Source organism: Diorhabda carinulata, chromosome X, assembly GCF_026250575.1.
Source record: "Diorhabda carinulata isolate Delta chromosome X, icDioCari1.1, whole genome shotgun sequence".
Taxonomy (NCBI): Eukaryota; Metazoa; Arthropoda; class Insecta; order Coleoptera; family Chrysomelidae; genus Diorhabda; species Diorhabda carinulata.
In genome coordinates this window covers 8,414,630-9,529,713 of record NC_079472.1, presented here as the reverse complement: position 1 = coordinate 9,529,713, position 1,115,084 = coordinate 8,414,630, and the positions used below count along the sequence as shown (strand labels likewise).

The window sequence follows — 1,115,084 nt, the reverse complement described above, 5'->3', positions numbered from 1 at the left end:
CTATCTCTTCAAATAAGAGGTGGGGAAAAGCGGGAACTTTATTATGAAAAAACTCCTGTAAGTCCAGTTCTACTCAACCTATTTATACAAACTTAGTCTTTTTGAAGAGAGCTCCTTTCTACCAATGTGAGAGTTATAATTTCGAAACAACCTAATGAGGCACTTGATATATAATATTACTTCTTTTGTTTTTTGGTATTTTAGATTTTAACTTAGTGAAATATTTGGATAATGTATTATGTCCTCTATGACTTATACTAATATCATATTTATCGAAATAATTCAATAATTGTTGGGAAAGTCCTTGTACATATGGTAGGAAAATATGTTTTATGTTTTGATGTTTCGTTTCTGTTTTGTTTTAAAATTGATTGTAGAATCTGTTTATCCTTTTCCAAAAACTGATAAATAACATATTCAATCCAAGGATAAACAGATACTACAATTCAATTAAAAACAAAACAGAAACTAAACATCAAAACATAAAATATTCATCATCATCACATTTATATGTATAACTTAACGTTTCGCTCCTTCCTTGGGAGCATTTTCAATAGAATAATTATAGTTATTTCAGAAATGTATAGAGTAATAAAATCTCATTAGGTATGCATAGGGACCACAGACCTCATCTTTCATTCCGTTGTCCTCCTTTTTGATTTTTTGAATCTCTTTATTGTTCTTACCATTTAGTTCTCCGATTACTTTCATTCCTCCTTCATTTAATATTCCTTGCCATAAATTTTATTATTTTCGCAGTGTTGTCAAAGGTTCACCCATGACCTGCTCTCTACCTAGGATTTTTGCATACATTTTACCAACTTTCCTATAAATTAAGTATTCAAAATACTTCCTAATTCGCCTCTGTATTTTATTTTAGAATTGTTTGGATTTGATGTTGATATGTGGCTATTGTACATGTACCACATTATTTGTCTCTATATTTCTGGTTCTAATATTTCCAAATCACACTACAATAGAGATATCTAGCATTACATCTTATTTTTATACTTGCGTGTATAAATCAAGTCACGTTAACACTATTGAAAAATATGTTCATTCAAATATTCAATAGTTTCGTTAATAGATAAAATAATAAATCGGATACTTTTAAATCCTAACACATAACCGTAGTTAGTAAGTTATAAATTATACATTTTTTAAGCTTGAACAGAAACTTCGGGAGCTTTAACCCTTTCAAAATTATTTGGCATATTGTCCCAAATAATTTTTAATAATTACTGAAATAATTTAAATGCATAAAAATGCATTCGGATCTGGGATACTTATCTGTTTTGTTTCTGTTTGCTGTCTCCTTATTTTCTATAAAATGATGTCAGTCTAGATGTTGCTAGCAAACAGTAGACACGTGTCACGCTTATTACTAATTAGTTTTATATATGCTATGCTCGGAATTGCCAAGAGAGATATTTATAATTTTATTTTACTTATTAAGTGTTCAGTAATAGTTTTCATGAGCTTTTTATTTCCAAAAACAAAAATGGGTCTTATATGTCGCAATAGTGTTAATTATTGGGTTTGTAGCATGCCATTCGGCTTGTTGCGTTTTTCTTCAAAAAATTTGGATATTTATTTGTTAACGTATCGTGGCACGGTAGTCACTCCGGATTTATTTCTTCTAACATTCAAATTCTTTGACATCTTTACCAGAAACATTAATCCAACTGTTGAAGTACAAAACAATCTGTAAATCCTCAACATAAAGATCCATACTAATATGTCTACGGGAAAGCGCACAGTTAACTTAATTACGTTAAACAATATATGTATGTGCATATACAATAAATTATTATTCATAATTATCTTATAGACATACGAACTTCAGCTTTAGTTAAAAACTAATGCCCAATGCACGAGTATATAACCATTTATAATACACTACATTTTATACGATATGCACATAACATGGAATACTCATTTGAACTGATTTTCACTGCCTCTCATGTTTTAATGTGCCTATAATAATATTTATGCGCTTACCCTTCAAAGTATGGTAAAATATTGATATTCAATGTATCCAAAAGTCGGATAGTAATAAGTAATGTGTCTTATTTCATTTTTTCATTCCGTATAACCATAAATCGTACATTACACAAGACCCAAAAAAGCCACAAAAATATGCCACATTGAAAAATAAAGCCATTATGTCCGATGCAGCGATAAATAACTTGTAGTACTATTTAGTATATGTTTACCCACCACACACTTTGTACTTTCGAATGGATAAACAACATAGTCGACCAGTTATACATATTTAAAGGAGAGCAATCATGACCAGTTCATCTGTATCTGTATATTTTACTTATAAACTTGACGTATTCGCAAAAATTTTTCTACTGACACTTCGAATGCTATCGAAAATAACTGAACATTATCGGAGGCGATGAAAACATGTTCATAATGTGAGTTTTTCATTTATGATTTTGGAACGAAGTGCGAATGTATGCTATGTCATAGCCAATGTTTACCAATAACCAAAATACATCGATTGAGCAAATCAACGTTCAGACAATGATCATAATCTGCTTCTATTTAATTTGAGGAGATTGAACTTTCAATCACCTAAACCTAAATGGTCTTGTGGAAAAATAAGGAAAATACCATCCGAACAGCAGAAAGAGGACATTCTTAAAACATTACTAAGGTTCAACCTGCATAATAGAAAACTACGTTTGAGTCCGTTAAAGCTAGAAGAGTGAATGTTTTTCAAATTGTAGAAAAATAAGAAATTGAAAACGAATTGGTTCTAGTAAGTAATTGAACATAATGAAATAGTTATATAAAAAATGAGTCGGTCAAAGAAAAGGAAAAAAAATACATGCTTACTCAGCATTCAAGAGAGTTCCTTTGTCCTTTATTATCCTTTATTCAATATAGACGACAGGCTGAATAACAGATGTTAATATTCATCTTTTGATTGAGTGTGCTGAGTTCGAAGTAATGATCATATTTGGTAGTACCAGAAACCAGATTTTAAGTAAGCATTAAATATATAATTTGAAAGAAAAGGTATAATGACGCGTAAAAAATTTTGTATTTATTTGTGGAAAAATTTGAGTAACTTTTGGTGCAGTTGATATAGATTGGTAAACAGTACAAATATGAAAGTTCTTGTATTAATATATAATAATATTTATGTTGAACATTTCGAAAGCTTCTTGACCTTAGCGAATGTAATCTTAATCTTCTGTACCTGCTTCGCTATGTGACCATTGGACTTCTTATCACATTGTAATCTTGTTATTTTAGGTGGTTAGTGATTGTAATATTCTCTCTAAAGGTTCTAGAAATTCCAACTTTCATCTATATCAAACCAAATCTAAAATTGTCTATATAGCATGAAAAATAATCGGTTTTGGAAAAGTTTACAATTGATGTTGCGTACTGTCATAATTTGGTAACCTCTAATCTTTTGTATTAATATCATTAATAAAATTATAATTAGCTATAAATATCAGTTGTGTCTCCCAATACTGATACTGAATGTTTTTTCAAACTCCACTGGTCTCCGTAATATTTCTCATTGTGTGAAAATAATAATAATTTATTAACATAATAATATGACCCTAATATGAATAGTGATACTAGACATTATTATTTTAATACTTGCGTGTATAAATGAAGTCACGTTGAAATAATTGGAAAATATGTTCATTTAAACAATCAATTGTTTCATAAATAAAATGAATAATGAAACGCGAAACTAGTTAGTAAGTTATTAGTATAACTGTGGAAACAGACTGAATATGATTATTAAAAAAAATAAGAGAACTAAGTTACAGGATACATTTCTAATGAGAAGTATTCACAAAGTTGGTAGCATTGTGGGCTTGTACCCTTCCAAAACTGGCAATATATTCTTACAATCGATAATAATGATATGTGCGAATTTCTTTACTGTGATTTCAATCTATGAAATCATATCGGAAAATATAACTTCCTCAGAATACTATCATATTTTTGGATGGATTTATGCATGTTTACACTCTTTAATGTATATCAGTTTATTCTCATCATTATTACGAAACAGAAAAAAATGGAGGAAGTTCTTTCAGCATTTTTCCAGCTTAAAGAGAAACTTGGGGATGTTTTATACTTCTAGACATACTATTATATTGAAAAGTCTTTTTTGGATATTGTTCATATTCACAGGACTCACAACTTATATACCTTATTTTGGAATAACTTCCACATGTGCACTGCTCATTTGGATGATTATGTATATCATGATGGTGATTAATACTGCTTTTGTATTGGAAACTTCAACAATTGTGAAAAAGAGATTGATGAAATGCAATAGAAATTTACATACTGCATGTAGAATAAAAAATGATTTTGTGAAAAATTTGAAAGAAATTGAATTTACTTACACAAATATTTATTTTATCGTCGAATTACTGAATCATATTTTTGGAGTTCAAATTCTAATGATTTTAATATTAGATTTTATCGAGACGCTTGCTGATATAAATTTTAATTTGACATTTCCTAATAGTGCAAGAATAGTAATGAATTACCTCTACCTATTTTTGATATTTGTAAGTATTTATAAACCATTCAATTCAATATTAATTGTGTATAGTAAGTTCTTTGTTTCGCTTCATAGATTGTTTGTAAAATAATTTTCAATATCGCAGCATTATTTTTGAGATACGTATACTCCTCAAGCTCTAAACACGTACTTAAAATGGATGTATTTTTTGTTAGTCCTAACATCAAATAAGGAATATTATGTCACAGAAAATACCCAATAGAAAGGTCGACCTGCATCTGAATTTCAGCACCACAAATTTAGTTCTTATCAATCGTGGCGCTAGTGGCATTTTACAAAATTCAAAGCTCAATATCAAATTATCACTTGTGTGGAAATCATTTTCTGAAAAGTGATTTTACTAGCTCAATTAGAAAAATTTTGACTTTCAAAGCTATCCCACCTATTCCTACTTATCTGCCTTCATTGTCTACTTCCATTTCTGACGATCACAGCCACGCCAATGTTAATGACCGTATAGTAAACCAAGAACATTCATATTCAGTGAAGTTCAGTAGATACTGATATTATCGTCGAAGAGCATGAAGTTGATAGTCCATGTATTTATGCAGCAAGTTTCCAGTTATGAATTGAAAAAAGCCTCTAAAACGCGAACGATAAAAATGTTTAATACGATCCACTACCAGTCGAGATAACGAACGTCAAAGTTTGCTAAGTACTGACTGAATACTATAAGGAATTTTGAGTTCGTGATTGATTCTTTAGGTTATTGAAACTGTCGCCACCAAAATGCCGTACCGCTGTCACGCTATAGTTTCGTTCCACGATGGGAATAACTGTCATTTTTTTACATCTTCTTATAGTATTCTATTAGTATCTAATGGACTGACTTTCGTTATCTCGGCTTCTAATGATCGTATTAAAATTTTTTTTCAAATTATTTGGCTTTTGAAGGTTTTGCTTATTAATTCACTAAAATAATTTAAATATATTTCCTAATTTAAGCGTTAATAAAATATATAATAAAGTTTTTCTATATTTTGCTTATCAAACGACAACTAGGTTTCTGTCCATTTGCAGCCAACCGCATATCAAATTTAATATTTTAAATTAAATTCAAATTATTTTAAATTGGTTTAGAAATCCAACAATACATTAAAACAATTATTATTGGGCAATCCTAAGGATAAAATACCAAATTTGGAAAAGAGTGGTATATATGAAATTAGCTATAGTGACTTTAAAAAATGTTTCCAATAATTGATTGTTGAATCATTTGAAAGCATTGAAATTGCTAAATGTAAGAATAACTTAAATAGAGACAAAGGGCCAATTCCTTACCGCTCACTCTATAGTTTAGTAGTCAAGGAATAAATGTGAAAATACTCGCCAAGGAAGCTTTTCCGCTGGAATTAATTTTTACGGGAGAAAGTTTATTGGTAGGAAAATTCAGTATAAAACATAAACAATCAAAACTTTTCGTAAATTTTACTAAAAAATTAAATTTTCCAATCATTGACGTGAGTAATATTTGAAACATTAATTTGTATATGACTTACTAGCTATAAAAAGAAATAAAGATTCAGTTTATCGTTTATTCAGTGAGTAAAGGTGATTATCAGTATTAATTAGTAAAAACTTATGAAAATTTGTGCAAAAAAAGATGAAAGTTTAAAAAAAATATATAATGTGTGCTTTTCTGAATAATTTAATATCAAACAACCAACATTGGGATATCTTGACTAGAAGCGTCGGAAGGTGTCAATACCGAAGCAGCCTTATAATTTTGATATGGAATGCTGAATTATTTTGTATGTATTTTAGCTACCTAATCTTATACACTAAGTCACAAGTTTATTCACTAACATTTATATACACAAATAATTAACGTTATCTAATTTATTTGAATAAACTTCCTAGTTCACTTGTCACTGTCCCGACGATAACATTTTAAGTTGACCGACTCACGCTAGCTAGAGCTTTGCTTCATATACCCAAAAGCATAATTTTTGGAAGTCGTAAACAAACAAAAAGGTCTTTCTAGAAATTGCCTCTCTAGAAACAGTCAAAGAACATAATGTAAATTGATCACAAAAAAGTGGGCGACAAATCCGAAAAACTTTCAGTTTGATAACATATTAGAAAAAAACCGGCTTCAGAATCCATATTCAGTGATCGAGTACATATGATCAGAATTATATATTACGTGATGTGAAGTGCCCATAATGTTATGAATGAATATAAATGACTATACTACATAGAATAGATTACTTCAGACATTTTTCAGCAACAGTATTTAATAAAATGAAAAAATGAATGTAGTTAGCGATCAATCAAAAATTCTCTATAAACATGTTCTTATTCATACTTATTTTACGGAAGTTAATCAGTGCTCTTTCACATCATACTTTTTTTAGGGTATGTGCGTCATGTTAGCCATTGCAGGAGACAATATAGAGAGAGCAGGATTGTACATTATCAAGAATTGCTACATTCTGCAAACCGAATTTGAAGAAATATCTAGAAAAGAATCATTACAAGATCTTTCCGTTTTTTTAGAAGACCTGCGACCCGCGCTAACTGTTGGAGGCTTCATTAATCTTAATAGAAATGTTATTCCTTTATTATTTTCCAGTATTTTATCTTATACTATCATAATGATACAATTGAAATATCAATAAACTTGTAAATAATAGCTTATAAACTGATTTTTCACTGAAATTACTTTCTCTATTCATAGTATTTCAAATAATATACTGTTTATTAAATGATATTATGTTTTGTTGGTTTTTCTAATTTATTGAGGTGGGCAAGTTATAAGTCTGAGGTAGGGAGATGTCCATGGTGGGATAGCATCTATTGATGATATATCATAGATATTTGGTAATTACGGTTTCATACTGGATACATAAGTGTTGACTCTGTGATAGAAACTTTTCTTGGGAGGTTCCACTTGGCCTGCTATCTTTCTCCCCCCAATTCCAGTCATTTGGGAACATCGGTTGACAGTTTCTTGTACAGTAAATTTCGGGTAATCGTATTTTATGCAATCGTGTACATTTGAAATAATGAGTTTTTCATTCACCAAATTTTACCAAATTCGCTTTTATAGAATGTTTATGGCATGAGTGATAATTCAGGTATTTACCTGAGCTACATAGTATCCTGTACCAATCTATCACGGTAGAATTATCCGATCTACGAATAAATCTCGTGTCCACAAATGGTACAGAATGGTTTGTGTCTTCTACTTCTATTATGAATTGGATGTGTGTGTCAAATTGATCTCATCTTTTATTCCGTTGTTCTCCTTTTTGATTTTTTGTATCTCTTCATTGTTCTCGCCATTTAGTTCTCCGATTACTTTCATTCCCCCGTCATTTAATATTCCTTGCCATAAATTTTATTACTTTCGCGGTATTGTCAAAGTTTCACCCATGACCTGCTCTCTACCTAGGATTTTTGCATACATTTTACCAACTTTCCTATAAATTAAGTATTCAAAATACTTCCTAATTCGCCTCTGTATTTTATTTTAGAATTGTTTGGATTTGATGTTGGTTGATATGTGGCTATTGTACATGTACCACATTATTTGTCTCTATATTTCTGGTTCTGAAATATTTCCAAATCACACTACAATAGAGATATCTAGCATTACATCTTATTTTTATACTTGCGTGTATAAATCAAGTCACGTTAACACAATTGACAAATATGTTCACTCGAATATTCAATAGTTTCGTTAATAGATAAAATAATAAATCGGATACTTTTAAATACTTTTAAACACATAACCGTAGTTAGTAAGTTATAAATTATACATTTTTTAAGCTTGAACAGAAACTTCGGGAGCTTTAACCCTTTCAAAATTATTTGGCATATTGTCCCAAATAATTTTTAATAATTACTGAAATAATTTAAATGCATAAAAATGCATTCGGATCTGGGATACTTATCTGTTTTGTTTCTGTTTGATGTCTCCTTCTTTTCTATAAAATGTTGTCAGTCTAGATGTTGCTAGCAAACAGTAGACACGTGTCACGCTTATTACTAATTATGTAGTTTTATATATGCTATGCTCGGAATTGCCAAGAGAGATATTTATAATTTTATTTTACTTATTAAGTATTCATTTATAGTTTTCATGAGCTTTCTATTTCCAAAAATAAAAATGGGTCTTATATGTCGCAATAGTGTTTATTATTGGGATTGTAGCATGCCATTCGGCTTGTTGCGTTTTTCTTCAAAAAATTTGGATATTTCTTTGTTAACGTATCGTGGCACAGTAGTCACTCCGAATTTATTTCTTCTAACATTCAAGTTCTTTGACATCTTTACCAGAAACATTAATACAACTGTTGAAGTACTGAGGAGGCTTGTCAATCGTAGTTAGGATGGATACGGCTGTCATCACCTCGTCCTTTATATAACAAAACGAAACAATCTGTAAATGCTCAACATATATATCCACACTAATATGTCTACGGGAAAGCGCGCAGTTAACTTAATTACGTTAAACATTATATGGATGTGCATATACAATACATTATTATTCATAATTATCTTACAGACATACGATCTTCAGCTTTAGTTAAAAACTAATGCCAAATGTACGAGTATATGGCCATTTATAATATACTACATTTTATACGATTTACACATAACATGGAACACTCATTTGAACTGTTTTTCACTGCCTTACATGTTTTAATGTGCCAAATAATAATAATTTTTCCGCTTACCCTTCAGAGTATGGTAAAATATTGATCCTTCAATGTATCCAAAAGTCAGTAGTAATAAGTAATGTGTCTTATTTTATTTTTTCATTCCGTATAACCATAAATCGTACATTACACAAGACCCAAAAAAGCCACAAAAATATGCCACATATGAAAAATGAAGCCATTATGTCCGATGCAGCGATGAATAACTTGTAGTACGTATGCCATCTTGGGTACATAATTCTTGCCTACACGACAATTTCACAATTCAGTATATGTTTACACACCACATACTTTGTACTTTCGAATGGATAAACAACATAGTCGACCAGTTATAAATCTGTGACATGTTTAAAGGTGAGCAATCACGACTTGTTCATCTGTATCTGTATATTTTACTTATAAACTTGACGTATTCGCAAAAATTTTTCTACTGACACTTCGAATACCATCGAAAATGACTGAACATTATCGGAGGCGATGAAAACATGTTCATAATGTGAGTTTTTCATTTATGATTTTGGAACGATGTACGAATGTATGCTATGTCACAACCAATCTTTACCAATAACCAAAATACATTGATTGAGCAAATCAACGTTCAGACAGTGATCATAATCTGCTGCTATTTAATTTGAGAAGATTGAAATTGAAAACGAATTGGTTCTAGTCCAGTAAAAGTATTGACAGACAGAACAATCTGGTACTGATGAGCATATTGTTAATCATACCCATGAATTAAATCGTAAGTAATTGAACATAATGAAATAGTTATATAAGAAATGAGTCGGTCAAAGAAAAGGAAAAAAAATACATGCCTACTCAGCATTCAAGAGAGTACATTTGTCCTTAATATCCTTTATTATTAATTAAAGTTGAAAAATAGGTAACTGACAAAATTCAAATATAAACGACAAGCTGAATAACAGATGTTAATATTTATCTTTTGATTGAGTGTGCTAAGTTCGCAGTAATGATCATATTTGGTAGTACCGGAAACCCGATTTTACGTAAGCATTAAATATATAATTTGAAAGAAAAGGTATAATGACGCGTAAAAAATTTTATATTTATTTGTGGAAAAATTTGAGTAACTTATGGTACAGTCGGTATAGATTGGTAATCGATACGCTAGTTAGACAATACAAATATGAAAGTTCTTGTATTAATATATAATAATATTTATGATGAACATTTCGAAAGCTTCTTGACCTTAGCCCATGTAATCTTAATCAACTGTACCTGCTTCGCTATGTGACCATTAGATTTTATATAACCTTGTACTCTTGGTATTTTAGGTGGTTAGTGATTGTAATATTCTTCCTAAAGGTTCTAGAAATTCCAACTTTCAGCTATATCAAACCAAATCTACAATTGTCTAGAATGAAAAATAATCGGTTTTGGAGAAGTTTACAATTGATGTTGCGATGTTGCGTCATAGTTTGGTAACCTCTTATCTTCTGTATTAATATTATTAATAAAATTATTATTAGCTATAAATATCAGTTGTGTCTCCCAATACTGATACTGAATGTTTTTTCAAACTCCACTGGTCTCCGTAATATTTCTCATTGTATGAAAATAATAATTTATTAACATAATAATATGATCCTAATATGAATAGTGATACTAGACATTATTATTTTAATACTTGCGTGTATAAATGAAGTCACGTTGAAATAATTGGAAAATATGTTCATTTAAACAATCAATTGTTTCATAAATAAAATGAATAATGAAACGCGAAACTAGTTAGTAAGTTATTAGTATAACTGTGGAAACAGACTGAATATGATTATTAAAAAAATTAAGAGAACTAAGTTACAGGATACATTTCTAATGAGAAGTATTCACAAAGTTGGTAGCATTGTGGGCTTGTACCCTTCCAAAACTGGCAATATATTCTTACAATCGATAATAATGATATGTACGAATTTCTTTACTGTGATTTCAATCTATGAAATCATATTGGAAAATATAACTTCCTCAGAATACTATCATATTTTTGGATGGATTTATGCATGTTTACACTCTTTAATGTATATCAGTTTATTCTCATCATTATTACGAAACAGAAAAAAATGGAGGAAGTTCTTTCAGCATTTTTCCAGCTTAAAGAGAAACTTGGGGATGTTTTATACTTCTAGACATACTATTATATTGAAAAGTCTTTTTTGGATATTGTTCATATTCACAGGACTTACAACTTATATACCTTATTTTGGAATAACTTCCACATGTGCACTGCTTATGTGGATGATTATGTATATCATGATGGTGATTAATACTGCTTTTGTATTGGAAACTTCAACAATTGTGAAAAAGAGATTGATGAAATGCAATAGAAATTTACATACTGCATGTAGAATAAAAAATGATTTTGTGAAAAATTTGAAAGAAATTGAATTTACTTACACAAATATTTATTTTATCGTCGAATTACTGAATCATATTTTTGGAGTTCAAATTCTAATGATTTTAATATTAGATTTTATCGAGACGCTTGCTGATATAAATTTTAATTTGACATTTCCTAATAGTGCAAGAATAGTAATGAATTACCTCTACCTATTTTTGATATTTGTAAGTATTTATAAACCATTCAATTCAATATTAATTGTGTACAGTAAGTTCTTTGTTTCGCTTCATAGATTGTTTGTAAAATAATTTTCAATATCGCAGCATTATTTTTGAGATACGTATACTCCTCAAGCTCTAAACACGTACTTAAAATGGATGTAGTTTGTTAGTCCTAACATCAAATAAGGAATATTATGTCACAGAAAATACCCAATAGAAAGGTCGACCTGCATCTGAATTTCAGCACTACAAATTCAGTTCTTATCAATCGTGGCGCTAGTGGAATTTTACAAAATTCAAAGCTCAATATCAAATTATCACTTGTGTGGAAATCATTTTCTGAAAAGTGATTTTACTAGCTCAATTAGAAAAATTTTGACTTTCAAAGCTATCCCACCTATTCCTACCTATCTGCCTTCATTGTCTACTTCCATTTCTGACGATCACAGCCACGCCAATGTTAATGACCGTATAGTAAACCAAGAACATCCATATTCTGTGAAGTACAGTAGATACTGATATGATCGTCGAAGAGCATGAAGTTGATAGTCCATGTATTTATGCAGCAAGTTTCCAGTTATGAATTGAAAAAAGGACTGGACTGACTTTCGTTATCTCGACTTCTAATAAAATGATCGTATCAAAATTTTTTTTTCAAATTATTTGGGTTTTGAAAGTTTTGTTTATAAATTCACTAAAAAAATTTAACCATATTCCCTAATTTAAGCGTTAGTAAAATATATAATCGAGTTTTTCTATATTTTGTTTATTAAACGACAACTTGAGTTCTGTCCATTTGCAGCCAATCGCATATCAAATTTAATATTTTAAATTAAATTTAAATTATTTTAAATTGGTTTAGAAATCCAACAATACATTAAAACAATTATTGGGCAATCCTAAGGATAAAATACCAAATTTGGAAAAGAGTGGTATATATGAAATTAGCTGTGGTGACGTTAAAAAATGTTTCCAATAATTGATTGTTGAATCATTTGAAAGCACTGAAATTGCTAAATGTAAGAGTAGCTTAAATAGAGACCAAGGGCCAATTCCTTACAGCCCACTCTATAGTTTAGTAGTCAAGGAATAAATGTGAAAATTCTCGCCAAGCAAGCTTTTCCGCTGGAATTAATTTTCGCGGGAGAAGGTTTATTGGTGGGAAAAATTCAGTATAAAACATGAAACAATCAAAGTTTATTCACTAATATTTATGTACACACGTAACTAACGTTATCTAATTTATTTGAATAAACTAGTTCACTTGTCACTGTCCCGACGATAACATTTTAAGTTGACCGACTCACGGCTGCTAGATCTCTGCTTCATATACCCAAAAACATGATTTTTGGAAGTCGTAAACAAACAAAAAGGCCTTTCTAAACATTGCCTCTCTAGAAACAGTCATAAAACATAATGTAAATTGGTCACAAAAAAGTGGGCGACAAATCCGAAAAACATTTAGTTTGATAACATATTAGAGAAAAATCGGCTTCATGATCCATATTCAGTGATCGAGTACGTATGATCAGAATTATATATTACGTGATGTGAAGTACCCATAATGTTATGAATGACTATACTACTCACAAAATAAATTGAATTTTCAGTATAGAATCCATGAAAAAACACAGTTGAAAATAGAATAGATTACTCCAGATATTTTTCAGCAACAGTATTTAATAAAATGAAAAAATGAATGTAGTTAGCGATCAATCAAAAATTCTCTATAAACATTTTCTTATTCATACTTATTTTACGGAAGTTAGTCAGTGCTCTTTCACATCATACTTTTTTTAGGGTATGTGCGTCATGTTAGCCATTGCAGGAGACAATATAGAGAGAGCAGGATTGTACATTATCAAGAATTGCTACATTCTGCAAACCGAATTAGAAGAAATATCTAGAAAAGAATCATTACAAGATCTTTCCGTTTTTTTACAAGACCTGCGACCCGCACTGACCGTTGGAGGCTTCATTAATCTTAATAGAAATGTTATTCCTTTATTATTTTCCAGTATTTTATCTTATACTATCATAATGATACAATTGAAGTATCAATAAACTTATAAATAATAGCTTATAAACTGATTTTTCACTGGAATTATTTTCTCTATTCATAGTGTTTCAAACAATATACTGTTTATTAAATGATATTATGTTTTGTCGCTAGAATATTTTTGGTATTCACTTGTGAAGATGTTTGTTACTTTGTTGCAGTCTTTATAAACAGTGTTATTGAGCTCCAGAAAATTTATTGTTTAGGAATGTTTTGGTTTATATATTCTTTTGAATGTTTCCAATATAGTGGACATTGGGGTTGAGCTATTTATTGTTGAAAAATATTCTTTCCACAATTACTGTTTGGCCTCTTTGATAGTGTATCTAACAGTGGCTCTGAAGCCTTTGAATTCAATTGAGTTCTGCTCTGTTTTGTTTCTTATGTATGTATGGATTTGCGGTCTCGTATATACTGCGACTCGAAGGATCTACTGTGTCCCCTTTCTTGCAGCAATACTGATACAGTGTTTACAGCTGATCAATTAATCCCACTTCTTTCAAAAAGTCTAGAATGTGGGATGGCTTCAATTGCCAGATATTTTCGTCTTCTATTCCATACGCTCCCAGGTATCGTGCTCCGGAGTTCCTTAGTATTTTACACTTCGAGAGAATGTTTGTCTTGTCTGCCCCCGCTTTAGCGAGTTTATCAGATATTTCATTTCCGTTCGCTTCGGTGTTTCCCGGAAGCCATTGCAGGGTTATTAGTTTTTCCATTTTTCCATTCTTTTAATGTGTTCGTACCATTATATTCTTTTTACTTTATTTGTATTTAGAGGAGATGGTCCGAATATGGGCCAGGCACTCAATATGGTTCATCTCGAAACTCCGTGTCGCTATCTGCCAGATCAGGCTTGAGTTTACATTTACATATTGTCAATACCTATTTTACCGTTTCCCGGAACCATCTTACATGCTTATATTAAGCTATTGTGATTGATGTGTTTTGATCGTTCCAATAACTCCTTAATCTAAGTTTAAATCCCTTATTTTCTATATTTCTCAATACTTTTTCAGCATTTAATTTTATTCTAATGTCAACATGTTTTTCCTAACCCTTAATTGTATAGCGAATTGTAGTTCATGTAATATGGGACCCCTAAGTGTGTTAAATATGAGCCAGGGCCCATATTCGGACCAAAGTATTATATGAACTTTTTTTTCAGGTAGTAATCATGTCCTCGCCAGGAAGAAATTGAAAATTTGTGAAGAAAAACTTGAGAAAAAAATGAAACACTCAACATATGGAACAGGCTATTGATTCTGTCAATAATTCACAAATGGGCTTAAAAACTTTATCAAAAACGTTTAATGTGCCAAGAAGCACATTGCAAAGGCTGGCAAAGAGAGCCAAAGCTAGTAACCTTCCTAGGCCGAAGCACAGTTCTTGGAAATGATGCAGAAAACGAGTTAGTCGACTATATTCTCAAAATGGGAGCACAGTTTTATGGTTTGACAAAAAAATGTCACAATGTCAATTAGAAATTATATAAAGCATCCCTTTTTTAAGCCGACATAAGGAGCAATTGTCTATGCGTAGACCAACTGGCACTTCATTCGCACGTGCGCTTGGATTTAACAAGGAAAATGTCACCGATTTTTTAACCAGCTTGAGGCGCTGTATGAAAAACACAACTTTGCACCTCACAGAGTCGTTAACGGGCCTTTCTGTCGTTCCAAGTAGATTGCCCAAAGTTATTGCAAGGAAAGGAAAACGCCAGGTGTTCTCGATAACATCGGCTGCGCGGGGTTCTTTAATAACTGTAGTTGCAGCGATGAGTGCAGGAGGACAATTTGTTCCACCAATGTGGGGATATTTCACCTGTTCCACTGGTTAAGAAGCGATTAACTACAAGAGGACGGAAGCCTCTCAAATCACAAGTTATAACTTCATCCCCTTATAAAACAAAATTAGAAGTATCAATTGAAAAATTAAACAAGGCGAAAAATGGAAAGAAAAGAGGAAATTAGTTGAAGTAGAATCCAGCAAAAGTCGAAAGAAGGCCATAAGAAGAACAACAGAAGAATCAAGCTCAGAAGGGGATGGAGAACTGCACTAGCAGATGATGATCTTGACATAGACCAAATTGGACAGTGTATCCCAGAAAACAACGACGCAACATGTGACGAACGCTTTTCTCAAAACATTAGGGGAGAACTTTGAGTGCAATGTCTTATTTGTCGTTTATGGGCACATGAGTAGTGCTCCGCAGCTGAGAAAGATGCCTACGTGTGTGATTTTTGTCAGTAGTTTTGTGTAGTTTATTTTTTTGCAGATAGGATTGCTTTTAATTTTTTTTTTTGACTATGTATTTATTTTTAGTTATGTTATTGTTTTGTGTTATTAATAATCATAAATATATTATACGTTTCTGAGCAAAGTTGACGTTGGAATTTATATAATAGGTCTTGACAACGTTCATAAACCTTTTTACATACAATCACAATGAAGAAATAAAAAAGTTATTTCAAAAAAATAAAATGAGGGCCCATATTCGGACCATATGCTCTACTATATCCTCATTTTCTAATATATATTCAATTTCATAGTTCATATGTCAGCTTTATCCATTATTGCCAGCTTTTATTGGTCTATTAATTCCCTAATTATTCTCCTCTCATATATTCATATTTGTCCATATTTGTAAGTCTCCGAGTTTCAGCGGCCTATGTAGCTACTGGTTAGGTCTTGTGAACTCTAATTTGGTTGTTAGGCTTGTTCTCTTGCTCCTCATTATAATTTTGTAGTTAATATATGCTGAATATCCCGCATTAATTCCTCGTTTTGTCACATTCCTTGTATCATTTTTGTTGCTCATCATTGTTCCTAAGTACTTAAAGGTGTCGATGAACTTCGAAAATGAGGCGATTTATCTTTACAGTGTCTTTTTTGTGAACTTATTTTATTCAATTTTCGTTTATTTTGTCTTTTTTTATTTATTTTTAATCTAGTTCACCTTCAGTCTCTGAAGACAAATATTTAGTTATCAAAACGCGCGTCAGACAGTGTAATCGTGAGTGTTGGAGTAAACAGTGTATTCACTATGAATATAGCCAAGGGTTCCAGAAATTCCAACGTAGTGGTGGAGTAGCGACCTATATCAAAAATACAATCCAGCTTACAACAAGAATTGAAGCAGTTGACCTTTTCTTTGGGTAACATATACATTCCCCCAAATCATGAGCCTACAAAAGAGGAGATTACTGATCTACAAAATTAAATTCCAGCTCGTCAGTTAGTAGTAGTAGATGTTAATGACCACAGTCACGTCTGGGACTCTTCTAAACAAACAAATTTTGAGAAAAAATTCGGAAAACAGTTGGAAACCTATAATGTCAAAAAAACTGGATATGGCATAAGAATAGGTGATGACTCTGCTATCAATATGACAATATGTCATCCACCTCTCTAACAAAAACTAAATTGGGATGTATCAAAGTATTTATACGATAGTGATAACTATCAGCAGATTGGAGCAAATTTCGAGAATTCTCTCAAGAAAACCTCCATGAAATAGATGAAAACGCAGACATCGATTAAGGAGTATACTTTTTTTACCAAACTAACAAATAGAAAAAGTTTAGCTTTCAGAAAAACTTTACCTCAATAATAAACTGTAAAAGCAAGTGGGACCAAAGCACCATGCAAGACATAAACAAAAATGCTATTAAATGGTATACGGATAAATCAAAAACAGTAGATGGAACTGCAATAAACAGGAGATTATCATTCTATCCGATAGTCAAGCAGCTATTAGAGCTCTAAGCTCCAACATCATAAAATCCAAACTCGTTTGGGATTGCCTAGAAAAATTAAACGAGGTAGGCAAGAAAAATTAAATTACCCTACAATTAATGAAATAGCTGATGAGCTCGACAAGCCCTTCATGGGACCTCAACCCTTCTGTGCAGTCAGTAACAGAGCAATAGGAAAAGCACTGGAAAAGAAGGTTTATAGAGACAGACAAGGGCACTTTTGGGAAACTATAACCAGAGTAGATCTGCAGAATGTATCAACTTAAGTAAGAACAATCTACGAATACTAACAGGAGTTCTATCGGGGCACTGTCGCCTCAACAAACATCTGAAAACTCGCCTCAGAAACACATGGCCTAGTAGATAAAGCGGCGTGCCGGTTTTGTTGCACAGAGGAGGAAATCTTTATCCACATTCGAAGTGTTAAACACTAAGGAACTCCAGAGCATTATACCTGGGAGCGTATGAAATAGAAGACGATGATCTCTGGCAATTGAAGCCATCCCACATTATAAACTTTGTGAAAGGAGTGGGATTAATTGATCAGCTGTAAACGCTAGATCCTACAGTATCGCTGCAAGGAAGGGGGATACAATAGATCCTTTGGGTCGCAGTGTATAAGAGACCCCAAATCCGTACATACATACATAAGAAGCAAAACAGAGCAGAACTCAATCGAATTCAAACGCTTCAGAGCCACTGTTAGATACACTATCAAAGAGGCCAAACAGTAATTGTGGAAAGAATATTTTTCAACAATAAATAGCTCAACCCCAATGTCCACTATATTGGAAACATTCCAAAGAATATATAAACCAAAACATTCCTAAACAATAAATTTTCTGGAGCTCAATAACACTGTTTATAAAGACCGCATCAGAGTAACATCAACAATATGCAGAATACGAAAAATTTAAACATCGCAATAACCCTTGACGAACTCGAAAATTCATTAAAATACTCTAAAGCACCTGCGCATGCCCTGGCAATAATCCTCTTATTTCTAGACTTCTATGGCATCAGGAATCATAAAAATTGATAATACCCGAACAGTGTGGCGTAAAAATGGATACTCGTTAAATAATCTTACAAATCTAGAATCAGACATTCATGAGGCTTTTGCAACAAAACAACACTGCGTCGTAATATTTTTTTATAATCTTACAAAGTACGATATAGTCTGGAAATACTCAATAATAAAAACACTCTACGACTGATCAATACGATTCTACATATTGAAATATATTTCTAAATTCCTAAAATAAATTATCAAGTGCGATTTGATGGAACATACTCCCAGTTGAAGACACAAGAAAATAGTATACCACAAGTGTCGAATCTCAGTACAACATTTTTTCTCATAGCGATAAATCCGATTAATGCAAATTGCAAATCACCAGTAAATTGCAGATTGTATGTCGGTGACTTAGCAGAGGAAAAAATATTATAACAACACATAGAAACATCGAAAAACCAATAGCCACAATATATCGACAACAAAACCGATATGTGTCTCATGAAGAACTCAACTTCAGCCCAAAACTTTGTATCTATATGGAGAAAACTTAGAATATGTGAAAGAAGTAAATTTCCTGGGAATGATATTCGATTAAAAATAAGCATATTCTGATATTGAAGACAAATTGCGAACCTGCAATTAACCGACTCAGATCACTAGCATTCAAAAAATGGAATGCAGATTACTCAAGTTTACTACACATATACAAACAGTGATTAAATCCATATTTGAATACGGAGCGATCGTCCACAATTCCTCTAGAAAAACGATTCTACAGTCACTGGATACAGTCACTTATTCAGAGCACAGCACTCCACATCTGTTTGGGTTTCCATCGTACAAGTCCCATACAAAGCTTTTAGGGAGAGACTGGAGAGCTACTACTACTTACTGAAGACAAAATCTGAGCTTCTCGTACGCGGTTTCTGTATTATCGAATACAAGAAATACTGTAATCTGTAACGTCATATATGGTCGTTTAAAAATAATTTCAACTTGCCCACCTCAATAAATTAGAAACATAATAAAACAAGAATTCCTAACAACCTTAAGTGAATACGGCAACTTTTATGAAGTATACACGGACGCTTCAAAAAACCAAGATGAAACTGGAATCGCCTAGGTATACGAAAACTTGTCAAAATCCTTTGTACTATCTCCTTCTGCATCTATCCACTCTGCTGCTGTTTGCCATCCTAGAAGCACTTAGAGAATTTAAAAATTATCCCAACTATAACTCCTACAATATAAGTAGAAGTGAACAAATGATCCTTTCTCGTATCACACACCACCTACTAGTGGGAAATCACAAACCAATGGGCCGGATATGCAATAGTGAGTTAACTGTGAAACACCCCTCAACTGTTTAAAATATGACAAGGAACGAAAAATGAATCATCAATTATCACATTCACTGGAGAAGCTATTTCAAGAAGACCCAAAGCAACTTATGAACTTCCTGAAAGACTGTAAACTAACTATGGAAATTTAGATTCTAATTCCGAATGTATATCGAAATTATATTATTTAATAGACACTATATATTTTGAAACACTATGAATAGAGAGAACAATTGCAATGAAAAATCAGTTTCTAAGCTATTATTTATAAGTTTATTGATACTTAAATTGTATCATTATGATAGTATAAGATAAAATACTGGAAAATAATAAAGGAATAACATTTCTATTAAGATTAATGAAGCCTCCAACGGTCAGCGCGGGTCGCAGGTCTTCTAAAAAAACGGAAAGATCTTGTAATGATTCCTTTTTGGATATTTCTTGAAATTGGGTTTGCAGAATGTAACAATTCTTGATAATGTTCAATCCTGCCCTTTCTATATTGTCTCCTGCAACGGCTAACATGACGCACATACCCTAAAAAATGTATAATATGTATAAAGTATGTTAGAGAGTATTTTTAGAGAGGCAATTTCTAGAAAGGCCTTTTTGTTTGTTCACGGCAAACTAGAAACTTCCAGAAATCAAAGGATCTAGAATGTGCTTTTGGGTATATGAAGGAGAGCTCCTTGATCCTTGATCCTTGAGAGATCCTTGATTCGATCAATTTAAGATGTTGTTGTCGGAACAGTCGCAAGTGAACTAGGAAGTTTATTCAAATAAATTAGATAACGTTAGTTACTTGTGTACATAAATATTAGTGAATAAATTTGTGACTTAGTGCTTAAGATTAGGTAAGTAAAATATACCGTATGTATCAATTATATAATGAATTAATTTCCTATCCAAACCTAAATATCGAGAAAAATTTATGCGATCACATACAAAATAATTCAGCATTCCATATCAAAATTATAAGGCTGCTTCGGTATTGACACCTTCCGACGCATCTAGTCAAGATACCCCAATGTTGGTTGTTTGGTATTAAATTATGCAGAAAAGCACACATTATATATTTTTTAAACTTGAATATCACCTTTTTTTGTACAAATTCTCATAAATTTTTACATATCAACACTGATAATCACCTTTACTCGCTTAATAAACCATAAACTGAATCTTCATTTCTTTGTAGAGCTGTAAGTGATTATAACCATATACAAATTAATGTTTCAACTATTCCTCACGTCGGTTGAATGAAAAATTTATATTTTTATTAAAATTTACGAATTGTTTTGATTGTTGTTCACTAGAAATTATATTAAAAAAAAAACTCAAGAATATTCGAATTTCCAGTATTATTAACCGTCAGACATACAAGTTTATTGTTTGCTGTTATTGTAAAAAATATTTTTTTCATAGTCCGAAGAAAATTTATTGAATTAAATTAAAATAGTAATATGTATTTATGAAAAAAATAGGAAATAAAATTTCGTGCTCTATAATATTTGGGTGTATTTAATTTCACGCAAATTTTTCAATAATTTGAGAATTTGTCTAGTTACAAGGCAAGCTAAATCAATCTAACACAATAAAATTTATAACATGCGGATGTATAAAGAAAATGCTCCAAAACAAATTGCTGTTTACACCACCACTCGCAATTACAACGTATGACGCCTGTTTCGATGACCACTTACGTATTTTATACTAAATTTTTGCACCAATAAAACTTCCCCCGCGAAAATTAATGCCAGCGGGAAAGTCTCCTTGGCGAGAATTTTCACATTTATTTCTTGACTACTAAACTATAGAATTGAGTGTAAAGAATTGGCCCTTTGTCTCTATTTAATCTACTCTTACATTTAGCAATTTCAATGCTTTCAAATGATCCAACAATCAATTATTGGAAATAATTTTTAACGTCGTCATAGCTAATTTCATATATACCACTCTTTTCCAAATTTGGTATTTTATCCTTAGGATTGCCCAATAATTGTTTTAATGTATTGTGGGATTTATAAACCAATTTAAAACCCACTCTATTAAATATTCCTTCTATTCGCGTCGATTTAATATTTTCTTTCTCAGTCGCTATTTATTCCATGAACATTAACAAATTTGATATGCGATTGGCTGCAAATGGACAGAATCCAAGTTGTCGTTTAATAAACAAAATGTTGAAATACTTGATTATATATTTTATCAACGCTTGATTTAGAAAGTTTATTTCAATTTTTTCGGTGAATTATCAAACAAAACCTTTAAAATCCGAATAATTTAAAAATAGTCGGGATAACGAAAGTCAGTCCATTCCAGATACTAACAGAATACTATAAGAAATTGTGAGTTGGATTATTGAATTCACTCCGTAAATTAATGCATTTGTTGTTTGTCATTGCATTACCGAAGATGTATAAAAATGACAGTTATTCTCATCGCGGTACGAAACTATAGCGTGACAGCGGTACGGTATTTTGGTGGCGGAAGCGACAGTTTCAATAACCTAGAGAATCAATCACGAACTCAAAATTCCTTATAGTATTCTGTCAGAACTTTGAAGTTCGTTGGACGTTCGTTATCTCGACTTGTAATGGATCGTATTAAACATTTTTATCGTTCGCTTTTTTAAATTCATATTTGAAAACTTGCTGCATAAATAAACAAATTTTCAAATAACTAGGAGGAAATGTAATTCAATATTCTTCGCGTTATTAGCCAGGAAAGTAGTTGTTTTCTCCTTTGAGGACCGGCAAACCAACATTTCAAATCATGAAATATAAAATAATATGTGTAAATAGATATTATGTTTTGTATATATATATATATAGAAGGTTGTAGAGACTTCTTTTGTACATAGAAAGAGCAAAAGTATTAAGCTTCTAGACATTCAGATGTTCTAATTTCACATATTTTCTTCAATATATTTAACTGCTCTTTGTTATTCCTCAAACTGTTTTTCAATTTTGATGTTTTGACTGTTATATTCCGATGAACTTGATGCATTACCATTTCCCTAGATGTTAAATTGTTCTTATTAGTTCCAGCTACAGTCAGAACACCCGATTTTTGGTTTTCAAAGCTACTAATTTGATCTGTAGCTTGGAAATTCCAATGGCTCTTCTATAGGTAAATTGCTAGAGGCATGAAGACACGGACTATCAATTTGATGCTCTTCGACGATCATATCAGTATCTACTGTACTTCACAGAATATGGATGTTCTTAGTTTACTATACGGTCATTAACTTTGGCGTAACTGTGATCTTCAGAAATGGAAGTAGACAATGAAGGCAGATGCTTTACACGTCAAATGTTTTCTCATGGAACTTGTAAAATCAATTTTCAGAAAATGATTTCCACACAAGTGATAATTTAATGTTGAGCTTTAAATTTTATTAAATTCTTCCTATTTAGAATACACATCATGAAACCGCTTAGAAATTTAAAACAAATGATTATTTATTTGACAATTGATATTGACAGTAAGGACACATTTTTATTACACTAGCGCCACGATTGGTAAGAACTAAATTTGTGTTGCTGAAATTTAGATGCAAGTCGACCTTTTTATTGGGTATTTTCTGTGACATAATATTCTTCATTTAATGTTACGACTAACAAAAAATACATCCATTTTAAGTACGTGTTTGGAGTTTGAGGTGTACAATGCCGTAATTATGTCGCGATTTTGAAAATTATTTTATAAACAATCAATGAAGCAAAACGAAGAGCATACTGTATACAATTAATATTGAATTGAATGGTTCATAAATACTTACAAATATCAAACATAGATAGATGTAATTGAATATTATACTTGCGCTATCAGGAAAAGTCAAATTAATATTTATATCAACAAGCGTCTCGATAAAATCCAATATTAGAATCATTAGAATCTGAACTCCAAAAATATGATTCAAAAATTCGACGATAAAATAAATATTTGTGTAAGTACATTCTATTTCTTTCAAATTTTTCAAGAAATCATTTTTTATTCTACATGCAGTATGTAAATTTCTATTGCATTTCATCAATCTCTTTACCACAATTGTTGAAGTTTCCAATACAAAAGCAGTATTAATCACCATCATGATATACATAATCATCCACATAAGCAGTGCTGATGTGGAAGCTTTTCCAAAATGAGGTATATAAGTTGTCAGTCCTGTGAATATGAACAATATCCAAAAAAGACTTTTCAATATAATAGTATATCTCGAAGTATAGAAGATCCCCAAGTTTCTCTTTAAGCTGGAAAAATGTTGAAAGAACTTCCTCCATTTTTTTCTGTTTCGTAATAATGATAAGAATAAACTGATATACATTAAAGAGTGCAAACCTGCATAAATCGATCCAATAATATGAAAGGATTCTGGAGCAGGTATATTTTCCAATATGACTTGATAGATTGAAATCACAGTAAAAAAATTCGCACATATCATTATTATTGATTGTAAGAATATACTGCCAGTTTTGGAAGGGTACAAGCCAACAATGCTACCAACTTTGTAAATACTTGTCAATAGAAATGTGTCCTCTAACTTGGTTCTCTTAATTTTTTCAATAATCATATTCAGTCCGTTCCCACAGTTACGAGATACTAATAATACATAATAACTTACTAACTAGTTTCGCGTTGGAATTTGGAATTATTATATTCATTATTCATGAAACTATTGATTGTTTGAATGAACATATTCTCCAATTATCTCAACGTGACTTCATTTATACACGCGAGTATTAATATAATAAAGTCTAGTATCACCAATATTGGGGCACATAACTCATATTTACAGCTAATAATAATTTTAGAATATGAATGCAAAAGATAATAGACTACCAAACTATAAAATTATGCAAACATCAATTATAAACTTCTCCAAAACCGATTATTTTTCATGCTATATAGACAATTTTAGATTTGGTTTGATATAGCTGAAAGTTGGAATTTCTAGAACCTTTAGACAGAATATTACAATCACTAACCACCTAAAATACCAAGAGTACAAGGTTATATAAAATCTAATGGTCACATAGCGAAGCAGGTACAGTTGATTAAGATTACATTCGCTAAGGTCAAGAAGCTTTCGAAATGTTCCACATAAATATTATTATATATTAATACAAGAACTTTCATATTTGTACTGTCTAACTCGCGAATCGATTACCAATCTATACCAACTGCACCAAAAGTTACTTAAATTTATCCACAAATAAATACAAAATTTTTTACGCGTCATTATACCTTTTCTTTCAAATTATATATTTAATGCTTACTTAAAATCTGGTTTCCGGTAATACCAAATATGATCATTACTGCGAACTCAGCACACTTAATCAATAGATGAATATTAACATCTGTTATTCAGCCTGTCGTTTATATTTGAATTCTGTCGGTTACCAATTTTTTAACTTTAATTAATAATAAAGGATGCTAAGGACAAAGGAACTCTCTTGAATGCTGAGTAAGCATGTATTTTTTTTCCTTTTCTTTGACCGACTCATTTTTTATATAACTATTTCATTATGTTCAATTACTTACTAGAACCAATTCGTTTTCAATTTCTTATTTTTCTACAATTTGAAAAACATTCACTCTTCTAGCTTTAACGGACTCAAACGTAGTGTTCTATTATGCAGGTTGAACCTTAGTAATGTTTTAAAAATGTCCTCTTTCTGCTGTTCGGATGGTATTTTCCTGATTTTTCCACAAGACCATTTAGGTTTAGGTGATTGAAAGTTCAATCTCCTCAAATTAAATAGAAGCAGTGATCACTGTCTGAACTTTGATTTGCTCAATCGATGTATTTTGGTTATTGGTAAACATTGGTTATGACATAGCATACATTCGCACTTCGTTCCAAAATCATAAATGAAAAACTCACATTATGAACATGTTTTCATCGCCTCCGATAATGTTCAGTCATTTTCGATGGTATTCGAAGTGTCAGTAGAAAAATTTTTGCGAATACGTCAAGTTTATAAGTAAAATATACAGATACAGATGAACTGGTCATGATTGCTCTCCTTTAAACATGTATAACTGGTCGACTATGTTGTTTATCCATTCGAAAATACAACGTGTATGGTGGGTAAACATATACTAAATTGTGAAATTGTCGTTAAGGCAAGAATTATTTAGCCAAGAAGGCATACGTACTACTAGTTATTCATCGCTGTATCGGACATAATGGCTTTATTTTTCAACGTGGCATATTTTTGTGGCTTTTTTGGGTCTTGTGTAATGTACGATTTATGGTTATGCGGAATGAAAAAAAAAAAAATAAGACACATTGCTTATTACTATTCGACTTTTGGATACATTGAAAAATCAATATTTTACCATACTATACTCTGAGGGTAAGCGTATAAACTAAACCAAAATCTTTCTTAATGTAGCAATGCAAAATATTGTGCAGATCTCAAAATCAATTTTTTTGTTAAATCAAGATAATGATAGAAAATATAATTGTATTTTAACGTGTCGATAATTCGCAAAACTCGCGTTTGCATGCGTAGCAGACATCTTATTTAATTCGAAATATTATTGTAAGACACTAAAACATGTGAGGCAGTGAAAAACAGTTCAAATGAGTGTTTCATGTTATGTATATATCGTATAAAATGTAGTGTATTATAAATGGTCATATACTCGTACATTTGGATTACTTTTTAACTAAAGCTGAAGTTTGTATGTCTGTAGAATAATTATGAATAATAATGTATTGTATATGCACATACATACATTTAATGTTTAACCTAATTAAGTTAACTGTGCGCTTTCCCGTAGACATGTTAGTGTGGATCTTTATATTGAGAATTTACAGAAAGATGGGATTGTTTTGTTATATAAACGACAAGGTGATGACAACTGTCTTTGGTTTTTGGCAATGATGTCAAAAAACTTGAATGTTGGAATAATTAAATCCGGAGTGTGAACAAAGGAATATTCAAAATTTTTGAAGAAAAACATAACAAACCGAATGTTTACGTTTACCTGTTTACCGAACAGTACTAAAATCCCAGATCCCAATATATTTGTATGCATTCAAATTATTTCAGTAATTATTAAAAATTCTCTACGACAATATGTCCCTAGAGTATCGAAAGGGTTAAAGCTCCCAAAGTTTCTGTTTAAGCTTGAAAAATGTATTTTCTCCATTTTCTTTATTGAGAATTAATGATAACAATAAACTGATATTCATGGAAGATTATAAACCTGACTGAAACCATGCAAAAATATGATAGTATTCTGAAGTGGTTATATCCTGCATTATTTAATTATAAACTGCAATTCCAGCGAATGAATTATCATAGTATTATTGATTGTATAAATATATTGCCAGTTTAAGAAGGATATTAGTCAACAATATAACCAAATTCGTTAATATTTTCCAATAAAAATGTATCTTGTCACATAGATTTTTCAAATCGATTGAAAATCATATTCAATATGTTACCGCAGTTGAATTTATAACTTACCAACTACGGTTATGTGTATGGTATGTATTAGGTTTAGTATTCGATTTATTCTTTTATCTAATAATAAAACTATTGAATATTTGAATGAACATATTTTTCAATAGTGTTAACGTGACTTGTTTCATACACGCAAGTATTAAAATAAGATGAAATGCTAGTATCTCTATTGTAGTGTGAAGCCAGATATATTTGGAAATAATTCAGAACCAGAAATATAAGAAAAATAATATGGTACACGTACAACAGCCACATATAAACATCAAATCCAAACAATTCTAAAATAAAATACAGAGAAGAGTTATGAAGTATTTTGAATACTTAATTTATAGGAAAGTTGGTAAAATGTATGCCTAAATCCTAGGTAGAGAAGTGAAAAGTCATGGGTGAACCTTTGACAATGGTGCGAAAGTAATAAAAATGAGAAATTTATGACAAGGACTATAAAAATGATGGAGGAATAGAAGTAATCGAAGAATTAAATAGTGCGAACAATGAAGAGATACAAAAAATCAAAAAGGAGAACAACGGAATGAAAGATGAGATTAATACACTGATCAGATAGGTAGGAATGATGGAGAAACAGAATAGAAAGAGAAATCTGATGACAACAGGAAGTAGACACGACAAATAACAAAAAAAAATAGAAGAAAATGTGGGAAATACAAAAGCATTGAGTTTAAGAATGTAGATAAGAAATTTCCAAAAACTAGGAAGCAAAGTATATCTGATAGAAATTGATGGCTTTTCAGATAAGATAGGAGCATTGAAAAACTAAAATGAATTGATACCATTATCAGATAGATTCCATTTAAATGAAGAACGATCTTGGATTTTGAAAACAAATCGGAGAAGGAGCTAACGAAGGAAATAGAAAGGAAAATCTAGAAATTATGATTTATGGTATAGTTACTAGTAGTGATATAGTAGTAATAGACATGTAGTAGTAGTAGATTTATTGAAAAAAATATTGTAGCCTTTGATGAAAATAAAAAAAAAGTTCTAAAATTTTTCTCTCAGAAGTCACAGGAACACAAAGTAGAAAAGAAAATGAGCATAGGTACATAGAATATTACATCATTAAATGAAAGAGAGGACAAAAATATGGTATGGGACGGAATGGGAAAAAACTTCTAGTGACAAAAATTACGGACAACAAAAGTGAAAAAATCTACAATGTCAAGATTGTAATGGGGGTAGAACAAGAATACAGTTTTAATACTCTTATGTTCATATACTTATTGGTAAGATTATCCATACCGCCAGAGATAGAGAAGCCATCAAAAATGTGGTCGCGAACATCCATTAATGGATAAACATTAAAAGAAGAAGAAGATATAAATAATACAAAATAACTATAAACTACAGATATATTAATAATAGCTGATACATTTGAGTGGATGAAAGAAGAATAAAAAACAAGAAAAAAGACAGTAGAAGACCTGAGAGTATATAAGTTATCAAAAAAGGGAGCAAGATTAATATTTAATAAGGAAGGGACAAAGAACAGTTAAAATGACTAACGATATATGAACTAGTTCCACAAAGGATAGAAAAACATCAATAGAGATAGCGAATAAAGTAAAAGGAGCCGATCAAATATACTTTTCTGCAAATAAAACGATATTCTGTGAAAAAAGGAATCGATAAAGACATAAAAATGAAGTGTGTATTGAACGCAGTACCTATACCTTATTATATGGAAGTGAAATCTGAGAACAAGAAGACACAGAGAAAGATAATAGCAGCAGGAATGAAACAATTAAGAAAAATAACAGAGAACGCTAGGATCAAAAGGATAAGTGAAGATAAGTTTAAACTCAAACAAACAGAAAACAAAATATTTGGAAGATATTTAAACTTAAACGAGCATTTGGAGAAGAGAAGATCAGAAAGACTGATAAAAAGTGACAGAAGAAGAAGAGAAGGAAAACTCAGGAAAACCTGGCTAGAATAAGTAGCACAGAAACAAGGAAGGCAGGAATAAGTACGTCCAATAAATGAAGTAGTGGAAAATGTATATAAGGGCATGAAGAGTTCTAAAGAAGAAGAAGAGAGTATCAGTTCAAATATAACAGCCAATAAAATAATGGAAAAACATATCAATGACAAATTTCTCACGAACCGAATATTTTTTATTTCTATGAATGAGCTCATTGTAGTATTTTCAAAAAATTACTCCTGTTATTTCGGGCACAACTAGACAGAACAGTTTAATGGTGACATTGTTTTGCACGTTTACAACAGTTTTAGTTTTAACAGCAGACTAGGCCTGGTTTAAGTCACAAACGATATTTGATAATTCGAGGTTTAGTTTATTTACTGAAAGTGATGAAGCTAATTGACTTCTTGCATCCAGGAGTTCTTGGTCTGTGAGATTTGTTGTTGTTGCCAAATACGCAAACAGAAACGGTTGACAATAATACTTGATTATTGAAAGAAGAGCTTCGTGAAGAACAAACATTACTTTCAGAGCTTGATGCATTTTCACTTTCTCATACAGGTTCGATAGGAGAAGAAATATGTAATAGACTATTGTGATGGCTTTTGCAAGTTTTACAAGAACTTGAACGACATACGGGACGTAAACAGTTTATTTATACGGAGTGAGTTTTATTTATGGAACGCCTCAATTATCTCGGAAACGGCTTGTACGATTTAATCGTTGCCATTCTTTCATCATTAGTGGAATAGATGCCACTTATAGAGACTTTCCATATAGAAGTATTACATATATGTTATACCTATGGAGGGTAGAGGTAAGGAGTACCATATCATTGGGAACTTAGCTTAAAAACTGTCCGCTTGTAGACGGTAAATTATAATTCAAAATTTGACCAGAATGGCGCTCCTGTCGGAGGAGATATCATATGATCGTTCAGTTCAGTCTACCGTCCGTATTATTTGAATATGCTGTTTTGAAAAATTTTAAATGACTAGAGTCGTCACTTGATTTGAAATGTACACTCATGCGATAGTAGCGCCTCCCTAACGTAAAGAATTTGATGGACACTTTCTGGAACACAGATATGGTTCTCCTTACCTCTACCTTCCTTAGTTATAACAACCTCTGTGAAATATCATTTGTCTTTCTTCCCGATTCATCTGTTTTCAATAAAATTTTGGCGATTCATTCGGAATTATCGGTTACAATCAGAAGCAAATAGTCCATGAAATATTTCTAATAAATATATTCTCAAAGAATACATTCTAAGAAATTTCAATGATCTTTGGCATATAAGGAAGCTAGTTATTTCGCATTGAAATACAACCGAATTTAGAATCATGTATTCACTTGCATAAAGTTGTATTGGCTATGTTTGCCCATGTTGGCAACAATTCAACGACAGTTGATTGAAATGTCAAATAATTGTCTCAATCTTTTTTTTGTTTACAATTTCAAATATAAATAATGTATAGTGAAGAGGAAAACGATAGTGTTTTCAACTTGATAACTAATCTTTGTGAAAAATTTCATAATGATCCAAGAGATATAAAATTAGCAAGAACAAGATGTTACGAAATATTATTAGAGAAAAGAGTTTCCGAATGCAAAAAAGGTTAGCTACGGAAATATCGAAGTTTTTCTTAAATTATATTATTTTATAGATTTTCAGGACCTAAAAGGAATGGCAGATCCTTATTGCAATTTTCTATCATGGGAATTTCAGCTTATTCATGAATATAATATGAAAAATCATGCACATGAGTTGAAAACAACTGTAGAAAATGTTCGGCAATGTTATAAAGACGTTCCAGATGATTTTAACAGAATACTTCAATTTTTAATGGCTCTAAGAAATGTGCCGACAAAAAATGAAAATATATTGGTAAGCAAAAACTTTATTTTCATCTATTTTCTGTTGATTTATAATATTAAAATGTATTTCAAAAAAGTGTTTTCAAGATATATTTCTCAGTTTAAGTAATTTGCTAGAATAAAGAAATGGTATATTGCTTACCAGTGTTGAAATATTCTTTTGCCTTTGAGGCAATGAAGTAGATACATCTTCTAAAATAATAAGATCCTCATTACTCTTACTTCTACCACACAATCATTGCTAGAAATAAGTCTCGTCATAACTTAAGTTCTATTTAGGGTTGTAATTTAAACAAATATAATTTTGTTTTGTTACTTTGTATGGATGCAGCTTGTTTCTACTTAATCAATAATAAAAAATTAATAGTATTGAGGAACATTTATTTATTAGTTTTGGTACATCAAATAAATTTTCATTCTGTAATATCTTAAGAATGCTTCTTTTATGTGGCTTTACTAGTGCCCAAACTATTAAATGTAGCATAATAACTAGACAAAAAATTGTTTATTGCTCTAGTGTAGTGTAAGAGTAGATTATTGCTTGCAGAAGATATTTATTTAATGTATTATTGACTATTTATCTATATTATAGTTACATATAATGTGGAACTTTCAAGATTTGCAGAGCTTTATTCAGACTTGGCTCAGTTTTGATCGTCTTACTCCTTCAGCTTATTTACTAGCCTTCTCTTAGTCTTACATAAGTGACAAAGATAAATCAATTTTAAAAATGTTCAGGAAATTAACTTGAAGTTTTGATATAAACTACAAACCAGGCTTATACTCCAGTGCATTTAGGGCTGCTTGTGGAACCAAGTTCCCTAAAGTTTATTATTATATTATAAATATTATAAATCTATCAGAAGATTTACAGCCACTGACATGTAATGCTTGTGATATAGTTATAGTTCATTTTACTAAGTGTAATGCTTACCCATGTGACGTTATCAACAGATTTCTGCCATGAATATATTCTATAAAATTAACTGAACATTTGGGACCATAAGTCAATAGAGGAAACATATAATGACATTATAATAGGCTACATAATTTCGGTAATCATTTGGGATACAATTCATATCTATTAAAATATTTTTAACAACAATTTCAGCATAATGTACAATGGCACTTCACAATTACAGGCATCTGGGGTAATTAAAATATATTACTTCTAAATTTAATATATCTGGTATTTGTTGAGCATGTGCTATTATCCTTTCAAAGTAATATTTTGCCTTTCTACTGCAATTGACCAAAGGGTCAAAAAAATTTACTATATTCTCTTTTACATTTATATATTATACATTTCTATAAGTGAACTTCAAGAAATTTTTTTGACATTATAAAAAATACTAGCATCTCAATTTTTGTTTATAGGCTCCTTAATGAGTGTCCTTAGCAATAGTTAAAAATAATTACTACCACTACTAATTAAAATACATTATTTATTCGAGCACAGATGGTATATGAAAAATTTTGCCTATACTGTGGTGAACAAAACAAACAAATAAAATGTGTTTCTTGTAACAGGTATAATCACTACATACTTAAGTGCAAATATAAAAGACATGACATTGTGTACACATATATGTGAATTATGTAATAATTAAACTTAAATAAAAATAATTACATCACAATTTTTTCTTAATAGATTACTCATTAAGTATCCTTCGCCTTAGTTGAAGGAAGCTTCGATTTCAATTTTTGGTTGTTTTCTAATTAGATGAACTTTCTAATTGAAATTTTTTCAGGGTCTTCGGTTCAGAATCGTGAATATATACAAAAACACATGTTTAAAAATTTTTAATCCACTCAATCTTCAATTTTTGGTAGTGAAATTATGTAGTCTACTATTATGTCATCATATATCTCCTCTATCAACATTTTTTCTCAAAAGTTCAGTTTATTTTGTAAAAAAATATTTGTAATAAAAATCCGTAGATAGTTTTACAACGGTGTAATGCTTCTCTTATATCAACTATAATTCTGTGATCAAAAAGGGAAAAAGAAGAAGTCGGTCGAGTTTATAATGTGACAATGTGTGTTAGCAATTATGTAGCGGCTGTCTACGGAAACTAAGGTTTTCCGTTTTGAGTGGCTGGCGGCTCTGCTTGTACATATTACTAAAAAGTGGAAAATTTTTTGTATATAGTTTAAAAAAATAAATGACACGCTTTGAAAGCATATCAAACTAAACAAATAAAATGATTTTTAATATAAGCTTAAAAAAATAATGAATAAAAAATACTAGTATTATTGTGAAAAAAGCGTTGGACGCTTCATTTCTTCCTATCAACTTTGTGATTCTATTGATTAGCTGCTCGCCACATTCTTCATTAGCAATAAAAATATAAAATTCAATCGTGGTGCTTTAAAAGAAGTCTGTAAGATCGTGCATGAAGCACTTCGAAGTAAATGTTCGCCTGTTTTTTGAAATAACTGGACATGTCTCCACTGTTCCATTGAGAGTAACGAATAACGGTTAATTCTGAATGATACACCATCATTTTTTTGCCAGAAGTGTTCAAAAAGATCAGGGAAATCAATTGCAGAAAACAAATTACTCTTCACCTCCACAATGCAAGTTCTCAAACAGCAGTTCAAACAAAAACGTTTTTGAACAGTCAAAACATTGAATTGGTGGGCCGTACAGTCCTTGTTTGGTACACAATGATTTCTTCTTATTCCCGCAGATCAAAAATAAAATTGCGAGGTCAACGTTTCTCTACGCCTGAAGAAGCGGTTGATGCGTTCAGATCCTTTGTTTTGGAGGTACATCAATCAGAATGGAGAAAATGCTTTTAAACTTATTTCTGCTTACTGGTTGACACAATCTACATTTTTTTCAGTTTCTCAGACTCTGTAATGTATTATTCACCATAGTTTCTTTTCACTTTTCTTTGTACTCTTTTCCATCTGGTTTTTGCATTATCAAACTTTCTTTAGGAATTCCATGGACCTTTTCTGTTACCGGGAGAGTTACAGGAACAACTTCTTGCAACGGTGTAGTTGCCTTTCCTTTTATCTGTAGCGCCGTTCGCTTCAGCAGAGATAACGGGACATCGCTGTCGCTAAAATCTACATCAGAAAGTAGGTATTCCTCGTCGAATGTACTCACCATTCTCTTGTTCCTGTTTTTCACGACACATCGCCAACATCTACTTCCCTCTACAATCCAAAGGGACCCCTAAAAAATTTAAGACCGAAACAATCAAAAATATTTAGATGACATACTCAATGACATACCCCTTCGGAAAATTTGAGGAATTCTCGCCATTATTCGTCTCCAAATTTTAAAATTATTCACAATCTTACAGGGTTGTATCATATCATAGTTATATTTTTTTAAATGAGACGCCCTATATTTTATTGAATATGTAGAATCACCTTGACTTCCCCATTACAATATTGTAGGGTTGTGATGCATTCTACGGGGTATTTGAGAAGTTATAGCCAATTTTGAAACTCGTAACTGCTGCTGCTAAAACATTAGAATAATAGTAACAATTCTGGAAAATTTTATATTTCGGTAATATTCATTGAATCTTAGAGGATTAATCAAAATACCAATACATTATTTTCTCGAGTTTTTTTAATAAACCTACCTCTACAGTTTCAAATTATATAGGAGAGTCAAGCTAATTCCAAATATACAATAAAATATTGAGAAATGTAAGTTGATATGTCACAGCCCTGTGAGATTGTAAATAATTTTCAAATGTTCGAATTGATATCTTGAAAGACAAAGGAGGCACTGAACTTTATCACACTAATCAATCAGACTGTATAAAATATAAGAAAATTATTTATTATAGGATTTATCGTCTTTGCCACCTATAAAAGATTTTGAAAATTTCAATAAAATGTTCCAACTGCCATATTCGCTCAAGAAAGCTTTTAATACAAAGGAATCTTCTCAAACATGTGATACTATTCAGTATACAGATGCTTCAAATGATAATATAGTTATAAAAAACTCCACATTTAATGAGTTATTCAAAGATGAAGGGTATGAATCTCCGAGCAAAACTCCGGAAGATATTTGGGAACTGGCCTCAAAATTAAAGTACAGTACTAGAAGGACATGGGAAAGTTTCGGGTATCCGGAACCGGATAAAGAACCTCCATTTATGTCAGAGCTCGGAGCTCTATCTTCTCTTTGGGTTGAGAATTTGGAATCATTGTATATGTTCAGGCTATTTAAAGACGGTGCAGTATTTAATACTAGAACGATACCTCGGAAGGAGTTTATAAAAGATTTAAAATGCTTATTAGGTAAATTATGATCTACAATTCCATGCCAGTACTTAAATAAAGGTTTTCAGTTGGTTTGGCTTCAGAATCATTCGGTTTTGATGAACTCGGTCAGTTTTATTTAGTTCCCGGTATTAGTGTCGAAGCAATAACCCCAGAAGCATTAACACATTATTGCAAAGACTTAATCTTTACCGGTACTTGTTGTAAAGCATTAAATAAGTTGAGCACTCTAAATATCGAAACAGGAAAGTACAAATACCAAGGATACGTATATACAGTGAGTACTGTATAAAAAAAAATTATAAAAATCTAATTTGAATGTATTTTTTCAGGAATTTTGTGAAAGCGTTAATCGTTACTTGAAATTTTATCAAACGGCCGTTTGTAGCATACCGGATTCAGTTAAATTTTTGCAATTTCACGAAAAAACTTATCAACTCCGATTACAAGTAAATACTTTGGCGTCCGTATGTAAAATAGGACCATACACAGTTTCCGAAGAGACTGAAAATGGTGTCGCCTTATTAAATTACTTATATCACAAAGTGTTGAGCTTAAACAATGAGAAAGTAATTTACGTTCTTTATTCGATTTTGTATCCTTGTTGTCAAGTTTATTTTAGGTAAGTTAATTTTTTTATTATTAATTTTCCGGTCAAACTTCGATATAACGAAACACATGGGACCGTACAAAAAATTCATTATTTCGAATTATAGTTGGTGGAATTTCGCTATATAGAGGTTCAAAGGCAACGTTTGTCATTTTTGATCGATGTTTAACCTGCTGATTCTGCGTTATAAAATATATAGAATAAAATAAAACCCCCATACTATTTGTCAATACATATGTAGTACATTTTTCATTTTCAATCCTAAATTAAAGTTCAAAATTTCAAATTCATTGCATTTAAAATGTAGTATATAATTACTAACGACTTGTTAGAAGTCAAGAAAATGCTGACACAACATTGAAACAATGACCCATAAAAAGCAATGAATGATTGTAGAAATTTCCAATCACATCTTTGAATTTTTCAGTCAGCATTTTAAGATTCGTTGGCATCGGTAGTGTATTGGCTGCTTTCAATTGGTTCACAAAAAAAAATCAGTGATAGCAGTCGGTTTTGAAGTTGGGTTAATTCACGGTCCTCTTCGTCATCAATGGTATCCAGAGTTCTGGGTGCAATTCCAAATCTTTTGCGATACCCAATTTCATTTTCTTATGATTGTTGTCAATGCATTCAATAATTTTTCGTTTGACATTCAGCTTTATGCGCACCGTTCACTCTTATTTTTATCATCCATATTTTTTGAACTTCACGCTGTGCATAGTTCACGGCCACTGATACACGTAATGAACTAAAAACTAAACTTGACTTCTATGACCAAGCGTTGATGTCTGGATATGTGTTGACATGATTTTACGTCTTTTGCTTACATTATATGGAAGAAAAGACGCAGACACTTCAATAAACTAGCAGTTAAATTCGGTATATTGAGGTTCTCATGAAAATTTCGTTAACTTTTTAGGGGGTCAGGTTTACACCCTTTGTTGATATGGAATGAATGACCCATAGGGCAAACGTCTCAGTATTCAGCAAATAGATTAAAAGGTCATCAATATGATAAAAAATAATAAAATTTTATTAACAAATTATGAAATATTAGAAAAACGTTACGTCAGAAATTCTTGAAACTGATTCGAATTCAAGATAAAGAGAATTTTTAGACCTAAGAATGACAAAGCTGTCAGTGATAAAAAACTGAACAATTAAACTAGAAATTTATAAATCTATTTTATAAATTTAACACAACTACGAATAATTTAATTTATTGCTGCTACATATTTTTTAAATGTAACAACAAATGAAAAACTAATTTTTCTTTTTAAAACAGATTCTTATTTTATCTTTATTTTCATATTTATGTTGTAAGTGATCTATTGATTTATTGTTTTAAGCTTAATTTAAAAAGTACTTACAACTTTTTAGTTTCATTTGTGGTTTTTAATTTTTTTAAACTATATTTATCTTTCGCAAGTTGTCAACCTTTGGAGCTTTATTGAAAAATTACGTGATAATTTAATTGTTTATTATTGTTATACTTGAGCTCACTTTTCGGGGTCACCCAGTCGTCGGCTATCGAAGTTCTGAATGCTGATTGCGATGTTGCCGCACGACTTAATAATATTCCTTAAAATTAATGTCAACAATTAACTTTTGCAGATGAATTTTTTTTCAATTTTTAATCTAAAAGACAATTAAACACAATGTAGAATTTATTGTATAGTTAATGACATTATAATTTTCAGTCGTTTTCTGAAACAATGGATTTTAGAAGGAACGCTAAATGATCCTTATGGAGAATATTTCATAATAGCCAATCCAAAATATATTGTATCGAGAGGAAGAACATACTGGACGAGAAGCTATGGTTTCAAGGAAGATATAATACCCGATTTTCTTGTTGATTTGAGATCGGATATTCTTTTATGTGGAAAATCAATGAATTTATTAAAGAATTGTGCTCATTCGGTGAGTATTTTATTTACTTGTAATGAGCTAAGGAAAGTCTGTTTTTCTTTATTAAGAGTCTCCATTACGCTGTAATTTAAAAGCAACGAATTTGTAAAATAAATTTATAAAAATTCAAAGTTTATCGCCCTTTGAAACATTTATTATCATTTCAAGAACGCATCAGTCATTTCGGGAACGAGCGATTATAACAGGGGTTAAATATCTTCAATTTTTCATTAATATTTTGTTAAGACGCTTTCCGGAAATGACTTTTTCGGCATTTTTATTGATTTAATTTGAAATTCACCTCTTTATTAAATTGTAGTAAAGAGAAAACAGGTTAGTTCTAGTATTTTATTCATTTTTTTTTCTCAGTAAAGTCAAGATTTAAGACATTAAATTGCTAGCAAACCCAATTCTGTATCTTGGTGATTTTGGGCAATATATATTTGCTTATCTAGGCAATAATAATTGTGCACACTACTGTAATACTGTGAATTTGCTATATATTTATAATAGCTGTAGATTTAACGTTGTATAACAATCAAATCGATTCCTTCCTGAGTAAGACAGCCGCTGTCACCGGTGACGAAACGGCATGAGGGTAATGGAGTTATCTGCTACTCTTTTAATAAAAAGTGGTTTATTAGCCCGAGCGGGGGGGAATCGTTAGGTGATTAATTTACTCCTAATGAAAATCCTGTGGGTCGGCAAGGCTAACAATATCCTGAACGAGGTGCCCTCTTTGCTCAAGTATCGAAACAATAGATCTAACGATAATAATTATATTTCAAGGATAAAAGAATATTTAAATAACAAATAAGCCGTACCAATTGAGGAAAAAAACAGAGACAAGCAAAAATATATATAAATCGAAAATCTACAAAATTATGTTTATCTTGTGCATTTACAAACATGCCACACATTGTCTCAAATGTTAAGCCTAGTAAATGACAAGAACCGTCGAAAAAAACTAAACTGGCCTAACTCAAAAAAATAATATTTCGACTTACATGTATACTAAGCACTACGTTCGCATTGACCCGAAAAATATTTCCACTATTTTCAAGTTGTTCGCTGCGAAACTATCTGAACCGTGGAGCGATTCCACTAGAGGTCGCTAAACGAATTCCCTTGCTGATCGGAAACTCTCTGTTTTATAGGATATCGTAAGTTGTTTGAGAACAATCGTTACTTTTGTTGATGGAAATCTCTACTATTCGTGTCATTACTCGTATTTAACAAATACCAAACTTTTTTTGCAGTTTTGCGGATTCAATATTTATAATTGTTTCTACCCTTGAAATAATTTTATATTTAAAGAGCGTTCTAATATTAAATTATTGTTCACCTTTTTTCAATTAATCTTTTTATAGGTCCGGTTGGTGGTTGCACTTACCCTAAAAAATGTAATAAAAATAAGAACGAATTAAAACATTGATTCAAGATACATATCAACATTGTTATAAATTCGGAATATTCCAGAATGTGATGTGGAATTTTTACTTGCAGTGTGTTTCTGAAATTATAGTAAGATGTCTATATCATTATTTATGAGAAAATATTTGATCTCCAACTCCGCCTGGTGTGTTTCGGTGTGGTGGATTGAGTAGCCCACTGGACACAACTGCCGGTCCCAAGCCCGGGTAAAGGAGGAGGGTCAAGTCGATAGGCCAGCCCCCTATCACTTGGAAAAAACTTCTTTTGGCTAAAAATCCGAAAACTAGGCCTCGGAATATGATCAAAATGGAAAACGACAATGGCAACGAAAACGGACTATGATTTGTGGAACATGGAATATACAGGGAATTAGAACGAAGGTAGATGACATTTTACAAGAAATTAAAAAACATAAACTGGACTTTATTGCTCTCTCTGAAACAAAAAAAAAAGGACAAGGTACACAAACACTCGGGGAATATATCCACATATACAGCGGCGTTAACAAAGAAGAACATGCAAAAAGGGGTATATCGCTCCTTATACATGAGAAGTATAAGAAGAACGTCTCCAGCTGGGAAGCAATAAGCGATAGAACAATAAAAGTTAATGTCAATTTAAAAGGCTGCAAAATAACAATAATTGCTACTTATGGACCTAATGAAGACGCACGGGTAGATGAAAAAGAAAAGTATTATGAAACGCTAAATGAGCTAATATCTCAGACAGGTAACGATCGAGAAATCATAATACTGGGAGACCTAAATGCTAGAACTGGCAAAGAAACGAAGCATGAGATAATAGGGCCCTACGGTGAAAATACCAGGAATGATAATGGCTCCAGGTTGATAGATGTCTGTCAACATAACTTACTAAGAATAATGAATGGGTATTTTAAACATAAGGAAATACACACATATACATGGACGCAAATAACTAGAAATCTAAGATCAATAATCGACTATCTTATAATGAAACAAAAAACGAAGATAAAAGTGCACAATGTCAGAGTATATCGATCCGCAGAATGTGGAAGTGACCATCATCTGATAAAAGCTAAGTTAATAATGCCAATAATCAAAAACAACAAACAAAAGAATCAACTGCAAAACAGTAAAGATTTAACAGATATAGATATACCAAACTATAATATAGAAAGCCTTATGAACGAGAGCACAAAATTATTATACCAACAAAGACTGGACCAAAACCTCCCACAGGAGTACGAACAAGAACCAACAGACAATCTTACCAAAGTAGTAATTGACAGCATACACAAAGCAGCCAAAGAAGCCTTAGGATATAAAGAAATGAGAAAGAGAACACGAAATTATTGGTGGACTGAACAACTGCAAAATTTAAAAGAACAAAAACAACGATTGTATCATACCTGGCTAAGCACTAAAAAAGCAGAACATAGGGAACAATATAGTGAAGCTGTATCAAAATTTAAAACCGCTGCGATAGAGGCCAAAAACCTCAGCTGGGAAAATAAATGCAAGGAATTGGATACCTATTTAGGAGGACGCCAATCCAGGGAATCGTGGAGATTTATAGATAATGTTAGATCTGGCAGAAAAGAAAATATCCCAATAGGCACCATATCACCAAATAAATGGCAAGACTATTACCGCTCATTACTCAGAGAACAGAGATCTGAATATAGTAACATGCCGGCTGAAGACATACGGATTACAGGTGAACCAATAAAAATCAACGTAGAAAAAACAAAGAAAGCTATAACACTACTTAAAAATGGGCGCGCTCCTGGTCCAGAGGGAATACCTGCAGAATTAATAAAAGCAGGAACAAATAGGCTGTTTAATATCCTAACAGAAATTATCAATAGACATCTAAATGGAGAACCAATACCGCAAACGTGGAAAGAAGGATGGATCACGTCCATATACAAGAAAGGAAATAAGGAAGACTGCAATAATTATAGGGGCATTACAGTGACTAGTACGCTCAGTAGGTTATACGGAAAAATAATAAAGGAGATCATTTGTGAAGAATATCACCCATACGAATCCGAGGAACAAAACGGCTTCAGAGCAGGTCGATCGACGATAGATAGTATTTTCTGTCTATCACAAATAATCGAAAAGAGAACCGTAAGATCACAAGAAGTGCACCTACTATTGGTAGACTTGAAGAAAGCGTATGACACAGTACCTGTCTCAAAATTATGGGAGGTTCTGGAAAGAACGAGCATAAATACCACTCTAATAAAGGCTATAAAAGAACTATACAGAGACACAACAGCAAAAATAAAAATAGGTAACAAGGTGACAGACGGCTTCAAAACAACCAAAGGCTTGCGACAAGGGTGTCGCAAGGGTGTCCCAACTCTGTTCAACATATACATAGATGAAGCCCTAAGAGTTTGGAAGAAAAAATGTAAAGGAATGGGACTAACTATTGGGGAGAGCACCTTGTATACACTGCACTATGCCGATGACCAGGTAGTGGTAGCACAGGAAAAAGAAGATCTGGAGTACATGTCTAGAAAACTTATAGAAGAATACCAAAAATGGGGTCTACAGGTTAGCACGGAGAAGACACAATACATATGTATAGGATCAGAAGATTCACCTGGGGATTTAGATCTAGAGGGAAAAATAATTAAAAACTGTAAGGAATGCATATACCTAGGTGTAAAACTAACAACAACAGGACGAAACGAGGAAACAATTAGGAACAGAATAACCAAAGGAAGAAAAGTAATAAGAGCCCTGAACTCAGTGCTGTGGCAAAAGAATATTAGACCAGAAACAAAAAAGAGAATATACAACGCCATTTTACAACCAATAATTACATATAGCTCCGAGGTTTGGCAACTTACAGAAAAGCAAAAAAATAACTTAAATGCAGTGGAAATGGATTTCTGGAGGAGAGCAGCAAGAATATCTAGAACGGAACATATAAGAAACGAGGAAATAAGAAGACAATTGAAAGTAGAAAGAACTTTAGTAGAAGATATAGAAAAGAAACAGTTGATTTGGTACGGACACGTTAAGAGAATGGGAAGAGAACGACTACCAAGAATAATATTAGAATGGACCCCCACAGAAAAAAGAAAGAGGGGAAGACCACCTAGAACATGGCTACAAGGAATCACTAGAGCAATGTCCGAAAGGAACCTAGCAGTCGACGACTGGCAAGATAGACAGGCCTGGAGATTAGGAACCCAAAGGCGTATAACGCTATAAAAGGGGATATATATATATATATATATATATATATATATATATATATATATATTTGATCTCCTCTATGTGATTTGTTAAACCATTGACATTCTACCAACATATTTTGAAGAGTTCTAACATTATTTAATCTTATTTACATATGTGGTAAATAGGTCCATCATCGTTCCCATTTGTGTTATTAATTGTTTAATGATTTCTTCTAATTCAGAAATGTTATTCGTCCTATTTAACAAGACCTCTGTGTTTTGATTTAATTGTGACTTAGGCATATTTTCGGTGCATAGATTATGCCAGATATTACCGGATTTGGCTGATAATGTGGATTAACTTTGTGGTGCCCTTTAAGTCAATTATTTTATTCTTTTATATTTCTATCTATGTATACACCCTGGACACTAACTGTTAATTAATTATAACCAGGTCACCTATGTTTTGGTGATATTGCAATTTACTGCCTACGTAGGTAAACTATATCGTAATTATGAACCAATATTATGTGTCATTCATTGTAAAAAGTAATTCCAAACTATTAAGACAATAGAAATATGGCGAAGTTCAATCGCTGTTTAATTTCTACCCCTCGTTATGGCCCAACATTACAACTTCATTACTCACATAATTATTATTATTACTCCTTAGTTGTGAATAAAATTACTATTTGAGTTGCTTATGCACTACGCATACTCTATAATTTTCAGGGTGATTTCTGTTACAGTTCACACATTTCGCTTGGTCGTCTCTTGTTTTCCTTGAACAAGTTGTTGAATGAGGTTCAGAACATTTGACATAATTTGTAGTTTTTTGGCAGAAGGTTTTAGTATGTCGAAATTTTTGACATTTGATGCTTTAAGGTATGTATTTTCCTTTTAATATAAGGAGCTTCAAATACTACTGTAGTATTCATGAGGATTTTAGTTTTATATATTTCTTCATTATCTTTTTGTTTTAAATAAACAAAGAGAACACGGGTTTCTACTTTTGTTCAGTATCATGTTTCATATAATCTGTACTTCATCTCCTAATAATTCGATGCCTTGTTTGATTTCTTCAATGTTGGTGGAGGAATATAGATTTTTGAGAACCACACGGAAGCTTCTCTCTTGCTTTGGTTTGTAGCCATGAAACGGCGTTTTTTTCTCTGCGAATGCTTTAATTTTTTTGGGTTGTGTTTTTTGCTGAATCTTTATTTCATTATTATTTAGTGCCTTTAATATGTAATTATTTTCTGCTACTTCGTTTAACTGTGATATTAACGGATATATATTTTCTACCCCTGATATAAAAATAGGCGGTGGTTTAGGGCCTGTGAATTTCACAGTATGCATATTTGTGACCATGTTTCCATCATTTTGTCACTTGTTGATTCCTTTGGATTTTGAAAAATTGATGATTTTTACTTTTATTTACCGTAATTTTGAAAGGCGGTTATATTTGCATTTGTTGTTGTACAAGATTTTGTGATATTGATTTATTAAAATTCATTTGTCATTGTCATTATTTAGATTGATATCATATATGAGTTAATACATATTGAACTTAACCAGTATAATAACACATCGTTATGAAATGGAATACAATGTTAGAGAAATGAAAGAATGAAGATCTATCGCCGCCACAGCATTCGAATAGAACACTAGTAAAAATTGTGGAATTATTATTTCGTTAATATTTATTGAATACGATATTATTTAAGTTATCTAAGTAGAGAATCGGTATCATACATCATATAGAGCACATTCGAATTTGAAAGTAACTACTATCAACTTTTTTCAAACGAGATATTTTTTCTAGAGTAAACTTCGTTTATATTTGATGGGTAAAAAACCACCTATAATATCATGTTGCGTAACATTGGATCAGCTGTCAGCTCTACGTCAAAATACAATCAATTATTATTTGGATTTTTATGAGGAATATGGATCGAGATTCAACATAGATGAAGTTTTGCTCAAAAATAATCAGGAACATCCTATTTTATTGGGTTTAATCGCCAAAAAGAGAGCAGTTACGCTGAAAAGATTAGAATGTGAGTATTACTCATCTAATGTGCTTACGTCTGTACTTCAACCCTTTTATCAATACCTTTTACATGTTTTTATTTACAGATCTTTTGTATTTAAGGACTAATTATTAAATATTTCGTCCCAACTTGCCCCATTCAATTATATTTAATACATTAAATCTTCAATAATACAATAAGTTTACCATTAGAAATGAGCTCCAAGGAGTCCTCTTGGGTCCAATGTATACTAAAAAAGTTACTCAATGTCGAAGGTCAAAATTTTACGTTCTTTGAATTTTGAAACAATAATTTAAAATATAAATAGATCAGACAAAATTTATGAGATTTCTCTAAAAGTTGTAAAAGTTTTGTTAGGAGTAAAGTTGAATATAAGTTTGTCTACCGTGGTGTGAACAAATCTGATACCATATTTAAAGCACTACGTGAGCAACGCGATAAAAATCATATAATGAAAAGTGCTAGTAATTAGTCATTAATAAAAAGCAAAATTGTGAATATTATTGGTTTCGACAACAATGGTTAATGCAAAGAAAATCGAATCCGAAAAATGTTTATAACTCTCATGTACAATTTTTAGCTGTTTATTAAAATTTCACACTTTGATTACTCGAAAAACGTGATATGCCATATTACATTGATAAATACAAGTATTTGATGTGTATAATTTTAATATATATCTTAAAATTGTACATATTAATTGATAATAGAATCTCGGATTCGAGTTTTTTCATTTGATTTTGCACACTAAGGGCTGTAGTAGTGAAAGTAGTTATTCTTTAATTTGGGATACTTTATGAACACACTGCATTTCAAATATTTTTCTTCGTTTTCTTGTTTAAATTTATCACTTTTAGTTGAAAGGGAAAAAGTAATATTAGTAGAAAATGAGAAGAAGATGGAAGAAATGGCTTATTTACGTGAGCAGTATGACAGTGCTATGGAACAGAAACAAATAAGAATAGCTAGAGAAATTCAAGAAGAAATTGTTCAAATGGAAGATAATCTTAGAACAGAACTCAAAAGACAGAATCTTGTTAAAGAAGAAGCGTAAGTTATCGAAAATATGAGAAATAACAGATTTTTTTTAAAACGTGTTATAATATTTACTTAAATATAATTAAAAATGTTCACTTTTAGAAAAAAGCTCATCGATTTCTATACCAAACTGTGTGAATCGGCCGAGGAGAAAAAATACAAAATTGAAACACAAATAAAATCGATTAAAAATATCACCATTGATAAATTTGAAGATCCCATAGTAAAAGACGTTTCCTCAACACCAATCACCATCGATAAATTTGAAGATCCCGTAGTAAAAGACGCTTCCTTAACACAGGAAAATCTGACTAATAGTTCAACGGACAGTTTTTATTCGATTCCAGAAGAAGAAGGTACCAAAACAGGTCTGGAAACTATTAAAGAAAATACCAGAGATAACGAAGAAGAAAAAATTAAAGGTGCTCAAACTATCGAAATTGAAGATTGTTTGGACATCGTTAACGCTAATACGAAAACTGGAGATGACAATGCAAACATCGATACCATTTCACCTTCCATACAACAAGCCATAGAAAATTTTGAAATGGCCAGAAAAAATAAACTGAAAGTTATGACACAAGAGTTGGGTATGTCTTAGTATCATCTACAGTATGATTTTTATTGATAAGAAAATTAGTATACTTTCATACAGGTACTTCCTCCTCTGTTTACTCGTACCCTCCAATAACTTTGTCTCAAAGTACCTCAGAGTACCCTCTACTTCTTAATTATTTTGTTATTTCTCAAAATATTCGACTTTCCAAATTGGTATCACTATAGTTGGTCTACCAGTGCGTTGTCTAGAAAATGTGAAAATGCTTTTTCTGTCTGTTACTTCAATTATCCATATTTCAGCTCCATATCAAAAACATTGTTAATAGAAGTGGTATCATTGTGGTATTATTCATATTTTTATACCTTGGACATTCTGCACTTTCAGGCAGTCTAGCGTCTTCAGATATAGTTCCAAGTTTTTTTCAAGAATTGATTCATTCGATATATATACTGTCAACAAAGTCCCTAAATTCCTTTTTTCTCCACTTCTTCAACTATCCACATTTCAACTTCATTATGAATCAATGATTACATTAGACGAAGAGAAAGAAAAAAACTTATTAATAAAATTCCCAATACAGCTTATTTTTACGCATGTAGATGGAAATACTACATCAGTATTAGTTCTGAAACAACATTCGCAAGTGAAGTTTGTAAGGTCCCTTCACATTTTTACCCAGTCTTATTCTCTTAAGGTGTTATTGGATGTGTATGTTGTCAACTGAGTCTATGGGCGTGGCAAGAATTTAGTATCGGTGGAGGAGGGGTTTAAGAAAATAAAAGGACTAGAAGTGCATGAAATAAATTGTAATATACAGTGTGAGTCATGAGGAACATATTTCTGCTAAATGTAAAGTCCTAATTGGCTATAGCATTTTTAAACTACAATGAATACAAAAGTTCTGTATCTCGTAAGAACATTTGTCGTAGTAGTATTACTATCTTCTGGATTGAGTCCAGCATCCTCAGGGGTATGCTTATTAGCTGAGCTCCTAATGTGCGAGCACTATTCCAAAGATAGACGAATCTGGGCTTTGGAGTAGAATTAGAAGCTGTTGCAGTGTATATAACTTTCTAGTCCTAGAGGGCTCCAAGTTTTTGTGAACCTGCCTTGTCTATTTCGGACACGTGACTATACCAGGACATATTGCTTCCCATCTGAACACCTAACAAACGAATGTAGGGTGATGTTGAATATTTTATTTCGAGATAGCACCAAATCCTGAGCTGCAGTGCCAGTTTTCTTTGAAAATACAGCAGTTTGGGTCTTTGCTGCATTAAATGTTTCTAAGATGGTGGTGATCTGTTGTTACCTACGGATTTGGCTGTTAGCAGAGTTTATTGAGGCGGTTTATTTGAACGCTAGTGTGCTATCGTCGGTGAAGCTGTAGATCGGCTTTACAGTTTTTTTTAGTAGATCGGTGATGTAAAGGAGAAAGAGTTTTGGTGACAAGATGCATCCCTGGCCAATACCAGCGTTGACCTCAAACCTTTCTGATGTGTTTCCATCGATAGCAATCTGGATGGATCAGTTTTTGAGAAAGCTATTTATCCAGTCGATGAGTGAGGACGACAAACCTTACTATCTATTTATTTATAAGTTTGGAATGCAGAATTCTGTCAAAATCCATCGATATGTCTCCATATTTCTCTATAGCTTCAGTCCATACGTTGGTAACATAGGCCAGGAGATCCCCAGTAGATTCATGTTTTTGGAAGCCGTATTGATGGTCGCTGATGAAGTCAAGATTTGCTGGTTAACGACTTTCTCCATGACTTTGGCAATGGCTGGGACTAAGGCAATCGGACGGTAGTTGTTGAGAAACGTCATTTTTTTATGAGATAGAGAAAGAAGTTTGTAAAGTGGATTTATCAGTCCAGCTGCGCAATTCTTCAATACGATTGGTGCACCGCTTTAACTATCCACATTTTAGCTCTATAATAAAAGGTGTAGAACAATAAATATTTAAGTAGCCTCATTTTAGTATTATTTATAATATTTTCAGATCTTTGAGAGTCTGCTTTTCTGATCTTTCTTATTCTCTTCATATGTAGAATTCACTCTAACTTCTCTAAAGGTTGTCTCATTTGATGTGTGATCAAAATTTTTTTCTTATTTCTATTGCTTTCATTATCCACTAATCTATTATTTGTAATTTACCTGTATTAGATTTACAGCATTGTAGTAAAACATATACTATTAACGATTATTTTGTTTTTAGGACTTGAGTGTACAGAGGAAATTAAACTTCAACTTCCCACTACTATTGATGATACTCATCTAACTCAGGCACAAAAAAATAAACTGAGAGTATTAACTTCGGAATTTGGCATGGAAGTGGAACCGAACATTTTTAGAACTCGTATGTCAACTGCAGCTGCAATCAATAAAAATAAAGTCTTATCTTCAGAAATCGGTACAGAAGTAACACCTGAAATAATTAAAACTCCAATAGTAACCGCAGCTACCTTAAACCGAAATAAAGTGATGGGTCTTAGTGACTGTTTCGACTATCATTTGGATAATGAGAATTTTTTAAATAAAAATGTCAGCAACGAAGAGAATGATAGAGTTTCCAGGAGCAACAGTAAAATCAACACTGTTAAGAAATCGAAGTCGCTATCTTTGAATTTAAATCAGGTAGTTATACAACTTTTCTTCACTTTGTGTGTAGTTGAAAGCAGTATTTTTAACGTACCTAACGTTTTAAATGGAATTTCTGGAATCGTAGTTGATATTTATATTGAACACACTATTTCAGCTAACCTGAATACTCGATACGATAAAGATAAAGTTTGTGTGTCAATTATATAATGGTGTCATTTATAACAATAAAATACTTTTGTATTGGATTCCGAATTTGCTATTATTCAAAATATGGTCGCTAGTCCGATGATTGCGGATAGGAAGCACAATAATAAAAGTTCGATAAGTATTCGAACTCACTATATATATATATATATATATATAAGCCTATGTATCCATTGAAATGTGGATCAACGAAGAAATTCTGAGGAGAATAGGAAGCGAACCTGGATTGCTGGCCACAAGAAGCGTAGGTAAACAGCATACCAGGGATATGTGATACGGCGCGAAAGGTACAATTTGCTTCAATACTTAATAGAAGGAAAGATAGAGAGAAGGAAGAGATTGGGCAGAAAGAAGGGTGTTTAACTTGATTTGTGAAAATTAAGGGAAAATATACTCTATGAAATATATCAGAATTTTTACTACAAAGTTTGGTAATATGAAACTTCAAGTGAGAAGTTCGTATTAATTCTGTTAGGTCATTAGCGTTGTTAGTATTGTTAAAAGAGGGTGTTACTGATACATGAAAAATTTCATACTCATACAATTGGAGTGATTTTAATGGGTTCGTCTATGTATATTTCTGCAATATTATCTGTATTGTTGATAATGTCTACAGGGGCATAACCATTTTCTGCCTGAGAAATTCCGTCTATAATTATGCAATTGAATAATTTGGTTGGCGGTATGCTAACAATACCATTATGAATATCTAAAGGAATTTTTGCAGATTCGATAGAATTCGGTTCAATTCTAACGAAAAATAATAATTTTCTTTTACTTTCATAATATGAAAGGGGAAGCTGAGCTTTAGTTGCTTTGAGGACTAAGTTATTGAGATCTAGTTCGATACCTAGTTGTTTTAGTGTGTCATAACCGATAAGGCCATCGAAAAAATTATGAAATTTGAAAATACAATAATTTATCGTTGATTTTGTGTTGAATTCTGGAAATGCCGGAGTTTTGGCACAATAATCTTTGGTTTTTGTTTGAAATAAGGAGCAGATAGTGAAAGGCTCTTTAACAATATATTTTGAAAAAAAAACTGCTATTTCGGGATTAAGAGTTTCAAAGGTGGATTCAAAATTTTAATATAGATTGAATGTAGTTCTAGATGATTGTTCGATTTGAGGCTATATCGTGGAAATTTTCTTGTTGGTAATGGAATTTTGGTAACCAGTGGTAACACGGTGGCTCAAGATTATACTTAGTCATCAAAAGTTGAGGCGAGTTGATCTGCAAACTGTAGTTGATTTAATCCACGTCGAAAGTCATAGAAAATCATCGCACGGAAATAATAGCGATTAAATTGTCGGCAATAATCCTGGGGGTTTGTGTTTGGATTTTAAACAGAAACTGAACAACTTTCAACTGGATATTTTATATTTCCATAATGACATTTAATGAGTTTCGGCTTTTGTAAGTGACACACTATCGTTAGCAGTCTCTCAAATATCTCTTCACGTCAATGTTTTATTAGGGGAACATCCCAGTATAGATTATTGATCAAAATCGGTTTGGAGAACATGCTCCAATTATAAAAATCATATTCTTCCGAACTTTTTAATTAAAGGTGTAATAGCCTTTTTGGCTTTTAGGTGTATATTCACCGCAAATATAACAAAATAAGTCGAGAGAGTTGATATATTAGCGTGACATTTTACACGATTCAGCTGTCAACTAAATTGCAAAGGTGACTTGGTGAAAATAATTGATGATACTACTTATTATATTGAATCGATTACTTTTTGAGGCGCTACCAATAAACTGCACAACAAATTTGGTTCTAATAACTTTGAGTGTTGTCTAGTGCTATCAATAATAGTTTCTAATTTCACAATAAAATAAAGTAATTTACAATTGAAAATAATATAACTCTGTATATTCGAATTATTCTGTAGGAGAGTAGTTTGATTTTTTTAAAGGACTATAATCGTCATATATAAATATTCATTTTATACTGGTTATTATGTTGATTTCAATTTATAGAACGAAATATTTGCTAAAAAATATAAAGTATTTTATAGTAGACGTCGTCTATGAATTCAGATGAAAATTCAATGTCATTCTAGTCGTTAAGAACAGTTCATTTCTAGATTTTGAAACTACTGAACACGAATGTAATATTTATTTTTTCTTAAAACTCGGGTAACAAAATCTTCATTTAATTCGAAATTGTAGTAATTTCTATAATGATATACATTTTTTTCCATATTTCAGTTTTCTAAAAAATCGATCAATTATGATACAGATCGACAGATCCCGATGTCTGTGGATTCTACACCATTAAGTGACGTACCCTATAGTCCATTAATAACACCAAGCACTGGAGTATTTCGTAGTTGTGATACTCCTCAAACCGACCTACATACATCTGAAACTCAACAAACCGAAGAGGGTTTTAATTTTATCCAAAAACATCATGAAGCGCAATCAGTGGTGCCTATTTATTTAAATAAAAGTACAGATCGCATGCAAAAAAATGTGTTTTCAAAAAGGGTTGACAGAAAACAGGTATCCGGAGTTTTCACAAATTCGTTGCGGTTATTTTTACACGAATGTGTTCAAATACCACTTGTGACTCAAACTAAGTTAATAAATGGCGAATTATTAAGGTAAAATTTTCTACATTTATTCTTATTTACACATAAATTCGTAATTTAACATTCACTATACGTAATTAAATATTATCAAATATTTAGTAAATAATTTAGACTTTTAGTTTGTCTGGTTTATATGGAAGATTCCAATGAAATTTCCAGCAACCTTCTGAGTTGAAATCTCGTTATTATTGACAATTTATGATTTAATAATAAATTTGGAAAAATAATCAATAACATCACATGAATTAAATAGTTTGTTATACATGAACCAGAAATTTTACAATTTCACAAATAGATGGCGCTACAAGAAACGAAGAAGATTTCAACTGAAAGATGACGCTACTGATTTTAAATTGATTTAAAAAAAATGAAAGAATTATATTAATAGCATTGGCTTTGAATTTTTATTGATCGTTGCAATGTATCAATCAAATTAATGATGATTTCATATATGAATTTTGTAGCTCAACGATTATAACAAAAAAGCGTTAACGGTCACGTTCTCGCCTTGACTGCGAGTTCAATTGCAAATTTGCAATTTTCTCATTCTACGAAAGTTGCTATGCAAGTTTTGAGATAAATTAGAAAAAACAAATATTTATAATTGGATATGGCATTAACCGTGTAGAAAAACGTTGACCTCATAATTTATTTTTGATCTGCGGAAATAATAAGAAATCATTGGATACAAAACAAGATCTGTATGGCGGATGACCCATCAATTCGATGTTTTCACTGTTCAAAAACGTTTTGTTTGAGCTGATTTGTGAGAATTCGAATTGTCGTGGAGAAGAATAATTTATTTTCTGCAAATGATTTCCCCGATTTTTTCAAACGCTTTTGGCAAATAATTGACCGTTATACGTTGCTTTAATGGAACGGTGCCGACATGCCCAGTTATTCCGAAAAATCAGGCGACCATTTGCTGCGAAGTGCTACGTGCGCGAACAACTTTGTTTGATTTGGGTCAACTTGAAAGTCGATTGTTGTTTAGTTTTGGGTCGATCTTAAAAACGTCTTTTGAAGCTCCGCGATTGAAATTTTTCAGCATTTCTTTGTACCAATCGACACAATCTTTTTTTCAGGGATTGTCAAACAAATCTTTGTAACAACCAAACGTTCATGCAATATTGAAAGTATGCGAGTTTAGCTAATGCCCAAGTATGCCTCAATCTCACGGTATGCAATATCAGTTTACGCACCCATTGATGTTTTCTGGCACAACAGCCGATTTTGGACGACCTTCGTGAAATACATTCTGTAGCGAAGTGCGACCATGATTAAATTCGGAAAACCAGCGAAAAACGGTAACTCGAGATGGTGTTTCATCACCAAAAGTCGAAATGAGTTGATCAGTACACTGCTGTTGGTTTTATTCACGTCTAAAGTCATAGAAAATCATCGCACGAAAATGATCGCGATTTAATTCCATTTTTTTACCAAGATGAATGTTTTAAGTATCTGTGAACAACTCAAACTTCATGATGACAATGTCATATTTGACATATTTACGTCAGTCTTGGCATATATCAAAGCTTGAGTAGTAACCCTTATAGATTATTGAGGGGATGGGAACAAATTTCATATTTGACATATTTACGTCAGTCTTGGCATATATCAAAGCTTGAGTAGTAACCCTTATAGATTATTGAGGGGATGGGAACAAATTTCTATTGTTCAGAAGCTAATTTTTTTTAGATACTTCATTGAAGATCTTGAATATTTGAAACATCTCTCAAGTTTAAGAGACTATTTTTTTCTTCACGATGGAGAATTCGGTAGGCATATCAACGATAATTTGTTTAAGAGACTTTACGAAGCGGATTCACCAGCACAGCTTATTAATTGTCGTGTGCTACAAGATTTAATTTTCGGTGCTTTGGACATGTCTAATAAAAATCAAAAATTTTCTTCTAATTTATCTTTTAAGATCAACAGTATGCCAAACTGCTTTGATTTGGGAAATCCAGATATTTTAGATTGTATATCATTAACTTACAAGGTATGTATAAATTTCTCTAATCAGTTTCGTCTCGGTAATGTACCATTTATTTATATATGAATAATAATCACAATTTAATACTATATATTGGTTGTCAAATTGAATAAGTACCACTATGAAATTCACAAACGTGCAATACCTTGTAACTTATTTTTAAGCTGGACTGTATATTTTTCTAAAGTGGAGAAAAACAGTGTATCACTTTTATCCAATTTATTAATCATAATTTTTATATTTCTAATTATATGAATTGGAACTAAGTGTTTGCCAGCTAGATTATGAGCGTTTTCGAAGTGGGATTGTGGAAAAATTAAATAATAAACTGTACATATTTTCGGGATTTCGATTACTTATGTATTCATTGTCTGGGACTGAAATGGTCAATTACAATATCAAAGTATAACAATAATGAAAATGACTTACAATAATTAGTTTTGACTTCTTCCATATTTATCTTTTTTCTCCTTTTGATAAGCATTATTAATTTATTAAATGTTATTTTTCAAATTCAATGTCGATTTAAGCATTGAGTATTTCGGCAAAAGTTTTTAAATAGAGACTTAATTAGCATTTTCTGACAGTTCCGGCGGAGTTAATGCAAAATTTTCACCCTCCTCCATTTCTTGGATAAATTCCACACTAATCACAACCAAATTTCATAATTATTCATAAGTGAATGATTTTTGTACCATATATTCGAAGGAGTTATGGCCACTAGATGCGAATATACACAGGTATCTCCACAAGGCAGGCATCACTCGAACTACTTGAGTGTAATAGGGTTTACACTCTTGTGCTTTTTACATTGAAAAGAAAGAATAAAATATACTTTATCTTAGAAGTCTAACAAGTTTTCACCCGCTAAAAGTTTGGAAATCATTATCCAAGATTTATTATTACCACTAAGGTCGGGAAATAAATTCAAAAGTTACCAAAATCAACTCGAAAGATTTGGTATGGTTGGGGATATCTTCTCGTGGTCTTTTTTTAGGATACATTGAAATCCTGTTATTATCATGACTTTAGCAGGTGTGTCTGCCATTTTACTTCCATCCTCTCCAGTGTGTCCCGAAACTCATTTGAGGGTAATTTTATTCGTTTTATCTAGTTCATTTAACTAGTCCATGAATGCCATGACCACCTGGGTCTTATGAAATTGGAGCTCTGAAACTCTAATGACTAAAACTCCAGATCTATCTGTCGTTATGGAACCACCTGAGTACTTTGATGATATCTCTGTTCTTTTCTAAACTAGATTTTTAATCTCGTTTACTCCCACAATTTAGTTTTAAGGCAAATCCCAGACAATTAAAAATTTATTATGATTTAAAAAAATGTTGACTCGATTATTTTTGTGTCCAAAAATTGCATCAAATTTAAATATAATTTTTTTAGGTTAGTTGGCCTTTAAATATTTTACTACCTACAGATACTATAGCAAAATACGACGAAGTATTTAAATTTCTAATGAAACTAAATAGGGTATCTTGGGTTCTAAAGCAAATCTTTATGGTAAGTACAATTTCATATCGAATTTATTTTATCAAAATAATGTTGATAAGAACTTATAGTGTATGATTCTTCTTTACGAAGGTAAAGTGTATCTATTCTTAGTTGAAGAATTAGAAAAAGTTTCAAAGATTTTCGACAGCAAAAGTTTACGATGAGAAATCGAAAGGCCAGTAGTGTTAATAATTGATACAAAAATTTTTGTTTCAATGTCAACATCTCTACCCCAATATGACTATACTAGGTTTTCTATCTCACCGCAGTTGTACTAATGTGAGTAGGGGGAAAGGTACCTCCAAAAGGGGGATTTTTATGGTTTTACGGTAATATCTCTTAAAGGACTAGCAATATCGAAAACATAGTTATTATAAAAGTTTCAGAACATTAAATTCTGCATTGATTGAGACCGATTGCACATTTTTCTGACCACTCGTTCCAATACTACTGCACATCAAAGTTGGATCAGTTTTCCATATTTTTCGGCGAAGTCGTTAAAGAGGAAGAAATCCTGCTTAGAATGGAACGAAAAGTGAACTTTTTGGACCAACCGTCATTTCTTATCATAATTATTATCAATGATGACAGTTCGTTTAATGCTATTACACATATTTTAAACATAATACTAGGGCAAAACTAGTGTTATTAAAATGGAATGGAATATGTAAAAATATAATATTGGAAAATGGTTTTATATAGATTGTGATTCATTCAATTGATATAAAGATGAAGACGGCATAAGAAAAATACAATTCTTGTTATTTCATTATAAGAAAAATGGGGGAAAGTAAATGAAAGGTTATTAGACCACTAGACTCCACAAAGTCTTTAATGTCCTCTTCGGAGTCTTTCACCTCATATGTGTAGTCTAGGTCTTCTAGCTCGTCGAATCTCTTCAGGTTGGAGAGAGTTAGTGCAGGAGTTCCCCTTGCAGTTGGCTCAAATCACCGAGCACTTAATCCCAGCCTTCCGACACACACAACCACCTGTACCCCCCTTTTTACATTTGAGAGTTGAACAGCGCTGTTGGTTTAATCCGCGTCATAGTCAAGTCATAGAAAATCGTCGCACGAAAATGTTCGCGATTTAATTCCGGTTTATGACCAAGATGAATGTTCTAAGAATCTGTAAACAACTCAAATAGCACTCGTATGACAGCACATTCTGAGTAAGTTCGAATTAAAAATGTCAAACTTTATGATGGTAATGCCAGATTTGACATATTCACCATGATTATCAATGTTGCCATATCTCAAAACTTAAGTAGCAACCATCGTATGCTATGAAGAATATTGTATTACATTCTTTGTTGTGTATTGTTATTGAATGCTATAGTTGAAATAAAATACCGTTCACCCGTTATTTTGACTGTTAACCGATAAACGTATTTTATCTAATTCCGCTATCAAATGTGACACTTTAAGTCACATTAGGAAACGTCACACTTTTCATAACCTTCATATATCAATTGTGAAAAGTAGTTATGTAAAACTTTACGTAACTGTTTAAGTTTCAAAGAATAATTTATTAACTACTGTAAAAACTGACAATTATATCATTATTTAAATTGGAAATTAACTCATTATTTTAACTCAATTGTATTTTAAGATTTATAAACATTGAAGCAACATTATAAAAGACACAGTTATTTAAAGTAACTCCATTTTCTGGGTGAACATTCTCTTAAACTTCTTGTCTAATCTAAATAATTCATTTGAAGCTGTGATATCTACATGTGTGCCAGCGACTTGGCCCAGAATATTTTCTGAAATTCTTCTCTTCCGCTACACTGTTGGATATCCATCCTCCGTGTTGCTTTATGTTCAAAATGTCCGCTCCTTAGTTTGCCAGGAGAGAAGTTGATGAGCGTCTGAAACAATGTCATGTGTATCCTTCAACATTAGGTAGACCCAGGTACTGAGCAATCTTTTCTGGCAATTTTCCAATGGTATTTATGCCCACGGGTTGTATGCCACATTTTCCACTATAATATCACACAAAAAATCTGTCTGGATTTACAGCAGGAAATCTGACATTTCTATACTTTTTGAGAAGGTCAACAGGATTGACACCAGCAATATTTCCAGCAGTACTTCTTGATATCGACATTTTTACGCACGTTGAGTTCAGATCTCAACATTGAATATGTAGTCCACAAAGTCGAGACCTTTAATATTTTCAAAATAAGCAAGTACCTTTTCGTTAATGTTCTTTATATTTTCCAAATCGCACCCTTTTTGGAATGCCAGGGCGTACCTACTTCTTGATTTTTCAGGTATTAAAACTACCCACTGCAGCATTTGTTGACTCTCTTACTTCAAATGGAATGTCTTATTCGCTATCTGAAGACTTTTCAAGTAATTACTTCTAATTTGTTTTGAAAAATCATTGTTTGTTTCCACAGCAACAAGACTTCTAACACCATTTGATTTCACGATAATGTTTTAATTGTAATTAAAGATTCTATTAAATATTATAAAAGCGCGGAATTAGATAAACATTCTACGTAAACACGTTATGAAAAGAGCGATATTGTTCAATTTGCGTAATATGCAAAACTCGCTGGCGCTCTTTTCATAACTATTATGTATTCTTGCATGTATTCAATTAATAGAAGGAATTTTATTATTTCCAATATTGTAGGAATTGAAGGTTCTTGCAAGAGAAACTGGTAAGAAAGAGATATATCTAATGGCCTCGCCGCAGTACAGAAAACTACATCAATGTCGACACATTATGACGCAATTCGTACAAACTTTACAAAATTACGTTGTAGGCGAGGTATTACAATCAAGTTGGTCGGTTTTCGAGAAAAATTTATCGAGCGTTACCAGTTTAGATGAACTGTATCAAACGCACACTACGTATATAAAAAATATTTTATTTATGTAAGTTACGATTCAATTTCAAATTATTTTGGTATACTTTTGTATGTATTTTTCTCCGGGTGGAATGCAATAGCCCAGCGAGGGAGAATTTAGCTATACGACTCTTGTTCCCTTCAGAGCGAATTCAACACCTCAGCGTTGAATGTGATCGTTGCTGCCCATGCAGTCTCTGTCGATAGCAAAGTCTCCAACATATTTCCAACAGTTACTTCTATACCTATTACAGCTTCTCAGGTGTGACGATGCATGCTGAAACGCAGGTATATGGAGAATATATGCTCCGCACTTTCGTGGCTTCCTTTACATGTTGGGCAATCCCGAAAATACTCACGCTTATACCTGTGAAAGAATTCTCTGAAGAATCCGTGTATAGAGAGTCTATAGGTCAAGTATTCACCTTACCGTGGGAGTGGCTGAGCCGGTTGTCCACCCGCGAAATAAGTCAGTGGGTCCATTCTCCCTTAGTCGATGCATGCCATAAAATTTGTTAACAACCTATGCTCTTTCTCCGTCCATATCTCCTAAACTCTCCTCCGCTTAGTGCAGTATATCATCTCTATCGCTCTATGTCTAAGTTAAATACTATGTATGGAGACTTCACACCATCATTTACAACCGTAAAATTTTGAGCAGCTGAAATAAAAAACCGACCGTATCAATTTGACTGACGAGCAGCTTTCAAGACGACGAAGCTCACTTCGAACCAAAAGCGCATTTGATTGATTTTTTGCTTGGCTATTTAGTTATTTCACTTCCGATGTGAACCAGGGCGTTTTATTGATGTGGTGTGTAAAATCAATTTTTATGTTGGTAATAACGCGTAAATATTCTTCTGTTATATCATCCTAGTGGTATTCCCGCTGGAAATTTTTTTATGGGTAGGGATTCATAAGACAAAAAAGGAAAAAAGGCTGAGCACTGTCAATTATAATATTTGATGATCAAAAAGTATAAATTTGGTTCAGTATAGTTCAGTTCTAAAAATGTGCCCCTTAATTTTTTCTCCTTACTTTTTACGCAAATTGAAAATTTTTATTTTAGTCAAATTCTAATTACTAAAATTCTTAGAAACCATTTTTCTGGAGGTGACTATAAATCTCATAATTTTAGGACCTATATTTTTTATGTTTTTTCATTTGTTTTTTACAGTGTTAACCCACTGTTTTAATAAAATGCCTTTTTCGAATACAGGCCAACAACTGAAAAATCTCAAAAAATAGAATAGTTCCACTAATGTAGCAATATATAAATTGGAATTTAATCCAGAAAAAAATTTTGAAAACGTGAAAAAGTTATTCTTTTTTGATAATATATTATTAAGTTGCTATATTTAATTACAAATTCCATATTATTATCATTAATATAGAAATTTTCATGCAGGTGTCTACTAACACAAAAAATGACAGCTCTCAAGAATATAATCCACAAGACGTTCATGGTAATTCTGAAATTTTTCGATTATCTACGATCAAGAAATTGGATTTGTCAAGATGGTGATTATGTTCATCCAAATTTCAATAAATTAAAGAGCATTTTCAACAATTTTCAGGAATTTGTGTTGTATATGTTTAAAGTTATAAGAAAAGTTGCTAAATCGGGTTATCAACCTCACTTACTTCAGTTATTAGAAATGTTGGACATCAATTATTATTTTACCGAATCTCTTAAAGTTAATACTGGTTAAATTTAATAAAATTGTTTATTAATTTTTAGAAGTTATATTCCTTTTCCCGTTCCTCATTTTAACCAAGTATATTTGTGAATAATTTTATTATTTGATATTCGAATAGACTCTTTATTACCACTAGAGTAATATTCATACCGTTGCACGCACGTTTCAATAATGAACTTATCGCCTTCAGATACCTTCAGTAACAAGCCTAACACAACTTTCGTCTGCTTGAGTATGACAATGTAACATTTCAAATTAACTGAAATTATTTCTCGAACGAATCAAGTTTGAAATTTCTGTTTTAGAATATTTCATAGTAATTACTTGAAGTTATGAAATTTTCAACTCGTTTGCTTTTAACACATACATTTTCTTACTTATTATATTCTTTGAGGACCCATTTTTGAATTTCTGAAAAGTGTAGGAAGAATGAATTTCTGTTTATAATTTAAGCCAATACTCTATAGGTCGATGGTTTTGATTTAGGTCAAAGCATGTTGAAATGTTCACTTTCATAATGAAAAGTGCTATCTGATTAAGGTTTTCTGTTGGTGTAGCCTTTTCAATATACAAGATGCAGTAGCTTAACTTTTTTTTGCATATTTTTATAAACACTAAGAATTATTTGTGGCCAACCAGGATTTGTGGACTTAAATTGTATTTCTATTGGTAAGTTGAATACTATTTTGTCACCATTATTATTGACATTAACCGTTTGGGAAAGTCCTGCTTCTAAACCATTCAAAATTTTCTAATCCGTAAAATAAATCACCGAAGGTGCAAAATCACTTTTTCAAAATTTATTCACTACTTTACAATTTCGACAATAAAATTTACGTTGAGGGTTAAAACGCACGGTCGTAGAAAAAAATGTTCGTCTGCACTCCGCCCTAGTGTACAGAAAAGTTTCCTAACTGAATACAAGTCTACAACGAATGGTAATGGTTACCAAGGAAACTGTTCAATACAAACAATACATAATATTGTTGAAAAGATGTCTGATGGTACATTTTTACTTCATATTTCAGGACAATTAGAATGGATTGATCTTTTGGCACCAAATAACACATCTTGGTATTGTAAATATGAATTTGTAGCAGGTACGGATTGGAAAATTTTGAATGGCTTAGAAGCAGGACTTTCCCAAACGGTTAATGTTAATAATAATGGTGATAAAATAGTATTCAACTTACCAATAGAAATACAATTTAAGTCCACAAATCCTTATGGTTGGCCACAAATAATTCTTAGTGTTTATAAAAATATGCAATTAGCAGGATACGGAAGATGTCATGTACCGCTCAAAGCGGGTGTTCATAAATTGGATGTACTCTTTGCTAAACCACAAGCGTCTTCGTTGTTGGGGTATGTTGCATCGTTTTTTGGTTATCAACCTGAATTACTGCAACCCAAAATGTTGGCTACTACTGCAGGAATTAATTTGTTACTCATGGAGTCAGCAGGACATGGGCAAATTTCTATAAATATTGTGACGCAGGGATTTCAAAACTTGGGTTATGATAGTGGAGTAGTCAAAGATTAATTCCTCGTTTTCATATTGGCATGATATTTTGTAATAAATTATTGTATATGTTTTTATAAAAAAATTTGATATGGATTACACCGCAGTTTTTCTATTTGAAGTGAATAATTTTTACCTTACATCGAAATAAAAATTTTTGCTGTAAAAAAATGCAGGATATTTTGTAGAGGAATAACTAAACTGAATGGAGGCGTAAACAGGGCCATTTAGAGCATTCAAGTTTTTCAAGAAATTCAAATCAAACCTTCAATTTATGAAAAAAATTGACTTTTCTTTTTTTATCGGGTTTACTTTGTTAAACTCAAGTTTAGATTAAATAAAATAACGAAACTATTGGAATTTCATTTGGTTTGGGTTATAATATTAAACACTTTAGTACTTGTCGAACATTTCATTTATTAAAATCAACTAAAATACGAAAAAATATTTCTCAGGCCACAATTCAGCACCTTTGCCCAAATTAACCATCTCAAACAAATGGCAATTTAAAGAATGCAATCATAAAATAGTACCTTATGAGAAGAAGACCAATTTCGGACAATAATCTCAAAAGGAATATTTTGAAAAGTGTTGTGATTTATCATATCATTATTTACACCGCAAAAGTTTTTGAAAGCTATCACAAACCGTATCTGAAGTAATAGTGCAGTCATTATATACATTTGGAAATGCAAATGAATCGAGATTGATGGATTTTTGATGTAATATGTGGGGAGGACATAAAAAGTTTCAAATAACTGACCAATATTTTATTTCCTGCTATTTTCAAAAAACATTTTTTTAGTAATTGGATTTCTTTTGAGATAGTTTTTCATTCTTCTTTTACGTTCAACAATTTAGGTCTCATATATTTTTCCACATTGTTCGTGGTTATTGAGATAAGGGTGTGGGGACAAAAAATCCGCACATTTTTAGATAGCTTAGCAAGTGAAGTAGGCTGAGAATTTATTAATTATTACTCGTAATTTGGTAGTTGTCAAATGTCCCAAGTATAAATATTACATTCCTGTTAGAAATTTATTATAACAATAAGTTTTCTGAACAAAATTAAGATCTTCGTAAGAATGGGAATAGCCAGACAAACAATTTACGATATCTCTCGATGTGTTCAGACAGGTATTTCAATTGATTTCAAGTGAAAGAAAGATATAATTAGGCAGAAAAGCAAAAAAAACAAAAAAGGTTAGAGAAGCTCGCGGAAAACTGGGAATCAGTTTGCAAAAATTGGGCGGACAATTCAAAATATGTAAGCAACGTTCTAAAGGAACCAAATAAAGTTCAAAAATCAAGAAAATTGGCACCCAAATATTCTGAGATGCAACAAATGGAACAAAAATCAAAACTTAGAAGTCTTAATGACGAGATTTCACCCGCTAAAGGCCGTTTGACATAATGCAATACAACGTGCAATGCAATGAAAGATGTAATATTTCTTGATCAAAAACATGCACGCATAAGGCTCCAAAAGCGAGGCAGTGGCAAATATAATTAGTTCCAGTAAATCACTGACCAATTTTTTCTTGTTCATTTTGACTTAGATTTGTTATTTTCAATTTTAAATTGGTCACAAAATATTAAATAAAATTTGACGTTAGAAATTTGTTTAATTTACTAATAAAATTTTTGTTACTGGCAGCCATGATGCAGTGGCAAGATACTTGCATGATGTCGAGCGAGTACAATATTGATCTATGAAATATTTTGACTTTGGAAGAAATTGCATGCAAATTCATGTAAGTTCAAAATATTGTATAGATGAATATTGCACGTTGCTCGACATTATAAAGTCTCTTGCCATTGCATTATGACTGCCACTAACAAAAATTCCATTAGTAAAAGTAAACAAATTCCTCGCCTTAATTTTTGTTTAATATTATTGTGACCAGTTTATATACTTCTAATGGACATACTAATACTTCTATATGGACAGTTCCTAAGTGAAACAAATAGTGTATCGTTCTCTCTATCCTCCGAGCGTTTCAGTTAGTTGCGCATCTTAAATGTATTTTGCTAAATTTAATAAATGAAAAATTTATTATTTAAGATGATTTGTTATTATAATTTATAGTAAATCTTTTACTTTTAGAATATTTAACAAAATGAAGAAAATAGCTTTTTAGAAATCAAATTTTGAAATTATTGATAGGTTAAATCAAACGAACGTCATAAATAAATTTTATTGATTTTCATTATTAATAATTGATACTGACACTTTACTTTAATTTGTTAACTATGGGTAAAAATTTAAAAGACATTTTATCAGTTTTAATCAATTTTTTAACAATTAAAAGTTAAACAAAAATTATTTTAAATATATGCTTTAATGTAAGAATTTGAGCATAAAAAACTTAAAATGAATTTTTATAAAAATATATTTTCCTTTAGGTACAAACAACTAAAATATATTTTCTTGAAATACTATTGGTTATAACATAATACAATACTTTTGTCATATATAATTTTCCCTGACAGAAAGTTTTTTCGTTTCATAAAAGAATCTAGTATTTAAATATATTTCAATAATCCATTTACATAACTGAATGCGGTGATTAGCAAACATAATTCCTATTTTTTGATATATTTGATTGATAACTTTACTCTTCTTATTTTTATTCGAGAGTTCATGAGGATATTCTCTTACTTTTTCTGAACCCCTACAAATATTTATAACATCCTGTTGGTGGAATTTTGAAAGTTAAAAGAGGCATGGCTTGACGAGATTCATTTGGTAATTTTCATTGATTTTTACAAATTTAACAAAATATAGTTTTGGAAACTTTATATGAAACAGTCTGTAATATACAAAACAATACTGTCAACAAAAGGAGCTAAATCCCAAAAAAATAGACATGTAAAATTGTTTTTATTTTCGATGATAAATATTCTATCATCTATAATAGAATATCAATTTTAATATTCTTATTTACAAAATTATTAGTTAAATTTTTTCTTTATAATAATATACTATACCATCAGAGCATCACCCCTCTCATCTGTTAACATGGTTTTCTTTCAGATGAATTATATAATCTTGCAAAGATTCAACTTTTTGTTGAAGATTTCTAATTTTTCTCTGTAAGTGTTTTATTTTTTCTGTTTTTCTTTTATCAGTTTGTTTAATTAAATCAAGGGTTCTTTTAGCCTTTTTGGGCGTCGAAAAATCTGTTGGTGATATTTCACTAACATAACGGGGGTCGAAAAATTTACGTTTTTGACATTGACTTGGAGACGTATTCTTGTCTGGAACTTAAAATAAATATATAATAGTATGAAATTTGTCTGTGAAATATTCATAGGATATGTCCTTTATTCTTACCATTATTTTCATCTTCAATTTTTATGAAATTACTTTCAATAAAATCTTTTTCATAGACACCAGAATTAATGCTCCTTTCTGACGTTTCAACTTTGAAATTTTCTAATGTTCTGTTCAGCTGTGGTTTATTACTTGCATTAATATTGGTTGGATTTGGAATATAAATTGCAGGAACTGCATTACGTTTTATCGAAGATTTAACAATTCCAAAAATATTAGATTGACAAATATCTTCAGCTTTAAAATGTCTAGAACATATAGTAGTTCTTCTCACATCATCATTAATAGTTAGACCACAAGCATTGAGCCATTTTATACGTATGTCCAAATTTTTTGGAAACCTAAATTTGTAAAATTTTAAATATTGTTCTGAACGTAAAAAAGTTGTTAATTTACAAAAATGGATATAATTTGAACTCACCTGTGCAATGAAATATTATCAGCTTGAGATGCTTTTCTATCACATAAATAACATGATTTCGCCATTTGGTTATTGGTTATTGAAAATAAAGTACTGATATGTTAAAACACCAAAAATTAAAGAACTTAGCACAATTTTTCCAAAATATTATTAATAATGAATACGTAAACATAATTATAACCACAAAATTATTCTTCCAATTATTTTCGGTCTACTCATATTTTAGAGAATTTTCAAGCACGCGCAGTATAGATAAAGTCTCTCGAACGAGAGAGAAAATGAATATTGTCGACACCGTAGCGTAGGACGTTTTTTCCTCATACCAACTGTTCATATATAGGAGTTTTACTATATATGTAATACATCTATATGGACAGTATCTATAAGTGGAAGCTGTCAGTATATTGTCAGCACTTTAATAGAGAGACATTCCTTCCCATTTATACTGTTTATTTAAAAGTATTACATACATGCATTTTTCCCAAACCAACTGTCCATATAATAGTATTACATATATGTTTCTATATCATCATTTTGATACCATTAGAGGTACGTTCCACTAAGCGTTCACGGCTCAAAACACCTTGTAATCCATTCCACTTAGGTTTACAATCATAACGTTCTGGACTAAGTGGAACGTGAAAGATCATGATCGTGATTGTAGTGAGTGCTTAGTGGAATGCACCCTAAGATAATTTCTGAAAGCATGTAGCAGAAAAACTCATAAAGGCTAAAAAATCCATCACAATTTACAAGTCTAGAGAAAAAATCTTGTAGCCCAAACCGCCATTTTATTTAAAGCTAACTCACTTCGTGTTAATTTACTTGAACTATTTTTCTTCAATTTTTTTCGAAATTTTATATCTTAATCCTATATTAAAAACAAACAGGTCAAGTCTTCAATCACTTTCTTTCATTGTCAAGTTTTTTGTGCCATAGCTTAAAATTTAATAAGCGATGGATTAAATATGTTAATAAGCAAGGTGAGAGAGACTCGAAAAAATGTATAAGCTGACAACAGTTCGGAGAAAAACTAGTTGTTATTTTAGAAGTACCGATTTCACGTATAAAAATAAATTATAGTTAATTAGGTTCACTTCAGCTATTATCAGAAATAGGCCAAAAACTGAAAACCGGAATAATTAATTAATTTATGTTCATTCTGCACATGTTCATTTTGTAGTCCTAATTTAATTTCCGATTGGTCCGGGATTACTTGTTGGAACGAACCTAATGTCGACTGTCATGTTGAACAGTTTATCAGCTTGGAAATTGTAATTGGAAAGAAAAAGTTAAAAATTGTTTATATTTTAATTTTTTTTCTTTTCATTGCGAATTTTGAAGTTATGCTAAGTGTGACGCTTCTTTAATGAGTTTATCATAATAATTTAAGTATAGTCCAGTTCTAATTTGATTGTGTAGGTACTATAAAGGATTAAATATGAGTGAGGCAGTGTATGAAAGTGATTCTGTTTCTTATACAAATTTCCAATATGCAGAATACAATTTTGAAAATTCTACTTTAGAGTTAGCCAGAGCACAATGGCCTAATTACGATGATCAACATTACCTTAAAGGATGCAAATGGTCGCCAGATGGGACTTGTCTACTTACAGTAGTTAGGGGAGCTGGAATGCATGTCATGGAACTACCCAGTGATTTATATACAGGTGACAGTATTCCTAGCAGCCGACCCATTGTACCTTTAATTCCAGCAGTTAGTGTCCCTGAAGCAGGACTTATTTATGATTATTGTTGGTATCCTGGTATGAATAGTGGTAATCCAGCTACATGCTGGTAAGTAACATTATGTAACAAGAGTTCTTAAGCGAGAAATGTTTGACTCATTTTTAATTATAAAACAAATTTATATTTTCTAAACAGGGTAACAAATTTATTATTAAGAATATGTACTTAATTCTGAGTAATTTACATTAGTTTTTATGGCTTTGGATTTAAGTTTACATGGTTTCAAACTTAAATAGATAGCATTGCTATATTAGAAAGTGTAGTAGGTATAATTAGATTTTTAAGTGATTTAAGACCCTCAACTTCCTTTATTGCCACTGTAAGATATATTTTGATGTATTGTATATGGGTAATTCTACGATAAGAGTCTACAGAGAGAATACAGCTATGGAGAAAAGTTGCAGTTTTCCTATTGAACACTTATATTATGATTTTTGTCATATTTCTGTATCTTTTCATGTAAGGGCAAGTCACTTTATGTATATTTTATTACTTTTTACAAGGCCAGGATAAATACATTGGACAGTGTAAAAACACCAATACTAGGTAGATTTTTATTTGGCCAAGGGAGAGAATTTGTGGCAATAAAAGTAACAAAATTAATAATATTTATATACTTTAATTAAACATTGTACTAAACATAGAATCACACTATAGATTTACCAATCACAGTAAACATCAACAGAATACTTATATTAATATTAATAATTTTAAAACAAAAGTGTCTTTAGTGCCATTACACAATACTATGAAATTTTCATGGCATTGTACCTACATCAAATAATGATATATTCTTTTATTAATACTAATTATATATATTAGCATCTTTTAAGTAATACAAATAATCAGACTTGCAATAAGTAGGATAATTTTCATATTACCGATACCTATGCCACATTTCACTACTACTACTACTATTTTACATATTTGGAATGGATCTCGGGTGGTATAAAATATATCTGAACTTGAAATAAACACTATTATTCTTGTAAAATTAAGTTCTTTTTATTTTCGTTAAAAAAGATATACTTTTTTAGTCTACTAATCTGGTCTAAGAAAATACACTTTAAAATAAAATCTTTTTATGTGTAGAGAACTGAATTGAAAATATTTAGTGGTATTTTACATGATAAAATATTGAAAACTGATTTTTTGTTCCAAAACTATAATATTATAGCTAAATTAATTCATTCAATAATCACTGCCTTGATTAATGGGTATTATTAAGGTCGAGCAAACAGACTTATAATGGGTACATTATACAACAGTCGTGAAAACAAATTTAACAAAATAGCACTCAAATCTAAGGATTTATAGTGACGTTATTTGCTACTTTTTTTAAGATTCCTTCACCACTATGGTTCATCAGCACCTTGCAGTATGTATTATATTAGCTGCATACTATATACTAAGTTTTTATTACCTTACATTGATTGGATATTATTATACAGGGTGATTGATTAGTGTGGTTAAGTCAAGTGTCTCTATTGTCCTCCAATTTGAGCTGCAATTTTTACGAGTACATAAATTAGTGATTTTTTAAATAATGCTCTCGATGAAGTTCATTAATGGTCAAGGTTGTTGCCAAATTTGTGAAATTAGTCGTGTATATTAGAAGATATTGATAATTCGGGAATGTTACTAATTGAATGATGTAAACAGGAGATTTGTAGTCACTGAAAAATATTGTTATGTATGTATGTTAAATTTTATCGAATGTACATAAGTCTTTGTCTCGCAGCAGCATAGGATCGCAACCTGCTTTATATCACAATGGAAAATTTATCAATCAGGTTGTGGGTAAAACCAGTTTGATAAGTTTCCCTAAACAGTCGCTAATTTTCTTCAACTTGAAGATTCTAACTCATATACAGGTCATTTATTTCGAAAATCCTCTGAGCTACACTTTTAGTTGAATCTGAGGGAGTCTGGATTACACTAAAAAAACGTGGCGGTTGGAAGTCAACAACGGTCGCTCAAGTGTACGTTGATGAAACGGTAGCATACAGGACATAAATAGCTAATAAAATGTTTAGAACGTGTGGTAGTAGTGCTGAAATAACACCAGATTGGCGAACAAGTATATCAACGGGTGTTGTAATGTCAGGAAGAAATAAAATATAAGAAAATTCGACTGTTGTACTGAATAGTTTAAGGAACGCATTTATGCAATGCACATTCAGTAATTGTTCTCTTGATGTAAAGGAAATGTAACTTTATTGTATAATAAAATATTCTAAAATTGAATATCTATCTTTGCTCATGCGTTTATACAATACCCGAGGATAAAGACATTTTGTTACTTGTCAACAGATATAAAATGTCAATATTTTTGCCCATCACAGAAAATAGTTATTGTTTTCGAAACCAATATTCTGGAAGAACAATCGTGAAACAACTCAAAACAACGATTTTAATCGCAATAGCTAATAAATTATTTTTCGAATATTTGTGAAAAATGATTTTTTTTCATTTAACGGTATGTTTTGGAACAATACAGAACAATTGTCAGAATTTCAATACCTTGAAAACGCGATGCCACATCAATTTTCTTTTTAAATTTTCTCTAAAAGTTTTATTCTCAGCCCTATGCTGTGTTGGAACAAAGAAGAATAAACCTAGAATAACCTGGACCAATATAAAAAATTTCTGTAACTTCATAACATCAATAGATAAGAAAGCACAAACCTACCTTAATCCATTATTTATTAATGTTGGATTTTTTTCAATAAATCACTAAGCTCAATATAGGCTGTAGCAATATCATACTGAGCAAAATGTAAAATTTCAGCACTCTCAGTTTCGTTAAGCTTTTGGTTATATATTGATGTTGACTTAACAACAATTGCTTTTAAATTATTTAATAATAATATTATATTCATTTCACAACACCTTTATTTGATTTGTAAAATAGTTATCAAAATATATTTCAAAAACATATATTTGCTACATATCCCAATGAAGTATGTGATATAAAAAAGTGATGGATTGGCTTTACCTGAACTGGTAAGTGTTGACTGCTAGGTTAAGTTCGTTTGTATAGACACACCTGGCATGGAACACACATGGACACAGTCATCTAAGACGCCATATCCAAGCTATAGATTTCATAGAAAATCCAAAATGCCGTGGGTGCAATGCAGAGGAAAAAACTGCAGACCAAGTCATTGGTGGGTGCCCAAGAATCATACGTGCGAGGGCACTCTTGGTACTTGATCAAGCATCTCCTTTTTAGTTATTTTTGTGACTCAACTACATTGTTGCTGGTTATTGTTATTAGTTACTATTTTTTGTTGTTTATTGGTGTTTATTGTTATTCTATCCAACTAAGTTGGAATTTCTGGAACCTTTGACGATATTCATACTGAATAAATACACTGTTTACAATTACCCACCCACAATTACACTGTCTGACGCGCGTTTCGATAACCAAGTTATCGTCTTCAGAGACTGAAAGTAAACAGTTTACCTTCGCATCAGACAGTATAATTGTTAGTATTGGTGTAGTGGTGGTGTAAAAAGTGTATTCATTTTTTTGATACAGTTTATCATTTTCGTTTATATATTTGAAATTTATATCCCTTGCTTAAACGTTGAATGCTTGTTAGTAGTGGACTGCATCATGAAAAAATTTGAAAAATCAAATAAGCCAATTAAAATTTATCATCAATTTTACAAATCACCTTTTAAATTAAGGAAGAAGATTAGTTAACACTGTTTAGTAGCCTCATGATATCCTCCTCGAGGGGCTTTACATATGGTAGAAGTATGTAAGGTTCCTCGTGATCCATCCGGTATAACGCATAATAAAAATGAGCCAACTGAAATTGAAATAAAAAAAGAACAATAAGAGCATGAAGTGAGAATAAATCCACAACTTTGAAATGCGTAAATATTCCATAAGTATTGAGTTTGAGCATTAACAGTTTTGTTGATGCTCATATCTTCCTAATATACTAATGTTATTTTATAACAGATGTTATACAATTTTTAATGCTAATAACTATTGAGTTAACAACTGTTTTTAAAGTTTTTCCCAAAATATATTTCGAAAACACTATACTTACTACATATCTCAATGAAATTTGTGGTATGAAACTCTTCTATGGAAAATATAATTTAATTTCTGAATAATTTTCAGACTTGGTTTTTTCGTGGAGAATTTTCTTAATAGTGGTGTAGTAGGTACAAACAATTCCTATTTTTTTCAAAAATTATTTATATAACTCTCTTTTAGTTGGTTATCTAGTGGCCATGGCGGTCCCATACATCTGTGGGATGCATTTACCGGCGATTTAAGATGCACTTACAGAGGCTATAACAACCAAGATGAATTAGAACCTGCTATGAGTGTTTCATTTTCTGCAGACGGCCAGAACATATTTTGTGGATATAAGAAAAACGTTAAAATATTCGCTACAGGCAGACCTGGTAGAGAATATGTTGAATACCCCGTACCTCACCAAGTGTCTTGTCTCGTAGCTAGTCAAGCGCAACCTGGAGTAGTAGCTATAGGTAAGGAGTTTTTATAAGACTAATACAGACTGACATAGTTTTTTTTTTAATTTAAATTTATCTTCATTTTCGATATTCTTTTCAGGAACATGGAAGAATACAATTGATCTTGTATCTCAAAGTGATGGCTCATTTCGACATCTTTGCAAGTTAAATGGCCACAAAGGGGGTATCACAACGATGACTTTCTCTCTTGATGGTTTCCGTTTATACAGTGGTGCTAGAAAAGACAAAGAAATTATCTGCTGGGATTTACGTGTAAGAAACTAAATAAATTATCATCATATATAAAATAACATCGTAGAAGTAGTATTGAAACATTATTTATTTTTAGGTTCCAGGGAGACCAATGTTTTGTTTATATCGTGAAGTCAACACCAACCAGAAGATAAATATAGACCTAAGTGTAGATGGTAAATGGTTGGTATCTGGAGGGACAGATGGTAAGGTACAAGTGTGGAATGTCACTGAGCAAACTTATCCTTCAGTGCATATGCAAGTAAGTCTAAAAACGATTGTAATTTCTTTAATTAATTGAATCAACATCCTTAAATTGTAACAAATGTCAAACTCATTAGAGAAGTTATTTCTGAAAATTCATTTTAATTAAGGGAAATGCCACTTTTAATTGAATATTTTTGGTATAAAAGAATATATTTAATATTAAAGTTTTGATTAACTGGGCACAGGGTGAATGAATCAATAAAAATTTATTGCACCATAGCAGTACAATTCGGTAGCAGAAAATTGGATAATTAGGAGGAAACGTGGGACAAGAATAAGTGCATTCCAAATGAAAAATCTAAGAAAAGTTACTAGATAAGAGCAACAAGAAAAAAATGAATAACAAACAGGTGAATTTATAAGGACACTTTATAAGAACAACAATCTAAGATACACTAATAGAGCAGAAAACACCATTTAAGTTTAAGAACTGGAGGAGAAAAGAGTGAAAAAACAAAAGACAATCCATATGAAGTGTCATCATACCGTCTTGATTAGTCTGCTATCCTCGATATCCAAAATGTTCAAAAGACTGCTACTTAACAGAATATACTTTGATCTAATAGCCTATCCGGGGATCCCCCACCTCAAATTTGGATTTCGACAACGACCACTCCACTATACAACAAAAAACAGAATAACTTGAGTCATCAATAGGGCAATTGACAAAAATTTTATTGCACCTCTGTATTCTTGAAAGTGAGCAAGGCGTTTGATAATATTTGTTATCCTAGATTGCTTTATAAAATTGAAGAAATTCTACCGTTGATATACTTCAGTATCTTGAAAGTTATATACTTCTAAAATAGACGTCTCAAAACTAAAGTAGGTAACAAAACCTCAGATAATTCCCATAATGTCAGGAATCCTCAATGGCAAAAACAAACATTGACCATTCCATAATAACACAGTAATAGTGATACTAAAAACATTATTCACCCTACCATTAAATCAATACTCACAATTACGCACGTTTAAATGGCTAAGTTATCTTCTACATAGACTGAAGGTAAACTAAAACCTACACTACCAGTCAAAAGATTTTGCGTGATACATAACATATGAATACAAAATGATCGATTTTGATATTTTAAAGAACATATACAGATCTTCTAAACCCACCCTTCTCAAAAAGGCCAGCTTCTCTCAATCTCCTTTTCAAAACAAAAGTACACAAAGGTATATCTTTGGATTCATTGATCTGAGTTGCTATCTTTGGGAAAGTATTTTGTTAATCACGTTTACTGATCACTACATTTTTATCACGTTTGTCTTCAGTCGTTGTGTATTTCGAAGCTCCTGGTGGATGAATATTTTTTGACTTAAGTAGGTCAAAGTATTAGGTTTTAGTTTACTTCAGTCTCTTAAGATGATAACTTGGTTATCGAAATGCGCATCAGACGTGTAATTGTAGATGTTGGTGTAGTTTTAGTGTAAAAAGTATTTAGTAATATCACCTACGGTTCAAGAAATTCCAATTTAACAGTAATACAAATGACGCTTGAAAATCCCAAAACGGCATGAAACACACTTTCAAACAAACTCCACCAAACCCAGCAATGGTGAGTAAAAAGTAGAATCAAGATAAATATTAGCTCAAAATATAGATTATATAAGAAAGGAACTGTCTACTAACAAAACTAAACAATATGGAACTAGAAGACTTACGTAGAAGAAATAAATTGATCTATATATCAAAGAGATAAACTGTGCAATCGCAAGAAGATCTAACTTATCTTTTAAAAACAAGATCCTACTGTACAAAACTATAATCGAATCAATATGGCTATACAGAATGGAAATTAAGTAGCCAGTAAAAAATTCTACATATGTGTCCATGTCTTATTACAATCACTACTAGAACCAAACAACATTAGAAGACTACAAAAGAAATAACAGATTAACTTGATAGAAGGGTAGGTGACTATCACCCACAATAACTAATTCGAAATAAGCGGAAGTTCATAAGAACCCAATATTAATCCGAGGTAATTAGGGAAACTAAATCAATTCTTTCGCATCATGTCATAATTCTTCTAAGATTCTCTAATTTCCGTAGAAGTTTACAACGTAGTTCAGCTGAGAGGTTTTGACGCTGATATCTTTTTCATTTGTGCTCGTACAAAAAAATTAAGGAAATTATAGTAAATGTTAAGCTTTATAACATGATATACTAGATTTAAAAAAAAATTAACCCTCCATTTTTCGAATATTAAACTAAGATTTGTTTATCCAATTATTATTGATTATTTTTCCCACAGTCATTTGTTGTTCGAAAAGAGGGTTACTTGGAAAGTTTTTCGGGAAATTTTAAAAATTGGTAAATTTATAGATTTCGACATCTTCTTTCCCTATTTTCACTTTGTCATCTCGTCTCGCCGACATATTGAGAAAATGGAGCCCGAAACCAGTTTTTTGATAACTCATTTTAGAATGAAAATAGTTATATAATAAGTTAAACTAGAGAAAATTTCATATAATTTATGTATTTCTCTTTATGTATTAACGAAAAATATTTCCTACGTGTTGGAATTCGCCTTGGCGTCGCCCACCCCTTCCTTTATACGGACATCTGCCGACAGAGCTCAAATAATCAGTACCAGTTTATCGTTCTACAGTATCATTCGCATTTTTAAAATCAATCGAATAAAATTAACTGTTTCATTTGTGAAAATTCATTACATGGAAGTGAGGTGATTAAAATAAAGGAAAAAGGATAAAAGACGTTTCGTAAGTCAAGTATTCAAAGAAAGAATGACAAGAACAAACTCTTGGAGGGACTGAAATCGATATTGGCTCACGATGCGTGTCGAAAACGATACAACAATTAGAAATTAATCTCTGGATGGAAAACACCATTTCAAAACTTGCTAGAGCTCGTAATGATTTTTGGGGTCGAGCGATTACTGAGCGTCTCGAGCATACTTATGATTTGGTTGATTTGGTCGATCCACAATATCACAATTCGTCATTGAAAAAAATGTAGCACGCACCTCCAACTGCAGCAATTAAAAAAAGAGGTCCGTGTGTAAACGAGATAGACACTGTCAAGATACAGAGCCTATTCTCGGGGAACAAAAGGACTGCAACAGCTGATGATTCCATCGTTAGTGACGTGGAAGAAATTTCTATTTATGTGATTTTGCTGAGTATCGAAGATGATGAACTTGCAAAACCTGGCCCATCAGAAATAGCGAAGCCTAGGATTATGGACTAAATTTTGTAATTGCATTAAAAGTGGATTAGGCCTATTGGGTATATCACAAAAAACGCGTCACTCACTCTACCTCATGGTGGTGTGAAAATGAATTATTTGTCTAAAACCAGTAGAATTTGCGACGCTCGTACGCTAAAGCTATTGATTTTACAAAAAAAAGGTTCTACATTGATTGTAGGAATTTTTCCATTGTTTAATTTATTACATAACTTTCATCGTAAATTGAGTTGGCAAGGAGTTATTGCGCCATTTTCCCAATATGAGCAGCAAAGAAAACAGGTGACAAAATTCGAAAAGAGCACGTTGAAATTTATGAAACCACTAATTTCCAAAACTCCCGGAAAACTTTTCAGGTAGAACTACCAAATGACTGGACTATAATAGTCCACGGAAATATAGAGGAAATGCCCTTAAATTTAGTGTTTTATAACTATAAGTAAACTGAATTTACAAATATTTTTTTATATATTAACTATTAATGTTTTCCTAAAGTTTAAAATAAAATAGAAAGATATGTAAACTCTTTCCGATAAAATCCATATTTCCCAGTATAATGATAAAATATTGGTATCCGAGAAGCGTATTGTAACTTGAGTATCAGAACTCAAGTGGCAAATATAAAAAATAATGTTTGCCTCTGCTTCTTCGTAACCTGCACATCGTGCAGGTTACCTGCACGTCAACAATGGCTCTTCATATTTATAATATTGCAGATAATTGACGACAATTGTTTTTGTTCCGAGCCATGGCGCCATTAAATTCAATTAGCAACTGTTTGAAATGTTTTATAATGCATTCTAAAAATTTGATGAACGTTTTTATCAGGTCCATTTATTTGAAAACGTTGCTCACTAACTCTAATTCTTGACGAATGCTCATCATCCTTTATAGATCCAACACAGTCTTGGTACTATTTACGGAAGATTTTTGTTAAATTTTACTGAATGGGCGCGCCTCTGATGGAATGCTTAATGTAAAAGCTATCGTAAATAATTACGCAACACTTGTTTGGTGATTAATCTCTTTTGCATATGACTGATCTTACAACACACATTTTTTGTTTCGGTATAACAGAAATTCAGGATCCTATTTCTTTTGATGAGTTTCTCAAATCTTTCTTCATCTGTAAAATATTTCGTTGTTCCTAGCACTTTAATTGATATTGTTGATTTTGATTCGACTTTGATAGCACTCTTTGCCAAATTATTATCTTGCCGTATTTTCAAAGCATTCTACTTTTCTGCATTATATCAGCAGTGAAAATGTTTAGTTTCTTGCTCTTTTTAAAGCAAAATAGACAAAATAGTTTTACTGACGCCATAGTATCCTTAAAATATTGCCGGAGTTCATTGTGTAAGAATGTCACGTTTCAGCTGATGTTGAGGAACTAACAATTAAAACCAAAAAGCTCATATCTCGTCCGCATTGGAGGGAGACGGGCAATAATAGAATTTTGAACCGTTGTTACGGAAACTGTTTACGTTTAGACTATACGTATACAGGGTGTTACTAAAATCATGCGACAAAATTTAGGAGGTGATTGCTCGAATGAAATTAAAATGGGTCTTTCCTATAACAAAATTTCCTCAGCACACCCATTTCTGAGATATCACCTTTAAAAAGTGGTGACTAAAATTGATTTTTCTGAATTCTTCCAAGAGTTTAGTACCTTGTATGATTTTATTTTGTATTTGTGTCAGTATTATTGTTCATGAAGCTAATAGTGACATTAGCTTGAACTAGAGGTTGATTGGGATGAATGTTTTATATATATTTTTCGGTAGCTTTTCACAATACACATGTTGCAGGTTTTCTGCATTTTGCATTCTGCTTGCTGTGTTGTATCATCCTCCACATTTTACACATGTAAAATTTATTCCAGTGGCCCTAGAGTTGGTATTTTGAGCATTGTAATATGGTGTTTTATTAGTTTCTGGCTCTATTTCGACTATGTTGTTTTTGTATTGCTCTTATCTTGTAGACATCCTTGTAGTTTTCTACTAGCTTCACATCTACAAAAAGTATACTTATGGGGTTCTCTGGATTTCCTTTTTTACAGTACGGTGATGTTTTATAACTACGTACCTATAGACGTTCTTCGGCTGTTTGGTGATATTCCAATTTTTATTTATTTATTCTTTTTCTATTAACATCTGGTGTGTTACTATTTCTCTTGATTGTATTATTTGCCATTGATCTGAAATTTTATTCGTCTGTTACGTCTGATAGCTGTTTTTTTTTATTTTCCGACCTATTATAACGTCTTCATGAAGATGATGATTAGTTGGGCATTAAATTTTTGTAAAATAATCTCGATCTTCGTACAACTTTTAAATTAATTGGTTGCAGAAAACTGTTAAAATATATATTAGTAAAATTTGATGCAGTTTGTAGTAGTTGTAATTTTTTTAAATAACAGCAAATGACGATTATAACAATGATAAGGGGTTAATATTTTATAATAAATAACCTGATGCAGTCAGTCAACGCTTCGATCATGTAAATTTTAAATAAATTGTCACTGTTCTATATATAGGAGATAAATAAATTAAATAGATGAAAATGATAGAAATGATATTTGATATTATTTAAGATTTATTCATTTATTTTTAGCAACCAGATTAAATTTATTTGTATTTAATGAACGTCAATATATTCACAACCTACGAAGTGTGCCTATTTTATCCAAGTTATGAGGGTTACTACCTAAGTTTTGAGATGGACAAATAAAAACACACATTTATAATTAGATATGGTTTTATTGTTTTCCAACCATTAATATAAATACACTTTTGCATACGTTTAAACCAATTGTCGAAGCATTTTTTCCATTCCGATAAAGGAATCACAAAACATGTGATTTGAACACATCAACCGCTTTTTCAGATGTAGAAAAATGTTGACCTCGCAATTTTATTTTTGATCTGCGGGAATAAGAAGAAATTATTGGGTGCCAAACAAAGACAGTGCGGCGTTTTTGTTTGGACTAATGTGTGACAGCTCGCATTGTCGTGATTGATATTGATTCGTCTTCTGCGATTGGTTTCTCTGATTTTTTCGGACCCTTCTGGCCATTCCGAAAAATCAGCTGACCATTTCCTTCGAAGTGCTTCATGCGCGAACAACTTTTGTTGCTTAGTTTCGGATTCATAAGCATAGATACATGATTCGTCGCCTGGTACAATCTTTTAAACATCACATGAAGCACCGCGATTTAATTTTTCATGCATTTCTTTGCACCAATCGAGACGAGCTTTGATGAAAATTAAAATAAATTGATATTTGAGTGAATTTCATATATTTTAAATTTTTTACCACCAAGGAAATATAGCAATTGGAATAAATGAAAATCTGAAAATGTGATATCGGTTGAGAATCATGGATGCGGCAGTACTGACCATAATTTATTAATTTTTGCCAATGTTATATTGTCGTGCTGTAAAGTAACGTGTTTTTTATCGACAGTAGCCAGATAATTTACGATTAATCATTGGTCATTTAATCCAATTTCACAATAAAGATCTGCATTAACAATTTGTCCAGGTATTTTCATTTAAAAATGAACAATTCCCCGTATTCTCCACACATAGAAGAGATGTAAATCCTGCTTCACAATACTTGATGCTCATTCATTTGAAAAGAGCCATTGCTTTTTGGAATATTATACAGGATCCATTTTTCGTCGCCAGTTAAAGTAATACGTTGTGTGTGATGAATCGGTTTGCTTTGCTTTCTTCGGACAGATTACAAAGGATCCAAACACTTGCTTTCAAATATGCTGTAAATGTTCTAAAAAGATCGACAGGGGTTGGTTAAGGGTATGTGAGAGTTCCTCGGTTGTGACATGGATTTGCTTCCATTTCTACTCTTATCATAGCGTTGCTTAATGTTGATCTTCTATTTATCTTTAGGAGTCAGAGAGATCAGAAATACCAAGTATAAATCTATAGAACCATCATTGGCACCTACCAACGTCTAATACCTAATGTATTTGGTCGTAACTGTTGCGTTAACAAACGAAACCCCAAAAGCATACAATGCTTTTCTGGTATTTGGCTGACCATTTCACTCCAAATAGCAAAAAAACTGTAATTCTCAATTATTTATGATTGAACAAGCCACAATAACATCAAAGTTTCTTTGACACGACTTAGATTAACAATTAGCTGACAAGTACATTCAAATATTGACGCACGCAGAAACATTACTTTCCGGTCCCTCTAATTTACTGATCTTTTATGGAGCTGTTTCTTTACCTCTTTTATCTCTTCGCTCATCAGTTTTTTAGGTATGTTCATTTCTTTGTCAAATACTTTCAATCTGTTGTTCCTTTTTTATTTTTATTCTTTATTCCTGTCCAAAATTTTCTGTTATTTTTTTTTGGTTTGAGTTAATTTTTTTGTATCATTTCTGCTCAAAATTCTTTATAATCTTTTGCTTTGCCTCTTCTTTGCTCTGCCAGAAATTTCTCCTACCGTTTCACTTACAATTATCCCATTCTAATGTAACTTTCCTTCAAATCAAGAATTCCAAATTATTTTTTCTCATTTCTATTTCTTAATTTAAACCTTTTTATCTCATATTATTTTTATTTTTGTTTATTACTTCAAATTTACATTCAGCTGTTACCAATATGCGATTCGATCTTGTTGTCGCTTCATTTTCGTACGATGATTTCCTATGACGGTGAAAGTCGACCAAAAGCGGCTGTTGTACCAGAAAACATCGATGCTGTGCGTAAACTGATATTGCAAGATCGTCATACGACATACCAAGAAATTGAGGCATACTTGGGCATTAGTTCCACTCGCGATTTGTTCGCGTTGGATATTACATAATTCGACAATTGCTCAAAGGAAGCTGATGTCTATAAGATCTTAACAGGTGACGAATCATGTATCTATACATACGATCCCGAAACGAAACCACAATCAACTGTATGGGTCTTTCAAGACGGCCAAATCCAACAAAAGTTGTTGGATTTGTGTAGCAAATGGCCAGCTGATTTTTCGGAATAACTGGACATGTCGCCACCGTTTCCTTAGATCAACGTAAACTGGCCAGAAGTGTCCGAAAAAATCAGAGTAACCAATCGCAGAAGACAAAGTATTCTCCACCGTGACAATGCGAGCTGTCACACATCAGTTCAAATAAAAACGTTTTCGCCGTACTGCCTTTGGCACCTAATGATTTCTCATTCCCACTGATCAAAAATAAATTGCGAGATCACCTGATCACGAGATTTTACACCTGATGAAGGTTGATGCGTTAAAATCACGTGTTTTGGAGGCATGTAAAACTGTGTTGATCCTGATGAAGAATACTTTGAAAAATAATAGAGACAAATCCAATTATAAATATTTGTTTTTATTTGTCTATCGCAAAACTTAAGTAGCAACCCTCTTACTGTGTAGTCTATTCCTTATTGTACTGCCTATTATTCCGATCATGTCATTTGTATCGTTCTTCATTTCTTTCCATTCATTCATCTAGTCCATTTTGGAGATTTGATTAAATTCCTATCACTTCTTTTTCTGGTCATGATTTTATATTCAACTATTCTTCTCAATTAATTTCATTACTATAGCTACAATTCTCAAATTGACTGTTTTTATTGTACGAAATAATAATAGATGTCCGTTGTTAGAAAAAAAAAAACAGAATGGCTATGTCTAGTTTTATTTGATCGAAGAGTTGATGTAAATATTTTTTGTAATATGTAAGCAATATTTACAGGCTGTATTATTGTCACCGTTTCCTCTAACCAAGGATTTACATCCAGGATAATTCGTTTTTGTTTGTTGCTTCTTAAACAAAAATCACTTTTATCTGTAAACATAAGTATGCCAGAGGAGTACCTACTGATATTTTTTCTCGATATCAAGCATTGGTAAAGTTTATAATCTTGTTCACAATAATTGTATTGATATTTGAATATATTTAACAGATGGCGTTACATACTGATTGCTGCAACGGAGTAAGCCTACATCCTTACCGACCCATTTTGGCGACTGCTTCAGGTCAACATCATACTTTGGATCCGTTACATCACACTAGAAATTCTTTGCAATACGAAAATGCTTTGTCTATGTGGTGGATAGGAGCACAACAAGAAGATCCCGATTTATTAACTGCAATTATTAAAGCTGCTACGACCCGTTCCTAAGATCATAAGATATAATTTTCTAAAAATATTCTTCATTATGAATTCCGAATAAACTAATTGCTTTGTATTTGCGTTTTATTTTAAGCTATTATTTGACTTACAGAAGACGCGAAGGCTCTGAATGCTAGTCAAAATATAAATGGATTACTAAAAAGCAAAAGGTTACAAGCGACATCTTATAATTTCGAAGTAAGACAAGTTGTTTTCTCTTGTTTTTATTTATATACCTTGAAGTTAAACAACACCATATCACATTTCCTCAACTGTTAATTGAATTTTTCCAACAAAATTTTAGAAGAACATTTCATTTACATTGTATTTACTAGAACTTATTGACAATAACTTTATTTAGGTTTACTTAGCAACTTTTCATGGACAATTCATTTGTCTGCTACATTACACGTTCTAGTGTTGTAATATATTAAAGATTTAACAGTGAATGAGACATTACTAAGCCAATATATTTTATTCTCAAAATAGATGTTACAATTAGATACAATTTCTAGCTAGGAAAATTTTGAAGGTTTATATCATCTTCCATAGCTTTTTATGGATAATCACTTGTGGCTTCGTTATTTGTTTGACCCAAAGCTCTATGAAAATCATGGCAAACTGAAGGAACGTAAGGTAATGGTGCCATTGAATATCATCAAAGTATTTTTGCTGGGAAATTGGTATTGTGTTTGTTGACAATTGTGCCGAAGTCATCGTCTTGGTTTTCGCCATCAAAATTGGTTTTCCAAAAAAGTATCCCAATATTTTCCTGTTGGACTTGTAGTTGTACAGAATTTGATACCAGAACTAGTTGTTTGTTAATATCATTCTTCCTATTTACAAAATGAGGACTTATCAGATAAGTTAGGCAGATGTCAATATTCTACAACTTTGGATCTAGCCTCAGGATTCCATTAGTTCGAGATGACCGAAGAAGACATAGAGAAAACAGCTTTTAGTAACGAATCCGAACACTTAGGTCTAACCTACAAATATTTATAAATATGAACAAAACACAGTGCACATGCAATTGAATATTACCCCTATGGTTTCGAACCCTTTCAAAATTATTCAACTATATTTTTTTATAATGTAACTGACAAAATTTTCAAATGTTATTGACCTCTCCAAATACGCCCAAGCGTATCACATAAAATCTGCTTTTAAAACAGAAGTGGTAGACAATCTCATCAAACTCTTTTCTCACCATGTTATTCTAAAGCAAAATTAAATTAAATTCCACTTAATTAATCTAAAACAAAAAAGTGATAGTCAACTTAATATGAACTGGAACAAACCAAAACTATTTAGATCTTCTCTGAAGGCGTATATAAGGAGATACATCGACAAAATCACGCTAATAAATACACATTACTAGTAAAATTGAAGCAGTTTTTTGCCTAAATACCCTCGTTCAAAACTGCATTGACCAACGAAAAGACGTTTACATCACATTCATCGACTACGAGAAGGCGTTTGATACCGTCAAGCATGACGCTATGATAAAAACGCTGCAGGGCGCCAACATCGACAGCAGAGATATAAGAATTATTCAAAACCTCTACTGGAACCAGAAAGCACGGGTTAGGCTGAATCAGACAATCAAGACTTCAAAGTTTTAAAAGGGGTACGCCAGGGGTGTATTTTGTCTCCTATGCTGTTTAACCTCTATGTGGAGAATGTCTTTTCTAACGCTCTTGAGAGCTCTGATTATAGCGTTGAAGTTAATGGATACCCGCCGAATAATATTCGCTTTGTGGGCGATACGGCAATACTCACAGACAACATGAATAAAGCTTAATGAATACAATAATCCTTAAGTTAAGTAGCTAAATCAATGATTCTTCACAGCCACATATATAAGACAAAAAATCATGCATTGATGGAGGGTAAAATAAGGGACGCTTTGTATCACCCAGCCAGATCCTAATGGTTCCCATCAGGAGGTAAGTCAATTTACACACAAGAGGTTGCATCTGAGTCTGGGATACATTCGTGATTCGTGCAATGTTTTTAAAAATAAATATTTATAAATAGAAAATTATTATATTAAAATAACCTCAAAGAGCTAGAGCGTCGAAGGCGACAATAGTATTCATATCGTGAAAAAGTTATTTAAATGAATTCATTTTTCGGTAAATTGTTAGACTACAATTTTCGTATAACAGCGAAAATTAAGAAATATTTAATGTTTATTACGGATGAGGTGATGGAGATTTAGATGTATAGAAATGCTCTATATGATCTTTGATATCTAAATATACATCATTTGTTTTCAAATCGAGAATGTCAAGGCTAAAGGTCAAAGGTCAAGTTGAGATTTGTGATTTTATATCTGGGAATGTTAGTGCCAATGACCAGTTAAGGTTAGTCGTGTTTTAAGTCTTGGAATGTGAATGCCAATAATCGGTCAACCAACATATTATACGGAGTATATCCAATAAATATTAATGCCAAAAAAGCCGTTATTTCCGTTGAGATTCATAATTTCATGTCCGGAAACGTGAAAGTGAATCATCGATCATGCAACATATTATTCAGTATGTATCGAAAAACTATCAATGTCATAAAAAGGAATTAGTCACTTATGTGTCTTCATCTTTGATCCCGGTAATCAGAATCTTGGGTGGTTTTCTTTTCATGTGAAGGTTCCGGATGTTTTAGAATTTTCTAATGACCTCTATTTACTGGATAACTATCTCAAATTTTCGTTTTCGTATGGTGCTTTCCTGTGAGACTGGTCTAGAGGTACCATATACTTAATCATGATTAGCGATCTTGATGCGATTTAATAGCTAATTTTTTATTGAGAATGACCTTATCTTTATTTTGGAGAGTTTCTTCTAAGCTATAAATGAATATATGTATGGGCGTTAGAGTCACATCGACATAAAAGAAATTACATTATTTGATACGTTAGTAGAACTTCAAGTGTGTAAGGAACACTTGGAGTCAATTAACTATGATGTGGGTCCCCATTAGGATCGTATACAATAAATCTTAATGAATACAATAATCCTTAAGTTAGGTAGCTAAGTTTATGATTCTTCACAGTCACATTAATCAATACATTAATTGAGGGTAAAATAAGGAACGCTTTGTATCACCCAACCAGATAATTCACAGATCCTAATGGTTCCCATTAAGAAGTAAGTCAATTTACACACAAGACGTTGTATCTCTGGGTTACATGGTACCGGACAGGTACCGGGAAATTAATATTTACCTTGTTTGAATTCAAATAAAGCAGAGAATTTATCATTTGATACATTTTTGTAAATTTCATTTCCAAGTAGGATGAGAGTGCCATAAACAGTTCAAGCATAGTTTTAATTTTTTGCTGCCAGTATTCTATCATTAAGGTTTAATTTCAAAATTTCTTCACATCTATAGATTGGATGGTTCTTTTGGCAGAAATAAAGCAAGACACACAGGAATGTTTAATGACGTGCTTAGAAATCCCTTTTGCTTTTTAAGCTCTTTATCATTTAACTGAACACTGAACAGCGGAAAATTTTGATATAGGTCGCCCTTTGAATACATTTTTAACTATTACGTATGGGGTGATGTGGATTTTAAACATATTATCTTGGAACAGTTAGATGTATCGAAATGCTTCATACGATCTTTGATATTGTAATATACATCATTTGTTTTTATATTAAGGCCAAAGTCGAAGGTCACGGTCAAGTTGAAAGACAAGTGCCACTTTGATTCTTTTTTTTTTGAGTCGAATGACAGGAGTTTCAGCTTAATACTACATATTTCTTGTGGCTCAAGTCAACCGAAAAATACTGAATTACAAGCAAATTTTTCCTACTATGCAACATAAAAATGGTAATTTATTGTACAAGGGAAAAAGTATTAGATTTTGACTGGTGGTTGTATTATTGTGAAGTAATCAAATAACTGTCAATTTAATTTTGTGATTTGATTTAAAAATATGTGAACTTAGTGGTTGCTTAGAAGTTATTTTCAATACTATAAATTAAAAAATGTCTGATTCCGAGTTTTCTTTGACTCCACCCATCAAATACACTAACATTTAAGCCACACAAATAAAGTGATCATGTATAAATAACTTTGGATTCGAAGCTTTGGATATGGTTGCTTAAGTCTACATCAGCTATAAATAATATTTTATAATCGATTTATATTATTTTGAATGCTATCAATTTAACATTAATGAAAGCGGTCAAACAGGAATAAAAAGTTTATAACCACGACCAAATTGCTAAGCAGTACCTGTAAACTTGAATGAGGATATTAAATTAACAATAACAAACATTGAGATACGCCGATAGGACCGTTATCATTCTAGAATGGTAATATATTATTATTATTATTAGTGTAGTTCGATTAGTTCAAATATAGGAGCTGAAATTACATGTAAGTGTGTTTTTTTTTTCATTTCTTTTATAAAAAATGTGAGATGGTAAATCTTAAATGAGTTTAATTGCTCATTTATTTTATTATATTAAAAAATCTTTTTATTCGCAATACATAAGTTCAACTCGATGCCCTTTTGTCAAATTCAATCTTTTTATTTTTATACTTCACTGTGTGCTGTTGATGAGGCTTGTTCCATGAAGTTTATAAAGTGTCAACAAATTGCTGCCTTAGAATTACATAGACTTATGTTATTATTATGCAATTTCAAGAAACGTAATATAAATAAAATTGACCTTAAGATTTATTTAAATTCAAATAGCTTTTAATTTCTTACTGTGTTTTTTATATCTTTATAAGTTAATGATACGTGGTATATAAAGAAAATCTAAAGGTTCTTTTTTTATTGGTTTTTATTAAAGTAAACAAAAATACATAGGAATCCGTTACTTTCAAATCAGTTTAAAAATTTTGGAAACTTGGAATTAAATGAAAATTACCCTCAATTTAATTCTTAAAGTTAAGTTAACAAACTGAAATTAAAAAATGTATCAAACTCCTCAAATACTTATGAAAAATTTTTATTTGTACATCATTTTTTGGCACCCACTTGAACACTGACTTTATTTCATTTACTTTGTGCAAGTACCACCCGCTGCATTATCATTTTTCCTCAGTATCTTGATCTTGATCTTTCATTTGAAGTATGCTGTTAGGTTTTTTAGAATTAACTCTTATAAGGATCCGAAGCAAAGTAACTAGAGGTGAGTATTCAGATTTACGCAAAGTGTACTCAATCGACTTCCTAGGTGCATGAGTGTCCATGTATAGAAACTTTCATTGTTACCTTCTTTAAACTCGACGTGACTTGTGAAATATGGACAATAGAATAACTCATTAAGCTGTTATGATTTTGTGGAACTCAGCTGTTGCTGCATAAAATTAACTTCTCCAGGAGGATAATCTTTTGTACGGCTGCTGACCAAGCAGCACAACAAACTTTTAAGCTGAGATGTGTGAAAAAATATTTATCTCTCTCTCTTTGTCTTTTTTCTCTTTTTCTATAATTTTTTTTAGATATTTTCTTTTTTCTTTAAATCTATCTCGACACAAAGATAGCATAGATCTTTAACTGGCTTATTTGAATATTAATTAATATTTGTACAGAAAATTTCTGTACAAATTGTTCTTAACCTTCGAGGTATTACCTTTTAATTTCTGGCTGACAATTATGACTCTTCTACGGGAAACATTCTAATAAGTATTTAACATCATGGTACCTTGTTATTCTTAAATATCAAAAAAAAGTGGACTAAAAGTGAGAATGGGTATATGTAACTTGATGTTCGAATTTTGAAAGTATACACCTTTGGTTTTCTTATGGTTCTACATTAAGATTTGCTTAATTTTAGTTTTAAAAGCTTCTATTTATGCCTTATTATAATAGACCTATGTTACCTAGAATCTTAAATTTTCTAGATTTGTTACATACATCCTAGGGCAGCGAACTGGGCTGCAATATATTTATTATTAAAGTGAACTAGAAAAAATTATGAACACATTTGAATATGTATAAAAAAATTGAGGGGAAAAGATTCTCGAATCCCACTTTATTTGGAATACACGAAAAAATAAAAGCTCTGGCTTAGTACAATTGATTTTTTAAGAATAATTCAAATAATAACACCGATGATGAAGTTGGAAAAGTTTGTTGTAAACCTTTAGGCACAGATATTTAAAGGAAGTCTGTTCATATAAGTTCATATATTTCACGATAACTTCTGATGGTCGGAAAATGCCATATTTTCTAACAACACACTAAATAATACTTATTTCATTAGTCATACAGATGCATCAATAGTATTCAAAGTTATTTACAACTTAGGCTTGATAAGTCGCTCCACCAATACAGTCTATATAACCTATTTAGCTATTTCATCAACTATTTTGTTTCTTTTGAATGTGAATAAGTTTAAAAATGACGCCAGAAATTGACAATTGATTTACTATACTAGATTAGAGATTTAGAATTAACGAATTTTCTCCATTACAATTGAGGTGCCTCGAAAACATGTGATTTGAATTCATCAACTGCTTCTTCGGGTGTAGAAAAACGTCGACTTCGTCATTTATTTTTGATCTGAGAGAATAAAGGAAATTATGTGATGCCAACCGAGGACTGTACGGCGCAAAACATAAAATAAAACATAAATATAAATATATTGTATTATTTTTATTTGTTATGTATCATACAAACTATGGAGTGAGCCAAAAATTTTGACCGGTAGTGTACATACATATACTACATTTACCTACCATACTGTAATAAACCATAAAGTGGAGTTTGAGAAATGGGTCTGTCAACCCTATTTGGACTATTAATACATTTAACAATCTCAACACTACCAAATGCATCTAACAATTTATTGTTGAATACATTTTCAAACAATTTCACATTCCTAGTCAGGTAGCCAATGAGTATCTGGGTAATTAACGATATCTATGTGTAAATTTCATATTTATTGTTTTTACTCTATTGATAATTTTTAAAAGTAATTAACTGAATGTGCCCATAAAAATTGATATGTGAGTTAAAATTCCATACCATATCACTAGCAGAAATCAGAAACTCTCCAGTGCCGTAGCAGCACATCAGTTACTGTTATTTTTCCTACAATTTAATTTGCAGGGTCCGCAGAACTCCTGATTCTTTCTACACTTTTAACATTGTAGTCTTGGCATCCAGAAGTACCCACAAAATGACTACTATGAACAACCAAAACCCAATATCCTTATCACAACAAAACACATCCCATAACACAAAATCTAATGTTGATGCAACTCTAACAAAGCCCCCTGCCCCTACATTCCCTAAACGTGAGCAAGCAATTGTCATGCATTCCATCCCAAATACCGTTCTATTTGATTACATCAAAGCCATAGGATATATCGTTTCCCTGAAAAATATCACATTTGCATCAAGAATTTCCAACAACCGTATCTGTTTATACTTATCTTCAACCGCAACACATATATATCAATTCCACAATAATTCCCATCCGAAGACTCATTTCGACAGCTAAACGTATTCTAATTTCGAATGTATCCCCATTCTGTGATAGAAAAAGCGCTCAAAGACATCAAACTCCAAATAGCTTCTCCTATTTCATTTGTGAAATGTGGTGCTCATGGGGATGGATATGCCCATGTTATGACTTTCCGCAGAATTACTTACATTATTCCTGATATCGGCTATTTCAGTATAGAAACCTCACTCCTAATTACCCATGAAAATACACCATCACTTTATATTTATTTCTACCGACAGACTGGTGTGTTTCCTGTGTCAACAGAGTGGACACACTGCCGAATCCTGTACAATCCCCAAATCCTCTCAATTACAAAATGATATACTTCCCCACTCCACTTCACTACCGCAATCCCTTGCTACTCTTTGCGGAACTTCGCTAGCCCCTCTTTCATGCTCAGAACCCCTAACGAATAACTTATCAACAGATGCACAAGCTCACGCTGAGCAGCAACCAAACTTCATGCTGTTCCCTCCTTCCCATGGCCAAAAAAGAGGAATATCCTCTGACAACAATGTGGATACTCCCTGTCAATCATCTCCTACAGAATCTTCTCTATCATCAGACAATCAAATGCCCCCTCCTCCATTATCAACTTCCTATAATATACCTAAGCATCAAAAGAAAGAAACAATTCAACCAAATTCACACTCACTGAAACCCAATATATAGCTTAGATCCTCTTAACGAAGCACTTGAGTTTACGCCTAACATCCAGGGAGCCTTAAATGATTTCCATTTCTCTACTCCGAAAGTAAAGAACCGAAAATGAAATTAATTTACATCTCTCACAATCTCATCACCAACTGAATCTTTAATTCTCCATTCAAAATTTTTCAATGTAATTGTTATGGATTTTTTTCACGCTTGGAAAGAATCCAGCAAATAATTACAGAAGAAAGTCCTGAAATTGTCTGTTTACAAGAAACAAATTATAAAATAAACTTCTGACTCTAAAAAACTATGAGAAATACATGTCCGTTCGAACTGTGCGAGAGCCAGCGGAGGTACATCAATTGTTCTCCTCCACACTTCTTACCATCACTGATTTTGAAGCTATAGCTGGTGCCCATGTAAACTCACTATCTGCAGCTTATATATCCCTCCCAACTACCCCTTAAAAGAAACTTCTCGACCTAATTTACCAACTTCCCCAACTTTACATTATAGTTGTTGATTTCAACGCTCACAACACAATGTGGGGATCAAATTTTACAATGAGCAGAGGAAAAACTGTCGAAAACGTTATCAATTGTATAGGTTCCTGCTTGCTGAATACTGGCTTTAACACACACTTCAATTTCTCCTCCGGTACTTTTTCTTCCATTGACATCAGTTTTAGTGATTCCAAATTTGCTTCCCACAGCCTTATAAAAAATGCAGATGCTATACTATCAGCTATAACCTGCACAACGGTAAAAATCTTATTACTCAAAATAGAAGAACTGCATAATGGTGAAACTCCAACTGCACATACGGCGTAAATCAACAGAAAATTGTATTATAAAACAAAGTAAAGTATCTTCCTGGAGAAATTATGTGTCATCCATGCGGAAATAAGCAATATATTGACAAAAACGTTTGAAAATAAATTCAAAAGTAAACCATGTCTATACCCTCTTGCCTGTGATGATGCTCCCCGTCCTCAACTTTTGACAAAATCCCAAGATATTACATCTCTTAATTCTCCTTTCTCTTATTTAGAACTATCCTCAGCCCTATCAACCCTATCAACCTACAAAAATACTGCCTCCGGATCAGATGATATCCTTTATATATTCCTGAAAAAACTTTTGATTAGAATACTACATGGTCCACCAACCAATTTCCCAACCAATGGCTGACATTTACGATAATTCCTATTAAGAAGCCCGACCTAGCTGCTACCTCTCCCAACTCTTTTCGCCCCATATCACTCACTTGTACCATCCATTATTGGAAAAAATGGTTAATAAACGCCTCCTCTGGTTTCTTGAAATATTCAATGTTTTCTCTAAAGAGTAATCCGGATTTCAGTGAACTAGGTCGTCTCAAGACAATCTAGTTGTTCTACAATCCTATATATCTGCGGCACTTACAAAAAACCAGAAGTCATTGCAGCGGTATTCGATATTGTTGGTGCTTTTGATACAATAAGTAGACAATCAATTTTAAATAAAGTAACCTCACTCAATATCCACAGTCACATATTTCGTTTTATTCAGAATTTACTAGCTATTAGATTTTTTAAAGTCTCTGCTAATGGCACTCTATCGTCGACTTATATCCAAAAGTGTCCCCTCGACATGTGTCCGTTCGAAGCACCACTTTATTTATTCTAGCTATTAACGATCTCTGCTCTGGTCTCCTTCCTTCCATTACATATGCTTTAAATGAAGACGACCTTATAAATTTTAGCCATGGTTCATCCATCACAACTACTACTAGTCTAATTCAGTCAGCAGTAAATACTCTAAACAAAAATACAAGACTCTTAGGACTAACTCTATCCTCAACAAAATCCAAAATTATTAAATTTAGCAGACGACCATCAACAATATCTCCATGTGTCTTTTGACATTGACAACATCTTCCTTACGTTGTGGATCTTTGTAAAATTTCAGGCCTAATATTCGACTCTCGACTTACTTGGAAACAGCATATCATGGAAATCAAAGGCAAATACTACAAACTATTGAACATTATCAAAATCCTCTCACATTACCATCGGAAAGCTGACGAAAATTCTCCCCTAAAAATATATAGAGCCTTAATTCGCTCAAAATTGGATTATGGACAGCACCTACTTCTTTCCTATGCTGCATCTGTATCAACTAAGCCCTGTCTACCCACTATTCATAACCACCACTAAAAATGTATACCAACCATCAATCATTCCACCAATAAAGCCTGTCCCATTTATTTTATCACAGCTCCCAGACGGCACAGACCTCTCACAAACAAGCCCTTTTCCTACTCCCACTACCCCACCATAGGTCAATACATCCCTTACGAGATATGACAAACACTCAACCCCCAAACAAAAAATCGAATTTGCTTTTAAGGAAATAACAATTAGTGGCAACTATGATCTAATTTTATATATGGATGCATCCAATAATGATACAGGAATAGGCTGCGCAGTTAGAACGTCACAATTTCCAATAACATCATCTCTAATTCCACCAACTTGCAGCCGTTCATACAGGTGAATTATTTAGCATTCTACAAGCCATCAATTTCATCTCACTTCCTTATAAGCAGATTGCAATATGTAGACACTCACTCGCTTTCATCTATTAAAAATATATTTATCGATCACCCCATTGTCCAATCTATACATGACTATTACCAAACTCTCGCATCACTAAAAATAAGAATTACTAGCATCTGGTTGCCTTCCCACAATGGAATCGTAGGTAACGAATTAGCAGACGAATAAACAAAAAGTGCTTTAACTCATACCATCACCGACAATATAACTATCCATAAGGACTTAAAATCTCACTTTAAATGAAAAACAATCAAGTAACTTCACAGTTTTCTCCAGACGAGACTTAACTATTGTAAGACGGATAAGAATCGGACACTCAAGACTTTCCCTTACTTATCTGATGTCTTCTACGGCCAGACCCATTTGCACCAGCTGTAGTTCCAATTTGACTATAAAACACATATAAACTGAATGTCACAAATATGCCCCCCAGAGATTGCAGGTCCAATTCAAGACCAATAACAAAGACATCCTGAATGACTTGGAGGAAATCTCTTTCGTGCTTCAATTTCTATGGGATGTTAATCTTTACCATAAAATATAGAACACTAATTAAGTATATATTGATAATGTGTTAATGTATGTTGTATGTATATATTAATATAATTGTAATCGCACCTGTGTAAGTTGCCATAGTAGCCGAGCACGTTAAATATGAATAAAAAAAATAATTTCACATTATTCTTATTTTTTTAACCTACGAGTATAACGTTTAATAAACTCATATATAATTTTATAATCATGCTGTTAGATACAGTCGTTTCCTCAATAAGTCTTTTCCTTATGTTCAGTGAAAAATTCAAACGATGTGCTAGGTAATGGAGACTACCCATTTTATGATGAATTTAATGGAAAGAATCAACCGCATGTACCTAGCGATGTTAGTCCTACATACATTATCTTTTAACCTATTCTTATTCTTTATTCTGAAAATATTAACTAACTATCCATTTTTTCCGCATTTCCTAACGTGCCGATCCCGCAGACCCTGCGTATCTTGAGAACTTACTGAGCTCTAATAATTTTGGGGATGATATAACAGCCGAATATCTACAATTAACAAAAATATGTAAGGATCAGATCTTACTTGGCTTCTTCATCTATAATTTTCAGTACTTCCGCTGGTAAAGGGTCGAATTTTTTTTCTGTTTTTGGTAGCTTCTTTGAATTAATGTTCTGGTCATCTCGATTCTAAATTTCCATAATGTCTTTTATTTATTATAAATCGACTGGAGAATTGATGAAAAAATATACGAACATTTTTTATAGTTAGAAACCGTTGCAAAACTATGGATAATACGATCAAAAAGTTGGTAGTTTTACTTGTTCCTATGATTGTGGATTGCTTGGACAACGGACTTGCTAGAACTCCACCAATGGGATGGATGCAATGGGAAAGATTTAGATGCTTAACTGATTGCGAAGCTTATCCAGATGAATGTATTAGGTGAGTATACAATATTATGCGATATACCGTTACTGAAACGAGCCTACTCGATTAATCTTTCGAGTTTTTCCTCAATGGTTTTATGCCTTAAGGAATTTTTATAGTTACTTCACCATCAGATGAAATTTTAAAATCAGTTATTTCATCTTAAACTAATTGCCGTTATCTAGAAAGGTTGGACGATGTTTGAGCTGTTTTCTAAGTACTAATAACTAAAAAATCTGAAAAATAACTGAAAAACAATTAATTAATGATTCCTTGTTGAAATTATTGTCATTCCTAGTATGTAATTTCGAATGGTGTTGCAGGTTGAGGACTCAACATAAAACTGTCTAAGACTTTAAAATGCCAATGTTTCGATTTTTTAGTTGATCTTTATCAAGGCTAAAAATATATGGTACGTTATTACTCAAACCTTGATGGAAAGATAAACAAATAAACAAAAAATTGTGACATTATTAGACGTCTAATAATAATTTAAAAAGTTTAGTTTATATAGTTTGTCTTAGATGCAATGTCATATATAGATATTTATATTGTTACACTATCTGATTATTGTTTTACAACTTTTTGTTTACTTTTTATGTTTGAGTTAAAATGTACCATATATTATTAGGCTTGATAAAGATCGAATAAAAGAACGAAACACTGGCATTTTGAAAAACTTTTGGACAGTTTTATTTTTAATCCTCAACCCGCAACACTATTCAAAATTAATAATTAATTTCTCAGTTTTAATTTTGAGAGGCATTTCATTTTCTTTTCTGTTCTTCAACTATATTTTTAAAATTAGTGATTAAATTACAAGTATATCTGATCGTATTTTATTACTTGTTTTGTTGATGACCGGTGCTGCATTTAATCTTGAATAAAATTCTGGTCTCAGGTAAGCACTTAACTGAATTTTTGTGCAAAATTCGGACCTAATCCCCCCATTTAGTTTTGCAGTATCTATTCAATTTACAAACCGTTTTGGTTTTGTTTAAAGTTTATCTCTATCAAAAAGATTTTGTTTCGGTATTACGTTCTTAATTTTCTTAATATTTTCTCCTCAAATTGCTGCGAAATGTTAGGAATTAGTTTACCTATTTTGAGATTAATCTCTCGATTCTTTTTCTTATTTTCTTATCAAAATAGTGAATTCAGTGATAGAAAATTGAATAATTTGAAAAATAAACCAGGATAAATGTTTATTTTGATATTCATGCTGTAAGCGAGTATTTGCAAAATGTATAACATAATTTCAAATAAAAAAAATTGAGCTAACTTTTTTGCACCTAAGTAGGAAAAATCTTCTATGAAAAGGTCAATGATCAAAAGAAATCTGATGTCATTCAATCTGTTACAGTGATAAGCTGTTTCGTACTATGGCTGATTATATGGTTTCTGATGGTTATCTTGAAGCCGGATATGAGTATATAATGATAGATGATTGCTGGACATCCAAAGAGAGAGATAATAATGGAAGGTTGCTGCCAGATCCAGATAGATTCCCTTACGGAATCAAGAATCTTTCCGACTACGTGAGTTGAGTTTTGTTTCATGTCATGATATACATTTGCTTCTGCCAAATCAATGAAGATCAAAAAATATCAAAGTTCGTAAAAAATTAGGGTAAATCAATATATTCGCCAAAAATTCTGCTGAAGCTTTCCCTTCCAGCCTTCCTCATAAGTTAAAAATGATAACATTCACAAAAACTCTAATTTTTATTTGTTATTGAATAGGTTATATTATTTACTATTTGTATACATTAGATTTGAAACTTATGGAGCATTTCTGTAGAAACATTTCGAAACTCATTCCGTCTTCTTTCCATCATGTCATCCCTTCTTAATGTGACCCGCTAAAAATGAGCCCATTGAAATCTGCTACCCTTGCACTGTTTTGGACAATTCCTCCTGATTTATCTCCCAGGAAATAGTTTATTCAGTTCACCATTAATCAATTGATTAGCGTTAATAGGGTACCAATTTTGCAAAAACCACATCCTTCGACGTGTACGAAGAGAGACTTTTTCCAATGAAACAGGTAATCTAATCTAAATACATTTCAGCATTGAAAGGTTCCTCAAAAAAATATGGTCCTACTACATATTCTCCAACAATATCTCCTCTCATTCATTCAACGACCATTTAGTTTGCCTACGTCACTATGTGATATGGATTAGTTGATGAATAATAGTGAAAGTTTTGCCTGTTAACACAACCATTATCAATAAATGTGGCTTCATCTCCAAATAGAACATAGTTGAAAAACTCTCTCTGTTGATTAACATTTCGTAAAGTACACCTACAAAATGCTAATCAACTCCAGTTAATTGCTGTTGCAAGTAAATGTGGTAAGGGTTCATTTTGTTTTTGTCAAGATTTAATTGAACACTTAAGTAGCTCAGTTCTTGTTCGCTGGAAATACTTCTTACACTTGTGTGTGGGTTTTAGTAACTGTCATTTTATTTTCTTCTCTCAGAGAATTATTTTATCGATCATGCTTTCCTGAACTTAGCCCGTGTATTAAACCGGTTCAACAACCTCTCTAAACTTGCTTTTGTGTGTTTCCGCTTTTCAGGAGAACGTTCAAGGTATAATCTTACGTATTTATCGCATTCTTTTAATATCCAAATGATAGGAATCATTTCATCACTAGTGAAATTCATTTTTGCCCTAGTTCAAATTCTTCAAAACACTAAAATGTACCAAACCACTGAATTAAAAAACAAATAAATGACAGTCAACTCATATTTCATTGTTAAATGATCAGATACAGGTACATAATCACAGTTTACCAAATAAAAATAAAAATATTTCGAGAACTGAAAAGTTTAGGTATAGAAAATGCATGATAAAAAAGAAGTATGTTGGTAGTACTCTTCTATACTCACACAAAATACAGGGTAATTCATTTGAAAACCGAGAAAATAATGTTTTAATATTTTGATTCACCTTGTATAATATTCAATGAACAATGACGAAATATTTTTCCAGAATTTTTAATACTATTCGAATGCCATAACCGCAACAGATCTTCATTTTTGAATTTCTATCACATTGAACAGGGTATTGAACTTGTTATGTTTTTAATGGAAAATTGCTTATAACTTTCCAACACTTCACAATTGTATTGTGAAAGTCAAGCTGATTTCAAATATATAATAAAATATAGAGTGTTAAATTTTTTTGAATCTAACTTTGATATGGCGTAGCATTCTGTAATACCCTGTCAGATTGTAAATAATTTTATAATGTGAAGATTAACGTTGGCTATAATTCCTCAAATTTTCAAATGGATATCTTATGGGATAAAGGAGGAACTAAACTTTATCATACTAATCAATCACCCTGTGTAATGGGATATAACAACTCGTGCGGCAGTTGCTGTCACTGTTAAAGTATGATCGTGGAAACTCTGAATTATGATGTGTTGGTTATTATACTAGGATTGTCATGTGAGATATGTAGTACTGTGATTATTAGGCCTACACTTTTCCATCTGATCGATTCATTGGTCATATTTAGGTTTCAGCCAGCATCTTAAAAGCAAGTAACACATCAAGTGGCGTTTTATATTGTTGCGTTGATTATTAATATATGAAAATCTTACTGATAGACGCTTCTAATCAACTTTAAAATATGGTTATTACTAAAAGAGAGTACCGTCCTCTGTCGGCCGGAAGAGAGCGACCCTACAACAACTCTCGACAGCTTCTATTGTTTATCCATGCATTTACGGGGTGTGTCTTGGTAACGGCGTTTGTATGGTTTAGAAAAATACTATTCATTAAACAACCTCACCGATTTGTGACATTGACAAACAAAATTTCGCTATAGTCAAGATTTGACCTAGTACTACTATTATCAACGTGTCAAGCTTGCAACCAACACTTATTTATCTGTCGCCGTTGGGAAACAAACTGCCGCAGAGTGGGGGGTAAAAAGCTCGAAACATTCAACACAATAGAGGTTTGAAAAAAACTCCGAAACCAGTTACAAGCATCAAACCATTTGCTCCCGACGAAATGTTGAATAAATTATCATATGCTTGCAAAAAAAGTGTGGTAGCTACTGTGAGTGCAAAAAAACAAATTTGCCCCGATTTCCAATGTGTGAGCACTGCATGGGATTATCAGGCTTGAACTTGAACTAATTCATCCCGAAGAAGATGATGTGAATCCATTTCTGTAGACTAAAACTGTACATGTAAATATCTTGTAAATATTATGTAATGTCGTTCATATATTGTGAATATAAAAAATTTTGCTTGAATGGCAAATAAATTCGGGTGGGTGGGATAATGCTCTAAAGCACTTAGTACTAAGTGAAACAACTGCTGGTTTTGCCAGTCCGAAACATGGCCGGTCCATAGGTGGTGGATAATGGAAATGCCTATAAAGGAACAAGGGAGCTCTTTTGGAACCAAAACTAGTAAAATTATAATCTATAAGAAAAAATCTAAATTTGTGTTATACAAAAATTTAATTTTGACGCATATTTTTTCAAATTAATCAATAGTTTTGATCCGAAAGTATAAAACTATTGAATAATATTATAATTCATTCAATAACAAATGAAAAAAATCACGATCTTATCGAACTACTTTTAAAGGAGTTATTAGAGTTTCCGTGAATGTTAGGATTTTGTACTTTTGAAAGGGGATGGGAAGGGAAAAGATTTTAGAAGATTTTTTGAAAATATTTCTCTAGTAATATTCTATCAACATATGGATTTTGGTTACTCTATCATAGTGATGGATTTATACAGTGTTACTAGTTTTGCCAGAAAATGTTATCTTGTTCGTACTGCGTTATAAGACAAAAAAGACAAATGTGTTTCCGACTTTGCTCTCAACATTCGTGTTCAGTCAGGCAGTAAGTATATTATGCACCACGTGGTATAGAAGACCATTATGTATTTAATAAATACGTGTCGCTATTGCAATACTGGATCACAAATATTTCCAATATTTCGAGATGCGGTAGCATTTGTGGTTGCTGCACCTGTATCTTCTTCTGTACACGGCTGTCTATCATACTTAAACTCACGATACTACTTCTTCACTATGTGATATGATACTGTGAATTTTCCTAATGTATCTACTAAATCTTTGTGAATTTGCATTAAAGTCAACTTCTTTAAATGCTTTTATTTAATCACAGATACTATCAATTTTTGTTCTCTCTCGAATTCAGGCACGTTTCAACAGGTTCTGACTTGTCTGTTTCTAGATTGAATATATACATAATAGGTTACACTGTGACGTGATTGCAAATATTTTTTTTTGTTTATAAATGGATTGGCAGCGTAGTGAAGTGAAGGGATCAGCAATCGTAAATGTAGATAATCTTTAATTCATAGTTGCTACAAGCAAATCTGGTTTATCTTTATCAATAATAATTGAAGTATTAAATAAAAACTACCCAATTCGTATTTATAGGGTAGCCTTTTCTATGAAAATTCGATTTAGCAGAATATGTCGCACATTCACTAAATTTTAAGTTTTCCAGTGTATTACTAAACAGGGGTGACTTTGAATACCACACTATCACAATAGATTTGTGATTTCGTAATCTTACTTTTTTTTATGTAAAATAATCAAAAAGTACTATTCATTATAACTAGAGATAGTTATTATCTATTTCTGATGGGTTTAGGAGAGATGAACTTATCCATTAGATTACGATCACAATTAACTTTTTTTATTTTTTAGATTCACAGCAAAGGATTGAAATTTGGAATATATGCAGATTACGGTACAGAAACATGTGCAGGTTATCCGGGCAGTATCGACCATTTAAAAACTGATGCTGATACATTTGCTGAATGGGAAGTAGATTACTTGAAATTTGATGGCTGCAACTCTGACTGGATTTTCATTGATAAAGGTATTATGTTGTTATAATTCTTGATTTAGGAAAGCGTATATGTTAGACTAGCATAAGTTAATGGAATACGATGTTTAATTTTCTATATTTTTTTCTCCACGTTTCTTAGTTGTTTATTAGTGAATGAATACGCAATCTCGCGACATAATTTTGTATGTATGTGCGAATACGTAGTAGAAGCCCTAGATCGTACACGTCAAAGGATGTGGTACTCCTGCTCGCGTTAATCAATCAATTAATGGTGAACAGAAAGAACTTCCTGGAAGATAGATTGAAAGGAATGGTACAGTACAGTACTTTCTTTTTTTCCTTTTTTGTCTTATTAGACCCAAAAGCAATTCATTAGAGCAAAAAAGATCCCAGGAAAGTTACTGGTATACGCACTGGACACTGCAGGGAGAATTACTACAGAAGGAACATCTGAAAAACTTTTGACAGCTCTTGTTATTTCTACAAGGAAACAAAGGAAATAGTCGAGCATGGCAAGGAATCGACATCCTACATTGACAAATGATACGGTGCTAACATTCAATATTCTTAAGATCAGCACCAGCTGGGAAGCAGCCAATGAGAATTCGCTCCCAAAACGACGCGCCGATTTGGGAGCGAATTTTCATTGGCTCTTGAGGTTAGGTTACTAGAATAATAGAAGGTTTGTGACAATAACAAGTGACGTTACCGGTTCTTCACAGCTGTGAGAACGGCAACAAGTCTTAATAAATTCGTTAGTTAGAAATATATTCGTTTATATAGCCACGAGATAACACACATCCTCATAACTCCAACATAATGTTAGTGAGGTTCTGTTTGGCATAAAAATATATACAAAACAAAAATGTGAACATAATGACGTAGCTGGTATTCTAGCAGCTGATCGTTTCTACCTAATAAAACTGGCCCTAATCTTTTCTTTGTCATCTCGACAAGTGCTATTTTGAATATTTTAACTATGATATTTTCACTTCGTCATAATATGAACTGAAACTTACTTGTTTGTAGGTTATATCGAAATGGGTAAATATTTAAATGCAACAAACCGTCCAATAGTTTATTCCTGTAGTTGGCCTGCATATCAAGAACCAAATAATATGGAAGTAAGTAAAAAACATATGTTCTGACGCGGAACACTATTTTAGGTTTGAAATAAGATCCTACTACCTATCCTAACAATTTTAAACACTTTTCGCGCTCTCGTTCGCTTGAATTCCTCCGACTGAGAATATTTTAGTAGCGCGTGATTTTTGTTTCGATTCAATTTTTTCCTTAGTTTCTAGTTATACATAGTAGGTATTTAATATATCTATTCAGTAATTGTTACCATTGTCAATTCAATTTAGTGGACTTTTAAAGACAATAATTTGTGAAAATATTTTGTGTGGACAGTGGATTCATTTATTTGTCAGTAAGGTATGTATGAATTAGTTTTCAATAAAATAAAGTGTGATTATAGTCAAGTGTTACAGAAAATCGAATTTTTAACCAATATTTCAGTTGTTTTTCGTTCATTAATTCTTGAAATATTTTATTTAAGACATAATCTGGAAACAAAATGTAAATTACATGTGAACAACAACCCCATTCACTAATGTATGCAATGTATACACTTAGGAGGCGATATCATAAGGGCCAAAAACTCACAACAAAGGTACAAACCCAAGTAAATATGTCCACCGATAGTATACAAAACTATCGTAAGACTATACTTATATATGCAGGGAAAACTCGAGCGGGCACAACAAAAACGAAGAATATGATGAGGGTAGCAGAGATGAAAATATTGAGAACTATTAAAGGAGTGAACCTAAAAGATCAAATAAGGAGCAAAGTTGTAAGAAAAGAATTCAGGATATAGTACGATTCACGAGATTGAGACGAAGATATTGGATGGACCAAGTTCAAGGGTACCTCCCGGCCAACCTACCGACAGATAGCACGAAAGCTTGACATCTACTTATCAAGAAACTGAATAGTAGAAGAAACAAGAGTAAGTGTTAAGAAAAGAGAAAAAAAAAAGAATTCAGATTGAAAAAAACCGAACATATCAGTTTTCCAAAGGTTCTTTTTGTAATCCTGTTATTGACGCATTCGGGTTCGGCTCAAGGGTAAATATTTAAGATGGTGAAAAAATTGATTATTAGCTTTGATTCTGATTACCAATTCTAATTATGAACTGGAATTTGAATCCCAATCCGCTATGAAAACGGCAAAGAAAAGTTACAAGCAGAATTCCAAGGTTCATGAGTTGAGTCATTTTTTGACATAGAAGCTCGTAAGGACTCCCAAGTAATTTTACTCAGTCATGTCAAGCATGTCAAAGGGTCAAAATATAGGATCAAAAACAAAAATTGTGAACATGAAACCAAATGAACCTAATCTTCCACCAGCACCCATAACCGAGCTGTGCAACCTGGGTTGGAAAATTTGTTGTAAAGTCTGAAAATTGTTTATTAAGTTGGGAAACAGAAGAGCTTTCACTGTCTGCCGCTCATTAACTCAAAACAATAATTGGAATACAAACTATTCGTTGGCAGAATGTATATTTTTGTAGTGTAATAAATATGTATATTTTGTTTTTTCAAAATATAGGAGATATACATAGATTACACTAAGGTTATTTAAATCAGTTTTTTTATTGATGCATTGATCATTTTCCGCAATGTATGTTGTTTCTAAAAATAGACGTTTTTTGTAGTTTTTCTGAGTTGGCCAAAACTTTGGCATATTCATTACTCAAAATTACAATATAATTTAGACGATTTAATACACAAATTAAATAATTATTTATTCACTGGTTATTCGAAATCAAAGTGTTTATTTCGCAGCGATTAAATACGTACTTCAAACAGAGTCCGAAAAATTGAGAACACTCCAGAATACTACAAGACTGCACAATCATAAAGGAAAAGGGCAAATTACAGAGACAATAGAAAAAACTTAATCAATTAAAGAACATATCGAATTTATTCACACCATATTATAAAATTTGAAGAAATGTTCATTTCAGTATTCATAGTTTTGTTAATTCATGTTATTAACAATCATTATTTATTCCTTCTTCATAGTCGAATTATTCAGCACTTGCTGAAACATGTAACTTATGGAGGAACTGGGACGATATTGACGACAGTTGGAAAAGTGTTACAGGAATTTTAGATTGGTTTAGTGGAAATCAAGATCGTATTGCACCATTTTCAGGACCTGGACATTGGAATGATCCAGATATGGTATGTATATAAACTTGATAAAGTGATGATTCACTAAAATATGAAAGATCTACTGTACATCCTCCTCCACTAAGATTCAGAGGATTGTCATGTAACTAGTAGTTATTTTGTTTCCGACCCTATGATAGATTATTAGAACTCCAGTTTAGGTCCTGTATGTACTATCCAATTTGCTCCCAGGTTCCGAGAACTGATTCTATAGTACGTTACATTCAGATGTAACGCAGATGTAGTGCAGATATCTTCTATCGTAGTTTTTCAGCAATGTCGCTGATTACACAGAGGGGCGCTGATAGTCAGAAAGATGTTTGAGCCTCTTTTTGTTGCTTATCATTTTTTCTGCTTGAGAATATCCCTACAAAGCTATGTAGTAGTGTGAAGATCTTATTTACTTCCATAGTCGCTAGTCTCCTTATGGCATGTTTCCATTTCTTCCATTCTACGTATGCCGGTGTGCCTTCTAATTCTGAGGAGGCTGTCGACAAGCTCCATTTGCTACTCCAAGCACTATCTCTGTAAATTATTATAGATTTAAGATTGCGTGATACACCCTTGAGTTACCCTCCCAATTTCTCTATTTCTGCAAACCATTAGAAGCATTTTTGCTTTATGTGTTTTCGTGTTTATATTTTTCTTTTCCAAGAGAAGATGATGTGACGGTTGTTGAGCCAGAAGGTCGTTAAGAAATAGTAAGATTTATTGTAGGTCACGATAAAGAAAAACGAGTTAGTCTAGTTGATTAACAGACACGTTCCGTTAGAAACACGATACTAATATTTAACAAACCTTGTTGACAGTTGTTATCAATGTACTCATGGTCACCGTCAGTACTTATGTTCGACAAAATTAGTTGTTATCAAATATGTAAAAATATATCAGTGATTTTGTCAAGTTTCCACGGATTGGAGGCCCCTCAATTTCAATTATTACACTGATCTCATACAATCTACCCTCATAGCATTTCGCAAAGATTTTTCATTCCGATTTTCTTTTTTTTGTAACTAATGCTACTACAATTTCGCTATAAATTCTTACTATCCAAATTAAATGCCTCCACAATTGATCTATATACAACTTCCACTCCAATACTATTTCCTCAATTAGGGATGTATGTCAAGTTTACCCGTAAACTCGTGCTATATTTTTCCAAGATAGTTATCTTCTCATACTTCTGCCTAGTTCTAGTCTGAAAATGATAATGTGATGATGAAAAAGCAGAGTTTCTCCTAAAACTGTACAATCTTCAGCAATATGTTTCAGATCTGATATTCTATGCGTAGTATCTAAAACATTCTACCTTACTCTTGTTAAAAACCCTATATTGTGTTGTATACTTTAGCATCTTCTTCGTACAATGCTTCTAATGCTCTACTACTTTCCGGTGTTTGCCCATTTCACGCAATACTTTAATAATGAGTTCCACTATAAGGTATAGGAACAGACTGAGTTACTAATAGGATTACGGTAATTATATTTCTTTCCTGCTTTTAGCTCATAATAGGAAATTATGGCTTGAGTTATGAACAGAGTAAAGCTCAAATGGCAATTTGGTGTATTATGGCTGCACCCCTTATAATGTCAGTTGATTTACGAACGATTGAACCAAAATTTAAAAATATTCTTCTCAATAAAGATGCAATAGCCATTAATCAGGATCCTTTAGGAATTATGGGTCGGCTTATCTTAAAGGTGAGTAACATATTACGAGGGTTGTTTCTTATACTATTATATACTACGAGGATGTATTGATATCTAGTTAGCCTAGACCAGTTCCATACATAAACAAAATATTGCGTTACCGTAATGTTTGACGTCAAAAAAGTAAACCAGAGTTACTTAATACCCTTGGTAATCAATATCCTTCGTATGCGACCGTGAAAAATTGGACTGCAACCTTCAAAAGAGGTGAATTTTAAATTGAAGTTAATGACCGATCGGGAAGGCCAGTTTCTGAGTCAGTCTCCGAAAATATCGATGCAGTTCATGACATGTTTTCATCAAACCGTCGAATTGGGCTAAAATGGATATCTGAAGCACTAAATATTTCATACGAACGCGTTCATCATATAGTTCACGTCAAATTGCTACAAAATGGATCCCCGAATGTTTGAATGTTTACCAAAAGCGTGTAAGGGTAAAAGCATCGCGTTCGATCTACGCTCGATTTGAAAACTATGTAGACTTCTTAAACCAAATTATTACTATTGATGAAACTTGGGTACATTTCTACGATCCAGAAACAAAGCAACAATCGATGGAATGGCGACACTCTGGTTCTCCAAGACCTAAGAAGTTTCGTATCCAAAAATCTGCTGGAAAAGTTCTTGCTTCAGTTTTTTGGGATTGCCGTGGAGTAATCATGATTGATTTTTTGGATAAGGGTAGAACAATAACTGGAGATTACTATTCGACATTACTGAGCACTTTACGGGAAAAAATTAAAGAGATAAGACGCGGAAAGCTATCCAAAGTTGTTTTGTTTTTGCAGGTTAACGCCCCTGCCCACAAATCTCAGTTTAGCGATCAAAACTCTTTAATACTATTTATTGTACTTCTAGTTAAAATGAATACAAACATAACATTGATGCCAACGATTTCAGAAAAACATATCGAAAGATTCTCGATATTCACGTCTACTCAGCGCATTATACCCTGTACATCATAAATTTGTATGAGTAGATTCTTACTGTTTCACATTTTTCATAAAAATAAGTCATTTTTTAGAAGGATAAAATGGATATTTGGACTAAACCATTAAAACCTAAAGAAGATGGAAGGAAACTTTTCGCAATTGCCATTATGAGTCACAGAGTAGATGGTTATCCATATAGATTCAATTTTACGTTAGGAGAACTAAATATTACGGATTCCAATCAGTTCCACATCAAAGTAAGTTTTTATTTAAAATTAATAATATATCATATAATCTTATGAACATTAAGTCGTTTTAAAATCGAAACATCACAACAGTCCAACGTTATGAAAAATAAAAACCAAACTAACATATAAAATATAATATTCTAATCACCACATAGAAGGTTAAGTTAGTTTGCAAGCCATTTTTCCATAAAATCAAGTTGGCAGCTAATAGATTTTCAACGTACCCCAATAGCACATGACCTAAAACTATATTATTCGCATGTTTGTTACCAATATCAAAACAATACCTAATAAAACAAAAATTAAATGCTCAGGAAATTCAAGACTAAGAAGTAGAAGGATCTGACATAAACTAATGAATATGAATCAAATCAAACTAATCGAAAAAAGAACCGGGAGTCGGTCTAGGGCTCTATGAGTAAACAAAAGTCTATGGTCTAGTCTAGTCGAAAGAATCAAATGTCCGTAAAAGAACTAGTAAAATTAAGAATCGACTCACTCGAAGAGTCGGTCGGTTTTCGGGATAGACGAGAAAAATGAACTAGTGAGGGAAGGCAAGAAGAGTCGCAGTTCTTTTGGAATCGTTCGAAAGAGCGGTTTTTAGATGAACGATTCAAAAGAATCGATTTTCGATTCATTTGCCCACCTCTGGCTCCTTCACGGGACTCAGTCGCACCTCGGCATTCAAGGTCCTTCTCCCGAGTAATAAGTATTATTCGTATTGTTGTTATCTGATTCTGTGTCGTGTTGTGTCAGCTTATACCACCTGGATTTTTCGTTTGACGATTTGAATTGATCATGGTAAGTAGTTTTACTAATTACCATAAAATATCATTATTTTGAATTACAGCATATTTTTCCACAGATCTTAGAAATTCACTGCCACTTAACACAAACACTAACTCAATTCATTAACTTAATTTTTTACATTTTGTTCAAATATACAACCTATCTGTTGGTATTATACAATATCGCTAATCACAACAAATTTCATCAAAATATAAATGATTCAAAGTCGATGAGGAATTGAGGTTTGAAGTAAAAATTGCGTAAAATTCGTGATTATACTGTCAAAAACAACGTAATTATCTTATATTTTGTGGGTAAAAGGCTTAAAATTCCATGTCTTTGGGGGAGTACTCGTCCTAATACTAATGACCCCCCCCCTTTGTGAAGACAATGGATCCGCCCTTGTTTGTTACTCCTTCAAGCAAAACTACCACCCAGCCTATCTGCAGTTGGTACATCGATGCCAGAAATAGAATTTCGACACCGAGATGTGGCGAAACTTCTCAAAGACTTGGATATCAATAAGCTACTGAACCCGATGGAACACGCCATCTCATTTTAAAAAAATGCGCAACTTAACTAACAATTTTGTACAGGTGTACAAATTGTTTGGTCTCATTGCCCTCCCGGCTTTCTCAATTTAGGAAGGCGATAGAACATTGACATTATTAGGTTACTAATAGTTAGGTATACCTTATACAACTGATGACAATTCTCAGATCAGCTCATTAGTTACACTAAAAAAAGGTGATTTCCCAATAAAAGAAGTGAACACAATCCTGCAAGAATAAATTTTAAAAATTCTTCTCAATCCAATAGGGTCACAATGCACAGGTGGGACGGTTCCATTATATCTAACCTAAAATCACCTATCTCCATAGTTTCCTACTCAACTAAAAGAAACGACAAGGAATAGACTTTTATTGATGATGTAGCTGTCTTTAACGGTTATGATAGCAAAATTGTAGAATAGTTGATAATTGTCATAGATTACAACAATGCCAAGAAACTATGAAAATGTGGTATGGGAGCGACTACAATAATCGCAATTAGTATCACCAGTTTTTTACTTAAACAGATGGAGAGGATGATAGATCGATATTTGAACAAAATATGTTGGTTGGAAGATCATATGCTTAACAATTGAGTGAAAAATTCACAGATATTGCTCTATACTATCTCAGGAGGAGAGTGGGAAGTGCATTATATGGCTTGGTAGTATTCTTTGATGTTAAAGAGCATTTTTCGGACACTCAAGAGACGTAACACTGCTCTCTCAGTACCAAGTGCCCCGAAAAAAATAATCGTTAATATGAACTAAGCTGGCTATTATACACGACGGCCCTATCAGAAGACCCATGTGTGCAATGGTTTCTGACCATCCACTTACTTCACTAAACCGTCGTACATTTAAGAATTCCCTTCGTGAAACTACCTTTCCCAAAATTTAAACGAAGAACAGGAAAAGTTTGTTCTGGGACCTTTCAATTCTGTTTGTACAAAAAAAACTAGAAAATATATTAAGGTTTGATTTCAGTTTATAAATCCAACAATACGTTAAACCAATTATCAGATAATTCTAAGGATAAGAAACTTGATTTGGAAAAGAGTATTATTGTTAAATTTATTGGGCAAACTAAGAGTACTGTGAATGGCCGGTTTAAATGCACCTAGTTTAATTAAAATATTAACCAAATTGTACCTGAAGAGTATAACTTGGTTATCTAAACGCTCGTTAGATGTCAGTCATTGTAAGTGTTAATGTAGAGGTGATAATGAATAGTGTGTTCAAAGTTTTTTGATAAAAAAATGCCACAAAAAAGGGAACTAAAACGACCAAATTTTCAAAAAAGCATGAAATATAAATCTGATATCTAAAGTAGTTACGTAAAAACGTTATTTCAACAATTTTAATTACAACATTAAGTGAATTACTGAAAACTGAAATGGCTTCTTTTGAAAGCCTCCTCGATCTCGCTGAATTCTCATGGAATATTGGCGAAATATGCTATGAATTATTGAATAAACGTGAGCACCTTCAAATGGCAAATTTTATAGGGTCATTTTGTTAATACAAAATATTTTGGAATAATAAGACTTGAAGCCAGTAATAAGGATTTCCTCTGTCACTATTAATGTTAAAATAAGAATAAATTGTGTAGTTTTCTTGGGTATATTTGTATCTCTTTTTCAAAAAATGTATTTACCTTTTCTCTGTACGCTTAGTTATCAGCAACGAAGATTTGAGACAAGTATACAATTTTGTTGAAATGAAAAAACATTATTTGGTATCACGGGAAAAGACGTATTAATATAATTATTTTTTGCTACATACATAGAAAATTTCAGATATTTCCTTAAACTTCTCTTTCACACGATCCTACATGGCTTTTATGGTTGTCAACCTGTTAAACACAATCCACTGTAATTCAATAAGCAGACATTTTATGTTATGAATAATGTTAGCATTTGTGTTGAAAGTCTTTATTTACATGTATTTTTGCTGAGAATTTTCTATGTTTCAGAATATTTTCGAATCAACGTCATCAGTCATAGTCAATGACAAAGAATTAATATTTACACGGATAAAACCAACAGGTAAGTTCAACTATTTTTATGAAAACGAAGGAAAATTAGTTTTCCACGGATTCTATAAAATATTTCACTTTTCTCATCGCCTCAGAAGACATCATTGTATCAACCCTTACAAGCTGACTTCTGATGGTAAGGTACGACTTAAACCATGCGACTGGTGTTCCCCTGAAATCGTAGTACTGCAATCTGTTGATTAAAATATTATGATTTACGCCTTAGAAAAATCACAAAAAGTTGTTGCAGAGAGTGATGGTTGTTTAGGCTAGAGTTTACATTAATAAGGAGGGAGAATATAGCATCATTTGTGCATTTGTTAAAAACCCAAATTGATGGGAAGTTGTGATGTAGAATTTCGAAAGTTATAACCAATTTTCCATAAATACATTATTTTCTCGGATTTTTCAAATGAATTATGCGAGTAGCAAAAAATACTATCGATCTTCTTTTCTTATCAATCATTTTCTATACTTCAGATTATTAATTCTCAAGATATTTTGATTTTTCTGAAAAAAACAATGATTATGTACCTATATATTATCATTTAACAATTATTTGTGAGTTGGCAATGATTTATTTGGCAAAACCTGATATTTGATAATATGTACATTATTGTTCTTCGATTTATTGGATTGGTACATAAGTTGGTGTTGTCAAGAATTTGGACTTGGGTAAAAATGAATTTCGCTAGTGATAAAATTATGTGTATGATCTGGATATTGGGAGAATGCAATATAAACGCCTTACTATCAACAAGAGTACACAATGAACGTTATTTTGAAAGGTGGCAACCTACAAAAGCATGCTTGGAGAGTTAGTTAAATCACACAGGTTCTTTTAATTATGAAAGACATGATCCAATGAAAACTTCTGTGACAGAAGGAAATGAAAGTGACTGAAAACCCACACGAAAATTTAAGGAGTATTTCCAGCGAATAAGAACTGAGCTACTACGGTGTGCAAAGAATCGTTGACAAAAACAGAATGCACCCTTACCACATTTATTTGCAACAGGAATTAACTGAAGTTGATTTTGAAAAAAGACTAGTATTTGTGCTGAGATATATTTACATATTTAGATATATTTAGATTTTTTACTAATCCAATTATCTTTATTATAAGTTCAGCTTCGAACACGATAAAAGTATGTGATTTTTGCATGATGGTGCTCCTGCACACGCTAATCAATTAATTAATGGTAAACCGAATGAACAGTTTCCTGGAAGATGGATCGGAAAAAATGGTGGTCACCAAGGTCACTAGATTTCTATAAAAATGGGCCAATTTTTCTGATTTCACATTGAGTATGTAATGTACAAAATATTTCCAACAACAAGGGATGATATGATGGAGAGAGTACAGAATGAATTTGCAGAGGCATTGAACTTTATCACACTAAGAATCATCCTGTATATAAATAATTTCTCACTCTTATATTGAACCAAATCAACTAAGAATTATTAGATTAGGAATTGATACGGCACGTTTTTCATGTTGACGACAATATCGACCATGAAAATATTTGCCGGCCTTTCCATAACAAACAACTATCAACATTATGGTCCCATTACTCAATAATAACGAGTACCATCATTAATATGTATATAATGTTATATTTTCATTGTCAGCTTGATTTTGGAATTAAATCAACAAATCTCTCAGATTCTCGTAATTTTCGTTCGATGGCAAGAGGGTGTCGTGGTACCTTTAAACCGAGGGCGCAGGAGGACACATGAATTGGAATTAATTTTTGCAAAATTGGATTTCCATTTTTAAGATAGCGAATGAAAATCTGTTTGCGTGAGTCCTAATAAATGTTTTGCCAGTTTCATTTTGCTGGAGACAATAGGAAGAGTAACAACGAAATGGTCTCAGGCTTAAACATCAAATATGTGAAATGTGATTCTAATTTGTGATTTATCTTTTTCAGGTGGTGCTTTGTTTGTAGTCACTCAACAGAAATAATTTCGATGCAGTTTTATATATACTTCTATAATAAAAGTTTTCATAATTTTTGGTTTCAAAACCTATCGATGTAATTGTTGTAACCTTAAGAATCCCGAATATTTCCCAGGAAGTGCAATTCAGCCTTAGTTAGATTATATATGAGTAGTACTCAGATGATATGAATAATTATTGTTGAATAATTAAACGCTACCAGATTTTTAATGAATCAAAATTAAAATAAAAAAAGAGTTTAATAAGCTGGAAACAATTTCGAAATAATCAAAGTTACTGAAATGAAGATATTCCTTGAAACAATTTTCTAAAAGAATACAATCAAATATTCAATTCTTATCATAAAAAATTTGAATCCACAATCGAAATCATCGAACAAAATAATAAAATTTTATAAAATTAAAAATAAGATGAGGATAGGATGGAATACAAAACTAACTTGGTCCTCAAGATCTTTAAACTTCTATTCATGACATTATATCACAAAAAAGATCAGTAATTATTAGTTTGGCTGTTAGCTAACTAACAAAAACTGCATTAAGAGAAAATAATTATCCTAACAAAATGATAATTAATATATTCAAAAAAAGGATAAAAAGATACTATAATTAAATAAGGAACAAAACAGAAACTAAATATCCACACATGAAACATTTTTTCTTGCCTATGTTCATGGATTTTCCCAACAACTATCGAATTATTTCCATAAATATGATATATAGAGGATTTAATACAGTATAGAAATATTTCACTAAACAAAACTACAAAACAACCAAAAACGAAGAAGTAAGTACCTTGTAATGAATGTTTACATAGAGCAGACATCTCACTATTTGAAAAATAGATTGAAAAGTCATGAATACTTAAAAATACTCAACTGCATTAACAAACCATAAAATATATTCAATTAGAAGCCCAAGGTTTCTTTCGTTTTGGTACATCTACAGTTATACAGGAATTAAATGCAGACAACTCGAGCTCCTTACATGATTCCTGTGGAGACATCGCTGCTACAAACAGACGGACAAAATGTCAGTAATCGCGCATTTCTTTTTATAAAAATGCTTTAAAAACAGATCTTCATTTTTTTCATTGCTAAGATTTTGTGTCTACCGTAAAATTTGATGTTACCAAGTTACGAGGTTCGCTACTCAAGCCGATGATATGTCCCAAATTGGCGCGTCGTTTTGGGAGCGAATTCTCATTGGCTGCTACTCAGCTGGTGCGCCATAGCACGCCTTGTAGTCTTTACATCATGTGTAGAGATCAAGAATCATATAAGGATTTATTTTTAATGCAATTCGCAGCACACATGCTGTTTGACATACGAAAAACAATGTAGGCACATTAGGCAGATAGACAAAATATATTCTTAAAATTTTATGTTCTATGCTATGGTTACACAGTTGACATGTGACATTTTAAGTATAAAATTGTCAACCAAATTTGTTATGATTTGAATTTTACTCCGTGTAATAATTAATTCATATAAAATGTTCATAAATTACTTAGATTAAATGTTACATCTCATTTTAATAAATATGTAAGCTTATTGTTCAGTTATGGAGTCTGATAGAATTTTAGTAGCTGCTGGTTTAACAGCAGCTGCAGTCGTTGGAGCATTCATATTTTGGGGGCCTTCCCCGAGTTCTGGAAGTGGTAGAGGTAGATTAGCGGGCTTAGTGAACCTCGGTAAAACTTGTTTTTTGAATGCTGTACTTCACGCTTTAGCAGCTTGTCCAAGTTTCATTACTTGGCTAGAAAAAGACAAATTTGTGAAAGAAACAAGCCTTCGTAGTACTTTGGCCACCGTGTTATCAGGTAAATAAAATATATAAATATAATGAATAAAATATAGTACAGTGGTGTGAAATTATATTGATTCTTTAGTTGTTAATGGTACCAATAAATCTGTCCAGGAAACTTATGCTCCTGCTGCAGTTATAAATGCTTTAAAACGACTAGGTTGGGTGATACCTGCTGGTGAGCAAGATGCACACGAATTGTTGAATGTAATTTTGACTACTCTAGATGAAGAAACTCAGAAAATTGAAAGGAAGGTATGATTATTTTGATTATGTTATATTTCATTGCTACAAGGAATAATGGACAAATTTTAGGCTGGCTGTTTGTCTGATGCATTGGGCATGAATGAATTACAAAATGAAGATTGTCCTGCAGAGCTAGAAACTTTTGATTCTTTAGGTAGTGTTATGTCATTGAATGAATTATGTAGACCTATGAGTGCTGGTTGGCGCGGAGGAGCTATTCGAAGAAACAGGTGGATTTCCAGGTCTTGTAGAGCTCTTCAGATGACCGGACCTCCACAACAACCAGTTAGTCATCCATTCACTGGGACCCTGACAAGCCAGTTGAGATGCACTGACTGTGGTTATAAGGTAAAATATTTATTTTAATATGAGTTGGGTGCTTTTGTTAGAATATTGAATACAATATAAACGTTTGGTTATGTCAAGTTTATTTATGATGTCCCTACTTTTCCCAAACATTTCCACAGTTTCTTCCAATTATCAATTTGTATTTCTAGATTTTGAAAATAACAAAAATACCTGGCATTGAGATTAACAAACAAGCTCGTTCCAGAAATTGATTGGCAGTTAAAACATCAAATTACTTCTAAAGGATGACAGTGTATTGTGAGCATATTTAATACTCTAGGATGAACTTTTCTTGTAATTAGTGCCTCAAAAATACTGGGAATATGAATTCATATTGTTTTTCTTTTCCAAATTTTCTTTAACTATTTCAAAGGACACTACTTAAGGAACATATTTACAAAAAATTTTGATGATAATATTTTTTATAATGTGAAGAACATGTAGCTTACATTCCTGTGTTGATGCACATCATTCTTTTTGAGATTGAAGCCGAAATTCTTCCAAATTTTCTAACTATTGTAAAGGACACTAATATTGAATACAACTTTTTATCATATGGTATAAGTTATCTGCTACAAAAAGTTTCAGATATCTAGAGAAAAATAAATATTAGCTAATAAAATACACACAAAATAGTTCAAAACACTGAATTCATTTGATAAAATTCTATGCCGTCTAGTACAAGTGGTAAACAACTAAACAATTAATGGGTCTAAATCTTGATTGTTCAAATTTGAGTTAAAGGGTAGGGGTTGGAGGTGAATAAGGGTTACATAATCCTTAACGGATAAAAACCTTATTAGGGAAAGAGTAAGTAAGGCTGTACTTTACAGCAAATTATACCATTAAAGAGAGGGTAAAATCACATTTTTTGCTGAATATAAAAGTAAGTGAGCAGTGTTTGTATATGGCATCTAGATAGAATTTTTTTGCAATGATTAGGTTCGTTTTTGTTTAAATTTCAAAGAGGAATTAAAATATAATTATGAAAATGTAAGAAATAACTAGCAATGGTGAAGTAAGGGGAGAAACATTAAGAAAATTTACAATCCTTATGGATAATAACATCTTTAGAATATAACTTTGGGGAGAAAGTTTCACTAAAATGGCTTGGTTGTTAAAGTGTTAAAACTTGAAAAATTATCATATCTCTAGTTTTAAGGACACAAATCAATGTTCTTGAATTACTTTTGATTTTATGTCCCCATTTAACAAGGAAAAATGGTAACCTATCAATTATGAACACTTAAGAGAAAACAATTGGATGCTAGAATATTTTGAAACTCTTTAAACATATCTAAATTAAACAAAAGAATGAAAATAAATATTTTATATAAACTAATTATTGACACATTTTTTTTTTCAAAAACCATTTTTTGACACTCCATCACCACCTCAAATCTGCCTGCAAGTTTGAAAAAGGCCAATGAGATCAATAAGTACCTTCTGAGTGTACTCAATAATTCCCATGTATGTCAGGAGAAGATTGCTTCCTAGAATAGCCATAAAACGGATCCTTTTAAAAAGTTTCGCTATCACTGATGATATATTATATTCATTGGATAAAAGCAAAGTGAGTGTGCTTGTATCCATAGATTATTCCAGAGCATTTGATATTTTAGATCACAAAATATTAATAGCAATTCTTCATTTTATCGGATTTAGTGATTCAGCTGTTGCCCTTAAGTGTTACTTTTAAGGTAGATCTCAACAAGTTATGTTAAACCATTGGTTCCTAAACTTTTTTGTTTCATAGACCAGTTTCAAAATTTTGTTGTATTACTACCAGTTTCCAAACCTCCAAAAAAGTGAAGATTAGATCTATCTATGGAAACTTGCGTTGTAGCTGAGTTTCAACGACGAATTAACAGTTTTCGAAAAATAAAAAAGTGTCACATCCGTTCAATCCCAATTGTGATATCGGCGTCCACGGCCAGTTTCTCTAGGTGTTTGTTGAGAACTTTATAAATGTTTGGTATAGCTACATAGACGAGAAGGACAGAATTGACTATTCTACCAATCACCACGATGTCAGGTCTGTTAGTCGTCACCTGTCTATCGGTGATAATGGACCTATCGTAGTAGAGTCTAAAATTGTCATTTTCGAACACCTTCTGCGGATGTGACCATTGTTCCAGCTTTTCGTTTCATTACTTGTCGAGTGTGTATGTTAACAAGGTCGATCAAGCTTTTCCCAGCCTCTTTTCGAAGTAACGTTGTTCTCATAGTGGATGACTTCGGTTGGTGGTGTTGTTCTTCGTCATTATTGATCGTGTCAACCCCTGAATACCCTGTAGCTCTGTTTTCGTCCACTTCAGGACCAAAAGAGTACGTTAAAACAACTTTGCACTTAGACAGTCCAAACTCCATATGTATATAAGAGGAGAATCGATATGTTATATTGAGAAGGCGATTAATTTGGGTATTTTGTCAGGACTTGGTAGTTTGGATCTTTTTGCAGATATAGGTTTGTTCGCCATCCTTTCATCGTTGTTGAAAGGAAGTTTACAATGGTCGATTGTACTTTGTATATCTGCAAGACCTCCGCAAGCTAAGAATGTGATACAGTATCAAACGCTTTTTGTAATATATGAAAGCAGTGTGTATATTCCGGTGATGTCCACAAAAAGCTCTTCTTTGCACCCTTGGTGATCTATTCTACAACCTTTCTGTTCCCTCGATAAGATGTTATTTTCCTTGACGTGCCTATAAATTCTGTTAGTGATACAAACTCTAAGTATCTTATTTAGAGTGAGAAGGAACGTGATAGGTCTGTACTGAATGGGGTCATCCGTCTGGAAGCTCTTTGGGAGCAAATGAGTGGAACCCAGTGCTAGAAACGTTAGGGTATCTTCTGGGTTCTGTGGGAGGTAAGAAAATTTCGTCGCTAATCCCCTGTCTACACTCAGGAATTTTTTATATCAGAAGTTTTGGATGCTATCAACTCCCGGTGCTTTCCAGTTGTTGGTATTTTGGATTACGTCAGTCATTTACTTTAGTGTGAAGTTATGAAAATGCATTAGGACAATATTTAATCGCATCTCTTCGGCTGCTATCCACTCGGCGTTTCCCTTGTGTCTTTTGGTAATAAGAAGTTATTCTTTTGAAATTTTCAGTTTATCAAAAACTATTTTCTATATGCAGAAAAATGTAAATTGTAATTGAAATTTCAACTTTAACCAACTTTTTCTAATTTTAGTCTGCAGTTCGTTACGATAAATTTGAAAGTTTATCTTTGGCTTTGCCATCATGTGCCGGGGATCTTGGATGGGGTAGGCACAAATTACATCAGCTGCTTACCAATTTTGTTACTCCCGAGGTTGTCAATGACGTACACTGTGAGGGTTGCAATCGTGATAGAGATCCAGCGCGTCCACCGATCCTATCGAAACAAGTAAAAATTCTCAATTTTGGAAAGGTAAATTTCATTCTATTTAAAATTCGTTTCAAGTATTAGTGTAAAACGATTAATTTCAGTTACCTGTTTGCCTTTGTATCCATATTTCAAGAAATACATGGCAGAGTAGTGGTGTATCGAAACGACAGGATTATGTACAGTTTCCTATGAGGCTGTCAATGTCTGCGTATACCTTCATTCAAGCCCATTATCAAAGGAAAGTAACAAATTCTGTAAGTATCTCTACTTAACTTAATTTTCTACTGTATATTTTGATTATCTTGTCAACATATTCAAATATTGTACAGTCCCTGCTTAACGCGTAGAATACGTTCCATCAGTGGAACGTAATGAAAAGCAGCGCTACGTTTGACTTTAAGGAAAATATCATGTACATACCTGTACCATACCCTAGAAAAATACTGAAACTCTTGACTGATTTGCTTTTCAAAATAACTCATGAATAATTCAGTCATAAAGGGTGATAGGCACGATTGAATGCAGAAAACCAGCGAAACACGGTGACTCGAGATGTTGCTTATCACCAAAAGTCGATGCGAGTTGATGTTGATTTATTCTCCACGAAAGTCATAGAAAATCATCGCACGAAATTGATCGCCATTTAATTCCATTTTTTTGACCAAGAGGAATGTTTTTAGTATCTGTAAACAACTCAAATAGCTCTCATATGGTATGGTGTGTATGATGGCAATAGCATATTCACATCAGTGTTGCCATATCTCAAAACAATTAGCTTATTACAAGGAAACATCAAGCGTGTCTTGGATAGATTTATTTTCTTTGTCAGTGACTTCTCTGGCATTTAGTATGAAAATGTAGCTGAAATGTGTTACAAATACTTCTTTTCTACACTTCTGGCTCATTTACTAATGATTATTCTTCTTCAGTTTTTTTAGTCATTTTCCATACACACAAATTTTTTCTCCTAAAAGAGAGATGTTTTCTAAAAAGTTGTTACTTTGTTATTTTTTGAGCTCTTTTAGTGCTTCTTTAAGCTGTAGGGTAGTTCTATTTAGGTTGTCTCGGGTGGCCCCAAAAATTTGAATTTGGTTTAATTTAGGTATAAAAATAATGGGTTATAAAGTATTCATATAACCGCTTATTGAAATTTTCTATTATTTACCGAGTTAATTTCCTTTATGACACTATCTGTTTTCCTTCAATTTAAGGGAGTGGAATGACAATTTGTCACTTCAGCTTCTTTACAAGCTAAAATTTTTAAAACACAGCTGTTAACCGAATGAAAGTAAGTGCTGACTAATTTTAATATTACCCTATAATCCTTTAATTTGACAATAAACCAATAGAAAATGTTCGGCGCCAACTATTCCATGTACTTTATGAATAGAATATAACTGTCTTCGAAATTTTAGAACTTTCCTATTTTTCTAGATTGAACATTGACGTTTTTTAGGCTTATACAAGTACTAGCGAAGGCGGAAGTCCCCTTTCAAGTAGTACGCCGTTGTGTTGGACGGGAAGTTCTCTAAGCGATATGGCAAACGAATTTAGAAACGTGTATCAATTAGCCGCCGTTGTTGTACATACAGGTAATGCTCATTCGGGACATTTTATAACATACAGAAGAGGATGTCAAAATAGCAGGTGAGAATATATACAATTTTTAAGTCAACAAAATCAGTTAAATAAATGGAACCGCAAATTTATTTCATCAAAAATAATTTGAAATTAAGATAAATTTATTTTTCCAATATCTCGTTTTGTGAAAACTGGTTTCATATGTAGAGAAAAGTTTCCCAACTAATTTATTATCATGAAAACCAACAAGCGATCAGAAATTTGGCTGGATATTCTTCTACATCCATGCGGTATACTCTATAGATTATTGAAAGGGTAAAGAATTGGGTGTCCGTTATTTCCCAAAACAAGCTTTGGTGTTCAAATGCCCCACAAAAAAGTATCAGACCCAAACTAGCCCTTAATATTCACATTAACCCGTGCCTAAATCATAATCCATTTCTCATTCAAATAACATGAGATTTTTTCACTTTTTGTAGTTAATTTTTTTCTATTGAAATAAATGTAGGTAAAAATACTTGAAAAGCTATTTCTTGTAGGAAATTTAATGCTCAAAAAAAGATCTGAACGCTATTTCGATAAAATTTACAGTTTAAACATTATTGAATAATAGAGTTGTATATATAGTTAAATCCATCTTTTTTTTTTTCTAATTTCCACCAAAATTTTCATTTTATAAACGCCTACAGATAGGTAATGAAATAAATTAATACAAAATTTGGATCCAAAAGTATATTTTTGCTTATAAATAATAATATCAAAATATTTATAGTATTGTTTCCATTTCTACAATTTTTTTGTCAAACTTTTTTCAGTTGCATTAGGATATTTGGCCTTGTATTACTCTTACAACTAATGATATAATCTTTTGTTAATTGAATAGTTATTTCGGCTACATCGTTTAAAACTTGCAAATTATTAACAATTTCCAGACCATTTAAAAAATCATCATTTCAACTACGTATCAGCATTAGTTTCTAAAAAATCTTTCCTCATATCAAATCTATCAAAAAGTTTTAACGAATCCAAATTAATAAAAAAATCAATACCGTTCTTTTCTTTCTTTTCTAAATTTTTTATATCAACAATAATATACCATTTGAACAAATCCTTACAATGCCAAAGAGCAGCTATTTCAGAATTTAAATACCATAATTAAGTGGTTTTTAAATTTGTGTAGAACAGCTTTCAAAATTTTTTTTATCAATCGTTCTGTATTGACAAACAACTTTTAAAAAACATTATAAATAAACAAATCTTTAGGTTCTTTTTCAGTTGTGTATCTAATTCATAAATATCCCGAAATATGTGAATTTTTAGAGTGTAATTCTCCTTAGGCATCCAGCGAGCATGTTGAAAGGCTCCTGCTTTGTAAAATTTGACTTTTTCAACATCCATTGTATATAGGAAAATCTGACATAATTCTAAGAACTCTTTGTAGTCATCAAGAAGTAAGAAAAAGCACAAAAACTCTTTAACTTTGGTATTTGTTTCTCCAACCTTCTTAAACAATGGAACGTTTGGACCGTCAGTACCTGGTATTTTCATAATAAAAACAAAAATAGTTCGTAAATGTGATGTCTGCAAGATAAGAAGAAAATTCAGTTTGAACTATTTGTTCCAAAATGATCGCCTTTCCACTTCGACAACTCAAAGTTGAGTTAGTTGTACCCTAACAAACCGTGTAAGATTGTAAGAAACACAGTTAAGAGGAAATAATCTATTTAAGCAAAAGTAATGTAAAAATAAACATTAACATGAAGGTTTTAAATAAAATAAACTTGTGTTGTACTCAGTACAACGCGCGCCTGTTGGTGTCATAAAAGTGGGACCGCCCGCCGGAAAATTAGGTTAGGTTAGAGTGTGAAATTTCAATAAATAACCTAAAATAATAAAAAAAATAATGGATACACTACTCCTAGCCGTGATTTATATTTGAAATACTATTCCATGATAGGTGAATGTCACAATTTCTAAGTTTAGCGCGTTTAAAGGGGTTTCAAAAATAGTTAGTTTTCTAAAATAGTTTTAATTTAACAACAGCTCGCTTCTTTTCTTGAAGGGCACCGATGGTTCTGTTCCGTCGACTTATGAATAGGCCTCTTGGACACTTAAATATTGATCTTTTTTTTCCTTGTACAGATAATAAAATATTATTTTCATGTATTTATGTCAGTGCTGTTGGAGTATTATAGATATAATATGTAAATTTTCAAAAATCAAGAAACCGTGAGAATAAGAACAAATATCATGAGATCATATGATTGAACATGAAATCGTGTGATCTCACGATACAAGATAAGTTGTAAAATGTATCCTCCGTTTACCGGACGCAGTAACTGTCGAAAACCATATAGCGATCGTCCTCCTCCCTATCTAGCCTCCGTGATTTTACGTTTACGCTGGCTTTAGACGATTCAACATTATGTGACATATTACAATATTGATTTTGTTATAGGTGGTATTATACTTCAGACGTTGAAATTAGAGAAGTATCAGTCGATGAGGTACTACAAAGTACAGCTTATATGCTTTTTTATGAAAAGAGCTCTACGATGGCTGGGATATTTTGAAACGAAACCAAAAAAAAATTCCTTGTGATGTGTTTATTTGGGATGTAACAAAATATTTTTTTATTTATAGTGCGTATCATTCCTTAAATAGAATATTATTTTTTTATCGAATTTCACCTTTTCAAAGACTATTAGCACACAATTTCATTGAACTGTTAAATAAGTTACAACTAAAATAAAATTCCAAAAAGGCTATAAACTTATATATTACTCAATGTGTTGATTATATCAAAAATTTAATACTCAATTATAAAATGTTACAGCAATAAAAGTTTTTTCTTTCTATTGGAATAACATTTGTTTTTAGATTAAGTAAAAATATGTATTGGAATAAACATGGAGCCTTACAAATTTTAATTTGAAATGTGTGATTGTGGAAGATGAAAAATTTCACTTTAGAAATGAAAAATTCATTTTAGAAGTGGAAATATTATTTGTAGAAGTAGGAGTTTGAGTTTAGAAGGAGGGTAAATGTGGAGAGGGGGGAAATGAGGACATCGAAAATAACCTCCATGTAGAAATTTCAATTATACACTTCTGTTCATTGAAATAGCATACAAGTCTTGGAACATATTTTTGGAATTTTTTAGCTGTGTGAATTTACTTATTAAGTTATCAGATAAGTATTTACAAAAAAAATTCATTTCACCATAATTATTAACCTTTTCCATCCAGCGGACTCTTGTAATTCCTTACATTCAAACTCATTTTTTCGTTACAAGGTATGTTTGAAAATTACAGCGGAGTAGAAGACTACTAAAGCACAATAAGTCCATCACTCACTAATACTAAAAAATATCTATTTGTTGTTGTATCTATAACAACAAATACATTTTTTATTCCATCCTTCTGAATCGATCTAGGAGAACTCTAGCTGATATGGACACCTGATCAAAAACTTGAACATTAGAAAAAATACTCATAGTGATCTGCAATGGAACAATGAAGATAAAACGATGAAGTCTTCTAATGTTATTACCAAACAGAGCTACAGAATGAAAACAAATCGTATTGGTTCGTACTAGAAAAACGAATTAGGTTACTATCCGGTCTGATTTCAGTAAATATCTTGGTAATGATTTGACGGATAGATCGGTCCGTCTACTGGAAGAATTAAGCTTGAAACTTGATATATACAGAATAAAAGTAATACTTATAGCGATGATAAAACACTAGGATAACAGAACAAATGTTTAAAATATTTGACAATAAATAATTGAATAGGAAACATATTTTTCAGTAATTAATTAGAGCTCCGTTTTTTTAACCACTTCTTGACATGGACTGTATTAAATTTAGACAAATGATTTCATTCAAATTAAGCAGTTTCTATAAGTTTCCAAGATCTTATAGATTTCTAGGAGCACATTACTTTTGTCAATTTTTTTTAACAACCACCCTGATAAATTTTCAATGGGATTTATATCAGGACTATTTGCTGGTTATTGTAGAATTATGCGGGTGGTGATGGCAGGACAATTATCAGATAAATAAAATCGTTTTCATCATAAGTTCTATTTACCGATGGCAACATAATGTAAACATCAGAGTTGAACCTTTCAACAATTCTCCAATAAACGCCATACTAATCCAACCCCAACCTTCACAGAAAATTTGCTGCACTTATTACTTTATTCAACATATTTCTCTTCAAATTTTGGATTTGATGGTCTGTGAACGTGAATACGCCCGGTATTGCACGACTTCAATTTTTTTCCATCCAATTCGTTCCTAAAAGTTCAGATTACAAGACACATATTTAAGTGCAAACACAACTGGATTCCTTGCGCTCATCTGAAAGCAGTGCTTATGATGGAGGCAGGCAATAATTCAAACACAATTATTAAAAAGAGAGGTTAGGTTAGAACATAATATAATAATAGTACATTATCTCACTAGAAGTCTATCATTATTGGTGAGCCCAGATTATTGTACTGCCGAGGATTTGCAAACTGGGAGAAACATATAATGGGTCTTCTGCTCCAAGTGACACATACTATTTTTTCTTCAAGCGTAAAAATAATATATTGGAATTCTTCTTCTTGAAACATTTTTACAATACACTTTTCAAAACTGACAAACATAAAATTAAATAAAAATTAAATGACAGTTCCTGCATACTTGTTTACAACGCCCATAATAGGACGTTGCTATACTTTTCACAATCATCATCCAATAGTTTCTGCATTCGCTGTATACGGCAAGGATGCATTTTGTTCTTTGATAGAATTTTTTAGACGACAGTTTGTTTTGATACTTCCCGTGTCGAGATATGGGGATCATCCGTAACTTTTAACATTACGGTCGTCTCGTTGTCCTGTGACATTGCATTCTTCAACCTTTCGCTTTTTTCGTAAGCTACACTGCGAGTTCTGATGAATCGTTGAAGCAAATTTTCCAATGTCTGTTTTCTTGGCTGTCTTCTGTCTGGAAATTTCTGTTGATAAATCCTTTATGCGAGTAAATAGTTCTTATCACTGGCACCCAATATAAAAATCATATCTGTCAATTCTTGTATCATAAAGATCATGATCTTAATTGCTTACTCGTTCTTTGTAATACGTCTAGATAATATCTAATCACTCTGACTTAAACTGTGAAAACGTCAAATTTTGTGGTTACTTGATAAAACTATGTATATTTTCATTTCATTTGTTGGTAAGGTGATGTTTGCTTGATTTAGTTTCGTATATATCCTATTTATTTTATTACAGTTTTTAAAGGTATAAAATTACTGGTTTGATTTTGTCACAAAAACTAGAAGTATTTTAAACCTCACATTCAGTGTTTACTTGTTAAAAAGGTGAATATTTTCAAATCATAATTTTGAAATTATAAATATTAGAGAAAGCAAACACAAAACTACAATTGATTATGAAGATACTTCTTCCTATATATTCACAAAAAAAAGTGTCTTTATGACTTCAAAAGTAAATAACAACTCGTTTTTTTACATATCGCAAGAATAAATATATCAAACAACCTACTAGTTTTAACCAGGCTGGGGAGATTACATCCATTATAGCACAATATTTAAAATTGCCTAACCTCAAGGACTATATAGGTCACTATTTTAGGCGGTCGTCTGCTTCTCTACTCGCCGATTCAGGTGTAGATATATTAGCAGTTAAACGACATGGTGGAAATCTTCTATCGTCACAGAAGGATACATCGATAATTCTCTCAACAATAAAAAAGAGACAGTAAAAAAATGTGGAGTGAAAACAATTTGAAGACATTATAGAAACTATAATAGTTTTTATGTTAGACTATTGATCATGTAACTTAAGTTGTAAAATTTTGTAGTCGCAGATAAAATATTATATGACACTCGTGCGTGAAGTACTTCTGCGCACCCATTGCAAAGAAAGGCGCTCGTACTTTTCATTTTTGAAACTCGTAAAGTATCAGTTCACGCACTTGAATCATGAATAACTATTTCAGAAGCAATTGCGAGTGAAAAGTATCTAACTAATTCGGGTATCTTATATTTTTTTATCATCAAAGAGTATTGAATACAATAATCCATTTTTCAAATGTAGTGAAACATTCCTGGAAAGTGGACATACATTTGTAAGTGAATCAATGTCCTCTTTAGAATGCACTTCATTGCAATGCCTAGTTAAATGACAATGACACTCAGGACAACTAAATAATCCAGTCTTCAATTCCTCTTCATTCTTACTTCCCATAATAAATGATTCAGATTTCAGTTCTTCTTTATCATTACTCTCCATAATCTACTTTGAGGTTATAAAAAAAGTAATATGATACGTATATCTAAATATTACACATTTTACTTACTTCAATGGTTTACCTATCAACACAAAATATATTTATACGTAAGTATTAATGCAAATTGTTTGATCGTCGAGAGAGAAATCAAAGTTTCTACCAGGGGCGTTTGACATTTGACGAGCGCTGACCGCGCAGACGACGTTACGTTCCAGAGGATGCGCAAAGCGAGCAAGGAGGAAAGGACCCGTTTGACATTTATCCACTCGTCTATCAACAAATTGATTGCCGTAGAATATAAAGGAGGATTTTTTGATAAAAATCAGTTTATATAGTTAATATTTCTTTATGCTTTTCAAGTATATTGATTGAAACACCAAAGTGGACTAACTTTAATATATTTTCCGAACTTTCGAATACCTATGTATTCATCGTCTGGGAAATAATTAATAAAAATTTCCGGTGATTTTTGAATATTGAATTCCTTGAGTTTGAAAATTTATACATTAATACTATCAAAAATCACCGGAAATCTTTATTAATTATTTCCCAGACGATGAATATATAAGTATTCGAAAGCTCGGAAGTTATATTAAAGTTAGTCCACTTTGGTGTTTCCTTGCCACGTGCCCAATAAAAAACCGCTCCTTATAATATATGTATTTATATATATATATATATATATATATATATATATATATATATATATATATACATATATAAATAATATAAATTATAATTCAAAATATATGAATATGCTAATAATAAAATTTACTAATATTTTTGCTTTTTTAAAAAACTTTTTATTTTACATTTAACCGAATTTAAATAATTTTGGTTTCATCCATCGTTGCCCCAAAAGTATCTCAAATATATCGCATTTCAAATTTAATGTTGATTTTTTTGATATTTCAATTCAAACTGATCTGGTGTTAAACTGGGGTCGAGTCCTAATTGTTTCATCTTAACTACAACATCAAAAAGATAATCGTAACATTCCGTCATTGTTTTTGCCTGTTGCCAAGTATCTCCCCAAACGTATACCTGGAAATTGAAGTTCACAATAAACACTTAAATATTTCAATATACTTGAATCACATTTTCTCACCCCGTGTCTACGGACTAGTACAGCGCACGTAAATGGGTAATTCTTTATTGTCTCGGCTAACATATCTCGCAAGTCTTCTTCAAATGGTGTATTTTCAATTATTGGAACTATAAGCTCTTCATCGTACCTATACAAATATTCGCTAAATATTTATGAGGCGATGACCAGTTTTGAAAAGTTTTCAATAATTTCGATTGAAAAGCGTGATTGGTTTATTAGTAATTTTTATAGTTTGGAAATGTATGATAGCACCATTTTTACTGTAGAGGTCTATTTACAGAAAAAACTGCTAATTATATCATTAAATGTGAATATACAAGGCATCAACCAATATTTGGATATGGATATGTCCCTTATATTAGTTACTTTCCTATTCAAGTTCTTCGTTATTGCTATTGTTACTCCTTCCTTTGCTGTTTGGCCTTCCTTTCTGCCTGAGTAGTGTATATGGTATTTGTTCTGTACCTTCATTGTTCCTTTTCTGTTTTGCTGATTTTCAATACATTTATTTCTTTTCCTTCCCCTGGCAATACTAGCGCTTTTAAAAGAAGACATATCGCTGGCCCGTTCTTGATTTACTATTGAAAACATTGAGACATACACCCAAAGAAGATCCAAGAGGCTCCTACCAAGCCAAATTGAATTTTACATATTCGTGGCAAAAAATTGCTACTCATTGTGTGCCACAAACACTTGCCAATTTCCGAAAGACAGAGCTACTAAGAATGGCGCGGGTAACGTTAGAAATGTTAAACAATTGTGGACATCTTACATCTACCCTACACGCCAGGAGAGCCGTTTGTGAATTCACGAAGATTCATTTAAATCAACATGTGCGCAATGGTTCGTGACGACTACTCTATTTCTGCGTCTAATAATCACAAACAAATAAATCTAAATTGGAAAAAGTTTTTAGTTAAATGATGTTAAACATTTATTTTAGAAATTCTCGGCGACTTATCAATTATTATATTTGGGGTGTACCTCCTGGTGCATAAAATTAATTATCAAAAAAACCATATCTATGGAATATTAGTGACATATATTAATACCTATCCACAGTTCAACATGATACACTCTGTTTATTGCTTATATAGTTATAAGTATATTACCTAAAGTTAACTCCCGTTTTTTGGTTACGGATTCCTTTAATCATTTCCAGATGTGTGCATCTGAATTCTTTTCCAGGAAACAGAAGTGTGGCTAATACAGCAGCTTTCGAATGGGTATGAATAACTGCACCTGCTCCTCTCATCGTATATGCACACATGAATAGAGGTGTACATTGGCTTTTCTTCAATTTCTTTTCAGGCGGCGGTAATTCTAAATCTTTATTATCTATAGTTTGTACAAACATATCTTCCGGCTTTATTCTTTCTTTTTGCACAGCCGACGGAGCGATGTATATTTTTTCTTCGTACTTTATGCTTATCCCGCCACCTATAATATTTTGATATGTTATTTACTCTAGAAATAGAGGAATAATAAAAATTATAGATTAAAAAGCTCTACGTTATATATGGAGAAAAATAAATTTATAGAAAAAAGTAGAATAACCTAGAAAAGTCTAGGATTCATGTTTTGTTGGACGATAATTCTCAATTAAATATTCAATGTTCAACCATTTTGTAAAAGTTGATACATGTTTATTTTAACGCACTTAAAATCTTTGATTAATGATGTCTATTAATGGATACATTTCTATTAATTGCTGGTAGTTAAATTTGGAGAATATACTGCAATGGTGGACCTGTGAATGGGTGTATTATTTCAATGTAATAGAACACCTTCGCGCATCATTCCCCGGCATTTTACACACCAGGTATGACAATTAAGAGATGAGATTGGCGCCTGTGGTAATACTGAACAACGAACCTGCCCTATTCATACATATTTTTTACAGTTATGTTCGAGATAATTTCAAAAAAGTATGAAAAGAGAGGTCTAAAAGGATAGTTATGTTGAAAACAAAAAGCTTAGTTTCTAAACTAATGATATACTAATTTTTAAATATATATTTTTGAAGAAAAATTTTCAATTCACATTTCTTCAATATCAAATGAAAATTTAGTATATAAGTTGTTACTTTGTCTACAATAGAAATGAACGATCATTACTTATATAGCTACATACATTTTAGATTTTGTAACTATTTCCTTTGCATCTTTGCTTCCCATAGAAATTAATGAAATTACTGAACCCCTTTTTTTTGACCGTGTATGTACTCACCAGGATAAGACCCATTATACTTGTCTTTCTTATTTTAATGAGAAAAGCCATCATTTTTATAGTCACTTACCAGTTCCTGTAACCCATCCTAGATCATAAAACTGACGGCATAATTCCGGAATCAAATTTTTTGGATGTTCTTCAGAATATTTGGGATTCTTGTAGGCCATATTTCGGTAATTTAATATAATATAAAGGATCTTGAACTATTAGAATATTTTAATTGTACATTAACTACAAATCTGTTTATGTTGACCTAAACCTATAACCTAACCTTTTATCTTACTTTTATCAGGTTATGTTTGACGAGTTAAATATAAACAAAAACCATAGGCGTGGTTAATAGTTATTTAATCGAGTTTGAATTTGATACCACAGTAATATAAAATTTAAAGCATACATTTGTATTATGTATTTTGGCCACAAAATTTTTAATTCAAATATTCACGGGCACCCTTTAACGTAGTAGCTTTTTTTACGTGAAGTCTGATAACGAGAAGTAGCTTTTTTAAAAAGATTTTTTATTAGATTTATTTAAATTTCAAACGATTACAATAATTTATTGCTTGTACAATAATGAGTTGAGAACTGAATTTAGCCACAAGGAACATTGGTGATCTCACTAAGTTTCTAGAAATGCTTGGTGGGATATGTGCCGTCAGCCTCTTTTTTTATGGAGACCTATTTCGTGTTACCATCACAAATCATCATTTTACACAAATAACTCGAGGTCAAGTTGATTCTGTATTTTCACTTAGGTCTGTCAGAATAAATAGACAAAAATTGTGCGTATTGTGCATTACGGTATTTTTATTTTATTTATACCTTTTCGATAATTCTACTAATTATTGATTATAACCTTAATTATATATAACGTTCCACTATAGTTTTTCAATGTTAAGTAGCTCTGGGAGTTGCAATACAAAGACCAAACATTGTCGGATGGTTTATACAAAGATGAGAAATCGAAGATGTAGATAATTAATTCATATTTGTCTACACGAACTTTGGTTGGTTTAAGTATCCAATGAGATATTCACGATTTAAGTTCACTCATCGTTCCTTATCAACAGCTGGTTGTTTTTTTATTTATTAGTATTCACATTTTAAAATTATTTACAATCTTACAAGGTTTTCCAGAATATTGTGCCATATCAAAGTTACATTTTCTTAAATGGAACACCCTATATTATATTCCATATTTGGAATTAACTTGACTTTCCCATTACAATAATGTAGGTTTCTGATGTACTCTACGGGGTATTTAAAAAGTTATAACCAATTTTCCTTCAACATCAACAAGTTCAATACCCTGTACAATGTAAGAGAAATTTTAGAAAAAAAATCTGTTACTGCCAAAACATTCGAATAGTAGTAAAAATTCTGGAAAATTATTTATTTCGTATTTATTCATTGAATCTGATACAGGGTGAATGAAAATACTAATACATTATTTTTTCGGTTTTTTCAAATGAATCATCCTATATTTTAGATGAGTATCGAAAAGTACTTCTAACATTTTTCTTTTTTTATGAAGCATAGTTAAAATTATTAGTTTTTGAGATACTATGATTTTTGTCTGCAAATAATGATTATGTACCTATATCTAATCATTTAATAATTAATTGTGAGTTGGCTATGACTTATTGGTCAAAAACTTAATGTTCTTGATTTTAAGCATCTTCTGTTTTAAAATTAGTTTTTTTCAACAATTTTTGAAAGGAAGATAAAAATGGACGTTTCGACTTATTTCAGTCTCTATCAAAATATGATATTGACACTGACAATTTGCGTATTTATATTAATCAATAGATCACCTTCATCATGAATATCAAAATAATTCGATAATTGTTGGGAAAGTCCTTGTACATATGGTAAGGAAAAATGTTTTATGTTTTGATGTTTCGTTTCTGCTTTGTTTTTTAATTGATTAGTTATCTATCTTTTAAAGATGATTAAAAAAACTATAAACATAGTTTTGAAATAAGAGACTCGCCGTTGTGGCTCACAATCTCTTATACACTGTGACCGGGACACAGCCGCACGCTCGCCGTAGTGTTTCAATTAGTATGATAATTCTGATATAAATTCTAAGTGAATTAAATTTTTACGAAAAATTATTTACCCAAGAAAGATTACAAAACAAAACCAAATAATAAAGAACAAAACTAGTGGCAATCAAAGTATACAAAATTGCACTTTACTTATTTTATGGTAATAACCAAAACAATGGACCAAAGATACTACTGCCCTCATATTTTCATGGAATTTCAGGAAACTTTTAATCATGCCTGGTAGACTGGACTTTTTGTAAGCTTGTGTGCACTCGTCTCAAAATGTACTTCTGACATATTCAGTCATTCATTATTATCTGAACCTGTTATCCATCCTAAATGGTGTTCCACAAGACACTATATTAACTTCCCCACTCAATTTATTTATTTTTAAGCATCATATTCCAGTACCACGAAGTCCCTCATAAACCATCCAATTATATACCATCCCCGAAATTCACCCATTCAACAAGTTAACGTTTACTGTATTTAACCCACTTACCTATTGAAAAAGTTAAATGGCTTAAAAATCCTCGAACCAAGTAACAAAAACGCCCTTCTAATTCCAAAGAAAAAAATTGCCTTATTCTCCCCTTCGGCTACTAGTATTGAACTACTAAACCTTCCCAGCAACTGATGATGATGTTATGTAATCGCCATACTGATTTTGTGTCGTTTTCTTGTAATCTGCCCAACTTGTTGAACAGTTCAACCAACGACAAAAAATAATGTAGATGAAGCTGCATCCTACTCTCTCTCTCACGTTCAATAACAATACAAACACCCATCCAAACAATGTACAGAAAGCAAATCCTAAATTATAATCCCAAAAACGAATCCAAAACAAAAAAAACCATTACCAAGAATCACTTGATTCTAGATATTCTCCATTAATATAAATACACTTTTGCAAATGTTTGAAGCAATTGTACTAGCATTTTTTCCATTTCGATTGAGGTACCTCCAAATCATGTGGTTTGAACACATCAACCGCTTCTTCAGGTGTAGAAAAACGTCGACTTTTATTTTTGATCTGCGGGAATCATTGGGTGCCAAACTAGAATTGTACGGCAGATGACCCATCAATTCGATGTTTTGACTTTCCACGTAGGTCTAAGGAACGGTGGCGACATATCTAGTGATTCGGAAAAAAATAGGCGACAATTTGCTTCGAGGTGTTTCGTGCGCTTACAACATCGAATGTCCTAGAAAATCATCGCACGAAAATGATCCCGATTTAATTCCATTTTTTGACTAAGCTGAATGTTCCAAGTATCTAAACAACTCAAATATCACTTGTATGACAACACGTTCACCATTAAAAATATTAAACTTTATGATGCAAAGTCAGAGTTGATATTCACATCAGTACTGCCATTTTTCAAAACTTCAGTGGCAACCTTCGTAAAACAAGTTTAATTTTCAAAACATATATTACACAACATTAATAGACATATAATTTTTCAAAATAGAATATTCATTTCTAGGCATTTATTAATACTGTATGAGTGCGAACATTCGTTCCATTTCTTTTTTTATGATTATTGGTTAAAAATTCTGATAAACTACTGCTTTGCGTAGTAATGGTAGAATCTCTAGGTTTGCGTTTCCTTTTCCTGCATATCCATTTACACGGCGGTAATATCCTAAAAATGAAGAATAAAAATTAATATTTCTATGAATAGATTTAGAATGAAGTTAAATGTGGAAATATACATAGAGTATGATTATTTGGATGAGAAACATTGAAATTTCGTTATTAGGGAATGTTTCATCAACACATCAAAGTATTAAATTTACTTTGCCTCAAATCTCTGAATACGTCGTCCTTTAGTTTTTTAAAACGACAATATCCCTATCACTATAGGTTATAGCTTCTGAGATAATACCTTCAAAGTCTCAAAAATTTGAAAATAAGTACTAACACCCTAGTTGTTCTAAAAGTAAGTAAACAATTTCGAACGATTTCAAATTTTTAATAACAGAAACATAGGTACGTAGTTATCTAGAACAGGTTTCTCAAATTCTGACCAATTTATTGTCGTTTCATGACTACACTTTTCCATGTTTTACGGATAAAAATACTATCCCTATGAACCTGTTGAAGACATCTTCATATTCAGTTATTTTGATAAGTATCCTAGGACATCAAATTGGACCTGTTTTTTATAAAGCTAATTCAACTGCTCAGGTTCATCTGCAGATGTAGCATAATGTAATAGAATCATTAATCCTTGATATCTAGATGCTGCTCTTTTAGACTATTATAGTCTTGGAGGAGGACTATTGTGGTAGATGGATGGGAGGACGGGATTTATTGGTATGGCCAACTCGATCATTGGACCTCATATCTTCATTTTTGTTTATGAGGAGGTAACTTAAATCAAAGGCTTACGCCAGTGAACCCGACGATACTGATAACACCAGCCTACTTGGTAAATGTATTCACAGAAGAAGATATATTTCAACATTCGTCGCAGTATTAGTCAGGAACACATTTTTTTTTTTCATTTGTGGAACGGCAGACCACGTTCTCAAATTATTACATTCTAAATAACGTCGGAGGTAAAAATAGTCATGCCATTTTGATTTAGACGGATCTCGTATATCAGAAAAAAATATTTCATGTTATCGGCGACTACAGCTCGAATTTATCTGAGTGGTGATTTGCAACTGGAAGATAGAATGACGCCAGAGAGCACTAGAGTGTCTTTAACTATATGAATCTAATAAGATCGTTGGCTGGTGCTAGAGATTCGGAACGAAGAGATGCCAGAACCTGAACTCCTCTTGACTAGTTTGGGATCTATTGATATTCAATTGTAATATGGTGACAAAGAAGTTGAATGTTGTGGTATTTAAATGAGAATATGAACAGTTTGAACATCGAGAAAGTGGAACAACGAAGTGTCCCTTATCTATATCGGTTGAAGATTAGTTGGAGCTCTTGAATCTAGTTTAGTGTTTATGTCTAGTAAATGATAGATTTTAAGAAGTCATACGGTGCTAACAGGGATTAAGTGGCCTCAAATAGGCATGCACCACTATTTTTGTATTTAAAACTGATGTGGTAAGAATGAATAAGAGCTGAAATATATGATGAAGATACCTACAGGAGTTTTGTCTAATTTAGAAAGAGTTCTATAGATTTTCAAGATTGTGGATGATTAGATCATTGATTTAATTAAGGCTTTGGTTTTGTTCATTGATGAATAACGCAATCGTGTAGTATGATTCGATTTTCCCTTTTTTAAGACTATTCTATGTTACTCACTTCTAATAGCCGAGAACTATTTGTAAAGCTTCGTATATTGAAAAATTACGACATTAAACACAATCATAAAGACATCATTCAACGTTATTGCGGTTCCGAGGTCCTCACGCACGTTACACGACACCAAATTAGTTGATGAAATGTGGATTGGGTAGTGTAATTGTTACTTATATCAAATACTAAATCCATATTTTCCAAGGACATATTGCCTCAGCTCAATTTCCATTTGAATTTTATTAGAGTATTAGGTCATTATCTAAATGAGATAACATCGCGTCCTTTATCTCAACGCGCATAAAAAAGTCGTTTCTACACAGTTTCATATCTATTATGTTAACAAAGCGTATTTTCACTATGGTCTATAATAAGTTTTGGGAAGAATGACATCAAATTAGACATTACTCTACGAAAGTAAATAATGCCGAGAGAGAAAGTATTTTTCTATTGTCCAGACAAAATATATGCGTCCATAAATTGAGGCAAACATTCATTTTATTTACTATTTTATAAAATAAAAATCTATAACAAAAGGTAATAATCTACCTACAACATAATTTTTATTGATGAAGTTATTCTTGACAATATTGCTGTAACAGAATTTTTATATTGTTCCTTGATTGTTCAAGTGATTCAAAAATACAAATTTGGAAAAAATATAGGATATCTGTTTTTTCTATATTAACATGCTTTGTTGGAGTCTGAGTTGTGTCTGAATCATAACTAAGATTAACTCCTAATTGACCTAATACGCTTTTTGTTGAATAATATCATTGGCGGTATGTGGAATTGAAGTTCATTTTTTAATTCGTTTTATAAAAGTATGTTCTCACTGATATCCATGTTTTTGTCTTGAGAACTCAAACATATTTAAAATCATCCTTTATCAATGGACATGTGAGTCCAAGTCCAAACCTCCGACTGACTTATGATAACAATGTTTTTAATATTTCACATTGTGAGATGTACCAAATAGCAACGCTCTTTGACATTGTCTTCTGTTCGGGTCTCAAGCCCGAACGAGGGCTGTTAAACTGCTCTTATGAGACTTAATGACGTTGAAACTAGTCAGTAGTTACAACGTCTCCTCACAATTGTGAATCATAGGGGATGTTACTATCGACTAAAGGGTCGATTGACATTACGAAGAAAGAGGAGTTGTGATTCAATATTCGTCGAGGTATTAGCCAGGAGAGTAGTTGTTATCCCATTTGAAGAACGGCGGAATACATTTTCAAAATATTGATTTTTGAAATTATTTCAGAAGTGAATATTAGAAATTCTTTACTGTGATACATTTTGCACACATCATTCACCTTTGAAATCTATATTATTGGCGTCTACGCTAGATTTCTACCTGACCAATAGTTCGCAGTTGAAAGTGAGGACGGCACCACTTACCGTTCGCTGGAAAATGTCTAACTACATGTATCAAATAGCGACGCTCTTTGACGTTGTCTTCTGTTCGGGTCTCAAGCCGGAAACTGCTCTGATGAGACGTAATGAAGTTGAAACTAGTCAGTAGTTTCAGCATCTCCTCGCAATTGTGAGCCATAGGGGTTAATATCGAATAAAGGGTCCATTGACATCACGATCTTCAGAGGAGTAGTGATTCAATATTCGTCGAGGCATTAGTCAGGAAAATCATTGTTTTCTCTTTCGAAGAACGGCGGAATTCATTTTCAAAATATTGAATTTCGAAAAGATTTCAATAGTAGAAATCCTGTATTTTCATACATTACCAAATATTAAATAGAATTCAATTAGAAAGTTATATCGGAACAGACTAATATAGTAAGTCAAATAATGTGTGGGACAAGATTTGTTCATCTATCGTACTAATGAGTTTTTTTATAATTATATGTATTTTTTCGTTTTTAAAAAGTTCTTTTTCCGGTAAGATAACAAAATTCAAGTCGACAAGCGTGTGCTAGATTATACAAGAAGAAAATCTCGGTAAGTCAATCAACGTTAAAAGTTCGTAAAAGATAATAAGTTCAAGATTGCAAGTTTTGAAATGCTCTGTATTTGACACATATACTCGATTTAATATAGATGAAATCATAATGATTTTCAAACTTTTGCTCGTGTTTTTGATATTTTACTATACATTGTGCTGTTAAATCAACGTAACTCATATCTCAGGACAGAAACTTTGATATTGTGAAAAATTACAAACAAATAAAACACTAGCGTGCAGTGTAAAAATATATTGAGTTTTGAAAAAACCAAAAAACTACAAAAGTAAGACTATTTCATCAAAGACAATGTTGTAATAATATAGAAGTATAACTACCGATAAAAGGTCAAGGTCCAATGGGTTGATAGGTCACAGACTTTTTGCGCGGTAGAAATCATAAGACATTAGTATAAAATGAACTACCGAATTATTTGAAGTAGGAAATAAGAAATGACACATGGAACAAAAACGCAGTCAAGTCACGAACAGTTGAAATTAGGCAGTAGAACTAGAAAATTATTGAAAATTAAGACCCAGACAGGGTCTAGTACTAGTAGATACAGTACCGTTCAGAAGTTTTTCCTGCAACCTTCGTATAGGTTGCATGATTTTGATATTTATATATATATTATATAGTAATAATGAAACTACAGTCTGTAATTGTTATATATTTAAATTTTTGATTCATCTGTGTAACCCTCTTTTGCTTTTATTATTTCGGTGCACAATTTTAGCATTCGTTGTAATAATTTTGACAAATATCAAGCAGAGAATTGTGATTACTGACACCATCTCATCTTACTTTCCACTAGATTTTGATATGATCATCCTGAAACATCTCGAATAGAATTAAAGTAAATGAGCAAACCCTAATGGATTAACCAATAATTATATACCTCGGTGACGAGGAACACGAAATTACTTTAATATGTAAACTGTAAATAAGTTAAGTAAGTACGCACATTTATTTTCATAAAAATCGATCATTGATGTGAGACACAAAAAAGTTAATATAAACTTCAACATCAAGACTATCTCAAAGCTACAACAATAAAAGGCAAATGGTGGTGCATGAACATCACGATCATAGGATCAATAATAAGTTTTGAAACAATAGTCTGACAGAGAAACCTCAAGAAACTTCTCAGAAAGATGCAAATACTGGCTTTTATCTTCATAGGGGCCATGAGAACTTGTCAGCTATGGAATCATTCGAAACTTACTTCCTCTGCACATTGTCGTAGGAAAAGATGCTATCGCGTTTATAATCAGGATGGGTAATGACAGTATTGTTGAGTGATAAAAATACTTGACGATAGATTCACTCAATCGAAAATCATCCCTTAAATTGGTATATAGATGCTTCTTATATCCTAATAGGAATAGTGTTAAATGTATATGGACCAAGAACCCCTTCTTCGGATTAATAGAAATGAAGAAATTTCTGCCATTGAGAGGTGCTGCCATTCAATTTGAACCAAAACTAACAGCAATGAAATATAGCAATCTTTCCCAACCTTCAAGTAACTATAAAAGCGACTAACTCATAGATATTCTAAGTTGATCATGAAACACTAAATGTGAAGGTTAAGAAACCAATGTTCTCATAATATGGGTGCCAGCACACAGAGGTATATATGGAATAGAAATTGAGCAAATAATCTTGGGAAAAAGAGAGCCCATATACACTTCACCGGAACGGAATTGTTCTGTTTCCCGGATAGAAGCTACTAAAAAGCCAGAATTGAAAACAATAGAAATTTTTTGTAAAGTACGACCGTGAAAGATGAAATTCAACCTAGAATATCCTGTGGATTCTCATAAGCTGTTTGACGGGACACTGTCACATAAACGAATAACTTAAAGGAATAGAAAACATCGACGATTACAGGTTTTGTGGAGGAGCAGGTGAAACACCCAAACACATAATTTCTATATACAGCGAGACAGCTGACATCTGTGCTCCGGTATTCGGTTTGATCAAGATCGGAAGTGAAGAATTTACCTCCCTGAAGCCGTTTGTGATAATAGTATTTATAATTGGTCCGGTACTATTTCAAGGGCCGTAGAAAAGAAGAAACAACAGATCTTTCAGGTTGCGTATATACTCTTAAAACCTCAATTTAAGAATTTATTTCCACTGACAAATTCCAACATTTGAGTGTGGATTAGTATCATGGGTTAAGTTTACCGCAATAAGGTGGTAATCGTAAAACTTTTTTCTTTTGCTATTTCATTTATATTATGTTTTCTACACAAATGTAATACTGTTTTTGCATAATAACTCTTCTGCTACTATTTCCTTATGCCTATATGAGAATTTCATTTAACTGTCGTTTGCTGGTTATCGGTTCCTTAGCGATAGCCCGTTCTTACAGGCTCTATAGGGTTCATACTAGGGGAGTGAAAAGTTGTTTTTGAAATCGAAAAAACAGCGTTACTTTTTACTTTGTGGTACGGTTTCTAATCGTATTCTGTATAATAAGTGAATCACTCTTTGAGTTGTGGCAGTAGCTAAGTTTCTATTAATCGTTTATACTGGTCCTGCTTCATGGTTTCTTCCATAATGTGTGGGCACCCAATACTCTTAACTAAGATGACAGTGTCCACCATAATTGTAATGGAAAGGAAGGCGAGATAAAATTACTCACCAGGGCGCCGATGAACCAAAATTGTAAACATTGATTCGTTGAGGAAACATATCTGTGAGTGATTATAGTAATGGTGATTTACATACTTTTCATGAGTTGTCCTATTTATACGATTGACGTTTTCAACAGTTATATGCAGGTGTTGCTTGGCCCGTTGATGTCGCTATTTCTAAATGGTTTGCCTTGGTACACGGCTGATCAGTTTTAGATAATATTTATAAGTTTGTTATCTATACGTGAGGAAGTTATCCGTTTCCCGTCATATTTTTCTACTTTGTCCGCTTCTAAAAGATTGTTTGTCTCTATTTTTATTTTTATTCTTGTACCGTCAGACTTCTATTTCACTCCGTAATGTTTTTTTTATTCATGGGAATTTTATCTTAAGTCTCACACATGCTAAAAATAATATTTATTTTTCCCCCAACATCCTTCACAGAAATGGCAATCTGTCTTAAAAATAGGAAAAGTAATCCAGTGACAAACATTTTTGAGATACTGAGTAATCTTTCCTCATCCAGTGTGAACTTTGCTCACACTAATACCAACAAATATCCTTATTCGCCGTTCCATGTGTGGAGAAAAATTGTCTCACCAGAGTACTGTTGAAAAAACAAAATGCTATTGTTCGATCAAGATGGAAGAGACCTCCTCCTCTTAACTCCTTATATTAACTCGTGAATCAGCAATTTCAGGACACAATTTTGATTTAAATACTTAGGTACTCAACCACTTCAAATCCTTTTTACACTTAAAACTCTTATTTAAAATGGATGTTTTTGTGTTCTGATACTCTATTTTAATTGAAAAGCCCACTTCACCTTAAATGATAAACGATATCTCAAAATAAACAGCTATATAATACAATGAAGCTTTTCAGGCAAGTTATTAACCCCTTCAAGTTAGTATCAGAAACTCTTCATGTTAGGATAAGCAAATTATATTGAATGCTGTCTTTATTGATTCAGCAAATTCGAAGAAGTATTCCACTAAACATAAATTACAGTATGTAATTTTCGAGTCAGCAATATTTTTATATGAATCAACCAAACTAAAATTACACAACTCACTCTAACTTTAGTCTTAGTTTTATCAAATTGTTAATTGTGTATACTTTTGAAGTTCTTGTAAAAGTTATAGTTAATAAGAGTGTTTTCAAAAAAGTGAGTTTTTCGAGTGACAATTCTATTTTGCCTAACCCTCAAAAATACTATCAATTCAGATATTCTCGGTTTGTTGAAAATACATTCAGTTTCCAGTAAAGAACATTTAGAATGTTTTTTCCCGCAGAGCGAATAGACGGTTCGACATGGGTTGAATAACGAAGCAAATTGAAACAGTGATTCTGTTTGTACTCTGTAGTGAAAGCTATTATGTTCAATAATACATAATAATCAATATTAATGTCCCGAGTGCATGTCAAATTGTCGATAATTTAATTTTGAGACAATTTGACATGCACGAGAGGGCATTTTGGCAGACTATTTCCTGAGAAAAATTTAATTTAAAATAAACAATAATTGTTCCTTTTCTTAAAATATAAAATTAAAACCAAATAATGTTTATTAATCCTAGACGAAAATTTGGCACTAGTGCAAATTATCGATAATTTGCACTAGTGCAGTATTATCGCTGAAATTTGATCGTTGCTAGGTAAACATAAAATATTACAGCTTTTTGGTTGGCTTAAATTTTTCGAAGGAAATAGTCAATACCATTACTGAAAAAGGCCAATCTCATTTACTAATGTATTGAAATAAAAGTATGTTGGGAACATTCATTTTTCTTTGGTGTTATTTCTATATTATAAATCTAAATTATATATTTCTTTCAGCCGTTTGTGATGGATTTCTAAGGAAATAACTGTGTTTAACGATATTAATAACTTCTGTTGTTACTTACCATATACTTCGGCAAAAGTGCGTTGAAAATATATAGTAAATAATGGGATTTGCTGCAGAATTCAGCGGCGCTAAACTTTGTACGAATGTTGCTATCGCAATATTGGTTTGAGTCTGAGGTATCTGTTCGTATACTTGGAGAAGATCAAAAATCATGTAGGGACTCCAGCATAGAATAAAAACTAAAAAAAAACATTTATATATATATATATATATATATATATATATATATATATATATATGAAGGGCATACTGTACTCTCTTAATATTGTTCAAAGATTTCATGTGCAATACATAAGTATTCGAAAGCTTGCAATATTCACTGTCATAAAAACTAATCTTCAAAACACCTTGTGCCCGATTCGAGCTTCGTCGGTGTTAATGAGGGATCGCCGATCGGCTAAAAAAACAAATCTCTCATAGCATTACCTCATCCTGGAAATTGCTTCCATTTGTTCATATTATTTTTCTTCAATCTCTATAATTTTCCGGATAACCTTTTTTGTCCTATTTCTTGTTTTTTTAGATGTTACTAAGGCTAGTTTCAATTTTTTTAAATGAAAGCTGTTTCAGGTGATATTTTTGTACTATTGCCTCAACTTTTCCCATCGCCCAGCTTCTTTCTGTAAAGATAGTCTCTAAAATAATAGTGCCTCGACAAGGCTTGGGTCATAGTCGCTATCGCCGTAAGGTCTATTTATACATTGGTTAATCTCAAGTATTAAATTGTAGGCCCAGCGTCCTTTTTGGGAGTGTTTTCATCTGTTTTGCCACATATGCATCAGGGTTTCTTTGCGCGTTTCCTTTTTTTTGGTCCTCGTATCTCTTTCGCCTCTTTCTTTGATCATGAGATTTATCGGAGCAATTCCAGCGATTATTTCTGCCGCATTTAGTAATATGGATCGTATGTCCTTTTATTCTAATGGCATTTGTATTTTTTGCAGTTTTTCTACCACTGATTTATTTTCTGTAATCGCGTGCCAAATCGGAACAGTGTATAACATTTGAGAGTACTCTACACTGGCTGGGATTTTCCTTTTTAAAGCTCTTAGTTCTTCAGCATTCAGTATTAAACACGAGAGAACTGAAACTGTTCTCTCTACTTAAGCTACAGTCCGCCGAATATGCTCCCCAAAAGTTAACTTCTTGTAAATACAAACGCCGATGTATTTAATAACGGTATTTGGGTTGATTACAGGTCCTAGAATATTGACCTAAATGGGATCAATCTTCCTTCTTTTTGTTAAGAGACAGAAGCCTCTTCAGGTGACAGACTCAAGTTGTATACGAAACCAACTTGATTGTAAAGATATTTAAACTTCGTGGCATCCTATGTCAAAAAAAAGATCAATTATAATTAGTTTGGATAGATCTATATCTATCTAACTATCAGTTCCTGAATTTAGATGCTTAGCTATTCAAAAAGCAAAAACTTAATTGAAAGAAAATAATTATTCCGAAAAAATGATAAATAACATATTCAAGAAAATGATAAACAGATACTCCAATCAATTAAAAAAGAAAACATCAGAATATAAATCATTTTTCTTTACCATATGTTCAAGGACTTTCCCAACAACAAGTCATGAAGGACATAATACATTATCCAAATATTTCACCAAATTAAAATCTAAATCACCATAAAACTTATGAAGTAATTTATTTATCAAGTGCCTTGTACGAATTATGACGCTGTCACATAGGGCAAACATCTCAGTATTTAGAAAATAGACTAGCGTGTCATTAATACGTTGAAAAAATAGAACTGCATTAACGAACCATGAAATAACAAAAAAACATAAATTCAATTATGAGAATTTAAAAATTAGGAACGAAAACTAATACACTAAAAAGAGAATTTTTAGAAATGGGTCACATTCATAAGAACGAAAAAGCTGTAAATAATAAAAAACACCTAAATAATTTAGGTAAAATTTATAGCTCTATTTTGTAAATTCTAATAAAACTACTGAAAATTTAATTGACCACTGCTATATATTTGAGATGAGAAGAAAAAATTAATTTTCAATCTTATTTTGATATTCATGATGAAGGTGGTCTATTGATCAATATAAATACGCAAATTGTCAGTGTCAATATCATTTTTGATAAAGACTTAAAGTCGAGATGTCAATTTTAATCTTCTTTCTAAAAAATTATAAAAAAAACTAATTTTGAAACAGAAGAGATTTAAAATAAAGAATATTTAGAAACATAAATATATATATATATATATATATATATATATATATATATATATATATATATAGAAGTAGTTTTTTATTGGGAACGTGGCAAGGAAACACCAAAGTGGACTAACTTCAATATATTTTCCGAGCTTTCGAATACTTCTGTATTCATCGTCTGGTAAATAATTAATTAAGATTTCCGGTAATTTTGATATTATTAAAGCTTGTAAAAATTTTTGATCTCATGGAATTCAAAATTCAATATTCAAATTGATTTTGATAGAAATATTTCTATCAAAGTCAATTTGGAAGAAAATAGATTTTGAAATAGGTTTAGCGGACTGTATTTCTAGACTTGTTTCTCGTTCTAAGTACAAACTCGAACTATCTTCTCCCAACGTCTCACCGTTCTAGGCGACGTTGCCACAATATTAATTTTTACAAGTATTTGCTGATAAAACAAGAGATAATTTATATACAATAAATACAATTTATACAGCATCTATAATGTAAAGATACATTTTCTTGGTAAGATGGAATTTTAAATTTATAACACTTTTCCTTTACAAATTTTTCACTAATTTCACATGAAACTCACTTATTTTGTTATAAAGATTAATTCCAAATTTTAAATTAAGCGTTGAGCCCGTATATTCTCTACTTTATTTTGTCCTATCAGCTTAAAATGAGCATCGTCATTCTTTTCCTCTAAAATGTATCCCGAATCGACTTATTCCTATAATAGCCTCGTAGTCTCTACAACGTAGTTATTGAAAAAATACGACACCTCTTTCTATTTTCGTTTGCTGCTTTTACTGTTCAAGCCGATTTAAAATCTCTTATTGATTGAAAGTGAACTTGAATCCTTTTTCTGCTACATGTATCTGTCAACGAAGAAGAATAAGACTTTCAATTACAATGCCAAGTTTATACGAAAAGTGTCAGGAAAGGAAGAGCTCCTGAAGATAAATGTAGTAGAAAAAGAAGTATTTAAAATATTGAAACTTTATATAAATCGCCTAAGGTATGTGAATATAAATAATACAGTTCACCTTGTCTAATTTTATGTACAGTATACAGAACAACGTGGTGATGTATTGATTACTTTGGCAAAAAAGATGCGTTTCACAATCAGATGGTATTAGAGCATCATCAGAAATCATTATCAAGCAAGTGAAAAATATTAAAAAGAGTGCATTGATCCATACCCAACACGATAAATGTGAAACGTTAAAAGAAGTACAAGTACGTGATAAAGATTTTCGATGACGCGAAATAAAGACAAAACTTAAGCTGTTGCAGGAGCAGTATAACATTAGACAATATTAGGCAATATTTTTACGAGGATCAACCCAGTAACGAAGGGCTACGAAAGCAAGTGTCGAAGGGGCAGCCATTAGCTATAGTTCACACAGGATAGGAAAATAGATCCATGCCAAACACCTTGATTATGATTTGAGTCAAAACGTGAAGCGAGTGATTTTCATAACGACATGAACTTTATCAACGACAAAAATGACTTGACACTACACTCAGCAAATTTGCCAATGCATAGTTTTCTGCTTATTGATAATGCGAAGACTGAGAAATCTCTTACATCCTCATCTCGCAGAGTAAAAGTTAGATAGTGATTACGTTTTATAAATATTTCAGTCTCACTTAATATGCTAAAAATGAATGCTTATGATATTATTTGAGTGTCTTTCAAGCGATACGTTGAAATAAAAACACGTTTTTGAACCGTAAAAACATCATCTGCCGTATAGTCATTGTTTAGCACCTAATGATTCCTTACTCCCGCAGATCAAAAATAAATTGCGAGGTCAACATTTGTCTGCAACCCAGGAGGTGGTTGATGAGTTCAAATCACACATTTCATAATCACAAATGCTCCCACAATTGATTCAAACCTATGAAAAAGTGTATTGATCTTAATGGAGAAGATTTTGAAAAACAATAAAGACATATCCTTATATTATAATTCCTTATACCCACTAGTCAGTTTTTCTAATAAGTTGTTAACTTTGGTTCTGATATGGAGTGATTAATTGTAGAGATGGTTGACCGAGAATAACAGAAAAAGGAACAAAGAAGACTCGTGGAAAGAAAACTGAATCATTGATGTCATTGATTAGGCAGCGAAACAATATATAATATTATTTATTAGGGTTGTTTACGAGTTTTCGAACTCAACCTGAAGATTTCAGCACTTATCATATCATGAGATATTCTCGTTTAAATTTCATCCATTTTGAACGCTTCATTTCTAGTTGACAGTCGTATAAGTGAGTCGTTGTGAGAATTTTTTTGGAAAATGAAAGAATTTTTTTGTAAATTAAAAGAATTGAATATTATTTTCTGCAAGGCAATATTCTGAGCAAATGAAACCGGAGTTGGATACTGTGTACGACGTCTTCACACTTTCATTTACAACCAAAAAATTTTGGACAGTTGCATTCAATTTTAACGGTATCAGCTTAACTGTCGATAATCAGCGAAAAAGTTCACCAAAAGGTACTGGACCACCGGCTGGTTAAGGTTAAAGAGGTATATCGACTTATCAAAATAACTCATATACTGACTGAAACATTCGTAAGCTATCCGCGCGTTGGTTGTCGCGTTTGATCAATTTGGATCAAAATGAACATTTCCCTGGTCTTATTGACGGTTTGGGTAAATTGGTTTTTCACATCTCTTCTCGAACGAAAAAATTGCCAAGGCAGTGGATAGCAAAGGGTGAACCTGCACTGCTTATAGGGAAAGACAGTTTTATCGGCTGGAAACAGGTGACATTTTTGTGAGATGACATTTTCTACATCGAATTTCTTCAAAAAGAATATCCGGAGAGTATAACGTATTATTGCTTGATGAGGTAAAAGGTGACTGCACCTTCTCACACTTCGGTGATCGCCATAGATAGAACTCTCGAATTTCACTTCGAATTGGTGGACCAGCCACCGTTTCTACCAGATCTGGCTCAAAGCGACTTTTCCCTGTTTCCCATCACACTATAATGTTATCGCATATGTAAATATTTTGAGGAAAAATACAGAAACTATTGCTTGGAAGGATTAAAAAGATCAGCATCGTTGTCTAAAGTGTGAAAAACAGAAATAATTATGAAAAAAAGTCTTGTTAGGTCAGAAAGTTTCTAGACATTCCTTTTGGTCATGTTAGAAAACAAATTAGTTCTTAATTATTCATTCAATTATTTTCCGTTGGAGTCAAGTGTGCTGGTTATTCTACCAGGCAGGATATTCCTTCAATTATTGTTTGTCTTTTATATTCTCAGTATTGATATTGAAAATTTTTTTGGCTCACATTTACAATAGCGATGAATTCAAAGTTCTATCCTAGATTGAAAAAGTAGTAGCTCTCTATTAACAACAATGTTTTGGTTTTCTTTTCCGTTGTTTTTCTTTTTTCCTTTTCTTCTATTCTCTCTCTTAGTTTCTTCAATAGGTAAGCATTACATTTGAGACGCAAAGTTGATAAAATATAAGAAAAATAACCCGGCGAGTATAGATAGTAATATCACCACTAATTTACTAAACATTTCTTAGAAGTTGCTGCCTCTGTTAGACGTTGTAGGTAAAGATTACGTGTTGAACTCGAGAATATTTTATTATACTTTTTCAATTTACCGTGAGTTTGAGAAAAAATTTAGGTCTTATTGAAAATAGCTCTAAAATTGAGAAACAATTAATTATTCAGTATGAATTTGCGAGAACAAAAATAATTCATACTTCAGAAAAAGATGTCTTGGTCCACAGCACGCTCTTGCGTCTCAAAGGGACTGAACTAAAATCATTACCATGGAAGAAATACTTCATAGTTAAAAAATAATACGTTGGGAACATATGGTAAAAAATAATGAATGTTGAACCAAAGAGTTTGATTACTTTTTATTCCTCATGGCTCTATTTCATAGTGGAGAGTAAATTTATTAGAGAAATCTTGACCAAAGAGCTCCGCTTTTTGTTACTTTGACTCTACGGCAGGCAAAAATATTTAACCCGTGGTGTAAATACTAAACTGATATGTTTTATCAGTAACTTGCGGTTAGTTATCATTTCGCCCTATCGAAAATGTGTGCCCGACTAATCACTTTGGGCCTCTTATTTCATAAATTTAAATACATTATTTCATCTCACACTACATTTACAATCTTATGTTCGACAAAAGAGTCATATAAAAAATTCTTTCGCATAATGTACTATAGTTTTGATAAACTAGATTCACTTTACGGTGTTCTGTTTACAATTGCAAATAACTGGTTGCTTGATTACAAAGAGTATGAATTTGGTAGTTAAAACGAATGCGAATACTACTTCCTATTGGGTTGCAAAGTCGCATGACTTTTAATTCATTTTCGTTCGATAGGTGCATTCGTATTTTGGTAAAATAAACTTTGGAAATAGATCTATAATTCACAAAAATTTAGATAAATGTATTGATTTACCTGATACTATTACAAAAGTAATTTTAATAGTCTTGATTTTTGCCTTCGGTATAATTCCTCTTGAACTGGCTCTCCGCAAGTTGTCCGAACCTTAAAGGTAAATTTATACTATATTTCTATCAATAATCGGAATAACATATGGAATAGTGGTGATTATAAAAATAAAGAAAATAATTATTTAAAGTAGTGAATTCAAAGAATGTAGATCTCCTTGTCTCTTCAATTTTAATTAATAAATAAACATGAAAGCAAATTTTTTAAAATACTCACAAATAATAAAAATGAATTTCCATCCTAATGGTTTCATATTAACTATAAATAGTCAAATGATAAGTTTTTGTTGATAGATCGAATTTTGATTTTGATTGAAAGTTTTTGAAGAAGGCAAAAAGTGAAAATATTGACGTTTCGACCTATTTTGGTCTTTATAATTTCGGTCTTAACATTAACGACTTGCAATAAAGTAATAAACAGGTCACCTAAAAAATGAATATTAAAATCTGATTCAACTGCTGTGAATAATTTTTCTCTGGTTGTCATAATTTGAAAAGAAGTAGCCATAAATGGAATTATTCAAATTATTCAGAGTTGCACTGAAATTCATAAGAAGGAATTATGAATTTCACTCAAATTGTTTATGTCTTTTTATCATTTTTGGCTTTCTTATTTCTATAGCGGAATTACACATCGAGATTGAAATAAGCAGTGAGAGAGAGAGAGAGAGGTGGAAATAATAAAACACTGAAAAACAAAGGTGCAAGAGACAGAATACACGAGCCCTCTTATAAAACTTTTGAGCAGTGCCTACGGTGAGGAAATTATATGTAGAGATGGCAAATGAGAAATCAGAAGTCTGACAAAGACAGAAAGGAGTACCACACTCATTCTGTATAATATATATTCAGCGGGATCTACCCCACAAATGTTAGTTTTGTATTAGTGCTTGTGTAAGTTACTCAATAAACGTGAAATGAGGTATCACTGGATATATTTTCTCTATGACCTTTATCACAAGTCATGCCAAATTCTTATTGTCCTGAAAAAGACCAATGTAGTGAAAAATAGCTTAATTGTAAGAGCTCATACATTGAAATATGTATAAGCTCACGCTAGAAATTGACATGTTTGTACATGTGAGTAGTTTCGAGTGACTATTTCTTGTTTCCAAACCTGAAGAAATAGTTCAATAAAAAGAGATTTGACTACATGTTAATGAATTATCTCTTGAACAAATACTTATTTCGATTATCTCAAAAAAATTTTTTAATAGGAATGAAGTTAGAATTTCTGGAATCATTTATCATATTCATGCTGAACACACTATTTACCACTACAACACTAACAATTACACTAGGAAACTGTGTTCATATCCGGATTTCCTTCTGTGCTCTTACCCTTTTTAACGAAAATAAAATATGTTACCTGATTTTTCTCCACTTGTCTTATTCTTATAGTTATGGAAAGTAGTAGTACTCTTAGTCCAAATTGTGACTATGATAATCGCATAACAAGTTGAGATGATGATAGCTGGTATACAAAATAGACTTATAGAAACCAAAGTCATATAAAGTTTCCACATCCATTGTTCCGAGAACTCTAGCCAACATTGAGTTTGTCCTAAAAAATTCACACAAATTTTATGTTTTACACCAAAAAATCATAACAATAGTCAAAAGGAATATCATGGACAGAAGGAAATTGCAAATAACAAGAAACAGTCAGAATATCGAAATTCATTATAAAGATAACGTAGACTAGAGTCCTAAATTGGATATTAGATACAGCCAAATATCATTATGCGTATTTCTGGTCAACTCAGTAAAAGGTTTTTATATATGCCTATTAGGTTACGGCGTAGGGGGAGTAGACTAATCAGGGAGGCACCTTTTCTATCGTTCCTAAGATCGCGTTCATCGAATGGATGCTTCACATTCTCACTTATTAGAATATTTTTGCGATACCATAAACTGAAATTTGTGTCGATCTCTTTCAAATGTACAAGTAATCAGATTAGTTGCTTATATTTGGTAAAGTTGAAGTAGGTCCGTCAGACACCCTTACTGCGAGGTTGTGACTGACGCGGAGCTACGTAACTGCGGCTACTCGTAGGTAGATGGAGCTAAATTTTCGTACACACCATAGCCCAGCTCTATGCGCAAGATAATACTTTATATTTGTATGGACAGTGACACTGCAAAGCACCCCTCCAAATCAAAGCTGATTTTGAAAGACCATGAGGAGCTCAATAAAATTACAAGCGATGGTGGAGCTGATTTGGAGACATTCATCCGTTGATAGGGCTTGGAACTGCATCAGGAATCGCGAATTAAGGAATACCTTAAGTTGCGGATGGGCATGGCGCCAGCCTGATGGATGCAAACAAGCCAAAACCTTCATGGCACGAAAAAACACCGATTTAACTATATTGAGGTAAAGAAATAAAACAAGAAAGCAGCTGTCAGCTATTTCTGAAGATGGCACAAAGAATTGTTTTAAACAGTTAAAGCACCAAGAAGACAAATGTTCAAATGGAGAGTATTTCGTAGGAGATAACGTTGTTTGTGAAGAAATTGGAATTGAATATTTTCTCAACAATAATAGGATACTTGTATGGTTTGTACCGTTACAAGGATTTCTATTTTCTCACGAATGTGGCTAGGACAATCAAGTACTCACCGCAATGGTTCCAGTGATAACAAATGAAAAGCTTCATAAGAAGAAGATGTCAAGATCTGAAACTATCTATGGACAAACAGTAAATTGCATTGGAGTCCTCATGGAACAGAGTAGCACCACCTAAACGACCTTCAAATATCACAAAATTTAATTTACTAGCATCTCTCCAGACCTGTGATGGCTCCAAAGGATTAGAATAGCAGCGTACAACACGTGAACCAAACACTGTAAAAGTTTGGTCAATATATTATCAGATCCAGAAAGAAGCGAAAATATCAGACGATTATGTGACTCAGGTAAAATCAACAAATGCGTATAATAGCGTAAGAAACAATGGAACCAATATATAAGTCGATCAACAGATGATAGACTGGTGAAAATAGGAATGAATAAATTGCAACACGAAGTAGAGGTCAACTACAAAAGAGGTGGAGTTACAATCTAGAGCCAGGATGAGGAAATATATCGAAGAAGAAGCAGGCATTAGACCTATTATGGAAGAAAGAAGAAGAAGAAGACAAAGTTTTTATGTACTGTTTATAACAGTCAAACTATGAGCAGTTGTGAAAGAAATCCTAAAGTTTCGAACGAGTATAAAAGAATGTACCCCAACAAAGCTCAAACGGAATCGGGTGATAGGGTCGATATTACATTTTTTGTTACAATATTACCACGATTTTGCACTATTGGAGCTAATATTTGACCAGAAACAGTAAGGTAGACCTAGAATCAAGAAGATAGACCTAGAATCAAACGGTAGACCCTATTCATAACGCTAACTATCAAGAAGTATAATTCACTAAGTTAGAAAATAAACGCGTTGGCGAATTTCTTGCAGCATCTAAAAAAACGTATAGCTGATAACGATAAAAATTGTTCTCACAATCCGGTGACGTAGTGGTACTAAGGAACGAAAATACAGCAAAGTCTGATCAAGGTATCCATTCAAAGTGTTGCCTATGTAAACTGTATTCTTCAAAACGAAAGTGAAAAACCAGTTAAAATGCATGAAAATAGACTAATCCCATGGCATTATTATTGAAAGCGCTCTGTATAGTAGTAAGGATTATAAAGAGAATTTCTCTCAATACCTATGATTACTTATATTGTTTTTGGTCTTAATATAAGAATATATTTCACTACTGGCCATATAGTCAAGAGAACACTAAAAACGGATGTAAATAGAGAAAAAATCAGTCACTATACACAGAGACACAATAATCTACAGAGGTTGAGACAGGACTCCTGGGAAACTATGACTAATGAAGATATATTGAACGCATCGGCCTAAGTAAGAACAATTTACGAATATTAACAGGAGTCTTGTCGAGGCATTATTGCTAGTTTTACCAGAAAATTCAAATGTACAGATTATGCCACGTAGAGAAAAAAACCTCTATCCACATTCTCTTTAACTGTATTAGTGTTCTATAGCATCATACCTGAGATCATATGAAATCAAAAATGAAGATTTGTAGCAGCTAGAGCCATGCCACATCCTAAACACTAAACCCCCCAGTGGCATAGCAATAGAATGGGACACAACTTATTTTTTCAAACACACAAAAATTAAGAATATAAAAAGAAATAGAAGTAACAGACAGACTTTGGATAATGGTAGTAATAAAGGAGGGGCCGGATAGACCCGAAATGTGACGAGAAACACCTGAAGACCAATTCATTAGTAATACGGCGCAACCACACAGAAATTGTTGGATCTGCTATAAAAACTCACAACTGGAAAAAATGAAATGAAGTTTCCTTTACTAAATTAAAACAATTGGTTATTTAGAAAGAATTCGGAAAGGCAAACGCAGTTATACGACGAGACACGTCAAATATCACTACTATATCACAGTTCACATGTAATAAGTTTTCTGAATTACGATTCCCATTTAATGTTTGGAAGTTTGTGTAATAGTTTAAGTATGACATATATCTATTGTCAAAGCATAACATATAGTATCTGATTGAATGTCTGACAGCTTGTGTCATAGTTTAATTATGACATATACTATATCTGTTATCAAAGCTGAATCATTGTCTGACAGTTTGTGTTATCAGGCAAACTAAGAAAACAGCTGATATATCAAAATGACGGGCGTGAGGTAAGCAATCGATTTTCTCTCATGTACCCGTGTTAATTTGTCTTGATTTTTGTTGAGTTGTTTTGTATTGTTATTTTATATCATTATATTGAGAGGACTTCATAGATAGTTTTTAAATATGTTTCATTGAAACTAATGAAGCTCAAACTAAGTATTTTTGCAGTTTTTTGTTAGTCACTCTACAGTCAGTCAATCGATTCATAAAATTTAAAACAACTAGTTTAATCAGAATGTTTCCACAAGTTTGCAATATACTTGCTTTTCAGAATATATTTAATGCTTACTTTCACCAAAAACAATACTGCAAAAAATCCAGCAAAGTCACGTTGCTGGGTGGAAATTTCGCACTTCTCTTAGTAGTAATTTTCAAGAAGTGCAATTGCAATAAAACTGTGAATAATCAGGTCTAAGCTTCGCCTAATAACTTTACAAACAACATAGACAAAAGCACTTATTTACGTTGGGCATTTTTGAATGAGCATCAAATGATTTTGACAAAGCTTTTAATATGACAATTCATATGTTAGAGTGACATGTGACGGCTGATTAAATGTCTGATATTGAAATTTGACAACTAACAAGCTTCATTACTTTCACCAATAAGAGGATTTGACTTTGTTAAACTTTGATAAACATTTTTATTCGTTGAACTCAATTTTGTCTGTAAATTGTGGAATATATTAATGAAATTAAATAAATAATTACCTTGAATCGATTTCTCTTCATATAATATTAATATTGGTATCGCGAATAAAACACTAACTAACCAAGCAGCTATTATCAAACATTTCGCTCTTCTCCCTAAAAAAATATTTTACGTTAAAACAGATGAATTCTGTATATCTATAGTTTTTCGTGAATAATAGTAGTGAACTTGTTCATGATGACATTTGAAAAAATTAAGAAAAGTAATCATCGAATTTGTTATGTTATATATTGGTCTAAATGACACACTAGTTATACTTTACTTAGTTAACAAAAAAATACGAAACATGAATAGAATAAAACAGACAGAACCGACCAAATGTGTCGGTTATGAGTGTTATGACAAACTATAATTGTAATAGGCTATACAGCTATATACTTTATTTGTCCCTCTTCTTAAAATGTAATTGTTCCTCAAAATCTACTTGTTTTTATGATAATATAAATACGAATGTTTTCAGAGTTGCCAGCATGTTCAACTTCATCTTTTACTCTTGGATCTCACCAGATAAGTATTGGAGCTTCGAACTTCAGTTATTTTAGTACATTGTTTTTGTACAAAACATTATAACGCGCGTAAAATCCCTTTCACGGTTATGAGTTAACTATGTACTGCATTAATAGTTTTGTAGCTTATTTAAAATAATTTTGTCAGACACTATTTTTTTCGTGTCTGACAAGGCTTTTGATGTTTCGACTTAATTCATTCTTTTTCAAAATATAAAATATTTTGAAAAAGTCTGACATAAGACGAAACATCAATTTTTATTTTTCTTCCAAAAATTTTTTGAATTTGAAAACAGAAGAGACCTAAAATCAATTTACCTAGGTTAATCTGGTGCTAACAAGTTTTTTAAATCACTGTGTGCTTTTGGCCCTAATAAAGTTATCAACATTGACATTTTTCAATTAATCTCTATGACATTACAAATGTGAAGCGGTTGAAGTATCTAATTCTTCATGGCTGAAGTTTTCAATCGACCGTATCAGCAGCAGCAACAAAAAAAACGAATTTTGTACAGTCACATTTAAACAACCACAATTTGAAATTTTCGACACGACTTTTTGCACTTTTTTCAATTTTCACGTTTTTCGTGTTTCACTTGAGTTAACGAGAAAATAGACAAAAAAAGAAAATAAAATACACTAAACCAACCAAGTGTGTCTTTTATGGCAAACTGTTCTCTTTTGGTTAGGTCATAACTAAAATGTAATAATCAATCAATCAATCAAACATCAATGCACCGACCGCCAAGCTAAAAACAAATTTTGAACGTCCTCCAGAGAATTACATATTACATTACATAGTTTTTCTAGAAGGTTCTAGACGTCATATCTGAAGTAGTTGTTAGATATCTAGAATATTGAAATCAAGTAGGGAACGTCACATTTTTTGGTGCCTGCCGTATAGATATGCCTGTGAATATAAATATCGCAAAATTTTAAAACAGATAAATCAATTCATTTCAGAATTACAGTCATACGAGGGTAGCGGTTTTGAGATATGGCAATACTGATGTAAATATATTAAATCTGACATCGTGAAGTTTTATATTTCTAATTGTGAATGTATTTGGAACATGTTGTCATACGAGTGCTATTTGAGTTGTTTACAGACACTTGAAACATTCATTTTGTTCAAAAAATAGAATAAAATCGCGAACATTTTTGTGCGATGATTTTCTATGACTTACATGATAACATTATGATGACACCAACATCAGTGAGCCGATCGACTTGCTTTGACTATTGATAATGAAGCACCATCTCGAGCTACCGTGTTTCGCTGGTGTTCCGAATACAATAGTGGTCGTACTTCGCTATAGGATGAATTTCCTGAGGGTTGTGTCAGAAAACATCGATGCTGTTCGTAAACTGATATTGCAAGATCGTCATATGACATACTGTGAGATTGGGGCATACTTGGGCATTATCTTCACTCGTGTACATTTAATATTGCATGAACTTTTTGCTTTCAAATAGTTACTAATGGCGCGATAGACAAAATATATAATTATTGTCAGGTGTTAAAATTTCGCAATGAAACACCCGGCATGTGTTGCGCATCAGGAAAAGTTGTATTGTCAACACTTCCTACTCCAACTGAAACTTTGAAATCCCTTCTTTCTGACATTTCAAATAAATCAAACTTATTTTTGCGTAAGACACGAAAATTTAATTCTTGCTTCCAAATGACGTCATTTGGAGCATCCAAAGTTTGTGAATTGTCATCTGATGGTCGTAATTTTGAGACAACATTCAAAATTCAAGGCCAGGTATATCATAAAATTAGATCTTTGATGTCAATGCCAAATGAAGATCCAAAATTTCTTCAGATCTATTTTATAGGCAATTGTGAGGACGTGTAACAACTCGATGCCAGTATAATTTCATTGAACAAGCAGAAGAGAGAGAAATTGTATTGTCATTAGAATTATTTCAAATTAAATCACTCAGCCACAGCAACGCGTGGCTGGGTCTGCTAGTTAAGTTATAAATTGAGAGTGTGTGAGTTACATTTCGCTAAATAAAATATGTAATATATAAAAGTGTTAGAAAACTAGATCGAGTGGGCTTTAATATTATGGTTGTGGTCCCAGATTAAGGATGTAACTTTAGAAAATTGGTAAACAAACAATTTTCACCTTACGAATTTCGTTTTTCAAATGGGTTGTTAAAAAAATGTTGTATAAATATTTTTCTGAGTACGTTAAGAAAAAGGATATTGCAACTCTTCGTCGCTCTCTTGCAGCAACCCTATATACTTAATACATAACATAAATTACAAGATTTAACCTCCACAAGCAACGCTTGCTGCAAAATTGATACAAACAAACAATGATTTATTTGATTTGTTGAGTTGTTGCCAACTTAACAACTTTAACGCATTCATGGGCACAGAGAAACAATCACAATTTTTTGAAGAAATAAGATGTTTGTCGAATGGCTTAAAGATAATTATATTAATGGAGGTAAAACAGAACGATGGAACAGTGATATATGTGGAAAATGTATAGATGGATTTCACGAATGGTTGGAAATTAACGATAAGTTCTCTTTTTTATAAGGAACCCTGAAATGCAAAAAAATTAATTTCTTTTAACAAGGAGTCTAAATCAGAATTGCCTAGAGAATTTTCTTAGGTTGACAAGAAATTGTTGCAGAAATTCGAGGTATCCAACCCCGTTTCAATTTTGTAGAGGTTTCATAAAATTTGATGAAGGTGAAATGAATTTGAAAAATTTTGATGAGGTGGGAGGTGCAAATTGCATAAAAAATATTAATATAGTTCTTCTCAATATAACTCCTTATATTCTAGAAAATAAGATATCGATTTACAAATGGTAACCAGTAATAATTCTTTAGAAGTTTTTACATGCGACTATAGAAATCTTACAATATAGACGGTAATGCTTTGGTTTATATTACTGGCTATCTAATGGAAAAATGTACACTGCAACACTCTTGTATTACCTGTATAATGTTTAATGACGAAAATACATTGAAAAAGGAGCTGATATTTTTTAGAGAATAGAGCATATTCCAATTACAAAAGCTCTGGAGGTATGAATTCACCTCCAAGTAATATCGTAGAAAATGTCAAACAACTAGAAATATTCTTTGCTGAAAATTTAGTTGTTATGGAAATGTCGGAGCAGAACTTGAGTCATATAAAAATGTGCCTTTTTTGTCTTAAGTCTTCATGTATCTTGTGGAAAGAATCCACATAATGCTGCGTATATATTTCACACTTAAATTTTCAAACCGAAATATAGAACATAGTCTTCAAAAACATTAATCAACATCAAACTGAATATTTTAAATATTTAAAAATCTGTTAATTTCACATAGGAAATTTTTTGAAACATCAATGAATTCATTTGCTCACGCAACTCATATTTATCAGTTTTTATTCAACTTTTCGTTGAAATTTACCAAATAAACAAATTAAAAATTTCTTCTTTGGTCTTTTTGCACACTAATCTTCGAATCGCCCCCGTAAGTGAACATGTATTCATTCCAATCGTCACAGCTCTGCAACAATATCATATAAACAATGATAACTGCGAATACCTGGTCGTGTAGGCACGCTTTTGTAAGCTTTACTTTAATAATTCCAACGAGAGTGAGTCTTCTTGTCTTGTTGTGTGAAGGAATCGGTCCTCGTGAATGACTGCTGATTTCTGAATTTTGAGAAATTGATCTCATTGGTTCTGAAACCAAACCATGTATAACAATAGCAAACACTACATTTTCTTAGTTATTGAAACATGAACTTTCATCCATATAATGCACTCTCTTTATAAATAATTTTAGTTATTTTCAATGTATTTCGAAGAGAGTTTCCAACTGTAGTCAACTGTAATTTGAAATATCTATATTTCTATGCAGTTTCTTTCTTATTCAAAACAAAATGCAATATAATATTGAAAACTTTGAATAACCATATTCTAGAAGTACGACGTACTTTTCTGATATCACTTTCCACTTTTATTCTATTCATTTAAAGCAGGAATCTTGCAACACAATTTTGTTATGAATTTTGAGGTATTGAAACATTTCAAATCCCTTTCAATCTTGAAAAACTTGAAAGTTTTTCTTTTATATGTGTTATTTTTCATAACATTGATTAAACGACAGAAAACCCAAATGTGTGTTTTGGTTGACAAATTTTCTTATCACGAAAATATATTTTGTTAATCGTAACGAAGAGAAAGTTATTTAATTTCATAAAGGGAAAGAAAGAAATACGTCAAATAAATATATTCATAAATTGTTTAAAAATAATCATTTGAAAACAAACTCTCATTCTGTATCGAACCGTCGTAGTGTACAGTCGTGTTTTCCCATACGATAAATGAAATAAGTAGTTAAAACTAATTAGTATAAATTCCAAAGTGAATCAAAACAAACAGTGAGAATTCCAGTTTAATAGTTTAACTAAACTGCAATAAATAGACAATTAAGAATTCAACTTAAATCAAATCCTGATTTAAATGAAAAATTTAAATGATACCCAAAAATGAATAACAGTATACCTCAAAATGAGTATACGTCCATTAAAAATGGAAAAAAGTGGAGAGCGCACACCGAAAGTTGGAAAAACCTAAATTGAACCAACTAAACCACAGAGCTAAAAGAGCTGCAGTGGAACTCTCACCGCCACCTTCAACATCTGAACATCCACTTACTTTTACAAAACCAAAAAACAACGAGAAAAAAATTGAAAAGTCCGGAAATACTAAGAAAACATTAGAAGAAATATTAAGTTCTGCTAAAGTACTTTTCGAAAAAACAGACAATAATTATCCTTTAACCTGCACAGACCCTGTTAGTGTTGTGAAAATCTATACTGAAGAAATAATAGAAGTCGCAGACCTACTTACCACTATATATCCTTATTCAAAAGATAGAAAGATCAAAACCAGATGCACTCGAATTAGGAACAAAATTCTCAAACAGATAAATCCCGACAATCCGAAAATGCCTACATATTTCAAATAAAATAATAGATGTTTTCTTTGTGTAAATTATACATTCCCCCAAATAACGAGCCTACGACAGAGGAGCTACTAGAGCAAATCAGCTCATCAGTTAATAGGAGATTTCAATGCCACAATCATATCTGAGGCTCACCTAAGCAAACACCTTTTGGAAAAAAAACTTGAAAAACGTACAATCTCTCCTGAATGAGGGACAAAAAACTAGACATAACATAAAAACTGGGGATGACTGCTATAAATCTAACGATATGTCATCCATCTCTGCACAAAAACTGAATTGAGATGTATCAATGTATTTATATAATAGTGACCACTATCCCATAATAATCACTAATGAAGAGAAAATTGTACCACATCGAATAACAAAATGGAAAATTAACTCAGCAAATTGGAGCAAAGTTCAAGAATTCATTCAAGAAAATCTCCATGAAATAAATGAGAACGTAGACATCGATAAAGAAGTACCTTTAATAATACGCAGCGAACGAACACGGTTGCCCGAATGAACTATAACTGCAAACAAGCCGTAAATAGATCAAACGATGCATTTAACAGATATAAAAAAGAGCCGAACTCAATCGAATCCAAACGCTTGAGAGGAGCTATTGCTACATACACTATTAAAAAGGCAAAATAGGAATTCTGGAAAGAACATGTTTCAACAATATATAGCTCACCTCCAATGTCCAATATATAGAAAATAGTCAAAAGAATATCTAAGCCAAAACAATCCCACACAATAAAAAATATTCTAGTAAATCAAACTATAAAAAAGATTCTTTGAATTATGGAAATAAGAGAGAGAGAGAGAGAGCAGCAGCAGTAAATAAAAATTAACAAATCAGCAAATGAACAATTTAAACATTGCAATAATCATTGGCGAACTCGAAAATTCATTACAATACTCTAAAAATACCTGTGCAAGCCCTGACAATATTCCTCACATTTTTCTGAAAAATTCCTAATTCCCATTCCTAATCCAGCCGAAATCAGATCTAGAACCTAGACCTATACTAATATCACTTACATGTACTAAGGGGGTTTTTGAGAAGATAATTAACAACAGACCTATTCAAATAATTTTATTTCATTATACAATTTAAAATATTAATAAAAATATTTACTCAATAATTACATACTTACAACTGCCAGAAAACTTCATCGGATGCCTTATCGCATCGTATCTGTCTATACTCAAAGCCACCAAAACATATGTTGATGCATATGTGACTACGACCTGAAAATAATATCAAAATTATGATTTATACGAAGGCTGCTACTTAAGTTTTGAGATATATAAATGAAAAAAAAAAAAAAAAAAAATGAAAATGATATGGCTTCATTGCTCACGTAATATTTAATGTATGCGAGTGGAACTAATTCCCAGGTATGCCTCAATCTCACGGTACGTCACATGACGATATTGCAATGCAAGTTAAATCATTTATAAGTTGAATCTTTGAATTGAATTGAATTGAATTAATTGAATTTTCCTCTGTATGTTTTCAAACGTATTTGTTTGGTATCGGTAATCCCTATACTTACATTCAATCACGTTAAAGATATTTCATTATAGTAATTTAAGCATAACATGATTTTTATTATCTAAGGTGATATTTCATCAGAAATGAGAAGCATGAAAGAACTAGTCATGTTAGAATTGTAGAAAAATATTTACACTCCAGCTATCCTGGAACTTTCTTCAATAATATAACAATTTTCATTAGACCAAAAATGGAAATTGTGTCGAATAAATCATGAGTTTTTGCTAAACTTTGCTTTATCACACCATATAACTATTTAATTAAGTTGGTATCCTCTTGGTTCTCCATATACAGAATTCTATCCTTTGAGTTAGATAACCTGATTGTAATTAGATGATATAAAATAACAAAATAATAATAATAATAATCATATTACTTATAATAACTCACTTCATACTAAACTGAATTATGCCAGTCTTTTGAGTCTTTGGTAAAACGTAGAGTTCTACCACAGAATAATAAGGTCTTTCAAGCAGAAATGCCTTTGTCAATGTTCGGAACTTATTGGAATGTTTCAACCACTTTTAATTATGAAAGTTGCTGATTAAATAATTTTTGGTAATGAGGATGATGGAATTTTTTAACAGAACAGAAGTGGGTATTGTCGAATAAATATCGAAATTTTTTTTAGTACTGTAACTGGGTCTGTACTGGGTCTCTCAGTTAAATTGTGAATGTGTTTGCGAAACAAACAAACAAACGGATTCTAAAATGAAAAGAGCGGGGAGAGTTCCAAAATAGAATTAACAGTGCGTTCTACTACTTAAAACGTAAATATAATAGCTCTTTTTTGAAACTTGAAGAAAGATTCGAAGAGGCGCAAACAACACGGCGTCCAGAAACGTAAACCATAGCGAAGATGCGATTCGAACAACGAGTAATAAGTTGTTAAAGCAGTATTAGAATGAGCTGCTTAGACAGAGACAGAGGATAATTGTTTCGCCAAGGTATAAACTATTAAGTCATTGTTTTGCTTTGCTTTGCCCATGGTAGAATGTAAAGTAAATTTACCATTAATTCGTAAGTCTGTGACATTATTAACGAATATCAAAAAAAGAACTGGACCCAAAACTGAACCCTGAGGAACACCACTGCCAACTGGCATTATACTTGAAACTTGAGTAGCTCGTACCAATTGTTTTCTACACTTAAGGTAAAATACAAAAAGTTCTAATGGAACACCTTGGATGCCATAATACTCTAGTTTGTTAATCAGAATTTCATAATCAACACAATCGAAGGCATTAGCGAAATCACATAAAACCGAGGCCGTATAAAATTTATTATTAAGTGAGGTATATATTTCATCAAGAACAGAAAAGCAAGCGTCATTAGTACATTCATTAGGTAGGAATCCAAATTATTGAGCTTTCAAGATTTAATTTTTAAAAAGGAAGAGTAATAGTTGGTTTTTCATACGTCGTTCAATTATCTTCGATTTAATCGATAATAATGCATTGAGACGATAGTTATTGGGTATATTTTTCACTGCACAAGGGTGGCGAGACTTTCTTCAAACTTTCTAATATACAGGAGGCTTCAGACAAAATAAAGACCTGTCTGAAGTTACTCTTTAAAAACATTAAAAATCATGCCACGTATTGAGGCTATTGCATTGATACAATCGCGACTTGTGAATATGGTAAGCATTTGGGTTTGACAATCGACACTAAATTACTATTTAATAAACATAACTGAAAAAAACCTTATACTTTACTAAAATTAAGAGAGAGAGAAGACCGAACTTGTTGGCCAGTTTCTGGTGGATGATGTTGCACACTTGGTTATGTCGGTGTAGATAGTCGGTATTAGCTTATATGCAGCAAGCAGATGTTATATGTTGGATGGACTCTGATGTCCACTTAATCCTTAATAATATTTCTTTTGTAGTTATTCGTGTTAATAACTTGATCCTGGATAGCCATAATGAAGCCTTCGGTCTATTTTATTACTGCTAGTAAGCCATCTGTTTGGAGCTTCTTTGTCAACATGCGGTTGGTTGAGGTCATGATGATGTCTACCATGTAGTGCCTTTTGTGACCACTTATACAGCTTTTCGGTGTCCAATACTATATTTAAGTGAGATTCTGACAATGCGAAATTGAGGGGTGACTAATCCTAATCTGTAAGTGTGGATACATCCACTTCAATACTTTTCATATTTGATATTTTTCAGCAGTTAACTGAGAATGTAGATAGATGTAATTGTTTGTACAATGTTTGTAATCACTCTCTTATTTAATCTTTCTTTTATATATATATATATATATATATATATATATATATATATATATATATATATATATATAGTTTTATTGGAAGATTTATTCTAATATGTTTTATGCTTTGCAATAAATATTGCAAAAATGTCACTTTAGATTAGGCCTGCCCATATTCCAGTTACATAAATAAAGACAAAAAAAATTGAATGATCAATGTAATAATAAAATCTAATGGTATGTGGAAATACGTAACTAGTTTGCTGAAAATTATTTCTCCAAGTATAAAATAATAATTGTTCTTTGATGTACGTTTTATTGCTTTGAACAAAGTGAAATTAGCCAGTTATAAAATGACATATTTATCTGATATATGTAATAAAAATGGTTTCTTAATTTTATGCTTATTTAATCTAGGAATTTTAGAAAGAAATTTTTCTCCTAGTTCCATAAATCAGACTTTATATTTTGTATGATATACTATAAAAATTTAAGTTTGAAGTAATAAAGAGTGTGTTTACATAGTATCGCTGCCTGCTGAAATTTTGATTTATATTAGTTATATCCAAAATTCCAGTAGTCTGAAATAACCTAAATAACAGGAGTCCACACTACTAATCGAATTCAAGTAATAGTCGGGTTCCACCCTGTATAATGGCCCATCCACACTCTCGCGAGAATATCGTGAAGATTCTCAGCGAGAACCTTCATTTTATGTTAGTATTGAAAAGTACTACCAACATACTAATTTTTTATCCAGCGTTGTCTATTCCTAGAATTATCATTTTCTGAAGTATTTTGATTTTTATTTGCAGAACAATGATTATCTATCTATATTTAATCATTCAAAAATTAATTGTGATTTGGATGTGATTAATTTGTTTGCACTTAGCAGTTTTGTAGATTTTTTGGTGTTTCGAAGAATTTGAAAAAATGATTTCACTACTGATGAAATAATTAATAGGATCTGGATATTGGGAAAATGCAATGAAAACGTGTTAATATCAACAAGAAAATACCATCGACGTTTCCATGAAGGCGCAAACCTACAAAAGCGATCTTGGAAAAAATGATGGAACAGTTCAATCGTACGAGTTAATTGTGAAAAGCGTGAACCATTAAAAACTTCTGTGACAAAAAAAAATAGAATTAATGTTTTGCTCGCTGTTGCTGAATACACACACAAGTATAAGGGGTATTTTTAGCGAACAAGAACTGAGCTTCTACGGCGTGTAAAGGATCCTTGACAAAAACAAAATACACCCTTACCACATTTACTTGCAACAGGAATTACCTAATGCTTCATTTTGAAAAATTAGCAGCACGAAAAGTTAATCAACGGAGCCTGGAATGTATTCTACTTGGAGATGAAGCCACGTTCAATAGAAATGATTGTGTTAACAGGCAAATCTTTCACTTTAAAAATATGAAAATGCTGAGATTGAATCAAATTTTTTTTGTAAACCAATTAATTCTGTTACTGGAAAAAGTCCCACTTGGTACACGTCAAAGGATGTGGTTTTGCATGATGGTGAGCGTGCTCACGCTATTCAAATGATTATAGGTGAACTGGGTGAACAATTTGCTGGAAGACGGATGAGAAAAAATGGTGACAGTGACCACCAAGGCCACCAGATTTCAATAAAATGGACTCATTTCTCTGGGGTCACATTAAGAATGAAGTGTAAAAAATACATTCAACAACAAGGGATGACATGATGGAGAGAGTGAGGAATGAATTTCAGAATGTTTCTATAGAAATGCTCCGTAATGTAAACATATCTTGATTCTTCAATTCCTCTTACATTATACAGGGTATTGAACTTATTACGATTTTTATTGAAAATTGGTTATAACTTTTTAAATAACCCGTAGGATATATCACAACCATATATTATTGTAATGTGTTTTATTTGAAATAATGTAACTTGGATGAGGCACTGCATTCTGGAACACGCTGTAAGATTGTGAATAATTTCAAAATATGAATTTTAATGATGGCTGTAGTTCCTCAAATTTTCGAATTGTTATGCCAAAGACCAAGAGGTACTAAACTCTATTATATTAACCATTCACCCTATATATAGGTTTAATCAATTTTAATTTTCCTCCGATCTTTAAGGACGATGACATGTTTATTTAATATCTCTTGTAGCCAGTTTAATTGTACAATAGTGAGTAGTAATAAAAAGATAAATTAATTACCTAAACATTATTAAAGTGATTTCATCTTATTATGGATTAATTATAAATAAGTCAATTTGTAATACTCACCTGAAGAAATTTTATTATTTTGCATGCAATATTTCCGGCATACCAACTAACTGTTATCCTCCAAATTAAATCTGTCAAAACAGTTATGAGTCCAACTGCAAGATCTAGAAATTGAAATATATATTAATTATTTTAATCACAATAACATGTGAATATGTGTTGCTGTATATTGAGATATCAGAAAACTATTAAGTTTATTTGGGAAAACAATTTTATTTCTGTTGCGAGACTTGTTTTTTTTTGATGGTATAAATATTTCTCAACTATAAAAATGTAATGTGAGCCACTCCGCAGAAATCGAAAAAAATATTTTTTAGTTGGGTTGTGTATCTAAAAACATTGTCAAGTATCTTAGATTGAAGGGAAACTATTTTGGAAAATAAATTGCTGTTTTTCAATAATTTTTTTGTAGGCTGAGTACCTTCATATACCAAAAAATTTGCAAAATAATCTGACAAATTTCTAATTGCACAAGTGCAACAACTTGAATGACTTTTTCTCTAATTCCAAGAGTTCTTTCTCACATTTTAACAAAAAAACCGACACCACTGCAACGATTGCAATTTGTAAAAACAAACAGGTTGAATGCAATCATCATCTGATTATTTTGATGCACGAATATTTACCGAATGAAAAAAATTGAGAGCTCGAATTTAGTGAATTTGAATGGGAAAGAAAATACTAACAGAATAAAATGGTTGGAAATTACGAGAATTACACTATAAACCGCAAATAATTTGCTTAATATTTCTTCTTTAAGTAGTGAACACTTGTTCTTGTTTTTATTATTTATTATTCTTGGTTTATTCAATTACAGTTTTCTCATAATAACTTCTACTACTTTGATACATTTTTCGTAATTTGGGAAAACTGAGCTTTATTTTTGTTCCTGTTCCTTATTCGATTGTTTTTTCTTAGCATAGGATCATTTAAACGTAATAAATGGATTGAGGATAGTATTGCAATCCCTGTAAAAATAAAAATTATACTTCTGAAACTATAATATTTCTTTTTCTCGCCATTTTGTTTCCTCACATTAAACGCCCAGCCTTTCAGGATATTTATCAGTTTGGAAACAGTATTTTCATCAACAACATGTCCCATTTTCTGTGAAAAGACATGAGTCGCCATCAACCATAGTCGTGATTTGATGTAGTGAGACCAGTATGAACGTGTTGTGTGTACTCGTCTTAATCCATCAAAATCGTTGATAAACGATTCGAATGATAGCAGACGATCTAAATATCAATCGCGATATGCAAAAGAAGATTTTAATTCAACATTACGTGATGATGAAAACTTTCCAGAATAACAAACCATATAGAATAATAATCACAGAAGACTGTTTGGAACAGGCTAGAAGTGATCCTATGCTGCTACTTGCTGTGATTATTAAGTACAGTTGTTTTTTTTAGTACGATTTCGGATCGAGGTGTCAAAGTCTAACACCAAATGATCTAAGAACAAAAAAGCTTCCAAGAGCAATTCGAAAATGGAAACGAAGCTCATCTGCTTATTTGACAGCAAGTTTGATCTATAAGGAGTTCGTTCCACCTAAATAGACCGTAAATTCAGTCTTTCATGCAGATTGCGGATAGATATCACGAAAATTGGGTACCCTGCTACTGCGTTTTGAATGTTTGAGGTTTCAGCTCCTAAAAAGACTTCAGTGTTATCACAGCCACACTATTCGCCGGATCTTTGAGTCTTTTTCTGTTCCTCAAAGTGATAGGAGAGCAGTTTGCATTAATCGAGTAAAACCGTGATGAGGGGGTTGCCAGGGATTCCAGTTAAGGACTTCCTGACTTGCTTCAACGTCTGAAAAAAGCCCAGGACTCGCAATATTGGTGATGAAGTAATATAACTTTGTATAGAATCATGTTGCCACCGAATAATTTTCCAATACAGCATCAGTTTCATGCCTCAATTGTAACGAAGTCTTTGCTAGCTGTGCCATGAATTGCACTTTATAGGATTGAGGTACGAAGGCTGGATTTTGAACACCCGACTCCATCTCAAACTGATTGTAATCTTAAAAGCTTCCAGATAACACGGAAAATATCATGGAAAATAACATGGAAAATTTTCCAAAGCTATTTTAGTATTTATTTGATTTCACGATTTCACGAGTGATAGAACCCAAGATGTTGATGTCCTCAATGATTTGATTATCTTTTGTATCTGATAATACTGTTGCTTCAGTCTTTCATCTGCTCTGAATTCGGAAACACGAATTAAGTTGATAAATAAAATAAGAAGTATGTACTTCACTGTTTTTATCATCGAAAATAAGAGTGTAAACATGTATTAGCTACAGATATACATAAGATTTATATAATATAATATAAGAATTCTCAATAAGAAGACGCATACAGATCTTTATATTGAAAATTCCACAATTTTTTTTTTTGAGATAATATAGGGAAAAATCTTGTCTGTACACACACCAATTTAAATATACAATTTCTCTTAAAAGATTTTCTCCACTTCAAACATGTTTTGAAAAATTTGTAGCTTAAATATTATGAAAATATCGCACTACCGATTGTGATATATAGTTATAAATCATTAAAATACAGGTAAAATACACAATGATTTTGATCGTGATTCGCTCTTTAATTTTGAATGAAAAGTTGCTATTACATGTGTGATGAGTCTTGTCATTAATGAGTTACATGACATTGTTTGTAATCTGCCATTAAAATTTTAATGCATGATTAAGAAATTATGAACGAACAAAAATTTTTCTTTGGAAAAATTTAGATTCCTACAATTCCTGAATAAGGGTTATCAAGACGAACGTTTGTATGGACTACACAGGTTGCTACTTAAGTTTTCAGATACGCAAATAAATACTTATTGTTTTTCAAAATAACCTCTATTAAGATCACTTTCGATTGAGGTGCCTCCAAAACTTGTGATTTGAACGCATCAACCGCTTCTTCAGGTGTAGAACCGTTACCCTCGCAATCTATTTTTTATCTGTAGGAATAAGCGCAATCAATGGGTGCGAAACATGAACTGTACAGCGGATGACCCATCATTTCGATGTTTTGACTGATGTATGAGAGCCCACATTGTCGTAATGGAGAATGAATCGTCTTCTGCGATGGATTTCCATGATTTCCCTTCTAACGAACCAATGCTAGTGTACCATTTACAATTGACCGTTTTACGTTGCTCTAGTGGGACGGTGGCGACGTGTCCAGTTATTTCGAAAAAACAGTGCCTCGTACGCGAATAACTTTGTTTGGATTTGTCTGGTATTGAAAGACCCACGATTGAATACGGAAAACCGTGGCTCGAGATGGTGCTTCATCACCAAAAGTCGAACCGAGTTGATTTGTTTGGTACACTGCTGTTGGTTTAATTTATGTCAAAATTCATAGAAAATTATCGCAAGAAAATGTTCGTCATTTAGTTCCATTCTTTACCCAAGATGAATTATATGTAAAAAAACTCAAACTTTATAATGGCAGTGTCAGATTTGACATATTCATATTAGTGTTGCCACATCTGAAAACTTAAGTAGCAGCCTCCGTATATATGTCATTGAGATATACCTACCTGCAAATGCTAAATGAGCAATAAAATAGTTCATTCTACTTTTTCTTGCTCCACCTATGGTCAATGTATAGATAACTCCTAAATTCCCAGCTACTATCACAATAAGTAACAACCACAGGACTGTATATTGTTCTACCTAGAAAAAAGTTTTTGTTAGTATTTTGTTTGTTTGTTCAATGATGAAAAGATGTTGAATTGAGTTACAAGAAAATTTTTATTGCAAGCTGTATTTATTTCCGAAAAAAGACACTTCTAAATTGGGAGTTTTATCTCAAAGTTATCTCAAATCTGAGTTTTTATCTCAAAGTTCATGAATGTAGTGTTCCAAATAAACGGAATACATAAATTTTTGATCCACAATTGAGGTGTGAGTGGACGAAATCGAAGTAGGCTAGAGTAGACATTATTTAGGAGCCGCTTTTTGACCAATCTTTCTATGATTTTAGATAACGTGGGAAGGACGGTAATTGGGCGATAATTCGATGCTTGATTTTCATCTCCTCCTTTATGCAGAGGTATATTTATAGCCGTTTTAAGACAATTGGGAGAAATACCATTTTGAAATGAAAGGTTAATTGAAGTGGTAACGTCCTATTATAATAAATATCTTTTATTATCTTACGATCAATTTTTTGGGAAAAAATTGGATGCCAGACTAGTTAGTTGTTTTTCTGAATCGAGAAAATTTGAAGTCTACATCACCAGAGAGCAGTCAGTTGTTTGACAACGGTGCTAAAAGTTTTGAAAAATGTTTTCCGAAAAGATACGGCATAATTTGCGAGAAGCATTTTTAGTATTGGATTTTACTGCTTCATGATCGGATGCATTGAAGACAGTACGGTGGATTCTGAATCATACGATGACATGACATAGTCTATAGTACTAGAACTGGTCTTAGTTAGCCTGGTTGGTACCATTATTTGCACGACCATACCAAAAGAATTGAAAATCAACTGAAGTCATTCTTGATCTGCACACACGCTGAAATAATCAATATTGAATTAGTTTACTTTTTAGAGGTAAGGACTCCAGTAAGGTCAGTAGTTTGTGACAAAAATTATGCACGTCAGAGTCAGGTGTTTTGTAAATACAAATAATATCGATGTCATAAGTCTTGTAGTGGACGATAAAAAATTTGAATACTTTCTCAGATATTATATCATTGAACTTTGTTATTTCGGAAAAATATTATTCCCATATTCTGCACGCCTAAACGTATTTATGCCAAATTACAGTTTTCTTCAAATATAGATTGAATAGTTTTCATAATTTCCTCCTTTTCATAATCGGTGTTATTGGCTCCCTTGTTATCGAGAGCTTCATCTTCTGTCTTAAAATTAATTATATATTGTCACTGTGCAAAAAACTGCTTTCAAATGATTTGTGCGCTTTGATCGTTTATTTCTAGGCTTAAAGTTATTTCGAAGCGTTCCATAATGAATTATATGATCAGTTATAATATCACAAGAGTTTCCAAAATGATTATTTTATGAGCAGCGGGACGCAATCGGTGGAAAAACTTCTTGCGGACTACCCTGATGGTAGCAAAGAAATAGATAGTTCTTCTGCTATCAATCGAGTCATCAACCGCCGGACCTCCCCATGAAACCTTTCTGGAAATTTTCTTCTATCGTTTCATTAAGGATCCATTTATGATGGTTATGTCAAATTTGCAATACTCCCATCAGTGTCGCCATATCTCAAAAGATAAGTAGTAACCCTCGTAGATATGAAAAATGGTTTTTCTAGAGTTTCATAAGCTAATTTTTAAATATGATTTCGGCTGCCACATGTTGCGCATATAAGGCGTAACTTTTCGCAAAACATGCTGCCGTGTTTATCAATACCTCTTCAAATGTTTACGAATTGATTTCGATCTTTATTGATCCCCTTAACGGGGGCTACAGTTTCTTTAGTATGCACTCTATGTTTCACGAGATCAGTGAAGATCAATAAGAATAAAATTGGTTTGAAAACAATCGATGGTTATTTTAATTAACATTTCTGAAGGACAATTATATACGCAATAAAGCATATCGTTGTCTAAAATTTTTATTAATTATTTTTTTTTCAAATTTTTATAATTGAGAGTTGCCCACAGTAACCATTATAAATATTCACCTTGTTTAAGTGAAACTAATAAGAAGTTATTATAAAATCTGCGTAAATAAAATATTTACAGCTATGAACAAGTCTAAAATATCTGTTGTCTTTTCGGATATTTTCCGCAGAATTAATTAACAAAATAGATATATCTCAATTGTAAACAAATTGTGGAAATATTTATTTTTACAACTAAACTTGATAACATTTGGAAAAATCAAATTTATTGGTTGTAAAAATTTATTGCACATAAAACATGAAATTATTATTTGACCCTCTAGCATATTTTACGATGTATTTAATTTTGTAAATGTTTGAAGATAATTATAACATTATGTAAAACGATGCACAGGAAATAATTTAGAACGAAAGATAATATAAGACAAGTAAAAAACTGTATTATTAGGATAATTTGTATAAAAAAAATAGATTAATTTCCAAAAAAAAATAAATTTCATACTTCATAAATTCTCTAGTGCATATGAGTACGATATTTTATTTTTCACTTCAATGTAAAATCAAATGAACCTTCAAAACTATATCTATAAAAGGAAATAATATAGAATTTAAAGGTTGACTTCAAAATGAGTCTGTTTCGTTGCTATTATTATTGCCCCCAATCATTTTTACTAGAGGATTGTAGAGGATTTATCAACTCAAAATCCGTAAATGCTAAAATTAAGAGTTATTGCTTCATTTGCACAAATCTTCACTTCAAATGAATAATCATCACATTTTTAATTCTCTCTGAATCTTGTTATTGTAGTTAATGTCTGTTCTAATGGAACATATAGAAGCTGAAATTATAATATGATCACATTTTATGCAGATTTATGTAGATGGGTGCTTGCGTCGTAGTTTATGCAATACGTTAATTTATGTGCTGACGTATTTTTAGAAAAGATGATGTTTTAGATGATTTTCATAAGGATCGCGGATACTTTATCTAACATAAAAAATTAATTTGACATCCTTTTTTTTATTTTACAATCTACTTACTAAATAATTTGAGGGAGGATCAGATCGATCATAAATATGCGTTATAATGAGAAAGATTTAGGAGAATTGTGAGAACACCAGATATTTAAAGAAGCTCAGTTTCAGATTTACTGCCGTAAGAGTCGAAGTCGATTCTGAAAATATCAACTGTTTCTTATGGCTCTAATGCTATCAATTGTAAATATTGTAGAGTATAGAATTTCCTACAACAGCCAGACAGGTATGTCTTGTTCATGGGCCGAAAATCATGAATAAGCAGATGGTGCACGCAGTTTTCCTTTCAAACTGTTCATGATGAAGAGTGCATTTGGTGACTGTCCCTCATCAATAATGATTTTGTTCAGTTTGTGCAGAGACGTGTGATTTACAACCATCGCTTCACGACTGAAGAGAGAACAACATTGTCAATCACACGATGGTTTCATTCACAGGCGGCAGAGCTCAACGACAGAGAGATATATTGATAATATTAATCTCATGATACAATTCCAATGGTGACTATGTTTGAAAATATTTATAATATTGCTGTATTTAGATAATGCCGAGTTATACCTCTTCCAAAAGAGTTCTGCTTTATCTTCACAATAGTCATTACTTTATTGTTAAATTGGTGTAGATTCAATTGTTTTAAAAAAAATGGAAAAACGCAACAAATTATAAGCAACTAACTTTACTTAACCTATAAAATTCAACTCAACTCATAATCCAACCAATGAAATTTTACATCAATTTGAAAAAAAAAACCAGATTGAATAAATTCAATATTTATGTTAGGTATCAATTTAAATAGGTATTAAAGGTATTAAATCCGAAATCAAGACACCACAATCCTCAGTTGATTGATGTGTGTGAGTTGTAAGGAAGTCTTTGCGGTTTTTTTTATTGGGAACGTGGCAACGAAATACCAAAGTGGACTAACTTTGATATATTTTCCGAGCTTTCGAAAAAAAGGTAACGCCATTAACAACCAACTAACCTCACCTAACCCATAAATTTCAACTTCACATATAACGATCTAACCTATAAAATTTATAGTCATTTATATTCTAGCCAATGAATATTCAACTACATTCATAACGACCTAACCTATTGAAGTTTAATGTTATTCATAAATTTACCAATCAATATTAACATCATTCACTGAAACTCAAGAAAAATCAACAATTAAAAAAAATTCGTATAGTAACCAGAATCAATATTTCAATTAATCAATATTTCTATCAACGTCAATTTGAATATTGAATTTTCAATTTTATGAGTTTAAAATTTTTTACAATATCAATAACAATATCAAAATGTATTAAACTATAATTTCAGTCCCAGATGATGAATATATAAGTATTCGAAAGCTCGGAAAATATATTAAAGTTAATCCAATTTGGTGTTTCCTTACCACGTTTCCAATAAAAAAAAAGCTAACAAAGACAATTTATATATATATATATATATATATATATATTTAAAGAAAAATATAATTTTCTTTTGCGTGTTATTTTGCCGTACATCACATAAAGTCCGTTTGTGACAGATGATCTGTCACTGTCATCGATGGGAAGAAGGGCATAACCTCGAATGTCGTGTTGTGTGATTGTGTGCTGGAAAACAATTTCATTTTTAAGCTTATTTTAATTTGTGATTTTGGAACAGACATTGTTAATAATAACATTAAATGTCGTTTCTTTTCTTACAGGTATGAAATATTTGTTTAGTACTAAATAGGTGCATACTTTTGTTTCATGTAATTTTTAGTTTACATGTTAATAACAATAAATTATCTTTTCTTACAGAGAAACACAATTGTGTTTGATTGACTGTGTCACCAAAACCACAGATATATTGGAAATTGTCTTATAAAACGACATTTATTGTCAACAAAATGGAAAAGTTGAAGTTTACTTTTCAAGTGAAACCAACAACCGACGGAAAGTCAAACTATATCGCCATAACCGCAATTGTGACTGAAGATGAAAAATATTTCCTTATTCCTGAAGAATTCCAAGCTATTTCACAGCACACATATATTCAAATTTCGAAAACTTTTGTCACAGTGAAAAATACATTAAAAAAAAAAGACATTAAACTAGAAGTGTTTGGATAAAAACAACAGAGGATATATTAAAAACATATGTTGATGAGGATGGCAATATGATTTTTCAGAACCAATTTCTAGAGGAAACTACCAAAGAACAATTGACTGTCGTAAGCAAAACGTGTTCAGAAGATCCTATAGCCAAAATTTTAGAGAAATTAATAGAAAACCAGGAGAAAAAAGAAAAAAAAAGCATAAAGAAGCTAGCTGACAAGTTTGTAATTGAAAAATTTGATGGAAAGAGTTCAAATGCAAATCAGTGGATGGAAGTATTTGAAAAAGAATGTGAAAGGTTCAATGTATTAAAAGACGAAGAAAGAATTGAAATCTTTAGATTATTTCTTGAAAAATCGTGCACTGATTGGTATTCTTCCATGATAATCAAACTTACCTTACATTCCGAGTGGTTACAATGGAAATCGAGCTTTATACAGACTTATGCAAATAAAGGTTGGACTACTAGCAAGTATGCTTTATCGTTCAAATATCAATATGGATCTTTATTAGAATATGCAGTTAAAAAAGAAAAACTTTTACTAGAAGTAAGAAAAACAATAGATGAAGGGACACTTATTGATATAATTGCCGCCGGCTTACCAGATTTTATAACTGATCGAATCAACAAGGAAGAAATTTTATATACTAAAGACTTGTTTAGTGAACTTGGAAAATTAGAACATTTGGTTGCAAAAAAAAAATATTAAAAAAAAAGACGATACCAAGCAAGTAAAAGAAAAATGTAGTATTTGTGAAAAATTAAAAAAGGGTGTACGCTATCATTCAGAAGATTCCTGTTGGTTTAGAACAAAATCAGATACAGAAAAGGATAAAAAGCAAATAAAGCTCGTTAACAATTCAGAATTGGAATGTGAATTGCAGTGTGAAGATCAAAAAAACTAATAGTGCCGCCATTGATCAAAGTCAAATTAGTACTCAATGAGAATGTTGAAGTTTTTGGGATCTATGACTCAGGCTCTAATGTCTCATTGATAAATTCAAGATTGTTAGAAATAAATAATAAGGAAACCAGTCACTACAACAATACTAATTTGAAAACGATTAATGGCGTTAAAAAGGCAAATGGCATAATTACAATAGATATAGCCATTTTTGATGTGGAAAAGAAAATGAATGTTTTTGTAATAGACAAGGAAAATTTCGATTATGACTTCTTAGTGGGACTAGATTGTATAAAAGAGTTTTACCTAGTTCAAAATGCAAACTTAGAAATTAGTCAGAAAATACCCATACAAAGAAGTGGAACAGTTTCTAAGGAAACAGATTCAGATATAATTTCTATAAAAATAAAATCTGATAATTTAATAAACTTCAATGAAGGCATATGTGGAAAAGACTTTCAAATTTGTATTAATCATCTAGACTTTGAAAAACAGGCATTGATTGATGAATTAATATCAAAAAATAAGTCAGTATTTGCAAAGGACAAATTTGACATAGGAAAGGTAACGGATTATGAAGCACACATAGACCTGTTAACAGAAAAATATTACGTTATTAGTAAACGTCCATATCGTTGCACAATTGAAGACAAGAAAGAAATTGAGAATCAAATTGCAAAATTATTGGAAAAAAATATAATAGAAGAATCATATAGCCCATTCGCAGCACCGGTCGCATTAGCATATAAAAGAGAAGAAGATAAAAAATCAAGATTGTGCATTGATTTTCGAGACTTAAATAAAATAGTTGTGCCTCAGTCACAGCTATTCCCTCTTATTGAAGACCTAATATTAAAGACAAGGGACTGCAAGTTTTTCTCAACACTAGACCTAAATTCAGCGTTTTGGTCTATACCTTTGCGTGTTATATATGTGTTGTATATGTGTATATATATATATATATATATATATATATATATATATATATATATATATATATATATATATATACATATACAGAGTGGCCCATTAGTGTGTGGAAGTGCAATAACTTACTTAAGATCAAATGTACACAACACATTTCTAGAATATTTTGAGGTATACAGGGTGTTCAGCCTAAGCGTGACAACATGAGAAAAGTTTTTTAAATAGGACACCCTGTATATTTGTTCACCATCAGATTCAGCGTAAAATTCTGCATATATCCCTTCCTTTTCTTTTTCTATAAATTGTGACGTCGCGACGTTGGAGCGAAATATATGAAGATTTGACGAAAATTGGTGCACCAGAAATGCTGCCTAGGAAATGTTATTAGTGGGAAGTAACTAAACTTGTTTTGTAAGTACGAAGGTGAAGGATGGCTGAAATGTCTGAACAGAATAGAAGTTTCGTTTGGGGTTTGGGGTATTTTTTATATAAGCACTAATTCAGGAGATTTCACTACCATCTTATAAAACTATTTCATCCCTTCAAGATATGTCTTATAATGTACACTCTAAAATTGACTGGTTCTAAGAAAACTGCATTTTTAGTTTATCATTTTAAAATATTCACCTTTTTCGCGACACTTTTTAATAACACTGAATGTGACGTTTAAAATACTTCTAGTTTTTGTGATAAAATCAAACCAATAATTTTATACCTTTAAAAACTGTAATAAAATAGATAGGGTCTATACAAAACTAAATTAAGCAAAGATTAGATATTATCTAGACGTATTACAAAGAACGAAGAAGCAATTAAGATCATGAACTTTATGATACAAGAATAGACAGATATGATTTTTATATTGGGTGCCAGTGATAAGAACTGTTTACTCGCACAAAGGAATAATCAACAGAAATTTCCACATAGAAGACAGCTAAGAAAAGAGACATTGGAAAATTTGCTCCAACGATTTACCAGAACTCGCAGTGTAGCTTGCGAAAAAACCGAAAGGTTGAAGAATGCAATGTCACAGGACAACGAGATGACCGTAATGTTGAAAGTCAAGGAAGATCCCCATATCTCGACACGGGAAATATCAAAACAAACTGTCGTCCAAAAAATTCTATCAAAGATCAAAATGCATCCTTACCGTATACAGCGAATGCAGAAACTATTGGATGATTATGAAAAGCTGTTGACCTTCTGTAAGTGGGCTCAAGAACAAATTCAGCGAAACTGAGCTTTTTTCAATTTTGTATTATTTGCCGATGAAGCAACATATCATAAAAATGGTTTTGTTAATAGACACAATTTCCATTATTATATAACAGATCAACTGCATTGTATACGGACTATCAGTCAAACAAGGTGGTCATTAAATGTATGGGGTGGAATAATTAGGAATCAGGTTATAGGCCCATATTTCTGTTGATGTTAAATGAATGTTAAGTTTAGTTAAATTTTTTACAAAACGAATTACCCCAACTACTTAGCAATTACCTGCTTATGATAGGCGGCGAATGTGGTACCTACATGACGGTGCACTAGTTCACTATACCCAACTGATCAATACACATTTAAATAATTAATTTCCCTGACGATGGATAGGTAGAGGAGGACTCCATAAATGGCCACCTCGTTCACCGGACCTTACAAAAATGGATTTTTTTTTGTTGGGGTTATGTCAAGGAACAAGTGTACAAAACACCCGCGACTACTAAGGAAGACATAAAGAATAGAATTAAGGAGGTTGTCCGAACTGCTGATGTCAATATGTTAGATCGTGCTAGTAGACCTTTTGATTATTGAGCATATCTTATTGTAGTGGTGGTCATTTTAACATTCAATAAAATAGTTTTTAGTTCTTTCTTATTTATTGTTAGTTATTTTTGTTTAATTTGTTTATTTTGAGTTTTGTAGGTACCCTATTTATTTTATTACAGTTTTTAAAAGTATAAAATTACTAAACTAAAAGTATTCTAAACGTCACATTCAGTGTTTACTTGTTAAAAAGGTGAATATTTTTAAATCATAAACTAAAAATGCAAAGGTATTGTAACAATTATAATGGAAAAGTAGTAAGTAGCAAATTAATTTTTATCCTTTTCTTAAAAAATTTGTCAAATTGTAACAAAATTAGAAAAAAAAATTCAGAAATTAAAGAACAGTATTTCTCGTAGAATTTACTGTTTCCAAAAAAATTAATATACCTATTGTGATAATCAAGACGTGTAAGTAGATAGTTTTTTATTGTTTCTATTATTTCGTTCCTTTTATTTATTTGTGATATTCGTGTTTTTTACTATATTCACAATTTAATACCAAATAGAAATAAATAAATGTAATTTTCGACAAATAAATCATAACCAGCTCCCAATTAATTGTTAAATGATTAGATATAGGTACATAATCATTGTTTTGCAAAGAAAAATGGAAATATCCTAAGAACTAATAATCAAAAGGAGTATGTTGGTAGTACTTTTCTATACCAACATGAAATGCATGGTGGAATTCATTCGAAAAAACCAAGAACATAATGTTCTTTTGATTAATCCTCTATCAGATTCTATAAATATTGAGGGATAAAATAATTTTCCATAATTCTTGAATTTCTCTTATATTGTACAGGGTATTTAACTTATCACGATTTCATTTTTAATAACCCGTGAACTACATTACAACTCTATATCATCGTTATAGGAATGTCAAGCTGATTCCAAATATACGTTAATATCAATGATGGCTATAATCCCTCAAATTTCCAAATTGAAATCTTAAATGACAAAGGAGGTACTGAACTTTATCACACTAATCAATCGCCCTTTATACAATTTACTATTGATAGGGGAAATGTGAATCAATTGTTATATTGTCTTGACTCTAAATACAGACATTGTAATTCAAATTGCCTTGTATAGGAATAAGTTCTGAAAAATATGTCAATGATCATTTATTCAACTTCCAAATACTAAAATTGATTCAATAAACAGATAAAAATAACGTTTATAAGACTAATTAACAAACTTTCGCATATAAACTCAAATTTTTGTTGCAAGAAATTCTATATAGTACTCCTGACATTGACTTCAACATAAGACAGAGCTAGTGGTCGAACGATACTATATCTACTAATAATAACTTCCCTAGCTCATACATTTCCACCATAACTTTTTCTAGCTCTAAAAAGCACACTTAAGAATAATTTCCAGGTTTTTGTCGAGGGCGTAATTGTTACCCTCATCTGTACTATGAGCATTCTTGGCTTTTTTCAAAAATAACAATTCCCTCATTAATTTATAATAATTGTCATAATTTGATAATCTGAGGGTTCGTTACCACCTATACGATTCTTATTATTATCAAACAAACCTACTTTTCCATTTATAAATATCTAAAATGAAAAATTTTTTGCGAATGTCTTCGAAAGAATTTTCCCAGATAGTATTCTGCATTTTTATTCAGTCACCCGATAAAGAGAAACATTTGTCGACAAAATCTTCTACTAACAGAAAGTGTTTTCATTTCTCATCACCAATTTGTATGTAAAACCTTGTCTCACAAAACTTCTTAACAATCGACGCTCCTAATAATGGATAATCTGAATTGGACAGTTTGCAAAATTATTTTCCTGAATCAGGGCGAATTTTTCGAGAACCAAGATTTGAAAGATAGCCAAATCGATATAAATTTTACAGCTGCTTAATGGTGCATGTCGGTGAGCAATAACCCTATAATATATTTTATTGATTCACAAATCAGGATACTAGAAATATTTATCGAAATTTGAATTTAGATTTTCATATATAACACAATGTCATGTCCAAAGAAAAATTCATGTTTGATGAAAACCGGCTCCTTCTATTCACTAGTTTTATTTATTAGAAAAGCATATGAAAAATCGGAATACCGGGTTGACCAAATAAAGCACCAACTACCAATAACTTTTTTCTTTATGTAGGTTATAGAAAATTTATTAGGGAACCGTACAGTAGCAAGCAGCTTTAGACCTCTCCTTAAGACCAAAAAGCTATACCCCACAATACGTTATAACCCTCTACAAGGCCCAGATTCATCAATCTTTGGAATATTCCTCACTAATTTAGAACATAGACCTAGACCATAGAAGAGAGGTCGCTGACCTGATTCTGCTTTACCGATACAAGCACGACAGATGCCTGCTGACGCCCAGAACGTCAATTTGTAAGTAGTCCTTTCTTTGACACGTATTTCCCTAACCCTACAACCAAGAGGAATTCGATATCAATATTCACAGGAATCTCTACACAGCCCACGCCACTCGAACTACTCGAGTGTAATAGTGTTCACCCTCTTGTGCTTGCTTTTTATATAAAAAATTGCATTCTAGGTCATGGAACTTTTGGTGGGAATTCTTTCACCAACTGTTTATAATTCTTGTCTTTTTGTTGCATAGAAATTCTCGTACCACAATTTCAAAGTCTTTCCAGGCTGCCTTTTTCTTTCCCTTCCAGAATTTGACCAAAAGCGGGGTCCTTCATTATTTTGCGCATTTGAGAGCCCACAAAAATTTCCTATTTAATCTTTTCATCCCTTAATCTTGGGACTTTCGATTTAAGATATTGGAAAGCATCTTCATCCTTGTTTATGGATTCATTGAAAATCAATCCTGAGGTAGGTGTTTTCATCTACCTGCTTAAATGAAAATTATAAAGATTATACACAGGCAGTATACAGAAGGGAAGATGTCTACTATGAGTAAGGAGGCGTTCTGATTTTATTTTTTATCTGCAGCTATTGGTTCTAGGAGAACCAGGATTTTAATTTGTAATTTTATTTCATAAAACTTCATAAAACATCTTGGTTTTTGATATGAAATAAAGTGAGTGTTGCTAATTTCACCTCCGTAAAATAGAACAGAAATTTTGTTAGTCCTTTGCGAACCGAAATTTTAGAAAAAAAAATATTAACTCTACTCACCACCTTTTAAAAGGTGGAATCTTGAGAAGGGGTGAGCTGAGGAGATGTTGTTTTATGAAAGACCCAACTAACTTTTACACTAGCAATCACCTCCTGTCACACGAATTTGGAAATTTGGCTGTATCCTGGTATGTACTTAGAAACCTTATGAATGTGTAGGTGTTCATTGGAGAAATATTTACTTTTTAATTCGTCCTTTAATGAATATTTTTTTGGTTATTGGTTCCAATTATATATGTCGTCTCTCACTAATATAGACCTTGTGTATTATGAAATATAAACTACAATAATTGGAACAAGCATCCATTAACTGGGTCGTAATAAAACTAATAAAACAGAAATTTTCCGCAAAATAGCATAATTGTTTCAAATTCAATTTAAACAGATTCAATTCAATTTTGAGCTATAATATTAGCAATTATAATGATGAATTCAACAGTTTCCGTATCTTTGTGTCTTCAAACTAATTTGTTCTAGATTGGCAACCCTTTTGTTTGCTCAAGCTTCATCGTCATTAAAAGAGCAGAAAAAACAATAAAACGCATTTCATTTGTTTCCACCACATAATCAATTATTTTTAGCATAAGTATCTCGAGAAATTGTGTAGTTTCTCCCTCACTTACAGTGGTATATATGTGTGTGTACCTTTCGTTTTTGGTTCTATATTTTTTTGAATAAATATTACAAAATCGCATATTATTATAGTATATTGTTGGCTTAAATTGTCCTAAATAACTGGACAGCTCGGAAAACCGCAAGAAACATGTTAGTTACTACCAGGGTATTACGCGTTACGTTGGACTGGGTGCGACGAGTTTCTCTACTTAAATCACGAACTTAAATCCAACCTAACAATCCAAAGGAATAATTATACTGCAACAGTCTGAAACAGAAGGTAAATGGATTATTTATGTTAACTGATCGACTTAACTGAATGTCGTTTGCTGAAAGTTGAAGTTTATTATCAAGCTATTACAAGGCAACGCGAAGTATTAAAAATTTTTATAGGTAATAGAAATTTTATTTGTTCGAATTATTGTGAATGAAAATGATAAAGTCTCCAGTACAATACAAATTATTTCTCATGTACATACAGAATCTCCAAAGCAGAATTCCCGAAACCAAGAAAATCAAAACTCGACTTCACAAGGTTCCAGTTCACTTATATTCAAATGTTGTAAGTTTTTGGGAAAAATATAAACGTGGAAAACGAGAACATGAAAGAAGGTCAGAAACAACTTTCTTTCTCAAATCAAATTCTGATGATTTAGTTTTCAACAAGTATTTTTAATCAATAATATGAAAATTTTCAGGGCAGAACCGATAGAAATCAATTGGTTCTGGAGTGAAGTATCTCAAGATGGCATTTTTTGCTACCAAGATAATATTATATAGATCAAGATAAATAAATATCCGAGGGTACGATATCGGGTGTGGCAGTACATCCCTCTCCATTCCATTATAAGGTGTATTATGGGATCAAAAAGTAGCAGCTATTTTTGTACACTCACATTTGAGATATTATGTCGATCAATAAATTATTCCTGGCCGCTTAATAGCACCTAATAAAACTGTCAATAATAAACTTCCAAAAATAGAAACATATAATAAAATGTATTGTTTTTCAAAATATACTCCATTAAGAGCAAAACACTTGCATGCTTTTGAGCCAATTGTCTAAGCATTTTTTCATTTCTAATATATTAATTTTTTGATAAAGACTTAAAATTAATCGAAACGTCAAATTTTATCTATCTTATCTATTTTATCTAAAAATTAATGAAAAAACTAATTTTAAAACAGAAGAGGCCTAAAATAAAGAACATTAAGAGACATAAACACAAAAATCTATGTATCAGTTTTTTGATTAGACAACTTCAGCACTTCGTGGTGTTAAAGAAAAGTCACATTCATTTTCTATATCCATTTTTATTGGTTTTTCAACATAATTTGATATGAAATATAAATCACTGAGAAATCTAAACATGCAATAATGTTGACAGGTTTGAGTCAAATTTATATTACTTATTTCAAAAGGTAGTTCAATTTATGAATAGTTTTAAATACAATAGTACGTTATGAAGCACATATACGACAAATACTTTGAATGTCTTTGATAGCTCAGTATTAATGCTCCGTCTAATCAAACTGTAAGTCATGGACTCGAGTCTGGTCTAGGAAAATTCAAATTTAAATTTTTTTTGTGTACTTAGCTAAATTGTGAACATTTAGTAGTTTTTCAATTATAAAAACCGATTTTTTGTAGCAAAAGTATCTGAGAGTAGTGTTTAATTATTTATTCAAGAAAGCAGACGTGTAATGGGTACATTATACAATTATCAAAGCTCAGAGAAAAATCAAATCAGACAAGTTGTATTTCAACTTAACCTACTTAAATTTCTGATTTCTCGCATTTTATCATAAGTCTTCAAATCATCATCATCTTTCCCTATATTTTTTGTTTCCACATTTGATTGATAAATTTAAATGATAAAGATTAAACCGACCGAAAAGGTCCCTAGTAAATGAGGTATTCATTTCTCTCCCTTCTATAAGAAGTTTGCGCCAAATATCCAACCAGCGAAAAAAATGCAAGAGAGGAGAAAAAATCTATTAAACTAAACACGGGAATGATTTTACCAAGAGATTTACCTTTCTCAGTCATCCATATATTTATAGGGCCTAGTGACGAAGTCTATTACGAATTCAGGAAGAGTATTTGATAGTAACGCAAGAAAAAAGTTATTGGCGATAAAATGAGCTAGTTGTACATCACGAAATGCGATCAAAAAGGACAGTGAATAAATTTTTATATATTCAATTCACTACGAGGATTGTTGCTTAAGTTTTGACATATGGCAACACTAATAAAACTATGTCAAAACTGATATTGCCATCATAAAATTTGACGAACTCAGAACATGTTATCATACGAGTGCTATTTGAGTTCTTTACAGATACTTGAAACATTCATAGCCATCAAAAAATGGAATTATATCGCGAACATTTTCGTACGATGATTTTCTATGACATTCTACGTGGATAAATCCAACAGTAGTGTGCCGATTAATTTGATTCGACTTTTGGTGATGGAGCACCATCTCAAGCCAACGTGGAAGCTAGTTTTTCGAATTCAATCGAGGTAGCACACGCTACAGGATGAATTTCGTAAAGGTCGTCTAAAAATCACTGTTGTGCCAGAAAACATTGATGCTGTGCGTAATTAGTTTTACTAACATGCGTTAGATACCGCATAATTTGACATTCGCTCAGAAAAAAGCTCGTGTCGATTTGTGTAAAGAAATTCTGAAAAAATTTAATAACGGTGCTTAAAAAATGTCTATAAGATCGTGACAGGAGATGAATCCGAGCTAAATAACAATCAACTGTATGGTTCTTTCAAGATAATTATTTACCAATGCAAGCTCTTACACGTCAGGTCAAACAAAAACGTTTTTGAAGTGGCGAAGAACATGGAATTGATTTGTCATCTGCCGTACAGTCCTTGTTCAGCACCCAATGATCTCTTCTTATTTCCGCAGATCAAAAATAAATTGCGAGGTCAACGTTTTTCTACACCTGAAGAAGCGGTTGATGCTTTTAAATCAGATGTTTTGGAGGTACCTCAATCGGAATGGAGAAAATGTTTCGACAATTGGTTCAATCGCATGTAAAAGTGTACTGATCGTAATGGAGAATATTTTGATAAATATTACAAATATTTGTTTTAATGTGTCTATCTCAAAATTTAAGTGGCAAACTCACTTATTGCCGTTATGTTCAGACAAGCAGTGACAATTTTGTATTAGTTCCATCTTATAGTATGCTACTTTAGCTATTTAGTGCATGACGTGAAATGCGGATGTTGAGCAGCGCATGTACATTAAGCTTTACTAAAAGTTAAAACTAAACGTACTCACGAAATGTTAGAATAGTTGTTCGAACTGAAAATCACTCAGTTAAGGATAAGAAATGGTAATCCAAAGTAAATAAAGATATGTGAAAATGTTCAAAAGAGGAGTAGAACATAAAAATAAATAATCAGAAATTAGTATGCCCACACAAAGTGGAAAAAGATAACGAGGATAACCTGCAACAAAAAATGAAAACAAAGACGAAGAAATTTTATCATCTCATCTTGGAGGAGGAGGAAAATTATCCCTGATAGTTTTTCGATATTAACACTACATTATCTTGTTTATTATTCACTAAAATGTTTTTGTTTATTTTTAAGTCTGTTAATGTCACATGGTTAATATTCTCTACACAACACTAGAATTATCACATAAATACATTAGGTATTTATGAACGATTTGTCTATTATTTTGAGATAAGATCTCACAGTTTACTGGTGAAGAGCCTTTTTCACTTTTATTTTTCCTAATTGATTTATGTCTTAATAAAAATTCTTTTGCTCGATCGTATTCGTATAATAATGTATATTTCAATTCATTATGATGCATTCCGACATTTTAGGACAGTTCAATTTCTTATAGTCAAAAATTCAGAAATTTTAGGTTTTCTATTATACAGGGCTTCGAAAAACGTGTAACCATGATACGTATTGGGTATCGTATTATAACAATATATAAACATTCTCACAAGTCAAACCAATTATCTCTGGACTCATTTATAAAAGTTCTCACATACTTGTTAAACGTCCGGTGGAGGTTTTCATAACTCCTTTTCGATTCGTTGATAAGCAGTAGAAAAGTTTTGGTCCATTTTTAATAATTCTACTAGCTTGCTCATGATTTCATTATTATATTCTGTTCCTTGATCTGTCTTATTCCTTTTATACCGTATGTTGGTGTGAAATTGTCGAATATTGTTTTTGCAATTGTCTGTGCTTCTTTGTTTTCAATTGGATAATTTTTTAGATACAGTATTGTGATACAGTAACGGTTTCTGTTTCGACAAATGGATCTATCGTATCTATACACACTATTTCGAATGATGTAACTGCCGTACCTAAAATAATAAATTTTTCCTCATGACCTGGTATAGCCTTTTATTTTCTTTGATAATCTATTATCTCCAACATGCTCTCAAAATATTGAGTCGTTGTGGTATTTTTTTATGATCTTAAGAATTTTTTCTTTCTGCTCCACCATCTTTGGTATTTCGCAGATACATATTTGTACATTATCTACTCTTTTATTAACATCTTCTATTTTTTCATTGTGCACTTGTTGAGTATTTAATTACTTACGTATATTTTAATTTTTTTCACTTCAAATTTTACCGATATCTTGTACTATAACTTAACTATTCCAGTTTTAGTTTGGTACTAATTTTATGAAATTATTGTAAGGAGTTACTGAATTATCAATTATTTCACTATGTATACTCGGATTTTTAGGATTCTCTTTAAAATCCTTCTGTCTTGCTTATTAAAATCGACAACCATAAATTTTAATTTATTGTTCCTTCTGTACTCCTAATACTTCTTGTAAAATCTCTAATCTTTTTACTACGGTGGGTTTTCCAAACTAATCATAAGAGCTTTATTATCATGACAAATGTTACGATATGTAATAACGGACAACAGTCCGCGTTGAAGAAATTTTCTCCTTTATCATAAAGATGTTTTCAACCACTCCGTTGTCCTGACCCTCTTATTTCGAATCTATCTCCCATATGTGCTAACTAATTTCCACATTGTACCTGAGGAACGATGCAGCCGTTGTAATTACACTAAAAGTTTGCACGATCGCCATGTGGTGATTGAAGGGTCGCCATGTGTAACCACATCTACAAATCACTGGTATATTTTCAACTTACACATTAAATCACACATGTTTACTGACCTCTGACAACACGTTGGTCAGTCACTGCATTGATAGCAATGTCACTGTCGACAACTACATATGTGTCTGTGTCTATTCATCTGTTTTGCTGAGTGTCATATATATTCACACAAATATTATCATTATTATTTATAAGATGAACGTTTTATAGATACAAAGTTTATTATATTATTATATGCTAATGGTACATGTGTTTAGATTGAGTCGGAATAACGTTTATTGATTTATTGCGGTCTAAAGTTAACCTTACTGTTTTTAACAACCGTCTCCTTCATCAACCATCACAACTGTTAGAACTGTCGCTTATCTGAAGCTGAATCAGGAATATATGCTCATATTTGTCAATAGTATCGCTAATATTATCGGGTCCATCACATTAACATGTTTCATGAGTGTATTGCTTTATGATTATTACTTTCACTAAATTCTCAAGAATCTAAATAAACACTGATTGACGAAAAATAAATTCAAACAGTATGCTAGTTTAAATCAATCAAAATTTGACAAAGAGATAGTAATGACATAATGGAAATTTATTTCGAAGAAAAAGTCCCTTTCATTCTGATCGAAGATACTAATTCATATGCTGTGGATAAATCGTAAAACCCACGGAAATTTAACAGGGAATAAAAGAGATATTAGTTCTGCAATGATAAAATTTCTGAACATTAGTGGAGCACAAACAAGTATATTATGATTTTTGGGCAATATGAATCGAAATGCTTCCAGTTGTACTCCATTATTTTCATTTCTTTGAAAACGCAATAAAATTATGCGTGAAAACTATATGCCAAATAAAAAAACTCTGTAGACGGAATCTTTGCAGACTAACAGTAAAGGAAACTTAGAAATGGTCTTGTCTGTATGCAAACAGAAAGCTAAACAGAATGTCCTTACTGTTTTAAACATCCATTTTGTTAAATTGGAAAATGGCGGACTCTCTATGGAACCGAATGCATGATTACAACAACGAATTGTTTAACACTGCCCCATTGTATCAAATGATATACTGCCCACAAAAATTTTTCGAAAAGAAACTAATAAAGTTAAGGAAAAAATAAGTCTTCGCATTGGTTGCAGAAGGAATTCAACCTGCTTGGAGAATAGAGTAGATTGTAAAAGGTTCATTATTTAGAGAGTCTACCACCTCCAGAAAAAAAATCAGTAACTCATGAACCATGTTATATATATATATATATATATATATATATATATATACATTTCAGTTCCTGGAAATAACATACAAGTCTTGAGTCAGACTTTTGAAATTTTTTAGTTGTGTGAATTTACTTGACACTTTTTGCCATGTTTAACAATATTTAATTATCAGCTAGGTATTCACAAAAATTCCATTATTCCATAATTTTCAACCTTTTCAGTCCAGCCATCTTTCAATTTGGCAATAATGACAACTTAGTGAATTTCAGTTAATTGAGAAGGCATTAAGTACAATTTTACTCTAACTGAACTAAAATCAATCATTGAATTATCTGTCACATTGGGTAGGAACTTTGATTTATGTGAGAAAAATGTAATGTTTGCTTTTTCAGTGAACAAAAGTGTACCTAAAAATAACGCCGAGAAAAGTTATTTTGTCCGATCTGTGGAGAGAAACCTTATGTGTGGAAAATTGTTTTGAAATATTCTTCAGAGTATAAAATTGTACTTTTATTTTTTTATTCTAAATAAATTTTCAATAATTATATTTTCTATTCATTCCTCAATGAATGTTCTGTTTTTGTGAGCCACCATTAATTATTTATTCACGCCCCAGAAGCCATCTATCCGTATTAGCAGTAATATTCTACAACTTAAGGACTTAAGGACTTACAAGTTATGTATTCTTAACGCTTTAGTTTAGTTGCAACGTAAACGCCGCAAAATCGGTACTTTTACATATTGAATTGTTTTCAATAACTTACAAACATGTATGTAAAAGTAATGATAACACAGCGGAATTGTTTAGTAGTACGTTTAGTGTTAGAGAATATATGATTTATAGACTTGTTATAGAAGAGAAATGTGGTGAGTTTCAAATAGTACGTAAAAATCCTGGAAAATGAAAATTTCAAGTGGAAAATCAATTGAAAGAAAGACTTCGAAGAAAAGTACATGCGTTCTTTTTTAGAAAAGAATTTCCGACAGTAAACAAAGTTCTTGTAACGGTTCCAGATGACCAGGATCACCCTGAACTAAGTCGAAGCACACTTTTAAACGAAATTGGTTCTCGCTGGAAAAAGCATTCCATAACGTCAATTTCAATAGAAAGAAACGGTATTGTAGTATGGAGAATAAATTATTTAGAACATAGGTGTCAAACTCAGTTTTGTAGAGGGCCATATATTAAATTTTGAATTTGTGGGTGGGCCAAATTGAAAATAAAAAAATGAACTGACTGACTTCTATTTTTTTTTGACAAGCTCATTGATGTCAGGTATCATATTCGTTGTAGTTATTTTAAAAATTGATTGGAGATGTTCATTCGTAAGTCTTGTGCGATGTTTGTTCTTATTTATTTTCATGACGGAAAACATCTGTTCACATAAATAGGTGCTACCAAACATGTAGAGAATGCGTACTGCATGCCTTTTTTGATTCCGGGTAATCTTGAAATATTGTGTATAAAATGTCAAGAACATTAATCTATTTGAATTTTTCTTCGAAACGATTGTTGAATTCCGTAATCAAATTTTGCAGAAGTTGAGAATATTCATCCAATTTTTTTTTGGATCACTGTGCCAAATGATTTTAAATGAGGGAAATGGTCCAAAGTTTGATTTTTTACCTGATTTTCCCATAGCCTCAACTTTATTTCAATGACTTGAATATATGGATACATTTGAGTGACAATCAGATTTTTACCCTGTAACTTTATATTCAGATCAGTCAAGTATTTATTCATATCTACCTAAAAGGCACATCAATCCACCAGTCATTGCCATAATCAATTGGTTTGCCTTTACCTAGCACGAAAGCTTGAATATTCTAAAACTACTCCTCGACTGAGCCAACGAAATTCGGTGAAATAAGGGACATCAGAAAACTTTTCGTCCAAATCTCCGTGATTTCGTTCTCTGTTCCTTATAAAATTTACAATTTTAATTATTGGTTACATGAGATGGTCCATCTTTAAATGTTTGGATGCCAATGATTCCTGATGAATTCTACAGTGTAATCCCACAAAATTTCCTGACGTTTTCTGTTTTAATTTAGTTACAACGCCCGAATGGTAGCAGCGCCCGTAGTTGTACTGCGTATATTCCAATCGAGCTCATATTCTGCTATCAAATGCTCAATTGCAGAATAAATATCACTTGCTATTATAGTACCTGTCAATAGAACGCACTTCAATAGTTCTTCAGTTATTTCAAAGCTACTGTTAATGCCTCGTATAAAAACAGCTGTATCAACAGTATCAGTACTCTCGTCAACAGCTAGTGAAAAGTTTGTAAATTCATTAATTTTCTCCTTCAGTTGAAGAGCCAAATGTTGAGATAAATCATTTATTCTAGAAGGAACAGTGTTTCTTGAGAGCGAAATATTTTAAATTATTGACTTTTGAGATGGAAATGAAACATCGGCCACATTCAACATACAGTCTTTGATAAAATCACTATCAGTGAGAAGTTTTGATCTTTTCGTGATTTCTACTGCAAAAATAAAACTTGATTTCAGGGCATCTTCGCTGTCTGTATTAGCTTTAGTAAACATCGATTGTTGACCTTTAAATTTAGATTATGAAGATAACAATGTGTCGATTGTTATTTTTTCAGTGTAACAATCGAATTTTGACTTAAGATTCGTATCTTAGTGTCTCTTCAAATTTAACTCCTCATAAACAGCAACTGTTTGATTACAAATCAAAGACAGTGGCTTACCTTTCCATTCTATATATACAATTTCCCATTTAGACTGAAAACTCTGCACTCACTTTCAACTTTACGTTTATGGCAAAATCGTAACAATTATGGATATCGCACGCGCACGACACAAACAAATGCCTTCAGAATCACTACTTCGCAGTACAATTAAAATCCTTCTCCAACCGTTTCGTTTCGATTACTCGACTCAACTGACTCACGTCGTGGCGATGCACTCGTTTTATATGGTTAAGGAAGGTTATAGTCTAGACTCGAAGCGTATGGAAGATTCTATCGTTTTCGACCAAAATAATAGGATATATCCGCTTGCTACTAAGAGTTGGCGATACTTTCTCTCGCTTGTCTAGCCTTGTCTCCTCCCTTGAAATTACTTATAAACATCCGTAGACTTGAGAGTACGAGTATTTAAAACATCCGTAGAGGAATCGAATGAAGTCTAAAAGCTCTAAAAAACATGATACTTCTTGTTGTGACACATTGCGATCACGGACCTTATTGATACGGCCCAGGGGCTGGACGACTGATGTAAAGACTATGAAAGAAATGAGTTGCCAAAGAAGAAATATATTATACCTAGATAAAACATGGATCAATGAGGGACGTACATCAAATAAATTTTGGCAAGATGAAACTGTTACAAGTAAAAAACAGGTTTTCACAAATCATTTATCTACTGATTAAATCCCCCAACAGGAAAGAGGCGTAGTCTGATAATACTACACATCGGTTGTACAATCGGTTTTATTAAAAGTGCTTTGTTGAGTTTTAAATGGGAAAGAAATTGTCTAATTAGCATCAATCTTAAAAGTATTTGATCCACGAAATTAAGCACAAACTACAAGCAAATATTAACCACGTCCTTTTATTAGTGCCTACACATGTGTAGTATTATATTCAACTGCTGGATCACCAAATATATTAATCCCATACGACATATTTGAGAAAATTCTACGTATTTTTACAAAATCCTTCATAACGTCAAAGATCGGCAATCCTTTTAGCAAAAGCCGAAGTAAGTAGAAATACGCTGAAGCTATCACAGTTTCTTAATGATATCAGGTCTTCAGGAAATGAGGTTTCAAAAGTATTTGCAGGCGTATCATCTGAATTTTTCATTTCTAGAGACCCAGACGTTGAATCACCTTAGTGCCCACACGACCCGCACGGGTCTAAAGTAATCAATTATATAGATGGTATCTAAGGCATAAAAACACATGTAAGTCTATGGCATAAAGACATTTTATATATTGTAGCAAAAAAATGATTTCACATACAATTTTCCGAAAATATAATTATGATTAACATTTAGCATGCTTTCAATGAACTTATTTAACAAAGGTTGAAAGAGTCAATGTTTGAAATAATTATGAAAATGATCTATAGTATCTATAGTATCCTTTATTAGAGAAAAAATGTAAAGGGATATTCAAATTGATACGTTTACATTACCATTTGGGTCTTATTGAATCGAAAAAGACATTGAGTGAGCATGGACTGAATACCGTTAGTTGGTACATAAAGTCAAAACAATAACATACGCGACTTTTACCGTGATAAGAAGCATTTCATTCATATCTCGGCATTATTTTCTAAATATTATTTGGAATTGGTTCATTCACTTTCAATTCAGTCATTAACTTTCTCATGAGAGGAGTCAATTTAGTGATAATAAAATTGTATAATTTGGGAAATGAATCTGGATAATGATTGATTTTTATATTCAAGTCGAAATTGCGAGTTTTATATGAATTTGTTTCTCTGTAACCTGAGTATTAGCTTATCTTACATCTATTTCACATGTAAATAACTATATTTCTATAAATTCCATGGAAGCAACTAATTAACTCGGGTTATGAAATATCCTGTGATGAAATGCAGTTTATAAACATAATTATAGTGTCTGCCATTAAATATTGAAATAATCCTATAATCATAGTGATCGGTCAGTGATGATGTCAGCAGTGTATAAAGCATTTGATAACTCATAACGCCACTCAAAGCAAATTTTATGATATTCTGATTTTATTATTATCGTACAACGCATCCATATTAGGATCAAACCATTTCTCATTGGTCTCCTAACAGAACAATGTTTCTTGCTACAACTGGATTCGAACAAATTACGACCTTCGAATATTCAAATATCATATTGGATTCTAAATAAATAATTCGTCTCTCGTCAAATTCGACTTTTCATTAGTTTTTTTTGAAATAACTGCTTGACTTAGAGCTATATCTTGATTGTTCGAATCAGGTCTCAAGCTTCACATTTTCCATTGCCGTCCTATTGGAGGAACAGCACGTTAATATTATTGAAGCATATTATAAAGTACATAAAAATCAGAACCCATTTGTTAAATTTCTTGGCATAATCGACCAAATGTGTCCAGAATTGGAAGCATTGTATAGAAAATGTGTATCCATGAGAGGTGAAAATACCTGTGAATTCTCTTCCAGTTCGTTTTGCATTGCTATTGTTCGTGATAGTGTGGTAAAAAAGCCACTCGCTATCGTCCTCTACAAATGAAACCTCATGGAGATCAATGAGGCGAATTTTGATTAAAGACTTGAATTTTTACAATTTCAATCCAAGAGCTGAAACTTATTGATAATTTCAAGTATTTCAATAATCTGAATAGTTGGTTGCACAGGGAGAAAAGAATGGTGACTTCACGACTCCAGAGATGAGGCTCACTTTCATTGCAGTGGATTCGTTGAAAAGCATATTTGAACAATTGAGAACTACCGAGTGATTTAATGTTGAAAAACCATAGCATTTCGTTTAAAATAAGAAGTTTGGGTGCACTTCCAGTATAACCGGAAGTTTCAGAGAATTTAAATTATTTTAGCTGAAACGATCATTTTGAAAAACCCATGCAAGCAAATTTTCAGAACACTAGTCGCAGTAATTTCCTATATACATATTGATTCAGCTCGTCGTGAAGGACCCTGTACGTTAGTATCTATGACAATTAATGTCAACTTTATTCAATAGGGAATTTTTCAGCTAATTATTACAAAGTAATTGTTACTATTATTGTCTTTACTAGTATAATTTCGGATGGTGTAACAGTTTGACGACTCAAAATAAATCTGTCTAAAAGTTTTTTAAACTGTCAACGTTTCGATCTTCCATTTGATCTGTATCAAGGCTAAAAATAAATGATACATTATAACTCAAACGTAGATGAAGATAAACAAGTAAACAAAAAAATGTTGAATTAGAAGTATAATAATAATCAGAGAGTGTAACAATATAAATATCTATATATGTATATATAAAAGAATAGGACATACTGTATATAAGTTATAATGTACCATATATTTTTAACCTTGATAAATATCAAATAAAAGATCAAAACGTTGGCATTCTAAGAAACTGTTGGAGAGTTTCATTTTGAGTCCTCAACCCGCAACACCATCCGAAATTATACTACAAAGTAATAGTAGTCCCTATATGAACTACCAATCTCCTTTTACTCAAGCTTTTCGTGGTCAGGATTATGAACAAAAGAATTGATACAATTGTCAGTGATAGTTTTAGTGTACATGGTGCTCTCAATGGTAAGTACATCTTATATATTTATTTCAATCGCTTTTATATTATTTTTTTGCGGCTTGAATCATATATGAAATCCTAGTTATTCAAAACTATTTTCGTTTTATTATCATCGCTTTTAATTTTGTGATAAGTATTTTGAATTTATTTTCAATGAAAAGTATCTATTATCTTTATCACTATTATCACTATTAGAGTTTTATTCACAAATCAAGTTAATTAATTCACACGATATTATTGATTCTTCCACAATTCTTTTAATAATCATGTATTCTCATCAAAAGAAAATCAGTATGCAAAACTTCCAGTCACTACGCTGAACAAAAGTCAGTTGATACTTAATCAGAAATTGCAGCTGAACAAACCAACAAAGAGAGGAAGTTTTATAAAATATAGTGAATACGTAATACGTAAAACCCTTTTAATATTATAATTATATTACACTGATCAGAAATTAGTAAGTAATAGTGTTTATGTTTATATTTTTGTAAGAAATTTCAAATTAAACATTTTTCATCGAACTAATTCAAAATTTAGTAAATTTGGTACTTCATTGAAAACAGTTAGATGTAGTCCGTTGTACATCACATGATATATGAATGGTATTTGAAATTCAAATAACTTGATTGTATATTAATTAGTAATTTACATATTATTATACAGTACTAATTTAACGTGGAGCAACAAATGTAGAAACTTGATATTATTCAACCTCTAAAACAAACAAAGTCTAGTTAGCTGTATCGATGAAACTATAAATTTAAAAAACATATTGAGAATTTAGTTAGTTCTACCTATGGTACAACAACCTGTAAATGAAATTATATATTTGAGATACAAGAAAACGACAAGTTATTTCAATGATTCTATTAATGCTGAAAGTAATCACCATTTACACCAATGCACTTTTGAAACCAATGTTCCCATATCTTAAAAGCTTAAGCCACTCATGTTTTAAAGTTCTCTGAAAAAATTAATAAACTTCTTCATCTATCTCCGTGTTTTCCAGCATGGCGCCCACGCTCCCATAGGTTAGCAATTTGATTGGGCCATTTAAATGTAATTCTAGATTACGTTGGAAAACTGAAATATCAAAATATCAATTGGATTTTTGGCATCTTCAAGGTAACCTTTCTAGACGGCAGGCTCTGCGTGGACCCTCAGACACTTTACAATCTCGTTAAATAACGCAGTTGTACTCATCTGAATCAAAGAACTTCAATTTAAGAAGATGAACTTAGAGGACTAGTGTTCCGATGATGTCTAGCAAAAAAAGATACTCGGAGGGTGAAGATCAGTCTCAAACGTCGCGGGTTAGCTAACTGACGCCAACATAGTCTGAGAAGCAATTCTTTTCTTTACAGACAAGTGTGTATTTAGTCGTAGAATTCGTTTCAATTCAAGCTTTTCATAATTAATTTGAATTTTAGTTTTCCATTATATGTTTTGAAAATTTACTTACGGTGTTTCGTTAATAATTTCCTAGTATATGTTACATAGAGGGGCATAAGAAGTTGAGAAAGACTTGGGTCGGGCATCGCCGAAACAATTTGGGAAACACTAATCTATCTCATCCTCCGTCGTAAAATGTCGACCACGTGAATGTTTCTCTAGATTGAAAAAAGTTTTTATTTATTTAGAATAACAAAAATATAATCACTTCCGCCGTATACATTGTTTCAAAATATCAACTTCCTCAATCCGTCTGAAAAATATACATTCCTCAAGTTTGACCAAATCCTTATTCGAATCAAACTGCTGACCGGCAAACGAATGGATAGAGCAACAGTTCGTAGCCTGATGTAACTAATTTGACTGTGGTTAATGCGTTATGATGATGGAAGACCATATTTTTTGCCAAATGGAGCTTTTTTTCTCTAATTCAGACGACCCGCAGAACCCCCTAAGGATTGCGTATGTTCTTTTGGAGATACTCAGTTCCAAAATGTAGCAGTCTGCTAATGTGATATCGTGGTTTCTGCCATGGCAGTCGTGGCACATAGACGAGTTTCAAAGAAAATGGACGTATGACTACGTTGAAAGTCGTTAAGCCAACTTTTGCTGGTAGCCATTAAAGGAGAGGAGTTACAGTTACCATACGCAGTTTATCTAAATCTCACAGTTACGTCCGTTTCTACGAGATTGTACTATATGTCCCTCTCTTGCGACACTGGCGTCTTCGGTGTTGAAATTAAGTCCTTTTGCCGATATCTAGCAGCTAAGAATCGAGATAAATTCTCATGTGATTTTTACGGAATACGGAAGAAAAAAAAGGATCTCACACATAGAAAATAGTGAACAGGAGCAGCTTTTCCATATATAAATTACGGATTGCGTTGTTCGAATAAGGGCTTTTGTTATATACTAGTCACATATCATTTGAGTGAATAGTCGGATACAATTTACAAAATTGTGTCTGAATGATGATTGTAGCAACGAGTAGAAAACTTTACTTTGCAAAGTAATCTTATTCACTTCGACAAATTGAATTATTTAATACCTCCATTCAAAAGCGTCAACACGCCGCGATATTGTATTATCTCCGAATGCGACAAGAAAGACTAAATTACCTGTTAGCGTGAGGTATGTATGTAAGACGTAGTGTCACCGAATTGATTAAAACATTTATTACGTGTTGAAACACTCTATTAGATATGGAGTGTGGGCAAATTAAACGGCTAACAATTCTTCACAGCAGCAATAAAATGTTCTATATCTTTTTGAGTTGAAAAATGTCAAAAAATCTAACGTAATCTTGGAAGTAGCTTGACGGCTTAGTTCGTTTCAATGAGAAATTGTAAAGAACAAAAAGTACTGCAAAAAGATGTGAAGAGAAAAAAACATGTGACACGGAAAGACAACCCGATGTGCTACAAGTCGCTTTCTACTCTAGAACTTTGAGGCGCTCGACGTTTCCTTATCTGCCTACCAGATTCAGCAACATGCAGCTTTTCAAAAATTGAAATTCTTCTGTTGAGAATAAAAAAATATTGTTATAACATAATTCATTAGTTTATCGACGTCTGTTGTATAATGTACTTATTATACGTCTGCTTGCTCGACCCTAATAATACCTATTAATCACGGCAGTGATGATTCATTAATCACTAATCACAATGTGAACCATTTCTAAGAACTCCCTTTTTCGTGTATTCGATTCCATTTCAAGAATTTTCAAATCTTTATAATTGAATTGGATTTTTTAATATTTTATGGTTAGTTAATGCAGTTTTATTTTTTTAACGTATTGATGACCTTTTACTCTATTTTCTAAATACTGAGATGTCTGTTCTATGTAGACAACTTCACAATAACAACAATAACAAGGTATTCCATATAACTTTTTTTGTTTCAGACTTCAGTTTAGTAAAATATTTGGATAATGTTTCATGTCCTCTATGACTTAAAATAACATCATAGTTATTTAAATAATTCGATAGTTGTTAAATATTTCTTTTATGGTTGTGTCCCACATGGATTCGATGTTTATTTTTTCTGTGTGTGCTCTTGGTTCTCTATTCCTATTTAACATAGTGATGGATGAAATCATAAAACATGTTCGCAAACTAAGAGGATACAAAATGGGAAATAAAGAGGTCAAAATCTTGTGCTATGCAGACGATGCGGTACTGTTGGCGGAGAAGAGGACGATCTGCAAAGGCTATTGTACCAATTTAACAAAACAGCAAAAAAGTTCAATATGATAATATCAGCGGCAAAGACAAAATCAATGGTTACTTCCAAGACACCGATCAGATGTAAGCTTGTTGGGATAACAAAATAATACACCAGGAAATGAAATTTAAATATCTGGGAATCGAAATATCTGGACACGGGGACGTGGAGACGGAAGTAAGAAACCAAGCTACAAGAGCCTCAAGTGTAGTAGCCTTATACCTAAATGACACAATCTGGCGAAATAAATACATTCGAACTGAAGCAAAAGCCCGCATATACAATACCGCAATCAGACCTATATTATCCTATGCAGCAAAGACCTAAGACCTCTAAAACGAAACGGATATTGGAGATTACAGAAATGAAAATAGTTCAAAGAATAGCGGGAAGAACACTAATGGATAGAGAAAGAAGTGAAAACTTAAGACGAACATGCGGGATAGATAACATCAATGATTGGGTATGACGGAATGACGGAAGAACGAATTGTGAAAATATCAAGGGACAAATCACCAGCAGGACAAAGAAGCCTTGGAAGATCTAGGAAAAGATGGAGTGACAACCTCCCAGGTAACTGAGCAGAGGCAATGATGTGAAGAAAAACAGGCAATGATGCCTATACACAGCAGGAAGAAGAAGAAGATAATTGTTAGGAAAATCCTTGTACATATGGAAGGAGAAAATGTTTTGTATTTTCTCATCAATCCACTGATCCTTTTGAGTAATGTTGTTTCTAAAAATCGGCAGTTTTGGTAGTTGTTCTTAATTGTCAAAACTTTGTTAGATTCATGATTCATAGAATGTCCGAGGTTATCCGAGTGGTGAGTGAGCTCTTTTTTTGTGAACATTATTTTCAAATGATCGCTCTGCTTAACAGTGATTACAATAATTATATTCAACTACACTACACTTGATATTTCTGCATTTCATCAGTAAGTATAACAGAGAAGACTTGTGTGTCAGTAGTTTATATATAGTTGATGAAATATCTCAAGCTCTCTTTCTTTAAATGGAACTGAGACTACTGGAATGTTTCATCATCAAATGCTCTATAACTAGGATTTCTCGGTACTTTCATAGGTATTGTCTGTTTTCACAGTGACAGCAACTTTTGTGGATCAAAATGATCAAGGGTAGTTTAGAGTATCATTTACTTCTTTTGACATTGGAGTTTTGAATCTTGAATAACCTAAAAGGAAAGAAGGAAGATATGTTATCTTAAAGTATTTGTGTAATCTCGTATAAGCACTCAACGTTTCGAAAAACTAGGTATCTATTCACCGCAATAAATACCTACAATTAGTGTCATGACATTAGAATTTAAAATGAAATTTATATTTAAATATTCATCAGAATTGAACTAGTTCACTGAATCAGCGAGTTGATTGATTGTTTAATTACTATTTTCAGCTGTTCTCCGACTGCTACTGAAATAAACTACTCGTTTATACATTTCCATTTGAACTGTTTCAATTTATTGGCCTTATATCTTACGAATCGCTGTGTAGGGTAACAACAAAACAATGTTCAGCTCTTGAAGTACGTTTTCCTATTCAATTAATACAATTTTATAGATTTCTAGGCGCCCTGACCTCGACCCAATTCAAATCAATAGAAAATTATTAAAAAAATTAAAGTTATTCAATACATTCAATTAATAGGTAATGTTAACAATAATTGTTTTGCTTTTCGTTGTACCGGTTGTCTCAATGAATAGCTCTGCCAATATATGCTCAGAAATCAACAGCAGATCTTGTAAATGTTGACTTGATGTAGAAAGGTTATGTAATATCTGGTAAAGGTGGAGTCGTTCCTGCACTTTCCAAAACTTCTTGTGTTAGCTGTGTAGAACAGGTGGATGCTGTGATAAGTTTGTCAAATGCTGTGCGCGTGATGGAATTGAATCTTCTTGTAAAGGTTCCTGTATTGCTGTAGTTGGCAACATTTCTTCTAAATTTTGGGCAGGAATCATGTCAGTTACAGAAGCTGCCGCGAAATCTTTCTCCGAAAAAATGTCTCTGTATATTGGCCAGATTCCAGAAACTTTGAAACCTGAAACCGCATTGCTAAGCGTTGCTACTTTTTGGAAGGCCTCATTCACCAATTGAGCTATTACTGTTTGCCCAATCACGCGGCCTGGATGGTAGTTTAGCCATTTATCACATTCGTGAGCGAATTTTGTTTCCAGAGGCCCAAAAGCTTTTCTTTTACTAGCACCCTTTGAAATTAATAATTTTGCGGCTTCCAGTTGTTCATCTGTGACGATTCAACTATCCGAAGCTTTCCTCAGATAATTTACAGGCATTTTAAATTCATATTTGTACTCTGAAACAAAACATAGCAACACATGTACAAAGATATGTAAGCGGGGTAAGGGTGCGTATGAGCACGCTTTCACGACAGGCTTCTGCACATACTTAACCCAAACCATCGAAACAGAATTGTAAGAATGTCAATGATTATTGCGTCATTATAACAACTTAAACACTGACAAATAGACTAGACTAGATATTATGTCGCACTCGATAGCAAATAGCATATTTTCAAAAAGTTTTCATGACTACAAAAGATTACGCGTCAAATGTGACAAAGTATCGTAAATATTTTAGCAAAAAACTTCGTTTACCTGTCAGAACAAAACGGCGCGAGAGCAGCCACTACGATACGAACACTTTGCAGAACGTCCTGAGAGGTACAGGAGAGGGGGGTTGCCGTTCCTAAGCTCTTTACAGTTTTCAAGATATTTTGAATGCGCACACTTGACCCACATGACTCTATATTGCCCAAAATGATAAATGCATTAATAAGAATTTAAGTCAACTTAGTGTAATCTATGCATATCTTTTAGATTTCGTACAAAAAAATTTCTATCACATCAAACAATTAATCTTACCTAGCCTATGAAATCAACTTCACTCATAACGACCTAGCCTTTAAAATAAAATGTCACTCATAATCGAAACAATAAATATGAAGCTGCATCCATAAGTTTATACATCAATGTGATTTTAGGTCTCTTAGCGTGATTCATTTTCGAAAAAAAAAAAGGATATAATACGCTAGCGCTTTTGTAAAAGGTTATCTGATTGATGAGTGTCCTCTTCGACGGACCAATGTCCGCTTCGAATTTGAACAGATATTTCATATACTATTCTAGGCATTTTATTGGTTGGTGTTTAACCTTTCATTTTAGTAAAAATAGAGTGAATGTTATGGGTGTGACTGAACTCTATCTTAATATCGTGTTTGAAGATTCCAGGAAATTTAGGAGTAACTGATTTCATATATATAAAAATGTATAAGAAGGTGAGATAGAAATGCGGAGATTAACATGTAAAGTTGATATCGGTACGATATCCATGACAGCGTCTGATGTGTTATGCAGAATTCGTTTCAAAAGATATGAAGTTTATAAAGTATTTGAAGGTCCTTTTAAGAATTATTGGATCAGAAACTTTGAGGACTCTTTTTGTTTGATGGAATTTATCTTAGTGTTGTGTGGATGATATAAATGATAATTTATATGTCTTCTAGAATTCATTGGTTCTTTTTACCCATCAATCAAAATTCTATTATTGTCGTTTCTAATAAATTTAGTGTCAAGAAAAGGTTACAACTTTCCAGTATTCTCCTTTTCTACATTGGAAGATTGATAAAAAATTAAAAATTATTAAAAAAACTAATTTTAAAACAGAAGAGACCTAAAATCAAGAACATTAATATGTCATCAAGTCTAAGAAATAAGGACACGGACAAGATTTCAGTTGCCAACGAAAAAATAAAAATATTACCGTAGGAATCATCTCGTTCCATTTCACTCAACACTCTTGCGAATTATTTTCATTCATTTTTTCAGGTTCTATTATCATAATTTTTTTTTATTTTGAATCTATTCATTTGTATTATAAATGCAATGCCTGAAAAGCGTAGCGGAGTCAATACTAATGCCAACCTCATCCTCCAACCACAGAAAGAGCTCCAGTCACTCCAGCCAATAAGGCGACAAATGTTGAACCCTAGAGACCTCCAAAGAATGGAACAATTAGCAAAAGAATTGTTTTTAATTTTTGTTTCGAAGTTACAAACTATAGAAGAAAAAATGTATTCAATATTAGTAAACAACAACTTGTAACCAGAGATCAAAAATTAGTCCAAACACGTCCTGTAGAATCCCTAATCCTAAATACCTCATTAACTGGTTTAGATCCAAAAATTGGCTGATGCTTGTAACCCAATTGTCCTTTAAGTTATTTTACGAATAAAAAAAGAACTTCAAATAACTTACTACGAAAGCCACAAACTTTAAGGTAATCGTGATTCAAATAATTTACCTATTCGTAGGTCTAGACAAAATCCACCCAAAGAATGAAATTTTTGTGAAAGAATAGGGTATGCTATAAATTAATATCTAACACGTCAAAGAAAATCTCAAAATTTAGCTCCGGGTTTCTTCAGACCGTACCAAAGCCCGAATTCACAAAATAAATAGTCCAAAATTAGGCCGGACTCACAATTTCAAAATAAGTAGCAAAATGGAAATCATCCTGCATAATTAGACCAAACAAAATTATAGACCTCAGGCCCAACACGAATTGAAATCAACAAAGAACTTCTTATTTTAACAGAAATCAATTTTTTCAAAACTATCATCACAGTTATGACTATTATACTTATAATAGCCAAACTAATTATTATTATCTATTCCAAACAAGACAATTTCAGTCACAGTATTGATAATTTTGTCTCCGATAAACTCCTGAATCCAAATATGATTATTATCTGGATTTTCGACAAGTTTCTTTGGAAACGAAACCCCCAGATTCGCCGACCAATTAAAATCAAATTTGTCGATCCCAGATCTCACTACACAGAATCAAACCATGAATTTAAACTATATAGAATCAGATTGTCTTGAACAAATTGTACAGATGAATTAACCTCTACCGGTTAATTAAAAAAAAACTATTTTACATCAAAGATAAAACAAATAGCTTCAAAATCCTGATCGATACAGGTGCTGGATTGTCAATTTTTAAACCTAAAACGAAAATTATAGAAATCGATACCCTGAAAATTCAATTTTTGATAGTATAATAAATCAAAATATTAGAGTTAATGAATCTACACTTACTCCATTTAAAGTCAATAATTCGCATGGTTGATTTAAAAATAAACAACTAATAGCTGATTTCAAAATTGTTCAAAGTTACAGATAACGAAACTCAAAATATTTCAGTTGAAAATAAATTTCCCCAAATACAATTTCCATTGAACCTAGAACCGAACAAATTTTTAAACTCACATGCGACTTGGTCAATACTGATGCTAGACCGCTTCTGTTAAAATAAATGGAAAAGAAGAATTTTCCATTTCAGTGCTAAATGTTAACTTGTATTTTAAAAATTATAACATTTCCAGGACTTATTTTTAAAACACATGAAATAAATACTGTAAATAATATTCAATTATCCACTGAAGAAATGTGTGTCAAAAGAATATTGGAAATAATAAAGTAACAAAGACTCGACCAGGTTAACGATGAAGAACGAGACTTAATCTCCCAACTTTGTTTTGATTTTTCTGACATATTTTGTTTAAAGGAAAACGCTACCATCAAATCCATGAACAATAAATGAAAGATCCGTTAGTTCATAATAAAAAGCCATAGTGAACAAACCCAAACAGGAAGTAATCGAAGAATTCAAATAAATTTAGTTAAGTGATAGTGAGAAATATATTATATTATAAGTAAGTGTAGTGTGAAGTATTTAAATAAATCAACAACCTAAGAGACAGTGTTTATTAATTCAACCCACGAATAGAAATCGTATAAATAGAGTAGAAAAAAATCCATCACATTTGGCATTATTGTAACAAATGGCGAAATCTATCGGTGAAAAATTTAATGAAATATCTTTTGACATAAAAAGCATAAGAGAGGTTTAATCAATGCTATTGGTAGCATACTGAAATCAATAACCGCTAATCTTGACGTGTCTGAAGGTTAATACCACACATTGCATCAATATATCAAAAATCGATCAAAATGAAAATTAATAGAAACACCAAATATTGGTCACAGGATTAGTTAATGACAAACTTCAATAGCACTTTATAACAGTTAACTGCGATCAAAACATCAACTTTAAATGAAAATTCTATTTTACAGTTATACTCAGGGTGTTCTGCTTTTGTTGGCATTACCAAAATACAGACTACTACCATAAAAACAAATTGGATTTTAATGATATCAACGTGAAACAACAAAACACCACAAACTGTATCAGTACAAACAATGGACTGAAAAGGGAGAAATGGCTCCAAAGAAGGAACCGACCGTTCCATTTATAGCAATGTCATGGCGCCGGTTTTTTGGGATATGCCTGGGATAATTTTCATAGACTTGAAAAACTACCAACGGCGAATATGTGCGAACTTTTTGCATACGTTTAGGCGAAAAAATCAAGCAAATATGGCCGCATTTGGCTCAGTGTTGTTTCATGAAGACAATGCACCAGCTCACACATCCGTTATTGCAATGGACAAAATTAATGAATTAAAGTTTGAATTGCTACCTCATGCACCTTATTTGCCAGATTTAACCCCTCGAATCACTTTCTGCTCCCTAACTGATCAAAGATTTTACAACAATAAAGAGGTGATGTCGGCAGTTAATGGCTATGAGGAGCTTGACGAATCTTATGATAAAAAGGGTATCGAATTTATTGAACATCGCTGGGAAAAGTGTATGTAGCTAAATGGAGATTATGTTGAAAAGTAAATATTTTTTTTTCCAAAATTTTCGCGTTTTTTTTGTTGGAGCATGTACTTAAGAGACCATCTTCGTAAATGAATTGAAACCAAATGTAGTAACAATTGTTGTCTATTGATTAGCTTATTTATTATAACAGCCAATATATCCGGTATTACACCATCAATTTCAAAGGTATAATTATGTACAAATACGCTTATTTAAGTTTGAAGCACACAGAAAACTTTAATAAAAAGATTACCTGAAGAGAACCGTCTACCTTAAAAATCCTGCTTAATCTGAATTTTAAAGTACAACTTTTATATACTTTATCTTTCCAGTATTGTTACGAACTCATCCTCATGGGATCCGTCCTGTCTGGTTATAATGAAATTCTGGAATTTGGCGGATCGTTTGATATACTTTTTATAAACCGCGGAATTCGTTAGAGGTTTGTTTTTATATATTCTCTTATTATAGAAAGCAGTTTGTTTACATAATTTTTTTAGCTAATCTTGTTAGTTATTTGTTTTTGTTTGTTTATTTTTCTTGTCTTTACTTGTCGTTTCTGCTATATCAAGAATGTTTAGCGGAGTTTAGTTAGTTTATAATTAATAGTCATAGTGAACGGAACAAAATAAAAAAGTAACCGAAGAATTTGAATAAAGTTATATAAGTGAGTTAAGTATTAGTGATAAGTTAATTATTATATGAGTTTGTTGAGTCTAGTGTAAGTGTTTGAATGAAAATAAGTAAGAGACAAACGAACAAAAATAGTGTGAATAAATAAGAAAAACATTACATTGGTGTCAGGTGTGGGATATTGTAAATAAATAGTGGCATAAATATGATTGAGAGACGGAACCGAGAAAGCCGAAATGGAAAATCGCGAGCTGGAAACGTCCGATAAGAAGAGCGGATTTGTAGAAAGATTCAAAGTGGCACTGGTAAGTGACGGATTTGATCCAGAAACTTATATGTTCAAAGAAGAGTCCTCCAACTTAATCTCGCCAATTTCTGAAATGAAGGATGGTATGTCGAATTTGAGGAATGATATTTCTACGGATATTTTGTCATTGAAAACTGACAATAGAATTTTATCCCTAAAATCGGATATCGAGAATAAGATGACGACGCTGAATGAGCAGATACAATCGGATATTGACAAAACGATGAATGTGAAGATACAATTTGGTATGGATAACGAAATGACAACGATTAAAAATCAGATGGACGAGAAAATCAAGAAATTAGAGAGAAAGATTGCAAATTCGAGAGCAGAAGATATTCTAGTAGAAGAAAAGTAGATCGAACAAATGAAATCCTGCAATCCACAATCACTATTCAAGACCAAAGACAAATCAAGGACTCAACGTTCGATGGTAAGACATCTTGAACCAATTACGTTAAGCAATTTGAGGCATGAGGCACTAATTCTCAAGTAGCCAGTCACAGAATGAAAAAACGATATGACCCAGAAACCACAGAAGTCGGTTTTGAAGAGTGAGATAATGCATGGCTGCACAGCCCGGCGAGGAGAAAGGGATTTTCTCCAAAATTACAAAACTCATGGGAAGGTCCATACTTAATAAAGGATCAATTATATCATCTATAGCATAAGCAAGATTCTCAATGGAAAACCGAAAGTAATCTACCAAAATCGACTAGCGGGACACCACGGCCTACAGGTCGGAGTGGAGAATTTGCGAGAGCAGCCTGAGCCTACCTTCGAAAAATTTATGGGTGCCGGAGATACCGGAAAGCTAGATAAGGTATCATTACAAAACAACAACGCGATTTGTTAGCTCTGCTGGAAAACTATTCGCTAGCCTGCTCGTATCAAGAACGCACGAGGATCAGCAAGTTTGGAGAAGTTTGGTCAATTAGAGAAACTTGAAAAGCAGATTCCAGCTCCCGGCAAGTACGAAATAGAAAGGCAGAATTTAAATAAGTTAGTTAAGTATTAGTGATAAGTTACTTATTATGTGACTCAGTTAAGTGTAGTTCAATATGTTATATTGATAATTGTTATATTTTAAGTTTTAGTCCATGTTATAGAGAATAACTTTTATTTGAAAAGTAATAATAAAAAAAGGTTCCATTATTTCAACTTTTACACACAAATTGTACATGAATTTTCACTGATTCCAATTACGGATTAGTTTTTTTTAGGATAAATGTTGGAAAAAACATCTAATTGAAAAAAGAAATATGAACGTTTTCGTAATAACTATAGAAATTGGAAATTCAAAGAATATTGAATAATCACAAAAACGGAACCGAATAACAACCAAGTAATCATGTTTCAATCAGATTTTGAATTAAAATCCGTACAGAAGTTGAAATTGTACCTAAAATAAATAAGAAAATTTAAAAGTCAAAATAAACATTCAAGTAAGAGACACATTGACTAATAATTTTATACATTAAAAAAATTGCAAATGGGAACACGGCTTGAAAGGCTATCTCGAATATTTCAATTTTCATGAATTTCATAAAAGCAGAAGCTTTATGTTCAGATAGAAGATGTACGGTAAGTTAGGCCAGTCATTCACGAAAAGTTCAACAATTCTCAAATGTTCTAACCTTTCCTGAAGTGCAGAATATTGTAATAATAAATATATTGTTTTTATCACATATCAAACTCATAATCAGTATAAGAACAAATTAATAATTTTTTAAATTTGTGATTTTATTTTCGATTAAGGTGGTGTCGAAAAAGTTGAAAAGACTCTTCAATTTTTCTGGCAATTTTAGAAAATATCTTTTCTGATGAAACTCCGGATTTATCCATTGTGGCAATTAGTCCAACGAGTGAAGAAAATATAGCTAAACTATTGTATTATCAAAATATTCCATATCCGCGATATACAAGAATTACTATCGTCCCCACAAACTATTAACAACCATTATTACATGATCGTTGCATAATATGTTAATAATATCATTGCAAATTTGTGGAACGTATGGAATTTTTTCCCAAGCATATAGATACAACTTGATTGCAATTGGCTCCAAAATAAGATTTTTCATTGATTTATTGTATAATTTTGACTGAAATTATAATTTTTGTAGTAACTGGCTCAAACTCACTTAAACAGAGTTGCCGTCGAGGACAAATTGAAGTTAAAATGATACCTCAAATATTTTAGTTAATCCAGAATTTCTAATAATGTTATGTGACTAGTTTTCAAACAAAATTATATGAGTACACCTTTTTGGACGAATTTAGATCTGGTTTAGGACATTTTTGGAACATAATACCTTCAACTCATACTAATACACTTGGCGAAACGTAGCTATGGCGTTCAGAAAAAGGTCTGTTATACAAAAACAAAGAGATATAACAAAAATTGTTTCCATTGGGTGTTGGGTTTGGAACTTTCGATGTATTTTTTGTTCATACCTCCTGAGTGTATGAAAGCTAAACCTTTAATATATTGTGGTTATGACAAATTTAAAGCTATGATAATACTATACAGATCCATTAACATTTACACATACCACATTAATATACTCTATTTTTTTTTAAATTAAACACGTTATAATCAATCAAGTTATAACCAGTGTTTATGACGATAGTAAATTATCTTTATCAGATTAAATAACAGATGACAAAACTGTGCTATCGATCAAAAGCGAATTCATGTGAAAGATTATTTCCATTGACAAATTCGCACAGGTCAGAGTTCACTTAATTATTGGTCTACGGCAATTCATTACAAAATTGAAATTTGACCTGAGTTTCGTGAAAAGTCCATTTAACCTTGCCGAGTCATTTACAGCAGGATTATTTGTATATTACTCGAAGAAACAAGTAAAGTAATAGAAATTGGAATCAGATTTTGTTTATAATAATTTTTTTTGATAAAACACACAGAAATTGTCTATTTGTTCGAATACGAAACATGAAACTACGATGCTACATTTGGCAAGTATTTTCATAAAATTCGTCTCTAATGAGGTTCTTTATTCATTATTATGAAAAATATGCATGAACCAGATGACAGATCTTTACTTCAAGCAAAAAAGAAATACTAAAAACTGGAATCAGAATCATCTTTCAAAAATTCATCTATAATTTTTCCTCATCCTCCTTAATATAACTGCTATAATAATATATAGTTATTGAATATAAGTTTCAGTAAAAAGTAAAATCAATTACTTTTAGAGTACAGTTGGTATATTGTTCATTTTGTAGAATATAGATTGCTTAAAATTACATTAAAATTACAGTTTTTTAAATAGGTAAAAAATATTTTCAATGTTCTTTGACCTTTTGATATATTTATGCTTCTGAATGGAATGTTATTGATTTTAGGTCTCTTTTGATTTTAAAATAGTTTCTAGAGAAACTTATTTAAATAAAATAAATCAAAAGACTTTGTGATGGCAATGTCAGATTTGACATATTCACATCAACTTAAGTATCAACCCTCGTGAACAATTATAAGGAGTTTTCTTTTACCTTGCGAAGAGCGAAGTTCTCCCGAGAACTAGGATAGTATTATTTTGGTTATATTATAGTAGTATTAATGAATTTACCTCGACGTGATGAGAAGAATCAATTGATTTCTATGACACGAAGCATTTCCAGTTACAAATGTCAACTCATGTCTTAGCCTCCCATATTTTATGAAATTGAAAATTTGCTTGGAACACTATATCATTACAGACAGGACATTTTTTCGATTTAAACACTCATTCTTATTTGAACTGTAAAAATATTATTCAGACTGGACCAAAAAAACATAACAGAACATAAAAAAACTATTTCGTCCTGGTAGTGAAAATTTCCCTACTGGCATACTTAAAATCTGGCACTCAAATTTTTGAAATTTCTCATCATCGCGCCGGGTATGTCATCTATTTTTTGACAAATGTTTTATTTCAATTTGAGAATGGTCCGGTTTATTCACATAAGCTCGAATTCTAAGGAAATAATGAAAAGAACTCAGCTAGCCTGGGCTGCAGGGAGACCATGGAATATCTCCTCTGGGCGAGATAAATTTGTTTGGGAACTTTTTTTTAATTACGGGTAATCCTCGTCGGATTTAACAGATGTTGCACCATATTAATGCACCTATGGTCTATTACTGTTGTTCTCATAATGATGCAACTGAGATTAAGAAATATCTCCCAGTATTTTCACACATTTTGAAGCAGTTACTGAATAGCCGTGTTTTTTTGAAAAAGTACGTAATCAAGGTAAGTAATCAAAATTAAACCAAAAGGAACTTATAATTTTTCAACGTAGTACATTTGAAAAATGTGAACATATTGGGTTTTGTCCGAGAAAAAATTCTGCTAAAACGCCCAAATATCGTATCGACGAAGATTTTTATGAAGTCCAGTATCAATATCTGACGCAAAGTTGCTGGGGTCCTTTCAGGCTTTCAACCTCTTGGATGATTATCAATATTGTAGCAATCAGTCCAACGAGTGATAAAATAAAAAATATTTTTTTTGAAGAATAGTTACACACAAAACACGCTGGTTTTCTGTGATTAAATCCAGTTAGGAAGCGTGAGAGAGTAACCATGTCCCTTTTCTGCGAGGGGTTCGTACGCTAGTCCAGTTATTATAGGGCAAAGATTTATAGCCCTGTATTCTATTACCACATTTACTAATAGTGTGGTCTCCGTTCTAGACAAATTTTATATACAGTATCGTTCTAAGAAAAAAAAAACAAAACGTGCTATGCAATAAAGGAGAGGGAAAAATCATGAAATTAATTTCATACTCGAAACATCTCCATCACAGACAATATATTGCTGGAGCCGCTAATGCGTGGACATTACAACAGCTTCAATTCCTGCTCTTGACAGGTTACAAATAACCGCTTATCATGTATTTTCTTAGCGTCTCTCTTTGTTGGCGGACCTTAAACAAAAAGTAGGTGAGGGAATCGAAGTAGTCAGGACTATAAACTTCCTTGCTCAGTCCACTTATAATAATATCTCTAATATAAATGTTTTTGTTGATTTTTTGAGATCAATGGTGAGAAACCGTCTAGTTGCAGAGATATTGTTTTTTCGGAATAACTCGACATGTCGCCACCACTCTATTAGTAAAACGCTCAGGAAAATCAATCGCGAAAGACGAATCATTCTCCTCCACCACAATGCGATCTCTTAGACATCAGTCCAAACAAAAACGTTTTTTAACAGTCAAAACAGCCGTATAGTTCTTGTTTGGCACCCAATGATTTCTTCTTATTTTCGTAGATTACAAATAAATTTCAAGATCAACGTTTTTCTACACCTGAAGAAGCGTTTGATGCGTTCCAATTACATGCTTTGGAGGTAACTCATTCAGAATGCAAAAAATGCTTCGACAATTGGTTCAAACGTATGAAAAAGTGTATTGATCTTAATGAAGAATATTTGGAAACCATAGAGCCATATCCAATTGTAAATATATAGCAACCTTCGTATTCCCCATTAGTTGCAAAATTTGGATAAAATCAAAGGGAACCATCATTTGCAATATTTGCAAAAAGAAGTCCTATCAATATGTTTCCAAACGCCAACAACATCTTCAAGAGCTGCAAGACCGAATTATAGACGAAATTAATGAAATTACTTTGGAAATTGTTAGGTGAAATGCGAGAATAATGTATTCGTCGATCCACTCATTTCCAAGACACCGGTAAAAGGTCCTTTGAGCATATAATTTAGTTGAAAATTATTACGTATTAATTAATCTGATATTGAGTTAGTTCATTGTGTGATTATTTTCTGAAAGACTACCTTCTCATTTTCCTTGTATAAACATTAGTTAGGTGAGTGTGACAATGCTAAATCCATTATTGAAAACCCTTCCAGTTGAGGTCAGACTAGACAATTTCTTGAATAAAAAACAACGATTACGTTATCGTTTGAACAATGCTAGCGTAATCAACTACAAAAATTTGTCGTTTCAAATTAAAAAACACCTATTTTAGAATTCTTATTTAGCAAAAATTAATTGTGTGGAAAAAGAAGAATTTGTCGCCAAACATACTACACTACACTCTCTAGTATTTTATGTCATACCAGTATATTATTGTGTTAATATGCACTCGGACTCGATTTTATATGGTGTCAATAACAATAAATTGCATGTTAATTATTTAAATGTATATATAGTTCTTATTATATTATGAAGTTTGTCCGATATACTTTTCATCTTAATCATTACAATTGATTTCATATTTACCATTCTATTCCAAATTTAGTATTTTATCCTTAGGATTACCCAACAATTATTTTAATGTATAGTTGGATTTATAAATTAATTTAAAACCTACTCTGTTGAAAATTCCTTCCAATCCCTTTGTATAAACAGGATTGAAAGGTGCGGGGCAAAAAAGAAAAAAAATTGCTCTAATATATAATTTCCAGTTGAAAGAACACCTAGTTTATTTAAAAAATTAACGGACTGTAAAACGGAGTATTACCGATCACGCTCCCAGTTATAATCATGAAATAAATATAAATATATTCATGGATGTATTTGAAACCATTGGAATTGTTTAATGTGGTAGCAGTTTAAATAGGGACAAAGGGCCATTTCTTACACATCCCACTCTATAGTTAAGTAGTTGAGAAATGAATGTGAAGATTCCCGCCAGATAGTTTTTCCGCTGGAATTATTTGTTCGCGGGAGAAAGTTTATTGGTGGTGAAATTTAGAATGAAACAGGTAATTCAAGTCTTAGTTTACCTTCATTCTCTAAAGACTGAGAACTTGGTTATCGAACGCGCAACAGACAGAGTAACTGGGAGTGTTGGTGTAGTAGTAGTGTGTTCAGTATTTCATTCAGAGTTGACTTAATTTTCAAATTGAAATTGAAATATGCTATTAAACTGTAACTGATGTATCTATGTCTACAAGGAAAAAATCTAGAAACCGTTACCATTTGCTCTCTTGAATACAGATTACTTATCCAGGAAAATTCAATACAGATTATATAAAAAATAAATTGAATAAAAAAATATTGAAAAATATTCTATTAATTTTTTCATCGAATCAAATAGTGTCAACAAAATAAGAAAGTATGCGAACTTCAAATCAAATAGGCTAATTGAAAGTTATGAAAATTTTATTAGAAATACAATCTAAATAGACACAAAAATCAACAGACTACCTTATCTAAATTCAGTAGTGCAAAAAGGGTTAAAAATAGGATATATGAATGTGAGTGAATGGAATTGAATTTGAGCAATTATTATTCCAGGACATTCTTTAACCTATAATATAATATCTAGAAATATTCGAAAATTATTTAACTTAAATAACTTTTCCGAATTCATTTTTGAGGACCTATGGATAGCACACGATGGGCCGCATCAATGGCCTCCTCGTTCACCGGATATCACCCCATTATATTTTTTTATTTGGAGTCGTATAAAACATATCGTGTATGCTTCGCCGCTAACTATAAAAGAAGATTGTCAGGAAAGAGTTCGGAATGCATTTCGAACACTTTCACCGCAAGAAATTCGAAACGCCACTCCAGTTTTCCAGTACATTCTTTGATATATAATTGATATTAAAAATCCATGTTCCACGAATTAAGAATAAGCGAAAACAATATTAGTATCATTGATAGTTTTCTTCAAAACCTCTGAAAAGAGTTATCATTCGCTCTAATATTCAAATACCCATTTGTTTATTATGTATAATAGTTCCTGCTAGAAAAGAAAATAATTATGAATAAATATAATAAATACAGTAATAATCGTCCCAACTAAGTTACATCAGTATTTATATAAAATGATTAAAGAACCTTAAATCAAGGAATGTCTTCTTTTGTTTTGAATTTCTTAAAGTCTTCGGATTTCATTCCAGACATAAATATCATTTAGATTTTTTTTTAATACGCATCGATTTTAAAACCAGTATAAAGTGATTTAGTAGCTTCGAAATATGATATTATTATGAAACTTTCTGTTGAAATTGAATTTATAAATAGGAAAATATTCAAAGCGTTCTGTTTGCAATAACGATGTTGACAGCTAGAAAATGGGGAATATTTTAGAATAGGTCGATATATAAAAAGCTTCCAAAGTAATTCCACCTACATTCTCACAAACATATTAAATCCATTTTCATATATACTTCTAACAAAATATCGTCGTGGGAATATCTACAATATATTATGTGGTCGAAAACGTGCTTGGTAATATTGGAGTGCCATTCTACAAAAAAGCTTTTTGTTATGAAAATTATCAATGGAATTGGACAACTGGATTCTTCGACCGTCTAAGTTGATGAGAGTAAAAACAAAATTGTATAGCTTACCTGAAATGAATGTGAAGACATAAAAAGCAAGGTTGTCAGATAAATTATTTTCTAATACAAAGAGACTATGAGGGTTTATAATTAAATTTTGAGATAGACATATGAAAAATGGGCTCATTGTTTTCTAAAATTCAGATCAATACAATCTTGCATGCGTTTAAACGTCGTGGTGGAGAATCATTCGTCTTCTGCGATTGATTAGCCTGATTTTTTCGAACACAATGCTGCAAAAAAATGCACCTGTACCATTCAGAATTGACCGTTCTTTAATGGAACATTGGCGACATCGACGTGTCCAGTTATTCCGAAAAAACAGACGATCATTTTCCTCGAAGTGCTTTGTGCACGAACAACTTTTGTTGGATTTAGAGGATCATATTGAAAGACCTATAGAGTCTATTGTTGATAAGTTTCGGGTTCATAAGCATTGATCCATGATTCGTCCGAATGGGTATAAAATATTTTGCATGAAAGGTTACAAATGGATAAGCTATCTGTAAGGTAGGTGCCGCGATCAAAAATTCGCTCACATTGGAACGAACGTTTCTAACGTTTCTAACGTAGTTTAAGTGAAATCTTACGTTAATATTTCACAGTAGTTGAAATTTGAGTATAGCATTATACACCAGAAATAAAAATACAGTCGAAACAATGGACTTCGTCCGAGGAAGGTGCTCCCAGGAAACCGAAAGCCTTTTTTATCCAATAAGATCATGGTCACGGTGTTTACTTACACGTTTTGATATAGTATTTAGAAAATAACTACATTTGTAGAAGAAGAGTTTGGTTCTATCATGACAATGCGACTACTGTTTCATTCCCTTCTCTTACTGAAAAACTACGAACCGATTTATTGACTCAATCATCCAATGGCAAAGACAAACGCGTATTTTGCGTAATGTTATTATAGGAAAACGTTGAACAATTGAAGATTTGAAACCGAAGTATATAATCGAATGATGGTATCGGAATGATGAGTATACATCAGTTTTAAATTTTAGACCTCATTAGCTTGAGGTAGAACTGAATTGCTCATTGGTCACAGATGACCAGATTGTGATAAACTTTATCACTGAAAAGTCACTTTTTTGTCAAATCGCCCTCGTAATCAATGAGGACAAACTTCTTACATGACTCAAGAAATTTTTTTATAATAGCCAGCAAAATTAATTGATATTGCTTTTGTGAAATAAAGTAACAGATAATCTATGATTAGAATTTTTTCTTTTGGCGCCACGGTCAAATAAGTCGGCATGGTATGGACGCATTTTTAAAGAATAATTTAATGCCATCACTTTGTTCTAGATAAGCACTGTGTTTAAAAAATGAAAATTGCGAAATTTTTAATCATTCAATTATCGTTACAATAATTTATGAATTAACGTAAATAGGATTAAAATAGTACATTATGTTACTAGGAGTAGAAGGCCATCATTATCGTTGAGCTCAGCAATGCCGAGGCGTTAGTTGAGGCTGTGCAAACTGAGCGAAATATATAATGGGTCTTTTGCTTTTTTATTCAAGAGTAAAAATAATACATTCGAATTCTTCTTCATGAGACATTTTTACAATACATACAAACATCAAATTAAATAAAAATTAAATGATAGTTCCTGCCTACTTGGTTACAACACCCACCGCAATACATTGCTATCGGCTCTCATTATTTTTTTAATAGTACAATGATGAGAGTTCATTATTTTACTAGTAGAAGAATAGGTTATTTCTTTGATCTGTATTGCCGAAAATAATATAGATATTATTATACGCTGAAGAAAAAAGATATTTGAATTGATTAAATTAAATTTAACCTGGAAAATATAGTACCAGAATTTTTCAGCACATAAGCCAGTCATAGTGTGAATGTTCATTGCGGTTCTAAACTGCTACAATCCATTGATGCTACAGTCACAGGAATTATATCACAACTCCTTATGGGAATCGCGGCCCCTGCAACCTCATTTCTATACACAACGACTATAGACGTTGTGAAATAAAAATAAAGAATTCTAACCGCTAAAGTCGGTCGGCCAACAAGATGCTTTTTGTTATGCTCGTACTTCTTTCCTTGACTCCTTAACTTGTTAAGCGCTTTTACAGAACCTTCTCCTAGTTTTCGTCTTGTTTTGATTATGGTTTCCATTTTATACGTAAAAACAACAAATAAGACAAAGCACCTACCTGCGTTTGAAAAAACGTGTGTTGTATTGAGATTTCCGCGGTTTTCTTATTATAAGTGTTGGACTTACCGCACATGTCAGTTTGCGAAGTACACTATACAGACATTTTGCGATTTCACTAAATAACTAATTTCAAGGTTTGTTGGGCACATAGCACGTTTTCATAACAAGTCTTCAATTATTCAATCATCGAGCGATTAGAAGAAAACGATCGTATTGCCATTTTTCTTTCTAATGAAACAAATACTTCAAATCACTAAAACCAAGAAGCAGTAATAGAAGTTGCCGGTATCTACCTAATCAATATTCGACTAAATTATTATTTTAAATCGAGTCAAATTTCAATTCCAGAATTAAATTTGAGACACCATATACACCTACGAGTGCTACCAGTATTCCAAAAATACAAATTACAAGCAATCAACATAGATGACCTACCTAAGAAATGAAATCAAAACTCGCCGGCAACGACCCTGAATTAAATTTTTAAGAAATCTACTCAAGGTCCACTGTATGGGCAATAATTTTTTATAACCTTTTTATTCTGATTGGAAGAACCATGGTTGGCAAGACAGAAAACCACCCTATCGACCTGGCTATAGTTCAACTTCGCTACAGACGAACAGACAAATTCCCCCGATCTTACACCATCACCAGATGCCTAACTATTTTGAAGGAGAAAGTCTTTAGCGGTACAGACCTACTCAGTACTGTTGATGATTTGGGTTTTTAGGTATATAAATGGAAATCAGCGTGATCGTTATGAAAAATGTCTATAGCTCTTTGGAACACATTATGTATTCTCACAAATATTATGAACGAAAATGTATTGAAAAGACGCATACTACTATTTTTCTGTGAGTTACTACACACACACTGTATATATAAATATGAACAATAATGCATTAATAATACGCATACTACTATTTTCTTTAAGACATTCCACATACACGATTTTCCATTTTATATAGAAATAATAAACAGCTTACACAGCCAGTTGGAATAACTTGAGACGACTGAAAAACTTTTGGAAAGAAATTCCACTAAAACTTGTCAAAGTTCTTCTTCTAACACCATTGCCACTTCTTCTAGCACAGAAGTTCAACGAGAAAAATATAAATTTGTCAAAATTCTATAAAGCATTTAATCATTTCCTTCTTTTATTCCCAGTGATTCAAAAATTCTGGATTAATTAAACATTAGAAGTGAGATATCTTTATTGGCGATTAACAATCTCGAACATAAAATTATGTCTATTGTTAAGCGCAATTACTAAAACATTCATTAAATACGTGTAATTGATTCCATATGCTAAAAATAATTACCAAGTATGATGAAAAAATATCTATATCCATTACCCATCATAATCGCGCAAATTAGGAGAACCTATTTCCAACCAGTTTTTAACCATTCCACAAACTTGACATCACACAATCATGAATAGATAGTTGAATAGATAGTAATAGATAATAATAGATAGATAGTTGAATAGATATGAAAAATATGTCTCAAAAATAATTACACTATTTGACAATTATTGATAAAAAACATTTGTTATTATCTATTATTTATCCGGTTAAGTTGGAGTTTTTGGTGATATTCATACTGACCACAATGTTTACACTATCACTACACCAATACTCACAATTACACTGTCTGACACAAGTTTCGATAACCAAGTTATTGAAATTGAAGAATTAAAAACCACAGCCCAAGTCAATTTCTTCAACATTGTTGAAATCTTTTCTTCCCCGAAAAGCATAAGGGTTTGAGTTTTGCCGTTTCTGGTTATAACGATCTTGGTGAATTGATTGGATATATTGAAAGTTCTATTCAGTATCCTCCTGATGACACTAGGAATTTTGTCAGGGAAGCGTGCAGAAGTCAGATCTCGAAAAACATGTCTATTTAGGATGAAAATAAATCAGTCAGCAAAAATAATTTTGGATATTGTCAGGAGTTTGTAAGAAATATGGAGGAAGAAATATGGTTTTCACTTGACAGCTGATAAAGGGAACAAGGTTATTATAATGGACAAAAAGGACTATTTCGAGAGACTTGATAGCTTAATCGAAGCAGGATCATACATCAGAACATTTTAAAATACACCAGAATTCATCGAATGAAACGATCACAAGTGAAAAAAAAACACTTAAAAATAGTCACTTGCCACCGGTACACTCAAGTTATCCGATTATAACTCAACATTGTCAAAGCTCTATTGCCTTCCTAAAATTCACAAACGTACAAAGGCAATGAGACCTACTGCTTCAACAATTTGTACATATAGCTTTAATATTTTCAGATGGTCATCGAGGGAGTTTGAAATCGTATGCATCAAACCGGAGAGTTGGTCATTGAAGAATTCGTTAGAATTTATCAAAAAAGTGACAAGTACAGAGAGGTACCTTGAGGAAGGACTGATGTCTAATATTTTGGGAGCGGACATAATAAAAGTATATTTACAATTAACGAACATATGTATGGAGCGAAACTATTTTCAGTACAACAACGAATTCTACAAACTTAGAAAAACTCCGTTACGTGAATATATAACCCGGCTGATTCTTCCCATTGTATACAATATAAGATGGCAGTCTCCATTTTTCACTCAACATCGAGACATACAATAAGGAAAGAACATTTATTGAAAAGAGAATTGAAAATACTTTAATTAATTGTCATATGCTTAAGAAATCTCTATGTGAAACCACCTTAGATGAGATCAAACTAATTATCCAATAATTTCTTTTAAAAAAATGACTCAAGTACAACCTATTTTTCTTTCAAAATGGTATTTTAAAAAAGTTTCCATGTTTAAAGATATATTTCAATTTTCTAAGTAAGCTTGTAAAAACTAAAAAACACAAATAAAAATAAAGATGCAAATAAAATAAAATTCCAATATAGAGAAGAAAACCACAATGATCAAGAAAATTATAGGTAATAGTAATAGGTAATATAAAAGACTTGTGGACTAAGACCATAGCAAAAATTAAACCAGTATGCAGCATTCCCGGAATTAAATATTATTATTAGAATAGAAGTTGTTTACAAAGTAAAATGCACTTACCAGTAAATTTGCCCTCAAATTATTGCGGAATGGGGAAAAAGATGTTTTGATTTCTAAGAGCAAGTGATTGTGCATTTTTTGCATTGTAAAATATTTAGCCCTTAACTAATTCGCTGCGCGTTTCTAATTGGATAGCTGTGCAACGATCTTTCTGAAATTGGATAAGCTTGCTTACGAATTAGGCAAACGGATTCAAAGATGAATAAGAAGGAGACTCAGAATTTTTAATCATTTAAAGAAGTTCCTGCAGTGAGCCCGCTACTTAGTGCGAGTAAAGCACTGTCTTTTGTAGTTTGAAGATTCACTTCAATTGATTCGTATCACACGTATCTCAGAAGTGAAGGGAATATCGGAGATACGACACAATAAGGGCATAATAGAGTGTTGAGGAGGTGGAGTTCTTTGGAAACTGATCTCAGCTCAAAATAGGAGATATTTTTTAGATACTGCAAACCTCTGCTAAAACTACGGGCATAGAGAAGAAACTGTGCTAGTTAGCATTAGCATCAGGAAGATATGAAAACGAATCATGAGAAGGAGTTATAGAATTTAATAAATTTTTGGCTACATTCACAAAGTAATTATTGAGGTTATCAGGTGAATGGGACATTATGCTCGATAAAGAAGCCTCGTTTCTTAGATCATTCACAATGGACAATGTTTCTTTGGAAATATTACGAGAATCGGCTATATATATATATATATATAAATATAAACATTATTACGTCCGTACAAAAGTCATACACTGTTGCGTCCTCAAGAAAACCAAGAGTTAACCATGATCTTATTGTGTATACTGGTTTACCAATGAAGTAGATGGATAGGACTATATGTAGATAATTGATATTCACAATTTTCAAATATACAAATTTTCATTCATTCTACAACAATGCTGCTTCCTTATAACAAGTAACTTTGTCAGCTCCATATAATGACTACACCATACATTGCTGCATCCGTGCGGTGTTGTCAAACCGCCAGGACGCAATAATATACTATCATTAAATATCACATGAAATGTATATAATCTTAAAAGAGTTTCCTTGTAGAAATATATCTCTGATTTTAAGAATATGGAAAAGACAATGTAAAATACGCAATAACTCTAATAATTAGCTACTGGTATACACTTTTTCCGACTCAAAAAAATGGAAAGCATGTGGGGATTGATCAGGTATGCCTCTAAAATATACCTCCAGAGGAAAGTGATAACTATACTTGTGAAACATCGCAATCCAACAATAACCATAAATCGTGCAAAGTCAATTGTTACTAACTTTTTAATCGTATTTTAAAGAGAATAGCCAGGAGGAAATGGATTGACCAAATCGAAAATATGGATATTGATAAAGAGAAAACAGAAATTGAGACAATAGCTAGGGACAGAAAGGGAACAGTACAAATAAATCATGAAGCTAAATTTATACCAGTTTTATTGATTTTTTAAAATATAATAGAAATCCTTTATATGCACTATCAACTCTATTTTCTACTTTTAGTATAATAATTTTGAACAAATACTTTGATTTTTAGCCAATCTTTGTTTAGAATTTTTTCATATTTTGTTTTCAGATCTTCACATTCGAATCTTTTAGGGGGCTTCTTAGTTTTAATATGATCTTTAAAATAGTTTAGTGTGACTTTTTTTTGGTCATCTGTCCAAGGAACCAGTTTACGAGTTTTTTTCTTTTTAGTCCCTGCAACAGGTTTCCCATCAACGTTGTTTGTTGGAACAAAATCTTGAGCAGATGGCTTTGACGTATCTAACAGTTCCCTTATTATTGGATTTTCATCCTCGTCACTATCATTATCAGAGTCTCGGTCACTTAGAAGATTTTTTTCCATATCAATGTTTATTTCATCAATAGATTTTCCTTTATATTGATCTGCTCCGCCTTTTTCCATTACCATCAACAGTTTAGATATCTTCGCCGTTTGATAAACATCATCGGGTAGTCGATAGGAATTTCTGTGAACACCACTTGTGTGTCCCATAAATGTCGCCAACTGTTCTATTTCCCCATCTGATAAGTTGAATAATTGCGATAAAGTTGCAAGATGTTTGCGCAGTCGGGTTGACGTAATTGATGATGGGTTTTGTGCTCCACATAATTTAGCATGTTTGGCTAACACTTTATAACCTATCAAATGTGAATTTGAATTCGCCATTGCGAAAAGATATGGGTTATTTATGGTCACAAAATGGTGTCTAACTTCTAACATTTTTTTGATATTGTCTTGTATGTCAGATTATTAAATGCTTGAATTGTATCAGACTTTTTTTGATATTGCTGATGGTCGATATCATCTTCTATGATATATTTCATATCCTCAGCTCCTTTAATTAGGACTCTTAAAGATTCTCCAGATAAGTCGATGAGATGATTCCTTAATAAACGCAAATCACTGGCAAGAGGTACAATGGTTACTTTGTTCCATTTGTTAAGATTAAGGTTGTAACTGGCATGTGAAGAAATCTCACAACTCCAATTAGTTTCAAAAAGACGAATCAACGTTTTCAAGTCCGCCTCTATTTCCGCAGTAGATAAAGTGGTACCTTTATTTTTAGTGTAAATATCGCAACACTGTTTCAAAGACGTAACAATATTCATGGCGAAAGTTGGAGACAGATAAACATCTCGTTCCGAATCATATTTAGCAATTCGTTTTGTGGCTTCCACGAAAATGTCGAAATACTTTGGCTTCAAAGCTGAAATGAATGTGGTTATGGATGGATCCAACTTTCTTATTTCCAAAAGGATTTTAGAAAGTTCTCTCATTTTGCGTGATGTTACGTAAATAAAATGTTTTTCACGGTGCGTTTTTAAGTACTTAGCTCCGAACTCGCAAATAAGTGGATCTTTTTGAGCTTCCAAAGACAACTTGTCCGCTCTCATATGCGGGAATTCCTCTTTCAGTCGTTGATCTACTTTGGCATTATGGAATAGTTTTAACTGTTTGCTATTTTGAGAGCTACCAGAATCTCTCTTTACACATTTTTTCTTATGTCTGTATAAAAGTTTCGAGGAAAAATACCCTAAACAGTTGTTACAAGGTACTTTATCTCTCTCTGGTACATAACCCTCCCTAACAGGCTTAAAACAAGTGCCACCGTCGGCCAAATAATTTCCCTTTCTTCTAAGGTCATTGAATAGCTCTTTTCTTTCTTTACTTTTAACGGGCTTTGCTAAAATTCTTGCTACATCTCTTTCGTTTGAATTGTTTCCGTATCACATGGCGGCCGAAATTTAGAACCTTAGTTTCGCAATAATAACAATGATCCGGTTTTCTCTTATATGGTGTTTTAATTGGTTTTGTACAACTTAAAGTACTCGGTTACCTTGAATTGTTACATAAATCTTGGTCTTTATCCATCGTTTTAATAGTAATCAACTGTCTACTGCTTGAAGTATTCGGTACATTTAAATCGTATTCGTTATCTTTAGCTGTATCATACACTCCAATAGAGGGCGAATTAACATAATCAGTAGTAATCTTCATCTGGGTTGAGCTTTTGTTTATATTAGGTTTCTTAGTCTTCTTCGGTGCTGGATTCTCATCAACATCTGAGCAGCTATCCTGCGAAAAAAATGTAACGTGAATTATCTCGTGAACCAATTAGGTGATAAATGTATAAGAATTTCTAAAACTAGAAAGAATTTAGTGAATAGCTATTTAAGTTCTTAGTGACTATTTCTGCAATTTTTTATAATCACTAAGAACAAAAGTAATACTAGTTTTTCTAAAACCCCTTAACAAAGTAGAATTCGACGCTTTCAAATCCCAACACAAAGTAAACGTTTTCCGGGAAATCAGTATGGGCCTGGATATTTATCTACTCACAGGCAAGGTCCAAAACCTATATTCACAATTTAATGAAAATGGAAAAAAAATTTTACTTACTTCGTCACTACTAGGACAATATAGAGAATCTTCACTTGACGAAGCATTAAAAGGATCTTCCGGTGTACATGGAGATGACTCTGTATTCATTTGAATTTTATCATATTCAAATATTTTGTTTGAGGTAATATTCAGTTCTGACTAAAATATAAAAAGCAAAAAAACGTTTGGATAATGGAGAAATTATTAGTTTTGTTTGGGAATACAAAATACAAAATGAAGGAGAAGGCGTTTTACCTATTTTGAATTTGAAAAATATTTGTAGAAAAATTAACACATGACAACATGTTTTTCAGTAGCTACAAAATTAAATTAAATTGCAAAATTTCAAAACTATCACTTTTACTCACTAAAAGACAATGAGTGACAATACCAATAATTATTAGTAATTGGAGGTAACTGAAAATTTTTATAAAGACAAAAGTCATAAGAAAATCACGAATGTAATAATTTCATATATATTATAAAAATACTTACCTTCTTCAGTATCAAAACTCAAGTTACTGAATATTTTATCAATGCGCCTTGTCATATTAGCACACTGGAAGCAACAATGTCTTAGAATAACACGATCTCACAAGCACAAGAAACGTTAAAACACAATATTTTGGGTCTAAAAATAGAGAGCAGTGTTGCCATATCTCGGACGCAACAACATATTACGTTTCTAAAATATATACTTAAGTGTGTATACAATATTTGGTACTCTGCCGGAAAATCAATGAACTAACAATATACATTTTCATCCATATTAGTAATATTATTGCGTCCAATTCCAAATAGAAAATCCAATAAAATCATAGAGAGATCACTAGATGACGTTGAGTTTTATAAAGAAATAGAAATGTAGGAACCTTTGTTGACTGTTCTTGTTAATATTTTTCACAAACGTTGGCAAAAATCCACAAAAACATGGATTGACATTGTTGCGTCCGATATTCGGACGCAATAATTCGAAGGAAGCAATAGTGTATGTGTTTGGGATGTTTATGGACGCAACAATGATAGAAGTTTATATATATTATATATATATATATATATATATATATATATATATATATATATATATATATATATAGGTAAAGTTTTAAGGACACCCTGTATATTTGTTTACCATCGAATTTAGCGTAAAATTCTGCATCTATTCCTTCCTTTTCTTTTTCCATAAATTGTGACTTTGCCAAGCTGGAGCGAAATATATGAAGATTTGACGAAAATTGGTGCATTATAAATGCTGCCTAGTAAACGTTATTAGTGAGAAGTAACTAAACTTGTTTGGTAAGTTCGAAGGTAATGGATGGCTGAAATGTCTGAACAGAGTAGAAGTTTCGTTTGGGGTTCGGGGTGTTTTTTAGTTAAGCATTAATTCACCCCATACATTTAATGACCACTTTGTTTGACTGATAGTCCGTATACAAAGATCTATTGCATGATAATGGAAATTGTGTCTATCAACAAACTCATTCTTATGAAATGTTGCTTCATCGGCAAATAATACAAAATTTTATATATATATATATATATATATATATATATATATATATATATATATATATATATATATATATATATATATATATTACCTATTACTATTACCTATAATTTTCTTGATCATTGTGGTTTTCTTCTCTATATTGGAATTTTATTTTATTTGCATCTTTATTTTTATTTGTGTTTTTTAGTTTTTACAAGCTTACTTAGAAAATTGAAATATATCTTTAAACATGGAAACTTTTTTAAAATACCATTTTGAAAGAAAAATAGGTTGTACTTGAGTCATTTTTTTAAAAGAAATTATTGGATAATTAGTTTGATCTCATCTAAGGTGGTTTCACATAGAGATTTCTTAAGCATATGACAATTAATTAAAGTATTTTCAATTCTCTTTTCAATAAATGTTCTTTCCTTATTGTATGTCTCGATGTTGAGTGAAAAATGGAGACTGCCATCTTATATTGTATACAATGGGAAGAATCAGCCGGGTTATATATTCACGTAACGGAGTTTTTCTAAGTTTGTAGAATTCGTTGTTGTACTGAAACTAGTTTCGCTCCATACATATGTTCGTTAATTGTAAATATACTTTTATTATGTCCGCTCCCAAAATATTAGACATCAGTCCTTCCTCAAGGTACCTCTCTGTACTTGTCACTTTTTTGATAAATTCTAACGAATTCTTCAATGACCAACTCTCCGGTTTGATGCATACGATTTCAAACTCCCTCGATGACCATCTGAAAATATTAAAGCTATATGTACAAATTGTTGAAGCAGTAGGTCTCATTGCCTTTGTACGTTTGTGAATTTTAGGAAGGCAATAGAGCTTTGACAATGTTGAGTTATAATCGGATAACTTGAGTGTACCGGTGGCAAGTGACTATTTTTAAGTGTTTTTTTTTCACTTGTGATCGTTTCATTCGATGAATTCTGGTGTATTTTAAAATGTTCTGATGTATGATCCTGCTTCGATTAAGCTATCAAGTCTCTCGAAATAGTCCTTTTTGTCCATTATAATAACCTTGTTCCCTTTATCAGCTGTCAAGTGAAAACCATATTTCTTCCTCCATATTTCTTACAAACTCCTGACAATATCCAAAATTATTTTTGCTGACTGATTTATTTTCATCCTAAATAGACATGTTTTTCGAGATCTGACTTCTGCACGCTTCCCTGACAAAATTCCTAGTGTCATCAGGAGGATACTGAATAGAACTTTCAATATATCCAATCAATTCACCAAGATCGTTATAACCAGAAACGGCAAAACTCAAACCCTTATGCTTTTCGGGGAAGAAAAGATTTCAACAATGTTGAAGAAATTGACTTGGGCTGTGGTTTTTAATTCTTCAATTTCAATAACTTGGTTATCGAAACTTGTGTCAGACAGTGTAATTGTGAGTATTGGTGTAGTGATAGTGTAAACATTGTGGTCAGTATGAATATCACCAAAAACTCCAACTTAACCGGATAAATAATAGATAATAACAAATGTTTTTTATCAATAATTGTCAAATAGTGTAATTATTTTTGAGACATATTTTTCATATCTATTCAACTATCTATCTATTATTATCTATTACTATCTATTCAACTATCTATCTATTATTATCTATTACTATCTATTCAACTATCTATTCATGATTGTGTGATGTCAAGTTTGTGGAATGGTTAAAAACTGGTTGGAAATAGGTTCTCCTAATTTGCGCGATTATGATGGGTAATAGATTAGGCAACCTCAATATATATATGAAATGTCATTCTTCATCTTCAATTTCTTATTTCTTAGACCTTTTGATATATTAATGCATCTAAATGTTCTTCATTTTAGGTCTCTTCTGTTTTAAAATTAGTTTTTTTTTATAGTTTTTAAAAGAAAGATAAATTTTGACGTTTCGACTTTTCTTTAAGTCTATACATCAATATAAATAAGCATATTGTCAGTGTCAATATTATATTTTGATAAAGACTTAAAGAACAGTCGAAACTTAGTTTAAAGTTTATTATATTTCTCATTTGATTTGGAGAATTTGTTTTATAAAATTAATGCGAACGAATTGGACACATTGAGCTTTTCGTAGAAATTGATGTTTCTTTCAATTCCTTCTCAAGTATCAAGCCGAAAAAAAAATTTTTAGATTCATTCCCATCAATCAAGTGTTACTAGCGCCCCCTATTAGCAATGCTAAACTAGAGTTCAAATTGGCACACCTCACGCCAAAAATTGTGAAATTGCTAGTTAACAAACAAATATACTGAAAATTCTCAAAGTTATATCAAACTCTAAATCCTAATATTGTCGAACTTACAATGTACAGATATTGGACAATCAATTCATGCTATAAAGTTTTTGTCCATAAAAGTATTTCCATTGAATTCTGTTTATAGTGTTCAATACTAATAAAACAAGTGTTATTTTTTGTCGTCGTGTAAATTTGAAAAACAGTAGGAGGTATCGATGCAAAGAACATTTTCCAAATAATTGAATATTTCAAACGAATATTTACCTCATAAAAATAAAACTGATCAATTCTCGTTTCATTAGAAACCATAGTATCATTTTTTAGTTCATTTTTCACAGATTTCATTTTTCGAATAGCGCCAAAAAATTTTAACGGTACGTTTATTTTTAAACAAGTGATACCCTATATTACCGTTCCGCGTTCGGTGGTTTATGGACACGAAGTAAGGAGAGCGACTGTCGGCAAGTTGCTAATTTTTAAAGTTATATATCAGCGGAAAGAGCTTTGACACATGCGCTTTTTCCGCATTTTTTAATTTATAACAAAAATTTGAGACTATTACGAATTCCCCTTAGACAAACGTGTGAAACCTTACAAGAATAATAATGAAAATAATTATGTGGCTATTTTGTGTTACTGATTTCAGTTTTATATACGATTGCGATCGATGAAGAGGAAGTTCAAACTGTTAGTCAGCCGAAATATAATGTTTAGAAAAACCCATTCATACCAAGATTTTCAACAATAGCAGTATTAGCACTTAATTGCCAAACCCTTGACATACGTTGATGGTCAATAATTTTATTTTCATAGGATCCAACAAAGCATTATGCAAACGAGAACAGGGAAGTTATATCGCTTTCTTAAGTTGAAATCAAACGTATAAATTGATTTTTGCCAAGGTTCATATTATAATCTTGCAATGTCTTATTGCAAAATAATGCCTTCTCTGACGGTTATAATGAAATTCTAAGATTTGGCGAAGTCGTTGCATGTTTGATATACTTTTTATGATCCGCGGAATTTGTTTGGGGTTTGTTTTTATACATATTTTTATCTTAGTAAGCGGAGATAGCTTAGTTTATAAAAAATAGTCATAGTGAACGAGAAGAAATAGAAAAGTAATCGAAGAATTTAAATGAATTATATTATGAAGTTAGTTAAGTGTAGTGTGAAGTGTTCAAATAGATCAAGTGAGTGTTTATAATTTTACACGAGAGTAATAGTACAATATAATTTTACGTGTTCCGTTTTTTTACACTTTTACTATATATTATAATCTTCCTATATGAGGTTGCTACTTGAGTTATGACATAGACATATGGAAACAAATATTTATAATCGGATACGACTTTATTTTTTTTTCTCAAAATATTCTACATTAAGATTAATACACTTTTATTTGCATTTGAATAATTATCGAAGATTTCTTTCCATTCTTATTGAAGTACCTTCAAAACATATAATTTGAACGCATCAATCGCATCTTCATGTGTAGAAAAACGTTCACCACTCAATTTATTTCTGATCTGCCTGAATAACAAGAAATCATTGGGTGTTAAACAAAGACTGTAAGGCAGATGACCTAACAATTTGATATTTTGACTGTTCAAAGTGTTTTTGTTTGGAATCATTTTGGAGAGCTTGCATTGTCGTGGTGTAGAATGATTCGTCTTTTTGCGATTTGTCCCTGGATTTTTTCTAACACTTCATGCAAACAAATGCTAGTGTTCCATTCAGAATTGATAGTTATACGTGGCTATAATGAAATATAAGTGCTTCTTGCGCGAATAACTAACAAAACCAATTCTAGTACTACAGATTATGTCTCGTCATCGTAGATGCGGAATCCACTGTACTGTATTTAATTAAGATCTCTCCGATCATGAAAAAGTACTAACAATGTTTTCGATGAAATCCAATACTAAAAATGCTCCTCGCAAATTATGCCGTATCTTTTTGGAAAAAGCTTTAAGCACCGTAGTCTGGCATTGACTGGGACAATCTCTCTGGTGATGTTGACTTCGAATTTTCTAGATTTATAAGAGCACTAACTTTTCATCCACTTATTTTTCCTCTCGGTCGTATTAAAAATGAGAAAGATAAGCCCACTGTATATCTACAAAAACAAGCGATCTTTATATCATCTAAGGAAATTCTCGGGCAGCTCTTTTTTCCAAAATTATACAGAAAAATTTATCATAAAAGAAAAAAACCCGCCAAGGGTATTTATTGTAATAGGAGACTTGCCAATTCTTGTAATGTTGAGAAAGAAACATGGTCTGTTATGAATGATCTAAGAAATAAGGCTTCTCCGTCCGGCACAATCTCTACTTAACCGGATAAACTTAATCATTATTTTCTGAATTTCTCTGATGCTAATGTAAATTTACACAGTTTTTTCTTTATGTTTGTAGTTTTAGCAGAGCTTCGTAGTACAATGAATCAAAAATAAATCCTCATCTGGTACCGATGGGCTCACATTAATATGTTTTCGAGTTTTTGGAAGATTGGTCAAATAGAGGCTTTTATCATTTCTATTTAAATATACAATACTTATCATATTCTCCCTTTTAAATAATGTTTACTCAAACTTAAACAATTATCGCTCCACTACCATAACTTTCTGTGATTTTTCTAAGAATCTTGATATTGTAAATCATAATAATTTAAACAACAAATTGCAGTACCACAGCTTCAGGGAACACCTCTCGTATAGTGTGAATCATACATTACCAACAGAAGTCAACTTGTGGGGTTGATACAACGATGTCTTCTTGCAAGCCAATAGAATGTCGAGTGTTTCAGTAGTTCAGTACTAGGCACTATTGAGAGAAGCATTAGTGGTAAAATATGTCTTTGTGCAGACGACACTAGTTTCTCTTGGAGCAGCCCTGATATCACAACACTTCATAGGACAATATCTAGTGATCAAATGACTATCAAATCATGGTACGATTCTAATATTATGTGTCTAACGTTTCTAAAAGTGAAGTTTTATTGTACAAAAATGTATTGCAGCTTTTGTATTGAATAACACCATCATTGACGTGTAAAATTCTTACAACTTGTTGTAGACAAATATTTGAGTTACATATCGCCGCTTTATCTAAAAAATTCAGCTCTGTCTGTTTTGTGCTAAGATCAGTTTCCCTTGTGGGATACGTGTGGTGCGACTCAATTTGAGCGAATCTTCAAACTACAGAAGAAAGCTATTAGATATTTACTCAGACTTAACATCAGGGCATATTGTCGGGAGTCAAAAGATTCGAAATATTGACTCTTTCTTCCTTATTCATATTTGAATCTGTTTGCCTAATCCGTAAGTATTCTTCTCCAATTTTAGAAAGATCATGGCACAGTTATAAACGTAGGAACGCGTAGCTCAATCTTTACCTACCTACTCCATGTTCAGAATTAGTTAAGTACTCAATATTGAACAATGAAAAATAAGCACAATCATTTGCCAACTGAAATCGAATTTATAAAATTTTTTTCCCACATTTCGCATATTTACACTATAAACGACTCATATTATTATAATAACAATAAATAGGGAACATACTACACTGGTTTAATGTTAGCATCGATTTTCAAAACAAATGATTTTGAGTTTGTTTCATTATCCGGCTTAATTCAAACAATATATACAAGTAATGAATATTACACATGAATTTTATAAAAATTTTACACGAAGATTTTGAAAGCTTATATCGTTATCCATTGTAGTTTTTTGCGTATAATTTATATTTAGATCTCTCTCTTTTTTATACTGAACAACACACACCGGCATGAATAATAGAAACAATATTGAGAATTACTTAGAATTATGTGCCTTTCTTAGAGAAACATATAACTAGAAAAGCAAAAATTCTTGCACTAGAACAACTTGATAATTTCATAAACGAACATGAGAAATGGTAGTAGATCATAAATGAAGCATTTTACATCATCTAGCCAATTAAGGAATATATTTTATGTCGCTTTAATAATAAGCATTCTGAGTGATTATCAAGCCGCTCTCTGAAAAATTGTTACTGATACGAAAAATGTTTATATCAAAGTTACGAAATTTTGAAACATTTGTCCTACCATGAAAACTTGGCATGAATAAATTTGGAGCATTGGGGTTACATCTCTAGAATTACCAGACTGTAATTTATAAACAAAGCATTTTTCTCATCCTTCATCGGTAAATTTATTAGTAGACACTGGAGGGGATATAATTGCAGTGAAAAGTTATATAAGACAGATACTGCGTACATATATTTCTATATCACCTCAGTACAAAAGAGTAGGGTCAGTTGGAGTAATCTTAAATAGAGGCAATTTTAAATAACTTGCATATCTCTTGAATTTGGCGGTAGATATTGGTTCGACTGGTTATAGTGACGCTCCGGACCTTGATGCATCCACTGTGCATTCCAAAACATCTTATTGGCAAGGTGCTTAAAAACTTGTGGAACATTTTTGCTGTTCTCGAAATTTTATATATCTTTTATTTATATAAGCGTTGTGTTCGAAATGGTATTTGCCCAGTATATGTTGAAATGTAAGGTTAGGTTTTACGAGAACAGAAGTACGAGACTGTTTACAAATGCCCCAGTGAAATAGGAGACGGGGCAATTATGAACTTGATTGGCGGATAGTAGTTGATGTATTTAAATTTGCACCAAAGATGTAATTGTGGGGACATATCGAGATTTTTGAAACTTTCATAACATTTTTATTCCAGAAACACAACGGTGAGAAGTTATATAAAAAATCGACCAACTCTTCAGCAATATACTGAAGATCTTATCAATTCTATCAATGATGTATTGAATATAAACAAAACTTATAGACAAGTATATCAAGCTTACAATGTACCTATCGCTTTTATACTACTGAATTAAAGGCAGAAAAAATTCGATTACAATGTGAGTGTACCACGCCGTTCCGTTCTATATATAAAAAAATAAGTCTTGTATAGAGTCGGCCAGAAAGGCGTACGATTTCACAAATTCTCTTGCGTTTGAACGTTATGAGAGGGAGCTGCGCGGGTGGTAGGGATGAGTAGCTCGGTTCTCGGAAATTTAGTCGCGATAGATCACTTCACCGGAGCGCAACGTGCATTTTGCATTAAACACTATTACAAAAATGGCGATTTGTGCGCTTATGTTCGGCGTTTGATTAGACGTGAGTTTGGATTACATGAGATAAATCAGTGTCCGAAGGAATGTCTGATTCGATCGTGGGTCAAAAAGTTCGAAGGTACTGGTTCGACTCTCAATTAGAAGCGTACGGGACGCCCAAGATCAACTAGAACAGAAGACACAATTCAACGAGTTAGAGATTCAGTTCAACGTAATCCTGGTCTATCGACTTGCAAGCAATCAGCCGAACTTGTGGTATCCAGAACATTTTTGCGTCGCATTTTGTCGGAATATCTGAAATTACATCCATATAAAATTCAACTTGTGCAGAAATTATAGCCAAATGATTTAATTTTAAGCCGAGCTTTTGCTGGAATAATGTTGGAACGCTTTCAGAGTTTCAACAATATTCTGTTCTCCGACAAAGCTCATTTTCACTTAAATGGGCATGTCAATAGACAGAATTGCCATTACTGGGCTACAGAAAGCCCACGTGTCAAACACCAAAAGCCTCTGCATTCGCCGGAAGTAACCGTTTGGGCGGCCATATCAGCGCACAGAATTATCGGATCTATTTTATCAAAATCAGGGGCAATCTGTCACTGTAAATTCTGAATCATACAAAGCCATGTTAAGGGATTTTTTCTGTCGAAAACAATTTGAAGCCTATTATCGTACGATATGGTTTCAACAAGATGGCGCGATATGACATACTTTTAATGCCTCTTTGGCGGTCGTAAGCCAGATGTTTGCTGGAAAACTGATATCTCGCCGAGGTGACATTGCATGGCCGCCTAGAAGTCCGGACCTAACACCATAGGATGTTTTTATGTGGGAATACTTGAAAAGTAGAGTCTACTCCAATAATCCAGCCACGCTTAATCAGTTGAAGACCAACATCCAAAAAGAAATAGCAGCTATTCCCCGCGGAATGTGCCAGCGAGTTTTTACCAACTGGAGATCTAGATTTGAGGAATGTTTGCAGCGCGATGGTGCACACCTGGATAATGTTCTTTTTAAGAAATGACTTTCCCAGATGCATATTTCAAATAAAATAAAAAATTGTATGTGGATTATATTAAGTTTTTTTATTATTATTTTTTTGAATTCCCAAAACTTTCTGGCACACCCTCACACCCTGTAGCTTGAGCTAGAATGGGTTTGCCCTGCGATTAAAAGAAGCTTTGCAGCTTGATGAGCAAATAAATCACATTGAAATGTATTTTGATATAAAGTATAATATTCAACTTGCATTGATGTATGAGTTATGACCTCTATTACCGCTTACTGAATGATATATAATCACTAATATCAAATAGAATTATATGTAAGGAAGGGTCAATATTATAAACTAAATGGTTATGACATATATTACAACAACAGTACAATAAGCAAGTCGAATAGTGTTGTAATATACGTTGAAAAATCGACAAAAATTATATACGAAGGAAAATTAAAAATTCTAAACACAAAAATAAACCTAAATAACAATAATATATTAGAAGTATCGTCTTTGTACAGATCTCACGATCTCAGCTGTCCAGAATTTAGATTAAATCTAAAAATTATTTAAAAATTGGAAGGAATGTTGAAAATCATTTCATAATTGGTGATTCTGACATCAATATATCGAATGTGAAAATATAAGCGAAGAATGTTTGAATAATTTCATAGAATATGGATTCCGGGTTTCACAAGCACAACTAGACATTTTGATGTGAATAGCGAAAGCCAGACATACCAATGCCAGACCAATTTCCACTTTTTTTTGTTATTGAGAGAGCGCTAAAAAACATAGACAAAGAAAAAAATGAGAAGAAAATATATAATTATAAGAACCTAGTAAACATAGCCAGTACAATCAATTGGTCGCAGTATGAGAAATATCCAAATGAAGCGATAAGTACACTACTATCTTAAAAAATCTAAAAGTTGTAGAGACCAATCAATGTACGATTACGAAAGCAATTAATTATAAAATCATGTGGGAAGAAGGAAGCATTATACAAGTTTAGATCCATTCAATGAAAGTTTAAAAAACAAATATAAAAATTACGTCAAAATATTGAATAAGTAATAATAGACGCCAAAAATGAATTATGAAAAAAATTTAACGAAATATTAAAAATTCTGAAATTATGGGCAATAAATTACTCTAATATGGGTAAGAATAGATCTAATGACAACATTAATATAAGTGAAATAAAAACTTCTAGCAATGAAATAATCGGGGATAAAAAAATACAGAGGAAATGAATTCTCACTACTGCATGGTGGAAAAAGAAATGAGTGAAAATATAGAAATTCCTAAAAACAAAACAATAATTTTATCTCAAATGATTGCAAACTCAAACTTTATAAAATCAACAAACAAACCGGAAGTATTGAAGATAATTGATAATTTGAAAAATGAAAATGGTTGTATAGATAAGATAAGTGCCAAATCTATTAAGATAATATCTAGTCTAATAAGTGATACGTTAGCAAGTATATTTAATAATAACATAGATAAATCAATTTGGCCAGATGTACTAAAACTTGCTGAAGTGATTCCTATTTTTAAATCTGGTAGTAAGCAAATTAATCGAAAACGATAGAAAGATATCATTAATATAAAAGATTGCCAAAATTTTCGAAGCAATTATTTATAGTAGAAGAACAGATTTTATAACAAAAAATAGAATACTGAATTCAAAACAATTTAGCTTTATCAAAAATAAAGGGACGAAGACTCGCTAAATTATATCACAAATAAAATATATGGGAATTTAGACAAAAATACTCCGATAGCAATAGCAAAAGCTTTTGACACTGTCAATCATAGAATACTATTGGATAAGTTATACGTGTACGGTATAAGAGTAAAAGCCAATAATTTAATGAAAAGCTATCGTAATGGTAGAAAACAAAAGGTCAGAATAGGTCAAGATAATAGCGATTTTCAAAATATAGAACCAGGAGTACCACAAGGTACAATCCTGGGTCCGTTACTGTTCATAATATATGTAAATGATTTATTGATAAGTAAAGATTGGGAATATGTAGAATCAATGAATCAATATCTTAAAGAAGTAGCAATATGGCTTGCATTGAATAAATTAACATTAAATATAAAAAAAAACGTATGCTGCTTTTGTAAACTAATGTAGAGTAGTTCATGTAAATATTCAGGTAGAATTTTTGATTTTAATATCAGATGGATAATATGCATATTATGCATACTATCAATAGAACAAGATATCCACTTTTTGTTTTCCATAAATTATGACAAAAGATATACTATTAATGATCTACTACGCATTTTTTAATAGTCAAATAAGTTATGGCAATTTTACAACTACTACAAAATCTCCAAAACAGAATACTGAAAATAATGAGTAAAAATTCTTTTCCTCATAAGAAGCCAATGAATCTTTCACAAATTTTTCCTCTAGGAAGTCTGAAGTATAATTATAACGTTATAAAAAATATATAAATAAACTCGAACAGTACTACAAGACGTCAATTAATACAGCTTCCAAAAACGTACAAAACTGTAATTAATGAAAATAATAAAATTAAACCAAAAAAAAAAAATATCAAATGTGCTGCCAAATGAACATAGAGAAGTAGTTATAAGTATGAAAACTTCTCATAAAAAAATCAAAAGATTGGATTATTGAGAATATATATTTATTTTATTTAATTAGTTAATTAAATTAGTTTTTTTCAATAATTTTGAAAGGGTAGATAAAATTTGACGTTTCCACTTTTCATTGAGTCTTTATAAAAATATGATATTGACACTAACAGTTTACGTATTTATATTGATCAATAGATCACCTTTATCATAAATATCAAAATAAGAATAAAATCAAACTTTCTTCTAATAAAAAAAATTAATTTTTCCTCAGTCCTTACATCTCAAATATCAAATAATTTGTAGTTATATTGGAATTTATAAAATAGAACTAAGAATTTTATTTGAATTATTTAGGTTTTTTTATGATTTATAGCTTTTTCGTTCTTATGAATGTGAACAATTTTTAAAAATTTTCTTTTTCATGTATTGAATTCCGTTTCAAAAATTTTGTAAATTCTAATAAAACTACAAATAATTTAATATTTGAAATGCAAAGATTAAGGAAAAATAAATTTTTCTAATTAGAAGGAAATTCTTGTATGATTTTATTCTTATTTTGATGTTCATGATAAAGGTGATTGATGAATTTTAAAACAGAAGAGACCTAAAATCAAGAACATTTAGATGCATTAATATATTAAAAGGTCTAAGAAATTACAGAAATATATATATATATATATATATATATATATATATATATATATAAATATTTTGATAAAAACTTAAAGATTTGAAGACTTAAAGAAAAGTCTTTACACCTTTTAAATGTATCAAATTTAGTGATACATATATCGTTTGATTACTATATCTTAATCAAGTCATCTTATACACTGCTCTATACAAGTTTTGATTTTCAATTTATCTTCACTTGTATCACCAATCTATTTATTGACTACTAACAGTTTTGGATTTTGAACAAGAAAAGCCTATGAGCTGTTATAATGGATAAATAGGAATATTTTTCACTAGGATGTTTGACAATTGGATGACGTTATCCATAAAAAGGTCAAGCGCATGGTTTTTAAATAAAATACTTTGGATGGAAATCTGCACTATGTATCTAATAGAGTAGTCGTAATATTTTTTTTATATTACTTAACACAAGTAAATATTGAACAAAAAAACTATACAAAACATAACCTAGTTACAAGACATTTCTGTTTAAATGTACCCCTATTGCAGTTCGTGTGTGTGAGAGAATTTTAAGTAAGAAATGTGAAGAATGACACTCATAGAAAATAGGAATGAATGAAATTCAAACCTTTTCTATTCCAATGGATGTTTATAAGCAATAGTCACGATAGTCAAATTCGTCTGAACGATAATCATCATTTTTTGTATTATAATGGACAACATAATAATCTAAATAAAATATTTCCCAAACTCTTGGTGGTCTCCTTAATGAGATTTCTCACAAATTCCCCATCTTTATAATTCAGTTTTCAAATCTAATTTTACGTTTGCCCAATTTTTATAATTGAAGGTATCGAAATATCTGTTGATTATGTATATACTGTATCCTTTCTAACTTGTTCTAATATTATATTAATTGGAATAATTTGACAGTTGTTGTGAAAGTCCTATGTAAGGAAATGAGTTCTACATTTTGATGTTTAGGTTCTGATTTGTTTCTTAATTGCTTATGGTATTTGTGACCATTCTTTTGAATTTGTTATTTATCAGGATATTTAATCTCTTAATGCAGATTTTGCTTTTTGAATATCTATGTATTCAAATTCAGGATATGACTTCTGGATGGCTCTTAGCTCTATCAGCTAAACTCATGACTACTAATCTTTTTTGTGACATAGGATGACATGCATTTAAGTTAAGACCAAGTTGGTTCTAAGCTGGAATTTCTGGAACCCACAATCACTATTAAAAATAACCAAAGAGTAAAGTTAAACTAAAACCTATTAACTTGACATACCTATTTTATACTAAATTTTCCCACCAATAAACCTTCTCATGCGAAAATTAATTCCAGCGGGAAAACCTCTTGGTGGAAATCTTTACTTTTATTCCTTGAGTACTAAACTATAGAGTAGGCTGTAAGTAATTGGTCCTTTGTCCCTATTCAAGCTGTTTTCAAATTTAGCAATTCCTATGCTTCCAAATGCATATAGAAACTATTTGGAAATTTAATATCACTCAAAGCTGGAAACAATATGGCAACGAATATTGGATTCATCTCCTCCGAAAAACATGATGACCATTAACCTTTTTATTAATATCGACATCAGTAATGGCTTTCAATTGCAAGGAAAGGGTCGTAACCGCTGAACAAAGAGAGAAGTCATTAATTGAAGTTAGACACGTGTGTACTCGTTTGCATTATGTGTGTATTAAAGGCAATGAAGTTCTTCATGGAGAGTACGGCGAATAGTACGATTAGACAGCGTAAAGGTGAATGCATGTTTCCGGATAGAATTTAATTAGGATACTACAAGATCGATCAATGATTGTTTGGAATTCCAACAGTCCCCAAAGCCCCATGTCTCTTTGGACTACTCTATCACATACGTGGAAGCCATCCACAAATAAATAAAATTGCGGTAAGGAACAACATTGAAAGAGAGAATCGCGATAACAGGATGGAATATATCTCAACTGTCAAAGTGCGTTACTCATGGTTACAGCTTATGGAAGTGCTAATACAAAATTTTCATGCACATAGCGTAATTCGAGGTTGCCTTTACTCCTTTAGCACGTCCCCACTAATCCGTATCAAAACTACGAATATTTTCTTGTCCCACCCTAAACTTAAATTAGTGCTTTCCACTGAATACATAAATCCATGTAGATTGTGAATTCCAATGTAGCATAAATTAAAAAAATATCTTATAGATAAAATCAAAGAAAAAGAAAAATTTTGAAATACGTAGCCAAAGATGAACCAGGTGCAATTACAAAAATACTGATATCAAAATATCTGTGGGAATACAAATTACTTGTAACGTGTATATTAATACAATTCACAGTAAGGTAAATATAGAAATAAGAATAACGTGAAAAACTAATGGAATAGCACTAGAGATTATATATACTGAGTTACGAAAACTGCTAATTTGCTTGATTTGTGACTGAGTAGACGAAATCTATAATTCAATCAATGAACGATATAAAATAGAATCATATCTACAGAAATTGAAAAAAAAATTATCATGCTAAGATGAATGAGCCTTTAGATATTATAACACATTAACTTTCTCAAACTTTTCTGTTTTCTTTTAGAAATTTTCAAACAAACAAAATAAATCAAGGTTATCTGGTAAACATTTTTCGACATAAATTCAATCTATTAAACACAGATATTGACAATTAAACATAGTATTTTCAAAGTAACTGATTGGATATAACCTACAGGCAGAAGTTCGTTGGGTATTAAGAAGTTCCTGCTCAGAAGATTGTCAGCTATTTTTGTGCTAAGTGTTTCCACGTAACAATTTTTGTAATCAAAGGATTTGTAAAAAAATGGAAACTACTATGCTAAATTTTTCCTTAAGTTTCAAATTTAAGTTTAAGAAAAAGATGAACAGTTCTATTTGAATCTTAATAAAATATACACACTTCTCATTGAATATGCAAATACTAATATATAATGGACAGCAGATCAGTTGTTACATATGTGTCCTTATCTCCATTTGTCTTGTAAGCGGAATGTGGGGCGAAGACTCCAATTTACATCACCAGAATTGCGAAACGTGGCCTCTACCTCCATAATTACTTCACTTCTTTAGAGAGTACCACATAATAATTTCAATATATTAAACCATCTATTCATTTTAAGATTAGGGGTTTCCAAAAAATTTCTTCACTGCATGACCTAATAATGCAGTGTCAACTGTTAGTCAGGGGCACCAGTTGTCAACAGAACATGACCAAAAAACATTTAAAAATGGAGTCACGAATATGCGTGCGAGAATAACGTTATTCTATTACCAAAACAGAGAAAACATTTTCCAAAATGTTAAAAACCATCATTAAATGAGTCTAGCTAATATATATATCATGCGAGAAACATCTTTTTAAAAATAAAATTTATTTAATGTAAAATACAAGTTTATAACTAGATACAAACAGAATGACTTGAGAATGGATGATAATAATATAAAGCTCTTTTATCGTTAAAAGCTGACACAGATCCTTTTATTTAATGTGTGCAAAATAACTCCACATAATTGGGCGCACAAGACACCACGTAGATATAGAGAAATTGTGGGGAATACTTACACCACATCTTGATAAATACACGCCAATACCATACGATATTTGTACTCACTACGAAATTCAGAGTTATCAGAAGTTCTGGTTGTACAGCAACAATAATATTCCAAATCTTGCATTATGGAACATTGCTAGCAAATACTTTATCATTTTTACATTACCATATCTAGTCTATTACCATCAAACTGATGTTTTTATTTGTCAACTTTACTTTGCCATTCTATATATTCAAAAAAAAACAATTACTTACTTTATTTTCTATACATAATTTGTATTAATGGCCATTAATTATACTTGATATTTGATATTTACTCAATTTTTAATGAACAAATGATACTGAGTTTATCAACTACACGACGCCCAAGATTTCTAATTGGATTTGAATATTATTTTGGATATTTTTTTAGAAAATGTTATATTTTAAACACCCACACTTTTACCATATTTCTTTATTCATTAACACAGAACAACCATTTTTCAAATATTTCAACTTCATTGCATTGTACATAGTATCAATGAAAATGAATTTTATCTTTACTCAATAGCGGATTTTTCAGGGATAATGCCTATAAGACTTTACTTTATGTTTCTATATCTATTTATGTTTACAATACAGTTTTTCAACTTTCTCATCATAAGCATCAATCATCCAAAATTAAAAACCAATTGTCCGAGGGTGACGTAAAAAATTTCAGTTTTCAGTACATCTTAAACAAAGTTTTTTCTTGCTGGAAAAAAATGTTTCTATTTATTTTTCTACTAAATTGACCTTTTTATACAAACATCTTATGAAGGATAACGGAGGTCATTTAATTCCTTAAATTGCTGTACTTTCTAGTTTTTTTGTTATTACCGATATTCAACAAATAAATCAGCTGAATCCAACATATTTTATGAATTGATATTGTTTTATAGAGAAATTAATCAACTTTCAAATGAAGCTCTTGTTATTTGAAAAAAATCCAGTTCGATGATGGAAAATATTCGGTTCCCTTCTAATGAAATTTGATAAAGTTTTGGATTTCTTACGGAGAGTCACAATTTCAATGGAACATCGTCTACAAGCAAAATATATGTGAACGAGCGGAGTGAATGTGAGAAAAATTATCTCAATCAAATGGAAAAACGTTTTTATTGCATTTAAATTTTCCTATTTCTTTTATAATATTAACGACTTTCTTATGTAGAATGTATTCGACGTTTTCAATAAATATTCTTTGATATAATTTTAGTAAATATTTTCGTTTACCTAGGTTAATGATGTGTATATTCAACTTATTTTTTCAACAGAGAATTTTAGGTCAATGGCTTCCAGCCGAAAATTTTTGTCGTTTTCATGGTTATGACGTAAGAGACATAATTCAGGAACATGCAAACGCCGACTGCTTGAATAGCTAGGTAGTAACACACATCGAGGAAGTGATTATTGTATCACCATAGCGCAGTCGGCCTACTTTTTGTATATTGAATTCATTTATTTGAAATACGTTTCACACAATATGTCGGAAAATATTTTCACAACAGTTTTAAAGCAATCTCTTTTTTCCATCATCATCATCCATTATAATTGGATTTAGTTGAAATTTCTGGATATCTTGATGATATTTATACTGACCACTACATCAACAACATTAGCAATTACACTGTCTGGCTACACTAGCTACTTGAACCAAATCTGTTGTGCTTTTAATTGGTAGCGCCTCAAATGTTAACAGAAAAATATTAGTTTGCGTCATTCACGTCTAAAATCGTTGCAATATTTTTTTTTACCAAATTGCCACTTTTACGTGAGTGGCTCAGAGTTATCATCAAGTCACCTATGGAAGTTAGTTGGCAGCTGGTTCGTGAAAAATATCACGCTTCATTTTGTTATATTTGCGGTAAATAATTGTTATATGGAAGTAGTTGACAGTTAAATCGTGTAAATTGTCACGCAAATGTGTTAATTCTCCCGATTTATTTTGTTATCTTTGCTTTCGTGCAAATTTGAACCTGGATATTCACAATCATGATAAATATTGAGTGCAACACATTAGCTCTATCTCATGTCAAAAAAATTTGACCGGTGGGTTTAATGGAAAATATTCAGCAATATCTTTTGGTGAACCAGTGATATGGCGTCCATATAAATACCAGTCACATAAACTACTGTTATTTTTGCTTGATAATATCAGAGGCTTTCCGAGGAAATCGAAGCATTTTATTAACAAATTGAAGCTTAATAACAGATTTGGATTTGCCCAAATAAAAAGCTGAAGTGTTATGTTCAAAACTGAAATCTGCTTAAGACAGTAGTTAAACTTACCGTGTACCGTAAAGTCACAGTTCATATGTTGATTTGTTTTCTAAAGAGAAAGACTTAGTGTACTGTAATGACATCGAGGGCTTGACATTGAAACTAGATTATGAACATACGTCAGAGGAATTGAATCTCCAGAAGAATTGAAACTCTTCATTGATTCTTTAAATTCAAGTCTAAAGGCTCTATAAAGGAAATTAATTTTCACCACCTTTAGCTTACCGAGCTCATTTGAAAGAAACACACGCTATTATAAAACTAGTGCTGGAAAATATACAGCCAACACCATTAGTTAATCTGTGTAGATTTGAGAATTTTTGCTTTGGCTTTAGGACTACAAACTGGCTACATGATCCACTGTAGCTTTTCATGCGAGTGGAACAGCCAAGAGAGAAATGAACATAATGTAAGAGCAGTATGACCGCCAAGAATTATTTACATTCTCGTGCAAAAAAATGTGGAGAATTAACCTCAAGTTAACCCCCAAAAGATGATATTACCACCTTTGTATATTAATTTAGGGCCAATCCAAAATTCTGTAAAAGCCGTGGATAAAAATGGAACTGATTCTCAAGACAAAAATTTCCGTCTGTTATTGAGGCTAAAATAAAAGAAGGTCTACTTGTTCGACCCGACGTCAAAAAATTAATCAAAGATCCGGCATCCATTACCACCCTGAATGAAAGAGAATATCGTTTTTCAAAATTACTACAAACTTTTTGGTAACTCTTCTCAATATTCTGACATGAAAAAATGCTCGAAGTATATAAATTGAGATGTAAATATTGAAAATAAACTTTTACGTTCATACCTAATTTTTTCCGGAAAATGGTAGCACTTTGTGGCGCATGACTAGCATGGAAAGCGCTTCCATCAAGATATCGCCATAATTGAAAAGCGCTACCAAGGGAATAATGGGAACAAGCAATTCTTGCAGACTACTGTTAAAGCGCTTGTGGACGTCAGTTTTTTTCACCGAGCAACGGACCGTCAATAAACGGTTATCCTTGTATACATATATTTTTTTACCGGATGGATGTTACCTGGGACTGCCGTCTTACATGCGATAGTTAATAGTTTTGAACTGGTAGTCAGAGATTACGCACGTGTGAAATGAATAATAAGAAAAACAACTTGTAACTCGTATTGGTCTACTGGTCTACTATGTGTACTAGAAGGAACAAAAAGAAATAGAAAAACGTGAAAGGTCATTGGGTTTTGACCCACACTACAGTCCTATTTTCAAATAAACTAATTGACAATTCCATGTCAATAGCAGCCATTTTTAAAAGAACGCAGGTAGACGGCACTCCATTTCCAGAAAACAGGCAATGCGTCCGGCAGCGTCAACACGCACCGATACACTGGTGTGGATAACCGCACTTTCTTACACCGGAACGGTGTCCTTCGCGCCGAGGGGAAGCGGTGGTGCATCCGGCGTATATTGTTCGCCGGACCGATGTCTGGTGCATGTACACATATCCATTATAAATCATACACCACCGCGAATCCGGCAAAAAATCCGGTCTGTTGTCCAATGAAAAAAAGTTATTTAACAAGTGGGAAAAAAAGCAAAAATGTTAACGAGAAGCTGCTTTTTTTTAATCAAAGCTCCAACTTTAAACTTATCGATATAAAATAATATTATAAATATTAATCTATTGACAGTAAAATACAGTAATTCGTATAACAATATGTATAACATTAATAACGAAATCGTGAAGTGCGGTGTGTTAAACCACATAGATATACATCTTAAAAAAAGAAATTTATCAATAAGAGAGAAGAATAAGGAATATTCTGTAACATAATAGTATCTTATGTGTCGGTGAGGACGAAAACGCCATGAAGCAAAAAGATAGTTTTTTAGTATACACATAATAAAAGGGGCTGAGACTATTTCAAGAATAGCTGAATCTAAGATTTGCCTATAGAAAGGAATTTCAGAAAATATTTGAGCATGAGATTTGTTTCAAACTAAACCGGTTTCTAAAGGTGCCTTAAGCAAAAAAATTCCAGAACTTTTGAAACACTTACGGAGGTTTATTCCCTACGGAACAGAGTTTTTCGGCATTTCAAAAACCCAAAAACACTGCGATACGATAACACAAACATAATACACTTACTATATTATGCACAACATAAAAGAAAAAATACAAAATAATGTACTCACGACACCAAATCAATAAATAATTTATTTACGAAAAGATATATGTGCACTCTTGCACAACGCTAAATATTAAGCGGCAAAAGGTAGAAGAGTAGATTCTACTAGATAAAACAAAAAATATTGATCAAATTAACAAAATACTAATGATATATTTTCATCTTAAATTGAAAGGGATAAATAATTATTCAAATTTCTGAATGAAAAACGAAAAATCTCTGAATTAATCAGTGATCTGATTGGCAAAATCAGAATGTTGATCTGAAGGATCATTATCAGGAAGATAATCATCTACTTCGATAAAATTATTTTTTAAATCTAAAACATGCCAGTTACCTAGGTCATACCAGAAAGATCTTTTAAATTATAAATTAACTTAGACAAAACTTCGTTGACAATACATGGGATGTATTTTGGAGCAAATTTAGCTGCAAAATTATGATACCTGGATGAAAGAGCATAATTCTTTCTCCATAACCTGTCATCAACATGAAATTGCAAATCTCTCTTTCGTAACTTGTAATGTTTTGCATTTTTTTTAGATGTAATTTTCAACTTTTTTCAAACTTCTGAAAAAAGTTTAGGAAAGGTTTGAGCATCATTGATCAATTGCAATTTATCACCAGTGTTAATTCTGTTATTCGCATTTTCGGAAATTGCACCGTAAAAATCTCCACTTAACGGAATGTTTCGAGCAAAATTTAGAAAAACTTATGTTAGACCTTTTCTCGTATCATAGAAGTATACCGCATCTGGTTTAAAATGACATGAATTTCTGGTTCAGGGAAGGAGAGACATTCAAGGCCCCGGTTGGCAGAATCGCATGATCTAAAGTAGTACTTCTTGCTGGGGATTAGAGGGATGGCAAAGAATAACTACCCATGGTTGATATTAACAGAATTGACAATATTTGCAGACAAAAATAAATCCATCACAGGAGTGGGTAAAATAAGTAAATCAGATAGAACGGGTACATCTAGATCAATAATACTAATGTTTTTAGAGAACTCAGATTTTGGCTTAGAATTGACAAGAGAAACGGAACGAGATACGGTATATAAAAAATCAGTGAGAAAATTCAAATAAGCTTGCCATTCAACAGGCGAAAAATTTGAAGTTAATTTGACTTGATGACAGTTTGTTTGATTTTCGTGTTGGATTTTCCAACTTTACTGCGGAAGTAGTTTGCAAATGACTGGGAGCTCTTGTCAGATTTACAGGACCAGTCCAGTCCGAATCTCGTTTTTTGAAATACAAGAACAATTTTGTTTCGCGGTGTTTTTAGTACAACAACCTTAATGTTGTAAAGGTATGCCCGCTCTGCCACATCGCTTCAGTACTGTCTGTTCTCCAACCCGGTATAATACGCCCGGTATTTAGATCTTCAGTATTAAAAGAACCTAGTGGTGTATATTTTTCACCCGAAAACATTTTTAACATTTTAAACACTCTGAATCTAGAAACCAGAATTTCAAATGCATTTTCAACAATGCGACAAGCTCTTGATAAGTTAAAAATTTTCTAGATAAATGAGTACTTCTTTCAAAGGTTTTTAAAATGTAGAGTCTTAAGGGGAAAGCATCATCAACTACGAATACTCCTACTTTGGTAAAATTTAACGTATTTTTTATCTTGGAATGTTTTATTTAACGATGATTTTGCAAAAACTGCAGCATCGTTTGCTCATCCATTGGTGCCTTCGTCGAAATAGCAAAAGCAATAATTAGCGTCTACGCACGCAAATAAAATTATACTGTATGTACTCTTGTAATTGAAATCCTCGGATCTACTAAAGGCGCATTTCGTATTATAATATGTTTTCTATCCAATGCGCCACAACAGGAAAATTCCATCGAAAGTAAAATTCCCGTTAAATTGTCTTCCATTGTTTTTCATTTTTGGCACCTATAACAAACATAATTCCCACATTTTGCTGCACATTTAACTCATTATATTAATATGAAATATTTTAATAGAGTTCTATTTCTCTTTTAGTATTCACAACATGATGAATCCTACAAAAAAAGGGGGGGAGTAGGTCAGAAGAAATCATTAGGTGTCAAACAAGGACTGTACGATGGATGTCCCATACATTTGGTGCTTTTATTGTTCAAAAACGTATTTGTTTGAACTGATGTGTGCGAGCTCGTAAAGTCGTGATGGAAAATAAATCGTCTCCTGTGAATGGTTTCTCTAATTTTTCGGTATACGAATACAGGCGACCATTTGCATGAACAACTTTTGTTGGATTGGTTCATCTTGAAAAATCCATACAGTTGATTATTATTTAATTTCGGAATCTATGCATAAAACCATGATTCATCGCCTTACACGATCTTACAGACGTCTTTTGAAGCACCGCGATAGAATATTTTCAGAATATCTTTGCTCCAATCGACACAAGCTTTCATTTGAATCTTCTTGAAAAGCAAGTATTCATCCAATATTGAATGTATCTGAGTGAAACTAAAGCTCAAGTATGTATCGATCTCACGGTATGTCACATGAAGATCTTGTAATATCAGTTCAGCACAGTATCGATGTTTTCTGGCACAACAGCCGATTTTGGACGACCATTTCGAAACTCATCCTGTAGCAAAGTGCCACCATGATTGAATTAGGAAAACCAGCGAAGTTGGTGTTTCATAACCAAAAGTCGAAGAGAATTGATAGGCACACTGCTATTGGTTCAATCCACGTCAAAAGTCATAGAAAATCATCGTACGAAAATGTTTTTAATTCCATTTTTCGATCAAGCCGAATGTCTCCAGTATATGTTAATAACACAAATAGCACTCGTTCAACCACATATTCTGAGTACATCCTCCATTAGAAACGTCAAAATTTATGAAGGGAATATGAGATATGACAAATTCATATCAGTGTTGCCATATCTCAAAACTTAAGTAGCGACCCTAATAGAGGTAATTCTAGAAATTTGTGCTAATATTTCACACGTCTATACTCTATGGTGGTATCGTTTACTCCTCAAATGCTCTATCGTTATTACCTGTATTAGTTACTTGGTTGAAGACTTATTATATAACGAAACTCTGTTAGGTGAAATAAAAATTTTTTTCTCGATGTACAGTATGCTTATTCACCTTAAATGTAACGAAACTTTCTATCAAATTCTTCAAGAAATGTAAACAATCCGAATACAGTACCAGTATAAGATTTGTAAAACATATATTCAGTTTGTACAAAATTATATAGTTTCAAAATATGAATCTTAAAGACATCTACATTTTTTTTACTTCTCAAAATAATTCACATATCGGTATTTGTTTATATGCCCTGTATATTTGCAATAATTTGAGGAACGAAGCAAACTTGAATGTTTCTTGTTGTTTTGAAATTAAAGAGGTAATCGAACTGAGAGTAATCCCTTTGTCGGGTTTTTAGTGGTAGGTTGATATATTTGAATTTGCTATCAATTAAAAGGCGCCTTTGAACTTTGTTACTTTTCTCGTTTAGTCGAAATTAGACAGTTTCCGCAAATTCAAATTGTATAACGTTTTAAAGAACAATTTGTTTTTGAAGCCACTTTGGGAGCTATTGAAAATAAGTTAAGGGCAATTGAATCTGGTTAAACCAAAATAAAAAGATAACCTTTAGATCTTTTTCATTATTAATGGAACAAGCTCAGAATTTTATCGGAAAGCAATTCAAGCATACGGCCGAATAGGTCTATATAACATTTTACGTGTTTTCCAGAAGTAGCATTTCAATTAAGGATTTACAGATAGCACTAATCACGTACTAAAACACACAAAAATTTCAATCATGAAGCATTGACTTGAATGATGAGTGACACTCCAATAAAACTATCCAAACATTGAGAGAGAATAAACAAACAGAAATTAGCAGTATACACGCCAGAATAATTTTTCTTTAGATTTTGGTGACATATTCATGACCACCTAGCGTCTCGACTGTATGCAACGCACGATCGGATTTTTTCATATCTGCAAATTATTGGATATTCGAAACCGTCCATTGAAAAAAGTTACATGTATGTGCAAACAAGGATGTACTAAGCAATAATAATTCTACCAATAAAAAACGCAAATCATATGTGTGTAAATGTGTCTCTACTGAATAAATGTGTAATCGTCATTTTTCATGAATCGAGCGAATTAATTTCGCTTTAGAAGATTTGTAATTTGTGAAATTTGTTTGACTATTCAGTTATTTTTTTATTTCGTTTGGTCTTAGTCATGCATATAGCATCATCAAAATTGATTTTAGAGCTTATTTAGTTTACAATGCGATTATTAAACAGGATGGAATGTTTACTTCCATTGAAGAGAAACTAAAATTTATTTAGAATGTTGAAATTATTCTAGGGTAATCTATTTTTCACACGCTTTCATTAGTTTGGGAATAGAATCTACTAGACCGGTGGAGTAAACATATTAGTGATTTAAGAAATATTCACTACCGTGAAAATGCTGTTGTTTATGTGGGTTCTCGACAAAATTCTATAGTAGTGATAAGCCGCTTCGTCCTTAACGGTTAAAGAATACAAGAACTTTGCCAAAAATTAGTTTACACGCAATCACACTAAAATCTAGGAAAAATAGGGTACTTGCATTTTAAAAGTATTTATTTTATTGTTTATTTCAGTTCTTGATATGAAATAATGTCAGAAAGTAAAATATTTATTTATAAGTGGAAGAATAATATCTAAATATTCAAATGAAAAATATCAAATTTTTAACTACACACGTGTCTCATTGGTTTTCAGTTGTGACGTCATAGGTTTAATAAAAACATTGAACAGTTGTCTGGTTGATGAGCGTGAGCTATTATAAAACAGTTTTTATTTATTTATTTACATTACATATATTACATTAAAAATAAGAAGCATGATAAACAAATAATTGCATCTCGCAGGACCGTCAAAACGATCAACACTTTCAAACCATTTTCATTTCAATTTTTCTCAGATGTTTTAGTCGTACTTTTACATCCTGGCACAAAACACGATTTATACACCATTTTTCAGGTTTATCAAAGTTTAATAATAAAGCTTATTTAAGAATAACACAATAACTGTCGTATTTACTTTGTGTCATATGTTCAGTGTTTTTTTATAAACTATCCAAAAATATTTAGTTTGAAACCATGCAAGTACCCTATTCTTGGGGTAAGTATAGAATGACTGAAAAATATTGCTCTGGAATTCAGAATGTTTTCCATTTGTCTTGTCAAATTGAAAGCGGGATGTTTGAAGGAACACTGTGTAATTTTTAACTAAGTTGGAATTTCTAGAACCGTTAGCGATATTCATACTGAATACACTGTTTACACCACCATTACACCAACACTCACAATTACACTGTCTGACGCTCGTTTCGATAACCAAGTTACTAACTAACTAGTTTACCTTCAGTCTCTGAAGACGATAGCTTGGTTATTGAAATGTGCGTCAAACAGTGTAATTGTGAGTGTTGGTGTTCAGTACTGTGTAATTTTAAATAACTTGTTTCATTAGTTCCTGTGGTTCATTGCTGTGTACTGGTAGATTTTGAAGTCATAAATAAAATAACTCTCAACCTATTTCAATCAAAACCTACATAATTTTTTTTATCTGCTGACACATAAACACTGGAGAACTCCGATAATTAGTTATATATTTCATGAAGCTTTGTCAAACTGAAACAATATAAATTCTTCATCAAACATAATTTTTCACCAAAAGTCAGCTACCCTCATTGTTTTTCTAAGCAGAGTTATTAGAAACTAATTTGATTGGAAAAACTCAAATACTCACTGCGCTGACACATAACATTGATGTCCAATTATGAGTTTTAGTGAATCTGAGTTATAAATAAATAAAACTCACATTATCTTGTGAAGGATGCTCTAGAGTATCAACTACAACTACAACTTTTTTCAGATCGACCGAACTTTGAAAATAGCCCTTAAAAGTCATTGAGCTCGAATTAAAAAAACTGCTTATCTCTTAAAATAAATCTCTGTCTCATTTCAAGTTTTTATTTTAAAATTCTGATTTTTGATACACTTGTACTTTAAGTGAGAGCGCAATTGAAAATTTTTCGAACATCTTTTATTTTTGCCGAAAACAATGGAATATGGAATTATCAAATTATTGAATCCAAAACCTCACCCTTTGGTGAGCTATATGAAATATTAAAAAGTTTTATACATTTCACTGTGGGTAGACTAACATTTAATTACATCAAAGCATATTGTTGTAATATTGGTTCTGTTTGTCAAATCTATAATGTAGCTCGTTCATTTTATTGTCTTTCAGGGCGCCTAATTCAAATAACAATTGATCGTTTTCATTCTACGTTTATACATGTCGTGTGACTCCAAATAGTGCGCACTGAAGAAGCTGTAGCCGTTATATAGAGAAGCATTGAAAAAGGTTCAAATCAATCAGTTCTCCGTTGTTCTCAGGAACTGAGTCTGCGTTTTCCATTTAAAGATTCAAAGCCGGTTGAGTTGCCATGTGATTGACCGACAGATGATTTGTATAATACTAATGAAGATAAGTGCAATTGGCTTAATGCATCGCTATTTAGGAAATTCACTTGTACCCAGCTAGAAGAACAAGAGGAAAAGGAAGCAGAATTATGTGATAGAATAATTTCCAACAGTTTTTGAAGATTTATATCACGTCAATCATTCTCAATACAATTATTTTTTATTATTCAATAGTTTCAAATTAAACAGAATCCGTGCCGTATGCATAATAGAAATTTTAAAATCATTATATTCCTCTTCAAATTGTCCTATTGATCATAAGAATCTTTTCGAAAAAAAAACAATTTCAAAACTTAATCACCGTTGTCTAACATCTGACTAGAACGTTGAATGTTAATTTCGAATTTTCTAGAAACTCGATAAAATTTTTGTTACCTTTGCCTTTAAAATTTTTTTGCAACTTCGAGTTACATTCATTCATTTATAACGGTGTTCCAAACATACAGTTTTTAGTTTTATGCGAATATTTGTACCCTCGCATCTCTAACCAGATTAGTTATTACAGTAGTTTCTGTTGCCTGGGTGTTAATTCCATAATGAAATCAGACCCGTTCCAGTCTTGCGCAGATTGTTCAAATACTTTGTAGATATGTTGTTAAGTAATTCTGATAGATGATATATTTGTTTATATTTTTATTAAAAAAAATCTCCGTCTACACAAACGAAATTTAAAAACCAAGGTTTCGAACGAAGTTAAATAACCGTTAATAAAATATTTTTCTGATTAACTCCTATTATTAGTTAATGCCAGGCTTGTTCACTCTACTTAGTACTTAAAATGATCTGTTTTCAAAACGTCGCGTTGTATCTGTTCACTACATTTTTTATCTCTAATACAGTGACGTCGATTAGTATAAATGAAGGTAAGTGCAAAAGTAGATAAAAACTTAGTTGTTTATATTTGGATAGACTTACACGTGTTGAATATCACCGTTATTTAGTTCTTGTTAGATAACTCTTGCTATACGTGACTAATCATACAACCGATAATTATTTTAGTTATATTAAAATTCTCATTGCGTATTTATGAATGAGGTTCTTTTTATGGCTACCATACTAAACATTTACCTTGACCCTTCATGTGAAATTAGATTAGACATAGACGTAGATGAACGAGGTTGGGTTGAAATACGAAATATTTGAACATCGAAATAAATACAGTTCAACATACTCAATAAAATGATATACTTTAAATAAATTTTTTAAAATTAAGAACTGAAAGTTAAATTGTATTAACTTATCCATTTTGTTAAAGTGTATTGATATATTTTGTCTTTAATTAAGGAACTGATTCACATATATTTACAATTTTATAAAATGTAGAAGATCGGAAGAATAGTTGATATTCGTAGGTAAGAAGGGTTTAAAATATGAAAAGCAATTAAGCCTTCTAACCACGTCAAATTACAAAGTTTTTGGGGAAAGAAAAAAGGTCTTCTTTTTACTGTTTAACATAATTTATGTATTGGGGCTGAATCCTAAAAAAACTTTTCGACAATACTGAACTGCAGCATGTTGTGAATTTTCATAATTACTTTCATTGAGTTTACTATTTTTACCTTCAATTTCTACCAAATCGTTATCATCGGAAATATTCTCACCAATATTAATCATACATTGATCAATCGCATAGTTTTCAGCTAATGGTGATAAATGGTCGAAAAATCCTTTGCACAAGTTTTCAACTTCCAAGTTAATGGGATTATGATCGGGGTGATATAATATCAATTTTGTCAACTCCATGAGTCTTAAACCTCGGCTTATATATCTTTATAATACTATTTAAATTTACTTATAGCATATGTTTTGAAATAAAATATTATTGGAACGTAACCGCAGTTTCTTTTGGGTATTTGGAGATGCGGATAAAAAAGGGGGAACAGAAAGTAATGTATTCCTTAATTAGATTCAAACGAATAAATGTTTAGTGTGCAAATTTTCAAAGCCGTACGGATAAAAATCAATTGATATTAAAGTAGAAAATCTTGAGAACGCTTTTGGACATCATGGAAATAATTTTTTCGCATCAAAAAATGTTGTACCGATAAAAAAAAATAGGAATACGAGGATGCAATACCGAGCGATTATAGTACGTAAAACCGTACCTTAATTAATAATTCATAACAATTCATTATTTACTCGATTTTTCAGCCCATCCATATTTTAAATGAGCTATGTGCTATTTAAACCCGATATCAACGGATATCTTAGTCTGCCCAATATACTTCCTGTTATTACTAAGTTGGAATTTTTGAAACCGTTAGTGATATTTATACTGAATGCACTGTTTACACAACCACTACACCAACACTCTCTGAAGGCGATAACTTGGTTATCAAAACCCACGTCAGACAGTATAATTGTGACAGTGTATTCAGTACTTCCCGTCATAATCAGTACAGGTAATTTCATATAGAACACTCTTTTCCAAATTTGGTATTTTGTCCTTAGAATCACTCAACAATTGTTTGTTGAATTTATAAACTAATTCAAAACCCACTTTGTTAAAAATTCCTTCCAATATCATTGTCTAAACACGATTAGAAGGCATTTTTCTTGTATTTGATTTTAGAAAAATTGGTTTCACATAGAGATTTCTTAAACCTATGACGGTTTATTAATCTATTTTCAATCCTCTTATCAATAAATGTACTTTCCTTATTGTAAGTCGCGATGTTAGGTGGAAAGTGGATTGAGCGATGTGCTAAAAAATGGAGACTGGCCAACTTATGTTGGATACAATGGAAAGAATCGGTCGGGATATACCTGCACATAGTAGTGTTGTTTCTAAATGCATCAATAGCCTATTACAATTCATAATTACTCTTGACTGATTTGCTTTTCAAAATGACATGAATAATTTAGTCATAAACGGTTATAGGCAATTTCCTATATATGGTCATTCGTCTTTTTTGTGTAACTCATTGTTTTACAGGAAATAGTGTTGCTCCATATATATTTTCTGTTAATTGTTAATATTATTCTATTAAATCAGCTCCCAAATTTTTAAATCTTAGTAAGTCCTTAAGGTACTCCAAGGAAATAAGGAAATAATGATTTTTCACAGTCATATTAATATAAGATAGAAATTAGGTAATCCGAGACGACACGATAAAAGACATATTGTGTAACTTAATATATTGTTAACAGATATGAAATGGTTCCCATCAGCGAGATAATTCCTGCATGTACTTTATTCATACACTGTCTATCTCTAATGTAGACATGGCCATGACACATACACAATAAAATGATTTTTTATGCATAAACCTGAATTAAGATCAAAAAGTATTGGATTTATAATTCTATTTTTCTATTTTTGTGAATGTTTATTATTTTACATAGTTTTTACATATATTCCAGATCAATCTTATTGGAGAACAAATGGACACGATTCATTAATGGAAGCATTAAACACAAAAACAGTGGTAGGTGTTGCAAAAAATGTTATTTTATTTATTGCCGACGGAATGGGTATGACAACCATGACCAGCTCGAGGATATATGGAAAAACTGAAAAAGGATTCTTAGCATGGGAAAAACTTGATAATATTGGCGTACTGAAGGTAGATATAATACTTTTCAAGAAAATTCACTATTTGCCAATTACAAATCAAAAAGGTGGAATCATAATTTATATAACGAGGTAAAGTGTTCATTAATAATAGGATTTACGAAACAAGTTGAGTCTGAAATTATTTGCAAAATCCAAAAATGTGAAAATGTTTCGCGTTACTTTTTATAGCAAATTAAAATAAGAGGAAACACTTTATTACATCAGTTTCACAAATACGCTATCAGCTAATCTTTATTGTCTGCTACAATATAATTAAATAACTCAATTCACCAACTAGCTTTTTAAAAACAATTTATTTGGCAAACTGAGGATTTAATAATTTAAAGTTGCAAATAGTTACACTAATCTGACGAGCGTACTAGACGAATATAAAATTAAATGAACTAAGAATTTAAAGTCAAAAATGGTTACACTAATCTGACTGGCATGGCGTACTACACAAAAATCAAATTGAATGAACTAAGTATTAGTTTTACAGACTTCTTTATATATTAGCTCTTATCTTATACCATAATAATTATAAAATTAGATAAATATATTTATGGTTCATTATTGTCACATTAATAATAAATAATTGGAGACGATACTTTAAACGAGTTGAAGTGGAATCTATAAAACTGACACAGACAGACTAAACACAGACTAATTTATAGCAACTACAACTTAACAAGGTTAGAGTTCATAATAATGAATAAGTAATTGATGATGATGTGCCGCTGTGAAGAGGGTTGTTTTGGATTACTTAACTTTAGTACAAATAATCAAACTCAATCGTTTTTTTCAATCGTTGTGCCACATTATTAACTAAACTATGTTTATAAGTCTCTTTGAAACGAGATATCTTCTTGTTTTGAAAATATGGCATACAATGACAATGATACTTTTCGAAAAGTATCTAGATGATGTAATTTCATCTCTTCCATTTGATGAAATTGATAATTTACTTATATACTTCAATACTTTTGATTCCCATATACAATTCACTATAGAAAGATAGAATGCTGAACAATTATTACCGTTTCCTGACACCAAATTTATTAGAATTATATATCAATTCTCATTCATATCACCCACGTAACAATAAGATCAATTTAATCAAACAGATAAAATATAAAGTCCATAAAATTTCAAATCAGATATTTCATGAAAAGAATCTGAGAATACTCTATAAACTTTTTTATCTCTATTTTATCCCTCTTATCTTTTTAAACGCATTCTACGTAATACATTTGACAGCCACTTTGACATCACACCAGTCAATATTTTATAAATACGTACAGCACTGAAAATAAATAGAAATATGTGCGTTCTGTAGACTATGGGCAAATAAAGACAATGAAATTGCACAGTGAAGTGAGAATAAAGACATGTATGAATTTAATAATAAAGATTTAGATATACAAACACAGCAAGTTACTTTAAATATATTCGAATGTTTAATAAAGGAGAGTCGCCAGAAATCTGATAATGCAATCATCGAGTAGAATCAGTTGACAAAGCTACTCAAGATTTTATTTACACTTAGGACAATTTTAAACTTTATATAAGGAGAACAGGATTGCGACAATACAGCCAGAGGTAGGAGATTATCCAGAATACAATTATACCAGTTTAGAAAAATTGCGTCAGCATATTGTGGTTTTAAACACAAAACACTAAATAAACGGATGGCACATAATTTATCTAGATGAAACGTGGTTTGACAGTCACGATGTAGATTGTTGTTTGAATGGGAAACACAATAATTATTAATATCTGCTCAAAATATTAATAACTATGCAGCAGAATTATTTGAAAAGTGGTTTTTAATAATGTTTGAAAGATAGATAAAAATTGACGTTTACACTTTTCGATCTATCAAAAATTATTGAATACCACTTTTCAAATAATTCTGCTGTCATATCTTCATAATAATCAAGCTGCATAGTTATTAATTTTTTGAGCAGATATTAATAAGAAAACAGTAGAGCCTAAAATTAAGAACACGAAGATTTTTAATATATCAAAAGGTCTAAGAAATGAAAAAGTTCTTTATTTTAAATCTCTTCTGTTTTAAAATTAGTTTTTTTAATAATTTTTGGAAGAAAGATAGAATTTGACGTTTCAACTTTTCTGTAAGTCTTTATCAAAATATGATATTGACACTGATAATTTGCGTATTTATTTTGATCAATAGATCATCTTTATCATGAATATCAAAATAAGAATAAAATGAAAGTAGAACTTTGTTTTAATAAGAAAAATTAATTTTTTCCTAGTCCTTATATCTCAAATCTATAGCAGTAGTCAATCAAATTATTTATAGTTTTATTAGAATTTACAAAATAATTTGTAAAGTCCAGCATATAGTAATAAAAACTGAAATTCAGTCGCCTTAAATTTATGAATATGTGTTAGCGTTCTGGTGGTTCGTTAACCAATTCAATAATAATTTTTTTTACCACTCCATGGTAAACTAAATGCATAGAATCTAGTACAATTGCGTGTATAACATCAATCGGTGGATTTATGTTACAAATAGGAGTTCGTCCGGTGTGATGCTGTGGAATGCTTTGTTGTCTAAATGATTCATCAGTTCTAGAGATACACTTTCTTGCAGCTGTTGAATGAATCATTCGATTTTATTCACGTTTACCTTTTATACATCTTTCAGAAGCCCAATACCCTCCTTGGCTTTTTATAGACTGGACTATCACAAATGAAAGCTTTGTAATAAATTTGAAATTTCCGATTATTGACAAGTATTCCATCCTTTTGGAGTTGGTTTATTTCTGTCATGAATTTTTTCATATAATGTTCATTCACACTTTTTGGTTTATGGGACTCACAATAAACAGCAACGGGGAACGGCTTGTATGCATTAGATTGGTGATAAATTTTGCTTAAAATTGGCAAAAACTCCTTAGAGATTTATTTAAATAAGAGTATATCATTAATATTCACTAGCAACTCATTTCCATGTATATCACAATTAATAGTTTTTTGCGAATGAGAGGTAACAATGAAATAAACAAACTCACTATCGTCTGTATCATCAAATTTATCAATGTTATAATTAGTATATGTGGTAGCTAAAAAAGTTTTTGCACATTTAGGCAGCTCTGGAAGTTTTCGTCTTTTGAGAATTTTCAATGATTCAAGACGTGCATGAGAAAGAGGCAAGTAGCAATGCCCATTTACAAAGATCTTCGACTTCATTTATTTCTTGAGGTTCATTTCTTTTAACTAAATTAACTTTGGCAGAGTCATAATTTACATTATTAATAACTTCGTCCACTGCTTCATTTCTAGAATGACTTTGGACTTGCTCTTCAGGAAGAACGTCATCTGTTTCATCGTCGGTAAAAATATTAGCAGTTTTTTCTATATTACATGATAAATCGTTGGTTATAGATTCATCAATAGAAGGTTGATCATCGTAATTGAAGTTTTCGTTTTCCAAAACTTGATTTTCATCAACCATCGTATAATATCTTGATTTTTTACTAGTTGATTGCAAACATTCTTCACCGACATTACCTTGATTTAAGATTCTACGATGTTTCGTAACTCCTTCAGTTAGGTTACAGTTTTTTTGCTATCTGTAATCTTTGAAAGATAGAGAAAATTGACAATTCGACTTTTCTTTAAGTATTTATCAAAATATGATATATTTGAAGAAAACTTAAAGAAAAGTCGAAACGTCCATTGGATCCTTGATCATTTTCCTTTGAATATTCGCAGGTCTATTCTGCAAATAAACTAGTACCAGATTCCTGTAGTACTGCAACAGCGCTTTTTTGTGGAGTGAAAGCGAATCACAAAACTTCCGGTGTAGATGCGTCTGTAGATGTTGATGATTGTGAAGCATCATTAAAACCAGAATCCAATTTGAAGAGTATAATCGACTGGGGACAAGAAGCTGGAAAATCTACAGGTATAAACAATTATTTATTAATACAAAATATAAATATATTTCTTGAAGATCCATTCATCTTTGGTTTCAGAAGTACTCACTTCTTAGAGCCAACATTTTTTTTTATTTTTACTAAAAACTAATAGTATGTACCAAACGATTAGAATGTAATGTTACAAAATATAAGGACCCACTTTAGATAATGATATATATTCAGGACGACGCGAGAGAAACACACTATACTATACTGGCAGCGTAAATAAAGCAGAACTTAATAGATATTCATCATCCTCTCTCGAGTAATTACTGATTCAATACTGTTTCCCAATTTGTGAAAGTCAGCTAGTTTGGTATATCCATACAATCCCATACAAACCTCCCAGAGTGGAAATCTGTGGACTGTGAAGGCCATGGAAAAACAGTCCTGTGATTGAGCAATTGAGCCAATGCAGCAGTTGGATATAGTGATTTTCAACCAATCAATCACTTCGTTCACCTTCACAAGAATCGTAACGTGTAGGACATCAATAAGAAGAATTAGTCCAAAAGTTCATAAGCTGAGATATGGCACAAAGACATGAATGTAAGAGGAGTTTCGTGGCACTTATTCCATCGCGTAAAGATTTTATTATATACACTGAATTTTGGCACATCGAAACTATCGAAATACCCCTTACAAGAATTCAATTAATAGCTATCTACTTTGAAGTATATGTGACCCACTTTCAACTTTTGGTCATCCCATGAACTTTCCTTTACTAACGCAGAATCACAACTGCAAATATTACGAAGCACTCGTTAACTACAAAGAGGTATTTGTATTCTGTTAGAGACAAAAAGATAACTAGCGTTTTTATCGAGTTTGCTCATTCATTTTGATTCATATTATGTATTATATCAAGTCAAGATATTGAATTTGTTAAGCAAGTGAAACTTTTATTAATATTACGAGGGTTGCTCCTTAAGTTTTGAGATATACAAAAAAAACAAATATTTATAATATTATAATTGGATATGGCTTTATTGTTTTCCAAAATATTCTCCGTTGATATCAACAGCCAAATGTCTGCAATATTAAATGTATGCGAGTAGAACTAATGCCCAAGTATGCTTCAATCTCACAGTATGTTACATGATGATATTGCAATATCAGTTTATGATGGCAATGTCAGATTTGACATATTCATATCAGTGTTGCCATATCTCAAAATTAGGTAACAACTCGGTAACAAACATAAACCGTCTTTAATGGTACTTCTTAACAAGAACAGTTGGATTTAACATTTGGAAATAACTTATAATAAACTGTTTACCGTCGGTTTCAAAGACGTTGGTGTTGGTTTTTCTGAAGTATTATTATTTAATATATTGATATGCTATCCAACAAATTCAAAGCTTATTATTTTAAGATTCGACGATTGAAACAATTGCATTTGACAATGAGTACCCAATAAATATGTTGCTACTCATTTCAACTATTATAGTCCATGCAAAGATTACCTTGAAACTACTGATTTATTTTTTTTTATTACTCATACAGGTTTTGTAACCACTACGAGAGTAACACATGCAACGCCAAGTGCATTATACGCACATACTCCCAATAGGAACTGGGAATGTGAAAGTAGAATACCTGCTTCTAGTGCAAAATGTAAAGATATTGCCAGACAACTTGTAGAAGATTCTCCTGGAAAGAATATACAGGTAAGAAAGTTTTTTATTTGTTTAAGGTACATGTTTGTTTAGTATACAAATCATAGTATAACAAATAACAGAAAATTAACAAAACATTTCTCTCATTGTTTGCTACTTAAGTTTTGAAATATGGCAACACTGAAATGAATATGTCAAATCCGAAATTGCCGAAGTGTGATATTTTTGATGTTGAAAGTACTCAGAACGTGTTTTTATACTATTTGAGTTTACACATAATTGAAACAACAATCTTGATCAAAAAATCAAGAACCAAAAACCCGCTTCGACTTTTGGTGATGAAGCACAATCTTGAGTCTCCGTGGGCCGCTGCTATTTCGAATTCAATCGAAGTCGCACTTCAATACAAAATATCAATGCTATGCGTAAATTGATATTGCAAGATCTTCATGTGACATACCGTGAGATTAAGACATACTTGGTCATTAGTTCCACTCTCATACATTCAATATTACATGAAAATTTGGTTGTGGAAAAGATATTATGAAAAAACGCCTGTAAGTCCAGTTCTTATCTATGAAAACTTAGTCTTTTTGAAGAGAGCTCCTTTCTACTAATGTAAGAGTTATAATTTCGAAACAACCTAATGAGTAACGTATACGCTAGAGGGTGCTATTTATTTATTTTTTTAAATCTAGCTATCATTGAAAAATTTTAAATCGAAACATGCAGTTTTAATTAAGGAATATAAAAGTACATAAATTTAAACATAAATTACTCCGGGTTAACTGAACGGATTTTAACATTTTTTGACTCCTCATAATTGTCACAAAATATACCCGCATAATATTATTTGTGGGCACGGTTTCAGAATGTAATAAAGCGAGATTCTAGCAACTGTAAGTCAGTCAACAATTTGATGACATGGTGAATACATTGGGACAGTGACAAGTGAATATAAAAGTGGACTAAATGGTGTATTCAAATAAATTAAAGTTAAGTGTGTACATAATATGAATATTAGTGAATAGTTAAAAGTGTAAGTATTAGTGAATAGCTAGTTTATAAATAAATTTGGTAACTGAGATGTACCGTGTATAAACTCATTCCGATCACAGAGGAGTACTGTCGAGAAAACTGTTCTCACTGAATATATCTCTTACGAATAAATTTAGTAGTGAACAGGCACAATTCTCATTTCTGGTGTCAAAAAACATACAATTAATATGCACAGCATCCTCATGAAGTAAATATATGAACAGGTACAATCTACAACAGTATATTCGGCCCCAAGGATTTTGTAGAAATATTTTGGAGTTCCTATGTAAAAATACAAATTTGAAAAAAGTTAAATGCATATTATATTGGATTAGAAAGGGCTAGGGTAGATTCCCGCTACTTGAATAAAATTTTCAAATTTGTAAAAAGAGTCTTTGATAATAAGAGCTATGCTCTTAAAGACAGCAACTATTTTATTCGAAAAATTTGTATAGTATCATACGAGTAGATATATTTAAGTGACTGCCATATCTATAATTTTAAAAATGTTCTCAAACTCATTCTATTTTATAATATAAATACGTATTTTAGGTAATAATGGGAGGTGGTAGACAGTGTCTTCAATCGTCTGTACAAGATACAATAGCAGATCCCATTGATACGTGGTCTTGTTATAGCAAAGATGGCAGAGATTTAATAGGAAAGTGGATAGATCATAAACAGTCACAAAACTATTCCTATCAAGTTTTGAATAATAATGAAGAACTAAATAATTTGGATCTGAGCAAAGAATACACTTTAGGTATTAGATTTATTTTTTTTATTATACTTATCTGAACAGCCTGTTTTCATAAAAAAGTAAAAATGGCAATTACATATCAGCACACGGAAATTTTTTCCCGATCTCCGATTTTTTCCCATTTGCTAAATAAAGAAATATAATCGAAATTAATTATAAGAAAAAGCAATTATTTATTTATAATACTTATTTCAAAGCAACAACAACATAATTAGTATATTTAGGAATCGTTGATATTAATAGTTAGATTTATTGTACAATTTGTATTATTGCAGAAGTTTAGTCCCTTTGGTATTTCATTATTTAGAACTAAAGATTTCAAACAGACGTTTCCCAGATATTTGATTTTTCTAATGCAATGTCAATTTTGTGATTCTTCTATTTTTCTTTGTATGGATTCATCTATGTATCCTTTTGTTACGCCATTGTATTTGACTCTTAGTGTCTTGCCAGAGGATTTGCTCCTCAAGTTTTTCCAATTGACCAAACTTTTTATGGAAGACGGTTGCCAATACTCGTGCGCTCTTGATACGGGCAAAGATGTTGAAGGCGAGCGAATAGTTTACAGGCAGAACCAACAAATCTCGTTGTTGTTATGTAGTAACTCCATATCTAGCCTATCACCTACCGTACGCACCCATAAATTCTTCAAAGTCAGGATTAGGCTCTTCTCGCAACTGGTTCACACCTTCCTATATATCTTGTTCTTCAAACGGCGCTACTCGATTTTGGAGGAATACTTGATTAAGTGTAGGCCTTCCCTTTTTTATTGTAATTTTTAAGAAAATCTCCTCTCCTCGACAGGTTATGCATACTTTATCCGCCATCTATGTCTTCAGTGGCATATCGTTTTTTCATTCGGTCGCTGGCAATCTATATTTGTGCGAACCAATTCGTGTATGCTGCCAATTCTCCTTCTCAATTGGATCACATAATCTTCTCCTGCTAGGACTTCGCCAGGTCAACAGTCAAATTCTAGATCATAACGACCAAACCGAATTTTCACAGGTGTTTCACCTATTTTATTAATAGCAGATCGATAAGCCATTGCAAATAGGGAGAGATACTGATCCTAATTTCTCTGGTGGCTGGAAACTACTTTGGACAGATATTTGCCAATTACTCTGTTCACTCTCTCGACTATTCCATCTGATTGTGGATCTAACACGGTCGTCCTGATCTTCTTCTTTTCCAGCTGGTCACAGATTTCCTGGAGTAGATGGCTCTCGAATTTTCTTCCTTGATCGTATTGGACCTCAAATGTCTTTCCCAATATCGCGATGTCATCCAAAGAAACCAGGTATGTTTCCCAAGATTACCCCTCTCGAAACGTTATATATAAATCTTTCAAATGTTACGGGTGCCATCTCTACTTGTCAATATCCAGACTTCAGGTCCAAGAAATAAAACAGCTTGCTGCCAGCTGAAGTGTCCAGTGTATCATCACCTCTTAGCCATGTTTATGTCACTAGTTATTTACAATACCCCATACCTGACACCAATGTAATGTTTCTATCGATAGAATTCATATACACTGTCTTTTACGTACTTAATTTATTCACACTTACACTAGACTCAACTAACTTATAAAAAATATTTAAAATCACTATGACAAGTGGTAGTATGTTAAAATGTTTCTAAATATTATAGCATTTTTAGTAACTTTGACTATGAATAATAGAAGGATGAAGTGTATTTATTTGTGAGATAATTGCTTAAAATGTTAAATATTCGTGAGATTCGATTATTGATTTTCACACGCTGATTTGAAGTTTTTGTTGAGTTTTTATTAAGATGTGAATTACATCTTTACATTATATTAAATTACATTGTAATTTCTTTATTAGATTCTTAGAAAGTGAACTTGTAATTTATTTCCGTAATCATATTTTCTTTGTTTTTTGTTTGTTTTTAGAATTTTTATTGCGTTATCATATCTATAACCGTCGTTGGCGTCAAGTGTACGAAACAACCATTTTTGTAGTTTACCGACCCCATCATAGAAACTTTTATTGCGTATATGAGGTTGCAAATGATCAAGTTTGGTATATGTGATTGTAATGAGTAATTTTATTCTATAACATGTCTTGAAATAAGGAATAATCTGAGATTTCATTGCATTCCTTAAGTTATTTTTTAAAATGAAAAAATGTTTGTTAATGTCAAGCAATTACTGTATGATAGGTTCTACATTTCAATAATGTATCAAAATAAGTTCACTACAAGTGAAATCCTCCTTAAATCTCACCTCAGACCATTCGCTTATCATAGCTTCGCTGTTCTCTACAGTTATTGAAGACGTAAAATAACCTAGTTTATACAACTGTGGAACAAACTGGAAAAACTTTAGAGTCGATTTAGATACAAACATCAGACTGAAAACCTCACTAAAACCCCTCCATAAGATGGAGCTAGCTGTAAGTCAATTTACAATAGCCATATAGAGAGCAGCCTGGGCAACAACTCCACATAAAGATTGTACAAAAAATGCAAATAATACTCCTATCGTAATTAAAGAAATAATAATTGAAACTACGCAAAAGATGGCAGAACTCGAGAGTTGCAAGGGATACAGCTAAGTTTAATAAATCTACAAAGGATCTGTCAATGCTGTTATGAGATATTAAAAACAAAGGTATCCAAGAATATCTAGGTTCACTTACTTCCACCAAAGACACCGATTACTCCCTTTGAAAGACAACAAAGTTAAAACAACCGCAACAGTACTGTTCTCCCGTGAAAGATCTACAAGGAAAATGGGCCAGGAACAACCGAGAAAAAACTACTGGTTTTGCCGACCACTTGGTTAAAGTATTTGAACCCAACGACGAGGAGGGTCCCCTCAAGTACACAAACAAATATATACAAACTATCATTATATACATAACTATTTACACTTTCAGAAGTGAAAAATACAATCATAGAGCACATAAATCCAAAAAAGCCGTTGGGTATGATCTCATAACAGGCAAAGTATTACAAGAATTTTTAGTTACAGGTTTCAAACTACTGCAACTATTATATAACGCAGTTATGTGAGTAGTAGAGTGAGTTTCCTTGCCAGTGGAAAGTTTGGCATATTATCTTAATACTGAAACCCGGGAAAAACCAGAAGAATTGAAATCGTTACACCCAATTAGCTTGCTACCAGTTCCTTCAAAAGTATTCGAAAAATTCGAAAGTAAATCCTACCTCTCAGCAGCTTTCCTGGACGTTAGCCAAGCCTTGGAACAGACATCAACATGTTGGTGTGCGAGTGAATTTTATTACAGGTAGATTTCGATCGTATTTGTGTTGTTTTTGGCAGCTTTAACAGTCAATCGCGTACTCTTGGCCAATAACATCGTTTAGTAAGAAGAGATATTCTCATTTCGTTTATACTGCGTTGGCAAATTTTCATTTTATGATAAAATTTAAGTTTGTCTACTTATGCTGACACGGTATTACTTTGAAATATGATCGCATAGTAGTCAAAATTCTAAGTAAATCGGGGTGTTCAAAATAAATAGGGTACTTTTTGTTTGTAGAAATATATGTACAATCTTAAAAACCTTATTATTTGTATGGAAGAAATGTTTGAACATAGTGTAACATAAATCTATTATATTGTAGAAAATTTTTCTAGTTTTACATTAGATTGATTCAATGTTTCCAATTGTTATGAATATTTGGCTTTTGTACGTGTTTAATAATCTTTCAGTAAGTGGTATGGAATAAATAAGATTTTCGCGGATTTATGCTCAGTTACAGTATCTGAGTTCGAGTTGAAAGGTCAATAGTTGAAAAGTAATTTGATCAAGTTTAACAAGAATCGAATTTTGGTATCGAATATCGATTCCAATTAGTTTTTTCGTTAATCAAACGTTATTTTTGTTTTCCTGATTTGTCCACTTTCTTTTTGACTATCAAAATAGGGAATGACCACGGTGAGTTTGAGGGTTGAATTATACCTTTATATCATTTCATTTATTCGATTATTTATTTCTTGTTTGCGAATATAAGGATATCTGTGAGACTTACATTTTACAGGAATTTCGTCAGTTTAGAAAAGATGTATGGAAATTTCCGAACAAATTCCTGTTTCCCATTTTTCTTAAAATAAATTGTTGTATTATTTTAAGTTCTTAAGTTACAATTTTTATTTTTGGTACACTTATACTTAAAGTGAGAGGGCATGTAATAGTAGATCAGAAATTTTGAGAAAAACCTTCAGGTTTTGCCGAAAAAAATTAGGAATGTGGAATTATTAAAATCGAGCATCGAAAACTTCACCCTGTGGCTAGCTATGTGAAAAATTGCAAATGTTTAGACGTACAAGTGTTTTAAAAAAATAAAATCGTCAACTTTCACGGTAAAAGGAATATGATTTTTCAAAAAAGCATTTTAAAATGCGCGTCAGAAGGGATCCCCCTCAGAGCGGCTATACAAGTACATAACAAGTATACCGCTCCCATACAAAGCAACTAAAGGGTGATTCCGTTCTAACTGTGATTTTTTGTATTCAAAATTTCAAGATTTTAAAATTTAACTTTTCTAACTTTTTTATGCATATTATTCATCTATTTTACTGTAAAAATAAAACTCTAAGAGGAATTTACTACAACTTCAAAGTATCACGAGCAAGACACAAATGTCGGATTTTGAGTTCCACGGTACTGACTCATTTATCCACGGTACTGACATGGTAACTTAAGATATTAAACAACAAGTGCATCAATTTTCCTCAGTTTGATCATAAACATTAGAATTTATAAGGTAATTAGTTTAAATCATTTGTTACGACAAAAAAAATTAATAATTTATCGGTAAATTCTAGGAATGGACATGACACGGTACTGACATGGTAACTTAAGATATTAAACAACAAGTGCATCAATTTTCCTCAGTTTGATCATAAACATTAGAATTTATAAGGTAATTAGTTTAAATCATTTGTTACGACAAAAAAAATTAATAATTTATCGGTAAATTCTAGGAATGGACATGACACGGTACTGACATTCAAGTGATGTAGTATAAGTTTTCTTTAAGTGGCAAGTTATATTGTATAAAAATAATGTTTAAATATCTTAAGAATTATTCAATTAACACAAAATTTTTATTAATTGATTATTAATTAATGACTAGTACAAAAAAAACAATACAGGACATTGAATATCACAGTTAGAACGGAATCACCCTAAAGCCGAAATCTTTAGTATTGAACTAAATCAATTTAAAATAGTTTTTTATTAAAACATTATTTCTTAATTTTAGTTCATTATATTACTTATAATAAATATGAGAAACATAAACTCTATAAATAGGTGACGAAACAATGCATGAAGACAAGCGGTTTTACATCTGAAAGACGAATAAAAAACATTAAGCTAGAAAAAATAAATGGAATCGCATTAGAATAATACTAATGAGTAGATCTGTATTTACAGATTTCTCTATAATTTTGCTTTGGTGTTGTACCTAATACTCATATAAAACATAAAGTTTCAGCCGCGCATTAGTCTCATGAAAATTTGATTTTAAATCTCTCAATTCATTCATATCATTCTTGTTAACGGAAAAACTTAACTTGAAATTTTCAAAATCCTTAGCGATGATTAGAGTTTCTTCTATTCGTACTTCATCAGCTGAATTCTCGAAAAGATAACTATTTACAAATTTTAATAGAGATCGTTGATTTTCTGATAAAAAAATACAAAACATTCCTCTTTCTCCAAAACTTCATACACATAAGCATCTGCGACATCGTTTCACCGTCACCGTTTAATCATATATATGAAAAACCACCGTTATCCTTAATGCTCCGTACTTTCGACCTAGTGAAAGAATCTACTCTTGAAAAATACGTGCAAGTTCATTAAAAGTGGAGAACGCTTTTTGTTTGAATGAGTACTATGCCATCTATAATTAATGAATTTGTAACTTGAGGAGAAGCAACGGTTCCATGTGATTCAAATTTTCATACTAAATCAGATTTTGTTGTTTTCCGCAACCGAAATTAATTCATAAGACAACCGATTACTACAATTTAGAGAGTGAAATCTAGCTGCAGCTACTATCCTTCTAAACATCCCCTCGATGCCGACATATTTTTTAGGAAATGCAAAGTCTCTTGTTTTGATGTTTGCAAACGTAACAACTTTTCCTTATGTAGCCATTATAGCCAATAAAAACTGCAAAAGGCACAAATTACACTTAATTAAACACCACTTTTGACAAACATTTTGTATGCTTGTTTGCATGTGAAATTTATAAATAATTATATTTTAGGAATTTTTGCGAATGGTCATTTGAAATATGATTACGAAAGAGACAAAGGACCTAGAGGAATGCCATCTTTATCCAATATGACAGAGAAAGCAATCCAGCTCCTACGTAAAAATCAGAATGGATTCATTCTAATGGTGAGTTTATTACAAATATGTACAAAGTAATTTCATAATTATGTAATCTTAGATTACATAAGATTATTCAGTTTTTAAAGGATCGATGACTATTGTTCCGGTATGAAGTTTGAGCAGACCTTTCTATAACCACTCAAACGATTTATTTGGTCTGGCTTTTTCAATCTCACATAGATAGAACAAAGAAGGAAAACTACTTGATATCGAATTATTATGGAAGTGAATAATAAATTATTTGAATTATTTGGAATTTGAGTTTTATCAATCAACTGCTCGGCTCAAACTGGCGTCAAATACGACTGGTGATTTGTGTTCTAACCAACCACCGTCATTTACAAAGCCATCTCCCTGCTACCGGCAACACGAACGATCCAGAACAACTTTGTTACATGGAAGAGAATGAAAATGCAGATCACTTGAAAGATCAGCACACCTACATAAGGAGTTTAAGCCTTACAGTTTGTCCAGTGGCGTTTAAAGATTCAGCAAGTTGTCTGATTAACTTTTCCATGGATATCTTTGGTAGGATCATGATGGGTCTATCATCATGCTCAAGAGAAACTAGTATCGCCTGCAAAAAGACTCAAAATATGGCCTTAAGGCACTCCTTTTTCTATTAGCTTGCAAGAAGACATGTTGTATCAAACTTCACAAGCCGACATTTGTTGGTAAGGTATAACTTGAACCATGCGAGAGGTGTTTCCCTTAAACCGTAGTACTGCAATTTGTTGATTAAAATATTGTGCTTAACACAATCGAAAGCTTTAGAAAAATCATAAAAAAAGTTGTTGCAATGAAGTGGTGGTTGCTTAGAATAAAGTAAACATTATTTAGGAGGCAGAATGTAGCATCTTTTGTACATTGTGGGTTAGTAAGTATTTTATATTTAAATATAAATGGTAAAAGCCTTTTTTAACCAATCTTCCAATGATCTTGGATAACGTGGTATTAAGTACAATTGGGTGATAGTTCGATGCTTGATCTTTATCTCCTTTTTTATTGACGAAAAACACTTATTAGTTCGGATTTTTTTTACAGGAGTGAAATTCTTATTGCTATTGACCCTGAGTGTTTTTATCTGCATTTCTGACAAGCGATAACTTAAAAATTATTCATGACATGAGATAGTTGTTGTAGTATATCTAGAATATGGAAGTCTTCACCTGACTCGGGAAAGTAAGTGCAAATGGGATATGTGGTACAAAATTTATAAGAACAAATATAATGAACAATGAATTTAGTGGTAATTCTCGTTATCGAGCTTTGGTGGAAGTTTATAAAAAAGTAAATCCAGTTTTGAAGAGACAATTATTCCTCGATGTATTATTAAACAAACGGTAATGTAGCGATTCCGATAAAGATTATTTAAAAACCTATTTATTTAAAATAAAAATGTATTTCATCTTAAATGATGACTGCTTATAATATTTCAATCCTGTATACAATATCAACTTTATGACATATGCAATTATCTACGTTTCGCCATTTGCAAACCGCCAAAAATTCGTAATCCGCGACCTCCTACAAAACGCCCCTATACCAAATTTCATTAGATAATAATGATTTTTTTCAACATTTCTGGCCGATGTTTGAAGTCACTATATTGTTTCTTGCAAAACTGTTGACGGATTCGTAATCAGCGACCTTTAAAACAGCAGCCCGTATACTGAATTTCAATAAATTATCTCAATTTTCTCTACTTTTGGCCACGTTGTCGGCATTTAAGATCACTGTGCGTTTGCAAATTGCGTTTGATTTTGCGTATTTTAGTCTGTATTATATCGTAAACTTGTTTATAATCTATGAACACTATAGAAAGTGCTAGATTTCTAGATGTCTTGATTATTACTCTGTATTGTTTTTAAAGTGAAAATCTGGTCCACTTTGTTCCGCCCCACCCTAAAGCCTCCTTGATATTCACCAACCTCTTGATTATGAATTGATCTCAGTTTGTTTCCTATTCAACGTTCAGTACAGTCACCAGTCGAATAATCCATTTATTTTCCGATTTACACTGTTGTAGTATTATTAGTCATCTGGGACTTGCTCTGCAAACGTTTTCTATAACCTAAATCATAATTACGGCAGTATAATCCAGTGGCGTTATTTAATTGGAGGAATTCGCTGAATTCAATCCAGCACAACGCTTTTTTTACGCGATAACCTGAACTATCTAGTTCTTTGAAACCATTTGAACTGAATATATAAAATTAAAAACGAAACGTAGGCCATTTTCAATATTATCATAGAAAAACGTGGTATAAGTTGGCAGAAAAGCTGAAAATTTACCAAAAAAATACATTGTGTTTTCTCTGTTTACTTTCTGATGGTAATAAAGCTTAGAAGACTAATTATACAGATGTATAATGTAAATGTGTCGAAAAGTAAGTATATATTGTCAAAAATTATTAACTCTATTCAATTTTGTGGGGCATTTGAAATTAACTTTCCGTCGCATGATGGATGCGATAATCCTTGGATTATCACATTAATTCTTGGTCTATTCATTTTTCATCTAAATGAGCATCTGAAAAATTCTTTAATTGTCGAAGGAGCCTCCAAAGAAATACAGAACGATTTGTTACATTGCCTGAATTTATCGATAGTGCCTTGAAGTTAATTTAATATCACCAGTTTGAGATCTTTGACTAATACAACAATCAGAAAGATGAAAACTAGTAGATAATTTTTTTCGGAAATAATATTCTTTTCTTTAATTTTTTTAAGTAGAATGCAACCTCTATAATATAGATAATTATTGTTTTATATTATAACCCTTCATATTCTTTAACTTACAGGTAGAAGGGGGCATGATTGACCAAGCTCATCATCGCGGCCATGCACGGAAAGCTTTAGGAGAAGTTATTGGCTTAAGTGATGCGGTCGAAAAAGCTTTGGAATTGACTGACCCTATGGAAACTTTAATTATTTTAACAAGCGATCATTCTCATTCGATGTTGCTTACTGGTTATCCTAACAGGACTCAAGGTGTTCTTTGTAGGTAAAATAAATTATTAAACCACATTTTTTCCAATTTTTTCCTTTTGTTTCTAGCGTTTACAAAATCTGAGATGGATGATTTACCGTTTACTTCTTTGGTTTATGGAACGGGAGGTCCTAATAATTATCAGTTTATGGTAGACAACGGAACCATAACTAGGGAAAATCCTTCCAAAAATAACACAGCAGATTGGGAATATTCCCAACAAGCTTTGGTATATACAGATGAGGTAACGCATAGTGGAGCTGATGTATTGGTTTTTGCTAGAGGTACCTATCGCTAAAAAGTTTGTTAACAAATTGATTATTTTATTTAGGAAGAGCACAGTCAGTTACTTAGAATCATATCATTGATTCAAATATTCATCATTTGAGAAGGGCTTATAATTTTGTAACATATTTGCACACTAACTGAAGAAATGTTAACATCCTTTAATTTTCACTAGTTAATTAAAAATAATAGGCACTATAAAAATGGATGCACGCCATAGAGTGATTTGAGAGTAATAGAGATATTGGTCAATTACGGTAAGGATTTGGACCTGTCTGGACAGAAAATATCACCATCACCGCAAATTCACTTTTTGGTTGTCGAGGTTGGGAGTAATATGTCCTGGCAGAGTCACGTGGCCGAATTAGTTGAGGCAGCTCCACAAACACTTGAAACCCTTGTTAAGACCAAAAAGCTATATATTTTGCAACAACATCTAAACCTCCACAAGGCCCAGATTCGTCCATCTTTGGCTTATTACTCGCATATTTAAAGTTCGACTCCCAGGCATGAAAATGCTCAACTCAATATAGAAAGGAGAAATTTGACTTATAGACCATAAACTTGGACAGCTTAGAGTATAGAAGAATTGTCGCCGACACTACCACGGCAAATGCTCATCCGAGTAGCCCAACAATTCTACCTAGAGCAATGTTTGCAAGAGCTACTAGACAGGCAGACGTTGCTCATAAGCACTATGTTCGCCTGCAGATGCCCAGAACGTTAATTTATCGGGATTATTTCTTTTGTAGGAGTATAAGCCTGTCTTTGTGTTCTAAAACCTGAAGTTCAAGATCAACATCTACGCATATCTCCACACGGCAGGCACCACTCGAATTACTCGAGTGTAATAGAGTTTAACCTCTTGTACTTACTTTTTACATAAAAAAAGTGTATTATGTACTGTCCATAGAAAATTATTTTTTTTTAAACATTCTTAAAGCTGACCGTATACTTGGATTAGCACTTTTGTTGACGAGTAATTTGTTGTTGCAGGTCCTATGGCGCATCTAATCAATTCTGTGCATGAACAAACTTACATAGCATATGTTATAGCATACGCTAGTAAAATTGGACCATATGCTCAAAATGCAGCAGCAGAAATTAATCTTTATTCAAATATGTATATGTTAACAGCTCTTTTATATATGTTACTTAACTAATAATTTACTTAAAAGAACGAATAGAGAACTTTGCGAAAAAATAGTTTGGTTTTATTTTCTAAGCAAAACCGTTGAAAATCAGCATGGGAATCAATATTGTGTTACTGATGGAAAACACAGTTTTAAGTTGTTTCAAATGTGTAAGGTTTGATCATAAAACTATGCATTTACGATATTTTGACTGCACTGGCATAACTTTTAAAGGTTGTGCTGTTTTAAAACTATTAACAAAAAAATCACTATAACTTGATCATACAACACGGCAATAATATGCTATTGTAAAGAAAAGCCCGTACCGATTTTATTGGTTTCAGATTTTTTTAGTCGATTTACCTTGATGCACTATTTAGTGAAATCTCTAAGGTATAGGGCTAGTTTTTTGTTTCCTATAAATAGTTTTATGAAACTGGTTTTTGAACGGCTAAATCAGTCAAATACCTCAATGTTTTGCTTTCATATTTTTCAATTGCTAGTTACTCCAGCATTCAATACTTTGATGATATGTAATATCACTGGTCTGCAGTAAAATAATTCATTCATTCCATATATCATTCTTTATTATTTCTATGTAAAATAACCCCCCGAATCCAAATATGATTTCAATTTTTTCCCCATCACCCTCCGTTTGTGGGCAACATCTACGTAATTTTTACATATTTGTCACTTATTTTTTACATATTGTAACTTCTAGCTATTAATCATCCGAAAACAGGTAATAAAATTTATAGCAAAGTTTATGGCAACATATAAGAGGAAACAATAAAATATAAATTATATAATATATTACATAAATTATATAAGATCATTGATAAAAATTTAAAGAAAGTTAGTCACTGCACGACACTTGTTTTGATCAGTACATCTAAAGTTGTTGTAGAGATAATTTGACGTGAATATCGGGTATTGATCTACTGTTTAATTATGCCACGCGAATATAAAAATCATCCCGATAGCTTCTGCTATATCTGCAGAGAATTCATTTTTCAAGCGCAACGAAAACATTTTTCTGCTTCTTATACCTGCTTTTAACTTTGCTTGCCAAGTTGGCGACCAGGACAAGACTTGAGCTCCATCAGTTTACTATACGACTTGTTAACTAGTTTGACCAAATGGCTCAAAGGTACCCGTAAATCAATGAAATTTGCTGTCCCCATGATTGGGCGTGAACCTCGGTGTCATCTTACAGACTGTTACTTTTGTATAACTTCCACCGTCGGGCAATAGTAAGCATATAAATCACTATCCCAATTTCCTTCAGCTCTAAGACCTGTTCCTCAACACGAATCTTTGCAAATCCCAGTGCCTCCATAAACTTATACTCTAGACAGAAACTCTAAATTACAACCTGGGGAATCGAATGATACGTTCACCGAGCAATTTCCGAAGAACTCGGGGAACGGGTACATCGAAACATCGCTAATATGGAGAAGATGTTTTTAGGAAAGTGGAATGCAAGCATATCAGCAGAGTACTACAGTTGTTGGGGCGACACAGCTGTACATTAAGGTATAAAAGGAAAGCAAGCATTAAATAATACAAACCTTTATAATTCATAATTATTTCCAACTAAAATAGTTCTTTTCACTCCTTCAAATTAAATCAATGTCCATAAGTTTATTATTATTATTGAAAAGTGGTAGAAATAGAAGTGAAGGGGCTCCCCTAAAATGGTGGGTGATGGAGAAAAATGTTAATTTTGGATTCAGGACGTCATTTTGCATAAGAATCGAGAAAAATGAAGTATCTTTAATAATTTTTTTACAGACTAGTATACTTAGACTATATAATGTCTTTGTGACTTCGAATTGTATCAATAGATCTAGTAAGATATCAAGGGTCCTAGTAGGAGTTGTACTCAAGAAACATTGTTCTCATCACAAGCGTCCAACTGAGAGGGACTAAAGGTAGATGTACAATTTCACGTTTTGTTTTGTCATGTGTTCATTGAACCAACATCTAATTTTGGAATTAAAAAAACACAGTACAATAAATAATCATTATATTGAGAAAAATGTACATATTAGAACATATATCACATTAAATTTCATAACCTAGTAATTCAATTAACATTTAGATGTCTCGACACTCTAAACTTTATCAATATAAATAAAATGTAGTAAATCTACAAGCCCAGCGAGAGGAAAGTACAGATCTAGATACAGATCATTACCAAGATAATATGACTTGTATCGAACAATGAAATCCTAAACTGATAAAATTAATATACTATGATACTTTGCTATAAAAAATAAAACAAAAAAAATTATATCATATAAATAAAGATTTGAAAATAATTAGGTCATATATATGGCCACCGACTGTTCATGATGAAATCGTCCAATTTTGGATCACTATTTCGAGCATTGCTTATGTTATGTCACACACACCATAAACCAGTAACTTCAGGTAGCCCAACAGAAATTAATTGGAAAAGGCCAAATCACACGACCTGATAGATCAATAGACAAGGCAATTTCTTTCTCTAAATAAACATACTGTTGCAGTCGCCTTATTTCCGGATCATCCTATAGAAATCACATCACACCCAGATCAATAATATCCATACAAAGGTTGCTATTTAAGTTTTGAGATATGGCAGCATATGAGTATGTCAAATTTGACATTGTCATCATAAAATTTGACATTTTCATTTGAGGTTCATGATTTTCTATGACTTTAGACGTGGATTAAACCAACAGCAGTGTGACGATCAGTTCGCTTTAACTTTTGATGATGGAGCACCATCACGAGCTACCGTGTTTCGCTGGTTTTCCTAATTCAACCATGGTAACATTTCGCTACAGATTGAGGCATACTTGGTATTAGTTCCACTCGCATACATTCAATATTGCATGAGAGATCCATTGGATACTGCATAATTTGTCAATCGCTCCAAAAAGCTCATGTCGATTGGTGTAAAGACATGCTGAAAAAATGCAATAGTGGTGTTTCAAAAGACGTCTATAAAATCGTGACAGGCGACGAATCATGAATCTATACATATGAACGAAGCAACAATTGTCTGTATGGGTCTTTTAATACGAGCCAAATCCAACGCACAAGAAGCACTTTGGAGCAAATGATCGCCTGTTTTTTCGGAATAACTGGCCATCTTATCAACGTTCTATTCGAGCAACGTAGGACGATCAATTATGAATGGTACACCAACCAGAAATTGTTGCGACTGAAGACGAATCGATAGATTTGGACACTCATATTTATTGCGGCGACGTTTTCTTCAGTACACATACTTAGAAAGTACGTAGATATGATGATTACTGGTTACTGATAAAGCATCATCTATTTATGAGTATGAAAATTTGTTTGACAATTCACCCTTTTGTAAGTTGTTTTGAGCTTAAAAGAAGTCCACTACTTAATAATAATATGAACCATATTATATGATGAACAAAGAATATGGAAAATTATAAGAGATAGCGCAAAAGAAGAAATAAGATAAATATTGTAAGAATAAGAATGTAAGTGAATTAGTCATGTGGTTGGAAGCGGAAGGAAGAAACTAAGTCCTACCCTTAATTTTATATATTATCTTCTGATGAAACACATCAAATGATTGAATATAATTTACTTTCCAAGAAGAGTGGGTAGTCCACTAAATTTATTCGAAATTTTTTTCTGTAGTCTATTTTCCAAATTGGTTTTTGTTCTTTCCGGTAAGGCTTCCAATTCTTCATCGTCATAAGTAAACATAAACTTGCAGAGACTAATATCTAATGTTTTCTTGTCTATCATATCCCTCGCATGATCCAAACAATAAGTGATACCTTCCACAGTATTGAAAATCTGAAAATGTTATAAAACGAAATTGTGAGTTCAAAGTGTGTGAGAATGTGACAAGATCATCAGAACACTCTATACATACCATTGACAAAAATAAGCTGCTCCCACAAATTTCACATTCATAATCCCCTTCTTCTCCCTGAAATTTCTTTTTTTTTCCTCGATTAATTTCAGGTATGGGTAGTCTTTCTCTTGTAGCTTCTCCAAAACTATACAAATGTTTCCTTCTATCGATTTCTTTGTTGCATAATTCTTGTAGTAGAGGTATGACTTGTCTAATAATTTCAATGCTGCATTTTGAATCATTAGCAACATTTATAACAAGTCTTTCAAATGAAAACATTGCCGGTTCGTTACTCTGTTTTAAAGCGTTAAACAGATTGTTTGCCGTTTTTAACCAGTAAATTGGGGCGAAATAAACGCTTTCGGAGACTACATAACCGGTACTTATACTTGATGTAAAAGCTTTGGGAAATACCACAATAAATTGTCCTGGTTCTTGAACAGTATGACATAGAGATACCTGTAAAATAATAGTTCATTTGAAAAAAACAAGCTTATAATTTATAAAAATTGTTCATTATATGAAATAAATATACCACAGGAATCTCTCTGGGAAACCACCTTTTTCCAAAATCAATCATTTTTCAGCGAATAAAAATTGGGAGTTAATGCAGTCTCTATATTTTTAATCTTAAAAAGTGGTTGGCCGACTGAAACGAGAAAGGCAACAGTAGATCGAGAAGGTCGCAGTGGAATAGGCCACGAGCCACCCCACCAAGAAACCCATCTTTCTATGTAACTTAACTATAAATATTTGTGAAACATACCTGATTTTCAACTAACAGATTTGGTGGCACCATGACTGTATCTGACGGTAACCACAATTCTTTGTCCTTCACGTAGCTGGGAGTTAATTTGCTTAATGCATTATGGAATTGTTCACCCATAGAATTCGGTATACCATACCATATTTTACTACCGCCTGTATGAAGATATTCTATCCATGGCAAACCATGTGGATCTCGATACCAACAACATGCGCTAAATATCATGCCCACGTGAAGGGTAGGTACTGTCACTCCTGTCAAAGTAACATAATAATAATTAGATGAAATTTCATATAAATAATACAACAAAAATATATCCATCCAATACCTCTAATATATTTAAGGATTTTTTTAATCTCAGTGGTGGGCAGTGATCTTGAGATAAACATACTTAAATGTAAAAAAAATTTTATCTACGATTGTTTTATAATGCACCTATTTTAGGTCTATTTGTTCAACCTTATTAATACCCATTAATCACGCTAGCGATTAATGAATCCATTAATCACTGTAAAAGTCTAAACAAAGTTTATAATACAGCCAATGCTTTTTTTTGAACTGTCAAAACGAAAAGAAAACCACTTCATTCGAATCGACTTTGTTAGTATACTTTACTGAATTATCAGCAAAATATAAATCTTCAACACTATGGACCTCTGATTCAATGCTTAAAGTACCTTACATCAAGGTATAAATTAAGAAAATTATAAAACACTACGAAAATCAGAAGGTTCTCAGTCTAAAAAAGGGAAAACTTTTTCTAACGAAGATATCAATAACAAAGGTAAGATATTAAATAAACCCTTCACATAGATATTTTACTACATTCTTCATTGAAAGGTTGCTTTAATAATGGGTGTAATGGGTACATGGAGAAATAATGAGTTGTGGTTGAGTTGTTTTGGTTAGTGAACTGTATTTTTATGTTTGTTGCTTTATTAATATTATAATAGATTTAGTTATGAGAAAAACTGAACGAATGTGTATTTCTATACTTAATCATAAATTTTATATATTTGTTATAACAATTTTATGAATTTATGGTGCGAGCAATGGAAAACATTATTAAATCAAGTCATATTGCCACTAATTCACACGGCGGCCACTTGGTCAACTTAATTTTTTCTTTTTAAATGAAAAAATTTGTTGTCAAATGAACATGATTTAAAAGCGAAGTTTCAGTCAAAGAACATTGAATGCTAACTTTTGCACCTCCTGTTATAACAAAAACATGTTCAACCTTTTCTTTTCATATTTAGACCTCCATTTTGAGCAGATGGTTACAACACTTACCCATAACAGGTCCCAAACATCTAAGAACGGAACCACTATTATTAGTGAGAACTTTGAGATTCCATGGATGTTTAGCAAATGGACTATTTTTTGATACAGCAAATCCATAACCCCAGTTTCCGCAGTCTATCGAACCTGAATGAACACAAATGTGATTCTGTCTCATTGTCACGTATTTCCAATATTCTTGTTCAACCTAAAATATCAAAATCATGTGAAATTGTGAACTATTGTAAATAGATAAAATATTTTAATTGTAAAAATTCATCCTACAATTTTAATTGGCAATTGATTTTATGATTAATATCCTAAATATTACCTCTTGTGGTGATGGTTCACTAGTTTTGAAATACATACTCATCGTATTTCTGGCTATTCTGAAAAATGCGTTTAAAGCCATGTTTCGACCTTTTGTAATACACTCTTCAGAATCGTTCTCTTCCATATCGAATTCTGTTGTAGATGTATTTTCGTCATTTAATTTCTGATTCTGTGCTTTTGATAATAATCTCGATTCTTTTTTAGCCCATTCGGTTTCTACTTCATTGAAAAGTTTCTCTCTTTCGGCTAAAAATATCACAAAAAATTAAATAATAGAGAACACTAATGCTAAGAATTGATTGCCTAGTCAGTCCCAATAATTATCTGGTTGGCTTATTTGCAGTCGCCTTAGGCGTACTGGGTCAAAATCTGGGATTTTCCTCTATTTGTTAATAAAAGATTGCAGTTGCAGGGGATGTGTATCATTCAATGGCTTTATCTGTATTGTATCTATGATAGCCGACTTTCACGTACCCTATGATTGGGTCAACCAGAATTGTGACTAGGACAGTTAGACAATAGTTATTTACGTAACTACTTGTGAAAAGAGTGATATCGCTCTTTTAATAACGTGTTTACTTACAACGTATTATATAATTCCGAGCATTTATAATATTTAATAGAATATGAAAATATTATCGTGGAACCAAATGGTGTTAGGAGTATTTTTATTATGGAAGCAGGTCTTGAAGTATTGTTACTATAGAACCAAACAACGATTTTTCTAAATAAGTTAAAAGTTGTCACGCCTTCTGGCAGGTAGGTGTACAGAGAGCAACATTACACTGTAACCTCAAAATCTATTGTGACCCTGTATTAAAGCTACTGAAGTTCATTTACAGCTTGTTCTCCAAAGTCCTTATGAACTGTACCATCTAGGCAGGCTTCAAGGTCACATTCTTGCTCTTATAAATTTCCGGTAGAAAGCATTTTTTGCATTGGCTTGTAAAAGCAAGTTATTCTGTAAGGTGCTTTCTGGAGTAAGAAATTCATATTTTTATTAAGATCCATATACTTCTCATAGGAATCCACCCAGACAAAAAACTTAACTACATTGGTTGATAGGGAGAAAATCCAAAGTCTCATTTGAAAGCAATGTCCTTATCTACAAATCTTTCATCAAGCCTATATGGACATATGGAATAGAGCTGTGGGGTTAAGCTTTAAAATCTAATACAAATATTATTCAGAAATCCCAATCTAAAATACTCCGTAAATTTGTAGATGCTCCATGGTATGTAACAAATCACACCATTCACGTGGACCTGGGAGTGCCCACTGCACAAGAAGTTATCCAAGAGAGGATCATCAAATACCACCAAACTATAGAAGGCATGAAGAAACAAAGTATGGTTACATAATCCTTCTGCAGAAATTTTATGGAGGTTCATACCCAATAAAGAAAAGGCTAAAAATCGTTAATTCATGCTTAGGCAGGCAAGATCCATAAGAGAAAGCCGAACAGTCTATTCACTTATACATCGCACAAGGGTTGAGACCTATCCTTTGAAGAGAGTCTAGACAATTTATAAACTTTGAAAATTTTAAATCGATTCACCTACGAAACCTTTGAGACCATATGTTGGTATCAATATGAAGGAACTAGCTATCTCAGCTAGTTGAAAGGAAAAATTATCGAAAATATGGTGGAAGTGAACTTAGATATCAGTGTCCACACGATGTTATTTTGCCCGAAGGTTTCAAAATCACATATTTGCGTAGTCCTAGCAAACGCCCCTGATTGAACTTTTGAAATCTTCAGATTTTGATGAATAATGAGTAATAGATTTTTGACGAAATTTTTTTACAAGGGAGCACTGGAGAATTTGTCAGTTTAATTTGATAGTTTAAGTAGTGCAACAAACAAGATCTGGAATAGTGAGTATTGAATATAAATGAGTGGTTGTGAAGTGGCACTTCACATATACATTAGTTGTATAGTAGTGAAATGTGTGATTGAATTAAAAGTAAGAAAATATACCGTGTGTCTAAATTAATCCCATCCGTCAGGCTAAATTGTAGATAAACGAGAAAGAAGCGATAAGTATCATGATTAAAACAATGTTTGCAAAAATTCATTTTCCAGGAGCAAGTTGATTTCTTACCTGGCGATAGTATGTCATAAGGTAGCAAATATTTGCAATATATATCATCTAATTTGGTTACACGATCTTGTGCTGATTTCGGTATTTTCATTAGATCCGAAACCTTAGGCCATTTTTTCTTTTCGATTACTTCTCTCAAACCACCTAGGCTTTGTACAGTTTGATAAAGTCTCGGCAAGTCAATTTCCATGCCACCAATCTGAAAATTCAATCAAAAATTCATTGAAGTAGCAATAGCTGAGGTGGACAAATTTTTTTTGTCTGTCACTACTCTGGGCTTGATAACATTTAAAAAGTTTTTGTTAATTCTAATAAAAGAATGTAATGCATATAGAAAGATGTGAAAACTCCCCACATGTTGACAGTTTACGTATTTAACAAATGTTCACGCTTAACTTATTATACGAGAGTTGCTACACAAATTTTGAGATATGGCAACACTGATGTGGATATGTCAAATTTGACATTGCTATCATAAATTTTGACATTTTTAATGGCGAACGTACTCAGAACGTGTTGTCATACGAGTTCTATTTGAGTTGTTTACAGATTCTCGAAACATTTATTTTGATCAAAAAATGGAATCACGAAAATTTCAGTGCGATGATTTTCTATGACGTGAATTAAACCAACAGCAGTGTGCCGATCGTGATCGCATTTTGCTACAGGATGCAATTGCGAAGTCGACGTTTCTCTACACCTGAAGAAGCGGTTGATGCGTTCAAATCACATGTTTTGGAGGTATGGAATGGAAAAAAGGTTTCGACAATTGGTTCAAATGCATGCAAAAGTGTACTGATCTTAATGGACAGTCGTTTAAATATCGAGAGACTAAGACGGACTTCCTTATCCCTTGACAATAATTAATGATTAACGAATTCTTATTTTGCGGTGTTGAAGAATATTATCGCCAAAATAAAATAAAAAGAAAAACACATTACTAAAAAATAATAGCAACGATACAAATAGTGTACAGTACGAAACAAAAATATGGCAAACAATATAACAACAGCCAATTTGGGTAAACTTCCTTACTAAACAGTGATACCACCGCAAATAATTCTACAAGACAATGATGCCAAGCTAGCAAAAATACGGTTCTTCTCAAGTTCAAGGAAAAAACCAATTAGTTTTTCCAATATATCCTTCCCAATCCCAAATTATCCAACACACCCTCCAACAAAGACATGTACAGGATCAATATGAACAATGGAATCAAGTTGAAAATTCTAAAAAGCGAAATAGATCTAGTCCTGACGGATAATCAGTTAAGCAAAAAAAATAAAATTCCTCGAAAGTAGGTTCAGTAGTCTAGAAGAGATGGCAGACGACTTGAACAAACCGATTGACACAGAAGAATCTAGTGAAGATCAAACAGAAAAAACTCTAGACCACCACTAATATTTGTGATAGGTGTTAAAAATATCTCTCCACTCATAATTCTTCTAAACAGAATACCTGAAATATCAGGTACTCCGTAACTATAATAAAGAATACCTGCAGGTTACCAAGTATAACTGAAAGACTGCAATGGAACACTTGCGGTAGCAGCGATTTACTGCCCACCCAGAGACTCCATAAAACGAGAACAGTTTACTGAATTCTACAAAACTTTATGAAACAATTAAAAATAACAACATGAAGCACATATAAACAGGCGAATCAACATACTGGACTAGCGATATACGTAAGATACCAGATCTACTTGATATTTGTGCCATGAAAGGTACTCAGTAGTTGAAGCTAATTCTTGCTTTGATTTTTGTTCTGACCACTCTCCTGTATTAATTGGTATAAGCACAGAAATAATAGTTAAGAAACCCATTCCAGTTTTACATAACAAATTCACAAACTGGGACAATTTTAAAGCAGAAGTTAACAAAACTCTGACCATCAATATCCCTCTGAAAACAGTGTCGAGATCACTGAAGCAGTCGAAAAGCTCACAAATACACTCCAGAAAGTTTTCCTAAAAAATACCCCAACATCTAACGGAGACTTACCTAGCTTAATAAAAAATAAAATTATTAATAAAAGAAAAACGCAAAATATGACAAAATACAAGATCACTCGCAGATGAAACTAAATTGAATAGGGCAACTCAGGAACTTAAAAGGATTTTAAATAACCATAAATTGATTTTATCCAAACTCAGGATCTGAAAAGAATATTAAATAACCATAAAATGATTTTATTCAACAATACCTAAGAAATTTAAGTGCAACAGAATATTCATTATGGAATGTTACAAGAAATTAGATCGTCCCCAAGTTCCAAACTTGGTTAAAAAGCAATAGCGAGAAATCAGAAGCCGCAAAGCACTTACAAAATGTTTCTTAACCTAACTCCGTAGAAACAGATTAACATGTAATCAATATTAATCGATATTTGACCTCTCCTTACTAACTAGAACCTCCTCTCGAACAAATAATAAAACAAGTCCAAGACGCCAAATCTACTAAAAATCAGAAAGCCCCCGGGTTATGACCTGATTATAACCAAACTTATACAACAACTACCTAAATACGATTTACTTATTGTTCCACTTAGAAACATATTGTAAATAAATTTGATGAATAATTAGATAAAACCACCACTACACCAACTCTCACGATTACACTGTCAGACGCGCGTTTTGATAACCAAGTTATCGTCTTCAGAGACCCAAGGTAAACAGTTGGTTATCAGACAGTATAATCGTGAGTGTTGGTGTAAACAATGTATTCAGTATGAATATCACCAACAGTTCTAGAACTCCCAACTTATTTATTTGTCTATCTCAATTATCCAAATTTAAGTAACAACCCTGCTATGTTACCGTAATGAAATACTTGGTTAGTGAAGTTGAACAAAATCCAGAACCGTATTTCCGTATTTTAAAAAATTCAGTTAACGATGTGGGAATATGCAACGTCAGGTGGGTATTGAATATACAATAAGTAAATTTGAATTATACTTACCCAAGGGGGATGATTCAAAGCTATATTTTGAGTTTCAAGATACTTTTTAATAGCCATTAATTCTTTATAATTCGGACCCCATCGATACAGCATTTTATTAATATACTGATTATATGCTGTAAATCTCATATCATCAGTTACTTTACATTCCGGTTTAAAACTGCTCGGAGGGACGATTTTGCATATACCGAATTGTTCGGCTTTGTGTCGTATTCTTTCAATGTACTCCAAAGGATCCTGCAAATTTTTATTTAAATTAGTGAGAAAATATGGGGCGTAGATTTTAGTTCACACTGTTTAATAAATATGTAAAATGAGTATTACATACTCCTTACTACCCCAATTGCTAGAAAATATTACTGTCGGTCATTGTCTATTCACCTTTGAAGATAAAACATGTATGATGAATCTTGTTAAAGAAACAGGACGTTGATTTGTTTAATAAACGAGCTTCAATTTTATTTCAATCACATTGTGATAAACAAACAAAAAAAATATTAAAGACAACCTTCAAAAATGTACGCTTCAAGCTAAATTACAAGCATTCGCTGATAGATTCCTGAATATGTTCGAAAGAAACTGGATTGTTGTAAATGATAAGGTAGCCACTTATGATGCGATTTTGAAAGTTTTCTACTTTGAATATAGTTGGATAAATTAGTAATTTTAAATATTGAACAGTCATAGGTATCACTCATGGGGTATACATTTTCCTTCGTATGATTACATTCTGTTAAAATCCAATTGTTGAACACTTTGGACGGCAAAAGTTATGTAATTATACCATAACTAGACCCATCAAGGGGTGGTCCATTGTTGACCCACTAATATAAACAGTGAGTCAATTCTATTTTTTTTAAAAAGCTCATTTAGTCCGCTCTCCATTATTAGTACAAAATGCATTGATATTATTCTTACAGCTGACTAATGATTTGGTACAAAAACTAAATTTAAGATCAATCGGATTGATAAGTTGTAAGTTATGAGAAATAAAAAAAAAGTGACATTTACTCAACTTTTTTCTGGATATCATATAACACATAAGCAAAGGTAGATATTTGATTTTATAATATTCTATTATACAATAAAGCACAATTATTAAATGTGCATTGCATGAATGACACTATTCGGTACAACAGTCGAATTTTCTTGTGTTGAAATTAGATAACATGGTGACCCTGTTAAAAGTAAATCTAGCTGATCTAGAACGGGAGGTCAATGAACATCCCCCGAATCCAAGTTTGAAGACATCGTGGCGACGGATGAATGGAAGCAGGGTGATTGCTGTCTCGATCGATTCCGGGTCGCATTCCACTGTATCCAGAATTTACTCCGGCATGCAGGGCTCTGCTGGAATGGACCAACATTTCCCTATCTACTCGTGGTAACAACCATGGCAGAAAAAATATAAGAAAAAGAAAAAAACAGCGGGAACAAAACATACAAATAGAGAAACCCTCCACTTCTCAAGTGAGAATACCTCATTAGAAAAGGATCTCCCTCTTCTACCAAAAGAGAAGAACTTGCCAGAACCAGGACAACCAGGAGGCAGAGATAACCCTCTGAGGCGTGGACTTCGTGGAGCGGGTCGCCGATGGTATCTGCGTTACCTCAACAATGGGCTTGCATCAGAGGAGCCAGAGCCAAAGTATTGGAGCACTGATCCAAAGGTAGTAGAATAATAACACTACCACTAGCTTCAAAGAGGAAAAGGATTGAGACTGCCCCAACGCAAAATCCTGGAAAAAATAAAAGAGAAGCCGGCAATGACACCGCCTCAAACTCTAAGAGGGCATTTACGCAGCTTATTCCAAAAAAATTTCAATGCGAATAACCCCTGAACTTTGATAAATGCTTCAAAATTTGATAACAACTTTCTCAGACCTCCACCTACGGCAGTCTGTTTCTAAACAACAAACTTTCGAAATCTGTTTTTTCGAACAATTATCAATGGCTTTGGGTTATTACTACTGAAAATAAAATGTTTTAATACAATTATTATCCTTTTTTGAGTTATTTTCAGATAAGTATAATGAAAAGCATCATATCGTTCATTAGACGCCCAGATATGGGTTTTTTGTGCTTGCATGAGTCACACAAGAATTTGTCACGCGCGCACAGAATAATCCTTACTTCCATACTGCCAATAAAATATACTATTACATAGTTAGAACCAAAAATAATTGTTTTTATTTACTAATCACAACCAAGCGCACTCTATTGGCAATAGTAAATTAAAGTCCAGCTAAGGTAAGTAGTAAAAATTATTGAAACGTGTATTTTGTAGTTTCGATTGATATTTTCGATCCTAGAATATAAAGTTCAGAGATTGGACATTCTTAATCAATCATCCTGTAGAAGTGTGGCCATTAAATAACGAAATGTAAAATGTATGTAAATGTTTTATGTCATACTACACATGATTGCCTTAATTTCTTCTAATTATTTATTTCAATTTGTACAAATACATTTTAGTATCTTTTGTTTTTCACAATTTTTTAATCAATATCTGAAATATTTTGTATAATGAATTCATTTGGACATAAATTGTTTTGATTTTTTAATAAATTTTTTTATCCTCAAATAGTTTATAGTTTTGTAACCAATGAAATTAAATTGATTTGAACACGAAACAGTAATGAATATTCTACCATTTAATGAATATGAATGCAAAAAAAATAAAATAATTATCACTTGCACAAGTAAAATAAACATACTCGCTCATTCCCAGTATTGCATTTTTGCAACAGGGCTTATCTGGACACAGCAACTAAATCTGAAGAAATTTATATTTTTTAATTCAATTTTCATGATAACTGAATGATTTCAGTTCTTTCTAAAAAAAGTTCTGTAGGTCTTTTTTGTTTTAAAATTAGTTTTTTTTAAAGAAAGATAAATTTTGATGTTTCGACTTTAAGAAAAGTTCTGCATTCATAAATAAGGTATCAGTCTCGTTATTTAATAGCCATCAGAAAAAGCAAATTTCTTACGTTCTGTATATTATAAAAGAGTTTATGATGTGCTATCATTTTTTTATGAAACTTTTTTGTGGTTTCCGTGAAGGCAACGGATTTATTGAATTATTAATACCAAAGCAAATGAGTATATGAAAGCTCTGGATTTTGTAGATTTACCTGAAACTCTTGATCAGTTGGATGAAATGTGGGGGCTTCTACCAATTTAGCCGGTTCGATTTGCTTGGGGAAATCGGAAACATAAATTGGTGAAATAAAATCGTTAGATCTACATTTAATTTTCTGCGGTTGACGTTTATACAAATTAGCACTGGAAGATGAACTAGCGCTCGGAGAACTTGGTATTTTATATTTGATTTCATCTGTATCGAGCAATTTTTCCGAACTTTTCGATTTAAACAAAGGTTTGCTCTGATTTTTTAAGAGTGTCGTTTTAGTAGTTGGTTTCTGAGGTACATAAAATTGTTTATCTTCAGTTTCTACACTAGAGTCTTGTTCATCTTTCGCCACTCCAGCTACCTTTGGTGTTTCTTGTTTTGCAGTAGGTTTTCGAAACTGATCTGAAATCAAATCAATATTACGTGAAGAGTTTAGTATTAAAATGCATGACGGTTTCTGAGCTTTTACCATAATATCTCAGTGTTCATATGCAAAACATCAATTTTTTATTCCCTCCAATTACAAGAACAACTAATAAAATAATCATTTGAATTGAATCAATTGGAACAATATCCTAAAAGCAATCAAAATTCGCTTTAAACGCCTCTAAATTCTAACTTTAGGCTCAATTAATCTACTAATTTCTTATTCATGCTTTTAGAACCTCAACATTTACTGGTTTTGGTCTTGAAAGTTTGCTTTGCACGTTGCCCCATAAAAAGAAGTCTAAAGGATTATGAATTGACAATTTCTGTGGCCATTCAAAAGGTCCCTAATTATCCATTATCCTGATTATACAGTATCAATATAATCATGAACAGGTTTTGCGAAATCGGGATGTGCACCTTCTTGTTGAAACCAGTAGTCTCTTTCCTTAAAATTAGCAGTACATTGTTTGAAAAAAAATAGTCAATTTTCACAAACGGCAATTTGTCTATGACTAGGTACTCCATGCCAATTTTCCCTAAAAGCATTCCTGTTTCAGAGATTGAGAAAAATAGTATTGGGACTACTAATTTATTACACATTTTTGCAACAACTATAACCCACATGAGCAATAAAAGTAACGAAATATTGAAATTTAAAGCATGAAAAATCCAGCTTCAAATGGATTTGAAACCTCTTTTAAAACCTTGGAGCAGATCCGAATCAAAGCTTCATGTAATAGAGCCATTAATCAAACCTACATTTATAACAAATCTAAAAGGAAAAAATGAATTTAGCACAAGAAGGCTTTCTATAGGACATACACATAAATATTTTGTGATTTTTTCAGATCCCCCACTATATCAGCACTGTTGTATTTTTAACTGACTTTTCGTCCAAAACCATCTGCATTAATCAGGATTGGCCTGTTGGAATATTTTAACTTCATACAGATAAACCATTGGAGTGCCTGGATTTACCCTTTAACAAGTTAATAATTAAACGATTTCTTCTTATACACACATAGAATGACTAACAATCCAAATTTTTATTGAGAATCTCTGAACGCATGCGCAAATATATTTTCTAACATATATATGTGTTGACATCTTGAGATAGGGGTTGGAAACTTTTCAGACAATCCTCGAATGTCAAAATATTAACCGTAGGTTAGTGGACCATAAGCAAATATTTGTACTCAATATTCTTAGCCTCGAGTTTTACGATAAACATTTATCCCACACAAATGTATTTTGCCAGATTCATAGTTAACTAAATTGTCTCGTCTTTGCGAACCTAAAATCAAAGAAGCTTTTGTGGGTCTCCAAATTAGACAACTTTTCCAAGATTCGATGTTTGCTGACAACTTTTATGTCGTTCACGTCTAGGAATTGCTGTTAGCATAGCCATGGGATGTAACAAGTATGTACACTTTCTTCATTCGCATCCAAAATTCTTCATTGAAAATTTGGAAGTGGAATGCAAGCATGTTGGCGGAGTATTGCTGATTTTTCAGATGAGACAGCTGTACCTCGGGGGATAAATGGAAAGCAAACACCAAATAAGGGTACATATCTTCATTACATATAATTATTTCCAGGTAAAATAGTTCTTTTTACCCCTTCAAATTGAATTAATGTCCATAACTTTATTCAGGACGTCATTTAATATAATCATCACCAAGAATCGTGCCAGGGCTTGATTAATTTTTTTTGTAGACCAGTGTAATTTGATTCATTAATATGTACGGAAATATAATAGTTGACCTAGTAGTAGAAAACACTTCTATACACGCCTAGGCATCGACAAAAGTATAAAGTCTATGACTGCTTGTGGTAATTCATTCTAAAAAAATTTAACATCGAGTATTAATTGGGACAGAGTCTGTAAATTGTACATCTGGTGCACATCATATGGGATTTGTGACTGGTAACCGGGATGGCTAGGGCAAAACATGAACGCCGGCTTCTTGGAGAAATTCCATAGTTCGTCTTATCGAGAAATGATTTGGACGTTCACTTAGATAAGGTAGAAATAAAGCCATTGCTGCCATTCTCTGCAACAGCTCAAATATTGTTAATATGGTCCCCAATCGAAGGTAGCTTTAATCATGGACAATGAGAAAAGACGCTGAAGGATAAATGACTTTAGAAGTCAATGTTTAGGCATGCATTTTAAATAACAATTCAATAGGGTCAATATTTATTTCAAATAACTTAAACTGGATTTAAGAGGTTTGCTAATTAAGTTCTGAGATATGGCAACAATGAGGTGAATATGTCAAATCTGACGTTTTTGGACAGTCAAAACATCGAATTGATGGGTCATCCGATCATCCGCCGTGCAGTCCTTGTTTGGAACCCAACGATTTCTTTTTATTCCCGTAAATGAAAAATATATTGCGACAATTGGTTGAAGCGCAAGCAAACGTTTATTGATTTTGTATTGATCTCGTATTAGTACAGACCCATTTAAATGTAAATAAAAGTAATAAAAGGCTAAGACGATTCACTCACTTTGTTTTGCAATTTCGTCATGTTTACCAGATTCATCCTCAGATTTTGAAGTAGCGGTACTTGAAGGTCTTCTAGATGGTCTTCTAAATGGCGTGCTGATAACATCTTCATTTTCTTCGCCGAATGCATATACACTGCTCTCATTTTCAGGAGAAAATGCGTTTACGTTGGGAATGTTGTTTATTTTACTTTTACGAAATATGAGTTTTCTGTCTAGCTGTGCTTTGATACATTCCGGCATCTTAGAAATATCGGGTTTGATAATTGTACTGATTTTAGAATTTATCTTCGGATCTTTTGCATCTTCATCTGGATTATCTAAAGTACATAACGAAGTCCGTAATTTAGAATAATTGAATAGTATCACAAGTCAACAAATAACATAAAAAAGTATAAATTTTTGGAAAATGCTGCTCAAAACAAAATCTAGAGGAGCATGCCACCGTTGGATTGGAAAAACAAACAAATGATAACACATACATACATATTTTAACATTCATAATAAAACTGTTTTCATTATTTCGGAAATGAGGAAACAAAACTCGTTTGTTAATTAAACATTATTTACGTGGAAAAGTGATTTGGAAACCGAAAAAAGGTAAGTAAATATTATCCTGAAAGTACTGATTTGTAATTTGTAAAATGGCTATACAAACACCAATAAATATTTCAACTGAAGGAGTATGCAATGCTTTGCATGAAATGTTCAATATAGAAAGCTATGTGCAAAGCGGGTATAGGCCTTTTAATGGATAGACAACTGGTTTAGTTTGGAACACGTGCAGATAATGACGGATATGAGACTGCTGAAGTGTGTCACCAAGTGAAAGCCAGATGGGAAAAGTTGTATGATCGGAAAAAGCTTGAAGATGCCGACAGACATGATAGGGAGGATTAGAAGCATTAGAAGATATGGAAAGGTGTAAAACAGATTTCGAGATATATAAAATAAAAATATTTTAATGTGATATACGTACCTAATTCTGATGACTGCTCAAGTTTTTCCGTATCGGTAGTATCTGCAACTTCCAAATTTGTTTCTGTTGGTATTCTTTCGCCAAATTTCAACATTTCGTCGTTCTCCTTTTTGATGCTGTTACCTGCTAACGCTGCATCCTTTAACCATTTTTCTATTTGTTCATTTGACATATTCACTTTTTCTTTGCCAAAACGTCTCCCTAAATCTTTGTTCAAAAAATCTAATAAAGGAGGTGCATGAGTGCAAGCGGTTTCGCAGGTTTTTGTATTTTTAGTAGTTTTTTCATCAAACCCATGAAATATTTCCTCTTCGTCAGAAGAGGAAAACATAGGGAGATAATTTTGTGGCAATTTAGCGCATTCTCTCTTTGGCTTCGGTTCGATTCTTACACAATCTGAATCTGGTTTGTTTTGTAAATTTTTAAATTTCAAATTATCTCCTTTATTAGAGGATTTAGGTGATTTTTGATTATTGCTTCTCTTCGATTTCGGAGCATCTTTGACGATTTCTTCTGCAATTTTTCGTTGGTGACACTTATCGCTCAGTTCATTATCAGTTTCGCTCAAATTATCAACTTTCATTGATTTCGTTTTTGAATATTTTTTACTTTTAAATTTGTTCATAGATGGTTGAATATTGACATCAGAAGTGGTGGATTGGTCAGATTCACTTGAGGAGAGTTTCAGCTGCCTTGTACCTGTTAAAATAAAATATTTACTGGAGAAATTATACAAGGAAATCCCAGTTCAGTGGCATGTTGAAACTAATGCATTGAAAGCGATAACGTCTGTTACATAATTATGATATACCATGTCAGAAAGTAACAATTATGAATATATTTTGTCCTAATATACCTTTAAGCGACTTTTTCTTTTTTCAAAGAAAATAATTGCTCATTTTGTACTTATGATACTTCTATTGATAGATTTTTCACTGCTTGTTTATAATAGTATCAAGGAAACAATCTCTCTAACCTTGATTAAATATACTAGGTTTTCATGGACAAGTAGATACACGAATTATCCTACATTTCAAAAAATCTTCACATCTCCAAACTATCCAATTATTAATGTAAAATTAATAGTACTAACATACAAAGTGTCAATTTGAAAATGTACCACCCTACATATTTCGACTTTTATAGAAAATTCTTCTTTTTGAGATAGTTTGTAGGCTGGTTTTCAACTGAATTATATAAACCCCCTAGTGAGGGGAGGAGGATTCACAGACTTGATAATTGGAAGATTTAAAGAGAAGAATAAATGTTTCGAGATGTTAAAGAGGAGTTTGAGAGAGGTTATCACTATTTACTTGATCCGCCTCGGTAGAAGAAATTTAGAGCTGGGGTATATACCAGAGTAACCTTTGTACCAAAAACAGGAAAGAATGACACCACATATCCCAAATCCTTCAGATCAATCAGCCTCAACTTGTTTCTACTTAAAAATTCTCCATCCATGTCAATTCGCATAGCAAGCAGGCAAATCTTCTGTAGTCTGGTATGATTCACAACTGGAATTCAGAATGCTCTGACGAAAAAAGAAAATGTAGTATGTGCCCTCTTGGACATGAAAGGCGCATTTGACAACACTCCACATGAGGCAATCAAAAGAGGATTAGACCCGAGGAGTAGATAGGAAAACCTCTAGTAGATAGCACAACTACTATCTACTAGAACAGCAGAAATGAAAGTAGGACAAGACATCTATTCAATTACTACTAACAGGGGATGTCCACAAGGGGGAGTCGCATCCCCACTTATGTGAAGCTTAGTAGTAGACGAACTCTTATATGGGTCGACTGAACTCGGCATATCTTCATAATGATATGCCAACGACATACTCATCTACCCAAGAAAACGTATTGGGAATACACTCTGTGACAGTCCAAAGAGGACTCAATTATACAAAAAGGTGGTGTCGATCTGTAGGGTTAAATGTCAATCCGAACAACACCTACCTAATTTCCTCCACTAGGAAAAAAACTCAACCTCAAGCCCATCAAAAGTTGAAAACAGAGTGGAAATATCTGGGACTCAATCTAGACAATAAACTTCTCTGGAATATACATGAAAAAGAGATAACCACTTAAACCACAAAAGTCCTGATGATATGCAGAAAATTCGCAGGGAGGAATTGGGGTTGTAACCCAAAGATCCTACTTTGGATATATACCGCAATTGTGAGACCAATCATCACATATGGAGCAGTGGTTTAGGATACTAGAACTAGTTTGAATGATCATGTGCCAACTACTGGGACAACCTACAGAGGCTGAGACAGACAAAGACTCTCCTGGGAAACTATAATCAAAAAAGGTCTGCTGTATCAACCTAAGTAAAAACAACCTATGAATACTAACAGGAGTCCTATCAGGTCACTAACGCCTATGGACACCTGAAGACGCTAAACTTAGCAGATAATACTGTCTACAGATTTGGTTACACATTGGACGAACTTTCTAAGAGTGGGATTAATCAGCTGTAAACAGTCGGTTCCCCAGTATCTCAGGAGGAAAAGGGGACATAATACATCCTTTCGGCCGTAGTGTACAGAACACCTCAATATTTACATACATATATCGTTATTTAGAGAACAAACTAAAGTTAGTGTAGAGGAATTGAGATAGTTGAAGACAGTGTAAAAAATGGATAGAATGAACAACTGAGAATATAATATGATAAGAGTATTCCTCAAACATTGAATAATTAGGAGACAATATGAGGCACAAAGCCCAATAGACATTAAATCACTTAGAATAATAGCAATAAAAACTAATTGGAAAAGGATAAAAATCAGAGACAATGTAAAATTTTAGGTAAGAAATAAGAACAATAAGAAACAAAAACTTTATAGTGATGGATATAGATTAACGAGAAAACTAACAGGTAGATTGAGAAATAAAAATGGATATATAAAATGAAAGGAAATGTGACAAGAGTGAAGGTAGATTGAAAGACATCAGGAGACAGAGGAGAAATTTGTACAAGAAAAAGATTAAAAATCATACCTTTTGTTGTTCGCGATGAAGCTCTGCTTCTGGTATTCTTCTTTTTTCTAGGTACTTTAACATTGATATGGAATGATTCATCAGAATCGTAATCATCATCTACATGTGGTAGTAGTGAATGTCTTGTTAATCTTCTGGGTTTAACATAATCGTTACTATCTGGTATTTTTTGGTCTGATTTACGTAATCTTACTCCAACAGACTTTTCAACATCCTCAGATATTTGTAAAGGATCTGATTTTTGTAGAATTTCTGTTGTTTGAGAAATATCAGATTTTATTGATGAAATTTCTTCCGTCTCAATTGAGTTTTCGATTCCCTGTTTCTTTTTAAAAGCTTTAGATGAATTCCTTTTCGGTTTAATGTTTTCTTCCATGGAAATACCATCAATATTTTCATTTTCTCTCTTCATAATGTACATTTTTGTGTCTTTTGCGTGCGCATCTGATTGAACATGCTTTAGTTCTACTAACTTTGATTGTTTGATTTTATCTTTGGAAATTTTAACTTTCGCTTTTAGTTCTATTTCTCGTTGTTCGGTCCTTTTAACATTGGGAAGCTCGGGAAAACTATCGATTGAAATTGTATCATCGTCGTCTACTTTATCATCGTTAACTAATTTGTGACTCAATATCTCCATATAAATGGCAGCAGCTTCTTTTGTTTTTCTAGAGGGCCGTTGAGACTTTGGAGCGACGCTTTCTTCATGATCGATTATTTTTCTATTGTGGATATTGTCTTTGATATGTTTTTTGGTATCCCTTTTTGATTTTTTTGAAATCTCATTATCTTCTTGAACAAAAATTGTTTCTTTTATTATTTGTTCTTCATCTTGCGTTGATAGGATTGTTGTTACCACAACGTTTTGTTGCTCATTGATTGTTTGTTCGGGGACATCTGCTACAATTAATTTTGGATCTACTTTTAATTCAACATTTTCTTTTTGAATAGAAAGTGGATGTAACGGATCGCCTTCTTTACAATCAGCCTCTATTTTCGTTTCAATCAAGACTTTCTTTTCGACTCCTGCATCTTTTACTTCCATATCCTCTAAATCTTGAATAATTTTTGTTAATTTAACTGTGGTACCGGAAACTTCTGAGTCATTTTCTAGTAAATCTTTTTTAAGAACTTCTGTGTTTGAAGATTCCAAAATGTATTTGTTATTTTCTCGTTCAATATTTTTCCTATTTACTGCATCTTTTGGTGCTGAGATAACATCTAGCTTAATATTAATATTTTCTGTCGATTCCTTTAATTTTTCATTTTCTTCGCATTTTTTTATATTTTTTTCTGATATTATTTTACTTTCATCAAGTGTAAATGTATTTTTCACTTTTTTATCTTTACTTTTTTCACGTTCGCACAGCTCAGTTGATGTTTTTTCAATTTCTGTATCATCAACATTATTAAAATTGTCACCTTTTCTGATTGATCTTCTATTTTTCTCAGCTTTATTGCTCTTGACAGTCACAATGTCCTTATTGCGATTTTTAGTGGAATTAATTTTTTTTCTGATTATGTTTGAAACTCTGGTGCTTCTTTTGATTTCTGTTAGATGAGGTTTTCTTTTGATATCGGTTGACTTATTAACTTCCTTTTTGATATCGACGGATCTAGTAATCCGTTTTCTATCTCCATCCAATGTCTTAGTTACTTCTTTCTTCAGATCAGTAACTCTCTTATAATCTTTTTTTATGTCTGTACTTCTATTCAATTCTTTTGCATCTAGATTCTTATTAACTGTTTGCTTGACATCTTTCTTATCCACCTGATCAAAACAAAAAAGTATTATTTTTATTTATATAAACATCAACAGTTTCTCATTTCAATCTAAGGTCTGAGTAAAGTTATTTTTTTTTGAAAAAATGGTTTTATGTACTCTTTGAGCTACTCTAATCTAATCTAAACCTTAAAAATCCCAAATACAGAAAAGAATGAGGTTTTTCACGATAGTATTTAAGTTAATCAAAGGACCCTTAATCACAATCAATTAATAATAATTGTTTTGAAAGGTAGAAGGGAGAAATTGCAGAATTACATCAATCACTGGAATTATTAAAAGTTGATTTCTTTCCAAAAATAATATCGACGTACAAACATTAACAAATTCATTTCAAAATAAAAAAAAACTTGCAAATATATAGGTAGGGACTATATACATTAAAATTGTTTTCTAAGAGATTCCCTTGTTGAAGTCGCGACCCAAGAAATTGAAATTTAGTCTCAGGAATCTCAAAATCCCCGACGAGATCATCTAATTCCGAATGTATCATTTGATGCCCCAGGTGGTAACTCAGAGTCTTTCAAATAAATTTCTGTCTCTAGAGTATAAGTTTTTGGGGACACTGGTATTGGCAAAGACTCGTTATGAGGAACAGATCTTAGAGCTGAAGGAACATTGGGATACTAAATTGTATGCTTGTTTTGCCGCAGGACATCGTCCAACTAGCCATTAGCTATAGTGTTAAAGGTATCACCTGTTGTCCCTATCTCTTTGGATGGGTTAAGCTAAATGTTTCACACCCAGGGGTCGTTCAGGGTGACTAACTCAAAGGCAAGGTAGACTACGGCGCAGGTAGGAAACGGTCTCTTTGGTTGAGTAATAAAGGAGACGAAACTAACTATTATAGTTTTAACTTGCAATCCCTAATGAATTTTAATAGAATTTTGAAGACAGTCACCTTATTTAACGCCAGCTGATTGAATGGAGGTAAAACGATTTTTATTAGGTTCTCATACATTTCTTCTCTATGCTGCTTATACCTATTACATTAAAGAAAAATGTTTTCTAAGTCGTATATACAGTTACAACTATCGCACAAGTTGGAATCTATTATATTTATTTTATAAAGGTGTACTAGATAGCATGCATGTCCGAACTTGAGTCTATTATAGTGACTATGATACTTCGAGGTAACTCATACTTCCTATGCCAGTATTGACTGGGAATTTCTGGATGTAATTGTGTATATCTTATTGGTTTCTTGATGTGTGCTTCCAAACTTCATTCAATTTAATTTTTGTTTGATTAATACCATCTTCCACAATTATTTTGTTATTTATCGGCAGTCCGTTTTTGATGGCTTCTTTTGCTAGATTGTATACATCTTCGTCATGACTGAGTGCGATATGTACTTTTATCCACAAAAATTTTATATCATTTTCTTTTATGTGTAGCTTATCAGCTTTCATTTAAATATTTAGAATAGTTTGATTTTCAAAAGTGTCATTTATATCAAAAGATTGACTAATGTTTGTAAGAACTGATAAGGAGTCCGTTATTATGATAGATTTTTTTATAACCATGTAGTTCAATGAATTTCACAGCTTTGATAATTCCGATCTCTCACTTTTGCTCGAAAACCCGACAGTAGAAGTTATACAAAAGTAACATGAATATGACAGCAAGGTCATGGGCTGAGCACAGAAAATGGCATTGATTTACGGGTACCTTTGAGCCTTTTGGTCAAACTACTGTAACGAGTCGTACAGCAAACTGATGGAGCCAAAGTATTGTCCTGGTCGCCAACTTTAAAAATCGGAGAAAGAGTTGTTCGTTGCGCTTTTAAAGTAAATCCCCCGTACGCATAACAGAAGCTATCGGGATTATTTTTACATTCGAGAGGCTTAATTACAACAGTAAATCACTACAGGATATTAACTTCAATCACACTTATGCACTTGTAACTTCGTCCGCGAACCTGTAGGCTTGCCATGAATATGCCCAACTATTTCTGTATTATCATTATTGTTCTTATATAATTTGTATTTTATTGTAATATCTATATACTTTTATATAGTTACAATGTTGATATATACTTTGCTAGAAATTTTATGACCTGTTTCGAATGTTTAACGGCTAGAAGTAAAAATAAGTAGGGGAGGTCACCCACAAACGAAGGGTGATGGGGGAAAACTGAGGTCATATTTGGATATAAAAGGTTATTTTACTTGGATATCGTCAAGAATGGTGTCAGGACCCATTTTCATGCAGACCAGTGTAATTATTCTTCCAATTATCCATATAAAATATTGTAAGGAGTATTATGAAAAAAAAGGGAAAATACGAGGTAATGCATTTAAAAAAAAACTTATTCGAGTATGCTACAATTTTTGTTAAAAACTGAATGATTTCCATAATAACATAATTAACTATCGTTGTCACATTTTTCCTCAAAACTTTCGATTTTGTGACTTAGCCCTTTACCCAATTAGGTCTTCAACAATTGGAATGAAAGAATGGTCGGTAATTGGGAGAATCCAAGCCAGCAATTATTTTCATATAATAATTACTTGAATATATTGCTTACCATTTTACTGTCTCTTTTAGATTTTTCGCTTTTGTTTGTTTCGACGTTTTGTTGTCGATGTTCAGCTCTCATTTTTTGTCTGAGTTTCAAAGAATTGTTCTTTCTACGAGACAATACACTTTTCTTCATGGTAGTTAATCTAAGAGACCTCGGTTTAGTTTTAATGATAGTATTGGTGCTTGGAATTAAAATTCTTTTTATCTGCTTCCTTCTTAGTTCTGATTTAGTATTACTTAAGCTTGATCTTGTGAATCTTGAGCTAAAAGTTGAAATATTCATAGTTTTATGTTTAATATTACAATGATATTTGAAGGTTAAATGTTTGATAGTGATATTAAAATTGCGAGTGAGAGACATCATACAATTAAAAAGTCGTCTGACAGTAACAATCAAATTGTGGGTGGGAGTGGTAGACAAAGGTTGAGAATTGACAAATAAAAAACTAACTTACAGTTATAAATAATATTTAAAACTCATGTAACGTTCTGAAATACAGAAGGAAAAGAATTCATTGATTACATAGCAATGTATTTATTTATTGGTAAATGTGAAGAAATGATCTAAAAATTCCAGATTGTTGAATGACAATGAATGGATTATATCAAGAAAAACCTATCTCGGTCTTTTTTATTTATTTTTATATTATATTATTTATATTATATATATTTATATAATATTTTTTATCGTTTAATCAAGCATTGATAGCATGTCGCACAGAATTAAAGCTTTAATAGCACCTAAAAGTGGCTGAAGTAAATATTGACTTTTACTTACATTACTTTTCTCAGTAAACACATGATTTTCTAAACTTATGCTGTTTTATTTAGGTTAAATCAATTGGAAATTGATTGGATAATAGGAAAATAAAAAACAAATTAATTTAAATCAATTAAAGGTGCAATATCCTGTGATTAATATTTTACTTGCAGTGCGGTTTCTTAACGGGAACGTATCAAGGAAACACAACACAAAGTGGACTAACTTAACTAACTAACAATATATTTTTCTAGTTTCCAAATACTTATGTATTCATCATCTGGGAAATAATTAAGATTTCTGGTGATTTTTGATATGTATATTTTTAATATGTATAAATTTTGAAATTCTATGATTTTAAAAATTTGGTAGATATATATATATGAGCCAGCTATATTATAAGCTGTTTCTTATTGATGATGAATACATATATATATATATATATATATATATATATATATATATATATATATATATATATATATATATATATATACATCTAAATGTTCTTGATTTTAGGTCTCTTTTGTTTTAAAATTAGTTTTTTTTTGATAATTTTGATAATAGGAAAAATAGATTTTGACGTTTCGACTTTTCTTTAAGTCTTTTGATAAAGACTAAAAGGTAACATTGATCAAAATATTAATCATAAAATGCCAATTGCTGAAATAATTATCTTTCTGCAAACTGCAGCAATACATCCACTCTATTTTGTAATTGAGAACCAACACTTTTCATTTAAATATAAATTTTAAAACTTCATACATAATTGTATTTTTTGTATATTAAAACTTCCAAGTTGCATTAAAAATTGTGTAATTGTGTCTCTCTCACTGATGTTTAGTTTATAATTTTTTTTCAACAGGTAAGTATTATGGTTACATGAGTTATATAAAAAGTTACAAATATAAGTAAATACTTTTACTCACTTAACTGCTGCGGGGTTTGAAGTAACAATTTTTCTCTTCAATGGTTTTACTTGTTTAGATGAACTTGCTTTGTCTTGTTTCAATGTATTCTTAGACTCGACATTTTTCTTTTTAGATTCTGATTTTCTCTCTAATGGTGTTCTACTAATTTGTTTATCAAGCATTCTCCTTTTAAACGGCAATTCTTGTTGAATAAACCTGCCTCGAAAACTACGGAGACACATGCTTTGCTTTAATTTTGGTTTTAGTGTTGTTTTCAATGTTCTTGTAGTTACTTTTATGTGTTTGGTAGCCACTACTTTTGTTTTTTGAACAGTATTAGTCTTCTTTGTGATAGTTTCTGTTTTTGATACGGTATTTGTTCGAACTAACATTTTATTTGTAACTTTTTCTGATAATTTACTAATAGTTAACGCCCGAATTTTAGCCATTTTTTGTTCTTGGTACTTTCGTCGCAGCGCCTGTAATGCGAGAGCGTGTCTCCTTTTTCTATCCATTTGACGGCTGATTACAACAGGATCTGCCCTTTTACGCACACCAAATGCAACAAATGGTTTCTCTGATGAAGAACCACATTTTGCAATATCGATGGGTCCATTTTTAGGTGATGTTTCACTTTTAATTTCATGAACCTGTCCATTTGTATCAACTATTGAAGCAGTATTGAAAAAATTTAAAGTAGGAGGAAGAATAGGAGTACCTCGAAAACATAAAAATGTGAGAAAATCTTCAGTATTTGGTCTTTTTATTGGAAGCAGCTCCACTGGTTCTGGTAAATTATCTGATTTCTGGTTGTCTGCTTCCAGTTCTTGTATTGGGGTGATTACTGGACTATTGACATTTGAACCCTGTGCAAACTTTCTCTGGGCATGAACTTTAGTTCTGAAAAATAAAATACCGGTAGATTAATTATCATTTCAATCACTTAACCAAAATAAAAATAAATTGGTGCTCTTTTTTACTCAATCAGCCATATTACATGTTTTGTCTGTCAATATCAGCTTGATACAATGAATTTGAAGATTAGATTGAAATGAAATATAATAACCAGCTAAAATATTTCTTTATATACAATATTGATAACTTTTGTTTGATTATATGTGTGTAAGTGTAAAAAAATATATCAATTTGTATGACAATCTTAAGGTAAACAATCACTCTATCCATCTAAATAGATTTTCAATGTACAAGAATTTTTTTAAAAAATAGAAAGGGTTATAGTACATTATCCTCAAAAGACAGATTTATGCCTTTGTGGACTATTTTGCACAGAAAAATCACACCATCCATTGTTTTGTTATATATTAGAGGGAATAGGCAGCGTTTACAATGAAAACTTTTAGGAAGCTTAATTGTTCTCAACACTCCTCTAAATTATCATTTCATTTAAAGCACTTCAGAAAAAACCAACTTATACAGATATCTTTTAAATAATTTTAAACTATAATGAAAATTCTTCATTAAGTTCATTCCTATTTTCTTTCAATAATAACAAGAACAATAAGATGTTGTTGTTGTGGCTTTTTAGTTTTGGAGACTTTTTTCATGATCTATCGGATTGTTAAAATTTAACATAATGTTTCAACAAAGGAGCAGACCGAGTTCCAAATGTGAACTATATATACATTCATACATACTACTGAATAAATTATCATTATAAAAGCTCATCAGCTATTGAATTCATAGCATGAAATATTGGAAAATCTGTTTTTTTGCCTTTTTTGATATTGATTAACATCCATATATTTGACCGACAAAGAATAAACAATGCTATGAGAATATTTATTTAAGTAAAAAGGAAAATTATTATTGCATCTACTAAAGTATAGTTTGTAATTTACCTCTCATTTGAGAACAAATATTTCAATATTGTAATAAATAGTATTCCTTACCTTTTAGGGCTATCATCAAGTATAGGTGACGAGCACACATTTCTCCTCTTACGTTTCATCTTCATTGAATATAACAATAAAGAAAAATATAAGAGGTAATATTCTACTATCTTACTGAAAAGTGTACAAGATATCTATTTCAAAAGGATGAAAAATCAATAAGATACTATTTTATACACAATATGCAGTATTATTAGAAGAACAGTTTATTTCTTATTTTAATTTTCCCGAAAGATCCGTTCACAATGCACAAAACTATTCGTTATTAAAACAATTATAACCTAATGCATATCTTAGAAAACACAAATGTTTGTTTTATTATTCTAATGCTAACCTAAAAGTTTTGAAGAAATAGAAGATACAAAATAATACAAGTTAAAATGAAATATAATAGATTCAAATCATCCGTCAACTTCAAAATTGTCAAGGGAATTCATCTGATCAACGGTTGTTCCATAAAACACAAATTATTTTGACGTTTCATGATTTACCAGAAGAATTATTACTGTGTCATTTTTTTTAATTAAACTGTGCTATATATTATGCTCTATTGTGCTATAGGTAGCGGAAGAGGTGATATTTGTTAAATCGACTTAGCTCTGTCATCAAACGTCAAGTTGTGACTTTTCTTAGAAGAAAAATTATTGAATTGGAACCACATGAGTAATTCCCGCGAATATTCAACATGTTCTCGATTGTTACCGATAGGTGACAATAGCTCTATACAACCATTTTTTATGGAAACTACTTGTTTGAAAAAATATGAAATTTGAAATCGGCAATCTTATTTATAAGTTTGTACCAAATTTTTCATATGGAATTATGGAATGATAAATATTAACTCTATGGGTGACATTTGCTCACAACATAGAGATGGACTTTTCGGAAACTGTAACCCGGGTTTAGGTTGTTCACTTATCAGCTGATTGCGGATCCTGATCTTAACTTGTGGTCGATCTATGATTCTACATCAGAACGAGATTTAGATCACAGTTTCCGAACGTCATATTCAATTTACGCAGGAAATTTCAAATTTAAACATGATCCACTAGAACTTTTGATTTTTAATACTTTTTTGTGCGTTGATTCTTCCATGATATTTATTTAGTTGTATAATAGATTTTAGATGATTAATTATTGTTATTGAGCAATTATCAACTATTAACACCCTCACATAGAGATTGCAATAGAGTTCAAGCTGATATCACGGTATTACATACCATTTTAAAATGTCTGCCGTAAGCTTTTGTGCGCAGATTTATTTGCTTGGTGAAGTTATTTGTTAGTTTTCATACCTCATTATTCCTAGTTTTACTGCGAAGGGTATTATTAAAGAGTTGTTACTTAAGGAAATACATTGTTGGTTTTATTTCGACTATGCAGTGTTGTGCAAGTGAAGATATGTAGGAAAAAGTGTCTGCAAAGTGGATTTTAATACATGATTTTGAATTTTTTGGATGATCAGTCGCAAAGCGTTCACAGCTGATTCCAGTACTCATTGAAATTAAGGCCCGGCATAACTATATTTCGTCGCTAGATTATGAGCGTTTTCGTATTGGGGATGTGGCAAAATTAAACACCAAAGTGGACTAACTTTTATATATTTCCCGAGCATTCGGATATTTCTTCGTCTGGGACTGAAGTTATGCTTAAATACAATATATGAAATATGTATAAATGTATAACAATAATAAAATTTACTTACAATAATTTATTAAGATTTGCAGTGGTTTTAAATTTCAAAATTCAATAATTAAATTGACCTTTGATAGAATTAATTGATTGGAATATTGATTCTGGTTACTATAGAAATCGTTATTAATTTCCATTGGTAAGATTATGGATGACGTTAAATTTTATAGGTTAGATAAGGTTAGGTTGTTGTGAATGATGTTGAAAATTGATTGGTTAATTTATAAATAACATTATATTTCAAATATTAGGTCATTATGAGTGAAGTTGAATTTAATAAGTTAGGCTAGGTTAGTTGGTTGTCAATAGCGTTGAATTTTTTATAGAAATTCTTTTTTTGAAAATCTAAAAGATATGCTTAGATTACCCTAAGGTTATTTAAATCAGTTTTCTTATTGATGCATTGATCATTTTGGGCAGTACGTAATGTTTCTAAAAATAGACGTTTTTTGTAGTTTTTTTCAGCTGTCAAAACTTTGGCAGATTCATAATTCATATTGTGTCCTTCGTGATAGACATGAGTCGCTAATGAACATCTATCAGGATATAATCGGCTATCACTTTTGTCGAAAGTTTTCGGACTGATCAGTGACCTTTTCGACTGACCATTGTACTTTTTGTCACAATTTAAACAAGGTATTTCATATACTATGTTAGGCAATTTATTGATTGGTGTGTTATCTTTCACATTAGTAAAATTAGATTGAATATTAAGCGTTTGACTGTACGCTATTTTAATATTGTGTTGTTTAAAGATTCCAGAAAGTTTAGGAGTAACTGATTTTATATATGGTAAAGGTGTATAAATAAATGGAATAGAAATGTTAGAAATGACGTTTGAAAATGATGATTCAATGTTCGTGTCAATGTCAAATGAATTATACAAAATTACACATTCAGTTTTCATTATCTCGAGAAATCTATTTCCTAATGATTTTTTTTAGAGTTAGTTTAATTTCTGACATTCACAAAAAAGTTTATCAATAATAATTATTATTATCTTATTGTTCGCAACAGTTATTTTCAATGTTAACAATGTTTAAATTTAAATAAAATATTACTTTTACACTTCGTATATTTTGTTTTGTAAGATAAATAAGTAAAATAAGTTTTGTAAAATGTAATCCAAAAGCTTAACAATTCGTTCAAAATTCAAATATCTAACAAAGCTACAATACAAAATTACTGTCTCATTACTAAACGGTCAGAATAATAAAATTTTTCAATTTCTCAACAATTGCGTTTTTGGACATGAGTTGAATAACTAACGAGACGATACGTTAATGGAGCATGAAAAAAGGACACATTGTTATAACTTAATATATGGTTATTATAATTTAAATGTTACACTCTGAACTAGATTATCAATGTGTGTAATTTTTGCAATCATATTTAAACATAATGTGTCATCATCAATCCGGTTTACTTCTCAGTTATCTTCGTAGAACATGTTCCAATATGTTTATTGTACAGGATGGTGCATTGAAAAAGACAAGACCGAGGCTATCAGGAGAAGTTATCGAAGTGAAAACTTGTCATAAAAAACTTTATAGCTGAAGTTACCAAGAGAAAATGTTGGAAGTTATTTTAAGCTTTCTGAAATGGACACCAGTGGACGTAATCGCAATTTTTAATTTAGTTAAACTATTTAAAAGCGGAGTTGAGTTTTTTCCGCTAAACACTCCATGGTAGGATTTTATCGAAGATATTCTACGCTTTTATTTTGAGTTTGCATATCCATAACATTTTCATACAAATTGAAAATGAAACAAAATTTGTTTTTATAAATTGATTAAAACATCCTTGAACTTATATTGTTTATTATCGAAAAAATAATGAATAATTAATGAGTCTTGCACTAGATTAATTCAACCTTGATAACCTGTATAACGTCAAAGATTCTGTTTAATTATTATATTTAAAAATCATTACCACAATCAGCATCAGTGAAATAGTACTACTGTATAATATATTTTGTAAAATATATTTCTCCCGATGAGTGACCTGACGGTTTAATTTATGCACTTATTTCTACAAAAAAAAAACTAAAAAAAGAGATGTGACGCCTATGGGTTGTTGTTGTACGATATTAATTTCTTATAAAACTTGTGAAATCCGTCTGGTAAATCTCTGTGACAAGTGATAATTCTAAATTGGTTTTTGTAAACAAACAATACAATGAAGAAACAATTATTAACCTTTCTAGTTTTATTGTGTTCGTGTTTGAAAGTGATTGCCCAAGGTAATTCCTCTATAAATACATCGTAATTTTTATTAAATTTATTTTGCAGTTCAATTCCACACAAATGAAGTGAAATAAAGTAAATCAAATACAGTTTAGTTTATACCTACCGTATTAATATGTTTAAATATGGAAAACTAAAAAACTAGGATACGACTTAATTGCATTTGAATAGACCTTCGAATATTTGATCAATCGCCTTTTGAATTATCAATTATATATTTTTTTATATTTACACGTTTATTATCGTTTATGGAAATTGTAGATAAAAATGACCTCATTTTTTTCGTGGTTAAGAAAATTCATTATGTGAAATTATCTTTGAACTTAGGTACCTAATATTTTCAAAGGAGTTATCAAAATTGTTGTATGTAGTTTGAATCTACATTTGTCTCAATAGCAAAATTGTTCAATAATTAACTGTTTGGACTTTTTTCTTAAGAAAATCATTATTAACGTAGTTGTACTTATGTATCTGCAAACTTTGAATGCTTCTTCGAAGATCGGATATACAGAGTGCTTCTAAATCCATGCGACAAAATTTAGGAAGTGATTTCTATATGAAATTAAGATGAGCCTTTCTTATAATACAATTTTCTCAGCTCACTCCTTTCCGAGATATCACCCTTAAAAGGTGGTGACAAAAATTGAATTTTTAATTTCTTTAATTTTCCTGCACTCGCAAAGGATTAGCCACGGTATTATTTCAATACTCCTGTTACATTATACGGGGTGAAATTACCAACCTATTCTTCAGTTCATGTCAAAACTTTCTTTCAAGATGATGTTTCATGAAATAAAATTATAACTTAAAATCCTTGTTTTATTAAAAAATATTTTTTATTCTTAGATTCTTTTCCCAAAACCAATAGCTGCACAGAGAATAAAAATAAACACCATATTTCATATTTGTTTAAATAATATGAGTGGACAGTAAAGATGTGAAATATAAATGCTGGGTATAACCATCTCTAGTCAAAATACGTGAACATAGCCTACGTTCCAAGATTTGAGGTATATTTTTTATGGTGTTACCCGCTGTATGAATACGATTCTTCAAATTGTTGATATTAACTATGGGTGTCGTGTAGACTAATGATTCAAGGTAACCTCATAAACAAATGCTGGCGCCCTTCTCAACCAATCCAACTGTTGGGATATGTTGCATCTAAATGTGTAGTGAAGCACCATCGTGCATGAACCACATACTTTGCCTGATATTGAGTGCGATGTCTTCAAGTAATTCAGGGGATCATTTTCGAGAAAACTGATGTAAGAAATTCCATTTAATGTCCGAGACAGAAAATTTGGACCAATTAAACTAACCCCTACAATACCGATCCCAACGTTTACTGAAAAAACATTTTGAAAATGGTACTCTATAATCTCATGGTGATTCTCGTCTGCCCATATATGATTATTGTGGAAATTTACGATATTCTTAGAAAATGTACCTCGTCCGTAAACATTACATTATTTGAGATTGAGTTTTTGTCGCATTTCGTGTGTTAACCATTAACAAAATCTAACTCTTTGAGGAAAATCTCTAGGTAAAAGAGTGTGCAATTTTTCTAGTGATTGTTTCCGGGTGTACATCAATTTCATAAAAAATCGCTTGTTCTACTTTACATTTATAACTATACGGAAGCGACCACTGTCGTTTGAATTTCTTTTTAACAATCCAGATCGGAAAAGTGGTTATGAATAAGTGCCAATACGAAATGATGAGACGTCATTCTTTGCGAATATTTTTCAGCATACAAACGTCTAGCTTGTCGAGAACTACCATTTGCCATATCATAAACATAATGCATGTCGGCCTTTTCAGCGTTTGTATACATGTTACAATACACAGATATGGCAAAGATAACATCCTACAAACTTACATGTAAACTTCGATCAAGTATCAACAACAGTGTTTAACATCAGCCTCCTACAATTTGAATAAACATTAATAAACCCGATAAATGAATTGTCAAAGTGACAACAGCTTACTATTATATAATTAAAAACAAGGTAGAGGTGATCATTTCCAGCATTTATTATGAATTGTATGACATTTTAACTTCTTTACTGTTTTACACTCAATTTATTAAGAAAATTATAATTTGTGATGTTTATTTTTGTCTCTGTGCAGCTTTTATTTAAGAATAATTTGACCCTTAATACACTACTCACAACTAGTTACAGACTGTGAACCGGAAACCCTATTAAAAGTACCTACTGATAAAAAATATTTCGAATTATGTATAATACATAATACTCTATTTATGTTCATTATTTTCTCAGTATTATTCGATTTAGTAACCGGCTTTATCTAGGAATTCCATGAGACATTTTTTGTGAAATGTTATTTTTTATCTATACTTTTATTTAAATGATTCACTGATTCTGAAAATTGAATATTGTAATGCGGACCTGGACAAATTGTTTAATTATCAGTTCGTAGTGGAACGTCTCTTTTAGTAAAGATAAGATTTTCGCTATTTGATAACCAGCATTATATTGACCACCCAACTTTCTATTGATCTTTCAACTTTTAATCTACTAAAATTGAATTTTGTAATCTGGCAACACTGTCGTAATATTTGTTGTCAATGTTTTAATAATTGAAAATAAAATATAAATTAAAAATAAGTTCTGTAGTGTTAGTATAAATATATAGAATTCAGAAATAACTGGCCTACAATGAACTCATGAAATAATTTTTAGGTGGCGATAAATGTACATTAAAAGGTTCACGCAAATCGGCTATTTGTAAAATAATTACAGATTGTCCAACTGCAGTGGAAGAAGCAAAATTAGGAATTGAACAAACGTTGTGCGGATATGCAGACGACTTAATTACGGCCATTGTATGTTGCGAAGGTATTATGGTATCTATTTTTTAATTGATTAAATCTTAAATTAAAGGAATCTCTAATTAATTGTGCGAGGGAATTTTACGCTAACAAACCTTTGAACCTCTCAAACATGAGGTATAAGCACGTGGCAATTTTCTAAACGCCAGAAATACCAGGGTTGCTACTTAAATTTTGATATATGGCAACAGTGATGTGAATATGTCAAATCTTACATTGTCGTCATAAAGTTTGATATTTTTAATTGTGAACGTACTCAGAACGTGTTGTCATATGAGTGATATTTGAGTGGTTTACAGATAACTATCACATTCATCATGGTCAAAAGTGGAATTAAATCTCGAAAATTTTCGTGCTATGATTTTCTATGTGGACTAAACTAACAGCAATGTGCCGATAAACTCACTTCGACTCTTCGTGATGAAGCATCACCCCGCTGATTTTCCGAACTCAATCGTTGTTGCACTCCGCTACAGAATGAATTATGTGAAGGTCGTCTAAAATCGGCTGTTCGTAAACTGATATTTCAGAATCGTCCTGTGACATACCGTGAAATTGAGGCATACTTGAGAATTAATTTCACTCGCATATATTCAAGATTTGCTCGAGTTGGATACCGCATTATTTGGCAATCGCTAGAAAAAAGCTTGTGTCGATAGGTGCAAAGAAATGCTGAAAAAATTCAATAGCGGTGCTTCAAAAGACGTCTATAAGATCGTGACAGGCAACGAAACATAGATCTATGCATATGAACCCGAAACTAAACAACAATGGACTGTATCGGTTTGACAAGAGGAGCCAAATCCAACAATAGTTGTTCACGCACGAAACACTTCGAAGCAAATAATCAGCTGATTTTTCGGAATAACTGGACATGTCGCCATCGTCCCATTGGAGCAACGTAGAACGGTCAAGTCTAAATGGTACACCACCATTTGTTTGCCAGAAAAAATCAGGGAAACCAATCGCAGAAGACGAATCATTCTCCACCATGACAATGCGATTTATCACACAACAGCTCAAACAAGTGAGTAGCCCTAACATTGAACTGATGGGTCATCCGCCGTAGAGTCTTTGATTAGCACAAAATTATTTCTTCTCATTGCCGCAGTTAAAAAAAAAATTGCAAGATCAACGTTTTTCTACACCTGAAGCCATATGTTTTGGAGGTACCTCATAACTGATTCCGAGGGAAATTTGATTTGACTGAATTGTGGAAAAATGTAACGATCTTCGAATGAATAAAATGTAAAAGTTATAATTGAGGTATTTATTAGGTAATTTTAATTTTAGAAAAGAGAATCGTAAACGATAATTTGCATAAACAACACCAAAAGAGAATAAGCCAAGAAAGTAAGTAAGAGTATCGTCTTTTTATTTTACGTACATTTTACAAATGAAAGTGTTTTAGAATGTGAAGAATATAATAGACCGGTTACAGCCGTCGTCGGTGTTTTACCGCTAATTTCGGATGCGGTTCCTATTACAATAAAAAATCCCAAATGCGATTATAACGTTAAACCTTTAATAGTAGGTGGTGAACCAGCGGAACCAGGAGAATTCCCTTTCATGGTATAATTTCAATGAAATGGTTAATGGATTCTAAGAATTATAAATATAGGTAGATTTTTTTCATTTTAGGCTCTTATAGGATTTAACACAACATCTGAACCTTGGAGATGTGGGGGAACTCTAATAAGTAATAGATTCATCGTAACTGCCGCTCACTGTACTTACACTACTGACGCGTGAGTAGTTGATTTTTGATACTATCACTACGATCAACGAGCGATTTTTTTAGCGGCAGGCCAACAGTAGTTCGTCTCGGCGAACTAGATTTATCATCGGAAAATGACGGTTCTCAATATAAAGATTATCCTTTAAGAAGAATAATAATCCATCCTAATTATTCGCCTCCTTCCAAATATAACGATATCGCTCTACTCGAAACTCGAGACGAAATAAAATTTACGCAATTTATTCGACCGGCGTGTTTAAATTTAAACAGCGATATACAAAACGGTAAGGCTATAGCCACCGGTTGGGGAAGAACCGATTTCGCCGCCGATAACAGCGAGAAACTTATGAAAGTCACGTTAAACTTTTATACAAACGAAAGATGTAAGACGACTTTTCCGAGCGATGTATCTCTACCGAGGGGAATAGCGTCTTCGATGGTATGCGCTGGAGATCTTAAAGGCGGAAAAGATACATGTTATGTAAGTTAAATTTTTATATTGAAATTTTTTTCCAAAGAAAATTATGGAAAAATTTTAGTGCCTTAAATTTTTTTGTGATTATATCTCGATTTCCCTCATAAAAGTTTGAGAAAATATTTGATGTTTGAATTTTTTGACATAATTTTTAGATTCTTACTTTTACCATCAAATGTTTGATGATTCGAGCAAATTGGATAGTAGTTAGAAATATTAATTTCACTTATTAGTTTCATTTTTTTTTAATTTGCGCATTTTGAAAGTAAAAGTAACAAAAATTTTTCGCAAATATTTTACTCATTCGTTGCATGGAGTTGGTTCATAGATTGCAGAAATAGAATTTCGACACTGAGCTGTGGTAAAACTTCACAAATGCTTGCACATCAATAAAACCACTGGCTCCGATGGAATACCTCCAATCGTTTTGAAGAAATGCGTGCTGAACTAACAAGTCCGCTATGCAAAATTTTTTCTCTTTCATATAAAAAAATGTCTCTTCGCAACAGATTGGAAACTTGCTCGGGTTCAACCCATAACAAAAAAAAGACGGTTCCCAACAACACGCGCCCGATTTTTTTAGTCCCAACCATTTCCAAAGTCATGGAGAAAGTGGTTAACCAGCAAATCTAGAGATATCTTAATCTACTAGCATAATCAGCGACTAGCTTATGTCACCAATGCATGGTCTGAAACTAGAGAAAAATATGGAGACTCTCGAGCAATCGCACTAGACATATCGAAGGTTTTTGACAGGATTTGGCATGCCAATCATCTACGCACAATTTGTCGCCTTCACTCATCCACTAGATTAGTAGCTTCCTCAAAGACTGATCCATCCAGTTCGCTATCGATGGACACACCTTAGAAAGGTTTGAGGTCAACGTTGGTGTTCCCCAGAGATGCATCTTGTCACCTACTCTCTTTCTCCTGTACATCTACAATCTACTCGACAACACTGCAAACCCGATCTATAACTTCGCCAACGATAGCACACTGAAGTCGTCGTTCAGATCAGCCGCCTCAATAAACTCGATTAACACCCAAATCCGTAGACATCAATTCTACCATCAATACCGACCTTGAAAACAGTCTGGAGTGAGGTGGAAGCAATTTGATTGATTTTAATACAGAGAAAAACCCAGGCTGCTGCTTTTATAAAGATGCATATATTATGCTTTTTTATGGCACTGCGGCTAAAGATTTGGTCCTGTCATAGAATATCATCATCAAATTGCTCAAATGCAAATTCGCTTGTTGGGAGCAGTATGTCCTAGTTACGAGTATATACCCCACAATAGCTTCTAACCTTCTCCAAGGCCCAAATTCGTCCATATTTAGAGTATTTCTTGCACATTCGGAGCTTAGCTTCCAAGTATACTCCGAGGATGCTCCACACAATACAGAAGAGAGCAATTCGACTTATAGGTCATCTAGAGTTGACCAAAAACTTGAACAGCTTAGAGCATAGAAGGAAGGTCGCTGACCTGAGCAGATGCCTATAACGTCAATTTATCAGGACTCCTTTCTTTGGAGATGTGCAAGCCTGTGGAATCAGCTACAAAGGCACGTCTTTCCCGAACACTACAACCTACAGAATCTAAAGATCAATATCCACAGGTATCTCCAAACGGCAGACACCACTGGAATTACTCGAGTGGAATGTGTGCTTGTTTTTTTACCCAAAGCGGTATCTTCTATCGAGAAAATAGGTTTTATTGATTCAGAGCTTTGGAAACAAAAAAACTTTAATAAATTTTTTTTGATGAACTTAGCGATTTGATAAATTATTTTTTGTAAAAAAATAGTATTTCTACTACGGATGCTATCAAATTGTTATGTATTTTTAGGGAGATTCCGGCGGTCCACTCGTAGTTACCAAAACTGGAAATATGTGCTATTTTTATTTGATAGGAATAACATCGTTTGGAAAATTGTGCGGATTTAGTAATACACCTGCCATTTATACTAGAGTATCAGAATATATACCGTGGATTGAAAATATCGTTTGGTAGATATTTTTATACCAATATTTTTCTTGATAAAATACTAGTTTTAACATTTTTACTGCTTATTTAAAAAAGACATTTTTTGTAGCTTTGACTTTTATAAATAAAGTTTAAATTATTCACATTTTATGATTCCTAAAATAATACACTCAACTATGAAATTTTTTTACAACCTTCGTTTATTAACCCAAATTGGGTTTCGGCCAATTTTTCTGAAACTCAGTTATAGGTTGAACCAAGCTAATTAAAAGGTACGAAACCCCAAAACCCCCCAACGCGTTCGACATTATCCCTGAAGTGTTCGAAAGTAGCCTGGGAGGAAAGGAATTTGTTTTGGTTAATTGTTCTAGAAGATGGCATAATGATAGATCAAGATGCAATTCCAACTTTTCCTACCCTCACATTAGAAATGCGAGAACCTTACAGTTGGTATGTATCAAATACGATTAGCTCTAACATAAGTTGAAGATAAGATTGAAAGAGATAACAAGACAATTTGACCAAAAACTACTTGAATCAGGATTGCTACGAATCAGACTCTATTCAAGATTTACAAGGACTAAACATAAGTTTATGTATATATTAAATTATTACTGTATATGTAAAGCTTATATTAGCTTACTGAATAGGAATGCTTTATTGGTGGAGCATAGATCCTATTTTGTTCATTTGATTATTGGACATTGGTTATTTTTAAATATTTCATTTCATTATTAAATGGCTGTGATGACTTTACCAAGATATCATCAATATTTCAATCAGGGTTGTTGCTGATTTAGGTTCTTATTGTATTAACTGATGACAATTTTAATAAATTACTTAATCTAGTAAGAACTTATTATTTGTTATGACCTTTATTCGAGAAATTCAATGAAACCTCGGAATGTACTCGAATTATTCCTCTACCTATGTACACTTTAAATCAAAGTAAATTTTAGTCAATTTGTGGTGATTTTATTCTTTATATTCGCTGGTAAGTTTTTCCTTGCTTTTGTTATCCTTGTGCTCAAAAAATTTCAGTGATCCTTATGAATTTCCTTTTGTTTTAAGCAAATTTTGTATGATAGTTTCCATATGATTTCGTATTTTCTTTTTATTTAGGGAACAGAACGAATAGAATAGAACAGAATAGAGCATAAGCCTCTTTCATTTGAAACATTTGTATTAAATAATCTCGTACTTGATGATAAAATTCAAGAGTAAATGAAAGTTGGTCTAGCAATACATTTATTTTTTAATCATACAAGCGTCAATAGAATAATACAGTTAATTAATTATAATACAGATCTAAACTAATTCAATGCGTGATTATATTACATTTATTTTATTAGAATATAATACGAGAAATGATTGTTATAATATACCTACATATATTTGTGTATTTAAGAAGTGCCTATTCCTATAGCAACTCCAGCTATGAAGGAGACTAGGAATATGTGCATCTCTTTCACTTGATAATTACTACCTGAATACCATTTGTTTGCTTTATTTTTACCTTTCCTAATAACATCTTCTGCTTGATCTAGTTTCCTATCAAGAAATCTTTCAGCCTGTAAAAATTCACCATCTTCAGGAAGAACATCTCTATTTTCATATAGGAATGAAAAAAAATATCTATGCCTTTTTTGGGAATATAATTTAATTACAAGAAAAGAAATTTTGCAATTTAGGCTGGATCAATATAAAGTTTTTGTTCAAGATGTTGGTCAGTTTAAGATTTTATTTGAAATAATTTTTTTTGACCACTTATACAAATATTATGTTTTATTTTTATTAAACAAATAATATAGCAATAATTCTTTGTAAGATGTTGCAAGTAATTATTTTTTCTAATGTGATGCTAAACCGATTAGAAAGCCACCAATGAATCCAGAAGAGAAAGGAGTGTTATTTCTGGCAAAATTAACTACCTAAAATATGGTTTAAATGGAAATAAAACCAATAAAAAAAAATAGTAAAAAATAATTGACATTCTCGGGGTTCATGAAGGCACGGTAGGACAAATATTTCATCTTTAGTTGTTTGCATGAGACTAATGTTACAATTTATGACTTTACGTAACTAAGGAAAGTGAAAATTGAACTTCGAATAGCTAATTTTTAACATTTAAATCAGAAAAGTCAAATTGAAATTAGAGAAGGCTTTGTTGACCAAATTAGACTAAAACTAGACCAATTAAACTCAGAAAAGTCAACTTTTGGCTTCATTTAAAATATTTGCGTTTTTCAAGAAAAATAATACAATCAAAAGTACCTACTACTTAATCTTCAGATTTTTTTTCAGTTCAATTTTTGAATTTTGGAAATCTACATGAAAAACTATATTATCAATAATTTCTTATAAAAATCATAAAAAATAGTTCTTCATATTTCTGAAGTTAGGTGTCAGTCAACTAACGTAAATTATCTACAACTTTAGTTAACTATAATTTTGATAAATTCTCCATCAATCATAATTAAGCATATAAAATTGAAATTTTTATCCCCTTCCTCCACTATTTCCAATCAAACAATGTTAGTAGTAGTTTTCAAGTACAGTACAGTTGAAACTGGGTAAACAAGAAAATAATTAAAAATTGGTTGAAGAAATATTTGTAGGATCAAGAACAGAGGAAATCATAAGAGTAAAATTAGAACAAGGTAAAATACAAAAGATATACCTTATCTGTCCAAGATGAACTTTCACCAGTAATTTGTTCCTCCACTTTATCAACTACTTTGTCTAGGTTCTTATTAATTTTATTCCAATTTATCCTAATGTATCCCTTCTCATTAGCAACTTGTAAAAGTATTATACCACCGCCTAAAGCAAGAGCAGCAGTTTTTCCTACTTTCATAGTTACAAATCCAGTTATCCTAAAATGTAACATATACATAATATGTTAACAAGATTGATGATCTATATAATTATGTACCATCCCGAAGAAGCTCCTAGAATAATCTGTTTACTAGCCGATGTTTTACTAATATCACCGAAAACTGTTTGAAAAAATGATTTGGCCTGACTTCCAGCATCATCCACTGCTTCATTTATATCATCTTTTCCAGAAATTGGTCGTCTTCCAATTAAACTCGGCATTTTTACTATAATATCTCAAAATATTAATACAAACAGTAAATAATAAACGTCATTAAATCATACTAACCTCTAAGAATATTCACATGACATAATATTCGTTTATAGGTGATGCTAGAGATGGGTAGTTTTGGAAACAACCCATAGAAAATTACGTAGTTTATAATGGATTATTGATATGAAAATTGAAGTTTCTGTTATTTTTATAACACATGCACATACTTAAAACATAGTAAATATTATATATAATTGTTACTGATTCTTTGATTTTGGTTGAATTTCAAGAATTTCATCTACTAGCGCCTGCACCTTGAAACATAGAACATATAATTTTAAGCTGAGGGTAGTCACAGAATGTAAATTTTTAGACATGTCATAAATACCATACAGTATTCATGTATATTTTTCTGTATTCGTAAAAGTTTCGAAAGGACGGAGTAATATTTATTCATTTTAATAAAAATAAATTTATAAATTTTTATTAAATTAAATTTATAAATATACATCTACAGGAATTGTCCTAATATTCAATTTTAATCGAACATATTTAAATGAATGATGAAAACATGGACATTTTTAGTTCATTACAAAAAAATACATTTGGTCCTTTTAATGCTTTTTAGTTCTATCTCCATTTTTTGACCTATAATATAAAGATTGTCAAGAGTAAAGATAGAGTTATAGTTTTTCCAATATCAATTGCAGATTGTAAAAACCCTTGCCGATAATTTTGTTTGATCTACCATAGGCGTAGAAACCTCATTTTATAAATTTATTATTTTTATAAATACTTTTAAAAATATATATTAATAGATTATACCTAGTAGCTAGCTAATGACTGAATGAAAATATTATGATGTGGAGGATTACCTTATAGGCAAGATGTCCGTGGAGTAGGCCTACTGGGGATACCACGTCAAAAAACGCGCCTACAGATCCTACCTTATAGGTGGCAGGGAAAAGAGTTAGGGAAGGACCCGGTCAACTTTGGAGCGCTGTAACAGCGTTTTAAATGAATGAAATTGAAAAAAATTACAGTGAAAAATTGTCATCAGAAGATCATCTACAAAATTGGTCTGATGTAATTTTTTCTCAATATATATAAAAAAAGTTATAGAGCAAAAAAGAAAATTTTTATAAAAATTTTCACCCTTTATTGCTTATAACTTTAGTATCATTTTAAAGTTAGGACAAAACTTCACGAATTTTTTATAAGACGCATAATTTCCTAGATATCGCGGAAAAGGTGTTTGCACCCCACAAACTAGGTTAAGCTTCTATTAACTACCCACAGATGTCCCAAAAATGAAAGTATTTAGTCTTGTTAGTCCAGGTGATTTTTTTCTGGGATGTCCATAGTGTTTATTGGTATTGTTTTGACATATTGATTTCCAATTTAAAATTATTTAAATTTAAAAACATTGCACAAATGTAACCCAGACAGTGATGTGTATGAATCTGTTAGTCATTAAGTTGAAGGATACAATAACGTTCCTTATTTTTACCCTCAATTAACGTATCCTCTCGGATTACCAAATGTCTGCATTATATTAATGTGACTGTGGAGAATAATAAATTTAGCTACTTAAACTCAAGGTTTATTGTATTCATTAAAATGTATGGTTACGATCTTAATAGGGACCCGCATCCTATATGATTGATTCCTTGGATTTAAGTATTTAAGAGCGGTCTGTAAACAAATAGATGTCTTAATATTCTGGAGTTCGTTCGAGTATGGTCATCGGATGATTGAAACCAATTCTAACTACTTATTTTATTGTTTGATAAATAGTTTGTTTCAAAGTAGTTTTGATGTTTTAATACAACGAATATGGTGAACCCTTCTAGTTATAGGTTTATATTAAAATATTCAACTGTCACTTATGTAATAAATCGTATATAACTTTTATGCTGAACTGTTGGTATTTATAATACAGGATCTTGTTGGATTACTGCTTGTTTTAGTAGTTTTTTTACGTTTTCATCGAAGGAGAAGGGTAAAATAATAATTTTCACTTAAAGCATTTTATACCATTTATTTTCGGGATTTTCTTATTTAAAAACCGTGTAAGGTGGTTCCATGTATGTTTCTAATATTTCTTTAACTTGTTGGTACTGCCTTGGGTGGTCCAACATCTCGAAAGTTGAATTTATATTCAGATATCTAAGTGTCGATGGTTCGGAAGGTAACCAAGTGATATTACCAACGGGTTCGGGGGTTGGGACGCTATAAATTTGAAATAATTAACTCAAAGAAAAAATTTGATTATTTTGTCAATTACTCACAAGTATTTAACGAAATTTGTCCATAATTGAACGTAACGGTGTAGTATTACGCCATCTTCTTCAGGAAATTGACTAAGGTCGCTATTCGAACCATCGTCCCACATATAATGTAAATCTTCAGCGTGGCCTACATTACCAGTGTCTATAATACACATTCAATAATAACAGGTGCATAATAATAAAAAAATTATAATTATTTACTTGGTGGTAATAAAGGCAGTATTGACGTCATCCCTCCTATTTCACCTTTATAAGAAAATTGATATAAATAATAGGGAGCCTCGGGGGAAGCTAACTCAACTTGTTTACACGTAGCTGTAGTGAACGAATTGTCACTGATATACTAAAATCATAAGAAATATCATTAATAACTGTTAGGCAATCTAAGAGAACAGTTGTTTTATGTCAAAATGGTGGCTGTAGGGAGATCAATCCATTTTAACTTATGCAGGAACTCTTTAATAAACTATTTCTTAATGAAACTGGAAATAATAATCTTAAATTCAACAAATAACTTGCAGAAACTTACGGTAAACGCGCTTCTTTACCACAAGCTAGCCATCAGGTTTTCACACTTTGTAAGTTCACACTTAATACCAGAATTAGTTTTATTTCATAAAAATTTAAATGACATATTCATTTCTAGGTTAGGAACCAGAAGCAGCGCAAAAGGGGGAATTAATGTCGATGTAATTATTGAGGTTATATCAATAACTTAACTAACTTTACGAACTGTGTAAATACAATTGTTTTTTAAATAAAGCTGCCTCAGAGGAACGAGAATTCTGCTTATGTTATTTTCTTCGTTACAAATGCCCAAAATAATGACAAACGCAGTGAATTCTCTTTTTTTCTCACTGTCTCGCATAGTCTCTTTTTAGTTCTATTCACTTGACTCGACAATGATTTAACTTAAGTAAAACGACTGAGAAAATATGTTTTCTCGAGATCTGCAAAGCCGGTAATCGTGGCGGTCTCATTAGAATCCAATTCCTGTTCGAAAAGTGACTTTTTCAAGTTTAGAAGGCCAAATCTGAAGAATTGACTCAAATTTAAGCCCGATGAATGAATTTTTATGTTTGGAAACAAAAAGAAGTCGCTCGTGGTGAAATCTGGAGGATAAGGAATAAGTAATTTTTTTAAGTTTCGCGTGGAAGTAAATCTGGTGCATGGATTGAAATTTTTCCCCGGAAAGCGACTTTTCCATATTTAGATACAAAAAGAAGTTTCGTGGAAATAAAACTGGAAAATAAGATTGATGGGGCTGCAGTTCCTGGCCTAATATGACCAATTTTGCCAAATTTTGAGAAATGTACGCAAATTTCTACCCAGCGAGAGGCTTATTAAATTTTGGAAAGAAAAATAAGCAGCGCGAGTTCAAATCTGGTGTATGTAAATCAAACGGAGCCAAACATAGGAATTAAGGTTGATGGAATAGCAGTTCGTGGCCTAACTCGATTAATTTGGCCATGACGAGAGTGGAGATATGAGTCGATGTAAATAACACCTTATGAATCCGAGAAAACAGTGGCTATCATGTTTCTGGTTTATAGGACAGTCTTCGCTTTATATAAAGTAAAGTCCATTGTTTCTGGTCTGTACCAGTGGATCTATGTTTAGTAGACTGTCACGAAACTTACACACTGCTCTAACAAGATCTCAGAGTTGCGATTGTTATCCTAAATGAGCAAACGAGTCTCAACAACTTCTTCTCATCCAAAATTTCATACAATTCACAATTCTCGTGATCTTTTGAAATGCACATTGCCCCATCTATTCCGCGTACCTTCAGTTTGTTACCTGCCATTACGAGATCGGGCATTTCCGCCATTTGTGGGGAATCTAGACCTAGCTTATCAAAAATTGAGTTTCAAACTCGTTACAACAATTCGTAACAATCCCCTTCGAATAACAATAATCACCATCTAGCATCTAAATGCTCATTGATCCACTTTAATGAGAAAAATGGAAATTTTTCTAATATACTCACTCAAAATAAAACTACGAGTCCGAAAAAGCCTAAATTTTGACTACAATATTTGAAAATGCACCACATGATAGTAAATTGCTATTTCTATACGGGCGTTATCGAGTGATGAGACAAGTACTTATTAGGCTGCCCTCGTATATTAGAATCAAATATTGACGTCTGTAACTAGTTCCGGATTGGATCTGAAGAACCAGGGATCAGGTGGGGTGATAAAACATTTAAAGTGTCGAGGGAAAATCTATCGCGCTGTTGTCAATAGTTCAAACAAATACACAAATCTATGAAAATCGAATATATGTTTTATAAATAACTGTTTTATCGTAAAGAAACATTTCGAGTTAAGAGTTTGGTATTATAATAATACTTACCCTGATATATCCTCCATAATTTTCCTCAAAACTCGTGTTCTGTGTGTATAGTTGTTTTAATAAAGTACCAGCAATTGTTCGGTTTTCGGGAGACATGTTTATCAATTTATCAACCAACAAACTAGGATCTGCGTCGAATTTCTCATACTGGGTTTCATTTTTACTATAAACTGTGGAATATTCACGATTAATATATTTTTTTTATTTTAGTTACGAACATTTACTCAGCGAAATGACTCCTTCTTCTTAAAAACTGAATTTATTGTGAAACAAATAAAATTTTTATCTGTATTATGATATTTTTGATATCACTAAATCCTCCTTACAAAAAATAAAGCTGGCGAAATGTAGAAGATAACTTAAATTAAATGGTCTGTTTATAGGCTTTGTAGGACGTTCCTAATAAGCCTATTTCAATATTTTAGTTCATTTTCAACGCATTGATCTTATTTTTAACTACTTATAACTGAATTTCACTGAGATAGGGTACGTACATTGATAAAGTTAATAAACATAAAAATTATTGCTTCTATTTATAATCGATCGACTCACCTAAAAACGCCATTTCCTCCGAATTGAATCCTATTATAACAGGAACTTTTTTATAATTTTGGTTTAAGAACGAAGGAAAACCTTCGTATGAAAATGGTCCGTCTTTTTCTATAACCGCAGCACCAGTTACTCCCGACTACATTTAAACAAAATAAGCATCAGTTTTTGAAGTCTATAAATGAGTAAACATTCATATCTGCTGAAATGATATCAATAATTTAAGTCAAGCTATGGAAATATGTATGAATCCTCTACTCTTATTAGTCATAACATATAGCCTATAGTGTAGTGAATAAAATACAATCTAAACATACTATCATCTTCCAAGCCGACTACGAAAAAACACATTTCCTTTGGACAGTAGAGCGCCATAAAAGATGACACAGTGTGCTTAAGGCAATTGGTGGAATGCAAACCCAACGAGGCAGCATCACCACCCAGAGTCTATTCTTGGAAAAACCAGAAGTATATCTCTGAGAAGTCTGTGATAGTTATTTCTGGCTGGAAACACCTGACATGAGACCAGCGAATATACGCATAGACGGGACTTCTGTCTTTCTGAACAAGCAATGGGCATTACGAACCATTGAAAAGCCGATGGCGCATGGAATAGAAAGAACAGCAGACCTCGTCATCGTCAGTGGAGGATTCAAATACTTTAGGAAACGTTTAGTGATGTTAAAAATGCATGATTAGCTAGGAAATCGATCTTGGTTAGTTTTAAGTGGGGCCTATCAGAAAGCGTGTATCTGCAACGCTACATGTTCAGCTACTAACAGTGGATCCTTCTCATTCTAACTCGACTATTATGCAACACTAAAGATTGGGATGATTTGATTCCATGGAATTCTATCTTTAAAATAGAGCTAACTGCTACGATGAAAGTGAGTGACAGTACTTTTAAGCTGATTTGTAGTTATTCAGGTACTGATAAAATCACTAGGAAACCCCTAGGTGGGTGAAAATTTGTTTTTCTCTCATTGATAGACCACGTTATCCAGCCTCTAGTTATTTCATTAATAACCAAACTTGATGATTTCAATAATCAATTATGTAAATTCTTATGATTTGAATGAGCATTTATGAATGTTCACTATAGAGAGTGTCTCGTGAATAAAGTCAGTTCCTAATGTTCACTTTGCTTATTAAATAATTATACAAAAATAGCTTTGATATTCCAAGTATTCTGGTTTGGTATGGTTTGAGCCCAACGTTCAGCAAACATTTCAATCGTCTCTTTTTTATTCCACTCAGTATTTTAGCCGTGGATTTAAATAAATAGTAATCTGACGGTGCAAGGTCCGCATTAAGTAATGGATGCGTAATTTTCGCAGTATGAGATTTAGCATTGTTGTAAAAGAGCCCGCTTTGGGTTAAATAAACTTTGATATTTCGCCAATACAATACAATAATTGGTACTGTGTTGGTACTAGGTTGATTTTCTACTGCTTCTCTTGTAACCTAAATATTCCAGGCATGTGGACGACCTGAGCGCGAACATCAAGCGTCAGATATCAAAAATTAAAACAATTAAATCAACGCTGTGGCTGAAGAACGTTTTTCTTCCTTCAATTCCACATATTTTTTTACTGTCACGACCTCTTTGAACTTTTGTTTCCAATAAGGTTGTAACAATAAGCAAATTTTATGTTTATCACACTCAATGAAAACGCACCGCGTCTTCAATAAGTAAATAGATAAAATAAATGAATTGAAAGAAAGTGAAGCAATTGGATTGATTCTTCATAGAATTAGAGACAAGTTATGATATGTTTTAATGGAGACGTATAATTTTCACATATGAAAACCGACATTATTTATAAGATCCCCTTTGTGTTAGTTTGAGGTATTGTAAATAAATGGATAACGTATAAGAAACGATGAAAAGATCATCAATATAAAAAATGTAGTATTTTCGTTAAGGAAAGATAACTCCCCAAATTAGTGTTTGTGATTTCGGAGTGTCTATACAGCTAGGAGTGTCCATTGAACCACATATTGAATAAACGTTAACAGTAACAAATATAAGACTTCTTTAATAATATGGACTCTTTTCAAATAAAGCATATTTAAAAAAATCTATTTGTGTGAGTAGGAATATACTTACATGTAAAATATCTTCAGCGGTGGCGTTTTGGAGAAATTTCAAGATGTCGCGCGAATCGCTGGAGTTAAACGTGGGATCTAGAACTTGTGCAAGCCTGTAGGCTTCATTAGTAGTGTTTTGTGTTTTCAATTCAATACCAACTGGACTTCCACTTTGCATTATGGCGGCGTGAAATATTTCTAAAAAATATATTCCTATGAGCATAGGCATGTCTCGTTTTACAACAATTCTTTCGAGATCAAACATCAGTAGGTGCAACTAAAGAATATATAGTAAAATAAAGGTCTTATTACGAATTTTGCATGGTCTAATAGTTGTAGTAACTACACTGATCATCAGAGAACAGTGGCAGCGATTGCGAATTATGAAGTACACCAAAAATATACATTTGTGACCTCATTACACTAGATCCTGAAGCACATGATCTGCTCGTAATTCTCCGACAAAAAATGTACGGTGAACTAATGGAATTGGTAGGGAATTGAATGACTATTAGAACAAAAAAGAAGAAAAAAATTTAATTTTAAGTTTTTCCTATTTTTTCGAGTATATGAGAATTAAATACTAACGTTTGTCGTCAACCCAAGGTCCTAAAAGGTGATACCCAACTGAGATCGATCCAGCACTTTCTCCAACTAAGGTAACTTGATAGGGGTTACCACTAAAGGCCTTAATATTTCTGTTAACCCATTGTATAGCAAACAACTGATCTTTTAGACCTATATTAGCCGGAATAACACCGTCATCAGTACCAACGAATCCTAAAACATTGTTTTAATTGCTGAGTATCAAAGAGATACAAGTCAAAGATACAAGCGCCAATCAAATTTAAACTAGCTTTCATGTAAACAAAATTTATTTAACGAAGAACTGCACTTTTTTCATTCTGTATTCCGTAGAATCATTTGCCTTAAAGTGTTTGTTAGGTAGGTACAAACATGTAAAGGAAACAATAACATAGATGATGAAGTATTTTCTAATTCACTGTCCCCAATGTATGTAACTGTTCAGGAACTGGCGTTGTCGTAGTAGAACAAAGTCATCTCTTGCGTCAACACTAAAGCTCAACTTGATCCATGAGATCCCAGTAATAGATTTCTATTAGTAAAACACCCTTCCAATCTATAAAACCTTTCTACCATACCGCCGTTGATAAAAAAGTTTTATTTCTATTTGTTCATCATTCTTCACTCTATTCTTGCCTGCCTTGATTCGGACATGTAATTATGCACTTTTATATCATCACTGAGTGACATTTTTATGCAAAAAACTTCTCTCTTCTCCCTTAAAATGACTTCGATGCAACAGGGATTAACAAACTTATTCAGTTGAGATGTTTCTGCATCATAATTGAAAAAGTGTAGGTAAAGCGACCGTGACCTGTTGACCATGAAAAGGTAGCTTCCGCGAACTATTTAAGAAATATGTGGTTAATTTCATCTCGCTTAACGTTTTCCTATTATAGGTTTCCAAACGGAATGCTATAATTGCTGAATCATGCACAAATACCAAACATTCGTTTAAATTTGATTGACTTTGTACTATGTATCAGTTGGACATTGTATTATTCGATTATACCACAAATAAGAAGCAAAAGAAATCAATAAATTAATAAGATAAACATGAAAATAGATAAATGCATTAAAATAACTATAGAAAAAGTCGAAAATCCGATTTTATGTTAGATAAAATTTTGAGAGAATTACCAAAAGGTCCTAAGCGATAATTAAAAGTGACAACCACCACACGATGGTCCATAATGTATTTTGGTCCATAGTATTCAAATGTACTGGATTCATTTACAAATCCCCCACCATGGATCCAAAGCAGTACTGGTAGAACTTTAGCATCACTTGGTTTCTGTAATAATTTTTTTTCGATTGTTTTGTTGTTATGAGGTGACAGAATTTGTAAAAAAAACTTACTTGGGGTGTATATACATTAATATACAAACAATCTTCGCTAATTTCCAAATTTGCGTATTTTTTTGTATATTGGTAACAGATTTTTGTGTTGTTCGTCGTATCCAAAATACCTGACCACGGCTCTGGAGGTTTAGGAAGCTTAAAAATATAAGAAAATTTGATTTAGATACAAACTAGGTCAATATGAGCAAGAAGAAAATACAGGACCAACAAAATATCAAGCTAAGAACAGTCATTGGACCACAAAAGTACTAAAAACAAACAACACAGGAAACACAGGAAACCGAAAAAACTGATAAATAGATAGGTTAGATTAATAATAATACATAATTAATACAAAAACATACAGAAAAACAAACACTAAACCCCCAAGAAGAGATCCTAACACTCGAGTCAATATTCAAGAGGATACTCATCATGAGATATAATGACTATTATCATTCATCTCAACTGTATTAATAAAGAAAGTCATATGAAAGTAATTCAGATATTTCCTTTACTACTGCTCAGCATCGCGTCCATACCGGATAAATCGATTTCAATAGAACTAAAACACCCTACCTCGTTCTTCAAGTTCAGAATGATTCAAGAAGCTATCGGAATAAAAAACTTCCAAGCTGCTTAAATGAAAGATATGATAAACGGAGATCCAGAGGTTACTGTCAATCTGGAAACATCATTCAACTCTTTCTGCCTGCTCCAGTGCCAATAATAGCAATTTCTTTAACACCCCCCGAGAAGTCAAATTTCTTACATTTATCACCCCTCCCGCCAATAATACAGGTCACAAATATAAAATAAATATAAATATAAAATATTTTAAAAAATAGAAGAAAAAGTAGACATATGCATAATGACAATAGAAGACCTGAGAATGGGAGTAAATATCAACAAATATGGAAGGATGGTAGTCAATCAAAAAAAAAACATGAAAAGATAACAAAAACTAAAAGGAAATGGAAACCTAGGAAAACTTGGTTACAAGTAGGAAAGATGAGAGGGAAGAAAAAACAATACAGCAAATAAATGAGGTAGCGAAGGATATAAACGAGTGGAAAAAATGGGTAACAGGAAAATGGAAAGCAGAATCCCAATGCTCTGACACTCGAAAGGGTATAATGGGTTTTAAAGAAGTAGGAGTTATTTTTCCTGTCTCGTTTCTTTACTTAGCTTTGATCTTGTAAGCTACATTGCCATTTTTATGGTGATGGCATACTTTTTTACTGATATATATATGTAATCACCGTAGAGAGCAAATTTTTACATCGAAAAACCTTGTATTTTGATTAATGTGGAGTGTTTCAGATTTTATTTAAATAAGTAGAGTGAAGTTTTTCGAATGAAATTTATCTCAAAGATTGAATAATTTATTGGACTAATCATCTAGATGTATTGATCATAAAGATAATGAAAATTTTCAATTAAACATTAAAAAAGATCCAAACAATATAAATATAACTGAATTAAGTGATGACGTAAATACGATATAAAAAATTAAATAAAAAATCATAATTGACACTTATGAGATTTTTGAACTTTAATTTTGGAACTCAAGATCTTTTTGAATAGTAAATCCTTATAATCTAATACTCGGTTCTATACCAATTCTAATCCATTCCAATAGCACAAGTAGCTTCTTTCCAAATCTGCTCATCTACTTAAGTTTTGGGACAAACTTAGTTTTCGTCTGGTTGACAGTATAAGTTTCTAAGCCTCCAGTGTACGAAAACATCAGTTATGAGTTTCTCATGCCTAAACCACATTTGGGATGAGTGTAAAGTGACTTTATTTTCTACTGAAGATTTTCCCTTCTCAAAAATAGTTATTCGAAAAGTTCCAATATTACTGAGAATAATCTCACTATTGGCAGCTCATGAATAAAGAAGCTGTGATTATTCTCAATATAATCTTCTTTTATTTCCACGCACTTTTTCAGAACGTATGATTAAAGCTTATATGCTTCATTAAAAATATGATGAATAAAAATATTGGTACACCGACTGTTTAATAATTGTTGTTAAATATTTTACACCTTAACTCGGTATTTAGCTTTGCGACTAAAAAATAGTCGGACGAAGGCAGATCAGGTTTCTATGGTGAGTGTTCAATATCAGTGAAGCCAAATTCGAATATAGTAACCTCCGAAAGCGAAGCAGTGTGGACGGGAGCATTATCGTAAGAAAAGCGCCTATTTCGGCTGACGCGAATCCTCCAAAATCAAACAAAGGGATATCCTCGCAGTCTGAAACTATTGTAGCCATCACTTTTTTATTCTTTTCGTGACCTTTATTTTTTTACCAGTAAGTTCAAAACCAATAGTGATAGTGTTAATGTCCACGGTATTCTCGATGGTAGGTATATTACTTTTCACTTCTATTTTAATTATTTTGCATTTCTTCAGTGAAATTCCAAGGAGTATGCAGATTGAGGCATTGGAATCAACCAAAAAAGGGGTGATCCGTTGCGTGGAGTAGGAAAATTGAGATCACGGAATTGGGTCATTTCTTGTGAATGATGGGATAACCACTCTCCCTCCATGCCTCTCTTGATAATGGCTTCAAAGTGAAAGCCAAAGCGTCGAGAAAAATTGAAGTTGAGTTCTCTATTTTATCTCCCAGACTAAAATTATAACTATATGAAATTAGTCCAGTTGTAAAAAAAATCAATAAAAACTTATAGTGCTGGAAATTTCGGAATATTTTGAATTTCGTTGTTGAAAAATTAATTTGGAGTGGAAAACAGGTGCATACAGATAAGTACAACAAATAAATTAAGTATTATTAATATCATCCCATTAAAACGTCGTATACTTACTTGGAATCTGTTTTCTCCTATTGGTTTAGCTGCGTAAGGAATTTCTTGAAAAGCGTAATAATCATTGCCGTTTTCACTTTTCAAAATATGTCCTCTGATTTTTCCTGATTCTATTTCAACTATAGTATCGTCAGCATACGTATAATTGATATCAACGAATATTGCTATTAAAAAAAATAATTGAAATAAATTTATTAACGTCATTTTGAACGTTGAACAAAAACTTAAGGTTTCTAATTGTAAAAATACATTTATATATCATTGTTTCGATTGGCCACTTCCGATTAAACTTTGGAAAACAATAATTTGTCTTATAGATAAAGTTAATGAATGACATTAATCTGAATTTATCAGTTATTGAAAAATGATGAGAAGATAGTAATTAAAAATTGAAAAATATACTTACAAAATTCAGAATAACTCCATAGAGATTTAAGTCTTCCTATTTAAATATGAGATAGGGGAGAGTGGGAACATGGTAAAGAAAAAAATTCCTGTAAGTCCGGTTCTGCTAAGCCGATTTTTATAGACTTGATGTTTGACAGAAGTTTTGACCAGTAATAGAAAATATATAAATTATTAGCAATTTAATCAGCAACGTGTACGCTAGAGGTCTATGTGTCATATATGTCAGATATTGTGATTTCTCTTGACAAATTCGAGTGGGTATTTCAGAAGTAAACTAAATTGACATTAAAATGATATGGCTATGTGAAAACCGCATGTTCACATCTTTTTACCATTCCAAAATATCTTAAGAAATGTGTAAATGGTGGTAGTTTTAGATTGAAAACAAATCATATGATCCTACATCAGAGTCAGAATGTTCGAGATTTTGATATCAGGCTGGATTATTGCAGCTGGCTATTAAATATGATACTGAAATATTTTCACGAATTTTGTGGACTCGTGAGGCTATGTTTCAAAATAATGGTAGAGTAAATCGCCATAATATGCACTACTGGTCAGAAACGAGTGGATGCCGGAGATCCAACATCGGGGTCGTTGGCCTATAAATGTGTGGTTTGGGAGTCTAGGTGAACAAATGATTAGAAAAATATATTTAGACTTTCTAAGAAATATGGTGGTTGCCTAGTACATTATTCCATATATGTTTGTATTGTTTTTTAATCTAGCATACCCTGATAGGTGGGTAGGACGTGGAAGTTTATTTCTTTGGCCACCGAGATCTCCAGATTTAACTTGCTTAGATTCTATATGTGGACCCAAATAATAGGTTTCGTTTACACCTCACGACAAGAGATGATATGATTGAGAGAATACGACAGGCAACTGAAGTATTTCAATTGTATAAATTGGAACTGCTGTCCTATCCACACGTTGGCGACTAATTTCATATTTGATTCACGATATTTTGAACACCTAGGGCGATACCAATTTCGTAGTTAGTTATATAAATTTTTTAATTTTTTACATGGTTTAATTAATGATTTGTTCTCATTGTTAGTAATATTAGCATTACCTTTAGATGACGTCATCTGGCACCGATAATAAGATTATTATAGAATAGGTTAAATTACTGTGAGTAGACCTATATAAGAGAATTTTTCATACAGAATAAATTTTTAATTTCCGTTTGTAGACTTTTTAAAAAAAATTCCCATCGTTTACACATTTTTCAAGATATCTCGAGACAGAAAAAAGATCACGATAAGTGTTTTTCGCTATTTTGATGACAATTTATTTAACTTTTAAAAGACCTATTAAAACTTTCATATTTCTATTAAAATTTGTCAAGAGAAATCTCAATATATAAAATATATTAAACAACACTTTATGGCATTCATATTACTAATTGATTTGCTTCGAAGTTATATATTTTGTAATGCACGGAAAAATTAAATTTACGTATATAAACTTCCACTTATTTGAGTGAGTTTTGGAAAATTTTGATTTTTTAATTGTATATTATCAAATAAGCCCTCTTGTGGTGGACCATAAAATTCTAAAAATAATTTCGAATTGTGTCTCGGGGTCACCGAAGCTGTAATATGATCCGTTCCACCCGGTTCTTAATCCATCACGGTTTGCAATGTTTTATTCACAAATTTTAAGTGAATAGAGACCACTGCTGTTTCACCAAAACACAACTAATGACACTTAAATCGATGTTCAAATTATTCAACTGAAAATACATCAAATTTCCCATTAATTAGACTCTCACCTATGAAGTCTTCGAACTTTAATCCGTTTCTGTCTACAGTGTTTTATATTGACAAATTTCAAATGCACAGATACCAATGCTACTCCATCAAAACACCCTTATGAAAATTGAAATTAACATTTATATTAATTACTTAGAAAAAAACTTCATTTTCCAGTTTTTATAAAAATTTTGCATTTATTATTCGATTAGATCTACATCAAAAATTTTATTTTCTCAATTTTACATGAGTATTTTTTAGTTTTACGTTATTTGAATTTATTTCGTCTTTAACTTGACTCCATCCCATCGAAGCCATCGAATCTAAATCCGTCTTCTAAAAACGTTATAAATTTTAAGTGTATTGACAACATAAATAAGTGAATTGATAAGTTCTCCATTTTTTGGAAACAATTATGATTATATCAGATACATCGTAATAAAATTTTAAAAATCACGAAAATAAGAAGAAATGGATCTTGAAGTACAAATTAAAGAAATCAATTTATTTCTATATAAATGACTTTACTATGGAGCTATGGAGCCCAAATCCGTTTCTGTCTCCAATATCCTTCAATAAAAAATTTTAAGTGTATGGAAACCACAATTATTCCACCAAAAATAACCATAAGAGGTAAATTTACATCAATATTATTTGATTGAAAATACACCTGATGTCCCAGTTTTTTTATTATCATGTAATATGAGTAGTTTTCCAAAAAATATTTCAAATAAGTCCATAAAAAGAATGATACAATTCATTTTTAACATTAAAACCATACAAAAAATCGATTTAAATCCGTTACTGCCCACAATGTATTACAAATGTTGCTACCTCAGTTTTGAGTTATAGCAACACTGATGTGAATACGTCAAATCTGACATTTGCTATCAGGAAGTTTGATATTTTAATGGTGAACGTACTTAGAATGTGTTGTCATACGAGAGCTATTTGAGTTATTTACAGATGGTTGAAACATTCATCTTCGTCAAAAAATGGAATTAAATCTCGAACAATTTAGTCCGATCATTTTCAATGACTTTCGACGTGGATTAAACCAACAAGATGAATTTTGTGAAGATCGTCCTAAATCAGCAGTTGTGCCAAAAAACATCGATGCTGTGCGTAAACTGATAATGCCAGTTCGTCATGTGACATACCGTAAAATTGAGCCATACTTGGGCATTAATTCCACTCTCATACGTTCAATATTGCATGAGAAATTAATTGTCAACAAAAGTTGTTCGCGCACTGTTTTTTCGGAATAACTGGACATGTCACTAGCGTTCCATTAGAGCAACTTAACACGATCAATTCTGAATGGTACACCAGCATTTGTTTGCCAGAAGTGTTCGGAAAAATCAGGGAAACCAATCGCGAAAGACAAATCATTCTCCACTACGAGCTCTCAAATCAGTTCAAACAAAAATGTTTTTGAGCACACACACATTCACAGTCCTTGTTAGGTACCCGATTATTTCTTCTTATTCCCGCAGATCAAAAATAAATTGCGACTTCAACGTTTTTCTACAACAGGGAGCGGCTGATGCGTTCAAATTAAATGGCACCAAAATCGACAATTGGTTGAAATGCATGCAAAAGTGTATTGATCTTAATAGAGTATATTTCCAAGAATAATAAAGCCATATCCAATGATAAATATTTGTTATACGAATAAATAATTATGTGTACAACTCGTACAATCCTTTTAATCACGGTTTAAACCATAAAAACTCTACTACCGGATCTCTCCGGAACATAAAATAAACAAAACAATTTTTCTGAAAAAAGTATAATAAATTAAAATGAAATTCTTAACAATTTCAGTTACGGATCACTTAATATAAACGGGATGACAATAAAAAAAAATCACAATCAACTACTTCAATGTACTGGAGGGCATTGCGTTATCAGTGTACGAAATTTTCGCAAGCACCATAGGCGACTTGGCTCGCATCACAAAAACCATTAAGTGACACGATAAAAATTTATTTATTGTCTATTAAAAGTCGAGGAATCGAAAGCTGTGATAAGTCAGAAAGGATGGCGACGAAATTTTGCAATTGCTTTAGAATTAAGAGGAACCTCTCAACTCAAACCTCCTTAACTTGAAAACCTCTCCAACTCGAAAACAATTTTTGTCTGAAATCTCTTAGCATTCCTGATAAAGTAAAGGTTATTGAAGCCTATGGATCGAAGTGAAAAGAATAAGTAAGATAGAGCAAAACACTTTGACATCCCTAGTAGCACATTGTTAATGATTTTTAAAAATAAAGACAAAATTTCATCTCAATTTTATGAACGTGACTGTAGTCATGAAAGAAAGAGAGAGGCTGAACAACCAAGTGTTGAAGAAGCTACGTTGGAATGGAATATTCAGAGACTCTACTAAATATGTCGTCCATATATAGTGTGAAAAAATTGCGGTTTTAGTAAGAGATATTGAGGGATCAGCGATGTCCAAAGATTTTCCATCTTGTCGGAGGGTCCTTATGATCACTGCTCTGGTCGTCGTCAATGTGCAATAGTCAGTGAATGAATTAGTGGAAGCTAGTACGAGTTTGAATTCATAAAACCAGTCCTAGTAGAATCAGTGTTATAGTGTATAAGCACGCCAGTTTAACTGCAAATTCTTAGGACAAGAAAAAAGCAGTTCCTCTTGAAAGAGTAAAAGGTACTTATTACTAAATCAGTATTAATCAAGTCAAGTTGAGACCCCTTTACTCAAAAAACGGGAATATTATTTCAATATTATTTCAATTTCAATAATATACTCGTAGAATAAAAGTTCCGAAACTGTAGTAGGTACTTTTTTTAGCATCTTATTAGTACACTTACATAAATTTTCTGATTTTTTTTATATAAAAAATATTGTCAAAATATTAGTATATAGTATAGGAAACACCAAAATGGACTAACTTCAATATATTTTCCGAGCTTTCGAATACTTATTTCTTCATCGTCTGGGAAATAATTAATTAAGATTTCCGGTGATTTTGCTATTATTAAAGCTTGTAGAAGTTTTTAAACACATAGAATTCAAAATTCAATATTCAAATTGACTTTAATAATATCAAAATCACCGGCAAAAATATATAACTAGGTGTTGCCCCAGTAACATATATTTTTATTGTAATTATTTTCATAGTTTCTATTAATTGTAATAATAAATATTTTTAATCAAATCAAATTTATTATTCATGCGTTAATCAGAGGTATTACTTTTTGAACAGCTTAATCATAATTTAAAAGTCGTATATTTAGTTTGTTCAACTACTTCGAGGACGTCCTGTACATAAATTTAGATTGTAGCCGTAGGTAATTCATAATTCTATGGCTACGTAAATGGATTTACTTTCCAAATCATTTGTAAAAAAATAGGTTTATAAGAACGACAATTTTTTGCAACTATTAGGAAATATATAAATGATTAGTATTTTTTTATTTGTTGTTTATTAACATTATATCTCCAAGTAGTTGAGAAATTTGTATGTCGCTATGAATTATATATATATATATATATATATATATATATATATATATATATATATATATATATATATATATATATATATATATATATAGCACCCTGCATAACATTATTAATAAAAGTTATTTTAGAAATAAATATTATGGGCCTTTCTCCTATTGACAAACAAAAAATGTTCAAACTACCAGTTGTAAGCAACTAATAAATCAAGTTTTTTAAAGAAAGGAATTTTTTATATTACCAGAATTTAATAGAAAAGGTATTGCTTTTATTTTAAAATTTCTATCGAAAGGCTCATCAATAATTTTATAATGTTTTATAGGAATTTTCTTTAAACATTAGCAGTTATAGTGTAAAAAATAATTCTCTCTAGTCTATAGTTTTATTTTGTGTAGCGTGAAAAGGGCCGATAACGAACCTGTTTTTTACAAATACTCGTATATGTTTTAAACTTGTAAGTATTCTAATTTTTCCTTATGAAATATTATGTTGAACTATTTTTAGTTGAGTTATGGAAAATTTAAGCTCAATCAAGTCAGCGATGCCATGTACATGTCTAGCAACATCTCCAGCATTTACCAACATCTCACATAATTTAATACTACCTGTTAACAATTCACCTTTGCAAGATGGTAAAGAATCATCGGGAATTTTACATCCAGGATTTGGAAAAGAGTCAAATTTTTGGAGTATCTTAGAAAAAGAACAACTTAGTTTTAAAAATATATTGTACCTAGAAAATTCTGATATTGGTAGAGAGTCAGTGGGTATTTTACAAATCGATAATTTGAATCTTCATTTTGACGATGAAAAAGAAAAAGGATCAGATATTATTTTGTCTTCTGTTGAAAATGTTAACAATTCAAGCAAAATATTAGATACTGGTTTTTTAATTTGTAGCCATTCTCCACAAATTGTATCTTCTACATCTCTACATTCTGGCTTATCATTCAACAGTACTAGCTTGGAGCTTCCTTCAAAAATATTCACCCTAACTAAAAGTGATAAAACAAATAGCGTTTTCTCACATAGCCATTCTATTTTTAATAATGCAAAATTTTTTACCACTACAGACCTAGAGGTTAGAAGTAGAGCATATTCACAACCTCAACAAGTTTCAAATAACCTTATTGAAGCGGGACAATTTTTTTGGAGCACCGGAAAACCAGCTAATACTAATAGGATGTTGTCTGAGAATATTCATCCTGGGAAACTAGAATTTGATGATAATAACGATGATATGCTCGTAAGTTTTATATTATTCTGAATGCTTTAAGTTGTTTAAGGGGTTGTTTGATTCTGGAATTTTTAATAATTGTAATTTCATGGAGTAAGATGTTAATCTTAGATCTTCAATTTGAGCTGAACTCGGTTTGACTTAGCAAGGTGCATCAATTTTTAACACAGAATTTTTAAATTTTTGGATTGGCTTCTTCAAATAATAGTTTCTTAGCGCTAATTTTCTCAATGTTTAATACAAGCCACATATCCAATAATTCCTATGATTGCTTGATAAATCAGAAGTTGTCGTCAACACCTCTTATTTTCATTTTATACTTGTTCTCAACCCCTTTCAGTATTTTAGTAAGAATAATTGAGTCACCTAGACAGATACCAATAGTAATGTTTTCATTTCATGTTTCTAATTTATTCCAAATACAAAATAAATGTAAAAAATGAATCACAATGTTAATAGTTGTATTCAAAAATTATAATTCATGTATTTGCTACTGTTTCAGTGAATTTTATTGTCGTATTTTGCAGCATGTTTCTGTCTTCATAGAAAGTAATTACATTGCACAAAAAATCGCCGACGGTTCTTTTTTAAATGGAAGTAAGTAACAGTATAATTATAATATCATTTTTTGTATAAGATTGTATTCATTTTATTATTATTAAGGTTTCAAAAATGGTACGTTAGATTCAACTCCACAACCAGAATGGCCTACCGATATAGATGAAAGTATCAAAAGTGAGGAATCAGTAGATACTTCTGAATCAGTATTCAAAACTGTTGATATACTGTTACCAAATAATATACCAATCAATGAAGAATTTAGTACAAAAAGTTCTAAATCTTCTAGCGCTTCAAGGAAATCTCGAGAAGCCAAAGACATTTTACAAGTAATTTAAGTTTTTATATTTTTAGCAAGTATAGTCTATTTGAAATAAAAAAAATGTCCACATTTCTATGAAGTTTTGATTTTTTTCCAATTTTTGAATGGTTGTGTTGAGTAAATTAGAGTTGTTTTAAAGATAGATTCATAATTACATTTTAAAAGTAGTTTCTTTATAAATCTAGATCTAATTAAGTTTTAATGTATATTGTTTTATTTTTAGTTTATTCTACAATTCAATTGTTACTAATTTGATTTTAATCATATCAAAAAAATGATATTTTTTTTTACAGAATCTTTCAGACATATTCAATACTTCACATATAAGTGAGAAACAAAAATCTGAGGGTCTTTTATTATTGAATAATCTCGTTGAAATGTTAAATAATGCTAATGTCAGCCAAGATGGTGCTTTAGAAGATTCAGGTCATTCATCGATATTACATAATAAATCTTATAAAGACCAACCAAGTTCCAATGTAGAAACAAACTACGAAAAAAAATCAGGTATCACTTCCATTTACTTTAAATAATTAAAAAATAATTTTAATTAAAATTTCAACACCATAGATGGCCTTAGAATCTTTGGAAAACCTACTGACATCAATATCCACAGATACATTTTTGAGCAATCTAATATTATTCGAATTTCTAATTTTCTAATTGTTAGTACGTTTTCGTAGTGTGTCCGGATAGGTAATTCATTATTTGTGCTGTTATGACCTGTTAAATATTTTAATTTAACGACTTTGATGAATAGTTGGAAATGATTTCCAGACAATCTAGCGAAATCATATATAAGTGCATAGTAAAAATCAAACCAGTGTGCAGCATGCCCGGAATTGAATATTATTATCAGAATAGAAGTCGTTTACAGAGTAGAAGGCACTTTCCAGTGAATATGTCATCAAATTATTGCGAAATGCAAGAAACGATAATATAGATTTGATTTCAATTGGCAAGGGATTGTGCATTTTTTTGCTTTGTAAAATATTGAGCCCTTAACTAATTCTAAACGTTGAGTAGGTAGGTTCCTAAGTGGATAGCCGTGCAACGTCCTTCCTGAAATTGGATAAGCTTGCTTAGGAATTAGGCAAACGGATTCAAAGCTGACTAAGGAAAGGAGAGTCAGAATTTTTAATCAATTAAAGAAGTCCCTGCAGTGATCCCTGCTCTCTATTTCGAGTAAATATCTAACAGTTCTCTTTTGTAGCTTAAAGATTCGCTCAAATTGAGTCGCACCACACTTACGCCAGAAGGGAAGGGCATATCGGAGATGCGACTCAATAAGAGCATAATAGACTATTAAGGAGATGAATAAGTTCAGTTCTTTGGAAAACAGAAAGAACTTAATTTAATAAAAAAGGTAGCAGTGTATTTTTATATGATAAAACTTTGGTTGCAGAAACGTTGAGACAGAGAAGAGTAGAATCGCTCCATGATTTAAGGGTGATTAGATCACTTGATAAGGTCCTATGAAGTGCTGTGAGATCAAGGTTGCTCCAAGAGAAACTAATGTCATCTGCAAATAGACAAATTTTACCACAGATGTCTAGATAGGCGATGTCGTTGATACAAAGAAGAAACAAAGTTCTATTGGCTTGCAAGAAGACATCGTTTTATTAACTCTTACAAGCTGACTTTTGTTGGTAAGGTACGACTTGAACCATGCAAGAGGTGTTCCCTGAAACCGTAGTACTGCAATTTGTTGATTAAAATATTGTGATCACAAAAAGTTGTTGCAGTGGAGTGATGGCTGTTTAGGCTAGAGTAGACATTTAATGAACTCGACCATGATGATGAAGAAACTATAAACATTGTCGACGCACCGAGAAAACAAAAAGTTATCCATTAATTTTTTAAATTTGTTGTACTTCTTTGGAAAACATTTCCTTGTATTTTTTCGCAAGATTAACCAAAAGTACTACTTCATTGCCAGATAAATTTCAATTGTAAATTTTTCTTTGTTTATTTCTGTTCCTACAACTTTCTGAAACAATTCATTTCTGAAACAGTTATCTGATGGATAACGTTTTGGTTATACTTTTGAAATCTTGCAGAAAGTGTCTGTTTAACTATAACCAGGAAAATAGAGCAATCTTGTTTATTCTGGGCTTAAACTAGAGTTTGAATCATAGTTTAAACTTAAGTTTAATCTCCAGTTTTACCCTAGGTTATGAAATCGGCCTTTAGTGTGACTTTTTTATAATAGGAATTGTCGGAAACTATTATCAGGTTAACCCGATCCTGAACTGAACTAAATGTTCGTTAACTATCCCGTACACGTTTATTGTTGTTGCTAATGATAATTTGTAGGTGATACAAATAAGAAAAATCATTGTATTTAAGCACAACTTGGCTTTATAGTAGTTTTCGTGAAATCTGCATTTAAGTGTTTGAAATATTGGGTGAATTGAACTTATTAAAAAAAAGTTATTTTTGTTTATTCTTATTTATTTAGATTCCTTAAGAAAGCTTGAATCATCCGGTAATTCGGAAGCAAATACAAAAATAATTCCTGGAAAACTAAATCAAAACAATAGCAACTGTTCTGTTAAAAGTAATGATAGTAATGGATCATCTTCATTCGGAACTAAAAGGAAAACCAAGTCTGAAACATTTGGAGTGAAAAAAGGACCTTTGAGAGCAGTTGTATCAATCAAGGAGATGAAAAAAGGTGTTCTCATTTCTTACCGTTACTATTCTAATATATATTTAATGGTCTATTGTTTTTTTTATATTTATAGGCTCTACTACACCAGAACGACATGAGCACAAAACTGTGCAACTTCAATCAAAGAAAACTAGTACACCTATGAATGTGAGTGTCTAATAATTATTGATACAAATGTTTTTTACATAATTGATGTTAGTTCAAATGAACTGGTTTCGCTTTTATAGCATAAATATAATATTGTAACGTTTTTCGTATTTGTTTACACTCTTTCTATTAGAGGGATGAATTAATAAACACTGTCTCTTAAGTTCTTGATTAATTAACACACTATACAATACACTTAACTTATAATTATTAACTTTAAAATATCATTCAAATAATTTCTGCAATTACTTTTACTCATACGTTTTCTTCACTACGACGATTTATTCAAAACTGAACTAACTGTGTTCACAAAAATCATTTATATACCTAAAGTCTAAAGTCTACAAAAACAGATGAAAGGTGCCGCGCTAATTCGCCGAATTTTAAAATTTTATCTTAGCTGGACAGGACCCATTTCTATCAACGTCAATTTGAATATTGAATTTTGAATTCTATTAGTTTAAAAATTTTTACAAGCCTCAATAATATCAAAAATCACCAGAAATCTTAATTAATTATTTCCCAGACGATGAATACATAAGTATTCGGAAGCTAGGAAAATATATTGAAGTTACTATTCTAATCTCTTTACAATGATATCTTTATTATTAAATTATTAAATAAATTGATAATATTCTGTCAATATATCTTTTGTTTCATTGTTTTAATTAGGAACCCAAATTGAAACCAGTAGCAGCTTCTACACCTACCCTGGTGTATCAAAGTGATATCAGCAATAATAACTCCTTTAAATATAAATCAAGGAAATCCTTCCTAGAAAGGTAAGTTTTTCTATTGTCACATCAGGTACATGTAGGCGTATCTTCAAATAAAACAATAATCAATTTGTGAAATGTTTAATTATTCTAGAGAAATTTTAATCCTAAAATAGTTTAAAATATTGAAAATCTTCAATATTCTATTTTCTAGATCAAACTCTTTGAGTGAGCGAAGTAACCCAGAAAACTTGAGTAAAGAATCAAATGGTACTCCCACAACTTCAAAACCAAGAAGACCAAGGTAGATAATGTCTTAGTTTCAATTCAATTTTTGATTTATTCATTTGTATCTTATTTTATTTTTATTATAATTTGAATAGACAATTGAGAAAACACTGTATGACTAGGAAATTTCGTAATTTGGGTTCTGAAAATTTTCTTGTTATATTAGTTTCAGTGCATTTTCGACTTCGAAAGAAAAAGTTGGTAGCAGTTCCATCCCTACAAGACTTCAAGAATCCCGTAAAATTCTAAGAAGAAATAGTGTTACTGAAGGAATCATTAACATGCAAGTTCGTTCAAATTGTAATAAATTTTCTGGGAAAGAAACGAAATTGATGTCGTCACTTCGTAAAGTTAGAGAGAATTTATTAAATTCACCTTATTATAACTTATTAGTTGATAGCAATGCCAAAATAGAATCAAACGTTGAGAAAAAAGTCACTTTTAGGAAATCTCTTAAATCGTAGGTGAGTATTAACTAAATATATAGGGTGTTCCGGGACGGAAAAAAATCAGGACTGAGTAGATGACGTGAAAATAATGCTGTGACAAAAAAATGTTCTCAAATTAGTTTCTGAGTTGTAGGCATTTGAAGTTGCGAAATCAGAACTTATATTTAAATAGCAAAGAACATGCAATCTTTATCTCACCTAAGGAAATTCTCGGAGAGTGTATTCTTCAAAAATTAAGTGAAACTATACAGAAAAATTTATCATAAGACAATAAAAGCTGCCAAAAATATTCATTATAATAGGAGACTTGCCAATTCTCGCAAGCTTTCTAAAAAAACATGGTCCATTGTGAATGATCTAAGAAATAATTACTTCGTGAATGTAGCCAAAAATGTATGAAATTCTATAACTCCTTCTCATGATATGCTTTTATATTTCCCTGATGCTAATGCTTACAGTTTCTTCTTTATGCCCGTAGTTTTAGCAGAGCTTCGCAATACAATTAATGACAAAAAATAAATATTCATCTGGAAATGTTGAACTTACATTACCTACATATGTTTTCGAGTCTGCCCGATTGCACATTAAATCACCTTACCACTTTAATTAATGTTTCATTTCAAAATGGTACTTTTCCCGATTGCCTCAAGACGGCTATAATTATAAGTCTACACGAAGGACGAGATATAAAAAAAAAGAGTCGAATTATCGCCCAATATCACCACTCCTTCCCACGTTATCTAAGATCATGGAAAGATTTTTGAAAAAAAGGCTTTTATCGTTTCTGTTTTAATTTAAAAAACTTACTACCCATCAATTTGGGTATATGATGCTATATTCTCCCTGCTTAATGATATCTACTAATAATGTTTGTGATTTTTTTAAAGCTTTCGATTGTGTTAATCATAATATTTCAATTTCTAAATTGCAGTACTACCGTTTCAGGGAAACACTTCTCGCATGGTTTGAGTCGTACCTTACCAAAAGAAGGTAGCTTGTAAGGGTTGATACAACGATGTCTTCTTGCAAGCCAATAGAAAGTGGGTGCCCCAAGACTCAGTACTAGCCCCTATTTTGTTTCTTCTGTTTATAAACGACATCGCTTATCTAGACATCAGTGGTGAAATAATATGTTTATTTACAGACAACACTAGTTTCTCTTGGAGCAACCCTGATCTCACGGTACGTCATAGGGCCATATCCAGTGACATAATCACCTTTTAATCATGGTGCCATATATACTAATTATTACCTATTACTATTACCTTTAATTTTGTTAATCATAGTGGTTTTCTTCTGTATATTGAAATTTCATTTTATTTGTATCTTACTTAGTTAATTTTTGTATTTGTTTTCCAGTTTATACAATTTTGTCTACAAATTGTAATAATTTTTTGATTATAAATTATTTCTCTCTCTATAATTATTTCATCAAATATTTTGGAAAACACTGAAATAAATTGAAACGTCAATTTTTATCTTTCTTTTATAAAAAATTATTAGAAAAAACTAAAAAAACTATATATAATAATAATAATAATAATAATAATAATAATAATAATAATAATAATTTTAGGTCTCCTGTTTTAGAACTAGTTCTTTTTAAATAATTTTTTAAACGAGGAAAAAAATTGACGTTTCGAAATATTTCATATTTATTTATTTTAAATTATACACTCAATCAAACATTATGAATTTTTAATGGATGAATACGTATGATCATTTAGTGTGTTTGACGGAGTAAAAAATTCCTCACTACTATCTGAATGCCAGGGGCGGCTCATGCCCAATAGGGCGATTTTTAGCTCGTTGAATATGCCAAATCAACCGTTCGTGATGAAATATTTACAGAAGGTATTGAAAAACAATCAAACATTTCTAATTGAGCTAAATACTGAATACGGGAAAAAATTTAAATGTAGAAAAATTCAGTTGGTTAACCTACAAATTATCAAATACAAACAAAAAAAAATATACCATGTTTGGAGTGGGCACCTTGCACTTCTACACACTTCCGGAGTCTACGGAGAATATTCTTTGAAGATAATTTAGTAGATCTATATTTTTTAATACTTCTTGTATTTCCAATCACAATTTATGATAATTTTCTTCAGAATATCTCTTTATGGCGAACAGTTTCCTTAGCATGTACAACAACCAAAAAATATACATATCTCCTAAGCCATAAATTTTATCGTGTTGAACAAAGAGTACCTACCTTTTTGTTGAAAATTCGATTGAAAAATTTATTTTTGCTATTTTTAGATTGTACAGATTTTCCCTGTAAAAATTATGGATTTTTAACCATTGCGTATGAGCCGCCCCTGACCTTCAGATGGCAACGTAGAATTATTTATTTTGTCAAACACACTACGTGGTCATACGTAATCACCATTGAAAATTCATAATGTTCGAATGTATAATTTAGAAGTTCTGATTTTGCAACTTTAAACGAGGGGTCGTATGAGAAAATTTTTTATAACATTATTCTCTAGTATTATTCTCACAGTTGAGGGACATCAGTATTAAATAGAAGATGAAAAATCCTGAGTGAAGAATTGGATTTTGAACCGAAATTTCAGTTCAACATCGATTTTTTTGTTGTGGCTTGTAATTTTTCATCATATTAATTATTTTTGAATATTTACTATTAATATTCCTATACATAAACTTTTTAAAATTAGTGTATATCCTTACTAACTATTATGTTTTAGTTTCGTACATTTCAAAATTTAATTGTTTTCAATGTTTAGGGAAAATCGAAGAAGGTCGGGAAAGAAAATGTTGGTTAGTGGTTAATGGTTAATTTTTCGAAACGATAACATTGTGATACTGCAGGCAGAATTTCATTATGTTTGTGTTGTTTTCCATTTTAATTTTTTTAACTAGATTATTTAGTAATTCACACATTTTTAATGTTTTGTAAAATCTAATGAATAAAATTTTTGGAAATAATTCTTTTTTCATATTTCCTCAATTTAGTTAAAATGAAATTTAATTAGCACCCAATAAACTCGGTGTTTCTGTGTTCCAATTTATTTTTTCGCTAACAAAAAATGTTTTAATGGCATTAGATCATAGTTAAAATAATGAATTCTTTTTGAAAATAATATTGTTTGTTTGATCTTTTAAAATGTCACCACAAAGAATTATCATAAGTGAAAACACTGTATAAACTGAAACTATATAGTTAAACCTAGCAATATTGAACATAAAAATGACAGACTCGAAACATAAACATACCTACGTGGTAAACCAATCTTATGGCAAAGTTGGATATATGGGTTATTTTACGAGGTATGGAAAAATATTGATATAAAAAAGAGTAGATTTATTTAAGATCCCTATTAAGAAAATTATCTCAAAATATACGTTATAAGCCAAATACATTTTTTCAAATGAGAACCCCTGTATATTGTATCGAATTAAAATTGCATACATTTGATTGATTTTAGATTCATCCTAATCGAAAATACCTTACTCTTCTATGAATGTGATAGGGATGTATTTTATGTTTTTTTTAAGATTCTTTAAACCGTGTCTTAAAAATTAATGTCTTGCTTTTGTGAAATATTTCTCACATTTGTGTGCCGATCTTGGACAACATTGAACAGTATTTCCATTTTCCACAGTGATGCTGTTTTTGCTATTTTTATCGCAATTCTCTTCACTAGTACCCATAATTGTAACGATTCATTGGTTATTCTAAGGACCTGTTGTTGAGTTTCTTGCCGTCTGGAAAGATTTCATGATACACTTTTTATGCAAGGAAATAATTTTTGTAATAAGGATATTGATCTTTTTTTTATGAAACTTGTACATTTTGTATTTTGTTACGAAGTCGTCCATGACATGGATGGTGAAGCCGGTCCTATTCCTTTATGAAGGAAGGGTCTAAAATGTAGTGAACGCGTCGGGCGCAAAAGTTTTTATGTTTTTATATACACAGCGGTGATTTGTTCATATCATTTATGGAACCAATTTCTAGGAAAGCTTTTTCATTAATTTGTTCGTTTGTTCACTTTCTAGAATTATTCGAGAACTTCTTTTGGATATAAAAGATAGTTTATGAGCTCAAGTCAGTAGATAATCTGATGTCATCCCGACACATCAGGATAGATTATATAATTAGATAAGTAGATAATTAGATAGTTTAGTGAATAGTGGCGTAAAAAGTGACTAGTTTAGAATACAAGAGTTTAATTTGATACGATTGTTTTACAGTTTTATCCATTGAAAGACAATATAATTTCTCTTTGGGTCCGGAGATTTCTACCGAGTGAATAAAAATTCCGGCCCCAACCTATAAATTATGTATTTGTTAAAATAAACTTACACACTTACACCCTTATAGTAGTGGTAGGAACTTAAGGTGTTCTACCTTTTAAAGTTATTCTAAATTTTGGGTATCCCCCAAAAATAAGGGATGTTGGGGGTAGCTCAGAAATATGAGCATTTTAAAATGAGAGGTCACTCAAAGGAGTCACATTTTTTTTGAGTTGCATCCAAAATCTCCCATTTTTGGGGGCAACAATAATGTTGGATAATTTCAAAAGATAAAAACTTACATCTTAAGTTGCTACCACTACCAAAAGGGTAGTTGTCGACACCCTAGAGAGTGCAAGAGGAAAAATGAGAAAAAGAAGACGTAAATACATAACTTTTGCAGAAATATAATCTTTGACAATCAACTCTATATGTACCTATTTCATGATTTTGTATATTATACGTTATATTTTTTTACATTGCGATTGTTGGTTTTTTCAACTGTATATCTGAAACGATAGTTTATTTATAATTTCTTCAATAATGCAAATGGATATAAATCTCTAATTAGTGCTTAACTATCTGGCAAAGAAAATATCTAAATTATTTTACAGTTATGAAACAAATCATATGAATTCCTAATATTGTTAGATATTTTGAATAAAACGCTTCGCTATCGTATATCATAATTCATTACTTCATCATTTCAACTGTGGCCATTAGTCGATCGATGTGAACTTTAGTTTCTCTATAAAAGTATTTTTTTTTTCTAAGAAATACAAAATTCCGAAAAATAATTCGAGCCTAGTTAATACCTGGATCATAAGCTCGCCATCTCCAGATTAATCAATACAAAGGAAATGTTTATGTATGTGTGAAATTTACATCCCAAGGATAAATTTTGACGTTTCGACTTTTCTTTAAGTCTTTATGAAAATATTTTGATAAATATAAAAAAAAACTGATTTCAAAACAGAAGAGAGCTAAAATCAAGAACATTTAGATGCATTAATAAATCAGAAGGTGTAAGAAATACGAAATTGAAGAAATATATACATATGTATATATATATTTTATAACCTTTTTTCCGAAATTGTAAAAAGGATTACAAAATTGCCTGCTATATAATTGCCAGTACAGGAAAGTTTAGTGGTGTAACAATTTAGATGGTAAGTTTTCAATGCTCTTTATATAAAAAAAATTTGGAAAAAAAAACGAATGAATCAAGACATACCGGAACTATTAGCAGACGTAGAGGTAGAATAGGGTCTTTCTGGTGAACTGTTTGTCCCAGAAAAGAACATGAGTCGTAGTATAAGGTTTTATTTAAAATAGATGAACTCTTTTATCAATATTATGAGTAATTGTTATGACACTCACAGAGCAAAAATTTTTGTAATATCATGTATAGTAGCATGTTGGTGTTACTAAGGTAACTAAGTTCGCCTATTCGAAGCCTATTTTTCCTATTATGATAATTTGATAATCTGTGATTATTTCTTTTGCTATTATTATATGATCTTGGGTTATAAGTAGTAGGTTATTAGTTATAATTGAATGGAAATCATTTTGGAAATAATAGTATGCCGATTATTAATACTTTATTCTGAAATGGTTGGTTTCATCTTCTTTACGTTTTCGTCTACTGGATAGGCTACCAGCATTGTTATGTTGTTAATATTGTTTATTCTTATAATAATGATGTGACTTATCACCGCACTAAATGACCTCGAAGAGTGTGTTACCTTCAGCGCTACATAAAATGTCTCAATAAGCTAACAACCATTGGTGGAGAGAGAACTGAAGAAGAATAGGGAATATTATACAAATTGCCAATATTATCATAAAATTATTATTTTCCCATTTGATTTGTTTTCAATTATATAAAATTATTATTAAAGAGTGCAAATTAAAATTTAATAAAAAATAAGTTTGAACGAAAATCTGGTTTGTTTTTGTGTTCTTCAATCGTTTTTAGATTCTGATTATTTTACTGACATTCTGGCATTCATGATTACTGCTTATTTTGCATATAATCAAGATTTTAAATTACAAGATGTCAAAGAAGGGGAAGCATTAAAATGATCTTCGTAACATTATAAACACTTCATTCTTGTTTCTCCACGTCTCCGCACTCTAACGGGTTCCCTCTCAGGTACAAAATAATACCTATAAAACGATTTTTCGACTTTTTCCTTGACTCTTAACGATATTATAACCGATAAGGTTTCCTAAAGTCTTTATTAATCATTAAAAGAGAGTGAATCGACATGAAATACAAGTACTGGACAAGAAGGAGCAACATAGATCTGCGCCAATAGTAGTTCATTCTCCCTCCATTTTATATTTGGTAAATGCCAAAGATTATCATGTGAATTATTATTTTCAGTATCAATTCAGTTGAATTGATGAGAGAAGCCTATTATCAGAAGATTATTTATATTTATCTTATCCATTTTTAGATCATTTTTTTATTTTATATTTCAGATCGATTTCATTGAGAAGCACTCACCAAGTTGGAAAATTTTGAATTAAATAAAAAAAATGTTATATTCCAGTTATTTTTAATCATATTTTCATATACAATTAAATTATTAAACAAACTCTTATTTATTTACAAGTATTGTTCAACATTCTATGAATCAATAACATAATACATTTCATACATTTAAGTCTCACCCTGTATTAATATTCTATAGTAAAAACTAATTTCTAAATTTAAATATCTACCTTAAATAACAATTTACAAAAGTAGCGGTCTGTAAATAATCAGTCTTATTAGAATCAACAAACTGTTCTTATGTGATTATATATGGAACATTTAAATTTATCATTAAATTTTTTTCAACATCTAAGTTAAATATTTTTTATAACACTATATACATTTTACGATTTCAGATATATTCAATGATATAAAAAGTACATTTTTTCTTTCATTTAATGGATGTACATGAACTGTATGTCCGAAAGTAAATGGATAAATGAAAAATGCTTGATGCGCTTGCAACATATTTCAAATTTCTCATACAATATCGTTTCACATATTATCAATAATATCCTCAAAATACTTAAACAAATTTTTTTCAGTATACACGTTTACAACTTGAGAATTTGTTACAATTAAATATAATTCCAATACCTTTGTTATAAATATAAACATTCAATTCATGAAATAAAAAAAACTGACTTCTGTGTCGGTTGTGGAGTCACTTAATCTTATAAGTTTCTACCGCTGACCTTTATCATATGGTGTTTAAAATCGCCAAATATACAGCATCCCCACAAAAAATCGACATACTGATTTTGTTTCATCAATTGAAACAACTTTCACCTGTCTCCCAATAATCAAAAGAAATGACATTTACCGAATTCTCTAGGCTCTTGAAGTAACAGTATCTTAAATTAATTCTAGATTGTTGGCAGAATGACAACACTTCATAATAAGCTATGAGAAAAAAGACTTGGAATTAACAATAACAAGCTTACACACGGTTATTTGATGTCTTCAGAAAGTTGTCCTATTTGTCATGATTGTCATGTTATTACGACCCTCAAGTAAATACGGTACAATACTCCACTAGCTACCAGCAATTTGATCTCAAGACTAATCTCAAGGAAACATTCGACAGTTCTATTGAGATACCTTTGATATAGAATATGATCATGAGATCTAATAGTTCTTTACCAAATTTTTCATGTCATTTCCAATTTTTCGTTCTTGTGCCAATACCCAGTGTTATTGAATCACGTTAACCTAAAATAAAAACACAATATAAGCCCCCGTTTTCTATTTTTATTTTTTTATTATCAGCTAATACTATATCATCTGTATACTACAGCTGGCTTTGCATTCATTCATCCTTTTTATTATGCAATTTCTCTTCGGTCTTCTAAATTTTATTAATATATTCATGACCAACTATCCATTTCTTGTTTTCAAATATTACTTTCTCACTACTTGTGATATGGAAAGAAGTTTTCAAATTTCCAATCGACAGAAAAGTGTTGAATTTAGTTTGTCCGTTTCCTGTACGAGGGTTACTGCTTAAGCTTTGAGATATGGCAACACTGATGTGAATATGTCAAATCTCACATTGCCATCATAAAGTTTGACATTTTTAATGGTGAATGTACTCAGAACGTGTTGTTATGCGAGTGCTAATTCAATTGTTTAAAAATACTTGAAACATTCATCTTCATCAAAACATGGAATTAAATCGCAAACACTTGCATGAGATGATTTTCTATGACTTTCGACATCGATGAAACCAACAGCAATGAGCGGATTAATCCTCTTTGACTTTTGGTAACGAAGTACCATCTCGAGCACTTTGCAATACGATGAATTTCGCGAAGGTCGTTCAAAATCGCTTGTTATATCTGGAAAAATCGATGCTGTGCATAAACTGATATTGCAAAATCGTCATGCGACATAGCATGAGATTGAGGCATACTTGGGCATTAGTTCCATTCGCAAACATTCAATATTACATGAACATATGTTCCCGTTGGATAGAGTATAATTTGAAAATCAAAATCGTTCATAAAAAAAGCTTTTGTCGATTGGTGTGAAAAAATCGCGCTGCTCCAAAAGACGTCTATAACATCGTGACAAGCGACGAAAAACATGTCACCATTCCGACGTAAAATGGTCAATTATGAATGGTACATCAGTATTTGTTTGTCAGAAGTGTTCGAAAAAATCAGGTAAATCAACCAATGCGAAGTCTTACACATTCGTTCAAACAGAAACTTGTTTCAACAGTTAATACATCGAATTGATGGTTTATCCGCCATTCAGCTATTGTTTGATTCCCAATGATTTCTTCTTCCGCAGATCAAAAATAAATAGTGATGTCAACGTTTCTCTACAAATCAGTTCTTCCTTCAAAACACATGTTTTTGAGGTACCTCAATTTGATGAAGAAAATGCTTCGATAATTGGTTCTAGCGCTTGTAAAAGTGTATTAAACTTGATGGAGAATAATTTGAGAAACAATAAAAGCATATCTAATTATAAATATTTGTTTTCTTTTGTCTGTATCAAAACTGAAGTAGTCATTGGTACATAATTTAATCATTTTCTGTATTAAACAAGTTGAGAATTTTTCTATGCATTTGAATTATTTTCATAATCAAAATTTAGAAGGGGAAGGCTATGGTGCAGAAAGACTAACTTTTCTGCATTTTTAGGAAAAAGTTTACTCCTTTTTTTTTTCTCGTAGACAATCCCAACTTCGGAGAAAAGGCGCTCTGAATAAATACTACTTCCGGGCGCCGACAAATATTTTGCTGCAATCTTAATCAAACAGGGAAATTCAAATTTTCTTGCTTGCCACCATGTATAAGGGTTGTCATGACGTGATTTATTTAAGAAAAGATCCATTTCTCTTGAAAATGCATTTTTTTCTGTTGATGTGTTTCCAGAACCTGTGCTTTTTTCTGCTATCAGCTTTTCGAAGCAATCCATAAAAGTTGAGTGAATAGTTTGATTTAGACTTTGCTCTTCAGTTTTCATCCTCTTGGCCAAAGTAGGGGATGAACGCTCGCTATCGTCGCTTGTTTCTTCACAGCTCATTTTCATGCTATCGATTAATATATACTGCTTCACTTTTTCTTTTTGCAGTTGATTGGTGAAAACATTCATTTTAAATCTTGGATCGAGAAAGGTAGCAACCAAATGATTTTTACTCGTTGTAATGTCTTCAAATCGTTCTTGTAACCCTTGTTGTATGACGAGTATTGCCTGGCTTAATTTGGGTGTTAGCTCTTTTGACGTGCTCATTTTATTGTAATATCGTATTAAGGTAGCAACATACGGAATAATTTCAGAAATGCAAGCGTAGTCGGAACTTATAAGTTTTGTTATCTCCTCAAATGGTTGAAATAATTTTAAAAGATGTTACAAAAGCTCCCATTGTGCAGCAGTCAAATTGGCAATATGACAGTTCGTCAGATAGACAGAAATGGCTCGTTTTTCTTGCATTAGCCTTTCGAGCATATAATATGTAGAGTTCTAACGCGTCCTAACATATTGGACTAATTTATGTTGAAGGAGACCCAAATCTTTTCGGACAGAATGCAGTTTTTCTTGTGCAGTATTGTTATATATAAAAGTGATGGGGTGTTTAATCTCAATAACCTCAAATATAATAGGAATATGACAAAAGCCCAAGGGAGGTTTCATGAAAAATATATCTATGTATGAGGTGAATTTATAATTGGATTTTTTTTTCAATATCGAATAGTTGGCCCCTTCCTAAGGTTTTCTTTAGACGCTGAACTCCTACCATCAATTTGTTGGTCTGTCTAGTGGTATCCGTTTGTTTGGTTTCTGTTTTTATATCCATTTATTCATCTTTTCGTTGGTATTCTTTCACTATTCACTACATCCTGAATTCCTAGTTTTGCTGTAACATCCTGACTTGTCATTTTATTTCTGGTGCTCATTCACTTAATTGTTTTTTTATTTTAGTCACCCTCATAATTCTTTTTATTGTTGATGTTTCGGCGCTTGTTTCTTTTGCATACGTGAGAATAGGTCTTGACCATTTTTCCCAGATTGAAATTTTATTCATTATTAATTAAAATTTGGATAGATTCATTAGAATTATGTTGTAATTGCAACAATCTATACATACTTTTGCATTACATGTATCACTATTGTAGGGTTACTTGTTTTAATATATTTTTAAACTTGTACAGGTTTTCGTTTTAAACTGGAAGGTCTGCTATCGGAAGCCTCTAAGTTACGAACATTCGACTGCTATGAAGTCACTTCTTTTAAGTTTGTCGATTCTTGAGCCGGACCATTTCCAATGTTGCAATTATTATTAATCTTTTGATTACTTTCCGGTATCTTCGGAATGAATTTTTCAATATCAGGGGTTGTTTGAGTACTGCTATCTTTGGTTTTCCGATCTTTGTAAAAAACATCTGAAAATAAAATATAAATTTAAGCTTTTGACAAGATTATCTAAGATTAAAATGGATTTGAATGATTAGACTTACCGTCTGGAACATTATCGATAGGAGAAACATGTTTTTGTATATTTTGTTTCTGGTCACATGTGGCGGCAGTTACCATTACAGCTGCCATCATGCTTCCCGAACCAGTGTTAGTAGAGCTCTTGTTTATTGCACTGTATCTCATTGGCATCATGCTTTGTCTAATATTTCTTTCGGGTCGAATCAAGATTATATACAACTGTGAAATAAAAATAAATTGATGAGAATTAATGATTTTTCATTTGCTCAAATATTGAAAAACTTATTTTGTAAAGAATAACTATCGTTAGTTGGATTATTTAGTAAACTGTGAATTATTAGCTCATTTACAGATCATTTTTGTACTATTTTTTCTCCAATGTCACATATATATGAAGTTGGCTTTAATTTGAGGAAAAAATTGTAGGTTCGTCGACTCGAACCTTTTCATTTCAAATATTGAATAAGTTGTTCTTCTATTATTATTATTAAAAATGTCTATTTTGTGTTATAATTTACATTACATCTAAAAGATTAACAATAAGTATGTTGGCCGTTGTTCTGACGATCCATAGATGTCATGTGTATGTCTTGAAGTACTGTTGTGGTTCCCTTGCATCGGGGCATTATCCACAAGTTTGATGTAGTTACAATAACTCTGTCCCTGGTATATAGTTGTGACTCCCAGAATCTTTCGGCTGGAATATCCCTGAAGAGCAGCTGAAAAACAGGATTTCAAAAATCGATCGGGGTTTTAGTTTTCGAGAAGGCAGCGTGGCTGACGTTGAATAATTCGGATGGATATGTTGAAGTTTTGATTTACAATGATCTCGGTATTAGTAAAATTTGGAATTTTTCAACCAAACTATGTGATTGAATGTGTATTGAATAACTGCATTTAAAATCCGTTCATTCAATAGAAGACTCCATACTTGCTCCGGATTGGCACTATGTTCATATATATTTTTAAGACCTGGGCATTTGAGGACAACGTTGTGTTGCAAGGTACGCGTATTTTTAGGAACTGCAGGAATCGATGACCATTTAAACCTATTTTTCCCATAAAATGCGGTGGAAGTACTTTTCTCCCCGACGTCTTCATGGTTTTCTTGGTTCATTTCTTCAGCTTCAATTTCTGACTGACTTTCATGATAGGATGGTATGAAGTCGCTATCTGAGTCAATATCGCTGGCATCAGACTCTATTTCATCAGCCCATTTCATCAAAATCTGCTCATAATTCAAATCCCCATATTTAACTTTTTTGGAGGGCCCAGGGTTACAATCCATATCCAATCTAAAAGCGCAAACATTAAAAACAAATAAGTATAACAATTTTAATTTATTACCTAAACACAGATCACCGGTATTTTTGATCGACAGCGAAGTTTGCAGGTGAATAATTTCCTTAATTTGAACACAACACAGTAGGCACTTTGGCTGTCGCTATAGAACTAACTAATGGGAAGGTATACAGACGCGGGCACGCGAAAGTGGTATGCGGAAAAACTCATTCGCTGGGGACCCTCACCGGTCAAAATGACCGGATGTCTGTGGTTAAGGGTTAATTCCGTAAATTCATCCACATCGGTACCTGCTGTTTGACTTGTTTTGCTTGTGAGGGGTTGAACGGAAGTGGTGTGCAGTATCGGTTGGGAGTTTTGTTTTTTGGGTAAGCTGGGAAAATCTTGTATTTGGGATTTTTGGGTCCATGGATTGATAGCTGGAGTGGGGGCAGGAATGTATTTCTTAGGATCTGGTTTGGTATATTTATTTCTTTTTTAATCAAGTTTTTTGACGTACTTCGGGAAAATTTCTGCGTTAGCAGGGTGGTCACCCCTGCAGTTTGCACACCTCGCGGTCATTCTTGTGTAAGATGTTCTCCAACATATTTCAAGCATCTCGGCGCTCTACCACAGTTTAACGTAGCATGTCTCCATTGTTGGCAAATGTGGCATTATATTATTGGTTTTGTCTGCCTACGATGTTCCCATTGTATTCTTGTGTTATTTTCGGATCGGTCACTACTAGATAGACTGGTCTACCTTTCGTGGTCATCCGATAGATATTTTTGATGTGAATTTTATATGTTTTCTGAAGCTCCTCTTTTATATCTGTTTTTTGAAGACCTTCGGCTAGGCCGCGGAGGACAAAGGCATGTGAATTATTCTCCCATCTTGTTTATGAAATTGAACTTTTTCCCTTCTTAAGGCCTAAGTTCGAAGGCCGAAGTCTTCGACGTCTTTTGTGAAGATGATTGAAGAATTGTTCGTATATTTGATTTCAAATGGTTTGCGAATGTCTTCCTTCAGCTTATTTACCATATCTCTGTGTGCTGAAACGTTGCCATCAATGACTATTGGCGTCCACGGAGTATTATTCTTTTTGTTTGTAGTATTCGATTCTCAAGTTTTCTTCCTCTTGCTAGTTTGTTTGTTTTGAATGTCTTCATCCGAGCTCGACGCTGTATTTCCTTTTTTTTGGTGTTGATATTTGTTGAGAATCTTTATCGGACATCTCTGAAAGGGTATCATATATATTTTGAGTGATAGTCGGATTTATAATCTGAGTAATAATTTTGTTATAGGGGGTGTATCATTTGGGTTTGGTAAAGCCTGGTGGAATAATTTCCTTCACCTCCAACGGTACATTTTGTGCGATTGTAATAATTTCCTTTATATTCACTTTTTGCTTAGGTTTGCTTGTGTTTGCACACATATCAAGTTGTCTGGCTGTAATTTCTTGTTGCTCTTCTACTTTTACATTTGATAAATTTTTTCTCCGTACATTTTATATTCAATTATCATTGTTTTAAATGAACCGAATATAATTCGATAATGTTTATTATGACTGTACTATTTTGCAACAAGGAGCATAAGGTTAATAACATGTGAAAATCAAATAAGCTGTATGATGGGAAACTAATCAAAATTCCCGATTCAGTAAAATTTATGAGCCAACGTATTTTTTTGGTTTATTTAAACAAAAAGATATATTTGCCATGACTAGTGGAGTATAATCTAGCATGTATTGTTAACTTAATAACAGCATTCGGAAACGTCGATATATCAAACTAACTTTCATTATTTTTTTAACGCTATCCTACCAGTGTCATTTGATGTTATTTTTATGTATCTAATATCTCGTTCTGGATTTTATGTTGAAAACAGCCGAAAGCTGTTTTAAAACAATATTTTCGGTGATCTTATGTATATGTTACGGGTAACCTCAACGTAACGGTCAAATTTAGATTTACCCGGGGGTACACTACAGAATAACCGGGAAACATGGATAAAGTTCGAAATTCTATATGTTTCATACTTTATCCGGGTAAACCGTTCTGTCCACTTTTCTTTTGGTAAAGTTGGGAGTACCAAAAAATGACAAGACCATGAAAGTTTTAAGAACATATTAAATGGAAAAAACACATTTTATAAATACGTAAAAAACTAAATCTGCATTCCACTGAAATAAAGGTTATCATGAAAAAATAGAATCTATTTTTTTACAATAACATCGTTCATAGCCCACACTTCCTTAAAGTGAAAGTTCGCAAGTTGTCATAAACTTTTCTTTTTCGGTGGTGCACTCTTTAGATCTATGAGTTTCTCATCAAATACAGAAAAGATCTCTTGTTAGCTAGCTTAATAAAATCATCGTCGGATCTCTCGATAACTACAATGAGAATTTTTTTTAAATTGTATAATTGGATAAAGCTTCTAAATTTCTTTCTTGGCTTTTTAAATTTATTTTTGTTTAGTCTGTTCGATTGTATATTTTTTGACACACAGTGAGTTTTTATATTATATTCTCCGGTGTGCTCAATTCATGACCTTCTGCAAATTTGGTCTGACTTCCAGAAGTTTCTGTATCATTGGTATTTTCTCTGTAACTATTACCTACACTTTCCATATTATCTTCTTCGGTTTCAGAAATCATCATGTAGGTTTTCTTTTTCCCAGTCCCTATCCATAGGCTGGTCTTTGCTTTGTTTTCTATACCAAATTCTCTATCGACTTGTGGATAAGCCAACTTAATATCAAGCTTGAACATGGCAGTAAAATAGCTAGTTTCATTCTATCAATCTATCATATATCATTTTTCATTAACTGGACAAATATAAAACCATCTGACCATCGCCTACAGGTTTCATTGTCCACCTAGAGAATATTTTGCATATTCTAATTTGCCCTTTCCATGTCGCCTTGTGACGGCTGTGACGTGGTTTGCTATGCACTATTTTAGAGTGACTCCACATGTAATATTCTATGTTGTTCGATTGTAGAACAACAAACTATGTCTATCATGATCTTAGCAACTTCATCCGCTCTTTTTAATTTACGTATTTTAATAAACAGTTGAGGCGTCCTGATATACCATTATAAATTCATATTCATCTCCGAATGGTATTGAACTTGACAACGGCTGTTCGTCTCTAAAAAAAAGCATACGGAACAGCACTTGTATTTCTATACATATCTCCTAAAATTAGGTACTTCCTAACACAAATATTAGTTTCGTATTTGAGTCATTAGGGAAACTCAACTTCCCATGTTAAGGAATAATTTTTTAGAAATTACTCACCTTTGGAGAGAATAGACATGCAACTGTAACACTGGCAGATAGACTTATTGTGACAGACATACTGGTAATTCTTAAAGCTACATGGTTAGCAGTCCCAAAGTATAAAGGTACAAAAGCTAACCATATAACGCAAGTAGTGTACATCGTAAAACCTGGAAACAAAAACAAACACTTTAATGCGTAAAGCCGTATTGATCGTATACTGGTTCCAATAAAAATAGTTCTCGGCTATAACCGGGTGTTCAATAAGCTCTGTCGTTCAATAACAGAAAGTGCTATTGCGTCAATCGTTTTCATTTTCTTTTGTAGATCAATCAATCAGTCACTTCTTCATTAAAAATTGTTCAAAAGTTTACGCGTCACATAACAACCTGCTTATTGTGCAGTAATAAAATTCTTAGTTTGAAAAGGAAAAGCAGTGAAACACATTCACAAATGGTTGTTGAATGTTCATGAAGCGCTTACCATTTCGATACGAACATCAGAAAGACGGACTTTTTGTTTAAATTTTTTATTTTAAATGAAAGTTATTGAACGCTTCTCTATCGACAATTATTATTTTGCTTATAAATAACTTTCGTTCCTCTAGTCCAGTGGCCGCTTGACAAGGGGACCGGAGCCCAAATTTATCTTTTGTTGAATATTACCTTTTGATTACTCAAAATTTCGCCTGCACAACAAGCTTGATTTTGGTAAAACAAGTTTTTTTCCTAGTTTAATTTTGATTATGTGTATAATGGCTGATAAATTATTAAAATTTACCTTATAAAGGAGAATCATTTGTCATTTCCTTTAAATAGATATAAAATAATTTTCCATTTTTAATATAACTTATAGTACCTATCTACGATATAGTTTATTTTTATATTATAACAAAGTATTATGTACGAAAGAGTGATAAAACTTACTCACTAATTCAAAAATTCTCATTACCATCCTGGACAAATTCACCCGAAAATACTATTTTAGGTATTTCCATTCAACAGTCAAGTTTAGTAGCAAGGTGCAGTGTGCAATCTATTGTGAATTCTAGAATAATTATGGAAAATTTGGAAGGGCCACGCGAACGACGATATTTCGGTCATCCAACATTTAATTAAAAAACATTAATTTTTAATTGGTTCAAATTATCCACAAACATTTATGTAAAAGTGTCGATGACACAGTCAAATTAGTTAGTAGTACGCTTGGTGTAGAGCATTTTACGATTTACCCATTTTAGAAGAAAAATGTGGCAGTTCCAGACAGCAGATAAAGTTCCAGGAAAACCAAAATTTCAAATAGAAAATCATGCGTTCTCACATAAAGAGGAATATCAGAGAGTAATCAAAGCACTTGTCGCAGTTCAAGCTGAAAGGATTACCGTGAACTGAGTCGAAGCATACTGTAGAAATTTATAAAAGAAAAAGGTTTTCGCTGGTAAAATCATTCCAGAAAGTCTATTTCTCTAACAATAAACGATATTGTAGTATGGAGAAGAAATTACCTAATGAATATAAAAGAAATGGGAACACAAAAAAGAAATATATTTTATTCATCGGTAGTTTAAACAGTTTTTTTAAAGTGGTTGTTTTTCAAATCTATTCGTTCAAATAACTACCATAAGGACATGAATGATGAAGTTTTTATAGAATGGTGGGGGAATAAATTATATATGTTCTTTCTCAGAACTGTATAATAGTAATGGATAATACAAGTTATTACTTGAGACTTTTATAAAAATTGCTCACAACCAAGTTTTTAGAATTGATTGGATTCAAAGAAAATTAAGTTCCATTCTGGTTTCGTGAGAGGAGAACTATATTCTTTGTGTTCCCTTCTTAAAGAGAAATTCAAAAGGAGTAGAAAGAAGAAATATTTCTTTGAAATGAATTATGTTAAACAGTGGTTTTTGGATTGAAGAAGAGATAATGTGTGAGTTGTACAATATTAATGATCGAGTTACTTATTTCGAATATGCAAGTTGCAACAGCTCATCTCTGATTCTGATTTGGATTTGTAAGAAGCAGCTCTACTAATACTGGTATATGTTTATATTGAAATTATTCTTCATGAACTTTAGGTTGTTTGAAAAACAAAATTTAAACCCTTATACCTGTATAACCAGTATGACACAATGTTCTTCATGCCTTGTGGAAAAATGGAATGTTTTCAGCTGTTTGGAAGTTATAAGCAGATTAATTGTGGTGTGCACCCGATATATTCATTATCTTTATACGAATGTTATTTAATTCGAGTTAAAACTTGGTAAAATTTTATAAAATAATATGTCTACTAAAAGAAGTGACACGCCTATGAATTATGAATGCTTCGTCATTTCATTACTCTTTTATTCATAAAGATAAATTTAAGATTTAAGCCAGTTATCTATTAGGTATAAAATTATCTTACAAGTATGACCCGCCGTTATCAATTATAAACAATTATCTTGTCCAGTTAAGTTGATTGATGCCGAACAAATTTGTTTCTTACCGATATGTTTTGATTCGTTGAACGCTTCCGGAATTTTCCTTGTTAGAACGGCATAAGTTGTACAAACGACGATAAGGAATATAGGATAAGTGAATGCTATCATATACGATGCATCGATATAAGATGAACAGACCAGTAAATTGTCCTCTCTGGTGGGATAATGATGAATGGCTCTCGGAGGAGATATTAGCATCCATATTCCATTAATCAGTACCTAAAAAAACAATGACAGATTAATTTTTTCATGAATCAGAAGTGTGGAATAATATAAGGGTCTTTTAATATTTATGGGAAATTGATTGTGAAATTTTGGAACAAGTTTTTATGAATAATTATGGTTCAATAGAAAAACTATGTATTCACTGAATCAGTTAAATGGAAACAACTCTTATATAATACTATTTTCTCATATTTTAGCTTATTTATTCTTATGCAGATATCAAATATTATTGTTGTATTGTGGTATTGTTCTAATTATGTATAAAGACCGAACAAATCGGAAATAGAGAGGGAGTTAATAGATAGAATGTTGATGAAAAATTATTCTTTTTATCTTGTTATTGGACTAAGTTCGAAACCTTTGGGTGACAATATATTCAATGATTACCTGTACTCCTATTAAACCGAAACATATAACGAGTTGAGATCGTGGCGATATAAAACTCGGTCTCTTGGCAGAATGTTTTCCGGCGTTGAAAATTCTAGATATGCGGTTAGTTTTCGTTAAGAGTGCCGCATAGACGACAGTAAAACAGAAACCAGCGCTGAATCTGAAACAAAATTTATTCATTAAATTTTAAACGAGTTCTTATCTGAAGTTAATAACTCCCGCTCATAATCAGCGTTTATAAGAAGGGCAGAATTTGAAAGCAAATTAAAATTCTATTTTTATTAATCTAGCTGGAAAGAAGAGAATTATAAAAAATAATTTAGTTTTTTTCAATAGAATTCATCAAATATTGTGAGAATTTTCACTGGTCGTTTAATGGAAAAACATATAAGAGAAATCGTAAATGTAGTCCATAGAGTTGAATTGAAGATTAAGATTAATAATTATGAACGTTTTTAGTTAATTACTTTATAATACTCATTCATCATTTTATTCATAAGGTTGATGTAAGAGGATATAAAAAGGAATACGGAGCATGAATAATAAATCTATATACAGGGTGATTCATTAAGAATGTTCAATCTCTGAACTGTAGACTCTAGACCTCAAAATATGATGATTCTGCTCAACATGCCTTAGGCAAATATTGCTAGTCTCCGAGATACGGGGTGAGTTTGCTTGGCCACCAAGAGGCCCTGATTTAAATCCTTTGGATTTTTCATTTTGGTCGCAAATGAAGGCATTAGTTTACAAAGAAAAAATTACTTCTCTTCCACAACTGCGACGGAAAATAGAAGAAGCCGCGGATATAATTGAAAATAATAGACAAGGATTATTTGATATTAAGAGATCTTTACGAAAGCGGATCATAAAGTGTATTGAAGTAAATGGTGGGCATTTTGAGCATTAGCTTTGAAGTTTTTTATTTTTGTTTACAAATTTATTATTCTTACATATTTAAGGAATAATAAAATTTTTTTATGAAAAAATTAAAATTTATTGAACTTTTTAGAAGCAAATAACTCGATAAACGATTGAGTTACACGAATCAAAGAAGAGAAACTATTTTTGTAGATATTAAATATATAAATATATATATATATATATATATATATATATATATATATAGTTGTTATATTTGCTACTATCATTTTTACCCTACACCTTCAAACCAAAAAAATTTCAAACTCATAATACCCCAATTCAAATTTCTCCTTTTAAATGAGCAAAACTACGACTCTACGAACTCTAAGTGTCAAGAGATAATTCAAGAAGAATTCATCTGCCGAGGATTACAAAGAAAAGCAATATTAAGGAACTCTCCTGGCGAAGTCCAGTTGTTGAAATACTCTCAATCTATCTCTATAATTGCCGAGATATCCCGTGAAATCAGTGAAATCGAAATTCAGAAATTAGAAACCGACCATTGGATTGTGATTACCCCGTATAGTGTTATAGTCAAACAAAACTGCAACAAAACCATTACAAACTTTCCTGTGACCGGTAGTTATCTAATCGAACTTAATAACGAATGTGACATTTTAATAGAGAATTTTCATCTAAAACTTTTAAATCTAGAGTGCCTCAATATAAAAACATAGATTTACCCTAATTAAATATTCATACAAAAAATTTTACCCGAGATAGTGTTAACCTGAAACCTGTCTGAGAAGATAAGCTCGTTACCCATTCATTTTCAAAGTTTAAGTTTTTATTTAATTTTATTATATCTTATAGTTACAGCCTGCGTTATATACCTAATAATTAAAATAAGAAGAAATAAGAACCAACCCAAACGGGAAACAGTGAGTGCAGAAGACGTTTTTAAAAATATTCCTCTGATGCCGGCCGAACTCTGGTTCATCCCCATAGTTCTCTCTTAGGGTAAAGGAGTTACGTTAATGAACATTTTTTATTAAGCTTTATTGCATAATACTGTTTTGTAAATGTACTGAATAAACGATTCTCAACGTGTAATTCGTTTTTTAAAATCTCGAAATTCAGTAACTTAATTTGCAGCAATTTTCGTCAAATCTTCATATTTTCCGCTCCAACATGGCAACGTCACAATTTATGGGATAGGAAAAGAGAGGGCTAGATACAGAATTTTACGCTAAATTCGATGGTAGACTTCATGTTGTCGCGCTTAGGCTGAACACCCTGTTTACCTCAAAATTTTAGAAATGTGTATATGTGCAAACTAGTCAAAATTATTATCTTCGTTTGGTTGTAAATTTACTCGTATAATGTTTTCAAATAATAAACTTCGAATGTTTATACTTCAAATTCGCTCATCAAAATATACTAACGATTTGCATATATTTATATAACTACTAAATTATTGAATGTGGAAAAGGAAATAATAATGATCAGTTACGTTACAACTAAAGCTATCATATTCTAGGGAACCTAAAGGTTGAAACGATGTTAGTTCTTAGCCCAGGAAAATAGTGGTCCTCATTTCTTCTGAAGTTCTTCACTGGTGTCGTTCACTGAAACCGAAAAATTTCTCGTGCGATACGTTAAAGATCCTACTGACTGCGCCAATTACGTTACTTAACTTCGTGAAGGCGTTGACAGAACAGAATCTAATACTATTACAAGTTAACAATAATTATATGTTTTACAAAGTGCCTCGTCGGCGTTATGCAATAAAGCTTATTAAACAATGTTCATTAATGTAACTTGCACTATAAATGCTGCCTAGTAAACGTTATTAGTGAGAAGTAACTGAACTTGTTAGGTAAGTACGAAGGTAAAGGATGGCTGAAATGTCTGAACAGAGTAGAAGTTTTGTTTAGGATTTGGGGTGTTTTTTAGGTAAGCTTTAATTCAGGAGATTCCAATTAGCTTCATTTTTTTTTTGAAGGAACATCCAGAATATTATTTCGCCATCTTATAAAACTATTTTATCCCTTCATATTATCTACACTCTAAAATTGACTGTTTTTAAGAAAATTGCATTTTTAGTCTATGATTTAAAAATATTCACCTTTTTAACAAGTAAACACTGAATGTGACGTTTAAAATACTTCTAGCTTTTATGACAAAATCAAACCAGTAATTTTATACCTTTAAAAATTGTAATAGAAAATAGGGTATCCACAAAACTTGAAATAAACAAGTTAAACAAAAAGAACTAATAACAAATAAGGAAGAACTAAAAACTTCAGATAACTATTTTATTAAATGACCACCATTTACTTCCTTGCAATAATGTATGCGATCTTCAAAAGTAACCTATTGACATCAGTAGTTCGGAAAACCTCCTAAATTCTATTTTTCATGTTTTCCTTAGTAGTCGCGGGTGTTTTGTACACTTGTTTTTTGACGTAACCCCACCAAAAAAATCCATTTTTGTAAGGTCCGGTGAACGAGGTGACCATTTATGAAGTCCTCCTCTACCTATCACATAATCATCTAAATTTGTTATAAAACTGGCTCCATCGGTGGAAAATTAACGTCGATGCCAGTAAATCAGAGCAAATAACATTTACAACAAGAAAATCTGTTTGTTCGCTAATGTTCATCGATAATATTCCTATTTCGAAAAAATCCGATGTCAAGTACTTAGGTTTGCATTTGGATAAAAAACTTACATGGAAAACACATATCAAAAACAAGAGAAAACAGATTTTAAACTAAAAAATAAACAATGGTTACTCAATAAAAGGTCTCAACTAAGACTCGAAAATAAATTGCTCATCTACAAAACTATATCTATACCAATCTGGTGGTATGCTGGGTAGAGCCCCTTGGTACGTTACTAACCAAACAATTGATATCGCCGCTTCATCAAACGAGCCTAATCATGTCATACTCACAGACTCTCTTAGCTCAATCCAAAGTCTTCAAAAAATTCACACCACAAATCCATTAGTAATCAAAATCAAGCAACAACTGCAATACATACAAGACAACAACAAAAAAATAGTATTCTGTTGGATCCCCTCACACATTGGAATAAAAGGAAACGAAGAGGCAGACCTGACGGCTAAGGAAGCTGTAATTAGTGATAGTGCGGAGTGCGTGAACTTTTTAACTACTACCGATATTAAAACAATCTTAAAGCGTAAAGTGTTTAATGAATGGGAGATCAAATGGTCAACATCCACACACAAACTTCGTGAAGTGAAACACTCAATAAAACCATGGTCAATACTACCGAAAAATCGCAGAGATGAAGTTCTTCTAACACGTCTGCGTCTAGGCCATACGCCACTGACGCACAGCTACTTATTTGATGCGAAACACGAAGCAACTGCAATTGCAAATTAACTATAAAACACATAATCGCAGAATGTCCATCTCTTAACTCAGAAAGATCATCATCAAATCTACCACTCGGAACAATACGTGAAATTTTAGGACCAAAATACAACATTACTTACCTTAAAAATTACCTTAAACAGATCTCTATTATAAAATTGATTTAACAATTATTCATAGATTAAATACTTAATCTTTACTAAATCGCTAATAACCAGTATACGGTTGATGCGAATTTTGTAATAAAAAAAAAACAAACAATTGATAGCAATCTGAACATCCCACTAATCAAAGATAAGAACTATTCCCCAAGATATTCGATCCAATAACCACAACAATTAATAAATAATCTATACACTCAGCCACTAGCAAAAAGATTGCATATAGCCAGAAGATCTTCCATAATAAATACTCTCAGAGTACCATCAATAGATAGCTCCTGACTTATGTCACTTGAACAATTTACTAATTACTCTGCTCATGGAGTAGATTATAAAAGCGCTGTATATTAATAAAAAAAATTTGCTGTAACATATCAAGACGGGTAGTCTTTGCTGACTAGTCAGAACAAGAACTAGAGGATGGCAGCAAATTTGGAAATGAGAACTATTCATCATCAAACTTTAATTTCTAGCTTCCGGAAAGTGTTCTTCGCATCATCAGGGAAACTACAGTATAGAATGAAAATTACAAGTTAGACTTGATTATTATGATCCCAAACATGTATAAAAAAGGAAAAACATATGGGTTCTAAAATGACTTTTGATAAATCCTTACTTATGTAGGGAAATGACTTACGTTCAATTTAGGATGGTTTCCTAGACGTTGCATTACTGCGGTAGCCCATGATTGTTTAACCACATGGTAAATAGTAAACAAAGGACTCTAAAATATGTAAAAATATGGATGAAATATCAGAATAACTGACTAAAATTGAATAAATTTGCTTCCAAAATAATGTAATGTAAATATTTGGCAATTATAAAATAAGATTAAAATTGAATTATCTTTATTACTACCATTGTGGTATCGTTGAGTCTAGAAATGGAATGCCGCTTCCTGAACTATGGTAGTGACATTGTATTTTCTTTAAGAAGCGATGTTGACAACGACAATTAGTCGATTATTTAAATAGAACTAATTAGATTGGTTGGCGAGACTCAACTTTGCTTGCTTGGTAAATCGCTCACTTCAAAACAGAAGATTCGTTGATTGGAGATTCTACTTGTGTACGTGTACGACAAGCACCTGTGTAAAGGGTACAGTGGAGAAATAAATCATTCCTAAAAGGTCCTCGTCCCTCATTTGTAACTGTTACAGTGTGTCATTGATTGTTAACTTGCGTTTAATTGAGATTGATTATTATGGTTAAGACCGAGTGATTCCCGAGAATCTAATGAACAAAAGAAGGAGTAAATTTCACTTAGATGGTTGATTTCTGTACTTTTGTTAATACAGTTGTTAAGTTGAGAGATGTAGATAATTTCCAGGAAGGTTCTTTTTGTTATTTTTCAGTTGTTAATACAGCGTCAAAGCTGAATAAACATGATCAGCTAGTGCACATCTTTAAAAACGTAATCTGCAATCACTTTTATGGGAAATTATTCTATTGAATGAGGATGCTAAGGTTTAATTATGTATTTTTTGTTACAGTCTTTTCAAGAGACCCTGTGGATAACATTAGAAAGTGCAAAAGGAGAAGTTTTATCTTTCACTTTGGAAAATTAATTGTCAGCACTGTATTGGCAATCTTGAATTTATTATTATAATTTAGAAGTTTAGAGAAACTAGAAGTATTCTCTCTTATGTATGTTGAATAAGTATAAATTGTAAAACGTTGAGTCAGTTCAGATACATAGTTTGATCTAGGAGTGGAGTTGAGATTAACCCGATTTTGTTCATGTATGGATGATGACTGTTAAACAACAATTTGCATAGTAACGGTTTGGGATAATAGTTACCAAAGAAAATATTTAGAAGTATATAAGTTTATATTGTGAAAAATTATACTAATAAATTCAACATTACCAATAAAACAGTGCTAACAATCAAATCTGTCTCCAAAATAAAAGATAAAAATTTTGTTTTGCACTTAGTAATTTTGTTTACACTGTTGTAAATACTGTACCAAAAAATACACCGGTCAAACCTTGAGATCCTCATACAATAGAATCATTTCCCATAGGTGTGATTGCATATTACATCCAGAAAAATGTGCACTAGCTGATCATGTTAATTCACCTGATCATTAGATGGATTTTGTCGCTGCAAGTGTATTAACAACTAAAGAACACAAAACAACAACTGGCCTATATCTCTCAACTTAACAACTGTATTAACAATGAAACAGATATCAACGATCTCAGTGAAATTTACTCTCTCTTTCTTTCTTTCTTCAGATTTTCGGGATTCACTCGGTCTCAATCATAATAATACAACCACTTAATTAAACTCAACAATCAATGACACGGCAACAGCTACAACCGAGAGACTAGGACATTTCATTTCATAATTGATCAATTGATCTGTAAAGAGTGATTTTGGGGTATTCCTCCACTATACCCTTTTCACAGGTGCTTGTCGTACACGTATAGAAGTAGAAACTCCGGTTAATGTGTCTTCCGTTCTAAAGGGAGCGATTTACCAATCTAATTAGTTCTATTCAAATAATCGACTAATTATCCATTTCTTGACGGACCGATACCACACATGGTACTAATAATGACAATTCAATTTAAATCTTATTTCATAATTTTGAAATACTCACATCACATTATTTTGGGAGAAAAATTATTCAATTTTGGTTAGTTATTCTAATATTACATCCATATTTTTGTATACTTCTACATATTTGTGTGTTTTGGTAAATTAAGTCTAATTAATCTCAGAATTCAAAATCAAATCGAACTATTCACTACGTGCACTGCTCAACAATCATGGGGTACAGTAGTAATACAATATCTAGGAGAAGTTGAGAAATTTGAGTCGAACAAAAAGGATACGAAGTGGGCCTTCGGCTGTATATATTCCAATGCGATTATAAAAGCCTTAACTAGTGGTCGACAAATCAAGTATTTTTCGTCAGCATCAGAATATAAGAGGAAGATAAATCGAAAGTCGTGGTATATAATGGGATTCCTAAATTCCTGACCAGCATAGGAATAAAGCAATCTGTCCGAAACTCTTCACAGCAATATTGGAAGAAATATTCCGTGAATTGGAATGAGACAACACCGGTCTAAGAATAGATAGACAATACCTCAACCATCTAAGATTATGACAACTTTCTAATTTCCAATAATTCCGAAAAGACAAGTGAACAAATAAATGAACTTAACGAAGCTACCGATTGAGAAAGCCTAAAAATGAACTTATCTAAAACCAAAGTAATATACTATGAGCTGTTAGATAGACAGGACGTCCTAATAATATAATATCAAACTGAAAATTGAATATATATATATATATATATATATATATATATATATATATATATATATATATATATATCTGGGCCAGGGCCGGATTAAGATTTTTAAGGCCCGGGGCTAAAATAATGACGGGGCCCCCTTAAGGAATTCGAAAACCCGGAAAAGTTCACAAAATAATATCAATACGTTAGATTTGTGGTATCAACATATCAAAAAATACAGAATGATTTCCAAATGATGGGGCCCTCTTGGACCTGGGGCCCTGGGCTATAGCCCCCCCAAGCCCCTAGCTTAATCCGGCCCTGATCTGGGCCAATTAATACACAGCTTCGGATCACTAGTACTAGAAATTAATCGAAGAATAAAATTGGTATAGAGTGCATATGAAAGAAACTACTAAGAAACTTGGTATAACAAAAAGAGATCTTACGAGAAAATAATGGTTAAGGCACAAGAGCAAGCTAATTGCTAAAGGTAATACAATTGCTATCAGGTTTTGAATCATTATTTTATCATAAAAATAAATAACACAAAACTTTAATTTTAAAAATTGGAATGTTATAAATGTTTCACTAGTGTAGCTGACTTATTTGAAGTATTATTGGTAAGACCAAATCCAGTATCATGAAATTTCTTACTTTGTTTCGCTGTTTTCATCAATTTTTAAGGATTTAATCCTCATACAGTGTTCAATACTAGTAGAACAAAAAGTATTTTTTATCTAAGTTCAAATAGAATTGGAAAACAAAATAGTTGTTTTCACATACCTTTGTATGGCACACACGATATCCGTTGGTTTCAAAATGAGGGCATAAGTTACACTGTAACACATGAGTATACCGCTGAGTAAAACATAACTCAATTCTCGCCCAGAAGCTCTTACAATAGGCGTCTCGTTATGTTTGATAAACACGCCGAATATGAAAATCGTAATCAAAATTCCAGTGGAACTAAAAGCCATCGCTCCTATCGCCCAACCGCTAACTGGTTGTAAATATTCTTCAGGAATGTCTTCACAGTATTCATGATATTTATCCGGTAGAGTTCCCATTGGGCATTTCGTACAGTGTGTCGGATCGTCTTTATGACGAATCTGTAAACAAGAAAGAAGATGATATAATCGACCATATAGGATTATTAGCTAATTGAATGTTAGATACACAATAACCGTATAAAAGTAGAGGTTGCCACAACCGTCTCAAGTTGTATAAATCTATAGGATTTAAAAAAGCCGAAAGTCAAATAACGGTGTCTTGAACTTATAGCAGTACATTTATAGTAATACTGTGGCTTATCCTTAGAAAGTTAATTTCACACATTCACAATCAAGGCCTATATTAAAAGGAAAAATACCAATTACACTAGTCAACGAATAAACATCTTCTGCAAACCCATGCAAAAAATTTAACTGATTTTGAGAGTGGTGAAAACAATATGTCTTAGTTAGCTCGGGTTTTTTGTCGACATCGATGAAAATACTTACAGCTCAAATGAAACTTTCTTATATTAAGACATTTTCTAATTTTAAAAGTGTAAAGTTGAACTATTCTTTTATTGTAATCGAGATATACCAGCTTTTCTTCTCAACGTCCAACGTTATATGTTTTGCGTGCTATATCCTGGTGAAAACGCTTACCGTGCTCATCACTAATGTCTTTCATACATTTAGGTGAACAGTTTAGATGTGAGTCCAGAATATGCATTTTGAAGGAAATTTCACAGATAATATGCGAAGGCTTGAACCGTATCTTTTAAAAGTGTTTCATAGTTCTTAACTCTCACATTTCCGAGAACAGTAAAAACGTGTACCAAGGATTCTCAAGCCTTGCTCTCTTTTTTATTCATATTACTGTTGAAAGTATTGTCGTTTATTTTCTTCTAATTTTTCCTCTCTTCTTTTAAGTAAGTAAGTAAGAGATTTAAGAAGTTTTTAATTATTCCTAACTTTAGGAATGTACAAGTTGACACTAATGAACTAATGCTGGATCGACTACATTTTCTAAGTTAAACATGTCCTGGATGGCCAAACTTTTCTAACGTAATAACATAAAAAACAGTATTTACGGAGATCCCCCAAGACTATTTTTCACACTTCATCTTCTCAAGTACAACTCTTAGATTTTCGTAGGTTTCTTTCAAAGAAACTGCATGACCCACAGGAATAGAGGGGTATGTATTATCGTTATGCAATAGTACTGCTTTTAGACCACTTTTTGATGAATTTATGAATAATAATAGTTTTTGTATCGCGATCAATACCGAAAGCTTCAAATTGGGTATACAATTCCATCCAAAAAAGAAAAGTGAGTTATGTCTACAGTTTTATCAAGAGACACCTGCAAATCTGCATTATAATCAAAATATGTTTATTATATTTGTACTATGTTTTTTTCATAGAAGACGTTTTTTAATTCCAAGAATTCAAAAGGATTTTATTTGGAAGAAATTAATTCGATGTATAAAAATATAGATAAGAAAATTACATATAAGAAATTCAAATTTAGGTTGAAGATATTTAGTTATTAGAAAAAATATAAATGAAATGATAGACTATAAATTAATTAAAATTTTATAATATGTATTAAATGAACATTTGGGATATATATTATTTAAGTAATTATGTAATATGTCGACTATTGAGAAAGACAATGAATCTAAAAGATTTATAATTGATTTCCATTAATAAAAAATTATTAATACATCAATATCTGATTACTAACAAACAGTGGTTTATGAAAAATAATGCTTGGAAGTGGTGGTTGTTGAAAAAACAATATAAAAAATTTCGGAATTGATTCTGAACAGAGGATATCGTAAAATTATTTCATACATTTTAAGAAATATTAAGAGAATTTTAAGTAAATATCAGTATTGGAGGTTTGATAAGAATATATTGGAGTCCTGGAGCACAAAATTTGACAATTTATTTTTGAGATAAGAGTAATATGGAGTTATGCAGTTTTCTGATAACCTGAGGGAGAGAAATTCGGAAATCATGTATGGAGCATAAGTTATAAACTGATGATGAATGAGTAATTTTATGTATTGGTACCAATAAAAAGAACAATTATCCATAGGTGTTCATTTTTTAAATGTCCTTCTGATAAAACTCTTAGAAATGACATATTTTACAATTTTACTTGCTGGAAACATATGAAGTACAGAAAAATTCTCACTTTTACTCATCGGAAAATCAAAAAACCTCACTGTTTTTCAAAATGTAAATCGCTGCCATTGAAATATGAAACGAAATGAAAAGCATGGATGACATCTGGAATCTTCTGAAACTGGCTCATAGAAATCGATAAGAAAATGACTAAAGAAAGAAGAAAAATCCTATTATTCATTGATAATTGCACAGCACATAACGATATACCATTAATGGAATCAATAAAAGTCGAGTTTTCACCACCTAACACCACATCATACTTGCAACCGATGGATCAGGGCATCATCAAAAATTTTTGTCATTATACCGTAAAAAAGTTGTTTTAGGAATATGGAAAAGAAGAAAGATTCTCATATAGATGTATTACAAGTAATGAGAATGATTGATAAAGCTTGGCGAAACGTAACTGCTACTACTATAAAAAAACTGTTTCGCTCACTGAGGTTTTTCTTCGTTATTAATGGAAGAAGCTGAATATATTACTCTACAACCTCCTGAAAAATAGGAAACAGTAGCGCTTGGTGTATGTTTAGAGAACTTATTACCTGTGAGGATGGAGTAATGACTGCTGGAATATAATAGAATACTCTACGCAATTTAACAGATCAAACAAGTAACTCAAGAGAAATAATTTGCTGCTCTTTATACTCTAGACATAGACCTCATTTAAACGAATAAAAAATTATTGACTTTTTTCAATAAATTTGTGAGATGAATTTATTCAATATCTATGTAATTTGAGTTTGTATGTGTATGTCTTCAAGTTTCCAAGAGTTGTTTCGTTTGTGATGTTCCTGGTCTTGTTTCCGTTCCTTTATTTAGTCGAAATTGAGCTATGTATTCCTCTTCATTCCATTTGAAAAAATGATTTTCTCTGTTGCTAAAATTTCGTGAAAACCTTAGAAACAGTCTAATTCTGCTAGCTCTAAAAAATCTTTGTTATCGGCGAATTCAAACTCTTGAACATCTTCTCTATGTATATCTATTTTGATAACTATCATCATTTATTCTTAATGACATCAGAAGCAAAACTTCAAGCATTCATAATACTCACTATTTTTATATATTAGGTTGTATATCAACTAATTTTATTGATAACAATTCATTACTTATAAAAATATTAAAACCATTATAAGGTTAAAACAAAAATGGCACCGTGAAACTGCATTGCGCATTTGATTATTAACCCCTGGCCCAGGCGGCGACAGAGTGACATAATTCAGCGCTCGTTTCCAGACCTGTATATAACACTCTAATCATGGCTTCGTGTTTTACCTAGTTCAAGTCATTCTAGTTTTTTTAAGATTTTTTTCTTGATCGACTAAATTTGAGTCGCTAATTGTTTATGAGAATTTCGGGATATGAACTGAAATATGTTCACTATCTTCACAGGTGAAATGAATCGACTGGCTTCTTAAATAGTTTTTCAAGGAATTTTACAGTCATCAAGGGCTATTTGAAATTAGAAATTGTCTTGGTTTCTCTTATGAAACAGTATAAAAAGAATTACCTGATACTGTGTACAGTTGAAACAGTGCCAACAGCAACGTTCCCCTTCTACATACTTCTTCGCTTGTCCTCGCAGGCATGGAAGACTACATACGGATTCTGGTAGAGTCGGATGACCCATTTTGAACTGTATGGCTGAAACAATTGAATATAATTTTGATGTGGGTGTGTTTCAATCGCTAATGGTTAGTACTTAACCTTACGTTATATAAGTTACTACTTCTATTATTCTATTTCATATGAAACATCCGCTACACATTATTATGTAGTTCTATGTCTTTCAGGTATTGTTTTTTGTATTTGTTCTAGAGTTATTAGATTTTTGTTCACTACACTGAAAATTTTGTTCTTTTTTCTCTGTTCTTGGAATTGTGGGCAGTCCATAGGAATATGTTGAATGGCCAGTCTACATTTAGGAGGGTTTTCCTTGGCTATACTATATGAGTAAGTCGAGCATGGCCGAGCGAGTTTTGATATTTTGATTTGATCTAGCTGTCTGGATGTTGAGAGTAGTGGATCTATGAATTGTGGCTTAAGGTTTTGGAGAATATGTTGTTCGTCAACTTTTTGAATTTTTCCTTGATTAACTTTTTGATAAAAATGTCATCGTTTCTGTGGATATATGTATATATTTGAGATATTTCCAATAATATATGTCCTTGGACAGCAGTATCTGCTTATCCATTACCGTCGATTCCATTATGCGAAGGAAGTTAGATGAGTGTTACGTTCACTTCTAGTGTAAACGGTTGGTGAAACAATTGTTTGTACTATAGAACAGCTTGTATATGTATCTTTTAATTGAGTTTATGGGACTGAGTGAGTTCGGTTTTGGATTACTCAACAAGAGCGTGATGTACAGCATTTCACCTGAGTATACACTACACTCTTTTGGTAGCCGGAACTTTCGTGTGGTGTGTGGGTGACTACCCAACCAATGATGAACCAACTAAATAATTTTCTTCATTTTTTTTATGTTACCCATATATTTTTAAGCTATTGATTCATGAGGATTGGTAAGGGAAACCACGAGGCAAGATTACATGTGTATAGAGGATTCGATCCCGGTCGATTTTTCTAGTCCCGGGATTTCGGGATTATAAACAGTTAATACCGGGATTCCGGGATTGTATTGGTAATAGAAAGTAAAACATATCAAAATCAACCTTTTATTTTATATCTTCAAAAACAAAACAAAATCATAATTTCTTCTGATAAAATTAACAAACTAGGCTCTTTTAAAATAGTTTAATAAATTATTGCTTAGTTTGTTTATTTTATTTTAAAATAAACTTAAAACTAACTTCTTAAAATTTGTCAAAAGAGATCAATGTTAATAGGACTTATATTTTAAATCAAATAGACCAGAAACTATAATTTACTTATTTAAGCCACGAAAATAAAATCTAAGAAATAACAACGCATCCAACGTCTCATCCGAAAGCATACTTCTTAATTTGTTGCACAAATTATAGGAATAATTTCATTTTATGCTATCAAAGTCATATATATTGCCTTACGTATTTTTTCAATCATATCATTTTTTATAGTAAGTCTATTGATATGAATGAGATCACAAATGCAAATATAGACAAGGTAAGTCTGGAGATCTGGATGGCCAAATAAATAAACGTCAACTTCCAGTCCATCTATTAGTGGATGTTTGATATAAATATATTCTATATATGGAATAATGTGCTGGCAAACATCATGTACCAACGTCTCTTAAGAAGTCGCCTAGAATTCCGCACCACACATCCTTCATCCTGCGAGGATTCGTTACGGACCAGTAGTGCATATTATGGCGATTTACTTTACCATTACTATGAAACGTAACCTCAACTGTGCACAAAATTCATGTGAGTTTTTTAGAAACATCGTGTATCATATTCAAAAGCCAGTGCAATGATCGTTCTTAATACCAAAATATCGAAAATTCAAGCTCTGATTAACAATCACTTTCGATAGATCTACTCAAACGTTTATGCGTTCATGCAGATTTGTCAAGATAAACGCCATCTAGCATTTATGTCGCTCATAAAATTGCTTGAAATTTATATATTCTGAATTGCTGCAAAATACACAACATCCTGTTTGTGAAAATTGGTTAAGCAGAGCCGAACTCACAGGCATTTTTTCATAACAAGGCTTCTATTCTGCCCCACATCCTATTTGAATGGACAATAGCTTGAGAAATTAAAAATTGCGCAATTTTATTGAAAAATTTGATTATCGCACATCAATTGTCACTTAATTGGTTAATTAATTAATTAATTGAACGATCAGATAAGAGTTAAACATAGCTATCTACAGTTACACTCCATATAATCAAGGTAGGACTTTTATCCATTAATTCGGATGCTTCACACTCCAGGAAATTATTTTTCTCATCATCAAATTTATCTTCTTGGGGTAATTTATTTTCAATAGGAAACAATTATGTTCTAGGAAATAATTAAAGTGCTAAAATCCGGGCATCAGAGGGTTATTTACGATATCCTCATTTGTCGCTTTTCTATCAAGTTGTCTGGCTCTAAACTCTATATTGACGAAACACTTTATAAAGAACTTTTGAGTTATATATTTCGACAACAAGTATAAAATAAAAAAAACACAATCTAGACAAAGAATGGCGCGTTTCGTAGGACGTTAACCTCCGATCTCAATTTCTTAAACGTTATCTGTGGATAGAAAAAGTGGGATATAAATGTGACGTATTTCTCTCATTGAAAACCTATAAATATGGATCTGTGTCATTTCACATGGATATAGGGTATAATTTCTTATAATAAAACTACTGATTTTTTGTTACATTGAAATCACAGCACTCTCGCTACGTTTTTCAGAAACCTCATTTTCTCATATTAAGAGATAGACTTAATGAGATCAAAAATTGCAGAATTTGTTGAAGACTTCGATAATTATATATAAATTGCCTTATAATTGGGTAAATTGAGAAAAATGCTTCTTTGATTTCATATTTTTAAATAGGCGCTCTACTAGTGGACCTAAAATTCTGAAAATAGTTTTCATATGTTTTCGGGACCACTAATTTTTTTTCTGAAGGTGGAATATAACCCTTTCCAATATATTTCCCGCCCGCTAAAAAATTTGGATATATATTCTTGAAGTTAATTTCACACATTTGTTAAAATGTTAAAATGTTAGGAATAAATTGTGGAACGATACAATTTTTGTTTCTATTACTATTACATGTTGCAACGAGGTCGAGTGCAACGAAGTCAAAGAATCGAGTAACTAAAATACCGGTATGTTTGCATCAAAACAGTAATATATTGTTCTAGAAATCCAAGTAAACACACAAGTAAATAATTCTAGAATTATTTACTTGTTTGTCAAGAGTGTATAGAATCAAATAAGAGTGCGCATATAGCCAACAAGATAGTTGTTCGACTAAAAAAATATAACTTTTAGGTGAATACTTATGATGAATATATGCTTTAATCACTTTGTATTGGTAGTTATTTTTCTCATTTTTGTTTTTTGATTCCTGGTATAATATTTTATACCAAGTTTATTTGTTAGCCAGTAGAAGTTTTAATGTATATGTAATTAGTTTTACTCCAATGCATTTAATTGTAATAGAATATAATGGTCGCTATTAATTTCTGAAATAATTCATTTTATTTCCTCATCACGTTTTTTGTCTCTAACAGTTCTTAAGTATTTCCTTATATTTTCTTAGTATATTATATATATCATTAATCACAAATTCCCCTGTATGTATCAATTTTTCGACATTTTCGAGATTTTTTGCTTTAATGTGATATAGTTGTATTTCTTTGGAGAAAATTCATTTCTATATCGGTTCTTGATAATTTATTTATTTTTTTCATAAACAAATTAGCAATGTTCGAGAGGGAGAACTATCCTGAAGGGCTTCCTCGGGCTCTAAACAGTGAATTAATAAATACAGGAATTGAGAGTCGTGGTAATTTCCTCGGCTTGTTCTTTATTGACATTTATTAGTAAATGATTAGGATCGTTCCCTGATAAGTTTGTAGCGTCGGCTTAGTTAGTTGTATCAATTACAACCATTACTTAAAATATCACACCAGGTGCTCATTGAATATACAGTATGCTGCGGAAGTATGCTCTAAAGTTAATTAGGTCAAAATAAAGTTAATAGTTTGTACTTATCTTTCTAAATATGTGTCCTAAAATGACATACTAGGGTACTACGGTGAAACAACATATTAGCGATTTCAAAAAGAACTTCTCACGAAATGAGCAAAATTTTATGTGCTGCCAGTTGTTGAACTTTGAATTCCAGAAATATTCTATTCGTGCGTGGTTGAAGTTTAAATATTCCTTGCCAGTGTCATTTTTCAACAAAACTGTAGGTTAGTACTTGGCAATAGATTATATTTGATGTGTTTTACTAGTTGGAAAATTGTTATGTTTTCATTGCTTTTGTAAAAGTTAATTATGTTTAGTTGAATGGTACCATGGGCGTAGTATGCTATTCTAAACTTTTCATTATTGGTGAATACTTCTAAAGATAATCGAGTTGATATGTATATATTGCCAAGTCATCAACATAAGTATATTGAGAAAATAAATGCACTTTTTTTAGAAATGGTTGGTAAATACGTAAGGAAAACCAATCACCTATATTGAGATCCATTGGGGAGATGGGATAGCTAACGGTCTACCGTTTATAAAACGGAAGTGGACTATTTAATTCCCAAAATTCCCCAAAAATATTTGCCCCAACTGGTAAAAAGCAGATTAGTTTAATTGCGGGTGCTGGAGAGGGTATTAATGGTACTTTCTCACAGAAAAATTATAAGGTGGAGTTTTTAGATGGAGATCCAATGGCCTCTGTTGGATTTTCGCGAGAATATGGCTGGAAGACTGAAGAATTTTCCAGCCTTTTAAAAAAATACAATACAAATACCAAATATTCGACAGTCCTACTTACTTTGGATGCCATAAATGTTGCGCAACAGAATGGCATCATACATTTTATTTACTGGCTCATTGTAGTCTTTATACTCAGTCTTTGTATATATCCTTTTTTTTTACATTAAAAAACGCTGCAATCTACGTACTCACTTACTTGATCCTGAAGCGTTTCGACGTTTTCAGGTATCAGGCAAGTTTTCTAAGTATGCCATTCAAGCCATAGCAGTGCGGGTAAAATAGTAAATTTTATTCCTCATGGTTTTTACAATAAAATAAGATGTTTAAATAAACGATGTCATAAGGGCATCAAGATGAAAATACTATACCTTAACATTTTAACATTTAGAAAAATTACTTCAGCCCAGCAGTTTCCAGTTTACAAGTACTACTTAATAGAAAAAATGGTATGCTATTCTAGGCTACTTTGCCTTATGTTGAATGTTGAAAATATGAAGTTTGTCAGCCTCTTGCATGCTTACATCAATAAGAAAAGGAAAATCGAACTAAATATTTCTCTTATGAAGTCAATGTCATCTTTTCTCTAGGCAGTATTTTGGAAATAATGATTATGACAGGGTGACTACAACTGAGAAAAGGTTTTTATGAAAATACTTCTTCAAACTACTTTAGTCAAAATCTAGGTTGATAAAGTGGCGAATCAAGGTCAAAGAAAGTGAATCAGTACATATGAATTTTTATAACACCAGAACCTCCCTAAGTTTGAATAACATCGAAATATCCCAAAAATAAGATATGAAGTATCTTGGAAACCGTTTGGATAGTAGATTAACATGAGGTCTGGTGATTTACAATACCATTACCTGATTCACAGTCTGCATACTATTGGTAAGTAAATATAAATTTTATCTCTTTATCCCTTCTATCAATTGTAATGATTAGTGAAAATAAAAGTTTGATCACGTTCGTTTAATACTCGTTCTACATGTGAAACCAATCAAGAGCTTTTCTTTAAAATACTTTGTTTTCCACTTACATAGAATCATGAAAAAAGCAGTTCGTGTGCTAACACCAAGAGCAGTTGATACATGTTCAACGTTCTTGGTGCGAATGTCTAAAATTTTTCAAGTTCAAGTGCTAAGGCTCAATTTCACAAATGGCAAAGTTTCTCTATTTTGCAAGTCACAATTTTTGTTAATTGTTACCTTCAGGGAAATATAACTAGGTCGTTCATCAAACATTAAAAGCACATCGTACTTTTAGCGAAACCAAAATACTTTTGGGAGTTGAGAAAGTGTCTAACTGTTTACGATAAATAAGAGTGTAAAAACCTTCCATATTGGCGCTGATGAAGAAAAGTATATATGTAGCAATTGTAGATGAATTGAAGTATGCCGAGTTGGAAAATATAAACTAGAAGAACACTAAGATTGATTTTATTTCACATTTCTCACTTATAATACTCAGCACTTCGTTTAAAATTGATCCTGGTTGCTGATATGTGTGCCATCTTTATTTAACGCATTTCGATGGACACTTTTCATATACACATATTGTACTACTCCTCTCTATCCACCTCAACTCAAGGTAATATCGTGAAAACAATAACATTTTAAATCAGCTAGGCTGGAATTCTCGGTCTCATATCAGTTTAAACTACCCCCAGACCGCCGTTATAAGTCGTATAAACCTAGGTTTGTCGGTAAACACTATCTATATTAATCAGTTAAAGTGGGAAAAATTGATTCAATTCTTACATCAAACAGATAATTTGCAGAATACCTACGTAATCGACAGACTTACGACAGACACCTGACAGGCAATTATATTGCGAAATTCCACTTCATAGAATGATTTATTTTCCCGAAGCACTGCCATGACTTATTAACCGCTTTGTCGTGGCTAAGCCTAAGGAAATTTCGACATCAGGAACATCATCATTTGCCATAAACTTCTCTTGCTTTTCTCAGTTTTTCTTGAAATTTTCAATTACAGTTTTTACAGCACCTGATTACTCTTTAGAGCAAACAACACACCAAACCAATTAGATAACCTATTTATTATGTATTAGAGCTATATTAGAATCAATACTTTTTACCTAGCTTTCGTTTTTTTTTCAAGATAACTAGATCTAGAACAGTAACTTTACTATTGTCTTTAAGGAGCCCATGTGTGAGTTCTTATATTTAAACGTTACCTCGGTAACGTATAAGCCTCCTCAATTTAACTTCCATACTTTAACGTATGGTACCAGCAAATTTTCAGATTATCTAGTTAATGTGCACGTTAACGTATTACAATACCTGGAACAATATAAATTATAATAAGAATATACAATTGTATTCATAATTAATGTGGAAATGTCCGTATTAAATTCTTATTAAAAGGGTTGTAGGCATCACATAATGAGGGCGATGAATTTTAAATACACTTTATACTAGATATTATTTGATATGAACTGAGTAAACTAATCTTTCTTTGATTATTGAGTTGCCTCTTTTTCATGGGAATATAACAACCAAATTGGAGAGAAAAATCCAATATGAAGTTCGTGATGTTTTCAGGAAAGCTGCTTTAGTTTGAATGCCTTTTAAATTAGAAAATCTAAAAGAAATCTGCATTTGTGCGAAATTACTTTTTAATTTCCTCGAACTTATCGATAGATACACATCAAAGCCAAGACTTCGTTGAATTTTAAAAGAAACTCCTACCACCTGAATTTTTTATAGATGATCTAAAAATACACCCCGCACGAACTTTTACGCATATTTTTAAAATTCTTGGAAATAGAAGAGTTTCAGAAATTCGATTTTTATTATAATATACAAACTGGAGCAATAGAAAGGCATAAATGGAACCATATATTTGGGGACAAAAATTAATCGATTAGACATAACTTATTTTATTTTTTGCAAATTTGTCAATAAATAATATAATTAAATACAAATACTGAGTAATTATTAATAAGTAAGAATGTACAAAGTCACAATAAAATATTTCACAGCGTCAAAATTGTTATTAATAGTCATACTATGTGTACATTCACATATTCTTATATGAATACGGCATGGCTTTTCATCAAGTCCCTATATATATATAGCCGCATTGGAGGCACTCTTCATGCTTTTATCTTTGAATACACTTAGTGTGATTCCCCGATGTTTTAAGTCTCCTCTGTAAATTTTCGTATATATTTTTAAGTTTTGCAAAGTATACTTTATAAAATATTAGGTGTTTTGGCAGAGACGTTTCTTGTGTATCAGAGCTTTCGGGACACAAAGGGACGATTAATGGTTAGAAGAAAAAGGAAATTAAGAGGAAACTAACATTAATGTCGGTTATTAGAGACAAAAACCGAATCTCTGATAGAATTATGGAACCAATAATGTCACCGAGAAAGAAAAAGCAAATGAATGGAATGTATAATAGACAAACATTATATTGGAGTTTAGCGGACCTATGGACTCATTCTCGAAAAATATTTGTGCTTGGTGTAGAAAAAAGTAATAGCAGATTCACATCTACCATACATATTTCTCTGGTTACCGTTCAGGTTTTTTTGATGTAATGATAGCGTTAATATTTGTACAAAATATATACAGGGTGATACATACACGAACGAGAGGTCTGTATTTGAATGATACGAAGCCAATTTTAAAATAATTGCACGTTTATTTAACAAAAATTGGACCTCATTATTTGTCATTTCAACTACTTCAACTACATATATACATGATTTTAAAACAGGATTTGATGATATTATGTCGATGGAAATACCACCATGGACCATAAATCAATTGGATGAAACAGAAGTGGAGAATGTGATATTACATGAGGAGCTATTCGAGCTTAGCACTAATGAGGAGCTGAAAGTGACATTTGAAAAAGCATATCAAAAATTTTGACTACGGGTAGAAATACCCGAAAAATATCCTGGACTGTGCAAAAGCTTTGGATTGCGTTTCCCTTGTCATGTCTTGTCGAAAAATGTTTTAGTGCTGTTACAAACCAAAAACAAAAAAAGGAGCAAATCAAATATCACAGAATAGGGAGATTTACGGTTATTTATTACAAAACTCAAGCCAAATATTTATAATTTGCTTTTCATCCATCAAGTGGAGGGATGTCTTATTGAAATTACATTTTCTTGAAATTACCATTGTTGAAGTTACCTTACGTTATAAGTTTTGCATCTCTATTACTTTACTACTGTTATAACAGTAATAATAATTAACTTGGATGAAGTTCCTTTTTTGTTGTGATTGATGTTGTGTTGTGATTTTATTATCGATTTAACCCTTTTTTTCAAAAACTGTCAACTCAGCAAGATTCCATAGATTGATCTAATCTTCATTTTTTTTAGCTGTACAGCAAAATTTTTTAAGGGTTCTCAGAAACCCTTGAAACCCCTGTAAAAGAAATAATTTAATTCTATAATTCATATAAATCGCTCACAATTTTGATATCTATGGATTGTTGTAGCTATAACTTCAACTTGTACATCATCCATCTAATACTAGTAACAATAATAGTGCCTCGAAGGCTTACACTTCGCGTTGATTACAAATAACATCCTACAACATTTCCGATACTCTTTAACTGCATCCTATCTCACTATCCCCTTTATCTGATTTGGATATAAGCGACATCTGTGGTTTCGAAACTTCGACCAAGTGTAGCGATCAAATTCCTAATTCTATCGAACTTGCAATTCATGTCATCCTCCAGCAATTTCGAATCTCGTATCCTTTGAACAATCGAATATTGTATTCGATTGTTGAAGAAGGATGGGATCACTAATTTGTTTCTACGCCTTTATTCTGTTCGTTCCTGAGAAAATCTCAGATGTACCTGTCTTATAACTATTAGGATAGAAAAAAAGCTGCAATCCACCCACTCAACTTTTATATGTGTAGATAACAGCAATGTATGTGAACATGAGGCTTTTGGAAGTTTTTTTTCAAAGGAATTGATCATGTTAATAATTTAGCGTTCGCCTTCTTCATGTGATATCTGATTATGTTTAGTCACTGTATGAATAATGTGATTATTAGTTAGTAGTAATAACGTAAGTAAGTCTGATATAAAAAAAGTGATTATATGTCTTGTGGCTACTCTGAGTGGATCTTGCAATAATATATTTTGTTGTGTACAATTGTATTTTTTTCATAAACGCAAAAAAGTGGTAAATCAATCAGCTAGCCAACTTTTATAAGCGTACTTTATATGGGTTCAACAATGAATCGTTCATATTTAAAATGTTTTTCAGTGGAGATTTGGATATGCCATGCGCTATAATTAAGATGGAATGAAATTTTTAATTTCCAGTTTTGTGAAAAAAATTTCGGATCTTCTAGTCTAGATTCTTGAAATACTCTGAAAATACCTTTTGATTTTGGATAAACAAAAAATTGAATTATGCCTCTTAAACTAACTTAAATGTTACATCAAGTATTATATTTGCTGATGTTTTAAAGGAATGGCTTGATAAATTTCTTAATTATGGTAAACAAACAAAACACTTAGCAGCCAACAACGATATTAGATAAAGAGACTCATTTAGTCCTATGTTACTCAACATAAAAATGAATGAAATCATGAAGAAAGTACTGCTAGGCAGCCATTACAGAATAAGTGACAGAGAAATCAAAATCCAGAGCTATGCCGATAGCACCATGATATCTACCAAAAATGAAGATAATCTACAGAGATTATTAAATACTTTCAATCTCACAGAAAAACAGTTTAATATGACTGTATTGACTGAAAACCCATATGCATGACAAAATCAAAAGAGCCCATTAGATGCAAATTAGAACTAAAGCAACAAAGAATGGAATTTAAGTACCCTGGAATTGGCATCACCAGTTATAGAGACGTAGAAGATGAGGTGAGAGGAGAAGTAGCCAGAGCAATTAGGGTCGCGAGGTTTCTTCAGAATGTTGTTTGGTGAAACAAAGGTACAAATTTATGAAGCAACAATCAGAAATATGTCCAGAAACTTCAAAAACGAAATACCTCTTAGAAAACATTGATGAATATATATATAATTGTGTAAGAAACAATGAAACCAATTGTCAAATGACAGACAATAGATTAGTTAAAATAGCTGTAAAAGTCGACCAAGGAACAAGTGGAGTGGCAACCTAAAACCAGGATGTACCAAGAAGAAACAGGAATAGATCTATTATGGAAGGAAGAAGAACTTTCTAATGAATTAAAGAATGAAGGAACTTTATTGTCATCATGAAAAATAATATAACAAAACTATAATAGAGCAGTTCCTTAGAAATAATATCTTGTTATCAAAATTCTTAAGGTTTTATTTTAATGAAATCTATGAAAAATGATATTTGTTCCACCTATTCAATAAATCTATACCAGAGCACCAAGCAAGGAAGTTATTAGGAGGGGGGAGTTATGCAAATAAAACTAGAATTGAATGACAACTGTAACGCAAGCAAAACCAGCAGATTAAATTTTTCTGTGAGGTAACCTTGTATCTGTTTTAGTGTAATCGTCCTATCATATGGTGGACCAAACCAACATGATCAGTTGCGAAGGTGCATAGAGGCAGATTTAAAGTGTATGTTGTGAAAGAAATGGCAATGAGGAGAAGTAGCCAGAGCAATTAAGTCGTTGCTTCATCTGTCTCGGTACAGTTGTCAACTGAATGAGATTGAATTAGTATGCGTACAAACTAGAAAATACATTGCTGGATGGAAACTGAACAAACAACATCTCAGAAAACACCGAACAAGATTGAAAGGTTGATCTGTCAGAGTGTTAGTGGCGATGACAACCTGTCAAACTACAGCCTTATAGGCGCTGCTATATTTGCCTCCACTTCACCTTATAGTGAAAAAAAGAGGCATTTAGAGGCGCCCACAGACTAATCCAAACAGAAAGATTGACAAATAAATAACCTAAATAAATACCATGAAAGACATTTAAATTGGTAATTAATTACCGAAAATCATAAGATATCATAATTTTTCTTTTAGTCTTTATCAAAATATTTTGATAAAGATTTAAAGAAAAGTCGAAACGTCAAAATTTATAACCCTTAGGTAATTCTCTTTCCATACTACAATATCATTTCTTTCTTTTAAAATGGAATACCTGGAATTATTTTTGTAGCTGAAAACTATTTCTTTCTGATTACACACTGTACCTCACAAGCTCCAACTAAACTTAACTGTTAAAAATGCACAGTTTGAACTTCATTACTATATGGAAACACAAAATCGTATTTTCGGTGAAATTTGTCGGGAAGAGAATCTTGGAAATGGAATAAAATGAAATTTTCAATTTTTATTACCATGTTTGTACCTATAAATCTTATAATACGGCTATGTAATCTTTGATACAGAGGACTGTTGATCAGTTGTAACCTTTCTCCATTCTTCTTTACAGCTTATGGTAATAAAAAGCAATAAAAATATTCAGATTATTTTTTTGTAATATTTAACAGGATTTTACTTAGTTTTGGATTAGTGAGAAGGTTTTATTAATCTCTCGTAAATAAAAATGTAGATGTAAACGACTTAGGCAGTGTTGTTATCTAAGTGACGATATTGGTTTTTGTTTTTTTACCGATGTAGAGAAATCGATAAATGACATACATAAGATTAATAGATTTCCTGATGAAAAATACAAAATATACTTAGAATATTAGTATCTTTCCAATGTCAATCAATTACCCCTGTCAAGAGATGCATTGCTCTGGTATCAATCATTATTTTGAATATTTTAACTATAGTTCAATCGAAAACATATTTTGGAAAGTTTACTCTGTATTTACTATTCAAACTGTTTGTTACCTGACATATTCAATTGTAGTTCACCCTCTAGATATTGACCAACGGTTATCCAAGCGTACTTTCCCTCGGAAACTTGCTTGAAGTGCTTAATGTTATATCTTGCAGGGGCATCCCCGTTTTCGTTGAAGTGAAAACGATCTCCGCTCAGACCTAAAGAAAAAAAATGGGATGTTTTATTTCCTGCTGACCAAGAGATCATTTAACTTTCTTGTTAAGTACGTCTCGAGCTGGTAACTATAAAACTTAGATTTGAGGTTGATATATAGTTATGAGAATAAGTTTGAAAACTCAAAAATAATTGTTGGTTATAATAAAATGATTCATACAGGGTAATTTTGAAACTATGAACGTTTCTATATACCTAGTGGATATAATATGTATGGAATACATAATTTAATTTGAAAATAACCGACACATTTCTTATGTATTCTGGTTTATGTGGGCTTTGTTACCTAATTCCTAGTAGTTAGTCAATATGTATCTACTTGCTCAATCTATAGTAAATTGAAATACAGGTCGGACAAAATGGACGGTGCAGCGAATTTGAGGCTTAATTATGATTTTTATGAAAATTTTCTCGAGGAATATTTTTTAAATTTCTTTAGTTTAGTAGGTCTTTGAATCACAAATTATGGTTTAACAGGTGGGTGAAATTATTTAATACAAATTGAACAATAAATTGATTTATTTTGAATAATTTTAATCCCGATTTTTTAGTATCAGATACATTTTCAAACAGCATCCACTATACAATAGCCTATGGTGAAAACTTGAAGACGCAGTACTCTATTTCCTTAAAAAAAATAAGTGTTATATTTGTCTAATTTCCCGGTTCATAATCCTTTTTGATTTCAAACGTTGGCATAATATTTCGTGATTTCAGCCTTCATATCCTGATAGAGCTAAAGTGGTTTCGGTGACAATTTCTTAATTTCTTCATCGTGATTGGAGATTCAGTGCATTCGCAATCATTCCAATTTATTGAATCTATATATTAAGAAGCATCAAAATTGGTAGGAGATACTTCAAAGAACCTAACACTTTCATTAGGTCTCGATCTAGCCGTCATAATCCTTCTAAGCCCAAGTTACCTAATATGTTTCTTAGAGTCAGTTACCATTGCTAGAAGAATATTTTTGGCAAAAAACGCATTTCTTTGAAAAATTGTATCAACGAATCAGATGTTGAACCACATTCCACTATAAACCTTAATAAAAGATTCGGCAAGAAGTTTAAATTTCGAGAAGAAGTAAATTTCAAATAAGTACTTCTGGTCAGCATTTAAGTTCTCCCAATCAATTTCTGGAAAATTCAATAAAATTTTTCCATAATTTGTAATTTGCAGTTTTCAAGCTGTTTACTTATTAGGCTAGAAAATCCTCTTAGATCTGTAGTCTGCCCAACAAGATATTGAAATAGGTGCCTCAAAAGTTTTAGATGTAGTAAACTAAATATCAACTACAAGGGTCCTCTCAGCCTTCAGTTTATAAAAGTTTGATGACTCCAGATTTACCGTTCATAGTATAACCGCACTACTCCCTCAAAACAAAAGAACTGGTCGCATTAACGGAGACCAAGTTTGAACAGTTAGGCTGTTTGTCGTCTTAAAATAGAACACTAGAACACATTAGATTTATTTTAAAATTAAAACAAAAATATTTTCATAACGTGGATAAACAAAATTTTCACTATTACAAAACAATATTCGAGATTTAGTTCTTAAGTTTCACCCTAGTATCGAAGCAACGCTAAATGAGAAGGGAGGCAAACAGCTAATTTTTGCGAAATCCTTTTTAGTGAATGATTAATTCACAACGTGTTAACATATTAATAGATACAAAGAAGGTTCTTTTTTGAAATTTTGTATAATTTGATGCTTTGAAAATTGCTAGGAATAATAATGTATAAAAATAACTGGATCATAAAATTCCAATTTCCCGTCACGTTTTAGAAGGGTATATTAAATCTTTCAAATAAAGTCAACTTTTATAACTATCTGCGAATAAGAAAGTGTTTTTTTTTTTCATATTTGGGAAGATAAAAACGATCCAGTCTAATTCAAATATTTCAATAACAAGTCCATTTTGTAACCGTTATATAGGTTAGAAGGTTTTCCATTTAATCACAATAATATGAAGTAGAATCATAATTTATAGTAAAACATATTTTCGTCATGATATTTTATTGAGTAGACCTATGAAATATTTAAAACAATAGAACATTTTTCGGTATAAATAGTCTTTGAATAAATAAAATAAACCGTTCACATTGGTACAGTAAATGGATATCTAGCAAGAGAGATTAAGCCAATATGAACAATTGAAATTAATACCGGGTGGGCAACTAAGAACGGCGTCGGCCTTATCTCAAGACCGGAATATATTACAGCTTTAGGAAAAAAGAAATTATAACAAAAGTTTCCCCTAGAAAAATGTGGAAGCTATTTTTAAAATTTCATGCCCACCACTAGAGATCGTATTTGAAAATATGAAATTAAAAAATATATTTTTTTTTATTTTCCTGTTTAAGTTCTACTAAAATTATTCAACAAATTCTGGGCATTTCTGCAGCAATACAAAATATATAAATTCTAATTAATTATATCAACAATGTGAATGCCAGAGAGCGTTGTTTAATATATATTAGATATTTTAGATATTGTGATTTCATTTGATAAATTTAAATGGGAACATAAAAATTTAAGTAAGTATTTGAAAGTGAATTAATTAAAATTAGGAAAAGCGCATCTCATATCTTGAGAAATGTATAAACGGCGAAATTTTTGTTCAAATGGCTACAAGACAGGTTCGCGGAAAAGAAAATTAAAAATTTATTCTGGATGGAAAGTTTTTAGATTGGCCTACTTGCGGTAATTTGAACTTTTCTCATACTAATCTAATTATTGCTGCTAGATTACGTTGTATATATGTGAAGCTAATATTACTAGTAATGGAAACAAACCATTGAATGCACAATTAACAGACCTAAGAAGTAACAGCTTAGATGAATATCTACGTAATTAATGGCGGCTTAGGTGTTCAGAGTGTCGCCAATCATTTTTTATATATGCAATCAGTAGCTGACGGTTGGATAAGACTGCAGTTTTAATTTCTACCATTGAAATATATCTTATTGCCTGTCATATTCTTTGAATCATATCATCTCTGGTCATGGGTCTGTCTATTGGTTTGAATGGGATAACTTATTCGGCCCCACAAATAAAAATCTATGCAAGCTATGTCTATAAATCTGGGTGGCCAAATAAATAAATTTCCACATCCTAATTAAATGCTTGGACATTATATATTTTGTTAATAATGGACGAAAGCTCTTTAAAAATATATCAAGTTCATAAAAATGGGATGAACAGAACGGGACCAGAGAGATATATTTCGAACTTGCGGAATTTTTTTATTGGGCCATGACACTTTCAATGGAATATATATCCATCATGCTGCGCATTTGGTTTATTGATTTGTCACTGCTTTCTAGAAATGCCTCTAAGAAATTTGGTTGGGCAGGATGTCATTGCCCTTGTAATACCTAGGCATCTCATCCTTTCAATCTTGTGCAGTTTTTTCTTTTTCAGTTTTCGATCACCAAACAAGTATTACGTGTTTGAGCATTGGTTTGATCACTGTTTGGTATACCCATTATACCATCTCAAAAATAAATTGAATGGACAATAAAAAATATACACCTTGATGTAATTAAAGTCAAATTAATATACTGCTTATTTATATGAGTCTTTGTTAAATTCAATTTTCCTGGTCAATAATCCTTTGCATCAAGCCCTTTTTTACGAGCTTGGAAATTGAATATTTTGAACCTACTTTGAAACAAGTTTAATGGAAAACGGAAATTAGACTATAATATCAGAAGCGATCGGCAACAACTTCTGCCAATGAAGTAAAACCATATTGAAATTTCATTTAAATTCATGAAATGTAAATGACATAACCGAGGAGAGAATTGTCAATCAAATGGGAGTTTACTGTGTCGTTGGAAATTGTTGAATTATGTGATTCTAATATTTTTATTTTGTAGATTGTGTGCATAAAACCTAGCAATAATAACAAGAGCTTTTTTCTCATGTTTCTACTGTAGATTAGAGTTCTTTGAAAAAACAGGTTGTACGAAAAAATATATGTTTATTTTGGTTATATGTATGTTCGGTATTAATTGAGAACTCGAATCAAGTAATTAATATATTATAGCGAACACAAAAAAAATTATCTTGTTTTCTTAAGCTTGATGGTTTGTCATTGTCACTGACTTTTCAATCAACAGCATATTATGATTCTCATATAAATAAAAGTAAGGCGTCAGGGATTTGGTATGTAATGCGGTCCATAAGTTCTTAGGTCCTTGGAAAGAAAGGTCATAAATGCAAAAAACCATTTATTACTCAATATATTCTCCCTTTGTTTCTACATACCTTTCAGAACTTTTGGCAAAAGCTACCATGCCACTATGAAAGTATGATGCATCTTTGAGGTCAAAATGATCGTAAACCGTCTGTTCAATTTCATCGTCGCTGTTAAATCTTTAACCCCTTAACACAACCTGTAGCTTTGCGGTAAAAAACAGTGGGACGATGCTAGATCAGGATTATATGGTTCAATCTCTGTGAAGTTACATTCGTGTACAGAAGCCTTGAAAAGCGAAGCAGAGTGGACTGGACCATTGTGCAAGCGCACATCTTGGCTGGTTTTGCCTTTTTCCGATAATTTTTTCACGTTCATTGGTACGTCAGAGTAATATGGTGTATTCAGGGTTGTATTTGATTCCTTAGTCAATTAGGTGCTTTTTCTCACTTCCGCTTTTTTTGGTACAGGGTCTTTTCTTTTCTTTTTTTCATTTTGTATCAGGTCTTCAAGATCTCTAATGGCATTTGTGAAGTGAAATGATTAGCCTCTTGGAGTTGTACTTTAATTGCTTCAAAGCTGACGGTTTTTATTGTGTACTTCTCTTCTGTAGTAGTTTGAAGTAAATCATGTATGCGTTGTATTACCCCCACTTTGTATATAGTTAACAGTGAAGGCTTTAGAGAAGACGTTCTATCACTTGGTATGGTATACTATATCATCTTCGTTGTTAAATTTAATCTTTAATTCCAATTGCTCCTGCCTGTAGTCTCTGATTGTTTTCTTGTGCTGTTTATTTCAGAACGCCTCTTTTTATAAGTTACATTTGTCTATTTAGGTTGTATTTTATATGGTGGTGGTTGAGCATCAGTGAATGTGGCACTCGAGGTTATAGTTATCGAGGTTATAATAGCTAAACGTTTGAATGGCATTAGTATTTACATAATGATCGCAAAAAGTGCCATTCAATACACGAGTGGATATGTAGGAGCTTATCCCTTTCCAGCAAGTTTCTACAACATTTGCAGAATCTGATAAATTGAAACTTCTGGAATCGTTGGTGATATTCATACTGTACACACTGTTAACATTACCACTGCAAACCTCACAATTAATCAAAGAGATATGATAGATAAACCACCTAAACTTCGGGATAAAAAGGCCGACAACTAATAATAATGCATAAAAGAATAGACACGCATTTCCAAATACTTCGAGAGTTGACAGAATAAGTCGAAAGGTTAAAGTAAATTAAGATACAAAAAAATATAGCAGAAAATTTGCTCGAGGTAAAGAGTAGCCTCGAGAATATTTATTATAATCGAAAAAACTTAAGATAGGACGTTATGAGGAAATCAAGTCTATGTGCGGAAACAAACAATGATATATGGTAAAACACTTAAAAAAATCATAAGCCGATTATGTAAATTAGTTATTTTGGAGCCACAGCACTCCTTGAATAATTCTAATCGATTTATGCAGATAGCCAGAATCTGGAAAACATTTATGCAATATTTTTTTGTAATTCTAACAAAAATCTAAATTCGCTTCAGAAACACACTGTAGAATTAACAGTAATACCACTAGTAATTGAATTTTCATTAAGTCCGTCAAATGAAATGCTTGAAGTGAATATCTCTCGTCCTTTAAACTCATAGTGTTTCCAATAAACTCAGTTCCATTTTGAAATGGACTTATGAGATATATTTAATAATAAGTGGTAGTTTAGTGAGTTATTTCAGGATCAAAGTGAGAGAAACTTTAGAGAGAATCGTGAATGATATTTAATAATATTAAATTTAATCTAGGAAACTAACCAAAACGAGGTTTTCCACTATGCTTGTAATCAAAATTACTGTTAGTTATTATTGATTCCAGTTTTCCGTTTCCATTATTTGATTTATGATTTTATTAGATGTCTGTGTTCTATATAGAATATGGTGAATTGTTTTTGTACCGGGGGAGAAAACAAAAATGGCCGTAGATAATATCTTAGAAACAGATTATATTACAGCTTCAATTATAACAGAAGTGGCTCCGAAAAACACGTGGAATATATTTTCAAAATGCAAGCACAGGACGGATCGGAAAATATAAAATTAAAAAAGAAATGTTTCATCCAATTAAGTGGCACTTCATATACGGCAATCGGATTCTTGAACAAATTCGTATTTTTAGTTTAAAAAGTTTGAGTTCATCTCTTCAAATAAGAGGTGGGGGACAGTAGGAACGTTGTTATGGAAAATACCGGTTCTATTTAGCCAACTTCTATAACTTTATCGTTAGGAAGAGGTTTTGTTAAGCATTAGAAGATATATGTGTGTTTAAAAAAGATGATCCCGTCTCTAGGATAGATAGAAAAAAAACTTATACCATTTTGTACGATTTTGCCGCAACTACTGGCAATATAGGTCTCTTCTGTTTTAAAATTAGTTTCTTTAATGATTTTTGGAAGGTAAAATTTGACGTTTTGACTTTTCTTTAAGTCTTAGTACTTAATCAATCAAATTATTTGTAGTTTTATTAGAATTTACTAAATAGAGCTATAAATTTTATCTAAATTGTTTAGGTTTTTTTTATCATTTATAGCTTTTTCGTTCTTATAAATGTGAACCATTTCTAAAAATTCTCTTTTTCGTGTATAAGATTCCGTTTCAAGAATTTTTCTTATTGTATAGATGACCTCTTAGTCTATTTTCTAAATACTGAGATGTCTGCACTATGTAGACAGCATCATAATTGGTACAAGGCACTTGATAAATAATATTACTTCTTTTGTTTTTTGGTGTTTTAGATTTCAATTTATTGAAATATTTGGGTACCGTATACTAATATCATATTTATTAAAATAATTTGATGGAAAGTTTTTTCAAAAAAATTTAAAAATATGCAAATTCTTAATAAATATGTATCTATTTCGTTAGATGTGGTTTCTTTATAAACAAATATTCTTATTACCATTGTGAAAAATATATTGATACAAAAAAGGGACAAAATTGAAGAATATATACAAACCAATTGATGGTTGTTCTATGGGAGCTGACGTTTCAAATGTTATAGCACAATTAGTAATGGAAGTTCTCGAGGAAACTATCCTTAGCAAACTTGATATAGATATTCCATTATTTTTCCGATATGTAGATTACTGCATTACTGCCGTACAAAATAATCAGATTGAAAACATAAATAAAAAATTCAAATCTCATCATCTCATTAAGAACTTCGATTCACAAACGTAATGAAATAAAATGATAAAATCAGTTCTCTTGATGTCACATCATATAAAATAACGGTAACATAAAAACAGAATGGTATTCGAAAACAACTTGGTCATCAAGATATTTGAACTTCAATTCATGTCATCCTATGTCACAAAAAAGATCAGTGATAATAAGTTTGGTTGATAGATCTATTCAACTATCAGATCCTGAATTAAGATGTTTAGCTATTCAAAACTATTCAAAAAGCAAAAACTGCATTGAAAGAAAATAATTATCCGGAAAAAATGATAAACAACATATTCAAGAAAAGGATATACAGACACTACAATCAATTAAAAAACGGAACAGTAACGAAACATCAAAACATAAAACAACTTATTTTGATAAATATGGACGTAATACGATATCCAAATATTCTACTAAATTGAAATCTAAAACACCAAAAAACAAAAGAGGTAATATTATATATCAAGTGCCTTCTACTAATTGTGACGCTGTCTACATAGGGCCGACCTCTCAATATTTAGGAAATAGACTAAAAGGTTATAAGGATAAAAAAACTGCGTTAACGAACCATTAAATATTTAAAAAAAAACATAAATTCAATTATAAAGATTCAAAAATTCTTGGAACGGAATCTAATTCACGAAAAAGAGAATTACAGAGAAAGAGAAAATACACGAAAGAAAACCTAAACAATTGAAGTGGAATTTATAGCTCTATTTTGTAAATTCTAGAAATTTAATGTATTTGAGATGTGAAAACCAAGGAAAAATTTTTCTTATTGGAACAAAGTTCTAAGTTGATTTTAACCTTATTTTGATATTCATGATGAAGGTTGTCTATAGATCAATATAAATAAGCAAATTGTCAGTGTCAATATCATATTTTAATAAAGACTTAAAGAAAAGTCGAAATGTCAAAATTCATCTTTCTTTTAAAAACTATCAAAAAAACTAATTTCGAAACTGAAGAGACCTAAAGTCAAGAACATTTAGATGTATTAATATATCTTTCCAACTCCTCAATCCTCCCCCACTGGTTTAAAAGATCAACTGAGAGTATCCATTCCTTACATCAAAGGTTTATCAGAAAAAATTGCAGAATTTTCAAAGCGCACGGTATTCGCGTAATCTTCAAACACACTAAGAAACTCTTCCACCTAATCAGATCTGTCAAACACAAAATATTCGATAAATTCCATGGAGATTATCAAGTCCCCTGTTCAGATTGACCCCGTTCCTATTTTGACCAGACATATCGACGTATTTCCGTAAGAGCTAAGGAATATTTGTTGTTTGTCACTGATTCCGATATTTTTTCCACCCAACCAAAACTATCGCTCCACTCGGCTCCTTCAAGTGCAGGATTATTCGGAAAGCTATCGAAATAGAGAAACGTCCAAACTATCTGACCTTTTCCTCCACTTCGCTCCAATACCATTCCGGCAAACAACATTTCCTCTAAAACCCCCCAAGAAGTCGGCCACTTCTTCCGCCGATAATATATTTTCCACGTACCCCAAAACTCGAAAACCCGCCAATAAGTCCTCTATAATTACATGGTCCAGGAGATTAACTCCCCAAGTAGCTTGAGACTAGCAGTGAGTGTGTTAGTGTCAACAGTGTTCTTGATGGTAAGCAAATTATCATTTTTCTTCTTTATGTCAATAATTTTAAATTTGTGTTTCATAGGTATGATCCGATTCCATGGTCTCAATCTTTATACTCTATGTAACGAATTTCCTTTTTTTCTTGGTTGATTCCGAGGCCTCAATCTGCCTACTCCTTGGAATATCACCGAGAGGCAATTATATCAATATCCTTAACAAAATCGGTTATCGGAAGATCAAAGGTTCGGAAATAAGCTGTTTCAGTATTCATTCTGTTATATTGTCAGAATACGTCGCGTCAACCATAAATTCATGTTTAAGTACCATCTCTACCTATATCAACTTCAATATAGTTGATGCAAAAGCTTTTACACACAACACAACTTTGCACGTTAGCCCTTGGACATAAACTCTCCAACCAATTAGAATGAGGATATGACATCTGATCCTTGTATATTTACCACCATTAAAAGAGATTGACAATTGAAAAATTTTACACATTCGGGATTATAATAATAATTCATCAATCAACCAGCCCATCTGGTTTGTTCTCCTATTTTTTTTTGCAAATTTCCTTTGTTTTCCAAAGAGTGATTCTGCTTTACTAGTAATTAAGTACATATGTACATGTTGTTGTGTGCTCCTACTAAAAATTTAATTTATTTGGTTTTAAATGGATGTTTTCTTCACATTTTTCTTGAACTAATTTTGATTACTGCAAGTCACCTAAAGTAATAAAACTTTTAATTTGAGTAATTAAAAATAATATTCCGTTTGTAATCACCATTAAAAAATTTAAAAGGAGTAGTACTAATTATAACAAAAACTTTTATATACAAGCAACGTAATCTTGCAGTTCAATCGCCCTAAATAACTGTGAAATTGAAGAACTTCTGTTTGATTGTGAAATCAGGATTGGAAATAAAATTAATGATTCTACTCTCTAACTCACAGAACTGAATAATAAATTGTTTCAACTCTACCGAGATAACGGACAATATCACGGAACAGTAAGTCCCATAACGAAACCTGGAAACATTTTAATCCGAAGCTTACTACAACACTTCTCTGGAGGTGCCCAAGAAAGAAGAAATTCACTTTTTCCTGAAAGGGATTGGATTGTATAACATTGGCGTATCCAGCACGAAACAAAGGGAACGACTCCTCAACGGCCAAGGGGAGTGTGTGAAATGATATATCACAGGAAGAAAAATCTGAGATTTAAGAAGTCTTACATAATAATCACATTTACTGCTAACTTCTTGTTTGCAAATACCCACTAAGCACAAAAAATACCCAGCAATTCTGTAGTGAAAACAACTCTCTCTCTCTCTTTTTCAATAATTTTTCAAAGGTAGATCAAAATTTGACGTTTCGACCTGTTGCGATCATCATCAAAATACGACTATGCGTATTTATATCAAAAGATCACCTACATCATGAATATCAACATAGAAAATTAGTTTTTACATCTGAAAAATATGTAGTAGGTATCATTCAAATTATTCATAAATATATTTACAAAATAGAGCTATAAATTTTACTTAAATTATTTATTATTATTTCCTTTTTCTGAATAATTGAATTTATGTTTTCTTCATATTTCGTGGTTCGTTAATGTAGTTCTATTTTATTTATCGTATCGATGACCTCTTAGCAAAAACTACATTGAAGAGAAAAAAACATTCAAGAAAAGGATAAACAGATACTATAATCAATTAAGAAACAAAATATAAACTTAATATCATTAAACAGAAAATTTTTAATTACCATATAGAAGAATATTCCTAACAATTATCGAATTATTCCAATAAATATGATGTTAGTATAAGTTACGAGGGATACAATAAATTATCTGAATATTTCACTTAACTTTAATCTATACATCCAATAACAAAAGAAGTAATATCATATATCAAATATTAATCATAGTTGTATTGAAATTTACAAAATGAATTTCATTTAAAAGGTCTTAGGTCTTTTTTATCATTGATAGCTTTCTCGTTATTCTGAATTTAAATCATTTTGAAAATTCTCTTTATCGTTTATTCCGTTCCAAAAATTTCTCTATAATTGAATTTATGTTTTTTCATGTTTTGTGGTTCGTTAATGTCTTCTTCTTTCCATGCCTTTCTCCTAACGGAGGTTGGCGACCACTACTTTAAATGCTTCTCTATCTTTTGCTATGTGAAACAATTCTGGCACACTCATATTCGTCCAGTCTCTCACATTCCTTAGCCACGACTTCTTCTTTCTCCCGACACCCCGTCTACCATCTACCCTGCCTTGCATAATTGTTTGCAGAAGAGTATACTTGTCTCCTCTCAGTATGTGACCTAAGCAGGCTGTTTTCCTTTGTTTTATGGTCCTTATCAGTGATAGTTCTCTGTCTATTCTGGTTGTTGTTCTTGCAGTCCATGGGATCTTTAGCATTTTACGATAGAGCCAGAATTCAAATGCTTCAAGCTTTTTTGTTATCTGAGCTTTCAGCGTTTCAACTCCACATAATAATACGGACCTTACATAGCAGGGTACAAATCTTAATCTTTGGTTTAGAGATAGATTTCTATTGCATAGCAGGGCTTTATACTTGGTAAATGCCTTTCTTGCCGTTTTGTTAATGTAGTTTAATTTATTTTATCGCATATATATCTTATTAGTCGAATTTTTCTTCGAAAAATTCGACTATTAAGGTAGGCATGACTAGAAGAAAAATGGGGGGCACATCATTTTTCCCATGTTTGAAGACCTCCTGAACACGATTATGATGGTTTTTCGAATGTCTGTAGTTTATATATATATCTATATATCTGTTTAAGCTACAATTCTTATTTTCGTCTCTCGAGCAATTGTTATGGGTCCGATTTGGTTCAAAATTAGCATACATGGCTTTTTTGGCGGCGAATTGATGATATTAGAGTTTTGTTGAAAACAAATGAATATTTCGAGAGGTCACAGTGCAAAAAAGTGGTTTTTGACCTTTGCTTCCTCTGCAGGTCAAACGAAAAGCGACTAAAAAATGAAATTTCACATGTAGGTTCAATTAGTTGCGAGATGATTTCCTGTTCAAGGTCGAAACTTTCCATCTCCACCCCTCTCCATTTTATGGTCATTTTTGTTATATTTTCTTATTTTTTGTCCAGAAAAAGTTTAACTAGAGGGTTCGAACTTCGCATGCAAGTAGGGGTGATGTTGAAGAATTGTCTTTCTCATGTTCAAAGTTTTCTTCTCCAGTTCTTCTAACACAAAACGCCCGAAATCATTTTGACCGTTGTAATTGTTGAACTGGAACGCCTCCTATTTAATGAATAATACGAGTATGATCGTTGCTAGGGTGATTTTTTTTACTTCCCATTTTCGAAATTTCTTGTCATTATGACAATGTTTTCTTTGTTGTCAATTGGAATTGAACAAGAGGGTTCGAGACCACCGGGTCTATTGAAATTATGAATTTTCATTCGAGAGAGAGACTTAACTTGTGAAATGAAAAGTTATTGAGGAATAGCAAATTTTCCATATGAAGAAATAAGATTGAGAATTGATATCATTTCCAAGAAATTCATTTTATGGAAAGATTTGTTTGTGTATTAGTTAAATTCTTCATTCGACGAAAAATTCGACTTTCGTGATGGAGCTCTGCTGCTCACGGCTTTTTATACAATACGGTCCCCATATGTATGGAATAAATTCAATTTTAGTGTTATTATATCCTATGTGAAAAAACCTGATCAAGGTCGATTTTGATTCATAAATTAACAATTTACAGTATGAAAATATCCCCCTCCACAATCCCTCGAAAGTTTTAGATAAGGAAGGGGGTCGTGTGGCACCTTGTTGCAAAGAGATTCCAGTCCTCTGTTCAGCAATATAAAGTTTTTTTAAATTGGTTGCAACCGTAATTTCTCATTTCTTAGACTGTTTGATATATTAATGCATCTAAAAGTGCTTGATTTTAGGTCTCTTCTGGTTAAAATTAAGACAACTTTCGTATTTACATTAATCAATAGGTCACCTACATCATGATAAGAATAAAATGAAATAGAAAATGTTTTATTAAAATATTTTGATAAAGACTGAAGTTAAGTCAAAACGTCAGTTCATTTCTTTCTTTTTAAAACTTCTACAAAAGTGACAAATTGTTGCAAACGACATTTCTTTATTGATAATCTAGTTATTTATTGAAATAATAACTCCTTACCGTTTCTAGTCCTTAAAAATCATACTCACCAAGCTAATAAATTATTTTACAAAATTTATTCGATTATTTTTCTTTCTAATATCCATTTTTTTTTTAAATACGGCAGTATACGGTGATATCAAATATTGTATTTATTATTTTTCTAATAATATCTATTTATCGTTCATTATACATGAATAATAATCATTTTAGCGTCTCAAAATTTGATGTATTCTATTACGCTCAACAGAGAATCAAGAAATTCGTAACCACTAGCAATATATGTACTATCCTGTTTTTTGAACAGATTCACCAAGAAAAAATTCGAAATGAGAAGATTGTTTTTATGATTATACTAGAAATAATACGTTTTAAAAGGTTGCTCTAAACGAAGTGGTGATAGTCGATAAAGTGCTCCTTCTGGGTAATATGAAATTATTTATCCAAGTCAAAAGCTGTTTTTTTGAACTTACATATATATTTTTATAAAATTGTTTTTTGTTGATTTTAAAAACACGAGATTGGGTTTATTTTCTCTATGGGGAAAATTGGTAAGTCAACCGAGTAAGCGGAAGCGATTTATTTTTCGGGATTTCAAACGTGAAAAAGAAATTTCTCAGTCATATTTGTTCACCGCAGTTTTCAATTTATTCGGTAATCTGGTATATACGAAATTGGTAGTAAGCCAAATATGAATAATACGATAAAATTGATTCTTCTCATAAATCATTGGAAATCTAATCCATTTTCATATAAATATGAAAAAATGAAATAAAATAAAATTTTCGAGTATAAAATAATATTGGTTGGTTAGGTTGAGTTGGTGTTTTTTCTATAAGGGGACTATTCGACTAAAGCGTAACTTCAGAAGTTAACTATACTTCCGCTTCAATAATTACACTCCGTTCCTTTATGCATCTGATCTCATCCGTTATAATTTTTTTACAAATCTGAGACATAGATTAGTTGTAATATAGAAAACTTGTTCTCTTTTAGATGTATCTGTATAAAAAGAATTCAAAGTGTTGAGTAGACGATAAAGTTTTGAGTAGAAAAGCTAACCGAGGTAAAAACGGTGAAGTTACATAAATATTATCCCGAAAGTTTTCCATCCCTTTGGCTGATTTGGGAATATATTTCTGTTTATAAAAGTGGTCATATTACCACGGATGATGTTAAATATGAAGGATCTCAACTGCAATTTTGGTTTCAAAAATTCAGCCCAAACATATTTACTAAATGCGTTAATAGTTACAAAAATATAAATTATATTCGCGATTCTGTTTTGATTAAGGTGTCATAACTGCTAAATCAGCCAGTAGTAAATGATGGAAACTAACAATAGCATACCTTCTTCGGTAGTTGATCCAAGCAAGACCGTGAAGCTCGTTAATCACTTGAGATTTAGAAAAATTTTTTTATAGGAGATACCAGCAGTATTTTAATGCAAATGGAAGAGCAAGACATTAGCTTAAACTTAATGATATTCCTTTCGACTTTTTAAACGTAGAATGAAATTTGTGTAGTAGGTATCATAGATGGCGATGATTTAACCGTATCATTCGATGGATCGGGGGTTTATTCAGAGAAGAAATAGTTACAAAATTTGTTGATAGACATTGTTGGATGGTCTACCAAGTACTGATATGAAATCGTAGCTTCCTCTTCATTTATCAAATTATTCCAGCCTTATGCAACTTTTCAATAATAGATACAGTTTCGTTCGAATGATCAGTACTTCCGGTAGCCTGAGAAGCTACAAGTAATTCTAATCTTTATACTATTTCATTCATGACATCATCGTTTTTGAATATGTGCGATTTTTTAAACAGTAGCTCATACAAACCAAGTGTCACAGGATAGGTCACCCTCTTAATTCTTATGTTAGGATCAGCAACCTCTCTTTCATTTTATTTTATAGTTTTGGAAGTTATTTCTGAATCAGCAACATATTTTTTCCCCTCTGTTCGGTTGTGAAAAATACCTAATACGTGATCGTTAACACCATCAGTATCCCTTCAATATACTCTCTAGGAAGCGGTAGCGCTTATTGTTCAAAGTATTCTTCCAGCACTTTCAGATCATTAATAGTTTGTTGAAAATCATTAATTGTATCATCTATGTATTCATCCACTCTAGTCCAATTTCTAGTTCCATAAGCATCTACATTTCTTGAAAAACTAGGCTGGTCAATGTGTGGGCTGCAGAGCTGCTTACCGGAACACCACATGCTAGTCCATTAAACGGTCTAGTTGACTGCCTATAGGTCAAGCTTAGTGATGCAAACACATCTGGCTGCTTAAGAGATTCTGGGGGCTCTAATTTGACACGTTTCTGCACAATAGGTCTTTCAATTGTCGTAAGTAACTGCTTAAGGGGTTCAGTTATTGGTTTATAAGTTTTTTCTAGCTGCTTTTGTGAATGAGCAATAGCGCTTTTAAGATTTTTGTATTCTTTTTTGAGAGCTCACCTCGATTTAACTAACTGTGCAGTTGATTGATTATTCATTTTGACGGATGGATATGAGAACTTTTAATATACTCAACGAGTACTTTTAGATATCTACCAGAAGGTAGGTGGCAGTCTGTATCAAGCAAGAAGCCCATGCTGATTTTTCTAACCATAAGAATAAATATTTTTGAAATCTTTAAGACATGTCAACATTTACATGGTCATCATATATATGTTTGTTGCATTCTTTTGGAATATAACTCAAAAATTTGCATTGTTCCTAATTAATTGCTGAATGCTGAATATGTTTTACTTAGAAAAAAAGCTATTGGTAATAAATGGGGAAAGAGATGTGTAAAATGTATCAAAATAAAGGATTTCTACTATTCACCAAAAATAATTTCGAAATTCAATATTTCGAAAATGTATTCCGCGGAAAACAACTACTTTCCTGGCTAATGCCTCGACGAATATTAAATTACAACCTCTCTGAAGAGCATGATGTAAATCGACCTTTTTGTCGATACAAACATCCCCAATGGCTCGCAATTGTAACTTAATGGTTTTGACGTTATTACGTCTCATCAGAGCAGTTTAACACCCCTCATTTTCGAAATTATTTCAGAGGTAGTAGAAATCCTTCATTTTGACACATTCTGCACACCTAATTCACCATGGAAATCTATATTATCGGCGACTACGCTAGATTTCTACCCTTTCAATGAAGTAATCATATCAACCGAATGGAAAAGCCAAAGTGGGTGCCATGATTACTTGATTCCGATCAAAAGCTAGCTCGCAGTAAAAACTCATAAAAATGTTTGGATATCTTTATACATAATTCATGTGAATTTTCAGATTCTGTTACGGTGAATGAAATTTCGTTCTGTTTTTCTGCCCTACACACAATCAAATTGAAATTAGTAGCTTGGTGAAAAGCGACTTCACACAATTGAAAATACGATGGTAGAGAAAAACATACAATGTGGAACTTTTAACATATGATTTTTGGGTGGTTTGGAAAAATTCGAGAGTTGCAACACTAAGTGTGCACAGTTGAAAGGAAATTATGTGTGTACAAAAATTATTATTTCAACAGTAAGGTGATTTTTTCACTGGAAAGTTTTCTATCAAATTGCTTTAATATACTTGCAATATATTCGCTTTATCATAATACAATTTCTTGTAAATATTTACAGCAGTTTCCAATAATTAGGAAGAACGTCTTTGGGGATGAATTTTATCAATTTCACTAACGTTATTCGTTAATTACGTTCCGTTAATAAGGTAGTGGCGTGAAATTAAATATTAATTATTCACCTCATCTCAATATCAACGGCGGTGTATCACATCCTGCGTTTTCAGTCGGGAACTTGAGGTTACGGTTCATTAGCTAGCGCGAATTAAAATACTTTAAATAGGTCATCCTTATGCATCAGTATGAAATGGTACTATTATTATACTTTTAGTTTTGTCGACTTTCTCCAATATTTAGTAATTTTGGGAGTAGTGAGAGTAATATTTAGTAAACTGTTATTCTTCGCGAATATCGTTTTTCAATATTTTATTTCTAAATGATAACAATAATTTATATGTACTTGCCGGTAATGTTAACTGTATTTATGATATCAGAATATATTTCAGCCTGATTGACCAAATAAACAGATTGATGATAACATCAATTCTTTTGTATATAAACAGGTTAACTTCATATTACTTGTGTTATAAAAGGAATTCTTCAAACAATATAAACCTTAACATTGCCATAAAAAATTCCATTATTAAAATACAGAACTGAATTTTTTCTGGTTCAATGAACCAAATAAGAAATAGTCGCATGGCGACATCTCGAGATAGGAGGATGTTTCAGTGTTTCTCACCACCTTTCCTTCAATATTTCCGTTGTAAACCAAGTTTTATTCGGTGGGGCATTCTCTTGATATAATAAACTTCGTGCCAGTCTTCATCCCCAATATCCTCTGACATTTACGCCATATTGTCATTGCTGATGTTCTCTGTATTCATGTGTTCCTTAAGCATTTATACTTTCACGTTTGGGCCGGAGGCCACCCAGAGATTGTGCACGGCTCCATTCTTTTATATTACATAAACACAAATGACTCTAAATAGAATAAAGTAACCAAAGACGATAGTAACAGTCGAACTAATAGTGTAACTAGTTAGTTACACTGTTAGTTGCTGCGGGCCGCATGCATTCTAAACCAATAAATGAGCTCGGCTAAGGCGACAATGCATAATTCGGATGTAGCCACCACCACAGTTTATCCGTATGTCTAAGAAAATTATATTGAATTACCGTGATTTTGCAACACATGTGTTTCACATGATCTAGAGAAAATAAATGGTGATCCGTATGGTAACCAACCTGATAAATACTTCAAAACCATTTTAAACTTAAAAAAATCACTTGAAATGGTGTATTTTTTGTTCCTCATATTTTAAATTACTACTAAATACTAAAGTAACAATAATTATTCAAAATAAGCTCTATAATTTTCACATACAAATGAGTACTTCTTGCTCAATTATACAATATCGAGTTTTTTACATTCATACATGTCATATGTTTTTGATTACTCCAACTCAAACACCTCTTTTGGTGATCAAATTCAACCCATTTACGGTCATGAAAAGAAAAAACTTGAATCCCAAAATAATATATTTATCTTATTGAACATTCCCCTTGTAATGGCTGCACACTACTGATATTAGCTCAATAAGAGAACAGACACTTACTATGGGGCTCCTACCAACAAATTGTAGTGATTTCAAATGTTGATGGGCTGCAACAGTACCTTTACTAGGCTTGCAGTCAAATACCAAAGAAGCATATAATAGTCTCCTCTCAATACCAAAAAAAAAAATTTTACGCGACTGAGAGATTTTAAAACATTTAACCCATTCAAGTCGCATTTCAATGGATCCATCAGCCTATTCATAGCTCCTGCTTTTCGTGGAAATCTTGTTGCTACTTACCTATTCTACAACCTTGGATAATCGTTAGTAGCACCAATCCCTGATATTGTATAGTGACGAATCAAATCTTATGAACGCAGCCTTCATTTCCTTATCTTCATTGGTGCTATGGATGACTATTGCTCTTTCAGATTTCTTCTGAACTCCAACATATATAATTAACTCAACTTTTTGCTAAATATATCCGCTTCGTTTCACACCCAACCTAAATATGTAATCACTAATGTTTTTGATTATTATTAAACAAGGGTAATAGAAATTGAGATTTATAAATAATTTCATTCATATCATTCAGTCATTAATATTTTAAGTAATTCTAGAATATTTGATAACTGTATATTTATACAGACATAGGGTAATTAATAGGGGAAAGAAGAATATTCCAACAAACTGAATAATCCATCTATCTCCTTAGATTTTATTTTTACCTTTTTTTTCTAAATATAATGAATAACACGTCTAGACATCCATAACTTCTGTGAAGTTCTCAATTTAGAGCTCAAATTCATTGAAAATTTCTAATAATCCATTTTCTTATGAGTTAAGTTAGAAATTCGATCTTTTATGATTATGAATAGACCTTGAAGTAATTATTTGAGCAAATTTACTTTAATTTCAGTTTGAAGTTTTTTGCTTGAAATTAGTTTCAAAATTTTTTATTTATCGCCAATCCACAGGGCATGTCTTGTATAATATGGATAATGTAATCTATCTCATTCTTGTTATATATCGCAATAGAGAGCGTCTATAAACATTTAAAAAATATAATGCGTCGTAACTAAGGAAACCCAAGTAAACAAATAGAAAATCCGAAATATGCGCTTAATATGCAAATCATTTGTAAACTGCATGACAATTATTGCTGCACTGTCATATTGCTTGTAGATCGGCTTTATTCAGCAATACTTCTCTGGTAGAATGGACAGACATGAATGGTATGATTTTTCCCAGATAGAACATAAATTTTCTCACCCCACATTTTCGGCTTATTATTTATATATTGTTTTATGTTGATTTGGTCTTTGAGAGGAGCCAGCTGTTCACCAACACATAGATGGGTTTCTAGTGGTAGCTTTTGACATCGTCTTCTAATACAGTCATAGATGTCTCGTACTCTCCATAATATTATTTTCGGGACAATTAGTTATATCTACTAAATGGAATGCTTGGCGTAGTTTGAGAAATCGCCAATGACATCTTTTATCAGTGGAATTCCATACTTGGGCCTCCAATACATGCGCAAATTAACTCGTGCAAGATGTACTCTAATCAACTTTTTTTCTCCTAGAGTTGCTGGATGGAATCGAGGTATATTCTTTTGAGCTGAGTATGGATTTGTCATATCTACCGCCTGCTGAATAATTTTCATCAAAATGTATCACTCAAAAGAAGTAATTGGAGGGGGAATTGTAATACTGGGATCATGTAAAAGCGGAGGTTGATACCATTTGATATTTCTTGTTTCGTATGATACATTATACATCCGTTTGATCCTAGATTTTTCAACCAAACAATATTTTGTTTCCAAAGTTTTCTATCTCTTGTTTCGTAGTGTCAGCAATTTCCTCTTCTAGTACTCTTTCATTTCCATTTGTTTCTTTAGCTTTCGTTTTGTTTATCTCAATATTTTCTTCATCAATAAAAAATTTCATGGTCATAGACCTGATCTTCAGAGTATCCAATCTTCTCTTTTTCAGAAAGTATCGGAACATTAGAGTCATCATCATTTTCTCAGTTCCTCATCTGTAGGAGATTTTTTACTTCGACATATCCTGGAATAAATGAAAAAGAAACTAGAAATATTGTTGAAACTCAAATGCAGAGATGAAAAGCCGATGCATATCACCTGAAAATATCTTAAAATTACATCAACAATATATACATATACAGAGTATTTTTTAGTGTCAAGTTTTTTGTCTCTGCCAAGGAACACAAAAAACTAGTCATAAATATTGATAATATCAACACTTACCAACTTGCATATATCACATTTTTTTTCCGTTTTTAACCTCAATATCCAACAGGAGCACCTCACGACATTTGACTTCAATCAAAACAGCTGATTTATTTCTACAGTAGCTCAGGGAAGTAAACCCATGTACGTGCATAAATCCGTTTATTTAGTGATGTGAAAAATTATGTCACCGGAGAGGCTTAATGAATAAATATGATTATCAGATCAAATATACCTATATAATTCATTTAGTTTATATATATTCCAGTTGGTTGTACCTACGGTGCTGCATCTGACAAAATGACTGAAAAATTATCTCAGGAAACAGGGGTAGGAAGAAAAAATATCGACAGGGTCTCTTGTACAAATCTGACCACTGTTTGGATATCGTTGATATTCCTCCCCTTGAAAATCGACAATAATAAACAAGACATCAGTTATATTAGGTAATCATCTACTTATTTCAGTTTTGACAATAAAGGTGAAGAAAATGAGAACATCAAATATGTTTGACAATGGAATTATTTGATGTTCAACTTGCAACGCGAGAAAGCGACTAATTGCCCGAAATTTCCTAGAAACCTTCAAAATACCAGAGAATGCCTTGTCAAATATGACAGGAGTACTCAAAGGGACATATAATATTTGTATTGTATTTCAGGTTCAAATAATATAACATTTAGGATTGTTCATTAACAATGTACTTTGGGTTAATTAAATGGAAACAGCTGCCACGGGTTCAAACAAAACCTAACTTTAGATTGTTCAAAGGAACTTTTGTTCGTCTATACAAAATATATGAATTCTAAGCAATTTGATTAACAAGGTAGATGAAAGAGAGCGTTTTATTATATATTTTAGATATTGTGATTCGTCTCAACAAACTTAAATAGTTAAAGTGAGTCGTTCAAAAAAGTGAAGTGAAAACATTGAAATATCGATCTTTTCTCTATGCCGACAAATCTTAAAAAATGTGTAAATGACGAGAATTTTTCTTTATACGTCTATTAAATTGGTTAGCCCAAACGGAAACAGAAAATTAATTCTGGATTGAAAATTATTACATTGACCTACTTGCATTGATTCAAACTGTACTCATAATAATCTTATTATTGCCGCTAGATAGTGTTATCTAAATGCCTAATATACATTTGAATAGAAATTATACATTTCTTAAGATATCTCGTGACAGACAAGAGTTTTTTAAAACAACATCTAGTTCATGAAAATCGGCGAAGAACAGGGTTTACAAGCATTTTTTGATAACAAGGTTCCTTCTCTCTGCCGCCTCTTATTTGAAGAGATGGACTAAAGCTTATGAAATGGAAATTCATATAATTTGATGAAGAATTCAATTATTGTTCATTGTTCACTTTATTTGTTAAATTTTGAAACATTTTGATTTAGTAATTTTATATTTCCAAATACTCCCACTAGTGGTGTACTTAAAGTTCTGAAAAAAATTTTCACGTGTTTCTTGGGGCCATTTATGTTTTATTTTTTTTTCCTTAACGTTGTAAAATAATCCGTTCTAGAGATGTGGGCGCCGGCAATTTTGAGTGCCTACCCGGTATACTATGAAATTACCAAATATTTTTGAAAACAATTCTTTGTATTTTTGATTTTGAATATCATAATTTGTATGATGTACGATGATTAATAGGAAACAACATCGAGAAAATGATATTTAATATGTTTCGTTGAGCATTTGCTATACATTGCAATATATGAAAACTGAAAAAGCACTATGAATCACGTGCGAAAATTGAATGACAGGATATTTTCATCATATTTTCTGGTTTATACAGGTACTGAATCATTGTGATTTATATTAATATCGATAATTGTAGCAACAATAGTTGTTTATCAACAGAAGAATACAGAATCGTTTGGTGCTTCAAGTTTTACTTGCTCCTAAGCTAAATTTCTGGAACTGTTGATTTAGTTTACCTTCAGTTTCTAACGACGACAACTTGGTTATCAAAACGAGTAACTGATTGAAATTGTGAGTGTAGTGTATATATCACTGCAAAGTATACTAAGATACGCGATATAACCTTTATTAACAGTTTTTTGGAGAATATTGTGGGAGTTTTTCATAGATATGGATAACCATATGTAGAGCTTACCTTGAAAATCCACTTTTCTTAAATATTTCAGCAGCTCAGTACCATTAGTAGGTTTCATAGCCTCACATAATCCGGGAAAACCATGACAATGATCCTTGTGCATATCTCTGAAAATAAAAAAAAAATAAAATAGTTACAGAAACACTAAAATGAAGTTTAATTTTCTATAGTTCATGTAGTTGGAGCGAACAGATGTTTTTAATGACCGTAAGTAAGACTTTTCGATAAACTTGAATTAAAAGCATGTGAAAACATTATAAATCATTTATAAAACATAGACGTGAAGCGAAAATTTCAAAACCAATTATTACCCAAGTTTATGGGAATATAGGTTTATTAGATTCATATGATGGAAACATGTTACTTCCAGGAAAGATTTGTTTATACCTAGTCTCCTAAATTGGGATCTCGAAAGAGAGGTTTCACATAATTCCCTAATAAAGTTGACTGTAACTATTTAAGTTATCCTTACCATTAAAAATCTCAATGTTTTCAACTTCATGAAACAATTTTTTGTTTATTCCACAACCATTTCACATTATTCATATTTTATTTATCCCTTGATTATAACGGCATGTTTCGCAATATCCGATTTCTCTATCCGTTTATACTTTAACTAAGCTAGGTTCTCTCCAAACTAGACATCTACAATCCTCTTGTCCAACATACTTTATTACAGCTAATGTACTTCATCCTTTGGATTACCTAACAATTGTTTTAATGTTATATTAGCTATATGAACTAGAGTTTCCTTGAGGGAAGATTTAGTATATATAAGTTGGAATAGTTAATGTGTTTTAATTCATTTTCAGTCTATGAAGGCGATAACTTGGTGATGGAAACGTGAGGCTATAATTGTTATTATTCCTCAGTGGGCCTGCATTTCGTCGGGGAAACCAGACATTACTTCGCGAGGAAGGCATCAGCTAATTTGGTGTCTCATCTCACTTCCCTGCATCTCCCAATCGATGCTGGTTGTTTGGGGGTTCAAGATATTAAGCTGGGCTTTCTTGTTATTCTACTTCGTCGTCCTCGACTTTTGTGGTGAAGGTTCTTGTTACTTTCCATTTGTCTCCAGAGCTCAGTTTTCTATCTGCTGCTTAAATTAAGGCGAGTATCAATTGTGATGGCTGAGATGTGCTGCTATGTCTTTCCACGTGCAGTAGTTCTTCCTGGTAGTTATAGAAGCCGCTTTTGTTTTGTGTCTTTTACTTCTCTTGAAAATGAACAAAGTTATATATTTCTTTCTATACATGGGATTAGGACATAGTGACCTTCACCATTGCAGAGACCAAAAATTGAATATCAAGGACATTGTCATGAGTTGATAAAATGAAAAACGGTGATGGTGTCTTTTGCCTCCGGGGTATAGATGTATTTTAGCGAATTTTTAGTGAATATAGAAAAATTTGTTTTTATTATTTTGTCTTTATTTGGAAAAAAGATAGTACATGTGTTTCAAATGATTCTCTTTCTTTGAAATATGGGTGATGTTCTTAAAGATGGTAAACGAGTACCCTCTTCAAGCGATAAAACATTTTAACTGATTAAAAATGTACTTGTATAATACGCCTTATATCGATAACGATATGGTGCTGCTTGTTAATTAGAGGAGTAAATTTTTTGAAGTGCTCAGTTCCGTGTATTATAAATTGCACTAATTGAATCAATTAGTTTGTGAGAGGCGCCTCAAATATTTTATCACATAGGAAGATTAAGAATGAATCTCAAAAAATAATGATAGATAAGTTTCGAAAAAGATATGAATTTAGTAAACATTATAAATCAGAAATCAGGAGTAAGGAAAACCTAGCCAACGCTGAGTCAATTATTTCGGAAAAATACTGTGAAAAAACTGTCAAAAAGTTTATCGATTACTGAACAATCAAGTTATTTGAGTCGCTTTCTAGCGTAGGTTGTTCAGACTTTAGATTTAGCCGATTGGTTTTAGACGTTAATAACGGTTAGTTTTATAGATACAAAATATCGTCATTATCTATCTAACACAGGTACATAATTTATGAAGGTGAGATGTTTGCATAATAGCGTATCAGCAATTTTGATTAAATTTAAAAGTACAGTGTTTATTTAGTTAATTCATCAGGTTTAAATTTAAGTACGCTACTAGTATACCATCGTTTTTTTCAATTTCTGAAGCTTGTGTTACGTTGATTATATTATTATCTTTAGAGACAGTTTCAATGTTTGCTTATAAAAACTTACTACTAAGAACAGTAGAAAAATCGATTATACATGGTCATTCACGGGAACCGAATGTCATTGAGCCGTGGACGCTAGACCAACGCTTATACGCGTATGACAGTTTTGTGTAAAATGACGAATCCATAACTGCTGTTCAGCGAAATTTCCGCCGTCAGTTTAATATCCATCTAAATGCAAGTGTCCCTTCTCGTAACACAATATTGCGATGGGTAAACAGCCTTCGAACAAGTGGATCAATATTGAAGAAAAAACCACCGGGTCCCCAACGAACTTCTAGCACTCCGGAGAACATTGAACGAGTAAATAAAGCCCACGCCGCTCTATTCAGAAGCATTCAGCAGCACTTCAAATGAGCATAAGTATGGTAAGACAAATTCTGCATACAGATCTAAATTTCCATCCTTACAAGATAGTCGTCGTACAGCAGTCAGAAGAACAAGATTTCCAGCAGCGATTACAATTTTCTCGACAAATGCTTACCATTTTTGAAGAAAATGAGTGACGAAGCCCATTTTCATCTGAATGGCTTCGTCAACAAACAAAATTGCCGGTATTAGGCAGAAAGAAACCTACATCAGCTTCACGAGAGACCACTTCATAGATCCCAAAGGTGACTGTCTGCTGTGCAGTAGGAAAATTTGGTCTTGTTGGACCATATTTTTTTGGTGAAAATGACGCTGCCGTATCTGTAACAGCTGATCGTTACATTTTAATGACCGTTCCCTGTAATTTGTTCCCGAGACGGATCGAGTAGTTGTCTTCTGAAATCGCGTGTGTACAACAATAAACCGCGTACTTGGAGGACCCAAAGATCGCAATTCGTCGACACGTCACCCAGATTGATGTAGACTTGCTGCAAAGAATTGAGGCCAGTGTCCGTCAAAGGCTACAACAATGTATTGTCCAAAATGGACATCACTTACCGGACATAATTTATCGTAAGTGAGTAAGTAACAAAATCTATGATTTAAATATTTCTGTACCAATAAATCTTTTTTAAAGTAGATATTCAATTTTTTATGATTATTTTAAAATTACTCTGTATATCACTTTTAAAATTATATTCATAACTTCTTTATAATTTTGGAAAGGACACAATGAATAATTCCATTTTATTTCCAATTTTATGATAGATATATTGGTACCAGATGTCTCAAAAATCGAGAAGTATTAGGATTTCGAAAAACTTGAGAAAAAAGTGTAGTATTGAATTATAACACTATAACTAAACTTAAAAACACACTTTTGAAGCAGAACGAACTGAAAAGTTAGGAAAAATGTTTAAAATAACCTTAAAACATTAATGAATGAAAAATACTAGTACATATTATTGTGAAAGAAGTGTCGGGCGCTGGATATACGAGAAATATGGAACAAAGCGTCCCTTTTTAATTCTATGAGCTTTGAGAGCGTGTTTTTTAGTTTTTCTATATTTATTATGTCACAATACAATACTCTCCTTATTTCTTAATTGTTTCGAAATCGTAATAATTTCTCTCATATATTTGGAAATAAATTTTAATTAATAGTTAATTACTTTCTGGGATTTTAGAAAAGTTATGAACATATTTTAGGAGGTTAAGTAAGATTACCATAGTTCTAGGTAATAATTATTTTCGAGCAAATATTTAAACTGTCACAAAAGATGATAATATAATTAACGTAACAGCTTCAGTAATTAGTGTACTTCTCAAGTTACATGTAAACCTGAAAATATCAACAAACCAAATAATAAATTACCTGTGTTGTCTAATTTCATCAAAATTGCTGATGCGCTATCATGCAAACATCTCACCTTCTCAAGTTAAGTAATTAATGAAGTATTAGATGGACAATAACCTCATTTATCTGTGAAATTAATCGTTATTAACGACTGAAACCAAACCGCAATGTCTAAAGTCCGAACTGCAAACCCGAGAAAGCGACTCAAACAACTTCCAATAATTTACAATCCAGATGAATAATTGATGGTTTCTGAAAGCAGAAAGTGTATCCTTGTTGTTAATTTTGAATCTTGTGTAACTTACACTTTTGAAACTATTATGAATTTAACATAGTTTGAAACTAAATTCACAAAGTAGTTGAGGAATTATGTTTAGTGATAGATAAACGTTATTAGCGATTTTTACAGTTTGTCCATAGTATCTTTCCGAAAAAATATACACAGCGTTGACTATGTTTTCCTCAATCTTGATTTATGATTAATAATATATGATAGATTCATATCTCTTTAGAAAATTATCAATAATTATTTAATTTTTAATCTTAACAACTGCTACCGATATTATTTAATATTGATAACAAATTAATTGTCCCCCACATTTCAAGGAGAAAAGATAATTTGAAACACTTGCACTATTTTCTCTCCAAATAAACACAAAACAAAATTAATCAAACTCTCCTATATTCATTAAAAATTAGCTAAAATATATACTTCCTTGATCCCAGCAAGGCAGCAATTCAAACTATGAAGTAGTACCTTACCAGAAACTCAATTCTCACGTATGAACAGTTGCCTATCATATCTGGCTACCTGTCAAACTCTAACACAACATGGTTTTATTACCAAAACAAAGCTGAGACTTTCATCATAACGAGTAATCAGCTTTCTTATAATTTGTGATGAAGTCAGTGAAACTCTTATTTCTATTGAAGCGGTGTCTATCTATCCACGTCTCTAATTTCAAAAAATGTTGTGGTCACTTGGTGTTAAACCAGGACATTGAAGTGGTTGCTTAAAGAGTTTTTGACTGAAATTTTGGACAATTCACCTTCCTATTTGATTGTTATACCTCGTTCCATGAAATCCATGAGAATCTCGCCTCTTTCGTCTCACTCTTCGCGCTTAATGAACTTCCCTCTTTTTTGTAGTTAAAATAAGCATCCGTACACAGCTTTACTGAATCTGTCATTTCTCCGTTCACAGTCATCGTTGATTCCAAATATATTTTTTCAATCTATTTTGATAACTAACCATATAGTCTCTGAACCTACAGGGCATTAGAAAAAATTATATAGAATTCATTTTATGTAAATATTATCCATAAAGAAGTTGAATTGAGTTTTCGAAAAATTCTTATAAAACCGCAATAGCTCGAAGACAAATCTGCGTTGCTCAGCTTTTGAAGATAAATTCATATTTCATGAGTTAAACGGTTGGATTTTATTTTTCTTGTTTTTACTAATAACGGTATCGAAAATGGAGAAAATACTTGCGCATAGCAAGTAGACGCTACAGTAAAGGCGGTCACGAAATTATTTTTTCACAAAAGTTAGTTATTAGAATTGGAATTATCTATAAGATAATCTGTAAATTTAGCAAATGCTTCCTAACTTACATAGTAGTTTCTAAATTTCCAATATTAATCGGTAGTGTTTATTCTTGAATATTTTGCTATCATATCGCGTGGATTTTTTTTCTACACCTAGTGCTCTAAATAAAATCTTTATTTCTTCTTGGTTTCGAATGAACATAAAAGAAATACTGCGCAACTCGTACATTTTACCTTGTTCGATAAATAACTATTTGTAACAATTATTTATAATTATGTAAATTGGTATCATTTAATGATATATACAAATGAGTTCTCTATTCAACTTTTGTCTAAAGCTACAGACATTTCCAAAAATTATCAAATTGAAAGATTTTTTGATACACAGGGAAACATTTTAAAATAATAGTGAATTTACTTTGGTTTCGGTCTATGGTGACGTTTCGCGTGGTAATATTTAATGTATGCTAGAATTATTTCAATTTGTATATTGGCGATTAATGAAAAAAATGTGAGTACAGAAGTCAATAGATAAATATTTACAACTCCTAAGGGTTACTTTTAATAAATTTCGAATAGTTAAAAGTAGGATATGGGGATTTAATAAAAAATGTTATTATTAAACTTATTGAACTATTAAATTTGAATCCATATACTACAATATGTTATTTGACGATTATGTGACTTTTATAAAGCCAATATTATTGCAGCATTTTACCGCGTGGGCAACTAAGAACGACCATCGGCCCTATATAAAGAACGGATTTTATCACAGCTTAAGGAAAAAACAAAAGAAGCTCCAAGAAACACGTGGAATTATTCTCGTAATTTTAGGTCCACCACTGAAGGGCTTATTTCAAAATATAATATTAAAAAAGAAAAATTATTCTAAATTAAAAGGCTTTCTATAGAAGATAGTATGAAATTCTCCAACAAATTGTGCGCATTTTTCATTCCACAAGTGTAAGTCTATCTCTGCGAATAAAAAATAGGGAAGAGTGGGAAACTTTAAAAAAATGCCTTTAAGTCCGGTTCTGCTTAATCGTTCTCTTTAAACTTTGGAAACTTACAAATTTAAATAGGTACATAAAAAGTAAACTGAATTAACATCAAAATAGCGAAAACTTTTTTTACTGTCCGGAGACATCTTAAGGAATATGTAAAGAATTTTTTTTCATACGTCTACCAAGCTGTTGTTTATCAAATTTTCTCACCAATAAACCTTCTTCCGCGAAAAATAATTTCAGTGGGAAAACTTCCTATAGAGTGAGTTTGAGGAATAGGCCCTTTGTTAAATGAGGACAAAGGAATAGGCCCTTTGTTAAATAAGGACAAAGAGCTTATTACTCACAGCCCACTCTATAGTTTTGTAGTTAACGGATAAATAAAAAAAGGTTCCCTCTGAGGAGGTTTTTCCGCTGGAATTAATTTTTGCGGGAGAATCTTTATTTGTGGGAGAATTTAGTATAAAACAGGTTAGTCAAGTCATTAGGTTTTAGTTTACTTCAGCCTCTGAAGAATTGGTGAATTGGTTATCGAAACGCGCGTCAAACAGTGTAATTATGAGTGTCGGTCTAGCCGTGGTGTAAACAGTGTATGAATATCATCAACATTTCCAGAAATGACAACTTATTGAACAAACATTTCGTCAAATTCTATATTTTTTTTTAATAAAATGATCATTACTGAATATTAGACCAAATTCCCAATATCAGCTTCCGAAAAAGATGAAATATTAACATATATGGAAATAAAGAAGATGGATATTCCAAATGATATAACGGAATTGAGTTGATTTAAATTATAAAAAATTATAATTGAAGAGCAAGTGTGTTGTTGATAATATTTGCAGGACTTACAATTGATCTATTTATTTGATCTATTTATTAGATGAAATGCGATGAGCAAAATGTGAATATGAATAATTACCAAGTTATCTTGAAAAAAACTCAAAATCATTTCATCTCTTCATAATCAAAACTGGTTAAGAGGAAATTGTTTTTCAATTTTCAATGTAATTTCTTAGGATTTTGTTTTCAATTCAGTCAGACTTCTGTAAAATCCCCTACAATACATCATATCATATTTTCTTAAACAACTTGGTAACCCTAAAGAAACTCAAAACTTTCATTTCTGTCGGGCAGTTGAGTGTCGCCTCGAGGTTAGATTTCAAATTAAATTGATGGTGTGCGGTAAAGTATTCTTTACAGGCAGTGAAGATGTATCTACTTGACGGACAACTTTAGCCGACAGGGCGATGAATATGAGGTGAAATGTTTAAGGGGGAGAAAAATATAAATTTAAGAGCTTGTGGGATGCTATATGGTATGAACACTGCCAAGCCGGCCCCGAAGTCGTTGAATATAAAAATATTTCTGGTCCAAAGGGAAGAAGAAGAAGACAGAGGTGGTGAGGTCAAAGGAATGTTGTTATTTTTGAGTAGATATGTGAGCAATTAATAATTATTTCTGAGTAAGTGTGAAGAAAAGTGATGTAAGTAACTAATGAACAGGATTATAAAGATCGGAGGATACTCTAGCCGCATAAGAGAAGGGCAGAAATTATCGTCCTAGTGTACGGTCTCAATTATGGCCAGCCTCTTTAAAAAGATGCCTTTGATATCATGATTATAGTGATTCCAGTTGAGTTGAAAATCAGAAGAAGATTTTACACTGAGTTGAGGTGAGAAACTAGATGTTTTCCTAGAAAATTTTATCAGCATGCATTTATTTTTGGAAAATGATACGTTCACTGCATTTTGGAACAGTTGGCACGGAGAGGGGACATATTTACAATGGTAGTAAAGAATTAGATCATCGGCGTATTAGAAATAATTCACGAAAACAGGAAAGTTGTACTATAACTGTAGAATAACAATGTCGAAGATTCCATTATAACATTATTGCCCATTAGTTATTTTATGCTACTAAAAACGGCAGAATCTTTTGTGAAATTTCATTTCCACTGATTTTTTTGTTCTTCTAAGTAGGACGAGAATACTTATGTAGGCCTCGAGGCCGCCCCTGTCTAATAGAAAATTCTGAATGCTAAAATTAGAGAGCGCTGCTTTATCTAAATGAATTTTCAAGTGGAAAATTCTACAATAATAATTACGGTATGGATCAGAATGTCTTAAAGGTACAATTATATCGGAACTGTGATATGGGTAAATTATGAATTTATTAGAATCAATAAAAATCACAGTGAATTTATATTTAGTACTGAAATGAAATATTTACTCACCTTATGGCATACGCAAAAGCCAAAACGGCATCAGATACGAATTGAAGCTGATCTTCGAATACAGTATTATTGAGAGTGAGCTTTTCTGTTCCATTACACATATTCGTAATTTTCATATTGTACGGTGTTTTGGAACTGTTCGCTAAACGGCAGTTGAAATGGTGCTCCCAGAATTCTGAAATTAATCGAGTGTTCAAAAATTGTATTTCGTGAGGAATATTTGTGATTAGAATAAATTAAGGTGAAAAATGTAGGTTTCCATACGACACGAATGTCTTCTTCTGTAGTAGCGGAACCGTTGTTATAATTAGAATGGCTTCCAGCCATATATCAGAAACCGTGCATAGGAACAATTTGTAACCGAGAAAATTCTGGACATTAGTTTTTTACATAAATATGAGATGAGCTATTATGGAAATCGTACAAAAAAGTTATCGATGAAAATTGTAGGGAACGACACGCTGCTTAACTGGAGACTATCCTGATTCCTAGAAGGTGCCTCATAGAAGCATGTTTAAGTAGACAAACGTTTTACAAATGAAATACTTCATATATTTCTTCATATACAGATTTTCTACTCCTTCTTACAATATATTGTGTTATCACATTGTATCAAGTGTTTAAGGATGTCCATTTTTATACCAAAATTACTTTCTAATACTATCATACTAGTTGATTAACTCCCATCTGCCTTTTCAAATATTGAAACGATTCCTTTTTATAAAAAAGCTCTAATAAATCACAAAGCCAAACTCTTCACGCAACTTATTACCACTAGACTCACAAACAATGCTGAAAAACGTAGATATTCGATATTCTTCTTAATTGTGTATAGAACAAAAATGTTATAATTGCAGGGCTGCGTTTTCCAAAACCCTGTCTGACATTTGGGTAGTAATCCATATTTCCAGTTTTACCACAATACTTCCAGAAAAACTCTTATAAGGTTTTAAATAAAATACTGATAAGTGCACATCCTACAAACACTTGTTGCAAGATCAAAATGAAACAATTATCTACAGAGAGCCTCCTCATTATATATTAAAAGGCTCGTCGCACAGCTTTGAACAGCTAACTCTGATGTGCTGTCTGTGTATGCAAATAAAACCACTTACAAAATAAATACTAGGCACCGTTACATTTTGTTAAACCTCTAAGCCATTGAGTTGACATGGATTCACTACTTCAACGGACGTTCACAATTTACGAAACTGTACACATTTATAAACGAGGCGATGAAAGTTAGATCGTTCACAATCCACAATCAATGTATAATTAAGTAAAAATTACATGTAAATGTAAATGTAAATAAATGTATATGTTTTGCTTGCCGTTACCCCAAATTAATACCGAGTATTAGAAAATACAGGATCATTTGCAAAAACGGGATTATTCACCCCAGAATAATAAAACTTTTTAAAATCTTAGAAAAACTGTACAGTAAACGTCAATAAAGATCGAATGCTCACAAAACTAAAAACAAACAATATCCCAATTTTTGAATTTGATAAAAGTCCCTCGTTACATAAGAAATAACAAGACTACATATATTATACATGTCTGTAGTCTATGCTTTTGATTTCCAGCTTCATCATTTGTATCCCATACCAATTCAGAGTGAGAGTCAGTTGAAGGTTATCATTCCTCAAAATAAATTTCTATTGAATAATGAATTGTACTACAAACTTTTGGATGAACCATGCGTGAAATTAGCTAGACAAGAATATATGTGTCAAGAGATGAACCTGCAATGAGTTAACTCCAACAGTCTATGCGAAGTTCAACTTCTAAATCTCAAGACCTTTTTCGCCTGCCATCAGATGTCAAATATTATCGAAAAGACTTGAAGAGTCGAATCAGTGGATCGTCGTCCTTCCCAAGATTAAGCTATCATAAACAAGAATAAATCCTCAACTACATTGGTACCTACTTATCCAAAATCCCGGCATTCTGTTAAATTATTACAGATTCCGAAGCAATAATAAATAATGGCTCCATAGAAACTGAAAGCCAACCCATTTTTATCCCAAGATTGTACATATCCATCATGAATATATCATTAACAAAATTCCCAATTTTAGCCTTCGAGAAGATGACCTCCGAGAAAGAATTGTCAGAAACACACCAATTTTTAAAACTTATACACCTCCCTATATTCCAAGCAGTTGGACGATAATAATTCACTTTCTCCTAAACATTCTATGTTTATATAGCCCTTAAAATAATCCGACGCAAGAAACCGATCCAAGAAAACCAGAGAAATTATGGCACCCATTTTCAAGAAACCCATATAGAAGAAGCTGACGACCCTTTAAAATTCCACTTATCATAACATCCACATTATGTATAAATTAAAAGGGGATGTTAGTAAGTTAGTCAGTCAGTTTTACCCTATATATTCACACGAGTAGGTAAGTACTACGGAAAATCAACTTCCTGAAAATCGAGCCAGTCCCAGCCTTGCAGAAGAAAATATTCCTATGTCAGGGCTATCCACAAATATTACCATATCCTACATCTAATATATCCCATTCCATCAATAATAGATCTAACGAACAACACACGTAGCGATTTCGATCAAAAAATGTTCATATATTTACAAATATCCTATATTATTTCAGGAAACTTTGAAAATTTTGAAAGTAATGCATATATGAGCAAATATACAGGATGTGAGACTTAATAAACAAATATTTGCCTACATACTTTAGATAACCATAATATAATAACGGTGTATGTCTTACCAGCGAACCACGGATTTCGAGTATTTGTTTCTACGTTCAAATTCAAGAAGTATTCTTTAAATCCATGAACTTCTCTTGCTTGTGGTTGTACCGATAGAGTGCCTTCGACTTCTGCTTCGTTTCCCTCCGAAACTAACGATCTAGCGCTCCATCCGTCACTACCTATCCAAGAAAAGTATCCGGTTGCGTTACATCGGCGCACAGCTTTCATTAATTCTGCCACTTCTTGATCCGAGCCAAACACTATGCAACCTGAAACAAGAAATACCAAGTAGTAGATGGATTTTTCAATTCACTCCAATAAGATTCTTTGTTAATATACTTTTGTTTCTGTACTATATATTGAGAAAGAAAAATGGTTTATTGTCAAAAAATTGTTACAATTTGTAGATTGTTCCATGGACAGATTCTTTGTGAATATACTTTTTTCTGTACATTTCTGTTCTAACTATTGAAAGAGAGAAAAAGAAATGGTTTATTGTCAAAAAATTATTACAATTTGTAGAGAAAAGCTTGTAAAAACTTGATAAAGGCGAGAATAAAATAAAATTTCAATATACAGAAGAAAACCACTTGAGTAACAAAATTATAGGTGATAGATATAGTTGATAATTAGTATATAATTCCATAAAAAAAATTAAACCAGTATACAGCATACCCGGAATTAAATATTATTATTAGAATAGTCGTTTATGGAGTAAAAGGTACTTTTCAGTAAATATGCTCTCAAATTACAGCGGAATGCGTGAAAATGATATCGTTTTGATTTCAAATGGTAAGAGATTGTGCATTTTTTGCATTGTAAAATAATGAGCCCTTAACTAATTTTAAACGTGGAGTAGCCACACCCATCATCATCAGTAACTAAGACTGTGATTTTCAGCGGATAGGAAAGTACAGGAATGGGTCCAGTTGCCGATTTAAACATCCAGATTCCTTCTAAGGAGGGAACTCGTCTACTGATATAGACCTTGAAGAGGATCCCACTCTATTATGTTTATCGATACTGAAGTTTGCGGAATGCAAATCATATTTTTTGTGACGGTTATTTCTTTGTATAATTTTTTAATCAATTCACAATATGTTGTGACTATTTTATTAGAGACAATTTCTAAGAAGGCATTTCTGTTTGTTTGCAACAAACTGATTTCCAGTGAGCAAAATTTTTGATATAATACTATTTAATTGTTATAATACTAATTAAATGAGGCTCTAGCAACCATAGCAGTAAGTAAATAAATTGATATTGTGAACAAATCGGAATAGTAAAAGCCAACGGTGTATTCAACAGAATTAGTGTGTTAAGTATCAGTACCTAATTAGTTTAGTAATAAGTGTTAGTAAATAGTTTAGTGGTGTTTTAGTTTATGTGAATCCGTAAGTAAGATACGCCTTGTGTATAAATTCACACCACCTTCTGGAAGCTGTTAATAAATAACAGGAACATTACAATATGCAATTTAGTTTGAGCAAAGTTTTGTAAGATTGCCTGAGAACTATATATAATGATCTGTGACTTATTGTTATTCGTTGTTTGACCATGGCATCTCATTTATTCCTATTAAATCTGTAGAAGATAGCGTTATTATGTCCTCAATTGCTTTGTTTTTCTGGCTTCATATGGCATTTCAACGTTCCAGGTGCCAATCTTAATTTTTTGATTGGCTTTTGGAGATAAGCTTTTCGATGGGTTTCAAGGATTAGCCGGATGACAACCTGGTGAGATTTGTGGTAAGTTGTTTCACTTACTCTTTTGTCTCTTAATTTTCGAAGTCCATGAGAAGTGAGTGGTTTATTTTCTTCTGCATCTTCGTGCCGATGACTTTTCGTTTGCTCAGCAGCCCTTAGGACCACGTCTCTTTCTCTTTAGGCTCTTCCACCTATAGGTGTTGGCCGATCAGAAAATAGTTATTCGGTCAACAGAGCATAATTGCATAATTAGTATATATTGCTTATATACTAGATAAATTGCAATCTACAATTCCTATGACGTAGCTGAAAGGTAGGCAACCTATGATTATTCTCAAATTCATTGAAAAAGAGCCTCTCATATTTTGTTATGATCTGAATTTTGCTATGAGCAGCTGTTTTCTCCATTTTTTTCTATATATAAAAGATTTAATGGCGGTTAAAAATGTCGTTTCCCTCATTTATTCCTTAGCAGAAAATCCGATAACCTACCGTTCAGGGTTAATTGATTTGATATTAGTCGAATTGATGTTTTATCCGAATTCAACTTTCCGGCCGTTTGTTTGTTGATGCGATGCATTACTCTTTTTTTTTTCTCGAATATAAATGCTTCCTTTCCATTCGATAGATACTGATTGAAGTGGAGGATACATTTTCCCCAAGGGATCCAATTTTCTCACAGACTCTAGTATATATGAAATAAGTTATCCTATTCAAAGTTTGAAATTGAACTGGGTTAGAAAATTTTGATTTCTAAATTAAGACAAGTTACAGGATTACTCTGTCAACCATTTTCCCCCTGTATTTTTCCAAAGAGTGAATTGTTTTTAATGTGACTTATGTAAAAAGGATATAAGGAAAAGTTGTTCAGGATCAACATCTAGTTTAATATATCGAAATTTGTATTAATGTCTATTCTCATTATAATATAAGATTCACACTCAGTTCATTATAACTGGATTAAGAATAAACAGTGATAATTAAATGAATAATTTTCTTATTAGGTGTGTAGGAGTAGGTGATTCGATGATAGTAGTTGTATGACATGGAAAATAAATGTATATAAAACGTGATTTTGATACTCATGTTGCATGCGACTATCTATGAATTTTATTTGGGATAATCATCCCTTATAAAATATATATCCCAATAAGAAAATTAGGAAATGATTTAAAAAACATTACAGTTAAAATGAATGAAGTAATTTCTATTAATATTTTTCAAAAATTTGAAGAAAAATGTCGAGAGAAAACTTAATCAAATTTTAATAAAGAAAAAAATATTAAGAAAATTGATAGCCCAATATTGAAGCAACTAACTATTGCTAAAAATACCAATAAAATGAAATCTAAATAGATAAAAAATTCAACTGATATTATCATACCAAATAAAGTGAAAGAAGTTTTATCTCTAGGTCTCAATTTTCTACAAAATATTTCTAGCGACAATATTTCTAGCTACTCACAATAATTAATTAAGATTTCCGGTGATTTTGATATTAATAAAGCTTGTAAAAATTTTTAAACTCATTGAATTCAAAATTCAATAATCAAATTGACTTTGATAGAAATATCGATTAATTGAAATATTTATTTTGGTTACTATAGGATTTTTTATTAATTTTTGATTGGTTTGATTTTGTTTGGTTTGTGTGGTTTGCCAAAAGCACACACACCTGACATACCTCTTTGATCGATTGTTTCAAGTTTTCAAACTCTTCATACCCCATTATCTAATTATTTGCGAAATATTTTGAGAACAATTTTATTCAAAAACAAATACTTTCTCAAGATCACATTGGATTTCAATGAAAAAATTGAAAATTCAGAAATATATATACTTTATTTCTTTAGATATAGTTTCTTTATTTACAAATATCCCTATTACAATTATGAAAAATATATTAATAAAAAAATGGGACGAATTTGAATAATATACAGAAATACATCGAAATGAATTTATGAAGCTAAAGCTCAACTTACAACAACATACTTCAAATATGGAAATGAAATACTCGTATATGAACAAATTGATGATTGTGCTATTGAAGCTTCCGTATTAAGTGTTATAGCACAAGAATAATGGAAGATCTCGAGAAAACTGTCTTAAACAGACTTGAAGTATATTTTTTTGCCGTTATATACATGATTACACTACTGTCGCATCACAAAATCAAATTGAAAACATGATTGAAAAATTCAATCCTTATCATAAAAACCTTCACAATCGAAATCGAACAAAATGATAAAATCAATTTTATTGTCACATTGTATTAAATTAACAATAACATAAAAACGGAATGGTGTAGTTCATGTCATCCTATGTCACAAAAAATCAGTGATAATAAGTTTGGTTGATAGATCTATTCAACTATCAGATCCTGATGCTAGATGCTTTGGCTATTTAACAAGCCAAAACTGCATTGAAGGAAAATAATTATTCGGCAAAAATGATTATCAATATATTCAAGAAAAGGATTAATAGATTTTTTAATCAATCAAGAATCAAATCGAAAACTTAACATAAAAAACATTTTCCCTTGCCATATAAACAAGGACCTTCCCAACAACTGTTGAAGTATTTCAATGATTATGATGTCTTGACGGTCATAATAAATCATCCATATATTCACATAACTAAAATTTAAAACAGCCAAAAACTACTACTAAATTTTAATACAACTACGAATAATTTGACTGCTGCTATATATTTTAGAAATGTAAAAATTGCGGAGTAATTGATTTTTATGTTAAAGCAGATTCCTATTTTGATTTTATTTTTATTTTGATATTAATGGTATAGTTGAATTGAATTGAAAAATTAGTAAATTTTTCAGGTGCAGCTTCATATGGTTCGAGGTTTTAATATTTCGACTGTCGGTCCCGTTTGATGCGGCATTTCGTTTCTTTGTCTGATGTCCACTTCAGTCAGCATAAATACTTATATTCACTTACTCTTTTTATAGGCATCAAATGTTTTGGTGGAATTTTCGTATGTATTGATGTATCTGGAGATATGATTATGAATTCTGTTTTTTTTTTGTATATATATATTTAAACCCATTGTTTTGCTTTGTTCAATCCATTGATAAATTGTTGTAAATCCGACAAGTTATCAGCGATTGAGACCGTTTCATCATCATATTTGAAGTTTTTAATTCACACTCCAGTTACCTTAACTGCCATCTCCAGACAGATTATCAAGAGCTTCCTAAAAAATCGCTTCTAAATATAAATTGAACAAGAGTGGAAACAGCCCACATCCTTGTCTTACTGTCATTATTATTTTTAAGGAATTGGATATATTATTATCTATTTGTGCTGCTTAGTTCCAATTTAGGATTTCTATGCATCGAATGTCCTTCTGATATATGTCGACTCTTGAGGAGCTACATTAGTTTGTGGTACTGTACACCATCGAATGCCTTCTTATAGTCAATAAAACATAGACATACATCTCTTTTTTAATCATTGAAATTCTGCACTAATACTTGTGTGGCGACTATTGCTTCTCATGTACCTAATCTTTGTGAGCCGCTCTATATATTTCACATTTTTGTTAAAGTTTATGGTGTATCATTTATAGGAATATTTTTAACGTAAATGCAATGAGGGCTACTAATTTCACACCCCTATAATGTAACAGGAATATTAAAAAATACCCGTGGTTAGTTTTTGTCGTAGGAAAGATCCATCTTAATTTCATACGAGCTGTCGCCTCCTGAATTTTGTCGCATGAAACTATAAACACCCAGTATATGGCCGCTGTCTGTTTCAGCTTTATTTGAGGATTGAAATTATCGTTTTGATTTTGTATTCGCTTCATTTTGAACATGCTCGTTTAAGTAATTCATTTTTCGGTATTCTTATTTTTGATCTTATGAGTGGCTAGAGTAAGACACTTCAATGCAGGAGGTTCCACGCAATTTTTTTTACTTATTTGGTAATAATTATCTTCAAGTGGCATTTATGATTGGTATTTCCGGCGCATGCCAAAGAAAAGAGTTGTCAAAATTAAGAAGATAAAGTTTAAAAACTGCATAAATTGCACCTTTAATATTTTTATTGTTAATAATTCTCTTGTATTCTCAATTTGTTCCAATTTTAATTATATATTCGAAATATTATTCAATATATCGTATATTCTAATAGGAATCAATAGAAGCAGTATAGTTTATTCTAAAAAAAAAAAAAAAATAAAAAATAAATAAACCTCACGCATCAGCGCGTATTTGATAAAACTTTCGGTATACACTGTATTTGTTATTTCGCTAACTTCTGGCGGGGTCCCGACAAATTCTTCTTCATCACTTCCATCTATTTTTCCAATAATATTACTTATTTTTAGATTTTGTTCAACCGTCAAAATTAATTTTAGACTGATATATCTAGAACTGCAGAGCTGCAAATGATAGTAGTCGTGATCGCGACTAAATATTTCGCTCATTTGAATGTTTATCTTTGTCCTGATCACAAACCCTGTACTATAATGACAGATGAATGCAATAAAGATTCTCTTTCTCCAGTAAATATAGTTGAAAAAGTTGTGCTTTTTGAATGAACGTAGAGAAAATATACTATGTCTTTTGGATTGTTCTTTGAGTCTAGTAGTGAATAAATGAAAAATAGATAGTTATGGATTGAATAAATAGGCTTCAATTGCAGCTTTAGATTGGATGTATTCCTAAATCGATGCTAAGGACGATTTGGAGGAGGGCTTGAAAAAGCAACAAACTTCTCGTAACTGGTCGCGCTAAAAATTGTTTTAAAACATCGTGGTTCATTGATGATTCGAACAACACCCTTTTCTAATTTTCTAACAGTTGCTCTAGTACGACAAATTCGATTACGAAAGTTGCACTGCTTTTCTGTATTCATAGATTCAATTGTTTTGAGAATATGATCCCTTCTCATTGAAGTATATTTCAAAATCAGGTATAGTTTTTGATCGGATATATCAGATTCATCATTATATTTTATCGGAAATATTCAGATTCTACTATCATAACACAGTTGAACTAACAGCAAGATTCTCATCAACACACTCGGCTTTCTACGAATTCTGTGAAATGGGAAAAAATAACGTATTCCAAGAGCTTTAATTGAACGGTTGAATTGATGTTCAAATGCAAATCAAGTCTGTTGTGCCCTTTCATCGTAGAGTTCGGGTATTGTCGAAATTATACGATAATCATATTTTCTTCCTGACGTTCGGTAATTTAGATACCACCGGTTGTAATATGATTACACAATTCTGGCGTTGACATCCCGTTTTCTAAATTATGATTCCTTACCCTAAGGAATGAAGATGCTGGAGTAAGAGAAACCTTTTAAGCTAATTGAGCTCTATTACTGACAACGGAAGCAGTGAGAATTAAAACAAATTGACAAATAACAAAGAAGGTAAGTGATATTACATAGAAAAAGTTGAAGTTTTTGTGAAAGTAACAACAGATCGTTTATCTCAAAAAGAACTAATTGATATTTTAATGATTAATGATTTTAGGATATGGCGATAGGCGTAGAAGTCAACAAGAAACATGTAAGAAAGTTGGTTCAGTAAAAGATTTATCCAAATCAGGGTGTAGAAAAACTGCATCAACTGGAAACTAATCTTTAGATGTTTGTGTCCCGTTAAAAGACGATCCACACTTGAGTAGTAGATAAATATCCAAGTAACTTGATATTTCGTAAACATACGTAATGAAAATTTTACGTGATTATAAATTCCATCCACACAAAGTAACGTAGGTTCAAGAGTTGTTAGATGACGACTTTGATCGATATGAAGAGTTTGCAGACCTAATGATGGAAAAATGTTACGATCAAAACGATCCAAATTTTTCAAGTAATGTTATGTTTTGCGATGAGGCCACTTTTTGTATTAATGGGAATATAAATCGGCATAATTGTAGATACTGGTCACGAAACAATCCTCGCTGGATCCGTGAATCTCACACCCAATATCCCCAAGAACTGAATATATGGGCTGGAATGATAGGCGACAAAATAATGGTTCCCATTGACGGTAACTCAAATGTTTCGGCGTATTTAGATTTATTGGAAAATAGTATACCTGAGCTGGCTCTAATATTTCCAAATCCAAGAAGTATTTTCAATAACATTTAAGAAAAACTTCATTATTAGAAATTTTCACACAATAACAATATCCCAAACGACAATATTTGGCCACAACAAGATATGCCCTACCTCACTATGGGTATTTGGTGAGGCAATACCCAAATAATGTGTTTCTCAGAAGATGGATTGGAAGGCGTGGTTTTATTGAATGGCTTCCGCGATCACCCGATACGACTCCTTTAGCCAATTTCATGTGGGGTCACATCGTTTATCAAACAAAACTTGCCAATATTCAGGATTTAAAAGATAGGATTACCACAGAGGTAAAAAGAATTGAGCAGCTAGGGATGTATTTATATTATTTATATAGCTTTATATATTTATATATAAGATTTATATAGCTTAATAGGGTAGAGGAGGATTTTATAAGAAATGGTTGAGTAGAAAGAAAAAACATGAGGACAGAATTATTCGAAGAAATGTTTGTGACCGAACTTCCCTAGAATGGAAATAGAAAACAGTAACTTTATAAGTTCTCTAATAAAATATTCAATTCACTGAACGCTTCTAATACACACCTGTAGAAATCGGAATAATACTTCTCGAATAATAATTTTTTTGTATATTTGGTAAGTATGAATTTTTAGAAGCAGCATGGGTATGAATGAATAAGAAATCCCTTTCCTTCGCCGAACGATCTTATTGTCGCTGTAGAGAAAAGAATTTGAATTCGACCAGAATATAATAACAGCACTTGCTTTTGATTCTAGTGAGAATGTTTCTCCATTCTCCATTCAGTCGATCGGATGCCCATAGTAAACATGAAGATTGAGAAATCATTGAGAAATACACTCGGAAAACTGATATCTATTCTTAAAAAAATTTGCAGCTTGACGTCAGATGAGTTTCAATAAAAAATGATTTGAATTACTGAGCTAATTTTGGTACAATGTGAGAATTGAGAATCTTACGTTCTTTCTAAGAGCCAAAACTAGACATATTAAATCAAGTTTTTTTCCTAATGATTCATAATAATACATTCTATTTGATCGTTGTCAGACTCATGTGATGTGATATATCCGCAAAAATAATCATTTAATGGAAACACAATCAATCATGCTTCTACTGTACATATCGAAAATATAATGAATAACTGAAGAAATGGTTACAGAAACAGAGAGCGCTGCTTTCAATCGTGTGTATGTGTGTCCAATTCATTTTTATCATGAAGTTTACGTATAGTTAGGATTTAATGCGTCAATATTGATTAAAAACCTCCAATTTCCGCCTTCCCGTAGAATCTACCTTCAAGAATAACCTCACAAGGAGATGAACTAGCTGTTGATATTTCTTCTAAAAGCTATTATCAGTGCTTCTTCTTTCCAATCATCATTTCTGATTCCTTTCCTCTATAAAATGGAGATTTTGGAACAATTTAGTTACAAACGTCGTAACTGTTAATCTCAGAAACATCATTTCTACTAATTTCTTTGATTTTTTCGACTTTTCTAAGAGAAATTCTAAGTTATTGTGCAGTGGGCTACAATCTAGACAAGAATTTTTAGAAATAATTGTACTTCGTGTTTGGAGCTATGTTTTAAAAGAACGTGTGATATTATTGTCGATATCACCACATTTTCTACTTAACATCCATTGCTTGATCGTCATATTGACATTCATCTGGGATTAATGAATTTAACGTTCTTCGAAAGTACTAATCTTTCTTCAGTCGAAAGTACATCTTTTCGGTAATTTTATACTTTCGTGGTCCCCTCGTTTTTGGGCTCTAGAAAATCGAGAAATCATTCGATTTCGATTAATTCTTTTTTAAAATCGTCCTTTTTACGGCGGATCTACGAAATTATGACAAAAAAATCAGAACTTATATTGGTTTCAGGGCTTTAAATGATCATGAAAATGCACTTATTCACGTGCAATTGTTGATAACTTTTTCCAAATAATCAAATGAAGTTATTATATTTTTTTTCATAATCTATACACAAAAAAGAACAAATTGGAAAAAAATTTTTACAAAAATGTTGATTTATTAGGTTTTTACAATTAAAGATAATAACGTTTTCATTTAAAATTCACCTTTCTCACATATAATCGTTTGTACCTTTTTTCTTCAGTAATCATTAAAGTTATATGAACAAAAACATTCTTAAATTCACTTATTGTAATCAAGTGTACAATATTAAATTAAATTAAATAAAAATTTGAAAATTCTCCATTAAAAAGATGGTATCTTACTAAGGTTGGCTGAGATAAAACATGAATAAACAAACATTTCTCAATTTTTTTTTTCAAAATGTTCGTTTTTATGTATAGATTGACAAAAAAAATATTTGAACTGCGTTTGATGTTTTATAAAAAAGTTATGAATGATTATATGCGTTTATGATCACATTTGAAGTCATAAAACTATATGAAATATTCAGGTAAGATATTTTTTTTTATATTCTTTCATTAATCCGCCGTAAAAACGAAGATTTTGAAAAAAATTCATGGAAATCGCATAATTTTTCGATTTTATAGAGCCAAAAAACGAGGGGACCGTGAAAATATAAAATTACCATGTTTACTGTATTGACCTCTTTCAATATATTGAACTGATAAATTGATGCGAATTCTTTAGCTAGATGGGTCCCTAGTTTCAATAACATTAGCCCAAACGTAATATCCGTAGGTCATTCGGCTTGTTACATTTTTCTTCAAACATTCGTAGTCACTTCTATTTCACTTTTAACATTCGAGTTTTGATTTTTATTTGAAGAATTCGATAAAACTCCTCGATATACTTTCATTCCAGAAATGTTCAAATCAAAGTAAATTAAGTAAAATTTGTGGTGATATTATTCTTTATATTCGCTGTTCTACAGCTGCCATGTTGGGAATTCAACCCTGCCATGTTGGGAATTCAACCACCCCCAAATTACTCAACCGATATACCACAAACAAATAAATCAATTTAACTCCAACAACTGGGAATTCATTTGAGGACTGCAACCATCCCGGATTTCCATAAATAAGCTCCAGTCTTATTGTTAACATATAGAAATGTGAGTTGCTTTTAATTCATAATCGCTTCTTATTTGTTGTGATCTTTTGGATACGCAGTTGATGCGAATTTACTATTTTTAATAAATTTATCTGTTGCTAAAACTGTTGTTTTTTATTGTTCACAGCCATAGATATTAATTTGGAAAATCGTGTCCGGAGATAGTTAAATATTTATTAATTTAATTCATTAGGTATTTCCAGCTTTTTTCCCTTTTTTAATCACTCTCAACGTCGTTCGTTAAAAAACTTGTGGAGTCCAATTTAATAATAAATTATTCACATCCTCTAAGTACCAGTTATTTATATACATCAACTAAAGCCTGATAAAGAGTCTCTAGTCGAGTAAGTAAGGCTACAAGGTCAGCATTGACGTAACCAATAACTTTCTTATTCTCTTTAATATTGCGCTTTGTGCCTTCCAGCCTGACGGCTTCTATACTTTTTCTGTTAGTGTAAAGCATAGTTTCTTGTGATAATTGCTTGACTTACTCTAGAGTATGTTAATGAACTTAATCCATCTAGATATTTTATAATGATCACTAGGACATTTGCGTATGTAACTATGTTCAAGTTCACTGTCACCACTAATTATAGTTTCATCTTCAAATGCATTCCACAAGAGCCAGTCTAGGTCTAAACCCTGACCCTCAGGCACTCTTTCAGTTATTTGTTGTTGGCAATTTTTCGTATTATATTTCAAGAGTCTATCAATCAATGTTTTGTAACCGACATTCGCAGGCTTCCTGTTACACGGTGTATAGTTTGTGCGTGCGTGTTTGGAGTCGATATACTCGACTATATAAAATTGAGAACTCTGTCTACCGAATTCCATTGGAATGTAAAGAGAATAAATAACTAAAAAGTAGAAAAATCTAGACAACAAATGATAAAATCACAGACAAGTAATATTATTGATTGTTTGATCAGCAAATTTGTCTCGCAGAGATAGTTGTCCGAAGTGCTCTCTTGACGTTGGTGCCCTTCTGTTGACTAGTTGGGCTCCTTCTTGTTCCTCCATTGCATTTCGCGCTAGCATGGTGATAATTTTTATGTCACCAAACTTCAGGCATATTGTTCAGCATCATTTGGCAGGTCTCGTTCACTGCTGGACATAAGTCTCTCTTAATCTAGACTTATTTGCACGGTCTTAGGCATCTTGGATCCAGTTGGTTTCTTCAGAAAATAATTGTTATATCCTGCTGTAAATGTGGCTATTATATTTTGATAAAGACCAGAACAGCATCGAAGCGTCGAAATTTTTCTACAAAAGAATACTTTATTCAGGAGATTGAACATATATAAGGAGAAGTTAAATATAGAAATATGCACGAATTGGATCGTAGTATATTATTCACGAGTGTATAATGGAGGTTATTATTCACGAGGTAAAGTTTACTGCTACGAGCACTAGCGAGATAAATCAATAAAAACTGATTTTTTGTGAAAAAAATGTAGCTTAATCAACAAAGCATCTGATACCAGCGATTAATGTATCATTAATAATAGATATTGTTTCTTTACTAAAAGTCGATTTTTATAAATTTATCATGTGAAATACTACTTAATATTTTCAATTTAATTCGCATGAAAAAATTGGAAATTTTTCCAGACCAGATTCAAAACAGGGACCTCCATTTTTCAAACAGACATTAACCCTGAGCTGTCAACGATATGAATATGTTTGACTTATATCTGTTTCTTAAACGCACCATGGTTTGTGAAACAATTTATAAATTGTAATAGCTTGTGAAACAAAGTGAATTTGATTCAAAACTGTCAACATTATTGTGTGTTCAGATTTCCCAGTTTCTTAAAATTTTATGTAGAATTATGCTTGAAAACCAACTCAAAATGGATATAGAAAATTAAAGTGACTTCTTTTAACATTAAGAAATTAGGGAAGCTGCTGGACCTAACCAAATTTATTGCCGGAAAAATCATGGAAAGTATATAATATGGCATATGAATTTTGAACTGGCAACAGGAATTATTAATAAGTTCAAATAAATACCATCATATTGTAAGATTAGATACCCAATATTTGTCAAACTAATACATAGATTATAATACAGTAATAAATATATTGTATGAAACATTGGTTATAATAAAATAGTAGTGTTTCTAATAAAGAAACAGAATTCTCAAATATAAAAACTTTAACAATTTATTTTATATATTTATTTAACAAACTTTAACATTTACTAGTCGTGGATAATTTATAGTATTCTACTCAAGTATAATGAGTTATTATTCACTCGATGTTCTCGAACTTGATCTCGTGAATAATAACAACCATTTTACATTCCTGAATAATATAGTATTATAAAACCTCTATTATTATTTACAATTTTTGACTAATTAAACAAATATATTTATCATTCAATACTGAAAACTAAAAACAGCGTTGTTATTCTTATTTTCAACAATTGTATTCAAAATCCGCATCCGGTGGGTGAATAGAGAATAGGAAGCGAGGAAATAATTTTTTTCGTATTTTTTATTATCATAACACACTTGGTTACGTGTATGTTTACTGGAAGTTTATAACGGAAATTAGAACGAAAATAGATTGTGTAAAATCGATTTCATAGTTCAACAACATTATTGAATGTCCAAAACAAATAGATAGATTGATGATATTGAAACAGGCACATTCTATACAGAAAGTTGTCATTTTTCATTGTTCTGATCAAAAAGACATTTTTAGTAATACCATATTCTCATAAGTGTGTTTTATTCGATAAATAAAATTAATTTTATGATACTGATATAGGAAAGCTTTTCCTGTTCATGGCATGGATTGTCGTAGTTCTAGGAGGGGTTTCTTTTGGTGTGGTATCGCTTAATTGTGCGTTTGTCACTTGGGAGATATATAAAACTGTAAGTACTAAAGGCAAAAAAGTGCCTCGACGAACCAGACAGGTTTTTGCAAGTGTAAGAACTTGTTTTCTATTCTAGTAAATGTGAGTACAAATGCGACTGTATTATTCCCTATCTTTGGCCTTTTGGCTAGTCAACGGGTTGACCAGGTTACAGAAAATACACTACAACGATGGTCCACGAGAATTTATTTAGAAGCGGATTTTGCCTTATGGCGAAGGGGAAATAATTAATACAGGCAAGATTATTATCTGGGAGGTTTTCTTAGGCCGTCGCTAGCAGCTGAAAAAGAGGATAGGGTAGTTTTCTCTTAGGAGTTGAGGAAACGAATCGTCTAGTAGTGATCCAGAGTGAAAGGATGGTAAATGGATGAATTAAAATATCACGAATGGTAAAGCCTTGCGATTATTGAAAGACAAGCAAGGAAAATACTTTTCAATGTGATATGAATGTCAAAAGATACTGTTCTGTAGCCATCATTGATATATTGTATTTGACCATAATTTCAGTCCCAGATGATGATGACATAAGTATTCGAAAGCTCGGAAAATACATTAAAGTTAGTCCTCTTTGGTGTTTCCTTGCCACTTTCCCAATAAAAAACCTCTGTTATATATATCTGAAAATTACTTAAAGTAGAGTCAATAAACTTCAATACCAAAAAGAATTGCAGAATCTAAAAGTTGGAAATCATTGGATTTATTCTCATGTTATTCTCTGCAAAGGGGTAGTTTTTTAGGGTTGAATAAATAAAAATTATTGACCAATTAAATTTTATTAAGATGCTATGAATTTTTCACAGTAAAAATGAAATTGCAATGTTTTAAATCGTTAAAAGGTTTTTCCTATATTATTTTCATCAGAAGGGTAGTTTTTAAAGATTTTTAAGGGTAGATACTTCAAAATATATAAATTTTCTATTACACAATATATTAAGATATTTATGTTGCATAAACGAAAAGCATTTGAATTGAAATATAAGTATAATATTTGTATTTTTCGATAAGGGGTGGTTTTCGCACACACACAATGCTCATGTCAACACTGATGCGCTATCCGATTCTACTGTATATGAATATGGCTCCACAGAGTTTAAAAATCTACCATATAGTGCTAATCTAGGCTCGTCCGATTATTTTTTATTAGCAAAGCTAAGGGCTAAGATTTAATAACGACGATAAAATTAAATAGGCGGTTTACGAATATTTTCACTATAAAGATGAATCATATTTTTATACTGGCATAGAAGATTTAGTTTGACGTTCTGAAAAGTGTGAGGAAATAAAGGCAGATTATATTGGAAAATAATCACAGTTTTTTATTTACGACCCCACTTTTTATGTTATGCCAGGAGTTCATGGACCGAAATATGTATCTTGATATTGATTGCGTCAAAAAATCATAAAAGCAAAAAATATTCATGCTGTATTTTGTTGATTTTGACGGTATAAACTGTCAAAATCTACAGCGTCCTCAAATGCAGGAAGCTTTTCATCAATGGTAACGTTCTGATCTAAATGGTAATGTAATTTGCAGTTTTTCATAAATAATTAATGTATTTCTCTAGCTGCTTTCAACTTGAATGTATTTCTCTCTTCTTTAATCTCTCATTTAGTGTAAAATGATCATCAAATCTGATACTTCGAATCAGAAAACTCAAACGTTGCCCTGAACCATATGTTGCTCAAAATTCAAACAGGTTTTGATAGCCCCTATAAAGCCAATCGCGTTATCCAATAATATGTCTTTTGTTCCATACCCTCTATAAAATTATTTGTAATAACAATTATACAATTATATAACGTATTATATTAACTGTGTGTCTGTGTTTGACTCCAAGGCGTTTCTCTCCATCGGGTTCTGTCTTTAGCTGCAGTAGCTACAGAATTTTTTTGGAAATCAATTAACTAAGGTAAAACGATCGCTTACAAATTTATATAAACAATGCCTAATTTCGACGTTATATTCAGTGTCCGATTTATCAATTCCATCTAAATTATCATCTGACAACAGAATATTTCCATCCATTTTGTTAAAAGTCAATCGATTTAGTTCATTAATATAGTTAGGGTTATAAATTATATAACACCTTTCGTTCAAATTTGTACTATTTATTGCATGAACAAACCGCATAAAACCGAAAATACACAAATTCTTGAATTACGTATAGAACTAGAATGAGACATTTTTAGTCTCAAAGCAGGTTCTCGACCGACGGGTTCTTTGAAGATTTGTAAAGTAATAAAACTTTTACAGGTTGCTCCAAATTAGAAAATAGTTATTACAACAATGCGTAAACAAATAATGTTTAACAGATTTTGAAAAATGTGAAATATTCAATCTGATGTTGGACTTCATCGGATGTTTTGGTGAATAACTATATTTCATATTTCAGTTTGCAAATTCAAGCGTAAAAAAATACGCAGTCTGATGTAAAGTTTTAAGTGGAATTTCTCGACGAGAATGTATAGAGAGTGAATTTTCATAAAACTCTTCAAATTTTGTTACATTTCCATTAGAACTAAATTTATTAAAATTAAAAATATTACTCAAAATTCAGACCCCAAGAAGTTTTTATATTAGAATATTCTCTATCCTTTAAAAAAAGAGCTTTTTTGTATATTTATCATTAAACATTACACAAGTAGTACAAGAGTGTAACAGATTACATTTTTTTTAATAGATAGCTAGTAACATAAACCAAAGCATTGCCGTCAGTATTTGAAAGATTTCTATAGTCACATATGTTTGTTCTTTCTTTGGTAGAACATTCATCAACACACCACAACACAACAGCATCAAACTTATAACACTGAATGAATGATTAGTTTAATTTAAAAAAGAATTGTTATTACCAAGGAATGTGAGGACAATCGGTATATTTCTGCACTTTTCTCTACAATTCATCTTGGCGGACAACCGGTTTATATATTGAACCATCGAAAAAGAGTTAGATGGACATAACAAGGAGAGGGGTCTAGAGTGACTCTTCTAGTTTTGTTAATATTCGATGCCAGCAAGTATCAAATTCGAAAGAAAACCATCTCCTGAATGAATGTGAAAATTTAATTCTGAATTCTCCAGAAAAACGAAAATGGACATGTCGTCAGATTAAATGTAGCACATGAATAAATATGTTATGGTGTTGAGTGAGTGTCCTTGTTATCAGAAACCAATTTTTCTAACGAATGTCTGGGCACATTCTATTATGAGAGAGCAGGAATCTAAACAAGTTATTTATTGGATGTTACTAAGGAACGAGATTGATCGTCAACCAGCCCACGTTCACCTTCAATTTTCACATAGAGTGTGTCTATATTACCAGTGAAAAATGTACAATTGTTACCATCTATACAAATTTGAAAATATTGAAATTTGTATAGATTATAACTATTTAAATGCAAATCTAATATTTTATCAATACTTGTAGAAAGTTACATGTATTGGAAATAATCGACTCTATATTCTATTTCATGTACAACAATTTATTAGGACATTACCTTGTAGCACTTCCCTTAACGAGTTTAAACAAACGCGTTTGGTCCAAATTTTTTTCAAACGAGCTACATTGAATTTGAATGGGAAGATGATCTTCGAATTAGATGGAAACAGGTAGATTAAGAGATTTAATTACGTATCTTGAGGTCATTTGAAAAAGGAGGTATACAAACAATGATCGTTTACAACCGTCCAACATTTGAAAAATTATTACGATAACCATTCCGTTAACTGTTATCAGTATAATTTATTAACGAATTTTCTCATGAACAAGCAGAATACCTTTTTTTAATTTTTCTAAAATAGCTCGCATACGTCTAAAAATTTTTATATCTGATATCAAGTCTCACATGATACAGATCATTTCATGAGAAATGAATCATCTTCGTGAGGAAGACGTTTCTCATTTGTTGCGGTCTGCAATGACCTACTTCTGCTTATTTAATTTGAAAAATAATATCCACTAGATATAAAGAATGTAATTGGAGTGTTGAATGTTTGAAGGACATTCATCAATTATTCTTCAGTGATTTTTTTGAACTGTATATCGTATATATTCCTTTCTGTGAGTTCCTCCTTTTCGTAATGTTCCTTCCACTTCTCTATTTTTATAGGTTATATATTAGTTCGTACTGTCTGTTTTCTCCTCAAATTTTTGATGAGTTTCCATGCTTTTGAACATCTACTCCCACCCATATACGTCTCCATTTCGATAAATTTTTATTCCCAGGTTCCATTTTCATTATTTCTTATAATTTTTCTGGATTTGATTGTTCGTTTCGATACAATACATTATAAATACTGTGATTTATCTACTGGCTTGAATCCATCAACAAGGCAGGGGCGCAGACTCGTTTCGATGACTACCATGAGGATACATGTGGTGCGACTCAATTTGAGCGATAATCAAACTACAAAAGAGAGATGTGTGATATTCACTCGGACTAAACATCAGGGTTCATTGCAGGGTCTTCTTTAGAAGATTAGGAATGCTGACTCTTCCTTATTTATTTTTGAATCCGTTTGTTTGTTTCGTAAGCACGCTTCTTCAATTTCAGAAAAGTCGTTGCACAGTTATCTACTTGAGACGTGGAGCAGGACATTTAGCTAAAAAATGCACAATCACTTGTCAATTGAAATCAAATCGATATAATCTTTTCTACTCTGTTAACGACTTCTATTCTAATAATAATATTTAATTCTGGGCATGCTGCATACTGGTTTAATTTTGCTATGGACTCTAATACTTATTATAACTTATCACAATTACCTTTAATTTTGTTACTTATTGTGGTTTTCTTCTGTATACTGAAATTTTATTTTGTCTGTATCTTTATTTAGTTATTTTTATGTTTGTTTTTTAGTTTTCACAAGCTTTTGTCAACAAATAACAATTTTTTTGACACTACAGCATTTTTCTCTCTTTGTCTTTATGAATTCTGATTTTTTTGAAGAATGATCCGAGCGATTGACAGATATTCTATATCAAAACTGTATAATAGTAATGGATAATGCAAGGTATCAATCAAGAAAAATTGCCTACAATCATGTAGTTAAAAAAAGATATACATAACTCTCTGAATTCAACGAATAATGAAATCAGATTTTCACCATAACATTGCGGAAGAAGTTTTAAAAAGAAATAAATCTTTTATGGTGGCGGAGAATTATTTTTCATGGAAGTGAGTTTGTTTGAAAATCAAAGTTTAAACACTTATACATGTACAACTTCTATGACACAATGTTTTTCATACCTTGTGGAAAACTAGAAACTAGAAAATTTAAAAAAAATTGCACTTCCTTATCTTCAGCTGTTCTTAGCATGTTAATTAGGTGCAAATATTAGTGCACACCCAATAAACTTATTGTATTTATAATGATGTTATTTCATACAAAAATACTGATACTGATATCGATACTTCTGTGGATTACGAATGCTGCATCGTTTTAATACAATTTCATTCATAAAAATATATTTTTAAACTGGCCCCCTCTATTTTTAACATAGAGTTTTGCCTCACACTTCTCCAAGTACTAATAGATACCGTATAACTTATTTTAGGGGTTTATTATCCTCATTGTAACAATGAAATTTTGATTTTAAAACATCAGATTATTTTCAAATATTCCATTGAAAATATTTCAATGATTCTTCAACTATTAGAAAATTGTTTAAAAAAAAATATTTTCATTGATTCATGGTTGGTTCTGTTAAAAATTTATAATTTATTCAAGCCAGTCAATGAAATTCGTCAGAAAAAAGGATAGATCTCAGGTTGACTTTGCCTGAAAATACTTTTAAAAACGGTCCATGTTTTTTCATTATTACCATTCTCGTTGCGAAATCTCTCAGTTTCATTGTGCGCTGTAATTCTCCGTTTTAGGATTCTTTTGTTTGTTGTTGAAAACGGTTCTTTTATTCTAGTAATAAATCTTATATAAAAAGAGTACATTTTGCTGGGATTTTGGGAATATCATAAGTTCGTTCCATTACCGTGCAATTCAAATACGAGAGCTATTCTTAAAGGTTGGAACGCTTTGGAAGCAGAAAATAACACGTATTGAAAAGAACATAATTTAAATTCTACTTTTCTCTGCTATAATCAAACTTTTCATGTCGGTGAAAATAGTAGAATATGACAAGTACATAAAAATATCGCACGTCCAAAAAAAACACCACACTAAGTAAAAAAAGCAAATGCCTTGCACATAATCCAATATGTATCAGCATTATGAACGGCAGTTCATTTGGAATGCATTAAGAAAAATTGAGTACTCATTTCGATTTATATGCTTTTTATTGATTTTTTCTGATATTTTGTACCAATATATGACTGTTATTTTATTAAGATGAATGAACAGTAACGACCCATTTATTTTGTTTTCAGAAATTGATCATTAAAAAAGTAAAAGACAAAATTGTACCAAAATCAGAAGTAGCTATATTTTTTTTATTAAAAGTTTTTATTAACAATCAAAATATTTTTTACATTCTATAGGTTAATTTGCTCGCGAGTGTTAGATAATCTATACATACATCTATAATATCTTGGTGAGGCTTACATCCAGTGATGCAACCTCTCATACCTCATATTAAGTCTATTGGCCAACTTTTTTTCAATCTTATCGCGTTTCGTGGCGTTAACAAGTTCTCTAGTAGTGGATTTGGGTAGGTTCCTATAGTTTGGTGGTATATGATGATAACTTATTGTAAAGTGGGCACTCCCAGGTCCACGTGAATGGTGTGATTTGTTAATTTGTTACATACCATGGAGCATCTACTATTTGACGGAGTATTTTAGGTTTAGATCTCCGAACAATATGTGTATTAGATTTGGAAGCGCAACCCCACACCTCTATTCCATATGTCCATTTAGGCTTGATGACAGATTTGTAGATAAGGATTTTGTTTTCAAGTGAGACTTTGGATTTTCTTTCTATCAACCAATGTAGTTTTCTTGCTTTTATATCAAGTTGTTTTATTTATTTATTGATGTGTTGTTTCCACTTGAGTTATTCCGTTTGAAACAAAGAAGTCCAGAAGGTCCGGAATTTTATGTGGGTCAGTTGGCAGGTACGTCGGAGTAACTGTCGAGATAAATGAATATCGGTTAGCTTCTATTGTTTTATATTGTTCTTTTCCTTTAGTTGTGCACAATCTAGATCCTCACATGGTGTGTTTTTAGTTGTAATCACCTCCTGCTATGAATTTGTTTCCTAAGGTGGTGAAGAATTATTCGAGATCATTTTGTTTTATGTTGTGTCGAGGTGGGCAATAGAATGCGGATATTGTGAGTTCATATGGCAAGGTTGTTACTATTATTTAGGTAGCTTGGAGGTGATTTTAATGGTAGTTTGGAAGTTCGTAATGTCTAATTGTATGTTCTATCAATAAGGCTGTACTGTGTTGTCGGGATGGTGTGTGTGATATTCAAGATAATTTGGTATTTTAAAATATGTTTTTTTTGTGTCTCGCTAACAAGTAGTTGAATTCTTCTGTATGCTGTTCTAAGCCATTGGCGTTTCATTGTGCTAATCTAAGGAACACTACGCAATAAATTTATTGAGTATTGTTGTTAGCATGTTTAAAACCACGCCATTTTGCTGGATTAGTTGGTTGAACATGTCTTTGGATTTGTTGAATAACTGTCTCAATGTATTAATCTCCTTTGTTGATCCAGTGGTGTTTTGTGGGTTATTGTTGGCTGCTTATACGTATAATTTGTTTGGAATTCTTTGGTTGTTTGTTTTCTGCGGTGTATGTATATTTGGTTAGCATTTGGAGGTATATTCTTTTTGTATGCTGGGTTAGGTTAGGTTAGGTGGCTGCTGTTGATTAATTTGTGGTAGTGTTTACATCCTTTATAATTGGCAGGGTGTTCTCCACCGTACAGAGCACATTTAGCTGGTGTGTCCCTTGTTTTCTAACAGCTTGTAGTGATGTGGCCTTGTTCACATTTTACGCGTGTAAATGGTTTATTGCAGTACGTTTTGGTGTGGTGGTTCGATTTCAATATTTGTATTTTGTTTTACGAGTTTGTACACGTCTTTATTGTTTTTTGCTGATTCCAAATCTACGAAAAACAGATTTAAAAGTTCCTTAGTATATCTGTGTCTGGCGTTTATCTCACCTTGTGTCCTGATTTGCTTAGCTCTTCTTCGATTTCTTCCTAAAGGAGTGATGAAATATCTTCTTTTAGTTTTCTATAATTGTCTATAATTGTCTGTGGTATACAACTTATTCTGACAACATTGTTAGCCAGGCATTTATGGTGTACTTTCCTTGTTCTAAACAGTCTCATATTTGTGCCGCGCTTATCTGTGCTTTTAAGTTGCTGCCATGGTATTTTACTTGTGTTCTCCTCTTCATTACGTTCATCTTCACTAGTTAAGAACATTCGTACTAATTGCTGACTGTTGTATTCATTCTGTACACTATTATTCGTTGCAGATGGTTGTGGGTTGGACGCAAAGATTATTTCGATGAGACTCAGTTTGGCTCCAATATGTGGAAGTACGTCTTTATAAATTTCGAAAAGACATTTGGTAGAGTGCAATATGTGACATAAATGAAATAATAAAAAACCAAAGCAACTCACCAAAGATATACCTAATTAATGGAGAGTGGGAAACGCTCTTATTATAAACATTATAAATGAAAATTCGTAACTAAATTATCAATACTCGCGGTACGTGGCTGACACAATAATTTTATTAGCCATAATGTAAATGTAAAACACTGAATAGTAATTTCTGAAACCATTATCATGGAAAGGGGAACATTTCTTTGGAACTACCTCCTTGATTTATAATGAAAACGCAGAAATGTTGAGTGCCATGATTGGATATTATTTTTGTATAGAATGAAACCGTATTAACCATAAACCGTACTGAAGCATTAGAAATATAGATAGACAGACTTGAAATTCCCTGGATAGCCCACAAATATAATAAAGAAGCTCTAAGGACAGATAAAAAGTAAAATGTTACAAACTTATTAACTGAAAAACATTTAAGAATGGACCGAAATACCGGAAAACTCTTGCATATATTTAAGAATCTACAAGCCACCATCGGATCAAACCTATAGGTTGAATATAACTTGAGGGCATAATCAGGAGAGCCAAGGGAACGCTTCCACCACCGAAATGAGATGGATTTTGAATACTGTTATGAGGAATAATGAGGGAAATATAAGGAGAATATAATGGACAACTTCATTTGAAATCTGATAACAAACATTCATTATCGAAACTTTGGTTTCTTTTTATGGATTTGGAGACCTTTTTTTATTGTTATTTGTAACTAGGAATGAATATCAGATGAATCGAATTATTTTTCTTTATTCATATTATATTTGTATAAAAGAATTGTGATTTTTTCAAGATCTGAAATTTCGTTGTGATAAACTCTATTTTTCCTCTTTTTTTTTTTAGAAAATATCAATAAACAATCTTGTGAAGTATCTATAGAAAACGGTCCATATAAAATATACATCTAGCAAATTCAGAACGTTAGCAATTCTCTCTGGCAAACGGTAATATTGCCATTGAACAAAAATCAGTCGGTAACTCTCTCTACTTTTCCTACTTTCCTCTAACATTCTATGAGAAATAACTACAATTATAAATCTGCTTATAGAACCAAAAATAATACAGCGCTGCGGCATATTAATTGATTTTCAAATTATGCAAAGATATTCTGTAGAATGTAATGTAATGCCCTAGGTATTATGGTTAATAGAATATTTACATATGTGCTATATACACCTGTACAAACATCTTTAAAGGATGAGTTATGGCTCCTAAAATATTGTTGACTGTACATATCAATTATGAAATTCCAATAAATTCTGAAACCTAAATTTTGTACCACATGTTCCTGTTTTTTATTGGAAAATATTCTACATGCATCTGTCACAAGCATATGGTGATAACTAGAAACAAATCGTCGTTAAAATTAGCCTGCATTCCGTCGTTGGTCATTCACCGCAAAATTTCCATTGTTAATAGTTTCAAGAAATTCAATACATATTCTCGAACATTTTCTCTCCAAAATTAGAAACTTAGTAGAAATTCAATTATAGTCACACTCCAATTCCCTTCGGAAGTTCACATGTGTGTCCCAGACATTAGATTCGCTTTAACGATAACTGAATTCAGGCTCAACCAAATGTGGAACAAAAAAGGAATAATAGACAGAATGGTACAAAAGGACCAATTTTCATTTTTTGTTAATTAGCTACTGTGTCTTGCCATAAATTATACAAAAAGTTTTTTCAGCTTCATCAAGCAGTTTCCAAAGAACGTGTATACAAAAATTCAGGACGTATAATTACAATTATAGAAGTTTGAAAGCCGCTTCGAAGGAACAGCATATACACAAATTATTTATTATATATAAAACAAAGCAAAATTTTCAAAAACTAAAATTAATGCTGTGAGCTAAAAAATTATGTATTTATTATGGTTCTCATTTCATAAATTGAATAGTGAAAAGTAGTGAAATAATAACCTACCTACAAGGGTAGTTTGAATAAGTCACTAGGAGTAAACTAGTCCATTTTTTTAATCCTGTATGATTTTTCTTATGGAAATTGAATTACATGGTAAACAATCATCTTGTTCACCTTAAATCAATTGAAAATATAAACTCCTCCGTGTTTTTTTTAAATTTTACTTTTTCCATTCATGATATTACAATGAATAGAAGATTTATTATTATAAGATGAAAAACCAAGTTTCGCCAGAACAAATCAAAATCAAGTACTCATATCATTTATCATACAGACTCACATTATGACGCTCTTATGGTCGATTTCACAAAAATCATTCTTGACGGGTTCTTAAAATAATTTAACAAGTTTTTCTCAGAGTCTAATATTAATTATTATCAAAACAATAAAACTATTGTTTCGCGTCTTAATTCATTCAGTTATTTTTGATAATTTTATGAGTAATGAGTAGCCTGCAAAGCCTCTAACTGGATATGACAGAAGAAATTCATTGCTCCACTAAAAGATTACATTACATCTCCAATTATAATTCTTCAAATATGATATTGATGTGTCTTTTTACAAAAACTCCAAATGTATCAAAATTGATGCACTTGTCACAGTACAAAATTCTCAAAATCGTATGCAATTTATTTATTTGCTCAAACCAGTTATTTCAGCGCTGATCTTGGAATCTTAGAAGCTTTGGTTTGTCTACAGTAAGGGATAAGCGCGATTCACAACTCTCTTGGATTCTTTTCGTTAAACCCTACATAGGAGTGTGAACAAGTCAAAACAGTAAGTATTATGAGAAATTCTTCCAAATACTTTTTTCAGTCGTCACCTTTTGTAATTTTGATATTTAAACTCAAGTTAATTCTGATAATATGATGGCCACTATACTAACTGTAAAGTGAAATTTGAAAATAATCCGAGTGTTGCAGTTGCTGCTGGTGTTAAGACTAAAGATAGAGCTTTTGAATTTCTATTAATAATTGAGACTTGTTCCCTGATCAGGACTTCATTCTATTCTACAAACAAAAATTTGATATACCCGCAAAAAAGCTTTAATGATGTTGATTAATTAATAAATATCTGTTTCAACCTACCAGTTTAACGCCCCACAAACAAAATTCAGTAGCTAAACCTTTAGTAAATGGGAGTTTGTTAGTGCTGTAACTAGACCTACTATCGAATCCCTGTGTACAGTTAATTCGGTGTGATATGTAACCTTTGACTGATAAACAATAGCGGTTTATTTGTTTTCATTTGTTACTTTAGTGAATGCTGAGTAAACGGAAAATGTTCAACTCTTCTATTTTTAGTTTTTCAAGAAACGAAACGAAATATACATGAATCCCACGCGCGAGGAAGAGTTTTTATTAGAAATGAGTCACTTTTCAGAAGTATCCTTGCCAGGTCATCCAGCTTAAACACATCATTATAAAATCGTATATTTTGGTATGTTCTAAATTTTGTCGTTGACGAACTCACGATTGACATCCCCTCCTCATCGCAATGTCATACATTTTTGCCATTTGTTGAATGGTCCGATGTATAGAATATAAAAATGCAATAATGTCTTATCTCTATCTATCTATCCATGATAGCAACGTGAACTCCAGAAACTCTGTTTTCAAAATATGTTTCTTTGGTCTATGATCTTTTCGGGGACATATGAACGGAGAGCTATTCAAAGCAATTCATAGATGGGATTATTCATATATTCATTTTTATTGGAACAAAATATTTCAAAAATCTAGAATATTCTGAGTCGAAATTGAAATATGTCGATTTGAAGTTGTTTTTTAATGTTAAAAGATAATAAAGAAAAAGATTATTTGAGGAATTTTTTTTAATAACCTCTTTGTCATTTGCAAATTTACAGTAAAAAAATGTTTCAAAGCAATACATAAGTTATCCTGAAGGTAGGAATCTCTAAAGAAATCGAGACAAAATTTCAATCCTTATCGATACACCTACAACGGAATGGATGAAAACAGTATCTCATATTGAAATAAGATTTGCTGAAAAGTATTGAACAATAAATATTTTAGAAAATGTTATACCTAGAAGCTTTAAGTGAATCTAAACTATCAGATTACAGTTTGATCAGAGCCGCAATCAAATCACAAATACAACTATACTGTCGTGTCATACTAAGTGTGCGCAAATGGTACAAAAAATATTAACGCATCATGGATTTTGTAGAGATAGCTGCAGTAGGTACTTTTAGTCGAAAATACGGATTACAATAAAATAGGAGAAGAAATATAAATAAGAGTAAATATTATAAATAGAACCGATAATTTCCATTGTGTTTCTCCATCTAATAGTAATTAGTGGACTATTTTATAATGATTACCTTGCTGCACTTCACTAAAACAACATAATTGCATGGAATAGCTAAATCAAACAATTTCTGGTAAAAAACGAAGTTGATCAAACTGATTACTTGCAGTGAGTTGATTATCAAATATTATTATAAAAGTCACCAACGTAATGGCACTGTTGCTTAATAAAAAATTGCCCATCAGAGATTCGACTTGATATGACGAAGTTCCTTCTTAACCTGTGAATCTCTTTATGAACTGTTCGTAACTCAGGTTAAAAGACTGTTCAGTGGTTTGAGTAGAATCTGATTGAGATCGACTATGGGTCAACAAAGTTGATCAGATCAGATCGCAAACTGCTGATACCTTTGATTTTAACAACATTATTATTTGCAGAAATAGAAACAAGGAAAGTTAACTTGAATAATTCTATAATGAAGAAATAAGAAATGAATTTTCACATTTTGAAACTGTCTTAATAGTTTTCTAATATTCCTGCTCCTTGTTCCAATAATATTTTCATCGTTACATATCCCAGCTTATGAATTATCAGATTCAAACAGCAGAAGTGTATCAAATCCGTTATTTGTATTTGCCCTTTCGTACATCAACGAAACTAATCAACATATCTCCGTCGGGAAAAAGAAATACTTGGCGTTTGTTACAAACTACGATGTTTCTTACACATTGCCAAATCTTGTGTCCATACCGATTAACCTAAATCCAGCCCACTCTTTGTTCTTTCCAGTTTAGATAATTTCGAGAAAAGAACAAAACAAAAGCATGCTGAAGCACAAACGAAGACAACTAGAGATAACCCAAAGAGGCGAATCTCATACACATTCATGCACGCCGTGGAAAAAAATTCCGACAATAAATCTCCTATATTTACAACACCCATACGGCAAGCTCACTAGTTGCCTTGAAGTAGTGAAAGTCTTAATGTCCGTAGTGATTCCGATCTTAATTATTTTTTTATTATATTAATTCCAATTTGGAATTATCATGTCATAGTTCTTACGACTATTTTATTAAGTGCAAAATTATACATTACTCTCAAAAATATCAAATTACCAAAGATAATGAAAAGTGGGAGAGTTATGGAATATATAATAGTGTTTGATTGAATTATTCCAACAAAGCAAAAGTTAAGTCGGAATTCTTGTAATAGTTGATGATATTCATATGCGTATGTTCGGTATGCACATAAGGCTGTCCATTGACTATTTGACATAATCTTAAACGTAATAGAAATTACACATAAAGCAAAATTGGGACATTAGTATGTAGTTTCAAATATTGTACTTCAATGAGAGTTTTGTGAGATATTATTTGCAGTTATTGGCCCCGACATCCACAATTCCTACGCGTTGAATACAGCATTGCTCCATTTAAAGTGAACACCAATCTGTGATTCATAGATAATTCCTAATTTGTATGGATGAAATTCATGTGCTTTAATAATTCAAGCATCTTACAATTGATTAATTTCAGCATCATTGGATACCTTTCTTGTAAAGTTGGAATATTATTAAACAGTACATTGTTTAATGGGCATTTTGGGTATCAGTAATTGAAAGAGAAAATCATGTGGAGTCTAAATTGAAAAATGTACTTGACATTTTAGCCCAACCATATTTATTCTCTGTAGAGTTATGCACAGAATGCGGAAATTAAAAATTTGTTTTATTTATCTTTGTTTTATTCTCTAGGGACTACATTTTTGTAATTTCTCCTTTCATCTTATCAAGTAATGAGGTGTAATATTGTTCTAAATTTTTGGAGATAGTTTCATGACTATCAAAAAACCGTCGCCATCACTTTTTAAGTCAATGAAATCGTCTTTGCCTCTTCCGCCTTTAACAACCCACTGTCTTGACTATTTGGAATGTAGGGGTGGATCCAGGTTTCATCTACAAATATGAATCGATGTGACAAGTTCGATTCATTTTTCTCAAACTGCGTCACAAATGCCTGGAAAATATTCATTCTAATCCGATGAAATGAGCAAATGTGACACCCAATGCGTGGATACCTTTCGCATTTATAATGTCACTATAAGAAAATTATGTTTATTTGACTCTTATATTTCTCTAAACTTAATGAGATGGTCGTCCAGTACCATTTGGTAAATTTTTTCGATGATGTTGCTGGTTGTTTTTGGCCATCTCGAAAGCACGTCGTCATTCAATCTGATACAGACACATTTGAATTAAACTGCTCAAAACTTCACGGTAAATTATGGTGCAGAGTCTCAATACACCCTGTCTATTTCTTCTTCCATTCGCATAAGTATTCGCTTCTCAAAAACAAATATTGAATCAAAGCTCGATATTCAATTCTTTCCATTTCCACAACGATTCACCTATAGGATTGTCAAAGAGAAACAAAGTATGCAAAACGGCTGAAATTGTAATGAGAATTTCTCAGCTAATATTCATAAGTAGTAGTGTTGGTCGATTGTTTTACTTTGGTAAGCTTTTTTGATAAATTGTTTATAGATTTCATGGATTGTTGTTTCATAAGTTTCAAGTATATTTCCTTCAAATAATTCAATTACATTTCAAAGGCTCCTGTATTGATTTAAGCTCATTTTATTCTATCCCACCCTTCAATTTTCAACAGAATACATTTAATAATAATAAAACAATGATTAAGACGTACATGCATTAATTGAAATGTAGCTGAAACTAGTTTGAATTTTCACCAAAAAACAAATACAAATATAATTAAAAAATGATATTTGAATCAGTAGTATATCTGGTTTTGTTTGATATTTGAAAATAGTTTGAGTTTCAGCTTCCAGTGTATCCTTTTGAAAATACTCACAGTAAAGAGAGAAACGTCAAGACAGAATAAGATAAATGAATGAATATAAATCAACCTTTTACCCTATTAATTGGAAATAGACTCAAATGGTTAAAGAGAACGAATAAATTTTAAGTGCAATTTGATGGAAGAGTGACTTTTCGAAGAAAAAGTTACTGTGAAATAGGCAAGTGTATTCGAGTGTTTTATCGAACCGCCTACAATATGGAAGTATGTGATGATTTTTTCTCATAATAAATTTCCAATTAAACATACTGTTGATCTTAAAAGGCGCACTCGCTTCTCTACTGATAGTGAAGTTTATTTAGAGATACCATGTGATCAAACTTGTGTGAAGCTGGCATAAAAAACATTATTTCTAGGTAAAAAGGTTGGTCTTAAATTTCGAGATATGTCGGCATAGATATGCCAACACTGATATGAATATGTCAAATCTGACATTGCCATCATGATGTTTGACATTTTTACGTATTCAGAACGTGTTATCATACAAGTGCTATTTGAGTTTTTTATACACTTGAAACATTCATCTTGGTGAAAAAGGAAATTAAACATTTTTATGCGATGATTTTCTATGACTTTCAACTTAGATTGAACCAACAGCAGTTCTACTTTAGTTGATGAAACATCATCTCGAGCCACCTGATTTTCTTAATTCAATCGTGGTCGCACTTCGTTACAGGATGAATTTCATGACGGTCGTCCAAAATCGGCTGTTATGCCAGAAAACATCGATGCTGTGCGTGTGACATATAGTGAAATTGAGACATTTGGGCATTAGTTCACTCGCTTACATTCAATATTGCATGAATATTTGGTTGCTGAAAAAATTCAATCGCGGTTTTCAACAATCTTCCATAAGATCGTAATAGGTTCGTGATAGGGGACGATTCATGCATATGCATATGAACCCGCAATAACAACATCGATTTTATGGGTCTTTCAAGACGAGCTAAATCCAATTACTAAATTGATCGCGCACGAAGCACTTTGAAACAAATGGTTTTGGAGTAACTAGACATGTCTTTAAAGTTCTGTTAGAGCAGCTTGTAACGACCAATTATGAATGGGACATCTGTATTTGCTTGCCAAAAGTGATCAAAAAAATGAGGGATACCAATAAAGTTTGAGCTTCTAATGTATTTCTTTGAATGAAAACTTTGAGCGATTGAGGTATGGAGAAAAATGAAGGGTTTGCTAATTTTCTGAAAAATATGTTCAGTGCCGGAAACTCTACATGCATTAAACATCAGTTGCGTGCTAAATCTGATTTTCGTTTGAAAAAACGGTGCTTATTATGCGGCGATAAAGCAAGTGACGGAAGAAACCGGGAAGAAAATTAAACTACAAATCTTCCAATCAAAATATATGTTTTAAAAGAAGCTCAATGACATAGCATAAGTTGTTGTAACACGCATTGATTTTCAGTACGGTATAATTGCTGCTGATTCCGAATATTATGACAATTGTTCCAAATTTTTCCTAAAAATCACCACTGGAGGTGGAATGGGCCACATTAAAGATTAGTCTTGGAAAACTGCGACGGATAAACAGAAAAATACTTGTAAGAATAGAAGCAATATCTTCAGTAAATTAAAATAACAAAATAAAGTGGAAATGTGTGCGTTATTATATGTAACTTTTTTGACATTCAAAATCGCGATATGTTAGAAATGGGAATTTTTAGCCAAACCAGTACGAGTACAAGGACAGTTTCGGTATATAAAAACCATGAAAATCATTGAAACTAAAAAGTTCCATCTTTATTCAATTATTGCGCAGATCTGGAATCGATAAGGACTTCTAGAAACTTTTTAATACTAAGCCCAAAGTCTTCACCATAATTCAGATCTGAATAAATTTTTGTTAAGTAAATAATATCTATTTTGACCAGACTATCACTTATTTTTCAAATTTATTATTCCAATAATGATTTGATTTTGCTGGGAATATGAAAATGAACTTTGCTATCGAGTTCTGTTTCCATTCACGTCATTTCAGCATTGTCTGGATAGAAAATTACCTACTAAATTTCACTTTTCCCATTTTCTGACAATAGGTACGTTTTGAATCGTTGTAATAAAAATATTAATTATGTGCTGTGAGTGACATCTCTATTGATGAAACAAATACAAGTGATTGATTAACTTTCAATTGATACCCATAATATTGATTATTGGAATAAATTAATGTTTAGTTTCTTTGTATTGCAGTTCTACGAAAGTAGAAGATGAATAATATTAAAGGGAGCAAAGCAAATTCAACAGAAACAAGAAATATTCTGAAAATCGAGTAATGCGAAAATTTTGAAAACAGATAATGGATGAACCAATTTTTAGTTTCCTAATTATAGAGAATACAGGGCAGTATTGCAATATGTACAATTGATTTATATTTTGGCTCAGATTTATAAGAATTCTTGTATGTGATCACCTTTCACTAATACTAATATGCCGAAGAATCCCAACTCTACTGTTATTTTTGTAGCAACTATCTGCGATTTTTCGTTTTGAGTGGTTGACGGCCGGGTTTTAACCTTTAGTGCTCCTTTAGTTATCCTAAATGACGTTCTTACTTCACATGTTCCGATTCGTTTGTATTTGAAATTTATTTGTCTCAAGTAATTGAAACTCTTTAACACCATAAATAGTGTCGATCTGAGTTTGTTTAGATAAAAACATGAAAATCACATCAGGTTATGGGTGCCAGTTCGATTAACTGCGTTGTGTTGTGTTCTAAGATCTAAGCAGCCTATAGTCTGGTCGAGAAAAAATAAACCTGCCGAAATTAGTTCTCCGTCTCGGAAAAATATGGTTGATGGCTTAATCGATCCGGAGTGGCATCCCGAAAAAGACGTCTTTCGTCTTTTTTCCGGGAGAAAAAAATTACAATTGTTATTAACAAAAAACTGGATGAAAAAAAGAGGGGTCCAGTTTTTTGAAAATTTCTCAAAAAGTATAAGTCGTAGGTCAAATATTCAAAAAGATTCTGAAAGAGCAGGAAATTTCAGCTAGGAAGTCTCCGACTCCCGAAATCGTACGACCAATATTTATAATTTTTATTTAACATTGAAAATAGGCTCCCGCGCGGCAGTTTTGGCATGCGCGCGACGCTGCCATTTCGGAGTCTCGCTTTTAAATAATTTTTTTATGCAACTAAATGTTTATAAAAAAATTTCAAAAAATTCAGGTATTATCTAGAGACTTCAAAGATTATGACCCCGTGTTTTAGAAAGTTTAATAACCATTTTTCAAAAAGTTAGACTATTGTTAATTAACAGTTATTTTGCTGAATTTCGCTGTTATAAAAGGCGGTGTAAAAGTTTAAATAATTATCCTGAATTTTTTTCCTCTCGTAGATTCCTTTTTATTAATATCCTGAACAAGATGGCATAAAAAAAATTAAAAAATTTTTTTATTTCATTAATTATTAATTTTTAATCAAGTTAAAAAAAGAAAAATTGATATAATATTATTTAAACTATTTTTTTTTCAATAACTTTAAGCCAGGTATGATTTTATATTCATCCTTGGCACCATATTGGAATTTTAAAAATTTGTTTATGCCATTTGTTTATAAAAAATTTTTAAACAAATGGACTAATTGAATATTTTTCAAAAATTTTTTTTACCACATTATTAGCCTGAGAAAATAATGATTTTTAAAAAAATTTTTTTCTTAATAACAATATCTTATTGTTTATAATCGTTTTTTTAATATAACTATTATTTAAATAAATATTTAAGAAATTTTTTTTTCCTTAAAAATCATTATTTGCATTTCTCTACATAATTGCAAAAAAAATTTTTTTACTCGTAATTTATTCATTTGTTTATTAAACAAATTGTTATAAACAATTTTTTTTCTTGTTTTATTTTTTTTTTCGGTAGATGAAAAAATTAGAAAAACAACGATCTGCAACAATAGGGTAAAAAAAATTTTCTACTATTTTTTATTGAATTTTATAATTTTACTGTATGACTATTTTTTTTATATTTTATAAATATTGGTCGTACGATTTCGGGAGTCGGAGACTTCCTAGCTGAAATTTCCTGCTCTTTCAGAATCTTTTTGAATATTTGACCTACGACTTATACTTTTTGAGAAATTTTCAAAAAACTGGACCCCTCTTTTTTTCATCCAGTTTTTTGTTAATAACAATTGTAATTTTTTTCTCCCGGAAAAAAGACGAAAGACGTCTTTTTCGGGATGCCATTCCGGATCGATTAAGCCATCAACCATATTTTTCCGAGACGGAGAACTAATTTCGGCAGGTTTATTTTTTCTCGACCAGACTACTAGACGTGATCCTAGAAGTGCCGGTTTTGCCTGCTTGCGTATAAAACCAATGATTGGTGCAAACTATCGGCCGACATGGAAGAATCGTATTATGGATATATTGAAGTTCTAAGATGCGTTGGAATCGTTGATGGTACCAAGAGGAAGCCTGTGTTCTCATCTGAAACGCTAAGTAATTGCAGGTAGGCTGTCACCTAGGGACATTCTGGTTGATCAGTTTGACAACAAAACTGAAGTGAAGTTCAGTTGTTTAGACAGTGTCTTGATTGTTTCAGCATAGAATAAGATGATACCGAAGGCGCCCCATCCATTTTATCTCGTGTGAAAAATCAATACCGTGAGTTTGCTGCTGGCTTGAAAATGAGTAAGATAAAAACCGTCGACGCTGTTATTGAGCTGCATATTTCACTTGAGCTTTTTGAATAATTCAAGTTGAGTTATCTACTGATGAAAGCAAGTGAAAAGAAGTCGGTACCAGATTTCTAGTCTACTTTGATTTTGCATAAATGTATTGTTGCACCAGCTTCCAAATCTGGTTAAGTGCTACAAACAAAAAGAAGAAGAAGAATACTAAGCATTCGAAATACAATTATTGTAGCTCTAAAGATCATTGGATTCGTCAATGTCTCAAGTGGAAAGCTAATAGAAAGCCTAAATATTCAGCAAGAGCAGGCGGCACTAGCGCTGCAACAGTGACCTTTATCGGGGGTGAACCAAAGAGCTCACAAGCTAATAAGACCGATTACCGTGTTGCTCTGGTCTCGATTAGCAGTGACATCAACATGGCTATCACAAATGACCAGGGGTCGACTGATAATGGAGCTACACGCCACATTACATAAAATTTAAACTGGTATACTGAATATTATCCTTTTTCAGTATCTACAAACGTTACTGTCAAAGCGACGAGAAATGATTCAATCGAAGCTCTTGGCAGTGGGACAATTGAAGTGGCCGATTATGATAGTGGCAAGTTCATTATCAAATATTCACGCTCAATGTATCTGTCCTTGCTGCTCACGATCGAAATCCGAACAGCAAGTATTTGTGAACAGACGGTCTTTAGAGGTGACCGTGACCGGGCGGAAACTTTCATCGTTTACATTTGAAATTTATTTTTCTTACGTAACTAATACTGTGTAACAACATAAATAACGTCGGTCAGAGTCTATTGATTGAAACATGAAAATCACATCATGATAACATATATGTACAGGAAGCGTAAAGTGCTGTGTCTTGGAATATATCAGTAATTATTTGATACCGCTTGATACAAAAAGTATTTATTGACGACGCAGTAATTTTTATAATAAATAGTATGTAGTGCGATAAATATGAAGATTGTGTATTGTTAAGATGAAGATGAAGAATAAATTTATCTAAACCCGAACAGCCAACATCTGTGGCTAGAAAAAACCCGTCGCAAAAACAGTTCGATTCGATATGAAAGTCTTGATGTATATCTGGTGGAATTATTAACGTACTTCCACATTATTCCAGATAATCGAGCTATCAATGTAGAGGTACCTCTCCTACCAGTTCCAGCATGTAGTCTGGACTTTGCAACGTCAGAGTACTATCTATTCAGATCCAAAATAAAATTCTTACCTGGGTAAAAATTTTAATCCAAAGGAGATATTAGAAAAACAGTGCATCTAATCCCCACTAATGTTTTAAACAAGGTCTCAAAGAGCTGCAAGTTGAGTTCAGGCTATAGAATACGATGAGCTATACTTCGAATATTGATAAATGTAGGTGTGGTGATAGAGAGAGCAAAGCTCTAGTTCAACCAGTTTGGGAAAGATCGACACTATGATCACAATCGAAGGCTTCTTGGTATAGGCTAAACAAATACAATTATGAATCGTTTGTGTTTGTTAATTTATATGAATCTAAAATAACTAGAGAATTGTTGTTGGTGAATGAGATTAACAGATAAGTTTTTTGATTTGTGTTTTCAAACTTTAAACCTTAATTAATTAATTCTCATGAGTATCGTCATTGAGAGGTTACTAAGGTTTGCGGTTTTTTAAAATTTCGGCATTGCAACTTGAAAATATCAAACTTCATTGCAAAATCTAGAATATATAAATAAATAAATATCATAAAAGGATTAACATACAAAAAAAAATAAAAATCAAAAGTTCTTTTAGGCCATGTTTAAAATTTGAAATTTCTACCGGAAAATGTATGCAACGTTCGGAAACTGTGATCAAAAACTTGTTGTGGACCTAGTCCACAATCAGCAGATAGAAGATCTACTTCGGTAGTTTCTATAAAGCCATAATAGAAACAAATACAAGAGCGGTAATTTAGGATGGAGTTATTGAAATTGAAACAGGTGGTATGCTTAAATCATTTTCAGATAAAATATTATATCATATAGTTATGCCATGAAGATTGTGAAAGAGGTTACTGTAATAAATAAAAATACGTTTGCATAGATATAATCGCCAGTAAATTTGAGAGAAGAAAGTAGTCTGCTTCATGTTAACTTAGTACAAAGGATATATCTAATCTACATATTTACGAGCTACGATGATTATGAGCCGGACGAGCATCCAAGATCGACCATCGTGTAAATCTCAGGAACGAATTATATTTCAGCGTCAGATTACAGAAAATATGATAAAAGTGGCCCCGACTAACAATTGTTATCAGACTTTTAGGTCTACCACTAAACGACGTATTTGAAAATATTTAAATTCCTAGTAAATTATTTAGCGAAGTATAGATATAGATGTAGATATTAAGATTTTTCTTGACAAATTTTGATGGAACGACATAAGTTCAAGTTTCTGTTCAGATATATCTTAAGAAATGTGTAAGCGGCGAGATATCACTCAAATGGTCCTACACCACAGTCTGAATGTTCGACATTTTGATATCAACCTGGATTATTGCAATTGTATATTAAATGTGATACTCGACGATACTTCCGTGAATTTTGTATTTTGTGGATAAATAACATTACGTTTAGAAGTAATGGTAGAGTAAATCGCCATAATATGCACTACTGGTCCGAAACAAATCATCGTTGTATGCAGGAGAAGTCTCATCAGGTTCGTTGGTCTGTAAATGTGTTGTATGGGATTTTGGACTGACAAATAATTATGCAGTTTTTATAGTGAGTCAGTTAGATGCCCAGACTTTTTAGAAACGAATTGCCACTTATTTTAAAAGACATATACCTTGATATTCGTCATGTTTTTCGATATGTTAGTTACTCAGCACATTATTTCATATATGGTCGGCATTTTTTAGATCAAATGTACCCTGATAGGTGGACAGTACATCAAAGTATACTTATTGGGCCATCTAGATCTCCAAACCTAATTTGCTTGAACTGTTATTTGTGGGACCGAATAAAAGATCCCAATCATACCCAAGACAAGAGATGATTAAAAGAATACAACAGGCAATACTGAGTATTTCAATGGCAGAAAGTACCGTCAGCGACTAAATTCATGTATAGAAAATAATGGACGACCTTTTGAACACGTGGGGCACCACTAATTGCGTAGCTACTTATCTAAGTTATGAAATGATTTTTTACATGGTTTTTCAATGATTTATTTTCATTGTCAGTTATATTATCTTTCCTTTCAAATAACAACTCATAATAAGATTATTATTAGAATTTTTCTGTTTGGGCGAATAGACAGTAGAAGAAAAATTCTCGTCATTCGCACATTTCTTCAGATATTAGGAAATTCAAAATTCGTACTGACATACTCATACAGTCATACCCAATATTATTTGTTATACAATCGTAATAAACATGAATTTCAATCAAATGAAATGTCAGAATTAGTCATTAATTAATATGAATCAATTATTTCATAGTTTTCAATTAAGTATCAGCAGATGTATAAATTTTGGAGATAATCCCAATAATATGCAATAATAAACGGATCGTTATAAAATTACAAGGTAGTTGTATAATTAACATTTCCATTCCGGGCCTTATATTTGACGCTAAGTGATAAATTGAATAAGGGATTAGACTCAGGAGCTGTTCCGTTTCATTTAACGGTGTTTTCCAGTTGACTGCGAAACATCGTTAAATAATTGATCTTTTGATCTTTTTTTTTAATTATACGTATTAAATGGTTATTTTACGCAAGAAGAATTTAGTTTAGATTTTTAGTACCAACAATTACTTATGCTGCATATATTTCAGTTAGTATGTTTTATACCTCCATCCTTATGTATTGAAACAAGCATAGAAGTAAAGCTTGTCATTTTTCTTTTGTGATTGATGTAAGATGTGGTTTCATTATCTCACATATGGATCCTGAATTACTCATGAACATTAAGTTTTGTTTAGTTTGAGAAAAGTGTTAAAGAAGCACACTTAATACCAAAATCAGTCAAAGTCAGTATTTACTAATTTCAAAAACAATTTTCTAGCGAAAAGCGTTATAAAATTGGGAATTAATTCATACACCCATCAAAGGAATAAACATTTAAACAGTTTCAAACAGCTTTCTCCTTTATAAAAATGCGCCTTGTCATACATCTCTTTTGATTCGAGATTTTGACTTCTAAAAGTCTACCTCAATCTAATTTAGCTCCACTTAACTGATACACTACAATCCAAGCAAATAATAAGCAATAATCAGTGATTTCATAACGCGATTTTCTACAATTGCATCTTCTATTTCAGTTAGTTCAGCTAGTTGCTTGGCCAAGAATGACACTTGATGTTTCAGTTCATCAATCAGCTTTTCAAATGCCTCTATAAGTATGTCATGTGGTATTTTAATTGAAGGTCTGCCTGCTGGATTATCAGAATTTCTTGGTACTCGCAGATAATCACGATAACAATGTTTATGATATCTCACTTCCATTGTAAATAAATCAGCTGGTTGTTCGCAAGTGCCAATTTTTGTGAAAACATCATCTTTTTTTTTCGGGCAGTATATAAAATTTGTTCCGCTGCTGAAATTTCAGAACATAAAAAAAGAGTTTTGTTCTTATTTCTTGTTTGTTTACCACAGATTGAACATTTCTGTTTCGTATCAAGTTTTAATTCACTTCTTGATGACCGACGAACACGTTGGCTACCTGAAACATTTGCTTCTGTAGAGGAGGTGGAAGTAGAGGCATTCTCCTGCTTTAGTAATGCTAATTCTCGACGCCTTATTTTCTCTTCACTAATATAAGTTGCAATACAAGCTCGATGCCAGGAACAATTGTGTGCAGTAAAGCCTGTATCACTTTCTATTTTCTTACTAACAGCATCTTTCCTGCGATCCGCTGCTTTAATACTAATAAACGTTTGTGGTTTTGGATTCTTCACTAAATCACCCGTTTTATCACAAAACAAACACGACAATTCATTTATCTTTCGCTTCTTCACATTTATCACTTGTAGTGACATTGTCAGCGCTTTTGTTTAAATAAATAACACTAATAAAACAGTCGACTGCGAAAAAACTTAAATATTATTACTTAAATACGCAAAAATTAACCGTTGGGCTACAAATTCTTTTCTACTGACTACTCCAAGTGTTATGACTCAGTAACGTGCCGAGCAAGAAGAAGGGGAAGAGGAAAAGGAAAACGGACCAGCACAGCTGCCGGCAACATGTGATTTTCTATTATTTAGGGTCGCAGGTAAAAGAATTTGAGCATAATTGCCGGTCCTCACATTTTGCATACTCAACTCCATCCAGCGCCTGGACTATATATATTTGTGGATAAAACAACAATTTTTTGAAAATTCATAAATATTTTTGTGTTCCAGTCAACTGAAATTATCATTTAAAGTATCTAAGAAAGCTTTTTCTCCATCTATTAAACTAATAATAGAGCCATACAGAGCAGAAAGTGTTGTGAAAGCGCTTTTCATAAAAACTCCAAAATTCGGGTGGAAATATTTCAGCCATAACTCAAAGCAAATTACATTTTCTGCAATCCCCCTTATAAGATCATCTAGAAATGTCAGAAATTTTACTGCTCGGTGACAAGATCTTGAATTATAGACTAGAATGTGGAAGGGAATTCCATGTAGTTAGTAGAAGTCACAATCAAATATTTTTCTCCTCAACTGTACAACAATAAATATATAACTCTTGGGAACACAGACCATGAAAAGATTCATTATTCTACTAGTATAATAATGAGCTCTCATTATTTTAGTAGTCACTAATTATGGAAAACTATAACAAAATTTCATTTTGGGGGATGTGATCTAATAGGAACTGTTATATTTTATTGGAAAAATTTCTTTAGATTTGCAATGTAGGCCTCCGAAATTATTCGGAATGGTTAATTTCAGTATTAGGACACTTATTTCAAGGAAGTTTCGCAATTCACATGAAAAATTTAACAGACTTAGTACAATATTTGAATATTTGATCATGTATATTTCTTCGAGAAAGAATTTTCCCTCACTTTATCACTATTATTTTTATTAAATCAGTAATATATGAAAACACAGTCGACGCTTGAAAATAAGCTTTATTTATGACCACCATTGAAAAAAACATTTCAAAGCTCGTATAAATACATGAAATTACTTGTTATAAATACGTCTAAAAGCATGCAAAAAAGAACAATGCTTTTTAAATGGAGCTTTCAATGTAACACCCAAAGAGTGCGAAAAAATAACGATGTTCTTTGAATGGAATAATCATTATAACACTCTTTTATATTTGTATATTTAACAAGTTACCTTACATAATTTTGTGTTTTGTGTTTTGTCAAAGGTTCTGTAATTATAATAATTTTGTACTGCCATTTATAAGTGTGAAACATCATTGTTATTTTGCAAAATACTTTTCAAACTATTACTGATTGTTAAGCTGAATAAACATGGAACTAGAATCTGATTGCACTCCTGAAATTACAGAAATTGCGAGCAATAAAACTCGAAACCTGCTTCTGGACAATTCAAGAATAGTAGTATACGTAACTAGTCCCGAATGTTGTCTTTTACTGGACGAGGCAAATTGCAGGGCGAGCCGCAGACGAGTCCAGTAAAAAATCACTTTCGGGACGTATTACGTACAATATTTTTTTTAAACAGGCATTGCACCATAAACACAATCAAATCTTCCGTTTTCAACTAAACGTCAACATATGTCAAGTTATTTTATAGTTTTAAATATTTCAAAACTCGGTTACTATAGAAACTAATTGACCACTATCTTAGACTAACTATTTTATTATTTTTTTCATTAAAGATAGGCTGGAAAGTATATAAAAATGAGTCCGCTAGAAGCTTTTACCGGACTATCACAAGTCACAAGGAGAAGATATATCAGCAGTTCAACTACCCGGCAGACGAGCGGAAATCTACCGCCGTAAAAGGCTACACAGATACTTCTGCACTGGAGGAGCCAGTCAAATCGACACTTTACGATTTTCTCGATACTAGGGTGCCTTCAATCTCAAAAATAGAAACTATAACGTCATAATTTTACAATTTGCGAGGTTACAGCGGAAGGAAAAAAATTAACAAATGTAATTAATAATATAAACAATTGTCCCAATTTCACTGTAAATATTAATTTGAGTAATTGAAATCAGTTTTTATGTTAGATTGAAATTTTATCACAAATATACGTTTATAAATCTATTTTGAATAAACTATTTTTTACTCTTTCCATTCAACTATTGGATTCACATATTGTTCTCTTCAGAATCAGTTTTATATAATTTTTTGTCTCTTATGTCAATTTTCTATTTTTTGGTTGCCAGGTGTTAGAATTAAAGCAACGATATGTGATATATAAATAAGGAAAAGTCTTTTTCTCCAACCATCAAAAAATGTTGACATTTTTGTACTATTTTCAGGTGCAAAAGTCATCAATTCCTTTACCGTACAAAAATTTGCTCGTTGCTTAGCAACACTTTTAATCCTAGGATTAAATGTAATTACATTTAAGTTCTCCAATTGAAATTTGAAGAAAAAATCATTGTCTCTTACAAACTTAGTAAAACAAACTAATTGGGCAACTATATATAGGGTATTCATTTGTTATTTATAGTGATATTGAATGTTCAATTGGCACAATTATTGCTAAAATTCAAAGCACCACTGAAATTATCACTAACAATTTTCGAACAATTCAAAAGATTTTCATTCAAATTTATTACCAAATTATTAACGTTTTTTGAATAAAACTAACTTTATTTTAATTTTGACTTGGTTGGAGAAAAAATAGTATATATCATACGGACTAAAAGTGCCTATTTTTACTCGCAATTTTGCATTCACTCGGCTGCGCTGCGCTCCGCCTCGCAACTGCAAATATTGCTCGTAAAAAAATATGCACTTTCAATTCTTATTATATAATATACTATTTTTCAACAACTGCTATGAGCTAACTTAATTTCAAAACCACATATTGCTCACATTTTAAATAGTTGACACAACACACACACAACTGTCAAATTATAGAAGTTTTTTACTTTCTGAAGGTAGTTTTCATTCGTGGTTTGATGAAAATCGCAATTTCAAAAAAAAAAAATAATGAATTAGCATACGAAAATTTATGGAATATAGAAGAAATGAACAATAAAATCTTTTTCGGAAACTGTACTTTTGGTATACTAGGTCGAAAGAGGCGTCTACACTTTGGTCACAATATTCAATGTTGCGGAGTTTTATCAGTTTAAAAAATAAAATTGATATATCCACGTATCAGAAATTACATTTATATTTGAACAGAAAGTCCGACAATTATGTCCCAAGAAAATCAAACGTATAGATAGCAAATGAATTGCGGAGATGCTTAAACGAAACTCCAGACGAAGAATATCTACAATAAACGTAAATTCATTCAGTAGGAACTATTTTTAGAATGTAATTTTATTTTTTCCTCGAATTAACATGCATTTTTATAATTAATGTGTTTTTCAGTAGATAAAAAGGTGTCATCTATTCGTCAAATCCGATGTGAAATATGTCATATTTTATTAGAACTAGGTATATTGAGGTTTACAGTGAATTTGGATATGAGAACTGAACTTTCTATAAAAAAAAAATTCAAGCTGCCGGTAGTATTTATTCCTTCTTCAGAGAAATTACAATACAGAAGAACACAATGAAAAATAGAGCAAGTAATAGAAAAAATGTAGAATCTATAATGACCATGAAAACCCATGAATAAGAGATAGCTAACATCCAATTTACGGTTAGGTCCTTGTTATTAGAAATACTATGTATGACAACTGGCGGTCTGCGGTATGAGAGCCCTCCAAATTATTTCGATGGCCGTCTAGTATATATATTAATGAATAAATTTATAAAATCAAATTATTATTATTAATATCAAAATTATGTCACTATGTCAAAATTTAGATCTAATTTGAATTTAAAGTATATACTTTTGGTTTGATGATTTTGATATTTGTATGAATTTTTTCTTTATCTTGAGCTAGTTGTGATAATATGAAATTTAGGTATTATTGACCAATTAATTATCACTGTAGAAGTACTTTTCTTATCATTCGAGTTAGTTAGAATGTTATTTCAAAAATTTATTTTATTCGCTATGAATAAATTGAGTCAAATATTCATGAGATTAGCATGAATTAGTTGAAATGCCATATTTTTTGCTCTGGATACTTCTAAACTTTATTTGCGCTACGGCATTAAATTCAAACTTCTCAAGAAAGATTAAGTTGACATTAATAGATGACATGCTATCAACTCACCTCGTGCCATTGGTTTTGTCATTAATCTGTGTACAATGTTATCGTACGCCGATTCTCGAGCGACGCCGGAATCTTTGACTAATTTTTCCTTTATTGCGATGCAAAGCGAGTATTTAGCCAGAAGGTCTTCGAGTTCTTCGAAAGCCTGAAAATAAAGATGATAAATTGCTTTTATCATCAACTATTTTATGTCTCTATTGAATATAGAACTTCATCAAGTGATGACATGTATCAGCATATAGAAATGAATAATTCCATATTATAAGAATACTTTCAGAATTTAGTCCATCACTAGAGGGCGAATTTGCAATTTACTCAATTGAGTGGCACTTTATATACAATAATCGAATTCTTCAACAAACCCTACGTATTTCTCATTTCACTAATTTTAGTTTATCCCGTCAAATAAGAGGTGGGGGAGAGTGGAAAACTGAAAAAATTCTTGTATGTCCGGTTCTGCTTAGCCGACTTTCATAATTTTGATGTTTTTTGTAAGAGCTTCTTTCCCATAATATAAAATATAGGAATTTAAGTAACGACGTGCTAGATAGTGTTTGCTTTATATATTTCAAATATTGCGATTTCTCTTGACAAATTTAAAATGAAGCATAAAAAATGGGTCATGGGTCTTTTAAGAGTCAACTGAATTGAAATTCAAGTGAAGAAAATCGCACTTAATGAGGTATAAAATTAATTTGTCAAATTCTCAAATTCATGCACGTGTCTGACTCCTCCTGGACTGGAAAAATGTGATTGGAAAAATAATATAATACATTTTTACTCGATATAAGAATCATTGGTGCAGATTTTTCATTAAACAAATGTTTAGCCTAGGATTTATTCGGTTTGCCTTTTATTATTATTCCATATGAATATATTATGATTTTGAGTAGCGCGTATTGTTATTACATATCCTCTGCTACAGATATATGTCCTTTAGTAAAGAATTATGATTTGGAGTAAACATACGTGATGATGAAAATATGATGATATAAAATGCGAATGTTGGGAGCTTATTTTTTGTATTGTTCAAAAAATTGTTAACGCACTGGATTAAGAGTTATAGAGTTAATAGAAAATAATGTTCCACAAGAAAATATCTTTCCCGGTAAAGTAAATTTTTCATTAAAAAGTCATTCTGTATAGTTTACCGGACCTTGTATATCGATATTTACTTCGGAACCCAAAATGTTTATATCAAAACAAACGTGTAACAATTTGATGTTATTAACAGAAATGTTAATAACAAGAGAAACTATAACGTCCCGTATTTCCTGTAATTTGATATAAATAGAATTACTAAAATTCATAAAAATTGTAAAAATTTCTTGTATAAAATATCTAAACACGCATTTATACCGGATTTAATTATAATCCAGTTAATTAAATCGTCAAGAAAGCGATGAAATAAGACGAAGCATGAATTGAATTATGTTAATAATTTGAAGGTGTAGAGCTACAGGAATTTATGTGGGTTAAAATTGAACTTATAATGGAAAATTTGAGCTCCTTAATGAGTTGTGCTGCTTTTCATGAGGTTTAACAAAAACTATTCACATATATCACCAGGAAACATCAAAGGTGAAAATAGATGCAGAAACCCAGTTAAGAATCAAAAGGGGTGTCCGACAAAGTGATACAATTTTTCCCAAATTTTCACAACTCGATTATAATATATGTTTAAAAAGACCGAAATAGACAATGGGGGCATAAACCTGAATGAAGGAAAGCTAAACCATTTGCATTTGCCGACTGATGTCAGACTGACTAGACGATGCAAATAGAATGATTAAAAAATTATCCACAGCTTCCCAAAGCTCAGGCTTAAATATAAATATTGCCTCGACACAATTTATGACAAATCTAGTCCACAGTTGTAACCTAATGGTATGAGAAAAATAAATCGAGTACGTAAAATTCTACAAATATCCGAGACATAACACCCGAATGGGAAGGGACCATTGAACCAGCAAACTAGAAAGAAGGGCCGCATTTGGTAAGTTGACATGTGTATTAAGGTCAGATATACTGACATGTCTCCAACGAAAGGTGTTTGACTGATGCGTCCTCCCAGTATTGACTTACGGCTCTATGACGCTAACATTGACACAAAAAACTGTGGATAAAAATAAGATTAATTCAACGAGCCATGGAGAAGTTCATGTTAGGAATGATAAGATTTGAAACAAAGAACTGCATAGAAGAATAAAAGAGTCATGAATTTAAAATAGAACTGGGCTGGTCTGGTCGCAAAATTGTCAGATAATAGATATTCGAGCAAAATTGTCTACGTTAAGAGATGCTTTTTTTTATATTTTACCTGCAGGAGAAAGATTTGCAAATGAAAATACTTGTAAAGCAGAAGTTTTGCTTCTTTCTTAGGTCGGTTAGGTTAGGTTAGGTTAGGATTCCACTCCTTACTATAATAAAAATATTTCGGTTATGTCCCATGTGAGGAAGGGACAAGGATAGAGCTGTAATAGAAAATTATAGTTATCTGTTATACATTTTTAAAAGAGCCGAAGTTATTTGAACATCATTGAACAGCTAATTTCAACGTGTGCCAAACAAATACAAAATACATTGTATTTATGTAATATGTTCGTTTCACATATACTAAGAAAATTGATTACAATGAAAAATATCACAGGAAATGAAATAATAGAGAATCTTTGAGTAGTTAGAAGTCTTCTAATGCGTTTTTAAAACTGTGGGGCGGATTAACTAATTCAGAAAGAGAATTAAAATGGTTTGTTATATCTCTGTACGTTTGCTGTACAACTATATATCAGATATCCTGACAAATGATTCCGTATTAGTTTAAAAAATAAGAAAAATACATAGAATAACCCACAGTAAAAGAGCCGACGAATCTATCCAATCTGAGATGGTTGTGAGAGCTGTAATTCGTATTTAGGACCCAATGCGAATAATAGACAACATTAGATTGTTATCCGTATCAATCATCGAAAATTCTTGCCTTAAGATATTGTAGAGAAGCCTTTTTTCAGCATTCAGTTATTTTGACTTGTTTCATAGTTTTCTTCGATTTTAATTTAGAAAGAGAAACTTCAATCATAAAAAAGCTAATTCTTAAACAGTTTCGCGCTCTATAAAAATCCTTTTCCTCTAACACTTGGATTCATAACAAAACCTCTCTCTCTTCTAAAATAAAGTCAGGAAACAAAAAATTAAGAAAAAAATTTAATTGTACTAATAGTCCGCAAGTAATCGACACATGGCTACCGAAAACTATTCCACCTCAATTTTTTTAAGGGATCCACTTCAAATTGCCCTACTGATGATATAAATGCATGTTGCCATGGAGCAACCCCGTGCCATATGGTTTAAACTGAAATTGTTCAAACTAGTATAAGGAATTGTTATTATTCAACCAGACAAAGTTTTTTCGTATTCTCAATTGAATTACAAATCAAAAAGTTATGAATTTCGAAGGTAAAATATATATAATATTTTAATTCTCTATACTAATAGTTGATAATATTCGTAACAGATATTTGAGAATGTTCATTGTTTATACCTGTTTTGTATTGTTAATTGTGCGCGCTCACAAGAAAGCGTCGCTTACCTTTTAGTATCTCCGTCTCTCTCCGACTCATGCGCTGTACCAGCCTCTTCCTGTCCTGATTTTTGATTTATCTTATTCTTATTTAGAATTAAATTGTCTACAAATTGTTTCTGGAATCAATTTTATAAAAGTTATTTGAGCATGTATCGGAACATATAATTGAAATTACGTTTTTATCAGTTCTACATTTTTTTTTAAACAGAAAGTAATTTCATTGAGTAGAGCTCCTTTAATCGAATATTATAGATGTAGAAGTATGAATTAATAGAACAATATTCTTCTGAATAACAACCACAACTAATAACAAGCTTTGGTTTTACAGGATTTCTTACAATCATATGGTTTTTTAAGATCAAATGGAAATGGGCTCTTGTTTATAAATGAAGGTAGCAAAGTTTAATTTTCCAGTTTGTATCCGAAATTTGTCGAATCTAATGTTTCATATAATTACTTAATGTAATTACTTTTTGTTCTGATTCATGCTTATGACTTTTGTGAAATTTATCCCAAAACAAAATATTTTAAAAACCAATTTGTTTCTCATAACACTGCTTTCTTCAACAACATTGATAAAGTAAATTGTGTTCTTAACATAAATGACGAATAATGATTTACTACACAGAAAGATAAAAAACAGGTATAAATAATGAAATTTTTCAAGTATCTATTGTATAAAGAAAGAAAAAATATATCATTTATATTTTGTATTCTTTTAATATATTTTTCAATAGTCAAAATTACCCAAATCTGAGATTTCCAAAACTTCATATCTATAAAAACATTAACTCTGTTGTAAAAATTCATGCGATCTTTTTGTAATTCAATGAAGAATATGAGAAAAATTTGTCTGTTTGACTATTCCCTACATTTGTTTAAACAATTTCGGGTTAAACCATATGGCAAGGGGTTTCCCCATGGCAACATACGTTTATATCATCAGTAGGGCAATTTGAAAAATATAGAACGGTTAAAATATACAAGGTGTGTCATATGACAGTTATGAATACCAACTTTTTTGTTTTAACTACACCCTCCTGTATATTATTTATTTTTCTGGGTTCTTGTATTTTGCAATTTATGAGAAAAATTATCATTAAAGAATTTTATTCCACAAATTCCCTACATTACATTCAATACTCATTTAGCTCTTAAGAATGTAAGCAGAAACCATTCCAGCGCTCCTTTCCACTGATATGAATGAAACAATACAAGGTTTTGTTCATTGTCATAAAACTCATAGCTTCATAATAAATTATCTGACTGCATATCAATAAGCAAAATATGAAAGCAGTTTCGCGAGCTTGTTCATACAAGACAGATGAAAAACTAGGAGATTTGTTTTGTTTTCTAATAAGAGAACTTTCTCACTTCAAGTACATATTAATAGTCAAAATTTCAGCCAGCAGTATAATGAGAATCCTCAGCGGATGAGAGAAGAGCATATGCTATATCCTAAAATAATAAATACTTGGGAAGGAATTGTTGGTATCCTTTCAACTATAGCAACTTGAAAGGAGATAAATAATCAAAACTGTTGCCACAATGTCGTGCCAACTCTGAATAATATATATATATATATATATATATCCTGATCCAGCAAACCCATAGGTTCCTGCAAATAAAATATAGTTTTAGTAACATTCAAATGACCAGTCTGATCTTCTGATCTAACGTCATTAAATCACTTTTTTGAGCATATTTTGAAAGTATTTTATACAAAAGTAAAACCATCAATTTAGAGGACTGAAAAAGAAGAATCACGCTTGCGATCAGATCAGTCACGCCTCAGATGCTGGAAAAAGTTCTTTCTTTATCAGATTAGTATGTAGCCAAGACATTCACGGTTAGCATTTTGAACATCTGCTTCATTGACATTCAGGTTTTTTTTTAATTATTGGGGGTCGTTAGTTGAGCGAATTCGAGAAATAAAATGATTTTCTTTTTTTAATGCTAATAAATTTGAAAACACAATATTTCCGATTTATTTGGAGATAGGAATAGGACACTGTATATAAGTTATGTCTAGAATATTCTAATAATACAAAATATAATACCAAAAATTATACAGGGGGTTGCATTCGAAATAAGAAAGTTGGTTTTGGCCTCCGTCACATAACACTCACTGTATAATTTTTTAGAAACAAATGCGCATGTGAAAATACAAATCGACATGCACAAACGTTTTTCCCAACACACCTCCATTTATTTATTAACGAACTTATTCCTTTTGGCTGGTTTATACAGTATATTTGAATACTCTATTGATTGTATTCCAAAATTTTAAGATGCTTTTTCGTTATAAACTTACAGACAGGAGAAGTTCTAACCAATAAGACTGAGTCTAAGGAAAATATTACGCGTTCAATTCGACCCCAATTATTATTGCAGAATATTAGAAGTTTGTACCTTAATCCCATAATTGGACTCTTCGTATATAATCGATATGTAACTCCAGCCCATTTTTCGTATAATATCCACCATTGCTTTGACTTGATAATGGTCAGACGGTATTGTTCTTGAAAAGTATTCAAATCGTTGTTTGTTACTTAATTCGGGACTTGTCGAAAAAAATGACACCTGCAACAAATGAAAAATTGATGAGGAAAATGAAACTATATGAGCATGTTCCTAAATAATTATTAATGATTAATACAGTATAAAAATGGATTTCTCTCATCCAGCCACGTTCGTACCTGAGGAAGTTATTGTTTTAATATAATAAATAGCAATAATAATATCACTATTATGATTAGTGATAGAGGTATTTTACAACTTTTATTGATTCCATTATACAAAGTGACCCGCAAAAGAACTGACACACAGCAAAGGCGTATAGAGGAACTCAGAATATGACGATTAGGGGCAATTTACCGCTGTACTAAGTCGCATCTCTGGGCAGTTATAGGGACTCAAATTAGGGCTCGAAATAAAATGGACAATGGATAATTTAGTGCTTAAACTTTTTTTATGTCTCTCTATGTTCTCTGTCATTTCCAAGGAAAAGTCGAATAACCAAAGAGCTAGATATAATCAACTTGTTATGATTTTTAACATAAGTGGAAAATTCTTATTTACCGAACAATAGAATAACATTCTTGGAAACATGTCTTTGGTTACACTTTTCCATGAAAATGGCAAATTTTTATGAAAAATTACACGAGTAAGAAAAGTTTTGAAGTTAAATTCTCATTCCTCCAATGGCATTGGAATAAATTTTCTCAAATCAATAACATTCCTGAGTAATTTTGAGGTTCGGGTACCTCCAAATTAACTGTTGTTGAATATCTTCAATATAAACATTGGAGAAAACAGAAAAGAACAATAAAAACTAAAGAATATCGAAAACCAATTTAAAAAAATCATCGTTTTCTTAACCTTTTAGTCCCCAAATATCTCTGAGACGAATCGTTATTTCGTTACTCTACTTTGTGAGTTATATAATGTCATTTTGAATAACCTCACAATTTTTTTCGAGATTTTTAGTAGATTGAAGGTAACATACAATTTTTATCTAACTACTGTGTCATAAGCCTGCTTAAAATCTATGAATACAACATGAAGGCCTGCTTTTATCTAGTATAATCTCAAGAATAAAGTTAAGTCTTTATCAAAATATGATATTCACAATGACAGTTTGCGTATTTATATTGGTCAATAGATCACCTTCATCATGAATATCAAAATAAGAATAAAATCAGACTACAACACTGTTCTAATAAGAAAAATTAAATTTTTCTTAGTCCTCACATCTTAAATATATACCAGTAAGCAATTAAATTATTTGTAGTTTTATTAGAATTTACAAAATAGAGCTATGAATTTTAGTCAAATTACTTCGGTCTTTTTTATCATTTATAGCTTTTTCGTTCTTATGAGTGTGAACCATTTCTAAAAATTCTCTTTTTCGTGTATGAGATCCTTTTTTAAGAATTATTGAATCTTTTTAATTGAATTTATGTTTTTTTGATATTTCATGGTTCGTTAATGCAGTTCTATTTTCTTTATCGTATTGATGACTTCTCAGTCTATTTTCTAAACACTGAGCTGTCTACCCTATGTAGACAGCATCACAATTAGTACAAGACTTGTTATATAATATTACTTTTTTTCTTTTTTGGTGTAATAGATTTCAATTTAGTGAAATATTTGGATAACGTATTATGTCCTTCATGACTCATACTAATTTTATATGTATTGAAATAATTCGATAATTGTTGGGAAAGTCTTTTTACATACGAATATGGTAAGGAGAAATGTTATATGTTTTGATGTTTCGTTTCTGTTTTGTTCTTCAATTGATTGTAGTATCCTTTTCCTGAATATGTTATTTATCATTTTTTCCTAAATAATTCAAGTGAAATTTGTAGAACTGTTTTGTGAATTCTAATAAAACTACAAATAATTTAATTGATTAGAACAAAGTTCTAGTTCGATTTCATTCTTATTTTGATATTCGTGATGAAGGCAAAATCTCATGACATTATTTGAAATCAATGCTTCATAGTGATGATGATCTGACTTCCTCAGTAGAAAAATTTCACAAGTGAAATAAAATCTTGCTAAGTTTTTATCATAATATATGTGTCTATTACTTGTAGGGAATTCAATGAGCCAGAATTTTGTTCTATTTTTGATAATAAACGGAATAACAGGGAGGAGATAGCATTCTATTCTATCAATGTATAATATTAGGGGAAATAATCTTCACATGTGAAAACTACTGAATGTATTTCATGCTCTTGTAGCAGCTAATTTAATTTACATTTTTCGTCTGTTGGGATTCAATGGAACTCGAAAAATTGTTAATTTGGACTCTCTGTCAGAAATATTTGTAAAAGTCTAGCACTATTTTTATACGAATCCAATCAAAATGTGCTGATTTGTTCCGGTTATTTGAAATTTGTTGTTCGCATGTGACATCAAACGTGTCGTGTGCCTTACGCTATATTTATGACGATTTAAAAATTTGAACATCAACGTTAACTTCTAGTGATGTATATTTGACCAATAAATTAATGCGCAGAACTATTTTTTTTGTCCTTATCAAGTTTTGTTTGGAAGGTTCTGTTGGTTATGTAAGATTTCAGAAGTTTGGAGGAAGAGTTCTTTTAATTTTGTGTATCAGCTCTTGATGCCACACTCTGTAAAAAGCCTGACCGATATCAAGGGAAACCACAGAGCAGTATTCTTTGTTTTCCAGGGCTTTATTTATTTTCTGTGTGAGTCGATGAACTTGTTGCACTGTCGATTTTTTTTTGTCCAAGTCCAAATTGATGGCAGGGGATCCCATCCTGTGGAGGTAAGTCTTCAGTTATTCTATGTAGGAATAATTTTTCAAGGAGCTTGGACATTGTAAGTAGAAAGCTTATTGGACGGTGAGATGACACGTGAACTGTAAACCAAAACCGTGAACAAAAAAATCGCGACAATCAAGGTCCAATGCGAAACAATGTTGATTGTTCACTTTTATTCTGGGGATATTATTCAGAAGGAATTCGTCCCTTCCGAGAGGGAACGGAAATTTTTGCTTTGAAGTTTTGGGACGTCTCAAAGCTCGTGTGGCTCGAACAGATTTGGCACAAGGAAGCAGGTGGATCCTTCATCACGATATTGCGCCCACTTACTCATCGCTCGTTGTGCGTGAGTTTTTGGCCCGAATCTCAATCACCATGACAAACCGCCTGTATTCACACAATTCAGTCTCTTGTGAATTCTATTTGCTCCCAAAATGCAAAATTGTGCTTCAAGAGCGGCCATTAGGGCAGATATGTCACGGTAACTGGACAGTATTACAACTGAATATTTCAGGAAATGCTATCAACAGCGGAAACGGCGTTGGCAGAAATGCATTTTGTCTCAGGAAGGAGATCATATTTTAGTACCTTAATAATAGCAAAAATGAAGTTAACATTCAATTTTCATACGTAGTTTATGAACAAATCTCGTATAATGAAATTCAGCTTCTGCTATCAAGTGTACTCACTGTTAATAAATAAAAACGTGCTCTATGGCTGATTTGCCTAAACATATTCTTGGAAATGTAATAATTAGGTACGAACAAATAGTCAATGAGTCGTTACCGACCTTATAAGTGTTAATGTGTTGAAAGTTTCACATACATTATTGTATATTGAGGTGGCAATGCGACGAGAACACACCTGTTAATATAAATAAATGGTTATTCTAAGGTTAATACATTCAATAAATCTCCTGAAGCTGTAGGTTCCCAGAAGTGTCTTTGCGTGCCTCAGGTTATGCAACAGACAACACACTTATTACGAGTTTTCTAACATGATTGTTTTTCAAATAATAACTGTCCTCTTTTGAGTCAAACAAATTCAGTTAGAACCGAAAAATATATCAAAAGAAAAAACACTAATTAAAACTGAAAATTAAACTTCATAGTTTTGGGTAATTAACAAAGTTACTGAAGCTTTAGCGCTAGAAATTTCCTTTAAAAGTGGTGGTTCTAATTAAAACGTTGACGGTTTTATCTTCTCTACGTTGGAAAATAAACTGAGTGCCACTTTAACTCGTTAATTTTATTATTTTTAATTGTCTTGCTGTTGTACTATAACCAAAATCGGAGTTTTCTGTTATTAAATGAATATTGTGGATGCGATAACTTCCTCGAATGCTCATCAGTCTCTGTTGTTTGAAATATTTTTGAGATATTCCAAACTTTTTCATTGATATCCTCATTGATCGAGTTTTGTTTAGAAATAATAAGGAATATATGAGATGACATTAAATGAAGTCAAAACGGCAGGCAGAGGATACAGAATGGGAAAACATGAGTTTAAGATAGTTTGCTACGCTGATGACGCGGTTGTGATATCCGAAGATGAGGATAATCTGCAAAAACTGCTACACAGATTTGAAACAGTTGCAGGAAAATTCAATATGATCATATCGACACAAAAGACACAATCCTTGACAATAGCGAGAGAACCAAGAAGATGCAAACTGGCAATTTATAATAAAAGTGTAGAGCAGGTTATGTCTTTTAAATATTTAGGGGTTAACATCACGAGCAATAGGAACTTGAAACAAGAAGTTAAAACGCAAACAACAGCAGCATCTAGGATATCGGGATTCCTTCGAACCGTGATATGGAGGAATAAATTTTTAAGTATCGAAAGCAAAACACGGATATATAAAACTTGTGTCAGACCAGTAATGACATACGCCATAGAAACGAGGGCAGAGACTGCAACTACTAAGCGGATTCTTAGAACGACCGAGATGAAGACATTACGCTCAATTACAGGGAAAACACTAAGAGACAGAATAAGGAGTAATGAAATTAGAAGAATGTGTGACGTTCCGGATATAGTGAGATGGGCCAGAACTAGAAGAAGAGCATGGAGAGATCATGTCAATAGAATGGCCGATGATCGACTGGCGAAAATCGCAAAGGAAGAGAGACCCAATACAAGTAGACCGCCTGGAAGACCACCAAAGCGCTGGTATGAGAGCTGGTCCTCGGAGTCACAACTTAGGCTGCCTCTTTGAAGACACAAAACATAGTCTTAAAATAAGAAGAAGAAGAAGAAGAAGAAGAAGAAGAAGAAGACATTAAATGATAGTTATTAAAATGTACTATAACTACACAGACTACAATTATACATGAAGAATGAAGGCAATTAGAATCGTGAATGAGAAAAATAGATGTATGGAAAAGTCGTTTGATTATAGGTGTTGCTTTCGGAACGCAACAATTTCTTTTTCACCTCCTCTATGAAGTGAATGAAGTTAGCTCACACTTATTTTTGATGGAGTTTTGTTTGTAGGCCGGACCATAAAAGGAACAAAAAATCCAGCTGGAGTTCATCATAGGTGAAATTTTATGTACCTAAACTACTATTTCATAATAACTCAATTAGTTTTCAATGTTACGAGGCTTATAAAATAAGGTTCCCAACGAATTTTAACAATAAAAAACATGTTTATTAGCTTGATAGAATAATGCATATCTTCATTTTCCGACATAATCGCCTGTGTATGCCTGTGTCATAGAAGTCCGCCGCAGCGCCGCTCCAAACCTCCTCTTTCAGTACTTCGTCAGTTCTGAAATACGTCCCTCCCAGGTGTTCTTTTTTAATTCAGAAAAAAGATGGTGATCACTTGGGACCGCTTCTATACGTTGCTGTTTGTAAAAATTTTTGGGAGCCACCTTGTACGAATATTGGCGATAGATCTTCCAGCATTTCTTTCTCCATTTTCGCAATCACTTCTTCTGAAAACTATGTCCGATCAGAACGTTGTTGGTCATGGATGTCTGTATTCCCGTCTTTGAATTCTCTGTACCATTTGCGCATACGTTGCACTTTTATATACTTTTTCCCATACATCTGACACAGTTGGGCATGAATGTCCACCGCAGAACGTAATTCGCACCTGACGTGATAATTAAATGGAAGCTCTCTCTTTCATAATTACCAAAACAAGAATGAACTTTGAAAACAGCTCGACGAAAATTGTAAATCATTCTTCAAATTTTCCTGAGAATATTATTTTTATACTCAATAAAGAGATCTTGTCACAAGCAATGAAGCAATGAAAATTTACTGCAAGTAGTGAGTTGTTCCTCAATACCATTCTTCCGAAAGTATTAATATAATCTGTCTGTCTTAAGACTCACGTTTTACATCCGATATTATAGGTATCATAATGCTCTTATATGTTCTGACTTTATTGTTTATATGTAAGTTTCTAGCTCTATATAAAGGTAGGAGAGCATTCGCAGGGTTACTTTTTCTTATGAAGTCTTATACTGATGATGTTTTCGTTTCAATCGTTGGTAAACTGAACCTACACCTAGGTATATGAAATATGTTACTCTTTCTAGATCAACTATCAATAGTGATAAAAGCGGCAATTGTGGATTGTGTTACCAACAAAATCTCGAACATTATTTATTTGATTCATTTATTTATCAATTTTTTCACACCACTCAAAGTATTAGGGCTAATTAGGTGAAAAAAACATTCATAAAAGTTTGCAATCAAAGAATCGAAAAACAATACAATCATATGAAATACTCATGACATACTCTACGTGAAGATACGAAAAAATCACAAAGTGATAGTAATGGGTGAGTCATAAAGAACTTTACATACTTCTACCATATGTAGAGTCCCTCAGGGAGGATATTATGTGGCTACTAAACAGTATCAACTCCTCTTCTTCATTAATTCACAATGTGATTTGTGAAATTGACCATAAAATTTGATGTTGACCTATGTTTACATAGGTCATTTGATTTTAAAATTTTTTTATGATGCATACATACAAGTATTCGACTGGTAATATCTAGACTTAGAAACTCCAGGATCGGCTTTGGAAAAATTAATTAATGGATTCTTATTGAATTTGCCCTCTTTATAAAGAGTTATTTTTATTCGAACAAATCTTATCAAATATATAAAAACCATAATAACGTATCACATTACAAGATACTGAGTCTAGCAAATGTTATGAATTTCGGGAATTTCGGATAACAATAAGGAGCAACAATAATTAAAATTATGTTGTTAAGGCGCATGAGTGAGGACTGAAAAGAATACAATAATTGCAACAAATTGAGGATAATTCACAATGTATTCTCGCAACGGAACACAGAGTCCTCTACACAATTTTGTTGCCGAATTTTCAAGTACCGTATCAAATTAGGTATGCTCTGGGATCGTTTTCAATAGTATTACAAAAAAGTATAACTCCATCAATTAATTGATATAGTTTATCAATATTCTCATTGTAAACTAGTTGCTTCAATAATCTCCAAATATGGTGATCAGCGGGATTAACATCAAGGGATTTTGAAGATCATGAAATAAGACCCTCGCGTCCTATTCACCTGTGGCCATAAACATTATTTAGATGATTCTTTGCAAGTGGAGAATGGGGCTTCAAATACATCTCTTGACAAACCAATTAGTCATTTATGACAGCAATCCACACATGTGAATTACGGTTTTATTTTACCCATCTGTTGCAAGTCGGGCTTCATCTGTAAATAGTGACCTGTACAGCGTTGGTATATCCATCTACAAAATTCCAACCTATGGATCTATATCTGTGTACAGATGATTTTTTTGTGAGATTTTACTCACTTCTGATGGTATAACATCAAGTTCTCGACTTACTTGTCTAGTGCTTATTGTAGGGTCCAAAGTAACAGCGTAGATAATGTCATCTTCCTGCACTTCTTATATATGTCGTTCTGTTCTTCTATTAGAAAAGTACCATTTTTTGCAAATAATTGAAAACTAACCCAAATATTGGATGACTGGGAGCCCAACGATCTAGGAATCTCCTGTGATATTTTCTAGTAGCAGCTCTGCTTTTTCCTTTACTAAGCCCATTAACAAAAATTATGTCGACATATTCTGTGACCGAAGACTAATGTGGCATTTTGAACGAAAGTAACAGAAGCTCTATTGAATCTAATACAATAGTACGTAACTTAGCTATACACAGAAGAAATATGTATTCTTGTACACATGAGGTTGATAATGACAATGGATATAGAGTATCAAAGAACGTCAGCCGGTCAACGCCAATTTTGATTTTGAAACTTTTTAGAGTAGCTCGTTATCATTATTTTATTCAGTTGATACAATGTATTATCTGACATAAAATTTTAATCATTCCAATTAACACACATTAACACATACATGAGGTTCGACTTTTCAATCAATTTATTATTTATCGCATTTAATGCTCCAATCCACTTTTTGTCAAAAAATTCAAAATTGATAAGCAATTAATTCTGCCCTCAGAGATAATACAAAATGACATATACATACATACATATTAGATTATTTTGTAGCTACTCATTTCAGTTGAAATATTTGATATTCATGAAATGGGTGATTCCGTTCTAACTGTGATTTTTTGTATTCAAAATTTCAAGATTTTAAAATTTAACTTTTCTAACTTTTTTATGCATATTATTCATCTATTTTACTGTAAAAATAAAGCTCTAAGAGGAATTTACTACAACTTCAAAGTATCACGAGCAAGACACAAATGTCGGATTTTGAGTTCCACGGTACTAACTCATTTATCCACGGTACTGACATGGTAACTTAAGATATTAAACAACAAGTGCATCAATTTTCCTCAGTTTGATCATAAACATTAGAATTTATAAGGTAATTAGTTTAAATCATTTGTTACGACAAAAAAAATTAATAATTTATCGGTAAATTCTAGGAATGGACATGACACGGTACTGACATTCAAGTGATGTAGTATAAGTTTTCTTTAAGTGGCAAGTTATATTGTATAAAAATAATGTTTAAATATCTCAAGAATTATTCAATTAACACAAAATTTTTATTAATTGATTATTAATTAATGACTTGTACAAAAAAACAATACAGGACATTGAATATCACAGTTATAATGGAATCACCCAAATTTGTTTAAATTGATACCTTCTTATGTGATGCCTCATTATTGTTGTTCTATTTTGGTAAGATTTGATCATTTACTGAAAATTCAATAAAAGTGCTTATTGCATTTGAAGCTGCAATATTTAATACGAATCTCTAAATTGATTTCTCGAAAGCCAGTCCTGGAAATTTAGTGAGTGGAAGATTCATATAGCTTGAAAATTATTAACTACATTTAAAAAAATATTATACAGGGTACAATCAATACGAATCTCGAAATAGATTTATCGCCAGTCCTGGAATTTCTAAGTTTAGCTCATTCCAGTCGAATATTTGATAGTATGCATCATAGATAAAATTTAAAAAATCCAATGACCTGTATAAACCCTATAGCCAATTAAATTCAGCCAGTTCTTTATATTCACCGGAAATGTACCAAATTTTAACAAGTGATTAAATGTAACCCACTCATTTCTTATTTATAGATAGCAAAGAATCCGTCTATTCACTGGATGTTCTGAACGCCATTATCTACAAATAATGGTATTGACATGAGTCGGTTCAAAAAGTGAGTTGTAACATATAGTAACATACAGGATCATTGACTAATTAAGCTTTCACGTGAATGAAAATATAACGTATTGCAATAAGAAAATATTCTAATCTAATTGTGGGAATACTTCTAAATGTACAGAAGTAAAATAAAGTCAAGTCATCCCATTTATTTGATTTTACTCATATAATATGATAATAAATCAAAGCAACAAACATAAAATATAGACTAGTAAGTAAATCAAATGATCCATACAGGAATCGTTTTTAAAAGGAAGCAGTAAAGAACGTGGGACATCGACTGCACAGAAGGAGATTATGCCAATCATAATTATCCACAATACATCGAACAAGTATGTGAACCAAATATTCTTTCGGGTCTAAAATTATGAATAAGGACTGTATATGCAGCACTTTAAATTTAGAAATAACAAAACAAATAACTTTTTAAATTGGATTAAATAGTTATAATTAGTTGAATAGTTTCATTTCAAAATAAACGCGCTGTCCGTATTAACCAGAAAGTGAGTACATTCAAAACAACCACTTTCGAATTGTTAAATTATAAAATTAGCTATCCTTTTTCATATATATTCAATATGATTACAACAAAGTTAACAATTTGAAAAAATTTAATCTTATCAAGTGATTGTAGAAAGTATATTGTGTATTATATATTTTATGTCGTGCGGTAACTATTACTCTCAAGCAATTCACTCTTAATACATAAATAATTAGGAGAATTATTTATCATTTCTGGCACAATTACTTTATTGTATTATTTCGTTTGCTATTGTTGATTGTGCTGTTGTTGATTGTTGTACAATTCACAATTAAAAAAAAAATTGAAATTATTTCTTACTTATGGAAATGCGAGAATTTTTAACGACGCTTTTGACAAAAACAACGGCTTCTATAATTAAAAACCAAAATATTATGCACAATATTTGCTCAACGTTTTTTTAATTGGCACGTTAACAAGGGAAATTGTCGCTAGTGGAACAATAACAATCCGCGAATTTCTAAAGGCTCATACACAATATCCAGAGAAAATAATGTTCGAGCTGTTATTTATGGAATTAATCCACCTTAGTTTTTTTTTGGGAAATAATAATGAGAACGGAAAATAGAAAATAAGAATGATTGATGCGTGTCGAGATCTTCTATTTTTTTCTATTTTATAATTTGTATGCTGTAAAACAATTTTCTCTAATGTTTCTAAACTTAAGCTTTTTCAAATGGAAAAATCATCAAGTATAACGTAATTTCAAATTATAATATTTAATTATAATTATATTCCAGTGACTGAAATAAAACTATATGACCATAAAGAAAAAAATCAAAAAAACTCTTTTTTATCATGCAAATGGAACTACTCTTTACTCAATTCCCTAGAGAATAATGCGTCAGTTGAGACCAAAGTTTCAAGTAGATTATGGAACTTTAAACAAAAATTTTTCATTTTTCTCTAATTCACTGCGCTTTTTTCTTCTTCGAATTACAACGAATCCTCATGTACTCGCATATCCTTTGTAAACTATCCAAACAGTACAAGACACTTCTCGACTATGTGATAGCTGCATAATTATTTAGATAAAGTTAGGTTAGGTTAGGTTATAAGAGGATGAAGAACAACCCAACTAACCGGCCTAACTTCGTTCCAGTATCTTAAATAGAATATTTTTATTCCAACTACGGTATCATGTTTTGCTGTTTATTATTTCATTCCATACGACCAAAAACGACTTTTTAGGTTATTTAGAATTATTCTAGCACTAATGTATGTATACATAGCTAATATCACATATACACTTTTAGCAGTTGGATCAATAAGCAAGCATCCCAAACTTAAGACAAAGCTGCTACTGAACAAGCAATTGAGCATACTAAAATAAAATCTATTTCTTATGTCACTTCCAATACCGAGGCATTCTAATAGTTTGTGTCTCAAACTACCCACTTCCCCACAAGCATCATTCGAATTCTGTAAAGATGCTCTTGAGTGCCACAATGCCGAAATATCATTCTGCAAATCATGGAGATTCTGGCTCTATCTTAATTCACCTGACAAACCACGGTATTTGATTGATTTTCCCTTTCAATTTAAATATGTGTTCCTCCTCTCATCTTGCATATTCATTTTTTTGTATTGTTACTCAAATCCATTAGGATCAAAACTTTTCAATAATCACAGCAATTGCTAGAGTTTCAGCCGTGCATATGTTGGAATAGTACGAGATTCTTGCTAATGCTTTCATATCCTTGCTTTTTGATTTCTTCATTATTGTGGAAGTCATTTGCGTAGGTTGGAATTCTGAAAGCTATTTCGACCCTCTTTTCGCCCTTTTCTATAAATTTGTTGGATTCCTTTGGCTTCTTGTTTGTACAGATTTCTGCCCAATTCCACTGGGTGAAGATTGCCCACGTTTTTGTCTTTGTGTTCGATCAGTACCTTGAACGGCTCGGAATCATTGATATTATGAAAGAGATTGATTGGCTTCCTTCTACTTTTATTATTTGGACTTGTTGGTCCTTTATCAATAATGGGTGAGCCCTCCGGTTCGGGCTTTGTTACTTGGGATTATTTCTCCCAACTTATCATTGTTTAACATTCACTTAAAAGAAAATTATCTCTGACTCATACTAATCTGGCTTTATTGCTTTGATTTTCTGTTAGACCGACACGTCCGACATTCGCAAACTTATTATACATTTGATTTTACTAATGATCTTTTAGATGAAGAAATATTCTATTCTACACCAGCTTATTACAAGTTTCCTGGTTTACATACACATATTACTATGTATAAGAACACAATGTTTTATCTTTTAGTTATTGTGACTGGAAAATTGAAGAGCATTTGTGATAAAATAAATTGCAAACAAGTTTCATATCCACGTTATTCTCGGGGGAGCGATTCAAAAATAGAAGTTATAAATCTCTCAAACTCAACGTAAAACTTTATGATAATAATTTGAAACTCAACGGTAACTGTTAGATATTTGAGTTAAGTTGTTAGATTAATACAAGGTTAGTTTAAAGTACGGACACTTGTGAATTTAGAAACAATATTTTACAGCTGTATTGTTGAAGTATTGCTGAAAATTCAAAACTCTACCAAAACTACGAAGTTGAATGTGCGAGTATTGAAAAAAACACATATAATACCAACTCATATGACAAAAGCACTGAATTCTACTTACTAGATACCCCGATGAGAGACCAAAGTATGATATATGCTTAAGAGGGAATAATAACGTCGCACGTTGTACCCCTCTTCAAATAATTAATGTGAATAGCACGACTTTTTTCCTTATAATACGTGTTTAATCCTATAGAAATACTTAGTACATTAAATACCTAATTACACAAATATAATCGTTCACCTATTTCGTGTGTGGAAATTGAAGGAAAAATATTCCAACTTATTTTGAAACTTGACAATTATGTGTGTAAAATTGTGTAGAATTTTTTAAAATATAGTAGATATTGATATGATAAATATATTGCAGAGTAGAAATTGTGCATACGAAACTAATGCGTAATAAGTGAGGTTGAATGAATGTTTGCGAGGTGGATTTTAATTATTTGAGTGATAAATTAAAATAATTACGTGGAAAATTTGACATTTTACTCAAAACAGAAAAAATGGGAGGAATTTAGGAACAAGCTAGTCAGTAGAACACACCAGAAACTTTTCTTCAGTGTATTGAGAGGTCTTAGAGGCAACAAAATGGTAGAAAATGTTTTACTTAATTAACCAGTAAATGGAGTGAAGCACTTGAGAGAATGTTTTGGAAAAATGATTTACACAGAATATAAAGTAGGACCAAACGAAGCAGCTAAAAGAGAAAACACAAAAAAAAACTCAAGGAGAAGAAGAAATAAGTGAAGAACTGATAATAAAGAGGAATTGGCTACAACAATAAAACAGCTATTATATAATTGTATATATAATTTTATTGATTTGGTTTTTGAAGAATATCTATTTATTAAGGTAGTTTTAAGTTTTTCAATTACTTTATCACTTACTGATATTCGGGTGAACTTAGTTTTATAGCTCTATCTTCTAATCCTATAATGACACTGTTTATTTTCTATTTTCCTATTTCCATTGTATATTGAATTTCAGGGTTGAATATATTAAAAGCTTCTAGGAAATCATCAAAATCATCGTATGGAATTGCGGTAAGACAGTCATTAACATAGCGTTTGAAAAATAATACATTGAATTTCTTGTTTTCCAATACTTTTTCTCCTATACATTCCATTATAATGTGTGCTAAGTAGAAAAAATTAGAGATCCCATTGTACAACCATTTAGTTGTTCATAGAAATTATATTGGAATTGGAAATAATTATTCGTTTGAATGAGCAGTATGTTTTCTAGAAACTCATTGTGAGTGAGAGATGTATGTTGTTCAATGGAATGACCTTTTTTCTTTTAAAACATGTGCTATTAAATAATTTGGAATATTGTTGTACATTGAGACAATATCTAGAGATATCATTTTATAATTATTAGGTATATGTGATGTATGTAAATATTGTTTAAGCTTGAATGAATCTTTTATATAAAAATAATTTCTAGTTTGCTAGTTATTTAGATAGATTATAAAGTGATGACTGGATGTATGATACTATTGTTCGCATTGGAATATTTGACTTCTGTAATTTAGGTAGTCCATATATTTTTGGTGGTATTGCATTTTGTGTTTGTAATTCTTTTGAATCAATTGTATCAATGGAACCATTTTTTGAGAGTATTTTGTTGAAAGTATTATATTTATTTTGAAAAAGTTGAAAAGTTTTATCTCTTTTAATTTTTTGATAAATATTTTTGTCCTTTAATAACCGTATTATTTCATCATTGTAATGCTTTCTGTCCATTATTAATGTTTTATTACTTTTATCTGGTTCTAAAACTGTTATTTGAGGTTTACATTTAATGAATTCCCTAGTTTTTGTATTTTCTTTGGATATTTTTTTGTTGATTTACTGAGTTTTATTATAACGGAGTTTTATTTTACGATTACTGATAGCATTAACTACTTCAGCTCTAATATTACTATATCTTTTATTTCTTATGATTTATATATAAAAGTCGATTCTATATTAGCTATACGAGGGGATACCCAAAAGTAACCGGAATAGCATTGCCATGGGTGGAGCTTTTGTAGTACTGATTTCTGCCGCTAGGCTAGCGCAACTCTTTCAGTTCAGTTCAGTTCAGTTCCACGCGAGCGGTTGACCTGCTACGTTCTGTTTTTTACTAGTGACCGTTTTTGCTAGTGCTGTTTCACTGCTGCTTCGTTTTATATGATGGCAAATTTAAGTGATCAACGTGCCGCTATGAAATTCTGTTTTCTACTCGGTAAAAACGCTGCTGAAACTGTTTTAATGTTAAAAACTGCTTACCAAGATGATGCTAAGGAGAAAAATTAGAGTATATGAATGGTTTTCTCGATTTGAAAATGGCGACATGTCGATTGATGACAAACCTCGCTCTGGACGTCCATCAACTGCCCGATTCGATGTTGAAAGAATTCGAGAGCTTGTGCGCACAGACCGTCGACTGGTTCTTCCACCATGACAAACCACCTACACACTCAAGCATCACTGTTAGCCAGTTTTTGGTTAAAAATAACATGGTTTCGCTTCCCCATGCACCATACTCGCCTGACCTGGCTCCGTGCGACTTTTTCTTGTTTCCATGCATAAAGGGGCATGAAAGGACGGCAATTTGGAAAAATGTATTACTTGTAATGGAGTGTATTTGAAGGGGATAAGGTTGTTTTGTGAATATTTGTGAATATATAACATTTAAAAAATTCCGGTTATTGTTGGGTACCCCATTTTATATTCAGTACGAGGTAATTCATATTTTTTATATGAAAATGCGAAAGTTTCATCTAATGCTAATACTTCTTTTATGTCATTTGGTAAAAAATATTGGAAATGTTCTTAAGCCATATTTCATTTTGTATAAAATTATCAATAAAATAATTGAATTTCTTATATACCTTTTTTTATTTTTTAAAAATGTTCTTCGTAATTAGTTTTTTCTAAAATCAAAAATGTTGATTAAGTCTTCTGTAACAATATTTTTTTATTTGTTATTTCCATAATCAATAGTTTTTCGAGTTTTTTTATATTTTGAATTGTCTCAGTTATATATAAATCAATGATTTAGTTTAGTCATTAAGTTTTTTCTATGCTACGTACCAGTTACATTAATATGTGATATATTGAAATTTGAGAAATATTTGCCGATTTTTTTGGTTGGCAAGCTTCTTGAATGAATTAGTTATAGATTTCATGGACGTCACAACTGATCTTCCATAAGTTTTTTGTATATTTTTGTAAAATAACATGTTAGTGTTTTTTATTATGCAGTTCAGACTCTTTCAAAATGTAGATTCATTTGATTTGTCAAACTTTTTAATTGAATATATACCTTAAAGTTTAGCTTCTGACCAGGAGCATTATCAAAAGACCCATAATTTAAAATATTTCACATAAATTCGACAAAATATGAATTGGAATTTTTATTTGATTTATTCTTTTTAAATGTCAAAAGTTTGAAAATTCAACTGATCAAATTATAATAATTTTTTTCTTCGGGCGTATAATAATACCTTTATTATTTTCGACAACACAGAGCAGTAAACGATATAATTTTATTTTATATTTTGTTGAATAAAGTTCTCTCTGAAGTTAATCCTTATTCTAGTCATTAGTCACATGTTCTAATTCACACACCTTAACCTTACACTTGAAATATATCAAGCCGACCAAACAAATCTTGTATTAACTTTTAATTTTGATAAAACTGATATCCAATATTAATATTCTCTGTCATATTATGACATTATTGTCTGACATGAAAAAAGTTATAACAAAAATTTTATTTCATATTTTATCGAATTCATATTACATTTATCAATTGTTTCGAAACATTTTTAAGTATGGGTCTTTTGATAATGCTTCTAGTCAAAAGCGAAACGTCAAGGTGAAATAACATTCAAATACAAAATCAACCTAAGAGCATTGGTGACGGTATGGTTACAAGTTCTTGTATGGCTCTTCTGAGCTCTTCCTGCCATCTTTGACAGACAAAAAAGGTGTGCTCTGCAGTCTTTTCCACATTATGACAGTAGAGACAAGCTGGTGAGTTTGTGATTTCAAACCGGTGGAAGTAAGCCATGAAACATCCATGCCCTGTGAATAGCTGCGTCAGGTGATAATTTGTACAATCTTGTTTTCTATTGAGCCATACTGTTATATTTGAAATCTTTTTGTCCAGTTACCACTGTCTGTCATACTGGCCCATCGTTTTCGGTAGCTTTCCATGGATATCTCTTTCTCCATTGCTTTGGCTACCTTATCTTTACCATACGTCAAGTTTCTTTTCCTTACCAGTAAGTCTGTTGGTATCAAGTCAGTCAGAAGCACGACTGCTTCCTTTGACACCGTTCGAAATGCGCTGCAGATTCTAATAGTCGCAGATGAGTCTGCTTTTTTGCAGGTGTTCGAAATATGTCTTTTGATATAAAATCCCTGGTCTATGCAAACTCCGATTTACTTTAATTCTGGTTTATTTGTAACACGTATTTTCTTCACCTCTATGGTCTAACTGCCCAACGGTGGATAATGACTACCGCTCCGGTCTTTTCTTCCACGAGTTCCAAATTCATTTATTTCATACACTCCGATATTCTATATTTTGGTTTAAAAGTACTTCTTCTGATACACCGGTGACTACGACTGCAAGATCATCAGCATTACCAATATCTATAGGTTGAGGATTTTGTCATAGTAGAGGTTCCAGATTGTTGGACCTAGGATGGATCCTTGTGGCACTTCACATGTGATTTGCTTATAATGTTCTTGCCCAATCAAGAGCTTTCTATTATGACGGTAGCTCATTAATAAACGTTCTAAATATGGTGATATGCTCTAAGAGCTTGCAATTGTATTTCTTTTTTATTTTAATCGAACGTTCAAAGTCCTCTAACTACCATGTTTCCGTTTGGTTACTGTTTGGTTGTCCCTATTTGTACACTCGAATGTTATTTCTCTTCATTCAACTGTTTGCCTTTCCGATTACCGCCAATACCCCTAACCTATCTTATTTACTTTCGTAACTAACTCTTTTATCTTATCTTTTACATTTTTCCTCATGATTGTCACTTTTGTAAATATGTTTTCCTATGACGTCTGTTTACCGCAATACACTGAGAATACACACTGGTAATTTCTTCTTTCTTATTCATACAATTATAATTGAAATCATACAAAAATTGGAAATGTAATATTCAACATTATTCTATGTTATAAGTAATTATTGAAAAAATTTAATTTTAATATTGTACCGTTGTATTTCATTACAACTTTCCTTAAATTTTTCTGTGATTATCTTTCAGATAATAATAATTTCAAAAACATTTATCTCTCGCTGAATATTCATGAAATAAATTGGTAAGCAAAATTCGGTAAAATTGAATTAATTTAAAATTGAACTTATCAAAATTATAGGAATCTGTATAACTGCGAAACGTGGAATATTCCTGTTACTTTTCAAGTTATTGGTTCATTATTTATTCGGTTCTCATAATCTCTGATTAGATTCTCAACGACAATTCTCCTGTTACTATTAGAATTCAGAATCACGTTTTTTGATGTTCATTTGCTCTTTTTCTCCTTTAATGTTATTACTTTCCTCCAGTATAATATATATAAATTTCTTTCTTATTTATTAGACCTTTTAATATATTAATGCATCTAAATGTTCTCAATTTTAGGTCTTTTTTGTTTTAAAATTAGTTTTTTTATGGGTATTGTTAACAGGTATGAGGATTGAAGTTTTAGTATAAATAGAATAAAGGTCTCAGTTGGTATGCTTCTAATAATGTATTTAATTTTCCATGACAAACTTGCAATACATATAAAATAATTTCTCTTTTTTCACATTTATTCATTACTCTCCAGTCAAAGGTTATCCCATGACTATACCAACTAAGTTGATCTAGAGCTCCAGAGTATCATAGACTGATGTAGTATAGAGGGTTTTCCTTTAAAAAAACTTATCATTGCCGCGTAACATGCTAATCGGCCTGTTACGTGTTCTGTCAAATATTGTTTATATTTTTTCTATCAATTATTATGGAGCATTTCCGTTCCCATATATGAAAGGAAAACATTTATCGAATCCTTACTAAGTTCGAGTATTTGAAATACAAGAAATTTTTGGAAACTGTCACAGTTTACCAGAAAAAACATTAAGTCAATAGTTTAAATACATTTGTAGTGAAATTTCTTTATAGTTCTGCAGCGGTCAGGATACAACACAATAACAGGGCCCCTTTTTTTATACGCTTATATTAGCTTCAACTGTATGCGGGCTTGCTGCTTGTAACTCTGCTTTAGACTAAGAGCAAGTAGTTTATTTGATAAAAACGTTCAACTCGAGCCTAGGTGTATAATCAGCAAAGCAATTGTAAAAGGATGGTATCAATTGATTAAATATAGTGCGAGGAAACCAAAAAATATGCTTTTAAAATATATCAAACTGGAAAGTGAAAGATAATTTTTGAAATAATCTCGAAACAATATGAATGATAAAACTAGTATTATTGTGAAAATAGCGTCGCGACTCACGCTTTTTCCAGATTAATCCTAGTATCTTTCATCCATTATTGTCTTAACATTATTTTAAAAAAATATTTTCAACTATTTAGTTTGATGTGCTTTAAAAGCGTGTTTTTGATTTTTCAAACCATATTCATTTTCCATTTTCTAGTTGGATTTACATAACAACATAATAGAATTTAAGTTGTTAAATTTTGAAGGAAGTCTGATGCAGGTAGCATCGTACATCTTCCATAGGGTAGACAGTTGTGGGTTATTAATTAATATGCTCTGCAGGCCATGTAAGCCTAGGGCAAGAATAGCAATATTACATAGTTTTATATATTATATATCAAAGTCCTCTATTATGCATTTTTCGCACAATATTTCTCCATTTATTCCTGTTCATAGCGTTTTCCCTCCAATGCTAAACATTATTTTTCAGGTCTTCCATAACACAGTCATACCCTCTCTTCCTTGGTTGCCCCTTTCTATTTTTCCCTATTGGTCTTCTTTGCAGTACTAATTTTGGCATCCTTTCTCTATGTAGTCCCTCAACATGTCCCAACCATCTCACTCTCTGTCCCTTAATAAACGAGCTTATTGTAGCTTCTCCACAAAGTTCCTCCAATTCTTTATTAGTTCTTCTCCTCTAGCCCTCTTCTGTGTGTACTCCTTCGTGGGTCTTACTACCGTTTCATATATTCTTATTTTTGTTTTTCTTGACACGTATTTTGACTTCATCGGTGATTAGATACACAAAGCTGGAAACTCTTTCGAAATTGTACTCTTTGTGTCTGGTTGTCCTAAAGAACAAGTGATCTTCTGTTTCTCTCTGTGTATCTCCCGTGATCATATATTTTGTCTTCTTTCGATTTATTTCTAGCCCAAAATTTTTTGTTTCCTCTTCCAATTTTATTTCTGCTTTCTTTAAGTACTTCTTGAATTCTGCTATCAACGCTACGTCATCTTCGAAAGCTAGATATTGGCATTCGTTTTTGAAGATTGTCTAATCACTTTTTGATTTAGAATTTTGGATAATTTCTTCTAAAACTCTATTAAATAATACAGTGGAGAGCGAGTCACCTTGTCGGAGTCCTCTATTGACATGATTATTTTTCCCGATACGCCTAATTTGCTTAGTTCTGCGTACATGTTGTTCCTATTCATTTTGTCATATGTCTGCTTAAAATCTGTGTAAAAGTGATAATTACTAAAAAAAATTATTTTACAGCGTGAACGGGATTTAAATCCTCCACCGGTGAATCCGAAAATTGACGCATTAGCACCCTCGACTAACGAAAGCAATTAATGTGGTGAGATATACTAACAGTAATAAGTTATAAAGGACTATTACAAACAAACAAACAAACTCTCAAACTCACATACAGGTGAAGCTGATATAAGCGAGTTGAAAAGCAGCCTTGTTTGACCACAACTATATCACATTCAACACCTGTATAATCGGCAACCACAAATTACATTTGAGAGGAACAGACAACTTGGCTCTCTCCAGATAAGTTGTTTTTCTCATATGTGTAATACATATTAGTCTTGAATTATTTCCACTTTATAACTGATATGATTTCGTCAAATTTTTTTTAATACTTATTTAGTGCAATTTTCATTTTTCATAAATGAATCTGATTCCTCATTCCAGAAACTTTTTTCATTATTTTCAGCAATATTAGCTGGATTCATCATTTTAGGAAATAGTTGTTATGCTAAGTGACGTTTCCAAATTTTCCACCTCGACCTCATTCATGATGAAAACTGATGAATTTAATATTAATTGTTGAACTTTTCTGTTATTGCTACTCTAAATGAGACTTAATATCACTTCCTGAGGGAAAGTCTACAACCGGGGATCTTAAGATCACAGTAGTCAGGCTTTTCAGGAACATATAATACAGTAATTGTTGCCCAATTGAAGCTTTGTTATCATTTTTCAATAGCACGAAACTATTCAGATGAGCAATTTCCTTATTGTTGAATTAGCAGAGCCACTTAGAAATCTCAGGTACAATTCCAAATATATTTGTTAATGTAACTAAGGTACAACTTCTAAACCTTGTATCTCATACTAAATTTTATTGAGATATAATTATTCCTGATGCGATATTTCCGTTCAAATAATTTTTTCGTCGCCCACGCTCTTATATTTGATTCTAATTTGAAAAAATTATGATACAACACGAAAAGTGTATTTAGTAGATCGATTATGTGAATGTAGGCAGTATTTTGATAATTGGAGTAGGTCAATAAAACTTTTGCTCTTTTGTTAGCTTTCAATTGAAATATTGATAATTGACGTCAAAAAATGCGGCAATGAGTGTGTCTGAGCTGTTACTTTTTCGGTGAAAATTTTACGAATATTACAAATTTAACTATCTTTAATGAACTTTACCAATCGATTGTAACGCTCTTATGTCGCTCCGTGAAGATTCGATGCCAAAGCTCAGGTATAGATTTGCCTTGGGCACCAGTTTTTTATCGTGGTATGCTCCACTTGCTCCGGGTAGGATCAGTGAAGAAAATATAATACTCCAGGCGTCAGTATGGTGATAACGACTACGCTGAAGCCAGTTTAACAGATTTTACTTGCCTTCTTGGATCGGTAACCTGGGTATTTGCTGCTATTGTTACTTACGAAGCTTATAAGGTACGGAGTCTTATATGAAAGCGAAACAAGGGTTAAGCACAATTTCCTCAATTTAAAATCCACTCCTGGTCTTCTCATCACCGTGGACTGGGTTGTGGATGGGCAGTTGGTTCTTCTAGAACTCCCTTCTCCCATTCTAAATATTAAGACGACTACCTCTCACCAATCCGCTGGAAATTGACCCCTTCACACAAAATAGTAATTCTGTTAAACACGCTTCCCACTTTAGGCAAAAAATATACGAACATAGATTTTTTTCAACTTAACACCCCTACCAATACAGAATAAAGAAAAACCGTCTAGGCGCCTACCTTTACTGACGTTGATCCGGGGCGAGTCGTCTTACTGTCAATGCTGGTTTTTCCGGAAATTAAACTGGCATCCACAGGCGAAGCAGCCTGGATGCGCGGTTGGGACAGGAGCAGCTGATTCTCTTGGTTTGGAACGCATTTTCATTATTCAAAGTCGGCGGTGTGTGTGGATCGTAAGTCTTTGACGGGAAGTCGGGAGAGTTTTTGTTGTTTCGATTTTTAAGATCATACACTACAGGCGAAAGGACTCGTGTAACGGTATGCGGACCGGTATGTCAAAATTTATTATGGAAATGTCATATTTGACATATTCACATTAGTATTGCCATATCTTGAAACTTGTATTAGTCTCAAGATTTGTATTTGTATAATTCCATACTGGTTGCAATTATTGAACTCAAAGTCAACTTTCTTGTTGAAATTAAACGATAAATCCGTATTTAAAAAATCAGAAATTCCAAAATTTAATATAAAAATATATAACAAAAAACGTTGTTTTAAACGAATCATTTCCAACAAAACCAAACTACATAATTTTAATTCTCTTATTGCACTCGTAGTGACGAGTGCAATACGAGTATACGCTGTACTCGTATAATAGAATATATTATGAATTCTTATATTATGTCAACAAAACCTGAAAGGATTACTGGAACGTATATTTTTGCTCTTATTTAAACGTTGAATCCATCCTTCGAAGCATTTTTGAATTATTACTAGCATAATGGCTTTTATTTGATCTGTCGTGGCCTTATTAACGTCAAATATGATGATGAAACTTTACTATATTGAGAATTTTATTTGAAGGAAGAACCATTAGTGACATCGCATTATATCCTGTGAGTATGGCGGTCATGAAAAACTTTCAGTGTCCAAAAAATCCCTATAAAATAGCAATTTGTTTCACGTGGAAGTTGGGATCTCTAAAACCATAGGTGATTTTTGTTCACTAATACAACTACATCAATACTCATAATTACACTGAATGTTTCTATGAATTACCAAAGGTAAAATCAATTTGATATCGTTGCCATTGCTTAGCAGAAGTTACAGTGTCAGTAAAATTCCCAATTGTTTCTTTGGAAAGTAATTTTGTTGGAATATGCCTTTACAATCGAAAAAAGAATTAAGTTTAATAATAGATAATCTAGTACCGTAATAAAAAATTCACGGACGTATATCGTAAAATGTTTTTTTTATAGTGTTTTCGGTTTTAAATAAAAAGCGAAATTATATTAAAATATGAAATGTCATATTTGACAATTTTACTGAAAAATAGCTCCTTTGATAATAAAAATTAACAGAAAACACTAAGGTAGAATAGTAAATAAAGGTAAACATATTGAATTTTTGGAAATATTGGGATTGGGAGAATTTATGAGTACTGTGAAGTACAAGGATACCGTGAAGTACCACTTTCCAGACTCAAATTAGTACTGTAACGTCGACTCTACAGTACAGTATGAAAAAAAATTTACTAAAATGTCTAGAAATGATAACTTTAGTAGCATCTATAAAAGTGTATGTATTATATTTTCCGATTACATCTCGTATGTTAATTACTATTTATACATTTTAGAACAGAAATATATATGTTTCTTTGATGCATACGCATCTTCATATATTAAAGTTTTCGAATAAAATACATGTTTCATGTTTATTAAAATAGTGTCTTGTATATAGCAATCGTACAATTTTCCACTTTGTGAATTCCAACTTACTTTACCTGGTCGAGAACCCTCAAGCAAATCTGGATAAGCTTTCATCTTTAATGGATTTCCATGTTCAGTAATAAAGAAGTCATAAAGATCTCTCTCACTCGCTCCATTTTTCTTTAAGTATTATGTTATATTCGTGTATAGTGTATTTATCTATCTATAGTTCTACTTCAAGCTGTGTACTTTTGAAAATATGAAGAGGATTGTGAATCTTTATAATCGAATTTATTAGGATCGTAACCGTTATAATCTAATATTTCATGATTTTAACCATTCCATAACGACATATGGATGTTGGAATGAGTGAAAAAAAATTTACCGGTGTTGTTTCTTAGTTCAGGTCTTCTTGATTTTCAGTGTATTTCTCAAGTAACGTAACTTGCTAAACTTTGAATTTCTATTGGATCTAAAAGAAAAATATTGAATTGAAGTGTTTCCAAATTATTCATCCCATCTGTATATGTCGATTAGAACTGTAAAAGGTACACCATTTCTGAAAAATAATCTCTTAGATAAATAGTTAATGAACAATTAGTACATTCAGTGTCAGTTTACTAAACAGTGCTAATACATCGTATTTTGTTTCCTGATGAGCAATCAATCAACAGTATAATACCATATGTCATATTGCAGTGGAAGAGATTCACGAAGATTTGGCCAGCGTAAATTAATATCTAAGCAAATGCCCAGTAGTTCCAACTATTTCATGGCCCGTTTGATAACAATAGAGAGAAGGCTTTTCGTTTTATTCTCATTAAGTTTCAATTTATTAGCCGTGAACCACTGGTATTAAGACTCACATGTATAACAACCTATCGTGATAGGTTGTGGTATCTACCCGCGAATAAAATCCAAAAGCTTCCGTTAAATCGTTCACAAAGATGATGAAGAGTAGTCTCATAATAGAGACATGAGAGATTCCGTTGTATCTATTGCGCGAATCAGAATTTCTGTTTCCACAAACTACAAACTGTTTCCTATCAATTTAATAGGATGTCAGTTATTTGTGAGCTTTTCGTTTGCTACCATGAAATTCTACATTGTCGAGGAGTCTGTGGAAACACGATCAAAAGTTTTCGTTAAGTCGCATAATGTTGCAACCGAATTGATATGGGATAAACTTCTAAAAGTCGAAGAACAGCAGATATTGTTAATTTATTACGACAATATCCAAATATAAATTTCGTAAATACTGACTTCACTTTAAGATAACTGATCAATTTTCTTTGATGATAGATTCAGCCATATATTCCTAAATGTTTCACCCTCTACAAGTACACCGTTACGGCCGCATGAATCTTACTTTATCTATTCTATGTCTACTATTTTTTTTTCATGGAAAAAAAATCTACGTCTCTATATATAAAAAAGAATGTTTGTGTGTGTCCATTATAAAATGGTGAACTATCCAGTTGATAATGTGATGGTCTTTGACAAATTTGTTGTACCACTAAGGTTTCTGAGTGGTGGATTCATGTTTTAAAGAAGAAATGGGTACGCCAACTCTCAATGTCAATTCATTAGCTGTTTTCGTTTCAATTGAAATCAGAATAGAATTAATTGGAATTTGAGTGGCGCCATCTGTCGAAAGTTGGTGTAAAATCATTCTTCTTCGAAATCCAATATGAATCCACCACAACTTATTAACAGAACCAGACTCTCGATAAAAAAAATGATGAACAATTTTATCAAGTTTACAATTTTGAATGGCAAATTCAAAGGTGAAGACGTACGTACGCATCAGCAAAAACACATGAATTGAGTAGTAATGGTTCTTCAAATTAAACTAGGAATATCAATGAAGTTCAAAATTTTATGATAGATATTATTAGTACCCATGAACCAAGATTATGTGTGAAGAAGAAAAACCTAGAATATTACTTTGTACATGACATAATATAAAGCATTGGATTATATAGAGAGGTACGTGAACACACAAAATAATATAAGAATTGAATTAAGAGAGAAAATGGTGTTAATGATAAAAAGCATATCAAAGGAGACGAATATCAACAAATTTATAGAACTGAAGAACTTTAGCTTAGAAGAGCAAGATAAACTCATATTCACAAAAGTAAGTATAAATGTTTTATAGTATTCACCTTCACCTTCCTTTAGAGATGATAAGAATAATATACATTTTTCAGTTGTTATTATTTTCAGAGTGAGAAAAGAAGTAAAATGTGGGCCCGTTATCATGTAAATGCAGGAAAAAATATCACAACCAGAAGCTTGAATAAGGTATGAATGATACATTAAGTAGAAAACTTAATTTTAGGTACTATTATATCAAATACAAACTAAAAACATATTTTAATTTGTTTTGTTTTTATTGGCTTGTCGAATTTACTGGAAGCAATTATAGATGAATAGATGTGGAAGAATATTAATGTTATTGAAAGACCAAATACCAATAATTACCATAAGGCAAAGAATATTAAGGACAACATAGAAAAAAACGAGATGTGTATTGTGCACCGAAGAAGATTCAAGAATAGACGAGCCTTTTAAAACTTTAATTCATTACCAAGATTATGTTAAATATTCCAAAAAGAACGTGACAATATCCCATCGCCTCTCACAAATGAAAAGAAGTGGGAAGTAATAATAAAGAAATGGTTTCAACATTCTAGTAATTTATTTATATATTTTGTGATTTGTTCAAATTGAAGATTGGAATTAAGAAGTTGGAAATATGCAAGCCGATAATTTCAATCGTTTTATCCAACATATTAAAAAATTTGACTCGGGTTCTCCTAATAATACTCAATGCAGTATCCGAATGAAAAGTTAGTTAGATTGTGAGGGTTATAATATGTTTTTTTATCAATACATAGTTAAATATAATATTTCTTTAGAATCCATATAGCATAAACATACCAAAACAACACTCATCAAGTGTCAATTAATTTTTTAAACTCGCCAGTTAAGAATATTTATTTATTTTTTGTCAGTCATAAGCCTGGAAAAGTGTGAAGGGAAATTAATTATTTCAATATAATATGAGAATTCTTGTGACATATGTGTGGATGTCTAATGTGATTTCATTGAATTTTTGATTTATTTCCTGTCCTCCATTAACCTTTTATAGAATAGAGAATGAATTAATTTTTATATTTATTCATTTGAATGAAAAGTGCTGCAACAGTTAAGTTTTGTTCTCAGTTTAGAATTTTTCAATTTATATATCACAGTAAACCAACTGGTTAGAAGTAGCAACCACACAAAATATTTTTCATTCATTGTTTTGCCGCTCACTGTATAAATATAGGTATCTAATACCAAAAAACTTTACACTTGACGGTTGATTTTAAACAGCCACTATATTTTGTTTATCTGTTTGAATTTGGCAGGTTCTGCTTAGAATTGGTGCGAATTTTTGATTGGTCTGGAATGTAAGCCATTTAACGTATGCTGCCAGTCGCCGCCAAATGTATTGGATACTTTGTGAGATTCGGATTGCAGCTTGACATGTAATAAATTCAAAAGCATTTTTCACGTCGTTCCCGTACAATTATGCTTCCAAAGATACCTGCTCTTTTTATGAACAACTCTTGTTATTTATAAACCGCGACGGCAAACGTTAGTTTTTTCATTAAAATAAATAACAGGAATAGGTAACTTCTTAATATTATTTAATCCCTCCTTCTTGTATTTGATGGTATCTTAGTGTATCACACAAGGCTAACATATAATTGCTGATTTCTTCTTTGACGGTCGTTGTCAGTAATCTAGTTCTCAGTTCATTCAAATAATCAGGTTTTATCTTATACATGACGTTATTAATGGATTTTTCGAAAAAATTCCATTAGTCAGAATATCTGGTTGGCAATTTTCATGTATCCCTTTCCAATTCATCTCGCTACCTTGGTTTGACAAGGTTCTAAGTGACATTTTATCAAAAATTTGTGTTTCGCACAATATAACTCCCTTCATATTTTTGTATTAGTTTTACTGACTCTTAATTGCGAGGCGGAGCGCAGCGCAGCCGAGTCAAAATATAGATGTTTTTACGCATATCATTGTTAAACTACCTTTTTCCTCAGTTATAATAATTTTATCACCATACTGTAACTTCAATTTCACCTTTCAATTGTTTCATTATCTATAGTTAAATTTTTGTCAATATCTTCCAATAATGTCAATGAAAATTGACAATCATCATTATTTTCAATGTATTGAAGTAATTTCTCCATTGCCAAGTCAGAAAGATATTATAACAGTTATCATGGTACTAAGATTGAATAGCAACTAAGTCAAACTCATACTCAATGCGAGCAATATCAGCTTCTACTACGTCATCAGAACGACTCCGAGCTACTTTCAAATTGAATTTATGATTTAAGTGTATTAACATTATATATTATACCAAGAATTTTCTGCGCTTACTCCTTTTCAGCTTCTTCATTTGCTCATAGCCGCAAAATAAGCAGTATCGTCTAGAACAAAAATCAAGCCTACTTACTCGTGCTCTAGTATAAGGTGGATCGTTAATGCTTAACATGCTAGAATCTAGAAGCTCATTCAGAGTAATAATTAACGACTGTCATTCGTTCAATATAAGTTTTCCGCGAGATCGAAATATATCTATCTAGCACACAGACTGTTCGAAGCTAGCGCAAGGAGCTCTAATTGTGAATCAAAACGCAAGCTCTCCATCATTCTAGGTGAACATCACTCACCATATTCCAGTTGTAGTTTTTAGTTATGAACAACTGTGCTCAGGAGTGTTTTGATAGAAACTTCTCTTAAAATCACATTCACATACTCTCATTAGCTAAGTAACTTTAAAGTCCTAATATTTAATGAAATAGTAAAGGAATGTGAACGAAATCTGAAAGGAGTATCTGTCAAAAACAAAATGACCCGAATGTGGCTCCCAGGCCACGAAGTATATCAGTAAATGATAAGGCAGTCAGCCTTGTCAAAAAAAGAGCAACTACTCAATACCTAGGACCAGAACCCTACTGTGGCCCTATGATATGCCACATCAATAAAGAACTCGACGGATGTCTGAAAAATCAGATAGAATCTTCGTGGAGAAATACTTCAGGCCTAAGACAAACCAAAAGATTCAAAAACATATCAGCTGAAACTGTGTCAAACTGATGGTCAGTGTATCTTAAAGGAGTAGTACTAACAGCTCAGGAAATAAGACATAGAAACCCCCAGAAAAGCATTCTTTGTAAGAAGTCTATTTCGGAAGCAGAACAATGGCATGTGAAGTCGTGTAAAGTCTTGTACAAAACATCTTCTAGGTATAGGTGCAGAGTGGCTGTAAAACCAAAACGACTCTCCAAAATAATCTACAATCAACTTCATGAAGTTGCTGACCCTATGTATGACTTAAGAGACTAAATTATGAGAGGTTCACGATCATACTTGTTACTCCTAGTGAATAGAACTAGTATCTCTGGGCTAGGCATTGTCATCCCCGCAGCAGTTGACCGACTACTAATCTGTTGCCTGTTGTAACATAGTTCTGACGATACTGTCTCTCGGCTTTACAGATATTGCTTTATCATCTAAGCTGATATTGATAAGGAGAGCATATTTACAAAATATATATAAATATGAAATTAATAAGAGATTATAAACATGATTTTCTTGAATGCCATTCCGTCTATAAGTTACAATCCTAAGCGTTCGACGTTCTCTATAGAAATATGATTTCTCAGTTATATCGATGTGATCTCTTGAGAGTTTATCTGATGTGTACGTTCTCAGCTTTCATTAATTTGGTATTCATATATCCAAACAAAATATAATCTAAAAAAATAATATCTGTTTTTTATCACTGTCTCCTCGATGCATAAATAACAATTTCCACTCAGCCGACAGTGACTTTTCGAGCAACGAACCGTTACAAAGCTAATAAATAACCACGTTAACCTCACCAGAGAGCTGTGTTGAAAGTATGCCTTCAAGTTTATGATACATGGCGGAAAAAGAGAAAATTTTATATATTTATTTTGGAGACATTATTTTATGACAGGGTGCCATATATTTTTTCTATTAGAGAATTTTTCTGTTAAAAGTACGAGAGCATAGGAAATATTTGTTTTGTTCGTTTTAAGAATAATTAAATTGGGAAACTCAAACAGCTTCATGATCTTTTTGGAAGGACTCACGCATTAAATATATTATCAAAAACCTCCTCTTTTATTGTTTGTATGCCAATTTTCTTCAAATTATAAGTTTGCTGTACCAATGACCTATTTCCGCTTCACAATATTTGGAAAATATTTTTTATAGTGTACCAATTTCAATGTAAGTATACAATAGTATAAATATTAATGATATAGCATCATCTTTGTTTAAATGGTATAATAGTTTAGGTAGTTAGTGAACTGAATAATATATTTTATTAATTAAAATGTGAAATATATTGGAATAGGATGAAATCATATATAAAATGGTTGGAAAACATTGATGGAAAAATAATATATATGAACTATTAGAAAGAATCACAATTTCACTGTTTAGCTCACGATGTATACAGATGCTGTACGATGATTTCTGTTGCAATTATTTCGAACAACTAAACAATAAATAATCGTTTATTTTAAATTGAGGCATTTAAAAAAATGTTTGATTTAAACCGACATATTTTTGATATAAAGATTCTTAGAAAAACCCTATTAGCCACTATTACTGGTTACACAAATTTAAGATCATAAGAATATACAAGCGCCATTATACATTGACATGTCAAGAAACTAGAGGAGTTGAACAGTGCGTTATTTGTTACCACGGTAATAAGTCAAATGTTTCGCCGTCTTTTTGTGGTTTTTAACATAGTCGCTAGACGTAATAATCAAATATCTGTTAGTAATGTAATGAAAATAACCCGGGTCATATTCTAGCTCCAGGATGCTATGAGCAAAAAGCTTTCTTCCTACGATTTCTTTTTGAAAATAAAAATGCAGATACTGTCACTAGTGCAAAAGGGGTGAAAAAGATATCTGTTACCCTTTAGTTGTGGCAGTATAGGTCGACGGTCCGAGCGGAAAGGGAATCGTTAAGTTGTGGGATTACAAATGCTTGGACGGGATGCTCTGTGCTTCAAGTCAAGAGTCTACAGATTTTTCTCCACCTTATCTTTTTTGAGCTGTACATGCTTGCCTATACCAAAAGTGCGCGTTAAATTATTCCTCGGCACATTTGGATTATCTAATCGAGATTTGCTCTAACGTAACTTGGGGCTTTTGTATGCCTCGCTGTGGAATTCGCCGAGATCTATCACACATGACGCGAAAACAACTGCTGTCTAGGCTGGGAGAAACTACCACAGAATAACTAATTTCCACCGTTCGAAACATCTCTTTAAATTGTCTTTTTTTTGTTACGTCTGCGAGATCCATAACGTATGTAGGTTGTCCTCTGAAAATTAGGAAATTTTCTTCTATCTGATTATATTAACTTTTTGTTTTTGTGTCAAGCTTTGTGTGGCACAATTGAAAAAAACATAATCAAATCTTTCCATTAGGTATGAATAATTTTTTCATTATTGATTGCTTTTTCGTTGCGCGTGAAAGCATTGTATGAATAACTTTTTTTGTGAACTCTTTTTTCAAATTATTTTATTATATATTATATGTCCATGTTCATTACAAACAGCATCCATAAGTAGAAAGCTCTGGTTTCAGTTGAGTTACTGCTATAATATAGTAAATAGTGATACATATTATTTGCCTGCGAAATACGAACATTTTCAACAACCTCTGTTTATTTGCAATCTGTGGAATATATAATGAGCAAATGGTTAATCGCGATATACAGGGCGTTCCGCATATGTACCGACATAGAACAGAATGAGGAATTCAAAACATGGAGTAGTCAATAACATTTATTCACAAATTTTCACCCACATTTTTTGAACTGAAATTTTTCAAGAGTACGTTTTCTTAAGAAAACTATCATAGTTTGTCGTGGTTTTTGCTGGATTTTTGTTTCCTTTCTCCATTGTGGAATTTCTTACTAAATTTTTCCACTATATCTGTAATATATCTGATACCAAATTAGTTTTTAGTTTCGTTAGAAAAGATTCATGAGTAGTGACTACAAAAATTGGTATCTGTTACAGGACAATTCAAAGTTCAAATTAATAATATATTCTGGCAACAAAATGAAGGAATGCTTCGTAAACATACCTACCATTATTTCTAAAATACATCACACAAAAATCACTAATTGATGCCTTGATGTAGTTCGCGTAGTTTATATTTTAATTAATTATCGTGTAAATGGTGATATTTGATAGTGTCTCTATTAATTTATCATCTGTTGAACTGAATAGTTGTATGGTGTGAGGTAATCAATAGTGACATACCTACTCATTGATGAATAGCACGTAATTGGTGGGAGGAATATTGACATAAAGAGAAGTAATTGATTCAATTAAGCACTTTTTGATGTTGATATCCTTGTGCGAGTCCACGTATAGACAGGGGGGATTAACCGAAATTAGCTAAATGAACCGAAATATTAGACCTGAATTCAATTATCGCATATCCCCCACTTCATCCTACACCACCGATAATATCCACGTATGTTGAAAATTTTCAAGCGTGAAACGGAGGAACAAAAGTTCTATAATAAACCAATTCCTGGTAAGAAATCGTTTTCAAACGTAAAAGGATGAGAAATCAATAACAAATCAATAAGAATCAGAAAGAAATAAGAAGAAAAAGAAATCAATAAACATCAAAAATTACATAAAATCCCCACTCTGGACAAAAAATTACTTTCCCACATTAGGACATGAAATTAGGACAATGTAGGTGCAGATTTTATCAGAGAATTTGGCATGCTATTATTCAAATATCACTCGTTGAGCGACTATCTCCTACACCGTCTTCTACAAAACAGTTTAGCTCTTCTTTGATTACTTTGTAATCCTGATTGATTTTTAAGAACTGTATAGGCTGATAACTATATTTAAAAAGGTAGGCAAAAAAATTCGAATACCTACTTCAACTGCTGATGAAGTATTCGTATCACCAGTCACAGCCGCCGTCTTCCTCATCACAATTTTCATCGTTTAAAACTTCATCAGCCCCCTGAGGTTCAATAAAAATTTTCAAGGGGTCATATAAATAAATGTGGTCACAGTTAATGATATATTCATCATATATAATAGCTACAATCTATGAGGTGCAGCTGGGGAAAATGGATTGACGAATATAAAAGTTAGTAGCACGAGGGTTGATATTGGATTCATAATTTATTTTATAACTGTGCATCTTTAATAAAACACTTAACTCGATTTATTGGCTTCTCAAAATTAGGAGTGTCTGTCTACAAATTGTTCGCAACATTTTTCATAAATTTTCTTGGGTTTTTAGTTGGTTTTCTTATAACTACACTTTTTGCTCTTTCTCTAAATTTTGAAAGCGTCGGTGAAAATTCTTCGTTATTATCCAATTCATAGTAGGATTCGACTTGATGAAAAAATGTACCTTAGAGAACCAAAATCATACTAAAAACCTCTATGATAATATTATATTATTCACCGAGTGCTTAACAGTTGCTATCACCAAAGAACATGAAATTGAAATAGGAGCTAGAGTCTACGTTCTAGTGAGTGATAGCGATTATGAGTTGTAAACTATACTTTCTCCACAACTATACAGTCATGAGAAACTTTACATACTTTTTTATTAATTTTCAGGGTGATTTGTGGAATTGACCATAAATTTCAACTGGCTCTAGTATTTTTACGGCTTATTTGGTTTTTGTACTTTTTCCATGACGCTACTATAAAGCATTCTACTGGTATTGGCCGAACTGTATAATTCTAGGACCGGCTGTGAGAAAATTCAGGGAATATTGCACTCTATATAATATATTTTTTAATGCAAACTACATAAATAACCAATGATAACAACATACGTGACAATCTTGTCGCAATTTTATTAAATTTTTAGTGAACGATATAATTAAATCTTTACTGTCACCTTGTATTATATGTGAGGGAAGAATCAATTGTTTTTCAATTTCGAATTTTGAAACAAAATCGCATTGGGGCATTATTTTAAAATAAAACTCTATGTATGTGTTGATGTGTATTCATTGTATATGATAAAAATTTTATGTGAGATAATAGTACATTGTATCAACTGTTCCAAATAAAGAAAACGAGCAGCCTTAAAATTGTTAAAATCAATATTGACATCAATGGTTTGGCTTTTTCAATACTCATTGTCATAATCAACCGTTACTTATGTGTACAATAATACAGTTTGGTAGAGCTTTTGTTACTTTTATTTAAAATGCCACATCAGTGTTCAACCACAGAATACGCCGGCATAATTTTTTATGGATTCTGTAATCATAATTGATCTTCGAACTTCTATTCATCAGTTTTCAATAATTTAAGAGAAGCTGGCACTTTTCCTTGTTGGAGAACAGAACAACATGGATCGGAGGACGATGATGTTGACGCTGTGAACCCTAGAATAAGCACTAGACAAGTAAGTAAAAAAAAATTAACTCTACATATTAGACTTTTTTTGATGGATTGACAATCATTGACCAACGCTGTACAGGATACTACAGATGAAGTCCAATTAACAGGAAACGGGATAATTAATTTCTGTAATTCATATATGTGGGCAGGAGAAAATCCATATGCTATTCAAAAATGTCGATTTCACTTAAGGTTTTCGGTTAAAGTGTGGATTAGCAAGTATTTACTTTTTTGATGGTCCTTTAAAAGTACACTTTCTACAAAATATTTTGCATTTAAACGCTAACGCTGTTATCAGAGATATATATTTTCTTAATATCTAAATAATGTTCATGCAAACAAATGGATTCTATTTATCAATTTATTTGGGGATGATTGAAGCAACTCGTTAACACAGAGAATATTGATAATTCATGGTCGATAAAAAATACTTTTTGTTGTAACACAAGAATGAATAACATATGGTGATGAAATGGACCTATAGAAATACGAAAATATGAAAAAAATAATTGTAACAAGTAAAGTTTCCATGTTACATTTATAGAACCATATTCAACCAACAGTAATCACCCATCATGGTCGAATCCCATCGTCCTTGATACCGAATTTCCATTATCCTAATATCTTGGTGAAAACTCTAACCCTCCTCATCACCGACAGATCCCAAATTTTCGGAAAAAAATGTCAAATGGTAATGGAGGAAATGAATTTTCAATGACATTCGAGCACCAAGGGATTTGTGGGCGTCTAGAAGTTCATCAACTAACTGTTGGTAGTTTGGATCCATATTGTTGCCCTAAAATCCCCTCACTACACTAACAAATGCCTTCCATGCTCTAAGATCCTACCTTGTCAGCTTTTTTGCAAAATTGTCATCGTCCAGCAATTTTCTTATTTGTGGTCGATAAAAATACCTTCCTTTAATTTGGCATCAATTTGGTGAAAGACTTCTCTAAAGTATTTGAATCCACCACCCGCTTCATCCATAGCCCTCACAATTTTTTTCTATCAATCCAAGTAAAATTAAAATTGGGGGCTAAAGGACCTTATTGGGATCTACAAGGGGTATAAATTTAACATTTTGAGTTCCCGGTTGACACTCACTTCCTGCTTGCTAATTTTTTTTACATAGTGTTGATCTACTGCCCGACCGTCCCATAGAAAAAGGAAACAGTAATGTTTCGTAAAGTCCTCCCTGAAGTTCCTTTGAAATTCCAATCACCTTCAGATCCCCACATATCTGCCACTTATACTTGTAGGTAATTAAGCTATTGAAAAGTGGTACATGCTGAGGCTCAATAAATATCTTTTCTATTATTGGACGGATATTTCCAATTTAAAAATAAAGGTCTCGCCTGTGTTACGAAAATCTTGTTGACCAGTGAATCGACAACAATTAATTGATAGAATCATACTTTTTTAGTAATACTATCAGAAACTTTTCCTAGGTAATAGAAATGTGTAGAGGCTTCTGGGTTCAATTTCGAGAATCTAGTTTGAATTGTTCTATTTTGCTCCAACTATGGTATTTTTCTCAGTTCTTATTTATACGTCTTTTACATAATTTTAGTTATTATTTTTATATTGTTATCGTTATCAGTAACTGTTTTTTGTTCGGTGTTTGGCGTTATTGGAAATCGATACAGTTTATAATTCTGAAATACTAGAATTTATTACCTCTTTATGTGATACGTCATTATAGTTGTACTATATCCGATAAGATTTGATCTTTCACTAAAATTTGAATCAAAATACAACTTTGTCGCATATGTCGTTTCTATTAGTTATTTATGTAGCGAGAAAATTACTCATTGCATTTAAGATATATTATACAGGTTATAAAATTCCTTACGAATCTCTAAATTGATTTTTCCAAAGCCGGTCCTGGAATTTATGAGCTTATGTAATACCTATCGCATGATTGATAATAGTCTACTGCCTCAAGAGAAAATTTAAAGAAGAGGAGCTGATATTTTTAGTAGCCTTATAATATTTTCCTTGAGGGGCTTTACGTATGGTAGAAGTATGTATAATTCCTCATGACTCATCATGTGTAAAAGTTTTTTTCTCGAAAAATTGAAAGCATATTCCAAAGGAGCAATATTCATCATTAATGGGACTAATACCGTCAAAATTCATGATATAAATAACTTTCATCACTCATCAGATTTGATTTGAAATCGTGAGACAAGGAGTATCACTAAAGCTATTACAGATTTCCAGTTGTAATTACGGCTAGAATAATCTTTATTAATTTCATATGATATCGGGATTCCTAATTTCATTCTTTATCTATATAATTGTAAATGATTTTCACCCTCTCAGTTTACTGTCATGATGTCACTACTCGCGCTAACTGAATTGGTTGCAGATGATCTTTGAAACTAATGTGCATTGTACAATTCGGTACTTCTCTAAATCAAAAAAATAGCAATGTGAAAAAATAGGTTCTGAATTGATAATTTAAACGAAAAAAACCCAATCCATTTTAGACTTCATATGTTCGATTTCATCTCATTATTTCATTATTTGACAGTTCTAATGGTTATTTGAGTTTATATATACGCTGCATTGCAAACTAATTCTATAGTTTCAAGTAAAGCAGAATTTCAATCAAACACAGTTTAAATAATTCCATTTATAGGAACGAATCCCAAAACACACTCAATCGATTAACTAGAACTAAATGCGGACATGGATCACATCAATTATATGTTTTCGTTTGCAAATTTCATTCCATCAGTATGGATAACATGTTGTATTTAATTGCTTTGTTTTGTTGAATATCGTGTCGTAAATAATATACATCAATTTTTGTTTTCCTAAATCATAATCATCCGAATTCACTAAATTTATTCTGAATTATAGAGCTTTTCTACCAATATTTTTAATTGAGTGTGCTATGAATAGCGTTTTTTCTGAGAATTGATAGAGGTATTTCAAATTAGATCTGAATTTTATAATATGTATTCTAGTTGAAAACACGCTTGAACACTTATAAGCATCTACAAAAGTGGTGGACGATGTTGACTCTGCGTTAGTTAATGTGCGGCTTATGGGGCCAATTTTTTATTTTTTGTTGTGGTAAATAAGTTTTAAAATTTGCGAAATAATTGAATGTTGTGAAGATTATAGAAAAATGGTGAATCGTTGTGTACTTGATGACTGCACAAGTGGCATTGCAAGTTATGATAAACATAAGCATAAAATCACATTTTTAATTAATTCTCTTTTCAATTCAATTCAATTCAATTCAATGTTCACTTTTTTCATATAGTACCCTGATCTGTTGCAATTGTGGGAGTCTGCACTTAATCAAAAACAATTTCAAAACAAAAATTATGTTTGTGAACTGCACAACACACAACAATGAAGAGGATATCATCATGAGTGATAATATCAAAACGGCCAATGTACTGAGGATTTGATTAGACAAAGATATGCATTGAAACAAAGTGCTATTCCAACTTCAAGCCCTACAAACTTAAGAGTTAGATACTAAACATGTTGATACTTCTATTATTCCGTGTAAAATTGTTCGCAACAACATGAAATATTGCTAATTGGTAAAGATTGGAATAGCAACCATGAAAATTTTAAAGATTCTGATCCAATTATCAACTCTAAAAAAACAAATCACGAGAACGAACAACTAGTAAAAGAAATTAAAATTTCAAATGATATGTGCTACCAGAGATGCAAATCAAGTTTTGAGATAGAGAAATAAAAAACAAATATTTATAATTAGATTTTTCAAAATATTCTTCATCAAGATTAATATACTTCCGCATGCGCTCCGATTGAGATACCTGCAAAACATTGATTTGATCGCATTAACCGCTACTTCAAATATAGAAAGACGTTGACGTCTTAGTTTATTTTTGATCTACAGGAATAAGAAGGAGTTATTGAGTGCCAAAGAAGTACTGTACGGCGTATGACTCATCAAATGTTTTGACTTCAATTTCTCTGATTTTCTCGAACACTTCTGGCAAACGAATGCTGGTGTATCATTCGAAAGTGACAGTTCTACGTTGCTCTAATGAAATGGTAGCGACATATCCAGTTATTTTGGAAAAGCAGACGACCATTTGTTTCGTCCACGAAGAAGTTTTATTCAATTTTGCTCGTAAGTATAGATCCATGATTCGTCACCTGTCACGATCTTATAGACGTCTTAAGAAGCAAATTTGTCAAATTATGCGATACTCAACGTGAATAAATCTTTTTAATAGTTGAATATTCATGCAATTCTGAATATATGCCAGTGGAACTATTGCTCAAGAATACGTCAATCTCACAGCGTGTCACAGGACGATATTGTACAACCACCGATTTTTCTGAAATTCATCCTATATCGAAGTTCTACCGCGATTGCATTCCAAAAACCAGCGAGACTCGGTGGTTCGAGATAGTGCTTCATAACCAATAGTCGAAACGAGTTGATCCACGTTGAAAGCCATAGAAAATAATCGCGTTGTAATCCCATCTTTCAACCAAGATGAATGTATCCGTGAACAACTCAAATGACACTCGTATGACAACACGTTCTGAGAACATTCAATATTAAAAATGTCAAACTTCATGGAGGCAGTGTCGTATTTAACATATTCATACAAGTGTTACTATATCTCAAAACTTAGTAGAATCCTCATACTGGGTAATATCTACTAAGGGTACAAATACCAATTTTAGATTTGATAAGTACCATCAATTTAACAAAAAAAATAGTAATTTTATAAGTTGTATCACGATTTTTATCATATGTACACGAATTACCTATTTCGGAAGGAAATATTGACAAATTGCTACCATCAATAATTGTTAATGCACGTAAACTTTATGTTCTCAAAGAATTTCAAAAGTTTTTTCTAGACGCAAACTGCAACTAGTCTAGACCTATTGCAAAATATTTCAAAGATTCCAAAGACGAAGTCAGAATCAAAGGTGGTAGCAGAAATGTAACCATAAGGAACCAGAAGACAATAGCCGACTTACATGCTTAATAATTAAATGTAGTATTTTAGTTTTACTCTAATTAAAGTTCTCATGACTATTTCAAGTATAAATGGCGTTACTGTTGTAGATAACTTACTAAATTACATTACTTATCATGGTTTACCGTCTTGTATTCAATTGTTTCATATAATAACTCAAATAATTCTGTTACTCAATTCGTAGCTTTTAAAATGATTAAAAGACATTTAAATAATCCAAACCCTTTTGATTTTGATTATTTGGTAATATCACATTATATTCAGAACTATGATGAAACTAAACTAATTATTATATGATAAAATTAGAAATAAAAATTCTGAAGAGATAGAAAGAATGATGATTGAAAGAAATGGAAACTGATCCACCCTCATATTCAAATCAAAATATAGCATATATTCGAACAAAATTTAGAGAAAAAAAGTAACCTCATTTTAAAGAAGCCGAAATTATAAGAAATCCATGCATACTTTTAGGAACAGATGAAGGAACTTATCAAAAAACCATAATTAGAAAATGAAATTGGCAGCACTGATAATACATTTTACCACAAGAGCAAGACAGAAGACGTACAAATTACTCAAGTAAATAACCCGATATTACTGATTAATTTGAGATTATGTGAAATGAAATATTCTCAAATAACAACAAACAAATGATACAGAAAACCAAAATTTCAATCAATACTATAGACAAAACATCAGAAAATATTCACCCGCATACTAGATCAAAAAGAGGATTAATAAATGCTGTAGGAAAAATAGATAAATGGCTTTTTGGAACTCTTCATTCAGACGATAACGCAATAAATATTTTAGAACAAAATAGAAAACAAATTCAAGAAGTGAATATGCAAATATCTTCATTTTTTTTATCACTATAATAAATCAATAAGGATTCTATGGATTGAACAACAAAAACAAAATAATTCATAAAAATTTCATACATCACTGGAAAACAGAATAATAACTTTGAATAATTTCATCACATTTTATAGTACAAATTGTACAATCTCTTAGACTAGTTTTATCCAATTTATTTGACATTAAATGAATAATGAGACTATCTAACAAAGTTTTATCATCTAAATTTAAACTTTTAATGGCTGTGATATGTTTGGTCAACTTATCTAAAATGTTTCTAAACTGATAGAAATTTTCTTTATTAATTTGTTGAATTTAATTGTTGAAATGTTTATCTAACAAAAACTGTTTTTATCGAATTAATCGCACAAAATGGCCCATGCTCTTTCAAATGGTGTCTCTGAGGCTTCTAAACCCTTAATATACTTTGATGGAAAACCTTCTAATGAAGCTTTTGAAAATTGGAAGTTTTGTAAATCTATCAAGCTTACATTACTCATGATGATGGAAGTGAAATTTAAATTAAAGTTGAGCCACTGCTCATAATCTCCAGAAAATGTAGGTTATTTTATTTTAGGTACCAAAACTTTTTATAGAGAATCAGTAATTGTGTCAGTCATTGTGTGTGAGATTGTGAACTTTGCTGTTCAATAATGGCAATAGATTTGCGTTCATTATTTCTATACTGGGACAAAAAGTCTTGACGAAATAGAATATATTTTGAAATTATTTCCGATCCTTATAATGGGCTTCTAAATCTTCTTCTTCGCACAAAAATTCAATTTCTAATTGTACCTTATCGAATTCTTCTAATAGTTTAAACCCTGTATTTGATCTTAACTCAACATCATTTGAGCTTTTTTCAACTGAACCCTGTATATTAATTATTGAATCGACATATTTTTCTAAAATAGTTAATTTTTGTGCTCCCTCTATTTCTTACCAATTTTTTAAATTCATATCTTAAGCTTATTACTGGATTATCAAGACTAGCGGCGCCGGCAGTTTCAGGCATAGTAATAATTGGATAAATTATAAAACTTACAGAATACAACTGTATCTTACCGCTCTAATAGAAGTCGTAATATCAAACAAATATTATCAATAATAGCAACTTATAATAAGTTTCATTTGGTGCTTTATGAATTTATGAATAAATGCTGATTACAAATGGGCTCATTTTGCTGGGACTCTTCTAACCTTTGTCTTAATAGACCAACAGGAATTGAACCAGTGATTATTTGAGATTCCCGTCTATTAAAGGATTGAAAGTATAGAGAAAACTCACGATTCCTAGAAAAATTCTTGTGTTTCCATTGTCATTTTCCTGGAAAAATGAGATATTCTTTGCAAAAAATGGGTCCTGGAGCCACTTTTTGAATATTGCAATGTTCATAACACGATGATTTATATCAATGCATATATTCTTGAAAAAGGTATTTTTTGGAAACCTTAGAAACCAATATTAGAAACTAGGAGACTCTCACATATTTCAACAGGTAATTTGAAAGTCGAAAACAATTTTGATTATGAAGTCGTTAATCGAAACTATCCGTTCTGTAAACATGGCAGTAATCAAACAATCGCGGTGAGACAAACTCTTTCCTCGAAAAATCTCATTTCCCATGAAAATGTTAATAAAACCCAACTTTTCCATTCGTCAAAAGGCGGGAATTAGAGAATCGCGGACGAACTTCGGTCCAATCCTTTCCGTACTATGAGAACATAATTTGTGAAAATTACAGATAATAATTCTGTTTAGAACAGTTTCGTTACTAATTTCTACAGCACTTTTTGACATCCGCTTTAATAATGAGTCATATTCTTGTATGAGTTTCTGGATTTCCATGTTTTGCCTTACATTTCCAGCTCCTTCAAAAATTTCAAAATGTAAGCGATAATAATGTAAAGTAATATCTCAGTTTTAAATAAACCAATGATAAACCAAATAAAATCCATATACACCATCTGGTGACTTTCTAACACTCAAACCAGAAGCCCTCGAACTTGTTAAACTAGAGCACTAGCCCTCATGGCTAAGTAATACATTCAAGACCTTTTATACATGAATATCATCACACAAAAAGAAGATTGAAATGTGCCAAATACCGTAAGAATAGAGACTTTTAATAATGAAATGGAATACAATGGAGTGATGAGCCCTGTTTAGAAGTTTGTATAGCTGACAGAAATGAGACATTTCATCCAAATGATCTGGAACCGTGGTATTTTCAACATTGATGAATATATACGTATCTTAATTGTTATCCGCCTTGGAAAAAATTTGGATTTTATATGGGAGGATTTTATATTTGAACAAGACTTGACTGCGTATTATACAACAATAAGAACGTTTGACGTCAACAATTTATAAACAATGTATAAAAGAACGAACAATTATGTGATTAGTAAAAATATGAGATCAGATACATTTATGACACACGACGGACTGAGGCAAGAAGGTGGGCTTAGCCCAACACTATTTATTATATTTAGGGACGATATCATTCAAGAGTGTAGCCAAAACACCGAAAAATTATATATCGAATAGCACAATATGCAAAGAATACAAATAGGAAAAAAACCTACAAAAGAATATTAACATGTGGAATGATTCACCGAGTAAGCATGTGTATATATGTAGAATGGGCTTCAAGCGACCTTTACCTTATCGCCCATAAACTCTATGATATAAAATAGGAAGTGGGAAAATTAATAACTGGGCGTCAAGTCAAAGACTATGTAAATGAAAAGTGAAGTTTCTTTATTGTTCGTTTGGCCATCTCTACTTATTGTTTTCGGTTTTTTATGTTAAGTTATTGGAATAATATCTTAATATTGGCATGTGATTGAAAATAAAAGAAAAACTTTCGAATTTCACTCTCAAAAAAATTTAGATGTGTGCCAATTTTAACGAGACGGAGCTCGCATAACCGCTTCAATAATACTATTATCAAACTTTAAAAGCTCTATGAAGTATTGTCCTGTCATCTTTTTTTTAAAGCTTGTTTGGTTGTAATACTTCTGTTATTCAAATTGTTTCATTACCAATAATTTTGGTAGTTAATTTGTCTATATAAGTGGAATTTATTGCGAAATTTGAAAGCGGTTCTTATTAACAAACTTGGGAATAATTGTGTTTTTCCAATAAAAGAAATCGCTGAATTCAATAACTGAATCATATCCTTTGGGGTTACCCAATACAAATCAGAGTTATTGCTTCTCGGTTTTAATTACTTATTTCATCATTCTCTTGCAACTTGGATCACGTTTATATCGACCATATCTTAGGAATTGCTTATATTACAGCTTCAGGGAAAATAAATTATAACAAAAGTGAGGAGCACGTGGAAATTATCTCTAGAATCTTACGACAGCCAAAGGTAATTTATATGAGATAATCGAATTTTTCAATAAGATTTGCACATTTTTTATTACAGAAATTTGAGTTTTTACTAATTCACAACAAAGCTATCGATTCATATATAATTTGAATTTATAGACCTCACTAATCAAATATTCAATCTTTTGTCGAGAATCTTCTAAACTCACTCAACGCTCTGCCTATTGATAGCAAATGCAGTGATTTTAACAAGGATTATAACAATGATTATACCATCGAAATCTCTGTTAGAAATTCTTTCAGCTAAATATGCACGAATATTTATCCACTCGAATTACATTGTGAATATCTCAAAAAAAAAACAATCATTTGGTGATGATTTTCTCTTGATAAAACCTCACCAATGTTTAGCCAATAACTGGATTGATATTTTTTAAGATATTTACTCGGACCTTCTCGATAAACATATCGATTTAGGTGTTTCAATACAGCTTTTCCTCTTCGCCCTCATGAAACTAATCATCACAAATTATGGTCTACGGAAGTAACACATATTTTATCTAAGAATATAAGAACACTCTTATATATTGAAAAATTCACATATTATCCTCCATATTGAATTATATCAATAAGTATAAATTATTATACCAGAAAACTACCAAAATTATTATATTGAAAAATTGAAAGAAACTTGGTTTGTTATTTATAACTTGAGGAACAAAACACGTTCATCAAACTCTATTGACCTCGACCCAAACGAACTTAACAAGTATTTCGTAAATGTTAGTAATTTTATGAGTTCCAAAATATTTTCAATTCGGGATACTCTTTCTTGCCTCGCAACCCTACTGATAGAATCACTGACAGTCTCCTCCTTAGACCTGTAGATAGATTTGACCCTGTACAAACTATAATCATTATTCAAAACAAAACTTTCTGTGGCATCGATAAGTTATAAGATCAACGTTTTATGTTCTTTATTAAACGGATACTTTGAGAAGGGACTTTTCCCTAGTTGTCTAAACAACAGCTATAATTGTTCCCCTGCACAAGGGTGGCGAAAAAATAACTCTAGTAACTATTGTCTTATTGCATATTCACCAATCTTATCGATGATAATACCCTTTCTTTTCTTTCATAAAATCTTGAAAGCCCCACTAATGACGCCATGTATTCTTTTCTTTTCACGGCTTCGGCGTTGTGTGATTTCGCTAAGGCCTTCGATTGTGTTGATTATGAAATCCTGATTAGCAAACTAGAGTATCATGGTTTCCAACGTGTTCCTTTAAAATGGTTTGTATCTTACCTTGAATGAAAAAAACTGGTGAAAGCTTATGGTAAAATTTCGAGTAATTTACCAGCTGGCAGTGGTTCAGTTTTAGGATCAATTCTTTTCTGGTATTCATTAATGATGTCACCGACTTACGAATTAATGGTGTATTCACTTTATTTGCCGGTGACTCCAGTGTAACCTGCAGGTGTCCATATGTACAAAATCTACATTATACCATAGGCAAAGATCTCATTATTATTAAGTCCTGGTCTGACGCAAACGGGCTCTGCGTGAACACTGAGAAAAAACTTTTTTTTATACTACAAAGGAGATTTACAACCTAAAAAACAACAATGACTTGATACTATCTTCAAGTTCGATCATTTTTCTAGGTCTATATTAAACGTACTATTCAGTGGTCTTTACATGTAGACAAAAAATATCCTATGCTTGTTTTATCATTAAATGTGTCTCCAAACAGCTCTATTCCGGTATTACCTTAACAACTACTCGTTGTTCGAACGCATCTTCGTTATGATTTGCCTTTCTGGGGATCTTGTAGTTTTGGACCTCTTCAATTCTATCTTTAAATTACAAAAAAGAGGTATTTGTTACATTTATGGCTCAAGTAGTAGAACGCATTGGAAATTCTATTTTAAATAATAAAAAAATTTAACTTTCCCCAAACTCATCATTCTAGAATCCGTATGTTTGGTTAGCAAACACTTTCACAATTCAAATGAGAGACCAATTTATAGTTACGCTACTATAAGAAAAAATTTGAACATTTACTCAAAAATACATAATTCTGATCTAGTAGAAAATTCCATTACCATGCCAAAAATTCATCAATCAGCTACCTTCAGAATTAAAAGCGGAAAGTAGATTTAATATAACTTCCAAAAATCGACAAAGTCATTTCTGCTTGAAAGACCTTATTATTTTGTTATAGAATTCTACAATCTACCATTGACGTAATTCAATATTGAAGCTTATTTTTCTTTCTTTCTCAACTATGAGGGGGGAGACTAGAAAGTTTTTATAAAAAAATGTCCGGATCTGCTGCTTTTTGAATTTCTTAAAATGTATGTATCATGTATTGCTGGATAAAAGCTCTTTCAAACAACATCAAGTAAAATGCGCAGAATGTGTTGAAGAATTTGAGATTTGTATATAAAGTACCATTAAATTGTGCGAATTTCAACAAAGTTTACTTCAACAATATTTTATTCTCAAATACTAGTGGTGGACCTAAAATTAAGAAAATAGTTTTTATGGCTATTTCTGTTATAATTTGTTATGTTATCTGTTTCTATAGTAGTTTGGTAAAATCAATTAAAGCCATGAAAATATGTAATGTATCTATTGTTTCATTATAGAATTGATATTTTATTCTATCAAACATTTGAACTCTTCTTCAACGCCTTTCTAACATTACGAAAGATCATCTTCCAAATCATATTACCTAGTCCGAAATTTGTTAAGTCAACCAGTTAGTCTTTCCTTAATAACTCTAATGATAGTATTTTCATGATCTTCAAAGACATTTTTGATAATGCGTATGATGTTTATCAGAAGCTGCAGATTTTCTTTACTCCATTAGCGACCAATTTGAATGATTATCGTTCTGTTACACGTCTTCTACCAACTTCAAAAGACGATATCGAATATAGTTGAGTATGATTTATGCCAAAAACCTTCTCTTTTAATCTATGATCAAGCCTTTTAAAGACCTCTCACGTTTTTTGATTCCAGAATTAAGCAGCTGTTTTCCTTTTATCAATCAATTATTAAGTAGATGTTCATCTATTTGATCCAATAAAGACAATATACATAATCTTTCAAAGATTTTATCTGATAAATTGATAGGATTAAACACTGAAAATTAAGCTGGAAAATTATGTAGACTTCGATGTCTCCCAAAATATTTGCCATTAATCATTGTGATTCCCCTCGCTCTTTCCCAATAAGAACACATTTATCAATCTGATTGAAAATTGTCCACTTTAGTCTGGAAATTCGTATAAAATTGAAGTGTTTATAAATCTTAAAGATTTTTTTGGAAACATTGAAAAGTAGAATGTTAAATTCTGATATTCTGATGTTATTTTTCATAACATAAAAAATTATTTCTGTTATAGCTGTAGAAGATGGCAAGGTTTCTGAGGATGAGGTAGCGAAATATGAAAATTATTATTAGTTTCATATGTGTGAAATATTACAATTGCACCCAAGACATGACTTTTTTGGGATATTTTCCAAAGTATTTATGCTTCTTCAGTATATTCCTGGATTGATAGTAATAGCTATTTATTGGAACTAATTATAAAGAGAGTTATTATTATTCCATATTACATACGTAATATGGAGGCGACTGAAATAGTGACTGAAGCTTATGAGATAGATGACGTTCTGAAAATTAGTGATAGTGGAAATGAGTCGACATATTCTACGTATGAAGCAGGTCCATAGGTAGAATTTGATACCATCCATCCAATTCTTCTGAAGATAGTAATGTGTGGGCAAAAATATCATTTACTACGATGATAAAGAATGGAAAAGGTAATGTTCAAAATGTTTTAGCAGGTCTGAATTGATACAGTTCCCAATTTTCATGACAAAAGCGGCTTTTGCACTATTTTTTTCACAATATATTTGATTGTATCGAAACCGAATGGAAAAGCCGAATGTGCGAGAAGAGCTAGAAACATTTGTTGGTCTGCTTATTATTTTGAAGCTGCGAAAGAGCAGATATATGTACTATGAAGCTACAATTGAACTTATGTTGGCCTTAAATATATCATGCCTTATCTCGCTACAGATACCAACAAATTTTTGTGATTCTTAAGATTCGACAATTTTAAAACAAGAGGAGAAAGAAACGCATGAATTAGTTTACACACGATGTTTTTGATTGTTCTTCAAATCCATCTAAACACTTGTACGAAGATGAGCGGTTGGTCTGATTTCGGATTTACATGAAAAGTGAGCCGGATAAGTATGGCTTCATAATTTGAGATTTAGCTGATTGCAATTGAGCATATAGAGTGAATATGCAACTTAATTTAGTAGGAAACAAACAGGAGAACGGACAAAGGGTAGTAAACTATTTATATATAGAATATGTAATAATCACTGATAATTTTGTACCAGTATTATTTTCCCATAATTATTCTTGTTTTTATCATATCTAATAATTTCATAATTGTTTTTTCAATATGTGTTCACTCATTTATCAACGTTTACAACTTTTTTATGAAAGCGTATATTTTTATGAGCACATTTTGGATTATTTTGAATATTCCTCATTTATATCATTAAAAAAATAGTAAACTCAAAAATTTTGGGAACATTTGTACTCTACTCGGTCTTTAATAATTTTGATCACGGGTTTGTGAGGGTTAATACCTCTCAAATTAATTCCTCATGTTCCACTTAATTGAAACAAATTTCTATTCTAACTGTGTGATATATAACACAAAAATTCGACAATAATTTTATATATATATATATATATATATATATATATATATATATATATATATATATATATATATTCTGAAGCTTTCCGAATATTGACTGTAGACAAAAACATTGATGTAACATACAGGCGAATATCACTATATAGTAGTTTGTTTTTGTCTTAATAAAAAAATGGCTAGGCACGAAACACGTTACAAAAGAGAGAAATAAGACAATTCAAATATTTATTTGTAACATGTCTCATTTTTTCTTTTATAGCAATCATTTCTCCCCCCTTCAGAAAATAGCATCGTGGCTGGATCTCATTGCCCATGGTAGCGAATTTCCATTGTTTTGACATTTTGGTGGAATCTTTTACCCTGCTGAAAACCCATAAATTCTCGGCAAAAAATAATTAATCGTAAACGTTTTATACGAACCCAGGAATTCATTTTCAAAATGTTCGTATTTTTGACCAAAAACCTCCTCAAGACACTTATAAGTGAGTATAAGCTCCAAATTTTTGAGCAACCTTTTCTAAGGAATTAATTTCACCCAGCAGCTTTACAGTCAATGGCCCAATAGAAATAAACTCCTTCAACTTATGGAATTATATATTGTAGGTACTTATTCCATTTCTTCACCATCTGTATTCGTAGAATTCATTAAGTTTTCCGTTACTTCAAATTTGATGCAAGGAAGACGCAACCATTAGTCTTTAGGATCTTTAAATAAATATTGGAGGCTCTCTTCCCATATCCTAGTTCAATGTGAAGTTCTGCCAGATAAAACATTTTCGATTTGAGCTTTAATCACTGCATCTTCCTCATACCACATACGAATACTACGCTAATCATATTGATTCCTAAATCGTATTATTTGATCTATCGATGCTATTTCCACTGTTATAATGTACAATATAAGGTTGAATGAAAAGAAATCTTATTCCTTTGGGTGCTGGAATGTCTTGTAAAATTAATACAAGCTTTTTCTTCAATTATAATATTTGAGTTGATACTCTAGATATTACAAGGGTAGTCAATAAGCTGTATAGGCTGGGAACGCTGCTGGATAATAACCAACGGCAACGTGTGGGAGCGGCTCACGAACTTCTTCATGCTTACAAAACTGATAACGAGGAGACAATGGAGACGATTCTTGGGTCCATTACCAAATCCATGCTCTCCGGAGCCGAAGAAGCTTAAGCAAATTTGTTGTTGTGCTAATAGGAATAGCTAATGTAAGACGTCAAAGAACCTTCGGGGCCTGAATCAAAACAAGATGAAAAAACATATTTGGATACAATCCTATCTCACACCTCCCTTATAGTCCAAAGCTAGCACCAGAGATTATCATCTTTTCTTCAAAATTCAACAAAAACTTATGAGGGACGCATTTCACAAACGACAAAGAGCTGAAAAAGATGGTACATCACTTGCATTTATGTTGAAAAATAGAAGGAAATATGTATTATTCAATTCTAATGAACTAGTTATTTATTGTGAAAATTAGTTGGAAAACTTGTTTCATGGACAAGACTCGTATATCTTCATTTGTTAATATACTAAGGATCCTGGAGAGAAGTACTTTGTCGAATTCCTTAATTAGGTCAATGGGGTATCTAATAATATTTCCCCCAATTTCAGATTTATGAGTACTCAAGTTCAATTTTATTGCTAAAAACTGGAAATAATAACTTCCATTTTTGTTTCAATATAACAAATATTTTCCATATTGACTTTGTAGTCGTCAATCATTGGGAACTTGTCATTTCATTTACCAACCCCTTAAGCAGAAAAAACTTTATTGATAGAGGGATGTGAAATTGGTTTGGTGAATATGGAAATACACGTTCGATTTATGAGAGAAAAAAGTCAATAGCTGTAAAATGAAAAAAATTATATTGGAAGTATAGCCAATAAAAACAGAAATTTGGAATATTAAACAGTAAACGCCCTGCAACAGGCAACTTTTTAGATATATTTTATGATTTTTAATGGCATTGTCTTTCATAAAAGCTTCTACAGTGTTCTACATAATGAATCATTCACCTGTTTTCATAGCCAATAGAAAAATGTTTGCATAAGAGTTGAGTGATTATACTTGGAACATTTTAAGTAATATTTGACATTCAATTTGAATATTCAAATTGATTTCTCATTGAAAAAACAAATTGTTATTTCCTTCTATTTCAATCACGCTACTGTATTTCCGAGAGCATTTTAACAAAATTTTAAGGGGTGTATAATATAAACAACACCACCATTGACGTTGTTGAATCTGTAAAATGCTTACTGCTTGTTGTGGACAATTCCTTACCGCCTTATCTAAAAAATTAAATTCCTTCTGTTTTGCGCTAAGATCAGAACTGAACTTATCCATCTCAGCAACAGTCTATTGTGCCCTTATTGACTCGCATCTCCGATATGCGGGTACGTGTGGTGCGACTCAATTTGAGCGAATCTTTAAACTACAAATAAAAGCTGTTGGAAATTTACTCGGACTAAACAGCAGGGCTCACTCCAGTGATTTCTTAAGAAGATCAGAAATTCTGACTCTTTCTTCCTTATTCATCTTTGAATCTGTTTGCCTAATTCGAAAACACGCTTCTCCGATTACAAAAAGATCGTTGCCCGGCTATCCACTTAGGAACGAGGAGCACGACCATCACCTACCTACTCCATGTTCAGAATTAGTTAAGTGCTTAATATTTTACAATGCAAAAAAAACGCAAAATCACTTGCCAATTGAAATAAAATCGATATAATCTTTTCCCACATTCCATAATGATTTGAAGGCATATTTACTGGAAAGTGCCCTCCACACACTCACATACGACTAATTACGTATCAACTATTACTATCAACTATAATTTTGTTCCTCAAGTGGTTTTCTTCTATATATTGAAATTTTATTTTATTCTCATGATCATTAAGTTATTTATATGTTTGTTTTTTAGTTTTTACAAGCTTTTGTCTACAAATTGCAATTATTGGGAAACTTGTTATGAAAAAATATATGTAAATTTGGTTCTGCGCAACCAATTTTCATAAGCTTGTTTGACAGAGCTTTTGTCCAGCAATTCAAAATATATAAATTCCAAGCAATTTAATTAGCAACGTGAATGCGACATTGTTTCATATATTTTAAATACGGTTGTTTCTCTTTAATTGGATCTTTCTAAAGTTAACCAAATAAAAATTCAAATAGCGAAAACTGCATATATATATTTTATCTCTTGATATATTTCGATATATTTTATCTCTCCTACAATATCTCAACATGTAATTGATGATAATTTTAATTTGATATGGATGGAAAGTTCTTACATTGACGTACATGAAGTAATTTAAACTGTTCTCATAATAATCTTATTATTGTTTTTAAAAGGGCTTATCTAAATATGAAGTTTATATCACCAACAATGATGACAAAGCATCAAATAAACCATGTCGCACATCTTACAATTAGCAGCTTAGATTCAAAATGTCATCTATCATTTGCTATACATGAAATTAGTCGCTGACGGATGGATAGGATGGCAATTTCAAATTCTGCTATTGGAATCCTTTATTATTGCCTGTCGTTTTATCATTTTTTACTAGTGGGTCTTTTTATATGAATAAAATGTGTTCTGACCCCAGAAATACAAATCTTAGAAATTCATGTCCAGATATCTGGGTGGTCAAATAAATGAACGCCCACGTCCTATCCACTTATTGGGTTATGTTTGATTTGAAAAACGCGCAATTATTATGTGAGAAAAAGCCACGAGGAATGGCTAAGAGTATATCTTCTAAAAGAAGTGGCGATTCGTTTCTCAAAAGGTCTGAATATTTTTCTCCATCAACTGTCCTATCAGAAAAAATGACCTAATCATTTGTCCACCTAGAATCCCGCACCACACAAAATTCGTGAAAGTATTTCTGGATCATATAGCCAGAATTTCAAACATTCAGACTCTGATGTGGGACCATATGATATGGGTGCAATCTCACCGTTCACACATGTATCAAGATATCTGAGGACAGAAAAAAGATATCAACATGTGATTTTCTCTATTTCAATAATAATTTAGTTTTCTTTTGAAAGACCTCAAACTTATCTGCTTCTATTAAACTTTGTCATCGCCGTTTAGCACTCACGTTGCTAATTCTATTGTTAAGAATTCATATATGGACAAAACTTCTTTCAATTTTATAAAATTTGGGTAAGCAGATAGCAACAGACGCTGAAACTGGATTTTGAGCATTTTTTAATGCCAAGGCTCCTACTCTCCCTCACTTCTCATTTTAATAGATAATCTAAAACTTAAAAATACAAAATGCATAGAATTTGTTCGAGGCTTCGATTTTCATATAAAAAGTGTCACTGCATTTGGTAAATTTCCAATTTTTTTTTAAATTCATAGTTTCAGATATGCCCTCTAATGGTGGAATAAAAAATCTGAATATAATTATTACCACTTGCTCTTTATTATTCTTTTTCCCTGAAATTGTAATATAATCCATTCCTGAGATATTGCCGATGGCCGCTTTTAGATGCCACACGGTACAAGAAGAAACTCGTTTAGGAGATATTTGTAATAAGTATTAATAAAAAATACTGAAAAAAATGGAGTATGATATTCTTAACTATCTGACGAAAACTTTGAAATTATACGAGGGTGGTTTAACGGAAGAGTGATTTTTCAACTGCTTGATTGTATAGTTGACTTCCGCCATTTTTCTGATGTCATGTGTCGAAATTTTATATAAATCTGATATTTATCTGAGCGTCCAAGAGCATTATTTACTGTCAAAACTCTAGGAATGGTTAATGAAATCTGCACCTTTGTACTTGGATATATTAATCTCATATATTTAGATGCAAATGAAATTGCTTTCTTTTAAGTGTCTATATTAAGAAATGATGATTTCAAGTGTTAAATACACATTATTTTTCACGTGTGTCCCATCTAATAAAAGTAGTTCTCTGCTTTTGAAAGCTACAATATGAATACGGATGAGGCTCAGTTCCCGGGACCGTTATTTGCTGTATTAGGACAATATATTCCACCAAACAGTAATTTTTTTATAGAGAAGTCAATCGACCGGCAGAATGCTCTCGTATTATCAAAATATGGTTTTGTATAATAGGAAGCTAAAAAAGTAACCTATGAAGTAAGTAAAAAACATTATTTAAATTTGTTCTTTTATAATAATTTTTATGCATACTAAACTTTAAATGTTCTATACCAATAAAGAACTTGGCTGTTAGTTTGGATATATTAGGTGAGTTACCTAAAACATGAGTTGTATACAAAAGTTAATTTCATTAAATAAAATTTTTACTGGATCTTCGCGACGAATCAACCAACAAAAAATCGGCACGTATTGCTTCTGACCATTTTCCGTTGTAGCACCTCAGAATGTTTGATAAGTCAGCTTAGATCAAATCTTTTGCTGTGTTTATCAGATACTGCTTCAGAATTTTCGGGAAATATGAGAAACTAAAAATTGAATTTAAATGATATTTTGTGGGTACTTTAAAGTTTAAACCAAGTCAGAATTGGATGATTTCTTCGTAGTTCTCACTTTGCTTGATTTCAACTAAATTATGACAGATTCCTACAAAAGCGGTCAGCTTAATTTGAAAATATGAGTCTCTCAAAAGATCACCTACAAATATACTCTTTTTTAATTTGGTTTCGCTGATTCGAAAAATTCGATATCGAGATTTCTTGATTCTCATTCAAGGCTCTAATAAATTTTTCAATTTAAGTTAAGTCATATCAAGTTATCTTTTCATCAGCATCATTACAAATTACCAAATCATATTATTTGGTTAATAAACTCATTCTTCTTGTCGATCACGAAAATAAAAGGCCCTGGTATTTTCATGTAACAGATTATATTGTTTTAACCTCAATTCCAGAAATTGAGCTTCAGATTTTGAGAATCCCAAATGCTAAATAACATTATTCGAACCAGACGAAGTGAGAAAATGAATCCCAGAATGAAATTAAAGATATAGAGAAAGTATTTGATTGATCAACTTGCTGAATTTTGCGGAATTTCTGTACAGATGGAATATTCGAATATAGTTTAGTTTTTGTTTTCTTATACCCGTTTGCTGAAGTAAAAATTATGGTGGGTGAGAATTGCCTGGTTTTATGACTTCTTTCGAGGCATCCTTGTCCTGGAACTGCAGTATACTTTCATCGAAAGAAATCCCAATACTTTCAAATTGAGTTTTGTTAGGTTTTACTTCAATCTATAGCTGCAATTACATATAAATTTTCGTAGAATTTACTATGTGATTTGAAACACCAAAAAACTAGGTTAAAATCATTAACAACTTTATATCAAATTGAGCAATACGAAGTCAACAGCGAGAACTGCGGAAGCATATCCATTAGTATAAATATATCTTAGTATGAATATATCATCAGTCGATATTGTTGTTTCTTTTCTATCAAGTTGTTTTACGTGGAAAACTACGATGCAAAAATAACTCACAGAATACTGAATTTCGAGGAAAAGAAAAAAATTGGAAAAAAGATATACGTGATAGCAAACAATAGAAAGCAGATTTAGACTTAGCATGTTGAGCTCATATTCATCATATTTTCGTTTAAAAGGATTTTGTTGCAACAACAAGAGGTAGGTATTTATGATTATAGAACACAGAACAGAAAAAAAATCTGAATATTTCAATTTCAGAGATTGTTTTCAACACCAGTTATATGAACGCGAATAACCATTTGTTTCTGTTTTTTATTTTGCAAGCATGTCGTATCTACCACTGGGGTAATTAGCGACAGGAATTATAAAGATTTGTGTTAATATAATATGTCGTTTAAATATTTGAAAATATTTTGAATATTATAATGTTTGCCGATTGTTTGTTCTGTAGTGTTATTGTCTTTGTTGGAATTATTACATTTATAATTGTACTCCTGTGTATCGTTATATATGAATTGAATCTAAATCTTTGTCAGATAGATTATATAGAACTGGGCATCTATTTTTGAAACAACATACATTGTCCAAAATGATCTTGATCTATGCATCTATAAGAAAACTGATTTAAATAACCTTATTACGATATATGCATATCTTTTAAATTAAAAAAAAAGAACAAAATCTATTGAAAATCAACGCAATTGACAAGCAACTAACATCACTCAACATATAAAATCAAACCTTATTCATAACTACCTAACCTTCAAAATTTAGTGTCTTTCATAATCGAACCAATAAATATTCAGCTCTAATCATAATATAGTCTATTGTATTATACTATTCATTAAAGAAGAAAATAACTACTTTCCTGGCTTTTTTCATGTGACTCTGCAACTATTAACTTAGAATGTTTATCCACCAAGTGTATTTGTCAAATTTCTTAGAAACATGTCGATTCTCAAGATCTACAAAATAATTCATTGAGGAACATAGCTTTTGTTTAAATTCCATATTATCAAAATTCACTAGCGTAAAACTTATGTTAAGTAACAGCTTTATAATTATTGCAATCTTCTTTATGAATGAATGAAACTTCTTGAGATATGATATGCTTCTAGCGTAACTTTAGCTCACAATCAATATCAAATATTAATATTCCTTTAGAAAAGATAAATAAACTCATTTTACTTGTGTTGTTGGTATGTTGAAGTTTGTGGAACGATGCTCAACCTGTACAAAATATTGTTAACATTGTTTCCTGACATAATACATATATACTTGTTAGTACAAATTAGATTATATTTGTTTTCTTAGTCACAAAATTGCTTTGTATGTTGTTATATCCTGTACAATTCTGTTGCGACATAAATACCAAGAATTTCATTCAAATTTCTAGCGGTTTCGACCACCCTTGCAAACAAAGCAGTTTGAACAAGCATTAAAAATAAGGGCTCAATTCAAAAACGTACGTGTTTCCAATTACATTGTCTCTATAATTCATTCAATTTTTCATGAAATCAAGTCATTTGACGATTTTCTTTCATTGGAAAATGAAGTTTGGTTTATTCAGAAAATGTAATTTCCTATGTCATTATTTCACTTGGAGAGAAAAATAATGTAATATAAAATAGAGAAAGAAGTGGAGCATGCTGTATAACAAAATAAGAAAATAAAAATAAAATACAATTAAGGAAAAATAAATGCAAAATTGGAAGATATTTTGATTTTTGTTCGCTTTATAATTTCAGAAAAAGTAGAGAATATGTCTAGAAAATACGTAATGGATTGAATACACAGTTAAACTAGCTTATGAAGCGAATGAATTGTCTCAAAAAGTGAAAACAGTCAATCTGACTAAAGAGCATGTTAAATCTCCGTGTAACTCATTCCAATTCATTCCATAAAATAAAAATTTTATCATATATTTACTCTTTTGATGTGCTTATGCCATTATGTTCTATATTGAGTTAGTTACTAAAGTTTTCTTTCCTCTTTTCCCCTTCTCTTTATCTTTCTATTATTAGCAAGAATTACTTCCTTTTCGTTCGTTTTGTGTTCTTCATTTCAATTAAAATTTTTCACATTTTTCAGAGTTTTATAAAAGAGATTTCGACCACTGTAACTGATCATTTTCCTCCCAATCTCTTTCTACAAATTTTTACTATATTAATTAGTATTCTCATTCCCTCAGTATCTTTTCATATTTTCTTCTGTGGTTTTTGAGACATATAATTGTTGATATTTTTTCAATTTCCCCTGATATTTCTGTTCATTGTATTATCTCTGTATCCTCATAATATGATTTATTTGCTCATTCAAAAGATCTGTTTTTTGTTTCTGTTTGTACTATTTGATTTTTAAATTTTTGCAGCTAGTAACAGGTGGTCGCTTCCGATTTTTCCTCAATTTTCATCACTAAAACATAGATCATTTATATTATTGTCTATTTTGTAATAATATAATATTATTGTGTATCTACTTTTGCTAATTATATGAATTCATTATTCTCAAATTATCAGTAGTCTAGTAACCATCTACCATTATGGAGTGTTATTTCTTCTCCGTATTCTTTCTATTTCAGTATCGTATTTATCATGTCACATATCCAAATTTTTATTTATTTCCGTCACATGCATCGGTTTCTGCTTAAAACTGATTTTTATTTTACACACTCTCATCTTTGTTTGATGCATTAACTACTATTACAGCCATTTTATTCTATTTTTCTCTGTAACTAGTGTCACTATAGTCTCTTTTGTCTATTATTATAATTTATTTGTCTACTTTCACTTTAACAACTGCAGCTGCTTTATTACAGTCCGGCAAGGCACTTTATAGAGTAAGATGTAGTTTGCATTTATTCTTTTTCTTAATTTCCTTAACGGTTAATATGATTAATCTCATTTTTTGTGAGTTCTGCTTTTCCTTTTTTTGTTTTCCTTTTCTATTAATGTCATTTCTTTTTCTCCATTCACTCTATTTATTTTTGTTCTCGATCATGTTCTCTTTATCTGTTATCTAGTTAAGTTCAACATGACAGTTTTTTTCACCAATTATTTTGGCCACTTAAATATCTAGTTCCATATTTTAGCTTTTTGTGAATAGCTCTACCGACATTTTAGGCGCATGCTGGCTTTATAAAGTTATTCCTAGGTTTCTTAGTGAGTAGAAATGACCAAAAGCTGTTATCTCATCTCAGAATTTGTTCCCTCTTAAAAAATCCCGCAAAATGGTTTATCGTCGAAGAATTACTATTTGTTAACACGGATTAAAATTAACTGATTTTTGTAATCATATTTACATATTTGTAGGCAACCGGAATTTTAATGAAACAGTTCAGTTCCCTTTTGTCGATACTGTGACAACATTATTCCACTATACCTCTCGAAATTCGAGTTTAACGCAGGTTAAATATAAAATTTTTATTACTTGATGTATGCAATGCTGCAGCTCTGATTAAAATAATAGGAAAATATTATAAAATCCGAACTTTGTCAACCCTCATAAACCCGTGGTCAAAAATTTCATTAAATACTGAATGGGACGCAAATATACCCCAATATTTTTTAGACTCATTATTATTTTTAGTCTATGATTAAAGCATTTTTAATTTAAAATACATTCTATTCATAAAAAATATATTTTTACATTAAAATGTCGTGATTTTAATAAGAGAACATATTTGGAAAATATACTATGAAATGATATAATGAAAACAGAAATATAATCTGAAAAAAGAACCAGAATTTTAGTAACATTAGAAAAATAATTCAATCAAACTTGTTAGAAACTGTTGTATTTTTAAATGTTCTGCTGAACTGATCACACCGAATATAATACTTTCGAAGAAGCACACCTGTATCATAAACAGGTTGAATTTTGGCAAAATAGTTAACTTGGATTTTTTCAATGTAATGTAACGACTATTCTTGGCGCAACTCCAACAAAAGCATTTTTCTCCTAGATATCTAAATTGATGTATTTTCAATTCTGGATTCTTCAGCATTTGAAATTTTCAGGTGTTGAAAGCGGTAGATGAAAAAATGTTGCCATTGGCCATCGATCACTTTTTCTTTGTACCATAAATTCCTTGACTAATTCTTCTGTTGGGTCCATTGCATCCTTTGTTTTATTGTATTTTAAGTCAATGTCTGGGTTGTAATTAGTTTCCTCCCTGCTTATTTTGTCACCGTTATGTTTTGTTGATAAAAGAATAACTGCCGGATATATTTCATGGTATAAAGGAAACAAGGGTCTTATCTTTCATAGAAGCGAACATGCTTGAAAATCTCTTTCTCTGGTTCGGTATTAGAAGAACGTATTTTCGTTTGAGAATGGGCTCTATTCTTGGAAGGTTTTTGGTAATCATCTGTAGTGGGCTGGTTCCCCTGAAAAACAGCTTCATTTTGAGAGCTAAGTTGAAATTTCTGGAACCGTCAGTGATATTTATACTGAACATACCGTTGACACCACCGCTACACCAACTCACATTTACACTATATGACGCGCGTTGCGATAACCAAATAATCGTCTTCAGAGAATGAAGGAAAACTAGAACATATCCACTTGACTTACCTATTTTATACTAAATTTCCACCTTGGCGGGAACTTTATTCATTTATTCCTTAACCACTAAACTATAGTATGGGCTGTAAGGAATTGGCCCTTTATCCGTATTTAACCTTTTTCACATTAAGCACATCAAATGCGCTCAAATGCATCCAACAATTTATAATTTATAATTACCTTTCCTATCAATTTTACATTATTAATATTTATGTCATGACACACCGTATAAATATGGAGACTATCAAAATAGTCATCCTGAAAAATTTGTTGAATTTTTTCAGTAGTAACGCTTTTCCAGTTTTCGTTTCAGAAATGTGCGTAGTTTTGCTTGGTAGAAATTTATGCATTTTGAACAAAATTTTTATGTATAAAACTCTATGTGTGGAATTGTTTTTTATTATAATGTTCCAAGCGTATAGAAGCCATAAGAAAAGTGATCATACCATAGAAATCCCAGAAAAAATTAAATGGTCAGAATTGACTATATTGACCTAATAACGAAATGTGCCTCAATTTCAATCAAAAATTCTCCCGTCAAGATATCAGTTTTTGTTAAAGAGTTGGTAAGTTTTATGTTCCACTTTCCGATGGTGTGATAAGATATCACCATCACCATGGTACATTTTCTTAGAAAAAGTAAAACAACGTAAAAAACTCGCATTTGAAAATTTGTTTCTCCATCATTCTACATATTTAGTTATTTAAAGAAATTTTACACTCTAATTACACGAAAAACGTGAGATTCCATGTTACATGCATAAACATAAGTAATTGGAGTATATATTTTCATAAATATCTAAAAATTGTACATAATTTCTGGAGAGTTTTTTTCTCGTTTCTTTGACCTTTTTGAGTAAATTTAGGGGTATTTTTTGATATTAAGTCAATATAAAACGACAAATATTTCAATCAAATAAGACATAAAAAGGTAGGTTTCCATAAAATTTTGTGAAAATTGAAATATTTCTTGTGAAACAAAAATAAAAAGCCAAAAACTTGGCTATTTCAATGATTCGCATGAATTTTGAAATGGAAAAAGTGTAAATACAAAAGCTATGAATTTTTTAATTACATACAATTACAACTATGCTTCTTAACTTTTTCCATAAGACTTGTAGTTTTGCCAGAGACGAAAATAAAACGTTTTTTACCATCAAAAACCCCTTCCAAGCTCATAAATTATTCTCCTTTCATTTCTATATTTCACTTCTTTTACAATAAGTTTTATCCATGTATAATTTTTTATAGTTTTTATCATTTTTAAGGCTTCTCGGCTTCTGCCCTAGTCTACAGTAGCGGCCATAGGGTAGGGCACAAATTTTTTATCTTATTTCGACAAGAGAGTTCGTCAGGGAGGAGGGGAATTCGCGACTACAGATAAATATGTTAGATTGGTTCAGCTAGGAAGAGTCAGAAAATCACGGAGAATCGATGATTTTCTTTGCATTCTCTCATATATATTTTAGCCCTCCCAACACATGAAGGCATTTTTCAATTTCTTCAATTACCGCCTATTGAATAGTCGAAATTAATTTCAAATGAAATAATGATATCTCTTGGCTCGCAATTTATTAGGAGATAAATCTTTTAAGCGTGTGTTTTTTTAGAAATATAGAAACAATCGTTGAATTGGTTACAAATAGGAGTAATTGATCGTTTTCTGTCGCGTAATATTGTTTTTCATGTGATAATGAATCTCCAAACTGAAATTTGAATTGTTACCTGTGGAATCTTGAAAAGGCGCAGAAGATTGGCTACTTGAATAGAAGTAACGCTGGAAGCAGCTCCAACAACGCCCGATATCACTTTCCTAACCTGAGTCTTATTACAATGATATTCCGCACCGTCGATGTTACTGATAGAACCTGAAAACAAAATATTCGTTATGAAAAGTGATTCATTCCATATTCAATGGAATTGTTTAGAAGTGGCGCAAAACTGTCACCCTAACATGTTCTTAGACTATAATTTTTTTGATAAATTAGATACTTTGGTATTTCTGTTTTGGATTTTGTTCATTTAAAATCCTAATTTCTTCTATATGAAGTAAAAAAAAATCAATATGTCGATAGTCTGTGGTTAGTTGTTTTGAACTCAAACATTCTTAAAATTTTACATTACTCGTACTGTGAAAATATAAGCTCCAGTTCCACTTTATCGAGTTGAGGTCGGAGAAAATCATTGAGTGGGATTCTGTAGCACTCGCAGTTTACAGTAGTCTTGTGATTATTCCAGTATAAATACTAAACGACTCAACTGGAAATTTGCCTTGTTTGTTTCAAAGTAGGTGACAAACGATTATGGCTAGCAGTTGGTGCACTGTCTAAACTTTGTAAAGGTTCTCCTCCAAAATTTTCTGTGAGGATCGCAAATTGATATCAAATTGTATAGAACTTCGATTTCTATTTCAATTTGTATCTTGTACCCATCTGTGTACCGTACTATCCCTTTTATACTCCCTTTTAGACTTTGTTCATATGCCTATATTCCTATTCTCACCCAAGTTCTTGTTATTGCATAAAAATTCTCGGGTCTTATGTTTAGGATCGCTTCAAGAAATGCGTGAAGGAACTTTCAATTGCTTTGATAGCAAATGCCTAGGTTATTTATGGAACTAACTTGGCCGATCACAACGGGTTTCAAACCCCAAGTTTTGCCAAACACTCTTTTTCAAGCACAAAAATTGAAGAGTACTTTCCTCTCAAGTTAAACTTTTTATTTAGTTTGACACTTAGATTGAAATCTTTTTACATCTTATCTCTCATTAAAGTTATGGCTTTAAACCGGAGGTGCAATGTTATGGGCATAACTTACGGTGTACACCTCTACCCTTTCTATCTCGACAAACAGATTGTCAATAACCATTGTCTGTTCGAGAAATTACTTGAGGCTTCTGCCAATGGGTAGTATTATTGATGTAGATCGATCTGGCAAGCCACGATATTTTGATAAAAAATTTATTACATCGGAAGAATTATAGTGAATATTTTCTTTAAAGGCTTAGTTATCAGAAATTCTCTTTTATCTTGAGTAGGCCAACCAGTTTTTAGAAATGGAAATTAGCTGTTAGTACTACAAAAACTCGGTTTGCCTTGAATCTATTTATGATTGGGCCGGTTTTTTTACAATTCTCTTGGAAATTTTTTCGTTATGGTGTTCAGTATAACTCAGTTCTCCAAAATTCTGTTGGTTAGATTTGCAAAGTTTAGACCTATAGGCTTATTCCACCACAAATATAATTCTAAGAAATCTGTTTTAATTTATCCACTTCCGTTCAACTTTATAAGTGTGCAGAGGGTTAAATGTTTATTGAAATTCCCTGGAGTTACGGTTCTAACTCATATAATGTTAATAGCTTGAGATTCTCAAGTGTCCTTTTGTTACTTATATTCCAACTTCAAGAACCTTTTTATGATTGTGGTCTAGTCTACTGTCTCGCAAACGAATGTCAGGAGCGATCTCAACACATTTTCAGTAGTGGTGCTAAGTAGAGAAAATAAATATTACTGTTAATAGAATCAAAACTTACGATGAGATATAATAAGTTGAGTAGTGTTCTAGTACTCACATAACTATTTTATATAATTCAATTATAGAGATCTTCTAAGCCTAGATATTGTTATTTACATCAGGCATTTGATTAAAAATTTTTTCATATAAAGGAATTTCTCATAAACATATTATGAACACTTTTATTTGATACATTTAAATCTGCTTTTTAGATAAAATTCCTTACGTAGGAAGATAATTTCTATAATAAGCATTGAAATTCGTTTTTTCTTGATTTCGCCCTATTCTAATCAAATTCCAACTAAATTATATAACATTATTCACACGGTTGGTTCTTTTTATTTGAATTTGATTCCAGAATAAAGCTTTATATATTTTTCAATCCTCTTATAATTGATGCTTACGAATGATGAAATATTTATTTTATTTTTTGATTTGAATGAATATCATATTGTAGAACTGTTTCTCACGTCTTCTAAGATGTTCAATCAAAAACGAATATTTACACAAGCAATCAAAGACTTTTTTAAACGGTTAGAATGTGACACACGTTTATTGGGAAAGCGAAAAGGATTTAAAAACATTATTGTCAAAAGCATATATTTCTATTCAGGGAATATTTTCAGTGAACAAAAAATAATTAAGTAGAAAATATTTGAATGAATTTCTCTACTTCTGAATATTTTAAGATGGGATACGATATATACGAGGGTGAATCAAATATAAACGAGACTTTTGGACCTGCGCGCGCAATAGTGATGGAAGAACGTTCCGCTGTTATTGGCTGTTAGGTTGGTTTGTCAGGAGTGGGGGAAGCACGTGACTCATCATCATAGACTCGCTCAGTGTCCATCGTTACGATGTCCGAGCAGGAGGTACCTCCCTCTATTGCGCAACGTATTTTTATAAAGTTTTTAGCTGCAGAAGGTGTAAAACCGGCCGAAATCTTGAGAAGATTGACTGCACAGTTCGGGGAAAAGACGCTGTCGCGAGCTAGAGTGTTTGCTTGGCATAAACAGTTCGTGGAGGGCCGTGAACGTGTTGAAAATGAGAGCCATGGCCGCAGACCCCGCACCAGCATTACAGCGGGCAACATCGACAGTGTTCGTCAACTTGTTGAAGGTGATAGGCGTCTAACAACTTCGGATATTGCAATTAAGGTTGGAATAAGTTATGGAAGCACTTACTCTATACTCTCAGAGGAGCTAGGGTATCGCTAGGTGTGTGCCAGGTGGGTTCCTCGTCTTCTGACAGTTGACCAGAAACTGAATCGTTTTCAAGTGTGTGAGCGTCTTCTTGCTCGATTTAGGGAAGAAAGAGACCCATTTCTTTCTCACATTGTCACCTGTGATGAAACGTGGGTGCATCACTACACCCCTGAGTCGAAACAAGCGAGTATGGAGTGGAGGAAGAAAGGAGAAACCGGACCAGTGAAAGCCAAGTCACGATTATCGGCTGGCAAGGTTTTGGCTACCGTTTTTTTGACCAGTGTGGCCTGCTGCACCTTGATTTTTTACATGAGCGCAGAACAATTAATGCGGCGTACTACTGCAAAATTTTGACTGAGGTCAGACTTGCACATCGCCGCAAAAACGACACCTTCCAATGAGAAAAGTGATTCTCCTCCATGACAATGCTCGCCCCCATACGGCAGCCCTGACAGTACAAAAATTGGAGCAACTGGGTTGGGAGACACTGGAACACCCTCCATACAGTCCAGACCTGTCTCCCTGCGACTTCCATGTCTTTGGTCCTCTCAAGGAAGCTTTGGGAGGGCAAAAATTCCACAGCGATATTGAGGTTGAAGCATATGTGCGCAATTGGCTACAAACACGACCTGACTCTTTTTACCTGGAAGGAATTAAAAAATTACCTATACGCTGGGAAAAATGTGTTTCTAAATCAGGGGATTATGTAGAAAAATAAACTATGATTGTTTGTGCGTTTAAAATCAAAATAAATATTTTAAAAAATAAGTCTTGTTTATATTTGATTCACCCTCGTATATCCAGATCAACATTATGATGAAAATAAATCGTGAGATGAATATCAGACAAATGGGATACTAATTCAACCATTGAAAATATGGAGAGGAAATAAATGAAGTAAAAAATTAATTGATATACGAGTAGTTATGGTTATAACTTCATGATAGGATATTTATTGCGAGTATTAAATATACAGGATGGTCAGATAAGGAAGCAAATTATTTGTCTTGAGTTTTCGGATTTGCATATTTTACAATAGAGCGACTAAAACAATTTGTGAGAAATATTTTCAGATTTCGAAGATGCTCATTGTTAACGTATTAATGAAAATTAAATGATGGCACTAATACAATGTTTTTGTTTTTAATAAACAGCTGTAACTCCTATCTTGACTTGTTACGAAAATCATTTGATGTTCAACAATAATACAACCGTGATAGATCTAGCATCTAAAGTTGTTGCTCCAGTGCGTGTTCGATATAAGAAAAGGAAATTTAAAAACTCCCCTAAAACAATAAGAGCCATAATCTGTCTTTTTTCGATAGTAATAATATATCCAAGTGAATAGTTAAAACAGTATCTTGATATGTTGTTCGCGGCCTAAAATATCGAAGAAAGAATATTTAGTTATAAATCATCTGTTCTTCGAAAGACCATAAAATGTATCAAAGAATACAGTAATAATAGTTTTCGTATTATCAAAAACGAAAGTGGCACCAAATAATAAGTCTGCTTGATCAAGAAAGTTCTTTCAATTCAATCAATTCATTCTTTCACATTCAATTAATTGAAAGATTCAGTTTGGTTTTGATTCATTGCAGTAGTTTCTCGCAGTATTTAATACATAATCTAGTAATTTTTATTTGCTTTCTAGGTCTTAGTTTAATTTACTATTTTTGTCTTCATTGTTATTAAGTATTTAAATTCATTGAGGATGATGGCTTCATGGAGACTAATTGAGGTAGACAGTACAGTGTCAATTTAATCTATTTTGTTTGTGATAGAGTAATAAAATGATGAAGCATTCATAATCCATAGGCCTATCACTACTTTTAATAGAAAGTTGAAATATTTTTTCACGTTATACATCGAGTATTTTCGTATGAACTGAGATGAATATAATCAATATATTGGGTGTTAACTTCTATTTTTACCTTAGCAACCTGTTTACAACTTCCAAACAGCTGAAGGTTAAGAAGTACATTTTATCACAAGGTATGACGAGCATCGTGTCATACTGGTTATATAGGTAAAAGAGTTTTAACTTTGATTTTTGAACAACTCCACGTTCCTAAGGAAATTTCAATATATAACCTCATCAGTAGGTAGATCACAAAACCAAATCAGATAAAGATGAACTATTGCAACTAATATTAACAATTAGAGCCTTGATCATTTTATTAGTAATATTGTTAAACTTTCACTCGGGTTCAATTCGCAATGGTATGGCGAAGATCTAACCACTGTCATTCCACGATTTTTTGCAATTTATTTTTTTAATCAGTTGGTTGTAGGTAAAACCGTTTAAACTGTCTATTATTATCACCCTGCACCCCTTTCCTGTTTCTAAATTTGAACCAAGATATGGATTGAACACGCTATTTACATTACCTCTACTCCAATTATCACAATTACACGTTTAGTTCAGTCTCTTATCAAAACTCGCATCGGACAGTGTGAGTGTGAGTGTTCGCATAGTGGTACTGTAAACAGTGTGTTCTGTATAAATATCTCCAACGGTTTCAACAATTCACACTATCTTGTCAAAATTTATTTGGAGTATGTCTTCCATTGATTTATGTTCCATATAACTTCCATTTCTTTTTTTTATTAGGTAATATATCCTACATACCACAATATCGTCTCTATCTATTGAGACAGATATTCTGGAATGCTTTTTCCGGCGAAAACTTAGTTCAAAAGTTTCCATAATGTGCTTCTACTTGGTAGAGCGTAATCCTTATCATCTCGAATCGTGATATTGTCAGAATTTTTTTACTAAGAAAGAACGCTTGTCTCACTTTTAAATGATTTTCTACCTGAAATTTTAGTTTTTCTAGAACTTCACGTACTGTGTGAAACTCCCCACATTTCTCGTTTATTAACTCGATAAATCGAATTTTTCTTGATGCCAAGCGTTCGACTCACTGTGTCAACTCTTTCACATAAATGTTTGTTTGATAATTATTTAAAATAATAAAATATTAAAGAATGGATTTTTCGGCATCCACGCAAATTCCAATTTTTTTTATTATCATACTAAAATTCACACAGAACTTTATTGGAATTCGATTCTTGGAAATAAAATAAAAAAAAATTTATAACTTTTTTTGGCAAAGTACTTAACCTTTAATGTGGCTACGCAATTTTTAACACAAAGGACTTTTCACCAGTAAGAACGTTTTTCTATTACAATTTAAGAAAATTTTATATTATTTTGTAATTATGTTTATAATGACCGTACTCGGTTTTGGATTAGTGGGTAGGTTTTATTACTCTCTCGTACATAAAAATATACTCTGGTGAAATTTCAAAATCATGCAGATATAATATCCGATCAACATCTAACTAGTATGGACAAACATGTAACGGTTTGATTTTTCATTTTATTTTCAATAAAATTTCCGAATTAATTTTGTACATGCATTAAATATATACGAGTTGGAACTATCTCTATATGGCAAAATACTTAGGTATAGTAAAATCATGAAAATTTCTACGTTTGGGTTTTCGGATACGGTCTTTCAACTAAAATATTGTCAAAGACTTCCGGTTCTACCCATACCCTGTATATTAATACATTTTTGAAATTTGCCTAAAATTTTAGTATATTTTTGTCTAAAAACTTTTTTCGAAAATTCATAGTTTTTGAGTTATTAATTATTTTGTAAAAAATTTTACCGTTGCAGATCCTTATAAATTATTGTTTTACGAGGATACCCTTGAAAATATCGAAATGATTTCTATTCGGTTGCTCTTAACAAGGTTAGATGTATTTTAATCTTAGTTTATAAAAATCACATTTCTTTATTTTTTTAAAAATAACCACCCGGTTTTTTCTTTTTTAATGCATTAGGAGTAGAAAATTAGGCAAATTCATGTATACTTTCCTATACCTCACCTCACTGTAATCCAGATATTAAATGTTTTCTGTAAATTTTTAGAGATGCAGGTGTAGTCTAAATTTTATTTTGACCCGATGATAAAAGCACTAAGAAATAAAAAAGTATTTTTATTTATCTTGTCAAGGTCTGTGAAAAAAAAATCGAATGAAATTGTATTTAATAATCCTATTCCAACTTGTAGTCGTTCCCGAGATACTTGAGGTTTTAAATTTCGAAAATTATTAAAATGTCTCGTTTTCAATTTATTAACGAAGAATGTAAATTTACTTTTAATACATTGTGAATGTGATAAAGTTGTTACAAAAACATGTGCGACGAATGAGGCGTACTAAGAAGGGAATGCATTGAAGTATAACAAATTTTGCCAACATTTGGCATTTAATATGAAATTTTTTTTTCTGGCATCAACCATATTGGTTATTAGCGATGGTTTTGATAATATAATTTCAACTTATTAATTGAAGACATATTTAACAGATACTTATAGAAATTATTCTCGACGCAATTCTTTCCTGGTAGGGTCATTTAAAAAATAATATTGTTGCCTTTGCGATGCGTATAAAATACATTTCAAAAATAAGTGTTTCACAGTAAGTTCCCGGTTACAAGTTACACAAAGGTTTCTTGCTTCTACATATTAAAACTTTGATTTTTGAAATGATCTTTGTCAATCATATTGCTTCGGTGTACCTATTAGTTGGATCTTTTCAATTTTATTGAATGGCTATGTATTCGTCTTTAATGTTATCATTATCTTAATTCATTTCAATTAATGAAGATTCATTATCATCGGGATATTTTGATGGTACTTTATCAAATTTAACGAAAGAATCTAATAATTTTATTAGTACTGTGCTCCTGATAATTCAGATCCCTTATAGTTTAAAATGTATCTGACATGCACATGCACTATTGAGTTTACCGTCCACGTCTCTTCTACCACGAGAATCATTTAGATCGAAAATTCGAATTTTGCGGTATTTTGGTTAGGTACAGTCAGTATGATCCAAAGTTCCAGCATTCCATTTTGTGGTCAGATGAAACAACCTTTAAGCTGAATTCTACGATTAATCGGCATAACTACGTGTAATGGAACGACCAGAATCCTCACGTCGTCATTGATGAAGAATCAAACCTCCCTGGTATGTGTGGCAAGACATCCATCCGGAAGGTCTCGCGAGTCCGTACTTTTTCAAGGGTCACGTGATGATACAAAGTTATCTATAAATGCTCGAAGATTTACGCGGGTAACTATCCAACACTCACGAATATCCGTCGGTCATGCAGGTTGGAGCTTCGACGCAGTAAGGGTTATGTGTGCGGGAGTACCTTAATGCTCATTTGGGAGAATGGAAAGGCAGACGAGGATTCTTCGAGTGGCCCACACGGTCATGTTACCTGACACCCTGTGGTGTGACACGAACCCTTCTTGACCTCTGAACTGCAATTGAAGAAGAATTTGAAATTCTTCACCAACAGCTTCACGTGCTTTATAGGACCCGCTTCTCCATTAAAAAATTGCCGTAAATGCATTGATCAAGATGAACATTAATTTGAACACTTACGGTAACCCTTTTTCGAATCCTTTTTGTAATTTCTTCAAATATATTCATTGACGCTAACCACTGTATATTGCACATACTTCTGCTCTCTAATTCACGTATAAAATAACTTTTTTGTATCGAAGTTTCAGTTCTGAAAAAAAATTAACTTTTAAACCTCCAAATTGATGTTTATTATATTCGATCTTTTCCAAAATTAATTTCTTATTTTCAATTAGTAGCATATCGATATCGAAGGAAGATTATTACCATAATTTAGTCAAACATCGATAAATAAATGTCACTTTCTAATTTTGTATTGTATTTCCAAAACACATATATTGTTACTAAATATCAGATAGCTATCTTGTAAGGAAAAGCTTTTTAGTCTTTTTAGCCGACAAGAATTATTTTGGTGTTTGAACGCCATGAATTATATCCTTTTAATTGAGATCCCTATTGTTTAGATAAACGTAACCCACGACATATATCATTGGAATCTCCTTGAGACAGTTAATGTACTTTTTTTCTCATCTAGACAGATCGATGGGAAGGCTACTGGATCCGGATAATACTTTTGTCTGCTTTTTGTTATTCGATAGATCAAATGACTGAGTTAGTTTTGGTATAGGTTGATTTTCATTATCAGCATATAACACATCAGTATACTCAATTTATTTATCATTTTTTATTGTAATAAGGTAAACTTACATATTATGTATAGGCGTATGTTTCAAACTTAGTATTTTTCTCGTTAAAATGCTTCATCAACAGCTTATGAAGCATGATTTACATTAGATCTATTTTTGCAATTAAGTCAGTCCTTCGCTTAAAATTTCATATAGAATCAATATACCATGTCTTGAACACTATGAAACTTCGCTTCACTATTTTGGTAGAAAGAATTTCTCTACATTTGACGACTAACTATCAAATGTCATATATAAAATATTTGGTATCAAGTCCAAAGAGTACATATTTCTGCAATGAATATCAATTTCACGTGGTAATTATTGTACTTATTTTAATCAATTATTGTGGATGAAATAATATTTTTCAATCAAAATAGAATTACAGAAACAAGAGAATACATCTATTTTATGTGAAAAGAACTTGAGGCGTTTAACCACTCCAAAATTGAAATCAAAATAGTGTCGCGAGTTTGCAGATTCACTGACAAATAAACAAATGACAAAGCAGAGTTAAGAAAAAAATTTAAAAAACAAACAATCAAAAAAAATGTGGAAAATCAAGATATTTTCATAATTGAAATATATGAATAGAAAAAACTATCATTTCCCTTCTTGTGGAAAGAGTCCGGATGGGACTATTGGTTTTATTTTGGTAGATAAAATTTACAATGGAATACAAGAGAAAAGATAGATATGATAAAATCAAATTATGTTCAAATAACAAAAGTTAATTCCAAAATTTCCTGAATGTCCAAATTTGAAACTATTATTATGAATACTAGATGTTATAGTTTAACAGCATGGATTTGAAGTTAAGGCAATAAAAAGTTGTTGCGTTATAATCTAGAATTATAATATAAATACTTTTAAGTAGAGAAGTAGAAACTTGAGTTTCTATCACATGGAAATAAGTATTCTGAACTAGTAGCAGTGATGCCGATATGACAACAGTGGCGCAGGGGTATAGAGTACACAATTCAAAACAAATGGTAGGGGTAGCAGCAATACATTATCGACCAGAGATGACTCTTTCGTTAGCTGAATATAGTTGCTTCAGTTGAAATTTTTACGAGACTATAGTCAAATAGTGGCCAATTTACGACCCCAGTTCATTTAGTAAGTGTTTTTCTATTAGTCAAAAGTGATTATCAATAAATAATATTTAATGCATCTGAATGTTCTTGATTTTAGGTCTCTTCTGTTTTAAAATTAGTTTTTTCAATAATTTCTGGGAGAAATATTAATTTTGACATTTCGACATTTTTTAAGTCTCTATCAAAATATGATATTGACACTTCAACTTGTGTATTCATACTAATCAGTAGATCACCTAAATCATGAACATCAAAATAAGAATGAACTCAAAATAGAAAATGTTCTAATAAGAGTCCCCAGTCCTTACAACTCAAATATGTAGCAGTATTTAATTATTCCAATTATTTCTAATTTTATTAGAATATACAAAATAGAGCTATGAATACTACTCAAATTATTTACATCTTTTTATCATTTATACGCTTTTTCGTTTTGTTGAAAGTGAACCATTACTAAAAATTCTCTTTTTCGTGTATTAGATTCCGTTCCAAGAATTTTTGGATCTTTAGAATTGAATTAATGGTTTTTGATATTTCATTCGTTAATGCAGTTCTATTTTTTTATCGTATTGATGACCTCTTAGTCTATTTTCTAAATACTGAGATGTTTGCCCTATGTAGACAGCGTCACAATTAGTACAAGGCACTTGATATCTAATATTATTTCTTGTGTTTTTTGGTGTTTTAGATTTCAATTTAGTGAAATATTAGGATAACGTATTATGTCCTTTATGACTTATACTAATATCATATTTATTAAAATAATTTGATAGTCGGTGGAAAAGTCCTTATAGATATGGTAAGGAAAAATGTTTTATGTTTTGATATTTCGTTTCTGTTCTGTATTTCAATTGATTGTATTGTCTGTTTATCCTTTTCTTGAATATATTATTTATCATTTTTTCCGGATAATTATTTTCTTTCAATGCAGTTTCTGCTCTTTGAATAGCTACGCATCTTAATTCAGTATCTGATAGTTGGATAGTTCTATCAGCCATACTTATTATCACTGATCTTTTTTGTGATATTGGATTACATGAATCAAATATCTCGATGACTTTGTTGGTTCCGTATACCATTCTGTTTCTATGTTATTGTTAATTTCATATAATGTGACAATAAGAAAATTGATTCCATTATTTTATTCGAATTCAATTGTGAATTGAAGTTTATTATGATAAGAATTGAATTTTGCAATCATCTACTCGTACATATGGGACAAAGAATGGAATATCTATATCAAGTTTGCTAACGACAGTTTCCTCGAGATCCTCCATTACGAATTGTGTTATAACACTTGAAATGGAAGCTCCCATAGCACAACCATCAATTAGTTTGTATATTTTATTTTCATATTTAAAGTATGTTGTTGTACATTTAAGTTCTGTAGCTTTTATAAATTCGTTTCGAGGTATTTCTGTATTAATATATCAATAAATTCAAAAGGTCTAAGAAATAAGAAATTAAAGAAATAATATTTATTTGCGTGTTGTATCTTCCTTTTTGTACAATTTTTTCAATGGTTTAAAGTAACAAATTGGATATCTTAGGAATTTATCTGCTTTTATCAAATGTCGAAAAGGTACAATCTGGATCATCAGAACTAGGTACACATTGAATCATGATCCACTGAGTACCCTTCGAATATACTCCAGCAACGTTTTCTAATCCTCAGTAACGATAAAAGTGAATAATTTTCGGTAAAGTATATTTTTTTTTATTTTCAGCATGCCTCGCAACACACAACTATATAGATAAATTGGCATTGAAATTCAGAAGAGAGAAAAAAGGCCGCAGCCCTTAACGATATTTTTGTTTAATAACTCACATCGTTATTTTCCCGAAATGTGGGAGGTGATATTGCTTGAAAATACACTTCTATCACCAAATTACTCGGCTAATCAGGTTTTTTGCAAAAGAACAAGAAAAAGTTCTGAAAATATTATGGATTAACAACCAAATAATGCCGGATAATAATCAATGAAATGACCACAATTATTCAGATCTAAATGCTCAAATCATGTAAAGGAAATCGAATGGCAGGAATTGACTGGCTAAAGTTATTTAGAAAGAGAAATCCAGAAGTATCCAGATCCAAGCAATTTAGCTAGAGCCACCGCTTTTAACAAAAATATTGTAAAAGCATTATTCAATAATATGGTTGAAGTTATGAACAGGAATGCAACTATTCCGATGGCACGCGAATTTTTGACCTTGACGAGATCTCGTCTGCGACAGTGCAGAAACCACTGAAAATAATTGCGCCAAAAGGTCACAAAAGTCACAGTCGTCATAAGCGCAAGCGGTCAAGTGCTACCGCCTATTATGGTTTTACCACGCAAAAAATTCAAACATTATATGAATAAAGGGGCCCCCACAGGCACAGGCCACTTGATCTACAGGTTGGATGGATTCCGAATTATTCCCAGAAGTAAAAAGTAGAATCACTGGACGAAAACTTCAGGAGTTTACCTTTCAACTTGAAACACACACAACGATTTTTAAATATTATCAATTCCACTCAATATAATATATTTCTGTTCATGCATCTAAATGTGTTTGACGTAAGTTGTGTCGTAGCCACATCACAAAAAATAATCAAACGACATCGTCTACCATATTTCGCTAACGTCTATATAGAAAGAATTACATGCCTTATCTAAGCTATGAATTCTCTTTGCACTGACGAAGAGCAGTGAGATCTATTCACATCAATAATCTCCATTAGACAAATATATCTAGCAAGCAAGCTCTGGTTTTACCATTACTTTAATTAGGATATCACCGCACACAAAAAAGCTTCGATGGCTAACTTCCATAGTGACTCCTAAGAGTTGTAGAGACTCAGTTGTTGTACGCAATCTACGTATCGGGCATACTCGACTGACTCATAAATATTTAATGGTCGCTTCTGATCCTCTCAAATATCAGTTCTGTAAAATACCGTTGATAGTTGACCCCATACTAACAAGTTGTTCGCAATACTCCAATAAACGCCGTAACTACCAGCTAGGAAATTCGGTCCGAGAATGTTTAAGTAATGCGGAACAGTTACCACGCCTAATCCGTTATTTGGGATACTATAAAATGAAATATAAATTCTGGACGTATGTCATTCAAACAGTTTATTAATGTTAATATTAAAGTTGTAAGTGATAATTGTATCATAACTGTACCATGCAATGTACCAATCTAAATTGTCGAGACACATCAATTCTAATAAAATACAGAATCTGAGATCTGAGATATTGTACACATACAATCTTTTGTACATAAATGAAATTTCGAAAAGCTTACAAGCCGTAGATAATAGAATGAACCGTTGTTGCCACCTTGACCCTTGTGTAAATATACCCTTCAAACGTATTAACACGTTTCATTGCCCTCTAAAAGAAAAACAAAAAGACATAAAAACCTTTTGTAGGTGTTGTTTATTGTCGTGGTATTTTTTTGGTATATAATGAATATGAGAGAATTGAATAAAAGAACATCAAAGTTTCCAAAATAAGACTTGAAATCCATCACATTTGTGTGGAAACAAAGAAATGTTCTATGAAATGAGATTTTGTTGATGTCTCAATACCCTTAAGTTTTATCCAGAAAAAAGTACGAACTGAAGAAACGGTATAAATAATGTGTGGTAATTAAGTTTTAGAAACTTCTAAATAGAGAAAAAGCAAATCAAATTTCACATATTATCGAGCTTAACGATGGTTTCCATTCAAATGTACACAACGATTTTATCGTTACTCCCGTGAGGCTCAGCATTTTTGGTTATCGACTAAACTTAGCCCGTTTAGAACCACAATTCAAATAAGTCTTTATGAAAAACACAATAATGGAAGAACTATAAATGTATTTGAACTACTGAGATTACATTCGTCCACGATAATCATTTCATTTTGTTAGGTTAGGTAACCACAAACATCAATTAATGCTAGATGTCTGTACCTATACATCTTAGCATCCAAGACCAAGGTACTGTAGGATGTATATTCTCAGATCGTTCAATCTTCAATTTCTTATTTCTCAGACCTTTTTATATATTAATGCTTCCAAGTGTTCTTGATCTCTTTTGTTATAAAATTAGTTTTTTTAATAAGATTTGAAAGATAGATAAAAAGTCAAAACGTCAATTTTTTATATTCCAATGTTTCGTGGAGGAGTTTGTGATTTTTACAATTTTTTTTTCTCAATTTTTTGACATTATTCCTCCTTTAATGTTTAACTCAGTTCTTTGGTTTTCCTCTTTCTCCTTTGGATGTGTTATATTATTTCTTATATGATCGGTAATTTCTCCAAACCCTTTTTTCTCTTTTACCTGGATTTTCATTTCCTTCAACTACCATGATATTTATTATATAATAGGTTTTGCTCCATATATTTTATTCGCAGTTTAAAGTTCCTTTTTCACATCTTATCAATAATCCTGGGCGAGGGTTTAATTTTTCATTTTGAATGCTTTTATGGATTCATATTGTTTTTTACCGTTTTTTGTTCAGTTATGAGTTTTTTTTTTTCCTGATCCCTAAATTTGGATTCCACTAAGTAGTGGTCGCTGCCAATTTCTAGTCCTCATTTTACTCTTGTATCTTCTATTGTATTTTTATGTTGTTATTATATCATTACATAATCTATCATTGATCTTTCATTACTGCTTATTACTTATCGAGTGTATATGGAGATATATTTATAATAGAGGAATGTATTTGTCATTATCAATTGTTGATTAAACAGAAATAGAGCATTCTTTTCTTGTTATTATTCCTGACACTTTCTCCGTAATTTCACTATACCGTGTTCGTCATTCATCCCAGAATATTTTGTTATTGTAATTTTTATCACCTTCATTTGGGCCTTCTAGATTTACTGCGTTTCCATTTCAATTGTGAATCTTTTTGTCATTGGTTTTTAACTCTGTACTTCGTCTTCTGATTTCTTGTTTTTTATGCAACCCACTTTTCTGCTCGATCTCTGTTCTTGTGGTTCTCTGCTGTATATTGACATATTGTTCTTGGTAATCTTTTGCATCAGCTACATTGAAAATTCGAATATTAAGAATAAAGAAACTAAGAATAAAATAGGCACTTTAGAAAGTATCGGTATATTATGGAATAAATATTTTGAACTCTATTCACAGAAGAGGTTTTGCTGCTTTGTAAGAAGAAATGAAACACCAAACAGAAATATAATTTCATTTCAAATATTCACAAATTATCAGTATCACTAAATCTAATTTGAAAACATTGAATTGCGAATATGAAGCTTAGGAGAAAGTAGAGAGAGAACCTATTTTGAATATGTCATTGTAGGTTAAGATTGGAGAGATCAAAAGTCGCCAAAGAGTTGTGAAAAAAAACACAAAATATGAATAAAATTAGAGACATAATTTTCAATTTACATCAAATTTTTATCCATGTTGATTTTATTGATTTTGTTATCTCACTAGAAATATGAGAATGATATTAAATTTTGAAAAAGGAACATAAGCAAAACGCTGCAACCTCCGTTCATGCGATATAGAGGTAATATTATGTGTGCAAGTACATAATAAGAAGCGAAGGCGAAGTTTAATATTGAGAAGTATATAGCATAAACGTGGATTGTTTAGAACTCATCAAAAACTTTTGCAAATATTGATTGAAAACTAAAATAGCTGTATTTGTTCAAATGTTTAAAATAAAATTCTTCTTCCATATTTGTTTTTCTTTACGTTAGGAATAGTGTCGAGATATTCCTTTTTCATCTCAATTTTATTAACGGAAAGCCAGAAGAGAAACCAAATTCGTGAATAAAAGATGAATAAGAGCAAAGGGGGAATTTTTGGCAGCCAAAATCTCGCGAATAAGCAACCACGACGGGAAATTAAAATGAAGAAAAGGTTCATTAGGCCCATTTACAAGATTTTTCTTTTGCACATCGTTCCGGAAACGTACTAGTACTACAATAATTAAAAAAAAAATTATCCAACCTTCACACATTTCCATCTGTTTTTAACATGAGAGAATATTCTGGCCGTTTTTCTTTCCTAATTTCCATTTTTAACCCATCCCATTTTGTGATAGTCTTTTAAACTTTAAACAAAACAAAAGTAAATACGTTGTGAAAGTTGAATGTTTCACGTAACTCCATCCCATTAAAGCGGCTGTAGTAGAAGACAAATGGGCAGCTTCAAACTCATTGCCTGCTCAACACATGACGGTATGAGACATGGTACTTAAAATTACTCATATAAAAATTCACTGCACTGTTTTTTTATTTCACCACGTAGATGAAAATAAATTTTACCTAGTTGTCCACATATACAATGGGCAATAGAAAACAATAACCACTATATTTGGCAGTACCAAATGAATTTAAAGAAAAAATTCAACAAGTAGATTTTGTTTAGGAAAATAAATTTTTACGATGATGATATCTGTCCTTTGTTAACTGTTCCTAAGTACAGGCAATCCATATTACCTCTTAAGCGGTAATGCCTTTTTGTTCATCTCATTTTCCAATTTTTTCTTGAGAAATTTGGTGCAGCTTTCGTGAAGTAACGAAGGTTCAATTTTTCACTCAATATATTATGTTAATTATATTGATTATATTTAGTATATTGATATTCTGACATCCAGTTATCAATTTGAATTTTAACGGTCGTGGCACTGTACACATGGTTAGATTTGGTTTAGGATGAAAGAGAGAGGAAGCCGAGCCGAGAAAGAGCGGAGGCCATTTTAGCTGTTTCAGTTCTGTAGTGCTGGATCAAATTCAAGGCAACATACTGCTTACACAACTTGGTAATGTTGTTACAAGGTGATATTTCCGCTATAACTCGTTACTTGCTTTATACGTTAGGAAAATTAAGCTTTTGAAAATCGAATCGGCACCATTCTACTTCCTAGTGATTTAACCGACTAGACCTACAAATATCTCATGCACCTGCCTAAATCTGATTGGATCTATGCTGCTAATTATGTAACCGAGAAAACATCTCATCGAGGTATATCTATTAGCCTAAGACTTTATGGAGATAATGCAAGTCTAGAAGAATCGTGAGTAAAAATGGACCAACTCCTGGACTAAAACTTTTAAACTGTTTTATTCTCTTATCACATATATCTTTATAGTTTTTTGTTATAATTATTGATAACGATCTAATTAAATATAAATCAATCAACTGATGGACTGGAAATTTATGTTTTATTTTCTTACTACTAAGTTATTATAGTTTTATGTCGTCTATATAAACTAGTCCTTCCGTCCGTCTTTCTCCTCACGGTAGCGAGCTCGGATTTCTCACATTTAATTTCTGTATAGCTGTAGATGTATATAGCGAAAGAAATTTTGACCTTTATTAGGAAAAAATCAATTGAATCAACCAAAATGTGATCCTATTAATCTCATTGGCCAAATGATTTCTAATGAACGTGAATCGACATCAATCGACGTCAATAGAAATCATAAGACATTGATTAACATCAAATGACAATAGACATCAATTGGCTTCAATGAACGTCAGTTCTTGTCATTTGAGGTCATTTTTCATGTATAAATCAAGTATTATTCTCATGAAATTATTGGGAAAAAATGATCAATAAAATAAAATTAATGATAGTTTTCTTGTTTTCTTGTTGCATGGATACTTCCTTTTATTTAAAATTTTTGTTAATATTTACTATTTTACTTGTTTCTTGTTATAAGCATTGTGAATGACCTACAGCTGTGAGATATTTCTATTGCGACAATGTTACTTATTTTATTTGAAGTCAACTATTATCTGGGGTGCTTTTCTATCTCTGATAGGTATTAGTACAAGCTGTATTAGGAAGGATCTCCTCATATCATTAGAAACTGCTACTACTACCATCAGCTGTTTTATTCAGTAAATGTCCGGGATTAGTTATTTATCATCAATTGTACTCATTTCCAAATTCCGAGCATTACCATGAAATTTACACAGTAACCAGTAATTTAGACTATTTAATTTTTTTATCGCCTGTCGAAGAACCGGCATGGCGTCCTTAGCTTACCATTGAAATTCATCGTTGAGGGTTTTTATTTAATTATGGTTCACTTTGCTGAAGGTGCGGAACCAGAGTTTTGAAACCAATCTCTCGTTGACTTAGCATCTCATACTATTATAAGATATACCCAAAATATAAAGTCATCATAGAAGGAGAAAAATGTAATGAAATTGTGAAAATAATTATTGATTATTCTGTAAATGTTTTGTCTATGTACGGAAATATTCTAGATAAGGATTCGATGTAGAAATTCAAATAACAGATAAATTTATGAAATTTCTATTATCCTTGATTTCTGTCAATATATTAAACTGGAAGTTGTAGTATCATTGATATTAAGTATCCTCCCATATAGATATTACCAAACCGTCAGAGTGTATATAAAAATTGATATTGCACTTATAATAAATCATCTTATATATTGTGTGAGAAGACCACTATATTCATTACTCTTGTTGTCGTCCTCCACAGCTTTGAATAGGATAATACATAACACCCTCAATATATTATTAAATTTTTTGAGATGAGCTTTCCACTCTAGTGGCTGCACACAAATGACATTGCTTTTATCTCTAGAGACCAAACAACTTCCAGGACGCCCTCTAAAATCCAACAAGGTGAGATTAAACAGTTTATGTGTATTGAAGAAATATTGTGAAATATTTATGTTCATCCACGTCGTTTCATATACAGGTTTTGATATAAATTAAATTATAGTGACTATAATGCATATTCGGTATTCAATTGAATAGAATGGTGCAATAATTTTAGATTGTCAATAAAAGCTTCATATAATGTGCTTTATACATTTCCATATTATCTTTGATCAAAAGTACATGTATTAAAATGGATGATTCAAATATTATATCGTTACGGATAGATCATGTACAGGATGGGCAACTAAGAACAGTCGTGGGCCATTTCTCAGGAGCGCATTGTATTACATCTTTTACAGATTCGGGAACAAACAAAAAATAACATAAGTGGCAGGTATTTTTTAAAGAATTTTTGGTCCACCACTAGAGGTCCGATACGATAATCTGCTTTTAATAAGAGGTAGAGGAGAGAAGGAACATTGTTATGAGAAAATGCCTGTAAGTCCGGTTCTGCCTAGACTATTTTTATAAACTTGATGTTTGAAAAAACTTTCATCCATCAATACTAAATATATATATATATACTAAATATATTTCAATTCTCCTTGATAAATTAAAAATAGTATAAATCGCATAAAGATACTTTTTTCAGTTTCAAGATATCTTAGGGAATGTACAAAAGGCGAGTTTGCACCCATATCATATGATCCTACATCAACGTCTGAAAGTTCAAGATTTCGATGTCGGACTGGATTATTCCAACTGGATATTATATTTTATTAAGAACTCTTCTATGACATGAACCGTGAAGCCGGTTATGTTCGATAATGATGGAATGTCTAAAGTTTGACGAATCCGACGGTATTTTTTTCACTTATTTTTGTCCCTGTTGTGATTTGTTTATATTTTATTTTAGAACCGAGTTCTAGGAAAGCCTTTCTATTTATTTGTTTGTTCGTTCACATTCTGAAATTAGTAAAGAAATTCTTTTTGGTAAGCCGAAAGACATCAAAAATATCGTTTTAGAAATACAAGCAACTATTCATTTTTTCTTATTGAAGATGATGGTTTCAATTCTGTTAAATAATTTGGAATTGGTATTACAATATAATAAATGTCCCAAAATAACTAAGGTACAATTATCTTATGCACCACAATCGGAACTCCATTTAAGCAAATACAATTAAAAACCATAGATCTTTAGCAGATGAACAGCAAGGATTAAAATCAGGCAGATTATGCATGGATGTGGGTGTTGTTTTAGGACAAATAGCTTACTATAAAAGACCAGTATACTTTAATGATTTTCAAAAATCTATCGATCGTGTGGAATAAGTACACCTGGCGAATCCCACATAACGCACTGATCGATTATAGGATTGAATTCCATAAGCACAAGCAAGTTATAACAGGAAATTTGAAGTTGTATGTGTCATATTTACATTCTGAAGGATGTCCATGTATAATTCCCCAAATAATAAACTCATTCTATCCGCACCATATAATTACAAAAGAATAAAATTTTTCAAATATCTTTAAGTGAATATATATAGAAGATCCAATTGTCCAGCAAATATTGTAATAGTAAAAATACATTGGTGATTTGTCAATGTCGTAAGTATTCATAAGCCACTTGTATCATTACAATATTCAACTTCAATTCTACTCTCTAGTCAATTCTACATTGATTGCTCTCATATAGCTTCTCCTCCTCATTCCTTTCCACTTCTACCTCTTGGTTTGAACTCGGTGGCTTTCTTAAGTAGTCTCAAATTACCCATTTATGTGTGCATATCCATAACAGACCAGTTATCCATCTTTGATATCTTCCACTGTTGTATAGTTGGCTTCAAAAATCTCTTTATCCTCGATTTTCTCCTCGCTTTCTCCATTCTTTTTTTCTGAACTGTACGTTATGATATTCTCCACGAAACTGTTATAGATCCTTTTTTTAAATATATTTCTGTTCCAGAGCATATTGTTAAGCAGCAATTGATCCTTCATCAACTACTAAGCAGAATGTCTCAGATTGTGAAGTTTAATTTCGCTGAGCAATAAATCCATTCATATTTCCAACTTCTTCATGGAATAGTCTGGACGATCATAATGGCGCACAGAACAATTGTTTAAATTTCGTGGTTGGAAGGAACTCATCTCATATCTCTATGCAGCATGACTGCTGACAAAATCTTGGAAACAAATAATTTTCAATAATAAACTATTACTAATATTCAAAACATCAATATTATAAATAGCATGTTATTTAATTTACGTAATTTCATACCTTTAGCACTGTTTTAATATGATGAGATTCCGTTTCTCTTACAAACAAGGCATTGTGAACATGAATAAAACGATCACTTTATATCAAGAATCAGAAAAAGTACATGCAAACTTCCCATTAATAGTTCACCCTTAAGTTCCCTCAATAGTTTAAAATATACCTTCGGTTCTACCTTGAAACTAACAAATAGATGGAATTCATTTGCAATTCTAAGTAGTGTGTTATAAAGCTTTTGACAATTAAGAAATATCACGATACAAATAGAAAATGGTAAATTTATGATGCAATACATTTTACTGTTTGAACAATAATACAATACATACAAAAACACGACAGCGGTTGAAATGTGCTGCCAGACGCATCTTCACATGAAAGAACCCAGTAGAAGGGACATGTAACGATCATATCAAAAGTAGGTGAGAAAGTAAGGTCTGATTCCTGATCATTCAGACTTTTATAGTTAAGCAACATGAAACCAAGGAAAATAATCACATGAAAAAGGAGACTATAATCTCCTTACAGAATAAGTCGAATCGATAGGGATTTCTCTGTATCAGCTAACTGAAATTATTCATAGAAATCTGAACAGAAATAGATTCTGGCATACGCCTTTTTCTGGATATATATAGCCTTTTGACAATACAATATGTGTGTCACAGATACAGATACACACAAATGACGTCAGACAAAAATGATGAAAACGATAAAATACAAATATTGTTTGTGGTGGTATCGAAAATCAGAAGTAACAGCATCCAGATCTTATCTGATACTCTTTTTAGATTTATGATTATTTTTGACTACGGAAGAAGGAACAGCTGAGGCAGGAAAAAGCAAAAATGGAATTTTAAATAAAATCCAAAGATCTGTGACCAGCAAGGAAACAATAGAGTAATACTGAAGGATAAAAGTGGTCATAGTCGGTGAGAGTGTAAAGTACCCTGTTCGGGGAATAGAAAGACGTATTTTGAGATGTTTAGATCTGGTATAAGGTAGATCCAAACTTTGATTAAGAAATTTCGTCTATTGTGATAACGGATTTGTAAGTTAGTACTTGATAAAATCGCTTAGCCAAAAACTGTGGGTCTCGATTGATTCAGTCTTTCAAACGAAGTAATAATATCGTGGAAGACTCCCTGTTGATTGTTCCCCCTATTTAGAGATTGTCAAATTCGACGTCTTGCCCAGGAAAACAACGGCAAGCCCTTGCCTTCAGACAAAATGAGATTCACTTTCTTAAGAGCTGGTAACGATAATAATATACATTTCTGATCATTTCCGGCTTTCGTTCCATGCATATAAATGAAACGTTAACTTGTTCTCTTTCTTATTATAACCAAATCAGTTCTGAAAACGATGAATGACATGAAATAATGACTGTGAAACAAATATTTTCTTGAACCTAATAACTTGAAATCTCCTACGAGAGTGCCTTATCGTGAAAATTGCTAAGCGATTCTATTTCTCCTATCTCGTTCAAGAGAACATTTAAATTCGACATTGGTTTTTAGAGTCAGAATGTTCTAAATAATACTAGGGGCTTTCGTCATGACCATTATGAGAATCAACTTTCCATTGTGAAGTCGTCTGTATCTTTCCATGTGATGGGCATGTAGATGCTTTCATGTAAAGAGCTATAATTTTATCACAATTAGCACAAACCCAAACTTTTGATTTAATTTATATTCCGAATCCCAGACATGATAATAAGAAGCTTCGCGTTAAATCCTAAGCAATGTAATTTCATTAGAAGGAGATCGGTTCGTACAAATTTCAATTAATTGATTATATTCTATAGAATTTGAGATTTTCATATGATTCAACTTCTATACGATCAAACGTACTAGGTATTTGCTTATCGAACAATCTTCTTTCAAATGTGACGTTTCCCATTATACAAAAATATTATGATATATATTCTATCTTTTGTCGAACTACAGATTTAATTAAACAGCCGAATATTTTCAATTAGCCTTTCCTGGATATGCATCTTTCTGGAAGTTAAATTCATTTTTCTCTGCAATTCAAACATGTTGGACTTGCTGATATTGAAATTTTAGGCGGAGCAATTTCGGGCGTATGCCCACAAGGCAGCTGCCTAGCGCGAGTACCATGGTCATTTGGTCGATGGTCCATTAGCTGCTTATAAATCTAACCAAATGGTGAGTCAATAAAGTTCTGAGCATCACCTTTTCAAAAACCACCCTAATCCCAGTCAATAACAAAAAGAAATACGTTATAAAAACACTCAAGATAAAGGGGGTTGAAGTACCCCTTAAGTCAGATATTGAATATCTCGGGATAGCCTTATATTGATATGGAGACAACACTTTTATTAAGCTAAGGTACGATTTGCTTTATAAAACTGCTGTAGAATGATCGCAGGAAAATGGGTCATAGTAGCCAAGGACAAAAACCAAAATGAGGGGAAACAGCCCTAAATAAGTTGCAAAGGACAACCTACCTCGCGGTAACATAGACATGTGCCACTACAAGTTATTTTAGGCTTACCCTCTTTAATTGACATGAAAATTGAAGCAATAAAGTGGGCAATAATGGCATAAAGGGAACAGAACCTGAAGCCCAGCGACTTTTGATCTCAGCCTTCTTAACGAGTGTAAGCTGCCCCAAGGTACGATATGTCCAGCTACGCTTCACCAAAAACTGTAATATTATGACAACAAGTCGACAGAAATGGGCAAATGCAGGGATTACATTCTTTCGAGATTCCTTAGTATTCTACACTGATGGCTCTAAATTAAGAATGGGCAATTAGTAGCGGGCTCTCGGGAGAGCCTGTAACTCCTAGAGAGCGCGTCCCCGGGTGGCGGATAGGGGAATGCTTCCCAGATATGGGTGGTAGGGCGGAAATCAAATACGCCCCGTGGACCAACAGGAAAAATCTGCAGCGTCTGACCCAGAGTGGGCGGCTGCAAACAGCGACGGTTCCCCAGGTTAGGGGCGGCTGAACCTACACTCACCAAGACGTCTGGCCAACGTGGTGTTTTATGGCTAAACCCCTCTCATATGAAGACATACCAAAAACAATGGCCCCCAGTGCCCAGCGGCTCGAACGACCCTGGCCAAGGTAGCGGTCAGACCAGTCGTAGAGCAGGGGGTGCTAAAAATCCCTGGGTAAAACAAGGCTGCCAACTTCACATTGCAACTTATAACGCTAGGTCAATTGGAAATGAGGAAAGGTTAACGGAACTACAGTACGAACTGGACAGAATAAACTGGGATATTCTGGGAATATCAGAAACAAGGAGAAGAGGTGAAGAATCCATTAGACTAAGATCAGGACATATCCTATTCTACAAAGGAAGAGAAGATAATAGTTTGGGTGGTGTGGGTTTTCTTGTCAACAAAAGAATCTCCCCAAATCTTCAAATACTCAAAGCCATATCAGATAGAGTAATATACATAACACTTAAGATTAACTCCAATATAACAATTAAAGTCGTTCAAATCTATGCCCCAACAAGTAGTCATGAGGACGAAGAGATCGAGGTGCTGTATGATGAAATCACACAGAGCCTAACAGAAAATAAGACAAGATACACGCTGATAATAGGAGACTTCAACGCAAGAATAGGAGAGCAGTGTAATAGCTCACAGTATGTTGGACAATTTGGACTGGGGAAACGAAATGAAAGAGGGACGATGCTTGCAAATTTCCTGGAAAAAGAACAACTATACATAATGAATACATTTTTCAAAAAAAGACCTCACAAAAAATGGACCTGGGCCAGCCCGGATGGAATTACAAAAAACGAAATAGACTACGTGCTAACACCAAATAAACATATCGTCCAAGAAGTTGACGTTCTTAATTCCTTTAATACGGGCAGCGACCACAGATTAGTCCGGTGCAGGATCGTATTAAACACAAAATTGGAAAGAGCAAAAAAATTCAACAGCACGCAATACCGTATAGATCCTGATACAATAAGAGACAACAAGTCAATATATAGCAAAAGATTGACAGAACGACTAACAAAGGAAACAACATCATCACACGAGAGCTTGGACGAAACAAACAATAGACTGGTAAAAGAACTGAAAGAAACAACTACAAGTTTAGTATCATCAAAAACTAAAAGAATAGAAAAGTTTACAACACAAACCATACAGCTACTGGAAAGAAGGAGAGAGCTCATTAAAGACAACAAAAGGAATACAGTAGAGTATGCCGAACTAAACAAAACAGCAAGGAAAATGGCCAAGCAGGACATACGAAAGTATCAAGAAAATCGAATAGAGGAGTTGATACAGCAAAACAGAGGTCTGAACATCTTTAAAAAAGAAAACGCACATAAAAAAGAAATGATCAAATTGAGAGACGGACAAGGTAACATAACAGAAGATCGAAGAGAGATACTCAAGGTAACAGAGAAGTTCTACACAGGTCTGTACGAGTCCAAAATAGACAATGAGGATGTTAGAAAAGCAAACAGTGACCATAAAAACAGGATATGTAACGTTGGCTCCGAGGATCTACCTGAGATTGAAGAGGAAGAAATTGTAAAAGCTTTAAATCAACTAAAAAACGGAAAGGCGGCAGGTGACGATAACATCATACCGGAAATGTTGAAGGAAGGTGGAAGCCTACTGATAAGAGAGCTTAAATCATTATTTAATACATGCCTAACCGAGGGAAGAATACCACAGGATTGGAACACCGCGATAGTCATACTGATATATAAGAAAGGTGATCCAAGCAACCTAGAAAACTATAGACCAATCAGCCTGCTATCACAGATCTACAAGCTTTTTATGAGAATAATAGCAAACCGCCTTGAATTCAAACTCGACGCATACCAACCCTATGAGCAGGCGGGCTTCAGAAAAGGCATGAGCACAATAGAACATCTCCACACCGTAAGGACACTGAACGAAAAAGTAACGGAATATAACATCCCATTATGGATCGCCTTCATAGATTTTAGAAAGGCCTTCGACACAGTTGAATTTTGGGCAATTATCAGGTCAATGAAAAATGCAAGAATAGACCAACGATATATTGACATTATACAGACACTAAATGATAACTCAAAAATGAAAGTAAGGCTATATGAAGACACTGAGGAAATCATAATTAAAAGAGGCGTTAGACAAGGAGACATTGTGTCACTCAAATTGTTTACACTGGTGCTAGAAGACGTTTTTAAGAGCCTACATTGGGAAGACAGAGGAATTGATATATCGGGAGAAAAACTAAGTAACCTAAGATTTGCCGATGACATTGCCATTTTTGCCCCAAACAGTGAAGAATTAGAATACATGCTTATAGAACTACAACAAGAAGCAAGAAAAGTAGGCCTAGAAATGAACATTTCTAAAACCAAATTCATGACAAACCAACGGACAAACAAAGAGAGTATAAATGTGCGAGGACAACAGATAAAGAAAGTGAACTCTTATATCTACCTAGGTCAAGAATTAACATTGGGAAAAACCAATCAAGAACTTGAAATTAACCACAGAATACATCTAGGATGGGCGGCCTACGGGAAGATGCGACACGTCTTCAACTCCAACCTACCCCTCAAACTAAAAACCAAGGTTTACATGGAAGGCATTCTCCCAGTAACAACCCACGGATGTGAAACATGGGTCCTAACAAAGAAAATCTTGAATAAATTAAAGGTACATCAAAGATCAATAGAACGGAAAATAATAGGAATAACGCTTAAAGACCATAAAACCAATGAGTGGATAAGAAATAGAACCAAAATCGAGGACATAGTGAGGCGAATAGGTAGTCTTAAATGGAACTGGGCCGGACATGTTGCTCGAAATAACACCAACTGGAGCGGAAAAATAACAAGATGGAGACCTTGGGGGGAGAAAAGAAGCACCGGCAGACCACAACAAAGATGGTATGATGATATCAAGAGAACAGCCGGACTTAACTGGTACCAAGTGGCACAGAACAGGGAAAACTGGAAAAATATGAGAGAGGCCTATATCCAAAGGATAGAAAACGGCTAGAAGAGAGAGAGAGAATTAGTAGCGGGAATATATGGCCCACAAACCAAGCTGGTTCTTTCAATGGAAACTTTTCATTTTCCAGGCAGAAACAAACACAATTCTGACTCGCGTGGAACGTTGCGCCCAACGTAACTATCTAATACAAAGATATTTATTCTATCCTATGCTATCAGATAACAGACAATATCGAATTTTTGAACTAAATAGGAGCAAACAATAGAGCTACCTAGGTACCTAGTCAAACCGGAATATTCGGCAATGAATATGCTGGAAAAAAAGGCGGGACAACTCCTTTCATAGAACTACGAACTTTCATGGGTTTCCCAAAAAGCAAAACATAGAATAAGATTCCAGGTCTGAAACTCTCGAAGAGATTTCTTTCCATTTCTACCAACTGGTCTTAAATGGCCTTTACATTGAAAGATGAGCTAAGGAGAATTATCGATATACTCACTGCACACTAGCATCTATAGAACATAGAAGAAACTCCCTGCAGCTACTGTCGTTTTTGTGAGAAACCTAAGGAAACCGCCGAACCCCTTCTTTGTGAGTACGAGACAAATACTATGGTACACACATTCAAGCTATTTAAAGTCAGAAGTTAACTCACTGCAAAGTCGTTGTTATCTGACTGGTGAACAGGCAGAGGTAAATAATAGATCAATAAGTCGCAGTGATAGTGAGGTAGATTCACGACATTTAAGCCCAAGTACATTCAGTCTAATCTAATAAGCAGATACGTCAATTCATCGTCTTTCATATTAGAAAGGATTTTCAGAAATACTGGGATTGAAATTTTTTATTTTAATCAAAAACATGTTGATCTAGGTGAATGTCATTCGTTCCTCCTTTTCATAAGCAAACCTTGCAACAGTTTTTATCACATATCAGGAATATTGGAATTTGTTCAATCAATATTATTATCTGAGGTACCGAAAAGACGTAACTTATAATTCGAAAATTACTTTTTCTATTGGCATTTCTTAAACTTGTTGAAAAGCCAACTGATCAATCTTTGATTATAGCAATCGATTCAATTGATCTACTTATCAATAAAGCATTGTGAAAATCAATACTCTACGCGAACTTGATTGAATATGGAAACTTGATATATAATATGACGTCCTGAAACTTTTGCTAAGATAATGCCCTCTTTATAATAAAATAATGTTATCTCATACACACACCCTCGAATATCATTTCGTAGAACAAGTTTGTTAATACTATTACTGAATCCAAAAGGAAAAAATGATTGAAAAATCGAATATTTTTCTCTTTTGATGAGAGAACTCATTTTTTATTCATATTCTCAATATTACATTGCGCCATTACAATTATTCATGGAGCAAACGTCTTCTACACTATATGGAATAAAAAAATATTGCAGCTATTTTTGTTCAGAATCCTGTTACCCACTCTGTAAATTATTGAAACCTGTCAAGTTCAGGTCGAAGTAAAATATAAATACGATAATAATGGCAAAAAGCTTGTCCCTATCACAAACAGCTGGAATCTTATCTATAAAGAAATGATGAATATAGTCTGGGATATAACGCTTCCAAACCAATTACCTTCTAGTATAACTTAAAAGAATAATGTTTGAAGTAGAGTAAATGATAATTCATTCCCTTGTATAAGAACAGTGTATCAATAAATTTAACAATTGATAAATACAAAATAGGGAATTTCGGGTTTCATGGACAGAAATTGCCACATCAAGATCGGTTATGGTAGATTTTTCGTTTCAATCTCCCTCAATTTTCTTGTTGAAAAATTCTCATAAGATAATAATTCCTAATAAATGAGAATAACATTCCACTTTGCTTTTTGAGAATATAGGTGCTCATAATAGTCTAATTCATTGGTAGAAGTTTTCACACTCAGATTTTTGTTTACCAAACGAGTAGAAAAAATATAACTGATTTCGATACCAAACATATAGTTATTATTTTACTATTTGCAATTATCACAAACTTGGGAGCTGCTCTACAAACAGATGGCATCATAAAAGATAGAGAGTCTTTATTTTGATTCTAGCATAACATAGGAAAGATGAATTTTTCACCTTGAAAGTATTATTCAATAATTTTTAAGTGGTTCTCTGCTTTCGAAAATGAACATATGAATATGGAAGATGCTGAACGTCCATAAAAAAGTTATAATCTATTTAAAAGCTCACTGCACAATTTTTTCTGACTTTCACATGGAAACTCATTCAAGATGAGAAATGGGAGGGAGGAGTTTGAACTAATTAATAAAAAAACAAAGAGCATACATATAGAGGGTAAATACCGATACATGTCATTTGGACCATTAAATGAAATCAATCGAGTAATTGGATATCATTGAACATATTCAAAGTAATTTTTCTCTTGAAGTAATACCCGTTATTTCAGCCAATAACAGCATTACCACAGTTTTTAAGAATGCCTAAGTTAGAATCCTAATTGATTATTTAGAAAAATGGGAAACGATAACTCACAAATATTATACTGATCCACTGAGATATTCTGATACCAAATTTAACGACTGCATTTGATGATCATCACCATCCCTATTCGTAAGAATGGAAAGAAGAGAGACTCATGTAATTATTGAGGCATATGTAATCTCATCATCATTATGAAACTTCTAAGAAGGATATTAACACAATACCTTACAGATGAACAGATTACAAATTATAATGGACTAGCTCCGCTTGCGATATTTGCTAGTTCAATTTAATATTTTTATATTATTTACAATGTTTTCCATCCTATTCCGTTAGAATGTTTATACATAACACGAAACATTTGATTAAAGAACAATATCTAACAATATCACTTTACCATTATAAAAGGTATCCTATATGATATTCCGGATCATATTCTATACGAGTGAAAAATTTTATTCAAATTCCTTCAGCTGTTTACGCGTGATATAGTCACTAACATCCAAACATGCTTGTCGCTTTGGAGGCATAATTGTACGGGAGCGACGTGAAAAATGCGTTTGAATGTATTGGATGTGATTCAGAAATCCGAATCTTACAATGTATCCAATCCAATTGAACCGGTTATTGACATTTGATAATTTTTATATATTTTCGTTAATTCACATACTTTTTTTAAAGTCTTCCAACTTTGTTCAAACGTGATGTCTATCTAACTTACTTATTTATGTGTAAATCCTATGATAATTTGAGGTTATTAATTTTCGATTATATCTATGGATTTTGGTATATAGAAATATGTCTGTGATCTCATTGTTTTTGTTTTGTAAAACGTAGGTTTTGATGCTTGAAAAAATCTATAAGGTGATAAGGTACTATATTGAGAAATATGTAATCTCACTTCTCCGGCACGAGACTCTTTTTCAGAAAGGGGTATTTGGCCTAAATTTAAGTATATGAATAACCGGTACTTAGATGTGGTGAACAATTAATATTAAATAATAATAAACTCGCATAAACTATGATTTCAGTTTCTATATATTGAAGGTAAGACTGGGACTTCTCTACGGAAAGCGGGGATGATTGCAGCCCTCAACTGAGTTCCTAATTGTTGGAGTTTAATGAGATGGTGGTGTACCGGCTTGGTCCTTGGTTGAACTCCACCTGACAGCTGTCGAACAGCGAATATAAAGAATAATATCACTAAAAATTTTACTAAATTCACTTTAATTTTAAAATATAGAGTGTAGTAGATAGAGGACGATTAAGCAATGAAATTGAAGTTTTATTTAATTCTTTTGATAGAGTGGAAGGTCAGTAACAAAGTAATTTCTTCCAAAACTCGAATGTTGGAATAAATAAATCAGAAGTGATTACTGTGACACAATACGTGAACAAAGGATTATTCAAAATTTTTGAAGGGAAACGTAACAGACCAAATGGCATGTTACATTGAATATTCCCATATGAGCACCCAATTCAATGTCATGAAATAGTTTTAATATGTCAAATCTCTTAGATATATAAATTTATATATGAAATGAAATTTCATTATCATTCACTTGTTCGTTAGAGTCTCTTGGAGGTTTATAACAAAACAGTTTGTTAAAAAGGGGCGTATAACAGTTCTATGGTTCAATTATCTTCTAATTTGAATTTTTCTTTGCAATATTATTGGACATTCTTATTGTATTAAAACTACTTTTTCTGGAGTCTAGGCCAAGTAGAATAAATATTCTTTTATTTTGGATAACAGGATATTGATGGAAAAATTCAGTAGCTTGGGATTTTTGTATTGGTATATGGTAGGCAAAAATTATTTTGGATTTGGCAAAAGTTACTTGAGAGCACAGAGAGAGATTCTACTTCTTTACATAATCTAACCTAACCTATCTGCTTGTAAATTTTGAATATGCTCTTGCAGGTTAGTGTTAAAAACTATAATATAATCCATGTACTTATACCAAACATATTCCATTTTGTTATTCCTTTAAAATGTCATCTATCACTCATGATGACTATTGTTACCATTAAAAGCTTTATTTTGTCGTTTCGTCTATCGAAGCTTTTGACATTTGAATTTGATCAAAACTGCAAGCCAGATCTAATGTTGTAATAATTGGGCTCTTCGTAGTTTATCTAAAATATCAGTAATATTCTGAACTGGATATCTATCAGAAATTGTTTTTTCATTTAATTTTCCATAACCAATTACTAAAAGCCATTATTGCTTTCCAGGTGCATCTAATTTTTCACACACAATCCACCTCCATGGAGATTTTAAGGTCTTATGATTCCTTTTTCTAGCATTTTGTTTAGGATTTTAAATGCACTGGAATTTTATCTGTCGTTTTAATTTTCATTTTCTTAATTTTATTTTCTAAGTAAAAGTTAATGGATCATCCACTTAAAGTAAGAAAATTCTTTACATAATTTAATTATATTAATTTTCTCTTCTAAATTCATATAATCTCTTCAGATTAATTCACTTAAATATGTTTTTGTATTGTTTCATTTGTTGATTGCGTTGATTATAGGTTTCATTACATTTTATTATATTGTCCATAATTTTTTATATTATTTTTTTTCTTTCTTACTTCAGTAAAATAGACAAAATTATGAATTTCATGTTATGAATTTTTAGATGGATAACCTTTAAGAGGTTCATTCAGAGTTTCAAATGTTTTATTCATTATTTCAACTACTGAATAGCCATTTTTCTGTTGGACCAATATCAAATGAAAATTTAATGTCGCTGGTAATCTGGATTTTATGGGGAATAGAGACTTCTTTGCTTTGCTTAATTGCATTCTAATTATATTTTCAAGACCTATGATGCTATCAAAAAGTCATGAAAGTAGTATAATTTGAAATTTATTGTACTATTGAATTTTTTAAGATCGGCTGTATCTGCCCAAAATTGGATTGTTCTACTTATTGCTGAATTTTTAATTTCAATGATTGAATGACAAATGCAGTGAGGGTATTACTTTTCAGTAATAACAGGGCTTAACAAAGATTTAATACTACCGGTGTCGATCAGAAGTTTCAAGTTAGAAATTTCAATTCCAATATATGGTAATGGATTATCAGCTGTAATATTTATTTCAACTGTGTTTAATTCTATTACTCTGGTCGACCATAAACATTTTGGGGAAAGACTTCTCTAAGGGATTTGAATCCATCACTCTCTTTCTCCAAAGCCTTTATAAAGTTTTTCATCAATCCAAGTTTAATGTGAAGGGGGGGCAGAAGGACATTTTTGGGATCTACAAGGGGTATAATCATTTTGAGATCACGGTTGAAACTCACTTCTTGCTTGCCAATTTTTTTTAGATAGTGTTGATCTACTGCCCGACTGTCCTATAGACAAAGAAATCAGCAATGTTTCGTAAATCCTCCCATAAGTGCCATTAAAATTCCAATCACCTTCAGGTCCCCACATATCTGCCAATTATAATTGTTGTTAATTTTGTCACAGAGCACAGAATGAGCAACTGGAATAGACGGTTTTAAATTTCCATTGTGTAATAACACTGCTACTCACTGGGGTTATGCTCAAAATCAAGTTCCTTCATTAGACCATCAATATCGGTACACGAACACAACGAATTTTCCACTGTAAAATGCAGGAAATGTAGAATTGCTTTTTCTTAGGGTAGTAATTTTTGTCTCTCTGGCTAACAAGTTCTATTCCTTAAGACGGAAAGCAAGAAGTTCATATTGTGGCTTTGATGACCCCAAATCACGTGCTTAATCATTCAACTCACTTTAAACAATCAAATGTGGCCCGCCGGAACTGGAACTTGGAGTGAAAATAGGGTCGCTGTATTGTTCTTTGGAGCTTCCTAATGATACGTTGTCTCCAGTATTTTCTAAAACAATATTTTGCGGATCTAAAGGCGCAAACGGTACTGGCAAATCTTCGTTATTGGGAACAAGTCGTATAGCAGACGGCAAGTTTGGATGGTCGATCCTGTGCTTTCCTTCAGTCTTTGTTTGACAAAAATAGCAGTTGAGAATTTGGTTAGTAGGTTGTCGCCATACTATTGGAATTGCAAAAGGCATTTTTTCTTTTCCCATTCATCCACTGCACCAATGACACGCTACAACTAACACAGCACGCGTGGGGAGCTCACTGTTTGTCTACAATTATAATACTAAAATATTTTAAATAGACTTTTTTCATATTCTCGGAAAACGGCTGGCATGATAAATTTGTCAGGGTAAGTTTTGCAGCTGCAAAGTATTTGACTCGACATTATCGTATTTATAATCACTTTTTGCACTATTAACAGAGAACCACTTACAATGAAACTCAATAGAATACTAATTTTTAATGTTATTTTTAAGTTTATTATTCTGGATAATACAGTTCAGGTTTTTTTCGGTCATAAAATTCACCAATATTAACCGCCCCTTTATAAAATTACCTACCTGCTAATGTGAATAGTAGTAATTAAAAGTGGTACGTGTAAGGGCTTGATAAATATTTTTCCCATTATTGTTCAGATATTTCCATTTTAAAAATAAAGGTCTTGCCTGTGTTACGAAAATCATGTCGGCCAGTGATTAATATTGTTACTTCTATTAGGTATATTATTGAAATTTCTTGATATGTAGACATCGATTTCTGGCTTTCGTAATTTGTACATATGTGTTTGATTTAATCGAAAAACATTTTTCCTAGGACCACATACCTGTAAATTATGACGTTGTTGTGGTGATGATTTTATATTAATAGGTTGGCTTGGAAAATTACGTTATTATAATTATTATTAATATATCCATTCTAATGATCACTTCTTGGATAATCAAATTAATTTCTGTTATAGTCATAATTATTATTTTTATATTGATAATAATATGGATAATTCTTTATTGATTTATTATTATTATATTGACTATTCCGTTCATTTCTCATTGAATTTGAATTTGATTTAAAATTATTATAATTCCGAAGCTTAGACTCATGAAATTGACCGTAAAGTTTCTCGAAATTCTCGAATTCATCAACATAGGCCATTGCATTTTATAAAGAGTTAGGTTTCATCAAACGCATATTATTTCTTAGTGCGCCTGGACATTCTGCAACGAAAGTGTTCAGCGCAGTTTTCTCGCAGTGATTTATTTGGCGTTTTTTTATCTATTTCCCTTCCTCACCCTAGTAATAGATAGGGAAAAATACAAGAAAATAAGGAACTTGCCACTTACAGGCGATCTGAAGGCACACTGTATTGAAAAACTTGATGGAGTTTTTTATCGCTACTTTGCGTAAAACATTACGAATCCAACTATGACTGCGCCAGTTGAGGAATTTATTCTCGAAACTTTTTATAAAAAAAACATTATTGACAAAACACGTTAAAATTTTACAAATGTTGAATGAATCTCAACTAATGAATTAACACAATTCATTGAAATGGTATTTACCACAACTATTTATATTGAGTTAAATGCTGGGTGAGTATTTATGAATCCAAATTAGCAGTTTTAAATTACGAAGAAGGAATAAATGAACCGGCCAATATTTCCAAAACCAATTAATTTGAACAAGTTTTTAGGAGGAATACAAAAAAACGGAAATAACTAAATACCTTAAAAAATAGGTAGTCAATAATTTGTCAAACTGAAATACCAAACGAAAATAGCTTCAAACAAAAAAAAATGACCTAGAACATAAAACTAAATACTGATTAAGTATTTATAGAATATATTCTTTTTACGTTTCAATTTTCAAAGTCGTCTGGATTTTTCTAGATATAACTTTCTCTACCCAACACCAAGGAAAATATTGTATATTACATTGTTTGCCAAGAATAATGCGAATATTAATATTCACATTAAATAGGGACAAGTTTATAATACTAAAAAAGTTGCATTGATATAAAAGGAAACTTTTAATATTGATCAAACAAACCACCCAATTAATCAGCAAACAATCGTTTAACTGGACGCCTATTTGTAACCTCACTTCCACGGCTGGAAACTCTTCCTCAGGAAGTGGCATTCGGCCTCAGTTGAAGTAAATAACAAGCACTTAGATAGGGTGAACAATTGATATTAAATTGAACGCCACTAGCTATTTGACGATCGACGTTAAGAGTGAAGAAAACAAGAGGAAAAAGCTGGAAACACCTTTTGAATTCAGTTAATGAAAATTAAACAAACTATCTTCGGGCACGATTCTCCAAATCAATAATTATTGCAGTGAATAATAAAAATTTCAGCAACAAATAAATTTATTAAACAAAAAAATTATTGATTCGCATAAACTATGCATCCAAAAGAGAACAACGAACAAAAGCAGTTATTAATTAAAAACAACATAGATTTCTATATCTTAGAGATAAGATTGGGACTTATCTATGGAAAGCCGAGATGGTTGCAGCCCTTTACTGGGTTCCCAGTTGAATTTAATTAGATGGTGGTGTACGGGTTTGGTCCTTGGTGTGACTAAATTCCAACCTGACATCTGTATAGAAAATGATATCACCACAAATTTTACTAAATTTACTTTGATTTTAACAATTTCAAATCGTAGATAGACAGAGGACGATTTAATAACGTGACTGGAGTGTTATTTAATTCTTGGAATGGAGTGGAGGGTCGATAACAAATTTATTTCTTTATAAACTTTGTTTGAATAAATAAATAGAAAGTGACTACTGTGCCACAATACAAAGGAATATTCAAAATGTTTCAATAAAACGTAACAACCGAATTGCTTGTAACAAATAAAAATATACGGAAATATTTAGATTGATGAATTGGAACTTTTCGGACAATCTATGTAAGAAAAAAAAGTAATGGTAGATTCAATACCAATATTCAGTATACAATTTCAAATGAATCATCTATCAACGTATATTTGTTCCATGAATTTTCACTTCTCAATTGTTATTTCAATTTCCTGATCCAATAAATGGGAATATTTCTGAAAGAGAAGCAATATTTGAAATATTAAAATAAGGGGCTGGAAAGGTGGATATCAAAAAAGACTGTCGCTTTGCTTTGTTCTATATTAAACTGTGAACCGTGCGCTTGATAAGTTAATTTCGATACACAAGCAGAATAAATAAATTAGCTTTGAGAAGTTGTTTGATATATAAAATGATTTATCAAACTTTTCCAGGAAATACTTCTATAGGTATTCTATTGAAGTTATTTTTGTTATTTACCGTAAGTTTTTGTTGATTTTCGTTAAGCTCTGTTATTTGAAATCTCATTTATTAGGAATAAATCGAAACTATACTAAACTGACTTGTGCCAATCAAAATATGGACGAACTATATGATTAAATGATGTATATGCCCATCATTATCACAAACAATAATATAGTCTTCAAGAGTTAAGACAATGGAAATGTCTCAAATGAATGGAATTGTTTTTTGTGTGAGATGTTAGCCCCTAGTTGATGTACCAATTATTATATCTCTTATCTGCAATAATTGATAAACAGTCAGCTTCTTCTTAATTGTTTCACTCGTTTTATCACTCATAGATTCAAGTTGAAGAAGTTACTGTCACAGTATCCGCATATGTTTTAGACTAACAATAGAAGCTGTGTTTTTAAGGATACGCACATTTGAATCATGTTCTATAGAATTGATTTAAAAATATGATTTCGGTCACACGGCTGGAAAGGTTAGCACGTACAAGGCGCAAACTGGACCACAATTTCCCGAAAACTTCTATCTCGACAATAAATTTTCGAATGTTGTTATCCAAGTATTTGTGTCTATGGTTATCAAAGTGGGGACTACATAACCATAAAGAGAATTGAATGAAATAGAATCACAGATCTTCAAACGAAAGTTTCTTCGCGTTAATCATACAATACAATTGCGGTATGAAATAATGTCTGATTATCATGATGACCAAAAATGAACCTCATCAGGGAAGAGAATTTTTGATGGAAATTTATTATTAATACTGTAATAATTCATTATATTTTTTAGTTTTGTTCCACCCAGTAAATATTTCTTCTCATCTCTATTCTCTTCATTAAGTACCCAGGGTAATGTTCGTGCAAAGATATCGCGAGGAATCTATTTTGAAAGGTACCATAATATATAATAATCAGGCAAAAATCGCGCGAGAGTCAATTACTTAGAAGTAGTAAGCACTGAGGTTCCAAGAGGTAAATCAGAAAGATGTGTGATTCCGGAAAAGAGGTATTCTGTTTAAATAAGGGAAGACGACTCAAATCGCTTGAATCTGAGAATTAGATGTGTTGATTTATCATCATTTTATTTTCCTTTCTTTTGTTTTAACTTCATATCGTTTACGTTTTTCTTGTACCATAAGCTTTCGATCTAATCTATCAACTGTTTTAACCTAAATAATAAACTGAATATTAACAAGATAAGAATAGTCACTCTAGGCTCCTCTTTTTTTTATTTTCATGTCACTTGAATATCGGATGCTATTATTTTTTGATCGTTCGAAGCCACCGTGTTTTAGCTGGTTATCCGCCACGTCTTGTCGTAAAAATAAAGTGCATAAATAAATCCATTTTCTCTACTGACCGTGGTCAAAGCAATAATTTTGTTACAGCAATTGAATATCAACAATGTTTCATTGTCCGAAAGGTGGAATTGGGAAAGTGATTTAATTATTTTTTTATATGTGGATATAAAATAATTATCTATGTTAATAGGAATTCATGTTATCTTTTAAATTTTGTATAATTTTTATTTTATTATAAAAAGCAGTTTGAACAGTTTAATAAGAAAATGGGCGACAAATCCCGGTTTTTATGTATTTATTTTTCTGTTTTCTGGAACTTCGGGCTAAAATAATGAGAGAAAAAGAACGAGTCTGCATTATTTGCTCGGATGAGATAAGCTCGAAATCATATTTTTTCATGACATATCCCTTAACGACATAAAAGGTTTGCAAGAATGTGAAAATACGGACAATTCTCAAGTAGCAACCTCGGCATTAGTTGTAATGGTACAAGGTATTGCCAGCAGCAGGAAGCAGCCTATAGCCTATTTTTTATCATTATCATGACTTGAAGTTAATTAAATTGATGGAGGTAGAACAAAATGATAGAAAAGTGACATACGTGGGTAAATGTATAAATAATATTATACATATTATCAATGGGTCGAAAATAACTATTCTTTCTTCATAGGAAAAAATGTGCAAAAGTGAAAATTTCTCTTAAGAAGAAACCCAAATCAAGGATCGCCTAGAGAAATATTTTCGGTTGGCAAGTAATTGTTGCAGAAATTCAAGAAATACAACCCCAATTCAATTTCGTAAATAGCATAAAAGATATTAATACAGTTCTATTCAATATCATTACTGATTTTTCAAGAAAGTATAAAGATATCAATGTACCAATAGTAACAAGTGATTGTTACTGATTGCTACTTATTAATTCCAAGTCTGGAACTCCATTAGACAAATGTAACCAGTGTACCCTATCATTAAGGATATTCATGACTTCATTGACCGTCTTGCAAGCTCTGGTGTTACCATTACTTTGATCTGCGTACTGTCTCACACTGGCATACATGGGAATGATCTTGCAGATCAAGCTGCAAAAGAAGCTTCGATAGCTAACCTCCACAGTGACTAAATACAAATTCACAAAGATAACATAGCTAGCATAAGACGTTGTATACTCTACCGATGGGCCAACCACTGGGCAGCCCGTTCATCACGCAGTCTACATCGAAGACAATTTCACATCTCAGTGGTTGTCGTGTTAGTGTCTTCAGCCAACCGTTAATTTCGGCACAAATTGAATCTTGAAAGCTTGTGATAGTATTCAAGCAGAGTCGAGCATGAGTCCAAATTACATCACTAAAAACTAGAATATTACATGGCGATCTTGCCAGTGCTTAAGTGTTCCATAGTACATTCAGTTAGTTCATTATCATTCTAAAAACAAAATTCAATTTCAAGAAATTGGATAAAACTTAGTGTCTAAAGAGAAAATTATTATAGCACAAAGTGGAAACAGTGCTAATAGTACTACTGATGAACAGAATATTGTGGTCGTCTGTCGAAAAATTCTTTAAAACTCCATAAAAGGCGAGAAATTTTTTAGAAACAAGAGCTCGTTGAGTGCTGGTGTATGTTTTGTCGTGTCAATTGACATTTATGTGTCTGAGAAGATGGTGTGGGATATCAAGGAGATCTTAGAGATAAGACAATTTGATTGATTAATTGCATTTCATGAGTTCGGAATTCAAGGAATTGGCAGAACTTATTATCAAATCGAAAAATAATGTTAAGAAAGAACTTTAAACGTGAAGAGAAAATCTTGAGGGAGTAAATAAATATTTGAATGAATTAGATATAATTAATAATAAGTAGGTTGAAATAAATTCTACTTAAACTGGGTACTATAAGGATAATGAGTTCAGTTAGGGAGATAACTTCAAATATAAATGCATGTCGGAAAGTTTTGTTGAGAAGAATAGAGAATATAAAAGCAAGTAGGTTAGGAAATGTGAATAATAAGGAGACCGAGCAGCCGGAAACAGGTGGAATTAATCATTTTAAGCAAAATAAGGTAATCAAAATATTGATGATTACGCAAAAAATGTCGAAAAGCTTTATGATGAAAAATACGGGGGATGAAAAATACGTTATAAATGTTTTTACTAACGGCTTGCGAGAAAAATGAAAAATGAAAATATTAATAGATTTTTTGCTAAAATCTTCCATAAAATGGAGGGACACGAATCTGTTTATCATTGTGATAAAATATTTGAGCGATTTACAAGCATTGCTCTGGTGTAGGTTCAACCATGATAAGACTTGATAAAAAGTTGTTGATTCGGTAGTCATATAAAGCAATTGTGCCAACTAAAAGCTATGAACATCTAAAAAACACCTTAATCTACAAAATGGCATAGAAAACGTGAGACATTGGCACTTAGCACTTCATGTAAAGCTAAAAATTTTTTAGAATAAGTCTCAATATGATTTGACACAAAACGTTTAACATTTAAACAATTAAAACATTTTTAAAAAACATATATGAATAGCAGTATCTTTGATGTTTTCGATTCTAGAATGGAGCCCTTCGGAATAAGATCACTTTATTAACACAACAAACAGTGGATGATTTCAATAATTATCATTCCAAAATGTGATGCCACAATAATTCAGATGTAGCAGAATTTGGCTAAGAACGAACATCAAGTGATATTCATACAATTTTATTACTACCGCATGTTGCTTGGTCTCATTTGAAAATCAATTCGGTTACTTCAAGGTAAACACGATACACAAATACGTCTACAAATTTTATTTCTGAAAGACGGTGCCTTATGGCAAGTATACATTACAGAAAATTTTTAGAATAAATTTGCAAAGAAAGTGAATCACAAATATTGAGATAGCTATTAACCTGGCTCAACATACTCTAACGATTTAATCGAGTAGCTCAAAAGAATAGAAAAGTTTATCAGTATAGCATGTTATACAGGTAAAAAGAAAAAACAACGAATTTGTTGCTCAATTATGACTTTTATAAAAAATTGCTTCAAGAAAAATCTTTTACATATTTTCTACTATCTAATGGTGCTTACAAATTTTATGTTCATGTTACATTTTTTGAAATATGACATTATAGGATAATACTATCAATGCATTACCTTTGATTTCCAAATTCTTTCGATAGATAAGATATTTCATAAGTCACTGATATCATGATTATTGGTTCTTCAGTCACGGATTATGCTTTAACACCATAAAACTCAGTGGTAGCGTTAATATGTATTCAATAAATAATGAACCCATACTAGAGAATTCAACATTTATTCACAATAGTTGCTTAAGTTGAAAAACCTTCGGTTACCTCACAGTATTCTAATCTGCCAACAAATGACCTTAGCAAAATATGAGCCTGCTACGAAAAAGGCAGAGATTGTTCTATCATCATCATCATCATCATTATGGCTCAACATCATAAACTCAGTGGTAGATTTAAATATGTATTCAATACAAAAATAATAAATACATGACAATTCAACATTTATTTACCATAGCTGCTTGAGTTGAAAAACCTTCGGCTACTTGACAGTATTCTAATCTATGAACAAATGACCTTACCGAATTATGAACCTGCAACGAAAAAGGCGAAGATCGTTCCATCATCGTCATGAGATTTTCTTAGGCATCTTTAGAAAGATAAAAGAATATACCTGGAGAGTATTCTATATCATTGCTGACCGTACTTGTTGGAGAAGGACGAGAAAATGTTTACAAATGGGAATGATTATAGAAAAACATATATTTTTCTTTATTGGGTCGAAAACTTTTTAGATAACCGTCGAAAGCTTTTACATGCAGAATGAGTCCTGAGGTTACTAAAAGTTGTAAACGTTTTTATGCATTCACAGGGTGATTTGTGAAATTGCAAAAATGTTATCGCACTTTTACTGAATTTTTAGTGAACGATCAAATATTAGGAAAAAATAGAACAACCCCAATGACGTATCACATAATGAGGTATCAATTTGAATAAATTTTATGAATTTCAAGTTCATAAACTGTCTCGAATTCTAATAACAAGCAACAATTTTAAAAGAATAACAACTAAAATATTGTACTTTCGACGCATAAATAAAAACTGATAAAATACTATAATTGCAACAAAATAGAGGTAATTCAAAGTAGACTCTTGAAATGGAACCCAGCAACCTCAGCACATTTTTGTTGCCTAATTGTTAATTGCCGTATAGAATTACGGATACTCTGAGAATCGTTTCTAATAGTATTACAAAAAAGTACAATTCTATCAATTGATTGTGACCGGTTATTAATATTCTCGATGTAAACTAGTTGCCATGAACATTATTTAGATGTTGTCTCACTGCCAGTAAAAAGTAAGGGGATGCCACATTATGCAGAAAATACATCCTTTAGATAACAACGTTGGTGCTAAAAAGCAAATAGTACCCAATTCAAAATAAACAATGAGTATAGCATAAACAATAAATATAAATTGGTATAGTGGATAGTTTCTTTAAAATATAGAATAAGTGATAATGACTTGTGTGAGTTAGTTAATGTAGATGAATGAGATATTAAATTAAGATGAAGACATATATTCATATTATGTTTATCACGAAAACTACGACTCATAAAAAAATCCATTCAAATTTTTAGCAATATTTTACCTTCTACTTAAATATTAAATTCGTTGACACCGTTTATTTGGTTAATAAACGCTTACCGTCATCCAGCATCAGTTGAATTAATCTCCCCGTTGTTATCCTTGAACGCTTACCGTCATCAAGCATCAGTTAAATTAATCTCCCCTCTGTTACCCTTGAACGCTTTTTTTGCGAACGAAATTCTGGGATAATGAATAGAGCCTTGATTAGGATATTATAGCTGCAAAGTCACCTCATATGATAGGGAATCCTGAATTATCCCTTGAAAAGATTGAAGGTAATTTTACATCATAAATCTGATAAACGGACCGCAACCACTTCCGGGAGAATCGAACGCATGAAAGTTGGCAGGATCGAATTGTTAAGTCAGTGAAATGTTATTACTTTAAAAGGATTCGTTACTTCAAATTAACTCTTTTTAAGAAAATCATGGAAATGAGAATTAGGGAATAAAAGTTTATTGAGTTTTGCGGTTTCTTCATTACACCTTTTTCTCCATTATACAGTTCATTCACTTCCTCATGTAGAGAAATAATTAATTTTTCATTGGAATTCCATTTCACTTCATGAACTTCCTGAAAACATAAAATGTAAATACGTGAAAAATGGAATGTAATTTCAATCTAATGGAAGACTATTAGCTTCTGTTCACCAATTTTGATGGAGCGCCTCTATCTACTATCGAAGAGGTCACTGTGAATTTTTCAAAATTTCACCGATTATGTCCCAAACAACAAATAGAATATGAAAAATATCTAAACTTCCCTATCTCTCTATAGAATACCGTCTAAATCGTTGTGGATAAAAGAAAAAAGTAACAAATGTATATATTATGCTGTAGTCTCCCTCCTACATAATGTCTACTACAGCCTAAACAGCCATCACACCATTGCAACAACTGTTTGTGATTTTTCTAAAGCTTTCGATTGTGTTAATCATAATATTATAATCAGCAAATTACAGTACTATGATTTCAGGAGCACCTCTAGCATGTTTTAAATCATAACTCACCAAAAGAAGTCAGCTTGCAAGAGTCGATGTAACGATGTCTTCTTGCAAGCCAATAGAATGTGGAGTACCTCAAAACTCAATACTAGGCCCTAACCACCCTTAAATCATGGTGCCATTCTAATTTTTTCTGTCTCAACGTTTCCATAACTAGAGTTTTATAATATAAGAATACATTGCTGCCTTTTTATTGAATAACACCACTATTGACGTTGTTTTATCTATAAAATTCTTAGGGTTTGTTGTGAACAAATCCTTGAAATGGAAGTTACATATTGCCGCCGGATAAGGTCAGTTTCCAAAGAACTGAACTTATCCACCTCCTTAACAGTTTATTCTGACCTTATTGAGTCGCATCTCCAATATACCCTTCCCTTCTAAGGTACATGTGGTGCGACTCAATTTGAGCGAATCTTTAAACTATAAAAGAAAGCTGGTATATATATATATATATATATATATATATATATATATATACTCGGACTAAACAGCAGGGACTGTCTGACTGTACCTTCCTTATTCAACTTTGAATCCATTTGCCTAATTTATGAGCACACTTCTCCAATTTCAGAAAGGCTATCCACTTAGGAACTCGAACGAAGCATGCATGTCCTTCACCTACCTACTTCACGTATAGAATTAGTTAAAGGCTCAATATTTCACAATGCAAAAGAAATGCAATATCATCTTTTCTCGCATTCCGCAATAATTTGAGAGCATATTTACTGGAAAGTGCCTTCCACTCTGTGATCGAATTCTATACTAATAATAATATCCAATTCCGAGCATGCTGCATACTGGTTTAATTTTTGCTATAGACTTATATACGATTTATATAAATATTGTTATCCGTAACTATTACTCATTATGGTTTTTTTCTGAATATTGAAATCTAACATCGACAAGCGCAGAAATGACGTTAGTTTCTGTATCTCTTATGATAACCAAAATTAAATCACTATACGTACTTAATATCCCTGCTAAACTCATATTCACACTACGAGATGAACACTTCAATATGATTTGACATCAAACATCAAAGATAATAAAATTTGAACATAGTATGAATGTTAGTATGGAAGTTGTACTCATGAAAAGTGTGTTCATTGTGAATGAGATAATAATTGGTTTTTTAGAAAACTTCTTGTTCAAGTTTCAAACTGATTCAAAGAGTCGCCCACCTTAAAACAATTTCAGTAGCATCTTATGAATAAAATATTTTCTTCTTATTATAATACTTATCAAAATTCCGGTTTTATGAAAAAACTTTCATTCGGCTTTCCATAACTGTTCATTCCAAGGATACTGTATATAAACTGGGGCTTCTAATTAATTATCTTGTAAATCAAAATCTGGATCCATGAACTAAATTTTGAGGAAAATCCTTATATCAAATTGTCCTCTGTCACATAAACCTTAATTCTCTAATAACTTTCATGTCACATTAACTGTCCGGGAAAGTGTATATCCAATCAACTAGTAGTTTATTCTGCTTGTTTACGTTGATATTAGATTATGAAATTCAATTAACTGGTGAACCTTAATTTGACCGTACCAAAACCTTAAATGAAATTCAGCTAATTTGAAAATGAGGTACTTGATAATATAGCTCAAAATTATTGTGATCCCTATTAGCAAAAACCGAATAAAAATAAAAATTGTTAAGAAAAATTTTCATACGAAAGGAACAACTGTAAATAAGATTGATGTAATAAAGGACTATAAAATCTCTCAACGTATTTTCAACAATTTCAAGTTTATTCTAGAGATTCACTAGCTATAAAAAATATAAAATGAATGAGGGATACGAGGGTACTTTAACTAGAGAGTAACATTCTAGAGGCTAGCAATATTTTCACACACACAAACTGTAAATAAATTGTAAGTTTCTGCCATGTTTCTGTCAAAATTTTGGATAAATATGTTTTATATGCTTTACGTATATAGAATTTGAAGTATGAGGTGAATATTATTTTTACTTGGAAAAATAATTCAAAAATACGATGAAAATTTACGTGAATACTACTAATAGTGAAGTTGCTCTTTTCCTAGAATTATGATACTCTACTTGAATACAGAACGTGCTTTATACTTTAATATATAGAGATCGTCGATTAAAAGCATTTAAGTAGTAGAAAGAAGATAAATTTAAAAACCTTCTATGAAAGATTGAATGAGAAAAAGTCACCTGCAAGCTGGGTGCTGCGATCACCTAATGCTAATCAAAAGAATTGAAAACGAATGTTGGATATGCTCAAATGTAGTTCAACTGAATTTTTCCATCGATATGTCGCAGTACATGAAACTTTATTAAACCCTCGCTTAACAACAGATTCAAAATAATGAACGTTTTCACAGGTGAACAAAATCCATTTTGCGATCATTGAAGTCATAGTGACTATATTTTGAGGTTATCTTGAGAAAGGAAAAAAGATAACTGCCTAATTTCATGTTGATCCACTGACACGTTATCATGCTCAACTTATGCATTTATTGAAGAAGCATACACCACTATTATTGATGATAATAATTTAACCATATTACTCGATAGATCATGAGTTTATTTCAAAAGGAAAGGCTACCAAACTTGTTGATAGGCATAGTGTGAAGGTCTACAAACTACTGATATGAAATACAAAATGATTATTTTGGTCCATGCATTGTAATTTTCGGAAACAAAAATAACTCTGTGGTGTTCAACGAGGAATATTGGAAGGAATGTTTGACTTCAAAGGACCTGATAGACCACTTTTTCGACACACAAACAAACCAATACAATATTGATGGTGGACATTTTATGCCAATATTAACTGCACATGTTAATATGTGGCTCGGATCAATATCGGTAGCAGAGCTTTGGAGGTTACTACCACTTAGGGAACATTCAATTAAAAATTTAAGAAATGAAGAGTTTGCGAGAACCTTTACGCTTTTGCAGCTTGCTGTTAAACATGCTTCCATTATTACTGAAACAGCACTTTCAATTACTGCACCAATAAAAAACATAAGCCCCATTACCTACAGTATTGGTTTAAAAGTGATCTATAGATACCCCAACTTGCTAAGATATGATTATGAAGGAGGTGCAAATTGCAACGAAATATGCAACCTATTTGACCAGAAATGTATGTACCAAGCAGCCAGAAAATCCTACTGGCACCCCAAATACCTGGATCCTATTATTAATGGAGAATATAGCAATGAAAACAAATTCATAAGTATTTATGATTTTTATTTAAAAAAATGCACATGCATTTATAATACCGCATTTTTTATCGATCCATGATTTTGATTTAACTCAATTGACTTGACATATAATTTGTTTTTTTTGAAAAAACATATGAATACTTGCTTATTCTTACGTAATCTCCTCGTTTAAATTTCGGTTTCTTTGATTCGAAAGTTTGTATCCAATTGAAAGCTATAATATACTTTGCATTGTTATCAGTAACTGCTAGGTATGGCGCCGGTAGTAGAATGTCTGGTATTATTGAATTTTTCTACAATTTGTATGACCCCTCCAAACTAAATAGTCTCCAGAACATCGAGTACGTATTATATAACACGTTCAGTAATACTAGCTTTTAAATTGGAAAAAGTGCTATAGTGATTTATTGTATATTTTCGTGAAACCTCATTCACATTTTTGTTATAGTTAAACAGTCCCGTTATCTGTTTGTTAATGTTTTAATGGATTTCTAATTTCCGATAAAATTTCTTTCCCAGTTTTAGTTTCAAGAGGTTCTGCCTCTTAAAAATAACTACAACAATATAATTATATCTGCGATTTTGTTTTGAATGAGGTGTCATAATTGCCATCTAGAAGAAAACGTTTCATCTTGCAAAATAGACCTCCACAGCTTTCATTATCTCCTCGTTGGAAGATAATTTATGACCTTTTGAACTTTTTTTCAGTTGAAGAAAGAGATGATTGTCGGACGGAGCCAAATCTGGTGAATAAGGGGGGTATTCAAACCTTAAATCACGAATTTTTTGCATGGCAACATGAGATTTGTGTGCGGGGGCATTGTCCTGCAAAAACAAAACACCTATGGATAGCTTTCCGCGTCTTTTCTCTTTAATTTTTCCGTGCTCAGTAATGTTGAATAGTAATCTTCAGTTATTGTTCTACCCTTATCCAAAAAATCCATCATGATTACTCCATGGCAATTGTTGCTTTGTTTTTGGTCGAAGAAATGTACTCAAGTTCCATCCATAGTAACAATTTGGTTTAAGAAGTCTAAAGTGCTTTCAAATCGAGCACAGATCGAACGCGATGCTTCTACCATTGCACACTTTTGGTCAACATTCCAACATTTGGGGATCCATTTTGCAGCAATTCTTCTCACGTCCAAATTAACGTGAACTATATGATGAACGCGTTCTTATGAAAAACTCAGTAGCCGTTTTAGCGCAATTCGACGATCTGATAAAATCATGTCATGAATTGCATTGATATTATCGGGGACTGACACAGCAAGTGGCCTTCCCGATCGGTCATCATCTTAAATGAAAAATTTACCTCTTTTGAAGCTTACAGTCCAATTTTTCACGGTCGCATACGAAAGACCAAGGGTATTAAGCATAGCTTCATAAATCTGCTTACCTTTTAACCCTTTTAAATACAGGTACTTGATGATGGCTCGATACTTCAATTTTTCGATTCCCCCAATCTCGGTGGATATCTTTTTTCTTTCAATTTATTGCGATACACCTGTCATTCTGGCACTGCAAATAATCATTTTTCACTGTAAAACTGTTTCGATATGTTTTAGCAGTTGAAACCTGCCCAGACAGGCGTTTAATAATATCTACGTAGATTGGAAGATCTGGAAAATATTTGTTTACACTCGGTACACTGCATGTTCGACGTATTTGTAGAGAATATGCTATCTGCCTCAACATATATCAAAACCTTTATCGGACGGAAGTTTGAACGGTTGCCTGGTTATTGGCAAGCGTATTCCCAGACTTAAAAACAGGTCAGTTGGGTTTTTGTAGTATAATGTATGTGTGCACCGGTCTGTGGATGTCAGATAAATGCCATCTTATGACGTACACCGCTTCACTTCTCAAATGTCTTTTGTCACTTCCCAGTTTTTTTCTTCGTCTTCGATTGGAGTCACGTGACTACATCTCGTTGTGGAACGTTGTTGTTTAATATCGATAATATTTTTCGCCCTCTATAATTGTCTGCACGTGAATTATGTGCTGTTTATTCCACGCGACGACGGCCATTCTTCAAAAACAAAAAACAATAATGCCTTTTTGCCATCGATAGGATATACCCTGTATAATATTCTGTATGCGAAGTAGCGATCATGATGCAATTTTGTTATCTATTGTAAAGTTATATGCTAACGTCTTATTGTCATCGATAGCATTTTTTACCCCATATAATACGTATTTTTGAAATTGATAGCATTTTTCGATATATAATCATCGAACCTTAAATATCGGAAAACATCATGTATTTTTGACATATTGTGTATACCCCATATATCAATTTTCCAATATCCGCCTTTCTAACATACCCCCGTATATACATTTCGACACTTTTTTCCAATATTTATTATACGGCAAGTCTGCGGTTAGGCGCCATAAAGAGTAACGCCACGGTGACCTTTGAACGGCGGGCACAAGTGCCGCTTTCTCTACTAGTCAGTTCAAGAAAAAAGGTTTAATTCCAACAAAACACATATTAAATTGGAAAGGTACTTTTTTGTTTTTGACTTTAAGACGTCATTGTCTACAAATAAATTAAGAGGGATTTAGGAAAAAAGTATTAGTTGTAGCCTATCATCAGAAGCCAAAAGGCTTATTTATCAGAATTCATAGTGATGTATTTTTTTCTTTTAGTCTTTGGAAAAAAGGTTCAACTAATTTTCCAGAGTTTCAATGTCAACTTTAGATAGAGACTTAAGTTATATTTTTCTTCTGTTACTTTACTCTATCTTAAACAATCAATATGCAGATTTATCACGTGTCAGATATTTGTTTCTATTCACTTTTAGTGTCAACTTCAAATACAGGTTGGAGATTTACAGCGGTAATCTGAAGACAGAAATTTTTTCTTTACTTTCATTGACAGCATGTGTCAAGGAACAAAAAATACAAGTAATAATAGAAATGAGTATAAAAGTATAAAAGTTAATCTCAAAACTACAACATGTATATTTGGTATATCGATGGAAGAAATTTCAACCCTTTTTTTTTTGTTTTTATCTAAAAATAATTACTCGAGATAGAAAGGGCAAGAGAAGACTGGGATCTTTTTTTGAAAAATGAAGAGCGTCTTTAAGAATTTTATGAAGAAATTGCAATCGATTTTAACAAAAACCTGTGTGAATGATTGATAGAGAGGTCCGATTGTGATGGGATAACATCTGTAGCTGGCACAAATCCTTTCCTTCGACATAAATCACAACATGATGAACATTAATATTGCTACATCTAGAGAAAATACTTCCATGACTTGCAGAATATTATGAATATTAGACTATGTTCTGAGAAACAATTATATCATATTTTTTGAGTAAACTTGTTTACGAAAACTTAACAACACAATCATTGTTAGTTATTGTGTTGTTTTACATGTGTGATGATTAAATAACGCCTGCTAAGAGACGTGAAAATGACTACTACGAGAATATATCAATATATCGGTTCAACCAATGGCGAAATGTTAGCTATACTGCAATGACGGTCATACCTGTGCAAATCACTTTCGTCTTTTGAGCTGGTGTAGAGATCGACAGCACGAGTAGCCAAAATTATGTAACATTATCAATTGAGATTCTATGTACAGTACGGCTGTACTCGTACATACTCGTAAGTGTAAGACACCACCGTAAAAAGAGATTTTTTAAAGCACTGTTGGAGTAATAAGTTAGAGGGCTTAATGTTAATAATATCCAATAACCAACTTCACTTCTTCATCTAAATGGGCGATCGCAAGTCGTTTTCCAGCAGATAACGCATATCCACTTATAATTATAGCATCTCGAAAAAATTCGTGTTTAAGTTTGGCTGTGGCTGGCCCGGTAATCAAGTACTCTTCAAAGACTCTGGCGCAGCTAATATGTACACGAAGCCTAGCTTCACCAAAACCATCATTAAATTTTATATGAATAGTGTAGAGAAGATGGAGCTTCTTACAAAGCTAACATTCTTATCTTATTAGAAAATATTAGAAATATGTCACTGTGCATATCTTTGATTTTATGTATATTGTTATATATCAAAACTTTTGTCGTAATCAACTTTAAGCCTCAAAAATATTGGAGAATATTGGAGAACAGAGTTTCATGCAACTACATATTTCCAAGTTTTCGTAATTATGTACTCTAATTATATCTTGTAAGATTGAATTCATTCCAAACAAAAAGTTTGTTTCTCTTCACATCAGATTAATTATTTATGATTGATGATTCAAGTAGTACGTATTCTTTGCTAAGTATTCAGTAAATCACTTTTCGAATAATTGGACAATTAGGTACAATTATACTGCGATCTTATAGAAAAACCATAGTTATTATAATTCAAGAAAGTTTTTGTAATATTTTCTAGAAAGAAGCATTGAATTCCTATAAATAGTATTATAGACATTTCCAGAAATTAATTGCAAGAGTCTTGGAATCTGATACATTTTATTTAAGGAATACGAGGTTAAATTTCATTTAACTGTAATTAGAGTTGTCGAACAAAATGGTCCGAATAAGGAAGGAACAAACTCTGACTTAATATCACAATAACGTAAATTGCTCTCAGGTAACGCTATGGATAATATGTTAAGTAATATCCCGAAGGATATAATTGTTTTAAGGGGGTTGTAGACTAATTATTTCAGATGTGAATTATCCTAAGGCATATAACTGTTCTGAAGATTCAAGCCAGTGAGTTTGGGCTATTAAAAGATAACATCATGAATAATACAAAGTTTCAGATGGTTTTGAGGATGCCAAGAATAATAATAAAAGCAGTCAAAACACCATTATGAATTTTCATATATTTTCTTGAAACTTCCTACTCCTTGATAACGTCATGATTATAATAATGGAAATAATTAAAATGAGAATCATTAAATGTTTCTATGCTCACTAGTTGTAGTAGTCTGGGTATAAAGCTGTCTAAAATCATTATTAATAGCATGACTCTTGAAAGTTTAGCACTTTCTTAGATTTTTATTGGAAGCGATCGAATAAATCATAATAAATAAAGGATTAAAAACTGTAACGAAAAAATTCTCGCACTTATATGGCTCAAAATCTCCAAGGTGCAGAATTTGTCTTGCTTCACTTTATTGAGAGAAGAAAATTAATACAATAGTACAACTCACGAAGGTACTTTAAATCCTTCATTTTACAAATTAGTTGCATTCCAGCTACAGCGTAATAGAGACTGAAAAACTCAAAAAAAAAGTTAAAAAGTTAATGCGCCAAAGAGAAAAGGCAAATGCTGGGAAAAGGAAGTTTTTGGATGAGATGACTGAACACAATGAAGATCAAACGAACTAAGGATAGGGAGAAAAGAAGGCAGAGAATAAAGTAAAGAAAATTACTAATATTACCGAACGAGAAAAACGGGAACAGAGAAAAGATTGACAAAAGCATCTAAGAAATATATAGAGCAGGAAAATCTAGTAAGTAATACGCCGGCACAATTAAATGATGACTCAGTACCGAGAGAAAACAAGTAGGGCAAGAACTGTTCGAAAATATAGGGCAAAAGCTTACTGAAAAATATAAAAGCAGGAAAACATCATATTTCAAAATAAGCTTCTTTTATAATTTTTTTAGAAAGCAAATATAAATATGAGTATGAGCGTTTACTTATTGGAAACGTGGTAATGAAACACCAAAGTAGACTAATTTCAATATATTCGAGCTTCCGAATCCCATGAATTAAAGTTTTTTCAAAATATATTATCATTGTCAAATGATGCTTAGTTTATGTATGTTGTTTGGCATTTGTTCATTTTATCAAGCTTAGAACCGTTCTCGAGATATTGACTACAAAGTAATATTACCAAAAAAGTATACAGATCTGTATATATGGTGTATCTGGTTGCTCATTAGTGAATCGGAATATTTTTTTCCTTTTTTTACCTACTGTTCCACTATTGAGCAACAAATGAAAATTATATTTTTCTATGTCATGTAGAATATTTCTCCTTAGAGTTATTTTCTATTTAACAATTTGTTTTAGGTGGTTTTCACTTGAGCCCCCTTGTTACGTCAGTACATTACTGTGGGCAAAATTTCTGATTTTATATCTTTCATTACAACAGCTGACTTTGATTTTCGATGAGTTATTGGAAGATCTCGTTGGATTAGCGGATTTTGGATATACCATGAACCGTTGTAAAATCTTTCTATGAAGTGAAAATATAATTCACACTTTTTATTTCATTTGCTTAAACTTTCGATGTAACGACCATTGATCCTGTTGATTTATTAGGGTGAAATTGAAGATTTCTGATTGTTGTGTTTTGATTTTGGTATTATGCAAGGAAACATGGGTCATCTGCGAATGTTGCGATGGTTGTGTACATCATTGTGAGTGAAGCCTCTGTATTAAAAATAAAATAAAAGTACCAAGATCGCTCCCTTGTGGAGCCCCTCATATCATCATTGGTTATAGTTTTATGTATTTCATTCGATATACTACTAGAAGCTTACATCCTTGACATATTCTTCATTTTTACATGATAACTAGTAAGTGTTGATAAGTTTAGAAGAATTATTAATTCTCTACTGACCAATGCAGTAATTCTTGGTTTTGATCGTCGTTACTCAAGACAAAATTAACTTATTCAATGGAAACAAATGATCTTTGAATTAAATAATTTTCACGACAGACTAGTCTATTGTCAAGAATCTTGTCAAAAAAGTAAATTTTGAAGTTCTATGAGATATAAATGCCACAGAAACAGTATTTAAGTTATTTAAGTTATCCTGTTACATCTAATAAAAATGAAACAATATGAAAAACTTTGCTAATTTTGGTTGTAGGAAGAAAAATGTATAAATCAAAATTCTAATTTTCGTCAACAGATATATTTTTTTTATAAAATATAAATGAATTTTACTCAAGCGAATTAATCCTCACGCATACGCTCAAAAATAGGCTTAAGATTTACTATAAAATGCACAAAACATCAGAAATCTTGAACTTTCTCTACATACTCGTATAATATTTCCAATAAATCTGATGCCTTTATGTATGGTATTTGAAACCATGTTTTCAAGAAATAAAATAAATTGATTTTCTTCAAGACTTAAGAATCAATGTTTATACAAGTATTGATATTTAACAGCATTTTAAGTTAAGTTACAATTGCACACCCTTCTAATTTTCTTGCAATGTAAGACAGCGAACTTTCTTAATGCAACTGGGCAAGAATTACTTTAAATTTCTGGATCATCTGTTGTGCGAGTACTTTACCATTATCAACAACTTGGTACAGTGGAAAACATGCAGTGTAATGGATGTCACCAAGTGACTAGCGTATCTTAATCATATTCCAAAAGTACTGGAGCTGAAAGGAATCAATACCATTTCACGTTTTATAATGTTATATCTAAAGTTCAAAGAGGATTCCATGATGAAAATTAACGTACTGGACTTCTAGATATCGCGCTTCCAATTTTTTTGGGGTGTAAGAGCCTTGAGGTTGAATTCACCACAATGAAGATGAGAATGAAGATGAGACAACAGATCAACCCAGCATTGAACAGATTAGTGAAGACAATCGAGGGAAGATCTGGAAAGCAGCAGATCGTTAACATCAAGTTACACACTATCAAAGGGATATCGTAATAGTCTGAGGAGAAATATTCTTTAACAACTTATTACATCCATCAATCTCTTGACTCCTAACTTAAAAATTTGGTGTTTATGAATAACAAAGCTCGACCTCGTCTCACAAGAGGGTTCAGAACATATCAATCAGAATCCAATTCAAAACATATAGGTATTCACAATTATAATAATCCACATTATATTGCATATTCCCCGAAAAACTGAAAATCGTGATTATTTTGATGAACCCTTACCAACATATTATTGGGTATGGGGGATTATTAGTCGATATGACTAAGTAGGGAACATGTTTTTTGGTTCACTTCACATTTTGCCAACAAATGTCTTTTCGAAATCTCTCAGTTTTTAGGAATCACAATTTTCACGACAATGTCTGTTGAGGAAACTTTGAGCAACAATTTTCGAAAATGGAGATGATCACGTGATAATCTTTGTTTTGGTGGTGGATAATTATGGATAATGTGGTGAAAAATAGAGAAATCTAGTATTGTCCTTTCGAGAGTGAATTGGCAGACAATATAACAAGTATCTGAAATTAAAGTTCATTTTCTTTTTTCCACGACCTTATCAAAAAGTGTCTATATTGATTCGATTTAGTGGCTACACATTCCGCTCATTTTATTGCCGTTTATCGTATTATGGATCGATCACTGATATAGAATCAAAATGTAAAATGTGGTATAGATATAAGTTAGGTAGATGGAGGCGTCACACTACAAATATAGCAAAGCTGCTATGATATATTCACCAACTACGTTATCATCTATTCCCGTCGAATCCTTTAATAGCTATAAGAATAGTTGTGTAGACGACATGAAACTTCTTATAGATTCCTCAAACATATTGCAGCATTTGTGATTAAGCGACGCAAGAAACATCACTTGTAGACCTATCAAATGATTTAATCGTTTTTCTTGAAGCTCCTAATAACCTCCAACAAAGATGTTTTATGGAAGCTTGGAAATCAGGTAGAATAAACGTTCAAACAACATACATCTATTACCGAAAGGTACAATAAGCTAATACGTTCTTCAAATTACCCTTTAGAACTTACAACCTAATATTCATAAAACATATAGTTGATGGAATTTCGAAAACTTTCTTAATTTATTCAATAATCAACAATTATTTAAAAAAGTAGCGCTAATTGTCGGTATTGCTGGTGCATATGCCGTAAGCAAGAATTTTATCAAATCGATGAAGATCTGGAATCTGCAGCTCTTATCAAATTGCCAGATACTAAAACAAAACAATCAATAACTTCCTCTACAACTGGCGACTTTTCTGAAATTTTTAAACAATATAGTGATCTTAGGCTTGAGCCATTGAACGTAGTTGAACGTAGATTTTTCCTGAATTATTAACAAGGAAAATACACAAGACAACCAGTAGGTAATAATTTACGAAATCCGTAATTATGAACGGGGCACTGTTTCCGAAGGTCATCCGCGACAATGCCGATGAATGCAGATAGTGATCTTACAACCCTCAAGAGACATGGAGGTTGGAAGTCGACTACATTGTCAGAAGGTTATATAGATGAATCATTGAGAACAGTAAACGAACCGTCTCCGACGTGCTCTAGGGCTTCGATGGAATAAGGAGAATTATGGAACGAATGAAAAGAATTATGGGTATGATGTGAATAATACAAAATAGAATGTTGATTTGAGAATATTTAAATTTGATTGAAAGTTCAAAACATTGTGAGAGTAACGTGGGAAAAATAATGTACATAACTCGCTGGAAAGTGATACACACTTGCATGAATACCTTCTACTTGGCCTTCAGCTTTTTGCGTAAAAATTCCCATTTGTATGTTGAATGTCACTTTCCGCTCTCGTTATATAGAGTATACTATTACTTAAAAAACTGTTCATAATAGGTAGCGACCAAGAATTTGAAAAAAATACCCTCTACTAATCACAAACTATTGGTACGTAAATGAATTGGGTAATTTTCAAAGACTGGATCAAAAACTAAATTGATGTGTTTCGTTTACAATTAAACGCGTTTTATATTTGATGATTTGATTAACATTTCCATTCCACCCGTAATGCTAGTGGAATTATCAACTAACCGAAAACAATAATTACTCTGCTACAACTGGTATATTTACAAGCGCAGAACCACAGTTCTCTCCATGCTGACGATGCTTATGAATTCTCAGTAATTAAATCCCAGACGTCTTGGCTCTTTCGTAATTCACTCACTTTTTCCGTCCTTCTACTTCGTCGCCTTCATATCTTCAATGTGATTATCGTAAACATTTCAGAAGGTACTTAATCCGCTAGATGACGTTAAAAATATATTTCTTCATAAGTAGAGTTTAGTAATTAAAAAGCGCTTTTTCACTCGTGGATCGTTTGCATTGCAATTTATGGATATCAATTCAGTTACAAACATTATTTGTTATAGTATAGCATATCGTTTAAGAGAAAATCAAAATTATGAAGATATGTTCAATTTTCTACGTTCAATTATTCCCATCGCGAAAGTTATGAAGATATATGCTATTTCTAAAGAATAAAATAAGATATATATATATTCTATGCGCTTCAGTCGCTAAATCACCATTTCGTTCAAACTTTCGCACGTAAAGCGTTCAGCTCACTCTCGATACAAATTGTATTGTGACAGAATAGAAAAGTTAGTGTATCTAGTACATTATTTGGTTCCACAAAACAATTGGTCTTGTTTCATATATCAATAAAAAATAGTCGGTGATACTCGAAACATCTGATGAGTCTGAAATAATATCAGTTACTATAATTGTACAAAGAAACTAATCGAACAAACCGAAGAACAAGGAGATGACCTAGAACCAAATTTTTCGGGTTGGTTGACATCGCTGGAATAAATGCACATCAAGCATACGATACGCGTTTCGTGCTTGAAAGGACTATTTTTCTATTGTGTAAGAAATATAATTCTTCTCTTTTCTTAATATAAGTTTGAATTATAGGTTATATTTCAAATTCCAATAATAAATACAATGAAATTTAGAACAAATTTTTTCTACAAAAATACTCGTGGATGTTATGAACGCACCTCTGTGATACGATATTGGTTGAACCGTAGTTGAGGTGAAGTAAAGGTGAATCCACACTAGGCGCTCAGGTCACACTACGCTCACGTTCCGCTCACAATTAAAGATTTAAGATTGTATTTACATTATGCTCAACTGACACTCAATTTTTAGTCAGTATGAAGCGTAAACACATACCATGGACAAATTTTCCATAATTGATTTAGCTGCAATTGCCATATATTTGGATGATGAAGAGCAACAAAACAAAAAACGCAAGAAGAAATGGGTTCATGACATTTTGAAAAAGCGGAAAACCGAAGGGGAATTCTTTACTCTATATAAAGACATTGTAGAAGATGAAACAAAATTTTTCCAGTACTTTCGTATGACAAAACACACTTTTCAATACATATTGAGTAAAATTTCACCAGATTTGACAAAGCAAAACACTACATTTCGAGAGAAACTTACACTACTGGAAAAGTTAACCGTTTGCCTAAGGTAAGTTGAAAACTGGTAATTAGGTACTATAAAATAACATTACGATCATTTATTTCATTACGCTAATATTTTATTTTTGGGTCGTACGTAAATGAACGCCGCCTGAAGCTACCTCGTATACACTGACGCACACGTGTCATTCGAAATATCCGCGACAAGAAAGGCCGCGATCAAAGATCCTGAGCTTAGCATGAGCGGACCGCCAAATATGAATATTACCATTTAAATACCATGTCACAATCATTGATCGCTCCTTGATTGGAGCGTCAGCGGAGTGTGATCTGAACTATGGTGTGAATCGGCCTTAAATATCTATTACGCTCCTGAATATCCCTATTGATTTATAAAATGATTGAATTCATAAAATATATCTTTATCGATAAACATGCCATTAGGGGAGCAGATACTAGGTCTTCTCGCGAACATTTGGCTACAACAGCATAATGGAGGCATCTATGTTTTACTACCATGATTTGGATATACGAAGTTATTCTCAAACCTGAGGTGACCTATGCTTAATCAATTTCGGAAGAGAGAACCGATTATATCAATTTGAGGTTAGCTAGTCATATCTACAAGAAGGAAAAGTAAAAAAAATCGAATTGGACATTCCTTTCCAGTGGAAGTATGCTTTTGTTAAGTAGATCTAGCTGGTAATCATTCTGTCTGAGAAAATTACCATATTAGTGTGCACATTTGTATAAACAGTGGAGTGGCACGGATATTCCGACGTCTGATACCACAGATACAACACAGGCAGGACCACTATTCTGGACTACCGATTCTTTTGAATATATGAGGAATCTACAATATACATCCTGTGCCAGTAAGATTATACTTATGAAAATAATAAGATTAGACCCAGTAAGAGCTTTTCTTCAATTCCAGTAATATTCGAAGGCTTTTCCGATTCTGGATATTTCCTTTCAAAATTGTCAATTTATCTTATCTAAGTATTGTTTGCATTGGCGAGAATCAAGGTATCCTGACAAAAAAGATGAGTGTACAAAATTCTAAATTAAAGGACTTTGTAGTTGAATCAGAATATTCCGTTATACACATACAAATATGGCAATCCATAACCATGACCTGCGCATCACTAATATGGCTGCTGGACGACAAACAACGTGTTTAACGCTATTGTTACCACGGATTCTGCTACTTTTTAGTGTAATCGTGCGTTCTGTTTCCTTGTCATTACGTGCATAAAACTTTTCAAATATGAAGATGCTGTTGATGTTGATATTCCAAATCTATATCTAAGCCGGGTAATCTGGAATTCAACGTAATTTTATTAATGTTTAAACCTTATTAATATTTCTTTCCTAGTAAAACCTAAAGATATTCTTTCATGAAAAGATATTATGAAATTAAACTCAGCCCAATAACAGTTAGGTAGGATTATTCAAACATTTTTTCCAGTAACCGTTTACAAAATCAGAATTAATTATTGTATGAAATATCTCACTCAACTAACTAGAACTGTGATACACGATAATAACATTTTTTACATTGCAGTAATTTAACCTTTTTTTCCCTCTTTGTAATTTTTTTGTTTTGCAGAGATGAAGATTTCACCTGGTTTATAGCCCATGTGTAAACTGAGGATCCAATCAGGGTTTAATGTATCTTCCAGATGTGTTGGTTTTCCTGATAGAAGGAGCAGAGGCTGAACTGCTGTTTCTAGCTAACATATACTTAAGAAAATACTCTTCCTAGGCCACTGTGAAGCACTTACTAATAATATACACGTAGCTGATATAAAGTACATACTCTTCTAGATTTCTCTATTCTGTTAAATCTACTTTCTTATATAGCACCTATCTATCGTTTTTTATGTTCCGTGGACAGCTAGTTAGAATGCGGTTCATATTTTAATGAGGTAAAAGCCGGAATTCGAAAAAAGCTGACAGCATCCCTTTCAGATCTAGTCCCACACTTTATCACCGTGCAAAATGTAGGCATCGTAGAGAGCTTTTATTTAAATGAGGTGGGCTGGTTAAACAGAAGTATAATGTGTGTGTCGTTCATCGAGTGACAGCTACTTGAATAAGCCTATATTCAAATGATTGTAATGATCATTTTTAATCTAGTAATTGCTACATGTTTGAGAAAGGAGACGCTTCAATTAAGTATGCAAAATACTGTTTGGAATTGTGTATGGATTTATCTCTATATTTACCTAGTTTAGTTTTGTTAATGATACTAATACAATCACTAAATCAAGCCTCTCACTCTGTTATCTATTTATTTTATGAAATTTTTGTAAAAAATGCGGCGGTGCAACTAATGAATATAGTTTTTTCTAAGGAATTTGTCTATTCTAGCTATAGATTAATTGGAAAATAATTAACGGAAATTCAAGAATAATACTGTATTTGTTTTTGTTTGAGCTTTTGGGACAATCAAACTAACCGACAACTTATATATTACATAGATATCATATAAAAATAGGTCCAATATCGTAATGAAATGGGAAATAGTTCCAAATATTGTTCAGGACCATAGGAGGATATTTTCAAGTGCTAAAAATGATTTGTTTTCTATTCTTCGTTGTACGTAGATACTTAAGGAATACAAAAATAACCAGAATTTTTGTGACAACCAAATTATATAAGAAAAGACAAATAAACTTGAGATTTAACTTTCCAGTTAAGATAAAATCTTGACATTAATTTAAATAATGCCAAATTTATCCAAGCTCTTGCCGCAACTTCTCTGTTTTCCGTTTTTGATAGGTTGAATTAAAACTTTCTCCTGAAAAGAAAGTTTCTTCTTGTTGTTAACTTTTCTAGCTTTCCTTAACTCAATTAGTAGTAAACAAAATGAAACTGGGACTGAATAGGTATACTAAAATGTTATAAGCCTACGTTAAGAAATATTGCGCGCCGTAATTGAGAGAGCCATACTTTAATCCTTCAATAAATTTTAGAAATGAAACAATATATATTCTAATTCAAAGATTTTAACAATCCTGCAAGTAACCATGAAGACATTTAAACTTACTTGGCAGTTGACACAAACTACGGAATCGACTCTTTATTTATTATTTCCAATATATAGGGAGAGAAATGCTTTGATGTTACAAAATTGTTACAATTTGTAGACAAAAGCTTCTAAAAACTGACAAAAAAACATAAAATAACTAATAAAGATACAAACCCAATAAAATTTCAATATACAGAAGAAAACCAGAATGATTAAAAAAATTATAGGTACGGTAATAGGTAATAATTAGTATTTAAGTCCATAGCAAAATTATCCTGTATGCAGCATGCTCGGAATTAAATGTTATTATTAGAATAGATGTTTTTTATAAAGTAGAAGGCGAAGGTGATATCGATTTGATTTCAATTGGCAAGTGTTTGTGCATTTTTTTGCATTGTAAAATATTGAGCATTCAACTAATTCTGAACGTGGAGTAGGTAGGTGAAGGTCCGTTCTCTGTGGATAGCCGTGGATTGTCCTTTCCGAAATTGGAGAAGCATGCTTACGAATTAGGCAAACGGATTCTAAGATGAATATGGAAGGAACAGTAAGAATTTTCAATCTTCTAAAGGAGTCCCTGCAGTGAGCCCTGCTGTTCGAGTGAATATCTAACAGCTCTCTCCTGTAGTTCTAAGATTCGCCTAAATTGAGTTGCACCACACGTACCCCAGAAGTGAAGTGCATATTGGAGATGCGATCCAATAAGGGCATAATAGGCTGTTGAGGAGATAGATAAGTTCAGTTCTTTGGAAACCGATCCAAGCGCAAAACAGACAGAAGTCAATTTTTTAGATAAGGAATTGTCCACATCAAGCCCTAAGAATTTTACAGACTCAACGACGTCAGTGGTGGTGTTATTTGATTTTAGAAACGTTGAGACAAAGAAGATTAGAATCGCACAAAGATTTGAAGGTGATTAGGTCACTAGATATAGTCCTATGAGATCAGGGCTGCTATAAGAGAAACTAGTGTCATCTGTGAATAGACATATTTTATCACTGAAGTCTAGATAGGGGATGTCGTTTATTAACTGAAGAATTAAGAACAGTTTTATTGATATTTATAGAACAGTAACCGATGTAAGTTAGTAACAAGTAGATGAAGTGTTATAAATGATTTTTTCCTTAAAAATCTTGTCTCCTTTTTATAGGCAGTGTATCAATGAATAAGTTATTAGTTTCTTACTGTTCACTATAAATCTATGTCATCTGTGTGGATAATTGTGCTGCTCGAAATAACACACCTTCTCGATTACATACTTGGAAGCATATTGCGTGCGAAGGTTATGAAGTAATTAACGACCTCACGCTTCTCAATTCCACCCAAAACACAAAATATCAAGCAGATTAATTCATTTGGTCCCAACCTTTGACAAGTAACTAATGAGTTATATAATACACGAAAATACTGGTCTTGGATGAGATCTTTCAGCTTTAGTAAAAACACATTCTAAAAATATAATCAGCTCTTCAGTTGACCATAATATCGAGCAATAATATCGGTTAAAGAGATAACATTAAGAGAATAGCTTAAACAGTTATGATTAACTGTAAAATAATAAATTTTGACTGCTTAACAAATACAAGATAAATAAAATCCAGAAATATTATATCTCTATATTTTGATCATTTTTCAAAACAACTAATAATTTAGATATTGAACAAAAAAATTATTGCTATTGTTTCTGATAATGCAAAATATTATGATAAAGATAGAAATTGATTGAAACGTCAATTTTTACATTTCAAACTAATTTTCTATAAAAAAGACGTGAAAGGGAGGAGACATAGGATTATGGCAATGGAAAACTGAAGTGTTGAATTATGTTTTTTCCTCAAAACAATTATTAAATTAATAAGTATCAAAAACAAATATTGCAATTGACACGTATCATAAATATGGCGTTTGTTGAATTTTGTTGCTATTCAAATTATTGCAAATATTTATTCATTGAATCATAAATGATTTCTAATCTTTATTGATTGCGTCGTTATGAATGAGAGTTGCATTTTATAGGTTACTGATAACGTTTTTTTCATAGAATAGGTTTTTTTCAAAATCCGAGGGACAACTAAAATATTGTAAAGGGTAAGTCAAGATGATTCCAAATATTGAATGAGATATAGGATGTTTTATTCAGAAAAATGTAGCTTTGATATGACAGAACATTCTGAAACACCCTGTAAGATTGTAAATAAAAAATTTTCACATGTGGAATTATATATATATATATATATATATATGTCGTTTTTGCAAGCAATATTATGAGAGTTTTCTTATTTGGAACATGGCAATGAAACACCAAAGTAAACTAACTTTAATATATTTTCCCAGCTTTCGAATACTTAGAAATAGAATACTAAGAAATTTATATAAATGTATAGAAATAATGAAATTTACTCACAATAATTTTTAATTGGCTAGATTATGAATCACGTTAAATTTTCATAGGTTAGATAAGGTTAAGTTTTAGTGAATTATGTTCGATTTTGATTGGTACATTTATGGATGACATACAATTTTATTAAGTCCTTATGGATTTAGCTATATATTCATTGGTTGGAGTATAAATGACTATAAATTTTATAGGTTAGGTCGTTATAAGTGAAGTTGAACTTTATAGCTTAGGCGAGGTTAGTTGGTTGTTATTGGTGTTGAATTTTTATAGAATTTGTTTTTTCAAAATTTAAAAGATATGCATAAATTACACTAAAGTTATTTGAATCTGTTTTCTTATTAATGCATTGATCATATTGATCATTTTGGGCTATATATGTGTATATATAATTTTGACAACTGAGAAAAATAAAAAAACGTCTATTTTTAGAAACAAAATGATCAATCAGACCAACTAACCTAACCTAACCAATGAAATTTAACTTCACTTATATAATGTCATTCATAAACTAATCAATGAAAATTAATAACGATTTCTGTAGTAACCAGAAAAAATTAACAAAACTTATAACCGCCGCAAATCTTAATTAATTATTGTAAGTGAATTTTATTATTGTTATACATAAGCTCGTAATATATATATATATATATATATATATATATATATATATATATATATATATATATATATATATATATCTGGTAACAAATTAGGATTTATCCAATTTACTCTGCGGTGTTGACGACTAAACCAAAGTAAACAGCCAATATTTGCAGTTAGCTCAACCCTCAAAGTTATCGAATCGAATAAACTTCACCATATTGCAACCATATACGATACTCATGGAAACACTGGCAACAAAGGAAGTATTTGTGTTGAACATGTTGTGGTTAGCAATTCATACACGTGTCAAAATAAATCGATGAGGTTATTCTAAATCAATTATACATACGTATAAGCTAAAATGGTTTAAAGTTTGATTTGAATTTTGAGGTACTCAAACCCTTCGAATGCATAACCTAAAATGGATGTATTTCCATATCAATTTTCAAACTGAAATAGATCATTTCATGTGATTGATTGAAATAAACATTTTAATCTAAATGCATACTCATAATTTGATGTTCTAGTCTGGATTTGAAATTAATTTCTCAACAATCAATTATGTTTGTACTGTATCAAGAATTATACTATTTATGAGATTTATTCAACAATACCTACCTCTGATTTGGTAAAAATTTTATTATCTTTAATGGCTAAAATTATTCAATCAGCTACCACCAGAATTAAAAGGAAATTGACAAAGGCGTTTCTGCTTGAAAGGCAGAATGTGGTATGTAGAAAGATATTAATATTCTATCATTATTATTATTGTTATCAAGGCAAATTGTTATTCTATCATCCAATATAAATTTCATTAATGTGAAATATGATTTTAATTTACTTAAATGATGTATAGAGGATAAATAATTTTTATATATGTTATCCAAAATTCGATTCCTAAGTTTGAATGTTAGGTCTATAAACTGTTGACTCTCCATTATATTTGGCGTATCTATTTATACAACTAGAGACTGTTATACAGCTTGCAATATCAGATGTTTCTAATCAGAAAAACCTTCTGATTAGAGATAATAAACTAAACAGTTTGTTGCCAACATACTTTAATCCATCAATTTTGACCATTGAAATAACGGATGTGTGAGCAGGTCTTGATGAAACAAAAACTGTCTTTGTCTTCTTCGGAGATCTAGTACCGCTTTGTGGATTTTCTGGAGTCATCACCACATTCCACTACCCTGTTGATAAGAAAGGAGCAGTATCACCCAGAGTAGAATCTAGTTCAGCTTTCATATTGGTTGAGGTAATGCCTTTTAAATAAAAGTATTTCATCACACAACGATGACCAATTTTTTCCATGTTTAAAAAATTCACGGAAAACGTTCACTATTGGTGGCTGCCAAATAAATACTAAACAACGAGGCATTTTCAAACTGTTATATAGATTGTGTACTTTCTAATACAGTGGTATTTTTCAAGTAACTACCGCCATCTCTAGGTTAGGCCATGTACTTCAGGAACCATCCTCGTGATATAGTTGACTAATCCAAAACAACCCTTTTCACATCATCATCAATTACTTATTTATTATTATGAACTCTAAGCTCATTCGTTTCTCCAAGTTTTTCTCGGCCTACCACTTCTCCTTGGCCACAATGGGATCCATTGCGTTATTATTTTGATCATGTCAATTTGTTTTCTTCTCATTATGTGCCCGGCCCAGTTGAGCCTTTGCACTTTTATGTATCTCACTATATTCTCTTTCCCCAGTTCTCTCTCTATTTCTTCGTTTTTCTTTGCTCTTCTTTCTCCTTCCTGTGTGATGTTTGGACCTGTTATAGTTTTCATTATTCTCATATCTTTCTTTCGGTTCTTTTAAGTTCTTCTTCTCTTTTATTTATTACTGTTGTTTCCATCGTTTACGTGATTACTGGTCTTATTAGGGTTTTGTACATTTTTATATTGTTTTGTTTGGTAATGTTTTTGTTTTGTAGTAGTTTTTTGTTTTTTCCATATGCTTGATTGGCCTTTTGTATCCCATCCTTTATCCTCTCTCTGGTTGTTTGTCCCAAGGTCGATACTGTTTCAAAGTTGTATTTGCTACTTTTCAGTTGGTTTGCTTTCAGTTCTGGTTTTCCTCCTATTTTCATATATTTTGTTTTTTCTGCATTCATTTCCAGACAGTAATTTCTTGCTTCTTCTTCTAATTTGTTGATTTTTTTTATTTATTTTATTTTTATTTATTTATTTATTTATTTTTACTAATGCCCTCTGTCCATTTGCTATGATCGTTACATCATCTACGTATGCTACTATCTGTATTGTATCTGTTATAATGTTATTATTTTGTAGTCCTGTGTTTCTAGCAATGCCTTCCAGAATTATATTGAATAGGGTTGGTAACATTGGGTCTCCCTGCTTAACGCCCTTATTTGTGTGCGTTTTATCTGATGTTGAACCTTGGAATCTCACTTTAATGTCAAAATTATTTATTATTATTTCTAGAGTTTTATCAATTTTTTTGGATATCTTTGTCTTTCTAATTCCTCTGTTATTTTCTCTCTTTTTATTGAGTCGAAAGCAATTCTAAAGTGAATAAAAACTATATGTATTTGTCTTTTATATTCCGCTGTCTTTTCTATCATTTGGTCTATAGATACAATAGATACTTTGTCTTAATTAAATATAGAAGACATTCCAAAAGTTAGAAAAATGAGTATTGGAGCAGCTAAAGAAATTGCACATACTCTAAGACCTCTTTCCGGTCGCAGTGAACAATTAGAATATTTTATATATACTGTATATACATTTTATAATTGGTGTGTTGCAAATTGAACAGACGAAAGACTGAAAGAATTTGTATTTGCATCTATTGCTTCCAAATTAGTAGATGAAGCCGATTATTTTCTTTTATATAGACCCGATTTGAAAACATGGGTAGATATAAGAAATGTACGGAGACAAACCACAATACGAATCTAGAAACACCTCCAAGATTCACAAGCCAACCAATAAATATTCAATCAAGGCAAGTAAACCAGTATTTCCTTACAAATCAACAAGTTTTCGGAGGACCAAAAAATGTATTTTTTCCAGAAAATTCCCATAAACCCACTAGTAAACCTGTACCTATGTCTACAAGAAGTAGAGTACCTTCTCTTCAGACAAAAAACTTCCCTAGACAAAATCCATTTTTCGCTAACCCCCGTAGACATCAATTAACATCTACTGAAATCACCAATGTCAAAGATGGACAAACTTAGGAAGAAAATCCTTATGAAAATTCTATTTACGATCCAAATCCTTATTTTCCAAAGGATAATTACAATTACCAATATATCAATAATTCAAACGAATACCGAATGATAATTCCAACCTACGATAACGAAAACACAAATCAGTATCAAACATAAAAAACTTTCAAATTCATATATCAAACCCACCTTTAAAATTACTTACAGATACCGAATGCCACAGTTCCATCTTACGACCATATATAGCTGACTAAAATTTCCCTAATAAGATATTTCACTCGAACCATACCTTGCCAAAAGAATTTAATTTACTAGAAGAACTAGAACTCATTCTTTATAATTTCCACGACTATTTTGACGGAATTTCAGGATTACGCGATATAAGAAAATTAAAACTTATTATAGACCTGAACAATGGTTATTTAATTAGCTCTACTTGCAGAATACCTCTTTACTATAGAAAAGATTTTAACTTACAAAAAATTGAAATTCCTGCTAACTCCGTAGTTTTAAAAAGAATTAATACAGATTTTGAAGAAAATATCGAATTCTTTATGCCTTATACATATAAACAATCAAATTATTGAAATCTTATTTAGCTTATCTTTACAAGTAGAGTATAAAACAGTACTTTTAGGAAAATTAAACCTTACAAACGAAAGCGTAATCATACCTCTTTATCCTGACTCCATAATTGAACCAGAATTTGATTTAAATAACATAAATTCTGCCAATATCAATTATAATGATGACTTCTCCCTCTTCTACAAAAACATATTGACAATCTCAAGTAAGTGCTTAAAATACTCAAAGAAAATAATCTGAAAATCCAAATAGACAAGTGTGAATTCCTATGTATATACGATGAATTTTTAGGACATGTTATAACAACAGACAGCTTAAAACCGAACCTCAAGAGAATTAAAGTCATAAAAAATTGTCCAATCCCGAAAAATTCCAAAGAAATCAAATCTCTCATTGGTTATTACAGAAAATTCATTAAAAACTTTGTTCAACTAACGAAACCTAAGTCGATTGCTTAAAGAAAGGTGAAAATGAAGTACATAACCAAGAGTTTATAGATTGTTTTGAAACCTGTGAGAAAATATTAACACACGATCCAATTCTGCAACACCCCGACATTTCTAAACCATTCGCTCTTACTACAGATGCTTAAAATTTTTCTATAGGTCAAAGACCTCCCACTTACTTAAGCTTCACGTACGTTAAACCCAACAGAAGTTAATTATAGCACAATAGAAAAAGAGTTATAAGCCATAGTGTGGGCTGCAAAATATTTCCGACCCTATTTATTAGGAAAGAAATTTAAAATCGTTTCCGATCATAAACCTCTTCAGTGGTTATTTTCTATGAAGAACCAAAGTCAAAATTAATTAGGTGGCGATTGAAACTCCATGATTATGAAATTATATATAAAACAGGTAAAAACAATACAAATGCTGATTTCCTTTCAAGAATCCAAATTAATGCCATAGACGAAAAAGACGACAACAATATTCCCCTTTTTCCAAATTTCGATTCTAATGATCTACCTTACCTAGCTACTGCCAATTTAGACGAAATCAGTCAAAATTTTATCAGATATGACAATTAAATCCGACAAAGCTAAAGACCCTAATAAAAACATCGAGAACCAACGAGACGAATTAGAGACTATACACACATACAAAAAATACCATGATAGGAGCCCCAATGATCCCACTGAAAACGAAATTTGCAAAATAATTAAAGAAAACTTTTTACATGTATTTTGAAAATAAAAGAGTTTTTCAAACATTTTTAGAAAAGGTTCTTTCTTTTTATATATAACCAATACAATATTGGAAGATGTAACGGACAATGACGTACAACAAGATAAAGTTTTATAATGAAACTAAAACTTCTCATAGAGATATAACAGAAAACATCTCCCTTGTTAGTGTTTGTAGCAAATGTTTTTTTATTGCGCAATGGATTATTTCTTGGCTCTCATCGTACGGTCGCCCCGTAAACTTGTTTTTTTTTTCAATAAATCAGAACATCTACGCTTGTGACTAAGCTGTCCATCTAAAGTTGGTGTGACAAACTTCTCTTCTTCTGGAAACTCTCTATGCATGCGGAGTAGTGTCGAAGTTAACTTTCCAAAAGTATTCAAAGACTATTTGAATCCAAATCTTATGGGTTTCCCCCGGATAAATGGTTTACATCTATAGTGGCCGTAATAGCGTGTCATAGGATCGTCGTAATCAGGTACAAAATGTTTCAGGAAATTTTCTTTTAATCCACCCATAAGAGACATAGTTTCCACATTTTGTCAACATTATTGGGCTGGGCATTGTCAGCGAAATATAAGCCCTGCATAATTTGAAAAAATCTGTTTCTCTCCATAGCATCCATCTCAATAAAACCTTCTTCCTGGTAGTTCATTATAACCGCATGAAATAAGGATTGCTAATGTACATTTCAATTCGTCTGCAGTCATTTTTGGATCTGGTCAATTCCGGAAAGCTGTGGGTGATTTTCGTCTCCAGAGAAATAACAATTTGTGATTGCTGAAATTTATGTACACAAGTCACCATAAACATTCCGTCATTATGTTTTTGACTTGTGTTGGTGATAATTCTTCTTTAGTCCAAAAATTGCGCGAAACTCAATTCGATACATTTTTCAATGACTATTGAGTTGTAGTTCTATAATCATAAAATGGATCGAAGCAGTAAATTGAGAGTTTGTGTAAAGCTTGTTAAGATTTGTCACTGACGCTTCCGAACTACAACTAAACTACAAATTTTAAACTCAAGTAGACCAGTCATGGGTGTTGGATATAATATTTTGCTTACGTTTATATAAAAATTCAATTTTGTCGCTTTTGCTTAGTAGGAAATATTTAGGATATTCTCAATCTCTAAGGTAAAAACCTATGGTCTTTAGAACAATCTACCAACATATAAATTGTACCCAAGGGAGCTAAAACTAGAAAAGTTTAAATATATTAAGTACCAAAAAAAAGAAAGTTCTCTAAAACATATTTATAACCATTATTGGCTTGCAACAATAGCACGTGCGCTTCCAATAGTCAGTCTGTATCTTTTCTGTTCTCACACTGTTGGTTTTCTGTCAGATGCTCTGAAACTTAGACATACTGATGTTGCGTAGAATCAAGAAACTTTCTCCAGAAAACGTGAGGGTGCGCCGTTCCATGGAGTTCCCGATATTCAGAGAACACATTAATTACCAAATTAAAGGGTATGCGTGAACTATGAAGATCGAGAATAGAATGATCGAGATAACTCAATTTCTTTGAGATTTGTTACAATATCAATACACAATTACAATCAATTTACTCACAATTACTCAATATATAGGAATAGAGAATAGATAATCATACTTCAGCCCATACCTATTATTGTAGAAATCTTGACTGGTTGCGCAAATAAATGATTATAACGGAGATTTACTTAAATCAACTAAAAAGTGAGGATTCAGGAAATTATTTTCATAAATTATAGAACCAAACTGTTTGAATCTATAGGTGGAACGTATAAATTTCATAATTCATGTTTTAGGTTCTAAATTCTTCATGCGAGATCCTGTAGAGAAAATATTTAAAATTCAGTTATCAATCAACACTTATCCTCAGTATTACTATGTGGTTATTTGATTCTCTTCTTGTTTACAGTTTCATTTTAGGAATGAAAATACATGACGTAAGATATGCGACGAATATTGGCTGAAATTAATGAGCATTCAAGTTATTTGTATCCATTATGAATTATTAAACAAACTCATAAATGTAAACATGTTTGTGAAACGTTGAAAAATTATTTGAAAAAACAACCACACTATATTTTCGCATTCAAATATTGTAGAATTATTGTATTTTATTTTCCATTCAAATTATACGATGATTAAGAAGATTAGGTGAAGTAGCCTTAACTATTTCAAAGCTTTTTGTCAGATACAAAGTAAATTTTATTTGATTATATTCAGTTACTGCGAGTATAAAATACTCCAAATTCCGAGTATGCTTTGTAGTTTCCTAATATAATTCCTTGTTTATCAATGTGAATTGTTTCAAACAAGAGTTATGTGAATATCTCAATTCGCTACCAACGGATATTCATACTGAGAGTTAATTATAATGAAATCCTTTCATCTCACTTCAAAAACTCGAGTTATTGAAATTTGAGGTGTGAATATCTTTATCCAATATCCTTTATCTTGTTATACAAGGTAATCCCTTGAATTAACAAAAATAATTTATTTTGAAATTATATATTCCAACAATCAATCATTACTACAACTTATGTCTTTTTTTATGCTTACATCGATCCATGAATATCTTCCATTGTGAATATGTAGGGGTACAATTTAATTGATTAAGAGAAAACTTATATACTTTAGTGGACTGTAACACTTTTATTTTAAATATAAAATATTTATTCTCTAGTACAACACCCTACTTCACTGATCATTTGTGATGAACTTACTTTCATTTCTAAGCGCTGTTGCCGCTTTTACAAACAAAGTTTCATATACATCAACAACCACTTGAAACTCCTCCAGCAGGTTTTAATACTGGAAAAATCACAATTCGTCATGTTTTCATCCTTTCCAATGGGTTTCGCTTCTTTTCCAATGACATTCAAAGGATTAGTGCAAACATTTTTCGTGATCTAATTAAATTGGTCGCGCTATTGGCGAGAATCATTACAAGATGTACCACGTGCGGGAGGTTCTATAACGGTCACTTCTCCACAAAACATGGTGGGTGCCTTGAATTCTTCGTGCACTGCAAAAGCGGCATCGAGTAGAATGTTGTTAGCGATTCTTAGAACTTTGACCTAAGGACCAAGAAAATGTATTCCGAATAAGTGAAACGGTTCATGAAACTATGTTTGTTTACTATGATTGAACATCTAAAAGAAATGAATGACGGTCACTATTAGAAAAAACATTAAATTAGTTAATGTGACCGTCACCTGAAAACAAAAGAAATTGCAGCACAGATCGGCATTTCTAGAATAATATTCCGAATGTGCATTTGAATATGTCAAAAATGAATTCTCTGTGCACTAAAAAAGCGGCGTCCAGTGGAATGTGATTTTTAAAACGGATCATAAAACTATGGTTTTTCATTATAATTCGATATCAATAAGAAATTCCAAGGAGTAACATCGGAAACAAAGGTCTCGAAAAGCACCAAAAAAATGATGGCTATAATATATTGACACTGTGAGGGAATCTTATGGTTAGCTTGAAATTGAATACAACCGTTAATTCGGCGTATTACTCTGACTTACTAAGGCAGTTGCGTGTGACTGATTTGGCCCCGTACGACTAGTTTTCATTAGCAAAACTGGTCGAATTAAGGGGGGAAAGATTTAACAGCAACGATGAAATTTAACGGTTGATGTACATGCATTTCGACTCTAAAGATGCATAATATTATTATAGAGGTATAAAAGCTTTACTAAGACGTGTGTTAATAAAGAAAAAATATATTGGAAAATAATCACAGTTTTTTCTAATTTATCATCGTTATTTTTATGTTAGAACTCATTGAACGTCTTCTTGTTCTACTCTTAAGTTACTCGAAAATACGTGTACAGGATAAAAAATCAATGCGATAGAGTTTATTCAATGACGTTTCATATGCGGTATATTCAAGATTCGTGTTGTTATATTCTGAACATATTCATGACAAAACAACAAGAAAAATCTGATGCAATTGAAGATTACGGCTACACTGATTTGTTCACAGTAGCGAGAGGCATCACAATCGTAACAGGAAATTTCCTGGTTACAGCTAATCGTTGCTGATGTTTATGTATATGATGTTTATGTATATGTGTATGATGTATATGATGGATGCATTTTATCATTGATATATGTATGAGAGTGCTACCCTTTTATTCAATAATTTAAGCAATAATCGAAGTCATTTGTCATTGGTCATTTGAAAACGAGAATAATGAAGGTTTTTCAACTGGCGATCTCAACCATTTCTCGGTGCATTTATCATGAATAAAAAACTCAATAATGTTGAAAATAACAAATATAAGTGTTTTAATCGATATAACTTTCGCACCAAAAAATAAAAATGTTTTATAGCTTCAACAATCACATAAAAAATGTTGAAATTATTATTTGTTTCACCTGGATATCATGGATATATTAACCACGATAAAGGTTACCTGATTTTACATCAAAAACACACATAGTGGTTTTCCGCAGGAATGTTGTATGGATCGACAACCACAATTCCGTTATGAAGAAGATAATGTTTTTAATCATCAAGTTATTTTAAATTTAAAGGGATCTAATATAAAGTCAACAAAATTAACTGGATAAATGATTATAAAGTTGATAGTTCAATGATTAGAATTTTATTTATTAAGATATTTAACTTGAACGGTATTAAATATTTGAACTGTAAGCTCGATTAAAGAGCCGCGGTATGCGATTGGTTTGTGGTTACTAGCTTCACTTATTGATGAAGACTCGCTGAGTCTTTCTACAAGACTGTTTGACTCAAATTTACTATTTTTGCGCAATGATTTCTTCAGAGGGAGAAGGGCGATGATTAGAAAAAAGAAAGTTATTTCGAATGACCTTCTTCTGGAATATTTCTTTACCTGGGAAATCCTAGGTTGAAGGAGCTATTGAATAAATATGGTTGCAAACGAAGTGTTCCTAAACTGAATAAGTCCGCATCTCATTACCATTCAAGTTTTGCAATTTGTACAAATATTGACAACTATAATGTACGAAAATATATTTGGTTATGAGAGTGTTAAGACTCCCCCAGGAAGTAACATTAGATATATGAACTCAGTGAGTATATCATCTCTTAACTCAAATAATGTATAAAAGCGTTGAACTACGTACCTTTATATACAGTCGTTGGCCAAATTATCAGTCGCACTGCAAATTTCATGTGAAATATTAATTACCGTTTCATATTGTACCGTTTTATTCTTTTTAATTGATTTGCTTTTTATTTTTATATTATAAAATAAAAAAAAACAGCATAAATCTGGAAAATTATAACATATTCAATTCCAAAGAAAAGTAAAATGAATGTAAGTGAAAATCACTATTTGGTTGAAGTACCTTCAGTCACTATTAATGCTTGAATTCTGCACAACATGCTATCAATCCAAAATTTTACTATTTTATGCATATGAAGATCATGATTTCACATATGAATAATTTTTTCTACGAGCTTAGGTTTGTAGATAATCATCACTTTAAACATTTGTTCAATTGGATTCATATCGGGGCTATTTCCAGGTCAATCTAGCATGGGGATATTTACTTCTGCCAAAGAAGATTCAAACTAAGTGAGAAACTCCATCATGCGTCATTATTACGTCCAGTGCTCTTGCCGCTGGTGACTGACCAAATCATCACTGTAGCTGGATGTTCAACTGTTGGAACGACACAGTCAGGATGATACTTTTTTCCATAACGATGATACACATACAGAGCTTAATACAAAATTTCGAATGTGCTTTCGTTACTGAAGCACACGTGTTAAAAATAGAAAAAATACATCAATGTTCCAATTTATTATTAAATTCAATATCTTACTGATTTTCAGAAGTCTTGACATTGCTTGGCCCACTTCAGACGCTTTGCTTTCATTGCAGCTGTTAAGTTATGCTTCCTAGCAAGGCGAAAAGCCTTAAAATCTAGTTCTTCCACACTAGCATCCTGGAATTGTGATTTGATAACCTTTGTGGTAGCAGAACTATTCTCTAGACAATTTTATTTTGATCAGTAAAAGTGAAGTGGAAATTAAATTTTTTCCTCATGGGGCTCAATTCTTCCCCCACTCAATTTTTTATGCGTCGTACACTAGCTTCAGAAACCTTCAAAAATTATAATGAAAATTGTCCAATTATTTTTTTAAACTGCATACAAAATAAACAAATAACTGAGTAGTATAACTCTTTCAAATAACTAATCACTGTCCATAAACACGTCAGTACCTGGCACGATTCCGATACAGGTTTGTACTTGTTTATGTTTATGTATCACTTTGTCAACACAGTGTTGCCATATATTAAAAATAAATATAAGTAGGTGGTCTACAACAAATTTTTTATATGAAAATCAATAATATTCCGATTTAAATATAGGATTACGGTATAAAAACTCTTAAGAAACATTTATTGAAAAAATACAGTGCGTCTAGTAATTTAGCCAGGGACTGTATGCACACGGTATTTGTGCGTTTCGAAAAAACAAAAAGAACAGTTTCTAATCGAACCTATTTCTTAAAACGCGAATAACAGCTTATGTGATTAAAAGCGAAGTCGGTCTCTGTAAAATAAGCTACTTCATGATAAAGCAGGCTTTAGAGCTCATTCAAAAATATAACAGGTTCCACCAATTACGTCACAGTATAATTACATACTCTAATTATGATCTAGATGTAATTAATTTCAAGACAAGTCATATTAACGAAATTTTATCAAAATAACCTCAGAAAATCTCTTATGAGCATTTGAATAAAATACTTTTAAGTGCACATAACGAGTCCTATAAACACCTCTAACAGAATCCAAACGAAACCACATTTATAAACGAGGCGATGGAAATCAGATCGTTCATAATCAATGTATGATAAAGTGGAAATGATAGGGGTGTCAATATATGTATGTGAGTATCATATATGAAATGAATTGATAGAGGGCGTCTGAAAAATGGGGACGACCCAACAGTTTGGAAATATAATTATAATTTTAATTATTATTGAACAAAATAATATACATACATATGAATAATTCATAATAACAAATGAAAAACAAATTATGCAGTACAAACACGAAAAAATATTTTTGACAGCCAAATGTTCATGCAATATTAGATGTGAGCGAGTGAAACTAATGCTCAAATATGTCTCAATCGCACGGTTTGTCATAGGACGCTTCATCACCAAAAGTCGAAGCGAGTTGATCGGCACACTGCTGTTGGTTTAATCCAAGTCGTTGGTCATTGAAAATCAACGCACGAAAATGTTGGCGATTTAATTCCATTTTTTGAACGCGATGAATGTTTCAATTATCTGTAAACAACTCAAATAGAACTCGTATGACAACACGTTCTGAGTACGTTAACAATTAAAAATGTCGAACATTATGATGGCAATGTTAGATTTGACATATTCATATCTGTTGCCATATCTCAAAACTTTGTAGAAACCCTCGTAACAAATATAATGTCGTTAAGTACCGGCCAACTATATAACTCTTTCCTTCAATCTCTAACATAGTACTACTGGCCCAATTGTCCATTTATTATATATAACATATACAATGGTACAATGACATATTATTATGTTATTATCCAACATTTTGGTACAAACGAATACAGAAACTTCTAACAAAAGCTTAGTAGTTTACGAAAATCAATTAGTACATGCAGAACAATCCGCGTACGTACAAAACCACTACAAAGGAAAATTCAATCTCAGAAAGTTTCCTTCATTTTAACTTTGTGTCATATATAAATACATGGTAGCTTATTGGGTATTATGAGCATACTTGGGTATAGCGTACGTGAGGAGTTTTGAAACACTATTAACCCCCAGCACTTGTGAAAGTTTAGAATTTTCGAAGCCATCTCGAAATTTTATTTGAAATCACTGAGAGAATATACCTACATACAAGGTACACAAATTTGAGATGATAGATGTGAATTGATGCTCTAATTTATATTTATGCAAAATTTTCTTCTGAGAGATCCAGCGCACGTTAAAAATAGCGTTGTGAAATCGATTGCTTCGGCATAATAAGAAAACTTTACTATCAATCTTCAAACTTGATGCATTGAATAAACCCGCAGTGGTAATTAATCTGCTATACAATCACGTTTATAGTCATCACAAGCGTTTAACATCAGAGGAGTAATTTGCTAATATCTCAATTTATGTTGAATTCTAAAAAACAATATTTGTTCAAATTATTCAGACCATCTGCATATGACAAGGAGGAGTATGAATGAAGCAATTTTCTTTCAAAATATCGTTTCAAAATATACTTTTGTATATATTTAGTTGAAGTATTAATTGAAAATTATTTAAATATTTTACGACAAAAAAGTAGTCATAAATTTTGTTAGAATTGGGTACTTTCAGAACTCAAGTTTTTTACCGAATTGGAAAGGATAATGATTCTTATTATGAGAGCTTATTCTGATCGTTAAAAAGTTATGAAAAGGTAGTTCAATGATTAAGTGATACTTAATCAAATCGCTACTAAAACTGCAATTTTAAATTGTGAGACTCTTTATGGAAGTTGAAATTGTTATTTGTGGAATAAATTCTTTTCTTCAAAATGCTCCATTTCTCTCGATCCTTTGTTTGTGGTAATTCCTCGTAAGTTCTTTCCTCCTATTTCCAGTAGCTTTGTCAATTTTTTCAATTCAGGTCATTTTCTACTTTTGTTTCTTATTGTTTTGGTAAAAGGAGGTAACACAAGAGAGTATTATAAAAACAACGAATATGAAACTTTAGAGATTCTGTCATATTTGGAGATTGGCCTGATTCTACTTACTCCGTTATAAGAAGAGCTACCAAACTACAGAGGAATAGCCTTATTGCGCATGGTTTCTATGACATATCCCAGACTACTGGACAAAAGACTATAAGAACAAATGGAACATGAATTAGAGAAGTCACAGTATTTCTTTATAGAAACATGTCGCAATGTACAAATCAAGGGATCTAGGTGAATTATAGTCTTATTCCAGCCAAAACTTTTGAGACGTGAATAGTAAAATAATTGATTATTTCCAAAATATTTTTAAAATCATAATATTTTTATTTAATTCTTGGAGCAATGATCAATTTATTAGGTGAATCATTGAAATTTATCATAATATTTTGCAGCATTTTTATATGTTGTTTATTAGAATGTGACGAACCTATACGACAAATGTTTTTTCCGGTTCTACCATCCTGGCAGGCAAATAATAACATTACCTACTGCCCAGGAGTACATTTATCTAGTATGAATGCAGTGATCTGTTATTTTCCTTCGATATGGTATTCTTGTATTCCTTTTAATATTTTGAAATATATTTTCTTATGGCTGTCATTAGTGTTACTCGAATAATGAAGAGTTTATACCTGAAGCGAAGGTAATGTCTACATTAAAAACACTACTACTTATTTCTGAACTGCGAAACATAAACCTCGTGATGCATCACATTATCCATTGGAATCTTCAACAATTAAGCAGCCATCAACATCAGCCGACGGCTGATAACCCATGATACGATGATACAGGATTCGTCTGTAGAGAATGTGAACGTAGGTGTGGCCAAAAAAGTTTAACAATGAGATTAAAATGCCCTTAGGAGGAAGTACTAATTATGAATACCAAAGCAAATTTGTCATCAGATATTACAGCTTCTATGAGTGTGGGTAAAGTGAACGTGAATATTTTATGTTTCCTTTGTAACAAAAAAAAAACGGTGTAAGCAAGTAGAAGCTGATAAAGATAACTACAATGAAATGTTGACAAAACTTCTAAGCATCGCTGAAAATAAGAAATATGTCGAGTCAAGTTCACCAATCAAAAAGTGTTATCGGTAGAAAATCCTGTTCGAACATTTCTCAAGATACCCATCAAGCTGTTTTCGAGGAAATTTGTGCGCTGATTGAAGATAATCTTATTAATAGAAAACATTTCTTTTTGTTTCGCATTAATACAGACAATATCTTGATTCATTCGTGGAATTAATTGACTTGGAAAAGTTAACAGCTTATACACTTTCAGCGTACTTCTTGGAAGAGAAGGTCCGAAAATCATTTATTGGTAAAGTACAATTATCAGTAGCCTATCACAAAAAAGTAATTGCGCCAATATGTATCACTACTATTCATGATTCACTATTTCTTTGTTCAATCGTCTAGAATGTTTTGCATCAATGTTGTGGAATGAAATCATTGGCATGAAAATATCTAGATTGCCCGACAAGCCAAAGTTTCTGAAGGTGATATCCAAGAATAACTTTTTATAAGTTCATTAGATCAGAGAACCTGTTTTTCACACATTCACAACAAATATTTTGTTTTCTGTGTGTTTTGTGATATTTATATATTTATATTATTGGATAAAACTTTTAATTAATGTTTTTATTGAGAAATATCACTTCATAAATGAATGAATATTGGAATTCAATGAACATCATATAATGCATTATCCAACCCCAATCCTGGGATTCTGAATCATGCCCTAACTAAGTCTGCACTTGATATTGAACACGGTTAAAATATTGGTGAGCTGGTGCACTCGTGAGTGGTAGATTTGAAAACCGCAAATGTTTATTTACTGTTATTAACTTGATTAACAGTGCAATTGATCGATACAGTCCCCAGATTTTGGAGCATTATAGATTGCTAACAAGGTTTGCACTCCATTATCAAATAATGATGTAACGGAACAGTATCTTCTTCAAATATTGCAGCGATTCGATTCAAATTTGTCTCTCAAGTGTTTTTACAAAAGTCATTGTGTGCAGAAACATTTATTTGTTATTCAAACTTCTGGAAAACTAAATTTCAACTTCCAAAATTCGTTTCCCACTTCACAATTTTCATATCTTGTTGATGAGATAAGGTACGCCCCATTCAAATTACAAATAAATCAATATCTTCTATTAAAACATCAGTTTTTTGACGTTTAGATTCATCAATAATTGTTCCAATAAAAATAGGAACTGCATCATATCTGGGCCTGCTTTGTTGTAATATTGTAGTTGTAACAGCTTGGAATTTTTGAATAAGCATATCAATTAGATTTTTGTATTATTTTGATTTAATAGAATTTTTTCTTGTGTGAAAGGTACAACCATAGTTTAGTTTTTTTGTATGTTTTCAAAAAAGAAATATTTTTTCTCAGCTGATTCATTGCTTTCTTATTTTTACTGTATAATATATACTGTGGTCTGAGTATTCATCCAAAAATAATTTTAGAACATTAATCCACTTGTAAATATTCCTCCTATATATCTGAAATAATAGAAAATGGGTCTTCCTTACCCCATATACTTCGATGTAAAAAAAATCTATCGTCAATCATGAACGTTACATTATTTTCTTTCAGACTAAAATCGATGTCATATTGTTATAAAATTACTATTTTGTTGTATCTCTAATGCCATAATTTTCAAAGATTGTAAATAATATATGAACTTTATTGACGTGTTTTTAATCAGTACTACCAGTTGACCACGTATAATACTGTAAATAGTTAAGCACAGCCCCTTATCTCGAAAATCTTACAAGGAAAAAAATATTTTAACGAAAGTTGTGGAGAGTTGAATTCCCTACAATATTCAATTTAAATAGTATAAAACCCAGAGGAAACGAGATATTTGCAATAAATGTGTGAAAACACCTACCATAAGTAGGTTTTGAGGTTTTAAAAATTGAGGTTTTTTAACAGTTAGTAGGTGACTTTCTCTCATTTCGAGGTAAAACCCCCAATTTGCGTGGATAAATTGGAATAGATAGGATTGAAAAAACGAAGTTCTAAAAATTTCATTTATATTCACTGGGATTTATACAATAATTAAATGAAGATTATCGGCACCGTCGCACAATGGAGCGAAACACCAAATTATTGGACATTGTAGTTTTATGGCCAGACTGTTGACCATACGAACAAAAGTTAAACGCAAACCCCCATTATTTAATTTTGATGTTCAGGGTGACCCAGAAGACGCTTTTTTAGATTGTAACCCCATTATTTGACATCGTAAATTGATTCCACATCCTATTTCCACCAACTTTCACTTTTATGCTAAGAGCAACTGTATAAAAGTTACGGTTTTTTCTTCCTCTTAGAAATATTTTCCAGTCCAATATCATGAATCCATTGTCCATTTGGTTTGTCATAATCTTTGCTAATAATGCTATCCCGATACTGCGTTTTATTCCTTTATTGACTTACTCGTTTTTAGAAGTACATTTAAAACAAAAAAACTGGAATTTATAGGAGCAACATTTGAAAAAAACAAGAGCTAAAACAAAAAAAATTCTCGTAAATCAGCACGAACCCATAGGTAATTATTAATCGAAAGTAAACTATAAATTTTCGATATTGATGTTTCAAATTTATTTTATGTTTTTCATTGGAAAAAACTTAAGGAGACTATCAATGTTCAAAGTACATGTACTTAAATTACAAAGTTAAATTATCGTTATGGAGATGATTCACCAATTATTTTTCATCAAAATAGTTGGGGTCACTTTAAAAAAAAATATTTTCCATGGACAGTAGTTCCAGTAAGATATGTTAGGTGGAAATTTTCATTAAAAAAACTGACGAAGGATGATGATAACAAGAACTAAGAAGAAAAGCTGCCTCCAATAAATATGGGGAAATTCGAAATTTCATACATTGGTCCTATGACCATTACATATTTTTTTTTGTTGACTTAGAAGGTAATAAACATATATCTGTTGAAAAATTATGTCGATCAAATAATTAAACTAATTAAACTAATAATACTAATACTATTTCAATATTATAATGGACGAAATCATCAACGAAGTAAAGCAAGCCGGGAGAGGATACCGAATGGGAGACAAAGAGATAAAAATAATATGCTATGCTGATAACGAAGTAATCATCTCGGAAGAAGAAGATAACCTACAGAAGCTCCTATATAAATTCCATCAAGTAGCGAACACGTACAACATGCAAATATCAACAAAAAAAAAACAAAATCTCTTACAATATCTAAAGAACCGAGAAGATGTAAACTAGCGATCTACGATCAGAGCGTAGAACAAGTGAAGTCCTTCAAATATACAGGAACAAAAATAACAAGCGATAGAAATCTAAAGAAAGAAGTAAAGGCACAAACAACGAAGGCAGCATTAATATCAGGATACCTTAGAGATTTAATTTGGCGAAATAAATACATGAGCACGAAATGTAAAATTAGAATATATAAAACTTACGTAAGGCCAGTCATGACATATACAATAGAAACTAGAGCAGAGAACACAACCACTAAACGGCTCCTAAGAACAACAGAAATGCGAAATCTGAGATCAAAAACAGGACATACGTTACTCGATCGGAAGAGAAATGAAGAAATAAGGGACATGTGCGATATTCAGGATGTAGTAAGATGGGCAAGGAGCCGAAGAAGAGAATGGAGAGACCATGTTGACAGAATGCCAAATGAACGGTTAGCAAAAATTGTAGAGGAAAAGAAACCAGACACAACTCGACCTCCTGGACGACCACCTATAAGGTGGTATGAAAGCTGGTCTTCAGCATCCCAACTACTCCTGGCAACCCCTTGATGAAAATACAAGACCTAGTCCTAACGTAAGAAGAAGAAGAAGAAATAACTACTGGAATTCCCGAAGAAGACAACGATCTTTTGGAGCACAAACTGTTTTTTTTTCAACAAGAATGTGTACTACCAAAATTTTTCTGGACTGGATAGAACATAAAGAGGGACAAATCCGGTGATTCGATTTTTTCATATTTCAGCTTAAAAAAATATTATAATGTTATGATCAATTACATGAAAAACCATTCATTCAAGTTGGTGGCTTGAAACAACAATACTACTGACAATAGTAAAGTCAGCATATACACAACAATCGTAAGACATATACTTACATATGTAGGTGAAACTCGAGCGGATACAACAAAAACGAAGAGCATGATGAGGGCAGCAGAGAACTATTAAAAGAATGAGACTAGGAGATAAAATAAGAAGCAAAGCTATAAGATAAAATCTAGAAATTCAATACGATTCATAAGATCGAAACGCCGATATTGGAGTGACCAAGTCGACAGAATATCAAAAGATCGATATGGGTTAAATGGGCAGAGGATGAGAAGCCAACTTCAAGGAGACCTTCAGGTCGACCACCCAAGAGATGGCACAAAAGCTCGACATGTACTTATCAAGAGGCTGAATAGTAGAAGTAACAAGAAAGAAGTCTTACGAAAAAAGAATGAAGAAGACGGTTGGTAGTTTTTAGAATTTTTCTAAATATCTCTGGGGTAGTTTAGATTAGAATTCAGATCAAATTTATGGTGAGAGATAATTCAGGTAGAGGTGAATAGTAGATGGATGTATGTTGTGTAGTGTTATCGACCCGATTTAAACCTTTCGAAAATGTCGAGATATATGAATGGATCGTTATACTATGGAAAAGCCATTAACATTGATCTACATAATAAATATAATAATTTGGACTCTATTCTCTTGTTTCTATTTTTCAAATTTCAAGCAGTTGTATTCAGACACCCAATAATTGATTAAAAAAAGTTGAGACTCTTGTAAAGAGAATTCAAACATCCCATGAAAGAAATAGCACTCGATCCTGCTACAAGCAGAATTAAGTAAGCAAGTAATGACTCTGTAGCAAAAGTGGTGTTATATATGCGAGTATTATGTGAAATGTGTTACCTTTGAAATCAAGGTCAACGGATTCCATTACATTTTCAGTTATCAATCTGTTGTTATTTAGGGTGGATGATTTTGTTGGATAATAATGTATTGTTAGAATTTGTTGTAGTAATTATTGAATCATAGTCTCTATTCTAATGAAAGTATTAATTCTGTATTGAACAATTCCACTTGATTTATAACAGTTGACGTGTATGTTGAGACACAGTAATGAAATTATATTGGATATAGTATTAAATAACAGACTTTCTATCCATTAAATCTATTTCATTAATATAGTAAATAGATGCTCAATTTCCGCTCAATGAGTATAAAATGATCACAAATATTTATTACATTGATTATTTGGTTCTTTTGTTATAACGAAATTATTAGGATCTTCACAGTAGTTTGTCATAGTACAGAGTGAAGTTGTACTGGGTGGAAACTAAACCGGCCGTCGGGGTAATTTTTCTTAATGTAATACTTTCATACATATTTTTATATGGTCCCAGACAATGAATATATAAGCTCGGAAATATATTAGATTAATTAATTATTGTAAGTAAAATTTTATTATTGTTATACATTTATACATTTCTTATATTGTATTTGACCATAATTTCAGTCCCAGACGATGAATACATAAGTATGTACAAATACAATAAAAGTAATGTATAACAATAATAAAATTTTACTTACAATAACTAATTAAGATTGCCGGTGATTTTTGATATAATTAAAGCTTTTAAAAATTTTTAAACTCATAGAATTCAAAATTCAATATTCAAATTGATGTTGATAAAAATATTGATGAATCGAAATATTTATTCTGGTTACTATAGGAATTTTCATTAATTTTTGATTGGTTAGGTTTTGAATGACGTTGAATTTTTATAGGTTAGATAAGGATAAGTTTCAGTGAATGATGTTTCATATTTATTGTTAAATTTATGGATAACATTAAATTATTATATATATATATATATATATATATATATATATATATATATATATATATATATATATATATATATATATAGTCATATTATATGGTTGCTATGTAAAAAAAAGGAGGCATCAGTTATTGGAAAAGAGTATCAGCAGAAAAGAGAATGGGGAGTGCAAAGTTATAAGAAATAGAAGTTAAAATTGAATCAAAATACAAAATAATTGCGAATTATTAAATATGAATGGAAGATAAATATCTGGACTGAAGAAAATCCAATGAGTTGAAGATTTGTTACTAATCCAATGAGTTGAGGATTTGTTACTGACAATTCACAGAAGTAAATGCAAGTTTTAGATTTGATATTGGAAGATATTATCATCTCAGGTCAGTTCCTTCACATATTATTGGCCAATAATAATAATAGTAACAATATAAAATAATTTAAAAAAAAAAAGGAATATTACCTATACTTACGTTGATAATGGATAAAATTCCTTATTTGTGATGTTAAGATTCCTTTTCCGTAGAAATAATATGAATTGTGTAGTATAATTAAATTTTGTTCAATGTATCATATGTAATCCTTCCACAGAAATAGAACTTCTTGATTATATCATATAAAATTGACATAATTTTCTAGTATTTTCCTTATATTGTACATCTAAATAATAGAATATTCATCTGAGTCGATTTATAACAGATAACTGTGTAGAATTATCAAATTAGAGGAACGGCTAACTTCAGGTTAGACTCATAGGCGTTCTCAACTACATTTTATTAAACTTTATTTGAATTAAAAATAATACAATTAACTTTTAACATAAAACTTTTATTGGTTTGTTAAAAGGAAAAACATCCATAAGTTATTTATTTATGCCAGAACTCAAAGAGAGAATGAGTTTCATGCCCGGCAAATAACGTGCTAGCGACAACAATAAAAAAATAAAAACAATAATAGAGGTAGAAATAATAATAATTACAATATATATATATATATATATATATATATAATATAAATCTTTGCCAGTTAGATTTCGTATTGGGAATGTGGTAAAATCAAACACAAACTAGGCGTCCATTTTTAAAAACAACATATATTGTTCAAAATAATCGATGCATCTATAAGAAAACTGATTTTTATTATTGCATCCTTCTATACGTATACATTTAACAGAACAAATTTGGATAAAATTTCTTGTAATATGATGTGCTTCTAGCATAACCTTAGCTCAAAATCAATATCAAATATTAATATCCCTTTAGAAAGGATAAGTAAACACATTTTGCTTGTGTTGTTGGTATCTTGAAATTTATTGACCGAAGCTCAACCTGTAGTAGGCAACTGAACAAACATAATATTCACCTTCCTCGACTTACAAAATATTGTAAACAATTTTTCATGACATAATACATATAAACAGTTGAACAGCCTAGAGCAAAGAAAGGTCCTGATTCTGTTCTACGGCAGATGCTCTTTCAAGGTGTCCAACATAATCCTAATTAAAGCAAAATTTGCAAGACCTAATCGACAGTCAGACGTTGGAAAATTGCAAGTCTATGAAATCAGTTATCAAGACACTTTTTTTTGGAACATTACATTCTACAGAAGATCAATATCCATAGGTATCTCTACACGGCAGGCACCACTCGAACTACTCGAGTAAAATATGGTTTACACTCTTGTCTTCGCTTTTTACATAAAAAAGGCAAAAGGCGAGAATTGATCTTCAATTTCAATATGTCTTGTTGCCAATATAATTAATGGTACAATAATTAAACTATTTCAGATTACACCCATATCATATAGTCCTATACCAGAGTTTGAATTTTCAAGATTTTGATATCAGACGATTTGATACACGACGAATCTGAAATACTTCACGAATATTGTGTACAGATGAGGCTACATTTCATAGTAATGGTATATGTATTTAATTCTTATTTTTCGTACCGTAAATTGAAAAAATAGGTAACGGTGCAACTTATTGTTGAATTTCCATTTCATCGCCTATATCAGTCATCGTGAAAATTTCTATTTTCCAAATTTTTTTGCTTAAATTTTTTGAATATTACGTATGTTTCATATAATATGGTTGATAATAGGAGAAAAATATTCAATCTAAAAAATAATGAGATTAGTAATAGATTTTTGTAGTATTTTTATCATTATATAACTCACAAACTCTTGATAGATATATTAAAAAATAAATGAGAGTAGAGATCCAATTTCCAAGAAGTCTGTGATAAATCATCATAAATTATATAATCTGGATTCATGTGAAACCTTTCGATACTGAGAATAGGAATGCTATAGGGGAAAAAGGGAAACTTTTATAAGCGCGAAACAATGTCAGCAATTTCCTCATCCATATTATCTTTAAATAATATACTCGATATGTCAAGTTTTCCTGCCCGATATTTTCTCAATAACTGAAAATATTTTATCAGTGGGATACTTTGGACAGAAACTTATAGCTTTCCAACTGGTGGAGAGGACCAATAAAAATGTGTTGCATACCTCTTCCGTTTGATATATTATATAACTCACTATCAACTATTAAATATAATCTGATGAAGTGGAATGATGCTCACATAAGAAACATTTTTAATTGCTTAAGCAACTGAAGAAGATTTGGTGAAATTAATTATCACATCCCACATCATTCAATAAGTCGTGTAACTAAAAGAAAAACAATTTTTTATCAAAAATCGATTTTATCGTTTAATGTTATCTCTAATTTCTCAATGCCGTGCTTTTAGAAGGCTTTGTCTTTTGGATCCAAATAGACTTTAGTTTCAGCAATTGCTTCTTCATTTGAGCTGAACTCCTTACCGGCGAGAATTTTTTTGAGATCAGGGAATAGCTAGTACTCACTGGGGGTCAGATCTGGACTATACAGTGGATGGGAAAGCAATTAGAAGTATAATTGGTTCAATTTAACCATCGTTCTTATCGAATTGGTGTATTGTCTTGGTGAAACAGAGGTCTTTCCTTCTATATCTGAGGCTGTTTTACCTTGATCTTCGCATTTAAACGATGCAAAAACTTGTATAAGCTATTGATTGTCTCTACCTTTTGGAGATAGTCGATAAACAATATTCCATGCGCATCCAAAAATTGTGAAGCCTCAACCTTTCTAGCCTTTGGAAGCTTCGGACGTAGTTCACTGCAGTCCACTCAGATGATGATCGTATTGATTCAGGAGTAAAGTGATGAATCAATTTTTTATTCATTGTCACATATCGACGCAAAAAATCTGATTAATTACGTGTAAACATGGTCAAACACAGCTCTGAATCATCAATGCGTTGTTGTATCTGATCGACTGTGAGTAAAAAGGGCACCTACTTTGAAAAAAACTCAGCCTCAGCTATCTGAGATATATAGATATAACCGGACTTTTGTCATTGTTGAGCTTTTTTATCAAGAAGCAATAATAAATTGACATACGAAATTGTTTTAAATCCATTGTACTGAAAATAAAAAAGGAGTTTCACTTAAATGGCTGTCACTTCTTTCTGACTGATCCAAATGGCATGAAATTTCACACATAGACTTTTGAAACTTGGTATTTAATTGACGTCATATGGATTTAACAATGGCAGCGCCATTTGTATGTCAGTCACACGACTTATTGACTAATGTATTATATACATATATGAAAGCTTTAACATAGGATTTTTGTAATTTAAAATCACAAGCATTCTCAAGACACGATGCGTGATGTGAAATGACTTGTATTTAGAACAAAAGTGCACCGCATAAGCTAATAATAAGACCCAAAAAAGTATCTACTTAAAATATTTGTATATATATATCAATTGCAGGAAAGATGAGAGTGGCGCAACGGGAAATGGAAAGGGCAATGTTGGGAATTATGAGAAGAGATAGAATTACAAATGAGAACATAAGAAGAAGAACAAACGTTAAGGACATTATTGAAATTATAGCCCAAAAGAAATGGAAATGGGCAGGCCATGTAGCCCGAATGACGGATAATAGATGGTCGAAAAGAATATTGGAGTGGAGGCCAAGAATGGATAAGAGAAGTAGAGGCAGGCCGCCAACAAGATAGAGTGACGATGTAAAGAAAATTGTAGGAAATTGGATACATACAGCTCAAGATAGAGATAGATGGTTTAAAATAGAGGAGGCCTATATCCAGCAGTGGATGGAAGATGGCTGATAGATGATGATGATGATATCAATTCACCCTCATCATCTGAAGTCAAGCCGCAACGTGTTCTTAACTATTGCGTCATTTCACAAACGTGGCAACGTTTTTTTAATCTGTTTATATATTCATGAGGGGTCGGTGCATGTACGTAAATAAATTTTCACCCCTACTTTTTTCAATTTTCTCTTCATATACTTACTTCCCCCGACTAATTTGAAAATCAGCAGTTTAAATGTAAATATAAAATAACTGTGAATAATTTTTCCACATTTAATTTACTAACAGAGATAAGGAATTTTGTCACAGAACTTTTTCAATCTGTTTTTGAAAAGTATGTAACAAAATTATTGTATTATCTCAAGCAAAAAACGGAATTACATGTGAAAGCTGTAGTTCTAACTTCACTCGGAAAAATAACATTAGTATAAAAAAACAAAGGATGATAATAATGTAGCAACTTTAACTCCTAACAAAAAAGTGAATTGTTATGTATTAGCAGGCACTGTTCTTTAGATATATAAAAGAGTCGTATTTTTTTATAGAAACATATATTTCAAGCAAGACATTCAAAATAAAGGAATATTTTTGTGTAAATGTATTGAAAGCCAAAATCAACAATGATAACGATTTATGATCTCTCCATAAATGTCTTTGATGAAGAAAGAACTGAACACAAGTATTCTCAGACGCAATTATTTTCTATTGGAAATATTTAAGAAAAATTTAGTAAGTAGTAGTAAAACTGTCTCAACTACTTTATCTCTATTCGTGGGTTGATTGTGTATTGTGATTTTTGAGAGGAGTAAAAGCACTTCATCAGATTTCCCAGCATCGTCATCCCATAGAGACCTTCGATCTATATCCGTATCCTCTACTCACACTCATTCTTTTACATCGCATTACAGGCAGACGTTGTCATAAATAAGTGAAAAATTGATAAGCAAGATAAGAATTTATTTCACATAAGGTATAATGTTATTTTGAATGTTTCTCAGATGTTTACTATTATAATTATGTTGTGCCATCGATAAATCAACATTAATTAATCAAGTTATGTGTTTCCTTAAGGATAATTTTCCCCCATTGAGACAATGTCAACATCAGTATTAATTTTTTTTTATTAAGAAACTTGCAATGAAGCAACCACAAAGACATTAAGATTTCAAGCACCTCTTACAAAGTAGTGATCACACATACAAAACATAGTGTAGCATGTCGAAGAAAGACTCGAAGAATATCAATAGTGTTTAGAAGAGAAAGATCCAACATAAACGCCATACACATTATAGCGAGACATTGGAAAATTGTAACGTACATGACTATTTATCAATTTCAACCCTCTTCAATTCTATCCTTCCAAGAGTTGTACATTGAGAATACCCACGGGTCAATTAGACCCACTTCTTTATTACAGTAATAAAGGAGAGGTTATTCAAAATAAACCCATTTTATTCACACTAAAATGATAAACAATTGAACAATCCTGGTATTTTGCAGAAATCACCAAAAGTGTTCATTTTGCGATCCTTCTTTGGTGGACAGAAAGCACATATATTTCTCTTTGAAACTTCCGAAAACAGAAAGAGTTACTTTATAATCACTCCTAGTATAGAATTGATAATTGACTCTGCTGTTGACTGCTAAAACAATCAGTATAATATGAAATATATGCAAGATGTCGAATAAGCTAAAAATTTCTGATCCACTGTGTCACCCCTACTTTGTGTCTCAGTGTGAAATAATACGAAGATATTTTGAAAAATTCTTAGCCTACTATAGAACCAAACAAAATTTCAATGTCAAAATATTTTTTTACTCAACATATTCTCCTCTTAATTGGCTACATTTATTACATCGAACCTGCAATGTCTTTAGATTTTCCAAAAAAAATGTTTTTTCTTGCTCTGCAAACCAGACCTCCACAGCTTTTATTACCTCCTAGTTGGAAGAAAATTCACGACCTTTCAAACTTTTTTTCAGTTGAGGAAAGAGAAAATAGTCGGACGAAGCCAAATCTGGCAAATAAAGTGGGTGTTCTAGTAATTCAAACCCTGAATCACGAATTTTTTTGCATGGCAACATGAGATTTGTGTGCAGGAGCATTGTCTTCAATTTTTTCCCACAGAGTGGTCAGTGATGTCGAATAGTAATCTTCTTTGTTATATCCTTATAAGAAACTCCTTTGTTTATGGATCGTAGAAATGTACCCAAGTCTCATCTATAGTAACAATTCGGATTAAGAAGTCTACATAGATTTCAAATCGAGCACAGATCGAACGCGATGCTTCTATCCTTGCACGCTTTCGGTCAACATTCAAACATTTGGGAATCCATTTTGCAGCAATTTTTCTCATGTCCAAATTGATGTGAACTATATGATGAACGCGTTTAGCAGAACGATTCAGCGGACGTGTACATTCTGAAATTACCTCACTGAAATCTCGTAAAAAACCTTATAAATTGTAGTTTCCGGTTTTCAACTTTCCATTTTTTCTGCCCTAATAGCCATATCGTTGAATCGTAGGCAAGATGGTAAGAAAGAAAAATCTGTTATAGACATTGTGTAACGAAATATATTTATAACGGTCCAATCGGTTACCCATAACGACCGTAGAGGTCAGCATGAGTCAGGCAACAAATTTGCATTGAGAGAAAAAATTCAGCGTCAAAATAAATTTATTACGAGAAATTACAAAAGGGATTCGAAAAGGGGTTACTATAAGTGCTCAAATTTATGCCCATCTTAATCATTGCATTTACGGCAACATTTCCCAACGGAGAGGTAAGTCCGAAGGGTGCGTGGTTCTCTTGCAAAAGCACGGTCCTCGAGAAGGCCCCTCAGGAAAAAATCACAGTTAGTCAGGTTAAATGACCGTGCGAGCCACTCAACGAATCTTCGTCTGCATATCCATCCTCCAAAATAAACATAAAGGTACTCCCGCACACATAGCGCTTAGTGTGGCGAAGCTCCATCCTGCATGAAATCACGGATGTTGGCGAGCTTAAGATCGTTAGGCACTTGTAAATATGCAAGCATTTCCATATAACTTTAGCCCGTCACGTGACCGTTAAAAAAAAGTTTGGATACACGAGACCTCTCGCATGGATACTTGCTCACACACACAACCCAGGCAATTTTAATTCTTCTTCAAAGAATACATGAGGATATTGGTCGTTCCACTAACCGTAGTTATGCTGATTGACCGTAATGTCAAGTTTCAAGGTTGCTTCATCCGACCATAAAATTCTGACTGCATCCACAAAATTCCAATCCACGATCGAAATCCTCCTCGTGAAGTGTGTGGAGGAGACGTGGACGGTAAACTCAATAATACGTGCGTTTCAGCAATCGTCGTACGGAACGATCAGATATTTGAAGTCCATTCCTATAGTCGCAATGCTGTTTGGTTCGGCTGCTCAACTAACGCCAGCGCCACTATTTCCATCATATTTACGTTAGTTGTTACAGATACCTACCAACACGTTTTTAAGAATTTCTGTTACGATTTTCACACTGTTGAACGATTTGTTAGCGGCGAGTTCAGAAATTGTTGTTGAAATTTCATATACATACTTTCGTATACAGCAGATACGACGTAAAAAAAACTCTTTCTTGAAACGTGAACGTGTATTGGTTATTCATTCTGAAAATGAGTCTACTCGACGAGCATGTGTTATTATGACACGGACATAACCGTTTGTTGAAGCACGAACATGCTTCGTTTTAATCTTATTCGACCTCATTTCTAGACTTATGAGCGTTCCCGGACTATGTCGATTTTTCGAAAGCGCTTCCAGACTTATGCTGACCTTTTTATATAAATCCTAAAAATTTATCTATATCAATTTTGTTTGTCTTTTGGATGAAGACTGGTAAAAAAATTATCTGCTGTTTTTACGCTTCTTGAACGTTGTGTATTGTCCTGGCACGATTCTAATTTTTTTATCTATGTGAAGAATATTTTTCTGAATCATTCAGTCTGTGCTAATATTTTTCTCCCTACGTTTTCTTTCTCATAATTTTAACTATCTGATTGGCTGAGTTGTTCATCCTCAGGTTCCCACTCGATTCCACTATCGGTATTTTCTTCACTACATTCTTCAGAGTTACTTTTTTCCTTATTGCTCTCGTCTGAAAATTGGTTCACATGTCTATGTTCAATATATATTATACAGAGAGTTATTCATGGATACTATAAAATAAGAAACGGTCTATATAAAAATATACTCACGTTATTACTATTACCGGACCAATTTGGTCCACTAGGACCACAAAAACTACAAACGTAATCTTATCGAATTAACAAGAATGACAATGGAAAGATGGAAATTTAGAGTACTGACCACACAAGATTTGCTATTCAATATAGCTCTCGAATGGACAATAGGAGAAGCTGAGATTGAAATGACATCCATGTAGTTACCAACATACCACTAATGGAAGTACATAAAAAGCTCTAAAAAGAGCGACATTCCGGAGAAACTAGCAGACGATTAGAAGGAAGCAAAGGAAATATCAAATCCATGATAAGTACCAGAAGAATATAAACTACTTTGAAAATAAGAGGACACAGTTTTGGAACAGTAGAGAGTTTCATGTATTTAGGCCATAATAAATGAATGAAACGTCAGATTCGAAGAATTGTAAGAGATAAGACCTTAAGTAGCAAATCGAAGTACGAAAATTTTAACTAGTCATTGGACCGTTTGTAACTTACAGCGTAAAAACTATGAGAAAAAGGAAGTCCCAGAATATTCAAAAAGGAAAATACTATGAATAATATTGAAACTAAGGAATGAATTTATTCCATATCAACGCCAGCTATGGTTAGATCCTTTCCTGGTTGTTTGCCTTGGAATTGAAGATGGTGCTAGAAAGAGTCTACTGATGAAAGTTCAACTACTAGAACCAAATAGTAATGAGCCACTAGGGATGTTGATATTAACCCGGAGGGTAATTGTTTTACCTTTGAGTATATTGTCGTTTCACTATTGATAATGATATTTCAACTTAGTGCAACCACGAAACAGAGGATCATGCCATTTAACAAAAAAAAATTTCACCATTGGAATATATTATGTAAGTATGTTCTTGTTTCACTGTGAGCAGATGCAACACCCATTTTGCACAAATCTTTTTGTTTGGAATCAGTTGAAGTTGAATGGCCTTCATTTTAATACTGCATGATGATCAAGTTTTTTCATTGTATAAAATTATTGTGTCCCGTCAAGTCTGAACAACTGAGAATATACAGAATTTTTGACCTCTCTATTCGAAACGTGAGACGTGTACATATAGAGACAAAAATACAGGAAAGTAAAACGACGAACTTAATCTCATTGAACGACAACACTTATTGAGCGGCTGGTTTTGTTATTTTTGCTCAGTCAAGCATTTTCAAACTATCCTAAAAAAATTTAATTAGGATAAAAAATAATAAGTGTATATTTTTTGAATTCTTTATAAAAGTATTATTATTGGAATAAAAATGAGGATTTTCCTTGCAAATATTATTTTTCAAATGTCTGAATGGAAGTAACATTTTTATGCGTTCTAAAAGATATTTCACTTGTTTGTAAATAGCAAAGTAATAAACTAGACGCTCCACTTCATTTGTACAAAGAAATAATAAAAATGGAGACCAAATGTTCATCGATGCAAAAAAAATGGTTTAAAATTCAACGTTTTTTTATTCAACCCCTTTATTTATTCATCTCTGCTAGTAAGTTTACTTAGATGGAATTTCGTGTACAAAAAAATAATGATTCAATTCAAAAATTGGTGATATATTCAATAATATCATGTAAAGTTATTCATCCTTAACCGGAAAGGTAAGACTTTTGGTAGACCATAAAGGTAGCGGTTTTTCTGCGAGACAAGTATAATAAATTAAAATTGATTTCAATGGAAAACTAATAGTCCAAGATCCCACCGCTTGATCTTGCAGGTATTTGTTTTTTTCATGAAATTAATTTTAAAGGAATGTTGAGGATGTATGGAATGGATTTAGGATAGGTTCCCTGTAAAAATTAGCCGCAATTACCTGTAATTAATTTTAATCTCATTAATATACTAATATGACTTGCAGGTATATGTTTTTCCAGTTAATCTTACAGCATTTCGAAGAAAACGATGTCATAAATCAAAATAAAAATGGTTGCCAGCTCTCAATCAGCCGCAGTATTAGGGTTGCCAGGTGTAAATAGTTATATTATTGTCAATTAACTACATTCACTGTTTTTTTTAATTTTTATGCAAAATTAAAGTTTTATATATATTGAACATGAAAATCCATGGTTGCCAGTTTCACAATGGCCGCAAACAGAGATTGCCATGATTTTTGTGAACGACTCTCGCTCCAGGTAAGTGGTATAAAGTTGTGAAAATAGAGTTTTATTATTTTTCCACTTATTATTTATTAAACATAAATTTCTGGACATAATGAAATGAAATTACGAAATGCCTAAACTGCACATAAACTGTATAAGTGTCGCATCTGCCATGTTTTGTACTTATTCATCGCATTAATTAATTGGTACAATTCGGAGGCATAATAATGATAAAACAATTAGATATAAATCGATGTCAATAGAAAGAAACACACAGAACCAAATTAAAGAGCTAAATATTCACTATATATCAAATACACTATTCAAACTATTTGTTAGCTACAGATTTAATAATACATGTTCAGTAGATTCAAATTTGACACTGTACACAAGTTTGTTTCTATTTATTAAGTCGTTACATACAGGGTGTTTCAAAAAATGGTGATCCCGTCTGTCTCTAAGATTGATCGAAAACTGAAAAATATTTGGGGTTTGCTCAGTAATATTTGAGGTTTGCTCAGTAAAAAAATTTCGTAACGACATCCATATTCAACATAAAGAACGTTGAAGAAAAACAAATTATACACATTTTTTACGATTTTGCTGCAACTAATGACAACATTGTAATGAAAATTTATACGAATATGCTTTGGAAGCCGATACATCAAATGAATTTTGGTTTTTATGTCTTACTCTCATAGATGGCACTAGTTACATGGTTCGTACCAAGTAATATTGAACATAACTTTTTCAATATTAGATTTATGAAGCGAAATTTCAGGTAGAACTCCATACTGTGTATTGTTTTTGACATATTTTGATTTGAAAATCCTGAAGTAATAACCGATGCTGGTATCAATTATTATTATTATTATTATTATTATTATTATTATTATTATTGATTATTATTATTATTATTATTATTATAATTATTGATAAGTAAGCATCATGTGAGTGGATTAGACCCCATCGATAAAACGGATACGTTTAAACAAAAATGGAACTGAGGGCTTTCGTTTCTTGTAACGTTTCACAATAATCCAGTCTAATCAGTATATGATTTTATTTATCAGAGATAAATAAGTATGGACACTGAGCTATTGGAGGGGTTAGTATAAAACAAACAACAATTTGATGATCATGTATTGTGGATATGCGACTCACACAACAGAGCAGTGCCCATACTTTTAAGCACAAGACGTTACAAGAAACTAAAGCCTTCTTTTTTTAAATGTGTCAATTTTATCGATGGGGTCTTTATACCAGAATTGGTTATTACTTCATAATATTCAAATTCAAATATTCCGAAAGCGGTACACAGTATGGAGTTTTATCAAGTGTACCTTTTTGGTGTGGAGTCAAATGATGCTTAAGTTCATCTAAAATTTTGCTCAATAAATTTAATATTGAAAAAGTTATGTTCAATACTATTTGTACGAACCGTGCAACTACCGCTCTCTATGAGAGTCAGACATAAAAATAAATTCATTGGATGTATCAGCTACCAAGACATATTCGTATAAAATTTCAATATAATCGAAAAAATTTGAAGCACCCTGTATAGGCCATTGAACAAGAAAGTGTGGGATAACCTTGTTGACCCTCATTAGATGTAAATTGTTCGACTGATTCCTTAGGGTTGAATTCATTTAATTCTGTCTATATTTTGTAATTAGATGCGTTTAGGATTTTTCAATGTCAGCTGCATTAATTCATTCGTCTAAAACATTGAAAACGTAGTCATAATTTTTTTTGTTTCTAGAGGAAGTTCTTCTTTTGTCCTGGTAATCAGAGAAACATATAATGGTTTGGTGCTACGAGCTTATCACTGACACTCCACAAACAAAAAGTAGGATGGGTCGTAGAAAAATAAAATATTTTATAAGGAAGGAATTCGCTCAACATAAAATGAATTTATGTGTTTTTCTGGTTTACTGGAATTCACTACTTGTTGATACAAATAGAAATAAGTTCACCTATTTTTCCTTTGAAGGTCAAGCTTTATTATTATTGTCGCATCTTCAATACATTATCAATCACGTTCATTTATGTTTCACTGAAAGTATTTCAACTATAGGTAGCTACAATGGAATATTCTATAACCTTTCGTATAAAGCGAGAAAAAGGGATTTTTATATCAAGCAAAACAAACCATCCTTGAAATCTCTATGAATAAATTTCCTTGGATATAAGAATAGCGTTTTTCTGAGTTCCCAAAATTTCCGAAGATTGTGATGATAACATGATATAGAAATATGAGTAGGATGAGATCAATTGGTAATTTGATTTCGGTTGATTCCTTTACCATATATAAAAGTTTTCCATCTTATTCTTAGAAAAAGGTATTAGCCATAAAATTTTTTCAAGTATAAATTCATCAATCTCATAGAGGTACTCCAGAAAATCTAAATTTTATTCGTACGTTTATAGAGGGTGAGTTACGAGGAACTTTATATACTTCTACCCCCAGAGATAATATTATGTTAGAAAAATGAAACCAGACATTTACAACTAAACAACTGATTTTTTAGACAATTATGATAAATCTGCTCAAGTCCAGGTTCACGACACACCAATGTTATCAAAAGAAATAGCTGATCTGAGACAAAGTATTGAACAAATGACACTTATACTGGAAAAGTCTGCTGCCAAGAATAAGACAAATATTAGCAATAGATCACAAACAGTAAAAAAGACGATTTCAACGCAGACCAACGACACAAAAAACGAAAATACAATTGTTCTTCCATCTCCAGAAATTATCCCATCCTCACTTCTCATAAACCCTACAAAGGAGGATTAGAATTACGTGGCAGTGTCCAACATTCCGCCTCCATATGCAGCAAATCAGCACATTAAGAGAAAGAACTAATGACTTCATACGATATTTCCCAATGCTGAAAACTGGGGACAGTTTGCATTCCGATTTCAAAATTGATGTCCAAAAAAAAATTCACTTGAAGCAAGGATATAAGTATGTGGCCGCCTGGTAGCAAAATAGACAATGTCAACTCACTTTTGAAACCTTTAAACCTAACACAGTGGGAACCAAGTACTACGTCTACCAGTGAACATATTGAAATGGACAATGTTAAGAAAGAATCTAGCTTTACTTGAGAGAACTTATTTAAGTCAAAACTGTTAAAAAAGGTTCTGACAGGGAGGCTATAGCTGCTTGTGAGTCCCAGGAGATAGAAAGATCTAATAAAATTATAAAAAGAGGAAAAGAGAGATTCAGGTAAAAGTGAAAATTTTTAGTTAAAATGACGCGATCAGAGTAGCAAGCACACTCTGAAAGACTGAACGATAACATGCTCGGCCTGTTTCTAATTAATATTCAATTCCTAAGGCACAAAAAAGATGAACTTTCCAGAAATTGTTGCCATCACTGAACATTGGTTGAATAATAATGAGCCCAACCGGATCAAAAACTATGCCAATGATTTTTCCAAAGTAACACAGTGCAATGATATAATTCTAAGAAAGTATTCGAGTTTTCTATCTTCTACCACAAATCTTATGGCTTGTATATAGTTTGTATTTACATTCTTACGCGCATACTTTCTATCAAAAACTATTGATCTTCTGGAGTCCTTACCTCCAAAAACTAGTTCTATATGGCGATCTGAATAGTGATTATTCCAATGTGTGTGCTGGTCAAGAATGTCTTCAGTAATTTTTTTGGTATGTTTATGCATATAACGACACCAACCAGAAGACCAGTTCTAATACTTTAGACTCTGTCGTTTCATCGTATGAACCAGAATCTACCGACTGTACTGTCTTTAATTCAGGTCTGCCCGATCATGAAGCAGTGATAACAAAATTTTCGGTAAAATCCAATACTAAAAATGCCTCTTGCAAGTTATGCCTTATCTTTTCGGAAAATAGTTTCCAAAACTTCGAGTAGAATTGTCAAACAACTGACTGGAACATGCTCTTTGGTGATGTGGACACTAACTAGTCTGGCATCCTATTCTTTTCCTCTCAGGCTTATTAAAAATAAGAAAAATTAACCCTGGTTCACTAAAAGCTTACGTATATCTGCAAAGAACATGCGATCTTCATCTCACCTAAGGAAATTCTCGTATATTGTCTTCTTGAAAAATTAGGTGAAACTATACAAAAACATTTATCATAAGACAACAAAAGTTACAAAAGATATTTATTATAATAGTAGACTCGCCAATTCTTGTAATTTTTCTAAAGAAACATGGTGAATGAAGAAAAAAGGCTTCTTCATCGAGCATAATCTCAACTACACGTAATAACCTCAATAATTACTTTGTGAATGTAGCCAAAAATAAATACTCATCTGGTAGACTTACATCAAAAATATTTTCAAGTCTGTTCGATTCCACATAGAATCACATTACTACTTTAATGAACGTTTAATTTCAAAATTGCACTTTTCTCGATTGCCTTAAGACGGCTATAATTGTACCTCTGCATTAAGGAAAACGCTTTTATCATTTTTGTTTAAATATAAAATTTTTATTAGCCACCAATTTGGGTTTTTAAGTAACAAATGCACAAATGATGCTATATTCTCTCTCCTTGATAACTTAATAAGGAGTATTCTAGCCTAAACAGCCATCACTCCACTGCAACAACTTTCTGTGAGGCTTTCGATTGTGTTAATCATAATATTTTAATCAACAAATTGCAGTACTACGGTTTCAGGTGAACACTTCTCGTATGGCTTAAGTCACTCCTTGTCGACAAAAGTCAACTTGTAAGGGTCGATACAACGATGTCATCTTGCAATCCAATAGAGTGAATAGTGTGCCCTAAGGCTCAGTACTAGGCCCTGTGTTGCTTCTTCTGTTTATAAACGACATCGCCTATCTAGACATCAGTAGTAAAATATTTGCATACGACACTAGTTTCTCTTGGAGCAACTCTGATCTCACGGCACTTCATATGACTATTCAGTGACCTAATCACCCTTAAATCATTTTGTTGAATCAGGTCGTTGAATCTTTGAAATTCTTAAGGCTTGTTGTGGACAATTCCTTGAAATGGGAGTTACTTATAGCCGCCTTATCTAAAACATTAAGTTCCTCCTGTTTTGCGCTGAGATCAGTTTCCAAAGAATTAAAATCATCCACCTCCTCAACAGTCAATTATGCCCTTATTAAGTCGCATCTCCGATATGCCCTTCCCCTCTGGGCTACGGGTGGTGCGACTCAATTTGAGCGAATCTTCAAACTACAAAAGAGAGCTATTCACTTGGACTGACTTTTCCTTAATTATTCATCTTTAAATCAGTGCCTTATTCGTAAGCACTGTTCTCTAATTTCAGAAAGACCGGCATTAGCCAGGAATGTAGTTGCTCTCTCCTTTGAAGAACGGCAGTTTAAATTTTTGAATTTCGAAATAATATAAAGAAGTGAATAGTAGGAATCGTACATTTTGATATAATCCACACCCCTCACAGACCAACGAAACGGAATCTATATGATCGAGGACTACGCTTGATATTCAACATTATTCACAGCAACTTAACCTTATCTAACCTGAAAAATGTTAGACGTCATTCATAATCTAACCAATGAAAATTAATAACGATTTCCCTGGTAACCAGAATCAGTACGCTTAATATTTCTATCACGCGTGAATTTGAATATTGAATTTAGAGGTTGATGAATCTAATGTTTTTAAAAGAGATTGCAAAATTTATCACACCCTAATTCTTCACTTTATTAATGTTAGTGATTTTATCATTATTATACTTTACTACATATTTTTATACTATACTTATACTCATAATTTCAGTCCCAGATGATGATAACGTAAGTATTCGAAAGCTCAAAACAGATTAGAGTTAGTACATTTTGATGTTTCATTTTGCAAATTTCAATACGAAGTTAATAAACGGTTGAAAGAACATTCTCATCATTTACATATTTCTTGAGGTATCTCGAGATAGAAAAAAATATCGACATGCGGTTTTCGCTTCTCTAATGTATATTAATGTTTTTGTGCTCCTATTCAAATTTTTCAAAAGAAATATCAGCATTTAAAATATAAGAAACAACGCCCGCTAGCATTCATGTCACTAATAAATTGCTCACATTTTATAAATTTTCTTTTGGTGGACAAAATTTCTTTCAAGTAATATTGTGTTTATAAAAATCAGCTAGAGCGGAACCGGTCTTACAGCTATTTTATCATTTTATCATCCCGCACTCCTTCTCTTCATATTTGAAGAGATATACGAACACTTTCATGATGTAGATGCGCCGAATTTATTGAAGAATTCGATTGAAATATGTCTTCTAGTGGTTAACCTAGAGATATGATCCGTTCCTGGACTATGGCTGACGGTCGTTATTAGTTGCCCAACCGGTAAGTTACAGAGTTCAAAATTATTGAACAGTATTATTAAGAGAGAAGTGGACCGCAAATGAACTATTCGAGCTTATGGTTAATATTATTCTGATGAAATGTTGGTTGAGAACGTTCACACTATAAAGTAGATCATAATATCATCAATTTCTACAACTTAGGCGTAGTAAGGAAATGTACACTCATTTTTATTTCAAATGAATAAAGTGGCAGATACAACCCTTTGGAAAAAAACCATATATTTTCCAATGCCAAATGGCTTTGATAATGAAATTGAGATTTTGTAAGTCGTTACAGGACATTGGTATAGTTGATTTCATGTCAATAATTATCACATGCCATAAAAAGCAGAGTAGTTCTGGCATTGCAGAAATGTAATGATAGTTTTGTCCTCAGAAAAGTGTAGAAATAATTGGATTGACCTGCACTACACAAATATTTTCGTAGTTGACGAGAGGCAGTAAAAAGCCAGTAGAACAGTAAAGTATCCAAATTATTACAAAATGTGATTGAGGTACATGTGTAGTTTTAATGAAAATATGTCATATTTTGAATATATTTGTGACATCTATTCAATTATAACAAAAACAATTTTCAGAATAATTTTCCCAAACTATGACTTATGTAATCGTAATGTAAGTCGTTTGGAATAAATTTGTACAAATAATTTCCAACTTAATACGTTAGTTCCCAAAATTTACCGTGATAATACATAAAGCAATATCCTAATTTCTTGACACATTTTTAACTCTGGAAAACATAACTAGTGGACAAAAAGTTTACACAAACCTGGAGAGTCGAAGTAGTACTATTTATATAAATTTCATATTTTTTTCCTTTTATGAGAAATCATATTTTCTCTCTTCAAAAACCAACAGTAATCGGTCTATTTCTGCCCACGAATCCCTTCACGACACTTACAAATGAGTTATAGGGTTTACGTTCTTGCGAGGTAATAATTTACACAAAATTAATAACGTCCAGCACGTTTCTAATTTGTGTTGGGTGTAGAAATACTCTTCTTGAGAATAGCGTTACTCATGGGAACAGACATGTCTTGAGTATTTGAATCCTCCACCCTGTTTCTCTGTAACCTTCACAAATTTTCTCACTAGTCCAATTTCAATGTGAAGCGAAGACAACAAGTCATTTCTTGCATCTACAAGAGGCACATACGCACATACCTTATATTCTGAGATTCTGGTTTAATTGGGAATTTTTCTGTCAAATTTGCCCTGTGATTCACTCCATACTATCAAATAAAATAGGAATATATTGTGAACTTTACTCGAAGTCCTGCCAAATTTACCTTTTGAATCACCACATATCTGCTACTTGTAGGTTATTTTATCTAAAAAAGTGCATATTTTCATTAACTCCAAATGGGCAACTAATCCTTATAGTTTTGAATTTCCATTATTTGGAAATACAGCTTTCAAACTAGAATGGATAATTCTATGAGCAAGTGCCATTCACAAAGAAAATTTTCTTACTGTGTTGACCCTTCGCTGTCAGTGAAAGTTTTCATATTTTAAAAAGTAGAAAACGTGGCATCGTCTTTTCTGATAGTTGTAATTTTTGTTTCTCCGCTTCTCCTTGAAATGGGAACCAATAAGTTCTGATTATATCTAATCTTAAACAAGAAAACACGAACTTAATCAATTGAATATTTTCATATAATTAAATGTGATTCGCTGAAAATAGAACCAGGTGTGAATGTGGAATTGGTACAATTTTCCTAAAAGCTTACTGAAGTAACTCTAGATTCTGTAAATTTGAATAGTCGAGCCTACGCTTCGGAAATAATTTCCAGTCTTTGACCTAGGAATATAACAATCATTCAAATGGTTGATGGGCTCTCGCCTTACCATTAAAACTGCGAAGGGCATTATTATTTCCTTTCCTTCTATCTACGAAACCAATGACACAATTCAGCTGTCGCAGCACATATGGAAAGACCTTGTACAAAACTTTGCCACTTATTGAAATATATAACAAACAGACATGTTTCTATATTGTACAGATATAATCGAATAAGTAATGGAAGTGTCCACTTTGTAAATGTAGATATTCTAGGAAGCTTTCATCCATAAAATCGTGTCAGCAGATAACCGTGAAATTTTCTGCAATACAAGAAAATGCGGCTATTCAGTATATCAGTATATAAAAGCTTATCTGGCTTCCACTGGCTCTCCAAATTCATTCCCCATTTCTACTAGAGCCTTACGTAAACGTTTAAATAACCAAATCAGCAAGATTATTTCGGAAAATTTTTCAATCGTATCGATCAATTCTTCACCTTGTTATGATAATCATTAATATTTATGTATTTTGATAAATAATATTCCAAATGATAGTTTTCTAATTGTTACAAATTACGTATGTCCCAATACCTAAGGCACAAAATATTCAACCATATATTTGGAATTGATTGTATTCTCTTTTTTAAACTTAACCAAATAGAGGTGTCCGTGCTTTTCAACTTGACGTAGTTTTTGGCTTCTCGTCCTTCCTCATTTCTTTTGCGAAATAAAAGTGCCAAAAAATGTGATTGACACTTTCTTATGTCTTTCAAACTAACAATATTAGTGGAATGACAGAAATCGAAATTTTACATACTGTATATATCCATGAGCCACAGCCAATCAATAATCAATTGAAATATATGAATAGCAACCAAATAAAACTTGGTTATATATTGGATTTGATCCAATTATGTTTCTGTGTTTGCTTTATATAACTGCTTGTACTGTTTGAGTGTTGGTAGTTGAATTTTTCTATACAGCTCATAATTTATATATTCCTGAACTGGATTGGGTACAATTGGTACACACGATGAATTATGTTGAATGGTTTCACTTTTATTGGCAAAATACAGGAATATTTTATACTCCATATAATAATAAAAAGTTTGTGGTGATGTTTCGAGGTGTGGAAGAAAAAAATAATTTTTTTCAAACGACAATACAATTGATTGGCAAGATACATAGATTATAATATACAATGCTATGTTCTTGTACACCCATAAATTAGATGTACCGTTATTATCGGTATTGGTAGCAGGGTTGAAATCATTCCACAGGTATGGCTATTAACAAGCTGATTATAGTTTTTCGAATTAAAATCTATATTTTCTGGGCCAACGGAACACCTGTTTTTCCCATAAGCTTCCTTATGTAGAGCTCTACATAAAATATGATAATTCTTTATCCGTATGTTCTATTCTGCTAACACATTGATAGTATTGTCATCAATAATATGTAAACCATACAAATTTATGATTCAAACAATCTGGAATTGATAAACAAATTAATCCACCACAAGCTGGCGTTTCAAGAAGAAGTAGCAGACTGACACCTAGATAGATTTTAAGCACATTGTTTCCGCTATCACTACACCAACAATAACAATTAAATTGTCTGGATTACACGTACTGATGACTAAAACTAAAACCTCTATATATTCATGCGGAGTCCACGTCTCATCACGTCACAATGGATTTCAGAAAATCTACTTCATTAGTATTGTAACGGTCAAGAAACTCCAAACCTGCGCCCTTTCGGCGAATTTTGTGGTGATACAACATCGTTGGACTCAGCAAGCGCAAAGTTTTCTTTGTTGCAACTGTTCAGTTTTGACAAAGTACAAGGAAGATCTTGGAACTTTCGAAAATTACATCGATAATTCACTTATAAGTAAACCTTAGAGTTTCCTCAACCGCTTGGTCAACTCGTTAAACAATGTTATATAAGGTGAAAGACTTGCGCCTCTGACTCACTATATCATCAGTCGGCCATCTTTATATTTTCGACACCATTCTCAAACATCACTCATAAAGGTGTCTCCATACACTTGACACATTATTCGAGGAATTGTCGCTGCACTGTTCCCTTCTGTCTGCTAGAAACGAATAACTGCTCGCAAATCAAACTTAGTGGGAGAATGAATAGAGAAATCCATGTTATGTAACTGCAACTCAATGGTAAATGATTTGTTGACAGAGTGTTTTAGCGGGGAAGATTCGCAGTTGCATAATACGCTCATAAATCACCTGCTACATTTCTGGACATCCTACTGTGCGATCAGAGGTTGAAAAACGAAACAAGCTCCGTACTTGGAAAAAAATTATACGTTTGGTTGTATACATGTCTAGGTATCAAAAACAAAAGGTACTCGATGTCTGTTAGAGGAAATCTGTTACCAATAACACTAGCTTCGTGGATCAACTGAGTCTGTGAACATCTCATGATATAAAAACATGTTCGATGGAATTTTACGTGATAACCAGGAGGTGCTATTCACTACAGGACTAGTGAATATACACTGCCTTCTCTTCAAACCTTGACTGAAATTTGGATTCATGTGTTAAAGGGATTTATTGGTATATGCTAAACATATTAATGTACGGAACGAGTTATGAAATAGAATTCACGATGCAACAAATTGAATATGAAATAATCAGGAGAACGGTTAAATACGTATGTAGGTACTGATAAACATGAAAGTTTTATTTAAAAGAGTTTTCTTAAATGGTTTTAGTTGTAGTCTATTCTAATATTGTCTTTCTTTTAGTTAACTCACTTATGATATTCGAAAAACTTAAATTATTAACTCATTTATTAAATTTACGGTAAGCGCGCCAATTTTCTTTACAAGATTAGTTGTCTCGGTTTACTAACTATGTGGTGTTTGAAAATAGGAAATGATTTTCGTATCTTTTCCCTAGATTATGGAATTATAGTAAAGAATAAATCGCTCCAAGTGAAAAGAATATCAAAACTTTATTAATTGGAATATAACGAAGATTTGAAAAAATACACATAGAAAAACACACCAACAAATATAGTTCTATAAAACACAAACAGAAAATTGTAAATCGATTAAGAAATTGACAATCGATTCTTACATTATTTAACATGTAGAATATCACAATGAGCCATCGTTTACTGTTACGGGAGCAGAGGTATGAAGCACACAACTTGTCTACACTTCTTTTTGTCTTATTATGTACTTACAACTACCGGCTTATATTTCTCACCAGTATCAGGTTCAACATAATATAACATTTTGCCTTCTCTTGATATATATAAAATGATTGTTAAATCTTCGGTAAAGCCAAACATACTTGTATGGATGGGTTTTTTAGTAAGTTTCGAAAATTCCATTGTCAGTTCTGACGTATTTTTTCTAACTGTTCCAAATGCAGTTATTTCGTAATTCCAAAGTAATTTTAGTACAAAAGTAATTAAAGTGAACCAATTGTGCATCATCAGGTTAATGTGTGAACCAGAAAGATATTTATATATTCTTAAAACCAGTCATAGATCTTCCATATGTAACTGCTAATATATTATTTGTTAGGCTTTGGGGAAATGTACTCACGAAAAGAGCATTTTTCTCTCAATCTCAATTTTTCTCTCATCATTGATCGAATATTGAACGAATATTAAAGTTTATTTATTAGTTTATTAAATTTCTATAACATTTCTAAGCCATGTCAATCTCTTCTCCAAAGATCATTGGCATTAGAGTGGTTGGGGTGACTAAGACCAGTCCTATAAAAGCCCATATTTCAATGTTGTCTGTTTGATTAGCATTTCTGTTTCATTAGAAATTTGCTTGGATACACAATATTTAATATAATGGCTGTTCCTCATGCTTCTGGCATTTTCTCGGTTTTCGAAATTTGACAAAGTAAGTTTGAAATTTCTTCTTCAAGCTGTTCATGGCTATGTTTTATTTGTTCTTTTGCAACTACATTATCCTTGGGACTTTTATATTTATACTATAGGTGGTGGTATTCACATTGTTTGAATGTTGAACATCATGTGAAAATTTTTAATTTCATTTCTCTGATATTTTTCCTCTAAATTTTTTAATTTGCCTTCTCGTTTTTCTCCTCCTGCCTAGTTTCCTCAATCTTTTGATTTGATTGTTATACTCACTTATGGTTTTTTTGTCTGAGTTTCTTTTTTTTTCCGATTTTCTCAGTCTGAGATTTTTTTCGTGGCGGTTATTACTGCTTGTTCAATTTTTTCTCAGTTTTTTTCAACAGTTAGTGTGTGGGCTTCTTCTCGGCTATTCTATTCTTCAATGTCTGTCGAATACTTTATTTCAATATTTTCTCTCTTAAAATCACATAAGTCCTATAAAATTTGCATGATTTTTAATTTTTCCGATTTTTCCATTTCCATTTTACAATATCATAAATAATAAATATTCCTTTTATATTTATATTTTCTCTTATGACTTCATGCTAAGTGCTTGACGCAGCAGCTAGTTATTTTGTCCCGTTATCAACATATATACTATTGAAGATGAATTGTAGTTTATATGATAACGAAATTTAGCACAATTATAAGCTAGTGAGTGAGGCTTAATATAAATTAGCTATTAAGAATTCTACGTCCGTTATAATGTTCACGTTTTTTTTTATTCATTTGCATTCATAAAAGATAAAATTTCTGAATCGGTTAAAAGGTTGAAAAAAAATACCGTAGTACCATTCATTTTTTCACGCTTCTGCGTTAAAAAGTGCCGTAATCTGTCATTTTTCATCTCTTGATATTCGTTCTGTGTCCAATTAAAAGGAGTGTAGTATTATTATTAGTAATGGAGAGTAATAGTGAAGTAAGTTTAAACTCCACAGCAGAAGATGTTGTTGAATCGGCAACTGCAGCGACTATGAATCAACTGAGAATCCAGGGGATTGTATTTAGGGGAATATAATTCTTTTATGGAGTGGCGTACTAAAAAAGCCATAAACAGCTTCATAGAAAGAGTGTTACTAGTTTACTTTCAAACTAAATCCAAAATGTGGAAGTCTTCAACACTTTGGTCGACTTATTCAAAACTGAAAGGCACCCTTGTGGTAAATAACGACGTAGACATCAGTAATTACTCGAAACTCCTGCATATTTGAAAAATAAATCAGTTGGCTTTTGACCCAAAAAATCATTTGCCCGTGAAGAAATTAATAAGTTTCTGTTGCAAGCTTCAGACGTTCATTATCTCATGCTTAAGATATGACAGCAAAAAATTTCAATTCAAGCTTAGATATTATTTGTAACATTTTTCAGATTGCTTTAATATTCGGATTCGTTAGAGCTCTGCGGAGGAAGGAATTATATAAAATGAAGTGTAACGATATTAATAATACCAGAAATATTTCAATTATAACAGTACTTGATACAAAAACTCATGTGCAACGTCGATTTACTGTTATTGGTAAAATATCTGACAATAGATTAAACTTGATGAACATTTATAAAAAAATATAAAAACCTACGATCCACAAATGTCAGAACTGATCATTTCTTTTTGCAATATAGAAATGGAAAATGCAAAATCCAAGTCGTAGGTATCAATACCTCCCTCGCTCATGGCAACATATTTAAATTTACCCAATCCAAAAAACTACACTGTGCATACATTTCGACGTTCTTCGGTATTTATTTTAGTGGATTCCGGAGATAATATATTTCAACGAGAGAAGCCCGGTGGGTGGAAATCCAACACAGTTGCGAAGGGTTACGTAGACGACTCTACGTAAACAATAAATAAAATATTATTATTATATAAAATACGTAAATAAAAAACAAAATGGATTTCCCCGTGAAAGTTTTAACGGGAACAATTAGTTCAACTTCAAGCAACATTGTAAATGTTCACGATCCTGCCAACAATCCAATAAGTAATAAAACAACTATAGACGATGTTATTTCTTTGTACTCGTTAAATGTTGCCAACTCAAGTACCATTAGTAATGTAACTTCTCCTTCACTTCAAATTAATAATGCTTCATACGGACGTATAAAAAGTTTTGCATGAAACTCGTGAGTAAAGTCTCTGAAGTCCCCACTCGTAGGAATTGGTCAAAACGTCCTACTCGCGAAAAAAAGTAATACTCTACTCACTTGTTGCATAAATAACTGATTTAGCATCATTTTTTCTACCATAAAATCTAATATAGATAAAAATTCCATTTTATCTGAATTATTGTTTTGAATCTCTGCAGGAAGGAAATATTTACAATTATAGATCAATTTAAGTACGTTTTAAGTACGTTCAGCTTGCTGACAGAAAATTAAAATTTTTCCTTGTTGGTGTTATGTATATTGTGAATTGTGCATGACTCAAGTCAATATGTCACAAATTCCTTAAGATATATGGCTACGACAAAAGATATCGACATTCGGTTATTACTATTCTAATTTCAATTCACTTTACTTTTGAGAAATCTACTTAAACTTTCATGTTTCTATTCAAGTTTGTCAAGAGCAATCACAATATCTAAAATACATGAAACAACGTCCTCTAGCATTCACGTTTTTAGTTAAATTGCTTGGAATTCCTATATTTTGTATAGGAATAAGAATAGAAGCTCTTTCCAACTACATCAAGTTTTTGAAAATCGGCTAAGCAGAACCGGATTCCAAAATATTTTCCTTTAAGATCTATACATTTTTGCATGCGTTTGAACCAATTGTTTTGCCATTTCGATTGAAGATACTTCCAAAACATGTGATTTTATCACATCAACTGCTTCTTTAGGTATAGAAAAACGTTGACTTCACAACATATTTTTGATCTGCGAGAATAAAAAGGAATCATTAGATGCTAAACAATTCTATGGCGGATGACCCATCAATTCGATATTTGGACTGTTTAGAAGCAGTTTTGATTGAACTGTCGTGGTAGAGAAAGATCTTCTGCGGTTTGTTTCTCTGATTTGGCGAATAAATGCTAATGTACCTTTCAGAATTCACTGTTCTACGTTGCTCTAATGGAACTGTGATGACATGTGCTGTTATTCTGAAAAAACGAGCATTGGCTTCGAAGTGCTTCGTACAAGAATAACTGTTGTTAGATTCGTCGCTTATCACCGTCTTATAGACGTCTCTTGGAGCACCGCGATGGAATTTTCTCAGCATTCCTTCGCGCTGAAACGAACTTTTTATAAGAGATTTGTGCGGTATCCAACGCGAACAAATATTTTTGACAGCCAAATGTTCATGCAATATTGAATATATCTGAGTGGAACTAATGACGTCTTGCAATACTAGTTTCCGCACAGCATCGATGTTTGGAACAAATACCAACTTTGGACAATATTCACGAAAGTAATCCTGTAGCGAAGTGCGACTACCATTGAATTAGCGAAGCACCGCTCGAGTTGGTCCTTCATCACTAAAAGTCGAAGCGAGTTGATCGGCACACTGCTTTTGATTTAATACACGTCGAAAATTAGAATATTGAAATGCTCGTTGAGAAACAAGTTAAGTTTCGTTGCTTCATCTTCGCCTCTCATTTCCGAGTCCTAATATACTTTCATAATCCGATATAGAAGTATCAGTTATTACCTTGAAGTATCCTCATTTATATTCAATGATGTTTTTCGGGGTAGGCATTTATTTATGTATTAATAATGTCAAACATTATCAACCATTTTTCTATTGTGTAATCATGTATATGGATCTTTGTCGATATCGTTGTCAACAAAACTATTCTATTACACATTTTTAAATGAACTATATTATATTATATTGTATACACTGTGTTCCTTAATTCATGAATCAAAATTCAGGAGTTAATAACTTGATGTGATTGATGGGTCTTTTCTACAACAAAATTTCCTCAGCCCACCCCATTCCAAGTAAAATGTTTTCTGGTAATATAAGAATTGTTCTAAATACCGACTCAGACTACGAAACCAATATCATTTCCAGAAAAATTACATCATGATGACGAATACACTGAAGCAAAATTCTTTTTTGATGAAAAAATAAATATATATTTCGCTTCTATTGCCTACATATCTTATGTTTAGTAATATACCGCATTGAATTTTCATGAATATATTTTGTTTTGATCATCACATTTCAGTTCTCTGCAATCTTGTTGTCGTAAATATTGAACTGAAATTATATCTATCGCAAAATGACGGTGTAAAAACTTGAATATCATGTGATTCAATGAATTTCTATAAAATTTAAAGCCACCGCAAATCTTAATTAATTATTGTAATTGTATTTTATTATTGTTATACATTTATACATATTATTCCAGTATATATATATATATATATATATATATATATATATATATATATATATATTAATCAAGATTTATAGATTAATCAAGATTTTCAGTGGTTTTGGATAGTATTAATGCTAGTATAAATTTTCGAACTAAATATTGAATTTCTGGCCAATATAGGAACGGGGTCAATATGAACAGGGGACTTAATACTCCCCATTGTATTCATTAGATATTTTGTCTTTGACAGGAGAGTTTCTGATTGGGTTTGAAGATTGTGCGAATACCGTGCGGTTAAATATTATGCAAATTTTGTCTGTTACACGTTCGATGTAAGGAAGGGAAACCTTCAACTGATCTTTCAAGCCGGATATTCAAATTTGTGGATCCTTCCAGAAATTTGGGATCTGTTGTAACCATTGTCAATCAACGTTTGTCTCAGAAAATTGATTTCAGGTGGTCGACTGTATCCGTCAGTCAACGAGATGATACGAGTGTATTAATGACAGAGTTGAGATGGGCCGGATGATGATGGGATTGAGCGTTGAGGAAATGAATAGTATGAGTGGGTTTGCGATAGACGGAGTAAGAGAAACCGCGTGGAGAAAGTTTTCTTATTATGACGTCAAGGAACAGTAGAGTTGACTTCTCCAAACTTCTCTAAACTGTATAGAAGGATGTACGCCATTTAGATGGAGCAGAAAGGAATTTAAATGACAAAAGTGTCATCAACAAAACGCACTCAACAACTTGATCGGAGAGGGGAGGAGTATAGCGCTTCATTTTCAAAGATATCCATGAAAATGTTGGCACCTTTGAGTTGCTCCCATGGGATCCCCTCTCTCTCCCGTCCATTAGTAGTAACAGGACATGAAAGTCTCATCTTGGCTTTTGATATCGACCTTCCGTTGACCTGACCTTCGGCATTGATCTTGACTTGACATAGAACTGTCGTTGACCTTGAATTGATGTTTACCTTTTGCCTTGGGTCGTCGATGATATTGAATAATCGTTGACCTTTGTTTAACCCTGAACTTGACCTCGACCTCGACCTCGACCTGAACTGATCGTAGATCTCAACCTTGACCTTGACCGGTCGTTGGCCTTGACCTTGAAAGGTTATTGACCTCCTCAACTGACTGAATCAAGAACAAGCTGTGTTTGAATCTTTTTCTATAGCGTTGAACTTGCCGATTTTTAGGGAGCGTTGCATGACTTATGCCAACCTTTGCATTATGCACTTTGCAAAAACAGGCTTATTTTCTACGTAAAAAATCCATTTTCATCATACTTTTGGATAGGTTATGCTTATAGTGACGTAAAGATATAATGAGGGTTAGTCTGTTTTGCTGTTTCACAAAATATACATAATTCCTAAAAATTCAATTTAGCTCCGTATCACACGTAGATAAAGGAACAGTAAAATCCGTACGCACGTATAACCAACCCTACATAAATGAGAATTTTATGCAAATTAAATGACAATACCTAAGAATCGAGACAGTGCTAGCTAATCTTGAATTGTGGATAATTTTATTTCTAGCTTTTATTACAAAATGTAGTCAACACTTGATTTGGTCTATTGACATTCACCTCGCGTAAAACTGAGAAAATCATCAAACGTATTCTGTTCGCTTTCTACCCTTTAACAGAGACGTGCAAACCGGAAGTAGTATGCTTTAACGATAAGCAATCCCTAATTTTAAAAAGAATTGAAAACTACAAAGTAATGTTAATTATCTGGATTAACTGATTAACTGACTGAAGATTTTGAAAAAGATTGATATATTCTTGAGAATCAGAAAAATTGACTATAGTTAGGAGTAACGGAAAACAGTACTTGATTTTAGTTTGAGCTAAAAGCCAAAAGCTAAAATCCAGTAATCCAGTAATACACAATTTTTTTCTGTAGGGGTAGAAAAAAAGATTTAATATTGAGAAATTATATTATTACAATATTAAAGTCGGAAGATTATCGATATGAAATTTGTTTGTTGAAATTATCAGGCTATGCTGTACTTATAGCGACAATTATATCTGCGTTGCTAAGGAAACTTCTAAAGTAAGCAAATAGCAGTAAATTTGATTTTATGATTTGATTCAAAAATGTTGAACTTAGTGGTTGCTTGGATGTTATTTTCAATATTATAAAATAAAAAATATCTTATTTTGAATTTCAATTTTGAATCAAATGCAACAGCAATAGTTTGGTCAAGTTCATCAATGATTAACAGTATCTTACTATCTTATAATAATAATTATGTAGATATTTCCAACTAATTACATTTCTGAAATAAAATGGAAAAGGTTACTAGACCAAAAAAAGCTGCGATTGTTACTAGTACACAAATAAGTGATTTTTCAAATAATGCTCCCGATGAACTTTATTCAATGGTCAAGGTTTTAATTGTATTTGAGATTGCAGGAGCTTGTCGAATTTGTGAAATTAGATGATATTGAAGATTCGGAAACTTTATTGAATGTGAAACATAAGAAAACAAAGAATGATGTAAACAGGAGATTTGTAGCTACTGAAAAATTTGTTAAATTTCACCGAATCTTAATAGACCCTTCGTCTAATAGCAGCAAAGCCACCTGTTTAATGCATATCACAATGAAAATGTTAAATGTTAAAAGCAGATTTATAAGGTTTCCGAAACAGTGGCAGGTTTTCTTCAACTTGAAAATGTTAAGGATAGATAGAAAGGTGAAAAGAATTTGGGGTTTGCTCAGTAAAACATTTTCGTAACACCATCCGCATTCAATATAAAGGGCGTTGAACATAACTTTCTAAAGCAAATACACGGTATGAATTTAAAGTGATTTTCAAATTGCAAACTTTTATTATTTGAGTGTATTTTACACTTATTACGAGTATAATGGTAAAATGTTGTGCTTTCGTCTGTAAAATCACAGCCAGAAAAAGGAGTCGGGAATATCGTTACACGAGTTATTGATAATTAAAGTGTGCATCCTTACATTATTAGTAACCAAAGATTTTCGTTGTTTGAAAATTATTTGAACTGTAATAAGGACAAAGAAAAATCGAGAGAAATTAGAGTACTTAAACAATCACTGGAGCGCTATAAAATGAAAGAAACTACTCAAAATTACATTATTAACGAATTCGAAAAAAATTTATTGGAAAATGAAGAGGATGCTACTAAGCATTATGTGTACTGTAAATAAAGAAATTCCATTTAAGTAAATTAGAACCATATGAAATTATTAATAGGAGTTAAAATGACAAGAATGTACCACTTAAAATATTTCCATCAACGTCACTTTGAACATTGAATTTGGATTCCTATGAATTTAAAAATATTTTCAAGATATTTATAAATTACTTATTTATAAGTAACTATCTTTTCTTAGACCTATTGATATGTATATGTTTCTAAATATAATTTTGTTGAATACTTAAAGAACACTCGAAACATCAATTCGATCTATCTTTTGGAATATTATTAAAAAAACTTATTTTGGAACAGAAAAGACTTAAAATCAAGAAGATTTAGGATCATAAATATATAAATGGAACACTAAAGTGGACTAACTTTAACATATTTTCGAGCTTTCGAATACTCATGTATTCATCTTCTGGGACTGAAGTTATGGTCAAATACAATATAAGAGATATGTATAAATGTGTAAAAATAATAAAATTTCATTTACAATGATTGATTGAGATTTTCGGAGATTTAATTAATCATTGTAAGTGAAACTTCATTATTGTTACACATTTATACATATTTCTTGTATTGTATTTGACCATAATTTCAGTCCCAGACTTAGAAACATGAATATGTATATGTATATATATATATATATATATATATATATATATATATACGTAAAGTCTTTTCCAGCTATATTATGAGTTTTTTATTGGGAACGTGGCAAGGAAATATTTCTATCAAAGTCAATTTGAATATTGAATTTTGAATTCCATAAGTTTGAAAATTTTTACAAGCTTCAATGATATCAGAATCACCGAAAATCTTAATTAATTATTTCCCAGACGATGAATACATAAGTATTCGAAAGCTCGGAAAATATATTGAAGTTAGTCCACTTTGGTGTTCCCGATAAAAAACTACTCACTATATTACTACGTTACCAATAAGATACATATTAGTAGATATCTTAGAAACATTGACAAAATAGTATTAGAATCAATGTCTTTACCTTGAAATTTCAACAAAACGTTATTATACCAGGTAGATTTAAATGAGCTAATTGATCAATTTATGGTAAATTTGACTGAGGTTTTTTATCTTGTCTATCATTCACAGAACATTTATTTTTGGTAGTTCGTGTCTTGACCTAAGATTTTTGTCTTCTTAAAATCGTTTTAAAAAGTTTTTAAATTTCAATGTAAACCATATTAATGTAACAGGTACGTACCTCAAAAGGAAATTTGACGATAAACAACCTACGATCCCAAGAAATTAGAGAGATAAAAATGTGTGTGTGTGTGTGTGTGTGTGTGTGTGTGTGTGTGTGTGTGTGTGTGTGTGTGTGTGAGTGTGTGTGTGTGAATTGTAAAGAAGTCTTTGCCAGTTATATTATCAGCGATTTCTTATTTTTATTATTCATAGCACTTGGATATACCTTAACAATTCTGCCCTTGTTAGACTGTGATCAAAAATATACGTCGTTATATGGGAATTTGACTATGATGTATTGGAAAATTGTGTTGAACACGTAATAAAGGGAGAAAATATATAATTTATTTCACCACCTGCAGCGTGAATAATAATTAATCTAGATAACTTGAAATCGAAAGCGTCTTGTTATTAAGATATGTTTGTATTGTATGTCTTTCAATATTTGGTACACATTGGTAATATGTGATGAACACCTACAAGGCGATATAAAACAATGAAGCGATTAGATTAGATGAGCTGGGGTGTGTCTGTGTTCCAAATTTTTCACTGGAAATGTTGGGTGTTCAAGATATGTCTTTTTTATTTTAATTGAATATATTCTGAGTATATTCTAGAGAAAATCTTCAATATTCAAATTATAGACCAGATATGTGGAAAAAATGAAACGAGTTGTGAACGAGATAGTGATGAACAAGGTCAACGTGTTACGAATTGGATTGGGTAAGTTACTGATTAATGTATTTCATACTTTAAAACGGTAGTCGCTTTCTATAATGTTTAGGGAAAAATGGCGTTCTCTATGTGTCTATATGTCTTGGCCTGTTAGATAGAGTAATACATAATAAATAAATACTAATAATAAAGCAAGTAAGATGATTTCACCATATCGTTACCCAAGATCGGGTGCCAGAGATCTCTATGCACGAAACACGCGGCACAGATGAAAATTTTCCTATGTATTTTGCACCGAATTTAAGGATAGTGTTGATGGTTTATCAGGTTTTTTTATACTGAGTATTATATATATTGTTTCAATATTAAGTTCATCATCAAAAAAGTATTTGAAAAAATTTCCTTTAAATTTTTTATGATCGTCTAAAATTATCAAAGATCCTTTCCTCCAACGAATTTGCTCCTCTAATGCTTTCTTTCTATTGATTGTTGGTTTTGAATGAATTGATTTTGGAGTTGACGTGATTTTGGAGGAATATTGGACTTTTGTTTTGCAGAAATTTTTGATGCAGCCTCGTCAGAATGCATCTGAGGACTTAGAAGTGCTAGGGAAATCAAATGGAATTTTTGACGTGCCAGGAATGTTAGCTGTAACATACGAAGTGCTAGAAAAACAATTTGAAAGTGCTAGACAAGTCAGCCGGCACCTTTGAATCGTTCATGGATTGTGATAATTCATCTTCACTCCCGTAAGACATATCTAATAAGCGACACACAACTTTCTCTCCTAGTCCTTTTTCCGTCCTTTACCGTCTACGAAATTTAGTGTTCCATCTCAAGACAAGAAAATTATCTAATATAGAATTTTTATCATAAATTATATATACATTTTTATATAACTGCATTTCATTTATGTATCAAATGCAATACCACGTAAATAATAAATTTTTAGAAATTTTTATAAACGGTAAAACTAAATGAATAAAACTCAACTACATACCTCAGATACCAGAAAAATTATTTTTGATATTCAATTTTATGATTTTAAATAGCAGAAATTATTCTTAAAAGCACTTCAAAGAACCGGTACATCACAATATACCTAATTGTGCACATTTGAGGTTATAAATCTTTTGTCATAGAAATAAATGATGGTTAAATTTTATTTTATCTTCTAATACGTTTCGTCTCAGCCGTACAACACAATGAAATTCTTACACAAGCCTACAGATATCAGTAGCAGTATTATATATGCGATGTATCATATACGATACGTGATGCAGTTAAGGGTTAAGAGTAACAAATAGAAATCGATTATTTTCGAACACTTTTGCGGTCACGCTCACTATTATATAATGAAAGTTTTATATCAATATTGAACTTACAGATATTGTAAGTAATTTGAGGAACATTTTTATCTGTGGAAGAGCTTGGGCTATATTGGTTAGAAACTCAAACTATCGCAACACACATTGTTAAACTCACAAAAAAAAACCGCAGTGATAAAACCACGTCGCCAAGCGTGTAATGTAATGTCTTTACAGTATGTTTCTTATATTGCGATGAACTCACTGTAAACTACTTGCGATTACAAGATTCGGAAAGATGTGATTAAACGTATCTTGATTAGTTTGAGTAAAATTTAATCAATATCTTGTTATCTGTGTCAAACCAAATATATAGGGTGAATGATTAGTGTGATAAAGTTCAGTGCCTCCTTTGTCCTTTGAGATGTCAATTTTAAAATTTGCGGGATTGAAGCCATCATTAGTTTTCACATTTAATAATCGTTCAATTCATTTTCTGATGCCTACTAAGAGAAGTAGTGGCATTAGTTTGGAAACAAGAACATATTGTGTAATTGTTATTGTGTTCTATGTACAAATTTTATAATAATCAAACGAATATCTGCGAGAGAAGATCAAAATTATTCTTTAATTATTCATCTTTTCTAACGAACACCTGAAAGTACAAAAGGAGCGAATATTTTCCATGAATAAAATATTATTGTTACATTAGAGGACATAAAGAGCTTTGATAAAAATAACATTCTAAAAAAAAGCTCACTTAGTGCTTAAGAGGCTTTTAATATTTCATTGACGCATTTATTGGAAAAGAATTTTTCATTCAAGTGGTATAAAAATCACTGCATCACTCTCTAATCTAAATTTTAGTGTAAGTTCGTAACAAAGTAAGTTTTTGGTGATTGTTTTGAAATTTCCAGCCAATATGATTATGTTATGGTGATAATTAAATAATGTAGTGACGTAGCCCAGTCAAGATATGATTGCATTTTAATTGGGAAAAAGTATAAAAATCTCGTTGTGAAAGCACATTGCCCAACTTCAATTCTTGTCAACTGGAATTTCTCTTCCATTAATGTAATGTTTCTACAACCATGTACACATTATTAATTTCAGTCTTCCTATCTTCTTATATTTCTTGGCTTATATTTCTCATTAATAACCTCGACTTTCCAACAGGGTTAACATAACCATAAACAATTTGACCATTCTGTGTACCGGGTGCGCATCTAAGAAAGGCCCTCGGCCATATCTCAGGAATAGATTATACAACTGCTTAAAGGGAAAACAAATTATAAGTGGTTCACCAATTTTTTTATAATTTGTTATCACATACGATAATCGATTTCTTCAACAAGTTCTGTACATTTTTTATTTGACAATGTTTAGTCTGTCTTTGAAAATAAGGGGTTCTGCTAAGCATTTTTTATAAGTGAAATTAGTCGCAAGGTTTCCACTGTCTTCCTCCTTTAATATGAAGAGATTGTAAATTAAAAATGCACAGAATTTGTTGAAGAATTTGGCCATAAAATGCCACTGGATTGAGTAAATTTTAAAAAAGTTTTCCTTTTTAATTTCAAATTCCAAATATGCCGTTTAGAGGTGGACCCAAAATTTTGAAAATAATTTTCATGTGTTTCTCAGAACCATTTTTGTTACTTTTTTTTCCTAAAGCTGTGTTATAACTTATTTCTAAGATATGGGCGACTGCCGTTCCTGATTCTCCACTTGGTACACAATAATGATCGAAGCTTAATAATGCTCACAGAACTCAATTTCATTGCACCAAATGATCATCATTTTTGTTGATAAAGTAGGAATGATCCTATGTTGACAATTTTGTACCATACTGCAGAGATCTATATATTTTCAAATAATTTTACTAACAACTAGGATTTTCGTTTCGAAAGAAATATTTCCCAGTTAGGAAATGCTTGATAAGTGAAATTGAGGGTTCTCATTTATTTTGATCTATTATTATAGATGCTATAAATTGGTAATTGTAATTTAAATGCGAAAAGCGCCAAAATGTCATAGAAATACAGTGAATGAATGAACTGGAATGCCGTGAGGATTTCAGAATCAAACAACAACTATACAGAGCTAACCGAAAGCTCAAAGTGAAATTATTACTGTTCAACGAGTACTTGAGAAAAGAAGACTGAACCCGTAAATTCATGTTACTTTTTGTCAATTCAATTCTTCCCTTCGGAACCTTGTAATGTAGTATTAAACAAGTGGTCCATTTGAACATTCTCTATTGAATTATTGAATATTAGGCACCCAATTACCAATAAACAAAGTTGCTGTATGATCATAAAAGTCTTATTAACAAGTAGGATAACCTAGATCAAATTACCAATCATAATAGAGAAGTTTTTGAGGAATGTAGTAATAGTGAATGACTGTTTAATTCAGTTCTCTTTATCTACGATTAGCAGTGGTAACTTTAACATTATTGAATAAATTTTCAGTTTTGTCAGCAATTCTTTTCATATATATATATATATATATATATATATATATATATATATATATATATATATATATATATATATATATATAATTAGTGAAACATGAACAGGACCAGGACTATCACTTGATATGCGTGTTTTCGAGGTGTCAATAAACTGCTAGTTTGTGTGTTAATACTGCTGTAAATCACATATATGTACCAGAAACAGAACAATGCCTTTGAAGTCAAACAATTTGATTGTCACGTGAATATAACACTCCCTTATGGAGTGCAACTCATTGAAGTCTATATGATTAAGAATTCCGTTGTCATTCAAACACTTTATAAGTCCCGAAATGGTTTGGTCCTGGTGTGATGTAGTGATAGTGAAGGCAATTCCAATTCAAAACCTTGATCGGTTTTTACAGAGTCTCTTCCTATTTTTATCTTTCCTAATTTTTCGTAGAAACAGTTTCATTCATCAATCAACAAATGATTGTTCGGTTTGTGTGTGGAAGATAATATTCCTCTTTCTTATTCAAAGAACCTTTATATTCTGGTAACACATTTTTAGTTAAACGTACATTGTCATCAGTATCTCTCACTTCTAATTTATATAAGTGAATGACGAAATAAAGAATAATAATGAAATCTTAATCTTACTTTTGAAATGATTTCTCCACTTAGGAGACCCCAATTCTCTATGCAATTGAAAAAAGTGAGAATATCACCCTTTTATTGATGTTTTATCCTGATTTTATGATTTCGTGGAATTGTAGGTAACATAGATAATTTAGAGGTATATGGACGTATTTTTTGATTTGCACATATGGTTCCAACATAATAAGTGGTCCAGACTCATTAATGTAAATTTCAAAGAAATATTTATAACTTTTAGGTGTCTCTTTGCTTTGTTACAACTTACAGGGCAAAAATTTTGAAATTTTTTGAGAATCACCCACTGACATAAGAATAAACACGTATGAAGAGTTAAAATTGCGTCTTTTTTGAAGTAGAATTTGCAATATGCTTTAATAACCTACTTGTTTATGTTTAGGTCCCATTTACCCCTCTGGGGATCATGTAACGTTCGTTAATTTGATTGTATTTTTTAATTACAAAATGGGCAACCCGTATTACAGGGTGTTTCTAAGTTAATCTAACAAAATTTAGAAGGTAATTACTCAAAGGAAATTAAGATGGAACTTTCCCATAATAAAAGTTTCTGAGCTCATCCATTTCCGAGATATCCCTCTTAAAACGTGATAAATAAAACTAAGTTTTAATTTTTTTTCCGTGACTTCAGGTAAACTAGTAACTTGAAATCTGTATTTTTGTGTACTCGCAAAGAACTACATATAGGTGTAATTTCAATATTCCTGTCACATTATAAGGGGGTGGAATTAGTAACCCTCACTTCATTTCATAATGAAAGTTTTTCTCAGAATAAAGTTTTATGATGGTTTATAACTTGAAATCCTTGTTTTATTCATTTTTTGTGCCCAAAATCAATAGCTGCATAAAGAAAAATAACCACCATAGTATTTCTGATGTATATGACATCATAGGTTTGATTGTCGCTTTGTAAATTCTTCCCTCTGTTTCTTGCCTCAAGTACTCGTTCCGTTATACTTTGCGTTGAAGACATCCCACAACCTTATTAGCTCCAGGTACTTGTTCTCTAAAACCTTTCTCGAAAATGATATACCTCAGGTCTACTTGACACCCATAGTTGAGTCAACGATTTGAAGAATCGTATTCAAATAGCGTATGACAACATAAGAAATACACCCCCATGAGACATAGGCTACATTCAAGTAAATTAAGTAGGGGTGGTTATTTTCCATGTTCACCATTTTCCTCAATTTATTAAAAAAATTATTAACTCTTTTGTTTATTTTTCCTCTGCAGCTATTGGTTTTGGGAAAAGATTTGGACCATAAAAAATATTTTTAAATAGAATTTTGAGTTATAATTTTTTCCATGAACCTTCATCTTGGAAAAAAGGTTTGATACGAAATAAAGTAAGTAACTCAAAAGTAAAATACCCGTGGCTAGGCCATCCCTATTTCACGAGAATTACAGAATATCAAGTTTCTAGCTTCACTGAAATGGTAGAAAAAAATTATAACACCATTTTAGTCACTACCTTTTAAGGGTGATTTCTCAAAAAAAGGTGGGCTAAGGAAATTCTGCTATAGAAAAGACCCATCTCAATTCCATTCGAATTTCGTCGCATGAATTCAGATAAATACGGACTGCTCATTTTGTAATTTGAAAAAATAATCGAATTAGTTAACGTTACAAGAACTCTACAGGAATAAATGGGATCTAAACACGGACAAGTAGGTCTTTAAAGCGGTAGAGAGAGGCAGAAACTAACTGTTTGTTGTTATTATTGTGGTGAAGTTGAGTTGTTGTAGAGTATTTCTATGGAACATAACAAGAGTCTTTTCAGTATTCAAATGAAGACTAGAACTAGAATCATAACAAGTTTTAATTATCTCAAGATCTTTGATTGTAATAGATTGTAATGTAGATGCTATATCAGCAAATCAAATAATGTTTGTACTGATTTTTGAATCAGTGATATGGTCAGAAAGTGAATTATACCATGATCTGTGCCCCTACTGTTTATTAAATTTGTTGATAGATTTATGTTAGATATGAAAAGTTTTTCCAATTTTCTTGGTAAGAATCAGACCATTTGGAGTTTCATTTGGAAATTTAATGATCAACACAATCAAAAACTTCTGCATAATCATAAAATACTGATGATAAGTTTTTTTTAAAAAGGCAAAAAGTAATTGCGTGCTTCCACACCAGACTTTTGCGTCTATTTATATTTTAGTTCAGTTTGCTTCAAGCTTAACAAATGAAAATTGTATTGTTAAAAAAACTGAATATTAAAGTCTTGATGTTGTTGGGATGTGGAGATAGAACGCGAAGTCAAAGTGTTATATAAGTCACAGGATACTTTCCCATAAAATATAGAAATGTGTTAACAATTTTATTGGACTGAAATCATACATCGTCTAGATGAATTATTGGGATATTAGTGTAAAAAGAAAAATACTATCTATTTATATAAAAGACAGTCGTGCTTGTTACACTATTTATAACTCAAGAACGGCCAAACCGTTTCGGCTGAAAATTGGTGGTAAGGTAGGTTAGAAACAGAATACTTTTTATTCCGTTTCCGTGGGGCGTAACATAAAACGCGATATCAAAGCGCATAAATAGAAAAACGGAAAATCAATCAATCAAAACATCGGTCTAGCTGTTCATTTGTTTTTGTTAAAAATGGTATAACAAAACGCAACTGACATCTAAACTTGATGTTAACTAGGGTTGAGTATGATTGAAAATTTGACATATAGTTTGTTCGTTTCGAATTTCTATTAGCTCATCGATCCAAAGTGCACATGAAGAGTGCCGCATTAGTATGGGTCGACTTCGGCTTCTCAATTACTAGAGCGAAGCGAAACAGCCCGCGAAACAGCTCGGTTGGAAATTCAAAATCGTCGAGCAAACATCAGAGATCAGCAACTAGATAATTTTCGACGCACAAAAAGAAATTTATGTAGTACTGGTTTCAATTCGATACAATTGCATTCATATTAGGCCAATGGACTTTGCTTGCGAATATTGTGGCGCATTGAGGTTTTCCGGAAAAACGCAAAGATTGTGCTGCCTTAGTAGAAAAGTGAAATTACCAATATTAACTCCGCAATATGAGCAATTGCATTCATTGCTTCGTGACTAAACACGAATAAAGAAGCTTTTTAGTCAGACTCAGAATCACAATAATTGTTTCTATATGACCTTATTTGGGACCTACATAAGCGAAGAATTTAAGGATTTAATCCGCGATTCAATCTACTTATTTATTTGGTTAAGCCTGGCTCACCAGCTCATACTTAGAAACATAAACCAATCATAACTGGGTAGCAGAACGCGTTTGATGGTAAGTAAATTGATGAACTATGTAATTTACGTGACCATACTTTATGACTATATAAGGAAAATAAAAAGGTAGGAAATTCTCATTACTAGGATCCCAATGATTCCAACCGATTTTCCTTTTGGGCTTAAACGATTTCAATTTCAGATCTGTCTTGCATACGCTTTGACCATTAACAAATCACCAGGCCAATATTTGTAAGTTTGTGATTCGAATCTCGAAAATCTATGATCAATTATATGTGGCATGTTCAAGGGTCGGAAGATTATTTTTTCTTTCACATGAAAATAAAACAGGAAATGTCGTCTATTATATGTAAATAAGAGTGCAGCCTATGCACCAAAATAGGTTCAAATAAATAGTATGTAATATCATTGACAACAAATATTTTGAGTTATATATACAACAAGTCAATATGCTGTTTATGAGAAATCAATGTTTTTCATTCTTCCTATGTCGACCGTATGTTGTAAAATAGTATTAATACTACTAAGTTAATCAAAAAAAGTGAGTATAAATTTTGAATTAATGAATATTCTGTTTAAATCATATCAAGTGTTCTCTGTTCTCCATGCACACTTCATATTGTTTTAGGATCAAGCTATTTTTTTAAACGAAGAAGTTAAGAAAGACAATTATCATGTTTGAATATTTCGTCCATATATTTTTAAGATAAACCTTACCGCCGTTCTCTACTCAGATTTTTCAAGATTTGTACGAATATCTAGCTTCAGCTGTTGAAAATTCCCAGCTGAGTAAATCCACTTATCCCTAACGAAGCACTATTGTTTCAATAGGGATGATTATAAACAATTTTAGAGACTGAAAAACATAATTGAAATAATAGAAATATTACCGGCTGAGTTTATTAGGCATTACATATACTGGTTTCACAAACACATGGAAGCATGCCAAGTACAAGTAGATCATCTGCTATGTTAATAGGTCAAACGCGTGGAGTATTCCAAGAACGACGGAGATGAAGGTATATTTCGTAGATTGCTCATCATAGAGCATAGAATATACCTTGGAAATGTATTGTCAATATAAGAATAAAGATATGATAAAATTGTGTCATAATATATTGTAATATAATCATTTATAATAGGATTTGAGTTGACATCCAACATAATGGATTTTTGCAGGAAAATTACCGGCGGGAGTCAAAATTTGAATTTATGTGTGAAAGTGATTAATTAATGAACTAAATTAAAGTTTAACTTGAATAAATGACTTTGCATATTTTGCATTGAAAATTACATCTCATTTCCTTTTTTCCAAGCAATGGTAAATTAAAATGTCTCAACGGTCTTGAGATACGGATAAAAAGAAAAAATAATAATATTAAAATATGTAGAATGAACCTGATAAATCTTACCGACAAGTTATAAAGTGTCATTATTCATTTCCATTACTCTGCAAATGTGACAAGAGATGCAATGAAATGAAACTGAATGTTGTTTTCAGAACAAACTATGGAAGAAGTAAGACGTCTGAATAACTGCAACCATATAGTACCAACCTAAATATGCCACATAATCCTTGAATGTTGATCAATACCTCCTCCTGTCTAATACATTAGTTCTATTTTCATATTCTTCGTCAAATATTCAGTTGTTTCAAGTGGAAGCTGGCATGCGGAATCCATCTAGAACATATTTAAGTTGGAATATCTGGAAACGTTGGTGATATTCATACTAAACACACTGTTCACACTACCACTACACCAACACTTACAATTACACTGTCTGGTACGCGTTTCTATTACAAAGCTATCGTCTCCAGAGCCTCAAAGTAAATTTAAACCTATTTACTTGACCACCCCATTTTATACTAAATTTTCTTTATTCCTCCCGCAAAAGTTCTCTTCTTTTACAACTAAACTGTATAGAAATAGGCACCTTGTCCCTATTTGAACATTCCTCCATTTAAATATCTTAATACTTTCAAGTGGATCCAACAATTCCTTATTGGATACAGTTTTCAACATTATTTATATTTATTTCATGATTATGACTGATAGCGTCATCAGCAATATTCGATTCTTCGGTCCGTCCATATTTCAAATGATTTATTTGCTCTTTAAACCGGACATTATAGGATCTCTTAGTTTGCCCAATATACTTCCCGTTATAATCAATACAGCTAATTTCATAGATACCAGACATTTTTATAATTTGCTAATTCATTCTTATAATTACCCAGCAATTATTTTAATGGATTGCTGAATTTTTAAGTCAATTTTAAATCCACTCTGCTGAAAATGCTTCCAATCCTTTCGTGTAGACAGAATTGAAAGGCACCAGTGCAAATTTCCATTGTTTTCCATTTTGATTTAAAAAAAGGTGGCTTCACATTAACCTATGACGGTTAATTAAGTCTTATCGATGAACGTTTTGAACTAAGTTTCAAAGTGGGATCTACATTTACCTTTCTCGTATAAAATATTCGCGTTGTCTGTAAAATTTGTTTTTGTACTGAAAAAAGCTTCGCTCCAAACATATTTCCGTTATGTGTATAATTTCTTCCACCAGAGAGTTTTTCAGTGAAAAATTCCTAGAATTTATCAACAAAGAGAAAAATACTGAAACAGAAGATTAGGAAATTCCAATGTGCTTTGATGTAGACCTGTATGTCGATCCCGCAGACGTTGTAGTACCTTGTAGACTTACTAAAATATAATAGTTTGGGAGCTGATATAATAAAAGAATATTTACAATTAGCGAACATGTGTGTGGAGCAAAACTATTTCCAGTACAAACTCAATTTTTACAAAAGACACGAAGAAACACCTATGGGTAAATACCTATCACCGTTTATAACATTATCTATGAATCAATTTGAAATGCAGATTAGTCAAGTATTTTCCCAGGATATGTTACAGGTATGTGAATAATATTATTGCTTTATTCAATACGAAAATTCATTCATTTTGAAACTTTATTCAAAATGTTCATTCATTAAGTCTACTCATGAAATGAAAATAAATTGGACAGTTTTTAGATACTCCAGTAATTAAGAATAGACCTAGAATAGAACTTGATGAATTTAGGGAAAATACGGCACGTACGTTGCTTACCACGGCCAGTCTTCAATTATTTCTGGTAGATCGTTAAATTCATTTTCCAGTCAAAATCGAAAGATACAATAACGATAGGACTTTAATGCGGATGTAGCTGTACTCATTACTTATAATAAAAGACTTGTAGATAGGTTAATTAACTGTCATGTGTTGAAGAATTATGAAGCCACCCTTCTCAAAATCAAAATGAAAAACAGGAGATTGGTAGAGAGTTTTAACAGAAAAGGTTTAAAATTGGTTTATAAATACATCGATATACTAAAATAAGTGTGGGGTAATCCTAACGATAAAATACCAGATTTGGAAAAGAAATGTTTCTTTAAAATTAGCTGTAATTATTGTGATGTTATGATGTTAGTCAGACCGTTAGTGTCCGATTTAAAGAGCACAGACATTTGAAATATGGACGGAACAAAGGAACAAGTATTGTGAAATTGTTGTATCTAATATGATAAATTATTGGATGCATTTGAAAAAATTGACATATTTGAATGTAAGAACAATTTAAATAAGAATGTAAAATTTTCCGCCGAAGAAATTTTCTCGCAGGAGTTATGTTTTGCGGGAGGAAGTTCATCGGTAGGAAATTTCTATACTAAATAGTTTACTTTCACTTTCTGAAGACTATAATTTGGTCATCGAAACGCGCGTCGAGCGGTGTAATTGTGAGTGTTGGTGTAGTGTTAGTGTAAACTGTTCAGTATATATCATATTATTCTCACGCCAATGTTTATGCATAATCAATTGTGTTGAAGTCTACGATATCCTGAGAGACGCCTCTACCTGACTTTAAGACACATGCCGATCTTATTCAATTGAGTAATGCATAGCATCGATGTTTCTTGGAATAGCAACCGATTTAGACATATCTCATCATTGAAGGACACACAATCATGACAAAGCTGTACAAACCAATTGTAAACAGTTTTCTCTGATGGTGTTTCATTACCAAAAGTGAAGTGAAGCGATACTATCCTTTGTTTTTAAGGTTTTTAAGTGAAGCCTTTTTTAAAATCATGGAACAATTTACTCAGTCAATTTCCAAATTGTCACTGTCTTCGCAATCAAAAACGTCGTAATCATGTTCACAAATGCAGTGATGCCACAACTTATTAACACCATCTACTGTTCGATTGTAAAAACCTGCGAAAATGCAACCCTCGTTGCAAGAATATCTTCCTCAAAGGAGGTTAAATAGCTCAATATAACTCAGATTACAACATTTGTATAAACAATAATAACTCCATGAGTCTTCAAACAAATTCGGATTTTTTAACTTAGAATACAAATACTACAAATAAATCATGGATTCCCTCGGTAAAACAACAACAAAGAAATAAGTTGCAAAAGAGAAAGATGAACTGATATTTCTCAAAAATATTTACAGTGTAACTTTAGAGAACAAAATACTTTATTTCAGTATTCCAATCAAAATTTTTGCGAACCTGGGCTGTCAAAATGATAAGCACTACATAAAAATCTAAATAAATGCCAAACCCTGATCTGAATTTTAATGCTCGTAGCTCAACAATTTTGATTTGATATCGTTATATGCATGTATTGCCTTTAGAACTAAATCCACAATATTCTATTTTAAAATTGAAAATTGATGTATATCGAAGAGCGACAAAAATTGAGTGTCAATTAACAAATAAATTGAAAATAATTAACTGTGCTTCGAAATAAACATGAAGTGTTGATGTTTTTGGAAGTAGATGTGAAACAAGATTATTCTGAGAAAATATATTCAGATTTCTGTACACATGTTCGAAGAACTTTGTCAACAAATGATGAATTGAAATGTTGAAGACCAGTTTGAAATTAAACATTTCGAAATGGTGAGAGTAGAACTTTCATTCATCATTTCTTAGATAAACTAAATTAGATTTACTGAGAGAAAATGTAAATATGATATAGAGAAGCTGGGATTTTGAAGAGTCATCAGAGATGCTTCATATGAAAAGTGGGTTGAAATGAAAAAAGTATAGAATATGTAGAAGTTTCTTGATGTCTTGATCTTTCTATCAGAATAGATCTTATCCCTTTATACAGTGAGTTTAGTTATCATTTGCATATAATTTCTGAACTTCTATAATATTATGAGAAATTTTATCTTTTTATAATAATTTAGTGATGTAGGAAAAAAATACTAGAAATAACAATAATATATCTTCTTAATAATCCTAATTATAATACTAGATAGAGAGGAAGACGCTTTATTGTCATTAGAAAATATTACAATTTTATCGACAAGTGACATAATTTTATATAAGATATATAAAATAACAATTTGACTCAAAATAGTGATTATAATATATATAATATATTACTTCACACTAAATTGAATTATGCCATTCTATAAAGTCTATGGTAAATTGTGAAATTCTGTCACAGAATAATACGTAAGGTCTTTCAAGCGGAAATGTCTTTGTCAATCTTCGGAACTTGTTAAATTCATTTACTACTTTCAATTCCGAAGGTAGCTGATTGAATAAATGACAGCTGAGAATTCTACACCATCCAAAGAGATCGTATGAAATTCTTGATTTAACCAATACAATGCGGAGTATTTTTATTGTAAACCAAGACATATTCATAGGTATAAATATGAATATTATTATTCTCAATATTATTTCTAATTTGCTACAGTTTTTCTTTATGGACAAGAGAGTGATAAAACCTATTTATTAATCCAAAAAGTAGTACGGTTATTTTGAATATAAATATATAGATAGAATAATATAAATATTTCCTAAAAGTTTCATAAATGTACCTGGGCTGATATAAATTTTCGAGCTTTTATTGGTCTTTTACAACCATAATCTGTACAAATCAATAGAAAATGGTTTCGATGGAGAGAGCCGTATGTATTGAAGATAAGATATCATGAGATCTATCAAAAAAAGTCTTAAAACTTGTTAAATTTATATATTTATATTTCAAAAATCTCTTATCTGGAAGCTTGGAAACTGGGAAAAGGCATTTAATCATACGGTTAAAGAAGAAGAAATAATGAGAAAATTGAAGAATATTACTGATAGAATGATCGAGCCACTCATTGTGAATATTGGTTACAAGAGTTCATCTTGTGATGCCGATACTGATTTGGACTTGTGAGAAGTAGCTCTACTTATACTGGTGAATTTTTGTATCAATAGTATCCATGAACGTAAGTTTATTTCAAACTCTTATACCTTTATAACCACTATAACACAATGTTCTTCATACATTGTTAAATAATGGAGCACTTTTTCACCTTCTACTCTTTTGAAGTTATAAGCAGATCAGATAAGATACTCGACGTAGGTATAACTTAATATTTTAACAGTCTATTAAGAGCCTATGGATGACGGATGCTTCATCATTTCATCACTCTCTCAACCATAAAAATAGACTAGAAGTAAAGCAGTGTATATCATTGTGTCCCCAAAGTTTAATAACTAACAGGATTCTATTTATCACGATATGTTAAAGGGAAATGCACCAATAAATAGGTTATTATTAATACATTTGGATCGTATCCCTTACAAATTGTTTTGAGAAATATACGGGATATTCGTTTCAATGTAGTCTGCTACCATTCCAGCTAATAGTGACATGACTATAATAACGAGTTCAATGAGGAGTAAAATGAAAATAGGCAGATGTCTCGATTGATTACGTCGAAGAGAATAGTAGCAGAAATAGAATGCATCAAGTATAATTGAGTGTGTGCAATGGTATTGCAGTGACTTCCTATAATATTAGCATTATCAATTTGAACAGTATTGGAAAACCGATGCTATGAAATTTCTATCAATAGAGAAATTGCAGGATATTTTGGAATACTTCCATATCTGAATTAATATGAACGCAATCTATGTTTTTATGCCATGAACAATGCTTTAGTGAGAAGGGCTCCCGTTGGTTTCATAGGAAAAGTTCATCCAACGAGATGGATTTGAACGGACTTACGTAATAGTTTCAACACGTAGAATACGTAAAGCCGACAAAAACATCCCCAGTGTTCGTTTATTCTCGATTGTTATTACACTCACACCAAGAGCATAGATTCACAGATCTAGCAAAACACATTTTGTGATAATTCTATCACCACTACCTCATTTCCAAATAAGCAAAAAAACGTTCTTCTATTGACGGTTTCCTATTATCTGTGTTTGTGATAACAATCTGTGCTCAATTAAATTTGCACGTGTTTTGTTAAGGTTAAAGTTAAAGTAGTCGCTAGTTGGAAAAAGTTGTGTTGCTCTGAAATTTATAGTTTATATTGAAAATAATTGATAGGAAAGGAAAATCAAAACGGTAAACAAATTTCATCATCGAACCAAAAATTGTAATAATCAATTTTATGCCGTTCGGAATGCCCTCGTTCTTCTGGAATTTGCTGTATTTTCTCAATCAAGTCCTCATCAAATAAATTTTCCCAATATTAGAAAGCATCCATATTAAATATTTAATCATTTGTATAACGAATATTTTCAAAAATGAACTAATCAAATGTAGGTATATATGTAATACTCCTATATGGACAGTTGGTATGGGTCAAAACGTCTCTACGTTGCGCTATCGACAATATTCATTTTCTCTCTCGTTAGAGACACTTTATCTAGACAGTTGTGACTGCCTAACAACTTATTTAGCAATTAACTCGATTGATACGGAGGTTTAATTTATCGGAATTTTTGGTTATTTGGTAAATAATTGTTACTGGGGACTTTATAAGGAAGTAAAGAAACCCGCCCTCACATGAACTTTCATGCTTGTATTCGAATTTATCAAGAGACATAGATAAAAATATAATAAAATGCCCTCTAGTATTCACGTTATTAACTAAATTGCTTAGACATATACTTTGGACTGCTGAACAAAAGCTCTTCCAAACAACATTAAGTTGTAGGTATATATGTATGGATTTAGAGTCTATACACTGCGACCCAAAGGATTTACTGTGTCCCTCTTTCTTGCTGCGATACTGGAGATTCCAGTGTTTACAGATGATCTATCAATGCCACTCATTTTGATAAGTTTAGAAAGTGGGATGGCTTCAATTGCCAGAGATATTCGACTTCTATTTCATACGCTCCCAAGTATATTGCTCTGAAGTTCCTTAGTGTTTTACACTTCGTGAGAATGTGGATAGAGGCTTCGAACTCAACCCAACTGTGCACCAAAATCTGCATGCCGCATTATCTGCTAGGTCTTTCAAACATCAAGTTTATAAAAATTGGCTGTGTGGAACCAGAAATACAGGCATTTTATCATAACAAGGTTCCCACTCTCCCACACTTTTTATTTGAACAGATTGAAGCAGAAATGTGAAAAATTTGTTGCAGCATTCCAATAATGTATAAGCGTCACTGGATATATATTAAAAAATTTTGCTTTTTCACCCTAAGATTCGAAAAATAATTTCCGCGTATTTCTGGGAGCTATTTTCGTTCTATTTTGTTTTCCTAAAGCTGTAATATAATCCGTTCCGGCCGAGGGTCGTTCTTAGTTACCACTCGGTGCAATCTAAAACTAACTGTATAATTGGAGACAGGTATCTGCAATGTGGATAATTGTCTCTTTTATTATGGTATTCGGTGTTCGATGACCTACTTAAAATATTTTGGATATGGGCTTAGGAATTTATGTATATACCGTTGGCTTTGTGATAATGGTTTTGGACAAACTTCGCATGCAACTTTAACAACACAGGAGTAGTATGACTTTTGAGAATAACTGAAACTATTTTATCAACAATCACCAGTAGAAGCCAATTCTGGTATTTAAGGCGGGAGTAATCATTTCATCTCCCACAGATCACACTTAATTTGTTTTTTAACCCAAAACATATCAAAACTGTGATTAGGGATTTAAGCTGGTTAAGTTATTCAACGAGATATCTATGTCTATACAATCCAGGTACTGCTGTGACAGAAATTGAGAGATTTGGTGTGATGAAGAAGAGAGTTCCTTACGAACGAGTAGTCCGTTGTCGTGACAGTAGAAGTTCTTGTATAAATGGAAAGTGGTGTAGCCAGTGAATTTTGGCGGTAGTTTGGAGAGAGTGTCTGTGATAAATAAGATTTGAGTATTGTAGGAGTCATCAGATGACCCTTCCTGGTTAAGCCTTGGCAATTAAAGATCTCCATTGAGGAGTCCATAGAACTTTATAATTTCATTAAGAGTTGTTCAATTATCTGGTAGAAGCGAAGCACGTCTACCTACTAGGGGACGGGATGTGAAGATGGGGCTCAAGATTGTGGTTTACAGGATTTCTAAAAGGATCTTTGAATCTGTATACTGATCATAGTCCAGGGATTTTAGAATATGTTGATTGAGAATATATGATTGAGGTTGTTGGGATATGTGGTGTGGTTTAAGTTTTTTTAGGTTGTAGTTCAGGTTTGGGTTTTCGGTGCGGAAGTATAATTTTGGGCATACGACCAGAGCTAATTTGCTTTGGAGGACGTGGATGGATCTGAAATAACTTATGAATTTGAAATCGCTGAATATGCTGGAGATGCCATTCTGCAATTATGTGGGGAATTTCGGCAGAGATTTTTGATGAAGTAAGAAGTTATTGATCTTCCATGGAAAAAAACTTTTGTGCTATATTATCTAGAATATTGAGGTAGTCAGCATTCACTCTGCCTACAAAGGGTGGGGGAGTGTTTTGAGTGAGTTCGGGTGGAAAAGGAAGAATCTTATCGATGGAGGGAAAGCATAGAGGTTTATTTCTGGTTTGATTTGGAGAACGAGGTATTCAAGACATGGTGGAAGAAAGGGAAAAAAATTAAATCAATAAATGATTGCCTGTTAGTTTTCTAGGAAAAATGTAATATTTACTCCAATGTTGATTTCTTTTCTCATTTGGTATCATTAACTGGAATCGATAAAGAAACTTGCTATTGGTAGTTCAAGTTTTTTAAAGACGACTCTAAGTTGATCGGTGAGTGTTTTTGAAAATGACCGAAAATACAGAAGTCTTTTAAAACTCAACCAACCACCCAACATCTTTTATTGTTACTCCGCTAATGAATTTTCCCATATTTTGATACGATACGTAGCATTAGATCATTCATAATTATTCAAGTTCGCATCACCAATTCGAAAAAAAATTATTCTCAACGTCAAGGTATATCATCTGTGTTACTTTCCGACAATAAATAGTATAAAGCACTCCCAAAAATTTAAAATATCATTTTTAATTATTTTAACTACCTTGTATTCGAAGTTATAGATAGGCTTAGCTTGACCTCTTGCAACGAAAGATTATTGCAGCTACTCTCAGTCGACTTTGCATGTTATGATTTACCAGGTGTGATAAAGAAGTACGCTAAATAACTCCATTGAAATAAATAAAAAAATACATGATATTTGATATTTTTCTAAATCACTACCACTAGCCAGCAATCCTAACATTGAATCCAAGAATTGAACATTTATAGAAAGTTTCCACCATTTGTTTGGTCATTAATCGTATTTTTTATAACACCTTGTATTCGGCAAGAATTTGGTCCAGTAATTTCTTGATGAGTAAATATTTTATAACACATTTTATGTTCATGTCTATCCCATTTAATGTAACAAATATTCTATGAACTATTGTTTGAGAAAGTTATAACTCACTCCGCTTTGTTTTACTTATTTCTGTAAGTATACAAAGCAAACACTGAGTGTAATCAAATATGGTGTTGTTTTGTGATAAGAAAATACTGCAACTTTTCAACGTTTGATTGTCATCTTTGTTGAATGGTACTTCGTATTTCATATGAAAAACAGCCATTTTGTTTCATATGGACAATTCCATGACATATTTTTAACAAAGTAAACACTTACTTTGCTTGGAGACAATTGATTTTTTGTTGGTATAGTTTAGCATAGCTGGAAATTTCATTCAACAAACGAAAACTATTCTCCTTTGCCACAGATATATGTAATTGAATTTGTTGCTGTATAAAGAAAAATCAGAGTTTCTTGAGGACATTTCAAGATTAAAACTAGGAGAAATACCAAGCACATGGATTACTTAGATTAGAGTTTTTATTGATACAATAAAATACAAAAATACGAGGGCTATTCAGTCGGCATCTAGCTGGAAACATTTGCACATTCTTCGTTTTATCGAGAGCGGTTTCTTATTGGAAACATGGCAATGAAACTCCAAAGTGGACTAACTTTAATATATTTTCAGAGCTTTCGAATACTTATGTATTAATCGTCTGGGACTGAAATTATTGTCAAATACAGAAACTGGATTTATTTCTACGATGATAAAAGATATTTTTGGAATAAAGAGTCCCATACATTGTATGTAAAAAGTATTTCCACCTTTCAGAAAAAATATATAGCAAATGAGTCGTCTAAACTTTGGAATTGTTCTACATATAAGTTAACGTTAAGTTCATTGGAAGTTTTACTATTAGTTTGTATACAAAATAGTCGCGGTCTAATTTGTCATTCTTTAAGAGTATTTTCAAATTTTCACTCAATTTTTTTAATTTCATTTTCTGTAGAATAAGTTTATGTTCACAGTATACTTTACACACAGTATAGTTTTTATATATCAGCATTTGTTTTTTATATCATTCTTAAGGACTAATTTCACTAGTTACTTCTACTGCATTTATAATAGTATAATTAGTGTTTTGTTGAATTGTTTTAATTGCTCTTCCATTTTCTCAGTAGAATAAATTATGTTTTAAAAGAGCAGAGTATTTTTGGCTTTCTTATGCTTTCCAAATTAGGAAACAAGGATCTAGAAAGAACTAATATTTATATATTTATCTTTGAACTTGGGGAAGACCGGGTAAAATGGATATCCTCAGATATATATATATATATATATATATATATATATATATATATATATATATATATATATATATATTTGCCCGGTCTTCTTCTATAATTGATAGCATTTTAAATATAAATTTAGTTTTCAAAAGCCCTATTATTCAACTTACAATACTTTACGTTTATGCAGATTTAGAATGAAAATCAATCGATAGAATATTTAAACGAAAATCAATAATATTGCGAGATAATATTCAATAAACGCTAATGATTCTAGAACGTACCTTTAATGAAATCGACTGCCATCTCCAGTCCATAAGTATCTTTATCGCAGTCATCTAGGATATGTGCTCCGATTGATATGCCCGGTAAAATTGGATTTTTATCATAATTCATTCTATCCAATGTATACAGCATTGTTTCTAATGCCTGCACTCCACCTTGTGGCATTATAGGTCCACAAGTAATAGTATCCTCTCTTTCGTGTACCATCATTAACCCACCGATTATTAAATCACCTTCCACGACGGCTTCTTTTTTAACAGGCCATGGAATTTCATCATGATGATGTCTTAAGTGATGATGTTGATGATTTTCCGTCAGAGACGAAGTTTCCAGACCGTTGTAGGTATGCATCAAGTTGTCGGCATTGAAGTTCAAAAGCTTATTTCTACTCGATTTATGTTTCATATAATACCTGCGGGAAATATAACTTTTGCAACTGAGCTCGAAAACTTTCGAAGTAGCTGCTTAGTTCGTGATATCAAAGAGAATTTCATTTTTATAACTGAGCTGTCTTTGTACACAATTTATCTATCCGAAAAAAGGTCCGTTGTTTAAGGTTTTGGGGAGATAATAGTTTTCGGTTAATGTATATATGTGAATTTTAATTTAACAAGTTGTTCACATTTGAAGCCATGAAAAAAGAGGAATTGTTGCTGAAGACAACCAGGTAAATTTCATATGAGAAAATCCGAAGGTTACTACTTAAGTTTTGAGTTTTGATAACAGTGATTTGAATATGTCGAATCTGACATTGCTGGCATAAAGTTTGACATTTTTAATAGTAAACGTACTCAGAACGTATCGTCATTCAAGTGTTATTTCGACGTGAATTGGACCAACAGCGGTGTCCTGTGAGCTAGAGAAAACGTGTTTCGCAGTGAGATTGATGCATACTTGAGCATCAGTCCATTCACATACATTCAATATTGCATGAACATATGGCAGTCAAGTCATTTGTTCGCGTTGTATACACCATAATTTGATAATCGCTCAGAAAGAGCTCGTGTCCATTGGTGCAAATAAATACTGGAAAAATTCAATCGTAGTGCTTCAAAAGACTGTAAGGCCATGACCGGCGACAAATCATGCATCTATGCATATGAACCCGAAGCTAAGTAACAGTCAAGTGTATGGGTATTTAAAGACAAGCCAAATCCTACAAAAAATGTTCTTGCACGAAGCACTTCGAGGCAAATGGTTCCCTATTTTTTGGAAATAACTGGACATGTTGCCAGCAGCGTAGAAAGGTCAATTATAAATGGTACACCAGCATTTGTTTGCCAAAAGTGTTTGGAAAGATCAGGAAAAACAATTGTAGAAGAGGAATCACTCTTTACCACGGCAAAGCGAGCTCTCACACTTCACTCAAACAAAAACATTTTTGAGCCAGTAGTCAAAACATCTTATTGATGGTTCATACGTCGTACAGATATTGTTCGATACCCAATGATTTCTTTTTATTCCTGCAGATCAAGATTAAAATGCAGGACCAACGTATTTCTACACTTGAAGAAGGGATTTTTTCGTTCAAATCACTTGTTTTGGAGGTACCTCAATCGGAACGCTTGCAAAAATATATTGATCTCAATAGAGAATATTTTGAAAAACAATAAATTCAAATTCAATTAAAAATATTTGTTTCTATTTCTTTATCCCATTGCTTGATTAGCAACCTTGGTAGCACATACGATTTAAAATTTTATTTTCTCTTACTGGTTGTTCGTTCTCGAAATTTGTTTCTTCAGAATTGATAATTGAATTGGAATCTTCAAAACTTTTGCGGTTGCTATAACAGTTTGCACCAATTAGCAATATTTCATGTTGTTGCGAACAATTTTACACGGAATAATAAAAGTATCAAACTCGCACTTAAGTTTGTAGGGTTTGAAGTTGCAATAGCACATTCTTTCAGAGCATATCTTTGTCAAATCCTCAATACCATTGGCCGTTTGAATTGTATCACATCTAATGATATCCTTCTCAATGAAGTGCAGTTCACAAAAATAATTTTTGTTTGGAATCAGATTTTGATTAAGTACAGACTTCCACAGTTTCAACAGATCAAGGTGCTATATGAAAAAAAATGGACATGAGCATTGGAATTATTCGAAGATAAAAGTAGACAAAAACAACAATTTATTTTTTATTTTGAAATTACACAAAACCTGTAGATGAACATAGAGATTAACTAGCTCAGTCTGTGATAATTTGAGTAAATATCTTTTTCAGAAAATATACTCGGAAAAGCTCAGTCGAAATGAAACAAGATTCGACAATTGGTTCAAACGTATACAAAAGTTCTCTTAATTGAGGATATTTTGAGAAACAAATTGAGCCATATCCAATTATAAGTGAATGTTTCCATTTATATATCTCAAAACTTAATAAGGAGCCTTCGTATTCATGGAAATAACGGTATTCTGATAAGTTCAAATTTTTTCCATTCGAAAAGTTGGTCCCTTCTGAAATTAATAATAAAAAAATACTGATGTTTCTTGTTAAAACCACAGTACGAGCTAATCACCGTTTCAATTGCTACATATACTGAAAAGTAGAATTATTGTGTTATATATTGTAATCCATAGAATCATGTATATTGGGAATTTTTTGGGAGAAAACGAAATAGATCCTTTCATTTTGGTCAGTTGAGTGTATTATGGAGTGATGCTGTAAGAAGATCTATGTCACAAAGCTAACAAAGTCGTGTGATATTTTCAAAATAATAATTTTTAAAATAAATATATCGTTTTCTTTGACCATTATTCACAACACAATAGATAAATAGATTGAAATTTGTCTGAAAGCATAGGATTTTCAATATTGCATATTGAGTCAAAATACTATGGAGTAATGAGATTCGCGCTTTGAAGTCTGTATACATGAGAGTGGTAGTGGAATCCTTAGAAATATTGAGACATTTCAATGTAGATTTTGTGGAAAATACTAGTTTTTGGCATTCGTTTTGGTGTGAGAATCGGAGTCGGTCAAATGTGAAAAACATTCTCAAGGAATGTTTCTCCATAGAAGTTCATATTCACGCAAGGCTGTGCTACATGTACATCTAAAAACCCACACACTATTAATTGAAGTGTATTCTTATGAATGAGAGAGTAATAAAATGATGAAGTATTGGTAATCCACAGGAATATCACTTCTTTTAGTAGAGAGTTGAAATATTTTTTCAAGTTATACCTTGAGTTGTTTTGTATGTTAAAACATTTGTATGAATATATTGATTATATCGGGTTTAAACTCATATTTTCACCTTATTAACTTGCTTATAAATAACAAACAATTGAAGGTTAAGAAGGGCAATATTTCTTGAAATTTCATTTTTCCATAAGAACATTGTTATATACTGGATGTATTGGTGTACCTAAGCGTTTAAGCTTTGATTTTCAAACAATCCTACTTCTTACAAATACAAATTAGAATCGGAATCAGAAGATGAACTGATGCAACCAATATTCACAATGAGTGGCTCCATCATTTTATCAGTAATTCCGCCCAACTCCTACATTTTCTCTTTCTCTTTGCTCGTCTTCTGTCAGTTATCAGCCTTCAAATCATTCACAGCCTCCAAAGACAACTTTTAATATCACTTATTCTAAAAAAGCTTATTTTTTCCTGATTCTTCTATCTGCCCATATTATTTCAATCAAGTTTAGTTCGCAATGATTTGGTGGTGATATAACCACCGTAATTATACGATTTTTCACAATTTTATCTATTTTAAAATTTTTCTTCGCATTATGCAGAAAATACATCAATAATATGGTTGATCTCTCACAGAACCGGTGTGAACCTCAATATTCTTTGAATTTAGCTAATTCTTCAAATTTATTTTAACCACTTGACTGTGGGTAATTTTTCTGAGTCTTGAGTGATAACTATCATTATCCATTACGTTTATACAGCTCTGAGAAATCATTTGTTCGAATCATTATTTGATAATATCAGCATTTATGTCCTAATTGGAATAAATTTCTTGTTTGCTCTCTCATTTCTTTCATAGTCCTGAGGTAATTCCTTCTCCAAACTAAAATATAGTTCCTTTCTTTTGGAATAAACTTTCTGGAATTCTTTTTTCCAGCGAAAACCTATTTCTTTGGAAAGTTTACGTATTGTACTTTTAGTTAGTTCAGGGTAAATCATGTTCATCTAGAATTGACAAGAACTTTGTCTACTGTCTAAAATAACGCATGCACTTTACGAAGTCTCATTTTGAAATAGTTTTCGATTTGAAATTTGGGTTTTCCTGGAACTGTTTGTGCTCTTTGAAACTCACTACATTTCCATAACTTTTAAATTATAGATTTCGCAACACCAAGTGTACTACTACTCAATTTCACTGTTAATTCATTACTTTCAAACTAGTGTTTGTCTGTAAATTATTCAAAACAATTGAATATTAATATTTAGAATTCACAGTATATTGCGGACAGCACCTTTCACGCTGCGACGAGTCTAACCTGTTAAGAATATACAACTTGAACTTACTACATAGAAAATCCTCGAATCATTTTTTCGGTGAAATTTGTCGGGAAGAGATTATTGGAATCAAAATAATTGGGAATACACAGGGTTTTTGACCAGTCCATATCTTTTTTTGTTGTTCTGCACCACTTAGGGTTATAAAAAACCAATAAGAGCCGGAAAAATTGTATTAGCACAGGTACATTTATGAGAATTACAGGAAATCATCATAAATATAATTATTATACAGATTATTCTGTAATAACATTTTTTAGAATAACCATATCAAGTGTTTCATCATTGAGTAGGTTTTATTACTCTCTCGTACATTAAATTCGAATGAGTCTACAGCCAACACCTAACGCACATAGAACCCTTTGGTATACAATGGCGCATATTCTCCAAGAGCAATGAGAAAAATAGAAGTTAAAATCCAACCAATATGGTTTGGATCCACGGCAGAAAATTTTCAAGAACTCAATTTGTTATGAAAGCTAGAAGCGATGTAATCGAATGGTAAAATTTCTTCAAAGGTTGTAAAATGTTATTCGTGTAAAATTTATTTATTCAAAATCTTTAGTATCATTATTATAATGAACAAAATTTTTCCCCTAGTATTACTTCGTAACAATTTAAGAGCTACCTCAATGGACAATGAATAAGTTTCATATTCTCTGAATCAGTTTATTCTGCTTTAGATACCAAGAACAAACAGCATGAAATAAGAATATTAATTTTAATGAACTAGCTTACCTATGTATTTTATGGTCCTTGGAGGATTCTACGTCAATTACCAAATATAAAAAACTTAATGTGAAAAAAAATTTGTTGAACGCAACACTCATACTCTCTTACTTCCTACGTCTATTGATTATAGATATTGTTCCTGAAAAAATACCTTTTTGTCACGATTTGTGATTTAGATGAACATTTTGCTGGTGTCCCAACGATTGCATTTCCTATTGCTTAAATGTATTTGAAGTGGAAGTTTCTCTAAGGAGTCAATGAACTGATTTTTAGTAGAAATACCAAATTATTGTTCAAATTTACAGCAATTAATGTTATGGTAAACTTATAACCTCACCAAAAACAATATAATTTTTTTATAATAATTCCCCGATAATTTACAAAAATTACCATAAAAAAGGTAACTTGTCTGGAAAATAGATTCAATTAATTATTTGTTCATAGTGAATATAGTAGCTTCTGTGTGTTTTTATGTGTTTCTATTGTGAATAGTGTTCATCCAAATAAGTTAAATGGAAATTCCAACGATTTTTCAGATATACTTATATTTCTGAAACACTACTCTTGTTAACACTAACACTATGTTTGCCATGGAAACAACACACTTCAATATATCCGGGAACGTCAAACGTGTTCGCTTGATATTGCTTGACAACTTGAATCCTTATAAGAAATATCAAATTAGCAAAGTACGAGGATGGTTGATACATGGCTGAAAAAATTGGCATCAGCGTATGTGGCGTTCAGCAAATAATTCATGAAAGGCTCTGGGAGGTTTACACTGTCAATGGAAAGATGTTTTGAGACATGAGAAGAGTAATTGCCTTTTGATTTTCTCAGTGAATAACGAACTGGGGACGTGCAGTATTACAATAATCTCCTAAAAACCATGGCGAAACCTATTTACAGATCAAAACGAAGCGATATTCCAATTCGTTGTGCTATATTGCTAAAAGATGAATTGCGTTTAGAAACACACTCCTTATGGTCTCGATTTGTCTCCTTGAGATTATCACTCTTTCGTGCGCCAATAATTACGAGACAAGCCGAGTAAGAGACAAGCTTCAGACACGCTCCGACCTGTCATCTCTCTGAAGTTGAATCATGGAATATGTGCCCATATTCGTCAATAGTATTATAAACGAGTGCATCACAAGTTTACTGTAGATAACTTTCTAATGAATATAGTTCATTCAATGAATATTGTTCATCCGAGAATAAATATGGTTAGTTCGCTCGTGATATTAATTGTATTTATTCCATAACATAGAAATTATTATAATTTTTGTGTTAATTAAATTTTTAGAAATATTTTTCGAGTACCGACACATGTAAAACTTGATTTAAAATTTTTTTGTAGTACAAAATTTCAGAAATGGAATTGATCATCATATTCTTCATGAATATCTTGATATAATTCATAGATAGGACGAAATTCTAAGTGAATTATTCAAATCATTTTTTCTGAAATCTTATCCAGAATCCTTGAAAAATCAGACAATATGCAATCTATATTGAATGAGATTACGGTACGTAACGTGCTTGGAATTCCTGACAGGTCTGTCCGAAGGATCTTAAGAACAGATTTGCACCATCACACTTAAAAAATTCAAATGGTTCAGGCATTGAACGAAAACGATTTCGCTGCCTGACGGCAATTCTGAACATGGTTAAAGAAAATGAGGAGCTTGTTCAAAATCTCTGGATAAGTGACGTAGCACATTTACAACTCTTGGGATTTGTGAATAAACAAAGCTTCAGGTACTGGAGTGATCAAAACCTTCGTCAACAACCTCTCCACTCATCCAAGGTAATAGCTTGGTGTACTATCTCCTCATTCAGAATCATCGAAAATAAAATAGAATCTGTCCCCGCGAACGCGGAGCGGTATACGGAAATGTTAAGGTCATTTTTCATTCCTCATTTTCGTCAAAATGCAGTGAATGATCGAACTTTATCCCAACAATTTAGCCATAACCCACACTGCCCTTGTAAGTGAGAATATTATTGATCAGATTTTCTCGATTCGTGTGATATCCCGAAAAGGAGCGATTCCTTGGTCTTACCGTTCACCATACCTCTCACCATGTGATTTTTTTGTCGTGGTTCCTGATAGGTGAAGTTATGAACACCGACCTCAGCAAATGGTTCATGACGTGTTGAACAATTTCAGAAATCGCCTTCAAGAATGCATTGATTGGGAAGGGCGTCATATGAACGGTGTTTCATTTCAAAACTGTAGAATTGACTTCCTATAATCCAACAACATTCTATTGACTTGGCCACATGGAACGTACAAGGATTGCTGCAGACTGGAAAGATGTTTATTTTGGAAAGAGAACTCTAACGAAACAACATAATAATGGGCTACTTGTCGCCAGAGGACCACACGTTTTACGTCGTGGGAGCGGAACATATAGACATCTTCAAATCTGTAATAGAGTATAATCCTGTCAGTGATCGGATAATCAGAATAATCGATGGCGAAGATCAATAAAACCAATCAAAGCCAAGCCGGGAGTAGACTGTGGGTCCGACCACAAGCTACTTTGGGTCAAATACGAAACTAAATTAAAGAAACAAACTACATCTAATGTCAATCCTTGACCAAATATTGAGGTGGAATTTTTTAAACGGGTCTTGAAAAACTACGAAGCTCCAGTTGTCGGCGATAATGTGGGGGAGGTTTGGCAAAACACTAAGGAATGAATAACCAAAGCCGTGAAATCGTCAAAAGAAAAATCTCAAATTAAGAAAAAACACTGGATTAGTGATAACAGCTTACAGCTCTTCGACAAACGGAGGTAATTAAAATCCAAATGAAGAGAACCAGTTTAAAATTGAACAACAACAACAAAATAATGAAAAATGAGGACGGAAAAATTATAAACAACGCCAATGGTTTAGCAGAAGTTTGGAAAGTAAATTTTGGAAAACTTTACAGAGGTAATTTAGAACAACTGCCAGGTGAAGTAACTACTCCTCAACAGCCTGATATAATAAGGTCAGAAGTTGAAAATGCCTTATAACTTAAAACCAGATGCGGATGAAATAACGGCAAGTCTTAAAGGCTCTGGGCAAGAAGGGAATAGAAATATTTCACCAGACCTGTAACCTTATATGGAAAACAGGACAGTGACCTAAATATTGGGGAGAATCACTGTTTATTCCAATATTCAAATAAGGTTCGCCCTTGAAGTGCAGCAACTACAGACAGAACGGTCTCTCTTATCTCTCACGTTAGTGAGATCTTCCTGGATATTTTACGTAACCTTCTCAAACCATTTCTTTTGCCACAGCTTTTAGAGGAGCAAGAAGGTCTTGTGCCAGGAGAGGAAACTGGGAAACAAATATATTGAAAAGGCAATATAATTTAATATTCCACTGCATCTCTGTTTTGTAGCGTTTGTAGTTAACGGGAGCTATCTTTGGACCATAGTGGAGGATGAGAACGCCAAAATACCTGGTTTAACTAGTGCGCAACCTCTATCAGAAAAACAACGCGGAATCGACGGGGTTTACTCGGGAAACTTCAGAACGGCCACAGGAGATAGACAGGGTTGCATTCTTTCACCTACTTTATTAAACGTTTATAGCGAATACGTCAAGAGAGAGGTGGAGAGTGGCAAGACGGAATATCAGTTGAAGGAAAGTTTTTTGGAACCTCAAATGAAATAAGTTCCATCTTGATAAACTAACATTGAGAAAATTTGTAAAAGCATCATGCAAAAGATAGAGGCAAACCCTGATTTTCCACTGAGGATACGTTGATTTCCAAAGGTACAGTTAATGGTAACAACTGTTGATCTTGCATATAATTGGATATAAATAAATGGAGAATAATCCTACATGGTTGCTGGAATTCAGAGCACGAATAAGTGGTATGAGAGTTAATATTTGGGTAGGTATTATCGGCACAACTGTTATGGGACAACTTTTTACGGTCCAAAGTATGTAAATTTCGAAAGCAAATATTTTCTGCAATAAAAAATGCAGAATTACCACATTCTAGTGTTGCTGTTCTAAATTACTGGAATACAGTTTTCCAAGAAAAAACGGAGGACAATGAAGTCATTGGCAGGATCTTACCTTTATCGAGTATATCGAATTTCAAGAGGTGCCTTAGAGAATATCGTTAACAAGATAAAATCCGTTAATCAGGATGAAATGAGAAATAGAATACTGAAATAACAAATCAATCTTAGCCTAGCTGAGAATGAAATTTTTATAAGATTCGATACTGTCAAGGAAGGAAGATAATTTGAAAATATAATTGAATGATCATTTATTTCTGTTGATTAATTTTGCGAGAAAAGTGAACATGTGAGTGTGAGTGGCAATTCAATCTTCAACAAACTAGTTGTTATTTGAAAGATCTTTTGTCTAGCAATAAAAAATATGTGAATAATAATTAATTTAATTGGCAACGTGAATGCTAGAGGGAGATTTTTCATATGTTTTACATATTTCAACAGAAGTATAAGTGGGTCTTTCGAAAGTAAATTGAATTAAAATTGGAAAAACAAAACCTTCATGTCGATCAACAACATAAGATATTTGTCCCGAGGTATTTTATGTTGTTGATTGGAAATTTTTCTAACTACATACTGTTCCAATGATAACTAGGTTAGTAAAATAATTTGAGTAGTAGTATCTGCCGTTAAAACTTTTACTATACCAATTGCGAGTATTATATTGTAGATTACACCCAAATAATATGGTCCTACATCAGAGATTTTGATAACTTCAAGAGTTTTGAGGAAAAATGGAATTACGTTTCATAGTAATGGTAAAGTTGAGGTTGGAAGATATTTAGAAGTTTTAAGAAACGAATTACCAATTCTTTTAGAAGACTCACACTTAGCCATTCATTGTGATGTGTTCTTAGAACATAATGGCTGCACGTCACTATATTTCATATATGCTAGGCCCTTTCTAGATAGAACTCACTCTAATAGGTGGATTGGACGTGGACGGTTATTTATTCGGTCATCCATATCTCCAGTTCTACCTTAGATATTTATTTGTGAGGCCGAATAAAATATCTTGTTCATATCAATAGACTCACGACAAGAGATGATATCATTAAAAGGATACGACAAGCAATACGAATCATTCCAGAGGCAAAAATTGAAACTGCTGTCCTAACCATGTAGAGAAAATGATTGACGACATTTTGAACACCTAGAACGCCACTAGATACGTGGTTATATACGTTTTTAGATTTGTTACATGGTTTATTTAATGATTTTTTCTCATTGTTAGAATAATAAATGCCATCCAGCGGCAATAATAAGATTATTATCAGAGCAGATCAAATTACTGTAGGTAATGTAGAATGAATTTTTAATTTCCGTTGTGGCCAATAGACGTTTGAAGAAAACTCATACATTTCTTTAGATATCAGATCAGACGAAGATATGGATTATTATTTTGATGTTAACTCAGTTTACTTCTAAAAGACCAACACAAACTTCTATGCACAATTCACTTCATCAGCTTACTAGATACTCGAAGAGAAATTCTCGCTGTTCACACATTTGTTAAGGTATCGTTGGACGGAAGAAAGATGATATTTACGTGTGGTTTTTTGCTATTTTAATATTGATTTAGTTTTCTTTCGAAAACCTACTTAAACTTTCATGCTTCTATTCTATACTTTGTCAAGAGAAATAACATCATTTTTTCATAACAAAATTCTTAGTCTCTCCTACCTCTTATTTCAACAATTGATTTTCAGTCTCTGAAGACGATAACTTGGTTATCGAAAGGTGGTATACTTGTGAGTGTTGGTCTAGTTGTAGTGAAAACAGTGTATTCAGTATAATTTCCACGTGTTTCTAAGGGTCACTTTTGTTTTTTTTTTTCCTCCAGCTGTAATATAATACATACTCATGTCAAGGTTATTCAATAAAACTGAAATATCTATTCCCAAGAGGGTGAACGTTTTACGGCAAGAGTTGCTTGAAATGTTTCTGAAGATTTCCATATTTTCACCTATATGCAAATCGGAAAATGCATACTTATATAACAAATCTGTTGAGTTGTGTTTCGTTCAACATAAAATGCTCCGAAGCATTGAATCATAAATGAAGAAGGCTATAAGATGTATGTAATTTTGAATTTTCCGTATTTCAATTGGGAATGAAATATTAATCAGGAACATTTCCATTCAATAGATGCAATAATCGAAAAACATTTAATATGATATTCTTATTAGAATGAATTGTTTGTGAATCAATAGGTTGTGAACTTGTGATTAAATTCAAAATATTATATACCCTTAAAAATAATAAATTAATATACAATTTACATGTTGTACGGAAATTTCTAATACACGCATTAATGATATTATTAGAAACTGCGGTAGTTCATTCAAAACTAAAACTACGGATGGGGGTCAGTCAAATGATCCGTAAGAGCGGGAATGCTAAATAGTTCCAGAAATATTATCTTTCTATATCATATTCAAGTTAGATTATGGCGTTGATATCATTTATTTGTGTGTGTCGTGTAGTTGGTCCATAGAGGTCTAGAACATGAAAGTGTGACAAACTATACGAATATGAACTATGTAAGAAGTCATCTGCATTATTCGAATGTCCTTCACAAAAGAGATGATGCTGTTTATGCATTCTATAAAGGAAAAGTAGCGAAGTACGTGCTAGTTATAAGCAATACGCATACCGGCTAAGCTATTCCCTAAGAAGGAAAACAACTTTCCGAAACTGTACTACAATCAGACTACTGGAACTTGCTGATGACCTATTCATGTGTTTTATAACCATTTGAACTTGACTATGATAAACGCATATTTTTTTGTACGAAATGGTCTCAGGGGCAAACATTCCGCGACATTATTTTATCAATATACATATATATAATCCCGTGCGCATGTACCAGTAATTTTGTCGCTTGCTGAATCTAATATTGCAGGTAGGTCTAAATGTCAAATGAAAATCTACAAAGGAAACAAAACCAGGGATAAATGCTCAAAGTGTCAATAGATGATTTGCGCCACTTGTCAGTCGGAGAAAAAGATCTGTCGGTTACGTTGAATGTAAAGTCTTTTACAGTTTTAGCCTAGTTGTTTCGTTGTGTACTTTTTTCACACATACAAAAAGTCTTCTACGTTTGATTTAGCAGTTCGATTCCATTTTTGGTTAAAGACTTGGGCTTTGGATGCAAAACTTGAGTCAAATAAGACTCTACTTCGTTTCAGCTTTTAGACAGTTATCTTTTATGTATAGTTTTGAATGATTTGCCCTTTGTGAGCAGTAATTTCACAGTACAAGGCGTAAAATCACTTCTTTTATAAAAATAAAAATTGGAATAAAATAAAAATCCCACCGTCGTTTTTATTGTGTAACATCCTTATAATTTGAACTAACGATTGTGCACAGGGGAGGTGATTCAGATCTAAAATTGGAAAATAAGTGTACGGGGATTGACTCGTTGCAGAAGTTGAAGGTAGTTCTCAGAGTTATAGTGTCAAAAAGTTGATTTATTTTTACATTTCCAGCAATGTGTAGAACAAAAGCTCATGTGAACTATAAACTTATAAATTCAAATACTCCAAACCATCTTCTAAATTTCCTACAATGAAAAAATAACCAATCATTTTGTATCCTAATATTCAAACCCAATTTTTGCGATAAGGGAGAGGGAAATTTTTTCTCACAATAACGCTTGTTATTGTGGTATTCACTATTAAGGCGATTTAAATGTTCTGGAATTTCTAAAAAACATCAACTTATCTTACAAATTCGCATCGTTCCGACGTAAAATATTCCTCATTGTGTAAGCAAACTAGAGTATGGAATCATTATCAAACAACTCTTGAAGCAACTTCATTTGGACATAGGGATGGAGTTTATCTTATATGAAATTCGTATTAGACATGTTTGCGAAAGATCAATTTTTTTGATGTAGTGTTTAATCGTCTTCTGAGATAATAACATTTGTCATGCAGATTTTTTACGTCCTGATTGAATCAGCCCCAGCCTCTTTCACCGAAGCAATCTAGATCGACGTTCGAAGTTCATAAACTACGCTTGCTTACGAAAGTGGTAATCGATGTCATAGTAGAAATATTGATAAAATGACGGATATTACTAAATCTTACTTTTTTTGATATAAGAACGAGTAACAAAATTTCAGTGTACGGGGTAGGAGACCCTGTATATTAAGCATGAATATAATTAAATGCGAAAGTCGTGAAAAGAAACTGAGTTATTCAGCGGGTGTGTTCATAATTCGTAAGCGACTAGGCATCAGATTGGACGATATTTTACTTTGTGCACGTCCAAAGTATAGAACCACGTGCTTTCGCTGTCCGATTTGGATAAGGAATCAGAATTTATTCTTTTGTTAGGTAGAAGTTGACTTCTGGTTTATTTAAACATTGGATTTGCGAACAATGTAAATGTCACAACATTGATTAATACAGTGAAAAATCTAATAAAGAAATATTGATTCAATTCGCCCTTCAATGAAAATAGCTCAGATATTGACGACCAAATGTTCAATTCAATTCAGATTTTTAATGAAATATCTTGAGCATTAAATGGTATTTGCATATTTAATAATAATTATTATCAGAATATGAGCATACTGAAGATAAAAGAATAATTGATAACAGGGAATAGAGTAGTAGATAAAAATTAAGGAGATAATAATGAATATGAAACACCTTCAACGCCCAGGCAGAAATAATAAAACAGAAGAAATTGAAACAATGAAGTAATTGTACCGCTAAAATAATAAAAAATTATGTAATACAAGGTGCGGCTATTAAGTAAGAGATTAGCAGTGCTACGGGATAAGTACGTATGCGCCAAATGTCATTTGGCGATTTTCAGCTATTTAGCTGGAAGCCTACTCTTTCGAATGAGATGTCTAGTGTATCTGTAGACAAACCAGTGTAGTCGTGACCTTCGACTTAACACTATTGTGGAATATATTGTTGTGGAATGTCGCATGAAATTTGAAAAAAAACGTCAAAAAGTCAAACTTATAATATATTGGAACAATAAATGTTTGTAGCGTCCACATGTTTTGGACATGGCCAAAAAGATGCTGAAGATGATCCATGTTCGGGTCACCCTTTCACGTCAAAAATAAATGAAAATATTGAAAAATCGGCAATTTTGTTCGATTTGACCGTCGCGCGATTTCTGAATCTATAGAAATTGACAAAGAGTGTATACAGCAAATTTAACATGAAAATTTTAACATGCGGAAGAGGTGTTTAAAACAACTATTAACGAGGTCATCATTAATTTTGTCAACTTATTTGTTAAGAGGCGCGCGTATCGCTCTGTCTTTCATAATTTCCATTGGCTAAGCAGTTACCAAATACTTGAATAAATAAAAGATATACACTTGAAATGATATTCTGAGGTGATTGAATTTTTTTCAGAGTACTTAGGGTCAATTCGCCATTGCTCAATTTTAATGAATAATCAGAAAATTGTCGTTGCTCTATATCAACGCGCCTATTTTCTTCTAGTTCTTAAGATTTTGAAAAATTTACCATAAAGAGCATAACTCAGTTTTATTCCCACGTGCCTGTACAGCAGAGATTAGTTAAAATCTTCTAGTATCATTACTTCTCCACCGAAAGGCAGATTGTGGACTACCCTAACTCCACCTTCTCCTCTTATTTTACTTCCAATTATTTTATTCTTCTTCCAATAGAACAAGTTCATGATTAAGTTGATTGAAGATGAAATTGATTATTGAAAACTCTAATTAAACGACATTTTTTGGAAGTGAATCCTAGCTAGATAGAAGTATCGCCCACTAAACCTCATTTATACTAAATTTCTTGAAAATCGTTGGAGCCGTTTCCGCGATTTAATATTAAATTAGAAACCACCAGTTCTTCAGCGAGCGGCGTTAAAAACTGATAAAGAAAGTTGGAAAGCTGGAAACACCTTATGAATTAAAGTAAAAATAGATTATCGATTATCCAAAATGGTAATTTATTGCTAAGAACAATAATATATATAAAAGCAAATATGAGTAGTCACGGCTGACTAGTTTAGGTTCGATTTAAGTTGAACTGTTTTTTACTATGCCAATATTTCAAAATATACAGGCCAAACCTCTCGAACTTTACAACAACACCAAAGTGATTGTAGAACCCTTAAACGTAGTTGCGCCCTACCAGAACACGTAATCAATACGGGCCACAGCATGAACTTTGGAGAAGCCAAAATTTTGGGTATATAAAATGAATACAACAAAAAAGTAATTTTAGAATCCTTATATATAAAGAGTAACCAGCCTAGCATAAACAAAAGATCCGACACAGAAAATAACAGTCAAATTTACAATTAGTTATTAGTTTTATCAAACAACCCAAGAGAAATCAGTCTTGTTGATTCTAATTTAAGTAACTAAGTACAAATAGTATTAAACACTAATAAGCAGAATTTCTTTTATCCCACAACTTTTTTTTCTTTTTCTTCCATTATATATCATCTTAATTTGATATAAGAAATATTCTTGCCACTTCAACCCAATCATAATATTAAACGTAATCATATCCTTAACAAAAACTCTGAAAAATGAGGAGAAAAAATCACTTTAGCGAAGTCGTCTTTTGGGTAATGGAGGAAAGAACAAAGGTGGCAAATTGTATCTCTTCCACACGATCTGAAATTTCCCACAAAAAAGAGATTGAGTGACTGGCAATCACTCAGTGACTTTACTACACCTGAATTTTATAAAACTGAAAATATGATTTTTCGCGCTGGAAACAACAGTTGTTACTAATAACGTTGACCAATATGTTTATCAACAAGTATATTATTTTTATTTTTTCTACTCATTTTATATTTTTTCGTTCTAGCTTTTCATTTGCTCGGTGAAATTCCAAGGAGTAGGCAGATTGATAATGGCTCCAAAGTGAGAGCCGAAACGTCGAGAATTTTTAAAATATCGACCCGTGAACCTAGTTCTTTTGTTCAAAATCCTGACAGCGTGAACCTATTTGAATAAATGGTGTGGACTAACTTTAATATATTTTCCGAGCTTTCGAATACTTATGTATTCATCATCTGGGACTGAAATTATGGTCAAATACATAATACGGAATATGTATAAATGTATAACAATAATAAAATTTTCATTAATTATTGTGAGTAAGGTTTCATCATTTCATTATTATAATCTTCTGATATCATAATAATAGTTTCATTAGATTTATTTGCTTTCAAAATTTTGGGATTTCTATTTTGATTGATGGATTCTTTGGTTTTAGTTATATTTTGAGCTTTGATATTGCTCTGTTGTTGTTTGTTTTTCAATTTATTTTTAAAATTAGTGATAATATTACAAGAATCAGATGTTCTTTATGTACAAATAATCCTATTACCATTGTGAAAAATATATTAATGAAAAGATAGGACAAAATTGAAGAATATACATAAATAAGAACGAATTTTATGAAAGCTATTGAACTCACAACATATTCCAAATATTGAAATGAAATACACGAACAAATTGATGGTTGTGCTATGGATGCTTTCATTTCAAGTGTTATAGAACAATTAGTAATGAAATGTAAAATTTGCGATATGTAGATGATTGCATTACTGCCGTACCAAAGAATCAAATGAAAAACATAAATAAAAAATTCAATTCTCATCATAAAAAACTTCAATTCAGGATCGAGGTCCAGCAAAATAATGAAATCAATTTTCTTGATGTCACACTATATAAAACTAAAAATAACATAAGAACAAAATGGTGTACGAAAAAGTAGAAACTGTATTGAAAGAAGATAATTATCTAGAAAAAATGCTAAATAACATATCCAAGAAAAGGATAAACAGATACTACAATCAATCTAAAAATAAAACAGAAACGATACATCAAAACATAATATATTTTTCCTTACCATATGTACAAGGACTTTCTCAACAACTATCAAATTATTTTAATGAATATGATATTTGTATCAGTCATAAAGAACATACTACGTTATCCTAATATTTCACTAAATTGAAATCTAAAACACCAAAAAATAAAAGAAGTGATATTATAAATCAAGTGCCTTGTACTAATTGTAACTTTGTCTACATAGGGCAAACATCTCAGTATTTAGAAAATAGACTTAAAGGTTATTAATACGATAAAAAATGATCAAGTACTGCTACATATTTAAAATTATAGTGAGAAAAAATTAATTTTTCTTATTAGAACATTTTTTATTTTGATTTTATTCTTATTTTGTGTAGTGCTCACAAAATTTCTATCATCTCCGATAATTTTCTCTTATTATAAGCAAATGTTGTAAACTTATTACCGTGTGAATTCGTATTTTTCATTCATTTGAAACCAGAACGAATAGAATATAACAGATTTCATTATCGCTAAATTTTGAAAAAATATAAATTCAGTTTGACATATGTTTGAGTACAATCTCCTTCTATTCAAATGTTTTCCGTTTTTTATTTTGTTTCCACAGTTCTACAGCTGTAAAATTCAATTCCAACAACTTGGAACTCAATTGAGGGCTGGAAAAATTCCGACATTTTTAATTTTATAAATGTTGTGCTCTTTTGGATATGCAATTGATGCGAATTTTATCATTTTTCATTATATTATTGTTTATTTAGTGTCACTGATACATTTCATAAGGTGATTCTAGCTTTCCCACCCTTCTTTTTCATAGCATTCACTTTATCTGTATGTGTTATCTTGTTGTCATTTATTCATATCAAATTATACTTCTATTTCTTGTATATTGATAAATTACCTTGATGGGACAATAGAGCTGGCGTTAAATGGAGGCATTTCCCATGTTCGATAATAATTAGAATGAAACATAGCGTCATCATTACTATTGTAGTAAGTACAAATTTATGATGCGGAATACACCGTCGCATGTTTTATAGTACGCCTCCTGGCCATTTCATTGGATTCGAAAATATTTCCGCTTATCACTGAAATATGTTTATCATATTTTGGATGTTTGTCTAATTATATCAATCATATATGGAATAGAAAACCTTAAGTTCGTGAAAATTATAGAAAAAATAATTAAAAATTATTGACTTTTTGGTAGTAGCGACAGGAACATTAAAATATTTTCTACGTTCTCTCAGCTACTAGCAACTCGAATTTCTGGACAACTGCATTGCTGTCCACCTAATTTTTTCTCTTATTTCAGAGAGCTATATCCTAGGTTTTCGAGGTATTGCTGTAAAACACCATAAACCCTGCGAGGATGATCTGTGTGATCATCAGTTTCCAATTCTTTGCTCTTTGACCAGTCTGACAAATCATCTGGCTATTCCTTATTTCAAGAATAGTCCTAGCGGAAGCAGGTCCTAATGGTAAAATCCAGAGAGGAACAAGAAGCTAAATGTTATAGACGGAATCTTAATTCTTTGCAATTTGTTGAAATATTTTTGTGTCTTGTTGGCTGAATGAAATTAGTCACAGAATGGATTTATGGATCTAGTTGGTTAGTTGAAGTACCCAAGTATATTCGACCATCTCTTGACAAGAATAGTTTCTTATTGAATATTTTTGAAGAATGTATTATTTCCCTTATTAATGGTACTATAATAGTTTTAAGAATCAACAAAGAGTCTTCTTAGACGTACTTTGAAAAGTTTCTTCTCATAATTTTCATACATAATATTAATTTATGTTTTCTAGGAACTCTACGACAAACCAATATAACGTCGTCGTTTGCTTATATAAAATCCGCATTTGTTGAAATTATCACATATTGTGATTTACTATAATAACAGTTTTAATAGAAAAATGATTAAGAAAAGACGACATTTCAATAGAAACAGTTTAAGCTTCATTTCCTCAAGAAAACTTTAGATTGAAAAATATAATCACAATATAACAACGTTTCCGTTTCAATCAATTTGCCAAGCGTTTTCAATTGAATTATGTCTTTTCAGATACTTTCTTAAATTGGAAAATTGTAGTATAAGATTAACCTACCTCTTTATTACACTGTTAAAAGAAGTTGAGTCCATAATATGAAATTATTTATGGTACTTTTATTTTCAATTTATCCTCAACACTGTGTTTTACAATAAAACTTTATCGTCTTTATTTTTTGAACAATTCTATATTTGCTGTTGTGTTGAAAAACATTCAAATTTTATTTTATGAGGTACAATTATATAGCAGCGGAATTCAAAACAATTTTTTTTCCTTAGTTAAAATTCATCATTCAAATTTTTTTTGTTTGTAATCGCTTTCAACTCAGTTTAGGAACAGAAAAGAGGTCAGTCACTTATCGTTTTCCCTTTTTCCAAATAATGAAAAATATTTTTGCTTTCTTAGGAGTACTTTTCCATGATGAAATCTGGTTTATTTTGTCTTTGTGTATAATAAGGTATTCAAGTTTTATCTACTACACATATCAACGGCAAAATTTACTTACATCGCATTTGAAGATATTCAAAATTATAATGGTCGCGTGCGGTTAATGAGCATTCATAAACCAAGGCACCCACATTGCAGATCACTTTTCTCACAAAGTATTGCATAACCGTTTGTTGAAATATTCACTCAATGATACAGAGTGTCTCGCATAAGAACCGACACAGAGCAATGGCGTATTGGGTACAATATACCTCTATATTAAGTTCCGCCTCTTACAAATTATAGGGCCCAAAAGAAGGGGCCCAGAATTTCGAGACGAATTAATGTATTTGCATCCCTTTAACTTGAAAGTACTATATTTGGTGCACCATATGAGGCTCTTAAAGGTATTAAGTAGTGGCAAGTAGAAGGTGATCCATCTATCCTGAGAGGTTAACTACGGTTTATATAACTTTAAAATATCACATTTTTTCATTTGTCAGTTGATTAAAAAAATTATTTTAACAGCATGTGTAATTTAAATCATATTTCTTTCACCAGACCTATTGTGAAATTGCATGACAGAGAAATGCAACTGAAATGGAATATGATCATGAACTAGCCACTCGACAAAAGTAATCACACTCTCGACGCGAAAGACTATAACGTATCTTTTACCTTTAGCAATTGGTAAATACTAACAAAAATCTCAATTCAGTGGTTGTAAGAGATCTTGATCAAAATCTTCACAATTTTTGACAATGATGTATTTCAACAAAGTTTTTATTGATCTGTATTGTAGAATTTTATGTACAAATTCAGAGTCACTCATTAACTTTTTAATAACTTTGTTGAAAAACATGTCTTTGACTATTCAATTTTTCCTTTCGAGCCTTACTTTGAATCTCTATATCTCCTCATGGATACAAATTGGTATATAGAGATGTCGTTTCTTATACGGAACATCTTGTGTATATCCTGAACTCTTATCCGGTGATCGCTATATATGGAGGATTACGAATGTTCAGGATCATCCGTGTTTTTTTGGCCACTATCATAAACAATAACTCACTAATAAATCATTTCAAGGGACAAAGCTTGTTTAAGATAATATTTACCTACTTTTGTTTTCTTATATTAAAATTCGTTCAATTCAAAAGTAGCCAACATCGACATTTGCTCTTTTTTTGTGAGTACTTACACTAATTTTTCTGGAACATAAGAACCGATGCGGAAACCAGGATTATAATCACCGTTGCCAAAGACGACATTTGAAAAGGGACTCTTCCGTTACACCACTCTCGTAATCGTATATAAGATTTTGCTATTTCTATTTAACAAAAATCATAATTAAACCACCTACAGGATAATTAGCTGTAGAGCTTAACAACTTAATTACAGCATTTAATCAAAATTTTCCTAAGAAACATTCAAGCGAATTAACCTTTGATAAGGCAAAAAGGCTTTCTCGTAATATAAGGCAATTCTACACCATTCAGCAGCGGAAAATGTGAACTTGTGGGAAAAATTCTCTTGATAACAAACTCGTAGTGACGGAAAACCATAAGTCGGCGGTTGATGTTATTTGCAAATGTAAATCGGTTATAATATATAGACTATAGCGTGATCAAGAAAATATTTTTAATAACAATAATGTGACTAAGTGTAATCCTTAGTAAAATCTAAAATGTTCAACAGAATATTGATAGGTTTTTTCATCACCATCATTAATATCAAAATGAGGATAAAATCAACTTAGAACTTTGTTCCAATAAGAAAAAAATTAATTTTTTCTTTGGTTCCCACATCTCAAATAGCGGTTATCAGAATTTGCAAAATAGAGTTATAAATTTTTCTTAAATTATTTAGATCTTTTTTATCATTTATAGTTTTTTCGGTCTTATGAATGTGAACCATTTCTTAAAATTCTCTTTTTCGTGTATTAGATTCCGTTTCAAGAATTTTTTAATCTTTATAATTGAATTTATGTTTTTTTGATATTTCATGGTTCGTTAATGGAATTCTATTTTTTTATCGTATTGATGACCTCTTAGTCTATTTTTTATATAGACAGCGTCACAATTAGTACAAGGCAATTGATATTAATATTAGTTCTTCTGTTTTTTGGTGTTCTAGATTTTAATTTAGTGAAATATTTGGATAATGTATTATGTCCTCTATGACTTATACTTATATAAAATTTTTGAGATAATTCGATAATTATTGGGAAAGTCCTTGTACATATGGAAAGGAAAAATGTATTATGTTTTGATATTTCGTTTTTGTTCTGTTTTTCTTTTCTTCAATATGTTATCATTTTTTCCGGATAATTATTTTCTTTCAATGCAGTTTTTGCTTTTTGAATAGCTAAGCATCCAAATTAAGGATCTGATAGTTGAATAGATCTATCCGCCAAACTTATTATCACTGATCTTTTTTGTGACATAGGATAACACGAATTGAAGTCGTCAATTCAACTGAAACTCATTCTTAATTACCAGGTAAAAGGGGTACCGCGAATCGTGTTTGATTCTTAGCGTCTTGTGGGCGTGGTATCTGCTTTTAAAATTTCTATAATTGAACAAACTTTTTCCGGAAGATGGTTGTTAATCCTCGTGCGTTCTTATATTTATATTATTATTAGTATTATTTATATTATCTATGTAATAATTTTCCGACAGAGTGATCAAATCATGTTTTGTTCTGTAGTGACTCCATAGGTAGGGTCAGGCTCTTCTTGCAACTGGTTCAGTACTTCCTTTAAGTCGTGGTTTTCTTCAAACGGCGCTAGTTGATTTTGGTGGACTTCTTTCGGTTTTCTTAATTAAGTATGAATCTTGGGTTATGCAACCATACTTTATCCCTATCTTTGAAACCGCCGTTTGTAGTTTCCGTATCGTATCGTTTTTACATTTTATCGCTTGCAACTGGAAGATTCGAGCGAACCAATTGGTGTTTTTCATCCATTTTCTTCCCAACTCTTCTCCCGCTAGGTTTTCTCCAGGTCGACAGCCAAATTCTAGGTTATAAGATATCCTTATTTCACTTCCAAACAGGGTTTTCGCAGATGTTTCACTGGTGGACTCATTACTAGCAGATCGATAAGCTATGGCAAATAGGGATAGATACCGATCCCAATCTCCCTGGTGACTGGAAACTACTTTGGACAGATATCTGCCATTGGTCTTGTTTATTCCATATGATTATGAATGTAATGCGGTCGTCGTAATCTTCTTCATTCTCAGCTGGTCACAGATTTCGTGGCTCTCGAAGTTTCTTCCTTGATCGATGTGAACTTCTAATTGCACACCAAATCGGGAAAGTTGGCACAGCATTGATGATTCCGGTTCTAATTGTGCATATATAATATGTGCCTGTGCCTTCTAAATATTTTAATAAAGGTTGTGTTCACGAATCTATTGATAGCCGTTATCAAATCGGCATCAAAATTTAATATGAAAAAATCCGACTGTTTTTCGTTTGGCTGTACTTGATGCACAGACGTTTAACCGACTCTCATCTCACTTCAGAAACTTTGGCACATTGTGGTAATCCGTTTGTTCTCATTATCGCTTATTAACTTGGGTCTCTTTTCTGACGTCGTGAAACACAATACATTAACATATCAGTACAGTGCACACAAATCACTACTTCTACTCATGGTACTACGCAGTATTATTTGAAAGAGAAAATTAATTCTACTACGACTATATTCAGAGGTGTTCCATTTTTAAATAACTAAGTTGTTTATAATATTATAATATTTTTGTATGAGCAGATTTTAGCGATTTGCAAACATATTGTTCCGCTTAGATTATGAAGATATTAAATGATTTCGAATTTTCTTTTACCGGGCCCAATATCAATTTGAATATTTGTTATTCGCTATCAACAACCTTTGTTCGAGAGAAACTATAAAAGTTGATATTAATAGCATTTGCTTTTTGTTTGATTTATCATATCCAATGAATTCATTGCTTTTGATACTCACCAGATGTTCTGTAGTATAACGCATCAGTATTGTATGTATAATTTCTTTACTATAGTATAATTTATTATATGAATCTTTACTATACCAATAAAATTTTCATTTCCTCCGTTTAACATGATATTCAACACAATTTTCCCAAACATTATTCTCCAATTCCGATATAACTTAATGTATGATCAGAGGTAAATGATTATATTTGATAGATTTGCTTTTGTATTGTCTAAAACATTTCATCAGGAATAAACGCAATTTACAGTTTTCTATAATTTGAGGAAATTCTTATATTCTCAGGAATGTTCTAATTTCCATAAAATACGGAATTAATGTTAACTGTTCAGTCTCTTCAATTATTTTCTGACTGATTTCCAAATCATAATTGAACTCTTATTCTCAAACATATTTAAAATAAGCCTTCGAGTTTTGTAAATACACCGATACCCTAGATAAGAGATTATATGGCATCCAGCCACAAAAGTTTCATATTTCTTTCCAAAGCAAATTTATGTTTTCCCTTTGTTCCAAATTATGATACTTCTCAGTTTCATAGAGAACTTCATTAGCTTCTTCGTATAATCCCGAGCTTTAGAACAATTTGATTTCTATTATGTGATCTAAAACTCGTATACGGTATGTATTGATTAAAAGCGTCTATTCAAAAAGTGAACTCATAGTCCCACCAAACCGGCCAAGTTTTCAAACTTAGCTGTGATAGTTCTACATACTATTTTTTTTTTTCAATTCTTAAGAACATAGTGATAAATTCCTTGAATGATACTCTCACATGCTTTTTCCAATTTAAAGTTTTCGTGAATCATAAGCTAACGTTACACATAATTTTCCTGATGTGAAGTTCGAGACAAATACCACAGTTTAAATTTTGTGAGGTCTGAAAACAAAGATATCTGGAAAATGCCTAATCTTTGGGCAATACCAATATTGCCCTCGCCAACAAGAAACTAATAAAGGTCGCAAATGTAAAAGTACGACTCAACAGTGAAGTGATACTTTTTCCACCAGAGAAGGGGCCAGGAATAATTGGTAAACAGTATCAGACCATAATGTAGTTTCCAAATGCAATACAAAACCAGCCAGAATATCCAATGTCACCATATCCTCAAAAACAAGTGAGCCAAATGAATATACCCAATACCCCTTAAACCAAACAACAATTCCATTAGTACCATTAGTACCATCAGCACTACCATTATTTCAATAAAAGTCTTTTGCAAAAACAGTTGATTTCTTCGAAAACACTCCAGTTTTTAAAGCTTTTTCCAAACCAACATCCGTATTATAGGAACAAAATAATGCAGAGTATCAGTACAAGGATAAGGAAAAATATTATGGGACAACCAAACCTACACCCATCAACATTCGCACAAGAAATTGAAGACTACTCCGAAACTCCCTTCAAATCCTCTCAGAAATAATATCCTATACTGAATCAATTCTACAATGGAATTAATAAGGATTCTACAAAAGATACTGAATGAATGAAAAATTAACATTATTACAACTTAGAAAATTATACCAATTTCCACAGAAACAGAACATATATTGGAATAGCATATTAGCATTTGGAGTTGTTACAATAAATATAGCCCACAACAAATCAATCACAACCTCAAATAACATAGTTTAGCAGTAGATGTACCACACACAATATATATCATGTCTATAGATAGCTACTAGTGCTAAAAACTATTCCGAGTCCTCGATTAATCTTGGTGACTTTGATGCTCAAACAACATTACAGCCAAAGGTTAATAAACAGAAAACATGATAAACTTCGTAAATATCAACATCCCAAATGATGGAAGACTAACAAGGCCCGATATATATTCATATCAAAATGCAATCAGAACATATAAACACTCTTTTAACAAGTTTGAACGACATAAATCAACAAAACATATGATGGGGTATAAAAAACAAAGAGCTCAAGCAAGATGTATTATGAAAAAGAGTAGACACGAGTCATGGACTAAATTCGTATCTGAAATAATATCATCCACTCCATCATCCTTAGTTTGGTAGTATATACAGAAGATGTTTGGAAATAAACAACCACCAAGAATTTCATTTTTCTCGATAAATAATACCCTTATCACAAAACTAAGTGGAATAGCAGAAACATTAGCTTCACAATATGAACATTACTGTAGTGATTCAAATCCTATCAATTGCCTTTCCAACAAAATAGAATGAAGCTCAAAAATGAAGCTCTGAGATCACAAAAACAGACCGCTCCTAACCAAGGTCAAATACCCGTAATATTATCAAAAAAACTCTCAACTACCACCAAAGATTAGCTATCAAAATTATATAACCATATTTGGATTGATAAAGTCTTCCATTAAGCTGGCGTGAAGTGGTGATAACTGAAACCAGACAAAAGGAGAACCAAACCAAACTCATATCGACCAGTATCTTCAACCAACTTTCTATGAAAAATCATGGAAAAATGATCTTACACGCAGAGCAGAGCACTGCGTACTAAAAGAAAATAAATAATTCATTGACAGATCTGCTATTTGATATATCTCAAATCCGAAATAAATGGAGGATTGGCCAAGAAACAAGAATGGAAAGCAGTATTTATTGATATCTCTAAGGCACACGATATGGTCTTGAGGCCCAATATAATCACGTTTTAAAATTATATTTCACATTTTATCAACAATTTCTTTATAGATAAATACTTTCAAGTGAGAATGGGATTCGACAAGGATCTACAACTCTACCTTGTTTCTTATCGCTATCTCTGATATCCTCGACAAATGCTCTCCGTTAATCAAAGGAAGATTCTACGCTGATGATCTGATACTGTTTACAGAAGGTAAAAACATGACTACTACTCAAACGCATATACAAACTGCACTAGACAAATTAAGCAACTGGTCGTACACCAACGGATTGAAATTATCTGAAACCAGAACAAAGTGTGGTGATTCCTCCAGAAAAAACATACAAGAAAGGTATGTACTAACATTAAGAGGTCAAAATTTAGAATTAGTGGGAAGTATTAAGTTCCTGGGTGTCTTGTTCGATAAAAAACTTACGCGGAAACAACATATTAATCACCTCCTGAAAGTCTGACAAAATAGAATGAATTTATTAAAAATAACTGTCTTAAATGGAGCGCTGATTCTACGTGTCTGATAAATCTATATAAGCCTCTCGTAAGATCAAAAATCAACTAGGGTTCCACTATACACGCATCATGTGAGAAAACATATCTTAAACAACTTTACATATTGGAAATAACTGCTGGTGCATTTCGAACAACACCGATTGAAAGCCTTTACTGTTTTACCGGAGAATCACCCCTTCGACATTCAACTGAGTATAAACTATGCAATATCAATTCTGTCAAATGAAAATAATACTTTTAATGAAAACATTAATACAGATCGCTTTAAACATCTCTTAGAAAACAAACAATTATTCTGTTCTATGAAAGACACCTAAAAAAACACCCTAGCACTTGAATTACAAGATTTTTTTTCAATTAACATAAATATCCATGCGACTGACATATCGCTAATAACCTCTGTAGTTGATGAGTCAATAAATTTATGAAAAAACTGAGCAGATTGAAGCAATTGAGAATACATTTCTTTGGACTATCCTTATTTCCATCATCAACGTGAACATGAACTCTTTTAAAAAAGAGAAAACAAACAATTTTCTAAAGGCACAATAGTTTCGTAATCTTACGAAGCTTCAAAGAATACCATTTTCAGTACACCGACGCAGACACTTTATGGCCTAGGATCTGCAGTAGTACTAGCGAAAGAAATTCACACATTCGAAATATCTCCCCATAATAACGTCCACACTGGAGAACTGTGCGGTGTTACAGGCACAGCTAAAATTACTCTCTATGAGCTCAGTTCATACCATGAAAAACTTTTTCCTACTTAGTAGGTCTCCTCCATTGAAACTCAATTACCTCTCATCCACGAATCCAAAGCAATTGTATTAATTATTTGGGTCCCATCATACACCGGCATCCCAGGAAACGAAAAAGCAGACCAATGTACCAATGACGCAGCAGAAAACAATGAAACAGCAATTAAGCGCGAAGTGGTAGCAAATGACTTTGAAGGAATAATTAAAATAAAAGTTCAGATCAAGCGGCAAAGTGAGTGGAATAGATCGCAGTCGATATTCAAATTTATAAAACCATCTGTTCATCCGTTGAAAAATAGTTTTAAAATCAGTTTGCACCAAATAAAAATCGATAGATTAAGGCTAGAACACACTTTAACAGAGAAAATCCACCAATATGTGACTGACATATCGCTAAATGTTGATGAGTCAATAAATTTGTGAAAAAACTGAGCAGTTAAATATTGAGAATACATTTCTTTGGCTACAAAATATGAAAACTTCAAACTGAAACTCTCACTTTATATGTTATCGCTTGTCTAGACTTTCTGTAATTATACCTGCAACTCAATTATACGTGTAAATAAATCGAAATTGTGTTATTATGAAGGCTTTCAGAAACAAGCGTTCCTCTTTCCAGACAAAACGTCGCTAAAACTTTTTTAATTAATCTCAAACTTTTTTCGCACAGAAAACTTACAAAATAAACTTATAAAATCAAATTTTTGATGTGTACAAAAGAGAAGATTTTCATATTGCGAGAATTACTTTATTTGAATAAATAATTAATTTTTTGCTAGTGATAAACAAATTCCACTAACTTATTTGACGTCATAATTTTTTACGGCTGATTTTTCTTGTTACCAAATTTTGAATACTAATGAGAAATTGATAGACAAGTGACTTCAACTATGATTTTTCCCATGGAATGAATGAATTATAAGTGATAATTGATGCAAGATTTGGTATATACAAAATCAAAATTATTTTGTCAATGAGAGATATTCCAAATAGAAATCTAACGCAACATTAGATAAACAGAGGGTGTATCATACCAATGGAGTATTTATTTAGTACTAACTAACCCAGTAAGTCGAATTTTTTGAATTCCACAGGATAAACTGGATAATTTTTCAAATGTTCTTCTTTTTTTGGTTCCAAAGATTTTAAACACTATAATTGGAGCTACTTCCAATGTACTATTATTACACCAATTAGATTGGATGTTTCTGAAAAAAATTACTAACAAAGATTTGTTACAGTTATGTTATGCTCAGTTTTTTCTGGTTACATATGTTAATAAACTAAACTCATTCATTTAATGATAGAGAAAGAACCTTTTTTCCTTCTATTGATAAATCAATATAAATAAATAAAAGTTTATATGCTCTAAAAGTATTTACAAAACAAAATATGGAAGTACATTATCGTAATAAGTCATCGTAAAACAGTCTAAACTTTTTAGTATTATTGTTTTTCAATACCTGAAGATATTTAAATTTATAAAGCATAATTTTTAAATGAGTGTTATGCTACTGAGATTTGGATAAATTGTTTTCGATTGCTCTTATACGGTAATGGCATCCAGTTGTCCTAATACGACAATTGATACTTAATTGTTCTTCACAACGGTAGGACAATTGAAGTATAAGTTTTGATTACGGAGAAATCCAATAAAAAGGAGTGTTGTAACTAGTCAACTTCATAGGATCTTTTTCTTTAGCAGTCTCAAAAACGGTAACGTAGCATATCCTAGTACCTATATGATGCAACTTTTAGTTTACACTCAATATGTGTGAATGGAGTTACACTTTATTTGAGTGTGACCCTTTTATGAATAATATTGAAAAATTTCAATACCTAGGGTTTTTGATAAGTGAAAAATAGCATTCGATAACATAACATTACGTGTTTGGTAACAGCCTCGTCACTAAAACAAATAACGTATTCAGTTACATTTGAGTTACATATTTCCTAATATAATCAACGATAATGGAGGTAAAGTCATTTTATTCATGACTCCATTTGAACCTTCATGTCGTAAAACCATATCAATATTTATATTTAGTTTGCTCTTAACGGAAATAAATTCCTCACAATCGTTGACACATTTTCAAAATATGCTCAAGCATACGCGTTGAATAATTTATCCAGCACCGAAATCGTCAATAATCTAATAACCTCTCATCAAGTCATTCCTGAACAAATATTCACAGAAAATGGAACTGAATTAGAAAATCTTGTAATAATAGAATTTTTAAATTTGCATTAAATAAAAATTCATTCTTCTTGTCTAGAAAATCCCCACCCTGGAGGTTCAATTTAAAGACTACATCAAACAATTCTAGAATTTACTAGATTATCAAATACCCGAGGATTCCCTAAAACACGAATTAATTCAAAAATGTCTTATGCAATCATGGCAAGCATAACTATTCAATATAATAAACGACAAAAAGAAAACCTATAGACTTATTTAACGATCATTTAAACACTGAAGATCCTTTCAACCTAGATATTGAAAACGTTCTTATTAATGACTACATCAAAGACCACGAAGAAAGAACTGATTAACTGAAATACTATATTCCAAAATTAATAGATACTTATTACTTAAATGAAAATCACGGATTGAAAAAATTAATAAAAACCGTTATGATCCAAAGATTTTTTAACAGAATCAAAATGTTAGAACTCCTAACTAAACAAAAACAAGTAAACTCATTCAATAAACCTACAACAATAAAAAACGTAAACGCACAAAACAAAACAATTTGGACCGACTCAAAAACAAAAATTAACCTTTATTTTTAAGTAGTTGAGTTTGCGATATATTGAATTGCAGTCCACTTGTTTCTGACCAATTCATCGCAATAAAAAATTATGTTATACAGAAATTCGACCTATTTTTGTGTGTCTTCAGCTGGGAGTATACTCCATCCACTCGCATTTGATAGTGAGATGTTCGAGGAAGATATATTTCAATATGTTGCCTAGTACTGACCAGTGGTAGAGTAATTATTGAATATTTCCGAACTATATCGAACGCTTTATGAATATTAAGAAATATTCTGATGCAGTGTTGTTTTATTGCAAAAGCCTCGTGGATGTCTGGTTCTAGATCTACAAGATTATCTAACGTGAACCGATTTTTACGGAAGCCACACTATTCCAGTATTGATTTTTCTAATTCTAGATGCCATAGAAATCTGTTGTTAATTATGAGTATCTTCTCAGGAACTTCACCCGTGGTACATGTAAATGATATTGGTCTATATGCTTGCGGGTCTGATTTCGGCTTACTTTTCCTAGAAATGGAAGGTTGTCCATGCTTTATGGAGTTTTTATTTTGCCATAATTTAATTGTATATTTTTAATAAATATACTTTTGTTTGGTTATTTATATTTCTCATAAAAATAACAGGGATATGGTCAGGGTCTGCACAGCTGTTTTTAGAGTATTGTAATGAATTTTCGAATTCGGCGATGGTTATTGCAATGTTTAAATTGTTCGTTTGCTGGATATTGTTGATGTTCATTTTCTGCTGCTCTGACTTATTTTATAATTCGAAAAAACTTCTCTATTCTTTGAGTTACTAGAATATTCAGGTATTCGGTTACTAAGATGTTTATTATTTCGTTTCAGTCTTACTATACAGTATGGTTGATCCCCAGAAAATTCGTTGTGAAATATTGTTTCGGCTTAGATGTTCTCTTGAAGGATTTCCAGGATTCCTGTTTGACCTTTTTAATAGTGTATCTATTAATGTGTCTATCCAACGTTTGAATTCGATTGAGTTTTACTCGGTTCTTATTTTTTGTATCTGTTAAAAGCCTTCTTTGATATCTTTATGGTTTGTTAGCATTTCCATCAGGCAACCGTATGGTGTTTGTTATTATGATCGTACCATCCGTCATGTTCGTTTGTTGAGTGTGTTATTAGTTCAATAAAAAAATGTACTTCTTTATCGATGTCTGCATTTCCATTTATTTTATGTAGATTTTCCTGAATGAATCCTCGAAATTTGCTTAAATTTTCTGAGTTAATTCTCCATTTTGTTGTTGGATAATTTCCTCCTAATAAGGGATTATTATGGGATAGAGGTCACTATCATATAAATACCTTGATACATCCCGATTCAATTTTCGTTAGATCGATAGCAGAGTCATCGCCCGTTCTTTTGTGATGTCGAGGTTTTTGTCCGTCTTTTAGGTGGTTAAGATTGTACGTTTTTAACAGTTTTCAAGTTTTTTCCAAAAAAGTATTTGTTCAGTTGAGCCCCAGATATGACTGTAGGCATTAAACTGAGGAGCTGAAATTTGCTATTGTAGCTTGATAATCTTTTCTGTCCTGGATTTGTTATTTAGGGGAATGTATATGTTACACAAAGAAAAGGTAATTGAATCTTTCAATCTTACTGCAACTGCTTCAATTCCTGTTGTAAGTTAGATTGGTATGACATCAATTGTATTTTGAATATAGGTCGCTACTCCTTCTCTACCTATTCTAGCACTTTCTTGACTTTTAAAAAAACAATTGTAATTTTGCAACTTATCGATTTCTGTTCGAGAATTTTGTTCCTATTTCGAGTGCATCTTGTATTGACTTTTATATCTTTTAAATAAGGATATATTGTGGTAAGTAGGTCTCTTTGAATAGCCATAGTTGGTGGAAAACTTCATTCCCGGTGGATGCATCTGACAGAAGATCACTCTATTGACCCGACTAGTGTTCAACTTCCTCGTTAGCCCTCGAAGTTGGCTTTTAGTAGGAAAGAATTATCTCACCATTCCTTATGGGAACCAACCTTATTTCTTAAGATCTGTTGATAATAATCATACTTAAATGTCCTTTATTCATGACTACGAACTCTAGCCCCTAACGTATTTAATTCAATTATTTATTTTTTTGCATATTGATGTAACTGTGAACTACCATAAATATCCCTATATTCTCTTTCTATAGTTGTGCATAGTTATTATTGTATACGATAGGATTTAGTATTTGAGGCAGTTTGTACACTGATACTGGGTTCTTAATAGTTTGATATTCGTCGAGTACGTTAATCAGATTATTGAAACCAAAAGTTACCTTATTTATTCTCAATATGTTCAATGAATTCTTTAGAAAAACGTAGTTGTGAATTCAATTCTTTAACTCACCTAATAAAATGGACTCGTCGCGATGTTGTCGGGCTGTTCAAAATTTACTTAGGCACTTAGAGTTGATAGAATAGGGATGAGTAAAGACGAAAAACGATAACTAAGTGAAACTCGGAAAATTAGAAAAAATATAATTACTTACTTCAAACTCACTATCTAAATTTGTAATTATATTGAAATTCAATCTTAAGGATAATTAGTAAATTCACTATGCGGTCTACTGTTCACTATACCATTCATTTAAATTGATCTCAATTTTAAAAATTCACAATATATTTTCTCAACTTAATATACATAAAGAATGAGAAAAATGCTTTATTGTCAAAAATTTGGTTACAATTTGTAGACAAAAGCTTTTAAAAACTGACATAAAATTAACTAAGTCAAGATAAAACAAATGAAATGAAATTTCAATATACAGAATAAAATCATGATGAGTAACTAAATTTTGGGTAAAAGTGATAGGTACTAATTAGTAAATAAGTCCATAGCAAAAATCAAAGCAGTATGCAGCGAGTACAGAATCGAATATTATTATTAGAATGGAAGTCGTTTACAGGGTAGACGGCACTTTCTTGTAAATAAGCCCTCAAATTATTGCGGAATGCGTGAAAATGATATCGATTTGATTTCAAATAGTAGGAGATTGTGTATTTTTTTGCATTGTAAAATATTGAGCCCTTAACTATTTTTGAACGTGGAGTAGGTAGGTAAAAATCGTGCTCCGCGTTCCTAAATGGATAGCCGTGCAACAATCTTTCTGAAATTGGAGAAGCGTGCTTACGAATTAGGCAAACGGATTCAAAAATCAAAAAGGAGGGAAGAGTCAGAATTTTTTATCTTTCAAAGAAGTCCCTGCAGTGAGTCCTGCTGTTGAGTCCGATTAAATATCTAATAGCTCTCTTTTGTAGTTTGAAGATTCGCTCAAATTGAGACGCACGACACTTACCCCAGAAGGGAAGGGCATATTGGAGATGCGACTCAATAGACTGTTGAGGAGGTGGATAAGTTTAGTTCTTTGGAAACTGATCTCAGCGCAAAACAGGAATAGCTTAATTTTTCAAATAAAATAAGAAACTATATTTTTTTTAAGAGCTTAATCACAGTTTTATCTCTAAAATCTCACCCTCTGCAAATCAAAATTTCACGGAATGTATCTGAAGTAAGAGGATTAATATATAATTCATAAATCTTCTAGATCGATCTTTTCTGGAAAACGGTTGTCATGAAGAGAATATGTCTAGTTAAAAAGGCCAAGATTGAAGACTAGAAATTATTTCCTAGATTGATCTACACAGAGCGAATCACTATACTTCCATTTAAAATTCTATATTCTGAAATATGTACTACCTAAAATAAACACTTTTCAAAAGGTGTTCTTACCTATTGATCTGCATTATATTCTTTTTGCTCTATCTCTTGAGAGAAAGTTATTGGGGATGCACGCACACTTTTAGAAATGAATGTCAATAACATGAAAATAATATATTTTGTTTAATCAGTATTCTACAAAATAGCAAACAAAATTGATTTTATCGAAAATATCAAATAGAACGATGACAATTCCATAGCAACTGAAAATATCTAAATGGAAGTCCAACACGCTAGCAGAAATTGCATTCTTTAATGACCTAAAATTTCAGTAAAATAATTTAAAAACTCGGAAATTTGTCGAATTTTCAGTGTACTTGTGAATGATGAATCTTGATAAAAAATATATAGGGTTATCATGAAGTAATGTACAATATTCATAAAACATAAAATGTTTATTTCATTTCGCGTCTTTTGACGTTAGTTGAGAAAATAAAATGTCAAATTTGATAAATTTACGACTGCATCATTATGTTTTTGGAAAGGTTTTATACACGATTCAATAGAGCCTGTTGTTTGCGGTATAAAAAATATTTGCAAAAAAAAAAAATAGAAAATCATTGAAAAACGAAATAAACTTTATTTTATATTTTTTAGTCAGTTGAAGTAGACCCGATTCACTGAATGTCTCCACAGAAAGGTGAGTCAGATGACTTGGGTGGTAAATCCATTGATTATCTCTTTTCAATTCACCTTCCTCCAAACTAGTTATCCAGATATAATGATAATATCCTTCTTGTTGGAACGAAATACTATAAATATTTGGAACCGAGAATGTCGCAATCAGGTCCCGAAGCACAGCCATACGCATATGTCCCAAATATCGCTCATCTGTTAAATTGTCATGAAAGGAACAAGGACCAATAAATCATCCTTTGACGGTTCAAGAAAAACATGAATTTTTGAGGGGCTGGGTGTGTTTTGTATAAATCCAGTGCGGATTTTCCCGATCCCTATAGCGATATCTCTGTGGATTCACTACACCAGTCAAACGTTCACTCCTCTGAAAATACTACATTACCAAGGAAATTTGGATTTTAATCACAATGCGTCGTTAACTCCTGGTTTTCCTGATTTTTGAGCATTCCTCGCGCCTCCCGTTCCATTCAACTTCTGCAACAGCTCTGCTTACTGTGCTTCCAAAAATTCAAGGTCTTCTAAAATTTGTTTTGATTAATAAAGGATATGCTTTTCCAAGACTTCGAAGTTTTTTGGAGTTAGCTACCGTCATGAGCATTTCTATCTCTCTCAATTCGATTGAAGAAGCCGTGATAATGAAATTGACTTAAACTTAATTGTAAAACTAATACTGATAAACAGTTGTTAAGCAGAACAAAAATTCAAAAAATTTTCTTCTTATGTGACGTGTTTTTGAAGTGAACGTTGTACGTTTTATTTCTCATGGGCATCACTTCATCATTACTATGTATATGTAATATAATAGAAGATATTTTCTAATTGGGAAAAACCACCTTCCCATATAATCAAATATATAGAAAAAAAAACCACTCGACATCAACAAAAAACCATTTCAAAGGATGGATTTGTTTGTTATAAAAAAAATAATCAAAGCTGGAAATGATTTTTTCAAATTAGAAAACCAAATAATTGATACAAACAATGTTTATATAATAATATATAATAATATAAAATATTTCTGTGCATTTTTCAGCAGACAATCTATTTATAATCAATTCTTCTACAAAATTAAAAAAGCAAAAGTAGAAACTTATTCATCTTGTTAACAAAAAAATTATTTCTCAAAACTTGAACGTATAATTACTAAGGATGTGGGTATCAATTAGTCAGACATCAGACTTTAACGTTCACATTAAAAAGTTTCCTTGTCTTTCTTTCAAATAATATTCGATTTCAAAATTCGACTCTGTTAATACTGTTACATATGTGTTTGTATATGAATGATTTGAAACAATTGAGTATGGATGATTTTTTCATTAATTGTTGAAGGACTGATTTTCCAGCGTTTACGCGACGTAGAATTCATAATTGCACACAGCACCTTAAGTGTTCAAACTACATTGAACCGTTAAAAATTTACAACTTGCACCTCATCACTACATGGAAAACTGTAAAATCGTTTTTCTGATGGAATTTGTCGGAAAGACATTCTTGGAATTGAAATAAAACAGAATTTTCAACATTTATTGGCCAATGGGTACTTATAGATCTCATGATACGGCTGTATAATCTTCCAGTCCAAATCTATTTTTCATTGTAGCTTACAGCTAATAGTTATAAAAGACAAACAAAGCGTGAAAACTTATAATAGCTCAGTTTGATTAAAATACTTAGATTGAGTGATAATATTAAAATGACCGTCTTTGGATTGGTAAGTAGACTTTATTATTATCTCGTGCATAAAACTAGATTATAGCAGATTGTGTAAAGGATTATTAAATCAGGCAAGCTGGGGATTTCACTTAAGAATGAGAGATAATCAGCTTCGAACTTGTAAAAACCCTTTAACAACCTAAAAATTGTTTCAAAAGCTACTTATAGTAGGGTATCCGCGACACTATAGGATAATTGGCACATACTCCAGGCCAATAAGAAAGAGCTCTTTCTGAGTTGATTTTGACTTCACCCGATCACTTTTAACGCCAATGATAGCAACAAAATTGAATGATAACCTTATTTTCTAGAAATTAGTCTTTCTTCCAATTCCGATTTTTTGGCTTATTTTAGATGCATAAAACATTTATGTGGTTCAATTTATGTTTTGGTCACTTTTTTAAAGATCTTAAAAAAATTTTGGAAGAATATTAAACCATTTTTCTGGTTTTACTTATATTATCCCTTTTGTCCCTTGGTCTGGCAATATATATCCCAGGTTTTCAAAAGAGGTTACTTTTATTTCTTTAACATACTGCTCTACTTTTTCAGTTCAGCAATTTTTGCAAAACTCAATGGGCAATCTGAGGATAAATACCAATTGAATCAAGCGCATTCACTAAAATGTGTATCAAGGCGGTAATATTTTTTGGCCCTCGTTTCTTAGGAGGTATGGAGCTTATTTTTCCAATTCTGTTTTTAATGAAGAGTTCCAGGCATATGTGAAGAATACTTGTGTCCAAATCTAGATCACAAAATATAAAAAGATGAGGAAACGGGAGTCTCATTGATCACTTTTTGTCCATAGATCAATTACACCCCGGAAAAAACCAATCGGACCAATCGTTATTATTGTATACTAGAAAATGATTTTTAGAACGCTTGGTGTATGATGACTATGATTTTGGTGAATTGAATAACGTAAACAGCTCCGATTATCGCTTTTTGCGGTTAAAGTCAAGGTTTGTTGTCGTTGGTTAAAGTTTTAATTCTAATTTGTGTGTAATTTTACCATGTACGCACCTGTATAACCCTGTTGTGTGTGTAAAGTTATGTATCATCTACTTTACAACAATATCGTCTCTCCTTCCTTGGGTGGACTCGTGATTTGACATCGATATCGCCTAACCTCAATGCCTTTATGTCATTTGTACGCAACAACAACAAAGTCTTGCCATTATTAACAAAACACGTCATACCCCGTATAGACGATGTTGTCGTTATCGCCTACTTGTCCGCTTATCAACAACAAAATGCCCTGCCCTACACAGTTATCACCTTACACGTCTTACGAAACACGTACGTTGGCCGATCCTGCCGGTATCGCCACCTTCACGTCAAAATACCCCAGCCGTTATCACACCTCGTGCCAACCTCGTTCGACTCTTAATACACGTATTTCGGCTCACCTTGCAAAACACCTCTTTGTTTAACATACCAACAATTTTGCCGTTATCGCGTCGACAGATATTCTTAACTCACCCCGTAGCGCTACTTCCTGTCATCTACTACCGAGAGATAATACAATATCAAATCGATGTATTAGAATTTTTTAACTTTAAACTTTTTCTCATTGAGTGATTACGTCACCCCACCTTATAATGAAAATTGTTGCGGTTTTGTGATATTCAATTTTTGTTTATCATCGTCAACGAACGTGGAGTGGTGGGGAGCGTCCCAAGCGGCGCATACTCAACTTACTTCGGTGTGTTTAAAAAGAATGGTTATTTAGAATCATGTCGTATTGGTAGGTTGATATTTACTACGTAGCGAAGTTTTATTTGGGTGAGTTTATGATTCCAAAAATTCTGTCTCAAAAGCTCTTTGCTAGGAAAAACTTATGATTATGCTTAATTACTTTGTGTTCATTGAAGTTGAGGGGCTTCCAATCAATGGGAAGTCAATAGAACCATATCTTCCAACTCACTGGTATATTTTCAACTCACATATTCAATAACTATCTATCCCGTTTACTGACCTCCGTAAATGAATGAGTACATTGATAACAATGTCACCATCTTTCTATATTGCTGATTCTTATACTCATAAAAAATATCACGGTATGAGTTATAAGGGTTATAAGGTGAATGTTACGATATGTTACAAAGTTAGTTATGATTCAATGTTGCGTATCTAACGGTACGTAATTTTTAACCCTGTCTAATTTTAGGCATTGACTTATAATGGCCTACAATTAACCTCACTATTTTTCAACTCATGGTTTAACAATCGTCACAATTCACCACAATCATTGCTTTTATTTGCCAATAATTATAGATCTTAATGATTTCGGTTTTTGTTTTTCAAATTCATATGTTGTTAAGTTTCTTTTCAATTTTTGATAGAGACTAATAAAATTTAGTATATTGTAAAGAAAATATTCCTTTTATTAATGATTAATTAACAGGCTATTGAACGTCTAGGGGGTGAAGTAAAGCAACTAGGTCATCTATATTTGTTCTACTTATATATGTGAAAATAAAGTATTAGTAAGTATGAAATTTCATATTTCTTTTCTAACAAAAGTTATAGATTGCGGAAAAAAATTGAAATCACAATGCCAATCAGTCATACTAAGGTTATCCTATAAAATACTATTCACGATCAAAGTTAATAGTGTTTCTTCAATTCGCAAAGCAATTTTTTGAGAAGCTTTGATATTTCACCCAAGTAGTTCTGTATAAAACCATAGTGAATATATTTTGATAAACAATAATCTTATCTGCAGATACGTCGCAGTCTTTTGGAAATAAATAATAATAACTACAGAGAAATGAAAATCGAAGGATACTTAAAAGATCCAAATAGAAGAATAGAAGCAAAACAATTCAAAGAATTAAACAAGTTTGTATAAAAGATCAAGATTTTGATCAAAACTGCTAGTAAGCAATTAGTTTAACTTGTTAAAAGATAAGCACAGAAAATGATACAACTAAACTGATTAATAGAGAATTAAAATTTGATAAAACCACCATATAGAATACTAAATAGAATATCGAAAAAATTCGAAAAAATTTATCTCTCATAAGATCATTTTAATAAGTACAAAGACGAATGCGAAGATCAAAATTTTAAAATCAAAGCTATCAACAGGAGAAGCAATAATTGTTGAAATGAAAAACAAACAAAGAATTGTTTCTGGCAAAGAAGATAGTGAGAATTAGTGAAAACATTTATACGAAACTATATATGACAAACTTTACCTACATAAAATACACAATAAGTAAAAATAAAGCAAATGTTTTTGGAGGATATACTAGCTATCTCAAAAGCAGCAAATAATAGAAAAAATGTTCGAAGAATGAAATCTTTTTGTTATTTGGACATATCAACTTAATGTTTTCAATTCAGGGAATTTCTACAATCAACTGATTTTCAATAAAAATTCTCATTTAAGAGATAGCAAAGGATAGTTATCAATCATTCTGTTCAATTGATTTTAAAATTAATCTTGATTAAAGTTTGAGTTTCTAATAATGTGAAAGAATTTGGACTCTGGAGAATAATCCTCTAATAGTCTAAGATCCCACCGCTTGATCTTCCAGGTATCTGTTTATATTTGATTGTAAAGGAATCTTGAGGATGTATGGAATGGATTAAGGAGAGGTTGTCTTGAAAAATTAGCCGCAATTACCTTTCATTAATTTTAATGTCATTAATATACTAATATGATTTGCAGCTATATGTTTTTCCAGTCAATCTTACAGCATTTGAAAGAAAATGATGTGTCAAATCAAAATAATTGTTGTTAATTAACTGCATTCACCGTTTTTCTTTTTAATTTTTATGCAGAATTAAAGTTTTATATACATTGAACATGAAGATCCATGGTTGCCAGTTACACAACGGCCGCAAACAGAGGTTGCCATGATTTTGTGAACGACTCTCGCTCCAAGTAAGTGGAAACGCAAGAGAGAAGATACACGCATTGTTACGAGCTGTTAACAATAGTATAAAGTTGTGAAAATTAAGTTTTATTATTTTTTCACTTATTATTTATTAAATAAATTTTTGGACGTAATGAAATGAAACTACGAAATGCCTAAACTGCACATAAACTGTATGAGTATCGCAGCTGCCATGCTTTATCCTTATTCATCGTACGTAACATTGCGCTCCCACTTACCTGGAGCGTCGTTCACAAAAATCATAGCAACCTCTGTTTGCGGCCATTGTGCAACTGCCAACCATGGATTTTCATGTTCAATGTATATAAAACTTTAATTTTGCATAAAAAACCGGTGAATGCAGTTAATTAACAATAATTTACATGTTTACACCTGGCAACCCTAATGCTGCGGCCGATTGAGAGCTGGCAACCATTTTTATTTTGATTTGTGACGTCATTTTCTTTCAAATGCTGTAAGATTGACTGAAAAAACATAATGACATTAAAATTAATTACAGGTAATTGCGGCTAATTTTCACGAGTCAATCTGTTCTGAATCCATTCCATACATCCTCAGGATTCCTTTAAAATGAATTTAATCAAAATAAAACACAGATACCTACAAGATCAAGCGGTGGGATCTTAGACTATAATAGAAGTTGACCGCATCATGTCAATAATACGTCCCATAAACAAATTTTAGAATAATAATATCTGTGACTTCCAGCTTTTAGATCTGCTATCGTAAATTGTGAGACTATTACAAGTAGAATCAACATTTAATGTATATTTTTAACGTTTGGTTATAAAATGTGGAGCCATTTTGATCTATGTCTTCAAGGATCTTGTCATTAAAATGGAAATTGTAACTTTCCACCGTTGCAACATTATAGCTCAATTAAAACATGGCGACTCTTATACGCTTTATATTTTTCGTGTAGCCCATCTTATCTAGATTGAATGGAGCTATTAAACAACGAAATCTTCCTTAATAGTTTGAGAACCCATAATGTCTTTTACTAGAAAAAATATAAACTAGATAGATGGCATTGGGAAGCTCATTGATTGCTACCTGTAATAAAAGATAATTAGATAAATTAGCGAAATAACAAATTTCAAGATTAATTGAGAAATATACGAGAGATAAATTATAGTTTACAATGAACAATAGTTAATCAAATTGAGAAATTAGAAATAATTGTTGATGTGAAAACAAAGTTTGATGACTCAATTTTACTATTTATACATACACACATATAAACACAAAATTATAAATAACCATAAATTGAACTAAGTCGGGCGACTCTGGAAACGACGTAGCTTCGCTGGAATCTTGGCTTTCCAGATCTGATCGCTTCGCTGTTCCGAGATAGAATGAATCTCTCTTCTATTCCAAACTTCTCACCTTGATTTGTGTAAGTATAGAACGATAAGAAGGTAGAATCATACAGTTATATTGGTTTTTCCTAAAAAGTGTATCAGGTATATCGGAGAGAATTGATTTGTTTGGAAGCTATTAGGATATTAAGAGATATTAAAGGTACTTGGAATTTCTAGGGCAGGTATCGCTCACTATGGGGCTGACGGATTGTCGTTTTATTGACGAATTTTGTTCAAAGAAATATGTACCCGTATAGAGTATTATTAAATGCAAGGTCACACGGCGTGGTCGCCACAAAATTGATAATATCTATTTTTATTATTACTGTTTTTCTGTTTTCTCACTCATATGATTTCTTCATTTTGAAATTGTGCTTAAATTGATTGCTCAAATTAGACGTTTCTTTAGACTTTCTTTCTTACACACAAATTACACATATATCATTTTGATATATGATATATTAACATCTTTATTTCCATGTATATATCTCTATGTCGCAATATAGTTTTGTTCAATGTATTCGTGTCCTTCGTTTCATTTGTATTTTCATCCTGTTGTCGACAATTTATGATAAACGCGTTAGTTTTATTAGTTTTCATTTCTATTACGATGGTTTTAGCTCTTTTGCTCATATATTCACTGGCTCCTGAATCTTATTTATATTTTCTAACAATACCACATCATCTGCATATAGATATTAGTTGGCAAGTATAATGCTAACTGTTCAGTTTTATCTCTTTTTCGTGCTATTCTTTTATCTGTAACTAATATAAATAAGCTTACTCTGTTATGTCTCTTTTTATAATACGATGTACAAGGATTTTTTTTACTATTTGTAATTTGGCCGTAAAATTCGCGTATATACTAAAAATCTCGTTATTTTTATCACTATCAGCTAGGTTTTACTATGAATACGTTGACAATAATTTTTCTTTCTATTCTGAATGATGCTCTTCTCACAATTTATATTCTTCATCATCTCATAATTTTATTATAATTTGAGTAATTAGTTTATAGGTCGTTTTACTTAGCATATTACTGTATATATGTCACATGTCGTCTGGTCCCCTTTTCCATAATCAGTGTAATGAAATTATTTTTCAACTTTGTGGTATTCTTTATTCTTTCTATTTCTCGTTGCATAATCTTATATTAATTTTTCTTTTTCCTCAGTCGTCTACTCACTTTCACAAGATAATACTTCTTCTTGTTTCTTGTTTCTTTGTTTTTCACTTTTCTTCACATAAGGTATAAATAATCTTCGTAACATTTATCACTTATTTCCATTATTTAGTCTTTCTTGTTTTTTGATTATTGGTTATGAATATTTCTCCGTTTACATCGATCCGATCTTTCAATCCATTATGTATTAATGTCGATTTTTCTTTAAAATTCTATATATAGTGTTTTTCAATTATTTTGAAGTTATTTGCTTACGTTTTTTATTAGATTTATTTTCATGACGCATTTCTACCTTATTTTCATCGTTTTATCGTTTTTTTCACGGGTTTTTATATATTCTCTGTCCTCATATAATTTTCGTTGCTGCGTAATATTGATCGTTATAATTTCTCACTAGTTTCTCGAAATGCAGAAAAGTGGGACAAATCATCGAACGCTTCAAGAACAATGACATTAATTTCCTAGTACAGTAGAAACTCGATTTTGCGGCCCTCATTTATCCACGATTATTCGGTCTATCAACTGCGACCAATTAAACAATTAACTCACATTGAGCCAAGTTACATTATGGTTTCAGTTACCAATTCGGAATTTATTGAAAGATAAAAATGCTTGAAATAGAGTACTTAATCAGGAAAATGAAAATTCCATAATCAATACGGACAATACTATTTTGGAGAATATAGATGAACTAAATTAAAGGTACTAGCACCAGAACTGTAGGTATGATATAACAAAGTGAGTCACTTGTAACAGTAATGCTAAGGCTTCCAAATTATGTCAGATGATAAAGCTGTAGAAAATATATTGCAGATGAATGAACAGCAGAAAATACAAGAATACTTATACGTGTAAAATGATGTAGGATCATCTTATGGTGAAGCCTTTTAGGCCATGGAAACTGCTCTTAAGTAGTTTGAAAAACAGAGAATGATACTGTGAGTTTACTAAAGCTAAAACAAATTGTTGTAATAGCGGCAAAGAAGCGGAAAAAGTGGCTAACGTCAAATGGGGATTACCAAATATTCCAAAACACATGAAACATTTCATTTAATTTCGTAATTGAGGCTGCAATCTCATAGTGTGCATGAGGGGATATTTATGTACATAAATGTATACATACATTGTATGTTGAAGAATATATATCATAATGAATTTTTAATAAACATTGATTTTCGTTGTATTTGTTGTTTATAATAAATGCATCACATTATGTACGTACCATTTGCAAGAGAACTGTTTCTTTCTATATATTCAATTCGTTGAGTCTACTAAGACTTGAATATTAGGTCTCATGTATGTTGAGCTATTTTATCCATATTATGCTTCATCTTTACATGGTACTACATCAATTTTTAGCAATCAAATTTATGAATTTGTGAATCATATAAGAGCACAACACAACACTCCCTAAGATTTTCCGGTAGCAAATAATCATGCATCTAGATAAACAACGGCCACAAAAACGTAAAGATTTGCATCTTGTGGACGGTCACTGCCCAGATTGAAAATTTTCGAACAGTAAATTTCTTTAGTAATTCAATTCGGCCTCGAATAACTTCATTAACACGCCTGATATTGACTAAAGTATATCCAAGCGTACCTTATAACATAATTAAAGAGTAATTAGGTTGAATACAGTGTCAGATATCTCATATTTATGCTAAGGATCAGTTAATCCCACTTTTAGTCATATAATCAGTTTTCGCAGAAAATTTTGATCTACCTGAATCTTTTCTTATCGATTTGAATAGACCTAATATCGAAATTCCATAACTCAAATCGAAATATGTAAATACCTACCAACCTCACTAAAACTACTCCCAACTAAACTCCGAACACCCCCTCTCAAAACGCTTAATCCCAAAACACCTACACCTATGCCGACTCTGCTTACAATTGCAGCGCACAAATCAACTCAAATATCTCCAGAAACTGAAACAAATGCTTAAACTTCATCTTCACTAACCAATCCCTACTTTCAACACATCTATTGATACCCTTGAAGGTCAATCAACACTAAAAAGAACTTTTAAAGAAGTATCTCTATCACCTGTGGAAAACATCTTTGTAAAACCCATCCTCCAATTAGAGAAAAAAATTAAGACCTACAAGAAATACAGCATTAACCTCGCAACATTACTAGAACCTATTAGAGAATACCTAGAAAACGAAAGTCAATTGCTAAATTCCGACCTAGTGAGCATTTTTGAAAACAGCCAAGGTTCCAAAGACATACTCAGTATTATAAATTCGTACACAGATGACTCGTAGGCATGACTACAGTTTCTCACCAAATAACATCTATATTACACAAATAAAATAATGAAAACCAAAAGCAAAAGATTGAGACGCAAAGTAGACAAACTGTTGACTATACACCCCACAGCGAAAAAATCATTGTTGTAAGAAGATTCTGACTCTTTCGTTAATTCGTCTCAAAAATAATTACGTTCCGATATCTACTTCGATGGAATTTAAATGGATTCTATACCCATTTTTAAAAAACATAACCATATTGGTACATAAATACTCCCATCTATTATTTGTTTAGAGGAAACAAATTCCAAAAATTCAAACCACGTATTCTATTTTCGTAAACACGCAAGTTTCTATAACAGACTTAATCAAAAAATATCCAGCGGAGGCATTGCAATTTAAGAAGCTAGAAAATTTATGGCTACAGGATTATCAATTAACGCAAATGGTATTGAATTAATGAGAATTTTTTCCTTCCAAGTCTCGCATTCTCAAATATTTCTATTTCATATAAGAGAAAACCTAAGAAGTCGCTGTTTTTATTTTAGTTTCACATTTGGTTAATTTGAGAAAATTTCCCTTTTTTACTTTAATTGAATTTACTACACATAGTCGTCATGACAATTTTCTAAATAGCTCTAACTAGTCTTCAATACATGGAAATCATATACAGGGTGAGTCGGTAGGAGCGCACCAAACTCTAGGAGTGTATTATACACGTGAAAATAATGTAAAAAACTGTTTTTATCCGATTTTCTTTTTTTTCAAGTCAACCTAACCTAACAAATAAACAAATTATCACAAAAAAATTTTCTTAATCATAGCGTTCTTTCAATAAATGTTCAAAATACCACCATTGACTTCTAAACATTTTCTGCTTCGTCTACGAAGAGCTTTTGTTGCTCTCCCAATTGATTTATTTCTTTCTTCTTTAATATGGGCTGCAGTATTCTCAATTCGTCTAATTAGTGCATCCTGTGTGTCTACTTTTATAATGTAGACTTTATTTCTCATCCAGCTCCATAAACAAAAATCTAGTGGTGTGAGGTCTGGAGATCTTGTAGGCCAATTAATGGGACCTCCACGACCAATCCAACGCCCTGGAAAACGTTCGTCCAAATGTTGCTTGACCTGACGAGCGACATGTGCAGGAGCTCCATCGTGCTGATAGTACATCTGCATTCTAATATTTACACGAACATCCTCTAGTAGGCCTTGTAATTCATTTTGTAAGAAATTTAGGTAGTTGTCTCCTGTGAGACTATTCTCCAAAATGAAAGGGCCAATTAAATAACTGTCAACCGTTCCACACCACACCACACGTTTACAGAAAACCGATGTTGAAAATTGCTTTCGACTGTTGCGTGGGGATTTTCATCCGATAGTTACGAGCATTATTAATGCCATCACGGGTAAATGTAGCTTCATCCGTAAAGAGTATACTCGATACAACACGATGATTATCCACCGATCTATTGTATGAATAGATGTAAGCGAAATAGAAGAGAGAGAAACTCTAAAAGAAGAGGCAAGCCGAAAAGGAAGATGATAGACCAAATAATAGATATTGGGGATATTGAAGGAAATGGAAAAGAGGCAAGAGAAACGAAAGAAAAATTTATTAGGTATATGAGCATTGAGAATTCAGCGCTTTCAGAACAACGATATTAGTTCCAATACTATATTAAGAATTATTTCCAATTTTTTGACTTGATTAACTATAGAAACGTGTTCCTATTATATTTTTCCCAGAGTATTTAAGTTTATTATTTCCTTAATGTATATAATGATCTTTTAGTCCAGGTATTGGATAATGAGCCTCCGAATACCATTTATTCAGTTTGTAGCTTTTTTTATAATGAAAGACATTAATAGTTTCGAACCTAATGGAAAAATCTCGTTGTTCAATTCCTCTATTATTCTAGAAGAATTTTAAACGTATAAGAATGGCCATGTTTTAATTGAGCCATAAAATTTTACCGATAAAAAGTTATACTTACTTCCGATTTTATTACAAGGTCCTTAAAATGATAAATCAAAATGGCTTAACGTTTTATATTCAGCCTTTAAAGATTTACATTCAATGTTGATTCAACTGTTAACAGTCTCGCAATTTCTATGGAAAGTATTATTGATAAGATGTAGTAGACTTCTATTCGAGGATCATCTTCACAGTCAAAATTGTGGAATATTTTTTTCCATAATTTAATATTCAGAGGTAGCTCCATTATTAGAACCAGAAATGACAGTAATCAAGATTGATTTCAAAATCGTCTAATTGAACAGAATGATTGATTACCATTCTCTATTTTCCTTAAATGAGAATTTATACCGAAAGTTAGTTGATTTTATTAACACCTTGAATAGACGATATAAAATTATTTCGTCTAAAGAACAGAGATTTCATTTTGAAACTATATTGAAAGTTTTGTGTATATACTGAAGTAAATACATATATTTTACCAACATCATTCGTTATTTTCGTTTATATTATAATGTCCGATATCTGCAATCTTTGTTCTGTTTTTATGATCAGTATCATAGATCAAAATGTTTTCTTAACATGACAGATAATTTTTGATGTTTATGTTATAAAAGGAATACATACAATTTATAAATGAATATTTCAAACGTTATGTTATAAATTTTCATATGAATTACAAGATTGTGGTGATACTTTGGCACTAAATACGAAGATTATTTGATCAACTTCTCCTATTTTTTCAAGTGTAGTTTTTTTCTCTTCTCAAATTTCATCTCCCTTATTTGATCTATACACTTTCCTCTCGTTTTACCACTTCTCATAATAGTACTCCACTTTTCTTATAGTTTGTGAGAACAAATTGCGGGATATGTTCATATCAATTCAACGTTTCTCATAATTTCCATTTCTATCTCTTATTTCGTCATTTTTGCTTGATTTCCAAATTTCGCTAACTTTTTTTCACCCTCTAGGTATTCTAATCATTTCAATTGTGCTCAACTTAGCTCCATGCTTCTCATTGACCAGTTTTTAATTGCATGACAATATCTCCAGATCGCACTATGATATTGTTTAGTAAGTAGTTGTTTTGTTGCTTCATTCTCTCTTTGTATCATCTTTGCCTCTATCTTTCAGGCCTATGTCAACATAATTACTAGGTATTCATAGGTTTTTCCTATTTTCATTTTCTCTTCTTCCGTTTTTTGTATTTTGATAGTGTTAGTCAAAATTTATAATAACCACATTGGTTTACTGCGTATTCTATAATTGTGTCCATATATTCACTAGTTTCTTTATTTCTCGTAGTTCCATCTCGATAATTCTGTTCTATATATAGTATCGAAGTCTCTAAAATCAATAAATTTCAATAAACTCTCACACCAGTTTAAATTAACCATAAATTACTTCTCGGTTGAGAATTTTTACGAAAATTCGGGGAAAAAAACGTGGAATGTTCTGCGGAAAAAATTTTAACAGTAATTTGTGCGATTTGTCTGGTTTAAAGAGCACATAGCTCATTTAAAATATGGGCGAACCGAATAATCGAGTATTGCCGAACACATTGAAATGTGAAATTGTTGAAAAATGTATCCAATAATAAATTGTTGGATGCATTCGAAAGCATTGGAATTATTAAATGTAAAAACAGTTTAAATAAGGACACAGGGCCTATCCCTTTCACCCCACTATATAGCTTAGTTTTTGAGAATTAAATGTGAAGTTTTCTAACGAAGATGTTCTCCCACTGGAATTATTTTTCACGGAAGAAAATTCATTTGTGGAGGAATTTAATATAAAATAAGCTAATATGTTTCATTCAACCTTCAGTCTCTTAAGACGATAACTTGGTTATCGAAACGTGCACCAGACTGTGTACTTGCGAAAGGTGGTGTAGTGTTAACAGTGTAAGCAGTGTTCAACATGAAATTACAGAAAGAATATAACGAAAAACGATAAAAACTTGATAATTCTTCAAATTGATCTCAGTAGATCTATTGGAAAAACACAGAATTTTGCAAGTGAAAATTTGTTCATATTGGTTCTATATTGTTTCGATTTTTGAATATTCCTATGGTAGGTAAACACTATATGTGCGCCGCCTTGGCTGTACTGATCCTATTTTTCTCACACCTATCAGTTACAAATCTGTCTTTTCTTAATTCAGTCGCTTGATTATCAGTTTCGTTGCCTTACCTTGCCTCCTGGTTTTCGAGTAATGGTAGAACGATTTCTTGCTTTTTCGCATTGCATATTCGAACCATTTCCTTTATCCTATATTTCTCATTTCCTTTACCTCATATTAATTGACAATTTCTATCAGTATCTCATAGCTCATATGTGCCTTTACTCATTGGCGCTAGATTTCAGTGGCCCCATAGTTGTTTTCATTCTATTTTCCATTCTACTATTCCCAATTTTTTTCTCTGTTTTTGTTTTCGTCTTCTTTACATATGTTACCGGCGCCCTAATTGTCATCCTTGACATCCATCATTTTCTGTACATGAAATGCATGCTGACGGGTGAATTTCTGCCATTAAAATACTATTGATCTATTAATGTGACCGAGATACTTTATTCAGCACCACAAATAAAAATCCAAGCGTCTAAGACTGGTGATCTGATTGATACGTTCAAACTAAAAAATCCCTAACATATAAGGAATAATGTGCCGGGCAATCATCTTGTTCTATAGATATGTCACGAAGAATTACTAAGGGTAGGTCTTGCAAAAGAAGTAGCAATAACTCAATATATCTTTTTCCATTAAAATTCTCATTGAGAAAATATGTAGGTTTCAAGTTTTGTTTCGATTCACTGGCAAGCTGATATATCATTCATAAATTATAAATAAACAACATCAAATTTATAAAAATCGGTCAAATGGAACCGGACATACATACATTTTTTCATAACAGAGTTCTCATTCTCTCCCATCTTTTATTCTAAGAGATAGACTGAAACTTGTGATGAAAAATGTGTAGAATTTGCTGAATTTTATATTTTCAATCACAATCTCTAATGTTCTCGTATTTCCCGGGTCCCCTTTGGTTATAATATTTTGTTCTTCAAAGCTGAAATTTAATCCGTCCTGAGATATGGACTAGGACAGTTCTTCTGAACAACCGACTACTATGTAGTATTTGCGAACTTATCAAAATAACAGAGTAGTAAAATATTATTAGGTTACGTTATTTTATTGTAAAGAAATATGTGAATTTTGTTATGTTTTTCATATATATAACCTGTTCGACTCAATTTATGATGCATTGAATTCTATTCATATATTTGATGAAGAGTCTCAGTAAATGAAACCATACATAACAGCAACAACATTCACCCAAATGAAGATTTTCTCTTATTATGAATGTAAAAAAAAATTCTGAATTTCGATGTATTTAAAAGAAGAATAGCTCTGAATCACTTTAATCGAAACTAAAAAGTTGCATAGCTTTTTACTAGCTGGTGTTTCATGTTCTCACTATATATGAATTTAGGTAGTCTAAATAATGTTATTTCATTTTCATGAAAATAAATTTCTTCAGAATCCATAATTAAATTTATTTACTAGTCCTATAGATGATATAGCCATCCTACTTGCATATAACAGCTTTATTCACTAGATGATTTACAATATTCGTGAATAATAGTTACCTTTTATCAGTCTTTACTCCCATGATCACATTGAACATAAAAAAGTTATATATTCAAACCAATAAAAAGTTTTAATCTCTTCACTAACATTATATACATATCCTGAAGGAGATGATATCCATTATTCATTGATAATTAAAACTTTCAAATGAAAATAGGAATATTCATTATATCCAACTACGTGAGTAAGATTCATGAATAGCAGATTTGAATTGCCATTTCGAGACGAAAATGGAATTAAAGTAAATTTGGTAATAAATTCCATTGGTCGTAAATTTCAAACAGTTTTAACACGTGTGTATCAAATATATCACGTATAACTGTGAATGTAATAAAAATAGAGATTATTTTCAAATTATCATAATTCTAAAGATTTTTAAATATTTTCTCTATTCTTCTATTTGTTAGAGTTTTTAAAATGAGTTTTTGTTGTTGCACAATTGTGACACCAGCAAAATAAATATCCCTTTACAGTTTAGTTACTCACTTATCTCTATAAAACACTTTTGTGCAGTAATTGCTTGTTATCAAAAAAAAGTCCTCGAACCTCTGAAAAGTCGAAGCGGTTAATTTCGAAACACGATCAACACACCGCGTATTCGGAACAAAAGTTGCCCCGCGCGTAGTTACGTCCAGTCGAGTTGAGAGACAAACTTCGGGAGTTTTGGGAGTTGAAAGTTGGGTGAGATTGCGTCCGCAGGCTGCGCGTTGTCAGATTAAGCAAACCGTTGAGGGCGTGGACGGGAGACTTGCTGATAAATGGGAAAGTAGCGAAATAAAACAAGAGGGGCTATTAACCGAGTTTGATTTTCAAGGTTTGAAGGTTTTGGTGTCGCAGATATACTGAGGTGAATTTGGGTACTTTTTTAGGATTCGATAATCAAGAAGTTGAAGGATCGATATAAAAAGAGACTTGATTAGATGGAACAAAAAGTATTTTCAAACTACTACCTCGTCCCAAATTTTAACTATTATATTGTCGTTAACGTAGCTTTAGAGGAATGATGAATTCATCAAGTCATCTTATGACAATGGAAAGTTGGAATTTATATTGTTTCTATCAAACAAGAATTGCAATAATGAATGTCGTGAGCTTGCAGATATTTTATTCACTACAAGCTCACACGAGTAAATCTAATTTCAAGGCTGATGGAGTTTCGTTAAACACCAACTACTCTTAGAAAATCTATTCAATGAAAAAAATTGGTCTTTTTTTAGACAGTAACTCACAATTATTCACAACCAGTAAAAGTTTAAGGTAATACAGAAAATAGTATCTAATTTATTGTTTGATCGCGTGAATTTTCTTAATTTGGTAGCTTAGAAAAAATACAGGCTGTAAGAAATGAGGAAATAAAAGAAGTATAGAGGAGTTTCTCAATTAAAAAAGGATTTCAAGAATATATTTTGAGTTGTTTATCTCATAACTTAATTGTTATATATTCATTAACCAAAATATATAGAGACTGTGCTCGATTTTTATTTAAAGAAATGCAATTTTGTGCAGTTATTTACCTTTTTATTCTAAAAATTTGTGATTATTTACTAGGTTATACATAAAGATTTAAAATATATTAATCTTCATGCTAGAGTTACGGAATATGGTGTCATAGTGGATTTCCGCTAGGCGTTATAAGTCCGTTACTATTTGGTAACGCTAAGCGATTAGACTAGAGTGCTATTTGTTTCAGAAGTGGCTTATCTTTGAAAAAAGCGTCAATTTTATCAATCTTTCAAAAATTATCAAAAAAACTAATTTTGAAACAGAAGAGACCTAAAATGAAGAAGATTTAGACATTGTAGTAAATTATCTTTAATATTAAGTGGTTGATTTATGGATAACATTAAATTTCAATAGGCTCGGTCGTTATGAATGTAGCTGAATATTTATTGGTTGGAATAAACAAACAATGATTATATAGATTAGGTCGATATAAGTGAAGTTGAAATTTATAGGTTAGGTGAGGTTAGTTGGTTGTTAATGGCGTTGAATGTTTATAAAATTTATTCTTTCAAAGTTATCCGACTGATCAGTAACATTTTCGACTGACAACGTCAAAGAACGTCGCTATATGATATATGTTGATGAACATTTTCCAGCGAACACTAAGTGGTGTCTTCCTCTCTTCCAACTGCGAACTACTGGTCAGATAGGTAAATGATGTGAGCAACACGTATCAAAATACAGATTTTAATATTCACTTTTAGAACAATTTCGAATTTCAATATTTCGAAAATGAATTCTGTGTTCTTCGAAGGCGCCACGTGTTCGCTGGGAGATAATTAACTATGGTCTATTTCAGAAAGTATAGAGTAATAAAATGGGAAATTCCGTCCAGTTCGGCTCAATTTCGGTGTCGGCTATAGGTGTAGGTCCTGAAATCAAATTGACTGATATTAAAATTTCAAGTAATTGCGTAGAGAAGTAGGAAAAGTATATTTTCTGGCCTGAAATGTCAATATCGAAATATTGTGTGGGAATTACTTAGGTAGTACGTAGTAGATTATACAGTTACGCTTTGAGTGTGACAGCCGTAACAGAGTTAATGCCTTATTATCTGATAAATGCACCTTTGATCTACCAGAAGGTAACATTATTGTTCAACCCTCTACGATACAGAAACATATTTCACGCTTAACGGATGTGTTTAAGAGATGTGAATGCGAATTTTTGAGGAAAGAAGTCACCTACCTTTGACATATAATTACAGAAAATTGGGTTAAGCCAGTTTTGGCTGACATCAAATGTGTAGAAAAACTCCCTAAACCCACAAACCAAAAAGAAATTGAATCCTTATAGGGGCTTTTTTTAAGATGCTTTAACTACTACTCCGATTTCAATATACTCAACCTTTGAAGAACTATTTTAAATACAGATGCTAGCGCATTTGCCATTGGTGCGATTTTATCGAAAGGCCCAACAAAAAAAGATTTACCTACTCTTATGCGTCTAGCACATTGTGCGAAGCCGAAACAAAATACTCCACTGAGAACTTTGCGCAATTGTATTGGCAGTAAAACACTTTAGACCGTACTTACCTTACTGACCACCCCTCTTGCACGATGGCCCCTCAAATTAGAACATTATGATTATCAATTCCAATACAAATCCTGCAAATCTAATAAAAATGCAGATGCCCTTTTTCAGATAGAAATCAACCACGTGAAAGATCATTTTCTTCCAAAGCTAGGAAATTTCAAATGTTTACCACACTCAATTTACCCTACTCATGGAATTGTGGGCTCATACGAACAAACTTATAAAGGTGAATCGGAAGTTAATTGGGAAGTTAATGAAAAGGAATTCTTCTCTTTTGTCGAACTATACAAAACAAAATCATCAATCGATTATTTGAAAATACTCTCATAACCATTCACTAAACAAGCAAAATAAAAACATTTCAACTATTTTTCAAGAGATTGATTCACAAGACTATCATTAAAGAAACCCTCAAAAAAATATGCAGCTGAAGATAACCATAATATTAGAGACATTAGCATTTCTACTATCTTAAATTTTGGTGAAATTCACTATTTGTCGGAAGGTTACGAAATAACTAGAAGAACATCAAAAACCAATTATTTCCGATCAATTTCATAACTGTTGAAGCCACCTTAACAGGGCGGAATCAATAAAACTATTAGATGAATTCGGCAAAGATATGATTAAGCTGGGCTCACTCGAGACGCACAAAATGATATCAAGTCATGCTGAGCTTGTCAAGAATCAAAAATCTGCCGCAAATGCTTGGATACCCCCCTCGTTATAATCGAGACTACGAAAACACCTTTCGTACGCATTAATATTGATATTATAGAAGTACCTCAAAGAAATTATGCCCTTACGATAAGGGACAAACTAACAAAGTTTTCTCAAGCATGCCCCCTTGAGGATAAAAGTGCTAAATCTATTGTCAGTTCACTACATTTTGGTAAACCGCTCCTAATTCATTGCGATGCCTGTCACGATTTCAATAACGAGCTCTTAAATTACCTATGTGATATATTTGATAATAAATTGACACATCCACAAAGTAACGGATCCTTAGAAAGCTTACACGCTGCTTTATTAGAAATGATCCAAATAAATTTAGCAGATCACCCCAACGAACACTCCTACAGTATTTTATCTTTTGTAATTATAACTTATAACAATTCTAGAAACAATACACACGGGCTTACACCATACGAATTTATATTCGGACATACGAGTACGTCCTGTAGACCACCAGGAAAATTGTATGATGAACAAGAAGTACTCACTTATATATTAGAGATCTAAATAACCGTAGCAAGGGCAAAAACCTTGATGAAGAGGGAAAAAGCTAAAATTTTATACGACAATCATGTTTCTAAGAACAAACTGAAGTACGAAGTAGGTGACAAAGTTTATGTGAAAGAAAAACAAATTATAAATAAATTACAAAATAAGTTTAACGATTCTTTCAAGTTCTTTCAGTAAAGGTACTAAATTTTTATTATTATAATTAATTTATTTTTATATCGGAACAGCAACATGTCAATATAAAATTGAGACAATAAACAATTCAGTCGGGAACTTTTGAAACAAACAAAAGAATACAATTAAAAACACCTTTAGTTCAAATTACTCCATGATAACGTCCTTTAGAGCCGATGTCAAATGACATTTGGTATTATTTCAACAAATCGGGAAATCTATCAGTAGAAACTAGTGAAATATCTTTTCACGTCAAAAGACAAAAAAGAGAATTGGTAAATGGTATTGGTAGCATATTTAAATCAGTAACCGGAAATCTTGACGCGTCTAAAGGTGAATATTATACAGACTGCCATTAATAAATTAGAAACAAATCAAAATTAAACTGAAAATTCATTAAATTAAATTCAATTCTATTCATAAAAACAATTGAAACTACTATTATACAATCAATCAACGAAATTGCGCTTATCGGAGTTCAACTATACTTCTTTCAAATTTGCGAAGAACTAATAGAGAGTAATTCGTACTTTGAAAATACTGTTAACAATACTTTGAATTCAATCACTATTGTTCAACTTAAAATAAATCATATTTCTATTATTGACCCCGAAAATGTGATCACTGCTCTTAAAGAAATCTCAGAAAATACGATTAGAAAAGATTAACCGCTACTCGTAAAATATTCTGTAATTTCATTCGGAAATAATCGATCTCGAAGCATATCAAACAAATTAAGATCTAGTATTTGTCCTTAGAAACCCCCTAATTGAACCACAAATATATACTTTACTTCACTTATATCCAATACCAATTTATGAAAATAGAACTGGATAACGTACAAGGTTATAATCCAGAAAAACTCGAAGAAAACGTTATTACGTCTCGTTAAGGCTTGAGAGCCGAACTGAAGATAACGTCAAAGAGCGTCGCTATATCCAGTAGTTAAACTATCAAACTTATTCTCTTGATCGGTTTCCTAATACATATAAGGTGAAATTTACATTGAAAGGAAGAAGTCCGTTGAAACTATCAAAGAGAAAGCGCCATGCGTTCTGAGGAAAGAAACAGAATACTGTTTCAAACAATGGAAGATTGGTAAAGGGTTTCATGAGAATACAGAAGGGGTATATATTATTAATATGGAAATGTGAAAGGTCCCCGACACTGCCACACGATCATCGGATTCCAAAGTGCAATAAATAATATTCACATAGTCAGCGGATTCCAAAATACATAAATATAAGTTCATTGCATTAAATTCGAGTTCATTCATTGTTTTGTTACGGTTTATTGTTAAAATAATTATTTGTCTGTGAAGTTTTTTTCTGTAGAAATTATAAGTTGTTTATTGTAAATGAAAATATTTTCTAAAAAAGTTAATAGTGTCTCAAAGAACATTTCTATATAAACTAAAAATTTATGTATCCAAAATAAAATGATTTGCTGCATCTAACTATTCTATTTAATAACTATACCTCGTGGATATTTAGACTAATTCAATATATTAGGCACATTGAATCCAGTTGGATACAAATATCCAATCTAAATCCAATAGATTTGAAAGAAAATTGTTTTGTCTGTTTTTGTTCGGTCGACCAATTTTTATCTAGTCCTCGTATGTATTAAATTCGCTCACTGTTAAGCTGTTACATAATTCCTAGAATAAATCGTCTCAAGGTGAATCATTTGGTATATTTATCTGATATATTATTTGGAGCTGAAAGATTCCAACGGAAAATGTTGCTTCACCTCCCCACCTCAGCCGCTGCGAACATAAATTTCGATACTTGGACACTACCTTCTTCGAAATTTTCTATCGTCTAATTTATTGACCACAACTAGGAAAAAGATCAAATGAAGTTACTTGTTTCTAAAACATTGTGTAATTCTCAAATTTGTTATCATTTGAAATAATATTTGAAATTGAGTTGTTTACTTATAAAAATTCTCTTGGTGATATATGATCATTCATTCATCAATCATTCATGGGGAACTAATAATATTTCATGCAACTGTTGTTTTGTTTCCACATTTTCACTTGAGAAACTCCTTCATAGAGTGCTTCTCATCAGGATGGTATGAAGAAGAAAATATGAGGCAACGCATTATCTGGTTTACTGAATATATATGATCATTTTCAGTAGGTATCGAGTAAAAAATGTGTAGTAGACTAGTTTTCTTCCGACTTGGTAATACAAAACTGTCATAAATGATAGATATCATCCTATTGCATAATAATAATTGGATGTTAGTGGTTCACAATTTATGATGGTTAATACTATTTTTATATACATTTTCTATGACCGCACATTATAACCAACGAATGCTTGGATATAATTACTGGATAATAGAGTGAATTAAGAGGTACTGTAGCAAAAGTCATTTTTTAAGCAGATACTTTGTTGGAACAGCAAAACTTTTAACAACGAAAACTACAGTGCACCATTGCACATTGATCATTGATCGGTCTTATGTTTGTTAAGACGGTTTGAATTTCAATACAACGTATGAACCATGGTTCAGAGAAGTGTAAGATAGGACCGGTGGAAGTTTTCCATCACGTGACTCAATCTACGATTTATCAAATACATATTTTCCATATAATATTTTCTTCTATAAATAGAAATTGAACATAATAACAAAAGATCGATTGTCTTCTTCACAAGACCAACTACTAGACTTACGTGATAGTTTCCACCTAATAACAAGCCTAAAACAGAAGATATTACTGACCTACTAGAACAAATTCTAGCTTCTCAATTAATAGTGTGACATTTTAATGCCCACAATCATATCTGGGGCTTACCTAAACAAATACCTTTTGGAAAGAAACTCAGAAAACGTACAATCTCAACCTCCTGAATGACGGACAAAAAACTAGGCATAATATAAGAGCTAGCGCTGACTCTACTATCGATCTAACGATATGTTATCTATCTCTTTTAAAAAAATGAGTTGGGATGAATCAACTTATATATTTATGATAGTGACCACTATCTCATAACTCAAATTTTGAGAATTCCTTCAAAAAAATGAAATGAATGAAAACGCAAACATCGAGAGAGAAGTACAATTTTTGCTGTACCAATAACACACGCAGCAAACGAACATACCGGACGGTATGACAACAATAATAAACACCACACGGTTGCCTGGTAGAACTCTAACTTTGAAAAAGCCATGAAGAGATCAAAGGAAGCTTTCAACAGATACAAAAAAATTAGAACAGAGCAAAACTCAATCTAATTGAAAAGCTAGAGAACCATTGCTGGATACACTATTGAAAAGGCCCAACAGGAATCCTGGAAAGAATATGTTTCAACGATAAACAGTTCAACCCCAATGTCCACTCTATGGGAGTCAAAAGAATATCTAAACCAAAACAATCCCATACAATAAATTTTCTGGAGCTCAATAACAATGTTTATAAAGACCGAAACAAAATAGCAAACATCTCAGTGAGAGAATACCAAAAATATTCTATTAACTCAAAGTATAGAGAAGATTTTTCGGATTATAAAAATAAGACAGAGTAGCAGGAAAACAAAAGCGATATGTTAAGAGGAACTTAACTCCAGCCCAAAGCTTATATGGAAAAAAGATAGAATATGTAAAAGAAGTGAACTTCGTAGGAATTATACTTGATCAAAAATTAACATGGAAAACACACATTCTGACTTTTGAGAAAAAATGCCAAGCTGCAATTAACCTGATCAGGACACTAGCATTCGAGTTTACTACACATATACAAATACATTGATAAGATAGATAAGATCTAAACTTGACTACAGAGCGTTCATCTACAACAAAAACTATTATATAGTCTCTGGAAGTTATTCAGAACACAGCGATACGTATCTGTTTGGGTACCCATCCAAATTTTCAGCACATATCTATCCAGTATGAATTTGCAATTTAGACGCATGGGAAATAGCCCTTCTTACTACAGATCTAGAACTTGGCCACCTCAATAAATCATAAACAACAATAAACGTAAGGAAACAAGAATTCCTAAGAACCTTAAGTGAATACGACTACTTTTATAAGGTATACAAAAAATTAAGATGAAACTGGACACACCTTCTAATAGGAATTTCAAAAAATTGGATTCAAGAATACTCTTATAATGACAGATTCCCAAAGTTCACCTACGGCAATCTGCCAACAATATCTCAACCATCCTATTGCCATTTATATCAAGAAGAAGCTACTCGCTTGCAAAAATAATCAGATAAACCTTAATTTCATGCGGGTTCCATCCAACACCGGAATAGAGGGAAATGAAACAGTAGATGGATTTGCAAAAGATGCAGACAACAACGAACAATCACTAAAAAGTAACTATATAGTACATAGCGATCTCAAAGCATTTCTAAAGGAGAAAATAGAAGAGAAATGGCAAGGAAAAGTAAATCAGAGCCATCACGACCCTTACAAAACCGTTAAGAATTGTAAGGAAAGAAACATATGAGGCACCTGGAATTTTTATCTAATTTAGTAAATCAATTATTCAATATCCTTCGTAGTAAGAAGAAATAACGACCTAACCTCTCTCATACATCGGTTAAGAATTTTGTAATATTGTCCAATGTAGGTAATCACATGACCATAGTAAATAAAAATGAATACTGCACCCTCCGCAAAAAAAAATTAAGAAATCGCAGCAATATTATGAATTCAATCCAATATTGGATTATCTATAACCTGTTTAACACGCTTTTCTGCATTTTCCTATAAATCATTTAATCAACTGATACTGCTATTATGATTTAATAATCAAAATCAGTCAAATTTTCTCATACTATAAACAATTGATTAACTCTCTCACACGTATCAACAGTTTGCAAGAGATTACAGTAAATCCTATTCCTCCACCTGTCGGTGTTTCTCACTATTTACATACCTTTAAGTTATGTTCTCAATATACGTTCAAATTGATTAACGCCCCTATGACGCAACGTACCCCCATATTTAGGTAGTTATCCAAAACTTCTAATGGCACAAATTTTATTCTGTATCAACTTTGGATTAACAAAGAGTTTGAAGTATTGGATAAAATTTTCTTCTCAAGTTTCACGAGCTGCTGAGCAGAAGAAATGACAGACTTTTTTTATCTAGTTATAAAGAGACAAATTACCAAGCTGCTGTTATATGAAGCATGATTAATTATAATTCTTCTTTATGCTTTTTAATCAGAAAAGGGACAGACTCAAAAAAAAATTGTTGCCAGAGACTAAAGTAAATCTATATTTTTATAGAAAAATTTATTATAAATTATATGAAAAATGGTCAAAAAATATACAACAAAACCAAACTAGAATAATTTTTAGTGGAAAAGATTGACTGCAAAAATCTTTGATTTCACATGAATGAAAATTCTTTTGCTCCTAATCTAGTTATGCCCTTGTTTCACTCTTATTTTAAGAAGTTTCTCACAACTAAACATCTCAGCTTTGCTAACCTTCCTACTTCGCTTTATTTGAAATTCTGTTCTCTTCCTTATTCATAATCAAATTTTCGATTGTTATGGATTGTATCGGTTCTCTCTTATACTTGTTACAGGGTAATTCAAAAAAATATAATATCGTCCTTAGGATAGGTGTGAAGTTAAAATATAATTGGGGTTTACTTAGTAAGAAATTTTCGTAACGTTATGTGATGAAAGAAACCTTCCTTAATCGGAGCGGAGTACAGTTACACAACCGACATAAAATGTGGGGATATTTTCCAAAATATCTGTTAACTCAGAGTAAAAATAGTATTTAATAGTGAACAAATGAAGAAAAATCAAGGGATTGGACGTAAAAGAAGCATAATGAAACAAGGAAAAAATACTAATAAGAACAAAAGAGCTAAAATGTTAATGATGAATGGAAACGATTAGAGATAAAGAAGACTACAAGTAAAATATTACTGTAAAAAATTGAACAAGAAAAAAGAACAAATAGTTCGATGCTATTTGAAGAGAAAATTAGAAAGAAAAAATAAGCTAAACAGAAAATGTTATAAAGCGGAACAGATAAAAAAAACAATAACGAAGAAGACGTGTAGAGCAAAGGATTGGAAAGAAATAGAGAGCACATAGAAAAAAATTTCTATGAAGAAATAATATGCAACAAAAGACAATCTGAGCAAGGGACCATCTATACAGAAAATGAGAATGGGAGAATAATAATGTTTGAGACTGAAATGATCCAAAGATGGAAAGAGCACTTCAAAGAAATATTAAATGTAGTAAACGATAGTGAACAATGGGAGAATGTTACAAACCAAGATTAGAATAATAGCTATAATATATTGCCACTATCGAGGAAGGAGATACTAGAAATAATACAGGGGCTAAAAAACGGTAAATATCCAGAAGAAAACGAAATAGAACCAGAATTAATTCACTACGGTGGAAATGATGTAGAAATGAGAATCTATCATTCAATACGCAATATGTGGAGACGAAAGACAATAAAAGTAGCGTTGAAAATGGCAATGATGGCATCAATACACAAGAAGGTGAAAAACTACAGAACATGCAGAAACTACAAAGGCATAGCGCTGCCAGATACTGTATACAAAATAATAGCTAGAGCCATAGATAGAAGTTTGAAACAATATCTCACAATAACAGACCACATTTTCACTCTGAAGCAAACGCAAGTAATAGGGTTTTCATAGATTTCCAAAATACTTACGATACTGTGAACAGAAATATAAATTATAATATTTGTAGAGCATGATAGTATTCTACAAAAGCTCAAAGTTCTACCAAAATGACACTCTAAAATACAAAAATGAAGATAAAGTTGAACCAAAGAATATCAGAATATTTCAGATTGAAACAGGGATAACCTCTATCCACTACGCTGATCAATATAGTATTATATGGATAGTACGTAAAATCGGTTTGAACAGAACAGGGACACTATATACAAGAACAAACCAATACTAGCAAACGCAGAAAAACGAGCTTAAAGAAATTTGTAGAGCCTTCATAGAAACAGCAGAGACAATAAATCTACGAGTCAATGGAAAAGAGCAACAAGAGGTTCCACAATACAACGGATTGAATAAAAAGTTATGTATATCTTGAGGTGGTCAGTGTGGTAAGGATGACGGTGACGAGAAACAAAATCTAGAAGCAATGATGACGGAGAGGTGTAAACAATTTTGAGCATTGACTGCGATTATAAGTTCTAAAAATATCTATGACGCTACATTTATACCAAACAATAATTAGACCAATAGTGTGCTACGGAAGCAAAACTTGGGCAGCGGAGACAGAGAAGTTAGATATATGAGAATTGAAGATACTCAGGAGGATACTAGGCGATAAGAAGAAGGAAGAATTATGACTGAGAAGTACAAATAATGAAATACGGAGTTTATTTGAAGAAGCAGAACTAAGCAAAATAATAAGAATAGAGTAGCCGGGTCACACCCAGAAAATGCCAGGTTTATATCCTTTTTTGCTTGCGTTTTCCGGTTCTGAATTCCTTTCTCTCTCTTAAGTCTTGTATCACCTCTGCGTATCATCTTTGCTTCTGTCTTCCTTTTCTTATTCCTTCATATTATATGTCCATATTTTTACCTGTTCCTCTGAAATCTAGCATTCTCTGGATGTGACCCAGCTACTTTTTTCTTATTATTTGTTCTTCTCAGCCATAATTCTCCCTCCTTCTTATCCCCTAATATACTCCTGAGTATTTTCCATTCTCATATATCTAACTTTATAACCTATAAATTTTAACTTTACTTATAACGACCTAACCTATAAAATTTATTGTCATATATATTTTAGCCAATAAATATTGAACTACATTCATAACGATCTAACCTATTGAAATTTAATGTTATCCATAAATGAACCAACCAATATTGAACATCGTTTACCACAACTTATCCTTATCTGACCTATGAAAATTCAACGTTATTCATAATCTAACCAATTGATTAAAATAACCAGAATCAATATTTCAATCAATCAATATTTCTATCAACGTCAATTTGAATATTGAATTTTGAATTCTATGAGTTTCAAAATTTTCAGGAGCTTTAATAATATCAAAAATCACCGGAAATCTTAATTCATTATTGTAAGTAAAATTTTATGATTATTATACATTTATACATATTTCTTATATTGTATTTGACCATAACTTCAGTCCCAGAAGATGAATACATAAGTATTCGAAAGCTCGGAATATATATTAAAGTTAGTCCACTTTGGCCACGTTGCCAATAAAAAAACCGCTCATAATATAGATGGCAAAGACTTACAATTCATATATATATATAGATTATGAACGATTTTGTAGTGGGATTATGGCCAGAATCAATACGTTTAATTATTCTATTAAGTTTCAATTTGATTATTGAACTTTTGGAGTTGATGAATTCAATGTTTTTATAAAGATATTACAAAATCTATCAATACGCAATTCTTGACCAATTAATTGGCAATGAATAAATGATTATTCGAAAGCTCGGAATATACTAGAGTTAGGTACTTTGGTGTCCCATTTCCTCCGTACTACGTTTCTTACATATGTTGTGATACAAAAAATTGTTTTTTATTGTAACCAATTTTATAGAATCTTGTTCCTTTTGGTCCAGATATACAATTTTCGGTATGTAACGACAGCTATAAATTTTTCCTACGTAAAAATAAATCCTGAATTGTACAAACGACGGGATTCCCTGTTTTTCTCATAATTTCAATGTGTTTTGTCACATTTACAGTGAGCCGTACGCTCCTATCAAAACGAGTGGACCACAGAAGTAGATTGAGAATAAGCTTATTGATGAAGAACTATTGGCGAAACTAGAAATAACGAAGCTCTCATAGCAACTGAAACTGATGAGATTGATGAGGTTTTGCAATTAGTGATAATGAAAATGAGTCGACAGATTCTACAGATGAAGTAGGCCTATCAGTAAAATTTCTCACCTATAATCCAACTCTTCCAAAGATAGTAGTGTATGGGTAGAAGATTTCAACAGTCAAGATATTATAGTTCCTAATTTCCCACCATAAAAAAACATCCGAACTATTTCTCACAAGATATTATGGATGTAATATTTTCTTTCACAAAATATATCCATAAAAATAATATCTTTTATATTTGGTCTATTTTTGACTCACAAATTAAAAATAATTAGCTTTTCAATTCACCCATTGGAGCCAGATATTTTCAGAATTAAATAGTTAGTAAGCCTATATTCAGATATGTAAGCAAACCCCTGTATTTCATCTCAGTTGTGAGTCTGAAGTAGACACCACTTCTTGAAAATTACTTTAGGGTATATACTAACTTCCTGCAAAGTTTAATCCCAGCATGTTGAAATGCAAGGTTCGACCCCTTAACTTTATTTGCTCTTCGTGATTTCAAAACATTGAGTGAATTATTGTCCTACTTCACAACAACAATACTGATTATATTAGAGTTACTTTTTATTGAAATTTGTAGAGCATTTAGTAGCCAATAAAAAAGGGTTTTTGGGGTAAATTGCTTAAAAACGTGGGTAATTCGTCGCTAATTAGCCCAATCATTGACGACAACATATTCGGTGCGGTTATACATGTAGGCAATTGCAAAGGATTTGAACGCTAGCCACTTTATTTATAGCTGCTTCTCATAGGTTACAAAATTAACCATTTATACAAGGTGTTTGTATATTCTGACAACGCTCTACCACAGAGAGATCTCAGTAAATGATTCATTTTGATATTGGAATACGAACCCTTACGGGGCCTAGTTGAGGCGTGGCCTACAGTTCGAGTACTTAAAGATGGCCTTTCAAAAATACTACTTGATATTTCTTCTTCCAGATGCACAGTCCTTGTTGTACGTGTTGTACGTTGCTTTACGGCATTATTTTTATTAATTAACATGTTTCCGGTTTCTTTCAGCCTTCTTTCAATACTTGCAAATGTAGAATGATGTGGAGTTTGACGATTGCAAAATCTTTGTTGGTATAAACGCCGCCATTCTACCATTTTTTTGAGCTTCCTCGTAAATCATTAACATATCAGTCAACTCTTCAAATAAATTAATTTTATAACAGCAAAATTAATGTAAAAACTAATTCAAAATTCTATGAATCAATCTACCAATATATGACACTTAATGCCTACTGGATTATAATTTCTACAACATTTCAACCGTTCATTTTAGCTACATAAAAGGTTACTAGTTTTACAACTTAAAATAATGAGGCAATTTAAAATAAAATTAATGAAAGAATTTGCTCCAGTGGCGTAGTATATAAGGGGATAAAAATGACAAGTAACCCTGACAGCGCGGTCGAATTTTTCCTAAGTTTGTCGAAGGCGTTCTTGATTTATGGCAAATCTTTGATTTTGATTTAAAATTTGGAACACCCTATATCTCAGCAATCAGGCCCTTAAGAGTTCTTATTCCTATATCAAAATGAGATCTCTCTGTGGTAGAGAGTTATCGGTCGAATATAGAAACAGAAATATCAAGGAAGTTTAAGAAAAATGTCTATTGTGATGATGTAGCAGTTTTAAACATAATTCAATTCGTATGAGTGATTTGGAAGTACAGTTAAAAATGGACAACAATCGGGACGTCCTTAGGTCTCATTTCAATATGTACAAGTACAGAGAATTAATAAAACGTTGACGAAATTATTCATTCTAACAATATTATTTTATTCTATTAAGATATCGCCACAAGTGGTTCTTGATACGCGAGCTTTTTATGAATAAAAGTATTTTTCTTTGTCCCAGAACACAACATATTCGAATCACTTACTATTATAGTTAGTATACTGTATTGCGTTTGATTGTCGATAAAATATTATTTTGTGTTTAATTAATTACAAACTAAGTAATTCCTTCAATGTGCATTGTCGTTAATGAGACCAAACATTAACAATATATTGACAATTGCGGTGTGTTGTATACCGTGTGGTTACATGTGAGCCTCGGAAATTTAGCGTAGAAATTCAAGCACAGAAATTTGGAGATACACGTATCTATCTAAATGAATTTCTATGCGAAATATTCTGAATTATGTTGAGAATTGTGAAAGGTTTCGACTTTAGCTAATTTATTCATAGAGGTGGGGTGTTTGTGAGAACATACGAGTAGTGTTAAAAAACTAGTTGATATCACAGATATAGAATATTATTCATGATGATATCGAATATTTCAATTATTACTACATCTGAACTTTACTATAAATTAACTGGATTTAGTTTGGCAACTGAGAAAGGCCGTCTGGCATATCTCAGTAAAAGATTATATTACAGCTTCAGGAAACAAATTATCACAGAAATGCAACACGTAGAAATTGTTTTCAAAATTTGAGGTCCACCACTAAAGGGCGTATTTGGAAATATAGAATTGAAACAGCAAATCTACCCAACTAATTTGTGCTTTGTATAAAATAACCGAGTTCTACAACAAGTTTGACGCATTTCATAAGTTCAAGTATATTGATTCAAATAAGACATGGAAGAAGTGGGAATAATGCAATATATATAAATTCTGAGTGATTTAGTTAGCAACATTACTGCTAGATGTATCATATATTCTAGATATTGTGATTTCTCAAGACAAATTTGAATAGGAGCAAAAAAGTTTTAGGAGGTATTTTGAAAGTAAACTAATGAGAACCATTAGAATCTGTTTACCATATATTATATATACAATGGATCCCTTTTTTTATACCCCATTAACGTATCGTCTCGGTGTTCTTAATAGTTCTAACTCATAACGAATAAAGTAGTCAGATTATTTAAACCACTTTATTCATTTATATTTTTCATTCATTAATAGTTTTTACAAAGTTGTGAATTGAGTTATTTAACCGGCCTACACCAGACTCTGATTGTTCAAGATTTTGATATCAGATTGGATTATTTCAACTGGCTATTAAATATGTTCCACGACGATACTGAAATACTTCCACAAATTATCTTGACAGTTGAGGTTACGTTTCACGGTAGAAGTAGAGTTAATCAGTTAATCAGAGTCGTAGGTTTGTGAATATATAGTACGGGATTCAGGGTGGACAAATAATTGGGTCATTTTTGTGATGAGGTACTTAAAGAAAAAAATATTCTGTCTTTTTGAGAAACGAATTGCCACTTCTTTCTGGAGAAATACTTTTACCTATTCCACTTGACATGTTCTTACATCACGATAGCTTCCCCATTATTTCAATTACGTTCTGAATTTTTCAGATCCATCTTACCTGATAAGTGGTTAAGACATGAAATTTCATTTATTTCATCACATAGACCTAATTTGCTTAGACTTTTTAATTTGTGATGTCGAGTGAAAATCTCATTCACGCCAATAGAATCGCTTCAAAACATAAGAGAGAAACTCTTGCAGAATTTCTACCTCACAAAAGCCGCCAGGTATATGAAATATTTCTTGGATTCACAAAAAATACGATATCGTTTGTGCTCCACATAGTTTATGTTTGTGTTTGGAGACTCTCAACTAGCTGATGACATATCACTCATCGAAAAACTACAGTATTTGTCAACTCTCGAAATTGTTGTCATCATCGGCGACTTTAATTTTCGAGAAAAGAAAGATGACGGCATGGTGTGTCAAAATGACACTGACAGTACCGAAGTAATGGCACTTTTTCTAATGTTTTCTCTACTGGAAATATCAAAAATAATTTACCTGGCATTCTGCCCACAAGAGTAATTTCATTCTTAGAACAGCTTCATTTTACTCCTGAAACTGTCAAATGTCACCTTCAAAAATTAGAAAACAACTCTTCTCCCGGTCGTGATCTAATCTTTCCTCTATTTCTAAAAAGATGTTGTAATGCTCTCGCTCATCCTCTGTCTATAATAATGTCCTTGTCATCTAATACACACATACTACCTCCTGTGCCTCGGTAACACCAATTTTCAAGAAAGGCCATAAAATACCGCCCCATTAGCCTCACACCATACATCTGTAAGGTTATAAAATCTATAATTTCAGAATATAACAGTGAATTTCTTTTGATCGAAAAAATAATACCTGAACAACATCATGGATTTGAAAAAGGACGTTCAACATTGACGAATCTACTTTGGTGTGTTAATGAATGGATAAAATCTTTAGACAAGAATATCTTGACAGACATCATTTACCTAGATTTTGCGAAAGCGTTTGATCGAGTGCCAAAACGAAGTTCAGCGTCGTTCAACCAGATTATGCCTCGGGAGTACAAGACCAAGTTATACAGAAAGACTAAATATAATGGATTTACCTACCTTTGGACAACGTCGTCTTCGTGGGGATATGATAATCACCTATCGCATTTTAAATATCAACTATGGTAACTTAAGAAACATATTTAATGAGGACACTGATAATCGGTTTCGAGGACACAGATGGAAATTGAAAAAAGAAATATTCAATTGTCGGACAAGGCAACATTTTTTGTGTAATCGTGTTTTTTCAACATGGAATCATCTACCTGAGGATATTGTAACGGCACCCTCTGTCAATATTTTTAAAAATAGACTGGACGCTTTCCATATATTTCAGGGCTTATGGATCTTAGGGTCCCTGCCCGTACCTAATTGTAATAATAATAATAGTAATAATAATAATAATAATAATAATAATAATAATAATAATAATAATAATAATAATAATAATAATAATAATAATAATAATAATAATAATAATAATAATAATAATAAATGATTGCACAGTCTGGAAAAGGCTCCAGTCTATGGAGAAGTACTGAAAGTTAACAAATATTGCTACGTATGCCCTTCAAAATTCCCTTGTCCTACATACAGAGAGCAGATATACTTGCAGTGTTCATACAAAACCTGTTGCCAGAGCGTCAATAATGATTTAAAAAATGGTATATTTCATGCAATGCAAGAATTTTGATTTGCACTTCAGCCATCCAATTTCTGGTCTAGTTATTTTTGTTCATGCTTATATTCTACAGATTTTGTAAAAAGACTTTCCTTATTTCATTTCTTGCTATAATAATAGTGGTTAAAGTGACATAATATGTTGAAAATCTGACTCTTTTTTTACATAAGAAAAGTTATACCGATACGATACGATATAAATACGTACGTTTATTTAATTCTCAACTACAACAAACACTACAAAACTAACACCTATTTTAAAAGGGTGTTTCTATGTTCGACGGAGAACGCTATACCACAGATAAATCTCCAAATTTTAAATCAAAATAAAAAATTTGCCAAAAATCAAGAACGCCCTTGAATTTTTGTTCTCAAATTTGGTGACCAATGTGCTCCTTAGTGAAATTATATTTTGACATAAACAGACTTTGTAAAAGTTTATCCAGTGGCTCACTGTCAGGGTTAGTTTTCACTTTTATCACCCTATTTTTTACGCCACTGAAGCAAATTCTTTTTCAAATTTATTTCAAATTTCCTGATTATTTTTAGTTGGAAAACTTTTTATGGAGCTAAAATGAACGGTGTTGTAATGTTGTAGAAATTTGCCTCTAAACAAAAGTCTGCAAGCACATAAGTATTCACAAATTAATTAATTATTCATTTAATTTCGGATAATGATTGAGCATTAGTAGTTTGAAACAAATAAAAATTATTCATAACCTAAATTTCAAACAAAAATGTGTTTCAATAATAACAAAATTGGCAATGGAAATAAAAATAATAATAGCAAAAAATTTAAACAACACTGTATTACAACAATAACAAAATTAACAAAGTTACAGTAGTTGTTCAAACTGTTAGCCGCTTACTTCAATACACTTATTACACCATTTTGTCATTGAAAAGGTGATCTTGGAGGCCCACAATTGAGTCCATCACCACCAATTCATTTTTCTCTGAAATGTCTGTTTAAGTTATTTCTTGCCAATGCACCAAAATAAACAGATGCCCGACTGTGTTGAAACCACATGTGTTGTCTAATATAACGGTACATTCTCCAACAATTCATCCAACATTTCTTCCAGGAAGTGCGTATAAATTGATCCATCCAATTTATTTGGTATGTAAAGCCCGATTAAGCAATCTCCAACCATACCCACCCACACATTAACCGATTTGTTATGATAGAGTAGAAAGTTATTTCCCTAGTAAATTTAGCCTCATCATATTTTGGAAAATTTTGATTCTCACGACACCTTTGTAAATACCAGTTTGAAAATTCCATACGCATCTGAAAATATCTAGGTTCTAATGCTTGAACACTGGCCAATTTGTATGGATGTAACACTTGTTCTTTTAAAACTTTTCATATAGTAGAATAGTCCACTCTTAAAGCGCGACCTACAGTTCGAGTACTTAAAGATGGCCTTTCAAAAATATTATTTGATATTTTCTCATCCAGATACACAGTCCTTGTTGTACGTTACTTTCCAGCATTATTTCTTTCAATTAACAAGTTTCCGGTTTCTTTCAACCTGATGTGGAATTCAACGATTGCAAAATCTTTTTGGTATAAACGAGCTGCCATTCTACCATTTTTTCGAGCTTCCCTGTAAATCATCAACATATAATTTAGAAATATTGGGTAGTATCTAATTACCGGCAGATTTTTGTTTAGAGGCAAATTTATACAACATTACAACACTGTTCATTTTAGCTACACAAAATTGAAAAATGATTTTGTTCCAGTGGCGTAGTATATAGGGGGATAAAAATGACAGCTAACCCTGATAGCGCTGCACTGGTTGAATTTTTTTTAAGTTGGTTCATGTCAAAACATTTCTTCATTACTTTATTAAGGAGCATATTGGTCACCAAATTGAAAAAAAAATTGAGGGCATTCTTGATTTATGGCAAATCTTTGATTTTGATTTAAAATTTGGAATACCCTATATCTCAGCAATCAGCCCCTTTAAGGGTTCGTATTCCTATATCAACATAAGATCTCTCTATGGTAGAGCGTTGTCGGTAGAATATAGAAACACCCTGTAAAAGGATACAAGAAGGTATTCGGAGGAAGATGCTGAGAATAGGAAGGTTTCGTTCAAACATATGAAATGTCATGAAAATAATGGTGGATAATTTTTATAACAGAATCTACTCCATGTATTACCTCCATGTGATGAGATGAGAAGAGGCAAATTTATACCTGCTCTGGGTTATTAGTCTTTTATAACCGCTGTAATGAAATGGTGTTAGCATTGTTCTTCGTGAACAGGAACAAGCTGCCATTCTACCATTTTTTCGAGCTTCCCCGTAAATCATCAACATATCGATCATCTCTTTAAATGAAAAATCCATTTTATAACAGCAAAATTAATGTAATAAAAGTGGAAACTAACCCTGACACCTTGCCACTGGCGAAATTTTCCCAAAGTTTGTTTATTTTAAAATATTAGTTTATTCAGGAGAATATTGGTCACCAAATTTGAGAACAAAAATTCAAAGGCGTTATTGATTTGATTTTGATGCAAAATTTTTAACACCCTATATTTTAGTAACTACAACTTACATCAAAACGAATCATTTATTGTGATCTCTCTGTAGTAGATCGTTGGCGGTCGAATATAGAAACACGCTGTATATAAGTAGGAAACTCCTAGGCTCCTCCTTAGTATTAGTGTTCAAAATTTTAGTAGTTTAGGGTTTAAATACAAAATGAATTAAAATAGTTTCGTTTTATGACTTCAAGGTATTTTAGGTATATATCACCAAACACATTTGTATTATTTGTTCAATACCTTTACAAGAAGTTTCAATTCCTTGAGTTATTGTAGACAAAATGTTGTTTGTATTTCATGTAATAATTGACATTATTAGTTTCAAGTGATTATTGTTAATGTCCAGAAATTATGTTACTTGTTTGTTTCAAATACGTGAATAATAATAATAATAATTATTATTATTATTATTATTATTATTATTTTTATTGTTAAAAGTAGTAAAAAAAGTAAAAAGCATATTTTAGACATATGACTAGATTAAGTTTGACAATACCTTGCACTGATTTACTCTAATATGAAGTGTCTGACCTTTCACTTGGTTCGTGATATAATTTAATAAAATTATTTAGATATATCTCAGAAACCGGTCTATAAATAAACTAAGTTGCTTCAAGCTAGGATCGTTATGAAATAAGTCAACAAACTTATCATGAAAATGAAATAACTAGTGGTATAACTATTGAAAATATAATTCAGAACTCGTCGCGGCTTGAAACCCGTAACAAATCAGTTTCTTGAGACAGATCAGAATTTTATTCGAAGAAGATTTATACCCCGACATATTGAAGTGTGAGTAGAATTCACGTTATAAACATGAGGCAGCAAATTGAAAATAAATTGAAACGAAAATAATAATATACGAAGATGTAGAGGAAACTAATTTAGTTGATCTGAAACGAATTGGCTGAAAATGGCTAAAATTCTGATCTCGATTGAAATCTAACATCCCGAAATGATTAGATCTATTTCGACCATAATATGAATAATACTATGATTACAGATTTTAAAAAGGTTTCGAGTATACGACTTCCTTATTCGATTTTTTTCAACTACGAGATGATATTAAAATATACGATGATTTTATTCAAACTAAAGTAATACGAAGTATCGACATTACCTAGCAGTGCACATGACGGCAAACATTTCTAAACTAAAGGATTCTTTGGCAGCGACTTTCATTGTATTTTAGCACATTTTCTAATTTTTGTGGAGAAGAATAAATCTGGTGAAAACAGTTAACTTGAAGACTTTTGACTAAGTTGCGAATCAAAAACGACTTTTGGCACAGCACGTTTCCATGATAAAGAAGAAAGCCATTGGATAATTTTGGGCCCCCCTTTATTAGCATATAGTTCGCGAATCACCTTGTGAAGTTTTCTACACTCTGCGCCCTCACAACCAACAACATTTTTAGTTCAAATCACATTATCACCCCACGTTTATCTTATCAAGATCCATATTCTACAACAAACACCGCAAATAGATTTTACTGAAAAGGCTATAGTAGCAGACTGACAAGCACTTATGAGTTCAATCTTGTCACTGCTTATGTCAACCACGATCTCACATTTAGGTCTAGAAACGAGGATAGCAGGGTGGTCACCAGATCGTCGTTGTAATCAAAAAATTGTTTCAAATTTCAAACCTAATAACAATAGACAATATTATTTTTATGAATTGTTAAAACTGAAATTATTTAATATATAACGTGATCATATAAAACTATTTAAATAAGAACAAATAATAATAGTTGTAAAAATGCTGTGAAACTTTCCATCTTTTCCCCACGCCACGGTCTCACATGTAACTATGCTCTACCTGTGTCCATCTCTAGCATCTCTAGATAGCAGTGCCGCGCCATGGCTATTTCAATCCTTAGAATTCGGACAAGAGATCCAAGCCACTATATAAGAATTGGGATTTGTTTTCAGACCCGTAGGTAAGACCGTGGTGTCAACAAATAAAGTTATGAGACAAACTTGTTGAAACAGAATATGTAGCGAAGGTAATTTCCTTCATACAATTTCATAAATACACTGTATTTTTTATCACGCTTCGTATTTATGAAGAACGTATTAACTTAGATGTTGATATATTTCATGTATAACACAATTATCAAACAGGTGTGAATAATAGCGTTTCTAAGAGAGAACCCTTGATAAATAGGGGCGTAATTAAATAGGTTAATTTCGTCTTCCAACGAATTACATGATTATAAGAACTCCTAAGTCAGTGATATATAGATATTCAGTACAAATTACCTATTTTGAGAAACAAATTTGATGAGTATACAAGAAACTGTGAGAATATTGAATTTTCCCATATTTGAAAAGTTTTATCAAGAGTTCTTTCTTGTTAACATAACTGATGAATGTTTTGAATGTTGCATATTTTCTTCTTAAGACGTCTCACATGAATGCATCCAAATGACAAAAACATTATTACATTATCAGATACGTATTGTTTCTTTCCTTTCAAAAAAATTTCAGTTATACCAATACTGATATTAGAATGGTACAAAGTACTAAGTAAGTCAGTATAATTTGACTTTATACCGCTCTGAACATATCCAAAAGACATATTTCTACTACAAGTTCTACTTTCACTACTGTTTTCATAGGATACGAAAAAAAGTTTCTAAAATAATACTGAATGTGAAACACATTACAACAATTTACATTTTTAAAAAACTAACTTGACAGCTCTGGCGATGCGTATAGTAAATCATATATTTTTACAGATTACACTGATCGATTGATAAAGCTGAGCAATACCTTAACTGCAATTCAAAATATGAGGAATTCTAAGCAATTTTATTAGCAATGTGAAGAATTCTGGAGGGCAAATTTCATATATTTTAGATGTAATTATTTCTTTTGGCACATTTGAATGGAAACATAATGTTAGCTAGTCCCCCAAACAGAAATTGAAAATTTATTCTGGATGAAAAGTTATCATATCGGCCTAGCTACTGTGATTCAAATTTTTCTCATAATAATTTTATTATTGCCGCTAGATGACATTATCTGAATGAAAAGCGAATAAACCACGTAACGGATCTAATAATTAACAACTCAGATAACTAAATAGGTGATGAGTAATGCCCCATTTGTTCAAAATATCATTCATAATTTTCTGTACATAGAATCAATAGCTAACAGGTCGATTGGACAGTAGTTTCAATCATTTCTTGACGTGACTTCATTAGTGTAGACGAAATCTTTCATTCGGCCTCACAGATATTAATATAAGCAAGTTATATCTGGAGATCTAAGTGGTTAAGTGAATAAACGTCCTATTCACCTATCAGGTTATATTTGATCCAATAAATCACTTACTCACTTAAGCCACATGTCTATCTACCTATCAGACTATATTTGATTAAAAAATTGCCGGTCATATACGGTATTACATGACGGCAACCATCCTGTTGTGAGATAATGTCAAGGCGATTGACTAAGGGTATGTCTTCTTAGAGAAGTGGTATTTTGTTTTTTAAAAAGTCTAAATATCTTCCTTCATTTGTCTAATCAAAAAAATGTCTCAATTATTTGTCCGCCTAAAATCTCGTACCACACATTCACCCAACGGCTCCGAAGTTATATCTCCTGCATCCTTCCGGGATTCGTGGTGCTTATTATAGTGATTCAATTCACCATTTTAATAAAACGTAGCTACTTCAGTCGTGTAGGTTTCTACTTATTACTTATGCTGTGCTTCACTGGCAAACATTTTCAAATAAAAGAAAAGAATTTGACATAATTCACTTCATTACCATACTATATACTTGGAGAAAAATTCACTTCGTTTACATCTTTTTCAAGAGATTGCTAGACAGACAAAATATATGATGTGGAAATGTGAGTTTTCCCTATTTCAATCTAATTGAGGTTACTTTTGAAGACCTACTTGAACTTTTATGTTTCTACCCAAATTTCTCAAGAAAAATCATGATACTAACCAAAATCGGACTTGGAGGCATTTTTTATATCAAGGTTCCCACTCTTCCCCGCGTTTCATTTAAATATACAGACTAAAACATTGCCATTCAATTGTAATATAATTCGTTTCTGAACTAAGACCGACGGCTGTCTTTAGTCGTCCACCTGATACATTTTGGCAATTACTCGATATAAACTATTTCGATGGATTTTAACCTTGTGAATCCCTCTAGCGTTTACTTCAAGTTGTATACCACAGATGTATTAGTAATCGCCTTATTTTGTATTTTGTATCGTCAAAGTGAAGGATTCTCGTCCGGTTTTGATCCAACGAATGTCATTAACTTTAACGTAACATTAGAAATGTCACCAATCATATTTATAAGAAATACTCTTTCTCATACAAGCTGCTCTAGGTAAGTTGTTCGGAAAACTGTTGTGCCCTTAGTTAGGCATGCTGCCATTTATATACCAAATAGCTTTCACTTGGAATATGAATTATTATTGAATTGGCTCATTTGGATTGTTATCAAAGCAGTTTTTCATATATGTTGGTTAGCAGTTCCATCCCTATCAGTGAGAAATTGAAGCCAGATAAGTGTTACTTTTTTATGTGGATGCATTAGTTCAATCAAACGTATATATTTAGAAATTTATAAAAAATATTATTCCATATTTTATTTACATGATATAAATATGGGAGATGATAACAACTTTAATGATGATGATAGCAGAAACTGTTCATTACAATTATTAATTACAGCCCAGGAAGATTGAAAAGCATCTCGTACATAAATCTTTACAATGACTTTTATTTTCGAGCGTAATTAATGGATAAATTCATAAAAATTACTCTCAGCTTCCTTTTCACTGACCTAGCATACAAAGTAAGTATTGTAATTACTACGAATGCGAGGAACGTCAGTGATTATTGTGTTTCAATTTGTTGTAACGTTTTTCGTTTTCACAAGGACTTGATGAGAGGATTTCTAGAGTACGTGAAATTGAATTAGCTACTTTCAAATATCGCACAAATAACGTGTTCGGAAACTGTATCAATTAGTGAATCAATTAGAGTGTAACTAGGATTATTGTCTATTAGAAGGAATATTTCCATTATTCGTAGCTTTTTTCGTTTATTTCGATACCAGCAACAACCAAAATCTCTTATTACTGACTAGAGTGACGACGGGGGAGAATTCTTATATGTACACTGTACACCATTGACTCACAAGATAAAAATTATTCAGCAGCGCCTACAATATATAAACTAATGTTGTTCACTCGTACTCTTAAAAGTTATGTGTTATCGATTAAATTGTGCAGATATGAGCTGGGAGTTCTGATCAGATTTAATAGGTACCTGTCATTTCATATTCACATTGGTGAAAATTACGTGGGTGGACCATGAAAGGCCACGCTCCTAGAGAGCTATTTATTAAAGAGACGTAGTTATCGACATGTAGAGATATATCCTTCTACTACAACCATAAAACTCAAAGCCACAAAAGTGGCTACTAGTAGAACGCGCCTCCATTATGACAGTGCGATCTCGCGCGTACAGTAAAACGTAAGTTTTTAGTCAATAACCTATTACTACTTCATATATTTTTCACTATGTATTGTCGCATGAGGATATATTTACAAAGGAAAAACATAGATTTGCCTTTATTGAAGTTAAAATTTTGGTAGTGTTCAAAGGAAATCCGGTAGTTTCTTATAAGGACGATTAAAAATTGTACCGTTAGCTCTGCTATGGTACATGGGTCTTACAAGGAACATTAACAAATTATAAATATATGAATACTCATTTTTTTACTTGTAAATACGTACCTTCCAATCAAAACACTGTTTTTTCTTCAAATTATTTCTATTTTTAAACATTTATGAACTTTTTAACCTCAAGATTGAATAGACATTTTTTTATTGTTAGCATACATTCAAATTTCTTTTATGATGAGGTTGAATCTAAAAACAAACTAAACTAACTCACATGAAAAGCAATGAATATAGAACATATATAAGATATAGCTATAGTTTGAGCGAATAAACTTAATAACAATGAGAGGGCAATTGAACAGATGATTAAATTTTATGCAAATATCTGATGTGAAAAATGAAGGAGTCAGAAACTAGAAAAAAAGAGGTAGTACATGGGATGAAGACATTTTCAAAGATGTCATGGAAGCAGTCGAAAATAATCAATTTTCAACTAATTGAAGTTCAATATTCCAAGACGCATCACAAAACAATTGGGAGAAGAATTGCCAAAGCAAATTAAACGCTTTGCAAAATTTGGTGTACCACATACGCCCAAATTTATCAGGGAATAAGCGTTTTTTTTGCGAGAGGTTTAGAATCAAGATGTCATCTAGAAACACATTGTGAGGCTTCATTTTTTGCTTGATGCTTAATTTCAAACATAACGCACGAACTCCAATCTCTAGATGAATCAGTGAATAGGTCCTTCCAACATCACCTAGATGAAGGAGTTATGCAATTCTCAGAAGAAAACTTTAGGAAAAGTTGCATTAAATAAAATTTTCTCCCTAATATGGCCGAAGTGTATAACACTCAAACCAACATAAAGAATGAAATCAAAACCACTGGTTCATACCCCTTTCATCCTAATATAATACCCGAAAATGACCTTTATCGGAAACGTTAGAACACCAGATAGACCAACCAATTGAATCAGATCAAGTCTTGTCCCTTTTCCCCAAATTCATGATAGTGTCAGAATTATTGTCGTCTCAGTCTCTGATATATGAAAGGTCAAATCATGTTTCCTCAAGTTTTCCATCGCTTTCAAAGAGAAGATGGTATCAGCATCGCCAGAATTCTCAGCTGTAAAACATTTCTTCCAGTTATACTTCAGACCTGGAATAAGATATTACGGATTATGATCAGTGCTATCCCATACTTAGGTTCCTATCCTCCTCCGAATATGTCCAGCCTACAACAAAATATCGTCGATTTTAACTCAAAACCTGATCTTGATTTGAATCTTAGTGAATTAGTTATCAAAGAAATCACTCCAACGAAAACAATAAAGAAGATCGGTTCATTCTTTTTTCTCTGCTTTGAACTACGCTACGATAATGTCTTTCACGGCAAAAAAGTTATTAATTATAAGGAACAAATAGTGAAAGATTGATTTAAAACAGAAAGCTGAAGCAAGCGACGAGTGAGGAAAAAGGAGAGTATACAATTACAAAAGATCAAAGGGACACAAAACATAAAAATGTGCAAAAGAGGAGAGGAGTAATGTCACGCATATTGCGAATACAGAATTTAGCACATGTCAAATCATTATCATCATTAATATCCAAAGTGGTATCTCGAGGGTTTAACTAGAAAAAATCTTATATTTATGTGCACAGATTGTGATTAAAATATCTAAAATTAATTTATTATTTATAGTAAGGCTGATGACATGCCATGATAAGTTTATAATTTCTATTATGAGTAATTAATATGAAGAAGTTATGGTTATAATTGTTAGTTTGGCCTGGGGAACATTTTGGTCTAACAAAGAACGGAATCATAAAAAATCCATTATTTGATACCTACATATTCTTTGCAACGTTCGTTGAGTTTTTTATAGATGATAATAATATATTGAGGATTTAATGTTTCTCTTACATGACAGAGATTCTTATGCTTCTTATGCAGTTTCACTAAAAGCGGATATATTTATTGTTACAACTCCATTTTCAAGTTTAACGACTGATGTATAATATTGGTCTTGTTTGAAGCCGTGTTGTTTGCAAGGACATTTGGAAGAGCTCTATAAAATCAAGTTTTATAAATAGTGCTTGAGTAAGGTGAAAAGAAAGTGATTTATATGGTGCCCAATAAAACAATCTAGTACTTATTTTGTTTTTGTGATTTTCTCCATCTATCCAATAAATAAACGATTAAATAATGTATTTCATTAGGAGTCTGGAAATAAGGATCTTTTCGTGCGCTCGTGACAAATTCTCATGTCATTTTACCTATCTAAAAACAATGCATGATCTGATTTCCTTGTTGTCTTTGCTGAGATTTTCACAAGTTTCTTGTGTGAAGCATTGTCTAAACGACAACGCAGTTCTCTTCAAGCTTGGGTTGACTTTTCGGAAACCAATTTTCGAAGACCTCGTCCATTTCCTCGCAATAGTCCCCGGTTCCTTCCATTTTGAATATCCAAAAGCATCTGACAGAAAACCATCTTGACTACCGATGTGACAAATTATCCTCTGTTAATTGAACTCCCGTAATTTGTAATAGATACAGGGCCGAACCGTGCCGGGGGTGCAGGGGGTGCATGGCACCTGGGCGGCACTAACACGGGGCGAAAAAAGGCAAAACGTCTCTAAAAAATAACAGAACCTCATCATTCAAAAAATAATTAGCCGCAAATCGCAAAGTGCCTTTCTTTGATAGCGACATTTCTCTGAAATATTGTTTTCTCATTACTACAATACCAAAATAGTGCGTTGAGCGTTTGGGCGAATCGGGCGGCATAAAAAAGATAATAAATTGGTAATAATAAAGAATAAGCCGTTTGTCGCAAGAACGACAAAATATATTAACAGGTACTTTTCTATCCGACTAGACTAGAAATTTACCTCATATCTCGCATCACTAATCAAATTTCGATTACGCTATTAGGGCGGCATATTTTGTTCTTGCACCTGGGCGGCGGATACCCTGGGCTCGGCGCTGAATAGATAAGGAAATTATCTCATCCAACCCAATGATGAATGATAGTAAAAAATCTTCTAAGAAACAAGCTTTTATTGGAATGAAATTTTAGAGGGCTCACAATGTAATTTTAGAAATGAAGGAAACTCAAATACGATAATAATTAGATAGCATTTGATCAAATAAGAAGAGAAGATATAGTGCTACAAGTGAAAATCAATCAAAATGAACTTTATAGATTTGATTACACATATACATCTGACACTATTTAAAAGCTTGTAAAATCATTTTATTATACATTACCTACCTGATAGGTTTTTTAAATCGGTAGAAATTGTATCCGAAAAAGCTTGCTTTGAAGATGGAATTGAAAAGTCCACCCAAATCTAATAATAAACTGTTTCTCTCTCATTTTTGTATTGAAATCCCATGTCTTTTGATCAATTATGAAATGTTGTTCTTTCAAAATACAGCAAGTACCTACTCTAAGAATTTTATCCAGAGTAGGTAACTCATTTTGAAGGAACAAATACAGCAAAATTTTTCAGTTGGCACTCCTGTTGAATTCATGGATTGAATCGTTGATTTTTTTTAATGGATACTTTTTTGGGTCGGCCCATGAATGATTAGATCTGTGCTGACAAAGAATTCGGTAAAACTTGAAAAAGATACTCCTGAAATATTTGCCGTTCTGCAATTAACATTATCAACAGCTTTGCTAGCATTTTCTTACATTTGATTTTTATTGATATTCACAATCATTTGTTTTTCGCAAGCATTAGAATGGAGCTTTTTAGCTCTTTTCTTAGGCGGAGTATAGTTAATGTCAACAACCTTATTATCCGTCTCCGTGTCAGACATGTTTTAGAAAATTACGCAACAGACAAATACAAGCAATCTCGCTGCTGTATGATGATACAAAGCCGACCATGTATTACATCTGATCTCGCGGCTTCTGCAGCAATGCGACGCTTACCCCTCTCATGAAATTTTTTATCTATGGGATATTATGATGCTTCTGATTTTTCTCCAATAAATAGACTTTGTAACCAACAATCTTGAGAAAGTTGTTATAGAATTTTTTAGCATTTATCAATCTATTGAAAGGTGCAATCAACAAAAAACCATGGCAACGTTGTACTGATTGGTTGTCTTCAATCAGATGACTGAAAATTAATTGATTTTATTGAATTTCCAATGGAGTCAGAAATTTTTAAAGTAATCATAATACATCGTAATAGTACCAAACATGATTCACATTTCCATAGCAACGATGTATTTAGTATTGGAATTGATCTATTTTCTGTCAGTTTCAGTCAAGTAACTTCCAAAAAATGTGCACGGAAGGATATTCAAATAGTCCTAAGATCATATTAGAGCTAGCAGCAGATGCCAGTGATGATTTATTACCAGCAAAATACAGGTCGAGATATGTACACGAGTATCAATTTTTTATAGAATAGCGACATCTCAAGTAAGTTACAGCTGTGAGTGATGATATTCTTCTGGTATATTTTGTCAGAAAAGCCAAGAATATGGAATCTTCCGCAATATAGAGTCACTCGTTAATGCTAAAGAGCTGTTTAGCTATGAAAGAGACTGTTAAAAACACAAAATATTCAGAAAATATCATTTTTTTAAGCGTCTGGCTGTGGGCTATATACCAAAAAAGTAGAGTACTAACGGCAGAACAAGTAGCCACATTTTTATGCAAAGCTCAAGTCAACAATATATAATGACAAAACTGATTTTTGTGTTCGGGATCTTTGGCGTATATCGTAGAGATAATTTAATACGTTTAAGTTCAGACGATGCGGAAGGTAATGGCCGCTTTATGGTTGTGTTTCTGCGAGATGGAGAAAATCATATATCAAGAAGTTTTACCATTACCAATGTGGAATGTACATCTGAGCCTTGTGTACTTTACCGTAATGCAGATCTACAGCCTAAAAATATGAACAACAACAGAGGGTTATTTGTTGCATATCAAAATCGTAGATATTACGCCCAACATATTGAATGCCTCTCCATGAGTGCTGAGTTGCTCACTCTAAAAAGATACGGAAGATTGCGTTCTCTCAACGTTGCAGAGGGATACATAGAAGAATTCATATAAAGAAAGGTAGGATTATTACAAAAAATGTTTAATCCTTCTCACTCACAAAATACAAGTTCTGTAATCAGGAACTAACTGTCTACTCCAGCATCTTCAGTTCCAAAGAATGAAATACTATTAATATTACAAATTGTACAATAAATGTTACCATCAATACCCTAAATATACTGATTATGTTGTTGTTATCAGAAATGTGTTATAAATAAATAATTGTTTCTTCTTATAACCAATTTAAAGTGTATTTTTTATTTAGTACTCTGAAAAGAATTCGGAGATCAGGAAAGATTTTTCATACGCTGATCTGAAAATGCCATCTTTACGTCTTTGTAAAAACAAATGAAATCAATTTGTTTTAAAATAAGTAGAATGAATTTCACTCGTTAAAGAAGCCTTGAATGGTTCACCCACTTGTGTCAAGAGTTCGCATACGGGCTCTTTCTTATTATAAAATTTCATAAATCTGTTCTTACTTCTAGCTACTGATTTGAATTATTCTAATTTTGAAGCTACAAGTTCTCTACAGGCAAATACCATAGAATTGTCAGAGTCTGTGAAAAAAAATGGTGCAAAGCGAAAGTAAAAGATCAAAGTATATCAAAATGAGAGTTTCAGCATATAGAAAAAACCTTGCAAACCTCATTTTCGGAAGTGATTTTGTCTACTAGCAAAATCATTTCACTTGAATTTGACTTAGCAGTGTGAGCTTCGAGTTGCAGTGAAAAATACACATCTCTTTCCTTATTTATATTGGATTGTATTTTTTAAAAATAAGAAGGGCAAGTCTAAACAGGAAAATCAAGAAAATATTTATGACACTGTCATTATCGAAAGTTTGTTAACGCACTCCATTACAAAGTTAATAAAAGGAATCTATTATGCCAAATTAGTGCAATTGGAAATCATTACCATAAAACTGAATTGGTAGAAACATCTCAGTAAATGAAAGTGTTGTTGATTGAATTAACAAGCAAACTCCAGAATGGTTAAAAATGTCACAAGTTATTGATTTTGTTTGTAAAACTGGAAAAATAACTGATCTCTTGATTTCACATTTCCATAATCAGAAAACCTATAGAAATATAGCTGATTCACAATGCTTTTATGGCTTGACCTCTCAGGGAAGACTCGCAAAGAAATCTTGCACATAGAAGTTAGGAATCTCAAAATTCATTCAAGTGGATTGAGCTTGAAGAAGCAAAATTCTTAGCAATATAATGCAACGCAATAGTAATTAGATTTCTTTGTAAAAGTGTGACTGGGTAGTAATAGAAATGAGTCCAAATTGATGAGCTGCAATTGCAAGATCTTTCAGAAATCTGAGTTTTATCTATGAATTTGATCATTAAATATGGTTTCTTGTATTGCTTCATGCTAAGCGTCCTCGATATCTTGTTGAACTTAAGACTGCTTGATCACATAATCAATAGAGTATATTCTCAGATTTTATTATTTTTCGAGAGTGTCATAAAAATAGAATAGGATAGTTTAGAACTGTTCATTTAGGATAGTCAGGGGCATTTTTATTTGATTTGACTAATAATTTTGAGCCTAATTTGTAAGGGTAACATCATACTTCCTTTGACATTATAACAGTTATATTGGAATCAATATAGAGCATAATTTTGTGTATATTTCTCTTTCTTTATTCTTGATTAATAAATATATATCAACATAAGAAATCGAATATCATCATTTCCTATTCAAATTTTGAACATAAATGAATGCAATTTGGTAATTGTACGTAGTCGCCTCAGGTGAAGCCACAAAATAATTGATTCAGTTACTATCTGATTATTATTCATATGCATATTGGACAATGTATTAAACAATATTTTATTGTAAATATTTTGGTTTGTTTGGTTTCTGAGTAGTACTAAGGATTAGCCTGATGTTTTTATGGAACTTAACTGACTTAGAAAAAAATCAACTATGAATAGACCGTGAAAACCATTTCGAAGACACCCATCAATTTTAAAGATAACATTGTGAAGTAGACAGAATCGGATGTGACGCAGAGTCCATTATTCAATATTCCATCAGACATGCTTGTGTCAAATATATTATATATCAACTATAATATGCATCAACTGGGTATTCAATGTACTGAATAAAAATAAAACGACAAGTCAGCGAGTGCTGATCGATTGTAGGGGAAATAAAGTGAAATATTATCCAGAGGAAGTTAGAAATTCGACGTTATACGGATAATATACAGACGGTTCACATATAAATGAACACAAATAAAAAATTTGAGAAGAAATAAATATAACATATTTGAATTTCAATATTAAAAATGCTATCGTGAATCTTTAAAAGTAGATAAATTTAATGAATAGTTCAATACAATCCAGAAAACTATAAATGTTAAAATGAATTTACGTTTCGACTAATTTTGAGTTTTTTCAAAATATGATATGGACACTGACAGTTTGCGTATTTATATTAATCAATAGATCACCTTTATCATGTAATCAGGTAAGGTTATCAGTATTGAAGACAAGGAAGCCAAGTTGAGCAGCCAGTCGCCAGATTGGCTATCGAACAGAGCAGCCATCAGAACATCCAACTCTAGAAAAAAACGAGAAAAAAGAAGCATAGTTCAGTTCGCTGGTCAGTATAGACGAGAATGTTTGATTAATATGAAGATGCGACATGAATATTTGCATCTTTTGTGGCTACTCATGGAAAAAAGGAGATGAAAAAAGAGGACAATGCATATACACCAAGAAAGTCAAAAGTGTTATATTTTATTATATATATTTTAAGTAAATTTATTTTTAGAACACTTGTACATGTAATGCACAACACCAGACACAATGATAAATAGCGTAGCGTAGATTAGGTGTCTAAAAAATCAAGAACTGCACCTTATGATTGCGAATTGAATAGGCATAAATAAAAAAAGGAGGAAACCAACTTTGGAAAACTGAACTGGTCGAAAAAAATGCGGCTATTAGAAAAGTATTTAGCAGTTCTTCTTCAAATTCTCATCATAATCCCAGAGAAAATATCTTATGAATCTGAAAATAAGTCGACAGAAACAAGTATTTCGAATTATTTTACATGAGTGAAATATTCTATATGGAAAATTTTTTATGTTCTCTGAATAAGAAGTATGCCAACCGTATTTTTAAAAATACAAAACAATATATGAGAGTTTTTTTAACTTACTTTTGAAGGGCTGTAAAGAAAGGACATGAAAATATACAAACACATTTTATTATGAAAAGTGAGGTACAATACAGCTTATTCCTCTACATTGTCACCTGACGATTAAGACATTTGTGATATTTGTGACTAAACTTTACAATAATTTTTTTAAAAAATATAGTCACCAATGATTGAAAGTGAGTTGTGAAGGTTTTTTTGTTTGAAATCACCACCCTCTAAGCCAATGCTCCAGTTCTGGGACAAGATAAAAATCATTCGATGGTAGGTCGAGACTGTATGGTGGATTTACGAAAATGTCCTATTGAAATTGCTGAGGAGCCAGTGGGTTACACGAAAGCTGTGAGAGCAAGCATCGTCAGAACGATTTATCAAGTCAGTTATGTCCCTTCGATTGGGGTGAATACCTCCCAGCGAAAAATGTGTGCATCCATTGTTTCATTTAGGTAATGTCATATAGAAAATCCATCTCCATCTCATAACTTATCATGAAATTCAAAAAATCTTCTCTATCAGTACTGTAATGGTCAAATCCAAAGTTGCAGTTTTGTGGTTGTCAGTCAACATCGTTGGCACGCAACGATTGCAAACTTTTCTAGATAAAGAGTACAAGGCAAGTCTCGAAATTTCCGAAAATCCACTTATAATGAGTTTTAGAGTTTGCCTAATCACTTGGTCAACTCGCTGAAATTTTCAAAATCATAACAGACAACGCGATTACTCAAAAAGATGTTTCCGTGCACTCGACTCATCAACGATCAATTTCACTTATGCCTGCAATAAACGAACAACAACCAGAAATAACCTGTTGGATGCGCAGTCCATTTTTTCGATTATATTTTTGTTTCTGGGTTATGATCGTGTAATAAATGATCGTGAAAACTCGCTTGAATCACACCAGAATTATTAGTTTGAATTTTTAACGAGAGCAAGCTTTTGGTTCGGATCAAATATTAACTTAATTTGGTAAGTAAGTAGGCTGAAGAGCACTGAGTACATGGGCATGAATTTGATTCAATATATCTGAAGAAGTTACAGCAGAAGATGGTCTCGACCCTTCAGCATCATGTGTTATACGGACACATTCAAACATGGATAAGAGAACCTGTCAATGTAAAATATAAGTGGCTGTTTTTCTGTTCCTTTAATGGTTTTTCTATGTGAGTGTTATATTTCATTATTTATTTGTTTCTCCACGAAATGCCTGTTTTTAAAAACTATGACTGAACTCAATTTTCAAGGTTTTCTCAATGGTTCTTCGTAGGTTTGTTTCCAAGTAAACCCAAAATGATTTGGTCGACAATGGCACTTTCAAATGAGCAAAGATCGAGCTACAGAGCTTAGATCAACTTTTACGCGAAAAAAAGTTTTAGCTCGAGAATGATATTTCAGAAGAGAAATTTGATGGGCGTTTACTACATTGTTCCATTCTACATTTTGGTGGCCTAAGGGGAGCAGGTTTCAATACTATTAAGCACCATCAAAAAGAGTTTCTGGAAATCCGTAATTGACATTGAGCTGATTTTGCTTCGGTTGAAATATTCACTTCACTTGGTAAGTAAGAAAGTAGGCTGAAGAACACCAAGTACATGGGCATGAATTTGATTAAATATATCTGGAAAAGTTACAGCAGAAGATGGTTTCGAGCCCTTAGCATCATGTGTTATACGGCCACATTCAAACTTAATTATATGGGTAACAAAACTTGTTAGTATAAAATATAAGTAATGTTTTCTTGGTTCCTTAAATGGTTTTTCTATGTGAAAAATAATTCTCTTCTAACATTAAAAATTATTTTGTCTTCATAATTACAGAACAACGAATGCAATTTTCTTTCTATATAAAGTAAATCTTCCAAATTTTTTCTACTATAGTAGAAACGAGAATACTTAATTTTCATTCATCTTAATCTATATATCACAATAGTTTCTGACCTCTCTTCAAAATATTTTAAGCTTGAAAATGAGTGTATTGTGTAATGTCTTTTTGAATTCTCCTTAGAATTTCCACTGTGTTTTTAGAAGTATGTATTTTTTGAAGAATGCATATTATCGCCATCTAGTGTACTTATTTCGAATATGGAACAGATACCTTCTTCCTCACAAAGTAGATAACATTAAAGAGGAAATACTCGTAGGGTATTGATTTTCTTGAAAAGGCTACAGCCGCCATTTTTACTCCTGAATTTCACAATTTTTCACTAGACATAATATGTTTAGTATTATACATGTTATATCTAGTGGAAAATTGCGAAATTCAGGAGTAAAAATTAATTATGATTAATAGAAACGGACTCATCAAATTAATTACGTCATCTTCATTTTTTTTGACTCTGAGTCTGAGCTGTAATTAATAATGTAATCATGTTATTGTATGACTAGGTTTTAAAGTGAGAAATAATATTTCATCCCAGCTTAGAATAAAAATCAGTTAGTTCTGTTTTAAGAGAAATCTCGATAGTTTCAGATGTTTACATTTTAATTATAATTTGTTATTCGTTGAATTTGATTGATATCACTTAAAATACCTTTTGACAAAAATAGTACAGTATGTTTTATGCTAGATGTAATTTTCACGTGAATGATAATATATAAATTACACTTTTATGACGAATCGCAAGCGCGAAACTAGTTTTCAATATGACACGTTACTGTTGGGTTTCTATTAATCAGGTTATATAGTAGTCACATCTTAAGTATGAAAGATCAAATAAGATCGCAGTTGCTACTATAGGTTTACTGATTTAAACGCCCACTTTATTTTCGCCCCCCGCTCAAATACTCTGGCGATTTCAACAGTAGTGACAAAAAATTGAAGATGACTGAACTGCTGTTCATGATGAAGGGGGAAAAAGTCGCAAATCTGCCAGTGCAGACAACATTATTCAAAGAGTTATCTAAGCGGTTATGGAAACTCGGCGGTTCACAATAAATAAATTATCGATGAGATATCCGGAAGTTTCAAGTTCTGTACTCTGTCATAACTGGATAGTTACGCTTCAAAAAAGTTTGTGCTCGCTGGGTCCCAACGGCTTTGAAGTTTCTTGACCGTTACAATACTGATGGAGATTTTAAAAATTCATTGTGACACGTAATGAGAGACATGGATTCTGTATGAAATGCCAGAAATGACACAATAATGGATCAACCAAAATTCTCCTACAAGACCCACAAAATTCAAACGAACCTTCAATAGCTTCAAGGTCTGGGCAATATGCAATGCTCATGGGAAGCTATTCAAAACAAACGAAGAATCATGCTGAGTGAAATTGTTCTGATCCACAACAATGCTCGTCGTGTCGTGTGGTGTAACCCAACGACTCCTTTAGTAATTTCAGTGAAACGTTTTTGAACACGCACCATAGAATTTCAATATTTTCTCTGAAAAAAAGCAGTGGCTTGGAGGGCGGCGTTTCCAAGCAAACTGGAGTATTGCAAAGCTTTTTCAGCTTCTTCACACATGTGATGATCGTCAAGATGATCGTTGTTGTATTGTATCGTACTTTTGGTAATAAAGTCTTTTTTGTATTCACGGCATCGGAGGTTGAAGAAAAACCCTCGTAGCTGCAAAATAAAAAATTCTATTCGACAGTTGTTAAATTATAGTTGTTTGGATGCTATGAAGGCATAGTTCAAAATAGAGGAACATTTATTACTAAAAACATATTTTGTTTAGAATAACTATGAGGAAACTTGACTTAAATTCACAGAGACATCAACATTTTCAGATTGTCGTCAACTTCAGTTCATTTAAAAACATCAAAATTCAGAAGTTATTTGTTGATTTTTAACGTTGAATTTCTTCAATTTATCAATTCACATCATTCCAACTAGGTTGAATTCTCTGGAACTTTCAATGTTTATTCGATAAATTTAAACCTATTTATTCAGCAAGAAATTTGTGTACGTTTTCGAAACTATTAGTTTTCACTTTGCAGTCTAATAATTATCAAAGAGGACAGGCTGAGTTCATTATCTAATTATACGATTCTGATAAAGAGATTTAGCACCAGTTGCAATGAATTGATTTTGAAACTCTACTGACACAACAAACAATTTATCACCACTGTAATTTTTTATTTAACTTTGTACAGGAATCAAATCAAATACATTCTATGTAAGAGCACAGCTACTGTCACCGGTGCCGGAACGGCACAGAGTAAGGAAATTACTGTTACCCTTTTAGTAAAAAGTGAGCCGTTGGTGGAAGGGGAATCGTTAGGGGGTCCGCCAGTGCTTCCAAACTGGACAAGGTGCTCTCTCTGATTTCTTGACGAGGTTTTCTACTTTGCCCGCATCTACCTTTTCCTTGGTAGCTGAGTTGTTTCCCCTTAAGTGAAAAGTGCGCCTATATTGAAGGGGAATTCGGAGGGTGAATATCGAAACAATAGTTCTAGCGATAGCACTTTTCGATTGTATACATTCAATTTTTAACTCTCTGTCTGAATTATTCACTCAATTTATTACAGAAAATATATGAATATACGGGTACTACTGTCCGTAAACATTCCATCTTCAGTTCTTCCTATGAATCAATTACCCAATAGTTGCAACAGAATATGTATAGAAAAATATTATTTAATGAATACCCGTTCATAAATATGGGAGTATTTGAATATAAAAAAAATATGATCTACCAAAATAAAATATGGTGCGTTCGCCAGCAAGAATGCTAGAAGTTGTCTTGAAGTCTTAAACTCAAGAAAAACTAGGTCGGCCTAAATAAGAAAATAAGAAATTTCGGACCTACATGCAAATTATGCTGTACGCTAAATGCACCACTTTGCCTGAAAAAAAAAACACCATCGCCACTTTAGCGAAGAAACATGACTGCATTTGGGATCATGGGCTCGACTTCACTAAAGGTCGATGGAAGAAATGTCCCGTGGTCGCGGGACTGAAGTAGGTCGTTTCAGCAATAACCAAAACATCGTTTGATTTGTTTAATTGTAGGATTTGAGAATATTTGTGAGTACGTAACACTTAATTGAACAAATAACCGACTCTCTATACTTGCAAAAATTTTTCTTGTACAAAAAAGTGCTTCTTTACGTAAAGGGCGTTCTGAAATTAAATTACTTTAATTTATTATTCTCCTTTTTCTTCTGATTAATTTTTCATAGGCCTGTATTTATTATACAATTTTCCAAGCATTTCCGGATCAATACTTACTTCCGTTACTATCCTTCTCATTTGTCGACAGGAGGGTTTGGTTACTTTATGATTATTCAAAGGGTATTTATGCTCTTGATGTAGTATATGTACTAATGTCACATACAATGATTTGTCTATAGTCATTAATCTCATGTCATGTATGCGAAATATATTATATAATAGTATGTTTCTCCGTTGAAGATCTAGCCTGAAATGATTAATTACAACAGGCATTCGCCAAATCATTCCTACTTCGCTAATGTTTCCTGTAAATGTAAGATTTTGTTCAATTCCAAATATGTGTGTGACATATTACCCTTCCTATTTTTCAAATCTCATTCAATTTGAGCCTCTAAATTTTGAAATATTGACGTTTTGTCTTTTGAGAGTATCAGGTTCTCATTTGCTGTATAGTAAATTTATTCTATCATCAAATAATTTTTTTCTTCATATTTTTTATACAAAATACGAAATCACAAGAGACTACAGACCACTCGTGAGATACCACTGAGGCCTATTAAATTTTATATTTGTGGAAATGTTTATGTTAATAAATAATAATATCACGAATCAGTTTCTGCAGTCCAAAAGGAAGTGAAAACTATTATACATGGTATTTTACAGTACAGACGATATTTTTGTTGTATTTTCCGCAGGAAAGCCTACTTCTTCTTGAAATATTCGCATTTAATTTCAATCCTATACAAGATAGAATGGACTGTGAAAAAAAATTATTTATCTTCATTTAAACTACACTTACATCTAACATTATGAATCAAACGCATTCTGAAATCTATTATTTTAATTTTTCTTAAACAATAATTTTTATACCTATTGTATGATTGTGAATGGCAATGCTCCACTTTCCTATGCATACATATCTTAACATATTGCAATCATCACAGGTTATTTCGTAGATCCCACCCTTTTCTAAATGTACTATCTAATCCTTCAGAGTACCTAAAGAAATATTCCCAACAGGAGGAGGTTGTTAGGCAGAAAAATTTGATATGTTGTGGGTAGCTACAATATTATTAGCTGGTCTACCAGATACACATCAATACATGATCATGGGTATTGAAAACTCTAGTATTGATTCTCCTCCTCACTCTTCCACTAAAAAGATAGGTATCACATGATATTTGGGTGGTTTGGAGGGTTATCAGAAGTCAGTAGCATTGTACAATTCAAGCATACCTAGGAATTGGTGTGAAGAAATACCTTTTTTGCAAATGATCAAAAACAGAGCAATCAGAATACAGGTCTTTCGATATGTCTGTATCGGAACGAAGAATTCGTGTAATAATCAATGGAAGATTACAGGTGATTGTCGAAATCATTATTAGATTGGATTGAAAACAACAAAAATTATAGTTGGAAAATAATATACATTTGTTATGTTCATTTTTGAATTTTTCTGTCTAAACTTCCACCTCGATAACATTTTTCATCATTTTCTTGACTAAGAGTCTGATTCCGTTGCAAAGTCGTGATGGATTCATGTTTCGAAGAAGAATGAAGGGTACGCTAATTTTCGATAGTTGGTACCACTGTCATTTCAATGAATTTCATATAATACCGTTCATGCTGATTAGAAATGGAACAAAACAGCGAACGATTGAAAATTTGCGTACCCATCAATATTTTTCTTTAACTTCAAAGTTGTTAGTATTAGAAAAAACTCTATACTTACTCATTTCGTCCATTATTCGGACCTCTATTGGTCTATTTCACGAAGTATAATACTATTGATAGATTCAGTTAATTTACTACATTTCAATACTAAATAAAAATAATTTGATCTTCCACATTCAGATAAAAAGTGGTGAATTCCTCATCTTCTATATTCACACATTGCGCTTACTTTTTGATCAATATAACATACCAAGTAAAAACGTACATTCAGATTTAGTCTCACAATTTAAGTTAAATTTATTAGACTTTTCAATTAAAGATAAAAATTGGTTTATTTATAAGTTATTCATACATTTACAGATAATTTTTTTCAATACTTCATCCGTTATTTTTACTAGGTTTTCTGACAAGCTATCGTCTCTTGATTTCAGGTGTTTTCTGTTTTAAAATTATTTTTTCTAATAATAAAATTTGACGTTTCGACTTTTCTTCAACTCCATCAAAATATCATCATCTTGGGTTATATCTACATTCGAATGAACTATTATTCTAGGCCAAAATAAAAAAAGTCAATTAATGACAGAAATGGTTTTGAATATCCGAATATCTGCTCACACTTTAGAATAGTTCCGACCGGTAAATCAACTTCGAAATGAATGAATGAGTTCTACATAATGGTATGAAATACTGAATGGATAAGATCTTCAATGGACTCTACATTCTCCGTAATAACCAAATCACCCATAAAAATAAACACATAAGTGACAAATATCTTATAATACGAAAAAGTGTTGGGTTTTTTTGGCTGTTAAGCTTAATTGATGCATGTACCTCGCTAACAAATTATTTATCAGTTGTCAATATTCACAACTTATTGGTGATTTTATGCTAAATTCTATATAAATTATGTGAAATCACCAAGGAACATGCGTTCTGAAATTGTGAATGTGTACGAAACTGTAGAAGAAGGCATAAATTCATCGATTTATCCTTAATCACCAGAAATCAGTAGATCCACGACCGACGTAGGAAATATAACGCAATTAACTAATGAATCAGGACCATAATAAGCGTTTATCCTAGACCGAATGTAATTGAAAGCCATTGTATTTTGGTCGATGTTTATCAGATATTCATTTTCTGCTTAACGACTTTACAAGTGAATTAAACTGTTACATCAATAATAATGGTTTACATGCTAGTAGTATCGTTGTATATGTTCAGGTTGTCATTATATCATGATCAATAATTGTATCGTTTTTCCTATTCGTGATGTACTGTGAAAAGTGCACTAAACTCAACTTCTACTACCAGGTGAAGAACTAAGAACGTCCACCGACCATATCTCAGAAACGGATTAAATTACATGGTTTTACACCAGAGCCTGAATGTTTGAGATTTTGATATATGGCTGGATTATTTCAACTGGCTTCGAATTTCGTACACAACGATCCTAAACTACTTTCACGAGTTTTGTACATAGATAATAGTAATGGGGGAATAAATCGCTATAATATGGACTACTAGTTCAAACTGTTATTGGAGATAAAAATTCAGAGTTTCTAAGAAACGAATCAACACTTCTTTAAGAAGATATACTCTTAGTAATTCGTTGCCTGTTCTTACAACATGATGGTTGCTCATAACATTATTACATATATGCATTTTTTTACACCAAACATACCCATAGGTGGATAAGACGTGAAATTTTATTTATTTGACTATCCAGATCTCCACCTAACTTACTTAGATTTTTATTTGTAGGGCTGAATTGAAGGTCTCGTTTACACCAATATGTTTTGACTGTCTATGGTTGATAATATATTTAGTTTTGATATATTTGATATTTGCTATAATTACTGTGTCGTCGGCATATCCAATGATTGCTTCTCCGTTGATTTCAATGACTGATAGAATAAATTGTTCAGTTGCCCACCCAGTACAATTATCGGGGTAACAAGTCTGGAATTATTTCAAAAATGCTAATTATTTGTATTGTTTTTTTTTACAAATCCAATTTTCTTGAATGTTTCAAAGTTTTTTAAGCTTAAAAAATACATTTAGAACGACAATTCGGAACAAAAAATTATTATTGAGAGATACAATAAAAGTTCACAGCTTTTTCCAATTTATAATTGATTCAGATTCATGAACTGATACAAAACTTTCGTCTTAAACTTTCAAAGATTCAACGATCCATAACTAAAGTTTGTGCGAAACAATAGTTCACTCGTATATCTTAACTTAAGAAACACATTGGGATGAAGCCAAGGTGAAAACATTCTTTTGCCGCAATAATTCAGAAAAAACCAAATCTACAGTTGAATTTCAATTAACCACATCAAATAGTGATTTTGCGGAGTCCAAATTAAGTTTGACATTGCATGAATTTGAGCAACTAAAATTTTATATTGAAAATATATTTCGATGATAGTTTTTGCTGATTTAGACTCAACTCTAAGAGGTACTCCACCCTAACTGTTATATTTTTATCATATAAAAGATGGTAGAATGAAAAAAAAAACAAATATGTATCGATTGAAAAAACTTTCTTCTTTTGCCTGGTATGAGCATTGTCTAGGTGGAGTTAGATAACTCTTCGAAACATCATTGAATTGATTGGAATATATTCAAAACTTGTATTTGTAATTGTAATTTCCAATGTAGTATTTTTAACCCACTTCAATGTTCAAATGTATATCGATAGATAAAAACTGACAAGGTTATTTTAAAATAGTTTCTTCTTAATAAAATAGTGTTATCCAAAATAGATCAAATAATGTGTTTTTGGGCAGTACTGTATAATTAAAAGGTTTAGTGCACAAATAACCTATGTTCCATATCAGCAATGGTATTCGATAGCCTTGAAATAACCCTAGCGCCGTCGCTTAGGTTCTTTCTGCGGTAAATTTCATACGTGACGGTTGGCGGCTTTGATGATATCACTTGATGATATTGCTCTGGATTGAAAGATTCATAATACAATAATAGTCGACTCAAAGGTTACCTAGTACTGAGTGGTTAGTTTTTGTTAATTGAGTGTTATTTTGTAGTTGATTATTACATTATTATGATTATGACTTATAACAAAAAATTCCATTCATACAAGTATAACTTGAAGTAAATTGTGTTTCTACTTAACTTTGTTAAGGTTTTTTCTTGAAGTTTTCGGAATTTCTGATAATAGAATCAAAAGAATAAATCAATGTTCTGTCCTTCACAAAAGCAGATATGAGGGAAAAATTTTAAAGTCGAAAAGCTCTTCCAGGTAACGTTTGAGTCAAAAAACAGCAGCAGATGGAAAATGTCAAGGGAACCCATTATAGGGAAAAGCATCTACCTTCACATTGCTTAAAACTGCCAGTCCTCCGTAACTACCAACAGAGAAAGCTAATCCTTCAGAGAAAATATCTCATCAAAGTTATTTCGAACGGTTATATTTCACTTTTAGCTGAACATATTACTAGGCTATTAAATTTTCAAAATTTGTCGTGTTTTGTACAGTGAAATTTTGGGTTGTAGGTTCCAATCATCAGAAAAAATTAGACGATGTAAAAAGTTGATTTAGTACACTGTTGGATATGAAAACTTCTGTGAAATTATCATCCAATCGCCAACAATTGACAAGGAGTTGCCAGAAGCTGAATAAGCCAATAGATCCAGATCTTTTTACACATACTGTAGTGTGAAATTCACACTTTTTCGATTCAGGCATAGTAAAATTTCATATACTTATGTACTTATGTATTATACTTTATATGTTCATATTTTGTTCATTATGAAATTGAAGCAATTTATGAAAGTGAAAAGTTCAATCGTTTGTGTCCTACTCACTTTTAAACATTATGACGTTACCTGCACTTACGGGATATGTCACTTCATGAAAAAAATCTTTTCTCTTACCTGAAACAAAAAAAACTTTTAGTTTAACTTTAAAAAAATATGAAAGTGAAATTTTATTATCATAAGGTTATCTAGTGATTCTAATTATACCTTCAATTAATCATTCGCTCATTGTTCTACACCATTATGTCTTCCACCTTTGCCTTGAATACAATTTATTCTATTTCCAGTTTCACTTCATTTGAAAAAGATGAATTAGAGAAGATTATTTATTTGATCGCATTGGTCGTAGAGCATGTGATCGATACTAGTGATGTAAAGCCAATATTCTTGTCTCCAGCTATACAAGAACTCTTTGTAATAGAAGTAGATGAAATGTTACATCTCAAAGTCATTGAATCTTTGCAATCTGCTTGGTGTTCACCTCTTTGGATTGTCCCTTGGAAGTCTTTAGAATATGGGGTTTGTTTTGATGGTCGAAAATTTAACAAGGTTACCATTTCTGATTCATATCGGAAGGCGCGTTGTTAGTAAACTCTAAACTAATCTCCTGGTCCGAAAATTGCTTTCGCTGTATACAGTGTAGATGTGGATACGTCTCTTCGGACATATTTCTTTTGTTATTTAAATGACATTATTATCGCTATTCCTGCTTCCAAACTCCATATGGAAATTCTTAATAAATTATACTTTAGGCTGAAATTTGTCGTTAGTCTTTTGGAATTTTTGGCTTTCGTTGATCATAAGAATAGTCTTAGCACAGATGACGATAAAGTCTCTGCTATTTTGAATTATTCTGCTCCAAAGAATACTACTGAGATAAAACGTCTCATAGGCCTCATTTTTTGATATCGTCGATTCATAAAAGATTTTTCTACCATATGTCGATCTTCTTCATGTCAGGTGAAAAGGCCAATCTATTTCTTGGACTCCTGAAACAAAGAACGTTTTCGTCGACATAAAGAAGCGTATTATTTCTAGCCCTATTCCTACAAGTCCTGATCTAAGACCTATGTAATTTAGTCTGATGATAGTGATTCTGATCTGTACCAGAGATTAATCTAATCAATCATCCTTCTTTATCCTGTTCTTTCTCCGCACTTTTCGTAATTGACGTAAGTACATTTAAACCATGTAACAAATAATTAAATACTGTAGCACCTGTTCCTCCTGTGTATTCTATTCCTTGAAATTTTATTGGAATTGGAGACATACATTTGTCAATATTGAACGTATTTGTTAATATTTCACGTGATCCCATTTTTTTTCTTGATAAATCTATGGATACTCCTACATGAAACACCGTTTGCGACTATAAATCGTTTTTGTAACCAGTAAATTGCAATTTAATTCTCCCCGAATCCCTGGAGTTTTTTCTTTTCTCTCCGACATATTCGAATTTATTAGCGACGACCACTGCAGTGTAGATATTGTTTGTATTTTCATGTAGTTTACTTTCACATAACTAGATCTACACATCACTGTACAAATATGTTTATCGCTTGAACAGGATTAAAACGTAGCGTCCGGTGGACTATTATGATACGAATTTCCTGCGCAAATTCCCATCGCTCTTGTCACGTTACGTGAAATCTCAATTATTTATGGTTCGAATATAAATATTCAATTTGAAAAGCTTTATGTATCAATAAATTTTTTTGGAATACATTCCAATTTTCAGTTATTAAGTTAATAATGGTTGAGATAAATATTTTGTTCCAAATAGATATAGATATTTGGCAGTATTCATTAGATTTTATTGAAATAATGAGAGATATCAGCGTCATATCTAGGGTTATATGTTTTTATAAGAGCATTGTCCATAAAATAAGTTTCCTAAAGAGCTGAGGACGCTAGGAACACTATTAGACGGGATTTGACGAGATTGACTTATAGCTTGACTCCCTATCTCCCAGTTCTTGCCCCTGTCTACAATACAAATTTTTGTCTTTTTGTATGCATAAAACGTTCCTTGGGTAGATATTTCGTCCCAACTGAATGAGATGTATGGAGAAAAGTGTATAAGTGAGCAACATTTGCGCAAATGGTGCAGAGAACTCAAAGATGGACTTATGGATTTAAATAGAACTATGTCTCATACTCCCCTTAGAGCCCACACTTGAATTTCAGGAATTATCTTCTCTTTACTTAATTAAATAAATACTTGGGAAGGAATCATTTCATAATCGACTAAGAGCTAAGAGTGGAGGTTTAAAGCAATACCAATAAATCATTAAATGCCAATAAACATGTTTTCCATTGTGAAAATTCGTTGGAAACCTTATTTTATGGATACGCTTTGTAATACAAATATCTGTTATTTGTCAAAGTAATTTTTCAGCTTTTCCAAATTTTGAGTATTAGAGGAAATATTCAGTTGTAATGATCATAGAAGTTTTGTCTTTTGATATTTCTCCGCGAACAGAAATTGTAGAATTGAATGAAGGTGTATTGGTGTGGTTGCATTCTGTATCTAAATCATAAATACATTTCACTAACCAAATCAACTTAATCAACTATTTATGGTCATTTCGAGCCACATTACAAAACAAGAATTATCGTAGAACAAAATAAAAAGTATTCGAAATTCAATACATTTCAAATTTGTGATGATAATGGTGAATAATCTGAATCTCTTTACCTCATATTTAAAAAAAATTTGATTAATCTACATAACACAACCTTCGAATGCCTACAAATTTTTACAGCGAAATCAAAACATTTTGGATCTCAAAATCAACAGTTTGAGTTTCGGAATTTCTCATAATAATAGTATAAAATATCTTTTTGCTTAGAATATTTGGTAAACACTACGTCATTATATGATTTTATTCCACATAAAACCTGTTTTCCCTTCCGCGATGAAAATTGCTAATTACGACTATGCCTCGACTTTATTGAAGCTACGAGTACAGGTTTTTTATCATTTACATTCAAACTTTATAAAAGAACAAAAAAGATTGTATAAAAGCACATTGGCAATTAGATTTTATCCGTATAACGAGAGTTCATGGAAGTTTCTCGTAATAAAAGAGCTTTCTCGTGACTATGATTTAACACTAGGTGAATATAAAATATGGAGGCAAAAAAATAACAAGACCTTGTTTGTTCGAGAGTAATTGTAAATTGGGATTGAAGCGTTCCACTGAATATAATTTCTGAAGTTCAAAAAGAGCAGTGAGATTGAAAACTATATATACTATGAATTGATAGATGTATGAATAACGTGATTGATAAACAACATATAAAAATTATAAACCTTAATTACAATTCAATCCGAATCTTTATGTTAAAAATGTCCTCTATGCATCATTATGAAAATATAATGAACTAAGTTTGTATAATAACGAAAAATGGATATCTGAGTAAATTAACAACATGAACCAAAGTTGGTATCTATTTTTGAGGGCAGTGGGTTGTGGCAGGGTCGCCATGTGTTGATTGAAGGTGAGGGAACTCAAACTAGTGGAAAGTTAATAAAACCATATCTTCAAAGTCACTAGCATATTTTCAACTCATTAATTTAATAACACTTATATTATCAATAACGTTCATTGGGCTTCGACAGTGAGTGAGTACATTAATAACATATTATCTCTGTCTCTATATTGCTGATTTTCATATTTATACAAAATAATGTCATGGGATACAATGTAAAAGCTCTAGATACAAGTTTTGTTATAATTTGATGAGTTATATAAATAACATTTAGAATGATTTATTTTTTAATGAATAGCTAACAATTCCTTTATGATTGTGGGTGTTTTAATTTCACTTTTCTTGAATCCTCGAGTCAATTCCGTCGTAACTTTGACTGATTAGTGTCGAACACGCACTATTCGAAACGTCTATAGTTATGACTGTAACTTACCCCATTGAATTCAGTGGGTAATACTTTACTTGTAGAAGTAAGTCCAAAGTCATTTCCACTTAGACTATTTTTTTAATGCTCCGACACTAATTTCACTCCAATGTCTTGAACCTCATGTTTCAATTCTTCTCCTCCCATATTCCTTAGTCAATTTCGGAATTTTTTAATATGGAACCATGCAGTCATTGTATTTATACTAACCATCAATGTTTGCAGGATCGCTATGTCCTCCAATCTTCAGAATTAGTGTATAGTCGCAGCTCAAACATTTAATGACACTCATACTGTCTATTACTTTTACTGACATCAGTCAACACGTCGGTGACTGAGTACATTGATAACAATGTCACTGTCTCTCTATATTGCTGCTTCTCATATTTATATAATATTTTGTTACAAGGTAAAAGTTATAGATACAAGGTTTGTTATAATATTAATGTCGCGTTTCTAACAGTGATTATTAACCGAGTCTAATTTCTAGTTTCTGATTTAGCGAGACCTATAATTAACCTTACTATTCTTTAACGACAATCTAATTTAACAAACGTCACAGCATTTATTACAAATAGGTTTGTGCACTGTAGAAAAACGGTTTTTCTACTAGATAGACGCAAGTTATTCGTTATCCAGATCACTTCTAATTCTTGTGTACCTTGCAGTCCAGCTCCAATTATGTGAAGAGCAGATGTCTTTCAGATAGTCCACATCAGGGTTACATACAAACTTGAACTAATTTTGCAAGTCTTCCAAATTGAATCGATTTGGATAATAATCATGGTAAATAAAATCCAGTTAGCAAGGAACAACTTGAATAAATCACACAAAGAAGTATTGAATAATATGCTGGATTCAATCGAAGAATTATCACGAAAATAATCGTCTGAGTAGAATTCCTCCCTAATCATGTAAAAACTTTAGATAATCACGTTCCAATAATGTGAAAATACAAGCCGACAATGATAAAAGAAGTGGAAATTTGCTTCATACCATTTAAAAGATATTGCACGCTCTATAACTGCTGTTTTCAAAGCAAACTCTCGAGTATCTCAGAAACCTAAACTAATTATTTATCATTCAATCACTACATAAAAACGGAAAAGAAGCCTTTATAGCAAGAGCCAAAAGAACAACTTGATCCATGAACTAATCATAACCAGTAATTCGTTAACAAACACACTACAATTCATTTGAAAATGTTATGAAAAGAGTAAAAGCTGGAATATTCCAAGATTGTTTGGAATGAAACATTTTTATTAACTCTTCAAATTGTTACAATACATGCTTATAATAGACTTGGCCTGATAAGGCAATTGCTTCTATTAAATTGTTAAATGATCCCTTCGCAATTTTCAGACGTGATCAGTTCTAGGCATAATTAAGGAGAAGGTGACCTAATTGGAGTAATGAAATAATTTTCACAGTGTAGAGTAACCAAACCCTATTTTTGAACAAGAAGAACTGATTTAAATTTAAATAAAGTTGGCAATTTGTAGATTCCTGATTGGTCAAATCACAGCTGATTTTACACAGCTCCTTTGACATATATTATAATTAACAACTCCTTAAATTGTTAACAAATAATTTCCATTTTGTTCTTTCCGCGTTCTTCATATATTTTTTTTCTCTAAATATGAAAACAGTTCTAATCAGGACTATTTTGAAAATGAACTCAGATGATTGATTGATGATTGATGAAACCTGGCTAAATGAAGTCATTACAAATTCCAAAATATGGATAGATACATCTATTCGAGTCAAAAAAATGGTTTTTTCAAAGGATTTTCTTCAGGTTTGAGAAATCCATCTGGAGAACGCAAACTTTTGATAATCCTTCATGCGGGATTTCCAAAAAAAATGTTAGTCGGTGTTCTAATTGTCTACATTAGATGAAAATGCGAAAGTGGTTGCTTGCAAAGCTAACCAGGTCCTTATTCAATTAAATTGTATCACATACAGACTATCGATGATTCATTTCTATATGATATACAACTCTGGGGAAGTGCCAGTAAGAGTAACATCGAAATTATTCAAAGATTCCAGAATACTAAAGAACATCATCATGCACCCTGGTACTGCAGAAACAGTGGCATTGGGTCTTGAAATAGAAACTGTTTGCCAAATTTCCCGGTAACCAAGAACAACGGCTACTTCATCATGTGAACGTCAAGGCAACTTAACTCCTAGAGAACACAAACATGACTACAAAACTTACGAGGATTGAAATCTTCGAGTTAGTCTAATGATTATTTAGTGAGAAAGCAGAACATAGTGCGGATAAGTATATCTCGCTGGTTTTAATGCTATTAAAATAGACTCTAAGGTCCAATAGGTAGTGAGACCCTAGTTTTAATTTGTGCTTTTTAAAAGAAAAAACCAAAAATCGCTGATAGTAAAGGAGTTGCCAATAGCGAGTAAAGTAGCAAAAGTATACATTAAATTCAACTCTCATTTCCTGGAATGGAAGGACAAAAATAAGGCTAACAGCTTTTTAGAAAACGTAGTAATCGTTTATTTTAATCACATATCTAGAAAATGGAAACCCCTAGGGTTACGGAAAACTTATTCAATTTTAAAATCTACAAAATCAATTAAACAAAATGTGGATATATCCAAATATTCTCAATTACATATCAAATTGAAATAAAATCTAAAGGATCTGAGTCCAAAGAAGCGAAAGCGTTTTTTATAAATGAATTTATTGGAAAAGCCCCAGATGTTAATTATTCATATTCAAGAGTAAGTAAATCTTAATTTTCAATCTAAATGTAAATGTAAATATGAAAAATGAAAAAGAACTACATGAATCTTCGTTGAAAAATTGTATTTCAACTTTTTTTGAGATGACAATGATCTAGCAAATATTTTATCTATCTAGCAATAAGAATATATCCTGGTATAGCAGATATCGTGACAGGATTTAATCTTTTTCTACCTTATTTGACATTAACGGTTAAATTTCCATGATTTATAAAATTACAACTGAAAATCCCTTGACGACTATTCAATTAGAACATATAATGTAACTCATGTATAATACTAAAATATAATCTAAACGAGAAAATTTCATATTACACAGGGAATATCTGATAAAAAGTAGCAGGAGGATAAAGCACAAGTATTTTATTTCTGATATATATTCGCCGAATAAATATTTTGTGCAGACGGAACTATCACTGTTTTAATAAAGTCGAAAAAGCAACGATATTACCGATTTAAATGTAAAATATCTACTTTATTTTTCAACCTCAAAAAATAATTCTAAATAAAGTTCATCCCGAAATTACTATTCACAAGGGTTATATTCCCCCACGCTTCGACAATCAAGGAACCGTAGCCAAGGCGATCCCATCTTTCGCACCACTATTAGAAAGGGCAGCGCTGAGAACAATACAAGAGATGGTACCGAGTCGTTAAAGGAACTCGTTTCGCCGACCTCATCGAAGCAAAAAGCCAACCAGGTCCTGCGAATTGGTAGGAAGGAAATACCGGAAGCAGTCTAAAGCGAAGACGAGACCCGGAACAGAGTAAGTGTCCCAAATTTTACTAAATTCGTGAAAGGGTTTCTGCGTCAATCCGTCCGAAATCGAGTGAAAGAGTCAAGGTGAGCCTATATAGCTCACTAAATTGTGAGGTAGGTCAGTAATAGTATCTGAAGTTATCGCCGAAGACAGTACTGGACGGCTTAGATTAAAATCCGAAGTGAGTGTGTGTTCAGCGTTTATGGAATTACTGTTCTCGGAAATTGAGTTTAACCGTTGTTTCGCTTTATCATAACTCCGTACCTCAGAAGATTCGTGAGGATATTCATACTGAACACACTGTTTACACTACCACTATATCAACACTCACAATCACACTGTCTGATGGGAGTTTTGATTACCAAGTTGTCTTCAGAGATGGAACCTATTAACATGACCTTCCTATTTTATAATAAATTTTTCCGCCAATGACCCGCGGATATATTGATAATTCTAGTGAGAGAACCTCACATTTATTACTTAACTAATAAACTATAGAATGGACGGTAAGGAATAGCCCCTTTGTCCCTAATTGAACTGTTCTCATAACGTAGAATCTCAATGCCTTCGAATGAGTCCAACATTTCATCGTTGGATACATTTTTCAATTATTTTACAATATTTATATTTATTCCATGATTATTAACGTCCGCGTGATCGGAATACTCGATGATCCTGTCTATCCATATTTTGAATGAGTTCACCACAGCTAATTTCATATATGCCAATCTATTCCAAATTTGCTATTTTATCCTTAAAATGAACCAACAGTTGCTACAAAGTATAGCTAGATTTATAAACGAATTTAGAATCCATTCTGTTGAAAGTTCCATCCTTTGATGTAAACTATAAAATGAATTAAAGGGTGTAATAGGAAATGGAAACTACTCATCTTGTGTTAGATTAAATGGTAAAAAGCAGTCGCGATGTACTTGCACGTAGACATGTTTCTCCTAAACACATCAAATTCTAGCTTTTCACTAGTTTTAATTACTGAAGTCTCTTAAATTAGAAGGAAATTTTGAACAGAGCTTTAGAATGATTTTCCTTTTTTATGAATACAGCGAAATATTGTCCACATTCCTAAATCACATCAAAGAAGTCAAGAATGTAAAAATTGGAGTTGGTTAAATTTCAATCTCCTTCATCGTCGACAAGCTAAAATTTACAGTACTCCACCCAATGGTACTGGTTATGCTTTCCAGATATGTAAGCTACGGAAACTTTGGATGCAATAATTACACATGTTTTCACTCTTGCAGAGTTAAAAAAATTAGACCCAACCACTTTTATAGAGGAAAGACAACGTTTGATGATTGGAGATTAGTTTACTATCATATTAATTTTGACTGCATAGGAATATTTCTTATGTTATAGAAACAAGAGCGGACAACAAAAGAAATAAAAACACCATTCGAACAACAGAAATGAAAATACTCAGAAACATATATGGGTACACACTAGGAGACAGAAAGAGAAACACATACATGACATGAATGTGAGATGGAAGACATAGTCAGATGGGGACGTAAACTTAGGAGAGCTTGGAACGAATAGGTGGACAGGATGACCAGAGAAAGATTAGCAAAAGTCGCACAAGACGGTGGATGAATTCATGGACATCAACATCTCAAGGATGACAAGCTGGAAACTACAGGCCTAAGGCCTACAATACGTTGAAGAAGAAGAAGAAGAAGATGAATATTTCACAATGATAAATGATTGCATATAAAGAAGCTTTTTCATATCTGACTGTTAAATATGATACAGTTTCTCTTGTGAATTTGAGGCTACTTGGTTGTTATTAAATTGAAATGAAATGAATATTAAATTGATTTCGGACTTTTTTCGTGCAAACATGAAAGGGGTGAGCAACAACACGTGAAAATTATTTACAGAATATCAGGTTACCCTTAGAAGGCGTATGAAAATAATCGAATAAAATTAAAAAATGGTTCTTCAAAATTTATCCAATTAAGTGGCACTTTATGTACGATAACCAAATTCAACATATTCTGCACATTTTTTATGACACAAGATTTAGTCTATATCACAAAATAAGAGATGGGGGGGAAAGTCGGAGCCTCGAATGAAAAACGTTTTTATTTTCAGAATTTCCGAAATTTGTGATTGAACTTCTCCAGACTTGTACTGGAAATAGAGCTAATTACATTTTTGTTAACATCTTTTTATATGATTTTACCCATTAACCACAAAAAGAATTCCTTGATATCGGTATCGGAAATGGACCAAATTCTCAAACTCTCCTATTATGGACGGAAGAGCAAAATATCTTATATCTTTCATTGCAACTCGTATATTTCCATGTATACGGAAGAGATATTCGGAGGGGTTCTATCTAATAAGAAGATATTTTTGGATGTGCAGAAGCTTAAACGTATTGGAGTCAGAAAGAAAAATTAAATTATAGGTAAGATTGGTACGATTCAATTGTTACATATTTGGGAAGTGACGACAATATTAATCTTAATCGTATAAAAAAACCATCTAATATGGAGCTATTACATTAAAAAGAAAACAAATTGGATCTTGTTTTGATCGGCTGTCAATAGCAGCTCTTTCATAGTTATTTTGTGGAATGAACTTACCAACTTTGAGGTTTTGGAAAGCGAACAATATTTCAATAATTTCAGGAGCGGGAAAGTACTTAGTTAGATTCTCTTTTATAAAATTCATTATGTGATAACATCAAAGAAATAGTGCCTTGAGCAAAATCAATTTTTCAAAATGGTAACAAGTAAATATTTACATTTATTTTTCACATACTTAGATGAGCTATTCCAGATTTATAACATTTGGTCAAATTGATATGTGATACGTCATTATGGTTATTCTATTTGTGAATCAATAGAAATTGAATAGAAGTATGGCAATATAGTATCACATGTCGTTCTCTTTGTTTTTATTTATGCAGTTGAAATAAGTTATTGTATTATAAAAATTATTTAGGGTGCAATATTATATTCCTAAATTGATTTTCAAAGTCTATCCTGGAACTTCTAAGTTTATATAATACGAATCGCATACTTGATGGTAGTTTTCTACATTCAAAACATAAAATGAGCTGCCAATCTGTTTTGGTGTTTTGATGGTATTTTTAGATCAGTATTGTTCCTGATTTCAGCAATTTTCAATGTTGATGTGATAGGTCTAGAAGATTATCTAGGAAATCTACTATATATACACATACTATCTTGACCCATATCGTGGTAATAATTTTCTTCCATTTTTTTCTGTTGTCTCCACATTCCATTCCGAACTCCTTCCTCCAATAAATCTCCTTATGCCTCCGCATATCATCTGTTTTTGGGTCTTCCTTTTTTTTCGTGTTCCTGCAATATTTACGTATAGCGGTCATTTTTTTGCCACTCTATCCATCTTACTCTTCTAGATCTAATGGCATTGCTGATTTTCTGTTTATCATACAAGTTCCTCATTTCCTAGTTTGTCCTGTTTCTCCATATATCTTCCTCCTTTTTCTTGTTCTTCTCCACTTTATTCAGTATCCAAGTTTCGCTTGCATAAAGTACTGTCGGTCTGATGACTGTATGATAGATATAGCATTTGCGAAATGCTATTGGAGATTAGTGTCTTGTTTATTATTCCTTTCTCTTGCTTCTATCTTTTTTTGCTCATCACCATTGTCTATGATTAGTTTCTAAGATAGATGTAACTGTTGACTTGCTTGAATTCAGTTATCTTTTATATGTTTAATTTTACTTCATTTTCATGCGTTTTGTCATTTTCGTGAATTTAGATTTACCTTCGTTCACTTTCAGATTAGAAGCTATTTCTGCCATTTCTATGGAAGCCCTACACATACTTCTCAATTCTATTGTACTTGTTGGGAAATGTACTATACTTGAAATTTATGCTCATTATCTTTCCAGTATTTATTATTCTAACCAGCATCGTTTATCATAAAATCAACATTCCACCAGAATATTTGAACGAATTGTTACATACGTCCAATTTTATTAAAATGAAGATCACAGAGTAATAAAAGTATTTGCTGTTAAATTCAGTGAGCTAATTTTTTATTAAGAATGGAAATATATATTTCAATTGTTCGTTGAAAAATATTTTACGAATACATTGGAATAAATCGAAGTTATAGAAATTTTTTTAAATGATGAATATCATAAGTCAATTTTATATTGAGATTAAGACTCCAATAGATTTTATGCCTAGAGGCCATATACATATACATTATTTCATCTTAATCCCAGCCCTTCATAATATGAATAGCTCAATATATCTCGTAGATTAGACTTTTGTATTCTCTTATATATATATATATATATATATATATATATATATATATATATATATATATATTTATATATATATATTTATATATATATATATATATATATATATTTATATATATATATATATATATATATATATACATATATATATACACAAGTTATCTGAAAAGTTTTCTATCCAAAAAAGAAATACGACAATTTTCTCCAGATTCATTTTTATTCATCACCTCAGTATCTTTTTAAGTCTATTCACTTTTTGCTCTATCTAGTCTTTGAAACCTTACCAAATGATATTTGCCATCTTTCTCCACAAATTACGTTTTCACTCATGCAAAAACGTCTTCATGTAAGGAAAATCTTCCTCCTACAAGGGAAACTTCGAGGTTAGAATACAGAAAAAAGTCACTGGTGATCAGATTTGACAAATACCATGGCTCGTCAAGCAATTCAAAGGTGTGTTGTCCAGATAGAAAAGAATTTTGTATTCTTTCAAATGGAGGTACTGTTTGCAATTTCTTCCTTCATCTTACCAACCAATCTTTCGCGATTCTCTCATGTTATTGCCTCACTTGAAAATAGTAAATTCATCACCACGTGAAATTTTCAATACAGATGTTCGCGAAATATCAAGTTTTAACAGGACATAAACATCTAAAGAATATTTTATTGAACCAGCTTAAACTGGTTAAACTGGAGCTCGTTAAACTTTTTTACTAATTCACTGACAGTACCAGTAGATCTTGTTATGAGATTTCGGTTGAGAGATAAATTATTAAAGATATTACACTTTTCTTGACAACTTCTACGCCTATCACCATATTCTAATATCAAAATATCAATTGGTTTTATTTTAGGATAAACGATCCATTGGGACTTCCAATAAACAATAATAATAATAATAATTTATTGAAACGTCCAATTTGTTATTGTAGCAGTCATAGCCACCTAAATGTATTATTTTAATTTCGGCAGAGAACATTGGTTGAAAAATTATAAGTATCTCTTAAGGATTCCAAAAAGTGAAAAATATACAGGGGGATCTATTTTTAGTAACAAAATTCATTCTTTTCCCGGAAAAAGGAGAGATCTGACAACAATATCAATACCATCATAATACCGGCCGTATCGCAAGACCCTTGTACACAAATATTTATAGAAAACGTACAAGCCGTTTAAGAGGTTATTGTGGCGTTCCATACAAAAAAGTCACTCCGTATAGTGAAATATTCTAAGATTGAATATCAACCTTTGTTTATGTGTTTGTGAAAAGTAGTAATTTTTTGTTCCGGAGAAAATAGTCATTCCATAAAAAGTGGCCTGATTTCTAAAAGGATATTAGAATAACGATATTGTAACGGTTTTTTTATTTATTCACACTCTTTTTATTTGTGGGGTGAATTAATAAACACTGACTCTTACGTTGTTGATTTATTCACAAACTATACACTATTTATAATAATTCATTCATAAATATGACTTTACTAATTCTTTCTATTCACTACAACTATTTATTCAAAACTAACTAACTGCATTCACACAAATCATTTATATGCCTGAAGAAAATTCTACAAAGTTCTAGAACAGAAAGAAACAGAAGAAATAAACAAATAGACCTTCATGGAAAATAATCAAAAGTGCAAATATACTGGTTAATTTTTTTTTATCATATTATTTCTCAACGGTGCTTGTGGTCATAATATATTTTTTGAACTGGTTATTGGATTCTATGAGGAAAAAACGATACACGGATTTTTCGAAAATCAGAAATTGGGAAACAAATTTATGGTGACAAGTTCAAGTTTCACCACTATTTGAGGCTTTCCCCAGCTAGGAGAGTAGCATGCAAAAGTTTTTCACGTCTATAAATGTTAAAATTTCTACAGTTAATATTACAACTTTTACTTACTGCTACTCATATAATATACAGCAAATAACATGAAAAAATAAATTTTGAACGATAAAATTTATTATTCTACTTGATTCTTCTGGAAGAGACAGGAAGTTTGCAATTGCAGACGGGTTTCCCGTACGTAGTGATTCACCGATTATTTTGCGAAAGAAGGGGCTGTTTGCTGACAGGAATTTGGAAAGTTCAACTCACTTAACATAAATTGTCCATTTTTTCAGAATAATAAGGAATAAACAGTATAAATTTCGTATAACTTAGCATTTTTAATTAAATCTCTTATCTTATTATTATTATCATATAAATTATTATCATATTATTAAATCTTATTTATTATCCTTACAGAGGGACACCTTGGAGGTCTGCAATTTATAGGCATTATACTAGGGTAAAATATGCGAAAAAGCAGATATCTGATGAAAAGTTTACTTATCTTCAACGTTTGAGAAGATACCAATATCATGTACTCTCTAAACATGTGTTTATTCAACTAGATTAGCTAGAAAATTGTCTATTTAAATAGCAATCTAAGCGAAGGTAAAAACGAGTTTGCAGTGTCAAAAACATTGGTTCTTAAAATTTTTTTTTCAAGACCTCTTTCGAAAGTTTGCTACATCTGATAAACCTGCAGCTACATTATTACCAATTTCCAAGTCTCGAAAAAAGGGAAGATTAGATTTATCTATGGAAATCTGAGTTTGAGAGGCTGATTTTCAACAAAGAATTAACCATTTTCGAAAAAAGCTAGAAGTGATTGCTTGCTAGAGGTGATTATTTGATAATAAAATCAACTAAGCAAATTTTAAGTTAAATTTCAATTGATTGTGCTGTTAGTGGACATTAAAAAAGTAGGTCTACACTACAAGAAACAGTCAATTCTTACAAATTTTACTTAGAAAAGTTCCCTTTCAGAGTGGTAAAAAGGAATAAAGTATTTTTTTGTTATGTAGGTATTTGTTCAAAAATATTAATTATCACACTATTAGTTATCAGTCGTAATATAATCAAAATTGAACAATTATTCCTAATGTAACTTTTACAATAGGGATTACAGAAAAAAAATTATTTTAATGAGAGGGGTATACTTGATGGATTGAGAGAAAATTATCAATATTTGGCTTCAGTTTTGTAAGGAATAACCCGTTCTGTGATATGCAATTAGATTTTTTTTGTTAATAAGTTTGTAACAGTACTAAAACTATATTCCACAAAACATGAGGAGGGAAGTAATGCGATCAAAAGATTATGCATAATTCTTCACAGTCCAGGATTATTTTTAGGTATGCTGCAAAATTTTTAATACCTTCTCTCTTATAATTGTCAATTTTAGCTCCTCATTAATGCTAAGCTCTAGTCGCTCCTCTTGTAATATCACATTCTATACTTCCATTTCATCAAATGGATTCATAATCCATGGTGGTATTTCCATCGACAGAATATCTTCAAATCTGCAGGACAATCAATTGTTGAACGTATGTCTGAATATCTTCATCAAGGCATTCTACCAGCGAAAAGTTTGAAAACTATGAAAATTGACGCTGACCAAAATTTTTCTTCATCAATTTCAAGAGAAGCTGTTTGTTTTTGTCAATGAATTGAGGTTGTCCCGTTTTTTGTAAGATGAAGTTATGGAATTTTTTTAACAAATCTGTCAAATACGCAATGTCTGTTTTAAAATTGATCAGGTTTTGTGTTAAATCAGGATAAAGCGCGTTTCGATAACCAAGTTATCGTCTTCAGAGAGTTTGCCTTCAGTCTCTGAAGAAACGCGCGTCACACAGTGTAATTGTGAGTGTTGGTGTAGTGGTGATGTAAACAGTTTATTCAGTATAAATATCACCAACAGTTCCAAAAATTCCAACTTAGTGGGTATGTGACAGCAATCGTGGGAAGTCTTCATAATTTCCATCGTACACTTGTGCAAATAAAATTGTATTCAATACATTGCTTCATATTTTTTGAATGCAGGGATCACAAATTGAAGCTATTAGTGCAATCTATCACTATTTACACAGTGAGTTGCAGTTACCTCTGGTGTAATTTATTCAAGATCATGAACAATAGACTGGTCAAAATAGCGCGCGATAAATCCCCATTGGGCCGAAGGAGTACCGGCAGACTCAGACGCAACAATGTAAATAATTACGTCGTATAATTCTGTTATTTCAAATTTTGCGTAATTGTTTGTGATATACTTCAGTGGAATGTATTTCCAGGACAAATATATAACAATAACAGTCCTCATTTCCCTGATTAGATTTCCTTAATTTATACAAACAAACAACGGATACTGACTAGGCAAATTTATGAGAATTATTTACCTCACTAACTTGACATTATAAAGTTACGCGTACCCAAAGAAAAATAGACTGATAAATATGATATATGTTTACTCATAATATACAACTGATATTGTTATACTGATCATAGAATAGGTAAACAGAAATGGCAAATGATGTTACGAACTCAGCCATGAACTGGGAGCTTGTTTATCTAAGGCTAGTTGTTGAATTTGATAACTGATTAGAACTATCATAATACAAAACTGGTTATTAGCAGCTAGAGTAACAAAAAATTATAAAGGCAAAGCGGTGAAGCTTCAGAGAATTCTGCGTGGATATTGACTCTACTACTGAGAAAGCCGGATGGCAACTCCACGAAGGGCAGGGAGGACATATATTGGCTCTTGTTAAAAACTCACTTCTCGGTGAGTGGCAGTTTGAGATTAGAAAGGAAAATGGCGCTGCTACGAGAGAGCGGAAGCAAGAGCCAAGCACGTGTTCAGTAGTGGATAAAATGTGCTATGAAGACCTTTCAACTGTTTAAATATAGTGGATAGAATATTCCCAGCTCTTTTTCATGAAAAAAGGTTGTCACTTTTAATCCGGCTCAGTCCAGTGAGAATATATAGCAGATCTCTGGATGATGGTCAGGATAGCTTCATAGCAGAAGCAGGAAAGGAAGATTCCGGACATACAGAATACACTCTATGACATAGTTCTAGGTGGATTTAACTATAATAAAAAGTGTTTTTGATTAGTAAGTAATACCTAACCAATCACCTTCACTAGGAAGGAATCTAATTTTTAGCTCATCAAGCTAGATGGGCAAGCCATTCAGTGATGAAACATGAAAAGGATGCCATTAGAAACCTAAGGGTGTGCAGAAATTTCCGAGGGAAGAGTTGGGGTTGTAACCCAAATATTTTACTGTGGATATACACGGCAATTTTTACGTAAACAGCAGTGATTTGGTGTTTTTAAACTGATCTGAACACTACGAGAAATCTTTCAAAGGCTTAAAGACTGGTTTGCATATGTGCATATAAGATCAGTTCAACAGCTACACTAGAAATGATTTTATATCTTCCACTTCTCCATATAGCAATAAACCGTTCTTAACCAATGATCAAATCTGGCATATGCTTCAGGCTGAAATTTCGAAAAATTCACCATGAAGAAAAAAGTTACCTTCAAATAACTACGAAAATTTGTAAAAACTGCAAAACAAGTATTAACAAAGAAAACATGTAAGAATACAAACAAAGACTGGTACGATGAAGAGTGTGAAGAAGCAAGGAAACCAAGAACATGGCAATAATGAGATGGATCCCTAAAAGGAAAGAGCAATGAAGAAGAGATTATTAGAAGCAGAGAAATAAAGTGAATATACCAGATAAAAAAAGACGAATGGCAGAGGTCTCATTAGAAAAGAGAGACCAAGAGGGATATAAAGTAAATAAGAAACATTTTTATTAAAAGACATAATATCAAACCACTACCTCAAAACCAAAAGAACCAAAAGATAAGAATAGTATAATACAAAGTGATCCTAAAATAATTGGGCAAATATGCCCAATAAGAGTACTATGAAAATACATTATACATAAATGTATATGTAAATAAATGTAAAAACACAACAAAGGAAAATCTAGAAATGACGGAGAAGAGGAATAAGCAAAATGATCAACGAAAATTGAGGTAGAAAAAGAAATAGAGGGACGGCGTAATGAAAAAGTCCTGGAGAAAATTTAATAGAGGTTGATATGATAAAACACGGAGAAGAATAGATGAAAAAACAAATTCATCAACTCATCGTGACAATTTGGAAACGAAACAAGATCCCAGACGAGTGGAATACTGGTATAATTATACCAATACACAAAAAAAGGGATAAACAGGACTGTAAAAAAGTCTCAACACTTCTCAGCATTATATATGAAATACTCGTCAACTTGATAAATAGAAAATAGAAAAAAAATCATACACACAAAGCATATTGGGAGACTACCAAAATGGGTTTAGACCAAGACAATCCACAATCAATGCAGTCCACATAATAGACACAATAATAAAAAAAATGAGAACTAAATAACTAGACAAAAAATGATTAATTGGATTTAGAAACAGTGAAGGTATCCAGAAAATTGAAGATATTGATAGAATTTATATTACAAAACACTAAAGCCAAAAGAATCTAGGAACACTAACAGAAGAAACATAATGGAATGAAGGAGTCAAACAAGCAGAATCGATCTCTCCAAACTTGTTAAATATAATTTTGAAATACTTGATGAGGAAAGAAAAATTAAAGGATATAAATATTACAAGAAATATAATACAAGCAGTAGCACTTGCATAACAATACCTAGAGAAACTAATTTGAAGAAGATAACGGAATTATAGAAATAGTATACTGGAAAGAAAAATGCACAAACAGAAAAGAATGGAGAAAGCTGATATCCTGGTTGCCAGAACCATCAAAAATCTTTAAAAAAATTAGCAAGGGTAGTAATTCACCCCAATAAAGAGAGTTGTAGGCGCACAAAGCGCTAGTCATAATCCAAAAGATTGAATGGCAAAATAAATGGATGAATGATGTGAAAACAACAGTTTATCTTGCAAAAAAGAAATTAAACGATTATTTATCGAATGATGGCGAAATTATATCTATATTTCCTGCATTCCATAGCACATTTGGACAGATTTTTAGCCATATTACTATTAAGTAACAACAGATATTTTGTAAAAATATCTTTCCATTTTTAAATTGTATAACACATGTTGATAATTATTTTGGACTAATTTTTGTTTATTTGGCATGGAAATTCCACCTACATATATCAACTACTCGGTATATTTCAGTTTGTCTATTAGGTCGTATTAATTACGACCTCTTTAAGGGCACACGTACTAATTCGCAAATGTTTTAACAACACTCAAAGGATTGTATATTTAGAACCCTAATCAAGGTTGTTGGGTAATACCAATGAACACACAAACATTTATAGGGAAAATATTCTTGAATGTATGGGTAAAACCCTTGGAAAATTTATTTTAGAGTAAATATCCTTTCCGTAGAATATTTGTAACGACCTTTGCTTGAGATTTCTATAGAAACATGTAGACATGAAAATCATTAATAGTCTTTCGGTAAAATGCAACATCTGTTTTATAATCTAGCTCTGAATTTTTGTTGTTTTGTTGTTTGGAAAAGAGAAGTCCTATTGCGTTTCGTATAATTGATGAATAAGGATAAGCATATTTTCATGATAGAAAAGTAACAGTTTTTTGAAAATGAAATTGAATTCTCAGTTGGTTCTAAACAGTTTCTCACATTCGACAATAATACCTAACCTAACCTAACCTATGTTTATTCACTCTCTATTTCAAGTAAAATCTGCAGGATAGATACTCGTATAAACACAATACCACATGTGATTTGATTTACATTCCAGATCTCAGAGATTTCGTATCTTTAAAGAGATTATCTGAATTTCAAAGAGTATTTGAAAGACGCAGAGCTTTGAGTCTATGTGAGTTTCGGTCTTAATTTTGATATTATTTAGTATATTTGATCTTGTTCAACTAGTATTGCTCTTCATTAAAATCAATCCAATAGCTGATACTTCATCGAGAGTGATTATGTTGTTGAAAAGCTATGGATGTTTGGCACTTTTGTGCATTATTCAGAAATATAAAATTTAGAATTATAGAACAACTAGACAGAGCAGTAATGTCTTGATTCACCATATATGTACGTTAAAACGGATATAAATTGTATTTGTCGCAATGTCTTGGTTCCAGTTATCGATTGGTTAGGTTAGCAACAATAATTCGGTTATTTGGAAAAATACAGTTGACACAAAACTACACTAACCAAAGTGGAAGTGAAAAGCTGGTGAATTATTTAATATTTACAAAAATAGACTTCATCCTGACCAGTACTGAATTACTTTCATTTCTAATGGTCCATAGCCTAAATAGAGTTTTATCCTCAAATATATTAGATTTCTTGGTGTGAGTGTAAAAATAGGAAAAATGTGTAATGGTTTCCAATGCACTATGCCTATATCATATACTTGATATAAATTTCACCCAAAATATATGTTATGGAGCAAACTTCGCCTTATTTTCATTACTTAGTTATCTTTCTATCATGATCAAATACAAAATTTCATGTTGACATTCCACCACACAAAGAACGTTGTAAAAATAATGGTTGAAAACCAATGAGAAGAAATAAATTTTCAATTTCAAATAAATAACATTGCGATCGTGATCATCATCTTTGTAATCTTGACAAACCTGAATTTTATATAGATACTAGTTTTCCTCTTTCAGAATTCAACTGTTGAGATATGCAAGTCGTCGGCTCAAGAGTTACGAGGTTATACTGAAATAATGATTATTTAGGAGTTGTGTGTTTTGCTATAGGATAAACGGGTTTTGAAACTAAACACTTTAATAACAAAAATACTACATCTCTTACCTACAAAATTCTATCAAAATCTGCAAAAAATGAATACAGTTTCGATGCCTGTGAACTAGGTTTCAAGAAATATCTTCACCTGTAGCCTGACTCTCTTATTTTCTGTTGTTACGTATCGGTTTTCATTGTTTGAAAAAATGCATGCCGCGATGAGATAACCCCATGGTACATTGTTTAAGCAATTGCAGGGAATTGTAATTTTTTAACTGGACACATCTTTTTATATTCTTCATGGATATAAAAATAAGAAAGATCTCATGACTTTTGGCGATAAGGTTGATATTTTCAGAGATATGAATTTTTTGTACCATAGTTGATAATATTATAGTTATAGTAAAGTTATATCCGTTTTTAATTGTTATTTTTCCTCGCTCACAAGTAACCGTCGCTTACCTTTAAGTCCATACCAATATCTTTTTAATATTTATATATAATTGTTATTCCAAGAATTTTCGAATACCGCTTCTACAACTCATCAAACTAAAAGTTAAAATTAATTTTCAAAATAAGCATTAAACAATAATTAATGAAAAATACTAGTATAATTGTGCAAAAAAAACGTGGAACGCTTCATTCTATATTTCTCGTACATCGAACGCTTGACGTTTTTATCAAAATAATACGAGTATTTTTCATTGATTATTGTTTAAGCTTATTTATATAATTATAACTTTTAAGTAACTTTCTAGTGTCATATGCTATGAAAGCGTGCTTTTGTTTTATTTTTGGCTACGCGTCTTATATACCTACATCTCGTCGAAAGTAAAATCTAACCATTACAGAGTAGTTAGGTGAGGTTGTCGAATTGCTTGATTTCCAAAACGAAGATAGGAAGTTCGAATCCTCTACCGAACAAAATTTTTATTAAATAAGTTACTTGCTCTTAGTTCAAAGAAAAGTTACAGCAAACAAGCTCTTAAGAAAAACCAATATCAGTTCGTTAAAAATAATATAAAATGATGAAAAGTGATTTTAATTATTATTCCAGGTCATGCTTGAAGAACTTTTGTAAAATTAATTCCAGAAACAAATTTATAAGAAACAAATTGTAGACAATTTAATTTTTAATAACCTTGTTTTCCTGAACAATCTTGATAAAGTTGACAATTTTTGAGATGATAGATAAATAATGATACAGGACACAAAGAGGCCGATGTAGCGCATGAGTCAGAGACGTATGCTTGTAATGAAATGTTTTCAAATCTGTATAAAGAATATTATCAACTATGGTATGAAAAATTGAAAAATATATATTATTTATACTTTATTTTATTTTATAATATATTTTTTATGGATCAGATGTACCAAAATTTCATATCTCTAAAAATATTAACCTTATCGCGAAGACCTTTTTTATTTGTATTCCAATGAATAATATAAAAAAAAATTCACTTGAAAAATAACAATTCTATAGAATTGTTCAAACAATTTCGATCCAAATAATATGACACGGAGTTGTCTCATGGCACCATGCATTTTTATTATCAGTAGGACAATTGAGATGGAATAGTTTTCGGAACTAATGCGCCGACTAATAGAAATTATGGAATATTTTTATTGAGCTCCTTCGGTAAATTATAATTAATAATGGACACATAATGATGGAAATGGAATTCGTGTTGGGAGACACAAGTGCGTCGAAACGTATGAACTGTATATTCTTCTGAATGAACTGAACTTAAATATTCCGCAATTAACGATGAAATTTTCGAAAAAGTGTTTGTTTATACCAATAAATTAATTCATACATTTTCCATTTATATATGATAGGAAGAAGTGGTTGCTAGTTGCGTTTTTCGCCCTCAAATTAACATATTTTTCTAATGGATGTATTGAATTAATGTTTGAATTGGTTTTTCCACCCAATATATGTAAAACACCGACTTGTATGTGTTTTTAAACATGGAATAGTGATGAGTAGAAACTCCACCTTATTTTCAATGTCATCAATTTTCATTCTATACAACTCTTCTCTTCAACAACCCCCAGCTATTCCCAGTAGTACGTAACCTACGAATTAATAAATGAACAAAAAACTCATAAAATATCTAAAACTTCTACCTTCAACATTGAATATTTGTCGTCTGGAGTATTCAATAGAAACTTGTTTATTTCCTCTCTTGAGAATATATGTATTAGATTTTTTGGTTTGTACCCAACGGATTTTCGATTTAGAAATGCTATCAATTTGGCTTATTTAATTTAATGCTGCCACATTTTAGGAGTACATATTTCAAACTTGGAATTTTCAAAATTCATGTTTGCTTATGAAAAGCGTGAAATAATGTTAACGTTATGGCACTTTCCCTTCTTCATTTTTTTTTCAATCTAACCATACAATCGCTTTAAACGCTACCAACCACTGAAATACAAGGTACTTTAAAAATTAATTATCTTTTTCATTCCTAGTCAGGTAGCCAACGAACGCACACATATTTTGTCTATCTGGGTAATAAACGTTATCTACGTATAAATTTCATATTCAATTGTTTTTACTCTATTGATAATTTTTAAATGTAAATAACTGAATGTGACCTTCTAAAATTAATATGTGAGTTGCAATTCCACACTATATCACCAGCAGAAATCAGAAACTATCCAGTGCCGTAACTACACATCAGGTAACTATTATTTTTCCCACAACCTGATTCGCAGGGTGCTCAGGACTCCTGATTTCTCCTACAATTTTAACATTGTAGTATTGTCATCCAGGACTACCCACAAATTGACTACTATAAAAAACCAAAACCCAATATCCTTATCACAACAAAACCCACTCCATAATACAAAATCTTCTGTTGATGCAACTCTAACAAAGCCCCCTGCCCCTACATTCCCTGAACGTGAGCAGGCAATTCCATCCCAAATACCGTTTTATTTGATTACATCAAACCCTTAGGAGACATCGCATTTGCATAAAGAATATTCTAATTTCGAATGTATTCTCTACCATCCCCCATTCTGTTATATAAAAAGGACATCAAACTGCAAATAGCTTCCCCTATTTCATTTGTAAAATGTGGTGCTCGTGGGGATGAATATGCCCACGTTATGAGTTTCCATAGAATTACTTCTTCATAACGAAAATTTTAGTATAAAAACCTTACTTCTAAGTACCCATGACAACACTCTATGCCTTATATTTATTTCTACCGACAGACTGGTGTATTTCCTGTGTAAACAGAGTAGACACATTGCCGAATACTGTACAACCTCCACTTTCTCTCAATTACAAAATGATTTACTTCCTCACTCCACTCCTCTATCGCAATCCCTAACTACTATTCCTCTCTGCGGAACTTCGCCAGCTCCCTTTTCATCCTCAGAACCCCAAACGAATAACTTATCAACAGATGTACAAACTCACGCTAAGTAGTAGCCAAACTTTATACTGTTCCCTTCTTCCCATGGCCAAAAAAGAGGAATATCCTCTAGCAGCAATGTGGATACTCCTTGTCAATCATCTCCCACAGAATCACCTTTACCATCAGGTAATCAAATTCTCCCTCCTCCATTATTAACTTCCCATAATATACCTAAGCATCAAAAGAAAAGGCCTAAAGCTCAAATCCCGGAAAACCTCAAGCTTTCTGTCAACTCACTTACCTCTATACAAAGTCTTTTTAAGAACAATTCAACCAAATTCACCAAATTCACGCTCACTGAGCGGTAGCTCAAGTTCTCTTAACGAAGAACTATAGTTTACGCCTATAAGCTAGGGACTCTTAAATGATCTATCACTTCTCTACTCCGAAACTAAAAAGCGTTTGTTTAAAAAAATTGAGAGGCGAGTCAATCCTGAATCTTGGAAAATACCATTTAATATCTAAAGAGCAATCTGGATTTCGCAAACTAGCTCACCTCAAGACAATTAAGTTGTTCTACAATCCCATATATCTGCGGCACTTAACAAAAAACAAAAAGTAATTGCAGCATTCTATAATGTTGTTACTTTTGGTACCATAAGTAGAAAATCAATTTAAAATAAACTAATCTCTGCTAATGACACTATATCATCGACTTAAATCCACAATGACGGTTTCCTCCAAGATTCCGTTCTAGGCCTCACTCTATTTAATCAAGTTATCAACGATCTCTGCTCTGGTATCCTATTCCCCATTAAATATGCTTTATAAGCAGATGACCTAATAATGGATCTTCCAACACAACTTCTGCTAGTCTAATTGAGTGAGCAGTAAATACATTCATTATAAAAATACAAGACTCTTAGGACTAATTCTATCCTCAACAAAATCCAAAATTATCAAATTTAGCAGACGACCATCGAAAAACTATTAAACATCAAAATTCTCTCACATTTCCAGTGGGGAGATGACGAAAATTCTCTCCTCAAAATAAATAGAGCCTTAATTCGTTCAAAATCAGATTATGGTTGTCACATATATATCTCTGCCCCAAATCCGACCTTGATCTTTTAAACTTTTTTCATGCTGCCTCTGTGTCATCTAGCCCCTTAAACCTTGTCTACCCACTATTTATAACCACTAGTAAAAATTTATATCAACCAAAAATTCATTCTAACAATAAAGCCCGTCCCATTTATTTTATCACAGCTTCTCGACGGCACAGATTTCTCACAAACATGCCCTTTCCCTATTCCCATTATCCCAGCATGGACCATCGACCTTCCTAAATTCAATACATCCCTTACGAAATATGACAAATACTCAACACCCAAACAAATGCTTTTAAGGAAATAACAATTAGTGGCAACTATGATCTAATTTTATCTACGGATGCATCCAATAAAGGAGTAGGCTGCGCAGTTAGAACGTCACAATTTCCAATCAAATCATCTCTAATTCCTCCAACTTGCAGCGTTCATACAGGTTAACTATTAAACATTCTACAAGCCATCAATTTAATCTTTCTTCCTTATAACCATATTGCAATATGTACAGACTCACTCGCTTCAATTTCATTTATTAAAAATATATTTACCGATTACCCCATTGTCCAATCTATACATGACTCCTACCAATCTCTCGTATCACTAAAAATAAGAGTTGCTATCATCTGGTTGCTTTTCCCCATTGGAATCGTAGGTAACGAATTAGCAGACCAACAAGCAAAAAGTGCTTTAACTCATACCAGTAAACAGTACCTTGCACTCTATACATCACACTCAACCAAGTTACTTCACAGGCTTCTCTATACGAGACTTCTTTATTATAAGAAGGATAAGAATCGGATACTTAAGACTCACCCCTGGTTATCTGATAACTTCTACTGCCAGACCAATTTGCACCATCTGTAGTTCAAATTCGACGATAAAACACATATTAACTGAATACCTCAAATATGCCCCCCAAAGATTGCAGTTCCAATTCAAGACCAATTACAAAGACATGGAGCAAATCTCTTTCGAGCTTCAATCTCTCCTTACCATAAAATATAGAACAATTCTATATTGAAAATGTGTTAATTGTATGTAGTATGTTTATACTAATATAATTGTAATCGCACCTGTGTAAGTGGCCATAGTAGCCGAGCACGTTAAATATGAATAAAAAAATTGTAATGAAATGTTGATATATATTTGAAAAACAGAGTTACGTGGTTTGAGACCCAAGCCGACCTTTTGTTTATACAACTTACCACTTGGTACAACATCGAGTTTCATGTTTTTCATATTATGGAACGTTCAGCATTTTGATTCTTTCTAGCATAAGCACTTTCTTCAAATGGTATATCAGTTACCGAGCTTATGTTGTACCACCATATTCTATGAAAATTAAGAAACCTACGCATTGGACTCCATTTGAATTAGCCATTATTTACTTATAACTACTTTTTACTGAAAATTTGTTGTATCTAATAAATCATTAACTGATCTTGTATTTATCATTAGGTAGACAATTGGATTCTCATTGAATAATAACATCTCAATGTTACGAACTCGTCCACGACATGGACGGTGAAGCCAGTTCTATTCGATTATGGTAAATGAATCTAACGTTTCGCGGATGCGAAAATTGTCAGAAAGGCTATTTATATGATTTTATAAACAGTGGAAATTTGTTTATAGTGTTTTCATGAAATCAATTACTAGGAAAGCCTTTTTATTTGTTTGTTCACTTCCTATAATCGAATTATCGAGAAATTATTTCCGTATAATTTGTCGCTTAGTGAGAAAGTCAGTAAATAATCTAATGTCACCCCATCAACAATAGGATACACAAGTAAACGATGTAGTCAAATAAATTGAGATGTTAAGAATTAGATAAGTGTTAGTAATAAGCCTTAGTGCTAAGTTTAGTGAATAGTGAGAAGTTTTGTGTACTTAGTGTGAGAGTATATATAAATTAAGTGAGTAAGAGTTATATAATGAGAGTATTACATATTATTAAAAATAAAATCTATTGATTACCGGGTGAAGTATCTAAAATGTTAGCAGCAGTAGTAGTAGCAAATTCCTCAAACTGGAAATTTGTGACTACTATTTTGTGAAAAGTAAATTGTCCACGAAATAATGAATTTAGCCCCCTGTGTATAACATAGAAAATGCATTTGATATTCTCCTATTTATGAATTTTACTTGAGCCAACAGACTAATTTCTCATACCTCTCATAGTGTCTTTTGTTTAACGTCGCCATTTATTAAGAACGGAGTGGAAATATAACATTCTTCTACAAGTCCCCTATCTCAATTATTCTCAATGGATTCTTGTCCTAATTTCTTCCTATAGCAATCGTGTAGAGAATAAGAGGAGAACGAGAAAAATTACTGAGCATATCAGATTCGTTTTCGTTATATTCTGAGAATAGCTGTTGATGTTGAGCGTTTTATTTCTACTTATTGCTGTACATGTTCATTCTCCAGAATAATTCCAACGACGTATAATGAATGCAAAGTGAAAATTAATATGTATGGTCTATGAGAATTTGGTTCTGTCTACTAAGTTAATCCATAACAAATATAAAGAGTGTATTCAGAAAATGCCGTGATTGCTGATGTGTTTCTGTTGACTAAAATGATGAATAAAAGCTTTTTTTTTTTGATTCAGGTCACCTACATAAGTCAGAGAGAAATATATGGGGTGCTCCGAAAGTCTAATAACACTTTCTTCAAACAGTACAATTCTATGTTCAACTGTTTTCCCCTCTCATCTATTAGAAAAACCTTATAAATCACCTCGAGATGATACTGGAATTCGGGTTATCACGAGAGGGTTGGTACACAGAGTTTGCCGTTAAAGTTAAAATATTGCCGTGTTTGATAAATCGATAGGGATACTTTTTATACTTTTTATTTTGTTAGCGTTTTTTTGCACCTCCTCTATTTAATTGTGATTGTTTAGGACAGGCAATGGAACAACTAAATAAAACATTATATATGGAAAAAAACTGAAAGAAACAAAAAGGTGAACAAGCTATTCCCATTGATAAGATTGATAAGGTAATTTCCGAACCGTAGAGGTGGATGAAATCCTTACGCTGCCAAATTTGAATGAATTATTGAACGGTCGTGTTATATAGGGTGCGATAGAGAAGTGAGAAATAATGTTGCTAGATAAATTGATAGTAGAGAGGAAAAGGAGAAGAAGAAGCGGATTTCACAAAAAAGCATAAAAACCGAAGACACCCACTAAAAAGAAGAAGATGGAACTGATAAAATAATGCAGTTATTACAGCAGTTAGCATTGTATGTTAAGGATATTGAGAAGGAGCAAAGACTATACGCAGAAGAAATAAGAGAGCTGAGAGCGGAACAAGAAAAGAACACGAAAGTATCCAGAAGGAAAGCCAGCAAGAAAAATGTAACGGTCAGAATTGAATATCAGGATTGAGATATTATAATAAGAGAAAAAACCGTTTAAAAATTGATACCAATGTTAAGAAAAACCTCAAAAAAACTATGAAGAACATGATAAAAATGACCTTCGACTTGGATATCAATGTTAAATCTCAGGAAAAACTGCTTGCTCCAAATGGGTAGCGCTGGGAAAAAAGCGAGTAATAAAGGCGAAGAGTAAACTAAAGAGTGTAAATAGGGAAGAATCTACATTAGCAATGATTTGACAGAATCAGAGAAAAGAATACAAGAAGAAATTAGCAAAAAAATTCTAAGAGGCGTGAGAGGAGGGCAAAGCAGTGAAAATGGGGTTTCTGAAATTAGTAATAGATGACAAAGTTTGGAAATTGAATCCAATCAAGCTTCTTCAGTAAGGGTGGACCGAATAGACGCTTAGGAACAGGTTTTATAGTAGTAAAGAAGTAGAAATTTTAGTAGTGGACTTCGAAGCCATTTCTAATAGAATCAATAGGCTGAGAATAAAAGGTAAGTTTAGAAAATTTACTGAATATGCATGCTCCATCAGAGGAGGAAGATAATGAAGTAAAAAATGAATTTTACGAAAAGATCCAATTTATATACAATAAAATACAAAAATACGATGCTAAATTGGTATAGGATACTTCAATGCCAAGATTGGGAATGTGGAGATGTACAGAAAAACGACAGTTGAGAAAAGTAAACATAGTGATAGTAATGGAAATAGGATAGGATTTGCAGATAATAATGATATGAAGATTATGAGTACTTACATCGACCATAAGTCAATCCACGAAGAAGCCTAGATCTCTCCAGATAGCTGCACAACAAATCAAATTGTTCTTGTATAAGTGGAAACAGAGCACTCAAGATTAATAATGGATGTCAGTGAGCTGGATACTGACCTCAACCACATATTGATGGTAAATAAACTAGAGAAAAAAACGCCAAAAACTGAATAGAGGACACAAGATCACATCACAAATCACAATAATAATTGTGAACTATAGACAATAAAGAATTTTCAACAATGAATGATTCATGAAATTTGCGATTCTTACCAGATACTAGATAAATCAAGTCATTACTTTCCTTACAATAATTACCCTTCACAAATAACTTGCGACAATGCAAGAGAACCGTTTAAAGAATTCATGTCACTTTTTCACATGAAAATCCATTAAAGAACCCCTTAATCTGAGACCGGTAATTCTCCAGTAAAAGGAGCACATTCAACCTTAACCAAAAAATTAGGAATTCTAACACAAAAATAAAAAAAATATTACTATCTAGATATAACGGCTATTCTTGTATACAATCAATCAATCCATCCAGTTACAAACTTTACCCTTTTTTCCCTCCTTTGTGGACCATATGAAAATTTTAATTCACATGAAATCGATCCCAACAGACAAATCTATCAAGATTATGTTGAAAATAGAAAAACAGAAATTATACCATGTTTCAACGATATTAATCAAAAACATTTAATAAAGAGAAGTAATAAAACAAATCTTGTTCGAAAAGATGGAATACCAAAAACAGATGTGCTGTATTTATATATGGAAAGAAATGAAATCACTCCAAAATATATGAAAGTAATAGTAGTCAGAAATAAATCAAACGATAAATTAGTTTCTCAAAAATCTAAAAAGTTTAGCAAACGTATGATTAAAAACACTAAATCTTTCCAGGTTATCCATGAAGTTAGCCAGCCAGGCACTTCAAGTTCAAACAATTATATAATATAATATAAGTTAATTATAATAAGATCTACGAGTATTCTATTATAAGTATTGGAGAAATTGAAAACTCATGGTTAATTGGTTTTGAATAAAAATCATTTAGCTAGTAGACTTGACGACAATAACTTTAGCAAAAATTTATCAAAGAGATATTGATTTACTTTTAGAAGGAACTTGGGATGTATGCCCGACCAAAAAAACTAATTTAAAGAGGCTTATCAGATCACCTCCGGTATAGTTTTAAAATAAATTTTAGGAAATCTTTATTGAAACGAAATCAAAAAACATTAATTTGAAAGAAAAATAACTTAATGGCTGAAATTTCAAAGTTGCATTCGACAGATTACTCAACGCTGGCAAACAAATCTACGTAATATTCAAATATTAGTTTGAAAAGTTCTTAAAGAATCAAATACTTCAAATGACAGATTGATTAACGAAATTTTTATTCATATTCAGTTAGAACAAATTAGAAACTTAAGAAATTATATTCAAATTTTATTGAGAACAAACATTTTGGTGATTTTGATTTAATAATTAATCACACAATTAGATTTAAAAAAAATTTCCAATTATTTACATACTATCCATTCTTATTATGAAATCTCCTCCGAAATTTCTACCTTACTAGAAATAATTAAAGTCAATTTTGTAATTACTTTAAAAACTCATTACCCTTAAAGTACCTATATTAGCCGATGAATTACTCCCTTCCCAGTCAATTACATTTTCTACCTTGTATGTATCTTTTATGTTTTCCCTTCTTTCTCTATCTAAAAGTGTTTTCCTTTATATATTTCGCGTTTTGTTTCTTTTGTAAGATGTGTGCTGTTGTGGCATCCTGCTACTTTATTTGTTTTGACGACCTGCTGTCTCACATCATTCTCGACATCTCCATAGCTCGTTATGTCTTTGTGTTAAAGATGTGTACTAGTCTCTGGAGATCGTCCTGGGATTCAGCGAACAGTACTGCATCATCCGCGTACCAAAATATTTCAAATTGTTTGTTACCCATCTGGTACCCTTTGCCCTGTCGTACTTTTTTTATAACTTCGTCCAATATTATATTGAATAGAAAGTGGCTTAATGACTCACCTTGTCTGATGCTAATATTTACAGGTACATAATTTTTCAACTTGTTATTAATTCTGGCTTGGACTTGGTTATGGGAATAGATGTTCTCGATGGTCTGAACAATATTTATAGGGATGTCTCTATTATATAGCAGGTGTATAACATCTTCAAGTTAAATGCGGTCAAACGCTTTCTGAAGGTCTATGAAACACAGATATGCTGGTTTGTTGTATTCTGTGAATTTCTCAACTACTTGTCGCAATATGGATACAGCGTCCACGCATGACCTTCCGGATCTGAAGCATTCTTGTTCTTCCGACAAAGATATAATTGCGTTAATTTTGTTTGTTATTACTTTTGTGACTAGTTCCAAAGTTATATCCAAGTTTATACCCCTATAATTATTTGGGCACTTTTTATCTGCATTTTCATACATTGGAATCATTGTGCTAGTTCTCCATCTGTCAGGCATCTTGCAGTGCAGTATAATTTTTTTAGTGAGATTGTCTGTCTTAGTAGCTGGTATACCGTCTTGCCCAGGTGAATTCCTATTTTTCATAGCTTCAAGGGCTTTTTGCTGACTGATATGTAATTATTCTCTTATTTGTGGTATATTAATATGTTTATGGTTGTCATTTTCTTTCAATAATTCTGTCAGATATATTTCCCATTCTTCTTGAGGTATTTTGTTAGTCCATGCAAATTCTGTTATTTCTTTTCGCTGTGTCCGCAGGAAACTCCACATTTGTTTCTGAGCACCATAAAAATCACTTTCTAATCTTTTGGAGAATTGTTTCAATTTTTAAATTAAACTTGGGCAAAGAAACTTTGAAGTCTAACACTAAAGATGACTCGATATTTACGTCCTGAGGGAATTTCTTAAGAAGAAATCGATTATAATCACAAACGTTATTTCGATGGCAACATGCCATGGGCGATATCGTGGGTTTATAAGCTATCTTAAACTAATCATAGCAGAGGTAACTAAATTCACTGTGTTATTCACCAAAAACATCTAATAGCGAATAATTTGAGTTATAGATTGCACCAATCGCTTCAATTTGTGATTAATGTAGTTAACAACATAGCAATGCATTGAATATGCGGTTATTGGCATAATTGTGCGATGAACACGAACACACAGTTTCAATGTTTACGGAGAAGAAAACCTGATCTATTTCAAAGCAGACATCGCGTATTTGATAGATTTGTTCACAGAATTTGATGTCATCAACTTACAATTAAAAGAGGTCAGCTACAATTTAATTAAAACAATGGAATGTGACTGCAGCTTTTCTTGGCAAATTTAAATGTATGAAAAAAAATATTAGTCAGCGCAAATTTTCACAGTTTTCAAAATTGTTGTAGGTAGATTGCCTTGATGAAGATATTCAGACATACGTTCAGCATTAAACTTAGATTTGAAAATATTATCTGTCGATGGAAATAGCAACATGGATCATTAATCCATTTGATAAAATGGAACAGGAGAATATGATATCACAAGAGGAGCTATTCTCTTCTTAGCACTAATAAGGAGCTGGAAGTGACATTTGAAAGACTGTATCAAACATTTGGGCTGCAGGTAGAAGTACCCGAAAAAAAGTCCTGTACTTTGAAAAATTTTGCAAAAATTCGTTGATGAAAATCAGCTACAACGCAAGTTTCTATAGATGGATTCAATCTTCACTTTGTTTAAAATTTTGAAATTGTTAGTAATGAAGCAACGGATCAAGCAAAATTTTTAAAGTGGCCAATCATCGTAAAAAGAGAAGAAATATATACAAAATTTCCAAACAGAACTAATAAATCAACAGGATCTCGCTACCAGTTAAAAAAAGTAACTATCCTGGACTACAAACAGAAAGAAGTGTAAATAATTAAAACTAATCTTCACAATAATATGTGCAACAGAAAACTAGAAGATTCCAAGAAAGCAGAAAAACTAAAATTTTAGCAAGGGAAATATAATATTGGAGAAAGAAAAAGTTAAGTTGACATGAGCATTGGTTGATAGTGAGCCAATACAAAGTAATCCAGGAAAATTATAGAGGTACGTAAATGATGGAAAAGCAGAGTGGAAGACCAAAACTTGTGTGGTGCTCGATAGATCTATCAGATTAGCTGATAAACAAACTAGCGTATTGTGCTAACTTGAAGACGACTTCATAATTGTCCATCTAACCATGTCTACTTCGAGTTGTCAATGAATTTCAAACCTTATACTCTCTGAATAATTCAATATTTATATATTTATATATTTTATATATATATATATTTATATATTTTATATATATATATTTATATATTTTATATATTTATATATTCTACCAAATTTATTACTGTACTGTACTCAGTACTAGTATTGAGAAGAATATCCGGCTATCTACTAGAGTATGAATGTGGATCCAAAAAGGGGTTATGTTCGTCAACTGGGTGAGAAATTTAGTACAGAAATCTTCCCTCTCATAAGATCCAACTGTTCCGGGCATCAGAAACACATGACATGACGCCTAATTTTCTACTTATTTGTAGCTCAACGTATTTGCCAATAAAATAAATTGAAGCGTATGTTGTCAAACTAATCCCTACACTACAATATCTTCTGAAAAATGTCCGTTTTGGTGCGGTTAATAAGCCGTATTTCTGGAACTTCATTATGATCAATTGAGGTCATTAATTCACCATAATGGAAGATTTCTGTTGAAAATTATGCATTATATTGATATCTGAGTGAAATGTAGATTTAACAGGATGGCTCTATATGCTCTATGGCGACCGTAACCATCTACTTGAAATCCAAATGTTTCATTCATATTTTATCTAATAACACGTTCAGCTATGTTATACAGAAACTGATATTTAATCTAGTCTATTCATTTATATAAGAGCCTCGTAGTCTACAGATTTTCAGAATGATTTATTTCTTACACGAAGTACGCGACTGGCTATGTAGGGCACTAAAATGCACGGAGTCAAGTTGGCGAAGATATTATGATATATTTATTCCTCAAAGCAGTCCTTGATTAAATTTTTGTTTGATTAAAGTACAATATTTATTGAGATAAAATATGTAAATATAAGATTCAAAACGGAAGTTTTGAATTCTTGACCCAATAAAAATAACAGAAAATTTTTTCATGCTGTAAGTTGTGGAATCTTCACAAAAACTAGTTAATTCTTCTTAAAATTTCCTAACTGAACACTATTTATTCCTGAACAAATTGGAACTTTTTCTAGATTCTCTTGTCTCTAATTCCCTTCTTCACATATAATGAGTGGTTCTAATGTCATGCAGCAAAATTCAGTATCTTTCCTATAACAAAATTTCCTTAGCCCACCCTTCTCAGAGTTATCACCATTAAAAGTGCTCACTGGAGTTTTTAGTCCTTTTCTAAAATTTCATTGAATGTGGAAATTTTAAATTTCTGTAATTTTCGTGCACTCGCCTAAGACAAAAGTAGTCACTCCCTCCATTTTACTGTTTTCCACTCAATTTATTAAAAAAATTATGAATCATGAGTTTTTCCCTGCAGCTGTTGATTTTAGAAAGAAACAAATTAAGAATACTAAATATTTTCAAATGAAACAAGTATTTTAAATTATAATTTTATTTCATAGAACTTCGTCTTAAAAAACGGGTTGCTTATTTCACCCGCTTATAATGTGCCAGGAATATTGAGAAAATACTCGTCGTTAGTTCATTACTTGTAAATTTTACATGATTTTGTTGGAATCTTTTCTCTTTGAAAGCTGGGAAAAATATTTTAACTAATGCCAAACATCAAGCAATGGTCTAATACAAACTATGTCTCATACATTGGTCGTATTACATTTCGAAACAAATATCAACAAAGCACAAGAAAAGTGGAGAAACTTTGTACAGTAGAAATCCAATGGAATCAATCAATTTGAAGTCATCTTATTGAAGACAACCAATCAGTACATTATTCTAAGATTTTTTCGTGCATTAATCAATGTTGTTGGCTTGTTACTTCTGAATATAGTATATTATACAATTAGTTATTACTCATAAGGATGATTTTTGCCCCTCGAGTGTAGCAAGTGATGTAATTTATCCAAATGAGTGATAGCTTTCACTCTCAACGTTGAAAATCTTTCCTCTCAATTTTAGAAAACCGTTGGATAATTTTGATCAGAAGAAATTCAATTAGGCCTTCAGACTATCGTATTAAGAACACTTACTTCTTCTTATTTCATTGCATATCCACTAATGCATGTTCGGGATAACATTTTCCATCGCTTCTCTATTTCTTGCGGCTTCTTTTTTCCGATCCCTCTCTTTCCTTGAATTTTACCTTCGATCAGTAGGTACAAAAATTCATATTTGTTGTTTAGCATAATATGCCCTAGATACACCGTTTTTCTTTTCTCAATTCATTCAAATAATTCACGTTACTCCTTTATATAATTTCCATTTGTGTGCAAAATGAACCAATATTATATTTTTTGAAAAAGGAGTGAGCTTCTACTTTCAATGCAGTCCATAAATTTCGAATATTAGGCATTATACGCTTCTTTTGATTTTGTAGGTAGCAGATTGTCAGTTATTTTTGAGGCTAACCACAACATATTTGAAAGAGTACTACTACGTTTTTCGACCTAATCCAAAACATTTGAACATTTGTGCTAGTCGTCACTGTGTACGCAGAATAAACTGAGCTCAAGATGGTAATTTACAAAATTTTGACGATTGAGAAATATTATTTTATACAATGGGTGCATACGAATTGACATTATTTAGACATCATTTCTCAATTTCTCTGAGTAATATTAAATAACATATTATAGTAGTTTTTTCCAATTATTTGTTTATATAAAATTTGAAAATTTTCAGCTCATACCAATACCTAGTTCAAACTTTCATTCAACATAGAATGAATCGCTTTCACTAACCAATTAATGCTATATTTGTGATGTTACAGATTGAACATGGTAATTAAAGGACTAGAGAATGGCCGATGAGAGCAATATAGTTAATTAGACAAATGGGAATACTAGGAACTCGAATGTGTAGACAATATAACAAAGCTTATTATTAGAGTTGTGTGAGCATAATATTATAACTCAATGAAGTTTGTAGCATCGCATTCATATGCATAACGAACAATTTCTGGAACAATCAACTTTATTGATATATCATTACCAGTAAATTCATATTATTGAATCGATGTTGAATAATTTTCTCTGGAAATGTATGAAAGTTATACAAATATGTACTCTATACTCGTATATTGATTATATGAGTTATGGAAATAATTTTCTTTAACTTTGTTAGCAATTGATGAAAGACCAACCCCAGAGACAGATTGATACTTTAAATGAAATTTGCTGAAGATTTTTACTCTACTATTTCAGTTATAGTCAATATGAAATAATTATTGAAGATTGAATGCCTATCACCAATTCATTGATACATATCACAAGAAACTTTCTGCGACCATGCCTATGTCTTCAACTATTGAAATCAACACAAATATAATTTTCAATCATAATAGCGAATTTGTTGAAGTTAATGAGCCTGCTCAACTGATATTTTGCTCCAATGTGGAGTTTTTACCCAGCAAATACGAAAAGAGATTTTACGAAGTAACACAAGATTCGAACCAGAGTTCGTAGAAAACGTCAAAAAACGTCAATGCTAGCTAAAATTTAGGATATTTTGATAATGTTTCAATTTTCCTATCCTTAAAAATGGAAGCTGAATGACTCCTATTTTCCGAATCCGAGCAGATGTGGAGAAGTTGTGATTTGTAACATTATTATCATTATCCAAGATGTCTATAATATCATTTAGCCATAAATCATTTTGTTTCATAGTTCGTAGCTATTTCCACTAAATGTACATTTTACGCATCGCGAAGACAACGATGTAATTTTCCAAATGACATGAAAATATTACGATATGCATAATATCTATGAGCATATGTTATTTACCTCTTTACTTGATAAGTTGTGATTATATTATCAAATCCATCGGTAATAATCAACATGGTTTATGCGAGAAATTGGAAGAAAAACTTTTGGTGTATTTTGATAAGTCGAAAAGTTTTAGTCTCACAATAAATTTCTAATTTTTTTTTAAGCAAAAAAACATTGATATATCCACATAGCAAAAATTATGCTCATGTCCCTAAAAAACCAAATATGTTGACAGCAGAAGAATTACAGAGATTCTAAATCAAATTTTGGTCCACTACCAGTGGGTCTATTTGAGAGTATATAATTGAAGAAGCAAATTTCTTCAGAATTCACTCAATGAAGTGGCACTTTATATACTTTAATCAAATTCCACAAAGAATTCTATTTTTTATATTTTTCATTGCACAAGTTGTATCTATCTTTTCAAATAAGGTGGGGAAGATAGGGAATCTTGTTATGAAAAACTCCTGCGAATCTGGATCTGTTGGGTCGATTTCTATAAACATATTGTTATTTGAAAGAGCTTTCGTCCAGCAATAAAAAATATACAGATTCTAAGCAAGCCAACATTAAAGTGAAGTGTAAACCGCATGCCGATATCCTTCTTTTGTAACGAGATATATTAAGAAATGTGAAAACGGCCAGTATACCTTCATCAGTCTAATAGAGAACAACAGAATTGTATACTGTTACTCTTAAAACTCATGATCATAGTTTGGAGAGGAAAATATGCCTGATACTATAGTATGCTACGTTCCCGCATTAGAATCTATGGTCTCTTTTGATATCTTCCATAATGACTGATTCTATTTGTTCTGGAGCTGGTGAGAATAAAGACAGAATTAAGGGCACAAATTAGTGATATCGTATGAGCCGTTAATATAATTAGGCGTAAATGATGGCCGTAGAAGGTTATTAAGCCACTGTGAAGGGCGAAATGATATTGGGATTGCTATTTGAATGATTTTGACCGATGAAATTATTGTTGGTTGGATATTGCTTATGATGTCATATAAACACTTATATTTTCGTACACCCACATATTTTATATCGAATTAAGGTGCTTTTAAAATAATAATCGTTGATTATTTGCTTCGGGTACTCCAAGCAATATAGCTTATCGTACATATAGGGGATGTGATGGAAGAACTTTTTTGATGTCTGTCAAATGTTATCATGTCATTTTTAGTGAAAGGGTGACACATCACCAAAATATATTTTTTTGAGTGAATATTTTGATGTATTCGAATATATACAGGATCTTCTTCTTTTTCCTACTCCATTTTAGGCAGATTGACTGTTCATTCTTCGCAGCATGCCTATTGCCTCAATTGATGGTAAAATTATCACTCCATCTTTTTCGTGGCCTCCCCATACTTCTTCTCTCCAGTGGTGAGTTGTCTCGTGTACTCTTTCCTCGCTCATTCTACTTATGTGTTCGTTCCATTCGCGCTTTCTGCTAAGTACCCATTCGTTAATATTTTCCACTCTGCATTTTTGCCTTATGCCGTCGCTACGTTCCCTGTCTAGGAGCGTTTTTCCAGTAATTTTTCGTAGGACTTTCATTTCATTATTTTTCATTGGCTTGTTTCCAGAAGCCTTTATTGTTTTTGCTGTATCAAGCCGAGTTTCTGCCGTGTACGTCATTATGGGTCTGATTACAGTTTTGTAGGTTCTTGACTTGGCTTCAATACTAATGTAGTTGTTTTTCTATATAGTGTCGTGCAGTCATCCGGTTGCTCTTAATGCTTTTATTGTTTGCTGTCTTCCCTCTGTCCCAATATCACCATTTCCGTATAGTTCTATACCCAGATATTTGAATTTCATTTCTTGCTGGATTATTTTGTCGTCTACGACCAGCTTGCATCTAAGAGGTATTTTTGGTGTTGTCAAGCTTTTTGTTTTGGAGGCAGAAACCATTATATTTATAGATTTTGCTGTGTAATTGAAGCGATATAGCAGCCTTTGGAGGTCGTCTGCGTTTTGTATAACCAGAACAGCATCGCCAGCCTAGCACAGGATTGTAATATTGCGGTCACCCATTTTGTATCCGTTCAACCTGCGTACTTGCTTTATTATTTCATCCATAATTATGTTGAAAAGGAGTGGACTCAGTGAGTCGCCCTGTCGTATTCCTCTTTCCACGGGGATTGGTTTGGAGAGCTCTCCGTCGATCTTGGCCTGGATTTTGTTCACGCTGTATAGATTTTCTATGACTTTGATTAAGGTATAGGGTACTTGTCTGTCGTAAAGTAAATGTACAGCAACCTCTAACTGAACCCGATCAAATGATTTTTGCAGATCTATGAAACACATGTAGGTTGGTTTGTTGTATTCGATCGACTTCTCTACAATCTGTCTTATAACAAACACTGCATCAGTGTATGATCTTCCCGTTCTAAATCCTTGTTCACCCGACAGGGATATAATACTATTTATTTTGTTTGCTATTATTATTTTTGTTATTAGTTTTAATGTTGTACTCAGTAGGTTTATGCCTATGTAATTCTCTGGCATTTTTTTGTCTCCCTTTTTAAATAATAAGAATGATGGTGTATATACAGGATGTTTCTAAGTAATGTGAAATATTGTAGTGAACGCTTGATCACCCCATTTTAAGAAGTTCGTATTAATATGTGTAATAAGTCTTGTCGTTAATGAGATATAGGGTGTTGAAATGATCCTAATAAATGAGCTCTGACTGTAAGTGAAGTTTCCTACTTTTATCGGCATGGGAAGCACTGTAAGGTCACTATACCGACGCCATTCAAGTTTTTGGTCGCCATTCATTGAGAACCGTGGCACCCCATGTCAGTGTGATGTGCTTGGGACCTTCTCCGCAGAAGGTTATCAAGCTCATTTTGGAGATTATAAGAAGCTACTATGCAGTTTTCTGGAAACCATGGATCAAACATCACCGAGAGACTGGTGATCCTTTTTTTGTACGCTTCTCATACCGCATTTTGACTCATTTCAACGATTTGTATTTATTTGGAAGTAACTTACATGTGCCAGAACTATTCAAATTTGGCTAACAAGAATTCTAGTAGTACTTTGAGCAAGATTGTTAAATCCATGATTGTGGAGATATCTAAAATCGCTAATTCACCTAACCTCGTTATTAAAACTGGGAGATCTTGACAATTCTATCATCAAAGGATGTAATGTTGTTCGTAATAATCCTGGTATTCGGTAATCTATTAGACATCGAGCGGATGCTTGCATTTTGGCTGAAGGTGCAAATTTTTAACATATTCTCCTCCATGTTTAACACAGGTTGTTGTTTTTAATGAAATAATGAAGCAATTCAACTCCTTGTATATCATTAACTACAAGACTAATCACACAGGATTATCAGATCTTTTCGTCTTAAAATGAAGTGAGAAAGCGCCCTCTGCAATATTTTAGATTACTTAGTTAACACCCTATATATTTTAGTCACTAATTTTTATTAGTGACTTAATTATTGAATATTGGTACCCTCTGTGAAATCAGAATCTTCCACCACAAAATTCGAGTTTACCATTTCTATATTTGCGTTTAATTAATGAATTGCCACTAGATCTTTCAATTGAAATCAACTACTAATAAAATTTTCATGGTTGCTATATTATAATGAGATATATTTCTAGATAATCAAGTGGTGAGGTATCCTTATCCGTTAATGAAAGAAAAATGATGATTTATTGTTAAAATGATAAAAACGATACTTCTCTGGTATAATTTAAACGATCATATACAGATAAGACGAATAGCATTCTTTCCACATAATGTATCACTAAGACGTTGTTTGACGATTAATTGTTTCATTATGGAAATTTTGTTTCAAATGAATTTAAAATTACGATAGATGATGGTATCAGGTGATGTATCATGTAAATAGATTAGTAGTTTTTCAAAAACATTGAGGTTGGTTATTCCACAAAATCTATATTTATTAGAGAAATAACAAACAAATCATCAGGGAAACCGCGAGGGATGTCGAGGGAAATTATATAATAAGTAACTTTGTATTCACTTTTCTCTGGAGATGTTCCAGAAGTTGAATTACGACTTTCATTCATACTCAAAAAATTGTCCAGTTTTTGAATATTTTTACAAAGCTTTCAGCTTGCTAAGTTTCATTAAGAGGAGGATTTCGAAATTATGGACGGAATTCAAATTTTACTCTCGAAGAGCTATTCACAAACCACTATGATGAATCAGACGAACAACATCACTAACAGAATCAGAATACTGGTGATAATGATCAAAATCAAACCTACTATAACAATGATAAAACAGGAAATGAAAATTTCGTACAAACGAGCTCACGACAAAAAAGACCTTAGTAGAAATTAACATTTCTGCAGAAAACGCCTTACATCTTACGTCGAAATTAATAGTCCTGAATTAAAATTACTTATAAATACCGCTAGCTCACGTTCAATTTATTGAACCTGTTAATATGGAAAAAAACTTTTCCAAATTGCGTTAATCGAATCAATGCACACATCAAGACAGCTTTGGGTAGTTTAGATATTATATATCGATAAACACTACCTGAAATTTCAGAATCCAAACTATTTCATCTACTTTTACTTATTTGATTTCCACTAGTACTTCGATGGTATCATAGGACTAAATGATTAGATAAATGTGAACTTTAATATTGAACTAATAAATAACAAATTAATAGGAAGAAATACTGAGATATCTCTCAGATATAGACGAAAAAAAACCAAATAAATTATTCTCAGTACAACCGCAACAAAATTTTCAATGAAGAATTATTGACAAATAAAAGTAAAATAGCACTATTGTATATACCTCAAATCTTGACTACGATGGAAGAAATACAGTTTTTATTGTCTTCCGTGTTTCCGCGAAGTCATCACATTTATTATATGCCGTCAGCTGTTACTTCATATGTAATTCGAGCGTTACAATAACAATTTATTGTTTTCAGAGACTGAATGTAATTTGGCCCATGTTTATTCTCTGTCAATGAGGAAATAAGTTTCTATTATCGAAATTTTGTATCATTTCTCCCCAATTACGATTATTATAACTTTTCCTAAGGTTGAATTAATTAATGAAACACTCTGACTAAGGACGCTTGATCATGTGAAATATTTCCAATGAGCATGAACAGAAAGGGCTAGAAAATAATTGCTTACCTTCTAATTGATCAGATAATTATTCTTCTTCCACGTTCTTCAAATATCCCAAATAAATTCTGGTAGACATATAGATCAGTACAAATTGAAGTTTATTATTTGACTATAATAAACTATTGCTATAATGGCCACAATATAGCGCCTTTGATATACATGTAGCAGGTTTTATCAATGTTCCAATGCAGCAGTCGACGCGCCCCATCATCAAGTTTTTGCCAAGCTATAAGTAGTACAATGAGAAAATTTAACGACGGTAGCTGATTCCCTTGTCTTTACCAATTATAGACATCTCAGACCTCTTTTTGGTTCATGATAGAAATCTATACGTGATATGACTTGTGGCTCTTGTATAAAAATATTGTTATTGACCACTAGTTTCCATGGTATGGGATACTTGGTTGAACTTTCACTTTCTGTTTTTTGCGGGAATATTCACGTGAAAAATTCAATGAAACTCATTTTGCCGTTATTGGATCATAACTGAAATGCCTACACATGTATATATCAAACATTGGTGTTCCGAAACCACAAAGGAGTCTCTTGACCTTATTCCTCCTGATATTGTATATACTTCAAAATTCTTTAATGCAGATCATTGGTTCTTAAACCTCTTTGTTTCATAGACCACTCTCAAAATTTGGCTGGATCCGTTATATCCCCTGATTAGATCTATCTATGAAAACTTGCATTGTAGAGTTTCAAGATGAATCAACACTTTCCGAATAAAAATGATTAGAATTGATTCCTTGATAGGATTAATTATTTTATAATAAATTCCACTGAACAAAATATCAAGTGAATTTTAATTGATTGTTCTGTGAGTGGATATCAAAAAAGCAAAATTAGCCAATAGACTCCATCCAACTTTTTGTGAATCAGTGACTGACCGCACAAAAACCAGTCAATTCTTGTGAGTAGAAAAAAATAAAGTATATTTTCTTGTATTATAGGTATCAATTCTAATGTATAAATTATTACACTATCAATTATTATTGTTATAACAGTCGTAATATGATCAAAATTGAACACTTATTACGTTATGTAATATCTACAATGCTAAGTATGAAAAATATATATCGAATTGTAATGAGAGGAACGTACTTGATAGATTGAGAACGATTTATCAACATTTGGCTTGAGTTTTGTAATATTCAATCTTCTCATTTCTGTTCTTCACTATCGAAATCAAATAAATTTTTATGGACCCCCGCTTACGATTGTGGAAACCCACTTTTTGTCCTGACCAACGTAGACCACGACGAGTTTCCCGATAACCACTTGAGGAAGGACGGACTTAGTTATATGGAATATTCTTCTAGTATTAGTTTGGTTGCAGATGCAGATAAGTGCTATATTACTCTTTCTTCGATTCTTATTATAATGTATATGGCTTCAGCTAGACATTCTCCCTCCACTTATCTTAAATTTATTCCTCTAGTTTTTCTATCAAAAGGTATCAAAATGCTACGGTTGTATTGAGAAAATTTTGCCCTCATGATTTCCTGAAAAAGTATTTTGCTATTTCGAAAATAATTGTGCTTCCTTGTCACTCTTCTGGTTTCCAGAATCTTGTTTTACTTGTATAGTATACCTCACGACACCAACTACGTCGGAGTCACTTATCACTATCACTATAGCTAAACTAACATAATTTATTCAAATTCTTCGATTACTTTTTATTGCGGTCTGTTCTATTCTACAAGTATATTCTGAAAAACTTCTGGAAAACAAAACAAATAAATGAATAGACCTTTCTAGAAATTATTCTAAAGAAACAATGTAAATAAACTGCCTGCTATAATGAAAACTTATATAAAAAGCAAACGTACGCCGAATTTTAGAATTCCTGGTATTTCAATCATGCGTCAAAGGTTGCCGCCTTCGTGCAATTGATCTATTTGCCAACAAATGGGAAAGTAGTGTGAGGTTTGTACCTCGATATCGACGTATACTGTGTGACGTTTATTCAAACAAACATTTATAAGAGTTGACACTATATTACCCGATTAACCAAGATTTGCAATGTCATGATTTACGATTTTCATAGTACTTTCTTTTACTTGAGTAAATAAAAAAGTCTAAGATATAACCCGTTTTACAGTCACACATAACTGGGAATTTTACACCGAAACGGTGACATCTTGATGGTATATATTGTATAAAGAACAAGTGTCCTTTGAATAACAGAAAACTTTCATCAATCTTGGAGTGTTTCTGAATATATATTTCAAATGGTCAACAATAATTCTAATTTTGCATGAAGAATTTACAAAAATTGGCATTGAAGTATTGTGAGTAAAATGTGTTAGCAGCATATCTGTCTTTTGATATTATTAATATCAATACTGAGGTGAATCTAAACCACTCTCTAAGCCAATCAATCATACATTATTTTTTCACCTGCGACATCAGAAGATTCGTAGCAAGAAACAATACACTTCTTTGAGAACCGTATCCTTTCAGCGCTTGAGACGAGCTTGAAGTTTAGTTGAATTTCGAGAATTAAAAAATTGTAAATATGAATTTTGAAGCACTCTAATTCCGTTTAAAAAAGGTGTTACCCTTCGTAGAGCCAGTATGCATTGGAATCATGAATTTTGGTGGTAAGGATTACGTATCCTTCCATTTATTCTCATTAGTCGTACATCACATGTTTTATCAGATTCAGAAGTTAGCTCATCAACATCACATTTCCCGTTGATGATATATCGTAAGACATTTCTCGCCGCTATCATGCATTTGCATTTTCGCCAACTTTTTTCGCATTAGACTCCTTTTTTCACTAATGTTCGATTAACGCCGTGAAAATTCATATAGTTGATTGATTATACTTGTATTTTGTGCGAAAAACTTACAATAAATTATAGTAAATTTGAATATTCACTTATAACCAGAAAATAAAAAAGCGTACCTGGAATATATGATAAACTAAACACCACCCTCTTATTAGAGCTATAAGAGGACTCGCAAAGAGACGCATAGACTTGTCAGAATGACTCAAAATAACCACTAGGAACGCTTTTCAAAAGATCTAGAACATGACTTCTACAGATTACTGAGGGAAATGTGGATATTTATAAGAAAGCAGAGGCAAGAAATGAAAGAGATAGTAGAAGTAAAACATATAGGAATGAAAACCTGGATAGACTACCTGAAAAGATTGTACCAAATCACAACAGAAGAACCGGAAACACCAGAAATTACAACTGACCAAGAGACCAGAATAAGTACAGGAAGTGGTGGAAGCTCAGAGAAAACTAAAAAACCGAAATGCTACATGCAGTGATGGAATAGCAATTGAACTTTCAAAAAATTGTGGGAAAGCAATGACTGAGCAGTTGACACTGTTCATTAACAAAATATTAAAACATAAAAAAGTACCTGAAGAATGGAAAACAAGTATACTAATTCAACTGTTTAAAAAAGGTGAGAGAAAAGAACCGGAAAACTATAGAGGAATCAATCTTATAAGCACCACCCTAAAAATGACAACCAAAATTTTAATCCAATTAATAAATCAAAGAATATCTTTTGAGGACGAACAACAAGGTTTTAGAAGTGGGAGATCATGTACAGACGCAGTATTTGTAACTAGAGAAATCACAGAATATAATCGAGCGGCGTTCATTTGCTTAATTGACTTGTCAAAAGCGTTTGATAGAGCTAGATTAAAAGACGTGGTTCACCTTTTATACAATAGATACACACCGTTAGACATCAAAACAATCGAAGATATATATGAGGACAACAATATAAAGGCTAGAATAGCCGGACAAGTTACAGAGGAAATAAACATAGGCACGGGTATAAGTCAGGGAGATTCCTTAAGCCCTCCTTTCAATCCCTTAATGGATGAAATGATGAAGGCAGTGAAAAGGGGGAAAGGCTATAAGATGGGAAATAGAGATATAAGAATGCTATCCTCATAGCAGAAAATGAAGACGACCTACAAAGATTGGTTCACATGTTTAACATAGCAGCAAACATGGTAATTTCATCCCAAAAAACAAAAACACTGGCCATTAGCAAAGAACCGATTAGATGTAAGGTAGAAATTGACGGTACCAACATTGAACAGATTATGGAATCTAACTACTAAGTCATCACACTATCAAGCTATGGTGATTTTAGAATCAGAAGTAAAAAAACAAATATAGAAAGCCAATAGAGCAGCAGGATGCCTCAATAAAACAATACGGAGAAACAAACATATTAGAGCGGAACTAGAAATTTAGAATTTACCAAGTTGTTATAAGATCAATAATGATATACACAGCAGAAACGCGACCGGACACGTCCAAAGCACAAAGAATGCTGGAAACAGCTGAAATGAGAATACTGAGGAGAATCCCTGGGAACACACTGAGAGAACAAGTAGCGACTTCATTAGAATATGTGATGTGGAGAAGATTAACGAGTGGTTATTGAATAGAAAAAAAGAATGGAACAACCACATAAGTAGAATGACAGATGATAGGGTAGTAAAGATCGCAAGAGACAAATCGCCGGCCGAGAGAAGTGTCGGTCGACTCCGGAAAAGAAGAATAAAACAGGCAGAATTTCCTATAGAAAAGATAAAAGAAGAAGAAAGAAGAAGAACCAGTATTGCAATACGTAACCCAAAAAATACTAGAGACAATTATTTGTAAACGTCTGACTGAGTCAATTTTGGTTGAAAGACGCTCACAGATGTTTAACCTTTCTTAATATTCAGCAAATATAGTGGTGTTGAGCACTAAATGAATACAAGACGCGAAAATACACGTTCAGATACTACGAGGAAAATATTTTTTTAATGAACATATACGTCCAGAGTAGTCAAAGTGTTAAAAGATAGTAAAGCAACATGTATGTATAATATTTTGGCGAAAGAAGATTTCTGTACATACCAGTATTCATCTTTGATTCAAATGAAATCTATTCTTGATAATGACATATAATTTTTTAACATTTTCTTGCTTGAATATAATTTCATCTAATTTTATTCTCAGTTATCTCATGGTTATTGAAATGAGAATCTATCCATCCAAAGCACAACTTTTCAGTTTTATGAAAATCAGAATGCACACCGAGTTAACTTTTTATCACATTCGTTCAGGCATATATGTCCCTTGCCAACAATTTCTAGGAAAATATAAGAGATGCAGCATAGTGGAAATGTAAGTTTGGCAGAGATAGATATTTAGTTTCTTTCACATTGAGTGTCTGTGAGTGAATTTTGAGATTTAAAACCGCATCATACATTTAAGAAATATTGTTCTCCATTTTTTCAGGAACAGTTATTCAATTCTAAGAAAGTAATTTTCCGAATGCATCAAATTTACTACTCACATTGATGAAATTTATTAATTTAGTGTCTGAAATATATAATATAACTGCAACCATTGTTTTTAAGTAATATGTCTAATTGTTTCACTGTATTCTATTACAACTACTACAACGCTACGACATTTACGTCTCATATATATTCCTCAGATATTTAGTTTCCGTTTCTCAGATTAGGTCTCTTCTTTTTCAAAATTAGTTCACAATAAAAAAATTAATCTTTCTCTAGTCCTTGCATCTCAAATATGTAGCACTAATCAATTGAATTATATGTAGTTTTATTAATTACAATTTGAAATTTACAAAATAAAGCTGTAAATTCTACTTCAATTATTTAGGTCTTTTCTATCATTTATATCTTTTTTGTTCTAATGAATGTGAACCATGTCTAAAAAATCATCTTTTTCATGTATTAGATTCTATTTCAAGAATTTTTGAATCTTTATAGTTGAATTTATGTTTTTTTTTTATAATTCATGGTTCGTTGATTCAGTTCACAATTAGTACAAGGCACTTGATATATAATATTACTTCTTTTGTTTTGCGGTGTTCTTGCTTTTAATTTAGTGAAATATTTGGATAATTTATTATGTCCTTTATGACTTATAATAATATCATATTTATTGCAGTAATTCGATAATTGTTGGGAAAGTCCTTGTAAATATGGTAATAAAAAATGTTTTATGTTTTGATGTTTCGTTTCTATTTTGTTTTTTAATTGATTGTATTATCTGTTTATCGTTTTTTTGAATTTGTTATTTATCGTTTTTTCGAGTAATTATTTTCTTTAAATGCAGTTTTTGCTTTTTGAATAGCTAAGCATCTGAATTCTGGATCTGATAGTTGGATAAATCTAGCAGCCAAACTTATTATCATTGATCTTTTTTGTGACATAGGATGCCACTTTGGTTGTGAATTGAAGTTTTTTATGATAAGAATTGAATTTTCATTAATGTTTTCAATTTGATTCATTGGTACAGCAGTAATGCAATCATCTACATATGGGAAAAAGAATGGAATATTTATATCAAGTTTGCTTATGATCTACCATTACCAATTGCGCTATAACACTTGAAATCGAAGCCCCCTTAGTACAACCATCAGTTTGTTTGTATATTATCTATAATACAACAACGTACTTTAAATATGAAAATGGAATATACGATATCATGTATCAAGTACCTTGTACTAATTGTGACACTGTTTACATAGGGCAAACATCTCAGTATTTAGAAAATAGACTAAAAGGTCCTCAATACAATGAAAAAATAGAACTATATTTACGAACCATAAAATATCAAAAAAACATGAATTCAATTATAAAGATTAAAAAATTTTTGAAACGGAATCTAATACACAAAAAAAGTATTTTTAGAAACATTCATAAAAACAAATGCTGTTTTAGAACAAAGTTCTAGTTTGATTTTATTCTTATTTTGATATTCATGCTGAAGGTAATCTATTGATCAATATAAATACGCAAATTGTCAGTGTCAATATTATATTTTGACTAGGACTCAAAGAAAAGTAAAAAGGTCAATTTTATCTATTTACAATATATATATATATACAATATATATATATAATTTTTTTTCAATTTATTTCTTAAACCTTTGGTATGTTTCTAAATATTTTTGTTTTTAGTCTGTGTTTTCAATATTTTTTAAAAAACGTTCTACGTTTCTTCAAGTATTTTAATGAAGACTTTCTCTTAAAAATTATTAAAAACACTAATTTTGAAACTATATATCTACTTTCAAAATTTCATCCTCAGTCTTGCGACTTATTTCATTTGAATTACTTGATTGGTCTCGGTCCAGACAGTTTTAAACTGAAATCGATCGGCTACAAAGTATAAAACAAATTGTGCGATTATAAAATAGAATGAATTCAAAAGAAAGTCATAATCTACTCAAGTTAATTACAACAATGTGATACGTCAATACTATTTACATTACAATAGATTCAAAATAGTATTTACAAGTAATAAGACGGAATTTTATTCCTCCTGAATTAGATCGTTCCACTGTTCTGTGATAAAAGTAAACAATGCTTATGAATACAAGAGAGAAAATGAAAATATTCAAGTTTTATTATTACTTACTGTATATTATAAGTCAAAATCAGATTTATTAATAAAAAGTTACTGAAAAATAAAAACCAAAAATCTGGAATATCCGCCCCTGACATCAATAGTATAATAATCAATTACAATGTGGTGTTTAAATCAGAACTGATTTATGTAAAAGAATTATTGTAGCAGTTAGTAGTATATTGATGGAAATAAGACATATATGTTCAATTTTTCACAATATAACTATAGATTAAGATTCATTTTATCATTTTTTCTGATTTTTTTTGGTACCAACATTTTACTATTTTAGCTAGCTTTCTTTGTTTCAGTTTCAAATCACATCTTTTTTATATTTTTGGTGAAAATAGACACATATCAATGGTTATGCATAGCATCCATATCATATAAGTTAGTCAAGTTAATAATAATTTTTTTCATGAAATAGTCTTGTCTCTCTAGCTTCAAATTAAAGTTTTACGTCCTCATGTACGATTTTTAGTCCAAAAAAATGTTTTTCTTCAATTTGAGTCCTGAGTTTCACAGTCACCCCGCAATACTATTATCACAGGATGTCTTCGTGACTCCAATGTAGCATCTCAATTAACTTGTCTTTTCATGTTTGCGACGTGAGAAGACAGCAACGACACAGTTCCCCATAATTATTAGGGTGCGTATTAAGGCAATATATGCAGTCGAACGAGAAAGAATAAGCACAACAACAAAAGATATTGGAAAGAAATTTTGTCGAGAAAGAATGATGTTTATAATTCGGACGAGTATGTATCGTCAACGTTATTAGATGGCGGTAATAGTGATAGTGATAGTGTTTTAGAATCAATAAAATCGTAAAATAAAATGTGCAACTTTAAATACTATAAACAGTGAAAAATACTCAGAACAAGCTGTACTCTACACTAGTTCGAACAAGAAGATTCTAATTCCGGGATCCTTTGGATAAAGTGATAGATTTCGTCTTTGAAAAAAAGAAGACACGTTACTGGCTGAAGCAATGAATGTAACTGTTGTCAGTGGCCGGGTGAACAGTAATCCTTAATACAAATCATATAACAAATAACAATTGGTGATTGTTTTGTGTATGCTACAAAGATAAAAATCACTTTAGAAGGCCTAATGGAATGGGGTGCAACACATTGGGAACATTGATGACAAATTTTCTTGACACTACTACACAACCTAATTACAAACATTCAGTTCAATATACATTTTCTCAGGAGATCATGACCTTTAATCTCTTTCATTTAAACGGGAACCTAATATTTTTCCTAAAAATCTAGATCCCAATTATGGATTATAAGGGAGTGTCCATTGAGAAATTTTCAACATAATTGGTAGATGTCAGGGTAAATAGGTCCCATATATCATGGCAGATTATTTCTAGATTCTGGAAAGAGACATACTTTAAATATCGAAACATTGAAAAGGTCAATTTAAGTTCATTTCGGGAATCAAATGAGTTTATTTTCAAGTAGAAAGACTTTCTTATTCAATGCACATATTATGTCATATATACCGAAAACCAAAGATGATAGCCAAATATCTACAAAGAAACTGTTTATTATTTTGGAAAACATATTGTAATTGTGAATAATGAATAAATAATATGAATTATAGTTCATACTCAAAATTGATGCGGAATATTTGTAATTTCTAACAAAAAATTATCAGTCAGATTTGAATTGGAAAAGAAAAATATAAGTGAAAGTATTAGAATGCAGCCAAAGAAGGAGATATTTGAAGTTGAAAAATGAAGTGGCACAAATACATGAATCAACGAAATTTGCTCGGAAGAAATAGTCGAAGAATGGAAACAACAATACTCACATTTGAAGATCGCTAGAAGTGTTGATCATAAAGCATATATAAAATATAATAAATTGATTATAAATAGCGAGGTATAACAGACTAAGTAACACAATGAGGCAGACAACAAAAGAGAAATAGACAAGAAAATTTTCCGGAAGCAAGCACATTAAATGTACAATTAAGAAAATGACGCAAACAAAGAAAAACTAATGAGTCAAATGAATGAAGTTAGATAATATCAGAATGGCTATAAACACGGATACGACAAAGACAATGGAACAAATTATAAAAAACAGCTACCAAAAAGGATTATGAGGTGAAGACAGAATAATAAAAATACAAATGAAGCGTGAATGGGAAATGAACTGATACAAGAATTTGCGATTCTTCGTACTCTCCATCTTTCCAGTATTTGATGGTAGTAACAGATAGATGCAATATTCACAATGAGTGACTCGATCATTCATCAAAAGTATTGCTCAATTTGCACATTTTGTATTCTTTTCAAATCACATGACTAACCACTATTTCCCAGTTTTCAGGCTTTACATTATATTGAGCCTCCAAATAAACTATTTACATTACTCTTTTCAAAAAAACTATGTCTTCTTGAAACTTCTCCCTCCATCTGCATACCAGTTTAAATGAGTTTGGTTCGCAACTATATGGTAGGGATCTAACAATTTCACGATATTCTGTAATTACATTCATTCCACATTTTCTCAATATCTCATAACATAGTTTTTCTTCTTACGGAATAATGTTCTTGATTTGGCTAATTCTTAAAATCTTGTTCAACCACTTGGTTGAGAGGAATATCCTGAAAGTCTCAAATGATAAGTTTTATTTGTATTATTTATCATTATTATACAGTTCTGAGGTGAAAGATCTATCATATGTTCGAACCCTTCTTCAAAACCATCAGCACTCATAATCTCATGGTATCACCAGAATGTTTCGAAAGCAATTAATTCACTTTTAATCTAACTGTTTGTGCTGCAAATGTGTAATATCATCAATCTGCCGTTCTATCTTGCTGGTGGATCTAAACCTGTAGATAAATTATTTGTAAAATCCTGTCTTTGAAAGTTTCATCTTGCCAAACTTCACCTGGTATTTTTCTCCCATTGATACATGTTTTATTTCAATAAAATATACTCCGGCTTCTCCGGTTTCTCATTTCTACATCCACCATTCATTTTTTGTTGATTTATTTGCTCCCAATTCTCAAAATAACATAATGAAGAAAAAAGAGCATTTAGTGTTTACACCAATTAATTAATGATTTCCTATATAAATTGCTTTGAAATAATCTACCATAAAATCATAGATTTAGATACAAAGAAATCAGAAAATTCAATGAAATATTGCTTTAAAATTAACAAACACGGAACGAAATATTGGTGAAAGGAACATGGTAAGCTTCTAATTCCAAACGGTAGATTTTTTTCAGGAACTGGGCGCCAGCAATTCAACGAATTCAAAGTTTAAAATCAAAAGAGAAATTATAAAAGTTTGTAATGCCTTATAACAATTATTATTATCTCATAACTCTGTATTGGATGAAAAAACAGAAGGAAAAGAAATTAAAAACAAACCATATAGGCTAGATATAATACAAGGGAGATTATCTGGATAAGACTATAGTTATAAATATCAGAATAGAATAAAATAATACAAATACATGGAAATGATTGAAAAAAACTGGGACACCTGAGAGAGATTCATCTGGAATTCCAAGCTTCGGAAGGAAGATTGACCAATTAGGAGGTGCAATTCGAGATTAACAATCTCAAAAGCTATATATCAAATTGTTTCCTATTTTTGTATGAGTTTCATAACAAATGAATTTATCCCGATTTATATTGCACTGTATGAATTTAATTTGATATAAACACATTCTCCCGCATCTTGTTATGCTAGTTTCATAACGGAGCGAAATATATTGTGCAATCTACTCATTTGAATGAACCATAATTCAAGGAAAATTATGTATTATGTTTTATCTATGGCTTGTGCTACCCAGTTTTATCCAAATTGCTTAGAACATTGTTTGCGATACTTGGAGACGTGATTTTATATTTCTAATGATATATTTGAATAACTTAAATTCATACAGGAGGAGTCGTAAGGATCTTTACACACTTTTACACATGTAGAGCCCCTCAAAGAGGATGTCATGATGCTACTAACAAGTAATACTTCCTCTTCCTCATTAATTTACAGGGTGATTTGTGGGATTGATCATAAACTTTAATTGACTATTGTGTTTACACAGCTCATTTGATTCTCTAAATGGTTTCATACCACAATATACTACTATCAAACATTCAGTTGGTGTTTGCTGAACCTAGAAATTCCAGGATTGGCTTTCGAAAAATCAATCTGAGTGTTGAATATTGCACGCTGAGCGATAAGTGATGTTAATGCTATATAAATAACCAATCAAAGGACATATATATACGACAGAGTTGTCGCAAAAATCGGCTCTTATCAAACTAGAATGATAAACTGATAAACAAACTTTGTGAATTTCGAGTATTTTAACTGTGATGAGTACTTACATCATATTCTTATTTGTGTGTCTAAATTCAACTACATCTTTACTGTTAGTTTATATTATCTCTAAGGGTAGAATCATGTTAATGATGATGATATGTTAATGATAAAAATTGTACCGAATAAAAAGAAGGAGTGTCTCCAAAAAGTTTCAAAATTAAGATTGGTGTTGACTGTTTGACGTTTCTTCATATTTCACACCCATTCTTATTATTGTCATTATCAACCGTTATTTATTTGTACCATAATTCATATTTCTCTGTATGTTTTGTACAATTTGGTGAAGCTATTGTGATTTTTGTGAAAAATGCCATATCGACCACAGAATATGTCGACATAATTTTTGTTTATGAGTTCTGTATTGATGGTGGAGCTGCTGCTACAAAATATTACAGGATAGTCGAACATATTTCCAACATTTGAGTCAGTTTTTGATTAATTGTAGAAAAATGACGCTATGCTTAGTGGAAGAACAGAACGACATGTAGATGAAGCGCAGGAAGATGACGTTATTGACGCTGTTACTGTGAACCTAACAATAAGCTAGTAAGACAAGTAAGTCGAGAACTTAATGTTACTCAATCAAAACTAAATCTAATAAAAAAGCATCTGTAGTCATATCATATTCAAACGGTCAGCGATTGCATCCGGGAGATGAAACTTTTAGGTTGGAATTTTTTAGATGGATTAACAATCATCATCAGACGCTGTACAGGATACTATTTACAGATGAACTTCAATTTACAAGAGACGTGATGAATAATTCCCGTAATTCATACCATACAATAAAGTGTGGGTAGAAGAAAATCTCCGTGCTATTCGACAATGTCGTTCCCAGTTCATGTTTTCAGTTAACGTGTGATTTAGTGTCTTCATTTTTTTGATAGTTCTTCAAGAGGACAGGTATATTTGGACTTTCTACAGAATGTTTTGCCAAATTTGATTTCTAACGCGAACGTTGTTCCCGAGGTTATATTTTCAGCATGATGGGGCTTCAACCTCCTTTTTACTGAGACATTGGGACATCTTAATAATGTTTATGGCAACAAGATTATTAATAACCATCAACAATTGATTGATAAAACTATACTTTGAGAATTTGGGAAAAAATGTGTAGTTGCCGCTGGGTTCTATTGTGAGCATCTACTTTATTATTTTCATTTTATTGCAATGAGAGTATTTTTTTCAGTTCTTCATTAAGCGTCTTAACTACATAATTTTGGTTATTATTTTCAAATTGTTGCTCGTTATTCATTATTGGTTACGGCTTTCTGTTTTTTGGTGTTTATCGTTACTGTTATTTGATACAGTTTGTAATTCTAGTTGAGATATGATATTTATTTAAAATTTGATCTTTCATTAGAAACTTAATAAACATGCTATGTGTTTGAAAATGTAGTTTGAAAATCTCTTATTGTATTAAAAACTATTATATAATATTCAATTCGAGTTCCTAAATTGATTTTTCCAAATCCATTCCTGGAATTTATAAGTTTAGCTTAATAATACTGTAATGAATTATGAAAAAATTTTAAAAAGCAAGCTGTGTAAACGCTATAGCGTACTAAAATTTATGGTCAATTTCAGAAATCAAACTGTAAAGTAATGAAGAAGTTGATACTTTTTAGTAGCCACATGATATCCTCCCTAAGGGACTCTAAATATGGTAGAAGTAAAGTTCCTCATGACTCGCCATATATTTTCTTGCCGCCTAATCTAACTGTATAGAATTGAATTAAGTTTATGTATTCAATGCTCATCAACTACTATAAATTTTAGTTATAGGTGAGATATATTTTCGGTAGAGCTAGAGTTCACAGTTTCTAATAATGTGCGAAGAGAAAGTTGATAAGATGAGGCTTCCAAAACTATGTCAACTTCCGGAAACTGGAAAATTAAAGGTTTATATAATGAATGGGTTCATTCTAAATTCACCCGATAAAGTTGAGGCGATGATATACGAAATTAAAGCGCATTATAATTAGAATGAGTAAAACCAATAATCACATTCTTGGCGATAGAAGTTGTTTGGTTAGGATTTCAATTGGAAATTCAAGGTATGAGCGATACAATTAGAAATTATTGGACCGGAAAGTGCTCATTTTCTTAGAAACTAGACTTTTATTAGTCCCTTTTTCAACAAAATTCAGAAATACATAGCTTGATAGAACATGGCACACATGCTGAAGATGAAGCGATTCTGAATATATGGTGAGATCTTTTTATGCAAGGTAATAACTTTTATAGTGAAACAGAAGTTATCCAAAACAAAGTTTTGGAAAACAAATTTTTCTTTTAGATCTGAAAAAGTCTGAGAGTTTTAAGAATGAAGTCTTTTTTATCTTGTTTTTTCATATAATTGATCAATAACTGTAAAATTTAAATGAGCTTGTAAAAATTTTTCCACTGATATTAATCGATGTTATTCAATTCTTTATTGTGCTGAAGCGACAGCATGAGAAGTTTTTGTAGAAATCTTAGTCTCGTTAACATCAATCAAATCAAATAACTGGTACATAATCGAGCCAACTGATGAACTTCCCGGTCGCAATTTGACCTATATTGGTACGGGAAAGAAAAATAAAAGATTGGTTCCATAGGAATTCCTGTCTTCTACTCACACCATTGTGTCTCCCTATGGTTATGATCCTAAATGTTTCGGCAATTAGTAGCAGAGTAATTTATTAATTATTTTCTAAAAGAATATTTTCTATTATATTGTGCCAAACCAACATGAGATCTAGAATTAACAATAACATATGATCACGCAAAATAATAGAACTAACCGCAGATATACATGGAATGGTTATAGAAACTCAGAAGGGACATGGTATAGCGAAAATAAAGACATCTACTTTCTGCCCATCAGAGGAGAACTGAAAGACAGTCACTTGTTACGATTCCGTCAAAATACCAGTGAGCCTAAAATATTCAGGAAAAAACTGCCCCAAGTGTGTTTAAGATATGTTTTATTGGAAACATTGTTTTATAATATCCATCTCATCATTTTTTGTGGATAAAATAGGTTTATTGTGGTCAAACTGGTTTTGATTAGTAAAATACAAACGTGGATCAAATTGACCCGTGGATAGTTCTAATGTACAACTCATGAGAGAATAGTAGTTAAGAGTTAGAAGTAGAAAAAATACGTCACAATTAGATATTTTTGATCTATCAAAAGTTACTTTGATATTGATTATAGAAATATAGTCGATACACAACAACAATACAACAATACAATAGCAGGCTGTTCAGGTTTATGATGCAACAAGAAAATAGAGTCTACTACTGTAATGCGCAGGACATCGCAAAACTATGAGAAATAATACAAAATTTCATCGAATAGGGTCGTTATATTTTTTATTACCATATAAAGACGAAATAAAAATGTGTTTGGATTATTAAAAATTCATAACTTCAAGTACAGTTAATATCATGAATAAAGTTTATGGAATATCACATTTCAGTGAATGAATTTGGAATCTTACCTTTGATAAAATCAACAGCCATTTCCAATCCATACGTATCCTTGTCACAATCGTCCAGCACATGAGCACCGAGAGTTATATTAGGTATAACTGTAAACGTCTTCGAGTTAATTTGGTCTATAGTATAAAGCATAGTTTCCAGAGCTTGTATGCCCCCTTGAGGCATAATAGGACCACAAGTTATGCTATCACCCCTTTCATGCACCATCATTAGACCACCTATGATTAGATCCCCTTCGACGACTGCTTCGCGTTTTACCGGCCAAAGATATTCCTGTTTAGCGTCGATCGCACTTTTATTGGAGACTACACCATCCTTCGTGGTTGTAGTAGTCTCACTAGTCAACGTAGGAAAATAGATTGATTGGTTTTGTGTTAATTGAGGACTAATTGATGTTAGTATGTTGAAGGGTAACGAACTCGATGATAAAGTATTTCTGTGTTCGCGTACATCAATTTCATCTGGTTGCTGAAGCATATTAGCTGGAACAGAAGTGGTTGTTTTCTTGTTTTGTAGTGGTGGCAATGACGTGGCAGTAGATAAGTCTGAAATGAAAATATCAATTTATCAAATCAAAAGTGATAATTACTATCAATTACTATTGTTTCTCAGATGTGTCCAAATAAATTGTGCGATAATTCTATCATTTTCAATAGCAAATTTGAGACAATGAGGCAAAATTTTTCAATGAGTAGGTTTGTTCCAGCAGTATGCTCTGATCATATTTCGAACTTTGGTGCACTACGCATGACTTGACTAATTTATTACGAACACGTACCCAACAATTACTTCTGGAAGACCAGCTTCAACACAGGTGGAAATAATATTAGAATCATTATTTTTCTTTTCATACAGGTACACATTCATGTGATGAAGGTGGATACACGATTTAAGATATGCGTTGACATGCGTGGATCTATATGTTCTAAAATTTATTACAAACATTTTTGTTCGTCTCGAAACCAGTACTTAAAATGTTCAATTTGTTGCTGAAACATAAAACTTTTGGTTCATTACATGAACTTGATACTATTGATTCATATCGCTTATGATCAAGCAGTCTACTGAAACAAACCTAATATGCACCTCAAAATTCAATGCAAAAATCATGTTTTACAGAATATCTCGTTTCCTCTACTCACTGTTAGCATGTATTAGAACAGTCAAGGTGAATTTCATACAATTTTTATGTGAAACCTGTGACACGAACTTGAGCTCCGATCTATTCAACTCTTTTAATAGTAAAGTCAGTTCAATGGAAGAGATAGGTGTTATTGATAGAGAAATACGAGTAAATTGTTTACAAAATCTTAGGTCCACCATGAGAGGGTGTATTGAAGTAGAAAAGATATGAGATTCCTAAGCAGTTTAGTTAGCAATATTTTGAATATTGTGATTTCACTTGGCAGATTTGAATAGAAGCATTGAACTTTAAATAGGTCGTTCAAAATTAAACTAAATTAACAATAAAATATAAAAAGCCACAAAGAAATATATAAATGGCAAGAATTTTCCTTTCAACGTCTATTAGACTAATTCGCCCAAATGGAAATTGAAAATTCATTGTCTGTCTGCAGTGATCCAAACTGTTCTCATTATAATCTTAATATTGCCATCAGATAACGTTATATAAATGTGAAGCTGATATTACTAACAATGAGAACAAATCATTAAATAAACCATATAACAAATCTAACAATTAACAACTACGTAATTAGTGATACCCTATGGAAGATGAAATTACACGCTGACCATATCTTTCATTCGGCTAGGTATAAAAATCTGAGTGACCAAATAAATAAACTTCCACGTCCTGTCCACCTCCGGGTATGTATGATTTGGAATCATATTAATTCTTGTAAAAATTTCAAATTCATAAGTTTCAAAATTCAATTATCAAATTGACGTCGATAGAAATATTGATCAATTGAAATATTGATTCTGGTTACTATACGAATTTTTATTAATTTTTAATTGGTTAGATTATGAATGAAGTTGAATTTTTATAGGTTGGATAAGGATAGTTGTAGTGTATAATGTTCAATATTGATTGGTTAATTTATGGATAAGATTAAATTTCAATAGGCTAGGTCATTATGAATATTGCTGAATATTTATTGGTTAGAATATAAATGACAAATTTTAAAGGTGAGGTCGTTATAAGGTGAAGTTGAAGTTTATAGGTTAAGTGAGGTTAGTTGGTTGTTAATCGTGTTGAATTTTTATAGAATTTGTTTTTTCAAAATCTAAAAGATATGTATAAATTACACTAAGGTTATTTGAATAGTTTTCTCATTAATGCATTGATAATTTTGGGCAATATAAGTTGTTTTGAAAAATAGACGTTCTTTGTAGTTTTTTTCAGTTGTCAAAATTTTGGCAGATCCATAATTCATATTGTGTCCTTCATGATAGACATGAGTCGCTAATGAACATCTATCAGGATATAATCTGCCATCACTCTTGTGGGAAGTTATCCGACTGAACAGTGACCATTTCGACTGACCAATATAATTTTTGTCATGATTTAAATAAGGTATTTCATTTACTATATTAGGCTATTCATTGATTGCTGTTTTATCTTTTACTTTAGTGAAAATAGATTGAATATTAAGGATTTGACTGTACGCTATTTTAATATTGCGTTGTTTAAAGATTCCAGAGAGATCCCAGTTTGGGAGTAACTGATTTTATATATATGAAATAATGTACCGAGCAGCCATCATGTTGTAAGAACAACGAGTGGCTAGGGGTATGTCTTTTAAAAGAAGTCTGATGCTGGTTCTCCTGCATGCAACGGTGATTCGTTTCGACTTAGTAATACATATTATTGCAATTACCATCATTAATACTATGAAATGTACCTTCATTTGATCACAACATTCGTGAAAGTATTTGAGGATAACACTATCTAATTTAGATTACTGCAGGTAGGCCAAACTTTCCATATAGAATTAAGTTTCAATTATCAATTGGGCGAACCTACTTTATAGGCATTTGGAAAGAATTCTCGTCATTTACATATTTCTTAAGAGATTTTGAGACCGAAAAAGACGCGACCTGTGGTTTTCGCTATTTCTATGTTAATTTAGATCACTTTTAAAAAATCTATTCAAACTTTTATGCTACTATCAATTTGTCAAGAGAAAACACAATATCTAAAATATATAAAACAACTAATTGCGTAGCTCAAAATTTATATATTTTGTATTTCTGAGTAACAGTTCTTTCAGATAACATCAAGCTCATATAAATCGGCTGAGCAAAACCCGATTTATAGGCATTTCTTTAATAACAAAATTTCCACTCTCTGAAATGGGTTAATCATAAAAAATTCTGCTTTCTCAATTTTATATTGTCAAATATGCCCTCTATTGGCGAACTCCAAAAGTCCCGCATGCCATTTTCCAGATCCTGCAAGACGAACACGTTCAAGTCAAAATCCAAGACTATAAATACACCTTTACATCCGATTATGTCAGTTGTTCCACAGGGAAGTGCACTATCTAATGTACATAGCTGATATTCATTTACACAACAACGTAACTACCGCAACATATACAGATAACACTGCTGTGGTAGCATTTCATCGGGACCCATCTATTGACTCTTATACATCGCAGACAAACTTGGACGCCATTTAATTGTGGCTAAAATCTAACCTAACCTCGAGCACATACATACTGAATAGGAGAAAGCAATTGAGTCCAGAACTCAGCAAACTCTACTAGTAAATAAGTCGAAGATACTAACTAATAATCAACAACAAGCAGCTAATACACAAAGTCATATTAAAACCCTTCTGGAGTTTTGGTATTCAAATATGGAGCACTGCATCCAACTCATATATAGCAATTCTAGAAATATGTCAAACAAAAGAATTATTATAAGTGATCCATAATATAACCAAATTACGTTATTGCTTATGACTTTCAAGTTAAGTCAGTTTAAGAAGAAATATCTCACTTCTCCTAGAAATATTTTTAGCGTATTGAAGCCCATCCTAACGTATTAGCTCAACTTCTAACGAGACCTCGTATCCAGTGAAGGCTTAGAAGGCATCTTCCGTGTGATCTGCCTGACAGATTTTAGTGTCATAGCGATGTGTCTGAAGTTATCCTCCAATCAAACTATTTTTTTCCAAGTGAAAGGAAATTATTCTTCCTACAAGATAACTTATATATTGCTTTGAACCATTTGGGGCCTTGTTCTTGAAGTTTCATCTTCCTTAAGCTGTACCTGAGATATAGCCTGATTTTTGAGACTTTTTATCCTATATATCCTAAGGACGCTCAAAATTGACAAATGTGACTATTCAAATAATGAAAGACCCAGCTTACTCCGTCATATTCTAAGGTTGATTTTTTTATGAAAGTGACTGTACTAATATTTTGTCTCATTTAAAATCATAGATTTCCTAAATTATTCTTATTTACATGATTCAATTTGGGTACAAATTGTTACAATATATTATAATCAATTTTTTATGCACAATCAATATCTCAAAAAAATATCCGACAAAAACAAGTTTGTCACTGCTAAGAAATATGTCACGAGCGGTGAACACGCAAAAACGTATAATTAAATTGAAATTTCAGTCTGAAAGAATGAATTTAGCTAGGAAAAGGTTCCTAAGAAGCGTTGGCAGCATATTATCATCAATCGATAAGAAGGCGCCTAGTTTTTTCTAGTGGAATATTTGGAACGATGTGAACGGACAGAATACAGTATTAACATATAGAAGAAATTAAAGAAACATGGATGAAAAATTTTAAGGTTCAGCTTAGATTATACATAAAACTGAAAGTAGCTAAATATCTCAAACAGTAATGGAAATAATTGTTAAGTTAGTACGTACACTGCTGGAAGACCTAAATGAGGAGCATAACGAAAGTACTTATTACATTCTTAAAAAAATTATGCTTATAAATTCAGTTATTCTCCGCCAATTTTGTGAAAATTAATATTTATAAAAACAGTTGTTCTCAGATAACATAAGAATAATGATTCTGTTTCAAGTCTGAGTCACAGTACTAGAGAATTGATGAAGAAAGCTAGAAAAAAATAACTAGAAGAATAGCGTGAACCATGTTCCATCTTTGTCCTATATTAATAGAGTAAGAGCGCGTTAGCTGAAGATCTTTGTTATTGTATAGAAGTTTGTCAGCGCATTGTAATGTCAAATAAATCAAGTGTGACATTAGTGATACAATTTATCCTCTTCAACTCCCTTTCTTTAAAAAAAGACCTTCACTATAGCCAATTGTGAAGGGATTTCTATACTATTAATGAACAGAAATAAGAGGGAAAAAATGTAATAAATACTTAGGATAAATTATATCGTATGTTATATATAAAACTAGTGAATATAATAACCTAAAAAAATTTATATTTCAATGAAACATGAATACATGAACACTTAAAACAGTTTCACCCTCAAAAGTTCGTATTTACTTAGATATATTAGATCTACAGGCCTGTCTAGAAAGTTTATTTACATCGTATTGCAGTTTTTGTATACTGTAATTTCTCTGCTTTTATCATTTTCTACCGTGCGATTCAGACCATTTACAGATATGACTGAAGATGGACCACTGAACCGTGGAATCAAGTTTTTGACGAACTTCATTAGTTACTAATACGTTATTTGCTGGTTTAAGTATTAAGCTTTTTGACTTAGATCTATTTGCGTTTTAAGCTATTTCTTAGCTAATCCAAAAAATTCTTTAGCTCTTTTCTACGCGATTTGTAGTCTGTATCTTACTTCTTGATTATATGAATCAACATTATAAATAGGATCAAAGTGAATACCACTTAAAATTTCAAGTGATATTTTCACCAAATAGGGAAAGTCGGGGCAAAGTGGCTACCATAATAGAAATCTGCTCCAAATTATGCCTAAACAAGAGAAAATTCAATTAGGTTACACATAATGCTTATTTGAAGAACAAGCAACAGTTTTGAAATATATTCTGGCTCTTCTAGGTGAAGAATTCGGAAATACAGATGAAAAAACTGTTTCAACTTAATTATCCACTCTACCCCATATGTGGGTCAAAGCGGTAGTAGGGGCAAAGTGGCACATAGGTCGGGGCAGAATAAACGACAAATTCAATACGCAAAACACAAAAGATATTGTAAAATTTTGATAAGGAACATAATCTATAAGCTTCTTAATAACAAAATAAAGTACAAAATGCTTACTTTAAAATATAAAGAGAAAACATATTATTCTGTAAAGCTAGACACCTTAAAAAACTAAAAAAAGAAACTATAGCTTGTCGAAGAATTCAAAGATGTAGTTAAAACACTTCTACTTTTCCATGTCTTTAAAATTCTACTTTCAATTTTCCCAAAATTTCTTCGTTAACTACCTTCTGTCTCCGGAAAAACAAAAATATCTTTCGACTGGCGGTATTTGTTACTTTCGCAACAAATTGCTATACTTAAGATGTTCCATATCAATTTGAAATTTATTGTTTTCGAATAATATTCGAAATCACTACCAGAATCATTAGAATCTGCTAGCTCAACTTCAGTTTAAGTGTCTGAAGGTTTTCAATTCCTTTTTGATGTTTTTTGACATTGATAAATTTATTTTCACAATTTTCTTTTTCTTTTTTGGTATCTTTATTGTTGTGGCTTGTTTGAGATCCTCATAATTCGGAGTCGTGGTTAGGATCATAGTTTTCCCCCTTTTTATATTTCGTTTTAGTGCACTATTTTTCGGTAAAGGTAGTATATCCTCGAGGGAAAAGTATAATTTCTCATTTGCACTAGGAACTGCGTTCTCAAGCAAAGGTGAAGCTTGAGAAGTTCCTGGTTATGAAGATGGAGTTCTTGGTGTGGAGGTAGTTGTTGTGGTGATTGACTTACTAATTCTACCGTAATTTGGGTGGTATTAATATCTTGAGAAGTTTCTGAACGTTTTTCAATTGGGGGTTTTTATGTAACTTCTGCCGGTTTAAATGAAACGGAAAAACATCGGGGTTATAGGGATAAATTCCAGTGACTTCAAAACCATTAATGGCATTTTGTGCAGGTGACGTAGGCCTCTAGTTCGGAGTCCAAAAAGCCTACTCTCCAAATGTAAGACAAAATCGACAAGTTCCAAGTAATTTAGTCCAATATAAAAACTGAGTTAACAAAAAACACGTAGTATTAGTTTCGTTTCCTGTAGGTTAACTTAAATTTACAATGCATTAGGTCGTATAAAAAAATTGATTTTAGATTAGGCTTAAATGCTTACGAACTTACATCTAAATATTACAAGCACTTGCTAAAAAAACAAATAAACAAACATATTCGCTTGACGACTGCTGACTACATACTGGTTAGTTTAGGACGCTAAAGGTAACCGTTGCATGATATACTGCTCATAGATGTCGCTGGGAAATAGGAATTATTAAAAGTCACTTTGCCCCTTGGGGCCGCTCTCCCAAAACTTCTCCTGCTAGTTCAAACGGTGTGTCATTGTGGTAAGTACTGGAGGTTGTGTTGTAACAAAAAGCAAAATATTGTGTCAACACATCTCAATCGGTATATGTGTTGTTTGCGCAAATTCTCGCGAAATCGATGAGAGCACGATCATTTCTTTGACATCCTCATTTCCATTTGAATTATCAGTAAGCCCTTATAGGTTTCAGATATTAACACCCATTGCTTTTGCGAGGGTTAACCCAGAAAAAGTCAAAAGCCTTTCTATATATGCTGTTTCCAGTATTGAGTGAATTGAGAACAAGTTTACTAGTGAAATTAAGAAAATCAATTTCACATTGTATCAACGTTAATATTGTCAGAATCCGAACTTTCGTCTTCCTCTCTTATTTCCTTGTCCAAAACCAATACATCGATTTTTTATAAACAGATATATGGAACTTAATATCTTACATTTAGAGCTTGAAATGATCTACTACCTTGTCCCTGACTTTCGCGGAATGTTTCTAACAAATATTGTATTTCTGCTCATATTAATTCTGATTTCGGTATTTTCTTCTTAATTACCTGTTTCGCTTGATTGGATATCACTTTAGATCGTAGAAGTGGAAGTAAATTGAGTGTATAATGAGAATCCAGCATAGACTATTTAATAAATAAGGAACTAATTCCACTACGGTTAAAAAATAGTTATTATTAAGAAAATGTATAAGTACTACAAAACCAACCAGTACGAAATCGATCTGGGGTTGGTGATAAACGTCAAAAATCATTCATCAGGTGTCATATTTTTCCAATACAGAAGGATCGCAAGACGTATTACATTTGCATAAAGTGTAATGTTTACATTTGCCTAGAGCATGTTACTCAGATCGCCACCGAATGTAGAGCTCAATAGTACAAAGCAATTGAATAATTTTAACGCTTTGAATGATTTATTTTCTATGGTTTTCTGTTGGTATTTTTTTTTTGGTTTTATCCAACAAAATGGAAGATATGTTTTTGTTATTGATGAAAATATATTTTAACTAATCATTCGAATGGGTTTCTAATTATATTTTTTAATATTATTGACAAATTGGTAGTAGACAGAATAAATAAAAATGTTTCTCAACAGAAACTTTTTAAATATATCAGCGCAGGGTTGATATAGTATCACTGACAATGAAGGCGGTAGAATCGTTTGTTATTTTCCACTTCTACCATATTCCTTCTTTCTTCAACTAAGAATAGAACTACCAGGATCTGGCAATGCACATGAACATATATCCGCGTGTTCCTTGCTGTTATTATTATATATTCTACCATCTTCCGGATTCCATCTGAAGGAATAATTGAGAGAATTCTCAATTTGTTATAATAATAAATAGAAAACGAATATCTTTGACAGTTACCACTTTATAGATTTTCTAAAAGGAGTGGAAATAACAGATCAGCTGTAATCACTGGGTTCTCATTATCACGCCAGTGTCCCCCAAGAAAGGGCGACACAATAGATCCTCAGGGTCGCAGTGTATATGACACCCCAATATCTAGATATACACATACTTACATATAGATTCTGCTTTTATAGGATCCAAATTTTAGGCATTCTTTTTTTTCCTCGATGTAAACATGGCGTTTATTCGTTTCTTTTTATTGCTCTCAATCCCTATGCTTCAGCAGCTCGTATTCTCTCCTATTTTCTACCAGCTTGTGTAATAGCTTCCAAAATTCTATAGGTTTTTATTGATATTTTTCATTTATCTCTATTAATATATCTAACTAACGATATATCTTACAATTATTTGCGTCTCAATTTGAGCGAATCTTCAAACTACAAAAGAGAGACTTCTTGAAAGGATTAAAATTTCTGACTCTTCCTTCCTCATTCGTCTTTGTATCCGTTTGCCTAATTCTTAAGGAGGGTCCTCCAATTTCAGAAAGATCGTTGCACGGGTATCCACTTAGGAACGCGGAGCACGACCTTTACCTACCTACTTCACGATCAAAATTAGTTAAGGGCTCAATACTTTACAATGTAAAAAAATTTACAATCACTTGCCAATTGAAACTAAATCGATATCATCTTTTCCCGCTTTCCGCAATAATTTGAGTTTATATTTACCGCAAAGTGCCTTCTACTCTGTAAACGATTTCTATTCTAGTAATAATATTTAATTCTGATCATGCTGCATATTACTTTAATTTTTGCCATGGACTTATTCACCAATTATTACCTATTACTATTACCTATAATTTAGTTGCTCATTATGGTTTTATTCTCTCTATTAAAATTTTATTTCATTTGTTTTATCCTTATTCAGTTATTTTCATGTTTGTTTTTGTTTTTGTCTACAAATTGTAACAATTTTTTGACATTTCTCTCTCTCTCTCTCTCTCTCTCAAAAGATCTGGAATAAATAAACGCAAAGTGACAGATTCTATAGAAAAACAAACTTAGAAAGATAAATTGGTTACACGTTAACTACGTTGGATTTCCAAAAAAAGCATCAATCAGTATCGACAAAAAGCTATTTTGGTACACTTAATTCGGACACGAACATGCAGCTTAGTGAACGACAATAATTTAACGTCCTTTAAATAAAGGAGTAGGATATAGAGAAAATCCTGAACTGTGAAGTGAAAAAGTATGTTGCCTAGGAAAAAACGATACACATAATTTTCGGTATCAGTTTTCATGGAAATATTCAGAATAGAATCGAAGGAACCAACTGGAATTGAAACTAACATATGAATCTCTGATATAATATTTTTCCAAAAAATTTCAGTAGTAGTACTACAAATTATTGGAGACTTCACTTTAATTTTTCTATTTTCTCACATAAATTATATTTTTAGCGATGAAATTGGAACGAAATGTCCAGCTTCTATCAGTCCTCAAGCACCGCTTTTGATTTACCAATTGGAGCTTGATGATCTCATGAGAGATTTTGATTGTGTTGAATTCAAGACTGACACGGTGGATCTGGTTAAAGTTACCACGTTAACGTAACAGTTTATATGTTGATTTGTTTTCTAAGGATAAGGACTTAGTGTACAGCAATCTCATTAAGGGTTTGATGTTAAAACTGGGTTATGAAAATAGGTCAGAGAAATGTAGACTCTTCATTGATTTCTCAAAGCCTGAAGAATGTACCGCTCCATAACAGAAATAAATTTCCATCACTACCTTCAGCTGACTTAGTTCATTTGGAAGAATTATTACTAGTCTTAAAAAACATAGAATATAGCAAAGACCAATGGTTAGTCTGTGCAGGTTTGGAAGTTGTTGCTTTGGCTTTAGGACTGCAAGTCGGCTACAAATAATACTGTTGCATTTTATGCGAGTATAACAACGGAGATAGAAATGAACATTATGTAAGAGCAATATGGCCGCAAAGAACTGAGTAAAAAATTATTATCTCCTTTGCACATCAAACTGGGGCTAAACAAAAATTCTGTGAATGCCAAGGACAAAGATAAAAAAGTTTTCAAATTTTGAAACAAGAATGTTTTCTTTGAGTGACGTTAAAATGGAGAAATGGTCAAATATTTCACGTCTTAACTCGAACTTGACCTTTTCGAATAAAATATAGTCGGAGGGGGACAAATTGGTATCATATGGTGGGTGTTCAATATCCGTGCTAGCTACATTCATGTACAGTACCGTTGGAAAACAAAGTAGTGTGATCTGGAGCATTGTCATGAAGTAAGCGCATACATCGGCTGATTTTTCCGCGCCTTTGTCTGATACTAACTGACTTAGTGAGTCAGAGTGAGGTTTAGTGGTCGTTTGAGCTCTAATGTAATGAAATAAAAGTAGCAATTTGAATTGGATTGAAAGAAAACCGCAGTGCATAAATTTGTTCCGTAAAGTGAGGGATTCCAACAGATATTATTAGAAAAAAGAAGTTCATTTTAACGAATGAAGGAATAAATAAGGTAAAACGAGAATTGGAACATGGAACTTGAAAAAATAAAAAAGATCACTTTTTTTGAGAATATGAACGCAGCATCAATTAAGAGGAACTTATAAAGGGTAAAAAATACTGAGGAAGATTGCTGATAGATACGACTCAAACAAAAAATATACGTTTAGGTTATGACGATCGAATAGTGGAATTATTGGAGTTGGTAATTGTTTGAATTAGTGGGTTTGTGTAGAATTTGAGACTCCTTATAAATGTAAGATTCAGGAAGAATTACCGAATAAATTAACAGTATTTCTTCTAAGTGGACTGAACTTCTCTTTTTTCAAACTTTATTTTTCAACGCGTAGAACAGCTGAATGTTCAACTATTGAAATATATAGAAATACCGTGAAATTAAGGTACAAATTTAAACTAGCACCTTGTATAGCTTGTTTCACATTTACTAGGATATGTACTCAGTCGGATGATGTAGCCTAATATATTTTTATCGTATATTTCGTTCACACACTGTACTCTACTATAGAAGTAATCTGTTTCTACTTGATCAATTCTTTAGAAATTTCTCAGTAGAATGTACGGTATGTGTATATTTCCATTTTACCTAGGGAATCGATTCAACCGCTCGACAATATAATTTCAGCGATACGTTCGTTTGGTTCCTAATCAATAAAGTCGGTCCAAATCTTTCACAATGGTATCAATTTTGAAATCGTTTAGTCTCTATAGTATCCTTTCTCATCTTTTTTATTCGGTTGATCTTTTGTCTCTTTGTTTACATGAGTTTCAGTGATTATTTTCGATCTTATTCCATTTCTTACTTTACAAGCCTAATAAAATAAACGTATATTCAATTTGCAGCGAACAATTTCAATGCATACTGAAACTGTTAGTTTTTTCTTTTTTTCAGTTTTTCATAAAGGTATCGAGCTTCTCCATTCTTTTGTGATATTTTTCCAGATCTTTTCTCAATTTAAAAATAACAAGCATTTTATTTTTGTCCCATATAGCGTTGATACAATTCAGATGCGAAAGCTTGTTCTCACATGTCAACTATTTCGTTGTAATTGTCATTTTCGTAACTTAACATGAGCTTAATAATAATAATTTTGCACGAGAAAATGTATCTTATGGACAATAGAGGATTGAATCTCCTTTAAAGGCTCAGATAGACATGTCAGAGTGTGAAGACTACAAGGAATGAGATATGTTCAAGCATCTATTCCTAAAAATCTTGAAGATTGTGTCTTGTACTATTTATGGTTATTTTTGAAGAAGAATTAACCTTTGGGATCAGATGAGGAAACTTTCACGGGAGCATGTAATGGCCTCTAGAAATTTCGAGACATATATTGATATTGAATACTACCCAGCATGTGGAATCTGAAAGAGTATTGCTTGCAGATCAAAATAACAACAGTTGTGGGATAAAAATCCACTCAAGTCGAACGCTCGCGGTCAACAGTCTATAGCAAAAAATTCATAATTTTCATTATATTATTTGAACATCTCAAAACCATTGATTTCACCTTTATAATGGGTGGTCATGTTGTTATTGACTTATTTTTTACATAAGAAAAATATCAAACGAAAAGGAATCTTAAGTAAGGAGAGAGAAATTACGAGCTTAAATTCGCCAAAATTAAAATTGGAATAAATATTTGAATTTCTGTTCAACAAACATTTGTAGATATCGGTAGATAACTCATATTTTTGTCTCTTTTCAATATAAATGAGTCAGAGAGTACAAGGCAAATCGCATCCCATATATTTTCACTCTTGCTCTTATAAAAACGGTGCAACTTTTAGTTATACCGGAACTTTATGAGTGCTCATAAAACTGAAACGTTCAATGGATTTAATCGCATGGCGCAGTGTTACAAGAAGCTTAAAGAACTAAGTTTAGAAACTTGGAGAATTGAATTAAGCATAATTTCATAAAAAAGAAAATATTAAATTCAATTGAATGTCATGGATTAGTCAACTCAATTAAATATCTGGGATAGCCTATTGAAAGTGGAGATTATATATATATAGAGTACAACCACAATAACGATTCTTATGAATATTCAATTAGAGGTTATCGTAAACTTTATTTAACATTGACATAAATTGAAATGGAAACTTCTGGTAATCAAACGCTTTTAAAGCACATCAATCTGGAAAGTTGGAATAACTATCGAAAGAAGCTTAAAATAATGACGAATGAAAAATATCAGTATTATTGTGAAAAAAGTATAGGGCCCTCAATGAACGAGAAATATTAAACAAAGCGCCTCAGGCTTTTTCCATAATTTCAGTTATCATTATTTAAAGTTTATTCCATAAATTATTATTAAGTTTTTAGTTTGATATCATTTCAAATCGTGATTTTTAGTTTACTTTACTGTACTTATTTCTCACATCTTAGTTTTATATTTTGTTATAAGAAGGATGGTTTCCTGTATCATAGACTAATTATAAATTATAAATAGATAAATGAAACCAAGTCTGATGAAAAAGAAGGATGCTCCAATCAATTTTCAGTCAATAGGCTTTATTTATTGTCCTTTGCAATAGATGCAGAAAATTAGAAAAAATTTGGGGCTTCGATTTCAACACAAACCATGCGCAGCAGCGGTCAAACGTAAAGTTTATGAAATTTTTTTTAGCGTTAAAAAAAATTGTTTTCTAATTCGGTGGTCAAAGATTTTCCAACAATGAAGAGGTGATGTCATCCGTTAACAGCTATTTTGGGGACCTTGACGATTCTCATTATAAAAAGATTAGCGAAATTTTTGAACATTTCTGGAAAAAAATATATTGAGTTGAAAGGAAAAATGGAAATATTTTCTCCAAAATTTTTGTGCTTCATTTGTTGTGCCAGACACTTCTGGGACTACTCTCGAATCTCTGTTTAGATATGCCACTCAATGTTTAAATTTCCTTCCAAGTTTTTGATTAGAATATTGGTATCTTCATGGAATTATTGGAAATAAAAACAAGGCATGAATTTGAACATCTATTTAATCTCACCCTCGCTCTTAATCTAGAGAAAAATACTTCAAGCTAGGAAGCAGTGCGTTTACTTCCAGACTGCATCGAATTTTGAAAATATTGTTTATTCCAAAGTCAACGATTAGGATGGGAATAGTGCGAAATTTCAAGGCAGATAAGTAGGTACAAGAGAATCTATTGAATGACCTATTGAATGACCTATCAGCAAAGTTTTTACTACCAAATTGGTATATATCGCGGATATAAAAGAGCTCAGTGTATATAAAGTGTTATTATTTTTGGCAATGCAAGTTCAATGCCTAGGAGATCCTGTTTTTTTTTGTATTTATTTCGAAAACGAAAAGGAAAATCAACAGGATTGTATACTAAATACCAAAGTAATTAGTAATCGACATTCCACTATCAATATCTGCGAAGACTTGTCGCGAATGGAAAAAATATAAGTGAAAGTTGTGATAGGTACATAGTTCTAGAAAAAATTCGCTGCTCAGTGTTTAGTTATAGAAAAATTAATAGAATATTTTAAAATAGCTATATTTTTTTTGAACACGGAATTAATCAACTGCAATGGTGGTCAATATTTTTATCTCTACATCATTTTGTCAAGTAGATTCTAGTTCAATTGTATATAGTCTAGCGATAGTACTAGTATTATCTTTGCAAACTGACCTACAGGATATAATATACAAGGGTCATTGACTTTCTCATGAAACTGTGTAGCAATTAAAATCGTTTCCATCACATCAAACCAAGAGGATATTGAATTCATCTCTTTTGCAGCTTTTCATGTTTTTTTCTCTCAATTAGCCCGTAAATAATGGTACTTTGTTTTTCAAATGTTTCACGCAATCCTGCAACTACATGTAATTCATTTTTTTATATTTTCCTGTTGGAATTCCACTCTTTATTTCACATTTTTGGTTAGGTCATTTTGCTGTTTCAAACGGCTGTTCAAAGGGTTCTGTCCTTCTATAAGTGATGGTACTATTAGGCACACAGTTTTAAATTCCATAGTTTTCGCTTCTATAAATATATATGAGTACATTATTTACTATTAAAACAAGTGTTGCTACTTTAGTTTGGAGATATGGTAACACTGGTGTGAAAATGTCAAATCTGAAATCCAGAACATGTTGTCATACGAGTGCTATTTGAGTTGTTCACAGATATGATAAGACGAGTCAAATCCAACAAAATTTGTTCGTGCACGAAGTTCTTCGAAGCAAATGGTAGCTTGTTTTTTCGGAATAATTCGACTAGTCGTCACCGTTCCATTAGAGCAACGTAGAACAGTCAATTCTGAATGGTAAACCAGTATTTTTTGGCAGAAAACGAATCATCATCATCAAAAACGATTTTGAACAGTCAAAACATCGATTTTATGGGTTATCCGCCATACAATCCTTGTTTGACTCCCAATGATTTCTTCTTATTTTCACATTTCTCCACATCTGATGAAGCGGTTGATACGTTCAAATCACGCCGGAGGAAAGACGTGCATCATTTTTTTCCACTTAAACATTGCAATTGTATTATTAAATATTACGACCGAAGCGGAGCGAAATTTTATGTACATCTTATGTATGGGGGGTCTAGGACATATATATTCCATATCACCGTTCCGGGGAAGGTACTCAATAACACATATCCTTTTGGGAGGAATAGCGATGTAAATCTATCTCGGAAGTTAACTCGTAGAGTGCAGTTGCGACACAAACTTAAATTTTGTACTGATTTCCCTAATGTGTGTATATCGTCACTGTGCAACTAAGACACAAGTGTAGTTTTTGTGGGTTTCTGTGAAGTTGTATACCTTCAGTGGAAAACCAACGTAAGTGTACATTATACCAAAATTTATATGAAGAATGGATAACAAGTTCCAAAATGTATCAAGTTTAGAGAGTAGGTAGTTTAGTACTCTACGATCATCAACATTGTAAGGACATACCTATGAAACTCTGATGGAAATAAAATAATCTTCTAATTGATAACATATTTGGTTTTTTTTATAAATACACAGTTACCTTATCCATAATCCCAACAAGTTATGGAACCAGGTTACGTTCTTGATTGATGAAAAAAATATTGAAATATTTTAAAGTTTTGCAGTTTTAACTGCAACATATCTAATTAATATGATACCAACTGAATCATTGGAAGCAAATAAAACACCATATGAAATATGATATAATAAGAAACCACAATTTAAATACCTAAAGGTTTTCGGTTCAACCGTATATATGCATATTAAAACAAATAGGTTACGAGCCAAATGCGTATAAAATGTATGAATTGTAGACAAGACAAGATCGACAAGAGTCGAGATCAAAGTTAAAAGTACTTGAAGGTAAGTTCGATCTAGGTAGGAGAAATGTAGTCCCTAACGATGTGTTAAACTCAATAGACGACCTTTGTAATGATAGTCCGGTCAAATTAGACCAAAAACTAAGAGTGAAGCTACAAAAATTCCCATCAAGCTAAACATCAGTGAAATTGCTTGAAATACAATTGAAAATGAAATTTGAATGTTCCTCATCATTTCCGTGAATGAAAAAAAGGTCATTCAAGTCATTAAAAGGTTATTCAAGGTCAAAGGTAAAAAAGATGAATATACCTCCCACAAAAATTGTAGATCATAAAATTATCTACAAAAAAAGTGTTGATACTTTTTTTCCCACAAGCCACCGTTTCTGAGATATAAAGATTCAAAAAGTTATAAAAGTTATGTTTCAGATTTAATGTCGTATTAAGTGGCTATAATGATTGCACGAGAAATACTAAAGCTGCAGAACAACATCGTCGGACTTCGGCAACATCTTCGTCAATTGATAATTTATTTGATGAACTTATGACAGCTCCAACCAGTCAACAGAAATTTCTTACAAATACTCACAAGTCTTAATTCATGTTGTAAGAAAAGTTTACTGCTGAAAATATACTGGTAAAACTATTGAATACGACAACGTTTACAACTTTTTGAATCATTATATCTCAGAAACAGTGGCTTGCAGGAAAAAAAAATGATACATTTTTTGTAGATAATTATATGATCTACAATTTTTGTAGGAGGTATTTTTATGATAAAACTCACCGTTTTGCTGAAAATTGCGAAAAACTCATTCCTTTGACCTTGATTAAAATTTTTTCCATACACGGAAATGAAGGGGAACATTCAATTTCTATGTTCAATCCTATTTTAAACAATTTAACTGATTTTCAGCTTGATGGGAATTTATGTAACTTCGAATGCCTATATTAACTATGATTATAAACTTGACAATAGTCAGGCAGACCGTAATAAATAAATAATATTGCAAATACAGAAAATACATAAAATACAGTACCCCAACTTAACGACATACAGATAGAAAAAGTTGAAAAACGAACCAATAATTCTTCATCTCAAGATAACGGTAGTATAGTGCTTAGACGAAGTAATAGACTTAAAAATTGTAGGAAAATTTCGTATAATGAAAATAATATACCTGACGATTATATGTTATGTGCACAATCCATTGTATGTCCTATTCCTAATTCATTCATATCAGGAAATCAAGAATAGGAATTATGCTAAACAACGCCAGCAAGCAATGAAAGATGAATTAGAATTTTTGTTAAAAATAAAACTTAGAATTTAGAACCAAAACCAAGTAATAAAAATATTGTAGACTGTACTATAAAGAACGATGAGTTTTGAAACATTTGCTCCAGTTGTAAGAATTTCAACTTAGTTTTCTAATAGCTTTTTTAAATCAACTTAGCTTGTTAGTAAGAGTTAAAGTAGAAAAAATATATACAAGTACCTGAGGGTGTAGGAAGTAAGGATATTCAGGCCAACAAGCTGCCAGATGTTGGTTTGAAAGGACTCTTGAAGGAATAGGTCTTACAATTTCTTATGGTGATCGGTGTATGTACATATTAGATAGGGGAGATATCTCAAAAAATATTTACATTGTACTATATGTGGATGATCTAGTGATTTGTACTGCAGATGAGAATTCAATGAAGAATTTGGAACATTACTTGATGAATATATTTTCAATGGTTGATTCAAAAGAGGTAAAACTGTTCTTAGGCATTAGGGCTTCTAGACAAATAGAAGAAACAACACTAGATCAAAGTATATATATTCAGGCAAGCAGTATTAAGTGAATTCGATATGACAGATTGTAAGCCTGTAAGTACACCGCTAGAAAATAATTTAAATTATAAGGTGTTGAAATCCGATGAAAATTACGATGCTCCGTGTCTCATCAGGCGTCTAATGTATCCAATGATTTGTACAAGACCCGATCTAACTCTCACTATAAGTATATTAAGCAAATATTTGAATCAAATTAACCAAGAACTTTGGCAATGTTTAAAACGAGTATTCAGGTACTTACGAGGTAGTAAAGGGTACATATGATAATATATTTACAGGATTTGTTGACTCTGATTGGGAGGAAATGATAAGAAAATCTTGACTCAGATTCTAAGACAAAAAGGACAACGGGTTATTTATTCAAGTTGTAGGATAGATGTACAATATGCTGAAACACGGAAAGACAAGCATCTGTGGCAGGTTCATCTACAGAGGCTGAATATATGGAGCTGTATGAAGCTGTCAAAGATGCAATGTGGTTGAATATTGTAGCATTGAAACTCTTAATATATGAAGAAGTATAAGCATAGTTGATAATCCCATATGCCACATGACAACCCGTAAAATGTACACATGATTTGTGAATGTAGCCATCCTGAAATCAGTGCGAATAACTTTCAAAAAAGAAAATAGTCCAAAACAACTCAACGTGAAGGAGTTCAACGCCGTTTTACCAGCGGATCTCTACTTAACACGGAGTAATAACACAAAAATAGAAGAACACAATAATAACGGCATCCGCAGGGAGTCACAAACCAACTGGCAACTGCAGAAGACAAACAAGCGGGGGGCGCTGAGGAGAATGGATTTTTCTACCTGTTTCAACACAAATGCTTTAAAAACCGGTTGTCTCAGAAATCCCATAGCTCTACATTTTTAATTGATTTCATTTGCAACGTGTAAATTTTATGTTTGTACTAACTTTGGACAATGATTTTTGTCTTTTTGTAAAGATAAAAGTACAAAGATATTTTTAAAGTATTTTGGATGAAAATAGCATTGGGATTTTTCTTTTTTCAAAGCTCCGAAAACTAATTTGTTGTTGAAAAAAATACCTTTCTGATATTTTTGAGGCCATAACTCGATAATTAGTATGTTTTTCAATGTTTTGTAGCTTTTATTTGATTGACTAGAGACTCCTTATGCGCATTAATGGGTAATAAATTCCTTAAAACTTGTTGTTTCAATTTTATTTCATACAAACGGCAGTAAAACCCTCATAAAATGAAAAAACACAACATTTACCATATCTTAAAATCCAACAAACATTGCACTAAGACATTTGTGGCTAAAAACACTTTAAATGAGTTTCTTGTTCCCCTCCGCCAACATCGTTCCCCCAAGACCCTGTAGAATGGATAATATGATCCAAAATGTATTAAGTTAATCCATAATCCCAACAGCTAGAATAAGCTAACAGATATAGAATATTGAGAGCTTCTCATCTAGTTCTCATTATTTTGGTTAGAGTACGTACTCACCCATTATTACGAGAGGTAATGGCAAAGAATGATAGAATGAAATGAAATCTTCATTATTCAAATTTCATGTCCTAAAATTATTAATTTTTTTGGTTAGGTATTACGAAATAATAGTAGTTACAGGTATATAAAAGCGTGGCAAACTGTATACAGTACAATATGTATATCTACTTTTTGTATTAAATGAACAAAATATCACGGCATTTGTTATAAAAAATATAAATATCAATCAAATAGTCATTTCCTTCTTTACAGCTCCTCCTTAATGCGTTCTGTCCGACCGAATCAGACAAATTGAATTCTGATTAATTGATACCATCAACAGAAAATAATTAATTTTAAAAGTAACCTCTTTATTTGGATTTATTTTGGTTGAACCCTTACTGTATTCCTATTATTTTCAACATGGATAAGGTGGGTCAAAATTTTATTATTTTATTCTAGAATTAAAGCTATCACTTCTCAAAAAATCAATGTTCACACATTACTTTTTCTTGATGTATAGTTAGAAATTTAGTTTTGGAAGTTATTGTGAAATATATGAATAACTCCATTTTATAGAAACGCTTTTTCAGACAAAATTAAAAGGCACCTTAGTACATTTCTCATACGTAACTTCAACACAATATGAAAGTACAATAACATATCCCTGTTCTTTTAAAGAAGAAAATTTTTGGTATTATTTGTTAGTAGTTGGGTTTCAACTTTCTAAGCGGATTTACAGTTATGTTTATGTGATTTCTTTTAGGAAGTAAACGCGTATATTTAAAAACTTTCGTGATATTTCTTTCCAGCAGAGGAATTATATACTTTCAGTTGCTGTCAGTGTGAAGTATATTAATATCGTGGAAGTATATTAATATCGTGGAAAATAATACGGTTACGAATGACTACTAAGCACAGCAACACCAGAGGCTTATAGATACGTGTTTAAGGCTTAGGCTCAGAAAGTAAGTTTTATCATTTTTACTTGTCAATATTAGATTATATTGCGAGAATTCAAGCATTTTCAAATACATGAATAAGACTTATCAACTAAAGACTACCGTGTTTGTGCATCTTTTGTTAATTTATAAGCAGATTCCATCTAAAATCTGCCCCAATATCTCCCTATTCGCCTTTGATACTATACTCACGGTTAGAAGCAGAATGAATGACAGGCTCATTTCTCGATCTTGAATTTCGGTAACATCTCGATCATGATCAACAATGTTTGACGCTGTTTACAGAAATAAATTTTTATTGCTCCATGAAAGCTCAAAAGTCTTTTCAAAATATTGATTCATTATATCGATAAATTGTTCGCTGTGCTAATTTTGGTGTAATGATACTAGAAGAGTGTGGAAGAATTCATAGAAAAACAACTTTCTACCAAAGCCTACCAAAGTATTTTGAGATATGCGCTCAAGGCAACTAGTTCTTTGCTTGCTTCTACGCTAAGTGACCAATGGTATGAAGGAAGATGGAAGACTTGTTAGATTCAGTTTTAGATGAGCAGAGGCGTACCAGTCGGGTCTCGGGTTTACTAACAACTTGACCTCTTGATATACAGTGTAACCCAGGCTGTTCACCAGTGAGATAGCAACGACTTTACCTTTACAAAGTGACGGTATGCAGAAACTCCATAGCTGTTGGTAGTTCCCTCGATGTTTTTCAGGCAATAATTTCTTGAAAAGTGTCCGGAGTGCTCGTCTTTCCTTAATAAAAAAACTTTTTGTGTCTAGTTAATAATAAGAGACAAATCTCCTCAATTTTTTCAGACCTGCATTCTCATTGATATCTCTTGTTTTCTCATTTTTCTATAATCGTAGCTTGAGGACTTTTTGAAAGACCTATGAAGGTAGTGGTTCTGAAGGAGTCAACCTTTCCGTCTTTGCTTGTTCATTGCCGTGCTTGTTCAGAGATTGCGTGCCTTCCCATACTAGCTTAGAATCAATTTAACATGAGTCTAGTGCTTTTAGGGCACTGTGTTTGATTGAATAAATAACTTATAATTGCGGTAGCTGCCTTGTATACGAATTGACGCGTGTATAGATCTCAATCAAGACAGCGACTTCTTATTATAAAAATATCCTAATTGTTATTAGTATGAGGACTTATTTCTTATAACACTATTCACCGTATGTGATTTTTTTTTCTAAAAGTAATGGAGTATAAAGACTTTCAAACAAAAATATCAATTCACTCGTCTACTCAATTCAAGTTGATTTGTCATTTTCCTGCATTTTTATTCTGATTTAGCTTTGAACAGCAGCATCGCTGTCGACTTGTTATTTTAACTTCATAGGTGGAATAAATCATGAGTTGGAAGGTAATGCAACAATTGTGATCATATCTCTAGTAGGATCACGCAACTAGCTCTCGTACTAGGCATACGCTATATTATCAGATTTGTTACTCCAACATTAAAAAGAGTTTAGCTCCGCACTGAGACAGGAAATCCTAAGCGAGCTACAAAGAATGCAAATCAGCCCTGATATTCTAGGAGTAGTATAATGTTATCTGAGACCAAGATATATTATATTAGACAACTGTCAAAATAGTCATTCGTTGCACGTAACGAAGAGGAACTTTTTCTAAATACACAAATCACGCCATATATGAAATTAGCTACTGCATGAATATCAAAAGCTTGAGCTAGCCCCAGAAAAAAAGAAATCGATTCTACTAACATCAAGAAGACGACTAGACCCAATTGAGTTCAAAGTAGAGAACATTTTCTCCAAGAAGCTGGCCTTGATATTTTACTGTGGCTGCCGGTCACCAGATTCAGATTCCAACGAATATGGGTGGAATATGATATCCCATTCACAAAACCTTTGCGTTTGAGCTATTATTTCTATTTATTCTCATACCTGTACCTCTTTTTCTCACCTATATTTCCTCCGTAAATGGTTCAAGAGATATATGCATGGAGGTGAACAAGCGAGAATGAGTCTTTATCAAACAAACATAACAAAAATATATAAAAAAAACAAATCAATAAGAAATAGGATGTCGTTAAAACGTTAATAACATTCCATTTTCAAGAGAAAAAGTTGGAATAATATAAATTTTACACTAAAAGTTTCTTACTCACTCTAATGAAGTAATACGAAGTAAAATTAGAAAAAAGATTCACACGCTGAATAATTTATACTACATGACGTATATGGGTGATTCCGTTCTAACTGTGATATTCAATGTCCTGTATTGTTTTTTTGTACTAGTCATTAATTAATAATCAATTAATAAAAATTTTGTGTTAATTGAATAATTCTTAAGATATTTAAACATTATTTTTATACAATATAACTTGCCACTTAAAGAAAACTTATACTACATCACTTGAATGTCAGTACCGTGTCATGTCCATTCCTAGAATTTACCGATAAATTATTAATTTTTTTTGTCGTAACAAATGATTTAAACTAATTACCTTATAAATTCTAATGTTTATGATCAAACTGAGGAAAATTGATGCACTTGTTGTTTAATATCTTAAGTTACCATGTCAGTACCGTGGATAAATGAGTCAGTACCGTGGAACTCAAAATCCGACATTTGTGTCTTGCTCGTGATACTTTGAAGTTGTAGTAAATTCCTCTTAGAGTTTTATTTTTACAGTAAAATAGATGAATAATATGCATAAAAAAGTTAGAAAAGTTAAATTTTAAAATCTTGAAATTTTGAATACAAAAAATCACAGTTAGAACGGAATCACCCATATATGTATGAAAATGACGGCGCTACTTGATATAGATCTAGTGTCCGCGTATATAGTGATAACTAAACAATCTAAGACGATGATTGTAGTGTCAAGATGCTTGTAAAAGTGGTCTATTGTGTATGGGCAAGCACTAACTCAATTTTTATATGTTTACAATCACAGTCAAAGCGTGGAAGTTTATACTTAAAAAGCAGCAAGCAGTGTACAGAAATTATGACGAAACGTGACTCAATGGTTTCGTCTTTATAAGCAAAATAGCAGCTATTGATTGTAAATACTTTAAATAACTAGCCACAGCGAGGCTACTGTTAGTGATCACTTGATCATACAAGCAGATAGTGCGTCATTTCCACAAGGTTATGCGAAACCTTTCTACACAATCGGTGGAGTATATTGAATGTAGATTTCATCCTTTCATCCTGGACATGGCTGAAGCAAATCAGAGATCTAGTCAAATGAAACCCCGATTTAGCACTCATTAACTATTTTTTCATAGTTCGGCTGTTCCCTCATACGGTTGGTCCTTTCTCCTTTTAAATGCCTAAATCAACTTCTTAGTTATCAAAAGTTGATAGGCACATATGCCTTTCAATGATATATTTCTAAAAAGGGAGGCAACGATTCCCTATTTATAGAATTATCAATTATTGCATTTCAGATTCTCATCTTAGCTATGTGAAAACAATTATTATCTACTGATTACAATGTACAGCAGCAAACCATGCCTGTGAATTTTATTTTGAGGATACATCAACTTTGTAAGAGTTATGATAGAGGATATTTGTTCGACAAGTTCAGTAATACAACTCTAATTATATCTCTTTAGAAAATAAATTCTTGTGAAAACCTTAAATCTACCAGTTATATTGAATTGATTCATTGTTTGTTTAACTGCACTAATTGTAAGGCTAGCTCCATGTATTTCAAGTAATGAAGGGTTTGTTGAATATAATACGGTTTTACCATATTTCTCCAAACGAGAATAGCGAATGTTTCCATTCAGATGCAAAATCGACTTCCTCATTAATGTCTGATTCTCCACTCAAACCCCTTAAGCAAGTAAGAACTTTCTCAAATGCAGCATTTAATTATACTAGCGCATTCCTGAAATTGGGATTCAGTCAAGGAAAGTTGAAAGACAAAAGGCTTTCGAATAGAGGAGTACATTTAAAACAAATTAGATCTGTTTAAGTGATTATCGAAAATCTTTTTCCACTGTAGACCTATTGAATTAGAACGAGTCTATATAAAACATGTTATTATTGAAACTCAATTTGTACTAGCAAGAGCGTGATGCTTGAGAAGTATTCATTGATGAAATTCACCGCAAGTCAGCTATTTTATCCTGTTTTAGTGAATTAGGAATCCATGAAAATTATTGAGCTCCAAATATTGTCAGAAGTAATAAGCGTAAGCAGTTTTATCGGCTTCTCAAACAAATTGGAATCAGATTGCTAATTAGATATTTTCTACAGTGAATATCTTATTTCTTTCTGTTGTTAGGCAGTTAATGCTCGCAAAAAAAAAGTCTCAAAATCAACGATTTTCGCTTTAAAGCAATAAACTATGTTAAAAAGCTGGAAGAATTGCGTAGTGACAACATTTAGATCGATTCACGGCTTTATACGAAGAATAATGATATGTTTGCCAAAGTAAAGAGAAACTATAGAGCAGAACTCGAAGACTTCGATGAGTCTCTAGATTCCCTTAATTTTACAGTAAATATAATGTTCTTGATGATACTGTAGAAGATGATTATGAGTTAGGATATTAACCAATGGTTTTCGACAGCAATAAACACAATTCGATTTTTTCTCAATACAATATCCCCCAGAAACAACTATTTGAGTGAATTTCTAATAAACCAATTGCTTTGATGCTCATGATTTATACATTTAAATAACATTTGACACTGGGATATCCATCCGGTGCTCAAGTGTGATAGACGATGACTAATTCTTAATTCTATGTTTTTTAGTTAATTCCTACGTTCACTAAATGAGATTTATAACAGTTCTTCTTTTCAAATTCTGCGATGAATTATATAACTCTCGCTCAAAATTTTTCCATTCCGGAATTCCAGCATCCTTTTTTGGGCTGTCATGGAACTTATTACGGATGAGTATTTATACATATCTTTCAGTTCTTGATTAGTTCCTTTTCTTGTACAATTTTTGCTAACACTAGTTTCAAAGTAACTATCGATTTTGAATCTTTTTGTTTCAGTCCCTTTTGGAATGTAAAATTCTCAAATACAATTCCGTCGCTCGTTATTCTATTGTGTGAGTTGTATGAAATTATCTTAACTAACTAATAGATAAAATCAATGTACTTTTTTTCATATATTTTTTTCTGTTCCGACTTTTTTAGTCCGTTTAAAACTTTTTCAAAATATTCAGCTCATCATCCATTTTTTTAGGTACTTATTCCTTTCTTCTTGGTAAAAATTTTCATCTTCATAGTTTTTTCTAATATTTTGTATTTGATCTCGCATGGATAGTGTCTTGTTCGGCTGGTGTATCTTCTAAGTGTCTTTTCGTATTTTATTTTAGTTTTATTGAGTAGTTTCTTATGAGCTTAGTTGAACTAGAGTTTTTTCAGTTCATTTCTTTCCACAATATTCACTGTGTTCTTTGTCTGTTTTTATTCTCATCTTGCCTTTTAGTTTCTTATTTAGATCCACTCCGTTTCTACATTGTCATTATCGTTCATTATTCTTAGGTTGTTGAAAAATACTGGAATTTCTTGTCTCACTCTGTTTTCCTTTATTACTCATACGGTTTTTTTCCTGTTATTGATCACTTTCAGTACTCTTCTCACATATTTCACTAACTTTTGATGTGTTCTTTCTATCAAGTTTTGATCAATGTGCGTCTAAGTCGTCCCGTCTAGTGAAATCATTATTATTTTTTATATATCTGAATGTTCTAAGCTTGAGCTAGCTGTTTTCATATCTTGTTCCATATTGAATTCAGTCAGTCACTTTTATTTTTCGTTGGTTTGCTTTCTTTTACTTGTTACTACTTTATTATATACCATTTCTATTGCCACCTCAGCATTCATATCTTCTCCTACCTTTATTATTTCGTGCCTCAAAATGTCCTTTAGTACGCTTACCATATCTTTCTAAAACTCGTATTCCTATGATAATTCTTCACTTTCCGTAGGTGCATGTCCATTTTTATTGCAATGTACTACCTTGTAATATCAATCTAAATAGTATTTACATGTTAAAATTAATGTCTTTCTCTTGATCCTCTTTATATGAATCCTTCTATTCTCATTTACTTTGTTGAAATAACCATTTCTGTCTACAGGGCATAGTGGCACATTCGTTTGCAAAATTGTTTCATGTCGTAATTTTTTTTTAATGACTGGGAGGTGTTCCTGATTATGAAAGTGTGAGATGATATTTTGGATTTTATTGTTTAAACAACGAAAAACTGAATAAGCTAGAAAAAATGCATTTCTGCAATGAATTGATTTTTTTTGTATCTTTAACAATATTTCGATTGAAAAAAGTCCTCACACCTATTATCGTATCCCCAACCCATCAATTGTTATGAATTTTTAAAAATTCAAAATTACCGAAAAACCTAATTTATATAACTTTCAATTTTTCACCAAATATTTCAACCATCTTATTAAACAAATTAACCTAAATAGATTTGAAGAATTTGATTTTTTTATATGTTTAATTTATGTTATATGCTCCCTAAGCGCAGACACTTTCGAGAGAGAAGTATTTCTATCACACTCCCATCTCAATGTATAAGATGAGTGAAAGAAAGGCCGAAGACGGGCTTAAAAAATTGTTTGCTATTTTTCAGCAGTAATACGTTAAACCAGGTAAGCCAGCTGTGTTCATCATAACAGATAGAAATTTCTCACAGATCACAACAGGTATGTTTGTCTTTTTTTATCTCATTGAAAAGTTTATTTTTAAGATTAATCCTGATAATAGTTTTTTTTCGAGGCAAAATATTTCTGTTAACTTTAACCAAAAAAAGTTATATAAAATATTTTAATCATAAATAAAAATCACATTACACATAACAATAAGTTAGAAAATTTAATATATTAATATTAGAAACAGTAAGAATATTTTTTTAACGTATTACCGCTGAAAAATTGCAAAAAATTTTTTAACTGCGTCGTCGGCCTTTCTTTCACCCATCTTATACATTGAGATAGGAGTTAGATGGAAAGTGTAGGGATTATATTGTTATGACATAAATAAAACATAAAAAATTTTAAAAATCTATTCTGGTCAATTTGTTTAAGATAGTTGAAATATTTGATGAAAAATTAAAAATTATAACATTTCAATTTTTTTAAGTATATTATTCAATTAAGATTCGCGACGATGGGTGTAAGGACTTTTTTACTACAAATATTGGAAATAATATAAAAAAAATAATTCATTGCACAAATGCATTTTTTCTGGCTTATTCAGTTTTTCGTTGTTTAAACAATAAGATCAAAAGATATCAAGTGTCATGTTACATTTTTATAATCAGGAATACCTCCCGGATATTTAAAAAAAAATTACGACTTAAAACAATTTTTTGAACGGTACAAGTTTGATGTTTCATCTATAGATATTTGTTGAATTAAGTTAGTGATCGAGATCTCTCTGAGGTAATATTGATGATGACCTTTCTGCGTTAAAAGATGGACGCTTTGCGATTATGTGTTTTATAGTCAATTTGCAATTGCAGTTATCACATTTAGGTTCAGGCTTAGCATCAAATAAATAGCTTTATGTGAGTTGCGTATGGACTAGACGGAGACGCGTTAGAAGAACTTAATCTCTACGATTTTTCGGTAGCACTGGCCATGGTTTCACGGAGTCTTTTACTTCACGAAGCTTGTATGAGGATGTTGACCAATTGTTCTCCCATTCATCAAGCACTTTACGTTTTAGAGTTGTGTTAATATCAGCACTAGTCGAAAAGTTCACGCATTCCGCACTATCACTATCTACTGCTTCCTCAGCGACCAGGTCTGACTCTTCGTTTCCTTTTATTTCAAGGGATTCTTAAAATGCTATTTTTTGTTGTTATCTGGTATGTTTCGCCGTTACTGCTTGATTTTTATTGCCAAGGGAATTGTGGTGTGACTTTTTGTTTGGATTGAGTCAAGGAAATATGTGAGTATTACGTTTGTCTGACGGAGCAGCGATGTTTGCAACTCAATATATTGGATTAGGAACATTATTTGGAGGTTGGTGTAATGATAGCAATGCACGTACCATCTTGAAATTTCTATGCGTCTGTGTAAATATGTACACAGTATTTGTAATCATTGAGTATTTTACTAAAGATTCTTTTGAAATATATTCTATTGTTTCTTAAGCATGGTTCTCCTGATTCCCCCAAATAACGAGGTTTTCTAAAGCTTCGTCTATATTTTTTGGAATTGTGTAAGCTGTCAAACTATTTGCAATAACGGTTTCGAAGGGAGCCCCGATTGCTTTTCCCATTTTGGATACAGGTCGTGATTGTGATTTGATTTCCTGTTATAATGGATACCGTTTGGATAATAGTCACTGTTGTAGGTATAGTGCAACCGATCCTAGAATAGTGTCGAAATCAAAATTGGATAGAAAATAGTGAGGTCAATACATGAGCCTTGCGTAGAGTCTCACACAGTGTTAAATCTAGTTGTCCCCGGCTATTATTCTAGGCTGGGAAATTCAATTCAATTCAATACATTGCAAATATTTACTTTTGAATTAGTGTGTAGATCGAAGTTACGATTTCTAGGTTTGTATGGATCGTGATTTCTTTAGCATGGTGAGAATTTTCCACAAATATTGACATTTCTCAGCTAGCTATTTCAGTATTTATTCGTCTCTTGCGGAAGTTCTTAAATTTCTTGAGCGGTTCATTGTTATTGTATTTAAAATTGGTTTTTTAAACACAAATAACTTCTCACCTCTATTTGGACATGATAGCTTGTAATATTGGTACGTTGTTATAAAAGCCATTGATATCCCATTGTAAAATAGTTGTAAGATCCATGACAACGCAGAAAAAAATACAAAGAAAATGAATGCAAATTATTGGTTCAGTTGGTTAATTTTTCTTTTAGAGGATTCACTTTCTGTTTCTGAAAGGTCTGTTTCTGATATGTTCAATTGCAGGTGAGAAAACAGTTTCTTCTTAAGTTAAGTACACTTTTGATAGATTTGTGCTCAAAGAAAAGATGGATTCTTGATAACATGTCTAACGTTAAATGATAAACATAGACATTTCCAAAAAGATTGGATATCTTTCTGGGGTCCAATACAAAAAAAATTGGTTCCATGAAAATTTTTGTTGAGATATCTAGTTTGTTTTTGAGCATTTCACTCGGCCTCTTTGGTTCGGGAAAAGGCATTTTTTAGGGTTCTCTGGTTTGGGAAGAAGGCGTAATTATTTGCTCGTAGCTGCGTTTGGTGCTGACTGGAGAATTTCTTTTATGTTCGTGGAGGATATATTCTGGGAGTGACGTGTTATAGGGGTTTCTGATGGGACCTCGGTGTGTGCTTATGAAGTATTGACTTCGGTATTCTGGGATTACCGTGAAGGTTGGGTGGGGTTTTGTGCTAGTTCAGTTACTTGAGGTTCGAGGTATGTTTGTAATTGAGAATTTTCACAATTTGCTGCAGTATGACCTGGTTTTTTGCGTGAAAAACATAGTGGAGAGTCTTGAGATAGATAGATTCTGTAGCTGGTGTTCTCATGCGTGATCATCAGACATTCTGGTATTTGAATTGCGATTAGTGAAATGAAGACTTCTGGATTTGTGTTAATTTTGAGTAGCTACAATGATGAGAGAGTATTGGGACCTATTTTATTTCATTAAGTCCATCAATTAGAACTGAGTGTGGTATGGTATAAATTTGAGACGACTAATTTCTCGGATAGTGTTATAAGTTTTTGGGCTTGGATCGGAGTGCTGAAAATATTTATCATTCCTTCATGATTGGTCACATAACATTATCTTCATTTGCGAGGCACATGCATATTCTATTGTTTGACAGCCTTAATGTGAATAGAATATTTTTTTGATCGATTAATTATCCAAATGATATCAGCTAATCTTTAAGTTTATAGATTTGTGGAACTGTGATATCTGGCTAGAATTGCCAGAACCAGATTATGTACTGAGAAAAATAATAATGAAAATAAACAAACTTGAAGAGAGGAAAGTAGAACAAAAAGTAGAAAAAACCAATATTGAACTGCTATGGGATTAAAAGATAAAAACAACATTAACCCAATCGAGGCAGAGGAAACAGACAGACAAAGAAAAGAAATCAATGAGCTCTTCGAGACACATCAAATAGAGAAGGAAACATGGGTCAAGTACCTCCAAGAACTGTACAGGAATGAAGACGAAAATAGAAACGAACCAAACACGCCAGAAATAACTATAGACGAAGATCTACAGTTTGAATTGAGAGAGGTGCAAACGGTTATCCAACAGCTTAAAAACAGAAAAAGCCCTACTTAAGATGGCATAGCTAACGAACTACTCAAATACGGGGGCGAAAGCCTTACAACGAAAGTCATCACAAACAAAATAAGCAATCTTATCACGTTAATAGTTGAGCAACAGGGAAGGTCGTGCACAGATGCGATCTTCGTCATCAGCCAGATCACATAAAAATCGATTGTGTACAACAGACCAGCGTTTATGTGCTTTATAGATCTACAAAAAGCCTTCGATCGATTACAACTAAAAGACGTAGTACATCTACTATATGATAAACAAATCTTTCATGACTTGATAAAAACCATTGAAAATATATACATGGACAACAAAATCAAAGCCATTCTTCTTAGTTATCTACCAATTCTTTATGAGTTTGCGAAGGGTTTAATACACTTAAATGCAGAATTTCCCATTCTTTGAAATAAATATCATGTTACCTAAGTTAAATTCTGGTAATTCTACGATAATAAATTGGATACTGATGACCAAGCGTGACAAAGCGATTTCTCACATAATACACCGTAGATGAAAATAACCGGAACAAATTTTTCCTCGAGGAAATTGCTAAAAGTATGGAGACCTGAAATGACTGAAGTGTCAATAAAATTATTTTGAGTCAGAAAAAATATACGAAATTGTTTACGGAAACGAAAATTTCTGAGATCGAGTAGATTTTGTGTAATATGTTCAAAATAATGATCAGTGTATTCTGGGAAATAATACTGAAAACTGCAGTTTTCATAATAATTCCATTCTAATCAATAAATTTCGAAGAGACAAGAGCTGCAAAATGATTGGAAAATTGCTGAAGTTTACATGAAACGCGCAAAAGTTTCTTTGCACACTCAAATTTAAATTAAGTAGAATAATAATGTTGGAATAAACAAGAACATTGCAAACCCAATCTAAAAAACTAAATTGATGTTCACCCGATATATTTTAAGGTACAAAAGTTTCCAAATGAATATGTAGTCAGAACTAACACCGGAAAGTAAAGAAAGCTACCAAGTTTTATGCTCCCGTATCTAAGGGTATCTAAGAAAAATATTATTTATTTCTTCGTACAAGACATGCTACTGTGACATTTAGAGTTACAAATATTCTCAATAGCTTCACATTCACATTTTTTTGTTGATTCATGAAGTTTTAATGGACCAGGACCAAAGTAGATCAGGGGAATCATCTCCAACTTAAGATTATTCAGTAATGGAAGGAAGGAAATTGACGAAAGATGTTTTCCATTCAAGGAATATGGGTCTTAGTAGTAATCCCTTGTTTTGGAAGGAATCCTTTTACAAAGAATCCTTAAACACTTACAACAACATGGAGGAGAAGTGTGAGAAATGAACAACTTATGCTACGAATAATTGACTACATCTCAAGAGGAAGCCACCCATGGAAGAGTGAAAAGCTAAAAGCTATTACGAAAGGATTGCTTTAGATATCGCTGGATTGTTCTCGACGACAGACAGCGGTAATTAAAGATTCTAGTCGTAAGAGATAATCAATTCATCTTAGACTTAATGCAATTTTACTCCATCCCCAATAAAGAAACCACAACTGTAGCAGAGGTATTGGTGGAAGAATTCCATATATTTCAAGTGATTTTCAGCCACCACAGAGAGTGGAACCATAATATCTCCCTATTTGCAATGGCTTATCGGCTTACCTTATCAAAGAGTCTACCGGTTGTCAGCGACAAAATGGAAAAACGACAGGATACAGAAGTCACGGAAAGCGATTTTAAGGGAGGGAATGAAGTATAAACACAATTCGACGAGGATCAAGGGATTTCTTTCAAAATCACGAAAATGAACGATACCATCTTGCATCAGTAAGATCTCCAATGAAAAACCAAAAGTAGTTCACAAAAATCTACGAAAGGAGAGAAAACGACTTTGACCTAGAGAAAGAAGTTAAACATATCCTAGGAGAGCCCAATTCTGCCTTCGAAGAATGTACTGTTGCGTATGTAGGTACTGAGAAAGCTATATTTACTCTGCCGTAAAACTTTTCGCTGGCATGCAACATCCCCGACAGTTTGAGGAGCACACGAGAGTTGTCAAACTTCTTCTGAAAGGGAATTTAACAATTGGAAAAATTGAAGATTGTAACCAAAAACGAAATGATTCATTCACGTACCACTATGTGTGAGAAGTGCTCCAAAACCCCCTAAGTCAATGTGTTGTAATCCAAGCTGAAGAAACTGGCTATGATTGAAATAGCGAGCAACCAGTTGAATTGGCGAGTCATTAGGAATTTGACAGAGGTGATTTTGGAGGATACCAGAGCCTACATGTTTGCAGCTATACCCTCAGTATCCAATGAAGATGATGTTCTGTTATTTTCATAATACCGGAAAGTGCAGAAATGTCTAGTTGCCAATTTAACCATCTGGGAGGTGGTAATGTTACGAGCTCGCCTACTGGTATAGACCATCTTGTTCTAATATGTTAATCTCTGCTAGAGTTTGAAAGAGACGCTGGGTACTTTTGGTTTCCATAAGACTTATTGACATTGTTTTTTATACAGACAATTACTAAGAAAGCCTTTTTGTGAACAGCAAATTAAAATAGGTTTCCACAAAATTAGTAATTTGAGAATTTTAGGGCGTGAATATAAAACAACAAGTCTTTAGAAGCGGAGGAAATAGTGAACAATTGAAGTCATAGTGACTACAGGTATAATTTGCACCTACTTTTGTTCATCGGAAATTCGCAGTGTTGAAACGTATATGTAATTATCAGTTACCAGTCAGATTTACCCACTTTGGAAAGAAAATACTTAACTGATTTTGATGTTAGCGAATACAAAGTTCCAATAACTTTAACTTAATTGAGTCATAACGTTTTATATGTCATTTGTGGTATAATATGGTAGATTTTATACATTTATAAATAGATACATCAAGTTTTGTTTGATACTTACATCAAAATGATCTTCACCGAAATTATTTGTGGAATTGGTTGATATAGTAAGAGCATCTTGTCTCCTTGCCATTTTCAACCACTTTCTTCCTATTTCTTTATTGTTTGGAGCACATATGAATAATTTGTCTGGCGTAAAGACTCAAAATACTAACGTAAAAAACCTATTTTTCTTAAAATAAAATATTTTTGGGGTGAAATAGATGCTAAGCTATAGTTTTAATCTAATTTCCAAATTTTGTCAACTAGCCTATTGTTACTGAATAGTTAGTTTATAAATAATTGGCGTAAGTAATAGAATATGTATATGTATAAATTCACCCCACCGTTATATGTTTGAAAACTAAATACGAGTATATAAGGAAAACATAACATAAACAACAAAAAAAGTGTGACGGCATGTCATCACAAGAGCATGGTTTACTTTTTGTATTAAATTATAATTTAGAGACAGTAAATTAAATACAAAATCCACACAATGCGGGAATTTGTAATAGTACTGTACTAATTAATTTCTACGTTATTTTATGATATGAGCATCATTGAAAAAATCGTTGAATTGGATGTAGATCTGTTAATGATCGTTAAAACTGTGTGAAGAACTGTCTATCGGTAGATAGATTTCCATCAATTAACTTGCATACAAATTCGTTTAATAGTAATATTGAGAAGCATTTTTTTATACAGTTATTTCCAAGCAAGAAACATTAATTAGGTTCTATTGAAAATTTTAGAATGAGTAATAAATATTATGATTAATTATCAAGAATGATAGACTTCAAGAGACAAAGCTAAAAATAGCAAATTTTTTGTTTAAATAAGAGAAGAGACAAAATCACAGTAAGTATACATATAATTTCGGAATTGAAAAATGACAAATTACATTCGTAGACATACCCGTGATACTAAATGAACTTATATTTTTGTTGTCGTACGCTGAGTCGAACTTTATTTGAAATTGTGTCTCCTCATATGTTTTGTCACCTATGACAGATTACACAGTTGCTGAAACAAAGTTCAGTGAGATTTAACAGAATGATAAACTAGAGTGCCATTCTTCATATTACAGATATAAGTATCATTCAGAAAATCGTTCTTCTCAAGCAATCTAATTTATAGAAAAACGGAGTCGAAGAAATGGAACAAAATATTGTTGGAGAAAAAAAAATAATATGTCATCTAATAACGAGCATTTGAATTCTTTAAATAGTAAAGTAGAAACTCATTATTGTTTATTGAAACAACTAATTTCCTTCAATCGACTGACATCAAATTCCCCTCGAATATCTTTTCCTTGGAAAAAGTAATAGCAAGATTCATTATAATGAAAAATAGAATAACAGGCAACTGCGGAAAAAGTTCACAAGAGTAAATTCAGCACAGCAATTTCTTCTAAATAAGACAGAAAACTTCTCAGAATTCATACAATTTCTGAATTGTAAAATATACATTCTTACTCGACTGCCTCGTTAACGTTATTATTTGTTTTGTTACCTGTAGTACCTGTGTTATTTTGATTGATAAAGAGAGAATTGTATCCATTTAGTTTTACTCTAGTAATCACTCGTGTCCTTATATCGAGACGAAAACGAGGTGCTAAAATTATAAACTGACACCATATTTGACATATTTTCAGGAGATGACAAGAATAACTTACTAGGCGAGGAACGTCATAAATTTAATGCAAAACATAATTTATAATGAATGCTATAAAAAACGAAATATAAGAAAAATAAACACACAAATAATATACTTGAGAAGTAACGTTGATACAGTAATTAAGAAATATGCGACAAATTATGCTACAAAACAAATGATGACTTTCAACAAAATATGAGTCAAAGTAACTTGACATTTATTAGCAATCGATAGAAAGAACGAACGGAGAGATGACATTCAATAGAGCGTTGGTTGAGCTACAAAATAAAAATGCAATTTAAAATTCACCACTAATTATAAGTTACAGCAAAGAAGACGATTTTATGGAGACAAACAATTGAGTAGGACAAACATTGAAGAATAGATTGAATAGAGAAGCACCAAAATTTGATTTGTATATACAGATAGGTGAAAAAAACTACTATGGTTATCGAAAAAATTCCTGACCTATATCAGGAATAATTTTTTTACATAGTCTCCGGTTTAGTTTAATACTTTTCCAATAGTGCTCCAGCCTCGTCTGATCTGATAATCAAGTTAAACTTGAAGATTAGCATTCAGAAAAGTCTGGGTTGAATTTATCAAACACTATTATCACCAACTGACGTCCGACGTAGTGACCTTGCCCACCGCGACCCCTATCCTGTCCCTATTTTTGACTGTTATATGCACTATTAACTACTCGTATTATAAAAATTGACTTCCTGATGAGTTTTTTTATTATAAATTATTTGACACTTTTTAGTATTTTAAATACTTGCCATGTTTGTTGGATTGTTTATATTAACACAGCTATCTATATAGGAAGTATAATTATTACTAGCGCCATCTGTCATCAACAAATTACTCCATATAATATATTAACTTAATTACTTACCACTAATTGGTCAATTAATTCGTAGATTTGTGTTTGTGTGTTGTGTTTTATTTGTGTATTATAGATGGGATTGGGTGAGCATGCAAAATTTTAAGTGGATTAGTTAATGGAAAGCTAGTTAAATATTGATTAGAAAATTTTTACCATACCAACAGTTTCAGTTGAATAAAGTGTACTAACAAGTGATACCTTGGCGACTTACTACATGACAAAATTATTGAACATTGATGCTTGTATAAAGAGAAAAAAGCTTCCAAATCAAGAGTCTCTTTTTCTAAATTGAGCTTACTCTGAAGTGGGACTTTAAATAATCAACTTCTGTGGAATAAAGATATTAACATTGCTGCTGATAACTGAATAAATCAAGAGCCGTATTGAGTGGAAAAATTTCTAATTATATCTAAGGAAGGTGGAAATAATGGAATGAAAGTTTGAAAGGACACCAAGAGTAGAAAGAGCTCAAGACAAGAAAACTCATTTCTCTAGTTTTTATGTAGATTCTAAGATAATATTGATGAAGAAATTTATTCCTTTCCTTCCAAAAGTTGGCCTACCTTTGACAATTTCTCGGCTCCAATATTCCGTTCGATAACCAAGTTATCGTCTTCAAAAAGGGAAGTTGACTTTACTTACATTCAATCGGTGAAAAAAGAAACTTTCTATGTCACTGATCAAATTTTATAACATGTGAGAGAAAACTTTTTGTTAAAATGTCCATAAGTTCAGTCCAGTTCAGAAAGTCGTCACTGTAAGAACCCAAAATATAACCAGCCTACAGGTTCAATTTAGTTGTTCTTGAGAACAAGTGGCTGTGAAGTACGTTCTTAAAACCTCGCTACTGTCTTATTTTTTAAATTGTGAAGATAACATGTCTAAGCTACCAAGTGGCGCTCGTATTTTCAGCTATAAAGGTATTTTTCAGTGATTTCCAAGAAAGAAATATCGTTAATTATAATTGGAACAATAACGAAGCCTTAAGAGATACCACTACTGATAGGTAGACGTAATTTCCTTAGATCTGACAAGTTGCTGTTTGGTTTTAAGAAAACATTTAAGCTATTTTAGACCATTATCACAAATACCACAAAACTATATTTTCATATCAAAATACAATCAAAAATTTCTTGAGAAATAGTTGATACTTTGTAAAAATGTCAGTCTGAAAACTGAGTACAGCTTAAAAACACTAATTTGACGTTTGGAATGTGTTGAGCCTAAACAAGAAAGTATTTATTATATCGTATATATCATAAACGAACTGCTCATGGTTCCTTGATTTACTGTACAACAAAATGTGTGCCTATGATGACAAATTTTTTTCTACTTAAGTTTGAAATAAGAAACTATCAATTTGCTGTTGAGTAGAATCGAATCATGTTCACAGAAGGAAACCAGCTACAGATATTCCATGTCGGAGTAAAAACCTGTTGTTATATTAAAGTCAGTGAAAGTATACTATTCAAAACTATTGCAAAAATCTTCACAACCATCGTCACACACATCATTTTGAACATTAAAAGTTAGTGAAAAGGTATTTATTGTCTGCTTCAGATGTACTTGGTACATTCTTAGTACCACATCTTGGGGGACTGCCAATTTTTCCATAAATGGCGTCAGAAAATTGATAGATTTTTCATTGTCGGTTTTTAAGATGTTAAATGTTGTTTTCTATTTATTCATTGAAGCTGATTCTGATGATTCATAAGAAAATAATCTATTGGATAAAAATTTTTCAACACCAATAGTGACACTTCATTCGTGATTATGTCAAGGTCCCGTCCAATGAAATTTTGCTTTGGAATTATGGAATAAACTGTATTTTGAGTTTAATTTGGAAATAAAAAAAGAAATTGATAAATCAGACTTTGCCTTAGAATAACAAGAGGTCCTCATATACCCTGAATTTATTATAGGGATAATAACCGCAATACTAACGAGAAAAAAAATTCTAAATTTGTACTATGGAAGATTCAGCTCCAGTGGAAAAATTAACTCAGCCTCATAATAATATCTAAATGCTTCCTTTATTATTATACGAGTCCATAAGGCTCAATTATATTACGACTTTCTTTTATAAAACATTGCTATCAAAGTTTCATTCATGTAGCAAGTTCTTTTTAAATTTGCACCAAAATTTTTAATATGGAAAATTTTGAAAACACATACACGTGTTACGGTTATTTGAAACAATTTGTTATGTGGATGGCTGTGATTCCAAAGCTTCATTCCCAACTCGAAACAAGTTTTCTAAAAAAAAATTTTAAATAATCTGGAAAATTATGAAAGTTTCCTTTTTGCCCAAATGCCAAGATAATGAAATTTGGTTCACAGCTCACACACTTCTACTTTTCACAATATGATTAACTTTACTACTAAGTGTCAATTGGAGTTAAAAACAATTTTCTGATGATATCATATATGACAAAATTGATTTTAAATTTGCAGAACCAATTGGTTCCAGAGTCACTGCTTAAAGTGGTTAGAGCGAAAAAGAGTGCGAAATATGGAAAACACATAAATTTCCTTAAGCTTTTTGAAATGAAGCTGCTTTTAAAAAAGAGATTCGAGATTCGGGAATGGAATACATTTTTTGATGAATAAAGTACTCGTGATTCAAATTTTTTCAAATTGATTCAAATAAGATAATACTGTCTTATTCAAAACAGATTTAGCAGTGCGGAAGATACTTTCGATCACTTTGAGGCGTTGAAAACAGAAAATATAAATGAAGCTTTCAGTGGTTTCGAGGAACATTTAATAGGATAATAAATGGAAACATTATACAATTCGATAAGTTTTGTGAATCAATCTAAAACCGTTACCCACACTGAAGTTTCAAGCTTACAGTAATAATGTATACAGGGTGAGCTATTATAACGATATTATTGTTTTTCAAGTTCCAGCACCTCTTAGTCAAAGATGACAAAAAAAGCGTTCAGAATACATATATTTTTTTATAAAATTTAAAAACATAAATCGAATTCAAGGTTTTTGTATCGGTTGTTTAGAGATGTTTCAATTCTCTATCAATTGACATTAAAATATCAAAAAGGAAACTCAGGCGACATTATGGAGAATTGAAATTTTTCACAGTGACTCATGAAGACATGATTATATCAATGATATATTTCAAGTAGATATCATATGAAATATTATAACGTAAAATTTCGGGAACAAGTGCATCTCCACCTCCATGTCAGAAGAGAACAGCCTCCAACCTCCAAAACTATGATATCGAGAGCTGAGTTTGAGATATATAGTATAAATTTGAATATTTACTAGTCAATATGATATTTTACCACAAAAATTGTTAAAAAGTTTTTTGATTAACTAACGTCGAAATGTATTACTTCTTGGATTTTTGATTGTTTGAGGACTACACAAGATCTTAAATAATTTGCATATCATACCCCGAATATGTGGACTATTATATTTAATGTCTAGGTAACCTACGTTACCTAGGAGTAGAAATTTCGCCCGAACCGAGATTTTTTAGGAAAGCAGAGTTCAGATAGAAGAAGAATACAATGTGAGAATGCATGATAGAAATATGCATTCCGTTCTAAAAATCTTAAAATAAAAAAGCTTAAGATTCGTTTATTTGTAGCAAAATTAACTTTTCTACTCCTTGAGTTATTATATCATTATATCAAGTTAATGGTTTTCCACATACAAGTAATCTGCGTTTTCTGAAGCGTATTGAATGAAAATTTTGATATAAGGGTTGAGTCCGGGGACCAAGAGTGCTATTCTATTGGACCGCGTCTACATGAATATTCCTCATCTAGATAAGGACTTACTGTAAAGTAATAGTGTGCATGAGCACCATCTTGTGGAAGATTTGTTGGTGGGAGAATTCAGTATAAAACAGGTAAGTCGAGCTATTAGGTTTTAGTTTACTTTCAATCTCTGAAGTCGATAACTTGGTTATCGAAACGCGCGTCAGAAAAGTGTGATTGTGAGTGGTAGCGTAAACAGTGTATTCAGTATGAATATCATCAACGGTTCCGGTAATTTCTAATTTTCCTGTTCTGTTCTGGTTATGGGCACTATATCACCTGCATATGACAGAACTTGCCTTTTGCATTATAAATCATCCTTGGGATTGTAATCCACTATCTCCGAGAATCACCTCTAATAGGAAATTAAACAAAACATGTTGATAACGGGTCGCCCTGTTTTTCATATAAGCTTCTTTCTATGGATACTATGTTTTCGGTTTTGTTTAGTGTCATTCTACCAATTGTATTCATTTCTTAGTTATTTCAAGTTTTGCTAGAAATTTTCTCAATATTGAATTATATGCCTGTTTAAAGTCGATGAATAATAGCTACACATTCAGTCCCTGCTCATAGCTATCATTCTGTATTATTCTTAACAGAAAAATTTGACCGCTAGTCGATATTTCTTTTTTAAATCGTCCTTGATACTTCCTAACTTGTTCGTTTGAATATTTGTTTAATTTGATTCGTATGATTCTCGCTAGCACACAACATCCAGTGAGGTACATTCCCCTGTAATTACCACAGTCAGTTTTATCTTCTTTCTTATGTACAAATAATTGTTCTGTCCTATTGGCTTGGATCTCTTCTAATTCCCAGATTTTGTATATATGTTGAATATCCGGTTTTGCAGAGCTTCTCCCGTACACTTTATAATTTCTATTGATATTCCATTAATTCCGGCACTATTATTATTTTTTATAGTGTTTATTACCTCCATAATCTTAATTTCTGTTAGTGCTTCTACTATAGGAGTTTAGTGGGTCTCCTCCTCTTCTTTCTGCGACTCATCTCCTCCGTTCTCCTCTATTTCTTTATTTAGTAGTTCATCAAAGTACTGCCACATATCCAATTCTCCTTTTCTGCCTCATATTAGAAATCCGTTTTTACTTCGATATTATCTTTGCTCATCTACGACTTATCCCTTGCTTCTTTTTGCATCTTGGTACAAATTTCTAATATTTTCATATAATGTTCTTCAATTAGTTTCAATTATTTCTCTGAATTTGCCCGTTTCTTATTTCTACAAAATTTTCTTTCCGTTTTTTCTTTGATCTGATTACTCCTTTTTACTCATCAGTTGGATTATTTAACATAAATCCTCTTGCCCTGCTTCTTTTTCAATCTTCATCAAACCATTCATTTTATGTTCTCTTTGTTACTTTCTCTAGCTATTTTTGAGTCATTTCTTTCGTAACTGTTTCTATTTCTCCTCATTCTATTTCGACCTCTTCTCACGTATGCTTATTTTCTACGGTTATGGTCATAACGTTTCGAAAACATTCAGTTATACGTTCGTTCTTTAAGCTGACGATTTCATATTTTCTGAGAATTTGTGCTCTTTGTTCTATTTTCTTCCTTTAGTTTTGTTACCATCAATATGTCGTCGGAGTCAGCATCTGCCTCTCTGTAACTTCTGACATCCGTTATTAATCTTGAGTATTTTCTTCCCACTAATAAAAGATCAATTTGGCTCCCCGTGCGGTTATCTGGAGGGATCCAGGTTTCTTTATGGATTGACTTATGGTCGAAATAAGTACTCATAATCCTCATATCATTACTTAATTACTATCACTATGTTAACTTCTTCCACCTGTCGTTTCTCTATACATCTCTTTATTCCCAATCTTGGCTTTAAAATCACCTTATACTAATTTAACATCATATGTTTGTATTTTATTATAGATACATTGAATTTTTTCATCAAATTCCTTTTTTACTTAATTATCTCTCTCCTCTGATGGGATATGCACATTCAGTAAGGTTAGTTTCCTAAACTTACCTTTAATTCTCTGCTTACAAATTCTGTCAGAGATGACTTGGAAATTAACTACTAAATTTTGCAGCTTCTTACTCACTAAAAAACCTGTTCCTAAGCGTCTATCCGATCCCCACCATCGATCATTACTATGCTTTATTATCTCTGTTTCGCCTCTTATATCGGCCATTATATCAATTTTATATTGCTTCATTAATCCTACCAGATTCTTTAGAGCTCCCACGTCGAAGGTACCTCTCACATTCCAGGACCCTATATCCTATCATATAAATATTTTCTTCTCTTTTTTATGTTTTTTACTGATGTCATTACAATTCCTGTCCTTATTCATGACTATAGTCTCATTATTAGTTAATCCTGTCGCTTGTTCTTCTTTTAGGGTAAAAGTGGATTCAGTTTTTCTTCTGTTCGATCACATTTCCAAACTTTGCCATCTATTACTACTTTCCGGAACCCCATTTTTACTATTTTCCCTCCTCTCGCGCCTCTACGTATTTTTTGCCCATCTCTTCTTAAATGTTTTTCTCTGGTTCAGTCAAATCATGGCTAATTTAGATTCTTTCCTCTTTCCATTCTTTCAGTTTACTCTCCGCCTTCATTACTTGATCTTTTTCATCGGTATCACTCATTTGGACCAACCACGTTTTCTCTTCTAGTTTTACCGCAGATTCAACATTGATATCCAGATCCAAGGTCATTATCATCATGTTCTCCACAGCTTTGAGGATTTTATTATCATTGGTATCCATTTTTAAGTCGGTTATATCCATATTATCAGTTTTCTTCTCTTTTTCTAGTATTTCCACCCTGTTACTTAATTCTGACAGATTCATTTTGCTTTACTGGCTTTCGTTCTGGATAATTTCATTTTCTTTCCTTAACCTCTAATTATCAGCTCTTAGCTCTCTAATTTCTTATGCGTATAGTCTTTGCTTCTTCTTAATTTCCTCAACATCCAATGCTAACTGCTGTGATAACAACAACATCACAAGTGTCCTGAAGGTTTTTCACTTCTTTTCTTGTCCCCCTCGTCTGACAGTTCATCTGACGACATTTTTTCTCATTTCTCTTACATACGCTATATATCACCTCTGATCAATAATTAAATGGCAGTGAAAGGAGTTCATTCATCTCAAAGGTTCGGAAAATCCCTCCTATCCGCTTTATAAGTCTCAACAATTGGAAAAACTTGTCTACCTTTCTGTTTCTTCAAGTTTTCACATAATATGTTTTATTCAGTTGTTGAATTACCTGTCTTAAATAGCAACGAAACGCTAACAAAATGAAATAAAAAGTATTACTATCGATTTACTAAACACCGTAATTTTTTTACTTTAACGGCAAACTCTGTATACCTACCAGCTCGCTCGTGATAGCCCAAATTCTAGTATTATCTTGGAGCACCAATACACATTGATGGTTTACTAATTTTTTTGTATTTCTATACGTCAAAATAATTATCTAATGTGTTTGATACGATATGATTTTGTTGAAGTAAACGGTATTACTTAATTGCTAGTATAGTATAGCAATAAGTTTAGGTGAAAACGTTTTCTTGTAAAAAGTTACTTTTTACACTCAACATGGTGAATGTACGTATAATTTTGCATGGTATAGTGAACTGATTAGCAGATTTCATCACTTTTCAAGTGACAAGCAATTTTCACTTGAGTAGTTGACTGCAATTATCTATCTATTTTTAAACAAATATATTCACATACAATTTTAAACATGATTTTACTCACAATTTGTAATTTTTTTAAATAGGTTAAACAGTTATAAGACGCACTATAGTAATAATTCAGCCCTGTATTTCAAGAAACTTATTTTACTCTATAAACTTTATCTCCAATACGGCAATTCGAATATCTGAGAATGGAAAATTTTCACGTTCTTAATGCAAATGATTAGAGGATAAAGTAATCGTTTATTTTGTTATCATACCAGATTTGTACAGTTTTGGATATTAAGTTGGTGATTACGTTGAGAGTGTGTTGAGGGAATAAGGTTACATAATCTCCTAATCACATTTTGCAAGTGAAGAGTCGAAAATTACTCTGAAATAACATTTGTCTGCTTGAAAATCAGCTTTGAAATCATTCTTGACGATTCCTATGTAAAATTACTTCGTTTGAGGGGATACATCAAACTTATTTTTCACATATTTTAACTTCTAGCCGTTAAAATATATAAAAATATATAGAAACTACAATAAAGTACAAATATATAAGAACATTTAATAAGGTTGTGACCAAATAGTTGGGCATATTCACTGCACGATGATAACGATCTCAATACCACACGCACAAAGGTTCGCGGGGGAATTTACGACAAGCTTACGTTGCACTTCTTGTTAAGTAATAGGTGGTTTCGATCAGTACATCTATAGACGTTTTAAGAGTAAATTTCCTATTTTCGCATTTTTCATTTGTATAAAACAGTGAAATTACTTTTACTCTAGGTTTTTCCAAGTGCATAAATTTATTTGAGTGAAATTAAAAGTTCCTTTAGCTCTAAGACCTCTCCCTCACAATGAGTATTTGGCCCCACAAATATATACTCTTGAGACAGAAATGAATTTGGAAAACACTGACTCACAAATTGGGGTATCGAGTTATACGTTCATCAATGATGAAAATTCCTTGGCTGATGCCAATTAATTGATGACAGAGTTGAAGATGCCATGTGACCCAAACAAATAGAGACTATTTCTAGATTCGACGAAAACAAGCTTAAAAGTTGTCCTGCTGGCAAATGGGAATCAATTTCAGTTCCATACCTTGTTGACATGAAGGAGGTGTACGATAAAATTAGCTTCATCATGATTATAAATGGAAACTTTTTGCAGACTTAAAGTTGTTGTTTCAGTCACAAACCTGCAAGTAAGAATCACAAAACACTGCTGCTTCGTGTTTGAATGGGACAGCCGAGCCAAGGCAAATATTAAACCCTGGCCTCTGTAAGAAATGTTTACCCCTGGCCAGAAAAATGTGGCTTACGATTCTTTTGACCTTAAGAAAAATATTTACTTGCCATTTTTGCACATCAAACTAAGATTGATCAAGCAATTTGTGAAAGAAATGGACGAGACAGTTGACGCATTTCAATTTTTGTCTTAACAAAGTTAAAATAATTTGGTATGTCTCCAAATTAGACTCCAAATTTCCAAGATTTGACGTTTAATGAACACCTATATCAAAAAGAAAAACGTGCTTGGCTTGCATTCCAAAACGTGTGTAAGAACTTTTAAGGTAACCAAACAAGTTGCTCACGTCGAGGAATTGCTATTAGCATCCAAGGCTATGGGATGTAAAATGTCACTTAAAGTACATTTGCTTCACTCGCACCTGGATTTCTTCCCAGAAAATTCAGGAGCAGTTTCTGATGGATCCGAAGAACGGTTCCAACAAGACATAGCTAAGATAGAGAAGAGATTTTCATGTAAGTGAAATGCCGCCTTGTTGGCGGAGTACTGCTGGTTTTTGTAACGACACAGCTGTATCTATGGACATAAGAGCGAGCAAAGCACCAACTAATGGTTCATTTCTTCATTATTTATAATTGTTTCTAGCTGGAGAGCTGGAATAGTTCTTTTTACCCTCTTTAAATTAAATCAACGTCCATACCTTCATTATTATTATTAAAATGGAAGTATGGGGCTCCCCAAAAATGGCGAGTGATAGAGAAAATTTTATTCGAATTCAGGACGTTATTCTACATAACAATCACCAGGAATAGTGTAGGGGGTTGATACAATTTTTTTGGAGACCAGTGTAATACAACGAGATTATTTTGTGTGTAATTAGTAATCACTTATGAATTAGGGATGTTACAGAAATTCGACTTCGTTCTAAATCAGAGGTTAGAATCGGAGGGCGAAATAAGTAGCGCGTAGCATATGCACAAATTTTTCGTGTTTGAGGAAGACAGTTCATCTGTTTTGTTTATCTTTACGCTTATGTTTCTAATGAGTGTTGTGTGTTTTTATTCAATGTGTGACATTTTATCAGAGTTCTTACAATGGAATGAGGAACAAGCGTTATTTGAAAATTCTTCAATGCAGTGTCTACGAATATGGAGATGTGTAATATTTGTAATAAGATGTATGCACGACTATATCGTTACAAGGGTAAAATCAAATAAACTAAATACTGGAAAATTACTAATCACTTTTAAATAATTCTTTGATAAAGAATAACATTGTTTAGTTCTAATTTATTTCTGAGATGGTTTGCAAGATATTTCATTTAATTTCTTACAAGCAATTGGATTTAGATGTCTTTTGCAGTTCGTGATACCGAATTATCAATCTTGGGAAAGAAGCCTTTCACAGAACATATTTGAAGGGACTTGTGTGAAAAATTAGTTAAAAATAAATGTGTAACAGTGCATTGCATCATTGAAGAATTTATCGGAATTTATTTCGATATGTCGCACATTCAACAGAAGACATACAGGAGAGCTAATCTTAGAAAAAAAGTGTCAAAGGAGTGGGAAATAAGAAAATTCACTATTCCGTTCGCGATTCTAGAATTAATATGATAAGATCACTAATACTCGCTGATATAACTGCACCATACAGCTATGTGTGCTAACTATGTTAAATTGTAATGATAAAATCAAAAAATTAATAATAAATTGCAAAAAAATTGAACACATTCAAATCAATATCAAATTTCAGTACGCGGTAAATTCTATTTATTCATTCATTCATAATAATTTGAGTCTTAATACTTATTTTACGGAAATTGCTACTTAAGTCTTGAGATATAGCAACACTGATGTTAATATGTAAAATCTGACTTGAAAATTGAATATCACAGAATTTGCATCATTATTCACTTGTTCAATTATAGTTTTCTGGAGGTTCACATCACTAGCATATTAGTTTGTAGGAGAATTGCCGCTTAAAAGTTCTATAGTACAATTGTTTTTTGATTTAAATTATTTGCAATGAAATTTTTTTCTTAAACTGGACATTCTTTTTCTATTGAAATAACTTCTTTTAGAGACTCGGCCAAGTAGGGTGGTCGTAAAGGAATGAATATTTTTTTTCGTTTGAATAATAACAAATGGAAACATTCATCGGTTTGGGATTACAATGTAGGTACTCGGGTAACAAAAATTATTTCAGATGTCGTAAAAGTTACTTGAGGATCCAGAAAGAGATAATATATCAAAATATTATTGAATTTTGGAATTTGGAATTTCTTTATTGAAATTCCAAATTCCAAATAGGTAAATATTTTATCATCTCTAAAATTTCCTGACTGGAAATTACTGAACTGTGAATGGTATTTTATGTAAAGAATGTAATTACATTTTCAATATTATCATTACATGTAATTAGATTGTGACAATCCAGATTGATTTGTGCAATTATACTATAAAATGTAACGTAATTAGTGAAAGTTTCTGTTGATCAAACCATAGTTGTTATTGATTTATTATAATGATCAATTAATTTTCAATGTGAAGATATTTGCATGTTTAGTTCTTGAATTATTTTTTTATTCTGTTTATATTTAATGTATTATCACATCTTTCTTTGTCATCTGAATAAAAAGATCCAAAAAGCCACTCAACTATTTTTCTTACAGCATTTAATTATCCTCTTTCCAAAATTTTTTTTCTTTCCACTATTGTTCAGCCAGTTAAATATATATCGAATAATTTAGTAAGCTATAAAAATATTGTTTCAAATTTTCAATTCTTGGATCTATATAATACTCGTATATAAAGGTATGCTCGGATTATATATGTTTACATAATGCTAAATTAATCGGTGATTATAGATTATTTATTTGCGTTATTTGTATGTTTTCTGTTACCTTGTTAACATGTTAACTCTTACAGTATACAATATAGGTCGCGTCTACCGGCAAAACATTATTTCAACGTTTCTTCTATTTCAGGCTATGTATTCAATTCCAATCTATTTTCTACCATGACTTCAGCTTTTCCTATTAATTTGTCCTGGATACATTCCAGAAAATTAGTGTTTATGTTATGATCATTGTAAATCGCATACGTTTCGATTAAATTCTCATATCGGTTGATAAATTTGTTCAATGCTATCACCATTATAAGTTTTAATGTTCTCTAGTTTCAATTTTAATTATTCTCAATTTTGTAGTTTATGTTTGACGTGGAATTTTGTTAAATGGATCTGGATTGTTACTATTTTCCTGAATATCCAATTCGTTGAAAGTAGTCAATAAATTATCTAATTCATTCCTAAAAAATATTTGAAGTTAATAAATTATCTCTTCTCTACTTTAATAACAGAAAGAGTAGGAGAGTGCCAGTTAATGTTTTCACTCCCAGAAAACTATTTCGAAAAAACTGTACTCACAAAAATATACATCAACATTCACAAAAATTGAGAGAATTGAATTAATTTAAATGAATAAATCAACAGAATGTTCATATATAGAAGATGGTTAGAGAAACAAAAGATATTTTACATTTATAAAATAACCTGAAGTTTTTGTGGTTTATTAATTAAATCCAGAATAAATTTATTTTACAGGTGATATAGCGGATTTTACATGAAAAAACCAATGATTAGAATACAGGATTCACTCTGCTTGTATGCAAGTGAACACAACATTCCACAAATATCTCCCGAATAAAATGGTTTCAGCTCAAAAAACTAGTAAATTTACCACATTCTTTTGTAGGGATTACCCGAAATATAAGTAATGCCAGCATCTCATCAGTTATTCCATTAATACACACACTAAAGCATATATTGTAAATAATAGACAATAAATAAGACACATACGAAAAATTTGAAACTATAATGAAAGGTACAATTGATCAAGGGAGGATCTTAAAGTAAGATAGCAAATGGGAAAGTTAGGCTTTAACTACAATTTACCCCAAAAAAAACGGGCTCTAAATCTATATAATACCAAATTGCTCTAAAGAGAGAAAAGAATACAGCTTCAGTCATCTTCGATTCTATTCCGTTGTCTAAGACTTCAGAAAGCTCTCTTCAACACAGCTTCGTTAACCACTAGCCGTCTTTCCAATTTTTAACTCGAAACCGTATAAAACCTGAGAAAATTAACACTTACACCTTTCGATTAAGATCTGAATCTACTGAATTTCTCCATCAAAATGCTCCTACTCGTTTGAAAGTCAATGGTAAAATCTGCACTAATAATGAAAACGAACCAAATATCGACTTTTTTGTTATTTTGACTGTCTACTTCGTAGGAAAATATAAAAAATTTGAAACGACGTGATTAATAGAAAAAATGAAACTGAATTATAGAATGTACTTGTCGATGACAATAAATCTGCAAACGTAGCTGATTTTATTGATGTCTCTACAGAAAAACGGACAAAACTGTAGTCACCAGAAACTGGTTAATCTAGCAATATACAAATATATAGCTGAGTATTGGATAAATTGATTGTTCTTGAAAGCTACTCGATAAGAGACGTATTCCTATTGGTGGCGATTCCTTATCATAAAGGAAAGTGAATACAAAATTCCAACCGCTAAAATCAATAGTTCGCCAATATGTATAAACTTTTTAGTAGTGCTAGTCTTATCTATGACCCAATACGAAATATATTAGATAGAGATATAGATGTGAAGCTTTTTTTTATAAAATATAATAAGTTTCTTCTGGAATCACTTTATGTGTTTAAATTTGGAACCTGTATCGAATAAGATTTGATTTTTCATTTATCTTAGCACTGAAATTGGAGAGCCTAAAATACCTTTGTATATTTTATTATATTAAACTTAATCATGAATGTACAGTCATGAAAAATGATTGTTTTGCAGTTCAACATCATTTTCAAATATATCGTTTTACTATTTTTTAATAGTATTGGAATTTCATGATGGATTTTGTCGTTATAATCTCAAACTTCAGTTTCGGTATTACCACTTCGTGCGTTGATCTAGCAAACATGTCCAATACGATTTATCCAATAAAGATGTAATGAAGGTATTGTGCAGGTATGTAGTGAAAGTTTACAGATGATTGGAATATCAGAACGCTTAGAAAATTTGCAGGAGCCAGTCGTTATTCAATTTCATCATCACACAAAAGTTTTTGGTGAAGAAGTGATGAGCTAGCATTATGTCAAGAAATGATTTCGCTATTTTTGATTGGACAGGACAGAATAAACGCAATATGATATATAGCCAAGGAACAGAAATTGATACGGTCAAAATAATTGCACAAAACTTGATAAATCTGGGACTGGTATCGTATTATGCAACATACTCACGGTACGCAAACAGTCGAACAAGTTGCTATAGCTCAGGTGACAAATCTAGAGTCGCCCTCTAGTTTAGCACCCAGTGTCTACTTTGTATTTTCGTAGTTAAGGTGCACTAATTCATCATACTGCTGCAGACAGTAAAATGAAAGCCATCTACCGATGTATGGTTCTATGGACAAAGTGGGTTAAATCATACAATTCTGCTTCCTGATAAATACTAGAATATACTTGATCATTGAATCAGACATATACGCATACTATTAATCCCCTTCTTCTCTTGTTACAAAATACTCATTCATTTAACTTGAAACCTCGTAAAAATATTTCGATAACTGCAATTATTTTGTATTTATATGAAATATGACCGATTTGACTTAAAATATGGTCTGACTACAAAAAAAGTACTGAATGAATGAAACAGAATTATATTATTCCCAAAAGATTTCATTGTGCATGCATGGTCCCACAGAATCAAGTAGAAAAAACTGAAACCAAGCCTGTTGATTTCGTATTATATTTTTAAATAAATTAGGTGGAGGATCGATATTTCGCGGAGATGATCAGAATATAAATTGAGTGTTTACAAGTGGTCTTGGTATGACGGGAGTGTTCCTGAGATCGTTAAACCGAAATGAAGGATAAGCGATTAAAAATAACTTCATTACAAGACTCTCCCTTTCCATATAAAAGAACACAAGAAATGAGATTCAAATAATGAAACTCATGTAAAAAAAATTGTCTATTCACCTTGATTTGATAATTTAAAGACCTGTAACATATTAATGTATTATGTACATTCCGAGTGTTGCCTTGTGAGAGAGATCCAGAAAATTACGTCAATATATAGGCTTAAAAAATGTATCAAACAGCATGCTCTGTAGCTGCAATATTATAGAGTAGTGGTTCTCATTTTCTTCTGTGCAGTAGCCATAGTTTTTCCTATCATATAGTACACTGATGGTCTTTATTTTATTATATATAACTCAGACTTTTACAAAACTAAAACTTCGAAGTAAGAGCAGCACGTTGCCATCACGTCTCTGCCGTTGTTAATTGTATGGTTAAACTGCTTCATTTGTCACCATGTCAATCATGTATCTCACCGACTGTGATTAAAAACTTATGTAATTCAATGCCAGTTATTGAATTCTATGATGAAAATGTTTGTATATGACATAAATTATGCCTCTCATCTGACATCTGACTTCTTAGGAAAAATATTCAGGATGAAATACGATCTGAATAGACTAGTGTCATAAATGAAGACTTAACACGAAGACTATATGAGGAAATTCTTCCAACCACCCTCCTATTAGATAGACATTGAGCATTTTGATAAGAATTTATCACTTTCTTCCATTGTTTATGGCATATTCTTCCAGTTTTCCGGAATATTCAATGTTTAAGTCCCAATGCTAAAATATCATATGCGTCGCAATTATTTGTTTCCATTTCATATTGCTCATGCTAAATAAATTCCTACCTTTAAAAGAATCTAGACAACTTTTATTGACTAATATGCATATTTTATTACCAAAGACTATTAATGTAGAATACTTGTATTCAATTATTATTGATGCTATGATCACGTACAAAAGTAGGTGGATACAATGTTTTTGGTTATACTTTGCTTCCATTTATGATATTCGGGATATTCGGAAGAAATAGAAAATAGATGTACCTTGTATCATATGTTGCAAATGATGTTGATCAAATGATGATCAAAGCTTAATCTAATTCAAGACTTTTCCATTTCAACGTTGATTTTACTAACGATGAGTATACTTCAGTCATGTTAATTTGGTTAGCTTTTCCCAACAGAACATCCAGGTAAATATTATTACAATTCTGTTCAAACACATCATTTACTTCAACTCGATTCATCAGAACCAGAACTCTAAATGTATTCGTTATGAAAATATACTTTGAATATTGATCATTAATAGCCGCACATATTCTCAGTTTTCTGGATTTTATAGAGGATTTGTTTCAATTTCCCTCTTAATAATCAATAATTATTGATGTTTTCATCAATTCATCATTTCATCAAATCATGCATTTTATTCGTAATTGATATCAAAGCTCAAAACTGGAGTAATAAATATTTAGTCTTAAGTCTTTATCAAAATATTTTGATAAAGAAAAGTAGAAACGTCAAAATTTATCTTTCTATATTATGATGTGTGTAAAATGTATCAAAATACAGGATTTCTACTTGCTACCTCTGAAATCATTTCGATGTCAATCGACTCTTTTGTCGATATTAACGTCCCCAATGGCTCGCAATTGCAAGAAGAGGTGGGAAATACTGACTATACTAGTGTCGATGTAATTACGTTTAACAACCCTCGTTCGGGCTTGAGACCCGAACTGAGAACAATGTCAAAGAGAGTCGGTATCTGGTACATGTAATTAAACATTCCCCACCGAACACTAAGTGGCGCCATACCCACTTCTAACTGCGTTCCACTGGTCAGGTAGAAATCCAGCGTAGTCGTCGATAATATAGATAAGGTGTGTGAAATGTATCAAAATACAGGATTTTTAGACCACTAGACAAACTATAAAGCTATCTGTGTGAACCCCGCTTACTTGAGTTCTGGGCCTTTGTTTCAGCAGAGCAGTTTCACATCACTGTCATATTACGAAACCACTCATCAAATTAAGGTTAATATGGACTCAAAATTAAGTAATTCCTCTATTATCTACAATTTCGGTGTCACTAAATACATATTGTCCTAGTTTACCATCAAAAAGTATAAAAAATTTTATCAATGATACTTGAAATATGAGCATTATAGGAAGGAATTTTATGTGTAGTATAAGTAAGAGCATTTTTTGGACCTGGAAGCCTCCCACATGTTCCATAAAAAAATATGGAAATCAAGTCAAATTTTCTTCTGCACTGAGAAGCATAAATGTTGCCCATAGAAGTGAAAGAAACCATAACACCGATATGTGAGATTATTTTGGGAAAATCAACGTATAAAATAGTTATGATTCAATACGAAGTCGTTTAAGTCACACTTCAAGAAAGTACTTAATAATCAACTGATCAATTTAAAAAATTTCATGACTCTTACCCATTTCCTGATATTTGCTTCATTAACAACTTTAGCAACACTTAACATGCGACAATAAACATCGAATAATCCACTTAAGAATCAACAAGTTTCTGAAATATTGTAACACTTCTGGTCCAGGTGGTGAACAGAATTCATTTCACACCTTAGCAACGAAAAAAGAATCATCTCGATATTAGGCAGTTAGCATTGTGCAAGGAAGATGAACTATCTCTACTCCAATGAAGGACTGGTCATATAAACGAGCTTTCTCCAGGCAATGATGGTTAAATTCGTATTATGCTTGAATTTTTCCATGAAATCTACGGTGACATAATAACAAGCCAACCCACAGAACAGAAACAAGAAAATATATCTGGGGAAGGAGAAGACATCCAACAACAATTAATACCAAAAGACAAAATTGAAGCAACAATGCGCAAGATGAAAAATAGGAAATCACCAGGGCTGGATAACATTAATAACGAGCTTCTTAAATATGGTGGCAATGAATTAATAGACCAAATGCATGTCATGTTCAACAAGATATACGACCAGAGGAATGGAAAGTAAGCATAACGATCCCCGTCTTTAAAAAAGGGGAAAAGAAAGATCCAAATAATTATAGAGGGATCAGCCTCCTAAGCACGACTTCAAAATTACTAACAAAAATTATTGCAGAAGAAATCTCAAGTAGCGGCATGAGCGAAGAACAACAGGGATTTAGACAAAATAGATCAACCATAGACGCTATATTCATCTTAAGACAGATTGCCGAAAAGGCCATAGAGTACAATAAAACCGCGTTTATGTGCTTCATAGACTTAACAAAAGCATTTGACAGAGTGAGACTACATGACGTCATTGAGCTACTAAAAACACGAGGCGTAAACCAAAGGACAATAGACATCATTCGGGACATGAACAACGGAAATAGCACATATGTAAGAGTAAACAACGAACTCTCCAATAAAATGCCAGTATCAACAGGGATCAGACAAGGAGATAGTCTCAGCCCAATACTCTTCAACATTATAATGGACGAAATCATAAAAGAAGTCAAAACGGCAGGCAAAGGATACAGAATGGGAAAACATGAGTTTAAGATAGTTTGCTACGCTGATGACGCGGTTGTGATATCCGAAGATGAGGATAATCTTCAAAAACTGCTACACAGATTTGAAATAGTTGCAGGAAAATTCAATATGATCATATCGAAACAAAATACACAATCCTTGACAATAGCGAGAGAACCAAGAAGATGCAAACTGGCAATTTATAATAAAAGTGTAGAACAGGTTATGTCTTTTAAATATTTAGGGGTTAACATCACGAGCAATAGGAACTTGAAACAAGAAGTCAAAACGCAAACAACAGCAGCATCTAGGATATCAGGATTCCTTCGAATCGTGATATGGAGGAATAAATTTTTAAGTATCGAAAGCAAAACACGGATATATAAAACTTGTGTCAGACCAGTAATGACATACGCCATAGAAACGAGGGCGGAGACTGCAACTACTAAGCGGATTCTTAGAACGACCGAGATGAAGACATTACGCTCAATCACAGGGAAAACACTAAGAGACAGAATAAGGAGCAATGAAATTAGAAGAATGTGTGATGTTCCGGATATAGTGAGATGGGCCAGAACTAGAAGAAGAGCACGGAGAGATCATGTCAATAGAATGAACAACGATCGACTGGCGAAAATCGCAAAGGAAGAGAGACCCAATACAAGTAGACCGCCTGGAAGACCACCAAAGCGCTGGTATGAGAGCTGGTCCTCGCAGTCACAACTTAGGCTGCCTCTTTGAAAACACAAGACATAGTCTTAAAATAAGAAGAAGAAGAAGCTTGAATTTTGGTATTAATGCTTAGTATAACTAGTTTTTCTGTTTCTGAAGCCAGTTGCTTAAACTGACAATAAGAACAATAAGATTAGTATCATTGAATAGGTTATGTAATACTTTTATGAACTCGTCCACGACATGGTCCGCGATGCCGGTCCCGTCCGGTTATAATGAAAGTCTAAAATTTGGCGAATACGTTGATTCTCGGTATGCGGCGCCCATTATATTGATTAGTGCATATCATTTTCTTAACTCATGTTCTAGGAAGACTTTTTATTCGTTTGTTTCCTTCTAGAATTCTATAAATTCCTCTCTGTTATAAAATCGTGCTTATAATCTGTTATAGAATCTTGTTTTGCACCGAGAAGAGAGTATATAATTTAGAGTCATAGTAGACGTAACGTAACAGTAGAAAGTAACCGGTAAATTTAGATAAATTATAATAGTTAGTATATTAGTAGAAAATTATCATCACATGAGTTAGTTAGGTCTGGTGTAAGTAAAATATTTCAAATAAATAAAAAAAAAACATTATAATACCTTTGAAAATAGGCGCTTTTGTGATTTACAAGCTTTTAGTCTGAATGACATTTATATACAGTTTTCGTATATAACTAGCTTATGTATCTAAAAATAAGCTTTTGAATATTGCTCTTCGATATTTGTGTCGACTTACATTTATCACCATGGTTAAAATTTATTTGATCGACTGTATGATTATTTCTCGAGACTAATGTTTCTATTATATTTTATATTATAAATTAGAATTGGAATACCCTCAAGTGGTTTCACTGGAATGAACTTAGTTATTCAACATTTTAATGGAAATCCGCAAACAAAATAAATCAGTGATACGAATATCACATTCCGCTTTGGCTCGAAATATGTAAATGAACGTTATGAATATTTAATTATATTCGCTGCTCCAAATATAATACAAAATTTGTCATATTTCAAGCTCTTTCTTAACGATAATAAAATCAAATCTCTTAGAAGAAATCACAGAAAGTTCTCTAATACAGAGAAGTAATGGATTTTACAAGAGTCCGAAGAAAATACTACTTCACCCATGTGCAGAAAACTCTGCATTTTTTCAAATATTTATCAATATTTTTTGAATTTCAGCCAGGTTAATGGAAGTAATAATTACATCTCTTGATTTTTTTTTGTTAATTTTGGTAACCATTAACATATTATTATTATTTCCCGTAATCAAGTTATATAATATTATATAAACAACTCTTTAACGGTTTCTGTTAGAGCTTCATTGTATATTGGCGCTGATATGAGTGCATGGGCAAGTGTGAGTTAGTTTTATGGACGTTATAGACGAAGAAACAAGTGTGACGCCTCAATTGTATTATATCCGTCACTCCAAGAACACCCATTTTTGTCCTCTACGAACTGGATTTTGGCCAGCAAAAATTGGCTTTGTCAAGTTCACGCCAAGCCATTTTTTGAAACAAAGAAAACCACAGCTACGTTGCCAAGCTACACAGGAACACGATGTTACGGAATCAAAAAGATAAGTCCTTATTACTTCATTTTTATTTTATTGTTTTCATATTTTAATGTACGTCAATTATGAGTGATATCGAAGATGCTGAAAATAAAATAGAATTATGTCACAGACGCGATATAATAGAGGCTAAATTGATTAGATTTGGAAAGTTTATTAAAGATTCAGAGCTAAAATAGCACAAATAGAAATAAGATAGAAGAGTATTGAAGAAGAGTTTATAAATTTGATAATTGCCACTCACAATTAGGATTATCAGATAGCGTTGAAAAGGAGAAGAGAGAGAATGTAGAATCAATATTTTTCACACTTATTGGCGAAGTGAAGGAAATTATTCAGTCGATTTTGAAAGTAAAAATATGACGTCTATACCTGCTAATCTCAAAAACTCGAATTTAAATTTACCAGGTTGCCAGATATGGGTTTACCTTTATGTTGCGGAACATTCAGTTCACTCTCGTGATGATATTTCTGAAATTCAAAAATTTGATTTTCAAAGACCTGTTGTAAGGACGACGCATTGCACTTAATCAATTCGTTAGAAGTGACTAGTGAAAATTATTTGATTGCACTCGATTTACTCAAGAAAAGATATGGAAATAAACGCGTGATTGTGAATCATCATGTCAATGGTTTATTGTTCAATTTGCTAGTTAGTAACTACAAAATTCTATTTTGCTATTAAATCGCATATTGATAAAGTATTCCAACACAGAAATGCTCAATCAAAACTGAAATTACCTGCAGATCATTGGGAAACATTGTTAATTCCCGTTATATTAGAAGATTAGATGAATGACATGATAATTTGAATGAATTCTTGACAAAAAATTGTTGTGCTTTAGAAGCGAGTTATCAAGAAATAATAAGAGTCAAAATATAATAAATAAATAAAGAACAGGTAAGAATTGCGAAATATGTAGTGATTCACATTATATATTTCAATGCCAACGTTTTATAATTAACAATAGATATAAAAATGTAGAATCTATCGGCTTATGCATTAATTATTTACGACCAGCTCATTAGAAATATGGATGCAGATCGTCATCGTGTGAAAAATGTAGAAAAAAGCACAGTTCTGGTTTTCTTCAAGGTAAAATATTCGAATCTCACAACTTTCACCTCAAGCGGCAACAATGCATTATCTGTAGAAACAATACTCAAAACTAACAATATCAACGAACGAGATCTAGTTTTCATACCAGAACAAACACGAACTTTTTAAAACTTGGAAAATAATCAAGTATTAAATTTTCACTCGAATATTTATGAACGGGAACTTTCTACAAACGTGAATTTATTATTTACAGCGATAATATTTATTGAAGACGATTTTGGTAACTCACAGGAATGCAACGCTCTTTTAGATTCAGGTAGTTAAACGAATATGATTACACCATCTTTATTCAATAAAATGAATTTGAGAAGTATGGAATTTAATGTCAGTTTAAATGGAATAAATCGAGGTACTACGAATATTATATACAAAATCGATGCAAAAATAAAGTCAAATTTCATTTTTCTTAACGAAAAAGTCGTTTTTAAAAATATATTTATTAAAACAATTACAAGTTCATTGTTAGATATCTGAACAGAGAATAAATGTATATGAATGAATTTACAAGAAGTAAAATTTATCTGCATTTGTTGCTAAAGAAGAATTTCTAACTAAGAATGGATAACAGGTCTATCGCGCTTTGATGTTTTCTAGATAAGCCGTATATGTAACTATTTAAGTCTCGAAAAGTATGGATTGACTTTTCGATTTTTGGGCGTTTTTGAAGTTTTCTTGACTTGTATCTTTCATGGGTTTTCTGCATACCAAAATTTTTGTTTTGAATTTGAACAAGACACATTCTATCAAAATAATAAATATTATCGCTAAAAGGCTTTCGATTATTGTTGTAACTCTATGTATTGGAAATTTCTTGGATCTGCTTCAAGTTTCTTGACAATTCGTTGATTTGGAAAAGGTCATCGAGATTGAGCTTTGTTGTGTTATATTTTTCGTAGTGTTTTGAAATTGACAATTCGTTTCCAACTTAAACAGGGCAAATCTTTAACTATAACTGATTTCGTCGTCATTGATCTTTGATTATTGATCCATAGTCTGCAATTTTTTGGGATTTTGACAAGTGATGCATTTTAGAGATAATGATTGGATTGATGTTTTGTTAGTATTTTTTTCTTGTTAAATTGGCACTATCAAGACTTTCTTGGCTGTAACTTATTGGATGATTATTTCTTCGATATTGACTTCTAAAATTTGGCAATGATCTGTTCCCTTTAAGTAGGCTAGAGGTGCATTTATCCTTTTAGAAAAAAATTTGGCAGCCATTTGGCAGGTACCTTCGAGTGGCAGAAATTCTTCTTTTTCTGGTTGGGTTTCATTTTGCTTTTGTGCCAAGTAAGGGAATTTAGGAGTGTACATTTTATTATTGCAAATATAGAAACAATAGTTTTTGACTTGAATTAAGAGAGACCTTGAAATCAATATAACGATATGAGGGTATATCATTGAATAGCTGCTTGCTTAAAATGTATTCAGCTATCCAAGATTCATGATTACCAAATTTTAATAGCGTAATTACAATTGTTTTCGAGATATATACTGGCCAAGACCTTGTGGGACACCGTGAATACTGAACATGCTAGTAATTATTAACATTTTTCAGTATACTTGTACTGTTAGACCTCCATACTTTACTGCCATGAACAATCCAAGATGTGTGTAGTATGTAGTGTGAAGTACACTCGGAGGCCAATAATCTAGCATACCTTTTATTTCATACTAGTAGCTTGAGAATAGTTTGAAAAGACCTTTGATTTCATGGTTTAAAACACGCATTTTCTTAGGACACCAGGCTGTTTGCTGCCTTACGTACAATAAGTGAAATGTTTGTTTTCGACATTTTCATTCTCTTAGTTCGTTTGAGTGAATTTGGTTATTTTGGGAGATTTTGATTTGGTTTTATAATATAATTCTACACCAACCGGCATTGAAAATATTTTGTTTTGTTAAAACTGACGTGAATATGTGTTTTTTGAATCATTTTGAAATTATTGAGAGCAGAAAAATGAGACCGTATCTTTTTATATTGAACATTGCTTTTCCGAATATCAAAAATAACCACAACACTCAACTTTGAGCTCTATACTTGATTTCTGAATAGGTATTTGTTTGTAAGATGAAGTCAATCGCTGTAAAACTCAAATCTCAATGATACAGCTTACTCAAATTTGGACAGGACACAGATGACAGATGTTTCTTGAATGAGTTTTCTACTCATAATTCATTAAATTAAAAATGCTCTCGTATTAATTCTAATAATTTTATAGACCAATTTATTTATACGGCTTCGCCAATAATTAAAACTATCTTGCAATTCCTCGCAGCATCAAAAATCTTTAATAAGTTGGTTTCTAAGGTTATGATGAGGTTAATGCAGTTACCCAGTTACCCAAAATCGCTCAAACTACTGTTTGAATATAGAGGTAGGAGAGTGCTGAAAGCACCAAAAGTACATAGCTAAATAGATAGAAACTTTATCCATTACTAGTTGGAATTATTGTGTTTATTTCTAAAAAATAGTGATAATAGTAAACATGAACGATATGTGTACTATCTTGCGTTGCTATATTGCTATCTTCACAGACGCAAGCTGGGCTGAACGTAATTAATTCTGTTTATATCAGTTCTAAGCTGTTATGGGAGTGGTTTCAATTTGCTGAATGACCATAGCAAAGTCACAATAGCTTGGATACCGGCCATAAAGGTAACGAAATGGCCAACAAAATTTTGTAAATTCGTTTTATTAAATAAAAAACCCTACTGCTCCCTTGCAAAATAAATAATTGAAGCATGTCGCTAAGAAATTTATAGAGCTTAATTTTCGGTTGTGATCGGGAATCACAAGTTCAGAGAGGAGTGAAATAGTTTTTATATACTAGGATAATCGCTAGAATTTACAGCTACCTGCTTGGTCACGGCAGAGAAATAGTCAGTAAGGGTGATGAAATAATCTGTATTATTCATTCACACTAAAGTGATTGATGAATCCATTGTTCCGTACACAAAAAATTTTAAAAGTAAATTATTTTAGACCAGATTCGAACCCAGAATCTTCGTATTCAAATTTTTCAGTGCTTCAATATTTTACTAGATGTAGAAAGCGAAAAAGAGTTTTCTTTAACATCACCAGAAACTAGAGAAACTATTGAAGTTGCCTCGTCAAAGTTATTACCGGAAAAGTCGAGGGAAGTGTTTAATATGACAAATGAATTTTGAACTGTCAAAAAGGAATATTAATAACTATGAATAAATACCATCCTCTCAACATTAGATACCCAATATTCGTTTAACTAATACAGATATTTGTTTTGATTATTATGGCGATATATCATAATTTTCGAAAACCATTTACTATGTTTGAACGAACAAAGATATATTGTAAATAATATTTATTAGAATGCAATAAGAATGTTTCTAATGACATAACAAAATTTTCCAACAAAATTATTGTCGTAGATGAAGTATAGTATTCTATTCACGTATAATGAATTATTACCTCATGAATAATAACCTTCAATATACACACGTGAATTATATACTATTAATGAAATTTGATTATTTGAGGATTTTTTGTTTGCAAATACTTGTTTATCGTATCATACAAATTAAAACAATTACAAAGCAAAAACTTGTATTCGTGTAAAAATAAGCAGAATTTTGTTAAATAAATCCGAAATAAAAACAAAATAAAATCTTTTTTTAAGAAAAAAATGTGAATACTGAAAATAACATAACTTAATAACTTGTGTTTCCACCTCTTCTGGTAATTAATTCTCCAACGCGTCTTGGCATGCCACGAATTAGCTCATCAATAACATTATTGGGCATATTGTTCCACTCTTCTTGAATAGCCGCAGTTAGGTCCCAGAGAGTTAAAGGGGGATTTTCCCTATTGGATATTGCTCTGCCAAGATAATCCCATACATGTTCGATGGGATTCATGTCTGGCGAGTCCGCTGGCCAGTTTAATCTTTGAATATTTCCCTCTTGTAGCATATTCTGTACCCTTGGTACGCGATGTGGTCTGACATTTTCATCTTGAAAAATGAAATTTGCTCCAAATTCGTTGCGCAAAGGTTGCACGTTTGCTTGGATAATGTTTTGAGCGTATATGGCACCAGTCATTGTTCGCTCAATAAGAATAAGTGGAGTGCGGCGACCACACATTATACCCCCCAAAACATAACTGATCCACCTTGATAAGGGACAACGCCTCTTGTGAAAATTAGTCGCTCTCGTTTACCTGGGTCTCTCCAAATTCTTTCCCGGCGACTATCACTCTGTAGGCCAAATCGTGTCTCGTCAGAAAATAAGACGTTGCTCCATTGGGGTAAAAGCCAATTCCGATGCTCTTCGGCCCATTGGCGACGTTCAGCTCGATGTCGAGGTAGAAGTCTAGGTACCCTTAAAGGTTTTCTTGCCCTGAGATTTAAAGAATGTAACCTCCTTCTTATGGTACTTCTCGAAATTACTCTTCGGTAGGTATGCAAAAAATGACTTCGAAGAGTGGTTACCGTTATTCTTCGGTTTTTTTCCCTCTCTGAAGTCACTCTAGGTCGACCAGACACCACCCTTCGTGCAACGCCACCAGTTTCTTGAAAAACGGCCACTACCCGCCTTATCGAAGTTCGCGGCATATTTAAACGCCTAGCAATCTCATGATTTGAGAAACTCTCTTGGTCTAGGGCCACAATTCTTGCTCGTTCAAATTGAGAAATCGGATTTCCTTGCATCTTAGACAAACTTCAACGAATACTTTCTATACACACTTCAATTCTAAACTGACTAACAAGTTTTTGCTTCCTAATTGCTTTTGAAGGTATTCGTAAACAAAAAATGCTGAAATTGAAATAAACGTGTGACAAATAAACAAGGGGGGCAAGTTACATAGAAAATTAATTCAAACGAAAATATATGGACAGATCAAGCTGGAATGACTGTTGAAAAAAAATATGGACTTACCATAAAAATATCTGCTCTCTGATTCATTTCTAACTTGAGCTTCATTCTCTCCGAGATTAATTGTTGATGAGATGTTGTAAATTTTCGCACAATCACAAACACCACTTATTAAATAGCAGTCACTGTTATTATAGTCAGTAGGGAAATCCGTTATGTTTTTATCACATAATGTTTCTTGTTTGATTATCGTGAAATTATCAGAATCCTCACTATTGTAAGCATTGATTGTCTTAAATAGAAACCAATTTAGGGGTATTAAAACGAAAAAGTAAAGAAGTTCGATTTTACAAAGCATTTTTGTCATTTTATGTCTCACATTCCATCTGTAACAAAAAAAATGTGCATTAATTATACAAAACGAACAGATTAATTTCACAGAAGTTTTTCAGAGGAGAATCATTTTCACACCAATTTATTCAACTTCCAGCTCTACCTTTTAATTTTCATAATATGAGAAATGCAGAAAATCAATTTTCATAACCTGAGAAATACAGAAATAATTTGACGATCTTGTATTTTAATAGTTTGATGGCCTTACAAGAAGAATGAAATTAAAGATGCCAATAGACCTGTTATATTTTTAACAAATATTTCCCCTACATCGTTAATGAGAAATTTTATCAGATCAAATTTTCTTTATCTGACACCAAAGGCTGCTCTTGCAAGGTCAAGGCTATGGAAACTTGAGAATCACTTCTGTACCAACGGTCACATCACCATGAATTCTAGATAAAAATTGAGATTTGCAAAAATCGGAGTCTTCAATTCAATAGTTTCCAAATAGATTTAATTTTTCAAAGAAATTCGAAAATGTTGACGTTTTTTGTTAATTTGTATATCTCGTTACTTTGAAATATCAACGTTTCATCTTAACACAAAACAACACATGATTCACTCCAACACGAGCACGCAGAAACATATGCATACGCATACAAATCCGCGCGCTCATACAGTAGCACTCATAAGAATACGAGGGAGCATAAACCAGGATGCGCAAAGAAAAATACGATTGCACTTATATGAACCAGTATATATCCAAGTACAGAAGAATTGGTTGCATGCTTATACATAAGGAGTCGCAAATATCCGCATTCACATACTCGTATTTTTGTATTTGCGAATCTTGAGTCTGTACTTTAACGTCACATATTCTTATGATACGGTAACTAGTCTCCAATGGTTGTCATTTTATTATTACCTATAAGAATCTGACACTCGCCAGACGAATTCTTCAAATTGATTACTTTGGTAAGCACTGAAAATTGTTACACCTACAATTTCTTGGTGGGTTGAAAAAATTACAATGTATTCATAGTTGAAACGAGGTATGTGAACAGCAGAATGTTTCTGCTTGCTAAAGTTAAACATATGAAAATTCACAACAAGCATTTTTAAAATTTTAGGTTCAACATTTAAGGGTATATTTGAAAATATAAATAATGAAATTTTTCAAAATCGATATATTTTTTCTGTCCCCAAATATATTAAGACAAATGAAGTCTCACCCTTATTTGAAGAGGTAGTGAAATAAAAAATTCATTGAATTCTTTGGAGAATTCGATAATATACAAAGTGCCCCTTAGAGCGGTAATTTCAAAACGAATTCCTTTTTTAATTCTATATTGCCAAGTACGCCTTCTACTGGTGGACCCACACTTAAAATAATTTCCACGTTTCCCGGGGCTGCTTTTGTTATTTTATTTTTTTCTGAAGCTGTAATATAATCTGTTCCTGAGATATGGCCAACGGACATTCTTAGTTGCCCAGTCACTCAAAATTCATGATATACATGAAAAAACAATATAGGAAAAATGAAACCAATTGAAAAGAAAAACTCTTTATTCAAGAAGAAGCTAGAAAATTCGAAAGAAATCTATACAAAAATAGAATAAAAGTAGAATATTAGGAAAGGGTGCTACTCGAACACAATATATATTGATAATTAAATATGTCTACGAAAATCTATGGTACATATCGTTGGATTTAAAATAAGTCAAAGTCAATCTATAAATATAAAAAACTACCCTTAATAGTTACTGAAGCAACACAAAATTAATTACATACTTTTCACACAAGTTTTCAATGAGATCGTACAATTATGAATAGATGATAGTTTAGTCCTAATTTTATTGAGTTATTTGCAGATACTTTTGTGTACGTATTTCACGATGATCGTTCTTATTAACCGTTATATGAGAAAATTGACTATTCTGAGAATTAACTTCTGGAAAACATCGAAGTTGAGGGCGCAGGTGAATAATTTCATTCGGGTTCTATATACAATTTTTTTATTTGCAATCAAAATCAGAGAGGAGTGCTATAAAGCAAGGAGTGCGACAAAATTGTCATAAAACATTTTTTGTACAACTGTGAATGGGAATTCACTTTGTCTAGAAAATATCAAGAATAAATACCAACAAACAAATTAAAATATCTCATAAAATTTTGGAATCAACCATTCAACGAATATATCACGTTTCTGATCAGCAGTAGCATGAAACATCTTCGGGAATTTTTGTTGTTCAAATCTGCTATCAAATATTATATCCAATAAATGAAATTGTTTCACGATGAAAAATTAATTAATAATTAACTTTGCTAGAAATTATTCAAATAATATTTAATGTTTATTTCGTGAATTATTTTGTGTTCTTTTTCACGGTGATAAAAAGTTAATCTCTACACATTTTGTTTTATGACAGTTGTACAAAAATAAAAAGTTAGCTCCAGCAAATCACACCATACGACACATAATTGGAAAAAAAAAATCTTCGATGATTCCGGAGTCTGGAATCAAAATCTCAATTTCGAATTATCACCTAAAATGTTTGTCCTCGCAGTATGTTTCGAATACAGTATCGAAACAGTTTCCTTTTGAATAAAAATACTACGAGCCGATCCTCATTTTACCGAATGTTGTTTGTACTGCTAAAGATGTTCTGACTTTCTATTTACCCTCTCTAGTACATTCACACGAATTCAAATTCTGTGCTCATCGAATATTAAACCGAAATGAGGTCTGCTAAGGATTTTAACTAAAAAACGAGAATGGACTACATATAAATAAGAAACTGCGTTGTGAAATGAAATATTTATATATACAGATTTGTATAGATCTGTATTCAGTTTAGTATAGGGTTGATGATATAAATTGTATTTTGAATAAATACATTCATGCTCGACTTAATTTAGAACCCTGATGAGTTTTGCAATTCAAATAAGCGGCTTTATATTTCCCAATTTGAGCATGATTGTGCATTTTAAACCAATTTATTCATTTAAAACTGAGCATAAATAAGCTATATTTTGTGAGTAAAATAGTAAAGGTCAGGAATTAAATGAGGGCGCACTTGTATCGATTCTAATTGAATCGATATTACTCAAAATAGGGGTGAAAATTAGATTATCACTTTTCAAATGAGTCGAAAAGTGATGAAATATTTCAGTAATGTAATGCAGTGGCGGATTTATTGATTTGCGGCCTGTATGTTAATCATATTTCGCTACCTCTATTGACCACTGAAAATCGATACCTCAGTTTCAAATTCATAATTTGAAAACCAGGGATACATATGAGATCCATTATTGTTGTCGGGGCAGAGAATTGTTGAGACATTATTCTAAGCAAAAAAATTTCAATCATGTACATGATTCGCTAAATCGTATAAAATCTTGTTCATAGCGTCCGAATCTATGCATGAAACATCTAGAGCGTTCAGCTTTTGGTGACTTAAAAGTCCATAGGGAATAGTTCTTCACATTTTTTAAGCACGATAAACTTCTCTTATCTGAACAATCTGTTGCTAGTGTAGGCAGAGTGAAACGGAGTACTACTTCAAAGTTTGAAGAAATTCTGCTCTCGCAGGAACAGAGATATACTTTTTAATGTATATATATATAACTTACTCAATATTAATGGAAAATTTGTTGCCCGTTGAACTCTGCTACCCGAGGCTATAGCCTGATAGTAAAACTACCATTTATGTCATGTCTGTGTTCGAGGCAAATGAGAAGAAAATATGTGTGATGTTGAAACTTAGAATAGGGTTGTAAGAGCTGGAGACTGAAACTGAAAATCGCGGCAGTATTGATAAGAGCTGGATTTCACTATGCAAGTTTATTAAGATGGTTTTGTTCATTTAAATCCATTCAAGAGTGATTTCGCACATGGTGGGGTATTTCAAGGTAGAAACATTCTAGCGTAGATTTTAGAAACGGTAACAGTGATGACAAGAAAGATATGTTTCCAGCAATGTTGTTTCTAAGAAAGCTACATGGATTTTTCACGTATAACAATTGTGAGAGTCCTTTTGCCGTCATGTTCATGTCCATTTATTTACAGTTTATCCTTAAAAGTCTATCCATCTCATTAATGAATTTTTGTGAACTATCTTCCAGCTTCTCTATTTTCCATCTTTTTTTATTTGCCTTGATTTATTTTTTGTTGCATTCTATTTTTCACCAGAAAGTGGTCTGTATAGACATTTGCTCATCGAAATTATAGCACATCATGTATTGATTCCTCTGTTTTTTTGATATTAAAACGTGGTCTATTTGATTTTCTCGTGTTTGTCGTGGAATCATCCATTGTCTTATGTTCCGCTTTGTGTTAAACTGGGCTAACTATCCGAATATTCAATTCTGTAGCCATATTACAAACTATATTTCAAATAGCGATTCTTTACCTGCTGCATACACTTTGAGAGTCTTTGTCTTCTCTTTCAGCAGCTTCTTTGAACGCATATATATGTAATATTAGCAGCTTTAAATTTCAATGTTATATATCAAATTCTCCCATTTACTCGCTTGTACTCCAGTATAATATCTCTCATTTTTTTGCTGACCATCAATCCAGCTCCATTTCTCTCCGGTTTCTTCTGCCCTGCATCAGATAACGTCAATTCTTCCTTTTATCTTAGCCAATATTTCTATGTTATGATTAATTATTTCTCTAACTGTCTCCTCCATTTTTCTGGTCGCATTGTTTTTATATTCCATGAACCTATTGTTATAATGATTTTATTTCTACATCTTTTCCTACTCACTTTTATTTAATTATCATTAATTAGTATTATGCAAGTAGTTATAAGGTGATTGTGAATATTTTCATTGCATTAAAAAATATAATTAAGAATTGATTTCCAAATTTGATATTTGAACCTCTAGTTGTTGATCCTAAAAAATTTTTCTCAGAAACTCTCGTACATAACTTTTCAAAACAAAATAAAAATTGTATAAAAAATCAGTCTTCTGTTAACCTCAAAGAATAAACATTGAAATCGAAAATTTTCCATCTCTCATGAAATCGCTTCACCTATCCAGGAAAACATTGTATATATTACCAGTTTTTCATTTCGTGTACTTTACAAAATTCATTTTTCCGAAAATAATCCAGATGTTCATATTCTCCACATATGTTTGGCCAGTCTATCAGTAAAATGGAAACGCATCAAATTGTTGTTTCCAAGCATGTCTCAAAGCGTCGCTCTAATATAAACACCTGCACATAAATAATAATAACTTTACTCTTTTCTATCTATAACTATATTGGAGGCGTGGCAAGTTTATTATAGCTCTACAGAACAGTAGAAAACTGTTTAGACTTGTTAAAAATCTTGTGTACCTAAGATTACATAGCCTTGTCACAAGAATTTTTTCAATTAGTACTTATTTGTTAATGAGGACTGAAATTTTTGTTTTATTCCAATTTCAAGATTATCTTTCCAACAAATATCACCGAAAATACGATTTTTCCATATAATAAGGAAATCCAAGTTGATTATTCTTAACAGTTCAGTTTAGTTTCAGGTTGTAAAGGGCCGTGTGCAATATATTGTGAATTCTGGTGTAAACACCGAAAGATCGGTCCTTTAGCAGTTGACGAAAAAACATTAATATCAAAACTTTTCACTGAAAAAATTATCCCAGAAAGTCTATTTTAACAGAGAGAAACGATATTGTAGTAAGTGGAAGAAATTATCTGAGGTCGATGAAAAAAATTGGGAGCGTAAGAAGAAATATATTTTATTTGGTTGAAACATAGATCAATCACCAGATACATTTTGGTAAGATGAAACTGCTACACGGCTTTTTCAAATAAATAATCCACTGGTTAAAAGTCACCAACAGTAAAGGGGCGACGACTGATGATAGTACACATCGGCAGTTCAAGCTGTTTAGTTAAAGGTGGTTTATTGAGTTTTGAATATGCTCGTTCCCGTGACTATCATGAGGACATGAACTCTGATAATTTCAAATATTGGTTTCAACAAATGATAGATCTCCTTCCTCAGAATTATATAGTAGTAATGAATAATGCAAATTATCACTCAAGACTTTTGGAAAAACTGCCAATAACCATACCATTAGAAAATTTATAAAATTGGCTAAATTTAATTAGAGTTAGAATTAGAATATTTAGTTCCAATCCAGATCTGTGAATGAAGAACTATATTCTATCCCCTTTATAACGATATTTGTATATCCACAATTCCATTGCGAACTAAACCTGACTGTACTGGTATGGGCACAAATGATGGGAGAAGTTTCAATAAAAAAAATTCTCTTGAAATAAGTGGTTTTGAACAGTTATTTTTGAAGGCTGTAAATAATGTGGAGCCTGAAAACTAGTTAATTATACAATTAGAGAAGTGGAAAAGTAGAAGTTGGACAATTACTTCTCAAATGATCTAACCACTAATTGTGAGTATTTCTTGCAACAGTTCATCTTCTATTTCATGTACTAATTTAAATTTGTAAGAAGTAGCTCTACTCTAGTTTTTATAGTTTAAAAATCAATGTTTAAACCTTTATACCTATATAACCAGTATGACACATAGTTCTTCAATCTCGTGAAAAAATTCCACTTTTTCCTTCGACTATTTGGAAGTTTTAAGCAAGTTGATTATATGGAAATATAAGTATACACCCAACATATGAATTATATTTATAGAATTCTTACGAAAATATTCGAAGTATAACTTGGAAAAATATTCTACTCATTACTAAAAGAAATGATTATGGATTACGAATGCTTCATTATTTTATCATTCTGTTTCATGGCTCATATTACAAACTATTCCGTTGTGATATCTGCAAAAATATTGGAAAACATGCGAGAGTTAATAATGAAACGAGGAAATCTAGAAGTTCGATTTTCAAACTGAATTTTTCATCAAATAGGAACAATACATAACGATGTATTGTTTTTGTTATGAGATACTTTTATTGCATGAAACGAAAAATTGTTATCGTATTGTAACTTCTGATTAGTAGAGAATAATATCCTTATTCAATTTGACTTTAAGATGAGAACATCTTCTATTTCCTTGAAGAATTTCTCGGGTTAACCTCTACAATCTATCTCCCAGCAAGTTGAAGTGATTGATTGGATGCAATTTGAAATTCGTATCAGGAAAGTTACAAAGAAACAAAAAAAAGTGAATTTCGGTTCATATCCTAGAATAACAAAACAAGATTTGATTGAAAAATGGAGATTTTACCTTTTGTGCAATAAACGTAAATTCTACAATTTCCTGCTCTGTGAAGGATAATATTTGCATTCGTATTGAGTACTTCGAAATGGAAGGTATACTTATCAGACTACCAGACTTATAGTTCCTTTGTTCCTCCTCTTATAGTATATGAACAAGAGAGCCAGTGGTTTTGTATGAGATATTGAATTTATTTGACCGGTACGGAACAACTACACGGTTATTTTTAAGTAATGTATATACACCATACACATACATATATATACACATATACATATATAGATTTCGATGGTAAATGAGGTGTGCAAAATATATCAAAATAAAGGATTTCTACTACTCACAATTATTTCAAAAATCCATATTTCGAAAATGTGTTTCACCGTTCTTCAAAAGGGAAAACGACTACTTTCCTGGCTAATGCCTCGACGAATATTGAATTACAATCCTCTGAAGAGCGTGATGTAAATCAACCTTTTTGTCGATATTAATATCCCCGCTAGCTCGCAATTGGAATGAGTTGGTTCAACTACTGACTAGTTTCGTCGCAATTACGTATTATCAGAGCAGTTTAACATCCCTTGTTCGGGTTTGAGATCCTAACTTGAGGCAACTTCAAAGAGCGTCGCATTTGGTACATGTAGTGAAACATTTCCCAGCGAACACTAAGTGGCACCATCCTCACTTCCAGCTGCGAACCATTCGTTATGTAGCAATCTCTCGTAGTCGCCGATAATATGGATTTCGATGGTAAATGAAGTGTGCAAAATGTATCAAAATAAAGGAGGATTCCTACTATTCACCTCTGAAATAATTTCGAAAATAAATATTTCAAAAATGTATTTCGCCGGAATATTGATTTTCGAAATTATCTCGGAGGTGAATAGTAGAAATCCTTTATTTTGATACATATATACATATACACACCTGTAGTCATACAAATACGCATACACAAACATACACTTACACATACATACCCATACATGTCATTTTTTTTACTTCATTATTCATTGATTATGAACGATCTGATTTTCATCGCCTCGTTTATAAATGTGTACAGTTTCTTCAATTGCGTTCTGTCTCTTGAGGTAGTTTCTTTTATATAGTTTCTTATATTCGAATACATTGGACACACTTAAACTATATGTTAAAATATTTCTGATACTAGTTTTATCACAAACTGAGCACATCAAGGTAATATTTAATTTGTGGCTACATATACCGACAGCACATCAGAGTTAGGAGTTTCAAGTTGTACGACGAGCCTTTTAACATATAATGGGAAGGCTCCCTGTAGATAATAAATCAATTCATTTGTTTTCTGTAAAAGGTATTTAAAGGATACTTGGTGTGTACTTAAAAGTATTTTATTCAAATCCTCGAAAGAGTATTGGTATTGTGATAGAATTTGGTTAATATGGCTTGTATTGAAATTTATCACATCACATCACATTTTAGTCCTGGAAAATTCTTTGTTATATTTTGTTAAAGATGAAGGTAACCTAGGTATCTCTTGGGTAACCCATGAATTCGTAACTCCTAATATATGGATTGAATTAATCTTAACGTCTATTTCTACATTTTGTTCTATGAAACTTGTGAACTTTTCTTTTAATGTATCTGGTTCGTTTGTATAATGGGTAATCTCTGTATAATAGTGTTGTTAGCTTTTTCCTATTTCTAATCTCATTTTTAGTATATTGCCGCTAGTTATCTCTTTTCTCATTTCCTTAAATTCGTTTCCATTCTCTTGCTGCTCTTTCCTTAGCTATTGTAATTAATTAGAGTTTGTGTTAGTTGGGTTGTCAGATTTTGCACTATGCTAATTATTCTATCATCAGTTTTGGATTCAATTTTGTTTGGAGTACTCTTTTTTTCCACCTCTGCAGAAAGATTGCTGACATCATCACATCACATACTAGTGAGTGTCTATAATCCACACTCCCAATTTTGTTTATTATACTTATTATACTTTAATATATATTCCTTCCTATGTTTCTACTACTAAGTCTCCGAAATTATTGTGAACTAAGTTGTCCTTACTCCGAATCACAGAATGAATTACTAATGAGTAATTCATTCTGTGTATCGTTCAACTTTTCTATCTGTTTTTTTTTTAATTTATATATTGAATATATGTATGTTCAATTCATGGAATTACGGTTATGAGTACTCTGTACAAAACAAAATTTAGTTACCACCTCATTCCTTATGCATTAAGTTTGCACTTTAGGTGGATCCACTTTGCAATTGATTGATAAGTTTTCTCCAGGATTTTTTGAAAATTAATTACAGTCTGATTTGCAGCACACCTATCACTTTTAACGCCAGAACTGTCCCACATAGTGATGGATTAACTGAAATATTCAACATACAACTCATTATAATATTCTTCCTATTTATTCAAACAGATTTCAAACGGTGAAGTGAATTAATATACATGATGTACCTTACTATAACTAATCTCTTCACTAATACTTAATATATTAATTTATTCAATTACAACGTTTGTTTTACTTTTTACTATCCCGGTGTGTGATGACATGAACTCATTTACTGACTGAGGCAACTAAGCTTTCGCTAATATTTTGTCTGCTTGGAGATAAAAGTCGCTAAGTGCAATTTTTTCTAAATCCGAGAAAAAATCATAAGTATAAGTCTCCAAGTTATGAAGTGAATATAAGTGCTATAAATGCACATTAGGGAATGAGGAAACTCACTAATCAACTATTTGAGAAGTTTCACCATGAGTTTTACTCTTGTATGATTTGTGTAGGTTGAGCACATGACGAATCTCTCCCTAGTTATTCTCTGAAACTACATATTTCTCTTTATCAAATTCAATTTGTTAGCTACAAGTGGATTAACCCAAAGAAAAAATTATTTTTGTGTTAATTGCCCTTAATGAGGATGAATAAGATAACCTGCTCCTAGATTCTGATTAATATCTTCTCTTTCAACTTCAACTCTTGATGTTCATTTAGATATCAATCGAGAAAATTATCAATTATGTTTATTCTTTTATGAATAAGTACCCCCAATGCCTCGCTCCCCAAAAAATATAAACTTATTGGTTGTATATGACGACTCTAACATTAGAATGTATTAGCGACGAAAAATAAAGAAAAAGCAGATGGAAGAAAGCCAATCCAGAGACCTGAAAGAACGGTATAGTGAAAAAAATGGGATGGGAAGGTCTTCATTATATCACAAGGTGTGGTGAACGCATAACCAATGTACCGAAAAACTTTATTTGCAACTGTTGATATAAAAGCAATGTTCATTTCTCCAAACAATATAAAATTGGAAGCTGTCGAATATTTAGGGCGCTAAGCTTCGAAATGAATAAAAGTAAAATTTTCTACGTAATAATAAAAGGAGTTTGTTTTACCAATGGCCTCATTAATGAACCAATTGCTGCTATCACAGCTTTAGGAACATTTGGTGGGCTAGACAACAAGGGAAGATAACCTCCACCTAACAAAACCTAGCCTATTGAAAAAAATTTTGTCAAAGGACAAATAAATTCCTCTCGTACTGCAAAGGTAAAGATCAGGAAAAATCCCACAAAACTTACATACGAAGAAAGCTTGCGAAGGAGCCAACAGTGAGGACACAAACAAAAGCAAATTGGCAGATCGGCAAAAAGTAATGCAGCTATCAATACATTTCTCAATTTTAACATAGCAGAAAAATATTAGTGTAAAATTCAACAATAACAATAATATTGAAGGTTAATCTATTTGCTATGAATTATTTCAATAAATATGATATTAATATGAGCCATAAAGGAAATAACACATCATCCTAATATTTCACCGAATTAAAATCTGAAACACCAAAAAACATAGAAAGTAATAATTTATATCAAGTGTCTTGTACTAATTGATGTTCTATACGTAGGGCATATATCTCAGTATTTATAAAATGGACTAAGAGGTCATCAATACGAAGAAAAAAATAGAACTGCATTAACGAACCATGAAATATCAAAAAAACATAAATAGAATTATAAATATTCAAAAATCATTGAAACTGAATCAACAACAACCAACAACATTTAGACACGTGAACATATCATACCAAAAGGTATATATATCCTGTTTTGGAGTCACACAATAAAAAAACTCATTCGTTGATGCTTGACCTTGATTCAACAGTGCTTCTCAAATGCAATGAAAAACCACTTAAAAACCGGTCTAAGACGTACTGCTTCCGCGGAAAGTCTTATTTACCTGATCGAGTGTGTAGCAGCATTGCCACCTCTGCAGCGAATTTATCTTTCCGTTGGGTAGTGTGAATTACGTTCGTAAGTATATTGGACTGGAACAGTCAGATCCTATTTAATTTTTAAAATCGAGTTATCTCATCTTGAGCAGCATAACCATTATCGAGAATATTGGTCTTGAGCAATGAAATTTACACCAGGGCTGCTCCGGGCTGCACTGCATAAAAAGTTTTGAACACGTTCATTATAGAATCACATTATTTTCAAGGCTTGCTGGAATTTTTTTGTTTGTTTTTCAAATATAATCCTATTTCTAGTTGAAGTTGATACTTCATAAAATGTTTTGTTGGATCGATAAAAATTGTGTTATCATTGTATTCCAAGTAGAATTATACTTGCAATTCATACAATATAAAAAATAAGAAGCATTCACCACCAGACTGTTAATTGTAATACGTCATTAGGGAGATAAAATGATGTGATTCAAATAAGTTTTTAAATTGTGTTGTAAAATCATCGAGATATTCTCTTGAGACACCCCATACACAATTATATTGTGTATAATTGTGTTGTATAATATCAAAATCACCGGAAATCTTAATTAATTATTTCCAAGACGATGATTACATAAGTATTCGAAAGCTTGGAAAATATATTGAAGTTAGTCCACTTTGGTGTTTCCTTGCCACGTTCCCAATATAAAAACTACTCATAATATAGCTGGCATTGTGATTCACTGTAATTTCCTTTCTTGTTCCAATGATCTTTCTGAGGGAACGTTAAAATGAAATAAAAAATTCCTGTGGCATTTCCATTTCTTATTAATTCAATAGAAATGGAGACGATTACATACAATCAGTTTGCTTCCTCAGCAATACCCTATTAGATCTTATACAACTCTCTTTCTCTATTATTATCTGGCTATGGATCTCACTATATATTAGTGCTATAGACAAAAACAAAGTTTATGTACATGTGTATCCAGAAAATTATGTTTCCGGAGAAATGGAATTTCTTCGATCTAGAACGCATTTCATGTTGTCAGGATTTCTTTATGTGAGCCTTTTTCGTGTTTACGCGATTAAAAATTAACTGCGTATCTGGATCGTTCTTAATGGATTAAGAAAAACTGAATGCTGGTAGTTTTTTGATCTTGTATGTATTCGAAAACAATGTAAGATGAACGGAATGAAATAAAAGCATCATCAGATAACGTTTGGGAACTATGGAGAAATTATTCTACTGTTTATGTATGAATAGCTTAATATCTATTCAATTGAATTCATATTTATAAATTATACATCAGATGAGTGAACAATTTATATAGTTCTATTTATTTTTACCATTGAGTATGTGCACACAATATTTCCAACAGCAACAACAAACGCTAGTAGTAAAAATCGCAACTAGGGAACCTGAAGAATAACTACAAAAACATTATTTTCTGAATTTTCTGAAGATATTTTGGATTTTTTTATTTAAGATATTAAGTGGCAACGTTGGGCGCCTATAATACATTAAATTTGCAAACTGTAGTTTTAAATTCTAAAAATATCCATTGACCATGTTATTCATTGTGATAGAAAAAAATTGCTGATAAAAACTGAAAAATGGTTTTATTAATACTTAGAGAATATTTTTGATATATACTTAGACGAATTATCGTCAGTGAAATGGTATGTAGCAAATTATGCACAGGGCTACATTGCATTAGGGAAAGTAGTTATTTTCTCCTATGAAGAACGGCAATTTCGAAATATTGAATTTCTAAATTTTTATAAATTGTTCTCAAAATATTTAATGTAATTTTAAGGTGTCGATAGGAATTAAAAATTACGTGCAATTACTGATCACTTCACTCATTATCTCATTGCAAAATTGACTCTTACTTTATTTGTTAAGAATTATCGCAAAAAACAAATACATTAGAACTATTATTTCGGAAACATAACATTAAACTTTATATGCATGAACAAGAAATATTCGTTTCAACTTTTTCATCACTAAATATGCCTCTCAATTTGTCTCCATTTCTTTCTAAGCATTCAATCGTTCTTTTTATTTTCGAATGGTTCTATTTTCGAATAATCAATTATTGATTTTGTTTTGTAAAGTTCGTCGGAAGAGAGGAATTCTTTTTCGAAAACTTCCCAGTTGACTTCCGGTGTACCTTCGTCAGTTTGTTCGAATGACCCTGCAATTGCATAAGTGGGGTAGATTGAGTAAGGTAAACATTTGGAATTTCTTACGTGGTTGATTTTTATCCGAAAAGTAGCATCTGCATTTTCATTAGATTTGCCAGATTTGATTGAATTTGATAATCTTATTCTTCTAATTTGAGGCGCCATCGTGCAAGACGGCTACCAGGATATTTTATTGAAAATAACCAAGTTAACGGACGGTAGTCAGTTATTGGAGTAATTTTTCTTTCATGTTAATAGGGTCTAAAGTGTTTCACTGCCCATACAATTGCCAAAAGTTCTCTTTCTATCGTAGAGTATTTTGTTTCGGCACGGCACAATGTCCTAGACGCATAGGCTATAGTCTTTTCCTATTAGGCCTTGCGATAAAACTGCGATGATTGCAAATACGCTAGTGTCTGTAGTTAGAAGAAAAGGTTCTTCAAAGTTTGAGTAAACACGGAACGTATTTTGTAGAAGAGTTGTCATCGGTTCAGTAATTATCGGAAAATTTGGTATAAACCTTGATAGTAGCTAGCAAGTCCGAGGATTAAATTTCTTTTTGACAATCTGAAGTTTATGTTCCTGTATCGTCGGGGAATAAACAATAATGTCGTCCATATAGACGAGGCATTTTTCATTTTGAATTCCAGCAAAGACTTAATCTATCACCCTCTGGAATGTCGAGGAGGCATTTTTAAAACCATACGGCAGTCTAAGGAATTCCAAATGTCCGTTTTCGACGGTGAAAGCAGTCTTTGGCATATCTACAGGTATTATTTCACTCTGATGAAACCCGGATGCGAGAGCTAGTGTCTTAAAATATTGACATTTCTCGAGCTAATCCAATAGATCCCCAATATTTGGCAACGGGTATTTATCTTCTACGGTAACTTCATTTAATTTTCTCTAGTCTACGAGGACACGCCATTTTTGTTTGCCGGATGCGTTGAGCTTTTTGAGCACTACCCATGCAGGTTGGGAGATGAGTCTCGTTCTTCGTCGTTAAGATGGTCGAGTCTTAGCTGCTTTTTTATTTCTAATGTTCTATCGGGACACATTTCTTCGGTGGTTAATTGAATATTATTTATATGTATTTCATATGGTTCTAAAATAAGTTTTGGAAATGTCACAGATTTGGGAATACAGTTAACAGTTAACACTGAAACGAAAAATTCTCCTTTCTCATTTATTTCAACTAAACTGTTTGGTAATTTAACTTTTTCTATTTCCTGAGCTATTAACAATTCCGACGCCCCTTTAAGAGTTGAAATCAACGCACACGAATTCGAAGAAGAGACCGACACCGTAAACTTTACATCATTATACAATCACCCAGGCTCTCTCATCGACACAAACAATGATAAAACAGAAGTTGTACAAATCACAGACCATTTAAATCCAGAAGAGCTAAGAATTATCAGAAAATTGTTTGAAGAAGATTAGAATCAACACTCTCCAACGACTAACTTCAGCATGGAGGATCTTCAAACTATGAAAGACTTACTTCAAGAGAAACAATATGACTAAAATGCAACAACATACATAACTCAAAAAAATCCCATCTTAGGAAAAACCAATATATTGGAAATTGGGAACTCTATGGAAGTAAAAATCCAAGCTTTCGGGAAGTGTTTTTCCCATCATCAGGAAAACTACAATATTAGTGGAGAAGTAGATGAAAATTCAAACCATGTAATAAAATGTGTTGAATATATAATATTGAAGTTGACTTACGTTCAATTTGAGGTTCACAGGTTCATTTGCTTTGTAACCCGAGCTAGAGATAGATCGGTAAATATTACACATGTACATCTTCAATTATCAGTTTTAATAAGATTATTTTAAGAAAATATGTGCATTACTTATGATTAAATCAATTTCATATAATAAATATTTTTACGTATTCAAGAATTTTTATCCTAATATCAATCACAACATTTACAGTCAATTTGAAGCTCAACTCCTTAATCTTTTGCTGTTAATTACTTTGTTAAGAAAACACCTAGAAAGTCATCCTCAATTTGAACGTAACAACTTCAATATTATATATTTTACACACATGTTTTATACATGGTCTGAATTTTTATTCAATTCTCCACTTACATTGTAGTTTCCCTGATGCTTCTATTTAGAAATTAATAATAATAAGAATAATTACGACTTATTTCAGTTTTTTTCAAAATATGTAGTATTAGTAGCGAATTAGTCTCAACTGAAAATTTCCCAAGGACACCTGCAGCTTCCTTTATAGTTTGAGTTACCTAATGACATGCAGCTCTAAGACGATAACTTAACTTGCGAAGAACTCTACCAATTTTCAAGCAAGCAGTACTTTGAACTTTAAATATTTGTTAGTTTGGTTCACCCAAACGAAAATTGGAAATTAATTCTGAATGGACAGTTATTACATTGGCCTCCCTGCAGTAATTTAGGCGATTCTTATAATAATGTCAAATATAATATCAAAATCTCGGAAATTCAGACTCTGGTGTGGAAAAAAAGTCTCAGGAGAGAAGAGAGACATCGATTCGCAGTTTCCGCTATATTAATTTCAATTTCAAGTTTCGTTTTAAAAGATCCACTTAAATTTTCATGCTTCTATTCAAATTTGTGGAGAGAAATCACATTATTTCAAACAACTCTCTCCAGCATTCACGTTGCTAATTAAATTATTTAGATTTAATATATTTTGTTTTGCAATATACAAGCTTTCCAAGACAAGTCCAAGACACTAAAAATCAGCCAAGCAGGACCGGACTCACAATCGTTTCCACGCTTCTCCGCCTCCTATTTGAAGACTATTATATAAAGTGTAGCCAATTGGGTGAACTTCAAAAAATTATACTTATTTAGTTTTATATTTTCAAAAACACCCTCTATTGGTGTTCATACCGACAACCCCACTGTTTTTCTCTATAAACCATACTGCATAGGCGAGGCAAGTTTTTGCTGCATAGTGCAAAAGACCAATTTTTAGACTTAGACCACAGCTTTGTGCGAATTTCTGTATCGTTAGTACACATAGAGACCTCAATTTTATCTACATTGGCGAAGTATTGAGATTTCTGTTAAATTAAATGGTAACGTAATAAAATTTTTCTGATCTACTGCAAACAAAATACCTAAATTCACAACAACAAGGAGTTTACCTAGAAGTTTTTTCAATGAACTTATTAAATATGAAAATGGTGTGATGCTATTGATATTATATTGGGAAATTTTAGAAGCAATCTACGGAATTAGATTCATCATTATCCCTCCAATTCTACTTCAATAGAATAAAGTGAATGAAAAGTTGAATTATTAAGCAAAGAGGAAAATGTGAAACAGAAGTTTTCAGAGCTTGATTCCACAAGTCTCATTGTATGATTCCGTTTTATCTCTCCCGGGGTATTGAGGAAAATACTTCAATCTTTATAGCTAGAATTTGTGTCGTATTGGCTGTAATTCTAGCACAACAAAACACTACATGCTACATTTAAGGAGAAATTATACGATTGCATGAGCAACCATGTGTATTAAAGGAATGAATTACATAAAAATGGAATGTCATGCACGAAACTTTATTCCAATGTAATATTATTTGAAACGTGTATATGCTGGAAATTTGTAATATGGGAAAGTCCGAGAATTATTCATTATTATATTAACGTAATCCAACTCAAAATAAGATTATACAAAAATAATTTATTAAGTCCTTGAAAATAAATCAATCGACAAATGAGCAAACAGTTTTTCGAGATTTTGTACGTTATTAGTGAGTCCTTATTTATTGATGTACGCAGCTACTAGCTCGATGTGTTGGTTTGCTTACTAAGTTTGTTTACATTACGTTTTTTTTGTCATTTGTCGCATTTTGTTGTTAGGCCAGGTATTCAAGCATTTCCCCTCCGAATTCTTTAATACAGCATCGATTTATTTGAAATTTTGATAGATGATAGGTGTGTATCCAAAAAGCGAGAAATATATGGTGCCGAAATGTGCACCCCTTCCCAGGGGTGAAAGATTTTTCACACAAAATAACCCCAGAAATCTAAAGATAATTAATGTGACTAACAGGGTTAAAGTAAACTACATCTTCAAGATCACTATGTTTTTATAATCACACACCAACTAACAATTTACGGTCAAGTTCCATAATATAAACAGTTACAACTATTAACTATACACATTATGTACTTCTATCTACAATAATTCTTTACTTATACGACTGATAATTATCTATATATATATTTTCTTTCTTGGTCTTTTTTTTATTATCTGATACAAGTAGTGAACAACTCGAGTTTTGTTTAAATATAGACCTTGTTTGTTTAGTAAATTCCTGAATATACCATAATTAAGTTTAAAATTTTTAACAATAATATAAACATAATTTTGGTTTATATCAACCTTATCTCGCGTCAGTTCAACTCAGTTCACATTGGTCTTTTTTTCCTTCAGGGTTAATAATCACCACATACCAGTCAAACGCTTGATAATAATGTACTGCATCATAAAAGTAATGTACAAAATTTCAAAAATCAAATGAGTTGTGTACAAACACCATAGCTAATTGAAATTTATGATCAATTTCATAAATCACTATGTGAAATTGATAAAGAAGAGAAGTTGACACTTTTTAGTAGACTCATGATATTCTCCATAAGGAGCTCTACATATGGTAAAAGTATGTAGTTTCTCATGTTTCACACGGTATAAACCTAAACTTTGGTTAAAGGATCAACGCGGTTAGCTCTCCTCTCTAAGAATGGGAAAAATTGTTACATGAAACGCGAATGTAGATGTTTCTGAGAGAAAAAAACAAATATTCTAATTATCTTCTACCTTACAATTTCCATGATTTCTTATAGTGCTTTTTATATTATCTTAATAATGGAGAATGAATCTATATACATCCGCCCAATTTTTCATACAGTCATTTCGAATCATGAATTTCAAGAAAACGTATCTTTCGTAATTCGTTTTAATAAAATAAATTGGCATTTTTTGTCAAAAAGTGAGATGGTTTTTTGAATTGAATAATTCATTTTGAAGACGATAAATTAATCCTCTTATAAAATCCAGATGTGGTTACAGGTCAGCAAGATCAATGTAAATCCACGTAAAGCATCTCACAAGTGAAAACCGTCGACGGTACGTGATATATAATAGTCTGGAATGGAATGAGTTCGATAAATGCTTGAGCACAAGCAGACTAAGTGGTAAAAGGTTTTGTTCATGTAAAAAATTGTTGAATAATCTTTTTATCCACTTTAATAAAAAATTGCTTTTCATCAAAATTTCATAACTTTGGCCGAGCTGTATCATGTGTTATTATCCACAGTGGGATTTTTTAGATTGTAGACATGAATATTTTTCTGAGATAGAAAATATGATGACATCTACGGGGCTGGTCATATACGCGTGGAACATACTATTATTTTGATCCCACACCTCATATTTAAAATTTTTTAATTCTTGTTCTTACAAATTATAAGAGATATTATATAGATAAACCATTTCATACGAAATATACATTCAGTATAGAAATGAATGAAGAATAAACAGCTATTTCTTTTGAGTAGTGGGATGATGATTATTTTACATTTTTCAAACAAGCATCCGTATACGAGGTGAGCTAAAAAGTGAAATTATGATGATATAAATTTTTTGATTGGTTTCTTCATTCTGGAAAACCTAAGCTCCTTCTTATGTGTATTTGCGTGCATTTTTATTCTAAAAGATGTCTGTAGAAGGCATACATTCCTAAGACCAAAAAAAGTGGATGTAAGTAAACTCAATCCAGTCAAGTGGTTTGATTTGGATATGATACTAGACATAATACTTTGCAATTGTTTTTTATTTATGAATTCAAACTAATTTATGCAAATTCAATAGGATTCAACAAGTCAAGAAACTACTAATATTGAGAATGAATGGAATACGCATAATTGTAAAACACGAAATAGGTTATGTTCTATCAAAATTATCGAAAAATCAAACATAGATGAGCCGTGAAAGCAAACAATGATTTTTTCATAAAAACGGTTCTCTACTTACAAAAGTACAAAAATTTAAGCAACAGAAGAGATTGTATCTTCTATCCAACTACCAGCTTAAAATTTTTAAGAGCGATATTACCTCTACCTATACATTTGTTTGAGTATAGTTACTTGAATTGGATGGCTTCCAACATATACTCAAAAATGAGATGAGACTGCCCTAAATATCTCTTCAAATTGCAAGTCAAAGTATCCCGTTAATTTTTGTGGGAAAAACAACCTATAATCAAATTACTCAGTATTCAAAATCATAGATTGATTTTTAATTTGTTTCGAAAAATATTGATCTAGGGCTGTCAAATGTATAAAAATGTGAAGAATCTGGAATATCTTGAATTTATGTATAAACATAGCAACTACTTATTCTTCCAACTTCTAACTTGGATGACCAAATGAACTAAATGGTAATGAACTAAAGCTTGTTCATTACCAGCAAGTATTCCCCGGAAGACAAAGTCCAGCATTCTCGCCATCGTTTAGATTGTCTTCCCTGTGGTTTTTTTCCTTCTGGGTTGTTTATTTTTCTGTGTTGTACAAGTCTTCTGTCTTCTATTATTTTTATATGTTTATTCCAGAATTTCAGCCTTTTTCTCATCCACCTTCCTATGTACTGTATTCTCCGTTGCTGTTGAATATCTTCATTTCGTATTCTATCACGTTAAGCTTGACCTTGTATACCTGTTAATATTCTTATTTTAACTATTATCATTGTCTGTAGTGTATGGTCCTGTTTCTACTGCGTATGTAAAGATAGGTTTTACAGTCGCTTTATATATATTAATTTCACTTTTGGTATTTAGGTGATGGTTTTCCCAAACCCTTTCAGGCATCTTGAAATTGGAGCTTCCATTACTTTGTTGAAAAGTTTTCCATGACTCATTATTTCCGTTCCCAGTATTTAAAATGATTTACTTGTTCGATAATTTTTGAGTCTATTTCCAACTTACGTAGTTGTAGTATTTTGATTTAGGGTTAGTAGAATGTGGTAGCCTTTATAGATTATATACAGTATCGTCAAAAAAAACAGCACCGTTGGCAGAATTACTGTATCAACGAAATCCTTACATATTACTAGTTCACTGCCCATTCGTTGATTATTTATTTTTGTATCTTTTTCAATACGTCCCAAATTTTTTCTTCTACACGTAGGGAACTTTGAATGACCTGGTATTCGACGACCTTAGCGCCAATTACGGAATAGATAGGTATAGATAGTAATTCAATTTACGGTTTCAATATTTTAGAGACCATTTTAAGTAGATACAGCATAGATACTATGAAATTTGGTGTATATGCGAAGGAAAAGGCTGAATTTTATGTGGAATTGTGTTCATGGTACCCTATGCTCATGAAAAGTGTTGCAGAGGATCGGAACGAACAATTTACGCTATACTGAACAAACTTAAAAATTTTCGAGAAAATATTGTTTAGATATCTTGAATAATTTACTTCTAGTTCACTTCTATCTGGTATGAGGCCAGTACCAAAGAAAAAAAGCGAGCCATTTTCAAACAAGACGTTACTCCTACTTCTTTCTGCTGAGCTATAGTTTTTAGTTTTTCAAATATTTTATTGTAGGTATATCGTTGATAAACTATTTGAAAGATTAGTCATTGTATCAATTTTCTCCCCATAATATAAAAAATTGTGTAAACATAAATAGAGAGAAAGAGTTTCGAAGTAATAGGTAATGATTAGTATATAAGTCCAGAGCAAAAATTAAGCCAGTATGCAGCATGTCCTGAATTGAATATTATTATTGGGATAGAAGTCGTTTACAGAGTAGAAGGCACTTTCCAGTAAAAAATATGCCCTCAAATTGCGGAATGCAGGAAAACATGATGTCTATTTGATTTTAATTGACAACTGATTGTGCATTTTTTTGCATTGTAAAATATTGAGCACTTAACTAATTCCGAACGTTAGGTAAAGGTCTTGCTCCGCGTTCTTAAGTGAATAGCCGTGGAACGACCATTCTGAAATTGGAGAAACGTGTTCGCTTCAATTCGGATTCAAGGAGTAATAAGGACGGAAGAGTCAGAATTTTTAATTTTCTAAAGGCCCTGCAGTGAACCCTGTTGTTTAGTACAAGTGAATATCTAACAGCTCTCTTTTGTAATTTGAAAATTCGCTCAAATTGACTATGTAAATTGATAGCTTTAAGGAGCTCTAAGTGTGCTAAAGTGAATAAATCACTCCATTTACGCTGCAACAGTCAGACCAAGTTGATGTGATTGATTATTATTTGCAAGATTACTACAATATTTGAAGAACTGACGTTCCTAGTTTCCTTAGAATATTTTTTCCAAAATCAGCAGCTCAAAATTGATAGAATTGAAAGAATATCTTTGGCCGGCTAAACCTGTCAAATGACCCAAATAACATAATGAAAGAACTAAACCGGTTTTAGATTGAACTTATAAAAATGGAAATGTGGAAAGTGTATTTCAAAATTACACTAATTTTCAATAAAAACTGTTTCTTCCAAGACGGTGATATTTCAGTAGTAATTGATGGAACATCTGAGCATTAATGAAATATTTTCAGTAGAAATTGCGTCTACTATTCTCAAATTCACATCCATTAGGGTTGACAGTTTTTATTTTGTTATTTACTTAATTTCTCTTATTTCCTGTAGAGTGGTTAACACGACCGCAAGCTGATTTTATTTACCGAGCTTCGAGAAAAGAAATCATAGAGAACAGGAACTTCATTTCTTTATTCGAAAGCAACATTAATTTGCTAGAAGCAGGATTGAAAATAAATGAGAAACTTCTCACATCACTCATTATTCTAATCCTATGAACTCTACGAACAATTGTCCGTCCAACAGTTATGTCTCTAATCGCTATAGGAATTACAATGAATGAATAAATTCATCATATAGTCCAAACAGTTGGAGTCACTTTAGTACACTTTAGCATAATTTTCCTATTTTAGTCCGGAGCTTAGCAACCATTTATTGTCAGGTCGTTTAATATTAACTGGTAATCTGTAAAATTCTTGTGATTGTATTATAAATAAATGTTAACTTCAGCTGCGGTATCAAGGGTTTGATTGGCAATAGCAGCCATTCATACAAGTAAGTAAAAAAGAATATTTAGTTCTTTTATATAATTTGCGAATTAGTACATAAGTAGTTAACATATTAATTGGAATTTAAATGCATCATCTGACAATTTTTCAAACGATAAATAGCTAGCTGACGTTTTTTTTCAATTTAAATAACAGGTAAACTCTCTTCTGACAAATTTCTGCCGATATAGAATAAATTATGCAAGGTTATTTACACATAATGCTCTCTTTAAAAGCATTGGCTTCAATATGAAATATTCTTCATTTATTTATTATTAACCTCATATTAGTCATTATTATGAATGAATTTCCATGTTAACATTGGTTACTTGATACCAAGAAGTGAACAAATGTAGAAGATAATTTGTTGTAAATATTATGACATTTGAAGAAAAAATAGAGATTTCATAAGTTATATTCCATCTTTGATCTGACTTATCTCCATCATCATCATCTATAGAATTGAAAAGCAGAATAACCAGTATAGAAAATATATCATCAATGTGAGTGAAATATAAAAAATGAACATTTGTCGGGCTCAATTGTAATTTATTTATAGATGTCGATAATTCGTTCCCAATATACCAAACAAACTCATATCTTTTCTTATTTTCTACCCAGTCATAATTTGTAAGAATTGTACTAGTCGGTACTTGTAAATGTGTCTGTGTTCAAAGTTGTCCTATAAAATATGCTGCTAAGAAATGTTGGTATAATTCCTTTCTACATGGTGGTATGGCTAAGCCATCAAAATGTCGTGAATTGGAAGACTTCCTTGTCAGAAAATTTGTAAATTTTGTGAATTGTCGCAGCCCTTACATCGTTGATATTTGTATATACTTTGAAGCCATATATCATCATCATTATGCCGTTCAATTTCTTAGATTATGGATAGCGCTTTGAGCGCCTACAATTTCCTTTATTGGGGTGGATTACTCCTCTGGCTCTTTTGCTACAGATTTTTCCTGTCTCTGCATTTTTCTTCTTAGTCTAATATGTCTATGATTCTGATATTTTCTTCAATTTGGCTTCTCCGGGTATTTCTTGGTCTACCTCTGCCTTCTGGCCATAGAGGTATCCATTGTGTTATTCTCCTCACTCACTTTGTCTTTGAGCTTTTATATAACTTATTAAATTTTCTCCTCCCAGTTCTTTCTCTATTGCTTCAGTTTTCCCCAATCTTCTTTGTCCATTATCCGTAATATATGGTTGGAGAATAGTTCTCAGTATTTTTCTCTCGAATATCTCCAGATCTTCTTCCTCCTTTTAATTCTGGCTTTTGAGTAACTTTCTAATTTTTCCAAATTTTCGAAATTCTTTTTGTATTCTCTCTCAGTGTTTCTTTAAACATATGTCCTTTTGTTACTCCCAGATAATTGAACAAGGATACAGTTTCAAATACGAATTTGTGTCTTTAGGTGATCCATTCCTTTCGTCTTGTCTTGCTATCTTCATAAATTCGATTTTTCCTTTATTCATTTCTAGACCGCTTTTTTCTGCTTATGTTTCCAGTTTATTGATTGCCTTCATCAGTTCTTCTTTTGTATTAACCAATATTGTTACATCGACTGCGTATGCTACTGCTTGTATTTGATTTGTTATGATATTTTTATAATTTAATTTTGCTTTATATAGATAATATAAAATAACAATTTGGGTGAATGAAAATTATAATACAATATCAATATCTTACTTCATACTTAACATTGAATTATGCCAATCTGTGGTAGATTGTAGAGTTCTGCTACAGAATAATAAGGTCTTTCAAGCAGAAATGGCTTTGTCAATCTCCGGAACTTATTAAATTTATTTGCATCTTTTACTTCTGAAAGTATCTAATAATTTTTTGGCATTGAAAATGATAGAATCTTTCACGATATCACAAGTGGGCATAGTTAAGTAACTGTCCAATTGAATGGTGAAAGTGTTTGCTAACCAAACTAAAATATTACAAACGATGTTACTTATAACACTTATATACATATGAAATATATTAAGGTTACAGTATTATGCAAAATTCATAAAAGATTATTCATCATCTCATCTACTAACCTGATATATGAAAAAATTGTTAAATTTCACACAAAGTTATTTCGTTCAAATTTTGAAGTATATCTTTTAATTAATTTAGGAAATTTGTATTGTCATGTGAGTACATATTATAAGTTATTAATAATAACAACCCTATTTTATATTCTTCAAAATAATTTTTCACCTATATTTTCTTTCCAGAACCTACCTTCCGTCATAAAACTGAGCCTTACTGTAAATTTGAGAATCCAATATCATTTCATGACAGTTATTGCTTTTTACGATTAGCTGAACTGTTTCTGCCAAAATTGTATATAATATCTCTCCCTTCCTCTCTGGCCTACTTTACCTATTTTTCAAGTTCAATCAAAAATCATCAATAATTTTGGGCAACTAATATACGAGGATATATTGAAACTACAGAACCAAACAAAATTTCAGTGTCAAAATATTTTATTACTCATATTGCTCTCTGCATTTATTACAGCAAACCTGCAACGTCTCTAGAATGTTTCTTCTTGCTCTGCAAACCACACCTCCACAGATTTTATTACCTCCTCGTTGGAAGAAAATTCACGACCTTTTAAACTTTTTTTCAGTTGAGGAAAGAGATGATAGTCATACGGAGCCAAACCTGGTGAATGAGGAGGGTGTTCTAGTAATTCAAACCCTAAATCACGAATTTTTTGCATGGCAACATGGGATTTTGTCCTGCAAAATCAAAACACCTTTGTACAACTTTCCGCGTCTTTTCTTTTCAATTTTTTCCCGTAGTGTGGTCAGAAATGTCGAATAGTAATCTCCAGTTATTGTTCCACACTTATCCAAAAAATCAATCATGATTGCTCCATGGCAATCCCAAAAAACTGAAGCAACTTTTCCAGCAGATTTTTGGACACGAAATTTCATAAGTCTTGGAGAACCAGAGTGTCGTCATTCCATCGATTGTTGCTTTGTTTATGGATCGTAGAAATGTACCCAAGTCTCATCCATAGTGACAATTTGGTTTAAGAAGTCTACATCGTTTTCAAATCCAGCACAGATCGATCGCGATGCTTCTATCCTTGCACGCTTTTGGTCAACATTCAAGCATTTGGGGATCCATATTGCAGCCATTTTTCTCATGTCCAAATTGACGTGAATTATGTAATGAACGCGTTCGTATGAAATATCAAATGCTTCAGATATCTGTTTCATCCGAATTCGACGGGTTTTAAATACAGGTACTTGATGATGGCTCGATACTTGAGCTTTTCGATTTTCACAATTTCGATGGACACCTTTTTTCTTTAAATTTATTGCCTAACTCTGGTTTACTTTTTGACGTCAAACTTTACACTTACACTCCTAATAAGTTATTGTTCGTTGCTATAGTAACGCAACATTTTGTTTATGCATGGATTTGGTCTAGACTAACTAGATATCAAAACATCCTCGTAAATTCAAATATTCAGAACCCAACATAAGTTATCTGAATTCTAATTACTAAGTCACTCACTACCTTAACAAAAACTCGTTTTTTCCAAAAAAATTTGGGCTATGAGTCAAGCAATCAATCGATTAAAAATATGCAGGGTAAAGCGTTACTCAAAAATAACTTATATGTATTTTATGAATACATAATCAGTTTTATAATCGATTGTATTACAAATAAAACTCTCAAGACTGCTTCACTCTAAATATACTATTTATTATCCAGCAATTAGTCAATTAGTAAAATAATAATCACAAATGGATTGAATGGACAGAAACTAGAGATTCAAATTATATTCTTCAACTGGATGTTATTGATATTTAATTTTTGATTTTAACTTGGAATCAGAAGATTTGGCTAACTATTGTGTCCCATCTTCCGTCTTGGAAAACTTCATTTGTGTAATTTTGAACAGCAGCCCTAAAATAAGGTCTATGAAATAAGGAAATGCAGGAACAAGCACTGAAACCGACTAAATTTTGAAGTATAGTCAGTATATGCCTTTTTACAGATCACATCTTGTAAAAAGGCATTTACTGCTCAGTTTTCGGCTTGAATATTGTTCATTCATCCAAATAGCCGACTATAGGGGATACTACAATTGTACCCGCACTTATTTACCCGGAAATATCTACTTTACTCTCCAAAAGGGTTTGTAGAGCCGTTTGATTTTACTCCTATTATTTCCATTCATTCATCCTTCACGCAATAGTGGACGGATAAACACACAATGATTTGATGCCTCACAAAAAAAGATGCCTCTCCTTAATATCACTACAATTTCAGCAGAGGGATCGAACCTTGAATTTGAATAGAATGAGATACGTCCCTCCGATATTATGTTCTAGATCGGACGTTTCAAAGAAACTATAAAAATTCATGATACCTAAAAAAATATATATTACCATTCGTGATAGTTTTCTGGTTTTGATTATTAGTTTTTGATGTTCCCAGAAAAGATCGTATTTAGGGTGTGTGTAATGAGGTTACAGGAGGAATTGATTGGGCTCCACTTGAAGGAGCTGTTTTCCGGTATACTCAATTTAAAAAGTCTTGTTTTTCAATAGCTAGAAAGGTTCGCGAAAATTGATTAGCGGCTTTATATCAATTGAGTTACTACCTACAGTTGAGGTGAAATTTACTTTTTATATATGGCAGTGATTATGAAAGAAGAAAGGGTTAGGTGAACCTTGGTGTTTCTATTTTCATGGCCAAAATATTCAATACCAAGAAGATTAAAATTTGAATAATCAATTCCAAAGTGCTTCTTCAACTTTTCCATCAACAAAAGGTGGTAGATCTAATTCTGCTCTATCGTTCTTATCTACTTTAGGTAGAGCAAGCATCTTAAGCAGACTCAGCAAAAAAATTGTAGGGATAAAAGAAAGTCACTTCGCATGTATAAACATTATTAACGATAAGAATAATTCCAGATGATTCGAAGGAATCAAAAATTATTCTACTTTGGATAGTTTTTATAAAACAAATCAAATAAAAGTGTTCAGAGTTTAACTTCATAAATATCAAATTTCTCTATCTTTCTTAATGGAACTACCCGGTTTTTTCTATTTTGATGCATTCAGGGTTAAAAAATTAACCATGTATACTTGGCTATACCTAAATGTTAACGTTATACAGATAAAAAAATTTTTCTGTAAATTTTTAAAGATTCAGGGGTGGTCTAAACTTTATTTTGACCCATTGATACAAGTACTAAGAAATAAAAAAGTATTTTCTTGCCAGGTTTGTAAAAAAATCACGATGTTACATTTTTACATAATGTAAGTACAGAGACTTGACGAATGGCGATGGAATCACTTACAAACTCACTTATGGTCGTATTTGCATTTCCTAATTCTATGCATATCTAAATATATTGATATCAAATGTTATTAAAATTGTCACCAACTACATTTCCAATGTCAAGAATTTATTTCATTCGTCATCTTTGGCAGATTAAGCATGTTCTGTTCTATGTTCTTGCATCCATCTAAAATTAGCATCACTCCAAAATCACAATAATGGCAATTAACAGTAGCCTTAAATATGATCAAAGCTTCGTTTATGTTATTCGCAAAATAGGATCTACATATATGTTTTGTTACTGAAGATAATGAGAAACCTTTCATGGAGTTTGGACACAATTAATGATAGGGAAGCTGTAACTTTGGAATCATCAAATGTAGGGGTTGATTGAAATACATATACACGTAAAAGAATAATCATCAAGAAAATGATATACTACATATTTACGTTCATATATTTGCCAATAGAAGCATAGAATTGACAATTTTGCAAATGTATAGATAGTTGAGTTTCCTGCAGCAAAAAGCCACTAATATATTATTTCCATTCTCTATTCTATGTGAGTGAAGGAACGATCCAGATGATTCGCATTCCAATATTGTTCAAGCCATATTACATCCACCATGGCTTTTAAGCTCAGTTAAACTTGCTCCAGCTTCCGCTAATAGGGTTGCAGACTTTCGACGTACACAATGACCGATATACTTTTAGGAGCTGCTTGATTAAAAATAAAATAATACAAAAAAATTAAGCCAGATACGTTTTTCCTAAAAGATTGTACAGTGCAGCAAAGTTTTCTATGGGTTAACATATTTACCACCGATATTTTTTGCAATGTTTTCTTCATCATACAAATACTCACTTCAATAAATGGTCATATTTTTGTTTCTTTACGGTTACACAATAAACATTTTTATACTTATATCCCTAGCGACAAAAGCGCAGACAATTGTCAAGGTAATATCGCATGTGAAAATTAAAATTTGGTATATCATAACCCAATAAACAAAATATTTATTATTGATAGCAAACTGGTATGAGATAAACTACTTATTCTTAATACAAGAATACTTATTCGCCTTCATTCTGTGAACTCAACAGAGATTTTTGTTAGATTGTAGTAACTGTTCTTCTCTGAGGTGTAAATACAGGAAATTATTGTCCGGTCGTTTACTTGAGAGCTAGATATACTTGTGTGTATACTGTTTTACATAAATAACCTAACCAAATACTTGAACAGATTGTAGACTGTAGGTGAGAAAATTATTTGGTGATATTAAATTTTTTGACACTCTTTACTTGATATAATTATTTCAATAGGCCATTTTTACATCTCATCTCAATAATAACAATTCAGACATACCGTTCCCGCAAATGCATAAGACAAATTATTTTATTCAAAAGCAATCCATAACATTCTTTGCGAAGCAAACAAATCCTACAGCGGAGACATCCAAAATCAACTCATTCCGATATTAGAAATTTCAATAAAAAAATCAAACCATCCTCTCTCTTTCGTATACTCTGTTTAACTTGGAATTTCTCTGAAAGAAAACGACCAATGTATCATCTTAAAATACTAAGTAATTTATTAACCACTTTGTTTCCTTGCAAATTCGTAGAAAATGGAATGTGCGGGACTGCTTATGGAGACATATTGATGGTGAAAGGTTACAATGATAGAGAGCTGCATTCCGTTGAAACGGCATTCCAATGATGAAGTGAATGTTAAACGCTATAAACTTCTATTTGTTAGTAAATTCTCAAGATTTCACTTGTAATGGGAAATTAATTTAGTACCTTAAATGTAAACAATATACTTGTTCGATATATTTATGTATTTTGTAAAACAGCTCAACAGGCCTGATAGGCACACAAGGCTTGGAGCTTACTGCTTTCCTCCATTTATTTTTATTCGAGGCTACTTCACGCCAGTTCTATACTCCTATCTTGTTTGTTAATGATACAAGGTGAAAAAGGGGAACCAGATGAATGGAATAAGAGATGTTTGTAAAGCGTACTATTTGATAATCACTATTTTAGATATTGGTAGTCACTCCAATACAGAACTGACTACTGCGCAGCAATAATTGATAAATGAAATAGGAAAAAATATTTAACGGAAACTGCAAGAATCCGAATGGTTATAGCACATATATTGTCTGTCTGTCACTATTACAGTGATAAGAGGAATCAGCAATTCTTCTTTAACCATACGAAGGAACATTGTTTTTGTTATTCATTTTGTCATCTGACTAGTGATTGTGCTGTTATTCTTTATTATTATCTTTCATAGTCTATATTTATGTACAAATTTATATTCCAGATAATATCTGATACGTCCCGAGGAGAATGTAACGAACTGATAATAGAATAACCTGAGAAAAACATAAAATATAAATGCTTATTCCTTCTACACTCCAGGTAATATGTTTCAGGCATTGAATAAATCATCACATTTTTCTTCATGTTTCTCTAAGGAATCCACCGATATATGGATTATATGGGATAAAACACTATTCAATTTTCTATTTAATTTCTAGAGAGTTGACCATATCTGTTCTTGGGGATTATTTATTAATTTCATCTCCTTTGGAATGGAATCAATTACAATAAAATCGTTCCAATAACGACTGATGGGGCTAGAAATATGACAGGGAAAAAAAGAATCAAAAACGATTCTTCAGCGCGATATAAAACATGAAATGAACAAGATTGAATTTTTCTACCAAAGTAGTAGAGTTATAAATTTGGTAATCAAAATGGTTGATGGCATTTTGTCAAATGCCCACTATCATCGTCAGTTTGAAGAATTGTTAAACAAAATGCGATGAATTACTTCATTTCTAATTTTTACAGTAATATTGCAATAAATCTAGTGCAACTGTTGATACGAATTACTTCAGCACTTTTTAAAAAAATAAAGATAAATTGGCTGACAGATTTTAGCCATTCAAACCAACGAAACCACCCTAGCAATCATACTGAACCCTCACAACACAAATAGTAATGAGATCTAAATCAAGCCATTTGTAATTGGAATGCAATTGATCTATTTTAAAAAGTGGAAAATTCACAGATTGAAGAGCAAGTTAGAAGAGTTGGAGGTTCAGAAATGTGTGTACGTAAGTGTACGTAATGATACAAATGATTAGCTCTGAAAAAAAAATGTTGAGGCTCGGATCGACATATTCGTGCGTGTTCTCTTGCATAAATATAATTAAAAGTGAAGTGAGAAGCCAACCAACAAATGAAAATTTGGAGCTATGTTTGGAACTCATAGTAAGTTATGAGCCAAGTTTATACACACTTTCTAAAACCATGTAAAGCCAACGCTGTCATTGAATTTGTTTGCCCAAGTTAGGGTTGAGAGTGAATATTTAATTTTCATATTTTTTTCGCTTGAATGAAAGGTAATCATCTAATCAGTACATATAAATATGTATGGATGTATATTATGTAATTTGTTATGAAAAATACTACAGATATATTTTTTACCGAAAAAAACTTTTACATTCATGCGAATATTATTTATTGGCAACAGAAATTTTTGTCGCTCTTCAAAGACTTTGAAATTTTGTGAATTGTAATTTTTCGCTCTCCTAACATAAAAGATTGCCGACCCCTGCCCACAGTTATTTAATTATCGAAAGTAAATGTGACCTATGCAAGACATTACTCTCTGTGAAACACCAAATAACTGACTACCAAAAATTTTAACGATAAATGAAAGGCAATAGTCTTAAAATAACACTATAGAACAAACACTTGGCAAAAATTGTAATATCCTTGTCAAATATTCAAATAACATTGACATATTAACACAAATATAACGTATTTATAATTCCTGTTGCTAATTACCCCAGTGGTAGATGCGACCTGCTTGCAAAATAAAAAAACTGATCCCTTTCATCGGACTTGCAAAGAAAATTTGTTTTCGTGAATTCAGTTCATTCAACCAGGTTTTCTCTTTTATTCAGGCCATCTGAGCTAATACTTGAATATTTAGTGAGCTACAAATATCTATTGAATTTTTCAGAGCTAAACAATTAGAGAAATCATTTGGAACTTATAAATTAATTCCCCTATAAAATAAATCGATCTAATAAATGGAATTTTCAGAGACACTGACAATGTTTATAAACTATATATTCACCAGCTTCTATTTTGTTAATCACAATCAATATACTTTCGCATTATAAAAACTATTCATACGGTTAACACAAAAATTCGATCCTGTAAGATAGGCACAATGAACTAAATAGTTATTTTCCATTTTTCTGTTCCAAATTCTGAAATTTGTACGCAAATGTTCTCCATTTACTCTTTTTATGTCGTCAACAGAGTGAGTAGTCCATTCTTTAATTCTAACCTTTCTTTATATATTATCTTGGATAAATTTTGTTTCCATTTTATTTGATATGTCCTTTATACAGATATTTTTTATTGTTTAAGCTGCATATTCTGAACAAAATTTTACTAGACATTATTATTTCTGAAAAATGAATATATTACTTCCTTTATGAACCTATATATTGTTAATATATCACATAAACCTGTAAATCGAAAGTTTACAGGAAAACTTGTGAAATTAGTCATAACTTTGAATTGGCTATAATGTTCACAAAGCTGAAACTAGGGATTGGTATTGAAAATTGCATCCTGTGTAATATTTTTTTAATGGAATAACTGATTTTAAAACAGCATAAATAACCAATGAAAACGACACTTTCATCCCACTTTTATTCAAGTTTTAGAGAAGGATCAAATTTTATTAGAAATATAACAATATGGAAATATCATATCTTAATTTCAAAAAAATTTATAAATTTACAGTATTTCAACAAAAATGAGTACCTAGAACATAATCTGATATGTATTCAACTACTAACTAGGTGAAGATTGAGCACCAAATTACTTCTTTAGAACTTTCATATTCAATACTTTCATAATTTTAAAGAAACCCTCAAGAACTTCCCTGCTACTCCTATGTTTAATTACAGCGACAGAAATTCACAAGATGTTCCTCGTAAACAGAATATGCTTTTTATTTGGGATACAAAATATCCATAGTGCATCTGTAATTTCAATAAAACAGCAATTTCAACAATGATGCGCGTTTCTGCATCAGGAACCTTTATTTGCCTACACCCACATTACATAACCCTTGAAGGTTAACTTTTTCCATTCTTTCAAGGTCAATTGAAGAAAAGCGCATTCTTTCCAAGAAACAGGTATCTATCATATCGATCCTGAACGTGTTCTGCGGAAATTATCCTCTGAAGATGGTCAGAATACTAAATATCCTGTTGGTAGCTTACTCGTGAATTGTTTACAGCTGGAGCGATTCACGAAGTGAGAGCTAATGACGAAAGAGAAGAATATCACAATTTCACACGAAAAATTTCTGCTTGTTCGAGTTTGAGGTGGCTCAGGGAAAAATGGTTATTTTGTTTTAGCGCAAAACGTTGATTGAAAGAAAAATGAGATTGGAGTGCTTGGACTTTAATCGCCAAACGCAATTGAAAAATATTTTGAACATTAAATTGGTGATGACTTCGCCTTTGAAATATCCAATATTATCCCTATCTGGTCGACACCAATAAAAATGTATCTAAGATTTCTATAGTAGCTTCTAGTAGCTTCAAATGTAAAAATGTCTATTGATGAATCTCACCCTTACTAAAAAATTTCAACCCAGAGGATAAGGAACGTAATATCTTTCAAAAAAAGTATCGTAAAATATTCAAGGTAAGATTATTAACTACCTACCTACCTAACATAAAATACAATATTACATCAAGCATTGAGTTTTTTTCTTCTTTCAATAATATAATGTTTGCAACCATGTATGAAGCGACACAAAAACTATAAATATTGTATCAAGACAACTTTCAAGCTTGACCATACTATTTATTAACCAAAACAGAAGGGAACGTATTAGAAAGATTATGTTTATGTGTTATCACAAACTATATCCTATAGAGACTAATACACTGTCTCAAATAATTTCCAACAGTCCCTATCATGCCACTTTGTCATAAAACTTTTTTCTTTTTCTCCAAGTATCTGTGATGAATAGTTTTTGAGATGCAGCGATATATTACTCTTCATCAGACTTTTTCTTTGCGCTTTTTCTTTCCATTCTTAGGGACTTTCTTATGAATATTAATTTCAATTATTCTATAAATTGAATGATATCGATTTAAATATCAACTAAATTGATTGTTCTCCAATATAAGTATACAGGATATTAAAAAGTGGGGTCGAACTCTCGTTCTTTGGAATAAACCTCATTATTCATAATACATAAAAAAAAATCTTCAAACTGTTGGTGGGTTCTGGTCATACCACTACAGCTGTCATAGCACATATGGGGTTCCCATTAATTGTTCCCAACTACACTGAACCATCCAATTTGAAACTAAAGTGTAAACTAAATGAGAGAATAAATAACTCGTTCCAGAAAATCTTTCTGCACATAAATACACCTTGTGACATTTATCACTTGTTAACAAGAAATATTGGAAAGTGGCTATTGAGGCTTTGTGAAGTTTTTTTTTATTATTTGCCAGGTATTAACATTATAAAGATAATCGTTTGAGCGGTGTTATGAAAATCATGTAGGTGAGTGTTAATTTTTAAATGGTTAAAAAATTGGAAACTCACACGAACTAGATTTAGGAACCTTAATAACCTCAAATTTCATTCAAAGGTAATCGAAATTTCCAACGTTCCATTTTTCTGTTTGTTGTGAGTGAGAAACTCACAAGTTTTTTTAAGCCAAATGATTATATTTATTCTCCTGTCTTATAAATAACGGTTCCGAAGAGCTGTGAAAGCAATCTAATCCATTATTAATTGTTATTCATCACTACAAATGCATTAATATAATTTTTTGGGCATAATAATCACCTCCGTTCAGTTCATAGCTTCAATCTCGATGAATCGAAACTAATTCGAAAATTAATGACGTGGGAAGATAGATAATGATGGCTAGGACTATAAAATCACTTTGCAACGGAATTTTATAAAAAGGTACCAAGGCAGAAGAGAAATACTAAAACCTTAGAGTCTCAAAAATGAACACATTTATATTTTGAAAGAATTCAGACTAGAAATTACATAAAAAATCCATCTAAACGGTTCCCCTTGGTTTGTATTCCGCAAAATGTATATAGCTTTTTCAATCTAATGAAGTGGAAAGCTATTAGGTATATAATTCAGATGAAACTGTATTTTTTACATCCGACTGCTCTTTAGGTGAGTGAATAATTTATTTTAGAAAAGCTATTTTCATGAAAAAATATAAACTGCCATTTTATTATATTTTTCCAACAATAAATAGGTGATTTTGTGGATTGATAATGTGTAGCTCTTTCATAATGCAAAATATGTTATAGAAGACTTCGGTTAGCACGAAACTGCGGTTAATGTTGGTTTATATTTCTCTATATGGTATAGTAGCATTTCTACTGCTTTTATATTAACGATTTGGCAACGGAACACTTCTACAACTATTAATCGAGATGTTATCTCAATGGCTCAGATAAAGATATAGCACAACAAGAGTATAGAAATAAAGGCCTAAGTATATATTTCAAGGTATTTCTATTCAATAGGGGATCCAGCGTAGGACGTAAATTGATAACTAGCAATTAAAAAATAATTCATACTAATTCACCAATACAACTTAAAAGTGAATCTTAAGGTTGGTTGGGGCAGATATGTGCAAAAAAATATTTTTAGAATAATTTTTAAGTCTCCTAGTAAGTTTCAAATAGAAATGAAATATAGTTTTTGAGCAATTGCTTTTAAAGTTAAGCTAAAAGTTTAGTTGGACTTTCTGGAACCGTTGGTGATATTCATACTGAACGAACTGTTCACTGCTATTATTTCACCAATACAGAATTAAACTCTCTGACGTTCGTTAAGATAAGCAAATTCTCGTCTCTAGAGACGGATGATGAACTTTTACGAGAAAATAAGTGACATTCTTCTTCTTGTTCTGAATTATTTTGCAGGTTAATAATTTTATCGTATGCTTGACCATTCATTGTGACTCTTTCCATCAATGTATAGTCACCAAGTTCTTCTTTTTGTATAAAGTGTAATAATCCTACGCTGTTTCCACATAAACTTGTCCATTAGCAAATGCCATAGATAAACAACAGCTTTGCACCTTAAGGAATTAAGGTATTTTTTCGATACAACTTTTTTCCGTTATTCCAATTTAACACCATATTTTTACAGATAGTATACAGAATGTTTCTAAATTTTTGTTTTTTTTTTTCTAAAATTTCAGTTGTGCTAGAAATTTGAAATCTCTGAATTTCGAGTACTCGCAAAGGATTAACTACGAGTATTTTTCCAATATTCCTTCTACATTATACGGGAGTAGATAAGCAACCCTCACTTTATCTCATATCAAAACTTTTTTTCAAGATAAACTTTCATGAAATAAGATTACAACTTGTGTTATCCTGAAATATTTTTATTAAATTTTTTCTTAAAACCAATAGCTGGAGAGAAAACAATAGACACCATGATTAATAATTATGGCAACATGATGAAAAATAAATCATGTTATCAACGTATTCGTGGTACAGGTCGTTAAAATATATGAATCCACTTTTGCGTTGGCGCAGATGGATCTAATTTACTACATCGTATCATTTTTCAAAGAAGTGCTGTACTACCAAAATGGATTTGAGCTGGATAAGATTCTCCGGGGACGACAAAGTCAGATACACCCGAAGGATCCATGAAAGTACCAATCTTTCTCAGTTGGTTTTTTCTTCAATTTATACCCTATGTGACAAAAGTCAAACATTGTTAAATGTGGAGCTCACTCAAAAAGCGCTTTTGATGTTTGTTGAACACAAAATCCATATCAGCGCAAGACTTGCACAAGTCGCCCTAGAAAATATTGTCGCTTTGTTGAGTTTGAAAGATTAAAAACAACACCCAAATACTTCCATATATAATCCATATATATTGAGATTGACATTTATTGACGTTTTTATATCTGAGCTAAATAAAAATTGACTGTAAGATTTCAACACTATAATATGATCTATATAAAATATTTTTCCGTATGTTCGTTTCCAATACCCCATTTTTCTGGTTTTCTCTTTCCCACGAATATGTTTTCTCGTCGAGTTTTCTTTACATTACGCTCATACAATTTGAAGCGGCTTTATCTTCCCTTGAACAGAGTATTACTACGACCGAGGCGTAATACCTCTTTCATAATATTGATTTTCCATTCAATGGACTCAATATTTTCCTAAATGGTTTCTTTTCATAGTATTCCATCCTAACTATGTTTTTTACAATAAAGAAAAATTTTAAACCGGTTTACTTTGAAGAAATTATATAAATGGAAATGCAATACAGGTGGAATGTCATTTCTAATAAAATAAACTTTAGAAGAAATCAAAAGTTTCCAAAGACGTACTGATGATTATTCATAACTTACTAAATCAAACATACAAAATATTTGTTGCCTGACAAAAGATAAGTTAGGAAACGACACTGTGGGTATAAAAGTCTGTATTCAAAAGTTTACGCCAAAAGCATGAGAAGAACTATCCCATTATTTAAAGAGTCGAAATATCTGTTTTCACGGTGTCTGAAGCTTTAACAAGAATTATTCAGTATAATATATCAGAGTTCGTCGTTTTCTCATGAGATGTTTTTTATCGAGTAAAAGTAATGGATAATCCTGATAAAATTTTCCATCACTTCTCTATTTAAATGATTGTATATCGTGTAGTCCTGTCCACTGCCTGATGTTTCGCAACCAAGATATTTTCTTCCTTCCGCTCCCTCACTTCTCTTCAATTTTACCTTCGATCAGTAAATGCAAAAATTGATATTTGTGATGTGCCCTAGGTACACCTTTTTCTCTTCTTAATTAATGTTTGTTTGCCGCTGTGTCTTTGAATCTATCCGTCCAATTTACCTTGAGGATTCTGTGGTGCAGCCATATCTCGAAAGACTCAAACTTGTTAATCGCAGTCGTCTTCAATGTCCAACCTTCCATGTCGCAGACAAGCACCGACTAAACGTCGCACTTCACGAACCTCAGTCATAGGTTAAGATCAAAATCGGGACGAGTGAACACTCTTCGAAGCCTCAAGAATGCCTGTAGGGCTTGTTCAATGCGATATTTTATTTATTTGTCTGATGCCTAGTCTTCAAGGAGCCAGGTTCCCAGATTGCTCCCTCGATGGGTGTTACTGAGTCTCTCACCAATGACAAGGTTATGATTCCCCTAGAGAAAGTAATGTTCAATACGAATAGTTATTTCGATAATGATTATGTTTTGGAATTAGATCAGTGATATTTGGCTTTTTAATAATTATTATCGGGTCACAGAAATCACTTCATGTTATACATCCATTTCCAATATAATAAAAAATATAATTTGTCGATCTCTCGCTTAGTCTGAATAGTTTAAAATTTTAGTGTGGAATTTTAAAATGTTTTTATCCTTTATAACCTTTATTGGTGGTTTTTAACCCTGAAGGACATGAAAAGCCAACATCATCTAAATTGAACCAACGCGAGGACAAGGTTAATAGAAACCAAAATTACATTCATAATATTGTCAAATATTTGTAAGAAACAGTTTTATGTATAGAACGCCTCAATTATCTCGGAAACGGGTTCTACGATTTTTATAAATTTTTGTTTACAAGGGTGATACGGTGATACGGATGGTATTGTGGTAGTATTTACATTGTTGTCATATCTTTCCCTTTTCTGGAAAAATAATGGACTTTGCTGATCGCGACAATAACAAATATGACGTTTCAATAAATTATTATTTATTGAAAGTCACGTAGCAATCCTCGTTGGATGCGGTCCGGCGTATTAAGATTTATTGGAAAATAATATTGTACCTGAGTTGTTGTTGTTGTAATCTAAAAAATTTCATTCATTTTCCACCCTGCATTCTCGATTGAGGTAAGTCTTTATTTATATTATTTACCGGAGTTGGCATAGGACGTAAATGTAAATCTTCAACGTAACCATATACTTCAGCCTATAACAGACAGTAATATATAATTATATAAAAGTTGTGAGGAATTGGATTCCCAGTAATATTTATAATGAATGTAATCTCACTAAAGACAAATATTTGCGAAGAAAAACAGTTTTCTCATTTTTTATCTAGAATATCATAATCTTAAACTGACCTTTATATTTGACTGAGATAACTAGACACTTACATAAACTGTTGCTTTTCTCTTGTAATAAAAACCTTTTTTAGTTGCCCGGATGGTAATTTGATTTTGTAGGGAGTTGAGGAATTTTGTCTCAATAAATTATAAATCGAGATAAAAAAACAGCCAGATGTTTCCACACGAAGAAAAGGAATAGAAATTTATCAGAGGAAAACAAGTTATTTTATTTTTGATAACTGTTAATTTGAATTTAAGGGTGAATTGGAATCCACTTATTAAAGTGTTGATTTTGTCAAACAACTAGCTGCACCTCAATTGCCGGTTTTCCTCGTGACTATGAGCTGAGCAAAGGAAAACACACATAAACCATTGTTGTTCACATCAAACAATTTTTTTGGATGATGCCTAGATAATGAGTTTATATCGTTGTTAAACTAGAAGGGTATTTTTAATTTTGACTATAGCATAATCTAAAACTGAAAAAAACTTGATACAAATTCCTTTAGTAACAAACTTCTTTGTTGGATGCCTGGATGATAATTTGCTTTTGTACTAAATTGAGGAATGTAATTTAATATTCCTTCTATTATGTTATTTCATATGTACTGAGATCGATTCGTTACACTAATGAAACAAAATCATTCCAGATATTTTCGCAGCCCTTACAATAACAACTGGAAAAGCATATACAAAAGAGAGTTTTCTTGTTATTTCAAATATTAATAACATCCACGTTCACCGTACCATACCACAGTTACTGTAAATGGAATTTCCTCAGAAGTTTGTAACTGCTATAAATGTAGTCAACATTTAAATTAATGGCACTTCAACAATTATAATGAACGAACAAACATAACTCGAAATATTTTAGTTACCCCTTAGAATAAAATATGAGTACTTGATTTATTCAGTTTTTCTGATTTCTGAAATGATATTTTACAACAATACAGAGTTATTTCAATCATCAATAGAATTCAGAAAAGAGCCTAAACACAGCTATTACATTTTTATGTACATAATTTTCGGCATCGATAAATTTCTGAAAAATTAGGAAAACATCATATATCAACTTTGGAAGGGATCCTGGCAAAGCTGCTTTTTTGTTAAATACTTTTTTCCACCTAATTTTCTAGATGAAGTGTTTATTCTTCCTCTCTATTTACCACATAAACACATTGAATATGGTAGCCCAAAGGGTTGTTCCAACACAAAAAAATATCTATATATTCTTATCTCTCGGATACATTTCATAACCCCTGTTGTTGGAAACGTATAAATCTCCTCTAACTGCCTATTTGTGTTCAAGAAAAACATCCTCTGCTCATTTCACGTATGGGCGAGAAAGATAAAAAAGTAGGGCTTGCCTAGATCTAAATATAGCGGCCATTTTAATGGGAAATGCAAATTGGTCAAAGATAAGTGTTCGGAGCAGATTCCCTAAGATATATCTAGTGTTTTTATTTATATTTCGAGAATAATTTTACTACGCTGGGTATACCGACATTAACCCATGGATGAGTTGGAAAGTATGAGAGAGTGCTGCACACCATAACAGTGATACATCATTAGTTTATTAATGCATCTGTAACCTATGCAACGTTTATATATATATATTGAATTTTACAAATACCTTCTACGACAATCAGTTCTAATGATAACATGTCTAGTTTAATCAATTCTGACTTTATTCGGTGGTTCTAATGAAAGTACGACAATAGTTGTAATGATTAGAACTCCAGTTTAATCTATTCACTCAGTGGTTCTGATGGAAGTACCGTTCGAACAAAATTCTTCATTTCCAAAAATTAGACTGCAATAATTGATTGGAAATTTAGTTGTAACACTTCACTATCATTCACAGTATTGTATATTTTATGTTGTAGTGTTTTCAATAGTACTGTCGATTGATTTTATAAATAATGCTCCACCATTTCTTATCCTAAACACGGAATCAATAGTTTGCTACAACATTATCGTACAAATTTTTCGCATGTATTTATTATATGCTGGAATTATAGCTTTTCAAGTCTTGTGTAAAATCTTATGATAGAGCTGATAGGCCTTACATTATAATGTATAATGATTATTGTCACAATATAATCATCGTTCTATTTTACTAAATAAATGTAAGTGCATCACTCAAACCATAGTCATGAGTCATAAAAGACGCTCTCCTGTTTTGACAGGAATTATTTGGTACCAATGGAAACTCTCTTGTTCTGTTTTCGCGAATCGTCTCTTCGGCGAGGAGTCCTTGGGCTTCCAAACTCAACTTCTCACAGTCCGTAAGAAGCGGATGTTATCAAAAAATATATATTGTGATTCTGACCATTTTTGTCACCCAAAATAAAGAGCCATTCACTCATAAATAGACAAGTCAAATCGGAAAATTCTGATTTAGTCAAAAAAAGGACGGAGTTTTGTGAACTTGTCAGTTACATCAAAGTTGTCATTATCACTCAAAAGTAGGTTCCGCTTTATTGATTCGATTTTATTCAGACCCATACGTTTTCTGACAATATCCACAGTTTTATGCTCCTCAAAAAACCACTATATATAAATCTGCGGTAATGTATGATAAACCGACAAAAGTACGCTTCCCAGAAATTTCTGTAGTTCTATGCGTCATCTCCAAGGTGATACAGGGAACCACGGCAGACTAGTTAAGGAACTATATTAAGCGTGCCAAGAAATGGGGGTCCACAATATAGTGAAGAGCTGAAATGTTGGTTTCACTACTCCTATCAATATAAGCAGATATTTCTGAAGCTCAACGACTGTTACTTGTAAAAACTTGCATATTCCATATTAAATACATCGCGTCGAGATTTGCCGTTGCCACGTCGTCTGCCGTCCCGTCCGCAACACTTGTTCAGACGTGCAAACTAATGCGACTTGTGTTGTATGTGTGTAAAATCTCTTCCAACCAACCTGCTATATGAGATAGGTATATTTATTAATATTATTACAAATATATTATTCATTGAAATATAGATTTTATGTTGTAATTGGATTAAACTTATGGTCCCTATCAATTTTAAAACAGATATCGCATATTTGACAGATTTGAGAGAACATTTTTTCAAACCATCAACTCATTCTTCACTGGGTGTATCATGGGTGTCGTACCAAGTCGTACCAAGATAATAGGTGTAAAATCGCGACCCAAAGTCACAGGTGTGTTTTCATTTGAATAATATTGAAAAATAAACACTCGGTATTTTTCAATTGAGTTTACAGGAATAATATGAAAAATAATGTATCCCATTAAAAATTTATTTATACAATAAAAAACCTCCTACTTCCATATTCGTGTACAATTTTAATCAAAATAAACATGAAGCGTTTTATCGACTACACTGGTTTAATACAAATGAATGTCAACAATATACTAACCAGCATTATGCATGCTTCTTTCAGAGATACATTGATATTAAGGTTAAGCTACAAATTTGGAGCTGTCTTAGGAATTTTTTCTTGGGATTACGTAAAAGGACGAATTCTGACACAAGCTGCACTAGTTTTACCAATAATTGTATGTATAAATGTATTAGCTACCGTTGGATATTTTTACGATTCTATCAAGGCAGAACTCGGTATAGTTGCCTTTCGTACAACAGAATTCACAACTTACATTATATTTTCTTTATATAGCCTTAGAGGATTGTTTGTGAATAGAAAAAAATGGAAAATTATCATAACTATCATTGATGATTTGGATAAATACCTAGGAGAAGGATATATATCGAAAAAAATATTTTTTGGTAAAATAATATATTGGAGTTTGGTTATAATTTCATTCTTCATCAGCATTATTCCGTTTTGGGATCAATTCACTATATTTTTTACAATGGCATTGGTGTTTTGGATAATAATTACCCTCCAGATTATCATTATCATGATTTTCATTTCGGAGGTCTCATTTATCGTAGCCAGAAAACAGGAATATTTCTATGAAAAATTAGAGGTTTTCTGTATAGAACAATATTCCAAAAATACTAATATCAGAAATTCCTCCAAACTACTCAGAAGATCTTACAGGAATGTGTATTGGATCATAGAAGAAGTAAATTCTGCTTTCGGAGGTCAAATGTTGTTGCTGTTGATCATCTATTTTGTAGAAACGATGAATGGTATCGATTGTATTTGGAATATTAAGTTTGGATTGAAGCTGCCTCATTTGAAAATGTATGGTGAAATTTTTCATTTGGTATTCTATTTATCTGCATTTGGCGTAAGTAATTGAATATAATTATTAATCAATAATCTTCTATGTCACTTGTTAAATTTCCCGATATTATTTTTGAAGTCTCTTGACATCGAGTAATATACCTTAGAATATTCAAATCTACAAGATAATGAATAAATTTGAGAAAAAAAAAAAGGAAAAAACTTCATCGACTGATAACAGAAAAACCGAACCCAGTTGATAATTTCGCAGTTTTCATACGACATCTGTAAACAGAAAATGAGGGCCAATTTCAAAAGCTAAGTTGAAATTGGAGATTAAAATTAAGTTTAATCTATAGTTTGAAATCTAGTTTAATTCAACAATAAACAAGATAGCTCTATTTTACAGGTCACATATAAATAGACATTTTTCTGCCACTTGTCACTAACGTGGAAATATAACAAAATAATTTCTAATATTTGTTCTAAAGTAAATGAACAAAGAACAATTTGTAATTGCAATTTCTCTGACAATGAAGTAGTGATTTTGGATAACCTTGTGAAAAAATAAAAGAAATTTCTCCGATAAAAGCGCAGTAAATTTAAAGAATAAGTGGGATACTTTATAGATTTGCTCTAGGAAGAATAACTTTTTGATATCTCAGCGCGTCGACAATGTTGATAATTTTTTTATCATCATGGTCGAGTTTATCAAATATAAAGTGGAATATTCTATAAAACCCTTTATAACATTGTGAAAATTCCAACAATTTGAAAAAGTTAGGTTCGGATTCTCCGTCATGTTAAACTGAAGTTAAAAATACTTCCAGACAGCCGCTAACGTTTAAACCGTAGTTTGTCGGTAAATACCATTTATGAAATGTGTAGTTTGAGCTGACGTTTAAGATTCGCTTGTAAAATTGGGCCCTAATGAAACGCTGAAATCACTTTATTCCTTAATTATAAAATTTTAATTTGTGAATGTAATGTTTTTTATAAATAGAGTTTTTTTTTAGAAATAGTTTAAGCAGATCGGAATAAGTAATTGTAGTGAGTACAACACCAGGAACAAAATAAAATCTTATATCATACATAATTTTTTATAAAACTCTTTTTGAAACAGAAAATTTTCACTTTTATCAAAATCTACATAGATAATAGGTTTATTAGTTAGAAATCGTAGATGTGCGATATTGAATTAAAATTTACTAAAATTAATTCAAAAATTTCGAATTCGAATCGATATTACTTTAGGTAGAAGAATTACTCAATAACTTAAATTCGTTTATGTTATTTTTATTCATTCTTTCTCTAATAATATTAAAGTGTCACGAGATATTATCATGACAACATTATTTGAATTTGTGAAAAATTTATTATTTGATGTGTTTTCATAAATAATTTGTTCTTTAACAATGTGGTCCAGCCATTACATGATAAAAACTAGTGTACTGATTAAGGATAACGTGGACATCAGCAAATATCACAAATTACTCCCATTTCTCAAGCGATGAAATGTGGGTTACCGTCTGAAGAAATCGAAAATTCGTACAATAATTATTGGTGTATTTGGTGCAAGTGCTCGTGACGGGTCTGACGACGTTCAAATGGCACGGAGGATGGAGGTTCTCAACGGTCACTGAGGGGTACATTGAGGACTTGATTGGAAATGAGAATAAAATTGCTAGCAGCATTTTTTCTGTTTCAAATCTATGTGATGAGTTTCCTGTTACATTAGCATATCTTCAAATAGCGATGAATAGCATTTTGTATTAGAATCATCTTCAAGTAACAACATTACATGTCAAGATGCTTCAAGAAATTCGTTAATTTATAGGAAAGTCTATATAAGCAACTGTTCTAATTGCAATGCTGATATTATTGGTACCTGGATGACCGAGCTTTGTTCGCTATTTTGCGTTTTTTAGAAATTATATTGAAATACGAAATACTGATGAAATATGAAACGCCACATATAATTTGCTACGTATAAAGACCGAACTTGACTCTAAGTAAACCCCAACAGATTCAAGAATTTGCCCTTGGGATTTCTGGCAAATGCATATCTAACGAGAAAATGGCAACTCTCGATGGTGCATTCCAGTTATCCTCTTGATGAGTCAAAGGTTATCATAGGTATATGTATGTCTTTGCTATATCGTTCAGGTTCAGGTGTTCCTTCAGGTTGATCTTTTATCGAGTCATGGCTATAGTAAGTTTTGTACTCTCCGGGAAATTTAGCAACTATTTCATCATTGATTTTTTCAACATCTTTGTTAAGAGGCGCGAGTATTGCTCTGTCTTGCATCCATCATAATCTCCATTGACTAAGCATTTAACCAAATACTTGATGAATAAGATGGATGCTTGAAATAATATTCTGTGGCAATTCAATTTCTTTCATATTATTTAGGGTCAGTAAGCCGTTGTCTTTCAGTGAATAGCAAGCAAATTGTCGTTGCTATATATCAACACGCATATTTCCAGATTTTAATAGTCATCTACTCCAGAATCGGCGAATAGAGAAGCAGACTGCGGTTAGTCGATTGGCCAAAAGTCGTGAACAAAAAAATTATGGGTTACAATAGTCCCATTTAAACTTATTAGAACCCTACTTGAATATTGACTAAGAACATCTTCAAATTATTGTTAGCATGCGTATTGGAAATACATCTTATAGAAACTGATAGAAACATGTCTAGATCTTCACCCAACTTTTCCAATTACTGTTTTGTAAATTGCACCTTCAAATAAATTGTTTTTACTCTAAATTTTTCCTAAAATAAGCAAAAAATGTTGATAAATGCTCAAAAATTTTATAAGAACTTTCTAAAGTCATGCCACAAATGGATTCATAAGAATTATTATAGAATATATATTCAAATTTAGAATATCATAATACATAAAGAAACAGTCTTTGAAAGAAATTTACTTTTCATTTCCACGATAAACCATCTAATCGCCAAAGGCTGTTGTGTATTTTTCAATAGAAAGATAAAAATTCTTTGTTTTCCCTATACAAAATTCAACGAAATAGAAGACAATATTTTTAAAAGCTACACTATAATGGAATCTGTAGATTTCGTTAAAGCAAAGATTTGAGAGAAAATTATTATGTGAAATGAAAAAAATATTTGATGATTCATTTATTTGAAAGTATTTCTGGAATATTGATTTTTTCATAGAAAATAGCATAATGATAACTTCCTTCCTTCCTTCCTGCGTTCCAAACTTTTACATACAGGGGCCACCATTAGTGTGTGGAAGTGCAATAACTTACTTTAGATACAATATACCAAAAAAAATTTTGAATAAAAGTTGTTGCAAAGATACACATTTCTAAAATATTGTGAGGTACACCAGTAATAATTTTTGGATTTCCAGTGGCGGTTTATTCTTAGGAATATACTTTTGATGATAATATTTGGGCCTGTTTTTGACATCAATTTTTGAAATAATCTGACAGGACGTTGCTGTCGTTGTTTTTATTAAAAATTTGCTCTCAGTACACACACGCTTGTTGAGATACAACACTTTCAAATAGGCCAATAAGAACTTTCATTCAACTTCAACTATATTTTTTTGTAACAGCTTACTTGTCAGGTTTCATATGGTTTTGACCGTAGTTTCTTCAAGCTCTGTACCATCTTTTCTCCTCATGTTTACGTCTTCTTAAATCAACGTCAATTCTTCCGCCCTCTGATTCAATTCTAATAATGATCTAGTTCTTCGCATCAACAGTAGTCGATAATGAATTTTGAGTTCACAAGGTGGGGTAATTAGGTGATGAGATTGACTTTATTCAGTTGAATACTGTATCCTAAAAAGTATATCACTTTGGAAACCATGTAATGTGGAAACGTTTCTTTCCTCATAGAAGTACTGGAAGAATACACGTTAAAAAGAAGTTTGAAGAGCCACAAAAATGTTTTTTACGCGAAAAAACTGGGTATTGTTGGAAGCATTGATTTACTTTTTATCTTTGAGGGACACATTCATTTGTGAACCATTACCTGGGCATCAGAAAAACAAATAAGATTGTATATGATCCTTATTTTGCTAATTTTTGAGTTTCTTTCTGGGCTGTATGAAAATTCTAGCTCTGTTACCAGCTATAACACGTTTTAAATAATATGGACCAATATTATTCAATCCCAAGCCAAGATACATTTCCCTTCTGTCTGTCTTCTTCTTATGCGAAAGGTTTTCGGACCTATTCTCATGTATAACATTCCCGTCCACAAAACTTGATTAAAAACTACATGAATGGTGGTGTGATTCAGGTTCAAAGAAAACAATGACTACGCACAACATACTGACTGTGTCAAGTTTGAACTCATACTAAACGTCTATCACATATCCATTTATTTCCTGTCTAAGACACGTGCCTCCATTTTTGTCGTATACTTATGCTTATGAGGCATAAAAAAAATGCGAGAGTAGAACATCAACAATATTTAATGGAATACATCGGAATAGTCATTTAAATCATGAACATTTTTTCCCATGCGAAAAAAAAATATCATAGCTGTGTTTTAGATGGAGCAGCAAAAAAAAACATTTAGGGCAACTTTACTGCAGAGCTGTCAAGCAAAAAAGGAATGTCCCACGAAATATTGGGGAAAGTACTTCAATTATATAATTTTCACATGTATGAAGCAAAAACTTTTCAACCAGTTCTTGACGAGGATTTAAAGAGGAAGATTGAATTTATTAAATTATAAAGATTTCATGTCAATGGAGTTATAGTAATATAGTTATCATACTGAAATTTCGTAAAAAGCAATTTTGTGTAATTATTGACAAGACCACTGTCAAAAAGTTCTCATCTAGAATGAAACTTCGAACTCTGAAAGCCCTAAGCTTACAAACTCAACACTACTCGCTACATGTTGTTTGAATGTTACAAATATCACAATCATCATTGGAAACGTAAAAAGAAGTTGATACATTTTTTTTCTCCTTATATTATTAATTTTGACACTATTTTCAATACGTAAGTAACAATTACCAAATAGTTATTCCTTGTCGACGGGTTGTAAGTCCACTTACCGCCTGCACTTTATAATAATTTACGCCATATTTTATTCACTCAGACTCAAAAAATCTCGTATATTCATTAAATTTCAACTACAGACTCACATACTTAGGAAATAACTTTAATTTTTCATTTCACCGACAACGTTGAACTAATAATGATACAATTACTCTGTAATGCTTGAAGACGACTAAGCAGTATGTTTTACTCTTTGTAAAGAGTGGACTTCAGATTAGAATATCCAAACGATAAACTTTATGGAGACTTCAACACATTGCTTCATATCACTTTTCATATCTGTCGACAGCAACAGACAAACAATATTTGCTAATACTTCTATATGATTTTGGCAGTTATACAAATCAATAATTCCAGTTTCTCTCAACAATAATTCGTATCGAAATAAATTAATGAGAATCCATGAATTTATTCTGCAGGGAATAGAAAAACTTATAAAGTAAATGAGATGCAAGTATATTTAATAGTCTTGAACTTTATTGCAAGCTCCTGCTATCGCTCAAACTTTATTGCTAAATCGTTCTCGAGTAGTAAATGTTACTTACATCCCTTGTAGTACAGTTAACTATTCCATCTGACAATTATGTGTTTGAATATTATGTGAGCTTGAAACTTATAGAGACACAATATATGAAATTGGATAAATTTTGGAGATTTCGAATAATATCGTCTAATTTAGGCAACATTCTACCTATTTCAAGTGCGATTTATTCGTTTTAAAAATCTATAAATGCTTAAACGACTAACTGGTATTGGATCTATGTAATGTCTCTTTATATTGCTTATAATTAGCTTGAAATATATTCAATACTATTGGAGAATAACGAGTAGACATAACTTTAACTGTACTTAAGTAGACGTTGGATACAGATTTATGAGAGTTTTTAACTAATCAACAACTTATTTGTCGTGTATAAGAATATATAAATAAAGTGAAAATATTCAGAAATATTAACAATACTTAATAAAATGAGAAATATGTTTAGATTTTATAATCAAACTAAAGATTGTTGTTCAATGCAAGTTTTATTTTATGTTGCGAGAAAAACGATGGCAAAAGATTTGCTAATTTGAAATTGGATTGGAAATTATGTTAATCAAAAACTAGAATAGATATAAATTTGTTTCCTTTAGGAATTATTAGAAATTACTTATTCTATTGTAAATCAACGATAAGCCTATGTAAGTAGCAGTATATTGAAAAAGCTCTTTTATCAGGTATCATCGTAGACACCAATTATTTGCTTTGGCTATTTTTCAAGTTTGCCTGATCAATACAACACGAATTATATATTATTCGTTCGTATATATTGAAAAAGCCTAATATACGCACGCAAAGATAACATTCACTCGTTAAACTGTTTTCCACACGAATCTAGCCAAATCACGAAAATACTATTTCTATTCGATGTGCTTTGTTACGATTTTTCTTCACGAGAGGCTTTTAAGATGATGCGTTATCATAATACAAAATCACTATGACTCTAAAAATCTGAAATTCACATCACCGACCTACATATGAGATTTTTAGAGATACTGTGAACTTATTTATATTACAAAATTCAAAATAAAATGACTCCAAGGACTATTGAGAATGAAAAATATGTCACGATTTGTTCAAATTCCACGTAAAAATAAGTTTTCAAAAAACAAATTAGAGAATTTTTGACAATCACTTTAAGAATTTTTTCCAAACAATTAATCTTTTACGATGTGGATGTAGGGTAAATTATCAGAGCCTTTGTAAGAGAAATCCTATTCTCAATTGCACAAGTGCACATTTGCGACGACTAGTTAAATTTACCAATAACAGAAAAATGGATCACTAAATAAGTATAACATAATATCTGCTGGTACAAAACAGTCCACTTGGATATTTGGCAAAATCCATTAGACTTTAAGGAAAAATGCTAGACATATTTTAATGACAAAGGCAACTGCCATTTAAGAATCCCCTTCCTTCCACTTTCTCAAACAATTATTTTTCAATGAAGGATACATCATTATAGAGGCATTAAGATAGGTTATTCACACATAGTGATCTTCAATGAATTTTTTCGTTTTGTATACCTTATTTGCAGAAAAGACTTAACGAATTCAATATAACATCTATATATTACTACTCCTATTTTCTGTTATATCAGAAGCATATTCAAACAAATATTGCTGAAGATTGACAATTTGATCATACCCACAAAATTTTTGTTAGTAAAATGTCATAAATAAAAAGGATGAAGAAGATCTGAAGATAATCAGAGGTGATACAAGATACAAGAAGTGATGAGAGAATATTGGAGGAAAATAAACAGATAGAAGAAGAACTGGTAGAAGAAAATATAAGAATATATGTAAAAGCACAAAGACTAAGTTGGATAGGACATACCACGAGAAGGAAACCTACAGAAATGGTGAGGAGGATAACACCGTGAATACCTCTTTTGTCAAGAGGCAGAGGCAGACCAAGAAAAAAATTGAAGAAGATGATGATAAAATAACTTTAATACTTCCAAAATGATATATCCTATTTCAAAACGAGTAAAATAGCGAATTTATTTAACAGCGTCAAGAAGACAAGCTGCATCATGTCTTATATATAAATATCAGACTTAGTGAGTAAATTTAGTTGAACTAGTAGTAGATTTAAGTCATAGTTATTTAGGCTCTAGAAAAAATACAAGCGAATTCACCGCAGAATCTGGTTTTTCGCACACTACGTTTGTTGAGTTTTGAAAGGACCCAAATGTAACAGACACACAACTGGAATTTTTTGAAATTATATAAAATGAAAAATATGTCAATGCGAAGGTTTTATCCAATATCAGTTTTTCGGATATTTTTCATTTTTCATAGTTGGTACTGTAAATGATTAGAAAAGTTAAACTGGAAACTACATAACTGTTAAACTAGTTTTTTACTCTTTCCTTTGACATTTTATCGATGCGATATGTTGTGAAAATACGCTAATAAAATGTGAAAACATATTCATTCGGAGTGCACGAAAACAATTAACTATGCAACAATATTTCGTGCTTTAATAAGTTAACACAATGCCGGAAATTTTAGTTGTTTTCAATGTATTTCAATTCAAAAATGAATTAATTATTGCTAACTACATACCAGTTGTAACAATCTGCACGAATATCAATCAAGATAATTAAAAGGAGACTTCATTTTTTAAAACTCATAATTTTGTCAACTTGTGATTTTCGGCTGTGATACCCAGTTTTACTTGAAAAGTAAAAAAAGAGGTTGACATAATTACTAATACTTAATCCGAAAAAACAAATTCTTTGAATAAGTAATCTGATTCATTTTAACCGTCTATTCAGAATTTGTGCGGTTGATACAAAAAAATTTCTTGTTTGAATAACAAAAAGGTCGCAAAATTTTTTATACTGATACTTCAAAGACTCTATCTTATTGAATAAAATTATAATATGTAAATGATCATTTAAATCATTTTCCTGAAACAAATCTTTTATAACCGCAGAAGATAAAGCGGAACGCTTCTGGAAGGTAACTCACAACTTAATTGAATGTTATAATGACTAAAAGTGCCGTTATATAATTGCAACAACTCGTGCACATATTTGTGGTACCCGTAAAGTAAACCATCCATTTGATATCAATCTAATAATAATTTACACTTTATTTGTGAGTTTGATAGTGTTTTTATTTTTAGGCTATGATAATTTTGTTGGCGATCTCCGGGGATAAAATAGAAAAGTCTGGTTTGAAAATAAAGAGGCTTTGCAGTATTCTTCAAATGGATGTAGAAGATCCCATTACAAGGGCTCATTTAAAAGAATTCGCAAGATTCTTTGGAGATCTGAGACCTGTATTGACAGTTGCAGGATTTTTTCCAATTAATAGAAACATGATACCATTACTAATATCCAGTCTCACATCGTATGCTATTATTCTAATCCAATTGAAGAGTGGACCTTAATCAATATTACTTACCATTATCTTAATTAAACATCGTAATATTTAGCATCTCACAAACAGAATTGATTACTAAATACATCACTCTTCTCAACCCTAGAATACTACAATGTTTTCAGTGTACATCAATACTATTTTGTCGTGAACTTGTCTACTCAAAAATAATAAAAATAAACTTTTTACAACATTTTCTTATTTACGAAAAAACATTATTCTTCGATATTTCTCATCATGTTTGCCACAAATGAGATACGTTATTCGCCCCAAACAGGATTTTACAAAGTGTGCTATAGGTGGTTGCCATATGTCTTAATCGGCTTGAGCAATAAACATACAAAGTCCTATTACCTTCTACATAATGTTGTTCATTAAACGATGTATCAATTTTGAGGATTTTTCCTATGGTGTGGCGAAGATTACACCGCAATTTTTTGATATATAGTCTACTTTCCATCCAAGGCCAAGCATATTGGTGACTTAAATCAATTAAAAATTGATAACGGTGGAAGGCTTATTACTGTATTATTGCTTATTACTGTAAAATTGTTAAGGCCCGTTGTAAGCAATTATTTGAAATTGACATATCACCGCTTTATTTAGAAAATTGTGTTTTGGCTGTTTTGCGAAGATCATCAGTTTATTATGCCCTTCCCTTCTGGGGTACGTGTTATGTGACTCAATTTGAGCGAATCTTCAAACTACAGAAGAAAGCTATAAGATATTGACTAAGACTAAACAGAAAACTCACTGCAGGGGCATTTAATATATTCAAAGTATTGACTTTTCCTTCTTTATTTAAATTTGAATTCGTTTGTCTAATCTGTACGCACGTTTCTCCTATTTTGGAAAGGTCATTTTACAGCTATATACTTAGGAACATCATTTGTATCTACCTTCTCCTAGTTAAGAATTAGTTACAAGATCGATAGTGTACAATGCAAAAAAAATGCACAATCATTTGCCAATTGAAATGAAATCTGTAATATATTTTCTCGCATTTCGCAAAAATTTGAAGGCATATTTACTGGAATGTGCCTTCTACAATGTGTAAATTCTGAACATGATATACAATTAACAATAAATTGCACGTTCCACCTTGCAAATTGCAAGTAAGAAATTGAGAATACTCAACCGAGATTTTACTATCTGGCAAAACCTAAAATCGTATTTTCGTTGAAATTTCTTTCGATAAGAAAAGGAAAAGCAATTTCTATTGGCAAATAGGTATTTACATATCTCATGATATGGCTATGCAATCTTTGATACGCAGGGCTTTTGACGATATACATAATTGGGATTGCCGTGTATTTAATTTCATTATTTGGTTTATGCATTGAATTTGTTTTGGTTTGACACTGTATGAATAAATGTAATGTGTATTACATATGAAAATTTTTACAATGTACATTTTTAAAAGTAATATCGTTATTTATTGTATTTTTCGTGAATTTACTTTATATTTAGATTTTATTTTATTTGTGGATTCATCCAGTTATTTGCGTGTTTATTTTGTAGCTATTTACAAGCTCTTATTTTGAACAATTTTTTGACGCATCAAGCATTTTTCTCCCTCTCTGACTAAGATTGGAAAAATTAAAATTAAAATATCGCTAAAAAACAAGATTAATGAACAGTAAATCATATCAAAGGAATGAATGGAACTGAAATTAATTTTTGACCGGTAAAAATTCAAAAAGGATCATGAAGAAAGGTAAAAATGAAACAGAATTCGCATAAAATCACCGACCTAGTTATTAGTATCTGGTAATTAATCCTTCTACCGACTAAATTGAATTATGAGATGTCAGAAATAAGATAAATGTGAACGTTTATTACATTGTAAAACGTATTACCATATGCACCACGTTTTTATTGGACTATATCTAACAAATAAATCACTATTAAAACATTCTTTCTCTTCAACGTTTCATTCGATAAAAAATAAGACAAATGTTATCTCCTACATTTCGATTTATTCAACTCCATCAACTAATCCAATAGGATTCATCAATACTATGCCCAGATTTTTTGCCACAATACACTATGTATTGGCAATGAAAAGTTCAAATACTTTTACCAGTAGCTGTTTAATAAAAATTGATATAGTAAAATATTGTGACTATGAAATACAACTATTAAATCGACACTGATAAAATTGGTGTGCCCAACGAGTGGTCTTCTTAGCGGGATCTTCGGAAATGATGCGAACTTAGCCAACCAATCAAAGAGTGTTGACTGCTTCGTATGCTCTCCTCGCTTTGTGTGCGGCAGACAATCACTTCCTTCGTGAGTGCGCCATTTGCTTTTTGCCCTCCATACAGTTTGAAGTTTACAATCAAATTGCGTCCTCAAAACTTTTCAAAACACTGTGTGAAGATATGGGAAGTCCACTCTCTGCTTCTCCATACAAAAGTACGGTGACTCTCACGTGGTAATGCACTCTTTTGATTATATGATTTACGTTTGGTAGTCCTAGCTTCACTTTTAGGTCATAAAACCAAACTAAAAGGGATTATTAATGACGAAAACTGGCAACGTATACTTGCTTATTTTCCCAGATTGAACAAAATTATATTTATTTCACTGCAAGGTAAAACTATAACAACGGTAACTGCAAAGCAAAATTCAGGCGTTTTAGGTGGAGAGTTTGAGAGAGGGGGAGGTCAAGTGCTTATCTGGTCTCAACGATTTTTTTAACTACAAGTCATTGCAGCTTAGGATCAGTTTGTTCCATGAAATCAACGAGCACCTCCGAAGCTCAATGTCATCATTTAGAGCATTGTTTGTCAAAAGCTCAGTTCGCTACATGTGAAAAAACCGAATTTTCTATCGTCATATGAAATTTCCACACACTCAACTTTTGAAATTTACTTATTCTATTTCCATTTCCAACAACATACTGTGCGAATCGATCTATACCGGCATCATAGCTAAGTACCTAAGTTTTCTGTGTGTTGAGCCTGACATCCGTCTCCATTTCCCAAGTATTGAGCTCGACTTTCCAAAATTGTGTCATCAGAAACAACTTAAATGTTCACATTAAGATTTCAATATTATTTCCACAGATTTCTAGTAATGAGGAACGCATATTTTTCCGTCTACCAGCAGTGAATGTTTCCGGACAGCAATTTTTATGAATATTTATATTTTATATGGATTAATAATTTACTGATTTCTGTTTGCATTGATATTTTTGTTTTAAAAATTGGAATGTCATGCATTGCTTTTCTTAGGTTATGTTAATAGTGAATCCAACAGCAAGGATCTGAATACAATGTGGGAAATCAGATTAATGGAAACATACCAAGTTTAAAGTTGTTTCCATTGAACATTAAATCAAAGATATATGGTCATTGGAAAGCTCTGCATTAGATGTGAATGTTCAAAAATAATTAATTGATATCCTAGTAATGAATGAAAATCCCCAAAAATCTTCTTCGTTACCTTTATAAATCTTTCAACTGTCGGGTTCACATCATTATTTGAAATTCTAAACAAAAGTTATACGACAGAATTAAAGGATATTCATGCCCGAATTGAATAAAAATCCCATCATTAGTGATCATTGGGGCTGAATATTTGTGGAATTTTCTATGTAGAAATTATCTCAATTTAGTTCAGGAAATTTGTTATGAACCAGAAATAATGAGGAATTTTGTGACAAAAGGTAATTTGACTTATCCACTTTCCACTAAAATATAAATATCAATTTGAGCAAATTGGAGACGAAAATCCCATAAAACGAAAGATCTAACTTTTGAAGAACAAGTGAAAAAAGTGCAGATTAAGCTTGCATAATCAAATTTCCCTGGCATGTCATGGAGAAACAGGCCGCCAACAGAGCATAATTTATATTTATATTCTCATCATGGCTTTCATCAATCAAATTTACCCCGAAAGATCCATTACTATCAGATAAAATTTGAGAAGATTGAAAAACTATAGTTATTTATTAATTTGGTAGAGTAATATAATACTTTGACGAAGGGGAAAAAGTCGTAATATACAGGGACTGCTGAAACCGAATTTGTGGCTTAATTATAATTTTTACAAAAACAATCTATTGACGTATTTTTTGTTCATGCTACATTTTTCGAGATATGACCTGTATTTATGATTTTATTAAGTAGATATGATGTTGCTACACTTAATGACTTCAGGTTTAATGGGACCCTGGTTAACGGATTTAGGTTTACCAACACCAAATTCAATGGTAAGGTGAAATATTTATTAAATACAAAATTGACAATAATCGCGAATTCGACATTTATTTCCATTGCAAGAATCGACCTTGAATTTTGAATTAATTCAGGAGTTATAATTTGTTCATTGGCTCTGATTCGATATCTTAGTTCTATTAATGCATCTAAATGTTTTTGATTTTAGGTCTCTTCTGTTTAAAAATTAGTTTTTTTTTATAGTTTTTTAAAGAAAGATAAATTTTTACGTTTTGACTTTTCTTTAAGTCTTTATCAAAATATGATATTGACACTGACAATTTTCTTATTTATATTGATCTATAGATCACCTTCATCATGAATATCAAAATAAGGATAAAATCAACTTTCTTCCATAAAGAAAAATTAATTTTTCCTTGGTTTCCACATCTCAAATATATTAAATTTATTATAATTCACAAAATAGAGCTATAAATTCTATTTAAATTATTTAGATCTTTTATATCATTTATAGCTTTCGTTCTTATGATTGCGAACCTTTTCTAAAAATTCTCTTTTTCGTGTATTAGATTCCGTTTCAAGAATTTTTGAATATTTATAATTGAATTTATGTTTTTGTGATATTTCATGGTTCGTTAATGCAGCTCTATTTTTTGTATCGTATTGATGATGTCTTAGTCTATTTTCTAAATACTGAGATGTTTGCCCTATGTAGACAGCGTCACAATTAGTACAATGCACTTGATATTTAATATTACTTCTTTTGTTTTTTGGCGTTTCAGATTTCAATTTAGTAAAATATTTGGATAATGTATTATGTCCTCTAAGACTTATACTAATATCATATTTATTGAAATAGTTCGATAATTGTTGGGGAAGTCCTTGTACGTGTGTAAGGAAAAATGTTTTATGTTTTGATGTTTCCTCTCAGTGTTGCTTTTAAATTGATTGTAGTATCTGTTTATCCTTTTCTTGAATATGTTATTTATCATTTTTTCCGGATAATTATTTTCTTTCAATGCAATTTTTGCTTTTTGAATTGCTAAACATCCAAATTAAGGATCTGATAGTTGAATGGATCTATCCGCCAAACTTATTATCACTGATCTTTTTTGTAAAATAGGATGACACGAATTGAAGTTTAAATATCTTGAGGACTAAGTTGGTTTCGTATACCATTCTGTTCTTATGTTATTGTTAATTTTATATAATGTGACATCACGAAAATTGATTCTATTATTATTTCTATTCTATTATTTAGATTCATTCAACTGAGGACTGCACACAGCCATGAAGAAAAAGATTAAGTGAAGATAATAAATAACTTTACCGGCCACTTAATCAAACCTCTTCGGCCCAAACATCTCTGATTAAATAAAGTAATCAGGTATTGTCCAACCCAAATATCAAAATGAGATAGAGCACGATTTTGCGAATCCAAATGTCTTCTGATAACGGTAAATGACCAACACAATTGGGAAGCGAGCGAACTAATTCTGATACTATCTGACCTTGTAAAAGTTGTAAATATCTATCTCCATTTATTATGTCTCTCATTAAGAGGGTTGAATTATTATCACAACAAACGTTAAGCGTTAGCAGATATTATGTATGATCTTCTTCCATCCTATGAGGATTTTATCCGATTAATACTGGCAAATCCGCACAAGCAAATTTTGGTTTCATCGGAAAACAGTGTAGACTTGGAAATATGAGAAATTCTGTGAGGATATGTATCATTGAACTAACTTTTATATGCAGTATTCAAAGTACTAAAAGTAAAGATAGACAAAAGACAATGTGAATTACACAGAAACAAGATAAGTAATCACCAAAGTGGTTTCCCCAACAGATTGATTATTGATTCAATACACATAATAAAGCAGGCCTTTGACACAATTAACACGAAAGAAACAAGCTAACAAAATTATAGGAGCTACCATTGAGTACTTGAGTGCAACAGTGGGAGCGCAATATGAAGAAACAAACATTTTCATGATATATTAAGAAGATTAAAAAGTAGGCCCAGCAATTGATACTGACAAGATGAACTACAGAGTAAGTTTTATGTATGAAACGCCTCAATTATCTCGGAAATGACTTGTAAGATTTTCATAAACTTTTGTGTAGAAGGGTCTTGTGATACGGCCGGTATTATGGACATAGAACAAAATTGTTTAGAGAAAATCAAAAATTAGAAAATAGAGCGCTTTGAATGTTGAGAAGCAGCTTGCGCAATGAGACCCAACTTGATTTATGTTGCAGAGACAATGAGTTTGAGAGAGAATGATAATGATAATAGAAATTAAAATTATGTGTGGTATTATGAGACCAAAATAAGTATAGAAGGAGAACGAATGAAGGCGAAAATGTAGTTGAAATAATGAAAAAATAGCAAGAGTGAAAGGGCTGGGACATATTTGAAGAGATGGTTCAGAAGCTGAGATAGTAGAGTGATTGCAGGGTGGGAGAGGAAGAGGACGATCAAAGTGGAGCTGGTAGAATGAAGTAGTGATTGATATGGAAATAATGCAGGGGAGAAACTAGAAAAAAATATCAAATTCCAGCACAATTCTGAATTGATAATTTTATGTTTATTTAGAAAATGCCTTAAGCCGAAAGTGAGATGATGGGATATACATATTACTTCATGATTCACAGCCAGATCGTGTACCTGTTTCATAATCTGTGGTAATCAGAATATAGCGAAAATACAGATAATTACAGCATGTGAGGAATGCAGCACAGCGAGGTAGGGCCAAAAATTATTGAGAATATTAGACAAGAAAAATTTTTGTAGAAAGTAGAAGATCCATACCGTATAGTGCGAGTTTTATCTTGGAATTTGGATATTGGAAAGTTTCCAATATGAAATTATGGATAGACTGAAGAAAACTTTCTCCGAAGAACTAAATTCTACCCATTTACGATAAATCAAAATATCAATTTCATAGAAAATGTTTTTATTGTAAACGAAGCAACATTTCGTTTGATGGGTCATATTAACCAGCAAAACAGCTGTTATTAATCTAATGAGAATTAACGCTAAAAAGCAATAAAATTTTTGGCCAATTTTTTAATACAAAATGGATCTCGATTTTCTACAAAATACATCAGAAATATTATATTGTTAAGAATCTAAAGTTTGGCGAATGCAACAGGCAACTACCATTTTAATATACGCTAGTAATTTCTTGATATTGTTCTTCCTAGCTTACAGGATATTGTGACCATTATAATAGGAACAATTTCTAGGGAGGCTTCTAGAATTCGAATGATCAAGAAATCAGTTCTCTATAAATAAGCGCTTGTTTATCAGCAATTAATCAGTGTTTAAATGAATTAGTATGATAGGAATAAGATAAGTGTTAAGTGATTAGGACATAGTTAAGTAATTAGTGGATAGTATAGTGAATTTGGAGTTTGTGTATAAACCTACTCCAAGACACCTGCTTCATTTGAAATATAGAATTACAAAATAATTGCAGACCATAAAAACAGCGATGCTAGAAAATAGTAGAGAAATACGTTTAGTCATATTATATTGATCAATGGAGAACAATTTGTAGCATATATTTTGAAGTATCAGAAAATAGAGACGAAGGGGAATGGTAAAAAAGAGTTTGCAAACTGTAGTCAACAATCAGCGAAAGACTAAGATGGATGAAAACGAACAGAAATGAAGACAGAAAAGGATACGAAATATTATAAGAGAAATAAAAAAGAAAAATTCAAATGAAAATACAAGGATTATCTGCAAACAATCGAATGATTCTAATAAAACATGCAAATGTAATCTCAAGAAAATGAAGATTAAAGAAAGCAGGCTGACAAGAATAGACCACCAATAATAAACAAATATGGGCTCGCTAACTGAGCCAAGCACAGAAGATAACATGTAGCATGTAAAAAATGATAAACAAAAATAAAAATATAAGAAGTTAAGGAAATCATGAATGAAATGAGAAATGAAAAAACGGCTGATCAAGATGGAATAAGCATAGAGCTGATAATTTAAGGAGGAACCAAACATTATGAGAGAATATACCAATTAATTAAGATAATATGGTTTACCAAAAAAATGAAAAATTATCACTATATACAAGAAATGTGATCAAAACTATAGGAGGAACACCCTAGTAAACGTTGCCAATAAAATTCTATCAACAGTAATAAGAAAACAACTAGTTGGTCGTACTCAATATCAATACGGCTTCACACGGAAAAAGCACATGAGTGTCAAATAGACATCGAGATGCTCTTTATTGATTTTCAACAGGCGATCGACTTAATAAAGAAAACACTGAAAAACAAGGTGTAGATTCAAAACTGCAAAGATCAATTAAGATGACTATTAGCGAAATATGAGTCAGCATACTAACGCATAAAGCAGAATCTGATGAAATTGTGATTAACAAAGAAGTAAAAAAAGCTTACTATCGACAGCACTATTTAACTTAAAATGCATAATGAAAACAATCATAAAGTTTGAGTTCAAGTGGTGCACACATAATCGCCTATGCTGATGATATAGTACTTGTAATCAAATGAGGATCTATAACGAATTCAATGTTGAACGAGATAGTTACAAAAGGAGAGTGGATTAGTTTTAAATCAAAGAAAACAAAAATGATGAGATTTCAAAGGGGAAAGCTAAAAGTTGTCAAGTATGAATTTATGGAAATGAATAAGTTCAAGTACCTTGGCATTATGATCAATAATAGAGGGAAGAGGAAAACTGAGATTAAGAAAAAATAATTAGTAGTTATGCGTTGTACTTATAACTTGATCCTGGATAGCCATCATGAAGCCTGCGGTCTCTGGAAAGAGATTGCCGATAGTAAACCATCTGTTTGAAGCTTCTTTGTCAACATGCGGCTGGTTGAGGTCGTAATGATGTCTACCGTGTAGTGCCTTTCGTGACCACTGTTCCAGCTTCTCAGTGTCCAATACTATATTCAAGTCAGTAATTATTATTATTGATATGAATTTTCTTTTATGTTCGTAAATTAAAGTTCATTTGGATGATAACAATTTTATGCGTAACTTTGTAAATGCACTAATCACGTACTTTCTCTATCTATTCTCTAGTTCTCATTCGTCCCGACAATTATAATATTTATTATTTAATATCCTTTTTTTCACAAATTTCGCGCATAAGTATAAATTTTGGAATGTTGTAATTCGAGATGGACAAGATTCATAATCATATTTAAGTTTTATTATGTCTATAAAAATATTTGTCCAAGCTATAGAGATAACAAACCAGATATATACGCTCTAGTGGGACAGGAATCGGAATTATCTTTAAATGAGACTTTAGATTTTTCAAAAACAAAGTTTAGCAGCAGCTAGGAAAGAATTTAAATATTTGGAACAAGATTGAATTGAAATGCTTATGTGATATTATTATATAAGAAAAATAACAATTATTTATATTGCGATCTTTACATTTAGAAATATATAAATTTATTTTCTATATTATTGTTACCAAAATTATATCATTCCAGCCCACTTCTCAATTTTCCCATTCTATCATCTTCCGACTCTCTCTAAATCGTTGACTAGCGAATTTTTTATTTTCTCTTTTTATAGTCTTCCAATACAAAGAACCGTGATAGGGCAAAATATAGCTCACGCATATAATCATTGGAATCCTCCTTTTTTGTATCGGAAGAGGCAAGGAATGACGCTCTATATGTGATTCCGGACTCCCATGTTTTTCTCTTATAATTAACTATGTATCAGATTTCCGAATATATAATTTAGAATACATTTACTTTATCGCTAGGGAAGAAACATTATACGAGATTTTTTTTAGAATATATATAATTAAGTATTATATGAAGCAATATATTTGTTCTTCCAATTGTAATTGCGGAAGATGTTTTTATGTGGAGGAGTAAAATTATTACATCGCTCACTTGAGCGGAATTTTTGATAATCAGCTAAAGGAATCGTATCAAATCAGAAATAACAGATTTGGAAATATTTCGGAAATTATGTAATTGGCAAAGAAAATGAGCATGTGGTTTTACCCAAGTCATTATAATACTCCCTTTTATTTCAAACTATTCCGAATATTGTGTTATTTTTGTTAATGGGAACATGAAAAGAACGAGAGTATGATATAGCGTATCTAGTTTTGCGAAAAATATATTTCTTTCCATACGTATGCATAACGAACTATATTAGGGTATAAATAGTATAAATACTAGCTCATATTGCATGCCTCCAGGAGTGGTTTTAATTTTTAACAGAGAAGAACAAATCACAAATTTGAATATCTTGGACCAGTCAGGAAAGGACGACAAAATAGAATAAAAAAGGCAAAAAATATGTACTATGCATTGAATGGAACAATGTTCAATAAGAAATTGAGCAAATGCAATACAATAACAGTAACACATATGGAACATATGGAAGTGAAACGAAGGTAACTCACAATTAAGTAGAAAGTAAACGAATCGAAACCTTCGAGGGATAGCAGGAGAAACAAGGATGGATAAAATAGGAAACGAAATTATAAAAAACAACTAAAGACAAAAAAATCAAAGAAAATATGAATAAGAAAAATGTCAGTTGCTTTCGACATTAAACAGGTTAATAAAACGAATAAAAGAAGCGAAAACAGTAGTAAGAAGTAGAAGGAACAGACCAAGAAAAACATGGAACTAACAAATAGCGCAGATAGAAAAATAAAAGCAGCAGACAATGAATTGAATGTTGATAATGGCACAGGACACGAAAAGATAGAGGAAATTAATAAATGGATAATAAACACATTTCCAACGACCTATAGAGAGAAAAAGGAAAAATGGAAAAACAAGATGAGGAGCAATACCATTACAGATACATCGAAGATTAGTTTTTCAATGCCAGATTATTCGGTTCAAAATAAAATCTCACAAATATAATTTTTTGGATTATTGGAATGAGAATCAATATAAACATTTTATGGTGCTACTTACTATGCCTTTTTAGAATTATTTACTTTACTTACTATTATCAGACGTCAATGTATTTCAATGCTCTCAAAAACGAGAGTATATATAATTATATGCAGCCTGGCAATATCACGCTTACACATTAATGTTGATAGGAAGGATATACTGCTGAGAGAGTGGAACTTTTTATTGTCTAGTTTAGTGTTATAAAGTTCAGTGCCTCCTTCGTTCTTTGAGATATCAATTTGAAAACTTGAGATATTATATTTATCACATTTTAAAATTATTCAAAAACTTGCAGGGTGTTTCACGCTATACCACATCAAAATTAAATTTTCTTAAGTAAAACACTCTATATTTTATTGCATATTTGGAAACAAATTTGATATCACAATAATATAGAGTTGTAATGTGTTCTACGGGGTATTTAGAGAGTTATAACGAATTTTCCATAAAAATTGTAACAAGTTCAATACCCTTTATAATGTAAAAGAAATTCGAGAATAGAAATCCGTTGCGGCCAAACCCTTCAAATAGTGGTAAAAATTCTGGAAAATAGTTCGGTAATATTCATTTCATCTGACACAGGGTGAATCAATATACCCGTATATCAATTTCTCGGTTTTTCCAAATAAATCACTCTGTATTTTATGCAAGTATCATTGCTCTTTGATCCTGTAGAGGTTAAATTGTAAATAGAAAGGAAAAAAAGATGAATTTCCAAATATATCACAGGAAAGGAACAATAAAAAAACGATTCTATTCACTACAATATACGTACACGTCTTTATTATAACACTAAGTTTTCAGAATGATTTCCAAAGACATCTATGCTTGAAGTCTATAAGGGAAAGAGTTACTCACATTACGAATTATATATACGGAAACATTGCGAAATTCCTTTTTACACTGCAAAAAAATATCAGAATATCTCAAGAACAAATTAATTTAGGTATATAAAATGCTTGATAATTTTCCAGAATTTTCACTTCTATTCGAATGCTTGGCCGCAACAAATCTTCATTTTAGAATTTCTTTTACATTATACAAGGTATTGAAGTTATTACAATTTTTGTGGAAAATTGGTTATAACTTTTAAAATATCACATGAAACAAATCACAATCCTATATTATTGTAAGTTGATAAAAAACATGCAATACAAGACAGGGTGTTTGATTCAAAAAAATGTAACTCTGATATCGCATTTTCGAACACCCTGTAAGATTATGAATAATTTTAGAATGTGCAGACTGATAATGGCTATATCCGTCAGATTTTCAAATTGATATGTCGAAAGGCAAAGGAGGCACTTAGCTTTATCACACTAATCAATTACCCTGTATATAGGAGTAAGTATTAGTGTTTAACGCCAAAATGCGGTCCCAAAGAGGGACATCAATAGAAAAAAAATGAATTTAATTAAAAAATTCTAGTCGAAATTACAAGCATTACTGGTAATTTTCACAATAAGAATGGTACAAACTTTGAACATTTAAACTGTTATATTCCTTCTTGATAAGTGTAAAAATGTTTGAATTTATCTGATTGTTTATATAAAGAAAATCGAGTCAAGAATTTCGATAAATGCCATTCTAAATACATACATACAAAGTACTTGCATGCTTGGTATTTTATGTTTTTAGAAGTTTAGAAATTATATTTTCATACGAATTACATAATGATGAAATATGAATAATATTTTGCATCTTACTGACACAATAAAAAAATATGAACTAGTGTTTAAAGAAAAATCATGGGTGAAATTAGTTCAATATTTTTGTCATCACTTGATAGAAAGATTTATTATAGTTTTGTTTGATCTTATTTAATATGTTGTGGCCAACTAAAGCTACTAAACTAAAACTAGCCAACTAAATTTTTCTTCAATTTTTTCCTTATACGAGTAACACGATGTTCGACAGTATGCAGTTCAATTAGAAATGTTCGATTGTGCTGCAATACCTTCAGTAAATATTTTTAATGAATAATTACAATGACAATTTCTTGGCTTGTACAACGATCTAAAAATCTACATATCTCCTAAACCATAAATTTTAACTAGTCAAACAAAGAGAAACTTTTTGTTACAAAATACGTTTTTGCTATATTTAGATTGTACAAGTAGTCCCCGTTAAAGTTACCATTGGGCATGAGTCGGCCCTGGCTTTCAGTTAGTATAGAATTATTCAATCCTTAAAATACACTACATGGACGTAATTTTCCATTAAAAATTCATAATGTTCGAATGTATAATTAAGAAAATATACTTAAATATAAGTTCTGATTTCGCAACTTTAAACTTTAGAAGCGTGTTGTGGAGGAATATATCTAGAGTTAGACGATTCAATCAACTTCCCATATATGAGTATTTTCTTCCCTTTTCATCCAAACTGAACTCAACAATCCACTGGCCTGAATCAATTAACTCTTATATTTTCAACTCCACTTTGTAAGTGATTAATTATGAACGACCGACATATAGAACAGACTGTTAATTGTACACCTTTATACCTCCGTTCAGAAATATTGAATTAAGCTCTGCGTTCAAATGAATCTCTATCTCTTTTAACTAATAGCTTTAGCGATTGGCTTGATAATGACATAACTCGCAAATTTTTAACCATATCGACTACAAATCTCATTACTAACAATACTTTCCAGCATCAATTTGAATTTATCAGCATCTAATCTATTTTTTCTTCGGACGTAAAAAGAATTTTTTCTAGTCTTACACCGTCCGTGTCATCATTAAAACATATTCAAGTTATTATAAAAAGATCCTTGATGAAGGAAACATCCCCTTTGTCGTTACATCAAAATAATCATGACTTTTTCTAAAATCTAAAATATGTTTTTTTGAAAAGACGTTTTAAATATTTTAATCTTGTTATGACAGTGTTATAGACTTATTGCTTTTTCTTCTAAAAAAGCTCATAAAATGTGTGTTTGACCTTATAAAACCATAGTTTATTCCATTTTCATTCAAGAAACGCTGCCATAACATTCCTTAATTATTTCTTATATGTTTTTCTAACTTTGCAATTCACGGAGAAACTTGTAACTTATATAAATAAACACTTATATAATGTTAATTGTAATTTGGTAATTGATTAAAAATGTATTCCAAATTCCATCACAACTTAAAAGCCATTTTCAATAGAATAATTTATCAAAAACTTTAGCTTCAAGATAACAAAAAAATGTATTATCCTAAAAGTGATACGACAATTTATTGTACAAATAGGAAAATATAAGTCAAATTTCCCAAAAAATACCATTATAAGTTTATTGCAAACTTTCAATAGTCTAATACACCTTTTTAATAAATATAAACTTTAAGAAAAATCTCACATTTGTTACCTCATCTATTTTTTTCATTCGTAGAATTAAACACTACGTTTTTGATTTTTGTTTCCAGAGCAAGTTCAAGAATAACATATATAGAATAGTGACAGTTCGGACGAGAAAATTATCGCAAAATTTCACAAAACCGGTATGCCGTTACCGTTACATTTGCCGAGCTTACTGACTTTAGAAATTTCTGAGCGCTTCCACATCCGATATGCAGCAGTTAACATAAGAGATTCTGCGCTCAAATGGATAGAAAGTTTTGAATTCGATGTGTTCAATAATTCCGTATCTCCCGATTCTTAACAATAATGATAAGTTGGAAATACAATCCATATTTTTCTCTATTTCTCTTTTCTTGAATAAATTATTTCTAGTTTTGGTGCATTTCAATACATCGCGTGTTTTATATGACAAGATATGTTGAAGATTCTGCTATCGACTTTAATCAAAAACTATTTATCAATGACAAGTTTGATTTATAAATATAATATTCACCTCATGCTCCCCAAAACTTCTTGGCATTTCAATCTGACAATAAAATTGCTAATTTTTGGTTCAAATGATGAGAACTATCCACTATACTGTTATTAATGTAGGAACTATAGATATATATATATATATATATATATATATATATATATATATATATATACGAGGGTTGCTTCTAAAGTTTTAAGATATGAAAACACTAATGTGAATATGTCAAATCTAAGATTGCGATCAGAAAGCTTTATATTTTGAATGGTGAATGTAATCAAAACGTGTTATCATACGAGTACTGTTTGAGTTGTTTACATCTACTTTAAACATTTACCTTGATCAGAAAATTGAATTAGATGGCGAACATTTTCTATGAACTTCGACGTGATTTGAAACTATCAACTCTCAATGACTTTTGGTGATGAAGCAGTATCTCGAGCAACCGTGTTTTGCCGAATTCAATCGTGGTCGCACTTTGTTACAGGATGAATTTCGAGAAGGTCGTCCAAAATCGGCTGTTGTGTCAGAAAATATCAATGCTGTGAAAAGCTGCAAGGCATACTAGAACACTAGATTTATTTACCATTTCTTGAATATTTGGCTATCATGAAGAATTATTTGCATTGGATACCGCAGAATTTGACAATCGCTCAAAAAGCTGGTGTTGATAGATTCAAAGAAATACTGTACAAATTCAATCGCGATACTTCAGAACACGTCTAAGATTGTGGCAGGGGACGAGTTATGGATCTATGCATATGAACCCGAAACTAGATAAAAATCGATTTTATTGGTTTTTCATATTCAAATTCAACAAAAGTTATTCGCGCATGAAGCACTTCGAAGCAAATGAGCGCTTGGTGCACCAACATTTGTTTGCCAGAAGTAAAAAAGTCAGGGAAAGCAATCGCAGAAGACGAATATCTAATTGATGTGTAATCCGTTGCATAGTCCTTGTTGACACTCAATGATTTTTTTTACTTATACAGATCAAAAATAAATTGGCAGATCAACATATCTCTACACCTGAAAAAACGGATGATAGGTTCAAATTCACATGTTTTGGGAGATACTTCAATCGGAATAGAAAAAAATGCTTGGACAATTAAATTAGTTCAAACGGATGCAAAAGTGATCTTGAAGGAATCTAAGACGAAGAACAATAAAGCCATATCCAATTATAACTATTTGTTTATTTTTGTCTATCTTAAAACTTAAGTAGCATCCCTCTTATCCTGAAAAATTATGTACGTTTGGACGTTCTGACTTTGAATGAAAAAGTTATTTCACCATAAAAAGTAATATAATAGCGAACTTTCACAGATATAGCGAGATTGACAGATAGTGTGGGATTTCTACTCACTAAAAAAATCCTCCAGTTCATGCTAAAGAATGTTGAAATCACCCTAAGGTATTACTTCAGCATTTCTGCATTGTTCAATTTCTTTCTGCTTTCGTGTTAATTTATTTTTAGTAAAATTTGCTATCACTTACCATTCTTGCGGACTGTTTAGCATATATTCCACGATATGTTTAGATAAAATTTTATCGCCCATTTTCATCTCGGTGGTTTTTCCCTCTATCCCCCACTGGGAACACTCAAAAAAGGTGTGGTAAACGTCGTCTATTTGCATGCTACAGATGGTTTCCGAAATTTTAAACCATGTTCTTTTTACCCATAACATAAATTTATGTTAGGTATCAATCTTTTAGTCCATTAACACTTAGCGATGTCTAGTGTTGACTTAGTGATGATTGTTTGCCACATACTTATAGTTCGATTCCTCTCTGCCTTCTTCACAAGCCCTGATATAGGAATAGCTCCTAGGATTGTGGTGTTTGCGTGGGGTTGTGTTCGACTATTTCTATTTCAATATTTTTTTATTTTTTAAGAAATTTTATTTTTTTGAAAAATTTGTCTTTTTTTGTTTATTTTAAATTCAGAGGGGGGTGGGTGGATACAGCTGCGGCTGCATTATTCCCTATCCCTATCGTCGGCCATTTGGCTGGAGATCCAGTTCACCAGGTTGCAGGGAAACCGCAAAAAACCTGCAATACCGACTATACGATCGACGAAGACTGTGTAGAGTGGGTGTTGGGGGTCGGAGTCGGAGTTTATCTCATTGATATGGGACTTTTGGTGCAGTTTTTGCATGTAGCGGAGTTTGATTCTGGACATTTCTCTGGTTTGTGGTCAGATGCATCGCAAGAGGAACGGATCAGTGCGAAAGCCTGTTAAAATTGTTGCCATTGATGCAGGCAAACCTGTTTAAATATTAACACGATAATAAGAAAAATACTTGAAAAATGTTCATATATTTTGGGGAATATGGCTTTGTGAATTAACATCGCTGTTACATAGTCAGCGCTCATTAATTTCATTACTTTATCACTATAATCTTCCGAAAATAGTTCAAGGATTTCATTAGATTTGTCTTCAGTAATAGTTGTTTCTCAAAAACAATCCATAACAAAGTAGCGAATTTGAATATGAGAACAGGACTGACTTCAGATGACCTTGGGAAAAAAATTTTTCATTATTTTTCTCGTAGTGTCGAAAGTATCCAACGAGTTCACGTTTGCTCAGATAGAGGGATTCCTTGTTAAGCTGTCATGACGATGGTTGCCGTTTCATGTTTCATTGCAAATATGTTCACACTAAATGCGCTATATCATTTGTCTCACAAGCCACAGTGGGTATAATATATCTTAGTTTAAATATATACAAAGTAAATATTGCTACAAAAATCAATTTACTATATTTAGTATAATAACGCTCACACGATTATTCGCATACGTCTCAATTATAATGCTACTTTCCTTAATATACTAAACTATATATAAACCACATAAGGGTGTAGTTTCTAATTGGCCGTGTCTTAATTCAAATTTGCTAGGCCCCGTAGAGTACATTATCATAATAATCCGATTAAATATACCAATTAATTTGTCTTTAAACCTATTACATTCTCTAAACATATTGCGGTGCTCTATTTAGGTTAAATAACCTCTATATTTTCGTATAGAACGAAAATTATTAAAATATTTTTGTTTTCTAGATAGAAAATCATATAGTGGGAAAAATAAATGCAGTGAATACGAGGATGGTTCAAACATTAGCCAAAATTTTTGGATAAACGCGTGAAGAAAGTACTGTCGCAAAAGTGGCTGCACCCGATATTAGTCTGGTCTGTTACGATACGTAAAGAACAGTCTGGACCGACTAACCTAGGTTTTTAGTGTGCTTATAGCCATGAGCGAGAAGCAAATACCAGTATCTGTTGCACAACGCATCATCAATCTTTTTTTGTCAAAGATAATGTAAGATCCTTAGAAATTTATCAAAAATTACTTTAGAAATTTGGTGATGAATGGTATTCCGCTTTTCAAAAAGGCCAAGGAGTGGTGCCACTTGCGCGACGTCCCAGAACAAGTGTTACCGATAAGAACGCCAGTGCTGTAGAAAAACTGATTTGAGGAGCCTGAGGCAGTACTGAACGCAATGTTGCTGAATAATTGGGTGTCATAGGTAGGTAGTATTGAGCAAATAATGGTCAAGACTTCCGAATTTTGAGAAGAAATTCACAGGCTGGGAAGCCACGCGGCTATTATTTACTTGGTCCATTGAATGAGGCCCTTGGGGGAGTACAAGTCGACAGATTTTTAGGGAAATGTTATCCGAAAGCTTCTGAACAGGTGACAAAAATGTGTAGAATGTGACGGAGACTATCTAAAAAAACTCTACAATTTATACAAGTGGTAACAAGTTTGAGCACATTCCAGCTTGACATTTTGCTACTATATTCCTATAAATCAGTTCTGTTTATCATCAACTGTTGTAATTCCCAAGTCAGCTTCTGAGTAACGGATGGTTAGAATTTTATAGAGAAAATAAAGCCATACCAAACTCATTGTGAATGGACCAAATAATTGAACAACTTATCAATAATACAGACGGTGATATAGATCCTTAAAGTTACACAAAGCAAACATAATTAAATGGAATAGGTTATGACTATCTAGTTCGCTCATCCTCCCGAGGCCAGTAGTAATGTACGTACAAGAAAATATAATCCTGTGACTCCTGTCAAATGATTGAAATCTTTCCCAATATAGAAATATATATCTCGACAAATAGTGACCTAATTACGGGGAAGAGCGAAAGTCTCGACCAACTGATACGCCAGAAATGTATTTGCTATTCAAAGGCTTTTGTCTATGACGGAGAAAAAGCGCAGTACATAAATACCAAAAAATTGTGGCGAGAGATGAAACAAATCCAAAAAGTTTTCGACTAACTATGCCGAGAAAGTTTTGACTTTTTCTTACGAGCAGTTTGATTTAATCACAAAATGAAAAAAATGGAAGAAAAAAAAAGGATAACCTTGCTTCAATCCGTCAATGTCAGACATTTATCTAATCGTTCTAAAGTTATTAATACTTTATAAGAAATAATTCATTTTTCTCATTAGTATTATTCACTATGACTCCTGGTATTAGTTGGTTTAATTATAGACAGATTTTCTAGATCCACTGGATTATTTCAATTCAATTCATGAAAGGAGCATAGAAACAAGACATTTTGAAGAAAAATAATTTTTGGAAAAGTCAAGAGTTTATTAAAAAAATGTTTGTACATATTAAAATACATTATTTTGGGAACTTATTTCTTGAAAATAACATCTTCCGAATGTGAAACCATTATGCTCCCGGCATTTATTTAATCGCGCATATAATTCTTTGTTTTTAATGCTAAACTAAACGTTTTCGTCTTATGTAAATTTCAATATATATAACTCTCAAGAAAATAATCAACATCTGGTATAAATTTCCCTTTCATTTCCATGTTACACTACAAAAATTATTTTTATGTAATCCGTAGAAAATGCTTGTGTTTCATATGAGTATAAATATATAAATACGACAAATGTCGTGGATAACTAGAGCTGTTATGTTTATTATGCTTTTCATCTTATGTGAAAGACATTACAATTCTTCTTCTTCGGCTTATTTTAGGGCTTGCTCTGTATTCTCCAACTTCTTCACTCGATATTGTGATATGGATGTTCATGATTCAGCCAATCTTTTTGATGAATTGCCTGCTGATCTTCTGGTGGTTGTCTTCATCTTGAATGCTTGCTTCGCAAGCTGATTCTCTCCCATTTTCTAGACGTGTGCCGTCCACTCTCTTCTTCTCCTATGTATCCATATAACTACATCCGTAATCTGATCGCAGGCCTGTTTAATTTAATTTAATTTGTCCCAAAGGGTTATTCCGGTTATCAATCTAATTTTTTCATCTCTGTTGTTCGGAGTTGTATTGTCAAACTTGTATCCGCTTTCTTGTTAGCTGCATAGATTTATATGGGATATGCATACAACTGTTTTGTATATACGTAACATGAATTTGTTGTGCCATATAGGTCAAGCAAACTTTGCTTGGGGGATAGATATCTTCATATTGAACTGTTCTGTCATTTGGTTGAATCTGGAAACATTTGTTATGAAATGTAATCTGCGTGGCATACAATTCGGAACTCGCTGCAAAGTATTCTATCAATATCCTTGTTAAAAGTTTCATTTTGATGATAAGAAGGCAAATGCCTCGATTTTTTTGGGTCTTTTTTTGCATTCTTATTCCACTCACTGTATTGTAGGGTCCTGGAGACTTCTTATTTTTCAACCTTAGGATCGCAGTTTCAACTTTCTTTTCGCTGATCTCGAAAGTATCAGTTTTTTGTTCCAGTGTGCTAGGGGTACCATCCTGGTCATTTGATTATAGGTTCTTAAAATGATTTGTCTACTCCCTCGGTGAGATTATAGGCGCAATATATTCTGTGGTTAGTCTTTTTCTTCATCTTATCAGATTATATATCTTTCCTTGAACCCCATAAAGAGCATTCTGAATTTCTATTGAGAACTTCTCCCAATACTCTCATTTTATATCCGATATTCTCACATTTATTCCATTTTAACCCATAATATATAGTTGGTGTTCTGCTTTTGTTTTTAGGCTTCAGATGATTTTATTCTGATGCATCCAAAACTATACAGCTCTTGGATTTTACTCTACAAAAGATTTGGCGACTCATACAATTGCCGTTGCTTAGAAAAGACTCTTGGTATTAGAGTTTTTACCAAGAACTTATCAAGTTGAGTATTTTTCTATTTATTTCCACTATATTTGTCTCAAAGTCTTTGGCTAGCTTGTCAAGAATTAGGTTATTTTTTTTATTCCATTCCTATAGTTGCGCTCCTTAATATCCCAAAGGATTGGATTAGACTCATATGCCTCGTATGTCCATTTTTCTGGTGAAGACATTCTTGAGAGTACTCTCAGAAATTCAAACTCGAATTAAATTTCTTAGAGAACCTCTCAGAAGGATTTATACTTGCTACTGTGAAGAAAGAGGGGTAGTTCTCGGAGAGTTTCCCCTCTACTTCCGGCGAAAACTCTCAGGACCCCTTACACTCACACGTGTAAACGCACCTTAATGAGTGGTCTATGTTGTTATTAATTGGTTTTTTTGTAAAGAGAAAATGTCAAGCAAAAAGGAATCTTAAACAATGAAAAATGGTTATAATTAACAATAAAAAAAATCAATATATGACTTTCATGCTACAAATAATGATAAAATTGTGAAGCGAGACTTTTATATTTCTTCATTTTTTTCTTAATAACAACCCTCCAGCCCAATGAAATAGATGTAACAAATACAAATGATAACCTGTGGCACTTTTCAAAGAATTGCAGAATGTTATAAATGGGATACATTTATAAGAAAGGATTTATGGTATTCGTGCTGCCTTAGGCGTTTGAGAGAGTTTTTTGTCTTACATATTTGAATGATTGAATAATTCACAATGAGTTTTCAGCTTTTTATATCTAAGAAAAATCAGAAAAGCCGAGCAATTCAGCTGGAAAAGTGCCATATTTGAATCTCATAACTACGAGGGTGTATTCAATTAGTTTATTTCAATCTACCTGGTATAATATCGTTTTATTGAAATTTCGAAATAAATTGATTCTAATACTATATTTTTGAAAGTTATACATATATATATATATATATATATATATATATATATATATATATATATATATATATATATATATATATATATATATATATATAAATTTCTTTAATGAAACATTCAAAATTTGAAATATAATTCCCCCTCATTCAGTGATCTGGTAGCTTCAAGCAATAATATTGGTTCTCAAAACTATGCATATCAGCAATAAATTAGTGAGGTTCATTTGCGTACTTTCGATAGTCAGGTTAATTTTCAGTATAATTTTCTTCAAGGTCTATAAATTATATACAAATAATATTTGAACGTCCTGGTCTGATGACAATCTCTCTCTTGAAAGTGAGATTTTGGTGAGAAGAGTAAGGAAATAGGAAAAAGTCGCAGGATACAAGTCATGTGAATACGATTTATCTGCCAAAGAATAGTTGCAATCACATAAAAATGTTCGAATGCGCTTTTATTCCAAAGTGAACAATCGCAACACCCAATGAGCGGATATCTCTTGGATGCTCAATTCTTCAAACAATATATGAAGAATGTCTTCTTTTGAGCCGATAACCTTCTCTATCTCTCTATCTAACATTAAATCAACGGTCCAGTATTATTATTATTTTAAAAGAGCAGTAATACAAATAACACATTCAAGCGCAACCGCTTTCGTCGCTATTTATACATTGAACCACTAATTCAGAAAATTTTATGATCTTTCCCTTTGTGTTTTTTCAGCTTGTGTCAACAAATAAAATGAGTGACGAGAATTTTGAAACCTTTTCCTTCGAAACATCTCCTATTGTCTAGAAATGTTGCAATTCAGATAAGCCAAAGGTTTGAAATCAGTCCTCATTTTCATAAACAAATGGGACAGTATGTTTATATTTCTTCTTTGGACCTAGTAAGTAATTTAGTTATGTTGTTGAATGGAGAATTAAACTAATTTAATCTAGACATTTTTCTTGTTCATCTTTACATCTATAGATTCTCACGTAAACCAACCGATTACTTATGTAACTGTTATCACTTTCACACGTCTTGTTATAAATAAAAATAAGATTGAATAAAATATGTTAGGTTATATTTATATTTTGATGACACAAAAATGTAGGTACTAAAAATTGAATATAGAATAAGGGCTCAATCATCTCTCTTGTTACGCCCACTATCTTCGCATGGAACGGATTAAATGCGGAACGAAATGTGTAATAAAAAATTACTGCTATTAAATTCCTAGACATTATTTTTAAATCAGATTAAAGATTTTGGAAATATTTATTTCATCGTGATTGCTTTTTTTGTAATAATTTTGACGCATCCCGTTACAATATAAAAAACATAAATTCAAATATTATTTGGAAAACAACAAAATGAGAGAGAACATGAAGTTAGAGAAGAGAAAAATAATTAAGATTAATTTTCAAGTAATTGCATTTATTAACTCATAAACATATTAAAGTCATCTAAAAACTTAATTTCATGGGTTATTCATATGATACTTAATATATACTTCTAAGTGAGATTGAGGATTTATTTCTAGATCAGCTCTGACTACAATTTCTACTTTCATACATTATATTATTATTATTCTAGGTAATATACCGAACAACAAAATATCAGCTGAACGATGTGACGTTTGACACTTTCATGACGCACATGTTCTGCTACAAAGTGTCGATTGGCTTCCTTCGTTTTGCAATAGTCGTGACGCACGTTCATTCCGCACCGTCTGATTGAACCATTAACAGAATCTTTCACTTCACTCATAGAAATATTCCTTCCGGTCTATTATAAAAAATCATATTTTTCTATGTATTTCTAATGGTTAATGTTCAATTGTTTTTAAGAGTTTTGAACCTTGACGCTCTTATATTTGATGCAATTTAAAATTGCGCTCTAGTTAAAATTATAGCTTCCTTCGCGGTTGATAAATTGGACACATTCCGAATGTATTCTAAATACTTTCGGAGCGTGTCAAATGCCCATGCTTGGTTCAGAATATTCTCTGACATACATTCCTCCACGAACGATTGATGAACATCTAAAATTTCTAATTTGTATACAAAACTAGATAGGAAGATAAAATGCATATAATTAACTGGCCGTAGGTTTATGTACAAAGCCAGCTATCACGTTTTTTTAATACAATTACGTAGAAAACCAAATAGTTTAGAGGTTATTTCGTGGTAAATATCACAAAAAGGATGAATGTACACGCGCCCGATTAAAAATCCTTACCGATGTCCGAAGATACATAGGACGTATTCAGAGAACGTTCGTAATTAGAAATATGTGCTCCACGAACATATTTTATTAGCACCACGAGCCTACAATTTCAAACTGTGCATGAATCTGATGACAGAACATGTTCAAGATATCTACCACGAACCACGTGCAGAACAAGAAATACTGACGCATGCGTATCACTTTTTGACTTGACAAGTACAGACTAAAGTCTTCGAGCCGGCGTTTTTGTTTGTTTCCCACTTACGTTTTAATATGAGTGGTGTTAGATTTTAATAGAATTAGATGCATTATTAAATGGTAAGTAAGAAATCATATTCACTTTTTGTTTTTTAGATTGCTTTTATTACCTAAGATTTTAACAAATTTACCTATAAATTGTTTGAATGATTTAAAGATTTATCTATAACTTTGAATATGTGAACAAATAATGTAAATATGCATGTATATCAATTCTTTAATTGATTGATTGAGTTTAAAAACATGTTTTTTAATAATTTATTGAATAATATTGAAAAATGCACGTGATATAAGCTATAGTTTAATATGATACTGCTCCAATTTCTTTTTCTTTATGTTTTCATTACTGATTTGACATCAATATCTTCAAAGATGTATTGAATGGATTTACAAATGAAACCATCTGGTTTTTAAAATATCATGCATTTTTCCTTTCTTATATAAAATATGTAGTCAGGAAAGGGAAAGAAACATTTTGTGTGACTTAGTGGAAAAAGTGATAAAATATTTCTTATTTTTAGGTTGTATTAGTAGCTTGAAACTAATTTCCCAACTTAAATATTATTTCATTAAAATGAAAATAGTAAAAAAGGAGTTTGATGGAAGCGAGTTCTTGTTCTTTGGATGGATCAGTGTAACTTGAAGATATTACTCATCCCATAATCATAATCTTTTCTAATAATTATTGTCTATTCTATGTAGTAAGAAATGTGGCAACAAGTGATTATTTCTTTAGCTACTACAGTGGAAGTGGTGAGTGGCATATTTTATTATAAATTTCTTTAATTTCTTATTTCTTAGACCTTTTGATATAATAATGCTTCTAGATGTTCTTGATTTTAGGTCTCTTCTATTTTAAAATTAACGTTTTGACTCAACTTCAGTCTTTATCAAAATAAAATATTTTATTTTGGTAAATATTTTAAAATAAAGACTGAAGTTAGTTGAAATGTCAATTTTTTATAAATCTCTCAAAAATTATTGAAAGAAAAACTTATTTTAAAACAGAAGAGACTTGAAATCAAGAACATTTAAAAGCATTATTTCATTATATCGACAAAGTATTTTTCCAGATAAGTGTCCTCTTTGGGAACATCTTCGCCATTTTAGAAAAGAAATTACTTTATTTAAATTGACATGAATTATATGTAATAAACAATAAGGTATGCAATACGGTTATGTATAGAAGCAAGAAAAACATAATAATGTCTCTTCACATGTGTGATCGTTCACGAAGGATTCTTCACTCCTGCCATCTTACGAGTATCTACAGAGATTCTTCGATTGTATTGAAATCATAGATCGCCTACTATTAGGCAACCGAAAAGTGGACTGTATTTGTGTAAAATATGAGGGCGAATCACTAAGTACAGACACAGGGTGCTTAGAAAGTTTTATGTTAAATGTAAATAACATATACTAGGGTATGGGCTTGAAAAATTCTGAAAAAGCATATTCTTTTTTAACGAAAATAAATACAACTTAATTTTATAATAATGGTGTTTATAAGTCGATAGGATTAGAACAAACTTACAAAGTGTAGAAGTGTGGATATATTTTTTACCGTCCAAGATTAGTTTCAAATAGGCACTAAGTCATTAGCTCTGATTATGTAAGAGAACTACTGGCCTGTTTGGTGAAGTGCTATTGGCGAAAGCAGAGGTTTTCAAATGACAGAACCTTTTTGGCAAGAGAAATACTTCATTGAACCCTAAAATAAAACAAATATGTCTTTATGTGCATTCTTTATCAATCATTATAATATGGATAGGTATCACGTAAAAAAAGGTTGAAGGGTTTAATGAGAGGTGTGAAACTGTTTCTTGTTTTTTTGTCAATTGGTTGATGTCAGGTTTGATGGGAGATAGTTGAAGTCTCATGTCAGGTTTGACGTCCAGTCTATTGCAGTATTTCGATTTAGTAGCTGCATAGGTTGAAAATCCTGTTTCACACAAGTGTGTTGTTGGGATGCTAGACCAATTCTTCAAATATATCATCTTGAAACATTACATGGTTATGATAAATTCCATCCGTTCAATTTTTGAAAGATATCCGCCATACAAGACAGTGGAACAAACAAGTTTTAGCATAAAAACAGTTTTTCAAATTAAAAGAAATATCTGTTAAGAATGTTTATAATCCCACTCTAAGTTTGAATAGCCTTGTTAAAATTGTACCGTGAGATAACCATTGCACTTCTGTATGGAGCAGCAGTGTTTTATGTTTGCTGCCATAATCTGCACATAATAATGAGAAAAATCGGAATTGCAGTGGTCGTGATTTAATGAAATTTATGTTCACTGCTTCATAGAGGAATAATTTTAGAATTTTCTTTTCGCAACTGCCTGTCTAGGCAGGATACAAACGAAACGGATCATCTGGACTTGATGATTTACTAATTTACTCGACTAAATTGCAACAATTGAGAGGCTTCGCCGAGCACATTTTGATTATGGCTGGGCTATAGTGTATTTATTTTGATGACAAAGAGTTAATTTGTTGATAAAATGGAGCAGTTTGTTCGTGGTTCATCAGACATTTTGCCCCGAATAAATTCCCTTGCAATGGCTAGTTATTTTACCACAAATAACGATTTTATGACTATTGAAATCCACAGTTCAAAAGCATCAAGGTAATCAGTTCTAATTGTATATCAATTATTTTAAAGGTGTTTTGCAAGAAAAGTATTAACATGTGAAACTGCACTTTTTATTGGAGAACATGATACATATAATTAACCCACTGAGTCTTTCATTTCCTCTTCCACTTCATATAATTGTTTATATCAGTTTGGGAATATGCATTTATATGCATATTCATACATTATTGGAAAATACAGACTCACAATTTACACAAGATGTTCTAATGTTCATTTTATCTTTATAATAGTATGAAAATACATAAGTTTGAGAAATTTGTCTTGCCTTTAATGGCTTTTATAATGATTTATATTGATATTTGCAAAAAATAGAGTACCCATTCCATGGTTCTGTGTTTTGCTTTCTAATATAATATGAAAGAGAAACTATTTAACTATAAGACAATAAAATTTAGCATTAGCATATTCCCACTGCGCTGAGATAAACTCGAATTTGGTGAATATGAACAAAAAAAAAATCAAAAAGATTTTTAAAGAAGAAGGTAGCTTATATCGTAATTTACCACCTTTGAATAAAAAATTGCGACTATTGAAAAATCTGTAAAATTAACGTTTATTTCAATTTTCTCCCATGGCAATTTTTTTTCAAATTTTTTATTTCTGGTAAATTTCGGTAGAATACAACAAATCAAATAAGAAGCACAAATAAATAAAAAAATATGTCGTTTGGTTACAAAGAATAACTCAGTGCAGATTAAAACATGACATTTTGAGCAAAATGTGTTTAAACTTTGAAGAGCAGCTGTCGGTCGCTCCAAATTATTTTAGCTGAAACGAGTATTTCAGAAAACCTATGTTAGCAAATTTTCAGAACACTGGTCACAGTACTTTCCCATATACATATTGATTCAGCTCGTCGTGAAGGACCCTGTACATTTTGGCACAGGAAAAATGCTATATTTATATTGAATATTTTGACATTTCAACAAACATAAAAGCAGAGTTGTAATAATAGTAGATTCTACATTGAACCAATTCTTTAGTTGATATGAGGTAACTTATCGACCGAGCAGCTACAATCAAAATGAGTGGAGCGACGTATTTATTCGAGTTTTGATAATTAATAGTGAAGTAAGTATAAATCCTAAAGGAACCTAATAAATTGATTAATTTGCGTTTCTTCCTATAACATAATAAAAAAAGTCGTTTCCAAGCCTCAATATCAGAATGATAGCGATTTTATTGAAGCCTATATTACTTGCTTTTACTTTTAATAAATTCAATTTCAAAAATGGAGTTTAAAAACATTGTCGCATTCGACACATAGCTGGTACTTCTAACCTGAAATTTTGTCTGTTTCATAATGTGGTAGTTCATTTTTATTTTTCATTTGCTACGTCAAAAGTGAGTGTACATATAATGACATTAAAAACATTAAATTTTGATATATACCCATAGAAAATTCTAATTACATTATCAAAATACTACATACCTATACCTTGTACTTATTTTACAAATACATCAGCAAATACCTACCATAATGTAATTTTCCCTATTAGGCAAGTCTCACGTGAACCAAATTGTTTTTATAAAAGTCAACACACTGCCTTAGAATTGAATTAGAATAGAAAGTGTCTTACTAAACAGCACAATAAACTTTTCCCTCAATTAAAAGATGTGCGGTTATATTGTAAACATTGTAGAACAAGTTTAGATTTAAAAAAAAAAATTCAACACTCCCATTGGGTAAAGTATAAAATTTTCTAAGTCAAAATTGTTCTTCCACTTTCCTTTCTCTTCTCTCATAATATTTTTTCTTGGATTTTTTAAAATCTATTTCGACATAAAGATCGTATAAATCTGTAACTGGCTTATTGGAACAGTAATTGAACTGTGTACAAAAAATTTAACAGACTTAAACCTTTTTCTGCTACAAATTGTTCATATAACTCATACATTCTCTTAATGCCCGACAATAATGACTCTGAACTACGGGACACATTTTAATATATATGTTGCAACATAATATCTGTTATTCTCCAATATCGAAAAAGTGAAATAAAAGTTAGAATTGAGTGTATGTTTATTATAGTATAAAGACGGATATTGGAAAATGGAAAACATTAAAATATCGGTGATTGCATACGACATGGCAATAATGGCAGATGAGAAAACCTTGAACTCAAACATGAAAATATACAATGATAGTCTACAGACATTGAATATAAAAAAAAACGAACAAAAAATAAAATAAAAATAAGGCGAAAAGAGAAGACACACAAGTTAAAATTATAAGAATCAAATATAGAGCAGGTCAAAAGCTTCAAATACCTTGGCATGACACCACACAAGATAGAAGATTGGAACAAGATTTAAACGAAAGAACTGGAGCATCTGGAAGATTATTCAATGCAATCAAGTCACAGTTTCTAGCCAAAAAGGAAATACCAAAACAAATAAAAACAGAAATATATATAAAAAAAATAGCCACACTAATATTAACATTTGGATCTGAGACGTGCAAATGTTAAATTTATTTGATTAACTAAAATTCGTTCATTATTTATCATCGTATCATTACGAAAACATAAATTTATAACGAGAAAATTTTTCTTCTAATACAAAATTAGTTGTGTTTGTCTCATGATATATAAGAAATTTCGGAACATTTTTGTTATAAATCTTAAGCTGAGCATATTAATTTGAATAAAAAGAATATTTCTCTCTCAATAAATGCAGTTTTGTTTTTTCTAGATCTTTCCAGTTCTGAAATGTTCATCTTTGTATGTCAATCACAATACACAAATGATAATTGAAGAAAATTTGTAGGAGGCCATTTTTTTGCAATAATGTTTTACTTATTTAATTATACAATTGAAAAGTAATTAAGAACTATTGTCCATTTTGTTGTCAGTTATGTACCTTTCTCCAATATTTAGCTTAGGTGAAGATATAACTGAGGAAAATTGATATAATTGATAGTATACAATAGAAGCAGCAGAAAAAGAAATTTTAAGGATAGATCTGACCAACATTTGTCGCAAACTGTAACTAATATGCTAAATCAAAAACTTTTCAATTATGGCTGTGTTAAACACATTTATATCTTTCTCATAATTCTAGTACATCCATCTTGTTAATAGAATACAAATAGCATCCGAAAAACTATAAACTTTACGAATAAATCCCACCCCACCAATGAACCAAAATAGTGCGGAAACAAGAAGTAACTCAGTAAAGGATTTCTAAACCCTCCACTCGTAGGAATCATCGCTGCTCTATGCGTTAACTTAAAATTCAGAAGTTAATAGATGATTCTCTGCAACTTCAATGAATCTGCAGTTTTGGCACCAGGTTCCCATTAAGAAATCTTTTTCTATTTTTATGTTTTTCGTTATCACGACATGCAGTATCTTAATGTTTGATTCCAAAAGAAATTTATATCTGAATGCATACACAGGCATGGTTTTGCCTTTAGATTAGATGAGCTTGGACAACTTTTCTTATATTTGTCAGGAAACAAATATCTTCCTCTTCTATTAAATCAAGGAATCTTAATTTTTGTCTTTTTGGCTTTGAGCACAATTTTTATGGTTTTTATTTTTGACGATTTGATCAGACTCAATTCCCATTCTCTTGAGAAAACGAAAAAAATACAAAAGTTATATAATATTTAAAAACTATGTACGAAACCGTTCTACATTTATTGTGGTGCATGAGTATAGTCCAATGATGTGGTATGGATAAGTTATTTAATCAAGGTTACTCGATATCTTCCTAAGAGTGTCCGACTGCTAAGTATAAAATTGTCTTCACATCCCGGTGGCTTATTGTAATTTATTGATTGATAAAGTAGAAAATTATAGACTCTTTTCATAACGATTTTGAAGGGACCTGATTATTTCATCGTTTTAGAGAGCAATTACGAAACCGATTTTAAAAATACATTACATCTCAGTAATGCTGATTTTTAATAAGACACGGGAGAATAATAACATACAGTATATATTCTTTAGTATAGTAATTATTTATGTTGTTCCATATTGATTAATTGAAGTCTTTCAACGTAGTTTGTCATTTATTCGATTTCCATAGCAATGACCTTAATTTATTTTGCAATCGGTAAACATTCTCTGGGTCATCTTCGTGGTGGGTGAAGAAGTTGTCGAGGATTTAAGCTACATCCAAGGCCTGTTGTAGAGTTGGGACTAGTTCCGAATTTGGATCAAATTTCTCGTCGTCAATATCTTCATTTACACAAACAGCATTGAAGATTTCATCTGAAACTATAGCTGTGGTAGCAACTGATTCATCAACGGTTTCACAATCCTGCAGCTTTTCAGGTTCATAAAGATTGGGAAACTAACTGTCGGGCCCAAACGGCTAAAGGCAAGTCATCATCGCATCTTTTTTACCTCTTGATCTTCCACCCAACTTACATGCTTAAACGAATGCCTTATAGTCTTTTTTTAACCTCCCATGCTCTGCTGATCATTTGTACTGCTTCTAAGTGGATTTAGAATTTCCATCTGTTTTTAAGGTGGTGAAATTAAGGCTTTTTATGGCACTTTGGTACATTGTTTGGAGATGGTATTGGCTGTTTTTAAGGTCGGCTATTGCAGGATGTACATGGCAGTTATCTGCAAGAAGCAAAATTTTTTTCGTTAAGCTCAGAATGCCATTTTCTTATTCATTAATCAAAAAGTCATCCAAGCGCTCTTGTTAGCTTTGTAAGTCACGGGCAAATGCTTAATGCTTTTGAAGCAACACGGATTCTTAGATTTGCGTATCAAAGTTTTCTTTTCACAGAAATATTATCTGTTACTAAGACAGTAATTCTTTCCTTTGATAATTTTTCTCCAATACACTTTTCTGACATGAACTTCAAAGTTTGTTTGATGTCATTATGTAAAACAACGCAGTTAGTATTGAAAATTTCTTCTTCTTAATATCGAGTTCTCATATCAGGCGACAGTATCCAACCAGCCATCTGTAAGGTTTCTATCAACATGACGATCCTCTCCAATGACTTCCCCTAGTTTATGTTATGACGCTGCCTCCAGTTCCTTAAGCCACTTTAAGAAGTCAGCAAGGCCAGCTCCGTTGCATAAAACAGTTTTTGCTTTGATAAGTAGTCCAGAAATTGGGAGAACATACGCTGCTGTTGAAACCACTGTTGAACAGCTCGATATACATCATCTTTTTTATGTTCCCCTTTTTAATCCCAACGTTAAGACACTTTTTTCCAACTTTCTAAATCGTAGCCACAGTGGATCGGGAAAGCCCTACGTCGAATAACATCAGTCTACTTCTCACCTTTTCTATTGTTCTAATCAAAGACACTTTCTTCAACAGTAAGCACTTTAAATTTTATTGAAAGCATGTCTCCACGCACACGAAAAACAAATGTAACCACTGAATGCAATAAGAGTAACTGGCAGTCGAAAACAGAGCCAGACAGCATGTGACGAACTGTACTCTCTCTCTCTCTCTCTCTCTCTCTCTCTTTCTCTCTCTCGTGACGTGTCTGTATCGAAAAAAAAGATATCCGCTGTTACTGCGATTTCTAAGAAAATTGCCAAATCTTGAACTGAAATTAACAAATTTTGTTTATTGCCAATGCCAATAGTGAGTTCTTTGGAAACAAAGAATTGCTATAGAAAATACTCTCATGATGTAATATACTTGGTGCTTTCTAAAAAACACATTTTTGTTGCAATGTCGAGAATATTGCGTGTTTTTAAATAGAAAATTAATCCAAAATGGGACTTTTGTTAAAGCATAGGCCCATTTATCAATATTCCTCAATTACGTTGTAACCTAACCATTGTAAAAGTGCCACGTTCACATGTTCATGAGACGACACCCTCACGTATTTACATTTCGAAACATTAACATTAAACAAAGCTTCTTGTGTTTTTGGCTAATAATGTCATTTTATTTTGAAAAAAAAAATGTACAAAGTACCTTTTTTAAGGCCTAGTTTTAGACTGAAGGAATCAAATACCATAGCTAATGAATTCTATACTATAAGACATAAGATATAGTTAAATACTTACATATGACAGAATATGTAGTCTCATTAATTTTTTATAAAATTTTTGAAAATCAAAATTTTTCTATTTTTTAAAAGTTTGAAGCTCAATATCTCAGGGGCCAGATATAAAAATCCCATTTCTATATATGTGATGAAATTTCAATTTTGGTATTTGATTTTAAGCCGTTATGAAATTTTGAATTAAAGGAAAATTTGTCTGTTATGAGAGGTATTGGGTACTTATCGTCCACTGTTTGGTCATTTAACTTCCTATAATCTATTACCATTCTCCAAGAGCAATTGCCAGTAACAGGGTTAAAAGCTTTAGGTACTATCCAAACAGGGCTCGAAAACGGTGATTGTATTATGCCTTGCTACAGCATTTTGGCTATTTGTGACCTCACTTCTTCTTTATAATATAACTGCTTTTTCGTTTTGCCTTCTTGAAAACACTTTCACTATTTTGTAGTACTCAACACTTCACTCGATATGCCTTCGAATCCGAGTTTAACACCACAAAAGTTCGAATTTTTCCAATTGTAGAAACGTACAAACTACTCGCGAATTTCATGTAATTTTCCGGAAAATCCTACTGACTGCGCCAGTGAAGGTTTTGGTTTTCACGAAGTATTTTTTAAAAATAAAAATTTACGCAGTGACTTATTCTACAATTACATTGAATGGAAAGCTCCTTATTATAATTATGTAAGGTTCATCATATTCAAGGACTTAACATGCATCACTATTAATGTTTAGGTTTGATTTATCTTTGGATGTTCCTTGTTCAATAAATAGAAGGTCTTCATAAAACCACAACTTCGGCAAGTAAATATTATTAGTGGTTCCTCCTGACGTCTCACTTCTTATTTTTAGCTTTTCAGCTAAAATTTTTTACATTCATTTACGTGACAATGTTTGGAAAAGCTATTTTGTTTCTATAGTGGTAATCTGCTGAAGTTGTGATGTATAAGCATATATGTTGTTCATATAGCTGAATCAATTGGGAAGTCGCTTCTCTCGACCAATCAAAATCAAATTTGCAGGAGTTGTAGCTTTTGAATACATTTTCCAAAACTAAAAAAATCAATAGAAAATGCACCAATATCTCACCCTTCAGACCCTACACTTACCGTTGAAAAAAAACCGCTGCATTCTCCACAGCATGACCCCTGCAAGGCTGAGCGGTACTCGCGTGCTGGATATTTTATTGGATGTTTGTATTTTTCCCAAACGTAGATGTAGTTTCAAGGTCAGCTTATCTAACTCACCTCGTGCACTATATACCAAATAACGGCACTAAAACTCCCGTACACTTAATCTGATGTATTTGTATACATATACACGCGTACCTATATGTCTCGCTCATTCAACACGCACAGCATTATATGAGGCACTGCATTGTCCTCAGCAGAATCCCTACAAGGCTGAGCAGTAACATTATTTGTGGCTCTTTTTATCCATCGCAACTGCGTGTTGATGAGTTAAGAAACACCTACCGATAGTAATGTAGGTAATCCCGTCCAGTCAACTTGATACGAAGAGTGAGGCTGCATAATGCCGGATATTAATTGTATCAGATATCACCTATTCATTAATATGGGGAGAGAAAGGTCACTTTACACACTATGAAAACATCTGAACACGAATTGCGAGCAACCAAGAAATATATATTGGGACTTATAAATGAGCAATTCGACTTATGAAATGAATTTGCAAGTTATTTGCGATGACATAGATATTTCATAGTCATCGAATATGCAGAAATTGTAGCTCAAGAATACACTTTCCAAAATAAATAAATAACTTGAAAATACATTTGAACAATATCTCTCCCTTCAGATCTTCGCTACACTTACCTTTGAAAGAAAACGTTGCATTCTCCTCAGCAGAACCCCTACAAGGCTGAGCATTGCCTGTGTGAAATATTTTATTGGATGTTTGAACTGTTGGTAGAAGTGGATGTGTCTTTAAGGTAGCTTAGCTAACTTACCTCGTACGATCTATACCTACAAACCACACTAATAGTAACGTATACTCAATCTAGTATATTTTTAGACATATGCAGGCTTGCCTATAAGTCTCGCTCATTCCACTTGAAAAACATTATTTGTGGCACTCATCATACATCGTATTTTCGTGTTAATCAGTTAAGAAATACCTACCGACAGTAATGTAGGTAATCCTGCTCTGTCAACGTGATACGTGAACATAATACCGGATATTAATTGTATCAGATTTCACCTATTCATTAATATGGGAAGAGAAAAGTCACTTTACACACTATGAAAACATCTGAACACGAATTGTGAACAACCAGGAAATATATATTAGGACTTATAAATGAGCAATTCGATTTATGAAATGAATTTGCAAGTTATTTGGGATGACATAGATAAATCATATATATCGAATTTGCAGAAATTGTGGCTCATGAATACACTATCCAAATAAATCAATTTTGTTTGTACTGTTAGCAATACTGAATGTGGTTTTAAGGTGAACTTAACTAACTTACATCGTTCGCTTTATACAACAAAACGGCACTAGAACTCACGTACAATTATTGCTTTATTCGTAGACATATGCACGCGTACCTATATGTCTCGCTCATTCAACAGGCACAGCATTATATGAGGCACTGCATTGTCCTCAGCGGGACCCCTGTAAGGCTGAACGGTGCTTGCGTGTGAAATATTTTAATGGATGTTTGTACTGTTGGTAGAAGTGGATGTGGTTTTAAGGTAGCTTTACTAACTTGCCCCGTACGATCTGTACCTACAAACGGCACTAATAGTAACGTATACTTAATCTAGTTCATTTGTAGACATATGCTCTACTTACCTTTGAAAGAAAACGTTGCATTCTCCTCAGCAGAACACCTACAAGCCTGAGCAGTGCCTGCGTTTGAAATATTTTATTGGATGTTTATACTGTTGGTAGAAGTGAATGTGTTTTTAAGGTGAGTTTAACTAACTTACCTCGTACGATCTTTACTTACAAACAGCACTAAAACTCACGTACACATAATCTGATGTTATTTATTTACCACTGACAGTAATGTAGGTAATTCCGTTCGGTCAACTTGATATAAAGAGTAAGACTTCATAATGCCGGATATTAATTGTATCAGATATTACCTATTCATTAATATAGAGAGAGGAAGGTCTCTTCACACTCTATGAATACATCTCAACAACAATCGTTAGCAACATAAAACTAATAATGGGACTTATGATCAATTTGATTCTCAAAATGAATTTGCAAGTAATTGAATTATATACATCAAATTTGCAAGTTGTATCTTATGAATACACGTTCCTAAACGACTAAATAATTTGAAAATACATTTGAACAATATCTCTTCCTTCAAATCTTACTTACTTACCTTTGAAAGAAAACGTTGCATTCTCGGCAGTAGAAACCATACAAGGCTGAGCGGTACTTGCGTGTGAAATATTTTATTGGATGTTTGTACTGTCGGAAGAAGTGAATGTGATTTTAATGTGAACACAACTAACTTACCTCGTGCGATCTATACCTACAAACGGCACTAAAAGTAACATACTATAGTTCATATGTAGACATATGCACGCGTAGCTATACGTCTGGCTCTTTCAACACGTACAGCATTATTTGTGGCTCTTTTTATCCATCGCAACTGCGTGTTGATGAGTTAAGAAACACCTACCGATAGTAATGTAGGTAATCCCGTCCAGTCAACTTGATATGAAGAGTGAAACTGCATAATGCCGGATATTAATTGTATCAGATATTAACTATTCATAAATATGGGGAGAGAAAGATCACTTCATACACTATGTGTTAGTAAGTGGACTGTAATTATTGAAACGGAATGAAATCACTGATTCACTATATTATTACCAAATATTAGAATTGTACAAAGTATAAAATTGTCACATGTTTACTCTACGAACTTAAAAACGAATCTGGTTTTTCAACCGTTTTCAATGCAAATTTTAAACTCTACTTGTTTCTAAGCTAGAGCGTGAGAGCAGAGGGCTGTATCCCGCTTCGCCATGCTTGCAGAGTTGCCAGCTCTGGCTGAATTGAGATTTTACCAAAAGTTGTGGAGTTTTAGGGAAAATTCCACAACCCCCCGACCCTGACTTGCTCTGTACATTCGGTGATAAAATCTATTCTAACTGGAATGCATGATTCTGTTGTAACTGGTCCAGGATGGGATGTTGTGGCCTTTGAAGATACAGTCGTGACTACTGTTGTTGAAGGCACAGATGGAACTACCTCATTTTGAGGTTCTTTGGCTTCTGTAACTCTCTATTGCTCTACACTCGACGAGGTTTCAATATTTTATATATCATTAGTTGCAGCAGATATGAAATCGGCCTCCGTAAAATTATTTTCATTAAACGGTCATATGCCACACTTTCTGAATGCGTTGATTGCTGTCGACATTGTAGCTGCCTGAATATATGCATTTCCAAATATTTCACTTATCTGAAATACAGTTACCACACACCAGGCCGAAACAGCATGGTCATAATATGTACTGAGTGGCCTCATAAATGCAACATCTGCTGGCTGCATTTTATGTGTGCAATGAGGTGGAAAGCAAAGTATACCATTTTATGTGCCAGATCAATTACTTCCAAATTTTGAGTGTGACTTACATGCCCATCTAGAAGCAGCAACACATGATTAGTAGGAATAGCTCCGGAGAATCTGATGAACTTTTTGAACCAAGTCAAAAATATTTCAGTAGTTATCCAGCCTTGAGCATTGCAAACACCTTCAGTACCTGGTGGGGCGTGATCTAACAATTCTGGTTTCATTTGTTATCTCGCAAAAATCATCAGTGGAGGCATGTAGATTCCAGCAGCGTTAAAACATATTTCTACTGTAATAGTCTGGCCGCGTTCTGCAGATGATAACAAGCCTACTTGTTTTCGTCCTTTTATGGATTTGATAAGCTCTATGTATGAAAATAATGACATAAAATCAAATACAATGTTATATTTAAATTATATTTGAATATAATATTCAAATATAAGATACAATTATTCCTACTTAATTGGTATGCTCATTTTAATTACATTCTTTTTCCCAAGTTTCAGCATCAACAGCTATAGTCTGTACAAATTGTTTGAAAACATTATAACTACAAGTGGAATAACAATTACCAACATTTACTGGCTCAAGTGAGTCAGTCTCGCAATTTTTCTTAAACCAAATTTTTAAATATTTATCACCACTTGAAGACTTGTATAATTCCCAAATTATCATAGAACAAAATTCTGGTGGGTTTCTGTCGTACGCCATATATGTGTTCAATATTGAAGCTATCGTTCCATCATGTGCAGAAAGCATTAAAAATTTCTGATTGGTTCCATTATAAATACCATCAAAATAATTGTTCAGGTAATTGAACAATGGGCCAACCTTTAATCGCTGTAATGTGTCAGTATATGTTTCAGAACTAAAAGATAGTCCTGCTAAAAACGAAAGTTCATTTTCATCTAAATCGTAAAACCAATCTGGTAAATAAGAAGCATTGTGCATTTTGTAAACATAAAAAACAGACCAAAGCCCCTGAAACGTTGTAACATCAGTTATATTCCAACCAGTTTTGCTTTCGACCAATCGAACGATATTTTCGTATTTCTTTAAAATATTTTTCAATCCTTCCGAATTCAAAATCTGTTCGTGCAATTCCTTGAATTTTCTGCAGCTTTTTGCCATTGCTAAAATATCATCATCTTCCTCGGGTACAGTGTGTATAGGAATAGGATTCCAAGGTAAGTTTAAAGGCCAATTAGGGTAAGTATCTGAATAGTTTTCTGGATAATACAATCCTGCTAAATTCGAAGCGGCTGATGTCAAAGTTCTATCGACATCCGTAGATTTGACAAATATTTCCGATACAGAATATCGTTGTGACAAAAAGTTGTAGTAGCGAGATCGTAGCCATCTTCCCAAATTAAATTGATTGATTTTTCCTTTCTGCAAGAAAAATAATGAGAAACATTAAACCAGCATATCACAACTTGTAGGGCTCGAGGGTGGATATAGGGATATAGGGTAGAGAGGTAACAATACGTCACATTTAGAGGTAAAATGTCTTCTCCCTCAAGTCAAAATCTGTGTATTTTTCTCTTTTTTATTATTACTTTCAATTGTTTAGAGCAGGTTAATTAGATAAATATAAAAGTATACACCCTATATTCAGTATATTTATACAAATGTTATTTCATACGGAAATACGTAAAGTATAAACGCTACGCGTGTGAATTACGAACGCTTCATTATATTAATATTATTTATAAAAATAGACTATAGGAACAGTAATTGAAATTTCGTATTTTCTGCTTGAAATTTTTTTTTGAGTGGACAAATTGACTTTCATGGGTTTATTTAGTTCAGTGTCATTTTTTTATTAGTGACCGTACTGACAGTTTGCGTTAGCTATGAAATGAGTGACATTATGTCTTGATTAGTTGACAATTATTTGTGCATTGTTTTTTGCAAACACTTGAAACACAAGTACTTTGGCATTCTTTATCGACTTTTAAAAGTAAATTTCATTTTTTTAAAGACTCATAGGATAAAATAAAAATTGTTAATTTTTTTTATGTGTAAGACCTCAGATCTTCAGTGGCGGATTTACAAACTTGGGTACCCGTCGCACTTTGGCTTTTAGAGGCCCCTTGTCTGCAGTTAAATACTAAAATTTTTCATTTCCTTGTAGTGTAAAATACGTTTATCAACATGGTACTTTACAATGTGGACTTTTGTAAATTAGATCGTAATGACATTTATTTAGTAAGTGCAGTTTTATAAAATTTTTTTAAAGATACTTTATATTTAAAAAAAATGGCAATAATAATTTAATAATAATAAAATTCTTAAAACCTCTAACTTACAATCAATATTTACCTTTTATACAGCCAAATAAATTTTTTTCTGGATTTTTGAGCAACAAACGTGTCTAGCAGTTTGTGATAGCTCATACTTTCCAACGAATCACTTTCTATGTAGAGAATTGCCAAGTCAGTCAAGTGATCTTCTGAAAGTATCGTGCGAAGATAGTTCTTTATTCTCTTCAAAGCACCAAAGGATCTCTCACCCGAAGCATTGGATACTAGGATTGTAAGGAATATTTTCTATCTAGTTTCTAGATTGGGAAAGGTTTGTTTGAGGCCGTTATTTGTCACTATCAGATTATACCATTTTCCTGGAAAGTTCTCACTCACGTTTAGGTCTGTTCCTTTCAAGACTTTCAGGAACTCACGAAATATCAATATCACTTGAATAAACTTCTGATAGATTCTTCAGGTGATTTCTTGAAAGTTGATCGTCTTGAACACAAAACAAGTTCTCAAAAATGTTAAAAATATGATGTAGTTTTCCTTGACTATTTTTTAATTTAGAAACAATTGTGTCACAAACTTCAATCAACATTTCCACTCACTTTATCTCTTCCCTGTAATATTACCTCATTTTCTGTTGAGAATGGGGTCTCATCATCAAATTTCTTTCTTCTCTTCAATCGTTTTATTTCATTTTCTTTACATTGAAATATTTCTGTTAACAATGTCAATAAACTATGGGCTTCATTTTCCATTGCTGAGAAATCCTCGCGTACATTCAAAATATAGTTTTTCAATGAGTCAACAAGCTGTACTGCCATCTTCATGTTACCATCTCCTTTTTGTAAACACTCACTGGTCTTATTCAGTCTTTCAAGCAAGCGGTTCCATAGGATTGTCATTCGTAAGAGGCTTACTTTTTGGCAAGCCCTAATGCTTCTGCTTTAACTGTAGGTTTTTCATGTCAAAGTCATGTCAAGTCAAAGAAAAATAACGACCCATTGCAACTTTCGGCAGCGTTATTGCCAACCAAGTTTGAGGTGTGGTTGGTGCGTGCACGTAGCATCTTGGCTTGTAGTCCTGCATATACACCTGACATATTTGAGACATTGTTGGAGCACTGACCTCTACATAGTGCTATGTCCAGACCTAGATCATTAAATACTTTCAGTACTATCTCTTTCAAGTATTCTGCTTTGTGTGACTTGATAGGAATAAAGCCAAAAAATCTTTCAACTGGCTGACCATCAGGTTTAACCTTCAACTAGGATATTTCGAGTTAGTGTAGGGTTGTGAAATAGTTTACAAACATAGCAATAAACTGATTTAGTTGTCTCAGAAAAAATTAACCAATTTCTCCTTTCTTTTTCTCCGTTAGTTTTGATCCTAAAAAATTGTTTCTTGTGTAGGCACCTAAAAAAGGTTCTATTGCCCCGGGTACATTTTCTTTTAAGATTTTCAATTTTACCAACATTTTAAGGTACATTTTTTGTGAAAAAATCAATCATTTCGTTTGTGGGGTTTGAGGGCCACAGTGCTATATCTAAGGAAAATTCTGTCTCGGTGGTAGGCCTAGGCTTAGGGATGAAATCAGGTTCTGCATTAGTCAAGCTTGCACTAACTCTGACACTAGCTTCAAGCTCAATATTACTTTGGCTTAATTCAAATTCAGGCATGCAAGAGGAAATAAGACAAAGCCTGATTTCATCTTGAGTTAGGAAGTATCAGATGTGCAAACATCTCGACAATGATGAACTGATGTACTTGCATCAGCATTATTATTAATTATAGACAAACTTTCTGCGTTTTTGAAACTGATTTTATAACACTTATGTCGGTTTTCTTAAAAAATTTTAACATGCTACCATTTTGTTCAACAAGGTTTTCTTCTGATTCTTTTCTTCCGTTTTGTTGAACCGGACTCATAAGCTCGTTTCATGGTGAAGTTCTTGTCAGCTTACTACGATTAACTCTAAACATATATACAATAAACACTGATCACACTGTTTACTTCTTAAAAAAATACTTAATGAACGAAACTGTTTGCATAGCGAACAATAACGAAGATTGACGAGTATACACGATATTAGAAATAGGAAAAATACAGTAGACGCTGGAAGTTTGAGAATACGTCTGTGCATTCCTCCTGAATTGGATCGTTCCACTGTTCTGTGATAAAAGTAAACAATGCTTATGAATACAAGAGAGAAAATGAAAATATTCAAGTTTTGTAATTACTTACTGTATACTATAAGTCAAAATCAGATTTATAAATAAAAAGTTACTGAAAAAAAAAAACAAAAATCTGGAAAATCCTAAAATATTTGTTTATGCGATATGTGCGATACGGTAAATCCGCCCCTGCAGATCTTTGAATTATTATCCAAAATAGAGAAGGCGAGATATGAAAGCTTATTCAAGAAGCCCGAACTAATTAAAAAAAGAAAGAATAAAAAATCATTGGAAATGCAACAGGTCAAGAAATGTGACAAGAAACAGGTCGAGAAATGTGACAAGAAACAGTTCGTGAAATGTGGCAAGAAACAGGTCACTACTCCTGGTACAGAGAGGAATATTGAAAAGCTTTGTCCGACAAATTATGAAAATATTATAACCGGTTGGAAATCACTTATTAGCTATAACGATATTTTCATCGAGCTTTTTAACTATGTTCATGGATCTGAACGGGCCAAACAAGTAATGAGTTGAAAAAAATTCAACAATAATTAAATTGTCACATAAACTGGAGAGAAATTAACAAATTAACGGTATTTCTACAAAATTTTATTGTTTACCAAAAATCATTTAGACCAATTGTAGCATCAATAAAAACTCCAATTAAACATCTTACTATTTGGTTGACTGAAATAAGCACAAAATCTCATAAGTATAACAATGCTTATTATATCAAACACTTTTTTAAAATTAATGATACTTTTAACGATATGGTATAACCACATTATGTTCTTTGTTCGCAAAACAGGTGATAGAACTACTAAAAATGTAAAACAGATGTCCTTATGTACAAGGACTCTCATCGGTTATCAGATCATTTCAATAAATGAGGCGTCTAGTATCGAACAAAGTCCACTATTTGAAGAGATTAAGTTACATACATGGAGCTTTTCATTTTTCGCCCTTGTATGTATAAAAATAGGGTTTAAATTTCAAAAATCATAAAATTTCCGATTATATCAATAAAATTCAAACCACATAAAAATAACAGAATTAAGATCAAGAAGTTATGAATACAATATATAAAATAATAAAAAAAAAATAGAATATAACAGTATTAATAAACCGTTTCTTCACGCAATGAGTAAATGTGACACGGCACCATACAAACAATGGTTTATGAAAACTCTCACCAGAAACCCCTCATCTAGTCGATGTAGTATATGTTGAAAAACCCTGAAGCAACTCCAGACAACATTGTAGTAGCAGGAGAGAAGTTCCCTCTCAACTTTTACGGGTACAAAGGAGGGGCTGAATCGTCGATAAACCGTCTGAAGTACGTTAATTATAAAAAGGTAGGTAAAGGTAAACACCTCTTTAAAAAAAGCTGCAGCCATACAACACAGTTGTACAGGGTGTATTACCAGGTAAAGCTGGGGGTTGAGGACGATACCAAAGATTGGGGTTGGAAATTGCCTGGAACGAATCACCACTGCTTTTCCCGTATTGTTGCATCTAGAATCATATAGCTGTAAAAATAGGCCCCGAATGCACCATTCTGTACGTGAACTGGAAGCATCGTGCGATAACGTTCAAATTGATCTCACAAGTACCACTGAGAACGGACTATTCGAAGTCGCAGTTCCAGATGATCTTGGATCCACCTGTTCCCCGGATGTTGCCTGCATTGAGGAAAGTGTGAACAAAGGGGATAACAATTTGTAACCTTTCTCTCCTCAAATATTATCTGACAAGCTAACCCATATCTATCATTCATTAAAGACCAGTAGTTAAAAAACTGAATATTATAGATAAATATATTGAGAGAATTTTTTTTATTATAACAAATATTACTGCACTTACTTCCAATAACTGACCAAAGCCATCTGGCCAATATTTTATATCCAGAAATGGATCATTAGGGTAGGAACTGATTGGTCCTCGATCTCCATGTCTGAAACACTTATAAATAAAGAAAATATTGATAAGTAATCAATGACTACTATATAATAACGATGGTTGAATTATTTTAACGCTCAATTCAAAACGTCTGACGTACCGTAACGTAATAAAACTGTTTGACATCAATTTATTTTCAGATAATAATACTTTAAAAGCTTCGTAAATTATGTATCAATTCTGTGTTTATTTATCGACATTAGATCTATTCCACTAATTCCCATAATAACTGTAACACCGGATGCATAATTCAATCTTGACGATCATGGTCATATAATATTGATAGACCAAAGTGGGCTTTTAACAAAAAAATTGGTAGAAATTTGAATAGTAACGTCTAAACAATTTATAATACCAAACTAAAGTTTCAATAATAATGCATTGAGTTGTCAAATATACCTATTAAAAAACAATGTGAGTTAAATTGGGTGATTTATGTAATCGTAGTGGATTTCGTCCGTCTAAGAAACGACTAGTAAATAGTCCGTTCAAAAATTATGGCACCTCCAGAATGTGCTACTGATCATACTGATCACACTACCATTATACGCACAAAAAAAATCTGATGCTCGTTTCAGTAACCAAGCTATCGTCATCAGAGACGAAAGTAGTGTTAACAGTGTGGTCAGTACTAATATCACCGACGGTTCTAGAAATTCCAACTTAGGGTTGATTCTCACTATTATATTGATATGAAAACTAGCTCAAATTTTGGTCCGAGAAAAACTTAATTGCTGCGGCTATTATATTGGATGAAGAAGCTCACGAGAAAACAGCAAAACGATGATTTTTGTATATGACATGTTAAGAAAAAATATTGAACGAGAATATATTACATTATACAGATAACTTCTACATAATGACATCAAGTTTTTTTCAATTTCATTTTTTTTAATGTCAAAATACATGTTTTACGAATTAATGTCCATTATCGAACCTGTAATAGAGACAAAACCACAAATTTAGGGAATCGAAATCAGCGAAACATAAACTGTGTGTCTGTTCAAGGTAAGTAGTTTATTTTTCATGAACAAATTTGAAATATATAACAAACATAAGTAGTCTTAAACATGAGAGCTTAGTTGTTGTCACAATGTCCATTATTATAGGAAAGTTTTGCTAGGTATGAAGCAGCTGTGGAACCTGAAGAAGGTGAACACACATATCTAACCTGATTAGAAGGAACGACATTTGGGATAGCATAATTGTTGTTATTAGGATATTGCTGTTTGGAATTATCTTGTGGCTTACTCTACTTTGGTGTTTCATTGCCATGTTTCCAGAAAAGAAATCTATTGGGTCTTTTGCTGAAAAGCGATCAGTTTATTCTCTCCTGTATCTCAGGTTCATCTTCCTCTAAATCATTAGGGTCGATAAGATTGCCAATTGTTTCTCTTTGGCGCACAACTGGTCCCAAAAAAACATCTGTTTCTTGCACGTGTTTCATACTGTCCATTAAAAATAACTTTCGATTGATATTGAACGTGAAGGAATGGAAAATGAATCTATATGGAACCGAAGATGTGTATACACTCATTAATTTACATTTAATAATATTTTATGTGAAAGAAGTGTTACGAAACTAAAATTGAACGTATAGTACAGTGAGAATCATTCTTTAGTCGAGAGTGTGAGTGTCTTATTGAAATGCCAATAAAATTTTAACATATTCTCTTTGACTCGTACAAAGTGCAACGTAATAATTTGTATAATTCGAATAATTGTCAATTTTATCATAGTTATATTCATAAGAGTCCAATTGTGATCGAAAAATGACACGACCAGCGATTCCGTCTGGTTGTCCTTATCGCGCTCCTCTACTCATCTCTGATCGGCCTAAAGATTGCCCAGTAGGAATCCATTTCTGTCCTGTCCAATTGGCGGTCCAACATTATTTTATGTTCAGACTTCTCACTGTTTTAATATTTTATGTAAAATTATGTTAAAAAACCAACTAAAAATGGATATTGGAAATGAATAATATATTTTACTACAAGGGCCGAAAGTTAAATTTTCGGCCCTGCTCGTCATGATGAGCAGGATCGAGATTTTAACTTTTGGCCCGTGTAATGTATACGATGTTTCTTCATAGCCGGTCGAAGGTACGTTGGGGGACGTGCGTGTACTTTCTACAGGGAGTAAATGTTCAGCTTACGTCCCTGCTACTAGGGAAGGAAGAACGTACTTTCGACCGAGGTGTGAAGAAAAGTGAATTTTCTTTAACACCACCAGAATTTATAAATCTTATAAAATAAAATAAATGGCGAATAACAACCTCCATTATACAATCGTGAATATTAAATATAGTTTGATGCGAATTTTTGCATGGGGCCAATAGTGCAGGCGCCAAAAGAAGTTGATATCCCAAACAACAAAAAAAACATGTTGCCGGCAGCTCTACTGGTCCCTTTTCGTTTTCCCTGCCTTCTTTACTTCGCTCTGTGCGTCGATATTTCATAGGACTTGTAATAGTCAGTAATAAAAAGTATTAGTACGTAGCGTTTTGTATTTTTATTTATAAGCAAAATTCTAACGATTTCTTGTAATTAAGTGCTATAGTTGAACAACAACGTAAACAATATCACTACAATTGATAAACGTAAACAAGCGAAGACTAAACGGGATATCCTGTTTTTTTTTATTATAAAACGAATAATTTATTCAGAACCAAAACTGCAATCGTTTAGAAACACTCGAAGTGCAGCTTATCAAAAAAAAAAAATAAATTGCTCCTTACTGAACCTAGGTATTCGTCATTAAAAGCTTCTTTAAAATTCAACAAAGGTATAGTGTAATTGAAATCGACTGTAATCCCTACTAATTGATAATTATGGGATAATGTTCTATTTGTATATCGAAGTGATCGATAAAAATCGTCATAACACTACATGAAGTCATTAACCATATTCGCATATCAACTTTGATGGAACCACCATTATCCGAATCGGATAATCGAAAATTTTTTTTTGCAAACAAATCATGAACGAATTGAACTTTGTTATGCAAATAACGATTGTAAAAATAAAAAATATTGATTAATCTACTTTTAATTGATTAACTTGTGCTACTACTGAATAATAAGGAAAAAATATACTTACAACTGCTACTCCCACCAGCTCATCATTTTCATTTCCTGAATGTTCTAATGAGATATAGTCTAAACTCAATACTATAATGAGTATGACGGAAAATGATTTATTCCACATCTCGAGGTATAAAATACTGTGTTCATATTTTATAATATTAATATTAATAATGAGAAAACTGAGAATATTCTAATCTTATCATATTTGTTGAAGCACTTGAAACTACATATATTAAAATATTTTTTGGATAGTCACGACCGATTTTTCATACATCTCAAAAATATGTAAAAGCCATCGATAAAATTATTCGTAGTTGCATTAAAAATTATGAATCTTACTCAAATTATTCAGCTGTTTTTTATCATTTACAGCTTTCCGTAAAAAATCTCTTTCTCTACGTATTTTCGTTGATTTAATTTCGCAAATTGTCCTTTGTCAAGTCCTATTTTGACGAAAGGCCGAAATGTATATATATATTTCTTCAATTTCTTAGACCTTGTGATATGTTTATGTTTATATATGTAGAGTAGAGTAATAAAATGGAGGATTCCGTCCAGTTCGACTCAATTTCGGTGTCGGCCATAGGTGTAGGTCTTGAAATAGTATTGTTAGTAATATTTCAAGTTATTGTGTAAGAGAATTATGAAAAGTATGTTTTCTGGCCTGAAGTGTCAATATCGAAATATTGTATAGGGATTATTTAGGTAGTGTATTATACAGTTACGCAATGGTGTCTTATTCAAAATTTTTAGTCCTTTATAAGTATATTTGTTTAGTTTAACGCTTCAGTATTTGCTGTTAAGCTGTAAATAGTGTTCACACTATTATAAGATTAGTAATAAAATGGCGACATTTACACCAACGAAAAGATGTTCCAAAAATTCTCCACTATCAGTGAATGAAAAACTTATTATTTTAAATGTACACGATTGGATAAAATACGATTACCCGAAATTTACTGTGCAAGAAACTGTTAACCGATGTTCCCGAAGGACTGGAGTTGGAAAGTCCACCGTTTTTAACTTATTGCCGGGGAGAAAGGTAGCTGGCCAAGTGGAACTTTCCAATAAAAGTCCAACCAGACCAGTAAAAGTCTTTGATGAAGACACCAAAAATGTAATTGGACGAAAAGTTCACTCTTTTTATTTTAAAAAAGAAATACTCACCCTAGATAAGATTTTAAAGGAACTTGGCAAGGATGACAGTATTCCGTTGATAACTAAAAAACTTTTATGGACCGCTTTGAAAAATATGGATTTTCCGTGGGAAAAGCATAGCCGTGAACCACTTTACTTTAAGCGATGAAATTGTTTGCTGGCGACGAAAATACTTAAGAAGTATAAAGTAGTACAGAATAGAGCAGAAGAAAATCTTTTATCTTGATAAGACGAGGATTAATGAAGGTTATACAGTACCAAAAATGTGGCAAGACAAAAATATAACCAGTGCTCGCCAAGCTTCCATGGAAGGCCTGTCAACGGGTATTAAGGAGCCTTCAGGTGAAGGAAAAAGACTAATAATCGTCCATATTGGAAGCGAAGAGGGATTTTTAAAAGAAGATTTGCTACCCTTTCAGTCATGCCATACGGGAGCTTACCACGAGGACATGGATTCGAATGTTTTTGAAGACTATTTTGGTGAAATGATAAAATATCTTCCGGCTGATTCAGTAGTAGTTATGGATAACGCAAGTTATTATTCTCGATGCATAGAGAAGACTCCAACTTAATCTTGGAGAAAACAAGAAATTATTGACTGGTTAACCACCAAAAGTATTGAATTTGAAGATAACTATTAGCTATAGCAAAGTTACACAAACATCGTTTTATGAAATACGCCGTGAAAGTTGTAGCAAAAAAACATAGTGTAACTATGCTGCGAACACCGCCATATCATTGCGAACTAAATCCTATAGAACTTATATGGACGCAAGTGAAAGAATTTGTAGCAAGACATAATACGACATTCAAAATGAAAGACGTTAAGCTAATGTTTGATCAAGCCATTAAGGTGACATCAGAAAACTGGCGAAAGGCAGTCCAGCATGTCATTAAAGAAGAGGAGAAAATGTGGGATCTTGACTACTTGATCGATAGGACCGTCGACCCGTTAATTATAACGTCAAGAGGGGATGACAGTTCCTCAGACGACGAAGAATATGATTTTTTATTATTTAATTTCTGTTTAATATATTTTTTGTATAATGTTCAATAAAAAATAAGTGTACCTAATACTATGTACATAATGCCTAATATTTATTCTGTAACCTTTCCTTTTTGCGAGTATCCTACCGGCACGCCTTTGCACAATATTTTCAGTGTTTGTGAATGGATAACAATAAGCTAAACCCATATATTGACCCCAACCCGAGTGGTACTACCTGCACTTGATAAAAAAAATTTTACAATGAAATCAATGGTTCACATTCATAAGGACGAAAAATCCATAAATGATAAAAATAACTTGAATTACTTGAGATGTAGAGACTAAGGCAAAATGAACTTATTTGTTAAAGCAGATTTCGATTTTGTTATGCATGAAGTAGGAGTAGGGTACAAATGAGAGTTCTATGACTCTTTTCGCGTACTCCCACCATACCCCCCACCCTTTTCATACAACCCACCACACCCCATCCAAACTCCCTACCACACCCATCCGTACCCCCGACCGTACCTCCCACTACACCACCCGCCACACAGGTTTTGAGGTCACAAAACTGGTTTAAAAGTCAATAACAAATCAAGACTCATTTTAAAATAATCCGAAATCACCGTTACAAAATCGGGTGATCTTGTGTTAAGGTTAGGTGGTAAAGTTTTATAGATAATTGAAATGTAAAAGGAGGCTGGCGCTGTTAGTGTTATTGGAAGATTGTGGGTGAAAAAAACAATATCTTTACAAAAAATATATTTACAACTTTACAATATTTTTGACATTCATATTTATATGGTAAAGTGTTCTCAACGTGTTCAAAGCAAGGTAATTTCCACTGAACCTCATCATTTAGACCGGTAATTCATTCAATTTTTCTAACAAATCAAATCTATCAACATATTCGGGAAGGTACCACAGTGTCGCAAGTCGCAAGTCTTCCTTAGTAAAGAGTTGATAGTTCTTCTTTACATAGTGGTCTGTAACTACTCTTTCAGCTTCAGTATCAGATCCGAGAAGATTCAGTGTACACATAAAACAATAGCTTATTGATGGTGGTATTGATGGGTAATAATCACCGTGGTTAGTAGGTGGACAATGTCTGTAATGTCTAGTTAGCGTTCTATTATCGTGTTTCGTTTGTACAGTTAATTCATTATTTAATATCATTCCAAATGTTGATAAAACCAATAATATTTTTCTTTTTGTGGATAAAATATGGCATACTCTTGAAATACCGTCTGGTGCTTATGAATTAGATGATCTGGTGAATGTTGTACGATAATTAATACAGGAATGAGAAAACGATGCGATTCTAGAAGTGATACCTAATGTAAATACATATCATATATCTTTTAAGAGTAATTACGGGATTTCTTTTACATATTCACGATCTATTGGTTCACTTTTTGGATTTCATAGGGTTGTACACCTAATAAAACACACCCTCTAAATATTTTAAAAGTGAATTCTATTGGTATTGATTACAGTATTGCCACAGGATCATTTTTAACCTCACTCCAATATGATTCGTTTGTATAAGTGGATGCTGGAACAATATCACCAAAAGTTATCCCAGCTAAAATGTGATATCAATCATTACGAAATGTAGCAAGTAGTTTTACAAAAGTTAACAAACAAAGATATGGTTTTAGTAGTGGATGTTCAAGGTTTCATGAGAGAAAATAAGAAATTTGTTCCAAAATAATTGGCTGCTTACGTTTTGAAACCTCCGTTTCCATTGAGATTACTACCACCAGTGGCGGATTAAGACCTTTCGGGACCCGGAGCTAAAATAACGTTGGGACCCTTTCACAGCCGCGGATTTTAGGAAAAAACATTCGAGTTCTCATTTTAGGGTAGATTTTTGTGTAATTGAAGTCACTTCAATAACAAATAAAAATTTATTTACACGTTAAGAATACAAAGAATCGTATTAATCATATTTTTTTTTCGACTTTTTGCTTCAGCAAATTCTTTTATCAAGTCATCAAAGTTAATCAATGGAAGTAACTCGTTTACGATTGTAAGAAGAGACAATGCAGATAGTCTTTCGTCGCCCACATTAGATCTATGCAAATCTTTTATTCTTTTCAATACTGAAAACGACCGCTCGTTTTCACAATTTGCTATAGGGATAGTAACAATAAGTCTGTAAGCAATATACACATTTGGGAAAATGATTAGAATTAGCCGAAGACATGCGCGTACCAATCACTAACACAACTACCACTTAATTGATATTTGCATGCAAAAAAAAATTCAAATACTGATCTTGGCTAATGATATTGTATATAAAAAATTTGCAGACAAATATCTTTTTCGCTACTGTTTAAAAAATCATCAGTGATCAGCTAGGGCATTGCTTCTGAAATTTCTTTTGGATTTTCGGTTTATCACTAACTTTTTCCCCGAGACTATGATTGATTTGAAAGTTACCGCACGGCGGCACAATAAGCGAGAAAAGAAACATATAACACAAAACACTTCTAAAAGAAACACTTTCACACAAATAGTAAAAGCCAAAAAAAGGAAACCTACTTCACCAGGTTACTATAAGGAGCTCATCAAGAGGCCTTGACAACTCCCAATGGAAAAATAACATATCATCAAAAAGAGACTAATCAACAACAATCCCCAGCATCAATATCAACGTACAAACAGTCCCCAGCATCAACATACTACATACCACCCTCGATAGTAGATAGTGAAGATGAAACAGATACTAAAACATTAAGTGAAAATCCAGATATGTTACATGAAATTATGAATACGGCTAACAAACAAACCAGGAAACAGAATCTTCAATAATGAATCACAAAGGAAGCACGAAAACCAATAAAAGAGATGATAAAAACCGAGACCAAGGCGGAAATCAAAACTTTAAAATAGTACAGTGGAACATTACAACCATCAGAGCAAATTATGATCAGTTGAAATTTTTAATTTATGAACTAAAACCACATGCCATTTTATTGAACGAAACATGGATGATCGACAACTATAATTTTAACATCAAAAAGTATAGCATATACAGACAAGACAGAACCGATGGATATGGGGGAATTTGCACCCTCATTAAAAACGGTATAGACCATCATATCATCAAAAAGCAATATTTCTAAAACTCTACATGTAATAATAATTACGGTCCATCATTAAAAATTAATATAACTAACATATACAATCCAGCAGGACAAAAATTAAACTTGGAAGAATGTAATGAAATTATATCTTATACAATAAATCAGCACATAATCATGGGAGATTTTAATGCTCATGACAGCATGTGGGGATGCAATGGTAATAATGCTAATGGCAAAATAATTATAGAACTACTAGAACGCGAACATTTAATAGTACTAAATGATGGTAAGTACACACAATCGCAATCCATCGGCAATAGATTTAACCATTGTATCTAATAATATCGCAAAAAAATGCAGTTGGAAAGTATTTGAAAACCCAGATAATAGTGACCATTCCAAGGAAAGGGATGCATTGAAGCTATATCATTATTATCGCATTGTTTCTGAAGCATTCACCGAAAAAAAGCTCCTACTAGCAGTATTCATTGACTTAAATTGCAGCCTATGACAGTGTTGACCTACATATGCTATACAATGTAATGAGTGAAATTAAAATACCAATTATAATAACAAACTTCACATTTAATTTATTCTGCAACAGAAACTTATATGTAAAAGATACAGAAGGGAATCTAATAGGACCAAAAAACAACAGTCAAGGCTAAATCCAAGGTTGACCCCTGAGCCCATTCCTTTTCAATATCTACACCAAATCAGAACATGATATTAACAAAAAAATCAGGATAATACAATACGCAAACGATATGGTAATTACACTGGAAGGAACGGATCATCAAAAAATGATCATAGAAATGAATAAATATCTATATATATCTTTAATAGCATAATTTTCAAATATCCACTGACAAATGCGCGGCAATAATTTTCAGACACAATAGAAGATTCTTCTATTTATTCTAATTAAATATTTAGGGGTAATAATGAACAAACAATTAAATTGGAGACCATACACTCAACACATGGAAAACAAAGTAAACAGGGGGTTAAACGTAATGAGAGCTGTTTGTGCAACATACAAATCTACTCCAACTAATAGCAGAATGTGGAGAAATGGCTTTAGAATGCCGTAGAAAATTATTAAGTCCTAAATTCTACTTGAAAATATACACAGATCAAAATCCTTTAAAAGATTTAACTGACAAACTTTGGGAAAAGTGAGAAAAAGCAGGGTACTGGAAAAACAAAGAATTACCGTACCTAATTGATGCAAAAAATCGAATAGAAGAAACAAATCAAAATATTTACGTAAGCGAAATAGACCCGTGCTTTAAAGAAGAAATAAAATACCAAACAGAGAGAATTAATACGATATTTTCTGAAACAAAAAAAGAAGCAATATATTCACAACAAAAATTCATCAACGAATTTGCACCGAAATAAAGTGAATATACATGGACTTTCACAGATGCATTCTTGAGTTTCTCAGTGTTTATATTCCTTCCCTAAATTACCGATTTTCTTTAAGACTACATAATCACATACAAATATGCACAGCGGAAATAATTGCGATAATTAAAATAAAAAAATTAATAAAATCATAATTTTTTCCGACTCTCAAAGATCCACAAAAGTCTTAGTAATCAAATAACAGGCAAATTTAATCACGCCGCGTTAATGGGGAAAAAATTAATAGTGGACTTGGTCACAATATAGTTCTAGCATGGATTTCGGGACACGCTGAAATCATAGGGAACGAAATTGCTGACCAACTTGCGCAAATCGGAAGAAATCTTAATGTACTAGCCGAAAGTTTTAAAACAGATAAAGAAGACATTTATATACATTTTAAAGAACAAATTAAAACAGTACAAAACGAACACTGGACAAACTCATTTGAAAACAAAGGAAAATGGTACAATTTTATTCAACACGAGTTCCCGAAAACACCTTTCTTCTACAAAATTCCATTTATAGATAGAAGGCACCTAACAATAATAAGCAAACTCAGAACGGGCCATTGCCGTAACAAAAAACATTTATTTAGAATAAGATGTGCTACTGATCCATATTGTATCTGTGGACAAACGGAAGATCTAAACCACATTTTTTTCGGATGTCCCATTAATCGAAGCCCCAATTTTGATTTATATAACAAGCTAATTGAACTAAAAATACCTACACCAATTACGTTATCCAACATTTTAAACAGAAAACTACAACATTATAAATCTAATCATGAAATTTATCAAAATATACAAAATTGAGATATAAACAAAAATAATAATTATAATACACACATACATTTAAGACTAAATATGAAAATAAGTCAAAAGTCAATAAGTCTTAACCGAGGCAACATGCAAAATGTGTGAAATGCATGGCTGTTGCCCATGAGCGAGAAGAGAAGAGTTTTAACCTCTGTTGTGATTGTCTTTTTATAAAATGTCTAGCTCACAAGAAGAACAGAAGTCATTCAAAAATAAACAAAAAAAGTATAAGCTTTGGTTTAAAACAAATCAAAGCGAAAACCAGCGCTGGCTAAGTACTGTTTGTGTGTAGGCCAAAATAAAAAAGAAGAAGACACTGAATTATTATATATTAAGATCTTAGTAAATTATTTGAGGAAGAAGAAGAAGAATACAAATTGAATGTAACGTAAAATTTTTCGGAAAAAATATTCTATTATAAAAAGAATTGAATAGTAATAAAAAAGGAGAATTACAAATAGAATTGTTTGATAAAGTAAAGCTAGACGTAGAATTACAATATACAGGATTAGATAAATAAAAAATGAAAGATAATAAAATTGAAGTAAAAGAAAATGCAATGAAATTAAATAGAAAAATAATTGAAACAAATAATGATACAACAATGGCAGAAAAAGATATAAATATAAATAATGTAATAGAACTAGATAGCGAAATATTAGAAAACTAATGTTATGTTATAGAATCTAAAACCAATACAAATATATTGAATATAAAAAATCAAAATAATGTGATTGTTGAAAGAGAAATGAACAATGAGAAAATTGAAATCAATTACAAAATAATTCATACAGAATTTGATAAAAATAATGAGATAAGTATAAAATATTTTGATAAAAAATTTAATGCTGTACTAAATGAAAAGATAATGGAAGAACTATTCTTGAAAAATAATTATTATCATTCTTTGAAGTGGTACGCAATTCAAGAAATTATGAAATGGATTTTTATGATAAGATCCTTCTTTCTTTTTTATTATGTATATTATTATGAATAGATAAGATTTAGAATCAACAGAAATTACAATGAGTAAAATACATAAAATAGTTAAGATACCTTTAGAAACTAGAATAATAAAAAAAATATTGATTAGAATATATGAGAAATTTGAAAATATAATTCATAACTTTGTTTATTTAACTATGGAAAAAAGAAGAAAATAATATAAAAAGTTGAAGTATAGTCAGTGTAATACAAATGAAACTTTTAATTTGCTCAATATAAAAGAAACAATACAAAAAACAGATATAAGTAAATTAATCAGAACAGACCAATGAGCTCAAAAGATAGAAAATTCTGTTAATAATTATGAAGTGTGTTAAATGAATAAATATGATATAAACCCTCCTGTAATGAATTTAATTTAATATATCAATGTTATTAAGATAGCAAATCTTTCATATTCAACAATAATGAGAGAATGCACCTATATCTCGTTACAGTTGTTGATAACCTACTAAATTATATTACTCATCATGGTTTACCTTATAAAATAACAACTGTGGTTCAGAGTTTAAAAACAATGACTTACAAGACTGTAAATTACATAAAATTGAATTACATTATATCACTGCAAAAAACAGCATTCTAATTCACCTGTCGAAAGATTTCATTCTAGTCTAATTGAACATTTTAGATATTTAAGAGAAACTAATAAAAATTTGACTCCAGATCAATTGATGAAACATTCAACTCTTGCATATAATAATTCTATTCATTCGATTACTCAATTCAAAATTATTATACGGTAAAATAAAAGATAAAAACACTGAAGTAAAACAACGAATAGTTAACAAAAGAAATGAAAACAGAACTGATCCACCCTCATATACAAATCAAAAAATAGCTTAGAATAAAATTTAGAGATAAATTACCTAAATTCAAAAAAGATGAAATTACAAAAGACTGGTATACTTTTCGAAACAGACAAAGGTACTTATCATAAAAACATACTTGGAAAACATAAAATGAAATCTCGAAAATTGTTACAGAAACATGAAGTTGACAACGTTAATGAAACTTCTAATGATATACAAGAATATTAGAACGGAGGACATAGAAATTACTCAAATAAATAATTTATTATTACCATTGAGCTTAGGAACAAGTAAACTTATATATTCTAAGCATCGTTTTATATATTATATAGATTTAAGAAATATTAATACGCAAATAGAAAATTTAAAACAAAATTTTGATACTTTGAGAAACAATATAATACAAGCGAATGCAACAAATACTGTTTCATACCATAACTTAACTGAACAAATGATGGGTAGAACAGAAACTTTAATTAACACTTTGGGTAAAAAAGCAGAAAATATCTTTCCTAATATTAGATCAAAACGAGGTTTAATAAACGCAATAGGAAAAATAGATAAATGGCTTTTTGGAACATTTGACTCAGACAATGAAGATAAATCAATGCAATAAATGTTTTCCAACAAAATCAAAAACAAATAATGTATGAAGTGAATTTACAAATATGATTACACAAAAAATTAATTGACCACTATAATAAATCAATTAAAACATTATGCAACGACCAACAAAAAATTCTAGACAATTTAGATAAATTTTATATTTCACTAGAAAACAAAATAATAACTGAATGTTAATTTAGATGATATTGATTCACTAAGAAATTGGGAAACAAATTATCATATTTATCCACGAATGACGTTGATCATTTCACCACTATTATCAGATAATAACTTACAAACCCATTTAGAGACTGTATCTTTAGAGAATCCAATCCTATCCATTGTAGATCAAGAAGTAATTAAATACAAAAATCAAATAATTTTAGCAACCCTTGGTATGAGATTGAATATTACTTTTCCAAAAAAAAATTTAGAAGAGAGAACTTTAAATTCGCTGAGGTATTTTTAAAACCAAAATATACGTATTCTATGTATTTTGAAACGTCAAATTTACGGGAAACATTTGTAACTACTCTTTAAAATATATTAAAAACTCAATTTTCAAATATTTGTAATTATCAATGAATAAAATGAAAAAAACTTAATGAGCTTTTATATCGTGATTCCAGTTATAACCTTTTATTTCTAGTAATATTCCACTTAATTTCCTTTTGTTCTCTTCTTGTAAAAAATAAGTTCCCAAATAATTTACATCATAATTTATTTTAGTCGCTATAACAGATAATTTAAAAGTAATTAGAGTATCAATAAATTCGATCTTATTACAAAACTATACCACTAATTTTTCTGTAAATAATAATAAAAAAAGAATATATAAACAACATAACTGTGTTATAAAGCACATTTATTATAAATGTCTACATTCTTTGTTTGCATGAAGTCAGTCAAAACTGTAAATAAACAAATCATAAAAATTTCATGCATATTTTCAATGAAATTCTAAAATTTTAACAAAAAATATTCATGGAATGGAGATTGATCTAGTTTTCAAAAGCGTCCACCAAAAGGTCGTTGATTGCGACCACGTGCTCTTCTAGCTACAGTCCTTGATTGGAAATTACCAGATGGCGACCCTCTATTTCTATCTGCAAACAATAATATCTTTTCAAGCCATGAATCACTTTATCGAACATAAAATTTCTCTCTATAAATGGTGGGCATTGAAAACTGGTTTGTGATTTTCATTAGTTTAATTAATTAATTGTTAATCTTTTTTACAACTATTGTTTTTGCAAGTTTAAACAGCGTGACAATTATTGAGAACTATTTCATATATAGTGTGTTGTGTTTGTATATTTTTGTTAGATAGTGTAGTGTTAATGAGGGTGTTCAGTGTATTAGAAATGTATTTAAAAAATACTTTACATTAGGTTTGTCAACAATATTGTAATACAAAAATATTGGAAGAATGAGGTTTTCTAAAGACGTAATTTTTAAGTGGGCGAATAATTCTAGTAAAGAAGCAATAAAATGGTTGAAAATATATACGGCGTGGAACAGCCTAATGAAATAAACCCGTTAATAGCTAAACTTGTATTTCTAAATTATTCCAAATAATAGACTGTCTCTTTATGTGTAATCAACACTGCGGGAATAGGAAGCCAAATTCTTGATAATAAATCTCTTAATATGTTATACAATATGGAACACCAAAATTATACTGGGTGTCTCATGTGACAGTGGCCAATATCAATTTTCTTATTTTAAATGCAACCCCCTGTATATTATTATTTTGGATTCTTCAGAAACTCAAGACATAATTCAGGTACTATGCCTACCTTCAATTGTTTCCCAAATATAGTGTTTTTATTTATATATATATATATTTATTACAAAAATTAACAATAAAAAAAGATAATGATTTTATTTCACAAATTCGCTACATCACACAAAAAACCTAAACAGTAATATTGATTATGTCTTAATAATGTGAAAAAACTAGAAAAAGACGTTCAAAATGCCCGCCGCGAACGTCTTGGCAACTTGCAACCTAGTATAATATGAGGTTTGTCTCAATTTAGAGATAAAATGCAATCATTGCATTACTGTCATTTTGCTGAATATATCTATAAAGTGAGAAAAATTGTACATATAACCTTCAAAGATCAAATTTTCTAGATATCTAGTCGGCATATTACCATGTATAGGTTTTTCTTTATATTCTCATTTTCCCTAAATTATCTTTCTATTTTACTACCAGTACTTCGGATATGATGACCGAGTCGGGATATTTTCCTAAAAATAGATGTTTAACTTCCATTTGGAATTTCTGGAACCATTGAAATTTTTCATAATGAACACACACTGTTTACACTATCATTGCACCAACAATCAATGACGCGTGTTTCAATAACTTTACCAAAATCTTAAGATTTTAGAAATTAAATGATCATATTTTTAAATTCTACAAGGAAAATTAGATCAAATGTAAATAATGTGTCATGTACTTAGGTTCTACATTTTTTACTAAGTTCGTAATTCTAAGTATAAAATACCAGATTTGAAAAAGAATGGTATCTATGAATTGATTGTGACAGAAAGTATGTTGGGAAAACTAAACATAGACGGGCCGAAAAATCAAGTATTACCTATCAGGGTATCAGTATCATAATTTTAAAATAAATATAAAATATATTAGTGTTAAAATATTTAAGTGTTAAGTAATGTATTCAATGATAAATTTTGGAATATATGTAAGAACAGTTTGGTGGTTAAGCAATATATGTGAAATTTCCCGCAAATAGGTTTTACCTCTAGAATTGTTTTTTGCAAGAGGAAATTCAATATTGGGAAAATTTAGTATTAATAGGTAAGTCAAGTTAATAAGTTTTAGTTTACTCCCATAATCAAAGACATCCAACTAAAATAGAGATATCAATTCGTTCATAAACCCAAAAAAAGTGATCTGTTATGAATCCCATGATATTTTCAATTGTCAAAATTGTCTCACTATAACCTTGATTTGATGTCTTTGTCTTTCATTTAAATTAATGATTTGCCACTAGCGTTTAATAAAATTCTTGTCTGGAACTCGATTGTCTTCACTTGGCAATGACGCTTTCTATAATTAATGCGTACGTATTCTCTACACGAATTACGTAACGTTGTACGATTTACAATTACACATTCCGAATTCTTTATTAGAATTATATTCAGAATTCTTTTCGCTTCATATTACGGACATTATTATTCCTATTAAAAATATTTTAGAGAATAATATCTATTACCAGTTTCAAGACTACATAACTAATTAATCTTTTATATAATATAATTTATATCGAAATGTTTATGATTAACACGACACTTATTTTTACAGAAATCTATATTCATGTTTTGTCATTTTTTAAGTCACAAATACAAAGAAAAACCTTTTAATAATTATTGTAACGAAATATGAAATGATCTTATCTTGAAGAAATTCCAAATTACTTTTCTTTTGTAACTTTCTCAATTTCCTAACGTCACCTACTCCTTTCAGATACACCTGGTAGCACGTTTCTGTCAAAACCAACATATCCACGTCCATTCACACTGTTTCATAACACCCTCTCCTATTTCTTGCTTACACTAACCCAAGGGAAACATTTTCGAACCAAGTGTTGACCAAATCAATCCTTTACCCAGATAACGCATCTCAAACGAAGCCTAAGAGGACTGTAGACGACCTGCTCCTAAAGGATAGGCACTCGCGTGGTATATCGGCTAAGTTTTATTTTACATTCACTTGAGTTTTAAGGCGACCTTCACACGATATTAACTTCAGTTATTTCTTTTATATCTAAGGTTTCAAGTAGTTAATCAAACTTTGAAATTGTTCTCTTTGCTATCCTTGATCCTCCCCTCGCACCCATAGGTATTCTATTTAAAAAAATCGATATTATATTTGTTTAACTACTTTAGGTACATTCTATATAGCTGTAAATAATTTTAGATGGTAGGCATGAAAACTCATAATTATGGAGAAAAATAAAAAATGTCATTATTTGCCCACTATCAATATAATTGCCTATACATGAATCCATTTTTAAATTCATTAGAACGCGAAATAATCGGTTGAAATATCTAACGTGACTATAACTGAATATGGATGGATGGATGAAAATAAAAAATACTAACCTTGATTATGTTGATGCCTTTGCGGAGATCGATCCCCCCAAACTATAGGAATAGGACTACCTCTGGATTGAGTGCCTCTCGGTAGCGAAGACCGCATAGATCTTCGAGCTGAATTTGTTCCTCTTACTATTCCTCTAGAATTCGTACTAGGAGAAGCTTCAGCTTCGCGACCTTCTTCTTCATCTTCTTCGGTAACAGGAGGTTTCTCCCCTTCAGAGCTTACCTTTATAACAAACATTTTAAGATGTAGACAATTTTCCCATAAATTTGTTTGTCTGAAGTAAAATTATCAGAAAGTAGAAAATAAGAAATCACGGTTTAGTTATGATTTAATTAAGTAACATTTTTCCTTACCATATGTACAAGGACACTACCAACTACTATCAAATTATTTTAATAAATATGATATTAGTATAAGTCATAAAGGACATAATACATTATCCAAATTTTTCACTTAATTAAAATCTAAAACACCAAAAAACAAAACAGGTAATATTATAAATCAAGTGCCTTGTACTAATTTTGACGTTGTCTACATAGGACAGACATCTCAGTATTTAGAAAACAGACTAAAATGTCATCAATACGATAAAAAAATAGAACTGCATTAACGAACCATGAAATATAAAAAACATAAATTCAATCATAAAGATTCAAAAATTCTTGGAACAGAAAAAGAAAATTTTTAGAAATAGTTCACATTCATAAATTCATAAACAAAAAAGCTATAAATGATACAAAAACCTAAATAGTTTGAGTTTTTTGATATTTTATAGCTCTATTTTGTAAATTCTAATAAATCTACGAATAATTTAATTGTTTACTGCTACATATTTGAGATATGAGAACTTAGGAAAAATTCATTTTTCTTATTAAAACAAATTTCTACTTTGATTTTATTCTTATTTTGATATTTATGATATAGGTGATCTATTGATTAATATAAATATACAAATTGTCAGTGACAATTTCATATTTTGAAAAAGACTGAAATAAGTAGAAAAAAACAAGAACATTTAGAAGAATAAATTATATATATATATATATATATATATATATATATATATATATATATATATATATATATATATATATACGCTCTTACGCTGATAATTGATATAACCTGAATAATTTAATTTACATGGTTGAAGAATATTAAAATCAATAATTGAATACCAACAGATAATGAAAGAATATAATAAATTTTTCTGTCATCAATTTCAGGGTAAAATTAATGAATAGTGTGCAGTTCCATAAAAAATCGTGAATTTACCTGGGATATCTGCAACTAGCTAAGGTGATTGGTTGTTAAATATATTTTCTAAAGTTAAATATTTATTATAGAAAATTTCAAACTGTTTACACTACCATCACCACAATCATCTACTAGTCACCAGTACAACAAATTTATTTGTCAAAAGCCAAGGAACTTTTATTTTATTAACGTTAATAAAGCTGTTCACATTCGGAACTTTTTTATTTTCTATCCAGTTAATATTTACATCTACACAGTGTACCCATAACAATAATATCACATCTTTTATATTTGGTCTATTTTCAACTGATAAATAATAGAGTACATGGCAAGTGCTAAAAACTAGTAAAAAATAATTTTTATCTGATATTTTTATAGCAATATGTGTATCTATATTTTTTCAAATTAATTCATTATTACAAAACTCTTTTTGAAAAAAATTAAAAATGTCCTGCCCATTTTGCTAAGGAGTAGTACTATACCTTGGGAAGTGGGACACAAAAGCCTCAAAATAACCTCTTTTATGAAAAGTCTACGTACTTTGAAAGTAGAACAATGAAATTAAGAGTTTGATAGAAAAAATTTTCCAGGTATAAATGCAGAATGGATGCAAAGACGAAACCTCCCAAAAACAATTTACAAATCTACAAGTCAATAGCTTCCAATCACCTGTGCTCCACCACCAGCAGTAGATGATCAAATTATAAATTTCGTTGTACAGAAATACTTAACGTGGCGAATCCTCACATTTTATTGGGGAAACACGTTTTATACGAATCGCATTGTCTGTTCCAAATAGGTTCTTATACATTTTTTGCTTGATAATGTTTTTTAATAGAGGCTTGTTTGCACAAAGACAATTCTTCGTTTTAGGTTTTGTTCTTTTCCATTATCACAAAAGCTCTTAGATTTTGAAGATATAAAAAACCGCTTGTTAATTGTTTTTACCCTTTACTTTAAATTCTTATGTGAGATTGTCATTGTAAACTTTAAGCTTTTTTAACAATAATAATTTTTAGTATCCAGCATCCTATTTATTCTTTTAATTCAACCACCGATGTTGATAGTAAGAACCGATTATAAACAGAAGAAAATGGTCAAAAATTATTACAAGAGAAAAAAACGCGACAGAAAATTATCGCAACAACCAAATATTTAACCAATGAATAGAAGAGCTGTTGATATCTAGGTAGGTCTTTAAGCTCTCTATTATTAATAATTCCGAAGTTTAACTAACTAAAAATGAAATTAGTCATCTAAATTATTGATACATGAAAACATCAGAGAATTCAACCATCATTGATAGAGAGGACATAACTATTAATATGTATTTTAAATTAATAGATGTTTACGATTCATTAGCTAACTAATTTCATTTTTAGTTTATTAAACTATACACCTGTAGGATAGAATAATCGTAAGCTCAATATGATTGTTGAATATATTATTTTTTGTTAAGCTTTGTTGTAAATATTAGTTATACTGGTTTTGGTAAATGACGTGTATTCTAAATTAGGTCAATATAAATAAAATTTCTGTTTCAGTTCCCACCAATTTGTACATTAATACAAAATAACAAAGTGACTAGTTTAAATTATATGTATAACTAACTACAAATCTTATTTTACTTGAGATACTGGTTCTAAATAACTGTAGCGAATTGAAGGAATTTATTAGATTTTATACAAAAAAAGTAACAATTAATTTCAATTATAGGAGATTCTAAGAATTTCTTCTTAGAAATATAAATTTGAAGACAAAATAAATTGAGGATATTTTTACAAAGGAAGTTCCGATAAATTTAATAGGCAATACAGTTAAAATAAAAATTCCCAACTGTTTGTTAAATTTTAATATTGACATATGATTTTATTATTACAACTAAAAATATTCAATTGGTGGGAACTTAAATTATAATTCTAAATGATAATACAAAAAAACAATATCAACAAACTACAATCGATAAAAACAATTTATAAATAAAAATATAAAACTTGGTGTTATGACAAACTTACACCATCATCACCCTCCAGCATTGCTTCATTTTGTTCTATCTGAGCTGCACCATCAGCTGGAGGGCCCATATCCGCTGAACTACCCTCGCCTACCGTTTCATTATTATCCGCTTCTGCGCTAATATTTATTGTAGGAATTTCAGCTGAAATTAAAATTGAATATTAGAATAATAGAAATATTCGAAAAGGGGTTTTTTAACTTCTAATAACACATTTAATAACCTTATATTCCATACTACGAACACAAATTTAGGCTAGCATATAATGCGTTTTTTCTGCAAGTTATAAAATATCCCTTAACTTTTACTTAACCTTTAAGTATCTTCATTTCCTCGTTAAATATCAAAATATGCATAAGTTACGATTTTCTCAAAGGAGCTCCTTTCAATTGAAATACACTTTAAAAATTAAATTAAAATTCTCCCGTTTTAACAACAAAAAATTCAAAACTTTAATTGTCATAACTTTGTTATCAACGATTATTTTTTCTGAAATTTTGTTGACAACAATTTTCTATTTTCTCCTAAGAAAAAAGTGGGACTGACGTCAACCTGAAAAAAACCTACCTACTAACCTCTTTCAATAGAAAAAAAAAACTTAATCTCAAGCCCATCAATTTGGACAGGCAAGCCATTGAGAGGGTAAAAATCTGGAAGTCACCTTAGATAGTAAACTCTTCTGGAACAAGCGTGAAAAAAAGATAAGCAGTAAAGCCCTGATGAAAGTGAAGAAACTTTACAGGGAAAAATTGTAGTTGTAGCCCGAATATCCTGCTGTAGATGTACACAGCGATGGTGAGACCAATTATTTATCATGTATGGGGCAGTGGTCGTAGTACTAGAACCGGTATCAACACCATGAGAATCTCAAGATAGTATAAAAAATAACCTATACATGAGAATGAGTCACCAGGGGTAAACCGAAACCTTAAAAGAGTGATCATTTTTCAATCATTTCAAGCAGAAATATACACATATGGAAAATATACTCAGTTCAATTTTGAAAGGAATTAACACAAACATGGGAATATAATCTTATCCAACAGTTAAGCCGCTATTAGAACTTAAGCTCCAACGTCATAAAACCCCAGGTGGTTTGGGAATACCTGGATAAGTTAAATGGACAAAGTCACCCTCCAATGGATTCCGGAATACATGAAGTAGAGGGAAATGATATAGTGGAGACTTCCTAAAATAGGAATGAACCCTTTGTAGGACCTGGACCCTTTAGTGTCATTGGCTACAGTAGATGTTTTTTTATGTGATATTTAGAAGAAAAACTAAGTAACTATCTATATATATATATCAATCTAAATGAGTCAACAGACGAGTAGCCAGACTTACACTTGAGTTTATTAATAAATTTGCAAAAATATCAATCTATCAAATCTAAAACTTGAATAGTGAAGGGTTTCCTTTAAAACTTACCTCCTGATTCAGCCATTTGTGTTGTATTTTGTTCTTCATTTCCAGGAATACCTTCCTGTGGTGAAGACTGTAATGGCGTAGTTGGGACGCTTCTACCCGTACCTGAAACAATAAAACGCATTATTAAAAAATTAAGATCCACAAACGTTTGTCATACTATCTTCTTCCAAGTTGTTAGATTCCATTAGGGTCTGTTCTGGAACGGTTTCCACGTTATTCGACCCGGCGGCGTTAGTTTGATCGTTAAACGTGAACCTTCCGCTGGTCGGCACATGAGGTGAACTAACAGCTTCGCCAAATCCATCCGACCGTCGAGGTACATATAAGGTCGGAGTGGATGGAACGATCCCATCATCTCCTATATCTTCGAGACCGTGCTGTAGAATAAAATGATTTTGTCTAGACGACAATGGTGGGATGGGTCTGGTGCGTGAAAGAGACGGCACTGTCATTGAAACAGATGTCGATACTTGAGATATTGTAGCGTTATAGCTGCTAGTGTTTGAGCCTGATTAACAAAATTACTGATACATTATTTCAAGGATATAACAATAGATTTGCTGAAATAAATGATTGGCTTCTTCACATATATGGATACTGCTAAAATAACAAGGGTAACATGCTATAGTTAATGGTGGGTCCAAACGTCTACTTTGAGAGGTTGTTTTATATAGGATACTGTCAGAGGCCTTCCAATAGCGCATCATTGGATTTTCATTTTTGATGTTGTGAGGATTCAGGTGTGACCCCGAATTGTTTTTGTTAGTAGACAGAGCACCATTTTAAAGTACCACTGGTAAATTAATTTTCAAACTAATGTTAGTGAAATAAGGGGTGTAGTAAAAAAACCAGTTGAATAATTTTTATAGCAACAATTATTATGAAGTATCTATTCAATCGAATACCAACGCATTGATATTAAATTTTGTTATAAGTTGAAAAAAGTCCTAAAGAAGCTCATGAAATGTTAAAATTTCTTTATGGTAATATTATAGAAACTTTAAAGACTGTTACAAGTGATATGAGCGTTTTATGAGTAGAAATTGGTCAATTAAAGACAAGAATTGGCCCGGATGTCTTTCCATCTGATAATGTGCAGAAAATGGAGAATTTTCTTCATTCAAACAGTCGATTTAATTGCATTACGAACCATATACGAACCGAAATATCAAAAAACATAAATTCAATTCTAAAGATTCAAAAATTCTTGAAACGGAATCTAATACACGAAAAAGAGAATTTTTAGAAATGGTTCACATTCATAAGAACAAAAAAGCTATAAATGATAAAAAAGATCTAATAATAATTTAAGTAAAATTTATAGCTCTATTTTGTAAATTCTAATAAATTTTAATATATTTGAGATCAATTCACAATCGAAAGGTCATCAATACTACAGAAAAAATAAAACCATAAAATATCAAAAAAAAAAAACAAATTAAATTATAAAGATTCAAAAATTCTTGGAACGGAATCTCATACACGAATTAGAGAATTTTTAGAAATGGTTCACATTCATAAGAACGAAAAATCTATAAATGATAAAAATGACCTCACTAATTTAGGTAAAATGTATAGGTCTATTTTGTAAATTCTAATAAAACTACAAATAATTTGATTAAGTACTGCTACATATTTGAGATGTAAAGATTAAGGAAAAATTAATTTTTCTTATTTGAACAAATTTCTATTTCGATTTTATTCTTATTTTGATGTAGTTAATTTATTAATTAATATAAATACGCAAATTGACAGTGTCAATGTCATATAAGAAAAGTAGACAAGTAAATTTTTACCTTTTTTTCAAAAATTATTAAAAAAAAGTTAATTTTAAGACATTAATATATCAAAAGGTATGATGAGCGGTTTCTCATCATAAATATAAATATATTTATGTTTCAAAATGTTCTTGAATTTAGGTCTCTTCTGTTTTCAAATTAGTTTTTTTAATAATTTTTAAAAGATAGATAAAAATTGACGTTTCGAATTTTCTTTAGTCTATTAAAATATGTATTGACACTGACAGTGTGTATTTATATTGTTAATTTCATATAATGTGACATCAAGAAAATTGATTTTATTTTTCCCTTCGATTTCAATTGTGAACTGAAGTTTTTTATGATAAGAATTAAATTTTTTATTTATATTTTCAATTTGATTCTTTGGTGCAGCAGTAATGCAATCATCTACATATCGGAAAACAAATGGAATATTTATATCAAGATTGCTAAGGACTGTTTCCTCGAGATTGTCCATTACTAATTGTGCTATAACACTTGAAATGGAAGCTCCCATAGCACAACCATTAATTTGTTTGTATATTTCATTTTCATATTTGAAATACGTTGTAATGTGTTTTAGTTTAACAGACTTGGATTGAACTATACAATATTTGATAAAAACACGATAATATCAAAATAATTATAAAAATTACGAAATCAATGTGAACGCACCGTCAGTTCCGCTACTAATAGCCTCTGATTGTGGTTGTTCGGAATTTTCTTCTTCTTCGTTAATCTGTTCGGATCTTTCGCTCTGATTGGGTACTTCACTAGAATCATCAATCACTTCTACTTCATTACCTCCTTCTTCTTCGTCATCCTCTACATCTTGGCAATCCGCGTCTCCATAATTATCTTGTTCCTGAAAATATAACATTCAGATGGTGTAGTTGTAAGTGATTAACACTACGCGACTCGATAGACAGATAATCTTAATTTGATATTTATAAAAAAAATATGAATATCCTGTTCCTAGAATAATAAAAACATTAATAACATTGACTTCTAAATTTGTAAAAAAAAAACGAACTATCTCTTAACTACTCGTCTGTAAAATATATTTTCGCGAGAATGATTACCCCGGGGATTACAGCATCTAGGATTGTCCCCTACTCCGCTGGAGATAAACTAACCGCTATAGTGGTGCCCAGTTGGCGTCTGACGACCGGGACAAATCAGACCTGACAATTTCCGCCATTTGCAAAACTTATAACATTTTTCAATATGATGATAACTTTTTCGCCACTTCTTATATACATACAAACACGGAAAAAATACAAGTATTAAAGTGCAAGAATCAATATCTAATATGGAGATTCAAAGAAAATTTGCTTCTTCCAACAGCAATCATTAATGTTTTAAATCACCTTGGCATGCTGAGTATAAGCCTAATAAACCACTACCAAATTTTGGTACGTATTGTAGGAGTGCTACAAAATAACATTCAATTGGCAATTGTGTCGATATATGTTACTCAACTACTACCAACAAGTAGAAAAAAATCGTAAAAGTTCAATCTGTTCAAATGACATTAAAATCAACCTTATATGATTATGTGATAAAACATGTTTTCACCCGGATCTCCTTCAATCCAGGTTGGCTTCTCTTCTAGGTTCAAGGTATATATAATTATATAACGCGAAAATTATTCCTTGAAAAATTATAAACTATGGAAACCTCCTCCCAGATTCAGATTTGACAAAGAATTTTAAACAATTCAGCATTGACATTATATCCTATCCATGGATAAAAAAAATATTCCATACTATGTCTATTATATAAAAACAATTAATTACTATCCTCACAGTATATTATTCCATTTAATAATAGGAACTTCAGAACTAAAAGAAATGATTGGGTTTCCAAATATAGCTGCTATGTCTCAAATTACTGTACTATACCATCAATTAATAAGGCCCCGATCTGACGGAAAGATATTACCACTGTCGGTCTCATTATTTAATAGCTCAACCCTGTACATTACGGAGAAAAACGCTTACTACTGTTTGTTAATGATATGAGAAACATCAACCATCAGATATCTCAAACTCTGATAAGAGTTGATTACTCGATAGAAAATTGAAATTACCCCCATGAAGATATCAATCCAAAATTTTACAAGAAGTCTTTGATGTCCATGGTATATCTTCAATAAAAATGGGAAGAGCAACTTCTATTAAATCACGGCACAATAATTACGCAATTAAAATTATCTTAATGAAGACTACAGGCATAAAATAACATGGATATTTTGCTATGAGTCGTTGATAACGTTGATAACACGTTCCTGTAAAAACTTACCATTCCTTCCATGTCATATCCTTCAGTGTCAGGATCGTCTTGCTCATCGTCAGCGCCCTCGCCTTCGTCGGCACCACCTTCTTCATCACTTTCTACTACTATCACATTATCATCATCATGATCCCTTTGACTACTTGTGGGAACTTGATACTCTACCTCCAAACAACTGTCACTTACAGTACCCGCCTGCTGTAACATAAAATGTAAATAGCGTTAAACTCAGATAATATGCATACACTGACACGTTTAAGCATGCAAAATATTAAACCGAACTAGATAGGTTATTCAATTGGAAGTTATACTTCATCACCCTGTAACAAAGTAAAATTCAAGCAGCAGAGCTAGAAGACTTACGCTGAGTGATACAAAGGTGTCACTGGACAGGATCGAATAGAGAATGAAGTAATAATAAAGACTAAAACAAGGAATCGATACTAAAGATCGCAACAAACAGCTTAGTTGATTTGGACATCTCTGCAGAATAAATGAATAGAGGGCGCCCAAAGAAAACAAGGAATAACAATTGAAAAAATGTTTAGAGAATACAAAATTATATGGATAGAGGCTTCGATAAAAGCAAGAAGTAAAAAAGAGTGGAGGAAGTTTGTCCTGAATGAAAAGATTCACCTGATACCCACAGAGGGTATATAAGTATCTAGCTGATGAGTTGGCTCAAAGCCATTGTGGAGAGTTATTGTCGACGATGTACTCGATGGAAAGCAGATTCCCTTTTATTTTTATTGCGCTCTCGGAATCTGCTAAAAGGAGTGATTCGTTACGTGAAATAGGAAAATTGAGACTGAATCACATTTCTCTTCAATGGATTAGGAGTGGATGCGTAAAGTCAGAAAGACTTTGCTAATATGACGTTTGCTGTTGTTGGAATAATTATGCAAATATAAAGTTTAAGTTGCGATACATATCTTTCTGATTTACCTCATGAGGTTATATTGAGTAGAAAAGAAAGGGAAACGACAGCGACATGATAAACATGTTTTTATATTCCACTATTATAATACCCTTACAACTACAATGAGAAAAATCAAGTTAAAATGCGTCTTGCCAAGAATCTAGTCATTTCTCGTTAGGTATTTGACTAAGAGTTCAACTAACTTTGACCCTAGAGCCAAAAGCAGCGAATGTATATTGGACTTGATTATACTTAAGCAGATCTTTATACAACAAGGCAATAATGTGACTTAATTTTACGTGTTTCATCCTCCTCTAGCAAGCCTCAAGTTCCGTTTAATGCTGCACATAGCACAGGAAGGAGAAAGGGAAAGACACGAAAATGAATCAAGTGGCAATAGACCAGAAAGAGTGAAAAAATGGATAAAATGAGAATGAAAACTAAGACCCCAATATTCTGACGCTCGAAAGAGCATAAAGATAAAATACAGTTGACCTATTTGTGGTCTATTTATCAGCATAACAAAATGCAATGTTGTTGTTGAAAAAGTGTGTAATGAATCTGGAATGTTTTCAAGCCACTGATTCCTTGTGTGATTGTCTACAACAATGCTCTCTCCAGAAACATTTTTGAGAACATTGTTCCTTATTTCAAAACCGTTTGGCCATTTAACTGCCAGAAAAATTATCCGTGTCTAGAGACATGTTTCAAGATCAGGATACTCTGCTAATCATAATAGTTTTTGTTTATATTTTCCAATAATGAACAAAGGACGTCTTTTCTTCTTATTCCTTAATGAGTTGTAAAATGTATATAAAAATGTCATTGTCAATTAAAAAAGTGTCTCAGATATCCCAGACCCAGATTACAATGTATCACTGTTCTATATAATCTTACCTGAACCCTCGTCCGCTTTGTCTGCTGTTGCGTTTTATTTGGATCATCTGACTGACAACTATCCATATCAGCTTCCCTTTGTCTCTTATGCCCAGCCTGAGTCGTCGTGACTGTATTAGAGCTGCTACTACTGGTACCCTGCTCTTGGGTCGGTCCACTACTAGGAGGTTCCACTCTTGGAAGGACGAGAGCAACGGCCTGAGCTTGGGGAGCTGCCTGGACCTGTTGACTGACGCTATTTTCATCATCTTCGGTATCTTGCGAGGATTGAGTGGGCGGTACTACTACTTGACGTGGACCTAGCATGGTAGGAGTTGCTGAACTAGTGGCGGGTACATATTCCGTATGGGAACTGGTTGGACTGCTTGATAACGCTTCTATAGAACTAGATCCAGTAGTATGGACCTATAATGTTAATTTCATTAGAGATATGATCAATTTTGGCACTATTCATTTTTTACAATATACATTATTTAATTTGTTGTGCGAGAAACATTGAGCACCTATTGTTGTGTAATAATATACATAATATGACATAACAACAAATTAAAATCAAGGTTTTTTATTTTATTATTTTACCAGATTCCTTTGAACTGAACTGAACAATTATATTGTTCCTGATGTCAAAGTTTGCCTGCAGATGTTGGAAGGTTTTCTGCTTATTAAATGAACATTTGGACATGAAAATCTGTGCGCGTTTGTTCACAATGGAATAAAAACAGCGTGGTGAAGATGTTTCCGTCGAGTGTTCAGCAACACCCGAAATAAAAGAACAATCAAATCAATGGACTCAAAAGGGAGAACCGGCTGCAAATAAGACAAAGATCGTTCCATCTGCAGGCAAGGTCATAGCGTCGGTTTTTTTGGGATGCACGTGGGATAATTTTCATTAACTATCTTGGAAAAGAAAAAGCTATTGACGGCGATTATTAAGCGAGCTTACTGCAACGTTTGTGCGAAGAATGCACCAGCTCACACATCCGTTATTGCAATGGCCAAAGTTAATGAATTAAAGTTTGAATTGCTACCTCATGCACCCTATTCGCCAGATTTAACTCCCTCGGATTATTTTCTGTTCCCAGACATGGAAAGCCATCAGTGGCCAAAGATTTTCCAACAATAAAGACATGATATCGGCAGTTAATGCCTATTTTGAGGAAGTTGATTCTTATTATAAAAAGGGTATCGAACTTATTGAACATCACTGGGAAAAGTGTATGGGGCTAAAAGGAGATTACGTTGAAAAATAAATATATTTTTTTCCAAAATTGTGTGTTTTCTTTGTTGGGCCAGGTACTTCTGGAACCATCCTCGTTGTTCTCCCAATCCAATATCAGTCCACTTCAATTTTTCTTTTAATTTTTCACAATTTCCATTTTCCATTAACAATAAGATTGTTTTTTCGCACCTCTTTCTCTAATATATCAATCCTTATTTCTTGTTTCATGACTTTATTCGGTAAATTCTTGTTGTCTTATCCTCTCTCCCCATTTCTGGTACTAGATTTTCTAATTTTCACTCACTATTACTACTTGAAAATTATTTCTCACAACACGGGTAAATTCTAGATGAGAAACAAAAGTGACTGTTTACACCTCACATTTTTCTAAATATAAAATAAAGTAACTGTATATACCTGTTGTTGGGGTGGTATAATGGCACTAGGGCTCTGACTAGTGGGCAGTACTGCGACAGTTCTCAATTGTGCAGACATTGGTCTAATACTTGCCAACGGAGGTTCGCCGCCACTTCTCCATGGTTGGATTGGAACAGATTGAGTTTGAGTATTCGTAGAATGACCTTAACATTTTTAATTAAATTATATAAATTATTTCTTGACAGATATAAAAATTAGTACAATTATATAAGCCCTAATAATTTCACTATATTATTTCTCAAATCTAAGCAATCTTAAAGCCAAAAATGGCTGAATCGTTCTTATTAAACGCTATATAACAATACATATAAATATTAGTACCATAGAGACTTTAGTTCTGTGTTTTAAATTTAAACTTTATCTCAATCTATGCGTTTATCACAGATTTATGATTTTTACACTTCACCTATATGCAAAAACGGATCTGTACCTAAAGAGAATCTCAGTTATGATGAAAGCATGGTAATATATTATATAAGTGGCAGTTGCAAGCCATTCTTTCTGAAAAGCCCATAAGATTAGGATACAAGATGTGGTGTTTGAACACGAAAAATGGTTGAGTTTTTCCAGAGAATATATGTTAAATCAAGGAATTTTTTGAAAAACCCCAAGTACTACTTTGTTAGTTGTCTTCAAGGAATGATCCACTGAAAAAAGCAAATTAAGGTACAACATGTAGATGGACAATCTGTTTTTGGAATTTTTTTCAAGATATCTTGAGTATAATAAAATAGGATCTCTGCAGTATTCCTAAAGGATGTCTATTGATTATGAATGATGAATGTACCAGCATGTACAAAAACAAAGGAGCAATTATAATCAACCTCTTCACTATGTCAATGAGTTTATTTCATCGCTCATACCATCTGTTAAATTTTGACAATTTTCTATCCACCATCAATAAACAATTAAAATTGACTAACAACACTAAACTCTCAAAAACTGGACTACACTTGCGCAAGGTGCCGAGACTAAAGTGTATCTAAATTACAGATGCCTTTAAGATTTAAGACTCATCCAACAACAGCAATGGAAATTATTCTAGGCGTAACTCTACTGTACATTGTCATCAAAACACATGTGTCTATCACCTGAAAGGCGGATTAAAAAACGAAACCTACCCCTTCCCCCCCCGAACAGGTAATTTCAGGAGTTTCTCAGTATTGCCGAGTGTCAAAAGGTTTGTGAACAATTCCAATAGGACAGAAGGTGTTGGAAAAGAGATATAGCAATCTTATAAAAAAATAACAAATAGTAATGTAATAGTTGCAATATGATATAGGTTACTTCACCTGCCATTGGTTTTATGTCAGCAGTAGGTCGTTCCGTAGGGGACTTTTCAGTAGTACTTGAGCTTGTGCTTGGTTTAGATCCCTGTTGAAGACCCAGTTGCCTTTGCAACTGCAAAATTCTTTGATTCAAGTTTTCTACCTCTGTTGTATGTTTTTCATGTTCTTGTTGCTTTTCTTCTAGAATATCATCTCTTTCTCGCTCTAAAGCTGATATTTTCTCCAGATATTCAGCTATTTTAGTGGAATCTTGATTTGACTGTTCTCCACCGTCACTTTTTGATGAACTATCTTGTCTTCTAACCTCCTCTTTGAGATTGTTGTTCTGTTCAGTCAAACTTACTATTCTCTCTTTAGCGTTTTTGAATAAAGTTTTGAATCTCTCCTCTTTATCTTGACTTGTTTGTTTAAGGTTTTCTATTTCTTTCTTGAAATGATCGATTTGATCTGTTGTCGAAGTAATTTCACGATTCATATTCTCCACTTGTTCTCTGTGACTTATTTCCAATTGATGGACTTTCTCTTCCAATTCTGAACACTGGTTTTGAAGCATAGCTTGTTTATCAGCATTGGAAGATTGTTCCGACTTATATTGCTGATTCTGTTGTTTTACTGTTTCTAATTCTTTACTTTGCTCTTCATATTGTATTTTATACTTTTTAGCAATTTTCCTAATTTGGGCAAGATTGTTTTTCAAATCGGATATTGTCACATCTTTACCAGCGGTATCTTCGGTGAGTACCCGATTTTCTTCTCTAAACTTAATAATTTCAGCACTTTGTTGATCAACAGTACTTGTTAACTGGGTAACTTGAGCTTGCAGATTGGATACATCCTCACGTAACCTAAAAAAATCATTTATCAATAAATCAAGTCAAAACTTATATTGATTCTTAACTATAATCAATAATCTTATTTCAGATACAAACGATGGAGCGCTCTTGTGGTGTATACGCATATCTTTAAAGATATAATACAGATCATTGCAATATCAGAAATAAAAACTAAAAAATATGAGTTTTTTGTTCGGCATTGCAGTAGAAATTCATAAAAAATACGCTGATGATATAGTACTTGTAACCAACAAATGCTCTATAATGGAGGCAATATTAAATAGTACAGTTGTGGAGGAAAAATGTCTGGGTTTGAAAATCAATGAAAAAAAAAAGATTTGGAAAGCAATGTCAATGTGGAAACGTGAAAGTTGAGGAGTATGAATTTATGGAAGTAGAAAATTTCAAGTACTTTGGCGTTATGATCAATAATAGAGGAGACAGGAGTACTGGAATTGAAGAAAAAATAATTAAGACAAATAGAGCCTTCCAAACTAATAGAAAATTATTGTAAAGTAAACTACTCACAAACCGAACGAAGATCAATATATATAAAACGATTATTAGACCAATAATGATATAATCTGCTGAAACAATGCCAATAACAAGAAATGTTGAAGAAAAATTGAGAAGAACGGAATGAAAGATAATCAGAACAATAATGGGACCAGTAAAAGAACGAACTGAGAAATAACGACGAAGAGGCGAAGATATTGTAAAAAAAATCAAAGCTCAGAGAGTTAAGTGGTTGGGGCATGTATCAAGAGAAGAAAGAAAATCTATAGCAATCAATATGATCCAATGATTTGAAAATTAACGAACGTGGAGATGCCAGGCTGCAACTAGTTAGTATTGAGGAAAATTTATATAGATTGGTTGAAAGTCGCAGGTTTAATCTATCAATCTAAGTTTTTTATTTCCACTTTAAAAATTTGATGATGAAATTGAGAATAAAAAACTAGAAGATATACTGAAATATTAGGAGTCCAACATAAAATATGCAAAGAATATAAAGAAAACAGTTAAAATAATTAGGAATGTTTCTACTAAACTCTTACGTGAAAGTTTTATGAAAAGAGCTAAACTAAAACCATTTAAAGATGTCATGCTAATCTCACTTAGATGTTTGTTTCTGACGCTGCCCCCAGTTTTTTCAACTTTTTTTATGCATTACATTATTTCATAACTTGTGTTTGAGGAATTGGTCATTTCTAGAATGTTCGAATCAGGTCCGGAACGTCACAATGCCAATATGAAAAGTGCGATAGGGATTTCGCGTTAATCGAGAAAAGAAAGCGTAAGTGCGCTCCGATAGTACCTAAGGACTTACTCAATGTAATACTGTTAAGTACGCACACAGGCCCATTTGAAATACTAGATAAGGCACATGAAATTTTTTTTATGTACAAGCGGCAGTCGACATGACGTTAAATCTTAAAAAAGTGCATATTAGCAAAGTTGTACGAATGAAAGTTGATTCCAAAAAACATGGCTTTTTGTTCACTGCTGAATCTTTTTCTGAAGGAGCATAAAAGATGTAAAAAATATCTCAATTAATCAGCTACCAAACATAAATAAAATTGGTCATAGCAAGAAAAAGCACTTAAGATCCATGATTCCATATCTACAAGATCATAATCACAAAGAGTTTTACAGTAATTTAACGATGTAATGTATTGGCACTTAGCCCATTTCCCACATGTTTTACTTTTGTGAACAATTCTGAAACTATTATTTTTTGTGATAACAAATTAATTATTAACTTAATAAAGTGAAAAATACATTTTTTTATACACTACTACTTTAAAGTAACATTTTTTTCTAAATTTCGATTGGTGATGTCTATGCCTTGAGGAATCAAAAACATCTAGAATATTCTAATCAGGTCCTGAGTGTCACATTGCCATTATAAAAAAACGCACTTCAATTAAGTGCTATGTAAATGACACAAGATAAATTAATGTATAAGCGTTTGATGTAAAATTCGTGTTGAATTATATAAATTCTAAACTTGAAGAAAATAGAATAGTAAAATGTGTACCTTGCTATCTCTTCCTGATGTTGATTATTCTGAATTTTCATATTCTTCAATTGCTCTTCCAATTTACTCTTATCTTGCTTCAAATTGTTTATTTCTTCATTCATTCTAGTGACGTTAGCCCTCTCGATGGTCAATTGTTTCGCGAGAGTTTCGCGTTCCGTTTGCAATTTCTTCCAATCCTCGGGACTGGTCCGATTAGTTTTTTCTATAAGCATATTAGCTCTTTGTCTCCATCTCGTACATTCAGCACGTAATGATATATTTTCGCTTTGTAATTGATCCGCTTTCGTTGTTAATTCTCTATTCTTGTCTTGCAACGGTTCCACTTCCGTTTCGAACCTATCAGATTTGATGCGCAATTCGGTGATCTGAGCAACCAATGTATCCCTTTCCTGTCTCAAAGTTCTATTGCTGTCTGTAATGGCGTTGAGCGTTTCTAATTTTCGCAAAACTTCGGCGTGTTTAGCCGCTGATATAACGGATATTTCTGTTTTTTGTCTTTCAGATTCGATTGTTATTTTAGCGTCTTCTAATTCCTTATTTAACATTTCTAATTGTGATTTGAGTCTTGAATGTTCGGCTTCGACGATATCGGCTTTACTAACAGCAATATCCTTTTCTTGTCTTAAATATTTGATAATTTTTAATAGTTGTTCCGAAGATTTTACTTCATCTTCAGTAAAGGATTTGCTGAAGGAACTGTCGCCCATTGATACGTTTTGTGGTTCTGTAACTAAAGATTGTAAAGTAACTAGTTGTATGTTTAGAGCTTGTATTTGATCGTGTAACAAGCTATTTTGTGAATCCATATCGGCAAATCGAGTTTCGAGTTCTTGTTTTTCCTTTTTAAACAATTCTTCCCGCCTTTCCCAATCCACTTTTGATTGATCTAAAGCCACAATGGCATTCTGCTTCTCGACTTGGGTGACATTTAAGTCATCCAGTGTTTTATTTAATTGTTCTTTCATGTTAGTAAGAGCTTCAAGATCTACAGAATGTAAAGTAACTTCTCGAGCGTATTTATTTTCGGCGGCTTTAAGTTGTTCAATCAACTGTTTATTTTCAGATCTAGCATTTTCCAATTGCTCTTTAGCAGTCTTCAAATCCATATTTCTAATATTAAGTTCTTCTTGTAATTGAGTCGATTTACTTTTAATATTAGCGTTTGAAATGTCTTGATCGTCTAACTGAATGGAGAGTTCGCCTTCCAATTCGGCGCATTTTTCTTCCAATTCTTTAATTCGAGATTTATGTTTGTCTATTTCTTGTGTTAACAATTCGTTATTGTCCACGGCTTCTTTCGCTTGTTTTTCCGATGCTTCGGCTATATTGAAATATTCTTCTGAAGCGTCTTTAGCAGTTTTCAATTTCTTCTTCAAAGATTCTATTTCGGCTTGTAGATCGGCTATTTGTTGTTCCAATTCTCTAACTTTACGGGTTTCGGCGCTACTATCGGGTACCGTAAACATTCCGCTCTTCAATTTCTTACTCAATTCCTCGTTTTGAGAAACTTTTAATTTGAGTTCTTCTCTAACTTCTGCCACTTCTTTTCGGTATTTTTCCGCTATTTCCTTTTCTTCTTCCATTCGTTTTTGTATATTTTTATTGCTTGTTGTCAATTGTTCAGCTAGTTCTCTAAAATGATCTTGTTCTTCTTGTAAACGTCTACGTAAAGCCGCGCATTCTCTGTGAGCTTCATCAAGCCGTGATTCTAATCTCAATTTACTTTCGGCGTCCGTTCTTTCCAAAGTTGCTTTTATTAATTCTATGTTTGATTTAATGAGATGTTGTTCGTGCGAATTTCTCTTTAGAGATTCTCGTTCTTTCAACAGCCTCTGTTCGGCGTCTTTCAATAGTGCGTTTTCTTTTTCTAAATTACCCAACATCACTTCAGCTCGCGATAGTTTTGTTTGGGATTGAAGCGTTTCATTTTTCAAATAAGTACCAGCTTGTTCGTGTTTAATTATAGATTCGCTATAGATTTTGTTTTGTTTTTCAAGAGCAGTTATCTGTTTTTTATAAATTTCGATGTTGTTGTTTAAAATTTTGAATTTTTCTTCATTCAAGTCGGCGTGCGAGCTTAACTTGCAATTTAATCGGGTAATTTCCTTTACTTCTGCTCGCATATTGTCCAATTGTTCGAGTAGGATTTTTTCGTTGGCTGTTTTTTCTTTACGGTAAGTTTCATTTTCTTCTCTTAAGTGGTCAACTTGCTTAGTTAATTTATCAACTTGTGCTTCATATTCTTTAACTTTCTCTTCAAGTTGTACTTCCGTTCCGGTGCGGATTTTAATGTCCCCAGTCTCTGATGTGTCCATCACGTTAATTTCTTCTCCAGTCGTTTTGACGACTTGCATGTACAAGTTCTTGTACATATCTTTTTGATTACGTAAAGTGGCCATCATTTTAATTTGTTTGTCATGTTCTTCGAGTAATTCGTTATGTGATTGAGCCAAATCATCTAGTTTCGTTTTTAGAGCGGCAATAGCTGCAGGATCGAGATTCTCGACTTCTTCTTGTCGTTCGGATAATTCTCTAACTAACACCAACAATTTAAGATTATTGGCTTGTAGTTCAGTTATATCATTGAATGTTACTAATTTTTTGCTAATAATATCGGCTGAATTAACGCTATCACTTAAATCGTTATCTGTGGACGTTGAGGACGATCCAACTCGGGAATTTTCGATTTCCTGTAGTAAAACAACGACTTGCCTTGATAAATCGGATACTTCTTTTTTTAATCTTTCATTTTCTCTGCTTTGTATTCCTTCAGCTTTTTTACAGTTTGTGTTGGCGTCGCGAAGTTGTTGGACTTCATTTAATAATTGCTCGTTGGATTCTTTTAAGGAATCTATGGCATTTAAGCTCTCGCTATATTCCTCGTGCAATTTTCTTAATTTAGGAAAATTTCCTTCCATCTCCTTGATGATTGTTTCAATATAATTTTCGAGTCGAGCACATTCTTCCTCTTTATTTGCTAATTTATCTGATACAGTGACATACCGCGAATACAATTCAGAATAAGACATGCCTACTTTTGACATCTTTGATATAGAAGCGTTAGGTGACAGCATACCTAAAAGAAACGAAAAAGGATATTAAACCATCAACTTATCAATATTTAAGAATTGCATCCATGGAGGGTGGCTAGAGGAGTATATTTATGGGTCATAATTTAATAAAATTGGGTTTAAGTCACTTTGTCCATATTTTTAAATTCTACTTACTTCGACTCAAATACCATAAGACAATCTTAATTCTTCAAAATATTATAAAGTAAAAATTTGTATATGTTGATAGACCTAAGAGTACAATTTCTGTTGTAATATTTCTTACCCAATTTGAAAGAGCCTGCATAATATTAGACATAGGAGATTAGTAAAACTTGCTCAACTAGATTTTGGTAAAATTCCATCCTTGAACTTGTATTGTGTGTATTTGAAAAAGGATAAAAAATCAGACAAAACTACTACTTTAGTTTCACAAACTATTTGGTCATACAATGATGACAATAATTTTTCTATTGATGAGATGAATATCTGTCAAACTCATTTTTTTGGTTTTACAAACATGTGAACCTAAATATACCATGAAAACTTAAAACAACATTATCAGTACATTTTGAAACTAAAACAGTTCTTGCAAAAAAAATCTAAAATCGCAGAAGTATCACCTCGAAAATTTTAAAAAAGTTTTTCCCTGTATGCCAATTCTTAACTAATGCTTATTGGACCACCCACCATAGATATATTTTTTGCAAATTAAACAAAATGTTCATAGTTCATAGTAGCATTTTGGGCGGCCCATAATTAGTATATCTCATTTTGATAACTTTACAGCCATATATTTCAGAAGCCAGTTGACATATTTGGATAAAATTCCATATTTTTTCAAGTCTAAACTAATAGTACACTTCGTCACTGTTGATTCAAACCGGCATATGTGCAAGAATTGAGTTTTTGAGTTGTTTGTAACAAAAAATCTTTTAGAGTTCATAGTAACATTGCCCAGAGCTTTTAAGCACATAGTCTTCAGATAGACTCGTCGTGTCCCACTTGACGTTACCAAAAGCTGATATCCTTTATAAACTGATCAAGCACTTTGGCTTAAACCCTTTTGTCATTAGGCAAGCTGTGAGGTTAGCCCAAATGTTTGAGACGCACTTAGGTGAGTGTTTGGCACTCACACATTACATGGTCAGATTTATGCTCCACCATGCGCCAACGGCACTCTAGATCGTCCTTAATGCCCATTGTGTGCCTTTGCTTGTCTCATGCCAGGTGTCTTTATCAATATCTGCCTAGCCCGCCTTGCAAGCAGATCAAACTAAGGCTGAAGTACTGAAAGGTAGTGTACTATGAGCAGACTTTGCCTGCTTTTTACTAGTGATATACCTGAACTAGAGAACAATACTGTAACTATTTTCGCAGACAGCAATGATCACAATAAAGCTGCAAGAAAGTTGCTCATTAATTCAATTAATGAATCAACTACAAAGTAGAGAATGAAATAGAATTAAGCAAGTATTTCTTTGTATGCCAAACTGGAGCTGGAGTGCTGATATAAAATAGAAAAAAGAACTAAACTATTGATACATGAGTAGCATTCAAGTGAACAAATAAAGTTTTTAGTCAGATTGTCCACAGAGAACAACGTGTAAAAAACTATGAGCCCATCTGGTGGTATGGAATAAAACTATGATGTCAAATCTAGTCTAAATATGGCAATTCTCTCTAAACAACAAATTATGGTATTATTTATGACCAGAGCGTGAAAACAACAGAGCTTTTAAGCCATTTTACATGGTAAGTTAATAATTATTGGAATCAGTTGTTAATAAATAGCATTCATGTTGCATTTATGTCAAATGTATTGGCATCTTCATTTCCTGCCCAACTATTAGAATTAATTGATGGATCATTTCTTATAATTTATTTCCAGGTTTAATTCCAACTCTCTATTGCTTAGCTTAGAATTAAACTCCAGCACTAGCTCCTGTGATGGTATTTGTACCTTACATAACATTGTAGTAAAGTTCATTTTTATGCTTATTTCTTATTGGGCAATAGGAAGATTCGCTAATTAGATGTACTTGGTTGGTGAGGGCCAGGTTTTATGATTACAAATACTCGCATTGTCTGTACTTTCCCTCAATATTCTGAGAATGGTCCCATGCACAATTATAAAATAAAACTTTTATGACTTACATTTTATAACCTACCATATACTAATTTTATGTGAAATTTATTATCAAGTAGTCAGCTAATGAAAGAATTAGTAATAAGTAATAACGTACCATCACCATCAAGTCCATTTTTGGAATTCTCAAGAATTTCATTAGCAGATTCAAGTTCTTTTTTCAATAATTCAATATATTCATTCTTTTTCAATATTATTTCCTCGTTTGCTAATTCAGATTCCTTGTATTTAGTTTCTAATTGACCATATTGATCAGTAGCAGTTTTTAAAAGTTGTTGCACCTAAAACATAATATAATGATGTAAAATAATTCGATACACATGAAAAATACTACCTCTGACAGAGCTTCTTTAAGTTCATCAGTATGCTGTTGCCCTTCTTCATACATATTTTTGTAAGCATTGGCCATTTTAGTTTTAGCTTCAATTTCATAAACATATGACTCGTTCATCTTAGTATCCAACTCTCTTTGATTGATCATCTTTTGCGAAAGTTCATCAATTTTATTTGTAAGGTCAGTATTGAGATCAGTGAGAGATTTGATCTGTTCTGTAGCCACTGTTAATTCTTGAGTCTTCTGAGATAATTTGGTTTCTAGTTGTATGCACAATGATGTGTTATCTCTTCTCATATCAAGAAGTTCTTCTGTCCTTTTATTAACTTCTTGTGTTAAACTTTCAACTTGACTGGATAGCAGTACTCTTTCTTGTTCTATCCTTTTCTCACGATACTCAATGTTCAATTTTAGTGAGGCTACTTCATCAATCTAAAATTATTATTATATGAATTCACTGAACCATGAATATGTTATTTTTCATTTCTAAGACAAATACTGAAGCTGTTTTATTATACCACCATACAGGTATTATTCATAGAGAGCACATTGTTTTCATTCATTCCATAAGCGTACCATAGGAAGAAGAGTAGGAAATAGAAAGCCAATATAAATAAATGAATACCTGCTTCTCGCAATAATACTCCAGGAGTTCCGCAAGGTAGGTTTTCATGTCAATAATGACATCTCTCATCATTTATGGAGAAAATGCTTTAAGTAGCAGAACCAGTCATGCACATGGGGATCAACGAAAACATACCTTAATTTATCTAAATTGAAGTCGATAGATGATTTAAATTATTAAGAGATCAGAAAGAAAAAAAAATAGTTTGAGAGTCAGTCCTTGAAAACTGAGTGGAGAAGACATAATTGATCTTGCAGATTTCAGTGAATCATCATTAACCACATCATACACAAAAATAAAACAAAAATCTTAGAAGACAGTTTAAGAATCAATATACAAAAATATTAGAGGAAAATGAAAGTGACAATGTAAAAATAACGACTATCAAAGACAAATTTCTCTTTTCAGTTCTTGGTTTCTATTTTTCTACACACTAATAATTGTTTTACTAATACTGAGTCTATTATATTAAATGATTTGTGTATTACAGGCTAAAGGGCCCAAATATATGCCTTTCATATTCATTATATGTTACAGATAAACATTTAAATTGGCTAATGTTGACATTAATTCAGAATTTAACGAAAAATAATGTCGAGATTGGACAAAAACTAGATATATTGGCTTCACCTAGTTATTGTGAAGACTTCTTTTGTTATTACATTAGAAAATAGTGCAAATTTGTCAATTCAATAGAAAGAATGATTATTTTTTCAAACAAACTCCCTTGACCTTTAAAGGTACATATAATATAAGTTGCCTTACTTTTTAACCACATTTGGTTTTACAAGAGTATCTTTTATATCCTTGTCTACCACACAAAGATGAGACCATTGGAATTTCACGAAGAAACAACAAAGGCTAAGTCACAATAAAATAAATGATTCCTTGTAATTTCTTAAAATGTAAAAAAGAATTTTGTTATGTGAAAACTAAGATTATTTGTTTGTAATTTAGTGAATAAAAGTCTTCATAGTCATTTTTCGTCTTTTAAAAAAATTTTTTTACAGTGACGAAAGATCATTTACTCCAAAATCTGAAACTTTTTCATAAAAGTTGAATGTTTCTGAACAAACTACTTGTTTTTAAATTCGCCGAATTCAGATTCTATAGTGAATTATATCTTTTAGATTTTTGTGTGCCATTGCATCATTGATATTGTTTTTTATTCCTTTCAGTTTTTTCTTTCCAATTTAGTATCTCTTCTTGATGTTCTGTTCCACCTGTTCCTAGCACTTAGATTTTGGTCTAATTTTTTACTTTTTCATTTTTCCATCTTGTTCTGTGTAGATATGTCTGTTCTGCCTAATTCTTCCCACAATGTGTTTTCAATTTAAGAAATGAATTCTGCTTTATATTTTTACCAATGGAATTGTAAGATTATTACCAACCCTTTTGTTATTTCTATGAATTGTAGTAACCAGATTTATAAATATTTCTTCCAACTACTCAAATCAGCAATCTTCTGTATTCAGTATTGTGATTCATTTTTATTTCCTACTACAAAGCATATACTTCATTTTCTCATTATTAATTGTCAGTCCTTTTTCTTTTGCTGTCATCTGCAATATTAGAAACATTTCTTGTATTTTATTTTTGATTCAGTTGACCAAAACTACATAATCTGTGCACATTTGGTGTTAATCATTCCAATATGATTTAACAATGTATTCCAGTGAGCTTATGAACAGCAAGCCTGGTAGCTCCTGGTAGTCTTATTTTACTTTTATCACAAATTGTCTTTATGTTCCCCAGTTTCAGTGTGGCTTTTGATTCTTCTCTTCAATCTTATAGGTTTTCCAAGTGTTTTTATTTTCACTAAATCACCTGTTTAAAATCTTTAAATAGTATGTTCATAATTTTTTTATGTTATTTGCCTTATTATCTATATATCTTTCATTATTGCATTTATATATAATGTTTAATAATGTTATTCCTCTGTAATTTGTGCATTTTGCTAGATCTCATTGTGCTGGTATGGGGATTATAACCTCGATTTATAATTTAATTTTAATCAAGATTAAAACTGAAACACTACATTTTAAATTTGCGTAACTCTACTGTTAACTAAGACAATGCAAATTCAAACCCTAAAACATTTCATTTATGATTATAAAAACCCAGGCTGTGAAGAAAGTTGTAGTTAACAATCAAGAAAATTACAAGATTAAGATTAGCTATTAGTTAACAAGAATAAGATATTTACAATAGATTTTTACAATTAGTAAATGTTTTGCAGTAGTATGTAGAAGAAGAAACTTAATAGAATTTTTTTAAAAGATCTACTACATATGAAAAATCAGGAATTCTCTATTGATCTGTATTGTACTTATGCCATTGCTATTTTTATATTTTTATTTTTCTAAGTATACAAAGCAATAAAAAATAAACAAAATACCTGAGCTAGAGCTTCACATTTGGCATTCACTGCAGTTTCCAATTGTTTTGCCAATGCATTCAAATCAGTTTGAAGCCTCTCTATTTCTGCATTGCGCCTGTTTATCATTCTTAAATGCTCATCTTTCTCATCAACTGCTTGGTTACGTTGGTGTCTATATTCAGATGCTTCAGCTTCCAATGTATTGCAATGTGTATGTAACTTATTAACTTCTTCAGTTAAGTTTGAAAGTCGATTTTCATGTTCCTTAATTGTGTTTGCTGCTAAATCAACTTTAGCTTTCAATGATTGACACTCCAACTTGGATCGTTCTACTTCAAGTTCTCCATCAGACAAATTCTTTTCTAGAAATATAAATAATATATCAAGTAAACTGAAAATCATATTATTCAACCAATAAAAGAAGTTTATGTTTGAGTATTTTTCACTGACAGGCAAAAAAACTTGTACGTATCATATGAATTCTACAAATTTCAATTTCTTTTAGCAGTTCTTCTGTAAGTTTTGTTTTTATTCTTAATTTCCTGGTTTGATTTGGATTCTATTGGTAATAATTTTATTAATCTGTCAATTCCAAGAGAAACCACTATGTCTTGGAGAAGATAAATTTCACAATTTCCCAGATCAACAAAACAATGAAGGGAACAATTAGAAAAATAGTACTTCACTTATTACAAAGAAGGAATATATAAGAAATATATTTTTGGAAATATTTTGTAATAAATTCACACAATTAATATTAAAAAACAAAGTCGCACAATTTCACCTAACACCTTAAGGAACTAAATTGGTAAGAGAAAGGCAATGGAATTGATGTTTACATTAACAAGCCAAACTGAACAAAAACTTCAAGCAAAAAACAAAGTAGAGATATATTAGGGGATAACACAGAAAGCAAACAAGATGTAATTTCAAAAATAAAAAAAAATAAAGTGGAACTGAGCCAGGCACAGTGTCAAAAGAAGTAATGACATATAGACTGGAAAACTATTTTTTGTACATAACATCAGAAAAATAAGAAGAACAGACCCACAACATCTCTAGAAGGATGCAAATGTCAAACTTATGGGACCAGAACAGCAGGATAGGTAGATGAATAAAATTGTAATCTAAGACCCCAATTGAAATTTTGCATAAATTAATCTTTAAAGAGAGTGAAAATTACAAGTCTTTATAAAAAATTTCAAATATTTCCTTTGTTTGTCAAGTAACTTCTATTTGACCACTTATTACAACTGTAATCAATATGCTAAGAAATATCAGGTATATCAGGTGAGAGATATTCAGCTTTGGAGGAGAGTCTATCATGTTGTGTGGAAGACTGACACAAATAGTACTGTTAGATAGAGGATCATTAACTCCTCATAGGTATATTGCATATATTTTGGAGTTAAAACACTAGCAACAGATAAAATATCTGAATGGCGTTTTGGATTGGTCTAGGGCCATCTACCTAGGAAATAGTATATTACACTACAAGGGCCGAAAGTGTACTTTCGACCAAGGTATGAAGAAAAAAATTTTTAGAGCCAAATGCTTTTCACTGCTAGTATTACTTTATCAATAATTTCTGAAATTGATTAGAATGCATTTATGGGTCTATTTTAATCAGTTGCAGCAGTCAGATGTTGAAAATTATGCGTCCCACTTTAGGGATGGTCGGCAAACACAGAACATAACCTAATAAAATAGGGCAAAACTGGGGGAAAGCTTCACTAGCCCAACTTTAGAAGGGCGTCGCAGTGAAAAGGTTAAACAATTATGGGACAATATTTACAGAAGGGTGAGATTCATAGATTAGATACCATAGTTGAAACAATCAGAAAACATTCATATAAATGATACAGCTGTTCTTTCTCGTTGCAATCATAAGAAATCATAGTGATGGGATACTTTTTTTGCACTATATCAAAAATAAATGGTAATCCTGTGAATAATTCTATTTTACATCAATAAACATTTTGTACAGATTTTTCTATAGAATACTTTCCACATGTAGATGTAGCATAATGAAGTGTATTATAAATGAAATGGGCACTATAGCAATTATTTGAACCAATTGATGCATTGAAAAGTTTGAATTATTTGAATTAAATATAAACACTCATAAAAACGGAATATAAATTACATTATAAGAAATAGGTAACCCTAGAGATGGCGAATAAAAATATAAGTAAATTGAAAGTATAGTGTTTCATATGATTTGAACAAGTATATCACATAATACAGTATCAAGAACCAAAAATAATAATTCAACAAAGTTTTTCACTTTCACATATCATAGCTGTGATAAAAATTCATTTGTGCAAATAATATTAATTAAGTACATAAAATCGTAGTTTTTGTTATAAAAAAATATCAGCACAATGTAACACTTACCTAAGTTATAGCATTTTGTTTCCAACAATGCTTTTGATTTTATCAAGCTATCAACATTATCGCTAACGAACTTAATAATTTTTTTACCAACTTCCTCGGGAACTGATTGCCATTCATCTTCACTTAAAACACTAGCGAAAACAAAAGAGTCCTCCATTTTAACTATCAGTTCAATAATAGCAGAATAAAAAACAATTAGAACATTATTTACTGTATGGGTAAGTATATTGAGTATTTTCTACGCTTTACAACTGTTAATGCACACATAACCGAAGTCTACAAGAAACGACTCTCAACATTGTAACGCCAACATGCCGGCAATTTATTGTACTATAAGTGCTACCAATTGCTATTCACCTCATATCCATAGATAACTTTTTTTCCCAAGAAGAAAACTTGATGTTGAGTGTGCTCATATCATAGTATCGTAAAAACTAAATCAAATAAAGTGAAATAATCAGTATTTACATTTTGAAATGATAATATCGAAAGAGTAAAAGTAAATTTACTAATGATTAATAAACAACTGGTTTCTCTATTCAATACTTTAATGTCTAAGATAGCTACGAATACTTAAGCATTCACGCAATCCTCATTATTTATCCATTTTCTCCTTAGAGTATACAGTTATATGCACAAACTACGTATTTTAGGTGATCTCATATATGTAATATACGGTGATCTGTGGTTATATAGACTAGTACACTAAAAATAGTGACAAAACGTATTTTGGCTGCTTTTAAAGCAGTTTTAGTTTGGCTGCATTGATTGTCAATTCAAAATATGCATCAAACGCCATTTTTTATTGTATGGTGAACCTATTTATATTTTTAAAATAATATTAGTTTCTAAACTATGTCAAATATAACTGATTTTAATACTCATCTATTTGATTCTGTCGACACGAATATGAAATCTTCATATTGCAATGCGCAAGAACAAGAATTGAACGATCTTTCAGAATTCTTAAAATTAGAACAAAACAAATACCTTCATCAGAAGATATTATATGACTTGATAGAAGAAGCTTTGGAAGAAGATCACATGGAAACTGAATTAAAAATAAAAATAAAAGATATAATATTAAGTGAAAATGTAAAACAGACCTTGGATTTGAGAAACTCTGAAGGAAAGGATAAGTTACTAGGAATTAGTGATAGCAATACTTTATTAACATATACTGAAAGTAGCTCTTTAAGAGACTTGCTCAAAGAGAAGTTAACAAAAAATGTTCATAACATTATTGAGTCTCATTCAGATTGGACTGAACTCATGGAGAGCAATAAATCATTGGGCCTAATACAGTTACCTGTTGAAGACATGACTTTATTAGACTATAAAAACAAATTAGCAGTAGAACAAGAAAAATATATAATGAATCTATTAAAATTGCAAGAATTATTAGAAGAAATTAGTGATAAGCGTGTAATTGAACTGCCAGGAATAATGACTCAGAAAATCCAAGAATGTAAAATAGAAGAAAAACTAAACCATTTAAAATGTATTTTGTCCCAACAAAAGTGTAAAGTGGATATTTTTACTGAAACAAATTGTACGTTAAAAGCATATAAAGAGTTAATCAGAGGAATTATAGAACAGCAAAATGATTGTCAAAAGGAAATTGAAAAATTATTAGATCTTAAACAGAAATATGATCAAGTATCTGGAAAACAGTTTGATGATATTCTAAAACCATATCTACTCTATAAAAGTTCACTTGAGAAGAAAAAGGTGTTGTATAACTCCTTAAAATGATAATTTTAAGTTACCAATTTTATAGCAGAAGCTTTTTTGTACTTTGAAAATTTTAAAGAAGTAATTTTCTGTTAATTAGAGAGGAAGATGCTTATTTACTGTTTTATTAATTTCAACTAGTGTAAATATAGGAATTTATAACTTTAATCCATGAATATCTTGTCCAGGATCTTTAAAGTATCAGTTGGACTGAAAATGAAAGAAATCTTGATTTTCAAATAATCAGTATTTACTAAAATAAAGTGTTTATTAACATTTACTGGTATTTTATTTATTCAGATTCATCCTTATCTTTTCTGATTTTTCACATAGGTGCTTTAAGTATTCGCATGTGATATTTTCTTTTAAGTCTGTTTGGTTCACCTCAATGCTATCTTATCTATAAATAAAATTTAGAGAAATAGTGCTTATGGAAATAGTACTAACAAATTAATCGGAAATTGAAGGTGCATTTGACAATATCCAAATATGTCAACTGGTTCCTGAAATATATGTCTGTAAAGTTGTCAAAACGAGAAATACTAATTATTTGAATTGATGTCATTTAGTGATTGCAATCTGGTAGAAGGGATCCGGCATTTAAAAATGTTTAAAGGATCCAGTGCTAGCAATTTTCGGTAAAATATAGGTCTGTTGCGAGGTATTTTAAATGCATTGGGACCGTATCAACTGCAGAAACAACACTAAAATTTGTTTTGTAGAAGTTGCTCAATTATGACACGTTAGTAAATTACTGAATTATATGAAACACTATGTACAAGGAATATAGAATGCTGCACTAATAAGAATATTAATAAACTTACTGAATTCGAGGAAATATGAAAATGAATATCTGATGATACATTTGCTATGCCAAAAAAAAAGGTAATACGAGAAGAAATGAGAATAATCTTGGAAATAGTTATTTAAGATAATAATTCTAAACAAAACATGGAAGAACTAGTAGAAGAGAGCTTAGACTCACCATTACTAAAGAAACATTTGACATTACAGACTAATTACAAATCCAGCAAGAAACCACGTGTTATAGCATACATATACTAACACTACACCACTAATCATTACACTGTCTGACTCGGGTTTCGATAACAAAGTTATCGTCTTCAGAGAAAGGTAATTTATAAACAGTTTAATTTTAGTGGTAGTGAAAGCAGTGTGTTTACTATGAATATCACCAATGATTCCAAAAATTCCAAATTAAACCAATTTTTTCATATCACTCAAACTCTTGGTGCAAAATCGATTTTATCGACTTACAAACTGGCTGGGCAACTATTAGAAGTATTTGCAGGATGACAATGACCAAGAATTTGTAAACCAGGTAGGTGTTCTTTTAATGTTTGTTTCTATTTCTAGCAGCAATATATAGATTATTGAAGAATTAGTCGGGATGGGACCAGACTGTCTGCCTTCTGTATGGTAAACCAAGGCATTCACAATCGGAAGGTTTAGTGGAGAGAGTAAACCAAGACATAGAGAGTGAGGTACCGTTGTGGATGAAAGATACTAACTCAACAAAATGGAGCGACGATCTGAAAATTGACCAATTCAAATAAAATTCATAATTTGGTCTATGACACTTGTTTTAAAATCTATTTTGTTTTCTACAACTGTTCAAATGATGGAATAGGCGTGATAGTTCAAAACTTAGGTATATCCAATCCAATAAAAATTGTTGGAGAGTTTTGTATAGAAAATATACACTACTAGCCCCGGAGGAATTTCCACTGGATTCGTACAAAACACACCCAGCGCCACCAAAATATTAATATTTGGGTAGGAATCGTTAGGTTTATTGATCTTTGGCGCCCAGGCCATGTTAATTCGCATTGGAAAATACATAATAAAGGTACATTTCTCCGAAAAACTTCAATAAAACAATCCATCGATTCCGGAAATTCCGAGGCACCTTTCTTTTATAACCCCCTCCAATATACACGTTTTAGCGAAAACCAACATACACGAACCTAGACGAGAGATTTTGAATCGAAGAGAAAATCATTCTCTTTCGGGGCAGCGAAGCAAGCAGATCTCGAATTTGTATATTTCAGCGGAGCTACGCTGCTTCTAGCTATTCAACACACGCGACTTAAGTTAATTTAACGTTTTGTATATATTTATGTTACCATATAGTCTTGATTTCAGGTCTCTTCTAATTTAAAGTAAGTTTTTTTTTTATATAGACAAAAAGCTTTGACGTTTCGTTTCGAATACTTTCAGTCTTTATGAAAATATGACTTGACACTGACAATTTGCTTATTTATATCAACCAATATATCACCTACCTCATGGATATCAAAATAGAAATCTGTTTTAACACAAAAAATTAATTTTTTATTTGTTTTGTTGATGTATATACGTAGTAAGTAGTTAGCAAACTTTATTTTGCTACCTCTTCAGGTAGGTAGGTAGATTGAAAGACGTGGATCAATGGAGTGGCCACGTAGGTCATCTGATCTTACCCCCTTGATTTTTCTGTGGCGACAAATAACCTGTTTGACGAGTTTTGACATTTTTTTTAACTGAAAATTGTACGATTTATAAATTTTATATAGTTATTTTTAATTTATGAAGTTAATTTGTTTATGTTAAAGATAGTGAATAATTAGGGTGGAGTGAAAGCAGATATGTACAAAATACCCTCAACAAAGTATCTGAAATACAAAATGCAAGATATGTACTTTTAAATTTCAGTATTTCAGATACCCGATACAAAATACTTTCGAAAATAGTATCTGAAATACTAGATACAAAATAAGTATCTAGTAAATACTTCTTAAGAAGAAAATACTGTTGTAAGAAAATAAGATTTCATTTTACTGAAGTTTATTTTTGACAATTCACATTAATGTTTTTACGAATAAATCATGTCAATCGCTGAAATATGACAAGACAAAATATTATCTTTTTAAGTAAACGAGTTCTTCAAATATTTCATCGCTCATTTTTCTTCGATGAAGCCTTAGAATTATATCCCCAAAAGTTAAGAGTCGCTTCACAGGGGAAGAAGTCGGCAAACTGGTGTTATATTTCAAAAATATTATTTTTATTGTAGGGTAAGTATTTAAGCTCTTTAAGCTAATATCATTATTATTTAGCTATTGCAGTTTTCTAAGTCAATGGTGCTGGCAGTAGATCCGATATTTTCACCACTTGCGATAGAGGAATCGAAATTCTTTAAGAAAATCTCTTGACTTTTTATATATACCTCAATATTGTCTAAAGCCTCCGACTTCCGTTTTTCAGATCGATTAATTTTTCATATTTAAGTCAGCATAAGTTATATATTATATTCGAACCAGGATTACGATTTTCCAAAATATCTTTTTACCTCCCACTATTAAATATGGTTTATTGAAATCTTGTTTGCACTGTCATGAGATATCGATCTTGAACATTTTCACGTTGAAAAAGTAATAATTTAGTAACTAAGTTTAAGTCAGGCGAAACAGATGAAAACGTGTATCAAGTGAACTCACTTCTTTCTTCATACAATGAGACGAATGAATATCAAAGGACCCCACAGCACTCCTATAGGGAAAGTAGTTTCCACTAATTTGGCTGCTTTTGAACTTGAACTTTCACTCAATTTGGTGGTTGGCATAAAGCACTTAATTAAGGGCTTTAAGCTTAATGAAGTCTGGGTAAAAATACAATAAACTTTTGATATTACTTAGTGGTTTTTGTTAATATGGCCTAGTTTTTGGTTAAGATGACCCTAAAATTCAGTGGGTCCTAAGATAAGATAAGGCTTGTCCAAATCAGTATAACTGGATACCAATGCAATACACTTTTTGCTCTACTCAATAGTGAGAAATTCGCGAAAAATTTCAATGGACTTGGTGAATCAGAATAACAAGGTCCGTAATTCACACTATCTTATACCCGGTAGAGTGGTTTCCGTTAATATAGGTACGATTTTTCGTTGAGGATGTCGCTCGACACCTCAAACAAATATTTTAATTGGTTCAAACCGTACAACTCAATGAGTCTTAAGATAGGGTTTGTCGAAATCAGTATAACTGAGGACCATGCAATTAACTTTTTGCCTATTTAACAGTGTGGAATTCGTTATAATGGTCTGATATTTGGTTAAAAATGTCTGTTGATATTTCAGATAAATATTGCAATGAACTTGGACCCTAAAATTTTTCACGTCCTAAAATAATTGCTGATGGAATCAGTATAACAGGGTACCAGTGCGGTACACTTTTTGCTCTACTTATTAGTGTGGTAAATTTGGCCTAATTTTTGGTTATTATTATTTATTGATAAGAGAATTATTTCAATTGACTTCAACTCTATAAAATTGAATGGATCCTAAGTTAGCGGATCTATACACAGATCTATGAAGTTTCTTAAGAATTGAAATTTACTCTCAAGAAGTGCTCCTCGCTATTAATGGATAAATTTTCGATTAAGCAAATGATCGAATAGTAGATGAAGACGAATCTATACTGGGATTTTACTGTTCCTGTAAGGCTGGGGCAAGAATTTTAGCTTGCTGTGTACATATTCTATGGTTCTTTAGGTAGGTTCGATATAAACAGAGCATACAGTATCCTAGGGCAATGCTCCTTATATTCATTCTAAATACCGGCCACAGAAATAATAATGATGCACATCAAAAAGAATTACTAGTCGATGGCGAAGAATAGGTATTTGTGAAGATATATTAAAATTTTAGTACCTACAAAAAGTGAAAATAAAGGAAAACTAACTTAGGTATAGATAAAAGTTTAGCAAATACATAATTTACCTCAACTCAATAATAAAAAAACAATATTAACGAATGTAAAAACTCTTCTCGTGGCCAACTCTCAGTAATGCTAATGCAAACGGCCTATTTTTTAAATATTGACAGCTACAGATTTATATTATTTATATTTTGTTCTATTTTTGCTTTTAATTTAATTGTATTTGGAATGATTTCACAACTACACCCAATTGCGGACTCAATTACTATAAAAACAGGTACCAAGGTCTACTGTCTCCGAAGGGCCATTTATTAAGGTTTGAAGTTTTAAATATTTCACATAGACATTTTTATTCAAAAATTAGACTATATTTATAGAAACCACACTGTTGGTACTCTCTTATATTGACTTCAGAAGGCTCTATTGAGTTTTGTACTTTGTGAAACATAAGACGCCAAAATGAGTTAAATCCAAATTGCAACATTAATGGCGTATTGCCAAGTGTTTCTTAATAGACTTCACTCTAATAAACAAAAAGGAAAATTTCCTTCAATATGCATGAAGAAAGATCATATTCATGAAAAACCGGATTTAATTGTTACTGGAGATGAAAGTTAGAGCTATGACTGACAAAATTTGGTATAAGTCGACAAAGCTAATCATTATTCTATAACTTTATTTGAGGGATTGATTCATTTGATTGATATTTTGGTAAACAAACTGTTTTTATCAAGCTTTCAACCGTTTCAAAATAGTCTTTTTTATCCATTACAACCATTTTATTCCCCTTTAAATAAAAATCTTTTTCCCTTGAACCTTGTTTTGGAATAAATAAAAGAAACATTTCAGTTGAGGATGCTGAAAAAATCTTTTTTTAATCAACAATGTTCTCAAAATTCCCCTTCAATCACTATCAATATTGTTATCTGCACTGGATATCAACTCAGGGGTGCAGGATTTGTCTTCAAGTAATCCATGTTCAACTAAATAATTTTGTACATCTTCTGGTAGAAAATTGTTGCCAAGCTCGTCAGATAACCTATAAAATAAAAAAATAAAATAAAATGGTGCCACAGGGTTAGCATTATATTCTTTAGAAACTATTTGATAATTTCTTTACATTGATGCAAGCAATGTAGGGAACAGTGCTGTTATACTTCCAATGGGGACAGGAAAGTGCTGAAATATATCCTCAAAGTACTCTCAAACCTGTACTGAGTCACAAGAAGAGAACTTCTGTTTAGTGAAGTCTGAAAATGTTCAATTTCAAGAGAATGATTTACAGTAGGTCAGCTGCAGCACTTGAAGATAATTATTTTTATAAAGGTATATTGTAATAGATTATTCATATAGAAACATGAAATTAAAAAAAAAGCAGGAAAAAGAGGCAAACCATGCTCTTTGATGAAAATTTAGTGCAATGTATTTTTGATGAAGATTTAGTTGAATGTATCTAGCACTATTCAACTTATAATTCCTAGATGAGTTTAGAGAGAAAAGTGACCGATAATTGAAAGTAAGAGTGTACATTAAGGATAAGTAAACAGGTAATAAAATTAAATATGAATAAAAAGAAATTTTTGAATGAGAAAGGTGGGAAAAAATAAGAAAAAAATCAATATTTCGAAAGACTACAAAATTCGCGTCTTTTCGCACTTCAAGAGGATGATTTCGTTCGCAGATTGAAATTTTACGAGAGGTACCTCGAATGCAGTCAGGATGATCCGTAGTTACAGCATTCCATTTTGTGGTCGAATGAAGCAACCTTCAAGTTGACTGGTGCGGTCAATCGGCATAACTGTGTGTACTGGAATGGCCAAAATCCCCACGTCTTCATTGAAAAATTAAACCTGCCTAAGGTGTGTGTGGGCAAATGGATAATGATCTAACACTGGCAAACATCCGTCATTTTATGCAGGATGGAGCTTCGCCGCATTACACGTTATATGTGCAGAAGTATAACGAAAGATAAACGCAAAAGTTTTCGGAAAAAAATTTTAGTGCAATTTTGAAACATGAAATAATGTTAACAATTCCTGTTTAATAAGAAAAACAATTGAAATCATACTAAAAGGGCCATTTTCTCTAATTGAGCGTAATTTTTGTGCTGCATGATATGCTTGACGATGTGATAGCCAATTTCGAGAATTTTTTGTAATATTCTACATCGAAGTTGTTGCGCATTTTCGGTTTTCCAACCCTCATCATACACTTTTCTACTCAATATCGCCCAAAAACTCTACAATATGGCGAGCCTGGGAAACATTTGGGGGATTATCTTCTTTTGGTAATAGTGGTATGTCTTGAGCTTCTGGTTATTCTGACGTAGTAACAAGAGGCTAGATCCTGCCAAAATATTATTTCGTCATTTGAGATGATGTGTCTGCTTCGGTTACACAAGACTAAAACTTTATCTTCAAATTTCTTTTTGGATTTTTATATATCAGGTTATTGGGATAATTTTCTACATCATCTATGTAAAATCCATCATTGCCTTTAATTTCTGAATAAGATAGGGTGAAATATTTTTCGTCATCCATGATCACACATCTGTTCTCTGTGAAGTTACGTCTTCTTAATTAACGGTAGCATATCGGAATCCTGCGCAACGTATCTTGAGTATATTTTGGACATTTCTCCCTTTTCCGATGTTCAACTCTCTTTCTCTTCAAATCTCCAGTGATGATGATTGAGAAAACCGAAATCGGACAATCTCTATGTTCATATTCCTTATGTTGTCTTATATTATAAATAGTCAGAAGTGGAATATTCTGCTCTCTAAAAATATTCACAATGTCAATTTTTGATAATCGTCCAACTAAACTGTATATACTTTTTCGGATATCTGACTTGTATGCCATAACAAAGTTAAAATTTGAAAAATTGAAATGGAAATTGGAATATTATAAAATCTGTGTTTTCTAAGGACACTAGATTCTAAGTTATTTAAAACTAAATTCAAGGTAACAAATTTTTTTGAACATATGTTACTTCCTATCCCTACTGTCATTTATCTACACAAATATAACACTGCAGAATATTCAAAAGAAGAATAACCTGAACTATAATTGTATACTTGATAAGGTGATAATTCACTGAGAGAAGATAATGCCGTTCCTCTATACTGTTTTCCTCACAAAAATTAAAAGTTCTTTAATTCCTGATCCTTTAATTAATTTCAGGACATCCACTGGCATCTCTCATAACCTTTGAATTATTAGAAAATTAGAAACTCCATTAAACCATTAATTTTACTTACTATTTACCTGATATTCTAATGTTCTTTTGTTTCTTTTCTATTATTTCTTCCAATATTCTATTGATACTGATTCCACAAAAGAGTTCTCGTCTCCAGAACAATGTTTCACCCTCTATTTATGCAAGTTTATCAGCTATATTATTTCTTTACTTTTTGGTGTACCCTGGTATCCACAACAGGGAAACTGTGTTATTCATGCCTAGTTTGTTGATAGACATATTCCCAAATAATTTTGGAACCGATTCGAGAACAGCTCAGTGCTGTACTGACTGCAAGACTATTTAATATGATTATTATTCTTTATTCTCTTCATTTCTGATCGATATTGAGCTGGGCGCATCTCCCAATAGCGTAAAATTTTACTTGGAATGTGCCCGATTCACTTTAAGCTTTCAAACTATTTTGTTCCAGGCCTATATATTTTTAGACCATACTGAACGCACTATTTATATAACCTCTACACAATTACTTTGTCTAATGCGCGTTTTGATAACCAAATTATGGTCTTTAGAGACTGAAGGTTCCAGAAATTCCAACTCAATTCCTAGACCAGTTACAGTTACTTTGTTTTAAAATAATATACCTGATAAAGTTTCCAACAAGATTTCCAGCTTTGTATACCAAAATAGCGGGCACACCATCAGATTTGAACTGCTGACTGATACCGGCGGCTGAACCTTTCATACAACAAAATTTAACATTATCATAAAGTTTGCAGAGAGACTTAAGGCAAAGGTTCATTGTCCTACAGGCTTCAGTGTCTTCATAGATGTGAACAATAATTGTGGCAGCTTTATGTTCTTTATCAATAGCGTCCAAGAATTCATGACCGTTGTTCAAATAGAATAAATTACCTATAAAATATAATAATAATAAATCGTCTTCGTTGGCCTGACATGTCTACTAAATACAATTTACAATGTTATTTTTCAAAATACAAAAGAACTTTATACATTCTCCACTATAGATTCATAATATAGAGTATAAAAACCAAAAAAAGAGAGTAGTTATATATTTGATAAATAAAAAAAATATTTTGTACTTAGTTAACAGATTTTTATGTTTCACATGTACATTATGTATTATGCAGGATGGAGATTCGCCGCATTACACGTTATATGTGCAGATGTATAACGAAAGATAAACGCAAAAGTTTTCGGAAAAAAATTTTGTACTTAGTTAACAGATTTTTATGTTTCACATGTACATTATGTATTATTTCACGAAAAGAGAAGTTTTTATCTCAAACAAAATGAAACATTAGATAATAATAGAGATTCACAAAGCTATTTTCTTATCTAAAAATTAAAAATAGACCTTATAGCAGAGCCTTTCTGTAAAAGTATTTCTAAATTCTGTTAAAACCTAAGTCGATATCTAGAATTAGTCCTAAGTTCTTAGCAAATTGTTCAAAAGCCGACATCTTGCGATGTCGGTTTTATATTTTTGAATGATTGGGTGTAACATAAATTTTTCATTTTACCGCATGTCACTAAAACTAATAGCTCTGATAAAAAGTTTTAAAAGTGGAATATTTTTACTCCGGCCTCATTTCGACTTGCAACGTACCAAACGCTTGTTTGCGTCACCAGCGCCGATTGAGTTTCGCTTACCAAGCTACAGCAGGATACACACCACTTTATTTTTTTTATGTCCTATCGCGTCGTATCGTATTAGTCGAATTTGTTGTCAGGATGTCGAAATCTGGATAGATAATGGTTCGTTATAAATATTCTCTTGCACCAAAATGTACCAAAACCACTATTACTGCACTAAATAAAGTATTTTTAAGTATCTCCAAGGGAGAAAAATTACGGAAAAAATGGTGTGAAATAAAAAGGGACAGTAAAAGGAATATTGTTTTATCAAGTACAAGTAATCGGTTTTTTGTGAAGATCATTTCGAGGTAAGTAGGTACTTTCATTTTTTAAATAGCATATTCAACTTATGTTACAGGGAAGCTTGACGTATTATTGTTTCAATAATGTAGTAGATTTAAAGTGTTTCTTATGATTTGATTTTTTTCTTTTTTTGCATTGATGTGGGGTTCGAACGGAATCTAACCTGAATATTGTTAAAGAAAAAAGGGGGCATCATAATTTTTTGGAACCAGTGCCTATAAACTTAAACTGAAGTGATTTTATTTTTTGGTTGACAATTTATCATAAAATTATGTCGAAATAATTATTGAACAGTTACAAACAACAAAAATAGATTTTAGCAAGGATAAACAGGATTAAGAAAATTTTGAAAAACAAATATATAGTGTGATTTCTTCTTATAGGGCTTCCTGAAAGATAACTGTTATACAGAAAAACCTAAGATGATTTGAGAAGAACTATTAGAAAAGGAATTTCTAATATTTCTTTATTTACAATTGAACAAATTGTTCTGTTCGTACATCGCAATTATATTGGTCCTCCTCACACAGCTCGTAGAATTGATTTATTTTCTGGATAGTAATCGTTGCAAGAGGTTTCATCTCCGAATCCGTCTTAATCATAGCTTTCGTTGGTATATTCGATGTTAATTGACTAATTCTTGGGATGCAAATATTGGTGGGTTTTGTGGTTGTTGAGGTCTCCAAAATTTCGGTGCTTGGTTTTGGTTCTAAGTTGTAGCTCTAGTACTGATACTCATCGGTGTCGGTTTGTATGCTTTGGTGGTCCAGGTCTATTTTGTTGAGGTTTACTGAATTATTGGTTATTGACGGGAAATCTTGATGGTCCTGGACCTAAGCTGCTGGTGCCGAGGCTGCCACTGTGGTCTTAAAGGTGAGGATTGCCTTTGAGGTTTGAAGGCGGAGACATAAGGGTTGTTGGTGACTTATGTTGCTAATTGTTGTTTGTGTGCCTGCTGGTCGTTGGTTGGGTAATCATCGTTCTATGGAAGTATATACTATTTTTCTCACGGATGTTGCATTGCCGTTGATAAGTCGTCAGGTCGCATTGTTCTGATAGTAGATCGTAAGGGCTTCCGAAGTGAAATTGTACGAGGATGTATCGATATCTAGTTAGCCTAAACCAGTTACATGCATAAACAAATATTGCGTTACCATAGCAATGAACAATAACTTATTAGAATTGTCAGTGTAAACTATTTGACGTCAAAAAAGTAAACCAGAGTTTCGCAATAAATTAAAAGAAAAAAGATGTCCACCTCGAAAAATTGGAGTATCGAGCCATCATCAAGTACCTGTATTTAAAAGGGTTAAGAGGTAAGCAGATTTACGAAGATATGCTTAGTACCCTTGGTGATCAATGTTCTTCGTATGCGACCGTAAAAAATTGGACTGCAAGCTTCAAAAGAGGTAAATTTTCTATTGAAGATTGAGCTAAAACCGATATCTAAAGCACTGAATATTTCATACGAACGCGTTCATCATATAGTTCACGTCGATTTGGACATGAGAAAAATTGCTGTAAAATGGATGCCCAAATGTTTGAATGTTGACCAAAAACATGCAAGGGTAGAAGCATCGCGTTCGATCTGTGCTCGATTTGAAAACGATGTAGACTTCTTAAGCCGAATTGTTACTATAGATGATACTTTGGTACATTTCTACGATCCAGAAACAAAGCAACAATCGATGGAATGGCGATACTCTGGTTCTCCAAGACCTAAGAAGTTTCGTGTCCAAAAATCTGCTGGAAAAGTTCTTGCTTCAGTTTTTTAAATCACTTTTTAAAAAGATACTTTATTTGGACAGCAAAACGACACTATTAATAATTAAAATTACAGTGTACTATAGTTGTTTTTTATCGATCGTATATACAAAAAATAGATGTAATTATAAATTAAAAATATTTGATTCAGCAAGTTCATCAGTTTAATAGAATATTTTTTGAATTGCGGATCAGCAACTTGTGTTTGTTATGACGACTTGAAGTTGAATACCTTATGAAACTTGGGTCAGCGAAGTGTAACTCGCTCTAGACGTTTATAAATGTTAAAAATACATTCCAAATTTAAAGCTGCACAGAATGAACGGGAACATGATGCTGGTTCGCTCGAAAACATAACCTTAAAAAAGCATGTATATAAAGAAATTTGAGCTCTCTCTCTAATCTCATCATGTTCCTCTTAAAACGCTTACAGACGACATGATTTCTGTTCGTAATCAATTGAGACGAGTTTTGTAATTTTTATCACTGACTATTCCCACCAACGACTAACTAACAAATGACAAATTCTGTGCAAGCAGACTGTATATAAGTGTATATACATGATGAATAAAACAAAATTTTTATTGACACCCTACATGTATCTTATAATCATAAGTTTCTAATTTTAAAAACAAACTATTGATGTGTCTGATACTAAATAGATTGTTATACTAGCATACACATATTATCTAACTGTAAACAAAAAAAAGTTTTTGCTCTAATTGTCGACTGTGTGGTAGTGGTAATAATAGGTAATTTATTTTTTTTAACTGTGAATCTTATCATATTTTTGACAAGTATTCTGCTTATCTGCTTTGCAAACCTCTCAAACAAATATTCAGATGCATTGTCAAGCTGTAGGTAACTTTATGACACAAAACATGTATGGTTAAGGCACAATAAGAAGAAAAGATTTCTTCCCAATTTTCTCATTGATTTAAATTTTAAAATTATACAGGAAGAAAGAAAAAAATATAGTACAAACATTGAGCTCTTACCAAATTTTAATCTAATGTTTGTGTTATCAATCATCTCTTGCATTCTCTTCTTCTGATAAGTTAATAAAAAATCATCATTAAGTAGCTCTGCTAATTCGGGGTCTTCTAAGGCGGTTTTTTCTCTTTCTTCTTCAAGGGATGTTCTTACAGTGAATGTTAGCTTTTTCATCATTTCAATTTGTTCTCCTTGGTCTTTAATTTTTTTTTCATGCTCCAATTGCTTGTATTTCTGCCAATCATTCAAAACTCCCTTTGGGCCTGTGTTTGTTGAAGTACCTAAAAAGATTAATATGTATGATAAAATAGGTGAAAAATTTTCAATATTTTTTTATTGGTTCCACTTTTTGGAATATGACAATTACAACCAAAAGAACAATAAATCCAATTATTTACAGGGTGTTTTCAGATGAAAAATTCTTGTAAACATGTGTAATAGTCCATTTTCTAGAATGAAAATATATCAAATTGCGCAGCAAGAAAAAATGGTCTTATTAAATAATCTTCTATGATGCCTCGATACCAAACATTGGCCGAAAAAGAGTGTTGTAACTGTGCTACAACTATTGCATTGTCATTATGTAAATTCATATTGCCATGTCTTGAAAACTTGACTCGATCCATAAAAAGAATATCAGTAGTGAAATTGGGACTATTGTGACATTTTATTTAAAATCCATTGGCAATATTGTTTACGGAGCAGATAGTCAGTACATAGCAAATTTTGAGCAGATGGAATACAATATGGATGCAATAATTTATCTATCAGAAGATTACAATCATTCACTTCATAACCAATTTTTCTGGTACTTCTTTCTGGATGTTGGTCAATAATTTGAAGAATCTAGTTTTCCAATTGTGGAGTTCTGGCATTGCAATAATATTTTTATATTTAGCTAAACTTCCAGTCTCTTGGAAGCAAATATGTATTTTAGTAAACTTATCAGAACATGATAAACAATAATTTGCATAAGTGGACATACATATGTTTAGCCTCTAAGGCATTACCATTCGCTAACCATACAAAAAGGGCATATAAGCCATTTCAGTATTAGTTAATACAGGCATCATTGTGAACTCAACACAAACAAACCATATGATAAACATTTCCTATTAGTTTTTTTTTGTTAGGCCACTTAGAATAAGCATGTTTGTTCATATTACTTTTAGTGGTATTACCAGGAAAAATAAATTCACTTACAGTCAGAGCTCATCTATAACAGATAATTCCTTGTATCTAATCAATGACAAGACACACATGTTTATAAGAACTTTTCAACTTCAAATAGAGTGAAGAAGTGCTCACTACAATATTTTAGATTACTTAGGAAACACCTTGTATAACGATTACTGGCAATAGCACATATAGGATAAAGTAAAGGACTGGGAGACTATTAATTTAAGAAGCTTAAAGCTTTTATACAACCAACTAGAAATATAAATATTTACACACATTGAGTAAATGAATTAGTACTTTGGGAGTTTTTGTGGCAAGAATCTCAATAACAGAATTGAAAATTTGTTTTATCAATATATGGAGAGTACATACAAAAAAAATATGAAGAGTGAAAATACACATCTTTTCGTCAGTTTAATAATACAAATTCTTGTAAAGATGATATGTACCAATATACAATTATGATCTATAAGAAATGGGGTTTATAGAAATAATAAATAATTAGCACCTGATTTCCTGTTATTTGGTGTATAGTCTAAAATAGTTACCTTCCCATTTATTAATATCCGAATTCGAGATATCTTCATTATCTTTTGTTGTGGTATTTGATCCCTCTTTTTCCTCATCTTGTTCATTATCGCTTTCCTCACTACTGCTACAATAATACTGAGACTTTTCACCAAGAATTTTATCCTCCAATGTACTCATTGTAAAGTCCAATACCAAGTAAATCTCTAATAAATAAATTAAGCAAACATATTACAATTTTTAGATACAATATTTTGCAAAAAAATTATAATTGACTGAATGGAAAAAACTTTTTAACTTTTAATTATTTAAGACCCCGTATCGTATTACAACTTGTTTGGATTTTAACCACAGAAATGTAATCATTAGACATTATAAATATAAGATCAACAAAAAATCTGATACGAAAATAACAAAACATTAATAAACCTCTTCCATAGACATTCTGAATATATTTCTATGTAATAATGATCTACTACCAAACGAACGCACCTCATAATTTATTATTCCATTCACGGAGACTACATCATAGATCAACCACATCCTATGCTAGATCACAGAATAAACCCAATCTTAGAATATACAATACAAATACAAATAGATGAAGAATTTTGGCCTCATAAGTCATGCAAAAACTCGGTATTGTTGTACCTGGAAATATAACAACAGATGTAAGGCCCAGACAGTAGTTGTTCCTGGAGCTCAACTTCTATTTTTTCTGAACAAGATTCAAATACAGAGTTGGGTAAAACATATGGAGATGCGGTGGAACACAAAGCTGGATACATTGCTTATGTTTACAAAAAAAAATTACTCTCTCTTGAGTAATCATACTTATAGCATTAAAAGTGATCACACTTATTCCATATCTTTCATACCCTTCACTTTGAGACAGTGAAACTTGGAACTGTTAATATATTATACATTTATAAGTTGTAGTTGTACAACCGTTCTTATGATTTTTAGTCGTATTGCAGAGTTCAGTGAATATATTCTGGATACTGTTTCATTCTATGAAATTTGATTATAGACACGTGTTATATGTCATTAGTGGTATCTATTGTGCTAGCATTTGACAGTGACATTTATTGGTTATAAAAACGTAAACACTAAAATATCTGTTTAGTTTGACTTTTAAATCTGTGGATTAAAGGTGTGTGTGAAGTCAATAAATCGACTTTGAATTTCAAAAATGTGTGGTAAGTTGACATGAAATTTAAAATATTCAGTAGACGACGAATACTAGAAACTATACAAAAGATAAAACAATATGTTAACTATTAATATTTTTATGTTATAAGTAGTAAATTTGTTGACATGGCAATGTATTATCTTTTTTAAACAATATTTAAATAAATTTCATCTGCCTTCTTTTTTTAGAATCATAATTTCATTCAATATAAATCAAATATTTATTTGAAATATTTATTATCCCCTCAATATTATATAATAAACACTTGGTTTTCTAATAATTGTATATATCTTGAGTTTCAATACGTGAAAGTGAAAGTTGATTATTATGTTCAATATTTTAACAAGATTTTTTACCTCACCTTCTATTGTTACATATTTATATACACAATAGTTCTGTAACAATTCACCTACGTCTATTGCATAGACAAAAAATGAGGGGTGTGTTATGACATTTATAATTAATGTTTCGTTTTAATTCAGACAACAAATTATGTGAATTTATAACTAAAATATATATTTAAATATTTAAAAAAGTAAATTTTACTTAAACTCCATTTCAATTTAGGTAATATTTGCTTTTAAATATGTTCCCATATAAATAACATATCCTTAAACAATGGAGCTATATTATAGCAATATTTAGAGTTAGAGGAATATAACTATCTTGACTAACGAAACTCAATTTTTTTGTGACTGAAGAATGTGTTTTTAATTATAAATTATTATAAGCAAAAGCTTGATTTGAATATATTTACAATTTGAATAACTTAATATTACCAATTTATATAATTTTATAATTATTACAGCTTATATTATATATTGTATATGTATATACTTATAGTTTTTTGTTTTTCATTCTTAAAATCTCAACATGCAAAAATAACTATTTTTATTTTTCCAAAGCAACAGAAAAAGTATTAATTGAAATATTTAACAATAAATTTCACAAAATATTAACCATATTATATAAATTAGATTAGAACCTACAACAAAATGACAGTCTCAGATATAAACAATGGTATTAAAGTTTGAATATACTTACTCCATAAGACTTTTCCTCTTTTTCTTATAAATCATTTATGTATTTTTATTAATTAAATTACATACTTTGCATATGAAATTATGGATAGCTTTAACTGGTATCTATAGCATAATAAGCATTGTTATTTTATCAACAACTTAAGCTGACAGTTTATTATCAAAAATTGAGAGAAATTTAAATTATTGATTTGTATAACAGCCAAATGGATATAAAGGAATTGACAAAAATTGCTTGATTTTGCTGCTGCTGGAAAAATCTAAGAATTATACAGCAACATATCAATACTTCAAGAAATGGGGCCAAAGAAAGATTGCTACTGCAATTTGGGAAATTGTGCTTTTGGTGTATTTTTATAACTCCATCAAGATTGTGGTGTAAATATTTCAGGCTGAAGTCCACCTTTTTTCATAGAGGTAAAGATAGAATTTCCACTTAGTTTGTTAGTTTATCATTGTTGATGAAATAGAAAAATGAAAGATGTTGATAATTTATTTTATAACGATTAGAGAGAGTTATAGGAACCTCTTATGGACTGGTAGCAAATAAAGAGTACTATTTGATGCATTTACAGAGTGTTATATTTATAATAATAAAGTTATTGATGATTGAATTTATCCAATATTCTTCAATATTCAAACACTCTATTATATAATAATGGAACAATAAATGTCACAATTGATATAGGGCGTTCCCTCTAAAACATCGTACATTCGATTTATCAAACTACTTTTAAGACAACATGTATGGCTGCAAACAATTTTAGATGGTGACCGTTCTTGAAGCTCATATGGTTATGAGAAAACTTACTCCTTGTGTAAGTCAGTTATTCAAGCTTCTCTTATCGTCGGTGTTGCACGTTTTCTGCGAATTTCCTCTAACCTATTGAACGGGCTCACAAGCCAAATGGCGGCTTATAGGAAATAATGCAACCGCAGCTATGTAACCGTACTTGATCATAATTTCAGTCCAAGACGATGAATACATAAGTATCCGTAAGCTCGGAATATAGCAGAGCTAGTACACTTTGGTATTTAATTTTGCCACACAAAATAAAAATATAGGTGGACTGATAGCCTAAACAAAGAGAATTAAATAGCTGTAATCGGACCGCCTCGGACGTCACTAGCAGTTGTTTGGTGCACCGTCTTGTCGCAGATCACATGACAAAATGTTTAATGAATTTCTTTTATTATATATTATCGTTACTAACAAATAAGAGAAAATAATGTTTGTTTTAGAAATTTTCGATACTTTTAGCGATAAATAAAAATCAATATAAATTTATTTTCTACCACTATTGAGTATTTTACGAATATATCGGTTCGCTGATTACGGTTTATCATTGAAATAATCCAGGATATGACGTTAAAGGACAATTGCATTTCTTGGAGTGCCAACGTATTTGCAAGAATTTAAATTGAAGGGGTCTCTCTCCTTCAGAATGCCAAGGTTAACTTCTTTCAGTTCACCATAAAGCGAAAGTTATATTTATTCAGGTATTAGACAACAATAATAAATTTTATACTACAGAGGCAAATTATTTGGCCAAAAACATGTTTGGATTTTAAACAAGGTGCCTTAAACGTTTTAGTAGTTATACGATGATATTTAGAAGATTCTTTATTTTTAAATTGAAATAAAAAAATGGTCGAAATTAATCTGAAAATTTGGAATATATTTCTATGAAAAAAACTGTGAAAATTTGTCTTGGAATTAATGAAATAATGCTTATCAGTCATATCCTTCAATGCAAATGTGGAAATAGAACTAAGCTAGAGTCAAATTACGGGAGTGTTTCATAAAACAAATCGAAAATTTTTTAATAATGATTGAAATTTTAGTGAATCGTACGAGTAAGTTGACTTATTTCATATAAAAAATTGTTGTTCGAAAACGCCCACATCTTTCCGACAATTTTGAGATACATTAAATCGTTAGTAGTATTTTATTAAAAAAAAAAAGATTTTGACTATTTACTAATTCGTAAGCACGCTTCTCCAATTTCAGAAAGATCGTTGCACGGCTTTCCACTTATGAACGCGAAGCACGACCCTTACCTACCTACTCCATGTTCAGAATTAATTAAGGGCTCAATATTTTACAATGCAAAAAATGCACAATCATTTGCTAATTGAAATTAAATCGATATCATCTTATCTCGCATTTCTTAATCATTTGAGGGCATATTTACTGGAAAGTGCCTTCTACTCTGTAAACGACTTCTATTCTAATAATAATATTCGATTCTGGACATGCTGCATACTGCTTTGATTTTTGCTATGTACTTATTTACTAATTATTACCTATCACTATAACCTATAATTTTTAGTTACTCATTAAGGTTTTATTCTGTATATTGAAATTTTATTTCATTTGTTTTATCTTTATTTAGTTATTTTTATGTTTGTTTTTTAGTTTCCACAAGCTTTTGTCTGTAAATTGTAACAAATTTCTGAAACCGTTGGCGATATTCGTACTGAATACACTGTTTACACCACCACTACACTAACACTCACAATTACACTGTTTGACGCGCCTTCAGTGTCTGAAGGTGATACTCGGTTATCAAAACGCGCATCAGACAGTTCAATTGTGAGTGTTGGTGTAGTGGTGGTGTAAACAGTGTATTCAGTACCAAGCAGAAAGAATGATAAAAAAGTTCTTTCACCATCTCTGGTATTAGAAATACTTTATTACTTACTAACTTTGTATGAAAAATAACAAATTAAAAATGACAAAATTTGCCATTATTTTTATAGCTTTTTGGGTCAGTTCTTCTTATCATAGACCAATGTAATCCTCTAATATATTTCCATTCCAAAATCCAAAACCGTTGTTCACAAATCCTGATAAAAACGCTTACACTGTTTATACGTTATTAGGAAAAGTTATTAGGAAAAAAATTCAAATATTTCAATATTCAACATATTCACAATGTTCATTTATTTTATTTGTTAAAAACTTTTCGGCAACCTTTTTGAATTACCATGCAACTTTTCTGTTGACGGATATCAGAATTTAAAATCTTTACGGATCTGTGACCCAAAAAATACTCCCACTTTTAGTTTCACTAATGTTTTTTGGTATACCAACGATTTCTCAAATAAGATCATTTAAATCAACTTGATTGTTAAATGTGAAGTATATTCCTGAAGATGTAAATCATCCGAATCACTAGAAATAAATTCAACTTCAAAACCACTTTAATTGTCATATTTTTTATGTCTAATATATTTTTACTGGAATTTTTTGAACAAATTGTATATGGAAGATAAATCAAATGTGAAATAGGCTTACTTCACTTGAGTTATCCTTCTGTTAACGTTATTATCCAGATAACAGATAACGAAAACCATTCCATTTGAAACCTATAATATATTTATCTGCCAGGGTACGAAAGTATGGTTTAACTATTTCATGAAGAAAATGGGCATTGGTAACAGGCAGAGTATTGGCATATATATGTCAGAGTAGCAGGGGCTTCTGTTGGAGATTCAGTATTTTGTGATTTACTCATTTTTATTAATAAAATTAATTAATCGTCGCGATTACAACAAGATCATATATTAAGAATAAATAAATAAACTCGTACAAGATTAATTAATTTAGAATACAAACAATATTAATAATATCTTGCGACAGACCGAGACCGAATAACGAATTCGCGATCACCAGGACGTCCGTTCGATCTCAATCTCAAAGCAAGACTGTCTTCTTCAAAACTATTCTCGAATAGTCTGCCTGCACATTTCTCTTTTCCTTATTAATTTCGTTAAACCTTATTTTACAAAATATTAAAGTAACATTTAAAGTAACTGTATATTTCTTAAAATTACTAAAAATAGAAATATACTAAAGAATATTCCCATCGCTTCGTCAGAAAATACTCCACTGTACTTTATTCTCCGACATATAATACATGCCTTATTTCCACACGCTTCTATTAGTTTCATTAGTATGTTTGTAACTGATTTTTGCAACGTTTACCAAAATGCAACTATCAACACATCTGTATATATTAAAGAAGAGGTTAAAAATAGCGAATGAGCTATATAGCAAAAAATAGAATTCAGTTTTAAAACACTGAGAATCACGCTTTCAAGTTAGTTATACTAGTTAGTACGACGGTTTCAATTTGAGTTTTGAGATATGGCAACAATGATGCGAATATGTCAAATCTGACATTGCCATCTTAAAGTTTGAAATTTTCAAAGGTCAACATACTCAAAACGTGTTGTCATACGAGAGCTATTTGAGTTGTTTACAAATATTTGAATACATTCATCTTTGTCCAAGGATGGAATTAAATCGCGAAAATTTTCCTCCGATGGTTTTTTATGACTCTCGACGTGGATTAAACCAACAGCAGTGTATCGATCAACTTGTTTCGACTTTTGGTGATGAAGTCGAGCCGCTTCGCTGGTTTTCCGAATTCAATCGTGGTCCCACTTCGCTACAGGATGAATTTCATGACGGTCGTCCAAAATCGGCTGTTGTGTCAGAAAAAATCGATGCTCTGCGTAAACTAATAAGACAAGATCGTCATGTGACATACCACGAGATTGAGGCATACTTGGGCATTAGTTCCACTCGCATACATTCAAAAATATGTCTTCGCGTTCGATACCGCACAATGGGATAATCGGTTAAAAAAAGATTGTGTCAGTCGGTACAAAGAAATGCTGAAATAATTGAATCCTGGTGCTGCAAAAGACGTCTGTAATATCGTGACTGGCGACGAATCATGAATAAGAACCCGAAACTCAACATCAATAGACTGTATGGGTCTTTCAAGACGAGCAAAATCTTACAAAAGTGGTTCGCGCACCTAGCAATCGAAGCAAATGGTTGTCTATTTTTTCGGAATAACTGAGTGGTACACCAGCATTTATTTGCCAGAGGTCATCTATAAAATGAGGGAAACGAATACCAGAAAAGAGGAATTATTCTCAACCACACATCACATCACACAAACGTTTTTGAACAGTGAAAACATGGAAATAACGGGTCATCCGTCGTACGGTCCTTGTTTGGCACCCAATGATTTCTTCTATTCTATATCTGATTATAAATATTTGTTTTTATTTGCCTACCTCTAAAAAATATAGTTAAATAAAATAAAAGAAACCGCTTTCACCCATTTTCAAACTAAAAAGTGAGAAATAATTTGCTGCATTTTCTATCCTGGTTCGCAATAGAAATAATAAAAATATCTACTTTATAAAGAGACTACTATGGGTCTTCTCTCAACAAAAACGTTTGCACTTTCTACTAAGAATTGATTTGGTGGAAGTAAAAAAGGTAGGTTGACAAATTTCTGATATTTTGGAATGGTTAGGGATTAATTTTGCACGAATTCCTTTTATTATCAGTAGAAAAGTACTATCATTTATGTGGTAGAATACAATATTTATTTATTACGCTATCGTACACAAACATGACAATTTATATTACATTAAAAAGTTTAATTCTCAGAAAAATCAACTTCCATCCATAATTTCGGCGACTTTTTCACCATCATCATTACCAGAACCATCATCGCTAATCTCTAAAACTGATACGATCGATTTATGATAGCTGAAGTAAGACACGAACAGTTTTGATTCGAACCTATTTAAATGTCTAATAAAGACCCATCAATAGTAGTTCTGTATTTCGTTGTGCTAAGATTGCGATCATTTCACATAGTTAAACTAAATTCATTATTTAAAAATACTTCCTCTCCTATGCCACGCCGACTATCTACTCTCCATCCGTCGTACGAATTTTCGATCAGATCACGTGTCATGATGCGAGCTTAACATTTTTTTCCCATTTCAAAAAAAGTGTACAATGCCGCTAAAGAAGTTTTCACTTCAAAAATCCAAATGTGTAAATTAGTGTTTTATGCCAACTATAACGATTGATATTTTTTAAGAACATCCATAAAATAATCTATTATTAAAACTGTGCAATTGTAACAGTTTAATAGTACAGCCGATAGATTTTTATATCCCTGGAGTACTTCTTAAAGTATCCGCTATGTTTTAATGATGTTCGCCATTAAGATGAAATCGAGGGTTAGTCGAACTCGTCGAACTTTTCATGGCTGGTTGTTCACTAGCGCCTGATTTCACTAACAGACTGAGTGCTGTGTTATTTTCACTTTTTTTAAGTGTCTGTTCCTATATTTTCTAAATAAAGTCTTCTCCAATGTGATATTATATCAATGTCTATCGAATATTCTTAGTACCTTGTCAATCACCGTCAGAAAAATCTGTTATTGGTAATAATATTCCCATTCGATATTCCTGAAACATAGATGAAACGTTTGACCGGAACAGACTTTTTTTTTTTCAATTCGGGAACATGCTACCGTCTTCCAAGCCAAAGAATTCGATGCATTAAAATGATCCCATAGAGACTTAGTAATCTTAATCTGCTAAAATAATAGAAGCCACAATGGCTGAAACGGTGTGCTCTAGGATTGTACTGGAGTGCAAAAAAATCCGACAATATCTAGAGAGCGATGGCTGCAATCACCATCTCGTTTGGGTGCTTGGTCACTAGGGTAATGACAAGCGACAAGCTATGTCATACATAGATGGGTCTCGTTTCTCTATGCTCTAGGCTGCACTTTGGCGAGGAGAAACGCCTAAAAGTATGTTTGAGTCTATGCTCTCAACAGAGACTGTCTGGAGAGCAACGAGCACGTTCGCTCCGAAGAGGACAGATGGAGGAAGGAGCAAAATAAATTGACGGAAGAACCGTATAACTAGATCTTTCTGCTTAACGGCAAATGTTAGAGATGGGAAATATTCAGCGTCCGGCATACAGAACACCAAGCCCTGAAGTTACTTAAGAGTATATTCTACCCAAATCTCTATTAGAAAAACACACACATACGTCTGCAGGTGAGAAAGCCGGTCCCATTGAGTGATCTAGTTCTGTGAGGATGGAATATCCATTGTTTGGATCTGAAAATTGCTGTGGTACGCTCACTACAGTAAATAGAAGAGCTATCAGGTGGACTTTGCTAAACATTCTTCAGATATGCCGAAATTTACCGTAAGTATTATGCGAGTCTGTTTTACAAATATGCAGTCTAGGCAGATTGCTAGTCTTCAATAAACTTGTAATGCTGATTAAAAATGAAGTGTAAAACTGTCATTTAAATGAAATAGTCCATGATAATAATGATTATAAAACGTATAATGAATTTAATTAATAAATTTTATCATTTTCATTGATATTGCAAAATGTTGTCTTACGATATTTCAGATAATAGATAATGAATATATTGATTACATTTGATAAAAATACTTAGCGAAATATATTTGGAAAACAGGAAATTCATAAGAATTGGAGGTTATCAAATTGTTTGTACTTATCAAAGTATTGTTTCAGTTTTTAGAATCGAGAATTTGATATTAAGGTGCTTAACGCTTGATTTTAGCAGTACATATAGTAATCTTCTGTATATAACCATTAGAACTTTTTTTACAACCATTTACTTTTTTATTAACATTCTTTTCTTTCTTGCTCTTACTTTCTAGAGTTATTACACTTTCAGTAGCAATTTTACGAAACAATGGAGCATCTCCAATGTGGCACAGTGATCCATAATAATGTTTCGAAAAGAAAAAGTTCTTAAGTCTACGTTTATCATTTACGAGGATATATTGAAAAATTCTAAACCTACTAAAGAACCAAACAAAATTTCAATGTCAAAATATTTTATTATTCAACATATTCTCCTCTTAATTGGATACATTCATTACAGCGAGCCTGCAACGTCTCTAGACCTTTCAAATGTTTCTTCTTGCTCTGCAAACCAGACCTCCGCAGCTTTTATTACCTCCTCGTTGGAAGAAAATTTTCGATCTTTTAAACTTTTTTCCAGTTGAAGCAAGAGATAATAGTTGGACGGAGCCAAATCTGGTGTTCTAGTAATTCAAACCTTAAATCAAAAATTTTTTGCATGGAACATGAATTTGTGTGCAGGGGTGTTTTCCTGCAAAAACAAAACACTTGCAACCTGCAACGTCTCTAGATCTTTGAAAAAATTTTTTTTTCTTCTTGCTCTGTAAACCAGACCTTTGGATAGCTTTCCGCGTCTTTTCTCTTTAATTTTGTCCCGTAGAGTGGTCAGTAATATCGAATAGTAATCTCCAGTTATTGTTCTATCCTTATGCAAAAAATCAATCATGGTTACTCCATGGCAATCCCAAAATACTGAAGCAAGAACTTTTCCAGCAGATTTTTGGACACGAAACTTAGGACGTCATTCCATCCATTGTTGCTTTGTATCTGGATCGTAGAAATGTATCCAAGTGTCACCAATAGTAACAATTCGGTTTAAGAAGTCTACATCGTTTTCAAATCGAGCACAGATCGTACTCGATGCTTCTACCCTTGCACGCTTTTGGTCAACATTCAAACGTTTGTGGATCCATTTTGCAGCAATTTTTGTCATGTTCAAATTGACGTTAACTATATGACGCGTTGGTATGAAATATGCAGTACTTCAGATATTCGTTTTAGCCCAATCTTCAATTGAATATCTACCTCTTTTGAAGCTTGCAGTCCAATTTTTCACGGTCGCATACGAAGAACATTAATCACCAAGGGTATTAAACATATCTTCGTAAATCTGCTTACCTCTTAACCCAGAGTATCCGTAATTCTATATAGCAATTAACACTTCAGCAACAAAAATATGTAGAAGGTGCTATGTACTATTTCGAAAATATAGTTTAATTTTTTTTTTAATTTTGATGGAATTATTGTATTTTTTAGTTCTCAGTCGTCTTGACTCCATACTTTTAGTTGTTGTTTTAAAACTGTTGCTTGTTATTATTATTAGTTACTGTTTTTTGTTGTTTGATGTTTGTCATTATTGTAAATAGATAAAATTTATCATTTTAGTTAAAATATTCGGTATTTTTTACATTTATTTTACTTAATACCTTATGTGATTCGTCATAATGGTTGTTCTATGTTTGAGAGAATTTGATCGTTCACTAAAAATTGGATTAAAATAAGACAACTTTGTTGCATATGTTATTTACGTAGCTTAAACATCACTTATTGCTTTTAAAAAATATTATACAGGGTGCATTATTCAATACGAATCTATAAATAGATTTTTATAAAGCTGGTTCTACCAGTTTAGCTAATACTAGTCGAATGCTTGATAGTAGGTTACTGTAACGTAACGGTAAATTGATAAAGAAGAAGAGATGACACTTTTTAGTAGCCACATGATATCCTACCTGAGGGATTCTACATGAAGTAGAAGTAGGTAAAGTTCCTCTTGACTCACTCTGTATACCTTTGCATTGATAGCTCATCCATCTGGAATTATTTCGAAGTACACTAAACCTTCATAATTTCACGAGACACATAACAAGACTTTCCGCTCGATGGACCTGTCTTTGCGACGAGTTCTGGTAACTGTATTTTGTCATACCATTTTCAGTTTACCTTCAAACTCTGAAGACGAAAACTTGGTTATCGAAACGCGTGTCAGACAGTGTAATTGTGAGTGTCGATGCAGTGGTAGTGTAAACAGTGTTATCAGTATCATTAGAATTTAGCAAAGAACCATCTCATCCACTACAAAAAATTGCTTCATAGTAAATTCATTAATCTTCTCTTACAGTATACGGTACCTGTGTACACGCCTGGGTACTTTTCTATAGCGGGGAATAGTGAATCTATGAATCTCTGTTTAACAATTTTGTTAACTCCGATGTTTCAAATTAAAAGTGTTGTAACTACTCTCTATGAAACAATTTTCTCAAACAACCTTAAACTATGTTAAATTATTTTTATTTTAAAGCCGATCTCGATTGGTTGAGTACAATTACTGCCTTATTAAATTATATGAGGAAAAATTCTTTTATTCAATAAAATATCAGTTTCATCTGGTTGACACAAGGATAGAGGCCGATCTTAGTTTGGATCTTTACGAAATTTGTTTTTTTCTCATGGACTGATAGGCCATGAATAAAACACGATTAAAAACGAGTTTCTTAGTAAAAATTGTGGTATACTTATTGAAAAATTTGTTATAACGAGAGATTAGCTTTACTAGACCCAGTGCGAAGAAGTCTATATCGCCAGTGTACTGAGGTAGGAACTTACAGTATTTCGAAGCAATTTATTAATTATTATTTTGCTCTAGAAAATTGAAAAATCATCCGATATCAATGATTTTTTTTAATCGGCGGATTATTTAAAAAAAATGAGATTCCAAGTGGCGATATTTCGTTTCTTTCTTTTCTCTTAATGTCATGAGTGTTGTTCAGTCCTTTCTTCAGTCTCCTACTTTTTCACATACCCAATTCACTGTATCAATCATGGATAATTGCTTCCTTTATCAGAATTGCGTGTCTGAAAGCACATTTTTGTCCTCAATTTATCGTCGACACATGAAAAACAAATTGGTGTACATAGGCCTTTCTGTGCAGGAAATATTTCATCTGATTAACACAACTGTGACAGAAAATCTTAGTTTAGATCCTGTATTATGTCTGCCCTTCGGTATTTAAAATCAGAGCGACAATTTTTAATATTTTTTCATTAGAATATTGTTTTTACACATTTTTTCAACTCACTCTGTTAGTGTGTCTGTTTAGATCAAAATTCGCTTTTGGTGACAATATTTATATTATATATATATATATATATATATATATATATATATATATATATATATATATATATATATTTATATAATTTCGTTCTTAAGGCCCAGAAGGAATCTTACTGATCTACCTGATCTCAAATTGTAGTTTTCTAAAAGCTCTCTAACTTCGCAGCAATTCTTATCAAATTTAAATCACAAATAGTTCAATAATCTGAATCGATGTCGCCGGGTTTTATGAAGCCTTTCAAGTTTAATTTTCCCGATAATTGTTTATACAATCTTTATGCATATGATTCATTGAATAACTCAATATTTTTCTCTCCACTCGATTTTTTTAGTACCTACATAAATCTAATATTTATCTGAATAGGTCCAAAAATTAATTAACTCATTGATTGTGTACGGATTCTTTTTAGTAATTCTATAGAAATCTCAGCTACTCGTTAAAATTCATATTTATTACTTATCGCTTATTTTATCTGGTGTATTTTTATTTTATACTATGATTACCTGCAACTTTTATTCGTTTTAATCTTATCGAGATGTCTGATACAATATTAATATACTTTTTTTTACATAATAATAACTGGAATATACAGTAAGTCAAACAATGATTTATTAAATTGTTTTTGAATACAATGTTAAAACCAGGGTTGCTACTTAAGTTTTGAGATATGGCACAATGATGTGAACATATCAAATCTGGCATTGCCATAATGAAGTTTGACATTTTTAATGGTGAACGTACTCAGAACGTGTCATAAGAGTGCTATTTGAGCTCTTTACAGATACTTGGACATTCATCTTGGTCAAAAAATGGAATTAAATCACGAACATTTTCCTGCCATGATTTCCTACGACTTTCGACGTGGCTTAAACCATCACCAGTGAGCCGATCAACTCGCTTTAGCTTTTGGTGATGAAGCACCATCTCGAACCATCGTGGTAGCACACTACACGAAAAATTTCGTGAAGGTCGTCCTAAATCGGTCATGGAGCCAGAAAACATTGATGCTGTGCGATTGGTGCAAAGGAATATTAAAAAAATTTAACGCGGGCGCTCTAAAGACGTCTATAAGATCGTGACAGGCGAGGAATTATGGATCTATGCAGTTGAAACCGAAACTAAATAACAATCTGGTTCTTTTGAAGAAAATACTTCACAGCGAATGGTTTTTTCGGAATAACTGAACATGTCGCCACCGTTCTATTAGAACAACGAAGAACGGTCAATTCTGAATGTTACACCTAACCAGCATTTGTTTGCCAGAAGTGTTCGAAAAAATCGGAGAAACTAATCGCCGAAAAGACTAATCATTCTCCACCACAATGTGAGCTCTCAAATATCAGTTCAAATACAAACGTTTTTGAACAGCAAAACATAGAATTAATGGGTCATCCAACGTTCAGTCCTTGTTTGGCATCCATTGTTTTTTTTTTCTATTTCTGCAGATCAAAATTAAATTGCGAGGTCAACGTTTTTCTTCACTTGAAGAAGCGGTTGATGCTTTCAAATCACATGTTTTAGAGGTACCTCAATCGGAAGGGAAAAATGCTCCGATAATTGGTTCAAACGCATGTAAAAGTGTATTGATCTTAATGGAAAATATTTTGAAAAACAATAAAACCATATCCGATTATAAATATATATTCTCATTTGATTTATTTCAAAACTTAAGTAGCAACTCTCGTATGAGAGAAAAACATTTATGTGATTCAGTGTTATGAAATCGGCGAAAATTATTTAAATATGGTTATGCTTTATTCAGTGATAGGTATTCAAATACTGCGATGAATAAAAATTAGGATTACGAGAAGATAGATAAAAAACCTTACGATGAAACTGATTACTTTAGTTGCTTCAAATTCAAAAGATGCAGTTCCCAAAATGTCACTCAGAAACCAAGGCGTAATTAGAAACATGAGTAAAACACATGAAAGGATAAACAGATTATATAATAATCAATTAAGAATCAAAACAGAAACTATTTATGACCTTTTTATGTTACGCTAAGAACTCATGGATCGTACTACGTAAGATGAAGCTAACTCATATTGTATTCAGCTGAAATTACATTAATTTATGATAAGATCAAACTTAATACTTATTTTTAAATGACATATAGTTGAGGTAATCCTGATGAAATTTGCCGTATAAGGTAATCCCTGGACCATAATCCTGATCAGGACCTCATTAATGATCTTAGGCACATCCTCATCAGCCCTTGTTGGGTTCTTTTGTCTCAGGTTATGTAGAATTACCAGCTACTCATAACTAAATTCTGTGCCTCATAAAAATTATTGACTTCATCACTATTTTTGGTAATACTAGTTATATATGTCGTAATTATGTAGGTAAAGTATTAATTATGCAAGTTTTATATTTTTTGATAGATATGTGATAGTTCTTTGGCATTCACTGTTGTGGTTTATTTAGTGAAAGTGACGGTAGTTAAATCATTATTACTTCTATAATGTTACGTAAAAGTAATGATTCGCAATAATAATATTCTAATAGAGAAATAAAAAAAATATGAATAATCAAAATGTAACTGAGAAGTCAACTAACTTCCATTTGCATTAAATGAGTATTCCCCAAAGCAATCGAATGTATAATTCTGTTTATACCAGGTATGTTATTGAAGTATTTACCGTTTTAAAATAAAAATCCTGTATTTGTAACGTTGCACTCGGCGTTCCGGCGATGGACGATTGTGTGCGATTATTTAACCCTCCATTGGGTTAGACCGAGAACAAGAAATATTTCTCCATGATCATTTATATTTTTCAAGTCTATACACTTATTCCTGTGACACTTTTGAACACTTACAAATAATAGTTACCGTCTATCTCCTCGTAATAGGCGTTTACATAAGCGATAATCTTCTTCTGCAACTGCAATTGCAACTTGTAAGTTTACAAAAATGAAAATTCGACGTCATTTATAATGACCTGAACCAACCTAACCTCAAATTGTTGTTATCTTGCTACCTGTCGTAGGGCGATTCGCTATAGACGATTCCCCACATTAACTTTTTAATCACGTTATTTGTTGTGTTTTCAATTGAATGTAAATTATTTTTTTCTCGATTTTTCTCTCTATTAAATTAATTGGAGTGTTTGAAAATGTTACCATCTAAACAGTTGTTACAAACTGAAAATCATACGCAAAATCGTTGTTGCTGGTAGTTTGTGGTTATGTTTTACCTGTTAATATTGAAATGACAATATCCATTTATATTTTTGTTTCAAAAAATGAAAGTATATGATGTTAATTATTGATCATCATCAAGAGGTTTTGGCAAAAAACACTCAATATGGTTATGTGGGGGTATGTCAAAGCGGTACAATTTATGAGTATGATTGTTGGCAAATGTTTCAGAGAAAATAATTAATATGGACGACAAAAAAGTGTACTACTTAGTAATAAATATTCACTGATCTCTCATTTTGTTCATATATAAGTTAAATCTACGTTTATGTTCATATCGATTAGAAAAGTTGAGCAAGCGATTTAACAAAAATGGTTAATTAATTGTTTTTGTTTTATATTCCTTGTTACTTAAAAATCTCACAAATGATCAAGACATAAAATATCGAATATATCACAATTAACAGACTTATAAGCCTGTCTATGATCTGGAAAAGTTGGATCATATCTATTGCAGCCGCAATGACAATTTGGTCCTTCGTTCTGGCTTTTAAAATAATTGTAGACGAATATTGATACAACATATTATTAAAATATTATCTTTCAAAATTCAATCCCATGGGAAATGTTTTTTATTTGATTACTTGGAACTAACACATACGTCTAAATGTTGCACCCGCGATAATGGAATGACCCAGTATTTATTACATGTTCACGAAAGCATTATTCGCAGTTATCAACAGAATTCTATCCACTATTAAAAATATTTATTGGGTCTTGCAGTGTTTATTTTTAATTTAATTATATTAAATTTTCGTCAAAATATTATTATTTCAACAATTTGAAAGGTACGCTCGTACAGTAAGTCAACGAGTTCTAGTATTTTATAAACCGTTTTGTTTCTCCTAAATCTTTTTCTTTTATGATGCAAATTTTGTTGTAGGAATTTTTGCGTACTTAAACTATCTCACTCCTAAGAAGAGGGAAGAAATTTTAGAGTTATTGGTAAACGGTTTGAAGCGATTGGAATACCGTGGATATGACTCCGCAGGTAACATATTATAATACTTTTATTTATTTAAACAGTTTTCAATCGTATAGTGTATCTCACTTACGTCATCCATTTATACACTAACTATACACTAACACTTCCACGCTAAACAACTATTCACTAATATTTAAGTAAAATTTTTAACATTTAATTTATTGAAATACATTGTTTAGTTTACTTGTCACTGTCTCGATGTATTCAATATTATATCAAGTAGTTAACTGACTTTCGCTCCACCAAAAAAAGTATACAGACAAAAAATAGCTGGCGCATTCGCCAAACTCTATTACACTCCAGTAGTTCGAGTGGTTCCTGTCATGTGGAGATGCCAGTGGCATATTGATCTTGAATTTCTGTAGGCTGTAGTGTTCGGGAGAGACGTGTCTTGGTAGCTGATTCCACAGGCATGCACTTCTCCAAAAAAGAGAGTCCCGATAAATTGACGTTCTAGGCGTCTGCAGGCAAACTCTTTGTTGCCGGTCTGCCTGTCGACTAGGTCTTGAAAATATTGCTTTAAGTGGGATAGTGTTGGATTAAATGCTGTTTTAAGTTTTTGGTCAGCTCTGTATCGCCTATAAATCGAATTGCTCTCTTCTGAATTGAGTCGAGCATCCTCAGGGTATGCTTGGGAGCCGAGCTCAAAATGTGTGAGCGATACTCAAAAGATGGACGTATATGAGCCAATATACCCAATAATATACCTGTTTACACCTGACAACCCTAGTGCTGCAGTCGACTTTGAGCTGGCAACCATTTTGATTTGAGACATAAATTTCCTTCAAATGCTGTAAAATTGACTGAAAAAACATATAGCTGCAAGTTATATTAGTATATTAATGACATTAAAATTAATTACAGGTAATTGCGGCTAATTTTTACAAGGCAACCTATCCTGAATCCATTCCATACATCCTCAAGATTCCTTTAAAATTAATTTCATTAAAAAAAAAACAGATACCTGCAAGATCAAGCGGTGGGATCTTAGACTATAAAATATAGAATATTGCTATAATTCTTTTGATGGAAAAATGTTGTTCTGATCGCGAAAATGGTTTATTTTGTTTATTCACGAACAGATGGAGATGAAAATGAGCCTCTCCGTTAATAATTTTCGATGCTCCGGAACCGGTCAGTCTTGAGAAGATCCCGTATTATCGCAGTTTCTTCCAAGCGAGTGGCCAAACGCCGCGGTGTTTGTCAAGTTAGTATGGGACATGTTGCACAAAAAATGGAAACAATTATCCCGAGTAAACCGATTCATGGCTTACCGATTTGTATTCTGCGTTTGTTTACTTAACAAATGTCGAAACCGAATTAATATTTGGTGCCATTTGCAAAAGAGATAGAGATTTCCAGTAGGGCGATTGGTTTGCTTTACCTTTTATAATTAACATTTAAAATCATTTCAATCTAATTATTAGTTATTCATTTAAATCGATTAATTTAATATGTACACACCCTTTATACATTTAAAGCAATAACTTGTTTTTTTTTCAATAAATAGGTGTTGCTGTGGACTCGGCCGAGGCCAAGGATATCTCCATTATTAAGAAATCAGGAAAGGTGGCATTACTCGCCGAGGAAATAAAAAATAGTGAGTTTTTACAATTACTTTTACAGAATTGAACGAATCAATTACACAGAATAATAATGAATGAATGTGAATTTGGCAACATAGCTACTCTATTTGGTTTGTACCGATGTTTTCTAGATCTTCTTCAATAATATTAAGCGATCTATCGAAGAAATTTCCACGTTAATTATCTTGGTTTCCAGTACAACGATTTATACTTCCATCTTCAGTTGGAAGTCCTCGCTTGCTGATTGATCGTTTTATTGCTTCCATCCAAGTTTTCTTAGTCTTCCTCTTTTTCGGTTTTCTAATGAGGGGGACGAGAGCAAATGTAACCAAATCCTCAATTTGAAAAGAGGTATGGTTGATATGAAGCCAAAGAAAATAAAATGCTGGAATTGTGGAGAGCTAGGGCATGAACAGAGTTCATGCAAGACTCTCACAAATAAATAAACACATACGTTGGAAAACTAAAACGAGTCGACAACGAGGGGGCAGCACCGAAATCGTTCCAATGATCTTCACATACTGACCGCTTCTCTCAGATATCGCAATATATGTGGATGGAGAAGTGAATGGAAAGAAATATACTCTGCCAGTAGACACTGGAGCAACTAGAACCATCATAAGACCCGATCTAATAAGCACCAAGAAAAAACTATTACTAACCAGAATTCGACTACGAACCGCCACAGGTGTTTCACCAAGAAACACAAATCCAACTGACAATTGGAACAGAAAAGTTCACACATGAGGTAATCGTAGCTGATATTGAAAAAGGTGTGATTCTGGGAGTGGACGTAATAAATCTTCATTGTTTCCAATTGGACTTTAGAAACAGAATCATTAAAGTGGGTTCTGAAGAAGTATTCCTTCCACCATCTGAGAGTAACACGGTGTTGGCAGCTGTACAGGAAGATACTGTTCTACCTAAACGAAGCGAAGTAGCGCGTCTACTGGGTGCCATGAAGAAGATACACCGATTATGATGGAGCTATGGAACCACGATGGAGATGTTGATAAAGGAGTACTATTTGGAAAAGTGTTAGTTACGTCGGTGAAGGGGATCGAAGTACGTGTGATACACGTAAACGATTACCCGATTACCATCAAAAAGGAAACCAGGATTGGATCCTGCGTACCAGTAATGTCAATAGTCCGCCAAACGACGACAACTGACAATTCCCATAACTGATTCGAACATATATCAGTAGCTGGTCAATCTTTGAATCGAGCTGAGAATAGGAGAATGAGGGAATTTCTCTTGTAGTATCTAGAACTGTTTGTACTGAAAGGAAGTGAAAACTGGTAGAACATCAGTCGTCAAACACAAAATCCATACTGATGTTCGTAAGTCAACCAGACAATCAGTTTTCAGACTACCAAGAGGAAAGATATAGAAAGCTGCAAATATAATTCTTCTCTTCTTCTAATAAGATACCTGTTAATACATACATAGCACTTTTGTCCTTGTTAGTAAAGGAACGCGTAAGTTAATTTCAACACCACAGCCATTAATCTACGCGTTTATACGCGTCGTCTAATAGCTATCTGCTAACACTTTAAGGTTTAGGACAGATAGGTTGACAAATTCACAAACATTTGTTTTGTGTTATATAAAAAAAAGTTGAATTATGTCAATTGGTTTATTTGCCAATTAAAAAATTTCCTGTTTCTCATTTTATAATGTATTCGCAAAATCTTTAGAAACTGTTCTTTAATGAAAAATTATTCACTAAAAACTTTCAGGAAGTGATGAGTTAAACATGGGCGTAACAGTGGACGTCCATTGCGGCATCGCCCATACCCGTTGGGCCACTCACGGTGTTCCCAACGAAATAAACAGCCATCCGCAACGATCAGATCTTCAGAATAGTTTTGTGGTTGTACACAACGGTATTATAACTAATTACAAAGAAGTGAAGGTATTTCTGGAGAAAAAAGGACACCATTTCGAAAGTGATACCGATACTGAAATTATCGCTAAATTGATTTATCATTTCCATCAACAACATCCAAATTTTTCATTCAGAGAACTAGTCGAACATGTAGTTCAGCAATTGGTGAGTATATTTTTTGTCTAGTATCAAAAACTCCAAGTGTTTACTAACACAGACGGTGAAAGGGAATCAAAGGTACTCAACATTTAACTTAGTTAACCCTTAACTACCATGACTAAGATTTCTAACGTTTTCACCATAGCAGGGCCCAATTTGACCACTTAATTTCTTAACAAACTCTAATTTTTTTACAGTTATTTTCACCAGGATTACATCTGGGCATCTCCCATAACTCTTTAAATTAATAAAAAACTCACCACATTAGAATTTTTAATTAGTATAAAATTAAGTTTTATTAAAAAATTCAACAAAAAAATATTTTCTCGTGTTTGTAAGTTTCCTAGAAATCCTAAGGCTCCTCCCTATAACAGTAGAAAAGCAATTTTTATTTTCAGTAAAAAACTGACAGACATGTTTTTAGGTCTTACCTGTCATGGTATAACTGGCACAATACTTTTCTGCTGGAAAGTCTAGAATGTGAGGTGGCTGCAGCTGCTATGAATCTTCGTTTTCTATTTCAAATGCGCTGTTGTAGTGCTCTGGAGTTCCGTAATGTTTTATACTTCGAAAGAATGTGGATAGAAGTCTCGTCATCTGTGTAACATAATCTGCACGTCACATTTTCTGCTAAGTTTAGCGTCTTTAGGTGTCAATTGAGGCGACAGTGCACCAATAGGTCTCCTGTTAGTATTCGTAGATTGTTCTTACTTAGGTTGATACATTCAGCAGGTCTACTCTGCTTATAGTTTCCTAGGAGAGTCTTTGTCTGTTTCAACCGCTGTAGGTTGTCCTTATGCCGCAAGGCTTTTTCTATTTTTCTGCATCTAATACCACAGATGGCTTCAGATCCCATGAAGGGCTTATCCGTCTCCGCTTTAGTGAGCTCATCAGCTTCATTTTCCTTTATAGGGTAACTTTATATTTCATGCCTAGCTCGTTGAATTTTTCTAGGCAATCCCAAACTAATTTGGATTTTATGATATTGGAGCTTAAAACTCTAATGGCTGCTTGGACCCATGTGATTATGGGTCTCACAATTGCCGTATATATCCACAGAAGTATCTTTGAGTTACAACCCCAATTCCTCCCTGCAAATTTTTTGCATACCATTAGGGTTTTTGTGGCTTTAGTGATTATTAGGTTGAATTAGCGGTCGATCATTGTTTTTAAGTTAGGTTAGGTTCTACACAAGAACAGTATTTATATAACATATTTCCGACATCCTTTAACACCCCCTTCTCCACACCCCTTGATCCTTTTTTATCCTATTTCACCATAAAAAAATAGTTATTTTCCATATCTATTTTTCTATGATAGAATAATAATTATTTATGTTTACGTCAATTATACATTATAGTTGTTTATAATTGCACTGAATTCACACGTAATTCAACCCTCTCTTTTTTTAACAAGGGATGACCGAAGGCTCTAATAATTTTTTTTCTATTTAGTACACTTTTCTTCATCACCAAACGTCGATAGGGTAGGCGTAGTTCGATCAATTACTAGAGAAAAAGTACAGACACATTTTGGACAATTCCGAAAAAATGCATATATACGAGGTCTGGCTATTAAGCAACGAGACTGCACGCCTAGAGGGCGCCCTAGACGGGTGGGGCAAAAAATGAATAGTGCGTTGGGTATCTAGATATTTTATCTATGCACTTCCCAAAACACGTTTCTGTAACTATTATAGTATTTGTGCAGTAGCGGTTTGAAACGAACGTGTTTTTTTCGTACCGAAAACCATGTGTAACTAAAAACAGGAGCCACGTATCGATATCAAATTTGTCGGTAAATTGAAAAAACTCCAACTGAATGCTAAAAATTGTTGCAAGAGGCCTATGGGGACAATTTTCTATCTCGTGCGTGTGTTTTTAAGTGATGAAAGAGCAAATCAAAATTCAAGGCAAAATTCAAGGCAAAATTCAAGGCAATGTTGATCGTCTTTTTCCGACATTAACGCTATCGTGATAACTGAATGGGTTCCTGAGGGTCAGACTGTCAACCAGACTTACTAATAGTCAGTGCTATCTGTGAAGCTGTATTTGGCCAGTAAGCGCACGCCGTACTCACCGGATTTGGCACCGTGCGACCCGATTTGAGTCGATGTAAGCGGAAAAGCAAAAACCGGCAGAGTTCCTAAAGGCCCTCCACAAAGAAGACTTCCAGCACTGCTTCGATCAATGGAAAAAACGTATCGAAAGGTGTGTGGTGAGTGGAGAGGAGTGTATTGATAAAACCCTCGTAACAAGTCTCGTTATTTAATAGCGTAACCAGTTCGTTATTTAATAGCCAGACCTCGTATAGTAGGGGATTAGTAAAGCCCTGAGGTTCCAATTAATTTCTATCTAATCATCGTTAATTAGTGCTATACTAGAAGTGATAAGCTGAATGTGAATTTTCTTCATTATAATAACAATTGATAATAATAATAACTTTTTATATTTACCAAATAAAAAACAAATATACTGCTATTTACTTTGATTTGAATTTCTGAAAAATACTATTTTCGAAATGAATTGTAGAAAAAGATGTTTATGAAATAATTGTTTTGAACAAAATCAACTCGTTTGGAGAGTATAAGCTACTAAATAGATGTTCTCGTTATCTTACTTACAATAAGTCATCAATTTTCACTAAACTTATGAAAAAATTAAATGTAATCTCCTATTATCTGATATAGTTAATCCTAGTTAGTATATACAAATATCAAAATAATTATTACTCATATTTATAAAGAGCACACTTTGCACTATCACTACATTTACGATCATACTATCTGAGGCGCATTTCAAGTTATCTTCTTCAGAAACTGAAGGTGAACTGAGTGCTGTAGTAATAATGTTAACAGTAAGAATATCACTGACGGTTGCATCAATTCCAATTTAGTTATAAAAAGCATTTCAATAATGGACACACTTTTTATTACTACCACAACTCCCACACCTACAATGTCTAACGCCTGTTTTCAGAGTTTAGTTATCAAACAGAGGTATATCGGGTTAACCCGATTATAAATTACTTTGAAAATGTAGTTGTTATAGGATATCGCATCCCAGTTTAAATGCTTCTTTTGCAATCAACAGCCTTTGTTTAAATTATTCGCATTCACATTTCATTTGCCCATTACATCCAATAATTAAAGCAACTGCAGATTACCACTTCATTACTTTAAGAGTCGCAGGCGTTCATTGAACATTAATATTACGCATTAGCTTCGTATGTACAATTTATTCTTCTCCACAAGTCATTATATAAATCTGTGATTCTTCTTCTTTCAGTATCATACAGTTTGCAGCGTGTAGGTTTTCTCTTGTCCAAAACTTCTAATCTATTATCTGAAGGTACCCCTCTTCTGCACGTCGAATAATTGCTGCCGCACCCTGAATGCCACACCAGTCTCTTATATTCCGTAGCCAGGAATTTTGTTCACGCCCTGGTCCTCTCCTTCTGTCGATCATTCCCGTCAGTATGAGCTTGAGAGTTGAATATCTCGGTCCTCGCAGGATAAGATACTTATCGTTATTTAATTACCGCGATCAGTTCTCTCTCCACACCCGCTCTCCTTAGTACTTATTCATTCGTCTTGTGCTCTGTTCATGGGATCCGTAGAAGTCTGCTCAACAGCCACATTTCCATTGCTTCTATTCTGTTTAAGGACCTCACTTTTAGGGACCACGTCTCCACACCATACAAATGTATTAGCCAAATATAACATTTTATCACCATTAATCTAAGGCTTAGGCTATAAATCTGTACAAGATATTAAAAATAATTACCAACGTATTAATTTGGAAAGCAAGACTCTTTGGAACTGGAATCGTCTAGATTAATTATTTTTGGCGTTACGAGAGATTGAATTTCATTTCTTCATTTACGTGTTCATCACAATTTTTCCATACAACATTGTCAAATCCCGATAGAACTAAACTTGAGCGTAAAGTAGTTAAACTAATTTATCTCCGTAGTTTTCATTTTAATGTACTTTAAACCATTTCTACAGAAATAAACACATAATAATACGGTGGGAGTATTCGTTAGGTATGTGTATTGTTACAACTTCTCATAGTTTGAAGTAACTCCTTTTTTGTGGGTCTTTGATCTCATCAATTAATGTTTGTCTGACTCTTATTATCTCACTTATTCGGTCATTTCTCATCCTACCCTCCCCCCGTATTTTCTCGCTGCTCTTTTCCGTCAATAGTATTTTTTCCGTAGATTATTTCATCTGCTCCACTTCGCCGCCATATACTACAAGGCGTTTAAGTATCGTTCTATACGAGGTCTGGCTATTAAATAACGAGGACGCCCTAGACGGGTGGGGTAAAAAACGAGTAGTGCGTTGGGTATCTAGATATCTTCGTCTATGCACGTCCCAAAACACGTTTCCGTCACTATTATAGTATTTGTGAAGTAGCGATTTGAAACGAACGTGTTTTCTTCTCGTGCCGTAAACCATGTTTGACGAGAAACATGAGCAACGTATCAATCTCAAACTTCTCGTCAAATTGAGAAAAAGACTGAGTGCTATAAATTGTTGCAAGAGGCCTATTGGTACAATTCTCTATCTCGTACGCGCTTTAGTGAAGGCCGAGAGAGCAAATCAAAATTCGAGGCAATGTTGATCGTTTTTTCCGACATCAACAATATTGTGATGACTAAATGGGTTTCAGAGGGTCAGATTGTCAATCGGACTTACTATTTGTCAGTTTTGGCAACACTTCGAGAACGAGTTCTTAAAAAACGGCCCGATTTTGCACCAGAACAACGCACCTGCCCATAACCCGCTATCTGTGAAGCAGTATTTGGCCACCGAGCGCACTCCAGTGCTCGAACACCCACCGTATTCACCAGATTTGGCACCGTGCGAATATTTTTTGTTTCAGAAGATGAAATCTGCTTTGGGGATTTGACCCCATAGAAGCGATAAAGCAAAAAACGGTAGAGCTCCTAAAAGCACTCATCAAAGAAAACTTCCAGCACTGATTCGATCAATGAAAACAACGTATGGAAAGGTGTGTTGCGAGGGGAGGGGAGTATATTGAAGGAGAGCATTTGAATGTAGTATAATTTTTATAATAAAACCCTTTTTCGTAATCTGGCTCGTTATTTAATAGCCAGACCTCGTATATTCGTCCAAATACACTACATTTGTGTGTAAGTTTCGGTATGTCCTAATACTTTTAGAAGTTTTGACGATTCTACATGATTTCATAGTAACCATTATACTGTTCTTTATGTTCAAAACCATATTTTATCAAAATACACCGAATTTTAATCTATTTTTTTCATTAGTTCTGGTGTAATTTTCTTCAATCCGTTTTAATAGAATTTTCTGAATAATTCCATATTTCCGTTTTATGAAGTCAAACATTTAATATAATAAAAAATATATTGGATGTGGAAATCTTGTCAGTGTGTCGTCTACCTCGCGAAATAACCACCACTCTCAATTAATTTGAATATTTTCTGATCTAAACGCACTTGGATTTAGTTCTGAGGTACTGAGAATACGTTACTAATAAAATTCACTACTTTTATTATGCGAATAAGTATTATAATCGCTTTTTAAGTCCTGGTATATCAGTGTTGGGATAGGAATTTTTTGACTTTGACAATCACAAAAAATTGTCCTGATTGAAGAAACTGAAGTTTCTTGCTACATTAACTGTATATTTTAGGAAGGAGCTTACGCTTTGTGCTTCAAGTCTAAATATTTCCCTGGTGAATGTGTAGCAACTCGCAGAGGATCACCACTATTGGTTGGTATTAAAACACGCACCCGTCTAGCAACCGATCACGTACCCATTCTATACGGAAAGGGTAAGTAGGTTAATTTAGGATAATATACAATTCTATTATTATTATTATTATTATTATTATTGATTAAATTTAGTATATTCCTGTGAGATATTGAAGTATATTCCTCCTTTTCTCAATAACTACAAAAAATCGAAAGAATGTCTGGATAGTTTGGGAAATAAAATACTTTCAATATGTATACAAAAATTTTATTTCAAAAATTAACAGAAGATGTTATATTTCTGTTCTTACAAATATAAGTATAAAAGTTTCGTTGTAATTACACTCATGAGCTAAAAAATCGACTCTTATTAAACCCTTGCAATCGCAAGTTACTGACAAAAAAACACGAAATTATATTCTTGTTAATAAATCTTGAAGCTAATAGCATCAGCTATGGACACAAGTGATAAAGCTGCTCAAGTGGTCACCCTATTGCGACAAGGCCAGAGTGAGCGATAAGTTGCCAGTGCAAGTCTGCTATTTCCAGAGCTTACCGTCGTTACCAAGCGACTGCTAACTTCCATCAAAGACGCGGTTCCGGAAGAAAAAGGCGGACATCTGATATAGATGATCCATTCATTATCAGCACACCGCTGGGAAAACGGGCCCTTACTGGTGTTCAACAGAAGTTCGGGAAAACGCGAGTGGCTGTGAGTCGCTGGAAAGTCAGAAGAAGACTTAAGGTGGCAAACCTTAAACCTTGAACCGAAAAGGTCAGCTACTGGCTTTAAATTAACCTTAGCCCACGAGCAATATGTCAAGATTTTCCAGAGAATACGTTAATTGGACTGACGACCAATGGGGATCCGTTCTCTTCTCAGACGAAAGCAAAGTGTATCTGTATATTAATTATTAACTATAACACTTCTCTTCAGAAAATTTGTTAGAAAACATTTTTCATTTTGTCACCAGAGATACATGTATAAAGTGAGAAACGATTGCGCAACTTATCAAGTGATTCTGGGTAGTGTGGTTAAACTGCTTTTTGTTCTCTCTCTGTCAATCAGTAATTACGTCAACGGCGATGCTTACTCAATTATTCTGTTTTTAAATCGAAATAAGTGCTAACATTGACGGACAGCTTGTTAATGTGCGAAAATGTTGTACGTATTTGTATGTGATTCAGGTTGTCATATACATTGCGACCCAAAGAATCTATTGATTCCCATTTTTTGCTTCGGCACTTAGGGATGCTCAGTGTTCTTAGCAGATCTATTAATCCCACTTCTTTCAGAAATATTAGGATGTGGGATTGCTCTAGCTGTTAAATATTTTCATCTTTTATCAGTTCTGTAGTCTCTTATACTTCGAAAGAATGTGGATAGAGTTGTCCTCTTGTCCGTAGCAGAATCTGCACGATACACTATTTGCTAAGCTTAGCGTCTTCAGGTGAGCCTCAACAAGACTCCTGTTAGTATTTCTAAATTGCTTGACACATTAAATAGTCCTTCTTTAGTTACAGTATTCCGATTCCCGTACATTGTTCCAGTAATTGTTTTTTTTCTATCTACGAGGGTGGCTCAAATATGAACCGAAATTTTGCTATAAAAACTTGTATTATCATGTTTCAGAGCTGAAATTTTGTACAGTTTTTCTATATAATCTCTGTCACACTCTATATACTTTTGCCACCTCTCCGGAAGCTTTCGTATGCTTTTTACGTAAAAATCTCTCGGCTTAGCACATAACTATTCGCACACGAAGAATTCTACCTCCGTATTGCTTTCGAATCGCAGTCCACCAAGTGCCTCCTTCAATGAACCAAATAAGGAGGGTATTTTAGTGGTTCCCAACCCAGTTCTTTCGACGTTTCCATCGCAAGCCGAGCTGTATGTTGTTTAGCGTTGTATTGCAGCAATATCGCAATAAGGATTGGAGTATCGCGTTATTTTGACCCGTAGACAGATTTAATATGTAAAATTTGTTTATTCAAATTTTGGTTTTTATTTCGAGGAATAAAGATAATCATTTAACTGTCATTAAACTCTGACAATTTTCATGCAAGACTCTTATAGTAACTCATTTTGAAGAATTTATTGATCTCTGTAAAAAAGTTTCTACAAATTTTCTTCGAAATATTAACCGTTATCCCGTTTTTCAACCCTGAAAAGTCTCAAAATTTCAACTGCGATTCGAAGGTATAATCCTGTTTCTAATGCAGCTATAAAAATGAGAAAAACTCCTTAATATTTTTCTAAATGATTTTCTTCATAAAATGGATAGGTTCATATATTGTTTGTTCGAAAACAGAAAGTTTAATCGTGAATAGGTAAAAACACATTTTAAAAAAAGGCATAATTTTTTTAATAAAAGTTAATCATTTATCGATTTATGGGGTTTGTTGAGGTACCTTCCATGCCGATATTTATGATAAACGATGTTGCCCTAAAGAATTATTAGCCACAAACCGTTGGTGACTGTACTATTAGGATATCAATGTTGTCTTATTATTAATAATGTAAAATGTTAATTATTCGAATACTTGTATTTCTTAAACTAGCCACAGAATAAGTTTTAAAAGATTTTAAACCAAAACGTAAGCATTATATAGATACAATGATCGAAATTTCGATTGAGAAAGGAATGAATCTTTTTCTTTTATGGCATCAGGAATATACTAAATACGATAAAACATCAGATATTATCGAAAGTGATCCAGAATCTTCCAAATAAAGGTGGTAGGTGTGCATGCTTTACTTTTAGATAAGCATGAAGTAGATTTTGTGAATAACGTAGGTATAGCTAATTAACTATATTCCTTACTATTTTTGATTAATACAAAAATAGATATACTTTGATAAAATAATTTCCAAAATGAACGATCTCACATCCAAATTATATTTTTGTTATTAAGAAAGAGAGATAACAACAAACATAGGCTTACAAAAATCACTTTACTATCACAAACATACCGAATGTTTCAAAATAAATAGCAGACGCTATATAATTTAAGTTACGAGGATATGTTGAAAAATAATTAGCCTACTATAGAACCAAACAAAATTTCAATGTCAAAATATTTTATTACTCAACATATTCTCCTCTTAATTGGATTCATTTATTACATCGAACCTGCAACGTCTCTAGACCTTTAAAAAAAATGTTCCTTCTTGCCTTGCAAACCAGACCACAGCTCTTTTAACTTCCTCATTGGAAGGAAATTTACGACTTTTTCAACTTTTTTTCAGTTGAGGAAAGAGATGATAGTCGCACGGAGTCAAATCTGGTGAATAAGGGGGGTGTTCTAGTAATTGAAATCCTAAATCACGAATTTTTTGGATAGCAACATGAGATTTGTGTGCAGGGGCGTTGTCTTGCAAAAACAAAACACCTTTGGATAGCTTTCCGCGTCTTTTCAATTTAATTTTTTCCCGTAGAGTGGTCAGTAATGTCGAATAGTAATCTTCTGTTATTGTTCTACCCTTATCCAAATAATCCACCATGATTACTCCATGGCAATCCCAAAAAACTGAAACAAGAACTTTTCCAGCAGATTTTTTTACACGAAACTTCTTAGGTCTTGGAGAACCAGAGTGTCGCCATTCCATCGTTTGTTGCTTTGTTTCTGGATCGTAGAAATGTACCCAAGTCCCATCCATAGTAACAATTCGATTTAAGAAGTCTACATCGTTTTCTAATCGAGCACAGATCGAACGCGATGTTTCTACCCTTGCACGCTTTTGGTCAACATTCAAACATTTGGGGATCCATTTTGCAGCAATTTTTCTCATGTCCAAATTGACGTGAATTATATGATGAACGCGTTCGTATGAAATATTCAGTGCTTCATATATCCGTTTTAGCCCAACCCTTTTAAATACAGGTAATTGATGGGTCGATACTCCAATTCATCGTTTTTCACAATTTCGGTGGACATCTTTTTTCTTTTAATTTATTGCGTAACTCTGGTTTACTTTTTTGACGTCAAACTTTACACTGACACTTCTAATAAGTTATTGTTCGTTGCTATGGTAACGCAATATTTTGTTTATACATGGATGGGGTCTAGGCTAACTAGATATCACGTCACATCTTCGTAAATATATAAGTAATTCATCGAACGAAAGAGCAACTCAGATAGTTTAACATTCATCAAGTACCTTTCGTCATATGAAAAAAGATTAATTATTATCTTTTGAATAAGTGGAGAAATAGGTGATAACATTTCGGCTAGTCTGGGGGAGGAAGATACCTATTAGAGTCCGCGATGTTGACATATCTCATCGAAGTAAAGAAGACAAATGAAAGAAGTTTTTAGCACTATTTTAGTACATTTATACTTGCGCTTTTGGAAGAAATTAACAGAATATGTATGACAGATAACGAATGTGGACAGAACCGTGGCCATAAAAAAAAGATAAGAGGAACTGCAACAGTGAAATCGAAACTAAAGCCGTGAAAGAATATTGATCATTTATGAGGATGAAAGTACAGCAGTTTGATTGCTTACTAGAGATCCATAGCTCCTACAATTTCAAAAACAAACAATCCTGTGTTTTGTGTTCTTGTATAAATTCTATCGTGGCTTTACTTGACTACTCGGACATTTTCAAAATAAAAAACAAAAAGTATTGGAAGAAATTAGGACAATCGATTGATTGATTGTACAATTGACTGATGACAAATTACTCGGTCGAGAAAATAGAATATGGTTCTATCCATGGATTCTCGAAATGATTCGTCCGTATCTCGGTAAATTACTGTCTCGGCCGATTGCATTGAGATTAAAATGCGATGTTTCGGTAAATGTAATTTTCCTAGCGCACGTTCCACGGAAACTACTAATTATATCTTTACTATAAAACCATAGAGTTGATATTAAAGATAAACCTAGCGGTATGCGAGTGGCTCGCTTCTGATTCCTCTGCCGTTCGCATCACTCGAAACTTAGGCGTCATGGCTATCCAATCAGATTAGAGTAGATGGAGATAAATAGTAGTATATCGATGTTCTTTCTCTCATTATTAGCAGTTCGGGTCTATTTGAACAAGTCTCCATACCTTGCTTTCTCTATCTTGAATATCAATTCTATGTTTACAAAATGAAAAGCTTTTTGCTCTTTATTCGTCGTTTTTGCCACTAACGCTTTCTAACCGATAGCGGCGTTAACATTGCGTACGCATACTCAAACCGACAAACAAAACTGTTTATTTGCTAGTTCATCTATAATCGTAACTTTAATATGATCAATTTTGTGAAACGTTAAAACCCCTCTATTTCTTTTGAAACATAAGGTGCTATAAGATAAATAGAGGTCGTCGATATGGAATTTGCAAGAATTATAATTGATTTAACAATAAGACAACATGAATAATAAATTACTAACATCAAAATGGAATGTGGTAAAAATAGAAATGATCAAACAAAGATAATAAATAGTATTTGAATTTTATGGTGGAACAAATTAGGGTATTAACGATAGATCAAAAAACATAAAAATATAGAGTGAATAATGATTTCATTTATAACTAAACAGTTTTAGACGATGGTCAGCTTATAATCCCGAATTTAATAATTTCATTGCTTTGAGAGAGGCGAAAACTATTTGTATAATGAAGTTATAGAGCTTTTTATTTTTTTTCCAAATCAAATCTAGAGGATTCGATTTCGGATTTTTTTTTTCTAATCTCAAGATCTTGGGAGAAACTTGGGATGATAAGCGTGAACTAAAATCATTGTTTTGCAAAATAGTTATTTCCGAGAAATAACTGATTGTTTGTGAGATAAAATCAAATTTTATAATAATCAAAACTTTTGGATTCTACTCTTTAGAGTTTGCAAAAAAAACCCATTCCTTCCATTTGACTCTGACTAAAATGTGAATTAATGAATATTTATTGTTTCAATTAGAATAATTAGAATATTAGCATATTCCAACTACTATAATTGTCTGAAAAGTTAGCCCTACGAAAAAACAAGACATTTTTTTTCCGTACTCATTTTTATTATCTAACATAGTCTCCTTCCAAATCTAATAATTTTTTCCAGCGACCTTCAAATCATTCCAAATAATAGTCGCCGTCTTTTTTCACAAAATACGTATGCTGTAACGTCCTCGTCTTACATGAATCTTTTACATGAATTTAAAGTTAGGATTTTGGAAAAAGTTGCCAGATATGTTCAATATGGTAGGTAGGCTACCAATTCGAAGTGTAATAATTCGTGATTTTAGTCATGGCGAATGTGAGTGTGAGAAGGTGCGTTTTCCTTATGGAAACAAACTTCCTTTTGTTTTCTCACTTTAGACCGGAAGCGCATTCTAATGAACATTTTCCAGGCCTCATTGGCGTGGTTTAAGCAGGATATTTTTCTTTGATATGTAGCGTTGATAAAACCTGGATCCTCTAATACATTTCTGAAATGGGAAAAAAAACAGTCAAGAAGACAAGTGGATTATAAATTGCACTTCGAATTAATTAACAATCCAAATGTTCTATAAGGTCTCGCCCCAGCGACTTTTTCCTAAATCCTAAACTTAAATTTTCACTTGAAGGTGATTTTCATAACACGGGGACGATCTCATATGTTAACGTCCATTTTGTAAAGAAAGTCTGCGACTATTGTTTAAGACCATATTTAAAAATAAAAACGATTATGGACATAAATATTTTTTTTTGTTAGTTCGCTCGTATATAATCTGCGATTTCGACCAAAAGAACATTCTCCCATATATTCATACATACAAATTTATGGCAGATAGTTAACTATAAAATTAATTAACAATCAATTCATACTATATGAAGCGCAATAGTTTACACTAACAAATAGAATGAAACCTACCAGAAAAAGAACCCAAAATAAATAAAGTAACTGACAACCCATGATGGCTGTAAAATGCCAAACGATGGATGCGTTTCGTTCCACGCAATAATTTTATACAGACTCTAATTTTATTGTAATGATTTTCGTATTTATTTGTACGATTTCCATTCGTGGGGTTGATCAATAAAAACTGTCTCTTATGTTCATAATTTAATTAAATACTATACACTACTCTCAACCAACTTATTATAATTCACTTATCACTATTACTTAACTAACTTGACTAATTTATTTATTATTCGATCACTTCGGTCTGTTCACTACGACTATTTATTATAAACTGAACTAAACTGCCCTATATATATTTATATAAAACTAATTTTGAAACAGAAGAGACATAAAATCAAGAACATTTGAACATTTAGATGCATTAATATATCAAAAGGTCTAAGAAATGAGAAATTGGAGAAATTTATAAATATACCTTCCTCCTAGAAATTATTTAAAAGAAACAATGTAAATAAACCGCTTGCTATAAAAACTGATATAAAAAAACTGGAAGGAAGTATTAAGTTGTCAAGTTGACATCTTTATTAGTTACATGTTTAAAAAAATAGTTTTAAAAATTGTAAACTTTTTCTCGCAATTTTCTAAAAATATATTTTATCAAAGTACATCTACATAGGTTATTTAGTAGTCAAAGAAGGTACATCCTATAAATCATTCGATCTTAGTGAATAATGAAACTAACAATCATAATAATTCCTGTAATTCGTAAGATTTATACAGAAAATATTTCAAAGATTTCTATCCAAATACACGCTAAATACTTTATTCTCCCATAGATATGGATTAAATCTATCAAAAGTTGTTCAGTCAATGTTTTTTTTTTGAAAATCTTGTTATGCTCTTTTTATATTTACTTACCGCTATCCTGATGGGTGGAATTAGTTAAAACACATATTTTCACCTATTCACACTACAACAAACACTCCAAACTACCTTAATTGTATTCAAAATATACTATCCAATATATTATTAACTTCCTATTCGCAATTCGAGTTATTCTCTCGCCAGGTGGCTTAAAATCCTACTATTGCTCTAAGTTTTCAGCCATTGAATTTATTTCATAAAGTTTTCATCCAAAAGTCTTCTAACACTCCGCCGCATTCGCCATAATTTGGAGATTAGAAATTACATATTCGTGTGATTCTCAAAGCCGTGATTCTTCTTCTATCTTTGCTTTCTCCTACCCAATATTTTTTCTTGCATATCAAAGTGATCAAGATAATCTAATTTATGCCCCTTTGGAGCGTTGACTATTTCTAAAGTTTCGTTCATGCGTTCAAAAAACTTGTTGTTTTTCCAACTTCTAAATGTTTTAGCATATTTTCTGTGGGCGTTCAGGCTTTCGCGCCGCATAAGAACTTAGGAAAGACTTAATAACATGCCATCCTCATACGCAGATAAAGGTTGAGATTATAGCTGTAGAGGATTTTTTTGAGTTTTATACAACTTGCTCTCGCCTTGGCTATTGGTATCTCTACGCTAAGACCCCATGTCTTGTATATTACGGTTCCCACACACATTAACTTCTCTTCTTGATCTTTTTGTATGTTATAAATCGTGATTTATTCTTCCTTCACATATTGTTTTTAAGTTAGACCGTACATTTAATCTTCTTTGTATTAAGCTTTTGTCCGTAATTTTGGCAGAATATAAATAGTAGTTCTTCAAATGAGCTGGCTATTGAAAAAGTATCATCAGCATAACGTATATTGTCTACCAGTTTTTTTAAATTAAGATACGTTCATTAGCGATCTCTAAAACTTCATTGACTATTTCTTCAGAAGAACACCGACTATATTTTCATAAAAACGGACTCCAAGAAAGGGTTAATAATAGACATTGCTACAAGAAAATGATGGGATAAAATATTCATAAAAAGGATAAAGAAGTCTTCAACTTCACAGATAACTTGGTATCTAAAATTGCGAGGTATTCTTTTTGTGTACATTTTTAGTTTGTTGGCGATAGAATAATAAATGAAACTTGAACGTATAAAAGAGGAACCATGATAAATATTTCTTTTTTAAACTTACGAGCGGGGTGAAAGAATTCTGGCGATGTGTACCAAACCGCTAAATCAAAAAACAATGATGTACCTATTGTCATGTCAATTCAAATATCAGTTTTTGAAAAACAAATCATAGTCAACTCATCATTAATTATTAAATAATTAGATATAGGTATATAATCATTGTTTTGCACAGAAAAATGAAAACATCACAAGAAATAATGTTTTTAGGTTTGGGGAATGCTTGAAAAAAGAGAAGTAGAACAGTAGTACCTTTCGAAACTCACATAAAATACAATGATTCATTTGAAAAAACCGAGGAAGTAACTATTAGTATTTTGTTTAACCCTGTATCATCTTTCTTCAATGAATATTAACGAAATAAATAAGTTTCCACAGTTTTTACTAACATTCGAATGCTTTGGCTGCAACAGATCTTCATTCTTATATTTCTCTTACATTGTTACGATTTTTTTGGGAAATGGGTTACAACTTTTTTACCCCGTAAAACACATTGCAATGTTATATTATTGTAATGGGGTCTGATTTCAAATATGCAATGAAATATAGGGTGTTTCATTAAAAAAATGCAGCTTTGATATGGTACACCATTCTAGATCAGCTTGTAAGATTGTAAATGATTTTAAATGTGAAGATGGCTATAATCGCTCAAAATTTCAAATTGATATCTCAATAGACAAAGGAGGCACTGAAATTTATCACACTAATCAATCACCCTATATAATTACTCATTTCTAACTTCGATATTCTTTCCACATTTAAAAACTTCTACAACAGATACAATAACATCAAAAAGCACTGTAGACATGAACAATCACGCCTCAAACCACTTCAACTAGATCCACTCGGTTCACAAAATCAGAATCGACCAATCATTAATTTTTTTTTAACAAGTAACAAGAGATTTATCCTCATATTATGATGATATTCGAATAAAATATATCATTATAAGGTTTTAATAAAGTTTTTTACAACATTCTACAACATATTTCTAATCATAATGCAGAATATTCTCGCATTATGCTCATTTTTGTAATCTTTGAAATATATTTAGTATAAGCTACTTGCCTTCCTATACATTTATATGTATGTACCTGTTAACAATGATATTATTCGCATGATAAATGTTTTTTCACTGTTAATAATTAACCACCGTTTAATAAAAAAATGTTGTTTTTCTTCCTTTCTGTTTACTTCTGTGGACTATTTGATACATGGTAGAAGATCCATCGTCACCAATTGTAAAAGGTATATAATAAAGCTCATTTAATTTTTTATAATTTTAATATACATGGGGCTTTTGACTAACGCATTCATAATTTGCTAATCATTTCACAAATAATTTGTGTTAGATACGCACAGAAAATCTACGCATAAAGGACAATTGGTTTCGATATCTTGGCGACACAACAAAATACGCCGACAGAATAAGCACAATTCGCCACGATGCTTGAAAAGTATTTTCGTCAATTTTCATAATTTCACGTATCTTTTTTGTTCACTAGAAGTAGGTAATAAATTTTGTTTGAAATGTACTTATAAAAACTTTTCTGGGTGTATTCTGCTGTGACATCTAAAACTTTTGGATCGTCGTATCTTTTTAGTTACTAGCTATTTGCTTACATATTGTACGGACCAATAACAGTATTTCTATCGTACATGCCCGTACTAATATGTACTGATAGTTGGCGAACCATTCAAATTATTATTAGACTAAGAACCAGTGAAGGATTTTCAGTTCTCATTTCAAATGTCATAAAATGCTACTCACTTAATTTCTTGCTTCTACTCAACAATAAAAGTAACTTTCTCCAACTTCTATAGGCAAAATAGACCAAAAATTTCGAAGGGTAGGAAAAATAATAGTTTAAAAGACTAACAAAAATAGGCTTTAATAGCAAACCAAACAGAACATTAGAAATAAAATTTTTTATAAGTCAATTAGTGGTAGAGTGATTAATAGAAGAAATGTTTTCAATATTTATATTCAATATTCAATATTTGATGTTAAGAGGTACTAAAATAATAGGCGAGGAGCCGACCGCTGAAAATGGCACCTGATCGGTAAAAGGATATGTATTATTGGAAAAGGTAGTATTCAAATAAATGAAAATAATGGTATAGGAGTCTTTGTTCCCGACCAGTCTCTTGACTAGACAACAATTAGAATTTAAAAATTTTTGTACAGTTGCTTAGCTTATCAATTAAACCATGATTTTAGCATTACACTATAAGATACTCCATAGGAAACTCTGTAATAACGTTATATCTAAATTCATGAATATTCCTTTAAATTTTACCAATTCAATTTCTATATTTTGAATATTTCATCAATAATTAATTAAGTTATTTGTTTTTACAATCATTTTTTTATTTATCACGTACATAATTAAAACATAAAATATTAATGAAAGTATATTTTCAAATTTTAATATTTTTTAATTTTAGCACAAGGAAATCTTCAGATGAAGTATTAGCAAATAATTTTTGAGCATTGATGTAAATTTTTGGACGATTTTCATCTTCTCAAAATTTTCTACTTCTTGATAATCAAGTAAAAATGCAAAAACTTATTGCATTTTTTCATTTTTTAACAGTAAATCTAAAGTTTTTTTGCCTTTTCCAAAGATGACAGCAGTGTAATCTGATCCTGTAAAAGCGTGGAATGCCGGGAGTACCTGACACAAACGCTCCCCCAATGGTTTTGACAATTCCGTACAATTTCTATAAGAAATTATGTTCGGCTTTGATTCTTAAATACTTCATGAATTTGAGATCCTTTCCTGAGAATACCGCGTTTTTTTCAATTATGAAATTAAGCAATATCTCAACACGTTCCTCGGTAGCACTAGACATTCGATGTAAAAAAATCGCTATTCCTGTTATTCTGATTAGGATGATGACATGAAGTTATAAAATTATTGTTTGGTCTTTAATAAGTGTGGAAATCTTCAAATAAAGTCGATGTTTTGATATAGCTAATATTAGCTAATATGAAGATTTAATTTCCTCATGTATAAGCTATAAAATATCAGGATAGTATGCTAAATACATAAAACATCTGATAGGACATTGCATCTTTCCTAATCGTAGGAACGCCATAAATTGTCATATAAATAGTTCCATTTTTGTCATTCCATCAGTCTTCACATTTTTACAAAACAGACAATCTTGTAAGGTCCTCGGAAACAGCTCCGATTTGATTTCTTTTAAAGAACCCCGTAATACTATGAGAGAAGTGGTTGAAGTGGTCAACTTGTATGATGTATTTTGGAACATGGGAATGCGAGTTTATTATTTTATACAATTTTAACCACAATTCCCTATTAATGAATTTAAGTTATTTCCAATATTTCTATATTTAAATAAAATGTATTTTTTTTACATTATACTTTGATTATATTTTCAGTCACCGATGATGAATACATAGGTATTCGAAAGCTCGGAATTTATACCTATTAAGAAAAATACATCTCGGTGTTTCATTGCCTCAATCCCACAACAATCAAATTAATAATCTAGTTATATACAATTTCTCCCTTCTCTTATTTCTCCCTTTGTAAGAATTTTGCTTTTGTATGACATAAAAAATAATAAAAAATCAAAGACTTTTGACGAAAAAGTTATATGTAGAACTTACAATATTGTGAAATTTTATGGATGACAAAATTGAATATTTTTCCTGCCCACTCGAATAGCTTACCTTAGCTTATTGTTGAGTATTTGCTATAAATTAAGCGAGGAACGCAATTTTTTTATTTTCTCTTATTCATAAGCGTTTGATTTTGTTTATTAAAATTTTAACTATACCTATTTTCAAATATTTTCATTCTAAATACTTTTTTTTCAACTTAAACTCAATAATTCACTACATTGAAAACATTTTAATTATATTTTCCTGTACATTCAACCAAGATGAACATATTTTGTGATAATAAACAGTGTCAAATTTATGCTAAGATAAAATAATACAGTGGTCGACACAAAAAGACTCTCACATTATCGTTTTTTGTAATATATTGCTCTATGTGGAACCGCTATTAATTTTATTGTCAAGATGTCTGGTATCAATTTTATATTGGACAAGTTCTTGGAATTTCACAATCCTTTGTATGAAGAACCTCTCGTAGTTTTTGGAAGATGGATATTATTTCATAAAAAGCGGTAGGATGAGCGGATGCAACCTCCTAGCCGCCCTTTCGCTCCATTGAAAACATATGAATTTTATGGTGAATACTAATTTCACAGCAAATTTCATTTGGACACAATGAAATGAAAATTAATTCCTCTAGACTTCTGGACTAACAGGAACAGGTCTCTATATATGTACACTCACTTTTTGTTACGCTGGTAATGTTGTCCAACAGGAACTTGATTGTTTTAGAACTCAGAAATCGTATTGTAGAAGTTCGATATGTGCATTTAAGCATCAATACTTAAGTACAACATCTTACAGTCATGATCTGAAAATGTTCAGGTAACAAGTCGACTTGGTCATTCGAATAGTGGCACAATGGGATTTTATTGAAGATGCACGTTACCAATTATGTATCTCAGAGTTGAGAAACCTGAGTCCGGTTATCGTGGATTTTGTACTGTTTCCTTATTTTCTGTATAACAACTGATAATGGTAATGATGACTCAAGGTAAATTTCAGATCTTGCACGGATTCGAATGAAAGTGAAATCAACATTTTTTTTTATTTATCCCAATAATTAAATTGCATGTATAGTGACTCTGACACTGATCAAGATGATATAAATAACGTTCAAAGAAATATGATCGAAAAGTAGGAAAACAGAGAAACAAGAACAAAACTTCAGAAACATTAAAGAGTTTTCTGTAAACAGAATTCTAACAGGTTATATTCACTTGGAAATTTCTGAAAAAGCCTTGTGAAGATACATATAGATTAAAAGTCCAAAGTCATGTTAGTAATGAGCAAACATTGCTCATTTATTAGGACTTTTGAAATTGTGACACAAGCTGGGATACAAAACGACAATTTGTTGTTTCTTGTATAAAAATTAAGCCTATAGCCAGACGTCGGGAAAGAAACGGTTCAACAAAACAGAAAGGTGTGAGTAAGTTATATTGTTGTATTGGTGATGGCCAAGAAGAAATTCTTACCAAACTTCTGTTCTGAAACATTGTTGAAAGTCGCGATAAAAAAGAAAACTATTCGTTGTATGATTGAGCCTGATTTCAGAGGTAAACACAATGCTGAGCTGTCATTAAATATTTACTTTTGAATGGCAATACGCCTACGCAATAAACTAAGTGAACGAGGAGTTATACACTGTGTACGGAGACTTTGCATCATGATTTACAACCGTAAAATTTTTATTTACGGCGATAGTTCGGGACGACCAAAATCTGCGACAACTAGCAATAGAAAGGTTAGATAGATAACCACCGTATTCTCCAGATTTGGTTCCTAACGATTCTTTCTGGTTTCTTAATCTTGAAGTTCCATTTGCATTGCTTTGCATTTTCATAAAACGAGGACGTTGTCGCAAATATAAAGACGGCAAATATTATTTGGAAGGCTCAATAGCATCGTGTATAGACTTAAAAGGGAACTACGCTGAAAAATAAAAATGGTTATAGAAAAAAAAGTCTAGTTTCTTTGCAAGATCGCAATAACGGACCAAATTCCTTAGTACCCTTCTTATGAGAGCAGACAAAGAAAATTTAGATAGTCATCCTAAGATCTGAAACATGTACTATCTGTAGATAGAACTATGCAAATGGTCTACCTTTTGCTCAAAAATGGCTTCTTCATAAAATTTAGACTTATCGTATATCTTACCTGGCATTAACCAGAACCAAACTCTCATGAAGAACAAAGCCTTCAGCCGAAGAAGTGAATCGGATTAATAAAAATTAGAACTGGAGTTACCATGGTTGATTCAGATAAGTGAGTTTCGTCTCAACCTGACAAACTCACGTAGCTTCTATCTTCGAAAGCTCTATTAAGTATTGATTGTGAAATTCCATCAAGATAGACAAAGTGAGCGAGTTGAGCAAATTGTTTTAATAAGCATACATCGACAAACTATAAATTCAATCTCTTAATTGAATTGAATAATAATTCTTCAATGTAGTGCATTATATGAAAATATCTGTTTGCTTCTTATTCCTCTCAATAATTATCCTTATAAATTTTAGGAAAACAACGCCCATATGCTAATTAGGTCATTCAGCTATGCAAAGCTTCCGATAAGACTTCAACAGAATAGGACAGACGCATTTTACCACCTCCATTATTCATTTTGTTATATTTTTTTGTAAATTTGACAAAACAGAAAGTTTCAAAAATCAAACAAGTAATATCGGTAAAATGCGTATAAAAAATAGTTTAGCGATTTTTTATAATTTTTCTATATTTTTCCTCAAAATCGCAGCGCAATCTTAAAAGAGGAAAAACGAATTCATCCCTACTCCATTTCTAAAACTCTCAATGAGAATATTTGAACCAGTGCATGACGCAACATCTAGTCAATAAGTTGGATGTGTAAAATTTAGACACAGTATTTTATTAAAAACATCTCAATAAACCATACAACTTGTGTGAATAACTCATAACTTGTCCTTCCAAAATTCCTGTCGTTTTTTTAGAGTAGCAGTTATTTGGGCTCGATATTCACTAAAATTTTTCATAAATTCATGTATTGAGAATAGTGGAGTCTACACTTCAATTCATAAATGCGAAAAGATCTTTTGTGGTTATATTGTTTTCAAGGCATAATAAAGTTGTGTACATCCGTTTATTTTTCGAAATAGACTTCCTTGGAGGTTCATGATTATGAATTTAAATAGAATCGAAATAAATATTTTTAGGTTAGACTTGAGTGTTTTCGGTTGGTGTATATCATTTGAATCGCACTGATAAAGAAAAACAACATTTGTACTTATTGTCAGCCTCGGCTGGGATAGCTTCCAGTAACTTAGGCTAATTACTTTTTAATGTCTTTAATGGATTCATGGCGCGTTCCCCGAAACGGATTTTTGAATTTGGAAAAAACGAAAAAGTCAAGGTTATTATCGATTGATTTTCTGAAATGAATTCATGGTGAACCACTTTATAAAAATCGAAGAAAACGATTATTTTCGACCGGTTTAGACGTAGGTTTTTCGATTTCGGCTTATTCATGGAGCATCATTCGATAGATTGTTGGGTAGTTTCGTCGTCATATTCATAAACCTCACTAGAAATTATGTGTTTAATAAATGCTGGGTCCTCAGCTATTTCTCGGATGCCGATACGACGATTTTTGGGTTACTAACATGAGGCAAGTTTTGGACTCCTCACGAATTTCATTGAATGCTTCGAGCAACTCAAATTCTCACTTTCGCGACAAAATAGACTTTGCAAAACAATATCAACGATTCCGTAGCCGTAGTTCCATTGGAAACATAAAAATTTCGAGTAAACTTGTTGCTCAACTTTTCAATCTCTAGGCAACATCTCAAGCATCTCAAGCATCGAAAACAAGCATACACTAAATGAGATATGTCTTCAAGAAACTTCTCATTTTCATGAACAGAATAAAATATGCCATCAAAAACAAAATTTGTAAAAAAACCAAGTCTCGCAACTCAGTTCTTCTACCGTAAGAAGTTGTAAGATCTATGTAATACCAAGTCGGTTGATTAATTCAGACCCTACTTAAGGGACCTTCTGTCTTAAGTTATCACGTAATTAGCTAATTTAACAACACTTTATAGTGACTACATTAATATTAAAAATCTTTTATCTTTAAATAAAATAGATTAATTTGGCCATTACATGAAAACACAATGTAACTCACATTATAGTAAATAAGATTGTTTAGTGCGATTGTAAAATTTTTTATATTCATGTGGTCACTGTAAGATGTTAGATACGTAATAACTAAGAAGGTCTCTTCAAGTAGGGATTGAATAAATCAACCGACTTGATGTTACCATAGATCTCATAACTTTTTACGGTATAAGAACTTTGTTGCGGGACTTGGTTTTTTTACCAGTTTTGTTTTTGATTGCATCTCATTTATTTTTGTAGTTAGACCCACTGCCGAGCTCCCAGATTAATTTTCAATACTAAATAATTCTCACTAGCATTCATTTTTTCGGACCCTGTACTCACTTCTACGTCATATTAATGCGCCTTTTCATAGTGCGAAAGTATTTTCTCAATATAACTACAATTAGTCGTAATAACTAGTTTTTATATATATTTTTGCATATATTTGGCATTGATTTTTGATAATAAAATACTTATATTAATATCGGTTGAATATCGGACTATATTTTAGTAAACTTATTCGTAATATATTCATATTCTTAGTATAAAATGACAAATTCACTTTCAATTAAATAAAGTTTTTGAAATATTTTTAGAGCTTATCATGAATCTGTTGAAGGACTTAATTGTTTTTGTTTTCAATTCTCTGTTTTGTTTTTAATGCTATTTGTTTTGTCCTTTGTTTTATTTATGGGCTCTTCCTGCAGATGCGGATTCCAATCCAGGTAGTACCATTTGTTGTTTTAGCCGAATATTTCTTATCCAGGTTTTCTATTTTTATTATCTGTATACGAAGAGTTTTTTGATGATTTATGTCTTCATTAGCAACATTTTTATAATTAAAATTATTCAATTATTCTCGGTATTTGTATTGAAATAGAAAACCTGGATAATTGCTTATTAGTGCTTTATCTAACATATTAAAGCGTTTGGGTACTGGTGCTGGGTACTTATCGTAAGTATATTTTTTTAATTTTCTTCTCAAAGTCAGTTGTAATTTTGGATCTTAAACACGGTGCTGGTTACATACTGGTTAAAAGGTACACTATTAGTTAGATTTAGATTAATGTAGTTTAATTAGGTCTTAACCATGTTTGTAATAAATACATTAATTCAAACGATATTTCCAAGGCTCAAAATCACTCATGTGATTATCAAAATGGTAAACAGTAGATATTCAAACTTTTCAATCTGACTATTCTGTCTTAGATAGTTACGAATACCTGCTTTGATTTTCTTAAATTGAATGAAGTAGCTCAAAGTGGTTAAATGAAAGCTATGAAAAGTACTGAAGTTTGTTCTACTTGTACGTGCCCTTCTGGTTTTTTTGCGTCGCTTTATCTTACATCTTCATTTAAAGCAGGAGTGACCGCAAATCTAAAATGAAACGATTTTTGTTTGACAGTTTCTACTTGGAAATCCAACGTTACTTTAAGTACAGTAAAATGAGGTTTTGGGTTCGAAAAAGTGTTGCAACACGCTAAATATTTTCATAAAAAGAATTTCAAGAAAAAAATTGTTTGCCAGAAGAATTGTGAGTGAAAATCATGTTTTGTTTATATTTTGAATACCGAAAGTGTTTTATAGAATAAAAATTAATTAAATTTCATATAATAATTATCTCTTGCCATTTTTCTGTCCAATTGGTCGTTTCCACACAATATTCCCGCCACTGCGGGATTGCAGTAGTACAATAAAAAAAATCAGTAACTTTGTTGAAAATCATCGAGAAGACAAGCATCAAAGTACGTGGTATTTTTCAAGACCCGCAGTTCATTTTTCAAAGTTTTTTGTAAACCCCATTATGGAACTGGTTTCTTATTAGTTCTAATCTATCTTTTCATGATTTTTAGGTGAAATTGTTGAAATTTTCAAACAAGTTATATTTAAAACTTCTAATGACAAATAAATCATTCTCCGGGATGTTCTGATTGATGATTTACGAAACCGTATTTTCTTGTCTCGAATAAATTCCGCAGTAAAAGTTGAAAATAATTCTTAATATGTGTGATTATGAATAAGTACGGTTTAAAAAACTTGACATTTCTCAAAATATGGTCTTTTTGGGCAAATCAAATTTTTTTTGTTTTCCAGGTGCTACTTCAAAATGTAACTGACCGAAAGTACATAAATTTATTTTCCATTCCGGTCTCATACTCTTTCTTATTTAAAACCAATGAAACCGGTTCTAAGGTGGTATTTCCAAAGAACTTTGATTGAATATCAAATAGATGACTTTGAGAAACACAACGTACTTTTCTGCTTGTCTCTACGTTATTGAAGTTTGTGTTCCTGCATTGTATCAATATCGGAATGGCAGGAAAAAAGACAATCTCTCCGGCTTCCAAGAGCAAAAGGCACAATAAATCATTTTTGTGGGAAATTCAATAACTTTTTATTCTATTAAAACAGTTACGGTATTCAAAGTATAATAAAAAAATGAGTTTTCTTATTTTGAACCCAAAACTATTTGGCCTTACGCCACCTCTTTTTCAAAAAAGCGATCTTAATAGTTTCTCTGGGGAAATACAATGATTTTTAGTATTCCAGAGGAGGGTTACGAGTTTTTCGAGACTACTAATGGCAATTCTGCCTGTTAAGGTGGCCGTTCTAATAAAAATAAGACCCGTCGTTAAAAAAATGAAATTAAGTATGTGAAAACGCTCCAAAATAATTTTTGCGTGGAACAAAGTAATTTTGTTCCAATTCTTGGACATCAAATATTTTTTCAGATCTTCCTGGCTAATCGCTCTTGGAAGTCCCATATTGAAAGTAGTATATCTCCACGTAAAGTCTATTCTATCAGTTCATTATTGTAGGGGGTCGTTGCAGATCGACTAGGACCTGGCCGAGAAGTTGTTCATAGCCGAAGTAATTGCGCGCAACTGCACCAAGGAAATGATCAAAATTACACTCAATCTTCTAATACCAACGTGAGAACAAAACTAACCAGAAGCGACAGTAAAAGAATCATTACTCTTCATAAACGACTAGATCTACGGGGATTCCATATTCTTCGATATTTTCATTTTTATTAAGTTCAACTATAATTGTCTCCTGTTAAAGTTACCTCTACATTATTTTGGCTTCCTCTATATTTTTCGCTCATCTGTACATCTTCATCGTCGCCATTTAATAGTTGTTTAAAATACCTTGCCCTTCTCTCTAGTTTGTTCTTTGTACCTTCTAGAACCTGGTATTCTTCATCTCTACAATAATTCTTTATTGTCATCATACGTTTCATTTATTTCGTCACGTAACTATAGAAATTCTTAGTCTCTTCATTATTACATTGATATTTTATCAATTCTAAGTACTTTTCTAGTTGTTCCCTCTTTTTTTGTAATCTTTCTCTTCTCTTTGTACCCTATGTTTGTTTGTTGTTTTTTACAGTTGCCTCTTATCATCTTTTCTCTCCTACTTTGGCATTCGTAAGTAAAGTTAAACATAGTTAAATTTTCAGTGAGTAATTACAAAATAAAACCTTTCACTAATGGTAATGAGGAATAGTTCATATTATTTAATCGCAATTAATTACAGAAAAAGTACTAGTTTAATAATAAATTTAATTTTGATTTAACTGTACACGAAGTATACTGGTTAAGAAAGTAAATAAGGAAGTTAAGTTATTTTCGAGTTGCGGTGCACCATGTACACTTCTAAAGACTTTTTGTTGATGACCTGATTTAATTGAACAAACTTTTAATGAACATTTTCCTGAACCTAAATTTCTTATAGCTTTCTATCTTTCAAGTGAGACAAAATGATGTAATTTTTTCTGATATGGGACACTGACAGGATACAAATAACATATTTATCGTAAACCTCATAACTCGATATTTAAGATTAGTTGTGGTTTACAATTGTGTATTCTTATTTCTCTCAAATTATTTATTGTTTACCATCATTTTTAACACTGCTTAATATCAAATTTGCCTGTTTCAGGAATCTAACTGGCGAACAACAACAATAAAATCGTACAATGCACAGGGTTATTCATTATAAAATACTCACTCCTATTATTACCCATTGAGAAAAGTCGATGTGCTCCTGATCAAATTTTTTCAAAAGAGAGAGATTCATTTTAAAATGAGATCTTTTCAATTTTCGAGATCTGCTCCCATCCTAGTTTTCGCGCCGTTTCGTATCCGTGGACGAAACGTGGTTACACAAGAACATTTCAAAACTTGGTCAACGCAATAGGTTTCTCGGTGTGAACCTAACCAAAGAAGGTGAATAATTACACCTCGACCATTTTTTGTTATACACACGGGAAATCCACATTAAATGCCTTCTATATGTCCAAACCCATCACTATCTAGTATTCTACTAATTTATTTGGTGGATTTAATGAAGATATGAAATAAAATTGACCGCATGTGACCATGAAAAAGTTCTGCCGCAGCAAAACAATACTCGGGTGCACATATGTCCAGTTTTCAAGACAACAATCCATGAATTATGCTGCAAATTGCTCCTATGTGGTGGCCTATTTGCAATTTACCTTATCAAGCAATAATGCGTTATATTCTTCTGTTGTTGTTATAACATTTTATTGATAGCTGATGAACAAATTACCATGATTATCCCAAAACACACACACTTTTCTGGCACCAAAAACCATATTTGCCTTATTCGGAGCAACTTCATCCTTTGCGATCAACTGTCGTATTTTTTATTTTTTCACGAGTGTAGCGGTGGATCCAGATATCAAATACAGTTATGAATCGTCGCAAAAAATGTAACTCAGTGCTTAAACTGCTTCAATAATGCCTGAGAAATGTTCACTCGTATCCACTTTTAGTTTAAAGTGAGCAAACGCGGCACTCAATGCGCGGATTGCTTACTCATGCATAATTCTTAGTCAGTACATAACAAATACGTTTTTTTGATATGCTGATAGCCTTTTATAATTCTTTAGCTTTATTCTGAAGGTGGCCCAATGCCATTTGGTGGTTGTCACAGTTTTTGGCCGTCCCGAACGCTCGTTGTCAGTCAAGCTGATACGGCCACGCTTCAATTTGGATAACTCCTTTTCCATTTGCGTAGGCGTATTGTTTTTCAAAAACAAATCTTTAATGACAGATTAATACTCAAACTTTTCCATTTAATAAAAATCTTCACAACGACTCACTTATACATTTGTCAAATGGAAACTAAGCGTTCAAAATGGCTGAAATTTTAGTGAGAATTTTTCAACGCATGCTCATATATAATTCCCATATTATATTAATAAATGATACAGCTTCAGGTTGAGGTCGGTAACTTTTCAGACAATCCTCACGTGGACATTTGGCATGTGGTATGAAACGTTGCAAATGAACCTCTCGTTTCAGTCTCAGAAACTGAAATATCAATTATCAAGGAATTGTCTGTATCCTAAATGAATTGCATTTTGATATTTCTTGTGTAAAGAGCTCAAAGGACACTACGTTGAAATATAAATCGAATCTGTTATAAATATTACCGATTCGATTTACGCGGGTAGTTTAAATGTACCAGATCCAATTTAATTAGACACTGCATTAAAATATTTATTAAATTCCACTGAGTACTTTTTTCACAGTTATCCAATTTTCATATCCAGTAAAAAACGAAACCACTTATTTAAACAAAAATCAATATCAACTTCTGGTGATAAAAACACTCCGGACATCTAAATTTATACTAAAGCTGTCAAATGATATTTACCAATATCTTTTTATAAGTTTACCAAGATAGTATGAATTATGAACATTCTAATGTATAAAAGAGAAGATTTTATTGTTGCTTTTCGTCACTAATGTTGAATACTGTTTGGGTTTATGTAAACGTTTAACAAAACTATGTATCGGGAAAATTTAATATTAAAACTTTGATATAATCTTGTTTCATATCGAAACATTAATTTATAATTGTTTTATTTGAGTATAAATGTCAAATTATCGTAATATGTCTTATGCCAAAAGAAAGCAATGATATCGCCTTTCAACCATGAGTATTCCACTCTGATTGCGTCATCCAATGATCCATTGATTGATGGTACCATTTCCATCCTTCTATTATTATTTCGACTTATTTTTCTCTATTCCTTCTTGTTGCTGTTGGCTGCTTTTATTCTATTTTCATGTCGATGTTTTTTTCTAGTCACTTTAGTTTTTGCGCTAGCATGTATCTTGTTGTTTTATTTCGCTGGTTCTAATTATTTGGTTTTCTAACCGTTTCCCATGTCACATATTGTCATAAATTTTCTACTTTGAAATTTTCGGTTTAATTTTTTTTGGTAGTGTGGCTTACATCACATATGTGATCATATGTAATGGCGACTGTACACTCTCGAGCGAGTGCTCTCGCCAATTTTCGCCGAGCGTTCTCTCCCAAGAGGATCATTCACGAGCGTTACCATGTTCACTCTCCTCTGTTCATTTGCGGTAGAGAACGCCATGAAGATGGACACATCGAAGTAGTTTCCTCGCAGTTTTCTAAGAATTTTGAATATTCCGTAGGTGTCCACGTTAAGTTTTCATTAAAGAGTCTTTCTTTTATATCGGTTCATCCACAGGGAATTCAGTTCTGATATCCTAACCCAAGCATCAAGCAACTTTCTTCTCTTTACGAAATTTATTACTTGGATTCTATAGTAAGTGTTATGTTTGATTATTAACTCCATTCGCAAGACACGCCGAGATCCTTTGACTTGGACACGAAATACAGACATGAGAACGAGACACCCCCAGACATACGGAGTGCGAGAGTGTACAGGGTAGCTCTCCCTTCTCTTTCGACATACGGAGGCAAAGGGAGAGCTACCCTATACACTCTCGCACTCGATATGTCTCTGGGTACCTCGCAAAGAGTGTACACCCGCCATAATCACTTATCTCTTCTATGTGAGGTGTGTGAGAAAAGTAATGAGACTAATTCTTCATCTATCTATGTCATTATATATATGCTGCAAGGTCGGAAAAGGGAAACGGCACAAGATATCTAAACACGACTTTTGGTTATTCACAATCCTATTAACAAAATAATGACATGCATTTTCTGTTTTAGTTTTTTCAGCACCATTTTGGCACAAATTATTTGCATGTTCAAATCTTTTGTGAAAATTTGATACAATATTTGATGTGTATCTTTATTTTTGATCGTCGATCTGGTCTCTCACGAACAACGTTTTCTTCAGTTTTTGAAGTTGACATTTGACGTTCTGTATATGATTTGTACCAGTAGGGCGCTTGTATTCTCAATAAGCAACGTTCCCTGTTTCAACTTATCAAAGTTGATTCACCAAATTAAACGAAAACTTGAGTGCACAACGTTACTTCTAATTTTCATGCTACATTTTTGTAACGACGCAGAAAAACCTGAAATATAATCTAATTTAAGCTGTTAGCTACAACATTGTCAGATCGACAGCAGTGGATTTTTTTATTTATAATGATAACGTTAAATTTTCCAATTCTTCTTCACACTCCTATTACGATATTTTCTAAACCTATACAAGATTATGTCAAATTACTTTTTATTATATAATTTTATGGCCTAATAAATGTTCAAAATTATTTTTACACTCTTTTTAGAACACCGACCGCACGGTAGAGGCGAATTTCCTACATTACCAAGAACAGGTTCAACATCAGAGTTTGAACCACTTGAGGACAAACAAGTTGAATATTTCTTTGCTTCAGACGCTTCAGCAATCATAGAGCATACTAACAGAGTTATCTATTTTGAGGTACGTGGCGAAGTAACTCATTTTACAATAAACTATATTTTTAATTAAGATCGACAACGATGTATCAAATTCTTTTTGACATTGTGGTGAACATTGATAAATTATTTTTGGCACCCTAGAGAAAAAAAGTAGACACATTAAAAATTGAGGGTATAAAATTTCAAGTCTCTTCTTTGAGTAAGCATTACTGTCGAGGATGTTAAGAATGGTCGTAGATTCTGTGTGTTTATTTATAATTTTTGTAAATAATCGAAATTAAGTGCTAGCTCTATCCTTGTCACTTACATTTGATGCGGTGAAAGGAGGAGAGGTGTACGTCAATTTGAGGTATCTTTGACAAATCTCTCGGTATGTCACATGACAATCTTTCAATATCAGTTTACGCACAGCAACGATATTTTTTATCTCAACAGTCTATTTTGAACGACCCTCACGATATTCACCCTGTAGTGAAGTGCGAACACGAGTGAATTCAGAAATCCAGCGAAACACGGAGGCTCAAAATTGATCGGCACATTGCTGCTCGGTTAATCCACGTCGAAAGTCATAGAAAATGTGATTTAATTCCATTTTTGATCAAGATGAATGTTTCAAGTATCTGTAAACATTTCAAATAGCACACGTATGACAACAAGCTCAGAGTATGTTCACCATTAAAAATGTCAAACTTTATTATGGCAATGCCAGATTTGACATATTCCCATCATATTTCGCAAAACTTAAGTAGCAACCCTCGTATATCTGATTTACACCATCGTTTCATTAACGATTTTAATAGGTTTAATTAGATGAAAGTACATTAGTTAGGTTTTAAATGTTGTACAAGATTGTACAAAACAACTTAAAGTGCAACTCCTGGTCTTTCTCATAGTCTAGAGAAATAGAGACTATTCTTCTTTTCAGTACCGTCTTCTACCGAAGGTTGGCGACCGTCGTTTGATAGGCTTCTCTATTTTGCGCCGCATGAATTATATTCGAAGCTTCTGGTATTTGGGACCATTTGCGTAGATTTTTCAGCCAGGACTTTTTTTGTTTCCACATAACCCTCTCCTACCTGCTATCTTGCCTTCCTCGATAAGCTGTAGCAAACCGTATTTTCATTCCGAAATATATGGCTTAGATAGGACGGTTTTCTTTTCTTGATAGTTACAAGCAATTCTAAATCTTTAGCGAAATACTTCTTTTCTTTTTGATTGCGTTATGGCTATGTAACAGTCTTTCGGTTCATAGATTGGTTCGCCTTCATTATAGGATTTTATTGAGCAGTCAGAAGCATTAAATAAATAAGAATAAACACTAACTATAAACTTGTGATAGTAAGTTTTGATCTGGTTGTCATCACCGAGAACTGATTTTGAAGTGGAGAGGACAAAATTCCAGTTTCTATTCTGACTGGTACATGTGTCACGTTAGGAAAACAATATACTCAACTTCAGATGTTTTGATAAACAAGAAATAATTTTTTTTGAGTCACTATTCAATTCCAACCGTACATAAACCCTAAATTAATTTATGATACCTAAAATTCTACACATACATGTTGCAGTACAATGAAGGATTAGATTTCTCAGCACCATCCTTCATTCGTGTTAACGCTGCTTTGCGTGAATGAAGTTCATGCTCAGTATTTAAAAGTTCTGTTTCATCGGTTTTTTAATTTTAAATGCATGACATTCACTACAAGTATCAGTATGAGGGGCGTGCAAATCAAGATTGGAATATTGAAAACAGGGTCAATATTTTATGCACAAAACTCTTTGATAGAGATATAGATTTATGTCGACTGTCATTTTCTCTGTTATTTTATGAATTTAATATGATGATGATAATTATTCGAGACCTACCAATAATATAATTTCCCAATATTTGTTTGTTCTTCAGAACGACATTCACTGCTCAGCCTTTTGAAGCCAACGGGAAGGTTTTTCTTATCAAAACTAATAAACAATCATTCAAATCAATGAAAATGGTTTTTCATGAGAAATTTTAATTTCAGGACGACGATGTAGCTGCTGTTAAAAATGGTTCACTCAGTATCCATAGAATCAGAAGAGCTGGTGATGATCCACAAAAACGTGAAATCACTACTCTTAAAATGGAACTACAACAAATTATGAAAGGAAATTATGACTTCTTCATGCAAAAGGAAATATTTGAGCAACCCGAATCTGTTATTAACACAATGAGAGGTCGTCTTAACTTTGAAAATGGAGTAAGTCAATTTATATAATTTTTTTTTCTACAATCACAAAGAACTATAATAAAAAAAGTAAATATTTGAAATTCATTTCTTCAATATTGTTTGTTTTTGTGACATTTTTTTTCAACACTATATAAAAACACTTATAATTTTCTTAGATCTTTATATAATTATGTTCGTGGTGTTTTAGCGATTTACTCGGTTGCTTATTAAGTCTACTACAAAATGAACTTGATTAAAGTGACCTTTATACCGGAAATGGATTTGATTGAAACTTTTCGATTTTAAAGGGCATGCGCCATAAAATTTTAACTTCTGTTACAATGTGCCAACTCGTGGTCATGGTTGTCATGAAGATTAGACAACTCGTGACGGAAGATTATGCAGCTTGGGATTTTAATTATGGAATGAAAAAAAAAACATATATCTACACTGTATTTCACTAAAAATATTTTACATTTCAACCAAAAACATGTAAAATATTGCTGAGTTTATAAAACAATTTAAATTTATTCCATATCCAAATGTAAATGTTATTAGTTAAATCATTGTCCAATAAAAATATTCTCCTCGGTCAGTTTTTAAAACATTTATTATTCATAAAATTGTGAATTTAGATTAGATAACTTGATCTAATCTAAACGATTTAGAAATTCTAGGATTTAATTTTTGGATTTTCTAACTTGACAAAGTGTATTAGGTACTAAATTCCAGGTAATAGTTTCAATGAATCCGTCACGAGTTATATTATGTACTCGGACTACATCTTCGTTTACCTGAAATTTTCCCGTACCGAGTTAGCACATCCTTATCTCAACAGATTAAAAATCGTCACGAGTTGCAGCACACCCATTTTAACTCCTGTACACCCACAATACAATATAACAAAACAATATTCATTGCACTCCACAAGAAGTAAAAAAATGTATTATTTACAGTTGGAGCTGTACCTGTACTTGAACGATATCTTTATTTCTCCCTCTATTTCAATACTTTCACACCAACCTCTGCATCTCCCCAAAAGTAAGAAGACCCTTACCATCATAGCTGTTGCAATGGATTTTTCGTAATTAATAAAATATTATTATAGCTTTTTAATACTCACAGTTATTTTTAATCAATTATTTACAAATACGAGTATATGCATGTAAGTATGAAAAATAAAAATTCGAAATATACTAAACTACATATTACTATAATATATACACTATATACATACTTATATACTACACATTACTTTATTGTATACAACAGTCTACAAATATTTGCTATAACATATTTAAAGTATGTACATATTTGCAATATATGTATTTTATTCCGAAGAACTAGTAGATTAATTGTTTAAATTAATCATGAGAATGTTGGATTCATTTGTTAAGGTTTAATAAAATAAAATAATAAATTGTTCTTAAATGTGACTACGGCTATGGTGGCCAGGAGAGAGATTGATTTATTACTCTACACTTTTTCTGAATGGAGTATAATTCATCCCACGTATCATTCATTTTATTTTCATCCTTACGTCTTTTGACGCGCACATGAAAAATCGACAGGCTCTCGAAACGAATCTTGGTGAGTGTGAAGACGACAGGAGTGCTAGTTATGCACAATCTCAATTTATTCAGTTGTCCTCTACATCTACTACAAAATTGACGTGATTAAAGTGACTAAGTCAGATACTACATTAGTGTACCAATATTATGCGTTTATATCACCTAACTAAAAAAAGAAGTGGGTGGATGACATCAATACACCGCATCAGGACCTTTATCAATTTATTTACTTATATGAGCCCATGGGTAGTTCACTTTATTTTGAATCTTGCGTGAAGGATGCTTTGGATCCCAAATGATTGGTTCCATTTGTATCCAAAAAAGTGATGCCCAACTCGTTACTCCACTCCTCCATGATAAAAAATGAAACGCGTCAACGTCTTCCAGTAGTCAACAGAAAAGTGACTGAACGCGAGAATGTGGTTGATTGCTTCGTACCCTCACCGTTTATGACCGACACAAAGCATTCTAGATTTTTAATAATTCGCCTAGTTCCAGCTTTGATCCGATTACAAGTTTCTAAATATTAATTTCATTAATTTCTGAGCCAGAGTACTGTAAGGTGTGTGGTTGTTCGAATAGGGTTCATGGAATACTTGTTTCTTAGTCTTCCACTATAACACTAGACAACAAAGTTACTCCAACCAAATATCAATTTTTGTCATCCACGTCTTAATTTGTTTCAATATTTTTTTACGTTATTGTTACTTTTCCGGTAGATTCTGTAAGTAGCTCAGAGTTATCATCAATTATTTTCGTATAATCACCTTTGGAAGTTAGTTGACAACTGAATTGTATGAAATGTCACGCAAATGTGTTAATTCTCCCGACTTATGTTGTTATGTTTGCGATGAATATACACCTAAAAGCCAAATAAGGGCTTTTACACCTTTAATTAAGGTAATTCTAAAGCAGTTCCTGTGCCTTGGATTTGGATTTACCCAAAGAAAAAACTGAAGCGTTAAGTTTAAGACTGAAACAGTGGAATCTGCTATAGACCGGCTATTTGCCAGCTATTATGAGCAGTTTCTTAGGGAATAGAATTCAAAATCAATATTCAATATTCAAATTGACGTTGATAGAAATATTGATTCTGGTTACTATAGGAATTTCCATTAATTTTTAATTGGTTAGATTATGAATGACGTTGAATGTTTATAGGTTAGTAAAGGGTAAGTTGTAGTGAATGATGTTTAATATTAATTGGTGAATTTATGGATAACATTTAATTAATGTTTAAATTGCTACTACTACTTCTTCTTTCCTCATTTTCTCGAAAGTTTCATTACTGCTTATTTCTATCACCTCATCCTCAAAATCCGCATTTAAAAGCTTTTCGAAATATTCCTTCCATCTCTCAATTACTTTATACTCCTCGGAGTTTATATTTCCTTCCTTGTCTTTTATATTCATCACATTATATTAATTTTTTTCCTAAATTGTTTCATATAATAATTTCTGATTTTCCCTATAGTTCTCTGTCATTTTGTGTCCGAAATTTATCCATGATTTTTCTTTTTTTATTTTAATTAATACATTTTTTATTATTAATTTATTTTTACCTTAACCAAATATTTCATCAATTTTTATTTCTCATCTTTCGGTAACTTTTCTATTTAGTTCGTCTACCGACTCACAAAATATTTTATAACATTTATACAGGGTATTATCATATATATCTAATAGTGTTCATAGAAAAGTACTACACATTATAAAATCATTTATATTTCAAATATTTTTCACGAGAATTTATAACCAAACTATTCACATCGATTTTTATCACAGAAATACTTAATTTACGATTAGCCAATGATGGCGAGCATTTTTAATTTCAAAATAATTAGTTGGTAGATTTTGTTCCCATTTCGAGAATTACTGTTATTTACATCATTAAAATATTATTAACCTATTTCACTTGTGATATTCCGTTTACGTAACAATGCAAGGAAGATAATTTTTTTAAGACATACAGGGTTAGCCAGCACTAATTTTTAATGAAACCTGGAAAGTTTCCCTATACTTCTGATCTGATCACTATCACGATCAATGAACAATTTTATTCTATCCCAACTTACTATAAATGTTTGGAAATTAAGGGTCTTACTAAGTAGAAGCTCTTTTAATTATTATAACTACAATTTTTATAACTAACACCAACACTAATATAGAAGATTCCGCACTTTATTCTGCTTTTACACTTAGATAACTATCTAAACAGGCTTATTCTTCTTCAGTCTTCTCTCTAGGTTGGTGTTGTCGAGAAGCTGGATTGTCTGAACGTTCACATGTTTTAAGAGCAGCTGTTCGTGACTTTTGGCTAATTTAGTGGATAGCTCTAGGTCCAAAATTGGGAATAAATGCAAATGTACATAAAACGACAAGAGAGTTATACCTTTTTGTAACCTGATTAGAGTGAACGTATTGCATTCGAAGTTTTTTTTAATTTATCACGTGAGACATTGATTATATTGTACATTAAAATATAACCACAAGCTATCATAGTTTTTGAAAGAATCCAATTCAATATCCGTCGTGGCATATAGAGCGAAGAAAAGAAAAAATCTGCATTTTTCTATTGGTACATACGCAGTGCAGTTCATACCTGGTATTTTTATTAAATAATGAGACTGCAAAATAATTTATTTTTATTCTATAATTCTCAACTTATTATCAATAGCAGTGTTATCTGCGTATGCTGCAGTAGTTATATATATGCATGTGGACATATTAGTTGTCTACCTATGATCATGATAGATGTACTCCTCTCTACATCTCAACACCTAACATTATGGGATACAGAGATGTAAAGTGACTTTGAATTTCGACTTGAAAATATCTGTCTTGCATTTTAGTATTAGAAAAATTATGTTCGTGAGGTTTTTTCTATAAGTTTGTATATTAGTCTGCCTTGTCATACCTTGTCGAATGCTTAGGCGATATCTAAGTATGCTGTATCTTCAACACATTTGTACATTGTTTTCGTGGCTTAACCCAAATATTGCAAATTTGGACGCTTTTTTCGTGTTTAAAAACTTGAAGAATTAAAGTAAATGAAAATATATCTATTCATGTTACTCACACACAACGGAGAAGAGATTCTGCCCGACTGTAGTGTTAAACAACCATATTCTGGTACAAAAATAAAGTGCAAAATACCTTGAGAATCATCTGGATCGACAAATAACTGGGAGAAAACACATACTTTCTAAGAAAAAGCCAATTGACCCAAACTCAATAAACTATACTAGTTGATAGGTAGAAAATGCCAACTAAAATCAATGAAAATTCGCACTGATAATTATCTGGATTTTTGGTATACAACTATGGGGCACTGTATACAACTCAAACAGCAATTCTCAAACATTACTTATATATTGCCATTAACCTATGAAGTTCACAGATTGAAAATAAAAAATTTTGTTAAAAAAACCTTCAATATATACTCCTTGATCCTTAAAACACTTCATGTGAACCTATCATTGTTTGATTTCTTTAAGCTCCGTTTAGTCTCGTGCCCATTTTTCTTTAGTGGCTTCTTCTTTTTAATGTAGTTGCTCTAAGATTGGAATGCTGAACTTGACTAGAAACCCCTTGATAGACAAGAGGAGAATCTTGACTTGCCCTTCCACAACTCGGGAGTTGATTAGTAGATTATTCACCTGGAACCTAGTGAAGGTTGTTTTGCTTGAGGATTATAACGATTACTAGAAAACTACGATTCGTCGCACGCTGTTATTCTTTCCTATAAATATGTGGGACTTTCAAAGGCATTCAAAGAATTATCACAAACATATTTTACAAACGTAAGAATTTTAGGTAGCAATTTTACTCATTTCGCATGTTGAAATTACACGTTACAGCACTTTTTTAACGCAAAGGCGTAAAAAAATTATAATTTCACAAAATTCCATACATTTGATATTATCCTCGCAAACTATTTCCTGCGTTGCTTGAATTTAAGAGCAATTTTAATTATTTCATTTCAAAATATTCTAAGGAGCTCTATCAGTTTGCATTTCTGGCAATTTTGAATCCAAACACTTTTTCAAATATTTCGACTAATAGTGTGTCTAGAAACTGCTCAATTTACCCAAAATTCCATATCAATATCTAGATTTTCTTTTTTTAATATTTCAGAATCATATCAGTTAATGACGCAAATACAAATAGTAGATTGGAAGTTAGTTGAACATTACACAGTGAATCTGTTCAGCAGAATATTTTCCAATACTGTAAATGCTACCCAATTATTCTTAATTGAATTTTATTTTTTCCATAATTGATTATAATCTATTTTACAGACTGTGACACTTGGAGGCATAAAAGATTACATTCCGGAAATAAAAAGATGTCGAAGATTGATGTTAATCGGTTGTGGTACCAGTTACCATAGTGCTATTGCTACAAGACAACTGCTGGAAGAATTAACAGAATTACCAGTAATGGTGGAGCTAGCCAGTGACTTTTTAGATCGTACTACTCCTGTATTCAGAGATGATGTTTGCTTCTTTATCTCCCAATCCGGAGAAACGGCAGATACACTTATGGCTTTGAGATATTGTAAATTACGAGGTAAGCCATTAAATGATATTTTCTATTCGATTAATAATTAATAGATGATATAATTAATTCATTCATTTACTTCTATTCACTCATGATATATCTATAAACAGGACAAATTACTAATGACGATGAGATTAGTCAATATGTATACTGGGATAGGTGAAACGATTATTGTAACAGTTAAAGTATTATTTTCCACTTTATACTTACAAAATGTTTTCAACCCAACTATGCAAAAACAGATGAACTTGAAATCAGTATTTATCGATATTTGACTTTTTCTTACCAAATGGAACCTCCTTTCGTAAAAGTAACAACAAAACTAGTCCAAGACACCATAATTCTCCTGAAAAAGTCCCACAACAACTATCTAAAAAGCCATCAAAATAATAAAATTCGTTTATAATGCAATACTCAGAACACGTTATTTTCCAATTCAGTGGAAATTCGATGAACTAATCCTCATTCCTAAACTTGGAAAACCGACTGAAGAGGTTACTTCCTATAGACTAACCAGTTCACTTCCGATACTGGCTAAACTGTTAGAAAGGCTATTAAAAACTAAAATATTACCTATTCCTAATAAAAACCAATAACAAAGAAAATCATAAAAACTTAATCGAGGATATTCCTCGATTAAGTATAGCCTTTGATAAAATCTGGCACTTGAGTTTACTTTACAAAATCAGAAAATTCTTTCCTCATTCTCAATTCCTACCTTGACCTACCTAACCAAAATAAATACTCAAGATCTAATCAACGCAAGTCTTCCCCAAGCTAGCGTTTTTGCGTCCGCTACTATATCTTGTATATACATCAGTGCTATTTGAGTTATTTTCAGATACTCAAAACATTCATCTTGGCAAAAAAGTGGAATTAAATCGCGAATATTTTCGTGCGATAATTTTCTATGACTTTCGACGTGGATTAAACGAACAGAAGTATGCCGATCAACTTGCTTCGAATTTTGGTGATGAAGCACCATCTCGAGCCACTGTGTTTCACTGGTTTTTCGAATCGAATCGTGGTCGCACTTCGCTATAGGATCAATTTCGTGAAGGTCCTTCAAAATCAGCAGTTGTGCCAGAAAACATCGTCATGTGACGTGCCGTGAGATTGAGGTATACTTGGGCATTAGTTCCGCTCTCAATATTGCGTGAAAATTTGGTTGTCATATCGATTTGTTCGTGTTGGATACCGCATAATTTGACAATCGTTCAAAAAAAGCTCGTGTCGATTGGTGGAAATAAATGCTGGAAAAATTTCGCTGTGCATCAAAAGACGTCTATAAGATCGTGATAGGCAACGAATCATGGATTTATGCAGATGAACCAGAAACTAAACAACAAATCCAACAAATTTGTTCGTGCATGAAGCACCTTGAAGCAAATTGTCGCCTATTTTTTTTGGAACAACTGGACATGTCGCCACCGTTCCATTAGAACAACGTAGAACGTTCAATTATGAATGGTACACCAGCATTTATTTGCCAAAAGTGTTTAATAAATCAGGAAAGCAGAAGACTAATCATCCTCCACCACGACAATGTGATGTCTTATACATCAGTTTGAACAAAGACGTTTTTGAACAGTCAAAACATCGAATTGATGGGTTATCCACCGCACAGTCCATGTTGGGCATCCAATGATTCCTTCTCATTTCCAGAGAAATTTTTCAACTTTTTTCTACACCCTAAGAAGCGGTTGATGCGTTCAATTCATATGTTTTAGAGGTACCTCATTTGAAATGCTTCGACAAGTAGTTCAAATGCATGCAAAAGCTTTGGATTAAATTTCGACAATATATTGGATAATTGGTGGAAAATGAGTGCCTTTGGCACACTATTTTCAGTGTTTGTGAATGGATATCAATAGGCTATACCCATATATTGCCCCAACCCGGGTGGTACTACCTGCACTCGATAAAAAGAAAGAATTTTTCAATGAAATCAATGCCAAACTATGGAAGTGGCTTAAATATTCGTTGGGTCACTCTGTGGTCCCTTTGCATACCTAATGAGGTTTTATTACTCTATACCTTTTTGAAATAAACTATAAAAACATATTGTTAATAAATTTGGTAAATAAATAAAAAATAATTTCCACATCTTAATCTGTTTAACCATAATAGAATATTTTTTAGTTTTTCCAAATTTTAATTTACCCACTTGAACTATCTTTATTTTCAAAAAATTAATGCATCTGTTAAAAATGAGTTAACTGGAATCCGATATGTTTCGAAGACAATTAGATTGAAAGTAATCGTTATTCATAAAAAATAATACAAAGTTCATATCCACTCTTAGTACAAGCGGAAGTTGTAAACAAATAATACTAATAATATTATTAATATAATTAATTTAATAATATTTTCACTGAATTTCGTAATGTTTTCATACACAATATTGACCAAGCTCATCTTGCTTATTTTCAATTTGTTTTCTATCTGCTACGATTCAATATTCTTGCAGTAGATGATAATATATAATTTTTTTTAGGTGCCCTAATTGTTGGTATTACAAACACTGTCGGTAGTTCCATTTGTAGAGAATCGCATTGTGGTGTTCACATTAACGCTGGTCCAGAAATTGGTGTTGCTTCTACTAAAGCATACACCAGTCAATTCATTTCTTTAGTTATGTTTGCTTTGGTTATGAGCGAAGATAGATTGTCCCTAAGACAAAGGAGACAAGAAGTAAGTTAACCAGTTTGTCGCAAATGTGAGAGTCTAATAAGAATTATGTATTTATCTTAATATCTTCTGAATATTTGGTTTTTACCATTACCACGAAGAATTGCTCTTCACGTTCCTATTAGTAGTATCATCTAATATTACCTTTACGAATATATTTTTTAATGAAGCTTTCAGTGCAACTAGTGCTTACCTAAAAGTAGATCTACTATTTATCTTTCGCATGTTTCGTATTTCTCTGCCGTTGACCTGCTGCCATCTGTCTTATGGATCAATTTCTCAATACAGAGATGATACAGGTTCTTGACAGCTCTTTCACCAAAAGTTGATGCTCATGAAGAGAAAAATTACTGACGTGGAGATGTGTGGTCATTAATTGGGAGTGTTTAATTGTACTTATACCTATTACTAGGAATATTTTATTCCAATTTTAAATTATTTGGTTAGATGCAATTTTATCAGCCCTGCAACAATGTAGGATAGACTACAGATACGCAAAGCTCATTAAACACATATATGAAAACGCAACTCTAAATGTAAATCTCCACGAACCAACAAATAAGATACATGTAGGACGCGGGATTAGACAAGGAGACACTATCTCTCCTAAGCTCTTCACATGTGTGTTGGAATACTCTTTCAAAAAATTAAACTGGGAAGAGAAAGGTATAAATATCGACGGTGAGTATCTAAACCACCTGCGTTTCGCAGACGATATCGTCATAATCACCGACAATATGCAAGACGCTCGGCAGATGGCCACGGATTTGAAAAGAACCACAATGAATGTTGGCCTAGAAATAAATCTAGACAAAACCAAATTTATGACAAATCTGGTAACAAATGATAACATAATTATCAATGGAGGTGAGATAGCGCAAGTTTATGACTATAAATATCTAGGCCATGAAGTGAGGATAGGAAGAGATAACCAAACGTGTGAGATAAAACGTCGAATACAGTTAGGATGGATAGCTTTTGGCAAGTTGAGTAGTACCTTGAAATCAGACTTACCAATAAGCCTAAAGAGAAAAGTATATGAGCAGTGTGTTATACCTGTGATGTCCTATGGGGCAGAGACGCTTACCCTCACGAGACAAACTGCAGGAAAGATGAGAGTGGCGCAACGGGCAATGGAAAGGGCAATGTTGGGAATTACGAGAAGGGATAGAATTACAAATGAGAACATAAGAAGAAGAACAAACGTTAAGGACATTATTGAAATTATAGCCCAAAAGAAATGGAAATGGGCAGGCCATATAGCCCGAATGACAGATAATAGATGGACGAAAAGAATATTGGAGTGGAGGCCAAGAATGGATAAGAGAAGTAGGGGCAGGCCGCCAACAAGATGGAGTGACGATGTAAAGAAAATTGTAGGAAATTGGATACATACAGCTCAAGATAGAGATAGATGGTTTAAACTAGAGGAGGCCTATATCCAGCAGTGGATGGAAGATGGCTGATAGATGATGATGATGGTTAGATGCAATTAATTCATTAATAATTTTTTTTCTCTAGCTTCCCGTTGGTCCGTACGTTCTGGTTTTGGATGGCCAACCTATGATTTTTTGCGAGAAATATTTTTCCTATGACTTGGATTAATGCATAACTCACTTTACCACCTACTTTCTTTGATTTCATATATTTTTGAATCAATATTATGCTGCTCTTCCATTGTTTTCTTCACAAAACTTCAGATTTCTGAAAGTTGTTTACGATAAGGCTCGTGATAATATTCGAAATTTGTTTTACTTAGGTTGATACATTCAATAGATCTTCTTTGCTTATAGTTTCCCAGGAATATCGTTGCCTGTGTCAACCATGCAGATTGTTCCATTTTCCTTTCCACCTTATTTTCTAGTGATCTCTCTATTGATCTATAAGCGATTCCATAAAAGAGTTCAGGTACTAAGAAGGGCGACTTTATATTTTTTGTCCAGGCATTTCCAAACCTGTATATCTCTTATGGTATCTCAGATCTCCAAAGGTTCCAAAGCTGATTGGATATCAGACTAGATGGCGATAGTATCGAGGAAGCATACTTATATATCAATGTATGTAATGTTGGAACAAAACATAAGAAAATGTAGATAATGTTTTGGGTAGTGAGCAATCGAGCATCATAAGGATTGATGGTGCAGCTAAGAATCGTCAGAATATTTTAATAATTATTGGTCTTCTCTGGTCTTTTTATCCCCCCAATTTCTGTGTTGAATTGTTGATATGTGAAAAATCCATTCAAACATATGAATTTTTTTCATATTACATTATAAATTTAACAATTCGTTTCCAGATAATAGATGGTTTGAAAAATTTGCAAAATCAGATCCGTGATGTACTCAAATTGGACAATAAGGTTAAAAGTCTTGCTGAAGATTTGTATAAAAAAAAATCTTTACTTATAATGGGTCGTGGATATAATTTTGCTACATGCCTCGAAGGAGCATTGGTAAGTAATCATATATGCATATAATCATCTTTATTTCAAATTCTAATCGATTAATTCTGTCATTTTCAGAAAGTGAAAGAATTGACATACATGCATAGTGAAGGTATTATGGCCGGTGAACTTAAACATGGACCTTTAGCGTTAGTGGATGAAACCATGCCCGTTATGATGATTATAATGAGAGATCCTGTGTACACAAAATGCATGAATGCATTACAACAGGTAAAATATTTTTTTATTATATGTTTTTTTATATATGTTACACATCTTTAGGGCTTGGTGTTGTGCCTGGTATGTTGAACTCTACAGGAGTGCCGTTAGGAATTACTTTGCGGGGAAGTATCAAGCTATAGAGCTCTTCCGTCAATTTCTATCTCTTTCTCGATTTTGTTCTTTCATCCTTTGCTCTCTTCAGAGCGAAACTTCCTTAACATCTCAGCAGTGAACGTGTTCGTGGCTGCCTAAGCAGTCTCTGCCTTCAACATATATCCAGGCGTTATTTCTGAAAACCTATTGCAGTCTTCCATGTGTGACGAAGCATGCCGAAGCGCAGACATACGAGAAGTGCGTGCTCCGCAATTTCGTTGGTTTACCTTCCCACTTTTAATTAGGAGTATAATTTAATTATTCCATTGGTGATCTGGTGTGTAAATATGCTGCTACTCGACGAGCCTCGCCCCATGTTTTTTTTTTATCTTAAATTTATCTTGTCTCTTCGCTTTACCATTAAGTTGCTGAAATAGTACCTCGTATTTTCATGTAATCTTTCAATTGTTTACTCATATATTCAACATATGTCTGATCTAAACTTTAAATTTTTGAATCAAATTCAAATAGTTTCAACCATGTTTATGTATTCTATTATGAAGTCTGACATTTCACTTTTGTGATCCAGTAAAAATATGCAAGAATGAGAATTTATTTCTGATCTAATGAGCATAGATTTAAATGGTTTTCTTACTTGGTCAGATTCTGTACATTTTTAGTTAAATGCGTACCTATGGACATCCCTTATAGCCTGTTCATATTTCCTACACTTAGATGTGCCAATTTTCTATTCCTTACCTTTTCTACTAATATTTCTATTATTTAGATTAAGGTATTTTCTTCATTATCTTGTATTAGTTTCCCTGTACAGATTTGGTCATTTTTTTCCTGTCTGTTCCTGTTTTCAATACTATATGGAAAGGTGGGAGATTTAGAATCACTTTTAGTGTATCTGTTGGACATGATCTCATAGCCCCGGCTGTATATATCCAAGCCTGTATATCTTCGAGAGATTGTTCTAGTAGGTTTAAAATTGAAAAAATTTTTAAAATACTATATACTAATTTTTATCCACCACTCGGGGGGCCAAGCTCTCGTTCCTCGCGTCGATTTGAATACTTTTACGCTACTTATCTCTCCAGAATCAGAAAATCAGCGCGCTCACCCACATTTGAACTAAAATGTTCCAGTAGGCAGGATCGATTTCTAGATCTTCCAGAAAAATTATTTCATAACAATATTAACTTACACCTAGTTTTCATCATAATTTCATTAATTATTAGTTTTATCAACAAAAATATGAGCAAGGTTATAGTGCAAATAAATGAAAAGAGATCATTTTCACAATTGATCTCAAATCTATACGGCGACCCGTAGTTAATATATTTTGTTGGATGTTTTTTTAGTAAATTATTAAATTGAAACATTGAATTAGGAAGTCATTTTAACGGCTTTGCAACTCTCAATTCGGAAAAAAATTATACTTATGATGATTAGAATTGTATGACTTTTTGTACAACATATAATTCCGTTTATTGTGAATGTGTACGTTATAATGTTTGTACTTTGATCAAATGATTTTCGAAATGGTTTTATGTGCTATGTGTTGAAGAATTTTCACATCCCGTTGATCCAAAAAATTATAACTATACTCTACGATTATTGTTATCAGTTTGGAGGTAATCCATAAGTAAAATTCCTTTTACATCCTAAAAAACTGTGGACAACACATCTTTCCCCTATGTCTGAACACTAACTGTCTTTTGAGTAAGGGGTCCTGCTACTCCTCCGTACCTTGATTTGATTCAGCATCATTGTGGCCAACAAAAGTCATCTACAGTCATAAAATCCTTTTTCTAATGCTCTAAACGTTTTTTGTGTTGGTGCATTTTTGGTAACGTGTTTATGAATGCAGCTCTGATTTTCCAGTAATCTAAGATTTCAACCAAAATTTTGCTCACATTGTCTTATGATATGCATGAGACTCCTACTGAATTTATTTTGTTCAATTGACGATATTGCATAATCATATCATATATATAAATTGTTGTGAACTTGTTCTGAAGCTACAAAACAAAGACATTTATTACTGCCCTATACTCAAGTTTTTTTACTGTACAAAAATGTTACTCATAAACTTTGAACAAAACGAATACGAATTAGTTGATAGATCTACATGAGAGAGAGTTTCATTGGGTTGTTTTATTTGGGCAGTAGGAGGGAGTTGAATCATTTCTAGAATGGCCCTGATGTAGGAAAGCTTTTACTCTACAGAGTTGGAATTTTGGTGGTTTTGTAGAAAGGGTTTCTTTTGTTATGGTATTCCTTCGTTGTGTGAGTGTTTGACAATCATCACGTGAGGCATATGAAAACCTAGAGGCAAAAACGAAATTGTCGAACAAGACAGCTTTTCAAAGAGTGCATAGAATAATTGTTGTAGTAAGTAAGTGCGGGTACAGCTGCGGCTGTATTGTTCCCTGACTTCGGCCGTTTGGCTGATGAATGAGTTCACCAGGTTATAGAAAATCTTCAACACCGACGATCGATCTATATGAAAATTTCCACAGGTTCGTAGTACCACTATCAGACAGAGCTAAATGAAAGTTTTCAATCATGAATTATTTTTGACTTTTTCTCAAATCTTGAAATTTAAACTTTTACATATTACTCAAAAGCCTTCTATTATACAAGTGCGTCTACTGAACTACATATGAGAGATATCATTGCTAGTATTTTATGTTATTTGTTATGAATATAAATTCAATATTAAAATTTTAATTTTCGATTGTTTCATTATAGGTTACTGCAAGAGAAGGGAAACCAATATTAATATGCGAAGAAAATGATAAAGAAACAATATCTTATAGTCAAAAATATTTGGAAATTCCAAGAACTGTTGATTGTCTTCAAGGAATTCTTACTGTCATTCCAATGCAACTACTTTCCTTCCATATAGCTGTTCTTAAAGGATGCAACGTCGATTGTCCACGTAATTTGGCAAAGAGTGTTACAGTAGAATAGTATTATTTTATTCCTTCATCTGAAAAGTCTTCAAGGACTCTAAACATTATTATTTTATAAGTTTAAAGGGACCAGGATGAAATGTAAAATATTTGTTTTTTAATTATTTTTTGACGTCAATCTTAAAACCATTTTAGATGTTGCCTTTGAAAAATTTTTATACAATAAAATGTGTTTATATTCAAGTTCCACTCATTATTTTAGTAAAATTACGAATTAGTGATATGTAAATAGCTGTTCAGCTTCAATTTCGAATGCAAATTGGATTTAACCTGAAACATGATTTTTTGTAATTTTATTATATGATAAATTTTGCATACTAGTATATTTCTCAGTATTTCTAATAATATAGTGAAATACTTGATTACTGTCCATTCGTATAGCGTGCGAAGTAATTTTGCCTGAGTGAAAGTAATAAAAATATAAACCATAACTGTTCCTATTAACACGTTCGCTACCAGTGCTACCAGCCCTATTGTACTATGTGAATCACTGGTGCACAAACCGCGTAGTTTATTCGTGAACCAAATATATCACATGTGATATTGTGCACTAAGATGTTAAATTTTATTTCGAAAATTCTGATATATAGAAGTAGTAGATGGCAGTGGTACATAAATCAAGTATAAGTATGTTAAATGGGCATTACCGGAGATTTATACTGGTCAAGTTATAAGTGCTAATTTGAAATAAAATGAAATTTGCCGACTCATGGTTTTATTTTCATTAACCTTTCGAGAGAAGAGAACAGTTATAAAAAATGAAAAAAACACATAAATAATAAGTTTAAATTTGTATTAACTTTGTCTTCTATAAAAAAAATCCAGATTCTATACATATTGCGAGTACTCAAAAGATTTTGAAAAAAAATTTGCGTGCGTATGATCACAGACACGTGGTTCGCGACACGCCGACTAGAATAACTTCCAATACTGGTTCCTGTCTTGATAATTCTATACCTAACAAACTTAGATGATGATACAGGAGTATACGAGCCAATAGTGTCGGATCTTGTTGTGTTTCAAATTTGTCGTTGTAATAAACTAAACAGGAAAGTTATGATAAAAATTGTGAATAATAATAGTTTAATGAGTTTTATAAACCAAATTCCAGAAGTTCAGTGACATGAATCTGAAAGTGTATATTCAAATTAGGATGCCAATCTCATTACTAATATTCTGTCACAAAGCGCTGGTACAGGCTTTCTCTTAAAAATGATTTCTCATAAAAATACAGGATTGAAGTGGTTTACTTGAGTGGTGAACTTGAGGCAATCTGCAAGGAAGTCTATCTTTTGAGACAAAAGTTTAGGTCTAAAAAATCACTATTGCATTGGTATAAGTACTGTCAATTGCGAAAAGACTACCATTACAAAAATGATTGCATATGAACAAAATATCAGTGAATCAGAAAACAAGAGTAAATCTATTTGGAACATTGTAAATCGGGAAAGAAACACTAAACATCAAAACAGAATTCGAATAAATTCAATACAGTCTTTGCAAGCATATCCGAAACTATTTTAAACAGTATTGAAGGCTCTAAAACTGATCGCGTTCATCATATAGTTCACGTTAATTTGGACAAGAGAAAAATTGCTGCAAAATGGATCCCCAAATGTTTGAATACTGACCAAAAGCGTGCAAGGGTAGAAGCATCGCGTTCGATCTGTGCTCGATTTGAAAACGATGTAGACTTCTTAAACCGAATTGTTACTATTGGTGACACTTGGATACATTTCTACAATCCAGAAACAAAGCAACAATCGATGGAATGGCGACACTCTGGTTCTTCAAGATCTAAGAAGTTTCGTGTCCGAAAAAAAGTTCTTGCTTCAGTTTTTTGGGATTGCCATGGAGTAATCATGATTTATTTTCTGGATAAAGATAGAACAATAAATGGAGATTACTATTCGACATTACTGACCACTCGACGGGAAAAAAATAAAGAGAAAAGACGCGGAAAGGTATCCAAAGGTCTGGTTTACAGAGCAAGAATAAACATTTTTTTTTTGAAAGATTTAGAGACGTTGCAGGTTGCAGGTGTTTTGTTTTTGCAGGACTATATATATATATATATATATATATATATATATATATATATATATATATATATATATATGTACCTCCCAGTATCTTCGCTAGGTGGTAACAATGCAGGTTAACCACAACCTTTCTTGTGAATATAAAGTTAGCGAACACGGTGAATTATTTGGTGGTGATTCGAAACGAGGGTTAATCATTGGACCTAGCGGATGTGGTAAAAAAATGCGATGCTGTCGTTAATTGATCAACCCAACGGATTGAGATTTGAAAATATTATCGTGTATTCTAAAAGTAAGTAAGTATACTTACTTACGAAATCCATGAAAGAAATTGGTTATGAGAATTTAATGTTTCACAAAACGTAATTCATCCTGAAGATATTAAGAACAATTCAGTAATCATTTTTGATGTGCTATGTGCGATCAAAAAATTATTCAAACTACTTTTGTTTTGGTCGCCATAGATCTACAAATTACTTTTATCTATGTCAAACATATTCAGCAATCCCTAAACAATTAATTAGGGACAATGCAATCTTCTTAGTCATATTAAAACAAGCACATATTTGATGACCAAGTAAATGTTGTCATGTCTTTTCAAAATTTCAAAAATATGTGCTCTTATTTTTGACAGAAACAATATGGGTTTCTTACGATATATAAAGACTGCCACCTATCTTTTGGTAGATATCAAAAAGGATTTGATGAATCTTTTAAAGAAGAGATATTCCAAATCCCTCAGTCACAATCAATAATTAATTAACTGGACAGTTAGTTAAATCTAGGGAGGCAAGAGTCTTAAAAGCGATATAGCCCAGTCACAAACACAACTAGAGAAAACTTATCAACCTGTAACTGAATCCCTTAAGCCGTTACTTACGACAATTGACAAACCCATTAAGCAGTGTCAAATCAGAACTACTGGAATCTCCTAAATAGCCAGATGTGTTTGCATCACCAGTCTCGACCTAGAGACAATCAAGTCTATAATGTAAGTCCCGGTGAATAGCTCAGTAGCACACTTATGGAGCAGCTCAGTTATAAAGCAGCCCGGTTATGAAACTAGAAATTACTGTTTCATTAAGATTGAGCGATTATTCTTCATTATTTACCAACAAAACCCTATCTTATGATATCTTTCTTTCATTTTCATCCACTTCTCTGATAGCCCATTTCTTCGAGCAATCTTTTTCATGGATTGAACTTGGTACTCACTTTTCTGTAACATGAAAATTTACGATTGTTTAGCATAAAAGTTCACGATCATGTTCATTGAGCACAACTGGCAATTTTCTCGAGTTGCTATTTTTATTGGGCGTTAAAAACATCGGTATCTCACCACTATTAACATTGTCACCCTCAATCTTAATTCGCTTAATCGTTTCAATATTCATACCAGTGGATGCAGCAAAACATTTAAATTTTCTTAATCATGTTAGGATCGAAGTTTCCAATTTAATCTCTATATCCAATTTAAATTTTGTCTACGCAAGTGACAAAAAATAATTGCAAAGGAAATTACATTTCTCGACTACTTAGCCTTAATAATGCAATAACAGTTCAAGCCGGAGAAAAGGGGACTGAGATTAAATCAAAATTTAAAAGCCGTCTCACGAACTCGTCGGAAAGAAATTGTTTCAGCCAAATGGATGTCTCCTAAATAATGCCATCTTTTGAATCTTTGAGCGGGGGTCTTCGTCTTGATTGTTTATTTTTCATTTGTATTTTTTTCTTCCTTCTACGAAATCTTCTAAGCATTAAATGTAATCAAGCGATATGAAAAAATTTTGTTTGCTCCTAATTAATATTTGAAAGCGTTGGAGTCACTGCGATTTTGATGAAACTCTTGGAAAAATAACGCGAAGTATTTATGAGTGAATTACACTGGTGAACACACTTTTTCATATACATTTTGCATTAATTTTCAACGGTTGACATTGAGAACTTATTTTTAATTGCTGTTGAAATATTCATAGATATTCTGGACTAAAACTCGTATGTTTGTTTGAGGCCTTACATATAAAATACGTGAATAGAACTTTGGATAGTTTGTTCCAATGTATGAAACGAAAAAGGAAATGTTAATAAAAAGTATTTCAGCTTTTGTGGAATTTAATGATAAAACGGTCGTCGCTGACACGTGCTACGCATTAATTTGTGAGACTTTATAGGTTAAAGTATTACCATTGAAAGAGCAAGAGGAACCTCCAGTGGAAGCTATCAATGACGTGGTAGAGGTCTATATAGAAATTAGTTCCAAATGAAGGCGTTTCAGAGTTTGTATTCTGTCGGTATGAAAAATGAATGATATTTTCATAAATAATACTATATACGAGGATGTATTGATATCTAATTAGCCTAGATCAGTTCCATGCATAAACAAAATATTGCGCTACCATAACATAACTTATTAGATGTGTCAGCGTAAAGTTTGACGTCAAAAAAGTAAACCAGAGTAACGCAATAAATTAAAAGAGAAAAGATGTCCACCGAAATTGTGAAGATCGAAAAATTGGAATATCGAGCCATCATCAAGTACCAAAAGGGTTAAGGTGCAAGAGGTAAATTTTCCAATGAAGATGATGACCGATCGGGAAGACCAGATTCTGTGCCAGTCCCCGAAAATATCGATTCAGTTCATGACATGATTTTATCAGACCGTCGAATTGGGCTAAAACGAATATCTGAAGCACTGAATATTTCATACGAACGCGTTCATCATATAGTTCACGTCAATTTTAACATGAGAAAAATTGCTGCAAAATGGATCCCCAAATGTTTGAATGTTGACCAAGAGCGTGCAAAGGTAAACTTCTTAAGCCGAATTGTTAATATGGATGAAACATTTCTACGATCCAGAAACAAAGCAACAATCGATGGAATGGCGAAACTCTGGTTTTCCAAGACCTAAGAAGTTTTGTGTCTAAAAATCTGCTGGAAAAGTTCTTGCTTCAGTTTTTTGGGATTGCCATGGAGTAATCATGATTGATTTTCTGGATAAGGGTAGTACAATAACTGGAGATTACTATTCGACATTACTGACCACTCTACGGAAAAAAATTAGAGGGAAAAGACTCGGAAAGATATCTAAAGATCTGGTTAACAGAGCAAGAAGAAACATTTTTTTTATTGTATTTATTTCAAATATACGTTATGGCCCTTATTGATTACATGTTCTTATACGGCGCAACTAAGTTTCTGCAATCACTTTGGTGTTGTGTGATGCGTTGTTGTAAAATTCGAGAGGTTTGCCCAGTGTATTTCTTGTCACAGTTCATACAAGGAATACTGTAAATGCACTTTTTGTTGTAAAGGCTATTCTTTTTGTTTTATTTTTGAATAAATTGTGTTAATTGTTGAAATATTTTTGGTTGCAATTTTTATGTTTTCATTTTCGAGCATTTGATGAATTTTTTGTAATAATTGGTCCAGGTGTTGTATGGAACCATATCTTACTGTGGAGGTTATTTCAGTGCGTTCATTGTTGCTCTAAAGTCATTTATCACCTCGTTTGTTATGATGTTCCAAGTGATAAATGTAACGAATAGCTCTTTTTTGTAATTTGAAGATAGATTCAAAGATGTGAAAATTACAAGACCCCCAGAAAGACAAATCATACCGAAGATGCGATTCGAACAACGAGTAGTAAGTTGTTGAAGTAGTACGAGAATCAAGCTGCTTGGACTCAGATTGAAAACAAGCAGAGAATTTTTTCAGTCCATACATGTACAGACCATTGAAAAACACCGTCAATATGTAGTCCAAGAAACTTGATTGAATTACTCATAATAACTCGTAACTACCACAAGCTCATACCAGTTGTTTTCTACATTCAAGGTAAGATATAAATAATTGTAAAGGAACACTTTGGATGCCATAATACTTCAGTTTGTCAATCAGAATTTCATGGTCAATACAATCGAAATAACAAAAAACCAAAGCAGTATAAAATTTATTATTAAGAGAGGCATATATTTTGAAAGGACAGAAAACATGGCGTCATTAGTGCATTTCTTAAGTAGGAAATCAAATTGTTAAGCTTTCCAGATTTTATGTTTAGAAAGAAATGGTAATAGACAGTTTTTCATTCTTCCAATTATCTTTGATAAGATTGGTAATAATAAAAAAGGACGATAGTTAATAGTGTTTTTTTTTTGCAACCCTTGTGCGGGGTAACAATTACGGCTGTTTTTAGATGACTAGGGAAGCCATTTTTCAAAGAGTTCGTTGATGAGAGGACACAAAACGTTAATCATCACATCTGGAAGATTTTAAAGATTAGTCGATGAACCAATGCCGCAGGAAGTCTTGTTTTGATTGATTGATGGTATGGTAGCAATATCACCTGAAAAATAAACCGAAAGGAAGCCGGTTTAGTGTTCAAGTATTTACTATTGAGCCGTGAAAGGACAGAATGTAGTTAGAGATTAGAAATTGGTAAACTCACTTTAAGATGCTCGTAGAATGAAGAAATAGAACCATGATAGAAGCCCTTAACCAACAAGGCGTCGACAGTCAGTACATGGGAACTTTGACCAAGATATGTAGTAAGAACCTGAGAGATTTATATAGTGTAGCCTATCAGAATTCTCTAAATACAGTGGAGTTTGATAGGGAGATAAAGAATTTTCCGTAAGATGGAACAAAACAACAATCTATCAGAAACATAAAAGAACGCTGCTAGTAGCGAGGTAGGTATCAAGATGAACTGGAATTTGACACCAAACACTTTTCCACATCCATTTCAGGTATCAAAGTAACTTTGTATGTGAATCAAACGAAAGCACTTCTATACGACTGAACACGTGCTACAATGAGATTAGCAAGTTGTTGCTAGAAATTCATCCCAGATTAACTACGCATCCACTATATTATGTCAATGCTATTCTGTGATTGGCTGGGCATCATAGCCCCTAGTGTTACTGTTAAATCTATAAACGTATTAGTTGTGCTAATGAACCAAATGAGTGCGCTACAGTTGATTTTTCCCTCCCGCATCAGCGAGTTACCACACCCTGAGTACAACCTGTTGTAGAAAACACACAACCGGGCAGAAGTGAGCCCGATTGAAAAGATTATGTAGTGAGGTCTGCTCCGTAATTGAATGCGGTTGAAGATGATATGATGTATTTATACTATATAAACGAATGAATATTACTGCTGCTTTTCAATAACTGACTATTGAGCTGACCTTTTCCAAAAATCCACGTAACATTAAATTTAATCTGATTCTATAAAGTATACAATCTTACAGAAAAGTATTTTCAATTGAGTGCAGATAAATATATCGGATTCTTCATTTTATTCTGAATAATATTATCCCTGGAAGAAGCAAATCATAGTCAAATGCCTTTCACGTTTATTTGTTGATTTCAAACATACGGTTGATTCCTATTTTTTATATGTAATAAATGATCTTTACTCTTCAATAGGTTACACGAATGCTTATAACCTCCACCTGATGATATCAGCAGTATCAATATGATTCAGAAAATATATTTGCTCATGCGTGCAAAGATTCTCACTAGAACTAAAACTAAAAGTTCAAACGTGAACGTATCATCTTGTCTGTAGACGAGCGTTCCTAGGACAGCCAAAAACTCCGACAACCACCGATATCATTAAAAAAGTACCTCAAACTCCAGACTACATTGACGCAGTTTAAGCAAAGTTATGATGATTTTTAACATCGATTCATAACTGTAGATGAAATCTGGATCGCCACTATACTCTTGACACGACAAAATAGTCACCAAATTAGTTTGCAAGGGTACACCTGCTCTGAAAAGGGAAAAGCAGTTTCAACAGCTAGAGAGGCGACCGGACAACGTACTTTCACACACTTCGGTGATTGCCAAATGACGATTTGCATTAGGAATTGATTGACGACCAACCGTATTAAAATAGAGGAATGGGTTGAAAAATCAAAAGGATTATGGAGAAAATGTCTTGTTCCTTTGTTATGTCGGACAACCCTCGTAATTTGAATCATTATATTTCAAATTCAATAATGGGTATACACCTTTAAACACGAATACGACCAGAATAGCCAGAATATTTTGAAAATATTCTTGCGCGTCTCTATTTCATCTTAATAAATTTTTTTCGAATATCATATGAGAACTAATTGGACTTACTCGCACTAATGCCGTACCCTGTATAAAATATAGTGATATGAGAAATTTATTAACTACTGGAATTGAATAGACTTAATATGATCTGGCCGAAATGTATAGAAATACGAAGTTAGTTGTAAAACCCTGAACAGAGTAGAAAGTTCTGATAAATGACACAAATTAAATGAACCTGGTTATTCTCGTAATAAAAGTAAGATTAGTGGCATCGTAATTTTTAACTTGTCATGCAATTACGCTTTTTCATAATGCAAAATTACGACATTTTATGAAGTTGTAACGTAAAAGCGATTCCAGTTTCAACCAAGATGTGGCTCAAAATTAATTTTTCGTATCTTTTCCAAATTTATGACAGTTGGTTTAGGTAAATGCATTTATTTTCGGTAATACTTCATTACTTATGAAGTTATTACGGCGTGCAATATGGTTTGCTCAGTTTGGTGAGAAAATTAATTGTTTTGAAGAATATACAGGGTTGAGTAGCGAGTGATTTGAATTTCCATAATATCATTGTTTATTCTCTTGCTAGTTTATGTGGGTAAAATTTTGAGTAAATCATTTCAAGTGATTGAAATGGATAAAAATGATAGTAGAAGGGTTTCATACATTAATGACATCTAGAGAGTGGGCCTCAATGGGTGGTATTAATGTTAATAGACTTTTTGGTATATATTATAGTTAAAAAGTTTTCATTAGGTACCAGAAATATTATACCTATATTATTTGTTATTATATGAGTTATTTTGAACATTTACACAAGTCACCACGAAAGTGTTTTTCCATAATCAGAGAAACTACTATATAGAATGAGAATCATGAGTTTGACTTAATTGTTGTGGTCCAAAATATGTATAAAACACATAAAAACATTCAAAAATATGTATAAAATATTAAAATAACTGAAAGGTCTGTCCTATGTAGACGCTGTCTTTGCCAGCTATATTATGAATGGTTTCTTATCTTATTGGGAGCGTGGCAATGAAACACGAAAGTGGACTAACTTTAATATATTTTCCGAGCTTACGAATACTTATATATTCATCGTCTGGGAAATAACTGATTGAGATTTTTGGTGGTTTTAAATCGTATTCTAAAGTCCACAAGTAAACAACTTTTACCTTTCGTAGTTCAGTGTTTTAACTCCATTTCAACATTTAATATGGAGTATTTTGTAAATTGAGGTTAAATGGAATAAATTGAAAAAAATCAACACATACATTTGTATAGAGCAACAGAAAATAAAATATGATAACTAATTAGAAGAAATAAGTGAGAAAATGTGTTTGAACAATATAAATCTGCAAAAAAGACAAAAAATACAGAACGGGTATAAGAATACCCACAATCCACCGCGGCACTCGGCCTTATACATTGACGACATGCTGAAATATGTCCATTTTCGATATAAGAGAGACACATTATTACAATACAGAACATCTGGAATTCGTTAAACTCTTCCATTATGGTTCCTACACCACTTTTCTTCTACATAGTGAATATATCCGGTGTGGCACATGATTACAAACGCATTAGATTAAGTTTTCAGAGACGAGAGAAAAAATTAGCATGTGAACCACTCAATCGTTGTTACGGAGAGGAGGAAAATATAGAAGTAAATCACCTGTGATATTTTCAGAGGCAAAATCACCCCCGTGCATTTCTTGCAGATATTGGCTGCATATATTTTGCTTTATATGGAAACGCTTCAAATTTATCTTTATATAATGCAGAACCACATGTAGAGTTATTTCGGCTCATTTTTAAGACAATTTGTTGCTTTGGATATCTACATGTCTTTTACTCATAGAATACGTTTGGATACTCAGTTTATCCAATCCTCCATAGACTCTATTGGTACCAAGACATGATAAAAACGTTGCTTAGGTCGAGATACCTTGGGAAAAAATGGATCATCTAAGATTTAATAATTACCAATATGTGAAAAGAAAGTATATTAAAAGATAATATGCAGAGATATGAATGATACCATTGGTTATAATAGAAAGCACGAGGAAAAAATTTTGTGAGAAATAACACATAAAAGAAAATTGTATTCTAGCCTTATCTCTCATGAGGGAAAGAACAGAAAGTACCAGGTCCATGTCAATGATAATACTTCCCACACTTTTTACATTAATGCGCAGTTAGGTAACGGTAACTTTCATTGCTGCTTTTGGACAAGTCCTGGACCCTGGAATGCGGATATACGATAGTTTTTGCACTTTGTTCAGGCATAGTTATCATTTGCTGAATAATTTCAACTAAGGTAGTTTAATTGTTTATATGTAGCAACACAATTACTTGCCGGCCATTATTTT

General features: G+C 31.9%; 20 protein-coding genes and 2 long non-coding RNA genes across 37 annotated transcripts; 11 read left to right on the top strand and 11 right to left on the bottom strand.

Moving 5' to 3' along the window:
* Positions 1–30,815: 30,815 nt before the first annotated feature.
* On the top strand, positions 30,816–59,853 carry LOC130901284 (gamma-tubulin complex component 6). Its single transcript, XM_057812507.1, has 15 exons — positions 30,816–31,030; positions 31,080–31,300; positions 35,106–35,565; positions 35,616–35,824; positions 35,880–36,169; positions 37,858–38,080; positions 44,506–44,740; positions 45,592–45,784; positions 45,875–46,362; positions 48,553–48,971; positions 51,360–51,754; positions 53,441–53,744; positions 55,140–55,256; positions 57,894–58,138; positions 59,519–59,853. The coding sequence occupies exons 1-15, from the start codon at positions 30,883–30,885 to the stop codon at positions 59,820–59,822; spliced, it is 4,251 nt and encodes a 1,416-aa protein (XP_057668490.1). The 5' UTR covers positions 30,816–30,882; the 3' UTR covers positions 59,823–59,853.
* Positions 39,440–65,491, bottom strand: LOC130901285 (uncharacterized). Of its 2 annotated transcripts, none has more exons than XM_057812509.1 (4): positions 65,091–65,491; positions 64,670–65,010; positions 64,324–64,599; positions 39,440–39,462 (listed from the first exon to the last, which is right to left on the bottom strand). In XM_057812509.1, the coding sequence occupies exons 1-3, from the start codon at positions 65,153–65,155 to the stop codon at positions 64,343–64,345; spliced, it is 663 nt and encodes a 220-aa protein (XP_057668492.1). In that variant the 5' UTR covers positions 65,156–65,491; the 3' UTR covers positions 39,440–39,462; positions 64,324–64,342. The 2 variants fall into 2 exon arrangements, with proteins under 2 accessions (XP_057668492.1, XP_057668491.1); XM_057812508.1 differs by lacking the exon at positions 39,440–39,462 and adding an exon at positions 61,725–64,007.
* On the top strand, positions 60,717–61,431 carry LOC130901286 (B9 domain-containing protein 1). Its single transcript, XM_057812510.1, has one exon. The coding sequence runs from the start codon at positions 60,805–60,807 to the stop codon at positions 61,351–61,353; it is 549 nt and encodes a 182-aa protein (XP_057668493.1). The 5' UTR covers positions 60,717–60,804; the 3' UTR covers positions 61,354–61,431.
* Positions 65,492–66,304: 813 nt separating the features above from the next.
* On the top strand, positions 66,305–81,308 carry LOC130901706 (telomerase Cajal body protein 1 homolog). 2 transcript variants are annotated; one of them, XR_009060310.1, is made up of 6 exons: positions 66,343–66,887; positions 71,077–71,354; positions 71,440–71,612; positions 71,689–71,853; positions 80,812–80,965; positions 81,023–81,193. XR_009060310.1 is itself a non-coding variant. In XM_057813244.1 (5 exons), exons 1-5 carry the CDS (start codon positions 66,532–66,534, stop codon positions 81,239–81,241), a joined length of 1,191 nt encoding a protein of 396 aa, XP_057669227.1. In that variant the 5' UTR covers positions 66,305–66,531; the 3' UTR covers positions 81,242–81,308. The 2 variants fall into 2 exon arrangements, 1 of the variants encoding a protein (XP_057669227.1); XM_057813244.1 differs by lacking the exon at positions 80,812–80,965 and having other exon boundaries at positions 66,305–66,887; positions 81,023–81,308.
* Positions 81,309–83,606: 2,298 nt separating this feature from the next.
* LOC130900834 (alpha-N-acetylgalactosaminidase-like) lies at positions 83,607–110,802 on the top strand. Of its 3 annotated transcripts, none has more exons than XM_057811729.1 (10): positions 83,607–83,775; positions 93,236–93,413; positions 94,762–94,936; positions 99,117–99,291; positions 100,291–100,385; positions 102,354–102,515; positions 104,007–104,204; positions 105,240–105,404; positions 108,710–108,782; positions 110,707–110,802. In XM_057811729.1, the coding sequence occupies exons 1-10, from the start codon at positions 83,727–83,729 to the stop codon at positions 110,739–110,741; spliced, it is 1,305 nt and encodes a 434-aa protein (XP_057667712.1). In that variant the 5' UTR covers positions 83,607–83,726; the 3' UTR covers positions 110,742–110,802. The 3 variants fall into 3 exon arrangements, with proteins under 3 accessions (XP_057667712.1, XP_057667713.1, XP_057667714.1); XM_057811730.1 differs by lacking the exon at positions 83,607–83,775 and adding an exon at positions 85,413–85,624; XM_057811731.1 differs by lacking the exon at positions 83,607–83,775 and adding an exon at positions 85,422–85,560.
* A 1,338-nt stretch (positions 110,803–112,140) lies between these two features.
* Positions 112,141–120,935, top strand: LOC130900833 (ubiquitin carboxyl-terminal hydrolase 30 homolog). The gene is made up of 7 exons (XM_057811728.1): positions 112,141–112,556; positions 112,626–112,795; positions 112,856–113,134; positions 116,334–116,552; positions 116,612–116,764; positions 117,967–118,157; positions 120,550–120,935. The coding sequence occupies exons 1-7, from the start codon at positions 112,298–112,300 to the stop codon at positions 120,662–120,664; spliced, it is 1,386 nt and encodes a 461-aa protein (XP_057667711.1). The 5' UTR covers positions 112,141–112,297; the 3' UTR covers positions 120,665–120,935.
* Positions 120,936–125,179: 4,244 nt separating this feature from the next.
* LOC130900836 (methylthioribulose-1-phosphate dehydratase) lies at positions 125,180–128,064 on the bottom strand. The gene is made up of 4 exons (XM_057811733.1): positions 127,807–128,064; positions 126,620–126,947; positions 125,508–125,634; positions 125,180–125,443 (listed from the first exon to the last, which is right to left on the bottom strand). The coding sequence occupies exons 1-4, from the start codon at positions 127,904–127,906 to the stop codon at positions 125,288–125,290; spliced, it is 711 nt and encodes a 236-aa protein (XP_057667716.1). The 5' UTR covers positions 127,907–128,064; the 3' UTR covers positions 125,180–125,287.
* Positions 128,065–131,186: 3,122 nt separating this feature from the next.
* On the bottom strand, positions 131,187–225,111 carry LOC130901750 (cardioacceleratory peptide receptor-like). Its single transcript, XM_057813323.1, has 9 exons — positions 224,918–225,111; positions 166,819–166,954; positions 163,252–163,355; positions 158,358–158,451; positions 151,711–151,806; positions 147,644–147,838; positions 146,222–146,311; positions 139,572–139,752; positions 131,187–131,436 (listed from the first exon to the last, which is right to left on the bottom strand). The coding sequence occupies exons 1-9, from the start codon at positions 224,996–224,998 to the stop codon at positions 131,274–131,276; spliced, it is 1,140 nt and encodes a 379-aa protein (XP_057669306.1). The 5' UTR covers positions 224,999–225,111; the 3' UTR covers positions 131,187–131,273.
* Positions 225,112–249,174: 24,063 nt separating this feature from the next.
* LOC130901509 (alkaline phosphatase) lies at positions 249,175–270,424 on the top strand. Its single transcript, XM_057812952.1, has 9 exons — positions 249,175–249,485; positions 251,986–252,188; positions 255,923–256,115; positions 257,635–257,798; positions 259,338–259,548; positions 265,816–265,949; positions 268,748–268,946; positions 269,004–269,219; positions 270,217–270,424. Exons 1-9 carry the CDS (start codon positions 249,401–249,403, stop codon positions 270,381–270,383), a joined length of 1,572 nt encoding a protein of 523 aa, XP_057668935.1. The 5' UTR covers positions 249,175–249,400; the 3' UTR covers positions 270,384–270,424.
* A 1,941-nt stretch (positions 270,425–272,365) lies between these two features.
* LOC130901507 (uncharacterized) lies at positions 272,366–300,045 on the bottom strand. The gene is made up of 14 exons (XM_057812951.1): positions 299,648–300,045; positions 297,756–298,637; positions 296,071–296,329; positions 291,758–293,528; positions 288,747–289,445; positions 287,770–288,087; positions 284,828–285,228; positions 281,694–281,930; positions 278,734–278,932; positions 276,627–276,874; positions 276,308–276,503; positions 275,015–275,268; positions 274,267–274,707; positions 272,366–274,187 (listed from the first exon to the last, which is right to left on the bottom strand). The coding sequence occupies exons 1-14, from the start codon at positions 299,710–299,712 to the stop codon at positions 273,969–273,971; spliced, it is 6,189 nt and encodes a 2,062-aa protein (XP_057668934.1). The 5' UTR covers positions 299,713–300,045; the 3' UTR covers positions 272,366–273,968.
* A 1,187-nt stretch (positions 300,046–301,232) lies between these two features.
* LOC130901701 (uncharacterized) lies at positions 301,233–301,384 on the bottom strand. Its single transcript, XR_009060308.1, has 2 exons — positions 301,353–301,384; positions 301,233–301,295 (listed from the first exon to the last, which is right to left on the bottom strand). It is a non-coding gene; the product is annotated as an uncharacterized LOC130901701 (long non-coding RNA).
* A 1,833-nt stretch (positions 301,385–303,217) lies between these two features.
* Positions 303,218–311,495, top strand: LOC130901700 (venom protease-like). The gene is made up of 7 exons (XM_057813238.1): positions 303,218–303,581; positions 306,294–306,449; positions 307,736–307,795; positions 307,854–308,014; positions 308,084–308,190; positions 308,244–308,661; positions 310,506–311,495. The coding sequence occupies exons 1-7, from the start codon at positions 303,518–303,520 to the stop codon at positions 310,668–310,670; spliced, it is 1,131 nt and encodes a 376-aa protein (XP_057669221.1). The 5' UTR covers positions 303,218–303,517; the 3' UTR covers positions 310,671–311,495.
* A 379-nt stretch (positions 311,496–311,874) lies between these two features.
* Positions 311,875–314,063, bottom strand: LOC130901009 (FUN14 domain-containing protein 2-like). Of its 2 annotated transcripts, none has more exons than XM_057812052.1 (4): positions 313,810–314,063; positions 313,579–313,747; positions 313,324–313,519; positions 311,875–312,574 (listed from the first exon to the last, which is right to left on the bottom strand). In XM_057812052.1, the coding sequence occupies exons 2-4, from the start codon at positions 313,740–313,742 to the stop codon at positions 312,494–312,496; spliced, it is 441 nt and encodes a 146-aa protein (XP_057668035.1). In that variant the 5' UTR covers positions 313,743–313,747; positions 313,810–314,063; the 3' UTR covers positions 311,875–312,493. The 2 variants fall into 2 exon arrangements, with proteins under 2 accessions (XP_057668035.1, XP_057668034.1); XM_057812051.1 differs by having other exon boundaries at positions 311,875–312,214.
* A 1,695-nt stretch (positions 314,064–315,758) lies between these two features.
* On the bottom strand, positions 315,759–327,214 carry LOC130901715 (juvenile hormone esterase-like). The gene is made up of 10 exons (XM_057813264.1): positions 325,782–327,214; positions 322,968–323,105; positions 322,749–322,902; positions 321,612–321,803; positions 321,043–321,221; positions 318,936–319,071; positions 318,384–318,553; positions 316,227–316,368; positions 316,026–316,167; positions 315,759–315,966 (listed from the first exon to the last, which is right to left on the bottom strand). Exons 1-10 carry the CDS (start codon positions 325,983–325,985, stop codon positions 315,792–315,794), a joined length of 1,632 nt encoding a protein of 543 aa, XP_057669247.1. The 5' UTR covers positions 325,986–327,214; the 3' UTR covers positions 315,759–315,791.
* A 4,179-nt stretch (positions 327,215–331,393) lies between these two features.
* On the top strand, positions 331,394–340,783 carry LOC130900591 (uncharacterized). The gene is made up of 13 exons (XM_057811290.1): positions 331,394–331,434; positions 331,568–331,695; positions 331,759–331,890; positions 331,941–332,682; positions 333,201–333,270; positions 333,337–333,560; positions 333,847–334,060; positions 336,015–336,230; positions 336,301–336,374; positions 337,047–337,156; positions 337,305–337,394; positions 337,545–337,842; positions 340,581–340,783. Exons 4-12 carry the CDS (start codon positions 331,948–331,950, stop codon positions 337,840–337,842), a joined length of 2,031 nt encoding a protein of 676 aa, XP_057667273.1. The 5' UTR covers positions 331,394–331,434; positions 331,568–331,695; positions 331,759–331,890; positions 331,941–331,947; the 3' UTR covers positions 340,581–340,783.
* Positions 340,784–344,640: 3,857 nt separating this feature from the next.
* On the bottom strand, positions 344,641–947,003 carry LOC130901434 (metabotropic glutamate receptor 2). 5 transcript variants are annotated; one of them, XR_009060283.1, is made up of 18 exons: positions 946,837–947,003; positions 879,654–879,976; positions 816,524–817,069; positions 526,570–526,712; positions 465,556–465,726; positions 459,561–459,705; positions 416,224–416,475; positions 413,480–413,654; positions 404,742–404,848; positions 381,834–381,983; positions 369,125–369,258; positions 365,213–365,538; positions 356,743–356,905; positions 356,136–356,349; positions 353,664–353,815; positions 349,105–349,300; positions 348,735–349,029; positions 344,641–345,847 (listed from the first exon to the last, which is right to left on the bottom strand). XR_009060283.1 is itself a non-coding variant. In XM_057812830.1 (17 exons), the coding sequence occupies exons 1-17, from the start codon at positions 946,839–946,841 to the stop codon at positions 348,860–348,862; spliced, it is 3,372 nt and encodes a 1,123-aa protein (XP_057668813.1). In that variant the 5' UTR covers positions 946,842–947,003; the 3' UTR covers positions 344,641–348,859. The 5 variants fall into 5 exon arrangements, 2 of the variants coding, with proteins under 2 accessions (XP_057668813.1, XP_057668815.1); XR_009060284.1 differs by lacking the exons at positions 816,524–817,069; positions 879,654–879,976; positions 946,837–947,003 and adding exons at positions 663,053–663,465; positions 668,283–668,415; positions 714,227–714,408; XM_057812830.1 differs by having other exon boundaries at positions 344,641–349,029.
* Positions 947,004–956,775: 9,772 nt separating this feature from the next.
* Positions 956,776–960,218, top strand: LOC130901109 (uncharacterized). Its single transcript, XR_009060245.1, has 3 exons — positions 956,776–956,877; positions 957,339–957,570; positions 957,891–960,218. It is a non-coding gene; the product is annotated as an uncharacterized LOC130901109 (long non-coding RNA).
* Positions 960,219–970,430: 10,212 nt separating this feature from the next.
* LOC130902154 (prostatic acid phosphatase-like) lies at positions 970,431–979,683 on the bottom strand. The gene is made up of 3 exons (XM_057814029.1): positions 979,531–979,683; positions 976,337–976,435; positions 970,431–971,432 (listed from the first exon to the last, which is right to left on the bottom strand). Exons 1-3 carry the CDS (start codon positions 979,636–979,638, stop codon positions 970,518–970,520), a joined length of 1,122 nt encoding a protein of 373 aa, XP_057670012.1. The 5' UTR covers positions 979,639–979,683; the 3' UTR covers positions 970,431–970,517.
* Positions 979,684–990,257: 10,574 nt separating this feature from the next.
* LOC130902152 (nucleoprotein TPR) lies at positions 990,258–1,021,237 on the bottom strand. 4 transcript variants are annotated; one of them, XM_057814020.1, is made up of 15 exons: positions 1,020,891–1,021,237; positions 1,018,512–1,018,855; positions 1,015,489–1,015,920; positions 1,015,252–1,015,435; positions 1,009,953–1,013,031; positions 1,007,082–1,007,923; positions 1,005,769–1,005,932; positions 1,004,133–1,004,537; positions 1,002,326–1,002,514; positions 1,000,697–1,000,886; positions 998,401–998,751; positions 998,244–998,345; positions 996,817–996,959; positions 993,547–993,769; positions 990,258–990,515 (listed from the first exon to the last, which is right to left on the bottom strand). In XM_057814020.1, exons 1-15 carry the CDS (start codon positions 1,021,045–1,021,047, stop codon positions 990,418–990,420), a joined length of 6,903 nt encoding a protein of 2,300 aa, XP_057670003.1. In that variant the 5' UTR covers positions 1,021,048–1,021,237; the 3' UTR covers positions 990,258–990,417. The 4 variants fall into 4 exon arrangements, with proteins under 4 accessions (XP_057670003.1, XP_057670004.1, XP_057670005.1 ...); XM_057814021.1 differs by having other exon boundaries at positions 1,002,326–1,002,511; positions 1,020,891–1,021,202; XM_057814022.1 differs by lacking the exon at positions 998,401–998,751 and having other exon boundaries at positions 1,020,891–1,021,202.
* A 382-nt stretch (positions 1,021,238–1,021,619) lies between these two features.
* Positions 1,021,620–1,022,900, top strand: LOC130902155 (uncharacterized). The gene has a single exon (XM_057814030.1). The coding sequence runs from the start codon at positions 1,021,746–1,021,748 to the stop codon at positions 1,022,643–1,022,645; it is 900 nt and encodes a 299-aa protein (XP_057670013.1). The 5' UTR covers positions 1,021,620–1,021,745; the 3' UTR covers positions 1,022,646–1,022,900.
* Positions 1,022,901–1,028,185: 5,285 nt separating this feature from the next.
* Positions 1,028,186–1,037,413, bottom strand: LOC130902156 (phosducin-like protein). The gene is made up of 4 exons (XM_057814031.1): positions 1,036,987–1,037,413; positions 1,035,265–1,035,540; positions 1,031,185–1,031,455; positions 1,028,186–1,028,381 (listed from the first exon to the last, which is right to left on the bottom strand). Exons 1-4 carry the CDS (start codon positions 1,037,144–1,037,146, stop codon positions 1,028,246–1,028,248), a joined length of 843 nt encoding a protein of 280 aa, XP_057670014.1. The 5' UTR covers positions 1,037,147–1,037,413; the 3' UTR covers positions 1,028,186–1,028,245.
* Positions 1,037,414–1,038,015: 602 nt separating this feature from the next.
* On the top strand, positions 1,038,016–1,105,296 carry LOC130902153 (glutamine--fructose-6-phosphate aminotransferase [isomerizing] 2-like). Of its 4 annotated transcripts, XM_057814025.1 has the most exons (14): positions 1,038,037–1,038,165; positions 1,053,930–1,054,037; positions 1,055,542–1,055,631; positions 1,057,360–1,057,673; positions 1,063,355–1,063,496; positions 1,073,560–1,073,586; positions 1,080,835–1,080,852; positions 1,087,687–1,087,841; positions 1,089,838–1,090,053; positions 1,095,896–1,096,166; positions 1,098,655–1,098,851; positions 1,101,145–1,101,300; positions 1,101,370–1,101,522; positions 1,104,367–1,105,296. In XM_057814025.1, the coding sequence occupies exons 1-14, from the start codon at positions 1,038,159–1,038,161 to the stop codon at positions 1,104,586–1,104,588; spliced, it is 2,076 nt and encodes a 691-aa protein (XP_057670008.1). In that variant the 5' UTR covers positions 1,038,037–1,038,158; the 3' UTR covers positions 1,104,589–1,105,296. The 4 variants fall into 4 exon arrangements, with proteins under 4 accessions (XP_057670009.1, XP_057670011.1, XP_057670008.1 ...); XM_057814026.1 differs by lacking the exon at positions 1,080,835–1,080,852 and having other exon boundaries at positions 1,038,016–1,038,165; XM_057814027.1 differs by lacking the exon at positions 1,073,560–1,073,586.
* The last annotated feature ends 9,788 nt before the right edge of the window (positions 1,105,297–1,115,084 follow it).

Coding starts and splice junctions, on each gene's coding strand:
- LOC130902154 (XM_057814029.1), bottom strand. CDS start 979,638: ATGTGGAATAAATCATTTTCCGTCATACTCATTATAGTATTGAGTTTA. Junction 976,436..979,530: donor AGCTGGTGGGAGTAGCAGTT/GTAAGTATATTT, acceptor TTTATTTATAAG/TGTTTCAGACATGGAGATCG. Junction 971,433..976,336: donor GCTTTGGTCAGTTATTGGAA/GTAAGTGCAGTA, acceptor TTTTTCTTGCAG/AAAGGAAAAATCAATCAATT.
- LOC130901434 (XM_057812830.1), bottom strand. Junction 459,706..465,555: donor AGTCCAATTATGGGATTAAG/GTACAAACTTCT, acceptor CTTTATTTTCAG/GCTTTCGAAGAACTCGAAGA. Junction 353,816..356,135: donor CAACGAATCAAAACATATCG/GTAAGAAACAAA, acceptor TTTTGTTTCCAG/GTTTTACGATGTACACTACT.
- LOC130902156 (XM_057814031.1), bottom strand. CDS start 1,037,146: ATGAGTACATTGGAGGATAAAATTCTTGGTGAAAAGTCTCAGTATTAT. Junction 1,035,541..1,036,986: donor GGATATTAATAAATGGGAAG/GTAACTATTTTA, acceptor TAATCTTTTTAG/GTACTTCAACAAACACAGGC. Junction 1,028,382..1,031,184: donor CTTGTTGGAAACTTTATCAG/GTATATTATTTT, acceptor TTTATTTTATAG/GTTATCTGACGAGCTTGGCA.
- LOC130900833 (XM_057811728.1), top strand. CDS start 112,298: ATGGAGTCTGATAGAATTTTAGTAGCTGCTGGTTTAACAGCAGCTGCA. Junction 112,796..112,855: donor CTCAGAAAATTGAAAGGAAG/GTATGATTATTT, acceptor GACAAATTTTAG/GCTGGCTGTTTGTCTGATGC. Junction 116,765..117,966: donor AAAGGAAAGTAACAAATTCT/GTAAGTATCTCT, acceptor GACGTTTTTTAG/GCTTATACAAGTACTAGCGA.
- LOC130902155 (XM_057814030.1), top strand. CDS start 1,021,746: ATGTCAAATATAACTGATTTTAATACTCATCTATTTGATTCTGTCGAC.
- LOC130901715 (XM_057813264.1), bottom strand. CDS start 325,985: ATGACGTTAATAAATTTATTTCAATTATTTTTTTTAATAGCAATATTC. Junction 318,554..318,935: donor GGAGGAAATGGCGTTTTTAG/GTGAGTCGATCG, acceptor AATATTCCACAG/TTTATAGTAAAAATGAAACC. Junction 315,967..316,025: donor ACAAATTTCGTTAAATACTT/GTGAGTAATTGA, acceptor TCAAATTTATAG/CGTCCCAACCCCCGAACCCG.
- LOC130901507 (XM_057812951.1), bottom strand. CDS start 299,712: ATGAAGATGAAACGTAAGAGGAGAAATGTGTGCTCGTCACCTATACTT. Junction 293,529..296,070: donor CTAAAAGAGACAGTAAAATG/GTAAGCAATATA, acceptor TGTTTTGATCAG/GTGGATAAGAAAGATGTCAA. Junction 278,933..281,693: donor CTTTGAATCATCCCCCTTGG/GTAAGTATAATT, acceptor TTGAATTTTCAG/ATTGGTGGCATGGAAATTGA.
- LOC130902152 (XM_057814020.1), bottom strand. CDS start 1,021,047: ATGGAGGACTCTTTTGTTTTCGCTAGTGTTTTAAGTGAAGATGAATGG. Junction 998,752..1,000,696: donor TATTAGTAGCGGAACTGACG/GTGCGTTCACAT, acceptor TTTGTTAATCAG/GCTCAAACACTAGCAGCTAT. Junction 990,516..993,546: donor AAGGCATCAACATAATCAAG/GTTAGTATTTTT, acceptor TATTGTTTGCAG/ATAGAAATAGAGGGTCGCCA.
- LOC130901284 (XM_057812507.1), top strand. CDS start 30,883: ATGTATAGTGAAGAGGAAAACGATAGTGTTTTCAACTTGATAACTAAT. Junction 35,566..35,615: donor AGATTTAAAATGCTTATTAG/GTAAATTATGAT, acceptor AAAGGTTTTCAG/TTGGTTTGGCTTCAGAATCA. Junction 55,257..57,893: donor TTCTAAAGCAAATCTTTATG/GTAAGTACAATT, acceptor CCAATATTGTAG/GAATTGAAGGTTCTTGCAAG.
- LOC130901700 (XM_057813238.1), top strand. CDS start 303,518: ATGAAGAAACAATTATTAACCTTTCTAGTTTTATTGTGTTCGTGTTTG. Junction 308,191..308,243: donor TGTACTTACACTACTGACGC/GTGAGTAGTTGA, acceptor CGATTTTTTTAG/CGGCAGGCCAACAGTAGTTC. Junction 308,662..310,505: donor GCGGAAAAGATACATGTTAT/GTAAGTTAAATT, acceptor ATGTATTTTTAG/GGAGATTCCGGCGGTCCACT.
- LOC130901285 (XM_057812509.1), bottom strand. CDS start 65,155: ATGGCGAAATCATGTTATTTATGTGATAGAAAAGCATCTCAAGCTGAT. Junction 65,011..65,090: donor GATAATATTTCATTGCACAG/GTGAGTTCAAAT, acceptor TTACAAATTTAG/GTTTCCAAAAAATTTGGACA. Junction 64,600..64,669: donor AATTGAAGATGAAAATAATG/GTAAGAATAAAG, acceptor ATTTATTTTAAG/TTCCAGACAAGAATACGTCT.
- LOC130901009 (XM_057812051.1), bottom strand. CDS start 313,742: ATGCCGAGTTTAATTGGAAGACGACCAATTTCTGGAAAAGATGATATA. Junction 313,520..313,578: donor CTAGGAGCTTCTTCGGGATG/GTACATAATTAT, acceptor GTTACATTTTAG/GATAACTGGATTTGTAACTA. Junction 312,215..313,323: donor GTTCATCTTGGACAGATAAG/GTATATCTTTTG, acceptor GAATTTTTACAG/GCTGAAAGATTTCTTGATAG.
- LOC130901509 (XM_057812952.1), top strand. CDS start 249,401: ATGATCTGTTTTCAAAACGTCGCGTTGTATCTGTTCACTACATTTTTT. Junction 252,189..255,922: donor ATAATATTGGCGTACTGAAG/GTAGATATAATA, acceptor GAATATTCGCAG/GTCTATTCTGCAAATAAACT. Junction 269,220..270,216: donor TGTATTGGTTTTTGCTAGAG/GTACCTATCGCT, acceptor TTGTTGTTGCAG/GTCCTATGGCGCATCTAATC.
- LOC130901286 (XM_057812510.1), top strand. CDS start 60,805: ATGTCTGATGGTACATTTTTACTTCATATTTCAGGACAATTAGAATGG.
- LOC130900591 (XM_057811290.1), top strand. CDS start 331,948: ATGGAAAATTTAAGCTCAATCAAGTCAGCGATGCCATGTACATGTCTA. Junction 333,561..333,846: donor AAGCCAAAGACATTTTACAA/GTAATTTAAGTT, acceptor TTTTTTTTACAG/AATCTTTCAGACATATTCAA. Junction 334,061..336,014: donor AAACTACGAAAAAAAATCAG/GTATCACTTCCA, acceptor TTATTTATTTAG/ATTCCTTAAGAAAGCTTGAA.
- LOC130901750 (XM_057813323.1), bottom strand. CDS start 224,998: ATGAAATCTGTGAAAAATGAACTAAAAAATGATACTATGGTTTCTAAT. Junction 166,955..224,917: donor ATCAGTTTTATTTTTATGAG/GTAAATATTCGT, acceptor ACTTTTTTCTAG/GTAGAACAATATACAGTCCT. Junction 158,452..163,251: donor AAATAATAAAATTTCTTCAG/GTGAGTATTACA, acceptor TATTATTTTCAG/GTCGTAGTCACATATGCATC.
- LOC130901706 (XM_057813244.1), top strand. CDS start 66,532: ATGAGTGAGGCAGTGTATGAAAGTGATTCTGTTTCTTATACAAATTTC. Junction 66,888..71,076: donor GGTAATCCAGCTACATGCTG/GTAAGTAACATT, acceptor ACTCTCTTTTAG/TTGGTTATCTAGTGGCCATG. Junction 71,854..81,022: donor ATCCTTCAGTGCATATGCAA/GTAAGTCTAAAA, acceptor TATATTTAACAG/ATGGCGTTACATACTGATTG.
- LOC130900836 (XM_057811733.1), bottom strand. CDS start 127,906: ATGGCCTACAAGAATCCCAAATATTCTGAAGAACATCCAAAAAATTTG. Junction 126,948..127,806: donor AGGATGGGTTACAGGAACTG/GTAAGTGACTAT, acceptor AAAATATTATAG/GTGGCGGGATAAGCATAAAG. Junction 125,444..125,507: donor TACTAGTCCGTAGACACGGG/GTGAGAAAATGT, acceptor TTCAATTTCCAG/GTATACGTTTGGGGAGATAC.
- LOC130902153 (XM_057814025.1), top strand. Junction 1,055,632..1,057,359: donor CGCCGAGGAAATAAAAAATA/GTGAGTTTTTAC, acceptor AAAAACTTTCAG/GAAGTGATGAGTTAAACATG. Junction 1,090,054..1,095,895: donor GTCTTAACTTTGAAAATGGA/GTAAGTCAATTT, acceptor TCTATTTTACAG/ACTGTGACACTTGGAGGCAT.
- LOC130900834 (XM_057811729.1), top strand. CDS start 83,727: ATGTCCGGAAACGTGAAAGTGAATCATCGATCATGCAACATATTATTC. Junction 94,937..99,116: donor TCAAGAATCTTTCCGACTAC/GTGAGTTGAGTT, acceptor TTTATTTTTTAG/ATTCACAGCAAAGGATTGAA. Junction 102,516..104,006: donor ATTGGAATGATCCAGATATG/GTATGTATATAA, acceptor TCCTGCTTTTAG/CTCATAATAGGAAATTATGG.